The 1,153,433-nt window shown below is 41.6% G+C and overlaps 4 protein-coding genes, 1 long non-coding RNA gene, 4 other non-coding genes and 2 pseudogenes across 14 annotated transcripts; 4 read left to right on the top strand and 7 right to left on the bottom strand.

Annotated features, from left to right (window-relative positions):
• Window positions 1-93,819: 93,819 nt before the first annotated feature.
• On the bottom strand, window positions 93,820-96,015 carry LOC128594512 (uncharacterized). The gene is made up of 3 exons (XR_008382586.1): window positions 95,998-96,015; window positions 95,890-95,961; window positions 93,820-95,853 (listed from the first exon to the last, which is right to left on the bottom strand). It is a non-coding gene; the product is annotated as an uncharacterized LOC128594512 (long non-coding RNA).
• Window positions 96,016-98,582: 2,567 nt separating this feature from the next.
• Window positions 98,583-152,658, bottom strand: MDGA1 (MAM domain containing glycosylphosphatidylinositol anchor 1). 4 transcript variants are annotated; one of them, XM_053603375.1, is made up of 17 exons: window positions 151,561-152,658; window positions 125,156-125,295; window positions 120,327-120,501; window positions 118,220-118,416; window positions 117,300-117,474; window positions 116,784-117,053; window positions 114,351-114,680; window positions 110,965-111,261; window positions 109,920-110,204; window positions 108,290-108,441; window positions 107,267-107,444; window positions 107,009-107,032; window positions 105,645-105,797; window positions 104,966-105,100; window positions 99,958-100,088; window positions 99,635-99,743; window positions 98,583-99,191 (listed from the first exon to the last, which is right to left on the bottom strand). In XM_053603375.1, the coding sequence occupies exons 1-17, from the start codon at window positions 151,625-151,627 to the stop codon at window positions 99,169-99,171; spliced, it is 2,841 nt and encodes a 946-aa protein (XP_053459350.1). In that variant the 5' UTR covers window positions 151,628-152,658; the 3' UTR covers window positions 98,583-99,168. The 4 variants fall into 4 exon arrangements, with proteins under 4 accessions (XP_053459350.1, XP_053459348.1, XP_053459349.1 ...); XM_053603373.1 differs by having other exon boundaries at window positions 98,583-98,933; XM_053603374.1 differs by having other exon boundaries at window positions 98,583-98,933; window positions 117,300-117,432.
• A 114,660-nt stretch (window positions 152,659-267,318) lies between these two features.
• On the top strand, window positions 267,319-657,443 carry ZFAND3 (zinc finger AN1-type containing 3). 2 transcript variants are annotated; one of them, XM_053603532.1, is made up of 6 exons: window positions 267,319-267,854; window positions 380,986-381,026; window positions 558,658-558,840; window positions 583,921-583,986; window positions 617,097-617,264; window positions 655,127-657,443. In XM_053603532.1, the coding sequence occupies exons 1-6, from the start codon at window positions 267,784-267,786 to the stop codon at window positions 655,279-655,281; spliced, it is 684 nt and encodes a 227-aa protein (XP_053459507.1). In that variant the 5' UTR covers window positions 267,319-267,783; the 3' UTR covers window positions 655,282-657,443. The 2 variants fall into 2 exon arrangements, with proteins under 2 accessions (XP_053459507.1, XP_053459508.1); XM_053603533.1 differs by lacking the exon at window positions 267,319-267,854 and adding an exon at window positions 306,296-306,327.
• LOC128595056 (uncharacterized) lies at window positions 446,890-446,988 on the bottom strand (annotated as a pseudogene).
• Window positions 509,226-509,354, bottom strand: LOC128595241 (small nucleolar RNA SNORA11). The gene has a single exon (XR_008382885.1). It is a non-coding gene; the product is annotated as a small nucleolar RNA SNORA11 (small nucleolar RNA).
• On the bottom strand, window positions 517,260-517,363 carry LOC128595124 (U6 spliceosomal RNA). The gene has a single exon (XR_008382796.1). It is a non-coding gene; the product is annotated as a U6 spliceosomal RNA (small nuclear RNA).
• A 5,014-nt stretch (window positions 657,444-662,457) lies between the features above and the next one.
• Window positions 662,458-1,140,864, bottom strand: BTBD9 (BTB domain containing 9). Of its 2 annotated transcripts, XM_053603528.1 has the most exons (11): window positions 1,140,749-1,140,864; window positions 1,095,318-1,095,529; window positions 1,090,079-1,090,442; window positions 1,088,027-1,088,291; window positions 1,077,201-1,077,420; window positions 1,074,547-1,074,666; window positions 847,297-847,406; window positions 789,372-789,561; window positions 755,836-755,943; window positions 687,314-687,392; window positions 662,458-668,213 (listed from the first exon to the last, which is right to left on the bottom strand). In XM_053603528.1, exons 2-11 carry the CDS (start codon window positions 1,095,500-1,095,502, stop codon window positions 668,016-668,018), a joined length of 1,839 nt encoding a protein of 612 aa, XP_053459503.1. In that variant the 5' UTR covers window positions 1,095,503-1,095,529; window positions 1,140,749-1,140,864; the 3' UTR covers window positions 662,458-668,015. The 2 variants fall into 2 exon arrangements, with proteins under 2 accessions (XP_053459503.1, XP_053459504.1); XM_053603529.1 differs by lacking the exon at window positions 1,095,318-1,095,529.
• Window positions 696,171-696,249, top strand: LOC128595201 (small nucleolar RNA SNORD45). Its single transcript, XR_008382850.1, has one exon. It is a non-coding gene; the product is annotated as a small nucleolar RNA SNORD45 (small nucleolar RNA).
• LOC128593777 (40S ribosomal protein S15-like) lies at window positions 774,474-774,917 on the top strand (annotated as a pseudogene).
• Window positions 992,325-992,430, bottom strand: LOC128595094 (U6 spliceosomal RNA). Its single transcript, XR_008382780.1, has one exon. It is a non-coding gene; the product is annotated as a U6 spliceosomal RNA (small nuclear RNA).
• Window positions 1,140,133-1,142,708, top strand: LOC128594665 (uncharacterized). The gene is made up of 3 exons (XM_053603592.1): window positions 1,140,133-1,140,214; window positions 1,140,630-1,141,103; window positions 1,141,816-1,142,708. The coding sequence occupies exons 1-3, from the start codon at window positions 1,140,133-1,140,135 to the stop codon at window positions 1,142,076-1,142,078; spliced, it is 819 nt and encodes a 272-aa protein (XP_053459567.1). The 3' UTR covers window positions 1,142,079-1,142,708.
• Window positions 1,142,709-1,153,433: the final 10,725 nt, after the last annotated feature.

Here is a 1,153,433-nt window from a genome sequence, read left to right as displayed (position 1 = left end):
GGCATCCTGGGTATAGGGGCTCCGTCCTGTCCTACCTCTGGGAAACTATGGGAAAGCCTTGGCGTTATCTCAACAGAGAGATAACTGGGGTATTTATACGCCAACTCCCTGTAGTCATCAGGTTGAGAGTGACTCTGAGCCACTTAAACTCTTAGCATTTCCACCCTGCCTGGAGCTCAGGGTAGGCAAGCAGGCTGGAGTGATGGGGAAATCAAAGAAACCCAGCAGGCAGAGAATCACAGGTGTCTGGACTCCAAGAGCCAGACATGGGACTAGCGAGTAGTGAGGGTCTGTGGAGGACACACCACTGTCACAGAGCTTTAACATGTGCCAGACACTGTTTTAAGCACCTTCCAAATATTAACTGTTTAATCTTTACTAGAACACAATGAGTAGATGAAGACACGGAGGCATAAAAATGTTATGCGATTTGCCCAAGTTCACCAAGTTAGAAGGTGGAGCCAGGATTTTAACTGAGAAGTCTAGTTTAGTGGATCTGAAGGGCCTTAAGGACTACCTAGGTCAATTCCCTCATATGGATGAGGAAACTAAAGATCAGAGTGGAGAGACAATTTATCAAAAGTCACACAGCTAGTGAGAAGACCAGGACTTGAACTTGGATATCCTTTTCCTTCTCTGACACCCCCCTGCTCAGCCTTAGCCTTTTCTTGTCTGGGTTACCAGTTTCAAGTAGGGCTGGGTGTCAGAGGTGGCTTTCTGTAGAACACTGGGTGCTGCAGTGCGGAAGCCAAGAGGCCATTAATCGGCCAGGAAGGCGGGTGTAGCACGATCAGATTATGATCTTTAAGATGCATGCTTTGAATCTCAAAATCAGCAAAGGAATCAGGACCCAGAGGCGCGTGTTGCCCGTTCCTGCTTTTTAACCCCAGCTGGCATCAAAGAGGAAGAGACAAGCTGGGCTCACTAGGGTGTGAAATTTCCTTTTTGTCTCCAGGGGTGGGGAGGGTGAGATGAGAAGTTGCACTGCATCCCATGTGTAATTAAAGGCTCTAGAATTTCTTGAAGATTATATTGCTCAAAGAGACTCCACGATGGGCTCTGGGTGGGGTAGCTGGGCCCTGGCTGACCTGCCTCTCAGTAGACTGAGGGAAGTTAGGAAGGATGTGTGTGTGTGTGTGTGTGTGTGTGTGTACTTGGAAAGAGGAAAGCACAACTGACAAGGTATAAATTAACTCTTGAGCTTCAGACCTCTCAGGAAAGTCAGAGCGGGAGCTGGCTGTCTTTGCCTAGAGACAACCTTAGAGAATTTTCACCCTTAAGATGCCAAGAGGTGTTATTACCAAACTCTACAGAGGTTGCTACAGACATGTCAGATAAGATAAAAGTGACCAGTTTGTCCCAGTTTTCCTAGGACTGTACCAATTTTAGCACTGAAAGTCCCAGGCCTTGAGAAACCTCTCAGTCCTGGACAGATCAAGATGGTTAGTCACCCTAGGCATGACCCTTCAGTCCTCACCCTCACCAAGCTTGGACCAAAAGAAGCTAGCTGTATTAAAAGACTGGGCTGGTGGGGACTGGATGAGGTCAGGATTATGGGCAAGCGTGGGCCAGTCAGCCACATTTCCAAATCTGTTTCCAGATTTGGATCCTCTGCCTTTTTCTAAATTCTCCCTCAAATCTGATCACTCTACTGTCAGGGGCCCTTCCTGCTCTGGGAAGAGCATTCACGATTCCCTTGTGGGTCTGCTGGGTCTGGCTGGCAGGGCTGTGTGCCTGGAAAGGGGACAGTGCAGGACAGGGGCAGGGTATGAATGCTGTGCAACTTAGGAAAGCCCTTTTCCCTCTCTGGGCCTCAGTTTCACATGAAAGAGTTGGATTGGGAAATTTCTATTTTTAAAAAAGATTTATGTTTAAATTAGAAAGTAATGTAATTGTTGAAAAAAATTAACAATACAAAAAACTTAAAAGTGAGAGGTTAAAGTCTCTTTCTCCTTCTCTGTATCCTGTGGAACCACCATTGCTAACAGTCTCTTGTTTATCTTTCTGGACATTTTCTATGCATATGCAAGCATGTGAGTATATATAGCCTTTATTTAAAATGTAACGCAAATGAGATTGTACTTTACATACTATTCTGCAACTTGCTTTTTCTGTTTAACAATATATCTTGGACATCTTTTCACGTCCACACACACATAAATCTTCCTCATTCTGGTTGCTGCAGAATGTTCTGCTGGGAGGATGCACCTTGGTTTGTTTAACCAGAACTGCTGCCTTCTGGGGTCCTTACTAGCTTCGAGCCCACTGCCCAGACAAAAGAGAAACAACTGGAGGGTGGGGAGTGTAACAGGGTTGGGGAATATTAGCAGATTGTCCATCCTGGAAAGCTGGGTGTCTGTGGCTTCTCTTCCCTGAGGCGATATGGAGATGGGTGAGGGGAAAACAGGAACTCCTGGGTCATGATAATTAGGCATGGGGTGAGGAGTGAGGGCTTCTAAAGATACACAAAACATCCTCCCTGGTATCAAGGTGGAACCACAGACACAAGGCTGTCTTCTAATGCGGTGTGACAAGGCTGCAGTACCTAATAAGCTTTCCATTTCTTTGTCTTTCCTGAGAGAAGCTCATGATTATCACCTTCTAGGTCACCAGGAGCAGAGCACAGAGGGACAACACAGGTTTTGCTGCTTCCAGCTGGCTCCCATCAAGAAGTTAGAAGGAAGCCTGCAAATACATTTCCTTTTATCATCTCTCCACCCCAAAATCGGGGCTAGGGGAGGGAGGTGGACCGCAGGCCTCTCAGAGGACCTGGGCAGAAATATTAATATGGCAACTTTCCAGCGCTGGGTGGAGGGGTGGCCATAGCCCAGCCAAGTCCTGGGCTGGGGACTGGGGGTAGGGGTGGGTGGAAGATGATTGCCAGAAGCCCGTGGAAGGCGCGGATCCCCATCCCCACCTTGGCTCACGGGAGGGGCCCCCCTTGGTCCTAATGAAAACATCTCCCTCTTGACAAAGCCTCACCCCGCCCCGCCCCGCCAGCATACCATCCGGGCTCCTTGGCCACCTGAGAGGGGATGGGCCCAGCACGCAGATACCCAACCCGCTGGGCTGTACCCGTACATTGACATAGCTTTTCTCTCGGCAGGTGCATCCATCTCTCTGGGTCTAGATAGATAATACAATCTCTCTGCCCACACCCCATTTGCTGGGAGACAGCCTGGGCTTCTCAATTTTTTATGGGCTCACTTAGCTTGGAGGAAATCCAGAGGTCAAAGCCGGTACAGACGCTCCAGTCACCTTGCCCATCCCGGCGCGCAGCCTTTCCGAAACTGGCTCACCCACGGGGCCCTAAATTACGGCGATTACACTGCAATTCGCGGCGCGATATTACTTTGATACACTACCTGCTGCAGCCTGGCCCGGGAGGCGTGCATTATTTACCACGGAGGCTGCCCGCGCTGTGCGCTACAGCCGCCCCAGTGCTCCACCGGGTCCCTCCCGCCGCAGCCCCGCCCCCGCCGGTACCCGGTCTGGGGAAGAGGGGGATTGGAGAAGCCCCCCCCCAGCCCCACACCCACCCAGAGTGACTCTTTCCTGAAGGCAACATAGGCCAGGAGAGGAACGAATGGCAGGAGTGGCAGCTGGCAAGGGCGTTGAGGGTCGGCGGGTGGGAGAAGTGCTGAGCATCCAGCTCCTCCTGGCTCCTAAGGACACTCTGATCCCCGTTAGCCTAAAAGAGACCTTGTGGCGCACACCTGGGAACCGCATGGAGGGAGCGTCCACGGGTGCGTGGCTGGCTCCCGACACTGGGTGGCTGGCCGGCTACTAGCAGCCCGTTAACCCTGCAGCCAGGTTCAGGGATTTGGCCTGAGGCGCCGGTGGGTGGCAGAGACGGAGAGAGATCAGGTTGCCCCCTGTTCCTGAGGCCTGGTTTTGCCCTGGCTGGGGGCTGGGGCCGGCGTTGGGCAGACATCCACCCTCCACTCGCCCCTTATGCCTTGGCATCAGCATCTAGATTGCAGGCTGCTTCTGCTTTTATCCAAAGTGGTCCTTAAGGGAGATGGATTTCTGATTGAAATCTAGTCAATTGGTGCTGTGGCACAGGGTACGCAGCAAGAGCACACTTCTAGGGAAATTGCCCTGGGTCTGGGAGGTGGGGGAGGGGACAGGAGCCCCCGACTCTCCTCTGGAGTCTGTGTACACACTACATATTCCCAATGGTTCCAGTAGGAGTCTAAGTCAGGGAATCCACTTTGCCTCTCCAGCTCCCCAAGATTAATGGAGTCAGAAACTTTTGGAGACGGACTCGCAGAGGTCACTGCATCTGGTCTCTTCCTCTGGACAGTGTGTGTTTAATAAGCCCAGGGAAAGGGCCAAGCCAGTGAGATGGGGCTGTCTTTTGGTGGGTGAAGGAGGGTGGTCTGCTGTGGCCTGGGTTGGTCTGCCACATTAGACCACATTAGTCCTGGGATTTACTAACAAACAGGAAGAAGTACTTAGTCCCTGCAGAACTCAGGCTGGGTTCATCTTGAACAGTTCTGGGCTCCTCAGCAGTGTGCACAGGGGTCCCTTCACCAAGTTCCTTGTTTTCTGCCTCCTCTCCTGGTAGTTTCCCACCCCACCCCCAGCCTTCCCTTCCCCCTAGGAGCTCTGAGAAGGCATCTCTGCCCCATCTCTCTGTCACCCTGAATGTTCTCAATGGGGGGTGGAGGGAGTGAGGGTTAAGCCTCACTTTCAAGCAGAGATTGGCTTAAAATGTAGATTATCCTGGGAGTGGCAGCGCTTTGGAGCCCCCAAATCATCTAGTGAAGGAGTTTGTCAGCCCATCAGGAGGAATTAGGTGCTGGCTTCAGGTGTGGAAGGGGCTTCTGGAAGGAAGCAATGAGCACAGGAAGGTGAGGGAGGACAAGGGGGTTCCCTGTGGCTTGAGGAAGAAGGTGGTGGTAGGGAGGAAACTTGGAGCCCTGAGTGTAACACATTCCTGACTATCCCAGAAATGCTAGGAGCTCATTCTGCCTGCTCTTCTTGGGCCAGCAAAGAACATTGTATCATTTCTCCATTCACTTTGGGACTTGCTTGAGATAAACATATTTTTAAAAAGGAATCCCAGTTGCTTCAGGAGCAGATGGTGCCATGGGGACGCCAAGGGCAAGAGAGAGAACACTGGCTTGCAAGTTAGGAATCCCGGGTCTCTGCCCCTTCCCCTTACCAGCCATGTGACTGTGGGCAAGTGACTCCCTTGCTCTGTTTAGCCCCAGCTTCCCTCATGAAATGTGCAGGGTGAGCCGAGGCCTAGCTCCCCAGAGGTGGTGAGGACAGAACACTGCACTGGTCAGCAAGGAAGATTTATTTTCCTATTTATTTGTTTAGCCAGCAAACAGTGGGATTGTCTTCCAAGCCAGGGGGTGGGGAATTGGGGACAGAGCTCCACACCAGTCACTTCTGTGTTCATCCTCTGCCTGCAGCTGCTTGCCTGATAAATTTGTCCAGTGGCAAAGAGAGCTGGGACCTGGCTGAGAGCCCTGGGACCTCCAGCACATTTGCCTTTACTGTTTCTCTGCAGTCGTCAGAAGGGCGGAGAGTGGGTACAACTGGAACATGCAACCCCCCACCCCTGGGCTGACTCTTGGCCTGGGAAGGATCTTCACAGCCATCAGGCCCAGCTGTGACCTCGCTTCAGACCCTTCCCCGGAAGCTCCACTAGTAGCAGGAATCTCGCTGCCTCTCACTGACCACACTCTTAGAAAGTTCATCCTTTTCTGAATCCAAAGTCAAGTGCCCTGTGTCACCTCTCACTAATCCTAGCTCTTCTTCTTGGGAGTAGCACACAGAAGGAGTGACCTCCACGCCCACAGGGCAGCCCTGTGGCTATTTCAGGACAGCTATCTGGCCCGTACCCGACTCCACCTTCTCCAGGCTAAACCTGCCCCTGTGCCCTCTGCTGTTTTCATGTCCCCTCACAATCTTAGCTCTAACAGGGATTGATTGAGTTTTCAGTGTAACGGCAGAGACCCTGGTCTTTAGGGAGCTGCCACTTTGGAAGACAGTTTTCCTAGGACTAGAAAAATGAATAATAAAATTATACAGGTATGTGGGACTGTTGGATTTCCAACTGGTGTGGCTGTGGTCTTCAACCTCCTCAGAGGTGAATGCGTTAAGTCTCTCAGGGAGAGAAATCCCCGTTTTCTCTGAAAAGCTATCCTGCCCTGCCTCCGAGAGTATGGGATTTCTGGGCACTCCAATGGGGGCTGAGGTCTGCTGTGTGCGCCTTCCTCCACCGAGAGGGGGAAGGAGAGGAGTGGGAGAGAACGTTTTTTCATTTCTGCCTGTGCCCCTCCCTGGCCTTCCAGGGGGCAGGCATCTGCCAGGCTTTGGTACCACAAAGATCTGAGGTCCAGGGGAAAGCCTTCCACCTTGCAAGCAGCCACCCCAAGTCCTCAGTCCTCAGTGCTCCCATTTTCTCCTGACGTTCAGAAGATGTACCTGGAGGGGCTGGCTGTGCTGCTGCAGAGTGGGCCTCCACATCTAGGCCTCCACCCCACCCCCAGCTCTTAATTTATTATTAACTCTATAGCTGACTTTGAAATTATGGAAGACCATGTTGTTTCTTTCCTCAGCGTCTCTTATGGTCCCCAAGGGGAGGTGAACTGAGAGTGCCAGATACACAAATACGCTGTGAAAACCCTGTGGATTTTCAGCTCTAGCAAGGGGAAGGAAATTAGCTGTAATAAGCTGCTGTCGCCACACTGGAAAGCCTCCAACGCAGACCCTCAAAAGCTTCCAACGTAGACCCTTGGAGGGGCTTGCAGCCCCCTTCCTCTGCTCACTCCCCTTCCTGGCACCTGGCTGGAGATCTCTGTGTTCCAGCACCCTGCAGGGCAGGGGTCTTCTCCCCACCCAGTCCTGTGACATCACTGATGGGGATTATTGCTATCCCAGGCCTAGGGTGGGAGGGAGGCTGCAGGCACATAAAGAAGAGGCCCCTGGCCCTCTCCCTGGGCTATTAGCTTGAACGCTGGTAGGAGAGGCAGGTGGGAGTCGATTTTCATTCTTGTAGAATTACTGGAAGGGAGAGGGTTATTTAGAAGTTTCTGAGAGGTGAAAGCGATTCATTGGCCCTCAAATAAAAGGATCAGTAGGCGTCTGGCCTTTCCTTTTTCCTCTCCTGAGGAGAGCCAAGGGCTAAAACCCTTAATTGACTACCCCACAGTAGCAGCTGCACTTAGGCAGAAAATAGCCCTTGGCCGTGACTAGGGCAGTGGAAGGAGCCTGTTCTAGTCTTTATCTGGCTAATGTGATCTGGCCTTGGGCTTTCTCTCTGGCTTTTAGTGCAAAGAATATGACTGTCATGTGGCAACTGTTATGTTAAACATGCATTGCATCAAGTAGGTTAGGTTTCCCCATAACTTGCTGTGTGACCTCTAACAAGTCACTTAACCTCTCTGGGCTTCAAATGTTTTATATGTAAAAGGAGATAGAGGGGAGAAAAGTGTGCCATTTCCGGGACCCAGGAGTAATCATGCTGGGACACAGTGTTTTATAACCATGACCCAAACATGCATTCTCTCACGTGCACCAGCCAAAATGATGCGCTATCCTTTGCTGACCTCACTCGCTGAAAATAAGGAAGGTTTTATACCCAATGGCTTAGTAATGATCTTCCGCTACTAATATTTATCTTTGTGATTTAAAGCCTTTGCAGTAAAATGGATTCCTACCAATATTAGTATGTCTTCTTCTTTAAACTTTCCTAAGATTTTTCCCTAAGAAAGACAGCAGGGTATGACAGTGCGCTCAGGAGCCTAACTACCTGCATTTGAATCCTGGCTCTGCCACTTACCAGCTCTATGATCTCGAATCTCTGTGCCTCAGTTTCCTCATATAAAGTGGGAAAATAATACACCATGAGGTTGTTGTGACCAAGGGGCATTAAAACAGTGCTTGGCGCATAGCGAGTACAAACTTGTTAAGTGTTCAGTATTACTGTTGTTGACAATAACTATAATCCTCACTTGGTTAACCCCTGATGCGTGCAGTGTCGATGGAGAAGCAGCCAAATGCTGTTCTAGGCACTGGGAAGACAAGCCATGAGTAAGACTGAAAAGGTCCCTGCCCCCATGGAATCCACAGAGAGGTGGAGGGAGGCTGACAATAAACAGGAAGTTAAATAAAAAGGGCATTTCAGATTATGATGAGTGCTGTAAGAAAAATAAACTGGGGGATGTAATAGAAAGTAATTTGGGGGGATGAGGGTACTTCCTTGGGTGTGGTCAGGACAGGACAGATTCTGCTGAATGGGCAACTTTATGCAGCAGAGATTATCCTAAATCTCTTTTCTTTCTATACATCCCTTTATTTATAGTACTGTCACCATACATAATGATAGTAGTTAATGATTAGTGAGCAAGTGCTTGATGGTGCCACACCCTGTTCTGAATGGTGAAAAGAATCTAATCCCTTCAACAACCCCAGGAGGAGGGTATCATTATTATCCCCACTTTACAGATGGGGAAACCAAGGCACAGAGAAGGTAAGTAACATTGCATAGCTAATAAGGAATGAAACAGATTTTGAGGGTCCTGACCAATCTGTGAATATTGTTGCTTTGGGGGCCATGGTATAAGCATTTGAACTGCCACTTGAATAGTTATGCTCCATTAAGTATTCTTCATTCAATTTGACCCATTTACAAAATTCATTTGGTAATTTGTAAGTTTTATTTCATTTTAGTGAAGAAGGCTTCCTTTGGGACTTGGAAGCGGGTAGTTCAGGGAGTTTTATGGCTTCCAAGGTGGTAAAGGGAGAGAAACCACCGTGTCATGGGACAGGAGAGCTGCAAAGGATGGAGACTGTTCAGCCCAGGTCATGTACTGTATAGATTGAAAACTTGAGTCCAGAGAGAGGCGAGAGTCACCCAAAGCCACATACCACACACACTCTGTTTCCCCTCCCTCTAGCCTTCCTCACATTTTGAAGAGCGTGTCAGATTCTATTAAGAGTAACCAAGCGCAGTGCTCAAACACGCTTCAGCCTATATATCCAGGGACACCACAGCTTTGGAGGCAGCAAACATGCCCATTTGTTACTATTTGCAAAAACGGTATACACCAAACATGGGCTTTCTGTAAACAAATTAAAAAGTAATAAAGTGGCCCCATCTGCATACTAGAGCAATGTGCTTCCATTTTAATGAAGCTTGCTATCGCAAAGCCATTTTGAAGGCTTGTCAAAAGCACAGACACCCCTGGCTGAACATGGAAGTATGCTGCAGTGCAAAGGCACGGCCTTTTCTTCCTCCAGTGTTCACAGGGCCCCTGCTGAGGACAGGGCTGCTAAGGACCTGGTCCCGGCCCCTGGGCCATCTAGGGAGACTGATGTGCGCATAAAATACAGTTAAATACAAGCCAAATGAACAGTAATAATAGTAGTAATATTTAATCAGCATCAACCATATGTTAGGGTGCTGGAAATCTTTTGTTTTTTCCGCCAAATCCAAATCCACTCTCTGCCCTCTTCCACCCTGCACTGTGCCCTGGGAGGATGACCTCTGTGAACTGCATCCCCCAGGCTCCCAGGCTGTCTTCTGGTGGTGTTGCCCAGTGGGAGGACCAGTAGGAAACTGGAGGGCAGGAGTTGAGTGAGGTTGGGTAGATATTTCAGGACTGCTGTGGCTGCTTCCTCAATGTTCCTGGGGCCTGTTACATCCCCTCTCCTACAGCATAGCTCTGTCTTTGGGTTCCTATGACTGTTTCTCCCCTTACCTCTCTAGGCCTGGGGTGGGCTAGCGCCCCAGTGCAGACAACACCAGGGTTCTGCAACATCCTCTGTTGCTTTCCTCAAACCTGCCCGGATCTGTGCAAACAACCCCCCCACTTTTTTTTTTTTTTTTTCAGACAGTCTCACTTTTTTGCCCTTGGTAGAGTGCCGAGGCATCACAGCTCACAGCAACCTCAAACTCTTGGGCTCAAGTGATTCTCTTGTCTCAACATTCCAAGTAGCTGGGACTACAGACACCTGCCACAATGCCTGGCTATTTTTAGTGACAGGGTCTCACTTTGGCTCAGGCTGGTCTCTAACCTGTGAGCAGTCCACCCACCTCAGCCTCCCAGAGTGCTAGGATTACAGGAATGAGCCACTGCCCCTGGCCCAAACAACCCCTTTGGTAAACTCCATAATGGTTTCTTTTTTTTGAGACAGAACCTCACGCTGTTGCCCTGGGTTGAGTGTCATGGCGTCACAGCTCACAGCAACCTCCAACTCTTGGGCTTAAGCTATTCTCTCCCAAGTAGTTGGGACTACAGCTACAGGAGCCGCCACAACGCCGGGCTATTTTTTGGTTGTAGTTGTCGTTGTTTGGCAGGCCCGGGCTGGATTCACATCCACCAACTTTGGTGTATGCGGCTGGAGCCTTAGCTGCTGGAGCTATAGGCGCCTAGCCTCCCTAATGGTTTCAATGAACCATCTGTATCCTGCCAGGACCTAGGTTAGCACAAACAACCCAAGCTAAGTCTTTATAGAAGTGTTCTCCACCCTCAAAACAACCCTGTGGTAGGGGCTGTTATTAGCCCCATATACAGATGAGGAAACTAGGAAACTGAGATTCAACTTGCCCAAAGCCAAGGAAGTAGCAGAATAATCTCTTTTCTTTTCTTCCTCTTTTTTTTTTTTTTTGGAGATAGAGTCTCCCTCTATTGCCCAGGCTAGAGTTCCATGGCATCAGCCTAGCTTACAGCAACCTCAAACTCCCAGGTTCAAGTGATCCTCCTGAGAAGCTGGGACTACAGGCACCCACCAAGATGGCTGGCTAAAATTTTTCTATTTTTAGTGGAGATGGGGGTCTTACTCTTGCTCAGGCTTGTCTCAAACTCCTGAGCTCAAGCGATCCTCCTACTTTGACTCCCAGAGTGCTAGGATTATAGTAGTGAGCCACCCCACCAATCTGGGGCCAGAGATAAGCTCTTAATCACTGCCTCACCTGCTGGAGAAGAAGAATGACTCCAGTCCTGTTTACCTTTGGGCATCTCTAGGAAGGGGCCAGGCCCACGTTAGGCAATCATGAATTAACAAACATTTATTGAGCACCTACTATGAGCCAGAAAGAGTGCTAGGCATTGGTATTTTGAGATAATGGGAGTTCCCTTCCTCTGGAGGTGATCATAGCCTGGTCCCTTGGTTATCAAATTTGGCTGCTTGTTAGTCCCATCTGGGTGCCCTGCCGCCACCCCCCATCAATTAAATCAGAATCTCTGATGGTGGGGCCTGGGCATTTGTGGTTTAGGATCCCCCCTGCCCCTGAAATTTTAGTGAGTGCTGAAATTGAGAAATATGGGCTGGCCCTGGGGTTGTGTGGAAGCTGGAGGTTGGCAGACAGAGGTTTATGGTTTAGGCTGGGGGAGTAATAGGTCTGCAAGTTTGCAATTATTCATTCAACAAATACAAGTCAGGCAGCTCCTCAAGCTTGGCAGTCCCTAGTGGTTTAAGAGTGGAGATGGTCTTTCTGGCTTCCCTCTGCAGCTCTGGAGAGAGCTGGGCACTGGGAAGCCATCCACACACCTTCCTGCCCCTGATGCCAGGGACAGGTTTGGGAAAGCTGCTGGCCCTGGCTGGGAGTGGCACCAGGGTAGAGGGTCCCCAACATGAGCTCCATAGCCCCACCAGCAACCACGGACACTATGGTCCTTACCAGGTCTTTCCACTTCCACCAGGACCTTTAATGCTCTCTCCTACTACCACCGACCAGCAGAATGAGAGGAAATTTTGAGTAGCTGGAACACCATTATTCCCTCCCTGAGAAGTGTAAGTCTTAAATCTTAAGAGATAAGTGAGGTGACACCAGGAAGGAGATTCAGTTTCACTCTCAAGGGGCACCAGTCTGAGAGGAGACTTGGCCCTGTCCTCGGGGAGCCCCAGTCTGAGGGAGGACAGAGTCCTGTCCTTGGAGAGCACCAGTTTCTGGGAGACACGGCCTTGTCCTCAGGGTGCCTCCAGTCTGAAACAGGGCCCTGCCCTCTATGGTAGTGACTGTGCTGTGCCAAGCTAGTTCCAGGCCAGCCTATCCTTTGGAGGGAGCAGGAAGCCCTAAAGGAATGGTTGGCGGTCTCAGGTCACCAGTGAGCCAGGAAAAGCCTGACAACAGATGAATTTTCTCTCCCAGGAAGTGAAGAATCAAAGGAAAGATGGATGCCAGACAGAACAGCCTCAGCCTCCACTTGCGTTTCTCTCCCCAGAAGACTGCCCTGACTGCTACTCCTCCCCACCCATGGGCCCTTTTCCTCCCTGCAGTGAGGCTTGGGTCTGACCCTTTCATTTTTCTTGTCTAACCCCTTCCCCAGTGCCCTCAATGCTGCCAGGTGGTCTAGCAGCTGATAATGGCAACTGAGTGTGTCTGTGTACCTGGGGGCATTTGAAATCCTTAAGTGTACAATTATTTAATCTGGCAGGCGGCTTCTATTATTATTTCCATTTTATAGATGAGGATACAGAGGCACAGAGAGGTTAAGCGACTTGCCTGAGGTTGCAGAGCTGGTAAGCACCAAAGGTAGAACCCAGGCTGTCTGAGGCCCTGCTCCTGCTCGCTGACCATTCTGTCCCTGCAGGACGGCATGCCACATGACTAAGGGGCAGAGGCCAGGTCACGACTTGGAGAGATGGAGTTAACACAAGCTGGTCTTGCCCTTGTGCCCCTCCCTTTGGCTGAGGGTCCCTGGGAAGGGAGGAATTCAAGTTGGAACTTGTTTCTATTTGTGGTCCCTTTTCCTGTTCCTGCTGAGAGACGGAGGGATTGGGGGTTGAGGCTGCTCTAGCCTGGTGTGGACAAGGAGCTGAATGGGTTGTAAATTAACCACCCTCTGAGACTGGCAGTTCCACCCAGCCCTGCACAGATGGCAGCTCTGGGCAGAAAACTCTATTAGCAGCCCTGGTTCAGGTACATCTGGAGCCAAGGTTGGCCTCCCTTCTACCCTCCTCTGGGCAGGGGAAGGTGAGTCATACTGGGTTCAAGGTAGCCTAAGGTGGTCCAGGAGGAGTGGACCACCCCTCCTCAGGCAGCTCCCTGATCATGCACCTAGCCCCAAGCATGCTGAATGGTAGCATCCCCATCTGCATGCATCAGCTCATTTAACCCCCCAACACCTGTGTGGTGGGGGCACTTGTTACCGTGGTTTTACTACAGGTTCAAAGAGGCTGAGTCACTTTCCCACAGTCCAGAACAGGTGCACTGGACTACTGACACATCCCCCTGACTCTTGCAGCCTTGTCAAACAGTCTCTGCAGCTTTGACTGTGCCTCAGGTTTTTCTCTGAGCCTCCATCTCCCCATGGAAACAGCTCTGAGGTTGGAATCCTGACCATCTTTTGTCCACCTCTGCCCCTGTTCCCCACTGTGCTCCTCCCAGGGAGTACCTGGGTCTGCAGGTGCCTGAAATATAGCCTAGACAGGCTCAGAGCTTAGGCACTGGAGTCACACAGCAGCTCTGCTGTGTGGTCCTGGGCAAGTTACCTAGCCTCTCTGCGTCTCAGTTCCTACTCCTGCCAGATGGGCATGCTAAGCTCTGGTGGAGCAGCTCTGGTGGAGTGGCTCAGGAGTCTGAATTTTTTAATCAGCATCCCAGGTGGATCTGATAGCCATGCAAGTCAGAAACTGCTAGGGAGAGGAGGGTCATGGAGTTGTTTGGGTGCAAGTCAGGGGAGAGCAGATCTAATAACCTGAGAATCTCTGACCTCCCACCCTCAGTGACCCTCAACAGGACACTGCTCCTATTGAGGAAAACCCTAGGAATCCCCCCCTTCCCACTGCTGGGCTATCCTGGGAGTTGAACTTCCTAAGATCATGCAATCCCTCCGATATGACAAGGAGCCCCCAGGCATCCTGGCAGCAGCACCCAGTCTCTCTCCTTAGGAAGCAGACACAATGGTTCCTTCTGACACGGCTTTGCAGGGGAGTGAGTGGGCACGCGGAGAACACCTGTGTCTCGTGCCTATCACTGTGTGTGTGTCTCTGCGTGTGGCTCTGACTGTGGCTCTGCACCTGTGCTCAGGCTCTTTCAGCAGCAGCATCTAGCACACAGTGGTTTTCAACCTTCCTAATGCCACAATGTATTTTCATTGTTAAAAAGGGGTCGCAACCCACAGGTTGAGAACCGCTGGTCTAGCAGCAAAACAACTCGGATTGGCGTCTCCTCTCTGAGCGACAGCAGTCCCCTTCCACAGCTCAGAGCCCCGTGGGCCTCCCCTCCAGCCCCACTTTGGGGGCCTGAAGACCTGGCTTCTGTGCCTCCTGGAGCAGAGGCCACTTTTCCCTAATTATTTCCTACCTGAGGCCTGGAGTAGCAGCTTTAACTGTTTACTTCCTGACAGGCTAGCACAGGCTGAGGCAGTAGAACTGGGAGCCCCAGAGGTTCCCTGTGTGAGGACTGAGGCCCCAGAAGCAGAGTGGAAAGGCCACAGTGTTCACGTTTGAGAACTGCCTCCTATCTGATATGAGCTGTGTAACTTTGGGGCAGTTGGTTAATCACCCTGAGCTTCAGCTTTAAAATGGGGAAAATAATAATGATGTCATGGGTTGTTATGAGGACTTGAGAAGTTTAGAGCCCATGGTCTAGTTGGGGAGACCAAATCATCAAATTATAATATAATATGGCAAGGGCCTAACTGGTTATAACAATAATAAACTTTTACTGAGGGGGTTACCACACTGGTCTGAGTACTTCACAAGCCCTCCTTTGATCCCCACACTGAGCCCATGGGGTGGCTTCTATCACCATCCCCATTGTACAGATGATGATGATGACACTGAGGCCCAGAAAGGTGAAGTGACGTGCCTGAGATGGCTTGGCCAGTAATGTGAACGCAGGCAGTCAGCCCAAGCCTCAGGGGAGAGAGAGGATGGTGGGGATGAGAATGGAGAAAGCCAAGGTCAGGAAGCTGGGTTTTGCTTCTGCTGAGGGAAGGCAGGGAGTGAGAGGGAGGATAAGGGGCAAAGGCCCAGCTGAGCCCCATCCATGTCCCCACCTGTGACCAGCGGTGACAGTGAGGTCACCCCGGGAGGCCTAGTGAGGTGGGCTGCGTCTTCTTTCATCAGGTCAGGCTGAGTGTCCCTCTTTGCTGAGGTAATAAACTTGCCTCCTTATCCCCTCTCCAAAGAGGTCATTTTGTTGCTGTTTGGTTCTCCTGTCACCACAGCACCAATAAGCCCCATCATTATGGCCAACAGCTGACACATTGAGCTGGTTAGGGATGCTCCCTCGCCTGGTGTTTGCCCAGCATCTAAGAGGAGGCCTGGGCCCTATTCTCACTCCTCTGCAGTGAGCTGAGCACCTTTTCTTTTTTAATAGTTCCACTCTAGGAGCCAAGTCCCCTAATCTCTTTTCCAATCTTTGGTTACAACACTTTATTAATTCTACAGCCATATGGTGTGTAAAAGGTCTCCTGGCTCCTGGGAGCGCTGGCTGTGATGACACAATCCTAGAAGGTCTGACTGATTCAGAGTGGAGGTGGGGACTGATGCTTACTGAGTGGCCGCCCACTGTGTGCTGGGGGTTGGGCTACGCAGGGGACACTGAATCCTTCCCAAAGACAACCCTATCTGGTGCATGACCTCGAGCGAGTTATTGACTGTTGTGGGCCTTGATTAACCTTATGTGTAAATCGGGGATAACAATAGGACTTACCTCCCAAGGTTATTGTTAGAAATAAATGAATTGGTCCAAGTAGAGCAACTTAGAATAAATAGCATCTCCACAGAGCAAGCCCTGTACGGGATTAGCCATGACGATGGTGGCAGTGAAGGCAATAATCGGTTAGGCTCGGGGACCAGAGTTACCTGGCTAGGTCACATAGCTGGGATTTAAGTCCAGGCCTTTCTGGCTCCTAAGCTCACTCCCATTTCCCCAAACTGTGTTGGCAGAAGGCAAAACTGAGCCTGGAGAGGTACAGCACCTTCCCCAAGAGCACACAGCAGCAAGTCAGGAGGATGTGTGGTACGGTGGCCTGCGTAGGTGACAGACAGCTGGGGTTGGCGTCCCAGCACAAATACAACTTGCAAGGCACTTCCCCTCCTCAGGTCTCAGTTTTCTCATCTATAAAATGGTTGAAGAAGTTGGTTGGATTTGAAAGACTCTACAGCAGGCGTCCTCAAACTTTTTAAACAGGGGGCCAGTTCACTGTCCCTCAGTCCGTAGGAGGGCCGGACTATAGTTTAAAAAAGAAAAACTATGAACAAATTCCTATGCACACTTCACATATCTTATTTTGAAGTAAAAAAAAACAAAACGGGAACAAATACAATCACACTGCCTCATGTGGCTCGTGGGCTGCAATTTGAGGACCGCTGCTCTACAGCACCTCTGGGTCTATATTTGAGTGGTATAACCTGGATTTAAATTATGAGATCTCCAGTAGTAGAAGGGACCAGAAATCTCTGTCCATTGAAACTGGTGGTCTCAGAGCTGTGTGTGTCCCATAAACCCATTTTGTTTGGCTTGTAGAGTGTTTTAAAATTTTTTACATTTGAGGCTTGGCACCCATAGCTCAGTGAGTAGGGCGCCGGCCACATACACGGAAGCTGGCGGGTTTGAGCCCTACCCAGACCTGCTAAACAATGACAACTGCAACCAAAAATAACAGCATTGTGGCGGGCACCTGTAGTCCCAGCCACTTGGAAGGCTGAGGCAAGAGAATCCCTTAAGCCCAAGAGTCGGCGGTTGCTGTGAGCTGTGACGCCACAGCACTCTACCGAGGGTGACATAATGAGACTCTATCTCAAAAAAAAAATTTTTTTTTACATTTGAGTTTGTTTACATGGGTTGCTGTCTCCAGTTTGCCACAGACTGCTCCACTCCCTGTAGTCTCACACCAGGGCTCTTCGTACTCTTATCTCCTTGGTCCCTGATCTCTCTTGGTCCTCTGGTCTAAACCCTTCCTTGTTCAGGAAATAATAATAATCATTACTGTTGTTATGGATAAATTTATTGAGTTCTCATGTGTTAGACACTGTTTTGAGCCCATTTATGTAAGTCGACACATTTCGTTATGGGTATCATTACAGCCCCATTTTACAGATGAGAGAATAAGGCTCGGGGCAGCTAAGTTACTTGTCTAACACCCCAGAGCAGGAGACTGAGGCCAGAGATACAGCACAATTTACTCAAACTGGCAAAACTGATTCTCCTGATTTACTGTTTAGCACTTTTTGTGTGAAACTGAGACTCAGCCTGGACTGGTGTTATTTGGGGGGCTCCCTCTGGGCCTACTCTTTGAGGGAGGGGAGAAGGAGGCAGAAGAGGTATGCCCCAAGCTCTATGTTCTCTTTCCACCAGACAGTGACCCCCCACCCCAGTCTCTCTGGGGATCTTACATCCTAACGGCTGCAGAGGATCAAAACAGCAAGTTAAAAGCAAAAACTCACAGCATTTTCTTCACAATTCCCTCTGCCTCTTGAGGAAGAAGGCGCGAGTGTTCGCAGGAGCTTTCAAGTTGTCGGGAATAGAAACGAGATGGCTTTCATGGCTCTTCCTCTGCATTTGAGGCCCTCGGTGCAAAGTGCTATTATTAGCATTGCCTTCACTACCATCCAAACAGGCTTCCCCTCAAAGAAGTAATTAAATGCATTATTCGATGCAAAATAAACACATATATCCACATTTGTAGCCTCTGACACCATCCCATTCGCTTTTGCATTTTTTATAGTTGAGAAGCTTTGTGGCTGCGCTCCATCCAAAGAAGGCAATTTGCCCTGGCGAAGGTCAATGAGGGCAGAGGGCAGGCCCTGGTGAGATCCTGGCAGCTGGATGAGGTGGTTTGTTTATAGGTTCTGAGGCTGGAAATTGGGGCCATGGGACAGATGGAAGGACTGAGAAGGCAAGGCCAGGCAGGGCTGGGCTAAACCCCTGGATGACCAGGTAGAGAACAGACATCGGCGAGGTTGGCCATGGACCACAGGTGACCTGGCCATGGCCTCCAGACAGTCTGCCTCCTCTGAGCCAAGTAATCCCTCATAAGAACTCTCCTCCCTGAATCTTATCAATAGGAGGCAGAAAACCCAGCGTCTGTCCTAATTCTTCCCTCTCCTTTAGCCTCCATATCAAATCTGTTTCCTAGCCTTGTTGGTATGATTTACTAAACAATTTCAAATCCATCTGCTTTTCTCCCTGCTGCCAGGACCTTGGTGGGGTCCCATTGTAACAGGAGGGCAGCAGCTAAAAGGCTGTGGAGCAGGAGCCAGGATCTGAGTCCTGACTCCACCATTACTTGTTGAGTGACCTTGGTCTAGGGTTGCCAGATTTAGAAAATCAAAAATACAGGATGCCTATTTCAATTTTATTTGGGATATATTTGTGCTTTAAAAAATTCCTTGCTTATATGAAATTCAAATTTAACTGCTCATTCTGCATTTGATCTGGTAACCCTGCCTTGGACAAGTTCTTTAACTTCTCAGTTCCCATGTCTATAAAATGAGGATAATAATAGTACCTGCTTCAAAGGTGGTTCTGAGGGTTAAAAATGTAAAATGAGTAGAACAGTGTCCATGTCATCCAATTAGTATAGTAGGAAGTGCTTCATATACTGAAAAATGCTTTGCAAATACAGTTGATGTGCCATGTGTATTGTACCTTCCTTCTCCCCCAACTTTGTCAGAGAAAGCAAACCAGCCAAAGAGGGCCGAGGAGGGGAAGGAGGTTGGATGTGAGGGGACCTGCCTGGTGGAAAGGATCAGCCACCTTTTCACTGTGCAGGGAGCCCGACACTCTAAGGTGGGGCAGCTGGTAGTAAGTGGGCTGGACAGTGGCAAGCTCCCCAGGACAGCGAGAAGGAATGAACAGTGACAATACCAGGCAGGCTGACAGCTCATGCAAACACCATCAGGGTGGCTGAAAGAAGCCAGACATGAAAGCAGGCATACCATGTGATTCTATTTATATAAAATTCAGAAATGGCCAAAACTAAACCATATTGTTGAGGGAGCACACAAACATATAGAGGTGGGAGGTGATGGCCCCGGAACTGCAGGGGAGAAGGGGTCAACTGGGAAGGAGACACTGGCTGCCAGGTGCTGGCTGCGTTCTGGTCCTTAGTGAGGTGGTGGCTACCCTAGATTTTGGCTTAAAATAATTTGATAGTGAAAATTTGTTTCATGCCCTTTTCTGGATGTGAGATTTATTCCACACAGAAAAAGGTTATGTGGAGAGAGGAGGTGGGAAGGTCACGCTGAGGAAGAACCCAAAGCTCACCTTCTTCCTGGAAGGAACCAAAGTTTTTCCTTTTTCTGAAGAATGGCCTCCAGGGAAGGGTTGGAAGCTGACCTCTTTATGCCCCCCCCAAAGTTAGAAAGTGAAGCTGGAAAGTGAAGCTAACCCAAGAGGTGGTCTGACCAGGCCCTCTGGCCTGAGTGGGGCTCATTAAGATTCCTTCTCAGTTCTGCCCTCGGGGTCCACAGGGCAAAGAGAAACCTGTGAACCGTGCAGACAACTGGGGTGAGAAAGACTGGGAGGGAGGGGAGGAGACACAGGAAGAGAGGAAGGCAGACAGATGGTGTAGGGGGCGGTTAGAGGGGAGAGAGAGAATGAATGAGGACCCCGGGCCAAGGGCAGTTCTGGATTCTAATCCCATGGACCCTGGTCCATTCCAATGATGGCTCTTCATATGCCCTTCCCCTTCCCCCCAGGAGCAGGGATAATTATTGGAGATAATGACTCCTCAGGGGGGGCAGGAGCACTTTTCATTAACCCCAGACCCTGCACTGCCCTTCCTGAGGATGCTGACCCTCACCTGTCCTGTGGGTCCCTCCCTTTTCAGTCTCCAACTCTGGCTGCTTCACCTTAACTAGATGAGTGACATTTAAGGGCGTGCTCTTCATTGGGCCATAACAATTTACTAGCTGTTGCAGCTGTGGGCTGTTCCAGGGCCTGCAGGGGGAGCGGTGGCCCTTTATCATCTGCTGAGGTCAGGGGGCCAAGTGATGCATGGTCCCTCATTAAAGCCCTGCCTGCGAAACCAGGGAAGTAAAACATTGTAGCAACCCATTCACTTCTCATTCATAAGCCACCTTCCCTGTCAGGAAAGCCACTCCTGACTAGGGCAGCTGGGAAACACCCAGCCTTTACATGTCTTATTTATATCCTCTGTCCCTCCCTCCTGGCTCCACCAAGGGCAGGCAGCCAGCCAGGAGGCCTTCATGGTGCTATCCCTGTCCCAAGCTGCTGCTTCTCCCCTCAGAACAGGCATTTGCAAAGCACTTTCATCCGCCCCAGTGCGTCTTCACTATACCTCTCAGCTACTCAAAGCCGGTAGACGCAGGGGCAGGATTTGAGCTCAGGTCTGTAGGGGACACATGAAGCCAGATCCTTCCCACAAAGACATGAGGCTAAGCAGGGAAGGCTCAGAGGAAATGTCCTGGGGCTGGGCCTGGAGCTGCAGAGGTGCGAAGCAGGGAGGTCCAGCGGCCTTCCCTGTGAGAATAGCATGGGGGTCCCTGGGCTCTCCTCAAGCTTCACTATGTGCTTGTCCTATGTGGGAATCTCAGATTTTCTCTCTTTGTGCCTGTCTCTGGCTGTTCTCTCCCCTTCTCCCTCTTTCTCTCGTCTTCCTTTCACTCCTTACCATACCCCCACTTCCTCCTTTCTGTCATTTCCTGGAAACAAGCTGGATAGCTGGGAAGAGGTAATGCTCTGGGCCTTGGCATGTGAGCAGGTGGCATCAAGCCCAGGCTTTACCACTTTAAGGTGAGCTTCCTTTTTTTTTTTTTTTTTGAGACACAGTCTTACTTTGTCACCCTCACTAGAGTGCCATGGTGTTATAGCTCACAGCAACCTCAAACTCTTGGGCTCAAGAGATTCTCTTCTCTCAGCCTCCTGAGTAGCTGGGACTATGGCGCCCGCCACAACACCTGGCTATTTTTAGAGACGAGGTCTCACACTGGCTCGGGCTGGTCTCAAACGTGAGCTCAGGCAATCCACCCGCCTTTGCCTCCCAAGTGCTGGGATTACAGGAGTGAGCCATCGCACCCAGCCTCCCCCAAGCTGAGCTTCTTGACATCTGAGTTTCCATCTCTCATGTATAAAACGGTGTAACTATGTAGTTTTCAGTGATTGTCATGAAGACTAAAATAAATCATATGTTAGAAAAGGCCTGGCCCAGGTAGGTATCCAATGATGATAGCAGCAGACGCAGAACTGGCCAATGGTCCACTGAAAATTCGGACCCCCCTTCCATAGTGTGGAGTTTTTGGTTGAGAAGCAGCTGTCCAGCCAGGAACCCCATTTTTCAGACCCCATTTTTTATATCCAGGTATGGCTTCATTTATAGTTCTCATTGATGAAGGGTGTTCTATGCCACTTCTAGACAGAAAAAAATCAAGAATTGGTCTCCTAGCTACTCAAGGAAGAGTCTCAGTTCACTAAGGGGAGCAGAGCCACAAGAGGGAGGGAGCCTGGTCCCTAACAGGCATGTGGAAGGCTGCCGTCCTAGCAACTCCGTGTCAGACTGCGATGGAGCAAGACACGGACATTCACAGGCTAAGCCACTGAGATGAAGCTTTGCCTATTACAGCAGGAGCATTTCCTCTTCTTTTCTCCACTCTCCCTGGCACCTGTCTTGCTCCCTTGCCATCTGTCTGCTTGGGTTTCATGGTCTGGGTGAGTGTGTTCTGTGCCTTGCTCCTGCCAGGTCTCTCTGACCCAGGACCTTGTCCCCTGCTCAGGGCCATTCGCCCTGGTGTCTACCACAGCCCAGATGCAGACATCCTGATCGTTAAACATGGGGAAAACTTGGGCCTTCTTTCCAGGTGCTGAGTGCAGCTCTAGCTTCAGTGGATGCTGACAGGACCATACAGGGGTCCGGAGATCTTGCTTAGTTGTCTAGTCCTCTGGTGGCTGGTTTATAGGGACCCAAACCAATCTGGACTTCAGAAACTCCCCTATCCCCCAAGAGTCCCCAGGAAGAGAGGAGCCAACATCTGGCTAACAGTTAACCTCAGCCTCAAATCCTCTTCTCTCCCAGGCCTCTGTCTTTCAGGGTCTCTACGGACCCTTCCTGTGCCGCTTCTGGTAGGGGGGCCTCCTACAATTCCACATTTGTTATGATACTTCCGTTCCTCAGGCTGCCCTCAGCCCCTGCCTCCCTTCCTCTGACCTCTTTCCACCTTTTCCTGACGTTTCTCCTGTGACCCACTGCCACTCCCAGGTCTTCCCAAAGGGAGGCTGCTGTGCGAACTATGTCCCCCTTGGATAGAAGCATGGCTGGAGCTTTCTCTTTGCCTCTGTTGTGGAAGAACACGAAGTCCCTGGAGAGAGAGCATGGAAAACTGGATAAAAATCTCTCCATGGCATATTCACTTCCCTGGGATCAGGCAGCCTTTGACTCTGGCCCCCTCAGATGAACGTTCACACCTGATGGCAGAGTGGGCAGCACCTTTCCTCCCCTGGTCTTCTCTCCCAGGCCCCGCCTCCATCACCCAGACTCCTCAGCACAGGCCGCCCCTTGGCCCACCCCTCCCCTACCTCCAAGGCCTGCTGTTACCAAACCATGATCCTGCCCTTTCTTCTGAACTCTGACTGGCACTCATTACCTCGAAACGTTTGTTAGACGAATCTTTAGGACTCTGGGTCCCTGGTCTTTTTTCCCTACAAGCTGAGGGCTCAGCTCCAATTATCCTGAGGCAGTGTTGAGGGAGTGGAAATTGGAATAACCCATCTGCCTGTAATCAGCTACCTGAGCACTGGTGAGTGACTCACCCGGGGATTCTAAGTCAGCTGTACAGCCCTGGCTCTGAGGGACTCCGTCCAGGGGACAGACAGACAAGGGCAGTGAAGCATTCTAAGGCAGGTGGTACTGTGAGGACATAAGGTCAGTTTCATGGGGGGGGGGGCAGGTGTTGCAAAAGCTTCACCAAGAGGAAGGAACCTGGGACTGAGCCTGGAGGACAGCTAGAAGGCGGGCAGGTGGAGGAGAGAGCAGTGGAGAGGGTATTTCAGAGGGCACAGTGTGGGGAAGGGCCTGCGGCGAGCCCCCAAATCTGAGGCCAAGGAGTGGCAGGAGGAGAGGAGATGGGCAGGAAGCAGGGACAGGGTGGGAAGGGCCTTGCTACTGCCCTTACTAAGGAGCCTGGCCTTTATCCCAGGGGTGTGGGAGCCCCTGAGGGGGTTAAGCCCCGGTCAGCTGCCTTGTTTCCTCTGCACCATGGTCTTCTCACTTCTATCTCAATGTGTGAGCTGGGCTCCCACCCCTCACTCAGGACCGGGCCTGCCTAGCACATGAGTGGGTGGGAACCACTCATGTGTCCCAAGACTGTCCCTAGAATCAAACCCACACTCTGGGCTTGCACTGAGGGCTCCTGTCCAGCGGCTGGCCCCACTCCCCTCACTCCTGTTCATGGATCCTGCCCTACTGGCCCTCCTTAGGTCTTGGAATAGGGCTCAAGCTGGGTGTTGTTTGACAGATTTGTTTGGGCTTATCTCTCCACCTGGGTTGTATCCGCACTCTTCACACCCAGCCACCCCCACTATTCCTCTCACTTGGTTCCTTCTCATCAGGAAGATCTTGGGCACAGTATCACACACTTTGAGTGACTTTCCTGGGTTCCAAGTTTAAAGAAGCCCCCACCACTAATAGTCTCTCAAGTATATTCTTTTCCTTTATAGCATTGACCCTGACTTGTCAATACATAATTACAGTTGGTTTGTTTATAGTCTGTCTGCTCCACGAGGCTAAAACCTACTTGGCACATGGCTTCTTTCTCCCACCACATCTGGGGCCTGGCACAGTGTAGGGCACCAAGACCATGTGGTGAAAGAATGAATGGGGTTTAAATCCCTGCTCGGACCCAGCGCTCCCTGTGGCTAGGAAACTGCTTCCCCCACTCTCTGTCCTCCCCCAGAGTCTTGCCCTAGTCAGATTAGAGAGCAGCAGAGGTGGGCAGGGGCAGTTGGGGCAGCCGGGGCAGCGGGGAGGCTCAGCTCAGTCACATACGACAGAGCACACGACGACGCTGTGAGCTGGCCATAGGGTGCTAGAAATCTCCAGGGAAACCCTGCCAGTGCCCTGAGCTTAGAGTCTGGCTTCAGACCCACATAACTTGCTTGAAAAGGGTGATCTCTTCTCCCTATCTTTAAAGATATGGCAGTGCCTGCTTTCATGAGTCCATTTTGATGAAAGATAGCGTGACTGAGAAACCAGAGCTATGAAGTTACAAACACACACGCCCCAGACACATCCCCACGTCCACCTTCAGTCTTTTCCGTTCCTTTGCTCCTTTCTGCATTCGTCCCTCTCGCCCAGCCTCTGTGTCTCTGTTTCCACCTATTTCTGTCACTCTCTTTTCTGTCAATCTGGGTCTCTTTCCATCTGCCTCTGTCACTCCCTGTGCCTCTGCTTCTCTCTGCCACATTTTATGTCTCTTTCCTGTCTCCGTCCATTTGTGTCTGTTACTCTGCGTCTGAGGAGTCTCAGTTCACGTCCGCCTGCTCTCCGCTCACCCCCAGGGCCCCCTGGGCCTCACCTCACTGTCTCACCTCACCGTGGCAGCCTGCCTTTCGGGAGCCACTAGCTCATACTTAGCTCTAGAAAGGAGAAAGGGAGGGGCACTAACAGGGAAGCAAGTGGTGGGGCAGCAGCACGAAGTAGCGCTGAATAAATTCACAGCTGTCCCTTTTATCTCTTCTTGGCAGGAGGCAAGGAGCAGGGACAGGGAGCCTCAGAAGAATGGGCGTGCAGGAGATGGATGGGGGGCCCAGATGAGGCAGGGAGAGCTGGGGGTAGCAATCAAGGCTGAAATGAAAGGGGATGCAAGTTTTCATGACCTCCGGCTCCTAGCAGGGGAATTTTGATCTTTATTGCTGGGGACGGAATTGTTAAGAGTCTAAGACATAAAAGAATAAAATGAGAAAACTGTGGGAAGAGCTGTGTGTGTGTGTATAGGGGGGAATCATTAGTGCTGTTTGCCAAATAGTTTTGGATCTCCCAGCTTCTAGATTGTACCTCCTGACCCCCTTGTGGTTGGATGTGACCAGCTCTGGCCACGAGCAGAAGAGAAAGTGTCCTTTCCTATTCTAAATACAATTAAACAGGAAGAATGTAATGCCATTGCAGGATCTCCCAGAGGTCTTTCTTTCTCTCTGGCACCATGACCAGCAAAGTTTGGGTTGATAGCTTCTCCATCAGCCTGAATCTTAGAGCAACTATGGTGAGCAGAGACTGTGGTGGGCAGGTAGTGTGAGCAAGAATTAAGCCCTTGTGGTTTTAAGCCATAGAGATTTTGGAGCTATTTCTTAATGAAGCATAACCTTGCCTCTCCTGATTGATAAAGTATGTATGCCTGTATCGTTGTGTGAGTGTAAAGTGAGTGGGTATGCTTGTGTAAGGGTGTGTCTGTGCTGAGATATAAATATATGTTTATAAGGATGTATGTTTAGGGGTGTGCATGAGTACAAGTCTCTGCATTTTGGTACACACTCACACACTCAGCTTTAGGCAAAGTAGGAAAGTTTCCCTCTGCTTCCTTCTCACCTCTTGTTTCGGTAGAAACATAAAGAGCCCTATCTTGGCCCCAATCTGTCTTCTAATCTCATAACTAGCTTTAATCTATAAATCTTCTCTTCCCACCTGCTGCTACCCTCTTCCCTGAGTGTTCCTGGGGTGGCTATTGCTTTTGGCTGCCCAGAGCATCTTCCCTCTCCCACCACCCCAGGGAGGGTGACTGGTTCTGGGATGGGCACGGAACCTGGCCCAGACCACTCTGGGATTTTAATGCTGGAGGGAGCAGGGAAGTGGAGTGCCTCTTCCCTTTGGGATGACAGACACAGGAAGGGGTTACATGTGGGGCTGTCCCTGTGATGGAGGGATGAGTGATGAGGCAGAAAGAAGCAGAGCTGAGAGAAAGGAGTGAGAGGGTCCTGGATCCAGAGCTGCCCCAGTCTTCCTAATGGTGTGGGCCAGTGTGTTTATCTGCTTGCTCACCGAGGCTGTGCTGCCTGCTGGTTAGTGTGCAGGCTCTGGAGCCCAGCTGCTGCCTGTGCTGGAATCTTGGCCTGGCCCCTTCCTAGCTAATTGATGTGAACATATTATTTAATCTCTGTGCTTCCGTTTCCTCTGTGATAATCGTAGTGTAAATTTCACAGCGCTGTTGTGAGAATTAAATGAGTGGATGCATGTTCGTGCTCCGAACGGTGCCTGGTGTGAAGTGAGCAGCTGACATCAGCCATTATTATTTCCTAAACTAGTTTGAGTTAGGGTTTTGTTACTGGCGACTACAATGGTCCTGACTGTTAATATAATTCTCTCTTCCTAGACTGACATAGCCAAGAAGGATCTGGTTTTACTACTTCTTTTTTTCCCTCTGGTTCAGAATTAGGAATAGAAATTCCCTTTAGATTTTCACTAAGTCTTTTATTTTTCAATGATAACTACCACAGAGGGCAGCAAAACAACACAATGGGAACATCACTCAGGCAGAAGTAATAGCAGAAGACTCTGGTTGGGGCTTTCTGGGCCTTCTGTTAGGTGAGAATGGCCCAGGCCAGCTCCCTTCTGTCCCTCCCAGCCTGGAGTGATTCTTGTAGGGGGATAAGGATCAGGCACTGCTGGGTTGGAATCCTGTCAGAAGAGACCCTCTGTAAATGTACAACATTGCAGAGCCTCAGTTTTCTAATCTGTAAAATGGGACCAAGAATAACAATATCTGCTCCGTGAGATTATTGTAAGATTTAATCTTACAGTAATTGTAAGGTTAATCTCTGTAAAACTTTGGTCACTGGCATATACTTAAGTTCTCCATGGGTGGTGTTATAGTTGCTAAATTGTTCCCATCTGGGCTGAATGTAAGCTGTGGTCTTTCAAACTTTGGCTGGGAGAGATGAGGGCTGACCCCAGTGGTAGGGATCAGAGAAACACTACTTTTTCTGGCCTTAAAAGACCCACTGCTTGGCTTTACGCTGCTTGGCTTTACGCTGTTCTGCAGCCTCTTGTGGGGGAGACAGAGGAAAGGTCTACCTCCCCTCCCAAGGGCCCTCCAGCCCTATACCTCACTCCTAGTTCAGTCTCCAGCTCCCACCTTCCTTTCCCCAAGTAGCTTCAGTCTCCACACTCCTTGTCCTTGTCCATACCTGCTCAAGTATTTCCTGTCCTGGGTTCTGGGCATCCAAGTCTTCATATCCTCCCCCAGTGCAATCCCTATTACCGTGAACTGTTACCCAGCATTTCACCCCCACTTTCCCCAGTTGATACCGAAGTGTCTTAACTGATCTCCCAGCTTCCAAAAGCCACTCCAATCCACTTCCACATCCCAACTCTGCTTCAAGCCCTTCAATAGCTCCTGTTGTAAGCTTGTTAGATGGCAAGCAAGGCTCTCTGATCCGAGCCATGCCTCTTTTTCCTAGAATCTCCACTGACTCCTCCTGCACCTTCACCCCAGGAATAGAGAGCTATCTCTACTCCCCTCATGCTCCTTGTCTCTCTGCCTTTGCTACCCTGTCCCTTCTTCCTGGAATTCTCTTTCTGCCCCCTCCAAACTCTGGCCAATCTGGACAGCCTTTGCTGCTTGTTAAAGACTGCGTTGGTGTCACTTCTTCCAGGCAGAGGCACAGTAGCATGGTTTTGGTTTTTGTTTATTTTTAATTTTGTGTGGAACAAACTGGATAGGGATATATAAAGCAGAGGGAGGACTGGCCACTGTTTGGAGGAGAAGTCAGGACCTGAAAAGTCCCCTGCCCGCTCTGACTACTCTCTGCGTCTGACCCTTGCTTTCTTGCTCTTTACTACCTCTTCAGGACTGGCTGTGATGGTAGTTCCAACCTTGCAGCTGCCAGGATACTATGCGCTGAGCTAGTCACTGAACCTCTCTGTGTCTCCCTGGCTGGCCTCTCTGCAGAAGGTTCTCCGAGGTTTTCTGTTTCCAGGGGCCCTGGGGTAGGGTAATAAGAGGTTACTAAAAAGAACTGTGAAGCCATGCCTCAGAGGCAGCAGTTTGTCACTTCTGGAGGGCTTGAGCCTGTGCTTCTGGCTTCCAGTGGACACAGTCTAACCTTGGGCTCAGGTAAGGGAGCTTTTGTTCCAATAGTCACAGCTCCACCTCCAAGAACCCAACCCTCCTGAGGCCACGGCTCCTGGGGTTTTCGATCCTCCTGTCTCTTCCTCTGCTCTTTCATCACCAGAGCTGGAGAGGGATCTGAGCTGGAGTTGAGGGAGGTCTCCCTAAACTGTCCATCCTGCGCGCATCTGTGTGGGGGGCGCTGGAGAGGGGCTGCCCCGCTAGACTCAGGCTGCCCGGCTCCTACCCCAGCTAGGCTGGGGCAGGTCCCTAAGGAGAACGGCTGGGAGTGGCAGCGGCATCAGCGATAGAGGATAGAGGGTCTTATCTGCACCAGCCACCCCCAGTCCCTCCTCCCAGGAGTTTGGCTTGCCCTTTCCAGAACAAAAGCTTCCCCTGACTGTCTCCACTCCATACCAGCTGGCTGGGAGAGGAGCTGAGGTCGGTAAGGCCCTGAGGATTGGGGGAGGAGGGCGGGGAGGGAGGTGGCGAGACGCAAGTGATTTAAAACAGGGCGAGAGGGACAAGCGGAGCTAGTGACAGGGGAAGGAGCACGCTGACTGGCAGCTCTGGAAGGCAGGCGGGCTTCAAAGACTTTTTCAGACTCTGGGCAAAGGAGCCCAGCGAGAAACCTTTCTCCTGCCCTTCCTTGGGGAGCAGTTTTCAACCAGGGACATTATTTATGGAGGGAAGGAGAGGGGGAGGTGGGAGGGGTCACGTGGGCCCGGCCGTCATGGAAACAAACGCTCGGTGCTGGACGGCGGCAACCCCGCACCCCTCCCGCCCCTCTCCGCCGTACCCGGCCGTGGGCGCCCCCGCGCGGCTACTACCGGAGCAGCAGGCGGCCCCTAGGGCTGCCCCAGGGGCCTGGGAGCCCTGCCCCCGCGGACTAGGGGAGAAGCCAGGAGCTTCCTGATCAATCGGGCAGCCCAGCCCAGCCATTCCTCATCTCTCTGCACATTCATCATCCGCCCATGCCTAGGGGCTCCTTCAGCTCACCCCTCCATCCTGCCACCTACCAGGAAAGCCTGGGCAGCTGCAGCAGCTGTCAGCGGTCAGTGTCCATCCTTTGACCCTTGCCTGTCCTCTAGTCCTAGGAACCCCAGTGCATATCCCTCTGTCTTGTTGCCTAGGTACCTGTCCTGCTTCTTATCTTCCTGCCCAGCTAGTATCAAAGCATTCCTCTATCCGGGATCCTGAATCAGTCCTTCCAGCTGCCCCTGTGTCTGTTGTCTCTGAATCTGTCTGCCCCCATCAATCTATATGTATCTACACATCTATTACTCCGGCTGCCGCCTTACATCATGCGGCCCCATTATCCATCATTTATCTGCATATGTATCATTCATGCTTCCAGCTATCTATTATCCATCACCTCTCTTGCAGCCTCTTTGATGTCCTGCACTCTGCCATGGGGGGTTAAGGCTGTCAGGCCTGCTTTCCCCAGTCCCAGAGAACAAAGAGAGCAAAAGGACGTGAAGGGAACAGAGTGGCCACTGGGGGTGGTTAAGAGAGCTGGGGGCACAGAGTTTAGAGGAGAGTGGAAAGACCCAGAGATGTGTCAGATGAGAATTCCATTCATTATCTCACTGTCCCTCTTCTCCCACCTCCCAAAAGATCAGAGGATCTGGATTTGATTTACAGAAGTAGAGCCCTAGGCTAGACACAAGTGGAACTTGGCAGAAAGGGCTGTACTGCTCTCTGGGAGACAGGCTGACTGTGGCTGCAGTGTCTTATGGAGATGGGCCACGCTTAGCGACATGGGGTCAGGTAGACATGGAAATGGACCCTTGAGGGCCCCACCAACACACACACACACACACTTCTGGGATCACAGGATTTCGTAGTCAGAGATGCTTTCCTTTGGCTGAGGAATTCTTACTTAACCACAGCAGCACAAATCCCTTGTGGGGCCGGTGTCTCGCGCTGCTTTTGTAAGCATCACTCCTCATGTTGTTGATAATATTGCATCTTTTCCCCAGGAGGAACTGGTAGACTATGACTCCTTTGTGCCTCTGGTTTCCTCACGCCCTGTTACCTCAGCGTAAGCCTCTCTCTACTGCCCTTTTGCCTCCCCACACTCCCCTCATGAGCACAGAGGCTGCAGAAAGGGAAGCTGGAGTGCCCTGGGGACACCTGGAGCAGGGCTCTGTCATATCCATTTCTGTATCCACAGTTCTTAGCCCAACAGCTGGCAGGAAAGAGGATCACTGTGAAAGTTTTGAGATATACAAAGATTAAGAAATGTAAAATCCAGGTGGACAGAAACATATGAAGCCCCCCCAGCAACATGGATAAGCCGAACAAGTTGAAACTTGTACGGGTGAATCAGAAAGGACACTGTCAACTGTGTTTCTTGGAAGTGAAATAATGGACCATAACATCATCTGTCTCAAAACTTTCATGGTGACCCACATATAAGGCCAGTTATAGGGGAAATTTCACTCCCGATTCTGCCTGTCCAAATTCCGGGTAGGGGTCAGATAGCTCAGGCAGTGCTGCCTCATCCTCCAGGGCTACCCTAGGCTCTGGACTCCTGAGCTGGACCTGTGAGTGGCATTCTCATTTATGTCATCTTCCTCAGGAGGCTCTGGGCAGGGAGATGCCCCAGGGCTGGCTTTCCAGGGGAGCTGATGTGAGCATCAGGTATTCTGAGGACGGTTTTTCAGCCTGCCAACTTTAGATGAGGGGGAAAAACACACCTGTTCTGTTTACTAGGCAGGAAACCAAACAACTCAGCTTCCTAAGTTGCTTTGGTTTATGGGGTTATTGGCATCTGAGTTTGCCAGGAGTGGAAGGCTTAGGGCAGGAGAGGCAGGGGATGGCCGTATGCAGGCCTTCCTCCTAACAGCTCCAAGGGTTAAAAAGCACTTAGCAGCAAAACATAATAAAAGCAAATGTAAGAGAAAGAATATCTTAAGGATTTAATAAACTGCAAACAAAATTATCACAATTCTTTTCCTAGCCAGTTGAGTTTTCAGTGATTAAGAAAATACAATTTCCTATAATTAAATCTTAACAAGAAATGTTATTAAAAACACTCTGTCCCAGCTCCTGTAATAATTGCATGCTCCCCTAGAACAGTAAACAGAATTAGACTTTGCAGCATACATGCTAATCCATGTGTCATTTTGATCAAATTTGTACTAATAACCTGTCTTCTTATTCTGAGACAGGGAAGGCAGGCAAGAGGGAGCCAGGCCGAGAGGGCAAAACCGAGCCCTGGTCAGGCAGTGTGAGTGGGCAGCCCTGGGTTTAAGTGTTGGACTTGTTGAGTCTGCTATGTGCCAGCCTCTGGGCTAAGCACAGTACATGTATCATTTCACGTATCTTCACACAGCCTGGAACCATAGTTTTGCTCATTTTACAGACAAGGAGACTGAGGCTTACAGAGATTTGGTTACTCAGAGCTCAGTCAGAATCCTCAAAGCCTTGAGCTAAAGCTCCTGCTGTTATCATGTGCACAGCTTGGAGTGTGGCTTCGAGGGTCTCCTGGGGCCTGGGCAGGCTGTCAGGTGTTCTCTGTCCTTGAGACCTGGACTGGCCTAATTCTGCAGAAGATTGATGGTAGCTGAGAGGAAGAAATTCCTTACATATGGCATGTGCCGGCTGCGGGGGCAAGGGAAGCTGTAACATCTGCTTTGAGAAGTTTCTTTTCCTTTTGAAAAAGCCAAGGGATAGGAAAGGACATTGCAGAGAGACTGGGGAGGGTAGAGGCTGGGGTTTGTCTGGTGCAGGACAAATGGCCTGGAGGTAGAGATGAGAAGAACATTCTAGCACTTGTAAGAGGGACTGGGTTGGGTGTGGAGCTGTGGATGTTAAAGCTGCCCTTCCTGGGCAGCGCCTGTGGCTCAAAGGAGTAGGGTACTGGCCCCATATGCCAGAGGTGGTGGGTTCAAACCCAACCCTGGCCAAAAAAAAAAAAAAAAAAAAAGCTGCCCCCCTGCATGTGTGTTTGTGTGTGAGTACATGGGTGAATGTACTTGCCTGCATGTAGCAAGTGTGCAAATACATGAATGTGAACATGTATCTGACCATGTAAGTGTGTGAGTGTGTATATGAGTTACTTATTGTGAGAGTGTGTAAACATGGGTGTATGAGCATGTGAATGGATACGTGGCTGTGAGAATGTGTATAAGGGTATAAATGTGTAATGTGGTTGTATGCAAGTGCCGTGTGAGTGTGTGAATGTGTGCAGTGTTTGAGCATGTAAGTGTCTGAGCTGGGTAAATGCATGGGCGTGGGGGTGCACAGGAATGTGTGGCGGGATATGTCGGAGCCCAGCCTGCGTCCCCGGTGGCCGCAGGGCCAGCCCCACACAGGAGCCCTGGCTGCTGTCCTGCTCTCAGCAGCCCCCTCCCTGCAGCTTCATTCCCGGTGGCGGAGACGAGCCTGAAATTATCCTCAGCTTGCATGCTCCTGCACACACAAGCGCCAGTGCCTCCATCTCTCGCTCTCGGTCCACTAATTAGCTCTCCTAATTAAATCCCCGCTGGGATGGAAAGGGAGGGCCTTCCCTTAGCCGATCCTCTGATTCTCAGGGGACCAGGTCACGGTGGAAAGCTCTACCCACTATCCCCCTTCCCACACCTCAGCCCTTGCTCCTCGGAGGAGGAGCCAGGACCCAGGGAAAAGGGGACCCCTGTTACAAAATAACCTGCTATGTGCCCCCTCACTGTGCTAAGCTTTTGGGGGGAGGGCGTGGGGATGACAAATGACCAAGACAAATGGGCTTCCCCATTTTGAGCTTCCTTCTCCTAATCACTTTGGCTCCAAACTTTAGTCTCATCCTCCACTCTTGTCCCTCCCACCACCCCCAGCACAACCTGCCACCCCCAGCTTCTCTCCCTTACTTCTCTGCAGAGAGTTCCACTGGCCAGAGGCCTACGTATTGGGCCACCTGAGCTCTGCTCATCTCTCCTTCTTCCTGCTTATGGAAGTTTTAATCCTCCTGGGAGCCCTTCCTGACTGCTGCCCTGTCTCCTATCTGCAGGGCCCACCACTGGCATATGCTGCTGGTTGGGAGTGCCTCCCTTTTTACAGGGACATCCTGCCTCACCAGTTAGGTTTAAAAACCCCCTGAAATCAGAGACTTTTCTGAGCCCAGAACATAATGAGGGCTTTAAGAATTCTGCACAATGGGGCGGCGCCTGTGACTCAGTGAGTAGGGTGCCGGCCCCATATGCCGAGGGTGGTGGGTTCAAACCCGGCCCCGGCCAAACTGCAACAAAAAAATAGCCGGGCGTTGGCGGCGCCTGTGGCTCAGTGAGTAGGGCGCCAGCCCCATATGCCGAGGGTGGCGGGTTCAAACCTCAGCCCCGGCCAAACTGCAACCAAAAAATAGCCGGGCGTTGTGGCGGGCGCCTGTAGTCCCAGCTACTCCGGAGGCTGAGGCAAGAGAATCGCTTAAGCCCAGGAGTTGGAGGTTGCTGTGAGCCGTGTGACGCCACGGCACTCTACCCGAGGGCGGTACAGTGAGACTCTGTCTCTACAAAAAAAAAAAAAAAAAAAAAAATAGCCGGGCGTTGTGGCGGGCGCCTGTAATCCCAGCTACTTGGGAGGCTGAGGCAAGAGAATCGCTTAAGCCCAGGAGTTGGAGGTTGCTGTGAGCTGTGTGAGGCCACGGCACTCTACCAAGGGCAATAAAGTGAGACTCTGTCTCTACAAAAAAAAAGAATTCTGCACAATGACTCAAAGACCAGGAGGATGGAGGAGACCATTCCGCACTCAGTGTTCTCACCCCTGGGGAGCTCTAGTGAGATGGAGGAGAATCTCAGGGCCCTGAATTCCCTGAGTGGATTTCAGTGGATTCCCTTAGATGTTATCTACTCTAAGTTCTCCCTGTGAGCAAAGCTTGGTGGGAGAATTCTTTTTCTTATTATTATTTCAAAATGTAACTAAGTACTCATGTTTTTGTTATGTAGATGATGCTGTTTAATGCTGAAGCAGGGCTTTCAATGTGCTGGTCACAAGGACGGTGTTCATTGCACCCATGGGTAAGTTTTTGAACTTAGCCTTCCCCTCCCCCTTCTTATTTCTCATGTCCTTTACACCTCTCTATGCCCATATGTACCCATCTATTGGCTCCCACTTATTAGTGAGAACAGGTGTTTGGTTTTCCATTCCTGAGTTTCTTCTCTCAGGATGATCTTCCCTTTCCACCCAAGTTGCTGCAAAAGACATTATTTCATTCCGTTTTATGGCTGAGTAGTACCCCAAGGCCTATGCGCACCACATTTTCTTTATCCACTCATGAATTGATGGGCACTTTAGGTTGATTTCCCATCTTTGGAATTGTGAATTGTGCTGTGAAAAACATTCACGTGCAGGTGGATTTTTGATAAAATGCTGTCTTGTCCTTTGGGTAGATACCCAGCAGTGGAATTGCTGGTTGAATGGTAGGTCTACATTTAGCTCTATGAGGACTCTCCTGACATGGGACTACTCTGCAAGGGACTTACTGTCTCTTAGTGCCTCTTACTGTGGAGGGAAGAAGGAGACAGGAGGTGAAAGGAAGAACTGGGCCAGGATGAGGCTGGAGACTCTGGAGCAGGAGCAGCACCACAAAGCCAACCCTGGGGGCCAGGGGGCAGCTCCTTACACCACCGTCCGGCAGTCATGGGCTGTGAGAAGCCTGAGGTGGGAAGGGAGTCGACGAACTTCCCAGACATCAAGGACAGGTGGCTAGAGAGCAATTCTTTGGCAAAGGGGGCTGCTGAGGGCTGTTAGTAGCTGGGGCTGGATGGATCATCCTGATGAAGGGCGTGTGGGTGGGCTCCGGCAGCATCCCCTACATCCCCCAGCCCATAAGCCCTTCCTGCTAGTCATGGGTTCTGAGCCTGCCCTGGACATGTGGAGAAGGGAGGACAAAAGGGACACTGTCTTCAGTGCCAGCCGGGGGAGAGGGGGCACCACAAAAATGCCAGTCAGGGAGATTCCATCTCAATCTTGAGGTGGATTATCATCTTTCAAATGATTGAACATATCCTGTGTCTTACCTGTTCAGGCTGATATAACAAAAATCCCATAAACTGGGTGGATTAGAAGCAACAGAAATATATTTCTCATCGTTTTAGAAGCTGGGAAAATCAAGATGAAGCCCTCAAGAAAATTTAGTGACTGATGAGGGCCCTCTTCCACAAAGATCGCACCTTCTGGCCGTATCCTCACCTGGTAGTAGAAGGGGCTAGCTTGTTCTCTGGGCACTAATCCCATTTGTGACCTAATCACCCCCAAACGCCCCATCTTCTAATACCATCACACTGGGGATGAGGTTTCAACATATGAGTTTTGGGGATACACAAACATTCAGACCATATCATCCCTGGTTTCACAATGTCTTTATTCATGTCTGGGTAAGTTTTATCCCATTACATTGCCTGGCTTCGCTTCCCTCCCCTGACCTCTGCCTTGGTTCTCACAAGGGACATTCCCCATCCCCGTGCAGCCCCTGGTGTCGTTGCACCATCTCTACCCACCATCCCACCTCCCAGCCTCAGTTACTGGAGGAAGGGTGGCCGCTGCCCCCAGGACAGTGGATTCAGACCTGTGACCTGGACACACAGACCAGCCAATTGGATTTCCTCTTTTCAGAGTTTGAATTGAAGAATCCAGAGGAAGGTTGCTGCTGACGAGAAGCTTTTCTCTGAAACAGGGTTAAAGGGGCTGTGAAAGCTGAAGCTCTGGGGAGAAGCCATGAGCAGGCAGAGGAATCTGTCAGGGAGAGGAGGAAGAAGTAGGGAGCAATCCCTGGCCTGAGAGAGGAGACTGAGAGGTCCAGGGGGGCTGGCTGCAGGGAGCTGTGGCCCATTTAGAGCCTCAGATGGGTCTAGTACTGGGAGCACAGCTGCAGTGTATCCCAGGGTCCATGGGAGATGCCTGGAGTTTCCAGGGGGAAAGTAACAAAACCTGTGGCTGATATGGCTACCTAACACTGTCTGTCCTCCTTTAGACTGTAAAACTCTAATGTTGGTGGTAGTGGGGGGGGTCAAGGAAGTAAACACAGTGTCTGGTTCCAGATGCAGTATGATTGATCTGAGCCAACCAAAGTCATCCTGTCTGCCTTTACTAATGATTGGTTCAAAGGTGGGCATGTGATCCAGTTCTGGCCAATGAGATGCAGGGGCAAGAGTGCTTTGAACAGGGAGGCTTCTGTGAATAATTCTACTCAAATCAAAGGGCAAGTAAGGAAGCCTGCCCCTTTTCCCTGTCTGTTTTAAATGCAGTTGAGTAAGGGTGTAACGCATGGAGCTGTGGAAGCCATCTTGTGACCATGAGGCAGTAAGCCTAAGGATTTCTAAGCCAGTTGTCCTGAGGATAGTGAGATGAAAAGTTGGAGAGAGCCTGGGTCCTCAATTAGATTACTGAGCCGTATTACAGAGCCACTGAATGACACAGGTACTGTCTATGACAGAAACTCCTCATACGTGACAAAATTATATGTTCCTATGTTGAGTGTATGTGTGTGATCTGTGACACATACTTTCCTACCCGTCTAAATTACTCTAGATTGCTTCTCCATCCTCCTCAGGAGGCTCCTGGTTGTGCTTGGCCAATAGGGAGCCCTGGCAAAAGACTAGAAAGAGGGAGGATGGTGACATTGGGGACTATTTATTACCCTGGTTTTCTACCTGCAGGGCCACTTTGGGCTGGCTGAAGGTCACTGCTCCTGTTAAGATGGCCTACGTGACTCTATCTTCTCTGGATTCTAATAACCTTTCCTTCCTTCATTTCTTCGAGCTTAGGGGTGGTGACAACTCCATTGCTGCTGACCCTGGGTTTATTTGTTTTCCCTGTGGTCTCCCTAAATCCCACCCGTACCTTTATAATTAATCCTTTTGTAAATAACCTCTCTCAAATTACCTTGACTTGAGCATGCTACCTTGACTAACACACTGTGTAACCACCACAAGAATCCATAACAGATATGGGCCTTTATTCTTGAGCTAATTTAAGTAGGTCTCATAACCAGCAGTGCCTGGCTGAAACCGTCTCTGCAATAGCTGGATCTTCAGGATCCACATGAACCCTCCCAGAGTGGATGTTTACAGATGTTTTAGGGAAAGGGGAGCACCCGCTTTGGAGCTAGACAGACTTGAACATGACTCCCACCTTTGCTGGTTTTAGCTACAAGACTGTCTGGACAAGTCATTTATCCTCTCTGGATTCTGCATGCATCATTGATTCATAGGCACAAAATACACACTTTGACGAATTGTTGTATGGGTTGGTTATATTGTTTATAAATGCCTGTTATCTAGCCAAAAAAGAGAAAAATTTTTATATATCCATATTTATTTCAACATATTAATGGACACATGTTTAGGATATTCTGTGGAGTTTTAAAATCACGGTGTCAGTGAGTAAAAAATTACTGGGCATGCTAAGAGACAGGGCCATATGACCTAAGTCAACAGAAAAAAAACAGGCAATAGAAACAGACCTTCAGGTGACCCAGATATTAAAGATTTTAGTAGCTATGATTAATCTATTAAAGGAACCCGCAGAAAAGATGAAAAAACATTTAAAAGTAACATTTCATCAGAGAATTAGAATTCATAGAAAAGAATCAAATGGAAATTGTAGAACTGAATTAAGAATTCATTATAGGGGTTTAATAGCAGATTAATTACAACAGAAACGAGGATTGTTTCTGACATAGTAAAGACATAGTTACATGTAGCACATTACCTTTTGTGTAAAAAGGAGGAACATAGAATATATGTGTGTATGTTTGTATGTCTGCCTATGTGTGAGTGTGTGTGTGTATATATATACATATTTTTTCTTTTTTCCCTATAGAAGTTTGGGAAGGATAAAAAGTGATTCCTGTACACATGTGGATAGAACACAGAGAGGACAGCTTGGGATGGGAACAAGACTTTTCACTATAAACCTTTCTACATTGTTTTGCTTTATCAGCCATGTGAATGTATTACCTATTCAAAATAAGCAAATAAAAATAAGTGCCTTTCATTTATTTTTAAATAAACTACAGCTAGGCTATTTCTTTTGAGGCAGTCTATTTTGATAACTGTATTTTAGTTTCTTATGTTAAAGCACAATGTCCTTTTCTATAATTTACGTGCATGGACCTTGCTCGCCCCTGAAGTCTACTCAGCCTTCCTGGGACAGTTACAATGGCTCCCAACTATTTCTTATATGTCTAGGCTAAATACCTTCAGATATTTTTGTTATTCTCACCTGACATGGTTTCCAGGCTCTTAGCATTCCTTCTGGACTGGTTAATGTTTGCCTGCGTATTTCTTATACACTGTCCAGAACACAATAGATGAGCTGGGTTCTCACCACCTGAGACTACCACCTCCTTTGATCCAGTGGTTTTATTTCTTTTAATATAAACTAAGATGGAGCCAGCTTTTATGATTATCATATGAAATGGCTAGCAATGTCAAACTGATGGTCAATTAAAACCAGGTCTTTTCCTTACAAATTGCTGTTGAAACTCACATCCCCTCCCTCTTCTGAATTTAGGCATTTGTGTATTAAACACAAAATTACTTTTTTCCCCAGGTCTTTTTCTGTCTTTTTATACTTTAGCCTGTGAAGGTCTTTTCAGAACTGAATCCTGCCAGCTCTAGGCACTGGTTAGGCAAGCACCCTTAAACAAGATATTGTGTATCTAAGTGGGGCGATGAACCAACACTACGATTAAAAAGTAGCCGGGTGTTGTGGTGGGCGCCTGTAGTCCCAGCTGCTTGGGAGGCTGAGGCAAGAGAATCATGTAAGCCCAAGAGTTAGAGGTTGCTGTGAGCCGTGTACGGCACTCTACCCGAGGGCGGTACAGTAAGACTCTGTCTCTACAAAAAAAAAAAAAAAAAAAGTCCCACAGCTTATTTATTCAGTTGAGGGTCATCTTCCTCTGACCCAAATGAAAACACCAGCAAGACATGACTTTGCTACTCTCTCTTGGGTAAGCAATGGTTCCGTTAGTCACATCTTTTTAAATAACAGCTTTATTGAGGTATAATTCATGTACCATAAAATTGGCCATTTTAAAGTGCACAATTCAGTGGTTTTTCAGTATATTCAAAGAGTTGTACAACTATTACCACAATCAATTTGAGAACATCTTATCACCCTAAAAAAGAAACCCTGTACCCGTTAGTAGTCACTCCCCATTCCCATTCCCCCGCCCACTTCACAGCCCTAGGCCACCATTAATCTACTGACTTTATGAATTTGCCCATTCTGGACACTTTCTATAAATGGAATCATATGATATGTTGACTTTTGTGGCTGGCTTCTCTCACTTAATGCTTAATTAATGATGCATGTTTTTAAGGTCTATCCATGTTGTAGCAGGTATCAGTGTTTCATTTCTTCTTATAGCCAAATGATCCATTGTGTATATATATATATATACACCACATTTTGTTTATCTACTCTTCAATGATGGACATTTGTGTTGTTTTTACTTTTTGGATATTATGAATAATGCTGCTACAAACACACACTCATGTCCAGGTTTTTGTGTGGACATGCTCTCATACCTCTTAGGCACGTATCTAGGGGTAGAATTCCTGGGTCAAATGGTAACCCTAACTTTTGGGGGAGTTGCCCAATTGTTTTCTTTTCTTTTGTTTTTTATTGTTTTAGGTTAACTGAAGGTACAAGGAATTAGGTTACAATGTTTGCATTTGTTAGGTAAAGCCCCTGTTATAACTGTGTCCTGCCCCAAGAGGTGTGCCATACACCCTAACCAGTAAGTGGGAGCACACCCATCTTCCCTCCTCCCCTCTCCCCACTCCTTTATTCACTGCTCCCCCCCCACACCTTGAATTGATGTGAGTTTTCCTCTTGTTGCTGGATTGTTTTCCAAAGCAGCTCACCACTTCATTTGCTTCTGTAGTGTACAAGGGTTCCAGTTCCTCCCCATCCTCATCAACACTTGCTATGATCTGTCTTTTTGGTGACAGCCGAGCTAGTGGGTGCGGGATGGGGTCTGCAGCATAGCAAGGGCTCTCTCCAGAGTAACCTTCTCACCTCTCTTTTTCACTCTCTGTCCTCTTTATGTATCTTTGGCTTGGCTGAGGGTGCTATGAGTTATGAAACTGGCTCTTGAACATCTCCTTGGTAAATTCTGTATATAAGATCTTTAGAATTTCACCTCTATTGTATGTCAGTTTCAACATCTTGATAGGTGTGAAGTGCCAACACATGGCAGGCACTTTATAATAATCTCTTTTCTTACCTAAGGTTTCCTCCAGTCACTGATAAGCATGGCAAACAGGACAGAGGACCTCTCCACCTGGCCCACACCCCTGCCCACTTCGCTCCCTTTCAGTGGATGGGGCAGGAGGAACACTCTGCTGAGGCCTTACCATAGGGACAGCTGTGTGCAGTACATGCCTGTGCACTCACCGTGGGTCAGGATCATCCCAGCTGCAGGGGAACATCAGGGAACAAAATGGACAAATGTCTTTGCTTCATGGAGCTCACGTTTTAGTTGACAAAAGCTGACAGGGACAAAAGAAATCACTCTATACAGCAGATTAAAGGGCGTAAGTGTGCTGTAAACAGCAAAGCAGGCTAAGGAGCATCGGAAGTGTTGTACGGGGATGGCGTTACAGTTTTAAATAGAGCCCTCTGTGGCGACATTGGAGCACAGACCTGAGGGAGGTGAGTGTGCAAGCTCTGCAGCTACCCAGGGAAGGGCTTCTTAGACAGCAGGAGCCACCAGTGCAAAGGCCCTGTGGTAGGAGAGTGCTGTGTGTTCAAGGAGCTGTCAGGGAGCCAGTGCAGCTGGAGTGGAGTGAGCCAGTGACAGAGTAGCAGTATGTTAAGTCAGTGCCAGTGAGGGGCCAGGCTGTACTGAGCCTGTAGCCCGTGGGAGCACTTGCACTTTACTGAGAGAGAGCACGCAGGCCCTGAGCAAAGGAGCGGAATCTCTGTAGCCACTATTAAGAGTAGAACACAGGAGTAGCAGGGAAGTATTTTCTCCAGCAAGGAGTGGACAAGAGGTTGAGGTCCAGGTCTTCAGCTCACCCAGACCCCCCAGTAACTGGCCTATGGGAACCTCCCTTCCCAGGCTCCAGATTCCACCACCCTCCCCATCCCTCCGGTCCCACTCCACAGAGGTAAAAGTGACTGTGCTGAGTCCTGATACTCAGTCCTCAGTCCCTGATACTCAGTCCTGATACTCAGTCCTCAGCACATTCTAACCAGACTGGGGCAAGTTTGCTCTCAGTCTGGACTCAGGACAAACACAGTGGCAGTGCAGTGTACGCAGATGAGCAACCAGGACCCTCACCCCATCCCCTCTCCCAGCCCCCTAGACTCTCATACCCCCAGAATGCTCCCCCCTCCTCCTTGCTGCCATCCCCCCAGCTGCTCTGGTGTTTATTACTGTGCTTTCCATCAAGAGCTGGCAGGATCTGAGAGGGGGTCTGCTCCACCCCTCCTACTGTGCATATGGGGCAACTGAGGCCCAGAGAAAGGAAGCAACTAGCACACAGCCACGTGGGCTAATTAGACCAGACCTCACCCAGGGAGCCCCACGGTTTCCCATGTGGTTGTTTTCTTACTGCACTTCAGCCTCTGTCGTGTTCTTGTTTTATCATTTAAACAGGCCCTGTTTATAGGTGCCCTGGCCTAGGGGTCACGGCTGGGCTACAGTACTGACTCTTCCATATCTGGCATGTGACTTCATCCCCAAGGCCTCAGTTTTCCCTGCTCTAAAATGGGCTTTAATTTTTTTCTTCCAGTTGGAAAGAAAAAGTTATTATTTGAGAAAATATAGATTGTAAACTAGCCCAGGCCCAAATCTCAGCTGCAGACTAAAACATCCTTAAACAAAGTATCTACTAAGTTCATAAAAAGAAATTAAAATAGCACAAGCCTGATGGCCTGGCTGGGAGGAAAGAGGAACACTGGCTGGAAAATTCCTCACAGCACTATTGCTTGGGCTAGTGTCTGGGAGTCCCATCCATCAAAATGTAACAGCAGCTACTGCCTGGGAGAGAATGCATCACACCCTTCAGCCCAGCAGGTCATTGCACATTTGGAAAGAAAACTCAATGAAATAACAAAGCAGAGAAAAGCAATTTGCACTGATCTGATTATCTGGAATATGAAAAAAATTAGAAGAAGCCCAAACTGATCATTAAGCCACGGAACTTATATTAACACACGAAGGGGTAACATGCTACACTGTGGCAGCAACTGCTTTGCCTCTCTGAATCCATCTCTCATCCCACCTTAGAAAAAACATTAGCAGGGCGGTGCCTGTGGCTCAGTGAGTAGGGCGCCGGCCCCATATACCGAGGGTGGCAGGTTCAAACCCAGCCCCAGCCGAACTGCAACAAAAAAATAGCCGGGTGTTGTGGCGGGCACCTGTAGTCCCAGCTGCTCGGGAGGCTGAGGCAGAAGAATCGTGGAAGCCCAAGAGCTAGAGGTTGCTGTGAGTCCTGTGATGTCATGGCACTCTACCGAGGGCGGTAAGGTGAGGCTCTGTCTCTACAAAAAAAAAAAAAGAAAAAACATTAGCAGGGTTCATGGCTGCCCAGAATAGCTATGTTCCGTTTCCCAACGTTCCTTGCAACGTGTGGCCTTGTGACCAAGTTCTGGCCAATTTGTGATATAGAGAATAGTCACATGTGACTTACATCACTACAGAGAGGGAGCATGACCCTCCTGGTGCCATCCTCCTTCCCGCTGACTGGAGGGCAGATGTGATAGTATGTGCTTTAGCAGCCACCTTGAGCCATGTGGAGGAAGTCACCTGTTGGGCACAGAGGAGTAACATGAAAGAAGCACCCTGACTTCATAGGATCCCTGGATCAGCCCTGAGCTGCCTCCTTCTAAACTGAAAGACTGAAGTAAGCTCGGGTGGTTAAGTCTTCATTTATTTGGGGTTTCTGCCATTAATAGCCAAACTGAATTCTAATCGATACAAACACACAGGGAGAGAGTGTTAATGGGAAAGTAGCCATACATGTGGGTGTTCCTCCCACAGCATGGTCATGTCAGCTGCGTATTGGTGCAAAGACTGACTCAGTGGGGACCGTGATGATTTGGCGAGGTGCAGTGTCTCATGCCTGTAATCCTAGCACTCCAGGAGGCCAAGGCAGGTAGATCTCCTAAGCTCTGGAGTTTAAGACCAGCCTGAGCAAAGCAAGACCCCATCTCTACTAAAAAATGGAAAAACTAACTAGGTGTTATGGTGGGCGCCTATAGTCCCAGCTACTTAGGAGGCTGAGACAAGAGGATTGCTTGAGCATAAGAGTTTGAAGTTGCTGCCAGGCACAGTGGCTCATGCCTGTAATCCTAATGTTCTGGGAGGCCAGGGCAGGCAGATTGCCTGTGCTCGGGAATTTGAGAACAGCCTGAGCAAGAGCAAGACCCTGTCTCTAAAAATAGCCAGGCTTTGTGGCGGGCACCTGTAGTCCCAGCTACTGGGGAGGCTAAGGTAATAGGATCGCTTGAGCCCAAGAGTTTAAGGTTGCTGTGAGCTATGACGCCATGGCACTCTACCCAGGTCAACCGAGTGAGACTCTGTCTTAAAAAAAAGAAAAAAAAAATGGGCAGCGCCTGTGGCTCAAAGGAGTAGGGCGCCAGCCCCACATGCCAGAGGTGGCAGGTTCAAACCCAGCCCCAACCAAAAACTGCAAAAGAAAAAAAAAGGTTGATGGTGTTGATTGGATTTTTTTCTCTGTAAACCAGGTAAGTTGCTGACTCAGACAAGAGAGTCTTGTTTATGCTGAGGTGATAAATAATTCCTAAATTTTAAGGCTTCAAACAACTCAATTTAATTCTCTTTCACTCTTCATGCTCACTATGTGCCTGAAGGAATCTCTGCTCACAGAAGACACTCAGGACTTCAGTGCCAGAGGCACTGTTACACAGGGAAAGAACAGGGCCACTGTTACACAGGGAAAGAGAACTCTGCGCCTGTAACAGAGGCACTGTTATGCAGGAAAGGAGAACTCTGGAGGGTCTCGCTCACATCAGACCTGGAAATGACACTTTCACAGGGCTCACAACTCACTGGCCCACCCACTTGCAGGGGAGGTGGGCAAGGGCAATTCTAGCACCTGCTCAAAGGGTGGGAAGCTGGAAAGACTTGGGTGAATTGTACTGATGACTATCGCAGATACATAATAAAATTAAAAAGCATAAACATTTGTGAAATAATTTTTAGAAGTTGTCCTTTTAGGAATAAAAAGAGTTCCGTTTCAATAGGTCTTTGTATTCCCAGTGCAATTGTGAATTCCTTGAAGACAAGCAGCGCTCCTTCCTTCCTTGGGAGTTGTCACACACCTATCACAGGACTGGGCCCATGGGGAGCATGAGAAGAGGAACTGCGATCCTAACGATGGTAGGTGACACGCTCACCGAGTGCTAGACTGCACATTCCGTCCAGAGCCCACACGAATGTGCCAGGCGCAGCTCTCTGCACCTTATATGGATTAACGCACTGAATCCTCACCAAAAAAAACCTTGACATTACTGGGCAAAGAAACTGAGGCACAGATGGGTTGGGGGACATGCCCAGGATCCCCACCAGGAATGAATCTAGGTGGCTCCAGAGCCCATGTGTTCCTGTGACTCTGCACAAACCCTGGAAGGCAGGAACAGCAAGAAGAAGAGACAGATTAGGGCGGCGCCTGTGGCTCAAAGGGGTAGGGCGCTGGCCCCATAGGCTAGAGGTGGTGGGTTCAAACCCAGCCCTGGCCAAAAACTGCAAAAAAGAAGAAAGAAAGAAAGAAAAGAAGAGACAGATTTCTTCAGGTCTGCAGCAGCCTACCTTCTGTGGAACTCTTGTGGAAGGCTGAATCAGCCCCCTCCACCCCAAAGATGTCCACGTCCTAATCCCTAGAACCTTATTTGCCAAAAGGAATTTTGAAGATATGATTGAATTAAGAATCTTAGGCTGGGTTCAGTGGCTTATGCCTGGGAGGCCAGTGTGGAAAGATCATTTGAGGAGTTCAAGACCAGCCTGAGCAAGAATGAGACCCCCCTCTTCTGCTAAAAACCAGAAAAAATAACTGGGTGTGGTGACACAGGCCTGTAGTCCCAGCTACTTGGGAGACTGAGGCAGGAGGATCACTTAAGCCCAAAAGTTTGAGGTTGCAGTGAGCTACAATGATGTCACTGCACTCTACCCAGGGTGACAGAGTGAGACTGTCTCTCTCTCTCAAAAAAAAAAAAAAAAAGAATCTTGAAATCCCAGCATGGTGACTCATGCCAGTAATCCTGGCATTTGGGGAAGGTGAAGTCGGAGGATAGCTGGAGGATGGGAGTTCAAGACTAGCATGAGCACCATAGCAAGACCCCATCTCTACCAAAAGTAGAAAAAATTAGTTGGGTGTGGTGGCATATCCCAGTAATCCCAGCTACTCAGAAGGCTGAGGAAGAAGGATCACTTGAGACCAAGAGTTTGAGTTAATAGCAAGCTGTGATGATGTCATGGCACTCTCATCTGGTCGACAGAGTGAGGCCTTGTCTTTAAAAAAAAGAAAAAGAGTCTTGGTGCTTGTAGCTCAGCAGCTAGGGCGCCAGCCATGTATACCAGAGCTGGCCGGGTTCAAATCCAGCCCAGGCCTGCCAAACAATAACAACTACAATCAAAAAATAGCAGGGTGTTGGGCGGCGCCTATGGCTCAGTCGGTAAGGCGCCGGCCCCATATACCGAGGGTGGCGGGTTCAAACCCGGCCCCGGCCAAACTGCAACTAAAAAATAGCTGGGCGTTGTGGCAGGCGCCTGTAGTCCCAGCTACTCGGGAGGCTGAGGCAAGAGAATCGCTTAAGCCCAGGAGTTGGAGGTTGCTGTGAGCTGTGTGAGGCCACGGCACTCTACCAAGGGCCATAAAGTGAGACTCTGTCTCTACAAAAAAAAAAAAAAAAAAATAGCAGAGTGTTGTGGGAGGCACCTGTAGTCCAAGCTACTTGGAAGGCTGAGGCAAGAGAATTGCTTAGGCCCAGGAGTTGGAGGTTGCTGTGAGCTGTGATGCCATGGCACCCTACTCAGAGCAACAGCTTGAGACTCTGTCTCAAAAAAAAAAAAAAAAAAAAAGAATCTTGAATGGGGAGATTATTGTAGATCATTAGGGTGGGCCCAATGTAATCACAAGATCCTCATAGATGGAAGAGAAAGGCAGGAGAGTCAGAGATATGGTGGAAGCAGAAATTGGAGTGATGTGGCCACAAACCAAGGAATGCTGGCAGCCTCTACAACAGGGGTCCTCAAACTGCGGCCCATGGGCTACATGAGGTGGTGTGATTGTATTTGTTCCCGTTTTGTTTTTTTACTTCAAAATAAGATATGTGCAGTGTGCATAGGAATTTGTTCATAGTTGTTTTTTTTTTAACTATAGTCCGGCCCTCCAACGGTCTGAGAGACAGTGAATTGGCACCCTGTTTAAAAAGTTTGAGGATACCTGCTCTAGAAGCTGGAAGAGGCAAAGAATGGAAGGAATGAAGGTCTGCCAACACCTTGATTTTAGCCTCATAAAACATAAGCCCTGGACTCTTGACCTCCAGAGCTACAAGAGAATAAATGTGTGTTGTTTTAAGTCACTAAGGTTGTAGTAATTTATTATAGCTGCAACAAGGAAACAAATACATCTCACGCTTCTGTTTCTCTGTTCAGAGATCCACTGGGTAGGCAGAAACTCCTGCGTACCCCCTTGTCCAAGCCTCCTGTGTCTCCTTGAGATGGAGGCTGAGAAGAGCTGAGAAAGGCCTGGGAATAGTTGTCCCATCCCAGCTACCCTGGAACGTGGTGCACACTGCATTGCCTACCCTGTTCCTGGGGTACTGGGGGCAAATCCTGGCTCTATCTCTAGGACAGGACTCCCTGCCCATAGCCTTCTCGGTCACCTTCTCCTGACAGCTGGAACAGCCTTTCTCTTGGGCATGAGGGAGGGGTCGTAAAGACCTTGAGACCCCTTACTCCTACATCCAGGCTGAGCCCCTATTGCTCCCCAGGTCTGGCACGTCACCCCAGGGCCTCACCGTCTCCGCTGAGCCACTGGGCAGGGTGGGAGGTGTGCTAACCAGGAAGGCATAGTCCCGGAGAGATGAGCTCAGAGGGAGACAGCAGAGATAGGGAGAACAGGGGATGGGAATAGTCAAGGGCAGAGTCAAAGATGGGCAAGGGGCAGAAGAAAGAGGAAACAGCCAGACACACAGCAGCTGTGTCCCTTTTCTCTATCCACAACAAAAACGGCTGTGCGGCTTTCTCCTGAACTGCTCCAGCGATGTGCAGCCACTTGTGTGCAAGCAGAGAGGAAGTGGGTAGCTGGGTTTCCTGGATGGGACGGTGGTGCAGGGGCTCAGCCTTAGTCCTAGCAGCCATGGCAATGGTCAAGGGCTTCACTTCACAAAATCAAATCCACCCTCTTTTCTGTGACTTGCTTTTGTCCCTGGTCCACTTGAACTTCATTTCTCCCTTCCAGAGTGCCTTGGCCACTGTGCCCTCAAATGCCCCAAGTGTGCCCCTCCTTCACGCAGTCTCTGTACAGGTCACCTTCTTGAAGGAGCCTTCCCTGATCACCCCTTCTAGAACAGCAGCCTGTCACATCCCTCTGTAACTTGATTTTTCTTCACAGCTTGGCACTAGGCCATGAGGCATTGGCTTAATGTCTGTCTCCCCAACTGGAATGTAACATCACCACTGCATCCCAGGGTGTCCGTACTGCACTGTCCATACAGTAGCCATGGCGCACTGGTGGCTATTTAAATTTGCCTCAATTAAAATTCCATAAAATTTGAAGTTCATCTACTCAGTTGCCCTCGCCACATTTCCAGGGCTGAGGAGCAGTGTGTGGACTAGCAGCTATCAGACTGAGCAGCCTGGATAGGGAACATTTCCATCATCCTTTGTCAGGAATCAAGGAATATTAAGCAGGTGCAAGCACGGCCTCGGGAAGGCCAGCGGCTTCACACCCAGCAGGTGTGACCATTCCACCCTCACACTCCCTTCCTGCCCCTCAATCTGCCCCAGGCTCAGTGCTGCGACTCCTCCCACCCCACCCCATGTTCCGGCACCGTGTGCTTACCTTCTCTACCCACATTCTAGATTGTAGTTGCTTATTTGGGAGCCCCATCGCCACACCCCAGTGGGAGCATCAGAGGAACTGGGGGGTGCCTCCTGTCTCTACTGCCAGAGGCCCCACACAGGGCCCTGGGAAAAGTTAGCTCTTCACCCTCCCCCATTCTCCATGTCCCTGGGGCCCACAGTTTCAGACTCTCCATTGCTACACCCAGGTCAGAGGCCTCTCCCACTCCCTGAGCTGCTGAAACCAGGTGGCCACAGGCTAGGGCAGGGATAGGACATGCCCTGTGGTTGCTAGGGAAGCAAACCAGAAAAAGGCGCCCTCTTCCACACTCGCTTTGCGTCTCTAGGTCTTATTTTCACAGAGCTTTCTCCTACAAATCTTAATAACGTAAGTCAACATGGTACCTTCAAAAGAGTGGAAAAGGCTCAGCTTGGTTTTGGTGAATATATTCAGGGGAGCCCTGTGCTGCCTCTAGGCACATCCCCCACCCCCCACCCCCCACCCCGCCTACTGCCCGCCTCCTGCCATAGGACAGTCCTCTTTATTTATTTATTTATTTTAACATAGCCTTCCTGGCATTTGGACAGTCCTCTTTAGAGAGCCCCGGCCAACCTCCTTCTACCTCCCTCTCAGTTGCCCTGGCCCAGGTAGCAGGCCTCCAGCTAGGCAGGGGTTAGGACAAGGCTTGGGGCCATGTGACAGTAGGAAAGAGGGCACCAGGTGGGTGACATGTTCCCAACCTCACCCCCACCCCAGCCTGGTCAGTCAGGATTCTGAGCCCTCCAGCTGAAGTCTCCTAGGCTGGGCAGAGAGCCACTCGGCTCCTGTTCCCTTTACCTTCAACCTCCCCAGACCCCTTGGAGAGGGCCCATGCACGTGATGCCAGTGGGGAGTGCAAACCCCTGAGAGGGCCAAGGGCTGGGGAGGTGCTTAAAAAGGGGGTGGGTTTGGGATAACAGGGGCTCAGAGGCTGGGAGAGAAGCTCAGATGTACATCTGCACATGTCCAGGGCTCAGAACCTCTCCCTCCCTGCTTCTCCAGGAACAAGCTTGAGGAGTCAGGAATTGCCTTTTCCAGGGAGGGGGAGGGCATCCTCCACAAGCCTTTGTAAAACTCCTGATTGGAAGCCACAGAAGGAGGTAGACACAGGGAGATTTGTGGGGGTTAGTGTGGGCCAGGGGAATCCCGTCAGGGGCAGGAGGGAGGTGTGTGAAGCCCTGAGCTAGGCTACCCAAACACCTTTAAAGACCATCTGCTGCCCATGAGGATAGGGTCTCAGGGGACACAGTATCCCCATCCTGGCCCAGACCTGGGAAAGCCAGTACACCCTCCCCCCACCCCCCGACCCCAGGCTCCTAGAGAACCACCAGAGCATTGGCTCATAGCAGAAGCCCAGGCTGCATTCCTACTGGTTGGAGGACGATGTCCTCCCTTTGGCCAGAGCCTCCTACTTCAGCGTGTGAGTACCCCTCATGGGGGGACCTCAGGAAGTTTCCCAGTGACGTGGTCACCCCACTGTAGCCCAGGATGGTTGTAGGGACTTACCCATGCTCACAGCAGAAGTCCAGGCTTTCAGAGTACCAGTTCCATTCATTATGGCGGCTCCTTACTCTGCGTTCCAGATCCAGACAGCAACATCGAGAAGATCCCCCCACTCAACAGAGGAGACAACTAGGCCCAGAGGGGAGAAGGATTTACCCAAGGTTCACACAGTAAGTTAGGGCCCAAGTCCAGACTAACCCTCAGGTCTCCTGATGATCACCCCTGTAACTTTACAAACATATGTGGGAGGCTGAGTGTGTGCACCTGCTCTGGCCTCTGCACGCTGACTGTGTGTGCATGTTCGAATAGGGAATTGGGTTCTCCTGTATCCACTGGGCCCGAAACCTGCTGTCTTTCTCCTTGAGGATCTGCCAGTCTGACTGAAGATCAGTCGGGTGGGAGGGCCTCTCTTCAGAAGCACCCAAATGTGCCTCCAGGAAGTAGATAGCTGCCCATCTGCTGGCTGTCCTGTATCCAAACTCCTTCCCTCTTAGCAGAACCCCCCAGCATGTGAATCTAGATGGAAGGCTGAGCCCCAACTTCTGGAAGCCAAAGAGATGCAAACCAGCCCTCTTCCCTGAGCTGGCAGCCGGGCTGTGGGCACACAAGCCATCATGGCCAGTAGGGTTTTATGCCCAGGATTTTTTAAAACAAAAAATATCCAGAATAGGCAGATCTTTATTTTTTATTTTATTTTATTTTATTTCACTTTGTTGCCATTGGTAGAGTGATATGCATCATAGCTCACAGAGACCTCAAACTCTTGGGCTAAAGCAATCCTCTTGCCTCAGTTTTTAATTTTTCGTAGAGACAGGGTCTCACTCTTGCTCAGGATGGTCTCAAACCCATGAGCTCAAGCAATCCACCCGCCTCAGCCACCCTGAGTGCTAGGATTAGAGGCGTGAGCCGCTACGTCCTTCTAGGATTTTTTATTGAATTTACAATAAAATTGATGTAATTTTTTGGTGAACAGTTTTATGAATTTTAACACACACATAGAATGATGTCGCTACCCCACAATCAGGATACTGAACACTTCCCCAAAACTCCCTCATACGATCCCTGTGCCCAAGAGCTTGAGCCGGAGGGATGATAATGTGGAAGAATGGGGACTGCCACAAACTGTTCACAATGTGCCAATGCCCAGATGGGCTGGTGTCCAGAGGCGGCAGTGTCCCCTTCCCTAGCTGGGCAGTCTCTGGGCATAACTATTCTCCCTCCCCTTCCATCAGGCTGTCTTGCTTCTGGTAGGTTTTCCAAGCCTGCTTCTTCAACCTTCCCATCAACTCTAAGAGCTGCTTAACATACATCCTCCTGATAAATTCCTTTCTTACTATGGTTAGACAGAGGGGTTTTTGTTTGTTGCAGTTTGAAGCCACAATCCCTGAGGAGTTCAGGTGTGACTGAGGGCTGGGGATGGGAATTCTTCAGAAGAAAGGAGCCAGAGATCAATGGGGGATCTTTTGGGATTTCCTGGGCCCTTCCTAGGAAACCAGCCCCTTGACCAGTCATTTGGGAGGTGGGGGTGGAGAGGGGGGTGCTGGCCTAAGATAGAGCTTGGCCCAGCTAAAGCCCCCTTTCCCTCACACCCAGCTTGAGCATCAGCGACAAACCAGCTGCTTTCTCCTGCGAACCAGAGCCCCTGCTGGGGAAATCTGGGGGAGGGGGATTATTTTCAACTTGGAGCCCCCTGCAAGCTGGAGCGGGGTGGTATGGGGGCGGTGGGGGCGGGGGTGGCTGCCCAGCTCCTCCTTCCCCAAGGTTGGCGGGGAAGGTTTCCATGGAAACAGCAGCTCCAGCATCTCCAGAGATTTGGGGGGAAACTGGCTCTGAAAAATCACCATCTTCGTTTCTGGGGGGAGAGACAGCAGAGCTCCATGCTGAGGCTCCTGACATGGCCCGCGGCCCTCCCCATCAGTTCCCACCCCCACTCTCTTTCTCAAAGCTCTTTCTGCCCCAGAGAGGGGTCTGCCTCCCTCTCTGCCAGCTGCCAACGCCGTTGTTTTCGGCACATCCTCCCCAAATTGTCACCATAGGAGCAGAAGCCCTTTCCCTCCTCCTACTGTCCTCAACCCCCCACTCCACCCCCAGCCTTTGGGCCGCAGCTTCTGCTCTCCCCATCCCCCAGCCCTCATATCACTGCTCCCCAGCATAGCCTCCAGGAGAGGAGGAGACACAGGCATAGGGACTCTTGCTGGGGAGTTAATCAAAGTGTCCAGCAACTTCTCATGTTCCTGTCCCCTCCCTGGGGAGAGTCAAGGTGGGGGGACCAATGTGTGTGTGTGAGCGATGGAAGGGCAGCATCAAACATGCCAGCCTCAAGGCGTGTGCAGACGTGAAATCAACTGGAACACTTGCCTTTAAAATGACTTTTCCATCAGTTTTCATCCCTGGCCGAGGTCCCCCATCTCTGCCAAGAATCTTCCTAAATTCCTGGCACTGCAATGGCCCTTGCTGGCCTGCTCCAGGAAAGAGAACTCATCCCTGTTCTTTCCACATTCAGGTCCTGTCCCACACAAATATTCATTCATTCATTCAACAGTGATTAACTCTGGCAGTTCTCAGTACTGAAGACACCAACAGAATATTGGGGGTGGGAGGTAGAAGGTGAGACAGACAAAAATCCCAGCCCTTGTGGAGCTTATACTCTGGACAGAGAAACAGCCAGGGAGTAAATAAATAAATATGTAAAATACATCATATGTCAAATGTGATGAAATGTTCAGGAGAAAAAAAAAAGCAGAAAGAGAGAGAATGTTTGTGTTGGGATGTATTGTGTGTATTTTTATTTTTATTTTTTGAGACAAAGTCTCACTATATCACTCTTGATAGAGTGCCGTGGCTGGGACTAAAGGCTCCTGCCACAATGCCTAGCTAGTTTTTTCTTTCTTTCTCTCTTTTTTTTTTTAGAGACAGAGTCTCACTTTGTCACCCTTAGTATAGTTCTGTGGCATCACAGCTCACAGCAACCTCCAGCTCTTGGGCTTAGGAGAGTCTCTTGCCTCAGCCTCCTGAGTAGCTGGGATTACAGGTGCCTGCTGCAACAACCAGCTATTGTTGTTGTTGTTGTTGTTGCAGTTTGGCCAGGGCTGGGTTCGAACCTGCCACCCTCGGTATATGGGGTCAGCACCTTACTCACTGAGCCACAGGCACTGCACAGTTTTTTCTATTTTTAGTAAAAACAATCTCTTGCTCTTGCTCAGGCTGATCTCTAAGTCCTGAGCTAAGGCGATCCACCTGTCTCTGCCTCCTAGAGTGCTAGGATTACAGGCATAAGCCACCCCACCCAGGTTAAAATTTTAAATGAGGTGCTCAGGGAGGGTCTCACTGAAAGGTGATACTTGATAAGGATTTGCAGGAGGTGACAGCATGGGCCATACAGATTTCTGAGGAAAGGGCACTCCAAGCAAAAGAAACAGCACATGCAAAGGCCCTGGGGTGACAGTGTACCTGGCATGTGCAGGGAGTAGCAAGGAGACCAATGTGACTGGAGTGCAATATGCGAAAGGGGGGCTCTCAGAAACAAGGTAAGAGGTAGCAGGCCAGTTGAGGAGGGAGTCAGATGTTCTGGGCTTTGTGGGCCATTGTAAGGGCTTTTTGCTTGATTATCAAAACGCCTCTACCATGCAGCCATTTTATGCATGCTGGGGGAAGCACAGGTGGGGAAAACCAAAAAGATATCCTTAGCCTTCCCACAGTGCGGTCACTTCGGATGAAGAATCAGAGACTGCGCCTGTGGTTACCTACGACCTTAATTCTCTGTCTCCCGCTCACGTGGAATTGGACTCTGCAAGCTCGACATGACTATGATCACAATCCAGAGAGGCCCAAGTACTGTCCTAAGGCCACACAATCCGGCCTCCTGCCGCTCTGACCTCTGCCCCTTACCTCTCTCTCCACCCCCACGGCACCTGCGGCGTTGTGATGCTAGGCAATGCAGCCGAGTCTGTATAATTATGGTGATGATTTCACAACATGCCGTTTTCCCTTTTCTTATCGCCTCCCAGTGCGAAATAAACCGTTCAATAATTAATTGACAAAGATGAACTTGTTGTCCTCAGCCAGTCTGGGAGAGTGGGGGCTGGGCACAGCCTCCGCAGACAAATGATGTGAGAAGTAATTGCCCTAGGAGAGGAGGCGAGAGGTATTAAGATCAGATTTGCAAGGTCCCTTCCAAGAGCCCGCCCATGGGCACCAGGCGACAGCAACTGCTGGGATTTACGTTGCTAATTCATCACTAATTAATGTTCCAAATTGGGCCTGACAGGAGGAGAAACAAATGCAGAGGCATCCACAGAGATAGAGAGACAGAAACTGGGGACAGAGCAGGACAAAGGAGGAAGAGACACACGATGAAAAACTTCAGAGGCAGAGCGAGATGTTGGGGCAAGAGCTTAGGCATGGAGTTGCTGAGACCAGATGCCAGGTCCATGTTCCAATTATGTGTGTGGCCCAGATGGGTCCCTTCCTCTCTCTGGACCTCAGTCGTGTCACCTATTAATGGGAAATGATCTCCAAGTTCTTTCTGCAGGTGATAATGCCATCAGTCCTAACTTCAAAATAGATCTGGAATCATTGGGAGTATGTGTGTGTGGCCTGGCCCAGGCCACCAGAGTCTCTTTCTTGGACCATGGTATCTGCTTCTGCCCATGTCCCCCTATAGTCTAGTCTCATAGTAGCCAGAAGGATGTTTTAAAACAAGGCAGTTAGACTCCATGTCTGTGCAGACCTGTGCATCTCACCTGCAGGTGTAAAAGCCAAAGCTGCTAGGCAGGGCTAGAGCCCTGTACCATGTGGCCACTGTGGTCCAGCTGCTCCAGCCACATGACTTCCTTGCAGTTTCCAGGGCAGGCCACCACTTGCACCTCAGGACCTTTGCACTCACTATTCTCTTAGCCTGGAAAGTTTCCTGCATCTTGGCAGGTTTCACTCCCTTCTCTTTGTTCAGGTCTCTGCTGGCCTACCCAGAGAGCCTACCTGGGTCAACGCTTTAGGTCCTGCCCCCCTGCTCCAGCTACCATAGCACTTATCACCACCCACCATGTCACCTCTGCTTGTTGCCTGTCTCTCTGCTCTGGACTGTCAATCCCATGGTCAGGGATTGATGATGTGAGAAGTAATTGCCCTAGGAGTGGACCTCTTTTAGCCACTACTGAATCCCCAGCACTTGGCTCAGTGCTGGGCACCCCATAGGTGCTCAATGAATGTTACTGAAAGAATCCTAAAATTCTGTCTCAGAGAAGCATTAAGAAAGGTAAGACATGAGTGGCACCTGTGGCTCAAGGAGTAGGGCATCAGCCCCATATACCAGGGGTGGCGGGTTCAAGCCTGGCCCCATCCAAAACTGCAAAAAAAAGGTAAGACAGGGAGCTGACAGGGAAAATTAGTCAGGCATTTAGCAGGCTGAGATGAGAATTCTATTGATACTCAGAGCTGTGTATGAAATGTCGTTACAAGAGCCAAGGAGTGCAGCATAGTGTCAGAATGGAGGGCCAGAGCAGGACAGGTGGGGGAGTGGAGCCAGGCCATGTGGAAGCCCTGCCCTTTGTTCCTTCAAAGGGATCAACAAGGGTGGACAGAGACTGAGGACAGGACTAGAGGGTGGGGACAGGGTGACACCTACTGAGCCCCAGGACAGCCCAGGCATGTCCTCAAGCTTCTCTCCAGCTGGCCTCCTGCCACTGGTGACACAGAAACCTTTCAAGGCAGGCTCCTTCGAAACGTAGCAACAGCACAGCATGGGCATCCCTGGCACCTCCCCTCAGTTTAGGAGAGGATGAGAAACCACCCAATTGCTACACAATGGGGGCCAGTTAAGTAAAATGGAGTCTGCAATAGAGTGGAAAATTAGTCAGGCACTTAGCAGGCTGAGATGAGAATTCTATTGATACTCAGAGCTGTGTATGAAATGTCGTTACGAGAGCCAAGGAGTGCAGCGTAGTGTCAGAAGCACACGTGAGTTCTCTCTGCCTGCATGTACAGACCCCCTACTGTGTGCAGCACCCTGAGCCCCTGGGGCACTGAGACCCAAATGACAGGCTTCTGTCCTGGCAGAGCATGCATAGCTGGGCTGGAAGGCAGATGGCGCACCTGCCCGGAACTGCAGTGGTGTCTTTGCAAAGGAGACAGGGGTCCTGTAGCAAATCCTGACCCTGCTTTTTAACAGGTAGGAGCCCAGGCAAGCCCCTGGAGCTGCTGGAAGATCTCTTTCTCCTTCACAGCTGGACTCTCAGCAAGTGCTGAGTTCAGAGCCCAGAAAAATTCTGCACATCTCTCTCCAATAATAATAATGATGATGATAACGAGATGATGATACAGGTGCATAGAGGCTGGTGGTTAAGAACACAGGCTTCGGAGCCGGATGGCCTGATGTCTTGGCTCTACCATTTAACCAGCTCTGAGTTTCAGTTTCTCAAAGTGCAAGTCCCCAGGAACAAACTAGTGTGTCCATGTGCAGTCCAGGGTTAGCCCATGCAGGCCAGGTGATCACTTAGAGCACTAGCCCACTAGAGCCGCTATGACCACATCCCACGGCCCAGGGCACCTACACAACAGAAAGGTATTTTCTCCGAGTTCTGGAGGCTTGAAGTCAAGAATCTGTCACAGGCCTGTCTTCTGGCTTCTGGTGGTTTGCTAGTTATCTTTACGTTCCTTGTGTAATGATGGTGTTCTCATGCCGTCCTCCCTCTGTCTCTTTTCTTCACATGGCCATCTTTTTATAAGGACACAAGTCATATAGGATTCACCTTACTCCAGAATGACTTCATTTTAAATAACTAAATCTACGACTCTATTTCCAAATAAAGGACATTGGGAGATCCTGAGAATGAAGATGTCATTGTGGAAACTTGGGGGTGGGGGTCAGAATTTGACCCATAGCCCTGAGTGTCGGCAGTGGTTATTGAGGTCTGAGGGAGAGGGAGCACAGCTCCCAGAAGGATGGGGGAGGCATCCTAGAGAAGGGGCACTGGGTGGGGGGGGTTGGACAATGTGCAGGATGTTCTGCAAGGTGGAGGAGCAGGGAAGAAGGAGGCCATCCAGGCCGAGGGTCTAGCTGTCAGGGCCAGGGGCAAGTCGAGGCTGTTATAAATGGTCGTAAAATTTATTTTAGTGCAAAAATCATTTTGGGGAGGACTGAAAATGAGGTGGATATTTGAGGAGCTTGTGGAGTGATTGCACATGGCTCTTAACATTAGTCTGAATTCATTTCTCTTGGCGTCTAACAGCTTACATTGACCTTGAGAGTTTGAGGGGAGGGGAAAATGGAGGGTGGGCCAGACAGGGCAGTCTGGGGACATCAGGCATGAGCAGGACCTTGGGTAGGAAGTCCTGCAAACTCTGCCCTCTCCTAGCACCCTGTTGGAGCCAAAGTTGGAAAGTCCTTGGGCTGTGGCTTGGTGTGACAGTTGGCTGTAGCAGAGAGGGCCTGTCAGCTGGGTTTTGGACGACAGGCAATATTGAGGTGGAAGAAGCTGTGGGATCCACTTGCCCTCCTTTCTGAATAGCAATGAGCGGGACCCCAGAGCTTGACCTTCAGGGAGTGGGAAGGAAAACACGGGCAGCCCTGTGAAAGGCTCCCAGCCTGCCCCCTGCCCACATGGCCTGTCTCCATCCCATACTAGGGGCTGGAACATGGGCTCAAGGTGGAGGTCAGGAGACTTGGGAGGAGCTATGTCTCCCAGGCTAAGGTGTTGATAACATTGGATAGGAAACTTAATGTCTCGGACGAGCCATCTACACAGCTGTAGACGGGGCAGCCATTCGTAGGAGGAGGCGCTTCAGAGGGGGGAAGGCTGGGATGTGCGCAGCTATGCACACCATGAAGGGAAAAGCTTTTCTCCTCTTTCCCCCTTCCTCTCTATTTCTGGGCTTAGATTTGCTTTTGAGGAGGTACTCTGGGCAGGGTTGAAAAGGTTGAAATCCTCTGAGAGGAAGGAGGGAAGGAAAGTTTCCCATCCCCCCCCCCCACCTGACTTGGGACTCATTTCCTGTAGCAACTTCATCTCACAAGGGACCACCTTCCAGTTCCAGTAGAAAACTACAGAGGGCCCAAGAGCACTGAAAGGAGACAATGTTGGGGCCTTTTGGAGGATTCTCCCTCATGATTTGGTTCACAAGGCATGGAATTCCTCAGCTGCACCCCTTATTATGTATATTTTTCCTACAGGCCCTCCCTTTCTCTGGTGCCCTGGATAAGGCAAACATCTCAGCAGCATCCACTGGCGCCAGTCTTCATGTCTGGGGTAAACCAGGGCGCCCCTGCCTCTGCCACATCAGCTGTGCCATCCTGGGCAAGCAGCATCCTCTTGGCAAAGTGGTAGGCTTATCTGTCCTGCCTGTCATCTGGAGGTGCTGGAAAATTCTACATGACCATTTGCACAAAAAAGCCTTCTAACCTGGGTCAGGAGGAAGGGATCCACTCAGCATAGTGATGGCATGCCTGCCGTGTGCATATCCTTCTGTGCTGTTCTTTGAAAATATGTTGTAATCTATCCAAATTACAAGCACATATCAACATTGGTCCTTTGATTCCCTAACTAGAAATATTTTCCTTTCTGTCTTTGTTTGCATTCCCTGGAAACAATCTCTGAGGCAGAGATTTGCATACAGTAGGATTATTGGGGAATGTTCTTGAGAACAACACCTGTAGGGGAGTGAGGGAGGGAGGATGAGCAGAGGGAGAAGTTGAACTGCAATGCAGATCTCAGGGGCGCTCTGGGCTGGCAAGTCCCCAACTCAGGCAAGGGGCCCCCATAGACCACTTGGTGGGTGTTTACACCCCAGGGAAGGACACAACCCTGATTGAGAGTCAGAAAGCACAGAAACCCCTTCCTGAAGAGGTTTGCAGCTGTGAGCAATGTTCCACTCCTGGGAGTTGGTGGAATAAGTGTCCCAGCCCTTATGGGGGTCTGAGCAGCGCATCATAATATCCACTCCACTTGCCTCCAGGAGAAAGGGCATGCACATAAAGATGTTCACGGCAGCATTTAAAAAAAAAAAGTTGAACAATCTAATGTCCATCAGTAGGGACCTAGTTGAAAAATGATAATATATCCATATGGTGGAATTTTATGCAGCCATAAAGAAAGCAGAAGTTGTTAGAGTACTGATGGGGAACCATCCCTGAGACATAGTCAGAGGCGACACAGGTAAGATGTAGAAAGTATATAAAGCGTGCACTGGCATTTGTATAAAAACAGGGGGTGAGGACATCATGTAAACATATTTTTGTATGTGGATAAAATATATCTTTAGGACTCATAAAATACTGGGGACACTACTCAGGAGGCTGAGGTGGGAGGATCGCTAGAGCCCAGGAGTTTGAGGCTGCAGTAAGCACCATCACACTCCAGCATGAGTGAAGAGCAAGATGCTACCTCTAAAAATAAGTTTTTAAAAATACTGGTAACAGTGGTTGTTTTCCAACTGGGAAATAGCTGGTTGGGGGTCAACCCAGAGGGATACTTCACCCTTGCACATCTTCTGAATATGAAAACTGTAGTACCCAGCAAAGGGACCCCTAAAGGCCCCTAACTGTCTCAGCCTGAGTCCCTGCAAGTCTCAAACCCCTCCTTGGGTTAATTCTGAGAACAGGTTTCAGAACAAGGAAGTTCCAAAAAAACTCCTAGCCACAGGTAAAACAATGGTAGAACTTTCCCCAACCCCCTAGCAATGGCTAAACAATGGTGGAAAGCTTACTCAAGCAAGATTTCCCAAGCCAAGTTTGTCCCCATGCCAGCTGCCACGCCAACCAGCCCCCCTGACTGTAACCCCCCGAGTTACCCCTGAGCTAACTAACTGGCCACGTCCTGCTTCTGTGCTTGCCAGCTTGCCTGCCAACACAGCACAAAAACGGTATAAAAGTCAACCTGCTCCTCACTTTGGGGCCGATTGCCCTTTGGGGCGGCAGCCCACCTGCACAGGTGTAATAAATCACCATCTGATTTATACCTGAAGTGGGGTCCGAATCTTTCTTACAGGTGGCAAATGAGTATAACAGAAACATGCAATTGTATTACTACTTAAATTAATGAAAGTATATTACCTAATTAAATGTGCTAAGTTAAAGCCTGTGAAAGAAATCCACTGAAAAGGTGTAAAAGTAAGGGGTGGGGACTTTAAGAATTTTGGCATTGGGGTGGATGGGGTATTTTGGAGGCAGTTGAGGCCCAATGGAGATCTTCCTCTTGTCGAAACAGGTAGGGAGGTCAGTGGGCCCAGGAAAAGGCAATAAGCTGCTCTCTGTGGATCAGTGAAGAAAGAGAAGCCTGCTGGGAAGACTCTGACCAAGGCCAGTCCCTTACTGGCCGTGTGACCGTAAGCAAGGTCATCTGGTCACCCTGAGTCTTAGTCACTTTACCTGTCAAGTAGGGCTACTATGCACACTTTGGAATGCCAAACAGCATTGAAAAACAACGTGCTAGATGTACTGACAAGTTTAGGGATAGATATTAAAAATACAGTATGGAACAGGAAAAACAGAAACAGAATTAAGGCCTATAGCACAATATCATTTATGGAAGTTAGAAACACATTCTCAGGCAAACCAACACTACATGTTGAGCAAGGATAGGCATACGTACTCAGGAACAGACATCACGTGCACCAGAATGTGTGCTGGTGTCACGGGAACGCTACATGTTGAGCAAGGATAGGCATACGTACTCAGGAACAGACATCACGTGCACCAGAATGTGTGCTGGTGTCACGGGAACGCTACATGTTGAGCAAGGATAGGCATACGTACTCAGGAACAGACATCACGTGCACCAGAATGTGTGCTGGTGTCACGGGAACGCTACATGTTGAGCAAGGATAGGCATACGTACTCAGGACAGAGATCATGTGCACCAGAATGTGTGCTGGCGTCACGGGAACGCTACATGTTGAGCAAGGATAGGCATACGTACTCAGGACAGAGATCATGTGCACCAGAATGTGTGCTGGCGTCACGGGAACGCTACATGTTGAGCAAGGATAGGCATACGTACTCAGGAACAGACATCACGTGCACCAGAATGTGTGCTGGTGTCACGGGAACGCTACATGTTGAGCAAGGATAGGCATACGTACTCAGGACAGAGATCACGTGCACCAGAATGTGTGCTGGTGTCACGGGAACGCTACATGTTGAGCAAGGATAGGCATACGTACTCAGGACAGAGATCACGTGCACCAGAATGTGTGCTGGTGTCACGGGAACGCTACATGTTGAGCAAGGATAGGCATACGTACTCAGGACAGAGATCACGTGCACCAGAATGTGTGCTGGTGTCACGGGAACGCTACATGTTGAGCAAGGATAGGCATACGTACTCAGGACAGAGATCACGTGCACCAGAATGTGTGCTGGTGTCACGGAACGCTACATGTTGAGCAAGGATAGGCATACGTACTCAGGACAGAGATCACGTGCACCAGAATGTGTGCTGGTGTCACGGGGAGTGAGAGTGGAGTCAGGGATGAAGAAAGAGAAAGAACTTAGTGCAGACCCTTGAAAGTACACACCTATTGTGAGCTGAGGGGGGAGATGCTCTTGCGCCTTGGCTCCTGAAGCCCCTTCCCTAAATGATGGCCACTTTACAGGATGTGGCAGGGACTCCATGAGAGAATGGAAAAGGAATGTCTGCCCAGAGTGGGTACTTGAGTGACTATTTTAATGATCAGAATCCTTGGGTGGGTGTTTGTTATCTTGCTCTTCATTCTTTCTAACTTCAACATGAACACACACACCCCACCTTGACTTACGTGGGAGTGTCAGGCCCAGGGAAGCAAAGACGAGCCCAGCTAGTGAGTAGTGGAGCCAGAATCTATCCCAGGTCTGCCCTGCTCCAAAGCCAAGTCTCTTTCCCACCATATCCCAATGTGACCTTCATCTTTTTTACCAGTGAGAAACCTGAGACTCAGAGGTTTAATAATATACCTGAGGGCGCACAAGTGATGGAGGCCTGGGCATGAAGGGACTTCATTCTGGCTGGAGAGACCAGGTGGGTTCACATGCAGGCAACTGACAGTATAAAGAGGCATGACATGAGATCTGTCTTTTCTCTTGGCTACTTTTAGGGGTTTCTCTTTTTGTTTGATGTTCTCTTAGCAGCCACTGCCCTTCTTCAGGAAACCAGTTAGGACTTACTGGGCCCTGAGCCCATAAAATTCAGGCAGCCTCGCCTGGTGGTCTAGGTAAGACCTTTTTAGTTTATCATTTATCCTGCTTTCGATGTGTTTGCTGTCTTTGTGAACCCACCTTTTTAATCAGAATTGAAAAGTTTCCAGCGATTTTCATTTCAAATATTTCCTTTTCTCTGTCCTCTTCTATTCTTCCGAGGCACCAGTCTTCCACCCTTCTTTCATATGTCATTTTCTTGACTTGCTGTGCTGCAATCAAAGTGTGGTCTTTGGCTCTAGCCCCCACCTCACTAGTTCTTCAGATATATCAAATCTCCTGTTTGACCCATCCATTGAGTTCATTTTTATTATAAGGTCTATTCAGATCTTTGAAAAATCTGCCTTGTCTTTTTTGAGAGATTTTTGTTGTGTGATTATCTTTGCCATTTCACCTTTTATTTTAAAAAATATTTTATGTGTAACTGTTTTGTGTGTGATAGCTCTAGTATCAGAACTCAGGAGAATTCAAGTCTGTTCTTTATGGTTTCTGCTGGCTCTCACTCATGGTGACCTCTTTCCTAAATTTGGTGAACTTTGATCATGAGTTTGTTTGGCTTAACCCTAATCTGTCAGAATCCTGTGGGATGAAAATGGAATGTTTTCTTTCACAAAGGATTTGGTATAGCTTTTTCTGGAAGCCTGAAGACACCAGGCTCTTGAGTTCCTGTTTGGAACAATAGTCTCAGCCAGTTTTCCTGCCTTCCCTACAGTTGTCCCTGCTACGGAGCTGACATCAGCATTTTCCTTCAGAGCAGTCTTGAAGATTTCCCTGACATCTCCCAAGCCCCCTGTCATTCGCTATGGTTTATGAAAGATTTGGGCATTTTATGGAGAGAGGGTCTTTGGAGTGTCTAGTCCATCTTGTTCTATCATGTGATGTGTCTAGGCAGGAGGTCCAGGCTTGAGTGCTGCAGAGGTTCAATACAGGACACTTTATGACCAAGGGCTGGGTCAGTGGAGCATGATGGATTGGGGTGGGAGTTGTTAAATGAGCAAATTTCAAGACCCACTTCTGGGAGTCTGACCCAATAGGTGAGGGGTGAGAATCATGAATCAGAATTTTAAACACTCCCCCAACCCCCTACATGCATCCTGTGTGATTATGATGCCAATGGTGCAAGTTCCCTTGGAGAAACTGTAGACTGCAGCAATCCAAGAAGGCTCATGGAGGAAGCGAGATTTGATCAGTCTTAAAGGAACTCCTCACTTGAAAGAGGCAGAGACAAGGACATGGAACAGACAGTCCAGTTTGTCCAGAGTGTCCAGTCCTGCCAGTGAGTGAGGCAGAGAAGCAGGAAGGCCCAGGGGGTAGAGGTCCTGGGTCTCAGACCCAGGGTTTGGGGCTTTATCCAAGGCAATCCTGGGAGCATCGAAAGCTTTAGGGGAGGGGATGCAATGACAACTGCAAAGTGGGATTTTAGGAAACTCAATCAGGCAGCAGGGAGCCGAATGAATTGTATTCCTACAGTTGCTCACCACTATGGAGAATAATTAACTAAATCATGCTGTTATTTTAATAGAGTTGTGTTTTTCAGAAAGAACAGTGACTAGCTAATGCACAGTGTTCTGAGCTATCAGCTCCTGGGGCCTGACGGGGGCTGGGGGTGCTGAATAGGCAGAGCACACAGCTTCCACAGGCCCTAGGCCCCGGTATCACCCGGCAGGGCTAATTGAACTTTGTGGGCACAGGGCTCAGCATGTCCTAACTGGCTTCCTAGGGGTGGGCTTTAGCTATTAAAAGGAACCTATGTGTTAAAGCCTGTGATCCTGCCTTAGATTCTGTGATCCCAGAGGGCAAGCCATGTTGTGTCATCGTGATAGGGAGCCCTGAATGTTATCACCACAGTAAGGTACATGATAACAATTAAACTGTTGTAATAGCCCATTGCACTTAAGGCATGATTTACAGCCACCAGGAGCCTTCACCAATCGCATCAAGTTAACCCCACAACAACCCCAGGTGGGGGACTCTCTTCTCCCTGTGATGGATGAGGTGCCTGAGACAGAGAGGCTCATCGACTTGCCAGAGGTCACACGGAGAATCAGAACAGAGCTAGGAAGTGACCCTAGGTCTCCTGGTGGCAGCCTGAAGTTCTGGCTGTGAAGCTGCTGGTGTGGAGTGGGGAGGGGGCTTCTCAGGTGGGGTGCTGTTGCTGAGGACTGCGCTGTTCGGGGAGGGAGGCAGGAGAGGTTCTGTCTGCTTTTCCTGAACACCTAGGCAGGAGTTCTTTCTAGGTCTGTTTTCAAGGGTAAAGAAACTTCCACAGGTAGCCCCAGGCCAACCCTACCTGGATGACACCTGGGCCTCAGGGATAAGTGCCCAAACTGAGGAAGAGGTGGCATCACTGCCACAAATCCGTCCCTGCACCACACCCTGCTCATTCTGGTGCCTTCATTTTCCATGGCTGGGAAGTCCTTCCTGCTATCTGCCTCTAGTTCTCCTGTCCTTCCAGTCCATTTCCAGCAAAGGCAAAAATCAAAGTTTCTCAAATGTCACAATAATCTCAACAGACTACTCTGCAATCAGAGAGCTTTCATTTCCTAACCTCTTTAGTCCCACTTTGTGCAGAATTGACAACCGGCCAAACTGGGAGTCTCAGACTGGAGCTGTCTTGAGATCAGGAGCCGTGCCTCCTCCCTTAGACTGGTGACTCCCTGACAGTAGGGGCTCTGCCTCCCCCTTTAAATCGGGAATGCCCTAAAGGCAGGGGTGGTGCCTCCCGCCTCAGATTGGAAGCTCCTGAGGTCAGGCCTGTGCCTCCTCCCTCAGATTGGGAGCTTCCCTGCATTCTCTCCTCCATCCAGGCCAAAGAGGCTGGGTAGACCAGAATGCACTTAGAGCAGAAAACTGTCTTGAGCTGTCCCTTGACCCTGAGGCTGGACTCCTTGAATCTTCTTCCTATCTGAACATTTAGACTGTGTTGGGGCAGCTGGGCCAAGGGGGCTGCCAAGTGATTTAACTGCAGAGGGGTATGTGTGCCCCGCTCCTGCCTATAGCATGTGGGCCAAGACTGGGATGGGGAAGGCTGTGGGAGGTGAGAGGCCATCACTAGCCCACTTCATCTCCTCTTTGCTCCAGGCCATGTGCCCCAGATGTGCCATCCTACATGCTGAGACAGCTGCCTCTCTTGTTCTGAAGTTGGGAAAGGGCTTCCCAGCCACCCTGGGTCTCTCACCACTGGACCTGCCCCAGCCCTGGCAGCAAGTGCCTCTCTGTAGTCTCAGCTCCGGCATCCTACAGGGGCTCCCAGGAGGAAGGTGGTGCCCACCCCAACCTGTGCAGAGTGGGCTGTGCAGAGCAGTGCCCACGTTCTCATCCTCCATGTGACCTCAAACCCCTCCATTTGCTCCCTTGGCCTGTAAGATGTGAGATACTGTTGCAGCCATCTTTGGAAAATACAATCTGCAACAATCATGCAATAAGGAACACCATGCAGTCACTGAGAGATTTTATGTGTGTACATTTTCAAATACAAAAAACACGTTGCAAAACATTTATGAAAAAGAGAAAGGCGTGTGCATGTTTATGAGAAAAGTTACTGGAAGAATATACATTCAAATGCTAGCAGTAGTTTTCCCTCTGTGATTTTTGTTTTGTTTTTGTACTCTTATGCATTATCTTTTTTTGCAATGGATTATTTTTCTAATTAAAAAACAATACAAACTATTTCTATGTTGAAAAACAAATAACAAAACTAAGAACACAATTAGGGTGTAAATGGTAGGAAGCAAGTGAAAGGTCCTAAACAGAAGGAAACAGTTTCTTTAATGATGAACTTCTTGAAGCCTTTGATATTCTGATGTGTACCAGGAATTCATAAAGAAGAATCAGGGGCTAAAACATTTTCCACTCTTACTTGACCAAGAAAGAGTGTGAGCCATGTGTGTGCACATGTTGTATGTGTGTGCTTCCATACGCGTGTGTCTGTGCACGTGGTGTGTTTGCTGGCTTCAATGGGGGTATGTGTGTGTTGCGTGTGAGCACAAGTTGTGGCTTCTCCAGGAACCTGTGATGCTCATATACATTTTGCGTCACGTTGGTCCTGGTAGACATGCTCCTGAGCTCAGCAGAGAAAGAGGGCAATTTTCCCCACCATTTCTGCCTCTTCTTTGCCCTGTTAACGGCCTTGAACCCTTTCCTCAGCCCTGCTCATTTGCAGCTCCCAGCCCCTCACTCCTGGCAGAGGCACATGGTGAGAGTTCTTTCTCTTTTCTCCCCCTGCTCCCCGATGCCTTCTTTTGACAAAAGTTGCAGGAATTGGGTGGGATAAGTAAGAAAGAAGCCACACAAGTGACTATAATCTACAATAAGTTCAGGTGTATTTAAAACTGAAAGAGTGGAATTGGAATCATATCTTTCTAATACAAAGAAATGATAAATGTGTAAGGTGACAGATACTCCAATGACTCTGATTTGATTCATTCCCATTGTACACCTGTATCAAAACATCACTGTACCCTACAAAGATATACAACTATTTTGTATCCATAATAATTAAAAAACAATAAGAAGCCACATGAGCAAGACAGAAGCTGAGAGGGAGATGGAGATTCCCAAGGTGCGTGGGATGTATGACAAACGGATGGAGACAGCTGCAACCAGCTGAGTACTTGGAGTGCTTACTTCAGACACCTAGACAGGGCGCAGTGACTCATGGTTAGTGGCAATTACCATGAGTCACTACTCTTCTTCCCCAACCCTCATAAACTCACCCCCCACGACTTAGGTTGAGAGCACTTCACACAGACTCTGAAGAAATTTCAACACCCAAAGGATTAAACACAGCTTTCCCCTTCTCTAGAGAAATCCCCACAAATACACACTGAAATGTGTACCCGAAGGTTCCCAGCAACACTGTAAAAGCAACAAGTTGGAAACAAACAAAATGTCCATCAAAAGAAGAAAAAAGAGGACAGCGCCTGTGGCTCAAAGGAGGAGGGCACCGGCCCCATATGCCAGAGGTGGCGTGTTCAAACCCGGCCCCAGCCAAAAACTGAAAAAAAAAAAAAAAAAAAGAAGGAAAAAGAAATTGCAGCACAGTCCTACAGTGAAATGCTCTACAGCAGTGAGGACGAAGGAGCACAGTCTACACACGGAAGGGGCAAATCTCACAGAACAACATAAAGAGAAAAGGAGCAGAAGAGTTGCATACAATGTGATATCATTTATATAAAGTTTTAAACATGTAAACGATACCACATATGGTCTAGGGGTATGTACATAAGGAAAAGACAAATGCCACATTTGGGCCAGTGGCTACCTTGGGGTGTGTGAAACGGCTGGGAAAGCGAGAGGGGAGGAGAGAGGAGCACCAACTGTGTGGAGTTAATTATCCAATCTGAGTATCAGATCATCACACACAAAGTAGCTTGAAACAACACACATTTATCATCTCCGTCTGATATGACAATGTGGATTTTCCTCTTAGGTCTGTTAATATGATGAATTACATTGACTGATTTCTGGATATTGAACTAGTCTGACATTCCCGGGATAAACACCACCTGGCCATGGCATTATGTCATTCTTTTTCTATACTGCTCCATTCGAGTTTCCAGTCTTTTGTTTAAGATTTTTGTTTCTAGTTCATGAGGGAGATGAGTTTGTAGTTTTCTTTTCTACTGTCTTCCTCAGGGTAGTGCTAACCTCAAAATGAATTGGGAAGTCTTCCTTTGTCTTCTGTTTCCTGGATATAGAATTGACATCATATCTTACTTAAATGTTTGGTAGATGTCACCAGCGCCACCATCCTGGTGAGGAGTTTTCTTTTGGGGAGGTTGATAAGTGACAAATTTAATTCCTTTAATAAATACAGAATGATTCTGATTTTTTAAATTTCCTCTTGGCTGCATTTTGGTAGTTTGTGCTGTTTGATCTAGTTCATCTAGGTCAAGAGTCACCAAACTTTTCCTGTGAAGAGATGGATACGAAACAGTGGAGGCTTTTTGCGCCACACAGCCTCTGTTGCCACTGCGTGTAAACGCCTCCATAAACAATGCATGAATGAATGAGCTCAGCTCCTGCGTTAGTTTCCTGGAGCTGCCATAACAAATTACCACAAACTAGGTGCTTTAAAACAACAGAAATAGATTCTCTCACAGTTCAGGGGGCGAGAAGCCTGAAATCAAGGTGTCATCAGGGCCCTGCTCTCTCCCGAGCCTCTAGGAAAGAATCCTTCCCTGCCTCTTCCGGCCCCAGGCATTCCTTGACTGGTGGAAGCAAACTTCTACTTCCATCTTCACATGGCTTGGCCCCCTTTGTATCTCTCCATTTGTACCCATCCAAATCTTCTCTCCTCTGATGTAAGAATACCGGTCGTATTTGATGTGGGACCCACCTTAAATGAGTGTTACCTTACCTTAACTAATCACATATAAAAACCCCAAACAGGGTCACATTCTAATGTTTTAAATGGGCATGAATTGTGGGGGAATACACTTCAACCCAATACATTTACATTCTGATAAAACTTTATTGTTTTCAAAAAAGGTAGTGGGCCAGATTTGGTCCATGGGCCATAAGTTGCCGACCCTAGACATAAGTCATCAACTGTACGGATGTAGAGTGTTTGCAGCGTTCCCTCTTCCATTCTTGATACTGATAATCTGTGCCTTCTATTCTTTTCTTTGTCAATCTATCTATAGGTTTGTCAATTTTATTGATCTTTCCAAAGAACCATATTTTAGCTTCACTGATTCTACTGTTTTTCTGATTTCAATTTCATCGACTTCTTTGATATTTACTGTTTACTCCTTCTGTTTGCTTTGAGTTTATTTCTCACATTTTTCTAGTTTCTTAAGGAAGAAGCTTAGATCGTTGATTTGATGCCAATTTTCTTTTTAAATATAAGTATTTAACATTATATACTTCCCTCTAAGCACTATTTGAACTATATGCCACACATTTTGATATGTTTTGTTTTCATTTTCATTGAGCTCAAAATATTTTCTCTTTAAGGTTTTCTCCTTGATCCCTAGATTACTTAGAATTTTATTGTTTGATTTTCAAGCATTTGGAGATTTTTCAGGTATCTTTCTGTTGTTCATTTTATAGCTTAATTCAGTATGGTCAAAAAACATACTTTCAATTTCAATTCTTTTAAATTTGTTAACACAGATTTTCAAATTTTGGTATCATCCCAGAGAGCCCTGAATCTCTGTTCATCTTTTTTTTTTTTTTTTTATCTGTTTATCTATTTGTTTTTCAAATTGAATAATTATTGGTTACCCAATTTCATTGACTTTCCTCTGTCATTTCCACTTTATTATTAAGCCCATCCAGTGAATTTTTATCTCAGTTATTATATTATTCAGTTCCAAAATTTCTGTTTGTTCTTCTTTATATTTTCAAGTTCTTTGCAGAGATTTTCTATCTTCTCATTCATTTCAAGAGGTTCACTCCAACTTCTTGAAGAATGGTTGCTATAGAAGCTTTAAAACTGTCATCTTGGGGTTGATATCTGTAGATTTTCTTTTTCTTCACGAGTTAATATTTTCCTGTTTCTTCATTTTCCAAGCAGTTTTGTATTTTATTCTGGACATTTAAAATATTATGCTATAGCCAGGCATGGAGACTCACACCTGTAATCCTAGTACTTGGGGAGGCCAAGGTGCATGAATTGCTTAAGCTCAGGAGTTCAAGACCAGCCTGAGCAAGAGCAAGACCTCTACAAAAAATAGGAAAAAAGACAAGTTGGGCATTGTGGCAGGTACCTATAGTCCCAGCTATTTGTGAGTCTGAGGCAAGAGAAATCCTTGAGCCCAAGAGTTTGAGGTTTCTGTGAGCTTAGATGCCACAGCACTCTGGCCTGGGACAACAAAGTGAGATTCTGTCTCAAAAAAAATGATAATAATACAGACCAGGCACAGTGGCTCACACCTGTAATCCTAGCACTCTGTGAGGCTGAGGCAGGTGGATCGCCTGAGCTCAGGAGTTCGAGACCAGCTTGAGCAAGAGTAAGACCCCATCTCTACTAAAAGTAGAAAAACTGAGACAAGAAGATCACTTGAGCCCAAGAGTTTGAGGTTACTATGAGCTATGATGCCCCTGTACTCAGGGTAACAGAGTGAGACTCTGTCTCAAACAAAAACGAAAGTAATTATGTTATATGATCCTGGGTCTTGTTTAAATCCTAAAAAATTTGACTTTTTTGTTGTTAACAGACATTCAACCAAATTAGGTTTATGCTGTAAACTCTGACTGGCCTTTTATGAGCTGTGGTTCCAACGTGAATTTAGTTTTCAAAGTATTTGCAGTGCTTTGGTGTATGCCACTCAGTGGCCAGTCTGGGATCTGGGTGGTGATCTGCACTGTAGCTTAGTTTTTAAGTCCTGTAATAAACTGTTCAAGATTAGATTCAGGGACACTGCTCAGCAGGAGGCACAGAATTCACACACAACCTTATTGGATTACTCTCTTGAGCTGCCTCTTCATTTTCTAACCAACACTTTCTAGATCCTTAAAGCCTCCCTGGAAGACCTCTAGCCAGAGACCTGGGGTTTTAGTTTCCCCACTCTGCAGCACTCTTTCCATGAGTGCCTCTGTGTCCAGTGCCAAGCAGTGGAATGACAAAGATAAAGAAAAAACAAAAAACAGTGGGAATTCACTCTTTGCTCTTGGGATCACAGCCCTTCTGATTAGCAATCCTTCCCTCTCTCAGAGGTTAGAAGAGCTATATATCCAGCCTATATTAGCCATTGCTATGCAACCATTATCACTACTAGTGCCTTATTATTTGGGAACTGGGGCCAGAAAAAAAAGGAATAAAAGATAAAAACTACAGGGGATTTTTTTCTACTTTTGCTGACCTGTGCGAGTCACCTTTCCCACTCCTTGGTCCAGAAATGGAGAGCTTCTCATGGAGCTCTTTCTGTGCACTTTTGAGTTTCAGGCTGCCTTTGAGTCTAGGATGGGTAATGACAGATGGGTGAAACTTCTTAATCCATCTGCCACCATTTAGTTTTCAGAATCCTCTGACATCTGTTCCGTGAATTCAGGACTTAGTTTCAAGGCATGGGACAGATAGGTTTGGGGTATGCTTACTCCATCTCCTCAGAACCAAAACCCAAATTCTTTATTTTTTATTTATTTATTTTTTTTAAAGACAGAGTCTTACTTTGTTGCCCTCAATAGAGTGCTATGGCATCACAGCTCACAGCAACCTTCACCTCTTGGGCTTAGGTGATTCTCTTGCCTCAGCTTCCCCGTGTCGCTGGGACTACAGGTGCCTGCCACAACACTCGGATATTTTTTGTTGCAGTTTGGCAGGGGCTGGGTTCAAAATCGCCACCCTCAGTATATGGGCTGGTACCCTATTCACTGAGCCACAGGTGCTGCCCACAAAACCCAAATTCTTAGAAAAGAGTAAAAAGCCAGCTCCTTTTGCTAATGTCTGAAATTGCATCATTAGGCAGCCCCACCACAATGGCAGCCACTATTGTACTTCTGAGGACTACCTTACCCATAAAATCATCCAACACCACCCCAAGGCACAAGCTATCACAAACATACACTGATGCAAACCCTGGTCTCTTCTCTCCCCCATTCAGCCTCATTCTCATCCTTGTTTGTATTTAAAGGGAAAGTTTCGGGCGGCGCCTGTGGCTCAGTGAGTAGGGCGCCAGCCCCATATGCCGAGGGTGGCGGGTTCAAACCCAGCCCCGGCCAAACTGCAGCAAAAAAATAGCCGGGCGTTGTGGCGGGCGCCTGTAGTCCCAGCTACTCGGGAGGCTGAGGCAAGAGAATTGCGTAAGCCCAAGAGTTAGAGGTTGCTGTGAGCCATGTGACGCCACGGCACTCTACCCGAGCGTGGTACAGTGAGACTCTGTCTCTACAAAAAAAAAAAAAAAGGGAAAGTTTCCCCAGCATTGAGACAAAAGGGAATTCTTCACCAGCCATGACTCTACTGACAAGGCCAGTGCAGGATGTGTGAGGCCAAGTTAGGACCATGGAGAGCTCCCCTCCGCCCCCGACCTCCGGCTAAGTATGTGGGCCAAGACTTTCCACCCAGTCATGTTTTAATAACCTATTTATTTGGCTATCTTTATATCTGGGGGAATTTCTTCAAAGGAATCTAAGCCTCGTTTCCTTAGTATCATCAGAGTTCAGTACTATGCCTGGCATGTCAATAAAGGGATAATGAGTGGATGAATGAATGAATGAATGAATGACTTCCATCTAATTCTTTGCCTCTGGTCCCTCCTCCTCTACTCCTTTCTTGATCCTTGAAAGCTAAATAGGTTACTACTTACTGGACCTCTTCTATGTGCTAGATATTTAACATTTACTATCTCACTGAATTCCCCATTGGCAGAGGCAGTATCATTCCCCTGAAATGAAAAACTGAAGTTAAGGAACATGACTAAATCACATAATTAGTAACATGGGATTCAAACTCAGGACTGTGTGTTCCAGTTATTCTTTATTCTTGGTTCTCTCTGTGTTTTTCCAAACTCAGTGCTACCCCCGAGGCCTGGCCCCACTACCACCATGGCAGAGACTGTTAGTTATTTCCCCAAATCCATTCTCCTCATATTCCTGGTGCTGGCTGGTACCTGGAGCCATCCAGAATAAAGGCCAAATTTCCCAGCCTCTTTTGCAGCTATATGTGATGAAGATTCAAGTAGAATCAGTACATGCAACTTCTGTGGAATATCCCTAAAGGATCCCTTCTTCATCCTTTCTTCTTCCTACCGGCTGGAAAGTAAAATGACTCACTGCTGGAGTTCGGGCAGCCATATTGGGCCATGGCACAGAAACTACCCACAGAGGATGGCAAAGCAACCCTGCAGAAGGGGCCTGGGTATCAGCCCTGGACTGATAAGCCCGGACTTGATTTATAAGAGTCAAATAAGTGCTCATCTTGATCAAGGCACTGCTATTAGGGGGGTCTTCAGTCAATACCGAGCCTAATCCTATTTACAACCGCTCCTTGCCTGGATGATCATAAGCACCTCCCAATGGTGTCCCCGCTTCTTTCATTACACCATAATCTATCCTAGAAACTACCCCCTCTTTAAATACCACTTTTTTTTATGTTTCTCCCCAACTCACGAACCGTAAGTGGCTTCCTATTTCCTACTAAAAATAATTCCAAATACATTAGCCTGACATTCAAGGCCCCGCTATAAACTGCAATTGTCTTGTCTCATGTTTCTACAAAACTCTGTGCTCACTAAACTCCCTGACGTACTAACTGATGTCTCCATCACATAGTGTACTAGTCAAGGTATGCCAGTTGCTGAACTGTAACAAACAACCCCCAAATCTCAGTGGCTTATCACAGCCAAGTTTAATTGCCCACTCATGTAATAATCTGATGTAACTGACAGTGGGGGAGGAGCAGACTTCTGCCCCCACAGTCATTCAGGGCCTCAGGCTCTCTCCATCTGGTGATATCATCATCTTCACATTGTGGTTTCCAAGGTTACCAAGAAGGGGAGGACAGAGTGTGGAGGATCAGGCAGAAGGATTTAAGGGAAACTTAGAAGCAATTTTCATTACTTTCATCCATATCCCCTTCTCCAGAGCTAGGTCACATGGCTAAAGTGAGCTGTAAGGAAGCCTGGGAAATGTAGTCTTTCTGTGTGTCCAAGAGAAATGACACAGCTTTATTGAATCACACATGCCTTACCCTGATCTCTGAGCCTCACATATACTCTTCCACCTACCTTAGAGTGCTGCCCTTCAGTTCTGCCAAATCCTCCACATTTTGGAGGCTACACCCATTCTCAGTCTTTCTCTTGAAGCTCTTCCTGAACGCTCTCTTCCCTGAATGAATAAATCATGGAATTGCCTGAAACACGCAATTTAGAGCCGGGTTTCCCTCACCGCAGTTTGTTTTATATGTGCAGGTCTGAACAGCAGCTGCAAGACACTCTGAGAAGTCAAAGGCCGTGACTGACAGACATGTATTTAAAAACATGTTTTTTGAAAGTGAACATCATCAGGAGTGGGACAAATTGAAATCAAAGCTGCAATAAGAACATAGTATCAGTTCTGTGATATTCTTGCCAGAGATGTATAACTTGAATCTAGTTGTGAGGAAACATTAGGCCAATCTGAGTTGAGGGACATTCTGCAAAATACCTGGCCTGTAATCTTTAAATGTGTTGACGTTATCAAAGTCAAGAAAAGATCACAGAACTGCTTCTGAGTGAAAGAAGCTAGAGAGACATGGCAACTAAATGCAACATGCGATTCTGGACTGATCTTTTCTCTATAAAAGACAGTAGAAGGCAAATTTTCAAAATATGAATGGGATCTGGGGATCAGATGGTAGTAACGCAGAAGAACACCCCCTGTGTGTAGCAAAGACATACACTCAAATATTTTGAGGTCATGGGGCATCAGGTCTGCAACTCATTTCAAATGGTTCAGAAAACAAAATTCTTTGCAGCAATTCTTCTGTGAGTTTGCTGTCTCAAAATAAAAAAATGCAAAATGCTTGTTGGAGGAAAATACGACTAAATCTCAAAGAACAGGGAAAAAGGCTTATTTTCCAGGCGATCCCTCTCAGTTGCCTCCTGTGGCCCTGCCCCAATGATTTCGACTGTTATTAGTGTGACGATGGCTGTTGATGTGGGAGCCATTTCCCCTTCTCCTTCTCTCAGAGGACCTCGATTTTGTTGGGGTTCAGCAGTGTACTCAGCCTCAGAGGACGAGTCACTTGTCTGGGCCAAATATGATATACCATTCTTCTTTGCTGGGAACTGGAGTCCAGGTCCCTGGTAATGATGTGCTATCTCTTTCAGAGCAACCCTCCTTCTAAAAACAACAACAAGTGCTGGATAAAATGTATTTTAAGAAACAAACTTAAGAGCTTCAAAAATATGAAAAAGCAACACAGAATACTAAACTAATTTGGGAGTGAAGGCTTGTAACCAAAGATGTAAGCACCAGAGCTCTTTATTCTGAGGTTATTTGAAGACACTGCTCACTTGGGTTTTGGTTCAAAAGAGGCTTGAGATGAGAGGGACAAAAGTCAAGATCTACCAACACCTGAAGTGGGGACTCTTCCAGAAGACATTGAACAGGGGCCCCAAAGGGTCCATCCTTAAGGGGAGGGTGTCAGAGACTAGATTTCCTGAACTCCTTTGTAGCTAGAAGTGACTATAGGGCACAGAAGTCTGCTGGACAGTTTCTGGGAAAGATTTTTCTCCCTAATGAAAGGAGAGAGGGCCTGAGGAAGGCTCTCTCCTCTCTCCTTCCTTGCAGTTCATGATGTTGTCTTTCAAGGCTGTGATGTAGTGCCCTGGCAGCCATCCTGTGACCATGAGGTGGACACTATGAACATACTGAAGGTTCCAGAGCAGAGGGATCTGTGAAGAGCCTAGGTCACTGACCAACTCAGAAACCACCCACATCCAGACTTTCTGTTACTTGAGAAAAACCATTTAAAGCCATTTTTCGTCTAATATTTTTACATGTATCACTTCTCATGCAGGCATTTCTCACCTGAGAAAACCACACACATACTACATGGCAGGGGGGCTTGCCTACTCGTACCTCTCTCATGCATCCACCGCAGAGTCACAGGATGGTCCTCTCTGAGTCCACCGGGCTCCTAGACAGAACAAGGAAGGTGGTGGAAGAGTACTATCCCAGGCCTCTCACTCCCATGGGCTCAGAAATTTCACCGCCATTTATCTTCCTCCTCCCCTGTCTCATCCGCCACAGGGTTGATGACATTCAGGGTTAAGAGGTGAATCCCAGGCCAGTCTCTGTCCCAGCTCCCTACAGGTTTGAGCACATCCCTGGGGCTCATCTGTTTGTAATGGGAAGATTTGTCTTGCTCTACCTGTGTCTTGGGGTCAACAGAAGAGTGGGATGAGAAAACCCCTTATGGTGCTTAAGCCTCTTACCCCTTGCTGGTGCGTTACATACTTCATCTCATTTAGTTTAATCCTCAGAACACTTGGCCAGGAGGTGGGTTCTATTAATATCTACGTCAGAGACAAGAAAGTCACTGAGCTTAAGTGACTTGCTCCAATCACACAGCTTGTAGGTGACTTAGTTCATATCTGTCCCCCCTACCCCATTAAAGCATTACCTTTCTGACCCCCCTACCCCATTCTCTTCTCCCACCCCCTAGCCCTTCAGAAGCTAGTAATGTGGGTGGGTGGATGGGCAGCCTAGGACTGTAGAGTATACGAGGGCAAAGGCAACCAGGGAGGGAGGCCAGGCCTCGAAGACTGGAGAGAAATTAGAGACAGGGGGAAAGCCACAGACCCTAGAAATAACTGAGTCAGAGCCTCAGGGCTTGGGAGGGAGAGAAGGGGTGTTGGGGAGCTGCGAGGGGCCAGTGGACACTATCAGGTGGGAGAGTAAGTGTAGCCCGGAGTTAAACACTCAACCTCAAAATCCAGAGGGCTGAATTGCCTCCCAGCTCTGCTGCTTATCATCATTATGACTCAGAACAAATTCCTTAACTTCTCTGGGCCCCAGTCTTTGCATCTGTGAAATGGGGATGATTATAGTACACGCCTCATGGGATTGGCTACAATAGTGTCTGGTACTTGGTTAATGTCATACCACAGCTCCCCTTTTTTGCAGCACTTTTTCCCTACAGATATATTTGGCCACACTGGGCCACCTCCGAGAGCTCCCAGGTGTGCACTCTGCCTCTCAAAGCCTTGATCCTTCTGCTGCAGGTGCCCCATTGGCTCTAGAGCTCCACCACCCTGGGCTCCCTCTAACCAGACCTTCTTCTCCCTCCCTCCCGGTATATGGAGGAATGAGAGATAAGAACCAGCAGCTTCAATTAAAACTGAGTCGCTTGAACAATAATGGAAAAGTAATTGAGCTAAATTGAAATGTAATTGGAAAAAAAAAAAACCAATAGTGGCTTAACATGGATTTAGAAGTCAGGCTGGGGGCAGGGACCCCTCCACTCTGCAGCCTCCAAATCTCCTTATCTCAATCCCCCCATCCCTCAAGAGACCCCGTCACCACTTAGCCCAGAGTCCCCAAGAGCTCCTTCCCATCTTTCCCATCTGCTGGAGGCTCCTCCCTGCCCAGCTCCTCCCACTCCCACCTCCCCAGTTATCCTAAAAAGTGCTTCTCAATCCGTAGCAGCTCTGCACACACATCTGACAATGTCTGGAGGCAATCTTTTTTTTTTTTTTTTTGTAGAGACAGAGTTTCACTTTATGGCCCTCGGTAGAGTGCCGTGGCGTCACACGGCTCACAGCAACCTCCAACTCCTGGGCTTAGGCGATTCTCCTGCCTCAGCCTCCCGAGTAGCTGGGACTACAGGCGCCCACCACAACACCCGGCTATTTTTTTGTTGCAGTTTGGCCGGGGCTGGGTTTGACCCCGCCGCCCTCGGCATATGGAGCCTGCGCCCTACTCACTGAGCCACAGGCGCTGCCCTGGAGGCAATCTTGGTTGTCTTGACTGGGGGAATGGGAGGTGGGTGTTACTGGCGTCTAGTGGGTAGAGGCCAGGGCTATTGCTAAGCATCCTATAGGGCAGAGGATAACACCACAGTGATTACCCAGCCTAAAATGTTAATGGTGCTGAGATAGACAACCTTGCCATACATCAACTCCCTAGTCTGCTAAGGCCCCCAGTCCTCAGCTAATGAGCCCTTAGTTTCCTTTCCCCTTTCCAAAATCAAGGAGGCACCCCTTTTGTAAGTGTCTCCGGTAAACTCCGAGACCTCAAGCCTCAGTAGAGAGGAGTAGATGTCCTCACTTCCCTTCCCCACTGCCAGAGGAACTCACCCTCACTCCCTTCCTCTCTTCCCCATACTCTCCCCCACTTCCTGTCCCCACCCTCCCGCCTCCCATTCCCTTGCAAAAGCCCATCTGGAGCCCAAAGAATGGACAGGATGACCTTTAAAGCTCCCTGCCCATTTCCATCACCCAAAAAGGCCTCAGAGGCCAGTCCTTTCAGAGATCCTTTTGGGGGCACCCTAGGATGTAGAAGTCAGACGTGTCCTCAGAGATCATCCTGATAGGTGAGACACCTAGAAAGGAAAAGACGTGCTCAGAGGTGGCTGGCATAGAGCCAGGACTGCTTGGCCTCCAGATCCCCATCCACACTGCGGCCACTGCACATGTGAGGATGAGGAGGAAGGAGCTTCTGCCCTCTGTCCACCTGGGAACTCGGCTCTGCCACCCACAGAAGCCAGGCCTGGCTCCTCTGCCTCTCCAGCTCCTTCCATCTCTCCCCTTCCCACCCCCTCCTCCAGGCTCCGGGTGTGTGACTCCAGCAGAGGGATGGGGACTTGGGGGGCCAGGAAATGAGCAGGAGGTGCCTGTTTGGGCTCCCGATAAACTCAGGAGTCAGTCGGCGTGAAATGAAGAAATATGGCTCCCGGTAAATATTTATTTTCTAGCAGAAATTAGCAAACCAAATGTAATTAAAAACAACTCTGTGTGTGCCTTCCCCACTCCCACCCCCAGCCCCAAGTCTAGAAAATGACATCTCGGAATAGCGAGTCATAAAGACCGTGTCCTAATTAGCAGGCTGCCCGCTGATAGTGTGGCTGCCTCACTCAGACTACCAGGAAGTACTGGTGCCTGGCATGGACCCAGGTCATCGAGGTGGCATCTGCTGGCCTCTAGCCAGGTTTGTACCCTGAGCAGGCCCAACAAGGGTAGAGAAAAGATGGAGCAGACCTCTCATCAGTGAGTCTGATGGGGTTGCCCCCTAGCCTGGTCCCCACAAAACAGGGAGGCAACAGAGGCTGCTGGTTGAGGAAATTGGCTTTGGGAGGTCAGGAGAGCAGGATGCCCTCACTTCCTAGCTGTGTGACCTTGGGCAACTCCCCCTAAGCTTCAGTTTCTTCATCTGTAAAATGGGGATTTTGAGGCCAACCTTGAAGGTTCACCAAAAATGTAGTGAGCCCCTGTTCTGCGCAGGGTTCTGGGGGCAGAGCTATAACCTAACAGACATCTGGGCTCTCATGGTCACCTTTTGAAGGCCATGAAAGTCCTCTTCAGTTTCCACCACCCACAGCCCGCCCAGGCTGCTGGGAGTCCTGGCAGTATTCTCAGCTGCCTAGGCTGGGTAACGTTACTCCTCCTTGTCAAGCACCTACTGTGTGTCAGAGGGCTCACCTCCCACTCTAAGCCCTGCACTGCCCCAGAAGGGCCCGGGGGTTGGGGGTGGGGGAAGTCCCAACTCCACTGCTTTGTCTTTCCCCTTAGCACAGGCTGTGAGTTGCTGTGCTCCGTCAGTATTTGGGATCCACCTTCCAGAAGTACTGTTTCCCTCCTGTCTTTGCCTGTCTTTAAAAATCCGCAGTGTCTTAGTGCCAGCAGGGTAAAGTCCAACCCTGCTCACAGGGTCTCTGCAGCTCCTGTTTCTGACCTGGGTCACACAGCCCCTTAACTTGGCCACTGCTGTTGAGCCCACCCAGGACCCTTTATCCCTACCTCCTGCAGTGACCCAGCCCAAGTTCCAACTACCAGTACCTGGGCCTGTTTGCCTAAGACCTGTCTCTGGAGCAACTCAAACCATCCTGCTGTGCTTGTAAATGCCACCTCCTCCAGGAAGCCTACCCCGATTGCTAGAGCCTGCTCAATTCTGCCTCCTGGATCTGGCTGCCATCAACTCTGTGTGAACCCTGCTTTGGACACTTAGCACAGACTGCCAGTATTAGTAGTTCCATTTCACATGTCCAAACTTTTCTTTCATGCTTGTTTTAGGAAATAAAGAATATGAAACAAACTATTTAACAGGATGCAAGGCACATAGTGAGAGAAGGAGATAGCTTTTCCCCCGCGAATGGTAACTATAACACAGTCTTCGCAGCTCCTGTCCTGCTCCTGGGATTGGCATTCCCCACCTTTTGGTAACCCGAACTTCCCCTCTCCTCCCCACCCCTTCCAGCTCTGTGATTCTAGTAGACGGTGATTGTAATGAGTACTCCCTGCCCTTGTCCCCTGGATGATCAGTTGAGGAGCAAGCACATTCTCAAACTCGGCAAATCAGAATTCTTCCCCAGGATTTTTCAGACTAGGGCTGGGAGAGGTTCAGCCTCCATCTGATGGAAACGCTATGAGATAAGGGAATGAGGGGACTGCTGCCAACAGCCATGTCACCTGGCCTGTGAGGGAGGATCTGAGAGACTCAGGACAGGCGCAGGGGCAGAGACCATGGGCAGAATGAGGGAGCCATGGCAGTGTTTCAGTCCTGGGTTCCTGTTGTCTCCAGGGCTCTCCTGCTTGTCAGTCCCTCCTTTCCTTTGACGGAGAGACATTCTAAATCCTCCCCCATTAAATCCCTTTTTGGCCTTAGTTCAATCATTTAAGCCAGCTTTATTTCATTTTCTCCCTCTCAAGTCCTGGCCAATGCAGAACACTCAGAGAACCAGCTTTCCTCCATCTGCAGGGACAAGGAGAGGCAACCCTCCTGGAAAGAGAAGGGCAGGGGAGGGCAGCCTCTGGGCCACTCCTAAAAGTGCCTCCCGTTTTCCTTCCTCACCAAGGATGTAATAGAAAGAAACTTCAACCCTAAAGAAGGCAATTAGTGATTAAGAACTTCCTAGTTGCCAGGACCATGAGGCTCTGGTGATGTCTGGTGACAGGTCGGTGGAGGGCTGCACGGGCAGGGGACAGCTCCTAAGGTGTCTGAAGCCCTGAGGTGTCAGTGGGTCTGGCTGCCCCCTCCACCCACGAGCCCACATCCAGGTGGCATGAGGACTCCCAGGAGGTGAGGAGGCGGACAGCGCCTCCATCAGGCCGGCTGAGGTGGGGGCGGCTGCCGGCTTCCTGTCTGACCAGCTACTGTTTAACTCCATTCTTCAGACTGCTCAAGGGAAATCACCTCCCTAATTGGCTCTTCTCTCAAACAAGCTGTAATGAGGCTAAACTTCATTCCAAGGGTGCTTAACCACCCTCAAGCATCACTGGATGCCTTCTGCAGCTCCCGCCACAGTAACTGCCCACGTCACAAGGGGCCCTGGCTGGGAGGCAGTGGGAGGAAACCCAAGAATTGCCTTGCATTGAACCCAGCACCCAGTGACATAGCTCCAAAGTGAAAAATACATGGGAGGAGCCTTGACGCAGCCCCAGTCTGAGGAGGGAGACAGGGCCCTGTCCTGGGGGAGCCCCAGTCTGAAGGAAGACATGGCCCTGTCCTGGGGAGCTCCAGCCTGAGGAGGGAGACGGGGCCCTGTCCTGGGGGAGCCCCAGTCTGAAGGAAGACATGGCCCTGTCCTGGGGAGCTCCAGCCTGAGGAGGGAGACGGGGGCCTGTCCTGGGGGAGCTCCAGCCTGAGGGGGAGAAAGAGCCCTCGTATTTGGGAAGCATCTAGCCTGAGGCAGGAGAACTAAAACCTGTCCTAGGGAATACAAAATACCTTTTGGTTCATAGGTTAATTCAGAAATGGGGAGTTGATATTGTCAGTTAACGGCTAATGTGTAACAAGATTAGGGGTTTAAAATAAGGACCATTTTATTTAGTTCCAGATCTGTGGTGAGCGATTTGGGATGGCTTCTTGTCTGAGATCACTCATGCAGCAGCAGTGGCTTGACGGGGGCAGGATGGTAGGACAGGAACTCACATGTCTGGGGATTGGTTCTGGCTATTGGCTGGACTTTGTGTCTCCAGCATCCAGAAGGGCAGCTGCACATGGGAGTCTCATGACAGCAAGAAAATGGGAGTAGAAGTTACACAACATTATTTCTGTTGTAGTCCATTGAGCAAATGCAGCCCAGAATCAAGAGGTGGGAATATAGATTCCCTCTCTTGATGGGAGAAGCTGCAAAGAATTTGTGGCCACTTAAAATCGACCTCAGTAGGCCAGGCTTGGTGGCTCACGCCTGTAATCCTAGCACTCTGGGAGGCTGAGGCAGGTGGATCACCTGAGCTCAGGAGTTCAAGACCAGCCTGAGCAAGAATGAGACCTCATCTCTATTAAAAATAGAAAAACTAGTTGGGCATTGTGGCAGGTGCTTGTAGTCCCAGCTACTAGGGAGCCTGAGGCAAGAGGATCAATTGAGCCCAGGAGTTTGAGGTTGCTGTGAGCTGTGATTCCACAGCACTCTACCCAGGACAACAGAGTCAAAAAACAAACAAACAAACAAAACCCACCACATTATTCTGGTATGCGCTGCTGCATAACAAATCACCATAAAATTTAATGGCTTAAAGCAATGACATTTCTTTTGCTCAGTAATCTTCAATTTGGGCAGGATTTGGTGGGGACAGATCTCTCTACCCCACTCTATTAATTTTTTTTCTGTTTTTAATAGAGATGGGGTCTCATTCTTGCCCAGGCTGGTCTTGAACTCCTGAGCTCAGGCAATCCACCAGCACTACCTGGGGTGGCTCAAAGGGTGGAGGCTAAAATGATCTGACAGTGGCTCACTCACTTGTCTGGGGGGCAGATGTGGGCTATGGGCTGAGACCTCATCTGGGCTACATGTGGTCTCTCCATGTGGCTTCTGCTTTTCCCTCACAGTGACTGGGCTCTGCCAGAAAAGAGACAGACAGACCCAGGCAGAACCGTGACACCTTTTATGACCTAGCCTCCGAAGTCCCGCTGTATCACTTCTGCAATAGCATCCTGTTGGCAGAAACAGTCACAAATTCTGCTCAATTTCCAGAGGTGAGAAAATAGAACCACCTTTTGATTAGGAGTTGCCAGGTCATGGAAGAACTAATGTAGGATCAGAAATATTTCTGGCTTGGTGCCTGTAGCACAGTGGTTAAGGCACCAGCCACATACACCGAGGGTGGCAGGTTCAAACCCGGCCCAGGCCAGCTAAACAACAATCACAACTGAAAAAAATAATAAAAATAATAACCGGGCGTTGTGGTGGGTGCCTGCAGTCCAAGCTAGTTTGGAGGCTGAGGCAAGAGAATCACTTGAGCCCAAGAGTTGGAGGTTGCTGTGAGCTGTGACGCCACAGCACTCTACTGAGGATGACATAGTGAGACTCTGTCTCAAAAAAAAGAAAAGAAAAGAAAAAATAAATATTTCTGAGATCCATATCAGAAAAAACAATCTACCATACATTCCCGGACTCTTCATTCATCCATTTATCAAACTCCTATGGCACATTCAGTATGTGCCAAGCACACGGTAGGACATTCACTCAGACTTTCTGGTTTCCAAAGAAACCAAGGCATGTCACCACCCTGAGGGTGAGACCCTGACAACCTTTCTTCTGAGGGCTGGACCATACCTAGAGGTCGGTGTCTTCTCACTGCTTCCCAACTGCTAGCGTCTGAGGATGCCTCAGGGGAGAGGCCAGTACTAATGCCCATGATGCCTAAGAACAGAAAGAGGCGGTATTCCAGTCAGAAACTAAGAAGGCTCTTTCTAAGCAAAGATTTATTCTGAGGGGCAAGCTGCAACCTACCTTCGTCATTGTTTTCCCTCCTTTTACATCTTGGGCTCAGTGAGAGAGGGGGAACATGAGGGTAAAATGACTGACCCAAAAGGTAATGTCATTGGTGCTGTTTGCTTTTCAAGTTGGATGCTTGCTTGGGCACAGCAGGTACTCATAAAGGTCTGTTGGTTTGAATGTCTAGACTTGTGTTATTCCCTCACTAGACCACAAGAACCCTGGGGCCATGGCACCAACACAGTGCTTTCCACAGACCACAAGAACCCTGGGGCCATGGCACCAACACGGTGCTTTCCACAGAACATGTGTTCAACACATGTTGGCTGAATGAATGAATAAATAAAAGATGTGATTTAAAAAAACAGTGACTGCCAGTTGTGCCTGCCCCCACAGCCTACATCTAATCTCTCCTTCTTTTATAGCAAGACAAAGATTGTAAGTTGTAGCTGGGACCCACAGCAACCTAGAGTAAAGCATGCATTTTCCAACCCACTTTGTAGCTGGGAGTGGCCATGCAACTAAGTTTTGATCAATGAGATATGAATCAAGTTCAGGATGTATAACTTCTGGGTCATAACTTAAAAGAGAGAACCTGGCCTTCCCTTTGCCGTTCCCCTCTCCCTCTGGCTGGAGTGTGACATGGTGGTGAAACATCTTGGACCATATGGACAAGAGAACACGCCAGGGACAGCAGGGCAATAAGCTAGAAGAAACCAGCTTATAGTTTCTTGACATCTTGGAGCTGCCATCCCAGCCCTTGACCTCTTACACCCAGACTGTTATGTGACAGAGAAATAAATTTCTACTTAACTCAGCCACTTTTATTTGGGTCTTTGTTAGAGCATCTGAACCTCTATCCTGGTCAATACAGCAAGAAGGTGAATACATGCATGAGTGAATTCATGAAATAAATGAATGACCAATTGAGTGAATGTCTAGGTCGTTGCTGTTACAGTGACAGCAAACAAAACACAATACCTCATTTATACAGCATTAACCATATGACATGTGTGTACTTGAGAAGTATAAAGGTTTCATGGATGGTTCAACAGCAAATCAGACCTCAAGGACCCCAGGCTCATTCTACCTTTTTGCTCCACCATCACAAGATGGGTACCATGGTCCCAGGCATCACTCCTTCCCAGTCATGCCCTTGGGCAGGAAGCAGGGGAGGGCCAGAGTAATGAGATAGGATTATCCTGCACAGTCTCCTTTTTTTTTAAAACAGAGAGAAAAAGCTTTCCAAAAAGCCCCCAACAGACTTCTTACATCTCATTGGCTATACCTGAGTCATATCACCTATTTCTAGCTGTACAAGAGGCTGAGTAACTCAGTTTTTCAAGCTCCATAATGGGAGGCCAGACCAAAAAAAAGGAAGGGAACTACTGTAGCATTAGTAACCAACAGTGGCTTGCCACAGCAACTTGGTGAATGAAAGAACAAACTCCTGTAGTAAAAATATGCAACTATATTCTCCTCAGCCCCAGTGGGTTGGAGAACCCCCAAGGTCAAGTTCCAGGAAGGGAAAAGCCAACAATGGAAAGGGGATACTCCTGGGGTTTAGAGGCAGAAAGGAGGTCAGAGTTCTTGGGGTCAGATGAGTGATAAGGGAGAGAGGGACCTGGGAGCTGGGCTGGGGTGCTTCATGGGGCACTAAAAAAGAAAGAGAAGTCCATGGTGGCTAGAGGAGGACGTGGTTCCCGGAAAGGGACAGAACTCAAACCTAAGACCCCGGACAGAGCCATGGGGACATACAAGGATGCTGCGTTCCAGATGTGGGCCGTGGCCCCTGGATTAAATGTGTGTTTCTCAAGAGAATCATGGCATCCCATAGAGGGATCAAAAACGACAGCGAGGTGTTCCCCAGGGCGTTCTGTAATATTGAAGGGTGCAGAGCAGACCACCTGCCTCCATTCTGCCATGGCCTTTCCCCCAGCATCATGCAGGATGCAGAGGGCTGGGAGGGGATAATAACTGGCCATCAGTGAGCAAGCTGCCTGGCAGAGTGGTGAGCTGCTGGTGACTGGCAGCATTCAAGCAAGATTGGAGGGATAGTGCTGGGAGGACTCTGGCTGATCTTTGGAGGGGGTGACCACAGGGTCCCTCCACTGCTCAAAACCTTAGCAGCATCTCAAGACTGACTCAATTCTCCTCAGCCAAGAGAGGAGCCAGACCCTGGTCTGCAGGCCTCACATACTTCTGCCAGCTCTGGAGGCTGTTCCCATGGAGACAGGAGGGTAAGAGAGGGAGGAAGAGAGGTGTAAGGAGACCTCTAAAGGTATGACCCCCATGCCAGACAGGCCCCGGGGGCAAAGTATGGTCGAGGCTGGGAGAATGAGAGGAACCGCAGCCTCAGAGCCAGGCCTGCCTATCAGAGGTGGGGAATCTTGACCCTACTTCTCTCCAGTCCCCAGGCTATAAGTCGCTGAGATGCCACTTAATCCACCCTCCCTTACGCTACCCCCACTGGGAATCCCCAGGGGGGTAGTGTCCTGTGGGGTCAGACCGGGAGTAGACTACCCAGAACCTTCTCTGCTTCTCCAGTTTTAGACAAAGAAAAGGACCTCCAATTCCCACCCTCGAAGAAGGGGAAATGGGATTTTCTACCCTTACCACACTCCATCTTGTTCCCTCTCTGAACCCAGGGCGAAGGGAGTGAGGGACATCTCTGAGACCTGGGACAGGCTGCACCTGCCCCCTACCTCTCCCTCACTCCCCCCTCCAGGAGACAGTGTCCAGAGCAGGGCCAGGAACCTTCCTGGATTTCCAGGGCAACACCCACCCCTACGGTAGAGAGTCTGGTCTGGACAGGGCTTTTCTGATGCCTCTGGACTCTCCCCAAACCCCCAGTCCAGCAGCTGGTGCCCCACCAGGTCCACCTGCAGCCTCCTCCAACCCTGTAGCCATCCTCCCTTGAACTCTCTCTGTCCTTCCTGTGTCTTGGGGTGGGGGCTTGGGGGGCTCCAGTGTTACTCACCAGACCCCACCAGGCCTCCCCTGCCTCAGGACTGAGCCAGACCCCAGCCAGTCTCACTCACCTCCGAGCAGAGGCCACTGGCCCGGAGCAGCCTGCCCGCCGCCACCTCCGCAGGGACAGCCCGCGGCCCGCCGCCGCCCACGCCCCTCCCGGGCGCCCAGCCAAGACGCCGTTGCTGGGGCGGGCGTCTCGGTCTCGGTGTCACAGCTCCCGCCATCTGCCCGCCTCTTGGCGGGGCTGGGGCTCGGTTCAGGGACTGGGGCTGGGCAGGGGGAGCAGAGAGGCCAGCTCCCACTTAGGCCTGGGTATGGGGGGAGGGAACAGAGTCAGACAGAAGCTCCGTCCTGCGAACAGAAACAAGGCTGTGTCTGGGGTTTCCCTTTACCCTTGGGTGGGGGCCTCTTTGCTCTGCATTGCTTAGAAACACCCCACTCCCTCACTGCATTGCATTCCAGCGCTGGAAGAACCTTCAATGACTCTCCCAGTTTACAGAGCAACTCAGGCCCAGAGAGGGGGCTGATTATTACGCTTCACGAGCCAGACTTTGGGTTCAGGCTTCTCTCCTCCACTTTCTTTCTCCTCTCTGGGCTCAGGCTCTGTTTCTCCCCACCTCTCCTCCACCCGCCTCCCTCACTCCCTTCTGTGGAATCAGGACCCCTTCTGCAGAGATTAGCAGAGGCTCACAAAGGCCGATGTCCGTGGGCCTTCCAGGGGTGTGGGGCCTGCGGGGTAGAGAGCCCAGGGCTGGGTTCCACAGGGGCCACCGAATACTGGCACAGGGCAGAGAAGCCATCAGCCCCTCTCCCCCATGGCAGCGCAGCTGTGGGGGATGCTGGAGGGATGAAGGCACTTGTAAAAATATCTGGTTAGGCTTCAGCAGGAGAGATGTAAATTAGGTTTAAAAAAAAAAATGAAAAGAAGAAAAATTCCTCCCAGGAGCAAAAGAATAAGACAAAGCAGCGTGGGACCCTGGAACGTTCTGGAACTCCCCCCACCTCCTCCTAATCACTTTTAACATCAAGAAGAGCCCTGGATGCTTCTAGTCAAGGGTCTGAGCGTTTCCAAGGGGGCTTTCTGCCTGCTGGGTGGCGGAGGAGTCTGGGAAGGTGGTGACACCCCCTCTTCTTGGCCTCCCCCCTCCCCTTCCCTGCCCCCTTCACTGCAGGGTGGTTTGCCACATTTATGAGAAAGTGGGAGGAGATGCCAGTGCTCAGGGAAATCCCAGACAGGAAGAGGTAGAGGAGGCCCAGTTGGACCCCTGGCCATCTTCAAGGCCTCTGGTCTCCCTCAAAGCCAAGCAGTGGCCTTCCTGCATCTGTGCTCCTTGTTTTTACCTCAGCTTTGATGATCACCTCCTTTCTTTATCTAAACCTGAATGAGCACCTCCTTGAGGGAGCCTTTGGGGACAGGCCAGACAGGTGATGGGGCCGGGAGAAGGGGATGGTGATTTCCTCCCGCTCACATTTCATATCTAGAAACATGTTGCCCTGGGCTCTAAGATGCTTTAAATGTTGCCCTTCCAACATAACAATGATGATGATGACAGTTAACACTTGCTAATCACATATTTTGTACCAGCTGCTGTGCATGTTATCTCATTTCATCCTTAGTTATTCATATTCTCATATTACAGATGGGGGGGAAACACTTGGGCTCAAAGAAGTTAAGTGATTTGCCCATGGTCACACAGCCAGTAAGGGCAGGAAAGAGCCTGGCTTCAAATCCTGGTCTGTGTGGTTCTGAGACCTGCGCTTTCAACCAGGTTCCTCTCCCCTGACCTCTGTTCCTACATGGCTTCTTCAGGACCTACCTGCTCTTTCCAGAGCCCCTTCCTGGACTAGCTTCAGGAAAAAGTCAGCCCTGGCTTCTGACAAGGGGCTCTCCATTCCTTCCTGCCACCCCTCAGCCCTCCTCTCATGAGCACCCACACTGCATGCAAAGGCATTGTGAATGATTTTCATTTTTCTTCCCCTAGGGTTTTCCCCGAATGAAAACACAGTACTTATGTGACATTACTTTTTTTTTTTATAGCTATTATTATTTTTATTTATTTATTATTTATTTTTATTTGGCCGGGGCTGGGTTTGAACCCGCCACCTCCAGCATATGGGACCGGCGCCCTACTCTTTGAGCCACAGGGGCCGCCCCTGTGACATTACTTTTAAAACATGTTTTTTAAGGCATAAAGGTAGCTATGGAAAGCTCTCTGGTGAAAGGCAAGAGACTGGCTCCTAGTTCCAGCTCCAGTTTTGGTAGCTGTCCTCCTCTCCAAGTCTCAGTGTCCCTGTCTGTGAAGTGGACATTACTGGTGCCCTCTCAGGTGAGGGAGAAAGGAGAAATCAAGGTAAACTTGGAAGGGAGGCACATGGGAGGGATTATTCTTTTATTTGTATATAGACATTTTGAGTTTACTAACTAGAGGTCCAGAGTATACTAGTCTTCAGTCGACTGATTGTTCTTCCTCTCTCCTGCTGTTTGGGGCTACAGGATCCTGTCATTCTTGAACTGAAAGAAAGAGAGTGCAAGGGAGGCCCAGGATAGAGTGACAGAGCACAGGAGTTCTGGCTGACAAGATCCTCTCCCCCCTCCACCCCTCACACTGTTCCTCAGTTTCCCCTCCACATGCATTGGCCTGGGCATAACACTAAATGTTAGTATGTGGTTTTATGTTTTATTTATTTATTTATTTATTTTTGGAGATAGTCTCACGCTGTCACCTTTTGGGTAGAGTACTATGGTGTAATAGCTCACAGCAACCTCAAACACTGGGGCTGAAGCAATCCTCTTGCCTCAGCCTCCTGAAAAGCTGGGACTACAGGTGCTCGCCACAACACCCCACTAATTTTTCTATTTTTTTTTTTTTTTTAGTGGGGGTCTCACTCTTGCACACGCTGGTCTCAAACTCCTGAACTCAAGCAATCCACTTACCTCACCCTCCCAGGGTTACAGGCGTGAACCACCGCACCCAGACAAATTTTAGTATTTGTTGCTGAAATAGTAGTATACTCCTTGGGATTTCTCTTTTTCAAAATTCAGCTGGACATCCCTTCCTCCTTGCCCCTGGTCAACTCAACCCAATTCTTCTTCTTTCCCTCCTCATTGCATAAGTATTTTTATTTGAATAAATCAGCAAGAAAAGATTTTAAGTTCAAAGCCCTTGCCCAAACTCTATGATGTATAGTTATAAAAATAACACTAAGAACAGAAGTGACCTTTATTTCTAATCTATAGTCTTGATGACTTCTGGCTTTTCTTAAGAAAATAGATTTTTTCCCCCTGGTTATTAAAAATAATACATGTTCATGTAAAAATATTCAGGCAATTCAGAAAGCCTAAAGATGAGTCAGAAGCATCTGAAACTTCACCACTGAGATAACTACTATTCACATCCCAGTGAGTAGTCTTTCAGACGTTAAAAAAATGCATATACTCGTATATACACATGGATATTTTTATACTGAAAAGAGATGGTAATGGGCATGTTCTTTTCTGATCTGCCATTCTCTCCCAAGGCTATATTATGTGCATCTTTAAATGGCAGCAGACTCCCACTGTGCGGACATTCGGCACTCTCAGCCTCTCTGACTCATGTTTTACTCTACTTCTCACAGCCTCTCAGATGAGACTGAATTGGTGGGTGGTGCTGTGGGGACGGGGCAGGGGCACGGAGAGTGGGGCTCTGCTTAGGGCAGTGTGTATAGATGGAACGAGGCCTCCCAAAGTGCTGAGTCCACTGAGCTGAGCTTTGGCTGGCCTCGGGGGACCTGAGAGAAGCAAGAAACTTGAAACATCTTTAGAGAAAACCAAGGCAGCTGACAAGACAGGGTGATGGACTCAGTGGTAGGATTTGCATTTGGGAGACCTGCCAAGTTGACCTCAGAGCAGGAAGCCACGCTGAGTGCTGATAGGAATATGGGTGGGAAAGATGACTCTGGGAGCAAGGGGTGTGAGGAGCAATATAAAGGATGCCCCCACCCGGATTTGAGGTGACTTCAAGGAGAAGAGTTTCAACTTTTTTCTTGGAATTTATTTATACCAAACTCGTTTCTTAAAAGGTGTTATAGTAGCTTTCAACAAAAGACATGAAAAAAAGGTCAGGCAGCTAGAAATAGAAAAGCAAGACCAAGGGCAATTTCCATCTGAAGAGGAGGACTAGAACTGAGCCCCACAGGAAAAGGCCCTGCTTCTCCCAGCCCCTGGGATGAGCTGGTGAGAACAGTAAAATAATCCCCAGCAGGGGGAAGGAGAGGAGGGTGTCTGGCTCGTGTGAACACAACACTGCACCAAAAGTCAAAAATCTAGATTTGCCTCCAGGTTCTTCCTCTTCTGAATTTTATGAGCTAAGGTAGCCATGTCACCTTTCTGAGCCTTACTCAGTTTCCTTATCTGTAACATGAAAATAAAAATATTTATCATCATAACACAGGATTAGGACTCTGTTTTGTAAATTACCTGACCTCCCTGAAAAGTTTGCAGTGGGAACTGCCCTTGGTAGGGTCACCTAGAGAGGACTTTCATGGTCCAAACATTGCATACTATAGGCTCGGTGCCCATAGCACAGGGTTACAGCGCCAGCCGCTGGCGGGTTCAAACGCAGCCTGGGCTAGATAAACAACGATGACAACTGTAACAAGAAAATAGCCATTGTGGTGAGTGCCTGTAGTCCCAGCTACTTGGGAGGCTGAGGCAAGAGAATAGCTTGAGCCCAAGAGTTTGAGGTTGCTGTGAGCTGTGATGCCACAGCACTCTACTGAGGGCAACATAGTGAGACTCTGTCTCAAGAAAAAAAAAAAAAAGCATTGCATATTACAGCCGTGCCCCTGGGAATGAATGATCACTCGAAGAGGAGAGAGTGAGGGAAGTTGCAAGGAGGTACCTTGATGACATCTGCCAGCCTCCTGCCCCTCCTGAGGGGGCCCACTGACAGCCTTCTAGACATGGAGCCCCAGGTAGCCATGTTTTATCTACAACCCCTTCCTCCAGACCACTGACTGGGTCAAGGTGGTGCTGACTCAAGGGTAGCCAACCCACCGGCTGCCCAAGAATGCATGTATGTCTGGACACAAAATGGTGGGCAGCTCAGTTACCCATTCTCTAAAGAGGTTGAGTCTATGAATGCTGGCAGAGGCCCCTGGAAGATTGTGAAGGACAGTCGAGCTGGAGAGGTCATGCTGCTTGGAAGGCTGAAGTTATGAGGGAGCAGACACCATGAGTCAGGAGAGGAACCAGGTGGGCAAAAAGAAGCGAAGCTGGAGAGTAGCTGAACCATGCCAGGGGGATTAGCGATTGCTATAGTAACAAACTAACCCAACCTCAAGGGCTTGAAACAACAGTTATTTTGTTAAATCCCTTGCCTGCGGATCAGGAATTTGGACAAAGCTTAGGTGGGCAATTCTTCTGCACTACTGTAGCACTAACAGATGGGCTGGTCTGGAAGGTCCAAGGCAGCCTTTCTCCCACATCTTCTGGTGCTTTGGTGGGGATGGCTGGAAGGCTGGACTCAGGGATGGTCAGCTGGAGCCCCCCTCCAGCATGGTGGTCTCATAAGAGTTGGACATCCCACATGGGGATGAGCTGAAGAACATTCCAAGGGGTCTGAGCTGAAGCTCAAGGCATCCCAGAATGTCACATTCATTTTTTTTTTTTTTTGTGAGACAGAGTCTCAAGCTATTGCCCTAGGTAGAGTGCTATGGTATCTTAGCTCACAGCAACCTCAAACTCTTGGGCTTAAGCGATTCTCTTGCCTCAGCCTTCCAAATAGCTGGGACTACAGGCGCCCTCTGCAACACCCGGTTATTTTTTTGTTGTAATTGTCATTGTTGTTTAGCTGGCCCAGGCCAGGTTCGAACCCGCCAGCCACAGTGCATGTGGCTGGTATTGTAACCACTGTGCTACGGATGCCAAGCCAAGAATGTCACATTCTTTTTTTTTTTTTTTTAAAGGTCTATTCTTTCTACTCTTTTATTTTTATTTTATTTTATTTTATTTTTTACAGTTTTTGGCCAGGGCTGGGTTTGAACCTGCTACCTCTGGCATATGGGGCCAGCGCCCTACTCCTTTGAGCCACAGGGGCTGCCCCCGAAATTCACATTCTTATTAGACAAATGAGTCACTAAGATCGGCCCAGATTCAAGAGGAAGGAAATTAGATTCTGTCTCTCTATAGGAAGGATAACAAGAGATTTACAACCATCTTTACGACAGATGAAGAGCCATAAACCTCTCCGATGGTTCTACAGCTACCTTGAATCCAGAAAACCATCCCTGTTATAATTCCTGTTTGGATGTCTGAATGTCAGTCCCCCTCCCTATGTCTGTCCTCCCAACAATGCTCCTGGATGTGCAAGAGCTTGAGTAGGTCTTTCTTCTGTACTCAGACAACCTATAGAGGTGGGGTGTCCTAAGTCCTTAGAAGCAGCAGCCCAGGTGTGGCAACAAGAAGTTGTCCAACATGACAGCTGATAAAGCTCATGGGGTAGAAAGCCCTGATCTTGTTACCTGTCTGACCTCAGTTTCTCCATCTGGAATGTGGAAGTGAAACTATCTGCTCTGCCTACCTGAGTCATCGTAACCACGTAACAAAAGACTCTTCCTCTCCTTTGCCTGATCTCCCTGTAGTTCATATCATGACACTCATGCCATTGATTTGAGGTCACTATGTGAACACTCACAGGATAGTGCATTTCCCTCACCATTGCCTGCCCCTATGACCTTGGCAAGCCCGTTTCTCCTAAGGAAAACATAGGAGTAGATGGGTGAAATATGTGACCTTTAAGGATTTCCCAGCTCTGAAATTCTAGGAATTCTGAGAGGTGTGGGCTAAAAGGGAAAGATTGGCACAACATAATTTGGGAGAAAGTACACAGCTGGCTGGTGGTGAATAAAGACGGCAGCCCCAAGTAGGGTACAGGGTGGGACTATGGACCAGAACAGAGGTTATGAGGGGAGGAACTCAGCATGCAGGCGGGATGGTGGGATTGGGTGCTGTGATGGAAAAGGGCCTTTCAGCCATCCGTGCCAGCTCTATTCCTCCTGCTTTGCCCTTCCTCCTTTCCTTGAGCCTTCTTAGTTTTTCACCCTTCTAAGCCTTTACAAACAGGCAGTCCCCAGTTTACAAACAAGATAGGTTCTATAGGTTTGATTTTAAGTTGAATTTGTATATAAGTTGGAACGGCTACATTTACCTATGTATGACCTTTAATAGCCTCCATTCATAAGTATGAGTCGTACGTTAGTTGGATGTTTGTTTGTAACTCAGAGACTTACTGTAATAGCCCCCTTCGGAGTGCAAGTTGTACATAAGTTGGATGTTTGTTTATAACTCGGGGACTGTATGTATTCTGTCCCCTTTGCTGGGAAGATGCCTCTCCCTGTTGCAATGTGGCTAAGTCCAATCATTCCTTTGGTCTCTTTAGGGAGGTATTCCCTGAAGTTCCCAACCAAAGAAGGATCCTCCCTTACCTTTTTTCACAGCATCAGTTTCCCTTCATAGCCTTCCTTGTATTCAGAATCACATATTTCATGGTGTAATTATTAACTAAACTTCCATCTCCTCCCCTAAGCAGGGGCTTCCATGAAGGCAATATTTGGCCAGTGTCTGTTGACTGAACAAATGAATGAAAACACTGAATTCACTGGGGAGCAGACCAGGATGCAGGTCCTTGTTGTCCAGGCCAAGAACAGGATCTATGATGACAGGTGCCAGAGAGAAGAAAGGCTGCCCCCAAGGAGGCGACAGGAATCCCTCAGTGCCCTCCCTCCCAGCCCCACCCCCCGCCCACTTGCCCGCCCGCCGGGCTGACACAGGACACACACAGCCTGACCCTGAGTGCTAGAACACTGCAGCTTTATTGATTGAACAACCGCGTCCGCAACTAGAGGTTACATTTGGGGACTTGAGGGTAAAAGAGGAGCAAATGGGGAACAGAGACAGGCGGAGACAGAGAGCAAGGCAAAGGGGTGAGGATGAGGTTGTGAGACTAAAAAAACAACCCCAATACATTTCACCCGTTAATAAGGGGTCTCCTTGTTGTGCTTTTACCTTGGTGGTGGGGAGGGCTGGGGTGGTCAGATGTATGGGCCTGGGCATGAGGGGTTTTGGCTTTTCTACCGGGTCTTTGAGGCCTCAGAGCTGGAGCAGCCCCTCCTTCCCTGCCCCTGTCCTGGGGATAAAGGTCTTGGTGAACCGGCCACCCTGGGGGAGGAAGGATGCGTGGAGACCACAGGTGCAGAGAGGGCTGGCAGAGTTGGGCTGAGAAGGTGATTATGTGGGCAGCTGAGAGGGGGGCAGGAAGGTGCTAGGAGAGAGGACATTCCCAGTAGGGCCCCTGGGAAATGAATGTAGGTGACATGAGGGAGAAGAACTGGAGGTGGGCAAATGCCATCTCTCTGGACCTCACCTGTACAGTGGGTGCACCAGATTAGATGGTCCTTAAGGTCCCCTCCAGCTCTAAGTGTCAAGGGATCCCCAGGACAAAATGGTCCTACTGCCCAAACACACACATACGCACGTGCGCACACACACACAGCACTGACTGGACAGAGAAGAGGGTGGTCCCCTGCCTGTGAAAGCATGGAGGGCTCCCCTGAACCCGGAGCTCAACCTCAACCAGTGACTCTACAGGGACTCTACAGAGCAGGTTCACCCACCCCGTTCCTGAGGACAGACCCCAAGAATAAACCCCCAGTCCCTTGGACAGTCCAGTGAGAAAAACATAGAAGGATTCTGTACCCCCATCCCAGCCCTCCTGGTCCTTAGAGGGAAGTCAAGAGGATGAGGACATGAGGACACGCTGGCGTTCCCTGCTAGCCCAGGCTCTTGTGAAGACAGGGGGTAAAGAAGGGGAAACATGGTTTCCTCTCTCTGGGAGCCTGAGGGATGGGCAGCAGCTACCTTCTGTGGACAGAAGGTGACAGCCTCTGTGTGGCACTCAGACCTGCCAGGAGGTGGGAGGGTCTGTGGCCGGGATGAGAGGCCAGAATTTGGGACAAAGAGACAGTATCTCTTCCTAGTGCAGGATCCCAGGAACATCTGTAAGATCTCAACCAGCACCCTGGAGATGAGGAACTTTGACCAAGCTCTCCCTAGCCATCTGGCAAGAGATCTTGGGGCCAGTGGCCAGTGGTGTAACACCCCCAGGGCTGTAGTACCTGGCTTCTGAGATTGGCTCTACCCAAACTGACCATGTGACCTTGGGCTAGTCCCTTCCCCCTGCTGGGCTTCAACTTCTTCATTTGCACCATAGAGGGCTGTGACTTCCAAGGCCCATCCCAGCTCTGACAACCTGAGTTAGGAGCTTTCACAGAGCACAGGGAAAAGGATAATGAATGGCAAGGAGGTGAAAGGCCTGTCCCAGAGAGAGTAAAGCTCGGAGAACCATTCCAGGAGGAGGGGGCTTGGTCTTCAGGCTTAACTCAGTACCCCCAGGAGGCTGTCTGTGGTCCCAGGGGTGACTCCCCATCCACTGCTATACAGCACCTGGCTCCACGGGTCCCTTTCTCCCCAGACACCAACCTAAAGGGGACAGGGCTGGAAGGGCCCCATCACACTGAGGGCTGACCCTGGACTCCCCATTTTAAGGCCACAAAATGCCTCCATCACCCTGACCCAGAGGGTGAGGCTGCCACTGGGGAGATGAACTGGATCCAGCCTGCCTGGTCTCCCCTGGCTGGGAAATTCATGGGTCACCACCAACAGACAGACACTGACACAGTACAGCAACAGTGACACAGAGGGGCTGACTCACAGACACACACTCAGCGACACACAAGTCCCTCAGAGATGCACCAAGACACTCATCCCTTGCAGACACACAGAGCAGCACGAACACACAGACTGGTACATGCCTACGCACCTCCAGCACCTGTGGGCACACGCTGACACCCACATCCCCACACACCTGCGGGCACACGCTGACACCCACATCCCCACACACCTGCTGGCACACGCTGATACCCACATCCCCACACACCTGCGGGCACACGCTGACACCCACATCCCCACACACCTGCTGGCACACGCTGACACCCACATCCCCTCACACATGCTAGACATGTTGACACCCACATCCCCCCACACCTGCTAGACACGCTGACACCCATATACCCCCACACCTGCTAGACACACTGACACCTACATCCCCCCACACCTGCTGACACCCACATCCCCACACCTGCTGGCAGACACAGACATGCACAGATCAACCTCAGTCATCCACACATGAGGACCTCAACATCCCAGCAGACACATTCTGTCAATCTCAGGTCAAGCCAATCTCGAGGCAGGGCTGCCTTTACCACCTGAGACCTCCAGCAGCACCCTCTGTCCATAAAGGCCACCTGTGTGCAGCTTAGCTCAGCCGACAAGTACCAACCCTTTTCTTAGTCAGGCGCTATGGAAACAGAGGTGAACAAGGGAGACAGCCCCATGTTGGAGCAGCCAGGGTGAGGGCCAGGTGTACTGGAAAAGTCATCTGAGGGAAGCAGGCCCCAAGGAGGGAGCGGTTTTCACCACTCCAGTGAAGGCTGGAAGAAATGCCTGGTAGGTGACAGGCCAGTGGCTCCCACTCTTAGGTTCTCCTGCTGAAATTTTCAACATTTCTGGTGCCAATTAAATGGGAAACTTGCTGGTGGGACCCAAGCAACAATATTTTTTAAGAGACCCTCTCTGGTGGTTCTATTCTGCAGCTGGGGCTGGGAACCACTGTTACAGAATCGATTCTACTGGACAAAGCCCACAGAGCAGTTTCCATACCAGGCTGGCTTGCGCCAGGAATGAGTGGGAGTGGGGGAGAAGGGCTGGAAGGCTCAGAGGAGGAGCTCACAGTCTAGTTGGGTCAACAGACTCTGTACAGATGGGACAATTAAAAAACAATACCCTGCAGACGGGATGGAGGCGTGCGCCGGGAACCTGGAGCGACTCACTTCGGACAGAGGACTTGACTGGGCCAGGAAAGCAGCCATGCTGATCAGTATCAGGAGTCTCCACTGCAGCCTGGCCTGGCCACTGACCAGCTGTTGGTGCTGATGATAACACAGGCTTGGCAGAGTGCAGAGATGGGCAGCATTTGCTTCAGCTCTCCCCGAGTCTCCTGGCACTGTGGTGCTGCCCAAGTTCCAGGTCTCTTCTCTGCAGCTGTCCCCACCAAATGCTCCAGGAGGAGCCCTGTGACAACCCCCGACCAAAGGTACTTGCATTCAGTAGGGTCATCTGTAAGCTCTTTAACATCCATAGGGATGAAAGGTAGAATTTCAGGCAATCACAGGAAGCTCCAGACTACAGAATAGGCTGGAAGTGGTCTATTCAGCCTGCACCCCACAAACATACACATCACTCAGGAAGACAGCTGTACAGGCTGACGGACACAGGCCACAGGCACTCAGAGATGGGGTATCAACCCAGCCTCACAGGCAGATATGTGGAATTGCACGCTCAGACTCATATTTGCACAAACTCCTACCTGGAGATGTACCCGCAGTAGCACACATAGATGTGTACACACACACACACGCATACACACAGACACACGTGCACACAGACACACAACCACATGCAAATACACATAAAGACTAATCCTGGAAGGGGCTGGGCCTTCTCTTCCCCAGGGATGGCTGGGTGGGGGCACAGGGGTGATGTAGAGAGGAGAGATCTAGGTGTCATCACATCGATCTCAGGCTCCCAACCCAGGACCCAAGGACAGGGACCCATTTCACAGCTCAGGGCATGAGGTCCAGCTTCCAGGAAACAAGGGACCAGTAACTGCCCCATCTACCAACCCTAGCTCTACAAACCACTCCTCCTCACTGCCCTTGGGTGCTGAAGGGAACAGCCAACTTGCCAGAGCTTTGTGGTGCTCTGCCCTGCGTATCTCCTCCTATCCAGGGCACCCTTTCATGCCACATACACAAGAAATGGGGGCTCGACTCACTCCCAAATTCTGTATACTCTATGTGGGGCACAAAATTACAGAATTTTCTGCCTCTCTCAAAGTCAAGCCTTACCCCCACAAATAGCCTGGCCACCACTCCCAGCTTCTCTGAGACCCAATTTGGGACTGAGATGAGGGAGGGGACTGTGCTCTCAGGAGTCCAGCAGCTTGTAGGGATTGGAGAGGGGGGATGTCAGTCTTCAGACTGCCCAGGCCCAAGATCATATTCTGGTTCTTTTCAAAGGGGGCACACTGAGGGGGTGAATGTGATGTCCCAGAAATAGGCCAGGTAGTCTGGGCTGACCTATGGTCTCCACCATCCAGCCCTCACTCTGGGACGGAGATGTGTGCAACAGGTACCCCACCTTCCTTGTCATCCCCTGGACAGGGGACAGTCACAGAGCTTACTAAGTCCCACTTGGCCCTCTTCTGATCCCTGTTTCCCCCATCCTAGAGAGTCCCAGAGTCTGACCAAGGGAGGGGCTCCCACATCTGTCCCACTTCTTGCTCCCTTCTGGTGAAGCCACCAGGTTGGAGGGGACAGGGGAAGGTCAGAAACACACAAGTGCAGCCAGGACAAGGCCCACGTTTCGCCAAAGTCCCTGGGTTGGCAGACGCCATTCAGGCGAGTCCCCTGTCTTTGCAGTAAAGAAGGTGCTGGCAGGTCTGATAGAAACTTGTGCTTTAATATATCTGTGTGTGTGTGAGTGTGAGTGTGTGCGTGTGCGCATGTGTTGAACAACTGTCTCCATGGCCTCAGTGCCAGGCCTCTGTCCTTGTTCTCTGTTCATCTTCGCAGCCAACTCAGGCCCCCTCCCAGGCGGGCCAGCCCTGCCCCTGGGCACCCCGGCTGGCGGGGGTCAGTCTTTGGTACAATGTGGACACTTTGGTGTGCCGGGGGCAGGGTGGGGGGGCCAAGGATCATCATCTCTGCAACGCCAAAAGGAAGATGGCCATCGGCCCCCACAGCTGTGTGCTGAACTGGCAGGGGGCTCCACTGCCTGGCATCACCACCACTGTGACAAGAGAGAGACAAGAGACAGGCCATGGATCTGGTCAGCACTGGCAGGGGCAGGGAGTGGCAGGAAGGTCTGCTGATAAGAGGCCCCCATTGTTCTGCCCCACCTCTGGGAGGCCTAAAGGTGAGCACTGCGTTCAGTGCACATAGACACAACTGTAGCACAAACGTGAGGTGGTGTGGTGTGCGGGTTAACTCAGCCTGCCGGGATTCAGGCAACAATTTACTCAGCTTTAGTGGGCCTCAGTCTCCCTATCTGTAAAATGGGTTAATAGTGTGAGCTACTCCAAAGGACTCTTGTGGGAATGAAGTGAAATATGCACGTACAGGTTTTTGTTCTTTGCCTGGTACGTAGTAATTGTTCCGTAAACTGGAGCAGTTAGTATTGGAAGCCCTTGGCTCTAAGAGTCATAGGTTCACATCTGGAGCCACAGGCACAGGAGGCACTTTGTTACTGTAAATAACTCAGTAAGTTCACAAGGAGGCCAGGGGCTGGGGCTTCTCATTGTCCTATATATGCCCCACAGCCTGTGTCAGATCAGGCCTAAGGTGGATTCATCCTCAGTTACAGACACATGATTCCCATTACGCAGACATTCTGAACCCCCATTCAGAACAAACACCCCCACAACAAGCTGGTATCCACCCACATGGACCCCCCCCCCAGACTCAGCTCTCCCACCCATTCCCATCTTGCACCTTTATTGGGATCCACCTGCTTCCGGGGACACTCTCCCTTCTTCAGAGTGACGTCATCTATGGCAATATCCCCCAGGTAGCCCGAGCCTCGAACCCCCTCAAAAATAATCTGGGATAGGGTCAGAAAGCAGGGAGCAGGAGTTGGGGAAGTTCTCCAGATGCCAGAGACCCCCTCCCAACCACATCCTTCCCCTCAATCTTCTGGAAATCCCCCCACCCTGCCTGTTTTCTTCCTCAGTCCCAGGAACAAGCCCTTCCTAAATGCTTCCTAGCCAGAGCAATCACACAGGCCTGGGAGGAGCCTCTGGACCCAGTGGACTCACCTGGAAGGGCCCACTGGGGCTGATGGGCACGTGGGCCTGCTGCCATACATTGCCCTTATTGCCACTGAGGGACCAGGCATGCGAGTCCAGCACCCCTTTGTTCCGGGACCGCACCAGGAGGTTGAGGGAGCCTGTGGCAGATGTGAAGATGAGGGACAGTGAGCCCTGGCCAGGCCACCCTTGCCTTTCTGCATTTACCAAGCCCTCCTCTCCCATCACGGCCTGAAGCAAGACCCTCTCCCCATCCCCAGCCTGGCACAATGTCTCATTCCCACGGGGAGACTTTGGCAAAGGACAGGGAGGACAGCAGCAGGATTTCAACTCATCAGAATGATCTACAAATCTTCTTTCGTTTCTTCCTTTCCATGCTAATCAGCTAATCTCTCCACCCCCTCAACACACACACCCCACACACACACACATGCTTTCCCTCCAAACAAGGGCGTTGCCCCTGGACCGTGGGACCTATGTCTGAGCACAGAGCAGGATTCCCAAAGAGCACAGTGCATAACTCTAGCAGTACATGATTTCAGGAAGCAGATGAAGAGACTTTTAAAATTTTAATACTTATTTGTATGTTTCATGTGATGAACAAAGCTAACCCTTCAGATTCAGGATTTCTCTAATGCTAATGCTTAGGACAAAGTGAACCAAAAAAAAGTGAGTTGATTTACAGAACAATAGTGCATATGCCACACAGCTGGGGTAAAAACAGCGAGAGTGATATTTCGGAGGCATTGGCCTGGGGGTGCTGAGCCCATGTGCCTGTAGTCTCAGGGATCTGGAATTCTAGGGGCTCTGAGGTGCATGAGAGGAGGAGGGCATCATGGCTTGGCTACGAGGACCCAGGCAATGTCAATGTCCCCTCCCTGTCTCTCCCAGCCCACGTTGAGCCCCAGTGACACAAAATACCTGGCTCTGAGGGAAGAGGAATCAATCTTAGCTGGCACCTGGTGGCTGGCATTTCCATGGCACTGCCCACAGACAAAGCCACACCATCTGTGACACCAGATAGACAGACTTCCTGATGGGGGAGAGCCACCAAATGTTACCTGCCTGGGATGAAAGAAGCTGGCTTGGACCAAGGAGAGCCGGCAAGACATGAGGTCTTGGGGACAGCTGGTGTCCTGAGCTGCCAGGCAGGGTGGGAGGGGAGGGGAGAGGAGGGACCAGGATAGCAAGAAACACCCTCTCCCCAGCAGCAGAGCCAGGCCTGAGGAATGTCCCAAAGGTTCCAGGCATGGGAGCACCCTTACCAGCCAGAGACGGGCCCTAGAGAGGGCTGCAACTAGCACGCAAGAGAACAGGAGGTGCCCGGCTGGCTTGGCAAGGCCCAAGTCCCAATATCTTCTGGGGTCCTCACCATCCTAAAAGGGACCACTCTCTCTACCCACTCCTGGGGATCTGTCCCCATCTCCATGTTCCTGGGGTCTATCCTCAATCCCATATCATTTTTTCTTCCTTCACCCACCTGTCCCAAGGACCCCAAGGGCATTCCTACTTTTTCACTACTCAAACTAAAATAGAATTTCTGCCCCCTTCTCTCAGAACCCCATTAGCTCCAATGTCCTCCCTGATCAGGGGCTTTCTGACATCCCTTCACAGGGGTAAACCAGGGCCCAAGACCTTCAACCTCCCTTATGACTGGGCCTGCTCGCAACATTCCTCCATATTTTCCTTGCCACCTCCAAAGCCAAACGGAATTACATGCTATGACCTCATACACTCCAGCTTCCCAGCCTCTGGCCTTTTGCTCAAGCTGTTCCCTCTGCTTGAGATGTCCTTCCCTAATGTTTTAACCTGGCCAAATCCTTCTCCTTCTTCAAGGCCTGTCTGGAATGCCACATCCTCCAGAAATCTTCCTAGGTGTAAGTTGGGAGCCTCCTATCCTTCCTGAGAACTCTGAGTCCCTAACCTGCAATTCCCCAAGCCCAGACCTCTCTGCTCGGCAGTAGGGCAGTCATTGAGATCCACATCTTCCCCTCCCTATTGACTCCTGAGGGAAAGTCTGTGTCAAATTCCTGTCAGTTCTCAACAATTAAATGCTGAATGGAGACCTTTCCATGGCTGCCATTAAGGACTTTCACAGAATCTCAGGGTTGGAAGTGACCTCAGGGTTCATCAAGCTCAAATCCTACATCAGTCATTTAATCATTCATTCATTCAGCTAATTTCGTGCCACTGTGTGCCAGGCACTGTTGTAGGCATTAGAACAAGACAAAGACCCCTGCCTTTGTGGAGCTTATGTTTTATTGGAGGTAGGCATCAAAAAGAAAATAATAAGCCAAGCATGGTGGCTCACGACTATAATCCTATCACTTTGGGAGGCTGAGGCAGGTGGATCACCTGAGCTCAGGAGTTCAAGACCAGCCTGAGCAAGAGTGAGACCTTGAGACCCTGTCTCTACTAAAAACAGAAAAAACTAGCCAGGTGTTGTGCTGGGCACCTGTAGTCGGAGCTACTTGGGAGCCTAAGGCAAGAGAATCACTTAAGCCTAAGAGTTTGAGGTTGCAGTGAGCTATGACACCACAGCGCTCTACTCAGGGCAACTGAGTGAGATTCTGTCTCAAAAATAAATAAATAAACAATAAGAAAAGATTGAAGGGAAAAGTATTAGAGAGCTGTTTGATAAGGTGGGCAGGGACCTTTCTGAGGAGACATGAATGAAGGGAGGGAAGAATGTTCCATGCTGGGGGAACAAGCAAAGACCTCTAAGACAAGAACCCTTCAAGTATTTAAAGAAAAGGAAGAAGACCAGTGTACTAGAGCTGAGTGGGAGCCAGGAAGAGTGTCAGCAAAAGAGGTCAGGGAAGCAGACAAGTACAGGTCAGGTGTGGAAGCCTGGAGAAGACAGTGCTAGGAAACTTTCAGAGGGGGCTGAGCAGGGGAGTAACAGGATCTGGAGAAAGGTCCCCTTCACAGCACCCTGCTGGATAGTCCTCCTGTCCAGGGACAGGACATTCACTGTCTCTCAAGACAGTCCACTCCTCTACTGGGCAGATTTGATAGTGGAAATCAAATCTGCCTCCCGAAAGCTTTCACCGCCTGGGCAACACAGAGCCAGGTCTGTCACACAGACTGCCCCCTCCGCTTTCTCTCTTCAGCTCATAAGTCCTGATCTCTTAAGGACTTACTGAAACCAACATGTTCCCGGGTCTGGCAACTGGGTCCCCAGTGCCCCCCCTGAGCTGGAGATATAGTGACCAACTGTACCAGTTTGCCCAGGACAGAGAGGGCTCGGTGCTAAAACTGGGAAAGGCTGTAGCAAACCAGAATGGATTGGTTATCCTCACTGGGGAAGCCAAACGGAAATGAAAAGACTGGGCAGGGCAAAAAGGTCCTGTTCACCAGCTCTCACCTACCCAAGAGGAAGCTTCCTATGAAGTCCAGACCCAGCCATGGGCAAACCAGTCTGTGCGGATGGCTTGGGGGCCCCAGTGGGTAGACAGCCTCCCATCCCACTCCATTCTAGTTCACCAGTGCAATGTGACCCGTCACTCTAGCTGTAGACACTTTGCCCTGATGAGCCTTTAGGTCTAGGATTGCTTAAAGTCACTCCCTCTTGGCCAGGCACAGTGGCTCACACCTGAAATCCTAACACTCTGGGAGGCCAAGGTGGGAAGATTGCCTGAGGTCAGGAGTTCAAGACCAGCCAGAGCAAGAAGACCCTGTCTTTACTAAAAATAGAAAAAATTAACCAGGTGTGGTAGTGAGCACCTATAATCTCAGCTACTCGGGAGGCTGAAGCAAGAGGATTGCTTGAGTTCAGGAGTTTGAGGTTGCAGCGAGCCAGGCTAATGCCATGGCATGCTACCCAGGACAACAAAAACGGGGGGGGGGGGGAGTCTCTCCCTCTTCTGTGTAGCGAAGAAGCTTCCTGTGGACTGATAAAGAATGATCGCCAAGAAGATGCACAGCTCAGAGGCAAAAAGCAAGAGCAGAGCAGCACGTGTAAAACTAAGAGGAAACAGAATATAAATAAGCACTGGTTTCTGTGTGCAGAAAGTCTCTCTGGAAATTTGCCCCCAAGCCTAGTTTACCGATTTCCTCTGGGGAAGGGCTGTAGGTGGCAGAAGGACTGGGAGGGGAGGGAACTTGCATATTCACCCTTTGGACCCGTGTGAAATATACTGCCTTTCCCATAAATAAGTAAACAAACAGACAACATTTTAAAAAGTCATCATTTCTTCAGTAGAGTCTTCCATGCCTAGGCCCCCAGGGTCAGTCAGGTCTCTCTGTTACTAGCAGTCTTGGCCTGCCCTTCCACTGCCACAGGGGTCACTAAGGCCCACCTGGTGCCATTGGTTGTTTAATGTGTGTATCTCCCACTGACTGTAACAAGTGCCAAGAAGATGGAGGACTCGTCCGTCTCGTTCACTGCATTGCTTGATACCTGGCACGGAGCAGGTGCTCCGGAAGTGGTGGCTGAACAGATGAGCTATAGATCAATGTGACGCTCCTACCAGTGCCATCTCTTACCAAGGGGAATTCTGAAGTTCACTCTCACACTTGGGAAGCAGGACTTCCTCCCACTGTGCACAGCAGTCCCCTTCTGATCCTGTGTTTAGGACTCAGGGAAGTCAGACAGATCTGGGTGGCCATGTGGTCTTGGGCAAATGCTTAACCCCTCTGAGTTGTGTGGTAATTCTTCCCTTACCTGGTGGTCACCTGGGGGTGGTGAGGATTAATGAGCACCCAGGACATCACCTGGCACCTAGCAGGCACTCAATATATGCGACCTCTTAGTTATTTCCTCCATCCCCCCGGACATCCATCTAATCCTGCTGGAGCCTTTTTATCCGTAGACTCGGGAAACCATAATCATCTCAAAATCTCAGACAAGCTGCCCTTCAACTTCAACCTTCTATCCATATACCCTCCAAGGACCTATGATTTAGCCAAGTCAGGAAGCTCAGGCCTCGTGTGGGCCAGCCCTTCACCCCCTGTGACCCCATTCTCTTCCAACCCTCAGCACACGCTCGGCCAGACTGCTAGTCCCCCGACTCACCAATGTGCTTCCCATACATGTGGTAGAAGAAGGAGACACAGTAGAACTTGGCGCTGGCATTGTAGAGGGGACTCACCAGCCTTGCACGGTCACCCAGCTCCCGGGGCCTTGATGTCTCAATGAACATGTAGTAGCCTGTGGGGCAGGGGTGATGCACCGACTGGCTCCTCCATGCCCACCCCACCACGCCTCTCCCACCCCTGCCTGACAGTCAGCTGCCTCACAGCACAGGGTTTCTGCTCAGGGTTCATGGGTCTCAGCTGTACTGCAATCTCTCTTCTTCCTGATCCTTTATTAGGACAAGGCTGTGTCTCCCCTCAGACTGGGGCTCCCCAAGGACAAGACATGTCTCTCCTCAGACTGGGGCTCCCAAGGACAAGACATGTCTCTCCTCAGACTGGGGCTCCCCAAGGACAAGACATGTCTCTCCTCAGACTGGGGCTCCCAAGGACAAGGCCAGGTCTCCTCTCAGACTGGGGCTCCCTGTGGACAGGGCTGTATCTCCCCTCAGACCGCGGCTCCCCAAGGACAGAGCTATGTCTCCCCTCAGACCAGGGCTCCCCGAGGAGAGGGCCATATCTCCCCTCAGACTGGGGCTCCCCAAGGACTGCAGCTCCCTAGACCTAGATCCCCTCCCAGAAGCAGTTCTCCTATTCCTAGCTGCCAGTCAGGCCCTCACCCTCAGGGGTGCCACTTATGTCAGTGGGCGGACCAGTGTTGGGAGAGCGCTTGGGGTTCTGGGTAAGGGCATTCTGCCGCGTCCAATCAAAGTTGTCTGTCACATCCTGTGTGTAGCCACAGATCTTCTCATCCTCAAAGTGGCAGGTGTTGTCTGCATTTAGAGTAGGGGATGAGAGAGAGTCAGCCTCTTCCCGCCTCGTGTCCAATCTTGCCCTCCCTCACCATCCCTGAGGCAACACCCATGCATCTAACTAATGGATCCCGGACTCCAGGGTTTGTGAGACAGGCAACAGGGCCCACAAAAAATTTCTTCCCATAACAGGACTTAGTAACCATTTTTATGCCACATGCCCTTCCGGCATCTGGTGTAGCCTAATTATTCCATCTCAGAATAATTATTCTAGATCCATAAAATGAAATACATAGGATTATAAAGAGTGTCAATTACATTGAGATATAGTTGTCGAAATAGTTTTTTCCTTTCTTTTTTTTAGAGACAGAGTCTCACTTTATCGTCCTCAGTAGAGTGCTGTGGTGTCACAGCTCCCAGCAACCTCCAGCTCTCAGGCTTAGGTGATTCTCTTACCTCAGCCTCCTAAGTAGCTGGGATTACAGGCACCCACCACCACGCCTGGCTATTTTTTGTTGCAGTTTGGCTGGGGTGGGTTTGAACCCACCACCCTCAGTATATGGGGCCAGAGCCCTACTCACTGAGCCACAGGTGCCACCCTGCCAAAATAGTTTTTAATTTGTTACAAAATTATGAGTGGGCTTCTTTATTATCTATTAAATCACATGATCTGGAGTCAGGTCTGATAACTACCATAGTTTTGAAATACTAATGAATGTAAATGGTATTTAGAAAGATCTACAACTATAAAGTGATATGAAAACATCAGATTTCTACTGCTGATAACACACAGGGAGGGACTGGTTCTACTACTGTAGTTTGTTGTCTACGTTTATCACTGAAGGAGATGTTAAATTTCTTCCAGAAGATTTAGGAATACAAACAAATAATTGTATACCCTTCCAGGTCCATAGACCCCCTGAATTCTATAACCAGATCCCTTAGGGGTCCATGGCTCACAGACTAAGAACCCTGTCCCAAACAACAGGGACTGTGATTAGTCTGGTCTCTCCTATTTTCTTTTGGGGACAGTGAATCTCTCCCCACCTGCCAGCCTTTAAGGCCCAGAATAAATCCTAGGTACAAACATCTCCAGCCTAGCCCTGCTTCTTCTGGCTGCTGGCCCTGCCCCATGGAAACACAGGGAGGTCAAGGTCCCTTCCTTCCACCCAGGAGAGCTGTTATGTCCCTAAAGGGAAGGGGAAATCGTGTGTGTGTTAGGGGTGTCTCACCTGACAAGTTTGGAGAGTTGATAGCTGAGAAAGGAAGCAGAGAAACCAAGTCAGAACCAAGGTGTGGGGCTCTGCAGAGGGTGTCCTACTTGGGACCAGGGGACAGGGTCCTCAGAGCCAGGACTGTGGCCTGCAGTGACAGGGTAGGAGAGTACACAGTGGGGGCCCCAAGCTCAGGAACCACATGAGGCTAGCGAAGAGGGTCCCTGGGCACAAGATGGGCCCATCTTTCCCACCATCACCGGCACTGTCACCTACGTTCTGTGTAGTGAATGATGCGTGAGGCCATGTCACCAGCCCCAAAGGTGGTATAAGGTGTGAGGCGGATCTCATAGCTGTGGGGCACACGCAGATCATTCAGGATGTACTCCAGCAGCTGCCCCTTCTCCACACGCCGCACAGGGATGGCCTTGACCATGGCATTGTGTTGGTTCAACTGTAAATACAGAGTTCCCAGATGCAGGCCACACCCTCCACTGGAGCACCAGCCCAGGCCCTCATGTGACTTGTAGAGGCAGAGTGGAAAGAGGAGAAAGAGCAAAGATCTGAAGCAGAAAGAGCAAAGGTCTAGGGAGTTGGGCCCTCAGTTTCCTTTTCTGTGAGAGAGGACAATCACCCCTTCCATGCTCACCTCCCAGGGCTATCATAATAATAACAATAATTGTAACAGCAGGTATTGAAAACTGTTCTGTTTTGCCTCATTAACTTATTTAATCCCAAAATAGCCATCTTATGAGCTAGGTTATTATAATTATGCCCATTTTACAGATAAGAAAACTGAGGCCAAAGAGATGTAGCTTGCCTAAGCTCATACAAAACTGGATTCTAACATAGGCAGTTGCCCTAGGGCCACACTCTTATCCTCTTACCTCCTACTTCTTGGGCTGGACAGAACCACAGGAAATGAGACCAGGCATGGAAATAGCTCAGTGACTCTGACCCTTCCTTGTAGAGACCCCGCACATGAGATTGACTCTTCTTCATTAGGCTCTTGACCCAAGAGTAGAATATATGTTCTGTGAGCAGGGCTAACTCCCCCTTAACCCAGAAGACCTTTGCCTGCCCAATTTTCAGGGCTGTGCCTCAAGGCTGGGTCCAGAAGGGACAGGTTCCTAGAACCTCCTATCTCCTGCTTCTATGTCAGAACATTTTCCCCCACCTCTAAAGAGTTGCCTGTAAGCAAGTCAATCTGTCTGAGCCCCTGTCTCCAACTCCTACCCTTGGCCTTGAGGAGCATTTCCAGAGTCATCTGCCCCCAAGCCCTGCTGCCCCATGGCCCACCTGACGGACACTGAGTCTGTAGTTGAGCACAGGGTCGACAGCATCAGGCTCCCTCTGTGTCCACTGCAGCACGTAGGAGTAGTTCTTGGACAGCTTGTGGCTGCGGGTGGGGTTGGGGGTGTCGAAGTAAAACTCCGGGCTGTAGGCTTTGGCTGAGGGGGGGGGGCATGGGGCCGTGGAGGGGGAGGGGGAGGGGAGAGACACAGAGAGAGGAGGCAAGGGAGAGGGAAACAGAAGGGGATGGGTGGAACAGAGAGTATATGGAGAAACAAAGAGACAGGAAACATGTGAGGAGGGGAGATGTGGAGAGAAGAGATTGGAGACAATGAAGATGGGGAAGGGAAGGGAGAAGGGACATTGGAAATTCCAAAAGGTGATATTGGTGAGAAGAGAAAAAGATAAGGAAGAGATAGAGAAAAGAGAAATTTGGGAAGACAGTGAAGGGTCAGGGATATTGAGAGGAAAAGAAGAGAAGAGAGAGGAGGAGAACAGAGAAAGCGAAGAGGTGGGGAGACAGGGCAAGTGTGGGAGAACAGGGGAGAAGGGAAGGAGGTGGGAAATGTCACAGGGCCTCTGGCTGGCAGGGCTGGGTGGTGGGGAGGAGCTGGGGATGCGGCCAGTGACCTGTGGTCCTAGCCCCCTGCTGTTGAGGGGTGCATCTGAACATGAGCTGAAGGGGCACCCAGTCAGTTAGGGGTTGTTGGGAAAGCTGGATATGGGGAACAAGAATGCCTGGGCCCCCCCTCCAGGGGTGCCGCCACCAGCCCTGGCAGGGAGGTGGAAGAAAAAGGGTATCACTGACTACCCTCGAAGTTCCCCTTGGCCCTCACCACCTCCACCCCTTTCTGCAGCCTAGACAGCCCACCCAGGAATGAGTTGGAGGGTTGAGGCTAAGGTGGATTTCTGGACACTGAACAGCCTGCATCGCTAGGCTGACAGCTCAGCAAATGTGCACTCTCTGGCCCAGTGTCACACCTGACATTCCAGAGAAGCTGTGGAGGTGCCTCTTTTCTCCTGTAAGCTAAGCTCAGAAAGGGTTCCCTGTCTAGAGCCTCTGGAGGTAAGGATGAGGGAGGGGCTTGAAATGTGACCTGTGCCCAGGGTTAAGTGGCCTTAATGTCGGTGTGAGAAAGGCTGGAGCCCAAGGCGCTGAAAGCGGACAAGGCTGAAAGGCGTGGAGCCTATGGCTTATGTAGGGGCGCCAAGACTCAGGGAGGGCCTAGGCCACTTGCCAGCCGGGCCAAAGGGGCCAGCCTAGACTTGGTGAAGACCAGGTTATTCAGCAGAGCTGCTGTAACACACCAAGAAGGAGGAGGCGGAGCTGAAATAAGCTGGGCTTAAGAAGTGTGGGCGGGCCTTAAAAGAGGAACGCTAGACTTAAAGAGGGAGGGAGTGGGGGCGTGGCCCGCGTCTGGGGTGGGCGGGGCTGTGAGGTCCAGGATTGGATCCCGGAGACACGGGGCGGGGTCTAGCCCGGGCACTGACGGGTCTTGAAAAGGCCGGGGCCGAAGCCTGAAGCCGGCGGGCTTCAAAGGGGCGGGGCCCAGGCGGGCTCGGCAGAGCCCGGAGGGAGGCGGAGCCTGGCGCCACGTGGGAGTGGGCAGGTGGAGCGGGACCACCCGACGCTCACCCGAGACCTGGAAAAGGCAGGTAGCTGAGCCCACGTCGTTGGACACGCTGCACTCGTAGCTACCGCTGCTGTCGCGGGTTAAGGCGTCCAGGCGCAGCTCCGCGTGGTCCGCGGCTTCGGCGGCGGCTGGGACGACAAGAGGCGGCGGCAACAGCTGCCCTTTGAACCGCCACACGGCCGAGGTGATACGCTGGGGGCTGCCTCGCAGCAGCGAGCAACGCAGGAGCACCGGCCGGCCCAGCGCCTGGCGCACATCCTGGGAGCTGGGCTCCACCTCCGGCGGGACTGGGGACGGGAGCGGCGGTCAGTGAGGCCTCTCCCCAGCGAGCCGCGTCGGGGAGGCGACGCACTCGCCCCTACTCTGGTGACCCCAGCCTGGAGGAATCGCAAGGCAGATGCACTCTCCCAGCACATCATACAGTAGCAACGCTCATACCACCACAACCAGCACACTCACTCACTCCTGGCCATTCCTTCCAACCCGCTTCCCAGACTGTACCTCTACACACGCCCTAAGTGAGCCTCTCACCTCTCAGAGCAGGGGTTTGGAGCACCATCTCTAGACCCGTCGCTCACCTGAGACCTCCCCATGGATTAGGTTCAAATCCCAGCCCTGCCTCTGTGAGACCTTAAGAAATTCACTTAATTCTTATGTGGCTCAGCTTCCTTATTTATAAAGTAGGGGTCTAATAGAATTTATTCATAGGGCTATGGAGGGTTAAATGAATTAATGAATTAAAACTCTCTTAGAATAGTGCTTGGCACATAAGTTAATTTTCATCATTTTGTTATCAGTATGTTCCCCTTAAAGGTTCTTCCTCCTCTTCAAAATCCCATTTCCACCTGTCAAAATCAAGCAATTACTTTGGCGGTTGGTCACTTGATGGAAGTGAGGCAGGGAACACAGACACGGAGGTGCCAAGGAGGTTTTAGAGGTTATCAGCAGGTGTGGGGTTTGGTTGGACCACAAAGGATGAGGGGCAGCCCGGGCTGGAAACGGAGACGGACGGCTGGAAAGGTGGTCGGACGGGGTGGGATGACTCACACTGCACGGTCAGCTGCACCTGGGCCTCGCGGGGGCGCACGTTGAAGCCATTGTAGCGAGCCGTCTGGCAGCGGTAGGTCCCGCTCATTTCTCGGCTCACTCGCTCCAGCCGCAGCTTCCCGTCCGGAGTCTCCTCCAGGGGCAGCCCCGAGGGCAGCAGCGCAGCCTCCTTGTCCACGCGGGACCAGAGCACCGGCGGCCGCGGCTTCCCCCGCACCTCGCACTGCAGCTCGGCGGGCGATCCCTCACGCACAGTCACCACGGCCCTGCCCTTGGGCACGCTGATGGTGGGAGGCACTGCGGGAGGAGGCCAGGCGGGGGGACAGGTAGGAGCAGAGTTAGAGCTTCAAGCCTCTCTTCCCCATCTCTGACTTCCCATGGGGCCCTCCGTATCTCCAAAGCAGAACTCATCTTTCCAAATCCTTTCCATCCCCTGGGTCTTTGCCTCGGGGTCTTCCAACTCAAGAAACCCGAAGTTAGCGTGGCCTAGTCCTTCTTCCCCAACATGACTAAATATTGAGAATTCCACCTCTTAAACATTTCTGTTAAGTATCTCCACTCTCAACCCCCCCTCTCCTACCCTTGGGCCAACCCGGATTGAGCCTTCATAGTCTCTTGCCTACAGTGTTACCACAGACTGCTAGTCTGTCCCCCAACATTCTTCTTCCTAAGTAACAGAATACCTGGGTTTTAGCAGGGCACACAGCCATGCAGACTAAAGAATACGTCTTCCAGACTGCTGTGGTCACACAACTGAATTCTAGCCAATGGCTAGAGCTGCCATTGTGAACAAGGTGGCAAATTGCCAAGGAGGATGGAAAAGCAAGCCAGAAGGAGCATGGGGCCCTGAGGACTTCGGGGAGCAGAGCAACTATACTAGTGAGAACTGCTCAACCTAGACTTTCACATGAGGAAGAAATACACATCTAGCTTGTTTAAACTACTATTAATTGGGGGTGGGGGTGGGGTCTTCTGTTATTTACAGATGAACCTAATCTATCCCAACACTTTGCCCAAATGGAGGGTCTTTTAAAGACTTCCTTGGGTCCCATCACATGGCACATCAAACAAATTAAAATGCAACTGTGTCCTACATTAAATGTAATTAAATATAAAGTTATTATTTGTAAATAGCTCTACAAGGCAAGCTGAGGTCCAGTTATATAGTTAACATAATTTATACTCTATAAACATTTGTGCATTTATTGGCTTTAATTTTGCAGTTTTCTTTTTGTATTTTGGAGCCAATTAATTTATTTTTCTATGCCTAAGTTTCCACGGTCCTTAAAACACTTCCATGCACAAGGCATCAGACCCACAAGCCAAATGGAAGAAACTGCCCTAAGCCCCTTCCCTGGCTCTGAAAACATCCCAGCTCCCAATGCTTCTACACTCTCCTCAGCATGCAGGCCAAAGATAAAGAGCCATCTCTCCCTTTGAGGCTCAAACTCCTGAACTCCGTAAACAAGGTCCTCCTGCTCCAGCCTCTGCCTCCCCCCAGTCTCATCTCCCCTCTCCCATCCCGTATCCCAGCTATGTGGGATCCACTTGCGAGAAACACACTCCCTGCACACACCAAGTTGTGTACACTTTTGGGTGCTCCCCCATTCCTTCTGCTTGTCATATCCTTTTCCAGTCTTGCCCCACCAATCTGGCAAATGTTAATGGACTCTCAAGGCTCACATGGAGCATGCCTCTTTTGAGAATGTTTCTCTGGATTTCCCAGGATGCTCTACCAACTTCTCTACCTCCAGGCCACACTTCCAAGGTTTGCCCTTCAATTTTTTGCCTTACTCCTCCCCCCAACATGTCTATCTCCCTTGGCTGGGCAGTGAGCTCTGAGGAAGGCGCTGCACATTCCTGTCTGACACCCTGTGTTTGGCATAAATCAGTCTGCAAAATGAATTTATGGAATCAGTTCTGGTCCACTCCCAAAGCCCAGCTCAGGTTCATCTCCTTCCAAAAGTTTTTAAGACCTCCCTGGTTCACCCTGTGCAGACGTCAGGGTAGAAGATGCCTCCACAGCTACCTGGCCCAATCTCTCACAGAGAGAAATTGAAATTCAGAGAGTTGAAGCACCAAAGGAAGCAATACTGATAACAGTTACATTTCTGCACCTGGTCATATGATAGCTGGCCAAAGTCAGCCTGCTCCTCAGTACAAGGCCGTAGGGCTACAGCCAAGATGCTAGAGACTCTCTCCAAAAGATCCCTTCCAGCCTCCTGTCATTCTCAAAGCGCAAGTCCTTCGGTGGTGGCTAACAGCAGGTCTGAAGTCTGATTGCCTGGATTCAAATCCCAACTCTGTCACTTATGGTTGTAGTACTTTAGGTTAAGTTTCTCAAACTTTCTGAGCCTAAGTTTTTTCACCCATAAAATCAGAAGATAAAGTACTAACCCATAAGGTAAATAATGAAAGTAAATGACATAAATATAAAATTGTCAGAACACATAGCAAACTCTCAACAAATGTTAACCATATCATTTCATTATTGTTATTTATTATTGTTGGAATAAAGATTTGAATCCTTACCATTGCCTATGTTATGCAATGAATGTTGAATTCCTAACCTCAGGTACCTCAGAATATGACTGTATTTAGAGACAGAATATTTAAAGGGGTAATCAAGGTTAAATGAGGTCACTAGGGTGAGCCCTAGTCCAATATGACTGGTATACTAATAAATGGAAGACACTGGAACATAGACATGCCAAGAAGGCCAAGTAAAGACAAGGGGAGAAAATGACCATCTACAGGCTAAGGAGAGAAGCCTCAGAAGAAATAAACTCTGATGCCACCTTGCTCTCAGATTTCTAGCTTCCAGAACTGTGAAAAAATGAATTTCTATTGTTAAGCCACCAGTCTAAACTACTTTGTTATGGCAGCTGCCTAATAACAGCCTACAAGGCCCTGCACAATCTGGCCTCTGCTTCCATGCTTACCCTACTCCATTCTCCCAGCCACGCTCTCCTTCCTTCAGTTCTCCTGTGTCCAATGTACTCTGCTGCCTCAGTGCCTTTGCACATGCTGATTCTTTGGCCTTCCTTGCTCTCCTTTGCCTAGATCTCAGATTGAACATTCTATCTCAAGGAACTCTTTCCAGACTCTCATTTTTCACAGTCTGCAATGATATATTTATTTGGGAGACTATCTGAAACATGTTTGCCTTCCTACTCCATTCTATGAGGGCTTGTTTTGCTCACCACTCTACCCCAGGATCTAGCACAGTGCCTGGCATATTAACAGGTGCTAAATAAATGTATGTGGCATGAACAAATACCACCCTCCTCATTCTGGCCTCCCTTTCCCAAGCTGCTGCCCTTACTTCCCAGCCATGGGCCTTTCCATCTCCCTTACATTCTCTTGACATCCCTCCAGCTGCCAACCTGTTTCAGAGGAGATGTTGACCTCGACACTGAGGTCAGGCACAGGCGCCCCTGGGAAAGAAGCCATGCACAGGTAGGTGCCATAGTCGCTGAAGTGCAGGTCAATGAGCTCTAGGCTGCTGGTGACAGCGGGCAACTCAGGGTCATTGCGAGTCACCAGCAGCCGCTTGGACATGCGTGCTGGCTTGCCATTCTTGAACCACTGGTAGGTCACCTTCTCCTGGGGCACTGCATCCACATGGCATGACAGCTTCAGATCCTGGCCCAGCTGTATGTTCTCACTCTCTTTGATCACATCAGGGGTGATCTGGAACGTGGCATTCTTCATGGCTATGGGTGGGTGAGGAGGGAAGGATGGCTGGGGCTGGCCTTAAGCCAGGGGCCCATGTTCTACCCCTACCCAGACCCAATTTTTCCCCTCAAAGTGGCTGTCCTGGAGAAGGGAGGCTACATACAATACCTCCAGGTGAAACCATCACTATTCTCTACTTGGAAATTCTACTTGCTCAGATGTGTTTTAAAAGTTAAAAAAAAAAGCCAGGCACCGTACCTCACGCCCATAATCCTAGCACTGTAGGAGGTTGAGGTGGGTGGACTGCCTGAGCTCAAGAGTTCAAGACCAGCCTAAGCAAGAGTGAGACCCTGTCTCCAAAAATAACCAGGCATTGTGGTGGGTGCCTATAGTTCTAGCTGCTTGGGAGGGTGAGGCAAGGGGATCACTTGAGCCCAAGAATTTGAGGTTGCTGTGAGCTATGGTGCCGCAGCACTCTATCAAGGGCAACAAAGTGAGAATGTGTCTCAAAAATAAATAAACAATAAAATAAAATGTTAAAAAAGAAAGTAGAAAAGCATGTTTGGTAATGATTTATAGCCACTGTTGACTAAAATATACACTATATAAGAGACATAGTTCTAAGCACTCTACATGGATTTACTCATTTAAACATCCAAATATCTTTGAGGGAGGTGTTTTATTGTCCCCATTTTACAAAGGGGGGAACTGAGGCTTAGAAAGTTTAAGCAACTTGCCAAAAAAGTAACATATCTTGAATTCAAACTCAGAGACTACCCTCTTGACCACTACACTGCTTTATTTTTATCACTGCTTTCAACCTTGAATATGTAAAAGATATACTTGGAAGGATGCGGACTAGAATACAATTGTGGTTCTATCTAGAGAGAGGAACTGAGGAGAAAATGACAGGCAATTTAATGTGCTGTTTGACTCTTTGTAACAAGCATGTGTAATTTTTATAATAAAAGATCATTATAATCATTTTACATGCAATAACATAAAAACATCGAGTTTAGAAAGGAAGGGTCTGGCCTCTTTAAAGAATGTGGATCTTTTTCAAAGTAAGTTAGACAGAGTTTTTAATAGGTTACCCAACTTATTAGGACACTGGTACAACAGCCACCACTCAGGACTGTTCTGGGAAAGGCAGGCTATATAATCACACCAAGAGGTGATCATAAGTATTTCATATAAATTGAGATCTCACCAACCCAGGTTTTAAAGGCCAAATGGAATTAGGTAGAGGAAATTATCTTCTGATGGGAAAAGTAGTCATCAGACAGCCACAATCCTGTTACCTTCTTTCTCATCTGATTAAATAAAAAGTCATAGAGAGCTAGCTTCTTTCTGTGAGGAGTCAGAAAAAGACTGACTGGTTGGTGAGAGATGAATGAAGAAGAGAGTCCATGTCATCGGGGACTCTCAGTTGAGTTTGGTAGAAGCTGAACTTTACTTTCAAATGCTAAAGAGCTGGAAACAAGCCCGTACCTTAAAACAAACAAACAAATAAACAGAAACTCCTAACGGTGCACAAGCAGAATAATTTAAGTTTTCCCCTTAAATCAGAGTGACAAAATCAAGATCCTTGTGAGTGGCTCGCGGTATTACAGGGGTGAGGTTTACTAAGGAAAATGTTTATACATTATTTTTATCCTTAGTAATTATCTTCAGATTCATTTAAATGCTTTTCTAATAAAGATTTACATATCAGATCTGTGGAAATGTATGTAACTTTTACTTACATTCAGTTAATCATGTAGAAACCATAGGGAGAAATCCAAGAAATTTCTCTTTAAGCCTAGAATATCCACATTTAGCTTTTGCAGCCTCAGTTTCCCAATCTAAAAAAGGTAACTAACCAATTCCAGCCCTTCCTACTTCTTGGATTACTGAGGTCATATTTGGAAATGTAGATTGTAAACCGTAAATAAAACTTAACACAAATTTTAGTCCTGCCATCTGCTGGCAGATAGCTGAATTGCAGGAAAATCAAAGTGCCTGGAACATGCCTCCTCAGCATGCCTCACCAGAGAGATGAGAAGCAGACAGGCCCCTTTCCAAGTTTACCGGTAGCTTCTGGAGGATAGGGACCCTGTCTGCCTCACAACTTCCCTCCCACCCCTCCTGAGACCACGTACATCGCACCAGCAGGTTGACAGTCTTCTTGGCAGGGTTGCCCACATTGTTGGTGGCGGTGCAGTTGTAATAGCCAGAGTCCCGGGCCTGCACTGAAGGGATGCTTAGGGTGCCACCCTGGGCCAGAGCACCCAAGGGCAGTGGGCCAGGCCCATGGGACCATTGCAGCTGGGGTAAGGGATCACCACCTGTCAGCAGACACTGCACCGTCACGTTCTCCCCAGGGTTCACCACCAGAGTTTCATTCACAGACAGCTTCAGGGCTGGTGGTGCTAAGAGGACAAGGAGGTAGGTATTAGGGGATTGTAAGGCAGGGCTGGATGTAGGGAGATCAAGGGACTAGGGGAACCATGGGGGTCGGGGGAGACGAGAGGAGAGAAGACAGAGAGCAGGAAGAGGGTGGGAGGGGCTGGACACCAGGGTGATGTGCCTAGAGTCCAGTGTCAGGTGAGGCACTATCTTCTGGCTGGGGAATTAGCCCAGGTGGGCAAGGGGTGTGGGCTGGGAAATGCCTGTACCCGTGGTGTTGGTGAGCCGGAAGGTGATGGCCTTGTCTGGGATGCCGCACACGTTACGTACAGACACCTGGCAAGTGTAGCTGGCATAGTCCTGGGGCCGCAGGTTCTTCAGCTTCAGGACCTTGGTCTCCCCCTGGGCAGCAGTGGACCACTGGGGTGAGGCACCTGCTTGAGTCTCCAGGGATCCCACACACTCAATTCACTGAGCACCAGAGCCACAGCAAATTCCTATTCCAATTCCTATCTTCTCCACCTCCACCCACACCATTTGCCGCAGGGACCCTGAGCCTGAAGTAGATGCCTCACTCTCTACACCCTTGGCAGTGCCTTGTCATGGGCTTCACTGGGTCTGAGGTTGCCCTGGGGCACACTGACCAGGACTGAGCCTCAGTTTCCTCATTCTGGGAAATGACAGGCTAAGGAGGGAATCCTTCTCTGCCTTACACAACCTACACAAACATGGGGCTGGCCCAAAGGCCACAGGTGGGGCTTTGACAGCCACCTCTGAAAGCCCTCCCTGGCAAGATGGCATTATCACCATTTCCTGGGACTGTAGGGGGCCCATGGAAGAGCAGTCATTCCCTGACCCAACTCCTGCTGTGCCTGTCCATGGATTCCCAATACTCTAAGAACCAGCAGGGGCGGGGATAATGGGTCTGCCCCTAGGGGGCGCCTTCCCATAACCAGCAATGTTCTTGGGGGACATGGTGCTTTGGAGACTTTCCTGTCTTCACTCCTAATCTTTCTGCCCTGTATTCCTGGTCCCAGGCTATTTGAACTCCAATCAGAATGTGTGCTCCAACTTCAGAACAGGACTGTGAAAGTCAGGGCAGTCCCAAGAACGCAGGCTCCCTGCCCACCCCCGACCCTTGATGGGGGCAAGTGGAAGAGTGTGGAGTGATCCAGCTACCCGTGCTGACCTGGGTGTAGAGGGGCTCATAGATGTCAACCCCATTGTCCTGGCTGTGGGACAGGGTATCAGAGCCCCGCTTCCAGATGAAGCGGGCAGGCGGGTTGGAGTTGACAGTGCAGCGCAGGAACACAGTCTTCTCCTGGTAGAAGTTGCCTCGCACATCGCTCACCGTCTGGTGCACCGTCAGCACTGGCTCGTCCAGGTCTGCAAGGGCACAGCCCCCGTGGAGTCAGGATGATGTGACCCCAAGGGGGGCAGAGAGGAGGGCTGAGGCTCCTGGCAGCCCTCATGGAAGGCTTAGCCACCCTCAAGGGACACTTTCAGAGAGTAAGACACTCTCCCAGCCCCAAAAGCTTGACCAGCCTGTTAGAGGCAGGGGATTGGACTTGATGGCTTCCCAGACTCCCTCCCAGCTGTGCCTCTCAGGGACCCGCATGGGGATATCTAGCTTCACACTCTCCCATCACAAGGAGGAGGAAGCCGCTGCAGACAGGAAAGCAGGAAACCCTGGTTCAAATCCCAGTTTAGCTATTAATTTGTAGTGTGACCTGCCTAAGTCCCTTCTCTCTCTGGGCCCCAGTTTTCTCATTAGTAAACTAGAGTAGATTGGTGGTTCTTGCCCCTGTTCGCACAACGGGATCACATGGAGATTTTCTTTTTAATACTGATGCCTGGTAGAGCTCATTGATGATATCAAAAGTCAGACTAATGATTGCCTCTGGGGGAAATTATTGACTGGGAGAGAGCATGAGGGAACTTTCTAGGGTCCTGGAAATGTTTTTTATCTTGAACTGGATAGTATTGACACACACACACACACACACACACACGAAGTCATACTTATTGGCTACTCCTCAATTTTAAAAAAATTTTAAGAAAAATCTTTACCTATTGGGTACCAGGAACACTGTCCTGGTGGTGAGCACCCTGAAAGCCCTGACTTTAGCATTATAGCGTGTACCCCAAAAGACAGAAAAAAGTCCTCATATCAGTCCCCAACCCCAATCAATTACATCAGACTCTCTGGAAGTGGGGCCCAGGCATTAGCATTTTTAAAAGGATCCCCCTAGAGCTGGGCACAGTGCCTGATGCCTGCAATCCCAGCTAGTTGGGAGGCTGAGGCAGAAGGATCACTTGAAGCCAGGAGTTCAAGGCTGCAGTGACTTGTGATGGTACCTCTATACTCCAGCCTAGGCAACAGAACAGCCTCATCTCTAAAAAAATTAAAAATAAAAAAATAAAGGATCCCCTAGAGATTCTAGTGTATATCCCAGACTGTGCCCAGCAGGTACCAACAGTCCATGTTCCTGCATCCCACAGCTGATGTCCCAGCATCACATCAACTCGTCCTCCTTCTACAGCCCACCTAGAGAGACATCATAGGCAAGGCCATGAGTGCAGCTGGGCACTGGTAAGGCCCAGGCTATGCCTTCCCTTTTCAGCACCAATAACCCGAGAAATGACACTCAGCCAATAGTTGGCAGAACCCTGGGTGGCTGACAAGTGACAGAAGTGGGGTCTGGAGTTCCACTGGCACTACTCTATCAGGTCCCACTTAGGGGGCGGGAGGATAGCAGTTGATAGGTAGGTTTATTCTAGGACCTAAGATGGTGCCAGACAGGCCCTTGGGCCTGGACCTACAGCTTCCAGCTCCTGGGGTTAAAGGGCTATCCATGGAGGGCAGGTAACCACAGAGGGCTTCCCATTCAACCAGCGACAAGGTGGGGGTGGCGGGCTTGGTCCTACAGGTAGGAGGGGAGGGAAGTCTCAGAGCTGCCCGTGGGGCAACAGCAGAGATTTGAGGTACTATGGGAGGGCCCCGAGGCACAGGGAAGAGACCGGAGTTCCACGCTGCTCTGGGCCTCTGTGCCTGTGAGCAAGTCACATGGTTACCTCAGTCTTCTTACCTGTGGAAGGGGAATAATCCAACCCATTCTGTCTTCCCTGCCCACCTTACACGGATGTTGCAGGGTTCGTACGGGATTGCAGATGGGAATGTTTGGGGGATACTCAGTCCCCCAAAGTGCTGCTTCTCCACCCCTCCCTTCCCCAGCCGAGCTCTCTGGCTAGGGCAGGGCTGCCAGGGTCCAGGGCAGGAGAGGGCTTCCACTCACATTGTACGTCCACGCGGATGGACTTGATGGCCGGCACTCCCACGCCGTTCTCGGCTTTGCAGTAGTAGCGGCCACCCTGCGTGCGCGCGATGCGCTCGATGCGCAGCGTCTCATTGAACACCGACGTCTCCTGGAACTTGTCCGACGCGCTCCCGGCGGTCTTGGTCCACCGCACCTGGGCCCGGCCGGGCGGGGCAGACTCAGACCCGCGGCAAAGGGCGGTGTGGGCCGCAGGGCTGAGCGCCGCGCCACAGCGCCCCTGCCCTCCCCGTGCACGTGGGACGTGCATGAAGGAAACTAACCAACACAGGCTCGCGGGAAGGCACCGACAGAGCGCGCCCCACAGCAGCGAGAGCCAGAGGAGTCCCGGGTCAGAGGGAAAAGGCTTTAAATCAGGCGTATTGTGCTGTGATTAAGAGCATGGATTTGTGGGCAAGGTACCTAACCTGCCTTGCTTTCCTCATCTGTAAAATAACGAATATTACCCCCCTTTCCTAGCAGTGTCTTAGCACTGGGAGAATTAAATATGCACGTACTTATTGCTGGAAGACTGAGATTCTGATAAGATTTTTCTGTCATTTCACTTACTATCTTAGTGGCCTTTGATCGGTTACTCGTCTCTCAGCTTCCGATTTCGCGTCTGAGAAAGGGCTGTTTGTGGTTGCCAGTCTCCAAGATGGCCTCGTGGTCTTCACACCATTCTGTAGTCCCCTGCCACTTTGTACTAGGGTAGTCCGTGACCAACAGAATGTAGTGGCAGTGACAGCATGTCACTGCCAAGATTAGGTTGTAAAACACTGATTTCCATCTTGGCCATTCTTTGGGATGTCTGAGAAAGCCAGGTACCATGTCCTGAGCAGCCCTATAGAAAGCCTTCCCGGGGAGGAATTGAAGCCTCAGCCAACGCCACATGAGTTACCCATGCGGTAATCCCAGCCTCAGTCATTCTCAGACGTCTGCACCCCTGGCTGGACGTGGATTGCAGCTTTGTGAGAAACCCAAAGCCAGAACCAGCCAGCTAAGCTGCTCCTGGATCCCTGTCCCACAGGAACTATGAAACCATATGTATTTGTTTTAAGCCCCTAAATTTCAGAGTACGTATTGTATATATTATGCAGCAATGCATAACTAATATAACACCATACCCACTTTGCAACGTTATTATAAGGTTTGGAAAGAATGTAGGTAAAGCACCTAGGTGTGGTGCCTGAGTATACACTCCACAAATTTCTATTATTTATATTGCTTTAGATTATAGAAAAATAGCAAGGATCCCATGAGAAACTTGAGCCTATTAATTCAGGTGCTAGAGGTTTAAGAAAAACAGATCAGTTCTAGATGATTAAGTATAAGGTGAGTGTAGAGGTAAGCTTTGGTCGTGAAGTGGAAGGAGTGTTTATTAGGAACCTGATCCTGGTGAATAGGTCCGGCAAAAGGCCACAAAAACAAGGTTGGGGAGAAGCAGAACCTTTCTCATGCAGGGAGTGACTGCAGGCCACAATGTTGCTACTCTCATCCTCTCCCCATCCTTAACTCTATCCCCAGGGATCTAGAAGTTACAAAACTTGGAGAAGGTTAGAGGCAGTTTCAGGTAATCCATAGATCAGTGGGTGGTTTCCAGAGGGAACATAGCCATGAAAATATTTGATCTTTTTGTATTTAATGTTTTATGATTTTTACCACAATTTGTCTAAATGGAGTTTGTTTACTTATTACTCAAGACTTGGTTTGCTTCATTCATCTGAGACTTTCTACAGTCTTCAGTTCTACAAAATTCTCAGTCTTTTTATCTCTTTCAATAGTGCCTCCTCTCTGTTCTCTCTATTCCCTCCTTCTGGAATGCCTAAATTTATGTTACAGCTTCTCATTCTGCACTTACCTTCCATGTCTCTCAATTTCTTTTTCATGTTTTCTATCTGTCATCTCCAGATTGCATTATGGCTGATTTCTTCAGCTCTATCATCCATTTCAAATATTTTTCTCTTCAACTATCATGATACTTAACATGATAGTATTAAGGTCAATTTTTTTTTTTTGGATTTCTATTTGCTTTTTCCCATATCTGATTGATCAGGTTTTATATCTGCTGGCTTAAAGATTCTATTCCTCCCATTACCACTTTAGTATTTTAAACACTTTTATTTTGAAGACCCTTTCAGATTGCTCCGTTTTCTCTTATTCCTCAGATGTGAATTGTTCAACTTGTTGGATCTATGGACTTATTCTCCTGGCATTTTATGTGTTTATTTTATATGTGTTTTGAAATTTTATTCCACAGGCTTGTATTCAGGAGGATTATCTTCCGTAGAAGTGCTATTTGGGCATTTACAGGCTGTCTGTGGTACAGTTTTATGCCTGCCTATGCCCAAGATAATGGGTTGATAGATTCCAGTGAGTTTTATGTTAGTTTCTTAGGTTAGGGTGCCCTCGCCATCTGGATAGTGCAAGATGCAGATGGCCTTAGGGTTATGCTGTCTCTGGTGACTCTGTACCTACACCCTGAGGCAGAGAGTCTGTTGCCTGCAATGACTCTGGGCTATGGAACAGAGAGAGATCTTCTGATCCTCATTCATAGATGGTGCCACTCTTGTTGGGCTTCTAGCTTCAGGTATGGTCCAGTTGCAGCTCCCAGCCCTGGATGGACTCATACTCCCCATGTGTGTATTAACATGATTACTATCCCTGGTGTTTATGCAGGCCCAGCCTCTCTCTGGGCCAGGTTCTTCAACTTCTGCTCACTGCCATCACTGTAGACTCTGTCTGCATTTGTACCCCCCTGGGTGTCCTCCCTCTCTTGCCACTTGTTTAGAGTGAGGAATTCCATGTCTGCTCAATCCCCCATCCTGACCACAAAGTAGGCCATGAGATGACATTTCCCTTGCTCCCCTGCTAGACTGAATGCTCCATGAGAACAGGAACTACAGCTGCATCCTCAGGATCCATCGGTGTGCTTGGCACATATCATGTGCTCAATAAATATTTGTTGTAATGAAATGAGCAAATAAGAAGCTAGACAGCGTTTCAGGAGAGGCAAGCATCTATGGCCAACGCAGGATGATGGGAGGCAAATGTGGAGCACAGGGTATGAGGAGGATGGCAATAGGATCAAACAAGAAAGGCAGATTGAGGAAGATCTTCAGTTCCATCTCTAGGCGCTTGAACAGGTCTGGTAGGTAATGGGGAGCCACTGAAAGTTTCTGTGCCAGGGAGTGACATGATGTAGCATGGCTCAGTGTTATTCTGGTAGCAGAATGCAGGAATGGATTGGGGGTGGGGGCAGGAGACTGGGAGTTCAGCTTAGAGTCTACTGCAGTGGTCCAAGGGACAGGGCTGAAGGTCTGACCTAGAGGGGTAATGAGGAATAGAGAGGAAAAGATCCATGCAAGAGATGTAAAAAGAAAGGCCTCAGGGTCTAGCTAGACATGAGGAATGAGATGAGACAGAGTCAAATATGAGCAAACAACAACAAAACACTGAAATAGAAATACAAGTGCATGTACACATAGTCACAGCCACAAGCAACTCATACATGTGACACACAAGGAGACACACACAGATGGCCAGCGCAGCCTTAGGGAGAGATTATCATCCCCAGTTTAATAGTCACACCTGACACAAACACCAACCTAAATCCAGTGCAATTGTTTTCACTTCCAAACAAACCTTTGAAGAGTAAGCAGTGATAATAATTTCTTAGGTTGGAAGAGCCTTTAGGGGTTTCCTGTCCATCTGCTTGCCTCAAAGCCAAACATACTAAAGCCATCCCTGTTCCAAAAATTTTCCAGGAAAGGAGGATTTTGCATTTCACTGTCCTTCCTCAGGTCCAACTGTCACCTTTGCTGCTGCAGCTCACCAGCACATTCCACCCATTCCTCCAGTCCACCTCCTCCCTGCCTCCTCCCTTCAGCTCTCAGTGATAACTGGCTAACACTTCCTGCCTGAACCACACTTGGTCTGTGACAGAATTCCTCTGGCATTTCCAGATACTTGTTTTTTGTTCCTTTCTAATTGCTTTTGGTCTTTGAACTTCAAGAGTGAAGAGCTGAAGCAGAGATTGTTTTCCGAGTTGCTTAGAACTCCCAGAGCCCCCAAAGATGGTTACACTGGAAGTGTTACAAACTGTAGAAAATACTGGTTTTGAATTCAAATTCTGCTTCCACCCCCACCCACCCCCAGAAGCTTAGTGGCCTTGGAAGTTTACCCAACCTCCCTGAGCCTCAGTTTTCTCAGCTGCAAAATGGAGGCACTGCCTCCCTCCCAGCACAGCTGTGAGGCTCTGAAGAGAAAACATAGAGAGATGTGAGTCATTATGAAAGTTTTGAGATACATAAACTCAAGAAACGTAAAATTTGTGCAGAGAGAAACAAATGAACCCCTCCCACCAACACCGATAAGCCAAGCAAGGTAAAGCTTGCATATGTGAATCAGAAAAGACACTGTTGACTGTGTTTCTTGGACATGAAATAATGGACCATAACTCTATTTCAAAACTTTCATAGTGACCCATGTAGTACCTACATGATGCCTGGCATACGCCCTCAGATACTAAGTGAAGGGGCATCTAAAGATGTGTCCGTTCCACATATCCGTGGAACAGGGTGAAATTGAACAACTGGAATTCATTTTCTCCCCCCTCAGCTGTCAGCACTTTCAGGTGAATAAGCCCACAGCCTCCAGCCCTTCCCCGCAGAGTTAATTTTCCAGCTATTTCCCCAGCCTCAGTCTCCTGTCTTCTGCTTGCTTGCTACTCATTTCCTGCTGCCTCTTTTCAAGCATTGATCCCAGGGTGAGGGCAGAAGGGGCCCATGCAAAGCCAGCTGGGGGCTTACCTGGGGTCGAGGGTGCCCAGTGACAAGGCACTGCAACATGAGGGTGTCCCCTTCCCGAATGGTGTAGACACGCTCGCTGATGTTGTCCTCTTTAACCACACACGCCTGGCCTGCGTGTGCAATCTGGGCCTGGGCTGGAGCTGATGGGAGAGGATTGAGGCGGTTTAAAGAAAAGGCCCCAGGCCAGATGGGGTCTGAGGCTCCCTCCTGAATGTATCAGGGGAGGAGCCAGCTCAGACCTCTTCGGAGGCCTGACTCCACTGAGCCCAGGAAAGAATCCTCCCAGGGCCCCCAGGCCAGAACCAGGGGCTCCAGAAAAGGATAATTCTCTCCTACCCCTTGAAAGAGATCTGTGCTTTTCAACGAGCTGATGTGTGTACCGGGGCTTTGTAAACTTGTAAATTGTACACATTGGACATCACTCAATTAGCATTGTTGTCTCAGCAGCCCCAGCAGTGGCTTTTCCACCCAGCTCCCAAATATGGCAGGAGCATTGGTGCCCAGCTGCTGCTGCCTGACAGCGCTCATCTTCCTTGAGGAACTGCCCTTAGGCGATAGGCGCTGCCTTGGTCATAAGTGAAGTGCCTAGGCAGTTACCCTTTCCCAGCATGCACGCGCGCGCGCGCGCGCTCAAGGTGGGGTGCTGTGACTCTGTTCCTGCTCCAGCGCTCCCCCTAGGGACAGGCTGAGGCTACACTTCCTGAACCACATCTTTGCTTGACTGCCTCCCTTTTGCCCTCAGTTTCTCTTGAGAGCATTTTCTCAGCAAATCTGTCACCTAAACCATAACTCTCCACTCCCAGCCATCTCAGGCTTTGGTTTTAGAGATACTGGCCTAAGATACACACATTCTAGCTCCACAGGCTGCACTTTCCTCTCCCCAAAGGCCTGTTCATTTTTTCTTATTGCTGCCTAAGCCTGTGCCAGCTTCTCCAAGAGACAGAAGTTCTTGCAGAAGTTGAGGTCTGGAAGCTCTCAGAAGACTGTGGCTCCTCCCTGACCTCTCTCACAGTGCCCAGAGCTGTACTCCTGCCAGGGGGAGGGGACCAAAGCTAGGATGTGACTGGATAGGGCCAGCAGGAAAGTGACTGAACTTGCTAAGGTCACAACCCCTTCCTCAGTGTCTATCCCCACTGTCCTACAGGCACACCAGCCCCACAACACCAATGCTTGGGCTCTAGGAAGAGGAAAAGGTCCCCAGCTTCACACTTGTCTGCTCCCAGATGACAATGAAAGTGAGAAAAGTAATCCAGAGCATAGGGGACACAAAGGAAGGGGGTGTGAGTGCCCCCCTGCCCCACAAGGTTGCAGAGGTAAGATAAAGCCAAGACATAAAATGTATAACTTGCTCCAGGAAGCATCCCATGCCAGGCTGGCACCCTCCTTTTTCTCATATCTAGCATGTGCATCCCTCCCCCAGTATAACAACAGTGTCAGACCTGTTGTCTGTCAAGTTCAGGATTCCTGTCTTTCTGCCTACCAGATCATGAGCTTCATTTTGGTATCCCTAGCACAAGGCCTTAAATGTAGCAGGAGCTCAGTGAATGTTGAATGAATGAACTTACAAAGATATCCCATGGAGAAGTTGCAAAGCACCATTGGAGAAATGTATCAATAGAAGGCCCTAGGATATCTGAGAAGAAAGACTTCACCATCTTCTAGAGGAAGAACCACAGAAGGCTTCATGGAAGAGGCAGCTTTTGAACTAGGCCTGAAAGGACAAGGAAACTCTATGCCACTTGACAGAGGATAGTCCCAGATTCTGTATTACAAAGGGTAAACCACTAGTGATCTTTGAACCTTAATTTTCCCAACTGTAAAAGAAAGAGATGAGAAGAACCCTAAGAATTCACAATGGTGGATGTGATGATAACACAGGATAAAAGAAAAATGCTTAGAATTGTCACGTGTTCTACAGATGCTGCAAATAGGGTCTCCTGCCAACATTGATAGGACAGATATGAACTAATCACAGAGTCAGAGTCCACAGAAGGAGCCTGGCAGTAGGTCAAGAAACATGTGGGGCAGTGATTGGGAGTGAGACAGCTATGTTTAACCATGAGAGTCTCTGCAAACAGCAGCAGGTTCTGCAAACAGTGGCAGCTGCCACCAACCCAGAGTCTGAGTGGCTAGGTAACCATCCTGCCTGCCTGCCTGGCTGCCATAGAAGATAAACCTGGGATGGTTGTCAGGAAACAAGCTGTGTGACATTGGGCAAATCTTTTCCCCTCTCTGGGCCTCAGCTTCCTCCACATGTAGGAGGAAAGTGGATTAGATGACCTCTGAAATCTTTTTCAACTCACACTTTCTATCAGTTTTATAATCAGCACATAGTCACTATACAAGATGCACCCTACAATCTGGGAACTGGGCCTGAAACTGTCACTCCTTGCAATAAAAATGCAGGAACATCAGTATACATGGAAGAGATAGCCATCTTTGGCCAAGGTCCCCAGGAAATCTCATCAAGAAACAACATACCAAGAGATGATGAGCGTGCTGGTTACTGATAAGACCAAGTGGCCTGGGATGCCTCTCAACAAGGAAGACATCAATTTAACAGGCTCCAATGGAAGATAAGCTGTAATCTTGGACACTGTGGCTTGCTTGTAGCAAGGCAGTGTTGTAATGACAGAGGCTTTGGTGACTGATAAGGAATATTGAAAAAGAGCTGGAGAGCTGGACTTTTCAGGGCACAGTCAGCACAGGCCAGAGAGGATGGGGCTTAGCCAGCAGACACAGGGCCTCTGGTCACCTGACAGGTGTGTTTCCCCCCGGAGATGGAGCTGTGAGTAGTATTGTGGGCAACATTGTTAAGATGATCCAACTACGATGGCATTAACTGTTAAGACTATAATAAGCTCTAAAATAGGAGAGCCACTTGGGAAGAAACTTTGTAGTTCCTTGTAAAGGTAAACGAGTGTATGCCCATGATGCAGCAATTCCACTCCTGTGTATGAACCCAATAGGAATGGGTACTTATGGCACCTGGACGATAAGTATGAGAATATTCATAGCCACTTTATTCATAATAGTAAAAAACAGGAAACAACCCATATGTCCATCAAGAGTAGGAGGAGTAGGCTCAGCACCTGTAGGTCAGTAGTTATGGTGCCAGCCACATACACCGAAGCTAGCAGGTTAGAACCTGGCCTGGGCCAGCTAAACAACAATGACAACTGCAACAACAACAACAAAATAATAGCCAGGCATTGTGGCGGGCGCCTGTAGCCCCAGCTACTCGGGAGGCTGAGGCAAGAGAATCACTTAAGTCCAAGCATTTGAGGTTGTTGTGAGCTGTGACACCATGGTCCCCAGGCATCACAACTCACTCTACCGAGGGCGACAAAGTGAGACTCTGTCTCAAAAAAAAAAAAAAAAAAGGTAGGAGAAGTACCCTGGGGCTACCCAAAAGTGAAAAGAGAGAATTGAGTACAGACAGGACACTGTTGAAGCTCTCAGGCACAGTTTGAGTGAAAGAACCCAGACACCAAAGACTCTATAGTATATGATTTCATTTACTCAAGATTCAAAACTGGAACAACTAATCTTAGGGTAACAGAGGCCTACCAGAGATTGCCCTTGGGTGGGTGGGGAATTATTTTCTGGGAAAGACACAAGAAAACTTTCTGGGGAGAAGGTAGAGTCCCCTATGTTGGGGTGGAAATGTTGCATGTCTTGATCTGAGTGGTGGTTACATGGGTGGATGGATACATCCATGTATTTACTTAGGATTTTGCCCTAAGTTACACCTGAATTTTTAAAAAAAATTTACTTCCCTTTGATGGTATTAACCATTGAGATTATCCAGGATAACCCACTAACCATCACAATTACCCAAATCTTTCTATTCCGACTCCTACTTGATGAGCCACTTCCCATCACTGATTTGGTTCCACGTGTGTAGTTTTCCTTCCAGAACAAGTGCTCCCTAATAGCAAACTATCTAGTCTTCTTTAGCCTCGGCATTTCCATTTGCTCACCACCACCACCCCATCCACTGAATTTCATCAGCAGGCGTCAGCCTCCCCTTGGCTCTGCTCACTCCTGGAATGGCTGGAACCCTGTTTCTGACCCTGAACCCCAAAGGGGCCCATCACACTGAACCCCAGCCTCCAGCACTGCACACTCCAAGAAGCTATTGCCAGCAGTAGCATCTCCTGATTCAAAAGGAAAGAGGCACAGCCTGTGTCAAGATGCACTATGACATAATCCCCTCATTCAGTCTGTCAACAAATGCTTCTCGGCCAGGCGCTGTGCTGGGCGCTGGAGATAGCATCGTGAAAAGTAGGGAGTGGCTCTCAAAGAGCATTGCTAGGGAGACGGATAGCAAAGAAAGGATGGTTTTGGAGTGTGATAAATGCTATGATGACTCTAAAACAAGGGGATGTGATAAGGAACAATGGGGAGCAGAGAGGTCTGCTTTAGAGAGATGGAATCAGCAGGGCTGTGAAGTTGGATGACCTGGGACTAACTCCTGGCTCTGCTACCCACAAGCTGGATGACACCAGGCAAGTTACTTGACCTCTCTGAGCCTCAGCCTCTTTGATTATAAAATAAGAACAATGATGCCGTCTTCCAGACCTGGTGTGAGCATTTAATGTAATATATGTAAAACAGCTGGCCAAATAGTATGTTCTCTCTCCATAAATGATAGTTTCCAAATGGTTAACTAGGAGCCTGAGACAACAGACAACCTGCTGTGGCCCTCCTACATCCCCGTGGAGGGGCTTAAAGCAGACATTGGACTGGTAGGGATGTTTCATGAATGTGCTCAAAATTCACGCTGAGGGCTGTGATGAGCTTCAGAGGAGCTGGAAAAATAGAGGCAAGGGAGCCCTTCCCCAAGCATCCCTCTTATGATACTAGCACGCTTAGCTGTGTGGCTTGCAGCAAGTTCCTTAGCTTTAGTTTTCTCATTTGTAAAATGGGGTAGTTGTGAAGAATAAATAAGGAAACTCACATAAAGTATTTTAAACAGGGCCTGGTAGGCAGTAAGCAATATAAAAATGTCAGCCAACATTATTCTGTAAATGACTCTGCACTCCTCTCAAGAACCTACCTACATTGGAACCCACAAGCCCTTTGTGTGAAAGGACCCTGCCTCCTGTCACAGATGACAAGGGTTGGTACATTCCTGGAATCCAATGTATATTTCAAGCTCCTCATCTCAGTTCCTGAGGCCAAAAGGGCATGTCGCATTTACTCCCCTTGACAGAGAAGGAAACTGAGGCCCAGAGAAGAAAATGCCTTGTCTAAGTCATTCACTGAGATGGCAGCAGAGCAAGACTCCAACCCAGGCCTTCCAACCGCTAGGTTAGAATACGATTCGCTGTCTCAGTCCTCCACAGACCACCTCCAACACCACTTGTACCCGAAGGAAGCTTGTTAAAATGCAGATTCCCAGACCCGTGCAGCACCATCACGTCTGACTCCTGAGGGGTGGGGGCCTCACAGTCTGTATCTGGAGCAAGCTCCCTGGGAATTTCAGAGACACGGTTGGTTTTGATAATCTCTGCTTCACGTCACATTGATGGATAGAAAATTGAACAGGATTTCAGAACTAAGTATACCTGTGGTCTGTAAGACTTTTCCTGTTTCACTCTCCTGAGCTCTTCAAAACCCTATGAAAAAGGAAGAGTGTCTCCCAACCTGTGTGCCATAAAGTGTTTACTAACAGTCCATTACAGGAGTTTTCACTGCCAAGTAAGGATGCTGTGTATTTTCTCTCCCTCTCAGAGAGACTCAGCACACAGAATAGTATTAAAACCTCTGAAAAGTCCTGCTGTAAACACATCTGTGTAACTTTGTTGAACCTGTGTAATATGGCCCCTGTCTGTCCCATTGGTTGAGAACAGCCAAGTGGCATGAGCTGTCACCCTTGGGGCAACATCATAATGAGAACAGCCAAGGCATAATGCTCTTGGCCTACCAGCTCACTTCTTTCCTCTCCCAAAAGTGTACACCCCAAATTTTGTAGAAGGAGGCTGCCAGTACCCATCAGGCCCAGGGAGGCAACCACGAACCCTCAGGGAACTTCCGTTAAGGCAAATTCTGGCCTGCCTAGTAAGGTTCCAAAGAGAATTCTCACTAGAACTTGAAAAAGGAATCTCATCAGACACTCACATTCTCCACAGGAAAATCTCTTCCCAGCTACTAGCCAGGTGCAAGGTGGCATCAGTGCACATGGACACAACACTGGGGTACAGGGCCAGACGAGACAGGCAGACAACAAAATGCATGGAAAACCCCGAGGACAGCCCCTTCAGCTTTCCTCCCCAGCCTGCACTTAAAAAGGCCAATCATGGCTTGGCCAAGCTGATGCTGTTGCCTCTTCCTGCTTCTGATTTTTTCCAGGGAAGTGAGTGTACATGCCTTGGAGAATTCCCCACCTGAAGCTGGCTCTATCTGCCCACAGATGACAGAACAGGTGCCATCACCCCAACCCTCCCAGAAGCATCACCGAGTGTTCTGAACTGGGTGATACAGAACTGGGATCTGTGTTCTGGTCCTGGCTTCCATCAGACAGGCATTCAACAAGTCCTTATCAGTGTGAGGTGCTAACCTAGGTGCCGGGAGTGCAGGGAGCTATGGCACTCGAGCCAGCACTGGGGAAGCGTATGGTCTTTTGGCTGGACAAGAATGACACCTATAAAGGCCTGCTGAGAGGCGGAGAGGGAGCTGGGAGGGGTGTCGGGAACTAGAGGCTTGGGTCGTGTCTCAGGTGTCTCACCACCCCACCTATGTAATAACTATTACCATAATAGCTGCCCTGTATCAAGCATTTACTCTGTGCCAGCATTGAGTGCTTTTTATGTAATCTTATTTATTGCTTGTAACAAGCCCATTATTGCTCACACTTTTCAGATGAGGAAGCTGAGGCTCAGCAAGTGTAAGTCAGTTGCCCAAAGATACCCTACTGGTCTGGCCTCTGTCTGACTCCCCGGCTTCCGTGCTTACCTCCATGCATCTCCACTGCCCACGTGCCCAGCACAGTGCAGAGGACACGGGGCTCACAGCTCAGGATATAGTCTACGAGTCTCTTGTTGGGCCAATCCTGTGCAGCGTCGTTAGGAACCAGCCCTCCCTCACTGTGACACCTCTCGCCCTCCCAGTTCCTAGTATGCGTGTGTTTATTGATCCTTTTATGCACGTAATGCAAATGGATACTTAATAATTTAGTAGAGTTAACAGTGCTGAAATATTAACAGGCTTTTCTCTTTTAATTAGCTGCTCAGAGAATGGTGGCCAGGGGCCTGGGAGGAGGCTTGCCTGGGCAGGTACCTGGCCTGCTCTGCCGAAACCTCCTTCTGCCAGGGAAGATGCTCTGAGCCTCTGTGGACTATGGGCCATCGAGTGTGGACCTCACAGGGAGTCACTCTGCCCTCCTGTGCTCTCTGCAGCAGGGGTTCCTCTGCCCTGACCACATCCCCGGCTGTGTGCAGAGTGGGCTGAGTCCTGTCTTCTGTTCACCATTGGCTGAGGGTAGACCAGGTGACTTCTCAAGAGTATGCCATTTCTAGGGGAGACTCCAGTTCTGTGCTCAGAAAACCAGTTTGAAAGAGCCCCACCCACACCACATCACCTCCTCTGGCCTCGCTCTAATGCAGAACACCTTGAGGGAAGACATCAGCTGACTTTGGTCCATCCACCTTTGGTCTTTCTCTTGCAGGCCATTAGAACTATGTCCAAGTTCATTCCCTCTCTCTTCCCTCTTGCTCTCTGTCCTCTGGGTCCTTCAAAGGACATGTGCAATCACCTTTTAATTTGCCATCGATTCATTGATTTGCTCTGTAACATTTTCTGAGCACCTGTTACATGAAATCTCCTGGCATCAGTGCTCGGGTGCAGAGCCATATGAGGCATAGCCCTCCTCAGCGAAAAGCCTCTGCCCTCTCCCTGCCACAAACCATATTAAAGTCTGCTCCCCACTACAAGGCCTTTTTTGCTAATCAAAACCAAACTCATATTCAACCGACATTCCCTTTGGCTGCAAAAATCTCTCGGGAGTACATGTGTCTCTGACCTCTGGGTACAAGGGCACTGTCACTGAATGTGGTAAGAAGCTATCACCAAAAACATGCATGCATAGTACCACCGTGCCACCACGACCAAGCACAAGAACAAGCTCTGCTTTCACAGCCAGACGCAAGACCTGTTACTGTTTACAGAGCCTGAAGCTCCTGGAAGAGGTTGGCACTCTTGACAAACCCTCCTCTGCTGAAAGTGGGAGCCGGTCCATGTTTTCCCCCATCTCTGGGAATGTCAGTACTACTATACCCCCATTCTGCCATATCAGAAGGGTCATAGACGTCTAGAGGATTAGGTGGTGCTCATAGAATCTTCCATTGTATATCAATGGAAGTCTAATCTGCACACTCACTTAAGGAACTCGGATGTCTGGACAGGCCACTGGGAAAGTGCTTTAAATAAGGACTCTCAGGTCCCCTGAGAAAAACCATAAAGGAACATTTTCTCTCCCAGGACACCAGGATCAAACCTCTCCATGATGAGGGGATATAGCGGAGCTCTACCCAGTGTAGGCAGGACACTCATGGAAGAGAGAACAGAAAGGCCCATGCCTCCAGCTGGGCACTGCTTGATTGGAAGCTATTAATGCAAGACTGAAGGGGCTGCCCAAATGGTGTAGTGTGAGGGGCAGGGGCAGGGGCTCAACCTCTTACTCAATGACCATGTGATCTTGAGTAAGTTAACCTTTGTAAGCCTCGGTTTCTTCATCTGCAAGATGGGGGTACTACTACATCTCAGGGTCTAATGGAAATAACTTCCGAGTTGTTGTGAGGATTAGACAAAACAATGCACGCTGGAAACATGGCACAATGACTAGTACCTCGAAATGACATTTAAGAGAGTGCCGTGTAAACTGTAAAGTTCTGCACAGATCAAGTCTTATTATTAGGTACTGAGAGACCCAAATATGGCTTAGGAAGTAAAAACTGGAAGTTAAAAAGCAGGTTATAATGCACCTATTAAACCAGTAAAAATAAATTAAAATGGTGAAATCCACGGTGGCTGGGCTGTGCTCAACACCAGCTCAAACTTTCTGTCCTGCAACTGGCAGTGTGAAATGAGAACCATAAAACTGTTCCTATCCTATGACCTATTAGGTAATCTCACTTTGGGGAATAGGCCCCAAGGAAATAATTTAAAAGGAAAAAGTAATTCACATAAGGATATTCACCGGCAGAGCTATTTAAAAGAAAAGGAAATTGGCTCCTACCCAAACGCCCAGCAGCAGAAAAATGGTGACCCAAACTCCAGCACATCAATGCAGGGGTTGCCCTGCGGCCATTAAAGTGACAGGTCTGAGGGCTCAGTCAATAGCAGGAGACGTGTGTAGGAGATAAAGTCAGGTGGAAAGCAGAACCGACCACTGTTTACTGCTATGTAAAAATACGTTGACAGGTATGGGCAGGGAATTTAGAATGAATGGCTAATGTTTCATAGTCATTGGGTTTCTTTTTTTTCTATGAAGTTGTTTAAGTGGATAATAATAACAATAACAACCTTAAAAGCAAAATCAATCTTGCGGCCTGAGAGCAGATGGGGCCCCAGTCCCCAGGATGGAAGGGAGAGGAAAGAAGGCCTGCGTTTCTTTGGGGGCCTCCTACTGCCAGGCAGCACTCCAGTCCCCCCACCCGGGTCCCTGGGGTTCCTGGGTAGAGATCCAGCTCCTGGAAAGCACTCCAGCCAGCTGCAGGGTAGGAACAGAGGTGCTGTAACCTGGCTGCTAGAAACCTCTTAAAGCCACCTCTGCATATGGAGTTACAAGGTTCCTCCAGGCCAGGCCTTGGCCCTGGGCCAAGAGGAGGAAGCAGGAGGATTAGGTCTAAGGTTTACAAACCAGAGAGCAGAAATGTAAGGGCCTGATTAGCTTTTTGTCCCCTCTCTACCTATTGACCTCTAGAAGCCAACCTTGATTGCCCGCTATTACCCCCTAGGGCTGAGAGCCACTGCTCACCCCCTACTCATATATTAGTGGGAGCACACTATCGCCTGTTAACCAAGCATTAGCCAGAAATCTGGGAGCCAACCATGAATTTTCTCCTCCACCCACACCTCACACCTAATCCACCAGTGAGCCCTGTCAGATTTACCTTCAGAGCCCATCCTAAATCCACCCCTTGCGATGCCACCCTAGTCTTAGCCACCACCACCATGTCCTGCCTGGACTGTTACATCAGCCTACTGCTAGGTCTTCCCTCCTTCTCCCCTTGCCTGGCATAGCCTGTTCCCCATAGCAGGCAGAGGGATCCTCTTAACAACACCAAGCCAGATCCCATCTCCCCTCTGCTCAACCTGCCTTGGTGACCATGTCACTTGAAATCAAAGCAAGTGCTTTTGCAGCAGCCTGCCATGCCTTCCACCATCTGCTCCCACCCCATCATCACCTCCTACTGCTCTCCTCCCCACTCCAGCCACACTGCCTTCTCTGTGGTTCTTTAAGCAGGCCTGGCCTATTCCCACCTTCAGGCCTTTGCACTTGGAGTTCTCCCAGCTGGACCGCCCTCCCCAGAGCTTGCTCTATCACTCCCTTTAGCTCTTCTGAGAGGCCTTCCCCGACCGCCCCCAGTATGATAGCACACCCAACCCACCTCCATCATTCTCAATCCCTTTCTCTGCTGTGTGATCTCTGTAAAACTCGTTGACACCTGACATATTAAATAGTCACTTGTTTATTCTCTTTCTGTATCCTTTTCAAAAGGCGAACACCCCTGGGAGGGAACACACATTAAATCCCTGAAAGGGTGAACAATTTTTTTTTCTCGTGAGTCAATTCAGGAAATATAAAGTTTAGAAACATGTTTTCTTTAGCATCAGGTATATTTATAAATCAGGAAATATAATACCTGCCCTCCTGCTAAAGTACTCTCTTGTTGTTTTATTTTGTTTTGTTTTGTTTTTTCTCCATCGATGAAGGTTTTCCTCTCCTTTTTTGGCTAAAATCTGAGAAACTACATAAGTGGCATATACCATAGGATCGGATTATAATGCTGAGCCTCTGCACAACTTGTAAGTGACTTGAAATCTAGTAGGGTGAGGGGGAAAAATGAAGGACTTGAGGATGGGGAAACCCAACTGGACCAGCATTCACAGTCACAGTCAGGGACAGAAAAGTTATTGCCATTAGGAGGCCCCTGTGGGCTGAGGGGGCCTGCCTCTTGGGAGGAAAATGAGGTCTGGAATGGCCAGTGGGGTGGGTGGTAATAAAGAACTGGATGCAAGTCATACCTGGCTGCCAGTCTTGTAAATCTTCTAAAAGGGAAGATTCTTGCTATAAACTTCCCCAAAGGAAAATGGGAAAAGGGCAGGAATTCTTCCACCCTTCCTCCTGGGCCAGATCTATGTTATTCCCTCCTTTTCCCACTATTGTGCCACATGTTTGTACACAAAGCTCTCCCACCACACCCCGCTTCCCTGTGGCAGCCTCTGTGACTCAGCAGGTGACAGCAACAGCTTCCTGATTCCGGCCCCAGTACTGGAATCACTCACTTAGCAACTTAGCAAGGCCTACGAACAGCTTTGGTCACTGACTCCCCACCTGCAGGTACAGGGCCAAGACTGGCTTTCCACATATCCCTCATTTCCCCTTCACCACAACCCTCAAAGGGGGGGTCCCATTATTATTCCTGTCTGGCATATGGGGAAACTGAGGCACAGTACAAAACCTGCCCAAGAGCACATGGCTAGTGAGCGGCTGAGGTAAAACCCGAACCCAGATCTGCTTCAGAAACCTCTGCTTCTATCCTTCAGCCACACTCTGCCTCCCCACACTCCCACCTGAGCGAGACATGATTATTCATCAACTTTGATATATTTAGTTACTTGATTCTGAAATTAGACCGAAGGGTGTCATGGAGCCTGGCAAGTCATGTGCGACAGCTGACCTCAGAGCTGCTAGTCACTGACATCTCAGTGTGAAGAACTTCTCCAGTTACTCCCCTCCCTGGGGCACGGATGCAGGAGGGAGGGAAGCAGTGGGGCCAGGTGGGGGCTGTGCTGGACCACTTGGCTGACCCTTCACAGAATCCTCCTCTCTGGTTGCCATATACCACCTCTGCAGAGACCTGGGCCCTGGCAGGGAGGGGAGGGCAAGTTGGGGCCAAAGGAAGCCATCCAGAAGAAAGGAAGCTATCCTGTTCCTGGGGACCCTCTGGAAAAGGAGGCTGCAGAGGCATCAGTCCTGAGACCCTCAGTTACCAGGGCCACCCTCAGGAGAAGCAACTCTCGGGAGGAAGTAAGGACTGAGCAGAGGTGGTGAGGTAGGTGACAAGTATGCAGAAAGGTGGGAGGAGCACCAGTGAGGAAACTGAGGCACATGAGGAAGGCTGGCCACTGGAAAGAATGGACACTTGGCAGCCCCAGCCCAGTGCCCAGCAAACAGTAGGCACTTAATAAAGGTCAACCAGAGCTGTCATTATTGTAGGTGCTCAAAAGAGGCTCCCTGGTATCATAACCGGGGAGTCTTGGTTGCTCAGATCAGGAAGGAAGCATGAACAGTGGTCCGGGAACTGCGCAAGGAGCTCTCCACCGTGCAAGGGGCTTCTCAAAGGTGCCAGTTCCCCTCCAAGCCTCAGCAGGTCTGCTGCTGCTCGGCTAGCCAGGGAGGGCTTCAGGAGAATAGGCCCCCTGCCACTCGGCCCAGCTGGGGCCACTGTCTCGATGTGCCTGGCCCAGCCCCCAACCTGGCATAGGCGCAGTGGGTGAGCGCACGCCTGGCACAGGCCCCAGTGCCTGGGAGAGAGGCTCCGAGCGGGCAGCTTTGTGTTTTGTGAAAATCAAATCCACAACTGAGCTCTCCAGCCAAGCAGGGCCTGCTGGGAAGGCTGGCGGGCCTCCCTTCCCGTCCCCCCACTGGGTCCCATCCTCCCTTCCTCAGCCCCCCCCCCCCCCAGGAACCATGAGGAGCACCAGCTGCCACCCTGGCTGGCATAGGGGGTTAAGGGGGACGGGCCCGGGCCCAGCTCTGGCTGTGCCAGGGTTTGCCCTCCCACCCTGACCCCCTTCCTGCCTGGAATAAATTGGAATACAAATCAGAGGGAAACGCTTTCCTCTGTTTGAACAAATTGCTATGGATTCCTCCCTGTCTCAGGTCAGGCCTCGCGATGGGGGATATTTTCACTTGCCGACTGCTAATAGACTCAGAAGAAGCTGCTGGATCGATAGAGGCGGAGAAAATTAGCCAGGAGCTCCAGGCCAGCCTCGGCCTGCCCTTGTCCCCACTCCAGGTCTCCTGTAAAGAGTGGAGGTCAGCCAAACCCAGGCAGTCATGCTAGTCACTGACATCTCAGGGTGAAGAACTGACCCTGATAGCTGGGGTGCTGCATGCCCGTGCCCACCCTCTGCCTGAGAACTGAGGCAAGGGGGACCAGAGGCTGCCTGGAGGGACAGTGGGATAAAGGTGGACCCAAAGAAGCCCCACGAAGGTCTGCAGGGCCCACACACACATACATGTTCTTCTGTGCAACATTATCACCCATATGCACACCTACAGCACATGTATGCTCACGTGTATTTACATGTGCACCAAAAAATACAAATAAAGTGCATTTCACAGGCAAAGAGAACCAGGGGACATTCTTTAATTCCACTGAGATACCCAGTAAGAGCAGTTACTTCATGCCAATGGTCTACACACAGACACACTGATCTCCAACTGATTTCTAACAGAACGGGGAGAGCAGACAGCGGGGAATGCAGCCCACCCTCATCCCAGTGTGTCTCACAGCCCTGGTCCCTCAGCTCCCCAGGAGAGAGAGAGCCACACAGGGGTACTCTGGTACTACAGGACATCAGGGCATCCCTCAGCAGTGAGCTCCTCCTAGGAGGTGGCTTGATCGGAAGAAAGTCACTTATGTCTCCTGCTGCTGCCCCAACCCTCATCACACACTCACACCCCTCTCAGCACATTAGATTCCAGATCTGTTTAGACATGGGAGAGGAAGCTGTGTTCACTGGTAGGTAAAGCAGTGTCATGAGCTTGGTAAGACCCCTTCGCCTCTGGCTGCTGGTTTCTGTCTCTCAAAACTGTACAAGTAGGACCAGGTAACCTCTAAGCCCATTACCTCCAACTTTCTATGATTCCAAACTGGGCCCCCTCTTTGCTGTGTGGCCTGAAGACTTCTCTTGCCCTCTCTGAGATTCAGGGTTCTCTTCTGACAAATGATTAGATTTACCCCCAAGACCCCCTCCTGGCTCTGTCACTTTATGAGTCTAGATCATCTCTTTGTCTTGCTCTCTGCTTATTCTCAGTACCTAGAACAGAGTCTGGCACATAGGAGGTGTTCAATAAACATTGAATTGATTAATTAATCTCAAGTTCCAGTTGGTAGTGAGGAGACAGAAATATACAATGGTGCTGCTGAGCTGGACTCATAAGGCTCAGGAACATGCAGGGACACAGGCCATTCTTGTCATGGCCCATGGGAGATGGCTTGGTTTCTGAGGGAAACTGGACAGAATGCATTATCGGAGGTCAGCCAAACCCAATAATTCAATTGACATTATTACCCACCTCTAATCCCCAACAATGCTCTCACACAGAATCCTGCCTTCAGACAGAAGGAACAGTCCTCCAGTCTCAGAGACTGTCCCACCTCTCTGTTAGTTTTGAATTCAGCAGGGTGAAGAACAAACGATCGTGCCTCTCATGGCAATGACCAAAGGACTCTACATGTTCCTGGTTGATCCCCAACCCTGTCCTCCATGGGCATGAGGACCCCTTAATCCTCCAGGGAAGGTCTTGGGGAAATTGACACACTAGGGTTCCAGTCACAGGATGCAAGGAAGTCAGTGAGCAGCTCCCAGGTCTGGTGGCCACAGGGCAGAGTTTTCAGCCTGGGATCAGGGCTTCTACATGCAGCTTAGGACAAGAGCCCTAAGAACAAAGACCTCTGCAAAGCAGGCTGGCCTGGCTTAGGTGAAATGTGGTTCAGGCTGTCAGTGCCACACACACCCTATCTTCTCACCACTCCTTCTCTCACCGCCAGGCAGCCCCCAGCTGCCAGGGCCTGGGTGCACCTCTCTGCCTGAGGGCTGTCTCTGCTGCTGCAGCTCTCGCTACCTGTGTGCACAGCCGGTTAGAAGTACCAGGAAATTCCCACTCCCCAGAGCAGCCCTTACCCAGTAACAGATGGGAGTGGGCGTACACATGCCCCAGCTCCCTCACTCCATGCTGGGATAACTATGAAGTGTGTGTTTCACTCAGTGTCCCAGAGTGACCCCATGGGACACTGATAACCGGCTTGGTGAGGCACATCTGACTGGTTCCCTTGGCCTGTCTCACTTCTGCATTCCTCTACCAGAGCTTCCAGGACTTACCTCCCAAATAAACTACAGTACCCAGCTAATTATTTCAGGGTCTGTTTCTGGGGGCACCAAAATTAAGACCCTGAATCCAAGCGAGTTTTAACTGTCCATGGTGTCACTATCAAATCTCTCACATAGCCACAAGCCAGAGCCCACATTATTGCTTAACAACCCCACACACATATATAACCTAGCATCATCCTCTACCTCCACTCATCACTCCCCTGGAAACCTCCTTACCTGAATACCATGATTCAAGGCCCAACTCATGTGATCAACCAGCCTGAACCATAGGGAGAAGGCTTAGGGCTGCCGGTTATTCCCAGAGTGAACTTCTGGAAGTAGTGGCGGTTCTGCTGGATAAATTGCTAATAACTCTAAAGTGGAACTGGCAGGCATTGTGACAAGACCTGGTGGAGACTGGCAGCAACCTGCAGTTCACACTACCAGGTAGTATCACCTTCCCACTAACAAGGGGGCCTTCCCAATATTTCCATTATGGGCTTCTAACATCTAACCAGACTCCTGAACCCAGAGTGAGCCCTAGATGCAATCAGATCTGGGGTAATAAATGAGGTTGACAGGGTTGGGGAAAGGATTACAGAGCTGTAGGCACAAAATGAACACCATGTAGACATGCCCTGGCCTTTCTAAGACTGGGAGGTGATATAGAAGAATGAAAAAGATCCAGATTGATAGTCCTTTAACATGGTTTTTAACTTCGCCTTGGCACCTAATTGCTGTGTGACCTTCTTGCTGTCTCTGGTCTCAGTCTCTTACTGTAATGAAGCTTAAAACTCAGTTTCTGGGTCACTTAAGGCAGCTGAACTCACTCCTTGACATACCCTTGTACCCCTCCTCAACCTTAATTTGCTTAAGCCTCTGTAGTCAGGTCTTTAATTCTAGCAACTGAATGTAATTCCTGCAACAGGACTTGAGGTTCTCATGCTTCTTACATGGCCGACCTGTCAGCCACACCACAGCTGAGGAACAAAGATTTGCTAAGTAATGTCCTCAGGAACCTCACACTTGGGGCAGCAGATGGACACTCAGTTGGGCTTTAGGCAGGCTCGAGTTCAAATCCTGACTCTACCACCCGCTAACTGTAGAGCCTTGGGCAAATCACTCATTCGGAACCTTGGCTTCTCCATCTGGAAAATGAGGGCATTAGAAAAGACTGCTTTCTGGCTGGACGCAGAGGCTTATGACTGTAATCCTAGTACTCTGAGAGGCCGAGGCAGGTTGAATGCTTGAGGTTAGGAGTTTGAGACCAGCCTGAGCAAGAGTGAGACCCTGTATCTACTTAATAGAGAAAAAACAAAACAAAACTAGTTGGGCATTGTGGCAGGCACCTGTAGTCCCAACTACTCAGGAAACTGAAGCAAGAGGCTCTCTTGAGCCCTAGAGACTGAGGTTGCTGTGATCTATGATGTTACAGCACTCTACTTGGGGCCAGCAGAGTGAGACTCTGTCTAAAAAAAAAAAAAAAAGACTGCTTTCTCCCACTCAGCTGTGAGCAACTTAGGAACACGTGCCATTCGCCCCTGTAGCCAGTACCCAACACCCTTTCAGACAGTGCTACTATGCACTCCAGCTCTGAAATTTTCACTTTATTCCTAGTCAAAGAAGAGAACAAACAAAAGGGCCACATTTCAAAAAGGTAACAGAAGCTGGGCACAGTGGCTCACACCTGTAATTCCAGCACTCTGAAGAGGTGGAAAGATCACTTGAGATCAGGAGTTCAAGATCCACCTGGGCAACACAGCAAGACCCTGTCTCTATAAAAATAAAAATAAAAAAATTAGCTGGGCATGGTGGCATGCACCTATAGTCCCAGCTACTCAGAAGGCAGAGGATGATCACTTAAACCCAGGAGTTGGAGGTTGCAGTGAGCTATGATCAGGCCACTGCACTCTAGCCTCAGTGACAGAGCAAAACCCTATCTCTAAAATTAAAATTTTTAAAAAAATGAAAACTATTTCTGCGCCTGTCTCTTTCCATCTCTCTAGGTTCAGGAGTGGAAATCCCTTGGTTAGAAGCCAGGAAAAGGGCCAGTCTCCCAGGCTCCTGGTCTGGACCTTCTGGTTAGCACCATTAAAGTAGAAAGTATCCTGGCTCAGAGTTTAAAAAATAATAAGTAGGATTTTATTTTAAGCCCCCAGGGTCCAGATGAGCTTGGTTGAAACTAAGCTTGAGCAGTGACCTGGAAAACCTGGAGAAGCCCAAGGGAAGACATCTGTTCTGCCTGACTCATTCGGATGCACTGTCTACACCAGCTGTGCCTGTGCATCAGCTGAAGAGCTCTTACGACCACAGATGCCTTGATGCCACCTGCAGAGTTTCTGATTCAGGAGGTCCTGGGTGGAGGCAGGCATCTGTTGTTGAAAAAACTCTCCAGGTGGTTCTGACATGTGCTGGGACCGAGAACCACTTCTCTACACAGCTTCCAACCCTCCAGATAATCAAAGTATCTCGGCTGAGTTGCTGGAACTGGAAAGGAACCAAGAGAAGCTTGGGGTAGAACCTTAGAAGCCAGCCAAGCAGCGCCCTCGAACCTGCCCTTGCCACCACCCACACATCAAGGTCACCCACCCCTGAAGCCCCCATCTCTCACAGGCAAGAGGCTGGGCTCGGGTAGTGGGAAATGCCATTCCAGCCCTCCCTGGCCTGCCACATTTCTCAAAAGCGCAGCCGGCACCTCCTGCTTCCACATGCCACCCACACCCGGAGCTCCCTGCCATCTGCCTGCCACCCCCTCTGCTCCTGTGAAACAGAGTTCCCATAATTCACCTTAGAGTTTACAAAGTGCTATCACTCTTGGGCTTCTCTGTCATCCCAAGAGGTGGGTGTGCCTAAACCAGCCTTCCAGACAGGGCAACTGAGGCCCAAAGAGCTGAGGCATACTGTGTCATGACCCACAGAGGCAGCAAGCTGCCCACCTGGCCCTCCAACAGAAGTCTGCCCATATGAGTTCAATCCTCTTCCTTATGCCCTTGTTATAAAAAGCGTGATCCCTTGGGCGGAGCCTGTGGCTCAATGGGTAGGGCCTGGCCCCATATACCTGAGGGTGGCAGGTTCAAACCCAGCCCCGGCCAAACGGCAACAACAACAACAAAAAAATAGGGCGGCGCCTGTGGCTCAGTGAGTAGGGCGCCAGCCCCATATACCGAGGGTGGCGGGTTCAAACCCAGCCCCGGCCAAACTGCAACTAAAAAATAGCCGGGCGTTGTGGCGGGTGCCTGTAGTCCCAGCTGCTCGGGAGGCTGAGGCAAGAGAATCGCGTAAGCCCAAGAGTAAAGAGGTTGCTGTGAGCCGTGTGACGCCATGGCACTCTACCTGAGGGTGGTACAGTGAGACTCTGTCTCTACAAAAAAAAAAAAAAAAAAAATAGCCAGGCGTTGTGGCGGGCGCCTATAGTCCCAGCTACTTGGGAAGCTGAGGCAAGAGAATCGCCTAAGCCCAGGAGCTGGAGGTTGCTGTGAACTATGATGCCACAGCACTCTACCGAGGGCAACGAAGTGAGACTCTGTCTCTAAAAAAAAAAAAAAAAAAGTGTGATCCCTGGGCCAACAGCATCAACATCACCCAGTTTGTTAGAAATGCAGAATCTCAGCTCAGACCCAGACCTACTGATTGAGAACATGCATTTTCACATGATCCCCAGGGGAGTTCCTGGGCACTGGAAAGCCTGAGGAGCCCCATTCTGCACTGCAGCTGCCCAGAGCTCCCTTTCCCCCTCTATTCAGGCAGCCCTGAGCCTCAGTCCTTCTCTCTCTCCACTCTCTTGTCCTTGGCAATTTTATTTCACCTCATTGTTTCAACCGAAATCATTCTGTGACATAAATCCAGATGTGCAAAATCCACCTCTTCAAAGTTGCTCTCTCCTGAGCACCAGTGCTCATGTCCACCTGGCCTGTCCAGACATCTCAGTGCCAGAATCCCATGAAGTTCAAAGGTGCACTCACTCACATTATCATTACAACTATATATTAAGGTCTTGCTAAGTGGCAGGCATGTGCTCAGGGCTTCCTAGGCACTGTCCCATAAGCCCATGTGGCGAAGTATGATTATCTCCATCTGACAAGTAGAGAAGCCATGGCTTAGATAAAGCAGATGGAACTTCTTGGACTCTTAACAGCTGTTGCAGGGCAGAGCTGGGATTCAGACCCAGGTTTCTTACCCAGAGAGTAAGGCTCTTAACTACCTCACTGCCCCAAACCTGTCCGACTTCCTATTGTTTTATTTAACCTGTTATCACCGTGTGCCAAGTCTCCCAACTCTTAAACCTCAGAGCCGTTTTCAACTCTATCCCTTGCCCAAGCTCTTTCCAATCCACTTTTAGTGCCTAATGATGGCACAATCTCATTTCTTGCCTTTTGCAACAGCCTCTAACTGGCTCCCTTCTCTCTCCCTCAACCCACCTGCAAACTATTCTCTACATGGCAGCCTGGGGAATTCTATGTAAAAGGTGTCAGTTCATGTACCATCTCTCCTCAAAACCCTCCCATGGTCCCCTGTCTCAGTCAGAATAAAATCCAAAGTCCTTACACAGCCTTTAAGGCTCCAAACAATCTGGCTGAGCCCACCTCCTAGTTCCCTTCCTTGGCTCACTCTGTTCCAGCCACACTGGACTCCTCTCTGTTGCTCAAACAGCCCAGGCATGCTTCTACTCAGGACCTTCGCACTGGCTGTTCTCCTGCCTGGAACACACTTCTTGCAGATATCCATGAGGCTCCCAATCACTCCCCTGCTCCTCTGGACATCTGCAAGGCCTACTGACCAGTCTCCCTGCACAGCCTCCAACACAGCTGCATGGTTTCCCAGCCTAAAATGTGGCTCACATCAACCCATTGCCCTGATCAACACCCTCCTGACAGCTTCTCCCAAACCCAGGGCTCCAGCCACCTCCTCTCAAGCACAGGCTTTGCAATCAGCACTTGGACTTCATTGCTCTGAGCCTTCAGTTTACTCATCAGTAAAATGGGCTGCTGAACCCCTCACCAAGGGGTTATGGTGAGTATTAAAGATAATTCGTATTCATGATTTCAGCCAGGGGCGTCAGTGTTAGCCGTGTTCATTGTTATTCCTTTCCAGGGGTGCTCAAACTGCGGCCTGTGGGCCACATGAGGCGGTGTGATTGTATTTGTTTCCATTTTATTTTTTTACTTCAAAATAAAATATGTACAGTGTGCTATAGGAATTTGTTCACAGTTTTTTTAAAACATAGTCTGGCCCTCTCACGGTCTGAGGGACAGTGAACTGGCCCCATGTTTAAAAGGTTTGAGGACCCCTGCTTTACTCCCTACCAACTTATGCTCCAACCCACCTGAACCACCTACTAGTAGCTCCCCAACACCCAGGTTCTTTAGCCTCCATGCCTGTACCACCATGTGCCCTCTGCCTGGGATGCCCACCTCAATCCTTACTTCTGTCTCCCAAGGCCAGTTCAAATACTACTTCCTTCACAAGGCCCTGGAAGTAATTTCTTCACCTTCAGATTCTTTTTATCTGCCCTTGCCACATGGTATTTATGGTATTTATCAAGATCTTCTAGGAACCATCATGTGTAGTTCTCCTCCCCTTCCCTCTTACTCATCTCAGAACCCTGCCAATGGTCAAAATTGGGTCTTGCTCAAGGTGGACTCAGCAAATATTTCATGAATGGTGAGTGAAAGGAATATCGCACTGCTTTCCTTACCCCCAAATCAGAAGCTCCACTTAGAGCTGCTCCTTACCAGCTGTGTAACCTTGAGCAGGTCACAGACTCTCAGAACCCCAGTTTCCTTATCTGTGACAACAGCCACATGCTGGCCTCTCAGAATGTCATGGGAGGCAAAAGCTGTAGAAGCGTGAAAATGCATTAAGGCACTGGGCACTAACACACCTAGAAGATACTGTTGTTATAACCAACAATCCTCCCTAAGAGGTTTATTCCTCTCTCCCCAAAAAGATGCCTAAAAGAACCATTGCCAAATGCATGGTAGGTCATCAAGTGAGCTTCCCTTTCTTTCTTTATACTTTTATGTATTCTTTGATTGTTTTGCAAAGAGCACGTTACTCATAGTAGTTACTCATAGTGTTACTCATAGACTTGGGGAAAAATAAGATTTCATTGTTTAAAAAAAAGAAGATTCATTCCTTTGAGCTAAGCAGTGCTAGAACCTTCTACCAGCAGATGTATGCCTGCAAAGCAGGGTCTTCTGAGGATGGAGGAGAAGACGCAGAAGGGAGCAATGCCCTGGGGTTATAAAGAGGCATCTCTGCAAGGGAACAAGCCCCTTGGTACCCACAACACACAGTCTTACAGGTGCTAGAGCCCCCAAGCTTAGCTGAGTCCCACCACAGGTCTCTCTTCTGGCCTAGGGAAGACAGGAAGAGTGGCTTTGGCTGCAGGCAGCTGCCCAGAGACACAGGCGGGCATATGGGAGGTGCAGGGAGGCCTGGAGCTCCAGAAGGCCTTAAGGAGTCCGGTTTGGCTCCAGCCTAAGGATTAGAATAATGACCATACTTCATATAGGGTGAGGCCCATGGGAGCCTAGGAAAGGCTAGAAGCAATGTGGTGGCCAAGCCCTCCCCCTGCTGGCCACATCTGGAGCAGCAGTGCCTGCCACACAGGGCAGGGCCCTCGGGCAGCCCACACAAACCCCCAGCACCTGGGACCTGCCCAGGTGTCCAAAGGCAGGTAGGAAGTGGGGTGGGGCTCTTTCAAGACTGAGAGGTCCAAGGTTCCATCTTCCCAGTCCTCTGTGTTCACTGGGTGGGGCATCTCCTGGCCAACCTCCGTGAACCCAGCCCTCAAGAGATGAAAGTCAGGAGGGCTGGGTAGGGAGGCAGATGGGAGGGGTGTTCTCCACATTCCTGTTTTTGTCTCACTCCTCCCAGGTTCTTCCATGCCTCCTGGGCAGCCAGAGAAGCTGGGGCTGCTACCACTGCCCAGATTTCCACTCCCACCCCCAGGTTATTGATTTCCTGCATCATTCATTTGCTGGGCCTTGGCGGCTGTGATTAGCTCCCTCTATTCTCCCTATGGAGCTCCCCCCACCCGTTCCCCCCAACCTGTCCCTCCATGTTCCAGCAAAGCAGAGCTAATACCAGGCTCTAAATGAGGCTTTGCCACCCCAGCCCCAGCAGCTCACAGCCAAGCCTGGCCAATTACACGTGGACTCCTGGCTATCCCTGCCCACTCCCTCAACAGTGCTTGCTTTCCTGGCTAGTATTATAAACTCCCCTCCAACCAACCTCCTCCCCTCACCTAGAGCTCCCACCCACCCAGGAAGCACAGATTCCCAGACTGCAATGTACAAAGGGACAGCGTGAGGACCCGGAACCTCAGAAGGTACTCTCCAGCCTGACACCAAAGACTTGGGGAGTCCTCAGACTGGCTTGGGGCCAACATCAACTTGGGGAGGGAATGATGTAGGCAAAGCAAAACCGGCTTGCATTTGCAGGCGCAAGGTGCTGTCTTTCCCTCATGCAATTTCTGTTACCAAGAAGGAAGAAGGGACAGAAGTGTGGATCTTCTTAAGGACATTAAGAAAACTCAGGGTCTTCTTAGCCCGAGGGAACCAAAGTTTTAGATGTGATGCCTTCGCCAGAGAAAGAAACAGATGTGGACAGCAGTTTCAAGGCATGTGAGAGTAGGAACTCCAGTGAAAAATTCCGAGTGCTCATACCCAGATCAAACTCAGGAGACGACACTGGGAGACTCACTTCCTGAAATTCCTTCTCTACACTCCCTAGAGGAGGGGAAAAAAACCTGACTCGGTGATAATTTTGTAAGCTATGTTGCTCTTGTCAAATTATTCAACATCTGTCTTCATGTTCCTACAAAAATTAGCATAGGATAGTAGTTTCTGATGACACCTTTGGTGAAATATTTTGACTTCCACCAGTAAGTTGCAAACAACCTGTCTTAAGGATAATGTCAATTCCCACTTCTGCATATTAAATAATCCAGGGGTTTGTTGTGTTTTTGTAAGGGAAAGTAATCCCACCAACTTGCCCCTGGCTGGAAGTCTGGCTGCTATAGGAGGAGGAAAGTAAGCCAGGACAGAAGAGGGGGTGTTCTCGGACACTATCCACATGGAGGTTATTCCTCCTCAATCATTACTGCCATTGCCCCAGTTCAGCCCCCCAGTCTGCCAGAAAGCAGATTACAAGATCCACCCCAGAAGACAACAAACTGGGCCAGGAGATCTGGGAGGCGAGGAGGGAGGGGAGACTGACTCCAAATGGACCATCTGGTCCAGCCCTCGGCTGTTGCAGCATCTGTGCCCCAAAGAAGAACAAAGCCGCCTGGCCAAACTAAGAGTGCATCCCCAGCCCTATTGCTGACCACGCATCTTACAGCAGGCGTCTGGACCTCAGTACAGAGCAGGGCATAGGACTACAGGTACCTGCCTTCTACCACCCTCAGCAGAACTGCACAGCCCAGGCCAAATGCAGACAATGGGTTTTCCTTCCACCTCCTGCTGTGCCTCGCCTTCTCAATTAAGCTTTTGCATTAATCTGCCCCTCTCTTCAGCCCCTCTCTCTACCTCCTGGGGGTAGAGGGCCAGAGGTTCCCTTCCCAGAGCACACATTTTTCTTCCGTGCCTTGAGTGAAACCTATAGCTTCCCTCCCAGTGCAACAATGGGCTTCTAGCCTAGGACTCCATGATTATCCCTAAGCAGTGACCCACAAAGAGTACCCCACTCCCCTGCCTACAAGCCCGGTCCTAGAGAGACTTCTTGGAAAGAAAGAATTTCAAAAAGCCTTTCTTCAACCTCCCCCCAACCATAGGCCTTCATTCATTCAACAAATATCTGCCAAGGTGTGTGCCAGGCACAATGGCCCCTACATGCTACCCTTACTCTTTCTCAAGCTACTTCATCTGCTTTGGGGGTAGAGAAAAATGAAGGCCAGTGGGGAGGGAGAACTACTTCTGGCTCTCCACCCCATTTCTTTTAAGCCAGTCCCAGTCCTACAAAGTCCCAGTCTTTTGGCTATATCTGACCAAAGCTTCTAGTGTCACAAGGAACTCAATGACCTCTTGACGTCCTCTTCCTCCTCATATTAAATTTTTCCCATCTCCCCATCACCTCAATACAGACTTCCAACCCTGGCAGCTCCCAAGAGCCCCTAAACCTTTCCTGGAGCCAAGCTCTTAAAGGAAAGGTGGAAAGAATGTCATCTGAGGTCCAGGAATCAGCCCCAGCATTTCCAGCCCTCTTGGATTTACCCAGGTGCAAGCAGGAGGGGACAAAATACAGAGAGAAAAGGTTACAGGTGAGCCTCTGGCTGAATCCTGGCCCCAGAGTACTCTGAAATGAGGGTCCACAGAGATTGTCTCCCAACCTCACTCTTTCTGCTGGGGTTTCTAGGCTTGGCCCAGAGAAGCCTCCTCAAGATTGGGCCCCGTGCAGCCTGGAGAAGGATGGAGAAGCTAGAAAGGATGGAGGACAGGGATAAGCAGGAGATGGGTTTGCCCAGTCTGCCCAGTATGTGGAGGAAGGGGTAGAGTGGAGGCCAGCAGCACACAGTGAGGATTCTCCACCACTTTCCAGGGCCTCAGCAGTGTCCCTCTTAGGGCCGCTCTAAGGAAGCAGTGGAGCTTAGGGAACTTTTGGGGAGAAAGAAGATCACTGCTCTATGGAGGCTACAGCCTCCAGGGCCTGCCCAGGCCTCCTCCCTGAAACTCTGCTTTGCCCAGACCCTGCTGTGTTCTTTCTCCTTCCTGCCTTTTCTGGCCTATGTGAGGGGCCAGGCAGTAAGAGACACACAAACTAATTAAAAAGCAGAGTTTGGCCAGCTGCCTGGGCCAGCCTCACCAGAGAATTAAGCCCAAGCCAGCTAGCAGTGTAGGGCCAAGAGCATGTCACTTCCCAGACACCCCTCAGAACACCCCCTTCCTCTTGCCTGGCACAGGCAGACAGGCCAGATACCTCCAGAAGGAAGCATTTAGCACCAGCACCTGAGGCTGGAAGCAAGGGACATAGTGCCTCTGCCACCCCACATGGACTAGGTCAAACTCTTCCCTGATCTAAAGGGAAATCATTAGGCCCTCAGCCTCAGGAAAAAAGGGAGAAAGAATCCCACTCACCCCAGCTACATATCATACTACAAAAACCTATAAAACCACCCTGCGGTCAGGAGGCAAAGTAGAGGCCATTGGGCCCTCGGGCTGACTTTCTGTGCTGTAGGGTGAAGGCACTGCGGGAGGTGAGCCTCGTTGACCCTGACGGGATGATGCCTGCCTGTGGGGCCTTCCATGGGAAAACCCACGACTTGGGAAGGTGAAGGGGTAACCAGAGTTCCCCCACCCCACCCCGGCGTGAGACAGCGAGGCGTGCGGAGGCAGGAGCAAAGCTGCCAGGCAGCAGGCAGAGTTTGGACACGTAGCCCGATGGGTGCGTGCGGTGTTCGCGTTTCCAGAGGATGGTGGCTGAATGTGTTTGTATGTGAGCGCATGGAGAAGGAAGATGGGCTAGGGGTTTGTAGCTGGAACTAGGGACAGGAAGAACTGCCTCAGGAAAGGTCCGAAAGAGATGCCACGGTCGCAGGCGCGGGAGCCAGGGGATGCCGGCATCCTCTCCCGCTGTCAAGAATCGAGCAGAAGAAGCGAAGCCGCAGCGACCGCGGGGAAGGCGAGCTCGCCTCCCGACCACGGCGCTGGAAGCCGGCTCGCCAGCAAGCCGCGCGCAACTCTGGATCGCGCATCGCTTGGCTTCCCCTCTGGAGGCCAAACCAAGAGAAAACCAGGTTTCGGTGCAAGTCTCTGGGCTAGGATTTGTCCGGTCTCCGGAGCCGACTGCATGCTCTCAAGGATTCCTAGTCACTCCCGCCCCTAGCAGGGTTTGGGAAAGTGGGTACCTCCCTCTGACATTCCCAGCTTCACGCCAAACCCTACCACAGTTCCCTGAGTTCCCAAGCAGCTAGCTCTGTCTCCTCGCGCCCTGGAGAGGGCGGGGACGTAGGCAAGCACTCCAGAGTCCGAGCCGAGGTCTCCACCAAACCCCGGCAGCGCGCACTTTGCGCCTCTTGCAAAGTTTCAGTGCAGGTCTAAGCCAGCTTGGGGCGGGACGCGGGCTCTTACCGTAGACCCCTTGTCCCCGGCAGTGGAAGGGGATCAGCGCCAGAAGTAGAAGGCAGGTCACCTCCATCTTCACCACCGGTGCTTCATCCCCGCGAGGCGGCGCAGCCCAAGAGGCGGCCGGGGGCTCATCCGCCCAGGCCCTGCGACGCCCCTGTTTTCCCCCCGCTTTGCCTGAGAGGAGGCAAAGAGAGCAGCGGCAGCCACGGAGACTAGGAAGCTGAAGAGGCGGCGGTAGCGACCCGGGATTCTCCACTGGCTGGGCCGCTGCCCGCGTGGGGACGCAGGGGGCGCTGACCTGGCCCCGAACGCCTCCGCGCGCCCAGCGCAGCGGCCAGCGCCCTGGCCCAAGGAGCCGGACTGCCGAGCCGTCCCTGTTCCCCAGGGCTGTCCGCACAGGATGCTGGGCACCGGGGACCTCCCTGCCGCGGCCGCGGCGCTCGGATCCAATAGGCCACAGATGACTGACAAACTTGTCGTTTCCCTGCCCTGGGGTCGCCCGCCCCCCCGCGGAGCGGGGGCGGGGAGTCCCGGGCTCCGCTCGGGTTAATCCGCGGTTCCCAGTCCTGGAGGGCGCGGAGGGCTCTTCCGCGCGACCCAAGGGGGCCGGTCCGGCGCTCTCCCGGCGGCGAAGGAGCTCCGGCCCCGGCCCTCCCGAGCCAGGGAGCAGCGCGGGCTGGGTTCCGCCGAGGGGCTAGTGCCACCGGTCCTCGGGTCCGCGAAGTTAGCCGAGCTGCCGACAAACCCGGGGGAGGGATCGCAGCCCAGTGCCCCGCGGGATTCTGGCGAGCAATTCCAGGCACCACGGGCCCCAGAAGGCGGGGAAAGAAGGAAAGTTTGAGTCGTTTGAAAAATATTCGCGCTCTCGCAGAGGCCGGGGCTGCGGCACTAGCGCCGCTCACCGCCTCCGCTCTCCGCGCTCCGCTCCCGCCGTCTGGCCGCCGCCGCGGCGTTCCCGGGCTCCGATCTCTCCGGAGAGCAGGACTGCGCCGCGCCCCAAGTTGGTCGTCCCCGCCCCCGCCCGGCGGCCTCGGACGGTGGGGGCCCCGAGCGGGCGGGGCCGGGCCGGGCTCCGGGCCGCGGGAGCGCTCCGCTCGCTCGGCAACTTGGGCTTTGCTGTGCTGCTTTTTCGCCCCTCGGAGCTTTTCATTCCGCGCTCTTCCCGCCTCCCTCCCTCCTCTCTCCTCCCGCCTCCCTCCTCCTCGCGTCTCCTCGTTCGGTCTCTCGCTCTCCCACCCTTTGTCGCTCCCTCTCCTGTTTGATTCCCCTCCAGTTAAAAAAAGGAGCCAATTAAAGGCAGCCCAGCTCGCCCAGCCCAGCCTCTGTCCAATTTCTTCGCCTCCCCCAGGACCAATTAGAGAAAACAAAACAGGGCTGGGGGAAGCCGACTGCCTGCTTTCTTCTCTCTCTCTCCCTCTCTTCCTCCCCCTCTTCTCCCCATCTCTGTCTCTCCTTCTCTCGCTCCCCCCGCAGCCCCCACCGCAGGAAAATGTCAGAAAGCAGAAATGGATCCATCTATCCCGAGGACAGTGGCGGAGGGACTTGGGTTTCGCGTGGGCTCTGTAGCCGCTCGCTCTGCGCCCGCCCTTGCACACCCAGACTGGCTGCCCGAGCTGGGTGCACCGATCCCGGCACGCTCGCGGGGTAGGCACGGCGGCTCGCTTCGGGAACCCAAGCCAGCAGGGTTCTGCACACTTCGCACATGTTTTGTACTTTGGGGAGGCGGGACTGAAGCGAGGATCCCAGGGAAAGGCCGGGCTGCCTGCGGTTCCTAGGGTCTTGCAGACGCGCGTCCTGGGCCGCCTGCAGTCGGTCTGCAGCGCTGTCTGGCAGGCTCCGGAGTCCCCACGCCCCCCGGCCGAGCCCCCGCCCCTTTCCAGGCCTTCTGGGCCTCTACCGGGGTCCCGCGCAGGGGTCACTGTCAGAGCAGCTGGCTGAGTCGCAAGCTGAGAGGGTCGCTTAGAGCTCCTGCCCTTGCTGCCACCCACAGGTTGCCAACAGGTTTGCCCGCAGAACCCCTCGGCCAGATCTCCCTCCAGGACACCCCATACTCTCCTCAGCTCGCACCCCTCCCCAGCCTGCCTCCCCCCAGGACCTAAGGAGCCCCCAAGCTCCCCAGGGGCTCCTGTCTTTCCGGCTCCAGAGCTGGAGTCCCGCGCTCTGGGTCTCCGCTACCTCCACCCGGCCCTCCCAGAGCTGGAGCCGAGAGCGCTGGTCCAAACGCCCACGGAGAGGGGCGTAGGCTGCGAAGCGAGGCGGATGGCCTCCCCTGCGCCTGCGATCGCTCCCCACGCCCGGTCCTGCTAATCTCACCTGCTGCACCTGTCACCGTTATTTATCTCAGCGTGTGTGCAGGGGCTCTATTAGGGCGGCCCGCGGGAGCGCGGACAGCCGCAGCAGCCTCGCTCTCCAGAAACGTTCAGTATCTTGACAGTGATGGTGGTTCCACAACACTATACATTTGTCAAAACTCAAAGACCTGTACACCAAAAAGGGTTAATTTTTCTGCATCTAAATTAAAACATAAATCTAGTAATAATAATAAACCATCCCTTTCACAGGCCCACTTCCTGCTAGGTCCCTCCCCCCTCCAGGGTTTCCTGCCATAGGAGCACGTGCTCCTGACTTCGAGGAGGGGAGAGGGAGGTGCTGGGAAATGCCTAGTGGCTTTGAGGGCTGTCAGCTCATCTCTAGAACATCTGAAGACTCCTATTCTCCAGTCCCCCTCCAAGGGTTTGCACCTTTCTCTTCCTTCCTCTTCTCTCTCTCTCCTTCCTTTCTTCCCTGTGTCCAAGGCAAGATAAGGAGGTCCAGGCCCAACTTACTGCTGTGCCCCCAGTAGATGCTGGCTTGTTGAATGAATTAGTGAATGATGTCCATCATAGTCCAGATACTACAGACCTAGGAGACCCTCAGTGCAGCCACCTCCCCAACTATTACCCTAAAGTAAAACAAATTCACTTTCTCCCCCACAGAGATAGGGACCTATCCTGACTCTTCCCGCCTGCTTCCCCACCAAGTCTGAAAAAGAAGTGACAGTTGAGGGTGCGATGAGTAACTTCTTTAATCATTATCTTATTATTCCTAGAAACCCCCAGCTCCTCCTGGAAGCTGTCAGTGAGTGATCACTATGATCCTGGCTCTCCCTGGCTTTGCCTATCCTGAGCTGAAGGAACACTTCTCTATGGCCTGGGAAACTGCCATTCTGTTTTCCAACTCAAACACCAGTCAGTTGCTCCTCCTCAGCTTTGGAGTAAGTTACTGGGGACAGTAAACCCCAGTGACTCAGTGGTCATTCTCTTGAGTTCCACCCTCAGAACACGCACTGATCTGGAGGAAAGAGAAGACTGTGATGGGAGAGGGACAGAGCACAGAGGGGAGCAGAGGACCGAATTCAAGGCAGGCTGGGATTAAACACTGGCTGTATCTAATCCACCTGTGAATACTCTGCAGCTAATTGTATGCAGCATAAATACCTCGACAGCCTGTGTGTGCCTGTAAATTCAATCATCTCCTCCCCAAAATGTGCCTTGCCTGCTGCCTTGACAGAGCCCCAAGGTCTGACAATAGGAGTCAAAGAGCTCTAGACTTTGGAGCCATCGATCCCGCATTCTATTCCTAACCTCTCCAGGCCTCAGTTTCCCCAGATATAAAGTGGGTGGGATCCCTATCTCACAGAGTGGTTGAGAAACATGAGTAACAATAATGATAGTTGATCCCCACATGACACACACTGTCATGTGTATTAATTAATTCTCACAACAACTATGTGAGACAGGGCTGTTATTCTCACAGAACAACAGAGAAAGATTTAGTGACTCATATGGCTGCTAAGTAACGAACCTGAGTTTTGACCTAAGTAGCCTGGTTCAGCAACCTTGCTGTTTCCCACTGTTCTATGTTGAAGAAGTGTAAGGGCCTAGGAATCTAGTAATGTTTTCACAAGTGAACATCACACTCAGAACAAGTCTCTGGATCTGGACCCCAAATCAAGCTGTTAAGGGGTGGAGGTGGAGATGGGAGGGCACAGAAGAACTAGACTGCTAGACCTGAGGGAGATGGACCACAGGGCACAGGATCGAACTGAGGCCAGGGTGCCTAAAGGCTCAGTAGGTAAGCACCAGGGTGCCAAGTCCTGGGTTCTATCCAAGATGCTTGAAGGTCACTTCCCACTGAAGAAAAACACTGTTTGGGTGAGGTATCGGTTTCCTTCTTTGTTTGTTTTTTACCTCAGAGAAAGCCTATCACTTGGGCTCCAGGAAGTCTCAAGAGCTGGCTGCTGACTAAAAGGTTGTGTGACCAGCCAAGGAACAAGAAGCTTTACGCACTGGCCAAGCAGGGCAGCTGCAGAGTTTATTGTGAGAGGGTATTACTAGAAAGCTCTCTCATCATTTCCTGCCACCAGCGCCCCGCTCTCTCTGCAAGTGAGAGCCTGGAAGAGGAGAAAGGGAGAAAGAGGAAGAGTCTTTGCTGGGATGGTGTCGTCACCTTGCAAGGGAAATTGTCTCTGAAAATCATACAGTGGCAGGTATTGATTCAATCCCAGAGCAAGAGGATCTCTGGTCAGGTGGAGGAAGGCTGGCTGGGAGGGGATGAGTTATGAGCCTGCTGAAAGACCAGTGTATTAATTTGGGCTCTAACAAATAGCCAATTAATGGTTCCAGCTGCTAATTAGTAAGCAGTTAACTCCCATTATAAATTGTGCAGCTTGAGACTAGTGATAATGCAATCCTACCATGACACCCTTGGAGGGAAGGAGCCCGATATACTTCTGTCACCCAGAGCCTATAGCTCCCGCCACGCCCTCCTTACCCCACAACCCCAGAGGCCCTCTGCTGGTAGAATGCTGGCTGCATGATAGCAGGAACTTCGCCTGTATGCCCATCTTTCATTCATTTAACAAATACTTAATGAGCACCTACCGTGTACCCAGCACTGCTGTGGGCATTGCACACTCAATGTGACCAAAATAGACGAGAATCCCTGCCTTCGTGGAGGTTATAGTCTAATAAGACAGACAATAGACTACCTAAATAAGGAAAATAAACAATATTTAGATAGGAGTATTAAGGAGAACACTAAAGCTAAAAAGAAGAGCAGGTAACTTGAGAGCTAAAATGTTACAGAATATACCGAGAAAGATTCCCACTAATATTTAAGTCATGACCTTAAAGAGCAGAAGGATGGAACCATGCCAATATCTGGGGGAAGAACATTGCAGGGAGAGGAGACAGCAAGTATAAAGGACTATGGTGGTCAGCAGTGTTTGGCTGAGATCAGAAAGGTTTAGAGGGAAGGTCATTTGGGCCCTGGGGTTATTGCAAGACATTGAATTTTACCCTGAGTGCAGTGGGAGCTATGACAAGGTCTTCAGCACAACAGAGGAAGGATCTGACTTTAATTTGGTAGGCTCACTCTGTGCTGTGTGAGGAATAAATTAAAAGGGGGTGACACGGTATCCCCAAAACCTGGCACAGTGCCTGAGCCTTAGTAGGTGCTCTTTAAATGCTAATCCTATGAGTTGATGAATGATTATTGATGGGGCTAGATTGTGAGACTGAGAACCATGCCCACATTTGAAAGGCCGATTTATTTGGATTCTCTTGTAAATTATTTTATAACCATCACCTCGGTGACTTTACATTTGAACTTTCCAAGAAATTCCACATCTACTATCCTACTTGGTCCTTAAAGTGTTCCTATGAGGTAAATTTTGTGGTCCCCTTCATTTTACAGATGTGAAAACTGAGGCAAAGAGACATTCCCTGACTGGCTTAACAATGAATGATGGAAGATATCAGTTCTAGACTGATGAGGGGGCAAGTAGGCACAAATGCCATCCCCCTTTCTGGTCGAGTGTCATGACTATACCCCACCTTACTGTGTGACCTTCCCCTCTTGGGCTTCAGAGTCCCATTTCCACGAAGAGCAGGTGTGCCTCGACTGCCTCTAAGATTGCTCCTCCAAAGTCTCCTGAACTGTGTCAGAGGCCCAATGTCTAGATTCTACTACTTCCCAAAGTGAGGGTCACCTGGGCTCCCTTTGTCTACACTAATGTTGGAAAAGGGGGGATGCTTTGTTTAACTTTTTTGAGCTGATGTTTCAGTAGAGCAAAAGTAATTTTGTTTTAACACTAATTTGAAACATATATGGTCTTCCCACTCTAAGCGGGTGTAGGGAACTCTGATTTACCAGGCTTTCCTTCTCCAGTGGGTGGAACTAGGGAGGGGGCAAGTAGGCAGGAAAAGTCAGATTCTCTTAAATATTTATTAATTTAACAAATAGTTATTGCGCCAGGCATTGTGCCCACATCATACCTGGTACCCTATTGTGCTGGAGACATCCAACAGGTAAATACCCAAACCTACTCTTAAGAACCCCCTGTCTGATGGAGGAGATACAGCCCTGGACCTAAAAGATCCCAGCCTTTAAGGAGACTGTGAAGCTGGCACACAGCTATGTTCTCCTGAGCAGGGAAGACTACTATTACAGGGTTATAAATTGTAGTATAAAAATGGAGCCAGAGGGCGGCGCCTGTGGCTCACTCGGTAAGGCGCCGGCCCCATATACTGAGGGTGGTGGGTTCAAACCCGGCCCCGGCCAAACTGCAACCAAAAAATAGCTGGGCGTTGTGGCGGGCGCCTGTAGTCCCAGCTACTCGGGAGGTTGAGGCAAGAGAATCGCTTAAGCCCAGGAGTTGGAGGTTGCTGTGAGCTGTGTGAGGCCACGGCACTCTACCGAGGGCCATAAAGTGAGACTCTGTCTCTACAAAAAAAAAAAATGGAGCCAGAGCCAGGTATGATGATATTTACCTGTAGTCCTAGTTAGGGGAAGCTGAGGTGGGATAATCTCTTAAGTCCAGGAGTTCAAAGCTACAGTGAGCTTTGAGGGTATCACTGCACTCCATTGGGCAATAGAGCGAGACACTGTCTCTAAAAAAATTTTAAATTTGGCTTGCACAGTGGCTCACACCTAATCCTAACACTTTGAGAAGCAGAACCAGGAGGATCGCTTGAGGCCAGGAGTTGGAGACCTGCCTGGATAACACAATGAATACCAAAAAAAAAATAGAATTGTCTGGGCATAGTGCTGTGTGCCTGTAATCCCAGCTACTCAGGAGGCTGAGGCTGGAGGATCACTTGAGCCCAGGAGTTTAAGGTTGCTATGAGCTAGGCTGACACCACAGCACTTTCTAGCCTCTAGGCAACAGAGTGTAACTGTCTAAAAAAAAAAAAAAAAAAAAAAAAAAATGGAACCAGGCCAGAGATCTAGGAATAGACACACACTAAGGAAGTATTTTCTATTTTTTATTTTTTTTATTCTTAAATCATAGCTGTGTACATTAATGTGATCATGGGGCACCATACACTGGTTTTTAAGGAAGTCTTTTCTACATGGCTAAAGGAAAAGAGAATGGAGAACTAGGAAGGCATTTGGCTGCTTACTCTGTGTTTCCTACCCTTTGCCTTCCACATTTCAACCAAGTCAGAGAAAAGCAACCTGTTTTATTTGGGTATTTTCTCCTAATGCAAATGTCTCTCTGGGCTCTTGGGAAAGAGGCCCAGTTTGAAGGCAAGACTGTAAAGCTGGGATGGAGCTGTGAGCACCAAGGGAGAGGAGAGCTCTCTCACTCAGAGGGCCAGGCCCCACCCCAGCAAAAAGCCCCATTCCTACCTCACGCTACTGATCTCCCCAAGGGAGACACCTCTACCCAAGGGGACTGCAGAGCACTTGAGATCAGCTCCTCTCCCAAGGCCCTGCTGCTTCTGTGGCCTCACAGAGTCAACCCCCAGCCCCAGCTTAGGGTGAGCATTCAGATATCGTGCTCTGTTTTCCTGTGTGCTGTGAGCTCAAGGGCAGGGTGGGTGTTCTGCTCATGGCTGGATCACTCCCAGTGGCCAGGGCTAAGGACACAGTAGCCATCGGATGTATGCTTATTAAAACGAACTGAGTTGGGTACTCCTTACTCAAGCAAAGGTAGGCTTTGGGCACGACCCGATCTATCGGGATAAGGCAGGTCCAAAATATCTAGACAATAGGTAGATAGGTGACCGCACTGTCCCCTCCTGGGATGCTCTCTGAGAGGGGAGGTCGAGTCAGGTGCGTTTCCTGAAGGCTTCTGCCAGGCTGCGGTGACTGCTGCGTTCTCTGGCATCTGCTCCCAGGCCTCAGTCGTCTCGATGGACAGCATCAAGTTTCGCTGAGCTGGTCTTTCTCACCTTCTCCCGGAGGATCAAATGCTCTCAAGCTTGAAAAAACTGGCTGAGGACTGAGGGGGGGGGGCGACAGATTGCCCCCAGCGACAGAGCCTGCGGCTCCCCTTGCTTCCTTCCTGTTTAACCGCCCCGGCCAATTCTCTTTCCTTTAGCCATCGCCCCTTTTTGATCCATGTAAAGGGGGGAGGGGCAGGAAACCTGGAGTGGACACTGAGGCTTGGAAGACACACGACCGCTGCGCATCATAAACTCCAGGGGGCGCCATTCACATAGGCTACGACAGGAATGGCGCCCACCTCCCACCCCCACTGTACAATGCGAGGGGGCTCTGCGCCGGTCTCTCTTCTCTGCCCTGACCCCAAAGCAAGCTGGCATCCTCCTACCCTGTACTTCACCTCCTGTGCTCCTTCTCTGCCCAAACCACCCCCACCCCTCCAGCCCCTAGCTCCTGTCTGCGCCGGCCGGTCAGCGACCCTCCAGGTCATCCTGGCCTAGTTTCCCACCCGCACATCACAGGATGCGCTCCCGAGGGCTCAGGGAGAGGCTGCGGGGAGGGAGCGGTCCGGCCGGCCCCTCAGCGCAGCTGGTTCCTCTGGTGGGACAGGAGCCCTGGGGACTCACTATCCTTTTGATTATGTGGTTTTCCTGGCTCTCCTTGGGGACCTTCCATGCCCATGTCCCAGGGGGCCTTCAGGATTTACACCTAGTACAAGATTTTTTTTTTTTTTTGTAGAAGGAACCCCCAGAGATCCTCCCACTCAGCCGCTTGAGGATGGTCCAGCCTGTCCTCCCCCACTTTTCATCCCCTCACCCAGAACCTCCCTGAAGGAGTGTGTGTTGCAATTGCATAACTATAAAATGCCCAGCTTAAAGGCCACTTGCCCTCCCAACCGCTGTTGTCATCTCTTTAGGGATGGGCGAACTGAGAAACAGAGTTCAGTCACTCCCCCAAGGTCACACAGCAAGTAAATTAATTGTATTCAAACCAGGGAATCTGACTCTTGAGACAGAGTCTATACTCTTCACTGCTACTGGATGCAGCCTGTCACATAGAACAGGGGCCAAGAGCTGACATACTAGAGCTGGCCTGGCCAACACATAGCCACTAGCAGCTATGTACTTTTAAACAAAATGAACTTTAAAATTCAATTCCTCAGTCACACTGGCCACGTTTCAAGTGCTCAGCAGTCACACATAGCTGGTAGTTACCCTGTTGGACAATGCAGATATAGAACATTTCCATAACACAGGAGTTTTATTGGACAGCAATAAAACTTAGTTTTAATCCTAGATCTACTGCTACTAGCTGAGCAACCATGGCAAGCTCCTCAGCCTCTCTGGATCTCCGTTTCCTCATCTGAAAAACAGTGGTAAGAATGGCGCCAACCTCACAGGGCTATTAGTGGAATTAAATGAGAAAATGTACATGAAGTGCTGAGCGCAGTGCCTGGCACGTAGTAGGCATTCTAAAAATTATTGGCTTATTAGGAATCATAATCCAGTCCTTTATTTAACTATGTGGGTAGCTAAGAACCAGAGAAACTAAGAAACTGCCCCAAAGCCATAGAGCAAATAAAATGCCAAAAGCTGGGGTTCCTAAATCTTTGTATTCCACCACACAGACTAATAATATCACTACAGTCAATAAAGGGCTTTCATGTTTGAATGTCTCCAAAATGCTGTGACATGGTTAAATGAGTTTTTATGGACTTTGTTTTAAAATTAAGAAACTGAGGCACGAAGAAGGTAAAGGAGCTTCCTTAGAATCACCATGCTATTTAGAAGCAGATTGGTACTTAATACGGTTTAATGTTCTCTCCCCTGCTTCATTATTCATGGTCTGTGCAAATTAACATGTAAATATTTGAGGGGGAGTATTTGTATGTATGTGTTCATTTGTTCACTGTGCAGAGCTCAGGGACCTATTATCCTCTATAGATAGAATATAAATTACATAAATAATATTCATATGATCTCAATTATGTAAAAAAACTGCATATACAGTAAGGATGAGATGGACAGCTAATACCATTTTAATGATTATCAAGGGTAGTGGGATTGAGAGTGATTTGCATTTCTGTCTTTATATGTTTCTGTTTCTCCCTAGTTTTCTACAAGTAGCATGTATTATTTTTACAATGAGAAATAGATGAATGTTATTTTTAAATACATATATATTTTTCATTAAGTTCCTTTGGTGTTTCGCCTATGGCCTCCTCGGCCCTCTGAGTAGTCAGGAAGCCTGACGGGGGTTTGGTTTTGCCTCACCAGGACTCCAGGAGACTCCTTCATCTAGAGGCCCTTAGGTCCCTCTGCACTGGAGTGGATTTGAATTTACTCTGCAACATCCACATGCAATAAACATCATACTGTTTTTATTTTTTTTACATCAAATAAATTCTGATTTCTAACCCTCCAATTGACAGTGTTGAGAAATCAGCCTTAGCTATGTTCAGGGGGAGTCTCCAGAGTCATAGAAAGAATCTGGGAACAGGAAAAGAGGGCTTTGTGGTTGCCATGGAATTGATTCCTGTCTCTGTGGCTCCTGAACCCTGGGCTGGACCTCAGTCAGGTTCCACTGCCCTGGACACACTCTGAGATGTCCTCACAGTAGCTCTCTCCATAACCACAAGCAGGCCTTGGAAACCATCAGGGTCTCAGCGCACAAACATCTCTATCTGGCACTGCAGGTTGGAGGGATACAAACAAAAGTTCCAAATCTCTGTCCCTTCCCAGCAACCTGCCCTGTCTCTCTTCTCCTTTCACCTTCTCTCCACTCTCCATTGAGAGACCTTTACCTCCTAAATCTAACTAGAGGGGGGCATCCTTGCTGTTTTGATAAAACTCAAAGAAGCCAGGACTCAGACACATTTCTTTTCTTGGGGTAAGGGATAAAAGGGCTGTTGTTATTCCAAGTGAAATGGAAAACCACAAAATATGTTTCAGCATAGATCCTTGCTGAACAAAACTCATCCCCGAACATTGGTTTAAAGCTTCTCAGGGCTGAGTACAGTGGCTTAAGCCTATAATCCTGACACTCTGGGAGGCCAAGGCAGGAGGATCACTTGTGGCCAGGAGTTTGAGACCAGCCTGAGCAAGAGTGAGACCCGGTCTCTACAAAGAATAGAAAAAATTAGCTGGGCTTAGTGGTACACACCTGTAGTTCCAGCTATTCAGGAGGCAGGAGAATCAATCACTTGAGCCCAGGAATTAGAGATTGCAGGGAGCTATAATGACACCACTGCACTATATATAGCTCTGGTGACAGAGTGAGATTCTAGCTCAAAAAATTAAATAATTGGTCAGGCATGATGACTCACACCTGTAATCCTAGCACTCTGGGAGGCCAAGGCAGGTGGATCGCTTGAGCTCTCGAGTTCAAGACCAGCCTGAGATAGAGCAAGACCCCATATCTAAAAATAGCCAGGCGTTGTAGCAGGCACCTCTAGTCCCAGCTACTTGGGAAACTGAGGCAAGAGAATCATTTGAGCCCAGGAATTTGAGGTTGCTGTGAGTTATGACACCATGGCACTCTACCAAGGGCAAGAAAGTGAGACTCTGTCTCAAAAATAATAATAATACTAAATTATTTATTTATTTAAAAATAATGTTTCTCAAAAAATAATAATAATAATAATGTTTCTCAGGCCTGTCTTTGCTACGTCAGCTGAAGACATAGGACAGGGGTCCTCAAACTACGGCACATGGGCTACATGAGGTGGTGTGATTGTATTCCTTCCCGTTTTGTTTTTTTACTTCAAAATAAGATATGTGCAGTGTGCATAGGAATTTGTTCATAGTTGTTTTTTTTTAAACTATAGTCCGGCCCTCCAACAGTCTGGGGGACAGTGAACTGGCCCCCTGTTTAAAAAGTTTGAGGACCTCTGACACAGGAGCATTTATGTGGAGGGGGGGGATACAGAATGGAGTCAGGGAAGCTCTACCTTCCCCTCCCTAGAATGAGGGATGGGGATTAGAGTTATTAAGGAGAAGCCCAGGAATTGGAGTCAGAGAGACTGCACATGCTGGACCCAAAGTATAAGTGTGGTAAAGACTTCTTATATGAATGAATTCAATCTTGGCACAGTTCCTCATGTCTTTGAGCCTTACCATCTTCATCTGAATAATGGGCATCCATTCATTCAACAACTATGTCTTGATTACTTGGCACTGGTGCAGGTACACAGGATATGGCAATAAACACAAAAAAGATCCTCCCTCATGGAAGTTCTATTTTAATGGGTAAGATACAATAAAAGTGTGATGATGTATCAGGTCTAATCAAATCTGTCAATGCTAGCCTCTGTCCCCTTATCCTAACACCATTGCCCTCAGCTGACTTCTAATTGCTGGCACCTGCATGCCTTTGCCCAATGCCTTCTTGTGCCTGCCCACAAAGCAGCCAGAAGGGCCAGGGACCCTTAAGTCCCTGAGAACAGCCTCAGTCAGTGACTCCAGGAGCTTCATAAACTCCATTTCCCTCTCCCCTCGGGCAGGGTGTCTCAAAGGATGTGAGCTACACTGCCTCTTGGAGTTCCCCAGTGAGACTGAGCCCCAGCTCCCCTCAGTAGTAACTGCACAAATAATGTGCCCTTTATTGGCTGCCTTCCCTTCCCTCATCTCATCTCCATTCTTCTGTGGGTCCCCATTCTCCTGTGGCTACATTTCCTGGAGTCACCAAATACCACTCAAATGCTTGTCTTGGGGTCTTCTTCTGGGAAAATATCACCTATAGTATCAGGCTATGATGGGTGCTATGAAAACAGAATTAAAATAGGGTAAAACGGTAGAGAACAAGGGGTGATGTCACTTTTGGTAGGGTGGGCAAGGAAGGTCTCTCTGAGGAGGTGACAGTCAATCAAGGACCTGGGTAAAGTGAGGGACTGAGACAGATGAAAATCTGGAGGCAAGGGTGTTCCAGGCAGAGGGAACAGCAAGTGCAAAGGTCCTGGGGTAGAAACATCTTGGAGTATGGGGATGTTAACAACACCTACCCAGGCAGGTTGTGGAGCAGGACTCCTTGAGATAGTCCATGTGAACTATAAAGCCCTGAGTACTATGAAGGCTTTTTAAATTCCCTCTTCCTCCAGCTCTTTTCAGAAAATCAGGGAGGTACCTGTGGCTCAGTGAGTAGGGTGCCAGCCCCATATACAGAGGGTGGCAGGTTTGAACCCAGCTCCGAAAATAGCTGGGTGTTGTGTGGGGGGGGCGGGCGCCTGTAGTCACAGCTACTTGGGAGGCTGAGGCAAGAGAATCGCCTAAGCCCAAGAGCTGGAGGTTGCTGTGAGCTGTGACGCCATAGCTCTCTACCGGCGACAAAGTGAAACTGTCTCTAAAAAACAGAGAGAGAGAATCGCTCAGCCTCCTGCCCTGTCTTGGCTGCCATGCTCAGCCCCTCCCCCTCTGTGCTCACCCAGCCTGTTTGGCCTGGAGCAGGGCTTGGGTTTTCCAATAACTCATTAGTGCAGCTTTTGTCATGATTGAAGAAACAAAGCCCCAACAAGAAAACTGCATTCAGCGCATTACAGGTTATTTATGAGAGAATGCAAAGCAGCCTCTGCACTGGGGGAAGCCCAGGAAGCAGGAAGGCCTTTGAGTGGGGGCTGGGACACCTGGGATCTGCCTGGTGCTGGGGTTACCAATGCCTGTGCCCAACAGACACGACCCCCTCTCTCCTGCCTTCCCACCCACAAACCAGCCATGAGTCACCACTATTGCAGCCATTTGATGTAATTCTACCCACCCATGCAGCTCTTCATTCATTCATTTATATGTTCATTTGTTTATTCAAACATGTATTAAGGGTCTATTGTGTGCTAGATACTAGCTGACATCAACATTTATGGTTCATAGAGGTGAATCAGTAATTGTGTACTCGAACCAACTCAGACCAGCTCACAAACTGTCGGCTTGTCTTCTCAACTCCACATTCAGGCTACAAACTAGAGCCTGTCCCCCAAAGAGCAAGCTGTTAAACACCAACACCCCACTGGACCAGGCCCTAGTGTCTCTGATCACACAAAGCTGAACCCCAAGAATGTATAGTCTAAAACAGAGAAGGACGTTGACTCAATTTACAATGTGACATAATCTGGCTCACCCAGAATTGCCGGCCTCAAAGCCATTCAGAACTACTACACAATTGTCTTTGCAACCTAGGAGCACATCAAAAACCAGAGAATTTAATTCTATCACCTGCAACCTGGGAAGGCTTAACAGAGCAAGTGCATTTGAAGTGAGGCTTTAAGGATAGATGAGATGTCTAGCTGAATGGAGGGCATTCCAGGCGGTGGGGTCAGTTTAAGCAAAGATGGAGGAGAGGCAGAGTGTATTCACGCCACCTAGATAAAAGTACCATAGCAGAGAGTTTTTCCCACTTAGTACCTCTCCCATCACACGAGAAAAAGTGAACTGTTTTCTGGAGAAAAATAAATGATATTGCAAGATCTGGACTGCCAGGGAGGTTGCTGGTGAACAAGGAGTACTGAGAGATGAGAACCCCTCTCTTCTTCTTTCCTCCCCTCATCACCATTCCTTCTCAAGGAAAGACCTTGACCTACAGGAAAAATGGCTGCAATGTGTGAAAGGGCAGCCAAGAGGCTTCTGAGATAGGGTAATGGCAGGTCCTGCTCAATAAAGAGTCAGAACACCAGAACCAAGGTCTCAGATAAAACAGATGGTGAAGGAGCCAGCCAAAAGCAGCTAGAACCAAGATAACCAGGAAGAACAACCTCAGGTTATCTTAAATGCTCATTATATGCTAGTTATAATACATCGGCATAGTAAAAGAAACTCCCACCAGCAAGGGACAGTTCACAAATGCTATGGCAACTTGCAGAAGTTACCCTATATGGTTTAAAAGGGGGAGGGACCCTAGGTTCTGGGAACTCCTCACACCTTTCCCAGAAACCTTATGAATAACTCTCCCTCCACTTAACATATAATTAAATAAAAGGTATAGAACAAGACCCCAGAAACTCACAAAATGCTACTCTCTGTTGCTCTGAGAGATAACTGTTACCAGCCACTGTTAACCTGAGTGGCCATTTCATACAGGGCATGGCTGGTCAGGCCCTAACAAGGCTGGAGGAGGCTGCACGCCTTCATCTGGAGTTGTTTATTCACTTCTGAGGCAACTGTCATAGATAAGGTGGCAACCGGACTCCATGGGACCAGTCAAGGACCCAAGGCACTCTGTGCACCCAGAGAAGTGTTGACTAACTACAAATTTAGTCCAGAATAAAAAATGCTTTGAAGATATAACCACTTTAAGATAGGAAGATGTTGTGTGGCTTTGTGACCTATGAGGAGGAACCTATTTGACGTGTATTATGATGAGTAACAGCATTGCTGATGTTGACTTTGACTGTGAGAATAAAAAGTAACAAAGGGAAAGAGGGAACATACCAGTTCTTTGAAGAGATATCTGCACTGTTCTCCAGAATTGCTGGCTTTTCTATAAATAAAAGCGAAACTGTTGGGCGGCTCCTGTGGCTCAGTGAGTAGGGCGCCGGCCCCATATGCTGAGGGTGGCGGGTTCAAACCCAGCCCCGGCCAAACTGCAACAAAAAAAAAAAAAATAGCCGGGCGTTGTGGCGGGCGCCTATAGTCCCAGCTGCTTGGGAGGCTGAGGCAAGAGAATCGCGTAAGCCCAAGAGTTAGAGGTTGCTGTGAGCTGTGTGACGCCACGGCACTCTACCCGAGGGCAGTACAGTGAGACTCTGTCTCTACCAAAAAAAAAGCGAAACTGTTGCTCTCTCATCTGCTTCTCCGTGATTGGTTTGGGTGACAGGCGGATAGACTCCTCGGTAGGGCAGCGTAACCACTACACTGTCTGTGGGGCAACCATTTTTTTTTCTTATCTCAATAAACTCACTTTTGCCTTATTCTGTCAGGAATTCTTTCCTTGAATTCTTCCCTATGTGAAACCAAGAACCCACTTGGCCTGAAGGTGGGACCCCAGTTTGGGTATCCACTTTCCTTTATCACTACCACTGACCCGCCCTCAGCACCACCACCACTGGTACCATCAGCATACGCCATGGCACGTGGCCCCCATCACCACTGACCCTGTTGTTATTCTGTGCATGGCTCCTTGGCGCTGTTACAGACACACACGCACATGCTCGGCTTATAGCTATCCTCTAGACACCCAAACAAACCAAATGCTTCAAGTACTCTAATCATCTCTCCTGCATGTGAGAAGAGGTCAGAATAGAATTAATCTGAGAAGCAGGCATCCCAGAGACTTTATACCTGCCACCTCCTGACTCTGGGAGACAGCTGGAGCAACCCCAAGTTTGCATTCTCACAGGCACGTGCAGAGGCAAGCATAGATCGAGATGCAGCGGCCCTGAATGCCAAACCACTGGACCTAAGCTGAGACAGGCATGGGGGAGGTCACAGTCCATTATCCTCAACAACCCCTCCTGGGCCTGGTGATCAGTGCCAGCCCAGGTCTGGCGCACCTCCTCCCAACCACCCCGCCAACCTCCACACTTGTCAGACAGGGAACTGAGCTGCCCACCAGGCAGCCTCCCACTCTCCTTCCCAGGCTTTGCCAACCACCTCCAGGGAGGGGAGAGGCAGAGAATATGACTGTACACTGCATTTGTAGGACACTTCACAGTCCCCAAGGTACAGTCACATATTCTTTCATTTAATCCTGAGAAGCCTGTGAGATGGTGATTAGTGTTTTGAGTCTGTACAGGAGAAAACAGGTTCTCAGTGATGCACCCACAGGGAAGGCAGAACCAAACCTTGGTGTTTGGTTTCAGAGATTTATTCCACAGGAATTTGTTAAGCCCTAGACTCAGAGCTAAACCCTGGATATGCAAACACGAGCACTGATAACACTAATGACACGTACAGCACATCTCACTTCATCCCCACCACAACCCTTTGAGCGGTGCTGTGTTTATCACCACCCTTTAGTGGAGGACACTAAGCATTGGTCCCATGCTGCAGGTCACTGTGAGCTCCAGGGTCTCCCAAGGTTGGCCTTGGTTCCCACTATTATCCCCAGTGTGAGCTCATCTCCCCACACCTGTGATCCCCACAGACACTCAGCAACCCTCAGACAGAATGGTGTGGGGTCAAGGGCACTACCCTGGAGTCAGACTTCTTCTGGCTTCTTGGCTGTGTGACCTTGTCAGGCTATATCACTTCTCTGTGCCCCAGTTTCCTCAACTGTAAAACAAGGCTAACAATAGTGAAAATTAATAGCAAATTCTTTTGGAGTGCTTACTTTGCAAGAAGCACTATGCTAAGCCAACAACTAGTATTAACTCACCTCGTCTTCCCCTCATCCCCGCGACATGGGGCCTGGAGAGCCCCGGCTGGTAGTCGTCATCCTTACCCAGAATTGGCTGCACCTCCTGCACCAGCTCCCCCAGGCTGCCTCCTTCTGCATTTCTTGCCTCAGCAAATGGCTCCCCATTTCTCTCATCTCCCAGGCAGACACCTGGAACCTAACCCAGAGCTCTTCCTTTCCCTGCATCAACCACCTCCTCCACCTCTCATCTCCAGCCCCTCCAACTATTTCCTCTTCCTATCTCCAGGGCTTCAGCGCAGCCCTGCTCATTTCTCACCTAGATTATTCAGCGGCATCCCCGTAGCTTCCTGCTTCCAGCCCACATACCCTGTAAACCAACCCCTGTTCTGCCAGAGGAGATTTGTGAATCACAAATCCACTGAAAATCCCTCTGTGGCTGTCCACAGCCCCAGGATCAAGCTCAGACTCTCTGGCTTAGCATGCAGCACTCCTAGGACCTGGCCCTGGCTTCCTCCCCTCTGCTCCTGGCCCATGCACAGCAGTGTGGCCACTCCAGTCACTCCAGCTGGTTCCTCTGGACCTTTGCACATGCAGTTCCCACAGTCTGGAGTGCCCTGTCCATGCCCTTCATCTAACAGGTCCCACATCCTTCGTGACTGAGCTCAGGCAACACCTCTTCCCAGAAGACTTCCTAGATCTCCACTAAGTGCTCCTCCTTCGTGCTCCTAGTAATACCCTTACCTCATTGAAGTTGTAACAGCATTATCTGTGTGTTATCCCAGCAAACACAGATGTCTCCTGGTGCCAGATGGTCAAGAGCAGTCATTGCAGGTGGATGGCCCCAGGTTCTAATTCCAGCTCCACCATTTACTGGCTGTGGAGTTACTTACTTATCTGGGTCTCAGCTTTCTTGCCTGCAATTAATAGAGACATAGAAGGAAAAGCACATACGCAGCACAGTGTCTGGCACAATTCAGGTGCTCAATAAATGTTAGCTATTATTACCTAAAAATAAGATTCTATCTTTGGCGGTGCCTGTGGCTCAGTGAGTAGGGCGCCAGCCCCATATACTGAGGGTGGCGGGTTCAAACCCGGCCCCAGCCAAACTGCAACAAAAAATAGCCGGGCGTTGTGGCGGGCACCTGTAGTCCCAGCTACTCAGGAGGCAGAGGCAAGATAATCACCTAAGCCCAAGAGCTGGAGGTTGCTGTGAGCTGTGATGGCACAGCACTCTACCAAGAAAGTAAGACTCTGTTTCTAAAAAAAAAAAAGAAAGAAAGATTCTATCTTATTCACTTTAGTATCACTATTGCCTAAAAGAGGGCCAGCCATGCAGCAGATACTCGATTAATGTCTGTTGAACTGAATCAGAGTGAAATAACCCAAAGCCAGTTTTAATTTGAATCAGGATTTCTTAGTTGCAAGCAACAAAAACCACTCTGACTGCTCTATGAAAAAGAATTTACAAAGGAGATTAGGCAGGTCATGGAATCTCTGGGAGGACCACAGAATAAGGCTTAGAAACCACACAGCCAGAAACAGTGTCCAAATGACAGCCTAGGCCAGGTGCTGTGACACCCTTCTACCCCCACACCTGGGCACAGACCCTGAAGCTTATACTAATGACACTGGGTGCTGAACACTAGAGGTAGTCCTCAACATTTGTTAGGCCCAGGGCAAGAGGCTCTCTTACTATATATCAAAGTATTTCAAAATTACAGGATTAATCTATTAAATGAAGTATGTTCAAATCTGTTCCAATTACTATAGTTGCATAATAATTTATGCTAAAACTCAGAGGGATAATACAAACATTTATTATGCTCGTAAATTATGTGGATCAAGAAATCAGATCCTGAATGGCTTGTCTCTGCCCCATAATGTCTGGTAGTTGACGGTGGCCTCAGTTCCTCTCCTTGTGTCTCTGTGTGTCTCTCCTTGTGAGTTGGTCTGGGCTTCCTCACAGCATGGTGGATGGATTCCAAGGGCACATCTCCTAAGAAAGAGACACCCATACAGAGCTGTATTGCCTTTTAGGATCTAGCATTCAAAGTCATACGGTACCACTTCTGCTGAATTCTATTCATCAAAGCAGGCACAAAGCACTGCCCAGATTCAAGGGGAGGGAAATAGACTCTCTGCCTCTCGGTGGGGAATTGTAACGATCTGAAAGAGCAAGTGAAACGACACACTGCTGTTAGCATTTTTGGAAAATACCACCTTCCACATATTCTGCTACCTTGACAAATATACCTTTATAACAACCAGGAAGGTCAGGTCCAGATTTAGAATCCTCAGAACTTGGCTATAACATGGTGGGGCAGGGGACCAACCTCTGGCCCCTGCCTCATGCCCCCTTTTCTTCCCTCAGCCTCATCCTGCATTGCCAGGGGCCCTGTGCACTTGTGTGCAGCCGCTACTGCCCATTGGCCCAAGTTCTATTCATACCCTCCACAGACTCCCCTTGGCTGTTCCTCAGGCTTTAGGGCACAAGGGCAGCATGATCTATCCTCACAAGACAGAACCAGGAAAGAGGCCTGTGCAAGCCCTGGAAGTGAGCTTGGGCCATTCAGATAGGAAAATTGGGATCCTGGTTCTTGAAGCCAAAAATAGTGGAGGTGTGGGTGCTGGGCAGGCATGTCCCTCAGTTCTGCAGATTTCTGGTGTACCTGGAGGAGCACCAGACCAGTCTTCTCTCATATGCATGGTCCAAAGCTGAGACCCCTCTCATCCAGGTCTAAGGGTGGTGCTACCTATAACTTTTGCCATTGTGGCCTCTGGAAGTTGGGTGTATCTGCAGCCACATTCAAAGAATAGGTGCCATGCTTCTTCAGAGACTTTTCTGAATACATTTGTTCATTGCATTTGGTGTAAGAGAGCCTGGGAGAGTGAGCTTCTGATTTCCTCTTAGAGGAAAAGCAAACATAAAAGATGGAGGTCCCAAATAAAGAAAGAGGGTTTAAAAGTCATAGGCATCCTACAAAGATGACAAGAGTCCACTAGGGTCCACCTCTTGGCCCCCCAACCTTGATATACACCCTTCTTCTACTGTTAAACTTGCCCAGCATGAGCATCACGGAAGCCTGCTTCTACCCAACATCATGCTATTATTCCTCACAACGAAAGCTTACCCTTTTCCCCAAAGAACAACCAAAATTGATATCAGTAATTACACCAGGATAATTAGAAAAATTTATTCTCTCTCTAATTCTGTCATAATTCCATCTTGAAATTCTATACTCTATGCAATAAATTACAAATATAACCATCAAAAACATCCCTACCTAAAAATAATATGGAATAAGGATAGGAGAAAAGGGAAATTTTGCTAAAAAAAAAAAAAAAAGATAAATATATCCATAACAAAGCAGGAAGTACAATGTGGGTGGATATTATAGTTCTTGTTTCTGCACCTGATCACAGGCTGTACTTAGTATTTTTCATTGTGACCCATATCCCATTTATCTTCTCAAGGACCTCAGCTGGTCAGTGTTCTTTATCTAATGGGGTAATATTCTTAACCCTTCTGGAAGAATGAGCTTTCAATGGTGTTGCCTTGGTCTTCCATTAACTTCTACTACTTGACCTAGAAATACCAGGAAGTGTCTCATAGTTCAAGCAAATCACCTCAGCCAACACTATAATCCTTCCTTTTTTACATGAGAAACCAAAAGTGCCTGGTGACAAACTCACCTTTCAGGTCAATGGGACCAGTATTATCTTGTAGGGTCCTTGTCACGACCCACAGGAGCTGTATTAAAGGGTGGCGGCAGTAGGAACATTGAGAACCACTGTTCTAGTGGAAGTATTCAGCAAAGTCTGGAGCAAAGTCTGCAGTCATGCAGATAGAAGGGAAAGACTTGCAAATGGATCTTTAGGTAAAAGAGTGGGAGTGGTCTGGGCTGGAACCGTAAATTGCATTTCACCAGCGCACTGAAACCAAGATCATAGATGAGGTGCTACAGACAGCACGAAAGTGAAGACAAAAAGAGAGCTAGGCTCGGCACCTGTGGCTCAAGCGGCTAAGGAGCCAGCCACATACACCTGAGCTGGCGGGTTCGAATCCGGCCCCAGCCTGCCAAACAACAATGACGGCTACAACTAAAAACAGCCGGGCGTTGTGGCAGGCGCCTGCAGACGCCTGTAGTCCCAGCTACTTGGGAGGCGGAGGCAGGAGAATCGCTTGAGCCCAGGAGCCTGAGGTTGCTGTGAGCAGTGATGGTACAGCACTCTACCCAGGGCAACAGCTTGAGGCTCTGTCTCAAAAAAAAAAAAAGAGAGAGCTAAAGACAGGTTTCTGGGGGACATCACGTTGTAAGAGGGGAGGCAGGGAATTGAGGGTGCCAGTGCAGTTGGGTGGTCGTGGTACACAAGTCCAACTCTCTCTTTGATGACCTGAGCAGCAGCAGACCTGACCTGTCCAGAGGGAGGCATTTTGAGAGTTTACCCTCCTTAGATGAAGCTTGCCTCCCTTAAGCCTGTGGTCCCCAACTCTCGGGCTCCGGGAGTGGTACCAGTTCACAGCCTGATAGGAACAGGAGCACACAGCAGGAGGGGAGTGGTGGCAAGCAAGGGAAGCTTCTTCAGTGTCTCCCCTTGCCCCAGATGGGACCATCTAGCTGCAGGAAAGTAAGCTCAGGGCTTGCTTGAGTCTGCATTATGGTGAGTTGTATAATCATTTCCTTGCATATTACTATGTAATAATAATAGAAATAAGGTGCACAATAAATGTATTGTGCTTGAATCATCCTGAAACCATCCTGCCACACCCCATCTGTGGACAAATTGTCTTCCATGAAACTGGTCTCTGGTACCAAAAAGGTTGGGAACCACTGCTTTAAGCCAAGCTATAGATCTACTATTATACTGCCAGGAATATCTTCCCAGCATTTCTCAGGGATTATCTTGCCCCAAATCCAAAGTCCCAAGAAAATTTAATCAAGAAGTCTGAAAAATGATAGCCAGGCATTGTGGCGGGCACCTGTAGTCCCAGCTACTCAGGAGGCTGAGGCAAGAGAATTGCTTAAACCGAGGGTTTGAGGTTGCTATGAGCTGTGACGCCGCAGCACTCTACCAATGGGAAAAGTATTTTAATTATCTTGTGATAATTAAAGTTCCACCATCAACACAGAGATGTCACTAGTTTGAAGGAATCAATGGATGTCAAGTTGAAAGCAAGAGCCAGAAACCCTGATCCATGAACTCAAAGGTTGAAATTTCTGGGAGCTGGGACAGGAGCTCACAGGCAAGATCACCATCTAATCAGTTAGTCTTGCTAGTTGTTGCCTTTATATCAATACATGCTTGTGACCCTGTCTGCTGCCAATGGTGAGTCATTCTTACACATAAACCATTCAATATTAATAAGTTATATGTATAGTGTACTTTATACAAATCCTACGAGCAGTATTTCAAGAAATAAGTTTCGGAAGCAAAATAAGCCCTTCAATTGGCGATTTTAGTATGTGTAGTACGGTTAACCTTGCTAGGAGATCCAAATGTTACATTCTTCAGATACCATCCCGTCACGGTCACTGGCCTTTTCTAGTGTTTGAATATTTGCAGTGGAAGAGAAGATAAGAATGCTGTGGGATTCTTGGACATAAAAGGAGAAACTGACCTAACATCTGAATGAACAAAAGCAATATCAATTTCAGTGGCAAAAAGGAAGTCAGGACAACCAGACAAAGCACTCAATTGTTAATAAAATAAATGAGCTTATATGAAGCAATATGCCCCCCAACACCCAAATCGAGGATGCTTTTAGACACATGCTTGATGATTCCATCAATGTCAACACAAAAGATTTTTTTTCTATATCTGGAATATTTGCTGCAAAACAAAGATCCAGACTGGTTAATTAATACTTTGTGTGTTTTAAAATTTTCATGTAACAAATGAAAATTTTTAATATTAAATATGTTAGCTTTCAAGGTTTTACTGACTTGTGTTTGGCATTAGTTTTGTGTTAATGTTTCTTCTTATGTCTAAATCAGGGAGGGGCAATTTTATGTGTTATTAAGATATATAATCTTGTCAAAATATATTGGTTCATGGTAATAATAATCCACACATTTAACATATCATTTTTTCAAACAAAAGACCTCTGGACATAACCCTATATAGAAAAATGATTCATGGTTTATTATTTACAGTAACTCATTATTTACAGTTATTAACAATGATAATCATTATTGTTTAAAATGTATAAAATAAGGTTATGACAAATATACAATAACTTATAATTTCAGAAGTTTGCCAAGAATTCTTGGGAATTCCAATTTCTCATTTACAAATCCCAAAATTAGTACATATCTGGTCAAGAATTTAGAACCACTTTGCAGATCAGTGGCATTACCCACAGTTGGGACCACTTGACTTACCCAGGCTCAGGGGCACTAGAATGGGATCGGAGGGCAGCTTTGCTCCCACCAGCCCCAAGTAACCTCCGCTGGAGGATGCCGAGCCCACCAGCAGCCACCCCCTCATCCTGCAATGACCTTGTGCCTAGCACCCCAGCAGCCTTTCCAAACGCGAAACAATCAGAACCCTTAGTGTCTGCCTCCCTCTTCCCTAGTCCCTAGAGAAAGAGAAGAATAGCATTTACCTTCCTCCTAATTTTGTCCTTTTCAAATGTCAGCAGGGAAGGGAGGGGCTTGGTTCTCCTCTCAGCTGCACACCAGCGGCCTCAGCAGAATCCCTTATACCACATTGCCTGTCTGCTTATGTGGGATGGTGGAGGCGGTGCGTGGGAAACCTTCCAGGAGACCCAGAAAACCAGGGAGGCTCAGGGGCAAGTGAGACTTTCCCTGTTGGGGCAAAGAGAGCTAGCATACCCTCCTTTGGGCTTCCTGCAATGCAGAGAGAGACAAGAAGGTACGTAAAAAAGAGACGACGATAGGGAGACATGTGGCTCTGGGGGACATGTGGCTCTGTGCCTCTGGGACAGTCTATTGCTGCATAATAAAGTGCCCCAAAACTTAATGGTTTAAAACAAGTGTTTTTATTTCATCATAATTCCATGGGTCAGGGATTCAGATAGGTTATAGTAGAGACGGGTCATCTCTAATCCACATGATGTCTCCAGAGCCTGGAAGTTCATGACTTCCTCATTCACAGGTTGGGTATCTCAGCTAGGAGGGCTCAAAAGGCTGGGGACTGGCTGGGAAGGTTCTACTGGGTTCTCTGGTCCTCCTCTGTGTAGTCACAGGGTGTCTTCCTCTTCACTGGAATTTTCTTGTGGTGGTCTTTCCTAAAGGATAGCAGAACTTCTTAGGTGGTGGCTCAGGCCTCATCAGAGTTCAACAGTGAAAGCAGCCAGGCAATGGCGTGCTGCTATCTAGCTCTACAGGAAAAAAAAAAGGAAGACGAACAAGGAATCGTAGTATTTGCCAATTTCTATGGTGTATATACTTCTTCCAAGACTAATTTAAAGCTACAAACTTGATTCAATAAGCTCATAAAATTTAAGAAAGTTTAAAGATCAGTTCTTGCAAGCCAGCATGGGCCAGCTCTTCCTGGCTGGCCCAGGGTCACACCGCCAGAAAGTGGCAGACCCAAGATTTGAATCCAAATTTGTTTGACGCTGCTGAAGTTTGGGCTTCTCATCAGTGCATCTTGTCCCTAGAACTAGAACAAGAAGTTGTTCTGGGGCATGGTTCCAATGCTGGATCTGAGGCTAGAACTGCATTCAACACAGGGTAATCCTGTGTGTTTAATTCTTTTTTTTTTTTTTTTTGAGATAAAGTCTTGTTCTGTCACCCAGGCTAGAGTGCCGTGCTATAGACTCAGCCTAGCTCACAGTACCTCAAACTCCTGAGCTCAAGCAATCGTCCTGCCTTAGCCTCCCTAATAGTTGAAACTATAGGCACCCACAATATCCAACTAATATTTTTAGTTTTAGTAGAGATGGGGTCTCAGCCTTGCTCAGGCTGGTCTCCAACTCCTGAACTCAAGCAATTCACCCACCTCAATCTCCCTGAGTGCTAGGATTACAGGCGTGAGCCACCGCACCCAGCTTGTGTGTTTAATTTTATGCATTTAAAATATTATGCTGTGGGCAGTGCCCGTAACTCAGTGAGTAGGGCGCCAGTCACATACACCAAGGCTGGCGGGTTCAAACCCAGACCGGGCCAGCTAAAGCAACAATGACAACCGCAACAACAACAAAAATAGCTGGGCATGGTGATGGGCACCTGTAGTCCCAGCTACTTGGGAGGCTGAGGCCAGAGAATCACTTAAGCCCAAGAGTTTGAGGTTGCTGTGAGCTGTGATGCCACAGCACTCTACCCAGGGCAACAGCTTGAGACTCTGTCTCAAAAAAATAAAATAAAATATTATGCTGAGAAGGGGTCCCAAGGCTTCACTAGATTGCTAAAGTTCCATGGCACAAAATAGGTTAAGAATTCATGTTCATTTAGCCTGGGCAACAGAGAGTGACTCTGTCTCAAAAAGAAAAAAGAAAAAGAATTCATATTCTTTTTCAAGGCAAGTAATAGGCACGAGGTAACCCAGAGGGTAGAACTGGAGAATCACAGGACCAGTTTCAATGAGCTCCAAGGTGACAGAAGGGGGTATAAGGATCCGTTTCTTATCCTCAAGATTGGTGCTGCCAGCCTGGCACTCCACATCCATGTCAGAGACCATGAAGCTGATCCGGACCAAGGATTCTGACATGCTGGTGCTGGTCAGCAAGTAGGAAGGAGCAACTCTAGGCAAGCCAGCCTCCCCGAAGCCCTCTGACCTCAGCCTCGGCCCTCACGCTGGCTGTCCGCCCCCCTTCCCTGCCACGTGTGGGCAGGCTGGGCATCTCCAGGAGCCAGGTGCCTGCTGCACTGAGAGGCAATTTATGAACTGTGGGTATTTTGTCTGTTTACTTGAAAGCACAAAAATTTGTCACTTGTGTGGGTAATTTGCTGCTAATTACGAGCTTACAATCTGCAGATAGGAAAATCAGGGCCAACGTGTGCTTCTTGAGGAAGAGGAAAATTACCCCAAGTACTGTGTAATTATACACTTAGCGGGCACAGCACTCCCAGCCCTCACCCTTCCCATGGAGGGCTGACGGTGCAGGGTGAGTGTGCACACATGCCCACTGAGGCTCCTTCTCCGGGGAGGGGAGGGCCAGCCCACTGCTGAGACCCAGCGCCAGTTCACCTCATCCCTTCCAGCCTCCACTAAGCAACAGAAGAAGGAGGAGCAATTTAAGCATCTCCCTCATGGAGCATCCAGTCTGAGTGGGGAGACACTGCCTCTTCCCTTAGGGGCTCTAAATTCTGATGGAGAATGGCCAAGACCTCAAGACCACCACCCCCCACTCCATCTAGTAGAGGAGGTACCATCCCTGCCTTCAAGCTCTCTGACTAGGGGGACAGATGCCCGCCCTCCAGGAATCACTGTATGCCAAGACATCTGCTGTCAGATCATGCCATACCCTTGGGGAGCATGGGGTCTGGAGGGGTTGGCACACCCCTGCCCTCAGGAGTTCCCAAGTCTGATGGAGAAGGAGCTTGCCCTCAGATAGCTCTCTAATGAGGAAGACACAGGTCCTGTCTATAGGGGCTGCACCTCCTACCTTCAGGAAGCTGTTGGTCTGGTGGGATAAACAAGGCCCTGCTACCAGAGTTCCTTTCTATTTGATGGGAGACATAGCCCTTGATTTGTGGTTATCTCTGAGCTACTTTCTGTCCATATCCATGTAAAATGAACAGCTTGACAGTGAAACTCAGAGATGGCATATTAATGATCCTGCGTGCTCTGAAAGATGTGTCCCCCACCTTCAAAGCCTCCCTTTAGAATATAAACCCAGTAGTATCCTCTCCTCCAAGACCCTCACACCTTGCAGATCCCCTCCAGCCATCCCTAGATGCCGGGATGATATGTTAGATGATCCTAGAAAATCCCTTTCTCTTTTTCTCTTCCTGAATCCCTTTATTTGCTGGCCTAAATCATTCATGACTTGCAATAAAGGCCTCCATGGCCCCCTTCCAGCCCCCTGCAGAAAATATTATTTAACGGAAAGGTGACAGTTATGTAATTTAGTCTCGGTCTCCATTATTGATGAATTTGACCATAAAATATTTAGGTTCCTCCATGTTGTGCTGCACACAGTCTGACAGTAATAGTGTCATATTCCAGTTTATCCTCAAAGAAAATAGGATGTCACTCAGGAATGCCCTGCCTTACCCACCCAATGCTCCATCCCACCTCTCAGTACAAACCCTAACTCTCCTCACTCAGGCCTCCACCCAGCACTGACCATGAGGGTTCTTTTGTCCTCTGGGACTTTCCCCACAACAAAGGGCCCAGAATCCACAAAGAGGCCTGTGAATTCAAGACAGTATGAGATAGAAGGGAGGGAGGAAAGTATCATGTCTTAAGTCTCTACAAGTGCTGGCACAATGTTAACGAATTTAATTTTCCATCAACCCTGTAAGATAGGTATTATTAGAATCCATTTGCATTTGAAGAAATAAAGGCTCAGAGAGGTAAAGGCACTTTTCCAAGGTAACCCAGCTACCCTGCGATGGAGTTGAAATGGATCACAGACCGAGCTTGCAAGCCTCTGTCCTCTTCACTCTACTAAGGTAGAAACAGATTCTGCCAAAAGACATGGCTCGGTCAACTTAACACATGCCTTCAGGGACTCCCAGTCTAGTGCTCTTTCTGTCCTGAATCATGGTCCTTAGCCAGAATTCTCAGTGGGGTAAAGAGAAGGCAGGAGTCTTGTCCTCAAATGATTCCCAGCCTGCCGTCTTTGGGGAGTTGACATTACTAGCAGGAAGCCATGGCCACTTCTGTTGGGGGTAGAGTTACAGTGGGGAGATTGAAGCCTGGACACTGTTTTCCTGTCCTGGAAGCTGGAGAAGGAAGTTTAGCCCATTTAAAATGGCACAGCCCTCCCTGCTGCTCTGTAACCCTCTGGGGGTGCTGTGTCCCTGAAAAGTCACCAGCAAGACCTTCTTGCTCCTGGCTCTGCAGGCCTTCTGTCTGTCTGTCTGTCCTCAGCTACAGATGATTGATGAGTAGCTCTGGTGCAATGGTGAAATATGCATTAGGCTAATTGCATGCTAATTAAACAGACGAGGCCATTAGGGTTGCTTGGGGGCCCATCTGTGCTCTGGTGCGTCCCAGTGCAGCTGACAGGGCTGGGGGCCTCCAGACACTGAGGACCCAGACTTGCAGGGGGATGGACAAGGTGACCCCTCAGAGGGAGCTGAAGAAGGCTAGCAAGTGGAGTTTGTAGGCATTTCAATACAGGGGAGAGCTTTCTAACCACCAGTCACCAGCTATTAAATGAGGGGCGTGAGCTCCCTGTTGTTGAACTTAAGCAAGCAGATAAATGAGGTTCTTTGGAGCATTTTGGGGGAAGGAAGGGTGGATAAATTCCGAGACTACTTCCATTTCCAAGATTCCAGATTCCTATGCTATAGGTCAAGCCCCTCTCCGTGTTCCTGTGGCACCCCCACGCCCTGCCAGCCAGAGGAATCCTCACCCTTGTCAGGGAGATCAGGAAGGGGATGCCCCACAGGAAGCAGGCAGGAGATCCGATTCCCCCACCAAACAAAGACACCCAGTTTGTGCTGCAGAGGCCCCAGAGCTCTGGGAGGACAGATGGGGACCCTTGAAGACACTCCCAGCCCCTACTCAGCACCATTCCTGTCCCTTTAGGTTCCTGTCAAGGTCTGGGGACAGGCTCGTTTCATCGTCTGGCGCCTCATGTGTAAATATTTCATATCCCCATTGAATATTTTGGGATGATTATGAATTCTTGATGTGATAAGAACCTTGGTATGTATGAGATGCAGTCACCTGCCACTGGGAAGGAAGGCAAATCAGATAAATCATTACACATCCTGAGCCCAGGTGAACTGCCAACACCACACGCCAACCACACGCCAATGCACGCCAGCACACACCTGCATGGCACCCACACTCCAGCACCCACGTGCCACCCATGTGCCAACCACATGCCACCCACATGGCACATACATACACCACATCCATTTTACTCTCTGATCCTGGTAGTCACCAGCAGCAGCAGCAGCAGCAGCTCACCCCTCCACCTGGCACATGACCATTCCCAGAGGACGTCCATGGCCAGCATCTTATGTGAGGTCAAAAGGACAGAGACTATGACCTTCTGCCAACTACAGCACAGAGAGAGGAAACCACCATCCCCTCCACACAAAGCCAAAATGACCCTTAGGCAGTAAAATCTGTCCATTTGTTTGCATTAAAAATCTGTTTCTTTGGCAATTACAATGTCCAGTCCATTAAGGGGAAGGGAAAAGAGCAGAGTGCAGATAAAACAAGACTGGCCATGTGCTAATCACTATTAAAGCTGAGCCATGGTATGTGTGAATCCATTATAGTATTCTCTTTACTGGCGGATATGTTTAAAATTTCCCATAATAAAACTCATGTGTTTTTATGGTTTTGAGGGTTTTATTTTTTTGGTTTTTCGAGACAGAGTTTCACTCCATTTCCTGGGCATGGCATCAACGATGTCATTGCCATGGCATCGACCTAGCTCACAGCAACCTCAAACTCTCGGGTTCAAGCAATCCTGCCTCAGCCTGCCCAGCAGCTGGGACTACAGGTGCCCACCACAACACTCAGTTAATTTTTTCTGTATTTAGTAGAGAGGGGGTCTCACTCATGCTCAGGCTGGTCTTGAATTCCTAAATTCAAGCCATCCTCCTGTCGTGGCCTTCCAGAATGCTAGGGTTACAGGCCTGAGCCATCGCACCCAGCCACTTGAGTGCTTTCTGGATCCAGTCTACGTATTGCCAGAGTAGGCACCTTCATGGGAACTCAAAAGCCTCCCTGCTGCCCACCCCAGTAGCGCTTCTCCCACTTTCCCCAGTAGCGCTCCTTTCCCTCTCACCCACTCAGCAGTGGCCCTTCCAAGTTTGGGAGTGGGGCAGATACACAGCAGGAAAGGTTTCCCATGCCTGGTATTGTCAAGTACTCTAGTGATGCTCTCCCTGGGTGTAGCATATGTGTAAAGCCCAGCTGTTTCTCATGGGGGGGCCAACCTTCATGGGTTCCTTGGAAACATTCCCCCAAAAAACATTCCTCTCCCCTTGCTGAACTTTCTCAGCTGTCAGTCATCAGTCTCTGATGCTGGTGTAGCACTATCCACTTGTCACTTCACCTGCCCTCAATCTCTGGGCACCTGCTTGTCCATCTCTTTGGAAAGTATATAGCCCACCCCAGCTGGCCCCCAGATGCTCCATGAGAAATCCTCGGTGTCCTTTGCCCCTATAAACACAGACTTGTCTGCTGTCGAATCCAATGGCCAGATACAGTTCCTGACCCTTCGGGTGTCCCAGGCATTCGTTCTAAACCTGACCACCAGATCTCACCCTTCACACATGGAGAGATGAGACTCCCTCCTTTAAACTTCCAGCTCTCCCAGGCTACCAGCCCCACTTACAGAGGGCCCCAGCTCTCAGATACCTCCTTTGTAAGCCCTGCCCAGGTGGTCTCTAACCTCACTTTGGATGTGGACTAGTTGGCACCCGTTAAATGTGGGGCCTCAACTACTACAGAAATAATGTGATTTAATATCCTGTTACCCTACATGACTGAGCAGAAAGTGATTTGTGTCATTAGAGAGCAGCAGAGGAAGTGATGATGCCTCCAGCCTGAGGGCAGGGAAGGCTTCCTGAGGAGGGAGTACTTGTCTGGATAGTGACCCAGAACTATGGATGGGGAGGCAAGGAGGAAGGACAGGCAGAAGGGAGAACATGGAAAAGGCTTCAAGGTGGGAAGTGGAGGAACCTATGTCTGATCACTTCAGCACATAGTTCAACAATCTACTATGCTCAGCATTCAGAGCAAAGGAAGGGGGATGTGGGGACAAGGTTGGGAAAGTGGGCACCCTGGATCTGACCACAGAGGGCCTTACATGCCAAGTGAAAGTGTGCAGATGGTACTGAGGGACTCCATTGCTCTACTGAGGGTGGTCTTAGATGGGCTCGCTAAAAGCCGTGCCCTAGATGGTACTCAATGATATGATCATTAGGAAGAACTCTCCCCAGAAAGTGAGGGAGGAAGGCAGGGAGGGCAGAGGAAAGGACTAAGCAGGGATGTGAACTACAAGGAAGTCTGGCTCCAGCCTGATACCTTGGGGAGTTCTGGAATATGAATGACACACAGAGTTAGCACTGCTTTGACGCAAGAGAGCTGACCTTTTTTTACCTCATTGGCTGTGGGCCACCCCTAGGGGGCATAACTTCCTGAACGTGATGACTCCCATCAGCTGTGGGCCACCCGTGGGGAGACCATAACTTCCTGAACGTGATGACTCTCATTGGCCCAGGGCAATTCTCCAAAGAAGGAGCAGTCATGAGTTACTGTCAGTCAACACTCACAACAGCTGCATGATGACCATGCCTGCCAGGCACAGGGGAGCCCATGGGCCCTCAGCAGGGTCCCCTACAAGGTCATTTGTTTTGATTTTTAGATGGGGGCAGTGGGGCATTACATGGTAGGTATATTTAGGAAAATTAATTTTTCGATCCTATGGGAGATGGTTTGGAGCATGGATTATAAGGACCCAGAACAAGGGTCTAAACTAAGAAAGTGGCAGGAGAAAACAAGAAGAGAGACAGATGACCGGGGGCAAAAGAACTAGACTTAGCAAAGATTTTCCAAGGGAGTAATGAGGATGAAGTTCAGATTTTTCAAGCCTAGATGAACGTCAGTGGGTATACCATAAACAGAATTAGTGCACCTGCTAGAGGCATGGGCTTTAAAAGGAAAGTTATTATCTCTGGAAGATGTTTGAGGTACCAGTAGAGCATTGTACTTATTTCCCAGGGCTGCCATAACAAACAACAAAACCTTGAATGGCTTAAAAGAACAGAAACTTACTCTCTCACAGTCCTGGAGGCTAGAAGTCCAAAATCAAGGTGGTAACAGGGCCATGCCTCCTTGAAAAGTTCTAGGGAAGAATCCTTCCTCACCTCTTCCTGACTTCGGGTGTAGCCAGAACCAGCCACTTGCTGCTCCTTGGCTTGTAGACATATCCCCCTGATGTCTTCTGTGGATACCCAGCATTCTCCCTATGTCTATGTCCAAATTTCCCTTCTTATAAGAATCCCAGTCACTGGGCGGTGCCTGTGGCTCAGTGAGTAGGGCGCCGGCCCCATATGCTGAGGGTGGCAGGTTCAAACCCAGCCCCGGCCAAACTGCAACAAAAAAATAGCCGTGCGCCTGTAGTCCCAGCTGCTCAGGAGTCTGAGGCAAGAGAATCGCGTAAGCCCAAGAGTTAGAGGTTGCTGTGAGCCATGTGACATCATGGCACTCTACCTGAGGGCGGTACAGTGAGACTCTGTCTCTACAAAAAAAAAAAAAAGAATCCCAGTCACCGGATTAGGGTCCACCCAACCCAGTATGACCTCATTTTAACTTGACCAAATAAGTCACCTTCACAGGTACCCCCAGCATATCTTTTTGAGGGCACAATTCAACTCATAACAACCATCCAGGAGGAGACATGTAATGAGCATTTGAGAAAGTGGGCTTGGAGCTTGAAAGTAACATCTTTAGAAAAAACAGCTCTAAGGATGGTGCTAGGCTGTGTCCAAGAGGGAGGGTCTATGTACCGCTCTCTCCTAATCGCTTACATGATTTGGGGGAAAACCTCTAATAGCACCCCCAACCAAAACCTGAACCATTTACCATTTGAGGCACTTCTGATTTCCTAGTGGTGATCATTGGTAGAGCACCTATAAAGTGCTAGACACTGCTCTAGGTGCTGGACATATGGTAGGAAATAAAACAGATAACATCCCTGCCTTTGTGGAGGTGATATTTTAATAGGACTGTGCATTAAACCCATGTTTTAATGAAAATTCACTGCTTAGTTCACTTTCTGGAGCAACTGATAATCCAAAGCACAGCCCTCGGAGACATAGAACAAGTCAGTCTTGATCTATGTGTGATGTAGGAGATAGTTGTAATTCAGAAAGGAACCAGGCTGGGAGTTCAGAGGCTGGCTGATAATAGATCAGGAAATGTAAGTTAGTCACTTTTCTTCTCTGGGCCTCAGTTTCCTCGTTGGTAAAGTGAGAGGACTAATCTAGGTAGTGGGTGTATTCCAGTCTGAAATTCTCCAGGTCTAGGATTCATTTGACAAATTCTTGAATGGCTCATTCCTCTCATCCCTGTTTCAATCTCTCAGAGCCCCTGGAATCTGCTTCCCAACCTCTGCTCCCCTCCTTGAAATCACTGCAGATGCCTCCAAAGTGAGATGGTCCCCTCGCTCAGACACTAAGCTCTCTCCACCCCTTCAAGAGGGGGAGGCCATCGGGTAGACTGTCCTGGGACTCTACCCCCTCCAGAGAAATCTCCTGGCCATTGGTAATATCTCTAGGAAGAAGACAACTTGGCCAGATTCTGCCAATAAAAGCCCAAAGGAGGTTCAGCTGCATACAACCTGATGGTGACCTGCTTCTAGATCCTGATTTATGGATTTATTTTCTTTAAGACAAGAGTGTCGCTCTGTTGCCTTGGGTAGAGTGCCATGGTGTCATACCTCACTGTCACCTCAAACTCCTGAGTTCAAGTGATCCTCCTTCCTCAGCTTCCTGAGCAGCTGGGACTACAGGCCTGCACCAAAATGCCTGGCTAGGTTTTTCTATTTTTATTAGAGACAGGGTTTCAGTCCTGCTCAGGCTGGTCTTGAACATGTGAGCTCAGGCAATCCATCCTCCTCAGCCTCCCAGACTGATAGGATTACTTATAGATATCAATCACCTAACCTAATAACTTAACATTAGGTAGAATCTGGCCCCACATTTTTCCTACCCTTTTCTCTATCTCCAAGTCTCCCTTCTGGTACTTCTTTACCTTCAAAGTCTGGTTTAGCCATGCACTGAAGGATGATAAAGGAGAAATCCAAGAGTTTGTCTTGTCCAAGACCTAATTTAACAGCGAGGAGACAAGAACTCATAGTGGTTGAGTGTCCTGGTGGAAGTCACACAGCAGTTGGCAACAGGTCTAACTCCAAAGCACTATAGTTTAGACTGGGTCTCAGCACCAGATTTGGGGACAGGGGCTTCCCTAGTGTCTGGGAGAACACAGGCATCTTCTCTAGTCCAGTTCAAGACATGCTGGCCCTTCTCAGAATGACGTCTGCTTGGTTCCAAGCCAGCCTGAGAGCCCAGTCTCCACCCCATAACCAATTCTTTCAAACCCTCTTAAACAGACGCAGGCTTGTTTATTTTAAGATCCATTTCTTACCCTTCCTCACTCTTATCATAACAGGGGTCAAACCCCTGCAGGCTGCGTTTATCAGGCTCTTTGCCAACTGGTTTCCTGCTGGCTTTAGCCCATGGGAGGCATTGATGAGAGACTAGAAGGTCAGAAGAAAGGAAAAGCCAGGGCATTTGCCCCCAACCCCAGCCTCTGCTGGCATCTTTAGCAGCTGCTGCATCTCCTTCGTGCCTCCAGCCTCCTGCCCGACACGTCTGCTGTGGTTCCCCTGGGGCCCAGTAATACCTTCCTCCCACCCTGTGGGCTACGGGTAACAGCAGCCTCCTACTCTCACTAACCTGGGTCACCTCACCACCCCTTGTCTGGCTGCTCCGTTCTTCCACTGCTTGTTTAACCAATTCCCTGCATTACAGTCCTCCAGTATCAAACATCTGTAGTGGCTCCTGCTTTCCTGTTGGGACTCTGCCTGATTACCCTAGAACCCCTGTGCTAGGAGGAGGAAGAAAGGGGTCTTTCCACTCCAAAGCCTTCTCCATTCCTCTCTGGGTTTCCTTCCCACCACAATTCATTCAGTCAGTCAGTCCCACAGTTGATGACTATTTGTTGAAACCCCCCCACCCCATGTACCTACCAGGTTCATGGTTCCCAAACTATGTGCCAAGGTATCCTGGACAACATAGTAAACTCACAGGGAAGGGCACTGTGGGATGTATAAGTTTTCAAAGCAAACTCAGTAACACCACAAGCTCAAGGAAGTTCCCATTCATACTGAACATTAGATTGCACTACATTCTTTTTGATGATGTCACATCCTTGTGGAGATAGCTTTTCATCCATGTGAAAATCTGTGTGAAACAGGAAATGAGGATAAAGCTGGTAGCATTCAATCTGATTCCAAGGCTGAAGAATGTATACAGTACCCAACAGTCACATACTCTCTGCGTGTTAGCAATTGTAGTTAAAAATGAAGTAAAAAATATTATTTTCCCCCTCAATTTGTGTGTAGTATTTTTGCAGATGGCTACTAAGTTGTTAGGACATAAATTCTTTTTAAGTTCTTTGGCTACTGCTACTTAATAAATGGAAGTATTATGTATTTCTTTTGATCTAGTAGTATCATGAGAAAAAAATCAACACTAAGAGTGCTAGGAACCAAGAAAGCTTGGGACCTTCTATATTAGAGGTCAAGGATAGCCACAACAGAGAATAGGACAAAAAGGCCCGGCACAGTGGCTCACACCTATAATCCTAGAACTCTGGGAGGCCAAGGAAGGAGGATTGCTAGAGACCAGGAGTTCGAGACCAGCCTCAGCAAGAGCAACACCTGTCTCTATAAAAAATTAAAAAATTATCCAGGTGTGGTGGTGGGCACCTATAGTTCTAGCCATTCAGGAGGTGGAAGTAAGAGAATCACTTGAGCCCAGGAGTTTGTGGTTCAGAGTTGTGATGATAACACTGAACTCTAGCCTAAATGACAGGGCAAGGCTGTCTCAAAGAGAGAGAGAATAAGACAAGGTCCCTGCCCTTAAAACCTCATAGGCTAGAGGTAAAGGCAGATGTATTAGGTATCTATTGCTGTGTAACAAATGACCACATACTTAGAAACTTAAAACAACACACATTCCTTATCTCAGTTTCTGCAGGTCCAAAGTTCTGGCATAGCTTATCTAGGTCTGCTGCTCACAATCCAACAAAGCTACATCAAGGTGTCAGCTGGGCTACAATCTCATCAGAGGTTTTGCTGGAGAAAAATCTGCTTCCATGTTCCTTCATATCCTTGGCAAAGTTGATTTCCTTGCTTGGTGGCTTGCTTCTTCAAGGCCAAGAGGAGAGTTTGACTTCAAGGAAGGCCTCAGTCCTTCTTTTAGGGTTTTTCCTTTGATTAAATCAGGCCCACCCAGGATAATACCTTTTTTTTATTAACTTAAAATCAATTGATTGGGAATTGCTTAATCTGTTCACTTTTGACATAGTCTAATGACTAGAAGCAAGTCACAGGTCCCATACACACACAAGGGGAGAGAAGTATACAATTGCATGACTCATTGGGGGAGGGTCATTTTATTAACTATTTTGGAAGGAAAAGTTCAAGTTTCTGTGAGAGAGAAGAATACAATCTGAGTAGGGGTAGGAACAGCCTCATGAAGCAGTGAGGTTTGCTCTGAGCCCTGCAGTTCAAACAGGAATTAGATAAGCCACATGTGGAGGAGGAATGCTCCAGGAAGATAAAATGGCATGTGCAAAGGCCCTGAGGCCAGAGACATCTGAGTGAGTTAAAGGAACTTAAAGACTAGTGTGACTGGCACTTAAAGAGTTGGGAGCAGACTTGTAGCTAGAGAGACAGATGCTTCCCAACCCAGGTTCCTTCCTTCTTCATAACCACAAAGCAGCAAGTTGTTGCTGCAGTTAATTTAAGCATTGATTAAAATAAAATGCAGACTTTACATCTTTTGTATTAACTTGGATGGAGTTGAAACACATTCTTCTTAGTAAAGTATCACAAGAATGGAAAAGCAAGTATCTAATGTACTCAATACGAATATGAACCCAGTAGAAGATCAATACACACCCACCCAAGAGAAAAACTCAATTTAATTCTAGTTGGGGGAAGGGAGGTAAGGGGATGGAGGAGAGAAGAAGAGAGAAGGGAATTGGTGTGCTCCTACTTAATGGGCACAATGTAAGGGTGTATGGCACACCTCTTGGGTGTGGGACACAACTACAACAGGGACTCTACCTAACAAAAGCAAACATTGTAACCTAATTGTTTGTACCCTCACATTAATCTGAAGTAAAAAAAAAAAAGAAAGAAAAGAAATCAGGATGGCAGAGGGACAAATGTATCCAAGTGCCTGGAGTGTTCTGGGGAAGTTGCCATACCCAGGGCGGTACACAGGCAGAAGGTTCAGGAAGAAGGGAGTGAGTAGAACATTGATAAAGCCACAGTCACACACAAAATATGAACAATGGCTACCTCTGCAGGGGCTAAGAAGGGGTACAAGAATAACTAGGAATAACTAGGAAGGGGCGCAAGAACACCTTGTAAGGTGCTGGAAAGTCTCTCTCGAGTTAATGGGTGTGCACACTTATAAAAAGTCACTGAGCTGAGACTTACGATTAGGGATCCTTAAGGTGTATAAGTTACATCTCAAGAAATCACTGTTACTGGGCAAAAGACACGAACAGAACTTTCTCCCAAGAAGACAGGCAAATGGCTAACAAACACATGAAAAAATGCTCATTGTCCTAATCATCAGAGAAATGTAAATCAAAACCACTCTGAGATATCACCTAACCCCAGTGAGAACAGCCCACATGACAAAGTCCCAAAGCTGCAAATGCTGGCATGGGCGTGGAGAGAAGGGAACACTTGTACACTGCTGGTGGGACTGCAAACTAATATAGCCATTTTGGAAAGAAGTATGAAGAATCCTCAAAGAGCTGAAAGACCTTCCATTTGATCCCACAATCCCATTACTAGGTATCTACTCAGAAGAAAAAAATCATTTTACCATAAAACCATTTGCACTAGAATGCTTACTCACAGCTTAATTCACAATCACCAAGATTTGGAAACAACCCAAGTGTCCATCAACTCACAAATGGATAAACTATGGTATATGTGTACTATGAAATACCGTTCAGCCATAAAGAAAGATGGAGACTTTACATCTTTTGTATTTGTCTGGATGGATTTGGAAAACACCCTCCTAAACAAAGTATCACAAGAAGGGAAAAGTAAGCACCCAACATACTCAACACTAAGATGAGTACTAGTTCATGAACAACTACATGCCCACACAAGAAAAATCACACAATTAAATTCAAGCAGGGGGAGGCGGAGGAGGGAAGGGGAAAGGGGATGGAAAGAGGAGGTTTGGTAAGTTTTCACCCAACAGGTACAATGTATGTGGCACACCTTCTGGGTGAAGGCTGAACTACAACTTGGACTTTACCTAACAAACACAAATAAGGTAACCTAATTGTTTTTTTTTTTGTTTGTTTGTTTTTTTTTTGTAGAGACAGAGTCTCACTTTATGGCCCTTGGTAGAGTGCCGTGGCCTCACACAGCTCACAGCAACCTCCAACTCCTGGGCTTAAGCGATTCTCCTGCCTCAGCCTCCCGAGTAGCTGGGACTACAGGCGCCCGCCACAACGCCCGGCTATTTTTTGGTTGCAGTTTGGCCGGGGCCGGGTTTGAACCCGCCACCCTCGGTATATGGGGCCGGCGCCTTACCGACTGAGCCACAGGCGCCGCCCAAGGTAACCTAATTGTTTATACCCATGTATTAATCTGAAATTTTAAAAAAGAAATCACTGTTAAATGAAAGCAAATAAACCATAAACAAAGGTAGGTCTATATATGCACCAGCTCTAGGCTGTGATTCTAACAGCAACCAGGCACCTCCAAAGTGACACCACTAGTCCCTGGGGAGGAAGGACCTGCGCTGCTAAAGAGCCAGTTCATTCTGGTCAACACGGAGTTACTGAGCACCTTTTCTGCTCCATTTGCAGCTGGCCATGAGGAGGCTCTAGGTTGTAGAAAACACTCCCCCTATCTCCCGGGGGTGCATAGTCTAGGAGGGGAGTCCAACTCCAGAGCTGACTGCAGTAGACAGCACAGAGAAGGTCTGGTAAACATGTAGGCCTCAGAAGAAACGGTTAATCCCATTTGGGGACCTGAGAAGGCACTTAAAGGGAGAGGCACTTGAATGGATCTCTGCCAGGTGACATCAGAGACTTCTAGTTGTGCCTCCATATGCTCTCCCTTTCTTTCATAGTAACACAAGCCCAGATCATATTTTTAACCAGGTACATGGTTCAAAATAAAAATTAAATGTCACATGTCTTCCTTGCAGCTGGCCAATCGGTTATATGTGAAAATGCAGCAAAGAACTTCAGGTAGATTTTCTTTTCTTTTTCTTTCTTTCTTTCTTTCTTTTTTTTTTTTTTGTAGAGATAGAGTCTCACTTTACTGCCCTCGGTAGAGTGCCATAATGTCACACAGCTCACAGCAACCTCCAGCTCTTGGGCTTACACGATTCTCTTGCCTCAGCCTCCCAAGCAGCTGGGACTACAGGCGCCCGCCACAACGCCTGGCTATTTTTTGTTGTTGTTATTGCAGTTTGGCAGGGGCCGGGTTTGAACCCGCTACCCTTGGTTTATGGGGCCGGTGCCCTACTCACTGAGCCACAGGCACCATCCCAGGTAGATTTTCTTAAAAGCAGCCACACATGCCCTTGTCCTCTTTGATGTTTAGGACTCAGAGGTAATGGTTGGAGCCATGGCCACTGCCTTAGATCATGAGGATGGAAACCACACCCTAGAGACAAGTCAGTAAGCTAGAGAGGGCCTGGTCCCCAAGGAATTTACAGAGCAGAGCTCCAGCTGGACTTTCATATGAAATGAGAAATAACATCTACCTTAAGTTATTATTACTTGCCGGGCGCGGTGGCTCACGCCTGTAATCCCAGCACTATGGGAGGCTGAGGAGGGAGACTCGCCTGAGCGACAGTGAGACCCCGACTCCTGAAAAAAATGGAAAAACCCAGCCGGGCACCGCGGCGAGCGCCTGTAATCCCAGCGGCTTCCGGAGGCTGAGGCAGCGGGGTGCCCGCAGCCCGAGTCTGAGGTTGTGGTGAGCTACCACGCCCACTGCACTCTGCTCAGGGGCATAGGGTAGGACCCTGTCTCAACAAAAAAAAAAAGTAAAGAAATAAAAAATAAGCAACGAAATAAAATAAAAAAGCTAAAAATAAAAAAAATAAAATAAGTTATTATTACTTGGGGGGGGTCTCTATTTTTGGCAGCTGAACCTAATGCTATCAATAAAGTAAGTAGGAAAAGGACAGGTAGAAATCAGGGTGGCTGGCTCAGCACCTGTAGCTCAAGCAGCTAAGGCTCTAGCCACATACACCTGAACTGGTGGGTTCGAATCCAGCCCAGACCCACCAAACAACGATGACAACTATAACCAAAAATAGCCGGGCGTTGTGGCAGGCACCTATAGGCCCAGCTACTAGAGAGGCTGAGGCAAGAGGATCACTTAAGCCCAAGAGTTTGAGGTTGCTGTGAGCTGTGACACCACAGCTCTCTACCCAGGGCAACAGCGGCACCTGTGGTTCAGCAAGTAGGGGCGCCGGCACCATATGCCGAGGGTGGCGGGTTCAAACCCAGCCCCGGCCAAACTGCAACAAAAAAATAGCTGGGCGTTGTGGCGGGCGCCTGTAGTCCCAGCTGCTCAGGAGGCTGAGGCAAGAGAATCGCATAAGCCCAAGAGTTTGAGGTTGCTGTGAGCTGTGTGACGTCATGGCACTCCACCCGAGGGCGGTATAGTGAGACTCTATCTCTACCAAAAAAAAAGAAAGAAATCAGGGTGGCTGAGGGACAAATGTATCCAAGTACCTGGAGTGTTCTGGGGAAATTGCCATACCCAGGCCGGTACACAGGCAGAAGGTTCAGGAAAAGGGAGTGAGTAGAGGATGAGGTGGAAGGAGCTGGTTGGGACCAGCCACAGAGAGCTCACACATGCCTTCTTGAATAGTCTGGAAGTCATACCCTGGTTAGGGTTTGGAGGGTGGATATCAGGAGGACAAGATGAGAGGCCCGTCCTGTAAGAGGGCAAAGGCTCCAGCCCAGCCGGGAAGGTAGTCAGTGGGTGGGCAGGGGGGAGGACAAGTAGAAAGAAGGGACACAGAGGCAGAATCCCCTGGATGGTTATAGTGGGAACAGGGTATGACTCCCATATTTCTGGATCGAGGGACTGAAAGGGCAGTGTAGCTGGTTGAGGTCTTGTGGATTGCAGAAGGATAATCTAATTTGCAGAGGAAGAGTCTGACAAATTGATACAGACAAATTGAATTTGAGTTTCCAGCAGGAGAGCCTAGTAGAAGTGTCCAGTGCACAGAACTGCCGTCTGGAATCCTTGGAGAAAGATCAGGATGAGAGGTAGGTATTTATTTGAGATTTTTCTGCTTGGTGATAGCAAAAGGCTTAAAGACAAGATGATCAAAGTGATCACACAAGGGGCCGGGTGGTGTGGGAACTGAGTGCTACTGAGGATGGGGCCTTCAGGGCTGACTGCCTTCAGGGGATGCAGAGTAAGGAGCTGGTGGAGCCACCAAAGAGGTAGGAAGAGGAGTGAATAGGTTCACAATCAGCCGAGTGCAGGGGGTGAGGATTGCAAGAAGGAAGGAGATGGATGGAAAGGGTCAACAGTGGGCAAGCCCCACTCCTTGCCCTAGAAAGTGGGACCTACCCGTGGTGGGGGTGCAGGTGCCCCTTATCAAATAAGCTTGGTAGATTAGGCCCCTGTGCCTAACCTATCAAGCTTATTTTTTCTGTACATACTGCAAATTGGCCATGGGAGCTTCCCAAGCACGGAAAACAGCTCAATTCTTTTTAAAACAAAGGCCATTTAAAGATTCTTTTGTAGAGTTTAAATTATTTTTTTAAATGCAGCTAGTCATACCAGCTCACCTATTTGACAGAGAAATGTTTCTAATTTAACATCTTATTATTTCTCACCCTGACAAAAGCTTCTTTGTGACAGGTATTCCTTGACAAAGTGTGCACAGGACAGCTCATTTGCCAGTCAGGAGCGTGAGTCCACGTGTGTGCCTACGGTCTGCACACACGGCATTCACATGCTCAGGGTCAGGGCCTGCAAGCCAGGTATGGGAACTGGTGCAGACAATCGCACACCGCCAGGTGAGGACGCTTGTCTCGGTCTAGACTATTGCTTAACTCGTGTTCCTAGGCTGGGGGGCTCCTGTGGGCAGGGGCAACAGCTTCCATGGCCTCTGGCTCTTCCCTCTCATGACTCGACAGTGTGCCTGCAAACAAACGCAATGACACAGTGCCACAGCACCCTGTACCCCAGTGCACAGAGGTGCTCAAGGGACCCCCCGACTTCCCTGACTTGATGTCATGGTGTCTGATTATCTGCCTGCCCCTTACCCCTCCATTCTTCAAGCTTATGGCAAGTGCTGGAAAGAAAGGTGTGTACTTTGTGAGCCAAATGGAACACCCTGGAGTCCCAGCTCAGCTGTGCGGGACTCTGTGACCTTTCCTTCAGTCCCCAATCACAGCTCCACAGGTAACCCATATGCACAGGAAATGTTAAGAACAGCCGCACCTCCCCACGCCCTGTCTGAACAAGACCCGTCTGAGCAAGACCCGTCTGAGCAGGCACCCGGAGATTCTCTTGCACACCCCTGTGCAGGACATTTCTCTGCATAGCTTGGCGCTGACCCAGTTCTCCCTGCCACTTTTCTTCCTTGTGGATCTCAAAAATAACTATGGAATATGCTGGGAATACAACACCCTGAGGTAAGGAAGGACTGGCTGCAACAGTCTGGGCTCTTTTCCAGTCGCTCCTAGAAACAGGACGTCTTCAGCGCTTTAGCTTAGTGTGTGCTGTGGCCCCTGGGGCATAAAACCCAGAGCAGGTTGCTTTGGGGGGTGCCTCAGCTGTGTCACAAGCAGAGCACATGCACACGGGGCTCTATCCAACCCGGGTAGCTTTCCTGAGTCTTGAGGGACTAACTCATCATGAATCCTAGGCTTCTGGTGGCACCAGCTGCCTTCTGTAAGTAATAAACCTGTTTCATATAACTTGTATGTGTGCGTGTTCTGTCTCAGCAGACTTGGGCAAGTAACCAGTGCAAGTGAACCTGCTTCACTCCCTGGCATCTTTTGCTTCTCTTCTAGACTGTACAGATTTAAACAAGCAAACTAACACTGCCCCACTGCTGTAATAATAACCAATATCCACAGAGTGTCTGCGTGTCCCAGGACCGAGCATGCATGATCTCACTAAATCCTTACAACAATTCTATGAGGAACATGCTCTTATTACCTGCAGCTCATTTTACAGGCAAAACGGTATGCTGTCTGGGACTGGGTTCAAAATAAGCAACAGCAAGAACAAGAATGGAGGGTGAAGCTAGATCAGAGAAATATGGATAACTTGTAGAAGCTGGGCATTGAGCTCATAGGAGTTCATAATTACAATTCTCTATTTATGTGTGAAAATGTCCATAATTAAAAGTAAAATTCGCCGGGCGCGGGTGGGTTATGCCTGTAATCCCAGCACTTGGGAAACTGAGGTGGGTGGATTGCCTGAGTGCACAGGTTTGAGACCAGCCTGAGCCAGAGCAAGACCTTGTCTCTAAAAATAGCCGGGCATTGTGGCAGGCACCTGTAGTCCCAGCTACTCTGGAGGCTGACGCAAGAGAATCACTTGAGCCCAAGAGTTTGAGGTTACTGTGAGCTATGACACCACATCACTCTACCAAGGATGATAGAGTGAGACTCTGTCTACAAAAAAATAAAATTCTAAAAGTGAACCAATACTGGCACATAGTACATGCTCACTGAGTGTTTATTATTATCTTATAAGGATTAAGAAGGATAATATATATAAAGAACCCAGGGCACCTCTACTGCATGAAGGGTCAGAATGATGCTGTTTTGCTGTTACTGATATTATTATTGCTATCGAGAGTAGGCCCCCCCCCTTTCTGCCCTGTCACCTCTCCCCTTTATCCCCAGCCTTTCCTTTTTCCAGGACAAGCCTTCTGTTCTGTCTCCACCCACCAGCTCCATGCCAGAGGGAGCTGCAGCACCTCCACCTGTCTCCCTTGTGTCCCTGGTGTAGCTGGCACAGAGTAGAGACGGTATCTATCCTCAGCTAACATTTTTGGAACCCAGCCAGATGTGAGAACCATGGCCCTGGTTGGCTCCAGCGGTGGGGTTGAGGCTTCCCTGCTGGTCCTTCCTGACACACCTGGACACCCACGGCAGAGGGTAGCCTCCTTGGGCTCTAATTTTAACCCCGAGGAAGGTGCCAATCGTTCATTTTCAAAGCTGTTTCAAAGTGACTCTGATAAGCAAATTGCTGGCAGCCCTGGCGGGTGATTATTCCTGCATTAATCAGGGGGAAATTATGCCAGTTACTGATTAACTAATTACAGCAATCAGATCAGCTGGGAGAACAGGGCAGGGGGAGGAGGCCAAGGTAAACACAACCTGGGAAAGGTGAAGGAGGCAATCTGGATGGGGGCAGAGGGCAGAGACCGGCGGCCTCTCCCTGCCTCCTCTTGCCCAACCAAACCACCCTACTCCAGCAGAGCAGCCCCCGAGGCCAGAGCTGAGTGTCTACGCTGTTGGGGGAAGCAGGGCCCATCCTCCTGGAATTGGTGTCCAGTGTGACAGGAGGAATTGTCCTCTCCCACCCTTTGCTGGGCCCCCACCTGTCTGAGGACATGGGTGCTGGCCTTTACGAGGCTCCTTTCAGTAGAAAAGCTAAGGTTTCTACATCTACCCACCCCTGCCCACCTGAGGGAGGACACTGGAGGAACAATCAGGGTCTGGCCATTAAGACACAGTCTCAGAAGCAGGGACGCAAGTGACAAAAGAGGGCGAGGTTTGACGGCCAGGGCTCCCGAGCACAGAACCCAGAAGGTCACCCAGGAAGCTGACTAAAGAGTCACTTCCCTCGGTCCCCTGGCTGCTCTGCCTACTCCCAAATGCTGTGAGACGAGCAGGAAGGATGAGCTCCACGCCCCTCTCCAGCACTTCCAGCTGCAGACCCACTGTCCACCCAAGGAGAGGAACCTTTGTGCTCACTTCCTGACCTCCGATCTCCCAAGTGCCTTGGTCTGTGTTTGCAGGGTTGGGGCGGGGGAGCTGTGGGTATATGTGACCAAAGTCAGAACCTGGTTCAAGTTTTCTGACTGCCACTTGACACAGCAGAGAAGATGTCACTGAATGAGAGGCTGGACCAAGCAAAAGGCAGGGGACAAGGAGGGACAGCCGGTTTTCTCCCTGTGGCCTACAACGATGGGGAGGAGATGGGAAGCTCAACACCCTCTGAGTACACAGGACTCAGGAGAAGAGCTGAGGGGTCCCCGAAAGGCTTGTATGTTTATGGAACCCAGTTAGGATCATCTACAGACCGGGTTTGTAGGGTTCCCATGCTCAGACCTGAATTTCCCTCCTCCCCTAAGGCTTCTCTGCATGCAAATCTCCCCTCAATGGTATCTTATCCCCAAAGTGCAGGATGATTTCTCTCTGGGGTGGCAGACCCAGGGAATGGAAGCCTCAGCATGGGATGAGAGCTGCCCAGCCAAAAGCCAAGGGGCAGGCTGCCAAGGTGGGCATTGGCTGACACTGGGATAAAGGTCTCTCCATGCCTTCAGGGTCCTGGAGAGCTGTTTCAGCCCAGTGTGCCTCACCCCCATAAGGACAGCTTATGAAGGGAACAGGAGTAGCAGCACAGGATAGCCCATGACCTCCGGGAGGACACACTAGGAGATGGTTTGGTCACGTAAGAGGGAGCAAACTTCCGTCCTCTTTTTTCCCTTGTACCTTCAGCTTCCACAGCAGGGCCTGAGCTGCCACATCCTGGGATCTGGCCACAGGGCTAAGTGGAGGTCTCAGGCAGCATGACTCTGCCTAACTAGAGGAGGGGTCAAGAGCAGAGGAAAGAGAGAAAGACCCCAGCCCCAGCCAGCTGATAGTCCAGAGTCACAACTGTGAGCTGATGTCCATGCATGCAGACATGAACCGCAGCTTATAGGTGGGCAACCAAGACTTTAGAAAACTAAGTAATTTACCTAAGTATTATCACTCGAACCCAGACCTACCTGGCTGTCATCCATAACCACTGCACAATTCTACCCCCTACGCCTGTAAAACAGGACAACGATGGTACTGACGTCACAGGTCAATATGAAGATAAATGAGATTATGCTTTCGGAAAGCATGAGCACATTCATTGAACTCCTACTATGTAACAGGTGCTGTCATGAGTGCCTACGGATACAAACAAAGGAGGGACAATCCCTGCCCTGGAGGAGCCCCTGGTCTAGAGGGAAAAGTGGATGCGGAAGGAATAAACCACTGACTCGCACATGTGTGCTCTGAAAGCGGCTGAAGACAGCAGAGGCACAGGGAGGCAGCAAGGCAAGATTTTCTCCTAGGAGATGACTTTAGAATGGCATCTGGAAGGACAAAATGAGGAGTGGGAAGGTCACATTAGCAGAGGAACCAGAACAGGCAGGGGGAGTTCCTGGAGGAAAGTGGGAGATTCAGAGTGGTCACCTTAAGGGTGCAGAGAGGGAGGAGGAAGCTGTAAAGTATGACCCAGGTAGATTCCAGAGGTCCTTGAATGCAAGAATTAAGAGATTCAGAATTTATACTAGAAGAACAAGAGCCATCTAAGAAGTTCTAAGAAATATGTTGTTGGGGCTTTTTTAATTATAGAAGTAATAAAAGTAATATATACTTTTTAATAATAATTCAAACAGGTCAAGCAATATAGAAGTGTAGGATACAAAGAAATATACACTAATATTCAACCACTTTCCATGCCCCTTCCTAAACCCAGTCCCTAAAGTGATCAATATAAAATGTGTTTCCTTCCCCTGAGAAGGGATGATATATTGTCTGCTCATACCCACACTCTTTTTCCTAAGTAAAAGAACTTTAGCTGAGCACACAGCTACCTGGAATGATGACTACATTTCCTAGCCTCTTTGCAGTTAGGTACCGTGGTGCAAGTTCTGCTCAGGTAGGTTCTGGCAAAAGGGATGTAACCGAAAATAGCATGAGACTTAGAGGAGGAGGGAACATGGCGTTCTTGCACCTTCCTCCTTCCAACCGGCTGGAATGTTAAGGCTGCTTTAGCTTCAGCCATCTCAAGCTAGGAGGTAACCCCAGAAACGGGGCCACTCATGGTGGGAACAGGGAACCTGGAAGATTTCATGGAGTAGAACTGCCACGTCAGCCCCAAACCACTGACTTCCAGAACAGTAAGAGAGAAATGTGTTATCTTGTTGAAAACCCTGTTATTTTGTGACCTTTTCTTTCTGTTATTCACAGTTGAACCTAACCCCAACATTATCCCCTCCACGTGCTTTTCCTGACCTACTCCAAACATACAGATTATTAAACATGGGACCCAAACACACATAGTTCTCTGCAAATTAATTTTTTCATGTATACCTTTGGGAGTCAACAATAGACTCACCTTCTTTGTTTTGTTTTGTTTTTTGAGGCACAGTCTCACTGTTGCCCAGGCTAGAGTGCTGTGGCATCAGTCTAGCTCACAGCAACCTCAAACTCCTGGATTTAAGCAATCCTCATGCCTCATGTCTCCCGAGTAGCTGGAATTATAGGCACCTGCCACAACCTCCGGCTAATTTTTTCTATTTTTACTAGAGGCAGGGTCTTGCTCTTACTCAGACTGGTCTAGATAGAACTCCTGAGCTCAAGTGATCCTCCCACCTCAGTCTCCCAGAATACTAGGATTACAGGTGTGAGCCACTGCACACAGTCAGATTTACCTTCTATTTAAAATTGGACCATAACTTATTCAACCATTCCTATATTAATGGTCATTCAAGTTTCCAGTTTTATGCTGTCACTAGCAATGTGGCAATAGAAATCAAGTACATAATTCTTGTGGGCTAGTGGTTTTGTTTGGTTTCTTTTAGATAAATTCTATAAAAATAGGCTTTCTAGGGCAAAGAAAATGTGCACTTGGGCCAGACCTGCTCTTGAGTCCTGAAGCATGAAGTCAGCAGAAGAGGCTCCTTGTTCGGGTGACTTCCCAGTCTAAGAAGGGTCTCTCCTCCCCACCCCAACTTCTCCTCTTTCTTCTCTACCTTTTCATTCTTCTTTCCCCCAGAAGTACTCCTTCCAACAGGATATAAGCACTTTTACCCCATAGATGGAGAAAAAAATTGGGCCACCTCTAAGAGAGGAAGCCACTTAACACCACTTAGAGGCATAAGCCCTTGGAAGCAGGCCATTTCCCCAAAGCAAATCCCAGCAGTGATTGTGAAGGGACCCTGGTCCCCTGAAAAGGCATAGGAAAGGGAGTTTAGAAAGGGATGCTGAGGGGTTCGATGATAAATCTTATGCAAAAACCCAGAAGACCACAGCTCAAGATTTCCATCTTTGGGCAGCGCCTGTGGCTCAAAGGGGTAGGGCGCTGGTCCCATATGCCAGAGGTGGTGGGTTCAAACCCAGCCCTGGCCAAAAACCACAAAAAAAAAAAAAAAAGATTTCCATCTTTACTCACTTCATAACTCAGGAGGGTCTCCCACTTCCCTTAGCCTCTGCGTCCTCAGCCATGAATGGGGCTAAAATCCACCAGACATTTTGCTTAGGTTGCCGGGTCCAGGTCTTTCTAACCTAGGACTGCCTTTCTCACACCACCCACCACTGCTTTTTCTCCTACTATCCGCTCTGCCACATGGCCCAGAAGAGTGGGAGTGGGGCTCTCTGCCTCAGAGTCCCTCTCATTCAAGGTTGAGGCCACCGCCCTTGTTCCCTAGGTAGCAGGGGTACAACTCTAGAAAGAAAGCTGTGATTCTAAGGATGCAGTCCCCCCGGTAGAGCTCTGGCGGGCTGTCAGGGGGCGATTTAGGGCGATTGCTTTCCACCAAGCACATTGTTTCACTGCAACAAATATTTCCTCAGTGTTGGTACAAGACGTCCATTTGGCAAACGGCGGCAGGCCTGCAGGCCCCACTCTCCACCAGTAAAGAGGCAGGCGGGCACTGCTGATGACTGGAGTAAATCTGAGCTCACAATTAAAATCTCTTTAGAGATTGCAGCCAAGTGACTGATGGATAGGACCCCAGGCTCCATCCGTTCCCTCCACGCTCCTTCGCCAAGACAGATATTGACAGGACATCATAAATAGCCTCACATACCCAGGGCCTGCAGGCTGGCAGCAGATGTGGTGGAGGAATTCGAGGAAAGGGCTGAACTGGGCTCTGTTCTGCAGGGCCCACTTTAGGGGCTTTGGGCAAGTTACCTAGAATGAGTAGGAAAGCGTTTTTATCACTTGTCTATAAATAAAGAAGCTGCCGCCCAGGTGACACATAGCCAGATTTCCCAGACTTGGATTTTCCTGGGGTCACCACACCCTCTGTCCTTGCTCACACTTTTCATACATCCGGAATGCCCTGCCCTTCCCCCAACACTAGCCGTAGTAAATAATGTTGGTGTCCACAAACACCCCTTCATCCTTACCAGCTCAGTGCATACCAGCCAACTCCCAACTGCCAGAACCTGCATTTCTTTGCTTGAACGCTCTCTCTGGCCACCAGAGTCCACTTTTCCATCTGTACATCAGGCCAGGAGTGCCAGGGAATTAGTGTTCCCCAGGGGCACCTCTCATCAGTGACTGATGGCAGCTGACAGGAGTATAAATACCTCCAACTCCCTCACTTGGTTGGGATAACTCTGAGGCGTGTTCTATATGGTCTCCCGGAGGTTCCCAGGGGGACTGAGCCCCAGTTGCCCGCAATGGTAACGTGCTCATTGGTGCACCCCTCATTGCCTTTCTTCCTTCCAGATCTCTCTTCCCCATTTCCTTGCTAGTGCTCCCTGGGATCTTCACAAATTAACTACTTGTCCTAGGATCTGCTTCTGAGTGAGCACAAATCAAGACATCTCTATTCTCAGCCCAACTTGTTCAGTCTTTCTCACGGCCTCCCTGTGCCACATCCAAGACTATATACATCGACACGGCACCTCTAACACTTTCCGGCATATACCAGTGTTCAAATCGGTTTCCCCAGCTAGATAAGGAGCCTCCTGAGAGCAGGAACATTGCTTCATATTATCTCAGTGTCCTCCTGAGTACAGTAGAGTGCCTGGCCCACACATGGGTCTCAGTAGCTATTTACTGAAAAATCAACTGAATGAAAGAACCAGTGAGTGAATTAAGTGCTTCTGTCAATTAAGAAAACATGGATGAGGAACATTTTTTTTCTTCCTGCAGAGAAATAAGCAAGGAAGAGCCGTATGAGCAAAGAACAACTTACTTAGCTTTGTTTTGTTTTAAACAAGAAATATAAAGCATTTTATTGATCTTTCTTTTAAATTAAGAACAGGAAATGTAAAGCCATTCAATAAATAAAACATAATAAAAACACTTCTGTTCCAGAGTCTGGCTAATTAAGGGAGACAAACAGAACAAAGGAGGAGAGAAGAAGGGAAAGGAGAGGCAGGGAAGACAAGGACAGAAAGACTGCCTGTGACATGGCAGTGGGCCACAGAAACACAGTAAGGGACCCTGAAGCTGGAGGTCACCGGGCATCTGGGCGGTACAGAAGCAGAGGAAAGAGAATTCTGTGCTGACATTTGGAGGCCTGGAGTAAAAGTCTGCTGCCAGGAAGATGCCCACTTCGAATGTGGAAGGAAAAAAGCAGGGAAATATTTGAGCCCTGGGAAGGAGATTTTTTAGGACAGATCAGGACAAACAGGGATAGGAGATTCTTTGAGGGTAGAGATGAGGTTAAACTGGAACACAGAGTGAGTCACAGGTGGGCCAGAGCAGGGTAGAGAAGCTCCTCCCCCCACCACCACCACCACCCACCCCCCGCCAACTTCTATTCTGAGAAAACAGCAGAGTCCTGAGCTCTTAGACCTCTGCCCCAAGGCCTGGTTCCTTAGCACATGACCAGCCAATGGTGGGCTGGATAGAAGAGGGAGAAGACGAGGAAAGGGGGCCTGGAGGACCCAAGCAGAGCCTGGAGAGGTTCTGGGGACCTGGGGGACATCCTGAGCTCAGAAGTTAGAAGTCGTAAGAAGCCATTCATATAACCAGTGTGGATCAAGCACGTCCTACCCATCAGGCTAATGGGCTAAGTGCTTTATGTATAAGCATATTTGAACATTATAACAACTCTACAGGACAGTACTATTTTTTATTCTATTTTTTTCTTTTATGTTAATATATTTAAGGAGAGGAGGGGGAGCAGGGAGAAGGGCTAAGAGGCAAGGGCAGGAAGTGGGGCAGGGCTCCAGGGCAGTACTATTATTATCCCTGTTTCATTGGTGAGAGAACTGAGGCTCAGAGATGTTAAGTGACTTGCCCAGTATGTCATATCCATATGCAACTGCTTTGTTATCTGACTCCAGAGCCGGTGCCTTAGCACCTCCCATTGCCACTTTGGAGGGGGACAGGCCACACAGGGAAGGGGAATAGCAGCTCTGGAGGGCTCATGAAGACAGAGGAGATTTCTTACATACTACAGCCTCTGAGAAATCCTAAGGCCTGGCACTGCTGGATGAGGGTACTTGGGGAGTGAGGGTCGAGAATCTAGAAAGATGCGTGTGGCATCTTCTATGAGTGCCACCACACTGTCCTTCCCTGCCTCCATCTGTGGGAGCTGCCTGGTCCAAAGTCCGGAGACCTGCAGGTGCTGCTCAGGTCCTTCCCCTATCCTCTCCTTCTCCATCTTCTACCCAGCCCACCATAGCCTGGTCTTGTGCCCAGGGGACCAGGTCTGAGAGCTCAAAGACAAACTGTTCTCTTGAAAAAGAAGTTGGGGAGGGAAGGACTTTCTCTACCCAGTGTCCCAAATGGACCTCAGGTATTACAACCTAAAAAGAATACTGTGGCTTAGGGAGGAGAAGAAAAAAGAAAGTCAAGATGTTGAAAAGGACTTTGTGATTGAATCTCTCAATGCCCAACCTCAAACCAACATCAGCCAAACACACACAAACCCTCTGCCCAGTGTCGCCTTGGTGCACCCCACACTATGTGAGCTCCGGCCCCAGCCTTCACCCAACCTCGATCCATGGCTCATTCTCAGCCCAAGCCAGGCCAGCTTCCATGACTTTCTGGGACCTCAATGAATTTCCCAGTGGATTTTAATTGCCCGACAAAAGTAATACCAATATTTATAAGGGAACAAACACAGATACCATAAATAAATACATTACTGACTCATCGAATTAATTAGTGTTTAATTACTTGAAATTGCCATCAGTTACTACCAATTACCTGAACAACACATGCATTCTTTCTCCATTACGGATGGCAATTTCCAGGGTAAAACCCAGAAACCTTGGGCTGTCGGAAGAGACCTCAGGTCATATTAGTTCTCACCTGGCCCCTGCTCCACTGCCTCCGCTTTCTAAGCATTCACTCACTCCTTCAACACACATTTACTGAGCACTTAGGATATATCAGGCACTGTTCTAGGCACTGGGGATGCACATGGACAAAACAGACAAAATCCCTGTTCCTACCCTGTGGAGCTTACAACCCAACGGGTAAAGATTAAAAGTACAGGTGTTTTAGAAGATGACAAGTGGTGCACAGAAAAATAAGCAGGGAAGACGGGTAGAGAGCTGGGACGGTGTTTTAAGAGTTTAGTCAAAGATGATGACCTGGACACCCTCCTTTTGCCCCTCCAGACCCACTCTCCACCCTTCTCCAGCTGGCTGTGCCCTAGGAGGCTGTCAGGTGTAGACCCTGTCACTGGGCTCCTTGCCGTCTGGGTTCTACCCAAGGGGAAGCCCACAGATGCCCAGAGGCAAGGGGAGAGCATGTGGGCTGGAGGCTTCCCTTGACCAAAGATCTCAGGGCCCTCTTCCCACAGAGCTCCACCTCCCCACCCCATCCTCATAGTCCCCCTGCTGCCATTAGTATCCTGAGGGTCCTGCACTATCCTTGCAGCTTCCAAGTGCCCAAACTTTTGTAAACTCTCAAAGGATATGAATTTAACAGGCCTTCTGTTCTCTGATGGGGGCTGGCAGATGGAGATACCTTCCTTGATAAGCCAATATTTGAGTAGAAGTCTGAAGGAGGTGAGGGAACAAGCCACATGGCTATCCTAGAGGAGAGTGTCCCAGGCACAGGGGACAGCCAGACTGTGCTCAGCATCTTTGCAGCTTGAGGAGAGGGGTGGTGGGGGAGGGTGACAGAAGCAAAGTCAGAGAGAAGGCAGCAGGCCGTGTCGGGTGGGGCCCAGGCAGCATTCTAAGGACTCGGGCTTTTCCCTGAAAGATACAGGAGCCTCTGGCAGAGTTCTGGACAGTGGAGTGATTTGGTTGAACACACATTTAAGCAGATCCCTCTGCTGGCTACAATGGAAGGGTCTGCAGTCATCAGGTGCTGACTAGGGCTAAGGGGCCAAAGGTTTTACTAATGATTTGGAGTGAAAGAAAAAAAGGAATTGTGGACAACACCAAGGGTTTTGGCCTGATAAACTGGAAGGATTTATTGAGATGGGAGAGACTTCAGGAAAAGCAGGTTTTCCAGGGAAGATCCAAGTTCAAGTTGGAACACGTTAACTAGAGCCACAGGCTAGATCATGGGAGTATCATGGCCAGGTGCTGAGAGCTTGGCCTGCCACTCCCAGCCTGACTGCTGGCAGCCCCTTCTCAAGAGTCTCCCCAGCTGGGAAAAGACCCGACTCCCCCTCCTATTCTCTTCTATCTTCCTCACTGTTGGAAGTTCTCTTTCCACTCTAACTCTAAGTCCATCTCTCCCTGGACCAGACACTCCTGCTCTACACTTAATGGCAGAGTTCCCAGGTACGAGTACATTTGGGAATAGAGAATGAGAAGAAATTAGGGAACCCAGGAGAAGATTCCTGCCCAGATATAAGGAAGGGGAGGGAGGTTGTTTTCCTCTCCTGGCAACTCAAGAAGCTTGTACCAAAAAATAAATGTGGATTGAGAGTAACCCCAATCTCACTTGGGTCAGAGTAATCAAAATGTAATTGGGTTTGTGAATAACTAATGTTTACAGTGATGTTGTCCTAATAGGACGATGAGACCTATAGATGTGACTCTGCTGTCTCTGCTCCATGAGAAACTTGGGTTTTCACAGAAACTGGGTCAGGCAGTGAGAGATAAGGAGAGAGGCTGCTGTCGTGGGCTAGGTGATCAGGACAGTGGCAGGCCTGGGACATTCTCTGAGGCAAGAAAGCTGCCATTTTGGGAACTGAGTGTCTAGAAGAAGAGCAGTTTTATCCTGGAGTAATGGTATTTGTGATAGTCATTTTATGTGCCACAAATTAAGCACCTACTATGTACCAGACACTTAACATATAGCCCTACAGTCACCTAGTGAGGTGAATTTTACTATCTCCACCTTACAGGTAGGGCTGCTGAGGCACTGGCTCTGGGCCTCTTATCTAGTCAGTGGCACAGTCAGGTCCAAGATCAGCTTGTCTAGAGCCAAGCTCTTCTCACGAACCCAGTCTGCCACCATGGAACCAGGAACGCCAGACGAGGAGGACACCGCTTTCTCCAGGACCCATCTATGGAGGGAGCGGAGGCAGAAACTGCTATGAAAATTCTGATTCCCTCGTTTCTCTGTGACAAGCTGGTTCTGAAGCTAGACTGGTAATTCCCACCCCGTGGGTGATAATGGTGGTGATGGTGGTGGCAGGGATGCTGACCGTGGCAGGATAAAGGCGATGTCACCAGTGAGGCCATTATTCTCCTGGGTAGCAGCAGTGCCCGGGTGGAGTGAGCGGTGGAGCATGAGTGGCTATTGGGATGCTGGTTGTGATCCTGTTGGTGTTGGGTTCGCTTAGCAGAGTAAGTGATGTCCGTCGACGTGGTGGTGGCAACGCTGCCAGAGACCTGCGAAGCTGGACTCCAGCTGCCCTTCCTGCTGGGGCCTTGCCCCCCCCACCAGGAGATCCCGTCTGCCCCCTCAGTGAAGGGGGCAGGGCTCGGGGGCCTCCTGTAAAACTGGCTTTATTGTGTTCCCTGTTCTGGACAGCGTAAGCAATGGCCCTGCCTCTCCAGAGGGACAAATGTGATAAATAACCAGGGAAGACAAGCGGGAGGAGGCAGTCCAGCCGCCAGAAGTCATAAGTCTCTGTCCAGCCATGTTGCAGGCTCATTACAGAAAGCTCCAGGGCCAGCCCAGGCTGCAGGGCCTGGGGCTCGAGAGAGCCCCTGATGCGGGGCTCCTGATGGCTCTGCAGTTCAGGCTCTCCAGCCTCAATCCCTCAGGCCCTCCCTGCATGCCTGACCAGGGTGCCCAACCCACCCTGCAGCTCGTCCACGGGCTCAGGCCTCTCTTCCACACCTCATCCCCACAAAAAAAATCCAGGGAGGCATCTGACAAAGGCTTTCCTGATGTTCTTGGAAATGTTCAAATATGAGCTAGATAGCAGTCTAGTTAGATCCCCTGAACTGCAACATAACCACAGAGGCCTGGGTTCAAATCCTAGCTCTGATATTTACAGGTCATGTGACCTTGGCAGTTAGCTTGACCTTTCCTTGACCATAAAATGAAGACACTAACACAAACTCTGCTTCTCTAAGATGAAAATGTGAGATGATATATGTAAGCTTCTGATAATAATAATAATAATAATAGTTAGCATTTGTGTGCCTTCTATAAGACTGATATGGGTCCTTACATAACTTATCTTTTATCTTTAAACAAAACATCTCACTTAATTCACACACAGATCCTATGTGGTTAGGTACTATCCTATCCTAAGGAAACAAAAACAAAGACACTTTTCCTGACATAACAGCTAGTAAGTGGTGGAACTGGCATTTGAACCCAGATAATCAGAAATCAGCGTTTTTCTTTACCACTAGATTGCCGATCTGGTATACATTAGGCACTCAATAATGCATAGGTGGGGTCTTCCCAACTCCAAGATACACGTGAAATTTGCGTAAAGTGTCTATTTTTGTGTTTATTTATTTATTTTAGAGACAGGGTCTCACTCCATCACCCAGGCTGGAGTGCCAAGGCACAATTATAGCTCATTTTAACCTCCAACTCCTCAGCTGTAACTATAGGTGCATACCAACGTGCCTAGCAAATATTTTTTTCATTTTTTGTGGAGATAGGGTCTTGCCACGTTGCCCAGGCTTGTCTCCAACTCCTGGATTCAAGTAATTATCTCACTTCAGCCTCCCAAAGTTCTGGGATTACAGGCATAAGCCACTGCATCTGGCCTAAAATACCACATTTTTATAAACTGCTTCCTTACTTGACCTCAGAAAACCCTGTGAAACGGGTATTATCTCTGTGCCCCCAAAGAGCAAGTAGATGCTTAGAAAGGCTGATTTACCCAAGATCACACAACCAGGAGTGGTGAGGCCAGTGCCCCAGGTCAGGGTTTCTGATAGCTAACCTGTAAGTCCTTCACGGCACTGCAATGCCCTCCCCGGCCAACCTGCCCCACCAGCACTATTGAGGGTTGCCCCTTTTGTCTCATTCCCCTCAACATGTCGATTAAGGATATATTCATCCTGCACATGTTCTGACCACCTTTCAAGAAAAACATGACAACCTGATCAGGAGCAACGACAATCAGAATCACCAGCTCCTCCATGATTCCGCGTCTCTAAAGGAATGCTCGTTCCCTCCCAGCTGCCTCCTGGGATAAAATATACTCATTTGCAAAAATAATTGGCTGAGGTTAAGAGTAGAGTCAGCGCTCATCCAGAATATAAAAAAATAGAAACTACAAATCAATGAGAAAAAGGCAGACCAACCCAATAGAAAAATGAGCAAAAGATTTAAACAGACACTTCACAGAAGAGGCTATCCAAACAGCCAATAAATACATGAAAATGCGTTTCACATCATTAGTCACCAGGGAAATGCAAATTCAGTGAGATACCACTTCATGCCCACAGAAGGGATAAAATTTAAAAGACAAAAATACCAAATGTTAGTGAGGATGTTCATATATTGCTGGTGGGAGTACAAAATGGTACAACTACTTTTCAAAACTATTTGGCAAATTTGCAACATGCTTACTTCATGACCCACTCCTAGGTACAGACTCCATATATGACCACCTATGTGCACCATGTTATAAATAGCATGTTCATAGCAGTGTTCATAGCAGCGCTACTCATAATAACCTTAAACTGGAAGAAACTCTAGTCACCAGCAGTAGCATGAATATTATGCATCCGTGAGAATGAGCATCTTCAATGGCATACAATGAATTTCACATACAAGGTTGAACAAAAGAAACCAGATATAAAAGAATGCATCACATTTATACAAAGTTCAAAACCAAGAGGTTTTGAAACCTATCGTGTTAGAAGTCACAAGAGGGTTACTCCTAGCTGGGGAAGGTGACTGGAAGGAGAAATGATGGTAATTCCGGGGGCTGGTATCATTCTGGATCTCAATGCTGATTACATGGTGTGCCACTTTGTGAAAAGTTGCTGACCTTACCATTTGGGAACTTTTCTGAATACATGCTTCAGTAAAAAAAAATTTTTTAAACAAAAAAGCATGGTGTTGGTGTTTGGAAAACAGAATCTGCTCTTCTTTGCTTGACAGGGTTGCTAGACTAACTAACAGAAAGGAAACTGTGTCAGATGTGGTGTGTCTGAGCTTCACTGAGGAATGTGACAAGGCCTCTTATGATGTCCTTGAGAACAAATGGACAAACACAGCTGGGTGACCATGTAATTAGATGGATTGAACTACTGTCCCCAAAGGGTAATGATTAAGGAATCTGTGTCCACCTGGAGGGAAAATTCTAGTGCCTCCAGGCTCTATCCTTAGCCTGGCAGTGGAACATTGTTATCAGGAACCGCAATGAAGACATAACAGGCAGGCTTATCACATTCTCAGATGACACAGAGCTGGGAGGGAGAGGAGGACAGGGCATGCAGAAACAAGATCCAAAATGATTTTGGCAGAATGGCCAAGTGGAGCAAATCAAATAAGATGAAATCGAGTTGAGGATCTGTGCAAGGCTCTGGGATCGGGGCTAAAAGCTAACTTTGTGGCAGCAGGATAGAGGAGGGAGTCGTGACTTTACAGCCACAGCTCTACTGTGGAGGTTTCAGCTTCCCCAGGGCAAAGACCCTCCTGATTTGTCTCTGCATCCCAGGGCCTACTTCAGGGCATGGTACAGATGAAACACCCAGAAATTGTTGCCAAGTTAATCTGTGAAAGAAAGATGGGCAGCACCTGATGAGGACACCTTGGCCCTGAGGCCTTGTGAGGGAATCAGTGGATATGTTGAGCTGGATATCCTACTGTGGCAGGTGAGATCAGCAGGCTGTCACTCAGCGCTTGGTCATCTAAAGGGAAGTAGACAAGCCAACACCAAGTGGGACAGGAAGCAGGGACCTGTTCTAGGGGGAGTGTAGTTGGCACCAGTCTCATTTAACCAGCAAAAGAAAAGCCTGAGAATAGGAGCAGGGGTGAGGATGGTCAATGTCCTCAACAACCTGCAGGGCTGCCCTGTCCTCCAGGGACTCATAGTCCACAGGCAGAGATGGATTCACCATGAAGCCCACATCACTTGTGCTTCAAGCCGGCTCACTTGCCCAGGCCTCTTCCAAGATCCTCAGAAGAGCTTTAATAAATATGTTCACATGTCCTGTGACTGTAAATTTGCACATGCAGATTAGATTTTTTTTTTTTAAGACAGAATCTCATTTTGTTGCCCTTGATAGAGTGCTGTGGTGTCATAGCTCACAACAACTGCAAACTCTTGGGCTCAAGCAAGCCTCTGGCCTCAGCCTCCCACGTAGCTGGGACTACAGGCACCCACCACAACACCCAGCTAGTTTTTCTATTTTTATTAGAGACTGGAGTCTCACTCTTGCTCAGGCTGGTCTTGAACTCATGAACTCAGGCAATCCACTGGCCTCCACCTCCCAGAGTGCTAGGATTACAGGTGTGAGCCACCACGCCCACCCTCATGCAGATATCCATTTAGGTCCCAGTCTCCTCCCACTCTGACTTTCCCCTCATCAAGCTTCCCCTCATGTTGGGTGGTGCTGCAGTGGCCATGGGCATTTATGGGATGCAGCCCAGGGGAGACTGAATACGAGATCTATTTAGGTTGAGTTTAGTGGATATGTTTATTTGATTCTCAGTTCCTTCCATGTTAGTTAAGGAACACTCCTACCACCCGCTGTGCTGACTCACTTGGCAATGGACACAAAGGTGAAGAGGCAGAGGTCAGATCTCCATATGACTGTGCCTGGCGTGCCTGGCACTGGAAGTATGTGCATAGCAGAGAAAAAAATAAAGATTCAAATGCGTGTGTCTAAAAACAAACCAAAGAAAAACAAAACAAACCCTGGGGCTTGATCCTGTACAAGGTGTCATTCAAACTGCATGGCCCTAAGGCCTGGAACAGGGACCGAGGGCCAGGGTTTTGGACTTCAGAGACTTCATACAAGCGTAGGCTTTCTAACTGAGCTGTGCAAAGAACAGGCATGCTTCTTGGAGCTGTGTCTTCTCAGTATCTAACATTATCTTGCCTTACTTTTCACTGTGGGTGGAATGAGCTCCCCGTCGCTAGGAAGTATTTCAGCACAGGCTAGAAACCACCCAGAAGGGAGGTTGCAGGGGAGAAGGCTTACCTTCACTGACCTCAAGAGTCTACCATTGCAGCCGGTTCATTCAGGAGGCCAATCCTGGGCAGCGCTATGAAAGAGCAACCGTCTACCACCTAGTGCCTCCTGACTTCATGGAACATCACAAAGCTAGACTTTCAGGGCTTTTTAAAAAAATATCTTTTTAATTGTAACAAAATACATATAACATAGACTTTGCCATCTTAACTATTTTTAAGTGTAGAACTCAGTAGCAAATCTCCAGAACTTTTTCATCTTACCAAACAGAAACCGTGTACTCGTTAAACAACAACGTTCCATACTCACCTCCCCCCACTCCCTGGAAACCACTATTCTCCTTCCTGTTCCTATACTTTGACCACTGATGCGTCATATAAGTGAAATCATACAGTTTCCGATTTTTGCTTATTTGGGGGCTGCTTAGGGCTTTTATTTTTGCATTTAAAAAAATAAGGTATGTTAACATAGAAAAACATGCATAAGTCTTCACCATAAACCTTAGTGACTTTTTAACCTACGCATACGTGTGTGTTACCATAACCCAGATCAAGAGGTGGTCCTTCCAGCACCCCAGAAGACTCCTGCATATCCTGTCCCACCCCCACTCCCACATTGAACATTACCACAATTCTGATTTCTGCCAAAGTTGTTTATTGCAGAATGTTCATGGATCTTGGGCTCAAAAGACCTAAGCCCTCTTTAGCTTACTAACAGCATCACTTTAGGCAAGTGACTTGGAGCCCCAGTTTCCTCTGCCGTAAAACAGGGATGCTAATATCTGTAACACAGAGCTGCCAGGACAGATCTTATAAACAGCTGATAAGAAAGAGGCCAGAAGATATTCAACACCTGCTGGTTGAATAGGAATGTCCTCCCTTCTTAGTGGCATCCCAGAGGGTGTTGAGGGAAGGGTATGCACAATGGGTGTAATGGGGGTCCTAGGCTGTAGACAACTTTGAGAATGAAGGTATGAGGGGGCACAGCAGGGAGTATCACCACTGTGCAGAAAGTCTGGTCAGCCCAGCTGAGCTACTGCTACAGACCCGGGTCCACAAGCCCACAAACAGACCCGTGCGCATCCTGAGTCCCATGAGCCCCAGGACCATGCTCTATGGCTCACTCTTGTACTCTATGGCCCAATGTTCAAAGTAAGCAGGCATCAGAATCACCAGGAAGGCTGGTTAAAACAGAGAGACTCCTGCCCTGATTTTCTGATTCAGGATTTCTTGAGTCAGACAAGGACAAGGGCTTGAAAATGTATCAGATGATGCTGATACTGCCGTCCAGAGTCCACATTTGGAGAATCTCTGGTGTGGTGGAACCTGCCAGTACCTTGCCCAGAGCCACCCCACACATGCTGGTGCAGCAATCCCTCAGCTGCTGTGGATATCAGCTGCCAATGGCTCCCAGCTGCCCCTTTGCTGGGGCCTCACCCTCTGCTGATGCAAAGCACCTTGCCCTGGAGGCACACTCTCTCCATAGCCCATAGCCAATGACTGACTGGGGAGGGAGTAGAAAGAGCTGGCCCTCTTCTCAGACGGTGGGACGGTGTGTAGGGTATGCTCCAGAGCGCTCTGCAGAGCAAGCTAGACTTTAGCTGACAGCACATCCCTCCTCTACAGGAGGTCCTGAAGAGCAAGCACTTCCTGAGGAAGCAAGTGTACCTGAATCCCTGTTTCAGGTCTGCTTCCAGGAGCCTGGCCCAAGACACACAGCAGGCAGGTGCTCAGTCATGTTTGTTGAATGAATGAAAAAACGTGAGACAAGACAGACTTGAGAAGGGGAAACCCCTCCCCCACCTTTCTCCTCCTCCCAGCTCCCTTACACCATGGGACCTGTGGTCCACGGGTCAAGTCTGGCAGGACCTCCCTGGCCTTCACCTAGTTGGGTTAGCTGCTGTCTCTGTCCGCTGCACTGTGTCCAGGAGATGCTGCGGATGGCTGCTGTGGCCTTCCCTGGATGGACTGATTAACTAATTACCCCCATCCTGGCCGCCGCTTCCGGGCTGCTGGCAGGGCCTTAGCGCCCCTCCCAGTTCCTTTTGGCAGGTAACGTCTTCCTTTCCCAGCTCTTGGGGATGGGTAGAACTGCACGTGGCAGAGTGGGGGGAGGTCGTCTGGGAGAGGAAAGACACAGGCAGAACAAAGGCCTGGAGAGTCAGCATTTCTTGGGCTCCCACCCTGGTGTCCTTGTGGAGAATTTATCCTACCGTCCAGACTGAGAAGCTGAGGCCTAGAGTTCCATCTAGGGTCACAGGCTTTGGGAAGAAGTGCAACACCCAGGCCCTTTGCCTCCCAAGCTGTGGCCGGCTGTGGAGTATGGATAGAAAGGGGAGGAGGATTTCTGCTAACTGCTCTCCCCCTTTCTCCTCCCTATGTAAACCTTCCATGTCAGCACCTCCCCAGGCTAAGACAGACCAGGAGAAACCCTGAGAATTGATGCATGTCTACTCTGGGAGGGGCCCGAGATGAGGAGGTGGTCCACCTGCGCCTCTGAGCTTCTCCATTTTCCCCCAGCCCCTCTCCATGCCATCCTCCCCTGCTCAGAGGCCTGGGCTGAGCTGATAGCTGGCAGGCTGGCAGGAGTGACAGGTGCCTTTGTGATTAATCACTGCATACCACATACCAAGGAGAGGAGGAGCGGGCAGAGGGCAGGGTGGGAAGGGCCTGATGGTTGGAACCGTCAGGTTTCCAGGGTGGCCTCCCTCTCTGGTGTTCTTTGTTGCCTTGTACACAGCTCTGCTGCCGTTGTGAGCCTGGTGTTGACGTTTCCCAAGGGCCTGCCTGTTCTTTCCTAAGGAGATGAGAATTCACCTGCCTCAGTTTCCTCATCTCTCAAATGGGGACAGTACTAATTTCTGCCTCAAAGATGGCTGGGGGGACGAAATGTGTTGATGCACCTGGAGCAGGCAGGACGGTGCCTGGCCCGCAGTACACACCATACACGTGGCTACCACCAAATTTTATTAAATCTAAGCTGTCATGTCCTGGATACACCCAAGCTTTATATATAAGAAAAATACAAGACTGCTGAAAATAACTACAGCATTCCCTGGTTATAAAGTGCTTCCTGGTTTCAGAAATGTTAAAATTGTGGGGAAAATGTGATTCTTAGAAGAAATGTGGCATTATTCTCATTCTTATTGCTTTCTAACTGAAGTACTTAGCCCCCCACCAGCTGCGCTGCAGGTGCTGAATAAACATTTGTTGAAGGAATGAATGACAGGTCTGCACCTGAAGGAGTGGGAGGAAGGCAAAGGGAGCCCACCCCCTCCCCCACTCCACTCGTCCCTGGCTCCCGCCTCCCTCGCCTTGGAGCCTCCCCCCCTCCCACTTTGTTCACACTCCAGCACTTGGCACAGCTCCCGAGCTAATGGTCCTTCCCCCTACACCTACCCATCAGAGTGCTCTAGTGCCCCAGCCCAAAATAAAGCACACTTTCTCTGTGGGCCCCTCAAAAGTGGTCACAGGGAAGTGCAATTAGAAGGCCTTCCTGGCTCCTGAACTGGCTGCAGAGAAATGCTCTGGGAGTGGGGCCAGCCGGTGGCTCTCACCCATAATCCCAGTGACTGAAGGAGGCTGACGGGGAAGGATCGCTTGAAGCCCAGGTAGTTCAAGGCTGCAGTAAGCTATGATGATATTGCCCTACTGCATTCTAGAATAGGCAACAGATCAAGACCCTGTCTGTAAAGAAAAATAAATGCTCTGGGGTGGTGATGAAGGAAAGGAACAGTGTGTGTGTGTGTATCTTTCTTTTCCCACTCCTCCTCTACTCAAAAGGAAGATTCCGGCTGGGTGCCCGTAGCTCAGTGGTTAGGGCACCGGCTACATGCACAGGGCTGGTGGGTTCAAGGCCTAGGCCTGCTTAAAATATATATATATATTTCATATATATATTATATAATATATATTTATATAAAATATGTATATTATATATATAGCCAGGCATTATGGCAGGTGCCTATAGTCCCAGCTACTAGGAAGGCTGAGGCAACAGAATTGCTTGAGCCCAAGAGTTTGAGGTTGTGAGCTGTGACACCACAGCACTCTACCAAGGATAACAAAGTGAGACTCTGTCTCAGAAAAAAAAAAAAAAAAAAGGGTGGTGCCTGTGGCTCAGTGAGTAGGGTGCCGGCCCCATATACCAAGGGTGGTGAGTTCAAACCTAGCCCCAGCCAAACTGCAAAAAAAAAAAAAAAAAAGATTCAAATCCCAGCTGACATTAGCAGCATGTCCTTGGTCATGTCACTTGACTTGGTGGAAGTAGTAATGGGGTAGTAGTGGTAACTCCCTCTCACACTTGGTGAGAGGGTTAAATAGAACAGTGTGCAGAGTGTCGGGCAGAGGCCCCCACTCCTCTCCTCCACCCCTGTTCCCTCACCTGCTGCTGCTTTCTCTTCTACCTCACGCCCGCCCTGCCCTGCCCTATAACCTACTTAATGCAAAACCTGATTAATTTCTCCTCTAGCCACTCAGATGCACTTTAATCCTGGAGGGAGAGAGGAGGGAGGGGAGTCCAAGGCCAGCAGAAGCCTGGGGCTGGGGCCAGCAGAGCCAGTGAGGGGCCTTCCTCACACCGGGAATCTGCACTCTGACTGTTCCCACAAAGATTTAATTTGTGTCTTAATGGGCCTCAGCCTCCTCCATAAAAGCCCTAAAGTGCCTTTTTATTTAAAAAAAAATAAAAGTTGCTGATTGTGCCTGCTGCTAAAGGGCAGGGGAGAAGAAGGCGGTAGGGAGGATGAGGTGGCCCGGCCTTGGCGCAGTCAGCTTCTGCTCCTTAGCACCCCACCCTTTCCCAGGCCATTAACCCTGGTGGGTGGTGAGGAAATGAGGTGCTCCTGGCTGACCTTATAGGGAGAACACTTGTTGCTGGGGCTTTAGGAAGAAGGGGAAGGATGGGAGAACAAGAGGTTGAATATTTTACCAAGTGCTTATTGTCCCTCATTAGAGAAAGTAGCCAATTCATCCCCTCCCTTCCTCCACGCAGCAATGGCTGGCATCCCCTTCAAAGCCCCCTGCCAGAGAGAGATGAGCTAAGACCATGGCCTTGTCAAAAGGCAAAATTACAACAAATTTAGTTATAGATCTAATTGGCTTTTATTCATGAATCATGAATAGGTGTCCTCCATTCTACAAAACAGAAGGAGAGCTCCCCCTGGGCAATGTCAGAACAGTGGGTTTGTAAGGTGGGAACAAGGAAACAGAACACTAGGGGAGAAAAATAACATCAACTTACTTCAAGTTACTTTTTTGTAAAGGTTAAAGTCAAGGGGACTTCCTTTTTATGTTGACTTAGGGTAGACCGGAATCTCCTGTCTAGGAAAAAACTGATCAGTTTGGGGTTCTATTTGCTTCCTTAAAGATTCAATTTGATTATGTGGCATTATAGCGAGACTGACTCCACTTTGGTTGGGGCTCATCTGTTGGGGACTAGTGCAGGAGCTCAGTCCAAAAAAATGACCTCCCATAATTCTGTTTAACAGCCTCAACCACCTCTCTATCTCTAGCTTCTTCCAGAATTCCTCTTACTGCCTTTTATCTCTTTGATAACTAAAAGATTTCTACACCCTCCAATGTGGGAGGCAGATGGGTTGTGGGGACTGCTCAGGAACCCGAGTGTGGTGGTCAAGCTTCAGCGGCATAGCAACAGTTCTAGAATAGACTCCCAGAGTGGAGTCTCTTAGTATTAAGACTTTTCCTTCCAGCTCAGTGCCTGTAGCTCAGTGGTTAGGGTGCCAGCCACATGCACCTGGGCTGGTGGGTTCGAGTCCAGCCAGGCCTGCTAAACAACAATGACAACAACAACAACTACAAAATATCTAGGCATTGTGGTGGTCACCTGTAGTCCCAGCTATTTGGGAGGCTGAGGCAAGAGAATCCCTTAAGCCCAAGAGTTTGAGGTTGCTGTGAGCTGTGACACTACAGCACTCTACAGAGTTTGACATAGTGAGACTCTGTCTCAGGAAAAAAAAAAAAAAGACTTTTCCTTCTCATGGTTACTAGGCAATGGGGCCCAGACAGTTAGTTCTAATGGAGAGGAGCTAGTCAAGATAACAGATAACACTACAGATAAAAGTGAAAAGAGCGAAGTGCCCAGATTTCCTTTTAGTTATTTATTTATATTTATTTGTTTCTTTTTTGAGACAGAGTCTTACTTTGTTGCCCTGGGTAGAGTGCCTTGGCATCATAGCTCTCAGCAACCTCAAGCTCTTGGACTCAAACAATCCTTTGCCTCAGCCTCCCGAATAGTGGTTTTTTTCGTAGAGACGGGGTCTCACTCTTCTTTGGGCTGGTCTTGGAAATTGGACAGGCCTTGGCCTCCCAGAGTGTTAGGATTAGAGGCATGAGCCACCGTGCGCAGCGCCAGCTTTCCTTTCATTGTGGCTTCTTATGTCTCATCTCACCATGCCACCCTCCCTCCACTGGGCATAGATGATTGTGCTTATTAGCCAAATGGGAAAATTGAGGCAGTGAGTAAAAAACAGGACCCAGCAGGTTGTACAACCAAGGAATCTGAAAGTCAACCAAGCTAATTCCCTCCTCTTCTGCCCCAATTTTCTTTCTTTTCTTTTTTTTTTTTTTTGATTTATTTTATTTATTTATTATTATTATTTATTTTTTTTTTTTTTTGGTTTTTGGCCAGGGCTAGGTTTGAACCCGCCACCTCCAGCATATGAGACCGGCGCCCTACTCCTTGAGCCACAGGCACCGCCCACCTGCCCCAATTTTCTAACTGATTTTTTTCTGCTTCTGTAGCCCAGATCTAGGATATTCTAAAAGGGGATACATTTAGACCAGTGGTTCTCAACCTTCCTAATGCCACGACCCTTCAATACAATTCATCATGTTGTGGTGACCCCCAACCATAAAATTATTTTCGTTGCTACTTCATAGTGGTAATTTTGCTACTGTTATGAATCATAATGTAAATATCTGATATGCAGGATGTATTAGGAGACCCCTGTGAAAGGGTCATTCGACTCCCAAAGGGGTCACAACCCACAGGTTGAGAACCGCTGCATTAGACAGAAATCACCTTGCCAAACACCCTCTTCATCATGGTTCTCTGGAGTTCTGATCTCTAGGTGGAACCTAAAGCAGGAATAACTAATGTAGATGCCTACAGAAGGAAGCCAGGTAGAAAACATCAATGTGTAAATCAGACCATGTGCAACACTGCAGGGAGTGGTGAGGCCTGTGGCAAAGTGAAGAGCATGTGAATTTCCCCACAATAATCAAACTTAAATAACTAAAATTAATTCGGATTAAATAAAGTAATTGAATATACTAATTTATCTCTTCTCCTTCCTAAAATACCACTAAATGACAGTCAAAGATATTTTTAAATAAAAGCAAAACCCCACCAAAGAAACAGTGAAACAAGATTGACAGCAGATGAGAGTTATTAAAATTTTGGAAGTTAGAAAGCTAATGAATGGGTAGTGTGGTGGTTACTTTTAGGTGTTAACTTGTCTGAGATAAAGGATGCCCAGATAGCTGTTAAAACATTATTTCTAGTTGTATCTGTGAGGGTGATTCCAGAAGAGATTAATATTTAAATTGGTAAACAAAAGAAAATCTGCCCTCACCAATGTGGAAGGGCATCATTCAATTTGTTGAGGGCCTAAACAGAACAAAAAAGTACCTCCATCTTCTCTTGCTCTTAGATATCAGAACTCCTGGTTTTGGGCTTTGGACTCCAGGGCTCACAAGAAGTCCTCTCCCACTTCCTCACCCCCCACACCTCCCTGCCTTTCCCCAGTTCTCAGGCCTTCAGACATAGTCTGAATTACAGCACCAGCATTCCTTGGCCTCCAGCTTGCACATAGCATACTGTGGGACTTCTTGGCCTCCATAATTGTGTAGACCAACTCCTATAACAAGTCTCTTCTCCTGTATCTACATCTATCTATTGGTTCTGTTTCTCTGGAGAACCTTGCTACAGGTGGTAATGAACTTTTATAAAAAGGAGAATCTTAAGCCTCTAAGTTGAGGAGAGGGAGGGGCCAACAGGAAGCCAGACAATTCATAGCACAAAACTCAGCAAGGCTCAAGTCCCACTGAAGGTGGGAGTGAGGGATATGGCTGAAAAGTGGAATATAAGTTAAAAATCTCTAGTAGGTGTAATTATTTAGATCTTCAGAGCTCCTCTCTTAAAATTCAGCTAGTCAGTGGAAGACTGCAATGGAAAACTGAAGGTTTATTCCCAGGTAAGGGTGAACCAAAGGACCTCTCGTCTCAGAAATAACAGACCAGCTGTAGGTGTGGTCCTGTGCAGGTGCTCCTCAACTTACAGTGGATCTATACACCATCATAATTTGAAAATGCATTTAAAGCCAGGTATGACGGCACATACCTATAAACCCGGCACTTTGGGAGGCCAAGGCAAGGATTGCTTGAGTTCAGGAATTCAAGACAAGCCTAGACAACATGACAAGAGATCTAAAAATAAAAATAAAAACATTAGCCAGTCATAGTGGCATGTACTTGTAGTTCTTGTTACTTGAGAGGCTGAGGCATGAGGACCACTGAGGCCAAGTGTTGGAAGTTGCAGCAAGCTGTGAAGACAACATTGCACCCCAGCCTGGGCAACAGTATAAGACTCTGTTTCTTAAAAAAAAAAAGAGTAGAAGCTAGAAGACAATAATCAATGCATATTAAATTCCAATGACATTATTTTTTATCTAGAATTTGTATACCCAGCAAAACTATCAACCCAGGGGTGAGTAAAATAAAAATATTTTCACATTTTTGTGTGTGACAAACTGTCACTATGCTGCCCTCAGTAGAGGGCTGTGGTGTCACAGCTCACAGCAACCTAAAACCCTTGGGCCTAAGCAATTCTCTTGCATCAGCCTCCCGAGTAGCTAGGACTACAGGTACCCACCACAACACCCGGCTATTTTTTGTTGCAGTTGTCGTTGTTGTTAAGCTGGCCCAGGCCGGGTTCGAGCCTGCCAACTTTGGTATATGTGGCTGGTGCAGTAACCACTGTGCTACGGGTGCTGAGCCAAGGTCTTAACATATAGATCTCCCAATTACTCACAACTATAGCCCAGGCTGAAGGAAGGAAGAAGAGGGGGATGGGAGAGGAGGGGGGAGGTTGATGGAGGGAGGGTAAATGGCAGGACTACACCTATGGTGCATATCGCAAGGGTACATGTCTAACCTACTAAGTTTAGAGTATAAATGTCTTAACACAATAATTAAGTAAATGAGGTGAAGAATGTATTAACCATTTCGATATAAGCATTCCAAATTGTATATAAAATCAGCACATTGTACCCCATAAATGCATTAATGTATACATGATCTATATGTTTATGACTTAATAAAAAATATATATATATATATCCCATAGACTCTTCCTCACTATCTCCTGAAAAATATGCTCCACCAGAAGAAGGAAGTCAATCAAGAAAGAAAATTACAGTCCAGGAGAGAAGGGATGCAATAATGGAGAAAAGCAGAGGACAGATAAGTATATAGGGAACTCTGAGGATGAGAACTGGGCAGCAGCCCCAGAGAAGAATCTATCAGATTGCAGTGGAGAACTTCAAGAAAGATATCACTAAAGAAAAAAATGAAATGGCTAGATTGACTGATGTGCTTTAAAGTATCAAAGAATTTGTTGAATTAGTGATAGACATTAAGTTTAAAAATGTTTTAAATAGGGTGGTGCCTGTGGCTCAGTGAGTAGGCACCGGCCCCATATACTGAGTGTGGCGGGTTCAAACCCAGCCCTGGCTGAACTGCAACCAAAAAATAGCCGGGAGTTGTGGCGGGCGCCTGTAGTCCCAGCTGCTCAGGAGGCTGAGGCAGGAGAATCACTGAAGCCCAAGAGCTAGAGGTTGCTGTGAGTCCTGTGACATCATGGCACTCTACTGAAGGCTGTAAAGTGAGACTCTGTCTCTACAAAAAAAATAAATAAATAAATAAAAATGTTTTCAATAGAGACCACAAGAAGGAGTAATACCATTTTTAAATGTAATCAGAGTCCACTATTTGGCTCAAGCATGAATAATATTTGCAAACTTAACTTTTCATCTTTCACCATATGAAGTCAATAGTTAAGAGGCAGGGCGCACACGCCTGGAATCCCAGCACTCTGGGAGGCTGAGGTTGGTGGATTGCCCCAGCTCAGGAGTTTGAGACCAGCCTGAGTAAGAGTGAGACCTCATCTCTACTAAAAAAAAAAATAGAAAAACTAGCCTGGCATTGTGGTGGGTGCCTGTAGTCCCAGCTGCTTGGGATGCTGAGGCAGGAGAATCACTTGAGCCCAAGAGTTTGAGGTTGCTGTGAGCTACGATGATACCATGGCACTCTCTCTAGGGCAACAAAATGAGAATGTCTCAAAAAAAAATAGTTAATACTTAAAAATTACTAGATGAATAAGCCCTTTTTGTTTAGAAATCTGAAGTCAATACTAGGAAAATAACAAAAGCATTTAAAAGTGCTGGCTCTCAGGAGCAGGGCTGCAAGGTGGAAAAGGTCAGGATGGAAACAGCTGTTTTATCGTAAGGCATTTATTATCTGACTTTTTAACTGTATGTGTGTATTATTTTAATTTATAAATGAGTAATTTCAATATAATAGTAATATGCTGGCCAAACAGAAATTGGTGACATTTTTAATTTTTGACTTCTCAGTCCCTCCCTAACTCTCTGAATCTCTTTTCTGTGCCAGATTCTGTTTTGTTCCTCTATCCTCTTCCCACCTCTTCTTTCCTCCCTACTCCCTCAACCACTCCAAGACCAGGCCTCTCCCAGTCACCAGATCTCGGGTGTTGCTACTGTGGCCCCAACTGGGAGCTCTGCCTTGTCTTTCCCTCCCCTTGGTCTCACCTGCATTTCAGATGAGCTCTAGCCCTGCGTGGGCCTCAAACTAAGGACGATAGTCCCCCTTTGGGAGACCAGAATCTGTCTGTATTTAAAATGTTGGTATTTAATTCATCATTGTTATCAGTTTCTCACTGCTGCTGTTTAAATGCCCACAATCTTCGTGCCTTAACACAACACAAATGCATTACTGTACAGTTCTGTAAATCAGTCTGACACCAGTCTCACTGAGCTAAAACCAGGGTGTCCAGCAGGGCCTTGTTCCTCTCCAGGGAGGTTCTAGGGAGAATCTACTTTCTCACCTTTTTCGGTTTCTGGAGCAGTGGTTCTCAACCTGTGGGTTGTGACCCCTTTGGACTGTATTAAAGGCTCACAGCATTAGGAAGGTTGCGAACCACTCTTCTAGAGGCTGCTCACACTTCTCGGTGGCAGCCCTCTTACATCTTCATAGCCTCTAAGTCCTTCTCGCACCACATCATTCCCACTCTGCTTCTGCAATTACATTTCCTTCCCCAGTTCTGGCTCTCTTGCCTCCCCCTTCCACTTTTAAGGACCCTAGTGACTCCCTTGACCCACCTGGACAACCCAGGATCATCTATCTCCCTGTCTAAAGTCAGCTCAATTCTATCTGAAACTCTAATTCCCCTTTGTCATATAATTTTAACATATTCACAAGTTCTAGGGATGAGGATGTAGACTTCTTTGGGAAAAGTGCATCATTCTGCCTACCATGATCATGGGTCTCATTTAGCATTAAATTTTTTAAATTTCATTAAGATATGATTTTTCTTACTGAGTTTTGGGGTGCCCTCAACATGTTATGCTGGAGGTGAGCAAGGCACCCTAATGCAGGCCTTGTCTGTGTTTCCCCTTTGGCCCACCCCTTCCATCCTCAAGCCCAGCCCAGCAAAAGCATCCTGGGCTTCAGGCTGACCAGAATCCAGCCAAGTTCTGTAGGCCCTTCCCCAACTGCACTCTTCTCTGCTCCAGTTTGATAAGATGGGGGCTCAGGCTGCAAGTCAAAGAAGGGAAGAGAAGTTCGATTTCTCCTGGGCCCCAGGGAGGATATAGACCTCAGGCCCTGCACACCTGATACTCCCAGGGCGCTGCAGAGACTGCAGCCTTAAGGTTGGCAGCAGCAGGAGGTCGAAGGCTGGGGGGAGTGGGGAGGAGAATTGAAAGAGGATCCTAGAACTGCTGGAAGGTCACAGGCAGCCAGCTACTGCAGCGGGGAGATGCTGGAAAGCTGATGCAGCTGGTACACCGGAGAAGCCCCTGGGAGCTGGGAGGTCTAATTTCCACCCATTCCAGCACAGTCACTATGGAGAGTGCTGGGGGAGGGAGGAAGAGGAGTACAAGACTGGAAAAGGTGTCTCCTCCCAGAGGTTGTGGGGGAAGGGAAGGAGCTAACAAACAGTCCCAAGGGAGCGGGGCAAACAGAGTTCTCCCAGTGGGGACAGGTAGAGGAAGGGCAGGTGGACCAACACACCACAACTTGTGCTTCTCTATGAGCCTATAAGGTTGGTTGGCATGTGCATCTCACCCCTGCCCGTCAAGTCCTGAGCACCTAAATTTTCTTATCTGGTTCCCACCACAACCCCAGGAGGCAAGCAGGATAATCCCTAGCTTACAGATGAGGGAACTTTGCCATAAGGGAGTTCCAAATTTTATCATGGCTCACAGAGCCCCCAGATCTCCCAGTTCCTCTCTTTACCTCCTGGCCTCTCTTTCAGGAAGGAAAGGGAGGGTGACAGAGAAAGCTAGGGAACAGGTGCTGGTCCCTGGGCCAGATGAAGGACAAACAGCTCCCCCAACAACAACAACAACAACAACGCATCTGACTCCACATATTACTGTGCAGCAAAATGTCACTGTCAACTCACCCTCCTGGAGCCAGCACTCCATGGGGCTGGCCTGGGAGCCTAGAGAAACCAGCAAGAGGATTTCTGGGGGTCTACCCCTGCTGTCTTCCCCCCAGAACTACTCAGCACTGCCTGGTACCCCTTGCCACCCACATCTACCACAACATAGGGTTAGACCCTGGGCTCCAGTGTCACTGGTCTCAGGTCCCTATAGCCCCGAACCCTGAGTTAAAGGTTGGGCCAAGCGTGGCCTCTCTCTTCCCCAGTGTTTTTCAACTTTTCACCTCATGGCACACTTGAACCTATAGTTAAACTTGCATGGCACACGCAAATTATGTTGATCAAAAAAAAAAAAAAAAGAGTAAGAAAAAGAATATACTTACTGTGCTTTGAACTCCTTTTGAAAATAATTTAATTAATGATCTTTAAAAATTTTAACTTCACACCAATTGAAAATCACCTTCTGGGCCTCCCCCACCACACTGCCTCAGGGGCCGCTCTCCTTCCAGAGAAAGACCCAGAGATGGAGCTCCCTGCTCAAGTCCCCAGACCTACCACCTCCTCTTGTGTTAGGGTGGGCAGTTTGGGAAAGGTGGCTTCTCTGCACGCTTCCTGCCCTTTGCTTCACTTCATTTTATAGAACTGTACCTAGAACCCTGCTGGGCACACAGCAGGGACTTGGCAAACACAGTATTGATTCATTCAGTTTCTCCTCTGCTATGGCACACACCCCAGGAAGAATTTCCCCCTCAGGGGAGTTGGGAGTCAGGCCAGGTGTGAGAGGCAGTGAGAAAGCCCCCTTCCTGCACCAGCATGGTGGGGGGAAGGCAGGTGTGATGGGCAGCTCCCATCAGCAGCTGCAGGTTTTCAGATTAAGTGAGGGTCCCCCTTCTCCTGCCCCTGGGCTGGCTGGGCTCACTGGTGTCAAAGGAGACCCAGGTGCAAATTAAGTGACTGAGGCACAAGGGCATTAAAGATGGTAAATTTTCTCTCAAGGGTACTGAGGCAACTTCACCAGGAATCACTAACAGGCTGAGGGAGGAAGGAGGTGGGGTCGTCCAGATACTGTGCAGGGGGAAAGACTGACAGGCCCAAGGAGTAGGGGAAGGACAAAGCGGGGAGGAGAGGAGAAGAGACTTGGCCCAGCACCCTAGAGCTGAGTGGGTGAGCCTGCATGTCACCTCAGGGCTGGGGGCTGCCCCTGCTCTGGGGCAGGTGGGGTAGTTTGCAGCATGAATAGGGTGTTGTTGTTGTTGTTGTTGTTGTTTTCTTTTTTTTTCTCTGAGCCTCCTGCTGCCTGAACCCTTCATTGCCTGGAATGGTGCCCAGGAGGGCTGGTGACCTGACAGCTGGAAGTCCTGTTCCAGGACCACTAGGACCATGCCATCTGACCCTCCCCTGGGCCTGATCAGAGGCTTAGAGCACAGAGCTGCCAACTTACTACAAGAAGGACCTGAGCTGTTGACCCATAGCTAATCACTACTGGTTTGCATATTTTGCATAAACTGTCTCTGCAACTCCCTAGAGGCTGCGTCCCTGTCTCTCAGGTCTCTGTCCCTGGCATATCCTCCATGCCCAGCCCCACAGCCCACCCCTCAGCCCCCGCCCTGGTCCTGCTCTCTCACCTGGGATCAGATAGGGCAGGTCATGGTGGGGGCATCTCTAAGCCCCAAGCCCTACCCTCTCTGACTTGAGGGTGCAGCAGGGGCAGGCGGGGCACCTGGGGGCAGCTTGGAAGGGAGTGGTTGAGATCTGTCTGGTGATTAATCCTCCTGCTAATGGAGGCTTCTCTGCCATCAGGGCTTTTAAGGAAACTCAGGGAAGCCCTCTAGTGCCATCAGAGCTGCCTCTGAGGTCCTTAGAGGGCTCATTAGCAGCCCTCCACCTTGCAATTAGCGGCCCCTCCTCTGAACGGCTGCAGGGAGGGGAGGACAGAAATGCAGAGCCCTCTTAGGCCCCATGCCTGAGCGGAGCTACCCCATTCTCCAGGCACCAAATTCTCTGAAAAGAGTGAAGCTGCCCCTGCTTCTCTTCCAAAATATTCATTTCAGCTGGAAAAGACCCATCCTAGGGAAACAAGGCCCAGAGAGGGTGGGTGACTTGCCCGAGGCCACACAGACAGGGGCAAGCTAAACTGCAGGCCACTGTCCAGCCTCACAGCCTCCCATCTCCTCTGCTTCCTTCCCTAGCATTAGGAAAGGCAGCTCCTTCTCCAAGGAGAGCAGGCAGGCCACTGACCCTGTCAGGACTGACCCCCAGGCCAGAGGCCAAATGTAATGGCCCTGGAAGTTTCCTACCAGCCCAGAATTCTGGAGTTCTTCAGTACAGTGGGCTAGACCCCTTTTGCTTTCAGGACCAGCTGTAAAGCTCTCTATTGCTTGTCATTTAGCAGTTTCAAGCCAAGGAGGCCTCTAGGTGAAGAATCATGAGTAGTGTGGGGTAGCTGGCCGCAGCCATGCTTTCCTGATGAAAGCTGCCCAAGAGGAAGGACTGAGCACAGAAGAGGTTGCACTTTTAATCTATTCCACAAACAGGAGCACCCACTTGGAGACAGGCCTTCTGCTGGGTGTGAGAAGGCACAGAAGTTAAAGGAGACATGTTTGACCCTCAGTAAATGACCCATCAAAATGAGTGAGTGCTTTGGGGCAAATCTTTAACATTATTCTGGGACTCGGTTTCCCCATCTGTAAAATGAGAATAAGACCTGATGCTCAAGGAAGCCTGAAAGGCCACAGAGAATTGGGTCCTGAGGAGCAGCTGCAGATGCTGCAGACTGCACAGAGGCAGAGATTCACAGATCATAGAAATAATGATAAATTCTGCGGCACAGCACCAATGCAAGTGCTTAGTAAGTGGTCATTGGACTTTTATTATTATTTTATTGTGCTAGAGGTTGCCACTGAGATGTCTTTCTGCCCTCAGTGTCCCAACCTAGAAATTAGACACAGCAACCTCATTTCCCAGCTCCCCACAGATTATGGGACAGAGGAATGACATGTATTAAGCACCTACTGGGTGCCAGGAACTGTGGTGAACACTTTGCATGTATTATATCACTAATCCTCAGGATTACCTGACGTGATAGTTCACATATTTCCTCCCTCCCTTTTTAGAGATGAGGAAATTTAGGCTGAGAAAAGTTAGGTAGCTCATCCAAAGTCACACTGCCCTTTATATGCAGAGCACAACAGGTATAAGAATGTCCATGAAGGGCAGCGCCTGTGGCTCAGTGAGTAGGGCGCCGGCCCCATATGCTGAGGGTGGTGGGTTCAAACCCAGCCCCCGCCAAACTGCAACAACAAAAAAAAAATAGCCAGGCGTTGTGGCGGGCGCCTGTAGTCCCAGCTGCTCGGGAGGCTGAGGCAAGAGAATCGCGTAAGCCCAAGAGCTGGAGGTTGCTGTGAGCCGTGTGACAACATGGCACTCTACCAACGGCAGTAAAGTGAGACTCTGTCTCTACAAAAAAAAAAAAAAAAAAAGAATGTCCATGAAGCTTTATTCATAATAGTAAAAAACTGAAAACGACCCAGCTACCTATCAATAGGAGAATGATTGAATAAATTGTAGCATATTTGTACAATGGAATACTGTATAGCAATGAAAAATGAGTTACAGCTACAAATAACAACATAGACAACAAACAAATGTAATGTGAGCAAAAGAAGCTAGACACAAAGATACATACTACATGATTCTGTTTATATGATGTTCACCAGTGAACAAAACCAGTCTGTAGGGGCCAGGCATGGTGGCTCATGCAGATAATCCTAGCACTTGAGAAGGCTGAGGCAGGAAGATCACTTGAGACCAGGAGTTCAAAACTAGCCTGAGGAACATAGCAAGATCCTGTCTCTACAACAGATAGAAAAATTAGCCAGGAGTGGTGGCATGTGCCTATAGTCCCAGCTACCTGGTAGGCCAAGGCAGGAGGATTACTTAAACTCAGGAATTCAAAGCTGCAGTGAGCTATGATGATACCACTGTACCCTAGACAAGAGTGGGGGTCTCAAAAAAAAAAAAAAACCACCACTAATCTGTGGTGTTAGAGGTCAGAATAATAGTTATCTCAAGGTGTCAAGGTGGTAAGTGATAGGGTGGACATAGACTAAGATGTGGCATGAAGGGGGCCTCTGGTAGTGCTGGAAGTACTTTCTCCAAATCTAAAGTGGTTACTGGTTATGGGCTATGTGTATACATATGTAAAAACTCCCCTGAGCTATGCCCTGAAGATTTTCCTTGGAAGAAAAAGAAAGTAAATAAATAAATGGTCATATATATCATTTAAAAATATACAAGGCCGGGCGGCGCCAGTAGGGTGCCGGCCCCATATGCCGAGGGTGGTGGGTTCGGACCCAGCCCTGGCCAAACTGCAACAGAAAAAATAGCCGGGCGTTGTGACACGCGCCTGTAGTCCCAGCTGCTCGGGAGGCTGAGGCAAGAGAATCACGTAAGCCCAAGAGTTAGAGGTTGCTGTGAGCCGTGTGACGCCATGGCACTCTACCCGAGGGCGGTACAGTGAGACTCTGTCTCTACAAAAAAATATATATATATACAAGGCCAGCTCAGTGCCCATAGCACAGTGGTTATGGCACCAGCCACATACACCAAATCTGGCAAGTTTGAACCCAGCCCAGGCCAGCTGAGCAGCAGTGACAACTGCAACAGAAAAATAGCCATGTGTCGCGGCAGCCACCTGTAGTCCCAGCTACTAGGGAGGCTGAGGCAAGAGAATCGCTTAAGCCTAAGAGTTTGAGGTAGCTGTGAGCTGTGATGCTACAGCACTCTACTGAGGGTGACATAGTGAGACCCTGTCTCAAAAAAATAAAATAAAAATATGCAAGGCCAAGATTGGGGTAGCCAAGTTAACTCTGCTTTGCATCTTGTCACAGAGTGAGGCTGGGCGTGGGGGGGCAAACTCTGCCCACTCTCTCTTTGGAGCAGTGGTTCTCAACCTTCCTAATGCCATGACCCTTTAATACAGTGCCTGTAGATGGCAACCCATAGGTTGAGAACCACTGCTTTAGAGCGAGGTCCTGAGTCTTTGCTTGGGGGAGGGGGTGTGTGCTTCAGCCCCAGCCTCACATCCTTCCTGCTGATAGCTCCACGCCCCGGTGCTCCCCATGCCTCCCCCAGAGAAGATGCTCACCAAGCTAGGCCCTACTGCCTCTCAGGAGGGGAAGGGGAGCTGGTAGAGAGGAAGAGAGAAAAAGGGAGATGAAAGAAGAGCACAGTGGAGGGAGGGGCCGGCAAAGGGTGGGAGCACATTTCCTCCAGGTCTCCTGTGGTCTTGAACTGGTTGGGATAAGTTCAAGGTCTTCTTATCTTCTTATCTGCGGTCTTGAATTGGTTGGGATAAGACCTTCTTAGGCCTCCTGGGGAGGAGGCATGAGGCTGGGGGAGACAGAGACATTTCTGTGCATTATGATGGGTGGTGAAGAGCATTTGCCCAGAGTGTTCAATGATATGCTAGTGCATGTCCCAGATGGGAAGGGCCTGAAGGCCAGCTCACTGGCAGCGCTTCACAGAGGAGCAGACTCCTGCAGGTGCCGGGGTCCAGGCCAAGCCTCCCCTATACCCCCCCACCCCCCTGTCCTCCCCAACTCCCCCCCCCCACCGCACAGCTCAGCTCTCCCAGGCCTGGCTCACCCAAGCCTGCCCTCCCAGCTCAGCCCTCCCAGGCCTGGCTCACCCCAGCCTGCCCTCCCTCTGGCTCCTTCGTCCTCTTCCACCACTGAATATCTTTCCTCCCCTCTTCTCTCTCTCTCCTCCCTCCCTGTGCTCTGCTCTCTCCACTTCCCTGTCCCTGTCTCTCCATCTCCCATTTCTTCTCCCAGGGTTCCCCTGCTCCCCCATTCCCAGGGCTTGTGCTTCCTCTCCAGACTAATATAAATAATAGAAATTAATTTGTCAGCCAGCACACACAGCCCAGGCGGCTCAGTAGCGAGCTGAGGAGGAAAGCTGGTTGAAATAATTATTCTTGCCTTAAGAAATCGTTCTTTTTCTTCCTGAAGGCTAATGGAGTGAGAGCAGTGCCTGACCAGGCTGCGCTAATGGTGGACAGCGTGGGCCTGGGGAGGGCAAGCAGCCTCTCCTGGTCTTCCTGTAATGAGCAGACCCCCTACACACATCCCACCCCACTCTTCATTTAAAAGGCAAATGAAGCATCAAGAGACACTCATGGTTAATGAAGTCACAGGTATGGTTTTGAACAGGACTTGTCAGGGACACTCCTCTAGTCCCCACGTTCCCCTCTCAGGGGGCCTGTTCTCCCCCAGGCCAGAAGCCACTCCCAGGGCAGGAGGCTAACATTCACTGAGGCCCTGAGCATGCATTGAGTCCTCATGCCATCCTGGGAAGGAAGTATGGCAATAGTCTCCACTTCCCCCACCTGAAAACTGAGCATAAGCAATTTGTCCAAGGTCAAAAGGGAAAAGTTACCAATGACTAAGGGAGATACACAAACTCTCTCTCCCCAGCAAGAGGGTGGAGAGAGAGGGATGGGTCGGTGAACTGAAGGGTGTATCAGTCAGGTTAAATTGAGGGGTATAATAAAGACACTACATACAGAGGTGTGGGCAGCTTTAAGGAAATGACGACAGTACTCAGGACTAGTTACCATCCCGGGCAGGAAAGGGGAAAGGGAGGAAGCTGTTACCAGAGCCTGCAGGAACTGTGGGAGCTGCCCTTCCCGAGACTCCCCCTAGCCAGGAGCTGTAGTGTACAGCCTTGTAGAGAGATGTAGCCTGGCAGGAGGGCAGGTGGGATTAATGCCCTGGCCCTTCTCTCCCCTTGCCCATAGATCTTTTGCCAGCACCTCTCTTTGGCTGAACCCAACTAGAAGCCAGAGAGTAAGAAAGTCCAATTGGAGAAGTCAGCCTTCTGGGCGGAGCACACAGCAAAGTGGAGAAGGACAGCAAGCGGGTATGAAGGGAAAAGAGAAGAGCCAGCACAGGGTGAGAAGTCCCCCCAGGGGCTTTGTGAAAGGGACGGCTTGGTCCGATAGAGACCAGACGCTGCCAGGAAGAGGAAGGGCCAACCCTGCCTTAGAAAGCAGTTCCTGTCTGAGGGGAAGGGATCTAGTTGGATGTCCTTGGACTCAGACATTAATCCTAGAGCCAGAGGAACCCGGATAGAACAGGGACCCCAGGAAGCAGCTGAGTAACCACCAGGAGAGAGCCAGTGGCTTTCTGGAGAATAGGAGCCTCCCTGACTGCAAGGCTGAAAAGGGGCTGCGCAATTACCAGGTGCCAAGGACTACAGGGCAAATGCTTGAGAAGGGCTGAGGGCCTGCAGTCTTCATAAAGGCATCCAGGTGGGAGAAGATGTCGGGAGGGGTAGGAAAGGGGAGAACCCAGGAGTCAGTTTACTAAGCAGGACACTGAAGTCATGAGCCTATGGGATGCTCATCCAGTCCACACCCCTCTTCTTTTTGGAGGCGAGGGAACAAGTCGATGGGGGAGGGCTGGGGGAGGGGGTTGTTGAGCCCTGTAGGTGGAGCCCTGCTGGCCTCCCTGCTGCTCCAGTGGCCCCAAGCCCTTCCATCTTCCTCCCACACAGCAGCCTCCAGGATCCTTTCAACACACAAGCCGGATCCTGTCAGTCACGCTTGAGTCTCTTGGTTGCTCCCCACTGCACAGATCAAGTCTAAAGTCCTTTACTCCATCCAAGACTGACAAGGAGAGCCCCATTGGCCCCCGCCTGCCCCCCATGGGCCCTACAAGCCATTTCCCTGGCCTTAAAACTCTCCTCCCTCCTCTCCCTTGCCCCCATCTGACTGACCCCCACTGTCTCACTGTTGCTGCCGCTTCCTTCCAGAGCCTTTCCCAACACCCACTCCTGTTGTAGGTCTCCCATTATAAAACTTATTAGAGGAGGCAGAGGCAGAGGCAGAAGAGTTGCTTGAGACCTGGAGCTCCATGCCAGCCTGGGCAACGCAGCGAGACCTTGTCAGTATAAAAATAAAAATAAAAAATTAGCCACGCATGGTGATGGGTGCCTGTAGTCCCAGTTACTCATGAGGCTGAGGCAGGAGGATCACCTGAGCCCAGAAGGTCAACAGTGCAGGGAGCTATGATGATACTACTGTACTCTAACCTGGGTGACAGAGCAAGACCTGTCTCAAAAAAAAATCAAAACACTTACTATAAACGAAGATACTTCTGTTTTTATCTTTGTTTCCCCTGACTGCAAACCCCAGGGGGACAGAAGCTTGGGCTTACTGGTGTCACAACCCCTCTGCCCTGCGAACCCAGTGCCTGGCCCTGAGAGGCTGCTTTGACTATATGTTAGAAACCACACCAGGGAATACAATGTAGCTGCACACAAAGAAGGAAAGCTTGATGATACTACTGTGGAGCCTCCACCAAGATACACTGTCAAGAGTTCAGGACGGTATGCTTCTGTTTAAAGCAGAGGCAAACAGAATATACCTGTATTTACAGATGCAGACATAGTATCTTCAGAAAGAAACTCAAGAAATGATGTGGGTTATTATTCTGAGAACTGGGTGGGTGGGGATAGGATTGGAGGGAGTTGTGGCTTTTGGATAATGTACATATGAATGTACATTAACCTATTCAGTGAAAAGGAAATACATGATTAATACTAAGTGGGAAATATTTGATAATTAAACAGTGGCCTATAAGCCCTGAAATATGGAATTGCAGGTTTGATTGGAGTGACCTGCCACTGCTGCCCACTCCACCCTGCGGAGGTGCCCAGACTGTGTTAGGTGCCATCCCAGACCAGAGAGGGCCCCGAAGGGCTGGCACAGAAACCAAGCCCATGAGTCTTCCTTTACATGGAGGGTCTGGGAGAGATTTCTCAGGAGCTCAGAAGAGAGGCAGGGAGTGGCTCAGAGCAGGTCTGTCTGGGCCTCCTGCTTCACTGACCACCTGCTGCATCTCCATTTCCATCGAGGACCCCAAAGGTTGGGAAGAAATTCTAAGAGGAGGAATTTCCAGATGGAAAAGGGTATATTATTTCCCTTGAGCTGGAACCAGTGAACATAGTTCTGGAGAGTCCCACATCCAAGTGCAAGCCCAACCCTCCTGGTTCCCTCCCCTCTGAGCATTGCTGCCTCTCACCTCAGGTTTCACAGCCTTAACTTCCACTCTGCACTCTCAACCAGCCATTAAACACAGCAAATTGCCTTAAAGCAAAAATCGTATCAAAAATTGTACTGAAAGGGTTCAGCACTTCCCAGGGTAGCCACCAGGGGTCCAGGGGTGGGAGAAGGGTGATGAAGGGGGTGTCATGGACATCGGAAAAAAGAAAAGCTTCCAGCTCTCTTCTGCCTTTGTGGGGGGAAGGAAAGTCAGGAGCCCCTGCATCCCCTTAACCAGCCTACTGACTACACTCACTCTCCTTCCCATATGCAGGTGCCCACATGGACATGCTCTGACTTTGGTCAGCAGGTTAATGGAGAAGCCCCTCCCCAACTCAGCATCCTATTCCAGCCTAGGAAGCCTGGGAGAGAGGAGGGCTGGCTCTGATCCTAGCTCCCCACCAACTTAGCAGGGAACTTTCTCAAGCACCTCAATTCTCAGGGTTTGTTCCCTCAACAGTAAAATACAATAAATCCTGGCCGTATGAATCAGGTAAAACACCTGCAAGGGCTTTGAACATTGCCTCTTCTTCTTCTTCTTCTTTTTTTTTTTTTTTGCAGTTTTTGGCCAGGGCTGAGTCTGAACCCGCCACCTCCGGTATATGGGGGCAGTGCCCTACTCCTTTGAGCCTCAGGCGCCACCCACACTGCCTCTTCTTAAAAGACATGTAGCACTGGGAGGCCGAGGCAGGTGGATTACCTGAACTCATGGGCTGAGACCAGTCTGAGCAAGAGCAAGACCCATCTCTAAAAATAGCTGGTCATTGTGGCAGGTGTCTGTAGTCCCAGCTACTTGGGAGGCTGAGGCAAGAGAATGAGCCCAGGAGGTTGCTGTGAGCTATGATGCCACAGCACTCTACTGAGGATGGGATGACAAAGTGAGACTCTGTCTCAAAAAGAAAAAAAAAAAAGACATGTGGCAGATTATTCTTTGCATGTGGAGATGGTTGGTGGCATTTACATAGTGTGTCTGGGAAGAATTGCAGGGCACAACCCCACCCGCCAAAGGCAATCAATACTCCTTCCAGGTGGTTAGGGGACAGCAAAGAAAAGGGTATGCCCACCTGCTCCCCAAGCAGTGATTTTCAACCAGTATTCTGTGAGAGGATTCTAGGTGTGCTGCGAACATTTTTAAAGATCATTAATTAAATTTTTTCAAAAGACATTCAAAGCACAGTAAGTATATTCTTTTTGCTCTTTTTTTGGATCAATATAGTTTAAGTGTGCTGTAGAAGTTTAACTATAGTTTCAAGTGTGCCATGAGATTAAAACGGTAGAAAAACACTGTCCCAGAGCAATGAACAGGAGTCTAGTGATAGTGAGTGCCCTCTCTGAGAGCTCCCTGCTCGCACCACTTGCCTGGGCATTCCCAGCCCTTCCCTTAGCCACAGCTTTCCCTTCCTTTCTCCATCCTACTTCGGTGGCTGTCACTAAAGGTGTGCTCAGAGGACATGAGGGAGCATCAGGGCACAGGTAACATCCTGGAAGACATTATTATTATTATTATTTACTTAGCTATATATACAGTAAAGTGGCAAGGCTTAAGTGTACAGCTCAAGTTTTTACACATGTATACATTCATATAACCACCACCCCAATAAGATATAGAACATTTCCAGCACTTCAAAATGTATATGCCCCATCCCAGTCAACACCCCTCCAAAGGTAGCCACAGCTACGATCTCTGTTGCCATAAGTTAGTTGCCTCTTCTCGAACTTCATACAAACAAAATCCTACAGTATGTGATTTGGTTGTGCCTGGTTTCTTTCACTCAACATTATGTCTGTGAGATTTATCCATGTTGTCACACCTGATTATAGGAATTCTTTTTCATCACTAAGTAGTATTTCATTGTATACATATAAACATATATATGTACATCACAAATTATTTGTTCGACTTCTTGGTGGACACTTGTGTTCTTTCTAGTTGTGGCTATTATTAATGAAGCTGCTTTGAGCATCTTTGTACCTGTCTTTTGATGAATCCATTAACATAATTTTGAGACACATACTTGACTTTTAAGATAAATAACAAATACCACTTTCTGTCTCCTCCTGCTGGGCTGTGCCATGCTGGGATGAGATTACTATAACTGCACATCGTACATGTGTCTGTGGGAGGACAGGCCAGCCTCAGGACCCCTGGACAGAACCCATAAGCCTCCAACTGCAGCCTTGGGTCTTCATGACACTCCTGGCATAGCTGAGGCCCCAGCAAGGTCTGTACTATGAACCTAGGCGCTGGGAAAAGCAGAAAGGTTTCTGCAAACCCACTTGGCTGTATTCTGTGTGTAGCATGTACTACATATCTTTATGGAACATACCCTATTTTATAGATGAGGAAACAGAAGTTTCAGGAGGTTGAGTGACCCAGGTTCAAACCATGGCCCTGCCAGCTACTAGCTGTGTGGTCTTAGACAAGTTTACTTAAGTTCTCCAAGCCTCCCTTTCCTCACCTAGAAAAATGGGGATAATAATATTGACCTCATAGTGTTGTCAGGAGAATTAAATTACAGATGTAAATTGTCTAACATAGCACTTGGCATCTATAACAATGGAGTTTTTTTCTTGTTTGTTTTCTACTCAAGATCACATAGCTAGTAAGCAGAAAAACTCAGAAACTGAGATCTTGAAGGAAAAGGGAAAGGATAAAAAGGAACATTTTTGAGTGCTGAATTAGGGACTCTATCAGTGCTTTCTATCTGCGTATTGCACACAGATGGCACTCAATAAATGCTTATTGAATGAATGAAGGGAAGTTTGAACAAATAGGTCCAGAGATCCACACCAAAATTGCTTTGAAGCTTTGTTTTAGACTGGCCACCAAGAGGGATTTATTAGGATGGAGAAGCCAGCTGGGTGGGACAATGGGTTGCTGGATGTCAGTAATAAATGATTTGCTGATAAGCTCTCACTTCAGCCTGGAAGGGTTTAGCCCAGGAGACAGTGAGTGTGAGTCAGAGAGTACCGTCAGTGAGCAAGGAGAGGGGGTTGCCGGGAAGAGAAAGAGGTCTTAGGAGCAGGCGCTTAAGGGAAAGTAGGGGAACCATTCTCACTGACACACGTCAAATGTATGGGCTCTGCCGGCTGAGCCTGGAGCTGGCCGTGTTGAGAGATCAGCCAGGAAACCTGGGACATAACACCTCCACCTCTGTTCCTCTGTAAACCCAGGCCAGGCAAGCAAGTTTGTAAAGAATGTGCAGCAGCAAGGCTGGGGAGCCGCTCGGAGATTCCTACCCCCACCTCCGGAAGGCAGGGTTTATTCTCCAGCTCATTCATCCTTTGCGATGACTCATTGCTGAGTTGTCATCGCGTGCAGAGGGTTCCAGCGCCTCCGCCCCCATCCCATCTTTGCACAGATGGTCCTGGCAGCATTGCGGCTGGAGTGTTCCCAGACTGGCCACAGGGGGGCGAGAAGGAGCCAGGCTGACGTCGCAGCCATCTGGGCAATTCCCGTGCTGGGAAGAGCACTGTAGTGGGAGTCAGGGGGCCTGCGCGCTTGTCCTTCCTGGGCCTCGTACATACCAGCCACCCTCTGTTCCTCAGCTTACTCCAAAATGGGTATGATGATACCTTTCCTTCCCCAAGCCAGGATGTCTCATTTCTCATTTGGGTTTGTGCCTCAGTTTTCCTAAGTCAAAAATTTCTTCCTGGTTGATTTTAAAGTCATACTCCAGTTTTATTCCCCAGAAAGATTTAGGGAAACTACTTTCCTGGAGATTATGTCTAACACCTCCATCTGGGGTGCAAACAGTGAACGAGAGAACAGGACAGTGCCAGGTGGACCCCGTTCAAAATATGTTGCATTCAGCCTCCCTGTTAGTCATCACAGCCACCCTGTGGGATAGACTCAGGAAGGAAGGGCATCTTTTCGCTTTATTTACTTTTTACTGGGCTATAACTTACATGCAACAAAACGCCCTCATCTTATGAATGCACACCCCCCAAGGAATCTTTACATATATCTACACTTGTGTAAGCACCGCCAGATCAAGATACAGAGCATTTTATGCCCCTGTGCTTCATCCCATCTCAAAATAGTATTTTTACCCATTACATAGATGAGGATACTAAGGCTCAGAGATGTGAAAAGACATGCTCAAATCATGTAGCTAGAAGTAGCACAGTTTGTGCTTTGGGGGGCAGAGGGTGGTAGAAGCAGTTGAAAGAGGAGGCAAGCCTGCTGGAACCCACCGTCATGATTCAGCTGCTGTCCAGCATGGTGCACCCACCCCATCATCCTCAGCTCCCACCCGCCCCACTGCAGCCAGCTCCAGGTGGGAAACACTTTGCCTCTGCTGGCCAAGGCCAAATCCTCCCTTGCCTCCTCCCTCCTCTTCATCGCTGCTGGTGCCAGAGTGCTTCATCTTGACTGGAGGATCCCCCTGGGAAAACTGAATCATGTCCAATCTCCAAGAGCTTAAGGCTGAAAGTCTTTACTTGAGAAGTGATTGAGGCTTAACTCTAAGAGCAAAATTCAGCAATTTCCTATTAGTGGCGAATAATCCCTCTCCATAGCCCACCACTGGGCCACCCTGGAGTGCTGCAAACTGTCACGTCATAAGGAAATTTTGCTCCCTCCCACGTCCTCCCTGGGGTCCTGTCTAGACACGGGCAATAAGATTTTTCCCTATGAAACAATCACCTAAGAAGGGATCTCAGTCCTAGAACCTTTGCCCAACATCCTACTCAATCGCTTCATAGGTATTTGCCAGCCCTGGAGGTAGAGATCATTCATCCCTGTGGGGCCTGACTCAGAAATTGTGTTTTGATGCACGTGTTTGTGTTAATCTTGACCTCAGAACTTTCCTCATCTCCAACCTCTAGCATACTCTACCCTCTCTTTAAAAAGTTGTAGGTCAGGAGCAATGACTCATGCAGGTAATCCTAGCACTCTGGGAGGCAGAGGGGAGTGGATCACCCAAGCTCAGGAACTCCAGACCAGCCTGAGCAAGAGGATAAAAATATTTTCTAAAAATAGAAAAACTAGCCAGGAGTTGTGGCAGGTGCCTGTAGTCACGCTACTTGGGAGGTTGAGGCAAGAGGATCACTTGAGCCCAAGATTTTGAGGTTGCCATGAACTGTGACACTCTACCCAGGGTGACAAAGTGAGACTGTCTCAAAAAACCAAAAAACAAAAACAAAACAAACAAACAAAGAAGTTGTAAATACCTTGCCCTATTCTAGTAATCATAAGACACATCTGGTGTCTCACAGAGATGAGCTGGAGTCTCAGCTCTGGCAAATTCTCCACTCTGCAACATAAGGGAAAATAGGGAACCCGAAAGTAGGGATAGGTTACCTAACATCTCTTTGGCAAAGTCCGTTAAAGTTACCTCTGTTCTTCTATAGCAATAGAAACTCAGAAGACATTTCCCAGACTCCCTTGGATTTGGTGGCTAAGTGACTAAGTTTTGGCCAGTGGGATATAAGAGGAAGTATCAGGTGGCAGCTTTAGGGAACCTTCCTTGAAAGTCATGCACACTCCGTTGCCTTCCTCATTTTCCCTTCTCCATCTTCTACCTGGAACAAAGACATGATGGCTGGCGCTCAAGCCACCATCTTCGACCATGATAATAGGGACATGCCCTCGGGATGGTGGAGCAGTGAACCCTAAGAATTTGATGCAGCCCTGGGCAGCTCACCTCTGAACTTTCACAGAAGCGAGAAATGAACTTCTCTCTGAGAGCTTCTAAATAATATATCCTCTAAGTCTCAGTTGGGGAAACTGAGGTGGGTGGGTTTCTTGAGCTCACAAGTTTGACACCAGCCTGAGCAAAAATGAGACCCTGTCTCTACTAAATAGAGATAACAATGCCTACTTCAAAGGCTGCTCTGAGGAAGACCCAGGAAGGAAATATGCAAAAAACACAGCATGCGTTATAAACTAAGAAATATCTGTCCTCCTTCCCCACTGCAATGTCCTCCTTCCCCACTCTACTCATTCAGTACAGCTCTGAACACTCACTGTGTGTCCAACATGGTGCTTAGTGCTGGAAATACAGACACAGAAAGTACAGTCACTACTCTCAGCAGGTTCCCAGGCCTTGGGGAATCAGATGGGTACATAGATAATATAAACAGAAAATGTGATTATATACACACGTAAGACAGTGTTTGTTAGCATTCTGCTTGCCAGTAACAGAAACTAACTTAAAGATGAAATGAGAACCTTATTACTATAAAAACAGGGGAGCGTCTTGTGGAATCCAAAGATATCATCATAGCTGGGCCCCAACATACAACACCTCTGTCCCAGATGAGTTTAAATTATAAGACCAGCCTCAGGCTGAGTCTGACTCAGGCTTCATATAGCTCTCTCTTTATCTCAACTTCACATTCCTAGGTAGAGCCTCTAATTGTCAAAGGTCAAGGCAGGTGCCATCCCTGATCCAGTGCCAGAGGCTAGTGGGCAAGGCTGTAGTAAACTAACCTGCCTCCTGAGAGACTGTCCCTGTGAAAGGAGGGTGAGAGGACAGTTTGGAGGACAAGGGACAATTGGGTAACTAGCCCCACAGAAATGTGGGAGATAAGAGGGAGGAACCTCGGAGACCAAGAAGAAATCAAGATGCCCTTATTCTCAATTCAGTATTTTACAACTAATAATAGGGATGATGAGGGTGATGATAAGACCCAGGTCATACTGAGGACTTACTGTGTTACTGCGTGCTGTTCGAAGCATTTTAGGCATATTAACTCATTTAGTCTTCAGAAAAGCTCTATGACATAGGTTTTACCATATACCCATTTTACAGATGAGGTCACTAAGACAGAGTAGTTTATTAACTTAGCCAGTGTTGTACATTTAGAAGCCAGGATTTAAATTCAGTCAGTATGGTGTCAGATTACATTTTTGTAACCATTGCATTCTACCCTCTCACCCCAACAATGTTACAGAGATTCTACTGTATGTCCTAAAGTGTGTGTGACAGGGCCAGGCGCCGTGGCTCACGCCTGTAATCCTAGCACTCTGGAAGGCTGAGGCGGATGAATTGCTTGAGCTCACGATTCGAGACCAGCCTGAGCAAAAACGAGACCCCGTCTCTACTAAAAAATGGAAAAACTGAAGCAAGAGGCTCGCTTGAGCCTAAGAGTTGGAGGTTGTTGTAAGCTATGACACCACAGCACTCTACCCAGGGTGATAGCTTGAGACTCTGTTTCCAAAAAAATGTAATAAAATAAAATGTGGGTGAAAGCCTTGGGCTCCAACACACAGGTACACACACACACGTGCACACATAACTTAGGTGCATACCATTCACTGTATGGCTTTCAGCCCAGGCTCCATCACAGAAAAGCACCTGGGATAAAATGCCTGGCTCTGGCTATTGGGGGTCTCTACCAGCCCTCACACCAGGCATCAACCATCACAGGCTGACTTGGCCCAAGCCCTCATGCCTTCTCTGCTATCAACCTGCTTCAGTAAAGGTATTTGAAACTCATTCTGAAATGAGTGAAAAGATCATAAAATATGATCTGGCACTTAATAGTCATCGAAAGCCAATCCTGGCATGGTGGCTCACACCTGTAATCCTAGCATTCTGAGAGGCCAAAGCAGGTGGATTGCTTGAGCTCAGGAGTTCAAGACCAGCCTGAACAAGACTGAGACTCTGTCTCTACTAAAAATAGAAAAACTAGGGCGGTGCCTGTGGCTCAAAGGGGTAGAGTGCCGGTCCTGTATGCTGAAGGTGGCGGGTTCAAACCCAGCCCTGGCCAAAAAAAAAAAAAAAAAAATAGAAAAACTAAGTGGGCATCATGGTGGGTGCCTATACTCCTAGCTACTTGAGAGCCTGAGGCAAGTGGATGGCTTGATCCCAAGAGTTTGAGATTGCTGTGAGCTATAATGATGCCACGGCACTCAACCCAAGGTAACAGAGTGAGACTCTCGGCCGGGGGTGGGGGGTGGGGGTGAAGCTAATTCTATGAATGCTTATCTTATCTGGGTTAAGGGCATACCATACTCTTTCTCTAACACCGTCCATGGCTCCCATGAATTTTAAAACAAATCCCAAACTGTAGCCTAACTTTTAAGGCCCTCTAAACACTGAAATCAAAGCATCTTTATTCAACTTTATTTCCTGATTCATACAACCAATGTGTCCATTTTTTTAGACATAAATTCAGATAAAGAGGACTACTTGTCCAGTTCGGTGAAGAAATGCTGGGGGAAGAAAACTTCAGGAGTTTTCAGGGAGAAAAAGTGTCCCCAGAAACAGCCATGCCAGGAAGCATCGGCAGAGGGTGTGGTTGGCAGGAGGGGCTCGGAAAGAAGGTTGGGGAGAGGGGCCAACAGAGGTTTGTCTTACTCCCCACTGTGTCCTGTGCCCCAGGGAAGATGCTAGAGATCATGATGATGATAAAAATAGTAAGAAGTATAACAACAGCTCCGTTCAACAAAATAAAACAGCCAGGTAGTGTTCTAAGCCTCCCTGTCTTAGAGGGAGGTATATTAACTTATTTGAATAGCTCTATGAAGTGGATACTATCTTTTTTTGTTTGTTTGTTTTTTGGACACAGAGTCTCACTCTGTTGCCCTAGGCTGGAGTGCTGTGGAGTCAGCCTAGCTTACAGTAACCTCAAACTCTTGGGCTCAAGGGATCCTCTTGCCTCAGCCTCTCAGTAGCTGGGGCTATAGGCATTCATCACAAAACCTGGCTAATTTTTCTATTTTTATTAGAGAAGAGGGTCTTGCTCATGCTCAGGCAGGTCTGAACTCCTAAGTTCAAGCAATCCACCTGTCTCGGCTTCCCAGAGTGGTAGGATTACAGATGTGAGCCATTGCACCCGGCCAGAAGTGGATTCTATTATCATCTCCATTTTATGGATCAAGAAACTGAGGCACAAGACGATAAAACTGAACTCTTCTGGCTTCTCTAGATGTACCTAGGTCAGGCCTCTCTTAGAGTCCCACTTTTATCCTCCTCTTCTCTTAATCATCTTTCTTTCTTCTTCCGTTAACTTTTGTATCTGGACTTCTCATTCTCCTCCCTGTCTCTGTCCTATCTTTCTGTTTCTGTCTACCTCACCTCCCCCATCAGTTTACCACACACACACACACACACACACACACACACACTTCCCACTGCAATCATTCATCATCCATCAAAGTCAAAGAGCGGGAGATGACAGAGCGGCCAAGTGCTGTGCCATTAATACAGTGCTGATGCCCCATCTTGTGGGAGGCTGCTAGAGGATGTGGATGCCTGGTCCTGGTAGAAACATGGTACAAGAGCAGTACCCTGGTGGGCAAAGAGTCTTGCTTAATCCTATTTGTCCTATTTGGGCTTTGGAGTAAAAGAGGCATGGATTTAAAGCTTAGCTCTCCAGCAAGGGTCTGAAAAACCATCTGGATTCCTTATACTCCAGCTTTTATTCCCTACCAGCTCCTGGAACATGATAGAGAGGCACAGAGTCCATCAAGTTCCCTTTGTAATCCAGGCCCAGCCCCCAAGGCTGAGGGTCCATCTGGAGCAGGGAGGCTGGGACAGCCCAGGGAGGCCTGCAGCAGGAGGGAATAGGCCGGCAAGGGCCCAGGGGCACCGCGGGGCACAGAGGGATTTGGTAGAGGGGGTGGAGGAGTTACTGAGGGCAGAACTTCAGTCCTTCCCACTGCACTTTCAACCCACTCCTTTCCATCTGTCCTCCAAGGGTGGTGCACAGTGTCTACCAGTATGGAGAGATCAAAGCAGCTCTTCTGTACGCCTGGAAGGGGCGAAGGCTGTGCTTGGAAGTCACTGCCATGCTAATGGCACGATGTGAAGATGTGTGAAGTGCTCACCCATCTGTTCTTGTCAGTGGATTCTTTTTTATTTGCATTAGGATGTCCTAGCAAGGCAGAATTAGCAGGAAAAGAAAATTAGTCCAAAAGACTTAGCACAGGGACAGTTGGATCTGGATCCGCCATTATGATAAGTTAATGAGACCAGCAGCTATGGGTCAAATAAACATCCTGCTAACACAAAGGTAGTTGATGGACAATTTTCCAGATTATGAATGTACTTTTGGACTATGGTTTCTTACTGACTTTCAAAAATCAGAGATTCTGCCAGGAATAGACTTTGGCAAGAGGCAGAAAGACAACGAACACATACACACAAATCAGATTATGAGGAAATAACAAGGATGGGAGGTGGGATTTTAATTCTTTTGTGCTGCTGAATCCAGTGGGAGGTGCAGATGCCTGCCCCCCCACCCCCAGCTCCTGGTGTACTTCTGTGTCAGGCTTCGTCCTGTGATTAGAAACATTTTCTTTGATTTCCTCTCTGTAAGTCAGAATGCTCTGGCCAAGCCTTCTTCTGGACCACATTAAAGCTTTAACAGATTTATAAATAGAGCAAAAGTCACAGGGATTGTTTTCCCACAGTTTGTTCTGTAAATTGAGATGGCTGGAGTGAGAGGGGAAAGGACACAGTGGGTTGCCCCAGTCCCGTCTCCCTGGGCAAATTCATTGCCTTTGCTTTTGCTGTTGGGACCTCTGACCCCTAGGAGATAATGCCACTCTCCCTTGCTAAGCTCTCTCTTGCCCCTGCTTGGGGGAGCAGAACTCAGAAGCTTTTCCCAGCCTCCTCCCACTGCCTGAGGTCATGGGGCAACTGAATTCTAATAGCCCAGTCTATAAAAAGTGTTAGGGGCCCTACTTCTATTGGAAAATAGCCTCCTATTTGGCATTTCCTTCTTTTGGAAATCTCGGCTGGGCAAGAAAGTTCTTCCTCCTTGGAGAACCCCAATGTATGGAGACCTTCTCCATCTCTGTCAATGAAGAATCCTGGAGGAATCTTCTAGGTTTCTTGGTGAGCAGTTCTTGAGTGTGGGCTTGGTAAACTGGGGCTGGGAGGCTGCTGACGTGGGCCAGCTGAGGAGGCTGACAGAGCGTGGCAGGACAGAACGTGAGCATGTTGGAGGGGTTTGCTGTCCTCTCGTCCCTCCTACTCCCTTCTTTCTCTGCCTTCATCCTCAGGGCTGAGGTTCTCAACCTGAGGTGACTCTGGGCTCCTGAGATCATGTGGTAATGTGTGGAGACAGTTTTGGTTGTCCAGGTGTGGGGGTGGGGGCAGGTGCTCCTGGCATTTGGTGGGTAGAGACTAGGGATGCTGTTAAACAGCCTGCAGTGCACAGGACAGCCCCCCCACCCCCACCACACACACAACAAAGGATTAGTCTGCCCAGGACGTCAATAGCACAGGGATCAAGTCTGATGAGGGAGCCATTTGTGGGTGGTTCCTCACAGAGTAGGGTCTAGGGTGTACAGTCTTGGCTTGTTGTGTTCTAAAACTCCAAAACTGTGGGGTTTGAGGGGGATGTGATAATGAGGGTATCTGTAGAGAGCAATTAGGTGGTGCTGAGGTAGACGAAGAGGGGGTGGAAGTGACAGAGCCTCCCACCTCCCTCCATTGTTAAATACAGAGAGTGTAGCTTGTCCTCCAGAGTGGGGAGGGTGCAGGGCACGGGTTTGTGGGGGGCACAAAGCTGGCCACACTGCCGCTGTCAGAGCTGCTCTTCTCAGCTGATCTCAGGGGCAGCATTCGTGAAGCCCATTACAGCCTTAACCAGAAACAAGTACAGTAGCATTAATTTAATTTTATTTACATTTCAGAGTCATTTAGAGGGAATAAATTGAAACAAAGTTGATTGAAAGTGTCCTGCAAGATAGGCCCTGAGCTTCCTCAGGCTGCTAGGCTTTGATCAATGATGGCAGCAGCCTGGGCTCAGAGCACCAGCCTCCCTGGAAGGCAGAAGGACAAGGAACAGTGAGGGGACAGCCCACTCCAGGAAGCTGGTGGGCAGGGCCCCAGCCCTTCCTTCTATTGCCCTTTGCCAACTCCTTAAACAATTTGCCCTTTCTCTGCTCCAGTTGTCCTCACAGGCCGAGGATGCTTTTCTCCACCCCCACCCGCCGGCCATCCTTTAATTAGATTCAAGCACAACATGCACTAATTGGGCTCTGTCTATGCATTTTGACACTTTGCTAAGTTCTGGAGATACTGTAAGAGATGAACGAGGCTTCATGGACTTTGGAGTCTGGGCTTGACTTTCAGTTTCGCCAATGAACAGTGTTGTGATGAGGGCAAGTTATTTAACCTCTTGGTCTCAGTTTCTTTATCTCTAAAATGGAACTTTAGCATTTCATTTCAGGAAAAATATAAATGTACTTTTTTTTTTTAAGTTCATATTGTACCTCTTACTTCCTGGGGAGATGGTTCTATCATTTAGAAAAACATCTTGATGAGTCTTTTTTTTTGAGACAGAGTCTCAAGCTGTCACCCTGGTTAGAGTACCGTGATGTCACAGCTCACAGCAACCTCAAACTCCTGGGCTTAAACGATTCTCTTGCCTCAGCCTCCTAGGTAGCTGGGACTATAGGTGCCCACCACAACAGCTGGCTATTTTTTTGTTGCAGTTGTCATTGTTGTTTAGATGGCCTGGGCTGGGTTCAAACCCGCCAGACTCTGTGCATGTGGCCAGTGCCATAACCAATGCTATGGGTGCTAAGCCCTTGATGAGTCTTGACAGGCAGTTCTTGGGGGGAAAAGGAAGGACTGTGGGCCTAGCCTGGACTGAAAGGAACTGAGTTGCTGTGAATAATAAAGACAGGGGAGAAGAAGGCCCAGAAAGGGGAGAAGAAAGAAAAGTCCCAAGGGCCTGGAGCTGATAGTAGTGAGGATCTGCAGGCTTTTTTTTTTTTAATTAAAAACACCTCTTCCTCTTGTTAGATACCAAAAACAAAAAACAGCTCCTCTAACCCCAGGAGTTGGAGGTGAATATGGCTGTCCTTGCTGTGCACGGCTGTACTCCACAGTTCATCCCAGTGCTACCTACGCTGCTTTCCTGTCCCTTGTAGGATTTAGAGTCTTGTGCTCCTCACTGGGGGCAGAGGGCAATCACAGGGTGGAGAAGGAACCTAGGCAAGACCCATCCGCACAGACAAGGGACATTATAGTTATTACAGCTCTAGAATTTGTGATGGCTCACAAGAAACTTCTTGTTGTTTTCTGCCTGTAGTTACTCCCAACTGACCCCAAATCTTCAGCAAAAATCAACAATCGTGATGTGTTAGTGGCACTTTGAGGAGATGAAGGAAGGGAGGTAGTGATCAGTGTGGCAGAGCTTTGCAATAAGAAGACAGCCTAGGAGCCCAGGGCAAATGTTAGGAGCCATGTGAGAACAGAAAATGGTGGGTAACTGCTGTGGTAATTGCAACAACAAAAATAAACAAATAGGACTTAATTAAACTGAAAAGCTTCTGTACAGCTAACAACCAAAGCAAACAGAAAGCCTTCAGAATGGGAAAAGATATTTGCATATTATGAATTGGACAAAAGCTTGATAACTAGGATCTATAGAGAACTCAAATTAATCAACAAATAAAGACCCAACAATGTCCCAAACCAGCTTGGGGAAGGGGTGGTGCCTGTAGCTCAGTGGGTAGGGCGCTGGACACATACACCCAGGCTGGCAGGTTCAAACCCAGCCCAGGCTGGCTAAACAGCAATGACAACTGCAACAAAAAAATAGCCGGGTGTTGTGGCGGGTGCCTGTAGTCCCAGCTACTTGGGAAGCTGAGGCAAGAGAATCGCTTAAGCCCAAGAGTTTGAGGTGCTGTGAGCTGTGACGCCACAGCACTTTACTGAGGGGGACATAACGAGAGTCTGTCTCAAAAAAAAAAAAAAAAAAACCACCCTGAGATATCATCTAACCCCAGCGAGAATGGCCCACATCACAAAATCTGGCATGGATGCGGAGAGAAGGGAACACTTTTCCACCACTGGTGGGACTGCAAACTAATACCACCTTTTTGGAAAAAGTATGGAAAATCCTTAAAAAACTCAAGCTAGACCTCCCATTTGATCCTGCAACCCCATTACTGGGCATCTATGCAGTAGAAAAAAATTCCTTTTACCACTGGGACTCTTGCACTGAACTGTTTATTGCAGCTCAACTTACAATTGCCAAAATGTGGAAACAGCCTAAATGCCCATCAACCCAGGAAAGGATTAATAAGCTGTGCTGTATGTATACCATGGAATACTATTCAGCCACTAAAAAGATGGAGACTTTACATCTTTTGTATTAACCTGGAGGAAAGTGGAACACATTCTCCTTAGTAAAGCACCACAAGAATGGAGAAGCAAGAATCCGATGTACTCTATTCTAATATGAAGGCAGTAGATGAGCCAGTACAAGGGGGGAGGGTTTGGGGAGTGAGCGAGTGGGGGGAGGAGAGAAGGAAGGGGGATGAGGGTCATGGTGTGTGGCACACCTCTTGGGTGCAGGACACAATTATAACAGAGACTTTGTCCAACAAATGCAATCCATGTAACCTAATTCTTTGTACCCTCAACGAATCCCAAACAATAAAATAAAATGGTGGGTAACACCCAGAGTTCCTGGAGAACAGGCACCACTATAGTGATAGGAATCAGAATGGTGCTTACTTTTGTGGGGGACTGGCTAGGAAGGAGCCTTCCTAGGTGCTGGAAATGTTCACTGTCTTGATCTGGGCAGTGGTTATAGAGGGGGTGTGTGTGTGTGTAAATTGAGCTATATATTTTAGGTTTGTGTACATTTTTGCATGTGTGTTATACCTTAATAAAAACAAACAAAAGTTGTAAAATAGTAGGAATGACATAATAAAGTTACAGAACGGTGCAATCCTCACCACGATCTTTATGTGCATTTGGCCACGTTCCCTTTCCCACCCCAATCCCTGGCAAATACAAATTTTCTGTCCCTTGGGGCAGCGCCTGTGGCTCAACGGAGTAGGGCGCAGGCCCCATATGCTGGAGGTGGCGGGTTCAAACCCAGTCCCAGAAAAAAAAAAAAAAACCTGCAAATTTTCTGTCCCTATGGATTGGCCTTTTCTAGACATTTCATATTAATGAAATCATACAATGTATGGCCTTTGCATCTTTCACCCAGCGTAATGTTTTTGAGGTCCCTTCACTTTGGCATAGCTGGTATCCATGCTGAATAGTATTCCATTCTATAGCTGGGCCATTCACCAGCTAATGACTATTTGGGTTGTTTCCATGTTGGGGCTATTTGGAACAATGCTGCCATGAACATTTGTGTACAGTCTGGAATATATTTTCATTTCTCTTGTGGGTTAGATATTTAAGAATGGAATTGCTGGGTCTGTATAGTAAACTTATGTTTGACATATTAAGAAACTGCCAGGGCGGCGCCTGTGGCTCAGTCGGTAAGGCGCCGGCCCCATATACCGAGGGTGGCGGGTTCAAACCCTGCCCCGGCCAAACTGCAACCAAAAAATAGCAGGGCGTTGTGGCGGGCGCCTGTAGTCCCAGCTACTCGGGAGGCTGAGGCAAGAGAATCGCTTAAGCCCAGGAGTTGGAGGTTGCTGTGAGCTGTGTGAGGCCACGGCACTCTACCGAGGGCCATAAAGTGAGACTCTGTCTCTACAAAAAAAAAAAAAAAAGAAAGAAAGAAACTGCCAAACTGTTTTCCAAAGTGGCTTGACCATTTTGTGTTCCATATGAAGTGTTTCCACATCTTCACCAACATGTTTTTTGGTAATAGATATCTCACTGAGGTTTCTAGCTGCATTTCCCCAGTGACTAAAAATGTTGAACAAAAGTCACATGACTTTTAGCTATTTGGTAAAGTAGCTATTCACATCTTGTGTCCATTTTTAAATTTAAATTTTAGGCAAGTCGACTTCTGTCAAATTTTTTTTTTTTTTTTTTTGTAGAGACAGAGTCCCACTGTACCGCCCTTGGGTAGAGTGCCATGGCGTCACACGGCTCACAGCAACCTCTAATCTTGGGCTTACACTATTCTCTTGCCTCAACCTCCCGAGTAGCTGGGACTACAGGCGCCCGCCCCACAACACCCAGCTATTTTTTTGGTTGCAGTTTGGCCGGGGCTGGGCTTGAACCCGCCACCCTCGGCACATGGGGCCGGCGCCCTACTCACTGAGCCACAGGCGCTGCCCGACTTCTGTCAAATTTTTATTTGGGTGTCTTGGGCGCGGTATCTTTTTACTATTGAGTTTCATGAGGTTTTTATTGTGTGTGTGTGGTGTTTGGCCGGGGCTGGGCTTGAACCTGCCACCTCCAGCATATGGGACTGGCGCCCTACATCTTGAGCCACAGGCGCCACCCTTTTTTTTTTTTTTAAGAGATAGGCTCTTGTTCTGTCACTCAGGCTAGAGCGTAGTCATGTGATCCATAGTTTACAGTAACCTTGAACTTCTAGGCTCAAGTGATTCCCCTGCCTCATGGTGGTAGATCCTATGAATTTTACGTGTCCTTCTTTCTTCATTCTGTCATTCAGCTTCATTTGACTGGAAAAACTTATCACAGCTACATTTCAGTGAGTTGTAAAACTTTGCATTAAGTGGGTCTAGTTCTTCTACTCAAAAATAGAAATGCTAAAAAGAGGCTGAGTGGAGTGACTCACCTGTGATCTCATCACTGTAAGAAGCTGAGGTGGGAAGCTCACATGAGGCTAGGAGTAAGAGACCACCTGGGCAACCTAATGAGACCCTATCTCTAAAAAAATTAGCCAGGCATAGTGGGGTGAACCTATAGTACCAGTTATTTAAGAGGCTGAGGTAGAAGGATGATGGTAACTTTTGAAGGACAAGTTTTTATGAAATTCTAAATGAAACCAAAATAAACTGCTGTTGTGTTTAAGCCAATTTTTTGAGGGGGGGATTCCTGTTATAAGCAGAAAAATATACATAATTGATAGAATGGTCTTTCTGGAACCATTTCCCAAGGCTATGCAGTGTGTACAATACGCTATAGGAGCATGAAAGTGCAAAATTGTAAGTAGAATTTTGGGGAATGAAGCTTCTTAGCAAAGTTGACATTTGAGTTAGGAGATGAGTCAATCTTCTTTAGGCAAGGTGCTGTGGTTGACTCCTGTAACCCCAACACTCTGGGAGGCTGAAGCGGGATTGCTTGAGGTCAGAAATCTGAGATCAGCCTGAGTTTGCAAGACCCCGTCTCTACCAAAAATAGAAAAAAATTATCCAGGTACGGTGGTACATGCCTGTAGTCCCAGCGACAGGGGAGGCTGAGGCAGGAGGATTGCTTGAGCCCAGGAGTTTGAGGTTGCAGTGAGCTATGATGAGGAGCCTGGTTGACAGAGAAAGAAAGTTCCTTTAGGTAATATATATCTGTCAGTTGTGTTTTTGGACAGCTAACACTCTCCCAGTCTGGTGAAACTTAGTCCCTTAATCAGTTTTCAATACAAATTCTATCAGTCTCTGTATTTTGTGGGGAAAAAATTATTATTATTATTATTATTATTATTATTATTATTATTTTGAGACAGAGCCTCACTTTCACATGCTTGGTAGAGTGCCATGGAGTCATAGCTCACAACACATCAAACTCATGGGCTCAAGTGATTCTCTTGCCTCAGCTTCCCAAGCAGCTGGGACTATAGGCACCCACCACAATGCTTGGCTATTTTTTTTGTGTGTTTTAGAAATAAGGTCTCAGGCTGGGTGTGATGGCTGACACCTGTAATCCTAGCACTCTGGGAGACTGAGGTGGGTGGATTGCCTGACCTCACAGGTTCAAGACCATCCTAAGCCAGAGTGAGACCCCTGTCTCTAAAATAGGTAGGTGTTGTGTCGGGTGCCTGTAGTCCCAGCTACTTGGGAGACTGAGGCAAGAGGATTGCTTGGGCCCAAGAGTTGAAGGTTGCTGTGAGTTATGATGCCATAGCACTCTACTGAGGGTGACAAACTGAGACTCTGTCTCAAAAAATAAATAAATGAATAAATAAAAATAAAAATAAAAATAAAAGAAATGGGGTCTTGCTCTGGCTCAGGCTATTTTCGAACTCCTTAACTCAGGCAATCTACCTGCCTTGTCCTAAAAGAGTGCTAGGATTACAGGCGTGAGCCACTGTGCCCAGTCTGTGGGGAAAAAAAATTAAATGATCCCCAAACTATTTCACAGGAGACAAACTCCCACGGCAAAGCACACAGCTGCATAAAGCCTCCTCTTTGGCTGGGCTGCCAAAGCAGAAACCTCTCCTCACTTCCCTAAGCCTGGATCTTTTCCTGGGTTCCTTTTCTTGGATCTTCAAGGAGGATTTTCACTGCAGAGCAGACCAGTCAGTCCCAGCTGCTGCCACCAACCTTGTGTGCCTGCCTTCCCAGCACAGAGCAGGACCTAACCCATGGGTAACATATCAGTTCATTTTACCACAAGCTACCCAGTATGAGTATGTGTTATCTTCCACCTGCCAGCCTCTTTGATATTTGAGGAAGCTCTCAGATTCCAGCGCCTTTTTTCTTCCACTTTCCCAACACTCCTTTAATTGTGAATGCCAGCTGCACACCATGTTCTATGCCAGGTGTTTTAACTGTATCATGCCACTTAATACTCATGGCATTCTTTACTACCCCGTTTCCCCGAAAATAAGACAGTATCTTATTTTCAGGTGTGCTCCCAAAGATGCGGTAGGTCTTATTTTCAGGAGATGTCTTATCTTTCCTGTAAGTAGGTCTTATTTTCGGAGGATGTCTTATTTTTGGGAAAACAGGGTATCAGTGGTTCCTTGCAACCAAGATTCTGAGAGGTTAAATAGCTATCTACATCCTACAGCTAGCAGAGGATGGAGCTGGGTGTCAATGAAGGCCTGCTGGGCTCCAAAAGGCCATAATTGTGTCTTAGCCACTGTACATTGACCATCTCTGGTATCCCAGTTAACTCTCGGTGGCCCTCATCACTTTTCTGTGTCAGCTCTCCTGAAGCACTCAGCTTGGAGTCCACTAAACTCAACATCCTCTGCACTCTACAATCTGGAAACCTCCTGAGGCTCAGATGATGATGTCTTGATTAGAATAGGAACCTCCAAGACAGGCCTGCTGGTGCTTCCTCTCTCTGACTCCTGCACGGTGTCTGGCAAGGGTTTTCTTTTCATTGTGAACTTTATACTGAGACAGTTTTCTATAGAAAAACGATAAAGGCTGGGTGTGGCGGCTCACACCTGTAATTCCAGCACTTTGGGAAGTCAAAGTGGGAGGATCACTTGAGGCCAGGAGTTTGAGACCAGCCTGGGAAACATTTAAAAAATGTTTCTACCAAGGGCGGCGCCTGTGGCTCAGTAAGTAGAGTGCGGCTCCATATACTGAGGGTGGCTGGTTCAAACCCGGCCCCGGCCAAACTGCAACAACAACAAAAAATAGCTAGGTGTTGGGGTGGGCGCCTGTAGTCCCAGCTACTCGGGAGGCTGAGGCAGGAGAATCGCCTAAGCCCAGGAGTTGGAGGTTGCTGTGAGCTGTGTGAGGCCATGGCACTCTATCGAGGGCAATAAAGTAAGACTCTGTCTCTACAACAACAACAACAAAAAAATGTTTCTACCAAAAATTTTCAAAATTAGCCAAGAAGTGGTGGTATGCACCTATAGTCCCAGGAGGCTGACGTGAGAAGATTGCTTGATCCTAGGAGTTCAAGATTACAGTGAGTTGATTGTGCCACTGCTGTCCAGCCTGGGTGACAGAATGAGAACCTGTCTCTAAAAAAAGAAAAAATAAAAGGTGTACAAATCACACATACATAACTAAATGAATATACGCAGACTGAATACATTCATGTTACCAGTACCCAGATCAAGAAATAACATTACTGATTACTACCCTACAGAGGTCCCTCCTGGGCCCCCTTGCAATCTTTCCTTGTCCCTTGCAAAGTCAACCAAGTCAACCATTCTCTTCTCTTGACACCATAGATTAGTTTTGCTTAGTTTTTTTTGAGACAATCTCACTATGTCACCCTTAGTAGAGTGCTGTGGCATCACAGCTCACAGTAATCTCAAACTCTTGGGCTTACGCAATTCCCTTGCCTCAGCCTCCCGAGTAGCTGGGACTACAGGCGCCCACCACAACGCCCGGCTATTTTTTTGTTGCAGTTCGGCCGGGGCTGGGTTTGAACCCACCACCCTCGGTATATGGGGCCGGCGCCCTACTCACTGAGCCACAGGCGCTGCCCGCCCTGGCCATTTCTTTTGTTACAGTTGTAATTGTTGTTTTAGCAGGCCTGGGCTGGGTTTGAACCCACCAACCCTGTTATGTGGTTGGCGCTGTAACCACTGCACTATGGGTGCTGAGCCAGTTCTGCCTGTTTTTATATAACTTTATATAACTATAATATAGGCAGTCCCTGGGTTATGAACAAGATAGTTCTGTAAGTTTGTTCTTTGGTTCAGGTCCTTTTACCTACTATCTGTAATAGCTTGGGTTTGTAAGTGCGAGTCATACATCAGTTGGATGTTTGTGACTTAGGGATTCACTGTAGTAGCTTCCATTCATAAATGTGAATTGTACCTAAGTAGGATGTTTGTAACTCAGGGACTTACTGTAATAGCCCCCATTTATGTGAGCTGTACATAAGTCGGATGTTTGTAACTCAGGGGACTTCCTGTACATGAAATCATGTGATAGGTGGTCTCTTGTGTGTGGCTTCTTTTACTCAACATTAGTTTTATGTAAATCATTCATATTGTTGTGTGTAGCTATAGATTGTTCATTCTTATTCATCCTCATTAAGATTTAGGAGGTGGGCGGTGCCTATGGCTCAGTGGGTTGGTTACCAGCCCAATATACTGAGGGTTGCAGGTTCAAACCCGACCCCGGCCAAACTGCAATGAAAAATAGCAGGGCATTCTGGCAGGTGCTTGTAGTCCCAGCTACTTGGGAGGCTGAGGCAAAAGAATCACCTAAGCCCAAGAGCTGGAGGTTGCTGTGAGCTGTGACGCCATAGCACTCTACCAAGGGTGACAGAGTGAGACTCTGTCTCAAAAAAAATAAAAAGATTTAGGAGGGTATGGAAATTAAATACCATGCACTGTGAGGTAAGAGACATGATCTTAATCCTAGCTTTACCACTTACAAATCGAGTCCTTGGGAAGTTCATTTAACCTTGAGAACTTTGGTTGGCTCATCTGTACAACGAAAATAAAATTTGTCTTCCATGATAGTTGTAAAGTTTATGTTAATTTCAAAAATCCAATGTCTATAAAGCACCTACTACAGTTATTGTCATGTGGAAGGCATTTAAAAAAGATAGCGTTATTATTGATTACTTATTTGCTAAATGATTTCTGAAAAGGAAATGGAACCACCATGGTTTTGAACTCTCAATGGTCATGTCCACACCTGTGTTTGTGCATTCACACCTGTGTATACACTTTCCCGTGCATACACAAAAACCCGCACATGTGTATATATGAACACACTCTCACCAGCATAAGGAGTAATGCCAGTGTTTCCTTCCAGCATCTCATTCAAGAACATACAACAGATGGGACTGAGTCTGCTACATGATTGAGCAGCTCCCACATCAGAAAGTCATAATCATTGAATCTATCATGTGGTGCAGCCCTGGCGAGGGCATGGCTCCTCGTCCTGCCCGATGGGCCGTGGAGGAATGCCTCCTCCTCCAGAGCGGAGAGCAGACATGGGCGGGCAGTTGCCAGGCAATTGAGCCAAGAGAGCAGATGGCAGCTGCACAACCTCTTCCCAGCCCAGCTCCCTGGCTGCCAGGAAGGGAGCCACAAGCAGTAAGGATTTGTGGAAACTACCCTCCCTATACAAGGCCATCCTGCCGTTTGTCCTCTTAATGGGCTTTGGAGTAACACAGACCAGGGCCCAATTCTGTCCTGGCTCACCACATACTATTGTGCACCTTCAGGCAGGAGGAGTGTCCTTAATGGAACCCTATTTCTCTAATCTCAATTGTAACCTTAACTCTGCTTCCTAACTCCTATTCAGAAGAGAAGTCTTGCCTGTCAATCACAGCCTTAGGAAGAAACCTCTGAATAATTTTAGAAAAGATCACATCCCTAAAATCTATGTGCGTGCGCGCGTGCACACACACACACACACACACACACACACACACTGTCCCTAGCTATAGCAGACACTATGGATGCCCGGTCCACATCCTTCAGCACTTACCATTTCAGAGTGGTCCCACGAAATTCCAGTGACCATCGATGTATCTCTTTGCCTGAGGGCTTGCTTTGAAAGCAGGGAATCCTGCTTTTCCTGCCAAGGCAGGCTGAAGTGCTGTAATCTATGTCCAGTGTTGACAGAAGTGGCTATATAAATATTCAGTTGACCACCACCTCCCTCTACACCTTGGAAAGGATGACTTTTTTTTCTTTTCTTTTTTTGAGACAGAGTCTCACTCTGTTGCCCCAGGCTAAAGTGCCATGGCATTAGCCTAGCTCACAGCAACCTAACTCTTGGAATCAACCAATCCTCCTGCCTCAGCTTCCATGTAGCTAGGACTACAGGCACCTGCTACAACGCCCAGCTAATTTTTCTATTTATGGTACAAATGGGGTCTCACTCTTGCTCAGCTGGTCTCTAACTCCTGAACTCAGGAGAGAGCCACCATGCTGGTCTGGAAGAGAGGACTATAAAGTGAGATGTTTCATGTTCCCTTCTAGGACAGAGCTCTAGTTACTCCCAGTGAAAACTGCCTCAATGACATCCTTTATTGGCCCCCTTGCCATCATTACCTGTATTCTCTGCACCTCCCAGTATGTGTCTCAGGCTCCTCTTCTGGGGGATCTCCAAGTAAGGCACCATCCTCAACCTTTCAACCTTTTATCCTTGACATCCAAGCCTCTTTCCAGATCATAACCAGTTCCCTAATTCTTCATGGCATTTCAAATGCCTACTCTTTACTCCCTAACCCAATCCCTGCAACTCTGGCTTCCTCCCTAATTTCATCCTAACAATGAATTCCATCTCTTTTTTCCTAACCATCTTCCCTTCCTCAAATGCCCTTCCTTCTTCTCATTGGGTCAGTTCTTGGCAAATGACCAATATGGTGCCATTTGCCCCTAGAAATGATCTCTACAAAATGAGTAAGGGTCTTGGTGGGAAACTTTAGGCTAGTCCTTGGGGACTCATAGAGTTTATATGGCTGAGGCTTCTGGCTGCTTTCTTAAAACCTTTATGCAGGAAATCAGGAAGGCTGGGGCACTTGTCCTGGATGGTTCACCCCAGGGAGCGCCAGGCTGGCACCAAGTCTAAGGAGTTGGGCTGACCCACAGAGGCCTTGGTCTTTTGCCTTGGAGCTGTGCCTGCCTGAGATGGGGTGAGGTGAGACAGGATGAGGAGATGAGATTCCTCTTAGCTCCCTCCTCCTCCCCCCTTGAAATTTCCTGTCTTTTCCCCTTTAATCCTTTCCTTTTCTTTTTTACCTTAAAGCAACATCTAGAGGCCTTAAGGAAAAAGTACCCATTGCTGGCAATTCAAACATCAGTCAAGGTTCATTCACAAATTTGCCCTGTATTTTAACAGACAGTAGACTAATAACAGAGGAAGACTTTGCAGTATATACTACAAAGGGTTAATATTTTAATATCAACACTAATGTCTTCACCTAAATAGGAAGGGAAAAATGCTCCTATAGAAAAATGGAAAAAAGAACAAAAACAGATAGTCATACAAAAAAAAAAAAAAATCCTACAACATTCATTAGGTCCCATTTTTTACCTTTACATTGGCAACAATTAAAAAGAGTAATGATAGGGCAGGTGCAGCAAGTGGCTCGTGCCTGTAATCTCAGCACTCTGGGAGGCCGAGGTGGGTGGATTGCTTGAGCTCAGGAGTGGTCTCAAAAACTAGCCAGGGTGGCAGAAGCCTGTAGTCCCAGCTACTTGGGAGGCTGAGACAAGAGGAGTGTTTGTGCCCAAGAGTTTGAAGTTGCTGTGAGCTGTGATGCCACAGCATTCTACCAAAAGTGACAAAGTGAAACTCTGTCTCAAAAAAGAGTAATGATATCCCCAGGCTATTGAGGTATGGGAAATCTGCCCCCTCAGTCACTATTGGAGGGAGGGTAAATTGGTACAACCTTTCCGGAGGGAAGTTTGGTCACAGTGAATGTTAAATGGCAAATTCTTTTTCTAAAAAATTATCTAAGACATTAATAGGAAATCAGGCAAAAATATTCATTTTAAAATTGTTTATAAAAGTGGAGACCTGGCTCTGTCCTTCAAGACATTTTTCTAAAGTGTTAATTGCTTACCTCTACTGCTAGAAGGTAAGTACCACCACAAGAAGGGAAATTTATGTCTCATCACTACTGTATCCTTAAGGCCTAAAACAGTGCCTGACACATGGTAAGTGCTCAGTATGTGTCTGCTAAATAAATAAATGAACATAAGTGAATGAATGATGAGATAAATGAATTAAGGGGAAATTCTTTAAGTGGTTCGCCATACCATAGGGCAGTCAGTGGCCATTAAAAAGAAACAATTACAGCAAATGTTTATTGAAGTTGCATTATATATCACATACTATGCTAAAATTTCCTTGTGGATTATATAATCCAATCCTTGCAATAAGCCTATGACATAGGTAGATGCTATTAGAGATAGGATTTTCTCATGGAACATAATGAAACCTAATTCAAATTACTATAGGCCAAAAGAAAAAAAAAGAAATTTATTGGCCCATGTAACTGCAAAGTCCAGAGAGTAGCTTAATTGGATTCAAGGATTCAGAGGAGGCCTTGATGATTTTGTCTGTCTCTTTTTCTCTATTTTTTTAAGACAAAGTCTCTCTTGCCTCAGGCTAGAATGCCATGGCATCATAGCTCACAGTGACCCCAAACTCCTGGGCCTCAAGGGATCCTTTGCCTCAGCCTCTCAAGTAGCTGGAATTACAGGCACCCACTACAACACCCAGTATTTTTCTTTTTTTTTTTTTTAAGAGATAGTTTCTTGCTCTTGCTCAAGCTGGTCTCAAGCAATCCACCTGCCTCAGCCTCCCAGAGTGCTAGGATTACAGGTGTGAGCCACTGCCCCTGGCTGCCACTCTCCATTTCTCTCCTTTCCTCTATGTTGGCTTGCTCCCCAGGCAGCCTTACTTCATATGAGTGGTCCCTCAGAAGCTCCAGAATTATATCATCTTTAAGACACATGATCTCAGAAGACAAAGATAGCAAGTCAGTCCAGGGAGGGCCCTGCCTTTTTTGAGCCAATCTTAATTCTGTAGCTAGATAGGTAGGGCTCCCTGACTAAACCTAGTTAATGTGTGCATCCCTGAGTAGCCCTGAGAGCAGGAAGAGGTGGGACCACCAAAGAGAAACTAGGCATATAGAAAGCATAGTTCACTACAAATGCCTGCTATTACAGAGGAAGACACTGAGGCTAGGTAACTTCCTTAAAGTCTCAGAAATCGGGCAGCGCCTGTGGCTCAAGGAGTAGGGCGCTGGTCCCATATGCTGGAGGTGGTGGGTTCAAACCCAGCCCTGGCCAAAAAAAAAAAAAAAAAAAAAAAGTTTCAGAGTTAGTAGGTGGCAGAACCCTCCTTTGAATTTAGGCAGCACTCCTTTGGAGCCCATGATTTTAGTGTGAGGATTAATGTTGTGAACTTGACTGGGCCACAGGGCATCCAGATTATTTGGTTAAATATTACTATGGGCGTATATGTAAGGGCACTTCTGAATGAGATTAACATTTGCTATGCTTTGAATCATTGTGCCCTCCCCTGTTCGCATATTGAACTTCTAATCCCCAACATGATGGTATTAGGTGGTAGAGCTTTGTAGAAGATGATTAGGACATGAGGGTATATCCTTAATGGGATTTGTGTCACTAGAAAACAGGAACAGAAGAGCTCATTTGCCCCTTCCACTATTTCAGGACACAGCAAGAGGGTGCCATCTATGAACCAGAAAATGGGCCTTCATCAGACCAAATCTGCCAGTGGCTTGATTTTGGATTTCCCAACCTCTAGAACTGTGAAAAAATAAATTTGTTGTTTTTAAGCTACTCAGTTTATGCTATTTTGTCATCGTAGCTTAAATGGAATAAAAGAAACTGGAAAGCAGATTGCCCTACCCAAGGTGGATAGGCCGTACCCGATCTATTGGAGATCTGAATAGAATGAAAGGCTAAGCAAGAGAGAACACCTTTTTAGTCTGACAGCCTTTGAGTTGGGATGTTGATCTTCTCCTACCTTTGAACTGAAACTAGAACTTATATCATGGATTCTCCTGCTTCTCAGACCTTCAGACTGAAGATCTTGGGACTTCTCAGCCCCCATAATTGTGTAAGCCAATTCCTTATAATAAACGTCATGTATAATTTCCCAGTGATTTTGTATTTTTGAAGAAACTTAATGCATTTAACTACAAGACTATACTGCAAAACTATGTGCAAGAGATACGGAAGATGTCCGTGGCATACTCTTAAGTTAAAAAAATTCAGCTAGTGGCTTGGCGCCTGTAGCTCAGCAGCTAGGATGCCAGCCACATATACTGAAGCTGGTGGGTTCGAACCCAGCCCAGGCCTGCCAACACCAATGACAACTACAACCAAAAAATAGCCAGGTGTTGTGGCGGGTGCCTGTAGTCCCAGCTACTTGGTAGGCTGAGGCAAGAGGATTGCTTAAGCCCAAGAGTTTGAGGTTGTTGTGAGCTGTGATGCCATGGCACTCTACTGAAGATGACATAGTGAGACTCTCAAAAAAAAAGCTCAGTGCCCATGGCTCAGTATGGCGCTGGCCACATACACTGAAGCTGGTGGTTTGAGTCTGGCCCTGGCCTGCTAAACAACAACTGCAACAACAACAAAAAAATAGCCAAGCATTGTGGTGGTCACCTGTAGTCCCAGCTACTTGGGAGGCTGAGGCAAGAGAATCACTTAAGCCCAGGAGTTTGAGGTTGCTGTGAGTTGTGATGCTACCACATGTCTACCAAGGGTGACATAGTGAGACTGTCCTAAAAAAAAAAAATTCAGCTAGCATATACTACGTGTGGAATGCTTTCATTTATTTGATCATACACAAATGCAAAGCCTGGAGGGCTCTATAACAAACAGTTAACAAAAGGTATCTCTGGGGAATGGCATTAAGGGAGGATTTTTGCTTTCTCATTATTTGCATTTTTTCCCCCACAAAGGTCAACTATTTCTGGGAAAAACAATTATTTTAATTCTTGAAAAGTCAGTAAAATCAAATTTCACACCAAGATGGGTGTGAGCAGCAGGGAAGTCAGCAATTGCTTTATGAACACAAGGAAGCTGGGACGTGAAATGGCAGCATTTTCTCCTCTCTCTCTTCACCATCGCACTTTTCATTTTATTTAATTTATTTTTAGTTTCCTGAGAAGGGCTGGAGATGGTATGCTTGGTTGCCCTTCTTTTTCCTTGGCTCTGTGACTTTATCCATGTCAACCGGACCATAAGTGACTAAAAGAATCAACTGCACATCAGAAAACTCGAGGGCCAGAAGGAACCTTAAAAAGGGTCTGGTTCAGTGGCTTAAAAAAAAAAAATCCACCCCACCCCACCTCATCACCGCCCCCCCCCCCCGGGGGTTAAACCTAACTCAAATGAGAGAAGAGAGGAGAAACCAGACTTCTTGCTGAGAACACAGTTTGAAAGTGATTCGTCTAATCTATCATTTTGCAAAAGGGTCTCAGGTCTTCTCTAAACCAATAGTTTCACATATTCCTGAGTCTATATAGACTTGGATTGCATCTTTTCTGGAATTTCAGAGGCTGAGCAGCTGTTGAATTAGGCAATAGGGCATATTGTAATTGGGTAGGATGTTTACCTCTTGCTTGAGAGAGAGATACCCCACTTTCCCTTTTTTGGCAGCCTGGGGTCCCTCGCCCCTTTTTTTTTTTTTGAGGCAGAGTCTCATTTTATGGCCCTCAGGGAATGCCTTGGCATCATAACTCACAGAACCTCAAACTCTTGGGCTGGAGCCATCCTTTGCCTCAGCCTCCCAAGTAGCTGGGACTACGAGTGCCCACCACAACACCCGGCTATTTTTTTTTTTGTAGAGATGGGGTCTCTCACTCTTGCTCGGGCTGATCTTGAACTACTGAGCTTAAGCAATCCACCTGCCTTGGCCTCTCAGAGCACCCCCCCCTTTTTTTTTTTGTAGAGACAGAGTCTCACTGTACCGCCCTCAGGTAGAGTGCCGTGGCGTCACACGGCTCACAGCAACCTCTAACTCTTGGGCTTACGCGATTCTCTTGCCTCAGCCTCCCGAGCAGCTGGGACTACAGGCGCCGGCCACAACGCCCGTCTATTTTTTTTGTTGTTGTAGTTTGGCCGGGGCTGGGTTTGAACCTGCCACCCTCGGCATATGGGGCCGATGCCCTACTCACTGAGCCACAGGAGCCACCCCTCCCTCCCCTTTTTTTTTTTTAAGAGACAGTCTTACTTTGTCACCCTCAGTAGAGTGACATGGTGTCACATTCTCCCCAGGGGCCCAGGATATCATAGGGTTCTCTGTTCTTAGGAGTTGGTCGGGGTCAAGATGCACACGAAAGAACCACTGGGAAAAATAACTCAGTGGCAAGGCAAGGAGCCTTTGTTAAGCTCATAGAATGAGGGTTGGGTTTAGGTTTGAAATCTGGGATTAAATTTTATAAATAATATTAGGATTAGGATTAAGATTAAAGACAGTTTAAATTAAACATTGGAGTTAATAGCAGGTTAGAATGAATTAAAATGAAAGGCTTTAAATTGAGAGAGTTTTGGGGATAAGAATGAGAACTGGAGTGAAGAATCATATGTTTTCTCTCAGGTCTGTGCCTTCCAGGGTTAAGTATGGCCTTTAGATTCTTATCAAAAAAAGCAGCCCTTTGTGGGCCCCCGCCCAGGAGTCACACCAGGTTCTTTTCCCACACAACCTCAGTTGCCTAAGAGCTCTGGCTCCTGAAGCATTAATATTATCCTTTACTAGACCCCACTGAGCATGTAGATGGCTCCTTTTGGGCCAATGGTGATTGCAAACTACTCCCAAGAGTCACATCACAGGTTCATCTGGAACATAATCCGCACTAGAAAATAGTCAAGACAATTATGACAAAAGCACTTCTGCCAATTACCCCCATACTTTGCTCCCCTAATTTGATGATGCCCTGAAATTTTATGTCCTCTCTGAGCTTTCAGTCAATTAAGTGGGATTATTATAGGAACTGGATTAAGGGCTCTTCAGCTAGAAACATTGGGAACTCAGAGCGAAGAGTTAGCTGGCTAGGAACATCATAAGAGGAAGCAGATGAATACTCTGTCTCATTTCATACAACTACTGTGTGACAACAAAGCTAGCAGTGAGTTTCATCTTTAGGGAAAAGTGGGTCGGTGACTGAGACATTCCTCCAAGATTATCTAATTAAGATGTCAATCCACATGTGGGTCTCATGTTGACTAGCAAATTTTGTTCACGTAACAGATATTTGTTGAATGCCTAGCAAACGTGCCTTGGGCATTGTGTATCTCCTGGTGAACAAAATAGAACAGAGAAGACTCACAATACATAATTATAAACTGTGATAGGTGCTATAAATAAAGGGGTGCCATGTAAGATAATAATGGGACAGCATAATTTTGATGAGGGATGGGGTAAGTGAAGGCTTTTTGGGAGTGCCATTTAAATGTAGGTCTTTTGGGTATTCTTTTTTTGTTGTTGTTATTTGTTTTCTAAGACAGAGTCTCACTCTGTTGCCCTGGATAGAGTGCCATGGCATCATAGCTCATAGCACATAGCAACCTCAAATTCCTGGGCTTGAGCAATCCTCTTGCCTTACCTTTCCCTATAGCTGGGACTACAGGTGCCCACCAAATACCTGCCTGGTTTTTCTATTTTCAGTAGAGATGAGGTCTAGATCTTGCTCAGGCTGGTCTCAAACTCCTGAGCTCAAGTGATCCACCAGCCTCAGCCTCCCAGAATGCTAGGATTATAGGTATTAGCCACCAAGCCCAGCCTTAAATGATTGATGTAGGAGTTAAGCCTGTTGGAATTTTTTTAGTTTTTGGCCGGGGCCAGGTTTGAACCCACCACCTCTGGTATATGGGGCCAGCGCCCTACTGCTTTGAGCCACAGGTGCTGCCCTATTGGAAAAATTATATATGTGTCCATTGCTCTTCATGGTTTTGAGTTTCAGCCTGCAATTTACTCCTTTTGGTATGTAGTGGACACCTTTTGTGATTTTTTGCCAAGGACATGGCTTCTTTGAGAACTATAGCCTAAAAGGATGGACACCTGGGAACCATGTTTGCATGCAACAAAGAGCCTTGACTACACATTGCCCCACCAGCTAAAGGCAATTGTACCAAGAATTCACAAGCAGACACAAACTGAATCAGCCATGTGCTTTCTTCTAGGAACTGGGATTTTTAATTAGTCTCTATTGGTTCTTGAAGTGAGGCCGGGTAACTCTGGACTATATTCGTAGAAAAGCAGTGAAAGGTCTGCAGAGAGAAGCAGTTTTGTAGAGAAAAGCAGAGATGGAAGAACATGAACCAGACAAAAAGAGATACTGAAGGAATAGCCCCTTGGGTTTATTGATGTTTTAGGTCCTTGTTTCAAGATGTATTATTGCTCTCTGTGCCCTTGGGTTCTAGATTATTTCTTCTCTCTCTACAGGGTGGCCATAAAATTCATGTGAATTTAAATAGTGAACTATTTTAAATGGCACACAAATTTTATGGCCATCCTGTATATAATACATATGTGTGCATATAGGGTGGCCATAAAGTACACATGCCATTTAAAATAATTTAACATAGTAAATAGCACATGAGCTTTATGTCTATCGCCCCTTATATATATATATATATAATTTTTTTTTTTTAAAGAGAAAATTTTTTCATTTTTAGAGATGGAATCTTGCTATGTTGCCCATGGTGGACTTGAACTCCCATCCCCAAGTGATTCTCTTGCCTCAGGCTCCCAAGTAGCTGAGACCACAGGCATACCACTGCATCCAGCTTGTGTGAAGAGGTTTAAGTAGGTTTTGTTGCTTGCAGACAAGAATGTTGACTAAGATTTTATAAGATTAGTTCTTCTATTCAGAAAACACGGATTGCCCCAATTGTAGTCTGTTTGGAGCTAGTTTTTGTAAGAAGAGGAAAAAAAAGTAAATTTCCTGGTCCTATAATGGGGATTATGCGGACAAAGGAAGAAGTGATCAACTCTGCCTTGGTGGAGTTTGGAAGGCATCAAAGAGGTAACATGTTCCTGAATGAGTAGGAATGTGCTGGGAGAGAGGGCAACTGAGATAGAAAGGAATAGGAGGGACAGAGGGATAGAGATGTGAAAAAAAGCAAGGCATATGTAAGGAATGGCAACTAATGGCTGATTTTTAGGGTGCACAGAGGAAAAGAGTAGAAAATGAAGCCTGAGAGGAAGACTGGAGCCAAATTAACTTCTTATATGCAGGGAATTCTGCTGGTGAATACTGTATTTTACTCATCTTTTTAGTTTCCAGAAGGCTTAGGAAATGTTTTGTACATACTGGTTACTTAATAAATGCTTGTCTTGGCTCAGAGCCTGTGGCTCAAGCGGCTAAGGTGCCAGCCACATACACCCGAGCTGGCAAGTTCGAATCCAGCCCGGGCCCGCCAAACAACGACAGCTGCAAACAAAAAATAGCTGGGCATTGTTGCAGGCGCCTGTAGTCCCAGCTACTTGGGAGGCAGGGGCAGGGGAATCGCTTGAGCCCAGGAGTTGGAGGTTGCTGTGAGCTTCGTGATGCCACAGCACTCTACCCAGGGTGACAGCTAGAGGCTCTGTCTCATAAAAAAAAAAAAAATAATAATAAAAAAAAATGTTTGTTCAATAGAATAATTGGCAAACAGGTAGGGAGGCAGTTTGCAAGATGACAATCACTTTTTATATTAAAATTTCCTTTTGGTTGTGGAGTTTCATGAAGATGTCAATACTTTAACTTTGTTAATCTTATGTGGTTTAAGTGAAGATTTAAGGGTAAATCAGTGAGAGCAAGGCATTCTTTTTTTTTTTTTGAGACAGTCTTACGTGGTCACCCTTGGTAGAGTGCTGCGGCGTCTTAGCTCATAGCAACCTCAAACTCTTGGGATCAAGTGATCCACTTGCCTTAGCCTCTCAAGTATCTGGGATTACAGGTGCCTACCACAAGGCCTGGCTATTTTTTAGAGATGGGGGTCTTGCCTCAAACCTGTGAGCTCAGGCAATCCACCCACCTTGGCCTCCTAAGTGCTGAGATTACAGTTGTGAACCACCAGGCAGAGAGCAAGGTATTCTTTATGGCTTCATCTTTTATATTGACTTTTTTTTTTTTTTGAGACAGAATCTCTCACTTTGTTGCCCTCAGTAGAGTACTATAGAGTCACAGATCACAGCAACCTCAGACTCTTGGGCTCAAGCCATTCTCTGGCATCAGCCTCCTGATTAGCTGAGACTATACACAATGTCCCGCTATTTTTAGAGACAGGTCTCCTTCTTGCTCGGGTTGGTCTTGAACTCCTGAGCTCAAGCAATCCACCTACCTGGGCCTCCCAGAATGTTGGGATTACAGGCGCTAGCCCTTATCTTGACTTTTGACAGAAATATTGCAAGCTTGATAAAATCCACAAAATTTTAACTAAATACTATGCATAATAAATCACTCACATTTTGGCGTGCTTTGGCTTTAAGTTAAGTGATTTGATTTTTACAAACATTGTCTTCAACATCAACAGCATCTTTAGGATACTAAATGTGATGCTTGCTCTTTTTAAGTTAAGAGGTCAAAAGAAACATCAATGTTAACAAATCCACAGAAAATGCACAAATGTTATCTTGCATATAAAGAAACAAACTAGAAACATTTGGTAGTCAAGTTAATCTAGGTAATACCCTTTTCTGAGGCTTTGTATCCTCTCAATCGGGAGTGTAAAGGGCAGCTATTCTTAATAACAGGAAGTCTTCGGGCAACACCTGTGGCTCAGTGAGTAGGGCGCCAGCCCCATATACCAAGGGTGGCGGGTTCAAACCCGACCCCTGCCAAAAAAAATATAGCCGGGCGTTGTGGTGGGCGCCTGTAGTCCCAGCTACTTGGGAGGCTGAGGCAGGAGAATCGCCTAAGCCCAGGGGCTGGAGGGTGCTGTGAGCTGTGTGAAGCCATGGCACTCTACCTAGGGCGATAAAGTGAGACTCTGTCTCTAAAAAAAAAAAAAGAACAGGAAGTCTTCCTGGAAGTAGCAGGACCTTATAAGTTTCGCCATAAGGGCCTTCGCGGGTCACCCCTCCAAGAGTCTGGAAGAATTTTCTCCTGTGTTGAAATTAGTCATCTACTTGGCTTCTATGTTTAGGATTGGCTGAGAGATCTGAATGAGTTCATGGATCAGACAGGGAGCGTTAGAGGACCCACTTTTTAGTGGCTCAAACTTCTTTTGTCACTTACCAATTTCCATCACTGATTCGGCCATAGCTCCCTTTTTTACCCTCTAGAACATCGGTCCGCTCTAGAAGTGAGTCTCACCCAGCCTAAGCATAGGGAGTGAACTTGTAGCTCTGAGGTTGGGGACGCTGCCGGTGGGGGAGGAGAGACCAGGAACTTGAGCAAGACACTCTCCCCCTACCCCACCCCCACTCGCCGCCATTGCTAGGGGGTGAAGGAGGGACATTTCCCATAAGTTTACTGCCAAGAGACCAGTTTGGGTGGAACTGGAAGAGTGGGTTGGGTGTAGGGGTACCGAAAAGAGCGACTTCTAAGGAGCCGGCATTTTGGGAAGAAATGCTCTACAGTCTACAGCACTGCCCAGGTCCAGGGACCTTTCCATCAGCCAGGGACCCCTACTGCCCCGGGAACACCCAGACCCACTTCCGGGTTTGGAAGCACTCCCTTTCAGCCCCTCCTAGCGCCTGGTTATGGGGTCTCCGGGCGCATGCGCCGCCGCTCTGGGACTGGCCCAATTTACCCTAAACAACTAATCTGGTCTTCCCCCTCCCGCTTGGGGCGTACCATTCGCATTTGGGGAGGGGGGAAACGCCGGGCCCCAGAGTACTCAGAAACCTGCAACCCTTCTTCAGAAAGGGGGAAGGCAAGTTTGCCTCAGATTTCAAAAGTTCCAAGAATACGAAGACCTCAGACGTCCGTCGCTGAGTGATTGCTCGACGCTCTTGGCTTTGCCCAGCAGCTCGGTTCTCTGCCTTTGAGGCACTGAACAAAGTGGCACGCCCGGATCCCAGCTGATCAGCTGCTGCGCTTTGGCGACGGCTCCCCCGGGCGAGACCATTTTGACTCCTCGGGAGGGGTGCGCCAGGAGGGGAGGGGGCGGAGCGGCCATTGTCCGGTCAGCGCAGCCTCCAGGGGAGGGGAGGGTGTTAGGGAGTGAGCAGGGCCGGCGCTTCACAGCAGGGCCGGTGCGACTCCAGAGCCGGCGCGGGCCGCAGGTCCTTTCCCGCGCCGCCGCACGGGACATCGCTCTGGCTGGGGAGCGGCGGTGGGATCTACCGAGGGCGCCGGGTCTCCCTCCTCCCCCGCGGTCCTCGGTTCACCCGCACGCCCCTCCTCCTTAGCTCCCTCCCCTCTCCTCTCCGCGCTTCCCCCGGCCCCCCCGTCTTCGCCGGTCGAGTGGTGCTGCCCGCCTCCAGCTGACCGGCCTGGAATCCCGGCTCGCAGCCCCGGACTCGCGCCCGCCCGCGCGCCCGCTCCCTTCCCCTCCCCCCGCCCCGAGCCCCCCGACGCCGCCGCCGCCGCCGCCGCCGCCTCCTTCGAGCGGGGCCCAAGCTCAGCCGCTGCCGCCGCCGCTGCCGCCGCCGAGCTCCGCCGCCGCCGAGCACCATGGGAGACGCTGGGAGCGAGCGCAGCAAAGCGCCCAGCCTGCCGCCTCGCTGTCCCTGCGGCTTCTGGGGGTAAGTGCCCAGCCCGGTGGGGGCGGGGGTCGGGGGCGCGGGCGCCAGGACTGCCCAAGGAGGCCTCGGGGGCCTGGAGGCCCGAACCCTGGGGGCTTGGCCCAGGCTGGGCCTACGGGAAAGGGGCAGGGGCTGAGTCCGGTGTAGGGGTGCCGTGTGAGGGGCTGGTGCTGGACAGAAAGGCCCTGTCCGGGGTGCGCTGCCACCCTCTGGGAATCGCCGGCCTGAAGCTTGGGCCAACCGCGGCTGTCCAGGCCTCGGTGAAGGGGGTAGGGTAGCGAGGGAGTGAGGAGGGGGCGGCGTTGACTCCTCCAGGTGGAATGGGGTACATTCTTCCCTTGGTGTTTGGAGGCCAGTCCTTCCTCCCTCTTTTGGTATGAGGTGGTGCCCAAGCACCAGGAGGGTATTTCCTCTGACTTTTTCACCTCCCCTCCTCCCTGTTCCCCAGAGACTTGCATCATCACTTCCTAAATTATATCCCAGTGCCTCATTTGCTTTTAGGAAGCTGCTCACACGTCACCCATTTGTAAAAATCGAGTCCAGTTATGAGGCTGTTGAGGTCTTACCTTTATTTAAACACGTTTCAGGAGATATGTAAAATTGCCTTGTCAAAAAAATTCAACAAAATCTCGCCAGGCTTGTTTGAGGGGTGCCCCTCTTTCCCCAAATAAATAAAATGATAAAAATACCCACAGTGGGTAGTGAATATTATTACTTGGCCATCTTGCAGCAGGGCAAAAACCAAACAAACAAACAAAAAAAAGGGAGGTGGGCACCCCTCCCCCTGTACAGTTTAAATTTTCTTTGTAATATTTTTTGAGTGTCTTGGATTGCCACCTAACAGGTGCCTCCATCATGGTGTATGGCTGTACTTCTCCAGTAAGGAAATTGGAGACTTTCAAGGCCAACTTTTTGTGATTGAGCCCCTTTTCCCTGTTAACTCTTTTATTCAGTATATTTGGGGATGATTGTTTCTGGTGAGGACACCTTTGGAAGAAGTATTGAAGTGTTTTTCCTTTGCTATCTCCTATATTCTGGGAAAGGTTAATGTATAAACTAAGGTTGTGATTTTGGGCTGCTGAGAAAGATTAGAAAGTGCATCTTAAGTGTAGATTTCTGTTGAATTTGTCAAATCCAAAGGTTATGATGAAGTGGATCCTCATTTTCTCATTTTTCCGCTTTTCTTAAAAATTTCCTTTTGGAAGGACAAGTAGTAAAAAAAAAAATAAGTTATGGTATTACCAAAAGTCCTAAAGATGTGAAAATATTTGAGGTTTGTAGACTTCCCTTTATTTTGATTTGAAAACAGTAATTGGGTTGTTTGCAAAGTGCTTTCATGGGCAGTCTAATTCCCACAAGTACCTTAAGTAGGACCCATCATCTCATTATAACTACTGGGTAAACTGAGACCTAGGGAGGGTGGATAATTTGCCCCTTCACATAGGGTGTAGCTGGTGAGCTCAGTAGAGTGTTTAGTACCATTATGTTTATGACATCAGTCTGCTGCCCTGGAAAAATCTGGTGTCATAAGCCTCAGATTGTAACTCATTATAAGACATGTGGCCTAAAGAAAGTAGCTGCCACTGGCAACTAATGCCCAGGATGTATCAGAGGTCTGTTTCCTGGCAACAAGTTTATGTCCCTGAGACCATTATTATGAATATAATCCTTATTATGAAAAGCTTTTATCAAGGCTTAGAAACTAAGGAAATGGAATAGCCTTTACCTTTAGCCAGCAGGGTTCTGATAACACCAAGAGAGTTTGGTGTAGCGGAGGGGAAAAGTAGTGCTGGTGTTATACTCCACCCTAAAAGGAACCAAGGCTGCTTTTTTGATACTTTCAACCTGACACTTTTTATGAACTGTAATTTGCCTAATAGGAGTAGTGAGCACAAAACTAACAATTTTTATGTTGATTACGTTTATTTATTTTTGTATTTTTTTTTTGTTGTTGCAGTTTGGCCAGGGCTGGGTTTGAACTCACCACCCTCAGTATATGGGGCCGGCACCCCACTCTCTGAGCCACAGGCAAAAGTATTCTTTTTAGTGTGTAGTGTTTTTAACTTTAAGGGTATTTTAAATCACCTGTGTAGTTTATATTTTATACTAAAGTATAACAAAAGTGCTGCCCTGCTTCTAACATCTCATAATTGATTTTGAACTTGTTTCCCTTTTGCATGGGCCACATTCATATTAGGTTCATAAAGTAAACTTGGAATATATTTAACAGGTATTTGAGTTCCTTTGTTATAAACTGACTGTTAAATTGCACTGGGTTCTGTGGGAGAGGGACCTCTCCTAGGTAGGGTGGAGGTAGAGGAATGTAGCCTGGAAGGGTACAAGGAAGAGAGAATGGAAATAGGAGAATGTTTCTTTCAGGCAGAGGGAACAGAATAGGAAAGTCTAGATGTTTGAGAGTACTACACATTTGAGATTTGAGGAACAGAAAGTTCATTGGGTCTATTGGTAGGTTGTGAAGGGAAATCAGCTAGAGGTAAGGCTGAGGAGGTGAGAGGAATTGGTGATACAGGCTCCCATAGGTAACGCTGAGGACTTTGCACTTTTTATCCTGAGTACAGGGGAAGCTACTGAAGAACGTTGAGGAAGTAATGACATGTATCTTTAATGGGAAAGATTCTCGCAGGCGTCCTCAAACTTTTTAAACTGGGGGCCAGTTCACTGTCCCTCAGACCGTTGGAGGGCCGGACTATAGTTAAAAAAAAAAACAACAACTATGAACAAATTCCTATGCACACTGTATACATCTTATTTTGAAGTAAATAAACAAAATGAGAACAAATACATGCAGCTCACGGGCCACAGTTTGAGGACCCCTGATCTAGAGAATAGCCTGGTTCAGGAGGTTATCTTTTGCTTTTTCCTTTCATAAAAACGAAGGCAAGTATGTTCTGCGAAAAAATTCTGTGCAGCATTGCACTCTGTGGAAGCCCTAGGTCTATGAAGTCAGCTAGACTGGGTCCACACCCATCACTTTGCTGAGGAGCCCTTCAGCAGAATGTTCTGGCACCAGCAGACCAGTGGCAGTTCCTTTAGGATTGCTGCTCTCTTTAGTGACTCAGGTTGTGGGACTTGCTGCTTGACATTGTCCTGTCAGGACACCAATCTGTGGGGCTTTGTTAAATGGGAGAGCTTTGAGGTCTTGTATGAATGCATTTAGAAAGGAGAATGCCAAGAGGAGCATACAATTCAAATGTGTTAGTGGTTAGAATACTTAGTTTTTAGTTCTGTCCCTCTTGGTTTATGTGGTGCAGTAATATACAGGACATTAGGTTATTTTAGAGAGATCATCTTTTCACTGAGAATCTTTGCTACCTTGGAAATTGTTGAAGATTAATCTGTGTATAAAAGTTGGTAGTTGAGCATGGCATTGTGGCAGGTGCCTGTAGTCCCAGCTACTTGGGAGGCTTAGGCAAGAAGAATCACTTGAGGCTTGGTGCCTGTGGCTTAAGCGGCTAAGGTGTCAGCCACATACACCTGAGCTGGTGGGTTCAAATCCAGCCCAGGCCTGCCAAACAATTATGGCTGCAACCAAAAAATAGCCGGGTGTTGTGGTGGGTGCCTGTAGTCCCAGCTACTTGGGAGGTGGAGGTAGGAGAATTGCTTGAACTCAGGAGGAGGTTGCTGTGAGCTGTGATGCCACAGCACTCTATCCAGGGTGACAGCTTGAGGCTCTGTCTTAAAAAAAAAAAAAAAAAAAATGAAGAATCACTTGAGCCCAAGAATTTGAGGTTGCTGCGAACTATAACTCCATGTCATACTCAACCCCAGGGTGACTGAGACTCTTGTCACAAAAAAAAAACTTGGTAGTTGTTTGTATAGTATATACATTATTTTTAGGATTAAACGGATTTTCCCCTGAGACACGTACTTGAAACTTTTAGTGAAATATGAACACTTTATTGGCTTATTTTAGGCATTTAGTAATCAGCAAAAAAAAAAAAAAATTACTCATTGATAATTGTATCTGAAATGAGTCAATTAATACATTTTCTTTACTTGAAGTATGTACATACAGGAAAGCACTTTTAAACTATACAGATATGAGTGGTAGTAGTAGAAACTTCATTTTAAATTGTTTAGACACATTTAAATTGTTTAAAATGTACCAAGGGACTTAGCGCCTGTAGTATAGTGGTTATGGTGCCAGCCACATACCCTGGGGGCTGGTGGGTTCAAACCCGGCCTGTGCCTGCCAAATAACAATGACAACTACAACAAAAAAATAGCTGGGAGCTGTGTATTATAGAATAATGGAAAGAGTAATTAGAATGGAAGAGGGAAGGTTCCCCCCCCCCCAGTTTGGGCCGGGTTTGAACCCACCACCTCCTGTATATGGGGCTGGCGCCCTACTCCTTGAGCCACAGGTGCTGCCCCAGAAGTATTTTTTTAATAATTCTATTTATTAAGTATAAAAATACAATTATTATTGATATTTTGTTTTTACAATTGGAGATAGTCTCTATGAAATACTTTGGAACCCTTGAGAAGTACTTCATACTATTTCATTCAGTTTTGTATTTAGGGAATAACAGCATTTAAACATAGGATGTATCAGGTAAACTATTCGCATATGGTGCTGGCACCCTACTCCTTTGAGCCACAGGTACCGCCCTTTTTTTTTTTTTTTTTTTTATGAGACAGAGTCCCATTATGTCGCCCTCGGTAGAGTGCTGTGGCATCACAGCTCACAGCAACCTCCAAATCTGGGCTGAAGTGATTCTCTTGCCTCAGCCTCCCAAGTAGCTGGAACTATAGGCGCCAGCCACAATGCTCGGCTATTTTTTGTTGCAGTTGTCATTGTTGTTTAGCTGGCCCTGGCCTGGTTGGAATCCGCCAGCCTCAGTGTATGTGGCTGGCACCGTAACCACTGTGCTACAGGTGCTGAGCCTATTCATTGTTTTGGTGCTTAAAAAAAGAAGCTCTGGGTGGTACCTGTGGCTCGGTGAGTGGGGCGCCGGCCCCATATACCGAGGGTAGTGGGATCAAAATCAGCCCTGGGCAAATTGCAACAACAAAAAAAATAGCCTGGTGTTGTGGTGGGCACCTGTAGTCCCAGCTGCTGAGGAGGCTGAGGCAAGAGAATTGTGTAAGCCCAAGAGCTGGAGGTTGCTGTGAGCCGTGTGACGTAATGCACTCTACCAAGGGCAGTAAAGTGAGACTCTGTCTCTATAAAAAAAAAAAAAGAAGCTCTTCTGTTCTAACAAGTCATGTCATAAAACAAATACTACATGGGTACATTTTCTTCGGGGAAATAGATTTTATTAGTATTTCCTTTTTCTGATCAGTGTTGTTGAAGCATTTTGCCTACCAACTATATCTGCTAGATAAGCAGTGTATTTTAAGATGGGAGTCAGAGATGGGGATAGGGATAATCTTACAAAAGAATTCCATTCCTGAAATTGTTACTAGTAGAAAGTTGGTTGAAAACATAATATAATTACCTTTTTTTTTTAGAAGACAGAGTTTCACTTTATCGCCCTTGGTAGAGTGCCATGGCATTACAGCTGACAACAACCTCCAACTCTTGGGCTTAGGCGATTCTCTTGCCTCAGCCTCCCAAGTAGGTGGGACTACAGGCGCCTGCCAGAACGCCCGGCTATTTTTTCGTTGCAGTTGGCCAGGGCCAGGTTTGAACCTGCCACATTGGGTATATGGGCCCGGTGCTTTACCCACTGAGCCACAGGTGCTGCCCAATATAATTACTTTCATTCCTTTTTATTTTTGGCAATCATAAGATTCTGACTAGCTTAGCTTAAATAGAATTTATATATTTTTTCCCTTCGAGCCCAGGCTTTGTGAATTGATGCAGAACAGCATCTCTGTTACTGTCATTTGTGGATGTGGGTAGTATGCTTGGGTTCTAGCAGTGGTGTGTGGATATCACACTCATTTTGCTTCTCAATATCCTTGTTGAACATGTTGCCACACTTCAACCAGCTTAACCTGGGCTTTCAAGTTCATGTGAGCATAGCATGAATCACTAGTTAATCAGTAGAATGTTCATTCCAGTGATGTTATTAATGAGTAATTTTCCCCTGATTATAAAATCCTCTTAAACATTCCCTTAAAAACAAAACAGCTTGTCTGAGCATCTTTGCTTTTTTTTGAGATAAGGTCTCACTGTAGTGCTATCATAGTTCACTGCAACTTTAAACTCCTGGATTCAAGTAATCCTCCTACTTCAGCTTCTTGAGTAGCTGGGACTACAGGCATGTGCCACCACACTCAGCTAATTTTGTAAAAAAATTTTTTTGTAGAGACAGGGTCTCACTGTGTTGCCCACACTGGTCTCGAACTCCTGGTCTCAAGCAATCCTACCACCTTGGCCTCCCGGAGTGCTATAATTACAGGCACGAACCACCATGCCCAGCCTGTTCATAATCCTTAATGGTGTCAAAGTTAACATTAGTTTTCATAAGTTAACCTTTTTCTAGTTGGAAAAATCAGAGGACTAAGAATCCTTGAAATGAAATAAAGTCCTTAAAAATAAACCAAGAACAGTATATACAAGATTATTTACTGAGAGTAAGAATACTTAGAGGATGAGAACCAATATCATGAGATTTTCAGACTTGTGCGAAGTGGTGCAATGTTTTGAAATCCTATCAAAATCTGAGATCAAGATTGAAGTTAAAAATTCTTTTTTGGATGGGTGGGGGTTCATGGCTGCAATGGCTAAGACAGGAGCTGAGCCTAATAAAGTAGAACCCTTCCTCCCTGTTCTTTTCTGTGTTTGAAGAAAGGTTAAGGTTGGAATCTCACAAAGCTATATGCAGGGAGGTGGGGAGGGACTGATTATGACCTAACACTAATAGGTGTAATTATAATTTTAATGAAATACTTAAAAAAATCATCTAGGTTCTACCTTGTTGGACATTTGTAGGACTTTGTTTCAGAGTTATTTGGAAAAGAGAGCCTTCATTACAACTATGTAAATGAATGACAGTGATGTTACTCAGTTCTGCTTGGGCCTTGGAGAAACAGTGATCCTCTTCTGGGCTCCCGTGTAACAAGATTACATTGCAGAATTATTTATTTATTTATTTATTTGTTTATTTATTTATTTATTTATTTGAGACAGAACCTCACTTTGTTGCCCTCAGTAGATTGCTGTGGCTCACAGCTCACAGCAACCTCAAACTCTTGATCCTCTTGCCTTAACCTCCCGAGTAGATAGGACTTTAGGCCACTATTTTTAGAGATTGGGGGGGGTGTCACACTCTTAATCAGGCTGGTCTTGAACTCCTGAGTTCAAGCAATTTACCCTCCTCAGCCTCCCAGCTGAATGAAATATTTATTTGTTTGTTTGTTTGTTTATTGTGACAGAGTCTCATTACATCGCTCTCAGTAGTGTGCTGTGGCGTCACAGCTCCCAGCAACCTCCAACTCCTGGGCTTAAGCGATTCTCTTGCCTCAGCCTCCCAAGTAGCTGGGACTACAGGCGCCTGCCACAAAGCCTGGCTATTTTGTTTTGCCTGGCTATTTTTTTGTTGTAGTTGTCATTGTTTTTTGGCAGGCCCAGGCCAGGTTTGAACCTGCCAGCCTCAGTGTATGTGGCTGACGACCTAGCCGTTGAGCTACAGGTGCCGAGCCTGAATGAAATATTTAAACATAAATTTCTAGCATGTGTAACATACAGAAAGGGAGGTTAAGGAATATTATAAAGTACCTAATAACCAGAATCTAAGACGGTATTGTAGAATTGTGTTTTCTAGTATGTTAGCAATTAGCTATAAGTAGCAATTTAAATTCAGATTAATTTTACTTAAATTAAAAGTACAGTCACGCTAGTTTCTTTTAAGTGCTCATTCAATAACTAGTGGCTACCTTTTTGGGGAGCAAAGATATACAACATTTTCATCCTCCCAGAAAATTCCGTTGGACAGTGCTGTTTTAAAATGTTCTGATAGGCAGCCAGGATTTTTAAACCTATTTTCTTGCGGGCTTTCCAGATCCCTTTTTTCTTACAGTCTGAAAATGAGGGACTTGTCTAATTTAGCTCTTTCCAGTTCTAACATATTTTATTTCCACTAAGAAAGGCAGATCACTGGGAAGTACTCCTTTGGTCAGTTATGGAACTTAAAATTTCACTATAAATTAGTCTATAATTTGAACATTTTCATGTTAGCTTTTGAATCCAATCATCTTGGCTCTGAGCACTAGTAAGCTGGCAACTTCAGAGGCCTATAGCAAAAAAGTGTTGGTCTAATAGAGAATCACCTTTTTTTCTCTTTGAAGTGAGAGAATTTTTGAAGGTGCTCCCCCTTTTAAAGGGATTTTGACTTTTTTAGAGGAATATTTGTTTTTACAAATCTAAGTTTTATATCATATGACAGCTTTTTTTTTCGGGACAGAGTCTCAAGATGTTGGCCTAGGTAGAGTGCCGTGGTGTCATAGTTCACAGGAACCTCCAACTCTTGGTGATCCTCTTGACTTAGTTTTTCTTTCTTTCCTTTTTTTTGAGAAAGAGTCTTACTATGTTGCCTGTGACGTCACAGCTCACAGCAACCTCCAACTCCCGGGCTTAGGCGATTCTCTTGCCTTAGCCTCTCAAGTAACTGGGACTACAGGCACCTGCCACAACGCCCAGCTATGTTTTTGTTGTAGTTTGGCCGGGGCTGGGTTTGAACCCACTATCGGTATATGGGTCCGGCACCCTACTCACTGAGCCACAGGTGTCGCCTAGTTTTTCTATTTTTTACTAGAGTCAGTGTCTCACTTTTGTTCAGGCTGGTCCCGAACTTGTGAGCTCAAGCTGTCCACCCACCTTAGCTTCTCATAGTTCTAGGATTACAGGCGTGAGCCACTGCGCCCGGCCTCTGTGACAGCTTTTTAAATGTGATTAGGGTTAAGAGCATTGCATTTTCTGGTAAATTTAAGTCACTATATACACAGGAAGGTGAATTATTTTGACTATCTAGCAGCACTAGGGAAAAACCATACCGATCTGTGATGGACTAGGCTGGACTGAGGGATTGGCACAAGATGATTGAAAAAGCTCTCTCGTTCATGAGGCCCAGGGACACAGCTGCAAATAGTGCTAGGCACCTGAAATTGTGGATGCAGCTGTTAACCAGAGGAAGGATGAAGTAGCTAACTGCGTCTGTTCATTTAGTTGTACCAAATGTCCTGTATCATAGGCAGGCTTGAGTTTGTCTTATGGCATGAGAATGTCCTAGGAGAGATCATTGATGAGGCTTGATACCACTTTGGCCTAAGGTGGACGAGGGAAGTGGAGCCATACCACAGCATTTGGTGTTTTTAGGTTGTGGATAGGTTCTATTCAGTCTTATTGCTGTGTTAGTAATCATCTAGCAAAGAGGGAGGTTGGTGGTGTACTTTGGACCTTTTAGGGAGTGTCTTATTTCTTTCTGCAGCAATGGAGTGGTGTGGAGTAACAGCTGTTGATGCATCATTTACTTCTAGGACCATTCCATACTGCTAAGTTGAAGTGTATTTATATAAAATAATCATACTCTTAGATGTACTTCCTGGAAGGAGAAGCTTTCTGACCATTCAAATATTCTTTCCACAGTCAGCTTCTTGAGCCAGACACTTGATTTTCTCTTACAAGAAAGTTTTCTGTAAAAGTTGATGGTACCTAACTGAAAGAATGGAGGAAGGAAGTTGGGGAACACAGAATGGGTGGAGGGCTTTGCTGTCTGTGCTTTCAAAGCTTTTGCCTACTTCAGGTCATCCTTTTTAAGATTTCAACCCATTCTAGATTGCCTTATATGTATAGGTGTGCTGGCAAAGTTGTCTCCTGAAATGATTTGTGAATGAGACATATGAAATAGATTGAATAGTACAGTCATTCATAAACTGGTCAGGAGTGTATTACCCAGCAAGAATGAACTGACTGGAGGTGGGAGAAGGTATGCGCTGTTTCTAGATTTATGATTTCTTGGTTTCTCTGCCTGGGAGGCCTAGGTGGTGTTCTTTTTTGTCTTCACTTGCCATTGAAATCCAGAAAACCAGGATTTTCAGTCTTTTTATGTTTGCAGATGAAACTTTTCCTGTCTTTACAAACTCCTCACACATATGGTTTTATAAAACTGTAAACTAGATGAAGCATCTCAGAGTGTTCTATACTGAGAGTAGTGGAATTGTGCCTGTGACTAACCACTGCATTCTAACCTGGACAACACAGCAAGACTGGTTGCTTTAAAAAAACAAAACAAAACTAGAAGAATGTTCTTGGATGATGACCCACACAAATGCTTGCATGTTGGAACTTCTGGTATTTAAAATTTTTTTTGATTGATTTAGAGGGACATGTTCGTGTAATCTCTGAGGCCTATATTCTTTGTTCCTGTGGATTAGTCAGTGTTAATTAGCTCCCCACCCCCAGTGCTGTAGTACTTCCAGGATGTACATTTCATTTTTAAGGCTAATCTTTTTCTTCACTGCATATTGGGCAAAATCTAATCAAGGAACACTTGCTGTGATTTAAATGATAACGTCTTTGCAAATGAGATATAAGCTTGAGTGGAAGTGTAGAGTATTGTACTTTGTGTATCAGAATCTCTTTAGGGGTTTATAACCTGAGTAGTATCATTATGGACTAATTTAGAAAATTAGTCAGGTAGTCACCATAAACCCTGTTCTGTGGAAGTGTATGTCCCTACAGACTGCATGTTCTTACTTTGGGCTTTCAGCTGTCTAGGATTATATATTTTAATCTGATAGTTGAAAGCCCCCAAATTTACTGAATAGTTTTCATTATTGATAAATTGCATACTTATATTGCGTGTGTGTGTGTAGTTGGAGCTAGGAACAGGAAGAATGGACTCTGTTGGTTTTGTGTTTAAACTTGGGATGCAGAAAAGTTACTGAACAGGTCTCTCTCAGACACCACATTTGAAAGTGAGTGGGTCGGGTAAAGACACAGAAAGTAGTCAGAGGGAAACTGGAGTGCCAGAGGGATGAGGAAAGGGACATGTGGAGGGAAGTGGAGTGGTGGTAATTAGGAATGAAGATGCTTTGTGGCCACTATTGTCTAATTAAACTATGAAAGATGGCCACATCTGCTAGAGAAACTAAGAAAAGGTAGGTGGGATTAAAGAAAACATTCTGGTCTTGAAGTATAGGAGTGTGAATATCCCAGGGTTTTGCAGAGGTGCTAAAGATCCCAAGATGACAGCTGTGGTGCACATTCCAAACTAAAGTTTAGTGGAAATAGCAGCAGCTTTCAGCAAAATTGGTGTTTCATCTGTTAGAAGGCTCTTTATTCTGCAAAGCCCAAAGGCATCTTCTCTGTCACTTAAAGGATAGTGCTTCCTGGTTTCTTTGCAGCCTGCCATGGAGAGTCACCTACCTTCTGCCCTTTATTATTGCTGCCACAACCAATTTTCATTCTTTGGGACTGGTTTTTCTTCTCCACTTTCTCCCCCAAGCCTTGTGAGGAATTCAATAAAGTCTTGCTTGGTATTTTGCTTTTTGATGTTCTTGGAAAAACTTGCACAAACCCTTCTCTTTTAAAAGATTTTACAACAAGGAAGACTTCTTCTTGGGTCTTCCCTTTGCCAGAAGCTCTGGTGCTTTTTACTCCTTCTGTATTCCTTTCTGTCTAATAAAATCCTGTCTTGCCAGTGGGGGGGAAATATTTTGCAATAAATACATATGGAGAAGTTACATTATAGCAAAGAATTTAGTAGTAGTGTTTCCTGGTGGACTAGGACCTTTCTTACTTGTTAAGAGGCTAATGAAGGGTCCCCTTTCATTAATCCCAACTCCTCCATAGATGAAGGACATGCTGATTTCTTTTTTTTTTTTTTGTAGAGACAGAGTTTCATTTTAGTGCCCTCGGTAGAGTGCCGTGGCATCACACAGCTCACAGCAAGCTCCAACTCCTGGGCTTAGGTGATTCTCCTGCCTCAGCCTCCCGAGTAGCTGGGACTACAGGCGCCCGCCACAACGCCCGGCTATTTTTTTGTTGCAGTTTGGCTGGGGCTGGGTTTGAACCCGCCACCCTTGGCATATAGGGCCTGCGCCCTGCTCACTGAGCCACAGGTGCCGCCCGACATGCTGATTTCTTATCTCCAGGAAACCTTCTGAGCTCAGTGTCAGGGCATGAGTTTTGGAATCAGAGATCTGGGTTAGAGTGAAATACCTGGATTTTCCTCTCTGCCTCTTTATCTTTAAAAAAATAATATCTTGGTGTGGGGGAGGTTAGAAAGGAGGATGAGGGATAAAAAATTAATCCATGTAACAAAACTCCACTTGAATTCTCTAAATCTATTGAATTAAAATAAAAATAAAAATTAAAAAATTATCTTGGAGTTGCTTTGAGGTTAATGAGCCATAATGGCTGTCCAACCCTTGCCATGGTGCCTGGTCATGGCAGTTACATTTATTAAGGGCTTACTTCCTAGCCTGAATGGTGGAGCACTGATGGTGGATTGATAGATGCAGAACTATCTTGCCTCATGGGTAACTTGTGTTCATTATGATCTCCCGGTAGATGCCACGTAGTTAGTTGATGAGATTTCTGTCCAGGCTTTGACCCCTTTAGCCATTTTACAGAGCCGATTGCCTGTTCAGCAAGCATTTGTTACATAACTCTGTTTTGCATCTTGAGCTCTGCTAGGCATGGGCTATCTTGGTCTGGCTTCCAAGAAAGTTCACAGTCTAGGGCGGTGCCTGTGGTGCAGTGAGTAGGGCACCGGCACCATATACCAAGGGTGGCAGGTTTGAATCCGGCCCTGGCCAAATTGCAACAAAAAAATAGCTGGGCGTTGTAGTGGGTGCCTATAGTCCCAGCTACTCAGGAGGCTGAGGCAAGAGACTCGCCTAAGCCCAAGAGCTGGAGATTGCTGTGAGCTGTGATGCCACGACACTCTACCAAGGGCAACAATGTGAGACTCTGTCTCTAAAAAAAAAAAAGAAAGTTCAGGGCGGCGCCTATGGCTCAGTTGGTAGGGCGCCGGCCCCATATACCGAGGGTGGCGGGTTCAAACCCAGCCCTGGCTGAACTGCAACCAAAAAATAGCTGGGCATTGTGGCGGGCGCCTGTAGTCCCAGCTACTCCGGAGGCTGAGGCAAGAGAATCGCCTAAGCCCAGGAGTTGGAGGTTGCTGTGAGCTGTGTGATGCCATGGCACTCTACCAAGGGCCATAAAGTGAGACTCTGTCTCTACAAGAAAAAAAAAAAAAAAAGAAAGTTCACAGTCTAGAAGGGGCGGCAGATCAGTAAATGGACAAAACATTGTTAGGAAAGTGCTGTTGGAGATTATGATTATGGAAGGTTATTGTGAGAAGAACACTAACGGGGGTGTCTAATCTGGATGGGCACTGGAGATGGCCAGGAGGGCTTCTCAGGAGACAGTACTTGAGCTGGTTATGAAAGATGAGCAGAAGTTAACAAGGTAATAATGGTGAGGAAGGGCTATCCAGGGAGGGGGAACAATTTGTGCAGAGGGACAGAGGAGTGATAAAGCATACTGAATTCAGAAAATTTGGAATATAATTCAGTATTTAGCTGTATTGTATGGCAGGAGGCAAGGTGAAGCTGGGGAGATGAGCAAGGGTCAGTTATGAATGTACTTGATTGCTGTGCTATTGAGTTTAAGGATTAGGAAGCGGTTGGGAACCAATTAAAGATTTTAATTGTGGATAACTATGTTTCAAAAGAATTACTCTGGCAGTAGTGTGGAGGATGAATTGGAGGGTATAAACACTGCAATTACAGCATTTAAACCTTTTTTGGGCCTGGATCTCTTTGTCAATCTGGTAAAGTCTGGGGACCCCCCCATCTCAGAACAATGCACAAAATAAAACACCTATGATTACAAAGGAAATCAGTTAGATTGAAATAAATGGGCTTCTCTTCATGCACCGTGGGAGTCTGTGGACCTCAGATGAAACAACCCTGAGAATGTTGTAATAGGGAAGCTGAGACTGAATGCAAGCTGAAACCTGGATCAGTAGGGATCTAAAAGGAGGGCTTGAGCAGAGACAGATTGAGTATTGGGAGATGTTGAAAGCAGTGGTAAAAGAATCCATGATTTCTAAGTCCAAAGTGAAATTGTAGAAGTAAACACTAGTGCCACCTGTCAGTGGTGTGCGCAGTTTTGTTTGGTAGAAGAAAGTTTATATATTTTGGAAGATTTTAAGGTGAAGTATAAGGTGAAGTGCTTCTGTATTAGAAGATTGTAAATAGGCAGAGATTACAAGTTTTAGATCAAGTTTACTTTTTGGTGAATTAGCATGTCAACATACTTTTATTATGTGTTTTAAAAATGTAAGCTTTTAAATTGAAGTATAAATAGTAAAAAATAACCAGCACCTCTACATTTTGGTTTTAATTTGCATTTCTCTGATGACTAATGAAATTTGCACCTTTCCACGTGATTGCAAGAGGGACTTTACCTAACAATTGCAATCAGTGTAACCTGGCTTATTGTACCCTCAATGAATCCCCAACAATAAAAAAAAAAAAAAAAGAAATTTGCACCTTTCCTTATTGGCCATTTGGCTAAACTTTGTTTTGAGGTACCTGTTCACACCTTTTGCTCATTTTTCTATTGGGTCGTCTGTTTTTTTTTAAAAAAATTGTTTTTAAGAGTTCTTAATATATTCTGAATTTGAATCTTTTTTCATATAGCATGTAAATATACTAGCATTTTTTTTTTTTTTTTTGTAGAGACAGAGTCTCACTGTACCGCCCTCGGGTAGAGTGCCGTGGCGTCACACGGCTCACAGCAACCTCTTAACTCTTGGGCTTACGCGGTTCTCTTGCCTCAGCCTCCCGAGCAGCTGGGACTACAGGCGCCCGCCACAACGCCCGGCTATTTTTTGGTTGCAGTTTGGCCGGGGCTGGGTTTGAACCTGCCACCCTCGGCATATGGGGCTGGCGCCCTACTCACTGAGCCACAGGCGCCGCCCTACTAGCATATTTTTATAGTATCTTAAATCCTTTTTTTAATTAGAAAAAGAATCTATTTGGTAAAAATTCAAATACCACAAATGGGTTTATTATGAAAGGGAAATCTCCTTTCCTTAATCCCTTAGTGGAAAAACATAGCTTTAGTCCCATTTTCTAGTGAGAATCAAGGTTAAATATTTTTGAGTATTCTTCCAGAAGTTTCCTGTGTGCCACTGCATACTTTTTCTAACACAAATAGTAACACACTACACACTATGCTCCACATTGCTTTTTTCACTTAGTATATCTTAGAATTCTTTTCAAATTAGCGTATACATTTTTAGATTCTTCTTTTAAATGGCAGCATAGTATTCCAATAGGTACTCCCTTCTTGATGGGTATTATTATTGTCTTCAAAAATGGTGTCAGACATGTTGACTTTTAGGGTTTTTGAGTCATCTTAACTGTGGGAATGCCTTGTTTAGGTAAGAGAGTGAGCTAGGGCTGTATCATTTAGGGTGATGTGAATGCATAGGTCATTACTGGAGCCAAGAGAACAAGTAGGGTCACAGAAAGTACTGTTAGACCAGTGGTTCTAGCATTTCTAGCATTTTTCAGATACTCTGAAAATCTTATTTTGCTGTAATCTTATTTTCAGTAAACATTGTTTATTTAGCTATATAATTGCTATATTGTTCTTTTCGGGCATTTTAAGCATTTCACCATTTGCACTGTATAATCAAAGGCAGTTGGATTATTTTATTTATAAATGAGTTCTTCTTAAAAGTAGTATTATATATCACTATGTTAATGGTAAATATGTTAAATGTGTTTAATGGTGAATGTATATAGACATACATTTTCAATTTGTTGAAAATTATACCGATACAATAGTGTTATATAGTGGCAACTTGCTCTTGTTTTATTGTAGCAAGCATATCCTTGGGAAGGCTTTTGAGGCTGAAGCTATTTGGTCACCTTGCTGTTTACAACATGGGAAATGACAAGGTTCAGGGCTGCTATACAGGCAGCGGCTAGATCTGCCGACAAGGACAACTTGCTATATTTTAACCTGGAAAGGATAGAGAGTTTATTCTTCAACTCTTGGCTCAGAATTAGATGCACTTTTGAAATGCTGATGATACTTAGTTTACCTGGAACTTTGGGATTATCATTTTCCAGTTATGCAAAGAATTGAAAGTTTTTTTTTTAGATATGGCCTTAATGCAACATTATTGAATATAGAAAGTAAGTTTCAATTTTTTTTTGTTCATCACTTCTTTTTTTTTTTGCTTATGTTTTAAAATATTGAGAAAACAAAAGCAACATATTATGTTTAAAATAATTCACATGCCATAAATTTATTTATTTATTTTTTCTGAGACAGGGTCTCATTCTGTCACCCAGGTTAGAGTACATGGCTGTCATCATAGCTCTGGAACCTCACGCTCCTGGACTTGAATGATTCTCCTACCTCAGCCTCCCAAGTAGCGGGACTGCAGGTGCATGGTACCATACCTGGCTAATTATTTTTACATTTTTTATAGAGATGGGGATTTCACTTTTGCTTAGGTTGGTCTTGAACTCCTGTCCTCAAGTGATCCTTCTGCCTTGTCCTCCCAGAGTGCTAGGAGTTAGGAGTACAGGCATGAGCCATCAAGCTAGGCCAAATTTATCCCTTTGTACAGTTGGTAGTTTTCATCTAGTCACTATCATCTAATTCCAGAAAACTTCATTACTTCAAAAAGAGATACTATTCCCAATAGCAGTTACTAGTCATTCCTCTGTATCCCTTCCGCTCCTGCCAACCACCAATCTACTTCATGATTCTATGGATTTGCTAGTTCTGGACATTTCACATACATGTGATTCATACAGTATATGATCTTTTGTGTTTGGCTTCTTTCACTTAGCATGTTTCCAAGGTTCTTCCATATTATAGCATGTATTAGTACATTATATCTTTTTTTTTTTTGCAGTTTTTTGCTGGGGCTGGGTTTGAACCCACCACCTCCGGTATATGGGGCCGGTGCCCTACTCCTTTGAGCCATAGGTGCCGCCCAGTACATCGTATCTTTTTATGGCCAAATAATTCCATTGTATGAATACCACATTTTATCCATTCATCATTTGATAGATGCTGGGTTTTTCTTATTTTGGGCAGTTATAAATAATACTCTTATATATTTGAGACAGTCTTGCTCTTTTACCTGGACTAGAATACCATGGCCTCAGCCTAGGTTACAGCAACCTCAGACTCCTTGGACTCAAGCAGTCCTTCTGTATCAGCCTCCTGAGTAGCCGAGATTACAGGTGTGTGTCATCATGGGACACATGTAATTTTTCTATTTATAGTAGAGAGGGGTCTTGCTCTTGGTCAGGCTGTTCTTGAACTTCTGACCTGAAGTGATCCTCCTGCCTCCCAGAGTGCTAGGATAACAGATGTGAGCCACCATTCCCAGCCTGCTAGTAACATTTGTATACAACTTTGGCTTGAACACCTGTTTTCACTTATCTTGGATGTATACCCAGGAGGGGAATGTCTGGGTCATATGGTGACTCTGTGTTTAACTTTGGAGGAACTACCAGGCTTTTGTAGAGCAACTACATTATTTTACATTCCCACCAGGAATGCATGACGGCTCCAGTTTCTCCACATCTTTGCCAAAACTTGTCACTGCTCATCTCTTTGTTTATTGCCATTCTAGGGGGTACTAAGTGGTATCTCATGTGTTTTGATTTGCTTTTCCCTACTAACTAATGGTGTTGAGCACCTTTTCATATGCCCATGGCCATTTGTGTATCTTTGAGAAATGTCTATTTAAATACTTTGCAGATTTTTAAACTGGGTTATGTATGTTTTTATATTGTTGAATTGTAAAAGTTCTTTATGTATATCTTATGGATACTATTCCTTATTAGATACAAGATTTGCAAATATTTTCTCCCATTATGTAGGTTTTTTCATTTTTTTTTGCAATATGTCCTTTAAAGCACAAAAATTTTTAATTTTGATGAAGTCTGATTTGTCTTTACTTTTCTTTTTGGTTGCTTGTGCCAGTAGTGTCATATCTAAGAAATGTTTTGTAAATGAGGATTTACACTATGTTTTTTTCTAATGGTCTTACAGTTTTAGCTCTTCTCTTACATTTAAGTTGGTCCATTTTGAGTTAATTTTTGTATTAGATGTGAAATAGAGTTCTAGCTTCATTTTTTTGCAGTTTTCTAGTTGTCCTCACATCATTTGTTGAAAAAAGTACTCTTTCTCCTTGAATCAGTCCTGGTACCCTTGTCAAAAATAAGTTAACTGGGTGGCGCCTGTGGCTCAGTGAGTAGGGCGCCGGCCCCATATACTGAGGGTGGTAGGTTCAAACCCAGCCCTGGCCGAAGTGCAACAAAAAAATAGCCGGGCGTTGTGGCGGGCACCTGTAGTCCCAGCTGCTTGGGAGGCTGAGGCAGGAGAATCGCGGAAGCCCAAGAGCTGGAGGTTGCTGTGAGTCCTGTGACGTCATGACACTCTACCGAGGGCAGTAAAGTGAGACTCTGTCTCTACAAAAGAAGAAAAATAAGTTAACCAGGCCTCGGCGCCCACCACATACACTGAGGCTGGCGGGTTCAAACTCAGCCTGGGCCAGCTAAACAACAATGACAACTACAACAGAAAAACAGATGGGCATTGTGGTGGGCACCTGTAATCCAAGCTACTTGGGAGGCTGAGAGAAGAGAATCACTTAAGCCCAAGAGTTTGAGATTGCTGTGAGCTGTGACGCTACGGTACTCTACTAGGGGCAACAAAGTGAGACTCTATCTCAAAAAAAAAAAAAATTAATCATAAATGTGAGTTTATTTCTGGACATTAAATTTTAGTCCCTCGATTTATAATGTCTGTCAGTGCCACATTGTCTTGAGTACTTAATTTGTAGGAAGTTTTGAAATGAAGGTGTACATGAGTTCTTCAGCTTTCTTTATCAAGATTGTTTTGGCTATTTTATGTATCAAGTTCATGATTGGCTTGTCAGCAGCCAGCTTAGAGTTTAACACTGATTGCATTGCATCTATGGATTTGGATGTGTTTCCATGTTAACCATGTTCAGTTTTCCTATCCTTGAACGTGAGATATCTTTATTTATCTGTCTTCAATTTTTTTCAACATTTTGTAATTGGACAAGCCTTCAACTTGCCTTCAGTGGACAAGGCTTGCACTTGTTTTTAAAATCTATACCCATAGTATTTTGTTTGTTCTGCTATCAGTTTCTTAATTTCATTTTCAGATTATTCACTGGTAGCGTATAGAAATACATTTGGTTTTTGCGTATTGATCTAGTATCCCACCACCTGGCTGAAGTTATTTGCTCCAGTAGAGTTTTGGTAAGTTCATCAGTGTTTTCTATATACAAAATCATGTCATCTGCAAATAGGGATGGTTTTTGCTGCTTCCTTTTCAATCTAGGTACCTTTACTTCTTGCTTAGTGTCCCTGGCTAGAACTTCCAATGCAAGGTTGAATAGATATAAGAACGGATATCCTTGTCTTATTCCTGATTTTGTAGGGGAATTTTCCCAGTCTTTTACTTTTAAGATGGTAGTGGTGGGTTTTTCATAGATGATTTTATTAGGTTAGAGAAGTTCCATTCTGTCCTTAGTTTGTTGATTCTCCCTCCCTTTGTAAAAGTGTGTTAGATTTTATAAATGCTTTTTCTATGTCTGTTGAGATGGTTATGTGGTTTTTGTCCTTTAATCTGTTAAACATGATATATTACTTTGGTTGGATTTTGGGTGCTAAACAACCTTGCATTTCTGGGAAAAATCTCACTTGGTAATGGTGGATAATCTATTTTAGATGTTGTTAGGTTTGGTTTGCCAGTATTTTATTGAGGATTTTTGTGTCTCCATTTGTAGATGTTGGTCTTTTTTTTCCTCTTTTTTTCATGTCTTTTGTTTTGGTGTCAGGATAATTAATACTGGCTTACTAGATTGAGTTGAGAATTGTTTCCTTCTTTTCCTCTTTTTTGGGAAAAGTTTGTGAAGTGGAATTGGGGTCGGGGGTGGTCAGTGAAAGAATACAAAATTACAGGTAGATAAGAGGAATAAAGGAATTAAGTTTAGTGTTATATAGCAACGTGTAGGGTGACTGTGGTTAACAATTTTGTTTTCTAATAGCTAGAGAAGAGTTTGAATATTGGCAACACAAGAGATGTTTGAGGTGATAGAGAATGCTGATTTGATCACTGCACATTGTATGTATTGAAATATCACTGTGTACCACCACTTAAATATGTGCAATTATTATGTATCAATTTAAAAAATACTTAAAAAATGGGTATTCTTTTTTAAGTGTTTGGTAGAATTAACCAATAAAACCACCTGTGCTTTGACTTTTGTAAATTACTTATTTGATCTCCTTATTGGTATGTCTGTGCAGATTTTGTTGTTTTGTCAGTTTCAGTTTGTTTTTCATTTGATTTGTTGACGTATGTTCATGGTTTTCCCATTTATTTATTTGTAAGGTTAGTAGTGATGTCCCTGTTACTGTTCCTGAGTTGAGTACAGTAGGACTTCTATAGTTGACCACCTCCTTAAGTTGATCTAATTTTCATAGACCCGACATGCACCACATGTATATATCAGGACGGTAAGCCTAGTTCCTTATGTGGACCAGTTCGTTAGAGTCCCTTGGGTGTTCAACACACACACGAGATATATATATATATATATATATATATATATACACACACACACACACACACACACACATACATGTGTATATATATATACATATATTTTGAGACAGAGTCTTACTCTACGTCCTGGGTAGAGTGCCCTGGCTTCATAGTTCTCAGTAACCTCAAACTCTTGGGCTCAGGTGGTCCCTTGCCTCAGCCTCCTGAGTAGCTGGAACTATAGGTGCTTACAACAATGTGTGGCTAGTTTTTTTCTATTTTTAGTAGAGATTGGATCTCAGTTTTGCTCAGGCTGGTCTCTAACTCCTGAGCTCAAGTGATCCGCCCACCTTGGCTTCTAGAGTGCTAGGATTATAGGAGTGAGCCATTGTGCTCAGCCTGTTCTACTATATTTTGAATCTTCTGTTTTTAATTTGTCACTTTCAGAGTTCACCTGTTCTATCTTTTCGAAGAACCAACTTTTAATGTTACATATTTTATCTATTGTTTTTCTATTTTCCTACATCGTTAATTTTTGCTCAAATCTTTTTTTTTTTTTTTTTTTTTTGTAGAGACAGAGTCTCACTGTACCGCCCTCGGGTAGAGTGCCGTGGCGTCACACGGCTCACAGCAACCTCTAACTCATGGGCTTATGCGATTCTCTTGCCTTAGCCTCCTGAGCAGTTGGGACTACAGGCTCCAGCCACAACGCCCGGCTATTTTTTTGTTGCAGTTTGGCCGGGGCTGGGTTTGAACCCGCCACCCTCGGCATATGGGGCCGGCGCCCTACTCACTGAGCCACAGGCGCCGCCCAATTTTTGCTCAAATCTTTATTCTTGCTTTCTTTCCACTGCTTTCGGTTTCGTTTAGCCTTTCCATATGTTTTAAGGTAGAAGATTAGTTTATTGATTTGAGATGTTCCCTTTTTTAAAATTAGGGCTTACAAAAATTGTCTTCTAAGCACTGCTTTAATTGGATCCTATAACTTTTCGTATATTGTTTTCATTTTTCATTCATTTCAGAAATTTACTTATTTATTTAAAGTGCCCTGGCATCAGCTTAGCTCATGGCAACCTCAAGTTCCTGGGCTCAAGTCATCCTTCTGCCTCAGTCTCCTGAGTAGGTGGCCCTACACATGTCTGCCACAACACCTGGGTAATTTTCCTATTTCTAGTAGAGATGAGGTCTTGCTCTTGCTCAGGGTGGTCTCAAACCTCTGACCTCAAGCTATCCTCTTACTGCTTTGGTCTCCTAGAGTGTTAGGATTATAGGTGTAAGCCACTACACCTGGCCCATCTCAGGGTATTTAAAAATTTCTCATGGAATTTCATCTTTGCCACAGTCTTTTTATTTATTTATTTATTTATTTATTTTTGAGACAGAGTGTCACTATATCGCCCTCAGAAGAGCGTGGTGGTGTTACAGCTCACAGCAACCTCCGACTCTTGGACTTAAGCGATTCTCTTGCCTCAGTCTCCCAAGTAGAGAGGGACTATGGGCGACTGCCACAGCATCTGGCTATCTTTGCCACAGTCTTTTTAAAAGAAAGTATCAGTTCAAATATGTATTACTCCTGGGAGTAATAGTAATTGCTGCCATTTACCAATTTGTATGTGTTATTTCGCTAATCCTCATAGGAATTGTATGGTTGATGAAATAGCAGTTTCCTGTTTTATAGACCAGGGCACTATCTCTTAGTCAATTGCCCAAGGTTTTACATAGCCAAATCAGTTGCTGGACTCCCTTTAGAGCTTGTATTTTGTTCACTTAGCTATACTTCCATTTTTGGAATTAGTGGTGATTCCTTTAAATAGAAGGTTAAATATGTTCTCTTCATAACAGGTGGCTGGACGTGTTTCATACTTGCCATATTCTATTCATATATGAAATGTTACTCTTTCTTCTATTTAAACATTGAGATTTAAGCCCCTCTCCCCACTACAAGGACTTTGGCTGGGCTGGGTTTTTAAATGTTTTGTGAGATTCGTGCTGAATCAAAGTACAGCTTTAGATGGTATTTTGTATTCAGATTATTATTATTATTTTTAAAATAAGAGTCTTGCTCTGTTGTCTGGGGCTGGGATGAAGTATAGTGGTATAGTATAGCTCACAGCAACCTCAAACCTCTGAGCTTAAGTGATTCTCCTGGGATTCTCCTGCCTCAGTCTCCCGAGTAGCTGGGGCTATCTATGGGTGCATACCACCACACCCAACTATTATTTTTTTTCTCTATTTTTTTTTGTAGAGATAGGGTCTAGGCTGTTTTGTAGGCTGGTCTTTGAGCTCCTGACCTCAAGCAATCCTCCTGACTCTACCTCCCAAAATGTTAGGATCTGTATAGGTACTGTATAGCCACCATACCCAGCCTATATTCAGACTCTGATATGAAAGATGACTTGTGTCCACAGTGTGGTAAATCTTTCTTTTGTTTTGAGTCAGAGTCTCAACTATGTTGCCCTTGGTGGAGTGCTGTAGCATCACAGCTCACAGCAACTTCCAACTCTTGGGCTTATATGATTCTCTTGCCTCAGCCTTCCAAGTAGCTGGGACTACAGGGGCCTGCCACAACGCCTGGCTATTTTTTGGTTGCAGTTGTTTAGCTGGCCCGGGCTGGGTTCGAACCTGCAAGCCTCGTTGTATGTGGCTGGCGCCCTACCCACTGAGCTATGGACACCTCCCACAGTTTGTTAAATCTTGCTCTAGATGGGCTCTTTCTATGTTGAAGAGCAACTGTTTAGATGTTTTTATGTTAAGTTTTTTCTGTACAGTTGAATTGCTGTGGGACAGTGAAAATAGCTTCTGTTCATCCTTTGAAAAATTGGCCAAAGGAATTAGCATGCTTTTCATGTTTCATTCCAGATTCCAGTTATTATAAAGTGGTATAAAAGATGCAACATTTTGGTATCCTTTACAAAATTTATAATGATGCTGAGCACTTTGTAATTAATCAGTAAATACTTACTAAATGATAAAGGCCTTGATGTAAATTTTGATCTGTCCTCCTCTTCCCTTGTTTTATTTTGTCTGCTCAGAGTGTGTGGTGATTGTAAACTTTTGAGTTAGAGTTTTAGGTTCAAACGAAAACTTTTATTTTTTATTAAATCATAGCTGTGTACATTAATGTGATTGTGGGGCACCATACACTAGTTTCATAGACTGTTTGACAGATTTTCATCACACTTGTTAACATAGCCTTCCTGGCATTTTCTTAGTTATTGTGTTAAGACATTTACATTCCACATTTACTAAGTTTCACATATACCCTTGTAAGATGTACCCAAACTAAAACTTCTAAATAAAACTTAATTTTTTCCCTCGCTTCCTTAAAAAGAAAAAGGGAAATTGCATATCTTAGCATTCTATGGGTTACCTTGTCTTTAGGTATGATACTGTTTCTTATTTGAGTGAGTAATGGCGGCCAGGCACCTCAAAGGAGTGGGGCACCAGCCCCATATGCGGGAGGTGGTGAGTTCAAATGCAGCCCCGCCCTCCCAAAAAAAACTGCAAAAAAAAAAATTATAAACAAAAATAAACACTTAAAAAAATTGTGCAGAACGAGGTCTTGATGTAAGTACTAGGTACTAATGATCTTCCTAGGAATCTGATTGAAATGGACAAGGTGATTTACTTGATAATACTTAGTTGAATGAGGGACTTTTTAAAAATCTCTCAGTAGCATTACAAGCTTGGAATTTGCGAGAAGTATTTAGCAGACTCCAGAAGGTTGTCACTAAGCCATTACTTAATTGTGTCTCTTTGCCCTGTTACTTGAATATGGGAGAAACAAAACAACCTGTAAGTAAATTGGGAGTAGGAGTTCTTGACTCAACAGATATCTGTGTGAGGACACTACTAATCACTAGGCCAAGTTTTTATACTGGAAATCACTCTTAAATGCCCTTCATTTCTTTATGGTAATATAAATATAAAGAAATTATATAATTTGCCCCTTATTTTTAAGCAAACAGATAGTTTTCAAGAGGTAAATTAGTATTTTTAGTAACATTAGAGAATCATAATAATATATTACATTTGTATAAATTTTTACTATTTTCAAAATGCTTTTATATACAGTATGTGTTATCCTCCAAGTCTGCTATGGCCAGGACAGATTTGTGTATTATCCAAATACTGCAGTTGAGAAAACCATCTAGCTCCTTCAGGAATAGCTGCCTTCACAGGGTTGGTGTTATTTTTTGAGACATTGCTTATTGTTTGGAAAGCAAAGATCTGGTCTTTTGCTTTTCAAAACCAGAAACTTGTTCTTTTTTTTTTTTTGAGACAGAGCCTCAAGCTGTCGCCCTGGGTAGAGTGCTATGGCATCACAGCTCACAGCAACCTTCAACTCCTGGGCTTAAGTGATTCTCCTGCTTCAGCCTCCCAAGTAGCTGGGAATTACAGACACCCACCACAATGCCTGGCTATTTTTTGGTTGTAGTTGTCATTGTTGTTTGGTGGGCCTGGGCTGGATTTGAACTCGCCAGCTCTGGTGTATGTGGCTGGTGCCTTAGCAACTTGAGCTATATGCGCTGAGCCAAAAACTTGTTTATTAATATTGAAGGTTTCCTAAGACGTTTTTGGGAGGCAAGTTAAGTTACCTGAATTCACAAAAGACCATTTAATTAGAAAAACTAGAGAGAACAAGAAGATTAATTGTTTTAATTATAAAGCAAGGAATCAGTTTATTATACCTTTTTAGGATGTGCTTGATGACCATAATGCTTAAGTCCATTATACATTTGTCTTTGTGCACAGCATCTTTTTTGTGAGTTCAGGATACTTGAGAAACAATTAGTAATCAGTTAAAGGGTTATAGCAAAATCAGCGCAGAGGAAATTTGGTGATCTTGAGTCAGTATTTCGTTTTAATATGAAAGAGGATAAGGAATAGGAAAGGGTATTCCAAGAAGAGTCTCTATATGAGCCTCAATTCTTTAATAGTTATTGAAAAGAATTTTCTTTAGTATCTGATTTTCTTTTTCCCTCCAAAATTTTATGAAAAAATCAAGGATTGTATACTCATTTACCTACCACCTAGATTGTGTAATACTTTGCTTTATTTGCTGTCCTTATTTCCATGTATTAATCCTTCGTCGTCTTCTTTTTTTTTTTTTTTTGGGAGAGTCTCACTATGTTGCCTTCAATAGAGTGCTGTGCTGTCACAGCTGACAGCAACCTCAAACTCCTGGGCCCAAGTGATTCTCTTGCTGTAGCCTCCCAAGTAGCTGGGACCACACGTGCCCACTACCATGCCCGGCCATTTTTTGTTGCAGTTGCCATTGTTGTTCAGCTGTTGGCGGCCGGGGTCAAACCTGCCACCCTTGGTGTAAGTGGCTGGCACCCTCACCACTGTGCTATGGGTGCCGAGCCAGTAGATGCTTTTCAAAAGCAATTTAGACTTACATAAAGCATGAAGTTAAAGTTGTCTACCATTCTGTCCTTCCTAAATACTACTTTCCAGAGAAAAGTAGATACTTCTTGATAGCTAACCTTCCTGACAAGAGGGTTTTGTTTGAATCTCCCCCCTCTTTTATTTTTAATTTGTTTATACGGTATGTAGTTTTGATGTATTGATAAATTGCATTATGGTGAAGTCAGGGCCTTCATGGTATACATCACTAAAGCAATGCACATTGTAGACACCAAGCAACCTCCCATTATTCACTCCCTTCCCTTCCACCCCTCTGAGTCTCTATTGTCTTATCATTCCACCCGCTGCTTTACGTGCAACACATTATTTAACCACTAGGAGAACATATGGTATTTGTCTTTCTGTCTGAGTTGTTTCATTTAAGATAATGGCCTTTAGTTCCATCCATGTTAGTGCAAAAGATGTGGTTTCATTCTTTTTTTTTTTTCTTTTAAACAGCTGCATAGTATTCCTTTGTATATATTTATATTTAGGTTTTTCATTTTAAAGAATAAATGCTTTACCTGGTATACTGAAGGACCTTTCCATATGAACTTGACTGATGTCTTACTTCTTGACAGTTTACTTTTCTTAGGAAGAATTAGGACACGATCGTCTTCCTTTTCATGCTCGGGAAGTTGACAGCATGTTGTTTAAAACCTGTTATAGCTCAAGAGTTTTTATTTCCTTTTCTAAGTCAATCAGCCTTTTGGCTATTGTGTAGTGGAAGATCTAAAAGCTGGAGTGATGGTCTGGTGCCTGTTTTGGTTATTTATTAGTTCTTAACAAACCACTCCAAAACTTAGGATATTAAAAAATAATTTCTTAGTAGGGTGCATTGGTACATATCTGTAGTCCCAGCTACTCAGGGGGCTGAGGTGGGAAGATTACTTGAGCCCAGGAGGGAGAGGCTATAGTAAGCTGTGATCGTGCTTGTGAATAGCTACTGTACTCCACCGTCTGGGCAATATAGTGAGATACTCAAAAAGAAAAAAATATGCAAACACAAACCATAGATTGGGGGAAATGAAATATGAATATTCGAATTCAGATATTTATCTAGAATATGTAAGGAATTGTTAAAACAACAAGAAAACAAGAAAAATTTATTACCGTCTCTCAGTGGACAGGCTGGCATAGTATCACTTCTACTAGTTAAAGCAGTTACAGAGCCTACCCAGATTCAAAAAAGGGACTTGGACTCCATCTCTCAATGAGAGGAGTAGCAGAGTTTGGTGCAGTGCCAATCTTGGGAGGGAGAGGTAACTGAATTAGAGGTAGCAGTTGTTTTTAGATGTTATGTGTCATACCCTCTTTTTATCATTCAGTATTTTTTTTAGAAATTTTCTTCTGGTGTAAAATTTACCTTACCCAGGCATAGCTCCTATTTCCTTGTCATTGGCAGCATGGTAAACACAAGTAAAATTTAATTAGGGAAGTGTTTTTAATGATGAAGATAAGAAAATAAACTCTAGAAGGATATCAGATTTGCTTTTCCCCCAAGGAAGCATGTACATAGCTTAATTTTCTAAGAACCAACGTGATACATGTATATTGCTTCTTTACTGAGAACTGTGGGAACTTGAAGCATATAAGAAAATGTTTTTTGGGCCAGGCATGGCCTGTAGTCCTAGCACTCTGGAAGGCTGAGGCAGATGGATTGCTTGTGCTCAGGTGTTCGAGAGCAGTCTGAGCAAAAGCATCATGGCAGGCTCCTGTAGTCCGAGCTATGTGGGAGGTGAAGGCAAGAGGATCTCTTGAACCCAAGAGTTTGAGGTTGCTCTGAGCTATGATGACTCCATGGAATTCTACCCAGGGTGATAGAGTGAAACTCTGTTTTGAATAAAAGAAAATGATTTTTGAAGCAGGTTACATGTGTCATTATGAGAATGGAATATGCCAGTGTCCACTCCTTCACAGACTTGCTAAGCTTCCCTGTACTCCCCTCAATCCCCCAATCATATTCTCTTTCTTTTTTTAGAGACAGAGTCTCACTTTGTCAGCCTCGGTAGAGTGCTGTAGCATCACAGCTCACAGCAACCTCCAAGTCCTGGGTTTAGGCGATTCTCTTGCCTCAGCCTCCCGAGTAGCTGGGACTACAGGCGCCCACCACAACACCCGGCTGTTTTTTTGTTGCAGTTTGGCCGGGGCCGAGTTTGAACCCATCACCCTCGGCATATGGGGCCGGCGCCCTACCCACTGAGCCACAGGCGCCGCCCCATATTCTCTTTATATTTGCAATGTGTTTTGGGAAATGATGAAATGAGTGGAAACTAGCATGTTTTATAATTTTTCCAGCTCCTGATTTAAAAATGAGCCCTAGCTTATCCTTTAAGATGCTTACCTTTTAGAGGTCTAAAAACTAATCTATTAGTAAAGTTTTTCTTTTCCTGGTTAGGTTTTAAAAATGAAACATTCCTTTTGGAATTTGTTTTCAATTTGAGAAATATTCTCTTGTCTCTGCTCGTAACAATTTGTTCTGTTACAATGATATGTCTCACATCACATACCTATAGGCCCTGATGACATACCTGTATAACTTCTTTTTTTCTTTTTCTTTTTTTTGAGACAGAGTCTCATTATGTTGCCCTCGGTAGAGTGCTGTGGCATCACAGCTCACAGCAACCTCCAACTCTTTTGCTTAAATGGTTCTCTTGCCTCAGCCTCTCAAGTAGGTGGGACTATAGATGCCCACCACAATGCCTGGCTATTTTTGTTGTTGCTGTAGTTGTAGTTGTTGTTGTTTGGCAGGCCCGGGCTGGGTTCGAACCTGCCAGCTCCTGTGTATGTGACTGGCGCCTTAGCTGCTGAGCTATAGGCACTGAGCCTTCTTTTTCTTTTTGTGAAGATGGGATCTTGCTCTGTTGCCCAGACTAGACTGCAGTGATATGATCATAGCTCACTGTAGCCTCAAACTCCTATATTCAAGCAATCATCCTCTCTTATCCTCCTAGGTAGCTGGGCCCACCATTATGCCCAGGTAATTTTTCTATTTTGTATAGAGATGGGGTCTCACTCTTATCAGGCTGATCTTGAACTCCCAACCTCAAGCGATCCTCCCAACTTGGTCTCCCAGAGTACAGCAAACTCATATTTCATAAGTTTAGTTGTGTGTGTGGGGTGGCTCACACCTATAATCCTGGCAGTCTGGGAGGTCAAGGTAGGAGGATGGCTTGAGCTTAGAAGTTTAAGACCTGCTTGAGCAAGAGCAAGACCCTGTCTCTACTAAAAAAATAGAAAACTTAGTTGGGCATATGGGTGCCTGTAGTCCTAGCTACTTGGAGGTCTAAGGCAGGAGGATCACTTGAACCCAGGATTTTGAGGTTGCTGTGAGCTAGGCTGATGCCACCACACTGTAGCTGGTAGCACTGTGGCTGGGCAATAGAGTGAGACTTTGTCTCAAAAAAAAAAAAAAAAGGAAAAAAAACAAGGTTTGGCTATCATAGCACAGTGGTTAGGGCGCCAGTCACATACACCCAGGCTGGTGGGTTCGATCCTGGCCTGGGCCAGCTAAACAACAATGACAACTGCAACAAAAAATAGCTGGGCGTTGTGGTGGGTGCCTGTAGCCCCAGCTACTTGGGAGGCTGAGGCAAGAGAATTGCTTAAGCCCAAGAGTTTGAGATTGCTGTGAGCTGTGATGTCACGGTACTCTACTGAGGGTGATAATGGTGAGAGTCTGTCTAAAAAAAAGAATATTTTTGTGAAAATTACCTGACATTCAAATTTCAGTGTCCATAAATAAAATTGTATTGGGCAGCGCCTGTGGCTCAGTTGGTAAGGCGCCGGCCCCATATACCGAGGGTGGCGGGTTCAAACCCAGCCCCGGCCAAACTGCAACCAAAAAATAGCTGGGCGTTGTGGCGGGCGCCTGTAAGTCCCAGCTGCTCAGGAGGCTGAGGCAAGAGAATTGCTTAAGCCCAGGAGTTGGAGGTTGCTGTGAGCTGTGTGAGGCTACGGCACTCTACAGAGGGCCATAAAGTGAGACTCCGTCTCTACAAAAAAATAAAATAAAATAAAATAAAATTGTATTGAACATTGTCATACTCATTTATTTACTTATTGTTGGTGGTTGCTTTTGTGCTCCTCTGGCAGAATTGAGTTAGTTGTGACACAGACTGTGTGGGATAATAGCCTAGAATAATTACAGAAAAGGTTTGTTAGTCTCTGTCTTAAGGTATTATTAATGAGTACTTAAATTCTCCTGTGGAACCTCAGCAGAAAAAGGCTAAGATTATTGGTGAAGACACCTGTTAGATGCTGTGGTTATCTTTGTATTTAAGAGGAGTATATGTATCAAAACTTTCAGAATTTGGTCTTTCTTTGCTCTTTGCTCTTTCTTTGCTCTTTGTCACTTGGCTTTGACAATTACAGACTGGATGGGGCACCCAAGTTTTATTTTGTTCTAATGTGCTGAGCTTGACTAGTCCACTGTACTTGGCACTTTGAAAAGCAGTTAAAAAAATTTTTTTTTAAATGGCTTGCATTGAGATTTGTATTTGAGAAGCTGCTAATTGGCAGTTCCAAACTGGACAGATTGAGGCCAGGTAAAGCCTGTAGGTGCCTGTCAGGCAGCAGTGAAGTTAAAAATTACCAGCTGTCAACATCAGGAAATTTTATCTTATCATTTTTATTTTTGAATAAATGAATAATCATTAGATTCCTGGAGCTGCAGCACTGAATGGCAAACATGCTTATTTTACTTAAGGTGGAGTATTCCCTTTGTCTCTGTAGCCTCATTATAAATTACTTTTTGCTAACCTGGCATTGGTTAAAAATTATTTCTCTGGTAAGTTTTTAATTAGGAAATGTAGAAATAGAACTGCTCGAGTTGTTATAACTTAAACTAGCCACAGAGCTTTCAAACTGGAGAGGGAGCTGTCAGAATGTGAATGAGTTTCACGTTCTCCATTATCCTGGAGAGGATAATGTTTGGTGTCTTAATGCTGTTAGTTTTGTGTTGTATGAAGCTGAAGACATTTGTAGATGGTGATAAGAGAACTGTAGAGAAGGCTGTCAAATTCTTCTTTAAATTTCTATTTTCTTTGTTTTGTTATTTTGCCCAGGCTACAGTACAGTGTTGTCGTTATAGCTCACTGCAGACTCAAGACTTTTGGGCTCAAGCAGTCCTCTCCCCTGGCCTCCCAAAGTGCTAGACTACAGGCGTGAGCTACCATACTGGGGCTAAAATTCCGTTTTTTACAGAACTTCTATAATGTCGATTTAGTTTTTTTTTTTGTCTTCTTTTAATTTGCGCAATAGTTCAGAGGTTTATTTTATTGACACACCACAGTATGGCCATTGTATAAAGTACCAAAAAAAAAAAAAAATGGGATAAGAGATAAAATCTCACTACCAGAGACAACTGCATTCAATATTTTGATGTAATGTTTTTGGTTCCTATAATGTACATTTTTTGTAATCATAGTTGAGTTCATTATTTTCATGTAATTTTATATGATAATTATATTGAACATCACAGCAAATTTTGTTTATGTTATTATAAACATAACTAATTTTAATAGCTATGTAACATTACATCTAATAGCATTATAACTATTAAGACTATAATTTTCACAGTTCTCTATTTCAAAGTATATTTGCTAATTTAAGTAACTATGTATCATAAATATGCAACAATAAATTTGGAGGAGAGTAGATTTTTTTATATTTTGCATTATCAGAAATGGAATTACTGGGTTTAGGTTGAGATTTTTTTCATGCCATTAATACGTGGGCATTGAGTTTTTTTTATGTTTTAATTTTATTTATTTATTTATTTATTTATTTTTGAGACAAAGTGTCACTATGTCACCCTTGGTAGAGTGTCGTGACATCACAGCTCACAGCAGTCTCCATCTCTTGGACTTAAGTGATTCTCTTGCCTCATCCCCTTGAGTAGCTGGGACTACAGGCACTCACCACAATGCCCGCCTATTTTGTTGTTGTAGTTGTCATTGTTTGGCAGGCCCAGGGCTGGGTTCGAACCCGCCACCTTCAGTGTATGTGGCTGGCTGCTGAGCTACAGGCGCCGAGCCTATTTTTAAATTTTTATTATTTTATTTTATTTTTTATTGTTTGGGATTCATTGAAAGAATTAGGATACAGTGATTGCATTTGTTAGATAAAGTCTTGTCTTATACTTGTGTCCCGCCTCCAGGAGATGTGCCATACGGCTATATGCCATCCCACGGTGTATAGTCTGTTTCTTGACTTAATAATTACAGGAGTGAGTTCACACCTACAGCAAAGCTGCTGCTCGTTCGCGTCTCGGGTTGCGCAACACCACAAAAAAAAAAAAAGGGATTCTTTGATGCGTTAAAGCGACGAGGTTTTGTCTATCTAAAAAGGCTTGGACGATGAGGAAGCCTGTAAGTCTGAGACGAGCCACCAGAGGAGTGAGCCACAGGAGCCACCCCATTGTCCGCTGTGATGATGAAACATGGTTACATTGGTAAATTTGAAATTCTCGATGATCGCAGAGCTGGGAAAATCGTTGAGAACCTCACAGACAGGTTAAACGATTGTGGAGCGATCAGCCCCAGGTTTGCTGTGCAACTCTAGAAAGATGGCAGAACTGTCTGCTCCCATCCTGCCGGTTTGGTTTCACTGTACTGACAACTTCAGCTGGCATCACGGACCACGAAGAAGCAAGAAGAAAACACACAGGAGGGAAAATCCTGCGATTCTTTTTCTAGGGATGCAATACATATTGAACAAATGAAATGCCTCAATGAAAACAAAACCAAAGAAAACAAAAATAAAAACAAACAAATAAGATAAAAAAAAAAAAAAAAGAGATGTGCCATACAGCGTGTCCCCCATCCCTCTCCCGGCTACCTCATTCCCCTACCCCACCCCTTGACTTAGATCTAGTTTTAACAAGAAGGTTTTTTTTTTTTTATTTTAGAGACAGAGTCTCACTTTGTTGCCCTTGGTAGAGTGCTGTGGCATCACAGCTCACAGCAACCTCCAGCTCTTGGGCTTAGACGATTCTCTTACCTCAGATTCCCAAGTAGCTGGGATTACAGGCCCCCTCCCCCACAACACTCAGTTATTTTTTTGTTGCAGTTTGGCCGGGGCTGGGGCAGTGTATGGGTCCGGCACCTTACCCACTGAGCCATAGGCACCGCCCACAAGAAGGGTTTTTAACCTTCATGTTTTCGTGTAACAGGGGAACTTTATTTTTTTTTCATTTTTTTTTTTTTTTTTTTTTTTTGTAGAGACAGAGTCTCACTTTATCGCCCTTGGTAGAGTGCCGTGGCGTCACACAGCTCACAGCAACCTCCAACTCCTAGACTTAGGTGATTCTCTTGCCTCAGCCTCCCAAGTAGCTGGGATTACAGGCGCCTGCCACAACACCCGGCTATTTTTTTTTGTTGTTGCAGTTTGGCTGGGGCCGGGTTTGAACCCACCACCCTTGGCATGTGGGGCCGGCGCCCTACCCGCTGAGCCACAGGCGCCGCCCGTAACAGGGGAACTTTAAATTAAATCTACTCTGAGGTTTGACAGAAGTCTTAAGGCCTGTCAGCCAATAGTGTTCTGCTATTTGGACAATTAAAATAAACTGACTTGCAAGTTGAGATTAATTAGCACAGATTCTGTATTCCTTTTTTTTTTTTGAGGCGGAGTCTCATTATGTCACCCTTGTTAGAGTGCTGTAGCATCATAGCTCACAGCAACCTCCAACTCTTGGGCCTAAGTTATTCTCTTGCCTCAGCCTGAGTAGGGATTACAGGTGCCCCCCACAAGGCCCGGCTACATTTTTTTTTTTTGGTTGCAGTTGTCATTGTTTAGCAGGCTCAGTGCCTGTAGCACAGTAGTGGTTACCGTGCTGGCTACATACACCGGGGCTGGTGGATTCGAACCTAGCCTGGGCCAGCTAAACAACAATGACAACTGCAAAAAATAATAATAGGAAGGTGTTGTGGTGGGTGCCTGTAGTCCCAGCTACTTGGGAGGCTGAGGCAAGAGAATAGCTTAAGCCTAAGAGTCTGAGGTTGCTGTGAGCTGTGACTAGCTATGGCAATCTACAGAGGGTGGGTGACATAGACTCTGTAACAACAACAACAACAACAAAAATCAGACTGGGCTGGAAGCAAGGTGAAGATCCTCTCTGCTCTAAATTCTTTCTTGGCCCCCCAGGGAACTTTCTCTCCTTTTGGCTGATTTGTGAGAGGAAGGGTGTTACAGTTTTTTCTTAGGTACCTACCAGCATCTACATTCTACTCACTTGTCTTCTTCTTCCTTCTAGCAGGTTGAAATTTTATTTCCTTTTGGTAGACTTCATATATCCTAACCCTTAGGTTTATGGTAAGGGGTCATTTAGAGCTCCAAAAATTTGTTTCCTCTCGTAAAAAAACCCTACCCTTATAATAAAAAGCCTGCTTGTTTCACCTTCAATTTCAGACAACTCAGATTGGTAGTGGGAGTCAGTGAATGTTCTAGTATTTATTTCCTTTGTGCCAGATACGCTGTAGGTATTGGAGACACAGAGAACCAGTCCTTGTCTTCATGTAGCCTGTATGAGGGTGACACATCTAATGGTGATACAGTCATGCACTGTATAAGGATGTTTCGGTCAGCAATAGACTATTTATGATGGCAATCCCATAAGATTATACTACCGTATTTTTACTATACTTTTTTTATGTTTGATAGGTTTAGATAGAAAAATACTTAGCATGTGTCACAGTTGCCTAAAATGGCATAGTAACTTTTAGGTTTGTAGCTTAGGAGCAATGGGCTACACTATACAGCCTAAGAGTGTACTACGCTATACCATCTCCCTTTGTGCACCCTCTATGGCCTTCACACATCAGCAGTTTACTATGTTCACTCATTCAAGAAACATTTATTGAATTTAGTTACTCTGCATCAGGTACTATTCTTCATATTCAAGGATACAAGGAAATATTACATTAACCCGTGAGTAGGATCTGTGGTATGCCTAATGAACCTTAGCTGAGGCTGAGTCTATCAGGAGATTCTGGATGCAAAGGGGTTCTATGGACTGTAGTAGTAGGTAAGTGTTTATCTCTTAGTGGTTCTTAATCTTCAAGATTTATCACAATTACCTGGAAGACTTGTGGAAATACATACTGTTGGACCCATTTCTAGAAGGGGCTGAATAATATGCATATCTGACATCCTTACTCAGTGGTAAGGATGCTGCTTCCCTGGGGATCACACTTTGAGAACCAGGGACTTAGTAAATTCCTTCAGGGGATTATCTCATTGATTCACCTCTGAATATATATATATATACACACACACACACACACACACACACATACACATGAATTTTTTTTTTTTTTGTAGAGACAGTCTCACTTTATGGTCCTCAGTAGAGTGCTGTGGCCTCACACAGCTCACAGCAACCTCCAACTCCTGGGCTTAAGCGATTCTCTTGCCTCAGCCTCCCGAGTAGCTGGGACTACAGGCGCCCGCCACAACGCCCGGCTATTTTTTTGGTTGCAGTTTGGCCGGGGCCGGGTTTGAACCCGCCACCCTCCTCGGTATATGGGGCCAACGCCTTACCGACTAAGCCACAGGTGCTGCCCCCACATATGAATTTTTTAATTCTTGTCTGCCACTAGGGGTGTCCATCCTTAGTCTAATCAGGGAGTTTTGTAGGGGCAATTACTCTTGAGGGGGTAAAGGTAAATAGAGGCCATAAAACATGCTCAATAGAGCTAAGTGTGGCTGATGATGTGTTGCAGCCATCTGTTTTTCTGTATTTTGGTTTCTCCTCCTTTTTTACTACTTCCCTTTTTTTTTTTTTTGTAGAGACAGAGTCTCACTTTATGGCCCTCGGTAGAGTGCCATGGCCTCACACAGCTCACAGCAACCTCCAACTCCTGGGCTTAAGCGATTCTCTTGCCTCAGCCTCCCGAGTAGCTGGGATTACAGGCGCCTGCCACAATGCCCAGCTATTTTTTGGTTGCCGTTCAGCCGGGGTCGGGTTTGAACCCGCCACCCTTGGTATATGGGGCTGGCGCCTTACCGACTGAGCCACAGGCGCCGCCCACTACTTCCCTTTCTTATTCTTTGTAAAACTCTTTAATTTTCTTTGTGTAGTCTAAGGTTACTTCAGAAGTTCTTTTGCGAAGGGACCAGTATGGTGTTCCAATTTTCTATAGTCCTTTTTTCTCCTGTGGTTTAACACAAAAAGAAACACGCATTCACCTCAGTGACTTCCCCCTTAAGGCCTTCATAGCCATGAGGATTTGGGAGATGGGGGAGTTGCTTTGGGCAAAATGTTGGTGGTTGTGAGGCTAATGAAATAATGACGATTCCAGATAGGACTAGGGCAGTAGAGAATAGAGAAGATAGGAGACAGTAGAAGAAACTGTAGAGATGAAGAATGTGTCATTGGAAATGAAACTGCCAGAGTTAATGTCCTTAAGTGTGATTTCCTGAACCAGATGCTGTAATGTCAAGGCAGAGGTGTGTAAAACACAGTAGTGACACATGAAAGTCAGGACAGTAGAGTGGAAAAGTCCAGGAAGGAACCTTTAGGGGCTTTAGGGTGACGATTAGAAAGATTTGTGATTGGGAAATGAAGGTACCCAGTGAAGATTCTACTTATAGATGGTTTTGGCAAGACTAAAAAAAAAAAAAGGAATATTGGGCGGTGCCTGTGGCTCAGTGAGTAAGGCACCAGCCCCATATACCGAGAGTGGTGGGCTCAAACCCAGCCTGGCCAAACTACAACAAAAAATAGCCAGGCGTTATGTGGGCACCTCTAGTCACAGCTACTTGGGAGGCTGAGGCAAGAGAATCACCTAAGCCCAAAGAGCTGGATGTTGCTGTGAGCTGTGACGCCATAGCACTCTACCAAGGGCGACAAAGTGAGACTCTGTCTCTTAAAAAAAAAAAAAAGAATATTTATTCATTGTACTGACTGCTTCTTTCCAAATAAATTGGAAAGGGGTTATTTTTCCTTTTACATCGAGGATGAAACTTCAGTAGAAGGTTATTTGACTTAAGTAAAGCCTAGGTCACTGAGGTACTGAGGGTAGGCCTTAAAACTGTAATCTAGCTCTTTTCCCATGGAAATTAGATTCTCCTGTTTCCTCAGTCTTGGTTATATCTACCCAGCCAGAAGTAGGTGTCATCTTTTGCTCTCTCTCTTTTTTTTTTGAGACAGAGTCTCATTATTTTGCTCTCGGTAGAGTGCTGTGGTATCACAGCTCACAGCAACCTAAAACTCTTGGGCTTAAGCGATTCTCTTGACTCAGCCTCCCAAGTAGCTGGACTACAGGTGCCTGCTACAATGCCCGGCTGTTTTTTTGTTGCATTTGTCATTGTTGTTTAGCAGGCCTGGGCTGGGTTTGAACCCACGTGCCTTGGTGTATATGGCTGGCGCCCTAACTGCTATAGGCGGCGAGCCCCCATCCCCTTTTTTTTTTTTAAAGAGATGGGGTCTCACTGTATTGCTCAGGCTAATTTCAAACTCTTGGCCTCCTGAGTAGCTGGAACTGGAGATGTGAGCTACCAAGGCTAGCTAATTAAAAAAAATTATTTTAGAGACAGGCTCTTGCTATATGGCCTAGGCTGGTTTTGAACTCCTCACCTCTTGCCTCAGCCATATGTTTGGCTGTTTATTATACCCCTTCTGTTTCCTACCCCATGTCACCAAATTGGTCTTCAAGGTATGTGTTAGGTATGTCTTTCTTTCCTTGCTATCCTTACACCCTTGTTTAAGCAGCCTCTGCTTCCTCTCTGGCCTGTTGGCTCTTAATGGAGCTTCTTCCTGGATCCAATTTTTTTCTACTCTTAAATTTTTTTTATTTTATTATTTTTAGATAAAATCCAAAAACTTAGGCTGCTTCCAAACTATCCTGTTTAGCCTAATCTTCCACCTTTTCTCCCGTATCCTGTATTTGACCTACATAAAACTGTTATTTCCTGCTTATAATATTTTCTGATGTCAAACTGTTGTAGTACAGTTATAAATGGATTTCATCATGTCTCCCGAGTATTGAAGTAGAGTTAAATTATCTTTGATGTTCTTCTTCAAGAGGGTAAGGCAGTAAAAGAATACTTTCTAAACTAGTGGCCTGCTTTCTACGTGCCATAATGTTTATGAGAGAGCCTCTTTGGATAGTCTGTCAATATTCCTTGTTTTGTTGGGCCATGTTTGACTGCAGGTGTCCACTTAGTCCATGGCTTCCTTTGGCTGGCCAATTCAGCCAAAGTTCAGTCTGGCACAGTCAGAATAACAAGGTCATCTTCACTGATAAACACAGGCAAATTTGTTCCAGAAGAATCTTTTGGGGCTCTTTTCTTAGAAGATGGCATCTTATAGGTGGTTTGAGGCAGATACTAAGGATCTGCAAGACTTTTCACGAGAATGCCAATATGTGGTAGTAAGAAGAATTAATGCTTGAAGTGCAGAGAGAGGTTTGAATAAGATGGAAAAACAAACCAGCATTTGAGTGTGAAGTGATACAGCTGTGAAATCTGTCTTTTTGAGGTTTTAGTCTTATCAAAAAGGATGGCTTCTGACAGCTGGTGAGTAATTTTTTCTTAAAAGTTTTTAATTTGGTGGGTGGTACCTGTGGCTCAGTGAGTAGGGCACTGGCCCCATACATGGAGGGTGGTGGGTTCAAACGCGGCCCCAGCCAAATCGCAACCAAAAAAAAAATGGGCATCGTGGCGGGCGCCTGTAGTTCCAGCTACTCGGGAGGCTGAAGCAGGAGAATCACCTAAGCCCAGAGCTGGAGCTGTGACACCACAGCTCTACTAAGGGTGACAAAGTGAGACTCTGTTTCTAAAAAAAAAAAAAAAAAAAGTTTTTAATTTGGGCTCAGTGCCCGTTGCACAGTGATTACAGCGCCAGCCACATACACTAAGGCTGGCGGGTTCAAACCCTGCTCGGGCCAGTTAAACAACAATGACAACTGCAACAAAAAATAGCCGGGGGGGTGTAGTCGGCGTCTGTAGTCCCAGCTACTTGGGAGGCTGAGACAAGAGAATCACTTAAGCCCAAGAGTTGGAGGTTGCTGTGAGCTGTGGCACTACGGCACTCTACTGAGGGCAATATAGTGAGACTGTCTCAAAAAAAAAAATAATTGTTTTTAATTTGCAAATATATAACCAAAGACTATTTTTTCATCTAGATGACTGAAAAGTAGGGCACTGATTATAAATCACATCCTGTTATATGTTTTCTTGATTTGAACACAAGTAACATATATTGCTATCTAATTTCTCTAACTGTATGTTTAATATTTCCTGAGTGTGAATGAAACTTAATTTGTTAAACCAAGTAAAGAAAAACTTTATCTGGTTAAGATGTTTTTAAAACAATTCTTTGTGTATGTGTTTATTCCAGTCCTTTGAAGATGTGTTTATTCCTTGAGGAGCTATTAATGCTTAGTTGGTTGGCCCTTTTGTGTTCTCAATGCTTTGTTGCAAACAGCTTTTTTGAATTTGCCAGTAATTGTGCTGTCATTTCTTTGACCTAAAATAAACAGATTTTTCTACCAGGGCCAGGGCCAGTGTTGAGCATGTCACACTAACTTCTGTTTATATATTATTATTAAAAAAAATTCTTTGAGGGATTGGGTTAGCCACATTTCTCAAACACATGTTTTCTAGCCCTGGCTTCAACAAAAATAGCATTTTGTGATACAGAGACCTTTGACTTTGGAGCCAGAAAACCCAAGTTAACATCTGGACTCTTACCTCTTGTTAGCATTTTTACCTTTGTATAAGACACACCTTAGTTCCTTAACTGTGAAGTAGGCATTACCTGCTTTACAGAAGGGTTATTGTAAGCATCAAATATGTTAATGTGTATAGAAGCATAAGCTGAATAGAGCAAATATACATTTAGGTTCTATCCATCTCCATTAAAGATAGCTAATCCTGGCATAGTTTTGTGTGAAGTAACTTTTATGCAAGTGTTCTGTGTTTGGCAATTTGGACTTGACCTTCAGTATTTCTACTGCTGATCCCTCTGTTCTGCCAATACTCCTCCCCTCCCATTTATTTATAGGCATGGTTGTCTGTAATTGTCAGTGGAAATTGTTCTGCTTCTTAAATCATATCTTAGAAATACATAATTTCCAGGGCCCTACCTGTTTTCTGATGTTATCTATTTTTGTATCTTATGGACTTAGACTAAAAGTGAGGGTTGCTTATTAGGAAGGAGGTGGTAGTGTCAACCTGGAGACCTGTAGCTGAGGCTTTGGTATAAACAATATATGAGTATTGAACTGATGAATGGCTTGTGGGGATTATAGGGCTTCTCTACCTGAGTCAGTTTGGGTAATATTTTAGAAAGTAGCAGTTTTCCTTCATTGTTACTTGAATTTTGATTAAAAAAGGTGTGGAAGTGGAAGACATTATTCTTAGTAAAGCATCACAAGAATGGAGAAGCATGAATCCTATGTACTCAATTTTGATATGAGGACAATTAATGACAATTAAGGTTATGGGGGGGGAAGCAGAAAGAGGGACGGGGGGGTGGGGCCTTGGTGTGTGTCACACTTTATGAGGGCAAGACATGATTGCAAGAGGGACTTTACCTAACAATTGCAATCAGTGTAACCTGGCTTATTGTACCCTCAATGAATCCCCAACAATAAAAAACAAACAAACAAACAAAAATAATATACTAATCCATCCAAAAAAAAGGGTGTAGGAGTGGTTCTCACCTTTAATCCTAGCACTCTGGGAGTCCTGATCTTGCGATCAAGACTTCAAGAGTTCAAGACCTAAGCAAAAATGGAAAAATTAGCTGAGTGTGGTACAGCCTTGCTTATAGTCCCAAGCTATCAGGAGTCTAAGGCAGGATAATGCCTTTAGCTCAGGAGTTTGAGGTTGCAGTGAGCTATGATGACACCACTGCATTCTAGACCAGGCAAAAGAGTGAGGCTAGGTCTATGTTTTATTTGGAATGTACTTAGATTTCAAAAAGGAGTTAAGAGGTGGCAGTTTTATGGAGTATTTATATGGTCAAGAGGTGTAATATAAAGTGTTATAATTTAAAACAACATGGGCTCTAGTGATTCTTATGGCTAATACTCAGAAATTTAACTTTTAAAAGAGAAAAGTTGTATTTTAACTGTAGTGTTAATGAACTTATACTCTCCCTGCTGGTTGACTCTTTAGAAATACAATGAGTTGGGCTGTGCCCATTGCTCAGTGGGTAGAGCGCCAGCCACATACACCCAGGCTGGCTAAAACAAGGACAACTGCAAAAAAAAAAAAAAAAGCTGGGTGTTGTGGCGGGCGCCTGTAGTCTCAGCTACTCAGGAGGCTGAGGCAAGAGAATCGCTTCAGCCCAAGAGTTTGAGGTTGCTATGAGCTGTGATGCCACAGCACTCTATCCAGGGTGACAGCTTGAGACTCTGTCTCAAAAAAAAAAAAAAAAAAAAATTAAAAAGACAATGAGTTAAGAAAAAACAGAATCCTAATTCAGACCTGAGAATAGCTGTCAAATTTTATATTATCTGTAGAAGTGGCTACAATTACAGGAGGTGTCATTTTGAGTAAGGAATGGATTGCATTATGTCATTCCTTGTTTGTTTTGTTTGTAATAATGTTTAATGCCTGGAATATATTCAGTTAGCTTTTGTTTTTATTTTTAAGGCAGACAACATTTAGATTTTAGTTACAGTATATACTGTAAATTTACCCTTCTCTATTCTTAAGGGTCACTTTAGCTACCTTTTTAATCCAATTTTTTCCCAAACAGAACAGCTTTTATTTTCTGTCTTTATTTGATCACTTATTCATTATGGCATTTATTTACAGGATGAGGGTTAGTTTCTATAAAGCACTGATAGGTGTTAAGGTGGACATAGAAGGATGAGATGATGCTCCATGAAGTCTTGAAACTTCTCTGTTTGAGATTTATACCATATGCCAGTAAAATATTAAGTCAAATTGATAACAATGTCTATTTAAATGCATGATGAGTGTTATAGGAAGTAAGCAATTATATTTCAAAGATGAGAAAGGCCCATTGTGGTGTTGTAGATAAGGCAGATATCAAGAATGACTTGAAAAGGACCCTGAAGAATGGATGTGGTTTAAATAGGAAGAAGGGGTGAGGAGAAGGACAGGTATTCCAGGCGGAGAGAATATAGCATGAGAAGAGGCTCAGAGTAGGAAGTGAGTATAATTTACAGTAAAAAGCACTGTTTTTGGAGCTTTTCACGCTTGTTTGATTTAATCCTCACGTTAATCTTCTAGTGTGGTATGACTCTTTTCATGGGTGTAGAAAATGACTTGTAGGATAAACTCTTGTTAGCATTTCTATTTACAAGTTATGAAATAACTTATCTGACTGCTCCTATAAGTCTCTGCTCCTCTGGCTGTAACTACAGCAACAGTTGGATGGTATCTCGGAGCTTAGGTATCATGATGTTTGGGTTTTATGTTCCAAAATTTACTTAAAAGTACTTCTTAGTAAGCACTGAGTATGGGTGGCCATAGCTTTTATTCTAACATTTCAGTGTTTTTAGATCTTGCTAAAATTTTATCGAACTATTGCTAGTGGAGATAGAAAATATGTTGTATGTGTTCTGCTGCTCTGCACCACCTCCCCAGTGTCATTGGTGGAGATGAAATAACTGATCCATGGTACTCTTTCTTATTAAGTCTGAGTTTTTTAAAAAATGCTTTTCTCAAACATACTTTCAAATGGGTAAGCAGTTATGCCTTTGATTATAATAACTGTCAAACTAGGGCCAGGCAGTCATCTGTTCTGGAAGACAAACCAGCCAAGCAGCCTAGGACTGGTGGTATTTGGATTATGCGTTGAATCTTGTCACATCAAATTGTGTTTGTCTAAAATAAATGAATGGATTGGATTAATGATAGACGCTAACCTCCACAAGAGAAGGAACTGTGTTTGGTTTATTTGACACGATATTTATAGTCGCTGGGATATAAAAGGCATGTAGAAATATTTGTGGAATGGATGAAAAAAAGGAACAAATAAATGGTGATAAATTTGCTAACATAAAATATGCCTAAGATGACTAACTTTGAAATAAATGAGAATATTGAAGTATAATTTTGTTACTTTACTAAACTCAGTAAACAACGTTGTGGTTTTTATGACCTGGAAAAATTTTTTCTTTTCTAAAAGTTTAAATGTGAATTGGTTTACAGTTCAGAATTTGTATTTATTTAATAAGTATGTCTAGTAGTTCACATGTAATGAAAATAAAAGTTTGTACAGGCTATTTGAAAATCAGGTATTGTGTATTTGGCTGAAATGATCTGTAAGACACACATTTTGTTTAGGGGTTTTGTATAGAGTATTACTGAAGACTGCTAGCATGGGAACTCTTATTCTTTCTGTCATTTTAAGGGTAAATGTTTGCCTCAGGTATGAGGTTGATGCAGCATACTTGGATCAATTAAGATTAGTGACAACTTTAAAAGTTCTGCTTTGGAATTTAAGTAAAAAATTAAATTAAATAGAGCTTTTGCTTTTAAGCCTGAATCTATCACTGTGATTTTGTTACACATTCATATGTGTAGACAGTTTCCCTTTATTTTCTTACAAATAAACTTCTCTGTATTTGCACACTTATCTGGAGGTCTGAGATAAGCAAAAAATGATGATTTTTGAATTAAATCTGAGTATTGTGCAATAGTTACCATAATTCTACATGGGAAGGATTATAGATTTTCCTGAAAGATTCTTCTTCCCTGTGGGACGTGATGAAGAATGTTTAGGGAAGAGGATATAGCCTTTTTTTTTTTTTTTTATGGAGACCAATTCAAGAAAATTGCATATATGTGTGTATATATCCACACATGTAATTATATAGTTATCCCTTGGTATCCATGGAGAATTGGTTCCAGGATCTTCTTTGGATAACAAAATCCGGGAATGGTTAAGTCCCTGGTATAAAATAGCATAGTATTTGCATTTAATCTATGCACATCCTCCATATACATTAAATAATCTCTAGATTACTTATACGTAATATAAGGTAAATGCTGTTTAAATAGTTGTTATACTGTATTATTTAGGTAATAATGATAGGAAAAATTATATTTTCCCTGAAGTTTATCTTTTTGTTCTGTGTGTATGTATATATATGTATGTCTCTCTCACGCTTTCTCTCTCTCTATATATTTTTAAGATAGGATCTTGCTCTGTTGTCTAGACTGTAGTGCAGTGGTATGAGCATAACTCATTGCAACATTAAACTTCTGGGCTCAAGTGATTCTCATGTCTCAGCCTCTTGAATAGCTGGGACTTTAGGCATATGTTAGAACACCCAGCTAATTTTTCTAGTTTTTGTAGGGATGGGGTCTCTCTATGGTTCCCAGGCTGGTCTTGAACTCCTGGCCTCAAGCAGTTATCTTACTTTGACCTCCTAAAGTGCTAGGATTACAGGTATGAGCCACTGTGTACAGCCATTCCCAAATATTGTTGATCTGAGGTTGACTGATGTGCTGTGGAACCCATGGATATGCAGGTTTCACTGTATATGAGATATGACTTGTAATCATGTTCATATACATATACTTTTTTTCTGTTGGAATTGTCTTTTAAGCGTAGATAAAACAATATTTGTAATTAGACTTAAGCATATTTTATGTGAAATGGGACTGTATGGGTTGGGGATATGGTTTGAATAGTTTGAGTGGAGAAAATCAATTGACTTAGAGTTCAGTTGCTAACTAGGGACACAAATGGCATTGTTCTAGAGCTTCATAGGTGCTGAGGAAGTAGGAGGAAAGGGAGTTCACATTGGGAATGGAGAGCTGAATTGAGTAGGAGAGGGTCACAAAGAGTGTGAACCGTAGGCAGATTGGGGGTAAAATGGTACGTACAAAAATTTTTCTTTGCTGTAACCATGAAACTGCGAGTAGGCTTTCATCCTTCAGTCTTCCTCATTCTTTGGCTGCTTAACATCTGGTCTGTGTGCCCCAATGCCACATCTTTGGTGGCAACTCCTACCTTAACCTTGATTTAGTAGCAACTCTGGTAGCCCCAGGTTTATGGGACGGTTCATTGGAATTATTCAGCTAGACAGCTAGAGGAGTGCTTTAAGAAAGCATGTTAGAAAGTGATGATTGGGTGAAATTATCATTCTTTGATATTTGGATTTTTAAATTTCTTTATGAAATTAGATTTGAGGGTGGTATTGTGAGGTTAGGTGGATTGATATATAGTCATTGGGGTGGCGCCTGTGGCTCAGTGGGTAGGGTGCCAGCCCCATATACTGAGGGTGGTGGGTTTGAACCCGGCCCTGGCCAAACTGCAACAAAAAAATAGCCGGGCATTCTGATGGGCACCTGTGGTCCCAACTGCTCAAGAGGCTGAGGCAGGAGAATCACCTAAGCCCAGAGTTGGAGGTTGCTGTGAGCTGTGATGCCATAGCACTCTACCGAGGGTAATAAAGTGAGACTCTGTCTCAAAAAAAAAAAAAAAAAAAAAAAAAAAAGGGGCCAGGCATGGTAGCTCACACCTGTAGTCCCAGCACTGTGGGAGGCCGAGGCGGGTGGATTGATTGAGCTCAGAGGTTCGAGACCAGTATGAGCAGCAGTGAGCAGCAGTGAACCAGTGAACCATCTCTACTAACAACATCAAAAACAGCCGGACGTTGTGGTGGGCGTTTGTAATCCCAGCTACTGGGGAGGAAATGGGAAAGAGCATCGCCAGAGGAAGAAGAAAATGAACAAAAAAAAAAAAAGTACTTCAAACGAAGAAGAATGAACAAGCAAGTGGAAATTAAAAAAAAGTGATGGCTGGGTGCTCATAGCTGAGTGGTTAGAATGCCAGCTACATACAAGGGGGCTGGTAGGTTAGAACCCGGCTAAACAACAGGCCTGCTAAACAACAATGGCAACTACAACAACAACAAAATAGCTGGGTGTTGTGGCAGGTGCCTGTAGTCCCAGCTATTTGGGAGGCTGAGGCAAGAGAATCGCTTAAGCCTAAGAGTCTGAGGTTGCTGTGAGCCGTGATGCTACGACACTCTACGGAGGGCAACCTAGTGAGACTCTGTCTCAAAAAAAAAAAAAAAAATCATGTGGTAATAGTGATGAGGGAATTCTAAATAATCTTGATAAGCCCCAACTTCTTTTTTTCTTAGGTGATAAAAGTATTAAATCAAAAGATGCCTTCTTTGTTTCATAGGCATTATTAGAATGTCTGTAAACATTTCTGAATACTTGTTGGTATTAAAAAGTTTAAGGGGGCGGTGCCTGTGGCTCAAAGGAGTAGGGCGCTGGCCCCATATGCTGGAGGTGGTGGGTTCAAACCCAGCCCCCGCCAAAAACTGCAAAAAAAAAAAATAAGTTTGAAATTACAATCTTAGCTTATTCAGAAAGTAGTCAATGATGAAGCTATTTTGTTGACTGTTTGTTTAAAAATTCAGCTGACCGGGCAGTGCCTGTGGCTCAAAGGAGTAGGGCACCGGCCCCATATGCTAGAGGTGGTGGGTTCAGGCTCAGCCCCGGCCAAAAACTACCAAAAAAAAAAAAACCCAGCTTACCTAATGGTTTTCATAGGACATTTCCAAAGATTGTTAAAAGTAGATATTTTGTTTGTTTGTTTGTTTTTTGTAGAGACAGAGTCTCACTGTACCGCCCTCGGTAGAGTGCCGTGGCGTCACACGGCTCACAGCAACCTCTAACTCTTGGGCTTACGCGATTCTCTTGCCTCAGCCTCCCAAGCAGCTGGGACTACAGGTGCGCGCCACAACGTCCGGCTATTTTCTGTTGCAGTTGGGCAGGGGCTGGGTCTGAACCCGCCACCCTCGGTGTATGGGGCCGGCGCCCTACTCACTGAGCCACAGGCGCCGCCCAAAAGTAGATATTTTGAGTATAGAAGTGTCTGAGATACTGGTGTACTCTATTTGGTAGTGTATTATCCAGTGACCTTTGAATTTTCTGTGTCACTTAAAGAAAAGAGGTCCTTATTATAACTTCAATCACTGTAAATGTCAGTGTTAGATACCTCTGTGGTCACTGACTTTGAATGGGAGTAAGGTCAGGTAAGAAATTCGCAAAGCCTTTTAGGAACTTGTCTATAAAGGGCACTGTGTTACCTACCATGAAACATATGGACTGCTTTACTAAGGGCCTGGGATATTCACAAAGAAGACAACTCCATTTGTGGAAAAGGTATATTTTTCTTAATTGTTTAGTGTTTTGTCCTAGACCAGGGATGATTCAAAAGTCAAATGTTCACTTTCTGGGAACACAAAAAGGGACAAAAGAAATGATTGCTCTATAGGCAATGGGAGCCAAAGCCTAGTATAAAGAAAAGTCCTTCCTTTCCTTTCTTTTGTAGTTCTGTTAACAGATTATTTGAAGTAACTTGGATTTCTCTGTGTGCGTCGAAGTGAAGTACACGTTGTTCAGTAAAGAAGCAACTCTAACCTCATTGTGAAATTTGCTCTCTGGGGTGAATCACAGATGAAACAATGTTAAGACAACATTTATATTTTCCTGAGTGAAAAATTGATATGAATCAGAAACAGAAACTCAGAAGTGGCCATTTCACTCTGATTTCTCTGTTAAGGAGCTGTAGTTGTAAGCTTCCAGCTGATAGCTGCTCAGTTAAGGCATCAACAGGTAGCAAATTGGAAATATAAATTCAAATAAGGCCTTGAATTACCTGTTTCTCTGCTGCATCTGCTGCATTTTAGATTGGTAAAAGGAGGATCAGACTGGGAGATGTGCCCTTTCCTCTGTGTGGCCATTTTGAGGAAAGGGGTTTTAAGGTTTTTCTGTGGGTCCTTTAATGTAAATTAAAAAATTTTTAATCCATGTTAGTGGTACTTGTTCCAAAAATTTGATCAACTAATCAAATGAAGTAGCTGTTTGACTATTTTGCTATTTGCTGTTGTCACCCAAACCAGTGGCATTGCTAGAAAGAACTGCAATAGCAGGTAGTCTTTGATAGTGTCACCAAATTATGCTTTCTGAGAGGGACTAATTGTCCGTTGTGACAGGAACTTGAAGATAAGAGACAGGATAGTATAGTGTACAGGGGTCCTCAAACTACAGCCTGTGGCCCACGTGAGGCGGTGTGATTGTTATTTGTTCCCATTTTTTTTTTTTTTACTTCAAAATAAGATATGTGCAGTGTGCATAGGAATTTGTTCATAGTTCTTTTTTTTTCTTAAACTGGCCCTCGAACGGTCTGAGGGACAGTGAACTGGCCCCCTGTTTAAAAAGTTTGAGGACCCCTGGAAAAGATTGGATTCTAGTCCTAGCTTTCACTTGGGTTTATATAACACTTCTGACCCAGAGTTGCTATTATACCAATTGGGACAATAGTAACTTTTTTTTTTTCTACTTTTCTTTTTTTTTTTTTTTTTTGTAGAGACAGAGTCTCACTTTATGGCCCTCGGTTGAGTGCCGTGGCCTCACACAGCTCACAGCAACCTCCAACTCCTGGGCTTAAGTGATTCTCTTGCCTCAGCCTCCCAAGTAGCTGGGACTACACACAACGCCCGGCTTTTTTTTCTACTTTTAAACAAGGTGTTGTGAGGACCACTGGGAGATATATGTGAGGGCATATACATGCTGAATATTATTACTGAAGTTAGTGTTACTGGAAGTTAAGTCTGATTAATGTTAGTTGTAGAATTTTTCCTACGTCTTAATTAGATTGAAGAAATTTCCTTAAATTATTAATTTGGTGAGTATTTTTCCTTCACAGATAAACTGTATATTGACTTTTTTTAAGTGCTTTTTCTGCATCTTTTGAAAAGACCATGCAGTTTTTCTTCATTATTCTGGTAATGTGAAAAAATCTGGTGTCTTCCCTGTAGGAGTGATAGTTGAATATCAAAAGAAAAAGAAATAATGGTAGTATCTGTTAGAATTGAGGGTTGCAGAAGATGCAGTGAGAATTTAGGAGAAGAGTCATGAAATCAACCTGAGAAAGTTATGAAGGCTTTCAGAGAAACTGGGCTGAGATGGAGCTTTGGAATTTGTGACTGGAGGGAGGAAGGTGAGTGGCACATTCTGGGCAGAGGGCGCTGTAGGGGAAACATGGGTGTGAATTAGAGGCTAGTAACTGGAGATGTGGCTGCAGTTTCATGAGATGTGGCTAGGATTATGAGTGGAGTATGTGTGTTAAGGTTTCTGTTTTGTGTGGGATTATTGGGAGCCAGTTTTGAGGAATCTGATTAGATATTTTGTGATAGGTCTCTTCTGCACTGATAGAATGTGGATGGTGATAAGTTGTTTAACAGCCTTACAATTGTGGGCTAACCCGCACTTGGTTGTAATGGATCATTTTTTTATATATATATATTGCTGCATCTGGGCTTAAGTGATTCTCTTGCCTCAGCCTCCCAAGTAGCTTAGTTATTCCATTAGTTCTTACAGTATTTTATTAAGAATTTTAGCATATATGCTCATGTTTGTCAGATTTTGATAAAAGGTGGTAGGCTTGCCTTGAAATGATTTGGTAGATATTTCTTCCACTATTTTCTGAAAGGATTTATGTTCAGTTGGCATTAATTATTTTTTAAATGTTTGAGGTAATTTGCCAATGAAACCATCTGGGCCTGTGGTTTTCTTTGTGAGACTGCATTTGATGAGGAATTCAGTTAATAGAGTTAGGGCTATTAGGATTTTTGAGTTTACACTATGTCAGTTTTTGATAAGCTGTCCACTTTGTCTCAACTGTCAGATTTATTGGCATAAAGTTGTTCATTATAGTCTTCTTCTTTTTTTTTTTTTGTTAAGAGCTTGGTTTTGCTCTTTTGTTTAGGCTGGAGTGTAGTATCATAACTATAGCTCACTTATACCCTTGAACTCCTGGGCTCAAGGAATTTTCCCATCTCAGCTTTCTGAGTAGCTGGGACTACAAGTACAAGCCACCGCGCCGGCTTAGATTCATTAATTATTCATTTAATACACAGAGGGGCTCAAAAATGTAAATACATTTTAAGAAAAGAAAAATCTGTATTAAAGTTGTAACACTCAGGCTCGGCGCCTGTGGCTCAAGCGACTAAGGTGCCAGCCAGATACACCTGAGCTGGCGGGTTCGAATCCAGCCCAGGCCCGCCAAACAACAAAGACTGCTGCAACCCCAAAATAGCTGGGCATTGTGTGGGCACCTATAGTCCCAGCTACTTGGGAGGCGGAGGCAGGAGAATCGCTTGAGTCCAGGAGTTGGAGATTGCTGTGAGCTGTGATGCCACAGCACTCTACCCAGGGCAACTGCATGAGGCTCTGTCTCCAAAAAAAAAAGTTGTAACAGTCAAGTCAGATTTGACTTCTGCAATTATAAGAGATAGTATATCTCAAGTATTACAATTTTAATACAGTTTTTTCCTTTCTTAAAATGTGTACACACTTTTTGGCACCCTCTGTATCTAGGGTCTGTGGTGATAGAGCCTCTTGCAATTGTGATATTGGTAAGATGTTTTTCAATTTTGTTAATCATTTAAAAAAATCCACTTTTGCCTTTTATGTATTTTCCCTATTATTTTTCCTTTGCACGATTTTTGCTGTTATTTTTATTTCCTTCTACTTTGGGCTCAGTTTTTTTTTTTTTTTCCTAGATTTTTGGGCCAGAATCTTAGGACATTTTATAACTTATTTTTACATATAGGCATTTAAAGGTTCTCAGTACTGTTTTAGCAGTATTCTACAAATTTTGGTATGCTGCATTTTATTTTGATTAAGATGAAAATATTTTCTAATTTAATTTGTGATTTTTTTTTCTTTAATCCATAGGTTATTTAGAAGTATATTGTTTTATTAATGGGAATTTTCTAGGTATCTTATTGTTAGTAGTTTCTAGTTTAATCCTGTTGTGGTCAGAGAACATATGCTAAGATACTGATGTTTTGAAATTTACTGACACTTGTTTTATGATCCAGCACAGGGTACCTTAATGCTGGTCCTGGGGAAAAGAATATACATTTTATAGCTATTGAATATAGTGTTCCATAAACGTGTTAGTTCAAGATTATTGGTAGTATTTGACCTATATTGTTATCGATTTTATAAATGTAATTTTATCATTTGCTGAGAGAAGAGCATTAAAATCTCCAGCTGTGTATTCTGGAAATTTTTGTTTTATGTATTTTGAAGGCTTAAAATTAGCCTCATTGGTCAGGCATTGTGATGTGTTCTGTGTTCCCAGCTACTTGGGGGAGGCCAAGGAAGGAGAATCACTTGAAGCCACGAGTTCAGAGGTTTATAGTGAGTGCTGATAGTGCCATTGCGCTCTAGCCTGGTAGACAGAGCAAGGTCCTGTTTTTTTTAAAAACAAAAAATTAGGCTTATATCCATTTATTGGGTCATTCTTCATGATTAATTGACCCTTTTCTCATTATGATCTTTAAGTTTTTAAAAAGAGATAGTCTTGTTATCTTGTTCAGGCTGGCCAACTCCTGGGCTCAGGTGATTGTCCTATGCCAGCTTCTTGAGTAGGTGGGACTGTAGGTGTGTACTGCCATTCGTGGCCCTTTTATTGTTATGAGATGTCCTTCTTTTTTCTCTGTTGATACCTATGAATCTAAGTCTACCTCCTCCAATATGAACATAGCCAATTTTTCTTAAGCTCATAAACTCTTCTTCTTCTTTTTTTTTTTGCATCTTTTTATTTTCAGCATTTCTCAGTCTTATCTTGAAAGGATGTGTCTTGTAAACAGCATACATTTGGTTCTTGCTTTTTAACATACGTTCTGACACTATTTGCCTTTTAATAGAAGTGAGTGTTTAGTCCATTAAGATTTAATATATATTGATGGTTGAATTAGGTCTACTGTATTTGTTTTATTTGACCTAACTCTCATTTTAAAATTTTAATCTTAATTTTTAAATTTTTCTTTAGAAATAGGATCTCTTTCACTCAGGCTATAGTGCAGTGGCATGATCATAGCTTACTCCAGACCTTGTAACTCCTGACCTCAACTGATCCTCCTGCCTCTGTCTCGCAAAGCTCTGCAATCACAGGTGTGAGCCACTGTGCCTAGCCCCAATAATTATTTATTTTTCTTCTGTAGAGTTAAATGAACATTTTTAGGATTCCATTTTAGTTTATTGGGGAATTTTTGCTATACTTCTTTTTATCTTTTTTTTTGAGTTTCACTTTATCACTCTCAGTAGAGAGCTATGTGGTCACACTGCTCACAGCAACCTCCAACTCCTGGGCTTAGGCCATTCTTTTGCTTCGGCCTCCCAAGTAGCTGGGACTACAGGTACCTGCCACAATGCCTGGCTATTTTTTTTTTGCAGTTTGTCTAGGGCTGGGTTTGAACCCACCACCCTTGGTATATGGAGCCAGCGCCCTACGGCCACAGAGCCACAGGCGCCATCCGCTTCTTTTTATCTTGACAGCTTTCTGGAGATATAATTCATATACCACATAGTTCACTCATTTAAAGTGTACAGTGCGTTTATTTTTTTAGTATATTCATAGGATTGTACAACTGTAACTGCATTATAACTTTAGAACATTTTTGTCATCTTTAAGAGATATTACAGACTTGTTATCATTCCTCATTTCCTCCCATTCCCCTAATGTTGACCTTAAGCAACCACTAACCTAATTTCTATCTTTATACAGATTTGCCTATTCTGGGCTTTTCACATAAATGGAGTTTTAAGCAATATGGTCTTATGCATCTGGCTGCTTTTACTTGACGTAATGTTTTCAGGGTTCACTCATGTTATATTATTAAGTACCTGTACCTTTTTATTGTGGAATAATATTCCATTGTATGGATATGCTATGTTTTGTTTATCATATGTCAGTTGATTGTTTTGGCTATCACAGACAATACTGTTATGAACATTTGTTTACAATTTTTTTTTTTTTTTTTGAGACAGCGTCTCACTATGTTGCCCTCAGTAGGTGTGATGGCGTCACAGCTCACAGCAACCTCCAACTCTTGGGCTTAAGTGATTCTCTTGCCTCACCCTCCCAAGTAGCTGGGACTACAGGTGCCCACCACAACACCTGGCTATTTTTTGTTGCAGTTGTTTAGATGGCCCAGGCTGGATTTGAACCTGCCATGTTAGGTGTATGTGGCTGGCACCGTAACCACTATGCTACGGGCACCGAGCCTGTTTACAAATTTGTGTGTGTATGTTTTGATTTCTCTTGGATGTATACCTAGGAGTGGAATTGCTCTGTCATAGTTAACTCTATGCTTAATATTTTGAGGCTCTGCCAGACTTTACATTTTTCATTTCTGCTTGCAATAAATGAGGGCTCCAGTTTCTCTACCACTTTCTCACCATTATGTGCTATTATCTGTCTCTATGATTACAGCCATTCTTGTGGATTGAGCATATTTCATATGCTCACTGACCCTCTGCTTTCTATATTTTGAAACCTTAAAATTAGGCTGACATACATTTATTATTGCCATTCTTTCTGATGAATTGACCCTTTTATCATTATGATTTTTTGTGTCTTAGAAGAGAAGGATATGACTATTTCATGTGTTTATTGACCATTTGTATATCCTAACAACATAAATGGGAATTTCTCCAAGTATAAAGGATTGTCTTTAGATATTTTGCCTGTTTTTAAATTGAATTATTTGTCTTATTATTGTTCACTTATAAGAGTGCTTTATATATTCTAGATACAAGTCACTTATTAGATAAATGATTTCCAAATATTGTTTTTTATTCTGTGGGTTGTCTTTTCACTTTCTTGGTTATATACAGCATACAAGTCTTAAAGTTTGAAGTAGTCTAATTTTAATCTTTTCTTTTGCTGCTTTTAGTGCCACATCTGAGAAACCATGATATAATCCAAGGTCACACCTATTTTTTCTTCCAAGAGTGTATTTTAAAGTCTTATATTTAGGTCTGTGATTGATTTTGAGTCTTTTTGGTGTGTATATGGTGTGGTAAGGGTCCAGCTTTAGTTTTTGCATATGGACATCCAGTTATTTTAGTAATGGTTATTTAAAAGATCATTCATTCCCTATTGATTTGTCTTGGTACCCCAGACAAAAATCAGTAGATGCTAGGCATGGTAGCTCACACCTGAAATCCAATGCTTTGGGAGGCTAAAGTGAAAGGATTTCTTTCTTTTCTTTTCTTTTTTTTTTTTTGCAGGTTTTTTTTTTGGGGGGGGGGGGCTGGGGCTGGGTTTGAACCCACCACCTCCAGCACATGGGGCTGGTGGCAGCCTACCCCTTTGAGCCACAGGTGCCGCCCTCTTTTCTTTTCTTTTTTTTTTTTTTAAGACAAGAAGTCTCACTGTTACCCCGGGTAGAGTGCCTTGGGGTCATAACGCACAGCAACCTCAAACTCTTGTACTCAAGTGATCCTCTTGCCTCAGCCTCCTAGTAACTGGGACTACAGGCACCCACCACAATGCCTGGTTAGTTTTTCTGTTTTTAGTGGAGATGGGGTCTGAGTCTTGCTCAGGTTGGTCTTGAACTCCTGAGCTCTGGCGGCCTACCTGCCTTTGGCCTCCCAGAGTGCAAGAATTACAGACCTGAGCCACTGCTCCTGGCCCAAGAGGATCTTGTGAGGCAAGGAGTTTAAGAGCAGATTGGGTAACATAGTGAGGTCCTATATCTAAAAAAAAAGGAAAAAAATTAGCTGGGCATGATGGGGGCACATTTGTAGTTCCAGCTATTCAGGCAGCTAAAGCAGGAGGATCACTTGAGCCCATGAATTTGAGGCTGCAGTGAACTATAATTGTGCCACTGTACTTCAGCCTGGATGACAGAGTGAGACCATCTCTTTAAAAAAAAAAAATCAATTGACCATAAATCAGAAGGTTTTTTTCTGGAATCTGAATTCTGTTCTATTGACCTATAGTCTACCTGCCACTACTAGACTTTTTTTTTAGACAGTCTCACTTTGTTGCCCTTGGTAGAGTGTCATTGCTCACAGCAACCTCAAACTCTTGGGCTCAGGCTATTCTCTTGCTTCAGCCTCCCAAGTAGCTGGGACTACAGGCACCCACCACAATGCCCAGCTATTTTTTAGAGACAAGGTCTCACTCTGGCTCAGACTGCTCTTGAACCCATGAGCGTAGGCAATCCACCTGCCTTGGCCTCCCAAGTGGTAGGATTACAGGCGTGAGCGACCGCACTGGCCTATACTGTCTTGATAATTGTAGTTTTACAGAATGTTTTGAAATCAAGAGGTATAAATCATTCACTTTTTTTTGTTCTTTCTCAAGATTGTTATGGCTGTTCTTGATCCCTTACATTTCTGTATAAATTTTAGGATCAGCTGGTCACAGTTTCTGAAAAGAAGCTAGCTGGGATTTTGTTAAAAATTGTATTGAAACTTTAACTAAATGAATTTGGGGAATATTATCATCTTAGGAGTGTTAAGTATTCCAATTCATAAACATGGGATGTCTCTCCATTTATTTCTTTAATTTCTTTCACTTTCTTTAATTTTCTTCAGTTTATTATGTAGTTTCAGTGAATAAGTCTTGCACTTTTTTTGTTAAATTTATACCCAAATATTTCATTCTTTTTGATGCTGGAATAAATGGAATTACATTCAAGATTTCATTTTCACGTTGTTCAATGCTAATGTATGAAAACACAAATTGATTTTTGTATGTTGACTTTGTCCTGTAGCTTTGCTGACTTGTGTTAGTTCTAATAGCTTTTTAGTGCATTTCTTAGGACTTACTATATACACGATATCATTAGCAAACAGACACAGCTTAACTTTTCCTGTTTCCAGTCTGGAATTTATCTATCTATCTTCCCTCCCTCCCTCCTTCTTCTCTGGTTCCATCCTCTGGTCAAATGTTACATTTTTATTTGACCCTATATTAATTACTTATTGCTGTGCTAACACATTAGCACATATTTAATGACTTTAAGCAACACAAATTTATTCTCGTATAGTTCTGAAGGTCAGCAGTCTGAAATGAGTCTCAATGGAGCTAAAATCAAGATATTGGCAGGACTCGTTGGTTCTGGAGTCCCCTGGGGAGAACTCGTTTTCTTTTTCCAGCTTCTGGAAGCCTATATGCATTCTTTGACTAGTGGCCCCTTCCTCCATCTGAAGTTACACTGTTTCAGTGTAACTTCTGTCTCCCTCTTCCCTTTGTCTTTGACTCCCCCCTTGCTTTCTTCTTCTTTTATTAAAAATTAAATTAGCTGGGCATTACACCTGTAATCCTAGCACTCTGGGAGGCCGAGGTGGGTGGATTGCCTGAGCTCACAGATTCGAGACTAGCCTGAGCCAGAGTGAGACCTCATCTCTAAAAATAGCAGGGTGTGTGGTGGTCCCAGCTACTTGGGATGCTGAGGTAATCCCAGCTATTTGGGACGCAGAGGCAAGAGGAAGGATTGCCTAAGCCCAAGAGTTTGAGGTTGCTATGAGCTGTGACACCATGGCACTCTACCAGTGGCAACAAAGTGAGACTCTGTCTCAAAAAAAAAACAAAAACTCAACTAGGTCAGGCATGGTGACTCATGCCTGTAGACTAAGACTCATGGTGACACCTAAGACTCATGGTGACTCTTAGCACTCTGGGAGGTTGAGGCAGGAGGATTACTTGAGCTCATGGGTTTGAGACCAGCCTGAGCAAGAGTGAGACCCTGTCTATACTAAAAAATGGAAAAACTGAGGCAAGAGTATCGCTTGAGCCCAAGAGTTGGAAGTTGCTGTGAGCTATGATGTCATAGCACTCTACACAAGGTGACAGCTTGAGACTGTGTCTTTTTTTTTTTTTGGTAGAGACAGAATCTCACTTTATTGCCCTCAGTAGAGTGCCTTGGCATTACACAGCTCACAGCAACCTCCAACTCCTGGGCTTAGGCGATTCTCTTGCCTCAGCCTCCCGAGTAGCTGGGACTGTAGGTGCTTGCCACAACGCCTGGCTGTTTTTTTGTTGCAATTTAGCCAGGGCCGGGTTTGAACCCACCACCATCTGCATATGGGGCCGGCGCCCTACCCACTGAGCCACAGGTGCTGCCCGAGACTCTGTCTTAAAAAAAAATTAAATTATTTTTTTATTTCAGATTAACGTGAAGTTACAAACATTACAATGTTTGCATTTGTTAGGAAGAGTTCCTGTTGTAGTTGTGTCCTGTTTTCTTCTGAAGGACACTTGTGATTGCTTTGCGTCCACTCAGATAATCCTTTTATCTCAAGATCCTTCATTTAGTCAGTCCCTGGATTATGAATGAGATAGTTTCTGTAGGTCCGTTGTTAAATTGAATTTGTATCTAAGTTAGAACAGATACATTTACCTATTACATGTAATAGCCTTCCTTTGTAAATGTGAGTCATCTGTCAGTTGGTTGTAACTCTGGGACTTACTGTAAATAGCCTCCATTTGTAAGGTCAAATTATATGAAGTTGGATGTTTATAACTTGGGGACTGCCTGTATCTGCACATTTCCTTTTGCCATGTAAACTAACATGTTCACAGACTCTAGGGCTTAGGGTGTAGATGTTTTTGCATGCAAGTCCTTCTTCATTAAGTATCTTAGCTGTGAATTTTTCCTTCTATTGTAGTTTATGGATTTTTTTTATCATAGAAGGTATCGGATTTTGTCAAATCCTTTTTTTGGTCAATTGATGGTTTTTGTCCATTAGTCTATTAATATGGTGCATTATATTAATTTTTGGTTGTTAAACAGTCCAGGGATAAATTCCACTTAGCTATAGTATATAATAATGCTTTTTACACATTGGTGGATTTATTTTGCTAGTATTTTATTGAAGATTTTTATGACTGTAGTCAGGGATACCAGGCTATAATTTTTTGTGATGTTTTTATCTGTTTTTTTGCCTTAGAGTAATACTGGCTGTATAGCATGAGTTAGTATGTGTTCTCTCCTGTTCCACTTTTTGAGAAAAGTTTGTGAAGAATTGTTATTAATTCTTCTTTAAATGGGGCGGCGCCTGTGGCTCAGAGGAGTAGGCGCCAGCCCCATATGCCAGAGGTGGCGGGTTCAAACCCAGCCCCGGCCAAAAACTACAAAAAAAAAAAAAAAAAAAAAAAAATTCTTCTTTAAATGGTAGAATTTGGCTGGGTGCTGTGGCTCATGCCTGTAATCTTAGCACTTTGGGAGGTGGAGACTGGTGGGTCACCTAAGCTCAGGAGTTCAAGACCAGACTGAGAAACAGTAAGACCCTAGTCTCTACTACAACTAGAAAAACTATCTGGGCGTTGTGGCAGGTCCCTGTCGTCCCAGTTACTCAGGAGGCTGAGGCAAAGGTATCACTTGAGCCAAGGAGTTGAGGTTGCTGTGAGCTATGATGATACCATAGTACTCTACCCAGGGCGATGGAGTGAGACTGTCTGGAAAAAAAAAAAAGGGTAGAATTCACCAGCAAAGCCACCTGGAACTAGGTTTTCTTAGAACTTGATTTTTTTACTTACAGAAAAAAGATCTGGTCAGATTTTATATATTTTTAAAGTTGATTTTGGTAGTTTGTGTCTTTTTAGGAATTCGTTCATTTCTTGGAAGTAATTTGTCAAGTTACCTGATTTATTGATACAGTTTTTAAAATAGTATTCTTTTATTATCCTTTTTATTTCTGTAAGGTAGGTAGCGATATCCCTCTTTCATTCCTGATTTTAATAATGTGATTCTCTTTTCTTGGCGATTTTAGCTAAACGTTTGGCATATTAAAAAAAAAATCTTTTCAAGGAACCATCTTCTGTTTTCATTAGTTTTTCTCTGTTGTTCTTACATTCATTTTATTTTTTTATATTTTAATATTTCATCTACCTGTTTTGAGTTTAGTTTGCTGCTTTTTGTTGTGTCTTAAGGTAAAAGGTTAGATTATAATGGTTAGGTTATTGATTTGAGAGTTTTTTTTAATGTGGTTATTTATGGCTATCATTTTCCCCCTTGACACATGCTTTAACTGTATCCCAGAAGTTTGGATAGGTCATGTTTTTTTTTTTTTTTTTTTTTTTTTTTTTTTGTAGAGACAGAGTCTCACTTTATGGCCCTCGGTAGAGTGCCGTGGCATCACACAGCTCACAGCAACCTCCAACTCCCAGGCTTAAGTGATTCTCTTGCCTCAGCCTCCCGAGTAGCTGGGACTACAGGCGCCCACCACAATGCCCGGCTATTTTTTTGGTTGCAGTTCAGCCGGGGCCGGGTTTGAACCCGCCACCCTCGGTATATGGGGCCGGCGCCTTACCAACTGAGCCACAGGCGCCGCCCCATGTTTTTGTTTTTGTCTTAAAAATATTTAAAAATTTCCGGGCTTGGCGCTTGTAGCTCAGCGGTTAGGGCACTGGCCACACACAGCGGGGCTGGTAGGTTTGAACCTGGCCTGGGCCTGCTAAACAACAATGACAACAACAACAACAAGAACAACACAATAGCCAGGAGTTGTGGCGGGCGTCTGTAGTCCCTGCTACTTGGGAGGCTGAGGCAAGATAATCGCTTTAGCCCAAGAGTTTGAGGTTGCTGTGTGAGCTCTGATGTCACAGCACTCTACTGAGGGTGACATGGTGAGTTTTTCAACTGTCTCAAAAAAGTTTTTTTTTTTTTAAATTTCCTTTGTGATTTTTTTTTTTTTAAATTTAATCCATTGGTCATTAGGAGTATACTAATTAATTTTTAAAAGTTGTCTCGATGCCTGTGGGTCAAGTGGCTAAGGTGCCAGCCATATATACCTGAGCTGGTGTTCGAATCCAGTCTGGCCCTGCCAAACAACAATGATGGCTGCCACCAAAAAATAGCCGGGCGTTGTGACGGGTGCCTGTGGTCCCAGTTACTTGGCAGGAGAATCTATTGAGCTCAGGAGTTGGAGGTTGCTGTGAGCTGTGATGCCATGGGACTCTACCCAGGGAGACAGTCATATGTATTTAAAGAAATTAAGAGAAAAGAGAGTCTTATATTTGCCCAGATACACGTACTACCATGTCCTAGTTTCCTGTGGTTTTCATTTTTTTCTGAAGATCTGAGTTTACCATCTTGTATCGCTTGCCTTCTTCTCAGTAAACTTCCTGGGTTGTCAGAATTTCATTTGTATTATTTTATTATTTTGACATTTAGATATTCTTCTGCTATCTCTTGGCCTCTATAATTTTTTATGAGAAATTAGTAATTCTTATGCTTGTTTTCTTACATGTGATTTGTCATTTTTCTATTTTAATAACTGTCTTTCTGGTTGTCAGTAGTTTGATTTCAGTGTGCCTAGGTGTTTATATTTTGTCCTGCTTATGGTTCACTTATGAGCTCCTAGAATTTATAACTTTGGGAAATTTTCAGTCATATTTCTGTGGCGGGCCACAGTGTGCTCTCACTTCTGATTGTAGGATTTTGTTTATACCTGTTATATATAAGTTTAAACTTTTGATATTGTGATACATACTACTTTTTTTATTTTTGAGAACCAGTCTCACTCTGTTGTCTAGGCATCAGCCTAGGTCACAGCAACCTCAAACTCTAGGGTTCAAGCCGTTCTCTTTCAGCCTCTGGAGTAGCTGGGACCACAGGCACCTGCCACAACACCTGGCTAAGTTTTCTATTTTTAGTAGTGATGGGGTCTCAGTCTTGCTGGGGCTGGTGTCAAACTCCTAAGCTCAAGCAATCCTTCCACCTCAGTTTCCCAGAATTCTGGGATTATAGGCATGAGCCGTTGTACCCAGCCTATATTAGTCTTTGGTTTTCTTGTTCATGTTTTTTTCTCTCTGTTCACATTGGCTAATTGCTCTTGATCTTTCTTCAAGTTTACAGACTCTTCTGCCATCTTTAGACTGTATTCTGTGAATGTTTTTAATTTTGGTTATTACAGTTTTTGGTTTAGAATTTTCATTTGCTGTTTTTATAGTTTCCGTTAATCTGCTGAGATTGCTTACTAATTTATTTCTTACTAATGTATTTTAGTCTTTAATCTTGGAGCGTAGTGTAGCTGGTTTAAAATTATTGTATACAAAAGAAGACTGAGGAAGTACCTCAGATTGGAGGATACTAAGAATATGTGAGAGCTAAATGTAATGTGGGATCTTATGTTGGATCCTGGACCAGAAAAAGGATATTTGTGGATTGATTGGGAGAATTCACTTAAGGTTTACAAATTATTTAATAATATTGTATCAACATTAATTTCTTGGTTTCTAGCACTGTCCTAGGGTTATATAAAATGTTATCATTAGCGAAACCTAGGTGAGGGTAGTTTAAAAAAATTCTTCTCGAATTATCACATCCAGGTTATTTTAGTGTTGGTCTCCTTTGAGGATGGGTCACAATTTCCAGAAACTTTGAATATCTAATAGTTCGGAATTGCATCGTGGACATTACGAACAGTTAATTACAGAGATCTTCGTTTCTGTTATCTACTTCCAAAGAATATCGATTTATTTTAGCAGGCATTTCATCAGAATGGGCTTAGCCTTCAAACCATCTTCCCTGTAATGGTCAGCAGCCGAGATCTTGATTAAGTTTTTAGTCTTATCTGGGCTGCTGTAGTCTGTTCCATTCATGCATATTTGAGGGATCAGCTAGAGATTTAGGCCAAGTTTATATGCAGACTTTGGACTTCTCCTTTTGTGGTTTTCTCTTGTCCATGTTTTTCTTCTTCATTTTCGACCTGGTGGGGCTACTCTGAACTCTGTCATCTGGTTTTTCATGTCGGTAAAACTACTTTCTATAAAGATTCTAACGCTGGACCTGGCTCAACTAACTGGTCCTGTCTTCAGGCAAAAAGTCATTTTTTAAGAAAGGAAACTTCCTCAATGCTCTTCTCTCTTTCCATTGCTGACTCCCCTGTAGGTTTTGTTTTTGGTAGCTGTCCAGTACCTTCACGTATTTACTTTTTATATTTTCTCTAGAGCTTATAATTGTTATTGGCGGGACACTTGGGCCAAGTTCCACTTCTAGTAATCTTAGGAAGCGGCTCCTGAAGGTGGAGCTTAATTTTGTTTTTTACCAAAGTGTGATATATTACACATGCACACACACACACAGTACACTAGTCATAATTCTGCAGTTCAACCTGTTATCACAAATTGAACATTGGCTTAAGGAGAGAATATTCTATTACCCAAACCCCAGAAGGCCCTTTCATAGCCCTTTCCAATCACTGCTCTCATTTGTCTTGCCAAAGTAACCCCTCTGCCACCTTCTAATGCCATAGATTAATTTTGCCTGTTATTGAACTTAATACAAATAGTATCTATCATTCATATATTTAGCTTTTTGCTTGGCTTCCATGTTTATGTTTGTGAAATTATTCTGTGATCTTATATAGTAGTTTGTTCATTTTCATTGCTAAAAAAGTATTTCATTGTGTGAATTTACTACAATTAATTTATCCCTTCTACTATAGATGGGCATTTGGATTACTCCCAGTTTGGTGTTATTACAAAACAGTGCTGCTTGAACACTCTTTTACATGTTTTTTCTACACATGTGCATGCATTTTTACAACTGTAGTAGATACTGCCAAATAGTTGGCCAACGTAATTGTTTTATTGAATTAACAAATACTAAGAGTTTTTAGCTTTTAGAAAACTGAAACCAAAGGATTAATGCAAACACAATTTATCATTCTTTGCATGTGCCAGCTCCTAGTGTTGGGTCAGTAAATTATTATTTTGATAATAGAAGGTAAGCAACTCACTTGTTTGCTTGCTTGCTAGAGCTTATCCCATTTAGTGGGATCGTTTATGTGGTTATGATTCTTGAATTTGTCATTGACAGTCGTATACAGTATTTTATATAGGTTTATCAGTCACATAGGTTCTGCTAACATTAGTCGATGTAGCAGGTTTAATGGTACAGGAATATGTAAATTGTCTTGTTGCCCTTACAATTGTTTGTTACAATTTCTCTGTGGTAAGTGGGGGTGGAATTTTGTAATTTTCCTAGGTAATGGTGTAATGAAGCATTTACATTTATCTCACTCAATCTGTAGACAAGAAACCTTGAGAAATAGGTGTGATGTATCTATAATTAACTTTTAAAAAAAGAGCAGGTTACTGAAGGGCACTGAAAGTTGGAAAATAACAGGTTTATCTTCTACATGATAAGATAGGATGCTTTATAACACAGTGGTTTTTCTCAGATTGGCAGTCTTTTCTGTAAAGGGCCAGATAATAAACATTTTAGGCTTTGTAGACCCCACACATTGTCTGTAGCAGCTAAGGAAATATACCATGTGACAAGAAAGTAAGCAATCATAGACGATAAGATATGTAAAGAAATAAGTGGTTATGGCACAAGCCACATACACTGAGGGTGACAGGTTCGAACCTGGCCCGGGCCAGCTAAAGCAACAATGACAACTGCAACAAAAAATAGCTGGGCATTGTGGCAGGTGCCTCTGTAGTCCCAGCTAATTGGGAGGCTGAGGCTGAGGCAAGAGAACTCTTAAGCCCAAGAGTTGGGGTTGCTGTGAGCTGTGACGTAACAACACTCCACTGAGGGTGACATAGTGAGATTCTGTCTCCAAAAAAAAAAGTTAAGTGTAACTATGTTGCAATAAAACTTTATCCACATTGAAATTATAATTTCATATAATTTTCACATGTCTCAAAATAACACTTTTCTGATTTTCTTCTCTAACCACTTGGAAATGGTAACAACCATTTATTTGTTTTCATCTGCCATGGGTGCTGCAATAAAAAGTATCAAAAAGTGGGTGGCTTGAAAAGCAAATTTATTGCTTCATAGTTCTGGAGGCTGGAAATCTGAAATCAAAGTGGTTGTCAGGGTTAGTTCCTCCTTAGGCTGTGAGGGAAGTATCTTTTCCAGGCCTCTCTCCTTGGCCTGCAGATGGCCATCTTCTCCCTGTGCCTTCACATTTTTTTTCTCTGTGTCTGTCTCTGTTGTAGTGACACAAGTCCTATTGCATTAGGGCTCACTTTAATGGTCTCTTTTTAACTTGATTACCTCTATAAAAACCTCATATCCAATAAGGTCACATTCTGAGGTATTAGGGGTTAGGTCTTCAACATATCTTGCTTTTTTAGGGAAGGGGAAGATATAGTTCAATCTATAAAACCCTCAAAAAAAAAAAGGACAGGGTCTCACTTTGTCACCCAGTCTGCAATGCAGCAGTGTAGGCATAGCTGATTGCAGGCTTGAACTGCTGGGCTCAAGTGATCCTCCTGCTCATCCTTCCAAATAGCTAGAATTACAGGTGCGTGCCACCACATGCAACGCGCAGCTTATGTATGTATGTATGCATCCATGTATATATGTATTCATTCTTTCATTTTTTAAAGAAATAGGATCTTGCCATGTGGCCCAAGCTGGTCTTAAACTCCTTCCTGGCCTTAAGTGACTCTTTTACCTTGGCCTCCCAGAGTGCTGAGGTTATAGGTGTGAGCCATTGTGCTCACCTCCATAACACTGTTCTTAGCTGTGGGTCTTGAAAATCTGGTTATTCAACTGGTCTTTACTATCTGGCTGCACTTTGCCCTTGGTTTGTCTAATTGGGTCAGAGATGGTAGGTTTATCATCCATAAAAGCTTATCTAAATCCATTTTCCAATGAAATGGCTAACCTTGTGGCCTTTTGGGTACTTTAGAGAAATAATCATCAGTTTCTTTTCCTTTCTTTCTTTTTCTTTTTCTTTTTTTTTTTTTTAGACAGAGTTTTACTTCATCACCCTGCTTAGAGTGCTGTAGCATCATTGTAGCTCACAGCAACCCCAAACTCTTGGGCTTGAGCAGTCCTCTTGCTTCAGCCTCCCAAGTAGCTGGGACTACAGGCAACTGCCACAATGCCCGGCTAGTTTTTCTATTTTTAGTAGAGATGGGGAACTCACTCCTGCTCAGTGTCTCGAATTCTGAGCTCAGGTGATCCACCCACCTTGGCTTCCTAGAGTGCTAGGATTACCCAGCCACCCTGCTAATGATTTTAAAATGAGGCAGGAAATAAAGGAATTGATTATTTTAAATTGGATTAATACACTGATGAGGAAGGCACAGCAGAAATGAAATCTGTTCAGGTACCTAGTCCAACTTCTGTTTTTATTTTCCTGGCAGCTTTTCGAATCTGATGGGCACTGATTTGTTTCTGCCTTCAACTTCACTAGATATACTTTTCTTCATCCTTTCCTTTTTTGATTATTTCTTGACATAAGCTGTTTAGTAGAGTTATTGATAGCTCCTGAACAGATGGAAGAACTTTTTGCCTGTGTGTTAGTGGTAAATGAAGCATCCTTGTCAGCATTACAGCAAAACAAGTAAATCTAAAAAGGTTTTAGAATAAAGATAACTTCTTGACTGCTAATAAAATATAAAAGAACAGGGGGGAAAGGAAGGGTCCTCTTTCCTTTTAATTATTATAAAGGCTGATTTTTGGCGGTTATGTTCTTATTGCAGTGGTTCTTGTATTCATGTTGTTGAAAGCTGTTTTTTTGTGGGAAGGAGGTAATAGGATAATTTTATCTCTTGCCAGTCTTACATTAATGTATACACTAAAAATTTGTAAAGAATGGCAGTCACAAATGTCCCCAACATTTGAAACATGTAGAAAGAGCAGTGAGCCTGATTTCCACATATCGATGAGGGGATGTTAAATATATAGAGCTGTGATCCTGTTGGCTTAGAAGGAGATAGTCATTGCATGGCCTTTTTGTCTTGTTTCTGAAATTAAAATATACACATAAATTGGCTAATTGAAATGAGCTATTTTACATGTTTAGTTATTTTTATGACTATTTATTAAATTCCTTTGCTTTGAAGGTAATTCTGCTCTGTTGTGGAAACTCTGGAAATGTATGAATTAGTTCTGTGCCTGCAGTAATCATTTCCTTGAGTGATAGATGGATCCTGTATATTAGTGTTTGTGTATTTATGTAAGTACTTTATGTATGTGAAAGGTGAGCTGGGGGGTTTGTACAGGTGTTCAGTTACATATATATTTTAAAGACGTTCTTTTTTTTTTTTTTTTGAGATGACAGTAGAGTGCTATGACATCATAGCTCACAGCAACTTTTAACTCTTGGGCTCAAGTGATTCTCTTGCATCCAGCCTCCCAGGTACCTGGAGGTGCCCATCACAATGCCTGGCTATTTTTACAGGCGCGGTCTTGCTCTGGCTCAGGCTGGTCTTGAACCTGTGAGCTCAGGCATACCTGCTTCAGCCTTCCAGAGTGTTGGGATTACAGGTGTGAGCCACTGCACCCAGCCTAGAGATATTCTTGAAAATTTATTTTACTAGTGGGAATAAGTAGGGGTGATTTATTGTTTTTCTGAGCATGGACAAATAATACCATTTTTCTTTTGAGAGCATTGCTTCATTGGTATTTTCTCCATGCTTGTTGGGGGAAAAAATTCCTTAGCGTAGTATTCTCATTTATTATTCTGTAGATATTTAATATGACCTCCAGATTATCATGGAACTTATTTTGTTGATTCCTTGTTGTGTAGCTTCTTGAAACTGAGAGAAATTAAACAACTTTTAAGCTGTTAGATTTGGAATTAGTTTAGTTTCTGAAAAGTATCTGTCCTGGTCTGGTTGGTCAGGTTTGTCAGGAGTGGCAAGAAAGGGACATTTGGTAATCACAGGATTGAAAGATAAAAGTGGGAATTTGCTTCATTTACTGCATAAGCATCCCATCTGAGTGTTTCTGTAGGAAATTATCTCATTGTTACTTTAGGACCAAGTAACTGCTGGATTCCCAGCATTGTGAATTAATATAGCAGAAAGGGTTTGATTAGATTGATTTCACATTTTTTTTGGGGTGGGGGTGGGGGGGGGGACTTGGTCATAGATGGAGTCAGAAACCTCAGAGGAAAAATCCTCATGACCAGCTCGTATGTAGTTGACGATTAGCTAGAGTAAACTCACTGTTCTTCATTTAAACCCTTGTGACTTGTATAACTGTTGGTTTTATGTTCCTTACAAAGTTCACCTTGCAGGGGTGGGAACCTACGCCTCAAGGCCACATGCAGCCCTCTGAATCTCCAAGTGGGGCCCCTCAACCTAATTCAAGCTTCATAGAACAAATCCCTTGATTAAAAGGATTCAGTCAAAAGGCTGCACTCAAGGATCCAGAAGGCTGGGGTGGCCCCCATGGCTGCAGGTTCCCTATCACTCTGAGGATTAGTGAGGAGTGGGATGGAATGAGAGAACAGTTTAGGACCACTTGTTCAGAATTATCTTTGTGTGGATGGATGCTTCATAGAGCACTCCTTTGGCCCAGCAAGAACAGGCTCTGCTTTACCTCTAATTCCAAATGCAGACGTGATTTTTTGGAGGCAGATAGGGATGATTGATTTTAGCAAGTGGGGGGATTGAATGGAGCCATTTTTATTGTCCTTGATACCCCTATGGACTTGCTTGCATACTTGGAGTAATTTTTCTTGTGGCAGTGAAATGGAGTTTTATCTGTGTAACTAACAAATACGTAGATACATATATGTGTACCAGAACCCAGTTAAGTGAATTAAATGTGTATGTCTGAAACTTTGTTTTGCCTGTATGTAGTGGGTACTTTAAGAGTATTCAAGTAAGTAAGATGAATGAGCCTGCTTTTTCTCAGTACGGATGGTAGCAAATTCATTATTGGTAGAAGGTATTGTCTTGCCTGTTGTAGGTAGATCCTTCAGAATATGAGTTTGGGTGTGAAATACCAAATAATACTTGGAACCAGATATTTGATATTTAATTCTTTCGAACTAAATATTATTTTCAGGATAACCTGAAGGTGTTGGTTTGGAACTTTTGAGCAGACTGGGTAATAGTAGGCTGAGCATAGGAACCAACCATTAGTATTAACCACCTGGCTGTATTCTGAGGATTAAAAGCAAAATCTTTGTGTGTGATGTTTTGTATATTTGATTTTAAAAAATTCACAGGTTTTTAAAGGTCGTGAGATATGGGTCATTTTTGTTCAGGTAAGAGACTTCGGTCGATAAAGCATTTACCAACATGAAATGTTTTTCTTTTTTCCTTTCTCAGTATTAAAAGAAAGGTGAATGGACAAAAAGCTGTTAATAGTCTTAATTTTAAAAATGTAGCAACAAAAACACATTCTCTAGCTGTCCGTGTTACTTTAAGCTTCATAATCAAAAACGTATTAACAGCTTTAGAAATACCCTCTCCAGTAGCTGCCCGGTATTAGCCAGTGCCTTTCTTTTCTGCTTTATCCTAGCGTGTCAGCAGGGGCGTTGCAGCAATTCTTTTTGATCTAAAAATTACTTTGTTCTGGAACTGAAAAAGAAAAATGTTCTAATCCCCTACTAAAATTTTACCTGACAGTGAGGTCAGTCAGACAATGGAATAACTTGCTAAGGAAGTTCAGTGAGAATCTTTTACTAGAGATCTTGCACGGTTGACTAGAATGAGCCACTTGAAATCTGAAGATCAAGCTGGAAAAGTCTATATTACAAGTTTTGAGGAAATATTGCCTAAAATCATTTATTCAGACTTAGTTTTAGGTATGTTTTGTGCTTTACATATATCTTTCATGAAGGATATACATATTTAATAATGGAAAAGCATTCATTTTTTAAAGAAAGCTTTATAGTTCTAAATCATAAATTACCGTCCCGTCATGTATGTTCTGAAAAGTTCATCGTTAAATCTCCTACTGTTGTGTGCTAGGGCCTCAGCTAGGGAAGTCTGAGATTATGATTAAATTAAAGAGCTAGGTGGGTGGTTGGCCAGATTGTCAGTCATTATTAATGCTGGAGATTGGGATTTGGTGGCCTGTTTGGTTGGCCTTTCTGCTTAGACCAGCAAAAGAGGTAGCATTGCTTTTGGAGGAAGGTCATTTATAAGCTCTGGACCAAGGCTAAATCTTTTTAGTTCTCCACAGGTTCCTCTTTCACTAATTAGAAACAAAACAAAACAGCTGGGCTGTGCTGTTTTCAGCTCTCTTACAGCCAAAAAGTACCTGGGTTTTGAACATAGCTATAGAGCACTAAAAATAAGAATTTTTAGTCTTTGGGGACTTCATAGAGATTTTTGTTCCTGGCTTCTTAGGGGTTGAAAGAACATGTTCAGTGTTGAGAGAGCAAGCAGGGACTGTAGGGGATGAAGGACAGTTGGGACAGAAGTGGAGTTGAAAACTGTGCTTAGAATTTCAACTGTTGCATTTTTTTTTTTTTTTAATCATTCCCCTGGATGCTGGTATAGGTAAAAAGTAAAATGAGTTCAAAAAGCCTTCTGTGTAATCACATGAAGACTATATAGGTTATTGGGGTGCAGAGCTTAGCAAGTAGTTTGTGTTAAGACAGTTTTGTTCTTTTCACGTCCTAATAGCCAATTTAATTTCACTTGGGTTGCAACGGACTATGTCCAGTGTTAATTTTCAGGTTCGCTAAAACATGGCTAATGCAAAGATAGATGATGACATTAGGGTTTTTTCAGTGATATGCTAGTTATGTGACTAGGTCACTGGATGTAGAAGGGGAGGGGTGATTTCACTGTAGAAGGCCTGTGTTAGCTAAAGTATTACTGTTTGTTTGCCACTTAAACTGTCTTAACCTCTCCCCAACAAATGATGGCCTTGGGTTGATAATGCTGATTGAACTAACAATGATTTGTTGCTTCTCTTATCAGTATGGGCTGGCCAGTTTAAGCCTTTTGCTCTTCAGATTCTGTTTGTTGGGGGTCAAATCAGAAGCATGATCCAGCCTTCCTGTTTTCTTCCTTGTCCCTTTATCTTCAAGGAAAGGATACTTGTTAATGTTAGGGCAAGTTTCTCTAAAACAGTGGTTCTCAACCTTCCTAATGACGCAACCCTTTAATACAATTCCTCATGTTGTGGTGACCCCCTGACTCCCAACCTGTGGCATTAGGAAGGTTGAGAACCACTGCTCTAAAAGATTGCCTAGGGTTTCTCTGAAAGATTGCATTGTAAGGTATGTTTTTCTAGGTTAGTCCTAGGGTAAGGCCCCACTATAGTCCCTGCCACTATACTTCTCTTTGGAGAAGGAAAAGCCGGGAAGAACGTAATTCCCACATAACCACAGATACCAACTTCATTGGTCTGACCCCACCCCCCACATTTTTATTTGACATGGACCGTTTGTGCCTTTACCCTCTCTTTTAACATTAGAGAGCAGGCCAGGACTAGATTGGCCCAGTTCCTGGTCTGGGCTATGTATAAAGAGAAAAATAGGGAGTAGCTGGTCAGTTCTATTACCTTTTCTTTTTCAGTTCCTTTCTTTTCCTTGCTTTTCCTTCCCCTTCCCCTTTCCTTTCTTTCCTCTTTTTTTTGAGACATAGTCTTGTTATGTCACCCCTGGTAGAGTGCAGTGGCATCACAGCTCACAGCAACCTCCAATTCTTGGTCTTTTTTTTTTTTTTTTTTTGGTTTTTGGCCGGGGCTGGGTTTGAACCCGCCACCTCCGGCATATGGGACCGGCGCCCTACTCACTGAGCCACAGGCGCCACCCCCAATTCTTGGTCTTAAGTGATTCTCTTGGCCCAGCCTCCCAAGGAGCTGGGACTATAGGTGCCCGCCACCACACCTGGCTGTTTTTTGTTGCAGTTGTCATCATTGTTGTTTAGCAGGCCCGGGCCAGGATTGAACCCGTCTGCTTCAGTGTATGTGGCGGTGCCCTAACCTCTGGGCTATGGGTGCTGAGCCTCTAGTACAATTTTTTTTTTGTTTTTGTTATTGTGTTTTTTGAGACAGAGTCTCACGATATTGCCCTCCTTAGAGTGCTGTGGTGTCATAGCTCACAGCAACCTCCAAGTCTTGGGCTTAAGTGATTCTCTTGCCTCAGCCTCCCAAGTAGCTGGGACTACAGGCACCCGCCACAACGCCTGGCTATTTTTTTGTTGCAGTTATTTAGTTGGCTGGGGCTGGGTTTGAACCTGCCACCTTCAGTATATGTGGCTGGCATCATAACCACTGTGCTACAGGCACCAAGCCTCTACTACCATTTCTTATCAGAAATCCTGTGTATCTCTATAGTTCTTCAGTGTGGGACTTTGGCATTTCTTTGTGTTTTTTTCCAAAAATAGATACACTTGCTCAGGACATTCCAGGGCTTGCATAACGTTTCACTAGCACCATTCAGTATATGGTTATATTTAAAACACCTTACAGTTCTAGTTACTATATCAGTAATATGGGTCACAAATAGTATAAGCAGTGCACAAAGCATATCAGGAGGATAAGTGCATCCTAGGATAATTTATCTCATTGTACAAGCAAAGAGAAGATAGGTATGTTTTGGATTTTTCTATTCTTCCTAATCCCCCTTTATTACTGTGGACTATATATTAAATACTCAGATTACCATGAGTTTTGTTTGTAAATATTTTTAAATAAGTCTTTAGAAGTCTAACACACACTTAAATGATATATTCCTATTATTATCTATTCCCTCTTCTCCCATTCACCAAAATAGTCCATAATGTTCAAGAGATTTGCCATGCTGAGAAACTTTAGCTAGAGTTTCTAAAGGTTACAGTCATCTTTCATGGAGAGAACATGAGGTACCAAGAGCTCTAGGGCCTTAAGAGCTCCAGTAGATAGAAAGATGTCTAGAGTTCTATATGACATATGTGTAGCTCTTATAATAGAGATTCATTTTGAGCTTGATCACATATAAGCGGGAGATTGGAGTGGTTTTGATATCATTTGGGATCAAGGGTTTTGGAAGTGGTTGAAAATGAAGTATGTCTTGATTCAGGAAAATGAAAATTGCATCAGATACAGTTGTATGTCTTCTGGGAGACTTAAAGGGTGTGGTTCCAAGGTGACTTCAGGCTTTATAGACCAACATACCCATGAAAGTCTCTCATTTGTGTCATTATGTCTATTTCTCTAAATATTAAGCAGAGGGCAAGATTATCAACAAGGACATTAGATTGTAGAGTCAGTCATTCCAAGTATGCAGTGATGTTTTATTTGGAACACTATTCCTGAAAGAGGCAAATGAAGAATAAAATTATTAGTGGATTCTTCAAGCTGTTGTTTACATAAGGAATGTTTATCATATTTTAATCACTCCAGATATTGCCAGACGGTGGTAGTTTCTAAATCCACATGTGAATTTTTGGGAAGGAGTTTTGAATTTGTCTGTATTTCCCCTCCACCTTCAAATTCCATTTCTGAGATAAAGAGTAAATCTAACAAGCCTCCTGTAACAGACATCCACTTGGTTTTTCGCAACTTTTACTTTTGAGCCTCTTTAACTGGTAATATTATCATTGCTCAAAATATTGGAGCCTCTTGAGTCTATATTCCAGTACTGAATAGACCTCTGGTGGCAGATCAGTTCTTAGAGTTTGCATATGCCTTTGGGTGGGAGAAATGATTAACGTTTTTTATAGACCAGACTGGGGGGAAAGGGGTATTTATGAAGTTCTTCGAAGAATTCTAACAGTCTCTACTGAGGTGACTGTACAGAGCAATGAAAAGAGTCAGTGGTATATCCGGGGACTTTGCAGCCACAAGACTGGAGTGACCTTGATTTCTTCATCTTAGAAACTAAAAGCTTCTCTACTTTGTAGGATTGGTAAGAGGGACAAATAAAGAGACCCAGCACTAGGTTTGTAGTTGACTTTCACATATGTTTATTTCCCTGAAGACAATTCTGAAGAATGCAACTTTCTTTGTGAGTAACGCATTAGCATCCAGAATAACTTTCGTGAGATTACTGTTTTTTTTTTTAATAGAGACAGAGTCTCACTGTACCGCCCTCCAGTAGAGTGCCATGATGTCACACAGCTCACAGCAACCTCTAACTCTTGGGCTTACGTGATTCTCTTGCCTCAGCCTCCCGGGCAGCTGGGACTACGGGTGCCCGCCACAACGCCCAGATATTTTTTTTGTTGTTGTTGCAGTTTGGCGGGGGCTGGGTTTGAACCCGCCACCCTCGGTATATGGGGCCGGCACCCTACTCACTGAGCCACAGGCGCCGCCTGAGATTACTGTTTTTAAGACAGCACTTAATTGGCCTTACAGTTTATTTGTTGAAAAAGAAAGAATAGTCAATTATTCTGATCAGAAGCAGCTGAACAATGTTTTAAGTCAAAAGAATATGCTGATACTTAGCCCTGAGTATTCTAACCAAACTCAATGTCCAGGAAACTAATGCTTTGCTTTGCTGTCTGTACAATTAGAAGTCTAGACTTGATCTGTTAGAACACAAGCCTATTGGTTTCAAAGGCTGAATCCTAAAATAGTGCACGTTGTTTGGGCAGGACTGGTGATTTCTAATCCGAGATCTTTCACGGAAATATCATGGAAAGGACCCTGATTCCACTTTGATCTTTTCAGCACACTGAAGGTGGTGGTGAGGTACATGTGCATATGAGTATCTGTATGCTGCAAGTGAGAATTCCATGCTGTGAATGTTATAACTAAGATGCTACTGTCCTGTTCATTAATCTGGTAATGTATTATTCAATCAATGAAAATTACAAAGCATAGAGTGTGTAACTTTTTTTCTTTTTTTGAGACAGAGTCTCACGTCACTCTGGGTGGGGTGCTATGGTATCATAGCTCACAGCAACCTCAAACTCTTGGGTTTGAGCAATCCTCCTGCCTCAGCCTCCTGAGTAGTTGAGAGTATAGACACTTAGCACTATGCCTGGCTAATTTTTCTATTTTTAATACAGACAGGATCTTGCTCTTGTTCAGGCTGGTCTTGAACTCATAACCTCAAGCAGTACACCTGCCTTGGATGGGATTACAGGCATGAGCCACTGTGCCTGGCCATATAAAGTTTTTTTTTTTGAGACAGAGTCTCACTTTGTCGCCCTTGGTAGAGTGCTGTGGTGTCATAGCTCACAGCAATCTCAAACTCTTGGGCTCAAGTGATTCTCTTGCTTCAGCCTCCCAAGTAGTGGTATGTGGGACTACAGGTACCTGCCACAGCGCCTGGCTATTTTTAGAGACGAGGTCTCATTGTGGCTGAGGCTGGTCTCGAACCTGTGAGCTTAGGCAATCCACCCACCTCAGCCTCCCAGTCTGCTAGGATTATAGGCGTGAGCCACAGCACTCGACCCTAAAGTATGTTTTAATGATGTGGGAAGCATGGTGATACAGTGAAAAAAGCCCCTTTGGCTTTTCTTTTAAATGTCAATTCTAGGTATAAATTTTGTTCCTGGATTTGAAAGCAGTGAAATTGCAGAGTAAAGGAGGTAATTCTCTTCTTGTAAAAGTACATCAGAGCTGCTTCTCAGTTCAAAAGAAATGCATTTATTCTTCTTGGCATATGTAAGAATTTATATTAAGTATGCAGTCATCTTGACTTTCTTTTTAAGAATCAAAATCATAAAAAAAAAAAAAAGAATCAAAATCATTAGTAGTACTTTGTACCAACTAAAGCCTTTCCTTATATCAGACTTGTTAAAAGGAATATCTTTTAAACAAGTGACCTTAATGTACATAATGAGGAAAGTCATAATCATATTGGGAATGCATTTGTGAAAAAAGGAAAAACCCACCTTAAATTGTATTCTCTTATGGGAAGAACCTTGTCAAGGTCAAGGCCCATACAAATATAAAATTGTATTTCAGTTTTGTTTATATTTAAATTAGGAAATGCTGTTTGGTGTAGGTATAACTTTGCTTAGTATACCGTATGTGCCTCTTAGCTGTCTAAAAATTATGGTTGCCTTGCTTTGTGCTAGGTATTTAAATAATGAGAGTTCATCTAATGAAGCTGTGATGTTTGTTAACTACCATGTATGTAATTTTGGGAGAAGTTCTTTTAGTCACTGATTACAGAAGGAGGAATGTGGATTATTCTTTGAGAAATTAATGTATAGCCTTTTGGAAAACAAGTGGCCTCAACAAATGCGTTTATAAAGTCATCTCAAGTGCAGTTGGGCTTTCCATGGTGTTGAGATTCCTACATGTGTTTTCATCCTTCTGCCATTTTTGACTATTCTAAGATGTTGATAGACTCTTTGGTGGATTTTTCTAATTTACAAAAAACCTATAAGGTGGTTTTAACCATAAGTTAAGGTTTTTTTACTTTTTAAGTTATATTTCCTGGCAAGTATAGTATAATACTTAAGTCCACAACTATATACTTTTTATGTGTTTGCAGAAAGGTTATCCTTAAAATAAGTGGCAATATAAGAGGACTTGTATAGGCTGTTTTCTCTTGGATATTGCTGAGTCTCTGGTTGTTTTTGGCTTATGGTGGCTTAATATTCAGCTGCAAGTAATCTAAATACTGCAGTGTGGTGATGGACCTCCCCACACCCCCTTTCAAATTTCAGTTTATTACATACTTGTATTGTGTAAATGCAGTGAAATTGTGGCAATATAAAATTCCTCTCAAGTTTTGAAATGCTTGCCTTCCATTTCTGTGCTTATCTCAATGTGGACAGGTAACACATACTTTTTGCATACTGGCAACAGTCCATGGACCACCCTTTGAGCAGCACAAACTTAAACCACACATTATTATTTCACTTAACAAGAAGCCTGGATTTGGGTTCAGGGTAGGCTCAACAGCTTTGCATTTATGGTTACAAAATGACTACAGTAGCTCCAGAGTGCCTCCCAAAATGAGGATGTCTGAAGGAGGACATCTATTTTCTATTTTCTTTTTATCAAAATCCTCCCTAATGCTCTGTTTTCTGTATTATTAGGGAATAAAACTTTACCCAGTAACTCTTCCACCATTTCCCACCCTCAGAACACTTCCCTTTCCACCTTATTTGCCAGAACTGATGTCATATAGCCACATCTACATCACTTGTGTGCAAAAAGGAAGAACTGATTGCCATATTGGCTTAGACTAATTTTCATTTCTGTCCTGATGCTGTGCCTAGGGCCACCAGAAGAAAATAGGGATTTTTGTTAATGAGGAGGATTGGCTGGGTATGTTACCAACAATATCTGCCACATTGAGAAGAGAGGTTAGTCTGAGCATTTCAGGCATTGAATTTAATGACTTATTTCATTGTGTTATAATTAAGGTGAGTGGAAAATAATAAATGCATTTGCCTTTGAGACCCCATGTCCTTGTGTTGCCTCTTGGTGAATCTGGAATTTGCCATTGGTCATTGCCGCTGTATAGTATAGTACTTGCTTCCTGTTCAGACTATATTTGATTTGAACAATGATTTAATAACTAGCCAAGCATTATTTAGTTTGGAAAAATAGAAAATTGTTCATTAGTGTTATAATCTTTATTGTATAGTGCATATTCTTAATGTTTTCAAATATATTTCATTTTTAAAAGCTACACAGTATATATTTTAAGGAGTGATTTATTATTTCTGATTACTTTTGCAAGTGTATTAGGAAAGAAAATGATTTATCATGTTAAGACATGATCCGTTCATCACCTTCAGGGTCCTTCTCATGATATTTCCATTTGAGCAACCAGGCCTTATATTTTGTTAGGTTACTACTTGTATTTAGCACTAAATTTTTACTTTTAGATAGGAAGAAACAGGAATTCTTAAAATAGTATGTGTAGCTGCTTGCTCATAATAGCAAGAGTCAGTTTGGTTCCTTCTGTATTATTTGTATTCTAGCTGACAGCAGATAGAAGCATTACTTTGCTGCACTCATTCTGAAATGTGGCTGGGCATTGTGGCTCATGTCTGAAATCTCAGCACTTTGGGAAGCTAAAGGAGGAGGATCACTTGAGGCCAGAAGTTCAAGACCAGCCTTTGCAACATATTGAGACCCCATCTCTTAAAAAAAAGAAAATAGACTGGTGTGGGTGAGATGGGTTGGAGGCTGAGGCAGAGCCCAGGAGTTTGAGGCCACAGGGAGCTTTGACTGGGCCACTGCATTCCAGCGTGGGGCCACAGAGCAAGACTCTGTCTCTTAGGCTGGGCAAGGTGCTCATACTTGTAATGTTAGCACTCTGGCAGACTGTGGTAAGTGAATCCCTTGAGCTCAGGGGTTCGAGACTAGCCTGAGCAAGAGTGAGACCTCATCTCTACTAAAGAAAGAGAAAAAATAGCTGGTTGTTATGGTACATGACTGTAGACTCAGGTGCTCCGGAGGCTGAGGTTAAGAGAATCGCTTGAGCCCAAGAGTTTGAGGTGAGCTATGATGCCTCGGCACTCTATTTAGGGTGACAAAGTGAGACTCTGTTTCAAAAACAAACAAACAAAACAAACAAAATACCTAAGTTTTAAGAGTAAACATATTAAAAGATAACCAGTGCATCTGACGTATGGCTGAACTGACACTATCAGATTATATTTTTTGCTATATTTTTTGTTTTATCAGCTTATTTAATTTTAGAATAAGCATAGTACTGGTATTATAGAGTTCTTGATGATCTAAGAAGTGGAATATCACCGTATCTTAATAGCACTAGTTATTCTAAATTCAATTTTTATTTGAACAGTTAAAACTATCTTGATAGTTCAATCCTGGTTTTCATTATCTTCAAAGTGACTTCAGCCAAATGGCAGAGCGTACAGCTCCAAATGTTAGTCTTTCCACAGAAACATTGAAAATGAGCAGGAACTGTCAGAATTAACTTTGTTAGCGCTCTGGAACACCAAAGTATTAAAGCAACAGAAAACATTTTCATCACCCCCACCCCCCAAACTCTGTATGCTTTAATTATCACTTTCCTACTTTCTGTCCCTCTCAGATTTTCTCCTTCTGGACATCTATCTAAACAGAATCTTGTAATATATGGCCTTAAGGGAATGTTCTTTCACTTAGTATAATGTTTTCAAGGTTCATCAATGTTGTAGCATGTATCAGATTAGTGGTTCCTTTCTTTCTGTGGTCATTGTATGGCGCTACCATTTTTTGGTTATCCATTCATCAGCTGTTGGGTATTTTGATTGTTACTATAATTCCACATAACAGAGCACCAAAATAACATGAAGCACAACTGACAGAAATAGACAGTTGAACAAATTGGTGGGAGATTTCAATGTCTGACTTTTAAAAATGGATAGAACAGCTAAACAGAAGATCAACAAGGAAATAGACTTGAACAACACTGTAAACCAACTAGAGCTAATAAACATTTAGAGCACATTTCACCCAACAACAGAACACACATTATTCTTAAGTACACATGGGATAGTGTTTGGAATAGACCATATACTAGGCCATAAAGCAAACCTTAGTGAATTAAAAAGGATGGAAAAATACAGATTATATTTTCTGACCATATAGAATGAAATTAGAAATCAGTAGCAGGAGGAAATTTGTGAAACTCACAAATTATGTGGAAATTAAATAACATTCACTTAAATTATCCATTTGGTCGAAGAATAAATCAAAAAGCAAACCACAAAATACTTTCCGATGAATTTAAATGAAGACGCAACACATCAAAATGAAAGGTGGAGTTAAAACAGTCCTTACAGGGAAATTTATAGTTGTAAGTGGCTATTCTAAGAGAGAACAAAGATCTCAAATCAATAAGCCAGTCTTCCGCTGGAAAAGAAGAGTGAACTAAAAACAAGCAGAAGGAAGAAAGTAATAAAGATGAGAACAGAAATTTAGGAATGAGAGAATAGGAAAATAATAAAGGAAATTGGTGAAAACAAAAGCTGGTTCTTTGAGAAGATTAACAAAATTGATGTTTATCTTGGTTAAACAAGATACAAACACACAAATTATTTGATAGAGTTAGAAATGAAGAGAGACATTACTACTGACATTATAGAAATGAAAAAGATTTAAAAAGACTATCGTGAACAAATTGTGCTCCAGCATATTAGGTAACTTAGATGAAATGGATAAATTCTTAGACTACTGAAACTGACTCAAGAAGTAGAAAATTACAATAGTCCTATACAAGGGAAGAGATTGAATCAGTAATCAAAAAGATACCCACAAAGAAAAGCTTAGGGCTAGATGGAATTCTGAGAGATTCTACCAGTTATTTAAAGAAGAGTTAATGTCATTTCTACACACACATGCTCTCTCTCTCTGTCTCTCCCCCTCTCTTCCTCTCTCTCTCTGTCTCTCCCCCTCTCTCTTCCTCTCTCTCTCTCTCTCTATTAGGAAGAAAGAAGCACATTATAATTTATAAGATCAGTATTACCCAAATGCCAAGACCAGAAAAAGATGCCACAAGAAACTACATACCAATAGTTTTACGAATATGGATGCATAATTCCTCAACAAAATACTAGTAAACCAAAGCAGTTGTATATAAAAAGAACTAAGGCTGGGTGCAGTGGCTCACGCCTGTAATCCGTATACCTTAGGAGGCCAAGGCAGGAGAATTGCTTGAGGCCAGGAGTTTGAGACCAGCTGTGTAATACAGCAAGACCCCCATTTCTATTAACAAAATTTGGCCAGGTATGGTGGGGGCATACCTGTAGACCTAGCTACCCAGAAGGTTGTAGTGGGAGATTGCTTGAGCCCAGCAGTTCAAGATTACAGAGAGCTATAATCAAGCTACTGCCCTCTAGTCTGAGCAAGAGACCCTATCTCTTAAAAAAAAATTACACACCACGACCAAATGGGATACCTCAGAAATCTAAGGTTGTTCTAATAACTAAAAGTCAATCATTTCTATAGAATGAAAAACAAAAATTACATAATCCTCTCAATAGATACAGACAGCGTATTTGATTAAAATCAATACCATTTTCTGGAAAACATTCAATGAACTAGGACTAGAGCAGCAGTTCTCAACCTGTGAGTTGCAGCCCCTTTGTAACAATGAAAATAAATCCTGCATATCAGATATTTACATTATGATTCATAACAGTAGCAAAATTACAGTTATGAAATAGCAGTGAAAATAATTTTGTGTTTGGGGGTCACCACAACATGAGGAAGGTTGAGAACCACTGGACTAGAGGGAAACTTCCTCAATCTATAAAGGGCTTTAAATTGTGTTGTTTTGGAGTTTACTTTTATCTTTACCTTATGACAGTCTGCCTTTAAGTGATAGAGTACAACTTCAGGACCTTCTGTTGTTATCTGTTCAACTTTGTGTTATTTTTGTCGTGCACTTTTACTTCTCCATGTGTTATAAAACTCATACTACATTATTATTAATTTTGCTTTAAAGAACCATTTTTAAAAGATATATGAATATAGCCGGGCGTTGTGGTGGGCGCCTGTGGTCCCAGCTGCTCGGGAGGCTGAGGCAAGAGAATCGCTTAAGCCCAGGAGTTGGAGGTTGCTGTGAGCTGTGTGAGGCCACGGCACTCTACCGAGGGCCATAAAGTGAGACTCTGTCTCTACAAAAAAAAAAAAAAAAGATATATGAATAATTAGGAAAGTGTTGATTAGTGCTCATTTCTTTGTGGTATAATTTTCCTCTCCCTGAAGTAGTATTTCTCGTGGTGCAGGTCTGCTGGTTAGGGATTCCTTTAGCTTTTGTATATGTGAAAAGATCTTTATTGTTTTTTTGACATAAAGTTTTGCTGAGTGTAGAATTCTAGGTTGATGGTTTGTTTTGTTTTGTTTTTGGAGACAGTCTCACTCTCTTCCCCTAGGCTAGAATGCCCTGGGATCAGCCTAGCACACAGCAACCTCAAATTCCTCAGCTCAAGTGATCCTCCTGCTGATACTCCCAAGTAGCTGGGACTACAGGCATGTGCCACAATGTGCAGCTAACTTTTTCTATTTTTAGTAGAGACAGGGATATTGCTCTTGGTCAGGCTGGTCTCAAACTCTTGAGCTGAAGCAGTCCTTCACCCTTGACCTCCCAAGAGTGCTAGGTTTACAGGTGTGACCATCCGTGACCAGCTGGTTGATAGGTTTTTTTTCTTATTGCTCCACTGTCTTTTAGTATGCATTATTTCCAATGAAAAATTTTCTCTTCCCTTCTGTCTAAAGTGATTTTTTTCCTAGGTGCTTGTAAGATTTGTCTATATCATTGGTTTTAAGCAGTTTTATTTATGATGTGTCTTGGCATTGTTTTCTTTATTTTTTTTTTTGTGCTTGTGTTTATTGAGCTTTTTGGATCTGGGGGCTTACGGTTTTAATCAGATTTTTGAACATTTCTGCCATTATTTCTTCAAATATTTTTTCTGCCTTCTGCCCCTTCACAGACACCAGTTACACATATATTAAACCTTTCACAAAGTTTCCTCACTCTTACATGGTTTCTTGTTTCCTTCATTTTTTTTTAGCCTTCTATGTTTTATTTTGAATGTTTATTGCTGGGTCTTCAGATTGATTTATCTTTTCTTCTACAGTGTTTCATTTGCTGTTATTTCCACGTAGTGTATTTTGCATCTAGGATAATGTAGTTTATATTTCTAGGAGTTCTATTAGGTTTATTTAAAATATCTTACAAGTCTGTTTTTTCTCCTTTTTTTTTTTTTGAGACAGGGTCTCACTCTGTCACTAGGGCTAGAGAGCACTGGCGTCATCCTAGCTCACAGTAACCTCAAACTCCTGGGCTCAAGTGATCCTTCTGCTTAGGTTTTTATGAAGATAAAGAGGAAGGAAAAAAATGATTGTTGTCAGCTGTAAAATTGTTGTGTCTGTTTTTTCCTTCTTATTTTTTCTGTGAGGCTTGCTTATCAGGGTCCTAGGAATGTGGTCTGGCACTAGTGGGAGCTGGAAGAGGGTCAAACTCTAGCTTAGTTCTTTTCAAGTGTTGTGAAAACAAACTTTCAAGTAAAATAAGGCACAGGTGGTTAATCTTACAGGCAGTGTGATGGAGTACCAGGTTATTAATCAAAAAAGGTATAGTTGCCTGTCGTGAATTTTTTTTTCCTTTCTGATAGTTTTTTTTTCTGTTAATCAGTAATACCATGTTTTACCCTTTTAGTCCTTGTGCAGTGCATTCAAGTCCATATTTCAAATAGCTGTGATCATATATTAAATATTTTCTTCAATAATTTTAATTGAATATGTACTTTCCCTTTTCAGGTGGAGTTGCAATAGCAAGCTTCTCTTTCATTAAATTATTTATTTTGAGAAACTTGGTCTCACTGTATTGCCCAGGGTAGCCTTGAGCTCCTGGGCTCAAGAAACCCTCCTATCTTAACCTCACAAGTAGCTGGGACTACAGGTTCAAACCACTATACCTGGTTTAGATCCTGTTTATTTAACATTTTATAAACATTATTCTTTATTGTTTTTTAAAGACTAGTTTCATAGATTGTTTTACACAGTGATTGATAATTAAAAAAATATAAAGTTGGGAAATTGGTGTAGCACATCAAAATGTATCTGCATTAATTCAGGATGGATTTTTGCTAAATACTTTTCTAAAAAGTATTTATTTTAAAAGGATTACTTTGAGCACTAATCTCCAAAGTTTTAGAGGGTCTTATTTGTACATAATGAGAATTTTTAAGCCTAGAAAACCATTTGTATGTTACTTTTTGATTATTCATTGGGTAGAGTATCAGAATTATAATTAGCTGTATAATTGAAGAACCTTGTAATTTCAAGTGTAAACATTTAAGCTTTCAAGTTAGGTTCAATAACCAAGAACCAAAATAAGAAACCAAAATACTGGAATAGCTGATTTCTTCTTTATTTGAAGCGTGAAATACTTTGGCAAGCTTTCAGATTAAAATGGTTTCCAGAGATTAAATAAAATGTTAGCTTATTACTAATATAATAATACCAGTCTTTCAGATCACTATGTTTATTTTCTGTGAATTTTGTCACTCAGGATTTGATCATTTTCTGAATTCTCTAAATTATTTTCAAACCTTCTCCTATCTATTTATAACCTTTCTTGCTACCTAGCTTTGGTTTACAGCATTTTCTTCCTTTAACTAGTGGAGTAATATGGAATTGACAAGAGGTGACTTTCAGATTAGGTCTGTAGAGTGTGGTTGTTGGGTGGGAAGGATAAAAGGAGGTTTAACGTTTGACGAGAATTTTAAAGTCATCCATTGATTTTAATATGTGGCTGAGAATGTACTCTAGTATCATGAATAATTTAGTCACAACTAAGATAGAGCTGATGATTTATACTTGCAGTTCATAAAAAAATGTATGCTTGCTTTAAAAAAGTTCTTTTCTGTAAATAAGTTGAAATCTATGCTTGGTACCTTGCAAGTTGTTAGTTGGTATTACCAAACAATAGTCCCTTTGTGAGATGTGAAGTTTTTATTCTGTGAAAATTCCCCCTGAGGAAATTCTGAAATAAAGGACCAGATTACCTTAAAAAAAAAAAAAAACAACAAAAAACCGCACCTAACTATTTGGCTTATTTGGAAACGAATAAACAACTACAGGGTACAGTTTTTGCTTTTCTGCAATGCCAAATTTCAGCTCAGAGCATATTCTTCAGCAGAGCAATAAACCTTTGAAAATTGCTTTATAATGGAAATGCTGACAGACCATTAACTATAGTGGTGCAAATGTGCTTCTCTGACATACATAAGTTTGTCCCAAGTTGCTAAATAGAATAAACCATGTTGGGCAGTGTACATCCTGTGGAAGCCTGTATGGGTGTATACAGTTTGTCATGTTGTGTAACCTAATTATTAATGGGGAAGTTCAAACGTATCACCTTTCACATGCAGGAGAAATACCATTTTAGAAGGCAAGAGTGGTTTAGGCTCTGCTGATGCTGATAGCTCATTTTATATTTGCCACACTGGAAAAAGCCCAGGGTAAATTTAACATGATGCATTTAATCACCATTCCAATTACAGTACCACTGAAGCAGATCAATGTTTTCTTACTACCAATTCATTGGAACTTCTAGGTCATAAAGTATCATTATTAGGCATATTGGAAAGTCTCAGCCCAATGGAAATGTGGATTCTGGGATTTTCCAGTTGCTTTGAAATAGTAACAAAGGCTGCCTGGATGTACATTTTCCCCATGTAAAATGAAAACTGGAATTTAAAGGGATTGATATGACAGAGTGAGCATCCTATAATGTCCCAGGGAAGGATGAAGCAGAATGTTCACATCTAAAAGGAAAATGAGAAAAAGGGCCAGATACTTCCATAGCAGCCTGCTTAGTGACTGATAACCTGCTGATAAGTATTGTGAAAATATGTTTTATTCTTGGCTTATTCACAGCACCTAGAGTAGCGCCTGGCACATAATGTGGGTGTCAGTAAAGAGTTACTGGATTTACTTTTGCTCGTTTATTTGAAAACTGGGACTGGATTGTCAAGCACTCATGCTAAATGTTGTGTAAGGTTACTGGTGTGTGTTATCTTATATAATACTTCTATGTACATGAGCAGTTGGAATGAAAGGCAATATAGATACTATGAAAGGCAATATAGATATACAGTTTTATGGGTTAACTATCATAAATTAATGCAAACATTCAGGTATACTTTGGGTATAGGTATACAGTAAAAGGGTGTGACATTTTACTTAGATTATAAATTCTGTAATCTTGTATTCCAAGATCAATGATAGTTGTACTGAGTTTATGTGTTCTATTTGTTTGACTCAAAATCCCCCCTTTTTTCTTTTTTTAAACTTTTCCTGTGTCAGTTCCCACACTTGGCTGTCCACTGGGGCTTTTGAGAAAACACAAGGATTTTTGGGCATTAGCCTAGTGATTTTGATTCACTAGGTCCTGGGGTGGGTCTAGGAAACTGTGTTTTAAAAAAATATCTTTTTCTTAAATGGTAATTTATAGCCAGTTTCTCCCCTTCACACCTGTCATTATTTAATTTGAGATGAGTGCTGACAATTACCTTGGATCTCTTGGATTCTCTGGAAGTGACACAATTATTCATAATTAATGTCTTACCCTGGTTGAAAGAAAGAAATGCTGGAATGTGTCATATGAAAGGTCTTTTAGGACTAGGGTTGACTTCCTGTCCATACAGTTTACTGGAAAGCTATTGTCAGGACAGTTTGGAGAAGGATATGATTTTCTTGCATTCATGTGGCATATTCGTGTACTTGTATTACTGAAAGATGTCTTAGTTTATTCCCTTCCTTTTATATTTGGGTTAATCTTAAAAAATGTTAGCGTTTGAATCTTAGCTGTACTCCTTATTATTATTTTTCTGAGCCTTAGTTTCTTATACATAAAGTGGGGATGATACTACCTACCTACTCTATAGGTGTTTTAGGATTAACTAAAATGCCCCCAAAGTGACTAAGTATGTTTTGTTTATAGCAATGTAGCAAGTGCTCAGTAGATGTTAACTATTATGACACACTCACAATATTTATGGTATGTGTTATAAGCCCCATGAAGTAGAAACAGTTACATAATAAGTTCAACTTAAAAAATGGTGTACCCCCACAGGCAGGGTTTTATTTGTTTGTATTTTAATTATGGTATAATACATATAGCATAAAACATACCATTGAAGCCATTTTAAACAATTCAGTGGCATTTAGCACATTATCATGTGGTCATCTAGTTCCAGAACATTTTTATCATCCCAAAAGGAAACCCTTATGTAACATTGAGTACTCACCTCCTATCTGCCCATTACAACCACTAATCTGTTTTCCGTCTCTGTAGTTTTGCCTATTACATATATTTCATATGGATGGAATAGTAAGACATGTAACTTATTTTCACCGTGTTTAATGTTGTCAGGGTTCATCTGTGGTAGTATGTGTCATTACAGCATATATCATTCTTTTTTAATGACTGTGAACAGTATTGCTTTGTGTGGATACACCAGATTTGTTCATCCATTCATTAATGAACAGTTAGGTTCTTTCCACCTTTTTGACTGTGAGGAGCTTCCATGATATGCATGTCTAAGTTTTTGATTGAGTGCGCATTTTTATTTTATTTTATTTTATTTTATTTTATTTTATTTTATTTTATTTTATTTTATTTTATTTTATTTTATTTTATTTTATACAGAGTCTCACTATGCTCTGGCATCACAGCTCACAGCAACCTCAAACTCTTGGGGTTAAGAGATTCTCTTGCCTCAGCCTCCCAAGTAGCTGGGACTACAGGTGCCCTAGCTACTGTGCTATGGGTGCCAAGCCAGAATACCTATTTTTAGTTCTTTTGAGGTGTATATATATATATAGGAGTGGAATTGCTGGATCATGTGGTAATTCTATGTTTATCTTATTTAGGAACTGGCAAAGTATTTTCCACAATGGCTGTACCATTTTATATTCCATCAGCAATGTATGAAGGTTGCAATTTCTCCATATCCTAGCCAATGCTTATTTTCGGTTTCTTTTTTTTTTAATAGGCATTCTAGTAGATGTGAAAGTATATCTCATTGTGGTTTTGATTTGCATTTCAACATCTTTTTCTGTGCTTTTTGTCTATGTGGATATCTTCTTTGGAGAAATAGCTTTTTTTTATTATTAAATCATATCTGTGTACATTAATGTGATCATGGGGCACCATACACTGGTTTTATAGACTGTTTGACACATTTTCTTTCTTTCTTTTTTTTTTTTATTAAATCATAGCTGTGTACATTAATGCGATCATGGGGCACCATGCACTGGTTTTATAGACCGTTTGACATATTTTCATCACACTGGTTAACATAGCCTTCCTGGCATTTTCTTAGTTATTGTGTTAAGACATTTATATGAGAAATAGCTTTTCGAATCCTTTGTTCATTATTTAATTGGGTTGTTTGTCTTTTTTTAATTAAGGCAATACTTTGATTACGAATATTTGTGTATTATTTTGAAATATAAAGTATATTTTGGGATATAAAATAAGTTTATTACTTTTTAAGGAAAATGTTATTGAATATTTCATTTTTTATCTATTTCTTGTAGAAAAGTTAATTCTCTTTAATCTTACAGCTTAGCCTGATGTCTGACTTCTGCTTTCACTAAGCAGATCATCAGATTTATTATCATTGTTTTACATTAATTTTTTTTTTCAGGTCATAGAATGTTCCTCTTCTATCTTTTTTCTTTGACTGCTTTTTTGAGGTATAATTTACATACTATGAAATTAACCCGTTGAACCTATTGTATAATTCAGTAATTTTTAGTAATTTACACAGCTGTGGTACAGTTACCAAAATTTAGTTTTAGGACCCTTCAGTCACCCTGAACAAATTTGATGCTATTGACAGTTCCTGCTCCTACCCCCGGGTCACCATTGATGTGCTTTCAGTATCTCTCGATTTGCCTTTTTGAAAATTTCTGTTAAGTGGAGTCATAATATGTGGTCTTTCATGACTAGCTCTCTCACTGACTATGGTTTTTGATCTTCCATGTTGTAGTATATATCATATCCATAGTTTGTTCTTTTTAATTGCTGAATAGTTTTTCATTCTGTGGATAATATCACATTTTATTTATCCATTTACCAGATGGGCATTTGGATTGTTTCTAGCTTTAGCTATTATGCATTAATGAACATTGGTGTACGTAGTACAAGTCTTTGTGTGAACATCCTCCAAGTTTGTATTTTGAGAAATTTTAGCCACACAGAATAGTCGAGTTAAGTAGTATGGTGAACACCCGTATACTCTTCACCTAAAGCAGTGGTTTCTCAATCTTCCTAATGCTATGCCCCTTTAATACAGTTCCTCATGTTGGGGGGTCACCAAGGTTGAGAACCACTGACCTATAGTCACTGACTATTAATTTGTCAACCATACTTTTCCTTTTTCTATAAATATACCTCTTTTTAAAGAGCATTAGCAAATTTTATACTTTATCTCTTAAGTATTGCAGCTTGAATTTTCTATGAATGAAGACATTCTCATACATACCCACAATATTCTTTATTACACTTTATTAGCAGTACTTTCATGTTAATTATTTTATAATCCATACCGAAAGTTACCCAGGCGTCCCCAAAATGTCTTCTATCTTTCTCCTCTCTCTCTTCTAAGCTAGCATCCCAAAATGATTTATGTATTGCAGTTGGTTTGATATTTCTCTTACTTTCTTCCCATCTTGGACGTTTCCCCTGCCTCTTTGTTTTTCATGTCAGTGAAGTTTGGCCAGGCACACCACATTTTAGTTCTGTCTCATTGCTATTTCATGATTTATGTTAAATTAAACATTTTGGCAAGGATACTTTTGGTGTATACTTTTTAACACACCAGTGATAAACATACCAATGAAAAAGTGAGTTATAACATGAATTTTAATACTTAAATGCTTTATTTTAGTTTAAAACAAATGTATATTACATTAAGGGAAACATAATATCAAGTTGTCTCCTTACTTGTGTAGCAAAATTCGATCACTTGGTTGAGGTATTGAATGCTAGATTCTAAAGGTAAGATTTTCTCTTTGTATTTAGTAAATAATTTGTAGGAAGGCCAGGGGCAGTGGCACACGCCTTTAATCCTAGCACTCTGGGAGGCTGAGGCTGGTGGATTGCCTGAGCTCAAGACCAGCCTGAGCAAGAGTGAGAACCCATCTGTAAACGTAGCTGGGCATTGTAGGGGGCGTTCTACGGAGGAGGGTGACAAAGTGAGACTTTGTCTCAAAAAAACAAAAATTTGTAGGATGAAACTCTGAGACCATATGGTGTCTTGTTCTTCAATAACCTTTTACCTGAGTGTTTCAGCATTCATTAGTTGAACTAATTACCATTGAGGGCTGCATAGAACCCTTCAAAAAATGACTTCCTAGGTTGCATACTAGTTGGAAAGACTTTTACAGTTGTCTTCTTAGGTTTCTCTACTTTGGTAAGCATACTCCATGTCTCCTTGACTTGTTACATTGTAGTTTGTACTTAGGTTTCAAGAGGAATTTACAAATTTATTGTAAGGGTGTGGAAATGGCATTTTATTTTATTTTATTTTATTTTATTTTTGAGACAGAGTCTCACTTTGTTGCCCTTGGTAGTGCTATGGCGTCATAGCTCACAGCAACCTCAAATTCTTGGGCCCAAGGGGAGGGGGCAGGAGGGAGCATGAGTGGAGGGAGGGTAATTGGTGGGACCACACCTACAGTGCATCTTACAAGGGTACATGTGAAATTTACTAAGTGTACAATATAAATGTCTTAACACAATAACTAAGAAAATGCCGTGAAGGCTGTGTTAACCAGATTGATGAAAATATTTCAAATTGTATATAAAACAAGCACGTTGTATGTCATGATTGCATTAATGTACACAGCTATGATTTATTTAAAAAAAATTCTTGGGCTCAAGTGATTCTCTTGCCTCAGCCTCCCTAGTAATAGCTGGGACTATAAGCGCCTGCCACAACGCCTGGCTACTTTTAGGGACAAGGTCAGGCTCAGGCTGGTCTTGAACCTGTGAGCTCAGGCAGTCCACCGGCTTCAGACTCCCACGGCTAGGATTACAGGCATGAGCCACCACACCTAGCCTGGAGATGGCATTTTAGAAGTTGATTTTAATTTTATAGTGATATTTGAGTGCAGTTTAGCACTCAGCAAGATGGTAGAGAAATTAGTAGAATCCACTAAGATGGAAGGCTTTCTCCATAGTAAATAAACTCATATATCATAGATTTAATTATTTTTTGCAGTTTTTTTTTTTTTAATAGACCTACCTGTTCTCTGCACTTCTGAAATAGCTTGCACTGTAATTGGTGGTGCTGATTAATCATGGGTAGAATCTCAGAATGTTACATTTAAGCCTATAAATAGTTTTCTTTTCCTGGGAAAAGGGAATATGGTATGTCAATAATTGTTAATTAAAGTGAAGCTATTTGCTCTATCATTGTGGTTTATGATTGGCTTGTTCCCGAACATGGGAAGTGTATAGCAGATGTTTCTCATAAAAAATAACTTGAATTTTTAATTAAAAACATAAATTACATGGTTTGCATTTTAAAATGTAGGCATAAGACCTTTTCTTTGTGTAACAGTCAACTGATTTGAGAGACATAAACCACACAATACATCATCTGTGGTAGCTTAAGCATAGTAGGAACATGACCTTTAGGAGCAGGCATTGTGGGCTGGAAACCTCATTCTTTGTCTTTTACTTACCATGTGAACCTAGGCAAGTTACTTGACATTCATGGGCCTCGGTTTCCCCATTTGCATATTGTGCGTAATAATAGGAATGAGCCAGTAACTGTGAAACACATGGTAGCTGAAATGATTAGCCATTTAATCTTTTTTCCTTTTGTTTTTGAGAGAGTCTCTCTCTGTCTCCTTGGCAGAGTGCTGTGGCATCGTCATAGCTCATAGCAACTTGAGCAATCCTCTTGCCTCAGCCTCCCAAGTAGCGGGACTACATGCGCCTGCCACAATGCCTGGCTGTTTTTTAGAGACAGGGTCTCACTCTTGCTCAGGCTGGTCTTGAACTCCTGAGCTCAGGTGATCCATTCACCTTGGCCTCCAAAGTGCTAGGATTAAAGGCGTAAGCCACCTCACTTAGCTAACATGAGAATCTAAAGATATATATGAAGCAATGTGAAGGTACTCTTTTTAAGTTAAAAAAAAATTTAAGACTTTTATTACAAAAAATTAAAATTATATGTTTATAGCATACAACGTATTTTGATAGACGTACGCATTGTAGAATGCCTAAATGAGGCTAATTAACAGATCCATTACCTCACATACTTACTATTTTTGTGATGAGAAATTAAAATAGGAATTTTCAAGTATACAATATATTGTGATTAAGTGTAATCACCATGTTGTACAATAGATTTCCTGAATTTATTTCTCCTCCTGTATAACTGAAATTTTGTATCCTTTGACCAACATTCACACCCACTTCCTCTTGTACTCTGCTTTGGTGGGTTAGGCTCTTTGATAGTCTACATATAATTGAGGTAAGTCTTTCTGTGCTTGGCTTATTTCACTTAGCATAACATCCTTCAGGTTTATTATGCTGTCACATATCAAAAGGTTTCCTTCCATTGTGCATATATAACACATTTTCTTACTTTTCTTTTTTTTTTTTTTTTTTTTGTGGTTTTTGGCCGGGGCTGGGTTTGAACCTGCCACCTCCAGCATATGGGACCGGCGCCCTACTCCTTGAGTCACAGGTGCCGCCCTCTTTTTTTTTTTTTTTGAGACAGAGCCTCAAGCTGTCGCCCTGGGTAGAGTGCCGTGGCGTCACAGCTCACAGCAACCTCAAACACTTGGGATCAGGCAATTCTTTTGCCTCAGCTTCCCAAGTAGCTGGGACTATAGGCGCCTACCACAACGCCTGGCTATTTTTGTTAAATTGTCATTGTTGTTTTTAGATGGCCTGGACTGGTTTGAACCTGCCACCTTTGGTGTATGTGGCTGGCGCCCTACCTACTGAGCTACAGGCACTGCCCTTAACACCTTTTCTTTATCCATTTGTCAACCGATGGACACTTAGATTGATTTCATTACTTGGCTTTTGTAAATAATGCTACTGTGAACATGGGGTAGTGTTAGTCATTTCCTAGTATAGGTTTTTCCAGGTTTTTGGTATTCCTTGGGAGAAAAGAATTTCGGGATGAACTATATAAGCCCTACAAGCAGCTTTTTATTGAAAGATTGAAAGTGAAAGTATCCTCTCAAGTTAGTGAGTGTGGGCAGGCTGGAAACAAAGCAGTTCCACCAGGAGAAAATGATTTTTGATCTTGTTGAAGTCTTACTGTTTGGGGGGAGGAGTATTTAAGAAAGCTAAGGCATTGGCTTTTACTAAGTATTTGGGTAGTACTTCCCAAATTGGGTTCCTTCCTATTTTCATACTTTATATGGTTGTTTTGGAACCGTCAGGACAATTTTAAGGGCTGAGAAATTTAAAAATTTGAAATCATCATGTAAACGATTTAATGATCAGTTCACGTAAGGTGGCAGAGACAGCTGACAAGCCAGTCGAAGGTCATCTTGTCTGTTGTTTTCAGTCTTCTTAGCTTCTACAATGGCACTGGTTCTGCAGGCCTCTGCATCTGGTCTTAGCCCTGCCTCCTGCAGGGCAGATATCTCCTCAGCGTAGTGATTTTATTTCTTTTACATGTCCACCCAGAAGTGGAGTTGCTGAATCATATGTGGTAGCTCTATTTTTAATTTTATTATTTTCCGTACTGGGTGTAATCATTCTTACCAACAGTGTACAAAGGTTCCCTCCCCGCCCTTGCATCCTTCTCTCTCATCTTTTTGATAGTAGTCATTCTTACAGGAGTGAGGTGATAGCTTGTTGTGGTTTTAATTTGTATTTCCCTAATGATTAGCGATGTTGAGCACTTTTTAATGTATCTGTTGGCTATTTGTATGTCGTCTTTTGAGAGCTGTCTTTTCAGGTCTTTTGCCCATTTAAAATATTGAGTTGTGTTCTTACTATGAGTTGTTTTGTGTTTCTTATATATTTTGGGTATAAACCCCTTATCAGAAGTATGGTTTGTGTGTTTGTAGTCCCAGCAATTCAGGGGAGGGGGAGGAGGCTGAGGTAAGAGGATCACTTGAGGCCACAAGTTTGAGGTTGCAGTAAACTACGATAGTGCCACTGGGCCAAGTGCCAGAATGAAACTTTATCTCAAAACAACAACAACGAAGTATGGTTTGCAATATTTTCTTCCAGTCTGTAGGTTATTTCTTCACTCTGAGTATTTGCATATATAGTCTGTCCAGATTTTTATGATTTGTTCCCCAGTTCTAAGTTGTCCATGCTTACTATACCTGTTGGGGAAGAAAATGTCTTTTAATCTATTCAAAGTAGTCAACATAGATTTCATAAAAATAATGCTTTATTTTGCACTTCCTGGCTTAGGCCATAACTAATTAAATTATGTAATTGCAATTACAAGTAAAAAAGGCATAATTTTAAGACAAAAAAACATTATAAACAAAAAAACAAGTTGATCTTGATAGACATTCAGCTTGAAAGAACGCTTGGCAAGCTGTGGTTATGTCAGGTGTTTTATGGGGATCTCATAAAGCATAGGTTAATACTCCAGTTGAATAGAGTCTCACCAAGAAAATTTCTGCTGTATTCTTTGAAGAAGAGGATGGTGCTGCAGATTTATCATTTTTTTTTTCTGGGGGGTAGAGGGAGGCAGAGTCTCACTTTGTCACCCTCAGTAGAGTGCTGTGGTGTCGTAGCTCACAGCAACGTCAAACTCCTGGGCTTAAGCAATTTTCTTGTCTCAGCCTCCCAAGTAGTTGGGACTATAGGGTCCCAGCCACAATGCTGGCTTTTCTTTTTTTTTTATTCTTTTATTAGAGATGAGGCTCTGGCTCAGGCTGTTCTGGAACCTGTGAGCTCAGGCAGTCCACTTGCCTTAGCCTCCCAAGTCCTCGGATTATAGGCATGAGCCACCTTGCCCGGCCAGATTCACCATCTCGGGGGTAATAAGGGTGACCACCTACTGTAGGTTATTTGGTATAGGTCTTTTTTCTGCCAGTGTACAGCCTTTCATCTTGTATGTTCTTGTATGTTTTTTGTGTTCTGTCTCTGTGTGTGTGTGTGTGTGTGTGTGTGTGTGTGTGTGTGTGTGTGTGTGTGAGAGAGAGAGAGAGAGAGAGAGAGAGAGAGAGAGAGAGAGAGAGAGGGATATGGTTTAGGCAGTTTTTTTTGAGACAGAGTTTCAAGCTGTTGCCCTGGGAAGAGTGCCATGGCGTCACTGCCCACAGCAACCTCAAACTCTTAGGCTTAAGCAATCCTCTTGCCTCAGCCTCCCAAGTACTGGGACTACAGGCGCCTGCCACAACGCCCAGGTATTTTTTGGTTATAGTTGTCATTGTTTTTTGGTGGGCGTGGGCTGGATTCAAACCTGCCAGCTCCATTGTATGTGGCTGGTTGGTGCCTTTGCCTCTTGAGTTACAGCCATTTTTTTTTTAAACAGAGTCTCAATATGTTACCCTGGGTAGAGTGACATGGCATGATCATAGCTTACAGCAACCTCAATCTGTTGGCCTCAGGCAATCCTCTTGCTTCAGTTTCCCCAGTGGCAGGGACTATAGGCACCCACCACTAGGACTGGCTAGTTTTTTCTGTTTTAGTAGAGATAGGGTCTAGTTCTTGCTCAGGCTGGTCTTGAACTCCTGAGGTTAAGCAATCCACCGACCGCAGCTTCCCAGGGTGCTAGGATAACAGGTGTGAGCCACTGCGTCCAGCCAAGGCAACCTGTGTTTGTCACAGATGGAAAGTTTTATGGCTAAGAAGGTAGGTTGACCTAGGACTGTCAAGAGACCTCTGAGAGCAGTTAGCCAAGGCTTAGCACCAGTCCTTAGTATTGGGGAGAAGGACTGTGCATTCTTAAGTTGAATTCTGTCAGCTGGATCCTGAGCACAGTGCTTTTTAATATTTCCATCAGAGTCTCAGTGGCAAACAGTAATGCTCATAAATTTGTGAATTACATCAAATTGGATGGGATAGGTGGCTCAGTAGAAAACTTGATTGAAATTTAGGATACCTGATGGTTTGGAAAAGTTGGTGAACATACATAGTATGACATTGAGCTGGATCAGGGCAAGAGAATTTTCTTAAGGAAAGCAAATATTGTGGAAATTCAGTATGGGACCAGGTTTATTGTCCTATACAAATGATAGTACAAAAAAAATTCCAGAGTGCTAAGAAACCAGTTAAATAAGGGTCAGTAATGTCTGTACATCTTCCTGTCATGAAAGATGTCTCTGTAGTGTGCAATACTATTTGGTGACATTTCTACCCACAGAACTTCTTTCAAAATTGGAGTCAGTTCTCTTAAACTCTGCCATTGCTTCATCAGCTAAATTTTGGAATATTCTAAATCCTTTGTAGTCATTTTAACAATGTTCACAATGTTTTTACTGGGAGTATTCACTTCAAGAAATCACTTTCTTTGTTTATCCATACAAAGCATCTCATCATCATTCAGGTTTTTCATGGGATTACAGCAATTTAATCCCTCTTTGGGCTTCCCTTCTAATTCTCATTCTTTTCCTATTTCTACCACAGCTTTTCAACTTCCTCCCCTGAAGTCTTAAACCCCTCAAAGTTATCCATGATGGTTGAAATCAACTATCTTCCAAAGTTCTGCTCACGTTGATCTTTTGAACTCATCAATCATGAATGTTCTTAATGGCACTAGAATGGTGAATACTTCTCAGAAGACTTTGCATTTACAATTCCCAGATCCATTCTGAGAATCACTATCTGTGGCGGGCTTATGGAATGTATTCTTAAATGATAAGACTTGAAAGTTGAAATTACTCCTTGTTTCATGGGCTGTAGAATGACTGTTGTGTTAGCAGGCACAAAAACAACATTCATCTCGTTGTACTTCATCATCAGAGCTCTTAGGTGACTAGGTGCACTGTCAATGAGCAGTCATATTTTGAAAGAAATCTTTTTTTCCTCAGTGGGTTTAAAATATCCATTAAATCATGCTGTAAACAGATGTGCTGTCATCTAGACATTTGTAGAACTCAGGCAGAGTAGATTCAGCATAATTCTGGAGGGTTCTAGGATTTTCAAAATGGTAAATGGCCATTGTCTTCAACTTGAGTTACCACCTGTGTTAACCCTTCACAGGAGAGTCAGCCTATCTTTTGAAGCTTTCAAGCAGGCGTTGATTTCTGCCCTCTAGCTTTAAAAGTCCTCTATGGCATCTTCTTCCTATGTATTTATTTTGTCTTCTGTGAAAATCTGTTATTTAGTGTAGCAGCTACTACCTTCTTCAGTGATCTTAGATAGATCTTCTGGATAACTTGCTGCAATTTCTCCATCAGCATTTGCTGCTTCAATTTGAACTTTTATGTTTTGGAGATGGCTTCTTTCCTTAAATATCATGAATCAACCTCTGCTAGCTTCAGACTTTTCTTCTGCAGATTCCTCACCTCTCTCAGCCTTCATAAAACTGAAGAGAGTTAGGGCCTTACTCTGGATTAGGGTTTGGCTTAAGGGAGGGAGTGTTGTGACTGTTTGACCTTCTATCCAGACCTCTCAGACTTTCTCCACATCAGCAGTAATGCTGTTTGGCCTTATCATTTGTGTGTTCACTGGAGTAGTACCTTTTTTTTTTTTTTCGAGACAGAGTTTTACTTTGTCACCCTTTGGTAGAGTGCTGTGGCATCATAGCTTACAGCAACCTCAAACTCTTGCCTCAGCCTCCCAAGTAGCTAGAACTATAGGCAGCTGGCACAATGCCTGGCTATGTTTTAGAGATGGGGTCTCGGTCTTGCTCAGGCTGGTCTCCAACTCGTGAGCTCAGGCAGTCCACCCACCTCAGCCTCCCAGAGTGCTAGGGTTACAGGCATGAGCCACAGTGCCCAGCCTTGGAGTAGCACCTTCAATTTCCTTCAAGAACATTTCCTTTGCATTCAAAACTTGGTTAACTATTTGGTTTAAGAGGCCTAATTTTGGCCCTGTCTCAGCTTTAAGTGTACTTTCCTTACCAAGTCTAATAATTTCTAGCTATTGATTTAAAGTGGAAGACATGTAACTTTTCTTTTCACTTGAACATGGATAGGCCATCGTAGCATAATTGGCCTAATTTTAATATTGTGAGCACGATAGTGGGGGTGGGGGGACAGCCAGTTGGCACAGTGAGTGGTCAGAAAATGCACACTATTTATTGACGTAGTTTTCTGTCTTATATGGATATGGTTTGTGGTAACCCAAAACAATGATAGTGGGGCGGTGCCTGTGGCTCAGTTGGTAAGGCGCCGGCCCTATGTACCGAGGGTGGCGGGTTCAAACCCGGCCCCGGCCAAACTGCAACCAAAGAATAGCCGGGCGTTGTGGCGGGCGCCTGTGGTCCCAGCTGCTCGGGAGGCTGAGGCAAGAGAATCGCTTAAGCCCAGGAGTTGGAGGTTGCTGTGAGCTGTGTGATGCCATGGCACTCTACTGAGGGCCATAAAGTGAGACTCTGTCTCTACCAAAAAAAAAAACAAAAACAAAACCCAATGATAGTAGTAATATCAATGATCACTCATCACAGATCACCATAACAGATATAATGAAAAAGTTTGAAATATTGTGAGAACAACCAAATGTGATGCAGGATCCCAGTGAACACATGTTGGTAAAATGGCACTGGTAAACTTGCTCCATGCAGTTGCCACAGACCTTCAGTTGGTAAAAAAAAATGCAACAACTGCAAAGTGCAATAAGTCCAAGTGCTGTAAAATAAGGTATAGCTGTTTGTGATTCCGGTAGTCCCCTGCTTATCCATGGTTTCACATATCCTGTAGTGTCTGTTACCCGCAGTGAACCACACTCTGAATACACTAGAGACTCCCAAAGGAAGAATTCGTAAGTTTTAAATTGACATTGCTCTGAGTAATGTGATGAAATCTCATGCCATCCCATTCCATTATGCCTCTGTTATCAATCATCGCCTTGTCCAGCCAGCTCTACACGCGCTACCATGTAGTCATTTAGTAGCTACAGTAGCTATCAGGTAAACTACTGTGGTACTTACTATCTTCAGTATTGTGTTCAAGTCACTCTATTTTTTCTTTTTTTTTTTTGCAGTTTTTGGCCGGGGCTGGGTTTGAACCCACCACCTCCAGCATATGGGGCTGGCGTCCTACTCCTTTGAGCCACAGGTGCCACCCTCAAGTCATCTATTTTATTTAATAATGACCCTGGAGCGCAAGAGTAGTGATGCTAACATTGTCAAGAAAAAACATAGTATATGTAGGGTTTGGTACCATCTGTGGTTTCAGGCATCCACTGGGGATCTCAGAATGTATCTCTCTCTGACAAAAAGGGATTATATCTCATTGTGTGATCACAGATTCATAGATTGTTAGTGGTCCCTGGGCTCAGTAACTAACTTTATTTTATTGGGTGAGAAAACCCAGTCACAGGGCCGCATGATCAAGCCAAACCCTTTCCTCCTAGGTCACTGCTCTTCCCACTACCCCTGCTAGCAGCTTGTGTGTTTTTACACTGATGACAAAATTATAAAGGAATTTACAACAGTAGGAGGGATATAAGAGTTAAACGTTAGAAGTTTATAAGGTTTAGGAAGCAGTGAAATATGATACAAAAAAAACAGTAGAATCTTTCATGATTATGAAATAGGAATACTTTAAATCTTGTCAAAGCAGAGATAGAAAAAAATGTACTTGAGGTTCTGTCTCTTTCTCTTTACTGGGGGCAATAATTGGTCAGTTGATTACATGGAGAATTTTCTTCTATAGATCTTAGTTCATCTTGTATTTTGTGATGAATGGTGAAAATACTCAGGAAATGAGTATTTGAAACTTTGAACTTAATTTGTCAGTGAACATGGGACTGGGAATAATAAGGAAAACATCTAGGTTTAGGGTAGGTATGGTATTCACCTGATCCCTTCCTGTACTCCCTGAGAATAGTCTAATAGATTGATAATAAGGTATAATGTTTGGAATTTGAACAAATAAAAGTTGCTGTTGAAGTATTATCAAAATAACATTTTTAAGCAATGTCAGTGACATTACCTGTGCTTTTAAAATTTCCTAGATAGTGTTTTCTCCTCTACCATATTTAGTGATATTCTGTCGGTACTTCTATCTTACCTGAATGAGGTGAACTGAAATGTTGCATATTATAGATATCTTTTTACTTGGATATTTTCCAATGGTGAGAACTTCCTTTTCCTTTTCTTTCTTAGCGACAGAGCTGCCCTTGCTTGCTAGACCATTTAACCTCGTAGTTTGAACCCTTTCAATTCTATCATTTCCCAGGCTTATGTCTCATTTTCTGACAAAGGTCTAATAATAATACTTTACTTTTTATCTAATAAAAATTAGATAAAATTTGTCTAATTATTATTAGACAAAATTAGACAAAAGTCTCATAACAATACTTTACTTTTTTATCTTTGATTAAAATTATCCTGCCTTTCATTTAATTTTCCATAAATATGGGTAAATGAATGTCTCCCTCTGTAATCCTGAATTATCTTGGCAAGAAGAGTAGGTAAATGCACACTTCATCAAGAGGAAGCAGAAATACTTTCCACTTGGGTAAGACAGGCACATACGTAATAATGGTCTTAAAGATGATAGAAAATGCTAAGCTCAGTGTTTTGCCTTAGAAGAAGTGATTCTTTGATGTGATTAATAACCCACTGTAGAAGTTTCATAGCTATTTAATTATGTTGAACACTGTTTGGGAACAAACGCTTTGATTTCCATAAATGTAGTAGTCTTGCAAACCCACCCATTCTCAGAAGTAGCTTGGCTAGCCAAGAGAAAAATGTGGTCAGGGAACACTTCGTTATCTCTCTTAAATTTTTTGTTCTTGGTTTAATTCTCAGACTTTTGTTCTTATACTAGATGGTTGTGAAGTCTTCTGTGTTTCCATAGCAACATGAAGAATGCCTTTGTGATGGACCAGTAGAAGTATTTATTTTTTCTATAATACAATTACTTTATTCAGCTGTAACTTAATCTGTAGTGAAGTCCACATTCTTATAACTTAATTTTAACAAATGTATACACTCATATAACTATTACCCAGATCAAGATACAGAACATATTTTATCACTCCAGAAAGTGCCCTTGACTGAGAATTCTGAAATATTTATAAGATGGTCGGAAATAGTTTAAAAAAGATTAATAAATTATCAGCTTGTATATGATTTCTTTAGGTAGTGGGACAGCAGTGAACTTAATCTTTTTTTTTCCTGCCATCTTCTCTACTACAATAGTGAATTCTAAGGAACATTATTTTTACTCTAATATAGGGTTTGAATTTCCTGAAGTATCATGTCATACATATATGCAATTGAAGAGACTCAGATATAAGGCATCTTTCCATTTTCTCAATAATAAAAAGAAAAATATTTTGGTTAACTTGAGTACAGAAACTTTTAGGGGTATAGAAGAAATAATTGCCAAAATATTACACATACATATTTTTTAAAACTTTATTTTGGTTTAGTTATAGATTCACATGTAGTTTTTTAAAAAAGGAATATAAAAAAGAGAGAGCTCATGTATTTGTTCACTCATTTTACCCTAGTATAAATTTTAAAATACTTCTTTTTCACACTTATTTTATGAGCACATATATTCAAGTTCTCTATGTCTTCACAGACATGTCTTTAATATTTACCAAAACTGTTAATACTTTTAAAGTTACTGACTATGGTTTTTTAGAGGATATCATATTCACTTTCTTTTTCAACTTCAAACTTGAGATAGATCACTTTAAAAACCTGTAAATGTCGCTTTCATTGGACTATTTATCCCAAACCGTGGGATCCATTTATGTGGTATTGGGAGGTTGTCATCATTTTGATGTTTTTTTATGATCTTCCTCACATTTCAAGCCTTTTACTGCATTGCTTTCAAGATGATATTCAAAGGCCTTCAATAGCAGCTATATCTTTTAATTGTCAGGTCAGTTATTTCTCCAGAAATAATTGTCAAATCTGTATTTAAAACTGTCCCCTCCCAGCGGGAGGAATCATGCTACCAGACCTCAGACTATACTATAAATCGATAGTGATCAAAACAGCATGGTACTGGCACAAAATCAGACTGGTAGATGTATGGAACAGAATAGAGAACCAAGAGATGAACCCAGCTACTTAGCGTTATTTGATCTTTGACAAGCCAATTAAAAAAACATTTAGTGGGGAAAAGATTCCCTATTTAACAAATGGTGCTGGGTGAACTGGCTGGCGACCTGTAGAAAACTGAAACTGGACCCACACCTTTCACCATTAACTGAGATAGATTCTAACTGATTAAAGATTTAAACTTAAGACATGAAACTATAAAAATACTAGAATAAAGTGCAAGAAAAACTCTTGAAGAAATTGGTCTGGGTGAATATTTTATGAGGAGGACCCCCTGGGCAATTGAAGCAGCATCAAAAATACACTACTGGGACCTGATCAAACTAAAAAGCTTCTGTACCGCCAAGAACACAGTAAGTAAAGCAAGCAGACTGCCCTCAGAATGGCAGAAGATATTTGCAGGTTATGTCTCTGACAAAGGTTTAATAACCAGAATCCACAGAGAACTCAAACATATTAGCAAGAAAAGAACAAGTGATCCCATCTCACGGTGGGCAAGGGACTTGAAGAGAAACTTCTCTGAAGAAGACAGGCGCACAGCCTACAGACATATGAAAAAATGCTCATCATCCTTAATCATCAGAGAAATGCAAATCAAAACTACTTTGAGATATCATCTAACTCCAGTAAGATTAGCCCACATCTCAAAATCCCAAGACCAGAGATGTTGGCGTGGATGTGGAGAAAGGGGAGCACTTCTGCACTGCTGGTGGGAATGCAAATTAATACATTCCTTTTGGAAAGATGTTTGGAAATCACTTAGAGTTCTAAAAATAGACCTGCCATTTGATCCTACAATTCCTCTACTAGGTATATACCCAGAAGACCAAAAATCACATTATAACAAAGGTATTTGTACCAGAATGTTTATTGCAGCCCAATTCATAATTGCTACATCATGGAAGGAGCCCAAGTACCCATCGATCCACGAATGGATTAATAAATTGTGGTATATGTACAGCATGGAATATTATGCAGCCTTAAAGAAAGATGGAGACTTTACCTCTTTCATGTTTACATGGATGGAGCTGGAATATATTCTTCTTAGTAAAGTATCAAGAAAGCATCCAATGTACTCAGCCCTTCTATGAAACTATATTTATATATATATATATATATATTTGAAAGCTATAACCCAATTATAACCTAAGAATATGGGGTAGGGGGAGAGGGAGGGGCGGGAGGGGGGAGGATGGGTGGAGGGAGGATAATTGGTGGGACCACACCTTGGATGCATCTTACAAGGGTACATGTGAAACTTATCAAATGTAGAATATAAATGTCTTAACACAATAACTAAGAAAATGCCAGGAAGGCTATGTTAACCAGTGTGATGAAAATATGTCAAACACAGCTATGATTTAATAATAAAAAAAAATTAAAAAAAGCCTGTCCCCTCCCCCACATATGTTAGGGTAATAGTCTGGACAGAGCATCCAGTACTAGTGTTGCTTGCAGTGTCTCTGCCTTAAAGAGGAACTTAACCATCTCAGCTGTTTCATGGACTCTGACTGGATGGATTCCTCTTCCTCTGGGACTATGATTCCACTCAAGAGGTCGGTCTTTTTTGAAATCCCAAATACCGTTTACCTGGATATGACTGCAGGCTTGGATTTCGTACTTCCAGAATTTTTTGAAGCTTTTCTTCCTCCTCCTAGCAGCAACAGTTGCAACCATTGTGTATACATGTACAAAGTATATTAAGAGTTGATAGTTTCGTTAAATTTTTCTTATGTGGAAAAATTATTTGCAATTTTTATTCAGTTTATTTTTTTCTACGTTGTACAAAGGCATTCACATATGTAATTTTTATTCTTTTTCTTTTGAATAGTTTATTGATGACCATGCCTCATCTTGTTTATAATTGTTAGATGGTGTTAGATAAATTTTGTTGTTCTTGTTGTTGTATTTTGAGACACGATCTCATTTACTGCCCTGGTAGATGCAGAGGGGTGTGGCGTCGTCATAGCTCACTGCAACCTCAAATGCCTGGGCTTGAGCAGTCTTTCTGCCTCAGCCTCCTAAGTAGCTGGGTCCACTGGTGCATGCTATCACACTCAGCTGATATTCCTATTTTTGGCAGAGATGAGATGTTGCTATGTTGCTTAGGCTGGTCTCCAACTTCTGGTTTTAAGTGATTCCCCTGCCTTGGCCTCCCAAGGTGCTAGGATTCTGGGTGGGAGCTACAGAGCTCTTCTTGGACTAAGTTTTTAGTAATATTTACAGGGCTACAGATGATGATGTGACTTGTTTTATATCTCTTTGGTGTGTCTTTTATTGTGAGGACTTACCAGGCATCCTCAAACTTTTTAAACAGGGGGCCAATTCACTGTCCCTCAGACTGTTGGAGGGCCAGACTATAGTTTAAAAAAAAAAACAAACCTATGAACAAATTCCTATGCACACTGCACATATCTTATTTTGAAGTAAAAAACAAAATGGGAACAAATACAATTCACACCACTTCATGTGGCCTGTGGGCCGCAGTTTGAGGATGCCTGACTTAAACACACAAAATCAGGGGCTAATGCTCTGGTCTCCTGAATTTGGGTATAAGTTGTTAAAACACTGGTATACAATAATCTAAACACTAATTTTAATAACCCACCTGGAATTTAAATTAACACTGAAATTAGTTTTTAAAGTGAGCAGGGTCCATTTTGCTACATTTTAGAGAAATTAATTCTCCTTATTAACAAATCCTATCTTTTCCTTTGTAATATTTTATAATCCTTTAAAAGAAAACTTTGCAAACATTGTCTGAATGATTTAGGGTGGTGTGCAATGGTTTTAGCAGGTTGCTTGCACTGTTGAAAGCCTCCTTTGTCATTGCCAGCTAGAATGTCATCTATTTGAACTGGGCTTTTTCTTGTTTGCCTGGGGTGAGCAGAGTGATGATTTAGTACAGCTGTTTGCTACTTCCTAGCTGTTGTAGGAAGTTGGAATTCGGGGCTATTAAATGTTATGAGGTGTGGGAGGCAGATTGTTATTAGTTTTTATATTTATTTATTTATTTATTGACAGGGTCTTACTATGTCACCCTTGGTAGCTGGTGCCCTAGCCACTGAGCTATAGGTGCCAAGCCTGTTACTAGTTTTTAGTCATCTAATCTTATTTCTAGGGCAACTGGAATGATTTTTATTTTTGTTTATTTTTATTTTTTTTTGAGACAGTCTTGGTCTGTCACCCTGGCTAGAGTGAAGTGACATCATTTATAAGCTCACTGAAAGCTCAAACTTCTGGGCTCAAGTGATCCTCCTTTCTCAGCCTCCTGAGCAGTTGGGAATATGAACGCATGCTACCTTGCCTGGCTGATTTTTCTAATTTTTGTAGAGATGGGTTTTAGCTCTTTCTCAAGCTGATCTTGAATTTTGGAACTGAAGTAATCCTCCCACCTGAGCTGCCCAGGGTGTTAGGATTACAGGCATGAGCCATTGCATCTGGCCTGGAATAATTTTTAGAATGGCAATTGTTTTTCTTTCCCTCTTTAACCTCCTTTTTCTCTCCGCTTTCTTCTTCCAGCTATTCTCTCACTTTTCCTTTCCTCCTTTTGGATTATTAAAGTACATGGAGTAGGAAATGTGACTAGTTTTTAAAGATTGTGTGTTTACAGACTACTTTTTACAGATGTGACAGTTTATAAAGATTCTTGTCATTTAAGAAGGAAATTTCTTTGTATCTAGGTTTTCTTTGTTTTGTGGTCCATGCCTAATTTAGAGAAGGTTGAAGATGTGAAGACTAGAAGGGCTTTTGGTATATTCATGTTGTGGTGCTGATTTTCTTTTTACTCTTTATTTTTCTTGTGTCCAGGTTTTTCCTTACTGTTGATAGTGGGGTGGGGAACATTTTGAGGAATTTTGCTATGGTGATAGTGTTGTTTTTTATTTCCATATTTATATTAAAATAATTTTTCAAGGGCCTGCCATGCATGTGTTTACTTGGATGGGGCAGATAGTAGTCTTATGTTTTAGGAAAATACTATGAATGAAACATTTTTAGAATTCCCAGAAATTAGGAATGTTACTTAATTCCCCAAGATGAATTAGCCTGAAGGCTAATTTGTTCTTCTTTAAAAAATTACTTTCCTTCAAAATTGAAAAACATTTTTTAGAAGAAAACATGTTTACCAAGATACCCATTTTTCCCATCAAGCAAAGATACAGGAGTAAAAAATATCCAATGTTGATAAGGGCATATTGAAAAAAATTATGTAGAACTTATCTGGAAAGTTAATTTTGCCATTCTTACCAAAATCATACTTTTTCTTTTAGTATATTCTCCTTTCCAGAATTGGCTTTAAAGAAGGTTATTCAGAAACAGATTTATGATCAAAGATTTAAGTCTCCAATACTTATGATAGCAATATTTATAATAGAAAAAGCCTGGGACAAAAGATTATATCTCTAACAGTAAGAGCATGACTAAATAAATTATACTGTGGTATTAGTATGTAATGGATTATTATAGACAACAAAAATATTTTTGAAGGATTTTTAATGACAGGAAAACTATTAAATGGTAATGTACAATGAAAAATGAAATCTATATGCTTTTATTTTGCATTTGTTTATGAAGTTTTTGACATATACAAAAGAAAATACAGTTATGGTTGCTTAATAATGGTAAATATTCTGAGAAATGCACTGTTAGGGGATTTCGTTGTTATGCAGACAATGTGAATTTCATGGAGCATACTTACACAAATTTAGATGGTATAGCGCACTGTACACTTAGGCTACAACTATAGTTTATTGCTTCTAGGCTATAAACTTGTACTGTACTGAATATTGTATACAGTTAGAACACAATGGTAAGTATTTATATATCTAAACATAAAAAAGGCACAGTAAAAATACTGTATAAAAGTAAAAAAAAAAATAATGCACTTACCATGAATGGAGATTGCAGGACCAAATTTGCTGTGAGTGAGTAAATGGTGAGTAAATGTGAAGGCCTAGGGCATTACCCTAATGGAGACTTCATAAACACTCTGTATTTAGGCTATGCTAAATTTATAAGAAAACTTTTCTTTCTTCAATAATAAATTAACCTTAGCTTTTTTACTTTAAAAACTTTTAAAACTTTGACTTTTTTTTTTTATTGTTGGGGATTAATTGAGGGCACAATAAGCCAGGTTACACTGATTGCATTTGTTAGGTAAAGTCCCTCTTGCAACTTTTGACTCTTTTGTGACAATACTTACCTTAAAACACAAACACAGCCAGGTGCGGTAGCTCATGCCTGTAATCCTAGCACTTGGGAGGCTGAGGTGGGTGTATTGCCTGAACTCATGAGTTTGAGATCAACCTGAGCAAGAGCGAGACCCCATCTCTAAAAAATAGCCGGGCACTGCGGTGGGCACCTGTAGTCCCAGCTACCTGGGAGGCTGAGGCAAGAGAATCGCTTGAACCCAAGAATTTGAGGTTGTGGTGAGCTAAGTAAGATGCCATGGCACTCTACCCAGGTGACCAAGTGAGACTCTGTCTCAAAAACAAAACAAAACAACAAACCACACATTGTAGGGTTATATAAAAATATTTTCTTTATATTCTTATTCTATAAACTTTTTTCTATTTAAGTATTATTTTAGTTTTTACTTCTTAAGCTTACTTGCTAAAAACTAAGACACAAAGACACAATATCACTGTCTTTCATATCTTTTCTCACTGAAAAGTCTTTAGGTGTGGAGCTGTCATCCTTTTAAGATAATATTGTCTTCTGGAATACCTCCTAAGGTACCTGCCTGAGCTGTTTTCCAGTTAACTTTTTTTTTTTAAAAAAAAAAACAGGAGTACACTTTAATGATTAAAAAGTATGGTATAGACCAGGCTCAGTGGCTCACGCCTATATTCCTACCACTTTGGGAGAATCACTTGGAGCTAGGAGTTAAGAGACTAGCCCAGGCAACATAGCCAGGAGTTCAGGGCTTCAGTGAGCTCTGATCAGATCACTGTACCCCAGCTTGGGAAATAGGGCAATAAGGTGAGACCCTGTCTCAAAAAAACAAAAAACCCCCACACAGGTACAATATAATAAATACCCAAACCAGTAAAATGATTGCTTCTTATCATTATCAAGTCTTATAGCTCTACCTAGTTATATGTGCTAGACTTTTATATTTTAGGTAGCACGTCAGATTTGTTTATGCCTGCATCACCACAAACATGTGAGTAATGCAGTGCTTTCTTGCTTTATGGATATTACATGACAGCTGTGATGTCACTAGGCAATAGGCAGTTTTTAGCTCCATTATCATATCATGGGAGCATGGTTGCATATGTGGTGTATTGTTGATGGAGATGAGAACTTGTTCTGCAGTTGACGACTGTATGTAATGTCTGTATATACTATTAAGCATAATAAAATGAATACCTGTGAACATACCACAATATTACTAGTACTATTAAGTATAATAAATTATGAAGTATGCATGTAAAGACAAGTATTTTAAAATGTTAACAATTCTTATTTTAGGGAGGTAGAATTATAAATGAATTTGGTTTTTGCTTATTTTTTTTCAAAATTTAATACCAGGGGTATGTGCTTTCAACATTGGAAAATATTATTAAGCATTATTTATTGAGAAGAGAATAAATTTAAGTAGGTTTCTAACTGCCATCTCCCATCTTATTGGCTAGAACCTTCTGAAAGGGTCTGCCACCTGTTATCTCCTGAGTGACAAATCATGGCCAGATACATAGAGTGACATTATCTGCCAGTTCTAGGTAATGCATTGTGACAGAGTTTCAGAGAGATGACAGGCTGACAGCCATAAGAATTGTGGAGACCTGTCTTCTAGCTGGTGTTTGAATGGCCTCTACAAAATATGTTTTAAAAATCAATTTATTTTATGGTTCACGTCTTCAAGAGAGAATTCGTTTCTTCATTTAACAAGTATTTATTGGTTGCCTTTTAAAAGCAAGAGTAACCAAGAATATCTTCTTTCTTAAAGGACTTGGGGAAAAGATAGTCAACAAGAAGACAGACTCATGGTGCAATATCAAAGAATGATGTGTTGTGAAAGAAAAGAAAACAGAAAGAGGTGCTGATTTTAACTGGGTAGTCATGGAAAGGCTACAGAAGGGTTTGAACTAGGACCTAAATGACAAGAAAGAGCCTTTTAGGAGTAGAGGGAGCACCACAGGCAAGAATTGTATAGCGTATTGTGGGAACAGAAAAAAGGCAAGTGTGGTTGGAATATGGTAAAGGCGGGGCAAAATGTAAGAGAGGGAGAGGAGAGGTAGGTAGAGTCAGATCATAAGAAGATTTTTAGGCTTTGGCAAAATGTTTGGATTTTTATGCTCAATGTAATAGGTAATGATTGTTGGATGGTTTTAAGCAGGAAGATAGTGCAGTCTAACTTACTCTTAAAAGATTACTCTGGCTGCTGTATGGAAAACTATTGTAAGAGGTCATTAATGGGAACGGGGAGACCAGTAAAATGTCATTTACAGTGGTCCAGATGAGGCCCAAGATCACAACAGTGGGCTTCTAGTAGAACCAGGTCTCAGACCCTGGTCTCCAGAGCCTGGCTCCGAGGATCTGCCTTCTTAGCATGGTTTCCTGGGGACCTCAGCCAGCTATGTGAGAGATGAGGCAGCCTGGAAGGTGCAGGCAGGGCCAGCCCTGGCCCCTCCTACCAATCTCAGGAAATAAGCCTGCTGGATTTCTCAGTCGAGTGGTCATTGCCACATTCCCACTGATGGACATGGGTGGGAGTAGGAAATGAGAGGATAGGGGATGAGAGTGGGCTGGGAGGGCACAGTGGAGGAGGTCGGGTACTCAGGTGGTCCACACCACTCTGACCTGTTGTCTGGGCTTGCTCCTGGCTTCTCTGCAGCAGCTGGCTCCATGCCTCACGCCTCTCCCACAAGAGAAGGAGGCACCACTGTGCAGGCCACTTCTACCCTTCTTTAGCTGAGGTCCTGATGGTAACCGTCATATGGCTATCAGTGGCACGCCTGCTTCCAAGGTGGTGGTGATGGAGTGTGGCTTGATTGGCTGGGTGGACTGGAGGCTCTGGTGAAGGGGTGGTCAGGGAAGGGGTTAGTGCAGTGGGAGCAGGATTACTGTATTCCAGAGTATTATTTTTCATGTGGATATCATATTGCTTTCTACAGTTATATATATATTTTTCTCTTTTTTTGCAGTTTTTGGCTGAGGCTGGGTTTGAACCTGCCACCTCTGGCATATGGAGCCAGCACCCTACTCCTTTGAGCCACAGGCACCACCCTACAGTTATATTTTTAATGCATAGGCATAAATAAAACAATTTAAAACATTTATATAGATAGGGAATTAGTATACCCATGTACAGTTCACATCCTGTTATTTCCCTCAAAGGTCTGTGCATTAAAGCCCTCATTATGGCAAAATACAGTATCTAGATTTGTGGTTTATTTAGAAGTAGAGCCAGTGGATCTTGCTGGGTGTTGTATATGAGGGACTGCGAAAGAGAAAACCAAAGATGGTTTCTAGGATTTTGATTTGAGCAACTAAGAAAAAGGTTTTTGTCATTTATAAAGATGGACAAGATGATAAGATGGTCAAGCAAGTCTAGTGGAAATATTGAGAATTCTAATTTGAAATAATGAGTTTGGGGTGCATGTTGAGATGTTGAATAGACAGATACATGAGTTTGGAGCAAGGTGAAGAGTTGAGGGTTTGGGGGTTTGGGGATTGAGGGTAAACATTTGTGAGTCTTTAGTGTTAGAGATGCTCTAATTTTTTTTTTTTTTAAATTTCAATAGATTTAGGGAATAAAAGGTTGTTTTTTTTGTAGTTAGAAGGATACATTGTATTGATAGTGTATATATACTGGTGAAGTCTGGGCTTCTAGTGTACCCATCACTTAAGTAATTTTTCATCCCTTTGTCCCCACCTCTCCCCCTTCCTGAGTATCCAGTGTCCTTTATACCACTCTGTATCAACAGGTATATGCAGCCATGAGACTGCGTGAGATCATTATTTGAGAAGTAGAGCTAATCAAGACTTGAGTCCTGGGACTTCCAGATGAAGGTCTTGGCAGAGAAGGAGGAACAGCAAAGGTGTCTGAAAGGGAGCAGTTAGGTGGGAGGAAACTGGGGCAGAGGAGGGTGGATTTGAACTACAACCTGAGTGACATGAAGGTAAAAGAACAGAGTATTCTAAACAGAGATTTATCTGGTTGAATGCTACTGAGAGGGAATATGATGAAATCAGACACATAACCTGTGTGTTTTAGTTTTCTGAGGCTGCTATGACAAATTACAACAGATTTGGAGGCTTAAAAGAACAAAAATTTATTCTCTTGAAGTTAAGGGAGGCTTAACTCCAAGAATAAAGGTGCAAAAGGGTTTCTGGGGGAGAATCATTCCTTGCCTCTTCCAGCTTCCTGTGGATGCTACAGCAATGGGCTTTTGACCATTTCACTGCAGTCTCTGCCTCCATCTTCACTGGGCTTTCTCTTCTGTGTCTCTCTCTAAACTCCCTTTACCACTCATTCCCTTATAAGAACATTCTTTGCCTCTGTCTTACAAGAACATTTGTGATGTCATTTAGGGCTTGCTTGGATAATCCAGGATAATCTCATCTCAAAATCCTTAATTCACCCACTAAGACCTTTTTTCCAAATAAGATACTTCTAGATATTACAAATTCCAGGGACTTCATGTAGATATGTATTTGGATAGCTATTATTCTTAGTTTTAGAAACCTGGGGGTCATTGGAGATCTCAGTAAGAATAGTTTAATTGGAGCAGTAGGGGCAAAAGAGAACATTTCCACCTTTCATGTTTAGTGCCACGTAGACAAATCTGTCGTCTGTCCCAAGACTCTGTGCAATTTGATCCCACTGCTTTTCTGTACATACTCAGTAATTGTATGCCTGTGGTTAGCTTCAATTCACATGTTCAACATGAGAAAGGGTCTCAGTTCTCAGAATCCCTTATCAGTTCCCTTGGGTTGAGTGTTCACACTCAGACCTGTGATCCAAGTTGGCATTATTTAGCAGTGACAATTATTTCAGTAGCCAAAATCTGGTTTATTTCAGATTTAAAACATATTTTGAGTAGCAATATCAGTAACTACATCATTACTTTCATAACCTGATCAATAACCTTGTTGCTGTAAAATTCCTGCTTAGAATATAGAATGGATTTTTATCAGCTTTGTGAAACATGTTAAAACTTGCACCCTAGGTCTGAGCTATTCTCAGCTGTCTCTGCAGGTTTCCCATCATTTGTGCTGCACATTCTAGGTAGCGGAGGTGGTAGTGAGTTATACCTAGCTATGTGTGACACCCTGTGGATATAAGCTAGTGACTGCATTAGGAAGGCATCTGCTTCTCTGGGGAGAGATCTTGCAACAAAGGAATCCTGTCATTCCTATTTCTTCCTTAGGTTGGAAGTGAAATGACTGGGAATCTTGGATTGGTGTTGAGGGCTGGGGAGGGAGTTAACTAAATTCTTAGTTGTGGGACCCTTCTCACAATCTACCAGAGTGCTGGCTTGGGACTGACGTGTGTCCCTTCAGTACCCTTCCGTATTGGAGCAGAAGCTTTAGTTTAGCATGGTGCAAGAACACAGGCTTTGGACTTAGACCAGATTAATTCACTTTACTAATTCTCAAATCTTTTGTAAGTTATGTACATGTACATACCTTTTTGGGGCCTTTGCTTCCTCATTGGTAAATGGGGTTGAAGGCATCTGGTATTATGCCTACTATGTTATAGGCGTGCAGTAAATGTTAGATGCCACCATTAACACATCTCTTTTTTTATTCATTTCTGTTCACTTATTGACATATAATTTTCCTCATTGCCTTTGATATGTTTGTATTAAGCAGAATTCTAAAGGAATATTCACTTGCTGACACAGCATCTCTTTTGGGAAATAGAAATAATGATTGTCTTCAATCACTTTTTGTCACTCTGTGACAATTACTATTAGGTCTTAGCTTCCAGCACATGGGAAAACAGTCATAGTTGTGAGGGTGTACTTCCTGATGGAGGCTTTCTTTAATTGTAAAATTTTAGTAAAGAAGGTAAAAGAAAGTTGGCCTATTTTCTTTGTAGGTGGTATTCTGTCTAAGGCTCAGTTATCAGGAGAGGTATTGCTGTGGAAAGAGAGGCAAATTAGGTCAGCTTGCCCAGCATAGAGTATTCTAGGAGGTTTTTGGAAGAAAGAGCCATAAGAATTCATTCACTTGGAAGAGGATCAGTAAAGGAAACAGCAATGAGATGAATGTAACAGAGAAGTCATTACTGATTACCTGCCATGTAGTCTCTGGGCTGCTGTATGGTGCCAGGTACTGTGTTGTGAACAGAGAATTGTGGGTTGGCCTTTGGAGTTAGCTCAGACCTGGGTCAGATACTCCTTTACAGTTTCTGGGAGCCAGCTGCTTACGTCTCTAATGGGCATGAGACTCTATGTCATTGATTTCTAAGACCCTCTCAGTTTAGTAACATCAGAGGAGGGAGGGGGGAAACATTTCCTCATTAAATTATTCATCATAGCAAGGTGTTCCCTGGTTACAGAAATGTTAATATGATTATTTTTAAAGTCCATTTTAGGGGCAAAGCAATGGTAGTGTTCACCTTAGGGATGTTGGGAAAATTAATAAGATAATATGTGTTAAATGGCCATCTAAATTAGTTTTCAGTGAATTATAGCTATTATTAATGGATGAAAGGATACAAAAAAATAATTTGATTGGGAGCATCTAAAGAAAGTATTTTAAAATAGCAGTGTTACAATGTGACCAGGATTTGAAATAGGACTAGAATGAGACCAAAGACCAGATAAAAGCTCAAGTGATGTTGGCCGGGCGTGATGGCTCACGCCTGTAATGGGTGGATTGCTTGAGCTCAGGAGTTTGAGACCAGCCTCTCTACTAATAATAGAAAAACTAGCTAGCGTTGTGGTGAGTGCCTATAGTCCTAGCTACTTGGGAGGCTGAGGCAAGAGGATTGCACAGGCCCAAGAGTTCGAGGTTGCTGTGGGCTACCATGGTGCCACAGCACTCTACCCAGGGTGACAGAGTGAGACTCAGTCTCAAAAAAACAGCAAAATGTTCACCCCTTGTTAGCTTGAGACCCATGGTGCACCCTTGTTCACATCTCCTTAAAACTATACTTAATTTCCAATGTAGATGATAGTAAGAACATTTGTGATGTCATTTAGGGCTTGCCTGGATAATCTGGGGTAATCTCATTTTAAAATCCTTAATTCGTCCACAAAGACCTTTTTTCCAAATAAGATACTTCTAGTATTACAAATTCCAGGGACTTATGTACATATGTATTTGGATAGATATTATTCTTAGTTTTAGAAACCTGGGGGTCATTGGAGATCTCAATAAGAATAGTTTAATTGGAGCAGAAGAGACAAAAGAGAACATCATTTCCACCTTTCATGCTTGCTGCCACGTAGAAAAAAACCCCAAAATCTGAACCATAAATCCCATAATTCTAAAAAAAAGAAAAAAAGTTCAAGTGAGTGTGAATAAATAAGGAGAAAGTTCAACCTCTTTACACACAAAGTTTTCATTGTTATAGTGATAACTTTGTGGTGTGTGTTCCAGTGGGCACAGAGGGAATGTGGTAATCATATGGGATAAATTGACTTATGTGCTACTTTATGGGCCTGTTATGATTATTTCTGAACTTGTTGCTGCATAGGCTGCTAACTACAATAAATGAAGTATTAGCTAACTCACAGGTTAAGAAATAAATAAAGCATTGGCTAACTCACAGGTTAAGAAAAAAGTGTTTTGGGGCGGCGCCTGTGGCTCAGTCGGTAAGGCGCCGGCCCCATATACCAAGGGTGGCGGGTTCAAACCCGGCCCTGGCTGAACTGCAACCAAAAAATGGCAGGGCGTTGTGGCGGGTGCCTGTAATCCCAGCTACTCGGGAGGCTGAGGCAAGAGAATCGCTTAAGCCCAGGAGTTGGAGGTTGCTGTGAGCTGTGTGATGCCACGGCACTCTACCGAGGGCCATAAAATCAGACTCTCTCTCTACAAAAAAAAAAAAAAAAAAAAGTGTTCTTTGTTTTGTTGGTGGGGGGTAGCTAGCTACGGACTTGTTATTAGTTTATTAGTTCAGCGCCTGGTCAGGAAATTCTGTGTGTACATTTCAGACATCTTATGGTTTTATTAGAGTGATAACAGAATGTTTAACTCTTCTTTCTTTTTGCCCCCAGGTCCAGCAAGACTATGAATCTCTGTTCCAAATGCTTTGCTGGTAAGTGCAGAAAAAGATTTTAAAATTTATTTTCATTTTTTTCTTTTGGTTGTTTTGAATACTATCTAAAATCATTGATCCTCCCTTGGACTTATGCATGATATTTTGTTTTCTTGGCTTGTGTGTAAAAACAGTTTTTCTTTACCATAGTGCTATTTTATATATTTGTGTGAGACTGTACAGACCATCTTCCCTGAGTGAAATCCTATTTCATGTTTACTTGAACCAAATTTTCCTTGATTTACTGTTGTTACTGCACAGTGGAATTGTAAAAATGTATTTTCAGTCAGGCAATTTATAGTCACTGCTCATCGTTACTTGAATGATTAATGGTGATATTGCTTTATCAACGAGAATATAACAGAAAGGGTATTTAAATGTTGGAGTCAGAGAATCATGCTGAGTTATCCTCCTTCTAACCAGATCCTTAATTGAAATCACCTTGGGTAAGTCACTTAATCTCTTTGGACCTTAGATGCATCATTTGTAAAATGAAGGATTTGGGTTTGATGGGCCTTTTCCAGCTCCAAAATGCTGATTGGTCAACTTCTTGCGTTATGACTGCTTCATAAAGTTGAAATTTTTAGGAGTTTTTTTTTTTTTTTTTTTTTTTTTTAAAGAACTTTATGGCTAGCTGCTTGGTGGCTCATGCCTGTAATCCTAGCACCCTGGGAGACTGAAGCAGGAGGATCAGTTGAGGTCAAGAGTTCTAGCCCAGCCTGACCAAGAGTGAGATCCTGTCTCTACAAAAACTAGAAAAATTAGCTGGCAGTTTTGGCATGGGCCTTGTAGTCCCAGATACTTGGGAGGCTAAAGCAGGAGGGTTGCTTGAGACCAGGAGCTTGAGGTTGCTGTGAGCTGTGATGAGGCAACTGTATTTTAGCTAAGGTAAAAGAGTGAGACTCTCAAAAAAGAAACAAACAAAAAAACCCACCCCCAAATCTGAACCACAAAACCCAAAAAACTTTATATCCAGTGATCTTATTTATAAAGTAACTGAGTCTTTACTAATTAAGATGTGTTTAACTTTCTTTATGAATATTGTCAAAGATGAAGCTTTAACATGAAAGTGGTAAAAGGCAGATTTTAGTCAATAATATATTATTGCAATAGGGAAGAGAAGTGAAGTCAACTTCAGTTTGCACAGAGATAACTGGTAGTTTTAAAGGAAGGGGTGAAGAGGAAGGGGCTTGCTGTAGTGTGATATGGGGCTCAGTAGAGCCAGAGAAGTGAAAAATTAAAAGGAGTTGGTAAAGCAATGCTGATCGTGTCAGCTGGTTAGGAGTCTGGGGCAATAAAGATCCCCTTCTTCTAAGGATTACATTTTAAAGGAATGGCAAGGAATGGCTTCAGGTCCTTGAGAAAGACAATCCCAAATTGTAGAAAGTACATATACATGTCAAGGCATAAGGGAAGGATTCTCTATTATAAGCCCTTTTTAAGTAAATGCTCTAAGTTGGGTGGTCAGGGCCTATCTTCTGGCTGTTGGCTAAAACAAATTGTAAATTCCTTTTTTTTTTTTTTTGAAACAGAGTCTCACTATGTCGCTCTCCATAGAGTGCTATCACATCACAGCTCACAACAACCTCCAACTCTTGGGCTTAAGTGATTCTCTTGCCTCAGCCTCTCAAGTAGCTGGGACTACACAACACCCAGCTATTTTTTTGTTGTAATTGTCATTGTTGTTTGGCAGGACCGGGTTTGCACCTGCCAGCCCTGGTGTATGTGGTTGGCACCCTAACTGCTGAGCTACAGGCACTGAGCCCACAAATTGTGAATTCTTTGGCCAGGTAGGGCTTTAAGGTGCTGATGCTTTGTTTAGGGGTTTGGATCCTAGGTTTGGATCCCTGAGCTGTTAGAAACTGTGTTGGGCTCGGGAACCTGGCTTAGAGTTTTATCACAGAGAGGTTTCTTTGTTTATTTATATCTTCTATTTATTTTGCTATTTGGACAAGGAATAATCATCATGGTATAAGGTCTAGACCAGTGATTTTCAACCAGTGTGGCATGAAAAATTTTAAAGATCATTAATTAAATTATTTTTGAAAGAAGGTCAAAGCACATTAAGGATATTTTTTTTTTCTCGGTTTTTAAGTGTGCTGTGAAGTTTAACTGTAGGTTCAAGTGTGCTGTGAGATTTAAAAAAAGGTTGAAAGACACTGGTTTAGACCTTTACTTTCATGTGTAAGCTAGATGGAAAGGAATTGGGAGAGTTGGGGAAGAAGCTGGCAGCTGTGGCTGTTCAGTTTGGAAACTTTCAAATAGTTTAGTTTCTTAAAAGAAAAGAACCTTTTCTTTTATAGTTATATATATTATATTTTTTATAATATTTATTCTATGTTAAATGACTTTGCATATCTGACTTTGCATATCTATGATGATAGATACGAAGAAATATTTCCTCACTGATGAGTGATTATAGTAAAAATGAAAGTGACAGAGAAACAAAACATATATAATATATAGGTTGTGAATCTTAATTCCAAAAATTCAAAATGCACATGTTCCAAAATCTGAACAAATCAGAAATCCCAAACACTTCAGGTTCCAAGCGTTTTTTATAAGGGGTACTCGACCTGTAATAGATTGTGTATCTGTATCTTCGTGTAGAGGTCCCCCTTGTAATTGAGTAAAGCATGGCTTTGGGAGAAGGTCAGACACCTTTCAAGAAGGTGGCTTGCATCAAATACTCATGAAGAATGTTCTCGTGTCCCTAAAGATATATGAATAAAGTTAAAAAAAAATACCTGTGATGTCAGAGTTCAGCTATGGTCTCTGTGTTTCCTTGCATTTGTTACAGTTTTACCTTCTGTAGTGGTAATTGTTTCTGGTGATCTGTGCCTGTTTACTTCTTATAAAGCTTTGCCACTTTTGCCTTTAAAGATATTAAGAGGATATTTTCAAGTTCATGAAGTTCATTCTTTCCTCTTTTTCTTTACCCCACACTCCTGCTATCCTTATAGCAGTTGCATGGAATGACTAGTAACATTCTGCTTGCTGAAGCAGAATTTTGTGTTCTTTTTGAATTCCGAAAAGAGCTCATAAAACTTTAGAAATACATTTTGGGTGTCATATCAATGTGAACATAGGGAAAGTATAGTGAATGTATTATTGCAGGGGGGCATGAGTTGTACAAGACAAGAAGAAGATTACTTTGGTCAGTGCCACTGTGATTTTAAATTCTCTTCTTAAAGTATATTGTAGAACATAAAATATACTTTAAAAGATGTAAAGTCACTTTAAAAACAGTTAATTGTGTATCACTAGATATCAAAGAGCTTTTCAAGATTTCTTTTCAAAATGAGTATATGGTATGAAGAAATGAGTTTGTTTTAACTTGCTTACATAAAATTGAGTGAAATGAGGAAAAAACATGTTTAAAATCTTGTCAAGATAGTAGGTTGTAGGCTAAGTTGAAGGTTAACTTTGATAATTGTTTTGCTACTGATGACATATTATGCTGAGTGATAGAGTACCACCCTGCCTCCAAACCATTATTACTTCAGATATTTTCCCTTTTCTTTATAAAAGATTCCTAGGCTGTTTTGGTTTAGAGGAATAGAATAAGAAGGGAAGAAAAATAAGTATACAAAGAGTAAGAGTTAATAAAAAACCATTGAAATGTTAGTTACTGGTAAATTATAAACCAAATAAACCAAATAAAAGTGTTTCTTTGTATTAGAATGAAAAAAATCTGTGTCAGACCTTATCATGTTGTAAGTTATAAGGTATGAAATGTCCAATTTCCTTAAATACTAAGTTTGATAGCTGATATCTTTGACATTTCACTTGGACACTTGTTTTCCTGTGAAAGTATATCCTTGTTCTTTCCAACCCATGTTTTAGCTTGTGATCTATCTTTCAAAAGAATTTTTAGAGCAGTGTTTGAAAGCATGCATAAGTAAAAAAAAAATATGTTTTTTTTTTTAATACGAGTTCTGTTGTAGAACCACTGCAGTGCACATAGGTTGAAATATCAATAAAGTGTTTGAGAAGGATGTGGCTAATAAACGCACAGTATGATGACAGTTTGAGATGTTCTGTTCTGGTGATCTTAGTTCTAAAAATGAGTCACATGGGGTGACCTGAGACCAGAGTGGATAATGATGAGCTGAACTCTGTAGTGGAAGTGAATCCATCTCACCTTACCTGTGAATTAGCAGCAAGGTTCGATGTTAGTATTCCAACAATATTGGAACATTTCAAAGAAATTGGCAAGGTAGAGAAGCTGTGTAGATGGGTTCTGCATGAATTAAACATCAGAAGAGAAAAAATCTCAAAGCTAGCCTTCCTTGCTGTCACGACATAATGGTAAACCTTTTTTACACGATAATGTTACATGATGAAAAATGACTGTTTTTGACTTTTGCAAGCCGTCAGCACAATGGTTGGATAAAGATGAAATGCTGAACACAGTCCAAACCAGAATATTCATCAAAGAAAGCTAATGATGTCTGTTTGATGGTCCAACTCTCGTATTATCCACTACAGCTTTGTGAAACATGGTCAGCCAATGGGATGAAATGTTGAAGATTCTGAGATCCGTCAGTAAAGACAGGCCAATCCACTTGTAAGACAAAGCTCTACCACATGTGTAAACAATGCTGTTCAAACTACAGAAGCTGGACTAGGAAACTCTCTGTCATCTACTGTATTTACCAGACTTTGCACCAACTGACTACCACATTTTCTAGGCTTTGGACAACTTCTTGTAAGGAAAAATATTCAGGTCTCAAGGAGCTATGAAAAACTCCTTTTGTGATTTCATTGCCACTCACTTTGCAGGCCTTTTTGCTGCTGGCATAAATAAGCTACCAGTAAGATGGTAAAACGGTGTCAATAGTTTAGGCACATACTTTCATTAATTGTTCTGCTTCTTGTTTGAGCTATAATAAACCAAATTTCTGATTGGAAATTGGACATTTCATTTTTAATGACTGGATTTGCTGGAGGCATGGAAGCTCAGCCAAAATTCCTCTTTGACAAGGGAGAGTATTATTTTTGTTTTATATTTTTTGGGCAACTCTCTTATTTTGAATTCTTATTTGCCTCTGTTACCTTTAAAGGCTGAATTCATTTAAGGCCCTTTAACGTTCATATTTTCTTCACAAAATGTGTAGTATGACCTAAAGATCTTTTTAATCATCTAAGACTTTCTATGTCAGCCAGAATTACTAGGATATATATAGGAAGTATTCTGGAGGAGAACCAGGAGGTGTTTGATTAAAGTATTAGGATTTGAGGTAGCATGGATTTAAAATGCTAATCTGCCTCTTTGTTAAAGTCTTTCCTTGTCCCTGGAGGAAAGGGGGAATAAAATGCTCATCTGGATGAAATAATTTTTTAGTCATTAATTTTACGATATTATATTTTCTCCATTTCTGTAAACTTTACTATTTCCTATTTCTCTACCTTCCCCATTAATCCTCATTTCACATGGTTGAGATTTTTCTTCCTTAAATCATACCTGTACATTTGTTTAGAAATGTGATCTCTCTCTCTCTCTCTCAAGTCTAAGACTGTTCTGTGAGCAGAAGCCTCTCCAAGTTTGGGTAAGGATTTTCCCACCTTTGGATTGATAAATTATTCTTCCCAGTCAAGAGCATTAATTATTTTTATATAATCACTAAAGAAAGGATTTGCTTAACAGATCTGCAATTTATTAGACGCTATGGAAAGACTGAAGTTACAGAAGTTATAGAAAGGATGGGATTTAAGCACACTTGAAAATATGTGATCAGTTGATCTTGCCATGAATCTTTCCAATTATTAAAATTAGTCTGAGGATCTCTTTCAGCCTAATTTTGGTTTGGCTATCCCCTTGATAATATTCTACCTCATTTAAGGTCCTTTTCTTGTAGTTATTTATTTATTTATTTATTTATTTATTTTGAGACAGAGTCTCAGGCTGTCCCCCTGGGTAGAGTGCTGTGACATCATAGCTCATAGCAACTTCAGACTTTTGGGCTTAACCTATTCTCTTGCCTCAGCCTCCCAAGTAGCTGGGACTACAGGCACCCGCCACAAGGCCTGGCTATTTTTTGGTTGTAGTTATCATTGTTGTTTAGCAGGCCCGGGCTGGATTCGAACTGGCCAGCTCTGGTGTATGTGGCTGGTGCCGTAGCCACTGAGCCTAAGGTCCTTTTCTTTTATTAAACTTTTTTTTGGGTGGGGGGAGGGTGATGGGTGGAGACAGAGTCTTGCTCTGTTACCCCAGGCTAGAGTGCCCTGGTATCAGCCTAGCTCACAGCGACCTCAAACTTACTTATTTTTTTAAAATTATTATTATTTTTTTTTACATTTTAGGGTAACAGTACCCTGGTGTGAGGGCATAAACAAGTAGGTTACAATTTTGCAGTTGAGGTAGAGCCCCCTCTTATAGTTGTAACCTCAGACTTCTGGGCTCAAGTGATCCTCCTGCTTTAGCCTCCCAAGTAGCTGGAACTATAGGTGTGTGCCTATTTTTCTATTTTTTTTTTTGCTATTTGTTTGGGATCATTGAGAGTACAAAGAATTAGATTACACTGATTGCATTTGCTAGGTAAAGTCACTCTTGTGATTGTGTCCCAACCCCAGGAGGTGTGCTGTATACCATGACCCTTTATCCCTCTCCTCCCCTCTCCCTAATCCCTCAGATTTTTCTGTTTTTAATAAAGTTGGGGTCTTGCTCTTTCTCAGGCTGGTCTCAAACTCCTAAGCTCAAGTAGTCCTCCTGTCTTGGCTTCCAAGAGTGCTAGGACTACAAGCATGAACCATGCCTGGCCTCATTAAACATTTTTATATTGTTTTGCATATGACATTAGTAAAAGAATCAGTAAATGTCTGCAATGGAAAGCAGCAAATTTTCATGACATTATTTATAGTTATGACAAATAAACATTTATTGGTTGAAATACTACCTTCCATCCAGGTTTTCAAACTGTGGATATTGTCACTTGTTAGTAGGTAGAGAAATCAGTTTAATATGTCATTATTGGCATTTAAAAAAATTGAATAGAGTGAAAAATATCCGAGTACATTGCAAATCCTAAGGTTAGTATTTTGTGAAACCTTTATTTGACTTACCTATATAAATGAAAATAATATGTAATGGGTCATGATGTAAATCATGTATTACTGTGGAATATGATTTAAAAGTTTGGGTGTGTCTTTGTATTTGTGTGTGTAAATTTAGAAAAAAAGTTTGAAAATCAACATATTGGTGGAAAATGAGATTCCAAGATTTTCCAAAGGTATACAACATATTGGTGGTGTATACCTTTGGAAAATCTTGGAATCTCATTTTCTTTGTAAAATACAGATGTTTACTTGCTGTTTTTAGTCAAAGGGTTAACCAGTTGATTTCTTGTGATCTTTGTCAGTTTTGAGCTGTAGACTAGTTTGGGTTCATGATTTTCTATGTCAAAAGTATAAACTAAACCTGATAGCCTACTCCTACTACATATGCAAAATTAAGTATAGCATCTAATGAGTAGTCTTGCCTCTTACAAAGGTAGAAATGGTACTGCCTATGGAGGTATTTTCTGAGTGCAAACCCAATTTATCAATTTGCATGTTTTAGATAACCAGTCTTTGATATTTAGGCACATTTAGTACCTAATTAACAATTATCTCTTGTACTACCATATAGAAGTCTAGTTATCATTATAGCAGTACTTTTCACAGAATGATTTTGCTTACCTCCTAAATAAAAGTATGGATGACAGAAACACCAAAGAAGATAATCACAAATGGGGAAGGTGCAAGTTTTTATTATTTATTTTATTATTATTTTTTTACCTTAATTTCAGGGTTTTATGAGAAGCAGAATTTTTTTTTCAATCATGTGCTACCATCTTCATTACCTACAAACCTTGGAAATGCTAGCTTTGGAGAACAGGAATATGGTGACAGGAAGCGGCTATAATCTGTATATCATTTTATAAGGCAGTAAACCAGAACACGTATTGCAAATGGATAGAAGATTCTTTGAATACCACTCAGATGCTTATCGGAAGACAAACTTAATGTATGCTTAGAGTACAAAGTACCAGTTGCTCTTGTGGACTTTTAGACCCCTATATCTATTTTTAATAATATCTTTTTTTTTTTGTAGAGACAGAGTTTCACTTTATCGCCCTCGGTAGAGTGCCGTGGCGTCACACAACTCACAGCAACCTCCAACTCCTGGGCTTAGGCGATTCTCTTGCCTCAGCCTCCCGAGCAGCTGGGACTACAGGCGCCTGCCACAACGCCCGGCTATTTTTTTGTTGCAGTTTGGCTGGGGTCGGGTTTGAACCCGCCACCCTCAGTATATGGGGCCCGTGCCCTGCTCACTGAGCCATAGGCGCCGCCCAATAATATCTTTAAAACATTGACTAATATGCTTACTTATAGACTAAGAAAAAAGCACTTTATTATAAAGTCAATGTAGGCAATTTTGTTAAATTGTAGACATTTATTTAAACATTATTACATTTAAGACTAACTTGTTAGAAACTTGCTATTCCATGATTCACATAGAATCGGATAAAGAAGAGATAATTTTTCACAGAGAAGCTTTCTTTTTCTAACCTTTTACAGCATAGTTCCTTTAAAAAGGAGTAGTTTTTAATGCATTGTGGTATTGGTTTACACAGAAGGGATAAGACTAGAAGAACTAAAGTGTAAGGGATCTCAGTCAGTGGAAGATTAATTTAAAATGTAGGTAAAACATCTCCTAAGTTATAAGGTAATAGTGAAATTATTTCATTTTCTTTTTCTTTTCTTTTTTTTTTTTTGAGACACAATCTCAATCTGTCGCCCTGGTTAGAGTGATGTAGCATCACAGCTCACAGCAACCTCAGACTCTTGGACTTACAGTGCTTTGATTCTCCTGCCTCAGCCTCCCAAGTAGCTGGGACTACAGGTGCCTGCCACGACGCCTGGCTTTTGCAGTTGTTGTTGTTTTAGCAGGCCTGGGCTGGATTCTAACCATTAGCCCTGGTGTATGTGGCCAGCACCCCCAACCACTGAGCTACAGGCACTGCTCTGAAGTTATTTCATTTTCTATAAATTTGTTTCAATTTAAAATTTTAAGTATATATATTTCTTAGTGAAAAGTAGTTAAATTTACCTTTGTTTTATGGTTAGTTGTGCCTTGTACCTCCATTATTAGGGAAGTGTATTGGAGTAAATAACACGTCATAAGGAAGCATGTTCTATTATGACTCTAGAGCCAACTGTCTACTTACTTTCGTACATACCTGTTTTTAAGCACCTATTGAAATGATCAGTCTTAGACACTGAGTTCTGATATTTGACTTTGGAGGAAATACTGTTATAATTCTTACATTTCTGCTACAAGCTTTTGTCAGATGGACCAAAACTATTAATTCTAAGTAGCTATTTCATTTTCATTGATAATTTCTTCATATTGTTGTGTAGTCACTGTTTTAAATTCAAAATGGACTTTAGGGAGGACTTAAAGGGTGAAACAGTGAAGGATTAAAGCAGGGTTTCATTTTTCTCCTTGTTGCATTCTTTGTATCCAATCTGAAAATTACCAAGTTCATTTACTGCTATCAAATCTTCTGTGTAAATCAGAAGTCATTATTGAATAGTGGAGTTTCCTGATTTATGCTCTTAACATGCCATTAGTTTGGGATTTTCCCCTCATTTTTTAAATACAGGAGCATGAACTAATGACCAATTGAGAAGACAAGACCACAAAGCAGTATGTGGGTGTTAACCAGAAGTTCAGTACTTGTCCCTGATCCTGGATCAGTGAGAAGGAAGAATGAACAAGGACAAGTGGTTTGAGGAAAAGGAAAAAGAAGTTTATTGATTTGCAGGCAAATGAGGACGGTAGCAGACAAGAATTTCTACTAACCACCATCCTATCTTTTTAGCAGAAATACAGTGCCTTTTTTTTTTTTTTTTTTTTTTTAAATTGAGACAGAGGCTCACTTTGTTGCCCTTGGTAGAGAGCCATGGAGTCACAGCTCACAACAACCTCAAACTCTTGGGCTCATGTGATTCTCTTGCCTCAGCCTCCCAAGTAGCTGGGAGTACAGGCACCCGTCACAACGCCTGGCAATTTTTTTTGTTTTAGCAGGCCTGGGCTGGGGTTCGAACCCACCAGTCCTGGTGCATGTGGCTGGCGACCTACCCAGTGAGCTATAGGTGCCACCCAGTGCTTTTTAAAAAAAAAAAGAAAGAAAAAGACAGCCTCACTATGTTGCTGTTGGTGGAGTGCTATGGTATCATAGCCCACAGCAACCTCAAACTCCTAGGCTCAAGTGATTTCTCTTGTTTCAGCCTCCAGAGTAGCTGGGACTACAGGTGCCTGCCACAATACTCTGCTAGTTTTTAGAGATGGGCTCAGGCAGGTCTCGAACTCCTGAGCTCAAGCAATCCACCCATCTCAACCTCCTAGAATGCTGGATCTGGGTGGTGAAATACAGTGCTTTTTTAAATTTTTTATTGAGACGGGGTTTTTCAGAGATTGGGCTCCAGCCTGTGCTGTCAGTGTCACATGTCATAGCTTTGGGCTATTGTTGTTTAACTGTAGTTGGTGGTTTTGGTGGAGTTTATCTGGCACCTCCCTATAGTTGAGTTGAGGCATCTCCTGTGGTTTAAGATACTAGAAGACAGCATTTTCCTACCTGTTTGATTACTGACCTCAGGCAAGAATGCTGAGTTTTAGGGCAGCACCTGTGGCTCAAAGGAGTAGGGTGCTGGCCCCATATACCGTAGGTGGCAGGTTCAAACCTGGCCCTGGCCAAAAACTAAAAAGAAAAAAGAATTCCGATTTTTAATTCCCAAAAAGGGTGGAGAGGCTTAAAGAGACAACATTTGTTCTTTTTCATATCTTTACCTCTGTTACATGTGTATTATGTTTTAAATTGGACTCCATATAATATATAGGTACATAGTTGCATGGGACAAAGCTTGCAAATGATACGTGAAAAATTTAATTTTGGTTGTCTCAATGAAGGAGTAATTGGAGAGATTTAAATTTTAGTTTTGTTGGCCTGTATTTTCACATTTAATTATTATTAATGTAATTGCACAAATTATACATTAAAAAAAGTAAAGTGTATTCATACACTCTAGACATGGCTAGTTTCTTTCTGTAATGAGCAAAATAAAATTATCTGTAGCTTGCAGCATAGGAAATCTAAATGTTGACATCCAAGGTAATGGATACAACTATGCTAGGCATAGGGTGAGATGATAGACAAGCCAAAATGCTAACATTTTTCTTCAAAGTAACTTGAATGTGATAGTAATTTCCAGAAGAGGATAACAAATTTCTATTTCATAGCAAGTAAATTAAAACATTTCCTTATGAATTTGCACTTTAGTGCTTGGAATTAACTAATTTCTTTTCTGCTTCTATCCCGTTATAGGCCAGAGTAGGAGTAGCCTGATTCCAGTCACTTTTGAAAGAGAAATATAGGTTATAGCTGAATTTTAAGGATCTACAGCAGTGTTCTTTAACCTTTTTTAATGTGTTAGCACACTTGAACCTATGGTTAAACTTTGGCGGCACACTTAAATTATGTTGGTCATAAAAAACGTATATTTACTTTGTTTTGAACCTCTTTTGAAAATAATTTATTAATGGCCTTTTGAAATTTTTGAGGGATATCAGTTGAAAATCACTAATCTACAGTAAGAGGAGCACAGTCTGCAAAATTTCAAGCACTCACCTTTTCCCATTTTATCTTAGGATGAAATGTTTGAGTAGAGGGGAAAAAAAAGAAAAATGTTTGAGTAGGATAATTCTAAAAACTGGATTACTATTGAATAATCTTTGATTTCTTTAAAGCTGAAGCCCCAAGAAAGATTTCTCAGGCATAATACACGCATTGGTTATGTGTTTGTTAAAAGGGGACAGTTCAGCTTTTTGAGTTCCCCTTAACCACTGTGTGTGCTTATTGGTGAGGAACTGTCTGGCGGATGGGTTATTTGCAATTTAGAATAATATAACAAATACCCACAGACCCACCTACAAGTAATTAATGCTATGCTTTTTTCTTTATAACATTAAAAGGGTACTGAAATCTTACAGCGTCTTCTTCCCACCAATCATCATCTTCCCACCTCACAGACAACCACTGTTGTTGTTATCCTTATATTTGTGCTTTTTCTTCCGAATGGCTCTTTACATAAGTAACTGTACTATCTATATGTGATACTATTTTTAAAAAATATATATAAGCAGTCTTTTGTAGCAGTAATCTCCAACTGGTATTCTTTTAAACAATACTTTTAGAAACTAATATTGACATGTTGCTCTAGTTCATTTTTAACTATAATATTCCATTATAATTAACATCCAGTCTTAGTTTATGTTTTGTGTGCCAGTGAAAATAGCATCTCTTTGTACTCCTTGAAGTGTCTGTTTGGTTGATAAATTAATTGGGTACCCTCATTATAGTATGCCCCAATTTATTTATCTAATCCCTTGTTAATGGACATAACAAGTTGTTTCTAATTACTGTTTTTCTACCACAGTTAGAACCCCGTGTATTCTCTATTTTTTTAAATGCTTGCTTGAATATGTTAAAAACTATTTTTGTATTAGAAACCTTGTTTTTTGTGGTATAGCTTCCTTACTCTCAAATGAAACCAAGATTGGACAGCAGGCCTTAACTGATTAGCAGTGCTGAACAGTGGTAGCCCTTTCTGATCTCGTACTCTAGCAGTTTGATGTCTTAGTAATACACATTCTTAACTTGTGTGGTGAATTATTATGCTAGTTAAAATAAATGAAGTAGTGTGTCGAAGATGGTATTATGAAAATTATGTCAAAAATAATTATTTCCTTTTTAATGGGAAACAATGCTTAGTGCTGTAAGTAGGAGAAAGGTAGCTTTTTTTTTAGGTCTTCCGTGAAAAAATTGTGACCATGTGTTCAATAGAGTATTATAGACAAAAATGAAAGAAATGTGGTAGTTATTGGGTCTTTTAAGATAATTTGGCCTATCATTTGCCTTTATTTCTGCCCACTTGATGGTCTGAAGTCATGGTTTCCATAGTGGTGCACAAGATTGTCTATTGTGGCATAGAGAGAAAATGTTGGAATTTCTGCTTTTATTTATTTAAGTATTTAAGTATTATCATTGATTTTTATAATATACATAGTCTTATTGTATCTGTGTTAGTTTCCTAGGATTGCCATACAACTTGCCACTTACTTGTTTTAAAACAATAACAGTTTATTCTCTGAAGGTTCTAGAGGCCGGAAGTCTGAAGTCAAGGTATTGGCAAGGTTGGTTTCTTCTAGAGCAGCAGTTCTCAGGTTCTCAACCTGTGGGTCGCAACCCCTTTGTAACAATGAAAATACATCCTGCATATCAGATACTAACATTATGATTCATAGCCATAGCAAAATTACAGTTATGAAGTAGCAATGAAAATAATTTTATGGTTAGGGGTCACCACTACATGAGGAAGCGTATTAAAGGGTCACGGCATTAGGAAGGTTGAGAACCACTGTTCTAGAGCCTTTGAGGGAGGATTCCTTCCCTGCTCTCCCTTGTTTCTGTTTTGCCAGTAGTCTTTGGCAGTCCTTAGCATCTCTAAGATTACTAACACACCCCTCTATTCTCTGCCTTCCTCGTCACGCGGCCTTCTCCCCTGTGTGTCTCTGTCTTTTCTTCTTCTATCTCCTCTAGGGACAAATACCGTTGGATGTGGGCCCACTGTTATTAAGGCTTGTATCATCTGGAAATTCCTAACTTAATTACATCTTTAAAGACCTTTTCCCAGATAAGATCACATTCACAGGCTCTGGATGGACATGTTTTGGTAGGTGGGGGCAAGGAGAGGGTGCATCATTTAATCCCTTATAGAAATACAGTGGGACTTATGTAAGTTGACCACCCAAGGAACTATAACAAACTGGTTAACATATGGAAGTGATGAACATTAGGAACTACTGTAGGCTTACTGTAATGATACATAGAATACAACGTATTATGTGGTAGATGACTGGTCTATGAAAATTAGGTCAACTTAAGGAGTTGGTCAGTGTAGGGAGGTGGTCAACCTTGGAGGTTCTACGGTACTTTAAAAACAGGTAAGAATCAAGTATATGCTCAAATTTATATTGATGGTGCACCTCTCTCAAGCTTGGAGAACCCTAGTTCTGAGAACTAGACCTGGAATATGGTAGTCAATGCTCTAGGACATGAAAAGCAGTGTGAGTTAACTGCTAATACTTCCCTGTGCTTCATATTTACAGTAGACTAATGCAAACCACTATTTCAGAATGATCAGGCTTAGGTTTGTGGGCTCTCTTTAGGCTCTCTTTAGGCTTGATATGGATAACTATCAGATAGACTCAGGAAAGCACTACCAGACTTTTTTGTGCTTCAGTGGCCTCGCCTTCACCAAGCTACTGATTATACAAAAATTCTTGTTCTGGTTATTTCTTTTGTGCATGAATTAGATTATAAGGAAGTTTCTTCTTGCTGCTTTTCTTGGATATTATTACCTCCTTGTACTTAATTCTTAGTCCCACAGTAAGGATTGTCAATAAAGAGACAGGACATTGTTTTGAGGCTATTAATGTATGATTAAAATATGATCTATTGTGGTATAAAATTTAATATCATTTAAAAGCCCCAGTACTTAGTTGGGTCTTAGAGTGTAAAGTAGATCTAACTCTGTGCTAACAATCTATTATCAAAGGTTTGTTTTAAATATTTACACTAAATAAGGGATATAAAAATCTTAAGTACCTTAAGATTTCTGATTTGGAGGAAAAAACGGCACATGATCTTGAATGAGTAATGCCAAAAGAAGGATACTTTGAAGTAGAATAAGAATTACTGTTTGTGAAAAAAGATGGAGAAAGACTATGAATAATTATATCTGTTTTTAAAAAAGGCAGTAATCAAGTAGTAATAATCAAGATTGCTGCAGCCCTTTTATATCTTAAAGCTCTTTTGTGCAGTATGATCTAAATTTGATCCTTATAGCATTGATGATTTTATATCACCATCTTTACAGGTAAAGAAACTATGGTTCAAATGGATTATTAAGACATGTTCCCAAGATTAAATAAATTTTAGGGTGTATAACTGGGATTGATCTTAGGTGTTTAAACTCTGATCTTGATCTTCTCCACATTTGATGTTATTAGGAGCAAAGGTAGTAGATTTAGATGGGATTGTATTCTAAAAATCAGACGAAGTAAATTTAGTTAGAATTGTACTTTGAGGAGGTAGCAGTAATAATTGTGTAGGTTAGGAGTGTAAGTTTTTCCTGTGTTTTTTTTTTTTCCCCTCGTTTAGTTTAGTTGCAGTTTGTCTCTAGACATCCAATGAAAATCAGAAACAGTGATGAAAGCTTGGCAGAGGAGTTAATTTAGGAAAAAGTTTCCATGTGTGGTGGGAGGAGTGTTTTTATTTAACACATTTTCTATTTTGGTGGTGAGATCTTCATTTCTTAACATCATTCTTGGTCTTGTTCATGTAACTTTTAACTCATTAACCTTGCTCTCTGTACAGCATACTGAAGCACCATTTCTAATTTAGTCTCCTGTGTTTAGCTTCTGAGAAGATTTTTTAAAAAATGGTTGAAAGTGTGATTTAATTGCAAGGCTGTTTGCACATTGTCAGCATGAAGGCAAAGATGAGTTTCATAGTTAGTGCAACCTGGAGGTTTCATTTGTTAGACCTTCTTGTGGGTACTCCCACTCTCAGACATGTGTGCAGGGTAGTGTGAAAAACTCTTGTGTTGTTGTATCCATATTTAGCAGTTTGGTTGAGTTATGGAAAAGCCTGTTCTCTGTTCTGTGTAGTTGCTCATTTGGAAACCTTTTATAGTTTACATAGACACTAGTGATTTGTTCCCTAGCCTCCCTGTGGATTTTGCACCATACTACAATCTAATTCCACCACCCTGTTCCATACGTCTAAGCCATTAATTTGTACATTTTGATGCATTTTGTTTCGGTGTGTGTTTTTGTAATCCAAGCGGAATATAACAAGCTGTGTGCTTTGGGGACCTGGCTTTGCCTTGCCAATTAGAACAAAGTGGTTACTGAGTTAAGAGTATGTTTTAAATAAAACATGGCACCTCTGAGTGGTACTGACATTCATTTGGGAATGAAAGAGATGATTTTAACTCTTTGATTCACAAAGAAGAGCCATTTCTGAAGGTCAGTATTTTTTTAGCAGAAAGAAGGGTAAAGGTTTACTTCTGTAAAATACTGTTTTTGAAATTTCCTCATGTGACTAAATAAATTTAAAAATTTATAATGTCAAATCTACTTTTCTCTTCATAATCATTTGAGACTTGTGTTAGCAAAATTATCTAAATTCAATGGCTGCTGCAGTTTTCGAATTTTCAACTTGCTCATGTTTAGAAACAATAACTTTTGTCAACAGAAAAGAAGTCATACTCTGTAAAATTATTTAAAGAGCCAAATTTGAGGACCATGACCTGGAGCCATAACCAGGGAGCCTTGAGCAAGTGGACTTGAGGTGGTGGGGTTATAATTTGGTTTTATACATTTTAGGGGAACAGGGATTACAGGCGAGGTCATAAATCAATACGTGGAAAATACACATTTGTAAAAAGTCACTGTCAGCCCTTATGCAGAGATGAGGATTGGTCTATCAAACTTGATTTGTCAGAAGACTGGGATTCTGGAGAACATTGAAATTAGCTTCTCCAAGACTGTTCTGTTTTTCCATTTTCAAAATTACAGTTTCCTACATAAAAGTTCAAGGCAAAGACCACACCAACCTCTATTCCAAATTATAATCAGCATACCTCAGTGACCTACTACAACATTTCAATTCCAAAATTTATCTCCTAAATCAGGCGTCTTCAAACTTTTTAAACAAGGGGCCAATTCACTGTCCCTCTGATCGTTGGAGGGCCGGACTATAGTTAAAAAAAAAACACAACAATTATGAACAAATTCCTATGCACCCTGCACATATCTTATTTTGAAGTAAAAAAACAAAACGGGAACAAATACAATCACACTGCCTCATGTGGCCCGCAGGCCGCAGTTTGAGGACCCCTGTCCTAAATCAGTCTACCTAAACTACTCATGATAGGCATCTTTAGGGTGGGAGCCAAATTTAGATAACTGTAAGAATTACAGGGGGTGTCATGTCTGCTCTAGCCTGACAGATTTCATCCTATTCTCACTACATGTGCTTTCACATTGGTTTGGCCCCAAAAGTTGGGACATCTAGAAGCCAAGGGGCTTACAGGTTATAGGTGAGTTTAATGAATTTTTAGTTGACTGTTGGCTGAAAGAGTTGGGTTTGTGACTGGAGTCACTGAAAAGGAATGCTTAAGGTAAAGGGTATGTTAATCAGCGAAAAAACACTGGACTAACTCTTGTAGTTTGTTAGTTGTATTGAGGACTGCAGGTAAGTCTTGGATAGCTTTATGCCTGTTAATGAGTCACAGAGGACATCTCTAAGAAGCGGAGGAGAGCATGATGAGACATGTCTGATCTCCTTCTCATGGCCAGCAAGTCAGTTTCCTTTTGGCCAAGCGGGGGCCCAGTCAGTCAGTCTCCGAAGGGGTGGGGGGCTTAAGATTTTATTTTGGTTCACACTCTGTTAGCCTCTTTTATTTTTTTAATGTAGCAAGCCAAGTTTTCAATGTAATAGAGACCTCCCTTCCTCAAAGATAGTTAAAAACTATAAAGATGAATGTAAGGTTTTGCAGTCTTATGTGGATATTTGTTTTCAGACAGTAAAAAAATTTTGAGTCATCAATGACTTAAAGACTACTTGAAAGTTTATTGGCACTTTCATCAAACACTGTACTGGTTCATACCTGTAAGCCTAGCATTCTGGAAGGCCAGGGTGGGTGGATTGCCTGAGCTTCTGAATTAGAGACCAGCCTGAGCAACAGTGAGACCCCCTCTCTACTAAAATTGGAAAAACTAGCAGGTGATTGTGGCAGTACCTGTGGTCCCAGCTACTTGAGAGGCTGAGGCAGGAGGATCGCTTGAGCCCAAGAGTTTGAGGTTGTTCTGAACTATGACACCACAGCATCTGCCCAGGGTGAGAGAGCGAGACTCTGTCTCCAAAAATAAAAAATCAGAAGCATAGTAGACCATCATTTATAGAGCAGTTATTTTTCTTTTTTTTTTTTTTTTTTTCCTTTTTGGCCGGGGCTGGGCTTGAACCCGCCACCTCTGGCATATGGGACCGGCGCCCTACCCGTTGAGCCACAGGTGCCGCCCAAGAGCAGTTATTTTTCAACCTTTTTTTTTATTATTGTAACTGTATACATTGATGTATTTATGGGGTTCAGTGTACTGATTTGATATACAATGTGAAATGCTTGCATTGAACTGATTAATACATCCATCACAATTATATTCTTTTCTTAATAGTTTTGAAATGTACCATTGCATCATGCACATTAGGTGAGGTCCTCCCCAAAACCCTCCCTCCTTCCCCCTCTCCTCTTCCTTCTACTTTCTGGACTATAGTTAGGTTTTGCCATTCGTATGAGTGTGTAGGTGGTTTTATATTGATTTCATAGTAGTATTGAGTACATTGGATACTTTTTTCCCACATTCTTGAGATACATTACTAAGAGGAATATGTTCCAGCTCCATCCAGGTAAACATAAAAGATGTGAAGTCTCCATCTTTATTTATAGCTGCATAGTATTCCATTATACAGGGTGGCACCTGTGGCTCAAAGGAGTAGGGCGCTGGCCCCATATGCCTGAGGAGGTGGTGTGTTCAAACCCAGCCCTGGCCAAAAACTGCAAAAAAAAAAGAAAAAAGTATTCCATTATACACATACACCACAATTTGTCAATCCATTCATAGGTTGATGGGCACTTAGGCTGTTTCTGTGTCTTGGCTATTATGAATTGGGCTGCAATAAACATTCTGGTGCAAATGTCTTTGTTGTAAAATGATTTCTGATCATCTGGGTATCTACCTAGTAGAGGAATTGCAGGATTGAATGGTAAGTCTACTTTTAGTTCCTTGGGTATTTTCCAAACTTCTTTCCAAAGGGTCATATTAGCTTGCATTCCCACCAGCGGTGTAGAAGTGTTCCCTTCTCTCCACATCTACGCCAACATCTCTAGTTTAGGGATTCTGTTATGTGGGCTGATCTTACTGGAGTTAGATGATATCTCAAAGTTTTGATTTGCATTTCTCTGATGATTAAAGATGATGAGCATTTTCTCATGTATTTGTAGGCCATGTGCTTGTCTTCATCAGAGAAGTTTGTGTTCAAGTCTCTTGCCCACATAGAATTGGGATTATTTATTCTTATTGATTAGTTTGAGTTCTCTGTGGATTCTAGTTATCAAACCTTTGTCAGAAGCATAAACTGCAAAAATCTTCTCCTATTCTGAAGGCTGTCTGTTCGCTTTACTTACGGTGCTCTTGGCTGTGCAAAAGCTTTTTAGTTTGATCAGATCCCAGTAACGTGTTTTTGGTGTTGCTTCAGTTGTCCAGGGTGAGGGGGTGGGGGAGGTCCTCTTCATAAAATACTCTTCCAGGCTGATTTCTTCAAGTGTTTTCCCTGCACTCTCTTGTAGGATTTTTATAGTTTCATGTCTTAAGTTTAAATCTTTTATCCATTGAGAATCAATTTTTGTTAATGGTGAAACGGGGGCGGGGGGGGGTCCAGTTTCAGTCTTCTACAGGTTGCTGGCCAGTTCACCCAGCACCATTTGTTAAATAGGGAGTCTTTCCCCCACTGAATGTTTTTGATAGGCTTATTAAAGATCAAATGGCGATGAGTAGCTGGTTTCATCTCTTGGTTCTCTATTCTATCCCATAAATCTACCTGTCCGTTTTTATGCCAGTACCATGCTATTTTGATCACTATAGATTTATAGTGTAGCCTATAGTCTGGTAACGTGACACCTCCTGATTTATTTTTATTTCTGAGTAATGTATTGGCTATTCAAGTTTTTTTTCTGATACCATATAAAATGAAGCACTATTTTTTCAATCTCTTTAAAGTATGATAATAGTGCTTTAATAGGGATTACATTAAATCTGTAGATTACTTTGGGTAGTATGGACTTTTTAACAATGTCGATTCTTCCTAGCCATGAGCATAGTATCTTTTTCCATTTGTTAACATCTTCAGCTATTTTCTTTTCTTAGAGTTTCATAGTTCTCTTTATAGAGATCTTTCATGTCCTTTGTTAGGTAAATTCTCAGATATTTCATTCTCTTTGGCACTACTGTAAAAGGGATAGAGTCCTTGACTATATTTTCAGCTTGACTGTTGTTGGCATATATAAAAGCTACTGATTTGTAAGTATTGATTTTGTATCCTGAAATGCTGCTGTATTCCTTGATTGCTTCTAAGCATTTTGTACTTGAGTCTCTGTGATTTTCCAGGTATAGGATCGTATCGTCTGCAAAGAGTGAGACTTTGATCTCTGACCCCATTTGGATACCCTTGATTGCCTTTTCTTGCCTGATTGCGATGGCTAAGACTTCCATTACTATGTTGAATAGCAGTGGAGACAGCAGGCATCCTTGCCTAGTTCCTGATCTGAGTGGAAATATTTTCAGTTTTACTCCATTCAGTATATTGGCTGTGGGTTGCTATAGATGGCCTCTACCAGTTTAGGAAATGTCCCTTCTATGCCTATTTTCTTAAGTGTTCTGATCATGAAAGGATGCTGGATATTATCAAAAACTTTTTCTGCATCAATTGAGAGAATCATATGGTCTTTTTAATTTTATTTATATGATGTATTATATTTAGAGATTCGTGTATGTTATTTGTGTATTCCTGTAACCCCAAACCAGCTTGATCACAGTGTATAATTTTTTTGATGTGTTGTTTTTCAACCTTTTTTATCTCACAGCATGCTTGAACCTATAGTTAAACTTCTGCAGCACATTTAAATTACGTTGCTAAAGAAAAGAGAAAAAAAAATGGAATATACTTACTGTGCTTGCAACTTCTTTTGAAAGTAATTTAATTAATGATCTTTAAAAATTTTCAGAACACCCAAAAATTTTCATTGGAACACCCAAGATCCCTCTCATAGCACACCAGTTGAAAATCACTACTATAGAGCTACCCCTCATCAATTGGATCTTAAAAATAATAGAGGCCTGGGTACCTATAGCTCAGTGGTTAGGGCACCAGCCACAAGCACTGGGGCATGGTGGGTTTGAATCCACCCAGGGCCTGCTAAATAAACAGACAAACAAAAAAATAGCCAGGCATTGTGATGGGCACCTGTAGGCCCAGCTACTTGGGAGGCTGAGGCAAGAGAATCTCTTAAGCCCAAGAGTGTGAGGTTGCTGTGAGCTGTGATGCCATAGTACTCTACACAGGGTGACAAAAGTGAAAGTCTGTCTACAAAAAAAAAGAGGTCTGTTTTTAGTTGGTATATCAAATAAACTTTAGAGTTCAGCATTCACATAAGGAAGGCATGAAGTTGCTGTGTGTTTCTATTTCCCATAGGACTCATTTTGAATTAAAAATAGGATTGTATCTAAAACTTTGAAGTAAAGGCTACACGGGTAAAGTTAGACATGAACACTTGATGACAGGTTTAGACAACATGTTAGCATTTGCTAAGCAAGAGCGAGTTTGTTTCTATAGAATAATTTCTATAGAATAATTCAGTGAATCCTAAACAATAAAAAAATTTAAAAATTAAGAAAAAATTAAAAAGTTAAAAAGTGGGTGGTGCCTATGGCTCAAAGGAGTAGGGTGCTGGCCCCATATGCCAGAGGTTGCGGGTTCAAGCCCAGCCCCGGCCAAAAACTGCAAAAAAAAAGAAAAAAAAGTATGTAGGTGTATCCCTACATGTTGAAAAAACATGTTACTGCAAAAATGAGCTCTGTGCTAGAGGAGGGTAGCTAATTGGATTAAATTTAAGTAAGCATATACATTTCTAACACTGTCCTATGAAAGTTTTGCACCCCTACTCATGGTTTGAAGAGATAATTGTTGTAACTGTTGTTAAATAACACCCTGTACTTTATTTCTAAAGATTAACACCCATCTTGATAGCACTTAACATTTTCCAGTTTTCTGAGTAAAGGTATAAAGGCTTAAATCTTTTGTCATCTTCTTAAGACAGTTTTAAACTATGGCTAAGTTGACAGACCAGGACAAATAATTTTTTAAAAAAATATTCATCTCTGGATTTTCCAGCTTTACATCAAGTGACAGTGCTGTTTTCTTTGACCCGTATGGTTTAGGATCCTGTAGCCATTAATTTCCATGCCTAAAGCACAAATTAACATCATAAAGAGTCTTTTCCAAAAACCTCCCAAATAGGTGGGTACTGTGGTGTACATCTATATATGCAGGTACCCTGAAGGTTGTTCCTGGGTGTTGGGGATGGGATGGGGTGGGGTGAGGTGGGGGATTGCTTGAGCCCAGGAGTTGAGTTATGATTGTACCTGCCTGTGAATAACCACAGTACTCCAACCTAGGCAACAGAGGAAGATCTTGGATCTTATGAAAAAAAAAAAAAAAGAATTCTTTTAACTGCAGGTCCTAGGCTGATGCTTATGGCAATTGAGAGCTAGATTTTTCTTTTCTCCTATGCCTATTTTAGTTACTAAATGTACATCATAGATGTTTCGTAACAGTGTTTTTGTTTTAGGAGTGTGAGTCTCATTTATCAAATGTTGTTAGGAAATGGTGATCATAGAATACGTAGTTGAGTGGGAAGAACCTTAGAGCCTTTCCTTTCTAACACACTGGAGTTCCTTCCAAATATTTACCAAATTAATGAGTTTCAAAGTAAACTGAGGTGGTGAGGGTAAAGTGGCTTATTTTTTCATCTTTTATTTGTATAATATAACCTGTTTCAACAAATAAAACACTATTTTATTTGTATATTTCTCCTTTTAGTGTTACTATTCTATGTTAGTAATCTTTTTTTTTTGCAATTTTTTGGCAGGGGCTGGGTAATCTTGAAGGTAAGACTAGAAAGATACCTGTAACAAGGTGACAACAACCCTTTTATTTGTAGAAACTGCTTACTATCCCTTAATAATTAAGTTGATTCATTGTTATGTAGTGTTGATATAGTTTGAACTATTATGTCTGTGCCAGCATGTACGTGCAATTTAGATATGTTGCTTGTAATTTTGCTAAGACAAGCGGATTGCCTGAGCTCAGGAGTTTGAGACCACATCTCTAAAAATAGGCAGGCATTGTGGTGGGCACCTGTAGTCCCAGCTACTTGGGAGGCTGATACAAGAGGATTAAAGGATTGCTTGAACCCAAGAGTTTGAGATTGCTGTGAGCTATGATGCCGTGGCACATCACTGATGGTGACAAAGTGAAATTTCACTGTCTCAAAAAAAAAAAAAACAACAACAAAAGAGTCTTAAATATAAGAGACTTGCATCTTACACAGGAGGTTTTATACCATATTATAGCAATTAAAAGGAGCACTAAAATGTCCTAAAAATGTTTTCTACTTCATTAGTGCCTTAAAGAAATCACCCCCCCCAAAAAAAAACTTGGCAGAAGGCTTTATCATAAGTTTTTTTTTTAACCTGTGATAAAAGGGAGTTAAATATATATGCTGTGGAAATGTATCTTTTTTATGATGTCCCTCTGTCTAGTTGCCTATCAAATACCACAGATCAGACAAATTCTTTCCTCAAAATACTTCAAAGGCTCTCAGGGAGGAGGCACCTGGAAAAAGAGTAGAAACTTTGTGTGCTTCCCTCACACCAAAATTTGTCATCTTTGGAAGGAAAGTCAAAGGCATTTTTGATGAGTGAGGTCTTGTGTCTTGACCTACAGTGTATGTCACCTGGAGATGGTGCTTCTTGTAGCTTGGGTAGCAGTTTGAGAAATTAGATAATGGCAGTCCTAGATATTCAATATTTTGTCTTTTGTGGGGGGAGGGGAACTGTACAGTATCCAGGAGAATAGCAAGTGGAAATAGATAATTTTGGACAATGGTAAATTTTGGCTTTGGAGCTTTATTGATGTAGTCTTATGGTTATCAGTGGTAATCACTTAACTTTTGGACATAGCAAGTGGTAACCTTTATAAAACAAAAGTGAAGTCTTCTCTAATACCCCGTTTCATATGAAATAATCTCACTTTGTTTTAAACACACTTTCCCTCTTTTTTGGTGTTGGTATTCTGAGCTTATGAAAAGGGCAGGTGGGAGTGAAGGGAAACTTCTTCTTTTCCTGAAAGTTTGCCGAAAGATCAACTTACAAGTAAGGCTGATTAATAAAAGAAATAGGCTTATTTACCATCATATTTTAGGGTGAAATTTCCTGATCTTCTTCAGTAGCTTTTGAGTGCTTGTCAGACACCCTGGACACCTGAGGCACTGCTGGTGATTCTAGTTGCATCATAAATTAAAATTCAGGAAAACCACCTCATCCTAATATCAGAGTGATATTTTTGGTATCTTAAAGGGTTGCTCTGCTAGCACTGTGCTTTGTTTAGTGACTTCATTAAAAGGCTACCTGGGACCTTTCTGAGTTTTAAATGGAAATAAATACAGGGTATTCAGTGTGGAGATTCAGAGTGAGAGAGTAATGGGGAATGTAAAGGCAAATAGCAAGTTTTTTTTTTTTAAACTGCAACCTAGGGGACCTTTCCAAAGTGTATTGTAAAGGTCAGGTTTCTTGTATTTCTTGCTTAAGCTCTGTGTGACTGAATGGAGGCTATTTCACTTCTGATTTATAAGATATTTACCATGACTCAGGATTATGTGAATACCTGACATTGTTAGCACTTTTGTCTTTTGCGTGCCCCCCCCAAATAGAAAACAGTGACCCACATTGCACTGACAGAAGCGCTTCCTTATATAGACCTCTTTGATGTACAACTCAAAAGAGCAACAACTTTAGAGAATTATTGATATTTAAAAAAAAAAAAAAAAAACGAAAGAAAACACAATGACCACCCCCCCCAATTCTTTCATGTACATTATTAAGTTACTAAGATACAATACCTTTTCTTGATTGTTTAAAATTGTGGCCTATTCTTTTTTTATTCTTTTGTGTTCTGATCATGGTTGGGGGAAAGGGAATCAATACTTTTTCTTAACTGATATCTCTCGAATTAACCAGTGCTTTAATTTCTCACAGCATTGTCAAGGAATTGGTTTTGAACTGTTTTGGAAACTAGCTTTAAAAAATGTTTTGCTACCACATGGATGAACCTTGAGAACATTGTTAAGTGAAATAAGCCAGAGAAGAACAAATACTGTATAATTCCACTTACATGAGGAATCTAGAGTAGTCAAACTGATATCGACAAAAAGAAGGGTGGTTGTTAGCTGGAGAGGGAATGGGGGATTGTTTAGTAGATATAAAATTTCAGTGGGAGATGAAAAAAATAATGGAGGTGGATGGTGGTAGTAGTTGCACAGCAATATGAATGTAGTTTATGATGCTGGAACTGTACACTTAAGAATCTTTAAGAGGTAAAGTTTAAAAAAAAAAAAGATGGTAAAGTTTATGTGTATTTTACCACATTTATAAGTAATGATCAAAATATTGTTTGGGGGAATGTTTAGGAGGGGCAAAAACCTGCCGAATGGCTGTAGTGAACACTATTCCAGTAATGTGCACACTTAACAGCTCTGACTCAAGTGTTACAGAAGTCATCCATGCAATAAAATCATTTGTACCCACGTCAGTATTCTGAAATTAAAAAAAAAAAAAATAGTGTTTAATTTTGGTTTTGAGCCCAGCTTTGTTCTTCACATTTGCCAAAACCTTTGTTTAAAATTCTTTTAAATATCTGTTATTAACAAGCAGGTAAGTATGAATATTTTTGTAATAGAGGGAATGACCTGAAGGAAAAAAAAAAAGGCAGAATTTTTTTTTGTTTGTCTCTTTGAAACTTCTCTTACTCTTTTTTGGAATCTGAGACCTGCATCCCTGCCTGGGTCAGGAGAGGCTTGGAAATGAATGTCTTTTGGTCTTTGAGCTACAGGAAATAGCCTGAACTGTCCAGATAGAGTGGAGGCCTGGAGCCTGCCTGGCAGAGGCCCTGCCCTCCCAGGTGGGCAGTGGTCCTGGTTTTGTCTTAGGCATATATAGACATCTATGGTTGAATGACATTTGGCCCTCCCTTTTAAAAACTGTTTTCTGCTTATGTTCAGGAAATTTGGTATTTCAAGATGAATAGTCTACCATTTTCCTGCTTTTCTAGCAAAGTAATAAATCTCCCTTTCCTTTTTCTCAAACTGCTTGTCATTGTTCTTCTGATTCTGCAGCCTGAGAACAAGTGCCGAGCTTTTGGTAACATCTCTTCTTGTTTTAAGATAATACAGGGGGTGCCCAAAATATACATACACATTTAAGGAGATGTTAATATACACATTACTTTTCAACGTTAAATTGAAGGTACTGATACTGGTTAACTCTCCCTAGACATGCTATGCACATCTGTTTTACCTGCAATTTGTACACTTTTTGAGAATGATCGATTTTACATTCAATAAGATCTCTTAAAATGTAGCACTCCAGTGCTATGTTATGACACTAAATTGTGTCTTCAGTAGAGAGCAAAAAAACAATTATTTCTAGAGATAAGTAAAAATGAGAATTAAAATAAAGTTTTAATGATTTTCTCTTTTGTTTATGTGTGTAGATGATGTCTTATAGGCATTGTATATAATTAAATCAAAGAAGATACAGTGACTTTGACTTAGGACAAACTACTTTACATGCAGTGTTAGTCTCCTCATTTGTCAAATGGGGGGTCATTATACCTCCTTCACTGGGAGAGAAATTAAACAACATAGATGAAAGATTAATTTCTTCTAAAATATTTTAGTAAGCACTACATGCATGTAGTTTAAATTTTTATTTTATAGAGATGAAGGTCTTGCTATATTGCCCAGACTGATCATGAACTCCTGGCCTCACATAGTCCTCCTTCCTTGGCATCCCAAGTGCTGGGCTTACAAATGTGACCCACTACTCCTGACCAAAATGTATGTAGTTTAAAAGTCAAAATATTATACGTAACAAAAATGTTCTACCCCTTCCTACTCCCTCCAGTTTCCTTAGAAGAAGTAAGTGATTTTCATTTCTTTCCACTGTTCTAAATTTATACTTGTTTATGATTAATATATTGCGTATGTGTATCTCTGCTTTTTGATTTATCACTTGTACATATTTTTCAAATACTTTTTGTTGTTTGTTTTCAAACAAAAGGGGGCGAGGAGAAACTTCCCCCTTTACCCTGGAAGGTTCACTGAAAGATCAACTCACAATAAGGCAGATTAATGAGAGAGAAAGATTTATTTACCATGCACACTGGGAGAATCACAGAGTGATTACCCAATATTCCAGTGGGTCTAGAAATTTACACACCATTATTTTCAGGGGAGGAGAAAGTGAATAATACAGGTAATTCTGTTTTGAGATGATGAATGGTTATTAGAGATGATGAATAGATAGATACCTTGGAGAATTAATGAGTAGAGGGGAAACAGATTGGCTTGTAAATGATCTCTTTGGAAATTAAATTAACCTGAGAGACAGGTATTATATTTTAAATGATTTGGGCCTGATCTAGTTTTATTCCTAATCTTCTTTTCTGAAATATATTGAGATAAGAGGACAGGGAAAGGAAACCAATTTTTTTTTTTTTTTTTTTTTGGTGGGTCTGGTTTTATGGAGAAGGAAAGCTACTTCCTTCCATCATTTGTTTATTTCTAAGAGCCTTCCATTCAAAATACTCTTTCCACCAAGGAGTCATTTTGGGGTGAAATTTCCTGCTTTCCTTCAATATAAAAACCTTTTCTTTCTTATACTATCTTCTCTTATTCTCCTCAATATAAATAGTAAAATTTTTGATTAAATAATTCCTTGATATTTATATTTTTAAGGGTGTATTACCTTGTTTTTCCCCTCACCCTGAGAATTTTTGAGAGATCTTTCTGTTACTTGTATTTTTATTCCATCGTGTTCAAAAAAACATATTTTGTGTGATGTAAGTTCATTTATTGAGATTTGTTTTATGGCCCAAAATATGTGTTAGATAATATTTTTTTGTGCACTTGAAAGAAGTGCATTCTCCTATTGTTGGGTGGTATGTTCCTTAAATGTCAATTAGGTCAAGTCAGTTGATGTGTTATTCAAGTTGCTATGTATTTGCTGGTTTTCTGCCTACTCATTCTATCAGTTATTGAGAGAGAGACACACACACACTAAAATATTTGAATACAATTGTGGATTTTTCCATTTTTTCCTTAGATTTCTATCATATTCTCCTTCATGTGTTTTGAAGCTTGGTTATTAGATACATAAATGTTTAGGAGTTTCACCTATCTTTATGAATTGATTTTCTTTATCATTAAGAAATGACTGTTTTAATTCAAGGTAATATTATTTGCTGTGCAATCTACTTTGAGGTAGCTCTAGTTTTGCACACTAGCTTTCTTTTGATTAGTGTTACCATGGTATATTATTTTTTTCTATTTTCTTCTGTACTTGTAACCTTTTTGAACCTGTCTATTTAAAATGCAGTTGTTTATAGGAAGCATGTATTTGAGTCTTACTTTTTATCCACTCCATTAGTGTCTCTACCTTTTAACTGGGATATGTAGGTCATTTATATTTAAATGTAGTTATGAACAAACATTACTATTTGTTCATCTGTTGTTTTTCTTTTGAATTAATTGAACATTTTTTGTAACTCTAATACAGCTTCTTTGTTGAGATGTTAGTGCTTACCTTGGGGTGTATCATATGAATCGTTATCTTTTCAAAGTTTGTCTTCAAGCAGTATTTTATTACTTCACATATAGAACAAAAACTTTATAATAGCATACTTTTATTTCTTCCTTCCTGACCTGTGTGGTGGTGTTGTCATACATTTTACGTTTGCATATTTTATAAAACTTTTACTACATTGTTACTGGTTTTATTTCAACTTATATATGTGTGTGTTATTTATTTTCTTGCTTTGTCTCCTTGGCTAGAGTGCAGTGGCATCGTCGTATCTCACTGCAGCCTCATATTCCTGGGCTCAGGTGGAGTTGGTCAACAAAAGGAACTAAACCTACTGTGCTGATCCATGTATGTAGTGCATGTGCGGTCTCTGAAGATTAGGTAAACTTGAGGTGGTCAGTATAGGGAGGTGGTCACCTGTGAAGGTTCTACTGTATTTACAAAATATTCTCTGTAGGTTGGCCACCTCTTTATAAAATTTTGTAATGAATAGTTTGTAAAAAAAGGCCCATAAAACTTCAATTTCCCATTTTACCCTATGTATGGTGACTTTTGGGGACACTCTGTAATATAAACCATTTAGGATCTTAAATAGGAAGTTAAATGATGTCAGTGTTTTGGTGTACTCCAGGGAGGCAATGTAGCTTGGTGAGTGGGAGGGAGCTTAAAACACTGGAGTCAAATAGTTCCTGGGTTCATTTCCCTGTAGTCAAAATTACCAATTAGATTTGTGCAACACATATGATAAAGTCTCAGATCAGAGTGGTATTATGACAATGGGAGAGCAAGAGATGAATCTGAATTACATTGGGGTGAGGTAATCCATGAGTTTGGGATGGGATTCATATGTAGGAAAAGAGGAAGAAATGTGACTAAGGTTTTCAGCTGCTGAACAGAGTAAGAAAATTGTGTGTGTGTGTGTGTGTGTGTAGGAGGGACAGTTTGGAGTATGGGTGTGTTGATGAATTTGATTTTGGATTCAATTTGAGGTAATTTGGAAACTGCATATGTCTTATAGGGTACTCAGTATTTGAGACTCTGTGAAAGGGCTAAAATCAACTCTAGCAAGTTGCTACATAAAGATGAATTTCTGTCACACAACTAGGGTTCATTAAATGTTTGAAAGACAAAATAGACCAACAGAGTTGATGATCATTGTGCTCAGGGCACATGCCTGTAAGACCTTACAGAGTTTTGATTTAGTACGCATGAGGTGGGGCCAGGGCTGCAGTGGTCTTGCAGACGACACTTTAGAACCACTGGCTTTAGATAAGTGAATATAGAGAGTGCCAAGGAGCTCAGATTCCTGGGAGAGAAAGAAGAAAAGGAGCTGAATGAAGTGTCACAGGTAGCAAACATCAGTCACTAGATGACGCTAGTGACATAGATTTCATTTTTTGGTAATAAATGGCATTAGATGAGGCAGAGAGAAAAAAATGATTGGCTAATAGGTATCAGATTTAATGAATACTATTATTATTTGTGACCTTAAAGAGAGCACTGTTTATCTTTTTGGAGTCACAAACCTTTGAAAATTTGAGGAAAGTTGTGGATTTTCAAAAGTTTTGCATTTTTGTTGTTGTTTTTAAATAGGGTTTCCTTCTGTTACCCAAGCTGGAGTGCACTGGCTAGATTGAAAGCTCATTGTAGTCTTGAACTCCTCAGTTCAAGTGATCTTCCAGTTTCAGCCTTCTGAGTAGCTGCCATTGTGACAGGCCTATTTTGTACACACCTTCTTAAAAAAGGGAGTTCATTGGGCGGTGCCTGTTGCTCAGTGGGTAGGGCATTGACCCCATATACCAAGGGTGGCAGGTGTGAACCTGGCCCTGGCCAAACAGCAACAAAAAATAGCTGGGTGTTCTGTGTTCCCAACTGCTCAGGAGGCTGAGGCAAGAGAATCGCCTAAGCCCAGGAGTTGGAGGTTGCTGTGAGTTGTGATGCCATGGCGTTCTACTGAGGGCAATGAAGTGAGACTCTGTCTTTGAAAAAAAAAAAAAAGAGGGGGGTGGTTCATGAATTTTATTGAGGCACTTGCATCTGAGGTCAAGAACTGTGCCTTAGGGTAGACTCATTAAGAGTGATAGTATGGAAGCTAGATTTTAAGAGGGAAAAAATGAGGAAGAAGGAAATAATTGTGGATATGAACAGACAATTCAAGATTGTAAAGATTTGAGTAGCAGCCTAATGACTGTGGAATTTCCTTACCCAGAGGTTCTTAAAATAAGCCCATGGTAGTTTGCATATCTCCTTGAGTTCGTAGGGATACTGTGAAAAAAATGTACTATATTTAGAAAACTGAAATGATCCATGGCTTTCCTGACTTCTTTTCCTTTGTTGCTGTCCACCTGGTGGGTCAGAACTATTGACTATGTTTGGGATGATTCTGTCTTACAGTATTTTTTTTTCATGCATTAAGCAAGTTTCCCATTTCAGGAAAAACACAAATTATTTTTTCTGGAAGAATTAATCATTTTTATGCCACTTGCTAATACTTGTGGAAGCATTTTACTGTATGTTGTATTCTTGATCTAATGCTGGACTTGGCATCACATTTATTATTATTTTTAAATCGAATTCTAGCTCTCCTTTGTTCATTGTGTAACCTTGGACAAATGACTTAAATGTCTGTGAGTCTCAGTTTGTACTTTTGCTTGGTGAGGATGGTGAATCCTCATTTACCAGGGATTTGTAAGGATTAAATACTTTGGAAAGACACTTATTAACTGTAAACATACACATGTAAGTTGTTTCTTATCAAGTGCTGTTTAATAAAACAGTGCTAGAGTGGTCTAGATTTATTTTTTTATTCAAGGAGAAAATTTGGTGAGTATCTTGAAACTAGAAGCTAGTGTGGAAAAATTGTTGCACAGGTTTAAAATGAACCAATAGAATAAAAATAGATTTGCCATCTACTTTCTACACAAGAAATGTGGTAGAATGCTACCCTTAGTTGTTTTCAAGGAGATGTGATTTACTCTAGTAAATCAGTGCTTTCATATGCTAGTTTTCTATATACCTAGGCTGAAGTTATAAGGAGAAATAGCAGGACCTTGGTAAATATTCCTAATGGAATAATTTATGTGTATTCCTTTGGAGAAAACTCAAATATGCTGTGTATGTCACACAGAGGGTATTGTACTCTGTGATTTGTTTCAGTATATTTAGTCTAAAAATCTTGCACACAAATCAGATAGGGACACTGGAACAGATCAATGCAAGAGAAGATAAAATTAAAAAAAATTTTTTTCCTTGTAGGAAAGAATTATAATATCAGACCATAGGCAGAAAAGTATTCATAATAATTCTTAAATATTTGTTTTGATTCTTTAGAGATGTCTATTTAGATCTGTAAGTTTTCAGTATTAAAAAGTAGGATTTAGGGCAGCACCTGTGCCTCAAAGGAGTAGGGTGTTGGCCCCATATACCAGAGGTGGTGGGTTCAAACCCGGCCCCGGCCAAAAACTGCAAAAAAAAAAAAAAGGATTAAAAAAATTGCTCCTTGGGTGGCGCCTGTGGCTCAGTCGGTAAGGCGTCAGCCCCATATACCAAGGGTGGCGGGTTCGAACCTGGCCCCGGCCAAACTGCAACCAAAAAATAGCCGGGCGTTGTGGCGGGCGCCTGTAGTCCCAGCTACTTGGGAGGCTGAGGCAGGAGAATCGCTTAAGCCCAGGAGTTGGAGGTTGCTGTGAGCTGTGTGAGGCCACGGCACTCTACCGAGGGCCATAAAGTGAGACTCTGTCTCTACAAAAAAAAAAAAAAAATTGCTCCTTGAGATCTACTCTAAACCATGATATGTAAATGTGATGATTTTTTTATAATACCATACCACTATCATTATTCTAATTAGCAATCCTGGAAGCTAAATATTTAACCTAAGAAACTGAGCACTTCAGTTGACTTTTACTATAAAAAAAATTGAGTTGCCATGGTGCTTACAATAAAGTTTGGAATGAATAGGGATCAGCTTTTTCCCCACACTTAACATTTTTTTTTTCTTGGGGGGGCAAGGAAGAGACAGAGTCTTTCTGTGTTGCCCAGGCTAGAGTGGGCATCAGCCTAGCTCACAGCACCCTCGATCTCCTGGGCTCAGGTGATCCTCCTGCCTATCCTGCCCACTCCCCTCCCTGTAGAGACATGGTCTTACTCTTGCTCAGGCTGGTCTCAAACTCCTGAACTCAAGCAGTCCTCCTGCCTCAGCCTCCAGAGCACTAGGATTACAAGTGTGAGCCCCTGCTCCTAGCCAACCTGTTTTTGAGAACACTTAAAACCTAGGCCTCTAACTTGACAAGGGGTACTGTATGTAAATAAATTGCATTTGTTCCAAAAATAGTTTTCTTGAGTATATGCTGTGTTTATTACTTTACATTAAGCACTTGAGAGAGAAGTAAATATCTGGTCCCTACTCTCAAAGACCTTAAGGTTTAATTGAAATAGTAATACAGTGAACCCTTGAAATTTGTGGGACGTGTTCTGAAATCTTCAAGATACCAGCGACCCCTATATTTTCCTTAGTTTTCTTAGCTTATAAAATATGAATAATAATACCTTACCTTTCAAAATTGTTCTGAGAATTAATTGAGATCCTGTGTTAAATAAAAGTAGTCAAAGCACATTGAGCTTGTCTGCTTTAGGCTCACTGACCAGCCAAGTAACTCATGCCTATATGGCTGCCCTGCAACACAGGCAATTCAAATTCATAGTCAGCAAAATCATAGGCAGCAAACCTTGACATCCCAGATGTCAAATCCTTAAATGCCAAATATCTCTGTTACTAGCACACGTTCACATATATCTTCCACTCCGGATGTAGGGCAGTGAAGAGACCATCAGTGATATTTGCCTGAGCATGGCAACTTCATTTCTTTTACAGAATGGCTAACTCTCCATGAATTGCATCCTTTTATCATGTGCCGATGTTCAAGCAACCATCTGAGAACCTTGTAGGTACCTTCTCATGTGTGTGACTAATCTTTATTTAGTTTAAAAATGACAGCCATATTTACTTCTTTCATCAACTTAGAGAAACTTCCCTAATCAAAATTTTTACTGATCTTCAAGTTAACTGATGATTGATTAGTTCTTCCCCACTCCTTCCAGCAGTTAAAATAAATGAGTAAGGTACGGTGTGGCTGGTTTCTAGTTTTTAGGCTTCCCCCTTGCTTTACCATTAATACTGAAAGCTTCTACTGTGATGGTTTCTAGATTGCTCTGAATGTAAAAGCCTCCTTTCCTCTCTTTCTTTGACTTTCTACTCTTTTCCCCCTGGACTTAGAATTTAATAACATTGTTCTGTTGATCTAGATGTCAAACCTTTCTCAGAGCTATTGGATATAGTACTCTACCGTACTATAATAGGATATGAGTTAGATAACTGTATGTTTTCTTGTACTTTTTTTTTTTTTTTTTTTTTTTACAGTTTTTGGCTGAGGCTGGGTTTGAACCCGCCACCTCTGGTATATGCAGCTGGCGCCTACTTCTTTGAGCCACAGGCGCCGCCCTCCTATACTGTTGTTAATTATGAGGTCCGTTATCTTCCAAATTCTGTTTTTCTGGGAAGAATCATCAAGTGTTTTTGGCTTGGACCAATGTTCTGTATATTCAGATTCTTCCTATATGTTGTTTGGTCTGTTACAATTCTGTTTTTCTTTCTGCTGCATTCTTTCTTCCCTCACCCCTTCCCCCATCTTGCCTTCTCCTAACTGCTAAATAAACTAAACCCTTCAACTCTTTCCTCAGGTCTTATAGACTATTAACATCTTCCTAAAGATAAGGTAAATAATATCGTAGAATAAATACGGGACTGTGAATTCCCCCTCTGACCTCTAGGTATTGATGGTGAATTTACCTAGATTCTGTGTCAGTTGACCATCCTGCTATGCTGCTGGACCAGAAGGGGTGTCCAATTTATGAAATAGATGTCCCTTCATCTCTGACCTTGTGACTGTTGGAGGAAATGTGAACTTCTTGCAGAGACGTAGTGAAATTTAAATTAGTGATGTCAAGGTATACTTGGGCTGGGCCGTGTTTGGTTGTATGTAAGTTGAAGTAGATGAAGACTTTGGCAGAATAAAGCAGGAACACTCATAGTGTCAGTGACTGCATAGCCCCTTGCAGATAGCTGTCCATCCTTGGTTCTGATATGGGCCAGTTCCTCCCAGGGGATCCGTATGAGATATATGTCTTCTTGTGACATGTCTTCTTACTCTTGAGGCAGAGTAAGTAGATTACTCTCTTAGATGCCACAGCGCCAACCCAAACCAGCGATGTTCAAAGAACACTAATTCACCATGTATTTAAGAATTCCTTCTGTCATTTCTCAGTAAGTTGACAGTTTTCTCTGCCTACTTTATGTGGTTTTCAAGACCCTATGGCTTTGTGATTAAGAGTTTAAGATCAGAAGTCAGATACATCATTTACTCTGGAACGTGGGCAAGTTGTATGACCATTACTTTTCTTTTCTGGACAATGAGGGTCGAATTAGGACTTAGGTTGTTGTGAGGATTTGATAAGGTGTTGTATGAAAAGTAAACACTATCTGGCATGTGGTAAGTGCTCTATAAATATTAGCTTATCATAGACAAGTGCAGGATATTGAAAATCTTAATGTTCTGCTATTCATACTGTTAAACACTAGTTCGTTCCCCTCACCTGTTACTATCCAATACTTTTGTAAAGTGTAATAAAGATGAATAGATTAAAAAAACCACCAATTATAAATACATAAAATATAAATCCTGACTTTTTATTATACTCAACAAGGTAACTCTGTCATGTTATTATAAAATTTTCTAAATTCCTTTCTTTTTTTAAGGAACATGAGCCAAAGTTTTATTTATTCATTTCTTGCATTTGAAGTACTCTTTGATGACATCCTTGTAAATTCTTACTCTTAATTTCTCTACTTATCTCATTATAAGAGATTAGCTAATGTACAGATTAGCATTGATCCATGTGGACTGTACTTTGAGTAGCACTGTCTTGGTGTGTATGGACAATTTCATAAAAGGGAGATGTGAGCTCACTTGTAATTGAGGAAGAAAATGCAACCATTTCTATACATTTATAGTAAGTAGTTCAAATCCATTTCTTAGTAGACATTGTGAACATCTGAGACCTCTGGAATTCCTTCCTTATGTGATTGCTGTTCCATGGCTTCTAAAGTGATAGAGTTTTTCTTTTCCTTTGAGTTGTGTAGTTCTCCCATAGTTTCTCCTCAGTTTATAAATAAGAAAATTCTACTCTCTGAAGGACAGATAAACATGTATTATCTTGAACAAATGAGCTGTACTTTTACATTCAGTACTCAGAGTAGGGTGCTGAGTATTGCTGCCCTGTGTACATAGGTGAAGTAATCACTGGCAGTGTGGCTACAAGAATGACTTTAACAATCTTTAAAGAACAACCTCAAACAGACTGTATGGCTGTAGACAAAGGGGGAACCATAGGCGGAAGAGCTTGGGATTTGCATTTTCCTTCTATACAAAGGTAGTGATAGACCATGAATCTGTGGTACAGAATTGCAAACAGCAGGTTCTAGAAATAGTAGCTGTGGTTGACAACTGAAGTCTGTAAAATACTAGAATGTGGTCAAGGTTGGGTAATCTTCCCAAGTATTTTAGAGGAAACTAAGCATTAAAGTGTCAGATATTGTCTTCGGAGAAGTTATAACTTACAATTAAAAAGCACATATGAAGCACCAGGTATTGTGCCGAGGTGTCCTATACACATATCACTTAATTCTCATCACAGATTGATCCCTGTTATTTACTGTGCAAGCAAGACTTAGAGAGGTCAAGCGTTTGTCCAAGGCCTTGTAGTTCATAAGGGATGGAACCTGATTTTGGACATAGATTCACCAAACTGATTAGATTTTTCGCCATTAAAAAAAGAAAATCACAGTTAATTTCTTTCTGGAATCATTTGAGAGGAAGTTACCAATGTGATGCTCCATCACTTCCAAATACTTTAGTGCTTATTTTCTCTAAGAACATTTTTTCTATATGATTAAAATACAGTGACCAAAATTAGGAAATTAATGTTTACATTGCTACCATCTAATCCTCAGATAACATTCAAGTTTACCAGTTGTCCCAGTGATGTCTAATAGCATATGTCCCCAGAATGTCTCTTTATTTCCTTCTGGAATAGTTCCTTAGTCTTTTCTTAACTTCCGTGAGGTTGGCACCGTTGGAGATAACAAGCCAGTTGTTTTTCAGAATTTTCTTTTTCTTTTTTTTTTTTCATTTTCTCTGTACATATGCATGTTCTTATTTGGTTTCCACTTTTCACCTTCACAAAATTAGAAAGGCTTAAAATTTAATAACAATAACAATGTTTAAGATAAGGACTAGAAACAAAAACCTCGTAAAGAACGAACGAAGATGAATACATTCGGGAAAGAAATCAGACGATTGCTGCAACGAAATATTGAGCAACAACAATAATAATAATGCAGAAAAAGTAACATTCACATTGTCAGATAAAGTATGTCTATCAGAGAATGCTTTGTCTTTGAGGTTCAGTATGGTGTCATCAGTTAACTTCTTTTTTCCCCCCAAAGTCTCAAAAAATAGACAACTAATATTTATAAATAGAAATAGGAGATAATTAAAAAAAACACAGATCATGCCAAATCTTATAGACAATAGAAAAAGAAGAAATACTTCAAAATCATTCTACTTCATCTGGATATACCTGATATTAAAATTGGAAAAAATATATTATTATAAAGGGAAATTACAAACATATTTCACTTATAAATGTGGATGCAATATCCTAAACAACATATTAACAAGTTGAATTAAAATTATTGTTCAAATAATGTACTTCAGTCAAAATTAAATCCAGTTTATGTGAGAATTAGTCACTTTTTTTTTCCTTTCCCTCACATATTACACTCACATATTAGACTGCTGTACCCCCCTCCTTCTCTCTCTGCCTGCTCTCTTATTTTTTGAGACAGAGTCTCACTGTGTCACCCTTGATAGAGTGCTGTGGCATCACAGCTCACAGCAACCTCCAACTCTTGGGTTTAAGTGATAGTCATGCTTCAGCCTCCCAAGTAGCTGGGACTACAGGTGCCCCCCACAACACCCAGCTATTTCTTTTATTGTTGTTGCGGTTGTTTAGCTGGCCTGGGTTGGGTTCAAACCCACCAGCCTTGGTGTATGTGGCTGGCGCCATAACCACTGTGCTACAGGTGCTGAGCCATAAATGGTGTTCTTAAACCCTGTCACATGGCATACCATTTCAGTTTGATGTATTACTAATGATAACCACTGACTGCTTCTTAAGGAAGTGTGTGCTTGGCTTTATTACTGTAAAGTTACCTTTCTTGCATTTGTAATTACTAAATGTTTTGTGGGAAGGTAACACTATATAGATATTTGGTGGAATATTCATTTGTGTCTATAGAGACTCATGATTTCCTCTTTTTATTCAGTAGATTATAGTTGTCTATTACCACTATTTATTTTGATGGTCAAATTGTCCCAGTTTTGGCCAATGAGAGCGTGTTCAGGCTCATTTCTGTGTCTCTTTTGACATGTCTGCATCACTCTGGAGTATTTTCTTGCTTTCTGGCATAAGAATGTATTCCAGGCTGACCTTGTACTTTTCCTACCTCAGCTCCTTCTCCAAGGAGCCCTGCTTCTTTTAAGTGGAAAAAAGTATTTAGAAGCCAAGATCTGGCGGATTAGTGTGCTTATTACTGTTGAGAGGGTTAATGTTCCCAGATTTTCTTAGTAGATATTTTCACATTTATCACTATCTGTGCACCTCTGGTTAAGTATACTGAAAATTGTGAATTCATATTGACAGCTCCAATTCTAATCCAATACTTCACGATTCATTGGTTTTCTAGTTCTAATTTTCTCCCTTTCTTTTTGCAATAATGTACTTCTCTGACAGTGAGAAACTTGGTTTCCATTTTCCTTAATACACTTGCTAACTGATTGGCACCTGTGTATGTTACCAATGTTCCATCTCTTGCCACTACCTTCTCCACTGCTCGGATGCCCTGTTTTTTCTTTTTTGGTTTCTGACTTTCCATTCAAGACATTTCCCCTCTACTCTAGATGTAGACGCTCTCCTCTCCACATGGGCTCCCAAGTGAATTTTCTTGATGACTGTATTATGCTAATTCCGTCTTATTTTAATGTTTATATATATAAATGGTAACATAGAGAGTTCTCTGAAATGATTGTCCTGTTAGTAGGAGACCACCAGCCAGACCAGCGGTTCTCAACCTGTGGGTCACGACCCCTTTGTAACAATGAAAATACATTGCAGCATTGGGAAGGTTGAGAACCACTGAGCTAGACTATCTAAATGGGAGGAATAAAATATTACAGCTGAAAAGTCACATTTCATAGAATCATCCTGGGTCAATAATTTGTATTTTGCAAATGATCTAAGAAGTAGGATTGTTCCTTTGACAAGAAATTGTGTTTAATGTGCTACCTCTGAAAATCTCACTAGAGGTTTAAAAGGTAAACAGTTTTTACTGTTTTAAAGAGGATGTGGAATGAGGTTTGTTCCTGGGTAGGAAAGAAGAGCTGAGAATGGATGGGAAAAAAGACTCTTCACTGAAAGGACTAACCTAACCACTGATAAGAGTATTGATGCATTCAACAAGCTAAACAGGATGATGAGTTGGATTGGGCCATGCTAGGTGCAGACACTCCTCCTTGGAAAGGAAGAAAAAACAGACCGTGTGACAGAGAATCACTAGGAGGCAAGAGGCTGAGTGTAATATGTAGATGGGATATCAGTTATACCATTTGGTGTGTGCTGCCCCATGAGGAAAGTAAGGAAGGATGGCTAGCATTTATTGAGAGGGAGCCTTTCAATCTCTTCATAGTGAGAAATGGGACAGTGAGTGAGCAAGGTGGCACATTGCCCTAGAGTACCCTCATTCCCAAACAACATGTTTTCTCATCACACCAAACTCATAGGAAAATTTATTCTAATCCTGTATTTTTGAAATACCTCAGAGTATATTCAGCAATCTGGGGATATCATGAAATCCTGTTACCTAATTATTAAAGTTATTAAGCGCAGTTAAACAAACTACAGTCATGTGTTGTTTAATGATAGGGCTATGTTTTGAAAAATGTATTGTTAGGAAATTTTGTCATGTAAAAATTGGAGTGTACTTACACAAACCCAGATGGTATAGCGTACTGGACACCTAGGCTATATGCTATATAGCCTGTTGCTCTAGGCTATAAACCTGTATAGCATGTTATTGTACTGAATACTGTAGGCAGTTGTAAACACAGTGGTATTTGTATATCTTAGCATCGAAAAGGTACAGTAAAAATCTGGTATTATAATCTTATGGGACCACCATTGTATATGTGGTCTGCTGTTGATACAAACGTCATTATGTAGCACGTTGTTATGTATGCTGTTTGGATTTTTTTTTTTTTTTAAGCAAGAGAAAGGTGTATTAAGGAATCAAATATATACATTCCTTTACTTAGCAATTAGTTTATATCCTGATAAACCAATCTTAATGTTATAAGTAAAAAAAACACCTTAGCTACCAAACTTCGTAGCTTATTCTAGCCTACCTTAAACATGTTCAGAACACTTAGCCTGTAGTTGGAGAAAAATAACCTCACACAAAGCCTATTTTTATAATAAATTGTTGACTATCTCATGTAATTTATTAAACACTGTAATAAAACAAAAACCACAATGGTTGTTAAACTATGAGTTTCTTCTTAATGAGTGTTGTTACACCATTGTAAAGTTGAAAAATTCTAAGTTGAACCATTGAAAGTTTGAGATCATCTGTGTACAGTGGTGGTCAGAGTAATGAGTTACTCAGAAGAACTTAAGATAATTGGGTGGGGGATTGGTCCAATAGTTATTCTGATTTCCTATTACTAATTAATAATTTTTTTTCTGTCCCTCCAATGCCCAAATTTAGTCATTTGGAAGTAAATTACTCCCTGATGACAATCTGAAGGAAATTGCTGCCTTTATGAAGAGCCTTGCTTAGTGAATCCTTGCTCAGTGTTTCTCTTTAGGAAATAATGAAATCCCTTTGTGATTATTGAATTAATTTTGTATCATTAAAGCCATTTCCAAAAGAGAAACATATATAGGTCAGGGATCCAAAATGTATCAGATTTTCCATGACAAGAGAATGTGAACACTTGGTAAATCTGGGTATCTGTCATTTCTTTAATTATGCTTATAGTTTTGTAAAGTTTAAACTTATGTAAAATTTAAAGACAGAAAAGATTGTGCATGTCAAGGTTTACCCTATTTCTTCTGGTGTCTTGAGAGGCTATAGAAACCCAGTTTAGTTACTAAGTATCAACAGAATTTGTTCTTTGGCAATAATCACCTTGTACCCTAGTACTAGGGACCAGGACCCAGTAGGTCAGATCCTTGACTCAAATTTCAGGATAGGAAATAGAAGGATTGGAATAGGATTGGGATGGAAGTGCTTAGTGATTTAAAAAATAATAAAATATAAAACTAATTAGGCCAGGCACAATGTCTCATGCCTGTAAGCCCAGCACAGTGGGAGCCTTAGGCAAGAGAATCACTTGAGCCCAGGAGTTCAAGATCAGCCTGGAGAACAAAGCAAGACTCCATCTCTACAAAAAATTTTAAAATTAGCCAATCCATGGCCGTGTACACTGTAGTCCCAGCTACTCAAAAGGCTAAGGCAGAAGGATTACTTGAGTCCAGAAGTTTGAGGTTGCAGTGGGCTTTGATTATACCACTGCACTCTAGCCTGGGTGACAGAGCAGGACTCTGTTTCAAAACAACACCAACTCCACCCCCTGACTAAATATGCCATAATCTGGGACTCTTGTTTGTTCTTCCTCAGTCTTTTTATGATGACCCACATTGAAAATTTGGATTGATGATGTGGTTTGTGATTTTGATATAGATATTTTTGTTCACAGAGATCTGAGTGATGCCATACAGTATCAGGAATGTCTTTTAGCTTTTGAGGATAATTTTTCATCTCTCCTCTTCTCACTTTTGAGGACTTTAATTTTCAATTCCTGCTGAACTCATAATCTAGACTTTAGGTTATGTGATTTTTTTTTCCTAAGTCATCTAAGTGTCATTACCACCCTGCTGTCTTATTGAATACACTCAGGTAAATTTTGTAAATGAAAGAAATGCTGTTCTGTGTATCTTGTGAGAGAATGAGTCCTGGTTTGGTGATTGTCTCACTATTTGAGATTAAATTCTTTTTTTTTTTTTTTTATATTTGTTGACTTGGCTGCCTTCTAAATAGCATGATGAACACTTTCTAAATTAGTTGCTGGTGTTTGGGCATATTTCATGTTGTCCAGTTCTTCTAAAATAGCTAAATGTACTCTTCATTTTTTCTAATCAACAGTGTCACACTTCTTAGATTTACTTGGGGATTTTTTTCTGAAGCAGCAATGCTTGCTTTCCATATTTGCACTATTTCCCCTATGCCTTAATAGATGCCTTTCATATTGCATTTGTATCAAATTCTTCTAGTTGATTGTACCTAGTCCTCTCATTAAATAGTTGCTTCCACAAATGATTTTTGGGTGCATAGGAGGGGAAAAATATGGAAGACCAAAGTTAGATGTGCATTGAGTTTTTCCTCCTGCTTCCTTCCTCTGAGTGTAAACAGCCTCCCTCCTATTTTTTAATCTGTTAGCTATTTGTTAGGCTTTATAGTACCCAGCTATTACGCCTCACTCAGTGCACTATTCCCTGTTTATTCCCCCAGTGACTGAGGCACCAACTGCTCTTCCAGTTGCCCACATAAAGCTGGGGTTAGCACATAAACCCCACTATAAGAACATCAATTCATAAGCTAGTCTTTATGTTTTGTCAGCCATTTAAAATCTATATTTGCCCCATGTGAGGCTTCAGAAATAATAGGTGATTTTTTTGTTAATAAATTATGTCCCTGAATGTCTGATAACATGGAATATCTGTTTTCTTAACACTATATTTAACAACTCAGCATTTTTGGACCCTAGCAGGTATATAGAATTGTGAGAATGTTTGTTTGGGGATCTATAGTTAGGACTTACCAAGTATGATTTGAAACATCCAAAATAACTCTTAGGGTCACAATAGCTAATGTCTTATTTGAACGGGACTGTGTTATTAGTGGATTGATAGTTGGGTCAGGTGCTATACTGTATGCATTCTTCTTCCCTTTGTAGAGTTTTTGGTCCTATTTTATATGACATTGAGGTGAGATTTTATTTTGGCAGAAGGCATTTTAAGTATAAGAGGTAGGTGAGTAGTTTGGTTATCAGTCAAGTAGAGACAAGTGCTGTGAAGTCAATAATGTATGGCTTCAGTGAAGATTCCACTTAACTGAAAATGGACCTGAATTATTCATGAAATTTGCCAACATTTATATCCATTAATAAAGTGATAGTTTATTTTGTAAAAAACTTTGCACTTAACTGAGTTTTGTTGGCATTTCCCTCCCTCAGGTTCATTTATCAAAGCCATCAGATAGACTGTCACTTTGTCCATGACTTTTAATTGTTTGACTGCTTTTTCTTAGTTCCTGATTTGCTGATTTGGTAAAACTCATGATTTTCTTTTCTGTCAGTTTTCAAATGTTTGAAAAAGAGGGCAGAACAAGTTTGAGTGCCGTAGATTATTGATGGCACTTCTCAAGGAGTTTAATACACCCAAGGTAAAGGAAATTTTATGGGATTAAAAAAAAATTCTTAGCTCTATTCTAAATTGATGGTATTTGAAACCAATTTCATTTCATTGATGGCCTCAGTATCTAAACTTTAAAAAGCATGGATTTATAAAGCTGTGTTAAAGTCCTATTTATGAAAATTTCTTAAGTACTAAAGACTCGAGAAAGAGCTGCCTTCTTCTAACTTGGTCACTCTAGAGTAGTGCTAATAATGTTTTTTGTATTGAGGGAAATGTTCTATATCTGTGTTATCCACACAAACAGCTCATTCCAGGAAAAAGAAAGAAGCTATACGAAGTGAAAAGTGCAGAAGGAAACTACACAGAATACATTCCGGAGAGAGTGGAACAGGTCAGTCTCCTGGTGTGGAGAAAGACTGGCTGGAGTCTGAGCTCGCTGTGCCTTTTATAAGCTCGCTAGTATGTGCCACCTTTCTCCTGGCAGAATTGGTGTTGTTTCTTGTCTCTGGGTGGTCAGCAGTTTGGGGTTATATTATAGATTATGTCACAGGTTTAATTATTAGGTAATGAGGTCTAGGTAAGGTACAGGTCATTAGGAACTTTGGATAAGTTCCTAGTTGCAGTTTGGTTCCTAGTTGCAATTTGGTTCCTGGTGTTCGTCCTTACCCACTTCCTTACCCCTTTCTTGCCACCTGCTTACACTCCATCAGACCTAACAAGTGTGCCAAAAAATCAATGGGACCTGGAGGTTCCCTGGTAACCTGGCTCCTAGTGTCAAGAATGTGTACTGGTACTGAGTGGAGCCACTAGCAGAGTGACCAGAAACATAAAGTATATTTTTGTTTACATTTTCACACACACACACACACACACACACATATTTTTTTTTTTGAGACAGTCTCTCACTATGTTGCCCTCAGTAGAGTGCTATGGTGTCACAGCTCACAGCAAACTCCAACTCCTGGGCTTAAGCGATTCTCTTGCCTCAGCCTCCTGAGTAGCAGGGACTACAGGTGCCTGCCACAATGCCAGCTATTTTTTGTTGTAGTTGTCATTGTTGTTTAGCAGGCCTGGGCCGGGTTCAAACCCGCTAGCCTCGTGGCCTAACCGCTGTGCTAAGGGCGCCGAGCCTACACACAATTTTGATTACATATTGTGTGAAGTGAGTTATGACTCAAGAAATGGGCCAGTTAGCCATGAACTGATGAACTATCTTCTCACATTTCCATCTAATTGGTTTTAAGGTGCTTTAGTTGCCTTGCTTGTACTATCACAGAACAAACATATTTTTGTGAAGTTAAATGTAAGCAACAAAGAGAAAAACTGTTTCATTCAAGTTTGTTCTGTGACTAAGAAAAGCGGTTCTCAGCAGGTGCTAAGAAGTGAAGCTTAATTTGGTGTTTTCAGCCTTATTTTGTATAACCCAGATTAATCCACTGCTGATAAATAGGTTTGTAGGAAGATTAGCTTGGGGGAGAGATTCCCTAAAACATTTCATTATGTATAAAAGCACTCCTACTTGTAATGTAGAAATCTGAGGGAAATTTTGAAAGACATTTACTGGTAGTGTTGTAAATGCTAAAGAAAAACAGGAGAAATTTTTATAAATGGAGGCAGGATAGTGGTCTGAATTTGCTTATGTTGGTTATATTGTACATTTGTTTTGTACATTTATACCTGTGAAACCATCACAATTAAATATACACTATTAAGATAGTGAATACACTCCTCATCTGCAAAAATTTTTGTTGCCATTTTATGATCTCTCCTTCCCATTCCCACTTCACCCTCATTTTAGGCAACCGCTGATCTGCTGTAGATTAACAACTTGCATTTTGCAGACTTTTATATAAATGAGATCATATAGCATATACTCGTTTTTGGTCTGGGTTTTTCACTCAGCATAATGATTTTGAGTTGAAGTTTATCTGTGTTGTTGCCTATATCAATATGTGATATATATCACATATATCAGTATGTGTTAAGGCAACAACATGGTGTTTTTGTACTTATGTGTTGTTTTATAAGTGTTTGTAAGTGCTTTTATGCTTATGTGTTGTTGCTCATATAGATAGGCAACATTCTTTTCTTTTGCTAAGTAGGATTTAGTTGTGTGGATAATACTGCAGATAATACTACAGATTGCTTAATATGTTTATCTGTTCATTTGGATTATTTCCAGGTTTTTGGTGCTTACAAACAAAGCTATTGTAAATATTCATGTGAAATATTTTTATTTTTTTAACCAGGAGACTGTTGCCCAGGATGGCTTTGCAATCCTAGTCTCAAAGTGATCTACCTCAGCCTCCTGAGTAGTTGGGACCACAGGCATATCTTGGCTATCACATATAAACCTTTCAGAGGTCCTCAAACTTTTAAACAGGGGGCCAGTTCACTGTCCCCCAGACTGTTGGAGGGCCGGACTATAGTTTAAAAAAAAACAACTATGAACAAATTCCTATGCACACTGCACATATCTTATTTTGAAGTAAAAAACCAAAATGGGAACAAATACAATCACACCTCATGTGGCCTGTGGGCTGTAGTTTGAGGACCCCTGCTTCATATGGACATATATTCCTTTTCTTTTGGGTAAATACCTAGGAATGGAATGGCTAGATTATGTGATAGGTGTATGGTTAGCTTTTTAAGAAATTGCCAAACTTTTCCAAAGTGGCTATACTGTTTAAGTCTTTTACCAGCAGTGTAGGGACATCCTGGTTCCTCCATATTACCCAACATGCAGTATTTTCAGTCTTTTAATTTTAGACTCTTAATAGTTGTGTATTGGTATCTCCCCATGGTTATTATTTGTATTTCTCTAGTGACGAGTGTCTTTTCACGTGCTTTTTTGCCATCTATATATCTTCTTTTGTGAACTGCTGAAAATTTTTGCCTATTTTTAAAATTGGGTTATTTCATTATTACTGATTATATTTATTTATTTATTTATTTTTGAGACAGAATCTCACTTTGTTGCTCCTGGTAGGGTGCTGTGGCATAACAGCTCATAGCAACTTCAGATTCATGGGCTCAAGCGATGCTCTTGTCTCACCCTGCCAAGTAGCTGGAACTACAGGTGCCTGCCACAATGCCCGGCTATTTTTAGAGATGAGGTCTCACTTGCTCTGGCTCAGGCTTGTCTTGAGCTTGTGAGCTCAGGCAGTCCATCCTCCTTGGCTTCCCAGAGTGCTAGGATTACAGGTGTGAGCCACCATGCCCGGCCTAATATTCTTTTTTTTTTTTGGGAGATAGAGTCTCAAGCTGTCTCCTTGTAGAGTGCTGTAGTGTCATAGCTTATAGCAACCTTCAACTTGGGCTCACGTGATCCTTTTGCCTCAGTTTTTCTATTTTTTTTTTTTTTTTTTTTTAGTGGAGATGAGGTCTTGTTTTGCTCAGGCTGATCTCCAACTTGTGTGCTCAAGCAATCCACTTGCCTTGGCCTCCCAGAGTGCTAGGATTACAGGTGTGAGCCACTGCTCCTGGCCCTAATATTCTTTATGTATTCTGTGTAGAAGTCTTTTTTGGATTTATGCTGGCAAAGATTTCCTCTTACTTTGTGGCTTGTTTTGTCATTCTCTTAACAGTAACTTTTGAAGAGCAGAAGTTTGTAATTTTGATGTTCGGTTTATCCATTTGTTCTTTTATAGAGTATACTTTTAAAGATTTTTTTTCTCTATATTTTCTTTAGAAAGTTATATAATTTAAAGTTTTACATTGAAATGTTTGGAGTATTTTATGTTAAATTTTGTATATGGTATGAAGTATAGATCCAAGTTTATTTTTCCAATAAAACTTTTTGAAAAGGCTTTTCTTTCTTCGTTGCACTGCTTTTGGGCCTTTGTAAAAAACCAGTTCTTATGGATGTGGGTTCTCAGATTCAATATTCTGTTTATTGTTCTATTTGTCTCTCTTTATACCAGTGCCACAGTCTTCTGATTACTGAAACTTTATAGTAGTTCTTGAAATCAGATAGTGTTAATCCCTCAACTTTATTATTTTTCTTCATAATTGTCTTAGCTGTTCGTTGTCCTTTTCAGTATGAATTTTAGAATCAGTTGTCATTTTTGTACAAATATACCTACTAGGTTTGTGATTGGGATTTGCTGTGATTGTTTAAATCAGTTTGGGGAGAATTGACATCTCTTAACTTTTTTTTTTTTTTTTTGAGACATTGTCAGTTACACTGAGAAGAGTGCAGTGTCATCATAGCTAACAGCAACCTCAAACTCTTACGCTCAAGCATTTATTTCTGTTGCCTCAGCCACCCAAGTAACTGTGACTACAGGTGCCTGCCTTAACACCAGGATTTTTTAGAGATAGGGTCTCGCTCTTGCTCAGGCTGGTTTCTAACACCTGAGCTCAGGCAAACTACCCACCTCTGCCTCAACAAAGTGCTGGGATTACAGGCATGAGCCACTGTTGTGTTTTGTTTTTTAAGACAGAGTCTCACTCTTTGCCCTTGGTGGAGTGCTGTTGTGTCATAGCTCACAGCAACCTCAAACTGTTGGACTTAGGAGATCCTCTTGCCTCAGCCCTCTGAGTAGCTGGGACTGCAGGCGTGTACCACCAAGCCCACCTATTATTTTCTACTTTTAGTAATAGAGATGGGTTCTTGCTCTTGCTCAAATTGGTGTGGAATTTGTGAGCTCAGGCAATCCACCTGCTTCGGCCTCCCAGAGTGCTAGGATTACAGATGTGAGCCAGTGGCCCAGCCTGTCATCTTAACATTGTTGAGTCCTTCAGTCCATAATAAAGAGATCTTTCTTAATTAATTTAGGCATTTTTAATTTCTCTCAGCAGTATTTTATAGTGTTTGTTGTGTAGGTCTTTCACATTTTTTGTAAGATTTGTCCTTAAGCAAGTAGTATTTTTGATGTTATTATAAAGGGTATTTAACATTAAAAAAACTTTGTTAGTATATTGATTTATATTTTGTAACCTCAGTAAACTTAACATATTAGTGCTAGTAACTTTATTGTTTATTCATTAGATTTTCTGTGTATACCATCATGCAGTCTGGGAATAAGGACAGTTTTACTTCTTTTTCTCCAATCAGGATACTTTTTACAGTCATGTGCTGAGTAATTATGGGGATACATTCTAAGAAATGTGTCATTACATGATTTTGTCATTGCATGAGGATCATAGAAATATACTTATATACTACCTATGTGGTATAGCCCACTATATACCTAGGCTATGTGGTATAGCTTATGGCTCTTAGGATATAAACTAGTATCATACCGAGTACTTTAGACACTGTAACACAGTGGTATTTATGTATCTACACATACTAAATGTAAAAAGGTATAGTAATATCTTATGAGACCACCTTTGTTTATGTGGTCTGTCATTGCAAGCACTGTTAGGCGATGCATATCTGTTTTTCTTTTCCTTGCCTGATTGCGCTAGCTAGACCCTTCAGTATGATGTTGAAATGTTGAATAGAAGTGGCGAGAACAGACATCCCTGCCTTTTTTTTTTTTTTTTTTTTTTTTGAGACAGAGTCTCACTGTATCTCTCTCGGTAGAGCCCCGTGGCTTCACAGCTCACAGCCACCCCAAACTCCTGGGCTGAAGCGATTCTCTTGCCTCAGCCTCCCAAATAGCTGGGACTACAGGTGCCTGCCACGACACCCGGCTATTTTTTGTTACAGTTGTCATTATTGTTTAGCAGGTCCAGGCCGGGTTCAAACCCACCACCCCCTGTGTATGTGGCCGGTGCCCTAACTACTGAGCTACCAGCACTGAACCAAGACATCCCTGTTTTGTTTCTGACCCAAGAAGGCAAACTTCCAGTCTTCATCACTAAGTATGAAATTAGCTGTAGGTGTTTCATAGATGCTTTTCATTAGTTCAAGGAAATTCCTTTTATTTTGGTTTGCTAAGAGTTTTGTTTTTTTAGTCTAAGACAAATGCTAGGTAAAATGCTTTTCCTTTGTCTATTGGGATAATCATATGGGTTTTTTCTTTTAATTCATTAACATAGTGAATTAATTATACACTGATTCATTTCCAAATGTTAAACCGGGCCTGCATTTTAGGGTTTAATCCCATTTGTTAGTAATTTATTATCTTGTTGGATAAAATATTGTTTTGAATTTTTGCATCCTTATGGTCCAGTTTTCTTACTCTATAATGTTGTTTCTTTTGTTATTAGAGTAATTCTGACCTCATAGAATGAGTTGGAAGATATTCCCTTCTCTTTATTGTTTTGTGAGAGTTTATTTAGAATTGCTCTTATTTCTTCTTTAAAATTGAGCAGTGAAATAATGTACACTTGGAGTTTTCTTTGTGGGAGAAGTTTTTTTTGTAGAGACAGAGTCTCACTTTGTCACCCTCGGTAGAGTGCCGTGGCCTCACACAGCTGACAGCAACCCCCAACTCCTGGGCTGAAGCGATTCTCTTGCCTCAGCCTCCCGAGTAGCTGGGACTACAGGCGCCTGCCACAACGCCTGGCTATTTTTTGGTTTGCAGTTCAGCCGGGGCCGGGTTTGAACCCGCCACCCTCGGTATATGGGGCCAGCGCCTTACTGACTGAGCCACAGGCGCTGCCTGGGGGAGAAGATTTTTTAATAACAAATGTAATTAGTTTAATAAAGATACAGGGCTATTCAAGATTATCTGTTTCTTCTTCTTCTTTTTTTTTTTTTTTTTTGTGGCGTCATACAGCTCACAGCAACCTTCAGCTCCTAGGCGTAGGAGATTCTCTTGCCTCAGCCTCCCAAGTAGCTGGGACTACAGGCGCCCACCACAGTGCCCGGCTATTTTTTTGTTGCAGTTTGGTTGGGGCTGGATGTGAACCCGCCACCGTCGGCATATGGGGCCGTTGCCCTACCCACTGAGCCACAGGCACTGCCCTATCTGTTTCTTCTCAAATGAGTTTGTTTTTCAGTGAGTTTATCCCATTTCCTCTATCCGGTACATAACGGTGTTTCCAAAAGTTTGGTGCTTCTCCCCAAGCCCAAATCAGTGAGAAGAAAGACCAGGAAAATTGGTTTGAGGAAGAGGAAAGAGAAGTTTATTAATTTGTCTGAAGATTATTACATTGCTGACAAATGAGGAGGGCAGTGGACTACTGAATCAAAGATTGCCATACATAGGGAGAAACGTAGGGATTTTTAAAAGGGAGATTTGTGGCCCTTGGGATTGTGTCTACGTGACCAGTGTCACATGTTGTGGCTTTGGGCAGTTGTTTGAGTATATCTCTCTGAGGACAGTTCTGTGTAGCCATCTCTTTCGGCTTAAGATACTACAAAATAAATGGCAAAGAACATGTTTTGCCCCTTTGATTACTGGCCTCTGGATGGAATGCAGGTTTTAATCCCTTAATAATGTAGGGGTTTTAGAGAGACAGTTCATTTCCTTGCCCTTTCCTGACCTTTACCTCTGTTATAATGGCATAAAGGTCATTAATATTCCATTATGCTTTTAATATCTATACAACTAGTGAACATGCTTCTGGTTTCTGATATTTGTAATTTGTGTCTTCTCTTTTTGTTCTCAAGTCAGTCCAGCTAGAGGTTTATCAGCTTGATAAATGGGCTCAGGTTCCAATCTTTAATCCACACCTGGTTACCTGGAGATTGGGGATGGACTGGGGGTGATAAACTAACAGGGTATTCATCTTAAAGAATCATCTTTAAGTTTCACTGCTTTTTACCTTGGTTTTCTGTTTTATGGATTTTCACTTTAATCTTTATTATTTCCTTTCTTCTGCTGACTCTAATTTGTCCTCATTTTCTAATTTCTAGGGTAGAAATTAAATTGATTTGTGATTCTCTTTTTCTGATAAAGATATTTAATGCTAGAAATTACTACCTAAGTACTGCTTTAGTGGCAGCCTACAAATCATGTTATGTTCTTTTAATATCCTTCTCTGTTAATTCTAACATCTGTGTCAGTTTCGGGTTGGTTATGATTATTCTCTTCTTTGTGGGTCATGTTTTCCTGCTGCTTTGTATACTTCGTGATCTTTGTTTTTCAACCTTTTTTTTTTAATCTCATGGTACACTTGAACCTATAGTTAAACTTCCGTAGCACACTTAAATTATATTGGTCCAAAAAAAGGTGAAAAAAGTAATACACTTATTGTGCTTTGAACTTATTTTGAAAATAATTTAATTAATTAATGATCTTTAAAAATTTTTGTGGCATACCCAACATCCTTTCACAACACACTGGTTTAAAATCACTGGTTTAGATGCTAGATATTATAAATTTTCACTTGGTAGGTGCTGAATATTTTTTGTATACTCACTCATCTTGAGCTTTGTTCTGGAATGTAGCTGAGTTACTTGGAAGCTATTTGATTGTTCAGAGTCATGCTTTTATGACTTTTTCTTTCAGATGAGAGTGGTGCTCAGTCTAGGGCTGTTCTCTACTTCTGAGGCATGACCTTCTTTAGTACTCTACCCCAGCCCCCTGAATTATGAGCTTTTTCAGTTTGACCTTAGGGAATAGACACTGTCCTCATCCCTTGTATGCTTGTCAAGCATTACCAGAACAATCCATTCTAATAGTTTTTCCCTGGCCTTGGTTAGTTTTTTCATAGACATGTGCTGGTCTGTACTCTGCTGAATAGTCAGGATGCTCTAATACGGTTTTCTCTTTTCTGATTTTCTTTCTCTCTCTCTCTCTTTTTTTTTTAATTGAGTAAGTTTATTTTTAACAAAAATGGTAAATTACTTAAGTCATGAAAATATTGAGAAATTTAAGCTATTCACTATTTCTGTCTCTACAATTTCAAATATTTATCTTGGTGTGTATATATTGTTACTTCAACAGCACTTATATATTTTTTTGATGTTTACCATTGTTCTATTATTTTTAAGTTCAATATACAAATATCCATTGTATACCATTAACATTAGAGAATTAAAGTTAACATGACAACACAAAATATGAAATATATAGAAATAATTCTTCAGAAATATCTAGTATTTCTACATGGAAAACTTCTAGTTATTATTGAAAATATAAAAAGACACATGTCTGTATATATTGCAAAATTTTTATTAATGATTTTTAAATTTGTTTAGGTATTCCTTCTTTTGTAATTCAAGTTATTGTCTTTCAAGGGGTGTTAGTATACCACATAGCAAATTCAGATTGTCTGGGGGTTCAAAAGGATTGTAGCGAACAGCTGGCCTACTGGGGGGCACACATTTCTGGTATTGGGTGTTATTATATATGCAAGTACCTTTAGGTTTTCCTGTATATTCCCAATAAAGTAAACCAATAACAATTTTTAGAGTTTGTCTAGTTTGGGTTATCTTTTGGATACATTTTTCACAACCTTCATTATGTTTTACACCTAAGATTGAAGAAGGAAAAAGTCCAAAGCAAAGAATCAGTAATTAGTCCCATGACACTGCTGCTCATTCTCAAGCTTCTGCCATGCGTAGACTGGTCAGCTACTGGTATGTGACTGGGGCAGGGCTATGCTGTAGTCTGTTTCTTCAGGGTAGCATGGTGGGGATGCTCTGGGCCTTGTTGGACTATCCACTCCCCATAGCTGGCTGGTTTCACATGTGAGTGATGTATCCAGGCAGGGATGCCATTCACCTTCACTGCTGTTGATTTGGAGAGGATCACCAAGTAGGGGCCTTTTCACCATGGTTTTGGTGGGCTCAGGTTCCAATCTTTAATCCACACCTGGTTACCTGGAGATTGGGGATGGACTGGGGGTGATAAACTAACAGGGTATCTATCATTCACTCATTCTGAAATCTTTTTTTTGTTATTTTTCCCAGTGACATTAATTGGTTAGTAAGTTAGTATATTTTGTTTCTTCCAGTTAGTAAGTTAGTATATTTTGTTTCTTCCAGTTCTCTCAGGGTCCCTGGTAAATTTCTTAAAATAGAAGGGGTCCTATGATACTTTATTTTATAGGGTGGATAACATATTCGTTTTTTTGTTTGTTTTTTAGTTTTTTGAACCAGGTTCTATTGATTGCATTTGTTAGGTAAAGTCCCACTTATAATTATGTCCTGCTCCCAAAAGGTATGTCCCATACCATGACCCCCCCAAGACATCCCCCCATTTTCTTTCTCTACTTTCCCCTTTCCCCACCCCGCACCATGTACTAGGTCATTAATTGTCCTCATATTAGAATTGAGTACATAGGATTCTTGTTTCTCCATTCTTGTGATACTTTAGTAAGAATAATGTGTTCTACTTCCATCCAGATTAATACAAAAGATGTAAAGTCCCTATCTTTTTTAATGGCTGAACAGTATCCCATGGTATACATACACCACAGCTTGTTAATCCATTCCTGGGTTGGTGGGCATTTAGGCTGTTTCCACATTTTGGCGATTGTAAATTGAGCTGCGGTAAACAGTCTAGTTCAGGTGTCCTTATGGTAAAAGGATTTTTTTTTTCTTCTGGGTAGATGCCCAGTAATGGGATTGCAGGAGATTCTCTATCTGATTTTCTTTTCTTTGAACTGTCACTACTTTGTTCTCACCAGACTCATAGCCCATTTCTTTAACTCAGGGTATCTTCTGGAAGGACTAACTTATACAATTTGCAGGGCCCTGCTGTACAATGAAAGTGTGGGCTCTTTGTTTAAAAATTATTTAGAATTTTAAGTTGTCAACAGCAGAACATTAAACCAAGCACAGGGCCTTTCTGAGCACAACTTGCTGGTCCGCTGGCCAGGGCTCCTGCTGCGCCCCATCTTGTATTCTCTTCTCTGTTTGGTGCCTGGGAACTCTCTTCAAGGCAGTTATAGGGCTGGATATTTTGCTTCCCATCTCTCAGGGATTGCTTTCCTTTTTTTTTTTTTTGCCTTATGTCCAAAGTCTTGAAAACTGTTATCTTCATGTATTTGTCTGGAATTTTTGGTTGTTTAAGGCTGCAAGATAAATCTAGTCCTTCTTAGCCTATCTTGCCTAAAAGTAGAAGTTATTTTTAGTGTACATTTTGTTTAAGAACCTGGTAGCTGTTTTTGTGTCAAACTAGGCTAGGATTCCTCTGTCTTGTCTATGGGCTTGGTACTTTGTTTATAACTTTTGCATCATTTGTTGATCTGTTTTCCAGTCTTAATTCCTTGGCTAGGAATGCCAAGGAATTCCTTAATTCCTTCAAGACTAGGGTCTTGAAGTAGAAGCAGATTTCTTAGTAACTCATTTTCTGAATTGTATCACTTGATTTCAAGAGAGTGTTAACTTCCTGCTTAAAATCACTCTGCCCTCATTCTTCTTCGTGTGGCTTTTAAGTGCACCCTGCAGAAGAGTGAGGCCAGTTTTCTTCTATCTCCTGCAAAATACATCCCCTTGCAGTGCGATTTGGTCAGCATTTGGGCAGCTTTTCAGATAATGCCCTGCCCTATTAGCAAGAATATGCAGTGATACAAAAATGAATTTGTCAAGAGTTTTATGGCTTCATGATCTATTGTACAATATTAATCCTGCTGCAGTTTTATTAAGTCATTTTTCATCTCCCCTCAAATTAATGTTGACGTTCTATTACTGAATTTGTTCTTGTTCCCAGATTAAAACATAAAGGAAAAAAAATTTTCCCTTCTATGATATTAAAATTAATTGTACGGTAAGCAGTACCTTGCTTGAAGTAGAATCTTCCAGGAAAAATTATAATAGGAATTTATTTCTCTGCTTTCTATTTGTTCTTGTGCACAAAAAAAGCACAATTAAAAATATACTTCTAAGGAAAACAGGAGAACATAGTTAAGGGAAGGGATAAATTTAAAATACAAGATTTCTTAAAAGGTGAGAGAAAATCCATCTGAGCCTAGGGGAACCGTACCTAGCCAGTACTTCTATACTAGAGGCTGAGAGAAATGCTCATGGCTATAGATGTACAGGTATAAAAATTTGGGCTGACCTAGGATTCTATTTTTGTTTTCGGAATAACTTATTTTTTTATATTCGGAAAAATTAGGGGCACTTAAAAACTGTGACATACTGGGGTCAGCATTTGTAAATCAGGGTACTACCTTAATCAGGACACTATGAAGAGGGCAGTTAATTGTGACCAGCCCTATGACAATTGGTGACCCTATGTGGTTTTTTATATTTCTCACCCAGAACTACTTTACCTTTTGAGTTGTTTCCCAGAAACTGGATTTTCTGCAAACCAGAAGAGCTGAGATTCTGAATGCTTACAGGTGTACATTGTATTGCATAGGTAATTTTTCATCCCCTACCTCCTCCCACCTTCTGTACTTCTGGGTCTCCAGTGTCCTTTATACCCCTCTGTGTGACCATGTGTACCCATAGCCTAGCTCCCACTTATAAGGGAGAATATGCAGTATTTGATTTTTTTTTTTCCTGAGTTACTTCATTTGGGATAATGGCCTCCATTTCCATTCAAGTTTCTACAAGATACTACTTTACTCTTTTTTGGCTGAGTCGTATTTATTTCAAGGTATGTACTTAGCATGTAGGTTGATTCTGTATCTTTGAAATTGTGAATTATGTCGTGATAAACCTGTAAGTGCATGTGTCTTTTTGATATAAAGACTTGTTTTCCTTTGGGTAAATAATCCAGTAGTGGGATTGCTGAATCATATGGTAGATCTATATTTAGTTATTTGAAAAATCTTTGTACGGTTTTCTATAAAGGTTGTGCTAATTTACATTCCAACTAACAGTGTACAAGTGTTTCCTTTCATCACATTTGTGTCAACATCTATTGCTTTTTTACTTTTTAATAATGACCATTCTGACTGGGTAAGGTGGTACCTCATTGTGGTTTTGATTGTTTTGTTTTGTTCCTCCCTCTCCTGATTTGTTCTTTTTGGTTTTGGCGGGGGGTCCTTTCTGATTCCATACAAAGTCTAGATCTGTGAAAAATTACCTTGGTATTTTAATGGGAATTGCATTGAATCTGTAAATCGCTTTGAGGAGTAAAGCCATTTTGGCAATGTTGATTCCACCAATCCATGAGCATAAGAGTTTTTTCCATCTGTTTACAGCTTCTGCTGTTTCCTTCTTCGGTGTTTTATAGTTCTTCCTGTAGAGGTTTTTTTTAACTCCTTAGTTAAATACATTCCTAGATATTTTACTTTCTTTGTTGTTATTGTGAAGGATCTTGAGTTTTTGATTTGGTTCTAAGCTTTACTGTTGTTGGCATACTGAATGCCACTGACTTTGTAACTGGAGACTTTGCTATATATATTTATTAATTCTAGTAGTCTCTTGGCAGAATCTTTGGGGTTTTCTAAGTATAAGATCATATCATCAGCAAAAAGAGAAAGTTTGACCTCTTCTTTCCCCATTTGGATACCCTTGATTTCCCTCTCTTGTCTGATTGCTCTGGCTAGGACTTCCAACACTATGTGGAATAGAAGTGGTGATAGTGGGCATCCTTGTCTGGTTGCAGTTATATGTGGGGATGCATATGAGTTTTTGCATTCATTGAAAAGATTGTATGGTGTTTGTTTTCACCTTTTTTTTGAGACAGAGTCTCACTTTATTGCCCTGGGTCGAGTGCCATGTAGTCATCATAGCTCACAGCAACTTCAAACTCTTGGGCTCAAGCAGTCTTTTTGTCGTACCTAGTCTCCTAAGTTTCTGGGACAACAGGTGCCCACCACAACACTTAGCCAGTTTTGTTGTTGTTGTTTTATTTTTTATTTTTAGTAGAGAGGGGTGTAACTTTTCTGGTATCAAACTCCTAAGCTCAGGCAATCCACCTGCCTCAGCCTCCCATAGTGGTAGGATTACAGATGTGAGCCATTGCACCAGGTCTTAGTTTTTACTTCTGTTTACGTGATAAGTTATATTTATAGATTTATGTATGTCGAGCCATCCTTGCATCTCTTCGATAAAGCCTAATTCTTCATGAGGAATTATTTTTTTGATGCGTAGCTGAATTTGATTTGATAGGATTTTTTGAGACTTTTTGTATCTGTATTCATGAGGGATATTAGTCTGTAGTTTACTTTTTTTGTTTAGTGCTTTTCTGGCTTTGGTATCAAGGTGATACTGGCTTAATAAAACGTGTTGAGAAGATTTCTTCTTCTTGATGTTATGGAATAAGTTTTGTAGGGTAGGAACCAGTTGTTCTTTGTAGTTTTGGTAAAATTAGAATGATAAACCATTTGGTCTGGGACTTACTTTTGTTAGTTTCTTAAATTGTTGCTTCATTATTGATCTTTTCATGAAATCTGTTACTTCCTAATTGAGCCTAGGCAGGCTGTGTGTTTCTAAGAATTTATCCATTTCCCCTACATTTTCATGGTTATGTACATAGAGATTTTTATAGAATTCAGAAATGATATTTTGTATTTCTGAAATATCAATTGTGATTTCTCCTTTTTCATTCCTGACTGAGCTTATTAGAATCCTTTCTCTTCTGTTTCTGGTTAATCTAGTGAGAAGTGTCAATTTCATTTCTTTTTTTCTTTTTCCTGGTGATTTATTTATTTATTTATTTATTTATTTATTTTTTTGTTGGGGATTCATTGAGGGTACAATAAGCCAGATTACACTGATTGCAATTGTTAGGTAAAGACCCTCTTGCAATCATGTCTTGCCCCTATAAAGTGTGACACACACCAAGGCCCCATCCCCCTCCCTCCTTCCTTCTTTCTGTTCCCCCCCCCATAACCATAATTGTCATTAATTGTCCTCATATCAAAATTGAGTACATAGGATTCATGCTTCTCCATTCTTGTGATGCTTTACTAAGAATAACGTCTTCCACGTCCATCCAGGTTAATACGAAGGATGTAAAGTCTCCATTTTTTTAAATGGCTGAATAGTATTCCATGGTATACATATACCACAGCTTGTTAATCCATTCCTGGGTTGGTGGGCATTTAGGCTGTTTCCACATTTTGGCGATTGTAAATTGAGCTGCAATAAACAGTCTAGTACAAGTGTCCTTATGATAAAAGGATTTTTTTCCTTCTGGGTAGATGCCCAGTAATGGGATTGCAGGATCAAATGGGAGGTCTAGCTTGAGTGCTTTGAGGTTTCTCCATACTTCCTTCCAGAAAGGTTGTACTAGTTTGCAGTCCCACCAGCAGTGTAAAAGTGTTCCCTTCTCTCCACATCCACGCCAGCATCTGCAGTTTTGAGATTTTGTGATGTGGGCCATTCTCACTGGGGTTAGATGATATCTCAGGGTTGTTTTGATTTGCATTTCTCTAATATATAGAGATGATGAACATTTTTTCATGTGTTTGTTAGCCATTCGTCTGTCGTCTTTAGAGAAAGTTCTATTCATGTCTCTTGCCCATTGATCTATGGGATTGCTGGCTTTTTTCATGTGGATTAATTTGAGTTCTCTATAGATCCTAGTAATCAAGCTTTTGTCTGATTGAAAATATGCAAATATCCTTTCCCATTGTGTAGGTTGTCTCTTTGCTTTGGTTATTGTCTCCTTAGCTGTACAGAAGCTTTTCAGTTTAATGAAGTCCCATTTGTTTATTTTTTTTGTTGTTGCAATTGCCATGGCAGTCTTCTTCATGAAGTCTTTCCCCAGGCCAATATCTTCCAGTGTTTTTCCTATGCTTTCTTGGAGGATTTTTATTGTTTCATGCCTTAAATTTATGTCCTTTATCCATCTTGAATCAATTTTTGTGAGTGGGGAAAGGTGTGGGTCCAGTTTCAGTCTTTTACATGTAGACATCCAGTTCTCCCAACACCATTTATTGAATAGGGAGTCTTTCACCCAAGGTATGTTCTTGTTTGGTTTATTGAAGATTAGGTGGTTGTAAGATGTTAGTTTCATTTCTTGGTATTCAATTCGATTCCAAGTGTCTATGTCTCTGTTTTTGTGCCAGTACCATGCTGTCTTGAGCACTATGGCTTTGTAGTACAGACTAAAATCTGGTATGCTGATGCCCCCAGCTTTATTTTTGTTACAGAGAACTGCCTTAGCTATACTGGGTTTTTTCCGGTTCCATACAAAACGCAGAATCATTTTTTCCAAATCTTGAAAGTACGATGTTGGTATTTTGATAGGAATGGCATTGAATAGGTAGATTGCTTTGGGAAGTATAGACATTTTAACAGTGTTGATTCTTCCCATCCACGAGCGTGGTATGTTCTTCCATTTGTTAATATCCTCTGCTATTTCCTTTCTGAGGATTTCATAGTTTTCTTTATAGAGGTCCTTCACCTCCTTCGTTAGGTATATTCCTAGGTATTTCATTTTCTTTGAAACTATGGTGAAGGGAGTTGTGTCCTTAATTAACTTCTCATCTTGACTGTTATTGGTGTACACAAAGGCTACTGACTTGTGGACATTGATTTTATATCCTGAAACATTACTGTATTTTTTGATGACTTCTAGGAGTCTTGTGGTTGAGTCTTTGGGGTTCTCTAAGTATAAGATCATGTCATCAGCAAAGAGGGAGAGTTTGACCTCCTCTGCTCCCATTTGGATTCCCTTTATTTCCTTGTCTTGCCTAATTGTATTGGCTAGAACTTCCAGCACTACGTTGAATAGTAAAGGTGACAGAGGACAACCTTGTCTGGTTCCAGTTCTAAGAGGAAAAGCTTTGAGTTTTACTCCATTCAGTAAAATATTGGCTGTGGGTTTGTCATAGATAGCTTCAATCAGTTTTAGAAATGTGCCACCTATGCCTATACTCTTCAGTGTTCTAATTAGAAAAGGATGCTGGATTTTATCAAATGCTTTTTCTGCATCTATTGAGAGGATCATGTGATCTTTACTTTTGCCTCTGTTAATATGGTGGATAATGTTTATAGACTTGCGTATGCAACCAGCCTTGCATCCCTGGGATGAAGCCTACTTGATCATGATGTATGACTTTTTTGATGATAAGCTGTAATCTATTGGCTAGGATTTTGTTGAGAATTTTTGCATCTATATTCATGAGTGAGATTGGTCTGAAATTCTCCTTTTTGTTTGGGTCTTTTCCTGGTTTTGGTATCAGGGTGATGTTTGCTTCATAGAATGTGTTGGGGAAGATTCCTTCTTCCTCAATTTTTTGGAATAATTTCTGCAGTACAGGAATAAGCTCTTCCTTGAAGGTTTGATAGAATTCTGGAGTGAAGCCATTTGGACCAGGGCATTTTTTGGTTGGAAGCTTTTTTATTGTTTCTTTGATCTCAGTGCTTGAAATTGGTCTGTTCAGGAGCTCTATTTCTTCCTGGCTGAGTCTAGGGAGAGGGTGTGATTCCAAATATTGATCCATTTCTTTCACATTGTCAAATTTCTGGGCATAGAGTTTCTGGTAGTATTCAGAGATGATCTCTTGTATCTCTGTGGGATCAGTTGTTATTTCCCCTTTGTCATTTCTGATTGAGGTTACTAGAGATTTTACTTTTCTATTTCTAGTTAGTCTGGCCAATGGTTTATCTATTTTATTTATTTTTTCAAAAAACCAACTCCTTGTTTCATTAATTTTCTGAATGATTCTTTTGTTTTCAATTTCATTGATCTCTGATTTGATTTTGGATATTTCTTTTCTTCTACTGAGTTTAGGCTTAGATTGTTCTTCTTTTTCCAATTTCATAAGATTTCTTGTGAGATTGTTGATGTGCTCTCTTTCTGTTTTTAGAATGTAGGCATCTAAAGCGATGAATTTTCCTCTCAAAAACTGCTTTTGCAGTATCCCACAGGTTTTGGTAGCTTGTGTCTTCATTGTTGTTATGCTCAAGGAAGTTAATGATTTCCTGTTTTATTTCTTCCTTCACCCATCTGTTATTCAACAGAAGATTGTTTAATTTCCATGCCTTTGGGTGGGGTCAAGCATTTTTGTTAGAGTTGAGTTCCACCTTTAGTGCCTTATGGTCTGAGAAGATACAAGGTAAAATTTCAAGTCTTTTGATTCTGTTGATATTTGTTTTGTGTCCCAGGATATGACCAATTTTGGAGAATGTTCCATGGGGTGATGAGAAGAATGTATATTCTTTATCTTTGGGATGGAGTGTTCTATATGCGTCTATCAAGCACAGTTGTTCTAGGGTCTCATTTAAATCTCTTATATCCTTGTTTAATTTCTGTTTAGAGGATCTGTCCAGCTCTGTAAAAGGAGTGTTAAGGTCCCCTGTTATTATGGTATTATCAGATATCATATTGCTCAGACTGAGTAAGATGTGTTTCAAGAATCTGGGAGCATTTAAATTGGGTGCATAAATATTTAGAATTGAAATGTCTTCTTGTTGTATTTTTCTTTTGACCAATACAAAGTGACCATCTTTGTCTTTTTTGACTTTAGTTGCTTTAAATCCACATGTATCTGAAAATAAGATTGCAACTCCTCTTTTCTTCTGAATTCCATTTGCCTGAAAAATTGTCTTCCAACCCTTGACTCGGAGCTTTAATTTGCCTTTTGAAGCCAGGTGTGTTTCTTGCAGACAGCAAATGGATGGTTGTGTTTTTTAATCCAGTCAACCAATCTATGTCTCTTCAGTGGGGAATTCAAGCCATTAACATTTATTGAGATAATTGATAAGTGTGGTAGTATTCTATTCATCTTATTTGGTGAGAGTCCATTCCTTAGTTTTATCTTTTGCATCAGTGTGGAGGTTAGGTTCTGTCCTTTAATTTCTGAGTTCTTACTTTGCTGCTGATCCATTGTGGTGGTCAGTGTGCAGAACAGGTTGAAGTATTTCCTGTAGAGCTGGTCTTGTTGTGGCGAATTTCCTCAATGTTTGTATATCCGTAAATGATTTGATTTCTCCATCAATTTTGAAGCTTAGCTTAGCAGGGTACAGAATTCTGGGCTGGAAATTGTTCTGTTTAAGTAGATTAAAGGTAGATGACCATTGTCTTCTTGCTTGGAAAGTTTCATTAGAGAAGTCTGCGGTCACTCTGATGGATTTGCCCCTGTAGGTCAACTGGCGCTTACTCCTGGCAGCTTGCAGAATCTTTTCTTTTGTCTTGACTTTGGACAGGTTCATCACAATGTGTCTTGGAGAAGCTCGGTTAGAGGTGAGGCGACCTGGGGTCCGATAGCCCTCTGAAAGCAGTGTGTCAGAATCTTTGGTGATATTTGGGAAATTTTCTTCTATAATATTCTCCAGTATGGCTTCCATTCCTCTGGGGCATTCTTCTTCCCCTTCTGGGATTCCTATAACTCGTATGTTGGAACGCTTCATAAAGTCCCATAATTCTGGCAGTGAACGTTCTGCTTTCTCTCTCTTCTTTTCTGCCTCTTTTACTATCTGAGTTATCTCAAAAACTTTGTCTTCTACCTCTGAAATTCTTTCTTCTGCCTGGTCTAACCTGTTGCTGATACTTTCCATTGCATCTTTAAGTTCCCTGATTGACTGTTTCAGTTCCTTCAGCTCTGCTATATCCTTTTTATATTCTTCATATCGTTCATCTCTTATTTGATTCTGTTTTTGGATTTCCTTTTGGTTATTTTCCACTTATATTAGCAGTTTCCTTCATTGTTTCCATCATTTCTTTCATTGTTTTCAACATGTGTATTCTAAATTCCCTTTCTGTCATTCCTAACATTTCTTTATAGGTGGAATTCTCTGCAGTAGCTACCTCATGGTCCCTTGGCGGGGCTGTTCTGGACTGGTTCTTCATGTTACCTGGAGGTTTCTGCTGATTCTTCCTCATGAGTGATTTCTTTTATCTGTTTCCTTGCCCTAATTTTCCTTTCACTTCCTCTTGCTCTTTAAGTTCTTGTGCCAGTGGACTAAGGGTTACAGGACCAGAAAGGTGAGAAGGTTGAAGAGCAAAAAAGGGATGAAAGAAAGGAGGACCGAGTGATAAGAAAAAAAAAGAAAAATAGAGAAAGGAGAGGGGGTGGGTAAAAGGAATATTGACATAAAGAAGAGAGGCACAGAAAGAGGGAGACAGAGCAATATAGGTGTCCAGTAGGGTACTTTGATACAACGTTAAAAAAAAACCACCTTCTGTGGGTGCCCAGTTGGGTGGTTCCCTTGAGGTCAGCAGCTCTTTGCTAACCTGATCAGACACAGTACCCCACCTCCACCAAGTAGAGAGGGAAAGACAAAAATGCTATAAATCAAACCAAAAGAAGGAAACAGAAAACTTTACGGGATAAAATTGGGTGAAAAACCAAATAATAGCGGTAGAAACACTAACAGAAATGAAGTTCTAATTATTGAAATAGGCAGCAATGGGAAATTATAATTAAACTAGAAAAATTGAGAAAGAAAAAGGATCTGTATGAAAAGGTTGAACTTAATAAACAAAACAACAATCAACAACATCAAAATCAACAAAAAAACCAACCAAACCAGACCAAAAAAAAAAAACACAACCAAAAACAAAGCAGTATGTATATGTTATTTAATATTGTCTGGGCAACATGTGGTCTTCTGGGGTCTGAGATGTTAATCACAGTTCTGATACGACTGGAGGCTGCTAGTTTCTCAAACCCCAGCAGGTAGACACCCTAAATCTCTCTTCAGCCCACTTAAAAGGCTCTTGCAACTTGTTCACTTGTTGAGCAGAAGCTTTCCCAGGGAAGTGCTTGTCGCTGGAATCACTGCTGAAGTGGCTATCCACTTACCCTGTGTGCCAAAACTGGTCTCCCTCTGCCCCTGAGGGTTAGGGCTGCAAGGCGGCTCAGACCCCGCCCTTAGGCTACTTGGTCCCTGGGTTACCAGCTCCCACCCAATTCTAGCTCTGCTACCCTGAGGGCGGAGCTTGCCTGGTCAGATCGCTCACAATGGCTGCCTGTGACCCAGAGCCAAACACTATTGGCTCCGTCTGGCTCAGTGGCTCAGACTGGGGCCCTAGACAAAGGCCAAAGTTCTCCGCATTCCTGCTCAGGCTCTCCCCAAGGCAGTTCAGCTGAGTGCCAAGTCCAAAGACACCAAAACAGTTCACAGGTAAGGCCTTTCTGGTTTGCAGTCTCGCTGCTACTGAACTTACAGTTGTGGGCGGGTTTAGATGGATTGAACACACACGACCACTTGCCGGTTTTCCATTGTTTTAGTCCTCCTCTTAGGGTCCAGAAGTCTCTTGCTGACTCCCTGTATCCTCTCAGGGGTGGTGATAGGCAGATCCTACCAGCCAGAGATGCCTGGAGTCCTATCTCCCCAGACTCACGGTGCCCAGATGCAAGGAAGCTGTTACTCGGCTGCCATCTTGCCTCATTTCTTTTTTTCAAAAGATTAACTTTTCATTTTGTTACTCTTATATATACTTCTTTTGTTATGAATTTTATTTAGTTCTGCTCTCCTCTTGGTTATTTCTTCTCTTCTTGTGGGTTCGGGATTGGATTGCTCTCCCTTTTCCAGTTTCTGGAGAAGGTTCATTAGATTGTTGATTTGTGATCTTTCTTTTCAATGTAGGCATTTATGGCTATGAGTTTTTCTTTCAGGGCTGCTTTAGCTATGTCCCATAGGTTTTGATAACTTATGTCCTATATATCATTTAATTCAAGGAGTTTTTTATTTCTATCTTGATTTTTCCTCCTTGAAGGAATATCATTCAGCAATAAGGTTGTTTAGTTTCCATAACTTTTTATAGAAATAGTTTTTCTGTGGGAGTTGATTTCCTATTTTATTTCACTGTGGTCTGAGAAGATGCGTGGTATAATTTCTATTTTTTTTTTTTTTTTTGTAGAGACAGAGTCTCACTCTACCGCCCTTGGGTAGAGTGCCGTGGCGTCACACGGCTCACAGCAACCTCTAACTCTCGGGCTTACGCGATTCTCTTGCCTCAGCCTCCCGAGTAGCTGGGACTACAGGCGCCCGCCACAACGCCCGGCTATTTTTTTTTTTTTTTTTTTTTTTTTTTTGTTGCAGTTTGGCCGGGGCCGGGTTTGAACCCACCACCCTCGGCATATGGGGCCGGCGCCCTACGGCATGTTTTGTGGCCTATGACATGATCAGTCTTAGAGAATGTTCCATGAGCTGATGAGAAGAAAGTGTTTGGTGGGTAGAATATTCTATACATGTTTGTTAGATCCATTTGTTCTTGATTTGTGTTTAAGTCCGTCATTTCTTTGTTTGTCTTCTGTTTGGAGAATCTTTACTGTTCTTTCAGAGGGGTGTTGAAGTCCCCTTCTATTACAGGACTGCTGCTTATTTTGTTGAGATCAAATAGGATTGCTTTATTAATCTCTGTGCAGTTACATTTGCTGTGTAAATATTTAGGATCATTATATCTTGTTTTGTTTGTTTTTTGCAGTTTTTGGCTGGGGCTGGGTTTGAACCTGCAATCTTTGGCATATGGGGCCGACGCCCTACTCCTTTGAGCCACAGGTGCCGCCCCATCGTTGTCTTTCTTTATGTTTGTTGTTTTGAGGTAACTACTATACCAGCTTTTTTTTTTCCTTTACCATGTAATATTTATTGTTTTCCATTCTTTCACTTTGAGTCTGAATGAGTCTTTGTGAGTTAGATGTGTTCCCTAGAGAACACATATACTTGGCTTGTGCTTTTTTATCCTGCCAGCCTGTGTCTCTTGAGTGGGGAGTTGAAGCCATTCACATTTAGTGAAAGAGTTGATAAGTGGGGTGGATTTCTATTTCTCATGTTGAATAGAACTTTATTGCTCTGTTTTTCCAGTTGAGCCATTTTGGGCTCTGATCTTTAGCTTTGGTGGATTTTTGCACTGGGGTTCATCTATTTGCTGATCCATGTATAGTACAGGTCTCAGTACTTTTTGCAAGACAGGTCTGGAAGATATGGAATGTTTCTCAAATTTGTGTGTCACCCTTGTGCAGGGGCTATGCTAATCTTCTCTGTATCATTCATAATTTAGTATATGTAAATTTTACTAATTTTAGTTTTCAAAATCTGTAAATGACATAAGCAGTGGAGCAGGCTTCAGGAGGATGAATGATGATGCAGATACTGTCATGGGCTTTCATACTGAAAAGTTTCCTTTTCCTAGTAATGTAATAGCATAATGTATTACTTATGTATCTGTGGTTATGCTGGTGTAATCAAACCTATCACGCTCCCAGTTGTATAAAAGTCTAGCATGTATAGTTATGTATGTTCATAATACTTGATAATGGTAATAAATGACTATGTTAGTGGTTAAATATTTACTGTACTTTTTTATGTTTTTTGTTTATTAAATCATAGCTGTGTACATTAATGCGATCATGGGGCACCATACACTGGTTTTATAGACCGTTTGACACATTTTCATCACAGTGGTTAACATAGCCTTCCTGGCATTTTCTTAGTTATTGTGTTAAGACATTTGCATTCTACATTTACTAAGTTTCACATATACCCTTGTAAGATGCATTGCAGGTGTAATCCCACCAGTCACCCTCCCTCCGCCCTATTTACTGTACTTTTGATCAGTATTTTAGAGCATATTCTTATTTAACTGTAAAACAGCCTCAGACAGGTCCTTTAGGAGGTATTCCAGAAGATGGTATTGTTGTCATAGGAGATGACAGCTCCATGTCTGTTACTGCCCCTCAGGGCCTTCCAGTAGGACAGGATGTAGAAGTGGGAGACATCAAGAGCATTGATGCAGACCTAGGCTTATATGTGTTTTGTGTCCTAGTTTAACAAAAAAAGTTTAAAAAGTAAAGAAGAAAATTTAAAAATGAAAAAAGCATATAGAATAGAGATGTAAAGAAAATATTTTTGTATAGCTGTACAGTATGTTTTAACCTATGTTACTGTAAACAAAGTTTAAAAGTATATAAAGTAAAAATTTGCATTAGGCTAAGGTTAATTTATTATTGCAGAAAGAAAAATACCTTTTTATAAATTTATTGTAGCCCTAAATACAGTTTATACAGTCCACAGTAGTGAATGATAATGTCTTTGGCTTTCACATTCACTCGGAAATCACTCACTGACTCACCCAGAGCAGCTTCCAAGTCATGCAAACTCCGTTTGTGGTAAGTGCCAATGATAAACAAGTACACTGTTTTTAATCTTCTAAAGTGTATTTTTTATAGTACCTTTCTGTGTTTAGATATATAAATACTTACCATTGTAGTCTGACTGCCTATAGTATTCAGTACTATATATGCTGTCCTGGTTTGTAGCCTAAGAAGATTAAGCTGAACCATATAGCCTATGTGTATGATACCTAGGTTTGTGTTTAAGAATGTTCTGTGTGATGTTCACACAATGATGAAATCACCTAATGATGCATTTCTCAGAACATACACGACTATACTTTGGGCAATACAATGAGAAAACTGAAGAATAATGACTCATTTCACTGTTGCATTATCCTTCAGTGTAAGTGATTCTGTCATTTTCCTGTTTCCTTTCCCATCTCCCTGTGTTGCCCAGGTTAGAGTGCAGTGGCTAACTGTAACTTCAGGCGGTTCTCCCATCTCAGCCTTCTTGCCTCAGGCGGTTCTCCCATCTCAGCCTCTCCAGGAACTGAGACTATAGGTTTGTACCACCATCCTAGGCTAATCTTTATTTTTTAATTTTTATTTATTTTTTTTTTGAGACAGAGTCTCACTCTTTTGCCCTGATTAGAGTGCCGTGGCATCATCTTAGCTTCAGTAACCTCAAACTCCTGGGCTCAAAGTGACCTTCTTCTCTTACCCTCCTGAGTAGCTGGGACTATGTAGGTGCCCACCAGAATGCTTGGCCTAGTTTTTCTATTTTTAGTAGAGATAAGGTCTTGCTTTTGCTCAGGCTGGTCTTCAACTCCTGAGCTCAAGCAATCTATCTGCCTCGGCTTCCCGGAGTGCTAGGATTACAGATGTGAGCTACCACACCTTGCCCACACTAGGCTAATCTTCAGAAATTTTTTTCTTGTGCATTTGAGGTCTCACTATGCTTAGGCTGGTCTGGAACTCCTGGCCCCAAGTGATCCTCCTATCTCAGACTCCCAAAGCTCTGGAATTATAGTCATAAGATACAGTGCCCACTGTGCGTGACTGACCTCATATTTCTTTCGTATTGTTAGCCTAGTGTTTTTGAAAGCATAGTTGGATATAATGGATGAGTAATAATAAAGTAACTCCATGGATGATGAAATGGCAACATTTTCAAGACATAGGAAAAATAAAATCACTAAGCTTTCTATATACTGTGTCTTGGATTTATAAAATGTATCTAATGGACCAAAATAGTAATTATAAGATAGAGCACAAAATTTCTGTCAGTAGTGCTAAGAAAGAATAAAGGTCATGAAATGTCAAGCCTCATACTTAGAGCTGCTGGAAAAGAAACTTAAAACTCCTTGTGGCTTAGGATGTTTTGAGTAATCATCATATATTTAATCCAAAAACTTTGATTTCAAAATATTATTAATGCCCACTAGGGACGCTGAGGCAAGAGAAATCACCTAAGCCCAAGAGCTGGAGGTTGCTGTGAGCTGTGATGCCATGACACTCTATTGAGGGCAATAAAGTGAGACTGTGTCTCTTAAAAAAAAAAAAAAAAGTTTAATTAAAAAAAATAAAAATAATATTAATGAATATTCTTTGGTACTTTAGATATTTTTAAATTTTTCTCACATTCAGTGCCATCATGAGATTAGCTCCCAAACAGTGACTTTTGTTTTTGGTTTTGGTAAGTAGTCCAGAGTAGCTACTGATTTCCAGGTATTCTCAGCCTTCTCCCAGGTACTTTGGCTGCTCTTTGAATCATGTTACTTGTGTATCATATTTTGGTTACAATCAGAAGATGAAGATGAGTTGGTTGACATGTCTTCAGCAGTAGGCATCCCTAATTTCTATTTCTTGTGTATACTCACTTTCAGTAATGTATTTAAAACTGATATATTTTTTAAACAAATCAGTGTAAGGACCAAAAGAACAACTTTAAAAAGGTAATTTGTTTTCTCTAAATAAAATGAAATAAAACTTAAAAAAAATTTTGTTTATAATGAAACACAATTTAACAGATATTTATGTATTGAGAACCTAAATGGGATCAGGGATAGGGAAGTAATAGTTGGAAGATAACATGAATATAACAATCCGGCCTGAAAAAAATCTTAAAATTGATTTGAACTCCTTATTCTAACATGTTAATTTTCAAAGTAAAAGAGTCATAACTTTAGGTTGATGTTATTATTTAAGGTTCTCAGTGCTATCATCACAACAAAATATAAGCAATTGTGAAGGAAAAAAGAGCAACAGAGGCTGGGCTAGGTGGCTCATGCCTGAGGCTGAGGTGGGAGGGTCACCTGAGCTCAGGCATTCAGGAGCAGCCTGAGAGTGAGACCAGACTCTTAAAAAGTAGCTGGATGTTGTGGTAGGCACCTGTCCTAGTTATGTGGGAGGCTGAGGCAGGAGGATCACTTTAGGCCAAGAATTTGAAGTTGCTATGAGCTATGATGCCTCGGCACTCTACCAAAGGTGACAAGTGAGACTCTGTCTTAAAAGAAAAAAAAAGCCTGTAATCCTAGCATTCTGGGAGGCTGAGGCATATGGGTTGCTTGAGCTCAAGAGTTCAAGACCAACCTGAGCAAGCGTGAGACCCCATCTTTACAAAAAATAGAAAAACTAGCTGGATGTTGTGACGGGTGCCTATGGAGGCAAGAGAATCTCTGGAGCCCAGGAGACTGAGGTTGGTGTGAGCTATAATGACTCCATCGCACTCTATTCAGGGCAATAGAGTGAGACTTTGTCTAAAACACATAAAAATAAAAAGAGTATTATTACTATTGGACATGCCATAAAAAGTGGAACATCTTAATCTCTTCTAAATAGATTTAGTATTTTCTGGAAAGAAATTCTGAGTTTCTCAGGCAAGTCTAGAACTGATCGCTCGCACATTCTTATAGAGCGTGTTTTGAAAATTATTCTTTAAGGTTATTGGAGTTATAAGAAATTATGTGTAAGTTATTTTGGTAAAAGTTTTTCATGCTACTTTAGATGCAAATATTAATTTTGCCAATAAATAGAAAAAACTGAAAGCAGAGTTTCCATAGTAACGTTATCCTTGCCTTATACAGCTGCATTATTACCCCACTGAACAGTGTGATAAACACTTTATTCTGATAGTCATTGAAGCACATAGGAGTCTTTCTGTATCACTGGGTATGAACTTTAATGCTGTTTTCCCAGTAAGCTGTGTAAATATGTGGTCTCAATATGTATTTCCAGTTTGACCTTTATACTTTCTATTTCTGCCAATTTTGTCTTTGCTGTGGTATCTTGCTACATCTGTTGCAAACTCTTCCCCATCTCCCACCTCTGCCAGAAATGTCACTGCTGTAAATATGTTTATTAATTTTGGCTCTACATTCCTGGTAGTGTGCATTTTCTTCCACGTAATTCAAGATGTTCATTTTCTTTCAATAGTTTCTGTCTATAAGCTTACTGGGTTTTGTTGTTATTTTATAAAATTAAAATATGCTGCATTTCCTAAATGCTTTTCTCAGCTCCATGTTTTCTTTGAGGCCAGCCTGTATTCTTTTTTTAAAAATGTGTTTAAATTGATGGGATACAAGTTCAGTTTTGTCACATGCATAGCCCTCATTCTGAGTTTAAAAACAAGTATTTAACATTGTTTTGTCTTCATAGTTCTTCTAATTCCTCTTGCGCATTTAATAATGTGTCCTTGTCTTAGATTGTAAACTCCTCCTTCCTTCCTGCCCTCCAGCATTATCAGCTATGTGCTCTGTGTTGTGGACTCTTAAAAGTGTCCAGAAATAGAGCAGTGAGCAGCTCCCTAAGTGGTGTGCTTGTTTGCTTTCTATGAATATTTAGCTGAACATTTAACATGTAGCAGGTAGTATCCTAAAATGGGAATATAGCAGAAATTGGCAAAGTCTCTACCTTTAAGGACCTTATGTTGTGAGAGGAGAGAGAAATAAATAAATATGGAGTATGTGACTATCAGATGATGATGAGTGCTCTGGGGAAAAAGAAAGTTAAAGGGAAAGGGAGTGCTAAGGAAGGAAGGGGAATATTTTGGTTTCTTATTTTGTGTAGGGAAGTTAATAGGTGTCTTAGTTCAGGCTGCCATAATAAAAATAGCATAGACGGGATGGATTAAAAAGCAAATTTCATCGCAGTATGGAGGCTGGGAACCCACAGTCAAGGTGGTAGGCAGTTAGGTTCCTGATGAGGGAGCCCTTTCCTTGGTTTGCAGACAGATGCCTTCTTGCCCGTATCCTCACATGAGAGAGAGAGAGAGAGAGAGAGAGAGAGAGAGAGAGAGAGATCATCTCTCTGTGTCCCTTTTATAAGGACTCTACTCTCATGACCTGATTAAGGTCCTTATAAAACTCACCACTTCCTACTATCACATTGGTGATTAGGGCTTCAACATATGAATTTAAAAAAAAATTTTTATATTAATATGAGAGTACAAATGATTGGGTTACATTGTTTGTGTTTGTCAGGCAAAGTCCAGGGCTGGGTGTGCTGTGTACCCTTACGTTGTGCCCATTAGATGAGAGTTTGCCAATCCCCATACTTCCTCTCTCTTCTCCCCCCACTTGAATTTAATTGTGTTTTTCTTTCTTTCTTCCCCCCACCTCCTCTTTTTTTGAGACAGAGTCTCACTCAGTGGTCCTGGGTAGAGTGCTGTGGCATCATCATAGCTCACAGCAACCTGAAACTCATGGGCTCAGTCCTCTTGCTTCAGTTTTTCTATTTTTAGTAGAGATGGGGTCTTGCTCTTGCTCAGGCTGGTCTTAAACTCCTGTGGTCAAGCAGTGGGCCCACTTTGACCCCCTAGAGTTCTAGGATTACAAGTGTGAGCCACCATGCCCAGCTTGTGTTTTTCTTTTGTGTGGGTGTATAGTTGCTTTTCAGATGGTTTCATATTAATATTGAGCACATTGGATACTTGCTTTTCCATTCTTGTGATACTTTACTAAGGAGAATGTTCTGCAACTCCATCCAGGTTAATACAAGAGACCATCTTTTTATGGCTAAATGGTATTCCATGGTATACATATACCACAGTTTAGTTTATTAATCCATTCAAGTCTTGATGGGCACTTGGGTGGATTCCACATCTTGGCAATTATGAATTGAGCTGAGATAAACATTCTAGCGCAAAAGTCCTTATGGTAAAAAACCTTTTCTTGGGCGGCGCCTGTGGCTCAAGGAGTAGGGCACCGGTCCCATATGCCGGAGGTGGCGGGTTCAAACCCAGCCCCGGCCAAAAAAAAAAACCCACAAAGGGGTTTTTTGTCCATATCAAAAGATAAAAGATGAAGCCATATGGATACATATCTAAGGAAATGCAAATGCCCTGCCACTGCCACAAACCCAATCATTTGTACTCTCATATTAATATAAAAATTTTTTTTTAAATTCATATGTTGAAGCCCTAATCACCAATGTGTTAGTAGGAAGTGGTGAGTTTTATAAGGACCTTAATCAGGTCATGAGAGTAGAGTCCTTATAAAAGGGACACAGAGAGATGATCTCTCTCTCTCTCTCTCTCATGTGAGGATACGGGCAAGAAGGCATCTGTCTGCAAACCAAGGAAAGGGCTCCCTCATCAGCCCTTTTGTTCTGTGTAGATACCTAGTATAATGGAATTGTGGGATCAGATGGAAGGTATACTTCTAGCACTTTGAGGATTCTACATACCTCTTTCCAAAGGGGCTGTATTAGTTTGCAATCCCACAAGAATATAATTGCTTTTTACTCCACATCCATGCCAGCATCTGCAGCTTTGGAACTTTTAACATACACATTTTGAGGAGACATAAACATTGAGTCCATATCAAAAGATAAAAGATGAAGCCATATGGATACATATCTAAGGAAATGCAAATGCCCTGCCACTGGAGAGTGTTCTAAGATTTGTTCCAGGAACAGCAGAGAAGCCAGTGTGTTGTCTGGTACAGAGTGATAGGCTAAGAGACTAGGTCAGGTGTGGTGCTCAGGTAATCTTGACACTCTGGGAGGCCGAGGCAGGAGGATCGCTTGAGGTCAGGAGCTAGAGACTAGCCTGAGCAAGAGTGAGACCCCATCTTTACTAAAAATTGAAAAATTAGCTAGGTTTGCTGGCATACACGTATAGGCCCAGGTACTGAGGAGGTTGAGGCAAACTCCTGAACCCAGGAGTTTGAGGTTATAGTGAGCTACGCTGACACCATTGCACTCTACCCAGGGTTCTCTAGGCCCTTGTAGGCCTAATAAGAACCTTTAGCTTTTACTCTGCGTGAGATGGGAAGTCATTGTAAAATTTGCTTGATAACTTCACAGGAGTGATGTGACCAGTCTTGTTTTCAAGTGAGTTATTTGGGCTGCTGGGTGGGGTCAATGGGGGATGCAGAAAGATCACTTAGGGGACTTCATTGCAGTAATTAAAGTTAAGGTTATGATGGTGTCAACCAGGGCTATGTAGTTGGAAGAATTGTTAGGATTTTAGATATACTTTGAAGGTAGAATTGACAGGATTTATTGATTGATACAATGTAAAAAAGACTACTCCAAGATTTTGGGCCCAAGCAACTGGAAGAACAGAATTACCTTTTACTGAGCTGAAGAAGGCTGCCAAAGAAGCGGTTTTGATGGGAAAATGAGAAGTTGGGTTTTGGACGTAGTGTTTGATGTTATTAAATTGGATAAAGTTGCCTAAAAAGCTTTTGTTAATCATGCTTCTATTTGATTGGTTAAAAAATCCCCCCAAACTCAGCCACCCCTGCAGTACGTACAGGGATCATTTTCTGTGTACATTCTCTTTTATGTTACGCAGTAACCATTACTGAGACATAGTCATGAGTTCAACTTTTTACCTGGCCTGAAACATTTCTACATATCTTACATGTACTTATTGGCGAGGTTCACTTTTTTTGTTAGAGACCATCTTCTGGAATTGTTAACCAAAAGATCTAAGTGATAGATTTGATAGCCTCTAAGTTTGAAAATTTCAGTTTTGCCCTTTGGTAAGAGTGCTATTTTGCTATAAAAGTTTAAATTTAGGCTCGGCGCATATAGCTCTAGCGGCTAAGGCGCCAGCCACATACACCAGAGCTGGCGGGTTTGAATCCAGCCCGGGCCCGCCAAACAACAATGACAACTAAAACCAAAAAATAGCTGGGCATTGTGGTGGGCACCTGTAGTCCCAGCTACTTGGGAGGCTGAGGCAAGAGAATCGCTTAAGCCCAAGAGTTTGAGGTTGCTGTGAGTTGTGATGCCACAGCACTCTACCTAGGGCGAGAGCTTGAGGCTCTGCCTCCAAATAAATAAATAAATAGAAAATTATCCCCCTCCCCCCCAATCTTTATCTAATGAGAATTTCTAAAAGGGAAAGCAGGAAAAAATGGGAAGGGGATCAAAGTTCTAATGAAAGAAATTTTTCGGTGTTAAAGACTGACATCTACAAAGTCAGTGATCCCATACCAAATAATGAGCAGGATAAATGAGATAAGATCCCACGCAAGATACCACCTGATAAAGTTTCAAAACTCAGTAGATTAAGAAAACACTTCCAAAAGAAATCTCACACCAGGTTCCCTCCTTCTTCTGTGTAAGGAGAATCAGATAGCCAGACTTAGCACATTGAATGTTATGAATTAGCCAAGGCATATCCTCCCTTTAAAACAGTATGTGAAGCGCCAGGGTCAGAGAGCAAAATTTTAGATAGTCCTTTAAATAAAAGTCTATAGGATGTGAGAGAACTAAATTGAAGCCATTAGCAGATGAGCATCTAAGGCAGAAAATGTACTGGTGGAAAGATCCTGAGACAGAAGTGTTCTTGATGTTTAAGAACAGATAGAGGGCCAGGGTGTGTGGTAAGATATGCAGGCCAGCAGAGAGAGCAAAGTGGTGAACAGTAGGAGATGAGGCCAGAGAGTAAGGTGACTCTCATCATGTAAAGGGTTCGTGGATCATGGTACATAAAGACTTGAGACTTTACTGAATGAGATTAAAATCCATTAGTTTTGGGCAAAGTGGTGTTATGATCTTTACATTTTAGCTGCTAGAGTGATTTTTTTCATGTTAAGAAATGACTCCTGACAAGGGCAAGGGCAGTTAGGAGATTACTATAATAATCCAGGGGAGATTTCACAATGCCTTGGATCAGAGTGATGACACTGAGGGTGATGAAAAGTACTCAGACTTCTGAATCTTTTTTGAAGCTGGAGCTAGTAGGATTTGCTAATAGATCAGGTGTGGGGAAGAAGGAAAGGGAGACAGAAGCAGAGACAGAGATCAAATTAAGTGTGATATGAAGATTTTTGACCTGATTCCTAGGCAGAATTAGTATAAACTGAATTGCAGAAGGTGTGTGTGGGAGGGTAGGAGCCAGAATAGCAGAAGCTTACCTTTAGATATGTTTTTAAACCCTCTGATCTTTGCCAGTGTGAAAACTGAAAAATAAATATCATTTTTGTTTTCATTTGCATTTGGATATTTATATTTCCTTTATGTGAGCCATCTGTTTGAATTAATTAATTTGAGGAGGCTTTTTTTTTTCTTTTGGGGGCTTTTTACCTTTTGAATTGCAGTAATTATTTGTATAAATTAAGAAATGAGTCCCTTTTGTTGCTGATATCCTGCCTCATTTCATTTTTTAAAAATCTTATTTGTGATGTTTTGTGTAATTTAGGATTTTTAAAAAATATATTATTGAGTTTATCAATCTTTTACAGTACCAGAGTTTGTTTCATACTTAGGCCTTTACCCTATGGGCATCATTTAAAACTATTTTATATATTTTTGCTAGTACCTGTGTGATTTTATTTGCATTTAAATCTGTAATCTGTAATCTGGATGTTAAATTTGATGAAATGCTGTTTTAGATTATGGGCTTGTTGAAGTGATAATTCCAGGAAGTTAAAATGTAGCTGCAGAGCCTCAGTTCTCACCAGATCTGGGATATAGAACAGGTCTCTTGAAGAGCTTCTGGAAAGGATACTGCCTTTTTCCTTTGGGAAGATTTGGTTGGCTGTCCTGGTATAGCCATGTCTAAGAGCAGTGATGCTCAAACTTTAGGATTGAATCAGCATCACCCAGAAGGCTTGTTAAATATGTTAACTAAGACCCACCTCCTGGGTTGATTCTCTAGATCTAGGGAAGAGCCTGAGAATTTTCATTTTAAAATCCAGGTAGGGCTGGGCGTGGTGGCTCATGCTTGTAATCCCAGCACTATAGGAGGCCAATGGGGGGTGGATTGCTTGAGCTCACAAGTTCAAGACCAGCCTGAACAAGAGCAAGGCCCTGTCTCTAAAAACAAAACAAACAAAAAAAATAGCTGGGTGTTGTAACTGTCAGGAGCCTGTAGTCCCAGCTACTTGGGAGGCTGAGGCAACAGGATTGCTTGAGCCCAAGATTTTGAGGTTGCTGTGAACCATGACGCCATGGCACTCTACCAGGAGCAAGAAAGTGAGACTGTCTCAAAAAAAAAAGTTCCATGTGATGCTGATGATCCTGGATAACACTTTGAGAACTGCTGGCTTAGTGGTTCTAAGCCTAAGCTCTGGAACCAGAAGGTTCAAATTCAAATCCCTATTCTGTTGCTTATTAGTTCTGTGATTGGGGGTACTTTGTTGTGTATTTCCACCACTTCCTCCAGGCCATAGTTTCCCTTTCTTGACCCAAAGTATTTATTTAAGAGCCATAGTGAAAAGACTAAGAGAAAGACTGCATTTGAAATAGCACATGCTTAAAACCTGGTAAGTGTCTCTAATGAATACATATGTAAGTTGCTGCTGCTTTTGTTGAGTTCTGTTTTTGTCAGAGTTACTAACTCAGTGCTGTCCAATAAAAATATAATATGAGCAACATATAATTTTAAAATTTCTAATAGCCACATAAGTAAACACAAAACAAGGTGAAATAAACTTTTAATAATTTTAACCTAATGTTTACGAAACACTTTTTCAATATGTAAATAATATATTTTTTCTTCATACGAAGTTTTAATTTGGTGTGTCTTTTATGAATTTAGATTAGTCAAATTTCAAGTGCTTAATAGCCACATGTGGCCAATGACCATCATTTTCTTTTTTTTGTAGAGACAGAGTCTCACTTTATGGCCCTCGGTAGAGTGCCGTGGCCTCACACAGCTCACAGCAACCTCCAACTCCTGGGCTTAAGCGATTCTCTTGCCTCAGCCTCCTGAGTAGCTGGGACTATAGGCGCCCGCCACAACGCCCGGCTATTTTTTGGTTGCAGTTTGGCCGGGGCCGGGTTTGAACCCGCCACCCTCAGTATATGGGGCCGGCGCTTTACCGACTGAGCCACAGGCGCCACCCATGACCATCATTTTCAATTGTGCTGGTGTAACTGACACTCCTCACTTTGTCCTGTTGGCCACCTCCATCATGTCTGGCTTTGTTTTAGGGCTGGTTCTTGGTTCAGTTAGTTGTAGAGATGGAAGAAAGCCTATGATTTTACTTAATGCAGAAGGAATGACCTCAGGCATGGCAGGCATCCTTCGGGTAAGTTTGTTTTCCTAGGAGTTGGTGACTACCAAGGAGATTATGCCACTTGTAAACCAGTGTCCTTCAAAAGAGCTATTGTAGGGCGGCGCCTGTGGCTCAGTCGGTAAGGCGCCGGCCCCATATACCAAGGGTGGCAGGTTCAAACCCGGCCCCGGCCAAACTGCAACCAAAAAATAGCCGGGCGTTGTGGCAGGCGCCTGTAGTCCCAGCTACTCGGGAGGCTGAGGCAAGAGAATCGCTTAAGCCCAGGAGTTGGAGGTTGCTGTGAGCTGTGTGAGGCCACGGCACTCTACCGAGGGCCATAAAGTGAGACTCTGTCTCTACAAAAAAAAAAAAAAAAAAAGAGCTGTTGTAAATTCTTTAGGCTTAAGTATTTCCTACTGGAAGAGGGGACCTAGAAACCCCTGGAAATGAAAGAAATAGCCCTGATTCTTAAAAGCTATTCCTGTGTGATGCCATTGGTTTCCAGAACTCAGCCTCTAAACTCACTGGAGAGGCATTTTCTTCTGTAGGTCTGTGGAGACTCTTTGTTTTGAGGGAGTCCCCTGAGGACTTGTGATGATGATGATGATGATGATGATTATTATTATTTTTAGACAGAGCCTCAAGCTGTTGCTCTGGGTAGAGTGCTATGGCGTCACAGCTCACAGCAACCTCCAACTCCTGGGCTTAAGAGATTCTCCTGCCTCGGCCTCCCAAGTAGCTGGGACTACAGGTGCCTGCCACAAACACCTGGCCATTTTTTGGTTGCAGTTGTCATTGTTGTTCAGCAGGCCCAGGCTGGATTTGAACCTGCCAGCTCTGGTGTACTTGGCTGGCTCCCTAGCCACTTGAGCCACAGGCGCTGAGCCTGTGATTTTTTTTTTTTTTTTTTTTTTTAGAGACAGAGTCTGACTTTGTCGTCCTCAGGAGAGTGCTGTGGCATCACACCTCATAGCAACCTCCAGCTCTTGGGCTTAGGTGATTCTCTTGCCTTAGCCTCCCAAGTACTGATTATTTTTTCATAAAGGAAATTGCTTCTTCAGACAGCCACTGGTTCCAATTTTTCTCCCCAATATTTTGCTTCAGTATAATATATATGTCTGATGATTGCAATGTTGCAATTTTAAATAGGGAAAGAAATTTTAATGTTCCTCTTGCTGGACAGTAGCATATTTTAAAGTGATGTGGTGTACTTTTGTCTTCAGTTAAGTATTCATTTAGCAAAAATTTCAGTACCCACCACATCCCTGGCACAGTTTTCTTTTTCTTTCTTTCTTTTTTTTTGCTGTTTTTGCTGGGGCTGAGTTTGAACCTGCCACCTCTGGTATATGGGGCCAGTGCCCTACTCCTTTGAGCCACAGGTGCTGCCAACACAGTTTTTCTTTTTTAAGACAGGTTTCCCTGTTGCACAGGCTAGAGTGCAGTAACTCACTGCAACCTCAAACTCCTGGGCTTTTACAGTGTCTTCTTACCTCCACCTCCCAAGTAGCCAGGATAACAGGTGTTCACCACCATGCCTGGCTAAGTATTTATATTTTAAAATTTGTTCAGTATTCTTTTTGTTCTTAACCATTTGACTATACACATTTGAAATGTTAAGATTATCTTGCCCATGGTAGATAAATCATGTTGGGTAACCTCTTTAAATTTATAAATGGGCAATATGATTTGCATTTTTGGAAAGTATTTTATTACTCTTGCTGACTGACTTCTTTCTTACTGAGCCTTTTCTTTTAACTTCCATAATAAGGTTTGGGAACTGTGTTGTTTCTTAGACAAGGCTTTTGATAGCCTTGCAGAGCTCATCTTTTGAATTTATATTTCTCTTTTTCTTTTTTTTTTTTTGAAGTTTATTTATTTTTTATTAAATCATAACTGCATACATTGATATGATCATGGGGTATCATACACTCGCTTCATAAACCATTTGACACATTTTTATCACAGTGGTTAACATAGTCTTTCCGGCGTTATCTCAGTTACTGTGCCAAAACATTTACATTCTACCTTTACCAAGTTTTGCAAATACCCCTGTAATATGCACCACAGGTGTGATCCCACCGATCCCCCTCCCTCTACCCACCCCCACTCTTTTCCACTTCCCCCTATTGTTAAGTTGTAGCTGGGTTATAGCTTTCATGTGAGAGTCCCAAATTAGTTTCATAGTAGGGCTGTGTACATTGGATACTTTTTCTTCCATTCTTGAGATACTTTACTAAGAAGAATATGTTCCAGCTCCATCCATGTAAACATGAAAGAGGTAAAGTCTCCATCTTTCTTTAAGGCTGCATAGTATTCCATGGTACACATATACCACAATTTATTAATCCATTCGTGGATCGATGGGCACTTGGGCTTTTTCCATGACTTAGCTATTATGAATTGGGCTGCAATAAACATTCTGGTACAAATATCTTTGTTATGTTGTGATTTTTGGTCTTCTGAGTATATGCCCAGCAGAGGAATTACAGGATTGAATGGCAGATCTATTTTTAGATCTCTGAGTGTTCTCCATATATCTTTCCAAAAGGAATGTATTAATTTGCATTCCCACCAGCAGTGCAGAAGTGTTCCCTTTTCTCCGCATCCACGCCAACATCTCTGGTCTTGAGATTTTGTGATATAGGCTAGTCTCATTGGAGTTAGATGATATCTCAAAGTAGTTTTGATTTGCATTTCTCTGGTGATTAAAGATGATGAGCATTTTTTAATATGTCTGAAGGCCGTGCGCCTGTCTTCTTCAGAGAAGTTTCTCTTCAAATCCCTTGCCCAGCCTGCAATGGGATCCCTTGTTTTTTTTCTTGCTGATGCGTTTGAGTTCTCTGTGGATTCTGGTTATTAAACCTTTGTCAGAGATACACCCTGCAAATATCTTCTCCCATTCTGAGGGCTGTCTGCTTGCTCTGCTTACTGTGTTCTTAGCTGTGCAGAAGCTTTTTAGTTTGATCAAGTCCCAGTAGTGTATTTTTGAAGCTGCTTCAATTGCCCGGGGGGTTCTCCTCATGAAATACTCACCCAGACCAATTTCTTCAAGGGTTTTCCCTGCATTCTCCTCTAGTATTTTTATAGTTTCATGTCTTAAGTTTAAATCTTTAATCCAATGAGAGTCTATCTTAGTTAATGGTGAAAGGTGTGGGTCCAATTTCAGTCTTCTGCAGGTTGCCAGCCAGTTCACCCAGCACCATTTGTTAAATAGGGAATCTTTTCCCCACTGAATGTTTTTAATTGGCTTGTCAAAAATCAAATAGCGGTAAGTAGCTGGATTCATCTCTTGGTTCTCTATTCTGTTCCAGATATCTACTTCTCTGTTTTTGTGCCAATACCATGCTGTTTTGATCACTATCGATTTGTAGTAAAGTCTGAGGTCTGGTAGTGTGATTCCTCCTGTTTTGTTTATATTTCTGAGTAATGTCTTGGCTATTCGAGGTTTTTTCTGATTCCATATAAAACGAAGTAATGTTTTTTCAAGATCTTTAAAATATGACAGTGGAGCTTTAATAGGGAGTGCGTTGAAATTATATATTGCTTTGGGTAGTATGGACATTTTGATAATGTTGATTCTTCCCAGCCATGAGCATGGTATGTTTTTCCATTTGTTAACATTTTCAGCTGTTTCTTTTCTTAGAGTTTCATAGTTCTCTTTATAGAGATCTTTCACGTCTTTTGTTAGGTAAATTCCCAAATATTTCATCTTCTTTGGTACTACTGTGAATGGGATAGAGTCCTTAACTGCTTTTTCAATTTGACTGTTGTTGGTGTATATAAAGGCTACCGATTTATGAATGTTGATTTTGTAACCTGAGACACTGCTGTATTCCTTGATCACTTCTAGGAGTTTTGTAGTAGAGTCCCTAGTGTTTTCCAGATACACAATCATATCATCTGCGAAGAGCGAAAGTTTGATGTCTTCTGACCCTATATGGATACCCTTGATCGCCTTTTCTTCCCTAATTGCGGTGGCTAAAACTTCCATTACAATGTTGAAAAGCAATGGAGACAATGGGCAGCCTTGTCTGGTTCCTGATCTGAGTGGAAATGATTCCAATTTAACTCCATTCAATATGATATTGGCTGCGGGTTTGCTGTAGATAGCCTCTATCAGTTTAAGAAAAGTCCCTTCTAGACCAATTTTCTTGAGTGTTCTGATCATGAAGGGATGCTGGATATTATCAAAAGCTTTTTCTGCATCAATTGAGAGAATCATATGGTCTTTGTTTTTTAATTTGTTTATGTGCTGAATTACATTTATAGATTTACGTATATTGAACCAGCCTTGAGACCCTGGGATAAAACCAACTTGGTCATGATGTATAATTTGTTTGATGTGTTGCTGGATTCTGTTTGTTAGGATCTTGTTGAATATTTTTGCATCTATATTCATTAGTGATATTGGTCTATAATTTTCTTTTCTTGTTGGGTCTTTTCCTGGTTTGGGGATCAGGGTGATGTTTGCTTCATAGAACGTGTTGGGTAGTCTTCCTTCTTTTTCTACATTTTGGAACAGGTTGAGTAATATAGGTACTAATTCCTCTTTAAAGGTTTGGTAGAATTCTGACGTGAAACCATCTGGTCCCGGACTTTTCTTTTTAGGGAGGTTTTGTATAGTTGATGCTATTTCTGAACTTGATATGGGTCTATTCAACATTTCTACTTGATTCTGGCTAAGTCTTGGAAGGTGGCGTGCTTCCAAGTATCGGTCTATTTTCTTCAGATTTTCATATTTCTGAGAATAAAGTTTCTTGTAATATTCATTAAGGATTTTTTGGATTTCTGATGAGTCTGTGGTTATTTCATCTTTGTTGTTTCTGATTGATGATATTAGAGATTTTACTCTTTTTTTCCTGATTAGGTTGACCAGAGGTTTATCTATTTTATTGACCTTTTCAGAAAACCAGCTTTTTGATTTATTGATCTGTTGTATTATTCTTTTGTTTTCAATTTCATTTAATTCTGCTCTAATTTTGGTTATTTCTTTTCTTCTACTGGGTTTGGGGTTGGAATGTTCTTCCTTTTCCAGTTGCGTGAGATGTCCCATTAAGTTGTTAACTTCCTCTCTTTCCGTTCTCTTGAGGAAGGCTTGCAGTGCTATAAATTTCCCTCTTAGAACTGCTTTTGCGGTGTCCCAGAGGTTCTGATAGTTTGTGTCTTCATTGTCGTTTTGTTCCAAAAAATTGGCGATTTCTTTCTTAATCTCATCTCTGACCCAGCTATCATTCAGCATAAGGTTATTTAACTTCCATGTTTTTGTATGAGTATGCAGATTCCTGTTGTTACTCAATTGAAGTTTTATTCCATGATGGTCCGAGAAGATGCATGGAATAATTTCTATTCCTTTAAATTTACTGAGGTTAGACTTGTGACCTAAAATGTGATCAATTTTGGAGTAAGTTCCGTGGGCTGATGAGAAGTATGTGTATTCAGTTTTGTTGGGATGAAATGTTCTGTAGATGTCTGCTAAATCTAAATATTGGATGGTTAGGTTTAAATCTAAGATTTCTTTGCTCAGCTTCTTTCTGGAGGATCGATCCAACACTGCCAAGGGAGTGTTGAAATCTCCAACGATTATGGAGCTGGAGGAAATCAAGTTACTCATGTCTGTTAAGAGTTTCTCTTATAAATTGAGGTGCATTCTGGTTGGGTGCATAGATATTAATAATTGAGATCTCATCGTATTGAGTATTACCGTTAACAAATATGAAGTGACCATTCTTGTCCTTCCTTACTTTTGATGGTTTAAAGCCTACTGTATCTGCAAATAAAATTGCAACACCTGCTTTTTTCTGATTACCATTTGCCTGAAATATGGATGACCATCCTTTCACCCTGAGTCTGTATTTGTCTTTTAAGTTGAGATGTGACTCTTGTATGCAACAAATATGTGGCTTGAGTTTTTGTATCCAGTCAGCTAACCTATGCCTCTTTAGAGGACAGTTTAAGCCATTCACATTGATGGAGAGTATTGATAAGTCTGGTGGAATTTTGGGTATCGAGTTTTTCAAAGGTCCAGTGGACATTTTTAATCCTTTCGCCAGTGTGGAAGTTGGAGTTTGATCCGAAGTTTCTGAGTGAGTTTACTTTTGTGGTATAGGATTGGGTTGGTCATTGTGGAGGATAGGTCTGAGAATATCCTGAAGAGCTGGTTTACTTATGGCAAATTTTTTCAACATATGAATGTCATTGAAGTATTTAATTTCTCCATCATAGATGAAACTCAGTTTAGCTGGATACAAGATCCTGGGTTGAAAGTTTTTTTGCTTTAGGAGATTAAAAGTTGATGACCAGCCTCTTCTGGCTTGAAAAGTTTCAGCAGAGAGATCTGCAGTTATTGTAATATTCTTACCTTTGTACATTATAGTTTTCTTTCGCTGGGCTGCTTTGAGAATCTTCTCTTTCATGTTAACTTTAGTGAAGCTAATTATGATATGTCTGGGGGATGACTTATTGGGGTTGAATCGTGCTGGGGTTCTGAAGCTGTCTGCTATCTGAATTTCAGATTCTCTAGGCATGTCTGGAAAATTTTCTTTCATAATTTCATGCAGAAGGGCCTCTGTGCCCTTGGAGGCCACTTCATCGTTCTCAGAAATCCCTATAATCCTTATGTTGCTTTTTTTCGAATTATCTGAGTTCTCTGAGTGAGTGATCCGTTTTTGCTCTCCATTTCTCTTCCTCTTTGAGAGATTGGGAGCGTTCGAAGACTTTATCTTCAATGTCAGAAATCCTTTCTTCTGCTTGCTCCATTCTGTTACTGAGGGATTCTACTGTATTTTTCATATCTTTGAGGGCTGTAAGTTCTTGCTTCAGTGTGTCTAAGTCTTTGGTGGTTTTGTCTTTAAATTCGTTAAATTCTTGAGACAATTTTTGAATTTCTCCTCGGATTCCTAATTCCATTTTATTAATCTTGTCTGCCATCCAAATTCTGAATTCGATTTCTGACATCTCAGCCAGTTGTTTATGAATGGGATCTTCAATCACATCTGCCGTATCTTTTCTTGGGAGGGTTGATCTATTCTGGTTATTCATGTTACCAGAGTTTTTCCGCTGATTCCGCCCCATGGTTATTTTACTCCCTTTGGTTTTTCCCCTGGGGTTTTATCGAGGGCCCGTACAGTGTTGTGGCCTGAGAAACTGGGGCCCTGTCTGGTGTGGTGTAGCAAAGTGGTTCTGTCTTGTTTTCGCTGGTTTCTGTTCGATCCTATTGCAACTTCTACTCTGGCTTGAAGTCTCAGCTGTGTGGAAAAATCAGCAATTAAGTCACCCCGCCTGCCCACCTCTGGCCCCAGTTGGAAAAGGAGAATCAACCTTCCTACAACCGTACACCCAGGGCACCGCCTGAAAAGTCCTCAATCTATTAGCCCAGTTCAAAAGGTCCAAATCAACTGTCTCAATCGGCACTTGTCTCGGGTGAGAGAGTTCAAGAGGTCTCTGGGAACTGGATCACAGGGTCCTGGTGACTTCTCTGACACGGCTCACCCCAGTGCAGCGTGGAGTCAGGAGGAGCCACCCAGCAAACAGAGCAGTCTAGGAAGGTTGACGTCTCCTTCCCCACTTTGCCCCTCCGTCGGACCCAGTCACTGGTATCTCTGCAGATGGCTAACCCAGTTGCCTGCAGTGAACAGACTCTCCAGGGGTTTGCACCTGCCTGAATCGCAAGGAAGTCTGCCAGGCCCCTGCAGACTGCCGCTATCTAGCAGGAGGAGATGGGGCCTGACATCTATGAGTGTTTGATGCAGGTGATGGGAGGGAGGTGTTCACTCAGGCTTAGCCCCGTCCCTGATGGATGCTGCTAAAAGAACAGAACAGAACAGACAACTTTGCGGGGTTCTGTCTCTGTTCCTGTCGAAATCGCCTACAGAAGACGAGCTGTTTTGAGTTCAAACGTCTTTGGTGTTGGAGGTTTGAGTCCGATCACCTCTCTGGGTGGGCCCCGCCCTGGAAGCTTCCCGGGTTTGTGAGCAGTGTCAGGAAATCCCCCGCTCACCGGTGGCCTCCTCTGGTTGCCCAGGGAGACAGGGGGTGTGGCCTCAGAATATCCAGAAGTGAGCGTTCTGCCGTTAACGAAAAAACGGCTGTTGATCTACCTCCAGGGAACTGCTGCTCTGGTGTGGGCACTCAGGCGACCCTTTTCTCTTCTGTCTCGCTCCCCAGAGTCAGCACTGAGCGGCCGCAGTTTGTGCTGGGTCCACACCCCTCAAGAGATCCCCCAAGAATCCGAACTCTTGGGGGATAGGCCCCCAGACCCCGAATGGGAGTGGGGGGGCGGAAGCTAGAGTTTCATTCAGTTTTAGGCAACAATACGGCCCGGGGAGGGCTCCTGCACTGCACCGTAGGGAAGTGCCGCCAAGGCTTGATTTCCCCTCAGCAGAGTGCCCTCTCCTCGCTCACGTGTCCCAGAGTTGGCGCCGACCTGACGCAGCTCAGGCACTGTGCACTCCCCTCGAGAAATCACCCACGGTTCCGACCTCCTGGGGGATAGGCCCTCAGACCCGGAGTGAGAGTAGGGGCTCTCAGCTCTCAGCGGGGAAGCTAGAGTCTTATTCAGTCTTGTGCCCGGGTAGGGTTGCTGCACTGCACCGCAGGGAAGTGCCGCGAGGTGTGACTCCCCCTCAGTCCGGTGCCCTCTCCTCACTCGCGGGCCTCAGAGTCAATGCTGACCAGTCGCAACTCGGGGACTGTCCACTCCCCTTGAGAAATCACCCAAGGATCCGAACTCCTGGGGGACAGGCCTCCAGACCTCAGTGGGTGGGAGGGGAGCGCCGGGAGGGTTGCCGGCGAAGGATTCCCAAAGTTTTATTCCATTTTATGCCTGGCAGGAGAACGCCACGGCACCCCAGTAGGGGGGGGTAGGTCCAGTTTTTAGAAGGTCTCTCCCGTGGAGTGTAGTGGGAGGGCCTTTAATTTCTGCCCGCTTGTTTAATTGTGGGGCTCTTGAGCCGGTCTCATGGGGGAGGGGGACTCCCGTCCGCTTGGTGGTGGATTTTGTACCTTTTGTTTGCGTCCTTGTGATCGCAGCTTGCCTCAGCGGTGTTGATGTGCGTTCTTCAACCTTCTCTCTTGGTGAGGCTCAAGTCCACCAGGATACTTACTAAATTCCTGTCCCTTAACTCTCCTTCTGGACGGGAGCCTCTGTTGAAAGCTGGCTTCAGTCCGCCATTTGTCTCCCCCCCACCCCCCATTTCTCTTTTTCTTTCTCTTTCTCTCTCCTCCTTTCTCCTTCAATATTCCAAGTCATCGAGCAATTGAATTTGCATTTCTAGGCAGTATTTCCTATGCTTAGAAAAAAAAAAGAATTTTTTTTTTAATCTTTGCTGCCCATCATGCACTACCATTTAATTTATCAGCTTTTGCTGCTGAGAAAAAGTAATGATGTGAGTGGTTTGAGGGATCAAAGCAAAGCAAAGTACTGCAAATAGATGAAAAGAGTGGAACTCCCACAATCATTCTTCCCTTCTCCCAACTTTAAAGTTTCAAAAGGTTCAAACCTACAGACATGTTAAAACATCAGAATAATGAATGCCTGTATACCCTTCAGTTAGATTGACCAGTGATAACATTTTCTGATTATATGTAGGTCACCACAAAAGTTTTGAGACAGGCTGTGTTATGGTCCATGAATTCACTTCTAAGAAATACAGTCAACAGCGGCCTTTCTGATTCACACTTGCAAGTTTCAACTTGCTTGGTTTATCAGTGTCACTGGGAGGGCTTCATTTTTTCCATCTGTGCAGATTTTATATTTCTTGATTTTTGTGTATCTTTAAACTTTGGTAACGACCCTTATATGCTTTCTCCCCTCCCACCCCCCTTTTTGCTGCTGTGTGGCAGTTGCAGACACCCTGACATTTCACCCTTAAATCCTTCCACATACACTTCCTAAAAATAAGGATATTTTACACAAACATAATACTGTTATACACCTAAGAAAATTATCAACAATCCCATAACATCTTAATACACAGGCGGTATTCAGATTTCTCTGACTTACCCCTTGTCTTTTATTACAGTTTTCAAAATTTTGTTTTAATCCAATATCAAGTCAAGATTTAATTTGACTTATGTCTCTTTATCACATGGTCCCTCTGACATTTTTGTTTGTTTTACCTAATATTGCCTTTCTTTTAAAAAGTCTAAGCCTTGGCTCAGCACCTGTAGCCCAGGGGTTATGGCGCCAGCCACATACACTGAGAGTGGCGGGTTCAAACCCAGCCCGGGCCAACTAAACAACAAAAAAATAGTTGGGTGTTGTGGTGGGCACCTATAGTTCCAGCTACTTGAGAGGCTGAGGCAAGAGAATGTAGCACATTATACTGTCAGTGGTCACATACACCGAAGCTGGCAGGTTTGAACCCAACTTGGACCATCTAAACAACAATGACAACTGTAACAAAAAATAGCCAGGCGTTGTGGTGATCGCCTGTAGTCCCACCTGCTTTGGAGGCTGAGGCAAAAACAACAGCAACTGTAGCAAAAAACAGCTGGGCTTTGTGGCAGGTGCATGTAGTCCCAGCTCCTTGGGAGGCTAAGGCAAGAGAATCGCTTAAGTCCAAGAGTTTGAGGTTGCTGTGAGCTGCGACGTCACAGCACTCTACCAAGGGCGACATAGTGAGACTGTCTCAAAAACAAACAAACAAAAAAGTCTAAGCCTTAGTCAAAGTCTGTTTAATACAGTGTCCAACTGTCTGAATTCATCTGATTGGTGATTGATTTTTTCAGCCTAGACATTTTTTTGGACAAGAATACTTTATTAGATGATATGTACTTATTATACCAGGAGTCCCATAATGTCAGATTGTGCTTCTCTTGATATTGCCAGTTTTTGTCACATGCTTTAATTAAATTGGAGACCACTAGGTTGTTTGTACACATGCATTTTCCATCTAGGATTGCTGTGTAATCTGTGTAGTCTAAGCTACTCTTAAAATTTTATATGGTTAAGAAGTGTCCTTTTAATTCAGAAAAAAACAAACAAGTTTTTTTAATAGTCTAAAACATAACGCTTTTTGATTTCCTTTATGTGACCCTAAACATAATGAAACCATAGAGCTAAGAATGCAGCCTTTGCTCGCTTCTGTTAACATTTAAAAATTATTATTTTTTAAATTTTTATTTTTGTTTTTGAGATAGAGTCTCTCATTCTGTCACCCTGGGTAGAGTGCTGTGGCATCATCATAGTTCACAGCAGCCTCAAACTCTTAGGCTCACGCCATACTCATGCCTTTAGTCTCCTAAGTAGTTGAGACTACAGGTGTGGGCCACCATGCATGGCTAATTTTTCTGTTTTTAGTAGAGACAGGGTCTTGCTCTTGGTCAGGCTGGTCTCAAACTCCTGAGCTCAAGCAGTCCTCCTACCTTGGCCTCCCAGGGTGCCAAGGTGACAGGTAGTGATTTTTAAAGGGATTATTTCTTTCTACAAATTATTGATAACATGAACTGTTTATTGTTATCAATAATGGTAAATTGCTGGTGCAGATCTGTCAGTTTCCTTTAAAAACTCAGGGATTTGAAGTAAAAAGTTTTCTGAAATACTTAATAGCTTCATTTTATTAAGATCAAAATTGTCAGTGTAATGATTGGTTTAAGCATTTATTTTTACACAACACAATATGGTAGTGTTTTTGTTTTGTTTAGCATGTGAATGTGACTGGCTCATTGTGATATTGTCACTTTTTGCAAAGATACTGAAATCCTCCTTGAAAAAGTGATAAGACTAGTAAAAATAAATTCTTGTTAAACTAAGATTTAAATAGGGTATTTTGCAGAACCAGTAAGAAAATTGATTTCTAACTTTTTGTATTTTTACACTTACTAGAATTGTGCCTTTGTGGTTCAGAGAACTAGTTTATGGAGTGGGTGTGTTTTGGCTGCTGTTAGAAAAAAAAGGTATGATTACATACAATGACTTTAATGCTATGATCCCAAAGATGAAGTCATTGGGAGAAAACATCTCATCTGTCTTCAGAGGACAGGGTAGCTTCCTTCCTTTTGCATGGTGGACCAGGGAACTGAGAAAACCTTTCTTTGGTTTCATTTTTCTTACAATGGATTCCACTCTCAGTCAGATTAGACAGACCACCTGGTAACTGCCTGTGAATGGGAATATTTATGAGCAGGCTGAAGCAGTTCTTAAGTGTCCACTCCTTCAATAGAGAGAGAGACTGCTTGCTTATTCCAAGTTCAGACATTACTCCCCCCCACACACACCCCCCGGAAATTACCTGCCAACACCTCCTGAGCAGTAGAATGACTAATTAAGGGCTAAAGTCTTAACATTTTTCATTGTTTTGACATTGTATGCTTGGCAGGGTGTAGGGTACTTCTTTACTTCTTCAGGGTGTCTATATTTATCAAATACAATAATGTAGGTGCCTTTATAATATTAAATATGTGATTTTTAACTCTTATCTTCCAATTTCCATCAATAAAGTACAGCCGCTTAGTTAAGTTACAAGCCAAGCTAGATTAAGTGGTTCGTTACATTTTGTGGCTCACTGGAATAATTTGAACAATGAAGATTTACCATGAATATAGGACTGAATTTTTACAGTTGCTGTTCTGTGCTTCCTAAGCATTCATGTTTAGTGGCTAGATGCAGGCAGGTCCCTCCCGGTTTCTCATGTACAGTAGAGATCAGCCCTGATGTTTCTTACTAGGGTTTGGGGTGAAGAGGGGAATGAATGATCCTAATGTTCATGTTTTAGAATGTGCTTTCCAATGGATCCAGGGATTCTCACTGCCTTTGTCATGGGCAGTGATGATAGCAGTTGAACACCTCTTTGAACATGATATTAAACAAATGGGAGAATAGAAGTTGAGGGTAAAGGCCGGAAGTTGGTGGTATCATAATTCTGGAGACATTTGTATGAGAACATTAGTGAGACATTAGTTTTGTGTATATAGGGATACAATATACTGTGCCAAGGGCAGAAAGGCAGCTTGATAGGGTCACCACATTTTTCCCCCTACTTCTTTTGAAGTGATCTTTTTAGTAGAAATTTAATTTGATAACCTCTTTCTTAACCTGAGAGAAACTAATCTTCGGTGTCATTCACATTTATACTTGTAGGAGCTAGCAGTTTCGAACTTACTGTCTTTAAGCATTAAATTCTGAACCTGAGTTGCCTTTAGCAACTTGTGATATATGGGTTTAGAGAGCCCATTCTGTTGGGGTTTTTTTGATGCACATTGTTTTGGGTTTCTATAAATGAAAGGTTCTAGAATAAAACAGGAATTCTGTTTTGGAAAATTGCATTAGAAATGTGAGATAATTGTTTCTTAATCATATTGAGATACAATTTGATTCTGCAGTGGGAATAAAAAATGTTTAAGCTAAATTGATAAATATTTATTGATGGTTGACTGTATATGTGCCTGGTATTAAGAAATGCAAAGATGAGTAAAGCAGGGCTTCTCCCTTGAGTGAAATTTTAGTTTTAAAAAAGCCTTTTAATAAGTCCAAAAAAAAATAAGTAAAGTGAGTAAAAAATGCATTTGAAATATCAAAAAGTCAGTAGGTGAGTTTTTTTTTTTTACAAGATGCTATCAAATTATCCTAAATTTAAAAATATTTTAAGTAAAACTTTTAAACATGGCTCTTACAGAAAAAAATGAATTTTAGGGACCAATTTTCAATGGTTATATTTTTGTCTGTACCAGATAAATAATCAGCACAAATATGTGATGCGTTAAGATTATATTAATAGTCTTTACAGTATTTCTTTTCAAAATTATCTGATCGGCACATATATGAATGGAATAGTAACTGTTTATATTTATCATATACTCATTACACACTTAATTCTTTTTTATTATCACAAAAATTTAAGTGTAAGTTTAAGTGTCCCCACTTTAAAGGGGAACTCATAGAGATTACTAACTGCCCCACAGTTAGAGGATCAATAGCTATGATAGTCTGGATTTAAACTAGGCAGTCTGATCTTGTCTTTTTTTTTTAGACAGAGTCTCACTACTCACTTTGTTGCCCTAGGTGGAGTGCTTATGGCGTCACAGCTCACAGCAACCTCAAACTCTTGGGCTTGAGCAATTTTCTTGCCTCAGCCTCCCAAGTAGCTGGGACTACAGGCACCTGCCACAACACCTGGCTGTTTTTCTGTTACAGTTGTCATTGTTTCTTAGCTGGCCCGGGTTGGGTTCAAACCCGCCAGCCTTGGTGTATGTGGCTGGCGCTGTAGCCACTGTACTACAAGCGCCAAGCCAAGGCAGTCACATCTTTTATCTCCTATTTCCTGGGCTCAACTACTTTTCCTTCCCTCCTTCCCCACCTCACTTCCCAACTAGGTTCTGTCTTTTTCTGTTGAGTATGGTTTGGGAGAATCCAAGCTCTATTTATCTAAAATAAAGGAATATGCATTTTTTCTTCAAACTTTAATTGTAAAAGAAAAATTTTAAGGAAAATTTGCTTGATTTCATTACATACACTGTTTTCTATTTATTTTCTTTCAGTTTCTTCCTATGTATACATATTTGTGCAGTGTATAAATGTATTTGTGATTTTCTATTCTACTATGTTAGACATTTTTTGTATTTCTATTCTGTTTTCAAATTATTTTAATTGTTTCATGTACTATTGATCTAACTTACCCACATTTGCACATCCATTCCCCTACTTTGGGGATTGTTTTGATTGTTTTCAATTTTCATTGTTCTTCATAATGTAATAGTGAACATTTTTCTGCGTAGAACATTTTTCTTCTGTTTATTCTTGTTGGATAATATCTTAGAAGTGGGTCACATGTACTCTTGAATCTCATATGTTAGTTTATGCTTGGCAATATCTTTATTACATGAATAAAGTAGGGAGAAATAAATTGGCAGAATTTATTTCTGCAAATAAAGTCATTTTGCAATATCCAGTCATTTTGCATATAAACAATAGAAAGGGATTGAGTTATTTATGCTCTTTTCTTATTTCTGTAGGGAAAAGTAAGAATTGCAGAGATGTAAGTGATATTAAATTAGAAGTATCTTAGTATCTCAGTCTTATTTTTTGGCTTAGTTTTTATATTTTTAGTAGTGTAGCTGGTATATGATTCAAGATTCTGTATGGAAAATTGGGGTGGAAAAAAGAATAGCATTGCATTGCTACAAAATTTTGGGAGTGCCTGTTGACTCTGATGGTAAAAATGAAGGTAGATTTGTCATTCACACCTGCAGAAAGCTAGGGATTTAGCCAGCTCAGATGAATAGTGATGAGAGCAATGGAGACGCTCAAATAAAAATACACAGGCAGTTCATATCCCTAGGGAACCACAAGCCAGCTTCTGTTTGAGATTAAGACAGCCACTGCTGGGAGGGATAGCTGTTGGGGCAGGCTTGGGTGCCCTGTGAAGCACTTCTGTGGTGCCTAGTGCTCTAGATGAACTAACTGGAAGTACTTTACTTCTTTATTGAGGGCCAACCTTGCTGTTTCATTTCACCCTTTGAGTCCTGGTATATACAGTTCCTGGCACATAGTAGGCCCTTAGTAAATGTTTATTCAATTGAGTTGAATTCATAGATGAGCTTTGCAAAGAGTGGCTAGCTGATGTTTAATGATAATTGTATTAGATAACTAGAGGTTTCTGTGGCAGATGTACCGCGTTGGTGGAGAGTGACTTTGATGACTTTAATGCATGGTTAACAGAATTGGAAGATTGTTCAAGAAGAAGAAATTAGGGTAATGTTAATTGCTATATTGAAACTTCCTTTGGAAATTTAGGTCTTACCCTGCATATGAATATTTATAATAGATATATTATCATCTCCAAAAACTGGAAGCAACCAAGATGTCTTTCAATAGGTAAATGAATAAACAAACTGTACTTTGTCCATACAGTGGAATGCTATTCAAAGATAAGTTTGCTATCAAGCCACAAAAAGATGTGAATGTTGAATCCTAAATACAAATTACAGAGTGAAAGAACCTTATCTGAAAAGGCTATATTCTGTATAATTTCATTTATGACATTATGGAAAACTGAAAGTAACAGTATGGAGATTAATAGTTGCCATGAATTTAGGAGGTGAAGAGGAGGGTTGAATGGGTGAAGCATAGGGGAACTTTTAGAATGATGAAGCTATTCCATATAGTACTGGAATGGTGGGTACATGATATTTGTCAAAACATATGGAACTTTTATAGCACAGAGGATGAACCTTAATGTATGCATAATATTTTAAACAATCATTTAGGAAGGCCAGGTGCAGAGGCCAAGGTGGGAGGATTGCTTGAGACCAGGAGTTAAGAGACCAGCCTAAGCAGGAGTAAACACTCTATCTCTACTAAAAATAGAAACATAAGCTGTGTGTGGTGGCACATGCCTGTAGTCCTGGCTGCTTGGGAGGCTGAAGCAGGAGAATCTGTTGAGCCCAGAGTTTGAGATTGTAAGGAGCTATGATGATGCCACTGCACCCTAGCTTGGGCAACAGAGGAAGACGCTGTCTCAAAAAAGAAGAAGAAGAAACAAAAAGTCCTTTAGGAGATTCAGAGATCCCAGAATAGAATACAGGATGTGATAAAACAGACTGTATTACTGATGTATGAAACAGCCTCATTGAATGGAATTAGAAGACAAAGTGCTTAACTAAGTGATTTGGGAAATAAGTGGATTCCATGAGATGAAAGGCAAAAGACCTGCACATGAGTATTGTACTCTAGTTGACAAAGTTTATTTTCATGTGGGTATAGGTTAATAATTCTGATACTGCTATATATATACTGGAATTGAACAATTAGGTAAAAGGGTTGGTAGAAGCCAGGTTTCTCACTGTTGGAGTGGGTGTTTTTAGCCTCGAAGGTGAGATGTGCTGAATTACCTGACACAGTGCTTATGAGGTAATCCATAGTAGTTGTTAAATCAGAAGTATCCCTCTTTATGAGCAAGGTCTTTGGTCTCTACTTACCAAATAAGGAAAACTTGATCTAATTTATTATGTGTTTTAAATCAATGAAAGTACGATCATATGCGAATATATTATATGAAGGAAGCCCTAGAAATTTTGTCCAATTTAATAAAGAGTCTAAATTACAAAATAGCCAGAGTAAGTACTATAAATGTTTGTGTGTACTAACCCTAGTTTAAAAATAAATACTTGGCCAAGCTTTGTGAAGACATTATGGGTACAAAGATGATACCCTCAGGAAGCTTGTAGCTTAGTTTTAAATCAGGGATGTCCAACCTTTTTTCCCCCCTGTTGCGCATAGTGCAAGAATAAGAATTGTCTTGAGCCACAATTAAATACACAAACACTAAAATACACAGACACAAATGAAAATTTAATCGCAAGGGGAAAAAAAGTTCACGCATATCTGACCCTGCAGATAAGGAAGAAAAAAAATCCTCAAAAAATCAGCAAGCAGGGTGGTGCCTGTGGCTCAAAGGAGTAGGGCGCTGGCCCCATATGCTGGAGGTGGTGGGTTCAAACCCAGCCCCAGCCAAAAACTGCAAAAAAATAAAAAAATCAGCAAGCAGCCTGTGTGGGCTGTAGGTTGGGACACCCTGTTCTGAATTATATATACTCTTGTCTTGTTTTTTGTAAAGAAAACAGTTTATTTAATACCAAATGTTTCCCAAGTTCACTTTTTGCACAATTCACAGATAGATACTTTGCGCAATGTATGGTTAAAAAACAACATTGTACAATGTTTTTGATGCTACTCAACACCATCCTAAAGGAAAAAGGAATTAATATGACATGAAGCCTCTAGAAATTTAAGGGTTGGTTTATACTCTCTCTCAATGGATAAGAAAGCAAGTCCTAATTTTTTTCTGTGAGCAGATTCTCTGATTTCTTCTGGGCCTTATTCTCTTCAAGTTCAGTTGTTGATATTTTCTTTAAAAAAAAAAACAAAAACCATACTTGGAACAGAACGGCCATAAAACATGATCAAAACCAGAGCGCCACCAATGCTGTTTCTGTTGGTAATAGGCAAAGGATGGTTCTTCTTAACTTTCAGGAAGAAGACAGTGATCTTGTTTTTGTGGTTCTCTGCATTCAGTCCTTCATGTAGAGATTTATTTGTTGAGAAGATTTTGTCAAGGATCTGCAGTTCAGTTACCTCTCTTAGTAAGTGCTAGAGTGACCTGAGGTGATCTCGGCAGTCACCCTTCCATTGTCTTTATTTGAAGTGATAGCACTGCTCACTGAATGGCATTCTTCCACAGAGTGATCTGGATCGCACTCACAAGCGCCCTCCTGACTCAGGGTGTACACAATGCCAGCCAGGAATGAGAGCCATCCTCATGGTATACCAAGCAAACTAAACCACCAGAGTTAGTTGCCCCCTTCCTTTTATACCACTGTGTTTTTTACCTTAATTTGTTTCATCTCCTTCATTGTATTCAATTATCAGTGGTTTGAATGAAATGTGAATAAATGAACTTTTACTATTAAAAGGTAAAATCTAGAATCTTAACATTGTTATTTATCTTTTCCTTCTGCCTTCAGGGCACCTCTTCCCAATCACTGTTTATTATTGTGGGTTCTTTCTAATCTGCCATCATTTTCTGTAATCTGAATGAAAATACTAGCTTATTTTTTCTTTAGGACTCTAATATCATTTGAGGGGCAAGTCACTTTTTCTTCCTCCCCTTTTCTCATTAATTTTGTTATATTTCCTATCCTATACTGAAGAATAGCCAAGGCCCATCATACAGCTTTCTGGGGTCAGTTTTTGAGGTTTTTAAGTGGTGTCTTGGAGAAATTTTAGAGTCCTTTATTTAAAAAATTTGGTAACATGGAGTTGGATGTAGAAGATGAAGAAAAGTTATGGGAGGGCCTTCCTGTTAGTATTCTAGAACTTCTATATGGTCAGTTTGATCTTTTATGATTATAAGAAGTATTTATGTATTTTAAAGTTGATTTCTGGTACCATATGTTTGGTAGGATCTTAGCAAAGAAGGAATCTGATTTCTGTCACATCAGCTGGTAGCATTATATTGCCTGCCTTGGAGATGTGATTAACGTTCCTCTCCTGTCCCTCCCTCCCTCTCTTCCCTCTGTCCTCTCTCTCACTGTGTCACCCTTTATCCCTCCATCCTTCCTTCACTCTTTCCCTGTCCCTCCTCCCGCTCTTTCCTTCTCTCCTGCTTCCCCTCAACCCCTTTCCCTCTCTCCCTCCTCTTTCTTCCTATTTCCCCTTCTCTCCCTTGGGGGAGAGCATTGCCCTAATAAAGGTGACACACTATTGTAAATGCAAATTCTGTCTTTTTTTGGGGGGGGGGAGAACAGGGTGGGGATACAAGAATAAGTAGGATTCAGATTTGCTACTAAATGTAACAATTTTTTAATATGTACTTTTAATTTTATACTTCCTAATTTTGAATATTTTAGTGTACACAATGTAAATGCTTAATCTTCCAAATTGAATTTTAGCTCAACACATGATGTTACTGCAGAATAGAAGTGTGGGTAAAAAAAAATCTAAAGATAATTTCTCAACTTTTATTTTTTTACCATTTAAAGTCAAAACTTTTGTTCCATCTATTAAATTTCTAGCTGTAAAACAAACTATTGTCATTTGGTAAAGCTATGTTAGACTGGGAATGGGTGGTTATGTGGGGGGTAGGGAGCTCAGTTAGTAAACAGCCAGGGCTTACCTAAAGCCCAAGGCCTTGAACTAGAAAAGCATTATGGTCCTTTCTTACTCTAAAAGTTGGTGATGTTCTTAACATCACAGATTTGTGGAGTTATGTGTGAATAGTGAGATGTTCATACTTGTATCAGGAGGAGGTGGACAATCTGTGGTGAGATAATCAGTTTCTGAAAGAGCTGTATGTTTATAGGAATAGGATTGATGCTTCTGTAGAAACTAGATTGAAAATAAGAATCTGCTCTGCAGATTTGCAGAGAATCTCTGATAACTTTTTTTTTAATTTTATTGTTAAATCATAGCTGTGTACATTAGTGCAGTCAAGGGGTACAATGTGCTGGTTTCATTCTGATAAATTTCTTAAGTGCCATTTCAAACCCGAGGAGCTCCACTTGGGATCGTTTTATTTTGGGCTCTGTTATGTACATATTTTATGTGTCTACTCTCACTGTACAGATCTGTCTAGGCATGTTTTATTAAAGTGTACTGAAATCTCAAAGATGGGTTTTAATATTTTTACCAAAAGATACCAGACACAGATGGTTTCTAAGGATAATTCCTTGCAGTCAAAACTTAAGTCAGTATATAAAATGAGTATAGGTGTGCATTATTACATCGCCAATAAAAACAGTTTGAAAAAAAGAGAGTGTAAAAATACTTTTTTTTTTTTTTTTTTTTGTAGAGACAGGGTCTCACTTTATGGCCCTCGGTAGAGTGCCGTGGCCTCACACAGCTCACAGCAACCTCCAACTCCTGGGCTTAAGCGATTCTCTTGCCTCAGCCTCCCGAGTAGCTGGGACTACAGGCGCCCGCCATAACGCCCGGCTATTTTTGGGTTGCAGTTCGGCCGGGGCCGGGTTTGAACCCGCCACCCTCGGTATATGGGGCCGGCGCCTTACCGACTGAGCCACAGGCGCCGCCCTTTTTTTTTTTTTTAAAGAGCCTCACTTTGTCACCCTGGGTAGAGTGTCTTGGTGTCATAGCTCATAGGAACCTCCAACTCTTTGGCTTAAGCGATCCTCTTGCCTCAGCCTCCTGAGTAGCAGGGAGTACAGGCGCTTATCACAATACTTGGCTAGTTTTTTTTTTTAGAGACAGGGTCTTGCTCTTAGGTTGGTCTCAAACTTGTGAGCTCAGGCAATCCACCTGCCTCTGCCTCCCAGAGTGCTAGGATTACAGGCATGAGCCACTGCACCTGGCCCCCAAAATACATTCTTAATAATACCTGTGTTTTGGGAGGCGCCTGTGGCTCAGTCGGTAAGGCGCCGGCCCCATATACCGAGAGTGGCGGGTTCAAACCCGGCCCCGGCTGAACTGCAACCAAAAAATAGCTGGGCGTTGTGGCGGGCGCCTGTAGTCCCAGCTACTCGGGAGGCTGAGGCAAGAGAATCGCTTAAGCCCAGGAGGTGGAGGTTGCTGTGAGCTGTGTGAGGCCACGACACTCTACCAAGGGCCATAAAGTGAGACTCTGTCTCTACAAAAATAAAAAATAAAAAAAAAAATAATACCTGTGTTTTATGGATCGGAATCATATCTAATGTGGTAGGAGGAGCTCCCAAAAAAGGTTGATGAGCCTTCATCTTTGTCTCAGTTTTCACCTGTTGGGCATGTCATTTAACTACCTGAGAGACAGATCACTACTTATTCATAGAATGATGATGCTATTAGCCGTTCTGTCCATATCATGTGTACTCTGACAATTAAGTTCATGAACTCAGCCTAGAAAGAGTGCTGCATACCTCATTGTTGAATATCACCACAGTCACTTTCAAAGTACTCCCCCGAGAAGCTCTGCACTGATGCCAGTGCCTAGTCCACCCTCCAAAGCAATTTTGGAACTTTTTTTCTGGAATGGCCACAAAAGCTATCATCATATTACCTGAAATGTCTTCCTTTCAATATTTCTTTTATCTTAGGGTAAAGAAAAAAGTCAATAAGGGCCAGATCAGGTGAGTAGGGAGGGTGTTCAAACAGTTGTTTGTTTATTGGCTCAAAACTCCCCCACAGACAGTGCCATGTGAGCTGGTGCATTGTCTTGATGCAAAAGCTGCAAGTTATTGGCCACACTTTTCAGTTAAGATTTTTCTGTTTCTCTATCAATGTTTACTTGGTCTGCTGTGCTTCCCACAGCCAGCTGACAATTTTGACACACAATTCAATGAAGTTTTGCCATATTTTTGTCAGTTTTGCTCCTTATTGGTTGCCCTGATCTCTCTTCATCGGTGATACTTTCTCTCGCCTTCAAAAAACATTTAATCTATTTGTACACTGATGTTTTCTTCATAGAAAGCCCTGTAAACTTGAACTAACATGTCTTTGATTTCACTTCTACTCTTGCCTAGTTCAATAAGAAATTTAATGTTTGTTCATTACTCTAATTCAAGCTGCAACATTCTCAGAATAGCACACAAAAACATGCAACAACAATAATGAATGCCACTCAGCAAGACACTGCCACATGTCGACAGGAACACAGCTGTGAGACACTGATATACCAATGTTGTGAACCTTACCAAGTTGTTAGTACAGTGCTGCCAATGTAAGCATATGGTGGGCAAGTTCATGAACTTAATTGTCAGGCCTTACACCTCGCAGAATTCTTATAAGAGATATTATGTACATTTATATTTAAAGAATTCATGGGTATGGTATTGTCAAAAGGTCCTTTTCAGATTGGAGAGAGAAAAATCCAATATTAAAAAAAAAAAGTGTGCCTGTAGTCCCAGCTGCTCGGGAGGCTGAGGCAGGAGAATCGCGGAAGCCCAAGAGCTAGAGGTTGCTGTGAGTCCTGTGACATCATGGCACTCTACTGAAGGCGGTAAAGTGAGACTCTGTCTCTACCAAAAAAAAAAAAAAAGTGTGCACATTATTTTAGGCTTAATGACACTGAAACCTGTCTCATGTAACTAGTAAGTTGCAGATCTAGGATTGTAACCTAATTCTCCTGAACAATGCAGATTACTCTGTTTTCTTTTTTTTTTTTTTTTTTTTTTATTGTTGGGGATTCATTGAGGGTACAATAAGCCAGTTACACTGATTGCAATTGTTAGGTAAAGTCCCTCTTGCAATCATGTCTTGCCCCCATAAAGTGTGACACACACTAAGGCCCCACCCTCCTCCCTCCATCCCTCTTTCTGCTTCCCCCCCCCATAAACTTAATTGTCATTAATTGTCCTCATATCAAGATTGAGTACATAGGATTCATGCTTCTCCATTCTTGTGATGCTTTACTAAGAATAATGTCTTCCACTTCCATCCAGGTTAATACGAAGGATGTAAAGTCTCCATTTTTTTTAATAGCTGAATAGTATTCCATGGTATACATATACCACAGCTTGTTAATCCATTCCTGGGTTGGTGGGCATTTAGGCTGTTTCCACATTTTGGCAATGGTAAATTGAGCTGCCATAAACAGTCTAGTACAAGTGTCCTTATGATAAAAGGATTTTTTTCCTTCTGGGTAGATGCCCAGTAATGGGATTGCAGGATCAAATGGGAGGTCTAGCTTGAGTGCTTTGAGGTTTCTCCATACTTCCTTCCAGAAAGGTTGTACTAGTTTGCAGTCCCACCAGCAGTGTAAAAGTGTTCCCTTCTCTCCACATCCACGCCAGCATCTGCAGTTTTGAGATTTTGAGATGTGGGCCATTCTCACTGGGGTTAGATGATATCTCAGGGTTGTTTTGATTTGCATTTCTCTAATATATAGAGATGATGAACATTTTTTCATATGTTTGTTAGCCATTCGTCTGCCATCTTTAGAGAAAGTTCTATTCATGTCTCTTGCCCATTGATATAAGGGATTGTTGACTTTTTTCATGTGGATTAATTTGAGTTCTCTATAGATCCTGGTTATCAAGCTTTTGTCTGATTGAAAATATGCAAATATCCTTTCCCATTGTGTAGGTTGTCTCTTTGCTTTGGTTATTGTGTCCTTAGCTGTACAGAAGCTTTTCAGTTTAATGAAGTCCCATTTGTTTATTTTTGATGTTGTTGCAATTGCTATGGCAGTCTTCTTCATGAAGTCTTCCCCCAGGCCAATATCTTCCAGTGTTTTTCCTATGCTTTCTTTGAGGATTTTTATTGTTTCATGCCTTAAATTTAAGTCCTTTATCCATCTTGAATCAATTTTTGTGAGTGGGGAAAGGTGTGGGTCCAGTTTCAGTCTTTTACATGTAGACATCCAGTTCTCCCAACACCATTTATTGAATAGGGAGTCTTTCCCCCAAGGTAAGTTCTTGTTTGGTTTATCAAAGATTAGGTGGTTGTAAGATGTTAGTTTCATTTCTTGGTGTTCAATTCGATTCCAAGTGTCTATGTCTCTGTTTTTGTGCCAGTACCATGCTGTCTTGAGCACTATGGCTTTGTAGTACAGACTAAAATCTGGTATGCTGACGCCCCCAGCTTTATTTTTGTTACTAAGAACTGCCTTAGCTATACGGGGTTTTTTCCGGTTCCATACAAAACGCAGAATCATTTTTTCCAAATCTTGAAAGTACGATGTAGATACTTTGATAGGAATGGCATTGAATAGGTAGATAGCTTTGGGAAGTATAGACATTTTAACAATGTTGATTCTTCCCATCCATGAGCATGGTATGTTCTTCCATTTGTTAATATCCTCTGCTATTTCCTTTCTGAGGATTTCATAGTTTTCTTTATAGAGGTCCTTCACCTCCTTCGTTAGGTATATTCCTAGGTATTTCATTTTCTTTGAAACTATGGTGAAGGGAGTTGTGTCCTTAATTAGCTTCTCATCTTGACTGTTATTGGTGTATACAAAAGCTACTGACTTGTGGACATTGATTTTATATCCTGAAACATTACTGTATTTTTTGATGACTTCTAGGAGTCTTGTGGTTGAGTCTTTGGGGTTCTCTAAGTATAAGATCATGTCGTCAGCAAAGAGGGAGAGTTTGACCTCCTCTGCTCCCATTTGGATTCCCTTTATTTCCTTGTCTTGCCTAATTGTATTGGCTAGAACTTCCAGCACTACGTTGAATAGTAAAGGTGACAGAGGACAACCTTGTCTGGTTCCAGTTCTAAGAGGAAAAGCTTTGAGTTTTACTCCATTCAGTAAAATATTGGCTGTGGGTTTGTCATAGATAGCTTCAATCAGTTTTAGAAATGTGCCACCTATGCCTATACTCTTCAGTGTTCTAATTAGAAAAGGATGCTGGATTTTATCAAATGCTTTTTCTGCATCTATTGAGAGGATCATGTGATCTTTATTTTTGCCTCTGTTAATATGGTGGATAACGTTTATAGACTTGCGTATGTTAAACCAGCCTTGCATCCCTGGGATGAAGCCTACTTGATCATGATGAATGACTTTTTTGATGATAAGCTGTAATCTATTGGCTAGGATTTTGTTGAGAATTTTTGCGTCTATGTTCATGAGTGAGATTGGTCTGAAATTCTCCTTTTTGTTTGGGTCTTTTCCTGGTTTTGGTATCAGGGTGATGTTTGCTTCATAGAATGTGTTGGGGAAGATTCCTTCTTCCTCAGTTTTTTGGAATAATTTCTGCAGTACAGGAATAAGCTCTTCCTTGAAGGTTTGATAGAATTCTGGAGTGAAGCCATCTGGACCAGGGCATTTTTTAGTTGGAAGCTTTTTTATTGTTTCTTTGATCTCAGTGCTTGAAATTGGTCTGTTCAGGAGGTCTATTTCTTCCTGGCTAAGTCTAGGGAGAGGGTGTGATTCCAAATATTGATCCATTTCCTTCACATTGTCAAATTTCTGGGCATAGAGTTTCTGGTAGTATTCAGAGATGATCTCTTGTATCTCTGTGGGATCAGTTGTTATTTCCCCTTTATCGTTTCTGATTGAGGTTATTAGAGATTTTACTTTTCTATTTCTAGTTAGTCTGGCTAATGGTTTATCTATTTTATTTATTTTTTCAAAAAACCAACTCCTTGTTTCATTAATTTTCTGAATGATTCTTTTGTTTTCAATTTCATTGATCTCTGATTTGATTTTGGATATTTCTTTTCTTCTACTGAGTTTAGGCTTAGATTGTTCTTCTTTTTCCAATTCCATAAGATCTCTTGTGAGATTGTTGATGTGCTCTCTTTCTGTTTTTCGAATGTAGGCATCTAAAGCGATGAATTTTCCTCTCAAAACTGCTTTTGCAGTATCCCACAGGTTTTGGTAGCTTGTGTCTTCATTGTTGTTATGCTCAAGGAAGTTAATGATTTCCTGTTTTATTTCTTCCTTCACCCATCTGTTATTCAACAGAAGATTGTTTAATTTCCATGCCTTTGGGTGGGCTTGAGCATTTTTGTTAGAGTTGAGTTCCACCTTTAGTGCCTTATGGTCTGAAAAGATACAAGGTAAAATTTCAATTCTTCTGATTCTGTTGATATTTGTTTTGTGTCCCAGGATATGATCAATTTTGGAGAATGTTCCATGGGGTGGTGAGAAGAATGTATATTCTTTATCTTTGGGGTGGAGTGTTCTATATGCATCTATCAAGCATAGTTGTTCTAGGGTCTCATTTAAATCTCTTACATCTTTGTTTAATTTCTGTTTAGAGGATCTGTCCAGCTCTGTAAGAGGTGTGTTAAAGTCCCCTGTTATGATGGTATTATCAGATATCATATTGCTCAGACTGAGTAAGGTCTGCTTCAAGAATCTGGGAGCGTTTAAATTGGGTGCATAAATATTTAGAATGGAAATGTCTTCTTGTTGTAGTTTTCCCTTGACCAATATAAAGTGACCATCTTTGTCTTTTTTGACTTTAGTTGCTTTAAATCCACATGTATCTGAAAATAAGATTGCAACTCCTCTTTTCTTCTGAATTCCGTTTGCCTGAAAAATTGTCTTCCAACCCTTGACTCGGAGCTTTAATTTGTCTTTTGAGGCCAGGTGTGTTTCTTGCAGACAGCAAATGGATGGCTTGTGTTTTTTAATCCAGTCAGCCAATCTATGTCTCTTCAGTGGGGAATTCAGGCCATTAACATTTATTGAGATAATTGATAAGTGTGGTAGTATTCTATTCGTCTTATTTGGTGAGAGTCCATTGCTTAATTTTATCTTTTGCATCAGTGTGGAGGTTAGGTTTTGTCCTTTGATTTCTGAGTTCTTACTTTGCTGCTGATCCATTGTGGTGGTCAGTGTGCAGAACAGGTTGAAGTATTTCCTGTAGAGCTGGTCTTGTTGTGGCGAATTTCCTCAATGTTTGTATATCCGTAAATGATTTGATTTCTCCGTCAATTCTGAAGCTTAGCTTAGCAGGGTACAGAATTCTGGGCTGAAAATTGTTCTGTTTAAGTAGATTAAAGGTAGATGACCATTGTCTTCTTGCTTGGAAAGTTTCATTAGAGAAGTCTGCGGTCACTCTGATGGATTTGCCCCTGTAGGTCAACTGGCGCTTACTCCTGGCAGCTTGCAGAATCTTTTCTTTTGTCTTGACTTTGGACAGGTTCATCACAATGTGTCTTGGAGAAGCTCGGTTAGAGTTGAGGCGACCCGGGGTCCGATAGCCCTCTGAAAGCAGTGTGTCAGACTCTTTGGTGATGTTTGGGAAATTTTCTTTTATAATATTCTCTAGTATGGCTTCCATTCCTCTGGGGCATTCTTCTTCCCCTTCTGGAATTCCTATAACTCGTATGTTGGAACGCTTCATAAAGTCCCATAATTCTGACAGTGAACGTTCTGCTTTCTCTCTCTTCTTTTCTGCCTCTTTTACTGTCTGAGTTATCTCAAGAACTTTGTCTTCTACCTCTGAAATTCTTTCTTCTGCATGGTCTAACCTGTTGCTGATACTTTCCATTGTATCTTTAAGTTCCCTAATTGACTGTTTCAGTTCCTTCAGGTCTGCTATATCCTTTTTATATTCTTCATATCGTTCATCTCTTATTTGATTCTGTTTTTGGATTTCCTTTTGGTTATTTTCCACTTTATTAGCAATTTCCTTCATTGTTTCCATCATTTCTTTCATTGTTTTCAACATGTGTATTCTAAATTCCCTTTCTGTCATTCCTAACATTTCTATACTGGTGGAATCATCTGCAGTAGCTACCTCATGGTCCCTTGGTGGGGTTGTTCTAGACTGGTTCTTCATGTTGCCTGGAGGTTTCTGCTGATTCTTCCTCATGAGTGATTTCTTTTATCTGTTTCCTTGCCCTAATTTTCCTTTCACTTCCTCTTGGTCTTTAAGTTCTTGTGCCTGTGGACTAAGGGTTATAGGACCAGAAGGGTGAGAAGGTTGAAGAGCAAAAAAAGGGGATGAAAGAAAGGAGGACCGAGTGATAAGAAAAAAAGAAAGATAGAATAAGGAGAGGGGGTGGGTATAAGGAATATTGACAAAAAGAAGAGAGGCACAGAAAGAGGGAGACAGGGCAATATAGGTGTACAGTAGGGTACTTTGACACAACCTTAAAAAACCCCACCTTCTGGGGGTGCCCAGTTGCGTGGTTCCCTTGAGGTCAGCAGCTCTTTGCTAACCTGATCAGACACAGTACCCCACCTCCACCAAGTAGAGAGGAAAGACAAAAATGCTTTAAATCAAACCAAAAGAAGCAAACAGAAAACTTTACGGGGATAAAATTGGGTGAAAAACCAAATTATATCGGTAGAAACACTAGCAAAAATGAAGTTGAAGTTATTAAAAAAGGCAGCAATGGGAAATTATAATTAAACTAGGAAAATTGAAAAAGAAAAAGGGATCTGTGTGGAAAAGATTGAAATTAAAAAAACAAAAGAACATCAGCAACGTCAAAATAAACAAACAAAAAAAACAACCAAACCAAAAACAAAAAGAAGAAAAAAATACACAACCAAAAACAAAGCAGTTTGTATATGTTATTGAATATTGTCTGGGCAACACGTGGTCTTCTGGGGTATGAGATGTTAGTCACAGTTCTGATACGACTGGAGGCTGCTGATTTCTCAAACCCCAGCAGGTAGACACCCTAAATCTCTCTTCAGCCTACTTAAAAGGCACTTTGAACTTGTAAACTTGCTGAGCAGAAGCTTTCCCAGCTTTCTCGCTGGAATCGCTGCTGAAGTGGCTATGCACTTACTCAGTGTGCCAAAACCGATCTCACTCTGCCCCTGAGGGTTAGGGCTGCAAGGCGGCTCAGACCCCACCCTTAGGCTACTTGGTTGCTGGGTTACCAGCTCCCACCCGTTTCTAGCTCTGCGACCCTGAGGGCAGAGCTTGCCGGTGCAGATCACTGACAATGGATCCGTGTGACCCACCGCCAAACACTATCAGCTCCGTCTGGCTCAGCGGCTCAGACTGGGGCCCTAGACAACGGCCAAAGTTCTCCGCACTCCCGCTCAGGCCTTCCCCAAGGCAGTTCAACTCAGTGCCAAGTCCAAGGACATCAAAACAGTTCACAGGTAAGGCCTTTCTGGTTTGCAGTCTCGCTGCTACTGAACTTACAGTTGTGGGCGGGTTTAGACGGATTGAACACACGCGACCACTTGCCGGCTTTCCACTGTTTTAGTCCTCCTCTTGGGGTCCAGAAGTCTCTCGCTGACTCCCTGTATTTTCATAGGAGTGATGATAGGCAGTTCCCACCAGCCAGAGATGCCTGGAGTCCTATCTCCCCAGACTCACGGTGCCCAGATGCAAGGAAGCTGTTACTCGGCTGCCATCTTGCTCCGCCTCCGATTACTCTGTTTTCAACACACCATATTGATTCTATTTTCTTTACTCAAAAGTAGTCGTATGCTTCTCATTGTTGTCTTTCCATTTAAGAAACAAAAAAGAATGTAAGAAAGAAAAGGAAGCATTACAAAACTGGGTTTGTAACCTTATTTATTTATTTAATTTTTTTAGACAAAAACATTTAAGATAGGTTTCTGGAAGGATGATAATAACTAAGTCATTGAACTCACAGGTGTATTTTTAGGTTTTCGCAGGCAAGTACAATTTGATTAAATTTGATCCTCTCTGGTACTCTTCTCTGACGGTGGAAGTTTCTTAAGATCAGGGCTCTTTTAGGGTTATGTTTAGAATTTATTAAGCCTTGTGAGCCTTTTTACTTGATTCCAAATAAATCATGATTGTATATATTTTCAACACATATGGCGGAATTATTTATTATAAAAAGTAAAAAACAGTGTTGACAAAAGCTACCTCTCTCAAAGCAGCACTGAAATCAGTAATATTGGTTCTTTTGCCAAGTATGACAATTAGCTTTCCATTTATACATTGTTATGTAAGAATCTGGACACGTTAAATCAAATAATAATAAAATAATAACATTTCTTACAATGGATTTTTAAGTCTTTTTAATTATTATACCATTATTACATTCTGCATAGCTAATCAAGCATGACATACCGAGAGAAGAATATTACAGCTGAAAAATCTTAACGTGATCTGGTTTCTAGATCTTTTAAAAATTATTAGGATTCAGAATACTGTTAGGGGTTTTTATAGTTCTTTATTGTGTATGAGGAAAAGTTCATTTCTTGGCTGTTACCAATTTATGCTAAATTGAATGTATAGTTCAGAGGACATGAACATATATGGATATTAGGCACATTTATTAAGCCCTTAATTCTGGTCCTTCAAATTCCCTATAAAAAAGCTGTTAATTAGGGCGGCGCCTGTGGCTCAGTCGGTAAGGCGCCGGCCCCACATACAGAGGGTGGCGGGTTCAAACCCGGCCCCGGCTGAACTGCAACCAAAAATAGCTGGGCATGGTGGCGGGCTCCTGTCGTCCCAGCTACTCGGGAGGCTGAGGCAAGAGAATCGCTTGAGCCTAGGAGTTGGAGGTTGCTGTGAGCTGTGTGATGCCATGGCACTCTACCCGAAGGGCATAAAGTGACACTCTGTCTCTACAAAAAAAAAAAAAAAAAAGCTATTAATTAATTAATCACAGGTCTTTGAATCAGAAGAATCTTGTCTTGGTGTGCTAAATAAATTTAGATGAAGAAAGAGCCAGCTAGCTTCAGCAACTCTTCTCCACATGAACTTGGAGGCTTAATTCAAGATATTCAATATGGGTTACTTTTACTTTAGTTTCCTGCAGTGACAACTTCAACATGCATCACTCTGCAGAGAAAAGTCACCATTGTTGCAGTATAACACACTGTGTAAAATTTGTATGTATAGTCTTTTAGGGAAAAAGGAGTTGGGGGATAAAGTAAATTTAATGGACTTTGAGGTAATGTTTAATAACAGAAAATATACGTTAAAATGACCAGCCATTGTGTATCTCTGTGTTTGCTGTAATAGAATGTGGGATGGTGAGAAATTTCACACTAAATAATTCTAATTGTTTCTTTTTAAAAAAGAACATGTGAAATTTGCTTAATTAACAGCTGTCCTTTCTTTTTTTTTTTTTTTTTGTAGAGACAGAGTTTTACTCTATGGCCCTAGGTAGAGTGCCATGACATCACACAGCTCACAGCAACCTCCAACTCCTGGGCTTAAGCGATTCTCTTGCCTCAGCCTCCCGAGCAGCTGGGACTATAGGCGCCTGCCACAACGCCTGGCTATTTTTTTGTTGCAGTTCGGCCGGGGCCAAGTTTGAACCTGCCACCCTCGGTATATGGGGCCGGCGCCTTACCATCTGAGCCACAGGCGCCGCCCAACAGCTGTCCTTTCTAAATTAAATATAAATTTGGCCTTTTTACTGTAACTCTACTGTTCTGAGTGCTTTTGTCCTCATTCAGTGTTACTAATGCAGGATAACCTGCCTATACTCAGCTAAAGAAAGCATAGTTTTTCTCTGGTACCAATAACACAGGGCTCAAAATTTTCTATATACTTCTCTTCAGAATACAAAATTTCTCCATAGCACTAACATGTGCTGAGCCTACAGAGCAGAGGAAAAGGTTTTTTTGACTTAAGGTTTTGATCAAGCTCTGGATTGTTCAGAGAGGCGGGAGGAAGAGAAGATACGAATTCCTTGAAATGACAGGATGTCTAGGAATTGCCTGTCTCATATCATGTGTCCAAATATGGGTAACAAGCCCATTGCCAACCCCTGCCCCTCCCTTACCTGAGAGGGTCAGCACAATTTCATTAGTAAATTAAGTTAGAACTCAGGATGCACACACACAACAGCTGGTAGTATAGCATCCTCACTTCCCAGAGAAGGGAGGGGAAGTATGGAGAAATTTGCTAATTCTCCTATTTTTAGATTGCATAAGCAGTTTAAAAATTAAAAAGAGAAGAGAAAGTGGTAAACATAAGTTTACCAACTTTTATTCTGTTTATTCACATTTAAAGGAGAAATCACCAAGATGGCAATACAAATGAAGTAAATTGCAGTAATATTGGTAACAATATAGACTGTATTTAGCTTTATGATAAGCTGATATTGTCCTTACTTTTTCTGTTAAACTATAAAATTTCATCACCAAGTTTGTGGTCCAGGATTTAGGAGTTACTTATCAAGTGATTATAATTGACTTGAGCAGTGTTAACAGTTTAAAATTAAGGCTTGGCACCTCAGTGGTTTGGGCACCAGCCACATATACCAGGGCTAGCAGGTTTGAACCTGGCTCAGGCCTGCTAAACAACAATGACAACTGCAACAAAAAAATAGCCGGGCATTGTGGTGGGCACCTGTAGTCCCAGCTACTCGGGAGGCTGAGGCAAGAGAATCGCTTAAGCCCAGGAGTTGGAGGTTGCTGTGAGCTGTGATGCCATGACACTCTATCCAGGGTGACATAGTGAGACTCTGTCTCAAAAGAAAAACAAACAAAAAATATAGTTTAAAATTAGAAACTATGATGTTGGTCTATTATTAGCTCTTAAGTCAATTCTTGCCCATTTATGGGAAGCACTGCTGCAGAATGGTATTTTTAATTAATTTTAGATTAAACAACTAGAGAATCTTGGAAAATTTGAAAACTTGAGAAAACAACCAAGTCAATATTTATAGATACTCACAAAAGTAGGGGTAATGCACATATTAAATTAAGGTACTAATTTCACATGTTCTTTAATTCTTATGAGACTGTGGAATGAATCACCTGAAATTTTAAGTTATAGATGGTATAAAATCAGGTGCTGGAATAAAAAATAAATTACAGTTATATAACCTGAAGAATGTGCTCAAAGTATTATCTAGAGACTATATTAGCATTGCAAGATAATGGATGGAAATGCAGAATCCCGTTCTAGACCTACTGAATCAGAACCTGCATTTAAAGAAGATCCCACCAGGTGCAGTGGCTCACACCTATAATCCTAGCACTCTGGGAGGGTTAAACAGGCAGATTGCTTGAGCTCAGGAATTCAAGACCAGCCAGAGCAAGAGTGAAACCTTGTCTCTACCAAAAATTGAAAAAAACTAGCTGGTTGTGGTGGTAGATACCTGCAGGCCTAGGTACTTGGGAGGCTGAGGCAAGAGGATTGCTTGAGCCCAAGAGTTTGAGGTTGCTTGCTGTGAGCTATGAGGATGCCATAGCACTCTACCCAGGGTGACAGAGTGAGACTCTGTGTCTCAAAAAAAGAATAAAGAAGAAGAATATCCCCATGTGATTGTGATTCGCATGCCAGGCTGCTTTGAAATACTTACTGAGTGTACCTTTCTGAAAGGAAGGGATTCTATTACATAACTTTCACATAGTGTTTGCACTATCTAATTAACGAGTGAGTGTTCCGAAAACAGGATTATTAGAGGAAATAGGTTATTTAGCAACTCATACTAGCCTAAAAATGTAATGTAGAGGGGCTTTGAAACCTACATTATTGGTAATATTGGTATATCTAAGGGGCTTAAAAACTGTTTTGAAGATTTATCTTGTCAGACTTAGTTTTATGTTTAGGAAAACCTACATAAAAAGCACAAATAGAGAAAATAAGCAGGAAAATATTTATATCACAATTTTTGTACTAGTTAAGTAATAGAATGTTGAGATAAAAATAGAAAAGAAGTTGAAAATCACCTTGGAAGTCATCTACTCCAACTCTAATCCCAGGTAGTTTGAGTGCTCTGTTTAAAGTAAGAATTTTGAACATGAGAATGAGAACTTCATTCTGGTCATGTGTTGATGTTCCTGAAGAGAGATCCTGCTTCCCTTTCTCTTTTTCTCCTCCCCTTTTACTTTCTCTCCCTTCTTTGTCTCCCTCCCCTTTACTTCCCCTTCTCCTTCAGCCTCCTCCCATTCCCCCAACTCTTTACCTTTACTCCTACCCTGGCCCCAGATTGTTTCACCTTTAGACAGCTTAAATATAAGCTTCTTGAGGAGTAAGCTAAAGAGAATGTGATCTCTAATGCCAGGCACTGTTCTGTGGAAGTGAAGAAAATATTAGGCTTGGGTGGCATCTTAACAATGGACAAATGGTTTTGACCTCATTTCTCACTGACATCCTGTACTTTTGGTGGTGGATTTCTTCTTTCTCCCTCAGCATCAAATAGCTTTCAAAATAATGCTGGATATCAGGTTATAAAAGAGCCTGTGTTTTTCTCCTACCTTGCAGTCTGCAATGTAAATATACAAAAATGGTTATATCTGGAGAGACATAAATTTATCTTCCAATCTCTCTCATATATCTGTTAGTCTGCAAGAGCTTGCCAAAACTATATTGAACTCTTCATAGGCTCCTACCGTAACCAATAATACATATCATTGTGTAGATTTTGTTTTGAAAGTGGGTGTGGTTTAATTTCTTTTGATGGGGATTTTAAGTTATAGACAGTATGTATTCAGGTGCCAGAATATAAAATATAAGTTACAGTTATATTACCTTCTCAGAAATTTGAAATTTACATCATATGTTACTTATTTTGACCTTCCTAATGAAATAAGAATATTGGGTGGGGGAGTAAAGATGTTTATTTTATTCCATATCTATCAGATAACTGGCAAGAAGGATCCAGGCTGCCTTGGCGTCTAAAGCCTCAGTACAGTAAGTTCTTACTTAATGTCATCAGTAGGTTCTTGGAAACTATGACTTTAACCAAAACGATATATAAGGAAATCAATTTTACCATAGGCTAATTGATACAAACAAAAATTAAAATCCTGTGGCATATTTTTGGTCACAAAACATCACTGAACTTCTAAGTAAAGACCAAAACACTTGGTAATATTGAACATCAACACAAATGTTAGTTATGCATACATTTAAGAAAGGTTAATAATAAAAACAAGACAATTATTTACTAAGTTATTTTAGTTTTGAGTGGACAGTGGCGAGAGCCTGCCCTGGCAGCTCAGGGCACCAAGTGGGAACCAACCTTGGACAAGACATATTACAGTCATCCACACACACTCACTCCTACTGGTGCCGTGTAGACACATCAGTGAACCTAAAGTACATTTTACTGGGATGTGGGAGCAAATTGGAAGACCCAGAGAAAACCCATGCAGACATGCAAACTCTGCATAGGCAATGATGCTGGTAAAGAATTGAATCCCCCCATATATTATAATGAAATGACATCGAATGATGTTTTTATTTTTGAGGACCCACTGTACAGCATTTTAAATCGGATTTTTAAAGTTCTTATGTAATAATTCAGGCTTGATGGTGTACCTTTTGCTTTTATCTGCAGCTGTTCATCTTTTCAGGCTTTTGTTAGGGCTTCAGTGGGAATGTAGTAATGACATTGTGAAATGCTCTGACTTCTCTCTTTTAGTTTATTAATTTAGCTGAACTTTTCCCTAAATACTTTATATGCAGAATGTAAAAGATAGCTCGTGAATGCTTAATTACAAGGTTACATTTTAAGATAGATGCTCCCATATGGCTATGTCTTACATGTCTAATAGCTTATAATTGTCTCCGAACCCTGAAAAGAATATGAACCCATATTATTCCAGCCTTGCAAAATCTACAACTTGATAGAAAAGTCTTCCTTTACTAATTGAATTAAGTGTGAATGACAACAGTAGTATATCGGATATACGCAAGATCATATTTGGTTATTTTATAGCTCTCTAGTGGGAGTAAAAAAACATTTTACATATGCATAAAAAATTATGTACATGATCGTGTGATTTTAAGAAATAATTATATGCTTTGTGAAATGCTAAGATAAATGATACATTGTTGTATATAATTATCGGCCTTGGATTGGAAATCTGTTCTAGTCTTTACTCTGTTTTTAGCTGATATCCTTGGGCAAGTTACTTTTCTATACATTATTTTCTTTTATAAAAATAGGAAAGTTGCCATATCTTAAGTCTTAACATTTTATGATTATCTAATTTTATATAGTTCAAGGCAGTTTCATAGATCGGGAAGTAAATTAACTTAGATAACATTAGTTAGTAGGTGATTGAAAAAATAAAACATGTTAATATGAAATTAGAAAAAGAAGAAACAGCGATAATGTTAATAATACTTTATAGAAAAACAACAAATTTATACTAGGGAATCAGGAACATCCCTGGATTGTCTTCAGTTGTCCTTTTAGCGTTCCTTTCTGAAGCTCACTCTCCCAATCATGAGCTACTGCTTTCTCCTTTTTATCCCTCCATATTCCAATCCCAGTGCTCGCTAAAGCTCTCTCTGACACCTATCTTTTCCCAAGTCATAAACTCATATCCCCTTACCCTTGCCTTCATGCTGCATAAAAGTTTTCTGGTTTCAGTTTCAAGTTATAAACTAACATGATACGTTATGTTGATTTAGTGTAAAACAGCTTTATTGAGATATAATTCACATATCACAAAATTCACTTATTTAAAGGGTACAATTCAGTGGCTTTTAGTATACTTGTAGAGTTTTGCAACTGTCATTTCAATCTAGTTTGGGAACATTTTCATCTCCTCAAAAAGAAACTCAGTACCTATCAACTATATTGATTTGATTGTACTTAACATGGATCCTTAACCACGTATTTGCACAATGATCAATCTTCTGAAGACCATTTAATAACTCTAGTGATGGAGGTTTAGAAGTACTGTGTTAAGGCTATATAGGAAATAGGTTATTGTGGTGCTTCCCTTGCTGTGCTGCTCTACATGATAATTAGGGCAGGCCCTAGAGATGGAATGAATAGGTTTCCCCATTTATGATTTTAAAAGATTAGTACCCAGAGTTTAAGGGTTAGCTTGTCTTGTTTTTGAGAATTCTGTGGCTAGTCAGCATAGTAATAATCACATGAGTGAGTGGTAAGAACATATGCTCTAGATTTAATATGGTAAGCAATAGTGACTGAAGGCTCTCCTTGTTGTGGACGGTAAATCAATAACCACCTATAAAAGTATCTTGTGGGATAAGATCAAGATGGATCATGCTATGATCCCAACACATTAAAGTCAGGTAAAACAAACAAACAAAAAAAAAGGGTTTATAGGTTGTATAAACATCTTCCATGGAGAGAAAGCTGCATAGTAAATAGATTCTCACATTTTTAACAGATTGTTAAAGCACTAGGAGAAAACACTAAGATTCACAAGGAAGGTGACAGGAAGAATCAAAAGTGGGTTGTGGTCCTACCATAGAGATCACACTGCAGGTGCATCATCAGGTGCACACTGAGACATTACTCCAGAAGGGGCATCCATGCAAAATCCCACAAGCATTTGAATCTAGAGCAGCTTGAGCTAGGCACCATTCTGAGAGCCTAAAGAGAATGTGGAGAGATACCAGGGAACTGCAGGTATACCTGTGGGCTTTGCTTAGCTCTGAGGAGGAGGGATGGAAGAACCCAGGCACTCTCACATACCCCTGGAAGATTCCCTCCCTTCTGCCTGGCTGAGGCTGAAATGAGAGTGGACAGCATTTTCAGTTTCTTGCCCACACGGCCTGCCTTTCTGATTGCAGAAGTTTGACATTGGGCCATACCTAATCCTTGGTCTGGGTCTGGGATGATGCACCTGCAGCCCCCATCTGGCTCTGGAAGGGCAAGGAAACCAGACTTTCCAGCATGCATCTGGGATGGTGTCTGTGCTATAGCAGGCTGCTGTGGGACAACATCTGGAGCAGAGTGCACTCCCCCATTGTTTCCTGCCAGCATAGCCTGCCTGAGAAGGGCCATATGCTCTCTGGTCACAGGCCCAAGGTGCCATTTTGGGCAGCATACCACCCCATCTCCAACCCTCTGGCCTCCTTAGGCTAAGGAGGGACAGGGGAACCCAAGCTCTCCTGTACTCATTGGACAATACCTATTGCTGTGCTGTGGGCTGCAGTGAGAACCAAATGCAAGTGGATGGCACTCCTCTGAGCATCTTACCCACACTATTTGAGTAGAGGGGGCTCCACATTCTCTGGTCCATGGCACTGGTTTGAGAGTTTAAAGTTGGGTCCTGTTCCACCCTTGGGCTGAGTTCAAAATGATACGGCTGCAGCCACCCTTATGGCCAGGAAGGGATAGGGGAGACCAGGTTCTCCAAAGCACAAATTGGACAATACCCACCACCCTATTACATGCAGCTGTAAGAATGTCCACTTCATTGCAGCTACCAGTAACACTAACAAAGACTACTAGGGTACTAGGGGGTGGCTCCACTACCACTTCTACTACCTCCCACATTAACTGCTCAGGCCTGAGAACGCACCTACATACCTGGCCCTCCACTCCAACTACTAGCTTCTGAGCAAGCCACCCAGAGGCCCAAGAATTGCCATTGAGTACACACTAACACTGCTGCCAGGATAGGCTGCTCTGGAGCCTAAGATTAAGCAAACTTAGCCCACAATTTCACTTGGGAAGACCAAGTCCTCAAGGATTGCATTGTGCACAGCTGTCAGAGTGCAGCTCCTGGGATGCTTTTGCTTATTTTTTTGTACAGCTTTTTCCAGTTGGCTTAGGTAGAATTCTGGGCATTAAAGACAACATGCTTCCCACTAAACTTTTTCTCCAATTTGCGTACTAGCCAGCCTTGAAGTTTTTGGAAAGATTTCAGTTGAGGAACGGGAACAAAGATAATGATAGCTTTCTGACCACCACCAACTTCAATTTTCTTGGCTGCTGTTATATTCAGCTCCCGGCGTTGAGCCTTGAGCTCCGAGTTCATCTCCAGCTCCAGCAGGGCCTGGGAAATGCCTGACTTGAACTCCTCCAGCTTCTTGCCATTGGGCTTCACAAACATGGCCTTCTCGTTGCAGAGAGCTGGCTGAGGAAGACGGAAGAAAGATATTCAGATACTGGAGGCCCAATCATCTTTAGGCAAGAGGGACTTCATATGATAATCAGAATGACTAAAGTTGAAGCAGAAAAGAGAATTTTAAAATCAGCAAGATAAAAGAATATTGTCACCAAAAAGGAAAGCCCATCAGACAAACAGATGACCTGTCAGAAGAAACCTTATAGACCTTAAGAGAATAGGATGGCATTTCCAAAGTGCTGTGAGGGTGAGGGTAAAAACTCCTCTCAGCCAAGAATTTTATATACTCAAGAATAAGCTTTATAAATGAAGAAAAAATAAAGTCTTTACCAGACAGGGACATGCTGAGAAAATTCATCACTATTAGACTGGCCCTATAGGAAATAATCTAAAAGAGTCTTAAACATGGAAACCAAAGGTGTTAGTATTCACCATCACAACAATATAAAGCGTACAAGTCTTATAAAACAGTCACACAAAGGAGCAAGAGAAAGGAACTAAGGGACAACATGATAGAATTTTAGTAAACCACAAAGACAGAAAGGGAAAGAATTCATAAAGCGACTAAAAATGAGCTCCAAATATGACAGGAAAAAGTCCCACTTAGCAATATTAACCTTGAATGTAAATGGATTTTATGCTGTCCTTAAAAGATCTAGTTTGGTAGGATGGATAAAAATAATATGATCCAACTATATGCTGCTTACAACCCACCTTACCCATAAAGACACATATGGGTGAAAAAAGATATTTCAAATAGAAATCAAAAGAAATCAAAAGTGGGCAGGCATAGCTATAGCTAAAACAAAACTTAAAACAGTAAAAAAGAATGACAAGGTCATCATATAATGATAAAGGCATCTATCCAGCAAGAAGATGTAATGATCCTAAATATACATGCACCTAACTATCGAGTACCGAGATTTATAAAACATATTACTAGAACTAAAGAAAAAGATAGCAACACATTAATAATGGGAGGCTTTAACAGTCTACTCATAGCACAGATCAGCTTATTAAGACAGAAAAAAAAAAAAAAAACCCCAAAAAACATTGGCTTTATATTAGACTTATGAAATATTTTCCAAATGGTTTTAACCTATTTCTCTGTTTATTAAAGAATACATAGCTATATTTCATAATTCATTTTTAGATGAAACAATGTGTAATTTTAAAATAAAGAGATATACTTAAGTATTGGCATTTGGTAGTTGTGATACATACTGTACTTTAAATTAAATTCTGTAGAATTCAGAATTGAGATTTTTAGCCTACTATGTTTCAGTTATATCAAATAGTGGGGAGGAAAGGATGTGGAAGGAAGTAGTGGAATCTAGAATGATGCTTCTGTATGATGTATAATGTAAGTAAGTATCCCCATCCCTACTGGAGAAATTGCATCTTGTTCTCAAGAAGTAGAGGGGAAGATATTAGGTGAGCTATCTGAGTAGCCATATTTGATATACTGTTAATAATTCATTGCCCTGAAGGGATCTCTCCTTCTCTTGATAATAATTATTGATCTTTATGTAATGAGGTGTTGGGGTCCAGAAATCTTGACTGTCGGTTAAGGCCTTTGAGAGTAGAGGTGGGTGATGAATACATCAGGCTTGGCCACCCTCTAGTGGCTGCTATGGCCATATTGCATCTTCACCTGATCCTCTTTTAATGTACATCAGGAGGGATAATGGCTGAGGGACTCATTTATATAGATTTCTTTTTGTTTTTAAAGAGTAAGCCATCTGGAATAATAAATATGGATGAACAACTTCAGTGAGGAGTTACTTAAATATCAACATACCCATAATCTGAGTAGTATGATTATGGATGACTTTATTTTCATAAATTATACTTCTCTGTATTTTCTGCATTTTATTTTTTAAAAACTGTTTGGTTTATTTGTTTTTAAGCCACTGAAATAAAAAAGGAAACTCAAAAGCAAGAAAGCTCCACCCACTGATCACCTTTATGTGGCAGACACTGTTACATACCTCTTCTTTAGTTGTTAAAATACAGATTGGAGTTACATTGATTATTATATTAAAGATTTATTTACTATGTCTTGTATTTCATTCAACTCCATTTGAGATTTTACTGGAAAACTGATCATTCTCTGATATTTCTGTGGCGGAGTTCTTGTTGATGCTGTTTACCTGAACGTTCTTTCCCTCTACTCAATCTTATCTGGTAAACTCCTCTTTCTCCTTTAATGAATATCTCAAATGTACCTTCTTTCTAGACCACTAACCATTCCTATGAACCTTCAAAGTAAACACATTCTGTGTTCATATTAATCTTGTAATATTTAAATGCAGATCTTAGTGCCTTCTGCTGGTTATTTATGCATTTTGCCTACTTCTAGCTTTGCTTTGCCTTTTTATATCCTATAGCCATAGAACACTACATAGAAAGCACAGAATCAGTATTTGTCTAAAACAGTATATTGAAAGTTTTTGATTACCTTACATTGCAGTGTGATGGTATTTGCCTTGTTTAAAAATCAGTTACTTGGTACTGTAACACATTCTTCTAGAACAGTGGTTCTCAACCTTCCTAATGCTGCAGCCCTTTAATACAGTGCCTGTGGGTTGCAACCCACAGTTTGAGAACCGCTGTACTAGAATCAGTATTTCAAATGCCTTGTAGGTGCCTAAGCCATAAAATATTGATTTCAAAACTTTACCATACATTTTTAAATTGGACAGTTTAGTGCCCAAGTCATACCTCATACCAATTAAGTCAAAAGTGTTTGAGATGGGAGCCAGGTATCAGTATTTTTTAAAAAGATCCCATCTGATTTCAAAGTACAGCAAAAGTTTATGAACTGTGGCCCTATTTAACCTATACTGCATAGGTGCTAAACTCCTGACATTTTAAAACTTAGTATTTTTATGGGAAAGTACCTTTCCAAGGCAAGTGCAAAGCATTTTGATGGCTCAAGACCTGAAGATAAGTAACAAGCTTAATCTCCGGATATATTTACTATTAAAGGAGGTATTTGTTCAGTTTACTCTCAAATGGTCTCCAATTTTTTCCCCTGGGAACTAGGGTTGGGGGGAGAGAATGAGTAGAATGAATGAGGATGGTAAAGCAGACGGGGACAAACTGTAAACAGTTGTTGAATCCTGTAAAGGGTACATGGGATTTCCTGGTATTGATCTTGCAACTTTTTTGTGAAAGTTTGTAAAACTTTTAAAAAGTTCTGTTAAGGGCTAAAGAAATTGAGTTTAACTCACATAACTCTCTAATTGGTAAAATATTAGAGATTTTTGGGTTTTATTTTTTAAAACACAGATGTGCATAGAGTATATATCTGGTTGCAGTCATCTCTTTTAATTTATATTGCCATTTGTCTGAAATTCTCTTCCTTCTGGGAACCTGTTTTCTAAAGGCAGGAGTCACTTCCTTTTTAATCTTAAGGATGTAAAGATGATGATGTCTAGTTAAGTATCAACCCATTCTATATCAGTTTCTTACTTCTTTTTGTCTTTTTTTCTTTCTGCTTCACAGGCACAAAATACTATTTCTTCTAAGATACTTAAAAGGGATGCAGATACAGTTATGCCAATTCAGAAAATAATTATTGAGGTTTTCTAAACACAAAGGAATTTGCTAGTTTTTGTGCATGTCTTTGTTTTTGTCTTTCATTTATTCCTACATCAGGGTATATAATTTTCCCATAGAAGATGTTAGTTGGAAGATGGTACCTTAGATTATTTGATTTAACCTCCTAAAGTTTATGTTTTACTATTCCTCTTATATTCTAGAATTTAACGTTGAATATATACCTTTAGGAAAAACTTTTATATTATATTCATTTTATATTATATCTGTGTCCTTGATTCTTAATTAGTTAACTGTGCTATTGTTTCTTTTTTAAAGACTGTGGCTAATGAGGAAAATGCAAATTAGAACAAATATGAGATAATTTCACACCATTATATTGGCAAAAATTAAAATGTCTGGCAAGGTAAATGTTAGTGAGGATGCCTGGGCTCTGGTCTTGGTGGGAGGGTGAGTTGAATGCTACCTTCATGCGTAATTTGATAATATTTGATAAAGGCAACATTCTTTTTGGCCTAGAATTCCTTTTCTAAGAAATGCTCATACAGAGGATAAAGGTATAACAGGTATAAGAATATTCATTATAGCAATATTTGTATTAGTGGAAAAATTAGAAACAAGCCAACTGTTCAGCAGCAGGTGAAAACTAGAAGACCTTAAACCTGTCAGCAAGGAATGCATCTCAAAAACATGGCTGAGTTAAAAAAAGAAAAACAAGTTTCAGAGCGATGTGTATCTATGAAGTTTAGAAACACGCAAAATCATGCTGTTGGTGAGTGTGTTTATATGTAGAAATAGCATGAAAATGTGCATTAGAATGCAAATTCTGAACCATATTTAGGATAATGTTTACCTCTAAGAAAAGGAGAATGGAATGGAATTGGGGGAGAGGACATAGACTTTCAACTTGACCTGCAGTATTTTCTTTCATTTCAAAACTCTAAAGCAAATACAATGAAATGTTAAGATTAGACGAAGCTAGCTAGTACGTACAGTTGTCATGTTATACTCTATAACTTTCCATACATTTATATTGAAATATGTGATTTACATACATTTTGGGTAGTATGTTTATAAGGGGCCACAAATTCAGTCATCACTAGTAACGTAGAACAGCAGACCATCTCTTGCATGTATCCCTGCAACCTAAGTAAGGCAGCAAGTTCAGAACTTAGGTTTTGGAGTGAAATATATCTGGGTTAAAATTTCAGTTTATCCCCTTGTTAACCATCTGACTTTGGGCTTTTGTATGTTCATCTGTGAGGTAACAGTCAAACTCGTAGGGGTGGGTTATGCATTAGAGCAATTAAACTATGCCACAAATATTAACCACTCAGTACATAACAACACTTATCCTTTAACCACGTAGATCAAATCATTCTTGTCTCAAGGAGCCATCCTTCAGTGGAGAGGCATGGTAGAGACGATATATTACGTATATAATATTGCTGGTTTTCTTGTATGACTGACATTAAAAATTTGTAAAATATAAATTTGTACCATAAGCTAACGAGCACATTTGAGTTATATTCTGTACTGAGTTCCACCTAAAAACTTGAGGTTAACTTTGTTATTGTGCCTTTCTCTTTTAAAAGGAAAACCTTTTAAAAATAGATCAGTTACTTACAATTTTGCAACAACTAAAAATCCCCATTTTTTTGTTTGTTTTGGGGACAGAGTCTTCACTCTATTTGCCCTGGGTATAGTGCAGTTGGCATCATCGTAGGTCACTATCACCTCAATTCCTGGGTTCAACCAGTTTTCCTGCCTCAGCCTCCCAAGCTGCTATAGGCATGTGCTTCCACACCCAGCTAATTTTCCATTTTTTAGTAGAGATGAGGTCTTGCTCTTACTCAGGCTGGTCTCGAACTCCTGAGCTCAAGCAGTCCTCCTGCCTTGGTCTCCCAGAGTGCTAGGATCACAGGCATGAGCTACTGTGCCCTGCCACAGATCCTCATCATAATGAATTGTCCAGTGAAAATTATGAATAAGAACTGGTGTAGACAGGTGTAGGAATGGCGAATGAAATCTTATTTCATGGACTGAAAAAAATCCTTTCTATGGAGATAATAGTTTGGTGAGCCTTTTCTTAATTTTCAAACAAGATTACCAATAATGTATTTCTTAAACTGTTCTTTGAGAACTGGTATTTTTTTTTTTTTTTTTTGTAGAGACAGAGTCTCACCTTATGGCCCTCGGTAGAGTGCCATGGCTTCACACAGCTCACAGCAACCTCCAACTCCTGGGCCTAAGTGATTCTCTTGCCTCAGCCTCCGGAGCAGCTGGGACCACAGGCGCCCGCCACAACGCCCGGCCACTTTTTGGTTGCAGTTTGGCCGGGGCCGGGTTCAAACCCGCCACCCTCGGCATATGGGGCCGGCGCCCCACCAACTGAGCCACAGGCGCCGCCCGAGAACTGGTATTTTTTTCATAAAAAAAATGTCCAAACTCAGACATCTAGCCATGGGATACTTCCTTACTGTGTGTCAAAGAGGGAAGCAGGTAGAGATCCCCCATCTCACCCTGATGTCTTTTTTTTTTTTTTTTGTAGAGACAGAGTCTCACTTTATGGCCCTCGGTAGAGTGCCGTGGCATCACACAGCTCACAGCAACCTCCAACTCCTGGGCTTAAGCGATTCTCTTGCCTCAGCCTCCCGAGTAGCTGGGACTACAGGCGCCCGCCACAACGCCCGGCTATTTTTTGGTTGCAGTTTGGCCGGGGCCGGGTTTGAACCCGCCACCCTCGGTATATGGGGCCAGCGCCTTACCGACTGAGCCACAGGCGCCGCCCTCACCCTGATGTCTTGAACTTCACTTTTCTAATCTGGCATTGTACCTTTTGGTCAAAATCATCAAATTGGGAGGTGGGGGAGTACATTGGTAACAGGAAATTTTATTTTAAAAGTCCTTCCTGGCTCGGCGCCCATAGTGCAGTGGTTATGGCGCCAGCCACATACACCAAGGCTGATGGGTTTACACCCGGCCCGGGCCAGCTAAACAGCAGTGACAAGTGCAACAACAAAAAAATAGCTGGATGTTGTGGCAGGCACCTGTAGTCCCAGCTACTTGGGAGGCTGAGGCAGGAGAATTGCTTAAGCCCAAGAGTTATAGGTTGCTGTGAGCTGTGATGTCATGATGTCATGGCACTCTACCGAGGGTGACATAGTAAGACTCTGTCTCCAATTTAAAAATAAAGTTTTTCCTAGTAAAGGATTATAGACATTTTAGAGTTGTAAATGTTTGGCAGGTACCCATAGCTAAAGGGAGGGAGGAAGAGTGTTTTGACCCCAACTATATTGTAGAAATGGAACAACTTCAGCATCTGCCAATGAATTGGTCATCCTAGAAACACCAGTCCAAAAGGTAACGCACAACTTATGGAGGGGCAGGAAGCTTTGGGATAAAGCACAGGAGGAAAAACCCATGCAGGGAGGTCTGGGCAGAGACTGTTTGGCATTCAGTTGGAAACATCGCCTTTCCATTACACAATGACTTCCACTGGTATTTGAAGCTAGTTATTAGTGTGCCCAGTGAGCCATGCATTCCTGAGTTAGCTTCGTGTTTTTGAAATAAAGTCTGAAAGCTTGATCTGCTTAGTTCCACTAAACTGCTGTTCATATTTTTCTGAAGATACTTTAGCAGAGCCTGTCTTCATTTTGTGAATACTAAACTGTAAACAGTGTTCTCAAAGCAAATGTACATTTTTAGAATTTCTGTATTTGATACTTGAAAAGTTGGAGTGGGGAGAGAGACCTGGTACTTATTTGTGACTCACTAGAGGGAGAAACCCCTCCTCTTGTTTAAAAAAAAGAACCACGTATTTTCTAGATGTGTATTTCTTTTTTTGATATTTTTACCTTCCTAGCCAAAGATATGAACCTGTTTATATTGTGGAAATAGGTGTTAACTTTATTTTCTCTAACCATAGAAAATAATACTTATGTCAGAATTCCTAGATCTCTAGTTTTGGGTTTTGTCTCCTCCTTCAAGTTTGTATCCTGGTATTTTTTCAACCTTATTTTCATCTCAAGGTACATTTGAACCTATAGTTAAACTTCTGGGGCACACTTAAATTGTGTTGATCAAAAAAAGAGTTAAAAGAAAAAGAATATACTTACCATGCTTTGATCTTCTTTCTAAGATGATTAACGATCTTTAACAATTTTCGTGGCACGTCTAAGATCCTCTCAGAGCACACCAATGTGCCCTGGTACACTGGTTGAAAATCCATGCACTGTACCTTTATTTTCAAAAAGTGTGCTTTTCCTAGTTTCCTAGAAAACTACTTATACCCCCAAGCCCTACTTCCTTTTGCAGACTTAGAGGGTCAGCTCTCTTTTACATTTGTTTTTTGTTTGTTTGTTTTTGAGGCAGTCTCACTTTGTCACCCTTGGTAGAGTGCGGTGATGTCACAGCTCACAGCAACCTCCAACTCTTGGGCTCAAATGATTCTCTTGCCTCCGCTTCCCAGGTAGCTGGGACTACAGGCACCCGCCACAATACCCGGCTGTTTTTAGAGACAGGGTCGCTCTGGCTCAGGCTGGACTCTCGCCTAGGCCTTCCATAGAGTTGGGATTACAGGCATGAGCCACATTGCCCAGCCTTTTTGCATTTGTTGATGGACTAAGATGACATTACACTATCACAGCTTAGGAACCAGTTACCTTAATATGGTATGAATTTAGTATATTCACATGTGACTTTCAAAATAAGGGTCAGGTAATGTCATCTGTAACCTGACTCCTAAATAATCAAAACACAGTATAAGTCTGTAAGATGGTTATTAACTTGGTCATTCATAATTTTTTTATTTTTTTTTTGAGACAGAATCTCACTCTGGCACCCTGCCATGGCATCATAGCTCACAGGAACCTCAAGCTCTTAGGTTCGAGTGATCCTCTGGCCTCAGTTTTTCATTTTTGGTAGGGATGGGGTCTTGCTTTTGCTCAGGTTGATCTCAAACTCCTGAGCTCAAGCAATCCACCTACCTCAGCCTTCCATATTCATTATTTTTGTTATAAAAGAGATCTGCTGGTACTACATATTTCCTTATTGTCTTCTCATACTAATACATGAAAAATAAAAACATTTTAGTTAAGTTTGCATTTTGAAATGGCATATACAAAGAACTTTAAACTATTATATCTTGTAATATAAATATTGCAATAAAGCTATCTCAAGTAATGTTTTTCTCATTTTACTATATTTCCAAAGCATATAACTTTTGAATTTTTTAATGTAAAAACTTAATTTAATTTTTGAAAAAGTACACACCTATGAAATTTTTTCAAAGCATAAAAGGGTGTACAGTTAATATCTCTCCTGATCTCTGTCCACACAGTTTGCTACCCCATAAGTATACTCATTTTGGTTTTCATATTTATACATTATGTGGTATATTTTTCTTTATACTCAGAATGTCCTGGAGATCATTTCATTATCAGTATAAATGAAGTTGTAACCAACTCATTCTTTTATTATGATAGAATAGTTTTATGTTATACTACAATTTATTGAACCAGTTCTCTGTTTTTGAATATGTAGGTTTTCTTCCCCAGGCTTTTACTAAAGCAACTTTACAGTTAATGTCTGTATACATAGGGCACTTCATACATGCAAGAATGTATCTGTAAAATAAACTCTTAGGCATAGAATTGATGGGTCAGCAAGTACATGCAGTTTTAATTTTGATATTGCCAAATTGCTGGCTGTTGAAGCTGCACAGTTTATTCTGTCACTAGCTGCATTTGAGAGTTCATTCTCTTGATGGCACAGAACAAACTTTTTGATCCTTGCCGATCTAATAAATAGATTTTTAAGTGATACCTTCTTTTGCTTTATTTTTTGTATAGCCTGAGGTTGAACATTTTTTTCATACACTTACTGGTTGAGATTTCTTTGCTGTGAATTGTGTGTTCATGTTCTCTATTTTTCTGTTAAGTTTCAGGTCTTTTTTATTAGTGGGAACTCTTCTGTATTAAGGAAATGAGTTCATTTTCTGTACTGTGTTGCAAGTATTTTCTCCAGGTGTTTGTCATTTGGTCATTTATGGCATGTGCTGTAGTGCAGAGTGTTTTTATTTTTATGTAGTCAAATGTATTAGTCTTTACTTTGATGGCTTCTGGGTTTTGTTTCAGATTCAAAAGCTGTCCCTTCTCTGAAATTAAAAAGAAAAATTCTTATTTTGTTTGAATACTTTTTTTGATTTTGCTTTTTATGTTTAAGTGGGCTTATCTTTGTTGGTAAAAAACATCTCAAATGTTAATGTCCAAAGCACCATTTTGGTTTTCTCATAATGCTTCTGCTGTTTAATTGTAGGATTGCCTGTATGGCACAGACTGTGGATGCAAACACAGGATCAAATCATAGCTTTGCTACCTAACTACAGTGTGAGATAGACTAGTGTGTCTTAAGTCTCTGTTTTCTCGTTTGTAAAGTGAGGATAATTATACCAGCCTCCAGAGTAGTTATGAAAATCAGAAGAGAATGTATGTATTAATTATATTCTTATAATGGAGTATCAGAATCAATAAAGCAGCAGGCATTAGTTCTCTTCTTTCTTCCTTCCTTTGACCTTAGTGTCACAGTGATGGGAAAAGAATTTACAGAATAGGATCAGTTGATGATTAAAATGATTTTCATACGCCTGTGGCTCAGTCCGTAGGGCGCCGGCCCCATATGCCGAGGGTGGCGGGTTCAAACCCGGCCCCGGCCGAACTGCAACCAAAAAATAGCCGGGCGTTGTGGCGGGCGCCTGTAGTCCCAGCTGCTTGGGAGGCTGAGGCAAGAGAATCGCTTAAGCCCAGGAGTTGGAGGTTGCTGTGAGCTGTGTGAGGCCACGGCACTCTACCCAGGGCCATAAAGTGAGACTCTGTCTCTACCAAAAAAAAAAAATGATTTTCATAAAATCTGTGCTTTAGCGACACTTTTATATTAACAAACAAGTCTCTGACGTAACTGTCCATTGCATTATTTATAATTAAATGGTAGCATTTTCTTTCCAAAGATGAAAAACTGCTGGGTTATATGTTAAAGCAAGAAAGCTACACAGTGGCATATGAATAAATTTTCTTTTAAATCCTTTCTCCATAAAGAGAAGTTTAGAAAATACCTCTTCTTATTTTGCCCCTTTCCCCATTACACCGTCCGATAGTGTCCAGATTGCTGTGGATCTTCTCACCAAATGAGTTTTGTATCTCAAAGTTAATTTTCTGCCAGAATCACTTCAGGCTGATGACTCTGGTGTTTGTGTATCCATTAAGCACACTGCCAGTATATGTCCACTACTTTCTACCTGTCCCATTAAACTGCTGTCAGCCAGTTTACGGAGCTACTCCCTGGCTCTGCATTAATTGTAGGGAGCCATGGGATGCCATGTAAGATGATGTCTGAAGGAGTTACATGGAGCTGGCTTAGACATCTATCACAAGGTAAACATAAATTCTGCCATCAGTTGGGTCAAATTTATTAATAGATATGAAAGGAAGTTAATTTTAAAAATTCTGTCACTTGGTTAACCTTTCCTTTTCTTCATTAAACAACCTCCAAGTAATACAATTCAACAATTCAGAACAAGCACGTATCAGAGGAATCTTGGGTAAAAAGCTCTCATTAAAGTTGTATATGGCACCCTGCTGAGCCCTTACAATTGGTTTTTGAAATGAAAATCTGTTAGAGTAAACATTGTCCTAGCTGTTGTGATAAATAATATGGAGAAGATTAATGATTTGTCTGTGAGAGCCAGTGAGCATTAAGTCTGCTAACTGTGCCCTTTTTAAAAGGTGGAGGTGAGAAAGGTAGCAGGGAAAAAGAAAGGACTTTGCTACTCACAGCTACCTGCTTATCTTCTTTATATGAATTAGTGATTTCCCTTGGTAAAACCAAAGAAGCTTTAAATTTCAACAATATCCCTTAGGACTAGAATTTTTCATTAACTAGCAGTAGTAAGGTGGAACCTGGGAAGAGGAGGAGTTAGGAAAAAACACATTCTTCATGTAACATTAATGGCCCTCTCTTATTCACACTGTAGTTTTCTTTTTCCCTTTTGCTGAATAAGTTGTGGTTTTCTAATTTCTTCTCTGGAGGCAGGTGTCTGACGATACATGAGTGGAAAATTAGTGATGATAGAGTTAATACCTTTCCTCTTACACATTGCATGCATCATTGGAAGTAAAATTGAGCAGGGCTCCTCATAGAAGCTTCGATTTTAGGGGCTGCCCAAGATCATCCCTCTTTTCTCCATCAACCACAACTCCCTTTGTTTTCTGAAACCTTCTTTTTGAGGCAGGGAGAATGGTAGGTACCAGCACTGTTGTGTTAAATGGTGCCCTGATAGAGAAAGCACGGCTTAGGGATGAGTATTTAAGGAGCTCTCAATACTTAATGTAGGTTTATATATCACCGCAGATTTACAGTGATGTCAGCACCAAGGTATTCTATGATTTGGAAATCAAATCCAGTATCAGAACCAAAGTTACATTTTTAAAAAATTTTCCAGTTAGGCATTTTTTTAAAAACATATAGTACAGTTGAAAGAATTATACAGTGATCACCCATGCATCCACCACATACATTTTAATAATTTTTTTTCTTCTTCTTCACATGTAGGGAATTTGTTCAAAGGGAGGCCACAAGTTTTGTGCCTCTCATCACAATGACCCCAGATTCCTGTTGGGTATATTATAAACAGAGGAGCCATTTTTCAGGCCCCTTGCTCTGAGCACACCCCTCCAAAGTTAGATTTTTATTATTTTATTTTTTGAGACAGAGTCTTACTTATGTCACTTGGGGTAGAGTGCCGTGTCATCACAGTTCACAGCAACTTTAAACTCTTGGTCTCAAGCGATTCTCTTGCTTCAGCCTCCTAAGTAGCTGCTGGGACTATAGGGGTCTGCCACAATGCCTAGCTTTTTTTTTGGTTGTAGTTGTCATTGTTGTTTGGTAGACCCAGGCTAGATTTGAACCCTCCAGCTCCGGTGTATGTTGGTGGCACCCTAGCTGCTGAGCTACAGGCACCCAGCCTATTGTATTTATTTTTTAATGTGGTGTCTTATAAACTTTTGCTATTCAAAGTGTGTTCCTCATTACCTGGGAACATATTTGAAATGCAGATTCTAGGCCTTTCCCTAGACATGCCAAATACTGAGTCAAAATCTATGTTTGAACAAGACCCCCAGATTACTTGAATGCACATTAAAGTTTGAGAAGTTCTGCTGTAACCGTAGCTTGCTTTTCTAAAATTAACATCTATTATACTTTTCCTGTTGTCCAAAGTATACAGGACACTTTAAAAAAGAAAATGCCTTTTATTTTACCAATAGGAAGCTTGATCATGATTTTAATTTCATTGCGGTGGCACACTATTTGGTATTGTTTCTGCTTCTTCCTGGAAATGCTATTTATAAATGCAATTGTTCCTACCTAATCTCTTCAAGAGAAATAAGTCATCTCTTTGCTGGTCTTTTGATAATGTAGTAACAACAGCTACCATTTATTAAAAGTTTACTGTGTTCTAGGCACTATCCAAAGTTTATAAAGGTCTTTAATTTGATTCTTAAAACACTCTTTTCCTCCTCCTCCCTCTGCCTCCCTTTATTTTTTCAAATGAGGAATTAGGCTTAGAGAACTTTAATGTGATTTGCTCAGGATATAGTCAGACTTGATTGTGAATTCAAACCTTCAGCCAATGTAATTTTCTGTTCCTTTGGTCAGAATTTATCTAAGGGTAACATATGTAATTTTTTACTAATTTGTAATATATACTTGGTTTAGGATTATTATGATCTTATGGGGTACAGCACAACTTGATTTTGTGGGGAGGAAAGGGTAATATCTTGCTTTTTTGCCTGGACATGGGCAGTAGCATGATTAAGGCTCACTGCAACCTCAAACTCCTGGACTCAAGAGATCCTCCTGCCTCTGCCTTCTGAGTAGCTGGAACTATAGGGGCACATCACCACACCCAACTAATTATTCTGGTTTTGATAGAATGGTGGCCTGGTGGCCTTACTGTGCTGCTTAGGCTCACCAAAGTGCTAGGATCACAGGCTGAGTAAACTTGATCTTAACAGCTTCAGACCGGAATAAGGATTCTAGTACAGTTTTGCCACTAACTGTCTTGATGACTCTTGCTTTTGTCAGCTATATTTTTTTCTTATAAACTTGAGGTATTATTGCTAACATTTACTAAGACATTTTAATAACATAGCTGGCAAAGTGGCTCACACCTGTAATCCTAGCACTTTGAGAGGCCAAGCCAGGAGGATTGCTTGAGGCTAGGAGTTCGAGACCAGCCTGAGCAAGAGTAAGACCTAGACTCCACAAAAAAAAAAAAAGAAAAGAAAAGGAAAAAAAATAGAAAAATGAGCCAGGCATGGTAGTGTGGCCCATAGTCTCAGCTACTTGGGAGGCTGAGCCCAGGAGTTCAAGACTGTATTACACTAAGGTCTTGCCTGTGAATAGCCACTGCAACTCTAGCTTAGGCAACATAGCAAATCCCTATCTATGAAAAAAAAAAATTTTTAAGCAGTTAATAACATTGGCCAAGTGTAGAAATCACTGGGTTTAGTATAATTTTTTTTTTTTCCTGAAAAGTAGAATACTGATTCAACCCAGCATTTCCGCTGCTAGGAATTGAAAAGAATTGAAAATAGATACATGAACAACTACACATATAGCTACATGTTCACAGCAGCACTATACACAATAGCCAAAAGGTGGTAGCAGCCTATATGTCTGTCATTGGATGAATGATAAAACAACTTAAGGTATGTCCATGCAATGGGAAATTATCTATCCACAAAATGAAATGAAGCGCAGTTATATTCTACACTGTGAATGAACCTCAGAAACATTAATGCTAAGTGAAACAAGTCATATGAGAGTGGTCACTTACTTTAATGATTCAGCTTGAATGAAATATACAGGATAGGTAAATCTTACAAAGACAGACTCAGATGGGGGCTACCAGAGACAGTGGGGAGGGGGAACAGGAAGCAGTTGCTTGACAGGTATTAGGTTGGGTTTCTTTTTGGCAGGATGAAAAATTTTTGGTACCAGAAAGAGAAAGTGGTCACACGATATTTTAAGTGCACTAAAAGCCATTGAGTTGTTCACTTTAAAATAGTTAATTTTATGTTATATGAATTTCACCTTAATGAAAGTTATATGTATTTTCATTACTTTTCCTTTGGTTGGATCTGTATTTGATGCACATTCACATGTCACATGATCATTCTGAGAGGCAACTCTTCTCAGATTTCACGTTTACTAGATTTTAAAATTGGACTCATTTATTACTTTCTTTTATTTTAGTAGTAAGTTTCCATTTTCTAATTCAATGTTTAGTAGAGTTACTATAAAAATGGCAGCATTAAAAAGCCATTTTTCCTTCCAGGAATTCACGAGTCACATATTTCATAAGGAGACATTACTAAGGAGAGAGAAAGTTATTTTTTTGTTCATATCAATACATTTCTCATAATTCCTTATGGTGTTTTCACCTCTTAGAAGTGTTGGCAAAATATCCAAGTTAAGGAAGAAAAGTGGTATGTTATGTACATCCAGTGAGAAAGAGAATTTCTCTAAATGCTTTTATTTTTTTGAAATTTGAATTAACATTGGGGTCAGATTACTATAAAACGTGTATGAAAATAATAGCATTTTGTGAATTTTCTTTTTTTGTCTATTGTGTTCTTATGACATCCTTAATTATGCTGAATTTGTGGTATTTATGGCTACAAAGCATTAGCTTTTAAACAGCAGATTAATCTGACAGATAACTTGCTTATTCATCTTTTAGCCAATTTCATCTATATAGGGAATATTATTCAGCCATAAAAGGAATAAAGTACTGATACATTCTATAATATGGATGAACTTTGAAACTATTATGCTACATGGAATAAACCAGGCACAAAAGACCATATAGTATATGATTTTGTTTATGTGAAATGTCCAGAAAAGACAAATTTATAGGGACAGAAAGTAGAATGCGTTTGCCTAAGGTTTAGAGGGGGAGTTGGAGGAGAATTAGGAGATCACTGCTAAATAGGTACATGGTTTCTTTTTGGGGTGATGTAAGATTGCTTGTGGTGATGGTTGCACAACTCTGTGACTACAATAAAGCCGTTGAACCCCTGAATTATATTCTTTAGGTAGGTGAACTTTATAATACATGAATGTTACCTCAGTAAAGCTATTACCAAAATAAATTATTACTTAAAAATTATTTATTTATTTTTTATTGTTTGGGATTCATTGAGGGTACAAAGAATTAGGTCACACTGATTGCAGTTGTTAGGTAACGTCCCTCTTGTAATTGTGTCCTGCCCCCAAGAGGTGTGCCCTGCACCGTGACCCCATTTCTCTCCCTCCTCCTGCCCCTTGTATTAGATGATGTATTGCCTTCATATTAGAATTATAAAACAATTATTGAGAAATCATTTTCCACATCCATTTTAAAACCCAGTTCTTCAAAGAAATATATTTATCTTTCCATTCCCTAAACACTTATGTATCTCATTCATACTGGATCATTTTATACTTGAAACATCATTTTTATGGGTTTTTTTTGTTTGTTTTCTTCTGGAAACACGAGTCACTCTGTTGCCTCAAGCGAGAGTGCCATAAGGTCAGTGTGGCTCACAACAACCTCGGACTACTGGGTTCAAGTGGTCATCTCACTTCAGCCTGCCCAGTAGTTGGGATTACAGGCATCCGGTAGACACTCGGCTAATTTTTCTAATTTTAGCAGAGACCGGGTCTTGCTCTTGCTCAGGCTGGTCTGAGCTCAAGGGATCCTCCTGCCTTGGCCTCTTAGAGTGCTGGGATTACAGGCATAATCCATTAGACCTGGCCTGTGGTTTTTCTATATGAATCCTGATTTTCCAATCTGAAGTCCTGTGACTACTGCTTTTGACCCATGTTTAGCATTGTGATCAGAAGCTTTCTACTCACAGAAGACATCAAGAAATGCTTGGTTTAAAAAAAAAAAAGAAAAGAAATGCTTTGGTAACTGTATAAGGTTTTTGATGTTGGTTAATCAGCCTTGAAGTTATGTATCAAATTATGGATTCTGATAACATTTATTGTTTGTATTATTTTAGAATTTCTTGTGGTAGGTTTTATGGTTCTTTGCATTTTAGTAAAATAATTTTATGTGTGTGTGCAATTCAATACTAGATAACTCCCTCAAGGTGTGAGGGCTCTATATGGAAAACCAATTCAGTTTTAGTTCTCACCTGCACATTAGCTAGTTTGCTTTCTTACAGATGAAATTCCAGGTTTAAGTTTTTGAATTGATTAGTGTTTACTAAATAAGGAATGAATTTACTGACTTCAAAAAAGTCAGTAAATTATCATTCCATTTCATAAATAGTTCCCCCAGTCCAAGAAGAGAGGCCTTCAAAAGTCTACACAGGGCTATAAGGATATGAACTCTAGTGATAGGTAATGAACAGTTAGCTCAGGTGCAATGGTGGTGTCATCTGTTACAAACATCTGTTAGTCCTTCAAAACAGAGTATAGTTAAGAGAATAGATTATAGTGATTTTCTACCATGTCACTCTACCTCTTGCTTTTAAAAATCTTTCTCTCACGTATAAACTTGGCAAGCCTTTTAAATGTGTCATTGTTGACAAGTAGTCTTTTCTTATTCAGTCCTTGTTCAGAAACCCCATGCTGGATTTATGGAATCTTTAAGGTCCTTCTCAAAAAAATGCAAAGAGCTTTGAATAGAATATGGATATACCTTTTTTCCAAGGTTAACATTTCCTTTTGTAAGTATATTTTAGGCAGCAGCTTGCCCTTCTAAAAGTACTTCTTTTATAATAGAGCATTTTTAATAGAATATATTGTTTGGCTGCCTTGGAATTAAGTCTATAAAATATTAATGAATGTACTAAGGCTTGAAAAACCCAGCAGTGTGTGTAACTTATCTAGCTTTCAGTAGCTCAAAGAGAGTGTAGCAAGGAATCAAAGCAAAATTTTGAAGAAAAACTGTTCTTCACAGCTGGCTGCCTTGGTAGATATAAAATATTAATATTTATACAAAAGGCTGATGCTCTCAGAAGAGGCTTTGAAACCAATCTGGATATCTTAGGAAGATGGGAAGTAGAGTAGGGTGAGTAAAAGACTTTGACTCAGCAAAACATCTCAGGGAACCCTCAGCGACAGTCCCTGGTAGGAGGACAGCTAATTCTCTTTGAGCACAAGCATTCCTGAAGCTCATAGATGCCCTGCTGTAGAGACTTAGTGTCCCTCTGAAATTCATATAGCCCTCTTGTTGCAGAGAATGGGAAGACATTGCTTTTGCTTTTTATTAATGCTGGGCTTAAATATTCCCTAGGGCACTGTTCCTCTCCCAAGTTGTCACTCCATGTAGGAGAGTCATTTGCTACTGGAATTTTTGGAATTTGTCTTCACTTCCGTGTTTCATGGGAGATTTGTAAGTCTCCTTTTAATTAATAACCAGAAAAGAACTGAGGCACTTCCTTTCCTTTTCTCTCTTCTGTAGTTTGTGCCTCAAATTGAAATTTAGAGTTAGGAGCACACAGGTTATATGCATTCTTTGGTAATGATATGTATTAATTAGAAAACACAGGTCTCTAGCCTCCATTGTAAATTTTGAGTTGTAGTACCTAAATGTTAGGGTAGTAGATATATTATGAAGAGAGTTTTAGATAAATATTATACCAAATTTTTTGTGTTGTATTATGAGTTTTAGAGAATATCTATTTTCTCTTAAATGGTTTCTTTAAGAAATATCATAGCCTTAGTAAACTATGAAATCTAATGTATAGCATTCTATATTCCATGCTAATATTTATTGCCTAGTCAAAATGTCCTTGTTCTGAGTTAATTTTCTCAGGCAACTATAGATCAGCTTGATTAGGTTTAGATTAAGGTAATGTCCCATTGCAGTTAAAGCTTGTTTGACCTAAGATACTATTTCAGTAAAGAATTTACTTACTTGACCCTCCTTTGCAATGTGGCAACAAAATAAAGCCAAAATGTATGTGCCAGTGAAGTAAATTCCAAGTTGCAGCTTTTCGCCGTAGCTTGAAGCGATGCTATAGAATCTTGGTTCTGGCTTCTGCTTTATCATAGACAAATAGATAATATTTTCCGTGTAGAATTCTATTATAGAGTGTAAATAGGTGATTTAGCCTTTTCCTTTCTTTGTGAACAAAGCATGGAGCATAATAGCCCAACTCCAAATCAAGGTCTGATTTGTGTTTGAAAGACATTGGTTGACCTTGACGCTTATCACATTTCTCTTGACTGTCTTGATTGAGCCTTACTTAATACCAGCACAGGTAAAGTAGGAAGTCATTTAGAACCCAAATCTTTCATCTTGGACCTTCATAGCCATTTCACTTTTATCTGAACCCCTACCTTGAGAAAATTAGGGTTTATAGAAAAGCCATTAAAATTCAGTCAAGTTTATTTACTCATCTTTAAATAGTATGACTTTTAAAACTATTTATTGAAATATCTCCATCAAGATATATCCACAAACTATTACAGATAGGTGACCTTCTTTCTATTGATCTCAGAGTAAATTGATATTATAAAATTTTAGCCTCAGGATCTCAGGAAGGGTAGATACTCTGATTTTATTATAGTTTTACATTTTGACTTTATTTCTATATTATCAGTGTCTGTGTTATTAATTACCAATAAGCAAAATGTTTTAAAAATGATGGTAATAAAATGTCATCTTTGTGACTTTTTACCTTAACTCTTGAAGTATTCATTTGGAGCTAATATCAGTGAAACAGCATTGCATTTATGGTTGTAATTGGTACACTCTCCCTGGCAATAGTTAAAGTAAGAATATATAAGGAATATCTACATATTAATTAAAGAGAAGATACATTCCCCTTTAAAAAAAAACAAAGCATTATAGGTAATTAAGCAAGATTTTGGGTACTTTACATAAGGGCAGACATTCAACTGGTCAATAAACATGAAAAATACTTAAAATTTTTAGTCATCAGGGAAGTACAGAGAGAGTATGAAGTTTTGATGAGGATGTGGAGTAATAGGAAAGAAACCATTTCCAGTAGGAGTGTAAATTATTGTCTTATTTTATCTTTATATATGCTATAAACACACAAATCATTCCTATTGTTTTTGGTTTTAAGTGGACACATCTTTTAGCAAGGATGTCCAACCTTTTATCTCTCTGCTGCACATTGGAAGAACACGTCTTGGCTTGGGCCACACACTAAATACACGAACACTAATGAAAGCTGATTAGCAAAACAGGTCTGTGCATACTTTTCCTGATTTCCAACACCACAGAGAAACAAAAGAAAGCCCTCAAAAAATCATCATGCAGCCCACGGGATACAGGTTTTTAGAACAAATAAAAATAAGGAAAACTTGAAACATGTATTTCCCTTATTCTGTATTTGGTGCTCTTCCTTTCTAGGTGCAGATCCAAAGTTCAGGTTCCATCTGGTATCAAATTCCTTCTGCCTTGCAAAACTTTTTTTTTTTTTTTTAACATTTCTTGTCATGTGGCTCTGCTGGCACTGATGTTTTTTTTTTTACTTTTTGGGGTCTTGGTAAAGTCTTTATCCTCAACTTCTTTTTCTTTCTTTCTTTCTTTCTTTTTTTTTTTAATAAAAAGTATGAGTGCTTTATGTATTTGCATGTCTGTCATTCTTGGACATGCTAATCTTCTTTGTATGGGTCCAATTTCAGTATATGTGCTACCAAAGTAAGTGCTTTAATTTTTAAAATACTTTTTCTTTGGGTGTAGAACTATGGGTTGGCTACCCCTCTATTTCAGCACTTTAAATATGTCACTCCATTTTCCCCTAGATTTTATGCTTTCTCATGAGAGTCTACTGTAATTCTTGGCTTACTCTTCACAATGTCTTTTTTCTGTAGCTGTCTTCAAGATTTTATCTTTATCTTTGGTTTTCCACTATTTATTAATAAAGATATGCTGTGGATTTGGCACGTACCTTGTTCATTTTCTTTGAGTTTCTTTGACTGAGATTTGATGTCTGTTGTTAATTTTGGAAAAATTTCAGCAGTGATTTCTTTAGCTATTACTTCTGCCCTATTTTCTCTCTTTTATCCTCTGACATTATAGTTACTCATATGTAAGACTGTTTTACTGCCTTTGGATGCCCTTTTCTTTATTTTCCATGCTTTTTCCTTATTATGATTAAATTTGGGTATATCATGCTGAAGTTGGTGAAAACTAAGTGTTCCGAGAAAAGGATACATTTCAAAGAAGAAATAATAAGACTGACAACTGATTGTTCAACAGAAACAAGGAAATCCAGCAAGCAGTGGAATGACATCTTCGAAAAAGTAGAAAAACTTTATAACAAACATAAGGAAAATAACCTTCATAAATAAAGGAGATAAGACATTTTCATGCAAACAAAAACCACAGGAGTTTATTGCTTGCAGATATGTGTTAAAAGAAGTACATGTACAAAACAAAACTTTGGGAGTGCTATGAAAGAGGGGAATGCCTGACAAGCTGGTAGAGGGAGTAAAGAACAGGGGATGAAGTAAAATTGTGGCTTACCTTAAATGAATATTGATTGTGAAAACTAACAATTCTGGTGTCTTCTGGAGTTTAAAATAGATGTAGAACCAATAATAACATAAAGGAAGGAGGGCAATACATGGAGCAAAAGCTTGCTAAGGTTCTATCTGAGATGGGATTAAAATAGTAATCTGAAAAGGAAATGTGGTACATTAAGGATACAGCCTGAATCTTAATGTTGTATCTTCTTTAAGCTGTTCTTCTGAAAGTTACATGGCCAGAATGGAACCTAGGTCAGAGAGGGAAACCTTTTCAAGTTGGAAGGTCACATTAATTTAGCTGTAATTAAATAAGGCTGAATTCAAGAAACTTTAATTAGATATACTTAAAAATGTACATTACTTTGTAAAAACCTAACTACTATGTATTTTCAAAAAATGAAAACTATTTGTTAATTTTAAAATCAACTAACCTTTTGGGCGGCACCTGTGGCTCAGTGAGTAGGGCGCCGGCCCCATATACCGAGGGTGGCGGGTTCTAAACCCAGCCCCAGCTGACTGCAACCAAAAAATAGCCGGGCGTTGTGGCAGGCGCCTGTAATCCCAGCTGCTCGGAGGCTGAGGCAGGAGAATCGCGGAAGCCCAAGAGCTGGAGGTTGCTGTGAGTCCTGTGACATCATGGCACTCTACTGAAGGCGGTAAAGTGAGACTCTGTCTCTACCAAAAAAAAAAAAATCAACTAACCTTTTAATGACCTTGTTGTATATGCTTTTTGTTGGAAAGTATTTGAATATTTGATTGCAGCATGGAGGTCTGCAATTGATTCTCTGGGTGGGTATCAATCATTTGTGACCTTAAGGGTATCTTTACTTGGGTTAGGTAGGAGAATGTAGATTCACAGCAATGATTGATTGAAAAGCAAGAAAGGTTTTTTCAGGCATGTTGCTGGAACGCATGGACATTCTCCTTGTTTCTATATTTTTAATTGAATCTTTCTTAGGATCAGTGACTTTAAAAAAATGTTATCTATTGAGAGTTCAGTTCCTTCTGTAGATCTCTAAGTGCCTTGGTGATATCAAGTAGGTGAGGCTGAAATGCTAATTTGAGCGTGAAGTAATGATTCATTCAAAGTCTGTAAACTTTTCATTGTATTCTCCAATTAATAAGGTCTATTACAGCTGCATATTCTTTAAATGATTTGTATATATCATCCTGCTCATCGAGTTACCTTTGCTGACTGGGGAAAATGTTCATCCAAAATTTCCTTTAGAAGAATTGTTTTGAAAGAAGCCTTTTTTGAAATGGTTGGATTTTTTGTCACATATCATAGACTTAGTATTACCTTGCAAAGAAATATTAAGTTATTTTGAATTGACATATCATACGTAAATGCTGCATTCCTATACAAATCTTTCAATAGTAAACATTGCCTATTCTGTTTTTCATAAAATTTAACTATCTGTTCTCTCAGAGATAAAATTTTGGTTAACACCGGTCCTTGCAGTTGCCCCTACACTTTAGAATGATATGGCAAATCCACACAGAATATCTCATCTTTCTACTTCAGCATGGTATGAAACTGATCATGTGTGTAGCATTTACACAATTACAGTTAACAGTACTTAAAACATGTTTCAAAATGTCACTTAAAATAATAGCTTTATTAGCACAGAGATTTTGCTGATGTTAAAGTATGATACAGTGAAAAGAGATGAGGATATCTGGAACTGTTAATACTTTTTAACTGTGCAGTAAACCCTTCATGTTTTCCTCTCGTGGAAGATACACCATGTATACATACACTCATGAAGTTGGACTGAATTTGGTAAATGACATTTATCTTGAAAATTGTTGAAGATATCTATTCCCTGTTCTGTTTGCAAGAGTGCCCAAAGTAATTAACTCTTTGTAGCAAAGAAAATCTGTTATGACTCAAATCAGTGCTATAAGTTGATTCATCCAAAGCGATTGAATAATACATATTTTCCTTCTGAAGTATTGTATGAAGTTGTTCTTTTAAGTCAAAAGCTAATTTATGCTGCTAGTCAGTTGTGGTTGTCCTTGAAAGAGGCAGTTGTTTGTACCTTGAGACATTATTGGAGCATTCTACAGCTTCAACAAGGCATTCTTTCACAATTTCTGCTACATCACTGACTGTAGAATGGCTTTTCTTTTTTCCTGTATATATAAGCCACTTTGTAAGTTGTTATAGTGGCGTTATTTTTAGGTTCAATGGTGCTCGAAAGAATTACCTTTGTTTTTGCTTTTCATCTTTTAATTTCTGCAGTACAACTGTTTGCATCTCTCCTAATTTAAAATATTGTGTACCTTATGAGTGTTATAATGCTGAAGATCATTGAATTTCTTTAACGTTTATATTGCTGTATCACAAAGCAAGCAAATCATCTTATCTTTAGCAGAAACAAGATGATACTGCGTTTCCAGATCCTCATTGAAAAAATATGTTTTTTTCCTTCAGCCTTCTCTTGGTCTTCTTTGACATGTGCTGTTAAGCTGACAAAATTAAGAAATACGGTTGAGCTGTGCAAGTTTTCACAAATTCTACTTTAAACAGAAACACACAGACTGGCATACTTGACACCCACAAACTCTCAGTAACCAGTCTGCGGGATGGTGGTACCAGTCAGACAGAGGAAGTTAGAACTAAATCATTAGTGTAGCAGCCGTCAGTTTAGCTCTTAATTAGGCTTACTAATGCTCTAATTATGCCAGACACTCTGGGAAGATTGTTTCTTTGAAACTTATTTTATTCTTTTTTATTCCATTCCATTTTTTAAATAAAATAAAAATATAAAAGATGAATGAAATTGTATTAATGAAAACAAAAGGATTTGTCCAATAAAGTTTGGATTCAATCCGAAGGCTGAACCTAAGGACCTAGAAGGTGACATGTGGCCTTAAGGCTGCAGGTTTCTCACCCTTGACCCAGGTCTTTCTATATCCCAGTTGCTGCTTTTTTTCAGTACATAATGTTTTTTGTTTCTTCTCTGTTCTTGATGGTACCTCTTGTTTACTTCTGTATCTGTATCCCTTTTTTTTCCTAAAAATACTTGGTTATTCTATAATTATACATACTTGGATTGTACTACAACTTTTGTTTACCTCTTGACTTGTATCCTCAGTACTTTAAAGTTTTGCCTTATTTTTCATAACTGCTGTCCTCATCAAACTATTATCCTCTCTTCAGGAAATCTGTGTTTTATGCCCTAAACATCTATCTAGTGACCTCACTATGCTCAGTCTTACCTTTTCTTTTCTTATCTTGCCCTTCTGAAATCAGCAAACTTACTTTAGCATGTTCAGTCCAATTCTCAATTCAAGATATACTTGCAAACCTGTCTCACTTATGGAATCTTTCCTTGATGTGTATAGGAAAGTGCTCAGACTTTGGAGTTCAATCGACTTGGGTAGTTGTATGCTAATTCTGTGACTTCCTACCTCTGTGAGCCTGGGCAAATTTCTTTGCTTTCTTTTATCATTATTATTATTATTATTTTTTTTTTTCAGTTTTGGCTGGGGCTGGGCTTGAACCCACCACCCCCAGTATATGAGGCCGGTGCCCTACTCCTTGAGCCACAGGTGCTGCCCTTTTTTTTTTTTTTTTTTTTTTTAATTTCAGGTTATTGTGATGGTATAAACAACCAGGTCACTTTTTTTAGTTTATTAGGTAGAGTCCCTCTTTGTAGTTGTGTCCTATACCCAAAAGATGTGCCATACACCCCTACTTTTTGCCATTTAACTGGAAGCACATGAATCCCTCCCTTACCCTCCTTCCTTCCCCCTTCCCCCAACTTGAATTGATTTGAGTTTTTTCTTCTGTGGGCGTGTATTAGACTATCTACTGGCGTCATATTAGAATCGAATACTTTGGGTACTTGCTTCTCCATTCTTGTGATGCTTTACTAAGAAGATTGTGTTTCAACTCCATCCAGGGTAACACAAAAGATGTAAAGTCACCATCTTTTCTTATGGCTGAATAGTACTCCGTGGTATACATACGCCACAGCTTGTTAATCCATTGTTAAGTTGATAGACATTTAGGTTGTTTCCACATCTTAGTGATGATAAATTGAGCTGCAGTAAACATTCTAGTGCAAATGTCTTTATGATAAAATCTTCTTTTTTTTTTTCTTTCTGGGTAGATGCCTAGTAGTGGGATTGTGGAGTCAATTGGGAGGTCTAATTTGAGTTCTTTGAGGACTCCCCATACTTCTTTCCAAAGAGGCTGTATTAGTTTGCAGTCCCACCAACAGTGTAAAAAGTCTCTCTCTTTCCACATTCACGCCAGCATCTGCAACTCTGGGACATTGTGACATGAGCTATTCTTACTGGGTTAGGTGATATCTAAGGGTTTTGAGTTGCATTTCTCTGATGAGTAGGGACAATGAGGATTTTTTTTATGTTTGTTAGCCATTTGTCTGTCTTCCTCAGAGAAAGTTCTATTCATGTCTGTTGCTGAGTGATAGAATCATTAGCTCTTTTTTTGTTGATTAATTTGAGTTCTCTATAGATCCTAGTTATCAAGCCTTTGTCAGATTTGTAACTTACAAGTATTTTTTTCCCATTCTGAAAGTTGTCTGTTTGCTTTTATTGTGTCCTTAGCTGTTCAGAAGCTTTTCAGTTTAAGTCTTATTTGTTTATTTATTTTGTGGTGTTCTTATTTCCACTGAAGTCTCTTCATAAAATTTTTCCCCAATCTGACATCCTCAAGAGTTTTTCTCACACTTCCTTCTGGGATTTTTATAATTTCATGTCTTAGATTTAAATCTTTTATCCATCTTGAGTCAATTTTTTATAAGTGGTGAAATGTATGGGTTCATTTTCTGTTAAAGACTCCCAATTGACCGGTGACGCAGAGAAATGAGTCCTGCAATGAAACAGTCTGAGTAATAAGGAGGTCCACTTACAGTCTCATGTCAAGTGGCAATCTTTATTTCTTCCACCAAAGCTTATATAGGCAGCATAACTTAATCAATAAACACACGACTTTAACCTTGGCCCCAGGCCTTTTACTGCCTGGTACTTATCAGATTAACTGATAACCATTTTACCAGCATTATCTATGGGCTAAGGTTTAACTGGTTTAACTGATAACTACTTCACTAAAGTTATTCTTATGTTTATCAAAAACAGAACCACAAAACAAGATTCTGGGGAATTATAAGCTGTTTGAATGCTTGACCATGGGGAGGCTGTTAATCATCTTTAGGGAGCAGTCTAGAAAATCCTGAGATTTACAGGTGACTGCTTGTAGCCCTGCCTCCATGAAGCTCTGCCCTAAATCACTTTTACATGACTAGGTTCTGAGCTACATATGGAGTTCTATCCAGGATTTTTTCCTTTCTAACTCACAAAAGACTTTAAACTTGCCTTCACAAAATGGAACCATTTAAAGGTTTACTTATAGCCTTTTCGCCTATAATTTTCAGTCTTCTACATGTGGTTATCCAGTTCTCCCTGTACCATTTATTGAATAAGGGTTCTTTTCCCCAGTGTATGCTTTTGTTTGGCTGATCAAATATCAGACGGATATAAGAGACTGGTTTCATGTCTTGATTTTCTATTCTGTTCCATCTATGTCTTTCTTTTTCTGGCAATACCATGCTATTTTGATCACCGTGGACTTGTAATATTATAACCTGAAGTCTGGTAGAGTGATGCCTCTGGCTTTGTTTTCATTATTGAGAATTGCCTTGACCATTTGGGTTTTTTTCTGGTTCTGTGCAAAATGAAGTACTATTTTTTCCCAGTTCTTCAAAGTATTTTAATGGGGATTGCATTGAATCTGTAGATTGCTTTGGATAGTACAGACATTTTAACAATGTTGATTCTTCCCAGGCAAGAACATGGTATGGTCTTCCATTTGTTGATGTCTTCTGCTGTTTCTTGTCCCAGGATTTCGTAATTCTCTTTGTACAGGTCCTTCAGCTGTTTTGTTAGGTATATTTCTAGGTATTTCATTTTCATTGAAGCTACTGTGAAGGGAATTGCATCTTTGATTAGCTTCTCAACTTAGCTATTTATGGTGTATACAGAAACTACTGATTTGTGTGCATTAATTTTATGCCCTGAGACTTTACTGTATTTCTTGATCAGTTCCAGTTTTTCATATCTCCGGGGTTTTCTAAGTATAAGATCATATCAGGAACGAGTGAGACTGTGACCTCCTTTGCTCTCATGTGGATGCCCTTTGTAGCCTTCTCTTTCCTGATTGCATTAGCTAGAACTTCCAGCACTATGTTGAATAGTGGTGGTGATAGAGAACATCCTTATTCTAATTGGAAAAGCTTTCAATTTTACTACGTTCAGTATATTAGCTGTGTTTTGTCATAGATGGCTTCAATCAGCTTAAGACATATGCCACCTATACCTGTATTCGTAAGTGTTATTGTTAGAAAAGGATGCTGAATTTTATCAAATGATTTTTTCTGCGTCTATTGAGAGGATCATATGGTCTTTGTGTTTAATTCTATTTATATGGTGAATTACATTTATGGATTTGCATATGTTAAACCAGCCTTACATCGCTGGGATGAAGCCTACTTGATCATGAAGTATAATTTTTTTGATTTGTAGCTGCAATCTCTCTCTTAGCCAAGATTTTATTGAGTATTTTTGCTTCAGTATTCATTAGTGAAATTGCTCTGGGCCAGGTGTGGTGGCTCACACCTGTAGTCCCAGTGCTGTGGGAGGCTGAAGCCGGTGGATTGTTTGAGCTCAGAGGTTCAAGACCAGATGAGCAGCAGTAAGCCAGAGTAAGACCCCGTCTCTACTAACAACATCAAAAACAGCCAGTACCTCCAGAGGAAGAAGAAAATGAACAAAAAGGAGGAGTACGGCAAACAAAGAAGAATGAATAACCAAACTGAAATTAAAAATAAAAAAAAAGAAATTGCTCTGTAGTTCTTTTTCGTTGGATTCTTCTCCAGTTTTGGTATCAGGGTGATATTTGCTCCATAGGATGTGTTGGGGAAGATCCCTTCTTTCTCAGTGTTTTGAATAGGTTCTGCAGCATAGGTACAAGCTCATCTTTGAAGGCTTGATAGAATTCTGGTTCAGGGCCTTTTTGTTTGTTGTCACAAGCTTTTTTTTTATTGTTTCTTCAATCTCAGTGCTTGATATTGGCCTGTTTAAGAGATCTGTTTCTTCTTGGTTAAGGCCAGGGAGATGATATGATTCCAGGTATTTGTTCAGTTTTTCCACATTGTCAAATTTCTGGGTGTAGAGTTCTCTGTAGTCAGAGATCTCTTGTATCTCAGTGGTATCTGTTTTATTTCCCCCTTTTTTGTTTCTGATTGAGGCTATTAGAGATTTTGCTTTTCTGTTTCTAGTTAATGTCAAAGGTTTATCAATTTTATTTATCTTTTCAAAGAACCAACTTTTTGTTCATTAATTTTCTGAATGATTCTTTTATTTCCAGTTTCATTTATTTCTGACTTAATTTTGGTTATTTCTTTTCTTCTGCTAGGTTTGGGATTGGATTGCTTTCCCTTTTCCATTTCTTTAAGATGATTCATTAGGTTCTTGATGTACTGTTTTTTGGATGTAGGCAACTAATGGGATGACTGTCCCTCTTAGGACTGCTTTTGCAGTATCCCACAGGTTTTGGTGGCTTGTGTGTTCATGTTGTTATGTTCGAGGAAGTCAGTGATTTTCTCCTTTCTCTCTTCCTTGACCCAGCTGTCATTCAGAATAGGTTGTTTAATTTCCCTGCCTTTGTGTGGGGATGAAAATTTTTGTTAGAATTGTGTTCCACCTTTATTGTCTTGTGGTCTGATAAGATACAAGGTGTAATTTCAGTTCTTTAAATTTTGTTGAGGTTTGATTCGTGACCTAGGAGATGGTCTATTTTGGAGTATGTTCCATGAACTGACCAGAAGAACGTACATTCCTTAGCTTTGGGATGGTGTGTTCTATACATGTTTATTAAACCCATTTGTTCTGGGGGTGCATTTAAGTTCTTACATGTTTGTTTAGTTTATGTTTACAAGATCTGTCCAGCTCTGTAAGAGGGGTGTAAAAGTTCTCAGCTATTGTGGTGTTACAGGATAGATATCATATTGGTCAGACTAGTTAAGATCTGTTTCATAAACCTGGGATTATTTAAGTTGGGTGCATAAATATTTAGAATCGAAATGTTCTTTTGATGTATTATTGCCTTGAGCAGTATGAAGTGACCATGTTTGTGTTTCTTAACTTTAGTTGCTTTAAATCCACATGTATCTGAAAATAAGATTGTGATCCTTTCTTTTTTGTTTTCCATTTGCCTGAAATACTGTTTTCTGCCCCTTACCCTGAGTCTTGTTTTGTCTTTCAAGGTTAGATGTGTTTCCTGGAAACAGCATGGGAATGGCTTCTGTCTTTTTTTTTTTTTTTTTAAATCCAATTAGCCAGCCTCTTTAGTGGAGAATTCAAGCCATTTACATTTATTGAGAGAATTGATAAGTGTGGTAGAGTTCTATTCATATTATTTTGCTTACTTTTTTTCCTTTCTGTCTTTATGGAAGCTAGGTTTTGTCCTTTAGTTTTTGGGTGGTCCATTGTGATGTTCAGTGTGGAGAATAGGTCTAAATATTTCCTATAGAGCTGGTCTTATGGCGAATTTCCTCAGTGTTTGCCTATCAGTGAAAGATTTGATTTTTTCATCAATTTTGAAGCCTAGTTTAGTAGGATATAGAATTCTGGGCTGAAAATTGTTTTGTTTAAGAAGGTTATAGGTAGCTGATCATTCTCTTGTGATTTGGAAAGTTTTAGCTGAGAAGTCTGCTGTCATCCTTATGGATCTGCCCCCATAGGTCAACTGGTGCTTATTCCTGGCTTCTTACAGAATTTTCACTTTTTTCTTGACTTTGGACAGGTTCATTATAATGTGTGTTGAAAATGAATATGTTTGTGTTGAGATGACCTAGAGTTCGATATTTAAAGGGAGTGTTTTGGAATCTTCAGTGATGTTTGGGAAGTTTTCATTATGCTGTCCTTTAGCAGGGCTTCCATTCCTTTGGGAGATTTTTCTTCCCTTTCTGGAGTACCTATAATTTGTATGTTTGAATGCTTTGTTTCATAATCTCTGAGTGAATATTCTGCTTTCTCTCTCTTCTTTTCTGCCTCTTTAACTCCTAGGTTAGCTTGCCAGCCTTATCCTCTAGCTCTCACCAGACTTCCCAGGAGGCCCGTCAGACAGTGTCCCCTTACAACAAAGCAGCCCTCCCAGGGATGTGGGGACCACGTTGCTCAAGCTCAACAGGTGTGCCAGAGCTGGCCATTCCTTCTTTGCAGGTGGTATTCCCACAGTGGCAGAGCCCCACCAGCAGCCAAGCTGATGGGAAAATCACTCCACTCAGCCTTCAATCCCAGCTGCCAGGTGCTGTACGAGTCTATTCGCTGCTCCAGTGAACAGCCCAGTCCAAAATCAAAATACTGTAGGACAGCCCTTGCCTATCTCCAGCCCTCCATGGGAGAGCTGGCTGGCCTCTACCGTACTAAGCGCCTGCCTTTTATCAGTTTTCCTCAGCTCCAGACCTCCTCATTGGCTCCTAAAGTTTCCTGCTGCTTCACTGTTCCCCCGAAATAATGTTTCTGTGAGATTCCCCAGCCAGAGGTGGCTGACATTCACTTTCCCCTGTCTCACCATGAGTAGCCAGCAAAGACATGTCTTTAGTCCGCCCTCTTGCTCTCTAATCTGGGCAAATTATTTAATGTAGGCCCCTTAGTTTCTCAACTATAAATGAAAATAGTTATAATCATTTCAAAGAGTTGTTGTTTGTTTGAGATAGCACTTAATTGTCCAATAGTGCACCTAAACATTTTAATGTATCTCCTTTGTTATGCCTATGTATTTTGTATAATTGTGATCCTGCTTACAGTTTTATATTTTGTCCTTTTTGAGTATTTATCCATGTTCTAATGCTAATAATTTTATTATAGATTGTTATATTAACATCAGTATAATAGTTAAAATAATTACATTTTATATGAAAGATAATAATATTTGAACATATTTTTAACAATGATGTAGTAATCCAGGCTAAATGGCAATGTTATAATTTAACCATTTATCCTCGAATATACAGTTGTTTAAAAGTTTCATTGATGGGTGGTGCCTGTGGCTCAAGGAGTAGGGTGCCGGTCCCATATGCCAGAGGTGGCGGGTTCAAACCTAGCCCTGGCCAAAAACCAAAAAAAAAGTTTCATCGATAGAATGTAGAGAACATTTTTGTCAAGAAGTCTTTGAGACAGTTAAGTGTCCCACAAATGTCATTTGGGCTCTGTTCAATGGTCACAGAGGCAAGATGGAAAAGGCCCCAAGTGTCAGAGCCAATTATGGGAAGACATGACCCCATTACCCAAAAGAGAACAAAACTGTGAGCACCTGTTCACTTAAAAATGTACTGAGGAACTATTGGGAAAGCTATAGATATAGATTGTTTTTAAAAGGCATTTGCTAAATCTGCATCTCTTTTTATTAATATCTAGTATGAAGGACAACTGAGAAAAGTTGCTTATCTAATAATTCTGAAAGGACATGGTGACCAGGCAGGGCACAAAGGAGACTCTGGACTTTGTTTAGCTCAAGTTGTACCTGCAAAGTAGACGTCACATCTTATCTTTCCTAGAATAAGCAAACTTCTTTACTTATGATCAGCATTTCATTGATGTGAGTGACGTGTTCTGAATTGAATTACTATTAATTCAAAACTAGGAACTAGAAAGTAAAGATCAGTCTTGGTTTTGTGCTCATGAAGTTACTGTGGCAGAATCCATGTTGCTACTCTTATGTGAGACCTAAGCTTTGGTTGGCCTCCCAATTTGCAAAGGCTGTTGTTATATTTACTTTGTTGGCATAAAGTTGTAGCTTTTGGATATAAAGGAAGTGAAAAACTTTTTGAAAAGATATGGAAGACAGGTAGCTGAAAATTTAAGCATATTAGCTAAAACGACTGTAAGTAAACCCTCATCCAAGAGCCACTTTCCTAAGAACTAAGTTTGAAATAATTTATTTAGATCTGATATAAGAAGAGAAGAAAAAGCTTGGCTTTAGTTTGATATTTATAGAAACTAAACATTATATAATATGGTCTGATATAGACTAATATAGACTAATATAATGAGAAGGGACATAGAATTCAGGGATGTGCTAGAAAATATTAACCCAACTTTTCTTTTTCTTTATTTTTATTTTTTTTCCTTTTTTTAATTGTTAAATCATAGCTGTATACATTAGTGCAATCAAGAGTGATCCAACTTTTCCAACCTTTATTACTTTTAAAAAAAGTAGAAATTTTAGCCTTTGTATAAATAAAGTTAAAATGTTTCTGTGGCTAAAATTGAAGTCATTGCACCAGCTGTTTGTTTGACCTAGTTAGTGGAATTTACCATTTATACCACTTGTGAGACCAAGCTTGTCATTTGTTGGGGGAGCTCACAGAATGTTCTTCAGGCTACTGTAATCAGGTCATTACAACAGCATGTGTATAATGGCTAGTAGTTTAAAGCAGTAATTCACATCTTTCCGGAGAGATTATTCACCCTTCCATTTACTTAAATTTCTCTTTGTACTGAATTTTATGTGCCAGTCTATAGGAACAGTTAGTTTTCCTGTGGTAATGCTTATAGTAATTGACTGTATGTGTGACACAATTAGCAACTATACCTTGAGTTGAAAGTCCTTTTTTCTTTTATTTTACGGATAGCTAAGAAGCAAATAGATTTTTATGTTCTCCCTAGAATCCTTTCAGTGATGACTCAGTCAATCACAGGCCATCTCTGTAACTCCCGTGACATTCATTTAGTGGCAATTGGCAAAATAATTAAAAATGAAAGCTTAGATATTTAAATAAGCAGAATTAAAGTCTTTGTTGAAGAGGATACTTAATGTTTCAAAATAAATATTACTTTGCAAATGACTCAATTCTAGAATTTAAAAATGCAACTTTCTAAGGAAAGAATATTTTCTAGCTGGTACATTAGGTTTCTAACCTTTTGTTAACTTTAGGGATCTGCGTAAGTGTTAATATAAAGTTGGGCTTTTTACTGAAATGATCTTCTCACCTTTTAAAAAATAGAGTAGAACCTTCATAGTTGACCGCCTCTCTACCCGGACTGCCTCCTTAAGCTGATCTTATTTTCATTGATCAGACGTGCACCACATATATGTATCAGTACAGTAGTTCCTTATGTTGACCACCTACATGTGTTGACTAGTTTGTTACAGTCCTTACGGTGGTCAGCTTACAGAGAGGTTTTACTATATCATGCAGATTTGAATTTACTTGATAAATTTTATATTCAATTTTATCTTTTGCGTGAACTCATATGTGCCAAGTTGCAACTTCAGTGTTTTTATTCAGTGACATAAACTAGTTTCTTCTTCTCTTTGTATAAAGCCTTTACCTTCTCCACCTCCATCTTCACTCCAACCATATAAGAAATGGACATGTTAAAATGAGAAAATAAGAAAGGGAAAAATCATAGGAATTGATCTAATAGGTGGCATTTCAGTAAAGCAGATTTAGCAAGGGTCTGACATGATATGCTGGGATGTACAACCTTTTCTAGTTATTTTATTAGAAAAAAATTTGCATTTCTAGCTCAAGATACAAGGAACATCTAAGGAAGAGCTATTGCAAAGCCAGCAGAGGGAGCACATCATGTGTTTGGTTAGTTGCCTTGAAAAATACAGTGTCTTTTTGTAGATTCTTGACCAAAATAAGTAGAAGTAAATAAGATAATTTTTCCAATATTGTTTCAAAATTGACATAAAATAAAACCAGAAGAAAAAATTAAAAAATATATTCTTAATCAAAAGCTAATAATGGATCTTCTCCCCAAATGGGGCCTCCAGGTATATCAGAAACAATCACTTTTCTAAGGAATGATTCTCAAAATGGAGTGGATCTAGTAGGCCTTTTTAAAAGTTGATATATTTTTATTTTTTATTTATTTATTTTTTTTTTTTGTAGAGACAGAATCTCACTTTATGGCCTTTGGTAGAGTGCCATGGCATCACACAGCTCACAGCAACCTCCAACTCCTGGGCTTAAGCGATTCTCTTGCCTCAGCCTCCCGAGTAGCTGGGTCTACAGGCGCCCACCACAACGCCCAGCTATTTTTTTTGGTTGCAGTTCAGCCGGGGCTTGGTTTGAACCCCCCACCCTTGGTATATGGGGCCGGCACCTTACCGACTGAGCCACAGGCGCCGCCCAAAAGTTGATATATTTTTAAAAGTGGAATTAATTAGAACAACTGACAAGAATTGTAGCTTTTTCATTGAATGGTATTTATTTTACATTTAAGACTTTTAATTTGATAAATACACTTTTTTATGCTAAAACTCCTTAAAAAGAGCTTTATAAAGAGTATTAAGTAATAATGAACTGTGTTTAACTTGTGAATTTCATGTTAAAACTGTAACACAGTGTAAAGACTAGTAAGATTATACTTTCAAATACTGAATGAAAGAAAACAAAATAACTTCATATTTATTGCTATATTAACTTTAAAAAACCTCATCTTGTAAGTTAGGCCTAGGATTGACTGATAGAAGGTTTACTTCTCTTTAGCAGTATTACCAAACTAGTTTCTCATATTGAAGAATTTCAACTCTCTGGAGGCCCACATGATTGCTTTAAGAAAAATTTTAGACCAGCATTATTTCTTTCCATCCATATTTGCTTTCTGGGTTATGTCCTTTTTGTTTATAGCAGTTGTTAGCTATAATATATTAAACACATGACTTAGTCTCTGTGAGTCTATTTCTATCCTCATCTCTTTGAGTCCCTACTTTGTCAAAATAGGAAAAAACCTTTAGCCACAGTGTCTGATCTTTGATCATCAATTAATCTGTGAACAGGTGGTGATACGTTTCAGCATTTTCAATGAAAAGGGAGAGAATGATAGTTATGGTCTTCAAAGTTCGAAAGAAGGCTTTTTTGGTTTTTAACATGTGTCATGGAAATAAATTGGAGTATGTTTATGTGAGGGTAAAGAATGAGTATATAGGGAGAGTCGAAGAGATGCTGGCTGGCTTGAAGTGGCCTAGTTATCTAAGTCTTCTTTTTTATTTTAATTTATTTATTTTTATTGTTAAGTCATAGCTATGTACATTAGTGCACTCAAGGGTACAATGTGCGGGTTTCATATACAATCTGAAATATTCTCATCAAACTGTTCAACGTAGCCTTCATGGCATTTTCTTAGTTACCGTATATAGGCATTTGTATTCTGCATTTTGCCTGTACCCATTCTAAGATGCACCATAGATGTGGCCCCACCGATTACCCTCCCTCCACCAAAACCTCCCCCCTCCCTTCCCCCTTCCTTGTTCTTTTTTTTTTAATCTCTTGAGAAAAGTTTTTTTTTTTAAATTTCAGATTAATATGAGGGTACAAATGGTTACATTACACTGTTTGCATTTGTTAGGTAAAGTCCAGATTGTGGTTGATCCCTTCACTCAGGAGGTGTGTTGCATTATGCCTATTAGGTGAGAGCTTAACTAAACCTCTTCCCTCCTTGCTTTTCCATTCTTGTGATACTTTACAAAGGAGAATGTTCTTCAACTCTATCCAGGTAAATACAAAAGATGTAATGTCTTCATCTTTTTTTATGGCTGAATAGTATGTAAGTCTTTTTAGCAAAATTGGGCAGTCTAGATTAGCACAATTTCTCTTTTATTGTGGGATTGATCCATCTTTGGGGGAGTTATTCAGAGCCTATGAAAGGAAGCTAGAGTTGCAAGGGATTTGGGGATTGGGATATTAGTCCAAATAATGGACCATAGAAATTTGGGCTGGGTAGGGTAAGAAAAGTAAGACTGACAAGAAACTGATCACTTAAGGGGAACTGGGGAAGACAAGAATAGTTTGGAATAAAGGAAAGGAGTACAGACTGTGGAAAGAAGTGTGGTCAGAATATGTGCTGGTTATTTTTTCTGAAATGGGCTGTTTGGGTTACCAAAGGTCAGGTGATTGCCTTGGGAATTGTTAGCTGAAGTGGGATGGAGGATAAATGTCATTAGAAATGAGGTGAAAGCCCTCAGTGACTTCTGTACTAGGAGGTTGTCTACAGGATATGAATGAAGATAACAGCTCCCATTTATTGGATTTACTATGTATTAGGCACTGTTCTGTGTGCTTTACATGTATCAACTCAACTGAAAGTCAGACTGGACCCTAAATAAAGCTTCTCTATCCCTAGAATTGTTGGATAGTGAAGAATATTTTCAGGGAAATAGTCCATTTTATCGGGAACTTCAGTCTGTATGTCATATGTTTTAAGAAGTGAATAAGAAAGTTATGTGGAAACAACACTGTTATCAACGAAGAAGCGTACAGGTCCCTCTGCTGGCCTGTGGAACATATAGGAGGGGACACTGCCTGTTTTGGATGGTGAGTCCTTGTTTTATTTGATCTCTGTATAGTCAGGAAAATGAGCCCTGTTTGCAAATTGCATATGTCTTCTGAGATTTGTACCTCACAAACAAATGAACCATAAAAGAGAGACTGAGCTCAAGAATTTTTGAATTTTATATGATATTTTTTATTGGTTTCTGAAGTCATTTTCCTATCCCATGTGGGAACTGTAACTGTTGACAACATTAAAAATCATTTTACTTTTCTCCTTTGACAAAGGAATAGAATAGAAAATGCCAAGATTCTTGCTACTTGTTCTTGCACTTTATTATTTTTTTAAATTTTGTTTTATTTTAGAAATTGATCATTTAAATCCAGCCACATGTATATCTCTTGATAGGATAGTGATTTAGAGTGAATACTAACAATCAAATTTGAATTCATTTAATTATCAGATCACTTTACATAGATATAATCAAATCTAAATTATGACAGATATTTCATAGATAATATAAATTAGAACCAATCCAAGTAAATGTAGTCTATATTTGATTAGAGGCGCTTATGGATCTTCTTTTGTCATTTCTAATCAGTTTTGAAAGCTACTCTTAAATGTATAGGGCTATTGATGGTTGCCTTAAATTCATGTTAGTAAATAGTCAGAATTGACTGGAAAGTTGATTTCACGTCGGCAGGTGTTCATAAATATAGGCCAACTTCTCTTCATTGGTGAATCTTTTCTTTTTTCTTTCTTTCTTTCTTTTTTCTTTTTTTTTGCGAAAGAGCTTCACTCTGTCACCCTGAGTAGAGTGCTGTGGCATCATGGCTCACAGCAACCTGAAACTCCTGGGCTTAAGTGATTGTCTTGTTTTAGCCTCCCCGGTAGCTGGGATTATAGGCGCCTGCCACCATGTCTGGCTAATTTTTCTATTTTTAGTAGAGATAGGGTCTCACTCTTGCTCTGGCTATTTTTGAACTTCTGAGCTCAACCAGTCCACCCTCCGTGGCCTCCCAGAGTGCTAAGATTATAGGTGTGAGCCACCACCCCAGGCTGTTAGTGGATTTTTTTGACGCATGAGATTATGGAAGTTTTACACATGTATTAAAGTTCTTTTTCCTTAGTGCACTATACAACTGTATTGAAGTATGTAACTAAAAAGCAGTAAGAATTAAAATGCTTTTGCTTTATATGTAATATCCTAAACCTTCTATAATGTTTGTTTACTTTGTTGTTTCATTTTCAAAATACATAATCATAACTAAGACATTTTTCTCTGGACCTCTTTTTTTTTTTTTTTCCTCAAACTCCTGGACTCAAGCGAGTCTCCTGTCTCCACCTCCCAAGTAGCTGGGACTACAAGTGACCGCCACAACGCCCAGCTATTTTTTGGTTGCAGCCATCATTGTTGTTTGGCGGGCCCGGGCTGGATTCGAACCCGCCAGCTCAGGTGTATGTGGCTGGCACCTTAGCCGCTTGAGCCACAGGCGCCGAGCCTGGACCTCTTTTTAACAAAGGGTTTCTTCCTTTGGCTGTTCTAATCTGGCTTATTCAGGCCTTGCCTCATCCTTTCTAAGCAACTAAGATGATACATGACTGGGTACGTATGTGCAGCATTTAAGTGATTGTGCATTTTCTCTTTGAAACTCTTAAAAAATCATCCTCAAAAAGAGGGCGGTGATTCATTTTCTTATACCCATGATTTGACTTATCAATACTAATTATAATTAGACAAAATCATAAACTTACGGTGCTTGATTTGTACATGAGAGTTCATTCTTAACATAATTATCTTGTAAAAATGTTTGCATCTTTTTCTGTAATAGAAACAGTTGTATAAGCAGTGTTGTTATTTGAAAACACGGCAAACATATACCACCAATCTAAGAAAGGTGCAAATTCCATCAGCTTATATACATGTTTTAATTTTCTACAAATTTTCAGGGTGGGAATTTCTGGAATGGTGATGGACTTCTCCCTAGGAAACAACCATTTAGTGAAAATTATTAAAAACAGAGCAATTAAAGTCTCTAAAAATTCTCCTAAAGGCACACAGCAAATGGAGAAATACTTTTAAGAAAGTGTACTAAGGTTCAAGCACCCGTAGCTCAGTGAGTTAGGGCACCAGCCACATACACTGAGATAGGCGGGTTTGAGCCTAGCCAGAGCCTACTAAACAAGTATGACAACTGCAATGAAAAAAAAAAAAAAATAGCCCAGTGTTGTGGCGGGTGCCTTATAGTCCCAGCTACTCGAGGGGCTGAGGCAAGAGAATTGCTTAAGCCCAAGAGGTTGGATGTTGCTGTGAGCTGTGACGCATGGCACTCTACCAAGGGTGACATAATGAAACTCTGTATCAAAAAAAAAAGTGTACTAAATTTTGGTAAGAGCACCAAGATCCTTTGGCATTTGAGCCATAACCAACTGGGTCAAATATTTTCAAACTTAAATAACTATTAATATAAAAACTTACATTTTCTTTAAGACTAACCTAATATTCTGTGGTCTACAGGAGTCTAGATTATGTTACAATTGTACTTTACAACTTTTAAATGCTTATCAGAGTTTTGGTTTTAAGAGAACTCTGATGATGCTTGTTTAATAAGCATTGTAACCACCAACTCATTATCATTTTAGCGGTGGATATTTAAGTAGCTTCTTGATAAAATTTTTTCTTGCATCCAGATTGCCCATGGAAGTTAGGTGATGTTGATAATATAATGGAGTAAAAGGCTTCCCATGGAAGTTAGGTGATGTTGATAATATAATGGAATAAAAGGCTTCAGTTGATAGGCAAAAAGTATGTATGCTTTTTTTTTTTTTTTTTTTGTAGAGACACAGTCTCACTTTATGGCCCTCGGTAGAGTGCCATGGCCTCACACAGCTCACAGCAACCTCCAACTCCTGGGCCCAAGTGATTCTCTTGCCTCAGCCTCCCGAGTAGCTGGGACTACAGGCGCCCACCACAACGCCCGGCTATTTTTTGGTTGCAGTTTGGCCGGGGCTGGGTTTGAATCCGCCACCCTTGGTATATGGGGCCGGCGCCCTACCGACTGAGCTACAGGCGCCGCCCAGTATGTATGCTTTAATGTAGATAAAAGAAATAGCTTATCTGTGCCCAGGGCAGGGGACACACAGTAACACTTCCATTGGAATGGGGCCACACAAGATCCCCACAAAGGACATGCTGCTGCTGCTGATACTCCTTAATAGAGCTGAGGACTTCTTGGGCCCTTTAAGAAACTCATCTTTAGGGCGGCGCCTGTGGCTCAAGGAGTAAGGCTCCGGTCCCATATGCTGGAGGTGGCGGGTTCAAACTCAGCCCCAGCCAAAAACCACAAAAAAAAAAAAAAAAGAAACTCATCTTTGTTGTTGTCCCAGTGGGTGAGTGTGTAAATTGTGCTGTCATGTCCCCTCCCAGCTGTTCTGGAGACCAGCCAAGTGGATGCCAAGTGCAAATGCTTAATAACAACCCTGGCATATTTCTGAATGTTTTTTGCAAAGTTGAGTGAATCAAAAGATTAATTTCCCAGGCCGCATATCCTTAATCCTCTATTGCGGGGAGTAACTTACTTTTCAGAGTGTTAGTATATATTAGCTGTGAGGATGTTGTGTGGAAGAGTATGAGTTAATTAGTAAAAGTGCCAAAGAACAGAGAGGTTAGAGAGTAAAAGCAGAATGAGCCACAGTGAAGATTAATCTTCAAGGATTAATCAGCTCATGAGCGTCCACTAGCCTTCTGTGTCTCATCCTGTCCTCCTTTTTTTCATTGAGTGAAGATCTTAAGGGCAACTAGCTCTGCTAGAGAACTTTATTACCTGTTAATGACATAGTTTGCATCTCTTCTTGTGTGGTAAAGGCAGAGGTGGTACATGCAGTACAGCCCTTTGATTTCAGTCAAGGAAGAGGTTCCCTTAGCATGTTGGTCCATTAGCTGTTTGTGAAAGGGCTTATGACTTTTTATTTCATAGAGATATTTTAAAATGTCTGAACTGTAAATGAATCTTGCAACTAAAACAAATACACCAATGTACAAGATAGATTTTGTTTTTTTTTGCAGTTTTTGGCTGGGGCTGAGTTTGAACCCACCACCTCCAGTATATGGGGCCATCGCCCCACCCCTTTGAGCCACAGGCACCGCCCAAGATAGATTGTTTATAATATGGGATATTTTTGTTCGTTTATTTATTTGAGACAGAATCTCACTCTGTCACCCTCAGTAGAGAGCTGTGATGTCATAGCTCACAGCAACCTCAAACTCATGTCCTCAAGTGGTCCTCTTGCCTCAGCCTCCCAAGCAGCTGGGTCTAAAGGCATGCACTACCATGCCCAGCTAGTTTCCCTATTTTTATGGAGACTTTTACATGGAAAGTGGGATATTTTTAAATTACACCCTAGGCCTCCAGGAGGATATTCTGAGGCAGGATCTCTAAAGACAGTCATATAGGAGAAAACATCTGAAAATCATTTCCCCAATCTGGTGCTTTACTTTTTTTAAGAGAGGAAAAAAAATGTTTCTGGCCTGAGTCAGAAAATTTGTAATCATTACCTATACCTTTCATCCTCAATAGACTTTCATAGTCATTTGTCTTTGCCAAATAACATTAGTCTCAGATGTTTAGATGGTACTCTAGACACAGAGATCTTGAAAGCAATGCATACCAATACCAAGAAGGAGCTGAATCTATATTGCATAAGCTGCTTGAGGCAGCATTATCTCTTAGAAGATGTTGAATCATATCCTGAAACCTGGTTTGTTTGAAGCTCAAACTAAGTAGGATCTGGCTGGTTTTTGTTTTTGAGGTAGAAGTAAAACTATAGAGGTTAAAGTTAACAGGTTTTGTTTTAAATATAAGATAGGCTGAAAAACCCTAAATCACATTTCTTAATCAGAGATCAATGGACTATATTGTCAATGTTCCAAAATTTAACAAGTTTGTGAAGCCCTGCTGTAAAGGATTTTTACCATTTTTTTCTTCCTCTTAAAAATTTTTATTTTTTTTTTTTTTTGAGACAGAGTTTTACTTTGTCACCCTCAGTAGAGTTCTGTGGCGTCATAGCTTACAGCAGCCTCAAACTCCTGGGCTCAAGCGATTCTCTTGTCTCAGCCTCCCAAGTAGCTGGGACTACAGGTACCCACCACAACACCCGGCTATTTTTAGAGACAGGGTCTCGCTATGGCTGAGGCTGTTCTTGAACCTGTGAGCTCAGGCAATCTACCCACTTCAGCCTCCCAGAGTGCTGGGATTACAGACATGAGCCACTACGTCTGGCCTTATTTTTTTGTATTTTGTTAATAAAATAAAAAAGATGTGGTGTCTTACTTCCACAAAGTAGTGTCTTATCCCTCTTAAAATTTTCCTTACTGGCTCGGCATCTGTAGCTCAAGCAGCTAAGGTGCCCACCACATACACAAGAGCAGGTTCGAATCCAGCCGGGCCTGCCAAACAACAATGACAACTACAACCAAAACATAGCTGGGCATTGTGGCGGGTGCCTGTAGTCTTAGCTGCTTGGGAGGCTGAGGCAAGAGGATCGTTTAAGCCCTGGAGTTGGAGGTTGCTATGAACTGTGATGCCACCATACTCTACCCAGGCTGACAGCTTGAGGCTCTGTCTCAAAACAACAACAACAACAACAAAAACTTCCTTACTAAAGGATAAACTTCTAAGACTACCAATGCATTTTGAGAATAATGAGAGAATCCAAGGATAGATAGAATTCTCAGGGTTTTGTGTGATTGATGTCAACAATTTTTAATAAGTTGAAGGTTAAGATTGTTCATGGCCAGCTTCAAAACAAACCTAAGGTGACAGAATGACCTATTTGGCCACTCTTTCCCTGTTTAACCTTTTCTGTACATATCTTCCTTCTAGCTTTGTCAAGGATTTATAGGACAGAGTCTGACTCAGTTGCCCTGGGGTTGAGTGCAGTGGTGGTTTTGTAGCTCACAACAACCTCAAACTTGGGTTCAAACTATCCTCTTGTCTCAGCCTCCGGAGTAGCTGGGAATACAGGCTCCTGCCACAACACCCGGCTAGCTTTTTTATTTTAAATAGAGACGGGGTCTCCTAAGCTCAGGTGACCCCTCCTGCTTCGGCCTGCCAAAGTGCTAGGATTACAGGCGTGAGCCACCATGTCTAGGCTGTTTGTTATGTTTCATTAGTCTCATGTGTTATGTAATAGTCCTTTAGCCTATTTTTGGTTTTTTTTTGACCCTTCACATTAGTATCGTATTTGTTTCTATTTGTCTGATGTTTCCTCACAATTAGATTCAACATAGACTTTTGGGGGGAGAAATATTAACAAAAATGATGTTCTGTCCTCAGTGCATGATAGTCAGGAAGCATGTGATTAAGGTGGTGTCCTCAGGTCTCTCCACTACAAAATTGCTATGAATACATTCCTTTTCTTTCTTTTTTTTTTTTTCTTGAGACAGAGCCTCAAGCTGTTGCCCTGGGTAGAGTGCTGTGGCATTATAGCTCACAGCAACCTCCAACTTCTGGGCTCAAGCGATTCTTCTCCCTCAGCCTCCCAAGTAGCTGGATTATAGGCGCCCGCCACAACACCTGGCTATTTTTTGGTTGCAGCCGTTATTGTTGTTTGGCGGGCCCAGGCTGGATTTGAACCCACCAGGTCAGGTGTATGTGGCTGGCGCCTTAGCTGCTCGAGCCACAGGCGCCAAGCCAATACATTCCCTTTACAATTAATGAGGAATTTGTGGAAGATAATTTGAGACTATGTTCTGTCCACTGTAATGAAGAAGTTTTTTTCTCACCCATTTTTTACTTGTATACACATAAACCCATTGATTTCTACTTTATTCATTAAGTTATAATTCGTTGCTATTATTACTATTGTTATTTTCATTGATGCTCAAATTGTCAGATGTAGCTACTAGGAGTCCCATCAAGCTGATTTCCATTTCCTTTTGTGATGTCACCACTGTTTTTTGTAATACATATTTTCTACTTGTTTTGTTTTCCTTAAGATGGTTTTCTTAAATTAGAATTGCTATATTAAAAAGTATGCACATTTCAAATAATGTGTGGACTAAATAAATCATATCTTTGGCCAGTGGGACTGGAAAAATGTAAGCACATTTAAACTCTTGATGTATATCCTCCTTTGCTGCTTTTTAAGAAGCATAAGGAAATTTTATCATTACTAGCTTTCAGCAAGAAGAAACCTCAAGAAAAGAGACAAGAAGATAAAGAAGGGTTTATTTTTCTTTCAGTGCCATGCAGGACTAATATTTCACAACTATCTCAGTGGTTTTAGGGTATATTTTAAATAATTGATGATTAATGTAATATATAATTTATAGTAAGTAATAAAAGCCTACTTGGGAAAGTTATAGATTAGCAATGGGGGACATTTCATGTTTTTGGATCAGACATTTTTGTATGTTTTTCACTTGAGCTCCTGCCACAGTGATTACAATGCCCAGGACAGGTTAGTTAACTTTCCTTCTCCGTGCCTCAATTTCCTCAAATCAAAATGATGTACTCTATTATTGGTATTGTAATGTTTTGGACCACAATCTACAATAAGAAATATATTTTACATTGTGGATCAATATATACATATATGTGCATAATAAATACATATTATAAAATCAAAAGTTTTCTAAAAATTTAATGTGTACGCAACATACTCTGATATTTCTTTTTCTATTCTGTTTCTTTAAACTGCTGGTAGTACTGTTGACCTTGTTTTTAAAATCAAAAACTTTGTAATATATTATTTCTAAAAACTCTTCAGCTTCAAAATTACATGAGAAGGCTGGGTGCCGTGGCTCATGCCTGTAATCCTAGCACTCTGGGAGGCCAAAGTGGGTGGATAGCTTGAGCTGAGCAAAAGTGAGGCCTCCATCTCTACTAAAAATAGAAAAAACCGAGGCAAAGAGTTTGAGGTTGCTGTGAGATGCCGTGGCACCCTACCCAGGGCGACAGCTCGAGACTCTGTCTCAAAAAAAAAAAAAAAAATTACATGAGTATATTCTATAAAACTATTTTAAAATGACAAGGTAAAAAATAATACAGATTTTGAGACAAGATCTGATTTGGGGCTTGGCACCCATAGCATAGTGATTACAGTGCCGGCCACGTACACCGAGGCTGGTGGGTTCAAACCTGGCCTGGGCCAGCTAAACAATGACAACTGCAACAAAAAATAGCCAGGCATTGGGTGTGGTCCCAGCTACTTGGGAGGCTGAGGCAAGAAAATCGCTTAAGCCCAAGAGATTGAGGTTGCTGTGAGCTGTGACGCCACGGCACTCTACCAAGGGTGACAAAGTGAAACTCTGTCTGAAAAAAAAAAAAAATCTGTTTGGGGAGCAGTAACAAATAACAGCTTCTCTTTTTCTTTTTCTTTTTTTTTTTTTTTTTTTTTTTTTTTTGTGGTTTTTGGCCGGGGCTGGGTTTGAACCCACCACCTCCGGCATATGTGACCCGTGCCCTATTCCTTGAGCCACAGGCACTGCCCCAGCAGCTTCTCTGGTATAAATAATTGTAATTGTGGCCAACTCATACCATTCCAAAATCTTTAATCTGTCAGTCTTATTACGAACACTATGAGTAGAGACAAATTTTGCTATTTTCTTCCTCTTTAAACCGACCTTCTGCACCATTTTCTTTACACCCATAGCAGTACACTATTACCTATGGTGCATTTATTTCTAGCCATGATAAAATGGTTAATGGAGAAGATTTATTTAATTAAAACATCTTATTGCTAGATTTTACTTTAGTCGAAAATAAGGCTAGTCAACACTCATAGATTTGCAGGCTAACATTTTTAACCTATCTGAAATGAATGAAATTGGTCCTTTGGCCATCTTGCAGAAGAATTTGAGTTCTCAAGTGCTAGAGCTACAGTTCATTGTTGACTAGGCGTCTTTAATGCCTTAGCAACAGCTTTGCTACAGAGAATGTAATTTTTCTTGTCACTCTCGGTTTTAGTTTTTAGGAAAAAAAGGTGAATGGAATTTAACATCTATCAAATTGATAAACACAATATTAAAAGAAATTGGGAAAGTGCTACAGCCTTCTTTGACATACTAGCCTTTTCCCTTGAGTTTGCACTACAGTGTTATTCACATACAGATGCAAGTGAAACGGTAAATTACTTTCACGAAATGCAACCTTTGGAGCTGGTTGTGTTGGGGAGATGTTTTTGCTCTTGCTAAAAGTACACTTGAAGATGCAAAAGTAGTTGCCCTTGCTTTTTTGAGCAAATCTTTTTAGATTTGTATGATTTGTGCTGAGACAATTGAAGTGTAAAGTGTAAGGAAAATTGTACTGCTTTTGGAATACTGTAGCTAGTTTCCTAAGCATTCTCTGTTCATTTTTGTGTATGATTTTTCAGCGCCTCACATTTTTAGATATTAATACTTAGATTTGGTATGTCTTACCTTAAAACCTATTTAGTTCATTTAGTTGCTGTTTCTTTTGCTTGGATTCTTTGCTCTGAAACATAACAATGGAAAAAAATTCTAACTGTTGTGCTCTCATGTACAGATTCTAATGTATTAGTTGATATTTCTTCTGTATATTGGAGCATTCTGTGCTCCGAAAGATAAAATGACATCAAATTTACAACCATGGTTCCCCACGTGGAAATGCTAATGCAATTCATGTAAAATCTTATTTCAAATTTGATATACTCATTTTTCTAATAATTTTTCTCCCTTTGGTTTCATCAGTAGCCTTCTATATCTAAATATAGATACAGATTAAATATATATTATTTAAAGTGTTATCTTTATGAAAACTCTCACATAAAAAGTGAGATTATGATACTGTTCATCACCAACTCTTTTTGGAAATGGTAGTTTAGTAAAAACATACAATATAGATAACAATAGCTTTCTATTTCTAAAGAAGATACTAGGACAAAGGAAAAATTCAGATTAATAAGATCAAGACGAGGAATTTGAACACAGAAATTTATGACATAAACATCTATATAATTGTTAAAGTACAGATTTAGATTTGAGATTCATAGGAGTCAAAGCAAAAGTGGAAATACTGAACAAACAGTTCAAAGATGACCATCTTATGAGTCTGACCTGGATAGTGAGAAGAGTAACGAATGGTGTTCTAAGTAACAGTCCTTCCAAAAATAGCCACATGTGTTCCACATGGCTCTTTGTTACCGCATCCCTCATTAGAAGCCAAGGGCATTATGTATGATAATCACTTTCCTGTTGCCCATTCATTGGTCAGAAATAACGGTAAGTTCTCATCTCTTAGACTTATGCAGGATCTAAGCCCCGTGAATTACCTAAATTCTTGGAAGTTATAAGGAATTTTGATTTACAAGGCCTTTTATTGGGCTACATATAAGACTAAGAGATGATGAGAATTGTATCTCCATAGAGCATTATCAGTTAATTTGTTTAGTGTTAACAACAGGAGGAATTTGCCTGTGTTACATGCTATTAAATATTTGAAAGATAATTTTAGAATGGATAACTTCCCCATCTCATTTAAGACACTTTTAACCCCCACTTACACCAAAAAGCATATTCTCAAATGAAAAGTATTTTTTACATGTTACTTATACCAAATTTCCCTTACTTTAAAATAATTTCAACAAACCAGACTGGATTATTTGACTAGGTTTGGCTTAGTTGGTTCCTATGAAACACTTTCTAATAGCTTGTTTTCTGTCTAATATTTATAGAGGGATATAAATACTTTAATGCATTGATTTATTCCCTATGTCCATTTGAAAATCAGAAATGAGCCTGAGTTGCAATCAGTAAAAGATAAATAAAATAAAATCAACAAAGCATGGCCTTGTTAATTTAAAACCAAAATTTTTGAATTAGGGTCAGATTATCCGGTATCGTAAAGATTTTCAGTTGCCTAGAAATCCCAGGTGTTTTGAATAAGGCTTTATTTTCAGTAAGACAGTATCTGCTTAATGTGGTCTTATTGCATACATATCTCAGATTTTTATAAGGCTATAGTAGAATTTAATGCAGCCTAGTAGACAGTTAAGATTATTTCTCCTGCCCACACCATCTAGTAATTAGCTGGGAAAATCAGAGTTAGGACTAACATATTGATCCGGTTTTATTAAATCGTTAGTAATGGCCATATATTTGAAATCTGACTTTCTTCAGACCCTTTTGGTCTGTAATCTGAGATACTTTTCACAATACATATCTTTGTTCCTTTTTCTGAGGGGAAAAATGTGCCTATATGCGTATACAATACTGCATATGATTTGACAAGATTGCTCAAAATTTTATATGCAAAATTTTTTGTGCACACGTTATGAACCCAAGATTGTATCATTATTCCTACATACTTGTTGCCTCCCTCAGTGGGAAGATACTTTCCTGTCCTCATCATCAGGCCTACCCCTGTGACTTCATTTAGCCAATGAAATGTGAATGAACAGTTCATATGCCACTTAGGATTAGAAGCTTGAAAAGTCATTATATGGTTCCATTTCTATTTTCTCTCTGTCACAAGACCGGCAGTGTTCCAGTTAGGGCCATTCCTTTATTCTGGATGCCTGGAATAATAACACACAGAGCAGAGCTGCTATCTACTCTCAATAGACCTATAATGTGAGCATGACAAAGGGCTGTTGTTGTAAAGCCTATAGATTTTAGATTCATTTGTTATTGTACATAAATGAGCCTATGATGACTAATATAAGAATCATAGTTTAAGAAGATCTATTCTAGATCTAGGAAAGTTTTTTGACATTTTATCAGTTTTTAAAAAATACATTCGATGCCTATATTATGGCAGGCACCAATCCTAGATAGTAGGTTTTAACATTTCTGCTGATAAGGAAACTGAAGTATAAATATGTTAAGTAACCTTCTGGTGGTCACATAGCTTCCAAGTAGCTTTAGGATTTGTCCCCATCTAAATCAAAGCTTTTACATTATTGGCTTTCAGGGCACAAATATATTTTATTTATTTACTTATTGGTTTATTATTTCATATTATATGAAGGTATAAACAATTAGGTTACAATGTTTGCATTTGTTAGGGGTGAAGTCCCTGTTGTACTTGTGTCTTGCACCCAGGAGTGTGCCACATATCCTTACATTGTGCCCATTCGGTGGGAGCACACCAGTCCTCCTCCCTCCACCCTCCCCCTCACATGGAATTGAATTGAGTTTTTCTCTTACGGTTTTTTTTTTTTTTTTTTTTTTTTTGAGACAGAGTCTCACTATGTCGCCCTTGGTAGAGTGCTGTGGCATCACAGCTCACAGCAACCTCAAACTCCTGGGCCCAAGTGATTCTCTTGCCTCAGCCTCCCAGGTAGCTGGGACTGCAGGCACCTGCCACAACGCCCAGCTATTTTTTGGCCTGGGCTGAATTGAACCTGCCAGCTCCAGTGTATATGGCTGGTGCCCTAGCCGCCTGAGCTACAGGCACCAAGCCTAGCTTGCAAGTTTTTTAATTGTGTGCAAGGAGGCAGAAGAAGAATAATAGTCATAGTTAATTTTTGAGATTTGCTATATACCAACCACTATTCTAAGACTTTTACATGTTGTATCTAATACAACCAATGTAATAAACTTTATGAGGTAGATACAATTATTCTCATTTTAGAGAGGTAGAAAACTAAAGCAGAAGTCACATAACTGGCCCATGGTCACACAGATATTAAGAGATACCGTGGGGCAGGATACTGTGGTTCATGTCTATAATCCTAGCACTTTGGTGGGCCAAGGAAGGAGAATTGCTTGAGGGCAGGAGTTTAAGAGCTAGACCCCTGATCTCTACCAAAAATACATTTTTTTTTTCTTTTTGTAGAGACAGAGTCTCACTTTATCGCCCTTTGTAGAGTGCTGTGGCATCTCAGCTTACAACAACCTCCATCTCCCGGGCTTAGGTGATTCTCTTGCCTCAGCCTCCCAAGTAGGTGGGACTACAGACATCTGCCACAACGTTCGGCTATTTGTTTTGTTGTGGTTTGGCCGGGGCCGGGTTTGAACCTGCCACCCTCAGTATATGGGGCTGGTGCCCTACCCACTGAACCACAGGAGTTGGGTGTAGTGGAACACACCTGAAGTCCTGGCTACTTAGGAGGCTAAGTCAGGAGGATTGCTAGAACTCAGGAGTTTGAGATTGCAGTGAGCTATGATCACAGCATTGCACTCTAACCCAGTGGTTCTGTTAGAGAGAGAGAGAGAGAGAGAGAGAGTGTTCCAAATCAGGATTTACAATTTTGCTCTCCTAAAAACCATATTATAACAAAGGGTCTGTAGATTTACTGTACGTGAGCTTTTCTTACCAGTGGAGAAATCTCTTATATCTGTAGTTGATGGCATTTATGTGAAGTTACAGTTTTTCCGTAACTATCACAGTACTCTTTAGAAAGAACATTCTTTTTGTTATTAGACAGATGCCTTTTGGGGATTATGAATTACATAAACATTATGTGTTCTGCTATCTTAGGTTCACTGGATAAAAATAAGTCAACTTGATCTTGTGAAAATCATGACCATCTTCTCTGAACATCCCCTGATATGCTTTAATACATGTAATAAAAAAAATGTTAGTAAATAAACTCTTTTCATCCTTTAAAAATGTTTTACTCTTCAGGAAAGAGATTCAGCTCACTCAAGTTAACTTTCAAACAATGCAGTATTGCTACATTCTTAAAGCATAACATACTGCATTGTTTGAAAGATAATTTGTGCCAAGCATTTTGCAAGTTTTATCTTAAGGGAAAGTTAACACCACCATTCCAAGTTGAATTTCATGAAGCACATGCAGCACTCAGCTTAGCAAAGGGGCTTACATAAAGGAGGACTTAAGATTGGTGGTGTGTGACCCTGATAGGAGATGATGAGCCTAAGAATTGAGTAGAAATGAGAATATCAGGGAGTGTGAATTGCTTATTAATTCAGAGCTGTCCTGTGGATAGTGGTAAGCAAAGACAAGGAGGATAAAGATGCAAGATCATCAGTGGGTAGGAACAGGAACACTATTATGTGGTCCTTCCTCCACTCTCCCCCAACAAAAGGGAGGTGCCAGTGGGAGTTATTTTTTTCTCCTGTTCTACACAGTAAAACAAAAGATTGATAGCATGAGGCCTGTGAGTACAATTAGAAAAACAATTAATGATCAAAATGGGGATAACCTGCTGCTTTTCTAACTTATTTCTAAGTTCTCTTCTACTTCTGTGTTGTGTTGTCATTGAAGTCTTTATGGACATTAGAAGCCATAGGTCTGGGCTAAAAACAAACCTTCTTGGCTCCAGCCTCTCCAGCGGTTATCTTCAGGCCATGTCTGTGCTATTGGAGCTATTCATGAGTGGCACTAAGGACTAATGGCTTGAAAGGGATGTTTTTAGATAGTACCAAGGATCTGCTCCAAACAAATAGGTTAGAAGTTTTCTATTTTGTTTTTAGATTCTAACTGGCCTATTTTATATTGTCAGCTTTGCCTAATTTTTCCACAATATACCTGCCCTGTTGGTAATCCCCCACCCCCCAGGAAGGATATAACATTTTATTATTTATTTATTTTATTGTTGGGGATTCATTGAGGGTACAAGAAACCAGGTTACACTGATTGCATTTATTAGGTAAAGTCCCTCTTACAATTGTGTCTTGCCCCCAAAAGGTGTGTCACACACCAAGACACCCCTTCCCCCCGCTTCCCTCCCTCTGCTCTTTCTTTCCCCCACCTCTCTCCTTCCTTCAGCCCTGTTGGTAATTTTCGATGGTTGAAATGTATTTATATGTAAGCACATATCATAAAATGAACATTTTGTTTTTTTTTTTTTTTTGTAGAGACAGAGTCTCACTTTATGGCCCTCGGTAGAGTACCGTGGCCTCACACAGCTCACAGCAACCTCCAACTCCTGGGCTTAAGTGATTCTCTTGCCTCAGCCTCCCGAGTAGCTGGGACCACAAGCGCCCACCACAACGCCCGGCTATGTTTTGGTTGCAGTTTGGCCAGGGCCGGGCTTGAACCCGCCACCCTCGGCACATGGGGCCGGCGCCTTACCGACTGAGCCACAGGTGCCGCCCCTAAAATGAACATTTTGTTAGAATTAGGTTAATGTCACAATATTTAGAAAACTTCTCCCTGCTTTCAGTTTTTTAAAAAATTGACACATTTTGTGGTTAAACTGAATGGAGGTAAATGTGTCTCTTGTACTTGTTCTTGTAGTACTAATGAATTGTTAGATATTGGTATAATGCTAACATTGTTAATTTATGCTCTGTAAAACTGTGTAGTCTGCACAATAAATGCTGTATAAGAAACAAGCCTTACTCCAAATAATTTTTTTTGCTAGTTCACACTTCTGAGCGCAGCTGTATAGGTGCAAAGAATCTAAGAACTATGATTTTGGTGATAAACTAGATTATAAAATAAGCATATAATTACTGATAGGAGTAAGCTTTTGTCAACTTCATACAGTCTCTAGTTGCCTATTTTTGGGAGAAGTATTTGCAGACATGACTTTTGTAGCTAATATAATGTTATCTCTACTCTCAAATAAAAGTATACAATACTTTTGTGGCCTGAATCTGAACAAACAGGAAGTGACTTGAGAGATTTTTTTAAGTCCTGTCAGGATCACTTAAAAGGAAGAAAATTTTGATACCTTCAGGGGTAATTTATAAAATCCAAACATCTTTTTACTAGCAGGAGTGCTAAATATTTATACTGTATGTAGAAGTGTTCTTGCTTCCTATAAATAAATTTCATAGCAATTTAAAATCTGTTAATATCTAAGAGAACTAATATACTTCAATTTTGTGTGTTGATCAGTATCCAATAAGTTAAATTCAGCAAATCTATATTGTATGTTAAGTGGCAGACATTTTGTTAGGGGCTGAGGTTACAGTGAATAAGACATTGATTCATCTAAAAATACTTAATGGAGTGTCTTCTATGGCTGTTCTTAAGGACTTCCTTCAGGAAATAGTGCTTATGTGAAGAGTTCAGAGATACAGCTCGGCACCTGTAGCACATTATACTATCACTGGTCACATACACCAAAGCTGGCAGGTTTGAACCCAACTTGGGCCATCTAAACAACAATGACAACTGTAACAAAAAATAGCCAGGCGTTGTGGCGATGGCCTGTAGTCCCACCTGCTTTGGAGGCTGAGGCAAAAACAACAATGACAACTGTAGCAAAAAACAGCTGGGCTTTGTGGCAGGTGCATGTAGTCCCAGCTCCTTGGGAGGCTAAGGCAAGAGAATCGCTTAAGTCCAAGAGTTTGAGGTTGCTGTGAGCTGTGATGCTACGGCACTCTACCCAGGGCGACATAGTGAGACTCTGTCTCAAAAAAAAAAGAGAGTTCAGAGATAAATAAGAGTTATCAAGGTGAATATCAGGGTAAAATCTCTCACATGCCATGATCAAAATATTCCAGACTGAGAAAGAGCATGCAGTCTTTGAAAATGCAAAAGCACTAGAGGTTGACTAAAGCATGGAGGGAGGGGAGGAGGAGCAGTGGCTTAAGAGAGACTGAAAGGATAGCCAGAAGCCAGTTCTTGAAGGGACTTCTAACTTCAAACCATCTTTAGGATTTTGATCTGATTGTAAAGGCAATGTGAGGTCCCATAAGGGGTTAGATAGGGAAGTGACATTACCAGAATTTATTTTTTTACTCAATTCGTTTTTCACAACCATTGCAATTGTACTGTGGAGTGTGGATTAGAGTGCGCTGAGAGAAGATACAAAGATTTCAGTTAAGATGCTGTTGAAGTCATCTGACAGATGATGATGGTTTAGACTAGAGTAGTAATGGAGAAGTGGATGGATTCAAGAATACTTAGGAATTATAAATGACTAGACTTGGTGACTTTTGAGATGTAGAATTAAGAAGGGAGAATGTAGAGTTGGATAATTCCAGGGCTTCTGACTTCAATCTTTAGGTGAATGTTGGTACCATCCTGTGAGATAAGAGGAAGAGGAGAAAACAGGTCTATTTTAATTTTTGAGGTATTCCTCAAAGTGTACAGATTAAGGGGCATAAATAGGGAACAGAGGGTAGGAGTCATTTATCATTAGGATATATGCACGTGGGTAACACGGAAGCTGGAGGAGATTATTTGTGACAGGAAGTTTAAATAAATCTAGTCACATTAAAAAGATGACAATTTTACCCACAAGCTAGGCTCCAGTTTTTTAAAGTAACCAAGTCTGTAAGTCTGTTGGTGTAAGTTACTTAAGTTTTGTGATTGAGAAGGAGTGAGTAGGTGTGCAGCTTTAGAAACCTAAAAATGCATGTATGAATAGAAACTATAGACAATTATGGACATAAATTGGGAGGAGAGGGGATGACGAACAATTCTATCATACAGTGCCCTGTAGGAGCACACCAAACTCTTAGGACTTGGGGATTGAATTTTTATTTGAGTTGAGAAACAAAACCCATGGCAACCTTTTTCATTTTACTTCAATTGACTACTTGAAGCCTGAAATATTTTGTGGTATGAAATGCCAAACTAAAACTTCAGTGGGAACATGGAGTTATAATGTGTGATGTATAATCATGTGGGTTTGGAGACTGGGAATGAAAATACGGGAGCAAGTACTCTGTGCAGACCGCAAATTATTGGATTTTAGAGGTTGGGGAGGTGGTTGCCATGCTATAGTGGGAAGAGCATAGACATTAAGGCCATTTAAACCTGGGTCGCAAACCCCAACCTTGGCCATACTCACTGTCGTGTACTGAAATGTGAGGGTGAATCTACTGCTCTGTTTATTTAAAGGGGTAAATGAGAAAATAAATATAAAGCTTTCTTAGGTTATTTTGCGAGAAGTAGATCAACTGGGAGTAAGAGAAGAAGCTCAATGAAATCTTGCACGTAATAGTGAAAAATTGGTAACTGAAAATGTGTAACAATAGTGAATTGATTTAATTGGTATTTCTGTAAATGGACAGACTGAACTCATTAGTGATCATGCAGATCTATATTTGACAAAAAAGCATTCATGATAGGACACTAAGAGAAAAAAGTAAGTTACCAAACAGGATTAAAAATTAACTTATTTTCAAAGAAAGAAAGTGTAGTGTAGTGAAATTATTGCAATTCTTTTCTTTCTTTTTTTTTCTTCAATTTTTAGGTTTATAAATTTTTTATTATATTTTTAAATTTCAGGTTAATGTTAGGGTACAAACAACCAGGTTACAATATTTGCATATGTTAGGTAGAGTCTCTCCTGCAGTTGCGTCCCACACCCATAAAGGTGGGCCAATACCCCTACAATTTTCCATTGAGTAGGGACATACCAATTGCCTCTCCTCCTCCCCCAACTTGAATTGAACTGAGTTTTTTCTCCTATGTGACTATGTATTAGATCATCTACTGGCTTCATGTTAGTATTGAATACATTGGATATTTATTTGCCTCTCCATTCTTGTGACACTTTACTAAGAAGAATATGTTTCAACTCCATCCAGGTCAATACAAAAGACGTAAAGTCACTATCTTTTTAATGGCTGAATAGTATTCCATGGTATACATACACCACAGCTTGTTAGTCCGTTCCTGGGTCGATGAGCATTTAGGTTGTTTCCACATCTTGGCGATTGTAAATTGAGTTGCAGTAAACAATCTAATACAGATATCCTTATCATAAAATGATTTTTTTTCTTCTGGGCAGATCAAATGGGAGGTCTAATTTGAGTTCTTTGAGGATTGTCCATACTTCTTTCCAAAGAGGCTATACGAGTTGCAGTCCTACCAACAGTGTAAAAGTGTCCCCTCTCTCCACATCTGCTCCAGCACCTGGAACTTTGTGATGTGGGCCATTCTCCCAGGGTGGTTTTGATTTGCATTTCTCTGATGATTAGGGATGATGAGCATTTCTTTATGTTTGTTAGCCATTCATCTGTCTTCTTCAGAGAATATTGATACATGAAATTATTTGCTCCTTTTTGTTGATTATTTTGAGTTCTCTGTAGATTCTAGTTATCAGCCCTTTGTCAGTTTCATGCAAATATCTTTTCCCATTCTGAAGGTTGTCTTTTTGCTTTAATTGTTGTGTCCTTAGCTGTTCAGAAGCTTTTCATTGTAATTAAGTCTCATTTGTTTATTTTTGTTGTTGTTGCAATTGACACAGAAGTCATCTTCATAAAATCTTTCCCTAGTCCAACATCATCAAAAGTTTCTCCCATGCTTTCTAAGACAGAGGTTCTTAACCTGTGGGTCACACCCACGGGAACTGTATTAAAGGGTTGTATCATTAGGAAGGTTGAGAACCACTGTTCTAAGATTTTTTATTGTTTGATGTCTTAGATTTAAATCTTTTATTATCCAACTTGAGTGAATTTTTTTAAGTGGTGAAAGATGTGGGTCCAGTTTCAGTCTTTTGCATGTGATTATCCAGTTCTCCCAGTACCATTTATTGAACAGGGATTCTTTTCCCTACTACATGCTTTTGTTTAGTCTCTTACACCCATCTGATATTTGATAAACCAGTTTCATCTCTTGGTTTTCTATTCTGTTCCATATGTCTGTGTCTCTGTTTTTGTGCTAATCCCATGCTGTTTTGATTACTGTAGTCTTATAACTTAAAGTCTGGTAGGGTGATGCCTCTGGCTTTGTTTTTATTACCGAAGATTACCTTGTTTATATGCAGTTATTGAAATTCTTTTCTAAATCATTTTTGTGTATTCTCTACTTTGAAGAAATTATTTTGAAAGACAAATTATTATACTCTGGAAATGGAGGGGGTATAAGTAAGCTAAGCATCTTGTCCTATCTGTGGAGTACATCTGAGTGGTAACAATGGAACATACGTATGTCAAAAGTGAGTTTTGAGTAGTGGCTCGGTAGGGTATAGTTATAGAAAGAGTATCTGGATGAATGGGCTTATTAGCAGAACAGAGCAAAGTGCTTTTACAGTGCTTCCAGGCTATTGAGGTACATTTTGTAAAAAGTAAAAAGATTGACCTGTGAAAAGTCATTCTGAAAACAGTGGAGAAAATCTGCCCAGTGAGTCCATTGACAGCCAACCCCAGGGATGTTACTGGCCATTTTGGCTTAGCTGGCACCATTAGTTCATTTTACCTTATGGAAACATTTCATTTGTGGATGCTAAGGTTATCACAAGTGTCTTTGTTGAGAAATTATTTTTCCCTTTAGTGACAATAAAGCAAACTGCCAAAATCTTGAGTGCTTTTAACTCTTTGTTTGGTCTTAGCCAGAAGGCCAAGAAGCAATTGCTGTTCACTCTTGAATAGTAATCACATTTAATGTTCAGAGGTTTTTCTCAGGTTTTACAAATAACTGTTTTGGAAAAAACTTTGTTCCCATAAACTTTTCTCAGATATACACCTTTATTCAAAGACAAGTGTACATTTTTGGATACCATTAGCAATTGATACTTGTTTCTATTTCTTTCACATTTGTTGTAGAGATGGAGATTTCTCATTTTTTTCATTTATATGAGAATTACAGAATAGCAAGGGAACCAACCTTTACTTTGTCTGTCTCAGATAAAGTGGCTGTTTCTGGACCCTTTATCTGCACTGCTTTCCAGGCACACTCCCTGCCTGATCCTTTGTTTTTCACTTGTATATGTGGAATATAAATGTGTTACCCTTTACCTTTAGAATGGACTTCTGGTATTCCCTCTCATGCTGTTTTTTTCTTTCTCTTTCTTTCTCTCCTCTCACCTTTCTTCTCTCTTCTCTCTCCTCCCTGCCAATTCCCCTCCCTACCTGCCTACGTGGTACAATGATCCAGTTTCATTCCTTTTAGATTCTTACAGCATTTCTAATTAAATAGTAGAGAGATGGTTATGGGAGGGACACAATGATCATTGACATAGAAGAGCTAATGAGATGATATGACATAGAAAAGAAAAACCATTATTTCACTATTTTTATTCCATTTATTTACTAAAGGTGCTATATAAATAACATTGAAATAATAAATAAGCCATTTTTAAAACATTGAAACATTCAAGAATAAGAATGTAGCTATATGAAATAAATACACAGAAAAGAGGCCATGGATGCTTTAGATCACAAATGGGCATGACATTTAGTAACTCTGGCTACATTTTTGCACTCACTAGTGATGCTGGAAGTGTGTGTGGGGGGGTGACATAGAGCCCTCTGGCTTAGGTTAGTCCAGTGCTCCAGTTCTATAGCCTCTGGTTATGATGATGACCACCATGGGCTTTGTCAAATGGACATGTCTTTCCTGTTGACTAGCTGTTAACAAGTTACCTGAGTAGTCTGAACCTCAGTTACTTTATCAACAAAATGATGTCATTTATACCTTCTTTTAAGAGTTTTCCTGAGGATTAATGTAAATGAGTGATACACAGATAACATTCAGTTCAGTGCCTGGTACATGGTAATTGCATCATAAATAGCAATAAGCTATTCTTATGCTCAGAGTATGTCAAAATGTAGTAATTCTGATGAGGTTATAGAGCAGTGGTTCTAACTGTATTAAAGGGTCATGGTATTAGGAAGGTTGAGAAGCACTGTTATATAGAGCATAATAGCAATGGCTTCTCTGTGGTTCAAAAGATAGGACTATATGTAGTTGCAAGGATCTTTTACTTCTCTGAACTGATATAGTAAAGAATAATCTGTGCTTTATAGCCGTGCGTTGTGGCGGGCGCCTGTAGTCCCAGCTGCTCGGGAGGCTGAGGCAAGAGAATCATGTAAGCCCAGGAGCTGGAGGTTGCTGTGAACTGCGTAACGCCATGGCACTCTACCAAGGGCAGTAAAGTGAGACTCTGTCTCTACAAAAAAAAAGAAAAAAAAAGAATAATCTGTGCTTTATAGAGGAGTATTAGATTTTTTTTAAATTTTTTTTTTATTGGGGATTCATTGAGGGTACAATAAGCCAGGTTTATAGAGGAGTATTTGATTTTTTTAAATAAAACATACAGAGAATAGAGGTATGGATCACACTTGGAGGCCTACCACCAGCTTAAGAAATTAAAAATGAGAGAACAGGAAATACCTGTTCTATTTATCCCTCAAAAGATAACCACTATCTTGAATTTGGTCTGTCATTTCCTTGTTTTTTTTTTGTCTTGTAATTATTATTTTTGTATCCATAAGCAGTACATGGCATTTTTAACATATTTAAATTTTCATATAAATATTATTATAGTGTATATATATCCTTTTGTGGCTTGCTTGCTTTTCTCAACATTTTTTTGGAGATTTTTCTGTTATGCTTGTAGCATTATTCATTTAATTGGCAAGAGCATTCTGTTGTATAAATAAATACACTTTTATGAAATCTATTTTTTGCTAATAGACACTACATAGCTTGAAATATTTTTGTGCGTTTCTCATCATCACACTATCTTCCCTTAAACTAAGAGGTAATCATTATCCCAAATTATGTTAATATTTGGGGGGTTTAAAAAAAACGGTTTAGGACTGTGTCTCCCTCAACAGTATATTTGAATTTTGCCTGTTTTTAACGTTTAACAATCTACTTTGTTATTTAGTAGCTTGCTGTTTTTTTTTTTTAATATTATGGTTTTGAGATCATTCATGTTGATATATGTGGCAATAGTTATTAGTTTTTGTTGTGTACTTTATTCCATTGTTTGACTATAGTATTATTTACAGACATTTAGGTAGTTTCTGACTTTCTACTACTGTAAACAATATATAATTAATATTCTTGTACATGCCTCCTTGACTGTGTGTGCTGCATTTCTTTCAAAAATGAAATGAATGGGGCCGGGCATGGGGGCACACACCTGTAATCCTAGCATTCTGGGAGGCTGAGTCAGGTGGATTGCCTGAGCTCACACATCGGAGACCAGCCTGAGCCAGAGCGAGACCTCATCTCTAAAAAAGAGCCAGGCATTGTGGCAGGCGCCTGTAGTCCCAGCTACTTGGGAGGCTGAGACAAGAGAATCGCTTGAGCCCAAGAGTTTGAGGTTGCTGTGAGCTGTGACACCACCACACTGTACCGAAGGCGACAAAATGAGACTCTGTCTCCACCCTCCCCCCCCCCCCCAAAAGAAGCAAATGACTGGGGTATAGTTAATGTATATACATATTTATCTTTACTGGATGTTGATATGTGGTAATTTCATTATCACCTAAGTATAAGTATCTTCTAATTTTATAATTTGATTTGACCCAAGAGTTTAAAGTATATTTTTAAAATTTGTAAGTATTAGAGTTTTAAAATCAGTTTTTTAATTTGACTGCTTTATGGTCAGGTAATATTGTCTGTACTGTACTAATTGTTTTGTATTTGTTGAGACTTTCACTTTATATCCTACTGTGTGTCAAGGTTTAGTCAGGTTTCAGTCAATTTTATAAGTATTCTATGTTTGAAAATAATTTATTCTCTAATTGTTGTATACTCAAACCTGCGTATGTTTAGTAATCTCTAATTTTACTGGTTATTTTTTCTGAGAAAGTAATATTAAAATCTTGATCTATAGAAAAATTTTAGTCTAATAAATAAGCCATTTTCACTTCATATACGGTTCATGTTTGAACCACATGGGTTTAAACTTTTAAAAGTCCACTTATATGTACCTTTTTTCTACTGAGCACAAATCAAAAACACAAGATATGAAACCTGCATATACAGAAGACCAGTTTTTCACATTCACTCGTTCCACAGGGCTGACGGCAGATTTGGGTACACACAGGAGTCCTAGAGCTAATCCCCTGCTTGTATGGAGAGGGCAACTGTATTTCGAGGCTTTCGTGAATTATTTCTTTTACCAGATAGAATGATCCTCTTCACATTTAACAGTGCTTTGGCCTTAAAGTCAACACATTCTGACAGTACTCTAGCTATACTGGCTTTGTTTTCATTTATATTGACTTGCCTAGTATGTTTTTAAAATACATATACACACATATCGTCATCCTTTGTTATCCATGGGGGAGTGACTTCAGGACCCCGTCCGCCCTGAGGAACCCGATTATATAAAAAGTTACCTCCTGGTATAGGCAGGTTTTGCATCCCATGAATCCCGTATGTTTTATGCATTTGGTTGGAAAAAAAAAAAAAATCTGTGTGTAAGTGGACCTACATAGTTCTAATCTGTGTTGTTCAAGGGTTATTCTTACTTTAAAATTTTCTTTATTCCCATGTTTGTGTTTTTAGTATGTCTCTTGCACGCTGAATATAATTGGACTTTAATCTGAATTTTCTATCTTTTAGCTAAGTTTAGTTCGTTTACCTCTGGTACCATTACTGAGCTGTAGTATGTATACTTATTTCTACCATCTTATTATGTGTTTTCTATTTGCCCTACTATTTTATCGTGCTGCCCTTTTCCTTTGGAAAAGTTTGAACAACTTTCTTTTCTTTTCTTTTTTCTTTTTTTTTGAAACAGAGTCTTGTTATGTTGCCCTCAGTAGAGTGCAGTGGCGTCACAGCTCATAGCAACCTCAAGCTTTTGGGCTTAAGTGATTCTCTTGCCTCAGCCTCCCAAGTAGTTGGGACTACAGATGCCTGACACAATGCCCAGCTATTTTTTGTTGTTGTTATAGTTGTCTTTGTTGTTTAGCAGGCCCAGGCCAGCCCCGGTGTATATGGCTGGCGCCCTAACCACTGAGCTATGGGCACTGAGTCTAAGCAACTTTTCTTTATTCCCTGTCTCCTTCTCCTGATTACTCTTAAGATTTTAACATTGCTTCTTGGCTTTGCATAGTCATACATTAAAATTAGTGTTTCTGCCATTCTGAATAGTATGAGAACTTTGGAAAACTTTACCTCTGGGTACCTTCTACCAATCTTATATGTTTCTGACCAGAGTTTTATTTCCTTGTTTGTTTGTTTGTTTTATTTTTATTTTTTGAGACAGTCTCACTTTGTCATCCTCAGTAGAGTGCCTCGGTGTCATAGCTCACAGCAACCTCCAACTCTTGGGCTCAAGTGATTCTCTTGCCTCAGTCTCCCAAGTACCTGGCACTATAGGTGTGGCTATTTTTAGAGATGAGGGCTCGCTCTAGCTTAAGCTGGTCTTGAACCCGTGAGCTTTGGCAGTCCACCCGCCTCAGCCTCTCAGAGCACTAGGATTACACGTGTGAGCCACTGCACCTGGCCTTATTTCCATGTTGTTTAAAAATTGTCCAAGTTAGTATTTATTATTGCTGCATTTAAGTTGTTTTCTAATACTCAGACTGTGAGCTCCTTAAGTAAATTGACTTTCTTACCCTTCCTTTTCAGATTTTCAAAAGAAACAACCAGACGATGATTCCGCTCCAAGTACAAGTAACGGCCAATCAGATTTGTTTTCCGAAGAGACCACCAGTGACAACAATAATACCTCGATAACCACGCCAACACTTAGTCCCAGCCAGCAGCCTCTTCCGACAGAATTGAATGTAACTTCACCGAGTAAAGAAGAGTGTAAGTACTGAGATCCTGAGAGGCAGTAGGGACAACAGCCTAAAAATTGTATCATGAGCTTCTTTCTTAGTAATGCCTAATCCCAGGAGAAAGACTACAGTTCCCAGGCTCAGCAAGTTGAAGAAGGTTCAGCCATTCCATAAACTATAAGATCTTAAAAGACAGCCTTTTGTATTAACTGTCAAAGTAAATGAAGTTTTGAATCAGCCCAGAGCACTGGCACTCAGCTCTGACTGCATGTTAGACACCACAGGAGATTTTTAAAACAATTTTATTATTCACCATTCTCTGATTCTAATGTAATTGGTCTTGTGGGAAGCCCAAGGATCTGTTCTTTTTAATTCTGCAGAGAATTATAATGTGCAGCAAGGGTTTAGAACCCCTGATCTAGGAAACTTAACTCTGATTTAGAAGCCTTGGATTAAAACTTTATCTCTGTCATTAATTGGGCCTTGACTGTTTCTGACCATTTATCTGAGGTAACACTGTGTTTCGTAGAACATAGGGTACTTACAGGGAGAAGGAAGTTGTTTCTTTTACTCTTGTGTAAGTCTTCAATGATAGAAAACTCTGATTTGGAAGTTCATCATCCACTTCATTTCTTTAATGCTCTATTTTGGAATATAACTACCACTGATAGTACTTGCTGAAAATTATAGAGGAGATAGTGTGATGTGTAGAAGGTTTTGCCTTTTAAGAGCTTTACTTAAGCTTGAAATTTAGTATTTTCAATTATATGAATTACTAGAAAGAAATATGGTAGATTGGGATATTCTGTCTACTAACTTGGAAGGGTTATCAGATAACAAATATTTATCTACATCTATCATAAACAATTATATTTGGTAATACTGAGAATATAAAATAAGGAAAATAATATTCCATGTCCTCAAAGAATTTACTGTTTGGCAGGGGAAATTAAATATATTTGTTATAGGATGTCAGTTCTCAACAGGAGCGATTTTTCCCATCTCCTCCCTGCCTTAGAACATTTGGTAGTTCTGGAGGCCAAGAATGCTGTTGAATATTCTGCATTGCATAGGACTGCTCTCCACAACAAGAAACTATCCAACCTAACATGTCGGTAATGTTGAGGTTGAGAAACCCTGATACATGTTTGCGTATACCCACATTAATGGTCCTTTAAGTATCTTAGGTATTAAAGACAAACACTTATGAAGAAAGACATTGGCTTGCTGGAGGAGGTGATATTTAAGATGGATAGAAAGTTGTAAAGAGAGGTTAATCTAGACAGAGTAGAATTAGCTGTGGAAGAACTCTGCAGGGAGTTCCTCAGTGGCTTGTTACTCCTTTGGGGCCATTTATGGAGGAAAACAGAGGACAAGGCTGGAAAGGTAAATTATGGCCAAGCCAAAGACGTCAGTCCCCAGCCAAGCAATTTGGACTTTAGGTAGCAGTCATGATTTTGGGCAGAGGAAGTCACAGTTCACAAGGTGAAATGTAATGGCCGTAGAGAAAAAGAATATTAATGTTAGCAAGATCAGTAGTTTCTCTTCCTGTAATTAAGGTATATGGAAACCCAATTCGTAACGAAAAGTTACTTTATTGATTCATCATTAAAAATCATTATAACAGGTTAAAAAAATACCTCCATTAAGCTAAAATATTTTCTCTATAGGCGGACTTTACAGGGGGAAACCAATCCCTAATAAGTATTTATATATATATTTTGTTTTATTTATTTATTTTTATTGTTTGGGATTCATTGAGGGTACAAAGAATTAGATTACACTGATTGTATTTGTTAAAGTCCCTCTTAACTTGGGGGTGTCCCACCATAGCTCTTGGGTGTCCCACCCCCAAGAGGTATGCCATACGCCGTGAACCCCCATCCCATCCTCCTCCCCACTCCCTCATTCCCTGCTCCCTGCAACCTCATTCCCCTACCTCTCACCTTGTATTAGCTCATCTACTGCCTTCATATTAGAATTGAGTACATTGGATTCTTGTTTCTCCATTCTTGGGATGCTTTGCTAAGAAGAATGTGTTCCACCTCAATCCAGGTTATTACAAAAGATGTAAAGTCTCCATTTTTTTTAAATGGCTGAATAGTATTCCATGGTATACATATACCACAGCTTGTTAATCCATTTTAACAAGTATTTAAATAGCAAATGGCAAAGTATGGCGGGAACAAGTAGAGTTAAATGAGTTTTTAATTGAGTTAGGCCAATCGGCTGGTGCACCCTAAGGATATACAGAAAAGGCTAGTTTTTCATTCCTTTCCAGATTCCATCTTCACACCCTTTTCCCCCAACCTCTGTCATAGCTTAGATTTGTCCTGAACTCTAGAACCTCTTAAGATCCAACTTTTCCTGTTTCTATGACCTGCCTGTTTAGGCTACTACTATAGACAGCTCTATTTTTTTCTTTTAATATATAAATAACCTACAATTTAATTGTGATTGTCTAATTGTACCAGTTTCAGATCTACCTCTGGAGATTTGCCAATCTGAGAGAAGGTGACAACTTAAGTATGGAGACAATAGGTGAAGCCTTGGGATTACCTGAGATTGCCTAGGGTGAGATCATCCAAAAGCCATGAGGATCGATGCTTGGGTGAAAGCTTTAATATTTAGGGGAAAAAAGAGATAGAAGAGGCAAGTAATGAAGTCAGAGAGAAAGCTAAAGGTAGTGGTCAAGATCCTAAAACCTAGGAATAAATGAAGTTCACATTTATGAAGTATTTGCTATCGTCTAAGCATTCTTCTAAGCCATCCAGATGTAGTAATATTTAATTTTCAGTATAGCCTATGATAGCAGATAGTTTTTATTATGCTCAATTTTATAGAAGAAGAAGTTGAAGTGTAGAGAGGTTCAGTAGGTTCTGCTCACAGTTAGAGAGCTACTGCTTGCCATCGGAACCCATGTTCCAGTATGCTAACTTGAATCCACAGTCTGTATTTTAGGCACGGTAACATAAATAGCATTGTGAAAATGTTGCTGAATTGAAAATGAGGCATTTGGTTTTGGTGATCTTGAGGATGACTACCTGAATTAAACTATTTAGTCAACTATTTTAGTTGTTTTTGTATTCATTTAGCTTTTTTTACTACTATATGTTTGGCACTGGGTTAAGTGTTGGGTATAGAAATGGTGAAGATTAAGTTCCTACACATTAGGAAGTCACCATTTCAAATACATATGGCTCTCCCTGAAATTCTGGTTTGTTCTTTCAAACAGGTGCATATAGAATTTGGGGGTGGAAAGGAGACAGTAGCTAGTAGTATAAGCATGCCATTCGCAAAACCTTTATGTGGGCCTTACTGCCTCACCTAGTTTGAAAGTAACTATACTAGAGATGTGTGCCAGCTTTTCGGGGATGAGAAAAATAACTCAGGTTTGTTAAAGCTGTTAGGGTGAGTGTTTTATCAATCAACAGGATATAAAATGATTGCTCATAGATTGCCAGGTGGGATTAGACAGCCTGATCCAGTTACACCTTGCAAATTTCTTTAGCTATATGATCTGCCTAGAAGAAAAAGGATGAAGGAAGAGGCACAGGAATTACCTATGTTAATATTTACTATCTATCCTCAAGGGACCATAATTTTTTTTTTTTGTTAAGAGACAGAGCGTCATTTTATCACCCTCAGTAGAGTGCTGTAGTGTCACAGCTCACAGCAACCTCCAACTCCTGGGCTTAGTGATTCTCTTGCCTCAGCCTCCCAAGTAGCTGGGACTACAGGTGCCCACCACAATGCCTGGCTATTTTTTGTTGCAGTTTGGCCAGGGCCGAGTTTGAACCCGCCACCCTCGGTATATGGGGCTGGTGTCCTACCCACTGAGCCACAGGTGGCCCAAGGGAACCATAATTTTATCTCTTTGTCCTTCTCAGATTTCCCCCAGAGCAGTGGTTTTCAACTGGTGTACCATGGCCACTGATGGCCATGAGAGGATCTTAGGTGTGCTGCAAAAAAATTTTTAAAAATTATTAATTAAATTATTTTTGAAAGAAGTTCAGAGCACAGTAAATATATTCTTTCTTTCTTTTTCTTTTTCTTTTGATCAACATAATTCAAGTTGCTGCGGAGATTTAACTATAGATTCAAGTACACCATCAAATAAAAAAAGGTTGCTTAGAGAGATGTGGAGAAGTAGAGTTGCTGGAAAATAGGTTTGGGATACCACATCCAAGTGCCACGTAATTTATAAACTATTTAGTAGTTATGGATCCACTGTTGCATAGAGGTGCAAATGTTGCATTTTCTTTGTGCCTAGTGAAAGGTTTTATTTATTTATTTTTTTTTGTAGAGACAGAGTCTCACTTTATGGCCCTCGGTAGAGTGCCGTGGCATCACACAGCTCACAGCAACCTCCAACTCCTGGGCTTAAGCGATTCTCTTGCCTCAGCCTCCCAAGTAGCTGGGACTACAGGCGCCCGCCACAACGCCCGGCTATTTTTTGGTTGCAGTTTGGCCGGGGCCGGGTTTGAACCCGCCACCCTCGGTATATGGGGCCAGCGCCTTACCGACTGAGCCACAGGCGCCGCCCCTAGTGAAAGGTTTTAATTTTTTCCCTTATGTTCAAGAGAATGAGTATTTCTTAATCTGCTTTCAACTTCTTATTGTTAAATGAATATATCAGAGGAAAGGTGGTGAGAATCGGGGTACATTTTGTTTTGAAAAGACTGCATATAGAGTAATAACTATTGACAAAAGTTTGGAAAGCATAGAAATGGGACTGATTTTTATCCAAAAGAATTACTTAATACACCTGACTGAAGATCAGATAACGCAGATACTGAAAAGCTTTAAGTGATATTTCTCTGAGCATGCACATGTCTCTCCCCCTCCCAAAGCGTGTCTACAAAAGAATTATTGGAACTTTAGCCGTTAGAAACCTTTTCTAAAAATAATGTAAACAAAATTCAAATAGTGACTAAAGGACTTGTAGCATTTGAGTGCTGTAATACTGGTAACAGCTAACGACACTGTAATACTTACCAAGTGCCAAGCCCTGCTATATGTATTTTATATACATAGTCCTTCTTCTGTAGACTTGAGGGATTGGTTCCAGAACCCCTCCCCCAAGTACCTCAATCTGCACATATTCAAGTCCTCCATATACATGAGTAATAGTGTATTTTTGATATATGTTTGGTTGAATAGAATTCATACATAGGTGGACCTCTGCAGTTCAAAGCCACATTTAAGGGTAAACTATTAACTTACTTCATCTTTACAGTTAACCTGTAAGGCAGATATTTTTGTTATATCCATTTTGCAGGTGTGAAAATGCAGGCACAGGGTGATTCAGTATGCTGCCCAAGATCACAGAGCAGTCTGGCTGTAAAGACCTGGCTCTCTACCATGCCATAGCTTCCTGTCTCAAGATTTATGGTCCAAAAGATATTGCATGCAACTATAGCCCATACAGAGGAAGGGGTGTAGGAAAACTTCTTAAAAAGAACAAAGCATTTCTTTCTGCTTTTGCTACTACCTATTTACTAATCTCCTTATTTCCAGGTGTTTCCTAAAGAAGATGAAGTGTGATTTGTAGTTCTGTTTCTTGACCCAACTTTTTAAGAGAGAAACAATAATGTCAGCCTGTACTTAACAACACTGGCATCAGTTGTTGTTCTTCAGTGATGGACAGATGACTGCTTACCTTAATTCTGAGTCTTACCTTATTAGACTTAAAAGATGATAAAGTGCCCTTCTATCTCATAGCTTTCTTTTCATGCTTTTAAGGGCCTGAGCATCCCTACTTACGACCGATATAAGAGCGTTATGATGTATATGCCTACCTGGGTTTCCTCCTTCCCCGTCCTATTAGCATATTGGTTGGAAATGGAGGTGTTGGAGAAGCCTTGGCTGGTCTGTTTCTTTCTAGGTAGGATAGGAAGACTATTGATACCTGCTGTTAAGGAAGATTAATGGCAAAAAGTGGACTTGTTTTAAAATATTCTGACATTCTAATCTAGCAGTTAGAGAGGATCTACCTTATATAGAGCATTCTTCTAAACTTTGTGGAGGCACATATTAGTAATTAAGCAGCAACTGGCACTTACTACATAAAACTGTAGTTTACCATAGGGGTTGGCAAACTATAGCCCATAAGCCAAATCTAGCCCTTCATCTGGTTTTGTATTTCTCACAAGGTAAGAATGATTTTTACATTTTTCAATGATTGAAAAAAATCAGATAGTATTTTGTGAAATAGAAAAATTACGTGAAGTTCCTATTTCTATGTTCACAAAGTAAAGTTTTTTTGTTTTTTTTTTTTTTTTTGTAGAGACAGAGTCTCACTTTATGGCCCTCGGTAAAGTGCTGTGGCATCACAGCTCACAGCAACCTCCAACTCCTGGGCTTAAGCGATTCTCTTGCCTCAGCCTCCCAAGTAGCTGGGACTACAGGCGCCCGCCACAACGCCCGGCTATTTTTTAGTTGCAGTTCAGCCGGGGCCGGGTTTGAACCCGCCACCCTCGGTATATGGGGCCGGCGCCTTACCAATTGAGCCACAGGCACCGCCCACAAAGTAAAGTTGTATTAGGACATGGCCCCACTTATTCATTTATGTATCGTCAATTGCTGCTTCTGTGCTACAACAGCAGAGATGATGGGAAATGGCTATAGAGACCCAATGGTTCTCTAGATCCAAACTAGAGAAAAAGTTTGCAAACTCTTGTTTTACAGAGCACTTTAAGAAACAAATTATATTCCTAGGATCATTCTGACAGTGTGCAGCATACGTAGGGAAGGTATTCTCCTTTTTATTCTACAGATTAGAAAAAGGAGGTTTGGATAGTGACCCACCTTGACTTACACTACAGGACCAACTCAGCTCCAAGCCTTTTGAATCTATAAGATAGTACTCTGTTTTTTCCCCACTTTTCTCTACTGCATCTACCTAAGACATGCTCTTATTGTAGCAAAATAAATAAATAAATAAATAAAATATATATACAGAAAAAGTGAGAACCTACTAACAGAAATGTTGGTGAAGATTTTTAGTGACTAACACTTCACTTCCAAGTGCTGAGTGGATTTTCTTTTAATGTGACACTAATTCCCAAAATAGAAATTTGAGAACATACTTTACCTATGGTTAAATTTATTTGGTTGAACAAAGAGATTTCCATTGTTTTCTTGGAAACTGGTTTCTGGTGATATCTTAGCTCTGCTAAAGGGTTGGTTTTTTGGTTGTTGTTTTTTTTTGCAGTTTTTGGCTGGGGCTGGATTTGAACCTGCCACCTCTGGCATGTGGGGCCGGCACCCTACCTCTTTGAGCCACAGGCGCCACCCTGTGGTGGGGTGGTTGGTGGTTGTTTTTTAAGGAAAACAGTGCCTTTTAACATATGTCCTTGTTAGACTGCCCCTGGATCTTTGAATGTGCATTGGGCTTCATTGGCTACTCATCTTCATTTTTCTGTCTGGGAAGCTGTTTTCTGTACCCTGGAAACTTAATATTACTGCTACCAAGTGGCTAAACTTTTAATTTAATTGTTTGTTTTTACCAATTAAATTTCTAAGGATCTCCAAATGAAACCAGTTTTCCCTTTTTCAGAGTATGCCCACTTTAGGATGTTGGCCCAATAATTGTCAAAACACGCTGGCTTCTTATGTAGAGCATTTAGAAAATATTACCTATTAAAAAATATTTTATGACTTCCTGCTGGGTTGGTTTTAAGTGAAATATGACAGGGAGTTTTTTTTTTTAGTTTTGTGTGTGTGTATGTGTGTCTTTTTTCTTCCCTTTTCTCTAATGAAGCTCAAGGCATCAGGCTGTTTATCAGAGATAATTATACAGCTTATGGAGCTTTTCTGATATATAATGGTCTCAAAGTAGAAGATTCATTCCCATAATGAGGAATGCCCAAACTTTAATATCTCTTTTGATTCTAATTTAAAGAGTTTTTTTCCCCTAGTGCATTTATTTATTTGTCCTAAAACTGGCTCTGTAAAGCATGCTGCTTTTTATTAGGACTATGTTCTAAAAAGATTGATACCTTGAAGTGTACAGTATGATGATGTTTGGTTATATACTGTATTGAATTGAATGATTGGCTGTAATTTACCAGGAATCAATGTGTGGAACCATTAAGTTAATCCTTGTCAAAATGCAGGATTTAGCAGTTCAGCAGTGTTTTGTTTTGTTTTAACAGAAATTATTTCTGTTCCATGTTAGCTGGATAGGAACTTGTTAAAGTATTTGTAATATCGTTTGACCTTCAACTTGTAGTCAAAACAAGAACCAAATTAAAGCAAAACTGTGATTTTTTTAAGTTATTTATTTGTTGGCTATTTTTTCTCTTTGGTAACTTTTAATTCTGTTCTTAACTATGCAAGTAAAGTGTGACCACATTCTCATTTTTATATTATAGAGACAAAGGTTTAGATGGAATAGAAGGTGAAAATATTATTTTAAGAGATAAGACTCCTATTTCACTGATTGGGATATAGTGGCACAATCATAGTTCACGGCACCCTCAAACTCCTGGGCTCTAGCGATTCTCCTGCCTTAGTCTCCCAAGTAGCTGGGACTACAGGTGCGTGCCCTCACATGCTGCTCACTTTAAAATTTTTTTGTAAAGACATGGGGTCTCACTATGGCCTCCCAAAGTGCTGGGATTATAGGCATGAGCCACCAGTACTGGCCTGAAAATACTCTTTTAATATCACCACCACCATCGAATTCCCACTTTCCCCAGAAATAACCACTGTTTATTTGTTTTGGGTTATAATTTCTTTTCTGTGCAAATATTTGTTCATGTTTATATATGTAAGATTTTGTTTATTTTTATGTAAATGAGAGTGTACTATATGTACTGTTTTATAACTTGCTTTTCCCCCCTTTATTTCATTTTATTTTATTTATTTATTTTTGAGACAGAGTCTCACTTTGTTCCCCTTGGTAGAGTGTCATGTTCACGGCAACCTCAAACTCTTGGGCTAAAGTGATCCTCTTGCCTTAGCCTCTCAAGTAGCTGGGACTCACCCAGCACAAGGCCTGGCTATTTTTTAGAGACAGGGTTCTCACTCTTGCTCAGGCGGATCTCAGTCTCCTGAGCTCAGGCAATCCACCCACCTTGGCCTCGTAGAGTGCTAGGATTACAGGCCTAAGCCACCATTTAAATTGCTGTGTAGTGTTCTTTATTACTATACTATTGCTGTCTTTTAAAAATTATTTTCTTTTGAAGCTGTTTCTAAGATGTCACCATTACAAACCATATCAAGTAAACTTTTTGTACATGACTAATGGTATACGTGTTATTTTTCCATGATAAATATAAGGAAGAGGAATTAACAAGTCAGAGAAAGTGTGTATTTTAAATTTTTATATGCATGACAATATTACTCTCCAAAGCGACTGTACCACTTTATACTACTAAGAATAATGTTTGAGAGTGATTGTATAAAATGTCATTGCCAACATTAGGCGTTCCTTTTTATTTTTGTTTTTGGCAAGTTGGGTAAAAGAGCAGCTCATTTTAACTCGAATTTTCCTGACTTCTGATAGTAAGAATGAATACCGTTTATATGTTTATTAGCTATTTATAAGTCTCCAGTGATTTGCCTTTTGTCGTTCTTTGCCTATTTATTTTTTATTAACTGTTTTATTCTTAGTGATTTGTAGGAAGCCCTTATATATTCTGGACAAATAAGTCTTTGTTTTATATATATGTATATATATGTATGTATATGTATATATGTGTGTGTATTTAATATTTTTCCTAGTATGTTACTTTTCATTGTGATTTGGGTGCCTTGTATTCCATTATAATTTTTTAAAATTTTAATTCTTTTTTAAATTTAAGTCATTTGGTCTTTTGTCTTCTAGATTTGTATCTACGAAGACTTTCTGAATCACAGAGTTGTAAAATACTTTATATGTTTTTAATACTTTTATAGATTATCTTATTCTATATTTAGCTCTGAACACAATTGGAACTTATTTTGTATATGCTGTGAGGTATGAGGGATTTATCTTTATTTATTTATTTTTTTTCAAATGGATAACCATTTATCCCAAAATTATTCATTAACTAGTCCTGGTTTGAAATGCTGTTACTATTACATAAACATAGATCTATTTCTAGGCTCTTTATTTTGCTGTTTTGTTCTACTTATATATTTTTAAAACTGGACTGTAGCTTTGTGGTATATATTAATAGTTGATAGGTCTAATCTCCTTTATTTTTTTCTAAATTTTGTTGGCTATTCTTTTGTGTTTTCTCTGCTTAATGAATTTTATGTTCTGCTTGTCAGGTTCTTTTAAAAATTACAGCGTGATTTTGATTGGGATTATATTGAATATATAGATTTATTTAGGATTCAGTTGACATTTTAATAAACTATTAGGTTTTTCCATATAGGAATATAGTTTTTCTTTATTCAAGCATTTTTATGTGTTCTTGAGTAAAGATTTATTTTTATATATTTTAATTTATTAATTGAATTTATTTTTATCATTTGATTTATTTTCTTAAAATAGGCCATATACATTTCCTGCTAGAATTTCTTCCCTGTAGCTTTATAGACCTTTTTCATATTCCTGACTATAACGAAACTACATTAGTTTTCCTAATAATATTCCATAGATGCAGTGTTTGCTATCATTTTCTTGTGGATTTTCTTTATCAGATTAAAGAAACTCTTACTTATAACTTGCTAATTTCCTTTTCAAAATTTAATTAGTGATGGGTCTTAAATTTTACAAAATGCTTTTTCAACATCTGTTGATTTTATGGTATTTCTCCTTTAATGTGTATATGATCTTGTAATTTAATAGACTTCTAGTGTTTCTTTTTTTTTTTTCAGTATTTTAATTTAATTTTCTATTGGACAAATTTGCATTATCTCCCTCACCCTTTCCTTTAAGTTAGTGTGACAATTCTCCATAATAAACTACTTAAAGAGAAGCTTTGGTCAAGAATGGAATGAAATAGCCAAAAAATAAAAAAATCACTGCTGCTTTAAAAAAAATAATACTTTTGGGCAGTGCCTGTGGCTCAGTCGGTAAGGCACCGGCCCCATATACCGAGGGTGGTGGGTTCAAACCCGGCCCCGGCCGAACTGCAACCAAAAAATAGCCGGGCGTTGTGGTGGGTGCCTGTAGTCCCAGCTACTTGGGTGGCTGAGGCAAGAGAATCGCTTAAGCCCAGGAGTTGAGAGCTTGCGGTGAGCTGTGATGCCACAACACTCTACCCAGGGCGACAGAGTGAGACTCTGTCTCAAAAAAAAAAAACAAAAAAAAACAAAACAAAACAATACTTTCACCAATTTTATACTCAAACAAAACCACACAATAGGCTTGGCGCCTGTAGCTTAAGTGGCTAAGGCGCCACCCACCTACACCAGAGTTGGCAGGTTTGAATCCAGCCTGGGCCTGCCAAACAACAATGATAACTATAACCAAAAAATGGCTGGGCGTTGTGGCAGGCGCCTGTAGTCCCAGCTACTTGGGAGGCAGAGGCAAGAGAATTGCTTAAGCCCAGGAGTTGGAAGTTGCTGTGAGCTGTGACACTATGGCACTCTACCCTGGGTGACATAGTGAGACTCTGTCTGAAAAAAATAAATAAATAAATAAAATAAAACACACAATATTTGCACGATATGTGTTTTCAGTGTTTCCTTGGGGCTGGCTTTCCTCACCATCCAAAGGCAGAGCTGTGGCCAGCCACTGTTTGTCATGCTGGATGGCAGAGGCTCACTCAGCTTCACATTATCCAGAGGCCCTGGATAGAAGATTCTAAGGTCTTGAAATCCCAATTGTCATGGCTCCATCAATGCCAGTAGTGCAAAATTTGTGACAATCTTGCTTGTCCATCTCATAAGTAGACACTTGAGTGATGCTATTCGGGCAGCATCTCCAGGGCTGTATTGCGGTCCTCGGTCCTGGCCGTCTTGTCCACGTTGCGGAAATGTTCCATGGCAGACATGCTGCGCTGGATGCTCTGTTTTGGAATGTCTAACTTGGACACAAAGGTCAAGCAGCCACGGTCATCATAGTTAAAGAGCATTGGGCAGCAGTCATGGTCGGCAGCTACAACACTATTCTCTGAGACAAATGATACACTCAGCAGTGGTAGGAACTCTGTTTTCAGAGTTGAGACGTGTACACTTTTTGAAGCATCAGCAACAGACACAGTGCTGTCATGACTGACCTAGGCCAGGTAGCTCCCACTGGTGGAGAAACAGACCCCATGGACCTAGCCTCCTGTGCCACTGCCCCCAGACTCTGACATCAGTTGACCAAAATGCATCTTGCTGCCCCAGGGTGTACTGGCTGGCTTTTCATCCACTTCTTTAATATAGGCAGAAAACACTCTGCATTTGAAGTCACATGATACTGCTGCCAGCAAAACATTGTTGAGATGCCTATCCAAACTGAGGACTGTGGAGTGAATCGGCTTTTTAATGTGTTTACTTACCCACCAGTTATTTTCAGACTTGAAGTAACAAACAGAAATGAGTCGTGCTCTGCTTCCCGTAGTAGATTTGTTCTCTAAAGGGGGACCATTTCACCAAAGTAGCTGCACAATTAATTCTCAGGATTGCCAGGGTTGGCTTCCAGACACCATCTGTCTGACTCCAGACATAGGCATTGCGGTCTGCCCTGCAAGTGACGATGTGGTCGCTTTTGGGAACCCAGTCACTACCTGTTCATGCTCCTAGCCTCAAGCAGTCCTCCTGCCACCGGCATGAGTCATGGCATCTAGCCTAGGAGCTGCTTTTCACAGATGAAGTAGGAAAGTATTTCTTGAGATGGGATCTACTCCTATTAAATAAGAACAAAGGGTTTAGAATATTCTATAAAGTTAGTTGATAGAGCAGCAATGTGTTTTTAGAACATTTATTCCAATTTTGAAAGAAGTTCTACTGTGGGTTAAATGCTATCAAACAGCATCACATGCTACCAGAAAAATCTTTTGTGAAAGGAACAGTTAGTCATTGTAGTGGGCTTCCTTATTGTCTTATTTTAAGAAAGGCCCAGAGTCATCCCAGTCTTCACTACCTGATCAGTTAGCAGACATAAAGGGAAGACCTTCCATCAGCAACAATTATAACTTGCTAAAGGCTCAGATGACCATTAGCAATTTTTAGCAATAAATTATTTTAAAATTAAGGTATACACATTGTTCTTTAGACATAATGCTGGTTGCACATTTAAACTACAGTATAGGGTCAATGTAACTTTTATATGCACTGGGAAACCAAATAATTCATAATGACCTGGACTTGAAGTATTCCCTGTGTTGGAGTGATGTGGAATCAAACCTGCAATATTTCTAAGGCATGACTAATTATTTAAGGGAGTTAAGGTAGAGTGATAGTGAAATTTTGAGGAGCTCTTATAAACAAAATAGATAAGCTACCAATAGCAATTTTTGACCTATTTTGAAAATCCTCTTCTCATAAACCCCTAATTTAGATATAAATTATATGAAAGATCATACACTGAGTTAGGATTAGGATTTTTTTCTTTCTTGCTCTTTCTTTTTTTTTTTTTGTTATTTTTAGGTTAATTTGGGGGTAAAAAGAATTAGGTTACAATGTTAGGTAGAATCCCTCTTATAATTGTGTCTCACCTCCAAGACATGTGCCATACACCCTAACATTGTGCCCATTAAGTGGAAGCCCACCCACTTGAATTGATTTGAGTTTTCTCTTATGTGGGTGTGTATTAGATCATCTACTGGCTTCTATTAGAATTGAGTACTTTGGATTTTTGCTCTCCAGTCTTGTGATACTTTATTAAGAAGAATATGTTTCTACTCCATCCAGGTTAATACCAAAAATGTAAAGTCTCCATTTTTAGAGGCTGAATAGTATTCCATGGTATACATATACCACAGTTTGTTAATCCATTCCTGGGTTGATGGGCATTTAGGTTGTTCCCAAATTTTGGTGATTCTAAATTGAGCTGTAATAGACAATCTAGTGCAGATATCCTTATGATAAAATGATTTTTTTTTCTTCTGGATAGATGCCTACTAATAGGATTGCAGAATTAAATGGGAAGTCAAATTGTAGGATCAAATGGGAGATCAAATGTGTTCTTTAGGGATACTCCATACTTCTTTCCAAAGAGGTTGTATTAGTTTGTAGTCTGACAGTGTAAAAGTGTTTCCTTCTCTTCCTATCCATGCCAGCATCTGCAGTTTTGAGACTTTGTGCTATGGGTTATTATCACTGAGTTTAGGTGATATCTCGGGGTTGTTTTGATTTGTATTTCTCTGATGATTGGGGACAATGAGCATTTTTTTCCATATGTTTGTTAGCCATTTGTCTGTCTTCCTCAGTGGTAGGTAGGATTGTTTGCTCTTTTTTTGTTGATTAATTTGAGTTCTCTGTAGATTCTACCCTGTTTCCCCGAAAATAAGACATCCTCCGAAAATAAGACATCCTCCGAAAATAAGACCTACTCACAGGAAAGATAAGACGTCCCCTGAAAATAAGACCTAGCGCGTCTTTGGGAGCAAACTGTCTTATTTTCGGGGAAACAGGGTAGTTTATCAACCCTTTGTCAGTTTCATACCATGCAAATATCTTTTTCCATTCTGTCTTCTTTGCTTTAATTGTTGTGTCCTTAGTTCAGAAGGTTTTCAGTTTAATTACGTCCCATTTGTTTGTTTTTGTTGTTATTGCCACTGAAGTCTTCTTCATAAAAATTTTCCCAAGTCCAAAATCAAGAGTTTTTCCCATATGTTCTTCTAAGATTTTTATTATTTTATGTTTTAGATTTAAATCTCTTGTCTATTTTGAGCCAATTTTTGTAAGTAGTGAATGTTGTGGGTCCAGTTTCTGTTTTTTACTTGTGGTTATACAGTTCTTCCTGCATCATTTCTTGAATAGGAATTCTTTTCCCTGCTGTACGCTTTTGTTTGGTTTTTCAAAGATCAGATGGCCCTAAGAGACTGGTTACATGTCTTGGTTTTCTGTGCTATTCTATATGTCTCTTTCTCTCTTTTTCTGTCAATACCATGCTATTTTGATCACTGTGGACTTATATACTATAACCTGAAGTTTGGTAGAGTGATGCCTCTGGCTTTGTTTTTATTACTGAGAATTGCCTTGGCTGTATGGGTTTTTTTCTAGTTCTGTGCAAAATGAAGTACTTTTTTTCCAGTTGTTCAAGGTATGGTGTTGGTATTTTAATGGGGATTGTATTGAATCTGTAGATTGCTTTGGGTAATATAGACATTTTAACAATGTTGATTCTTCCCAGGCAAGAACATGGTATGTTCTTCCATTTGTTGATGTCTTCTACTATTTCTTGTCTTAAGGTTTCATAATTCTCTTTGTACAAGGTCCTTCACCTCTTTCTTTAGGCATATTCCTAAATATTTCATTTCTTTGAAGCTACTGTGAAAGGAATTGTGTCCTTGATTTGCTTCTCGACTTATCTGTTACTGGTGTATACAAAAGCAACTGATTTGTGGACATTAATTTTTTTTTTATTATTATTTTTTTTATTGTTGGGGATTCATTGAGGGTACAATAAGCCAGGTTACACTGATTGTAATTGTTAGGTAAAGTCCCTCTTGCAATCATGTCTTGCCCCCATAAAGTGTGACACACACCAAGGGAGTACCCGGAGACTTTACTGTATTTCTTGATCACTTCCAGGAGTCTTGTGGTTGAGTTTCTGGGGTAATCTAAGTATAAGATCATGTCATCAGCAAAGAGTGAGAGTTTGGCCTCCTCTGTCCCCATTTGAATGCCCTTTGTATCCTTCTCTTGCCTGATTGCATTGGCTAGAAGTGCCAGAACTATGTTGAATATTCGTGGAGATCCTTGTCTGGTTCCAGTTCTAAGTGTAGAAGTTTTTAGTTTAGTTTTTTTTTTCTTAAAAGATGAAAAAAATTTTAAGTTAGTATATCTGTTATGCAAGTACATACAAGGGTAATTTATACAGTATAACTTTCAAAACCTTCAATAAAGATAGTGCATACAGATTCTTCTTCTTTTTTTTTTTTTTAATTTATTGTTGGGGATTCATTGAGGGCACAAGAAACCAGGTTACACTGATTGCATTTGTTAGGTAAAGACCCTGTTACAATCGTCTCTTGGTGTGGCACACACCAAAACCCCACCCCCTTGCTTCTTCCTTCCCTCTGCTTTTCCTTTCCACACCCCTTCCTCCTTCTTTCTCTCTCTGCTCTCCCCTTCCTCCACCCCCACTGTGACCTTAATTGTCATTAATTGTCCTCCTATCAAAATTGAGTATATAGGATTCATGCTTCTCCATTCTTGTAATGCTTTACTAAGAATAATGTATTCCACTTCTATCTAAGTTAATAGAAAGGCTGTAAAGTCTCCATTTTTTTTAATGGCTGAATAGTATTCCATGGTGTACATATACCACAGCTTATTAATCCATTCCTTAGTTGGTGGGCATTTAGGCTGTTTCCACATTTTGATGATTGTAAATTGAGCTGCAATAAACAGTGTAGTGCAAGGATGGGAGGTCGAGCCTGAGTTCTTTGAGGTTTCTCCATACTTCCTTCCAGAAAGGTTGTACTAGTTTGCAGTGCCACCGGCAGTGTAAAAGTGTTCCCTTCTCTCCACATACATGCCAGCATTTGCAGTTCTGAGATTTTTGTGACGTGGGCCATTCTCGCTGGGGTTAGATGGTATCTCAGGATGGTTTTGATTTGCATTTCTCTAATAGATAGGGATGATGAGGATTTTTTTCATGTGTTTGTTAGCCATTTATCTGTCTTCTTTAGAGAAGGTTCTATTCATGTCTCTTGCCCATTAATATATAGGATTGTTGGCTTTTTTCATGTGGATTAATTTGAGTTCTCTATAGATCCTAGTTATCAAGCTTTTGTCTGATTCAAAATATGCAAATATCTTTTCCCATTGTGTAGGTTGTCTTTTTGCTTTGGTGGTTGTCTCCTTAGCTGGATAGAAGCTTTTCAGTTTAATGAAGTCCCATTTGTTTATTTTTGTTTGTTGTTGCAATTGCCATAGCAGTCTTATTCATGAAGTCTTTCCCCAGGCCAGAATCTTCCAGTGTTTTTCCTATGCTTTCTTTGAGGATTTTTATTGTTTCATGCCTTAAATTTAAGTTCTTTATCCATCTTGAATCAATTTTTGTGAGTGGGGAAAGGTGTGGGTCCAGTTTCAGTCTTTTTTTTTTTGTAGAGACAGAGTCTCACTGTACCGCCCTCGGTAGAGTGCCGTGGCGTCACATGGCTCACAGCAACCTCCAACTCCTGGGCTTACGCGATTCTCTTGCCTCAGCCTCCCGAGCAGCTGAGACTACAGGCGCCCACCACAACGCCCGGCTATTTTTTGGTTGCAGTTTGGCCAGGGCTGGGTTTGAACCCGCCACCCTCGGCACATGGGGCCAGCACCCTACTCACTGAGCCACAGGCGCTGCCCCAGTTTCAGTCTTTTACATGTGGATATCCAGTTCTCCCAGCACCATTTATTGAATAGGGAGTCTTTCCCCCAAGGTATGTTCTTATTTGGCTTATCAAAGATTAGGTGGTTGTAAGAAGTTAGTTTCATTTCCTGGTTTTCTATTCGATTCCAAATGTCTATGTCTCTATTTTTGTGCCAGTACCATGCTGTCTTGACCACTATGCTTTGTAGTATAGCCTAAACTCTGGTATGGTGATGCCCCCAGCTTTGTTTTTATTATTAAGAACTGCCTTAGCTATATGGGTTTTATCCCATTTGCCTGAAATACTGTTTTCTACTACTTAATCCTGAATCTTCGTTGTCTTTGAAGGTTGGGTGTGTTTCCTGGAGACAGCATGTGGATGTCTTGTACTTTTTTTTTTTTTTTTTTTTAATCCAGTCAGCCAGCTTGTACCTCTTCAGTGAGGAATTCAAGCCATTTACAGTTATTGAAAGAATTGATAAATGTGGTAGAGTTCTATTTATCTTATTTTGTGAAAGTCCATTGCCTCGTTTTATCCTTTGCATCATTGAGGAAGCTAGGTTTTGTTCTTTAGTTTCTGGGTGTTTGCTTTGCTGGTGGTCCATTGTGATGATTAGTGAGGAGAACAGGTATAAGTATTTCCTGTATATACAGCTGGTCTTGTTGTGGTGAATTTCCTCAACATTTATATATCAGTAAAAGATTGCATTTCTCCATCAATTTTAAAGTTTAGCTTAGCAGGGTATAGAATTCTGGGCTGCGATTTATTTTGTTTAAGAAGGTTAAAGGTAGATGACTTTTCTTTTCTGGCTTGGAAAATTTCAGCAGAAAAGTCTGCTGTCACCCTGATGGATCTGACCCTGTAGGTCAATTGGTGCTTACTTCTGCCTACTTGCAAAACTCTTCCCCCCCACCCCCCATTTCATCTTGTCTTGTCTTACTCTGTCACCAGGACAAGAGTGCCATGGCTTCATCCTAGTCACACAACTTCAAACTTCTGGTGTCAAACAATCATCCTGCCTCAGCCTCCCAAGTAGCTGAGACTATAGGCACCTGCCATAATGCCCAGCTAATGTTTCTATTTTTAGTAGAGATGGGAGGGGGAGGTGTCTCACTTTGGTTAGGCTTATCTCAAACCGGTGAGTTCAACCAATCCTCCTGCCTTAGCCTCCCAGAGTGCTAGGATTACAAGCATGAGCCACCTTGCCTGGCCTAGGATTAGAATTTCTAATTTGAGAGATTAAAGTTTCGATTTTATAACAAGCTTTGTAAGTTGTTTAATTTGAAAGTTTCATTTCAAACAATGGGAGGGCTATTATTTGAGCTGATGATTTCCTATAAACTTTGATTCCCACTCATTGTATCTTTATGTATCCTTGTTTTTAATTGATGGTGCTTTTTTTTTTTTTAATTTTTTTTTTTTATTTTTAATTTCAGTGTGCTTGTTCATGTTTGTTTTTGAAGTACTCCTTTTTTGTTGATTTTCTTCTTTCTCCTGCGGTGCTGGCTGTTTTTGATGTTGTTGGTAGAGACAGGGTCTTACTCTGGCTGACTGCTGCTCATATGGGTTTTGAACCTCTGAGCTCAGGCAATCCACCCGCCTCGGCCTCCCACAGCGCTGGGACTACAGGCGTGAGCACCACGCCCGGCCAATTGATGGTGCTTTTTAAACTTTATGTAGACAGGTTAGGTATGTCCTTTCTGATTAAAATAATTCATGAATTGTTGGTGTAGGGTGTATAGAGTTTTCTTTTCTGAAGAGATGCCATTTTCTTACACATTCTGATCTGCACCTGATGTTCATTTATTATCATCAATTCTTTAAGGTTTGTAAAGAAGGAATATTTTGCTGCTGAAGAAATATAAATTATTTGAAAATTTTAGAAGATAATTACACATTCTTTTTTTTTTTTTTTTTGTAGAGACAGAGTCTCACTTTATGGCCCTCTGTAGAGTGCCGTGGCCTCACACAGCTCACAGCAACCTCCAACTCCTGGGCTTAAGCAATTCTCTTGCCTCAGCCTCCCGAGCAGCTGGGACTACAGGCGCCCGCCACAAGGCCCGGCTATTTTTTGGTTGCAGTTTGGCCGGGGCCGGGTTTGAACTCGCCACCCTTGGGATATGGGGCTGGCGCCTTACCGACTGAGCCACAGGCGTCGCCCTACACATTCTTAACACAGACCCATCACAGTGTAGTTTATTCTCTATATATGTTTGCATAGTTTTGTTTCTTGCTTTTTGGTATTTTTGAGAAGCCTCATCAAGAAATGTTTAATAAGATATTCTGAATTTTTACATTTGGGAGAGAGTTGTAGCTCTTGAATTTGTTGTCCAAAATCACCTTTGGAACTGTAAACTTGGAAAAGTGAGATGCTGCAAAGGTAAACAATATACAGATTATAATAGAGTATAATTGACAAGCTGGTTAAAAAAGGATGATGCATTTCTAATTAGCCCACAGTGCCTTTTCTTGGTAAGTAATTAGACACTGTTATGGAAATGTCATGTTAATTAAGCAAGAAAATTGAAGTGTTATAAATCTGCAAGAGGAATGACTGTTTTTGTGTATTAATGTTTTGCAGTTATCATGAAAGGGCTGATAGTAGAATATTTGTTAGATCATTGAGCTTTTGGCAGTTTTTAGTTGATGTATTCCTTGACAGTCCTTTTTTTCTAATTGATATGTTTTAAGCAGATGGTTTAACTGTAGCCAGGGAGGGTTAATGAAGTAGGAGCCAAAAATAACCAGTCATTACAGCTGTTTAAACAAAACCTTTCAAGGTAAATTGTTGTTTTCTATTTCAAGGTAAAGGAGGAATAGTATTTTTCTATATTTACTCAGCCTTGGATTTTGAGTGTTTAAAGGGATTGCTAAGCTTACTGCAGCCATCCTTCAAGTCAGTGTTCTTTACACCCTCCTTGAATCAGCTAGCCTATGGGATTAAGTACTACATGAGTAGGTAGCTTACGGTTTTTGGCTCAGTAACTTTTGAGGAGGCTGAAAATTTTTAAGAATTCTGCTACTTAGTTAATGGGATACCTTTATTTAGTCCTGTTTTTGCAAGTTACAATGATGTGAGTATGCAGATTTGACCATGTTTTCCTTTACAGGGCTAAAATCAGTACTATTTCCTCAGGAAAATCTGCCCTATTGCAAATGTGTTACAATTTTTACTTCCTGGGAATACAGCTGAAGAATATCATTTCCTGGCTTTCATGTGGAATTGCAAATGCAATCCACTGTACTACATTATGTATGGTATCTTTAATAGAAGAACAGAAATATTCCTAGAAGAAAAGGTAAAATATTCAGTCTTCTAGTCACAAACCCCACACTGCCAAAGGCATTATACACTTATAAATTCTAAACTTTAAATTGTTGAAACTTGATATTTTTAAAGAAAAAGTTCTCTGAATGTAATATCCAATGTAAAATACAATGCAAAATACAAAATAAATAAATATCTCCATATATTGAAGAAATTTGAAAAAAATTCAGTTACTTATTTTGCTTTAGGAAAAAAACATTCATGATAATTGGCTAAAAGTTACTTCTGGTTAGTTAGTTTTGATATTGCCTGGTTTAGAATCTCCAGAGACCCTGTCATATTAAGCAAGACACTTGATTTTTTTAAACATTAAAAAACCCAAAACTTTAGCCGGGCGTTGTGGCGGGCGCCTGTAGTCCCAGCTACTCGGGAGGCTAAGGCAAGAGAATCGCTTAAGCCCAGGAGTTGGAGGTTGCTGTGAGCTGTGTGACGCCATGGCACTCTACCGAGGGCAATAAAGTGAAACTCTGTCTCTACAAAAAAAAAACACAAAACTTTATTTTTTTAAACTTGTTGACACTGAGACAGACTAGAAGGTAATACTTTGACTTGTCCTATGCTTAGAAATGTGTTTACTTTCTCAACCTTTGTCTCACACCACACATACACTTCATACACTTTGTACATTCACCTCTGAACCTGTGCCCATGAAGAGGCTTCCTCGCCGTGCTCTTCAATTGTTAGCTCTGTCTCCTCTGCTGCTTGGAAAGAAGAAAGGCTAAAAATGGAGACTAGTTTACAGTGATTTATTGGAACATATACCAACCCCTTTCTCAGGCATTAGAAAGTCTACAAAAAGCAACTCTGTGCCTTTTATTGAGTGGACACCCTGACCCCTTACCATGTCTCAAAACTATCTTGGTTACCGAAACCACATGGCCTGTTTTTATTGTTGTAAATAGAAATATAAAAAGGTTTCCCTTCAGTTGTCCTTATTTCCTGCATTCATTTTAACAGAGTTGATTTGGAATTATCTGTAATTATATAAGGGTAGATAACTGTAATCTCTTGTGGCTGCTCCTTTCATTCTTAAGTATGGGAGTATTAGATGACAGCACAGTTTTTAGGGTGAAATATGTGTGGTGCTCATATGTTTCTGTCCTGGATTTTACATAGGTTACAGCCTGCCATAGATTTCAAGCTCTCTGTTTATAATATTGCCCAATTATCAAAGCTAGGGTGTGTTATCACTGCCAGGTACTCCTGCTGTCCGTTTATCTTGGCTCAACTGTGGTTCTGTTGGTACTGTAATATGGTGAATTCACTGGATTGGGTTGTTAGTTTAACAAGCTCTCTGGAGAGCACTTATGACGATGCACATTGAGATATGCTAGGTAGCCTTAAAGTTAATTTGTGTATTTGCCAAAACCTACAGAAATTCATTCACTAGAAATTTTTAAAATAATGAACTTTCAACCTAAAGATGAGGTATATATTCTCTTATTTGATAATTCTCTAAGACATTTGTAAATATGGAGTGTCAATTCATGAGTCCCAGCCACATTTCTTTAGGGATTTTGATTTGACAGTTTCTTCCTTCTCTTATAATTTTATTGGATGAATTATTTTATCCTTTGGGGGGAAAAAAGGCATTTTGTTAGATAACCATTTTGACTCTTATGCTCTTTGCTACTTACTGTGTTGTGGGAACTCAGTGATCCTGGCCAGATACTGTGTTAGGGAATAAGAAAACGTTATCAGAAGTTGGAAATAACTGGGCTGTTAATATTTACATTGTGCTCAGCTGGTTTAGAAATGTACACTAATCTCCTCCAGTCCCCCCAACCCCAAATATATTGGATCAAAATTTCCAGAGTCAGGGCTTGGGAATCTATATATTTAATGTGATCCCAAGAACTTTTGGATGTTGGAAATATTTTAGTACTGTATTTTGGCACAAGTGTGTCATGATGTATATCTAATCTCATGATGTACGTTTAAGACCAGTGCACATCATTGCACTTTGTTATAATTCATATTTCATTCTCTTTGTTATACCTCATAAAAAGTCCTTTAAAAATGTGCATTACTCTTCTTTTTTAAGTTAAACACTTGCAGTGGTCACTTGAAGAGCATTGTTTATCATCCATTGTCCAAATAGTCATGACCCTAGTATAGATAGTATGGTGATTCTTGATCCCCAGGAGCATAACACCTGGTTGAAGATGCTGAATTCTGAATTCTTCAGGTATAAGGAAAAGTGAAAAAAAAAAAAAAAATCTAGTGGAAGAGAAAATGGTAATGATACATAATATAAAGCTTTATGGATTACGAGGCCTTTTTGTGCAGATAATTCATTATAAGAATTTGGCTTATTGGCAGTTTTGCTATTCCTTTATTTTTGTTAAAGTAATTGAGGATCACTCATCCAAGATTTCTCATCAAATATGAAATAATTGCCAGGGTTAAATTGAGTCTTCTATAAAAGCCTATACTTTTCAAGAAATAAGAATTCTTCTCTTAACAAAACCAAAAAAAACTTAAGTGGAAGCAACAGCTACAGCATTTTATGGAGCTATAAAAACCCAGAGGGATCTTGAACTTGGTGGGTCTGTGTTAGGTTTGCTTGTAGCTCATTGCCCCTTCACGTTGCCTATTTTCGTGTCATGGTTGCCCATTTGAACTTCTAGAATTTTAGTAAGTTAAGCTTTCTCTGGTGAGTATGACATCTGTAGAAAAATTTTCGATTGAAATACCCTGTTCTCTGCTCTGACTTTTGAAACTCTCCAATTTCTTCTTGCCTCACTTTCAAATTCTTACATTTCCAGGTAATGTCAGACAATGGTGAATGTCCTCCTTTCTGATTACATACAGCGTTTATTGCCTGTTTCATGTTCTTTGGCATTTGACCAGTCATTTTCCATCCAGCTATTGATTGCTGTCATTTGTTGTTTTTTATGTGTATAAATTTTGTCTTCCTATGAAGATTATAAGCTCTCTGACTATGGGACTAATCTGTGGTAACATATAGTAGGTATTTGCTAAGTGTTCTTTGAAGTTAACAATGTGTACTTACATCATTTTTTTTCCTTTTTAGAAATTCCCCTTTCTGTCTTCTTACACCCACTAAGGGTTGCTGCCATTATGGCCTTGGTATAAGAAAGAATGGGCTAATGGTGAAATTTGTAGGTGGGATCTCTAAGTTTCTCAGTGACTCTCAGTGGCATAAACTGTAGGAACAGATCTCAGAGTTCTTTGATCTTTTCTTCCTTTTTAGTGACTATTTCATTGATATGAAAGTAATATACAACTATGCCATGTAACTCTATTTCCCCTCTGCTAGTCACCTGGGGAGCCTTTTCAAAATAAACATGTAACATTTGTCTATGTGTTCTGTTCCTTTACAGTCATCACCACTACCCCTACCAGGGCATGTCAAGAACCACTGGTCTTTATAGTTATTATGGTAACTTCTTAATTCAGAAGGTAGGACATGTCAGTGAGAGATGTTGGAGTATATATATATTAATATCAACTTCAGTCCTGATTCTGAAGACTGACTTATTACATCTCTTGCATACTCTTGAATTACACCTGTGCATCAGGTCTCTGGGCCCACCAATATTCCATAAAAGCCCTCTCATGTCATACTTCTTATAATGAAACTAGACATTTTTCTTTGATCAGTAATGCTTTCATTATAGTGTATTAAAGTGATCCTTATTTCTTCTGCTTAGCAGTTTCTTATTTCTAATGGAGTTACCCCCCTTTAAATAAGACCAGTTTTTAAATAAATTCAGAGGTAGTAGTGTGACTACTGACTCCAGTCTAAGAGGAAGTATTCCTTCCTTATCACTCTGTGGAAGAATTCATCTTCCCAAACTTATGGGTAATTTCTTCTTACCTAGATCTGAATTCTTTTTTTTTTTTTTTTGTAGAGACAGAGTCTCACTTTATGGCCCTCGGTAGAGTGCCGTGGCCTCACACAGCTCACAGCAACCTCCAACTCCTGGGCTTAAGCGATTCTCTTGCCTCAGTCTCCCGAGTAGCTGGGACTACAGGCGCCCGCCACAACACCCGGCTATTTTTTGGTTGCAGTTTGGCTGGGGCTGGGTTTGAACCTGCCACCCTCGGTATATGGGGCCGGCGCCTTATTAGATCTGAATTCTAATTAAAATTGTATTCTTTACCTTGTTAACATTATGTGAGCATTGACTGTTTTTTGTGAAAAGCATGTTAGAATGTAAAAAGACTATGGAGCAAATTGCTGAACTAAAATTAGGGCCTTAGAATTAACCCACTGTCACCACTACCATCTTTCCTATTCCTCCTCCTGTATATTTGCAGGTTGGTTCTTTCCTTTTCTAGGTTTCTCTTTGTTCAAGAGCAACAATGGGCATGTAGAGTATATGTGTCCTGACTGATGTGCCTGCCTTTCTGTTTCTAGGTGGGCCATGCACAGACACAGCTCATGTCTCCTTAATCACACCAACCAAAAGATCCTGTGGTACAGGTATGTACATCATCATTTTTACGTGAATTCATCCTTATCTGAATTCTTCACAGAAATTAGCAACTGGTTCTAAGTTGATATGCTTCCCAGGGTATTCTAATTTATTTCATCAGTTTTGGAGTGATAAAATAATGTGCTTAGTTTTGGGAGTGGAGTGTGAGGAGAGAATCAGGGTGTATTCTTGAGGGCATCAGATTGATAAGAGTTAATGCTGGCTGTTTGATCCAGGAAGGTGGGTATCAAAATTTACCTACTTCCTAATATCTGAAGAATTTTATTAAGACATGAGACATTTAGAAAATGTAAATCCTTGCCCAGTTTGTAGCATATGGCTAATTTGTCTAAGTCTTAGACCTACTAAAAAAACTTTGTTTAAATGATGGAGGCCAGAGGGTGAAAGAAGTTGCAGTGGTTTGCACCTGTAATCCTAGCATTTTAGGAGCCCAAGGCAGGAGGATCATTTGAGGTCAGGAGTTTGAGACCCAGCCTGAGCAAGACCCCGTCTCTACTAAAAATGGAAAATTAGCCAGGCATGGTGGCATGTGTCTGAAGTCCCAGCTACACCAGAGGCTGAGGCAGAAGGATCGTTTGAGGTTGCAAAGAGCTATGATAACACCAGTGCATTCTAGCATGGGTGACAGAGTGAGACTCTGTCTCCCCTGCGGCTCCCCCACCCCCATCAGTGTTTTAAATCGACTATTATAGTATCCTAGTAGTTTTGAAAAATTATTATCTATCATTCATCTTAAAGCCATGGATATGCTGAAATTGTTCTTTTCAGATGCATAGAGTCCCCAAAATATCTTTGTGTATCTGTGACATTTTTATTAAACATGAAACCATAAATCTTATAGCTGTCCAAAGAGCAATCAAAATGCCCATTGTTCCCTTAGCCTGTAGCTTAATTTATTTTAAGTGATATTTGCCTTTTAAAATAATGCTTCTTACATTTTAAAATATCTCAAGGATTATATTTGGAAGAGTTGAAATAATTATATTGTCTTTCTAAAGGTCACAGTCAGTATTTTTCATAACTTAAAAAATCCTTAAAACTCCCCATCAGAAATAGCACAAGCTATTTCCATGTACAGACTTATACTGAAACCTTAGCTCCTTTAAATGCTAATAGTTTGATATTAACCTCAGACCTGTCTTTATACAGTTTCAGAATAACATCTAGACATTGAAGTCTAAGGAACTTAATTTTACTCTTCTCTTCTAAATAACTAACTTTGAGGCAGGGGTGTGTGAGATAGTCCTGGCATGCTTTCATCTCTCCTGTACTTAATGCCTGAGCTTCACTAGGTAGAGTTGATTTCTTTACTTTAATTGAGATAGAAGAGAAGTATGCCCTGGAGTGACAGACTGTCTTTATTAGCCAATGGGAAGTCAGAGAGCCAGCTGCCTTCTCCCTCCAGCCAGAAGATTGAAAACACTGAGAGCCCTTTGAGATGAGATCCCAAATTTCAAATGCATGGTGTTGTTTAGTCTGTCTTCCTTTTTCTAGCCTTGACTCTCAGCGCAGAGTTCACTGTTAGCACTACCAGCTTGTTCAGGTAGCAGTCAAGGAGTGAACCTTGAACGCAGTGGGTCATTCTAAAATGTTTGGGAAAGGGATTTGTGTGCTCAGCTTAGACATGGAAATTATCATAACAGGAACCTCTCCTATATCATGTATATGTTGTCCATCTTCTAGGTAGATCTGTTTCCTTCTCTCAGATCCTATGCTATTTTGGGTATCTAAAAATAACAATGGCAGCTGGTTGTAATCCTAGCATTCTGAGAGGCTGAGGCAAGTGGACTGTTTGAGCTCAGGAGTTCAAGACCAGCCTGAGCAAGAGGAAGACCTGTCTCTACTAAAAATAGAAAAAACTATGTTGTGGTGCATGCCTGTAGTGCCAGGGAAGCTGAGGCAAGTGGTTTCCTTGACCCCAAGGGTTTGAGGTTGCTGTGAGCTATGACGCCACTTCACTGTACCTAGAGCGATGGAATGAGATTGTTTCATTAAATAAATAAATAAATCGACAGATAAATAGATAACATAATGACATTTACTGCATGCTTTCTCCTTGCCAGGCACCATTTAATACACTTCATATACATGTTCACTTAATCTTCAGAACACTCCTGCAAGATAGTTACCATTTCTTCCTCTTTTATAGATGAAAAAAGGGGTATTTAGAAAGCTAAGTATATTTCCAGAGTTAATACTATGTGTAGCTAGTAAGTAATGATGCCAGGATTTGGACACATATCTTTCAGATGCAAAAACCTGTGTTCTTTTTTCCCTACATCTTGTTACTGCTTTTCAGATTTTTTTTTTTTTTTTTTTTGGTCACCCTTGGTAGAGTGCCATGACATTACAGCTTATAGCTGTAATCTCCAGCTCTTGGGCCTAGGCGATTCTCTTGCCTCAGCCTCCTGAGTCCTGGGACTACAGGCACTTGCCACAACGCCCAGCTATTTTTTTGTTGTTGCAATTTGGCCAGGGCTGGGTTCGAACCCGCCACCTTCGGTATATGGGGCCAGTGCCCTACTCACTGAGCCATAGGCGCTGCCCCAGATTTTTTTTTCATTTCCTTGCTTATTTTTTATGTTTTTCTTTTTATTTTCTTGCTTTGTTGTTGTTGTTGTTGAGACCGAGTCCACTCTATCCCCTGAGCAGAGTGCAATGGCGTCATAGCTCACTACAACCTCAGACTTGGGCTGTGGGCATCCTGCTGCCTCAGCCTCTGGAAGTCCATGGTGCCCAGCTGGGATTTTCATTTTTTTATGAGCTGGGGTCTCACTCTTGCTTGGGCAAGTCTCAAACTCCTGAGCTCAAGCAATTCTTCCTCCTCAGCCTCCCACAGTGCTGGGATAATAGGCATGAGCTACCGTGCCCCGCTGCTTTTCAGATTTTATTGTAATTATTTCTTCTCCTACCCAGACGATGGAAAAACATATCATTGAATGAAATGTGGAAAAAAATGAAACACAAATTCAAAAACATAGCATATAGTGAAATAGTTTTAAAATGTGAGTTCTATAATCAGATCTGGTTTTAGATTCTAGTTTGGCCACTTACAAATTGTGATTTTAAGTAAATAAGTTGACATCTCAAAATTTGTTCAATTGTAAAATGGCATGATAAATGTATCTCAAAGGTTTGAAATAAGAAATAATATATATAAGTGCACATAGGAGACCTGCAATTGGTAGCTATTATAGTCTATTTTTTTTTTTTTTGAGACAGAGTCTTGCTGTATTGCCCTCGGTAGAGTGCTGTGGGGTCACAGCTCACAGCAACCTCACACTCTTGGGCCTAAGTGATTCTCTTGCCCCAGCCCCCCAAGTAGCCGGGACCATAGGTGGCCGCCACAGTGCCTGGCTATTTTTTTGTTGCAGTTGTCATTGTTGTTTTAGCAGACCTGGACTGGATTCGAACCCACCACTCTCGGTACATGTGGCTGGCACCATAACCACTGTGCTACGGGTGCTGAGCCTGTTATTATAGTCTTATTAAAGATTCTGTGTTTACAGTAGCATACCAACTAGATGGTGTTGATAAACACATCAATAGGTAGACAGAAGAATAAATGAGAAGTGCTAGCATTCTTTGCTATACCCAGTTTTTATTAATTGTTTTTATTTTAATCATATTCTATGTTGCATGTCAGTATTTTGGTGGATATACCATAAGTGAGTGATAAAGAGAGGCATTGAGCTCTTACTGATACATTTTTAGGCCTTCATTTGGATGAATATATACCTTTCAACTCAAAAAAGATGGAGAATTTTTGGCTTAGACGAAAATTAATTCAATGTGCAGGTCATGTCCTAAAAAGCCTGAAGGAAAGTTGACATTTCTCAGGATGGATATTAAAGGTCATCAAGTTCACCCTGTTGTACGTCTTTTTCAAGAAGCCTGTTTTATGCCCTCTTAGACTAAGCAGACTGCCTCAGCCTTAAATACTGGCCCTGACTCTAACATTATTAGAGTACAGAGCTTCCTGGTTTTGAGAGGTAAATTAAGTGATTTACTTTGAGAACCACTGGTTAACTGTCTTAGTCTATCTTTCTCTCTGTCCTGCAGTCAGCAAGTTGCACATAGTGGGGATTTTGATCATTTTTCTTCAGAATCACTGATCGTTACTGTTACATTGCTGGACTGTTCCTGATAGTGTTTATATTTCAGTTCTTCAGGAGTGGGATTCATGCCTCTGTCACATGCATGAGGGGCTTTCTTAAAGATCTCCAGGCAGATCCCACATGGGCCTTCTAGCGTGAATGGTCGGTAAACCATTATCTTACAGGGGTGCTGTTTTTTAGGAGCCATAGAGTAAGACACTAAGTGAGATCTTATTGACACCCACCACCACCAATCTGTCCATATAAGGTTGGCCCTTAATAATTATGTATGTTAGAGAAAGGATAGTTAGTCTACAATAAAGTGATTCTTCAAGTCAATGATAAATTTCTATTTTGCAAATTCATTTCATAATGTACATTTTAGTTCACACATACAGTTTATACATAACATATATATGTACGTATATACATATACACACCCCCACATACAGATGTAGGAGAACGTCCATAGTTGGCCACCTCCCAGCATTGTCCATCTCCTTAAATTGACTTAATTTTCACAGAATGGACATGTACCACATGTACTCAATAAAGTTCCTTTTGTTGACCACCTCCATATGTTAACCAGACTGTTACAGTCCCTTGGGTGGTCAACTTACAGAGTTTTTACTGTATGTGCATATTAAAAGTACATTATGACATAGTTTAAAAAGGAGTATTCAGTGAAAAAAATGATAGTGATCTTTTCTTCGGTAAACGGGTTGTTTCCTTTTTAGTTATTTGAAAATTAGATCTGAAGTTTAGTGCCAGACCCATTATTATGTGATTTAGTAAGTTGATAATTGATTTCCATTTATATTTCAAGTGTTACTGTTTTGATCAGGTAAAGGGTATTATAATTTAGAGGGGTGTAGCAGTGTAAAGCGGTTTGTTCTGTTGCTATTAAAACGAGGGAGAGTACTCTTTTTAAGAAATTGCTGTGAAATAACTGTGAGTCTAAGAATTGCAAAAAGTACCTGTAGTAAAAATGAAAAATTAGTTTGTCCTGTGAGCTACATGGGAAAGATTCTGGTTTTTAGTCATACAAAACTATTAACAGTTAAACTCAGCATAATTTTTAGATTAAAAAAATAGCAACACAATCATTTTGGTATTTAAGCAGACAGAAATCAATCAGGGGAGCAGGGTGTGTGGTTGTCCCCACTCCACCCTACCCCTGCTTTCTTTTTTAGAGACGGGATATTCACAATCAACAGAGTTGAAAAGTACTGCCAAGTCCCAAGTTGCTTTTGGTTAGAATTTGAGAGTTAAAGCATATCACACCTTCAGATTACTAGACAGTTTACATTTCTTCAAAGAGCTCAGAATGTTTTCCACATGTTCCTTGTTAATTCTCACAACATTCCTGGCAAGAACAAGTATATTGTGAAGGAAAGCTTTGCTTTCTTTGGCTACAAATCAACAGAAGATTGCCGTTTGTCTTTCTAACGATCAAGTTATACCTTAAGATGTAATCTAGTCATCTCCTTTCAGTAAATTTTGCTTGGAGGATTCTGGATATTTAGGTGACTGTCTTCATCAAATGATTATGTTTAAAATGCCTTGTGGGAAGGAGGGAAGTATATTGTCTTTTTAATAGGATTTCTTATTTAAAGACCTGCTATGTGACCTTTTAAAATAAAGACTTACTTGCAAAATTGTAACAGAAGTTATTTTATATTTCTCTTACTAAAGTTTGCATTGATAAATTTAAGCTGTAATGGACAGAAAGAACTATAACTAGTTTTAAATTTACTTGTCGGAATAATCTCAGTTCAGCAGGATCCACGACAAGCCTAAGAATTGTGCTCCTCTGGAGGGGGACGGGATTGGCACCATCGGGGGGGGCATCGACTAGAACTGTACTCCTCTGGAGGGGGACGGGGTTGGCACCATCCGGGGGGGGATCGACTAGAACTGTACTCCTCTGGAGGGGGACGGGGTTGGCACCATCCGGGGGGGCATCGACTAGAACTGTACTCCTCTGGAGGGGGACGGGGTTGGCACCATCCAGGGGGGCATTGACTAGCTCTTAGTTCTTAGGTTGAATATATCAAGGGACAGACCTTTTAACATATAAAAAAAAGGAAAATGCTTCCTCTATAGGTAATTGCCTACTCTTTTCTTTTTGAGACAGGGTCTCCCTCTTTCACCCAGGCTGGAGTGCTGTGGTGTGACCATAGCTCGCTGTAGCCTCAGAATCCTGGGATGAAGCATCCTCCTACCTCTGCCTCTTGAGTAGCTGGGACCACAGGAATGTGCCACAATGCCTACCTATTTTTCAATTTTTCTTTTTTCTTTTTTTTTTTTTTTTTTGAGGCAAGGACTTGCTGTATTGCCCAGGCTGGTTTTAAACTTCCAACCTCCTGTGGCTCAGTGAGGATGGCGCCGGCCCCATATACCAAGGGTGGCGCCAAATTGCAACAACAACAAAAAGTAGCTGGGCATTGTGGCATGTGCCTGTAGTCCTAGCTATTTGGGAGACTGAAGCAAGAGAATTGCCTAAGCCCAAGAGGTGGAGGTTGCTGTGAGTTGTGATGCTATGGCACTCTACTGAAGGCAACAAAATGAAACTCTGTCTCAAAAAAAAAAAAAAAGTTAAACTTTCAACCTCAACAATCTTTTCACCTTGACCTCCCAAAGTGCTGGAATTATAGGCTTTAAACACTGTGGCCAGTCTAGTTGCCTACTCTTTAAGGCTTTATTTTGTCTTTTCATTTTATAGTCCTTTTGTTTCTGAAATTAAAATAAATCCATGGACAGGTTTTGACACACTTGGTGATGTTGTCAACAGACTTTTGCTGCACTCTATTGATATTCACTTTTACTCTTCCAGGAAATAAGTTGAGTAGATAATACTCTCTGATAGACTTGAAAATGATAGTTAAAAAAATACTGTGTGTTTAATATGATTATAATTAGTAGAGTAGCAAATAAAATAACCATACATGGCATAAGGGAGCTGCAGTATTGCCTGAGATTAACGCAAATGAGAGTGGAAACTGTCCCATTAAGTATCAAGGACTTTTTTCAGAAGTGTCAACTTTCCACTCTAAGAAACCTGTGAATTCAGTTTTACTGTATATCCCTTGCCTGGTTGTGCTTCCTCCCTCCCTCCCATGTTTATCCTCTAGCATCACTTATTTTCCTTTCAATGTGATAAAAATGATATGAACTATTGAAAGAATAGCCTTGTATTGATTGTTTCTTTTCCCACCCCCACCACAGAGCTTTTCTTGACTCTCACTTCTTTTGGGTAGTCTGCTTGTAATATTATTATCTATTTTTACAAAGAGAAGAGAAGAAAGGGCCTGTCACCTGGGAGTTAAGAGAAGATTGAGGAACTGAACACTTTTACATCAGTATTCAGAAGCCACTTAAAGGGAAATACTTCCTTACTGTTACCTTACCAAGACATTTATATTATATAAGATCTTTTATTTTTATTTATTTTTTATTTTTTGGCCGGGGCTGGGTTTGAACCTACCACCTCCAGCATATGGGGCGGGCGCCCTACCCCTTCGAGCCATAGGTGCCGCCCTATATAAGATCTTTTAAATTGATTCAGAAGCTAAAGGGTGTTGGTTTTAAATCAGAGGTGGCCCTGTAAATTTTAGAAATACCTACAGTTGTATGTTGTAACTCCTGCTAGAGTCAATATCCATGGAAACATTTCAACCAATACATTCAATCCTAGAGAGTTTAGTGGCTACAAACTACCTTGGCCAGTATTAATGGCTGTAGGTGGTGATTCTGAGGAGACTTCACATCTTCCTGTGCTCTGTGGAGTTGTAAAGGACGATGGCTTTGGGTGTGAGCTCAGCTGTGTAATTCACTTCCTTTTTTCTTTCTTTCTTGTTGGTCCTTCAGATATTGCTCTTCCCTTGGGTCTGCAGTATCGGCGTTTGAGATAGAAAATTAGAAATTTGACCTACTTATATAATATGCAAGTTCCCATCAGGAGAATATTAAGGAAGATATAAACCTTTCATTTTTTATTAGCATTTAATGTAACCATTGAAGAAAGATCAAAACAGTAAATCTGTCACAGCAAGGAAAAAGTATTTAAAAAAATGCTTTACCTCATGCATTTATCATCTTGGGTCCTGAGGGAGGGCCCTAGGGCAGGGGGCAAAATTAATAGCAAATATTTGGCAAGATTGTAAAATTTTCTCTAATCAGAAAGGAGCTATCCTGCCTTGTTTTGCCACAGGAAAGCACAAAAGCAATTCCCACCCAAGTTCATCATGGTGTATCATAGTGGCTACTTACTGGCAGCATGTGGGTTTTGGTTATTGAGTGGGAGATGGGGGAAGGGAAACTACCTGCTAAAGGTTTTCTGTTGGGTCTTTTCCCCTGTAAAAACTTTAATCAGTCTGTTTCAGTTGTTTATGTTGAAGGATAGAATGAGGGAGTGACACCAAATAATTAGATGGTTTGATAATATGTAAATAATAGCTGAGATTAAAAGCACCTCTTATAATGTATAAATTTCACAAAAGGTCAGGGAAAGCTTACTGTTTTTTAATTCTAGCCCTAAATGAGAGTTAGGTTCCATTTCCACAGATTGCTGTATTTGTGCTATGGGTCACCTCAGCATCTATTAATAATATGTATGTTTGCTGTATTTAAAGTCAAATATTGTTTCAGAGGCTTGTTTGGGTTTTACTCAGGAGAAGCAGGGGCTCCCCTTCTGAGAAAAGTCTGAATATAAGAGAGTATCAAGCCAGAGCACCAGTCTAATTAAGAGGAATTTTTGCACTTGAAAAATAAAAATGCACTCTAATATAAAAAGGAGAAGAAGGCGTGATATGGCTTGTGGCTATTTTGGAGATGTGTGTATGTAAGAAGCCTAGACTGTGGGGTTGAGCTTCTTATGGTCCACATCCTTTGTGCAAATTCAGTTTGCTTAGATCGACAAATGCAGTGTTATATTTATGGTCATTTATTTTGTCATAGCTTGTATTCTTACCAAGGAGAAAGAGCCCTGAACTTCCATTAATTAGGTGTTCTATTGCTCCACAGGGGCAAAATGCCTGAGCCAACACAATTTAAAAAGAATATCAAAGGAATTTAATATCCCTCTTCCCTTTAAAGCTTTTGTGGTTTTGGGTTTTGTTTGTTGGTTGGTTTGTTTGGTGGGATAGGTAGGTCTGGGAAATACCTTTCAGGTACTGCCCTGTAGCATGTGTGTGTGTGCCTGTTAAGAGGGCAGCGTGTTAGAAATGAAGCCTTTCCAAAGCAGTCTAACCAGAGGAGCATGATAGAACAGCCACAAAGCTGCATTGTAAATCATCTGAGCCTTGCAATAATACTGCCCATTAAGGAGATTTTTTTCCCCCTACTCAGTTCCTGGCTGTACTAATAGAACAGCGCATCAAGCAAGGCTGTAAATAAAAGTTATTACCTAATAGGTGGGTGCTGAAGTGGAACGGACGGAGCTGAGGCCTGGAGGCCTTATTACTGCTCATCAGCAATTATAAACAGGATAAAGTGTCTGGGACTTGCGCTGATGCAGCGAGGGCTAATAGAGGCTGGGGATGACACTGGGCCGTGATAGGATGATAGATGCTGATAGGTTTTTACTACCTCATCTTGCTGGTTGCTTCCAAGACAAGTTGTGTTGTCCATTTCCCTCCTTGCTCATCTGTCTGAAGAGATAGTCCCATTGCCCCTCCTGCCAGCAGGTAGGCTGGCATCGATTCCTCCTCAGACCTGTGTCTGCTTCCAAGGCACCCCCACCCCCCTCCGCCCCAGTGAAGGGTCTTCAGAAATATTTCATAATCATAGGCGATTAAAGCTGTAATCTTATTGTATTGCCTGCCATCATAGTTATAGATCATACCTTCAGAAGTGGTTGCTTACCTGGAATATAGAACCAGCTGAGATGCTGTGGTTAGTAAGCCAGTGCAGCACTTTATTAAAAGACCACTGTGACAGCGTCCTGTTTTCATTTCTAGAGGAACATGCAAGAGAAGTGATAAACATGCATCTTGCCCCAGGAGCTTATGCCATAAAGAGAGAATAAGTATAGAAACAAATACAACTAATTCCAGCTTTAGGGAGCGAGCGATGTAACTTACCTTTATTCCAAAAAGTGCAGACGGGGTGGATAGATTATACCAGTCATTATGAGCAAACACAATACTAGCATGGTCTTTTTCTTTTAAAGAATTACCTTCTTAGCGAAATGCTTAGAGTTCAGCTCTTTAGAGTCACTAGGAGGTGTTAAAGGAATACCAGAATGTGGAGGGGAAGTGTAACACTAGGATGGTATTTTCAAATGGATGGCAAACTTTAGGTCTGACTTGGCAATGCTTTTGAATAGCACATAGCCATCTAGTACTTGGGAAAATTGAGATATGCCTCTGTTCAGCCTTGATCACTCAGCTTCAATAAATCACAATAATTAGACCTTTGAGATAGGAGAAATCTATAGTAGAGCCACAGAGGAATACTTTTGAAAAAGGCTTACCAGTTTGATTCAGGAGTTAATGAGCATTCTGATAGTTCATTTGTTTGTCGCTTGTGCCTTTAAATGAATATACTTCTTCATTTAGTATGAAGAAAGTAACCTATCAGGATACTTCCTACTGTTAGAGAAATGGTAGTTCTTCTCTGATGTCTTAAGTTATATCTAGATTTACTTCATTTTATAGAACCTGGATATGTAACAATCTCAATATCGCGTACCACATAAACTAAGAGTTAATTTTATGGGAAAGTCCTTTGGTCCTGTAAAATGCCTTACTATTGGGTTAATGTAAATAGCTTTTTGTCCTTTTGCTTATAAAGTAATATTTGACTTACAAAAGAAATCAAATCTTATTTATTCAGAGAGTTTCCTGTGAATAGTAGCCAGTGGAATGGAGAAAGAGAGATGACTAAGAAAGGTACCCTGTTTCCCCGAAAATAAGACAGTGTCTTATTTTAAGGTGTGCTCCCAAAGATGCGCTAGGTCTTATTTTCAGGGGACGTCTTATCTTCCCTGTAAGTAGGTCTTATTTTCAGAGGATGTCTTATTTTCGGGGGAACAGGGTAATTTAAAAGAAGAATTGGCAGGCTTTGGTGGCTGATTAGAGTTGGCTGAAGAAAGAATGCAAAGAATAAACCCTGAGAACTGAGGGAAGAAAGATGTAACAAAGGGGCAGGGAAGGAGTAAGAAGAAAAACTAGTTGAAACTATTTTCAGTTTCAAGCTAAATTTTAGATTATTGTAGTCTTGTAAAAAAATTATAAATATGGGCCTATTTTGGAAATTATCAATCAAGAATAGAGATTAAAGCTGTGTGAACTGGCAAGGGAATGAATACAGAAGAAGAACAAGGGGCTAAGGATGGTACACAAGAGGTAGGAAAGAGAGAAGAGCGAGTCAGATAGGAAGCTCACGGAAGGAGAAAGCTTCCCGCAGGATCATAAAGATGCGAGAGAAGAGGGGCCAGCGGAGTCTAAGGACTAAGGACAGCTGACGCTCATGGCTAGCACAAGATTTCAGAAAACCTGGAAGAAATTTGTATAATATAGTGAGAAACCAAAGCCTGAGGTCATTAAGATGGCTCCATAGCTCCATAGCCATCTTAATGGTTACATAGTTTGCATTTGTTAGGTAAAGTCCGAGTTGTAGGTGAGCTCCTCACCCAGGAGGTGTGTCATATACCCCTACATTGTGCCCGATCGGTAAGAGCTTACCAAGCCCCCTCCCACCCACCTGTGGTTTTGAATTTAATTGTGTTTTTCTTTTGTGTGGGCATGTAGCTGTTCATCTACTAGTTTTATACTGGTATTGAGTACATTGGAGACTTGCTTTTCCATTCTTGTGATACTTTACTTAGAAGTATGTTCTCCAAATCCATCTAGGTAAATACAAGAGATGTAGTCTCCATCTTTCTTTATGGCTGAATATGGTATATGTATATTGTAGTTTATTCATTTGTGACTTGATGGGTACTTCGGTTGTTTCTGCATCTTTGTGATTGTAAATTGACCTACTATAAACATTCTAGTGCAAATGTCCTTATGGTAAAATAATTCTTTTTTTTTTGTTCTGATTAGATACCTAGTTATGGGATTACTGAATCAAATGGAATGTCTACTTTTAACTCTTTCAGAATTAAAGAGTTAAAAGTCTATACTTGTTTTTTAAAAGGCTGTGTTAGTTTGCAGTTCTACCAACAGTATGTAAGTGTTCCTTTCTCTCCACATCTACACCAGCATCTGCAGCTCTAAAGTTTTTCCTCCCTTTCTCCCTCCCTCCCTCCGTCTCACACTTGTCACCCAGGCTAGATCTAGCTCACAACAACCTCAAAGTCCTGGGCTTAAGCAATCCTCCTGCCCTAGCCTCCTGAGTAGCTGGAACTATAGGTGCCTGCCACCATCCTCAGTTAATATTTCTAATTTTAGTAGAGTTGGGGTTTCACTTAGCACAGGCTGGTCTTAAACTCCTGAGCTCAAGCCATCTTCCCACTTCAGTCTCCCAAAATGCTAGGATTACAGGCATGAGCCACCATGCCTGGCCTAACAGTGCTCTTGATAACAAGGAAATAAAGGCAGCACAGAGAGATTATTTATTATGGAGTTAGTCGAACATTAAAAATAATTAATAGTGGTGGTTGAAAGTAGAGGTAGGATCACAGCTTTTTTTGATGTGGAGAAGGTCTTATAACAGGGAAATGTGCAATGTGCAAACAGATAGTTTATATGAGATGAATGAATGGGTTCATCCTAGAAGGTGGTCACCATTTTCTGACTAAAGAAATTAATAATACCCATCAGCTGTAAGTAGCAGTAGAGAGCTGTGGTTGCAGTTAGAGGACTGTTATGGACTTGAGGAGCGCAAATAGGTTCTCTAAGTAGTAGCTAATCCAAGCTGTCATTAAATAGTTTAAATTTGTGATGAGCAAAGTTATACTTTATCTGGGTACTTTCAGTCCAAGAACAAAGAGAGAACGAGTGGTGCTCAGTTTGTTTTTTAATCATACGTTTTCTTTTCTTTCTTTCTCTTTTATTTTCTTTCCTTTTCTTTTCCTTTTCCCTTCCTTCCCTTTCCTTTTCCCTTTCCCTTCCTTTCCTTTTTTTCAAAAGTAACACATATAGCCTGTCACACCACAGAATAGTTTAGATGAGAAAGTGATAGTCTGGAGACAGTCCTACCCCATAAAAGTGACTAGGTTTTCTCTCTACAGTTTGTGTTTTAGTGCTTTCATTCTGTAGGTTACTTTGAAAAAAAATGCTTAAAGCTCTGCTTTTTGAGGCATCAACTGGTATGAAATATAAGATTTAACTCACACTAAACCTCATCCCAGTGTTTAGTATTTTATTATTGGTTTTCATTTTTCTCTTTCTTGATCCATCAACTTTCAGCCCCATCTCTTAGTATGGATTTCATGTCCCTGATTAGAGATATTTTCTCATCATACTTCCTATCAGCCTTACTTGTAATTGTTATATTGTCATGGTTGTTAATTGCAGGTTGGGTATCTCTTATCCAAAATGCTTGGGATCAAAAGTATTTCACATTTCAGATCTTTTTTTTTTTTTTTTTGAATATTTGTATATTTGTAGTATACTTAACAGTCGATCATCCCAGATCCCAAAATCTGAAATGTGATGTGTTCCAATGAACATTTCCTTTGAGCAACATGGCCCAGAGCTCCAAAAGTTATGGATTTTGAAACAGTTCAGATTTCAGATTTTCAGATTAGAGATACTCAGGCTATATCTGTAAGCAAATCTTCCGTGTTGTGTCTATGTGTTGTTTTTAAAACTTGAAAGCCAACAAATGGCATTTACATTATTATGACTCAGTGAATGTTTTTGAGTACGTTTTCCCCCTATCAGGCCTTTCCCTATCAGGCCACCAAGTTATATGCTAAGAATAAATTTCTTTTTCTATGGATCTAATGTCACGGTCTCTGGGCCATTAAAAGAGAATATTCCTATAGCAGTGCCAAATTAGTTCTTTGCTATTCTATCAGTTGCTAAAAAAATCAGGCCTCATTTTTGTTTGCTTTACATTTGGATTGTAACTCTTTGATACACTTCTTTCTCTCCTTGGCATTTATATTTGCCCTTCTTTTTTCCTGCAATATTTGGTTTTAACTCTTGATAACTTCTACTTGTGACCTCCTTCCTGGAGCCCATCTGTCTGCTGCAATTTGGACTAGATGTTCTTTAATCCTACTGTGTTACCCTAGAATTTCCTTTAATTGCTTACATTTTCTTATTTTATTCTTTCATGTTTCCAAGTACGTCTCCAAGTTAAGTGCCTAAAAGAAGCAGTGTTGGTGTGCTTGAATGTCTGAAAATGTCTTTCCTACTTCCATCTTGATGAAAAGTTTGTGTAAGATGTCTTGAATGAAAACCGTTGCTTCCTGTATTCTAGTGTTCCATGTAATTACGAGAAGTTAGATGCCACTGATTTTTACTTTCATAAGTAATATATTTGGATTTTTTCTTCTTTAGAACTCTTATAATTGTGTTTTCATCCTTAGTATTCTAATATTTGTAGTTTGGTGTCTGATGGGCCTCCTTTTTTCCCCACGTAAGCTGCTGAATACTTGCTAGGCCTCTTAGATCTGAAAAGTGATGCCCTCCTTCAGCTCCAGAAGTCTTTGATATATCCCCAACCAACTTTCTCTTCTCTTTCTGGAACTCTTACAATTTATATGCCAGACCTGCTTTGTTGATCATCTCTCTTTTAACTCCTTTCAGGTAGTCTTTAACTCCTCTGTTTTCTAGGTTATTGTGTTGACTTTGACTTACAACTCTTCTTTTGCTTTTATCTCAATAATCATACTTTCAGTGAGCTCACTTTTGTTCTTTTTCATAATATAGTAATAATTACACAATGTCTTCTGAACATATTAATTAGTAGTTAGATTTGTCATTGTGCTTTTTTGCTTGCTGATATGAGGTCAGTTTTTCTGTTTATCTTGGTCTTCTCCTTCATGCTTCTGGTTCTACTCATTTTCTGGCAAAGGTTCATTCTCTATTGACTTTTAGGAAAGAATACTAGATGAATTGGGAGGATAGGACTATATTCTACTATGTCTGTTTCATGAGTGGGGGCTCTTTGTGGGACAGAGTGGGGTAGAGGTATTAACTGGCAGAATTAGCTGTGAGGAGGTGGAGAACCTACTGTCAGGCTTTTAAATTCAGAAGGGGAATTTGACTATAAGGGACCACAAAACCAGCTTTGCCTAGATCAACAGTTCTCAACAGTTCTGTGGGCCATGACCCCTTTTTAACAATGAAAATACATCACGGCATTAGGAAGGTTGAGAACCACTGGCCTAGATAGAACCTTCGATTTCTTCCTTTTCCTCCTCTCCCCTCCCCTCTTCTTCCCTTTTCTCTCCTTTCCCTCTCCCTTTCCTCTCTGCTTTCTGCCCTGCTTCTCTCTTTTCCTGCTTTTTTTGAGACCAGCTAAGACTTTCCTTGCAGCTATGAGGTTTCAACCTCAACCCACTCTAATAATTCTTTATCAGCTTCTAGAAATTTGTTTGAAATCTCTTGTTTATTGATTATGTTAAACATACAGTTATTATTAAAAAGAGTCCATTCTTCATGTTATTCTTGTGCATTATTTCATCTGGGTCTGGGTAAGAATCAGAGAGAAAAAAATTTTTTTTTTTTTTTTTTTTTTAAGAGAAAAAGTTTCCCTTTGTTGCCCTAGTCTAGGGTAGTGTCACCATAGGTTACAGCAACCTCAAACTCCTGAATTCAAGAGATCCTTCTGCCTTAGCCTCCCTAGTAGCTGGAATGACAGGTGCCCACCATAAGGCCCAGCTAATTTTTCTGTTTTTAGTCTAGACGGGGGTCTCCCTCTTGCTCAGGCTTGTCTCAAACCCCTGAGCTCAAGGGATCCTTCTGCCTCATCCTCCCAGAGTGCTAGGATTACACGCATGAGCCAGTAGTGCACTCTCTCGGACTAAAAGTGGACACTAAAATCTGGGACAAAATCAGGACAGATTTCATAATTGGTTAAAGACGAAGGGGAAGGGTAGCTCCAGTGGTTCCTTTATGACATGGTTTATAGGAAATCTAGGGGATAAGAATGTACCCAAGTTAAAGCCCCTTATCCTAAAGGGGAGGAAGTAAGGGTGGTGGTTGAGAATGTGGGCTCCAGGGGCAGATTTTGTGTGTTTACATTCCAGCATCCCCTTTTACCAACCTCATAACTACAAGAGTTGCTGAACTTCGCACAGTATGGCCTTTGATTTCTTTGTTGTAAGATAGAATGAATAATGATAGATCCAACCATAAAGTTGTTAAGAGAGAAACAGGATAATAATGTACTAAAGCTCCCAACTAACATGATGCTTAATAAATGCTCAATAAATAGTAGAGATGTTGATAGATAGTACCTGATGATCCAAATGGAATGAGAGTGAGGATAAATTTGGGGGGTATTGGAGAGGAAAGTAGAGAAAGAACTCCCATAGTTGGTCTGGTTAGGAAAAGGCATGCTGCAGAAACTGGTAATAAAGGCCCAAGGCCAATCAGAATGGAGAATGCAGACATTAAAAAGGAGGTAGGTGGTATCAGAGTCAGAGAAAGGAGGAGAGCAGTTAGCTCTTGTTTGAACAGGTGAGGGCTATGAAGGATAGACAGCCCAGAAAGCTGGGAATTAGAACTGGGAAAAAGCAACTTCTTTTTTGTTGTTTTGCTTTTCTTTTCTAGGCCTTGTTTTAAAAGTTAAATTTTATTGGATATATTGGTGGAAAGTAATTCTAACAGATTTCACAGGCTTGCCTTCTAAATAAATGAATACTCCTACTTCCTGAGTTCTTCTCTAAGTTTTTATGCTTTATTATCAAGAACTCTTCTTCTTTATAGGGTAAATATCAACTTAGGGGCCACCGAGGACTAATGGTTTTCTTATTGTTAAAATCTTGGTTAAAAAGACTGGCTGTTGCATCCAAACCAAGAACCTAGGAAGATATTTTAGCCAGTAAGTTCACTGGTTCGTGATTAAAAATCAGGCAGTTTAACCTTGGAGGCATTTTTATCATGGGGGACTTCATATTGTGATTTGTGATTAGTTATCTGAACAGCCAAGTGCTTCTGTGGGCTCAGTTAACCAGCTTTCCACTATATATGTATAAATTATTTTTAGTATACACGCATACTCTGCTATAAAAGGTTTTTTGGCTTTATCCTCCCCATCGTTCTGAACTCTGTTTCATTACCAGTATCTACCCACAGAGTTTCGGAAAACCATTCCTGAATAGCAGAACCACAACTCAGAATTTTAGGTAAACCACTTCTCTATTAGTTCAATGAACAGGGGAATTAGTTACATGCTGTGCATTTCCCACATCCATTCACTCTTCCAAAACTTATTAAAAATGTATACGTATAGGGTGGCGCCTGTCGCTCAGTGAGTAGGGCGCCGGCCCCATATACCGAGGGTGGCAGGTTCAAACCCAGCCCCGGCTCAACTGCAACCAAAAAATAGCCAGGCGTTGTGGCGGGCGCCTGTAGGCCCAGCTGCTCGGAGGCTGAGGCAGAAGAATCGCGGAAGCCCAAGAGCTGGGGGTTGCTGTGAGTCCTGTGACATCATGGCACCCTACTGAAGGCGGTAAAGTGAGACTCTGTCTCTACCAAAAAAAAAAAAAAAGTATACGTATATAAACAAGAAGATAGGGCATTTAACTCAGATTATGTTAATTTTTCTGTTACTTTAGCAAGGGATAAAGAGGGTGACTACAGCAGACCTTTAAGATTTTTGCTTTGAACATGGGCCAAGGAACATACATATATATTTTTTAATTGTACTGGGTGTAGCTTTTTTTGTAAAAAGAGTTGAACAACTCTTCTCCAAAGATAATGTTATTACATTATATCTTGAATCATATATCCAAATATTCAGGATGGCATTTAAAAGAAGGCTGCGAATGGGAAGAGTAAGCTTATAGGTTTGAATTGGAGGTATTAGCTGTGGCAGAATCTGTTTCCCACCTTGGCATTAACTGACAGTTCCTGTAACTGACAAGATTCAGTTCCACTTTTTCCTTGGCATCCTATTGATAAATCAATTTCTAGAAGATTAAAATCACATCTTAAGGTTTTGGGCATCATCCTTCCTGGAACCAGCAGTTGCAGTAAGTGATGCAATTAAAAATGGGTTCTTATTCAGGTTGGAGGAATTATAAACTAAGAGATGACATGTAAAAGTCTGTGAAAAATCATTAAAGTATGCTTACAAGTAAGTTTTGACTTCACTACAAACCTGCCGAAGCATGAGCTTTGACCTTACTGTTGATTACCTGCTACAACCATTTCGTCATGTACTTTCCCATCAGAAGTGAGTAAGCGTCAACATTTCTGGGAAGGAATACAGCAGACACTCTAGCCATTCATCTCTTGCATATGACTACTCTGGATATAATTGTGTTTTTCTTTTCTTTTTAATGTAATTTCAGAGTTCAGAAATTAAAAGAAACTTACCTAAAATTCTCAAGTACCCTCTACTCAGATTCCCTAATGTTAACATTTTACCATCTTGGCCTTATCTCTTTTTCTCTATCTGTATACAGGTGTGTCTGTATATTATATTCATATCCCTAATCATTTGAGTAAGTTATAGAGTTGATACCCTTTTATACTAAACTTCTGGTATAATTCTTACAATCAGGGAATTATCCTACATAGTCACAGTACAATTGTCCCAACTGGGAACTTAGCATTAATTTATAGTTGATTTTTAGTATGGTTGTTAATAGTGTTCATGGGACATCTTGACAACTAATAATTATTTCAGCAAAGAGAGTTAAGCAAAATTGATTGAATTGAAGTTAATATGTTAGGTACTTTCTCTTTTCATGGTTCAAATATAGACTAAAGACAGTTTTCATGATAATTTTTATGCAAAATTTCTTGCCTCTGATTTTCCAGCAGCTCATTTTATAAATGAAGTTACTTCTTTTTCCTTTATAAATCATTTTCTTTTCTTTTCTTTCTTTCTTTTTGAGACGGAGTCTCACTCAGTCGCCCTGGGAATGAGGATTGAGTACCTTGGTGTACTTAACAACAACCTTAAACTCTTGGGCTCAAGAGATTCTCTTGCCTCAGCCTCCCAAGTAGCTGGGACAACAGGGGCCCGCTGCAATGCCCGGCTATTTTTAGAGATGGGGTCTTGCTCTTGCTCAGGTGGTCTTGAATTCTTGAGCTCAGGCAGTTCCCCCAGCCTCAGCCTTCTAGAGTGCTAGGATTACAGGCAGGCATGAGCTACCACACCTGGCCATAAATCCTTTTCTTAAGCCAACTTTCTTCAGCACTCCTCTACCCTTTACACACACTGTTATGCCTGCATCATCACTGATGCTTCCTAAAGAACACCCAGAATACTCATTCGGGGGAAGAAAAAGCACTAGTCTTTCTCTGGGCACTCTTTGTTAAATACACTAGAAGATGTCTAACTTTAGGTTCATGTATTTTCATAACAGAAGGAGTTCAAATGAGGCACAAAAGTATTTATAAGCTTAAGGATTTTCCTTGAGAGTAATGAGTCAAAAGACAAGATTTGGGGTAAAAGAAACTAAATGTTAGGTTGGGAGAGGAACTGAATTAAGCTGATGCTAAATTAGAAACAAAAATAGCTTAAAAACAAATCAGCTGTTTAATTTTAGCATCTACTCAGTTATGCATTCAAGCTGATTTTTTTAAAAAGCCAAATATAAAATGCTCAAACTTTTCCCCCATACGTTAACCTGGAGCACATCCCACAGGATGACATTCTCTTATTGTGAGATTATCACTGTTAGAAACTTGTCCAATTATAGAGATCTTCTTCCTTCCTCCTCCTCCTCTTCTACCTCCTTGTCCTCCAGCCATCACCATCATCTTGTTGAGCACCGGCGAAGTACTAAACATACGTAGTTGATTCTGCCCCAGTCCTAGAAGCTTTCAGTATACATTAGACAGGCAAGACAATTGGAAGATTGAAAACACCCACGAGATGACAGTTAAACTACATAGGGGTGAGATGATTTGCATGAGAATATTTGACTGTGTGTATGTTTTTAACAAAAATTCAGAAAGTTACTTGAATCAGTGTCATCATCTTTATTCATCTCCCCAACCCTGTACTTACTGTTTCTTCATAAAGGACACCTGTTTTAGTCTTCCTGGCAACGGACCAAGGACCAGATCAAGTTAACCCCTGGGCAAGTCCTCCATATTTTAGAAACCAAGATACTGGGGAACAACATTATTAGAAGACTTCTGGCTTGTCATTTCCCTCCAGGTCTCTTCAAATATAAGTCAGTTGTAAGGGGAAATAGTCATGGTAGCAGGTACTACCCAGCGGCTCAAAACAATTGTATAATTTTCTAAGGTGTAATTTGAAAACATCTGAGCTTCGTATATGTAACGTAACACAGAGTACAGACACAGAGTACATGGAAGACTTCATATTTTTAGGAAGTTTAACTTCTAGATGAGTGTTCTAAGAAAATGAAAACAGTTCTGCCCATATGTATGCAGTTATATGAAGTCCTCACTTAAGGTCATCAGTAGGCTTTTGGAAATCATGACTTCAAGTGAAACAATGTATGACAAAACCAATTTTCTTTTCTTATCAGCTTTACAACAAAACTTTAATTGAGGACCCACTGTATGTTTCCCTTAAAGTCACAGTTTCTAAGAACCTGTCGACATTAAGTGAAGACCTACCGTGTATAAAAATAAATCTGGATATATAGCTATTTGATAGACCTTTCAGATTTCTCTTTCTTTGGATAGAATACATCTTATCTTACTTCTCTGGTACTACTAGAAAAGATAGTAGAACAGAAGTTCAAAACTAGTCTTACTGTAAGAGTTTTTGAACTCTTATGATTGTAAGCTGATTATGATCATGGAACAGAAAGTAGGGGATTTGGGAATGTGGACTTTGAAAAGTTCCTTAATCATGTTTCTCTGTTTTGTCTTGGCTTAGTAGTGTTACCTTATTCTGTACTCTACTGATGCTTCAAATGTAATATTTTAAAAAAAATCAATGCATTGTAATGTTATTGAACTCTTAAAAAACCCATGTTATAAAAAGGAAAAGTTATCTATTGAGGATAATATATCAGTTGTAGTGAGAACTGAAACATCTATGGAAAAAAGTAATATGGTTTAGTTGAGCAAGCAGGAGATGCCTTGCTAATGTATAAGCTAAAAGAAAAAAGTGGTGTTAGACCAAGTATCAATCATGCAGAATGACTACTATATCACTGGCCTGGCAGGTTGTGCTGACTAACTACCTCTCTACAGCACTGATGCCCTTTTATTAATTAGTGCAGTGGGAATGGCACTTCACAAACTGGGACAGTAGCTGCAGTTTTGTAAACAAACCCAGCTTCTTCCTCCTCTTCTTTTTTTTTTTTTTTTTATTAAGTCTTTTATACATAGATCATAAATACATTTATGCCATTTTCAGTGTGTTGATTATTTGTACAAATTGGAGTGCTTACATCATACTAATCAAGGTAGATTTCACCTCATTTACCCAATTATAGCATCAGGACATTTGTGTTCTACACATGATAGATCCAACTTAAGCTTGGAATGTACTCCATAGTTGTGGTCCCCCTACTATACCTCCCATCTCCTCCCCTTCCCTCCTTCATCCTAGGCTAAAGTTGTACTTCATTTTTCATATGCAAGTGTGAGTGATTATTAATTGGTTTCACAGTAGTACTGAGTACATTGGATAATTTTTTTTCCATTCCTGAGATACTTTGCTAAGAAGAATATTTTCCAGCTCCATCCATGTAAACATAAAGGAGGTAAAGTCTCCTTTTTTTTTTTACTGCTGCATAGTATTCCATGGTATACACATACCACAATTTATTAATCCATTCATGGGTCAATGGGTACTTGGGCTTCTTCCATGACTTGGCACTTATGAATTGAGCTGCAGTGAACAATCTGGTGCATATATCTTTATTGCCAAATGATTTTTGGTCCTTTGGATATACACCTAGAAGTAACGATCCTTATAACCTCCTACAGCTCATATACCAGGTCGCAAATACTCTTGTCTGTGCCTTTTTAGTAAAGAGCTTTAACTTCTGCCAGTGGAGCCAAGAAGACATGTTTTGCTTTATCTAGTTATTAAAAGAAATAAATTTTCAAATGGAAATATCTGGCTTTTCCTGTGCTATTGGAAAAATCTTTTCTGTGTCATTCTAATCAGTAAAGAAACTTTTGTGGATGGATATTTAAAAAATAACATGTGTGTGTCTACATCCAGTATTAAGCCCAAGGTATGACAGATGGAGCAAAGCCCATCAACAAAGAAAGAATAAACCTGCTTTTAAATGAATTAAATACCATGACTACAATCCATGGAAATCCAGAGTTAGCTGGAGTGGAAAGAAAATGGCATAAGAAATTAAGTCTTATGAATCACATTCTAAGAGAACAGGGCAAGTAGTATTTACAACAGAGGTGTAACCTCGAGAAATTGACAGTCATACTTGGAGAAGAGGATTCTGTGTGGAATGGAGAGAGGAGCTTGTTCCCCAGGATCTGTTCCCCACCCTCATCCCAGAGACAGCTGGGTCTTTGTATACATAGAAAGTTGTACAAACTTGTCTTCATAGTAGGGTACTCTCATGGGAGAGCAGAAGTAAAATCGTAAAATGTGACAACTATTGGAGATCTCATAGTATAGTGGATAAAAGAAAAGACTCCAGTCTAGGCTGTCTGTGTTCAAATTCCAACTCTTCTACTTACTATTTCTGTAACTTTGGATAGTTTGCTTAACCTGTGCCTCAGTTTCCTAACCTGTGAAATGCAAGTAATAATAGTACCTACCTCACAGCATTATTATAAAACCAAAAATGACTTATTATGTGTAGAAGCATTTAGGAAGTACTGGTACAGAATGTGTGTTTTGTGTTAGTTTTTATTATTGCAGTTATTAGGGAAGCTTAACTTAAGAAATGTCTTTTGTCATATCCACTTCTGATGATGAATGGCCTTAAAAATGAGCTTGGACAAAAGGTTATATACTGTATGATTGCATTTGAATCTCCATCTGGATGACATTCTTGGAATGACAAAATTATAGAAATGGAGCCTAGAGCTGGGGTTCTAAGGACCATGGGGGAAGGGAGAGAAGTAGGGATGGCTATAAAAGAGCAGGATGAGGGATTGTTGTGGTGCTGGAAACGTTGCATATCTATGTGGTATCTGTATCAATGTCCTGGCTGTGATGCTATCCTAGAGTTCTGTGAGACGTAACCATTGGGGAAAACTGGGTGAAAGGTAAATGGGATCCCTTTTGTTATTTCTTATAACAACGTGTGAATCTGTGGTTATCTCAAAACTTTTAATAAGAAAAAGAAAATGGGCTCGAAGATTCCTGATAGAGAAAAAATGACAGTAAAAGCCATGTATGTATTTGAGTAGACAGACGAATATGAAGGGAGGGAAATAAACGTGATGGAAGGAAAACTGAGCTGACCATTGACATTTTAGGGAGATGTACATGAACCCCAGGGAAAAAATGAACTAGTTGGGGTCAAAGAGACGGGAAAGATAAACAACAGCTTTATTTCCCTAAAAAACCACCAGACTGGTGTTCTTCAAGTACCTTTGCTCCCCAGACTGAAATGGTGTATTTAATTGATGGTTTTTGGTAAACAGAAGAAAGTAGGTAAGTGGCAACTTATATACAAATGATACTCTGAGAGGCAGGCTAACAGAAAAGAATGCAAGGATGACAAGTATGAGCTGGAAATCATCTATCTACATACAAACAACACAGTTCTTAAATTTAGGTGATACCTTTCCTGACCTTTCTCTCATCTACTTCTTAGTCATCACTCCCCCTGGAGTTTATTACTTTGACTTTTTGTGTTCAGAGCACTCCATCTATATATTAATACACCATTTGCTATCCTCTAGTTTTATTTGTTTATACATCTCTGCTTTTGTATTGTGGCCTCCGTAAAAGGAGAGATCTTTGCCATACTCTCATGATTTACCAATTTAAAGCCCAGTCCTTGGCATACAGTAGGTGCTGAGACATACTGACTTGCCATGGTCCTGAACAGAGTGGTCATTTATCTAGAGGCCTCTATAAATTAAACCAGTGGTCTCAACCTTCCCAATGCCATGGCCCTTTAATACAGTTCCTGTGGGTCGCAACCCACAGGTTGAGAACCGCTGAATTAAACAGATTAAATAATCTGGGAATATTATTACACTAAATAAGATTATGTTTTTTTTTTTTTTAACAAATGGACCTTCCTCAGCTTTTGTTATTTAATCTGGTGAAATTTTTCCTTAGGTTTAAAATAAGGAAGTTTAGAAAGTTCAGTGATGCAGCTTGTGAAGAGATGTGTTAGAGCAACTACTAACAGTGTACCCTCAGTAGGGAGGGAAGGGCAATCAGAAGAAGGTCAGGAGGTCATTGGAAAGGAGATAATTAGAAGAATGATTTGTGTGGTCTTCTGAGGTGATTTTCAGTCACAAAGAAGGCCATTAGATTAAAACAAATCATGGTTGAAAACACTAGCACCTAGCTCATCTCCTAACGTCTGCTTAAGCACCCACTCCTTGCCAAGGCACAGATGAACCATACCCTGATGTTCTGTGTTTGGCGGAGGACCTCTGGAGGCAGCTGGAGGAGGAGCATCCCCTCCACCTCCAGGCCCCCCCCACACACACACACACACTGCTAAGGTACAAGAGAAACAGGGCTGATGCCATCCTTGTGCCAATCCTTCAACCATGTGGATTTGTCAGGTGTCTACTGGAGGGTTTGCGTTTCTGGTTCTGAATATGTAATAGAGGAGGTATACAATTAAAAATCTTCCTTAAATGATCTGATAAGGAAATAAGGAAATGAAAAAAGGAAGGAATCCAGGATGTGGCATATTCTACATAAAACATTTCAAAAAGTCTAAGTAGGCGGTGCCTGTGGCTCAATGGAGTAGGGCACCGGCCCCATAGGCCAGAGGTGGTGGGTTCAAAAACCCAGCCCTGGCCAAATACTGCCAAAAAAAAGTCTATGTAATTTGAATGAACAAATAGTTTGAGCGATATAAGGATTAAAAGAGACTTAGGCAGAAGAGCTGATGAGACACATGAAACTTGATTGGACATGCCTTTACAGACAACGAGGGTAATTTGAGTATGGTCTGAATATTAGATAATATTGGGGCATTGTTTTTAATATTGTTAGGTGTGATTATTTTGCAGTGTAAGGATATATCCCTATTAGTAGATGTGTATATATTCCAGAGTGAAGTATTTTGATGTTTACAACTCATTTTCAGATGGTTCAGGGAAGGAAAAGTATAAATGTGGAAGGAAGAGTTTAAGGAATATGGCAAAATGTTAACAGTTGTTTGGTCTGAATGAAGTATACACAGGTGATTACTTTATTATTCTTTCAACTTTGCTGTCTGTTTGAAATTTTTTTAAGTAAAAGGTTGGCTAAAGACTGCTTTTCTCCTAAGACTAGAAACAAGACAAGGGTGTCCTCTTTTCAACACTCTTACTCAGCATCGTTGTAGAAAGCCTAGCCAGCACAACAAGCAATGAAAGGAAATACGTGTAGCAGGCATACAAATTAGAAAGATAAGGTTGGAGGAAAAACCCTGTTGTTTATAACTGTTGGACTCTTGTGCCATGACTTTTATTAATTTTTTTTTTTTTTAGAAACAGAGTCTCACTTTGCCACCCTCGGTAGTGTGCTGTGGTGTCACAGCTCACAGCAAACCTCCAGCTCTTGGGCTTAGGCGATTCTCTTGCCTCAGCCTCCCCAGGAGCTGGGACTACAGGCGCCCTCCATGACGCCCAGCTATTTTTTGTTTTGCAGTTTGGCTGGGGTTGGTATCGAACCCGCCACCCTCGGCCGTATGTGGGGCCGGCGCCCTACTCACTGAGCCACAGGCACCACCAACCATGACTTTTATTTAAGATGGTTTCATTTGATGAATAGCTATTTTCCCCCATGGCCTGTTAGCTTCTCTTACTTGATCTTTTGATTAATTCATAATCAGTTATTTATTAAGGTGCATACCACCAAAATGTGCACCAGGAATTAGTGGGGAAAGTGGGCTATGAGGAAGTAAGCTATCTAATCCCAGTCTTTTCAAAATGTGTCTTTAGTCCAGGTACTGATGGCTCACACATGTAATTTCAGCACTGTGGGAGGCCAACGAAAGAGGAGTTTGAGACCCGCCTGGGCAAAAGACTGAGAAAAAAATTTAAAAACAAATTAGAAATAAAACTTGCCTTTGGGTAATGTGGGGGCTTATCATCCTGAATGGCTCTTTATGCTATCTTCCGGCCAAAAGATTCACTTCAGAAGCAGCTTCTGCATTGCTGTCTTGAGGACTAAAATCAGATAGTTAGATGGTAGTGATTAGTCACAAGATTTGTGATTCTTAAGTGTTTTGAGCATACTGTGAAGGACAAAGACTTCCAAGATAGGACAGCCCTACTGATAGACCACTCCAGATCTCTCACTGTTGTATTCCCAGCAGGAGGAGAGGAGTAGTGCTTAGGAATTACACTGCCTAGTAGTTTGTGAACAACTGACTTTTAAAATAGTTATGATCTGGGACATGGCATCCTAGGTATATTTTGAGTCAAATTCATCCCATGTAAGGTATAGCATTCTCTGCAAAATTTTAGTAATCAGCCTGTTGACCTCATTCTCTCTCCATGGAATGAATGGCTTTTCAACAGGCATGCTAATCCAAAATTATTCTACGGTCATTAGGAAGATGATAAAGGAAGGGAAAATCCTGGTTAAACAAAGTGGGGAAATTTTTTTTAAAGAGCAACAAGAGTTTTCTCTCCTAAACTCTTTCATGGCGCGCAGAGTAAAATGCCACAAGAGATTGGATCTAATCCCTGCATACACTTTGAAAGCAAAGCATGAGGAGAAACACAGAGAGAGGTACCTGTAAAATAGCTTTTTTTCAAGCCTCTTTTTTTCAGTTTTTCCAAGGAGAGAGTGGTATTCTTTGCGGATGGAGGTTTTAACAGCTTAAGCCCCTTTCAAATGGTGGAAGGAGAGACAGCAATGATGTGTGAAGGTTCGTTAATTATTGCTCTTACTGCTGTTTGCACAGCCTGTTGGGATCATAAATGTCAGTCTGTCAAGAGACTATGATAGGTTCTAAAAAAACTGAGTACCTCAAAAGCTGTCACAGAGCCTGAGATTAAACAGATTCATCTTTCTTTCATGGACGCAAGAGAAGGTATTGGTGAAGGGAAGGTATTGGTGAAGAGAAGGCTTTCTTCTCTTTGTTGCCACTTCACTTCTCCTGCTCTCCTATATTGTGAGTTTGGGCTTGTACAGAGGTCGACGAGCCCACCTGAGAAGCCAGAAGCCACAGCCATAGTTAGCAACCTGGGGTGTGTGCAGGCTGCCGGCTGCCCAGTGACAAGAGTGTAAGAGAGAGTGGTATTCAACTTTGACAGGCCTGACACAATTTATTTGGAAATTTTCAGGAGAGAACATGAGTAATAAAGACAAGAATAGTGACAGTAAGGAACAAATGTGAATTTCTGTCAGAGACAAAATAGAATTTTAAAGGAAGTAGCTCTGTTTGTTGTCTCCAGTCAAGCTTTCCAATTGAAAATTTTACCACTACTTTCTGTGATTGGCTGGGAAAGTACAATTAGAAGAACTCCTCTCTTCAGAAGATATGTTTTTAAAATCACTACACAGTCAGTCTCTGCATCTATTGGTGCCACATCCATGGAGTCAACCAGCCCATGGATTGAAAATGGGGGTGGGGGGATATAACTGGTTGTGTCTGTACTGAACATCTGAACATGTACAGACTTTCTCATCATTACTCCTAAAAAATACAGTAAAACAACTATTTATATAGCCTTTCATTGTATTATGTATTATAAGTAATTTAGAGGTGATTTAAAGTACAGTTGACAACGTAGGGTTGAACTCTGTGCGTCTACTTAGATGTCCTTCCACCTCTGCCACCTGTAAGACAGCAAGACCAGCCCCCCTTCCCCCTCCTCAGCCTGCTCAAAGTGAGGACAAAGATGAGGATCTTTATGATGATCTACTTACTGAATAGTAAATATATTTTCTCTTCCTTGTGGTTTTCCTAATATTTTTTCCTGTGGCTTACTTTATTATAAGAATATAGTATATAATACAGATAACATACAAAGCATAGTCAATTTGCTATTTATGTTACCCTTAAGGCTTCGAGTCAACAGTAGGAGTTTGGTTTGGGGGAAGCCAAAAGTTATATGTGAATTTCTGACTATGCAGGGAGTCAGCACCCCCAACCCCCACATTGTTCAAAGGTCGTCCGTATACAGGAAGATGTGTTTAGGTTATACACAATAAATACTACACTACCATATATAAGGGATTTGAGAATCCCCAACTTTCCCTATCTGTGCAGAGTCCTGAATGATACTGAGGGGGCAACTATTTAGTATTTGTTTCTCTGTTGCAAATTAAGCAGTGGTTACTTTCAAACCAAGAAAGCTAATAGGAAAAATACTTTTTCTTAAGATACTTCTTCCTGGGCGGCGCCTGTGGCTCAGTCGGTAGGGCGCCGGCCCCCTATACCGAGGGTGACGGGTTCAAGCCCAGCCCCGGCCAAACTGCAACCAAAAAATAGCCGGGCGTTGTGGCGGGCGCCTGTAGTCCCAGCTACTCGGGAGGCTGAGGCAAGAGAATCGCTTAAGCCCAGGAGTTGGAGGTTGCTGTGAGCTGTGTGAGGCCACGGCACTCTACCGAGGGCCATAAAGTAAGACCCTGTCTCTACAAAAAAAAAAAAAAAAAGATACTTCTTCCTTGCTTAATCTGTATTATGATTCTTGATCAGACTTCCCTTTGACTAGAAGATCCAATGTGGTGTCTTTCTCATTCTGCTGTTTGGCAGAGAAAAGGGAGGGGGGGTCTGGTGAGTACCAAGAGCTGTGAACCTGGCGTGGGAGTATGACAGTTCTGCCTGGGTGTATCCAGATGGGATTATGTTCTTAAGAAAAGGCATACTGTAAAAAATCTGCTTTGTTGGCCCTTTATGAAGGATCTTAATTAGAAGTCCTCTCCTGGGGTGGGAGCAGGTTCTGACTTTGCCATTGCAGCATCTCCCTTTGCTAATGAACATACTCCTTGCAAGGACTTCCTCCTGACAGAGCTGCATGTAAAGGGAGTTATATCTGTTCACCTTTCTCTCCACATTTAACCCTTATTTCCCTAGTTCAGAATGTGCAAGTAGACTATTAGGCATTTTATGTTATTGTTCAGGATATTGAAAATGCTTCGAGGTAAAAAGAATTGTAAGCAAAAAATAAATAATCGAAGTTTAATTTATTCCTATGGACAATAAATGGTTCCTTTAACCATGTTTGTATTTTTTTTCTTATAGTCTTTCTAATTGACATAAAACTTATAAATGAATTGTTGAGTTATTTAGTTCATAATTACATAATTAGAATCCTTGCCCTGGACATCTGTTTCTCTTATATAGGCAACTTACGTATGGCACAAAGCTTCATTAGGTAATTAGCAGAATATATGTAAAGTTCTTATGCTGCTGCAGCCGATCCTATAGACAATTATTTATTTCATTAGCTTCTAATTAAAATTCTAAGTTGACTTGTGAGGAATGATTTGCACCTCTAAGAAATTATACATAACACAGTCAGCTTCCTGCATGGGAGCATGTGGAGAACGGTAAGCAGTTGGGGAGTTTTATGTCCCCTCCCTGTTTGTGGAAGGGAGCATTAGAAAGCATCTGATAGGGTATCAACTGAGGGAAGGGTAAATGGGCATATTCTAGAGCTTAAAATTTGTGGATCTCTTAGTATTTGGAAATAGTTGCTCAGTTTTGAAAAATCCCACGTTCTTTTAGACATTTCATCTGTGTGGGTTTAGAATGCCCTAGGACTGCTTCTTGTGGCTCGGACTCCCTGTGCATGGATGCTGGGATTTGGACGCTCAGAGGACTGACTAGGGCTTAGTGGTGTGCTTTTAGGATGGCCAGTGCAGTGCAGGCAGATCCTGTAGCAGCATTAGAAACCTCCATTAGGACCTGTTACTCAGGAATATCCTCTGCCATGCCTACCAGAACAAAAACTCAGTGGTCTTTATATTAATATGCAATGGCTAAAGTCCCAGCACAGGTGTTGTTATTGAATGCTTATTAGTCAGATAAGATGGAGAATTAAAAGGAAAAGAGTTCAGGGCTGGCCAGGCCTCTTCTGGGGGTTCCATCAAAGGGGGTTATTTGGTGATGTTCAATTGTGATAATGTAAATTTGAATTTATATTTCCCAATCATGAGAATCATACATTAAAAAATATAATTTCTTCACATACTACTCCCTTGCTTATTTGAAAATAGCTTATAGATAGCATTGTTACACTGAAATTCTTCTTTTTTCTTTTCTTTTTTTGTAGCTTCATTGCCTCACTAAAATTAAATTTTCTTCTCCTTGCAGCAAAGGTTTGCTTTAGCAGTGGAGGTGGATGCTTTGCAGGTAGATAGAATGTTTGGTAGTTTTAGACAAATCCATATGGAAAGAGCTTTGAATGTAAAGTTTGCAATTCCAGACACACTCTATCAGAGGGTGAATGAAAGAAGCCCAGAGTGTGAGTGATCCTATTTTACGTCAGAGGTATGCTGGCATCATGCCGAAGCCCTCCAGATTTTAACCATGCTAATAATGAAAAGGCCTTGGTTACCTCCCTTTCTTGTGTTGACACCCAGCCACACTGGGGCATAACTTCTTCTAAGGATATTTCAAATTCAGGACCTTGTCTCAGGACAAGCATCAGCTTTTTCTGTTGTTATTGTTTTTCTTAAAATTTTCTCTTCTTATCAAAAAAAGTATGTCTAAATAGGATTATTAATACAAATATTGCCATTGCTGGTTTGTGTAAAAGGACTACCCCTCTCCCCCAGAGAGCAGTGAGGCCTATACAAGGTGAATTCCTATTGGCTGCCTGCTTTATAATAATTTACCTTTAGATTATTGCTTGTTGCTCTGGTAGAAAAGGGAAGAGGGGGCCTGCCATGCCTGTGGCTGCCTCAGTCACCACACTGACTGGGTCTGGACAGCTTTGCTCAGCAGAGCTAGGAATTAGGCTGAACTTGCTTTTAATTGTTTTTATCAAAGGCCTTATTTAGTTGGTTTGTATTGGGGGAAAATGTCATGTAGGACTAGAAGAACTAAATGAGATGAAAAATGAAGTTTACAATTGCTAAGAATAGTGCAGGTCCTCTGAATGCCAATGTGCAGTATGGTGGGGCTTGGAGATTAGAGCAAAGCATTGTCACTGGCCAGGTGGGTAGATGATGGATGGTTAAATGCAGTATCTTCCTCACGCGAAGGGAGGCTGGGGAAAGGCACATGGACAGCCTTTACTAACATACATGCTACAGGCTGTGACTTCTCACTAGCGCCACTTTGAATAGGAAATCAGGACTGCCTAGGATTCATTCGTTTAAGAAATTTGTTGAGCTGTAGACATGGAGGGCATATCAGTGAACAAAACTGGTGAAATTCCCTACCCTATTAAGGTTTGTGTTCTTCTAGGGGATAATGTTAAATATAAAGTAAGAAAAGGAAGGAGACACACTAGGGTGGGGGACTGGGTGGCCTAGATAGGATGATCAGGGAAGAAGGTGTTGTTGAAAATGTGACCTTGGAGTAGATTTAAAAGAGAGGAGATCCCATGTAGATGTAGATGAAGAGTGTTCCAGACAGAGGGAAACATGTACAAAGGCCCAGAGGTAGAAGAGGATAAGGAGGATGGTGTAGATGGAGCAAAGGGGGAGAGCAGTGGGAGACGAAGGGAGGGCAGAGCCTTCAGGGTGTTAAAGGTGGACTCTTCTGAGAAAGGGAGCTGTCAGAGGATTTTGAGTAGAGAAGTTGTGTAATTCTAACTTGATATTTAATAGGATTGCTTGGCTGGTATTTGGAGAATAGTCTACAGGGCAAGGTCGTGTGCGGGGAGACCAGTTAAAAGGCATTTGTTTTGCTAGACTAGATGAGATGGTGATGGCTTAGACCAGGATAGGGATGGCAGAAGAATGAGAAGTGGAAGGATCTGGATTATTTTGAAGAAGGCCATTTAAGAGGATCCCTTCTAGAGGTGATTTAGCACAAATCACTTTGTGAAACCTTGGCAAGAGTTATGGTTGTAGCATGCAGTGACAGCTAATACAGGAGTATAGAGCCCTTGAGTGCTGCCCTTTTTTTGGAAGACAGAGGGGTCATTTACACCCTGTCTGTGACATGAACTTTATTGCATTTTACTTACTTTTTTGAAGTTATACAAGACAAGTTGTTACACAGTGCACCTCCTGCCATTTTGGCATACCTGCAAAGATTGTGGTACCAGGTACTGTCTCTGTACCACCCCACAGTGGAGGCCATGGGGCAGCTTCCCATGAACAAGCAGCAGGACACTTCACTCTGAACAAAGTTGGACTAAATTTGCAATATTCAAACCTGATTCTTGAGTGTTTAGGAATAGAAATGTAAAATACTTTTACCATCAAACACTGGCTTTGGTTATAGAGTTGTAAAAACATTATGATATAAAGGTGAATTAGATATGGTCCCTTCACTAAAGAATTATAGTCTACTTAAGGACAAGCAAATGACCAAGAAGAGGTAAATAACCACCATAAGCAGTAAACATCTAGGGCCCAATGAAGGGGTAAGAACAAAGACAGAATCCTATTTCTAGCTGGAATGGTACGGTCACGGAAACTTAGCTATTTTTAAATACAACATAGAACTGTTTTGGATTGAGCCGACCCCACCTTCCTATCCAGCTGAAGGCCCGCTTATTAAAAGTCAACACTAAAGGTAGATGCGTGTCATGGTTTGTGTAATATAAACTAAACAAGTCAGAAGTGCCTCCCTTGCTTACATGGGTGCAGTTCCTTCCTGGACAAAGGTAGTAGCCTGGTCAGAAGAATGCATGATAGTACAAAATTAGTACACTAATCCTGATCTCCCAATGTGTCGTTTTGGTTAGATTCCCAGTCTGAGAATGAGGCTTCGCCAGTAAAACGGCCACGACTACTGGAGAATACTGAACGATCTGAGGAAACCAGCCGATCTAAACAGAAGAGTCGACGTCGGTGCTTCCAGTGCCAAACCAAACTGGAGCTGGTGCAGCAGGAATTGGGATCATGTCGCTGTGGTAAGCATCTCCCCCAGGGGCATTAGGGAGACTGTGTTCCTGGTACCCTGGCCCAGCCACTTTGGAAATTAAGTGGTGGAAGCTCTTTATTCAGCTCCTGAGTATTCTAGCTAGGTTTGCTATAGCACTGTATGCTACAGATTTGAAGTTGGAGAAATCAGGAGTACAGGATTCTTGCTTCGAAACACCCTTCATTTCTTCTCACACATACAACAAAGACAGTAACATCCCCAACTCCTCTTACACATATCTCCTTAGTGTTACATTGTTACTGCTTGCTGCTTTCAATTTTTCTACCATTTATTACTCTGGTTCCTTCTCATTCATGACTTTAGAAAGAAAGCAAACCAAATAGCCGGGCGTTGTGGCGGGCGCCTGTAGTCCCAGCTGCTCGGGAGGCTGAGGCAAGAGAATCGCGTAAGCCCAGGAGTTGGAGGTTGCTGTGAGCTGTGTGAGGCCACGGCACTCTACCGAGGGCCATAAAGTGAGACCCTGTCTCTACAAAAAAAAAGAAAGAAAGCAAACCAGCAAAATTATGGAGTATGTACCATAAAATTCAGGTAGTAAGTTAACTTTGAATGAGTTTTTTACTATTCATGATAAATACAATATTCCTTCTCTATATCCCTTTTAAATTAAGGTTTGATTAGAATATTGTTTTCTTTGAACTTGATTCATTTAGTTAGGTACTACTTGGAAATAGTGTTAAAGTATTCTTCCACATTCTCTAGTGTAATGCCACTTAGTATTGCCCCACAGTGGTGGGTGTACTTTTTAAAAATTTTTGCCTACTTTCAGCGCAACAGAGCTTAAGCCAATGCTTGTCTCTTCCTGACCACATATAACAGCATAGGAACAAAATTGTATAGCTGCGTTATTTTACGCTGATTTATCATGTTCCTGTCCATGTTTTTATTTCCTAATTTTAAAACCTAATATTGTAAAGTTGTTCTGAGGAACAGGGCGGTCATCAAGCAGATTTTGAGACCTGCCTTTAGCTTCTGAGAATCCCGTCTTCATCCTGAGAAGTCCTCTTTAGAAGCTCCCTTTCACTTCTAGGATAGCCAGAGATATCCTACAAGTACTATGCTGGCAGCCAGGAATAAACAGTTCACTCAGCAGTAATAAAATTGCAAGTCACTGGAAGTTCTCTGTCTTCTGAAAAGGCAACTTTTGTTGTTCCTGTTCTTCAGTCATCTGCCCTGTTGGAAATCAAAAGGAAGAGAGAGCACCAGCATCTGCTGGGGACTAAGTAGGAGCTCTTCTTCCGTCATGACCAGATACATGTGTGTTACACACTCTGGTGTGTGTGGTTCTCCACAAGATTAGATTAGAAGTGTGGAAACAAGTATCAGTTCAGGGAATCCAGGTGTTACTACAGAAGTTTTTATTTTTATTTTTTTAAGGGCATTTTAGTTATGCTGTTGGGAGCAGAGGGTGTCAGCAGGGTTTTCTGACTTTGGATGTGTTTATGCATGTGGTATGGCTCATGTAAATCCAGAACCTTAACTTATTCTTGGGCTGTTCTGATCAACACTGCCAGGTAATCTTAAATTCTTGGTGAGATAGGGCAGGGAGGTGGTTAACCAAGGAAACTCAGGGCCTCAAGGCAACATGTGACCCTCCAGATCCCCAAGTGCGGCCCTGCGACTGACCTTTGATAACGGGATTTCTTCTGTGAAGTGTGGATTCAGTTTGAAACACTTGGCTTTGGTCTTAACGAGAGCTACTGGGGGAGTTTTAGCACTTCACTTCCTCACTGTTGTTGTGAGCCCACCTGGCCATTTTGGCTGCTGCTTTTATAAAATAGGCCTTTGGTTGTTCCCAGATTAGAACAGTGGGATTTTCCTGCACCTTCTGAAGTAACTGAATCCTGTGTATCACACAGGATTTGCCATAGCAGACCAATCAATTGGTTTGTCAAATGTGCTGTCTTGTACCTGGCTATTGAGTAGCTAATGCCTCCTTTCCTTGTCAGGCACACAGTGCGATTTCACAAGTCTTGTAACCAATTCTCCAAGTTTACCCTTTACTTTTGATGTAAACCACCTAACTTCTTAAGGTCTTAGCACCCAGCTGAAGAAAACGCAGAAATGCGGGCGGCGCCTGTGGCTCAGTGAGTAGGGCGCCAGCCCCATATGCCGACGGTGGCGGGTTCAAACCCAGCCCCGGCCAAACTGCAACCAAAAAATAGCCGGGCGTTGTGGCGGGCGCCTGTAGTCCCGGCTGCTCGGGAGGCTGAGGCAAGAGAATCGCGTAAGCTCAGGAGTTAAGAGGTTGCTGTGAGCCGTGTGACGCACAGCACTCTACCTGAGGGCAGTACAGTGAGACTCTGTCTCTACAAAAAAAAAGAAAAAGAAAACGCATGTTAGATAACTTCATTTTCTCCCAAGTAAAGCAAACTTGACTAATCTCTGGTAAATCAGATTACTCTGCTCTTCGCCCTCCTGGGCAGGAGGCTGGATTGCTAAGTGCCTGCTGGCTTTGTCGCAGATGTGCATTCTGTTTATTTATTTTATTTATTTTTTTTGTAAAGACAGAGTCTCACTTTATGGCCCTCGGTAGAGTGCCATGGCCTCATACAGCTCACAGCAAACTCCAACTCCTGGGCTTAGGCGATTCTCTTGCCTCAGCCTTCTGAGTAGCTGGGACTATAGGCGCCCACCACAATGCCCGGCTATTTTTTGTTGCAGTTTGGCCGGGCCAGGTTTGAACCCGTCACCCTCGGTATATGGGGCCAGCACTCTACCCACTAAACCATAGGCGTTGCCCTGTGAATTCTTTTTAAATAATCTACCATCTAGCCCCCTTTGGCTTGTGCCCAATTCTGAGAGTCGATTTATAGGGAGTTTTGACTTTTCTTTGGGGAAGAAAGCCCTGAACTTTCTGCAGTCCCTCCAGATACAGCCTTCTCAGAGAGGGCTACGCGTTCAATTTGGCCCACTGAGAGCATTACACTTACGTGCTCAGAAAAATGACTTGAGTCAACTGCCATACTTCAAAAGATGGACAGCAATGGGAACATGCCTTTAAAAATATCTGGGACTGCCTTTGACAAATAGCTCTTGTGTTCTCCTGCCTGTCTGCTTGGATCTCTCTAGGAAAGGGTGAATTGTACAGTTATTTCCTTGAGGATGCATGGAGTGTTGGAGAGGCATTTAACTGCCCTGAAAGGTTTTAGAGGGAAAAAACACAGCAATTTACTACTAAAAGTGAAGACTCAGGAAGGTAGTTTGAACTCAAACAGACCACTCTTCACTGCAAAAAATCTTTTTTCTATATATTCACAATCTTTTCTTCCATTGCCTTCCATTCTGTACAGTTATTAACTGCTGACAAGAAATTCACATCTCATAAATAATGCTTAAGAGCCATTGCTATATAAATTGAATGTGTTGTGAATTGTGATGGGCCTTTTTGTAACATTCGATGCCTAGAGCAGGAAGAACAGAGGATGTCATTTTCATTAATTTCTAATGAGGTGCCAATTAAAGGCAGGGAAGATGCTCCAAAGGGAAGAGTGGCCAAGCTCCCCTGCATCCTCCACCCTGGGGCTGTCATGCAAACACTGCCAGTGAAACCTTCTCTAAAAATTCCACTAAATTACAGTCTCATCGAGAGCACACACAGACACATTCAGCTTCCCTTTGATCTTCAAAAGAGCAATTTGTAAGGCGAGTTCTGAGCCTTCTCACATAGGGAAATGCTAGAAGTGATAGGAATTATTAATTGCCAAGACACTCAGTGGACTTTCAGTATGGAGGTGGATTTTGAAGAGGAATTCTCCTCTGTCTCACTGTAACTAGATAACCTTTAAATCAACAATACCAGTAACACCCTTTTCCTGTGAAATCTTTCAGTGTGCCAATTAGGAAAGGCATGTGGCAAGCAAGGTGGGATGATACCCCGTACCCTCGAGTACTTCCAACAGTTTAACTGCTCAGGATAAAAAACAATTGCATAAAAATGGATTTATTTGTTTCATTTTCTGCTCAGTAGGCAAATTGATTAGTTCATTCTCATTACAGGAGTCTTGTCTCCTAAAATGCCACCTAGAGGATGCTCTTTTGAAATCTGCCCGTCTTCATCAAATCTGGGCCACCTCACAGCCACAGGAATGCTGTCTTCTCTAAGCAAATTTTGTATGATTGTACACAGTTTGGCTTTTTAATCATGGTGCGTTGCTTGCCAGAGCCACAGAATTAATTGTTAAATACCAGCCTTAAGAGCTTGCTAAGTTTTTGTATATTTTCTTTCCTTTCTTTTTTTTTTTTTTTTGAGACAGAGTCTCACTATGTCACCCTCGGTAGAGTGCTATGGCATCACAGCTCACAGCAACCTTAAATTCTTGGTCTTAAGTGATTATCTTGCCTCAGCCTCCTGAGTAGCTGGGACTATAGGCACCTGCCACAATGCCCGGCTGTTTTTTGGTTGCAGTTGTCATTGTTGTTTAGCAGGCCCTGGCTGGGCTCAAACCCGCACCCTTGTGTATGTGGCCAGCGCCCTACTCATTGAGCTATGGGCACCAAGCCAATTTTTATGTTTTCAACTAATGGTGATGTAACAAACTATAAGCAGATATGCACTTAGGGAACAATTGTTCTTTTACTGATCTTTTGAGTTATCTGACTCCCTGTATTGTTTTATAAACTCAGTAATACTCTATAGCTAGGGCTTGTAGAGTAGTATATTACCTTACAAATGCCTCAGTGGTCGTTTCTGCCTTATCATTCTGTCAAAGGAAATCCATCAGAATTTATTGAAATATGACTATACACAAAACATTTTGTTAGGTTTTTGTGGGCAATGTAGGAGCTAGAAATAGAGAATCTAGGAGATCAAAGTCAAGGTTAGTGGTTTCAAGCTTGAATGGGCATCAGAATTCAGTTGGAGGGTATGTTATAACACAGGATTCTGGGCCCCACTCCCAGAGGTTTCGATTCAATTACAGATAGTCCCCAAGTTACGAACATCAAATTGATGTATGACTCGTAATTATGAATGGAGGCTATTACAGGTAATAGGTAAATGTACCTGTCCCAACTTACATACAGATTTAACTTAAGAACAAACCTATAGAACCTATCTCGTTTGTAACCCAGGGACTGCCTGTACAACAAGTTCCTGAGTGATGTTGATACTATTGGTCTGAGAACTGTATCTTTAGAGTCAAATTATCTGGACCCCTTTCTAAGCAATTAAGTCAGAAAAGATCCCAAGGTATTGTTTTCAGCTTTTTGTTTGGAATAATTTTTTTTTGGGGGGGGGAGATCATTTGAGAATAAGTTAGAAACATCATGGTCCTTTATCCCCTTTAAATTTCAGTGAACATTTCTTAAGAATAGGGATATTATTTTTTTAATCATAGAACAGTTACCAGTTTCAGTAAATTGATAACTGATACAGCACTTTTATCAAATCGATAAGTTGTATTCCAGTCTTGTCAGTTGGTCCAATAATGTACTTTTAAAAGCATTTTCCCCTCCAGTATAGGACGCAGTTCATGATCATGTGTTGCCTTTAGTTATCATTTCTCTTTGGATTCTGAATTTGGAACATTTTCATGGCATTTTTTTAATCATACTGATAATTTTTAAAGAATACAACGCTCTGTCCTACACTCATATATCTCTTTTTCTTTTATTGTTAAGTAGGAAAACACTTTAAGATCACATAAATGCCCTGTTCCTCATCAAAGATTTCCCCTAGATTTAGCATCTATTAATGATTCTTGCCTAAACCTGTCTTTACTGTTATGGTCGCAAAAAATGATTTGCTTACTCTAGTACTCCCCTTCTACATTTACTACTCTTCTGTAAGCCAAGCCTCCCCTCTTCCCTGTTTGTCTGTTATTGGTATGGACTCATGGGCCGTTACCTTTCTCAGTGGTTTATGATTCATTACTGTACAGTTGTCTCTTCCTTGGTATCTGAGGTGATTGTTCCAGGACTTCCAAAATCCAAGGATGCTCAATTCCTTGATAGAAATTGATATGATATTTGCATATAACTTATGTACATCCTCTGGTATACTTGATATCATCTCTAGATTAGTTATAATACCTAATACAGTGTAAATGCTGTTGTTACACTGTACCGTTTAAGAAATAATGACAAGAAGAAAACGTCTGTGTCCATACAGACTTAACCATTGTAGGCCTAACTATATTTTTGATCCATGGTTATTTAAGTCCACAGATATGAAACCCATTGATAGGGAACCCATAGATATAGAGGGCCAACTGTAGTTAATTATTTTGGTGTTCAAATTGTCCCAGATTTGACCAATATAAGTTCCTTTAAGTTGGCTCTTTGTTTCCTACGACATGTGGTCCCCATCTGTTGGGGTGGGAGGCATTTTCTGATTCTTTTGTATAAATGTGCTTCAGGTACATCTTGTAGTTACCTTTCCCCAATCCTGGAATCAGTCGCTTCTCCAGGATTTCCCAAGATGATTTTAATATGCACTCAAGTAGGGATTTGCTGGGCCTGAGAGGAAGACAGGCCAATAAAACAACTAGTACCCAGGGTAGCCTACCATAGGAGTTTTACCAAGGTATAAGTCATATGTTGAGGAATAGGAGGAGGGCAAGATTAATTCCAACTTAAAGACTCTGGGCAACTTCTATAACTGAGGCTTTAAGGAAAGGATGGGATTCAGTTATGGGAAGAGAGGGAATGCTCTTTTCTGGTGCTCTGGAGAGTACTTCTGTGCAGCACATGGAGCCTTGGAATCAAATGTGGAAAGACTGTTAGAATGGGAGGAGATGGATTCCAGCTTCCTAGTTGAGGAGTTTGGTTGTTGTTTTATAGGGAGAAGCCATCAGTGGTTTTGAATATGGCCAATAAGGGTAATCTGACCTTTTTTTTTTTTTTTTTAAATTAAGCATGCAGAAAAGCCAAAGGGGCTGGTAAATCTTTTTAGGGGAATGCTGTAAGGAAGAGTGTGAACTGATTAAATGAAAAGAAATGTTTCAGAAAGAAAGTGATGCAGTATATTCTTATAAAAAACCTTATTCTGTGTACTGAGTTCTAGCCTGGATCCACTAGAAAATGCAGCTAGGAGATCTCAGCTATAAGAGATATTATAACACCCAAACTTACTTGGCTGGTTAAGTGTTATCATTACTGCCATTGCATAGAGAGTTCATGCTCTGCCCTGTGTAATATGGAGAGAACGTGGTTACCAGAGACCCCACCTTTTAGGAGCCCCTGGTTTGGGTATTTTTTTTTTCTTTATTTCAGAATATTATGAGGGTACGTGAGTTTTGGTTACATAGTTTGCTTTGTACAGATTGAGTCAAAGTTACAAGGGTCTCCCTTACCCAGATGGTGTACACTATACCCATTAGGTGTGAATTTACCCATGCCCTCACCCCGCTCCCACCTACTGTATTTTCATTGAGTTTTACTTCCATATGTGTGCATAAAGGTTGATCAGTTCCAATTTAGTCTTGAGTGCATGTGGTATTTGTTTTTCCTTCTTTTTTTTGTTTTTTTTTGAGATTATAATTTTTTTTTTTTATTGTTTGGGATTCATTGAGGGTACAAAGAATTAGGTTACTCTGATTGCATTTGTTAGGTAAATTCTCTCTTAAAATTGTGTCCACCCCCAAGAGGTGTGCTAGACTGTGAACCTGCCAACCACCTCCCTCCTCCCCTACACCTCCTCCCCTTCCCACCCCCTCATTCCCCTACCCCCCACCCCTCGGCCCGCATTAGCTCATCTACTGCCTTCAAATTAGAATTCAGTACATTGGATTCTTGCTGCTCCATTCTTATGATGCTTTACTAAGAAGAATGCATTCTACCTCCATCCAGTTAATACAAAAGACATAAGGGCTCCATCTCTTTTAAGGGCTAAATAGTATTCCATGGTATACATATACCACAGCTTGTTACTAATGCATTCCTGGATTGGTGGGCATTTAGATTGTTTCCATAATTTGGCAATTATAAATTGAGCAGTGATAAACAGTCTAGTGCAAATGTCCTTATGATAAAATGATTTTTTTCTAACGGGTAGATGCCCAGTAAAGGGATTATATGATCAGAAGGGAGATCTGAGTTCTTTGACAATTCTCCATACTTCCTTCCAAAAAGATTATATTAGTTTGCAGTCCCACCAGCAATGTAAAAGTGTTCCCTTCTGTCCACATCTACTCCAGTCATCTGCAGCTTTGAGGCTTTGTGATGTGGGCCATTCTCAGTGATGGGTTAGGTGATATCTCAGGGGGAAAAAGGATAGATGAATAGAACCTTCTCAAAAGAAGATGGACTAATGGCTAAAAAACATATGAAAAAGTGCTCATTGTCCCTAATCATCAGAGAAATGCAAATGTTTTTCATTCTTGCAATACTTTGTTTCGTTTCCATTTCCATCCAAGTTGTTAGAAAAGATACTAGATCATCTTTTTTTGTTTTATTATTTATTTTGGATTAATATAAGGGTATATACAGTTAGGTTACATTGTTTATGAGTTGTAGTTGTCCTTCACTCAGGAAGTATGTCATATTACCCTTACGTTATACCCAACAGGAGGGAGCTTATTGAGCTCCCTCCCCCCCCTTTTTTTATTGTTAAATCATAGCTGTGTACATTGGTGCAATCAATGGGTACAATGTGCTGGTTTCATATACAACCTGAAATATTCTCATCAAACTGTTCAACATAGCCTTCATGGTATTTTCTTAGTTATTGTATGTAGACATTTGTATTCTGCATTTAGTAAGTTTTCCCTGTACCCATTCTAAGATGCACCATAGGTGTGGCCCCACTCATTACCCTCCCTCCGCCCTGATCTCCCCTCTCCCTTCCCCTTCCTTGGCCCTTTCCCCATAGTCTGGTGCTATAGTTGGGTTATAGCCTTCATGTGAAAGCTATAATTTAGCTTCATAGTAGAGCTGAGTATATTGGATACTTTTTCTTCCATTCCTGAGATACTTAAGAAGAATATGTTCCAGCTCCATCCATGTAAACATGAAAGAGGTAAAGTCTCCATCTTTCTTTAAAGCTGCATAATATTCCATGGTATACATGTACCACAGTTTGCTAGTCCATTCATGGGTCAACGGGCACTTGGGCTTCTTCCATGACTTAGCAATTATGAATTGGGCTGCAATAAACATTCTGGTACAGATGTCTTTGTTATATTGTGACTTTTGGTCTTCTGGGTATAAACCTAGTAAAGGAATTATAGGATCAAATGGCAGGTTTATTTTTAGGTCTCTAAGTATTCTCCAAACATCCTTCCAGAAGGAACGTATTAGTGTGCATTCCCACCAGCAGTGTAGAAGTGTGCCCTTTTCTCCACATCCACGCCAACATCTCTGGTTTTGGGATTTTGTTATGTGAGCTGCTCTTACTGGGGTTAGGTGATATCTCAAAGTAGTTTTGATTTGCATTTCTCTGATGATTAAAGATGATGAGCTTTTTTTCATGTGTTTGTAGATCGTGCGCCTGTCTTATTCTGAGAAGTTTCTCTTCAAGTCCCTTGCCTACCCTGAGATGGGATCACGTGTTCTTTTCTTGCTAATACATTTGAGTTCTCTGTGGATTCTGGTTATTAGACCTTTATCGGAGGTATAACCTGCAAATATTTTCTCCCATTCCAAGGGCTGTCTGCTTGCTTTACTCACTATGTTCTTGGCTGTGCAGAAGCTTTTTAGTTTGATCAGGTCCCAGTAGTGTATTTTTGATACTGCTTCAATTGCCTGGGGAGTCCTCCTCATAAAATATTCACCCAGACCAATTCCTTCGTAAGTTTTCTCTGCACTTTTTTCAAGTATTTTTGTAGTTTCATGTCTTAAGTTTAAATCTTTTATCCAGTGAGAGTCTACCTTAGTTAATGGTGAAAGTTGTGGGTCCAGTTTCAATCTTCTACAGGTTGCCAGCCAGTTTACCCAGCACCATTTGTTAAATATGGAGTCTTTTCCCCACTGAATGTTTTTTATTGGCTTGTCAAAGATCAAATAACGGTAAGTAGCTGGATTCATCTCTTGGTTCTCTATTCTGTTCCAGACATCTACTTCTCTGTTTCCGTGCCAATACCATGCTGTTTTGATCACTATCAATTTATAGTACAGTCTCAGGTCTGGTAGTGTGATTCCTCTTGCTGTATTTTTATTGCTGAGTAATGTTTTGGCTATCGAGGTTTTTTCTGATTCCATATAAAAATGAAGTATTATTTTTTCAACATCTTTAAATTATGACAATGGAGCTTTAACAGGAATTGCATTAAAATTACATATTGCTTTGGGTAGTACAGACATTTTAACAATGTGGATTCTTCCAGCCATGAGCATGGTATGTTTTTCCATCTATTAACATCTTCAGCTAGTTCTTTTCTTAAAGTTTCATAGTTCTCTTTGTAGAGATCTTTCATGTCCTTTGTTAGGTATACTCCCAAATATTTCATCTGCTTTCACACTCCTGTGAATGGAATAGAGTCCTTGACTGTATTTTTGGCTTGGTTATTGTTGGCATATATAAAAGCTACAGATTTATGGGTCTTGATTTTGTAGCCTGAGACATTGCTGTATTCCTTGATAACTTCTAAAAGTTTTGTAGTAGAATCCCTAGTGTTTTCCAGATATACAATCATATCATCTGCGAAGAGTGAAAGTTTGATCTCTTCTGACTCTATGCGGATACCCTGGATCGCCTTTTCTTCCCTAATCGTAATGGCTAAAACTTCCATTACAATCTTAAAGAGCAATGGAGACAATGGACAACCTTGCCTGGTTCCTGATCTAAGTGGAAATGATTTCAATTTAACTTCATTCAATACAATATTGGCTGTGGGTTTGCTATAGATGGCCTCTATTAGTTTAAGAAATGTCCCTTCTGGGGTGGCGCCTGTGGCTCAGTCGGTAAGGCGCCAGCCCCATATACAGAGGGTGGTGGGTTCAAACCCGGCCCCCGCCAAACTGCAATCAAAAAATAGCCGGGCATTGTGGCGGGCGCCTGTAGTCCCAGCTACTCAGGAGGCTGAGGCAAGAGAATCGCTGAAACTCAGGAGTTGGAGGTTTCTGTGAGCTGTGTGAGGCCATGGCACTCTACCAAGGGCCATAAAGTGAGACTCTGTCTCTACAAAAAAAAAAAAAATTAAGAAATGTCCCTTCTATACCAATTTTCTTAAGTGTTCTGATCATGAAGGGATGCTGGATATTATCAAAAGCTTTTTCTGCATCAATTGAAAGAATCTTATGGTCCTTGTTTTTTAGTTTGTTTGTGTGCTGAATTACATTTATAGATTTACGTATATTGAACCAGCCTTGAGACCCTGGGATAAATCCCACTTGGTCATGGTGTATAATTTTTTTGATGTGTTGTTGGATTCTGTTTGTTAGGCTCTTATTGAGTATTTTAGCATCAATATTCATTAATGATACTGGTCTCTAATTTTCTTTTCTTGTTGGGTCTTTCCCTGGTTTGGGGATTAAGGTGATGTTTGCTTCGTAGAATGTGTTGGGTAATATTCCTTCTTTTTCTATATTTTGGAAGAGGTTTAGTAATATAGGTACTAGTTCTTCTTTAAAGGTTTGGTAGAATTCTGACGTAAAGCCATCTGGTCCTGGGCTTTTCATTTTAGGGAGATTTGTATAGTTGATGCTATTTCAGAACTTGATATAGGCCTGTTCAACATTTCCACTTCATTCTGGCTAAGTCTTGGTAGGTGGTGTACTTCCAGGTGTTGGTCGATTCTTTGAGGTTTTTATATTTCTGAGAGTAGAGTTTCTTGTAGTATTCATTAAGGATTTTTTGAATTTCTGAGGGGTCTGTTCTTATTTCATTGTTACGATTTCTGATTGATGAAATTAGATTTCTGATTGATGAAATTAGAGATTTTACTCTTTTTTTTCCTGGTTAGGTTGGCCAAAGGCTTATCTATTTTATTGATCTTTTCAGAAAACCAACTTTTGGATTTATTGATCTGTTGTATGATTCTTTTGTTTTCAATTTCGTTTAATTCTGCTCTGATTTTGGTTATTTCTTTTTTTCTGCTGTGCTGGGGTTGGAGTGTTCTTCCTTCTCCATTTGCTTGAGATGTCCCATTAAGTTATTAACTTCCTCTCTTTCTACTTTTCTTGAGGAAGACTTGCAGTGCTATAAATTTCCCTCTTAGGACTGCCTTTGCAGTATCCCAGAGCTTCTGATAATTCGTGTCTTGATTGTCGTTTTATTCCAAAAATGTGGTGATTTCCTTCTTAATCTCATCTATAACCCATCTATCCTTCAGCATAAGGTTGTTTAGCTTCCATGTTTTTGTATGGGTATGCAGGTTCCTGTTGTTATTGAGTTCAACTTTTATTCCATGATGGTCTGAGAAGATGCAAGGAATAATTTCAATTTTTTAAAATTTGCTGAGGTTAGATTTGTGGCCTAGGATGTGGTCGATTTTGGAGTATGTTCTGTGGGCTGATGAGAAGAATGTGTATTCAGTTTTGTTGGGATACAATGTTCTGTAGATGTCTGTTAAGTCCAGATGTTGAATGGTTAAGTTTAAATCTAAAATTTCTTTGCTTAGCTTCTTTTTGGAGGATCTGTCCAGCACTGCTAAAGGGATGTTAAAATCTCCAACTACTATGCAACTGGAGGAGATCAAGTTGCTCATGTCTGTTAGAGTTTCTCTTGTAAATTGAGGCGCATTGTGGTTGGGTGCATAAGTATTAATAATTGAGATCTCATCATATTGAGTATTCCCTTTAACAAATATGAAGTGTCCATCCTTATCCTTCCTTATTTTGGTTGGTTTAAAGCCTATTGCGTCTGCGAATAGGATAGCAACACCTGCTTTTTTCTGCTTTCCATTTGCCTGGAGTATAGATGACCATCCCTTCACCTTGAGTCTGTATTTGTCTTTTAATGTAAGATGCGATTCTTGTATACAGCAGATATCTGGCTTGAGTTTTGTATCCAACAGTCAGCCAACCTGTGTCTCTTTAGAGGACAGTTTAAACCATTCACATTAATTGAGAATATTGATAAGCCATTCTAGAGTCCAGTGGACATTTTTACCCCTTTTGAGACTGTGGAAGTTGGAATTTGATCAGAATTTTCTGGGTGGGTTTACTTTTGTGGTGGAGGATTACGCTGGTCTTTATGGATGATAGGTCTGAGAATATCCTGGAGAACTGGTTTAGTTATGGTAAATTTCTTCAACATGTGAATGTCATTGAAGTATTTAATTTCTCCATCATAAATGAAACTCAGTTTACAGGATCCTGGGTAGAAAGTTACTTTGTTTTAGGAGATTAAAAGTCGATGACCATCTTCTTCTAGCTTGAGAAGTTTCAGCAGAGAGATCTGCAGTTATTCTAATATTCTTGCCCTTGTAGGTGATGGCTTTCTTTCGTCTGGCTGCTTTCAGAATTTTCTCCTTCATATTAACTTTAGTGAAATTGATTATGATGTGTCTGGGGGATGTCTTATTTGGGTTGAGTTGTGCTGGAGTTCTGAAACTGTCTGCTATCTGAATTTCAGAATCTCTTGTCATGTCTGGAACGTTCTCCTTCATAATCTCATTGAGAAGAGACTCTGTGCCTTGTGAAGTTACTTCGTCGCTTTCGGGGATCCCTATAAGACGAATGTTGATTTTCTTTGAATTATCCCAGAGCTCTCTGAGAGAGTGATTTGTTTTTGCTCTCCATTTCTCTTCCTCTTTGAGAATTTGGGAGCATTGGGAGCATTCGAAAGCTTTGTCTTCAATGTCAGAAATCTTTTCTTCTGCTTGTTCCATTCTGTTGCTGAGGGATTTTACTGTGTTTCTCAGATCTTTGAGGGCTGCAACTTCTTGTCTCAGTGTGTCAATATCTTTGGTCATTTGGTCTTTGAATTTGTTGAATTCTTTTTTTTTTTCTTTTTAATTTGTTGAATTCTTGAGATATCTTTTGTGTTACTGCTTGGAATTCTAATTTGATTTAATTTGCTATCCAGATTCTGAATTTGATTTCTGACATCTCAGCTATTTGTTTGTGCATGGGATCTTGTGCTGTGTCTGCCCCATTAATCCTTGGGGGAGTTGATCTACTCTGATTATTCATATTGCCAGAGTTTTTCTGTTGATTTCGCCTCATGATTGTTTTTCACTGTCGCCTCTGGCCGTCCTCAGCATTGGGCAGGTGTCTCTCCAAGATTAGACCCCAGCGGGATCACTCTATTGTTCCTGGATCTTTGTAGGGAGTGACCCTGTGTAGTTCCTCTGCAGCTGCCCCAGCTAGGGAGTTCTGGTTGTGGAAGCAGCTCTGGAGTGTGACACACCCGGATCCAGCAGTAAGGCAGGAGGTGGTGTGCACGGTTCTGGGAGTGCCTGGCGCCCAGTGAGTTTGGCACAGAGAGCCCAAGGCTCCAGCAGTCTCTGGCCAGGGGAAGGGCTCTGCACAGAGCCAGGAGGGCACATGGCTACCAGTGTCCCTGGCCAGACGAGGTGGCTGCTGTGGAGGCAGGGAGGACGCGGGGTTGTGCGGTTCCCACAGTTCCTGGTCAGGATATGTGGAGGCCCGGTGGGCTCAGCTCTTATGGAGGTTCCGGCAGTGCCAAGCCCAGGAGTTTGAGGTTGCTATGAGCTGTGATGCCAGGGCACTCTACCCAGGGCAGTAGCCCAAGGCTTCAGTGTGCCAAAACTGGTCTCACTCTGCCCCTGAGGGTTAAGGCTGTCAGGCAGCTCAGTCCCTGCCTTTAGGCTGCTCAGTCACTAGGTTACTAGTTCCCATCTGATCCTTGCTCTGCAACCCTGAGGGCGGAGCTTGCCAGGGCAGTTCTTTCACAATGGCTCCCTGCGGCCCACAGCCAAATAGTATTAGCTCTGTCTGGCTCAGCGGCTCAGTCTGGGGCCCTAGACAATACCCAAAGTTCTCCGCACTGCTGCTCAAGCTCTCCCCAAGGCAGTTCAACTGAGTGCCAAGTCCAAAAACACTGAAATAGTTCACAGGTAAGGGCTTTCCAGTTTGCAGTCTCAGTGCTGCTTGTACTTACAGTTGCCAGTGGGATTAGGTCGATCGAATACACGCAACCACTTGCCAGTTTTCCACTGTTTTTGTCCTCTTCTTGGGGTCCAGAAGTCCCTTGCTGACTCCCCAGAGATTTATTTAAAGAGAATGGCTCACAGGTTTCCACAGGTCGTTCCACTCACACTTCAGCAGGCTCCTGGCTCACAGGCCTCGGATGTCTTGCTCCCAAGATTGCGCGAGTTGTGGCACTCACATCGACCGGCACTCTACAGGGCTTCCCTCATTAGCCACATTATCACTCCTGCCTGAAGCCCAGCAGCCGGTAGCTTCCGGGTGCTGCCATCATCTGTGTCCCTTCCCTTTCTTGAGTTTAACTCTGATTTTTCTCCTGTGTGAACTTGCAGTTGTTCATTTACTAGTCTCAAATTAGTATTGAGTACATTGGATACTTGCTTTTCCATTCTTGAGATGCTTTACTAAGGAGAATGTTCTTCAAACTCCATCCAAGTAAATACAAAAGATGTGAAGTCTCCACCTTTTTACAGCTGAGTAGTATTCCATGGTACACTAATGCCACAGTTTGTTAATCCATCTGTGGGTTGATAGGCACTTGGGTTGATTCAAACAATCTTTGCAATTGTGAATTGAGCTGCTATAAACATTCTAGTGCACATTTCCTTATGATAAAATGATTTTTTTCTTCTGATTAGTGGAATTCCAGGATCAAATGAAAGATCTACATTTAAAACTCTTTGAGGTGTCTCCATGCTTCTTTTCCAAAAAAGCTGTACTAGTTTGCAGTCCCACCAACAGTATATGTGTTCCCTTCTCTTACCACCCATGCTAGTAGCATCTACAGCTTTGAAACTTCGTGATGTGTGCTATTCTCACTGGGGTTAAGGATCACCATATTTTTTATGGCTGAGTAGTACACCATAATATACGTATACCACGTTTTATTAATCCACTGGTTGGCAGTTTGTATTTGTGGGCATTTGGGTCGTTTCTACGTCTTTACAATTGTGAATTGTGCTGCTATAAACATTCAAATGGATGTGTCTCTGTTTTTTTGTTAAGCCTGACAACGAAAGGCCAAAGCCTCTCCATTACTCCTGTGAGAGCAACTAAGGTATATATTACCTGTGGCTCAAGAGAAGACGAAGTCCTGTCCACCCGCCTAAAGCACACACACACAAAATGTCATGTGATGGGAGTTACTGAGTGTGTGAGAGCTGCAGGTAATTGGAAATGTAGAGGCAAATTCTGACAAGATATTCTCCCTTTTGCTGCTCTCACTATTATACTTCCGTGTAAATATAGGTATGCTGTCTGTATTCTCCCATTTAATCTTTAATATGTAGTGGTGTTCTGGTCTAAAACCAAATACCTTAGTCCCTTTGTTGCCTCTCTGTAAATTGCAAGTTGAACTGTTAGAACAAAAAGAGTCAAACCTTTTCCTGAACACAAACTCTGTGTATTTAGCCCATTAGTGCAGTGCTGTCCCAGAGATCCACCTACCATGTATCTTTCAGCAGAGCTATAGACAGAACCAGAAACATTAAACAGTACTCCCCTTTCTAAGCAAAGGAGTATCACAGACTGCACTCTTGAAAGACAGTGTGCAAGGTACATCCCCACCCATACCCTGCCGACAGGTGAGCTGGGAGACCTTTGTCCCCTGAAGTGAAATTATTTCCATCTTAATGGCAGACTTGCAGCTATTTCTCTACTTCTGTAGTCCAATAAGCAGCACTTACAGCACAATAATAACTTTATCAAAGCCGTTTGGGTAGGTTGCCCTTCTTAGAATACTTTCTATGGGCAGAAAAATAGAATATTGTAAAAGGAAATGAATTTATTTTCATTACAATAGTAAATAGTAATAGTTTTAGTCAATTGTTTAGCAAGGTTTTTTAAAACAATTTTGGGGGATAAAATTAAAGTACCGTAAAATTCACCCATTATATAGTTCAATGAATTTTAGTAAATGTATGACAGTTGCGTAGGAATCACCAAATTCCATTTTAGGGTTACTTCTATTATCCGAGAAAAGAACCCTCATAACCTTTTTCTGTGTACTGGTCTACTTTCTCTTGCTATAGTTCTGCCTTTTCTAGGATTTTAATATTAATGAATTCATGTAGCATATAGTCTTTCATCTACACAGCATGTTTTTGAGATTCATCTCTTTTATGTATCAGTAGTTCATTCTTCTTTAATGCTGAGTAGTGTTGCATTCTGTTAGGCATACCATGTCTTTATCCATTCGTTCGCTGACGTACATTTATTTTGTTCCCAATTGAGGGCTATTATGAATAGAGCTGCTCTAAACATTCATGCGCAAGTCTTGGGTAGATATGTGTTTTAATTTTTCTTGGGTAGATACATAGGGGTGGAATTGCCAGGTTGGGTGATAAGTGTACATTTAACATTTTAAGAAACTGCTAAAATCTTTTCCAAGTGGCTCATGTCATTTTATGTTTCCATCAGCAGTGCATCAGGTTCAGTTTCTCCAGATCCTTGACAACATTTAATATTGTCAGGTTTTTTAACTTTAGGTATTGTAGTATGTATGTGATATATTAATTTGTACTTCCCTAATGGCTGGTAATGTTGAACATCATTTTCGTGGTTTTGGTCAGTCGTATATCTTCTTTTGTGAAGAATCTGTTCACATTTAATATTTATGTGGTTTTACAAAAAGATTCATAAAATGATTATCTTAACAATATTTTAACCCATATATATGATATATCTCCCTGTTTATTTAGGTTTTATTTAAGTTCTCAGCTATACTTCATATTTTCTAGTTTTGTTTAATTTATTCTTAAGTATTTTAGTTGTTTGATTATTTTATGAATAGAATTTTAAAAATACATTTTTTAGGGTTTCTTTCTTGCTGCCATTTAGAAATAGTCAATTGTTTTTATATTATCTTTTTAACTATAACCTTGCTAAATTACTTGTTCTAAATTTCTTAGGATTTTCCTTTTTTCTTTTCCTTTTTTTTTAAGAGAAAGAGTCTCACTTTGTTGCCCTCAGTAGAGTGCGGTGGCATCATAGCTCACAGCAACCTCTAGCTCTTGGGCTTAGGCGATTCTCTTGCCTCAGCCTCCAGAGTTGCTGGGACTACAGGCACCCGCCATAACACCCCGCTATTTTTATGTTGTAGTTTTGCCGGGGCGTGGTTTGAACCTGCCACCCTTGGTATATGGGGCTGGTACCCTACTCTTTGAGCCACAGGTGCACCCCAATCCTTAGGATTTTCTAATCCATGGTCATGTTATCTGCAAATATAGGCAATGTTACTCTTTTCCACTCCAAAGCCTTTTATTTCTTTTTCTTGCCTTATTGTTCTGCCAGCATAATATTGAAAAGATGTTGAGACATCTTTGCCTTTTCCTTGATCTTAGGTAGAAAACATTGTCTTTCACCATTAAGTATGATTTGGCTGTAGGTTTTTAGCTGTACCTCACATTGTCTTTCACCATTAAGTATGATTTGGCTGTAGGATAGCTGTACCTCACAAGTTGTAGTTGATGAATACATTTGAGGAAAGATGACTTAGCCAGTGGTAGGCTACCCTATGGCCTTTAAAAAGTCAACAAAGCTGGGCCCAAAAAGAGTTGGGGCCAGGCTCAGTGGCTCATGCCTGTAATCCTAGCAAATGTAAAGTCACAAAAATTCATGGATAAATAATAGAATCACGTATCACCAGGATTAGAAGGAACTAAGCAATCATTTAGCCTAGCTTCATTTTTTAAAATATAAATGAAGAGACTGAGGCTAGAATGGTGGTCACTGGCCTCAGATCACACTGAACCCAGCATGTCTCTTTTGAAGTACCCATGTGTCTTGGCCTCACCTCCAAATTAATATACGTGACTCTCTTAACCTGTTTTTAGTTTAGCTTCCAAAATCTTTCTGAGGACTTGGGGCCATTGTATGGAGCCTTCTTAGCCAAGCAACCAAGTAAGACTGATTGTGCTGTTTAAAAAAAAAAAAAAAAAGTATATGAAGTAGTATTTAGTGGAAATAGTGGGATTTAAAAAAAATTTTTCCCCCCCAAAATAATAAGTTGCTCACAAAGTTTTGCCAGAGATGTTCTTTCCAGGGCCTTTAATGTACCTTAAACCTGATTTGTGTTTAGCACATCATATGCACATACCTGCTGCTCGGCATTCTTAGTTACTCTGGCAAGTTCTTACTATGATTCCTCTTAACCAGCACTTCTAAAAAGTGTGAGCCGTAGCCTGGTACTTAAGAGTTCCTGGGTAGAGGAGGTAGAGGAGAGGCTGCTTCTAGAAGCCTAGAAGCGTAAGTTTTACGCTCTCCAAAGTTTGATAAACTGTTCATACTCTCTATACACTTAATAGACTCAGGTTTTCGGGCGGCACCTGTGGCTCAGTCGGTAAGGTGCCGGCCCCATATACCGAGGGTGGCGGGTTCAAACCCAGCCCCGGCCAAACTGCAACCAAAAAATAGCCGGTGTTGTGGCGGGTGCCTGTAGTCCCAGCTACTTGGGAGGCTGAGGCAAGAGAATCGCTTAAGCCCAGGAGTTGGAGGTTGCTGTGAGCTGTGTGATGCCATGGCACTCAGTTACCAAAGGCCATAAAGTGAGACTCTGTCTCTACAAAAAAAAAAAATAGACTCAGGTTTTCATAGGAGACACAAAGTAATTTAAAACCAAAGAGGACACACATCAGTTAAGTTTCATATCAATTCTGGTCAACTCGGTTGCCTTTCATTTAGAAATCTATGTCCTCTGAGAGTTTAATACACAGCTGCCTTCCACTGGTCTCCTATTCCCTGCCGGACTGAAAATCCTTAGGGACCAGGACCGAATGTTGTTCTGTAGCTTCCTATAGCCCCTCTTAAGTGTGTGGCCTCTGCTGGGTACACCATAAAAGAAAATATTAAAAGTCACAGGAATGAGGTGTTCTAGGGGAAAGCCTTCTGGGAATAGTACAGGAGAGGAGCCCATGCACAGGTGAGCAGGAGGGTGTCTGGGCCAGTCCCAGGTAAGTTCTTGAGGCTCAGAGTCCATGTGCCACCTCAGGGTTTTCCCAGTGGATTATTTGGCTGACGGAAGAAGATCTAGAGAGAGAACCTTAGCACTGCTTATTTTTACATAGTTTTTTTTTTTTTTTGGTAGAGACAGAGTATCACTTTACTCCCCTCGGTAGAGTGCCGTGGTGTCACACGGCTCACAGCAACCTCTAACTCTTGGACTTACGGGATTCTCTTGCCTCAGCCTCCCGAGCAGCTGGGACTACAGGCGCCCTCCACAACGCCCGGCTATTTTTTTGTTGTCGCAGTTTGGCTGGGGCTGGGTTTGAACCAGCCACCCTCAGCGTATGGGGCCGGCGCCCCACTCACTAAGCCACAGGCGCCGCCCTATTTTTACATAGTTTTTTTCTGCCTTGAATTTTTATTGGTGGAGGGAAAAAGTTAGGCAAGACATATATACCATTATAGTAGAATGCTTGCTTAGTTTAATTAAAATTATTTGGCATGCTTGTGGGTTTAACTTTGGGGAAGGGTGTATTTGCATAAATAAAACCTGTGTTTCATCTTGAGCATGAATAAAATTAGTTCTTTGGAGGTCACAAACTTGCTATGTATAAGCACACTAGTCTCTTTGCCACTCTTGACATAGAATCCAAGCACTTAAAGAGATCGTATAAATCACCCATCCATCTGATGACAGTTCAGCCCCCACTGAAACTCCATCAGCAGGTTATCCAGCCAGGAAGGGAGTGTGCATCTCCTATCTGGGCACTTAGACTGTTAGGTGCTTCCTCCACCCAACTAGAACTGACCTCCTTATATGACACATACTCATTCTTCCTGACACTGCCTTCTGGAGCAGCCTGTCACAGATCCTCTTCCTTCTCTGCAAGCCTGTTCTTCCCATATTTGAACAAGTGGCCTGGACTTACCAGCAACCCATTTCCTCCAGTAGCAAGTTCATCCACAGGGATGAAAGAATTGGTGTTGGAACAAGAACAGAGTCAGGAATGGGAATGGTGGATTGGGCTCAGTGTTTGTCTCTGCAGTTTTCCTTACTGGAAGCCCTCATAAAATCTAGTGTCTTTTTTTAGTAAACCCCTCATTTGGTGATCTCCTCCTGAGACTGCCCCAAAGTCTCCTCTTTTGTGGAGTCCACAGTTGTCCTCTGTTTATGGTATACCTCTCACAGCATATTGAAATCGTTTGTGTCTGTCTGCATGTCTGTTCTTCCCCCAAACCATGAGTCTTGTAGGCGCCGTATCTTACTCTTCGTGGTTCTCAGCTCTTTTTGCTGTACCAGTGCCTGGTGTGCCGTGATGCTTCATAAACACTTGAATAGACTGTGTGAGCACCCTGCTTCTTACAGTCATAATAGTGAAGGGGAAAATGGCTATATCGAACACCTACTACATATATAACTGGGTGCCTACACTTATCTTGAATCATTTAACCCTTATAAAAGCATTGCTGGAGAAATAGTACCTCCATTTTTACAGAGGTGAAAACTCAAGCTTTGAAGTTAAGTAACTCAGTAATATGAAGGGAGCACTTGTGCTCTGAGCCCAGATTTGTTGGGCTCCCAGGATCCCAGCACTTTTTTGGGCTTCCAGAATCCCAGGGTGGCCCATGAAGTGCTGTAAAGAGTGAGGAGATGACTAAAGTATGAGCTGTCCATATTTTCAGCCATACCCCCCATTCAGAGATGCTTTGTACTGAACACTGGTGAACATGTGCACCCTCCCCTGCAGGAACCACCTGAGAGGTGTTCCTGAGCACTGAGCACACTATTTTTAGTTGTGTCCCACATGCCACTTGTTATCACTCCTAGATAAGATGCTTCTGGAGGACAAGGTCCACGGCATCACCACCTTCCGTCTCCCACTACATCTGAGTATTAAGAGGCAAAGTCACATTTAATTCTTGTTGACATGTATATTCCGTTTTCTCCTGAGTGCTAATGCATGTCCTCATAGATTCTGAAAAGTTGCCTCTTCCAGGATACCCTATGCAGCAGATTTCCCCTTAGCGCCCCCAATTTATTACACATCACTGCATTGTATTGATTTTATTTACAGTTGATTTCTTGCTTTGCTCCTTGTGACCTTCAGCTGTTTTCCTCTCCATGTGTTTCCATCTGTCTTTAAAGGCAGGAACTAGTGACTTCTTTTTTTCTCTTCTCCTCCACACAGCTCCTAGGATAGAGCTCTGTAAATAGTGCACAAGTGACCAATAAATACTTTTGACTCCTTGAGCTTGATAGCTTCTTTCCCTTGCTGGACTGACAGCCCAACACTGGAGCCTGAATCCTTTATTTATTAGATGAGATTTCTACAGCCCCTTTCCTGTGAGAAGATCAATATCAATGAAGTTGGTTTCTGCTTCTGGAAAGTGCTTTTACCTAAGCAAACTAAGATCTCGATAAGATCACATGACAGCCCTTACTCCTCAACTACTAGAGCCTGGAGATACAGGCTCTTAAGAAAAGCCTTGCCACTTCATATTGTTGGCTGGTACTGTAGCCAGTGTTACAGAAGGAGAATTTGCATTTGGAGACGACTGCCATCTTGGCAGTCCTGGATATACTTAGAGGTCAGTATACCCATCCAATAACCGGACACCCAAGCATAGAGTATTTGTGGATTATTGACTCTCACGCAGTACCTGGTGTCAGGAGGCACTAGAACTGTTCAGTGTCAGAGACTCAGACCAGGCTGTGAGGGAGCTAGGTCACTGGGACAGGGTTCACAAGGGGCATGGCAGGTGGTACATCCCAAGACTCAAAAGGAGCAAGGGTTGGATAGGCTGGGAGTAAGTGCTGAGGGGGTGGTACTCCCAACTATTATACTTCAGATCTGAATAGTTGAGACTGACCATGAAATCTTAGAACAAAGTTCAGAGACAAAATACTGAAAGGGGGCGTCAGCTTTAGTTCTTTGAAGAAGTGCCTAAAGTAATTGGATCAACTGGCTTCTCTAGGAAATTGCTCACCTTTCTACTTCTGTTTGTGCAGACATTCCTATCCTCATTTAGGGTTAGAAGGAAAGGAGCAGATGTCCTGTGAGCTTTGCAGGCAGATCAGAGGTGCACACATTGACAGCTGCGTAGTGCAGATGCTCATCAGCATCACCAAACTTGGGCTGCCCTTGAGCCTGCAGTCTAGAAGACTCCCTCTCCCTCCATGGTCAGTCAGGGGTGGAGGCAAGCACAGCTACTGAGGCACCTTGAGTAAAGGGAAATCAAGATGTTGAGGACAGAGGAGACAGGAACAGAGTAGAGAAGGATTAGAAATGTTAGGAAATGGAAAGGACGAAAAATGAAGGTGTGACAGTGGGTGTGGAAAGTACACGGCCACTGACCTGAGGGTGGAGTTTGGCCACAGCTTCCAGTCCCTAAGCCTGTGAGGGTGCCGCTGCTTATTCCCTCTAGAGATTTGAGGGGCATTTTTCTTTGTCGCCTGTGGAGTTGAGAAGTAGAGCCATGAGTATGGTTTATCGCCATGCTCCTAACATAGTGCCTGGATGACACTATGGAGAGGATGACAGTGAGTACCCCTCTCTGCTTTGGGTATGTGCTTGTATGTGCTCACATGCCTCACCAACTGGTGCACATGCTAAAATGTACAGTGCCTGAGTGAGTACCTGGGAGGCAGATGACGCTGGCCTGACAGCTGTCTTCCACAGCAGCCCCCACTCAGCATGGTCTGAGGCAGGCCTGCTTCATTTACTCTGCCAGCACCTCCAAAAAAGAACCCTGGGGCTGCAGGGGAGCTAGGGATGAGAGTGACAAGCTGATGTTAGATCCTATCCTCAAAGTGTAAGTTTTTGTTAACTGTAAGTCAAGATACTTGCATTTGCATTTGATGCCTAGGAGATGAGTGTTCTAGACTATAGAATGGGAGGTGGCAGGCAGTGGCTACTGCAGTTAAAGACAGGTCCTATGGTCCTGGAGACAGTCTGCCAACCTGTCTGTGCTTTGAGGATCCTAACAAGTCTCTTCCTCACTGGATCCTAAGGAAACATGTTGTTCACAGCAGGCCAAATGCTCTTTTTTAAACCCAGTTTTTAAAAAGGGTTGAGGAGGCCTTTGTCTGAGAGGACCCAAGAGCTGAGCTGAGATGAGAGCTGGGAGAGCCAGTTGTTCAGAGAGCTGGGAGAGAAGTGCTCTAGACAAAACAACAAAGGCCCTGGAGCTGAGGGCAAGCTCAGCATAGCTGAGGAGAACTGTCAGCCCAGTAGCCCCTGGTGGATGGCAGCTGCGAATCAGCCACCATAAGGATGGCATGTGCTCTCCTGAGCTTTATACTGCCCTGTTACAGATTTACCCAGGAAGGCGTGGCAGGCTAAAAGGGTGGGGGTATGGGGGGGGGGGCAGTGTCCAGATTTACAAACTAAAGGGCCAGGTTTGTGTTAATACTCTTGCATCAGTTAAATTTCTCTTTCCCCAAACCCAGAGTTCATTTTCCATGGAATCTGAAATTATAACTGACCAAAATACCAAGGTAGAATAGGAAACAGATGTCAGTGGGAACGTTTGATTGTCTTCAGTTCTTCATTGTCTGTACTCAACTTATTTGTGATCATGAGCTACAGTCGTTTCAATTCCAGGAGAGCATCCAAATGCAATCTTGGACATTTCTGTGTTGCCACTCAGAGTGAGCTCAGTGAATAAAGGGTCGTATTAATAATGGCAGTAGAAAAGCATATTAGGAGAGTAAATCTACTACTGCAAAAAATGAGATCCATCTGAAGGCAGCCAGTGACAGTTTTTCACTTGTGCCCACTGTACCCAGTTCCAGATAACTGTGTGCTGGGTGGCGGGCATCTCCTGGGGGAGGGGGAGGGGCACGGTTACTAGCATTAAATAATTCTTTGTTTGATAGAAGTAATTTTCTTCTGTTTTTAATGAGCAAATGTTGAATCTTTTTTTGTTGTTGTTGAGATGTCAAATTACTCATTCTACTAACGTTGATTGAGTTCTAGAGAAAGAGCAGGGAGTTAAACTGATAAGGTCCCTGACTTCTTGGTGCTTTTATCCTTTGGGGGAGAGATGAGGTAAGCAAGGAAATAGTAAGATCATTTCTGTGCTGTGATTTATAAAATGACAGAGTGTGATGAGAGTCGGGAGCCGCACTTAGGATGGGGAGGCCAGCATCTGGGAGGACATGAGAGCTGAGCTGAGACGAGAGCTGGGAGAGCCAGTTGTTCAGGGACCTGGGAGACAAGTGCCCTTGACAAAACAACGAAAGCCCTGGAGCTGGGGACAACCTTGGCATAGCCGAGAAATAGAAAGCTATCCAGTGTGGCTGGAGCACAGTGTGAGAAGAGAGTGGAGAGGCAGGCAGGGACCAGGTGGGGGCTTGCAGGCCTTCACAAGGAGTCTCAATATCCTTGTAAACATAGAAGTCATTGAAGGGGGTTTTCAAAGCAAAAGAGTGACATGATCTGATTTATATTTTTAAAATATTCCTCTGGGAGAGAAACAAAAATGTGGCATTTACATAGACTCCAGAATACATAAAAACTGATGATGGTTGCTTGGCCTCTTTCAGGGAGGGTAACAGAATGGGATGGGAGGCTTACTATGTGCTGAATATTATTTTATACAATTTGAATTATTAGATTCATATAATACCTATTTGCAAAGGAATTAACAAATATAAAACAACTATCCATCAGATCATTTATTTAAAAATATATATATATGTAACTCCAGAAAGAAATTCCTTTTTTTTTTTTTTGGTAGAGACAGAGTCTCACTTTATGGCCCTTGGTAGGGTGCCGTGGCCTCACCCAGCTCACAGCAACCTCCAACTCCTAGGCTTAAGCGATTCTCTTGCCTCAGCCTCCCGAGTAGCTGGGACTACAGGCACCCGCCACAACGCCCGGCTATTTTTTGGTTGCAGTTTGGCCGGGGCTGGGTTTGAACCCGCCACCCTCGGTATATGGGCCCGGTGCCTTACTGACTGAGCCACAGGCGCCGCCCTAACTCCAGAAACTCCTAACTGCTGTGAAGGGGTCGGCTGAGAGGGCAGCCGTGGCAGAAGCAGGGCCACTCACGAGCCCTGGTGGAGCCACTGGTCTCCCTGCGTCCCAGCCCTGCTGGCCTGCCTTCTGTTCCATCAGCAGGTTGTAATTATTTTTACTCAGGACTGTACATGAGAAGAAGAGATGCAGGACAGATTGAGGACATAATTGAGATCGAACAGGACCACTGATAACACCAGTATGAGGAGCAAGGGAAGGAGGAATCAAGAATGAGACCCAAGTTTGACGTGAATAGCAGCTAGGGGTATATTGCCATTCACTGAGGCAGAGAAGCCCAGGAGATGAACTGTGTGGGCTCAGGAGGCTTAAGAATTCTGTTTGATCGTGTTACTTTGAGTTTCCTATTAGCCACTCTAGTTGGAGGTGTTTGTCATTAGGCGATGGCTACAGGAGTTTGGATTTGAGAAGAACTCATGGATACAAATAAATATTTAAGAGGCCCCAGCATTGAGATTCTACTTGGATCTGGATGAGATTACCTAAAAGAGAGAATATATAAGGAGAAAATGTAGAAGGACTTCATTCTGGGATGATTTTTAGAGGAGATTCCAAAGAGGGCAGTGCCTGTGGCTCAGTGAGTAGGGCGCTGGCCCCATATACTGAGGGTGGCGGGATCAAACCCAGCCCCAGCCAAACTGCAACAAAAAAATAGCTGGGCGTTGTGGCAGGTGCCTGTAGTCCCAGCTACTCGGGAGGCTGAGGCAAGAGAATTGCTTAAGCCCAAGAGTTGGAGGTTGCTGGGAGCTGTGACACCAGGGCATTCTACTCAGGGTGACATAATGAGACTTTGTCTCAAAAAAAAAAAAAGAAAGAAATAAGGGATAGTGGACAAATGCTGTTGGGAGTTTAGGGTGAGGATATTTGATTTAACCACTTGAGCTCTTGATTGACTTTTGTCCCCTAAGGTTCAGAGAATACAATCTCTTTGTAACTAACCTCTCATTAATTCACTTGAACCCCTCCCCCCAAAAAAAACACTTTTTTTTTTTTTTTTTTTCACTAATAGCAGCCTCAAACCTTGGGTTCAAGTGATCCTCTCGCCTCAGCCTCCCAAGTAGCTGGGACTACATGCACCTGCCACAACGCCCGGCTATTTTTAGAGATGGGGTCTTGCTCTTGCTTAGGCTGGTCTCATACTCATGAGCTCAGGCAGTCCACCTGCTTCAGCCTTCCAGAGTGCTAGGATTACAGGTGTGAGCCACCATGCCCAGCCCAAAATATTTTGAGTGAACCAGGAAAGCACTGTTTTAGGCATAAAGGCTATATAATAAATTTAGAGTCATGGTGCTTGATTTCATGAAATCTAGCTAAGGAGAAAAGTTAAATAAAGAATTCCGCAAATGACATGAGACTAGTGATTATAGGAAAAGTCTGGGATGCCTTGAATGCACACAGTGGGGGCGCTAGCTTAGTCTCAGCATTCAGGTATGTCATCCTGAGAAAGTCTTTGAAGCTGAGGCCTGAATAAGCAAGAATTTAGTTAGGAGGTTAGTGTGTCTAGAACAGAGTGCAAGGTGGTAAATAGTACAAAAGACACGGAAGCCGCAGCCAGTGACGAGACTGTGCTGTAGTGGGGAAGCTTGCATTGCAGTCAGTGGGCAACTATTACGTCAAGGAGTCCCGTATCACAGATGAGGTTGTATCTAGTCACTTTGGCTACTGTGAGGAACATGGATTTGATGTGGAGTAACTACCTAGAAGGGGCTATTGCAATAGCCTTGGCTAAAAGATACCAGTGGCTTTGACTAAATGGTGGTAGTAGAAATAGAAAAAAGAGAACAGATTTGATTTTGGAAATAGAATTCACAAGACTTGATAATAGACTTTGAAGAGTAAGGAAGATATTATTGATAACTCCAAGCTTGTGTCATGAGCTGGCTACACAGTGGCCCTATTCTCTTAGGACAGGAAATACTGAGGGAGAGGCAGGTTTGTGGGGAAGGAGCAAGTGTCGTTGTTTTAGACATCTCAAGTCTAAACCAAGATCCTGAGTAGGTAACTGAATAGAGGGGTGTGGTGCGCTAAAGGGAGGTCTGGGGCAGAGAGATAAATTGTAGGTGTGTTAGCATACATAGTTAGAATTTTAAACTTTGAAGGAGAGTACAAAGAGGGCTGGGTGCTAATTCTGACATTTCAAGGACAGTAATTGAGGAGTTGCCAGAGAAAGGGAAGCAAAACTAGGTAAGCAGGTGTCTTGGATCCACAGGCATAATCATCTGTTCTAGATGCTAGAAATGAGAAGGGTCGTTGGATTTGGCAGTTTTTAGTCTCCATTCATGGGGTGTTTTTCATATGCAGTTTGCAACCATTTTGGAAAGTCCTCACATCTTAGCCCCATGCACACCCACCCCCCCCCACCTGAAATGGAACGGGCTTTGGGATTAGTGCCTTCCACGGGAGGTTTGCAGGGGCCCTCAGTGTGTGTGTGGCAGGGCAGGGGGGCGGGGGTTCACTATAGTCTCTAATGTGACTTCAGATTTTAACTCATGTCTACAAAAAACATTCTTCTGCTACAGGATAAGCCTCTTCCCATTCAAGGGAGATGTGTTTAAATAAACTAAACAGGAAAAGCAATAAGCCGGTTTCTCTGCCTGCTAACCCCAGCATGCTCTCTTGTTACAGTGGACAGCAGACACTGTGGGACTTGTGACTTTTAAAGCTTATGTTTTGTGAAGATAGAGAAAAGCATGCTCATATTCATAAGCTCCTCAGAATGACTTTTTCATGTGATTGTGGTGAAAATAAGAAGTGTGTAGAGAGACTTCATTCTTAAAAGCAGTACGTAAAGCAAGTGCACACGATGCCAGCACAGTCTGGGTAAAAGCATCGGTTGTTCACAGGGTGTCTAGATCCAGCTTTTCTCTCTTGCTCTTCCTGCCCTGCAGCTGCCAGCCTGACAGTCTCAGGGCAGCAGACGCAAGGCTTTTCAACTAGTGGCCACTATGTGACCAAACTTGCAAACACACGCTCTGTCTCTGTGTGTGAGAGAGACTTGTACAATTCTCAGCTGTACCTGCGGAAATGCCTCCACCAGGGCAGAGAGCTGCTGTCTGCAATCCTTGAAAGTTTCCATATCCCTTTCATGGTGTCCCTAACCACTGAGTGTTTTCCGGGCTATGCCGTATTGTTTTCATACATTTAAATCAGGTTTCTCCAAAATGTTCATGTCTCCAACAGAAATCTTTTTTTTTTTTTTGTAGAGACAGAGTTTCACTTTATTGCCCTCGGTAGAGTGCCGTGGCGTCACACAGCTCACAGCAACCTCCAACTCCTGGGCTTAGGCGATTCTCTTGCCTCAGCCTGAGTAGCTGGGACTACAGGCGCCCGCCACAACACCCGGCTATTTTTTTGTTGCAATTTGGCCGGGGCCAGGTTTGAACCTGCCCCTCCCCCCCACCTCCGTATATGCGGCTGGCGCCCTACCCACTGAGCCACAGGTGCCACCCTCCAACAGAAATCTTTGAGCTTGTCACCTCGCATGCATTTGTAGTCTATGATATAAAAACAGGTTTGTGGAGAGGGAGAAAGGAGACTTGTGTATCACGTGTTCAGAGGAAGAAGGAGCTGGAGGCAGCTGGAGCCTGTATTATGAGCTGGAGGCAGATGGGCCAGGACGAATGCTGCATGGGTGGAAGGGGAGGGAACAGTTGGGGGAAGCAGGCCCATGATGCCAAACTTGTCAGTCACACTGCATATGAGCTACACTGTGTAAGGCCAAGGAGATGATACCACCTTGCAAAGTCATCAGGAATAGCTAGCCTTCCTTGATCGTGTGCCAAATGCTTCTTGGGCATTATTTTGTATAAAACCCAATTTTATAAAAGACACAGCCGAGGCTCTGCAAGGTTAAATGGCCCACCCTCAGCCACATACCCGTCAGAGCAGTACAGCTGGAACCTGAATCTAGACTAGAGGTCCAGAGCACACACTCCTTACTGGATGATGTGAAAGAGAACTTGAGTCTCACCTGTTAAGGAACTTGCCATGACAACAGGGATGGGACTATAGGTCTGTCCCGACTCCAGTCTGTCATCTTTGTACTCCCCTGTGACCCCAGGAGGTGGATTGAAAAGCCAAGAGAAAGATACAAACGTTCCTTTCTGTCTAGGTGTTGCTCTGGACAGAGAGGTGTGGCATTTGCAGTCAAATGCCCCCGCTGCATTGCCACTTGGATATTCTGTGACCTAGATGAACTAGCTCTTGTCTTCAAAGATGCCTTCAGGGGGACCTACACAAGCCACAGTTCCCTGGTGAGCTGTATGCCAGGAACCTGGCACCATCTCCGCTTCCAGGAGCTCCTAAATAGGATGGGCGCAAGGCTTTTCCCTCACTTTTCACTGTAGTTTTGGAACTGGTTTTGTAGGAGACTGCTCTGTTTGAGAAGATAATATTTAAAGGATAAGGAAATACTAAAAGACAAAGCCTGCTGAAAAGATGATGAGGTTCCCCCCCTCCAAAAAAACTTTTTTGGCTCGGCGCCTGTGGCTCAAGCAGCTAAGGCGCCAGCCACATACACCTGAGCTGGCAAGTTTGAATCCAGCCCGGGCCCGCCAAACAACAATGACGGCTGCAGCCAAAAAATAAATGGGCAAAGAGGGACTTTACCTAACAATTGCAATCAGTGTAACCTGGCTTATTGTACCCTCAATGAATCCCCAACAATAAATAAATAAATAAATAAATGGGCATTGTGGTGGGTGCCTATAGCCCCAGCTACTTGGGAGGTGGAGGTAGGAGAATCGCTTGAGGCCAGGAGTTGGAGGTTGCTGTGAGCTGTGAGGCCACCGCACTCTACCCAGCTTAAGGCTCTATCTCAAAAAAAAAAAAAAAAAAAAAAAAAGTTTCTTGCCATTACAACACTCTTCTCCCATATAGGGATAGAGGTGAGGGGTGGGAACGGCCAGGAGTGCATGCAAGGTACCAGGACTGCCCCAGGTACCAAAAGGGTTAATGCCACTTGCTTTTAGCTACTGAAATGATGTCTGAAAAAGCAAGTTATTATTCCTGTGGCAAAAACTGCCTAGAGCCATTTCTCTTAGTTTTTAAATACTATGTTCATGCCAGATAAAACTGCCTAGAATATGATCCTGCAGCTAGCCTCCTTCTCCTGTGTGCTGGATGTTAAAAGGCTTGTGTGGCACAGAGTTCTCATGGGCCACCTATTTTTCGTTGTGTGGGCTCTTTGGCCCCCCAAACCTCCAGGTTGCAAAAACAGTTTTTTCCTATGTAGAGGCAAGAGCAAGTGGTAGAAGGCTTGTTCTTTGACTGTCAGGTGGAATGAGGCTGCTTGAGCTGAGTGATAGAAGGAGACATTATTGAAACAGGACAGACATTCCCCAGAGTGGAAAAAGGCAATTAGGGTTTTTGTGAGAATGGGGCTGTCTGGAGAAACAATAATAAAAAGGATATTGACAGTGGTGAATTTTTTTATTCTTTTAAAATTGTGTGTGTGCTAACTACATCAGGAGCTTTGTTAAGCTGTACTGTCACCGTTTTTCTTCTCCCCTCTCCGGACTGCTCTCAGCACACAGCGTGTGTGAGGGAAGGCTATAGGCCTCCAGGCTCCCTGAGTCCACACCACACCCTAGGAGTTCTTTGCCTAAAGTGCTCACATCTTTGCCTCTGTCACACACTGCTTTTGGTTCTAACATTTAGCGTGTATGCAGCTGATGTTGTAATTGATTTGGGGGAAAGCAGATGATTGCTTCTGTTTTAGAATTGTCTCAGTGATTTTTGTGTTGTTAAGGAGCAGAGTAGAGTTTTCCAAATTGTAGGTTCTCCTTCCTTTGAAAAACAGGCAGACCAGTGCCCAGTTTGGTGTTTCACTTTGGCTTTGGTTGCCCCTGTACAGCTGACCTGTCCATCCACTGGCTCTCTTCCCTCAGCCCAGTAGCGCACTGTGGAGCCACCTCAGTCAGCTGAGGATCTAGTTATGTTCATGGGAGAGTAATGATTTTCCCTCCATCACGCAAAGCCAGGGATGGAGGAGAATGTAAAGCAGATAGGTTCTACTCCCCAAACACCTGCAGCTGCTTTGCCTGTACCATGGGCCTGATGAAATAAAATGCATTAAGATCCTTTAATACATTGCGGTGCTACAAATTCTGCCTTGGGCTTTGGGTCAGTGGATGAGGTGTAATCCAGGGATTGCTGCTGGTGGGAGTATAAATGGCTAATGCTTTCCAACAAGCTTCAATGTAGCCACCTGCTGTTCCCAACATGTACTTACAAATGAGCTATGAGGTCAGTGAGCTGTCCTGAGCTTTCAAAAAGTTTTACCTTGCAGGAAAAATGTGATTCTTTTTTCAGAAGAGCTTGCCTGGACGTTTCAGATTCATGGGTCAGGTACACTTGCCATTTATTTTGTGAATAGACAATTCAGACACAAAGTGGTACCTACTGAGTTGAGATTCGGAGGGTTAACTCAGGAAGCTTTGGGAAGTCTTCTTAGGTTCTGTTCCCTGGAGCCTACGTGCACCTGTAAGAACAGTCTCTGGTTTACGTTGGAACTGGATAGACCTGCCTGGCCTTGTTGCTGTGCTGCCCCCAATACAGGCTGGGCATGCTGGTGAGCAGGCACCCTGAGGCAGACACTCCGTGTGCAGATGGCATGCACACTACCTCCCCAGGCTGCACACCAGCCAAGCAGTTAACAGTATCTTAATGCCCAAGGCTTGTCAGTATTTCTTGGTGGTTCTTGAACTTTTGGCAATTTGAAATTCAAATGAGTAAGAAAGTATAAAACATTTCTTACAAGTGAGGTAAAAGCACCTGAGCAGCTCAGGCTTTAAGCCACTTAGGAGTCAGGCACAGGAGCTGTGCCTGTAATCCCAGCACTTTGTCAGGTTGAGACAGAAGGATCATTTGAGGCCAAAAGTTCAAGACCAGCTTGGGCAAGACCCCATCTATTAAAAAAAGAAAGAAAGAAAAAAAAAACTTAGTTGAACATGGTGGCATGCCTATAGTCCCAGCTACTCTGAAGTCTGAGGCAGGAGGATGGCTTAAGCCCAGGAGTTCAAGGCTGCAGTGAGCTGTGATCATGTCACTGCACCCCAGCCTGGGAGACAAAGAGAGACCCTATCTCCAAAAAGACAAAACAAACAAAAGCCACTTGAGGAAGTCTCCACGTGGGGGAATCTGCAAAAGAGCAAACCGTCCAGTGCTGCCACTTTTTCCAGCTTTACATGGTGTTTTTTACTCCATGAGAAGGCCTATAAGCAGGATTTCTATTTGGCACAGATTGAATAAAAATGTCGAGAACCCCAATTTCAGCATTTCTTTTCTGGAAATTCTGTAGAAAAGAATAATTCCAACCCTGCTCAATTTTTAGGGCATGGAAGGAAATGCTGGCTTGGAGGCTCCTGGCCTCAGCCAAGGGTAGGGGCCCCATGTCAGTCAGGATGTCAGCTGGGCTTCCCTGTGGCCTGTGGGGAAGAGAACTGGCAGATGAGGAGGCCATCTTGGTTCTGCTGCCCCCATGTCCTGCCTGCCATCACTGCCAAGAGCTAGAGAACACAGACTCACTAGGCTGAGTGATGCCTCTGAGTGTTCCTCTGTGCGGTGATTGTCCTTGATTTTCTACAAAAGTGAATGAAATAGGAAATATTATTTACAACTTTGGTAATGTTTAGAGCAAGCAGTTTGGGTGTTAAGGCCTCTCTTCCCAATGATGGCGTTTGCACAAATTGTTCTCAGTCCTGTAGATTTAGTCTCAAAACACCCAGACCCCCTGTCTGTGTAAGCAGAGTTGAGCTGTGGCTGTGGATGCAGGCATCTGGATGGATTGTATGAATTTCAGATGTCAGCTTGAAAAGCTGTAGGGTCAAGTTAGAGATTTGATTCCCACCAGGTGAGCATTGTTAGAAATCTGCATGTCAAAGCTTTGTGAGTCTCAGCAGAATGAGCCTCCCTTCCGTTCCCTGCTGGGAACATGTTTTCAAGACCTTTCTGGTGTTGTAGGGTATCTTCAAGTCTTTCTGGCACCCAGGTCATTGGAGCCACAGGCCCTACCACGTCTGCATGGGGAGGACGGGAGTCCAGATGTTCTGGTTCGATACACATGAGTGGCCATCAGTGATACACCTGTCCTCTCAAATAAGCAAGCCGAGTGACCTGAAAGCTGCCTTCTGCATTTCTTTTTCACGTGGGATTCTTCAGGACAGAGGTTTAGATAGGTCTTGAATTGTATATATTTTTTCTTTCTGCCATAATCGTGTCTCTGTTAGTGATAAACTCAGGAAAGCTATTGCTGTCCCCCATCCCTTGCTGTCTACAGTCCCAGGCTTAGGCAGGGTCCTGGGATGACAGCCTTTGATGCTTCGGCCACTCTTCTTCCCCTCCTGTTCCAGGTTCCCCTTCTTGGTGGTGGCTACTCAGTTGAAGAGGGTCTTCTCAAACTGAGGGCATAGCTACTGGAGACCCTGGGGAGACGTCCAGCCCAGGTCACAGGGGGTGACTGGTACTAGGGGCAGTGGTTGGGCGTCCTTACTAGTACTGTTGTCTCTGTTCCTGTGCCCAGGACGGCCTGTCAGAAGCCAGGCTAGTGGCCGAGAGAGGCTGCATGGAAGTATGGGGCTGTGGCACAGACTACTTACAGAGCTGCTGCTTCACCCTCCCTTTTTAATCAAAGGCTTGTCCCAGATTGCTTTTCATTGCCAGGAAGCAAAAAGACACCCACACAAGTCCTTGAGTATTTGTATAGATTAATGAAAACAACTCAGGCAGCCTTAAGGGAGCTCTGCAGCTTCCTCCTGGACCAGTATTTCATGGAAACCAGTAATCCTGGGTTCTGAGGAGCAGGGCAGCTGGTCATGTGGCTTGGCAGGGGAAAGGGCTTGGATTAAATCTTACACTTAGCAGGCAGCTCATGGTTTCAAAAACTTTTTATCTTGACTATTTCCTCTCTTTTGGGCTTGAGCATTCTTTTAATCCTATTCCCCTGCACCTTATCCTTCTTCATCCCTCCAAAGCACTGTACACTATATAGCCACTGTGAACAAAAATATATTGGGATAAACAGTGGAGCCATAGGAGAGTGTAGACATGGGTTATATGTATGTGAATAAGTGAATTCAATTTTAATACAGAACTTTTTAAAATATGGGGTAGGGGGAAGAATTGCATGATCCCTGGGTGATGATACCAGAGCCAGTGTCTTGGTTTGGCTGACCAGTTCTGTGTTCTCTGTGTTTTCATGTCTTCTAGACACCACCACCACCTCTCAGGAAGGGCCCCAGTTGCTTTCTAAGGCGTAGCCTAGTGAGACAAGGCTGTAAGCCCCTGTCTTCCCTAGTAGCCTGAACTTGTCTCTCTTCTCATACCTAGCTTGGTCTCTAGACTTCAGTCAGAGAACAGTCTAAGGTTCTGGGGGTACCAAGAAAAAAGGACAAAAATTCTTGCCACCCATCAGTCATTTCCACCCTCCTCTCCCCCTCACTTCCACACCTAGGACAACCCACTCCTAACTACTAACACCAGAATACATCCAGCCATTGGCCACTGTCAGTGGATATTATCTACTCAGTATGTAAGACAAATTCCAACATGTAACTTCTTAGTGAGTGAGCCTGATAGGAGCGAGAATTGAGCTATCTCATAACCTCAGCCTCATTGCAGCAGCTCAGAAAGTTAGCCTTCCAAAGTTTCTCCTAGACTTCCCCAACGAATCACACACTTGTATAGTCTAATTGTTAGCAACTCTGCTCCCCAGACCTAGATGCTGCTTAATAGTTTTCACCTCTCAAAAATGAAAGCCAAGTATCAAGGTGTGTCTAACTTTCACGTGTGCACGGAACTTGAGTCGGAAAATAAGATGAGAACCCTTGGGTGACCAGGGGGAGTATAGGGGCAGTTGCCATGGCTGTCACTCCCTGTTGCCTTTTCCAGTCAATCCTGGGGCTCTGAGGTCACTGGGTTGGCTGCCCTCCACCCCCAGCTGGTGTAAAGCTAGTTAAGCAAGTGAGGGGGCAGGGGTGAGGGAACCAGACTCGCTCTCCCCTCTATTCATTCTGCCTTTGACCAAGGAGGTGTTGAGCTGAGCTAGGAGCTGTGTTAATTCCAGTGGTAATCCGTTTCCAACGACATTTATTCAGCCAGCAGCATTCATGAGAAAGAGAGAAGGGCCCCTGGGACAGCCTTTGATGCTTCAGCCACTCTTCTTCCCCTCCTGTTCCGGGTTCTTAAAAGAAGGGAATCATCATTCCAGGATCTTAAAGGAAGGGAACCAAAGGGGCAGCAGGCATCCTCCTGCCCTATTATAGGTGCTGATGATACAGAAAGTACATCAGGACTTGGTGACAGAAATATCTACAGACACATCCTCATGCTGTCTTATTGGTGCCCCCACCCAAAGCCCCAACTGGCAGCAGGTTCTCCCTCACCAAGTCAGCTTTGCTGTGAAAAGATGATTTTTGCTTGTTAGATGGGGGATGCATATTGAGGCCATCCATACTTGTGTTGTGAAATCCTTTAGGAGGAAGACAACTGGTATCCAATATCTTCGAGTAATGAACTTATCAGTAAATATAACACATGAGCTCATTAATCTTAACTTTGTTTTGGGACCAAGTGGGAACTCAGCTTCTCGGGAGACAAAAATTTCATCTCTGTTCTTTTCCTTAAACCCAGTCCCAATTTAGAGGCAAACATATTGCCCTGCTCTCCCTGGGAAGCAGTTAATAATGTGTCTCCTTGCACACGGTGTGAGCTCAAGGCAGGATGTGAGTGTCAGCTGCATTCTCGAGGTAGGATGGTCCCTAGCAATCTAAGATCACATTCTTCCTCTCTGTCCTCCAGCCCCCACCTCCTTCAGGACGTGGAATATTGTCTGGGTGAAGTTAATCTTAAAAGTTAAGACCACTGAATATTAAGTTAATCTTAAACCTTAAGGCTGCTGAACCCCTTGTCTATCCTAGACTTGGTCCTTGCTTTAGCTTCTGCTAATCTTCTAAAATCTTTTCAAAGGTGTGAAAAGAAATTGAGGATGGGGAAGGAATGAGTCATGGTCTGTTAGGAGCGGCCACCCATCCTGCATGGTCTCCGTCTTTTGTTCTGCCTGTTTCACTGGTCTTTTTTTCTTATTTGCCAGACCAATGACCCCCTTGGATTTCTCTGCTCCAAGGAAGGGACCGAAAGCATCCGCTTCTGGGAGGGCAGGGCAAGTGGAAGCCCTGCGCACGGGCCGCTCAGCCTACCACCTACCAGATGGAGTTAGAAGTGTCAGGTTCCTCAGAGGCGGCATATTAGCTCAACGTTTCTATTCTTTCCTCTATTTAATGTAATATCTTTTCTAGCCTTGAAATTAATCCATTTCCCTATGAGAGCCCCACTCACCGGTGGGTTATGGTTTGATCGATCTCACCCCATCCCACCCCCCACCCTGCTATATAGGAGGTAGTTTGTCATTTAAGCCATAATCATTTCTCCTCCCACCCTGCCTCCAGGAAGTAATAACTGTCCTGTGGTGGATATTACAGTTTTGCTCAAGGGGAAGTGCTGAGCTGATAGCCCTGTGCATCCAGCATGCTTGGCCGGAAGGGGGCTTAGAGCTCGCTCATTTCCAGGCAAGGGGTTGTGTCTCACTACAGCAGCCAACTCGGGGTCCTTCCTTCGGGAGTTCAGGCAAGGGCAGTCACAGCTTAAGAGTTCTGGGGGTGTCAGACTGACCTGAGCAGTTGTGGCATGTGAGGTGCTGGGTAGGGGATATTAGAATAAACTCTCATCAAAAGCAAGAGACCTGCTGTGACTGTTATTCCCCCACTGACTTGTCTCCTGTGTGCCCTGGACAAGAGTGAGAGCCAGGCTTTGCGCATTTGGAGGCCACCTAACACTTTCCCCCGTTTCTCCCCTGCCGCAGGTTACGTGTTCTGTATGTTACACCGCCTCCCGGAGCAGCATGACTGTACGTTTGACCACATGGGCCGTGGCCGAGAGGAAGCCATCATGAAAATGGTGAAACTGGACCGGAAAGTGGGGCGCTCTTGCCAGCGCATCGGAGAGGGGTGCTCCTGAAGGCCAGGCATGGCCACCACATGACGCTGTTCTTAGTTCACTAATGTTAGCCTTATTTAGGACAAAGTCAGCCAGACACCTTGTACTGGGCACATGTCAGACTACAGCCAGTCCGTCTCCTTTCTTTAGCCAGCCATCCTGGTACTGTAGTTTAGGGGTTGATGGTGGTTGAAATTGATTTCTGGCTGGTTACTAAGGTGCCTGCTAGCCATTGTATAAAATTAAAACATGAAGAAATATTTTTTTTTGAGCATGGCTAGTGGATTTAAAACAACACATACCTGTCACTGCTGGAGTCAAACTTATAAAAAGCCTTAAGCGGAAAGTGTTCCAGACGGAGACTCTGAGTTAATAGAGGAGTAGAAGCTGGTGTTAAAGTTCCCACGACGCACATGGCTTTGCCAGAAACTCTGTTCAATGTTCGGCCTTTCACCTCTTCACTTATGCTTAGTCCCAGTAGCCAGGATGCCTGACGGCCACGCGTGCCTTGGCCACAGGAGGCTGCTGAGATCGGCCATGTGGCTGGGCTGGGTGGTGGCCATGCTCTCCCACAGAGCTAGAAATGGGGGGTAGGGGGACAGATTCTTACAGAAATTTTTTTACCTGACTTGCTATGGAAAAATACTCACAGGAAGAGAAACAATAGCCTCATTTTGAAAATTAGCTCCACTCAAAACTAGTCCATGAACAAGACCCACCTTTTCTATACAGAATCCATGGTCATAGGCAGTAGCCAGAGTGCCCCCTGACCCATAAGCTCTGGTGTGCCATTTGCCAAGTGCAGGGATCTGGCAGTTGATCAAATAAGGGTAATGGCAGCACAGCAGCTGTGACTGGGTCTACAAACTGGCCTCTGCAGCTAGATTTCTATATTGGGAGTTTTTTTTTTTTTTTTTTAAAGACATTTCATAGCCAGTAGGAATCAGTAGACGTGCTGGGAGCAGCTAGGGAAGCTGCTGTCCACAGACCTGCCCCTTCCAGCTGAAGCCTGCTCACACCTCCACGGGCAGGAGGATGGTGCTGTGGCCTCTGCTCTCATTTCTATGCAGTCCCGTAGTCCAAGGACAACCAGTCCGCATCTACTACATAGCAAGTTTAGTAAGGGAAGGCAGCACACTTCACAGGGACCGTGGTTTTGGATCAGTCTGGAACAGCAATTTGTGGCTGGCCCAGCTCTGGGAGTAACATTTGCTCTGGCAAGTAGAGTAGGAGGGTGTATTTCTCAGCCTGTATGGGCAGAGAGGAGGAGTGCAGTGGCCACAGCAGCCTGGCCCAGGTGGGGGGTGGTGGCTGGGGGACAGGATTAGGGCTCCCTTGAAAGCTGTTGAGGGCCCAGCAGTCCCCGTGGTCCCAGTGCCCACCTGATCCAGGTCAGTGAGGATGAATGGCTCCTGCAGAGGCAGTGTGAATCTGCCACGCACAGGCTACTGGAATGGTGTAACCCAGCAACTTTCCTTTTTATAAAACAACAAACAGTTCAACTCTGTCTGCAAATTAACAGATGAAGACCTGCAACTGCAAATGTTTTTTGATCCGAAATACTGAAATAGGAAATCATGCTCTTCCCACCCTCCACCCCCACCAGAGTGGAATCTGCTGCAAAATCCCCAGCCTTAATTCTTGCTTCAGGACCCAGACCGGTGTCTTGCCCTAGGGCAGCCCAGGGCAGAGGGGCCAGGTCTATCCAGCGTTTACCACTGCTGTCAAGCCGCAGCCCTCTGGCCACCACATGGCCTTCCTCATGAGGCGTCCTGTCAGGCTCCCTCCAAACTCTGGTCCCGAAGAGGCTGCACACCTTCCTGGCTCTCCCCAGGCCCCACCGGCTGCACAGAGGCAGCAACGGGAAGGAGCAGCTCTGGGGAGCTGGCCGCACACAGGGATCCAAACCCGTGTTCACTTCCTGACTTACAGCTGGGGGTAGGGGAGGAAGGGCTTGTTCCCCTGCAGTATCTGTTCTGTGAAGTTTGTTAAATGTAAGGAAAGCTTAAATTCTTGTATCTTTAAAAGAGAAAATCTTATTTAACCCTTTTGTGTTCTAGATTTACTTACACACATAGCCTAGAGCTCAGTTTTAGTTTTAACATTTGTGAAAATATTAAAAGAATCTTGTAACTTTATTCTTTTTTCTCCTGCTGAAAAAAAATTAAACCAATCGTATGAAAGTCTGGCTGTCTCTGTCTCATCTCCTAAGTCTCCTGAGTGCCTCTTGGGTCACTAGAAAAATAGTACAGTATCTCCCTGACCAGGGCTGTGAAGAGACTGCGGGGACCTGTGGTGCAGAGTCTCTACGGTATTTGGGTGACTCATCCAGTAAGTGTCCAGGCTAAACAGCTAAGTCCCTGGTTTCAGTTGGGTGGATCTACTTTGCTGGCCGTCTGGTAAAAGGTTGGGTCATTGGGCCAAGCCAGTGCCAGCAGCAAGGAGGTTACGTGTCTGGGGGCAATGCCAAGACTTTCACCAGCCCTGAGGGCTCCCGGTGTGGGATGCGTGGGGGTCGAGTGCCCAGGTCCCACCGGAAAGGCAGCTTCTCCTAGACCCACACCCCACCCAAGAAGGGCCTATAGGATGAGCAGTGAAAGTTTCCCCAAGGGAGGGGTGGAGGGGGGTACATGCTGTGTGAACTCTTCAGCATATAAGATATGTATGTGTAAAGTCTTTTAAAAAAACATTTGGCAGGGGTGAAGCAGAGGAGTGGCCCCTGTCCCACTGGTTTTATGGCAGAGAGATTGGCCACATAGGTATCAGGGGGAGGATGAAAAATCTTTAGAGAAAATCAAAAGAGCAAAGCACAGGCTTGCCTGGTGGAGGCAAACTTGCGGGTGGTTGGAGAGCAGTAAAGGGTCTGGCGGCCTTCGAACACGGGTGCGGGGGGCGAGCACCCACACACCTCACTGGCCCTGCAGGAGCGGGCCTCCCATCAACACTCCTGTTGCCTCAGGGAGACTTTTATGCCCACAGAAATCCACAGGAGGATGAGGGGATGACGGAAAGAAGAAACCCTCCTGGGAGGATGGCAGGGAGCAGCAGGAAGCTATGGGGGAAGGGGACTGGGGGTCTTTAAGGGAGCCCATCAGTGCCACATACAGTGAACCACAAACAGCCCCCTCAACCCCGGAGAAGGGGTCACTGAGAGGGAGGACAAAAGCAATATCTAAGAAAGGTCTTTAGGGGGCTCAGAAATGTGCCTCCCCTGCAGCCATTTTCAGTGCTACCTGCAGGAGGGTTCCAGGAGAGCAGTAAGCAGAGAAGGATGTGGAGCAGGACTCAGGAGGCAGCACCAGGCCTGACAACTACAGCCAAAAAACAGCCGGGTGTTGTGTTGGGCGCCTGTAGTCCCAGCCATTTGGGAGGCTGAGGCAGGAGACTCACTTAAGCCCAAGCGTTTGAGGTTGCTGTGAGCTGTGATGCTACCGCACTCTACCCAGGGCGATAAGGTGAGATTCTGTCTCAAAAAAAAAAAAAGATAGGAAGTATCTGTGGGGCATGTCACAAGTAACACTGCATTTTGTTGATGGTTGGGTGTTTGTCAACCTTACAAGATGTGTAATTTGTTCTGAATTGTTTTCTCATTTCTTATTTCACATTTGAACTTAATTTTGTAGTCATAATTTTTATTCTTTTTCTGGAGGGACTTCTTAAATTGTATAAACTTCGGGGCTTCAAAACCTGGCAGCGGACTGAGGGCTGAGAGGCTCAGTGAAGGTCACAGGGTGACTTCAGGTTTACTGCTGGCTTCTGGGTGGAACACTCAGTTTAGGTCAGGGGACAAGAAAGACTTCCTGGATGAAGGAAGCGGTGTGCTGACTCTGGTATAAGCTCCTGTCACAGGTGGGCATTTTGGGTACCACTAATCTAAGGGAGTGAATGAGAACTGGCAATTTCCTGATTTCAGAACATTCTTTCTCTAACTTCTTTGACACTTCTACCATCAATAAGTGGAGCCCCTTCCCCTTGGCCAGACTTAGTGACTTACTTCTAATGAACAGTGCACAAAACAGGGTGATGCATCCTGGCTCTGAGGATCTCATACCTACGTGATAAGACTCCCACCTGGCTTTCTCTTGAGACATGTGTCTCAAGAACTCAGGGCTGACAAGAAGTCTGGCGATTTATACCCACTAGGATGGTGATAAGAAGTGGAAAACAACAAGTGTTGACAGGGATGTGGAGAAACTGGAACTCTTGCATATTGCAGGTGAGAATGTAATGTGGTGCAGCTGCTGTGGAAAACACTTTGCTGTTGTCTCAAAAAGTAAGTTGTAGAGGAGTTAGCACACGCACACTCAAGGGATGTTTAGGGAAAAAGGAAAGAAGTGTAAGAAATCAGGACTTACACAAGTACACCTACCCCCATGTTCACAGCAGCACTGTTCACAAGAGCCAAAAAGTAAAAGCACCCCAAGTGTCCACAGGGATGAAGGGGTAAAGTATGGTGTACTCAGACAGTTTAGCCATAAAAAGGAAAAGTGCTGATAATGCACCAGGCCTTTCCCACTCCCAAGGACCAGGTCCCTGAGGCACAGGTGCAGGGGGTGTAGAGCCCACACTTCCAAAGGGTACCCAGAAAGGATAGGAGACGCAGCCAGAAGGGATGCCCAGGGGAGGAGTGGATGGAGGAGCCGAGGCTCAGAGGAAATGTGCCTGCCTGCAGAATGGGGTTTTAGAACTGTTCTGTAACAGGGGAAATGCAGACAGAAAGTGTTGATTCAGATGGGATAATGTTAACAGATCATCAGGACAGCTGACACGTGCCCGCCCTCTCTCTCTCTCTCACACACACACATACACGCTTGTTTAATCTTCACAGTCCTCTGAGGTGCTGCTGTTAGCACCATTGGATAGGTGAGAAAACCTCACATCTGTCTGAGCTGTGGGGCAGGGGGACCAGAGCCGCTGAGCAGGCGCTGGGGAAGGACAGATACCTCAGCTGTGCTCTGCCCTAGACGGCGGAGCTGCGGCCGCCCTGCGTGGGGAGCAGCACCATCTCTGCTGTGCAGTATTTTCACACACAAGTGCCCCACCAGCCTGCCCACGACCTAGGCCAGTTGTGACTTGTCTCTCACCATTGCCTGAGCTCCTGGCACCCTCCTTGCTTCTGTTCTGTTTTGTTTTTCATACCATGTACCTTTCTGGTCATGACTTAAGGAGGGAGTGAGGCCGGGCAACATGTGTTTTACCTTTTGTGCAGGTGAAACAAGTAGAATGTACAGTTTTGAGGCCCCAAGTAGGTGCGGGGACAATAAAATGTGTATCCTTGTAAGTCCTGGGCAAGTACACCCTGGGGAGGGACGAAGCACGATAACCACTGGGCATTGGTAGGGAAATCTTGTTAATGGAAGAAGGCCAAGGCTATTGCAAAATTTGAGTTTGCCATCAAACCCTACCAAAATTAAAGAACATTGTGTTAACAGGATTGTGGGCCAGGCTCAATGGCAAACATCTGTGATCCTATCACTTTGGGAAGCAGAAGCAGGAGGATCACTTGAGGCCAAGAGTTTCAAGACCAGCCTGGGGAACAGAGAAACCCTTCTCTACACAACATAAATTAGCCAGTGTCCTGGCAGGCAGCTGCAGTCCCAGCTACTCAGGAGGCTGAGGCAGGATTGCTTGAGCCCAGGAGTTTGAGGTTACCAGAAGCCTATGATGTCACTGCATTCCAGCTTGGGCAATAGAGAGAAACCCTGTCTCTAAAACAACAAACCCCCCTGAAGGACTGTAAACATTGAAAAAGGAAAGTGAGGCCCCAGCCACCCACACAAGAGCTCACAATCAGACTCAAGGCAGAAAACCACTCCAGAACAGAAGCTCCTGCGCTCCTGAGGCCTGGCTCCTTGGCCGCCTCTCTTTGGTAAATGCAACATGTGGGAGGTGGACCTCTCCCAAGCCTTGCACACCCGCCTGGAAAGGTGATCTCATTCGGGGTCAACCTTGTTCTGTCTGTCACCCTCCTCGTGGAGCAATGCTGAACAGGCCCCACTTCCCCTGCCCCATCCTCCCACCCGGCTGCCCCTGCAGTGAACGCCCTCCTGGGGGCCAGGTGAGCCTGCTATGGTGTGAGTCAGATCAAGACATCAGCTACCCCCCCAATGAGACCTCATTTCTCACACCAGCCGGAGGCCACCTGGCCTTCCCATCCACCTCTCCTAGAAGGGCCCCCTAAGGGCCATGAGTCTTCATGCCCACTCCTCAGCTTCTCAGGGCTTTGCTGAGCTGCCACCTTCTCTGTAAACTTCCTTGGCCTTCAACCCGACGTCCACGCCTACACAGGGCACTGGTCCACATCTGCCCTCTGATGGTGCGCCCCTCCCGGTGGAATTTAAGTGTCCTGAGGGCCATGGAAGGCTGGGTCTGCTTTGTCTTTTTGCTCCTCCCCTCCCATCCTGTGGACAACAGATGACAGGCTGAGGGGGAGAGGGGGTCTGTGGCCTGAGTGTGAGCGGCTCTGCGTCAGGTTTCCTCTGCTCAGCACTAACACCAACCTGAGGCTGGCCACATGGCAGCTCCAGAGCTCAGCTGAAACCAGCAGAGGTGGTTGTTAACAGAAGAAATGTGAAGTCCTGAGTTTAGGTTCCCTGAAGAGAAAACACAGAACAGACACCTACCTGACCTCTGCGTGCGCATCCCCGCGTCCCACATGGAGTCCAGGCCTTCCTGGTGGAGGGTGGGGCTTGCCAGAGACTAAATCAGGGGAAGTTTCCATCAAATACTCATGGCTTGTCAGGTAGAAGCTGAGAGACAAAGAAAGATGGCAGCTGGGGCCACACTCAAAGCGAGGGAATTGACAAGGGAAGTAGGCCTAGGTTCAAGGTGACAGGGAAATTTCTTTTCACCAAAAGTGGCATTGAACAGCCCATGGGGTGGTGGTGGAGAGGAGCCGGACGGCTCTTCCATGCTGAGGCCATGCAGGGGTCAGAGCACGGCCCAAACCCTTCCTCCCGTGCCTGGCTATCCCCACAGGACAGGTAAGAGGGCTTATAACCAGCCTCACTTCAGGGCCCGGGTGGGAGGGAGGCGGCAGTGCTGTCTGCCAACCCCCAAATCAGAGAAACGGGGGAGCCCAGGCAGCGCGCCCATCACTGTCCAGGCCAGTGGAGAAAGGGCAGGATGGCAGTGTCCATGTGAGAGGACTGTGGGCAGGGGGGTCATGTGGAAAGTGACAACATGCACACAGACACGGGAAGTCATCATCACTTTATTTGTAACATGGAACCCACAGCAGCACGCACACAGGCTCAGGGTGTCACACGGTCTGAGTTCCCACAGCAGCACTGCCCCTGGACTTCTTTAGCATCTGGGACAAGGCTCCAAGAATAGAAGAGCCAACCTGACCTGGCAGGGCCACTGCCCATCCCCAAAAAGCCTGGGAATGGGGGTCCAGAGACCCCCAGGGAGAGGCAGCTCCAGTTCTCGGATGAATCCTGGTTAGACACACACGTTTGGTGAGAGCCCTCGCCTTCACCCTGAGGCTGAGCCAGCCGCTCTCCTCTTGCCATCCCAGGCTCGGGAGGGTCAGAATAGGGTGGCTGCAGTGACATACTAGGAAAAGTCTGATGGGGAAACTCCTGACTGTTCCTGAGATCAGATGCAGCCTCTCAGAAGGTCATTTGGGGTAGACCACCCTGAGCCACTTGGGGACGGCTGATCCCAGAGCCCCAGGAACCTCTGTCACACTTGTAGGTTCCCAAGGCCTATCCAGTCCCAGCCCCATCCACCCTGGGGTCCTGTCAAACCCCCAGGCTCTGATGGAAGGGGACCGGGACAAAGACCAACCAGGAACTTGGGGCTATGGGGACTGCTCAGGAGAAGCCATGCTGTCTACCCCAATGCTGCTCAGATAGGTACCCACACTGTCCTGGCCACAATCCCCTGGGCCTCATGTGGCAGCGAGCAGGCAACAGGGCGGCAGACAACTGGACTGTAATAGTGTCACTAGTGTCCCAGGGCACAGAGAGGGGCCCTCTTGCCGCTTCCACCACTGTGCAGAGACTCTGCTTTGGTGCCTTCCGCCTGGAGGAGCCGCTGGCCTTCCAAGGCCTTGGGAAGAAGGTGGAGGAGCCTCTGCCAAGGAGACAATAGCAGGTGCAGGGGTGAGGCTCCAGCCTCTGCCGCCTCCCCCACCTTCCCTGCTCAGGGCTAAAAATACTCAAGGATGCAAATGGTAAATGCTCTGAGACATTTATCATAAATTACGAGTAGATGATTGTGAGTCTTCAGGCCAGAAGGCCTCTGGGGGAATAAATATTTCGATTCTTTAAAAAAAGCAGCAGCTAACCTGACGGGCATCTGGTCTGTCTTCTGGCTAGAGGCTTGCTGGGCATAGCGGGCTGGCCTGGCAGAGGCTGTAATGCTGGAGGCAGGGGCAGGGACCCCTCTGGCCAGGGGCAAGGCTCGGAGTAGCAAAAGAGGATGCGGCAGGTCCAGAGGGACCCAGAGCCAGACAGGAGGGCACCCTTACCCCTTCTGTTGGGTCAGGACATTATTACACGAGCAGGTTGTACCTGTGTAATTTTTTTTAATGAGTAATTTAAAAAGAGAACTGTGATTTTCAAACAAGTATATATGTGGCTGTTCTGGAATCTTCTGTGCCCCCTTGCTGCAGCCTTAGCCCAGCAGAAAGTCCTGGCTGGAGTGACACGGAGCTTGCGTGTGCCTGAGTGTCCTGGGAGGACAGCACAGCTGCCGCCTCTGCCAGCTGGAAGCCAGATACCTCTGTTAATGCCCCCCCATGAAACAAATGTCAGTCCCAGAAATAATGGCTTTTTGGCAAGACAAACGAGCTGAGATTCTGAAGGACCCTGGGCAGAGTTCATGACACCAAGACCCACCATCCCTCTCAACCCTCTCCTAAAGAAAAATGAATACTCCACGACCTGCTCCAAGGCAAGTGGTCCTCCTTTAAAAGCCCAAGATCTCCCTTAGTTAGGGAGACAGATTTGAGGCAGCTTCTCCTGTCATTTCTTCATTGGCAATCTTCATTGTCTATCTTTGGGCGATGAGCGAAGTTTGGCCCCAAGGCTGGGGACATGGCTGCTCCTGCTTCCTCGGCCCACTTGGCGCCGGACCTCACCCTTCCACCTTCTTTACCATTCACTCCGCAGACAACCGGGGCTCAGAATCCTGTCCCCGGATAGTCATTGTCTGGGTCTGAGTCAGGGAAAAAGATGGGAGCTTCTAGTTGTCCCTCAAGCAGTTTAAGCCATTCCTTTCTCTCTTTCTACAAAGTCCAGAGCAAATGCCAGGCACCAGGATGACTTCTAATTTAATATTATAATAATAAAACCTGTGGGGGCACAGAACCATGAACTGCATTGTAAATTCCTAGGGCTACTAACGAGCGCGGAACTCCTGCTGGGGCTGTTGTCAGGACAAACATACAGACTTGATGGCTGCAGATGCAAAAATAAATGGAGCGTGGCCTGTGCCCATCACTGCCTCCACTGTCCGGCCATCCTGCAGGGCTGGCCACCACGTAGAAGGCAGCATGCAAATAACACTGTGAAGCAAATGCTAAGGAGAGGAAACTCCTGCAAGAAGGCAAATTTAATTTTCTTTTCCTTTTTGATACCTTTCTTCCCAGTCCAAAGGGAGGTTCTTAACTGAAGTCTGCCATGGGGAAAGTTCTGTTTCTTTATTACCAAGTGCCCTCAGCACGCGAACGCTCTACTTTTTATTGTAGATTAGGCCTTCCTTTCCCCCCTTGGCTTCAGAAAGGATAAGTGATTACAATTCTGTTATCTTCTAGATTAAAAAGCAGGTGAAGTTGACTGGGTCAGAGCCGTCTGCACAGCAGTTTGACAATTGGACGACAGCATAACTACTGAGCAATTTTTTGCACTATTCAAAAACTCATTTTTTTTTTTTTTTTTGCCAACGAATCAGTCTAACAAACACATCCTACCCTTGCTGAAAATCATTTCTCTTCCCAGCTCTTCTAGGAATAAAACACTTTTTAAATGTATTTGTCAGGAATTGACCCTTCATTTAATAAGATTTTAAAAGTGACAATTTTTAAAGAGCAATTGAAAACCATCATGGCTCATGGTTCTAACTAAAACCAAAAGAATAAAAACAGAAAAAGCACTCAGAAAACAGGAAAACAAGTGTGTGTGCATGCGTGTGAGAAAGAGATGTTTCCGTAGCTGCTGTTACGCTTTCATCCATGTCCCAAATGCTCACAGCAAGACCCACTCCTGCCCTGCTAGGAGCCCTGCCTCTGTACATACCCTGCCTGGTGGTGGCTCAGTCCACCCCAAATGGCCCTCCCGAGAGCTGTCAAAGGTGACTTTGGAAGCTTTCCCCCAAAGCAACAGCGATGTTTTCTTTCTACTCTCCCAAAGTGGTAAAAAATGAAGACAGGGATTCTGGCAATATCCCCTTTCTTTGCTGTCTGGGGACCTGTCTTGCCTACTCGTCTCTGTTCCCTGGAAATGAGGGCTTTGCCCTGTGCCTAGTGTGACACACTTTGACAGTGGTGTCCAGGCCAAGCTGGATATACAAGAGCCACCTGCCCCAAATCAGAAGGCACAGCAAGGACCCTCCCCCAGCCTGGCAAGGAAGGCAGACCCGATGGGGTCCCCTGAGTCCTTCCCTCCAGCACAGCAGGGGTTGTGGGGGGCGGGAGCCTGCCTTCAGTCCTTCCTGCTAACATCTATGCTTAGTGCCTCGCCACTGTCCCCTTACTTTTCTTCATCTGCTAATAGGGATCTTTATTGCAGTTGTCATTGTTGCTTTAGCTGGCCCAGGCTGGGTTTGAACCCACCAGCTTTGTAACGGGTGCTGCTCGGTAATGGGCATCTTCAAAGTGCCAGAAGTCAGGAGAGAGGTCTGGAAGGTGCCTATACCATAGGAAACTAAGGATAGGAGGGAAGGGGCAGACACCCAGCCCCGCATCAGCCCACCTCCTCTTCCTCAGGTCAGAAGTGCGCTCCAGGCCTGGGGCCTCTGGACAGGTGAATTCAGTGTTTAAAAAGAAGTCTTTGAATAGGTCTTTCAAATCATTTGAACTCTGCCCTTGATATGACTGACTGATCTGGCTCCTCTGTCCCCATGTGGGCAGGGAACACACCTTAAAGGAAGTGCTGAGCGGGCAGGAGCCATCAGTGCTAATTGGTGACTGGGGGCAGATGCTGACGGAGAAAATGGCCATGCTGGAGGGCCCTGTGGTGGGCAAGGCACCCTACCATTTGCCATCTCCTATATGGAATGCCTGGCACTCTGGTGGGGGGGGGACCTGTAGCTTTGCCCCCAGGAGCAGCTCCTCTCCACCTGGGCAATCCTCTGCTTTCTGTAGCTCTGTGTTCACAGAAAGAGAACCTTCCCATTTAATCATGCACCCTCGGATGCTCCCTTATGGATAAATCCCTCCAAACTAATTTAAACTAGGAGAAAACAGCTGACCTGCTGGCTCTTCTATACCCCCTGCTAATGTCTTTGAGACACCAGAAGGCAAGCCTGGAGCCCTCACCTCTCCTCTCAGAGGTAGCAGGACCACTGAGGACCCTGGGACCCCTGTACCACTGGCTTGGCCACACTGTTGGGAGGACATTCTCAGGCTGGCACTGCAGAGGCCAGAGTCAGGAGATAGAGAGGCAGATAGCACCCAGCAGCTACTGGGAGGGCAGTCGCACTGGGATGGAGGTCATCAAGTTGGAGACACGGCAGATTGAGCTTCAGTAGTCAAATGAGATCCTTGCAATGAGATCGGGGAAAAAAGCTTCCTAGAGCAGCTGTTCTCCAGCCCCAGGTGAGTCCTGCGGTGCGGGGCACTGCAGCCACCACCTCGGACACTCCAAAGCTGCCGAGCAGGGGCTGCCTCCCAAGCTTGTGCTAAACAAAACTGGAGGGCAGATGAGCCAGGTGCCAGTCCTGGGCAGGCCAGGACTGGGACATGTTTCGCAGCTGGCATGGTGACTGTTTCCTCATCAGCCTCCCCAGCTTAACGGCTAGATATGTTTCAGGAATGACAGGTTAATAACTCAGTGATTCGAGTGACTATTAACTCCAGTGTCCACAAATTGATTTGCCCATTGTGTGTGTTGTTGAACTTCCTCTGAGGCTTTTCCTCTTCGGACCAGGCACTGTGACGGCTGCATCTGTGCCTCAGTGTGGAGAAGCGAGTGTCCCTGCTCTCACTCACGCTCACCCTGGCAAAACTAAGGAAGGGAAATTACAGCGTCAAATGGGACTAAAACAAATGATTTGCTGCTTAAGCATTTCAAAAAGATCTGGAACACCTGTGATTCAGCAAATGGAGAATAACTAAGAGAGTAGAAACCACTCAGTTGCCAGGGCGATGTGCTCCACACAGGCACATGCTGTCTGGAAACAGCCTCCAGGTAACACAAGCTTGGTACTTCCTCTTCTGCTGGTGCGCTCATGGGTCACGCTTGTGTTCCAGCACGTGCCTATTACTCCTCTGCTCCCTTGCCTGGGTTAGATTAGAGAGGTAGGGTGTTAATGGTGGACTTGATGAAGATTGAAGACCCATTTTCTCCCCCTGGAGACCAGACCGATTTGAACAAATTGAGACGAACAAAACAGCCCCTTTCTGTCCTTGGGGAAAAAAACCTGTCTGTGTCCATTTTTGTAGCCAGGTCTGCTCCTCCCTAGAAACTGGGTCGGCGGGGGCAGGGGCGGGGGTGGGAGGAGGCAATCAACAAAGCCCCTGCTCAGGGAGAACACGCCACCTCCTGCCGTGTCAGGGCACACCGAGTCCCACAGGCCCACTGCCTCCTTTATTGATGCTGCTGGTTGGGTGAGTGCGAGTTGGAGCCTGGGCTGGAGGGCAGTGAGTTGCCACCGGGGGCCCGCAGGGCGTGAGGGTCAAGCTGCTGACCAGCTGTGCTGGTGTCCCCTGTCCCTGGTTCCTCGCTGTTTTCCTCCTTCTGGCTATTCTGCTGCTCTGGACACTCAAAGTGGACACAGTGGAACACCTGGGTGAGAAAAGGGAAAGACCACGTGAGTGACGGTCAGTGCGACCTCAGAGCTGGCCCGGTCGGGATCCGATCCTGCCAGGCTTTGGGGACTACCACGTGGGAGTCAGAGGAGGTCCTTTTCACTCCCAACTGCCCCCTGCCCCTGGTGCAGATACCTGACAGTACCAGAAGGTTGTAAATGCATTTTGATCAGTCAGGATGAAGTAAATGAACCAGTGGTCCACAAGTTATGGACATCATGACATGGGTTCCCATAAAATGTTCATAGTAGAGTCCTGCATTTTTGCTTACTTTTGTCTTATGGGCTCGTTTTCTTTTTAAATTAGTTTTGTATTTGGCACTTGGGCTAAAAGTCAAGAGGAGTTGACTGTGGTGATGGTTGCACAGCTCTGTATAGTTATGGACAGTAGTTCCTCAAATATGTCATTTTGTTATAACATTGATGAATAAAATCAACTCCCACTTGGGGCCACTGTCTGTCTGTGGGGAGTTTCCACACTGGCCTCTCATCCTCCTGAATCCCAGGGATGTGCAAGTTAGGTTCACTGGCGTGTCTACACGGCCCCAGTCTGAGTGAGTGTGGCTGCGTGGGATGGTGTCCTGTCTAGGGCTGGTTTACCATTGGCACCCTGAGCTGCCAGGATAAGCTCCAGCACCATGACCCTTGAACTGGAATAACTGGGTAAACAAGTATCTTACTTGTTTTTATTAATCTTTCTTAAATACACGTACAGGTCATGTTTATTTCAATGTTTTCCTTCTCTCTCTCTCTTTTTTTTTGAGACAGAGTCTTGCTCTGTCACCCTGGCTAGACTGAGGCCATGGCCCCTGCCTAGCATAAAGCAATCTTGAACTCAAGGTTGAACCTTGAACCTTGAGCTCAAGCTATCCTCCTGCCTCAGCTGCAGGTGTCACAATGCCCGGCTAATTTTTTTTTTTGTATTTCACTGGTTTCTACTAGAAGTGTTTTGGTCTTTATTTAGAAGTTCAGTGATGTTTAATTCTTATTTAAGTCAATTAGTAAAATCAGTTTCATTACACATCCTTTTGCTTAAAGTTGCAGTTTCTAAGAACCTATCAGTGGTGTTAGGCGAGAACTGTATGCTGAAAACTACTGAATTGTACGCTTTATATGAGGGAGTAGTATGGTGTGGGAATTACATCTCAATTAAGCTGTAATTTACAAAAAGCCAGCAGGGCACTTATCTTGAGTAAGGTCCAAATGCATAACTTCCCTGGCCCTGCAAGGGCTGAACCTAGACCCTGCTGGTGCTGTGCTGGGGAATGGACTTCCACCCTCCGTGGCTTGGGACACTCTGTATAAACACCCTCAACTCCCCTCTAGGAGCCAGGAAAAGCTTGCTTACTGCCTGTTGGTCAGTCGGGAAGCATGGTGAACCCTGTTTCAGCGCAGGCAGTTACCCTGCCAACAGGGCATAGCACAGTGCTCAACAAGCAAGGGTGAGCCATGGCCCTGACCTTGAGAATATGCATCATGGTGGGGGTGGGTGGTGGGTTGGACATGTAAGTGTGAGCTGTTGGTGCAGGAGAAGCGTGTTGAGAGGAACCATGGGTCAGTGTGGAGTGTGAGGGATGCTGGCTGCCTCCCCACACCCCACGCCCCCCACCCCCCCAAGGCCACACATGACTTTCTTCTCTCCACTATCTCACAACCAAATCCTTCTGGAGTTCCACTCCCTGGGTGCCTGTCCTGTGCCCTTTGAAGGGTAGGAATCCCATCCTCTACAGTGGGGCTTTAGTCTAGGGGAGGAGGATTGACTTTCCAAGGAGCAAGCTGGCAATTTTAAGGCAATCAATTTCCAGATACTCAAACTCTATATTTTCTAAAACTGCCTGAGAGTGTGACTGATTTTGCAGTGCCCTGGGCCACCTCAAGGACAGGCTGCCTTTACCCACTGTTGCTGTGGGTGCTGCCGTGGAGCCCACAGACCTCCCGTGTGCTAACTCCAAGGGCGGCCTTTGTTTATGAGGCACCAGCCACCGCCTGGAACCCCGTGATGGGGAGGCTCAGCCAGTGAGATGCTCTGAATTCAGATCAACTAAAGTGGAAATGAGTGATGAAAATTCTTTTAAGTGTAACTGGAACTTTTCCAGAATTAGGACAACATTTTCAAGATACAGTAGCTAAAACCCATGGATAAAACTTTTCCATAATTACTCTCAGCTTTGGCTTGCCTTATGCAATTGGTTAAATTCTATTTTATCAAATCGTGCCATAAAATATTTACCCCCAATAGTGAGTCAATCCTCATCTTCTATCATATAGACATATTTTTCTCTTACTAACAAAAACAATTATTTAAACTCATGATGAAATACTTTACATCTTAGTCTAAAATGTTCAAAGGTTCAAAGCTCTTTTGGGTGATAGTCAAACAAAATGTTTGACAGCCATAGATAGCTCTATAGCACGCAGGAGAATCTCTAAGCCCTTGATGTAGTTCTTTTTAAGAGATAATAGTCAGAACCTAGAGGGGAAGATGATGTTAGGGTTGGAATGTTTTCCAGGCAAGAGAAATAATATGAGTGAAGACCTTGGGGAGGAAAGAGGGATCTGGTGTCTGAAGAGAGAAGATCTAATCAACAACTCATAAGGTGAGAGGGGCAGAGTGACAGTGGGGAGGAGGCAGGGCCAGCACGAAGGGGACATGGGGCTAGTGAGGGGGGAGGAGGTTGAGGGGGGACAGTGGGGGTCAGTGGGGAGGAGGGATGGGGGTAGGGTAGACAGCCTAACACTACCCTGTACAGCAGGGTGAGCAGGTGAGAGCTTTGAATAGGAGGCCCCAGAAGCCAAGAGCAGAGTTATGGTCTATGAACATGAGGTGTTTAAAAAGAGAAATGTATAGATCTTGGTTACTTATTAAAGACAAAGAATAGAGAAGGGGGATAAATCCAAGAGCTTACCAAACTGGCTGAGATGAGCCGGCACAGGAGGCTGGAGCAAGGACAGAGAGGGCAGAGGCTGGTAGCAGGGAGTGGATGGCCTCAGCGTAATTTCTAGATTCTTAGGGGCCTGATAGCATAAGACAGCCTTAGGAAAAATGGTGTGCTGGGCCAGTGATGGGGCAGGGCCTGGGGCAGAGGACCAGCAGCTCCTGGCTGCAGAACAAGCACAGAGGGCAGCGCTAGAAGAGCACCAGGCTCTCCATGAAGCCCCACAAATCCCAAGGGCTTCTCTCTGGCTTCCAGACTTTGTCAAAGTTTCCAAAATTAGTCAGAGGCTAATTTTCACTTTACAATTAACATGATGTAACTAGTAAAGCTGCCATTTGGGTGTAAATGGCAAGACCAGATTGTAAATGTGTAAGTGGATGGTAGTGATGTGCTTGGAAAGGACTGGTGGTGTCTGGACCCTATCTGGATAGCCATAAAGGGCAGGACACACAGCTGGCCCTACCTGGTCCTGGGCTGGGAGAATGGTGAGCTTACCCACTTCCTTCTAAAGGGCCTGCTGGCTGTTGAGGAGCCACTGGACTTTGGACCTGCCAGTGTTTGGTGAGTCCATTCCTGGGTAAGAGCCTGTTTGGTTAGAGGATGAGGGTACTGGTACCCGGTGTGGGTAGGATGCAGGGGCGCAGGCTGGACACCTGTCACTCTCCCCGAGGGAGGACTCGGTGAGGAAGGCAGGGCAGAGGCAGTAAGACCTGCCTCCTCCTGGGAGCTCTCCCCGACCCCAAAGCACAAGCACATGTGACTTATACACATGCCCTTCTACTGTGGAATCAAGTTCACAGAGAAGAAAATGTACTATCAATTGTAGAATTACACTGAAAATATAAATTCCATGCTTACCTTCCTGCATCACTATTTTTTCCATATTTCTACTTCAATTCATTTATAAACCACTGTTCCAAATTTCACATTTCAGACTCTTATATGAAGACCATGTGAGAGCATGAGGGTGCCTGTCTGCCCACTCTATCTGGCAGCTGATTTCTGTCCTCGTAGGGCGGTGCTGGCCTTGGCCTCCTATGGGCCTCCCACTGCCCCGCCTTTCCGCTGTAGCTGCTCCTATTAGCATGCACCGCCTTCCTTTCCCTTTCTTTCTATTCTCCCTTCCTTTTTCTTTTTTAAGAGACAGGGTGTCACTCTGTCACCCAGGCTGGAGTGCAGTGATGTCATCGTAGCTCACTGTAACCGCAAACTAACTTGTGGGCTCAAGTGGTCTTTCTGCTTCAGCCTTCCAAAGATTACAGTCATGAGCTACTGCCCCTGGCCTTTCTCTTCCATTTTAAAAAATAAAATCTCCCTCTTTGAGCCCATCTGCAGGCACTTGCTTATCAAGGCCAGATAGGTCTAGGTCAGGTGGGGAGGACCTTTTATGGAGATTTAAAAACTATTTAGGGCCATCAGCTCTCCCCTGAGCTAAGCAGGGCAAATTTGAAGAGTGGCAGCTATCAATCTACTCTTCTTTACCACTAACAAGACTTGGGGTGGGTTAACCATGTGGTCCCACTGGCCTTGTAAAGCACCCCACTTTCCATGAGAGGATAAGCTCTGTGGGGGCCGAGGAAGCCCAGAGCACACCTGCACCCTCAGCCCCCCTCCTCCCAAGTGTCTCCTAACTGAATAAGCAATGACCCGGAGTCAGACTGTGTCCCCACCACTGCAAACACTGCTCTTTTAGGACAGGCTGTGTTTCCCTGCCCTTGCTCCTTCCCAACACTGGAGCTCTTTATCCTGCCCCATCGTGTTCTTTAATCGGTTATTTGTGTAATCCCTGCTCTCTCTGCTCAGTCAATATCTCCGGAGGCTGCTCCTTAGAGCCCCAGGCTGACACTAATCCCAGAATTGACTTACATTTGTCCTATTTCTTATTACCTTTTCTCAAGCTCTCCCTTGTATTGAATGGTTTTTCTCTACTTTTGCTCTTGCAAGTTTCTCCTTGGTCCTGTTAATTTCCAGGCCAGTTCTTCCCCCACCATCCCGGGAGCCTCCAGGGCGCCTGCTGCCCACTCCCCCTCTGCCTGCCTGGTCTGTGGATCTGTCAGTTCTGATCTAACTCAAGGACTAAGGCTTAGTCGTCCTTCCTCTCACTCAGGGCCCTGCACAAGAATAAACAATCAATACAAACCCTAGATTGAGAAATAAAGTTAACAAAGGCCTCAGCATGGCCTAGTGCTGTGCGTGTTCTTTAGGGCCCACCTCTCCTTGAGAAGGGGCTTCTGTGCCCAGGCGACATTGCCTCCCGGGGCAGTGGGTCTCTGCTGTCCTGGTGAGCGCTGATAAAGGGGTCGGGTGGGTGCCTCACTCCCACTGTTACTCCCATTTCTAGCTGAACGTGTCTCTCACCTAACTTGGGCAGTATTAACCGCACACTGTGTCTAGCCCATTAACCAACCGGTTTTTAGGTTAGTGATGCACACAGCTGTTATTCCCATCACACATCACAAACAAGACTGACAGCCAAGCTCAGCTGGCTGTTTGGGGTTTTCTTATGGATATTTCTAGAGAAATCATTAGTATTTCTTTTTTTTTTGCAGTTTTTGGCCAGGGCTGGGTTTGAACCCACCACCTCTGGTATATGGGGCCGGCACTCTACTCCTTTGAGCCACAGGCGCCACCCGAAATCATTACTATTTCTTTCCCTGACACCACAGAGCTCGGGTCAGGCTCTTCCCAGTTAAGGGGGCCTTGGAAGCCTTCAGAAGCCCTAGGCCCTAACTGCTTCGTGAGCTCCACTGTGGCTCTGTAAGGAACTAGGGTGTCTCAGAGCTGTGCCCCTGTCTGTGGCCCCCAAATCCCAACTACTTTAGGCACTATTTTTCTGAGCATCTCCAAGGAAGCACGCAGGCTCTGCCATGTTCAAAGGCAATACATGGACAACAGTTAATCTTTTTTTTTTTTTTTTTTTTTTTTGAGACAGAGTCTTATTTTATTGCCCCACAGCTCACAGTGACCTCCAACTCCTGGGCTTAGGTGATTCTATTGCCTCAGCCTCCCGAGTAGCTGGGACTACAGGCCCCCCCCAACAACACTCGGCTATTTTTTTAGTTGCAGTTTGGCTGGGGCTGGGTTCAAACTCGCCACCCTCAGTATATGGGGCTGGCGCCCTTTTTACTGAGCCACAGGCATTGCCCAATAACAGTTAATCTTATTAAGTCACAAACTGTGTGAAGATTCAAAGTGAAAAAGAGTGTTTTACGAATGGAGACCATGCCGTGGACATTAGAATGAGTGGCTGTGGGTAAAAGGTGGGGAAGGAATAGACCCCCACGCATGAGGCACAGAGGACACGATTAGACCCCCACACACCAGGCACAGAGGACACGGTGAGCATCACACCGGCAGCAGGCACGGCCTCAGGACGGGGGCTGCACATGTGGGCAGTGCAGACGGCACAGGCGCACACGAGCTCTCAGTCACACCTCACTGGGTGAGAAGGTGCTAGCCCTCCTCAGAGCCAGGAGCCCTGAGGGCACGGAGGAGGGGACCCTGCCAGCATGGCAGTCAGGGAGTGCTTCCAGGAGAAGGAGCCATCTGAAAGAAAGGGTGGAGGAAGGAGGACTTTCTGTGGAAGGACACAGGGAGAGTCATCCCACCATGTCCAGTCAGAGGGTGACGACAAAGACAGGCAGGTCTGGGAAGCTACAGGGGCTGGGGGCAGCTAAGGAGTGAGCAGCAGAGCAAGAGGCCAGGCCATCGGGCAGGGGCTAGAAACTTATGTTCAAAGGAGGCTCCAAAAATCTCCTTCTTAAATTAAAAAAAATTACAAAACGCATACGTTTGTGGAAACAAATTCAAATAATGATAGTCTTTAAAGAAAGCAGATTCAACAAACCTTTAAACGCTGAGATTCCCCTCAAGTAAAACTTGGGAATTTGGAATCAATAGGAAGTCATTTTTAAAGAAAAAAAGAACAGAATTTGCTAACTAAGTAGATAAAACTGACATAGGAGAGGAAGGGGTCCAGTTCTCTGGAAGGGACAGAGACTGTCAGATGTGGAGCCACAGAAGGCTCCGCAGTGGCCCCTGGGCTCCAGGGAGCTCAGCGCTGCACCTGTGATGAGGGTCCACGTAGACCCTTGTGCTGCTTTTTGATCTCCCTGGGCACGGACAGCAAACTGGTTTACCATGTAGTCCCTGCCATCAGGACCTCAGGTGGGGGTCCTCACCTCGTAGGTGCCTGTGTGCTGGGGCATGTTCACCATCTGCAAATGGAGACTGGGCCAGCAGTATACACACACACATACACACTTTCATAGCCGAAGTCAGTAATAAATAGCTCAGAGGTGTGTGACAAGCTAATTCTGCCTGCAAGGGATGTTAGGGAAAGCTGCAGAGAGGCAGGTGTGCACACAAGTGCCTTGAGGGTTGGAAGGCAGACAGGGAGGGGAGGGCAATGGCCATCGAGGCAGGGAGGACTTCCAGATAGAGGCCTGGGACCTTGGCACCTCATCTCTGCAGCCTGTCCCCTACTACTCTGGTCACCCCTCTGTGAACAGTGTGCGTGACTTCATCATCTCAGTTGATGCTCTAAGGCCACCAGCCTTTAACCAAACATGGCAACAATGTAAGCCAACACCCAGTCAGTTCCTGGACCACTCAGATGCCCACATCATCTGTGCAAGGCTGAGGTTTCTTCCCCCCACCAAGAAATGTGCGTGGCATCTGGAAATGCGACCTGTTCCTCCTGCTATAGCTCCAGGCTCCTTAGCCTACTTCCTCCTCCCACTCTCTAGCATTGGGTGGAACAGCCAAGTCCTGAGTTTCTCTCTGCTCAGAAGCTTGCGTGATTTGATTTCTTTCTTTCAAACCTGCCCAAGACTGTAATACGCCTTGGAGAGAATGTGACCAAAAGTGGATGAGGCATATTGGGCAGAGACGCACTCCTGATTTATGCAAAACCATTACTGTAGGAGCCACATCATTTTCCTTCCCCTCTTCAGCAATCATGTCTCCCATTAGCCTGTTTGATTGCTGCTGCTCACAAAGGGGCACCTTCGCTGAACCGTCTTCAATGGCCTCTGGATCTCTCCCCTGAGAGGAGCCGGCTAATTTGGAACGTAGTCATGTGTATGAATCTGACACAGGCTCAGTCACAATCTGGGTGTCCTTTTCTGTAGCTGCTTTTTTATTATCACTTTGCCTTGCCTCTCTGGGAGCAATAATTCTCACTGAGTTTGAGATGTCTGGGTGTGCTTTCCTCTGTGAAGCCTGAACAGAGGACATACACGAGAGAGCCAGCCCCTCCTGTGATCAGACTGACTCTTCAGCTGGCCGCTATCTGCCGCCCACCATTAGAAGGACTCCCCAAACACTACTTTCTCAACGTATCTTTAAGGCTTTTAGAAGCAGAAGCATCTGCTAATTTTCCCAAGTTGGCCTAATAGTCCACTGGGAACTGTAAGAGAAATGGGGAAATTTTAATAAATGTTGATCAATGACTCTGACTTGCTTTCCTGGTTTCTTCTGAGTAGTTTCCAAAGACTGCTTTCATGCCAACCAGTACAAATAGGATTTCTGATCCAAGCTTTCAGCTTATGTTTATAAGACAACATGTCTTTATAAAATAGATGTCTACCTCTCAATGATGTCTGCCATGGGTCAGAAGTACAGCCATGGCTTCTGACTCACAGTCCCATTGCCTTTCACAGTGGCTGGTTTGATGGCAGCCCACACACCTGTGCTCAATCCACACAGCTGATGCTGATGACAGTGAGCACAGGTGTCTCTCCATGCTCAGCTCAGAGCGAGAGCTGACAGTCTAGCCACAAAATGGAGAGAAGGTTATTTTTGTTCTTTTAAAAGTGATGACCTTCCTCTGAGTGTCATGGGGTTTAAAAAAAAGATGACCAAGTGCTTCCCTTTGGAAGCAAAACAAAAAACAAAAGCTCCCTTTTTACAAGCCATGGTTTTATTAGTTAAGGAACCACTTTACAGGGAGACATTTCCAAATTATGAACAACAGATTTTTAGCATTGCTTAGGAGTGGCAGGACACCCCAACTGTTTCGTTTTTTTTTTTTTTGGAAACAGAGTCTTGGTCTGTCTCCTAGGCTGGGTGCAGTGGAGTCACCATAGCTCACTGCAGCTTCAAATTGTTGGGCTCAAGTGCCTGAGTAGCTTGGACTACAGGTGCCTGCCATAACACCTGGCTATTTTTTTCTATTTTTTTGGAGAGACAGGGTCTCACTATGTTGCTCAAGCTGGACTTGAACTGCTGCCCTCAAGTGATCCTCCTATCTTGGCTTCCCTGGGTGCTAGGATTCATAGGCATGAGCTACGGCACCAGGCCTAACCAAATATTTTTGACAAGTACTTATCCCTGCTAGGTATGGGAGTAAGTTTCTGGATGACAGTGCTTACCTATGGCAATAGCTATTTATCTTTTTTTGTTTTGTTTTTTAACTTTCTAATATTACTTCCCCATATCCACAAAGGCTAGGTATCCTCAGAAAACTGGAACTCTGCTACTTGGAAGGTTCTGGAGAAAGAGCCTTTCCAACACATATCACTTTGGGCAGCCCTGGAATTCCTGACTGCTATTTTTTATGTGTGCACACTCCATTCTGAAGAAAGGGATTCACTCTTTTAATTACTTTCTCTGCAGAGTGAGAGAGGAATCTTTTAGCTATTTTTTTTTTTTTTTTTTTTTTTGTAAACGAAGAAACAAAAAAAGTGGAATAATCTCTCCACCTGGTAGATACAGCTTCACCAAGGCCCTCTTCCCACTTCCCCAGCAATGCTGGCTCATGTGGCTCCTGCTGCCCAGGCAGCTCTTCAAATGACCAGGCTCAGCATATGCCTTTAAAGGGCTCCAGCTGCGTGGAGATTTCCAGCTGCACTCCTAACTGCTGGTTCAGCAGTAGGACACGGTTTGAGATTTTCCTCACAAACTGGATGTTGCCATTTGTCTCTGTGCTTGGCAGCCCCTGGGTGCTCACCCGCCCAGGTCTGTGGGTCCCTCCCAGACCCGCCAGGCTGCACACCTCTCGCTGCGGCAGCGCAGCCACGAGGGTGGGCTGAACAGTGACGCATGTGTCGTCTGTCACTTCTCTTCTTTTTCCAGTAAAATTTTTCATAATGAATGTTCAAAAATAAAGATATTCATAAAAAGTCTTCTCTTATAATTATGCAACAAATTATTAAATAAGTATTTTTCTGCCTTTTCCCCTGTATCACTGGGAAGGAATCTTTAACACCTAGTTTACCTTCCTTATTTTAAAGACAAGTATCCTGAGAAGCAGGCAGGTGAAGTGACCTGCTGGGGCCACACAGCTGTTCTGAGGTCCCACTGCTCTAGAGCGGGGCCCTGCCCTTCCTCCCGTTCACTTCTCAACCCACATGGCTCACCAGCCCTCCCTGCCCTGTGCACTGTGGCTGTTTCTCAGAGCTTAACTTCCAGTCTCCTCTCAGCCTGACTCTTGTGCGGCACCTGGCCTTGATCGTTATCTTCGTATTTAATCCTCAAGTCTTGCTTCTGTTTGGAAGGCTCACCTTTCACTGCCCCTTCCGGCACATTTTGTTACAGCCTAATGCTTGCAGACTTTCTCATAACCACTCCAGTCCTACCATTTCCCAAGGACGTGGCAGTCACAGTCTTGGTATAATCTCCAGTTCTCTCTTGTTCTCCAGTTCCAGGTTGTCATAAGCGATTTCCTTTGGAATCCTGTACCAGCACTCTGGGCCCTGGCCTGATTTATGGAGGGGCTCCTGTATGCCAGGCACTGAAGACACAAAAATGCCGTGATACTATCTCTGTCCTCAAGAGTAGCAGTGTAAGGAGGGACCAGCCAAAGCTTCCTGTTAGGACTGTTAAGCAAACTCACAGCTGCTAGACTGCCTGGGGGGCCCAACCATCCCTGTGCTCAGGCCCCTTTTGCCCCAACATTCCCTTCGCTCTGGCCCAGCACCTCGTCCTGACACACACAGCACAGGGCACCTGAAACCTGGGCTTGCTTCCATTGTTTCCATCCCTCACAGGTATTCTTTGTGGACATCCCTTCCTAGTCACTGAGACACAAAACACCTAGAGGGCCAGGTCCCCAGCAGAAGTGGAGTCTGAAGGCCGCAACTGTCTCCCCTATGGATAAGAAGCTCTCGGGGAGGGCCTGCCTCTCCATTCAAGCCCCATCTATTTGCCCCCATGCTGCTGCTGCCCCACTGGCAATTCTGGCCTTGGGAGCCAGCACGTGACACTTTGAGGTGCTGTCTGAGCTGAGCTGACTATCCTTCAACCCTCCAGAAATCCTTAGGGAGTTAGAGACTGTGTTATCAGTCCTAAGGGAAACACAGTCTGGGAAATAATTATCACCAGGTCAGGAAGGGGTATGTATTTAGTTTAGGCTTTTTTTTTTTTTAAAACAGAGTCTGTTTCCCTGTTTTGTTTTGTTTTTTCCACTGGAGCCACATGTTGCTATGGGAACAAGGATGGCACTGGGAGCCCAGAGCCACTCACAGGCCTGCCAGAAGTCTGTAAATGAATTCTGTCTCACTGCAGGCTCTGAGCTGAGTGGTCCTGGAGGGCAGCTCAAGCAGCCACTTGCAGACTTTCTGTCCTGCTGGTGCTGGCTTGCACAGACTCTCCTACGACAAGTTCACAGGCCAATTACTCTCCTTAACATAGCTCTGTGCAGAGTGATATGCAACCTCCCACCCTCCAAAACCCTCTAAGACATAATCTCACTTGTGGCTACCCAAGCCCAAGGGCTGAGATCACTTGATCCATTTCCAGATGAGGGATGCTCACTCTCCTCTGCCAGGGCTGGCCCTGCACCCCCCTCACCAGCTGTTGCCTCTGGTCTTGCTACTGATGTCCTCCCATCTACTGGGCCCAGCCATTTGAAATGGCTCCTGTGGGTAAGGCACTCTTTATGGGGATTGATTTCTATCAGGAAGTAAAGGTGCCATCAGGAAGGGCCCTGTTGCAGTGTTCTTCCTGAGACCTCCCACGGATGATGTACAAAGTGTGCTCACAGGAGCTCCTTGTGCATCAGTGTCAGACGGAGAGCGCTACAGGCCAGGGCAGAGCTGGCTCACTTCTGCAGGTCACTGTCTGCCATGCCTTTCAGGGAGACACAGAGGCCTGGGTGTTAAGAGTCAGACTACCTGGATTCAAATCCTGGCTCTGCCATTCAATAGTTCAAACAGCTGCACCCAGTCGATGGCAGAGCATCAGTCAGCGGAGAGACAGGAGGCAGCAGCTGGTAAGGGGGTGCAAGGCCAGCCCTGGTGGAAGAGGATGAGCTTTCCTCATCTGGAAATGGATCAAGTGATCTTGGCCCTAAAAGTGAGCATCTCTCAGCTTTAGTTTCCTCATCAACATTTCCTTTTTAATTAAAACAAAAAAAAATTTTTTTTTTTTTTTTTTGGAAACAGGGGGGTCTTACTGTGTTGTCCAGGCTGGTCTGCAGCAGCATCATCATAGCACACTGAGTTCAAGCCATTCTCCTGCCTCAGCCTCCTGAGTAGCTGGGACTACAGGTGTGTGCCACTACACTTAGATAATTTTTTTCCATATATATATATATATATAATATATTTTTTTTTTGGTAAAAATGAGGTCTTGCTATGTTGCTTAAGTTGGTCTTGAACTCATAGCCTCAAGAACCTCCTGCTTCAGCCTCCTAAAGTGCTAGCTAGGACTATGGATGTGAGCCAACATGCCTGGCCAAAACCTAACCTTTTCTTGTGAAAACTAGACCCTAAAATGTGCAAAAAATAGAAACAGATGTACAGCTTGTTGAATAATTTTATGATGAACACCCATAAAACACTACCTGGGTTATGAACCAGTGGTGCCTCCCCTACCCTGAGGAAACGACCACCTAGCTCAGATAATAGTCATTCCTTCACTTTCTTCTCTATTTTTACCACTTATGTCTGCATAAATGTTACAGTTCAGTTTGCCCTGTTTCTGAGGGTGACGTGAATGTAATCCTACCGCATGTGTACGCTGTGACACTGATCCATGTGGGCTGGGCGCCGCTGTGTGACACGACGTACTTTATTCATCCAGTCTCCATGGATAGATGACTGGGTGACTGGGTGGTGCCCCCTTGGGTCTACAATGAACAATGCTGTAGTGAAAGCATCTTTGCTCTTAAACTTGTACGAGAGCTTCCTCAGAGACCATGTATGTGCTGCTCACAGGAGACATGTACACATGCTTAGCTTTAGTAGAAAACACCAAACTGTTCTCCAGACTGACCAGATCAGTTCACGCATCCACACACTGGGTAAGAATTGCCCATTGCACCATGTTTTTGCCAACACTTGGTATTGAGTTTCCTTATCTTTAAAAAGTGGGTGAGGCTTGGCACCTGTGGCTCAAGGGGCTAAGGTGCCAGCCATATACACCTGAGCTGGCAGGTCTGAATCCAGCCCAGGCCTGCCAAACAATGACAGCTGCAACCAAAAAATAGCTGGGCGTTGTGGCGGGTGCCTGTAGTCCCAGCTACTTGGGATCGGGAGGTGGAGGCAGGAGAATAGCTTGAGCCCATGAGTTGGAGGTTGCTGTGAGCTGTGATTTCACAGCACTCTACCCAGGGTGACAGCTTGAGGCTCTGTCTCAAAAAAATAAAATAAAATAAAAATAAATAAAAAGTGGGTGAGAATAGAACCTACTTCACATATGATTAAATAACATAATAAATATAAAGGGCCTGGAACAGAGCCTGGTTCACAGAAAGTGCTTAGTAAATACTAGCTGCTATTATTGTAATTTACAACAATAATGATTTTTATTATAAAAGGGCCCTAGGTTAGGACACGCCAAGATACTTGGTATGCATACTTTTCCACTCATAAAAGTTTCTGGTTTCAGAAAATCCTTAATATGACTATAAAAACTTTGTCTTAGAATGCCACGGTTTCGGCTTGGGGCCTACAGCACAGTGGTTATGGTGCCAGTCACATACACTGAAGTTAGTGGGTTCAAACCCAGCCCAGGCTTGCTAACCAACAATGACAACTACAACAAAAAACACCCAGGCATTTTTGGCAGGCGCCTGTAGTCCCAGCTACTTGGGAGGCTGAGGCAAGAGAATCGCTTGAGCCCAAGACTTTGAGGTTGCTGTGAGCTGTGACACCACGGTACTCTACCCAGGGTGACAAAGTAAGACTCTGTCTCAAAAAAAAAAAAAAAAAGAGAATGCCATGGTTTCTTGATAATGAGAAGCTATTTTGCTAACTCTTTCCTTTATTCCTATACTTAACTAACTTACTGGGAGAGGACGAGAGATACAGATCAAGTCATTTACTCATTAATGTAGCTAACAGGTACTCTATGCCAGGTACAGGATACAAAGATGAGCATGACACAGCCTCCCTTCTCACTACATAAATTCAGGAAGTAAAATGGAGCGCCAGAACCCCTGAAGCCTTGCAATGCCATCCTCACTTTCTGTTATTGACTTGGCAAAAGCTTTCCCGCAGGTTCTTGTGAACAGGAACCCTATCTTTCTGTATTGCAAAGAGTTTTCTTTTTCTACAGTCCTTTTCAACCCCTAGGGCTGCTTGCGCCCTGTGCTCCCTGCTTACTTAAAAATCACTCCAGAACTTTCAAACCCAGGTTTCCATAAAAGCCAGAAAAAGAAACAGGCATGGCCCTGAGCGGTGCACTCATGCCTGTAATCCTAGCACTCTGGGAGGCCAAGGCAGGTGGATCGCCTGAGCTCAGGAGTCTGAGACCAGCCTGAGCAAGACCGAGACCCCATCTCTACTAAAAATAGAAAAATAAGCCAGGCGTTGTGGCAGTCACCTGTAATGCCAGCTACTCGGGAGGCTGAGGCAAGAGTCGCTTGAGCCCAAGAGTTTGAGGTTGCTGTGAGGTAGAAAGATGCTGTGGCACTCTACCGAGGGTGACCAAGTGAGACTGTCTTAAAAAAAAAAAATCTATTTTTTTAGATGTTATAGACATAGCATCTATGTCTATGAAATAGACATAACATCTATTTCTTTAACACCATTGACTGATCTTCACAGTTCCACAGACTTGATTACATTTAGATCCAAGTGGATTTTTTTTTTTTTTTCAATTCTTGGCCGGGGCTGGGTTTGAACCTGCCACCTCCAGCACATGGGGGCAGCACCCCACCCCTTTGAGCCACAGGCGCTGCCCCAGATCCAAGTGGATTTAAAGAAAAAAAGATGTAGGTGTATGCCTTTGTTATTCTGTTAAGGTAATTAATGAAACGAAAAGGATGGTTTTGGTAGGAGATGCCACCCACCAGAACCAGCACAGCCTGCATATCACTAGGGCTAAAACTCAAGTCCACCATGAGTTTTGCAGGTTGTCGTCACAGCAGGACAGACACAGAAGGAGCAGCATCTGCCTCCCGTGGCTCAGAGAGCTATCAGGCGGAGCAGGTGGGCCACAACCTGGGAATGACCATGAGTTTGCTAAGATGGGACTGAGACCACCATAAAGAGACTGAGGAAATAGCCAAGAAGGACCTTTTTGGCCACAGGCTCTGGGGAGAATCAGAAGAATAAAAATTGAAGGGGAGGCTGGAAGTACTGATAGACAAACCGCCACATGTCTGCCATCTAGCGCTGAGCACAGGAGGACGGCAGCGGAGTGGGCAGGGAGATGGTGTGGAAAACAGCCTTCAAGGGTAGAAGAGACCCGAGGGGCACGCAGAACCAGACCAAGTGCAGGGGAGATTACAGAGCAAAGGAAGGAGGGAGCAGAGGATGACAAAACACAAGCTGGCTGGAATGAAAGGCGACTGTTCCAAGGAGTTAAGATAAACGATAAGGATGCTGCGGAGTACACAGGGGCAAGAGGTACATGTTAGGGGAATTCACTAACAGAAGTAGTAAATGTAGCTAAAAAATTAAATGAGTTCGTTGCTGTGGTGCTCACAAAGGAAGATGAGAGACAGATGCCAGTGCAGACGCACACCTCCCAGAGGAGAGGGGCGGATGCCGCAGGAAAGCAGACGCGTGCCAAAGCAGGTGATCAAGAAATCTGAACCTCCACAGACTGCCAAGGCCACTGTCGCCTGAGAGCCAGACGGATCAGAGGGGAGTGGGGACAATTAGCATGCAGCACGCAGACGCTGAGCCTTCAGATGCTGGAAGGCCTGGCTGCCTGGAGCAACACAGATGTGTGCCTACAGTCTGTCCCAGCCTGGGCCTGCTGTCACGTACTGCCTGGTAGCCACCCTCTGCTGTCCCAACAGCAGCTGGGGTGTGTGGAGGTTGGGTGGTCTCATCAACTCGATGGACTCCTGGCCCCCCCAAACTACTTAAGGCCACTCTAAACAGCCAGTAGCTCTGGCCACTTTCACAGAAGCTGGGCCTCTTGCCCCCTTCTCCTCCCAAATGCACTTCCACTCACAGGAGCCCTCCCCGCGGCACTCCCCACCACCTTGCTCTGCCTACCCTCTCTGCTGGACGGGGCAGCATCTGTAGGGAACAGACCCACCTGGGGACTGTGGCTTATTCACCACATTTCTCTTCATTTTGTGCACACAGACAATATTGCCTTGCCATGCTAAAAACCAATTCCATCTGTACTTCTTGAAATTAGTACAAAATCTTCGGGTTCAGAAACATTCCAAGGCTAAAGGGAACCAAGCCCCAGCTCTGACTAAAGCGAAGGCTGCTTGTTTGTGTCCCACAGTTCACATGTTGAAGCCCCAACCCCCAGTGGAATGGCTTTAAGAGGGTCTTTGGGAGGTGACTAGGTTTATGTTTTACATTTTTCTTTTTTAAGTGATTAGGTTTAGATAAGTTCATGAGGAAGGAGTCCCAGGATGGAACTTAGTCTCTTCCTTATAAGAACAGAAAGAGACTAAGCTCTCTGTGTCTGTCCATCTGTCTGTCTCTTAATCACCCACCACAGAAGAACAAAGAACCAGCCCCTGCTAGCATCCTCTTCTTGGACTTCCAGCCAGAACGTTTGCTGGTCTTAGCCACCAGGCTGAATGAGACAGCCACTGATGTCACCTGGCAAACGAGTGGAGACAGATAAACTCCTGAATCCCCTGGCCTCAGGGTCAGCCTCCACAGTGAGAGAGAGGTGCCCTGACTTCACAATTGTGGCTGTCAGGGGACCAGGGATGTTGCGACTGTCACCCTAGCCTCCTTTCCCAGTGGTGGGAGCCCCACTGTTCTCCCGAGCTCTTTTCTGGGAGTTTTAACCACCAATCCCAGTCGCCCCCTGTTCCTCATGCAGCTCTGTCCCTCACACCTCTGAACTCCACCCACACACATTTCTGCTATTCTCTGGATGGGTGATTACTACAAATAACGCCCTAGAACCCAGCACACTGCAGTGAAGAACGTCTTTTTGAGGGCTTGCTACGTTCTTGATGCCCAGGGATATTCAGCTTTCTCATGCCCTCTGTGTGCTCTGAGAATGATGTCCTGTTCAGTATTTATTTTATAGTGTAAAATGTTTGGGATCAAATATGTATTAAAATGACGATTTAAACTTACCTTTGTTACATCATGAGAAAGAAAAAGGGACTTTTATGACCTGATATTTAGAATTTTTGAATTTTGCCTTAAAAAATATCGACTGGTTTAACTTTTGTTTTTCCTCTTAGCTTCTGAACTTAGAGATCGATTGTTTAGCTTTTATAATTTTTAGGTTTATTTAAAATAAAGAGGTAGGAGAAAAAGTTCCAGGTTTCTATCTGCAAGATGCTCTCTGCAAGAAGCACATTGAGGATGTGGATCATTTTTATTCTAAATAAATAGAAAAGGGAAAATGAATATAAATTATCACAATATTTTCACTTTTTAAAATGCTTCTTGAAGTTACAGAAACACCTTAATATACTCTGGGAAAATTCTGATTCCATGAAGGCAATGCATGAATCTGGGACTAACTCCATAACATGTGGGGCTGAGCTGCCAGATGAAGATGTCCTGGGTTCCAAAAGCAGGGAAAAAACTTTTTCCTTGCTCCCACCGTCTCCCTGTCGAGCTGTCATACTGTGTTTTATGTGCTGCTTAACACCATACTCCCTTGGCACAGGGATACCCCCAGGCCAGTGCAGCCCCTCATGGGCACCCAGGGCCTTATCCAATGTCTTGACCTGGGACACACACTAGACCCTGGTCCTTCCTATACTGTGCCAGGGCTAGCACATAAATACTGAACAGGACATCATTCTCAGAGTGCACAGAAGGCATGAGAAAGCTGAATATCCTTGGGCATCAAGAATGTAGCAAGCCCTCAAAGAGACGTTCTTCACTGCAGTGTGCTGGGTTCTAGGGCGTTATTTGAAGTAGTAATCACCCATCCAGAGAATAGCAGAAATGTGTGTGGGTAGAGTTCAGAGTGTGAGGGACAGAGTTGCATGGGTGGCAGTGGTCATGGGGCCGTATGGGGAGGAGGAACCCTGGCAGAACCCAGGCATCAGGAGGCAGGAGTGTTTGTGGCTCGATGCTCCAAGTCCCTGCCGTGTGCTCTGTTGCCCCAGAACCTTCCCTTATAAAGCATAATTCACAGGTAAAAACAGGAAGAATTTCAAGACTATACCATGGAGCATTAAACACCAAGCACAGGGCCCATGCAATTGTCCTGGTGGTACGTCCATAAAGCCAGTCCTATGCTGATCTGGGAAAGGTCACAGAAGGGTGAAACCACAGAATTGTTATTATTTTTATGCTTCTTATTTACCTCTTGAATTTCAACCTTCCCTTTCCTTATGCTTGCTGCCTTTAACCAACAGTCCTTCAGAGCTGCACACTAAACGCAGGACAATCAGATAAAGGCAGGAGAGTGAAAAGCAGACTAAGGCACCAAGGCCATCCCTGAGACATGTTCACAGGACCAGAGAAGAAACCTCATACAAACTGCTGGCATTTGGGAGGGTGAAGACTCAATGACATGGGAGAAGGTGTTTGACTTCTCCAGGTTTCAGTGGTGGCCAACTCTACAGAGAGGAATAAGCAAGAAGCAGTTGGAGCTGGCGTTCATTTGCTAGTGAGAGACACCTAGCAATGACCATCATGTCCACCACGTCCCAGCTACGCAACCAAAGGACTTTCATAGGTCCTGAGCTGTCTGAACAGCCCTTTACTGGGCAGAACAAACTGTCCCTCCTAACTCAGGATGCAGCATTTACCTGCACAGCACGGACTGTCACCGCACTCTTCACGAAGACTCCTTACCTCGTTGGCTGTGTTGTGTGTCCCAACGATCCGGATGAAGGAGGCAGGCTGTCTTTCAAAAGTTACTGACTGCCAGGACCTGGGAGAGGAGACAATCATCTGCCGGTTAGATGGAGCCAACCTGCTGGCCTGTGGATGAGGCAGGAGTGAGGGCCTCTTGTCCTTGGGAGCCCCCTGTGGCAGGAGGAGAGGGGGTAGGTCTATACCTGCTGTGTGGTGGAGAGAGGCAGGAAGCCTAGGGTGTGCCCATTTGGGACCCTATAATCTTATCAAAGAAGGCACTCCCAGCCGTCTGTGAATGTGACTCGGGGTTCTTAGAAAGCCCTCCATAAACAAGCACAAAATGAAGACCACACAATTCACATCATGGCAAGAGTGTAGACAAGTAGAGACATAACAATGATTGGCAGGAGTTTGTAAAATACAGTCCTCACGTATAAACTGGGGCCACAATAGGGCCTACCTCAGAGGGCTGCTGGGAGAATGGCCACAGTGCCCCATTGACTGTGCAAACAAGAGGGAGGCTTCTGGGAGGATGAGCGTTTTGAAGAGGGCAGTGATGTGACCTGGGTGAGGCAGGTCATGGGGTGGCGACAGAGTCCCAGCACTTGGGCTTAGTGGACTGGGGTCACTCCCTACCACCTAACTGCTCCCTCCCACGTGAGTGGTGACACCTGGGGAAGAAGGCAAGTTCTCCACAAGCCTCTGCCCCCCTTTCCTGATTCCAAACAAACACAATCCTCCATCTATTCTCAGGACTGGCCTGTCTCTGGGTGGTTTCAAGAAGCATCCCCAATATTCCAAGGGCAGTTCCTCACCGGCCAGCACGGGCAGGGCCAGCCCACTTAAAACCCAGCAGAGTGGGCCTCCAGCAAACCCAGGGAGAAGGAGCTCTGCTCTGGGTTTAACACTCAGCAGCTCATCAGGATGCGCCCGAGGAGTGCACAGCACTCACAACTATAAACGCCAATAATATTTTCTATAATAAATGTGAGGAGTTCACAGTTGCTGCCATCCCTCCTCCGCTCTCACAGTAGAAATGCCAGCTGCTGGGAAGCTGTTTCCTGTAATTGTCTAATTACCAAGTAACGCTAGCAAAGAAAATATATGTCTTTGCAGTTTGTTTTTCCCCCTTTGGTTTCAGGTGTTCCATCTTCTCTCTCACCATGAACCTCCCACTGAGATTGATTCACTGCTGCCTGGACACCAGTCCCCTTTAGGTCATTAAAAAGTCGTTACCATCTTGTGTGCATAGTCTGTGCTTCCGAAAGCAATTTTCTAGAAACAGAATAAGAAAAATCACCCTCTTTGTAAAAATGCTATTATTCATACATGAAGGTGATGCCAAGTGACCATGTCCAGGGCTTGCGCTCATGGCCCATTTTCTTGATGGGGCACTGCTGTCCTCCCAGACCCTCTGTTCTCATGGGTTAGTCTGTTGGACAAGATGCAGCCTGTGGGCCAGGGAAGGCCCTCAAGGCCCTGTGTGGTGTCCACAGTCATCGCTTCCAAGCTGAGCAGTGGCGCTGACTGCACACCTGCATCCTCCCTCCAGCAGGTCACCGGCCAAAGTTCGCCCTGTGTGCAACATCAGAGTCCCATCCCTGTCCCTAGAGGATACCATTCAAACCCTCTGGACCACTGCCTGCTTCTCAGACCACGCCTCTAGGAAAGGAAAACAGAACCAGGACAAATGACAACAGCCAGTGACATCGATTAGGTTCAGTCACAGTATAACAAAAAGGATTGGGGTGAGGAGGGGGCAGTAGAGGCAGTGAGCATGTTCTTCCCAGCCTTCTAACCCCATGCCTGTCAGATCTTCAAGCAATTCTGGACATGAAGGTAAAATTCCGTATAGGTGGAAGTTCTTTGTCCTCAGCACTTGTGGGGCTCTGAGGGTGTACGCAGGTCCAGAATTCCGGCCCTGGAGTCCCACCTGCTCCTCCTACCACAGTGCACAGGTGGCTCGCTGAGCCCAGCTCCTTTCTCTCCCTGCTGCTCCTCTGCATCCCCTCCACTTCCCTCTCCCTCCACAGGGCTCCCATAGCCCCACCCTCTGCCCAGGGAGCAGGGCTGGCAGGGCAGCAGCTGGGCAGGAGGGTGCATCTGAGGAGTAATAAGATCAGAAGGTCTCAATTTAATACCAGTCCTCCATTAGACTGCATTAATATCTAATCACATTAGAGTTCATTTTCACTAACACAGGTTAAGAGTTGAATATATGGTATCATTTTCAGCAGAACTGGATACCAATCCTAAGATCAAAATATCAGTAGGAAGGGAAGGTTAGGATGAGGTCATAAGAGTCTCTCCTCCCCAACTATCAGATTCCATTTCTCCTGAACTTCTTTACAATAATTTGAAATGTTGCTTGAAAGAGAAATGATAAGATGGCGGTGGAAAGGCCATCGCCACAACTGTACACATTTGCAGTTACCGTGTGACTTCCAAGGACAGTGCCTCAGCCGAGATTTCCTAGGGCCGGGAAACCGCCACTGTCGTTTCACAGATGTGAAAGCTCCACTGCCATATTTATTGAGCTTTATTGATAACTGCATAAATATTATAACTCACTGAGTACTTAGAATCTCTTCTTTATTAGGCAAAACTTTCAGGAAAGAAGTTCAGAGCCAGGGGCGAGTGTGGGGGAAGAAGGTGAACAGAAGCAGAAATGTCAAAAAATAAATATGGGCTTTGCTTTGAGAGCTTACCAAAAACCAGAGAAACCTACACAGGATGAAGCCCCAACCCTGCACTGGCTCTGACTGGACAAATCACTACTCTTCCCTGAGCTGTAGTTTGCTGTAGTTTGCTGTTTGTTCAGTATTGACGGAAATAACATCACTTCACCTAGTCACAGAAATGCGTCTAGAATGAAGTCCCAGAATGTCTGCTTGTAAATATGTCTCTATACACATATGTATTCAAAGAGAGGTACCTGTAAGAATGTTTGGCAAAACGTTGATCAAGATTTTAGCTTTGGATTGAAGAATTTCAAGAATCATTTAGTTTACTTTTGTACTCTTCTGAACTGTTGGAAGTTGGTACAATGTATATACTATAAACATGTTTTTTAAAGTACCTGTCTTGCTTACTACCCAAAGATTTGATGCAGATCACATGAGACGAAGCCATTGAAAATGCCAGCACTATATTACTAGGCATGCACAGTATCTCCAATTGAGAAGATCGCTGGGTGACAGTCCAGATAGCAGGTTTTACTCCTGGTCTTTCATGAACTGGGCCAGTACAGCACAGTAGTTGAGAGCACAGGCCCTGGAGCCAGGCTGCCTGGTTCTGATTGCCAGTTTTGTACTTTTCCACCTCTGTGACCACAGGTAAGTTGCTTAACCCTACTGGACCTCAGTATCCTCATCTATAAGACGGGAATAATATAAGTAACTATCTGAAATTACTTTGTGACAATTAGGACATTAAGAAATGTAAAACATCCAGCAAAGTAATGGCATATGCAAAGTACTAAAAAAAAGTTGATATTTTTATTAGTATTATAATTATCAAATGAACCTGGAGGAGGTTGGTGGTCCTCAGGGAGAGCCATCGAGTTTGACAGCATATGAGAGTGATCACCACAGAGGTTCCCAGGGGTACCCGATGGAACAGGCATCAGCACCCACTTCTTGGAGAAACACAGGCAGCTGAGGCTTTGGAAGAATTAACAAGTATTTGTTGACTACATTCTTGAACTTGGCACCTGCTGAGTGTTACAGGGGAGCTATGCAAGATGTAGTACCCATCCTTAAGAAGTTTATAATCTCACCAGGGAGATTAGCTGTCTTTTTACAAACTAATTAGAGAACAATGCAAACAGTATAGTGGTCCCAACTTACAAACCAGTGGTATTCCAAATCTTTCCTTGTAATTGTTTTTTTGACGCTTAGAAGCAATTTTTCCACAAAAACACAGCTATAAATCTGGACAGGGTTCTAAGGCGTACTCACAAAACTCAATTTAACCTGCAATGAGGCTGAAATACTATGGATATGATGTTTAAAAAGGAAGAAAAAATGATGTTGTTGCCATAGTAGTAATTAAGCCAGAAAAACAAGGGATTTACAACGATCTTTCTAAAGCTGGTGCTTGAGGAATGAGGATTTAACACTGTAATGCATATAAAATCGTGGCAACGTGGCTGGAATGTTGTAAGTGGTCTGATCCTAAGAAAAGTGCACAAATGGGCCAAGTGTGTCATCCTGAAAGCCTCTCCCACCCACAGACCACCACGTGGCTTATAAAGTGCCTCACTCTCACGATCCCTCTCACCCGTTCATGCCACCAATTTGAATCCCATTTCAGACAAGAGAAAACTGAGGCAGAGAGAAGATAAGTGACCTGTGCAATGTACCAGGGCTGTCAGGTGAGGTGTCAACAACAGGAGCCAGACTTAATGACCAGTAGCTTGAGCTCTTTCCAGAACGGGCACGATGAAGAACTTCCAGATAATTGAGAGGCTGAGGCACTATTCACTATCCCCTGGGTTCCGGAGTATTACTGACACCTCACTTATGTGTCCTGACTCCTGGGCTGAAAAACCTCAGTGGCCAGAAACTCAGGGATCATACATAGTGGATCACTAGCTGACCTCAGGGATCTTACATAGTGGATCGCTAGCTGACCTCAGGGATCATACGTGGCGGATCGCTAGCTGACCTCAGGGAACATACGTGGCGGATCGCTAGCTGACCTCAGGGATCATACGTGGCGGATCGCTAGCTGACCTCAGGGATCATACGTGGCGGATCGCTAGCTGACCTCAGGGATCATACGTGGCGGATCGCTAGCTGACCTCAGGGATCATACGTAGCGGATCGCTAGCTGACTTCAGGGATCATACATAGCGGATCACTAGCTGACCTCAGGCAGGCACAGATTCCTGGAGTCCGTGTTTGTTACGTATAATGGGGGTGGAAACTAACCATCAGGGGTCGTGAGGATTCCACGAAAAAGCACAAGGGGCTTGGAACATGCTAAAGGCACAGTACCTGCTAGCTGTTACTATCATGTCTGTACACTGTCATACGGCCAAGGAAAGAGGAGAGGTGCTCTCTCCACAAAAAGGTCAACGTGGGGAGAGTGATCTAAAACAGAGAAGGCAATACCTAAGTTACAGAATAACACATACAATGCTGGATTACACATAAAACTGTATGTGTTAGTCATGGAAACGCAGATGCCTGTAAGATATTGTTAAATATTCTGCAAGGATAGAAGCTAAATTCATGGCAGTGGCTGTCTCTGGGGAGAGGGTGAGAATTGGCACTATTGATGGGGAACAAAGGAGATTTCAACATTAACTGGAATATTTCATTTCTTTGATTAAAGTAAAAAGTCTTGAAGTGTAAACAAAAAATATTAACCACGGTCAATTCTGGGGAATGAGTACGTGAGTCTTATATTACTACTTATTCTATATGTATTTTAAATGGTTCTTGAGATAAAAAGAAAAGAGAGAAGGCAGGGATTAAAACTACGTTTCTGTTTATGTGAGAAGTAATTTGCCAGAGGTGGAATGAACTACACCGCAAATAAGAAAATTAGAGGGAAAACTGGAGTTTGTTCGCTGAAAGGGAAGTAGATTTGCCACGTGGTGCTGCTGGCTCTGCCAGGAGGAAGAAGAGGACAGGCCAGCCGCTGGATGGGGAGGAGCGTGTGGTTGGCCTTGGTACAGGAAGGTCTGTGTGAATGGTTCTGGATGATGAGGGTCCCGCACAGGCCCAAGGGTGACGGGAGAAAAGGAAGATGGCAGGGCTCAGCTGAGAACAGCTCTCCCTGGCCCACCTTCTCTGGGGATTCTGGATCCTATGCCAAGGGTAAGAGTACCCAGTCTTCTTGAATCTGGAAAATTATTTGACTCTACTGCATAACTTTAAAGAGAATGTAAATATCAGAAACTTCCTGCAGCAAACCTGTTGAATACTAGAAGACAGAGAAAAGAATTAGGGCAGGACCAGACTGGCAGGTAAACACAGTGAATGGGACACAAGGCTTAACCTTTGTTCCCTCTACCAAAAGGCAGTAAAGAAATTTCATGGATGTTTCCCATCAAATATATGTGTAAAATATCACACCATGCATGCACACACAGACACGCACAGGCATGGCCAGAAAGTAAACAAAGAGGACAGATGTGGAGATGTGGCATCTTTCTGTGTCAGCACGTGAGAGAGCAGACACACAGGAAGCACGTGGACTCACATGAAGAGCCCTGGAGCCATGAGTCAGCAGCCATCTCCCAGATGAGGAGAGCTGCAGAAGGCAGGCGTAAGGAATGGTGCACTCGCCAAATCCTCTCCCCTTCTTCTTGCACAGCGGGGCCTGTGGAGGAGTCCGCTTCTACCTTGACAGCAGACAGGTATTTCACTCTGGAGACCCTGACAGAGAAAGTCTGGACTCTTGGGGCACCAGGCACAGCAGAGGGTGGAATCCTGCAGCAGCTGAGAGCGGGATGTCACATGGAAAGGACACCCCCGCCCAATCTCACCCCTTTCCCTATCTTAGCTTTTAGGTCACTGTGATCCAGGCTGAACTCCCATGGCAAGAGGCTGGAGGGGTCCCTCTCTGGAGACTCTGAAGAGCTCAAGAGGACAGACCTAGAGATAATGACCTATCTTCCTTCTCTTTGTTTCTCCCTCCTTCATTCCATAAACATTTATCAAGTGCCTACTGTGGAATAGGCCCATTTTAGAACCTAAGGAGCTTACATTCTAGTGGAAGACAAAGAAAAAAAAAACAATAAGAGTTAAAGAGGGGCTATGGAGAAAAATACAGAAGTATAAATAGATTGAGGGGGACACACGGCTTTAGTTAACATATTTAAGGAAGGTCTCTCTGGTAAATTGACAACTGAGCCAGGATGTACATGACTGGAGGAAATGGCCAAGCAGATCCTGAAGCACATCCAGGGAAAGGCCCAGAAAGCACTGTGTGTGTGCTGGGTCTGCCCAGGAAACACCGGCCATGCCTGGTAACCATCAACGCAGCCCAAAAAGCTTCCAGCCAGCTTTCTCAGTGTCTAACATTTAAAGGTGAACAGCCAGCCAAGGATCACCAAAGAAAGATTCTAACATGAGAGGTAAGAACATAAGCAAATACGGAGGAAAAATGTAACTCAGACAATACAGATACAATTCAGTAAGCAGAATAAAACTTTAGGGGGAAAAAACCCAAATTATTGTTAGAAAGATAAAAGAAAGTATTATGCCCTTGAAATAAAAATAAAAAGATTATAAAAAGGAACATTTGGAGAATAGGAAAGTACTCCTGTAAATTAAAACTCTGAGGTAAATTAAATAATTGAACAAATAGGTTAGAAACTTAAGTTGAGGACATTCCCAGAATGTCAAACAAAACAACAAAGATAGAAAACAGAAAGAAAAAAAAAAAAAAAGGATAAACAGAATGAGAGGATAAAACTAGGAGGTATGCTATTCAGTTAGCAGATGTGCCAGCAAGAAAATAGAGAAAATATGAGCTAAGGAGTCACTGAAGTTCTCATCATGAGAAATTTTCCCAGATACAAAGAACTTAAATTTGCAGTAGTCACTACAATAAACAAAAAGGCCCAGGCCAGTACTGAGAAACTCTAGTCTAGACGATCTTCAGTGCTTCTGGAGGGGAAGGGGCAGTCAACACACAGACCTGAGAATCAGAGTCACAGGAGGGTTTTCAAATGCAACACATTGGGTTAAAAGAAAATGAGCACTTCCCTCATTTTCTTTTGGATTTTTGAAGCACTGAGGGAAAAATTAGTTCTCAGCCAAATTACCAGTCAAGTGAGAGGACTGAAGAAACCTTCATTCAGACATAAATCTCAAAAATCCACCCCCAATGCATTCACAAGGCTCTACCAGAAAATGTGCTCCCCCAAATAATTGAACTAATACCAGAGAAGGTATGGGATCCAGAAAATGGGAGTATCTGGCATAGAATAAAGGAAGGGGAATTCCTGGGATGGTGGGACAGCAACTCCCAGGATAACAGCTGCACAGCAGGCCCAGAGAACCAGTCCAAACTGCAGAGTGGAAGCAAGTGGCTCCAAGGGGGAAGTCTCAAGGGAGAAAGAAGTAACTGACGGGATGTGTCAGGTCAGGGTGGGAGAGTTTGTGCTGTTCTGACAAAAGTTAGGCAGAAGAATCAGTGAAGAGCACATAGAAAATTAACAAATGATAGATACACAGAAAACTAAGCATCTAGGAGAAAACAAATGACAGGACAAGGAAGGTGACTGTAGGGCACTACATGGCTTGGGTCTGAGCAATGCTGACAATGGTTTGATACAAAGAAAAACTGTGATCTGTATAAGCAGGAAGTTAGGGGAGAAAGGAGCCTGCATGTGCTTGAGAGGGGAAAGGGTAACAAGGCTAAATTCTTACCTTTCAAAGTAAGACCACGATAGGTATTTTCAGTGATGGAATTAAGAAAGAGCAGACTAGGCTTAGAATATGAAGGCGTGGATGAAAAAAAGAGGACTAAAAGAGATAAACATGTTTGCCCAAGATCTTATGTTATATTAGACAAGGTGGGAGTGGGGTGGGCCCCAGGAGGAGGATGGTACACGGTGGGGGATGGTCCAACTAGAAGGATGGTAGACGGACATAGCCCTAGGTTTGCTATTCCCCTGCCCAGAGAGAAATAGCAGGAATAGGACTGCACTGCAGTACTGTCTGAACAGCGAGAGAAGAGAAACAACCTGAAGGCTCACAGAGGGGCTGGTTAAGTAGATTACGGCAGGTTCCTATCCCTATAATGACAGACTATGCAGCTGGAGTGGGAGAGGGAGGGAAACTCAAGGAAGCTCTAAGGTATAGAAAATTTGTATTTACAAAAAAATCCCTGAGGTCAGTGATGTAATTAATCATGGCATGCATTAGCTAATTCCAAAGTTGATGTGAGTTTTAAAATTACACAGAGACCTTGGAGAAAACAAAACGGGAGAACACAGTTGTTTTCATTTTACCTTTCTTAAGGGACAGGTTCTCGCTCTGTCAACCAGGTTGGAATGCAGTGGCATAATCACACCCCTTTGTAACCTTGAACTCCTAGACCCAGGTTGTCCTCCTGATCAGCCTTCTGCGTAGCTAGAAGTACAGGTGTGTACCACCACATCAGTCTAATTTTTTACTTGTTTGTAGAGATAGGTCTCATTGTGTTGCCCAGGCTGGTCTTCCAAAGCACTGGGAGTATAGCTGTGAACCACCCACACAGGGTGCACACATCTGGCATGTACATCTCTGGAGGCAGAGGGAGCTAGAAGGGAGACGTTTTATTATTTAAATCACATTAAATGTATTTTCTATGAATATCTTTTCAAAATATTAATTTTTTGTTTAAAAGAGGGAAAAAAAGCAGTTGCTTCTTAGAGAATGGGACTTGGGGTAGGGAAGAGTGAAGCAGGAGACTGCTGCTTTTTGTTACAAGTCTTGTGGTTCTATCTGGCTCTTAAAACCATGTCCATGTATAACTTAGACAAAAAAAATTTAAAGTAAAAAAAAAGCAGAGCCAGGAAGAGGAGCGAAGCCCACAGTGACAAGGAATGGAAAGGGTATGTGAAGAACAGATTTATTTACAACCTTTGGGAGCAGGGCTGGAAGGCAAGCATGAACCCTTGGAAAAGAGTCTCAAAAAGGCAAGAAATAATAAAGGCTGTCTGCTGTCAACTGAGCTTATAGCAGTGACGGCAGCGCCCTCTCCAAATCATGTGGCACTGAGATGTGATGGGTATTAAAGGCCGTGAGTGAACACGGAAACTTGCCTGAAGATCCCTCTGACAGTTCTTTGTGAGTGTGCCTCCTGCGCTGACCCCACAGCTGCCCGCCGTCCCTCCAAGCGTGCTGTTCTTCCTATCTGGCGCATTGTTGTGATGGGCCAAGGACTACATTCATCTCTTTAAACATACCTAAAGATGATGTATGGACTGGGCATGCAAGGGTGGGAGCATTTTCTGCAACACTAGGTAATGGGAATTACTATGTTTTAACAGCTCTTAAATTGGGCCTGTGTGTCTTTCCTCACTGATCCTCAGAAGCAGAGCAAGACAGGGTGCTCTATGCAGCAGAGAAGCGAAATCAACCTGGGTTCTGTTTATTCCCTTCTAAAGAGTTCCCTCAACCTCAATCTCTGACACCAGCCTAAAGTGAAGCTTTAGTGTGCGGGCCTCTGTCTCACCTGGCACAGCGGTAAGTTCTGTAAGACATTCAACTGGATTTGATAGCTCTCTTGCTGCCCAGACTTACAAAGAATTCTGGGCTCTCTCCATTCAGCCTGTTTGTCCATGGTTTGTTCACAACCATTTATGGAGAACTCTCTATATGCCAGGCTTAGGAAAAATGGGACCAAATTGTTCTGAAATAAAAACTTATGGTTTTTATTTTAAAATAAAACCCCTCTAGGGCGGTGCCTGTGGCTCAGTGAGTAGGGCGCCGGCCCCATATACCGAGGGTGGTGGGTTCGAATGCAGCCCCGGCCGAACTGCAACAAAAAAATAGCCGGGCATTGTGGAGGCCGCCTGTAGTCCCAGCTGCTCTGGAGGCTGAGGCAGGAGAATCACATAAGCCCAACAGCTGGAGGTTGCTGTGAGCTGTGTGACGCCACGGCACTCTACTGAGGGCAGTAAAGTGAGACTCTGTCTCTACCAGAAAAAAAAAAAACCCTCTAGCAGCTAACTGACTGGACCCCTCTTGGCCAAGAGGAGCCACAGAATGGTCAGAAATGCCTCATCATCTCCCCTCTCTTCTTGGAGATCCTTCATAGCACATTAACAGGCCTAAGGGTATGCAGGTCCTTAATTTATACACCAAATATATGGGCCCTTAAAACCATGTCCATGTATAACAGATCCTAATCTTAACGCAAGTATTTCTTTCTGATGACTCTAGTCAGTAGTTCTCAACCTTCCTAATGTCGCAACCCTTTAATACAGTTCGTTGTGTCGTGGTGACCTCAACCATAAAATTATTTTCATTGCTACTTCATAACTGTAATTTTGCTACTGTTATGAATCGTAATGTAAACATCTGATATGCAGGATGGTCTTAAGTGACCCCTGTGAAAGGGTCGTTCGACCCCCGAAGAGGTCACAACCCATAGGTTGAGAACCGTTGCTCCAGATTTTTTAGATAAAGCCTAACTCTTAGCCAATTGTCAACTAAAGAATCTTTAAACCCACCTATAACCTGTAATTCCCATCTCCCTGAAGTTTATAATACCAAACTGTAACCCACCACACCTAGTCTATTTGCTCCAGGCTTCAGGGCATGGCTTTGGGCCATGAATAAATGTCTTTGGGTTCAGAATAAACATCTTTAAATTATTTTACAGAGTATGGCTTCTATTCCATGGACATCTGACTGCAGACCTGAGGCAGCAGGGTAACAGAGCCATGGGGTTAGTGATTGGTCACATTCTGATCAGCCAAAGGCTCACTGAGATCAGAAGATGCACAAAAGAGGTAGGCAGATGTATTTTTCGGGTTTATTAGAGTATTTTTAGAAAGTTAAGCCAGCTATCACTTATCAAAATACAGACTTCTGGTTTCTCTTGAAACCAGAGCATCTGGCTTACATGGGTCCTCTTTCCTGCATGCTGTTGGCGACAGTGGCTGGAGTGGAGCAGAGATTCTGGTGATCTCGCTCACTCCCTGGAGTCTGCCCTGGCCTGCTTCACTTCCTGACATCACCCACCCAGCCCACGGAGGTGGCTAGCTTTCTACCCCAGTCTTAGCAAGAGCTCAGGTGCTGTGAAAATGGAATGATTTAAGATTTTAACTCTTGTACAGGAATCCCACCAACCTCACACTTCTTTGGGGGATCTAGCACCAGAATTGACATAAAAATTATGTTTCAGTTTTTAAAAAATTCATGCCTGTGGCTCAAGGAGTAGGGCACCAGTCCCATATGCCGGAGGTGGCGGGTTCAAACCCAGCCCCGGCCAAAAACCACAAAAAAAAAAAAAAAATTTAATAACAGATATATATTCTCACACTGTTCTTTCTTGACCTCAAGATAGGTACAACTGAGGTTCCTGGAGGGATGTAAGAACTGATGCAGTCTTCAGTCCTGCTGCTCATCTTCCTCTGGCTGCGGGGAGTAGGAATTTGGTGCTGGGTAGGCCAGCAATTCTTAACCTTGGTGGCACATGAGAAACACCTGCGCAGCTTCTAAAGCTCCCAACTCCCAGACCAATTAAAATTCAAGAATTTGGGTTAAGCACCTCAGGTGACTTTAGGGTGCAGGCTGAGGACGGGGTAGGGTGGACACATGGCATCCTGTCCTGATTACAGCCCCTCAGCCTTCCTCTTGACTTCCCACCTGGGATTCCTGGATCTCAGGTGGGCATTTTAGGCATTCTAGCAGAGAGGGAACTTCAGACCTCTCTCTGATAAATGCACTTGTTTACTGCTCTAACACAAGCCAGTCTTGAGTTTTACCTTCTCTTCTCATAGCATAATTTCCCCTTTTAGAGGGGCTGCCTCTCAAAGAGAAGGTCAGGACCCTCCTCATACAAGTTGAAATGAAAGCTTCTAACCCCTGTTGCATCTACAGAAAGGTACATGTCCCAGGGACATTCGTTGAGTGTTTGAATGACTACTGGAGGAACGGAGGGTGGGGTTGTTCTGTTACTCCACATCTCAGTCCCCATCCTCAAGCTCCTTCTCCCATCCTCTGCCATACAAGCCTTTTTGATTCCCCTAAAGGGATGTGGTAATTGATGATTAGCATTCCAAAGCTTGCCTTACATCCTGCTAGCCCAGTCATATTTAATTACATTTTAACTATATTCGATAGCACGAACATAATTTAGATAATTATCTCTCTGTCTCTTATTCTCTGACTGTGTCTGTCTCACTTAGAGCTTCTTGCAACAAAAATCGCTCCTCTGCTCAAACACATAAACAGACGCCAGGGCCAAGTGCTTTCTTGCTCCTGTAGCAGCAGCTGTGCTAGAAACGCAATGGTTTTCAGTATCACGCAGAAAAAAAGCAAATTCATGTTTCTTTCTGTCTTTGTATCTATGTTTGTACACAAGTGGTGGTGAATGAGAGAGAGAGTGTGAGTCTCAGCATCTGAGTGAGAGCTTGATTGTGGTGTAGAAACAGGGAGGCTGGGTCAATCATATTAGTGCCTATCAAGCACCCTCTTGGTCTGGCATTTCTTTCTTACAAGGTTTTATGGTTTCCCTCACAAATTTCAACTGTGTTGAAACAGTTCTAAATGTGAGTCTTTTGAGGAGATGTGTTCTTTCTAATGGGGTTTCTGCCGCATTTGGATCTTATAATTAAAGACCAATTCCTTCATCTATTATCTGCCATCTCCAAGAGATCATCAGATAAGAGAGGGAAATCTGGGACTTCTCAGGGAGAGCACATCTTGAACACTCTGCTACTCCTTGTCAGGAGTTCCAGAGCCTCCCAAACACCAAGTGGGTCATGCACCTCTGAGTTCCTAAATTTAAAAGCTCACCTCCCCTCATCCCCTCAGGGCTAACGGCATTCTTTAGGAGCCTTTGTCAGTTAGATTTCATGTTGCAACATTCAGATTAGAACTTTTCAAGCAGCCATTTAGGGCCTGATATTTGCAGCTGAACAGATAAGAAATTGGGGGCCTGGGGAAATCTTAAGAAATCTCCAGAGTCCAATAAGAATAAGAACTGGGTTCAGAAACAGCCACTATCTAAGATAATCTTGCTCAAAGTTTAGGGATCTAGAGCTTCAAAGAACCTTAACAAACCAACCCATGAGATATAGTATTGAAATGGGAGGTTGGGGGTCCTTACCCTCAAATTATCCATGTTCTGCTCATATCCTTGGAGCTCTAGAAGGCTCTAATAATATGGATTTTGTATAAAAAATTCACTGGGGCTCAACCCTGTCTGCTGTGAGCAGGTGTATGTTTGTGCAGTCGGCAAATAAACTCTTGCTGCCACTTGTTTGGGGGGCCACAACTCCTACTGTCCCTGGGAATGAACTTTCAGAGCAGACCCCAGGAGCCGGGCAGAGTGTGTGCACCAACATTCTGCCAGCACCATTGTCAGTCCACCTGTCCCTGGGCACGAACCCTCAGAGCAGACCTCAGGAGCCAGGCACAGTGTGCACCAACATTCTGCCAGCACCACTGGCAGTCCACCAACTGACCCTTCTCAGGTGGCCCAGGGCTGGCTGATGTCCAGGGGGGAAATCAGTAAGTCAGGGAGTCTAGAAAGGGTCAGCTAGGACTACACAGTGGGCGTGGCCCTGCACAGGCTCCAGAGCCTACTCTGGGAGCGAGGGAATTTTGCTGAAATGTGCCTGAAATATACAAAAACCAGGGTCTAGGTCTTCACTAAAGGGCCAAGACAGAGCCAGCTGCTCAGCCACACTTTCTGCCAGCAGGCATCTCTGGAGGGAGAGAGGAAATTCCATGTGCTGTTGTTCCCCAGGGGCTTCCCTGACCCCAGCAAACACCATGCTACACAAATTACTGACTTCATGACGAAGCCACTCCTCTAGCCTGGGAGGACAGCAGGCTGACTCTGAAGAGTCAGTCTCTGAGGGACTGTCCAGTGTCTGCCCCTGCTTGCCCAGGAGCACACTCCCTCCAGATGCATGCTAGGACATGAGAGCTAGGCATGGGCAAGAGCCAGTTTTTAAATGTTAAGAATTTGGCAATTTCATTTCCTAGTGTTTAAAATACCAAAGGGATTTAGAACACAACATAGACTAAATAGCCCCTGAATTTCAGGTTTTTAAAGAAAAGTTTGCTTTTATCGAAATTCATACCAAAAGCCCATGCAAAGTAAACCCGGACCCTGCCCACAGAAACCTGCTACAGCACACACAGCTAAGCAGCAAGTGGCCTTCCAGAAGGATCACTAGGCATTCTCCGAATCAAACCTGATCAATTTCATACCTAACCATGACACTAAGCCCCTGAGGGTATTCCAGATGTGATGACATCCCAAATTGGTTCCGTACCTCACACCAGGGAGATATTCAGTCAAACGTTAAAAATAGACTCTCCCTCTCGGCCATTAAGGGCCTGATATCTGCAGCTGAACAGGTAAGAAATTGGGGGACTGGGGAAAGCTTAAAAAAATCTCCTGAGTCCAAAAAAATGTTTCTCTATGAAGAAAACTATCACTCATAGCTCAGAGCTACCCAAGAATTAGCCTAAAGCCATTTAACATACTGGAACTGAGTATGAGTTCTATAATAAAAAGGTGACAAGTGTTGGAGGCAGGCCCCATAAAGGCCCTTTCTGGAATTTGCATTAACTGTCACATTCAACACAGAGCTCTGCATTCTAAGACAGCCAGTGATCTTCAGACTGATGTGAGGCAGTGTGTGGCATGTAACAATCTTTCTTCTGGGACAATTTCTGTCAAAAAAGTTGAATTAAAAAAATAATTTCTCCTTCTTCTCAAACATTTTCTTGATTTTAAAAAATATCACTACCATTGCCCCTCAACTTGGTATTGATGACTTTCTGGGTGCAATCTTTGTTGCCCTAGACCTTTGTCACCCAATCTTTGTTGTTCTTAGACTTACAAAAGGTGCATATTTCTCTGGTGGGCCCCCTCACTCTGCACTGGCTAGTTCCAAGTCCCTCTCTGGCCCTTTCCCTGGATTCCTACCACACACTGACCTAGACACAGGTGAGAATGAACTTCCCCTGCAACCCTGCTTCTTCTGCACATCTCAGCACCTTTAGCCAGGCCATGTGTGGCATTACACTGATACCAAAGTATAGGAAGGACTGAGTAAACCTGCTGGCTCCCTGTGAGCTCACCACGCAGGTGGACAATGAGACAGGCAGGCAACCAGGACCTATGTTATGTTCATATATTAAGTTAGATAATCTAAATAATTTTGACATAAAAATCAGATGGTAAGATAAGTAGGGGGATTTAGCTGGGCACAGAAAGAGACTGTGGGTGTGGCAGACCATCTAAATCAGGGGCCCTCAAACTGCGGCCCACGGGCCACATGAGGCAGTGTGATTGTATTTGTTCCCGTTTTATGTTTTTACTTCAAAATAAGATATGTGCAGTGTGCATAGGAATTTGTTCATAGTTTTTTTGTTTGTTTTTTTTACTATAGTCTGGCCCTCCCACGGTCTGAGGGACAGTGAACTGGGCCCCTGTTTAAAAAGTTTGAGGATGCCTGATCTAAATCAACAGATCCTTCTAATTGGCCAGAGCAGCAAAGTGTGGAAGGAGGCTGCATGGGAGATCCCTGGCTCTTTGTGAGGAATCCCAATTCCCTTCAGCCTAGCAACCTCAGAGATTCTCTCCTCACAGTTTGCAAAGGTAGGTTTCCTGTGTATGTTTTGTGCCCAAGATTTAATGCAGTGTATTTCTTAACACCTGCTTTGAATTTTGTTCATGCCCCCAAGGCTAAGATATCAAACAATGACTGCTTTACTACTTCATAGTAAACAAGCAGCCACAAGACACAAGAAAATATGGCTTCCTTTCGGATCGCATTTCAATCTACCCCTTTTCACTGTGCTAGTCCCCTGCCCTGAGGGTTTTGTAAAGTTGGAGGCAAATGCCAAGAAGTCAAATTGCATTCAACAAGGTTAAAAGTTATCTTTGGCACATGGAAATCTCCTGCAATAAAATACCATAGGCTGTTGCTGAAGCTAAATCAGCTTATTTTTCTATATTATTTCTTGAGGAGGAAGGTTGCTGGGCGAAGGGGATGGGTAAGAAAACTGACCAGTAACTCTTTCTGATTCTATTGTCAGGCTTTCAAATCAGATAGATCAGCTATTAATCTCAGAAAGCCAGCGCTGAATGTGTGCAATAAATTGGTCATCGTTTTATGAATAAGCTCTTGGTCATAAGGGCTTACTGTCTGGCAATTCACCTTTTCCATGATATTTTCTATCACTTGTATTTTGGAGTGGCTTAGAAAGAATATTATTTGTGTTCCTGGAGATCGGAACATAAAAAACCCTCAGAGTGACAGATACGTACAAGCAGGCTTCAATGTCTGCCTCTGGGCTCGCTCAGCGAACAGTTTACCAATGCCCCAGTGAACAGCACAGTGACAGGAATCACTCTTCCAGTTCCGGGAGTGCACGCATCCCCTCCAAAGCTGCTAATGAAGGCCTTGTTAGCACAAGATGACGTCGCACATGCCCATTGGCTTTCTGTCAAAGACTGTCAAATAGAGCTGTTGGTAATCACAGCAGGCAAGTTGTTTAGTCAATATTTTTGAAAAGTTCAACCAAGTGTGTGAAAGCACAAAGTAGGTTTTTCTATAGTTGCCAGATGATCTCCTCATCTCCTCCCTTTGCGATGGCTCTGCCACCATCAGGATCATGCTGGTGTCCTGCTGGGCAGTCCTGAAGGGCTTGTGGGGTGTGAGATGAACAGACAGATGAAATTTCAGCTGTTCTATCATTCAGCTGTTGTTTTTTCCATCAAGTCAGCAGAACTCTCTATTTGAAACCATAGCAAAGCACATTCTCGCGGTGAACTTGGAAAGTTCAGCATCACCTGGAGGGCATGCTAAAACAGGCTGCTGGCCCCACTCTTAAGAGTTTCAGATTCAGTGGTGTCAGGTGGGGTTTGAGAGTCTGCATTTTAAACCTGTTCCCAGGTAATGCTGATGGCCTAGGGGTTAGACTTTGAGTATCGCTGTTCCATAACAAAGACGTCAGGCCTATATCCACTAGGCAGAAGGCAACAAGTTGGAAAATCATGGGAGGCTTTCAAGGAAGAGAATCCGGAAGCCTTAGGAGATAATTTTATTGGCAGTGACTGATACGGAGGTAATACTGTGGGCAGAAAGGTTCCAAAGGCAACTCTCAGAAGTACTCGACAGGTATCCTAGCCAGGTAAAGACATTTGCTGACTCAGGATTACTATGATGGGAGAGGGGCTCTGATGGAATGTAAGGTCCACCAGACTAGGATTCACACATCTGAGTTTGGGCCCAGGTTTTGCCCCTCACTGGCTGCTTGCTTAGGTGAATCACTTGGGTCTATGCTCTCACACCTGGAAAACCTTTTCCTGTAGGTGGTTGTCAAAGTCAAATGAGACAGAGGCTGGGAGAGTCACTACAATTTATCTCTATGAATGTAAGGTGTTACTCTGCTCCTGTGTCCTTGGGGGATGTCCTGTCTGCTGCAGGACCCAACTGACCCTCTTTTACATGCTGACTCTATCCCAGGCTCCACCTTCAGTCTTCTCTCTGGAAAAGGGAAATATAGGAAGTGACTCAGCAGTTAGGTGAGTCACTGAATCCTGCTCTGGTTATACCTGGGTCCTAAGAACTGACTATCAGTTCAGAAATTCAACAATATCTCCTACCTCAGGTTCCGATAATGATTCTATATTCAAGTCTGTGCCTACCCCCGTGGTTGGCTAACTTTTTCTATAAATGGCCAGATAGTAGATATTTTAGACCCTGCAGGCCCCATAGGTTTCTGTCTCATCTTATTCTTTTTTGCAACCTTTAAAAATGTAAAAACTATTCTTAACTTAGGGACTATACAAAAGCAGACTGTGGGCAACCCAATCTCCTGAACCCTAAAAAGGCCTAAAGTCCTGACATGAGCTTCCAGCCCTCATTGGGCTACAGTCTGTTTCTGAACTTGCCATCACTTGCCCAGAACACACCCTAAGTAAGAGCCAGCTTCTAGGCTGTGCTATTTGTCTCTGGCCCCATTGGCTTATACTGACTTTCACCACCTTCCACTGCCAAACCCTTCCTGAAATGTTCTGTTCCATTCTAATAAATGTGGCCCATGTCTATGCACCCACTTTCTTGGTCTGGAATGTCTCCCCACTGTTGCCTGAGTGTGTGTAGAATGGACAGAAGCTACAAGAAGAATAGCCATATTGAGACTATGACCAGACAGCTTTATAAAGGAAATGCTGCCTAATCTTCTTTATTCTCAAATTCCAACTGATTAACAGACTACCTATTTCTCAGGCACAAAAATTTAACGACAATTTCTAGATATATATGACATTGTATCTGATGTGGGAAAAATCAATCCATTTGGTGAGGTTACTTTGCAGACAGACAACTCTCCTGCATAGTTCTATGTGAGTGCCCATGCAGACTGGGGAGCAGGTTTGGTGTCCTGACAGCTAGTGGTGAGTAACGAGTTCTTTGCACAGTGTGTAGTAAGAAGCAACACACGTTTGAGCGCTGCTTAGTCTGTTTCTTCGCAAGGAGGATAAGGAGAGGCACATTACTAAGTCATTACTATTCTTCGTTACTTTTTCTTCATTAGACTAAACACTTTCTCTTTACTGAATTAGCCACCTAAATTCACTTCTCAACATTCATCCTTCTGATATATATATATATATATTTTTGAGACAGAGTCTCAGGCTGTCACTCTGGGTAGAGTGCCGTAGTGTCACAGCTCACAGCAACCTCCAGCTCAGGCTCAAGTGATCCTCTTGCCTCAGATTTTCTATTTTTAGTAGAGACTGGGTCTTGCTCTTGCTCAGGCTGGTCTTGAACTCGTGAGCTCAAACAATCCACCCGCCTCAGCCTCCCAGAGTGCTAGGATTACAGCCATGAGCCATTGCACCTGGACATCCTGTGATTTAATGATATTTTGAGTTGAAATTGTTCTAATTTTTCACATAACCTAGGAGTCTGAGTGTCATGCATTTCATCTGAGATGTCACTATGGAACAACAGCATGTTTAGTCATCACTAAAAATAATTAAAGCCAGGTGGTCTTCATATATGTATGTGTTCATATAGTAAAATAAACTCAGCAGTCACTAAAAAGATGAGAAAGCAGATAATGCTGGTTGGTTTTGCCATACAAGCCACCAATAAATGTTTTTTGTACCCTTCTACAACATGATGACCTAACATATATTCACAAACGCATATCATTCAAACACCCAGGAAGGCAAATATATATATATATAAAAAACTGTCTGGTCATAGTCTCAATATGGCCATTCTTCTTGTAGCTTTTTTTTTTCCTGAGACAGAGTCTCACTTTGTCACCCTGGTAGAGTGCCATGGAGTCTTAGCTCATGGCAATGTCAAACTATTGGGCTCAAGCAATACTCTTGCCCCAGCCTTCCAAGTAGCTGGGACTACAGGCACCTGCCACAATGCCTGGCAATTTTTTTTTAGAGATGGGTCTCGTTCTTGCTCAGGCTGATCTGGAACTCCTGAGCTCGAGCAATCCACTCACCTCGGCCTCCCAGAGTGCTAGATTACAGGTGTGAGCCACTGCGCCCAGTCTTAATATTAGAGTAACAATATTTCATATGGCATTTACTGTGGTAATATGGTGTATCAGAGTCATGTGTTAGTGTAACTGTCTATGCTTAAAATATTCAAATAAACAGCTATGAAAGTGAATTTATTAACTATTGAGACAACAAAAAAACAGTCTCCTCCTTAGGCTGAAGTGCTCTGCCTCTCTGGTCTGGTGGCAGTGCAGGTGGGAGCACGGAATCTGAGGCCCAGAGGGTAGCAGTGGGTGGTGTGAGTCCGGGGGACTGTAGCAGATGGTAAGCCCACCCTGTTAGGGTGTGGCCCCACCTTCCTCAGTGCTGTGCTTCTGGTATGCTGACTTTTTACTAGCCCCACCAAAGAGCAAGCTGTGTTCTCATAGCTGCAATGTGTGTGTGTGCATCGGATCTAGAAAGATCCTTTAAAGGGGAGTTCACTCTCAGCTTTCTTTGAATAAGCTCCTTTAGCAGCAAGAAAAGCTCCTTATCACTCAAAAGTAACTTGTACTTGAAATATTGCTTCTAAGAAAGGGGTGTAGCTCTATCAGTGTTTTTTTTCTGGGATTTGAAGCTATCCTTTCTGCATGGTTTGACAATATACACTTGTACTGGCCAACAGGGATCTTTTACTCAACTCTCATAAAGTTTTACAATGTATGATTCATTTCAGAAATAAGACTTGATAATGCAGATTTATCACAATGAGAAGGCTGCCTTTAAAATGTGATTTAATGATGCCTACACTTACTCGCTGACATCTTTATAAAACTGTTAGTGTGGAAATATATTTGTCTTTTCGAAAATAATTCTTCCTTTTACAAATGTTGTACAATACAAGAGAGCTATTCATTAACAATGCGGCAGAAAGAACAGCAGTGGTCTAATTATGCTGAGGCAATGACACCCCAAGCACCACCACTGCCTTCTTCGGATTTTGGCAACAACACCACCATGCCTGGCGAACATTGCCTCCTTTGCAGCTCCTTCTACCCATGCATGGGAGCTGAGCCCAGGGCTGCTACTGTAACCAGTGGGCATACAAAGGCTCTCCAAGGTCATACAGATGCAATAAGGCAGAAAAATAAATAAGCCACTGGTTATGATTTAGCACTGCTTTTCTTCCTACCTTAACCTAGTTTATGAGAAAATCTTGATGATTTAACCTTTCAGCCAATTAGAACAGAAGGTTTGATCGACAGCAAATGAATAAATAACATTTCAGTGCAGGAGACAGACTCATCCTCCCCTGTTAATCAGTCCCTCTGCCCATGCGCAGGTAACACAGTATTTATCACGCCACTCTGTTACAGTCCCCTGGGGTGTCATTTCATGGCCCACCAGTAAAAACTTCACATCTACAGCAACTGCCCCTCTATTACTGTCGATAACATCTAATTGATATGTCAAACCTCCAAGGAATGCAGTAAATTGAAACACTGCCTCCTAAAAGAAAATAAACTGGCAAACAGGTAAATCAGCACCTGCCTCCTCATAATTACCCAGCCACCTCCTGTTCAAAAGCCTGGCCCCAGGAAGCCATCATTACCATATTCCCTTCAGTCCCAGATATCCCAACACCCCAGATGCACACTCGGACCAAGAGCACTAACAAATTCCTGCCCAAGGAAAGTCATAGTGATCTCTGAGAGCAGCCTTTGAATGAGCCACTGCATTGAAACCATCTTGCCAGGGGAAGCCCAGCTAGGTTGTGGGTGCCACAAGCATTATGTGTGGTACAGTTTGGAAGAGAATAACAGTATTACAGACTTCCTCTGAAAAGCAGGCAATGCTGTCAGAGATATGATCTCATTTATCTTCAAATATCCCTACAGAGTGGGAAGCTACTAGAATAATTATTCACTGCTCAGGAGAAGAAATGAAGCCTAGAGAAGGAAGAGTCTGGCCTAAGCACTTACAAATTGGATGATGAAATATAAGATTTTTGTTAAATAATAGGGCTCTTAGCCCTTACAAACAATATTTAAAACTGTATTAATAAAAATGCTAAAAGATCACATTGGTGAAGGACAAAATTAGCATTGATAATTCATTCAGTTCATTATACTTAAAACAACCCTGATTTTGATAATAGACAAAATGAGATGTATTATGTAATACTGTGGGAGCACCAGCACGAATGGGTAAACTGGTTTAGTAAAAAAAACACTTAACACTCATCTCTCTCTCAAGAATAGAAACACTCCCATTGTACTTTACACATAAATGTAAACTGTAGACAGACACGAAAAGCATGTTTAGAGATCAATGTGTTACAGACATCTAAACGGGTTATGGCCATGTGTGTTCTTTCTGGCATCCTATTCCAGCTTTATTCACTTAAAAACAAAAAAGATCTAATGCAGGCAAGCTAGCAGAAATGAAGCTGTAATCGTGAGTTTGGGCAAAGATTTGTAGATTAGCAAGACAAATAATAGAATATCCCAACAGCCAATCTTGCTAACAACAGCATTCAATATACACCCTTCTCAACAAAGGAAGGTTTTCCATATAGGAATTCTAAACTTAAACGTTAAGTCCCCTTCCTCTACCAATTCCTCATCTATCTATACCATCTATACTTCATGAAGTAGCAATACAAATAATTTTATGGTTGGGGGTCACCACAACATGAGGAACTGTATTAAAGGGTCGCGGCGTTAGAAGGTTGAGAACCACTGGTCTGTGTGTCTCCCTTCATGCTGTCATACCACACAGTTCTGCCAAACACTTTCTTTTACTCCCTTTGTTCCTATTTATTTATTTCAGATTGATATAAGGGTACATGTTTAGGTTACATTGTTTTCATTCTTAGGTAAAGTTCAAGTTGTAGTTGAGCCCTTCACCCGGAGGGCGTGCTGACTACCCTTACATTGTGCACATTAGGTGAGAACCTGCAAATCACCCCCCCTCCTTCCCCCCACCTCCTGTCTCTCATTATCCCTTGCTAGACTATGATTGCATTTTTTCTTCCCTGTGAGCATGTGATTGTTTATATATTGGTTTCATATTAGTATTGAGTACATTGGATACTTTTTTCCACATTCTTGAGATACTTTATAGCGGTTCTCAACCTATGGGTCGCGACCCCTTTTTTTATTTTTATTTTTTATTGTTAAATCATAGCTGTGTACATTAGTGCAATCAAGGGGTACAATGTTCTGGTTTCATATACAATCTGAAATATTCTCATCAAACTGTTCAACGTAGCCTTCATGGCATTTTCTTAGTTATTGTATGTAGACATTTGTATTCTGCATTTAGTTAAGTTTTGCCTGTACCCATTCTAAGATGCACCAAAGGTGTGGCTCCACCCATTACCCTCCCTCCATCCTAACCTCCCCCCCCTTACCCTTCCTTGGCCCTTTCCTCATAGTCTTGTGCTATAGTTGGGTTATAGCCTTCATGTGAAAGCTATAATTTAGCTTCATAGTAGGGCTGAGTACATTGGATACTTTTTGGGACCCCTTTTTAACAATGAAAATACATTGCAGCATTAGGAAGGTTGAGAACCACTGCTTTACTAAGAAGAATGTGTTTCAACTCCATCCAGGTAAACACAAAAGATGTAAAGACTCCATCTTTTCTTAGGTCTGAATAGTACTCTATGGTATACATACATATACCATAGCTATGTAATCTATTCATGAGTTGCTGGGCACTTGGGTTGCTTCCGTATCCTGGCAATTGTGAACTGAGTTGCAATAACATTCTAGTGCCAATGTCCTTGTGGTAAAATGATTTTTGTTCTTCTGAGTAGATACCTAGTGATGGGATTGCAGGATCAAATGGAAGGTTGACTTTTAGTTCTTTGAGAATAGCTTCAAACTTCTTTCCGCATAGGTTGTTTTAGTTTGCAATCCCACCAGCAGTGCAAAAGTGTTCCCTTTTCTCCACATCCACAGCATCTGCAGATTTGGGGTTTTGTGATGTGGACTATTCTCACTGGGGTTAGGTGGTATCTCAGAGTGGTTTTGATTTGCATTTCTCTGATGATTAGGGACAATGAGCATTTTTTCATGTGTTTGTTATAAAATTACATCCAGACCAAACATTTCCCCTAAACTTTCCCACTTGCTCATCTTGCTTTAGAAATCCCTGTGCTGGGCTTGCTTCTTTCTTCGGTCTTCTGGAGACACTGGACATTCTTTAAAATCATGAGTTATGGACAAGGCAGTGTTAAGATTTGTGTCTCATGTACAAACTGTACAAACTGCTCTTGTGTATGTTGTCATTCCTCCTCTTGGATTTATCTATCTGCCTGGCGCAGCTGGCAAGCCCCTGGCCTTCTGAACAATACTCCTAATCTTGGATACAGCCATGAGCATATTTCTGGATGAGATCCATCTCATTATGATGAGGAAGAAAATGACTGTCCAAATTCAACACCACTGCTTAGGGGAAGAGGATCCTTGGGGGCAAAACCAATGTTGGACAAAAAATATCTTAAAACCTCACACAAAGGTTTTTCAGAGAGCAGAAATGGAAAAGCTCTATTGACTGGAAGGTCTGAATAAGGATAAGGGAGTACCATAAAGGAAAGAAAGGTAAAGATATAAAAGAAAAAAACTGTGCTAAGACCAAGAACTGAAAAAGAGAGAATGATCTATTATTGAGCCAAAGACTACTATGTTGCTAGTTCAAAGATAGTATTATATAGTATTTACTCAAAGCTTTCCAAATATCACTGATTACAAATGTGCAGCTTAACACGGAGCTTGTTTTGAGGTATGTGTGTTAGGTGGTGCTTACATTGTTTATAAGTTTTGGTGATTCAGAGTGAAAATCTGATTTTAAGGCTATAAAAATGATGCTGTAATTTCACAATCTCATTAGGGTAAATTCATAAATGAGGGTCAGAAAGTCACATTTAATTCAAGGTTATTAACTTCTAATGGAATTCTTCCTGGTATATGGTGAATGGATGTCTTAATGAGCTCTTTTATGAGATAGGCACGGATCATCACCATGGACAGAGATATGAAAGAGCCTGCCTGGGTGCCCCCCAGCACAGTCTTTGTGCTGGTATCAAAATTTCAAAGGCAGAAATGCCCTCTGTATGTGCATCCCCAAAGCCATCTATCTCTTCTTCTCCTACAACACCATGGACAACTAGAATAGGAATAAATCAGCTTAGTTAGTCGCCACCTCTTGCCCAATGATGTGTCATAGAGGCTTTGAGAGTCACTTGAACCAAGTCATCAGCAAATTCAGAAGTAGTGGAAAGATGTGGAATGCTCAGGGGACATTAGGAAACCAGCCTAGCAGAACCTAAGGTGAAGGCCAAAAGCATCCCTGGTGGTAAAATCTAGGAGAACGGTGACATTCTCTGGCTCTAAACTTACTAATGTCCTCCTGAAGAACCATTCCTTTAGTAAATAAAAAGTTAGTAAAATGTGCTGCCAGCCATTATGTGGGTACCAAGAACATAGATATGAACAAAGCAGATATGGTCTCCACTTTCATGAAACTTAAAGCTTAATGGGAAAGACATACATTAATAAATAAATGGTAAGTAACATAAAATTAAAAATAGTGACAGATGTTATGAAGGAAAAGATCCCAGTACCAGGAAAGACAATAGTATGAAGGGTCAACTCTAGCTTGGCTAGAAAGGGTCACTTAGCCAGCCAGGCAAAGAACAGAGATATTAGGGACTATTATGAGAGTGCAAAGAAGCATTAGGGTCAACCTTGGACTTCAAAGAGCTATGACCTAGTTGAAGAGATCTAATGACATCTTACATTTGTATACAGTTTTACCACTTAGAGACTCCCTCCACATGCACCAAGTTGTTTAAGGCAGATACGACACACACATAAACAGAGCTGACTAACAATGCCAGTACTTGGTGACTGAGCCCAGTTCACTGGCTGGGGGGAAACATGAGGCCAAAGGCCAGAAGTAGATTTGCTTCTCTACTTGCCAGGGCTCTCAAATCCTAAAGCACACTAGTCTGCTTTGCCCCAAAGTACTTAGCTCTTTCTAGTCCCTTCTATAAACATTTGCCCTAATCTGCCCTCCCTGTCTCTCTGCTTCATCCATAGGAATGTTAGTTAGGATTGTGCAGGTTACTAGGAATAGGTCCTCTCAGGTTTCAGAGAGGGGATGGGAGTCTCTTTTGTGGAGAACTAATAAGATGCCAATTCCTGCCTAGGTAGTCAGGCTGCACCATTCAAAGCATGGCAACTAGTGTATAAGCAACCGCCTGTGACCACCGTTCTCAATACAGAACAGGGGAACAGGCAGGTACTCAGAAGCTTTCACAGTAACTGAGCAGAACACTAAAGAGATGAGAGAAAGGGGAGTCCTTGCTGCTGCTACAACTCTGCAAAAGGAATCAGTAAGTAGGATGGGATGGTACACTGCAGTCGGCAAGATGGGAGAGCTTCCTTATAGCACCTCTAGAGCCAGGAATGTGGGTTAGACACAGATCAAGATGAGCCTAGCTGGGTCGCTCCAGCTGTTCTCAAAACAACAGACACACGTGAAGAGTAGGAGAGGAGAAAAGTTAAGAAGCTAAGGGTGATGTCGAGATTTTTAACTTTGGAAAAACAGTATTAAAAACCCTCAAACTTGAGATCTGGGCCCAAGAACACTTGTTCAAGTGTGAGGATCCATGTGTGTACACACACACAGTTACCGCCCTGACATAAGAGGCTTCTCAAGTCATTTGTGGTACCATGGGGATCTGATTAACCACAGTCTCTCACAAACATTTAAACAGTAGTTAAACATGAAAAACACTGCTGGGGCCTATCAAAGGCAAGCCTACAGCTGACAGAGTAGCCCTGCATAAAACAAAGATCCAAAGATAGCAGGTTTACTTTGGAAGCAATCGACTTGGTCACCACAATTTGACCCGGGATTTTACAGTAGAGACAGGCGAGGCTGGGGCAGTGTGAGGGTTGCCACTTAACAAGTGTGTCCTGGAGTGGCCTTCTCATCCAGCAGGTGCCTCATGTTCCCTGGTGCAGAGTCACTAAAGAGGGAAACCAAATGCTGCCCTGCAAGGAGGTACAGAGCATCCTTCACAGGCAGGTCAGAAACTTCCTTTCAAGTTTCCAGAGAACTCTGGATTCTGCTTTATCTCCCAGTGAGACCACTCTAGGGGGTTGTGCTTTGATGTCCTGGCGGTAGTCATTAGTGCTGCCACGCAGTGTTGTATTTGGGTGGGTATTGAGTAGGTGGTTCATAGCTGACACTCTTCTACTTCCTGGCTTTGACTTCCTCCAAATTCTAATCCAAAGATTCTTAAAGGCCTAACCAATGAAACTCTCAAAAATAGCTGGAGAACAAAGAGACACACACTGAAGTTTGGCTGAATGTTGCGGAGCCCTAGACAAGTAACATCAGTCACTATCCCTGTCCCCTCTCCTCTTGTGTAACCGGGGAGGAAAGTAATCCAACGGCAGACGGCAGCTGAGATGGCAGGGCTGGCCGGCCACAGTGGCAGGCTGGGTTAGGTGACTGAGAAACGGGTTCGAGAGTGCCTCAGAGAGGCCATAAAGACACCTGCAGCAAGTCGCAACTTCACATCTAGGAAAAAAACAAGGGTCACTTTCCTTTGTGCCTGCAGCTCCTACAGCTGACGGAGTTCTCAGTATGACGGGGGTATGATGGAGGCGGTGGTGTAGGGCTGGTAGTCTTCTCTTCCCAAGGTACCTTGTGTTCTTATTAGCAGACGGACTTGGGAACAGTGGGTTCTACTGCAAATGGCGCTTCTGGAATGATGTCTGGTATCTTCCTCTAAAGAAATTCTCAAGTTTCTGACTATTTTGCCCTCCTCTGTTGCTCAGTCTGCTGACTGGTTTGCTTCCCCAACTTTGTTCTACCCTTTGCCCTAGGGCAGTAAGTTATAGAGTTATAAAGAAATAGTTCTGTCCTCCCTAAAAGGACCCTCCCCAGCTTTAGCTTCTCTCCTAGAATACTCCCTACCCGGACTATAACAGCTCACGAGTGGACTCTGATTACTTCTCTTCTATGACAGCTGCTCTCATCTTTCTTACTATCAATTCCTTCTGCTTAGTGTTACCAGAACAATGTACCGAAATAAGTCACAACTCTATCACGCCTCTCCAATAAGGTCAACCTCCTAATACAGCTGGTTCCAGTTTGCCCCTGTGCCCTTTTCTAGGGCTCCTTCCCTTTTAGTGCACTATACTTCAGGGGCCGCCTAGGGCATACTGCTGGACGAACCCCTCACTCTCAAACCACAGACAAGCAGTCCCTGGACCTCTCACCTGGCCTCCAGTTAGGCCCAACCTTCTTAGTTACCGGAATGTACCACGCTATCGCACACCTCATGCCTTTGCACACACCGATTCATCTGCCTGAAGTATGTCCAGTGTCCTTCCCACCTCAGACAGTGCCCTGGACACGATGACTCAGAACTGAGACTCAGCGTAAGTTGATACTCCCATCAAAACACCCTCCCCCACCCTTCTCAGGTAGAACGGCCACTCCCTCCACTGTGTCCCTACGGTACTCAACGCATACTTTCATGGTGGCACGTGGAATACTTCATGTTACATTTACTTATTTAGCTATCTGTCTCTCTAGGTCAAATGTGAGTGCCATAGTTCCTATATACTATGTGACACCAACTAGATGACACTCTGGAAAATGCAAAATTATGGAGGCAGTAAATAGATCAGTGGTTGCCAGGGGTTGGTGGATGCTGAATAGAAGGAATACAGAGGATCTTTAAGGCAGTGCAAATACAACATATGACACTATACTGGAAGATACATGGCCTTATACACATTCATCCAAACCCACAGAATGTACAACATCAAAAATGAACCCTCATGGAGACTATGGATTTGGGGTGACTTAGGACATATCAGTGTAAGCTCATCCAATGTAACAAATGTACCATTCTGGTGGGGGGTATCGATTATCAGGAAGGCTATGCATGTGTAGGTGCGGAGGGTATACAGGAAATTTCTGTACCTTCCTCTCGATTTTGCTGTGAACCTAAAACTACTTTTTAAAAAAGTCTTAAAGGTTCAGCACCTGTAGCTCAAGCAGTTAAGGTGCCAGCCACATATACCAGAGCTGGCAAGTTTGAATCCAGCCTGGGCCTACCAAACAACAATGACAACTACAACCAAAAAATAGCCGGGTGTTGTGGTGGGCACCTGTGGTCCCAGTTACTTGGGAGGCTGAGGAAAGAGAATTGCTTAAGACCAGGAGTTGGAGGTTGCTGTGAGCTGTGATGCCATGGCACTCTACCCAAGGGGATAGCTTGAGGCTTTGTCTCAAAAAAAAAAAAAAGTCTTAAAAATAAAAAAAAAAACATTAATTAGGTACTTCATTTGATATATCAAAAAAAAGTAACTGGCAAAGAATAGATAGACGCTCACTAAATGTGTGTTGGAGGTATGAATAAAAAAAGTATTTAGTGCCAACCTCTGCGGTTAACAGAATTAGGATCTCTTTCCCTCAAGATAGCTCTGCACATATTTAAAGATAATTACAACCCCACAATCTTTTGTGATCTTGTTTTATCCTTAGTTCCTTCAGTTGGCCCCCTGCAATGCAACAGCTTGCTAAACTCTCATCATCTGGAATGTTCAATCTTCCTCTTTAAGCATGGACACATGTGCCCAAACACACACACAGCAAGGTTGTATGACCATACTAACGCCATGTAGCCAGTATAGATGAAGACTGCCCAGGGTTTATAGCAGCCCCATCATAACTATTAGCTCACATTGAGTTTGTGGCCAGCTAAAACCACAGCTCTGTTCCCCATAAACTTCTCTCAAGCTTGACCGCCCCATCTTATACTTGTACAATTGATTTTCTGAACCTAAATGGAGAGCACCATATTTATCCCCATTAAATCTCATCCTGTTGGTTTGGTTCCACATTATGGCTTGGAGAGATCGTTTTGAATCTTAAGTCTGTCATCTATCACATTAGTCATCCTTCCTAGCTTTGTCTCATCCAGAAACCTGAGAAGCATGCCTTTTAGGGAAATGATTAAAAAAAAAGAGGACTGTTCAGGACCAAGGATAGGGTCAGAAAGCACTATGTCAAGGCCTTTCTTTCCTCTAGGTTTCCCACCTGGACCCCAGCCTATTCACTAATCAGTATGTTTTCCACAGCCAACTATGTCTCACCATGAGCAGTGCAAGTCCCTGTCATCTCTTATCTGGGTTACAGCAACAGCTTCCTTAGAATTTCCCAGTTCCATATTTACCTGCTCCCCCCTCCCAAGGATTCATTCTCTGCATAGTAACCAAAGTGAACTTTAAAAAGCAGACAAAGGCTCAGTGCTCGTAGCACAGTGGTTACGGCACCAGCTACAAGCACCAATGCAGGTGGGTTTAACCAGCCTGTGCCAGCTAAACAACAATGACAACTACAACAAAAAAAATAGCCAGGCGTTGTGGCAGGCACCCATAGTCCCAGCTACTTGGGAAGCTAAGGCAAGAGAATTGCTTAAGCCCAAGAGTTTGAGGTTGCTGTGAGCTGTGATGCCACAGCACTCTACTGAGGGTGACATAGTGAAACTCTGTCTCAAAAATAAATAAATAAATAAATAAATAAATTAATTAATTAAAAAAATAAATAAATAAACACTTCTTACCAGACTTAAAGATCTTACACAATCGGAGACCCACTGGTCTCTCTGCCCGTCTCATACACGCTCTGTCTCCTTTGGCGAGCATGAGCAGCATAAGCATCTTTCTGTGCTGTCCATATACCATATTCATTCCCTCTTGCAATTCCCTTTTCCCAAGCCTTCGGATGGCTGGCTTCTGTCATTTATCTCAGCTGACATGTCACTTTTCCAGAATGGCCCTTCTGGCCCCAGGTGATTGTCTCTTGCCTACCAAAGCCCAGTCACTCTCTACTACCCTGTTTCATTTTCTTCACAGCATTAACCAGTAGTTAAAACTTTCTTCTTTATCTGTTATTTTCCCCCAATAGGATGTAAACCTGATGAAAGCAGGGATCTTGCTTGTCTTATTCAGTGCATAACACTTAGTAGGAGCTTAATTTTTATTTGTTGAACGAATGCGTGATGGTGAGAATAACAGAATCAGGAGAAATCAAATGTATTTGCTATGACCTCACTTGCATTAATAAGAATGAATGGCTCTTGGTTCCATTCTTACATCCCTATTATTATCCATTTTGTTATCAATATTTTATGATGCCATCAAAGAATTAAATTGAATTACCAGCACTGAGTTAGGTCAGACAATAATTGGTAGTAAAAATGTATTATATGGGATGATACAGACATGCTACTTGAAAACCATGCACTATGAGAGTGCGCTACATTGCCAGCACAGAATTAACATCTTTTTTTCTTTTTTATTATATCATAGCTGTGTACATTAATGCAATCATGGGGTACATTGTGCTGGTTTTACATAGAATTTGAAATATTTTCACCAAAATGGTTAACATAGCCTTAGAATTAACATCTTATATGCAGCTCTGTGGCTACAGATTAGATTGTTTTCATATCAAAAGAGCCATTTAAGGGAGCTACTGCTCTATTAGGTAAGGTACATGTAAATGTCTCTAATTCCTGCATTTATATATATTTATGCCAAATAACATTAAGGACAGGATCATTCTAATTTTAAATTCTAATTTTTTTTTTTTTTTGAGACAGAGCCTCAAGCTGTCACCCTGGGTAGAGTGCCATGGCATCACAGCTCACAGCAACCTCCAACTCCTGGGCTCAAGCGATTCTCTTGGCTCAGCCTCCCAAGTAGCTGGGGCTACAGGCGCCCGCCACAACGCCCGGCTATTTTTTGGTTGCAGCCATCATTGTTGTTTGGCGGGCCTGGGCTGGATTCGAACCCACTAGCTCAGGTGTATGTGGCTGGTGCCTTAGCCGCTTGAGGCACAGGCGCCAAACCTAAGTTCTAAATTTTTGACTTAGAATCCCACTACAATGCCAGTATAAGACTTTTATTTACAGTAGGAACTCAGATTGTCTATCTAGTGGCCAACATTTAAAGTGGGCCATAAAAGGGGCTGGAATGGCAGCTCAGCACCAAGGCCACTGAGCTGACTCACTTGAATCCTGCACTGGTTCCCAGCGGTCTGCTGTGGCCCAGCCACATGTGAGAAAGACAGGCCCTACTCTGGTCTGTGTTTTTCCTCCTCTCACCCACCAGCCATTAAATGAAATCTCTGGACTTGAATACATCAATTAAAATGCATTTAAGAAATAATCCTTGGTCCTGACCCACAATTTTGGAGAGAGAACCATGAGAAAGCAAGAAGGGGTGGACAGAGGCAGAAAACAGGAGATAAGGGAAAAGTGAATCTTTAACCACACCTCTACTCATTCTCCTCAAAAGAATTGTAAGGAAAAAGCAGAGAAAAGCTGTTTCTCTACTGCAGGATTAGTCTAGCCTCCTTTCTCAACAGCTAAGAACCCTACCAACAGCATGTGGCCCATCTGTGAGGCAAAAGCTGCAGGGGTCTATAATCTGGAGTATTCATGTCCAAGAAATGGTACAAAATAAGGGCCTTCCTATGCAAAGGGAAGCCCAGCTCACTGACACTGACAGTCCTTCTTATAAGGGTAGTTTCAGCTCTGAATAAAAAAAAACAAAAACATTTTTATTGTGATATAATTCACATATTTTAAAATTCACTCCTTTAAAGTGTATAATTCAGTGGTCTTTAGTATATTCACAGAGTTGTGCAACCATCAACACAATCAATTTTAGAACATGTTTCTCACTTCAAACATCACCCTGTACCCTTTAGCAATCATTCCTCTGGCCCCTGGAAACCAGTTATCTACTCCCTCTTTGTGCATTTATTATTATGGACACTTCATTTACATGGAGTCATGCCATAGTATGTGACTGCCTCCTTTCACCCAACAACATGTTTTCAAGACTCATCCTTGTTGCAGCTAGCATGTATCAGTACTTCATTCCTTCTTACTGCTAAATAATGTTCCATGAATACACTACATTTTGTTTATCCATTTATCAGTTGATGAACATTGGAATGGTTTCTACTTTTGGACTATTATGACTAAAGCTGTTATAAATATTCTTGCTCAAGTTTCTATGTGGACATATACTTTCAGGGCGTATACCCTGGAGTAGAATTTCAGGGTCCCAGAGCTTCTTTTTACGGATTATGTGCTCCATGAGTTCCTCAAGTTGCACTTGTGACTGTTCTAGATCAGGCAACAGAGGATCTCCTGGGTTGTTCCTGCACAGTCACATGGACTGAGCTTCTACCAAATGGCAGAAAAGTAGCAGTGAACAAACCAGATCCAGTTCTTGCCCTTGTCACCAGAGTTGTGCAATTAGAATACTTCCCCTCTCTTAAAGCTTTATCATATAACCAAATTAAAATTCCTCTGTTCTGCTTCCTCAAGTCCAGGGGCCCAATTTCTGGACTGATCAGGTAAGAGCAGAAGGTCTTCTCCACATTTGACCTGAGTTGGGAATTCCAGTTATTCTTAGTTTCGAGGTGTCAGGATGGGATTCACAGATGAAGTAACACTGAGAAGAACTTAAAGGATGATCTAGAATTCACTAGTCAGAGAAGGGGTAGGGGTGGGAATGGCCAGTGAAGACCAGCACTCCAGGTATGTGGCACATGGAAATTTCTCAAGATGAGAAAGCACAGGCTGCATTCTGAAGTTCCACAGCAGGGAAAGAGAGGGTGCGTTCGTTCAGAAGTAAGAAGACAGGAAGCAGACAGTAAGTCTGGGGACAAACTGTGTAAGGTCTTGCCTATCAGGCTGAGGCCCTGGGTTGTGGGCAAGTGGTGGTAGGACAGCTCTGTTTTATAGCAGTAACTCCAGTTATAGCAGAACAGAAGAGAGACTGGAGGTGGAAGGAGAGGCTGAGGGGAGGCCAGCTGAGAGTCAATAAGAGGACAGTGGCAAACAGATCTGACTGGACAGTGCAGAGAAAGGAATTGAGAATGACTACACGTTTGAAGGTTAGGGAATACACATACATGGATGTGGAAATGGAAAAAAGCATTAGCTCGTGTGAGAGGGTGTGGGAAGAAGGTTAGGACGAGTTGTGTGTGAAGGTCTGCAAGACGGCTCCCCTAGGGCTTCTTGTTACATGAAGGTTCTGCACTCCCTCTCTCTAGAAGTGCAGAGCTCCAAGGACACCACTGTTCTTCTCTTTTTATTATAAAATTTTACTTTTTTTTTTAACAGAGTCTCAAGCTGTCGCCCTGGGTAGAGCACTCTGGCATCATCATAGCTCACAGCAACCTCCAACTCTTGGGCTCAAGAGATCCTCTTGCCCAGTTTTTTCTACTTTTAGTACAGATAAGGTCTCGCTTTTTGCTCAGGCTGGTCTTGAACTTGTGAGCTCAAGCAATCCACCCACCTCGGCTTCCCAGAATGCTATAAAATTCTACTTTTATTTTTGCTTTTAGTTTTTAGACCCAGGTCTTGCTCTGCCATCCAGGCTGGAAGGCAGTGCCATGATCATAGCTCACTGTAACTTCAAACTCCCGACTTCAAGGCATCCTTCTGCCTTAGCCTCCTGAGTAGCTGGGACTGTGGGCACACAGCAACAATATTAGCAGGTTAACTTTGCAATATTTTGCAGAGATGCCTCAAGCAACCTGACCACCTCGGACACAAATCACCAGAGTGCCTCAACCCTACAGGAAACCATTATGAGATGTTCTCCTTCACTATCTCTCTTTACACACCAGATTTGGAGAGATACAAGGACACGCTAAGAGGGCTGACATAGTTTTGACTTCCTAACAGATCAGCCATCTATACATCTGGTGGATATACTCCAGCCTCCCTCATCCCTCCTCTTTATCCTGCCTGAAGGGCTAAGCTCTTAAGAAAGCCAGAGAAGGCTCAGCCCCTGTGGCTCAGCGGCTGGGGCAACAGCCACATACACCAGAGCTGACAGGTTTGAATCCAGCCCAGGCCTGCCAAACAGCAATGACAACTACAACCAAGAAATAGCTGGGCATTGTGGTAGGTGCCTGTAGTCCCGGCTACTTGGGAGGCTGAGGCAAGAGAATCGCCTAAGCCCAAGAGCTGGAGGTTGCTGTGAGCTGTGATGCCACAGCAGTGTACCGAGGGTGACATAATAAGACTCTGTCTCAAAAAAAGAAAAGAAAGAAGGAAAGCCAGAGAAGATCTCTTATTATTTTTATAAAATTTGACTGTTTTATTTGTTTGTTAATAGGTTGTTAGAGTCTTGCCTCCAAAGGGTTCCTTGAAGGCCTATGAGGTAGAAAATCCACTTTCCTGGATGCAGGAATAGGTTCAGGGAATTCTCAAGCTGACCCAGGACAACAAGTGTGAATGTAGTGCCTAGCTCTATATCTTGCATACAGTGGGTGCTGAAATGCCTATAGTCCTTTTATGATATCCAATGATTAGAGATACACACATAAATAGCTTCAGGCCAGGTGTCGTGGCTTATGCTTATAATCTTAGTACTTTGGGGAGGCTGAGGCAGGACCTCCCCCCCCAAAAAAGTCAGCTGGATGGACTGGTATCCCAGCTGCTCAGGATGCTGAGGTAGGAGAGTCACTTGAGCCCAGGAGTTAGAGGTGGCAGTGAGCTATGATGACACCACTGTACTCTAGCTTGGGCAACAGAATGGAACTTAGTTTAAACAAATAATAAATAAAAAAATAAATAAATAACTTCAGCCAGATATATTCAGAAAACCTCTGGAAGGCATCAGCAGCTGTACAAAGACAGAGATGACTGCAGTCTTGTCTGTGCAAGCTGAGGAGAGTACTAGGAGTAAGCAGTGAGGGAACACGAATTCCTAATAGAATAAACCTCTTTCCCAATCTGAATTCTTCTTGCAGGAAAGAAGGATGGAAACTAGAACATACCAGAAATTTGTCCACCACATTCCCCAAGAAATCTGTGATAAATAAAGCTTTTCAAACACGAAAGAAAAGATACAAGAGAGATGTAGTGTAGTATAAAGAAAGATCTTCCCCAAAGTGTCCTATCACTGGACCAGAGCCTCCAAATTCTCAGCACCAGCCATGTAGTGTTCTGGAAAGAGCTTAATCCCATTCTACTGTATCCAGCACAGGGCCAGGTGCAGAGGAAGGGCTCAATGATGGTACACCCGGGCTGTCTAAACACAGCCACTGCCTATTAACATGGCCTCGCTTTGCCTGCCAGAGCCTTTCTGTTCTTACCTTCTGGCAGGTAGAGTTTAACATGAAGCAATAGCCTTGCTGCCTGCCTACTGACAGAAGAACACAGTCTGAGGGTCGATGACCTTTGTATTCATTTAAACATCTCAACCTTTCTCAACCAGAACAGTCATCTACCTCCACTTGTGAACCTGAATTCGGCTGCCACATTTGCATGCATAATGTATGAAAAGCCTTCTTTATAATGTTTACTTCTCTGTTTCTTCCAAATGAAATCACTGAAGGGCAAATTTGATTTTCAAATCAGTTTTAAAACATCTGCCTTCTAAAAAAGTAAGAGTAGAAAGATAAGGCTTTTAGATTACAGGCAAGGTCTAATTATTTTAACTGATATCACTGTGTCCATGCTAAAAATACAAATGTGAAGACATTTTTAATGCACTCCCAGCATCTAATGGAAATTACTATTTCATTAGGAAAAAGCTTCCAGTTATAAGGTATGCACTTTGTGATCAGAAAGGGAAAAGACTAGCTTCTTGACCCTTCTTTAAACACAATCTCATTTGACCTTGTGCTTCAGCACCTCCATTTGTTGTTCTGTATGACCGTTTCTTTCAAATATATATTTCTGTTACAACCTTCATCTCTAGGAACCACAAGGTGTTTAATATATTTCAGTTTATTATTTGGTGTTCTCACTTCCCCAGAAGAATATCTGAGGTGGCAGGCTTTGCTCTAGGGGTGGAGCTATTACCCTGTAGCTGCTTATGCCCAGGTACGTGACCTAATAACAGTTATGGGGGGCTAAGGAGACAGAGAGAAGCTACAGGAGTTGGTTCAACTTACATGAAAGAGTTCCAAGCTTACACGTATATTTGATATACATAGCATACATGCTTGTAGGTGTCTGTATATCTGCCCAGGACTTTTAGAATCATGATACATAGATAAAAGGAACTTTAGAGGAAAATCCATTATATTTTATTTTTTATATGACTATTATATATTTTTATTTATAGCATAACAATAAACTGTACTATTTCAATATAAACAGCCACCTTAGCTGGGCACAGTGGCTTATACCTGTGATCCCTACACTTTGAAAGACCGAAGCAAGAGGATCACTTAAGGCCAGGAGTTTGAGACCAGCCTGGGCAACACAGTAAGACCCTGTCTCTACGACAAAGTAAAAAAATTAGCTGGGCATGGAGGCTCATGCCTGTAGTCCCTGCTACTTGGGAGGCTAAGGAAGGAAGATGGCAATTCAAGGTCGCAGGTGTTCAAGGTTACAGTGATCTATGATCACACCATTGTACTACAGCCTGGGCAACCAAGTAAGACCCCATTTCTTAAAAAATAAAAAATACCAGGGCGGCACCTGTGGCTCAGTGAGCAGAGTGCTGGCCCCATATACCGAGGGTGGCGGGTTCAAGCCCAGCCCTGGCCAAACTGCAACAAAAAAATAGCTGGGCGTTGTGGCGGGCGCCTATAGTCCCAGCTACTCGGGAGGCTGAGGCAGGAGAATCACCTAAGCCCAGGAGTTGGAGGTTGCTGTGAGCTGTGTGACACCATGGCACTCTACCAAGGGCAATAAAGTGAAACTCTGTCTCTACAAAAGAAAAAAAAAAAAAATCCTAGTCCTTAGAACCTAGCACCAAGCCTTGTTTTAGGAACATCATTTTTCAGATATAGAGATGAAGGCCCAGGGAAAGTTAATCCCTTGCCCCAGGACCCTTCACTGGTCTGTGACAGAACCTGAAAGCCAGGCCTGATTTCTAGCCCAGGAATTTTTATTTTGCCTATTTTACTTCATTCATGGCAGATAATGCTGCTACATTCCAGACTTGTTGCTTTCTTTCTTTGAGACAGCGCCTCACACTATTCTTTTTAGTGGTAAAATATTGGTAAATACTCTAAGAACATATTCTCTAATTTAAAGGCTGATACTATAAGAATTTTACATTAAACACAAACAATTCCAACATAAGACTTTCACTTTCCATACATGCACACCTTATCCCACCAATTAGCCTATACTTCCCTCGGGGGCAGGCTGTGAGCCCACCACCAGTTAAGTGCTTAGTAGGTACACAGTAAACTGCTAAACCACGGGAAGCCCGTACTTTCTACCATGGCAGTCACCCAGGGCAGACAAAATGCAAGCCCACTCTGTAGGCTCTTTAATTTTGTGATCAGGCAGATTCTTGCCTGGCATAGTACTGACCTCATAGCAGGTACTTCAAATGGGCTGAAGGAATGGATAAAGGCCTGCATAGGCTTCCTCTGTTTTCCTGTCAGTAAAAAGGGAGTCCTGAAAGAAGGCAGGCAGAACTGGAGGGTCAGAACACGGCTGAAGGGCAGCTGAGGGCTGGCCACATTTCCTGGCCCTGATCTTTTAGAACAAATTTTTAGGACTAACGTGTAGATACAGCAACAATGTGAAAAATGATTCTGAAACCTGAGCTGACCAGAGGCTCAGGTTTTGCAGTGAACTCCATTTGGCTCTCAGCATTAGTAGCTAAAGTTTAACAACCGAGATCACCGCATTTCCAGATTTAACAGGGAGGTCAGCGACAAAGATGAGTGTGACACACTCATCTCAGAGGCAAATGGCCCTGGACCTCAGGTATATACTAGATGGAAAAAGTCCCAAGAGACCAACGGAAATCAGGTAAAGGAATGACACAGTAACAAAGACATGCATGACTGACACTTGCTACTTTTATCACAATGTCTGCTTTATCCAAAGGTTTTCATATGTGAGTATTCAGTTGACCCTTAGGTCTGCCCCGTTTTGTGTCACGAACCTCTGTCTGTCTGGTGAAGCCTATAAAGTCTTTCTCAGAAGACTTTCAAATGCATAAAATATAAAATATACAAGGAAACCAAGGAGACTGAAATACATTTGTGTCTACAGACCCTTTGCACATAATGACTATGAAATATCCAACGGCAGAGGTATAAAAAGGGCAGGTTTTATTTATTTATTTTATTTTATTTATTTATATATATATATATATATATATATATTTTTTTTTTTTTTAAGACAGAGTCTCAAGCTGTTGCCCTAGGTAGAGTGCCATGCTGTCATAGCTCATAGCACCCTCCAACTCTTAGGCTCAAGAGATCCTCGTGCCTCAGTTTTTATTTTTATTTTAGTAGAGATGGGGGTCTCGCTTTTGCTCTGACTGGTCTCGAACTCATGAGCTCAAGCAATCCACCTGCCTCAGCCTCCCTGAGTGCTAGGATTACAGGCGTGAGCCATTGCTCCTGGCCAAAGGATATCACTTAGGATAATGACTGCATGGACAGGACTTCAGAACCAGGAGTCCGAGACTTTGGATCTCTTTATGCCAGATCCTTATTTCTTAAGAAAATTTAAGTTACCAGCCTGAGCAAGAGGGAGACCCTTTCTCTACTAAAAATAGAAAAACTAGCTGGGCATTGTGATGGTAACCAGTAGGTAGTTCCAGCTACTAGGGAGGCTAAAGCAAAAGGACTGCTTTAGCCCAAGAGTTTGAGGATGCTGTGAGCTATGATGCCACAGCACTCTACCCAGGGTGATAGAGTGAGACTCTGTCTCAAAAAAATAAAAAAGAAAGAAAAAGAAAAATGTAAGTTAGATGTTCTCATATAGGAAAGGAATACCTCACTTCGGAAATAATCATGATGACAACAGCTTTTACAGTGCTCCCCGCACACTCTTTTAGGTGCTTTTTTCTCTTTGACTTCTTTTCCAATTAGAATGGAGACCAGGAACTAGCAACACTGGTAGGTACTAGTGAAGGAGAGGAGTACTCCACAGCTCCCACCTCCCACCTTGCTTTTTATTTGTAGTATAATTAACAAATCTTATTATCTAGACATTTCTAAAGAAGAACACTAGTCTGTGACATCATTTCACACAAATCCCCAAACCTGACAGTCAAACACCCAATATCCTAACAGAGGTTAAAAAATTAAATCAGAATCAGAGCAAACTACTTCTGTTTTGAAAGAAAGAGACTAGAAATCAGATCCCAGTAAACAAATGGAAAATGTAGGCACAGTAACGTTAGGGACTCCAGAGATTTCTGTAGCATATGGGTTGTTCTAATGACATTTGATTAAAAATCTGCTTCCACCTGGGTCAGTAGGTTTCCTGTGCACAGTGGCTTCAGTTCCACATGCAGAGCAGCAGTTTCAGTGGCAGGCACAGTGGAAGGAAGAAAACAGTAGGTCCCCAAACTCCAGAGTCATTGAGATCTGGGAACAGAGGGCTACGAAAAGATGTATGTGCCCAATGGACAGGAAGCACTTTCCCTGCACAACATTGCAAATGGAGTGCAGAGGGAGCTGGTCTTGGGTCCAAGCACACACTGTCCCTACACCTTCCTGGTCAGCAGCTGAACTTTGTATAGGTATGATCACTTGCTTTTTAGTTCTAAGAAACTGCTTCCTTGACTGTGTACTTGTCCTTCTGTGATTTGAATGAATTTTTAAGCAGCCACAGGAAGCAAACCATCACTCAACTCTGGTTTGTGTTTTAGGTAACACTTGGGTAGAGTCAACTGAAAGAAGAAGCTTTTTTTTTTTTTTGAGAGAGAGAGAGTCTTATTTTGTCGCCCTCGGCAGAGTGCCGTGGTGTCACAGCTCATGGCAACCTCAAACTCTTGGGCTCCAGTGATGCTCTTGCCTCAGCCTACCAAGTAGCTGGGACTACAGGCATCTGCCACAACACCTGGCTATTTTTAGAGATAGGGTCTTGCTCTGGCTCAGGCTGGTCTCAAACCTGTGAGCACAGGCAATCCACCCACCTTGGGTATGTTATTTTTGAAACAGACTACAGCCAAATGGTCTGTCTTCTCTTTTTTGCATAAGCCGACACAGCATGTCACACACAAAGGGGCTTAAACTGTCATTTTGATGAGCAAATCCAACCTTTTGTGCCAAAAAAAACCCCAAACACCTCTTAAATGTGAGGTCAGCTCAAGCAACTTCTGCATCTTAGTTGCCACCATTCACTGATACCTTGGTTGTAGCAAGTCAGACATATCAAAGTACCAGGCAAGAAATCTGCAGGAAGGCTACCTCTGTGACAGATAAATGGCAGTGCTTGGTGATCAGAGAAGCACCGGGCTCCCACCCCCACGATCTGTAAGACTTCCCTAACACCACAAAATCAACAGTTGCTGGTCTTACTCAAGCCATCTGACAGGTGTAAATGGTTACCAAGAGGCCTACAGAAATGAACAAATGAATAGATAATGCCAGCCATATCTCAGAAAGGGGGAAAGATAGTTTGATGGGAAAGCAGTTCTTAACTTATTACAGAAAAACAATGAGGGTAGCGCCTGTGGCTCAAGGAGTGGGGCGCCAGTCCCATATGCCGGAGGTGGCGGGTTCAAACCTAGCCCCGGTCAAAAAAAAAAAAAAAAAGAAAGAAAAACAATGAATCTTATGGTGTTTCAAGTATCAAGGGAAAGTAAAGAGAAGACCTTAAACTGAGATGGGAAGGGTTATAATATAAAGCCTTTGTTTTTTTTCTGTTCCAAATTTATTTTCTAATGATTAAAAAAATTCCCAGCAAGCACCCCATTCAGTATTACATACAGTGTGTGGCTCAGAGAAGCACAGCATAAAGGGCCCTCTTCCTCTCTGAGGGAAAGGTACCAAGTCATCTAAGTCGAGTTCACTTTAAATTGAAGATATAATCTCTTATAGGAAATTTAAAACAATAACTTAAGACTTGGCAGTTTTATCATCCAAGCTATTGGACTAAACTTCAAGATACTAATCCCTTGAGTAAAAGCACAGCCAGGAGACAGCTAAAATGAGCTTAAGAATGTATATAGTCATTTTATTATAAATGGCTACCTTGAAACCATTTTATTTGACTTTGACTTTTTTAAGCCAAGGCAATATTAACCGTTATACATTTTGGACAAACGCAGGAAACAACTTGTTAATCTATCTTGTAAAAAAAAGATGCCTCTGAAAATTTATCATACTGGTGAGAGAGAAAAAACACCTACATTTTGGCTATCACTAAAAGCCAAACAGAAACCAACTGTTATCAAAGATAAGTGGAAAATTACTGCTTATTATATAATATTACACAGTTTTCAGCAAGTGCAAGTGCTCATTACAAACCGAACATCACACTTATCATCGGAGGGCAGCCAGAGCGCTGGCACAGGAGGGCAGCAAAACAAGGTCAATTTACTAAGCCTCCCTGTGGCTGAGGTTATTGTTTCCAGTATAAAAGGTAACAAAGGAGTGCATTGGCTAAGGGTGCAGGCTGCAATTCTGCCATCTCTGGGAAGATCTGACCTCAAAGGCACACCTGAACTTCCATCCAGCAGGCTGAAGAGAGTATGAGTGATCTTTATTTATCTACCAAGGCCAAGCCCATTCCATCTGTATAGTCTGTGCTTCCAGATTTAGCATGAGGCTTGCTCCCATTAACATTATCCCTACTCTGAGAAGATCTAGGCTAGCTGCCTGTGTCAGAATACACGAATACCTCTTTTTTGCATTTGGATAAGGCCCCTCAATCTGAACTGGTTGTGGGAGCAATTAATTAATGAGCCCAAAACAAGAGGGAAGTGTCCAGGACAGAGCCTGACTTAAAGCAATGGTTCAAAAATGTCCACAAAGTTAATGAATAGGTAAATATCAAATTTTTGAGTTAGCCTAGGTCCATGCCCCATGGTTTGGGGTTCCTGTTAGAGCAATGATTCAGTATTAGGTGAATGATAATCTTGATTAAGGAAGTGGCAAAAGAAGAGAATACTACCTGAAAATATCAGCTGCTCCGTCTCTAAACATGAAAAGCTTAGAAGATTAGAAAAGCTGTTCCCTCTGCAGCTCCTCAAAAATTTACAAAGTTAATTAATATTATGAATGCCATATTAATGCAATGAGAAAGTATAAATTTGAAAATCAAGATAGAAATCCAAAAATGAATATATTTATAATTATAATTGATAAAACTTGACATTATGGTGGCTTTGTCTTCACAGGGACATAGAACCACATCTCTGTGCAATAGGGGCTTTCAATTAGCCTATTAGAATCACGCTCAAACAAGCAGAGGTTATGACAGGAGGAGCTCAACAGAGTTATAAGAACTTTCACGTCCTGTTAGTTTAAATCTGTATTATCAACATTAGATTAGCATAGGTTTGGATCTTTATTTTAATTAGGAAAAATGAATTCAGAAGATTCAGAAATGTGAAACAAACAAACAGTTCCAGAAGACCCTCCTTCTCCCACCCCCAGCCTACCCTAGAGAAGAGACTATACACTGAAAGCTTCGGCAGTCACAATTTCTATTAAGCCCACATATGCACTGCTAAGTTCTACAGAGAATGCTAACTCCCCGGGGAATCAGGAAGAAAAACACAACAATATAGACAAGTTATTTTCCTCTAATAAAGCAATATTGACATATGCTATCTTCCTTTGCCTGAGAATCAGAAATTTACACTAAGACTCTAAGAATCTGAAATGAGGAGGAGGGGATATTGTCTAACATTCCTCACTTGAGGAAAATTTGCTCTCGGAGACAAATTTCACATCCAAAACTGCCTTGAGGAAGAGGGATGGACAAGATGACCACTCATTAGGTCAAGATTATTAAGCCACATTATTAGGGGTACAAACATTCTTTTGCTCTGTTTAACTTTATTACATGGGCTCTGTACTACTGTATAAATTTGGATAAAGAGGTGAAAAGTGTATGAGCAGAAAGCACTAACTCTCTCCAAAGCAGCTGGTAAATGTGTACAATTCCAGATAATCATCACTCTGAAACTACACTTTAAAGCGTCCTAAGAAATGTTTATTACTGATACTCAGTACATAATTTATAATACCATGGTGAAATTCAATTACATTCGTTTTAAGGGATTGTGAAAAGAAAAAGACAATTGTGGGGAAAATATGCTTTATGGATCTTGGCTTAAGAAGGAGGAAAAAAACTATACATGCAAGTCTCTTTTGGTGGAAGGAAATAGTCTAATAAATGGCCTAATGAACAGTATAATGATTTTTTTTCATGTAGGCAATAGAAAGGAAAAGAGAAGAAAAACAGAGGCTAAACTACTATAATGAGCTCCTAAATAATCTAAATTTCACCATGATATAAAGGCTATACCTTTAAACCCAACTTTTAAAGTATGAATTATGATATAGTTAATAGGCTGGACAGATTAACATGTGTGTTCTGTGAATATAGAAAACCGTATGAAAGTACAGATAGCTTTCTTTGTAATTTATAGTCTTCATCATACCTTCCGGAAGGCAAGTCTATTTCTGACTTATACCTTCATGTGATTTTAAAATCTGAAGTTCATAGGTCCCTTTAATTGAGAAAACATCAGTTGTCCCAGCTATGATGTGGGCTAGTAGGAAGTGGGTAGGCTCAAGATGTACATTTCAGGAAAACTCCCTCATTCCATTCCATACTCTGATCATGTCTACATTCCTTTAGCACTTACATGTTTGGGGTTTTTGTTTGTTTGCTTTTTTACTATAGTCTTACAGAACATGCAAAATTCTGGAAGAAAAGGGTGCACAATCGTGAGAACTGTGTTCTAACACAGGGCCTGCCATTAGATGAGAACTTGGGAAAGGCACTGTGCCTTCTTGTCTCAAATTTTCATCTGTAAAATGACAGGCTTGGACTATGATTTCCAAGGTACATTCAGTTACAAAATTTTGATTCTGGTATCATGTTTCATATTTACACTGTGTGTGCATATGTATGTGTGCAGGTAAGAGAAAGAGATAGTTCCCAAATGTTCTGTATAACCTGAAAGTTCCTTCAGAGGAGAAATGTCTTCCTGTCTCCTCAGTATTTCCCTCACAATGTTGTATAAGCCTCCACTGACTAAGGTTCTGCAATAAACATTAGACTGAATCGAAGTTGGTTGAGCTATGGATTTGATTACAGACCTATAGAGGCTATCCTGAGAAAAGCTAGCCCTGTAGTTCCAAGGGGATAAATCCCAATATATTTTGACAAATGGCCAGATTTTGCCTTTTGGAAGGAAGGAAGAGCAACCTTCCTCTAAGTCTATTCCCTTATTTCCTCCCTTCTCTGCAACATACCCAGGAAAGAGTAAAGGTTATCAAGTTATACGAGGTTGGACAATTAAATTTAAGAACTCATCTTGGAAAAAGTGTTATTAATACATACCTCATTGATGAATATCACTACAGTCACTAGATGGCCGCGGGGAGCACTTTGAAGGTGACTGTAGTGATAGTCTGCAATGAGGAATGTAGCACTTTTTCTAAGATAAATCCGTGAGCTTAACTGCCTGACCTCATATGTAAGGAAATTACAATAGATATTCACATAGTGAAGTAGTCACTTGTGTTTGGGAGGAGAAAAATAAAGAACTCATGGAGCATCTGGCTGTGTTTTGAAGGTTAGGTAGAGACTTGAAGATCAGCCAGAGAAAATAATTAGCTGATCTAAAGTATGGGTGCATCTGACAGCAGTAATTGGGCCAAACTCAAAGGAAAGTAGGAACATAACTGTAGGAGAGACTTAAAGAGATAAAGGTTGGAAAGTTTGGTTAGAGTAATAGGTACAATGGCAATTATAAATTTGAAATCTGGACATCTGGTTTAACATGTGGAAGAATATTTGAAAACAAGATGTTTGGGAAAAGCTAGTCATGCAGATACAGAAGATAACTCAGGCAAGGATCAGAGGCTTTCCTCAGTAGACTACTAAAGGTCCCTATACAGGAGATTAAGGAATCACAGTAAGACCATGGCAGACATCAGAACAGCAACAGAGTACAGACTGAGGAAAATCCATTAGCGGCTACTATAAACATTCCAGGAAAGATGTTTGAAGGTCTAAATTAAGATGGAGGCAATGGGAATGGAAACAAATGAAGAAAGGGTAGAAAAGGAAGACTATGATACCTAACTGGCTGTGGAAGGCAAAGAAGGGGAAAGAGTCAGAGGGGCAGGAGACGCCCAGGAGAAGGGGGCTGCCACCAACACAAGAAGGACACCATGGCAGAGCAGATGCTTAATGGGGAAAGATGACGATGAGCTTCATCTTTCAAGTTCAGTTTGGACAGCCATTCTAGAAGGGGCCAATGGAAATACGAATGGAAGAGACAGCTAAAGCTAAGAGAATATGCCAGATGGTTAAGGAAGAATGCCCCTTCTCCTCTAAAACCTGATTCTGTGTGCATGCTGGCCCCCTGAATTCATAGAAACACTTTCCCCCCCCCATTCCCCTTTTTTTTTTTTTTTTTTTTTAACATAGGAAGAAAACATGAGCCCCTTAGCACTTTGGAATAGAAGTGAGCCAGCATTAATCATGATTTGACTGCCATGATAGAGCCTTTTCCTTACAACCCAGTGGCTGGTTGCTAACATCTGACTATAATTTGGTAAACTGAAGCACTTTGCAAAATTTTAAGAAGATATGATCAAAACTACCATGCCTTTCCTTCCTGCTGCCTTTGTTCATTGACCAAGAAACAGGCTTTGCTTTTTTTCTGCAGATACCCATTCTGGCTGTCATTATGGTGTCTGGTGCTCAGCTTGCTTCCATACACTGGGGCTATATGACTGACTAGAGGCCCCCGATGGGAACTTCTCACGTTTGTATCACTTTATTGGCAATTTCCATCTCAGAGAAGGGATTAATCAAGGTTGGTCATGGAAAAGGTTCCAACTGAGCACCTCTCTGAACAGTGCTAGGGTTGGACCCTCTGCAGCCATTCTGTGAGGTATAGAGAGCTCCAGGGTTCCAGAACAAGGCCTGTTCTATTGAATGGACTCTATTCTATTGGGAGAAGTATGTGGAATGCCTTGGCAAGTGGTTTAGAATCCCTCCCCAGAGTTTAAATTCAGTTAAAAGAAAAAAACAAACAAACAAACAAACAAACAAAAAAAACATTTTATTCTGAGAATCCAGAGGAACAATTAAAACATATTAACCAGATAAACTTGGGATTTTGAATCAGATCCATTTTCAAAATGAGAAGGGCATAGCTAGCAAACAGTTTTAAAAGCACTTGACCCCTCCAAAAAGAAAAACTTACTGTCTTGAAACATGGTTAAAAAAAAAAGGTACTAGATGATATCTCAGGGTTGTTTTGATTTGCATTTGAGAATGGCCCACATCACAAAATCTCAAAACTGCAGATGCTGGCGTGGATGTGGAGAGAAGGGAACACTTTTACACTGCTGGTGGGACTGCAAACTAGTACAACCTTTCTGGAAGGAAGTATGGAGAAACCTCAAAGCACTCAAGCTAGACCTCCCATTTGATCCTGCAATCCCATTACTGGGCATCTACCCAGAAGGAAAAAAATCCTTTTATCATAAGGACACTTGTACTAGACTGTTTATTGTAGCTCAATTTACAATCGCCAAAATGTGGAAACAGCCTAAATGCCCACCAACCCAGGAATGGATTAACCAGCTGTGGTATATGTATACCATGGAATACTATTCAGCCATTAAAAAAAATGGAGACTTTACATCCTTCGTATTAACCTGGATGGACGTGGAAGACATTATTCTTAGTAAAGCATCACAAGAATGAAGAAGCATGAATCCTATGTACTCAATTTTGATATGAGGACAATTAATGACAATTATGGTTATGGGGGGGGAACAGAAAGAGGGAAGGAGGGATGTGGGTGGGGCCTTGGTGTGTGTCACACTTTATGGGGGCAAGACATGATTGCAAGAGGGACTTTACCTAACAATTGCAATCAGTGTAACTGGCTTATTGTACCCTCAATGAATCCCCAACAATCAAAAAAAAAAAAAGAGGTACTAGACTTCCAGCCAGTAAACAATCTCAATTGTTAAACTGTTACTAGCAGATCGAAGTCATTAACTTGAGAGAAAAAGATAGATATAGAGACCAGACCCTCTGTGTCACTCTGTGTCTGAATCTCTGGCAATATTAATTAAAATCTGTGGAATAAGGTTATGAATGAATCCATATTGGATTAATAAGGAAGAGTCAGGAGGACATTTGTTGTCTATAGTTGTGTCCCAAACCCCTGGGCTGTGCTACTGGTGCTGGTCCATAGCCTGTTAGGAACTGGGCCCCAGAGCAGGAGGTGAGCAGTTAGCAAGCAAAGCTTCATCTGTATTTACAGCCATTCTCCATTGCATGCATCACTGCCTTAGCTCAGCCTCCTGTTACATCCTATTATGTACATGAACCCTACTGTAAACTAAGCATGTGGGGGATGAGCTAGGTTGCATGCTTCCTACAAGAATCTAATGCCTGATGATCTGAGGTGGAGCTGAAGCTGTGATGCTGGTGCTGGGGCTGTCTAGTTGCATGAAAATGAGCTCAGGGCTCCTACTGATTCTGCATTATGGTGAGTTGTATATTCATTATATATTACAATGTAATAATAGAAATAAAGTACATAACAAATGTAATCTGCTTGAATCATCCCGAACACCCACTGTCCATTCTGGTCTGTGGAAAAATTGTCTTCTATAAAACTGGTCCCTGGTGCCAAACAGGTTGGGGACTGCTGGTCTATAAGGACTACATCATCAGGAGCAACTGTTATTCTCTCCCACCATCTTTTCCTTACTCCATGTACAGAAAGCTGGGATGGACAGACTTCCTGACTGAGCTCTGTGACAATGACAGCTCCAGACAGTCACAGGACAAATGGAACCAAGTCACATGCATGACTAGAGACAGTGATGGCACTCATGCATCCATCTATTCTGATGACAAGTACATGCTGAGCCCCACAAATGCTTGGCCCTTGATAGGGTACCATGGATAAAAGAGTGAGTAAAACAGACCAAATCCTGCTCTGTGGAGCTTGCCTTCCAGTGGGGAAAAACAACAGTAATTTTTTTTTTTTTTTTTGTAGAGACAGAGTCTCACTGTACTGCCCTCGGGTAGAGTGCCGTGGCGTCACACGGCTCACAGCAACCTCTAACTCTTGGGCTTACGCGATTCTCTTGCCTCAGCCTCCCGAGCAGCTGGGACTACAGGCGCCCGCCACAACGCCCGGCTATTTTTTTTTTTGTTGCAGTTTGGCCGGGGCTGGGTTCGAACCCGCCACCCTCGGCATATGGGGCCGGCGCCCTACTCACTGAGCCACAGGCGCCGCCCAAAACAACAGTAATTTAATAACCATGCTAAGGAACATAATGAGCCATTGCAAACTGCAGTATGGGCTGTGAAGGAAAAGTAGCTCAGTTACACAAAAGGGGGATAAGAAAGCAGTCTGATTGAGGTGTGTGATCGGGGCAGAGTTTCCTAAGAAAGTGGCCATGGAGCTGAGAACAAAACGTTCTCAGGAATGGGCTCCAGACAGGGGTAATCTGGCATGGGCAAAGGCTCTGCAGAGGACAGTATGTGAAACATGGTAGGAAGAGAGAGGATGCCAGGGAGATGGGAACTTGGAGAGCACAGAGAGTGACATGGAGGGTCTAAAGAGGCAGGAGGGGCCAGGCTGTGTAGGGTTCTCTAGGCTATGAAAAGAATTCTAGTCTTGATCCAGAGAGCAACGAGAAGCATCTCAGGGTCCTAAGCAGGAATAATGCCAGAGTTGTGCTTGAAAAGTGCCACCCTGGATACCATAAGTAAAGTAAACTCATGGGAGGGTGCAGAGAGGCCCATCAGTAGAGTGGAGCAGAGCAGGAAAGAAATGACACTAGTTGAACTGGTGTGATTTGATTTATTTTTGTCATTTGGAACGTTAATATTAAGATGAAAGTTATTTCCATAATAAAAGAAAAATATTTCTGACCATGTACGTTTAAAGTGTGCTCACACAGCTGACTGAGAAAGTTTTATTGAGGTCTGCTTCATTTTTAAAATAATAAGCATTGGAAAAAAATGATTAGCCTCACAGAATAATGTGGCTCCTGGGTTAAGGAAGGAAGAGGGAAATGGGAACTCTTAGATTCTCTCTCGCAATCACTTGCTACCCAAGAGGACTTGTTTTGTCCATCTTTTTCAAAGTCAAATGTTCTGGGTAGGGAGGAGCCTCCCACTGGGGGTCCACAGAATACACTAATAGCTCTAAATTTAGAACTAAGGCAAGTCACACACTTTTAGCATCAAAATCTACTTCCTATGTGCCTTTCCATATTTTTTGCATACAAATTTTCTGCAATACAAAAAATAAGTCCCCTGTAATTGTGTGGGCATGATTGGCTACCATCCTATTGATATTTTCTATTCTAAATTATTTGCCAACTCATGGTACTTCATAACCCCGTAAGTTTGATTAACAAGTTTCCTCAGGTATGGTCTAGCGGACAGATGCCTGAGCATCTGATACCTCGTTACTATCACAAGGATCTGCCTAGCACACGTATCAGACTTGACTTGTGTGTGTGTGTGTGTGTGTGTGTGTGTGATCTGAATTTAGGGGTTCTTCTTCTTTATTTGCTTTTTTCCATTCCTCTTATAGGTACATGTTTCTTTGTCATTCAAGTTCTAAAACTCTTGACAAAATTAACACCAATGTTTGCCCTTTAAAAAAAAATTGAAAGAACATGACTGGCTTTTTTCATTACTGTCAAATGCTATGTAGAAAAGTGGAATTAAGTATGAAAAGAGAAAAATAAAATCTTCATCGAGCATTTCAAAGGTGACAATTACACAACCAGAGCCCATTAATTGGCTCACACTTCTAGAAGGAACAAGCAGGCATACTCCTCCAACCTGGCAGGAAAGAGAAATCTGAGAACAGCTGCGTCTGTTACCACAGCAGAAACTCACAAGAATTAGTAATATTTCAATGAGGGATCCATGGGATAGTCAAGAGCTTCAGTCTCTTCCTGGAAGCTAAAACTTAACACTAACTATGAACTGCTTTCTTGTCAGTCACATCAGTGGTGAAGACATTTCCTCCTTTACAGCCTGCTCTCTTTCTGTTGCACCACATCAGTGACACCCAGTCCCTTACTCAAACATCCAAATCACATGATTAGCAGTGACCTCCTGGAGCCAAGCCAACCTGGTAAGTGTCAAACTAAGAAAGTAGGTGAAAAGAAGGCACTCTCAACTTTTTCACTAACAATGGCAAAGAAGATGCAAAAAAATTACAGGCAAAGTAAATTGTGTAGGGTTAAATGTACCATTTTTTTGTTGGGTGAAGGGGTTCATGCCTATAATCCCAGTACACTGGGAGGCCAAGGCAGGGAGATCGCCTGCACTTAGGAGTTCGAGACCAGCCTGAACAAGAGTGAGACCTGAGCTGTGGGGGTGCCTGTGGTCCCAGCTACTTGGGACGCTTAGGCAAGAGAATCATCTAAGCCCAAGAGCTGGAGGTTGCTGTGAGCTGTGATGCCATAGCACTCCACCGAGGGTGACAAAATGAGACTCTGCCTAAAAAAAATAAAAGAGTGAGACCATGTCTCTACTGAAAAATTAGAAAAATTAGCCAGGTACTGTGGTGGACACCTATAGTCCCAGCTACTTCGGAGGCTGACACAAAAGGAGCTCTGGAGCCCATGAGTTTGAGGTTGCTGCGAACTATGATAATGCCACAGCATTCTACCCAGGGCAGAAGAGTGAGACTCTTATCTAAAAAAATAAGTAAATAGCCAGGTATGGCAGCTACTCAGGAGGCTAAGACAAGAGAATTGTTTGAGCCCAGGAGTGTGAGGTTGCTGTGACCTATGATGCCAGGGCACTCTAACGAGACTCTGTCTCAAAAAATAAAAAATAGAATAGAATAGAATAGAATAAAATAAAATAGAAAGAAAGAAAACAAAATGAATGAATAAGTAAATAAATAAATGTACCATTTCTCAATCTTGCTACACTTAGGGTGAGTTTACTGAGACTGTAATGCTCCACCTTTAATTTTTCCCATTGTCTTCAGCCATTGTATCAAGCAGAAGCAATAGCCCGATCCAGAAACAGAGTACAGGACTAAGTGACAGGACATTCAACAAGGCAGACACAAAATGCTCCTCAGGTATGAATATAACCACATTAAAGACCAACTACCCTGACAGGTCTTTCCAGGTGACACAGATACTGCCAAGGAGCTTCTCGGAGAAGGCATAGAGGAGAAACTTCCTACCATTAGGACGCTGTAGAGACTGCCTGCTCTAAAGGGTGCTCCAACCCCCTAAGTAGGACAGGCCCCTCCAAGGGGAATCCCAGATGAGACCACACTTTAGGAGTCCAAAAAAGGCAAAAGCAAAAAGCACTCTGGAAGCAGTGGGCTTCGAAGCATTAGGAAAATGCAGTTCAAATGTCCTTTTCAGGGAAGCACAATTCATGCTTTGGGTAAGTGGCATCAACTTATAGGCAGCTGACTGGGATATCTCTGTGTATGGCATTTATTTAATTTTTTTGATTTACTGCTGGAAGTGAATAAATCAAGCTACTTTGCTAGCATATGCTATTCAAATAATGGCAAGGACAGCTAACATTTAGAATTGCAGCAAGAAAAATTTTTTTTCAAATGACGTTTTCTTTTAGATTTTAAAGGAAATACATTAACATTGTCAAAAAAAATGTTGAAAATTAGAAATAATTTCCATACTCCTACTATACAAAGGCAATCATCATTATTATTTTGGCATATCTCCTTTCGGTTTTCCTCTTCCATATTTCTTTTTACTTGCAATAATATTTCTATAATTTTGTACACTGTTTTTAAAAAAAATCCTACTATGTAAATGTTCTTTAAAGTTATCAGAAACTCTTTGCAATGTCATTTTTAATAAATGCCTAGGTTGAGAAAATAAACTTATTCTGAAAATAATATGGAGAAGTTAAAAGCTATTATATAAAGATCAGGTAGGACTAGATTAGGACTGCAGAATTCTCAAGTAGAAAATTTTTATTATTGGGCGGTGCCTGTGGCTCAAAGGGATAGGGTGCTGGCCCCATATGCCGGAGGTGGCGGGTTTAAACACAGCCCCGGCCAAAAACTGCACACACACACACAAAAAAAAAAAAAAAAAGAAAAGAAAAGAAAATTTTTATTATTACCTAATTCTTCATATCTAATCACTTACATTTGCAAAAATGTTTGCCAAGGGAAGGCTTAGATGATGGCTGAGGTCACTAATACTTTGGCACACAGAATTATTATTTAATGGGACCATGAAAATGGCTTAATAAATGACCACAAATTAGGTCACTATAGTGGGGGGGGTACACTGTGGCAGCAAACAAGACAACTATATAACATGGCAGAGGCAGAGCAAGGCACAAAGAAGGACAAGAAAGTGATGTGGGATTATCAGAACTATCAACAGCTGAGCACAAGTCAGCCCATACCACAGTGCTATGGGCGTTCAGGTTCAAGATGCCTGAGACTGTAGCCACATTTCCCTCTGATGTGCCATTAAAGAAATGCAAAGGAAATATATTTATAAAGACACTGAAAACTGGAGTAGATATTAGCAAATGAAAAATTTTGGCGAACTTCTCAAAAATTTTAAGGATATTAAATTTTACTCATTTACAAATTGAAAGCAACTGGGCAGACTTCCATATTGAAACAAACAAGCAGGAGGAATGATAAATGACCCACACCTAGGCATGTCATTATAAAATTTAAGACCACCAAGGCTGAGGAGACGACCCTAAAGGTTTCTATAGAGAGAAATAAAATTACTACAAAGAAAAAGAACCAGATTGCTATCAGATTTCTCATCAGCAACACTGGATGCTAGATGGCGATAAATATAAGTTTTCAAACTTCTAAAAAAACTGAATTCTATACCCAGACTATGCTTCAGACATGCAAGAATTGTGAAAATTTGCTTTCCACATAAATTTTCTTTAAAAAATTACCTATAAGCTGGGCATGGTGGCTCATGCCTATAATCCCAACACTTTGGGAGACCGAGACAGGATTTTTTAAGGCCAGGATTCTGAGACCAGCCTGGGCAACATAGCAAGATCCTTCTTTCTTTTTTTTTTTTTTTTGTAGAGACAGAGTCTCACTTTATGGCCCTTGGTAGAGTGCCGTGGCCTCACACAGCTCACAGCAACCTTCAACTCCTGGGCTTAAGCGATTCTCTTGCCTCAGCCTCCTGAGCAGCTGGGACTACAGGTGCCCGCCACAACGCCTGGCTATTTTTTGGTTGTAGTTTGGCCGGGGCTGGGTTTGAACCCGCCACCCTCGGCATATGGGGCCGGCGCCTTACCGACTGAGCCACAGGTGCCGCCCAAGATCCTTCTTTCTAAAATTAAGAAAAATTAACCAGGCATGGTGGCACACGATGCAGTCCCAGCTACTTGAGAGGCTGAGGCAGGAAGATCACGTTAGCCCAGGAGTTCAAGGCTGTAGAGTGCAGTAACTGCAACTCTGCATTCTAGTTTACCTGACAGAGCAAGATCCTCTCTCTTACAAAAAACATTAGCTATAGATTTACTCTGTGCAGTGCATACCCAGAAGCTATCTTAACTAAAATGCTCAGGTTCAAAAGACATAAACAAGCTATATGTGGCTGCAGATTCAGCGAGGAGAGAGAATGACAAACAAAGCAAGCTACCAGGACAGCATTAGATACTTCCTTCCCAGAAGGAGTCTTCATAGCAGTAGTCTACCCAACTGTCCAAGAGCTCTTCTTTTTGGCCTTCAGGTCACAGCTCAAATAAGATTCAACAATGGGCAGGTTTGGATCCACTCTGGCTTAGAGGCTTCACATTCCAAAGAGAAACTAACATCCCTTATAACAGCTCCAGAAGCACATAGCCAGCCCAGAATGACAAGGAATAAGCCCCGTTACAGAAGTCATCATACTTAGAGAGGCCCAAAGCTACAGCTTTGGGAATTTGTCTTTCCTGTCTAGGTTGGTAACATTATTTCTTCAATTTGTTTTTCTTTTTGTGGAATATGGGTATGGATATTTACAGTACTCCCAGGCCAAAAGTAATCTGCCAATCAGGGATGATTTTTATCTTAAGGAAAGGGTTTTATTAACCTTTTCCCCACATTCTATAAAAAGAAAAGAAATAAAAGAAACAGGGTTACCAATCTAGATAGGAAAGAAAAAGAAATCTTAGGACCACAGCTATAGAGAGATTCTTCAGAAGCTTCTCTAGCAGGAAAAAGAAGGAACTTCAGAAAGCTTCTCTAGCAGGAAAATTAGGAACGTCAATAAAACAAAAAGCTGGCTAATAGGAAGCTATTAAACACATAGAATAATTCTGAGGACTTACAAGAAAATCTAATCTATTTCATCTTAACTTTTACAATTCTTCCAAGAAGGACACAAATTTAGTGACATAGAACAATTATGTTCTTCGTTCTAGATACAGTCAATTACTAGATATGTCTTGAACAATGTTTAGTCATAATATTACAAGTTCTTAGTGGCTTCCCTTTCTTGGGACAAACTGTAGTTAGTACATGGAAGATTTAACTATAATTTATAGAACAAAAAATAAGTATCATTTATATAGTATAGTTTTACTATATTTACAACGTCAATATAGTAAAATAGCTACAAGAAGATAGGAAGGAGAAAGGGGAAAAATAAGAGGGAAAGATAGGGGCTGTAATTTCTTTCATTCTTTTTTATTTTTTGAGACAGAGTCTTACTCTGTTGCCCCTGGCTAGAGTGCCGTGGCATTGTAGGTCACGGCAACCTCAAACTCCTGGACTCAAGGAATCCTCTTGCCTCAGCCTCCTATGTAGCAGAGACTACAGGTCTGTCACACCTGGCTAGTTTTTCTATTTTTGTAGAGATGGGGTCTTGCTCTTGGTCAGGCTGGTCTCAAACTCCTGAGCTCAAGCAACCCACCCATCTCAGCCTCCCAGAGTGCCAGGACTATAGGCTGGGTGGTAATTTCTTCATTAACACAGAATCAAGAAATGCTGTCCGTAACTGATGTCCACCAAAAAAAAAAAAAAAAAATAGAGGTTTAAAGAGTAAAGAAGAAAAAATAAAAAATAGAAGTTTAAGTATACTGTTCAATTTTAAAAGATAAATACTATGTACATAGTACTAAAAATGAGGAGAGGCTAAACAAGCTAAATTTTTCTTTTTTTATAGCACGGAGTTAGCAAAGTTGGTAAATTAATAAATAGGTATAAAATATCATTTACAGTTCAGAAGTTATAAAAATTAAAAATTAGCAGAGTGCAGTCCCTCACGTCTGTAATCCTACAATTCTGGGAGGCTGAGGCGGGTAGATCCCTTGAGTTCAGGAGTTGGAGATCAGGTTTCAAAAAGAGCAAGACTCCATCTCTAATGAAAATAGAAAAACTAGCAGGCGACTCAGAAGGCTAAGGCAAGAGGATCTCTTGAACCCAGGAGTTTGAGGTTGCTGTGAGCTATGACAGCATGGCGCTCTACCCAGGGCAACAGAGTAAGACTCTGTCTCACAAAACCAAAACCAAAACAAAACAAAACAAAACAAAAAAATATATAAAAAAAGAAAGAGTCGAAGGCGGAGCAAGATGGCAGCCGAGTAACAGCTTCCTTGCATCTGGGCACCGGGAGTCTGGGGAGATAGGACTCCAGGCATCTCTGGCTGGTGGGATCTGCCTATCATCACCCCTGAGAGGACACAGGGAGTCAGCAAGAGACTTCTGGACCCCAAGAGGAGGACTAAAACAGTGGAAAACCGGCAAGTGGTCGCGTGTGTTCAATCCGTCTAAACCCGCCCACAACTGTAAGTTCAGTAGCAGCGAGACTGCAAACCAGAAAGACCTTACCTGTGAACTGTTTTGGTGTCTTTGGACTTGGCACTCAGCTGAACTGCCTTGGGGAGAGCCTGAGGGAGTGCGGAGAACTTTGGCCTTTGTCTGGGGCCCCAGTCTGAGCGGCTGAGCCAGACGGAGCTAATAGTGTTTGGCTCTGGGTCACAGGCAGCCATTGTGAGCGAACTGCCCCGGCAAGCTCCGCCCTCAGGATCGCAGAGCTAGAATTGGGTGGGAGCTGGTAACCCAGCGACCAAGTAGCCTAAGGGCGGGGTCTGAGCCGCCTTGCAGCCCTAACCCTCGGGGGCAGAGGGAGACCAGTTTTGGCACACTGGGTAAGTGGATAGCCACTTCAGCAGTGATTCCAGCGACAAGCACTTCCCTGGGAAAGCTTCTGCTCAGCAAGTGAACAAGTTCAAAGTGCCTTTTAAGTGGGCTGAAGAGAGATTTAGGGTGTCTACCTGCTGGGGTTTGAGAAACTAGCAGCCTCCAGTCATATCCAGAACTGTGATTAACATCTCATACCCCAGAAGACCACATGTTGCCCAGACAATATTCAATGACATATACATACTGCTTTGTTTTTGGTTGTGTTTTTTTTGTTGTTGTTGTTTGGTTGTTTTTTTTTTGTTTATTTTGATGATGTTAATTGTTGTTTTGTTTTTTAAGTTCAACCTTTTCCATACAGATCCTTTTTCTTTCTCAATTTTTCTAGTTTAATTATAATTTCTCATTGCTGCCTATTTCAATAATTACAACTTCATTTTTGTTAGTGTTTCTACCGCTATTATTTGGTTTTCCACCCAATTTTATCCCGTAAAGTTTTCCGTTTGCTTGGTTTGGTTTGATTTATAGCATTTTTGTCTTTCCTTTCTACTTGGTGGAGGTGGGGTACTGTGTCTGATCAGGTTAGCAAAGAGCTGCTGACCTCAAGGGAACCACTCAACTGGGCACCCCCAGAAGGTGGTTTTTTTTTAAGGTTGTATCAAAGTACCCTGCTGTACACCTATATTGCTCTGTCTCCCTCTTTCTGTGCCTCTCTTCTTTTTGTCAATATTCCTTTTACCCACCCCCTCTCCTTTCTCTATTTTTCTTTTCTTTTTTTTTCTTATCACTCGGTCCTCCTTTCTTTCATCCCTTTTTTGCTCTTCAACCTTCTCACCCTTCTGGTCCTGTAACCCTTAGTCCACAGGCACGAGAACTTAAAGAGCAAGAGGAAGTGAAAGGAAAATTAGGGCAAGGAAACAGATAAAAGAAATCACTCATGAGGAAGAATCAGCAGAAAACAACAGGCAACATGAAGAACCAGTCCAGAACAACCCCGCCAAGGGACCATGAGGTAGCTACCATAAAGAAATGTTAGGAATGACAGAAAGGGAATTTAGAATACACATGTTGAAAACAATAAAAGAAATGATGGGAACAATGAAGGAAACTGCTAATAAAGTGGAAAATAACCAAAAGGAAATTCAAAAACAGAATCAAATAAGAGATGAACAATATGAAGAATATAAAAAGGATAGAGCAGAGCTGAAGGAACTGAAACAGTCAATCAGGGAACTTAAAGATGCAATGGAAAGTATCAGCAACAGGTTAGACCATGCAGAAGAAAGAATTTCAGAGGTAGAAGACAAAGTTTTTGAGATAACTCAGATAGTAAAAGAGGCAGAAAAGAAGAGAGAGAAAGCAGAACGTTCACTGCCAGAATTATGGGACTTTATGAAGCGTTCCAACATATGAGTTATAGGAATCCCAGAAGGGGAAGAAGAATGCCCCAGAGGAATTGAAGCCATACTAGAGAATATTATAAAAGAAAATTTCCCAAATATCACCAAAGATTCTGACACACTGCTTTCAGAGGGCTATCGGACCCCAGGTCGCCTCAACTCTAACCGAGCTTCTCCAAGACACATTGTGATGAACCTGTCCAAAGTCAAGACAAAAGAAAAGATTCTGCAAGCTGCCAGGAATAAGCGCCAGTTGACCTACAGGGGCAAATCCATCAGAGTGACCGCAGACTTCTCTAATGAAACTTTCCAAGCAAGAAGACAATGGTCATCTACCTTTAATCTACTTAAACAGAACAATTTCCAGCCCAGAATTCTGTACCCTGCTAAGCTAAGCTTTAAAATTGACGGAGAAATCAAATTATTTACAGATATACAAACATTGAGGAAATTCGCCACAACAAGACCAGCTCTACAGGAAATACTTCAACCTGTTCTGCACACTGACCACCACAATGGATCAGCAGCAAAGTAAGAACTCAGAAATCAAAGGACAGAACCTAACCTCCACACTGATGCAAAAGATAAAACTAAGCAATGGACTCTCACCAAATAAGACGAATAGAATACTACCACACTTATCAATTATCTCAATAAATGTTAATGGCTTGAATTCCCCACTGAAGAGACATAGATTGGTTGACTGGATTAAAAAACACAAGCCACCCATTTGCTGTCTGCAAGAAACACACCTGGCTTCAAAAGACAAATTAAAGCTCCGAGTCAAGGGTTGGAAGACAATTTTTCAGGCAAATGGAATTCAGAAGAAAAGAGGAGTTGCAATCTTATTTTCAGATACATGTGGATTTAAAGCAATTAAAGTCAAAAAAGACAAAGATGGTCACTTTGTATTGGTCAAGGGAAAAATATAACAAGAAGACATTTCAATTCTAAATATTTATGCACCCAATTTAAATGCTCCCAGATTCTTGAAACACACCTTACTCAGTCTGAGCAATATGATATCTGACAATACCATAATAACAGGGGACCTTAACACTCCTCTTACAGAGCTGGACAGATCCTCTAAACAGAAATTAAACAAGGATATAAGAGATTTAAATGAGACCCTAGAACAACTGTGCTTGACGGACGCATGTAGAACACTCCATCCCAAAGATAAAGAATATACATTCTTCTCATCACCCCATGGAACATTCTCCAAAATTGATCATATCCTGGGACACAAAACAAATATCAACAGAATCAAAAGAATTGAAATTTTACCTTGTATCTTCTCAGACCATAAGGCACTAAAGGTGGAACTCAACTCTAACAAAAACGCTCGACCCCCAACAAAGGCATGGAAATTAAACAATCTTCTGTTGAATAACAGATGGGTGCAGGAAGAAATAAAACAGGAAATCATTAACTTCCTTGAGCATAACAACAATGAAGACACAAGCTACCAAAACCTGTGGGATACTGCAAAAGCAGTTTTGAGAGGAAAATTCATCGCTTTAGATGCCTACATTCAAAAAACAGAAATAGAGCACATCAACAATCTCACAAGAGATCTTATGGAATTGGAAAAAGAAGAACAATCTAAGCCTAAACTCAGTAGAAGAAAAGAAATATCCAAAATCAAATCAGAGATCAATGAAATTGAAAACAAAAGAATCATTCAGAAAATTAATGAAACAAGGAGTTGGTTTTTTGAAAAAATAAAATAGATAAACCATTGGCCAGACTAATGAGGAATAGAAAAGTAAAATCTCTAGTAACCTCAATCAGAAATGATAAAGGGGAAATAACAACTGATCCCACAGAGATACAGGAGATCATCTCTGAATACTACCAGAAACACTATGCCCAGAAATTTAACAATGTGAAAGAAATGGATCCATATTTGGAGTCATACCTTCTCCCTAGACTCAGCCAGGAAGAAATGGAGCTCCTGAACAGACCAATTTCAAGCACTGAGATCAAAGAAACAATAAAAAAGCTTCCAACCAAAAAATGCCCTGGTCCAGATGGCTTCACTCCAGAATTCTATCAAACCTTCAAGGAAGAGCTTATTCCTGTACTGCAGAAATTATTCCAAAAAATTGAGGAAGAAGGAATCTTCCCCAACTCATTCTATGAAGCAAACATCACCCTGATACCAAAACCAGGAAAACACCCGAACAAAAAGGAGAATTTCAGACCAATCTCACTCATGAATATAGATGCAAAAATTCTCAACAAAATCCTAGCCAATAGATTACAGCTTATCATCAAAAAAGTCATTCATCATGATCAAGTAGGCTTCATCCCAGGGATGCAAGGCTGGTTTAACATACGCAAGTCCATAAACGTTATCCACCATATTAAAGATAGAGGCAAAAATAAAGATCACATGATCCTCTCAATAGATGCAGAAAAAGCATTTGATAAAATCCAGCATCCTTTTCTAATTAGAACACTGAAGAGTATAGGCATAGGTGGCACATTTCTAAAACTGATTGAAGCTATCTATGACAAACCCACAGCCAATATTTTACTGAATGGAGTAAAACTGAAAGCTTTTCCTCTTAGAACTGGAACCAGACAAGGTTGTCCTCTGTCACCTTTACTATTCAACGTAGTGCTGGAAGTTCTAGCCAATACAATTAGGCAAGACAAGGAAATAAAGGGAATCCAAATGGGAGCAGAGGAGGTCAAACTCTCCCTCTTTGCTGACGACATGATCTTATACTTAGAGAACCCCAAAGACTCAACCACAAGACTCCTAGAAGTCATCAAAAAATACAGTAATGTTTCAGGATATAAAATCAATGTCCACAAGTCAGTAGCCTTTGTATACACCAATAACAGTCAAGATGAGAAGCTAATTAAGGACACAACTCCCTTCACCATAGTTTCAAAGAAAATGAAATACCTAGGAATATACCTAAAGAAGGAGGTGAAGGACCTCTATAAAGAAAACTATGAAATCCTCAGAAAGGAAATAGCAGAGGATATTAACAAATGGAAGAACATACCATGCTCATGGACGGGAAGAATCAACATTGTTAAAATGTCTATACTTCCCAAAGCAATCTACCTATTCAATGCCATTCCTATCAAAATACCAACATCGTACTTTCAAGATTTGGAAAAAATGATTCTGCGTTTTGTATGGAACCGGACAAAACCCCAAATAGCTAAGGCAGTTCTCTGTAACAAAAATAAAGCTGGGGGCATCAGCATACCAGATTTTAGTCTGTACTACAAAGCCATAGTGGTCAAGACAGCATGGTACTGGCACAAAAACAGAGACATAGACACTTGGAATCGAATTGAAAACCAAGAAATGAAACTAACATTTTACAACCACCTAATCTTTGATAAACCAAACAAGAACATACCTTGGGGGAAAGACTCTCTATTCAATAAATGGTGTTGGGAGAACTGGATCTCTACACGTAAAAGACTGAAACTGGACCCACACCTTTCCCCACTCACAAAAATTGATTCAAGATGGATAAAGGACTTAAATTTAAGGCATGAAACAATAAAAATCCTCCAAGAAAGCATAGGAAAAACACTGGAAGATATTGGCCTGGGGAAAGACTTCATGAAGAAGACTGCCAGGGCAATTACAACAACAACAAAAATAAACAAATGGGACTTCATTAAATTGAAAAGCTTCTGTACAGCTAAGGAGACAATAACCAAAGCAAAGAGACAACCTACACAATGGGAAAGGATATTTGCATATTTTCAATCAGACAAAAGCTTGATAACTAGGATCTATAGAGAACTCAATCCACATGAAAAAAGCCAACAATCCCATAGATCAATGGGCAAGAGACATGAATAGAACTTTCTCTAAAGACGACAGACGAATGGCTAACAAACACATGAAAAAATGTTCATCATCTCTATATATTAGAGAAATGCAAATCAAAACAACCATGAGATATCATCTAACCCCAGTGAGGATGGCCCACATCACAAAATCTCAAAACTGCAGGTGCTGGCGTGGATGTAGAGAGAAGGGAACACTTTTACACTGCTGGTGGGACTGCAAACTAGTACAACCTTTCTGGAAGGAAGTATGGAGAAACCTCAAAGCACTCAAGCTAGACCTCCCATTTGATCCTGCAATCCCATTACTGGGCATCTACCCAGAAGGAAAAAAATCCTTTTATCATAAGGACACTTGTACTAGACTGTTTATTGCAGCTCAATTTACAATCGCCAAAATGTGGAAACAGCCTAAATGCCCACCAACCCAGGAATGGATTAACAAGCTGTGGTATATGTATACCATGGAATACTATTCAGTCATTAAAAAAAATGGAGACTTTACATCCTTTGTATTAACCTGGATGGATGTGGAAGATTTTATTCTTAGTAAAGCACCACAAGAATGGAGAAGCATGAATCCTATGTACTCAATTTTGATATGAGGACAATTAATGACAATTATGGTTATGGGGGGGGGGACAGAAAGAGGGAAGGAGGGAGGGGGGTGGGGCCTTGGTGTGTGTCACACTTTATGGGGGCAAGACATGATTGCAAGAGGGACTTTACCTAACAATTGCAATCAGTGTAACCTGGCTTATTATACCCTCAATGAATCCCCAACAATAAAAAAAAAAAAAAAAGAAAGAGTCAAAAGTAGGAATGGTACAGAAGATAGAAAGGCACAATTTTATTGTTCACATATATTATTCTATACTGTTTAAATTTCCATGTGCCTGTTTTACATTCATAATTAAAAAAACTGATGTTAAAAGAATAATTTTAGAGTTCAGCAATTTAGAGGACAGCAGAGAAAAGGAACTGATGCTCAGAAAAGTGAAGTCTTCTGAAATAAGGCTAAAGGGTACAAAATTAGATTATGTGAAGAAAGAAGGAAGTGATTTTTAGAAATTAGTGACAAGAAAAACAGGGTTATTTATAATAGAAAATGGCCCTTTATCCTAATAGCAAAGCACAAGAAGCTCCAAAGCTCCAACTCTAGCAGGAAGGACTTAGGAGATCTATAAAGGAAAATATCCCACTCCAGGAGCAGAGCTAACAGACACACTGGAGAATTTTATACCCTAGGGATTTTCCAAGGGACAGAAAAATTCTGTGCCTTGAATTCTCAGCTATCAAAAAGCAGAGTTATGACCTTTACAGACTCCATATAATTTCATTTATTACATGACTCACACACTTTATTTCAATAAAGAGCAGGCTACAATTCTTGAAGTTAATAGAATCCTCTCTTGAGGTCTGCTCTGAAGTATATTAGTTAAAAAGGAAAATCTTTCATCTTTTATCATTTGCAAATCTTCTTTCTTTCTTAAGGCCTAACTTGAGACTGGGAGATACCATACATTCAGATTACGCCTGTAGACACTAAACCATAACCTTTGGTTCCACTGATTCTTAGAGGGTTAAAAGGTACCTGCCTTCTTGTTGGTATGGTATTCTTGTTCTTCTAATGTATTATTTATTTATTAATTTATAAAACACTTCTATAGTATCTAAGTGCTAAAATACAAAGTTAAAAATATATACATTATTTAGGGCGGCGCCTGTGGCTCAGTCGGTAGGGCACCGGCCCCATATACTGAGGGTGGCGGGTTCAAACCCGGCCCCGGCCAAACTGCAACCAAAAAATAGCTGGGCGTTGTGGCGGGCACCTGTAGTCCCAGCTGCTCGGGAGGCTGAGGCAAGAGAATCGCTTAAGCCCAGGAGTTGGAGGTTGCTGTGAGCTGTGTGAGGCCATGGCACTCTACCGAGGGCCATAAAGTGAGACTCTGTCTCTACAAAAAAAAAAAAAAATATATATATATATATATATATACATTATTTAAATCAGCCAACTAATGGAAACAAATAATTAAAAAGAGAAAAAAAGGGCGGCGCCTGTGGCTCAGTGAGTAGGGCGCCGGCCCCATATACCGAGGGTGGCGGGTTCAAACCCAGCCCCGGCCAAACTGCAACAAAAAAATAGCTGGACGTTGTGGCGGGTGCCTGTAGTCCCAGCTGCTTGGGAGGCTGAGGCAAGAGAATCGCGTAAGCCCAAGAGTTAGAGGTTGCTGTGAGCCGTGTGACGCCACAGCACTCTACCCGAGGGCGGTACAGTGAGACTCTGTCTCTACCAAAAAAAAAAAAAAAGAGAGAGAAAAAAAATGTTGATGACTTAACGCAAAGCTATTTGGAGAGGATCTAGGGAGTGAATAAGTTTTTGAAACAAGAAAAAGAAACACTTAACTAAATATGAAATTATTATAGTATGTACCTGGTCAATGGTCAGCCAACCAGATCTTGTTAAAAACCCACATTGTATAGCATCTTCAACAGAGGGGCATAAAAGAGACAACGAATTCAGTTTGTAAAATGAAATGACAAGACAGATAGGTGGTAGTAACCAGTAAGACATGCAAAAGATGACAAGCTTTGAGGAGGCAGAGGGTCTGGCGTGGGAGCTGTGGTCCCACTGAACAGACTCTGGAAAGACAAAGGGTAGTTGCTTCCATGGGCTTTGGAGGCTTTCCCTTGTATAAAAAGGGTTCCAAGAGATTGGAAATAAGTTAACCACTTTATTTCTCTCTTTTCATCATCTGTCTAGGGTTAAGGCCTCTATAGTAATCATGCTTTGAGTCCTAGGAGGCAATGTGGTAGAGTGACAAGAGCCCTGGGTTTAAATCTCAGCTCTGCTTCTTGAAAAAGAGGCAGAGATGGCCACAAGATTGATGCTCCAATGGAAAGACGCACGTGAGAGGACAGGATGTACCCTACACCCTATACCTGGTCCTTTTCAGAACCAGGTCTACCTTCTCTCTATTCTTTCCCCATGCACCAGCTAGATGCAGATAATGCTGATGAGGGCCTAGATGACGACAGAGCCACAAGATGAAAATTACCTGAGCTCCTCAGTCACCTGTGGGGAGAAGCCACTAGACAGCCAGGAACACCCACACTGTTATGTGACTGAGAAATAAACTACATTCTATCTAATAATTACTATAATAATAGTGGTGATGGCGTCAGACATTGCATCAAACAAGCCATCATTAACTCTATTAAAAAGTTTGGATCACAAGAATATGAGGAAAGGGGAGAGGGAGGGGAGGGGATGACGGAGGATGGGTGGAGGGAAGGTAATTGGTGGGACCACACCTATGGTGCATCTTACAAGGGTACATGTGACATTTACTAAATGTAGACTATAAACGTCTCAACACAATAACTAAGAAAATGCCATGAAAGCTATGTTAACCAGTTTGATGAAAATATTTCAAATTGTATATAAAACCACCACATTGTACCCCATGATCGCATTAATGTACACAGCTATGATTTAATAAAAAAAAAAAGTTTGGGTCAAATAAATACATTAAAAGATGCTCAGCATCACTAGCTGTCAGGGAAATACAAATACAAATCAAAACTACCATGACATTCCAATTCACTCTCAGTAGGATGGCTATGGTCAAGAACAAGTGTTCTTGTTCTTGAAGAACAAGAACAAGAACAAGTTTCTCGCATTTCTCAAGAGAATGTGAGAAACTAGAGCCCTCGTACAGAGCAGTGCCTGAAAAAAAGGAAACACAAGTTGTCAGATGACTTGGCTATTTTACTCTTACATATACCCAAAAGAATTGAAAATAAATGTCCAGTCCAGGCACAGTGGCTCATGCCTACAATCCTAGCACTCTGGGAGGCCGAGGCGGGTAGATTGCCTGAGCTCATGAGTTTAAGACCAGCCTGAGCCAGAGCGAGACCTCATGGCTAAAAAATATAGCTGGGCGTTGTGGTGGGTGCCTGTGGACCCAGCTACTTGGGAGGCTAAGACAAAAGAATTGCGTAAGCTCAAGAGTTTGAGATTGCTGTGAGCTGTGACACCACAGTACTCTACCAAGGATGAAGAAGTGAGACTCTGTCTCAAAAAAAAAAAAAAAAAAAAAATAGATAAGAAAAGAAAAGAAAAAGAAAATAAATGTCCACACAAAAACTTGTATAGAAATGTTCATAGCAGCATTATTTATAATAGTCAGGAAGTGGAAACAATTTGATGAACAGGTAAGCAAAATGTAGTATATGCACACAATGGAATATTATTCAGCTATGAAAAGAAATGAAATTCTAATATATGCTACAAATGAATGAATCTTGAAAACATTATCCTAAGTGAAAGAAGCCAGGAAAAAAAACTCATATACTGTATGATTCTATTTATGTGAAATGCCCAGAAAATGCAAATCCCCCAAGACAGAAAGCCGATTACTAATTTCTGGAACTGACGGGGTGGGGGGGAATAAAAGGAAATGGAGAATGACTGCTAATGGTGAGGAGGTTTCTCTGTGAGGTGAAGAAAATGTTCTGAAATGCTAGATAGTAGGAATGGTTGCACAACTCTGTGAATATACTAAAAACCACTGAATTGTACGTGGGGCGGTGCCTGTGGCTCAGTGAGTAGGGCTCCGGCTCCATATAGAGAGGCTGGCAGGTTTGAACCCGGCCCCGGCCAAACTGCAACAACAACAACAAAGAAATAGCTGGGCATTGTGGCAGGTGCCTGTAGTCCCAGCTACTCAGGAGTTTGAGGCAAGAGAATCATCTAAGCCCAAGAGCTGGAGGTTGCTGTGAGCTGTGATGCCACAGCACTCTACCAAGAGCACTCTACCAAGATACAATGAGACTCTTTCTCTAAAAAAAAATAGAAAAAAGAAAGAAAAGAAAAAAAATTTAACACTAGCCCTGGAATGATATAAGAGTAAGCATAGCATAAAAAAAGGTGAAGACTTTTTATCTTTTGTATTGACCTGAAAGGATTTGGAGAACATTCTCCTAAATCAAGCATCACAAGAATGAAAATCAAGCATCCCATGTATTCAATACTAAATTGAAACCAATAGATTAACAAGTACAGGCCCACATGAGAGAAAAATACAATTAATTCAACAAGAGGAGAAGAGGAGGGTGTTCAGTAAGTTCCCACCTAATGAGTACAACTGCACACATCCTGGGAGAAGGACGCAATTCCAACTTGGACTTACCTTATAAATGCAAACAATTACACCTCACGTATGTACTCTCATACTAATCCAGAAAAGAAAAAAAGTGGGGCATAGAATAGAACCCCAGGATATCTACTAACATGTGTGTCACGTGAGCAAAATTCTCTAAGGAAGACCAAAATCCTAAAGGGATAGTGTGGAATACGGGAGGAGGGTGTGAGAGAGTATTGTATCATGAAAGTATCTTTATTTTCCCTGTTTAGGTGTATATGTCATTTTCAAAAGTCACACCACAAGATAGAGAAAATTTGGTCACATCAAGTAAATTCTCAAAGAAGTACTTAATAGTCAAAACTGAAGTAAAGGGTCACCAGAACATGTTTTCTACTTCAATAAAAGTATAATTCAGGCTGGGCATGGTAGCTCATGCCTTGTAATGACAGCATGAGCTTTGGGAAGCCAAGATGGGAAGATCGCCTGAGACCAGGCGTTCCAGACAAGCTGGGGAACACAGCAAGACCCCATCTCTACAGAATATTAAACAAACAAACAAACAACAACAAAAAATAAAAACCAGCCACGCATAGTGGTGCATGCCTGCTATAGTCCCAACTACTTAGGAGGCTGAGGCAGGAAGATCACTTGAGTCCTGGAGTTTGAGACTGCAGTGATCTGTGATTACACCACTACACTCCAGCCTGGGGAACAAAGTAAGACCCTATCAAAAAAAAAAAAATGTAATCTGATGATTCCAGGAATCTTCACTGGAACCTCTGATTCTAATTAGAATAAATTCCTGAAAGAATCCTACTTACTTGCAGGAGACTTTAGTTCTGTCAGCAACCATGGTCCACTGTTGCTGGTTGGTAGAAATCTCAACGTAGTAGCTGTAGCTTCTATCGTCACAGTCCCAAAGTAGTAACCTGAACGAAGGGAAAGACGTAAGATTGCTGTCAGTGTCTCACTGGCACCTTAGGCACTCACGGGCACTGGGAAGTCTGCCTACTCTACCCCTCCCACCTGTGTCCTTTGTTCCACCACATGTCTAGAACTGGAAAAAGAAAATGAATCCCAACAAAAGTAAGACGAGAACAGGTGGAGTCCATCTGCAGTGAGAGGCTTGTTTCCTCAGGAGTTTGTAAGTCCCTCAATTCACAACTGCCTCTGTCCCCCTAGTGGCAAAATTCCTTAGATGGGTTTAGGAGGGAGAAGATGTCCTCAAGTCACCAGATTGGCTGGACTAACCACTGCTCATGGGGGAATCCGTGCTTTCTAATTGGTGATAATCCCACAACTTTATTATCATGTTTTAGGTTCCATCTCATTCTGATCAGAATTGTTGCATAGCTTTGGTAAGATTAACTTGGAGATAAACATATATTCATTAGTAAAACTTTCTTATTCAGTTTTTAGAAATTGATTTTCGTGGTTCTTTCTTCTTATCCCCCTTTTGTGCCCAGATAAGAACCTAAGTATTAGCCATATGATTCCATAGACATGAAGCTCAAAGTAGACAAAATTTATCTGTTGGTGAAAGGAATCAGAACAGTGGTTACCTCTGGGGTAGATATAAAGGAAGCTTCTAGAATGCTGCTGGAAATGTGCCACATTTGATCTGAATGGTAGTTACATGGGTATATATGCATGCAAATATTCATTGGGCCATACATAAAAGATTTGTGCACTGTATGTTATTCCTCAATTTAAAAAAAAAAAACTGAGCATTGCAACACAGGAACAGCATTCTGCTTCTGACAGTGCCACAGGGCAAAAAGATCAGTGCTGTCTATGATTTCAGACTTAAAAGTCCTTCTCATACAACATACTTATCTTACTGTTTTACAGTTGGTCATGTGTGTTTGCGTCCTGCACCTGCTAAAATAGATAGCGAGCTCCTTGAAGGCAGCACCCATGCCTCACTGATTTTTCTGTACTCAGTACTTGACATAATGTCTCACAAAACTTATACTCAAGTCAATGTTTGCTAGACAAATACATTGCTTGTTACAATAGCAGTCATGATAGCCAACATTTCTTTAATGCTGTGTATAAGGCCCTGAGTTAAATGCTCCATACGATTTATCATGTTAAATCCTTCTAAATATCCTCCAGCAAGCACTATCATGCTTATCAAATTATAAGCAGTGAAAGTGGGACTTAAAGATGTTAAGTAACTTCTTAAAACTCATACAGTGAGTGGCAACCTGGTATCCTAACCCAAAGACCATTTCTGAAATCCCTGCTGCCAAATGCTTCCCTCATTCCCAGCTTATGTATCTGGGTCATAATTTACAATCGACACCTGTTACTTCTAAAATTAACTGTATTATTTTCTTTTAAACTTGCAGTTATAACAAATAAAAGTCCTTCCTACAAATTCAGTTTGTGTCACCGATAAAGCTATTATTAAGGATTAAGATTCCCTGCGTCTCCCTTTTCCTTTACTCTTTGCTCCTTGTTTTCAACTGTAATTGTTTGCTAGCAATGACTAAACCCACACTACATAATATTTTGGAACTCATTTTTTAAGTACAGAAAACTGTTAAAAGGTTTGGGAAAGCACAAACAGATTACATTTATTGATTCCCTTTAGTTTACCTGAGTATTTAATCTCAGTACTCTAAATGAATCAGAACTGATTCCATTCTCCTGTTCTTAAGTGTCCAAAAATTCTGCTGTTACATTAAAGCAATTGGCCTGATAAGATAGCGAATTATTTTCCTCATCAGTCATTTCCACAAATATTATTTTAGTCTCTCAGCACTTCTATGTAGTTAGCCTATGCTAATTTATATTTACTTTGGATAACTCTTCAAAGTATACTTTTTGTTTCTATGTCTGGCTCTCATTTTGATTATAAACCTTTTAGAAAGACCACTGATCTTTCTCTTTTTTTTTTTTTTTTTTGTAGAGACAGAGTCTCACCTTATCGCCCTCGGTAGAGTGCCGTGGCCTCACACAGCTCACAGCAACCTCCAAATCCTTGGGCTTAGGCGATTCTCTTGACTCAGCCTCCCAAGTAGCTGGGACCACAGGCGCCCGCCACAACGCCCGGCTATTTTTTTTTTCTCTGCTGCAGTTTGGCCGGGGCTGGGCTTGAACCCGCCACCCTCGGCATATGGGGCCGGCGCCCTACCCGCTGAGCCACAGGCACCGCCCAGATCTTTCTCTTTTTTTTAAATTCTACTTCGGGCTCAGCACCCGTAGCACAGTGGTTACGACGCTGGCCACATGCACTGAGGCTGGAGGGTTCAAACCCGGCCAGGGCCTGCTAAACAATAATGACAGCTAAAACAAAAAAATATCCAGGCGTTGTTGTGGACGCCTGTGGTCCCAGCTACTTGGGAAGCTGAGGGAAGAGAATTGCTTTAAGCCCAAGAGTTTGAGGTTGCTGTGACCTGTGACGCCAGCCACGGCACTCTACCAAGGGCGACATAATGACACTCTGTCTCAAAAAAAAAAAACAAAAAAAGGGCGGCGCCTGTGGCTCAGTCAGTAAGGCACCGGACCCATATACCGAGGGTGGCGGGTTCAAACCCGGCCCCGGCCAAACTGCAGCCAAAAAATAGCCGGGCGTTGTGGCAGGCGTCTGTAGTCCCAGCTACTGGGGAGGCTGAGGCAAGAGAATCGCTTAGGCCCAGGAGTTGGAGGTTGCTGTGAGCTGTGTGAGGCCACGGCACTCTACCAAGGGCCATAAAGTGAGACTCTGTCTCTACAAAAAAAAAAAAAAACTACTTCAAACATGTTGGCTATGTTCATAGTGTATGTTTCATACCTGTTCTGGGCTGAAATCATTTATAACTCTGTGAATGCAGATTAAAACTAGGGGGAAAACTTCAAAATTAATTCGTCAGTCTCTTCATTTAACAGCCCTAATAACAGGTTTGTTGGGAGATAATGTTGAGGCTATTCTCTCCAATAGGACGGAGTGATGTGCCATCACAGCTCACAGCAACCTTCAACTCCTGGGCTTAGGTGATTCTCTTGCCTCAGCCTCACGAGTAGCTGGGACTATAGGCACCCACCACAACACCCAGCTATTTTTTTGTTGCAGTTTGGCCAGGGCTGGGTTTGAACCCACCACCCTCAGTCTATGGGGCCGGCACCCCATCCACTGAGCCACAGGAGCTGCCCTCTCCAATAGGATTTTGAATTATTTATGGAGAACCAGGTTTATCAGAACTGCTGTCCTTCTAGATAATCATGAGTTAGTGTTTCTACAGAACATCTAAATGAAAACAATCCGTCCCTTCTGGGATAAAACCTAACCAGATCTCAAAATATTTCATGGAAAAAGACCACCTTGAGGATATGGCAGATGGAGAAGATAAAAAGGAAGAGCAATTGAGTATTATAAATGCTCTAGGTAGGATTCATGGAGTGGCAGCATATTAGAACAATTTTTAGGTTGTATATAGCATGCCCTCTATGGAGCTTATTCCATGAAGTCCTCTAATTTGTTTCAGGGCAAATTATTATTTTAAAAGGAAACCTGCAAGTCCAGGAACTTTAAAAATACAGTGCATATTGTTTGTAACTTATTTCTTTTGCTTAATTCTCTATTATGAATATCTCATTGCATCATCAAATATCCTCCTATATATTACTGACTTCATAGTATTTCACTGTATGGACGTCCTGTAATTTATTTAATCAGTCTCTTACTATTGGACACTTAAGTAGTTGATAATATTTCACCGTTACAAAAAAATTCTATGATGAACATTCTCAGCTAAATCTATGATTACTGCCTCTGAACGTTTCTATAAGTGAAACTCCTGGAGCAAGGTATACAAACATTATGAGGCTTTACAAATGCCTGCTTCTGTGCACCATCACCAATAAGTATGTTATGTTTAAAAATGCTACCAGTTACCAGTTTGATATATGATATACCATTATATATTTTTTACTTACTAAACTTGAACATTTTACCTATTTTCTACTTACATTTATCCTTTTGTTAATGATTTACAAAATGTACTCTATATTTAAAGAGTATTAATCCACTGCCTATCAGAGTTTGCATGCTGAGGATATTAATTTTGATTAGCTTAGTCTATCGATCTTTACCTCAATAATTTCTCTTGGCTTAAACTTTTTTTTTTCTGAATAGCAGCCAAGTGCACACACTGGCTGAGACATCTCCTCTCTATTCCTCTATTAAGAGTCCCTGTGGGCTGCAAATGCAGGGTCATGGTGACTGTTGAGTGGCAAAGGGATGCTGATGGATCTGGGGTCATCAAGCCTAAGGCTCAGACTCACCTACACTGTGGAGTTTTTGAGAGACCTTCTAATTTATATGCCAGGATGCATATTTGCTTGGAATTTAGGCTTAGCCAGGAATGAAAATTCCTTTCTTGATTTGACTGAAAAGAAAAACAAGCGCACCTGGGAAATACTAAAGGAAAAATTGGCTCAATCTCTTTTTTCCCATGTAGAGGAATTTTGTTCTAATAATGCAGAACTGAAAACTCCACCACCTCCCCGCACTTTTTTCCCTGCCTGCAAAGTGTGTTCTTTGCCCCTGCAGTAACACAGAGATATTTCTGACTTGTAATCTGGCTGGGAATGTTTGCACAGTGAGCTTGACCTTCACTGGGATGAGCTCCTTAAACACAGACAGCACACATCCATCCACACGCTTCCACCCATACACCAGAAGCCATTTTCAAAGGGGGCTGAATAAAGGAAGCTGCTGGCCACCATCTATTGATGCAGATTGGGCTGTGTTTAGCTGTTGCCACAAACCTCTCTAACTAATGAGCACTGCATGAAATAGTCTGGTGCAATTAAATGTTGTCTCCTCCATCTTCCCTTATTCTCATTGTGGAGTTTCCCTAAAAGCAGTGAAGTGCTGGTTTTTAAAAAATTGATTAGCAGATGTGATTTTGCTTACATCTTCCATAAATGCACTGGCTGGCTACATACCATTGATTACTAGGGTTCAGTTTACAGCAACTAATTGCTCTCCTTGCTGGTATTTTGATATAAAATTCAATAGTGAATATGTTTTCAAAACTCTTGTCTTTGTGGCTTGAGTCAGAAGTGACTGGAGGCAAACCCAGTGGACTGAGTTTTCCCTTCTTTAAAATAATTGCTCTCTCATCAGTCTGTGAAGAAAGTTTCTAAATTGTAGCATTCTAATTGGAAAGCCTGCATTATGCATGCGATGACAAACTATGTTGTGCTGAATGGCATTTTTTTCATCCTTTTCTTAAGGGATTAATTCTGTGCCAGATTGTGAACAATGGCTGAGGTATAACAGTTGAGATCAACAGCTTCTCACGGAATTGGTGCCTTTCAGACCAGGAACAAGTGCCCGTTTTGCTTGTTTCTAACTGTTCATCACTTATGGGAGATGCCACTGGAAGGCCAGGTTGCCGCGGTTGCTAGTTTTCTCATTTGGGTGAAAACAAACACGGAAGGAAGATCAACCATCAGGATTTTAGTAAGATTAGTAATAATTTATCATCAAATCCATTCCTAATCTTTCAGTTAAAGTCAAAAATACTCCTAGGCCAGACGTGGTGGCTCATGCCTGTAATCCTAGCACTCTGGGAGGCCAAGGCGGGTGGATTGCCTAAGCTCACAGGTTTGAGATCAGCCTGAGCCAAAGCGAGACCTCCTCTCTAAAACTAGCCAGGTGTTGTGGTGGGCACCTGGAGTCCTTGCTACCGGGGGAGGCTGAGGCAAGAGAATCACTTAAGCCCAAGAGTTGGAGGTTGCTGTGAGCTGTGACGCCACGGCACTCTGCTAAGGGTGACAAAGTGAGACTCTGTCTCAAAAAAATACTCCTGACCTCAAAAATGCATACAGATTGTTCTTTGTTAAAGATCCTTCAAGTTCTTCAGAAATAACTGTCTTCCATTCAACAATTTGAAAAATATTTACTAAGTACAGATTTAGCAACATAAACTTAATTTCTACTTCAGTTTCATCCCTTATGAAATTAAATGTCTAGATTTAATGGTTTCTCGGGGCTCGTCCGGTTCTAACATTTTAGAATTCTCTGCTATAGTACATGCAGGGGTATTTTGGTATGTCTGCACTTTACACAGTAACTCCTCTCTTTGACAGCTATTTCCAGCCCAATCTCAAGGTGGACCTGGGAGGTTCCTGAGCTCAGTCTATCCTGTAGATGACTATATCCTAGGAATCTGCCTGACCCATGCTGGGCTAATCAGAGTTCCTTCCTCAAAACTTAGAGACTCTAGCTTAATTGGCCCTGTTCACTTAAAATGACATGATAAATATGACATTCTGAGGTAACCCTCCGTCATCACAGGCAGCATGAAGAAGAACAGAAAATCCTCTGCAGTGAGAAGCAGAGACCACAGACAGTGGCCCAGGCACGGCTGCCTGGATTCCTGGCAGCTTCCCGTGTCTGGTTTCAGTCCCTGTGAGGGCCATCCAAGTTCCTGATCTAGCACTCCATGAGAATTCTCCCAATCAACTTAAATAAAGTCACCAGTAACGGGCTTAAGCTGTCTTTCCTTGGTTTCTGTCATTTGAAACCGAAAGGGCCTAAGATAAGCTCCTAGGGGAGTGCACTGGATGTAAAGGGTGGTCAACAAAGAGGCGAGGTTGTGGCAGTGAGGAGGCAATAATGCTGTGACAGCTACAGGACCAGAGAGATGAGGCAGTCAACAACAGGAATGGTGGGAAAGCTCCCTTTGGGTGGTAGTCTTTTCATTCAAGTATGAAAGAGGATTCTCTGTAGAAGCTGAGGGAGTAGGACTGCAGTGTGGTGTGATAGGCAAAAGAGGCTTTGGAATGGACTCACGGGGGTCAGCAGAACTGCCGGAAGGCAGCCTCACAAAGGTGAATGATCAGCATAGTTTATAACTCTCCCCAGCAGGGCTGACAGGGAAAGGATTGACAGGGATGGTTAACTGAGCGAAAGGCCAGGAAAAGTACTGACAAAATGTAAGTTGTTGAACGGTAAATGAGGTCTGAGAGGGTGGACTAACTTTCAGAATAGAAAGGGACTGGGGGTCTTCACACAGAAGAAGAGATGGGATGGATGTGAAGGAGAAGGGGATGGAACGGAGTTGTTTCAGCACTTCACCTCATTCAGGAGAGTCCAGATTTCACTCTTCTGAACAAGAAGCAGAAAGACAAACAACACTTAGGAGCTCTATTCTAATCTCTGCTATTCCTCAATATTCCTGCAATAGCTGCCAGAAGGATTTAATACAGTTTCAGAAAAACAACTTTACTGGTGAGAAACAGGGACTTTCCCAAAGATGACAGGGCTCCTTACTGTCAGCTGTCATGGGGTTCGACCATGCAGCTTCATCCTCATGTGGGGAGCAAGGACCAGCTGAGAAGAGCTACTGGAGGACTGCAAGCCCGAGATGAGATTCTCAGCAGGAGACAAGAGCCAAGTAATAATGTTTTATCAGAAGTGTGTGAAGTAGACCAGGTGGCTGCCCTGCAGATTCCAGACATGTGAACTCCCTGGAAGCTGCCACCACAGGGGCCCTGCCTCTGAATGGGCCACAACCTTTCAGGGCAAAAGGGATACCAGTCTTCTTCTATTAGCAGGAGGAGGTAAATACAGGGGGCCGCTCACCAGATGGAATAGGTTCACAGGAAATACATTAGTCAGAGCACATCAGACAGTCTATGTATTGTCCGATAGCGTTTAATCTCTCATATCTGTGATGTGGAGGGTGATTTCTCTAAAGAGGAGGAAAACAATGGCCCTAGTTAAAAATATTCTTTTGCAGTGGCCAGGGAAACGGCAAGAGAGCTTGTCTGGCATATGTAGTTTCTGTGTTTAGTCACTGAAGCCCCAGGATGAAAAATGTGAGGAGATAAGAACAGGTGGGGAAAAAAGGAGAGTTCTTTTCTCCTGTCAAATCCTTGCATTTGATATAATATCATCCAGGTAAGTTATTTCAAAGTGGAAAAATATCAACAGAAAATATACCCACAGAACGTAACTGTGGATAGATGGGACAAAACTTTCCCAAACTTTGAGACAATACAAAACTATCAACTTTTAACTGCTGAGACCATTCTTTTCACTCTTTGGAGAGACAAGTTTTTATTATTTTTTTTTATTTTTATTTTTTTGTAGAGACAGAGTCTCACTTTATGGCCCTCAGTAGAGTGCTGTGGCCTCACACAGCTCACAGCAACCTCCAACTCCTGGGCTTAAGCGATTCTCTTGCCTCAGCCTCCCGAGAGAGACAAATTTTTAATTTCAATTTTTAGGTGACAACATAAACCAACACCATCCTATCCAACAGCATCGGTACAGCTGCAAAATTCAGTATATATACTGAGTATGGAAGGAATGGTGAACAACTTAATCATAATCCCGCCTCACATTTGCACAGACCTCACCGGTTTCAAAATGTTTTTGCATACATTATCACATTTAAAAAAACAACAATTTATAATCAACACATTTCTTGCTTTCAATGCAAATCTATTTTTCTCAGTTCCTTGGTTAATGTTTTTTTGCATGGGCTAAAGCAATCTTTTACAGATTATTCAATCACTTGGAAAACCCTTTTTTTTTTAACAAATAATTTTGGTTCAGGCTATGGTCTAGGTTTCATACTACACAGTCCAATTTGATGAAAATTCTTTCATTTTAGAATTTCAGTATAGTTATGTAAGAAAAATTTGTCCAGCCGAAAACAGCTGTTGAGAAAAAAAGCAGTTTTCTTATATTTTTGAAGGTGATACTTTCCAATACAGCACCTTTCTTAAGCAAAATGTTGGCAGCTAAAATATTGGGAATTGTTCAAACAGCTTTTGGATAGTTAAGTAGAGTATCATGGTACAGACCTTTTGGGCAGTGACACACTGAGCAGGTATGCAGCTTTTCAGATCTTTCCCTGTGTTTAAATTTGGCATCATCAATCCCCGCTCCCCAGCAAGGCCATCTGCCTTGATCCCAGCAGCTTCCTCATCATGACAAGTACACACAGTCAGTGAGATCGGCCTCATTTGGCTCGCCAGCAAGACGAGAAAAGGATACGCAAGAAGCACTGAGGTCTTGCCCAGACCACAGGCCTTAGCTCCCTAGGGAACAAGTCCAGTTCACTTTTAGCTTCATTTGCTAGGAAGGCTACTGCGAGCTGTTGTGATTTTTTTTTTTTTTTGCAGGTTTTTGGCTGGGGCTAGGTTTGAACCCACCACCTCCGGTATATGAGGCCAGTGCCCTACCCCTTTGAGCCACAGGTGCCACCCCAGCTGTTGTGATTTTTAAAGGCCACAGTTTCTTCTGTTAGCAGCTGATGGCAATTTGCATCTGTGTGAGCTTTTCTGTTCCCTGTTCTCAGTCCTAAGAAATTATTAGGAGGGGGATAAGAAGAGACAGGTATGTTAAAGAGCTTAGAACTCACTGATCTACAAGCTGAGTGTTAAGAATTTTACTTCGTGGATCTTACTTTGACTTATGACTCCTGTGGAACAACCCGGCCCCAAAGTGGGCCTTCATGCAACACTTAGGAGGAGAGTCGCAGGGCTCCAGGTTCCCTGAGTAACCGCATCCAGTAGCCCCTCCCCTAAGCTTTTAGAACAAATCCCTTCGGAGGAACCATCTGCCCAGGGACCACGCATGGCTAGGAGTCTTGGTATTTCTCATGGTCCCTGGCATAATGCCTTACAGATTAGCTACTGAGTTACACTGAAGAAGACATGGGGAGAGGAGAGAAGAGATGATGGGAAGAGGAGAGGCAACTACAGCTAAATCACCCTTCCCACAAGATCCACATAGCTCATCTGAGTACAGCATTTTCAACACTCCACAGACTAAATTATGTTTCAATCTGAAAATAAGCAGCACTCCCATCCCCCACATCATTTTGGAGGGTTTCACGTTAGAGATAATTTATGAAAAATATCAACAGTAACTGCTATTTTAACTCTGGAGCTTATTCTCTTGTCCCTTTCTGACCACATGCGGATATATGCCCACATGCACCCTGCCTACAAACCTTCAAGAAACCAAGCCAAAGAGAAATCTAATAAGCTCCATGCCTCCTTTCTATTCCCTTGGGTCGCGTTTTCACAGGAATCTGCATCTGTGGGAGAAATCACAATTTACACGCAGATCTTTGTATTCTCTCAACCTGTGATAAAGGGAGAAAGTATAAGGGCAAAACAGGTAACAAAGGCTGACTCTGATTACTACGGTCAAGAGAACAGTCCAGCAGGAATGAACTATAAGGCAAAAGTCTTCCTAGTCAATGACGCAGTCTCTTTATTTTTGTTCTTACCAAATCTCTTCTCTGGTCTCCCCTAACACAGCCAGTACTATTTCCCCACATCTCTTTTTCTTCCTTATCACTCTGACCTTTTCACCCAAATCAGCTCTGGGTTTCAACCTTGGCTCCAGCTTTAAATCATCTTCTTTTACCCACAGGGCACAATCTGCGAAGTCCTGAGCCCTTGATGAAAACGACTTGAAAACACTTGCCCGTCCGGTGCGGCCCCTCGTCCTCCTCTGGCGGTGTCACCCGTCCTGGCTGTTGTTCCTTCCTCCACAGGTCTCTGCTGAGTTACTGCTGCTTTCCCACTCCCCAAAGCTGCCGCTGCTGCTGGAGGGCCCTGTACGATGCACGCCAGGATCTACCCATCTAACTCTACCTGTCTCTCTCTTTCTTCTTTATCTACTTGTTCTTAAGTCTCCTGTTAGTCTCTTCCCTAATGAACTTCCTTCATGAAATCTTTTGTGAAGGTTTTCATGTGAAAACCACCACCCTGCAAAACACAAAAAACTACAGTAAGTTGCAAGTGCTGCAAAATGTAAACACTTACAGTAAGTAGATTATTCTGATTGAAGGTTGAGGTGTCTGATAAATCATAAGACTCCATGTGGAACACAAATTATCATTAAAATAAAGAGAACATTAATGAGAATAATAATCGCTTTTCAGTCTTTTGGTTAAAATCAAAAGAATAGTAATAGTAACATCTTCTCCCCTACCATATAAAGGTAAAAATTCTAACTACTAACTATAAGTTCTTATAAACAAAAGATAATTAATCAATTTAATTACATAACTGTGTAATATACCTTTTGAAGAACGATGAGAAGCCAGGGTGGAAAAAAGGCAATATTTTATGTAATTTTTTGTAACAGCTACAGGAAAAGATGGCTTATTACATTTTTCAATGGAATTCTTTTGATCGCTGGCCACTTGGTACAATTTTCTTGATCCAGGTTTTCAAAGCCAGGATCATAAATTTTAATTCAAACATTTTCAGCCAAACATTAATAACTCCATCGTTCCTAACTACTAAACAGCTGTAATTAAACCAAACTGGTGTGGGTTACAGGACTAAAGGCTAAATGGGCAGTTGCCATTTTGTTTTCCGCTACTGCCTAAGCTATTCTCCCCGAGCGGGAGGCCCAGGCAGCTGTGCATGGAGAGGGTTTGCAGTTCTTCCCACTCCTGCAGAAGACGTGAGGATGTGGTTCTGTCTCATGAATACTTGCCAGAACTGTGGGGTAGCGTCCCCCTCCCTCCCACTTTTGTTTGGCTGAAGGATTGTCAGACAAGAGAAAAGCATTCCCTCGCTGGAATGTATTCAGCAAGAGCTGCCTTTCTAGAAATAACCCTCCCAGGTACCGACATGAATATTCACCAGAGTGCACTGGGCACAAAGGCCAGTCTCCGTGCCATGGACACTAATCCTTCAAAATGTATTCCAGGCAAGCTACCAGGGTAAACTCTTATACAGAAACCAGGCTTTCCAGTGATAGATACTGGATGGTTGAAAGACGGAAATCTGAGTGAAGGAGGCAGAGATGCATAAATCACTCCTATCTATCTAAGACACTGCTGCAGCTAGACCTTGCAACATTGATTCAAGCACAGCATGAGGCTTCATTAGAATACTGCACTCTGAGAATTAAACTCTGTTTCTTTTGTTCAGGGGGCTCACCCTTCCTCATCAAGAAGAACAAACTTTTTTCTTCCCTATGCCCTATAATCCCATCTTTTAATTTTCTTCCAGTTTTAGCTGACAAAACCTGCACCGACATCCAGAGAGCACAGTCCTGGTACCATGCAGGCACCCAATGCACAGGCATGCATTGCCTGCCCCCCCGCTCCCAGGTTCCTCTGTATCACTGCCCTGACTCACATTCAGAAAGGTGTGGACCAGCCTGAGCAAGACCAAGACCCTGACTCTACTAAAAATAGAAAAACTAGCTGGGTATCATGGTGGGCACCTGTAGTCCCAGCTACTCGGGAGGCTGGGGTGAGAGAATTACTTGAACCCAAGAGTTTGAGGTTGTTGTGACATGATGGCGTTCTACCCAGGGCAACCGAGTGAGATTCTGTCTCCTCCCACCCCCACCCCCCCAAAAAAAGGAAAGGAGGAAAGAAAGAAAGAAAGGTGTGGACAGAGATGATTAGGAACTTTCTCAAGCCAGGGAAGGAATCATGCCTAAGAGGTGAGAGATCTCAGATTACTTGGGATCCTCCCACCCTGTGACTGAGTCCCCAAAAGCCAACACTGAGTTTTATGCTGAGGGATAAAAGAGGACCTGACTAAGGCAGCCCATCTGAGTCACACATGAGAATGTTCAGAAAATCAACAGTTATGTTTTTGGGGCTGGAAACATCCCTGAGGTAAACTCCAAGGAGCTAGTGCTCTAATTGTGAGCACAGTCTATACCTGAATAGCTGGGGGGCTCCTAGCAAGAGAAGAGGGCACATAAGCAGGAATGAAGAAAACAGTGAGGCTGAGTAACCACCTCAACCCATTAGGACCACAAGGGCTCCAGAGGCTCTCTCCACGCCTCTGATCGGCACCATGGCATTCTGAGGCAATGTGGTGTAATGAGCAGCAGTGGTAGCAGGTGGAAGACAGGAGTCCCAACTCTGCCTCTGCTTGCTCTAAAACCACGTTCTCTCAGATTTACAACCCATGGGAAGAGAAGAGAGGGAGATGGATTTTAATCTGGAAGATTTGTGGTTTATTTTTTTTTAACTTTATTTTTTCCTTTTGATTACCAAGTGATATATGAGAAATCCTTTGGTACTTTTTATGAAGTATCCATTATAAAAAGGCATTGTACTAATTGTAAAAATATTTGTAAATCGATATTTTAAAAATATTCTTTAGCAGCAGACCCTTTTTAACAAACAACATCTTGGAGGGAATTCCTGGGGAGGCCAGAGTGGAAGCAGGTGTCAATGAGTCCAAAAGAAGGAACCATGGTTGGCTGGCACTGGAGTCCATCAGCAAGTTTGGCCTGGCCTTAGTTATTGCAGGAGGTGTGGTGAATTCTGCCTTCTATAATGTGTAAGCTGTCATCTCTGACTGATTCCTGTCAGAGTCATTCCTGACTGATTCCTCTGTCCTATGGAGTGCAGGACATTGTGGTAGGGAAGGAACTCACTTTCTCATCCCATGCATACAGAAACCTTTGACTGCCACTCTTGACCACATAACATGCCAGCCATTGCTGGTAGCAAAGATTGACGGAATGTCAATATCGCGCTTGTATCCTCAGGCCTGTTGCTAGCCCACTTCCTTGCATCTTCACCAGCACTGGAGAGGTCTGTGAGGAGCATGTGCTGCCATTCAGCACTATGGAGTTCCTCCAGTCAGGGGTGGCTCGTCTGATGCTGGAGAACTACTCACTCAGGACGTAGGTGAGTGATGACCTTACGAATGAGCAGCAACCTTTGGGCTCATCCTAGATGACATTTCCTTGATGCATCTGACCTTCAGGAAGTTCACAGAACCAGTGGAAGCTAAACATTAGCTCAGCAGGAAGAGAGAAAGCCAGGTTTGTGGTGGAAAAGGCTGAATGGCAGTAAAAGGCAGCCATCATGTCTGCTGAGGGTGACTCCAAGATAGCTGAGCTGATTGCCAACTCACTGGCCACTACAGATGATGGCCTGATGGAGCTGCACAAGCTGGAAGCCACAGAGGACATTGCATACCAGCTGTCACACTCTTGGAACATCACCCACCTGCTGGCAGGGCAGTCCGTGCTCCTCCAGCTGCCCTAAAGAGACCCACCCTGCCTAGACCTCCTCAGGCCAACTGGGCCACACCTTGAAGATGCTTAACACTAAATTCCTCCCGCCTCCATCCAGAAATTACCATGAAATCTCATGATTGGCTTAAAGTTAAGGAAATAAAAGTAAAATCACTTCAGATCTCTTAGAAAACCAGAAACAAACAAACAAAACAAAACAAAACAAACAAAACCCAAAAACATCTTGGAAGAATGTCACTATCTAAAACAGATAAAAACAGAACTGCTCTACCACGGTCAAAGTTGGGGGCTGGAGCCTTACATGCCAGGATTTCCTTCAGGCCTCTCCTTGTAGCAATCCACAAGGGTAGGCTCATTCTCTCACAAAACACAGTAGGAAAGACTCAGTGGTCATGGCATGTCTCTTGTTTCCAAACAAATGCTGATTTTCAATATTTACATTTTTTATTAACAGACTTATACATAATTCACAGTTTTTGAAACCATAAGAGGCAAATGAATTTCTCTAATGCTTCACTTTTACCTATATGGGCCAGAGATACCAGAGTAAAGGAGCTGAAGAGATTAAGTATTGTAATCGTAGCCTATGGATGCCTATTTTTGTAAAGGTTTATCAGAACACAGCCATGACTCCTCAGCAGAGTTGAACAGTTGCAACAGAGCCCTGCAGAGGTGTACAATATCTACCACCTGTCTCAAAGTCTGCTGACACCAGGAAAGGACAGAAAACTAAAGCTGTTCTCATTGAGTAGTAAAGAGTTATGGCAACAACGTAAGAAATAAAGGTACAGTTTAAACTAAGGCTGTGGTTAGCCTAGAAATGTCTAAACTCTCTTTCCTCTATTGAATGTTTGAACAGATTTTCATAGCAAATTCCACACAGAATTTTTTAGATTCTGCTATAGTCATCATCCCATCTTTGTTACTTTGAAACTTAACTGGCAATTCCTGCCTTGCCCTTCACCCCACATTTCTGGTGTTCTTCCTAAGAGTAAAAAAAATAGAAAGAAAATTAGACTTAAAAAAAAAAAACAACAACAACAAAAAACCAGCAGCAGCTCCAGTTAAAAATGGAAACCATTTCCAAGCCCTTCTGACTCCCTGAAGTGATAAAATGCCTAGGAGCTACATTCTCAAGTTGAAGACATGCAAACAGGATGGTCATTGGCTACCACCTTCCAGATCCCTACTAAAGGGGATGGAATTAATAGGGTAAAGCAGGGGCCCGTGGGCCACATGAGGCGGTGTGATTGTATTTATTCCCGTTTTGTTTTTTTACTTCAAAATAAGATATGTGCACTGTGCATAGGAATTTGTTCATAGTTTGTTTTTTTTAAACTGTAGTCCGGCCTTCCAATGGTCTGAGGGACAGTGAATTGGCCCCCTAGAGTGAAGAAATTATAGAGATGTTTGGATGCCAATAAAAAATATGCCAAAACCCACAGTTATCTAGTCATTGATAAGGCAATTATTATGACATCAGTAAAATAGTAACACATCAGTTATAGGGGAAGACAAGATTGTAGACTAAACTATACCAATTAAGCAGACAGTGTTATTTGCTGGTCACCAGGAGAAAATAGATTTGTACAGATTTATGCTATGTTAGCTCTGTCTATTGTGATTATAAGAAGCATTTTATAAGCTAGCTGGTCAGGCAGTCTATAGCCAGAGAACAATAAAAACCTTATAGTAATTGGCATTTTAACTGAACTACTCATTTAGAATCGTTAATGAAACCAATTTTAAATGGATGGACTTTAACATGTTCCAACTAACTGACATGAATTTTCTACTTGTCTTTGAGTCTAATATATATAGCTAAGATCTTACTATAGTGAACACACTCATGACAAAGCCATTTTCCTATTTACTGAGAAGGCTGTTATCAAAAAGATATTATTTATCTGATTACCATCAATTCTCAAACAATTCTCCATAGATAATGCTTTATCTATTTCCAACAGGGTTACTATGAACCTCCTCATAAAGATAGTACTTGATTATATGTGCTTTATTATTTTTTAACCTCAGAAAAGAAATGAATACAGAAAGGCTAAATATCAGGAAAAGAATTGACAAGGGTTTCCACTGGGCATTTGGAGCCAATTAAATGGAACATGTCTAAGGGACTAAGTGAGGAACAAGCTCTATCAGCTGACACCCCAACCACCCTTTCCTCCAAGATTCTTAAAGTAAGTATACACTAAGGAAAGTTCCAGCAAATGAGAAACAAGGGGATACTTTACCGTTAGTGCAACTTTTGGCCCCAAACCCTAATACAAAGAGCATAGAACACGGAACATTCCCTATTCCCAAGTTAATTATCCTGAATAGCTTCAACCTAACAAGTTAGGAGGCCTTCCCTGTCCCTTCTTCATCACACAAAACTTATTCATGGTTCTTACCACTGTAACTTAAGGATGGATCAACCCCATACACATTCTAGTATTCTTTTTATACATGGTATATATATCCTAAGACTGCCTGTGGATACCTGAAACCATGGATAGTATAAAACCCTATACACATATGCTATGCTTTTTTGATCTGGTAACTGAGACGGCCACTAAGTGACTAATGAATGGGTAACACATACAGTGTGGATATGCTGGACAAACGGATAATGCATGTACTAGGGGGAATGAAGCAGGTAGGCACAAAAGTTCATCACATTTCCCATAATGGTGCATAATTTAAAACTATGGATTATTTATGTCTGGAATTTTCCATTAAATATTTTACATCATGGTTGAATATGAATAACTAAAACCACAGAAAGCAAAACTGTGGATAAGGGAATAAAACAAAGCCTCCTAACCAGTAGTGTCCCAGGCCTATGCCACCTGGGCCCCTGTGGGAGACAAGAGACACGAGTAGTAAGGGCTGGGCACAGTGGCTTGCTCCTGTAATCCCAGCTCTCAGGGGGGCCAAGGCGTGTGGATTGTTCGAGCTCACAAGTTCGAGACCAGCCTGAGTGAGAGCAAGACCCTGTCTCTAGAAATAGGTGGGCTTTGTGGCTGGTGACTGTAGTGCCAGCTACTTAGGAGGCTGAGGCAAGAGGATCACTTGAGCCCAAGAGTTTGGGGTTGCTGTGAGCTATGACACCATGGCACTCTACTGAGGATGACAAAGTGAGACTCTGTCTCAAAAAACAAACAAACAAACAAACCCAAATTAAAAAAAAAAAAAAAGAGAGAGATACAAGTAGTGATTTCACTAACCATGGCCCAGTCTCGAGTCCTACAAACTCACCAATCCGATCAGCATCTTTATGACCACAATTTTAGGGAGGAACAAAGGAGGATATAGAAGGCACAAAGAAACGAAAGGAAAAGCAGAGGGTATATGAACTTCTAAGATTCAAAATTATGGTATTGCTACCCTCCCACTGACTATCCGTGTTTCAAATGTCCTCAAAGCCAGAGACACTCTCTATAGTCCTACCAAACACCCCTCCACATCACCCAAGAAGTCTGCGAGTGGGAAACACTGAAGGCAGTATGGGACAGTCACTGCCCATACTCTCTTTGAAAGTCAGAGGTCTTTTTTATGTATCATTTCATTCCTGACTAGATGGACATGACTTCTTAAACTCTAGATCTTAAAGACTGAAAATGTCATTTCTAGTAAGACTTTTGACATAATTAATCTGTCATTATAAAATAACATGGGTATGCAATGAAGTTTCTGATATTAGGATAAAATATGTATACAAAAATAGTCAACTCTCTATACCCTGGTTAGGTAACAGATGCTTTGGTTAACCAAATACTCCTGGTTAACAGATTCTATATGGACTGACAATTTTAAAAAGAATTCAAATATGATAAAATACAGTATATGTAACTATAGTAAAACCACACCAGATACAATTTATTCTCCTTTTGAACAATCAGAAAATACTTAGGATCTTGCCCTGCCTTCTCAAACTTTTTATGTGAATGACTTCTCACTACATTAGTAAAGCAGAGGAGACCAGTTATAGAAAACCAGTAGATTAAATGTTTGTGACAGAAAAAGTTTTTTTCGAGAAGTAAATTTCATGAATGAGAAATAAAACAATAATATCAGCAATGCCTGCCATTTTGGATTATAATTGTGTAGTAACTAGATATAATACAAAATATAATTATTGTATTACTGTTAGATACAACTAGATGCTATGGGGTCAAGGGAAATTTTTAAAAATAAATAGGAAAAAAGCCCCCAGTGATTTATACAGTTTAAGTAGGTGAACTGTATGGCAAATGAATATTTCAATAAAGCTATTGTTATCCCTTTTTTTTTTTTCAGTTTTTGGCTGGGGCTGGGTTTGAACCTGCCATCTCGAGCATATGGGGCCAGCACTCTATTCCTTTGAGCCACAGGCGCCACCCTCAATAAAGCTATTTTTAAAAAACCTGGAACACAAGAAATACAGAGATTTACTAAAATTCTAAAGCAGTCCTGGAAACTGACAAGATGGCAGAAGCAGAGCAAAACGAAGAAGTGGGCCTCCCCAAGTTCACCTACCATGGTGTTGAACTGGACCAGGTGCTGGATATGGCCTGCAGATGTACAGAGCCCACCAGCAGCAGGGTCAAACTGTGGCCTGTGCGGAAAGCAGCACTCGCTGCTGAAGGGCTTGCTGTAAGGCCAAGAAGGAGGCGCTGCCCACAGAGAAGCACGAGGTGGTGAAGACACATCCTAGGAGACATGATCATCCTGGCAGAAATGGTGGGCAGCATGGTGGGCATCTACAATGGCAAGGCCTTCAGCCAGGTGGGGATCAAGCTTGAGATGATCGGCCACTACCTAGGAGAGTTCTCTGTCACCTATAAGCCTGTGAAGCATGGCTGGCCTGACATAGAGACCTTCCACTTCTCCCACTTCATCCCACTTAGGCAGCTGTCCAACCAAGAATGACACACTTCTCTAGTCAAAAAACAGCTTTGTAGTTGAGTCCCTGGGGTTTTCCAGGTATAAGATCATGTCATCCGCAAAGAACAAGAGTTTAACCTCCAGTGTCCCCAGATCAGAACTGTGTAGACCTCCACTGAATACCCTGGATCTCCTTCTCTTGCCTGACTGCACTGGCTAGGACTTGCAGCACTATGTTGAATAGCAGTGGTGACAGTGGGCAACCTTGTCCAGTTTTAGTTCTGAGTGGAAATGATTTCAGTTTTACTCCATTCAATATGATGCTGCTGTGGGTTTGTTGTCGATGGCTTCTATCAGTTTAACAAATGTCTAGGGCCAGGAGTGGTGGCTCACGCCTGTAATCCTAGCACTCTGGGAGGCCAAGAAGGGTAGATTGCCTAAACTCACAGGTTTGAGACCAGCATCAGCCAGAGCGAGACCTTATCTCTAAAACTAGCTAGGTGTTGTGGCGGGTGCCTGTAGTCCCAGCTACTGGGGAGGCTGAGGCAAGAGAACTGGTTGAGCCCAAGAGTTTGGGGTTACTGTGAGCTATGATGCTACAGTACTCTACTAAGGGTGACAAAGTGAGACTCTGTCTCAAAATAAATAAATAAATAAATAAAATGAAAAGGAATGTCTCACCTAAGCCTATATTCTGAAGTATTCTTATCAAGAAAGGATGCTGGATATTGTATTCTGGATGATGGATATCTGGATTCTCTGCATCAATTGAGAGAATCATATGGTCTTTGTTTTAGATTTTATTTATGTGGTGAATTATATTTATGGAGTTACGTATATTGAACCAATCTTGCATCCCTGGGATAAAACCTACTTGATCATGATATACAACTTTTTTAATGTTTTGCTGTATTCTGCTTACTAAGACCTTATTGAATATTTTTGCATTGTTATTCATTAGTCATATTGGCCTATAGTTTTCTTTTTTGTTGAGTCCTTTCCTGGTTTTGGAATCAGGGTAACATTTGCTTTGCAGAACGTGTTGGGAAAGAATCCTTCTTTCTCTCTTTTGGAAAAGATTATGCTCATTGTCTTTTTTTTTTTATTAAATCATATACATATAGATCATGTATACATTAATACATTTATGTGGTACAATGTGCTGATTTCATATAGAATTAGGAACACCTACATTGCACTAGTTAATATATACCTCATCTCATTTACTTAAGTATTGTGTTAAGACATTTATACTCTATGCTTAATAAATCTGACATGTACCCTTGCATTATGCACCAGAGGTGTGATCCCACCATTCGCCCTCCCTCCATTTGACCTCCCCTCTCCCCTCCCATACCCACCTCCTCACTCCTGGGGATGAATAGTTGTGATATATTCTTCATAGTGTGAGTGATTGTAAAGTGTGAGTGATTGTAAATTGGTTTCATAATGGTACAGAGTACATTGGATACTTTTTCTTCCATTCTTGAGATACTTCACTAAGTAGAATATGATCCCGCTCCATCCATGTAAATGTAAAAGAGGTAAAGTCTCCATCTTTTTTAAGGCTGCTTAATATTCTATGATATACATAGACCACAATTTATTAATACATTCATGGGTTGATAGGTAGTTGGGTTTCTTCCATGACTTGGCTATTATGAATTAAGCTGCAATGAACAATCTGATGCAAATATCTTTGTTATAAAGTGATTTTTGGTCTTTTGGATATACACCTAGTAGAGGAATTACAGGATCAAACGGTTTAGATCCATGAGTATTCTCCATAATTCTTTCTAAAAGGGACGTATTAGCTTGCACTCCCACCAGCAGTGCAGAAGTGTTCCCTTTTCTCCACATCGACGCCAACATCTGTAGTTTTGGGATTTTGTTATGTAAGCCACTCTTACTGGAGTTAGATGATATCTCAAAATGGTTTCTCTGATATGATTAAAGATGATGAGCATTTTTCATGTGTCTATAAGCCATGCGCCTGTCTTCTTCAGAGAAACTTCTGTTCAAGTCTCTTGCCCACAATGAAATGGGATTACTTGTTCTTTTCTTATTAGTAAGTTTGAGTTCTCTGTGGATTCTGGTTATCAAACCTTTGTCAGAGGCATAACCTGCAAATATCCTCTCCCATTCTGAGGGCTGTCTGCTTGCTTTACTTACTGTGTTCTTGGCTGTGCAGAAGCTTTTTAGTCTGATCAGATTCCAGTAATGTATTTTTGGTGTTGCGTCAATTTCTTCAAGCCAATTTCTTCAAGTGTTTCTCCTGCACTCTCTCTAAGAATCTTTATAGTTTCATGTCTTAAGTTTAAATCTTTTATCCAGTGACAGTCAATCTTTGTTAATGGTGAAAGATTTGAGTCTAGTTTCTGCTCACTGTCTTTAATCATCAGAGAAATGCAAATCAAAACCACTCTGAGATATCACCTAGCTCCAGTGAGATCGGCCCACATCACAAAGTCATAAATTTACAGATTCTGACATGGATGTGAAGAGAAGGGAACACTCCTACATTGCCGGTGGGATTGCAAACTAATACAATCTCAATGGAAAGAAGTATGGAGAATTCTCAAAGAACTACAAGTCAACTTTCCATTTGACCCTATAATTCCATTACTAGGTATCTACCCAGAAGAACATAAATCATTTTACCACAAAGACATTTGCACCAGAATGTTTATTTCAGCTCAATTCACAATTGCTAAGATATGGAAGCAACCCTAATGCCCAAAAACCCATGAATGGATTAACAAACTGTGGCATATGTATGCCATGGAGTACTATTCAGCCATAAGAAAAGATGGAAACTTTATATCTTTTTTTTTAGAGACAAGAGTCTCACTTTATCGCCCCTGATAGAGTGCCATGGCATCACAGCTCACAGCAACCTCCAGCACTTGGGCTTAGGCAATTCTCTTGCCTCAGCCTCCCAAGTAGGTGGGACTACAAGGGCCCGCCACAATGCCCGGTTAATTTTTTGTTGCAGTTTGAACCTACCACCCTTGATACATGGGGCTGGTGCTCTACTCACTAAGCCACAGGCACTTTACATCTTTTGTGTTTTCCTGGATGCAGTTGAAACATATTCTTCTTAGTAAAGTATCTCAAGAATGGAAAAGCAAATATCCAATGTACAAGATACTAATATGAAACCAATATATAAACAATTACACACCCACATGAACAAGAAAACACAAATATAGTCCAGCAAGGAGGAAGGGAGAGAAGTGGAGAGAGGAGGAGGGAGGGCAATTGGTGGGATCTCACTTAATGTGCACCATGTGAGGGTGTTCAGCACGCCCCTGGGTGAGGGCTGAACTACAAATTAAACTACCTTGGAAGTGAAAACAATATAACCTAAAAATGTGTACCCTCATATTAATTTGAAATTAAAAACAACAACAATAACAAAAACCAAAAAAAGCAAATAAAAGAAAACTCTAAAGCAGATGGAAAATGTCAACCAGAAATAGGACTCTGGCAGAGCTGCTGGCTGGATAAGCCCCTAACCTTGACCCTCTGTTTCTTAACCAGCCTCACTAGGCTGATGGTGCAACACAATTCTACCTAATAATCCTAAGTGGAAGTTGGTTGGGTAGGCTTCAAATAAAGCTTTGGCTTTTCCTAATAAAAAGGGACAGACTTGGCTACTAGGGCTCTTTACCCTTTTACCATTTTGTCCTCCTACATGGACATGGTAGTTAAAGCTGTAGCAGCTGTCTTGCTTCTCTGGGGCAAAAACACATGTGCAAAGGACCTAGTAGAAAACTGCAAAGCTCACAGAAGTGCAGAACCAATACTGGCAGACACCTCCCTGTGGAATTTTTGTTATGTAAGACTAAAATAAACAAAACACAAATAAAACTAAAAAAAATTCTAAAAGTCTTTCTCAATGAGATTTCCTGTAATTTGCAGCCAAATGCAGCCCAAATGTAAGCTCCTTTGGAGTAAATGAGGGTTAGTAATAATAACAAATGTTCTGGGAATGATTTGGAAGAAGAATGATAAAAAAAAATGTTGTCAAGCTTTAGGTGCAACATTTCATGTAAGTTTCAGGGATTTACACCTTTTAGAAAACAAGGATGGTTGAACCAGAAGATGCTTGATCCAGAGAGAATGATGCCTTCTCTCATTTTCTTTTTAAAAAGGTCATAAGAGGTTTGGTAGGATCATGCAACAAATTAGAATCACTGGAGCTGCAGTTTTAGCACTGGTTGTGTCTCACTAAACTCATGATGGAGAGGAAGACAAAAAAATTTAAACCATACTTTTGTTTCTTCATTTCATAATGAAGACAGTGAAAGCAGATAAATCTCCAGAACTATAGTAAGACATGGGGCTTAAAAAGCCATTAGCCATTTCTAAACATTAAACTGTACAGAAAGTCTCAATAGTCTTGGCTGGTGTTCAGTTACAGGAAAAGAATAAGGTGGCAAAGCTGGTAATGTCATAATCATTGAGGGACATGGCGTCAGGCATCATAAGGTAACAGGAAGAAAGAGGATCCTAAAGAGGATCCTTACTGCTGGTTTTAAGAGCAGCAAGAAAAGAAAATCCAGGGAGAAGTAAAAGCATGCTCTGCATTTATCTATGTAACCAATACCCCCTATAGTGAATCTGATACACTGCTGAAAAAGGCAACACTGCAGAAAAATTTTTAAAAAGATTCCTCAGCTAGAACTAAGCCCCTGAGTGTCCAGAAAAGTTACTGAAAGAAGTCATTGAGGGACACCAACTGGCAACCACCATTATAACCATTTTTCCTAGGAACAAGATTCAGAAATAGGTGGAATGGTTTTCCTGATCTCAGTGCTTCTGCTCATTCTTAACTAGATGTATGAGAATGTTTTGCTCAAGTGCCTCTGTGGTTACCAATTTACAAAGGGCTAAACTTAAAAAGAAAGAAAGAAAGAAAGAGAAATACATTGACATCAGGTGCTACCAAGATGCACCAACACATCTTAACAAGTGGGAAAATTGGGCTCCTGGGGAAAAAATCTCCAATTTAAGGGTACCTGGGGGAATATGGACATGTTAAAAGCTAGATAACTACTTTGAATTAATTCAAGGATTAACCTTAAATAACTGTGACCCTTCATCAGTTTTCAGAATAGCTTTATTCACTTAATTCTTAGAAGATATATTAAAGCAATTTGATGTATTAAATTTGTAGGAATTTCAATTTGCTGAAAGTCCTATCCTCTTGGGCCTCATGAGAATAGCCACATTTCTGTGACTCTGTATAGCCTATCCTGGGGTAGCAATGCATAAAACATCTGTCAAAGTAAAACCAAAGAAGGAGGAGGTTGATGCTTTTCATTCATTTAATGCTCCAAGGTGAATGATTCTGGTTTTTAAAGGGATTGCTTAAGTCACTATTGGTGAAGTATTTGTTTTTATTTAGAGGGATCTTAACAACTCTGGGTACTTACTAAACATAGGTTTGTGAGTCAAATGGGACTCAATCCTCTGTAAAAATGTCTTTTTGTAGTCCCAGCTACTCGGGAGGCTGAGGCAAGAGAATCGCTTAAGCCCAAGAGTTGGAGGTTGCTGTGAGCTGTGTGAGGCCACGGCACTCTACCAAGGGTGGTACAGTGAGACTCTGTCTCTACAAAAAAAAAAAAAAATGTCTTTTTGATGGGTTAATCTTTGAAAACGAAAAACAAAACGTTCCTTTTTTCACGTATTCAGCTATATTTTATGATGACTGGTTGTCAAATTCTCCAGTCACTCAAGGCAGATAAGTGGTTGGCACGTGAGGTTAAATCTTTTCTCTCTGTGTCTCTCTCTCTCACACACATACACTTGGGGGAGGGGGGGTAACCTTTCCAAAGAACATCTGAATTCTAGTGCCCCTCCTATATTTTTAACATACAACTTAGTTGCCATAGCAATACTTTCTGGTCTTAAAATACCCCTAGGATGAAATGGTTGAGGCATACTTATCATGCTCCCAAACTCTGCTGTTTCCAGGTTCTAGGATTTCTGGCCTCCTAAGCATTCACACAGTTCAGACTCCAGCATCTGCTGGGAACCACAAATATAATTCTTTATTCTGTGATTTTTCTGAGAACCAGACCTTTTAGTTTGAGGGTAATAAGAGAAGACTTTAGTGCGATGCAGATAAGCTTAGAAAGAAACAACACTTAGTAATAAATCATGGATGAGTGAAACAAGGGAGAATTCCTTGATTCAGGGTTGTGACAGATGACACTTTGCATGACTGAAATGAAGCAAATTTCATAAAGTATCTTTTCAATTTCAACTAGAATTACAGGCAATCTTAATCCAGGCCAGAAAAGACATACATTGAGATGTTTGTTGTATTCTTCAGCATATGAAAAGGAAATTTCTAGCTCTCTGGTTGCAAAAAGAAGGATGTCTTAAAGAAAACAGATGGACTGCTTGCCTGTGCAGCCTTCAGACAGAATGAAATGGGAGTGGCATGGAACAAGTGAGGCGAGCACCTTTCCTGTGTTAATGTCAGGGTCTACCTCCAGAGCTTAATTCTAGTCATTTGCTAGAGATCCCAGATCTTTAGCAGTTTCCTCACATACACTTAGATCAGATACACTGAGCAAAATGATGTCTCATTTAGTTGACAGATAGAACTTCCTTTCTATCTGTAGTATGCACTAGCATACTACATTGTCAGTTCAGTCAATGAGTGTTTATTGAGTATTCACAGAACAGAGAACCACACTAGGCACTGGGAAACCGCTGCAAAGACTCAAGTCCGTCACAACAGTAAAAAATCACTATCTTCAGTTTGAGATTATCTGTGGTCCTACTAGACGTTGAGGGCAGCACAGATGGAGAAAATACTCAAAATAATTACAGAACTTTATTTGAGTCATTGGCTTCAATTCCTCTCCCCACCCTAACTGAGCTAGCCTTCATTTGGAACTACTGAACAGGAAAAAAACCTGAAAATTTTGTGATTCCTCTCCTTTTTCTTTCTGCGCCTATCCTTTGGGAGGGAAGTGAATGAGCAGTAGTTCAGCAGGGTGGCAAACAATAGGGAGAAGAAAAAATACAGTCAAAAAGAGGTCTTGGTAATTTGTGAACTGAATGGATAGTCTAACGTTGGTTGTAGCCACACAATATTCAGAGGGCATTTGAAGCTGCCATGGGCTTAACAGTTCACAAACAGAGAAAAAAAATGACAGATAAATAAGGCCTACAGTGGCATATGTAGTTCTTTTTTTTAGGGATCAACTTGCTATTGCTTCTTTAAATCTATTTTTTATAACTGCAAGACAAACTGATTAAAGAATCAGACCTTTTCTGCCAGATTAACTTTTGTACATGGTAAAATTATTTTTTCCTACTGGAAAATAAAAAGAACTTCATCTCCACAGACTAAAGAAATTATGAATACCCATCAAAAACATACTTTGGGCTAGACCCATTTTGTCCTGACATATTGCATTTATGTAACATTTTCCAACAGAGGAACTCAAAATATTTTTGTGTCATTGACTCCTTACTACAACACCCAGAAAGATAACAGGTTTACTTAGCTACATTACATCTGTTTGTATTGTCTCATCTCTAGACAGCCTACTTACTTACAATTAGGTTTGTTACTTAAAGCATTATGGGTATTGTACTTATACTATTGCCATACCAATTACAAAACCATCATTTCCAAGACAATTTAAAAATTGTTAACTTAATTGACTATCATAATAAGGGTTTTAACAAAGTGCTAGCATTTATTAGCTGAAAAAGACTGGGCGATAGGTGTATTTCATTCATAGTATAATTGATTTCTTATAATAGCCTGAAAACACTAAAAAGCATATCATGATTAGCAAGTAGAAAGATAATTTATTTTTGGAGACAGGGTCTTGCTCTGTCATCTACGGTAGATGGAGTACAATGGTGTGATCATAACTCACCGCACCCTCAAACTCTTGGGCTCAAGGGATCCTCCCTGGTCATCCTTCCAAGTAACCAGAACTAATTTTTTCATTTTGGAAAGAGATGGAGTCTTGCTATGTTAATCAGGCTGATTTTGAACTCCTAGCTTTAAGCAGTCCTCCTGCCTAGGCCTCCTAAAGTGCTATGATTACAGACCTGAGCTACTGTATCCAGCCAATAATGTCTTAAACTAGGGTGACAAATGAACTATAAACTAATAAGACATTTAGGTAGATTTGGTTAGTTATTACGACTCTACTCTGGTTGTTTTGAGTCTCACTATGTCACTATCAATAGAGTACCATGGCGTCATAGCCCATAGCAACCTCAAACTCTTGGACTTAACTGATTCTCTTGCCTCAGCCTCCCAGTAGCTAGGACTGCTAGCTGGTGCCTCCCAGTAACTGGCACCCACCACAATGCCAGGCTATTTTTTGTTGTAGTTGTTATTATTGTTTGGCAGGCCGGGGCTGGGTTCGAACTCACCAGGCTCGGTGTATGTGGCTGGCACCCTAGCCACTGAGCTACAGGCACTGAGCCTCTACTCTGGTCTTTTTAGGGGGTCAGGCCTCTGAAGATTTTGTTTTTTAAATGTTGATTTATAAAAAAATGGCATGAAAATGATATAATTACTACTCAATTATCCACTTTTAAGACACATTCCAGGTAATCTCTCTCCTTTTTTTCCAAAGTAAAACGAGTAACTTTTGCTATGCCTATAAAGCTAGCAACAACAAGGACAAACTCCTTTATTTCCCAGTTATGCTGCCAGGGGAAAGAGAAAGAAATGCAGAAGATGGGGGAGTGAGGTTCCTATTAAGTGGTAAGAACTAGGATTCTTCCTGCAGTTTCTTCTCCAGGAGCTGGTTGGGTCAAGGCAGGTCAGGAGCAGAAAAGGCGTCTTCTAAAGGTCTGAAAGCCTCCTCCAGCCCTGTCCTTCCTCTCCATTAACGGTGCTGATGAAGCACTTGGATGGGTTTGGTAGTTGGTGTTGAATAGAGAGATGGCAGCAATACATCTCAGGCCCGTCACCTCTCAAAGGTACCTCCTCACCTTGTTTCCTGCTCTCCTCTGCCTCCCTTTCTCCATCCACACTGGCCTCCTAGCTGCTCCTGCTCCAGGGTCTTGCTACTCTGCCTGTGATGCTCCTGCCCTGGATCCACAGATGGCCTGCTCTTGCCATTCTTCGGGCTCTACTCAGGCATCACCCTTCACAGTGCAGCCTCTCCTAACCACCCACTCTAAAACTGTACTGTGTCTCCACCCATGTGTCTCTCTCCTGATCTTCCCATGGCATGTCTCAATGTCTGATATACTATCGATAGTGTTTGTTTACTGTTTTCTCCCCTGTCCCCACTAGAATGCTAGTTCCATGAGAGCACCAATGTTTATTCATTGAATGCCAACCCCCTGGTGCCTATACTAAATAATGCCTGACACACAGTAAAGGGTTTAGTAAATTTTGTTGAATGAATGAAAGAAAATAAGGGGATAGAGAGATGGTCAGAGATCATGTTTCAGGTTCACCCTCTCCAGGATACCATGGGGTATTGGTACCTGACTCCCTAGGAGGGTTAGGCTCTCACTATTAGGTCCAAGCATTTTCTTCTGTCAAGAAAGATGGCTCTGCTTGCCTGCCTAGCTACAGGGTAAACTCTCAGGAAAGGAAGAAATGGTTTCTGTGAATGAAAACAGCCAAGCAAAAGAAATACTTAGTCACAAAATAATTATGTCCTCTCTTAGGAAAAAAGAATGCAATGATTAAGATAATTCATGTTTGAGGCCTTTACCAAGTGTGAAGAAACCTAAATTTTAAAGCTAGTATACTGCAAGACTAGGCCCCACCTCAGACACAGCAAGAGTTGCCAGGATTTCCAGATCTCTCTCCTAGATGGGGGAAGTGTTAGTCACTCTGCTCCATAATACCCTCCCTGTAGGTGTTGATGCTGAATCGCTAGGCTTCCTTAGACACAGTGACTAGGAAAACAACTCAGTCATCACAAGCAATAGAAGTCGTGGGTCAAATGTCACTGACTAATCAACCCATCATTGGTCAATTACCCATCCCCATGAAGAAGTGCCACTGATCTAGTTTCCCATCAATAAATGTCTATCTGGCAAATCAGCTGCTGCTAACTGCAGCCTAGCAAGATATCCAGCATCATTCACGGGCATTGGTGGCTAAGAAATCTCTCTCCCTTTCCTCTTAATAATGTCACAGAAGAGGCAAATGCAGTTCCTGACAACATAATGTTAGTTTCACAGAGACGTGTCTCTTTGAACAGTCAGCCAGTTATACAGGGCTTCAATTGCATGGATTTTCTTACTGAAAAAACAATAGCTGGGCTTAGGAAGTTAGAGGCTTCATACTGTGCTGAGTTATACAATTCTGTCTTTAGCTGTATTCACGCTCTCATTCTCCACACCCACCACCCCCGCCTGAGTTAGGAAAATACAAATTGTTTGGGGGAATCATTTTCATTCCATATTTAAAGAAAACCAAATGGGCACTATTCTCTCTTGCTTTAAGCCCCAGTGACACTCTGTTCTGGAGTCAGATTCAACATCTCTCATTTGTTGGGTAGAGCCAGAAGGCCACAGTGGCCTTGCCACATGAGGAGCCTGTTTGTCTCTCTCTGAGTTGTCACCCTGGCAACAACCTCACAGGTCCTTGCTGGATCTAAACTTCTGGATTTCTTACTGTCCCCTAATTTCCCCTCCTATCTTGACAGACTACTTCATTGGCACATTTGATCTGTCAAGGGAAGCTGATTCTGAGTTGCTACAGGCTCTATACTTCAGGTAAGGTTGGGGAGGCACCAAGTTAACAATTATAATACAAATGCTCCCATAGGAATTACATGCAAATGTAATTGATCATTGAAGAGGGATGTCTTGATAAGTCCAGGAGATGATAGAAGGTTAGAGAAGTATTCCCAAAGGAGTGGAGTCTTAAAGGGGAAATAAGAAAGAGCAAGGTAAGAATGGAGGTAGTGAGAAGGTAGGCAGAGCTATAAACAATGAGAACAGCATGTTCAAAACTTTGAAGGCCTGGGTGTAAGAGGGGACCCACATGCAAATCTCTAACAGCTGGACAGGTTGTGAGAAAGTGCTGAGTAGTATAGGGTTGGGTGGCCCTGGAGGGGTGGACACAAAAGACACAAGACTCCAAAGAGCTAAACCAGAAGGTTCTTAAATGCCTCAGTCTGAACTTTCTCCTGAAGGGAAACAGTAGTCATGAATGGCTTCAGGGTGGGGTGTAACAGCAGTGTGAGGGATGGTTGTGGGTGGGGAAGGGGAGTGTAATGGAAGTCTGAAGATCAGGTACAGAAGTGAAACTATTAAAGTGCAACTACGGTCATGGCACTGGAATGGAAAACGGGGGAAGGGCTGTGGGACGTTTAGGAGGCAGAGGTGGAAGGTGAAGGAAAGAAAGGAATTCAGGAAGATCCCCATGTTGTTGGCTCAGGCACTAGATAGATGAGTGGTGCCAATGAATGAGATGATTTGAGCAGGGAGCAGGAGGACAATGGAATTCCGTTTCAGATGTCTTGGTTGGTGATGTGCACAGAACACTGTTTGTTAGATGGTGGGATGGAAAGGGAGGCCCAGGGTACCAGGTAAGCAAATGGAATACAGAGAACATTAAAAGACAGTAGGCCAAGCTACTAAGCTGCCTCTTTGCTTCAATCGGCAAGAGGACTGGTCTTCAAATTAGAAATGGCAGAACAAACATAATAAAGAGAAAATTGAAGTTACAAATAGATGAAGAAAAAGAGAGTATCTAGTCAATTTAAATTATTTCAAGTCTCCTGACTCAGATGAGTTATACCCCAAGCCTGCTGAAAGAAATTGTAGATGTAATCTTAGAGACACGATTGGTAATCTTCAAGAAATTGTGAAGACTATAAGGAGTGCCAGAAGACAAAAGAAGGAAAACTGTTTTCCAGATTTTTAAAGTGAAAAGGGATAGATTGTTACGTGAAATATACAGAAAATCAATTTCTTTTAAATCATAGATGACAAAAATTCTAGAATAGGTTATTAATAGATGGTTTATGAGTGTCTAGTTAATGGATACAGCTGAGAAAAAGAAGGAGTGTTGTTTGCTATTTGATGGAAGTTTGTTTGTACTAGTGCCTTGTCCAGATAGATGTGATTTGTCTCTCTCCCCTTCCTAAGCACAAAGTGAGTTGTCTTGTGAGAACTAAAGGTTTCTCCATCTGTGATTTGTTGCCCACTGTACTCAGCCTGTGGCACTTTATAAAAAGAGGTCACAATTTAAATGAAGAAACCCATAGGCTGAATTCTCCAGGAAATCCAGCATCAATTCCTCAGGGTGCCACAGGGATCTCTCTGGTCATTAGCCTAAACATGAACAAACCTTTGCTAGACCTTATTTTTTGTATTTCTTTCTTTATACATGGTGACTTTAAAATGGAAACAGGAAACAACAAAACAAATGTGAGACAGCATCATGATAGGTGCAAGACAGTCATATCCTGTCAACACCTCTACCTCAGGCAGCCAAGATAGAAATATGTGTGTGTGTGTGTATACATATATATGTAAAAACGTTACATTTATTTTACATTTTCACATTAGCATTTCAAAGGTCTTAGAATGTTGAAAAAAAGAAAAGGAAAGATGCAGATAGCCTCTTGAACTAAAAGTACAGTCACCTGCCATATAATGATGTTTCAGTCATAATGGTGATCCCGTGAGAGTATAACAGAGTTGCAAAATTCCCATAGCCTGGTGATGTCATCATACCATAGAACAATTACTTTATTTAAAAAAAATTATGGTGTAGCCCAAGTGTGGTGTTTTTAAAGGCCTTTCCGTTTACTCACCACTCCCTGACTTACGCAGAACGACTTCTAGTCCTCCAAGCTGCATTTATGTACCCTATACAGTGTACCATTTTTTATCATTTATACTTATTTTTACTGGATACTTTCTATGTTTAGATATACAAATAATGTTACAAGTGTTTACAATATTCAATACAGTCATACACTGTACAGATTTGTAGCCCAGGAGCAACAGACTATACCATGAACCCTAGGTGTGTATGAGGCTGTATCAGCTAGGTTCACGCAATGATGAAATTGCCTACCTATGCATGTCTCAGAACATATCCCTCATTAAGCCATGCATGAATGTATACTCTCTTGGGGACATTACCAGTCTCATGTTTAAAAATTATATATTCCTATAAATCAAGCAAAGTTAAAGTTCCTTTCTTAAAACAACCTATTTTGAATCAGACAAAAGTTTAATAACTAGGATCTATAGAGAACTCAAATTAATCCACATGAAAAAAGTCAACAATCCCATGTATCAATGGAGAAGAGAGATGAACAGAACCTTCTCTCAAGAAGACAGATGAATGGCTAGCAAACATACGAAAAAATGCTCATCATTCTTAATTATTAGAGAAATGCAGATGAAAACCACCCTGAGATACCATCTAACTCCAGCGAGAATGGCCCACATCACAAAATCTCAGAACTGCACATGCTAGTGTGGATGTGGAGAGAAAGAAACTGCTAGTGGGACTGTAAACTAGTACAACCTTTTTGTAAGGAAGTATGGAGAAATCTCAAAGCTCTCAAGCTAGACCTCCCGTTTGATCCTGCAATCCCATTACTGGGCATCTATCCAGAAGGAAAAAAAAAACCTTTTATCATAAGGACACTTGCACTAGACTGTTTATTGCAGCTCAATTTATAATCACCAAAATGTAGAAATAGCCTAAATGTCCCCTGACCTAGGAATGGATTAATAAGCTGTGGTACATGTATACCATGGAACACTATTCAGCCATTCAAAAAAAATGGAGACTTTACAGCATTTGTACTAACCTGGATGGAAGTGGAACACATTATTCTTAGTAAAGCATCACAAGAATGGAGAAGCATGAATCCTATGTATTCAATTTTGATATAAGGACAATTAATGACATGGTGGGGGTGGAGGGAAAGGTGAGAGCAGAGAGAGAGAGAAGGAGGAAGAGGGTGGGGTCTCAGTGTGTGACATACCTTGTACCCTCAATGACTCCCCAACAATAAAAATAAAATAAAACAAACAAACAAACAAAAAGGAATGAACAACAACGAAAAACCCAGGCACAAAGATCACTAAGATCTTTTAGAACCAGATCTCATATCCAGATGTTTGGTTCATGTATAAAGTCATCAATAAAGCTTAAAAATGATTTTTCATTCTATATAACATCTCTTGGCATTATCCTATACATGTCTCTAACCAAGACAAAATAAGACTTGAGATGGAGGTTTGCCATCCACAGAGAGAGGCCTCTGATCAAGTTCCTCCATGAGTCTAATTTTGGTATTCCTCCCCACCAGAAAACCCAAACAAGCACCCTACATCTCACTGTCATCTCCTCTTTCTACAATTCCAATGTTTTTTCAACATTTAAAGTAAAGAACAGAGTTACTGGGATCATCAGAGTTATTTGGGATCATTAATTCACCAAAATAAGAATTTGTATGTGTATCTTCCTTTTTAAAACTAGTGAGTAAGAAGGAATCTTCTTACCGTATTGATCCAATCATGTATGGCTGTGCCAACTGAACCATAATGGCACCACTTCCTAGCTGGTGACATGTGTAGCCAGAATCCCAATCATAATTCTTAGTGTCCCCATTCAGCAAGGCATTTCGGCTCCGACTGACTCCTTCAATCACACTGGCACAATCAGCAATTGTTGCAACATTCTCTGTGGGAACTGTAAATCCAAACACAAGATTTGGCATGAGGATAAGAGAAGCCGAGTAAATCTCAGTATTACACTCAGATCAAAATTAATTAATTGCTATCTCAAATCAGTGATAAAAGGGAAATTAGGACTGGGTGTGGTGGCTCACTCCTATCATCCTAGCACTCTGGGAGGTCCATGTAGATAGATTGCATGAGCTCAGGAGTTTGAGACCAGCCTAAGCAAGAGTGAGACCCCATCTCTTCTAAAAATACAAAAACTAGTGGGACATAGTGGTGCACGCCTGTAGTCCCAGCTACTCAGGAAGCTGAGGCAAGAGGATTGCTCAAGCTCAAGAGTTTGAGGTTATTGTGAACTATGATGCCATGGCATCCTACCCAGAGTAACAGAGTGAGACTCTGTCTCAAAAAATGAGGAGGGGGGGGGAAGATTAGAACTTCTTGATAATCTTAAAATATGAATAAATTTTCCATACCAAATAGCTTAAAAAAATTTTTTTTGAACCTAAGGTTAAAACAAACCAAAGCACATTAGCAATTAGCCTTAATATAGTTTATTACAAAGAAACATGATAACCCATAAGATTGGATAAATACATTGTAGACTGTTATTAAAATGAGAAACTATACAGTAATTGAGATTAATGAATTAGAGCTATTTTAACAACATAATGTTAAGTACAAACAGCAAGGCACAAAAAATCAGAGTGTTGGGTTCATTTACACAAAGTTTTTAAAAACTATGTTTAGGGTCATATATACAAATGTAAAACTAAAAAGGAAATCTGGGAAATTATTACACAAAACTGAAGATAGTTTTGCAAGAGAGTAAAATCTTTAAGGACTCCCCCCAACTCCCCACACCAAAAGGTCTAAAAATAATTTATTGCATTTCCAAGAATAGTGGTCTTATTCTGTTTCTGAAGCTAGAAGACAAGTACATAGGCATTCATTTTATTAGTCTTTAAGCTGTAGATATTCATTACATCTATTCTTTTGGAAATTTGTTTAAAGAAAAATGATAAATTCAGAATTTTAGAATTCATAAAACTGGAAAGTAATCCAGAACATGGTAACGATCCTTTTTTAAAATATACAGTTGTCCTCAGCCATGATTCTTTTCTTTGATGTGTTTACCATTGTGTATGCAATACATAAACTCTTTCCTTCATTCATGAACTGTTGTATCTTATATTCTGAGTCTCTATACTTCAAGTCCACATTAACCTGCCCACTTACAAAGGTCAAGTCCAAAATCATGGCTGTCCACTATAACGTAGAGTCTCTAAACACTGAAAACAGAATGATATAAAGTAAGGGTCTTTTACGACCCCTGGAACCTCTTCTAAGTATTAAAAGCCAAAATCTATAATTTTCATCAGACATTTAAGTTATTTATCCAAAATCTACAATTAACCCTAGCTATTGCACTTACATTCAAGATTTATAGTTTAGATAATTTAAAAGTGGATTGGAAAAGAAAGAGACAATTTCTCATTAGATATGCGTAGTCTCTTGTGGAGGGACATTTAGATCACTACCATTTTTTTCTTTGCTACTAAAAACAAAAGTGTCTTCTTGTGTTTCTGGATAAGAGTTTCTTAAAGGAAGACCCAAGACTGAGATACATACATACTTAACACTCATGGCTATCAGTTACCATCAACTTCCTTAGATATTACCAAATTATTCACCAAGGTGGTTTTAAAACTTGATATTCCTGGGCGGCGCCTGTGGCTCAGCGGGTAGGGTGCCGGTCCCATATGCCGGAGGTGGCGGGTTCAAACCCAGCCCCGGCCAAAAAAAAAAACTTGATATTCCTAACTCATTGCTCCATGTCCTTACCAACTCTTGATAATGTTAGATGGATGAATGCGAAATGAGATGTCAATGTAGTTTTAGTTTTTCATTTCTTTGTTAGTTTAAGTTAAACATTTCCCTTTTTCCTGTCTGAAATAATTCTCAATTTCTCTTCTATAAGCTGCCTATTATTATCTTTGCCTATTTTTCTATTATCCAATTGATTTGTAGGGTGCCAATCCTATGTAGTTCACTGCATTGAGCTAAAATAATCTTTTCCTTTATGATTTTTGCTTTTCCTTTCTTGTTTATAAATTATTGTTTTCCACCAAACCCATTAAGATACTTTTCTATATTTTATCCTAAAAGTTTTTATATTTTTATTTTCGTGTTTGGTTCTTTATTAAGAATGTTTTTTGGTGTGCTATGAAATAGTGATTATTTTTATTTTTTATTTCTAGATATGACCACCTTTCCCAGTACCATTTAATGAACAGCTCATCCTTTCCCCCACTAATTTATGTTACATAAAAAGTTTTCATATATGAGGTCTGACAATGAAGTTCATGAACTTGTCCTAGAAAAAGGTCTACAGATGCCATGCTGAATATCACTTCAGCCACCTTTGAAGTACTCCCCTTAAGAAGCTATGCACCAACACCAGTATCTAGTCCACAGCCCAAAGCAATTTTGGAACTCTTTTTCTGGAGTGGCCATCAGAGTTGTTGTCCTATTAACCTTGAGGTCCTGAATGTCATCAAAATGTCTTCCTTCCAACATTTCCTTTATCTTTGGGTAAAAAAGAAAGCCATTTGGGGCCAGATCAGGTTAAGTAGGAAGGGTGCACCAATACAATTATTTGTTTACTGGCTAAAAATCACCCTGTGAGTTGGTGCACTGTTGTGATCCAAGAGCCATGAGTTGTTGGAGGAAAGTTCAGGTCATTTTCATCTAACTTTTTCTAACATTTTCATGAACTTTTTTTGGAACTTTTTCAGAACTTCCAAATAGTAAACTTGGTTAACTGTTCGTCCAATTGGTACAAATTCATAAAGAACAGTTCTTCTGATATCAAAAAAGGTTAGCAACACCGTTTTGACTCTTGGACTGATGGAACTTTCCTGGTCATGGAGAATTGGCTGACTTCCATTGTGTACTTTGATATTTTCTTTCAGGGTCATATTGGTATCCCCATGTTTCATTACCAGTGATAACATGGCCTAAAACACCATCTTGCTTCTCCAAAGGGTCTTGGCAAACTTTGACTCCCCTTTGCTTCTGTCCATTGCTGATCTCCTTCAGGACCATTTTTGCACACATCTTTCTCATGCCAAGATTTTCAGTTAAGATTTTTCTAACTCTTTCTCTGTTGATGTTTACTTGGTCTGCTATGCTTCTCATAGTCAGCCCACAATTTTGACATACAATTCAATGAATTTTTGCATAGCTTTCATCATTTCCACTTGTAACTGGCAGCCCTGAACCTCTCTTCATCTATGACACTTCCTCTCTTCTCAGAAAAACATTTAATACATTTGTACACTTCTGTTTTCTTCATGGCATTATCCCCATAAACTTGGACTACCATGTTCCTGATTTCACTTCCACTCTTGCTGAGTTTAACAAGAAATTTAATGTTTGTTCGTTGCTCTAATTCAAGCTCCAACATTCTTTCAATGGCACACAAAAACACACAACAATAATGAACACTACTCACTAAGATACTACCATACATTGACAGAAATATAGCTATGACACACTGATATACCAAGGTTATGAAACCGTACCAAGTTATTTGTACAGTACTGCCAACATAAGTGTACAGTGGCAAGTTCCCACACTTAATTGGCAGATCCTGTACATTTGCATCTCCTTAAAAAATCTGTGTTCTGTTTCACTATTAGATTCACCCAGCCTGTGTCTTACCAGGCTGTCTTATTTATTAAGATATAATTTTACAACAATCTTAAAGTCTTAGCACTTCTCTTCACCCTCCTTTCCTTCTATTCTTTTTCTTCAAAATTATCTTATGAATTCTTGGCCCCTTCAGAAATATTTTCCATTTTGTTTAAGTTTTCAAATGTACTAGTATAAACATTTTCATAGCATATCTTTTTTCTCATCCCAAATATTATTTATTTGTAACTTTTCTTATTATTTTCTTCTTTCTCTGAATTTACTCTATTTTTTCCCTACTTGAAGCAAATGCCTTACTCATGAATGTCTTTTCTTATAAATGTATTAAGGCTAATACAGTATTTTATTTCTAACTCATGTTTGACCTTTAAAGTCAAGTTTTAATATTAAGTCTTTTGAAAAGGGCTAGTCAGATATTGTGTAGAATGTTCTACAATTTGGGTTTGTCTGATACATACTATTTTAAAAGTTTATCACTTTTAAATGTTTTCTAATTTCCATCATGATTTTTCTTTGACCCATAAAATTATTCATAAGTATGCTTTTAATTTTCCATATAAAACTTTCAACTTGTATGTTATAGATTTTTACTTTTAATTTTATTTTTTAGAGACAAGGTCTCAACAGGATCTCACTCTATTATTAGGCTCAAGTATAGTGGCACCATCATAGTTTACTGTAGCCTTAAACTTCTGAGCTCAAGCAATTCTTCTGCCTCAGCCTCCCAAGTAGCTGTGACTATAGGAGGGTATTACCGCCAGGCCTGAATAACTTTCTTATTTTCTGAGATGTGGGAGTGTCAATATATTACCTAGGCTGGTCTTAAACTCCTGGCCTCACACAATCCTCCCACCTCAACTTCTCAAAGTGCTAGGATTGTAAGTGTGAACCACTTATTAACTTATTTTAATTACATTCAGCCCTGTTGCTGATTTTTAATTACATTGTAATGTGGACAAAAAGTACAGTCTGTCAAATATGACTGTAGAATTTGGATTTGTTTTGTGGTCTAGTACATATTACACCCTCCCTAGCCTCTGGTAACTAGTATTTTACCCCCACAAGATCAACATTTATAGCCCACTTATGAGTGACAACATGTGACTTATGCATAACAACATGGCTTATTTCACTTAACATAATGACCTCCACTTTCATCCATGTGGCTGCAAATGACAGGATTTTGTTCCTTTTAAGCAAAATAGAAATAGTATTCCATTGTATATATAAGCCACATTTTCTTTCTTTCTTTCTTTTTTTAAATTTCAGGTTAATGTGAGGGTACAAACAAACAGGTCAAAATATTTGAATTTGTTAGGTAAAGTTCCTCTTGTAGTTATGCCCTGCACCCAAAAGGTGTGCCAAACACCCCTATATGTGCTCATTCAGTGGGAGCACCATCTCCTACCCTTGCTCCCCCTCTTCCAAACTTGAATTTAAACGAGTTTTTTTCCTATGTGGACATGTAGTAGATCGTCTACTGTGTGATATACTTTCTTTATCCAATCATCTGCTGATAGACATTTAGGTTGATTCCCTCTCTTGGCTATTGTGAATAATGCTGCAATAAACAATGGGTACAGATTTCTTTTCCTTTGGATGAAGACCCAGTAGTGGGACTGCTAGACAGAATATTAGTTCTATTTTTAATTTAAAAAATATCTCCATACCGTTCTCCATAATGGCTGTACTAATTTATATTCCCACCAATAGTATATAAGAGTTTCCCTTTCTCTACACCCTCACCAGCATTTCTTTTCTGTCTTTTTGATAACAGATATTTTAATTGGGGTGAGATGATATTTCATTGTGGTTTTGATTTGCATTTCCCTGATGATTAATGATGTTGAATATTTTTTAATATATTTGTTGGCCATTTGTATATCCTCTTTTGAGAAATGTCTGTTCAGGTCTTTTGCCCATTTTTAATTGGATTATTTGGGATTTTCTTTGCTATTAACTGAGCTGATTTCTCTATATAGTCTGGATATTAACCCTTGTCAGATTCATAGTTTACAGATACTTCCTCCCACTTGGTAGACTGTCTCTTTATTCTGCTGGTTGTTTCCCTTGCTGTGCAGAAGCCTCTTAGTTTGATGTAATCCTATTTGTCTATTTTTGCTTTTGTTACCTGTACTTTTAAGAGTTTTATCTAGGGCAATGGTTCTCAACCTTCCTAATGCTGCAACCCCCAACCATAAAATTATTTTCTTTGCTATGTCATGAAGCACACAGAGTACTGTGGGAGGAAGCAAGGGTTGGGGGGAGACCACAACCCACCCAACCCATCATGATGTAGCAACAAAAATAATTTTATGGCTGGGGGTCACCACAACATAAGGAACTGTATTAAAGGGTTGTGGCATTACGAAGGTTGAGAACCACTGATCTATAGGGACTTTACCTAACAAATGCAATCAGTGCAACCTGGTTCTCCGTACCCTCAATTTGTCTCCAACAATTTAAAAAAAAGTTTTATCCAAAAAAAGTCTTACCCAGATGAACGTCATGAACCCTGTTTTCTTCTAGTAATTTTGGGTCTCACATTTAAGTGTTTAATCCATTTTGAGCTTATATTTTCTATTATATTTCTTAAGCTGGGGGATGATTATGTGAGCGTTCCTGCTCTCCAAACTTTGTATATATAGTATTTATGTTCTTTTGCACATATGAAATATTGGTTTGTCTTAAAAGTTTCACACATTTTAATGCTGTTTTTATAAAAGCCAGAAAGACAGTAAGCCTCTGAAAGGATAAAATCTTAATGATTACCTTGCACACTGATATCCTCTGTGAACAACTTGGTCTCACTCATTGTCTTTGTAGCCTCTCCCTTAGTTTGCTAATTTTCACCTATACTTTATCTTTTTTATTTATTATTTATTTATTTATTTTATTTATTTATTTATTTATTTATTTATATTTGCAGTTTTTGGCTGGGGCTAGGGCTGGGTTTGAACCCATCACCTCCAGCATATGGAGCCAGCACCCTGCTCCTTTGAGCCACAGGTGCCGCCCACACCTATACTATATCTTCATGCTCCACAATTTTATCCCCAGATAGTCTGATTCAATTAGTATGTTAGCATCAGAGGCTATCACAAAATCATTACCGATAAGGTTTCAAGCTCAACAAGCTTCAAGCTTCAACAAGGCTGGGATAAAACAGAATTCCTTTTCTAAAGACATATTTACAAATGGGTTTATTAAAGAAGATGCTTTCAGTCTCTAGCACGTTTTCTAAGCAATTCTGCTCTAGTAATATCACCCTCTGACTCTCTGGAATCTTGAAGTGGTCTAATATATATGCTACATTAAAGAACTTTGCCTTTTAATAGGAATCCATGTGCTAGAGAATATAGCATACCTAGGTTGCTACTTAGATCTCAACATAATTATTCATTAATGTTTATTAAAGTCTATATCTACAAGGGAGCTCAAAACAGACACACCCCACAGGGACTGACTGTATCAGTGAAATTAGCCCCAAGTCCCAAATTCCCTCTCAAGAAATAGCTTTTTCTGGAAATCTACTAGCAACTTAATAATCAACTCTACTATCTACTTCATAAGATACTACATCAAAAGACTGCCACCTTTCTTAATTCTCACTTCTATTTTTTTTTTTGTAGAGACAGAGTCTCACTGTACCGCCCTGGGTAGAGTGCCATGGCGTCACACGGCTCACAGCAACCTCTTAACTCTTGGGCTTACGCGATTCTCTTGCCTCAGCCTCCCGAGCAGCTGGGACAACAGGCGCCCGCCACAACGCCCGGCTATTTTTTTGTTGCAGTTTGGCCGGGGCAGGGTTTGAACCTGCCACCCTTGCCATATGGGGCTGGCGCCCTACTCACTGAGCCACAGGCGCCGCCCCTCTCACTTCTATTTTTTGATGATGAGTCATGTTAACAGTATAATAACCAAATAATGCCAATAACTATAAAGAAAAGAGGGACCCGAAAACTAACCCAGTGGATTTACCTGCTGTCTATCACCAAGATGAGACAATCATTCTAGCACTGTTCCAGTTCTTAATATCCAAACCAATATTTCAGCTGATCTAACCTGACAATCAGAGATTTAGAATGAGAGTTTCATAAGGGCAGGCACTTTTGTTTCTTTTATCTTGCTGCTATATTCTCAGTGTGAGGAAACAGTGCCTAGCACATAGGTACACAATAAATACCAGATGGGCCAAAAAATGTATACACATTTAAAAAGATGTTAGCTATGTATTACCTTTTGAAGTTGAATTGAATTATGGTAGCAATGTACAGTATGATGTTCACTCAAAAGATGGCATTAATCAAATGAATGGCAGCATCACCACTGCAACAGACATGAATGAATAGTTTTTCTCTGAAGATGTATATACATTTTTTTGGCACCCTCTGCACTGTACTTGTTGAGTGAATGAATCAGAGCTGGAAAATAATGCTTATGTAAGGCTGTGGCACTCAATCTTGCTTAATATGTAGTTCCTTACTAAAAGCTAGGAAAATCTAAAAGTTACTGAATAAAACAGACAAAAAAAAAAATCCTGCTTTCTCAGTGAATATTTTCTTAAATAAGGAAAGTATGATCAATCTCTGGGGCTTCATTTAAACATAAAATGCCCATGGCAGAAGAGCTGCTTTCTGAGCACTACATGCACCCTCTGCTCTCTCAACTTCTCCCCTAAGTGTCTTGTCCCACGTACAGAGTATGGTCACACTTGGGAGACTAAAACAATTTGACAGAAAAAACATTAGGAGGGCAAAGGGAAAGGAAGAATATAGATAACAATGTAGCTCTTAAAGATTATAAAGTGTCTTCATGCCTGAGGGCCAGAAGTACCTGCTTTAGTCACTCTATAGGAGTTCTTTTTTTTTTTTTTTATTGTTGGGGATTCATTGAGGGTACAATAAGCCAGGTTACACTGATTGCAATTGTTAGGTAAAGTCCCTCTTGCAATCATGGCTTGCCCCCATAAAGTGTGACACACACCAAGGCCCCACCCCCCTCCCTCCTTCCCTCTTTCTGCTTCTCCCCCCATAACCTTAATTGTCATTAATTGTCCTCATATCAAAATTGAGTACATAGGATTCATGCTTCTCCATTCTTGTGATGCTTTACTAAGAATAATGTCTTCCACGTCCATCCAAGTTAATACGAAGGATGTAAAGTCTCCATTTTCTTTAATGGCTGAATAGTATTCCATGGTATACATATACCACAGCTTGTTAATCCATTCCTGGGTTGGTGGGCATTTAGGCTGTTTCCACATTTTGGCGATTGTAAATTGAGCTACAATAAACAGTCTAGTACAAGCGTCCTTATGATAAAAGGATTTTTTTCCTTCTGGGTAGATGCCCAGTAATGGGATTGCAGGATCAAATGGGAGGTCTAGCTTGAGTGCTTTGAGGTTTCTCCATACTTCCTTCCAGAAAGGTTGTACTAGTTTGCAGTCCCACCAGCAGTGTAAAAGTGTTCCCTTCTCTCCACATCCAAACTCCATAGGAGTTCTGACAGAAGAAGTCTGTCCTAAATGTCACCATGTGGTTTCCGTATATATATGCCACTCCTTCCATTTCCTAACATATATATATCTATATATATAAGCCACTCCTTCCATTTCCTAATATATATACATATATATACATATATAGGCCACTCCTTCCATTTCCTAACATATATATATCTATATATACAGGCCACTCCTTCCATTTCCTAATATATATACATATATATACATATATAGGCCACTCCTTCCATTTCCTAACATATATATAACTATATATATAGGCCACTCCTTCCATTTCCTAATATATATATGCCACTCCTTCCATTTCAGCAAGAAATAATGTTATTAATTCTTCTGCCTAGAAATAGAAAACTTAGCCACCAAATTGGATTGCCTAATAATTAGGGGTTTAAATGAGTTCTGCAGTCTTTTTTACAGGGAAAAATTAGAGAGTGATTGTAACTGACCGCAACACACAGAAGGTTCCATACTGTTTTTCTTCCCAGAGGGACTGGGCCACGCCCCATTCTGAATGTTCATTATTGTCTTTCATATGCATCTGATAAATTTATTAAAAACACCATCTGGATAAAACTCAGCTTGTGCTATATTTCTTGTCTTCCAGTTTCCTCCCTTGTCCCACTGGAATTTCTGCCCCAATTTGTGTCACTTTGTTTACAAAACCATACTGCCCAAACCCAGCATCTTGCGGCTGTCTCTTTCTGGTTTTCTTTTGCCATCCGTCAGCTACATGCCTATTAAAAAGTCTGTGCTAGGAGCAAAAGGCAAAGGGGAACTGCCTGGGCAGAAATTACTTTTCCTCCTCTGCGCTCATAGCAATTCTGTTCAGACAAATTTAATTTGCTGTTTCTGAATGTAAAAGTTGCATGTTAACAAAGTGTATACATTTTGCAAGCGTATGAATATTGGAATGACTCAGACTGTGGGGAACTACAGAAAAAGTGATCTGAAAACAATTTTATTCTTTCTGTTCTTACGCAGCACCAGAGGTGGCCAACAGCTTGCCAGTAAATTTAATTCAGGAGTAATAAATTTTTAAAAAGGCAGTATTACTTCAGTAGGACATGACCTGGGGGCCACATGTACCAGCTATATTTAAAGATAAGACTGACATGTTATTTAACTGTCTCCAGATATCACTTTGGGGGGGGGGGAGGGGAACCCACTTGAAGCAGATTTTTAAAATTGAAATAACACTTAGCACTTACAGAGGACTGTCATCTTCAAACATTGTGCTTGTGTTGGGCTTTATTCAATGTTTCCCTGGCTGTTTTCATTACAAAATTGTTTTCTAACACCACAGTGGTTCACGCAGCATACAAGTACTTAATAGTTCCAGAGTAGACTCTTTTCTATTGCCAACATTTTCACAGAAATACAAAGTACTTCCTGTTCAAACCATAACTAAGGCTCTTGGCTTAAGGTGACACGTAGCTATCCCCTCAGAACCTACATTGTTTTCTCCCAAGGAGGGAAACCCTAAGAACCTATCCCCAGGCCACTACAGGAACTTGTTAGTGATCAGGCAAGCTTCCAAGCTAACTGCAATCCAACCTTCTGTCAAGTTATTCAAAAGGAAAAAAATATCCACAGCTGCTGTGTCTTAACAGCTGTAAAGGAACAATAGCTAATTAGAGAACAAGCCTATCTTTCTTGGAAACTCTCAAAAAGTTGCAAACAAGTGTATTCCATACCACAGGCATGTAGTTACAGTAATTCCTAGTTTTATCTATCAGGTTAAGAACAATCACTTTCAATCACTTATTACACTACATCTCCAAAGAAAAACCATTGATTATACATGGCATATAGTTTTGAAACTTTTCCTTTCCCAAAGTTTCCCTCAGCTTCCTCTGTGAGAAGTCTGCTTCCTAAAACACTTATAAAGGGTTCAGTTATGATCACCTCCCCCATACCCCATACCTGCAGGGAGCCCAAGCAAAGAAATCAGCCCGTGCCTTTTGAAGGCTAGAGCCCCTTTCTCCTAAGCCTCTTTTCTTTCTTTCCTTGCTTTTCATTTTGTCTATTTTAATTACTATTACTTTCAGTATTCTGATCATTCCTGTTCTAGCTCCAATTTTTACATCACCAAGGTTGCCAAATCACACCACAACTTACAAGGTCTTTGACCATCACCCTGGGCTCCACTTTAGCCGGTGTAGGAAGAGGTAACAGTGTCGTCTCTCCGACTCCATTCCCCTCAAACACACGCAAACATTATGAAGCTATAGCTCTGAACACTTCAGAGGAAGTGGCCCCCTCTTTCAGAAGATGAGAAATCAGAGATGGCTATCCCTAGAGACAGAAGTGAGATGGCACAGTGATGGTAAATTTAAAAGGTACAAGTTCACCAGGCTCAATGAATTGTCCCTCTCTCTTCACACTAGGGAATTTGAAGGAAAGCACATTCCAAAAATAACTGTTACTTTCCTACAAGAGGTCTCCAAAAAGATACTCGAAAATGCATATTATGAAAGAACTACACATTCATTTCAAAATTTTTTGTACCAAAACAAACTCATACTAAGTTGTTGTAATGTGTGTAAACATGATGTATTTTGAAGTACTACAAAGGACAAGACAGCTGTTTGTAAAGAGCCCCTATCAGAGCAACATGATTTCTGCTAAAATTGAAGGAAGAAAAAACACATTTATGGTGAAGCTTAGGTGGAAGAACAGTAAAATCACTGATACTTTATGAAAAGTTTATGTTGATAATGCCCCAAAGAAAACAGTAGTTTACAAGTGGATAACTCATTTTAAGAAGGGATGGTTTTGTTAAAGGTAATACTCAATATGATGAGATTTCAATTATTAATATTTATCCACCCAACTAGAACGCACCTCAATTTATAAGAGAAACTCTAACAGACATGAAAAACTTGATTTCCTCCACTTCCATAGTACTTGGAGATTTTAACACCCCTTTAGCAGTGCTGGATAGATCCTCCAAAAAGAAGCTAAGCAAAGAAATTTTAGATTTAAACTGAACATTCAACATCTGGACTTAACAGACATCTACAGAACATTTCATCCCAACAAAACTGAATACACATTCTTCTCATCAGTCCACAGAACATACTCCAAAATCGACCATATCCTAGGCCACAAATCTAACCTCAGCAAATTTAAAAAAATAGAAATTATTCCTTGCATCTTCTCAGACCATTAGTGAATAAAAGTTGAACTCAATAACAACAGGAACCTGCATACCCATACAAAAACATGGAAGCTAAATAACCTTATGCTGAAGGATAGATGGGTTATAGATGAGATTAAGAAGGAAATCACCACATTTTTGGAACAAAACGACAATCAAGACACGAATTACCAGAACCTCTGGGACACTGCAAAGGCAGTCCTAAGAGGGAAATTTATAACACTGCAAGCCTTCCTCAAGAAAACGGTAAGAGAGGAAGTTAATAACTTAATGGAACATCTCAAGCAACTGGAGAAGGAAGAACACTCCAACCCCAAACCCAGCAGAAGAAAAGAAATAACCAAAATCAGAGCAGAATTAAATGAAATTGAAAACAAAAGAATTATACAACAGATCAATAAATCCAAAAGTTGGTTTTTTTAAAAGATCAATAAAATAGATAAACCTTTGGCCAACCTAACCAGGAAAAAAAGAGTAAAATCTCTAATTTCATCAATCAGAAATGGTAACGATGAAATAACAATAGACCCCTCAGAAATTCAAAAAAATCCTTAACGAATAGAAATATGAAAATCTGAAACTCTACTCTCAGAAATATGAAAATCTGAAAGAAATCGACCAATACCTGGAAGTACGCCACCTATCAAGACTTAGCCAGAACAAAGTGGAAATGTTGAACAGGCCTATATCAAGTTCTGAAATAGCATCAACTATACAAAATCTCCCTAAAAAGAAAAGCCCAGGACCAGATGGCTTTACATCAGAATTCTACCAAACCTTTAAAGAAGAACTAGTATCTATATTACTAAACCTCTTCCAAAATATAGAAAAAGAAGGAATATTACCCAACACATTCTATGAAGCAAACATCACCTTGATCCCCAAACCAAGGAAAGACCCAACAAGAAAAGAAAATTATAAACCAATATCACTAATGAATACTGATGCAAAAATACTCAATAAGATCCTAACAAACAGAATCCAACAACACATCAAAAAAATTATACACCACGACCAAGTGGGATTTATCCCAGGGTCTCAAGGCTGGTTCAATATACGTAAATCTATAAATGTAATTCAGCACATAAACAAACTAAAAAATAAGGACCATAAGATTCTTTCAATTGATGCAGAAAAAGCTTTTGATAATATCCAGTATCCCTTCATGATCAGAACACTTAAGAAAATTGGTATAGAAGGGACATTCCCTAAACTAATACAGGCCGTCTATACCAAACCCACAGCCAATATCATATTGAATGCAGTTAAATTGAAATCATTTCCACTTAGATCAGGAACCAGGCAAGGTTGCCCATTGTCTCCATTGCTCTTTAACATTGTAATGGAAGTTTTAGCCATTCCAATTAGGGAAGAAAAGGCGATCAAGGGTATCCACATTGGGTCAGAAGAGATCAAACTTTCACTCTCTGCAGATGATATGATCGTATATCTGGAAAATGCTAGGGATTCTACTACAAATCTTTTAGAAGTGATCAAGGAATACAGCAATGTCTCAGGCTACAAAATCAATACCCATAAATCTGTAGCCTTTATATATACCAACAATAACCAAGCTGAAAAAACAGTCAAGGACTCTATTCCTTTCACAGTGGTGCCAACTTAACATTCAACATCTGGACTTAACAGGTGCCAAAGAAGATGAAATATTTGGGAGTATACCTAACAAAGGACGTGAAAGATCTCTACATAGAGAACTATGAAACTTTAACAAAAGAAATAGCTGAAGATGTTAACAAATGGAAAAACATACCATGCTCATGCCTGGGAAGAATCAACATTGTTAAAATGTCCATACTACCCAAAGCAATATATAATTTTAATGCAATTCCTATTAAAGCTCCATTGTCATACTTTAAAGATGCTGAAAAAATAATACTTCATGGGCAGCACCTGTGGCTCAGTCGGTAGGGCGCCGGCCCCATATACCGAGGGTGGCAGGTTTAAACCCAGCCCCGGCTGAACTGCAACCAAAAAATAGCTGGGCGTTGTGGCGGGCACCTGTAGTCCCAGCTACTCGGGAGGCTGAGGCAGGAGAATCGCTGAAGCCCAGGAGTCAGAGGTTGCTGAGAGCTGTGTGATGCCACAGCACTCTACCGAGGGCCATAAAGTGAGACTCTGTCTCTACAAAAAAAAAAAAAAAAAGAAAAAATAATACTTCATTTTATATGGAATCAGAAAAAACCTCGAATAGCCAAAACATTACTTAGCAATAAAAACAAAGCAGGAGGAATCATGCTACCAGACCTGAGACTGCACTATAAATCGATAGTGATCAAAACAGCATGGTATTGGTACAAACACAGAGAAGTAGATGTCTGGAACAGAATAGAGAACCAACGGTAAGAATCCAGCTACTTACCGTTATTTGATCTTTGACAAGCCAATTAAAAACATTCAGTGGGGAAAAGATTCCCTATTTAACAAATGGTGCTGGGTGAACTGGCTGGCAACCTGTAGAACATTGAAACTGGACCCACACCTTTTACCATTAACTAAGATAGATTCTCACTGGATAAAAGATTTAAACTTAAGACATGAAACTATAAAAATACTTAAGGAAAGTGCAGGGAAAACTCTTGAAGGAATAGGCCTGGGTGAACATTTTATGAGGAGGACTCCCCAGGCAACTGAAGCAGTATCAAAAATACACTACTGGGATCTGATCAAACTAAAAAGCTTCTGCATAGCCAAGAACATAGTAAAGTAAGCAGACAGCCCTCAGAATGGGAGAAAATATTTGCAGGTTATACCTCCGATAAAGGTCTAATAACCAGAATCCTCAGAGAACTCAAACGTATTAGCAAGAAAAGAACAAATGATCCCATCTCAGGGTGTGCAAGGGACTCGAAGAGAAACTTCTCTAAAGAAGACAGATGCGCGATCTACAAACACATGAAAAAAAGCTCATCATCCTTAATCATCAGAGAAATGCAAATCAAAACTACTTTGAGATATCACCTAACCTCAGTAAGAGTAGCCCACATAACAAAATCCCAAAACCAGAGATGTTGGTATGGATGTGGAGAAAAGGGCACACTTCTACACTGCTGGTGGGAATGCACACTAATACATTCCTTCTGGAAGGATGTTTGGAGAATACTTAGAGACATAAAAATAGACCTGCCATTCGATCCTATAATTCCTTTATTAGGTTTATACCCAGAAGACCAAAAGTCACAATATAACAAAGACATCTGTACCAGAATGTTTATTGCAGCCCAATTCATAATTGCTAAGTCATGGAAGAAGCCCAAGTGCCCATCGACCCACGAATGGACTAGCAAATTGTGGTACATGTATACTGTGGAATATTATGCAGCCTTAAAGAAAGATGGAGACTTTACCTCTCATGTTTACATGGATGGAGCTGGAACATATTCTTCTTAGCAAAGTATCTCAGGAATGGAAGAAAAAGTATCCAATGTACTCAGCCCTACTATGAAGCTAAATTATAGCTTTCACATGAAGGCTATAACCCAACTATAGCACAAGACTATGAGGAAAGGGCCAAAGAAGGGGAAAGAAGGGGGGAGGTTAGGGTGGAGAGAGGGTAATGGGTGGGGCCACACCTACAGTGCATCTTAGAATGGGTACAGGTGAAACTTACTAAATGCAGAATACAAATGTCTACATACAATAACTAAGAAAATGTCATGAAGGCAACATTGAACTGTTTGATGAGAATATTTCAGATTGTGTATGAAACCAGCACATTGTACCCGTTGATTGCACTAATGTACACAGCTATGATTTAACAATAAAAATAAAAAACAGAAGGGATGAGACAATGAAAAAATGAAGCCCAAAGCAGCAAACTATCCATATCAACTTTCAGGAAAAATTAACCTTTTTTATGCCCTAACTGAAAAGAACCAATGGTTAACAGCAGAAACAATAGCCAATACCACAGACATCTCAATTAGTTCTACGTACACAATTCTGACTAAAAAATTAAAGTTGAGCAGACTTTCCACTTAAAAGAATGCCCAAACTGTTGTACTCAGATCAGCTGCAGACAAGAGCAGAGCTTTCAGAGGAAATTAGAGACAAGTGGGATCAAGATCCTGAAGCATTTCCTCAAAGAACTGTAACAGGAGATAGAACATGGCTTCATGAGCACAATCCTGAAGACAGAACCCGGTCCAAGCAACAGCTACCAAGAGGTGGCAGCTGGCTCCAGTCAAAGCAAAGGTGGACTGGCCAAAAGCACCAGTCAGGGTGACAGGTTTGGGGATTGTTGAAGGTATTTCATTGTTGACTTTCTGGAGGAGCAAAAAATAATAACATTTGCTTATTATAAGAGTGTTTTGAGAATGTTATCCAAAGTTTTAGCAGAAAAACACTCAGGAAAACTTCGATAGTGAAGCCTCCCCACCATGACAATGCTCCTTTTCACTCTTCTCACCCCACGGGCAATTTCTCAAGAGTTTTGATGGAAAATAATTAGGGGTTCACTTTACAGTCCTGATTTGGCTCCTTCTGACTTCTTTTTGTTTCCTAATCTTAAAATACCTGTAAAGGGCACCCATTTTTCTTCAGTCAAAAATGTAAAAAAGACTGCACTGACATGGTTAAATTGCCAGGATCCTTAGTTCTTTAGGAGTGGACTAACTGGCTTATAAAAGTGCCTTTAGGAGTTCTTTAGGAGTGGACTAACTCATCACTTATAAAAGTGCCTTGAACTTGATGGAGTTTATGTTGAGAAATAAAATTTATATTTTTAATTTTTATCTTTTAATTCCACTTTTCCATAAACGTTTTGAAGTCCCCTTGTACATGTAGTTTGACAATCCTGCAATTTTAATGCTGGAGGTTTTAGTTCAGAAAATCTATTCAAAAAGGCCTGAAAGAATGAAGCATCAGATATTTAACAGCAGTAACCACTATAGTATATCAAAGAGAGATTCACCCCGTAGGCAAGGCCTTAAAAGTGAGGACAAAGGTATTTCCAGGAGTAAGAAAAAAGGATATTCCAAACATCCAATTTTTTGTTTGAACCAATAGGCAACATCTCATTGGGGTGACTTTTTTTCTCTTCTCTGGATATAACCTGTCAGGGAAAGAGACTCTGCATATGGCCCCCAAATATACTGACAAGTCATTTATGCAGATACATGAAAAATAATATCCAACACAAAAATAGTCATTGAAACTGGTTTTGCAAGTTTTGGAAACTCTCAAAAGAATTAAAAAGTTACAATGTAAAGGCCACCTTTTTCTATGAGCAGTATTCACCTCGGTTTATTTTTATTTATGAGGAAATCAACAGTTTTTTTTGTTCTACATTACTAGTTTGAAGGTCTTATCAGGTCACAACAATTTTGTAACCCAAGAGCAGAGATGTCACCATGGCTTGGGGAATATTTCTCATTTACATTGTGCAGAGAACAAGGGCTGTGCAAGAGACTGTTAAAGCCCCACAAGAGAAGTAGTGGTTTATTTAGTAATGTTTTATAAGGAGATTTTGATGAGCTTTTTTTTTTTTGTTGTTGTTTGTTTGTTTTGTTTTTTCCTATGTCTTTAATAAAGTAGTAGCTTTTCTGTTCTTTTTTTTAAGCTGGAGGCTGCATCTGGTTCAAACCCTAATAATTTCAAGTCATATTGATTCTGGGATTGCAGATAATCCTTAAACCGAGGGTAATATTTCTTTAAAATGTAGCATTAACTACACAATTTTAGTTTTTACTAAAAATAACACCAATAGTGAAGTGTTCAAAAATTAAATGGAATTCTGTATGTTGTAAAGAAAATGTCCCAGTTGGATCTGTGGCAAGAAAGCTCCTACAGAGAAAAAGGTTACAGATAACATCAAATTATGCCTTAGTCACTACACAATATCCTGGACTAAGTGGTGTGAGAAGGAAAGAATCTCTGAGGATCCCATGGGAACAAGACTAGAATTTAGAAGAAACATATGGGTTAAAGTGAGTTTGAACTTCTGAATACTGACAAGAGAATTCAGACTCCTTAATCAAACTAAGGTGCCTGGGCGAATGACTTGCCTCCCTGGGCACCCTCACAGTTCTAGGCTGCAGCACCAGCCCAGGGCTGTGAGTAAGCTGGGCGACCCCCTGGGTGTGAGCTAGGTGATGCTTCTCAAGATGCGAACTCAGGGGAGTTAAGGGGAAATCTGGCTATCTGGCTTCAAAGGCAGGCAAAACCTTCCAAGTCACCTGGAACAACCCTATTCATGCTTCTGAATTAGTTATAAGAAATAAACCTTGTGGGTGGTACCTGTGGCTCAAGGAGTAGAGTGCCAGTCCCATATACCGGAGGTGGCAGGTTCAAACCTGGCCCTGGCCCTGGCCAAAAACTGCAAAAAAAGAGAAATAAACCTTGGAGCTTGGCACCTGTAGCTCAAGTGACTAGGGCACCAGCCACATACACTAGAGCTGGCGGGTTTGAATCCAGACGGGGCCTGCCAAACAACAATGACAACTACAACCAAAAACTAGCTGGGCATTGTGGCAGGCGCCTGTAGTCCCAGCTACTTGGGAGGCTGAGGCAAGAGAATCGCTTTAAGCCCGGGAGTTTGAGGTTGCTGTGAGCTATGATGCCATAGCACTCTACCCAGGGTGACAGCTTGAGACTCTGGCTCATAATAAATAAATAAATAAATAAGAAATAAACCTTGGCAAAACATACAATGCACACTGCTTTCTGGAGGCCAAAGTTAGTCTACATTGAGAAAATAAAATCATGCTATATTTTTCAGTAGATGTACAGAGTATTACGAAAAAATCTTGTCTAAAATACAATAAAACAGAGCCTTTTACTACGACCTGTATTTACTTCTCTTAATGGTGTATACTTAGTGCTTTGGAAAATGAAAAATGGATACCAGTATTTTAAAATCACACTTTATTATAAATATTTTCATTTCTGCCTAAGAAGTGTCTTATCTCCATGTTCTAGCTTTCTTTTTGTCATGTCTACATAATTTAATTCTGAAAGGGGGAAATGGCTGCTTTTCCCTTCCCGGCTTCTGCTCTAAGGGCTGGGAGGCAGGTACTAGAAGAATTAACCTTAGTCCTGTAAATGGTTTCCTAGGCAATCTCAAGGAAGCCATTTAACCACTCCATGACTTAGTTTTTATATCTATAAAGAAAATAATCCCTTTTTCTCCCTACCATCTTATAAATATTAAGAAATTTGAGAGTTTCAGAGAAACATTAAGACTCAGGCTTGGTACTTCCCCAGATGTAGACAGCCAGGTTTTTGCAATGTGGAATGGGCAGGTGGAACCAGCATTCAGAAATCTGTGTGTTACATGAGATAGAAGACTTATTCTCATGAGCCACCTTGTAATTGTAAAAGGATAAGGGGCAAATGAAGGAAGAACCAATAACAATTCTACTGACCTGCAAAAAACTATTAGCACCTGCTAGTGTATTATAACGCTGGCAGTTTCAGAATAACCGAGAAAGCAGTTCCTTCTGGTCGATATTTGCTGGGGACAGCAATTTCTGACCTACTGAATCAGATCAAGATCATCTGAGTCATTAGACCAAAGAAGACTCTTTGTGCTAATAGTACAGTGGTTAGGGGGTCTCTATTCATTAAACAAAGGGGTCTGCCCACAGTCTGCCTTCTATGATAAGTCACTGCTTTGAGGTTTCAAGAGCTATCACAAAAGAATGAGCAAATCAAAACACATTAAACAAATAACACAAATGGGCTTATAATTTATCAGTGACACAGACAGTGAAAATGCCACATGGTGGTCCGGTTCTTCTTAGGGGAAGACAGGAGGGGGAAGAGAGAGGAGAGGGAGAGGAAAGGTTCCTTACAGTATTTAGATGGTCTTCAAATGTTCCTAATTTCCTTAGGGTGTGCTCCTTGCCAAGTTGACAGATGTTGCAGGAAAAACCTGTTCTATTCTGAAGAAAGGCTAACCTTTCAAGAGTGGGAGGGAGGGAGGGAGGCAGCCCGTCCACTCGGTGAAGAGATGACATTAAACTGGACAGCAAACCACCCTTAGCATGCTAGATATTTGAAAGGCTGTGTGATAATACTGCCAAAGAGAACTGTCCTGGAAGTAACCTCATTTCACTATGGTTTTCCTGGACATGAGTTTATATTAGTTTTTAAAAATAAATATTAGAATGTCCTAGATGAGTAAATGATAATAATTATTATTATTATGTTTTTAGATCACCATGACTCCAAGTGATAAATTATACAACACTCCTCCAGGGGTAGTCATGGATATGCTATTTTATATTCTCTCCTAAGTCCTAAGTGTTTATCTACTTTCTTTTTCACTCATTCTTCTTTCTTATTTTATATATATATATATATTATTTTATATATATATATTATTTTATATATATATAAATATATAATATATATTATTTTATATATATATAAATATATAATATATATATATTATTTTATATATATATATATAAAAAGAGATAGGTTTTCAAAGCAGACTGCCAATCCTTTCATCCCAGACTTCCCAGATGGGTGCAAATGCACGTGGCTCTTTGGCTTGCTCTGTTCTCCGCATTTTCTAAAGAGACTCTTCCAACAGAGAATTGAGAATGCTGAGTACTAGAATGGAGAATAAAATGGTAGTTTTGCAAAGCCTTAACCCTTTCCCAACAAATACAGGAAGAAAGCACACTAAGGCTTCCTTGTTTAAGATCTACAGCTTGTAAGTTAATCAAGGTAGTAAAATCAACATCCTGGCTGATGACAAAGGAGAGGAGAAAACACAGCCGTGTCCATTTCTACCACACCTTGCCTTTATCCTCTCACTGAGCCGGCCTGCCTCTCTTCTTCATCTCCAAGATACTTTTCTTGCATTCCCAACTCTAAACCTGCTCAAAAATCCACATGGCTCTTGCTCATTAATGGGATCATTAGCCATTTTTTCCGGTGCCCTATTTACACCCCAATTTTTTGTCATCTATGATAAAGGGTGACTCATCTAATGTCTTCTTGTGGAAGGCAGATTAACCAACCTACTCATTTAAAGATTAACAGTAATGTGCCATAAGGAAAATTATACCTCCAGCATGGAAATCTGCAATTGGGGAGCCATTTTACAGGATCACATTCATTTATATCAATTATCTTGTTTATCAAAGACAATGAAACACCAACTGGCAGTAAAAAGGTACAGAGTGCACAGTGAGGAATAATTAGGTCTCACCCTCCCAGAGGCCAATAGCCAGTTACCACTTCATTTTGAGAGGTGATGTTTCAGTGCCTGTTTTTTAACTCTCTTCACATTAACTTTGAAATGTCAAAAGCAGGCAGTTAATTGTTTATTGTACGAAATGTCACATATGTAAAGCACTGTGATGTAAAATTATTATAACTATCTACCACAAGACATCCTGCCTTTTAGCTTGTTTGTCAGACTCTGGATCTCAGCTTAACTGCCATGATGTAGCCTGTGCCTGCCAGGCAGTTACTGTCTGATGAACAATCTCTGCAGATACCATGTCCTCAGCCAATAGAAAAATAAAAATAACATGATATGAAAATTACTATTATGGGGGCGGCACCTGTGGCTCAGAGAAGTAGGTGCCAGCCCCATACGCCAGAGGTGGCGGGTTCAAACCCAGCCCCGGTCAAAAACTACAAAAAAAAAAAAAAAAAAAAGAAAATTGCCTTAAAGTAGCGGTTCTCAACCTTCCTAAGGCTGCGACCCTTTAATATAATTCCTCATGTTGTGGTGACCCCCCAACCATACAATTATTTAATTATTAATTATTTAATTGTATGGCTGGCGGTCACCACAACATGAGGAACTGTATTAAAGGGTCGCAGCATTAGAACTGTGGTGATTTTTTTTTTCTTTGTGGTTTTTGACTGGGGTCAGGTTTGAACCTGCTACCTCCAGTATATGGGGACGGCACCCTACTCCTTGAGCCACAGGCACTGCACAGGGTCACAGCATTAGGAAGGGTGAGAACCACTGCCTTAAAGTAACATGTACTTAGAAGAATGGGAGATGTCTGAATAGTAATGTCACATGTTCTGATTTCATTCTAGCTGAGATTGAGACTCAGAGAATCATAATGGAAAGCCTACCAAAGTAGGTTTAAACCAGCAAGACTGGGTACACACTGCCCAAATTCTCTAAGGCCAGTATGTGTTGACACTAAGCATCATGTATCTACCCCCAAATCTCTGGGTCATAAAAATATAAACCAGCATGAAAACTTTTTCCTATCACCCACTAAATTTAATCTTGCCAAACCTACCCCCTTCTGGCAATCTCCTTGTCTTTTAGGCTCAAATAATTCAGTTTCCCTCTAAAGCCATAAAAAATCAGACAGATGGGAAGGAGCAGAGTCCAAAGAGAAGGGAGGGATAAAGTAGGAGTTAAATAAAGCAGCGTTTCCAAGGGAGGGAAAGAAGAATCCAGGAAATCAGTGGGGTGGGGTAAGGTCAGGAAGGTTCTTTAATATTCATTAGACACAATTTATACATCAAATTTTTTTCTGGCTAAAATTCTGTAAACAAATGGATAACAAAATGTATCAGTTGACTGTGGAACTTCTGTTTATAGATGTCAGTGGGTACAGGAGGGAAAAGCACATCATTCTGCACCTGTAGCAGGTTAACTCCCTCCACCATCACTGAGATCAGGGATATCTGTTAATAGGCTTGGCTAAACCACACAATTGGTGAAGGCCTTGTAAGTATCCCACAAAATCATCAAATTTATATTTAAAAGAACTTTGAGGAGCACTTCATATAAGGAATAGATAATTTATATCTTATTACTAATTGGCCCAGAAAACAGAAGAGGAAATGCTGTTAAAGTCATTTTAATATAGCTTTATTTGTAAAATAACTTAGAAATGGGTTAAGAAATTTGTAGGCACAGGGTGGTGCCTCTGGCTCAAGGAGTAGGGCACCAACTCCATATACCGGAGGTGGCAGGTTCAAACCCGGCCCTGGCCAAAAACTGTAAAAAAAAAAAAGAGAAAGAAATGTATAGGCCCTTTAAGTTAAGAAAACAGGCATAAAATTCTAAAATAAATATTAGCCAAATTCAATAATTATTTAGAAACTATATTATGTTGAAGTAGTAAGTGTCCAAGGAATACAGGTATGGGTCATCATTAGAACATCTATCATTTCAATGGAGTAAAGAAAAAAAGGCCTCTCAGTGATTTTGAGTAAAAGATTACTCCAGCTGGATGTGGAAAAAAAGGAAAAGAACTAGAGAGGATACCGCTGAGTAGACAGATTATAGCAGCAGGTAGGATAGGTGGTGGTGGCTTGGCTTGCACAAAGGCGGTAGCTGTAGTGGGGATAAAAAACAGACTAGGAATCAGAAACGCAAATTAAAACAGCAATGTGATACTCCTCTATGGCCATTATAATGGAAAAAGAAGAAAAGCAGAAGCATTTTTTTTTTCTTTTTTCTTCACAGAGGAGCTTACTCTGTTACCCAGGCTGGAATACAGTGGCATAATCATAGCTCACCACAGCCCTGAACTCCTGGACTCAAGTGATCCTCCTGCCTCAGCCTCTATAATAGCTGGGGCTACAGGCTTATGTCACCACACCCAGCTACTTAAAAATTTTTTTTGTAAAGATGAGATCTTGGCTCGGTACTTGTAGCACAGTGGTTATGGCGCCAGCCACATACACTGAAGTTGGCGGGTTCAAACCCGGCCTGGACCAGCTAACCAACAGTGACAAATACAACAAAAAATAGCTAGCCATTGTGGCATGTGCCTGTAGTCCCAGCAGCCTGGGAGGCTGAGGCAAGAGAATCACCTGAGCCCAAAAGTTTGAGTCCCAGCTACTTGGGAGGCTAAGGCAAGACAATCTCCTGAGCCCAAGAGTTGAGGTGAACTGTGATACCACAGCACTCTACACAGGGAGACATGGTGAAACTCTATCCTTAAAAAAAAAAAATGAGGTCTCACTATGTTGCCCAGGCTGGTCTTGAACTTCTGATCTCAAGCAGTCATCCGAGCTCCGCTCCCAAAGCACTGGAATTATAGGCTTGAACCATCAGATGCATTTAATGTGGGGGAGGAGATGGGAAAGAAAGAACTCTTGTGTATTACTGGGTGTGATGGGAGTGTGAACTGGCATAGTCATGCAGGAAGGTGATCTGGAAGTATGGAGCAAAATTAAATATGTGCATGCTTTAGTTCTTGGGGCTCTCATTTTGTATAAAGGTCCCACAGAAACTCTCACGCAGGTATAAAGGAGACAGATACAAGAAAATTTACTGCTTTCTTTTTTGGGAGCCGGCAGCTGGAGACAACCTGGGTATATGTCACCAGAAGAATGAAAAAACAAAACAGAAGAAAATAATAACAGTATCTTCCTTGAAAAACTGTTGTAAGGGTTAAATAAATTTATGTAAAGGGCTTAGAACAGTGTCTGACACACAGTAAGGACTATAAAAATTTGTCAATAATACATATATGGGTGGGTGGAGCAAGATGGCAGCTGAGTAACAGCTTCCCTGCAACTGGGCACTGTGAGTCTGGGGAGATAAGACTCCAGGCAACTCTGGCTAGTGTGATCTGCCTATAATCATTCCTTTGAGGATACAGGGAATCAGCAAGGGACTTCTGGACCCAAGAGGAGGACAAAAACAGTGGAAAACCGGCAAGTGGTTGTGTGTGTTCAATTGACCTAATCCCAGGGGCAGCCGTAAGTACAAGCAGCAGTGAGAATGCAAACCAGAAAGGCCTTACCTATGAACTGTTTCAGTGTTTCTGGACTTGGCACACAGTTGAACTGCCTTGGGGAGAGCTTGAGCAGGAGTGCGGAGAACTTTGGGCATTGTCTAGGGTCCCAGACTGAGCCGCTGAGCTGGACAGAGCTAATAGTATTTGGCTGTGGGCCCCAGGGAGCCATTGTGAGAGAACTGCCCTGGCAAGCTCCGCCCTAAGGGTCGGAGAGCAAGGATGGGGTGGGAGCTAGTAACCTAGTGACTGAGCAGCCTAAAGGCAGGGACTGAGCTGCCTTACAGCCTTAAGCCTCAGGGGCAGAGTGAGACCGGTTTTGGCACACTGGAGCCTCGGGCTGTTGTGGAGTGCCGTGGCGTCATAGCTCATACCAACCTCAAACTCCTGGGCTTGGCACTGCCCAGACCTCCATAAGAGCTGTGCCCACTGGTTAGGGCCGCCGTATGCCCTAAACAGGAACTGCACAACCCTGCGTCCTCCCTCCCTCCTGCAACCTCCCTTCCTCAACACCGGCCTGCTTGTCTGGCCAGGGACACTGGTAGCCATGTGCCCTCCAGAGCCCTCCCTACCTCTGCGCAGACCCCTTCTCCTGCCCAGAGACTGCTGGAGCCTTGAGCTCTCTGTGCCAAACTCAATGAGCGCCAGGCACTGCCAGAACTGTGTACACAACCTCCCGCCCTGTTGCTGGATCTGGGTATGTCACACTCCGGAGCTGCTTCCACAACTAGAACTCCCTAGCTGGGGCAGCCGCAGAGGAACTACACAGGATAACTCCCTACAAAGATCCAGCAACAATAGAGTGATCCCGCTGGGGTCTAATCTTGGAGAGACAACTCCCCAATGCTGAGGACAGCCAGAGGCAACTGTGAAAAACAATCATGAGGCGAAATCAACAGAAAAACTCTGGCAATATGAATAATCAGAGTAGATCAACCCCCCCAAGGATCAATGGGGCAGACAAAGCACAAGATCCCATGCACAAACAAATAGCTGAGATGTCAGAAATTGAATTCAGAATCTGGATAGCAAATAAAATCGAATTAGAATTCCAAGCAGTAACCCAAAAGGTATCTCAAGAACTCAACGAATTCAACGACCAAATGACCAAAGATATTGACACATTAAGACAAGAAGTTGCAGCGCTCAAAGATCTGAGAAACACAGTAGAATCCCTCAGCAACAGAATGGAGCAAGCAGAAGAAAGGATTTCTGACATTGAAGACAAAGCTTTCAAACGCTCCCAGACTCTCAAGGAGGAAGAGAAATGGAGAGCAAAAACAGATCACTCTCTCAGAGAGCTCTGGCATAATTCAAAGAAAACCAATATTTGTCTTATACGGATCCCCAAAAGTGACGAAGTGGCTTCACAAGGCACAGAGTCTCTTCTCCATGAGATTATGAAGGAGAACTTTCCAGACATGCCAAGAGATTCCGAAATTCAGATAGCAGACAGTTTCAGAACTCCAGCACGACTCAACCCAAATAAGACATCCCCCAGAAACATCATAATCAATTTCACTAAAGTTAATATGAAGGAGAAAATTCTGAAAGCAGCCAGATGAAAGAAAACCATCACCTACAAGGGCAACAATATTAGAATAACTGCAGATCTCTCTGCTGAAACCTTTCAAGCTAGAAGAAGTTGGTCATTGACTTTTAATCTCCTAAAACAAAATAACTTTCAACCCAGGATCCTGTACCCAGATAAACTGAGTTTCATTTATGATGGAGAAATTAAATACTTCAATGACATTCACATGAGGAAGAAATTTGCCATAACTAAACCAGCTCTCCAGAATATCCTCAGACCTATCCTCCATAAAGACCAGCGTAACCCTCCACCACAAAAGTAAACCCACCCAGAAAATTCTGATCAAATTCCAACTTCCACAGTCACAAAAGGATTAAAAATGTCCACCGGACTCTCGAATGGCTTATCAATATTCTCAATTAATGTGAATGGTTTAAATTGTCCTCTAAAGAGGCACAGGTTGGCTGACTGGATACAAAAACTCAAGCTAGGTATCTGCTACACACAAGAATTGCATCTTACATTAAAAGACAAATATAGACTCAAGGTGAAGGGATAGTCATCTATACTCCAGGCAAATGGAAAGCAGGAAAAAGAAGGCGTTGCTATCCTATTCGCAGACACAATAGGCTTTCAACCAACCAAAATAAGGAAGGATAAGTACGGACACTTCATATTTGTTAAAGGTAATACTCAATATGATGAGATTTCAATTATTAATATTTATGCACCCAACTACAACGCACCTCAATTTCTAAGAGAAACTCTAACAGACATGAAAAACTTGATTTTCTCCACTTCCATAGTACTTGGAGATTTTAACACCCCTTTAGCAGTGCTGGATAGATCCTCCAAAAGAAGCTAAGTAAAGAAATTTTAAAATTTAACTTAACCATTCAACATCTGGACTTAACAGACATCTACAGAACATTTCATCCCAACAAAACTGAATACACATTCTTCTCATCAGCCCATGGAACATACTCCAAAATCAACCACATCCTAGGCCACAAATCTAACCTCAGCAAATTTAAAAAAATAGAAATTATTCCTTGCATCTTCTCAGACCATCATGGAATAAAAGTTGAACTCAATAACAACAGGAACCTGCATACCCATACAAAAACATGGAAGCTAAATAACCTTATGCTGATAGATAGATGGGTTATACACGAGATTAAGAAGGAAATCACCACATTTTTGGAACAAAACGACAATCAAGACACAAATAACCAGAACCTCTGTGATACAACGAAGGCAGTCCTATGAGGGAAATTTATAGCACTGCAAGCCTTCCTCAAGAAAACGGTAAGAGAGGAAGTTAATAACTTGATGGGACATCTCAAGCAACTGGAGAAGGAAGAACACTCCAACCCCAAACCCAGCAGAAGAAAAGAAATAACCAAAATCAGAGCAGAATTAAACGAAATTGAAAACAAAAGAATTATACAACAGATCAATAAATCCAAAAGTTGGTCTTTTGAAAAGATCAATAAAATAGATAAACCTTTGGCCAACCTAACCAGGAAAAAAAGAGTAAAATCTCTAATTTCATCAGTCAGAAATGGTAACGATGAAGTAACAATAGACCCCTCAGAAATTCAAAAAAATCCTTAAGGAATACTACAAGAAACTCTACTCTCAGAAATATGAAAATCTGAAAGAAATCGACCAATACCTGGAAGTACGCCACCTATCAAGACTTAGCCAGAACAAAGTGGAAATGTTGAACAGGCCTATATCAAGTTCTGAAATAGCATCAACTATACAAAATCTCCCTAAAAAGAAAAGCCCAGGACCAGATGGCTTTACATCAGAATTCTACCAAACCTTTAAAGAAGAACTAGTATCTATATTACTAAACCTCTTCCAAAATATAGAAAAAGAAGGAATATTACCCAACACATTCTACGAAGCAAACATCACCTTGATCCCCAAACCAGGGAAAGACCCAACAAGAAAAGATAATTATAGACCAATATCACTAATGAATATTGATGCAAAAATACTCAATAAGATCCTAACAAACAGAATCCAACAACACATCAAAAAAATTATACACCATGACCAAGTGGGATTTATCCCAGGGTCTCAAGGCTGGTTCAATATACGTAAATCTATAAATGTAATTCAGCACATAAACAAACTAAAAAATAAGGACCATATGATTCTTTCAATTGATGCAGAAAAAGCTTTTGATAATATCCAGTATCCCTTCATGATCAGAACACTTAAGAAAACTGGTATAGAAGGTACATTTCTTAAACTAATAGAGGCCATCTATAGCAAACCCACAGCCAATATCGTATTGAACGGAGTTAAATAGAAATCATTTCCACTTAGATCAGGAACCAGGCAAGGTTGCCCATTGTCTCCATTGCTCTTTAACATTGTAATGGAAGTTTTAGCCATTCCAATTAGGGAAGAAAAGGCGATCAAGGGTATCCACATTGGGTCAGAAGAGATCAAACTTTCACTCTCTGCAGATGATACGATCGTATATCTGGAAAACACTAGGGATTCTACTACAAATCTTTTAGAAGTGATCAAGGAATACAGCAATGTCTCAGGCTACAAAATCAATACCCATAAATCTGTAGCCTTTATATATACCAACAATAACCAAGCCGAAAAAAACAGTCAAGGACTCTATTCCTTTCACAGTAGTCCCAAAGAAGATGAAATATTTGGGAGTATACCTAACAAAGGACGTGAAAGATCTCTACAAAGAGAACTATGAAACTTTAAGAAAAGAAATAGCTGAAGATGTTAACAAATGGAAAAACATACCATGTTCATGGCTGGGAAGAATCAACATTGTTAAAATGTCTATACTACCCAAAGCAATATATAATTTTAATGCAATTCCTATTAAATCTCCATCGCCTGTGGCTCAGTCGGTAGGGTGCCGGCCCCATATGCCGAGGGTGGCGGGTTCAGACCCAGCCCCGGCCAAACTGCAACCAAAAAAAAAAAATAGCCGGGCGTTCTGGCAGGCGCCTGTAGTCCCAGCTACTCGGGAGGCTGAGGCAAGAGAATCGCTTAAGCCCAGGAGTTGGAGGTTGCTGTGAGCTGTGTGAGGCCATGGCACTCTACTGAGGGCCATAAAGTGAGACTCTGTCTCTACAAAAAAAAAAAAAAAATCTCCATTGTCATGCTTTAAAGATACTGAAAAAATAATACTTCATTTTATATGGAATCAGAAAAAACCTCAAATAGCCAAAACATTACTCAGCAATAAAAACAAACCAGGAGGAATCACGCTACCAGACCTGAGACTGTACTACAAATCGACAGTGATCAAAACAGCATGGTACTGGCACAAAAGCAGAGAAGTAGATGTCTGGAACAGAATAGAGAACCAAGAGATGGATCCAGCTACTTACCGTTATTTGATCTTTGACAAGCCAATTAAAAACATTCAGTGGGGAAAAGATTCCCTATTTAACAAATGGTCCTGGGTGAACTGGCTGGCAACCTGTAGAACATTGAAACTGGACCCACACCTTTCACCATTAACTAAGATAGACTCTCACTGGATAAAAGATTTAAACTTAAGACATGAAACTATAAAAATACTTGAAGAAAGTGCAGGGAAAACTCTTGAAGGAATCGGCCTGGGTGAATATTTTATGAGGAGGACTCCCCAGGCAATTGAAGCAGTATCAAAAATACACTACTGGGATCTGATCAAACCAAAAAGCTTCTGCACAGCCAAGAACATAGTAAGTAAAGCAAGCAGACAGCCCTCAGAATGGGAGAAAATATTTGCAGGTTATACCTCCGATAAAGGTCTAATAACCAGAATCAACAGAGAACTCAAACGTATTAGCAAGAAAAGAACAAGTGATCCCATCTCAGGGTGGGCAAGGGATTCGAAGAGAAACTTCTCTAAAGAAGACCGACATACAATCTACAAACACATGAAACAAAGCTCATTATCCTTAATCATCAGAGAAATGCAAATCAAAACTACTTTGAGATATCACCTAACCCCAGTAAGAGTAGCCCACATAACAAAATCCCAAAACCAGAGATGTTGGCGTAGATGTGGAGAAAAGGACACACTTCTACACTGCTGGTGGGAATGCACACTAATACATTCCTTCTGGAAGGATGTTTGGAGAATACTTAGAGACCTAAAAATAGACCTCGCATTCGATCCTATAATTCCTTTACTAGGTTTATACCCAGAAGACCAAAAATCACAACATAACAAAGACATCTGTACCAGAATGTTTATTGCAGCCCCATTCATAATTGCTAAGTCATGGAAGAAACCCAAGTGCCCATCAACCCACGAATGGACTAGCAAATTGTGGTACATGTATTACATGGAATATTATGCAGCCTTAAAGAAAGATGGAGGCTTTACCTCTTTCATGTTTACATGGATGGAGCTGGAACATATTCTTCTTAGTGAAGTATCTCAGGAATGGAAGAAAAAGTATCCAATGTACTCAGCCCTACTATGAAGCTAATTTATAGCTCTCACATGAAGGCTATAAGCCAACTATAGCACAAGACTATGGGGAAAGGGCCAAGGAAGGGGAAGGGAGGGGGGAGATTAGGGTGGAAGGAGGGTAATGGGTGGGGCCACACCTACGGGGCATCTTAGAATGGGTACTACACTTACTAAGGCAGAACTTACTAAATGTAGAATACAAATGTCTACATACAATAACTAAGAAAATGCCATGAAGGCTATGTTGAACTGTTTGATGAGAATATTTCAGATTGTATATGAAACCAGCGCATTGTACCCCTTGACTGCACTAATGTACACAGCTATGATTTAACAATAAGAAAAAACATTAGAAAAATAATAATACATCTATGTAGTAATTATTATAATGGAATGTTAAGGATTATAAGATGCCATGATTTATAAGATCTTAAAAACAAAATATTAAGTGAGAAAACATGAAAAATAAAATTTATAGCATTAAAACATTTTTGAAAATTAAAACACGCAAACAATCCTCCAGTACTATAGATTTTATAAGAAAATGTACATATGAAGAAAATAATCAAACATACTTGAGGTAGTGTCTTAGAGAGAAGTGAAAAAGAACAGGTGTTCAAACAGGAAGAAATGTTAATAAAAGAGAAATCCCTGCATGGACCACTGAGGATGGCATATTATGACTAAGGTATATGATTAACACAATTCTCTACACCCAAAAGATACTTTAAAAAAAAATCATTTTAAATTTTATAGCTGAGAAACCTGAGGCTTAGAGATATTATTTATTACATAGGAAATCAGCAACAGAGTGGCAACCAGGATTTGGGTTTATGTTCTGGTCCTCAGAACGCAATACATCATCCCATTCATTCATTCAATACTTGTTTAGACCAGGATTCCAAGTGCTAGGAATATAGCGAGCAATGAACAAAACAGACACAAGCCTTTCTGTTATCAAACCATGTGAATAAATATACAGTTAACAAAAAGTGCTCTGGAAAGAAAAAAACCCAGATCTATGAGCATCATAAAAAGAAAGTTTAGGCTCAGCACCTATGGTTCAAACGGCTAAGGCACCAGCCACGTACACCTGAGCTGTCAGGTTCGAATCCAGGCCGGGCCCACCAAACAACAATGATGGCTGCAACCAAAACATAGCTGGGCGTTGTGTTGGGCGCCTGTTGTCCTAGCTACCTGGGAGGCTGAGGCAGGAGAATCGCTTTAAGCCCAGGAGTTGGAGGTTGCTGTGAGCGGTGTTGCCATGGCACTCTACCTAGGGTGACAGCTTGAGGCTCTGACTCAAGGAAAAAAAAAGAAAAAGAAAAGGAAAAAGAAAGAAAGTTTACCTAGACTAGGGGTATGGGATCAGGGAAGGCCTGAAATTTAAAGGTTTAATGGAAGGTTACCCAAATGAAAGGCATGGGGTTTGATGAAGAGAGGCTGAGGACAAAGAGAGGGTAAAAGGCATACCAGCGAGAATGGTAAGTGCAAAGGCCCTGTGGACAGGGAAAAAATGGTGCACTCTGGGAATGGAAAGAAAGCCTGTGTAGCTTGAATGTAAAAAGGCACGCAAGTATTGGTACCAGATAAAGCAAATATGCAGGCAATAGACCATGCGGGGCCTTGAGCCATGTGGTGAAGATTTTGAATTTTCTCCTGGGGACAATGGAAAGTCTCAATGATTTGGAGCAAAAGTGTGTTCTGATAAGCTAACATTGGCTAGAGTGTGCAGAACAAATAAGGACTAGAATGGACTGGGAGAGATCACTGGGCAGACAAAATGACAACTGTGAGGAGAAACCTGCATCAGGGTAGTAGTAGCAGTGATGGCGAGAAGGGGACATATCTCTCATCTGGGATAACGTATCAATATAAAAATTATTTCTATGATATAAAGCTATCTCTGATCATGTATATTTTAGTGTGCTTCCACAGCTCACTGAGGTTTTATTGAGGTGTGCTTCCAATTTTTTATAACAGGCATCTACTGAACATTCATTCATTAAAAAATCATAGAAGAAAGTTATGATAATGCTTCCAGGATGAGTGGTTCCCTGAAGCAGGAGGAAGGAAATAGGGCTTTAAGCCCTTTCGTAAACTAAACTATACTGTGCCACCAAAAACCATTTTCTCTATTACTAAAATGGCAGCTGCCCAGTCGGGCTGGAACTGGGGTAAGGGTGTCCACCTCCTTTATTTCCCCACAGACCTGGGATTTGCCTGCATTGCTTATGCTTTTGAACTGAGAACCTAACCAATTCATATTTGATATCTTACAGAATAATTTCCTGAAGATTCCAATTCGAACATTCTAACACCTTCTGCACTTTTATATCTCACTTGAGTCCCTCACTTTTACACTTGGCTTTATTACCATTTTAGTTGATTTCATCACAGCTTCACGGAAAACAACTTCACCAACAACCATTTTCTGTCATTATGGGGGCAGAACTGAAGTAATCCGCTGCTTGAGCACTAGGTAGTTTTTATGATAATTTTACCACAGGTAATGTTGTGATATTTAAGTACATTTCTCTCTTGTAGCACTATACCAATTTCTGTCTTTAAAAAGATAAGTATCTAATGCAGCTATAAAACGAACATACCCATCTTCACAATATTAACGAGCCAATAAATTAAAAAAGATTGCTGTGTCCCAGACTGACTCACCCGCCAGGCTTCCCCTGTCACATAATCACTTCATTTTACTCATAACCATGACACAGCCAAGCCCTGTTACATTTGAACAGGTATCAGGCTTCCCCCCAAAACATTTTATATAGCAGTATGTTCAAATAGCCTTCAAATCCTAAAGGTTTCATTTAGTTCACAAAAGCACAGCCCCGCATCACTATTTTAATAAGCAAGACTGTAATGCCCCAAAAGCTACTAAGATCTTTTCTTCCAGTGACCTCTCCCATTTTAAACATTTTTCTTGAGATATAGCCAATATACAGTGAACCACACATATTTAAAGATGAGTCTTGATACACACAGGCACTCATGAAACTACTAGCACCATCAAGGCAATACAACTTTCCATCTCCTCCTGCCCCACTAAAACTCCTCCTCAAGCCTCAGAGAACTGTGGATCTGCTTTCTTTTGCTACAGATTAGATCGCATTACCTAGTATTGCACACGAAAGGAATCACAAAATAATACTCCTTCTATGTGGCATCTTTCATCCAGATTCTCAAAGACTCTGCAATGGAATTATCAGTTCTCTCACTATATTTCATGAAGCAATTCCCCTATCTCACCCAGCAACAGGGCTTTTCTTATTAATTAATTAATTAATTAATTTATAGACAGAGTCTCACTATGTTTCTCTCAGTAGAGTGCTGTGGTGTCACAGCTCGCAGCAACCTCAAACTCTTGGGCTCAAGTGATTTCTTGCTCAATCTCCCGAGTAGCTGGAACGACAGGCGCCCACAACAACTTCTGGCTCTTTTTTAGAGACATGGTCTCGTTCTGGTTCAGGCTGGTCTCAAACCTGTGAGCTCAGGCAATCCACCCACCTCGGCCTCCCAGAGTGCTGGGATTACAGGGGTGAGCCACTGGGCCCGGCCTGGCTTTTTTTTTTTTGAGACAGAGCCTGAAGCTGTCACCCTGGGTAGAGTGCTGTGACATCACAGCTCACAGCAACCTCCAACTCATGGAGGTCAAGTGAGTCTCCTGCCTCCGCCTCCCAAGTAGCTGGGACTACAGGCGCCTGCCACAATGCCCGGCTATTTTTTGTTTGCAGCCGTCATTGTTGTTTGGCAGGCCTGGGCTGGATTCGAACCTGCCAGCTCAGGTGTATGTGGCTGGTGCCTTAGCCACTTGAGCCACAGGCGCCAAGCCCCTGGCCTGGCTTTTTTTAATTTAGTGCAGTATTTGGGAGTGCATGGTAAGCACTGGTGCTGGCCCTATCCACTCTCTTACTTAAGACAGGTAATGTGGAAATAGCTTTAAAAAATAACATCAGGGCGATGCTTGTAGCTCAAGGAGAAGGGCACCGGCCCCATATACTGGAGGTGGTGGGTTCAAATCTGATCCCGGGCCAAAAACTGCAAAAGAACAAACAAAAAACAAAAACAAACAACAACAACAAAAGCATCATTTTTTTTCTGATTATAAAGTAACATTCTCTGAAGAAAATATATGAAAGAGAAAAATGTATTTAAAAAAGTAAAAACCACAGGTAATCCGCCATTTACATGTAGAAAACCTGTGAACACTTTAATGTTCTTCCTAACAGTCTTATTTTATGTACCATTATGGACTGAATTGTGTTCCCCCTCAAATTCGTACGTTGAAGCTCTGACCCCCAGTACCTTAAAATGTGACTGTATTTTGAGACAAGTAAGGCCTTTAAAGGAGGCAATTAGGGTTAAGTGGGGTCACAGAGGGGAGCTCTAATCCAACATGTTTGATGTCTATATAATACAAGGAAGAGACACCAGCATGTCATTTAAAATATTTTTATTTGATTTGAGCACAGTAGTGCGCACTATAATCCCAGTTAGTGCGCACTTAGAAGGATGAGGTGGGAGGATCACTTGAGCACAGAGTTCGAGCCCAGTCTGGACAAATAGTGGAACCCTGTCTTTTTTAAAAAAGTGTTATTTTTAATTTTTTTTAAATGAAATTTGGCAGCTGATTTTCAAGTTCATTAGAAAAGAAAATTTACAGAATGGTCCACAAAAATTAAAAAATAAATAACTACGAGTATAAATTTACAACATTGGATAGCAAAATAGATGATAAAGCTGAAATTAATTAAATCAATAAAAGTTAAATCCCTTAGACCTTAGACCAAACATAAAAGAAATTTTAAATGAATTAAAAAGCTAAATGCTTAAACACACACACACACAAACACACTGAGACACATACACACCTCACCAGTAATAAACCAACCACAGACAATTGCTACAGAGGAACCTATTTTTTTATTTCGAGCTGGGGAGGGAGTTTCTAAGCAAATCATAAAATCATGAAGAAAAACATGATAGAAATGACCAACTCAAAATTAAAAACTTCTGTATAACAAAGACATCATAAACAAAGTTAAAATGAAAATTAATAGTTTGGGAGAATATGCTTGTAATGTATATAAAAAGCAAATAATAAATTTTTATAATCTACCAATTAAAAATAAAAAGGACAAGCAACTGAAAAGTTGGCAAAGAATAAAAGAGGTAAGACACACAAAAAAATGGTTAAGAAACATAAAAAGATTTTAGTTATAATCATGCTAATGTAAGTTAAAACATAAAAATATTTTATTTTACTATATATACTCTGTACCATTTGTTATCTGATGAGAAATGACCGTACTGCTTACGTAAATAAAAATATTTGCCAAGTAAGCCAAAAAAATGGTAGTTTGTCTCAATATCCATTTTTTTAAATTTTTTATTTTTACTGTTAAATCATAGCTGTGTACATTGGTGCAATCAAGGGGTACAATGTGTGGGTTTCATATACAATCTGAAATATTCTCATCAAACTGTTCAACATAGCCTTCATGGGATTTTCTCAGTTATTGTATGTAGACATTTGTATTCTGCATTTAGTAAGTTTCGCCTCTACCCATTCTAAGATGCACCATAGGTGTGGCCCCACCTATTACCCTTCCTTCACCACAACCTCCCCCCTCCCTTCCCCTTCCTTGGCCCTTTCCCCATAGTCTTGTGCTATATTGGCTTATAGCCTTCATGTGAAAGCTATAATTTAGCTTCATAGTAGAGCTGAGTACATTGGATACTTTTCTTCCATTCCTGAGATACTTCGCTAAGAAGAATATGTTCCAGCTCCATCCATGTAAACATGAAAGAGGTAAAGTCTCCATCTTTCTTTAAGGCTGCATAACATTCCATGGTATACATGTACCACAATTTGCTAGTCCATTCGTGGGTCGATGGGCACCTGGGCTTCTTCCATGACTTGGCAATTATGAATGGGGCTGCAATAAACATTCTGGTACAGATGTCTTTGTTATATTGTGACTTCTGGTCTTCTGGGTATAAACCTAGTAAAGGAATTATAGGATTGAATGGCAGGTCTATTTTTAGGTCTCTAAGTATTCTCCAAACATCCTTCCAGAAGGAACGTATTAGTGTGCATTCCCACCAGCAGTGTAGAAGTGTGCCCTTTTCTCCACATCCATACCAACATCTCTGGTTTTGGGATTTTGTTATGTGGGCTACTCTTACTGGGGTTAGGTGATATCTCAAAGTAGTTTTGATTTGCATTTCTCTGATGATTAAGGATGATGAGCTTTTTTTCATGTGTCTGTAGATCGTGTGTCTGTCTTCTTTAGAAAAGTTTCTTTCAAGTCCCTTGCCCACCCTGAGATGGGGTCAAGTGTTCTTTTCTTGCTAATAGGTTTGAGTTCTCTGTGGATTCTGGTTATTAGACCTTTATCGGAGGTATAACCTGCAAATATTTTCTCCCATTCTAAGGGCTGTCTGCTTCTTTTACTTACTATGTTCTTGGCTGTGCAGAAGCTTTTTAGTTTGATCAGATCCCAGTAGTGTATTTTTGATACTGCTTCAGTGGCCTGGGGAGTCTTCCTCATAAAATATTCACCGAGGCTGATTCCTTCAAGAGTTTTCCCTGCACTTTCTTCAAGTATTTTTATAGTTTCATGTCTTAAGTTTAAATCTTTTATCCAGTGAGAGTCTATCTTAGTTAATGGTGAAAGGTGTGGGTCCAGTTTCAATGTTCTACAGGTTGCCAGCCAGTTCACCCAGCACCATTTGTTAAATAGGGAATCTTTTCCCCACTGAATGTTTTTAATTGGCTTGTCAAAGATCAAATAACGGTAAGTAGCTGGATCCATCTCTTGGTTCTCTATTCTGTTCCAGACATCTACTTCTCTGCTTTTGTGCCAGTACCATGCTGTTTTGATCACTATCGATTTGTAGTACAGTCTCAGGTCTGGTAGCGTGATTCCTCCTGGTTTGTTTTTATTGCTGAGTAATGTTTTGGCTATTTGAGGTTTTTTCTGATTCCATATAAAACAAAGTAATATTTTTTCAAGATCTTTAAAATATGATAATGGAGCTTTAATAGGAATTGCATTAAAATTATGTATTGCTTTGGGTAGTATGGACATTTTAACAATGTTGATTCTTCCCAGCCATGAGCATGGTATGTTTTTCCATCTGTTAACATCTTCAGCTATTTCTTATCTTAAAGTTTCATAGTTCTCATTGTAGAGATCTTTTACGTCCTTTGTTAGGTATACTCTCAAATATTTCATCTTCTTTGGGACTACTGTGAAAGGAATAGTCCTTGACTGTTTTTTCAGCTTGGTTATTGTTGGTATATATAAAGGCTACAGATTTATGGGTGTTGATTTTGTAGCCTGAGACATTGCTATATTCCTCGATCACTTCTAAAAGCTTTGTAGTAGAATCCCTAGTGTTTTCCAGATAGACGATCATATCATCTGCGAAGAGTGAAAGTTTGATCTCTTCTGACTCTATGTGGATACCCTTGATTGCCTTTTCTTCCCTAATTGGAATGGCTAAAACTTCCATTACAATGTTAAAGAGCAATGGAGACAATGGGCAACCTTGCCTGGTTCCTGATCTAAGTGGAAATGATTTCAATTTAACTCCATTCGATACGATATTGGCTGTGGGTTTGCTGTAGATGGCCTCTATCAGTTTAAGAAATGTCCCTTTCTTTAAATTAACTGAAAGCAAACTCTTTCAAGTTTATTAAGTTTCTTTTTCTTTCCTTATTAACAAATTGCAGTTTGTATATATATATATATATATTTTTTTTTTTTTTTTATTGTTGGGGATTCATTGAGGGTACAATAAGCCAGGTTACACTGATTGCAATTGTTAGGTAAAGTCCCTCTTGCAATCATGGCTTGCCCCCATAAAGTGTGACACACACCAAGGCCCCACCCACCTCCCTCCTTCCCTCTTTCTGCTTCCCCCCCCATAACCATAATTGTCATTAATTGTCCTCATATCAAAATTGAGTACATAGGATTCATGCTTCTCCATTCTTGTGATGCTTTACTAAGAATAATGTCTTACACATCCATCCAGGTGAATACGAAGGATGTAAAGTCTCCATTTTTTTTAATGGCTGAATAGTATTCCATGGTATACATATACCACAGCTTGTTAATCCATTCCTGGGTTGGTGGGCATTTAGGCTGTTTCCACATTTTGACGATTGTAAATTGAGCTGCAATAAACAGTCTAGTACAAGTGTCCTTATGATAAAAGGATTTTTTTTTCCTTCTGGGTAGATGCCCAGTAATGGGATTGCAGGATCAAATGGGAGGTCTAGCTTGAGTGCTTTGAGGTTTCTCCTACTTCCTTCCAGAAAGGTCGTACTAGTTTGCAGTCCCACCAGCAGTGTAAAAGTGTTCCCTTCTCTCCACATCCACACCAGCATCTGCAGTGTTGAGATTTTGTGATGTGGGCCATTCTCACTGGGGTTAGATGATATCTCAGGGTTGTTTTGATTTGCATTTCTCTAATATATAGAGATGAAGAACATTTTTTCATGTGTTTGTCAGCCATTCGTCTGTCATCTTTAGAGAAAGTTCTATTCATGTCTCTTGCCCATTGATATATGGGATTGTTGGCTTTTTTCATGTGGATTATTTTGAGTTCTCTATAGATCCTAGTTATCAAGCTTTTGTCTGATTGAAAATATGCAAATATCCTTTCCCATTGTGTAGGTTGTCTCTTTGCTTTGGTTATTGTGTCCTTAGCTGTACAGAAGCTTTTCAGTTTAATGAAGTCCCATTTGTTTATTTTTGTTGTTGTTGCAATTGCCATGGCAGTCTGCTTCATGAAGTCTTCCCCCAGGCCAATATCTTCCAGTGTTTTTCCTATGCTTTCTTTGAGGATTTTTATTGTTTCATGCCTTAAATTTAAGTCCTTTATCCATCTTGAATCAATTTTTGTGAGTGGGGAAAGGTGTGGGTCCAGTTTCAGTCTTTTACATGTAGACATCCAGTTCTCCCAACACCATTTATTGAATAGGGAGTCTTTCCCCCAAGGTATGTTCTTGTTTGGTTTATTGAAGATTAGGTGGTTGTAAGAAGTTAGTTTCATTTCTTGGTTTTCAATTCGATTCCAAGTGTCTATGTCTCTGTTTTTGTGCTAGTACCATGCTGTCTTGAGCACTATGGCTTTGTAGTACAGACTAAAATCTGGTATGCTGATGCCCCCAGCTTTATTTTTGTTACAGAGAACTGCCTTAGCTATTCGGGGTTTTTTCCGGTTCCATACAAAACACAGAATCATTTTTTCCAAATCTTGAAAGTACGATGTTGGTATTTTGATAGGAATGGCATTGAATAGGTAGATTGCTTTGGGAAGTATAGACATTTTAACAATGTTGATTCTTCCCATCCATGAGCATGGTATGTTCTTCCATTTGTTAATATCCTCTGCTATTTCCTTTCTGAGGATTTCATAGTTTTCTTTATAGAGGTCCTTCACCTCCTTCTTTAGGTATATTCCTAGGTATTTCATTTTCTTTGAAACTATGGTGAAGGGAGTTGTCCTTAATTAGCTTCTTAATTAATTGTCCTTAATTAGCTTCTCATCTTGACTATTATTGGTGTATACAAAGGCTACTGACTTGTGGACATTGATTTTATATCCTGAAACATTACTGTATTTTTTGATGACTTCTAGGAGTCTTGTGGTTGAGTCTTTGGGGTTCTCTAAGTATAAGATCATGTCGTCAGCAAAGAGGGAGAGTTTGACCTCCTCTGCTCCCATTTGGATTCCCTTTATTTCCTTGTCTTGCCTAATTGTATTGGCTAGAACTTCCAGCACTACGTTGAATAGTAAAGGTGACAGAGGACAACCTTGTCTGGTTCCAGTTCTAAGAGGAAAAGCTTTCAGTTTTACTCCATTCAGTAAAATATTGGCTGTGGGTTTGTCATAGATAGCTTCAATCAGTTTTAGAAATGTGCCACCTATGCCTATACTCTTCAGTGTTCTAATTAGAAAAGGATGCTGGATTTTATCAAATGCTTTTTCTGCATCTATTGAGAGGATCATGTGATCTTTATTTTTGCCTCTGTTAATATGGTGGATAACGTTTATGGACTTGTGTATGTTAAACCAGCCTTGCATCCCTGGGATGAAGCCTACTTGATCATGATGAATGACTTTTTTGATGATAAGCTGTAATCTATTGGCTAGGATTTTGTTGAGAATTTTTGCATCTATATTCATGAGTGAGATTGGTCTGAAATTCTCCTTTTTGTTCGGGTCTTTTCCTGGTTTTGGTATCAGGGTGATGTTTGCTTCATAGAATGTGTTGGGGAAGATTCCTTCTTCCTCAATTTTTTGGAATAATTTCTGCAGTACAGGAATAAGCTCTTCCTTGAAGGTTTGATAGAATTCTGGAGTGAAGCCATCTGGACCGGAATTTTTTGGTTGGAAGATTTTTTATTATTTCTTTTATCTCAGTGCTTGAACAGTTTGTATATTTTTACATTGGGGATTCATATCTTTTACTTACTTATTTTGTCATTTATATTGCAATCATTTTTTCCCGGTTTGCCAAACATCTTTGAATTCTGTTTACAGTTTCTGCCTTTGCTTTTATGCTGAGAAAGTCATTCCTTACTTTTGAAATCAGACAAATACCTCTTTTTTTTCCTTTTCAGAATATTACCAGAGTATAGACATTTTGGTTAGATGAATTGCCATTGTACAGTATGAGTCAAAGTTATGACTATGCCCCTCACCCAGATAGTATGCCTTGTACCCACTATGTGTGAATTTATCCGTTCACGCCTTCCCCCACAACCTGCTTGATTTCCTTTGAATTTTGCTACCATATGAGCACATTAGTGTTGATAATACTTAATATTTCCCTACAGCTCTTTCGGACTCACACTGTAAATCTAACCCTTTACAAGAAACTGTTTTGGTATACAGATGAAGAAAGAATTTCACCTAACTGGTTTTAGTTGTTAAATGTCTGGGAATCATTTACTGTTATTACCCTTCTACACTTAAGTGGTATGAAGTGTAGTTTTTATCTTGCACTGTATTCTTACATGTCTTGAGCTCTAATCTAGACTTTGGATGATTCCCTAATTACCTTATCTGCCAGTTTAGTCCTGCATTAATGCCATACTACTTTAGCATGAAGTACTAATTTTAAAACCTAGTTGTAACAGACCCATCACTTATTTGTATTTGTGTTTTTTATTAGGTTGTATTTTGGGAAGGGGGAGAGGATATTTCCATTTATTTATTCTCTTAGAAAGGTTTTAAGATAACTTAGTCAAAAATTTAAAAAAGACATTTTTGAGTAGTCCTATGTTAAATTTATAGGTTAAGATGGGAAGAACCATTTTTATAATATTAAATTTTCCCATCTAGAAATGTCTTTCCATTATTCAGTGACCCATAAAGATTTATAGTTTCTTTACATTAAAAACTATAGATTTATTACCTTTATTCCTAGGTAGGTACCTGTTGTTTGTGGGAGAAAGCAAAAAAGGTTAAAAGCTCCAGCAGATCTCCCTAGCATGCTCACCTCATAGGCATGCTATTTGTGGGCACACACCATCCTGCACCTCCAGTCTTTCCCCCTGACTTCTATCTCATCTCTAATGGCATCAGGTGCATCACAGAAGGGGGTCCTTGGTAATGTGGCTAGGATGGACTACGTATAAAGAAGAAGTGTGGATCATAGGTTGTTACTAGATATTTTACAGTTTTTTATTGCTACTATGAGTGGAATGGAATTTTCTACCCATTATACTAACTGGTTATTTTGGATATATAAGAAAGTCATTCATTTGTGTGTGTGTGTGTGTGTGTATATATATATATATATATACATACACAGTGTTGAATCTGCCTATCTTCCTTAGAGAGTTCTCATTAGTTCTATATTTTTTCATTTCATGTCTTGGGTACGTTACCCACCTGCAAGTAATCTTTGGCTACTTTTCTCCAATATTTATTACATCTAATTCTTGTTTACCACCTCCCAGCCCCAGTCCTTGCTTCCCCCTGCCATCAGAACTTTTAGAGAATCTAGAGCGATGTTAAACAGAGTGGATTAACAGGGTGACCTATTGGTTGTGTGGGGGGGTGCAGTCAGATGGGACTGCACTCAGATGGGACTCACACTTAGTTTAATCCCCACCCCCATTCTTCCTATCTTAATAATACTCTTATCCTTGAATTTATGTTTTGTTTTGTTTTTTCCCCCGAACCCCCTTACAAGAAAAATAAACTTATGCTTTTAAATTAAGGTCTGAGAACAATGAAGCAAGCCCATGAACTGAAGAGAGGTGCAGAATATGGGTGTCCACCATTCCTTACCGCCCAGAAGCACAGAATTCAGTGGACTCATGATGCACAAGAGTTACCACACTCAAATCAAGTACAAGGTGACTATGTCTATGACTAAGGAGAGCTGCTGACAATCCAGAGAGACCATGCTCTCTTTTCAAATCAGAACTTGCTTCAACTGTAACTAGCAAGAAGGCCACCTAAATGCCCACCAACCCGGAAATGGATTAACCAGCTGTGGTATATGTATACCATGAATACTATTCAGCCATAAAAAGATGGAGACTTTACATCTTTTATATTAACCTGGATGGAGGTGGAACACATTCTTGTTAGTAAAGTATCACGAATGGAGATGCAAATATCCAATGTATTCAATTCTAATATGAAGCCAATTAACAATCTAATTCATGACCATATAAGACAAAGATTCAATTCAAGGTGGAGGGAGGGGGAATGGGAAATGGGGGATAAAAAATTGGTGTGCTCCCAGTTAATGGGCACAATGTTAGGGTATATAGCACACCTCTTAGGTGTACAATTCTAACAAATACAAACAGTGTAATCTGGTTGTTTGTACCCTCACATTAACCTGAAATTAAAAAAAAATAAAAAATAAAAAATAAAAGTAGAAAGAAGGCAAAGGTATGTCGAGAAGCACTAATAACCAAGGAACTCCATCATATCCTTTTCTACACCTATTTCTCTGAATTAGTCATGCTGACAATAGTGACATATAAAGAAAGGGAAAGACAGGGAAACTCACAGTTCCTTTCCCATAAGTCCTTCTTTACTCATCAATAAGCCAAAGGTAGAGGGTGTCAGTAGATTGTGTATCAATTAGTAAAACAGAGACAATTAGTTTTAGACAACATTTCCACTATGTTAGTAAGAACTAAATTCATATATACAAATGAGCTACCAAATGTCAATTGCATAATTTTGGTGATTACCAAGTTCAGGTGGCATAAGAGATTTAAAAAAAAAAAAAAAAGACCACCACTATAGTACAATATAAAAATGAATGGTAAAATTCATGACAATAATCAATGTAACACACCTTCTGGGTGCAGGACACAACTACAACAAGGACCTCATCTAACAACACAAACATTGTAACCTAATCATTTGTACCCTCATCTGAAAAAAAAAATTAATTTGGCTGGGTGCAGTAGCTCACACCTGTAATCCTAGCACTCTGGGAGGCCAAGGCAGGTAGACTGTCTGAGCTCAGCAGTTTGAGACCAGTCTGAGCAAAAATGAGACCCCATCTCTACTAAAAATAGAAAAAGCCAGCCACATGTTGTGGCAGGTGCCTAAAGTCCCAGCTAATCAGGAGGCTGAGACAAGAGGTTCACTTAAGCCTAAGAGTTTGAGGTTGCTGTAAGTTATGACACAATGGCTCTCTACCCAGGGTGACACAGTAAGACTCTGTGTCACAAAAAAAAAAAAAAAGACCAGTTACATTTGTGTTTGAATTAGAACTATGCAAAAAAAAAAAAAAAAAGGTAGTTATGCATACTTTTCACAAAAACAAGCAAAGAAAAAAATAAGGTTGACTACTAGAGAGACTGAGACTTTGAATCTCTTTATGCCATAATCCTTATTTCTTAAGAAAATATAAGTTATCAGCCTGAGCAAGAATGAGACTCTGTGTCTACTAAAAATAGAAAAATCAGCCAGATGTTATGGTGGGCCCTTGTAGTCCTAGCTATTCTGGAGGCTGAGACAAGAGGATCGTTTGAGCCCAAAGTTTGAGGTTACTGTGAGCTATGATGCCACAGCACTCTACCCAGGCAGAGTGAGACTCTGTCTCAAAAAAAAAAATAAAAATAAAAAACTAATTTAAAAAATTAAAAGTTTCATTTTTATTAAACTTATAAAAATGTTATATAGCAACTGAGAAAGGATATTTCTTTTAAGGCTTTAATGGCACTTTGCTCTTTGAATAAAGGGTCTCACATTTTCATTTTTGCCCTGTGCCTCACAAATTATGTAGCCAGCCCTGGGGGTCATAAAGGGTATTTTTTAATTTTAGTATTTACTGGAGAACTGTCTTTGTTTATCTCCATTTATAAAATGGGTGACTACAGTATTGTTACTGATAGTAAAAGACCGGGTACACATACATGTCTATCAAAGAAAATCAGTAAAATAAAATTGTGGCATTTTCATTCAATGGAATACTGAATAAACGTAAAGAAGAACAAGGAACTTCTACATGTACTACTAAGGGAATACTATAGGAAATACTGCTATTGATAATTGAAAAAAGGTATATGAATACGTGCAACCCTTTTTTTTTTTGAGCGTCTCACTTTGTCACCCTCGGTAGAATGCCATGGCGTCACAGCCCATAGCAAGCTCAAACTCTTGGGCTCAAGCGATTCTCTTGCCATGGCCTCCCTAGTAGCTGGGACTACAGGCACCCTCCACAATGCCTGCCTATTTTTATAGACAAGGTCTTGCTGTGGCTCAGGCCGGTCTCAAACCTGTGAGCCCAGACAATCCAACTGCTCAGCCTCCCAGATGTGGAACCATTTTTTAATAAAAAGGGAGGCAATAATAATATGTATTTGTAATACCTCCTCAAAATATTAAATGAAGAAAATCAACTACCAGGTTTCGGGATGGAAGACTGGGGTACTAGGTTAAGGACTAGGTCATAAAATTAGATTTTTATGTCCCCTTGACCACCAGAATATCTTTTCATAGTCAGTGCCAGAGAAACATCTTGCCTATTTACAACATGGCTATTCATAATGCCAGTTTGGGGCAGAACCATGGTTTGTGAGAAAGCTTTCTTATCATATAATGTTGGATATATACTCCAAGATACCCGTTTAAAAATAAGCTGTGCATATTTACACAATGCAATATTACATATCCCTGTTATAATCAGGGGATATGTATTAGAATACAAATAGAGCCCAGAAAATTGTCCTGTACAATGTAGAAGTAAATCTTGTAAAATTAGGGCAATACAACTTTTTTTCTAGTAGTCTTTATTCTTAAAAAAAAAAAGAGGCAAGGATAATATTAATCAAAGGAGACACATCTACACAGCTGACCACACACTAAACCAGCAGTTCTCAACCTGTGGGCTGCAACCCCTTTGTGACAATGAAAACACACTGCGGCACTAGGAAGGTTGAGAACAGCTGCACTAAACCAAGAATCCTAAGTGATTGTGAGGAGGCCATTTTCTTCTTCTTGTTTTTTTGCAGTTTTGGCCGGGGCCGGGCTTGAACCTGCTACCCCTGGTATATGGGGCCAGTGCCTACATCCCCTCCACACTATCCACCACATAAGAATTGTATCCATTCTTGTTTGAGAACATTGGCTTCTCAGGGTTAAAGGCAAACAAACAAACTGTATTGTATTCTATATGCATTACTGAAGGGTATTTACTTTATTCAGAATTTTTATAAAATTAAGATCTTGTGAGAAAATAATATTTTGTTTTCTCCAAAGGAAAAGTGAAAGACTACAGGCAACTGTAACTTATACTCCAATTCCCCCACCAGGCGCAAGGTGGTGGTGCACTGGACGGGGCTCTGGCTGTGGAGTGGGTTCGAGATAAGCCCCAGACTATGCTGATCACTTTCCACAATTCTTCCAGAGCTTTCTTCCTTCTTTGCCTACTTCAGGACTGGCCCATTTCATCCCGTCCATTGGGATGTCTTCCCTGACATGACTCCCCCAGCTCAGGTTAGTGTCCCTCTTCAGTGTTTCTATAGCATCTGCTGAAACCTCCCAACATGTCACTTGTTTTACTGTGCTGTCACCTTCTGTTGAAGTGTCTTTCTCCTCTATTAGGGCATAAGATCCTCCAAGGCAGAAACTACCTATACCTGTATGCTTTCCTTCCCCAGTGCCTAAGACACACTTAGCAGTCTCTTAATAAATGCCTACTTAATGCCACGTCATTTACAGTAGCTAAAGAAGTTAGGCTTCAAGGGCAATTAGGACTAATCTTAATATCTGGTTAGAGAAATAAGTCTGAGAAAAGCTAGCCTTCTTGTCTAGGCTAGTCTAGACTAATTAGTACCATCTGCATTAGGCCTTTAAGGCCCATGGGCCAAGCCAGAAGAAAGTACACTTCTTTGCGGTATTCTAATGCCTTTATCTATTAATGAACTCCCCCACTCTAAATCTTTGTTTCTGCTCCACAGGGCACTTACTTTACTCAAAACAGTTGCCTAGTTCAAAAGCCCTTCACAGCCCCGATTTCCAACTCAACTTATTTTCTCAGAAGTTTTACAGCACTCTAAACATATTGTTACAATCTCAATATACTCAAAATACTGTTATAATGACAGTAGCAATCACAGACAACCTACTTCTATTTACTGCCTTCTGCTCCTCTGAGGGAAACAAGTGTGACTCATTTTTATTGCTACATAATTAGCACTTTTATAATGCTCCATAATATTTATTGAATTCTTCAAGGTCCAGCTCAAAACACCATTCTGCACAAGTCTAATCGTACTAGGCAAGAGGATATGTTGGGTCTCTTTACAGCCCAACTCAATCTATAACCTTTACCCACACTCGTTTGAGCCATTGTCTCCTCTCCACTCCACATATCTCCATACACTGCCACTATGCTTGGCCAGCTACTTGGAAATACAGTAAATTTCCTGGTGGAAGGAGCCCCTTTCACAGTCTTTTTTTTTTTCCTTTTATTAAGTCATATACACATAGATCAAGAATACATTTATGGATATGTGGGGTACAATGTGTTGAGTTTTTTAATACAATTTGGAGTGCTTACATCAAACTAATATAGATTTTGCCTCATTTACTTGATTATTGTGTTAAGACATTTATGTTCTATACTTGATAGACTTGACTTGTACCCTTGCAATATGCTCCATAGGTGTGGTCCCACTGTTTACCCTCCCTCTATCAAACTTACCCCCCCACTCCCTTCCCACTCCATTTCTTTCCTTCATCCTGGGCTATAGTTGTGATCTATCTTACATAAGAAAGTGTGAGTAAATATAAATTGGTTTCATAAAAGTACTGAGTACATTGGATACTTTTTCTTCCATTCTTGAGACACTTTACTTAGGATAATATGTTCCAGCTCCATCCATGTAAACATAAGAGAGGTAAAGTCTCCATCTTTTTAAAGGCTGCATAGTATTCCCCCTTTTACAGTCTTTCCGCTTTGTGCCAGTCATGTGTTTGCTTTCAGCTCCATTTCTTCCCTTGCTTGACACTAAACCCTTGCAAACTACAGTTCTCAGATTTCTCTTACCAGGTTGGCTTTTGGTTCTACCAAGAGAAGAAACTGGTAGGAGACTAGAAGATGGGAGGAAGGAAAAAACATACATGCTTTTCTATCTGCTTCTGGTAGTACTGAAGATAGCAGCTCATGGATATGGGCTCTCATGGTCCTATTCAAATTCACAATCACAGTAGTCCCCACTTACCTTCAGTGGATACATCCTGAAACCCTCCAGTGAATGCCAAGCCTCAGAAAGTACAGAACCCTCTATACACTGTTGTTTTTCCCCCCTACACGGTAATAAGCAGGTAGCATATTCAGCACAGATACCCTGGACCAAAGGACGATTCATATTCCCAGAGGGACAGAGTGGGACAACACAAGACTTCATCATGCCACTCATAATAGTATGCAATTGAAAATTTATAAATTGTTTATTCATGGAATTTTCCATTTAATATTTTTGGACCAGATTTGACTATAGGTGACTAAAACCTCAAAAAGGAAAGTGACAGATAAAGGAAGACTACTTACTAACAAGATACTAGAATAAAAAGCCACCAATCTTTCTGAATTCAGGCTGGCAAACACAGAGATAACATTTAATGGCCTAAAACTGGCAATAGGATCTTCTTCTCATTCTTTCTTTGAAAGGGTTAAAGAGTCTTGAATTTTGAACTTAGAGCTCCACACTTTGGTCATTACACCTTAAATAGAGAGTTAGAACCAAAGATAAGGATGGAGAGGGACTTACAAGAGCTTACATTTTCTAGAAGAACCAGGAAACTGTAGGAAGAGAAACCAGACTCCTGTAATGCTAAATACCACATTGTAATAATCAGTGTAAAGTGTTTACTGCTCCCCCAAGTCTTACGGAAAGCATATTCTCTATTCATCTAGAAGACTTATACAAAGAAAAGAGCTATTTTAAAAAGAAAAAGAAATGCAAATGGAACTTAAATATGAAAAGATGCTCAATTTCTCTGATAAGGGAAATACATTTAAAACTGCAATGGGGTATCATTTTTTTACCTATCAAACTGGCCAAAATCTGGAATTTTTTTTTTTTTATTAAATCATAGCTATGTACATTAATGCGATCACGGGGCACCATACACTGGTTTTATAGACCGTTTGACACAGTTTCATCACACTGGTTAACATAGCCTTCCTGGCATTTTCTTAGTTACTGTGTTAAGACATTTATATTCTACATTTACTAAGTTTCACATGTACCCTTGTAAGATGCACCGCAGGTGTAATCCCACCAATCACCCTCCCTTCGTCCACCTACCCCCTCCCTTCCCTCCCTTTCCCCCTTCCCCCTATTCTGAGGTTATAACTGGGTTATAGCTTTCATGTGAAAGCCATAAATTAGTTTCATAGTAGGGCTGAGTACATTGGATACTTTTTCTTCCATTCTTGAGATACTTTACTAAGAAGAATATGTTCCAGCTCCATCCATGTAAACATGAAAGAGATAAAGTCTCCATCTTTCTTTAAGGCTGCATAATATTCCATGGTGTACATATACCACAATTTATTAATCCATTCGTGGATCGATGGGCACTTGGGCTTTTTCCATGACTTAGCAATTATGAATTGGGCTGCAATAAACATTCTGGTACAAATATCTTTGTTATAATGTGATTTTTGGTCTTCTGGGTATATGCCTAGTAGAGGAATTATAGGATTGAATGGCAGATCTATTTTTAGATCTCTAAGTGTTCTCCAAACATCTTTCCAAAAGGAATGTATTAATTTGCATTCCCACCAGCAGTGTAGAAGTGTGCCCTTTTCTCCACATCCACGCCAACATCTCTGGTCTTGGGATTTTGTGATATGGGCTAATCTTACTGGAGTTAGGTGATATCTCAAGGTAGTTTTGATTTGCATTTCTCTGATGATTAAAAATGATGAGCATTTTTTTCATATGTCTGTAGGCCGTGCACCTGTCTTCTTCAGAGAAGTTTCTCTTCAAGTCCCTTGCCCAGGCTGCCATGGGATCACCTGTTCTTTTCTTGCTTATATGTTTGAGTTCTCTGTGAATTCTGGTTATTAAACTTTTGTCGGAAACATAACCTGCAAATATCTTCTCCCATTCTGAGGGCTGTTTGCTTTCTTTAGTTACAGTGTTCTTGGCTGTGCAGAAGCTTTTTAGTTTGATCAGGTCCCAGTAGTGTATTTTTGAAGCTGCTTCAATTGCCCGGGGGTTCCTCCTCATAAAATACTCGCCCAGACCAACAAAATCCAGAAGTTTGACAATATGCTCAATTGGAAAGGTTATGGAGAAAACACTCTTTATCATACAATGGCAGTGAGAATTTAAAAATGGTATAATCCTTATGAAAGCGAATTTGGCAATATTTAGCAAAATTATATGTGGACTTACCCTTTGATCATACCCTCTGATCCCTCCTCTAGGACTCTCCCAATGATATACTGGTGAAAATAGGAAAAGACTTACACACAAGGCAATACCACTATTTACAGGAGCAGAAGACTACAAACAACCCAAATGGTCTATCAGTAGAGAACTATTTCCATAAACTATGGTGTATCTATCCTGATGAGTACCCTACAGCTATAAAAAGAAATGAAAAGTATCTTTCTACATAGCTAGCTCCAAAATAAGTGGTAAGTATAGAAAAGCAAAGTGAAAAAAGTATTTATAATATATAGTATGCTACCAATTATTTAAGAAGATTAGGGGCATATTAAAATATAAATAACAATTGTAAAGATGCGGAAACAACCAAGTGCCCATCAACCCATATGGATTAATAAACTGTGGCGTATGTATACTCATAGAAAAAGACAGAGACTTTGTATGTTGGTATTTACCTGGATGAATTCTGAGAACATTCTCCTTAGTAAAGTATCTCAGCATGGAAAAGCAAGCATCCCATGAACTCAATACTAAGTTGAAACTAGTAGATTAACCACAGGCCCACATGAGAGAAAAATATAATTAAATCCAAGAAGGTGGGGGGGGGGGTTCAGTATATGGCACACCTCCTGAGTGAAGGACTTAAGTACAACTAGGACTTTACCTTACAAATGCAAACAATGGAACCTAATCGTATGTACCCTCATATTAATCTGAAACTTAAAAAAAAAAAAAAAAAAGAAAATAATTACACCAATAAATATATATAAAGAAATACATTTTCCCATTTTTTAATTGAAGGAAGAAAAATGAGGAAAAAGCAATTATAGGGGTAAAGGAGCAGAAATAAAAGATTGATTTCTCTGAATGTATCTTTTGTTGACTTGATTTTGAAAGAATGTATTTCATACAGTCATAAAACAAAAAATTTATAAAAACAGTTCCTAAATGTTGAAAGTGAAATGAAATAGATAAGTCTTATTATATACTGAAATGGTGGCATAACCACATAGAGAATCAGTTCAAGTGACTTTAAAACATAATCATTTTACTGTGTATCTCTAGTGATAGAAGGACCCAAAAATAATTGCAAAAATCTTAAACTATTTTCAGTAAGCATATAGTCTGTAATATATTGATACTGTTATTCTAAGGCTGTTTTGTATGAACTGGGGCTAAACCAAATGTATCATTGCACTCCATCACTGATAACCAAATGGAGATGAGAGAAAGATTAAACAAAAACCTTATAGTGTTGAATCTGAATTGGATGTATCAGCATACATTCATGATATATTTTATCTATTCAATATGTATAACATATAAATAAATATATATTTGTTATTATATCATAGCTGTGCACATTAATGCAATCGTGGGGTACGATATACTGGTTTTATACACAATTTGAAATGTTTTCATCAAACTGGTTAACATAGCCTTTGTGGCATTTTCTTAGTTATTGTGTTAACACATTTATACTCTACACTTAGTAAATTTCACATGTACCCTTGTAAGATGCACCGTAGGTGTGGTCCCACCAATTAAAAAAAATAAACAAATAGGGCGGCGCCTGTGGCTCAGTCGGTAAGGCGCGGGCCCCACATACCGAGGGTGGCGGGTTCAAACCCGGCCCCGGCCGAACTGCAAAACCAAAAAATAGCCGGGCGTTGTGGCGGGCGCCTGTAGTCCCAGCTACTAGGGAGGCTGAGGCAGGAGAATCGCTTAAGCCCAGGAGTTGCAGGTTGCTGTGAGCTGTGTGAGGCCACGGCACTCTACCGAGGGCGATAAAGTGAGACTCTGTCTCTACAAAAAAAAAAAATAAAATAAAATAAAAAAAAATAAACAAATAAATATATTTAAATGTTGTTCCTAGTTCTATCTACTGAAAGGCTAGAAACAGTGACAAACACAGTAGCAAGGATCATTTCTAGTATCTACACTGCGGTTTATAAACAGTGTCTACACTGTTTCCCATTAAACAGAACCAAGGCTTATTAAAGAAATGATTGATTCCAGATCAAGGGCGGGAAATGTACAGGATGGACCTGATACATCTTGTCATGCCAGAAAACAAAGAACTAGGGAAGACTACTGAAGTCATATGTCAAAAGGGATAAAGAGCCAATCTGAAGACGCTAAAGGTGGGACAAGTTGAATATCATTAATAATAAGCACAAGTGATTTAAAAAGTCAAATGTTTTAATCCCATAATTCAAAATGTACTCACCTGCCCCTAAAACACTCCAGAAATAAATCTTATTGATTACTACTGGAGGATGCTAGGAATCACCTCTTTATTCTGAAAACTGAAAATATTATCCTTCTTTTCCAGGACAAATTACCTCTCAGGATTGCCAAATGAGTGTTAAGGAAAATTTTCTCTTTCTAGCAACTAAATGAAGAAGAAATGACAGAATGAGAACATAACCATTTTGCAGTCCAAATTTATGAAATAACGGATCTAAGAAATAATCATCAATGGGTGTGAACATCTAAGAGAGTGACAACCGGAGATTTTCTGTGCTTCTTAATAACTAACTCATAATACTACCTAGGGAGTATTATAAAAAAAAAAAAGTTGAATTTGATTAAGCCTTTATCTAACTACCAAGATACAAGAAATGACAAGAATAAACAAGCTAAGCATTGCCATGAGGATTCAATGACCAAGACCCAGGCTGTCAGAGACTCTATAGGACAAAACCTAGTTTCTGCAACAAATGAATTATAATTGGAAAGAGAAAAAAATAAAGAACAAGAAATACAGACGAGACAGACAAGTAAAAGGAAGGGAAACTATACATTTAAAGTTTAAGAATCATACATAACAGCTATTTGCATAATATGAACCTTATCTTCATTTAAACCACCTAGAAAGCAAATATTCTTACTACTTTGAAGTGATTAGGAAAATTTGAACACTGACTGGCTATTTAATACCCTTAAGGAATTGCTGTTCAATTTGAGAGTACTACAATGGTATTATGATTATGGCTACAAAAATGAGGCCATACTTTTAAAAATACTCAATGAAATGTTTATGGATGAAATGATAACATGTCTGAGACTGGCTTCAAAATAATCTGATAAAGAGGAAGTAGATCTTGGGCAGCGCCTGTGGCTCAAGGAGTAGGGCGCCGGTCCCATATGCTGGAGGTGGTGGGTTCAAACCCAGCCCCGGCCAAAAACCAAAAAAAAAAAAAGAGGAAGTAGATCTCATACAGATTAACTAGCTTGGGTGTGAATTGCTACATCTTTAAACTGGGTGATAGAAACTATTCCCTCTACTTGAATAACTAGTAAGTATTCAAAAAAGTGAATTTAAACACAAAATTAAATGAAAAGAAGATTTGGCAATCATGAACAAGTGAAAGGACTTGGCAAATGCTATGTACATATCACAAACTGGGCTGCCATGGCAAAGCAAACACATTCTTTGGGAGAGTGAACACTTATAAAACAACGGTCACGTCTCTTCTAATTATTTCTTCCACACCTCACTAGTAAGAAAGGTTAGGATTTCCTACAAATGCCTCCTAACAGAGAAGAGACAGTCCTCACAGGCTGACTCTTCCAGAAGAGAATACATCCCAGCAAGATCTAGACACAGGAGAAGGGGCTATCTGGGCAGTGTGAGCCAGCTGAGGCACTTCTCATGGATATACGTACGAACCTGGAGGAGTTCAGAGCTTGCCCACGAACCTGTGCAAGGGAAGCAGCATGAGGCATGACATGCTGTCGTCAAAAATGAAAAAGAAACCCTCAGATGGTTAAAGAGGACTACAATTTCATACTGCTAACAAGGTTATTTGTATTTATGTTATTTCCTGTCATTATTACTCATGTTAAGTAATAACATTAAAAATCTCCCATCCACATGCTAACTAACCAACCTTGCTTAGTTTCTGAGATCAGAAGAGATCAGGTATGTTCAGGTTTAATATTATTATAGACAGTAATATTAAAAACTGATTTTTAAAAAAATTCAAATAGTTTAAAAGTCATTTTTAAGGCCTACAAATGACTAATTAAAGGAACTTAAACTGTGAAAGGAAGACCAGAAACTGAATCAAAGAGGTTCCAAATCTAGAAACATAAAAGTAGGCTTTGAGACGCTAGCTATTTATGATGACATTATTTTAGCTTTCCTTTTCTTTTTCCTGTGAAAGTCTGGAGTTTATATCAATGGTTCTCAAGAGAGGAGTGCACATTTCACAAGACATATGAAGAAGTAAGAAGTACACATCCACAGTTCAAAAATAACTCCAGATGATACTGACATATCTGTGCCCCCACTACAGACAGTTCCCTGATTACAAATGAGATAGGTTTTGTAGGTTCTTAAGCTAAATTTGTATATAAGTTGGAATGGATACATCTATCTATTACCTGTGATAGCCTCAATTCATAAGTGCAAACTGTACGGCAGTCAGATGTTTATAACTCGGAGACTGCCTACAGAGGACCACTCTTTTCTGAGAGGGCCCTGTAGAGTGGCTGGCCAAGGCCTATGTAGTCCTGAGATAACCATCATGGAAAGCTAGCTATTTTAAAGAGCTCTGTAAACTAAGTAGAACTGCAATGTCAAAAAGAAGATAATGAGATCCCCTTGAATTCTCTTACACTCATACCACTGCCCAGTATAGGATGGCTTTAAGCTGTAAGGAGGGTCCCTAGGAGGACCAAGAGAGATCCCTCTGCAGACTACCTGCTGGCAAGTGCATGCACCTATCTGCCTACCTGCTCCCATTTGGTTGAAGGACAATGACAGGCAGATGATTTCCATGCTCTGTGGAGTTAAACTTGTGAGCATCATTGAAAAAGGCTTGAAGAAAAACGTTTGACGAGACACCAAAACCACTTCTGGTATCTCTGTAATCTTCTTTTGTCCCGACATGTCTGAAATTATGGCTCCTGCTAATGCTGACAAAACATGCAGACCAACGACAGCATCCCTCACTACGACCATTCCTGAGTTTCATTCTTGTAATGCCTTTCACACCAGATAGACCTGTTTCTTTGGTAATTGCAGTGTCCACAAATCTGTTCTTCCTCTAGTAAAAAGGGGGAACTGATAAATGTACATGGCATCTTTTCTGCAGCATGTTTAAAATTGCAGTGCATGGGGCTGAAATGAGTAGCCAAATGCTACCCCTCTTGTGAATATGAAGAGTCTTGGTTTCTGGTTTTTTTTTTTTTTTTGGTTTTTGGCCGGGGCTGGGTTTGAACCCGCCACCTCCGGCATATGGGACCGGCACCCTACTCCTTGAGCCACAGGTGCCGCCCGAAGAGTCTTGGTTTCTAAGACTTATCACTAAGGATTCTCTTAACTATACACTACACAGTGAGGCCCACAGTCTATAGAAGAACCTGGGTGGCTGGTGAAAAAGGGTCCCCTTTCCCTGTCCCTCCATTACCATAATTCCATATAGCCTGCAGAATTAAAAGACAGACCATAATATTAAGTGATGCTTCAAAAATGTTTATTTTCTAATTATTTTAAAGTCACAGAATTATGAACCTTTATATTTAATATTAAAAAATTACGTCTATAACAAAAATAAGACCAAAATAATCATTTATTTGAGCTCTAAAAGTTCAACTATTGGAAAACTTTCCACTCCTGCTACTAAATTAAATTTACCTAAATAAAGGATTATGTTTCATACACAGCAGGAGAAGAATTAGTAAAATTTGTGAGTTACATTCATCTTTCCCATTATAGTTATTACTATGCTTTTAGGACATGTGTTAATATGTGTGTCTCAATGTGGACAGAACTTGGGAATGAGAAGAAACATGAGTCCCTTTGTAAAGGCACAGAATTCTATTTTAGGTAACACAAGGCAGGGGCATCTCATCCCCCACACCTACTGCAGTAAGGGTACACATTCAAGGATCTAATTAGTCTATGATCTTTATAGGAAGTGAGTAAAAACCCATGGGCATGGGAAAAAGAGAAGAAGAATAACAAGGCTGGATGGGAAAAGCCTCTCATGATACCCAGAATGTCAAGACCTAGGAAGGACTGTACATAATGTCCAAACTAAATATACCTAAAATAAAACCAAAATACAACAGAAAGCAACCCAACAAGCAACTAAACAAAATTAGAAATACCGTTTCTAAAGATCAATCAGACAGTATTTACACCCAATAGCTTAACTTTTACAATGACAATTCAGTCATTCTGGTTTATTTAAATTATCTGCAGGCACTTTCTTAAGGTGAACTTAGCTAAACCAGGCAAAGATGAACTCACACATTCATGAAAAGAAGATACTCCCCCAGTTGAGCACACCATTCATATCAAATCAAAGGCCAAAATACCTGCATGGTTTGTGAAGTATGAATAGCCAATCAATATTATATTGACTTCCTCCCTGAACTCAGCCACCATTAAATATAGAAAACTCTTACGAAGACAGGCTTTGCTTATCATAAGCATCCTCCTACATATCAAATCTGAATGAATCACTAAAATATTTTCAATTCTTAACTATTAATATAACATTTATATTCATTTTTTAGGTTTACTAGAATTATTATTTTGATTACTTCTAAAAATGTAAACTATCCCCAATATCATTCAGGCATAAGGCATTCAAATCAACCAGAGTCCTTTGAGCTGATTAAGATAAGGAAAAAAACAAAATATCTGAAGATAGAATATCTAAGTATGTATACAAAAATGTAATTGCAATACTTACCTATTAGTCCCTTCTCGATAGTGAAGGCTTTGTTTGTAAACATACATTCAAAAGCCACAATGTGAAAAATCTTGTTCACTGTGTTGTGAGTCCCAACGATTCGAACATACCTGAGAGTAAAAAGAAATCTATTGAAAATGAGTCTCCATTACAACCAACCCAAGGGTAGCAAAATGAGATTCATTTAAACATACAACGCATAAGGATATGGAACTTAACTTTAGACACCTTAGGGTTAACTCCAACTGAGCCTAGAAGAATCACAGCAAAGTTAGGAAGATGTCACTTCATAGAGAATAAAGTAAAACTCTGATTTGGTTTACTTAGAAGAATCAAACCAGGACCTGTTCACTTCAACCCCTGAATGCCAGTACAGTTTTATGTCCTTATGACATTTACCCTGGAGAGGAACAAATAGCTTCTACGTAGCCTTGTTTTATGGTTAGGGATGTGCCTGTGCACAAATACACCCCAAATCAGATGCTTTCCAACTCAACGGAAGACCTCATCTATTGCAGACAAATGCATGAAATCATTATTGTTTTCTTTTTTAAGAGGAAAAATCCACAGAAACTACTGAAAACTATTCAGATTTTCTTATTTTAATATTGCTCCTAAATCCTTCTTAGGAAGTTAACCTTACATACTTACGCCAGGGCCCCCCTTCTCCTGACCAGAGGAAGTGATCTGCAGAGAGGGCCCAGCCTGCTCCGCAGCCTCCCTCCTGGCCACATGAATCTGGTCTGGCATCTCCACACACCGCAGTTTCACAGGGCAGGCCTTGAGCATCGTGGCCTATTCACCCTTTTTATCTCCCTGGAGGCTTCATCTCCAACAAACAAGCATTAACCTTGGAGCATCTTGCTCTCTTCACTCTCCAAAGGGACCTGACAGTTCACAGATTAATGAACAAACTCACTCTTCTGAGCGTCACACAATTCCACAGGGAATGTGCCACACACTATCTTACAGAATTCAAAGGAAGAATCAGGAAAAATAACTAGATTAACTGATAATGTGCTCCCAAATTATGAACTATGCACTCTGAAGGATAGGGTATATTAAACGAACACATTTCAATTAGGCTATGACAGATAGGGCAAGGTTTTAGTAATATCCTCCCCTCTGCTGTGTAAAACAACCTTCAATTTAGATGGTATAATTTTACTTTTGAGTTAATTGCTGTTCACTAATTCAGTAATTTCCTTACATTTCTCATCACTCCAAGTTAACTGTATAATGTAAATGCCGATTTAGAAAATTCACATTAAGGAAACTGTATTTGAGATTTTTATATCATAGGCTATTTTCCCTCCTGTTTCTTCAAGCCTGAATCTCATGGCATTCCCTGAGTACCTCATTTAGCCATCTGCTCCTTGACATGAGCTGATCACTTATCTTCATAACCAATATTGATGCTATCTCCTGGACTGGCTGTTCAGTGTGCTCAGACCCATTGCAAGGAGACATCACTCTTCCTGTGTTGAGAATTAAGGCAACTGCTACATATACCACACCCCTCTGGTGAAGTGGGAGGTTGGCCCTAATTTTTTGAGCCCTCAAGACAGACAGAAGGTGCTGGCTTTACTGTGTTTGGGTGGGTGGGTAGGTAGGTAGGTTCATTTAAACTAAGTTCTAATGGTCTGCGTAGTACAGATTAATTTGTCCTTTACTGGTGTCAGTGACAGTCTCCCTGGAGCTTTCTGGAAGGGAAGGGGTGTGTTAAACCTGGCACCTTGGCCTGAATCTAATTTTGTCCACATCTTTAAACCCACAGGAACTCAACCAGCATAGCATTTTCAACCACACATGGCCGTGTCAGCCTGAGTACAGCTGTCTGCAACCCTGGAGGGAAAAGAGGGAATGTGGTTTAGTGGAATTTGATCAGACCATTTTCCTATTCTCTAGGTCAAGGCTCTACCAAAGGAGAGGCACTCTCCTAAAGTGCACAGAAGAACATGGCAGAGGCTAACAGGCCTTTCCCCACTGGCAGTTCATAAGATTGATATGGTCCAGGCTGGCCTAAGGGAATGCAGTAATATTCCTTTTCTCCTTTTTTTCTTTTTCTTTCTTTCTTTTTTTTTTTTTTGCAGTTTTTGGCTGGGGCTGGGTTTGAGCCCGCCACCTCCAGCATATGGGGCCAGTGCCCTTATCCTTTGAGCGCTGCCCTCTCTCCTGTTCTTTTTAAATTATATAGAACCAAGCTTTTGAAGTTTTGATAACAGTCATTTCCCAAATTTTACCCAGTGGAAATATCAGGAATGGGAGAAAATATGCAAGCATTCCCTCCCTCATGCCTCAGTCATAAGCAACTGAAAATAAAAAGTTGTAATGGAATACATTTTATAGTCTTAATGACAGTATTTGTGAGAATAAACAAAATAATATATATGGTTGGAAAAGCACTGAGAGATGCCTCCAGATAAAAAGTTCTATATAAATGAAGATAATGTTATCTCTGCTGCATAATCCTGAGGTCAAATTAGCAATTCACCACTGTACATCACACATTTTGATTAGCCTGTTATATGTAATGCTCATAACAGATTTAATTATTCTAGTCCTACCATAATTTCTAAGTCTCTATAAAATTATAGCATAATTTACAAAAACGGTATAAGGTCCTTACCCAAATACACATTTTAAAAAATAGTAACATCCAAAGAAGGAAGGCATTCTCCTTTTTTCCAAGCAAGAAATTGTAACTATCCTGCACATCTTACCTACACTGAAGATTTAGAAACGGCAAACAGACTTCAACTAAAAACCCAACATCAGGGGCTGTGAACAGCAGCCTAGAGCACAGAACGCAGTGGCCCTGTCCTGCTCAGGGGAAGGAGTGCCCTGACCCAGGAGCAATGGTTGGAGGGCAGAAAACTGCAGGAACCATCCTTGGTCACGAGCATATTTCCTTACAGGGACTCACCATCGAGCACCCCACAGGTAAAAGAGAAGTCATCACTACCCAAGTTATTAAGAATCCAGAGGATGGGGTGGGAGAGAGTCCTCTTTCTCTTTTTACTTTTCTGAAAAAACAAAGCAAAATTTGATTCTGGATCATAACACCTAAATGGGTGAAGTAGATACCACATTTCCTGTGTTATAGGAAATCTTAAATAACAGGTAAAGTTTGAGACGTTTTTCTTTTTCAGCAGCATCTCTCCAATGCAGTCTGATTTAACCTGATAATAAGGGCAATGGCAGCTAGTGACTTCATCAGTGTGTGGAGAGAAGTGCTGAAAAATACGATATCCTGTGTTCTCACAGAGGCCCCCAACAGCATCTCAGACAGCTGGAAGATAATAAGAACTTAAACAGTGGCAAGGAAGGCAGATATGCAACAGACTGGCCATTTCTGATGAGGATGAATGCTGTCCACATGCACCCAGCATTTACAGGCTGTTTCCAAAAATCTCCTCCCTTCTCTATGTCAGCTGTCTTCAAGTGGCTGACAAAGACTGCACACTGAACACTGTTCAGAACAGGATGTTTCAATACAAAAGCTTCTCAGAGCTACAAGATTATGGGTGAATAAGATTCTGTCTTCTTTAATAAAGTAAAACCTAAACTCTCCTAGGACAGCACTCTAAAACTGAAAGCCATTATAGAGTTTTGCTTTATAGTCTAAAAGAATCAGGTTTGTAGTCCAGCCTCATCACTTAATTAGATGAGTCACTTAAAACAAAAAGTTTTAAACCTTTTGAATCTTAGTTTCCTCCTTTATAAAATGAGGTCAATAACATAAACTTTACAGGGTATTTAAATGAGGTAAGTATTCAAAATATCGAATGTAGTCCTTGGCAGAGTAGGGTATCATTACATGGAAATTCCAAGGGCAGATTCTTAGATACAGAATTTCTTGGTTTGGACTTTAAGAATGCTGGTTGTCAGCTGGGTGCAGTGGCTCACACCTGTATTCCTAGCACTCTGGGAGGCCAAGGCAGGTGGACTGCTTGAGCTCAGGAGCTCAAGACCAGCCTGAGCACGAGTGAGACCCCATCTCTATAAAATAGCCAGGCACTGTGACAGATGCCTGTAGTCCCAGCTACTTGGGAGGCTGAGACCAGAGAATTACTTGAGCCCAGGAGTTTGAGGTTGCTGTGAGCTATGACACCATGGCACTCTACTGAGGGCAACATGGAAGGAAGGAGGGAAGGAAGGAAGGGAGGGAGAGAGGGAGGGATGGAGGGAGGGAGGAAGGGATGGATGAATGAATGCTGGTTGTTAAGGAGAGTACAATAATCTCCCTTTATCCAAGGTTTTGCTTTCCATGGATTCAGCTGTCCATGGCACAGTACAGTAAGATGTTTTAAGGAGGGAGAGGAAGAAAGAGGGATGGGGAGAAGAGAGAGAGACATTACATTTATATAACTTACTTACAGTATAACTGTCCTATTTTATTGTGTAATTGTTGTTAATCTCTTACTATGCCGAATTTATAAATTAAACATTATTATGGGTAATATGCATAGGGAAAAACATGGTATATATAGGGTTCCGTACTACCCACAGTTTCAGGAATCCAATAGGGTCTTGAAATGTATCCCCTGAGGACAAGGCGGGGTGTATTGCATTGTTGACTATGAACATTAAAATGGTGTATCCAAGACAAGGCAGGTTGAGGAGCAGACTCCAAGAACATAGGCAAGGTCTCCTCCCTCCTTTTATTGTGTCTCAGGAAGGGCACCATGGACCAAAGAAAGTAAGCAACATTTAGAATATAAATTACCTGGCTCTATGGTATTCCTGCTTTAATTCCCTATTTAAAAAGTTCTGTTTTGTTTTAGCTATGCATGAGAAAGCAAGGAAAGAATCTTTTCCCCATATTTGAGTTTAAAGTTCCTCCTCTCTGCCAAGCTTCCCTCCTTAGCAGAGAATGTGAAATCCAGGCTGATTCCATGCAGTCCAGCTACTCATACCCAGTAAAGAGTTTCTTTTGGACGCAATTAAAAAGGAGAACTACAGACCAATTTCACTAACAAATATTGATGCAAAAATACTCAACAAAATCTTAGCTAATAGATTGTAGCTACACATTAAAAAAATTATATTTCACGATCAAGTAGGCTTTATCCCAGGGATACAAGACTAGTTTAACATACACAAATCAATAAAAGTACTTCACTACATCGATAGAAGCAAAAAAGAAGACCATATGATCCTCTAAATAGATGCAGAAAAAGCATTTGATAAAATTCAGCATCCTCTTCAAACAAGAACACATAAGAAAATAGGCACAGGTGTCAGATTTCTTAAGCTGCCTGCAGCCGTCTATGACAAATCCATAGTTAAAATCATATTGAATGGAGTAAAACTGAAAGCTTTTCTACTTAGAACTGGAACCAGACAAGGATGCCCACTATTGCCACTATTATTCAACATTGTGCTGGAAGTTCTAGCCAATGCAATCGGGCAAGAGAAGGATATAAAGGGCATCCACAGGTGAGCAGAGGAGGTCAAACTCTTGCTTTTTGCTAATGATATGATCATTTTGTTGTTGTTGTAGAGACAGAGTCTCACTTTATCGCCCTGGATAGAGTGCTGTGGCATCAAAGCTCACAATAACCTCCAACTCCTGGGCATAGGTGATTCTCTTGCCTCAGCCTCCCAAGTAGCTGGGACTACAGGTGCCTGCCACAACGCCTGGCTATTTTTTTTGTTGTAGTTTGGCCACGGCTGGGTTTGAACCTGCCACCCTCAGTATATGGGGCCAGCTGAACCACAGGCACTGCCCAGCTGATGATATGATCTTATACTTACAGAATCCCAGAAACTCAACCATAGATTCCTGGAAGTGGTTAGGAAATACAATAATGTCTCAGGGTATAAAATCAATGTCCACAGATCAGTAGCCTTTGTATATGCCAGTAACAGCTAAATTGACAATTCCCTTCACAGTAGCTTCAAAGAAAATGAAATACTTAGGAATATACCTAACCAAAGGGGTGAAGGATTGTTACAAAGAGAATTATGACACCCTAAGAAAAGAAATAGCAGAAGACATTTTAAAAAGGAAGAACATACTATGTTCTTGGCTGGGAAGAATCAACATCTTAAAACATCTATTCTACCCAAAGCTATCTACAGATTCAATGCAATCCCCATTAAAATACCAATATCATACTTTGAAGAGCTGGAAAAAATAGTACTTGGTTTTGCATGGAACCAGAAAAAAAAAAATGTATAGCCAAGGCTAGTCTTAATAATAAAAACAAAGCCAGAGGCATCACCCTACCAGATTTCAAGCTATATTACAAGCCCACGGTAATCAAAAAAGCATGATATTGGCACAACAATAGAGACACAGACATATGAAACCGAATAGAAAACCAAGGGATGAAACCAGTCTCCATCTGATCGTTGATAAACCAAACAAAAGCATACAGTGGGGAAAAGAATCCCTATTCAACAAATGGTGCTGGAAGAACAGCATAACCACACATAAAAGATTGGAATCGGACCCAGACCTTTCACCCCTTACAAAAATTGGCTCAAGATGGAGAAAAGATTTAAATCTAAGATGATGTCAGACTGGAAAAGATTTTATGATAAAGACTTCAGCAGCCATTGTAACAACAACAAAAATTAACAAATGGGACTTAATTAAGCTGAAAAGCTTCTGCACAGCTAAGGACACAAGAAAGGAAAAAGACAACCTTCAGAATAAGAAACGATATTTGTAGGGTATGAATTTGACAAAGGGTTGATAACTAGAATCTACTACTGGGCAAGAGATATGAACAGAAACTTTGCTGATGAAGACAGATGAATGGCTAACAAATTTGAAAAAAATGCTCATCATCCCTGATCATCAGAGAAATGCAAATCAAAACCACCCTGAGATATCACCTAAACCCAGTAAGAATGGCCTACATCACAAAGTCTCAAAGCTGCAGATGCTAGTGTGGATATGGAGAGAAGAGAACACTTTTACACTGTTGGTGAGACTGCAAACTAATACAACCTTTTTGGAAGGAAGTATGAAGAACCCTCAAAGAACATAAATTAGACCCCCTATTTGGTCCTGCAATCCCATTACTAGGAATTTACCCAGAAGAAAAAAAATCATTTTATCATTAGGACATTTGCACTAGACTGCTCAATTTACAATCGCCAAGATGTGTAAACAACCTAAACGCCCACCAACCCAGGAATGGGTTAATAAGCTGTGGTATACGTACTCCATGGAATACTATTCAGCTATTAAAAAGGAGCCTTTACATCTTTTGCATTAACCTAGATGGAGGTGGAACACATTCTTCTTAGTAAAGCATCACAAGAATGGAAAAGCAAGAATCCAATGTACTCAACTTTAATATGAAGTCAGTTGATGATCTAATACACACTCACATAAGAGAAAAACTCGAATCAATTCAAGGTGGGGGGCGGGGGAATGAGGGAGTGGGGAGACGGAAAGTGTGAGTGAGAAGGGTGTGCTCCCACTTAATGGGCACAATGTTAGGGTGTATGGCAGGGTGCAGGACACAATTATGGGAGGGACTTTACCTAACAAATGCAAACATTGTAACCTAATTCTTTGTACCCTCAATTAACCTGAAACAATAAAAAAAAAAGAGGGTTTTTTTGTTATGTATACCCAGGAAATTAGAGGGTTTAATTTATTAAGAAAAATAGCATTTCCAGCTGGGCATGGTGGCTCACCAGCACTCTGAGAGGCCAAGGCAGGTAATTCTAGCACTCTGAAAGGCCAAGGCCAGGTGGATTGCCTGAGCTCAGGAGTTTGAGACCAACTTGAGCAAGAGTTAAGATCTCATCTCTACTAAAAATAGAAAAAAACTGGGCAGGTGTTATGGCAGGTGCTTGTAGTCTCAGCTACTCTAGATGCTAAGGCAAGAGGATCACTTAAGCTCAAGAGTTTGAGGTTGCTATGAGCTATAATGCCATGGCATTCTACCCAGGGCAAGGGAGTAAGACCCTGTCTAAAAAAAAAAAAAGAAGGAAGAAAGAAAGAAAAGATAAGAGAAAGAAAGAAAATTAAGGAAAGGGAGGGAGGGAGGGAGGGAGGGAGGAAGGGAGGAAGAGAGGTATTCTTTACAGAGAGATATCATAGTAACATAAAATAATTTTGCTTTGGAGATTTCATTGGATTATCTGCCTTCTCTGAAAGGTACGAATTCCTATTCTTAATCTAATTTTCTATTATTTCTTATCAGTATTGCTAACAGATTTAATTTCTAAGTCACATACAACATATCTTTAACATAAAGCAAAAATACAGAAAGACAGCAACCTACTAGTCTTCAGTTCTGGTATACTACTTGTGCTTGTAGTTTACCCTTAATCTTTGCCCCAGTTATGTCACCACCTGACTTCTATACTGAGTACATTCTATTATGAGATAAAACTGAATTTGGTAAGAAATATTTAAATGAACTCTCAAGGGATCAACTAAAGCCAAAATCCATCAGAATTCTATTCTTTGGTAAACGAAGTTTTATTCTCAAACTGAACATATTCTTGAGTTAAACAAAGACTCTTGAAAACTGGAGTTAGCCATGGACAGTGTACAAGAAAGGATCCTTAACATTTCGGTTGTTCTTCCAAGCAGCAAAGGAGAACTCCAAGAGAAACTGGCCAAAGGTTGTCATCACCTGACAAAAATGTCAGCTACACCATCAGCTAGAGATTTGGGATCGCCTGGGCTTTGGAGTCACCATTTACAAGACTTCCTATTTGACCTTTCCTTTCAAGGAGATACTAAGAACGTACATAAATAATGCTCTATCCCAAGATTCAGGCAACATTTGTGGGTTTCCCCAATATAAAGTTTCCTCCTAGTTCTGAGTATAATGTTAATGCTCTTATAATCAAACCATAGATTGGAGGGGAATTAACTTCAGGCGTTGTTGCTAAGGCAGCAAGTGGAAAACAAGCTTACTGCCAGAATGACAAAAAGCTTCCAGAAAAGCATGCTGCAACAGAACAGATTTGTTGCTCTTAGAAAACCTTCCCTCTGGCTGATGTGTGGTGTTATAGATTCTCCTCTACTGACTTCAGCAAAGGGCCCCAGCAGCTTATTTGGAGAGGACAGATTACTAAAAGGTTAACACTACATGCAGAATTAGCCTAAGCAGAGGTCACTGTCTCAGGGAGCAGCCCTGATGCTTTCTGACCACTGGCCCTGCAGAGGGAGTGATCATGTTCCAGCACCTGTGCTATTCAACCTGAAGGGCAAACAAAACAGGAAGTCACACTGTTTTTTCAGAAAAAATTGATTCTATATAGAATCCAGTATAGAGAGGGCATATGAGGAGTAAAATAATTACAAATACATCGTAACCCAGGGATACCCAAAGTAGAAAGTCATTCCAACATTAGAGATAAATATTTAATTGTTTTTTATTTGGGGGGAAAGTGAATTTTGAACAGTAAGGTTTTCTGCCCTGAAATATACAGAGCCTAAAACTTGCCATAATATGCCTTCAATTTATTAAATTATATTAGGAGTTAACAGCACAAAAGAACTTAATTATAATATTATATAAGTTGCATAAAAATAACATAAGATCTAAAATGTATTTAATTCATTTAAATTTCCTGGTTGCACATTTACCAGTCAGCAGACTTTATGGGTAAACTGGGTAAATCTGCTATTAATCAAGATTTAATAGATACTACTAGGTATACGAAATTATGTTAAGCCCTATAAGGAATGGGCCAGAGAACATCAACCTTGATCTGGACGATTTTATAGTACAGTTTGGAAGGCAAGATTAAAACATATCAAACTATATGACTTAAAGAACTGAGTCAAAAGGAAGGCCTGGGTTCTAGTCAGAGATTCATAATGCATTAGGTAAACAACCTGGAGTAAGCTGCTTAATTTCTCTAAGTCTTAGGCTCCACACTGGTACTAGCTGTAGAAAGACAGGCTCACTAGTTTATTACCTATTTAGATATGGTAGCTTAATCTTAGAACACTGAATTGAACAACATATACTTTAAAAGTCCTCTCTGGGAATTATTCTTGCTTCAAAGGCCAAAACAATACAAACATGGCTGAAGGAGAAGCAACTCCCCCTCTGCCTCCCAGTCCCCAGTGATTACTACTCATCAAACAGACATTAACTGAGAACTTACTACGTGGCAGCTACTGCTGCTGAGGGCTGGGGTAAGGGTGAAGAGCATGTAAAACCTCTCCCGCATGGAGTTTATATTTACAGTCAGGAGTCAAACAGCAAATTTCTAAAAAGATCAAATCGATCTCCTCTGATGGGCCTGGACGTCTGAGGCTTGGCGGGATGGTGGTTGCTGAGAAGAGGGCTAGGGAATGAAGTACTTCCCGGCCAGAGAGCACCTGGGGCCGACGATGCTGGGCGGTGCGCTGGGAGGAGAACCCGACGTGGGGAGGAATCTGGTTTCGTCAACTGAGCGGATGCGGTGCAGCCCTCTGGTTCTGGGCGGAAACCACAGCAGAGCCAGTGTAGCCAGCGCAGCCAGCGCACGGCTGTGGGTGGCCCCCCGACGGTTCCTTTGGCAGGGCGGCCAAAGGACCTGACAATGCCACGGAGCCCTCGGCCGTGTTGGACCCCCAGCCATTGCGTCCTCTCTCCTTGCACCCAAGTGCAGTGCGGGTAGGAGAAGGGACCGTGGGCGCACTGAGTCTTTAACCTCCGTTTCCATCTCTGTCTCTTGGCGCACACCAAGATGGGATTCCTAAGCAACTGGGAGCCGGAGGCTGTAAAGGGGGTTTTCAGGTAATGGGCAGCAGTATAAAAATCCAGAAGCAGAACTTCAACGTTTAACCACTGACCGATTTTACAGAATGTTTCATGCATCTGTGGACCAAAGATGGAGTTGGGTTTTCTTTTTAAACAGTTGCTGTTGGTGATCTGATACAAGTATAAATACTCACTTGAAGATGCCTGGATTTGTCATTTGGTTGGACTATTGGTCATTGGAACCCCTGACGAAAGTTTCTTCAACTACAGTTTCTAATTTGAAAATTCAAGTATCAAAGGATATTGAGTTTGGAATGGTATAATGATGTATTTTGTCTGAGGACTGCAAATTTCATAGAGACCACAGTTGGATTCCAGTTATATTTCCAGTCAAAGAGATTCATACCATTTTGTTCTCTGATAAACCTAATGTTGAAGAGTCTTATATTTATGAACACCAAAAGATGGGAGAAAAAAATGATGATGCAAAAACTTTCTGGATGGAGCTAGAAGATGATGGAAAAGTGGACTTCATATTTCAAAAAGTGCAAAATGTGCTACAGACACTGAAACAAAAGATTAAAGATGGGTCTGCAACAAATAAAGAATATTATCCAAGCAGTGATTCTAGTGAATGAAGCAACTATCAGTAACAGTGCAGCTTTGATAAAGGATCATGTACCTGTGACTCAGAATGAACAGGAAAACCAATCAAATACATTTCCTTCTACATCATACGAAAACTTTCCAAAAGACTGTGCACTCCTGTATGTATATAAATTACTTATGATGTTTATGCTTTTGCTTCTATAAAGAGACTTATTCTTTCTAATAATTTGACATTAGACCAGATAAAATACATAATAAAAAATTCTTAGTAAAGCTTTAAAGTTACAAATTTTAGTATTTTATGTAGGATAAAGTTACTTGAGTCTCTTAATAGGTTACTTACTTGTTAATATTCCTTGGTAATCAAGTCTTTCTATAAAATTTAGCTTAAGATGTCTTGGCATATTTTGTTAATACACAGAAATCTAGTTGTTTCTTTTGTTTCCTGAATTATTTAGAGTAATAAAAAAGGTTGAAGTGCTTAAAAAAAAAAAGATCAAACCATTATCCACTGACTGGTAGATGATCTATTTCAAGCAGAGGACTTCATAGACAAGGTTGCTAAACTAGCAGGATCAACAGTTATAAATCACCTCTTTCTGGAATAAAAGAAGAGTCAAATGGGAAGATACAACTAGCCCTAGGAACATGGCTATAATATAACTGAGCCTGAATATAGACACAGCACACCTGGTGTAGCTACCCTGTCTCCCCAAAAATAAGACAGTGTCTTATTTTAAGGTGTGCTCCCAAAGATGCGCTAGGTCTTATTTTCAGGGGACGTCTTATCTTTCCTGTAAGTAGGGCTTATTTTCGGAGGATGTCTTATTTTCGGGGAAACAGGGTATTTAGCAGGATACAGGAAAAATTAATTAAGTGGGCTTCTCAGCATATGGAAAGAAGGACCGATTTGAATTTCATGAGGAGAAATGTCTTGCTTATTTCACAGTTTAGTTTTCTTTTTAGCTTTCTATTTTTTTTTCAGATTAGAATTTCCAAGGGATTTTAGAGAGATAAAATGAGAGGTGGAGGATATATAATGAAAAATGAATAAGGGAGAGAGGGAAGGAGGGAGGAGGAGGGAGAAAGGGGTAGAGAGGGAGGAAGAGAGAGAGAGAAAATGAATATGAATAAACCAATGCCTTCTTCTGTCTCTGTAATGTGCTAATGTGAACAAATTCCCATGTGGGAACAATTTTAACCAATTTTATTACTCACTAAAACATTTGAAACCAACGCAAAGTATATTTTAAGAAATAGAACTAAATTACCAAAAGTTCAACATTTGCATTTTTTCATTAACTTTTCCCCTAGACCTACATGCTGGGGCTGGGGGAGAAAATTTCACTAGTTTTATCTTTAAAATGGCTATATTATCTTTTTCAGGTTATCCAATAGGCTAAGCAATCCCACAAACGTAGACAAATGAGCCTAATGGAATTGTGCACTAGAGAAAAAGCAGAAGCAAATTAAATTTGTTAGTTTTCCTATGAATCTGTAAGAACTCATTTGGCAGCTATGACCTGTAACATGCCTGTTTTAGGACCATGGTGAGTAAGAAAAGTTTCTCTTTTTAAATCTAAGTTATGGTAGGTATATGCCATTTACTGTAACTTAAAACCTTAAGAGTTGGAAGAACTTTTTTCATTTAGGTAGAAAAATACAACAGGAAGAGAGGCAAACAGAAGGAGAAAGAATTAGCCTCTCCCCTAAGAAAAATCTAAGCATCTTTCTAAGGGTGTAAACATCATACACCTTAAGAAATAAGACAGGATTGCCAAAGATGTTCTGAAAAACAGAAGTGAGAACTAAGTGTCAAAACCAAGAGAATAATAAAGAGAGCATAGGGAGTAAGGAAATCACAAATCTTCACCTGAGATGCCTGAGAAACTAGCACTGGAATTAAAATAAAAGTTAACAACTTTTGAATACAATACATGTACAGCCTTGCAGGCATTGTTTCCTTCCATAGAAAACCCATATCCCGCACATTCATACAACCAACTGCAACATAGGCTCATATATGTATAATAGTAACATATAATATATATATATGCCATATGTTATCTATCTAGTATTATATGATAATAATATAGGTTCATCTTCAGGCTGGAGATTTCAGAGCTCCTTAGAACATATAGCCCTTGAAGCCTCCCTGTTCCTTACAAGCTATGCATAAAAACCTGTGTTCCAGGTAATAGCTTCTCAGAGAACTAACTGAAATATATTTGGACAAAACAAGCCTAATCCATAAAAGTCCCACATATGCCACCTACTATCCTACACTGCTTCAGTGCACACCAAAAATTTCAGGGACTCTCTTTTCCCCCTTAGATCATAAAAAAAAAAATCTAGAAATTTACTTAGGATATAATGCAAGCATCAGTATAATTATGTATGAAGCTATCAATAACAAGTGGAATAGTCAAAGGAAATAAAAATATTACAGAAAAAATGAGAAAAATGCTCACCACCCAGAGCAAGACAATACCAACAGCAATACAAACAATAACAGGAGAGAGAGAAAAGGAGGGAGGGAGAGAGAAGAGACACAAGTATTGCTGTCCTATGTATCAAAACTGATACAGATATGCATAATACACTATCTCATGATTGTGAAAACTGGAAGTGCATGACCGATTTCACTGCAGAAGCCTGTACTCGAGTTTCCAAATAGCATGAAGGCTTATTAATTTCAGCACCACTGGTATAAGAGATTTTGCTACTAAAATTTGTCAAGGTGCTAGAACTTTTAGTATAAGCAAAAGAGAAACCAAAATAGCAAAATGCTCTAAGCAGCACTATTTGGTGGTCTATAGAGTCTACTATTTGTAGTAGTGACTGAGCAGACTTCGGACAAATTCAAATCTAACGGTTGGCACAATCGTTTTAAAAGACATTTCCCCATGCGCACAATTTTGAAGCCTGTCTCCAATCCATATTTCTGGTGGATTAACAAGCAGGCTGGGAGATGGGGTGGTTTGGCAAGGATTTTTTTTTTTTTTCCTTTCCTCCCAAAGTTTCTTGAGGATTCAATCGTTCATGACATAGGTTCTATTGGTACAGCATTAGTGTGAAGCCAGCGATCAGGAAAAAAAGCCAATCCTCACACTTGTTTCAGAAATTCAAGAGAAGGAAAACTTATCAGTGAATGAACATAAAGTAAAATGCATATTTTGTAAAAGAGAAAATTTTTATATAAGCAAGAAGATTCTATTATATTCCTAATAGTCACTGCTACTGCTGTGGTGCTTGAACTTGTCATTGAGACCAAAATAAAAGCTGCTTAACTATTTATTTTTCTTATTTTACATTTTTAAGATAAATTTTTATACACAGACACAGAGTTTTAAAAGTCAAGCAGCTTATAAAGTTTATTGTGAAAAATACTCCTTCCATGTTTCATTTCCTCCCCTCCCCCGAGGTAACTACTTTTACCTATTTCCATTGACTATTTTAGAATTTCTCTCATATTATAATTAACATGCTTATAATGCTATTTTTTTGATCTTCCATTTAAAGCTTTATCTATTAAATTATTACTATAGAAGATGAAGATTTAGTTTTCCTCCCTTCATGTTCACACTTTCCTATCTCCCCAATTTAGACTGTATTGTCACTTTCAGTTGGATCAATATTCAGTTTTTACATTATGATGATGTAAATATTATTCACAAATAATACAGGGAATACTTTCCTTTCTTGTACATTTTTCTCTGCTGAAATTAAAAACGGTCTTGATTTTTATTTCACTTAGTTTTGTATGAGTTTAACACTAATTTGTCTCCTTTTCCCAGATCTCCCTTAACTAAGTTTCTCTTAAGACATTCTGACACAGTTAAGTATTTCTAACAGTTTCTTCCTGAAGTCTTCCTAGGCCTTCTGCCCAGTTTCAGTCAAGCCAAGTTGCTCTCTAAGTTTGATAGAAGCTGTCATCCTGGGATCTGCCTTCACCATCATCCTAGCTAGAGAGTCCTTTAATCTCTCTTGTGCGTTAAACGGCCTGCATTATATCTTATGCTTTCTTCTTTCGTGATCTGCTCTCTCATTTTGATGGAATATATCTACCAGTGGCTTCCCAAGAAGTAATTCCTAGACAATAAAAATTTTAAGACTTTGAACATTATCTTTAGTCTACTTTCATATCTGATTGGTAGTTTGCTAGGAATAGAATCTTTCTCTTCTTTTTTTTTGAGACAAAGTCTCAAGCTGTCACCCTGGGTAGAGTCCTGTCGCATCACAGGTCACAGCAATCTCCAACTCCTGGGCTCAAGCAATTCTCCTGCCTCTGCCTCCCAAGTAGCTGGGACTACAGGCGCTGGCCCACAATGCCCAGCTATTTTTTTTTTGGTTGCAGCCGTCATTGTTGTTTGGAGGCCAGGGCTGGATTCAAACAGGCCAGCTCAGGTGTATATGGCTGGCGCCTTAGCTGCTTGAGCCACAAGCGCCAAGCCTAGTTTTTCTATTTTTAGTAAAGACTGGGTCTTGCTCTTGCTTGGGCTGGTCTCTAACTCCTGAACTCAAGTGATCTACTCACCTTGGCCTCCCAGAGTGCTAAGATTATAGGCATGAACCACCATGCCCAGCTGGGTATAGAATCTTAAGTTGAAAATGCAGAGAGTGGCAAAAGCACACACATTTTAAGAAAGGAAAAACTGTATTAAAATTGTGATACTTGAGGGGAAGAGGGGGTGATGGGGGGAGTCACGGTGTATGGCACACCTCTTGGGGGTGGGACACAATTATAAGAAGGACTTTAACAAATGCAATCAGTGTAACCTAATTCTTTGTACTCTCAATGAATCCCGAACAAAAATAAAATAAAATAAAAAATTGTAATACTCAATGTGTACTGATTTAAAAAAAGATGAATACAAGTCATGTTGAATGCCTATTATAATTGCAGAAGTCGTATGTGACTTGAGTATTACAAATTTAATAGTTTTTTTTCCTTTCTTAAACTGTGTATACATTTTTTTGACACCCTCTGGAGTTTTCCTTCAGGACACTGAATATATTGTTCTACTGCCTGTCAGGCTTCTAGTTTTGCTATTGAGAACCATTATGATACCTGACCTGGTTTCTCTTTTTAAAAGCAACGCCTTGCTCTGGAGGTATGCATGTTTCTTCTACATCCTTAGTATTCTGAAATTTCATGATGATGTGCCTTGATGTGGGTCTATTGTCTTACAATGGCTGTGTACTCAGAAGGCCCTTGCAATCTGGAAATCCATATACTTTAGTTTTAGTGAATTTCTTGAATTATTGTTATTAATTTCCTCTCCTGGACTTTTTCTTATTTTTATTTATGAAACCCTTAGTTCTGGATATTGGGCCTCCTTATTTTGACTTATACTTTTAAACTTTCTCTACTTGCCATCTTTCTGTCATCTTGTTCTACTTTCTGGGAAAGTTCCTAAAACTGTATCAGCTATGCTGTCTACTAAGTTTCCCAATTCTGCTTTAATTTCTAACTATTCTTCTTCTCTAAATGTTCCTTTTTTTTATGGCAAATTCTTGGTCTAGGATTATCATATGTACTCTAATTCTTTCTAAAGATGGAAATGCAATCTTTGTTTGTTTGACTTTTTAAGTTTTCATCTCCCTATATATATTTTTCCCGTTTATTTTGGTCTTTATGTTTCATATTAGTTTCCTCAGATAGCTGGTTGTTAAGAAAGTTGTCAAGAAGGAAACTAGAGGGCGGCACCTGTGGCTCAAAGGGGTAGGGCGCTGGCTCCATTTGCCAGAGATGACGGGTTCAAACCCAGCCCTGGCCAAAAACTGCAAAAAAAAAGAAGGAAACTAGAACTAAAATTGGAAATTCTGAGACAATAGAGAGGCTTATAGGCTTTTGCATTCACTTTAGGGCTACCTAAATGGGTCAACTGTCAGGAAAACACAACTTCAGATTCTTTAGCTCCTGCCTCTTCCAGTGGTCAGATTATCTAGAAAGATACTTCCTACAGGGAAGATACGAGCCTGACTCCCAGAGATCTAGATGCTAAGTGGTGAAATAGAACTGACGTACGTATGTATGTGTGGACATCACTAAGCGGGGAAGAGGGGGTCTCAACATATGACCACTTAATCCTCCTATATGACCTTTCTCAATTGTGCAAAGTATGTCCTCTGTTTTATACTCATCTGAAAATGAATTTCCAGTTTTCCATCGAGGTGGGAGAGAAGCAGTCAAAGTTCTATGAAGAGATTAGGATGTACTGCTTTGAATTGTTTCATAAATACTCAGTTAACCAATCCTCCTCATTTTAGCCCTTGCCTTTCCAGCTCATTGATCACAGCTCCAGAGATGACGTGTACTTCTAACGCCTAAGACTTTGAGCATTGGGTGGCTTGGGATTCAGTTTACTTGGGCCTATTAAATCATTTACCATTTACTTGTTCATCTACTTTATAGCTTTCTCTTCTGTGCTTTGCCTCTTTTCATTTTCTTTTTCCTTGTAGGTTTATGCCTAACAGAAAATCTCTTTACTATTATTTTCATGAGCTTTTATGTTCCGAAGGCAGTAAGAACCTGCCATCAACATGTGAAACCACTTTATTTCACAAGACTATGTCTAATCCCTTTGGTTATTTGTGTAAAGAGAAAAGGTTCAAGCAGGGATCTTTGATGGACGGACTTAGAGAGTCTGCGATCTCAGGCCTTCCAAGCTGCTATGGGTATAAACTGCCACAATGATATAAACACTAACACTATCTGGTACTAGGATAATAATACAAGAGATAATAATTATTTCTCTCCATTTCCTTCCTCACCCTCACCCTCGGGGTCACAACTCTTTATGCCTCTTGCCTTGAAATACCATTCCATCCTATAGCTACTCTCCTGTCACCCTCCTTGTTCCATTCCTTCTACTAGGCTTCAAATGGTTGTCTCTGATTACTTAGCTCTTTTATTTTCTGGACTGATTTTTTCACTAATTAAATGTTGAAACAAGGAAGGATATGTTCAGACAATTCCATAAATTATCACCATTCTGTAGATAGATTCAAATCATCGGGTGATTTTGTTAGGCAGTCTCTCTGTCTTTCTATCTCTCCCAAATAATGGGGGGAGGTGTTAATTCCCACTGAGTAAAAATAAAATAATTCAGCTCATCCTCACACTGAAACAGCTGCACAGACAGAATTGACTGCTCTGTTTATCTTGATAACTGTGGAAAAACACCATCTCCTTCCCTTCCCGCTTTCTCTAGAATAATCACTATGCTCTACATGCAGATGGGGAGACTTAGGCCCTCTGGAGCAGAAACAGTCTGGTGTTCTTCCTGCACATCGGCACCACACCCTTCCTGTGCTGCTGTTGGCATAACCCAGTTGCTTCAGATAACAGCTGCTGCAGGGGACCTGATAGATTCAGCTGTGGGTCCCCTGAAGGCTTCCTAATGCCCCAGCTCAGCCAGCTGCATCTAACAGAGCCACGCAAATCAAGTGCCAAAGTAGGAGAAAGTACATACTGTATATCCTCTTTAATCCTTGGAGTTATTGCAGCAACAGCAAAAAGAGAAGGCAAGGAGAACAATGAAATACCTCACATATAGGCTTGGGGACAGGGCAGCCAAGGGTTCTAAATCAGGGGAGCAGAGAGCAAGATGAGGTGAGTAGGAAGAAAGCTTTCAACAAGGCCTTTCCATTTTACTGCTTACTTCAGGGAGGCTGAGGACATTCTCAGGTTTCTGCTTCTCTTCATGGGTCAGTCAATGAGTCAGACAGGATTTAAAGATAATAGAAAAAGATTTCAACTAACTGTGACTTTTTTTGTTAAGCTAAAAATAGTTAAATAAACATGATGACCAACCATCCAGGTTTGCCTGAGACTGTCCTGGTTTTAGCTCTGAAACTCTTAGATTCCAAGAAACCGCTTAGTTTTGGGCAAACCAGGATAGCTGGGCACCCTAAGCCACCAACAGCCATTTCCCATTCCGGGACCCACGTGAAGCTGGGCTGCGTTCACATTTAACTCAGCGCCTTCCTAATCTTCCAGGGCTGCTCCTGCCACACAGACACTCTTCAGCCGATATCAGGGACACAGTCTAACAGACGAGGGCAATAAAAGGCCATTTTGTGTTTGTGTCATTCTGAGTTCTTCCAGCTTCTCTCATGGAGCCCCTGTCAGAGGCACAAGCCATCTAGCACACAATGTTGAATAAAATGAGTGTGGCAGAAACAGAAGACATGGCTTGTCTTAGTGCCTGGAGGGACAGTGTATCCCTCAATAACTTTAAAATGCTGAACTCTGAAAAGAAGGAAGCCAAAGAAAACTCAATTATGCAGAGGATGATAATTCAGCGTGTGGGTTATCCAGGCTCTTTACTCTGCTGTCCTCTCCCTCTGGCCCTAGTCCTTAGGCTATTTCACTGCTCGTTAGCAGGGAGGAGGAGGAAGGAAGGGAGGGAGGAAAATCAAACTAGCCAATTTTTCGATTTATGAGCAGGTTTCTAGGGAGGGTGTTCAAACTATTGACTCAAGAGGTTCTTTGGTATGGAGAGAAGATTGAGAATTGGGGGTTGTGGCATAATTTGTTGATTTTAATAACTTAGTTTTTCCAAATTCTCAAATAGAATGAAATGTTGGGCCTCTGTTTTCCTTGGAGGGCTACCAAAATTATAAATATTAGACAAAAAGAAAAAAATACTAGTTAAACCACACAAGATCCTATCTTTCAAAAAAAATGCTTTGACAGATGGGACATGGGGGTTCACCCCTGTAAGCTAAGCACTTTGGAAAGCCTAGGAAGGAGGATTGCTTGAAGCAGGAGTTATCATAGTTAGACTCCATCTCTACCAAAAAGAAATTATTATTTTTCTTTAATAAATTAGCCCAGTATGGGGCTAGCACTGGGCTAATTTATTAACACATATAGCATGTATTTAGCTATATAAGAAGATCTCTTGAGCCCAGGAGTTCCAGGCTAAGATCACACCATTGCACTCTAGCCTAGGTGACAGGGCAAGACTCTATCTATAAAATACATACATACATACGTACATAAAATTAAAAGTCCTTTGACAAACATCATAGACAACTGGTAATGCTACCAATTTACAAGAGAAATATAATTAGAGGACCATATATTATGCTTTAAGATTTTTACAGCCTAATTGAAAGAAGTCCTCCAATTTAGATTGTCAAATACCAATTTAGGAGAGATATTAAAGTAAGCAATTCAGTTTCTCAAAGCCTCAATTTTCTCACATTTCCTCTGTAAAGGTGAAGATAACAGCACCTAACTGGAGAAATTTTATGGTATTAAATGATACAAGTCTTGGGTAGCACTTTGCTAGGCAAATACTAAGCATATGTAATGATAACTAGCACACAGTAGGTGTTCAAAAATGTTAAAGGAATAGATTTCACAAAATTTATTTATAATTTTATTGAACAACTACTATGCTGAGCACTTTTGGGCACTAGATATAGAAACAAATATGAGTAAGTCCTAAATACGAGTAATTCCTAAAAGGCCCATGGTTGTTCTTTTTTGTTTTTGTTTTGAGACAGAGCCTCAAGCTGTCGCCCTGGGTAGAGTGCTGTGGCAGCACAGCTCACAGCAACTTCCAACTCCTGAACTCAAGTAATTCTCCTGCCCCTGTCTCCCAAGTAGCTGGGACCACAGGCGCCCACCACAATGCCCAGCTATTTTTTTTTTTTTTTTTAGTTGCAGCTGTCATTGTTGTTTGGTGGGCCCGGGCTGGATTCGAACTCACCAGCTCAGGTGTATGTGGCTGGCGTCTTAGCCGCTTGAGCCACAGGTGCAGAGTTAGGCCCATAGTTTTTTTTAAATTATTTTTATTTTTATTTATTTATTTTTTATTTTTTTTTTATTGTTGGGGATTCATTGAGGGTACAATAAGCCAGGTTACACTGATTGCAATTGTTAGGTAAAGTCTCTCTTGCAATCATGTCTTGCCCCCATAAAGTGTGACACACACCAAGGTAATTACAATACATATTAATAAGTGCTATTATACAAATTCTATACAAATAGTATAGCAGCACACAGGAATGGGCAATAATATAGACAGAAAGACCAGGAAAGGCTCCCAGATCTGATTATTGAGTATTGAAAATTGAGTGAAGGGGATGGCAGGAAAAATGAGTGGGGAAGGAAAATCCAGGCAGAAGAGTGACATAGGCAAAGTCGAGGAATATGAGGGTCTGGGAGGCTGGGAAGATGGTGGGCAGTGCAGCGGGACTGGACTCCACATTGAACTGGGGCGGAGCAGAAGTGAGAGTGGAAACATAGGGTGTGGTGTGAGGAGAACAACAACAGGATGGAATCACAGAATGATAGCTAGATGGAGGCTGTAGAGTCAAGTCAATTGTATTTATTAATACAATTAATTTATTTTTATTTTTTTTTATTTTTTTTTATTTTTTTTATTTTTTTTATTGTTGGGGATTCATTGAGGGTACAATAAGCCAGTTACACTGATTGCAATTGTTAGGTAAAGTCCCTCTTGCAATCATGTCTTGCCCCCATAAAGTGTGACACAGCAGGATTTGATGAGTACAGCAGAAGAAAGGACCACCACCAGCAAGGTTTCTAAGTGACAACCGTCAGCAGGTTGAAGAATTGCTTATAAATACAATAGAATTAAATAACCATGGTATGATGGCAGTGTTGCTCAAATATCATAACTGAGGAGAAATAAAAATTTCTCTCTTAGAAGGAGGATATTATTGAAATCTGACTTTCACTCATGGGAGTCTCAGTAATAGGAGAGTAGCCCAGAAATGACACAACTGGATGATCTAAGAAAAGAAAATAAAGGAAAAACTTAAAAAAAAAACAAAAAACCTATCCTGATTACTGATACGAGAAGGTGTATATTTGCCTGCTTCCATGGGATTCATCAATGTCTACTTTTAAGTTACTCTAACTCTGAAACATATGCTTTTACAGGCAGTCCCCAGGTTATGGACAAGATTTGCTCTGTAGATCTATCTTAAGTCAAACTTGTATGTAAGTTGGAATAGGTACATTTATCTATTACCTGTAATGGGTTCATTCTTAAGTGTGAGTTGTACAATAGTCAGATGTTTGTAACTTAGGGACTTGCCTGGTGTTCCGGGTCTAATATGTTCCGGGTATCCTGCCTAATATGTTCCGGGTCTATTAACAACATTATGCTTATCATGAGTACTTCTGGAAAAATATAAAGGGAAGAGATAAGATTACATAATCAGAGAAATACAAAAAGAAGAATATAAAGGGGCTTGAGAGGTATATTACTAGGAGTAATGGGAAGAAATTAAGAAAATGGTGAAATTAGGTTACATATCAGACACTCTCGGCATGCTTTTCACGGCAATGTGAAAGCATCTTCTGGAATAATAATGCTAATTTTAAATGCTCTCTTAATAAAATGTTCAGGTTGCTATAGCCTATTAGGCAGCAATTAAAAGCTTGTGAGTTCTGCCACTCCTTTCTCAGGTCTGCTGCAATACGGCTATCACAGGGAATGAGGCCTGGAGAATCCTGGGCACTCAGGGGTTACACTAGCCAGGTAAAGATAAAAGGCCTGTCATTCAAGTCATTTAAAGTCGGACACAACATTAGAGAAAATGCAATGGAGCTGAGTAGGATGAACTAGAGAACCTAATGTAGCATTAAAAAAAAAATCACATTCATTGGTGCCAAGGGACATTTGGAGGACACTGTGTTTAAATTTGGGGCTCATTTTGCAGGAATGAGTGTCAACTGTCCTTGATCTTGCAGCAGACTATACACATAGGAATTCCTTCCTAAAATTTTTAAGAAATATTAAGAAAAGCACTGCCACTTTGACAGAGGACAGTTTAACTCCTCAGCTCACAAAATGATTTATTTCCTTTGCTTCCTTCTCTGGTTCAGTGATGACATCATCATGCATCTGTAGTTTGCTATTTTTATATGAACACAAAAACAGAAAGTATATGAAGGTGGTATGTAATTTTCCAAGCAAATGTTTTCAGACGAATGAGAATTGTGCTTTATGAGAAAGTAGAAATTGGCTATTTACTTTAAATATTTATGACGAATTGTTTAGAATTAACACTTAAGAAATTCAATCCAGGAGATTGAAAAACTGCAATATTCCTTGCCTGACCTTGGCAATTAATGTGATATGGCACACGTTATATTAGCTGTGGAAGGGTTTTATGCAATAATATCTACAAATAGCAGTAAAAATGGTTTTGTCTCTAGTTCTGCTACCAAGCCCAGCTAACCTAGAGCAAATCCTTTAACGTTACTCTTTTTTAGCTTGTCTAGCAGGATAAAATGGAAAATACTCGATACAACAGAGACTGGGGAAGAACCAAATCAAATAAGATGATGAATAAGACAAGGCCCTGTAGATCTTGAAAAGAGATGAAATTTTTCTGTTTCGAGATTTCTCCCACAGATTCCTCTAACTCATTCAGCAAGGTACCATTTTTGTGTAAATAATTCAAGCCCTAGGACACTGGGATCCTACAACTATAAGAACTCCACAGTAGTTGGTGGAGACTGTGAGTAATCCAGTTTCCAAAGGTGTTTTTAGGACTATGGTAAAATGTTAACACTTCCAACATCAAGGCTAATGTTCAACAGTTTTTAACAATATAATAATTATGACAAGTTTTAAAAAGTAGACATTTATTAAATACTTAGTCTATAGCTGGTACTTTACCTGTTTTAATTCATTGAATCCTCATAACTTATATGAGGTAGGCTCTATCACTATCCCCATTTTACAGATGAGTAAACAGAGGCATAATCACAGTGTTAGTTAAATAATTTGTTCAAGTTCACAAGCTTGGATGTGAAGAGATATGCTTTGAGCCTGGCTGAACAAGAAGTCAATGTGCTAGAACATGGTAACTACAGTAAAAATAACTGAAGTAAAAATCTGACACACTTATAATCATGTTATCCATACTAACAAAACTAATAGTTACTTATAACTGAAGATACAATCCTTCAAGGCCAAGTCAATGCACAAGTAACATTCTTGTGTAGTCAATAATGAATAATTTGAAAGTAAACTATGGAAAAATAATTTCTGCATTTAAAAATGGATAGGAAACACTGCTCACAAATTAGATAATTGCTGGCTTTCGGAAACAAGGTTCAGAAGGAAAACAGTAAACAGAATTTTCCTTTCTATGTTAACTGGACACTTCTTACTCACAAAGAAGAAACTACATTGAACTCTGGCTCTCACCTTTTGCTTCCTTACGGTATCTGGTTCTCCAGTGCTTCAGGGTAAGAAAATGCCAGAATGAAACAAAGAGTATAACCTGCATCATAAGTGGATGGGTTTGATTTATCAAAATGAAAAGATCTTACAAGTTAAGTATTTTAAAAAGCCCACTGAACCTGATTTTTGCTTGTCTAGAAAACAGGGTCACAATTTTAATTTACAAAATAAGCACCTCCTTTCTTTCTTGCCTCCATCATAATAAGTGTCCCCTAATTATGACTTATACAGACATTGCTCTGCCGTTTCCTCTAGCTTCCTTTCAAGGAAAATCTTTTCCCATCTACAGATTAATTTGACAGCTCTCCAGAGTCACCAAGTAACCACTCCATTTCCCCAGCACTGCGGATGTCATCAGCTGACACAAGAAGCAGGTTCTGAAAAGAAAAACTGTCCCCAAAGCACATCAAATGAAGCATGTATATACTATAAATTCATTACAGGGCAGACCAAAGTATATAGTGTAAAGTAGAGACCTGGCTGTTCCTTAACAAAAGAGAATTGTTAGTTTATAAATTAAGACCAAAGACATACTTAAAACCAAATGTTTTAGAAGGTGCTATACACTGAAATGTTCCTAAGTAGTTTTAAGCATACAACTGTGATTATCCATGAAGGAAAGTGGGAAAGAACGATGAATGTAATGATGATCCATCTTATGAGGCCTTTTTGGAAGCATAAAAAAAGCAGCCTTTCAGTTTTCTGATCATTCACTAAGAATGGAAAGAAGAATGATCTTTCCTTCAAACGATGGCTGCTCGGTTTCTTCTAGCGTCCCTGTGTTGTAGCTATCACAGTTTTGCTGTGTATGGTCTTTGGTCAGGCAAGGCAAACACACAAAGCCTGCTCTCAGTGTCCCAACCAGAGAAGCCTGATGATAGTTCCATTTTCAGTAATAAGGACTCAAGATGAATACAGGTGCAAAGGGCCGAGTGGTTTTTCTTGAAGTGTACAAAGTAGACTCTGTGAAAACCCTCGCCTGCATATGCTTAAAATGCGGACCCTCTAGAAAGAGAGTTAATACAGATGAACGATCGTCTAACATAATGAACCACCGTGGCCAAAACCCTGCTGATCTTGCTTTCCCCTTCCAAAAGTTGCTGCTCTCAGCTATGGCCCCAAGGGTGGCCAATAATTTAAATTGAATTAAATAATGGCAAGATTAGTAAAATTTGGTTAATCTGTCCATCTTTTTTAATGAGCAACATACAAAAATTAAGATTATAGATATACATAATACATTACACAGTGATGTGGTAGATAGCCTCTTTTTTAAAAAAAATTATTTATTATTAAATCATAGGTAACCTCTTGATACTTTATGGCGTAGGTTTTCTGAGAAAGACTCAGAGCATAATTTCTGACAGTTACACAGTAGCAGCAGATTGCCTCTGAATGAACTGCTGTTGTTATTTTGGGTGGGAGCACAGAGAAGGTCCTCAAGAATGGGATTAGGTCCTTTTTGAATTCTGTAAAACTATGGAACATGTAGACCTGGTATCATGTTTATAGTGATGGCTCAAAAAATTATTTTCTCAGTGGAGAAAATTATTAGCTGTAGAAGAAGTGGTAGAGACCCAGAGGATTATAATTCTCAGAAGCTTCAAGCTCCCCCAGACCACAAATGGTGCTTTCTTTATCAGTCAGCAGATAAGGTAATGACACATATCTATTAATGGGCATGACTGATTTTAAAATGTGCTCCTAACTTAGATATTTATAAGAATTATTGCATAGTAATAATGCAATAATGTATAGTAATTGCATCTTCTTGAAAGAGTGTTGCACCAGAAATAGCAAAAAAAAGAAAAAAAATACAACTCCCTCCTGAAAAGCTCAACATTCACCCTTTATTCTCTGTACCGTTAGTCAACTCAATTCACTGTAAGGAACTTTTCAGGTAGTGTATCTGGGTGATGGTGGTGGTGATGGTGATGCGATAACAGAAAGGAGGAAGAGGTGTGGGGCAGCAATACTGCCGTCAGCAATAAAAACTGTAGATTCTTTCTGTCCTCTGCTTCAGATGCTAACAGTGGAACAGATGAGGACCTACTGCTCCTCTTACTCCACACCAATATTTTACCTCTTTCATCGTTATCACTTCCTTAGGAGACCTTTAAGACATTTTTTAATCTCTCTCTCTTTCAAATTTTAGTGCTATTGATATATCATATATTTGTTTATGTATTGTATTATATAGACATTAAAAAAGAGTATTGTGTGCCCCCCCCGAGAACAAATATTGCCTCTTTTGATGCATGCTGTACACTAGAGCTCTTTAAATTTTTTTGATTCATAGACTCATTTGAGAATCTGATGAAAGTTATGAACCCTTTCTTCTCTGTGTGTCCAAAACATGTCCAAGATTTTTTACACAACCAGAGCAGCATGGATCCTCACTGGATCCTCTGGAACCTATCCATGGACTCCAGGCTAAGGATCCCTGCTCTGCATGCTCTCCTATAGGATGACTGCATGTACTCCTGACCCTCTACCAGCAGAGTATTCTTGAATCACAATTCTTAGCTCAAGCACTGACTTCTATTTCAGATTCAGATGCTTAGGGTGTAGACATAACCATTTAAATGTCCCACAGATATGTGAGCCTCAATTGTCCAATTCTGGACTCATTGCCTTTCACTCAAACCTGCTTCTGGATTCCAACTTAGTTCATGCCCCACCATGTCTTCCCAGTTTCCCAGGCAGAAGTTGGGATTATCTTTTATTCCTTTCTACTCACCTTACAGCTAGTCAACAAGTACATCCCACTGTTTCAACTTAGAATTTCTTAAATCTGACCCGCCTTCTCAGCACTCTGTCCTAGTTCAGGACTATATCATCTCCAGCCTGAGACACTCAAGTGATGTCTCCCTTTCTCCTCTTGTTCTCCATCCAATTCATACTTCGGTCCAAGGAAGCTTCTGAGAATACAAAATCTGTCAGTTTCTCCTTAAAATCCTTCAATGACCAACCTCTTAAAAAAGCACAAATATACAAATGGCCTTCAAGATAAAGTCCAAGATTCTTAACAGAATCTCCAAATCACCTGCCCATCAAGTCTCCTTTTGATGCCGTCCCCATGCCTCACTTCCCACTCCACTAATATCCAACCACATGCAGCAGGCCACTCCACACTGGGCAGCTTCTCAGTCCTGCCATTTCTTCTGCCCAAACATCACCAGCAACTTTTCTCACCTTCTGCGCCTTGTAAAGTAATTGCTCTAAACATGTTTGTAAATACTCATAGAAGAAGACAGGTGGGAAAGGAAGAGGAATAATAAAAAGTATCATGGGCAAAACTAGAGATTTATCCATGATGCGCTTTTGGTGCTGGGATTACCCTGTTTTCTTGACCACAGCTCTTTTGGTACCTGACCAACCTGGGACAATCAGATTGGATTTCTAGGAATTTGGATTTAGGATTATAGTTAGTCAGTTGCTGTAACTTCAGTTAGAAAGTAATACAAATTTGAAATGAAAGCAATTATGGTTGACAGGTATTTCCACTACACAAGAAAAAGTTTGTCTGCAGGTGCATTTTACAAGGGTACACGTCAAATCTACTAAGCATAGAGTATAAAGGTCTTAACACAATAATTAAGAAAGTGAGGTGAAGGCTACGCTAACCAGTTTGATATATTTCAAATGTATATAAAATCAGCACATTGTACCCATAAATGCATTAATGTACACAGCTATGATTTAATTAAAAAAAAAAAAAAAAGCAATAGTGAGAGACAAGAAAACTGCCCTGAAAGGACAAAAATAACATCAGCTCATGACCACTTTCTAGTCCCTGTAGTGGTTTGTAATGAGGCCTAACCACAATTCCTTCCTTGGTTCCATCAACTATCCCTATACCCTGATTGTAAGTTCCAGTTTGTTTCGACTAGTCTGAGCAGATTTCTGTTCCTTGCAAGACAGGGGACTTGATTATGTCAGCATTAGTAGAGAAGTGACATCCAGTATGGAATTCAGATAGCCTTCTTTTGTTTCATAGCTGGTATTACTCACTCAACCTGCCTATTTGAATATAATATATTACTTTCTGGGTAAATGGGAGGGCAATCATATTAAAAGTCATAAATGTACCTCATTTAAATAAACTATCCAAGCTTCAATGCTCCAAAAACATAAAACAGAATTGAAAACAAATGAATCTTTGCTTTGGGCTTTAAGGCTTATGAATTAAATCAGCTATTAATCAGACTTAGAAACACACTGGCTTCTTTCCCATGGTTGTTACCATAAAATTATTTTAAAGAATCAATACAACTCACTAACCTACATGACTTTCTGGTACTTTTACTCCCTAGTTTACTCTAGAACTTATAGCTAATTACTACAGGTCTAGGAGAATCCACACACAAGTGACAAAAGACATAAATTATTTACAGAGCTATTCATCTGCAATGGACATCCCATCAGATTCAACCTTGTAAGTGTCACAGGACCAGTTATTTTTAAATCAGATTGTGTTTTATAGGAAATAATAAAGATGCTCCAGCAGCACAATAAATTCCCACTAACAGCAGATCTGCATTTCATTGCAACAAATGTCTCTACTCTATTAAGCAAGTACTGAAATTTGCCCTTTACATGCCATGGAGTCAAGGGTTTCCCTGAAGATGTCTGCACATTGGCAGGTATCTGAGACTGAGGGCCTGATGTAGGACATTTTAAAACACTTTTTTCCTCACCCAGTTTCCACATGGGAAATGAGACTCCCTTGAATCTGCAAGGACTTGCTCTCACCTAAAAGGCCCTTGCTCCTGGCATTTGTTTTTCTCATCTGAAATATTTTTTCTTCTCTTCTGTGATCCATTTTGTCTCTGCAACAGGACCATGTTTATCATCCAGGACTTATCACATTGCTATTGCTGACTGACTGAGTGGTCAGCAAAAAAACAAGTTGATGAGTCTGGGATGTGAGTACTTGGCAGCCCTCCACTGCTTTAATGGATCTCAGCAGTATTAGTTTACTGAAAGATGATCCAGTCCACCTGGGACAATTTACCATTCTGTGTACTATGCACAGATGAGACCTTTTATTTTGCTAGAGTTTAACTTTGTCCCTCTCTCCAAAAAAAACAGAGAAATTTAAACTCTGAAAGTGTTCCAACAATCAGGCAGCAATGAATACAATCACCCCTGTGTGATTGTGATGGATGCTAAGAACACTTAGGATTACCAGACGATCACTGAGGAGGAGGACTAGGAGAGTCTGTGGACCCTCCTCCCCACGATCTCATCCAGCACATGACAGACAGGCCCATTCTGCCCAAGGGTGTTTGTGAAACACGGTCCTGGGCAAAGATACAGGGTGAAAGAGATGGATGACTTTTCAAGGTCACTGCCATAGCCATGATTCATGAAATGTCGGACAGGCTGCTGCTCTGAGCTGTGTGTTTTCCTAAAGCAATAGACTCTACTGCCCACCTTCTGTAAATAATAAATCTCTCAGCTTCCCAATTTTTCTGTAATCTGCACACCAGCACATTGAAAATAATGGAAACAAGGTTTGCTCACAAAATAAGCCACGTACCCACAGTGAATCTAGTAAGTATGATATGGCTCTTGTTAACATCTCCAAACTGTTTATACCAGTATCTAACCTATGTTCACAACTGGGAAAAATAATAAAAATGTTATGTACCCCTTATGGCCTCAGTGTCTATTTCTAATTTTTAGAAAACTGAGGGGAATAGGTGGCGCCTGTGGCTCAAGGAGTAGGGCGCTGGTCCCATATGCCGGAGGTGGTGGCTTCAAACCCAGCCCCAGCCAAAAAAAAAAAGCAATAAGGAAACTGAGGGGAAGATTTACTAGTTTTGACAACTCAAATATAACACAAGCAGACAATTTTATCTATAGACTAACAATAACAAATCAAAACAGCTCAATGTAGAAGAAGTAGGTTCAATTAGATGTCCCTTCACCCCATGCCCTGAGAATCTCCTGGGAATCACACAGTGAACAAAATTCACCATCTCCTGGGCCGTAAATCACAAGCGTCAACAATTAAACAAGTGTCTCTGGACTTTGTGTTATAGAAATTTTAGTAGTACCTTCAGCTCACTCATAACCCAAACTCTAAAGTGATTAAAATTTAAATATCACCAACATTCCTGGGAGATTATACGTTTGTAAAACTGCCAGTTTATTCTCTTAGCATGCAGAGTCACACTCATTATTAAAAGACACTAAGCCTAATCACCGTATGACTAGGTACGCTAATTTGTCACTTCCTCAGGCTATTTCTACAGCTGTGAGTTGGGGGTTTAGTGGGTTGGTGTGGACTGACATAACCCATTTTCTAAAAATCTAACACAGTGCTATAGCAGCTAGAAGAAAATCCTGCTCTATCGGTCCACAGATCCTTTAAACAAATACACTTTAAAGTATGAACAGGATAAAACCCTTTTTATCCATATTTTCAAGAACAATCAATTTGGGGGGTGGTGAGTCATGGTATGTGACACACCTTTTGGGGGTGGGACAAAGTTATAAGAGGGACTTTACCTAACAAATGGAATCCATGTAACCTGGTTCTTTATACCCTGGATGAATCCCCAACAATAAAAAAAAAAAAAAAAAAAAACAATCAATTTATCATTTTCTGCATTTATTTTCTCTGTTGAGAGGATATGTTTTTGGCATTTCGGCGTTAATTTAGACTATGGTCCACCCACCTGGTGCTAGACTATCACAGGAGGGCTTTTGAGACTCCCTGGCTTTTCCCTCTGTACCTTCCCCTGAGACCACACGATCTTTTTTCCAGCCCTCTTTCCAACAATTTTCCCAAACCTGACATGATTTCTACTACTTTCTACCTTTTACACGTCCAAAAGCCTTCTCCTCCAGCCAGAAGGATCTTAATACTTGCCACAAAACAAGTACAGCAAAAGTCTGTCATATTCTATGAGAACTCCCAGCTGGACTTCCTCATCCCTGTTTCTTTCTCCCCCACCCCAGGTCTCTCCGGGCCCTGCAGCATGCATTTCTTTTTCTATGGGGAGAGGGGTAGAGTGAGGTCCTCCTATCGGCTTTTCTATATATAGCCTGAGGGCTGCTGACTATCTGTGTGGTGACCAGCACCAAGAACTTAGAAACCATTATGTTATAAGGACCAAAATTCACTGAATATAGGAATTTTGATTAAGTCATCTCTGTATTTCCCACAGTATTAGCATAATACATTACTTAAATACCTATTATATACTGAAGGAAACTTATGAAGATTTCCTTTTTAATTAAACCATAAAATATATACTTCAGAAAACATTCTGCCATACTTACTGAGGAAGGTACATATAAACTTAATATTGGTTTAAAATTCAAATGTAAAAGTTAATGTCATTAAAAATCAAAACTGAAGAAAGAATATGTAAATTTTAAGGTAAACAGCATTTAATTCTGCTTCCATGTCTAGCATCTTTCAGAAAAATAAGCTTTTTAAGTATCAACACTCAAACTACACAGAGGGTAAGGGGAGATAACACAGAAAAGTTTAATTCTATAAACTTCAGAGCTAGATTTATTAAGATTAAGAAATATCTACATAATCATAAGTATTCTTATTTTTAAAATTTAATATATCATTTAATTAAATGTGTCCTAACAAAATAATTGTCTCCCAGATATTTCTCATTTTTCAAATAATCAATAGAATAAACAAACCAATTAATGAAATGTTTTAAATTTAAAACCAATTATTTGGGGGGGAAAAAAGTTCTGCCTGCATTCAGACAGATTACTCCTCCTCCAATCCCCATACACACACGATGGAGGCCCACAGAGAGAACTAACCCTGCACAGAAATCAGCACGGAATCAATACCTTTTATGTGGCCCAGAAAACACTGACAGACCAGTGTATATACCTACTGTGTCTTAGAAAAACATCATGGCTTTTTTTCCCTGACAATAGTGACAAGGAAAGGGATGCAGAGTTAGCAGCGACATTTAGTAATCTTTGGAACACAAAGTGCGAGAAACACATTGCACTCTCTCGGAGTTGCTGAGATGTGATAGCCATCACTCTGGAGATTTGAAGGGGCTGGAGAAAAAAAGGCTTACAGTTGTCTTTTATATGTTCTCGCCTTTAAGGCAGGAGTAAGGACTCAATCTCTTTCAATATTCCTTCCATCTATGAAATTCTAAGACCCTTGATAAAACCAGCATTGAGGGAGAAGTCAGGAGGAAAGATGTGCCAGGACTGATAAGTGCCTGGGAAGTTGACAGAAGAAATGCTGTTGAGTTGTCCACATGAGCTCATTGGCAGAATACAAAGCACTGACAATTAATATCATTAAAACAAACAAACAAACAAAAAACAAAAACAAACAAAACCTTGGTCAAAGTCACATTCAACAGGAAGCAACAAAGGATTGTTTGGATAACTAAATTGCTTATATCCGGCTCTTTATTAGCATCAGATATTTATTGAGCAATCATAAGGTTCCTACCATTGTGCTAGGGGCTTGACGTTAAGAAGTTTGAGTAAGAGTTAGAAAGTCTGTGCCCTAAAGGTGCTTGCAGTTTTCTAGACAAGTTCCAGCAGAATGAAATTCTAGTCACTGCATAGGATGAGATAACTACAAAGGATGAGAAGTCAGCAAGAATCTGAGGTTACAGAGCCGAGGCTCGGAACATCTAGAAGTCTATCATTGCTAACCCAAGTATGAAGGGTTACTAGATATTTGAACTCTGGCAATGGCATCAGACCTTTTCTTGCTCAGAGAACTTTAACTACCTAAATTACTACCTTGTCTTCTCAAAGGAGGATAAGGTCTATGGAAAAGGGAAAATTGGAAAAACCTGCCATGGCTGTGTTGCTAGGGATAGACATATATACTACACAGTATGCGACTACAGTTCTTTTAAAACAGAAGTATTATGTTTTGAAAATCAGCTTGTAACTAAGCTAAAAATGTATATTTGGACCTAGCTAAAACCTTTCCAGAGCAATTAACCTTGAGCCAACCAGAAAAATAGTATAGTCGTAACTATGGCAAGGAACTGATGCCACACCTACAGTGCTATAGGCCTTGTTTAATATGACCAGAAAGTATACTCAAGATTTGTGAGCAAAAAACAAACTCCAAATTATTCCTAGCTGCTTAATGAGTATGGAAAGCCACAAAAGAATAGTTTCCCATGTGGCTTTTTTTTTTTAACACAAAATACGAAGTAAAAAAATTTTAAGGAAAAAAAATGCATGTGAAGAAAGGCTCAGACAGAATGACTCAAGATGAAAGATTATAGGAGTTAAACACATACAGCTGGGCTAAAGACCAACTAAATATGGATCTGCTTTCTGCAAGTAATGTTAAAGGATATCCAAACGATAAAGAATTTTGGGGGTGATATTGATTACTATGGTAGGAAATAAGGAATTGAGAAAAAATAGGAATAAAATTAAAGGAAGGAAAATTTACTCTAAATGTCAGAACTTTCCCACAATCTATGGGATATAAATACCATGTGAAGGTTAATGTATAAAAGTCACATATTTCAAATGATAAAAACATATATACAGATAAGATACTTATGGTAAACACAATGAAAGCTATAACAAAATTATTCTATGTCCAGAAACAGGAGTTGGATAAAAAGGGAAATCATTATATAAATCATTAACCACTATGAAATCTCCTAACACCCTGCAATGCACATCAAATTTAATTGCAATTGTGTACAAAGAAAATTGGAGACAAGCTGATGTATTCTGATATCATTCACTTTAGCCAGTCTATGTACTCCGGGTGCTCAAGAGCTCTGTATGCTTATTACCTTGTATTTGTCCTTCTTGGAGTGGTTATAATCATAAAAAGCTATACAGTACCTTGAATAGGCTACATAATTAGAATTACAATTACTTCCATCTAAATATACTGTATGTCATAATTTCCGTAAAGTGCTTCATCCTACTTGGTGACACAGCAGCTCCCTCCCTGGCCTAATAGTAAAGACTTCTTTCCAAGGTAGAGATAAGTTCCTATGAGCCAAGTTTGGCTTATCTAAACCAATTTGTTAAAATTTCATAAGGTTAACTAACCTGAACCTACTGTATTTCATTTATAAACATCTTATTTCATTCATAACGTACATAAAATTTTGATTGAACTTGTTACCAATTTTGATATGTACACAAATGAAAAGTGAACACTTTACATAATGCTATCTTACTCCTTTGCAGAAGTTGAATTTTAGTATGTATGCAACTGTATACTACTAACGTATAATAAATTCTTCTTGGAAGAAGCAAGGAAGCCACTTTGGGGCTAGGCCTAGTGCTTCCATTGGAGACAATTACAACAGAATGAAATCATTGTCCCATTTGGGGATGAAAGGACAGACATTACTTACTATGGCACCTTTTAGGAATATCAGAAACAAGTGATAGTATACAACTGTTACAGCTGAGGCCAAAGCCACACATTATTTAAATATGAGAAACAAGACTGAACTTCTACTTTTGCTTTTTATTTCTCAATTTACTGTGCATTTCATTCTTGGGTTCATGCAAATTACGAATCTGCACATACATGCGTGCGCGCACACGCACATCTTCTATTAGATTTACCTAGAGTCATCCCTCACTCACTTTTATAATTCAGGACCCTCCTTGGAATTCCCAGTTACAGTATTTGAGAAGGTTTATTAATCAAGATAGTCTTCTCTTTTTTCATAACCATATTTACCTAAAACATTAATTTTCCACTTAGTTCTTTTTTTCATTTTAATGGAATTAATGGTTTTTCTAATCTATGAAGTGTTATATAATCAATAAGCTAGAACAAAAAAAGAAATATAGTAAGTTTCTCCTAAAAAAGAAATATTTAGGTCCTTCTTGGAAAAGATCTTTTAAAAGATATAAGCAGGACTTACATATCCAGCAGTATAGCTGACTTATCTGTGCAGAGAAACTCCCTCCTTATAAAGAACATCTAAAACAAATGAATAAAACATTTTTAAATTATTTTAAAAGTATAGCTTAGAAGGCATTAAAGTATAAGAAATAAGTGGAGGGAAGAATCTTTGAAAAAGAACCATTCCCCCCGATGAGTAAATCTGAGCTGGTGTTTGCTCTAAGGTAGAGTGACCATATAATTTATTGCCCAAACCAGGACACTCTTTGAGTATGAATAATTAAGTGACAGGCAACAAATTAATAATTTTCTAGGCATACCAAGATATATGATCACTCTATTCTGAGGTCATTTGCTGATCCCTGTTAGCAATTTGGATTTTAACAGGCCACATGTGCGCACAAGAGAGGGCGACAAAGCCTGGGATCTCAATAGGGAAAGATGTGGAACCAGAGACCCATTAACAAAGTCCAGTCCACAGGTAATGCTGACTTTAAAAAAAAGTCTGTCTCGCAAAATAATACAGATTTATTTCATTGGAACATAACTTTCAGAGATCAGGGGGAAAAACATACATATACATACCCAAAAGGAAAACAAAAATTCTTTGAAGCCAGGCATGGTGGCTCATGCCTGTAATCCCAGCACTCTGGAAGGCTGAAGCAGGTGGATCACCTAAACTCAGGAGTTTGAGACCAGCCCTGAGCAAAGCAACACCCCATCTCTATAAAAAATAGAAAAACTAGGGCGGTGCCTGTGGCTCAAAGGAGTAGGGTGCAGGCCCATATGCCAGAGGTGGCAGGTTCAAACCCAGCCCTGGCAAAAAAAAGGAAAAAAAAGAAAAAATAGCCAGGCCTTGTTGTGGGCACCTATAGTCCCTGCTACTCAGGGGGATGAAATAAGAGTATTGCTTGAGCCCAAGAGTTTGAAGTTGCTGTGAGCTATGACACTACAGCACTCTACAAAGGGCTACAGGGTGAAACTCTGTCTAAAAAAACCGAAACAAAACAGAACAAAATTCTTTGAAAATTTCTAAGCACAAGCTTATTCTTTTTCAGGTTTTAGGCCAGAATCCACACCCGCAGGATAATCTGAAATACCCAAAATTAAACATAAAGTTTTGAATGATCTTTGGTTGGTAGTCTGCCCTTAGGAAATTGAAAGAAGCTAACCTACACATACTTATATACGAGTCTCAAATAATTTCCACAATAAAAAATTCCAAGAGATGTGAACTTACAATAAAAAGAATCACTAAAAACATGAAGAAACAAGCCTCCTGAGAGCAGAAATAACAAATTATGTAATCAGACTAGCAAAAACTACAGATACAAGAATTACAAGATAAAAATTGTAAATATGCTTAATATATTTAAAGGCAAAAGAGATTGAAATATGACAATGCAAAATAAGACTAAGTTGACAATGATTATCTAAGAAAAAAACAAATAATACTTATAAAAGCAAAAAATATAAAAATGAAATTTAATGACTGGATTAACTAAAAGATCAAATACAGAATTAATAAAATAGAAGATAAAACTAAAGGGTATCCCAAAGGTCACCCCCAAAGTCACCCTACCTAGGGAAAATGGAAAATTGTAGCTAAATGTACCTTTATTTACAAAATATTCAGTACAGAATATTTACACAGGGGCGGCACCTGTGGCTCAGTCGGAAAGGCGCCGGCCCCATATACCGAGGGTGGCGGGTTCAAACCCGGCCCCGGCCGAACTGCAACAACAACAAAAAAAATAGCCGGGCGTTGTGGCAGGAGCCTGTAGTCTCAGCTACTTGGGAGGGTGAGGCAAGAGAATCGCTTAAGCCCAGGAGTTGGAGGTTGCTGTGAGCTGTATGATGCCATGGCACTCTACCGAGGGCCATAAAGTGAAACTCTGTCTCTACAAAAAAAAAAAAAAAAAAAAAAAAAAAAAAAAGAATATTTACACAATTATTCTCTATATGTTGACCACCTCTTTGTAAATTAAGTAAAAAGTAACAAACTACCTGTGGCAGATTTAACTACTCTCAGCAATTGATAGATCAATCAGACAAAAAAAAAAAAAACAAAATAGAGTATTTGAGCAACATAATGAAAATAACATGAACATAAAGAGAATAATAGGCCAGGTGCAGTGGTTCATGCCTATAATCCCAAGTACTGGGAGGCTGAAATGAGAGGATTGCTTGAGACCAGGAGTTTGAAGTTATAGTGAACAATAATCAACAGAGCAAGACCCCATCTCTTAAAAAAAGAGAGAGATGGGCGGCTCCTGTGGCTCAGTAAGTAGGGCGCCGGACCCATATACAGAGGGTGGCGGGTTCAAACCCAGCCACGGCCAAACTGCAACAAAAAAAAATAGCCGGGCGTTGTGGCAGGCGCCTGTAGTCCCAGCTGCTCGGGAGGCTGAGGCAAGAGAATCACGTAAGCCCAAGAGCTGGAGGTTGCTGTGAGCCACGTGACGCCACAGCACTCTACCAAGGGCAGTAAAGTGAGACTCTGTCTCTACAAAAAAGAAAAATAATAAATAATAATAATAAAATAAAAAAGAGAGAGATAATAAATATACATTATTTTCAAGTACATAAAGAGAATTATCTTTTTAAAAAAGACTACATTCCTGGCAAGTAAATGTCAAAATTTTAAAAGATCAGTATCATACAGATTACATTCTTGGACTATAATCAATGGAAAATAGCAACAGTCACATGTATACATATCACTCTCAAAAATAACTTTAAACACACACATAAACATTGCAACCTAAGCATATTTCCAAATAATCCATGGGCCAATGTAAAATTAAGTAATGGAAAGTACTTAGATAAACAATAATGAAAATAACATTTAAAACTTGTAGACTGCTCAATTCACAACTGCCAAGTCGTGGAAGCAATCTAAGTGCCCATCAACCCATGAATGCATCAAGAAACTGTGGTACAAACTGTGATATATATACACATACACATATACATTACACACACCATGGAGTATTATTCAGCCATTAAAAAAGATGGCGACTTTACATCTTTTACATTTACCTGGATGGAGCTGAAACACATTCTTCTTAGTAAAATATCACAAGAATGGAAGAATAAATATCCAGTGTACTCCATACTAATATGAAATCAGTATAGAAACAATTACATGTTCCTAAGAACAACAAAACACTATTATAGTCCAGTTCAGGGGTAGAGGGAGGCAGGAGGGGGGAGGATGTATGTGACAAAGAGGGGGGGCATGAGGCGGGATCTCACCTAATGTACACATTGTGAGGGTTTATAATAGGCTCCCTGGGTAAGAGGCTCTTCTACAAATGGAACTTTACCCTGGAAGTATCATTGGAAGAACAATGTAACCTAAATATTGTACCCTTATATTGATTTGAATAAAGTTAAAAAAAAACAAACAAAAAACTTGTGAACTGACATTACTAAAAATGGTGAAGTAAGAAACCAGGGGATGGGTATGGTGACTCACACCTATAATCTTAGCACTGTGGGAGCCTGAGGCAAGAGAATCACTTGAGGCCAGAAGTTCAAGATCAACCTGGGCAACATAGCAAGACTTAGTCTATATAAAACATAAAAATAAAAATTGGCCAGGTGTGGTGGCTCACATCTGTAGTCCTAACTACTTGGGAGGCTGATGTGGAAGAATCACTTGAGTTTAGGAGTTCAGGGCTGCATCAAGCTATGATGGTGCCACTGCATTTCAGCCTGGGCAACAGAGTAAGATCTCATGAAGAAAGAAGGGGAAGGGAGGGGAAGAAAGAGAAGAGGAAGGGAAAAGGAAAGGGAAAGGGAAAGTGAAAGTAAAAGGGAAAGGAAAAGGGGAGAGAAGGAAGAAAAGGAAGAAGAGAGAGGTAGGGAGGAAAGAAAGTAAGGGAGAGAGGGAGGAAGGGAGAGAGGGAAATTAGGGAAAGAAAGAAGGATAAACCAGGGTTTCAACTCTTCACAAAAATTAACTAATGAGTTAGTAAAATCTGTCAGAATCAAGTTTTGCAGAACTCCAGAAGCTAATCAAAACCTTGTGTCTTAGATCATTTGTTTTGCTGTAAAGCAGACCCACAGGAACTGTATTAAAGAGCCTAGGCATTAGAAAGGTTGAGATCCACTGCTATAAAGGAATGCCTGAGGCTGAGTAATTTGTAAAGGAAAGAGGTTTGTTTGGCTCATGTTTCTATGGACTGTGTAAGAAACAAGACATCAGCATTTGCTTCTAGTGAGGGACTTAGGAAGCTTCCACTCATGGTGGAAGGTGAAGGGAAGCCCGCAAGAGCAAATCACAAGGTGAGAATGGAGATGAGGGAGAGAGAAAAGATGCCAGGCTCTTCTTAACAACCACAAACTGCTCTTGGGGGTGAGGGTGGGGCATGGACTCTCATGGGAACTAACAGAGCAAGAACTTCACTTTTTAACCTCAAGTATGGCACCAAACCATTAATGAAAGATTCACCCCTATAACTCAAACATCTCCCACCAGGCTCCATCTCCAACATTAGGAATCAAATTTCAGCATGAGACTTGGTGGAGGGCCAAGCAAACCATATCCAAACCATAGCACCTTGCTGAAGAAAGATGCTACTGCAACAAGGGATCACTGTAGAGCTTTACATTGCCTACCTATTATCCTCACACCTCAGATTGGTGGTAGTTGTAAGGACAACAGCCCACACTCCTGGTGCAGGTCTCTGTGGCAAAAGGAGCAATATGGACCTCATTTTCGAGTAATTGTGGTTTTGAATTTTGGCCTAGCAGGTGCCTCCTGTAAGAACTAGCTCTGAGGTTCACCTTTGTTTTGCCAGCCTCAGACCCTTCCCAAGGCTGAGGTAGCTTCTCCAGTAGCTTTTACTGAAAGCATTTAAAGGCACAGTTACTGGCCACAGCCCCTGGGTCAAGGGACAACAGCTGAGACAATTAATAGACAGACTGAGCCCCTTGCAAGGAAGAAGTTGGAAAAGGAGATATATGGTGGGGACTTTTACAAGCTCCTATGAATGCAGGGGAATAGAGAAGACCATGTTCATTTCCAGGGCTGGATACATGCTCATAAAGGCTGGAAAGTCCCTAAGCTTTCATGTCTGGCTGGCCTTCAGGTTCTGTGAGTGCAGGAAGTAAAGGCCTAGGCTAAGCTGTCAATAGCCTGGCTATGTGTTGATCTAGTGTCTCAACACAGAGCAAATCTATAAAGACTGGGAAAGTCTTTTGTTTTTTCACTCCAAGTGTTTAATAAAACCCTGTCAAAAAACTAACTGTCCATTAAGCAGAACACAGTCTATAAAAGTAGGTTTTAAATGTCACTAAACAAGTAAACAACAGCCCACAACAAGCAGCAACAGCAACCCCTGGGGATGGAGGAGAATCTAATTTCCAGTAATATCATTATAATATTCAAATATCCAGTTTTTAAGAGAAAATTATGAGACTCACAAATATAATGAGAAAACAAGGTCCATTATTTGCAGGTGAAAAAGAGAAATTAATAGAAAATGTCCAAGAAGCTCAGGGATTGGACTTACTAGACAAAGACTTTAAGAGTTATGGGCTATGGCAATGTGGTCTTTGGTGGGAAAATTATAGTCTGAAACATTTATATTAGAAAATAAGAAAAGCATGACAATTACTGAGTTAGTCATTCAACCAACTAATTTGCTAAAACAATAGCATTAGGAAATAAAAAGAAATACAAGGATAAGAGCAAAAATATTGAAACAGAAAAAGCCAAAAATGATTCTCTACCTGACAAAATTCAAGAAAGATGGATCAAGAAAAATAGAGATAGAGGCTGAACATGGTAGCTCATGCCTGTAATCCTCGCCCTCTGGGAGGCTGTGGTGGGCGGATCCCTGAGCTCATGAGTTCAAGACTAGCCTGAGCAAAAGTGAGACCCTGTCTCCAAAAATAGCCATTGTGGTTGGTGCGTGTAGTCCCAGCTACTCAGGAAGCTGAGGCAGGAGGATTGCTTGAGCCCAAGAATTTGAGGTTGCTGTAAGCTATGATGTCAAAGCACTCTACTGGGCGGTGCCTGTGGCTCAGCGAGCAGGGCGCCGGCCCCATATACCGAGGGTGGCGGGTTTGAACCCAGCCCCGGCCAAACTGAAACAAAAAAATAGCTGGGCGTTGTGGCAGGCGCCTGTAGTCCCAGCTACTCGGGAGGCTGAGGCAGGAGAATTGCCTAAGCCCAGGAGGTTACTGTGAGCTGTGTGACGCCACGGCACTCTACCGAGGGCAATAAAGTGAAACTCTGTCTCTACAAAAAAAAAAAAAAAAAAAGCACTCTACTGAGGGTGACGAAGTGAGACTCTTGTCTCAAAAAAATAAAAAAAGAATAATACAGATAAAAACTAATGATTTTAGGCATGAGAGAACATAATTACAAATGCTAAGGAGATTAAAAAGATAAGAAAATAAAGGGTGGATGTAAAGTTCATGTGCAATTTAAAATAGTTTAACATAGTAAATTGCATGTGAACTGTATGTCCGCCCTGAATAAATAACTTTAAGTCAAATCCAAAAACCTAGTTGAAATAGACAAATTTCTAGAGAAGTATAAATTTTTATAACTCAATAAGAAATACAAATCAAGAGAGGTCCTGTAAACAGATATTTATTTAATCAACAGTTACTAGTATTCCCACAAAACCCAAAAACTTTAACAAGTGAGTTCTACCAAAAAAATCAAGAAATAGATAATTTAAAAATATACAAACTCTTTCAGAGGAAAAGAAAAAGAGGCAACATTCCTTCTTCCACACATTTTATGAAGCTGATAGAATTTAATTAACAGACAAGGAATATGCAATAAAACTATGGTGGCCCTCATAAACATGAATGGAAAATCCTAGCTAACACTGTAGCCACATAAATCCAATAATGTATAAATAGGTAATTAATTCATCATGACCAAATGAGATTTATTCTAGGAATGCCAAGTATGTTCAATATTAGAAAATCTTATGAGGCAATTCACTATAAAACTATGTGATTGGCTCAATACACTTAACGAACCAGGCAATTTCCTTAACCTTTTAAAGGCCATCCATCAAAATCCTATAGCAAGTATTTTTTTTTGGGTGATAAAATGAAAGAGCATTGCTTTTAAAATTAACAAAGACACACACACAGTAAGGATGACCAACATCATTCCTTGTGTTTGATTGCATTTCTATACATTTTTATACAAGTGGGCAGAATATATTGAATTAAAGAATACTGTACACAATAGTGTCAAAAATATGTGTTATACCTAGGAATAAACATAAGCAAAGATGGAGAAAATGTGGAGAAAGTTATAAAATTTTATTGAATGATAGTAAGGATGACAAAAGTAAAGGCAGGGTAAGTCATGTTAATGGACAGGAAGATCCAATATTAGAAAGATGTCAAAAAAGCAGGTGATGTTTGACCTCTTAGACAAAGTCTTCATTTTATTAAAATTCATTGTATAAACTGAATGTTTGTGACCCATCCCAAAATTCACATGTTGAAATCTTCACCCCCTGGAAGGTGGTGGTATTAAGTAGCTGGGGCCTTTGGGAGCTGTATAGGTCATGAGGGTGCCCTTAGAAAAGAAATTCCAGAGAGATAGCTTACCCCTTCCATCATGTGACTACACAGTGAAAGAAGCTGCCTTTTGTGAACCAGAAAGTTGGTCCTCAGAGACACCAAATCTGTCTGTGCCTGAATCTTCTCAGCCTTCAGAACTGTGAGCAATAAATTCTTATTATTCATAGGTCACCCAGTTAATGATACTCGATTATAGCTGCCTGAACAGGCTGAGATATTCACTTAATCTATATATATGTAATATACGCACACTTTTGTATGTTTCACAAAAATTTTAAAGTTTAGCTAATAATGTTTAAAGAACATTTCAAAGGTATCTTACATCACATGTTTCACCATAAAACAAACACACACACACATATCTGCATCTGTGCACACATGAAACTCGATTAAAGATAGTAGAGGGACAGCAATAAAATCAGAAGGTACAATGGCAAATATGATGGTGTCCAGATGAAGGCCTGGCTTGACAGCCAAGAAGATAAATATGAGTATGGACTTGGGGTGGAATTTTGTCCAAGTCCAAAGATGACCAAGCAGAGACAGTGCCTTTTGTATCAAATAACTGACAAGCTACATGGGATCGTGTGCTCCTCCTCAGTCATATATCATCTTTCTTTGGCAGGCTGGCAGTTGAGGGCTCATCAGAAAAACCGTAAGTCTTACTTTAATAATGGTATCCTATAAGGCAAAGTGGTTCTGACTCAGTTGCAAAATAAGTACAAAATCAGAATATATTCTTCCCTTAAATCTTACTTTAAAAGTTTCCTTTTTCTTTTAAGCTTGCAATTGATTCTTTCTGTACAGTGTCTTGTGATACTGTGAATTAGACAATATAAAAATAAAGCATATTGCATTATATAAAGTTTTACTGCTTCTCTGCTATAACTCAAATATACTTGATTCTGTAGGCCTAATTTGTATATCTTTAGACTCACTGAGTACTTTTCACCTTATGAAGAATTCAATAAAATGGTATTAAAAGAGACAAAGATTGCTATCAGACATAAATTCCTTTTTATCTTTCCTCTGAGCCTAGGTCTTTGGCAAATGGTCCTTTTGGATATGCAAAATGTATCCCACCAACAAAGGCCTGCTTAATTCATATAGAAATTAGACAAGTCAGCATTTATAAACTGCAATAACCCATTTCCATGAGCTACACATTGGAAAGTCTTCACAATTAGTATTTCCTAATAGTCACATAATCAATAAAGAAAGTTGCAGTGTTTTCCAGCTTCAGGAGATTAGAAAATAGTTTGAGTGCATAATATTTGATAACTCCTGAATGATCTAAAATTTCACAAGAACACAATTCTTGAATATTGCGGCTAATTCAACAGAAAAACATCCCAGGATAAAAGATCTCCAGACTTCATGGAGAATTTTGTCTCATCTTACCTGGAATATCTTGACCAAAAAACACTTGCTCCGTATCAGATCTAAATGTTCAGAATTCTTTTAGCATGACTATGAACTTATGGAAACCATGTTCTGTTCAGTGTTAGTATAGGGATATATTGAAGTGTGACCTTGACTGCAGCTATCTGTTTTTCAACTTCAGTCTTGGAAAAGGTATTGAGAGCTTAAGGTCTGCTTCAGGGTCGATTTGGCATCCCCAAATGCATTCATGATCAGTGATCATGTGACCATATAGAATCCTCCATGCCTAATTAGCACAATAACCACAGTATTGTGAATAAGATACGTTGTTTGGATTTAGAGTTAATATCTGATTACGCACTTTCAAATAGAAGTAACTATCCTAGATGCAACTTTGTGTCCTTATGTACTTTTGATATTAAAATCTTAACAGTCAGCTGAAGTTCAGATGTCTATTTATTACTATGAGAGTAAAATGTTACAATAATAATGATGATTACATAAAATTATTATGTATAAAATCATTAAAAATTGGAGTAGACAAATAAAAGTGGAGACAGGTTAATAGTATAAATATTAAGAAACAGAATATTTGCTAGATATCTTTAAGAACATTATGTTTATTAAATCAACATATATAGTATGCCTAGAAATTTGTTTTTAATCAGGCAGATTATTAAAGATTAAATAATATCATAATTCTAATTTTTTTTTAAAGGACAGTGTCTCACTCTTGTCACCCAAGCTGGAATGCTGTGTTGAGTATAGCTCGCTACAGCCTCAAACTCCTGGGCTCAAGTGATCCTCCCATCTCAGCCTCCCTTGTGTATAGGACTACAGGCATACATCATGCCTGGCTAATTTTTTTTATATCTTATAGAGATAGGGTATCATTATGTTGCTCAGGCTGGGCTCAAATTCCTAGCTGCAAGCAATCCTCCTGCCTTGACTTCCCAAAGTGTTGGGATTACAGGCATGAGCCACTGAGCCCAGTGTAATCTTTATAGTATTATTTCGCAAGCTATTATTCATAACCTTAAATAAAAACCTCTATTTAACCTCTGTTATTTCATTCCATGTAGTCTACAAGTTTCAAGAAACAACTTTACTTGAGAAATCCTCATGTCATCTGAGGATAATTTAAGGTAGGTTGTACACTTTACTACTTCAAAAATTTCATAAGAAGGAAAAACTCCAAGGTAATATATAACAACATCAAAGATAAATGATCTTCAATTTAAATGGAATACTATATATAAGGAGAATGAAATAAAGAGCACCAGATTAGAGAAATATGAGGTGACCCAAAATATTTTGCTCCTTAGACTTCAGTTGAAAGCAAATGCCTACTATCACAAATGTGCAACATCATGTTCACAGGATAGATTTAGCAAGAGATAGTGCTGAGGATTCTAGTTCCTACGTTATACGGTCAACTTTAAAATTCTGACCAGTACAAATGTAATACAATTTTAATGGTATTTATATTTGGTGCACATTTTCTGATTTACTGTTGTTTCCCAACAGTCCATTCTATGCTGGTGATATTTTTGGTTTTAATTTTCCATTTGGCCAAAGAGTGTACTTGATGACAATTTTTTTGTTGCTGTTTTGAGACACAGTCTTTCTATGTTACCCTCAGAAGAGTGCAGTGGCATCACAGCTCACAGCAACCTCAAATTCTTGGGCTTAAACGATTCTCTTGCCTGAGCCTCCCTCATAGCTGGGACTACAGGTGCCTGCCACAATGCCCAGTTATTTTTTGTTGTAGTTGTTGTTGTTTAGCTGGCCTGGGCTGGGTTTGAACCCGCCAGCCTCAGTGTATGTGGCTGGCACCATAACCACTGTGCTCTGGGCACTAACCCTACTTGATGACATTTTATATTGTATAATAAGAAAGGATACTTGCAGACAGAACAAACAAAGGAAGCCTTTAATTCTGTATATTCACTTTCCTAGAACTTCAAATTAAATAATACAATCACATTTCTTTTTAAACTACTATTATGTTTATAAATAAAAATCTACATATTTGTTGTAGGGAGAAACTATATTAGACAAAGACTGTATGAAGGGATAATGTCCTTAATATGTATTATTTAGCAGTTGATGTCTGGTCAATATAACAAAGGTTATGGGTAATATCCACAAGATATAACATATGGATTTGGGAAAAACATTCTAAAAGCATATCATTTATTTTGTTCCATCTGGACCCAGAAGAGAAATCAGCCAACAGATAAGCTATTCCACTAAATTCTTGCCCAAATGCCAAATACATTTATGCAGAATCATAAACAAGAAAAGTGAATTCAGTGTCAGACATTTGTGGCAAAGAGACCTGAAAACTAAAAGAAAAAAATAATGGCCTGTTTCATTAGCATTCCCTGTTCTCAGAACTAGGTAGCATCAATTTCATTTGAAATGTGTGTGCACACCTCACACTGACAGGATGCACCAATTCTACCTTCTTAGATACCATTTCTAATCACAGTCTGTAGGACTGTTGTCTAAAGTGAAATGTAATCTCCAAGTGAAAAGTAAAAAATGATGAAAAGAATATTTTCCTCACTCAAGTGAAATCTAGTCTTATGATGCTCTTGCTCAAGAGACATCTGTTAGCGTATCTGGATTTAAATGTTCAGATGGAAACTTTAGGCCAGGAAAATTCTTCTAGTGTAACAACCCCTGACAAAAAGTCTACTTTCAGAAAACAACTTTGAGGGTCACAGTTTAATTGAGTGGAGCTAGACCATGTTGTTGGCGATGAGGGCCCTGTACTATTTGACTTGTGGAGAACAACATCAGCTCTGTAATAAAACAGGGGCGGTTTTGTTCTGTTTTTTAAAAATAGAAAAAAGGAAGACAGTACAACTTAGTAGCTGTATTAGCTATTAGGGTTACAGTCTGTTTAAACTTCTGCAATGATTTGTTTTCAGCTTTATGTTTTTCACCAAGGAGAACAAAGGTGATTTGGAATAGCGAGGTGTTTGTGTATTTTCCGCACACGGCAAATTAGCTTTTCCTATCTCTTCACTGTATTACCAGGGTTCATATTGACTAAAAAGAAATTTATCAGCTGAATTTAGTGTGTCTATAGATTCAATATGCTCCTTTTCAAATGAAGTGTGATGAAAATGACAGTATCCATCAATCCTTTGGCCAGTAGTTTTTGTATATGTATAAAAACACCTAGTCCATTCCTAAACTTTAACCTTGAGATGATTCTGTTTCTAATAAATACTAATACCAGAAATCTGAAGATCATTTAAACTGGAACTTAAAATTAAACTTTCATGACTTCTGAAATATTAAAATGTCATCATAAAAGCCACATTTCTAAAGGGGTTAATAAATTGAGGTTTATGATAAATTGCGTCTTATCCTTTCTCAAGAAAGAAATCTAAGTTGTATTATATCACAGGTTTTATACCAGCAAAAGAGCTTTTTAAACAAAAGAAGGAAAATGACAGTACTATGCTAATTTATTTTTAGAACTATGTAATGTACCACTCTCCACTTGATCTTTTAATTGTCTTTAAATGGCAGGAAATCTGTAATAATTTATAGCATGGTCATTAATTAATAGAGGTGGAAATTTAATAAAAAAATTTTTAAACTTATTTTCACCACATTCTAAAGGTGTACTATCTATAGCCAAATTTCTTTCTACTTGAGCTTGCTGGGAAAGTTTCATTTCCTTTAACTCAATACATAAAATCTACACTTTTGTCTGCCAGAGAAATATGCTCAAGATGTGGTCTGTTTCATGGCTTGATACACCACAATAAATTGTTAATGATACATTACTGCACCAAGAAACAATCAAATGCAATACCATGTTCTTTACACATTTCAAATAGAGCCAGAAATTTACAAAATACTCTCTCTTTAACCCTTCGACATCAATAGCACCACCAATAAACATGCATGAAACACTTAGACCACACACACAGACGGGTGTCACAGGGTATTCACTTTCATTCACAACTGACTCCGCTTTAGAATGACTTTATAGTATACAAAGATTTTGTGGAAAATGTGCAGTGATTATTCACTATCCTTTCAAGAGCCAATCAATCAAATGCACAAATATCGATCATTGTTAGCTGACATGGTAAAAAATGGCAAAAAGGATCAGGAAGACTAACCCACCTGGGAAAGGAAAATATTGAATTAAAATATTAGATGCCTTAATTTGGTATATAACTGCTTTAAAATCTTGGATGCTATGAATATTAAACTATACCAGTATGGTACATTTTACAGGTTATATATTTTCCCTCTGGCTTCCAGTGTCTCAAGCTCTATGTTGGCGATTTGTGATTTATATTGTCAGTCAAAGCTCTTAATAAAAATACAGCTTTATGTCATGCAGCTGGGAATAGATTTTTTTTTCCTTTCTCTCTCTGCTCGGTCTCACATACATATTGAGTACATTCTAGTAGTAATTATGAAACATGAGGTTATAGGGCGATCATTGATTGTCATCATCTGCCACTCAAACTTTCTCCTGATGCTATAATGAAGGGACTAGAAATACCTTTCTGCTGGTGCCATCACATATCTCTGAGTGTGTGCTGGGCTTTCATTCTCCTTGAGATGTAGAGACACTTCCTAAGATTTTTACTGTACAATTATATCAAGCTCTTTGGACTTGGCAAACATATCCTTCCTACACAGGCTTGTCTTCAACACAATGATCTCTATCATATGGACAAAGAAAGTGGTTTCCAAAGAAGGGTTCATACACTCCAGTAGTTTGTAAGATTCTGATGCACTGGTTATACAAACAAAATGCTATAATTTCTATCATCATTACTTTTACTGTATACTTCTAAGTGTCTATGTTTTTATGTTTTATTATGTATATATTAGCACAGGAATACATGTATATAATTTATAAATGAATAAATGTATCAGTGTACCCCACTCAAAATATTTTCATAACAGATTCAGTAAGATACAATTTGCATACCATTTAAAGTATACAATTCAATGGTTTATGGTATACTGAAGAGTTGCATAACCATCACCACATTTTAGAATGTTTTTATCATCTCAGAAAGTAACCTGTATTCCTTCCTCCCTCTCCCAGTCCTAACCAACCACTAATCTAACTTCTGTCCCTATAGATTTTCCTGCTCTAGATTTTTCATAAATGGAATCCTATAACCATGTGATCTTTTGTGAATGACTTCTTTCACTTAGCAAAACTCTTTGAAATTTTATCCATGTTGTAGCATGTATCAGTACTACATTTCTTTCTTTCTTTTTTTTAAGAGCACAGATACTGACAAAAGTACCACATTTCCTTTAATGGCCAAATACTATTCCATTAAATGGCTATATCATATTTTATTTATCTGTTCAACAGCTGATAAACATTTAGGTTGTTTCCTTTTTTGGTAATTCTGAATAACGCTGCTATGAACATTCATGTTCAGGTTTTAAGTGGACATATGTTTTCATTTCTCTTGCGTATACAACTAGAGGTGGAAAAGCTGGGTCAAATGGTAACTCTATATTTAACTTTTTGAGGAACTATAAGGCTGTTTCCAAGGTAGCTCTACCATTTTACATTCCCACCAGCAGTTGATGAGGGTTCTGATTTTTCCATATCCTTCCCAACATTTATTGCTATCAGATTTTTTTGTTCTAGTCACCATATTCGGTATAAAGTGGTATCTCATTGTAGTTTTGATTTGCATTTTCCTTCCTTAGAACTAATGATGTTGATCATCTTTTCATCTTTTCACAACCACTTACAATGTAGGTCCTACATGATCAAAAAAGTTGTGAGATTACTGGCATAAAGTTTTTATGGCAGTTTCAGAGGCAGTTGTCAATAAAAACCCCAGAGAGCATTCTGAAGAAACAATAACTCCTGTTCGAGATACTAGGTGACAGACAAATCAACACAAAAAGGGAAACCAATAGAGGATCAAAGATCAACCAGACACAGATATGTAGACACCCCTCCAAATCAAGGGCACTATACAACTTTGAGGCACATGCACAGTCTCGTCTCCACCATTACAGTGGCTTCAAACAACACAGGGCTCCACTTTCATTACGGACAGTGGCAGTGATCCCTGCTACTGCGCTTCCTTGGTACACCATCAACAGTCCATGAAAGGCAACCCTTAGTGACAACTCTGAGGGAGGCATGCTACAAGGATCAAGCTATTGGAAGCCAATATGTAAATAGCTCTCTTTAGTACAGAACAGAAAGACCCATATAGAATTTTTTAATATAGTAAAATATAAAGAATTTAAAGAGCTTCCCCTCCCCAACTTTTTTTTTTTTCTTGCTAAAATTATATCCACTTTACATTTTGGGATTATAGAACAACAGTGACAGTCAACATCTTTACTTAGCAAAATTATTTTTGGAAACTGCACTGGTCTGTGGAATGTAAAAGCCTGGGAACTCCTGCTTTCCAGGTGCCTTCCTCTCTAGAAAGGACCTAAGGTCTCTCTACTTTACTCTATCATTCTTGCTTCGATATGTTTTTACCGGTTGTTTTCTCAACCTTGGAATACCAAGTATTTGAATCTTATCCATTTTTAGAGACCCAACCTCTTATTCACTCACTGAGTCAGTTTACTCAAATATTTACTGAGCATCTAAGTGTAAGGCATCATGCTGCGGGTGAAGGAATTAAGGGGAGGAGTGTGTTCAAAGATGAGGAGCTCATGGACTCTAGTCTCAAGGGGTTTTATACACTATTCTCTTTATCTACACTTCAGTGATAGACTGGTTAACAATTTCTGATTAACAAATGTTAATGGGCCATGATATTTTAAACCAGAGCTGCTTAGGGAAAACTAGTACATATAGGTCACAGTACCCATTACATGACACACAGTCTCTTAGGGAAAGTTTTTTGGATGAGTCACAGCTTTAAACAGGAAAGAAGGCAATAATAAAAGTATGTTTCTTAAGACAGATCAGTGAAGCAGAGCTTCCTATCTCCCTAAATCTAAGAAGTAATGTCAACAAATCTGATTATTTTACCAAGGAAGAAAATGCTGTAACGATTAATTCTTTTTAAACTGATCTCTCTTTACACCTCTAACACCAGAGTGGCTGTTTGGGAATTAAAAAAAAAAAAAAAAAAAAATCACTCTTTTTTTTCTTTTTTTCATAGCCCTTCTTTTTCTAATCCTCACCCTGCTGAATTTAATTGCCTTGGCAATGCCAAAACAATGTCTGATCCTAATAGGTCAGCATTGATCGCTCTAAACCAATTGGTTCCTTCATTAGCAAGAAAATGAAGTAGAGAGAAAAGGCAGGTGGCTCTGAACAGGCAGCTGGGGTTTTGCTCCTCTTACAGTGCCTCTCTCATTAAACAGGAGCTGATCGATTGGCAACTTGCTCAAAATCCACAAAAACTATTTATCACTTTTGACACGGACCTGTTTTACAAGGCCACTCAACTCAAGATCTGGATACCCAGACAGTCTATTTGTGGAGTCCATCACACGCTTCCTAGTCAGATCTCTCTGAAGACCACATGGAGAAAAATGAGGACACATCATCCAAAAGACCGCTTACTGCCAGGACGCCAAGTAAAGCTCAGAGTGGCTAATCCCAGTTTCTGGAGCAAAGGGCTCCCAGGAGAGTCCTTCTCTCAGAGTCTAGATTCTACGGTGTGACAAGGCAGTAGGATGAGGAAGCAGTCTTGGTAATAATCATCAAGAAGAAGCAAGCAGAATCAAACATCACCAAAAGGAAAAAGAGGGAAACAAAAAAGGATAGAAAAGAAAATACAAAAGAAAAAGAACAATACATTCAGGTCATACTACTTTGGGTGGTGGGGAAATGAACTAAAGAAGAGAGGAGTTTTGTTAGATAGTCTGGAGAACTACCTCTTGCCAGAATGGATGGGTCACTCATTCCTGGAGCAACATGACACCAGCCAGAAACACAGCAAACCCCTTTTCCAAGAGGAAACAGACTAGGGAAAGGGGGTACCCAGTCTTGATAGAGCTTCTACTATATGACAAAGACCACGTTATGTACTTTATGTAAGGTATCTCGTTGAACCTGAAGACAATCCTATAAAGGGGCCAATTTTATTCTCACTTTACTTAACTAAAAAAAAAGCTTAAAGAAATTCTAAAGAGGCATTATACAGTGGCAGCCACCTCCAATACAGCCCTCAATAGTTATCGTCTATCATTCGTGCCTTTGTGTGGATCTCTCCCATACCAATATCCCATTGGTTACAAAAGACGGACCTTATTGACCAATAGGATATTATGGAAATGACAATGCATGACTTGTGAAGTTAAGTAAAACAATAACAAAAACAACAAGAAAGAGTATTGCAGCTTCAACTTGCTCTCTTGGGTCACTTTCTCCAGGGGATGACAGCCACCTTGCTCTAAGGACACTCTAACTCAAGCAGCCTTCTATAGAGCCCTTTATATAGAAAGGCCCTAAGACCTATGCGAACAACTCTCAAACCTAGTCATGACTTCAGATAACTATGCCCTTGCTAACATCTTGACTATAATCCTGTGAGAGACTGCTATGGTCTGAATGTTTGTGCCCCCCACCAAATTTATATCTTAAAATACTAACCCCCAAGGTCACAGTATAAGGAGGTGGGCCTTTGGGAAGGCAGAGGTAATTAGGACATGAGGGGCGTGTCTTCATGAATAGGATTATATATTAAAAAGGCCTGAGAGAGCAGGATAAGCTTAGTGCTACTTTCTCCTTGCTTAATATTCCTTTATCCTCACCACTCTAGGCTAGAACCTACCAAAGAAGATGTCAGCACTTTAAGGCTTCACATTCTATAGCTACAATGTCAAATATAGTATCAGTTGCCTATTTAGAGGTAGAAATGTGGATAATCTAAATTGAGATGTGGTATAAGTCAGATTTTAAGACTTAGTAACCTCACTAATAACTTTTTATATGGATTATATGTTGAATTGATATTTTTGGATAATTAGTTTACAATAAAATAATTATTAAAAACCAATTTGAAGGCCGGGCATGGTGGCTCATGCCTGTAATCCTAGCACTCTGGGAGGCCGAGGCAGAAGGATTGCCTGAGATCATGGGTTCAAGACCGGCCTGAGCAAGGGCATGACCCCATCTCTAAAAATTGCCGGGCATTGAAAAATCAAAAAACCAATTTTATTCTTTTTATCTTTTTTAAAGTGGCTACTAGAAAATTTTAAATAACATTATTTCTATTGGACAGCACTATTCTAGAGGACAGGGAATAAGACAGTATGTAATTTATGCAAGTAAAGGGCAATGAGTTGTTGTAATGCAAATGTAGAAAACAGGATAGACTGCAAAAGAATGTAGGAGAAAGAATCACCAAATTGAAATGATGGTCTGTGGAAGAAGAGGAATGAAAGATGACGCCCAGCTTTGTGGATGGGGCAACGTACTGAGAGGAGATCACAAGAAGAGGAATCTGTTGGGGGGTAGGATTAGTGAGCTTGAGGCGCTCTGCTGTGAATTTGAGGTGCCTATGCATCACTCCAGTGAAGCTATGCAGCAGTCATATTTCAGTGTGCAGGCAGCAAGCAGAGGAGAAAAAACGAGGCAGGAGATGAAAGTCTGTTATTAACTGATGCCATGTGAACCCAAGAGATGACTCAGAGAATGAGGAAAGCAGAGGAAGGACACAAATACATTAAGGATATCATTCAAGATTTTGATGGGTTCTATACAGAAAACAGAGCAGGATCACAAGATGGTGAGTGATGGGACAGGGTTAGTGGCTATTTAAGTCTAGAGATAACCAAGATGAGAGCAAGGAAGTACCCTAGACAAAGAAAGAGGATTCTTGTAGAAGAAACTTCAAGTGCAAAGGCAGAAAGTTGTAAATGAGTTCATGGAAGGGGCAGGAGTCTGGTACTATTGAGACGAGTATGAGGAATGGAATAGGAAACTGTGTGGGTAGCAGGCAGGTCAGGAAGGCTTTGTATTTTAAGCTACAGATCTTGGGCTTCATGCCACAAAGAAAAGCTCTGAGGATTTTTTTTTTGAGACGGAGTCTCACTTTGTTTTGCCCTCAATAGAGTGCTGTAACGTCACAGCTCACAGCAACCTCAAATTCTTGGGTTGAGCGATCCTCTTGCCTCAGCCTCCCCAATGGCTGGGACTACAGGTAACTACCACAATGCCTGGCTAGTTTTTCTACATTTTAGTAGAGACAGGGTCTCACCCTTGCTCAGGCTGGTCTCGAACTTGCAAGCTCAGGCAATCCACCCGCCTCGGTCTCCCACAGTGCTAGGTTTACAGGCTCTAAGAATTTTTAAGTAGAGGAGGGATATGACTTCATTTGACCTTTATAACTGGCTTCAAGATCTAAGTTCCTAACTCCAAGGAACTCCTACCTACTTTGTTCTGACATATCACTGTGTTCCATGAAGCACAATTTGAAAATCACTGAACAAAATGACTTCTCAAAATGACACCTAAACAGTGTATGGCTAAAGTACACACTTTAGTGGGAAGAATATAAAATGGTACTGATTCCAGGTTTGCAAGTTTCTCTTTCTCTTCCCTGATCATACCCTCTTATTCACTATCACATATTATATATGTGACAAGCCTGAACATAAGGAATATGAGGCCATACCAAAGAACCAAAGTTTACACTGCATACCACATATTCAGGTAAAATGCCTTTTTTTTTATTAAGTCATTTGTACATAGATCATAAATACATTTATGCCATTATGGGATTCGATGTGTTGATTATTTGTACAAATTGGAGTGCTTACATCCTACTAATCAACATAGCTTTCACCTTATTTACCCCATTACAGCATTAAGACATTTGTGTTCTACACCTGATAGATCTAAAATGCCTTCTTGAGGGATGCCACTGAACCACTCAAACTGAAGAGAGACAATAAAAGCCATAGGCTGATTACACAGCAATAGCCTCAACTGAGCCCTTTCACCATCCTCCACCTATCTGCATTTTTTTTTTGAGACAGAGTCTCATTATGTCGCCCTCAGTAGAGTGATGTGGCATCATAGCTCACAGCAACCTCAAACTCTTGGGTTTAAGCAATTCTCTTGTCTCAGCCTCCCAAGTAGCTGGGACTACAGGCACCTGCCACAACGCCCGGCTATATTTTTGTTACACTTGTCATTGTTGTTTAGCTGGCTTGGGCTGGACTGAACCTGTGGTGTATGTGGCTGGCGCTATAACCACTGTGCTACAGGCACCGAGCCTGCACTTCAGCTTTTAACAGTTTCATTGCCATGCACCTTCCCTTCATAGGCACCCAGATCTGGAAAAGAAGGAAAACCTCAAAACAAATTAACTACTACAATGAAGAAGAAAATTATTAATAGCTAATGGCTGAAATCCAGGTTAACATTACCTGTGTATTTTAACTTTATAAGTCCTCACCATTTTCCCCTTAATTTATTCTCACACCTTTTGTTTTTTGGGGGTGGCAGGACAGAGCCTCATTTTGTTACCTTGGGTAGAGTGTCATGGAGTCAGAGCTCACAGCAACCTCAAACTCTTAGGCTTAAGCGATTCTCTAGCCTCAGCCTCCCAAGTAGCTGGGACTACAGGCGCCTGCCACAATACTTGGCTATTTTTAGAAATGGGGTCTCGCTCTGGCTCAGTCTGTTCTCAAATTCATGAGCTCAGGCAATCCATTAGCCTCAGCTTCCGAGAGAGCTAGGATGACAGGTGCAAGCCACCGCACCAGGCCTTTCATTTTTTAAAAAGCAACTATTTTATGAAGAAGTAACTTGTGGGGACACACACTCCCTACTTCTCAATTCAGAGCCTTCTGTCATTCCATCATGTGTTTTCCATCATTTGCTTTTACTAGTAAAGAGTTTGTTTCTAAAATAAATGGTGATCAGGAATAGCTTTTACCAGTGTTCCTTATGATTTAATAGTAGGTATTTATGATATATATGGCAGGGAAAATTTGTAAACACTTTGTAAAAACACCAAGAAATGACTGTGTCTGAAAAGCCAAATGAGAGCCTGAAGAAAAACTAAATTAAATCCATTATGAAATGCTTTTCAATGGATGACATCTAAATTCCACTGACTTCTTACTCTTCTTAGACTGTAATATAATTCACTTAATACTACCTAGATTTAGAGGATTTAAGATGTCTGGAAGTAAAGCTCTAAATCTTAAAAATGCCTATTAGTTGAACTACAAATACTATACATATATAATCACACAAAAGGCAATGTAATTCAGGGGTGTCTAATCTACAGCTCCTAGGCAGCCCAAGATAACTTCCAGGGTGGCCTGACACAAAATCATAAGCATATTTAAAACACTACAAGATTTTTTTGGTGGAACTCAATTGCATGGTTCTGTAGCATGAACTTTGTAGATGACGACATCGTGTTGCAATGTCACATAAAATAAACATACATACACTCTTGCTATTTGTATGCATGTGTGGCTTCAGTTTTATGGTGATGTGCAACTTCCAACGTGTTATCTACCAAGTACAGACAGTTGAATTGACACTATCAGATGTTACATATGCTTGTGGTTACTTGGTGAGGCAGAGATTACCAATAATATTTCAACCGACCATTACAATGTTAGGCATTTAATGTTATTTAGAAGTCAGGTAAGCATTCCTAATTGATTATTAAGGATGCTTCCACATGGTGGTGCCTCACACATTGTCCATGGCCCTCCATCTCACCCTATATCAGCAGCCAAGATGTGCTTTCTATTTTCCTATCAAATTAATTTTCACAATAAAAGTAGCTATAGTCCCTTACCTACTATATTTATCTACTATTATTTCTTTAATCCCAGTATCGCTAATACAAGGTCTCAAAAGAAAACAGAACCTAAAAAAAGAAAACTTGTGGATGAAGGAAGATTGTTCAATGAAAAGGGGACAAATGGGGGGCGCCTGGACCTCAGTGGGAAGGGTGCCGGCACATTCACCGAGGCTGGCACTTCGAACCTGGCCTGGGCCAGCTAAAAAACAACAATAACAACTGCAACAACAACAACAAAAATAGCCAGGCGTTGTGGCAGGCACCTATTGTCCCAGCTACTTGGGAGGCTGAGGCAAGAGAATCATTTAAGCCCAAGACTTAGAGGTTGCTATGAGCTGTGACGCCATGGCACACTACCCAGGGAGACAGCTGGAGGCTCTGTCTCAAAAAAAGAAAAGTGGACAGATGACTACTTTCTTATCAAGGCAAATCGTAAGGCACTCTGCTTAATTTGTAGGGAATTTGTGTGACTTTTCAAAGTCTATAATTTGAAAAAGCATTATATGCAAAAACGAGCTGCCAAATTCTATGCATATGAAAGATTGTGTCATAAGTACCAAATAGAAGAACTGGAAAAAAGTCTGTTTTCTCAACAAAAAGATTTTTTAACAGTTACAACTCAGGGGCGGCACCTGGGGTTCAGGGGGCAGGGCTCCGGGCCCAGACGCCGAGGGTGGCAGGTTCAAACCCAGCCCCGGCCAAACTGCAACAAAAAAATAATCACAGCTACTCTGGAGGCTAAGGCAAGAGAATTGCCTAAGCCCAGGAGTTGGAGGTTGCTGTGAGCTGTGTGACGCCACGGCACTCTACCGAAAGGTGACAAAGTGAAACTGTCTCTACCAAAAAAAAAAAAAATTACAACTCAGATTCCATTGTAAAAGCTAGTTATGTGGTAGCATATTTAATAACAAAAAAATCAAAACCATTTACTGATGGTGAGTTTATTAAGCAATGTTTGGAAAGCATGACAGACATAATTTGCCCTGAAAAAAAGGGGGATATTTCTAAAATCGTTTGTCTCACCAGACTAATAGCCAGGTGAATTAAAGAAATTTGAAAATCTATCAAAAGAAGTTTGGAAAATAAGCTGATAATTTTAAATTTTATGCCTTGGCAATGGATGACAGCACTGATGCTATAAAATACAGCTCAACTTGCTATTTTTATTAGAGGTATTGATGACGAATATAATGTCACTGAAGAAATGCCTTCTTTAATATCATTAAAAGACACAACTAAATCATGAGATTTATATGAAGCAGTAAAAAATATGCTAAAGTGATTTTCTTTGTCCATTGTCAACATAAAAGTATAGTTAAATGATTGTGCCCTGGCAATTGTAGGTAAAAAAAGGGACTGGTAAAATTAATACAAGATGATACAATTGCTACCTAAAACTCACGTTTATAAAATATCATTGTATAGAATATTAAGAAAATTTATGTGCAAAAGCTTGAACAATGGATAATGTCATGCAAGTTGTCTTCAAGATTTGTCAGTTTCATAAGGCAAAGGGATTGAATCATTGACAATTTCAGGACTTCCTTAAAAGTATTGATACTGACTATAATGATGTCATTTACTTTTTAGAAGTAAGATGGCTAAGTCAAGGCCAAATGTTGAAAAGATTTTATGATTTGTGGCATGTTATCAAGTTGTTTACAGAATGAAAAACCAAATTTGTGCCAAAATTTGATGATGAAAACTGGCTTGCGGGCTGGACGTGGTGGTTTATGCCTGTGATCCCAGCACTTGGGAGGCCGAGGTGGGTGGATTGCTCCGAGCTTATGGGTTCAAGATCAGCGTGAACAAGAGAAAGATCATGTCTCAAAAAAATACCCAGATGTTATGGTGGGCGCCGGTAGTCCCAGCTACCAGGAAGCTGAAGCAAGAGGATCGCTTAAGCCCCAGAGTTTGAGGTTGCTGTGAACTATGATGCCAGGGCACGCTGCCAAGGTCAACAAAGTGAGACTTTGTCTCAAGAAAAAAACGAACAAACAAAAAAACTGGCCTGCAGATTTAGCATTTTTAGTGGATTTAACCACTCATTTAATGAGATAAACATGTGTATTCAAGGTGAAAACCAACTTATCAATACAATGTTTCAAACCTTAACAGAGTTCCAAATGAAACTGAAATTATAGCAAGCTCGAATTAAGGCAAACAAGTTTATACCTCTCAACATGTTAGCTAAACACAGTCCTGGGAATAGTGAAAAATATGCAGTGTTGCTTTTTAATTTGAAAACAGATTTCAACTGGGCCTTGTGGCGGGCACCTGTAGTCCCAGCTACTCGGGAGGCTGAGGCAAGAGAATCGCCTAAGCCCAAGAGCTGGAGGTTGCTATGAGCTATGAAGCCACAGCACTCTACCAAAAGTGTCAAAGTGAGACTCTGTCTCTAAAAAAAAAAAGAAGAAGAAGGAGAAGAAAGAAAAGAAAAGAAAACATATTTCAAGATTTTGGGGAAAATAATCAATAATGTGGTGCATTTGTGACTCCATTTTCAGTCAACATAAATATGTTACCTGTGTGGATGCACACAGCTACAACCTAAGATTCGACTTCAAGAAAAATTTGATCATGTCTCTTTGCTGGACTTTTATAGGTCCTTTTTCCCAGAGACAAATATTCTTTTCTTCACAAATGCATCTTATTCATGTCATCCTTTTTAGACAGTACCTATATTTGCAAGCAACTATTTTCAAGAATGAAGCACATTAAGAGTAAAATTTGAACCAATATATCTGATGAGCACCTTGAGGAATTAGAACTACTTCCATCAAGCCAGATATTGATGCATTCATTTCTCAAATACTATGTCAAATATCCTCCTCGTTTTATGTCACCCACTTTCCTTTTACTTTTATAACAAAAAAATTAAAAAATTTTTTATTACTTAGCTATGTATATTTTCTATATTAGTGATTGCCCCCTTGGGGCCTGCTCGATGGTTTTAATAGACACTCTCAATGGGTTACTGCATAATTAGGATTATCACGTGAGGACTTTTTGCTTATCTCTGTGGCAGTAGATATCACAAAAATTAAGACACGAACCTGTTTGTTTGTTTTCTGCTCATCAGCTTTCCTTATTGTTTGTGTATTTAATGTATGGCCCAAGACAACTCTTCTTCCAATATGGCCCAGGGAAGCCAAAAGGTTAGATGACACCCTAGTGTAATTGAAAGAATGCTGGATTTGGAAGCATGAAGACTTTAGTTTCATTGTGTGAACTGTGGCAACTAAACCTTCCTGCGTGTCAATAAAACGAAGTTACTAGAGAGCGGTGAATAATTTAAATATTCTATATAGGTTTGCCAACCACCCTAGATGGGTTTTGTTACCTATGGTAGAAACTGTGAGGGGCTTACTCAAGAACCTACCCTACTCTTTCTCCTACTTTAGTAAAACAACCTTGGTTTTTCTTTTTTTTTGTTTGTGGTTTTTGGCCGGGGCTGGGTTTGAACCTGCCACCTCCGGCATATGGGACTGGTGCCCTACTCCTTGAGCCACAGGCGCCGCCCATTGGTTTTTCTTTTTTTAAAGGTAAGTACATAGCTGTCTAGAACAAGAACTATGTTTTCTAAACTCCCTTGCAGTTAGGAGCCACTTGACCATGTTCTGATCTTTTCACTATTTGTCCCCTTCCCTGTCACTCTTCCTTTCCAAGGCATAGTTTTCCACCTCTGTTTCTCACCAAATCCAGTCCTATTTCCTTAATCAGTTCATTCCTCCACCTGTCCCATCTGCTCTCCCTTCTCTCTTGTATCTTTAATGGCTCTCTCAACATTAACTCTAAGCCCAGATCCTTAAACAACATATTTGTTCTCAGAAATCCTCCTCCTCTTGCCTTCCTTTTCTTATCAAACTTCTTGAACTCATAGTTCATATATCCTCATTCTACCTCCTCATTTTAGGTTTAGCTTTTGAATCTGTTCTTTATTGTTTTTGCTCTACTGAAATTGATCTGAAAGATCATCCAATGTCCTCCTAAAAGCCAAACCCATAGCTTATTTTCAGTTTCTACCCCACTTGACAGATTTAGAGGTATCTAGCATGATTAATCACCCTTTTTTCTCAAAAGCCTTCCTCACCCCACCTGCTGTAACACTCTCCCCCAGGTTCTCCTACTGCTTAGCTGACCACTCCTTCTCAGGCTCTTCTGCATTTTTTATCCGTTTTCACTTACCTCAATGGTCATTCCCTAGGACAGCATCCCGGATCCCCTCTTGTCTCAGCAAATAAACTGTCTAAGGCTAGTTCAGCCTCTCCCACAGCGTCAACTTCTTTTAAACAAAAACGTTTATTTGGCTTTTTGATTGTAGAAGTATTCGTGTTCTTTGTCATGACCTTAAAAAATTTTGGTTCAAGTCTCGTCTCTGTCACTTACTACAGGACCATGGGAAAAGATTCCTCCTTGCAAAATGGAGATTGAGGTCGGCATTAAACAAGAATAATTCATTGTAATATAGGTAGTAACTTAGTTCCTGACATATAAGAAGTGTTCAGTAAGTGTTAACTATACATATTCTCTTCTTTAAAAGAATCTCGGGGGGGCGGCACCTGCGGCTCAAAGGAACAGGGCGCCAGCCCCATATGCCAGAAGTGGTGGGTTCAAACCCAGCCCCAACAAAAACTGAAGTTAAAAAAAAAAAAAAAAAAGAAGAAGAATCTCAGGGACCCGGCACCTGTAGCACAGTGGTTATGGCACCAGCCACATACACTGAAGCTAGTGCATTCGAATCCAGCCCAGATCAGCTAAACAACAATGACAACTGTAACAAAAAATAGCCGGGTGTTGTGGCAGGCACCTGTAGTCCCAGCTACTTGGGAGGCTGAGGCAAGAGAATCACTTAAGCTCAGGAGTTTGAGGTTGCTGTGAGCTGTGACACTACGGCACTCTACCCAGGGTGACATAGTGAGACTCCGTCTCAAAAAAAAAGAATCTCAGGAATACTACAATTGCCTTTATAAATTGGTTCTAATACATCTGAAATGACAAGATTTTAAAAAATGGGTAATGTAATGAATATACAAAAAAAATCAGTTATATTTTTATAAATGAGCAATGAATAATATAAAATAAAACTAAGAAAAAAAATCTATTTACAATAGCACCAAAAAGAATAAAATATTTAGGAATACATTTACAAAAGTATAAGACTTAAATAATGAGGTGGCACCTGTAGCTCTGTGGTCGGGCACTGGCCCCATACACTAAGGGTGGCAAGTTCGAACCCGAGCTGGGTCAGCTAAAACCAATGACAACTGCAACAATAACAACAACAAAAAGACTTATACATTGAAAACTATAAAATATTGTTGAAAGAAATTAATAAATAAATAAATAAAAAGGCATCCAATATTCATGGATTGAAAGATTTAATATTATTAAGATGGTAATATTCCTCAAAGTGACCTAAGATTCAGTGAATCTCTTTCAAAATCCCAGCTAGCTTCTTTGCAGAAACTGACAACCTGTTCCTAAACTTCATACGGAAAGGGCACAGAAGAACCAAAAACAATCCTTCTCCTGGGGGGGGTAAAAAGTTGGAAGACTCACACTTCCTGATTTTAAAACTTACCATAAACCGCCGGGTGGTGCCTGTGGCTCAAGGAGTAGGGCGCCGGTCCCATATGCCGGAGGTGGTGGGTTCAAACCCAGCCCCAGCCAAAAAAAAAAAAGTGATTGGGTGGCGTCTGTGGCTCAGTGAGTAGGGCGCCGGCCCCATATGCCGAGGGTGACAGGTTCAAACCCGGCCCCAGCCAAACTGCAACAAAAAAATAGCCGGGCGTTGTGGCGGGCGCCTGTAGTCCCAGCTGCTTGGGAGGCTGAAGCAGGAGAATCATGTCAGCCCAAGAGTTAGAGGTTGCTGTGAGCCGTGTGACGCCACGGCATTCTACCCGAGGGCGGTACAGTGAGACTCTGTCTCAACAAAACAAAACAAAAAAAAAAAACTTACCATAAACCACAGTAATCATGATAGTGTGGTACTGGCATAAGAGTAGATGTATTGACCAATGGAATAAAATTTAGAGTCCATAAATGAACACCAACATCTGTAACCAACTGATTTTTGACAACGGTTAGTGTCAAGACATTTCAATGGGGAAAAGAATAATATTTTCAACAATTGGTACGGGACAACTGGATATCTACATGCAAAATAATTGCCCCAAACTACTATCTCATGCCATGTGTAAAAATTAACTCAAAATGGATTGAAGATCTAAACATTAGAGCTAAAGCTATAAAACCTTTAGAAGAAAACCTAGATGAATATCTTCATGATCTTGGATTAGATATAAAACTTTATCACAAGTAATCAAAGAAAAAAGAGATTAAACTGGACTTTATAGAAATTAAAAATTTCTGTGCCTCATTATCAAGAAAGCAAAAAGACAATTCATAGAATGGAAGAAAATATTTCCAAATCATATATCTGATAAAGGTCTAGTACTCATAAAGAACTCTTCATATTCAATAGTTAGAAAACCCAAATAACCCAACTAAATAAAGGGGGGGGGGGAACTAACTCAAAAAAATAAGTAAAGAGTATGAATAAGAGATTTCTCCAAAGAAGACATACAAATACCCCAAAAGCACATGAAAGGACACTAAATATCACCAGCTGTCAAGTAGATGAAAATCAAAACCACAATGACATACCTTCAAGGAGGGCTATAGTCAAAAAGTCTGGTAACTATGAGTTACCAGTTGGTGAGGATGTTAGGAAACTAGACCTAATCCATACCGCTGGTAGGAATGTAAAATGGTGCAGTTCCTGTGGAAAATAGTCCAGTAGGTCCTCAAAACGTTAAACATAGTGTTGTCCTATGACCCACTAGTTTTATTCCTATTTATATAGCCCAGGGAACTAAACACAGAGTATAAGAACTTATACATAAATGTTTATGGCAGCATTATTAGTAACAGCCAAAAGACTAAAAAAGCCAAAATAGCCATCAACTGATAAATGGATAAGTAAAAAGTTTAATATTCATACAAGAGAACATTATTCAGTCACAAGTAGGAGTAAGTACTGACACACAGATAAACCTTGAGAATGCTGTGTCAAATAAAAGCCAGACACAAACAGCCAAATATCACATGACTCCATTTATATGAAATGCCCAGAACAGACAAACCCACAGAGACATGAAGTAGATTAGTCCTTGTCAGGGCACGGGAGAGAAGGGGATTGGGATGTGTCTGATTATGGGTGTGGGCTTCTTAGGGGATGATGGACATGTTAAATAGTCATGGTGGTTGTATAACCTTCTGTATATATCAAAACCCACTTAATTGTACACTTTAAGTGATGAATTTTATGGTATATGAATTATATCTTGATTTTTAAAAATTCCAAAAGTAGCTAGTATTAATCCATTCCTTTAGAGCACTAGTTTCTTCCCTCAGCTGACTTAGAAGAGAAAGCAAGTACCCTGCAATTTACCATAGCACAATTTTGTGAGTCCTTAATATCTTTTTTTTTTTTTTTTTAGAGACAGAGTTTCACTTCATTGCCCTCCGTACAGTGCCGTAGCATCACAGCTCACAGCAACCTCCAGCTCTTGGGCCTAGGCAATTCTCCTGCTTCAGCCTGCCAGTAGCTGGGACTATAGGCACCCGCCACAACGCCCAGCCAGTCCTTAATATCTTAAAACATTAGGAAGTAGACTCACTTAGATAGCCTCACTGGATAAGGAAATAGGATAGACAAATTTGCATCTTATCCAGCACAGTTACAAAATAGAGGATGCATTAATTACTGACAGCCTAGCTAGGACAACAGGAGAAGAACCAGATATTAAAAAATTGAAAGCTTCTAAAATAAAGCTGGGGGCATCAGCATACCAGATTTTAGTCTGTACTACAAAGCCATAGTGCTCAAGACAGCATGGTACTGGCACAAAAACAGAGACATAGACACTTGGAATCGAATTGAATACCAAGAAATGAAACTAACATCTTACAACCACCTAATCTTTGATAAACCAAACAAGAACTTACCTTGGGGGAAAGACTCCCTATTCAATAAATGGTGTTGGGAGAACTGGATGACTACATGTAAAAGACTGAAACTGGACCCACACCTTTCCCCACTCACAAAAATTGATTCAAGATGGATAAAGGACTTAAATTTAAGGCATGAAACAATAAAAATCCTCAAAGAAAGCATAGGAAAAACACTGGAAGATATTGGCCTGGGGGAAGACTTCATGAAGAAGACTGCCATGGCAATTGCAACAACAACAAAAATAAACAAATGGGACTTCATTAAACTGAAAAGCTTCTGTACAGCTAAGGAGACAATAACCAAAGCAAAGAGACAACCTACACAATGGGAAAGGATATTTGCATATTTTCAATCAGACAAAAGCTTGATAACTAGGATCTATAGAGAACTCAAATTAATCCACATGAAAAAAGCCAACAATCCCATATATCAATGGGCAAGAGACATGAATAGAACTTTCTCTAAAGATGACAGACGAATGGCTAACAAACACATGAAAAAATGTTCATCATCTCTATATGTTAGAGAAATGCAAATCAAAACAACCCTGAGATATCATCTAACCCCAGTGAGAATGGCCCATATCATAAAATCTCAAAACTGCAGATGCTGGCGTGGATGTGGAGAGAAGGGAACACTTTTACACTGCTGGTGGGACTGCAAACTAGTACAACCTTTCTGGAAGGAAATATGGAGAAACCTCAAAGCACTCAAGCTAGACCTTCCATTTCATCCTGCAATCCCATTACTGGGCATCTACCCAGAAGGAAAAAAATCCTTTTATCATAAGGACACTTGTACTAGACTGTTTATTGCAGCTCAATTTACAATCGCCAAAATGTGGAAACAGCCTAAATGCCCACCAACCCAGGAATGGATTAACAAGCTGTGGTATATGTATACCATGGAATACTATTCAGCCATTAAAAAAAATGGAGACTTTACATCCTTCGTATTAACCTGGATGGAAGTGGAAGACATTATTCTTAGTAAAGCATCACAAGAATGGAGAAGCATGAATCCTATGTACTCAATCTTGATATGAGGACAATTAATGACAATTAAGGTTATGGGGGGGGAGCAGAAAGAGGGAAGGAGGGAGGGGGGTGGGGCCTTAGTGTGTGTCACACTTTATGGGGGCAAGACATGATTGCAAGAGGGACTTTACCTAACAATTGCAATCAGTGTAACTGGCTTATTGTACCCTCAATGAATCCCCAACAATAAAAAAAAAAGGAAAAAAAAAGTTTGAGGGCACCTGAGCTAGACCAATTTAGGGAAGAAACTGACTGTAGTCAAAGAGGTTACATTTAGCTCAGATGATCCTCTGAAGGTCACAAGGTATTTGTACTCTAGAATCAGCCACAATGCCACATTATTTCTCCTTAGCACATACATGGATCATTTTGCTGGTGATGGTGGTATTAATTGCAAACTTCAAACTTACGTGTGCAAGACATAGAATTACCTTCATTATTCTGTATATCTCTTTTCATTTCTATTACTGGCTCCCATTCCATAGGTGACAGAAACTTTGTCTTCCTTAATTCTGGGGAAGCTCATCCCACCTGATTTTCTCTCAGTAGGCTTGAAGACTTTTTAGTCAAATTAGGATTTCCTGAATTAATTCTGGGGCTTCAAGACCTCATTTCTGGAGTCAGGACTAAGTGCTGGGACCATAAGGAAGGAGATAAGAGGTCACCTGGTCATCATCCTTCCATCCTGGCACCTTCTGAGATGTACGCTGTGGTCTCTGAACTCAGTTATCGCTCTGCTCAGGCTGCTGTCCAAGTCATGGACAGTTCTGCCCCCTGGTCCAGCCCTGCCTCAGCTATTCCCACAGCCTGCCAGGGATGTGGGAAAAACAGAGAGATTCCATTAAAGTTGCGGAAACTGAGGCCGTATCAAGGTCTCTCCAGCAGAAGATATCAGATGCCATTTTTGCTCTATTTCTCCTGAATTCTTGAAGGGAGACCCACAAGTCTTGTCATTCCCTGTGCTATGGACTAAATGGCGCACACACCCCACCATACACTGAAGCCCTAAGCCCCAGTGTGTTTGGAGATAGGGATTTAAAGAGGTAATTAAGATTAAAGAAGGTCTTAAGAGTGGTCCCAATCTGTTAGGACTGATGACTTCATAGGAAGAAGTGCATGTGCCCCCAGAGAAAGGCCACGCAAGCATAGGAAGAGAAGGCTGCCATCTGCAAGCCGAAGGCACCCCCAGAACCCAAACTTCCAGCCCCTAGAACTGTGAGAAAATAAATTTCTATTGTTTAAAAAAAAAAAAAAAAATTGAAAGCTTCTGCCCAAAGCAAGTCAATAAAAAAAAAGAAAACAAAGCCCCAAACTACTAAATACACATCCCTGAGCCCACCTGGCATGCAAGAGATCTGATTCTGCCAAACACAAATTCAAAACAAATACCAAGATTCTAAAGAGGGCAAAGCTCAAATAAGCAAAAGCATTTCTAGTTGTTACCACAGATAAGGGAAAATAAACAGATGTATTTCATTCTGGGATCATTACTATCAAATTGGCCCTGGCCAGCAAGCAGAAAATAAAAGTAGGACTGTTTAACTCCAGGTGAAAAGGTAGAGCCCAATTCCAGAGTTGCCCCCACTTGAAATACTTACTACCTCAATTAATTCTCTCAGAAGAGAGGCAAATTCAAAAATACCTGCAGGTTAAAGTTCTGGCCCTTTTCTTTTCAGTATTTTAAATTTCGTATCAGGAAAAGGTTGAAGTAGGAAATATTGCTATAATCACTGATGCTTTTAGTATTTGTCATCAATTGTTACAAAGTGATCCCTTGTCTGACTCATACCTCTCAACAATCAAAAGAAATCAAAGTCACAATGTGAGGGTTTCAGGAACAAATACAGAAATTGCCTGATGGCTAGAGCTTTGACTTGCACAATTCTAGGAAAGTACTGTGATTTTTGGCTTCTTTCCAGAGTGCTAAATAGGGAGTATATTTGAGGAGAGCTCTGTCCCCTCACAATTGACCTGGGCAGGGCTGTGACTACATGTGTGTCACCCGCTTTGAACCTTTTTAGGAAAACAGATGCCCTATAACTGAATAAAATTTGGAAATTGGCACAACGGCTTAAAGAAAATATCCAATTGGACAGTTGTTGTAAGGCTCCTGCCAACTTCTGGTTTCTCGCCATAGAGAGTAATGATTCCTGTCAGTCACTTAGTAAAAAGAATAGCTTCTAGAAAAGCCAAATTGTCATGACCTAAAAACAGCAACTCTGCGTCAGCACATAAAAACTTACAGGAAGTTGGAAGTCTGAAAAATCAGATTCAAATCCAGAAACTTATTCTCTGCTCCAATATTGAAATTATAACAAGAAGTGCTTAAAAACACATATTAATCATTTTATTGGGTCTGCTGTAAAAAAAAAAAAATACAGAGATAGTGTTTCACTCACAGCGCAAATAATACACTGTTTTGTGACTACAAAACCTTCAAATTGTTTTACTCAGATTTGTTCTGCAATTTCTAAAACTGAATACTCTCAAATTAATAGGAGTCAAGTGATCGGGAACAGTAGCCATACAGCCTATTTGAGTTTCCATATTAATTATCAATAGTCCACTAGAATAATATTCTAGTACTAATCAACTTAGCACCTAGAATAGTTCTTCATGTTATATGTGCACAACAGTTATAAATTAAATTTTGAGAAAGTCTTTGGGGTAACAAAAGCTTTCTGAAAATGTTGAGGGGAGTTTCAGAATTGAGGGTGTTTCAGAGACCAACAATAGCGAAGAGGATGTCAAAGGGCTATGGGACCAGCAGAGAGATATACTGGTAAGCTACCTTTCAAGTGGGCTTAATTTTAGGCCTCTAAACTCATAATCTGTGCTTAAATCCAACAAGCATTCATAGGTCCTTAGGTAAAGGGGAGGAAAAATAAGGAAATAAATTCTTTGCAACTCTGTGAGAGGTGGCTCCTACCTTGCTCTAACATTTTAGAGTCTCAGAAAAGAGTAAGTAAGGGCCATCAGCACAGGCCAAAGGCCAAATTCTTTGCCAAGCTATAAGTGTGGTTGAAATTTTGATCTACGGCCTGAGAATTGATTTTTTAAAACTCTCCAAATACTACTATCAGCCAATTTAAGCAAGCCCCACATCATACTATAAAGGAATATATGTACATTATCATTCTATTAAATCTCTTGTCAGAATTGATACTTGGAAAGACCTCTTAGATTAGGGAATTACATTTTCATTTATAGTAAGGACTTGGCATTCCCAATTCCAAAGAGTTCAGTGGTAATACTAGAAGGACTGGAAAAATCGTTTTCTGATATCTCCACCCTCAAAACCAGAGTTAAAAGATGAAAAGACTGGTCTTAGATGTGTGGTCTGAATAAAAATAATCACACTGGGGGAAATTAAAGTTTCTAAAGGTATCATTTCATCTGAAGTCATTAACAGCTTTGGTGAGGGAAGTAGGACAAGTACTTTTTTTTTTTTTAAGAGTCAGGGTCTTGCCATTTTGCCCAGGCTAGAGTGCAGTGGCCATTCACAAGTGCTACCATTGTGCACTACAGCCTAGAACTCCTGGGCTCAAGCAATCCTGAGGCCTTGGTGAAGGAAAAATACAAGTTCCTCATCACTGAGGAATGTTTAACAGAACTTGTGCAGGTTGCTTTAGAATGCAGAGACATAAATCAAAACAAATAATCTTACAGAAATAAAAAGCACAAAGGATATTCTCAAGTATGTCCTTCTGCACAGACTGTCATAAGTCCGAAAACCAGTTTGAACTGTTTTAAGCCGCCTTAGTACCCTTTAGTTAATTGTGATACTAAAATCCCCACCTAATGGGAAATACTGTGCATGCTTAACCTGTATTGTAAGTAAACATACAATGATGCAGAAAGAGAGCTCTTGCCAGATAGAAATTCAAGGCTCCACAAACAGGCAGGCAGTGCAGAGTAGGATGTTACTCTCCAAAGAACTTCTGCCACCACCCAGGGGTTAGTGCCCAGAGGATTCCTATCTTTACTAGGAACCAAAGCCTGTGCAAGTAACTTCTAAAAAACTCATCTAACTCCCCAAGCCAGGTGTCCTCAAACTTTTTAAACAGGGGGTCAATTCACTGTCCCTCAGACCGTTGGAGGGCCGGACTATAGTTTAAAAAAAAAAAACTATTAACAAATTCCTATGCACACTGCATATATCTTATTTTGAAGTAAAAAACAAAATAGGAACAAATACAATTCACACTGCTTCATGTGGACCACGGGCCACAGTTTGAGGACGCCTGCACTAAGCTATATTGGTCTGGGTCATTTCTTTGGTTTCCTGGCACCATGTCAGTTTGGAGGGTGGTTTTTCTACCCTGTCTCAGTATTTTCCCCAAATAATCAAGCCTCCTGAGTAGCTGGGACTATAGGGGTGCACCACAGCACCCAGTTAGAACAAGTACTTTTATCACCATGCTCAGGGAAGTGTTAACGACCAGTCTGAGAATTCACAGTTAGTAAGTGACAGAACCAGGTCCAGAATTGGTCTGCAAAGTCCAAATTCCTTCTTCTGTTTCCACTACCTGGCTGCCTTTTAGAAATGAACACACAACATAATCGAGGGGGACAAAAATGGGAGTGATCAGGAAAGAGCAGAATAAATATCTGTTGCTGCAGAGTTATTTCTCAAACAGATTTTAATTTTATTTTCTCACAGATCTATAAAATTATTTGATGACCACAGTTTAACTGTTTAAACTTTTATTTTCCTCGTGAATCCAACTTGTAACACATCTGTTGATCACATAATAAAATGAAATTGCCAGAGATTTAGCAATGAGTTGTTTTCAATAAATTCCAACATTTGTTCCCAGTCCAATTTAAATGGCAGCTTTCAGAATGAGCCAAAAATTGAAAGATCATTTCAGAATAATAACAGAGGAAGCTCTTTGGGTAGAGAATCAATTTTTAATTTTGGGGGGGGGAAGGGGAGACAGAGTCTTACTTTGTCACCCTCAGTAGAGGACTACCATGGCATCACAGCTCACAGCAACCTCAAACTCTTGGGCTTAAGTGATTCTCTTGCCTCAGCCTCCCATGTAGCTGGCACTACAGGCCCCCCTCCCCACACTGCCCGGCTTTTGTATGTGTGTGTGTTTTTTTTTTTACAGACCAGGTCTCACTCTAGCTCAGGCTGGTCTCTAACCTGTGAGTTCAAGCAATCCACCCACATCAGCCTCCCTGAGTGCTGGGATTACAGGCATGAACCTCCGCGCCCGGCCACTGAATTCTGTTTATTTGAAATTTTATGTTCAAGACCAACCAATTATCAGATATGTTTACCCTTTCCCATGCCTATGCACAAGCCTGGCTGTGACTAAATCAAGACAAGAAGCAGATCAGCCATAGCTCTTCCTGTGTACAACCCATAGCAGCCCCTTGCAAAGTCTGTAAAGAATTCCAATCATGCATTTAAAGCATTTTCCCATTGGGCATGGTGGTTCACGTCTGTAATCCCAGCACTTTGGGAAGCCAAATAGCTTGATGCCATTTAAGACAAGTTTGGATAATATAGTGAGACTCTGTTTCTAAAACAATTTTTTTTTCAAAAAAAAAATTTATTTTTAATTTCAACTTGCTTGTTCATTCTTCTTCATTTGAAGTACTCTTTTTTGTTGTTCATTTTCTTCTTCCTCTGGCGATGCTCTTTCCGTTGCCTCCCCAGTAGCTGGGATTACAGATGCCCACCACAACGTCCAGCTTTTTTTTTTTTTTTGATGTTAGTAGAGATGGGATCTTACTCTGGCTCACTGCTGCTCATACTGGTCTCGAACCTCTGAGCTCAGGCAATCCTACCTGCCTCGGCCTCCCACAGCGCTGGGACTACAGGCGTGAGCCACCACTCCCGGCCTCTAAAACAATTTTTTTTAATTAACCAGGTATGGTGGCACGTACTTGTAGTCCCAAGCAGTTGGAAGGCTGAAGCAGGAGGATCGTGTCAGCCCAGGAGTTTGAAGCTGCATGCAGTGAGCTATGAGGATGCCACTGCACTCAAGCCTGGACAACAGATGGAGATCCTGTCTCAAACTTCAGTTCTAACTTAGAAAAAGGAAAATAAGTTGGGTATTTAAACGTTAAATCTGGGGAAATATGCAAGACGAAATCAGTTAAGGGACTGTTTTCAACAAAAAGCAAAATATTTCATTTGCCCAGGACATTTTTACAATATTTTCCTGTGTTCATGACAACAAAGATGATCAATAGAAAATCCTGAAAAAAACATGCAAATAATGCATGTTTTTTCAAAACATGGTAGAAACTGGAATTAGAAGAATAACAATATCCAGGATGCTTGCCTACCCATCCAGATTGATTCAAGAATCCCTGCATTTGAGGACCTGAGCAGGCCAACTCTCATATATAATCAGATCAGAGGAAAGCTGTTTTCTGCTTTCGTTTTGGAGATAACTGATTTTTTTTTCTTCACAAAAGGAATGTCAAGGGAAGAGCTAACATATAATGTTAAAGTAAGCGTTTTGAGTCATCCACATGTGAAGGACCTGATTTATAATCATGGGACCTGAGTAATGAGTGAGCATGCTTCCCTGTAGTGACCCCATGAGATCACTGGGAGTAACTGGCAACTTCTGTTAGCGCTACCTGGGAATCTTGCTCTCCAAAGACTGTCCCAACCATGGCATTCTGTTCAGATGAAATTCATGATGTAATCTAAGTGAAAGCGCAATATCCTATATCTTTATCCAAATGTTCTTACATTCTCTCATTCTATTAGACTTTTAAACATATTCTAATGTCTAAAAGTTAAATACATTGAAGACTGAAGAATCCAAAGCTCTGAGATATGAATAAGGAGATGAATCCATCAAAGTTTGTTTTCTTCAGCCTGGATTGAAATAATTCTAAGACTACTACATTGATACTTTAGCACTGCGTCAAGAGATATAGCCATGAAGGTCATTATGTTTGCATATTGGCACAACAAGAAAAATCTCTGAAAAACCATCCAACATAAAAACCATAAATACACCAAAGAAAACAGCTGCTGTGTAGAATCAACAGGGAAAAAAAGATGCATCAAAAAAGAGGCAACATGCTTTACTATTTCTTAAGTCTTACCAACAATCTTCAAAACTAATTTTATCTTTATCCACTTCCTCTATAACTAAGGCTAGAGCATTTCTACCATCCCTCTTCTCTAGTTCATTCTCAGCACACACAGAACCCAAAATGGTAACAAGAGGGAAAGTGACATGAAATTCTACTGCTTAGATTATACCTTAGGCACTAGCAGTATATAAAAATAGATAGCTAGACAAATATCCAGATGGAGAAATGGTTGGTGGTGTACAACATAGTATGAATTACATTAATTCCTTAAGCAATCTTGATCTGAAACACAATAGCATTATTTTCCTGAGATGGCATATTTTTAATAAGTGTTAGTTAGTTTTAAAATGAAAGATAATACATAAGGCAGGGCATAATGGCTCATTCCTGTAATCCTAGCACTCTGGGAGGCCAAGGAGGGTGGATTGCTTGAGCTCACGAGTTCAAGACCAGCCTGAGCAAAGGCGAGACCCCTACCTCTACTGAAAATAAAAAGCTGAGAGGCAAGAGGATCACTTGAGCCCAAGGTGGAGGTTGCTGTGAGCTATGGACAAATCGCACTCTACCCAGGGCGACAGTTTGAGATTCTGTCTCAAAAAAAAAAAAAGCTAATACATAAGATAGACAGCCAGTAGTTGTTTTTTTAAGTTCTTATTTTTAATCTATAACAATGTTTCAAAATATAGGGGGGAAAAAGTTCATACATTTCTGTTTTCTAATGAATAAGGATTTCCTGAAAAGGCTATCTCTAAAACATGTGACTTTATGAGTGGTTATATGTGTATGTGACTTCCTGATTATAATCCCCCAAACAAGGCATAATTCAAACTAATTGATCTAGTCATCTCCTTACACTGAACCCAATTCTGTAATTATTAAGTTCCAAAGCTAAACTAGTACATTTTCTGGGCACATCAATGAGTTTCTATTAAAAATTATCATCACACATTGTCACTCCATTTGCTCTAAGAAATTAATGGTTTAAACAACAACAAAGGTTTTTATTTCAATATTTTTATATAGTTGATAAAATCCAAGACATCTGTTTTTTTTAAGACAGGGTCTTGTTTTGTTGCCTGGGCTAGCTATAGTACAGTCGCAATCGTCATCACAGCTCACAGCAACTTCAAACTCCAGGGCTCAAACAATCCTCCTGCCTCAGCCTCCCTAGTAGCTGAGACCAAATGCACATGCGACCACACCTGGCTAATTTTACTATTTTTGCAGAGACAGGCTCTTGCTCTTTCTCAGGTTGGTCTCAAACTCCTGGTCTTAAGCAATCTTTCTGCCTCAGCTTTCCAAAGTGCTAAGATTAGGGTGTGAGCCACCATACCAGGCTTCATCTCTCTTTTTATCTTGGAATTAGAAACAAAAATTTAGTCAATCATGCAATCTCAAAAACTTAATATTTTTTATTCCATGAAACTGAAGAGTTATACTATATAAGATTTTGAAATAAATAGTTCTAAATTCTAAAACATTACATTGATAATAAAACATGACATGTTACCTGGTCACATATCTTCTATAAATTAAGTATCTTCAATGAGGAATTTCCTTAGAATTAACCTTAGAGAGTGTTATTAAATGACTAACAAAGATGCAACAGTACGCATTAGTGAAAATGTCATTTCCTAAAATCATTCATTATTAACAAAAGTGCTTCCTACCATGTATCTCCAGTCCAACCTCTCTCTTTTTTGGGACCTCCTGACCCAGGTGCTGACACTTGGATATCCTTACCAGTTCTTCAAATTCAACTTGGCCTACACTAAGGGACAACATATATAAGAATGAAAATGGCACAAAAGTAGACTTGAACAAATGGAAAGACATACTATGTTTTTGGAGAGGAAGACTCAAACTCATAGCATGTCTCTTCTTTCTAATTCTGAACTTAATAACATCCCAATAAAAATACCATAACCTGCCCCCCAACCCAATGCCCTGCCAGAATTAGACAAGTTGATCATAAGGCTAATTCTAAAGAGCGATCAAGCAAAAATAGCCAGGAAAACCCTGAAAAAGAAGAGCAGCTATTAAAACACATTATAAAGGCTGGGGCCATGACTCACAACTGTAATCCCAGCACTCTGGGAGGCCAAGGTGGGTGGATTGCTTGAACTCAGGAGCTGGAGACCAGCCTGAGCAAGAGCAAGAGTGAGACCTTGTCTCTACTTTAAAAAAATTAGGAAAAAGAAATTAATGTACTGCTTAAGGAGATGGAATAGAAAACCCAAGATATAAAACAAAATTGAATGTGAAAAATATGCACATTGTTTAATACAGGCAACATCTCAAATCAGAAATGAACTTTTTAGTGTTACTAGATAGCCATACAGAAACTCAAATCCATTCTTCATACCATTAGGATAAATCCAAATCGATTGGAGATTTAAACACACAAAAAATAAAAAACTATTAAGTACTGGGGCGGAGGAAGGGTAAATTCTTCTGTCTTCTAGGAATACAGAAATATTTCCATTTTCCTTCTCAAAATCCAGAAGCAAAAAGGAAAAAGACTGCTAAATTTGACTACATAAGAAAAAAAAAATTCTACACAGTCAAAAAGCCCAACAAAAATGGCATGGTTGAGACCTCTAGTCTGTAAGATCCATTTTAAGACTTGTCTTAGGAGGCTTATTTTTTTAACGAATTATTCATCTGAGGTGGTTCTCTAGACCAAGCAATTACACATCACTTATCAATATTCAGAGATCAAAAAAAGACATAATTTTGTAAGAATGTGATGTGCCTATATAACCTTCAAGAAGTTTCCCATTCATAAAATGGGAATAATAGCAATCCATAATATGGCTCTAATAGAGTATTTACTTGATGGGGGTGTGATGAAGACTGAACGATCTATTATTTATAAAGTGTTGTGTACAATGTCTGCCACACAACTACACTCACCAAATGAAAGTACTAATGCTGTGGCCAGGCACACCTGTAATCCTAGCACTCTGGGAGGCCTAGGCGGGTGGACTGCCTGAGCTTGGGAGTTCGAGACCAGGCTGAGCAAGAATGAGACCTAGTCTCTTAAAACAAAAAAAAGCCATATCGTCGTTCCCCCTGCTTAAAGCAATTGATACATAACTATCTCTGTCTAACTCCATTCCATAGTAAGACAGAGACGCTTGGTCTCAAACATTTATCCTTTGGGAATACTGTGAAAATTGTGCCACAACATAAACATTGTCAAAGGTTGTATTGCTTAGTCTCAAAAACATTTTTTTCCTTTAGCAGCTCTGTGACAGATTGTGTTACACAAAACTTAATCATTGTCTGGAAAAAAAAAAAAAAAGCCAGGCATTGTGGTGGTTGCCTATAGTCCCAGGTGTTGGGAGGGAAGAAATTGCTTCAGCCCAAGAGTTTGAGGTTACTGTGAGTTGTGATGCCACCGCACTCTACCGAGGGCAACACAATGAGACTCTGTCTCAAAAAAAAAAAAAAAGAAAGAAAGTACTAATGCTGTAAAGCTAATACTGTGTAGAAAGTTTCACCAAAGTTTAGGTGCTACATTTATTATCTCTTCTTTATGTTATGGACTGTCTATCACTGAAAGAGACTTCACAACGGACAGAATTCGCCGTCTGCAAAACAAAGTCATTGCTAGTCTGTGCCTCGTGCTTGTCAAGGTGCTTATTTTAAGTGGATTGTTTGATGATATGTTGTAATATTCTCCCTGCTTTCTGGAATAGGAAGGCATCCATAATTATTGGGGTCATCCAGAAGCTTTTCTCTAGTTTTTACAGCTGTCTTTTGTGTTATATGGCATCTCAAACATAATAGCTAATGTGGCTCTCCTAAAAAATTTTACCAACACTTTGAATAATGGAGGATGAAAGTTACAGGCCCTGCTGATCTAAATTCATTATTTTCCCCCCAACCGCATATTATTTTAAAAAATAAACAAAGAACAACAACCAAAAAACCCCCAACCTCTTCTCAAATCTCAGGCTTCACTCTGGCTACTACTCTTTCTCTCTTCTTTTCTTCACATCAATCCCCATTTTCTTTCCTCCTACTTACTCCTCAGCATGCTGACATTGGTCTTCTGCCCTCACCACTCCATGAGATCTGTTGAGATAGTTTTCAGTCCTGTTGACTGCTGTGCAGTCTCAGTGTGACCCTTCTTCTGTGACACCATTCTTACCTTTTTTCTCCCTGCCTCTTCCTATGCTCTTTGCAGTATCTTTCTCTTTAATTACCCATGATCCTCTTCCATTACTCTGTCCCTTAAACGTAGGTGTTCTTTACAAGTCTCACTTGGTCTTCTTGTTTTATTCTATATACCTGTCCTCGGCAATCTCATCCGTATCATGATTTCAGCTACTATTGTTAAGCTACTAACACCCAAATTAATAATTACTTATCTCCAGACCCACACTTCCAGTTCTCTACTGGTCACCTCCCCTAAAGGGTCCTGTAGGTACTTAAAATCCTAGGCTGTGTGTGGTGGCTCATGTCTGAAATCCCAGACCTTGGGCAGCCAAAGCAGGAGTTCCAGACCAATCTCAACACAGTGAGACCCTGCCTCTACATAAAACTTTAAAAAATAAGCCAAGCATAGTCCTAGCTACGTGAGAAGCTGAGGCAGGAGAATCCCTTGAGCTCAGGAAGTGTTGAAGGCGGCAGTGAGCTCTGATTATATCACTGCATTCTAGCTTGAATGACAAAGACTTTGTCTCTAAAAAGTTTTTAAACCTCTAAAATACATTTATCTAAAATAGAAATTATATCAACATTCCCACTCCAAATTGCTTTTTTTCCTTTTCCAATTTAGCAACAGCACCATTATCAATACATGAGCCTGTGGTGGGTAGAATAATGGCCTCCCAAAGATGTCCATATTCTACACTTCCCAGAATCTGTAACTACATTAGGTTTTATGGCAAAGAGAAATTAAGATTGCAAATAGAATTTAAGGTTGTTGATTGGGTGTGATGGCTCATGCTGTAATCCTAACACTCAGTTTTTCTGGGAGGCCAAAGCAGGAGGATTGCTTGAGGTCAGGAGTTCCAGACCAGCCTAGCCTGAGCAAGAGATGTTGTTTCTACCAAAAATAAAAAAAATTAGCTGTAAAGGGGTGATGGGTGCCTATAGTCTCCACCACAGGGAGGCTGAGGCGGGAGGCTGAGGCAGGAGGATTGCTTGAGCACAGAAGTTTGAGCTAAGTTGTTGTGAGCTAAGCTGACACGATGGCACTCTAGCCAAGACAAAAGAGTAACACTGTGTCTTACTACTACTACTACTAATCAACTGACACAATAATAATAATAATGTTAATCAACTGACTTTAAAATGGGGAGATAATTGGCTGGGCAAAGTGGCTCACACCTCTAACCCTAGCACTCTGGGAAGCCAATGAGGAGGAGGAGGAGTTTTTAACTTCTGCTTGAGCTCAGGAGTTAGAGACCAGCCTGAGCAAGAGTGAAACCCTATCTCTAAAAAAAAAAAAAAAAAACTAGGAAAATAAGCAGGCGAGGTAGCATATATCTATAGTACCAGCTAATTGGGAGGGTGAGGAAAGAGGATTGCTTGAGCCCAGGAGTTTGAGGTTACTGTGAGCTATGAGGCTATGGGGCTTGGGGCAACATAGTGAGACTCTGTCTCAAAAAAAATAGCCGGCTGTTGTGGCGGGCACCTGTAGTCCCAGCCACTCAGGAGGCTAAGGCAAGAGAATTGCCTAAACCCAGGAGTTGGATGCTGCTGTGAGCTGTGACAACATAGCACTCTACTGAAGGCAATAAAGTGAGATTCTGTCTCTGAAGAAGAAAAAAAAAAAAAAGATGCTAGGCGTAGTGGCTCATGCCTGTAATCCTAGCACTCTGGGAGGCCAAGGTGGGTGGATAGCTTGAGCTCATAATTTTGAGACCAGCCTGAGCAAAAGTGAGAACTCATCTTTACTAAAAATAGAAAAACTGAGGCAGAAGGATAGCTTGAGCCCAAGTATTTGAGGTTGCTGTGAGCTAAGATGCCATGGCACTCTACCCAAGGCAACAGCTTGAGACTCTGTCTCAAAAAAACCCCAAAATGTGGAGATTATTTATCCTGAATTATCTGGGTGGGATTAATGTGATTGCATTATCCTTTAAATGTGAAAGAGGAAGGCAGAGATTCATTTCAGACTGAGGCAATGAGAGAACAAATCAAGCAGCCATTGCTAGCTTTGAAGATGAAAGACGGCATGCAGTCTTTAGAATTTAAAAAGGGGGTGGCTCCTGTGGCTGAAGGAGTAGGGCATCGGCCCCATATGCTGGAGGTGATGGGTTCAAACCCAGCCCCAGCCAAAAACTGCAAAGAATAAATAAATAAATAAATAGAATTTAAAAAGGGCAAGAACATGGGCGGTGCCCATAGCTCAAGGGGTAGGGCGCCAGCCACATACACTGGGACTGGTGGGTTCAAACCCGGCCAGGACCAGCTAAACAATGACAATTACAACAAAAAAAGAAAAACAGCCAGGCGTTATGGCAGGTGCCTGTAGTCCCAGCTACTTGGGAGACTGAGACAAGAGAATTGCTCAAGCCCAAGAGTTTGAGGTTGCTGTGAGCTGTGATGCCATAGCACTCCATCCAGGGTGACATAGTAAGACTCTGTCTCAAAAAAAGAAAAAAAAAAAAGTGGTGGGGGGAGAACATGGTTTCTCCCCTAGAGCTTTCTAGAAAGGAATGTAGCACTGACGACACACTGAATTTAGCACAGTGAGGTCCATTTCAGAATTCTGACTTACAGTTTTAAGACATTAAGTCTATGGTGATTTGTTAAAGTAGCAACAGGAAACTAATACAGCACTCAAGGCAGAAGCTAGAGAGTTAGCCTCTATGTCTAGTTAATTATTCTTAGTACGTAAATAACTTTCGAATCCAATTCCTCCTCTTCATCACCCCCATTAGCACAGCCTCATCATATGTTGTCTAGACTATAGTCACAATCTCCTGTTGATTTTTTGTTTGTTTGTTTTCAGTTTGGCACCCTTGTCTATCTTCATTTCTATCCATTGATCCTAGATTTTTGCTGCCTTCCAGAGGAGTCCTAAAAGAAAAAACAAAACAAAACAATAACAAAGCATCCTTCCTGCTCATATTCCTTCAAATGGCTCTTCACTGGACTTCAGAATCAAGTTCAAGGCCAGGAGCAATGGCTCACGCCTGTAATCCTAGCACTGTGGGAGGATGAGGCAGGAAGACTGCTTGAGCTCAAGAGTTCTCCATCAGAAGCAGCCCAAGTGCCCATCGACCCATGAACGGATTAACAAATTGTGATATATGTATGCCATGGAATACTATGCAGCCATAAAAAAGATGGAGACTTTACATCTTTAATGTTTACTTGGATGGAGCTGGAACATATTCTTCTAAGTAAAGTAGTTCAAGAATGGAAGAAAAAATATCCAATGTACTTAATACTATTATGAAACCAATATATAATCACCTATACATTCATATGAATGATAAAACAAAATTATAGTCCAGAAAGAAGGAGGGAAGAAGAAGGAAAGGGGAGAAGGGAAGGGAAAAGGGAGGCCAGGAAGAGGGAGAGTATTTGGTGGGACTTCACCTAATGTACATAATGCAATGCTACATTTCAAAACTATTAAGAGTAGAGTATAAATGTCTTACCACAACAAATAAGTAAGTTGAGGTGATGGTTATGTTAACAAGTTTGATGTAAGCTTTCCACATTGTATATAAAATCAGCCCATTGTACCCCATCAATGTATTAATATACACAGTTATGATTTAATTTAAAAAAAAAAAAGAATTCTCGATCAGCTGGAGCAAGAGCAAGACACTGTCTCTACTAAAACTAGAAAAATTAGAGGCTAGGCTCATGCCTATAATCCCAGCACTCTGGGAGGCTGAGGCAGGTAGACAGCTTGAGTTCATGACCTCAAGACCAGCCTGAGCAAAAGGAACCCCATCTCTACTAAAAATAGAAAAACTGGGGCAAAAGAATTGCTTGAGCTGAGGTGGAGGTTGCTGTGAGCTATGATGCCTTGGCACTCTACCCAGGGCCACAGATTGAGATTCTGTTTAAAAAAAAAAAATTGAAAAATTAGCTGAGTATTGTGGCAGACACCTGTACTCCCATCTACCTGGGAGGCTGAGGCGGGAGGATGGCTTTAGTTCAGGAGATTGAAGTTGCTGTGAGCTCGGCTGACACCATGGCACTCTACTCAGGGCAACCAGGTGAGACCCTATATCCAAACACCCCACCACCACCACAAAAAAAAAAGTTCAAACACCCTAGCAGAGCCTATAAAGCCCTGCTGGAGCCAGAGGAGTTAGCCAGAACCAGGCAGATTGGCTAGATGAAGCATTGAAACACCACTGAGGCACTACACAGCGAAAAAATGTAAATAAATAGAGGGATATTACATTTAATTTCATGGTAAAATAGAAGACTGGGGGAAAACACGTGATTAGCCACTGGGATGTGAGTGGGGTGGGGTGGAATGAAAACTCCAAGGAGCGTTCTTCAGTGGCTCAGACAGCTGTTGAATTGCATCTTTCAGTCTGTGCATTTAACTTTAAAGCATGGATAGAGAGACTTTGGAATCTTGGACAGTTACTAGAGAGCGTGGCCCTTTTCCTCTCCAACCCTCAGCATCTCTAAAGCAGTATTAAACAACACGTCTAGAAAGGGTCTGCCCACAATCTAGAAGCTATGTCACTGTCTGTGGCAGGCAGGTCCTATCCCTTGCCCAAGGGACTTTTGTCTGTTTGTAAGAACAGCTCCTAATAGGTCAGGCTTGAGTTAGCCCAGTGGGTGAGTCAGGTGTCCCCTACTGTGCTCTGACATTGCCTGGGCACTCTCAGTTGTTATACCTATTGCTTTTTAACCCATACGCCCAGTGTAGAATGTAATCACCAATGGTGAGTTTTTATTTTATTCACCTCTATGCCCCAGCACCCAACAGTGTTGACACATAATTGGTTAATTATTGAAAAAATAAGCATAGAAATATCAGTTTTTAGTTGACTTTTCATTTTCCCCTAATAGGAAATAGGCTTTATTTGGGATAACTGATCACTACAGCTAACTTTCTTCCCAATAGGGAAAGTTAAAAAAAGAAAAAAGAAAGAAAGAAAAAAGGAAAGCCTTTTTAAAGTAATTTATTTTATCAGCTTTCAAGCATGGGAAAAGAAAGCAGCTAAACAATGCACCCCAGAACTCTTGCTTCCTATAATTGAAGAATGTTTTTTTCTATTATCATTTATGTCTTTGCTTATAGCCCATAAAGAGTCAGATTTAACTGCATTGGAAATTTAAGAGAAAAATATAAAGGATCTTGATGAAACAAAAATGTTGGTATGAGATGAGTTTTCCAGGGGAAATAAATTACACAAAATCACTCTTTCTGACTCTAAGCATAGGGAGAAATATGTTTAGGGTTGCACAACTACCATGTAAATGTGTTAAGGCTTGGAGCAGAAACTGGCTGTCCTTTTACAAACCAGACAGTCTGAACTTATCTATCCAAGTACATTCTGGCCCATTTCTCTTTTCCATCCCTACCATTTCCCATCCCTCTCACTTCCCACTCCTCCAGAGCCAAGGAGAGAAAAAAAGTACATGGAGAGGAAGAGAGAAGGTATGTGTGTATGAGTAAGTGAGCAAATGAGTTTCCTGCTTACTGTAGGAGAGCCTTAGGAAAACCTCCTAAAGGAGCCTGAAATTTCCTAAGTCCCCTAAGGAGTCAGTCCCCTTTTTATGACAGGGGACTGCCATAAATTCTGCCAATTTATGAATTAATTTTCATTAATTCCCACCCAGAAAGGTTTTTAAAACATTTTCTCCCCAATTGTTCTCCCACAAAATTTTATTTCCCCAACTAGGCTATATTTCTGTTTATGTACTATACATATATCTGTATTTTATACATAAAAGAGTAAGTTTTCTTTGACCTTAGGAATGAATTTTCACTCCCTTGGATGAGAATGCATGGACTAGAGGATATGAATATAATAACCAGTGTTCTTAAGCAAGTTAGGTTAAGGATCACTAAACCCATCCTTACAAAACAGCATGGCAGGCAGGATAAAGGTCAGTAATCGATTCTTATTAAAATAGCTGTGTGTTTATATTCAAGAAAAAGAAATAACATGAACTTTGGGTATGAGATTTACTTTTATTTAGGAATGCTGCTATTTTATCTTTTTAATGTATGTTATTTTATTATCTTTTTAGATGTTGATCTTGTCTCTTAAGGTCTATAGATATTACACCTAGTTGGAGGGTCAATGTGACAGTGGCCTGTGTCTTCTGCTCTCCCTTCCACCATTCAGACAGCTCAATGGGAAGTCTGTTTTAGGGGAGTTGTGAATAGATGTAATCTTTGCCTACACTCTCTTATCCCAGGAAGGGCTATACAAAAAGAGGTAGGATATCTTTTCCATTTGCCAATTATTCTTTTGGGGGGTTAGTTACAGAAAAAACTTCTCATGTCCAATCCTATTACCAAGTAAGCCCCATCAATTCTAGGGTCAGAGATTTTAAACTCTTGAATAATCCCAAACTCAACTGATAAATATATAAACAAAATGTGGCATATTTATATAATGGAATACTAGTTGGTCATAAAAAGTACTGAAGTACAGATACATGCTACAATATGGATGAACCTTGAAAACATCATGCTAAGTATTAAATGATTCTATTTATATGAAATGTCCAGAATACATAAATCTGTAGCGACAGAAAGTATATTAGTTGCCAGGAGCTGGGAAACTCGTAGGGAGGTGATAGCTAAAGAATGCAGGATTGCAGGGGATGAAAATGTTCTACAATTTATTGTGGCATTGTAAAATCATTGAATTACACTTCAAATAGGTAAGTTGTATGGGTACATGAATTAGATCGCAATAAAGCTGTTACAAAAAATAGTACTATAATTCAGAAATGTTTGGACATCTCATTTATGAGAGTTTCTAGTCAGTCTCTTTAATTTGATCTGGAATTTCCGATTCATTATAATTAAAGGAACCAGAATATAATCTACTTGTGAAGGCAGAAAAATGCTAATTTAGGAAAACTCTAAAATATTGGCTGAAAAATATCACGAGAATATATTTTAACACTTTTTATGATGCTCAAAGCAATCTTCTCTTCAACAAACTAAATGTGTAATAACAAGGGAATATAAATAAATTACCTTAGACCCAAAATAATCAAAGCTGATTTATCCCAAGGTACTCATAAATCTACAAATTCTGAAAAACCACTGACACCATCTCATTTCCCTGACAAATAAATAATACAAAAAATCAATCCTTTTAAGCTTTTAATTATTCTGTAAGTAGAAGATTATTAGAATTTATAATACTAACAAAGCCATTTTGCCACTAAAATGAACACTATTCTGCATCATTACTGTGATAACTAATATCCAGGAACTTATACAACCCTGTGTATGTATTTCTCTTTAATGACTTGATAAGAGTTACTGTGGACATAAGGATTAATAGAAAACAACAAAGTGGCAGGAGGCGATATGTGCCACTTGTGCCTCAGCAAAATGCCTGAACAGTGGGCCTCTGTGACTGCTTCTCACTTGTTAAATCCAGAGTTTTATCAAAAAAGATAGAATACCATGCAGCTATTAAAACTGATACCCAAGATGGCTACATGGAGAAAGCTTAAATAATAATAATGGTACATAAGAGAAATAAAAGCAAATACTTTGAAGAAGATTTTATAACTTACATGCATTTTATAACTATTGAATAAGGTAAAAAGAATTAAAATGCTACAATGATAAGACTGGATAACACTTTTAAGATATTTCCATTTATGATGTCTTAAAGTGTCTTTGATAATGAAAATATTTTAGAAAACATTTACAGTTTTAGCAGGGAAGACAAGACTACTTCATTCATTTGTTTTGAACATGTGTCTTCGTTTCAAATTTTATAGTTATCTATTACTAATTTTAAAGCCCGACTACAACCTTTCTTTGTTCATATATGTCCTGTGCTGTTTTATAGATGGGATAGCCCATCTCAAAGATGTTTTCTTCTATATACTGGCCTCAGAATAAAGGCACACAGAACAGAGGATTTCAGGGGTTCATAGCGATACGGCCTGTCATAACCATGCTGTATGTCTAACATGTTCATCCATGAACAGACACACGGATGAGAAGCAGATGCCACTCAATTTCGAGATGCCACCAAACAGTAAGGCATAAGCCAGACACTGGAAGTTCTTACCTATGTTAAATTAACAATGAAATAAATAATTAAGTTTATTAATGAAAAGTATAGAGTATATCAATAAAGTTAAAAAAAAAGAAAGAAAAAAATGGGGAATACAAATGTAAAACACATAAAACTGTCAAAAATATGCATGTTGGGCCAGGCGTGGTGGCTCATGCCTGTAATCCTAGCAGTCTGGGAGGCCAAGGCAGGTGGATTGCCTGAGTTCACAGGTTCAAGAACAGCCTGAGCCATCGCGAGACCTCATCTCTAAAAGACAGCTGGATGTTGTAGTGGGCGCCTATAGTCCCAGCTACTTGGGAGTTTGAGGCAAGAGCATCACTTGAGCCCAAGAGTTTGCTGTGAGTTATGACACCATAGCACCCTACCGAGGGTAACAAAGTAAGACTCTGTCTCAAAATAAAAAAGTCTAACTTACCAAGCTGCTGTAAAGTGAACTCCCACCCAGAATCTCAGAAGGAGCTCACAGGTCGCTTCCTGATAAGCCTTGACAGTTAATAAAGCAGGTTTTCCTAGCCTGTTCTTCTTCATAGGTGACTTGGCTATTTTTGTCTTTTATACTTTATAAGTTGTTAGATAAGCCTATTAAATTCCACTAAAAAAAGCTGGGGTTATATCAATTTTTTGAAAAACTTAAGTGTATGGGTAGGTTAAATTTCCCATAAATTTTATTTCAGAATGGTAAAAGGCATTTTATATTTCCTTAAAAAACAAAATATTAGTCCTGATAGGGATAAGACCAATGTTCAGAATCTAAATAAAATAAAGATGTGAAATAGGAACTTCTATAGAATAGGGATCTAATATTCCAAGACTAAGTCTTTTGTGAAAAACAAAACTCACTTAAGAGGATCACTGAGAAAAGAATTTCTGTATTTGAAAACCTTTCGCACAAGTCATTATTTGCTCACCTAATTATTTTATACAATGTTTTCTAGGCACAAGCATATCTTGATCAAAATCCCTTAACTCCATTATAAATTATTATTAGAATCAAAGGACACAAGTACTAATGCTAAACAGATCAGTATAAGCAAATCTTTCATCCATGTGTGGGAACTAGAGCCAAATGGTTAACAAAACTTGAAATCCACCAGGTCACAGGACAAAAGTTAGTATTGGATTTCTGTAGGTAAAGCGTATAATAAAAAATTATAGGTCAGATAAATGGATTAAAAGAATGCCTTTAGAATCTTAAAGATTCAATTCAGGCTTATTGGTCTAAGATGAATAAGTGATTATACTTTTAAACAGTTTGTGACACAGTCTACACCATGTTAGGTTCTTCCACTTATAGGCTGTATAACCTTGGACAAGTTACTTTACCTTACAGGAGCCTGACTTCCTTATCTGCAAAATGGAAATATACTGGTATGAATTATTAGAGGTAAGTATTCACAGCATGCGGGAGCTAGGTACCTAAGAGGAACCAAATAGGTGAAGGCTAATTAGGATGACTTTTACATTCACTCATTGACTAACTGGAGATTGGGAATGAGTGAATGCATTTCATATGGCTTATGTTTCTAAGGCATTTGGATTTCATGGATTTTACTTTTGGTACTGAAATGAAAATCTGTCTCCTTTAAAGAAACTTCAGGTATCAGAAAGCAGTTAGCATAGTCCATTCAAAATTCATCCTACAAGGTCATATTGCCCATTCAGTTGGTAGGGAAGAAATTTTGAAGCAATTGGGAAGTTCTCTGTGATATGGAAAATATGTAATACTGCTCAACAATTGGCTCAGTGACAGTGCTCTAAAACTCTGTAAATTCTCAGTCTACTATGGACCAAATATTAGGCAGACGGTCTAACCCACTAGGCTTGAATCTGAAGGTGTAATGAAACATAATCTCTTTTCAAAATATGAAGTTCTTTATTGTGCTGGAAATATTCAGAAGAATATATCAGAAGACAGTATGATGTGATAGAAAAGGCAATGAACTTGTGGCCAAGAGAAGTGGATCTTCATTCTAGTTCTAACACTGACAACTCTATAGTGTGATGTTAGATGGCTCATTTAACTTCTATAGTTTTCAATATCTTACCTAAAAATGAGAGGGATAGCATAAGATTCCTTTCAAGTGTAAACTAAAAATAAAATCCTGAGTTCCTCACCTGACTCAGTGGATCCTCACTTGGCCAAGGGGATCCCAGAAAAACCTTAAAACTGAGTTTCTGGCCATAATGAAACCAATGTAGACTTTACATGCATTCATTATTTCCTTACTTATAATTCCCGTATCTCGGAAATGTATAAAACCAAAGTGTAATCTTACCACCTCTGGATCACTTGGGTTTGTGTTTTCCCCAGCCTAACGTCATTCATATTGGCTCAGGACAAACCTTTAAAATTATTTTAGAGAGTTTGGTTTTTCCATTAACAAAACCTCTGAGATTCTAGGTGTCAGGTACATCTAGGGAGAGAATATGGGAAAGGGAGTTGCAGTTTGCTCCCTTGCAATCACACAGTATTCCTAATGGTAAGCCTAGCCCAGGCGCTAAATCTGATAGAATTCTTGATGTCTGGAGTAGGAGACAGACCATCTATCCTCCAATATCCTCTGAAATGCCTGAATGAAGCTTCAATTCCTGGTCTCCCCTGACTTCGAGGTAGAGTCTATGCTCTGTATCCTACATCCCACCCTAAGCAAGACCTTTTATCCCTCTACAGCCCCCAGATAATCATGCTGACCCTCCTGGACAAGTTACCAAGAAACCATTGTATTTCTAGCTCTTTCCAGCAGTATAGCTCAACCCTAGCTGAATATTAAAACTACCTAAAGATACTTTAAAAAAAAAAAAAAATAGCTACTCGGGAGGCTGAGGCAAGAGAATCGCTTTAGCCCAGGAGCTGGAGGTTGCTGTGAGCTGTGTGATGCCACGGCACTCTACCGAGGGCCATAAAGTGAGACTCTGTCTCTACAAAAAAAAAAAAAAAAATACTGAAGGCAGGCCCACCCCAGATTAATTTAGTCAGACTCTGGCTGAGTGAAATTTAGGCATTGGGACTTTATCAAAGTCCCCCAAATGACTCTAGTGTACACCTAGAGCTGAGAAAAGTCCACACCAGGGAAGCAAGAACAGCCTTATACTATATGGGTAAGTGAAGCAAAAAGATAACACCCTAAAAGGGAAAATAGGTAATGCCTGCACCTGGAAGTGCTGCAACTTTGATTTTCTAACCTGTGTTGTCAAAGGATGCATGTGTGTATTTATGAGTACACCAAAAAGATTAAATTATAGTGGTCTTTAAAAAAAAACCCACCCATCAAGAATGTATGATGCACCTCTTGGACGTGGGACACAATTGATTGTAAGAGGAACTTTACCTAACAAATGCAATCAGTGTGACCTGGTTCTCTGTATCTTCAAGGAAACCTGAACAGTAAAAAACAAAAAAAAAGAATAGCGATAATTACAGGTAACAGAGAACTAACAAAAAGAAGAGAAAACCCACAAAGATCTTTTTTCACTGTATAGAAGAAAAACTAATTGCATTTTCTTAGGTCAACTGTTCTGTATTTGACTAATTACAATGCAGCATAATAATGATGAGGTACGTTATTGCCTGTGCTATGTTAACTAGAGTAAGTTTTATTTGATTACAAGATTGAACTGTTCCTGTACACTTAACCTTCATAGTTTGTTACTCCTGAACAGTGTAATGTTTGAGGGAACATTGCTCCTGGGCACTAGGAAGTGTTAATGTTCAACATTTGCATAAGTGAAGGTACTTGCTGTATTTGCATAAAAAGAGGTAAGCAGGCCCTTCAAAGGAATGAGAAACAAAGAGTAGCTGCTCAGAGGGTTGGAGGTTTTAGGAAGGTGCTTTGTCAAGGGTGGTAGTGGTAAGAGTGGTAGGGGTAAGGGTGAGGCAAAGATTAAAGAGATACATTCTTGACATTTAGACATCAAGAGGTGCTTCATGAAGGACTTTTTACAAAATGAAGCGGAGTTGCTTGAAGTAATAACTTACAGCTCTGTAGGAGCTGGGCACTAGGAGGAAAAGGCACACAGACAGCACCCTGACTAACTGACCACTTCCACCTTTAGCTCAAAAGACCTTTGTGCACACCTCTACATTTGAACACCTGCTCCAGTAATGCATTCTTTTGGCAGATTCTGTAAGATCCATGAAGCCACAAAGCCCATGTCTTGTTTCTCTGTTTTCCTACGTATTCCTGACACGAAGAACAGTATTTGACATAGAGCTCTCAAAAAAAATTAAAAAATGAATGAACCAATGAATGGTTCCCAAATAACTATTGAATAATACAGCTTGTCCAGGCAATTAAGGTGATTTTTCATTTGACTTTGTCATCTACCACATTACTTCTCTCCCCTTGCCATTTATGCTTTCTTCTAGGTCAGTACAGAGACAAGAATAAAATCCCACAATATCCCCATTAGAGGGGGTATGGGCATAAATGCTTCAAGAACCAATACTCCAAATACTGTTGAAGCTGAAACTGATACCCCAAAATATGGCATTTTGGCATGCTGAACTTTTGTTCAGCCTCAGGGCCCCTCTGACCTTCCTTCCCCCTTACCTCTCACCATCTCTCCCAAAGCATACTGATACAGGGTTCCTCCTTCAGGGCTGGACAAGGACCCTCATTTTCCAGGCCTGGGTGGGCTCAAAAATCAACCTCATCGCAGAACCCCATCCCTAGACACAAACAGGTGCTTTTCCAGGCCACATTCCCTGGGCTCAAGCAAGGTCACAAAAAAAGCAGCCCCGATTGGTCCTATCTCAGTGATTCCTCCTGGATTAGGAAACACATGTTACTGCCTCTCCTGGGACAAGGAGAGCAAGGACCACATTCCTCTGCCAGTCAGTTTTAAAACTATTGTTTGCCCACAGGCCACTTACCAATTGTGACATGTTCTGGACATACATTCCCTAAAGCCCCCTACCCCCAGGATAGGAAAAGCAGTATATAAACCCCCAGACAGAAGGCCCACATGGGCTTCCCACTTGGTTTCTCATTCTATTCTCTCTCACCTGTTTCCCTTATCTAATTCTTTATCTTTCAATAAACTCTGTCCTTTTGTTTACTCATGTGGTCCTGGTCATGGACCCAATAGAGAGAGAAATCCCAGCTACAACAGGACTCTCTTAAGTTTCCTTATCTGCCTAAATCTGGACCAACCAAAGAAAAAAACAATTATCTCCAGTTCTTTTGAGAGAGGATACACAGGAAGGGTGAGGTCTAGGAGAACAGAGGTCTTCTCAAGGAGACCCCAAGAATACACCTACGTGGTGACTCAGCTCTTGGGAATTTGTAAAACCTTAACTTCCTGGGATTTGGAGGCTGACTCTTGCTTCAGCTTGGGTGAAAGCCTGCGAATCTGTAAAAGTCTCCGGAGCCCGCTTCTCCACCTTGATTCAGACTGACCAATTAGAGCGGTACCTTGGGGTAGAACTTTTTGACTGGAGACAAAAAGGGAAAGACCAAGCCAGTCAGGGAGCAAGGCCATTTTGAATTCTTCTATGCCATTTGCTCCACCGGCTGAATAAAAGCCTTTTTTCCTCTTAAATATGGTGTTTGGGTGATCTTTCTCTCCATTAGGCCTCTCTTCCTGCAACACCTTCCTTGAGTTTTTGTTACGCTAACCCATAATGCAAGAATAAAGTCTGTTGTCTGGGTGCCTATAGCTCAGGAGGATAGGGCGCCAGCCACATACACTGGAGCTGGCAGGTTCGAATTCAGTCTGGGCCAAAAAATAGCTGGGCATTTTGGCTGGCACCTATAGTCCCAGCTACTTGGGAGGCTGAGGCAAGAGAATTACTTGGGCCCAGGAGTTTGAGGTTGCTGTGAGCTGTGACCCCACAGCACTCTATCTAGGGTGACAGCTTGAGACTCTCTCAAAAAAAAGAACAAAGTCTATCAACAAACCTGGACAGATTTTGTCATAAGCCCTTCTCCATTCTGTGGGCCCAACAGACTTTGCCTTAGACTACTGTATGTTTTTCAAGTCCACTAAAGTCTCCCCAGTAATCATTTATTGCCCCTCAACAGGATCCCTCTTTCCCCCTTTCACATAACCTGTTTTGCCAAGGTCCAAGCCCCCATTTTTTCTGCTACCTCACTACAGTATAGACACTTCTGCATCCCGCTTGGAGGTCAGTCCCTCATCCTGAAGATCCCCATGTACACACATTATTAAGTAAATTTGTATGCCTTTTCTCCTACTAATCAATCTACCTCATATCAGTGATTTCCAGCAACCTTTTAGGGGCCACGGACCCTGCCCGTGTTATATGATTTCATCATCTTATCAAGCACCTGTACATACAGGTACTTACACGTTAGTCTATCCTCCCTCTTATCTACAAAATTCTATATTTTCTTCGATGGGGTTTTTCCATCAAACTGAAATCAAGATATACTGAATCTACTATGTTGTCTCAATTTTCCAACAACAAAACCCTGAAAGAAAATCTATTTAACTGGAATGACTTATTTTTAGAGAACTCAAATTGGTTACTAGTGCTATGCATTTTTTCTCAAATGCTCATAAACCACCAAGTTAATCACTGGTTTTAAATTTTTGCCAGGAATAAAAGCCAAGCCTATTGCTTATTGTATATAGAATTTCTCCTTGGGGTGGGGGTGGGGAGGAGTACCTGTAACATTAGCCTTCTAGATAGAAATTATGGTGAATGAAAATTCCAAAATCAGATTTGAAAGTTTTCTGAGGTCCCAAGGATGTAATTTAACAGAAGCTGGAGAACAGAACTAATTTAAAGTAGCAGATACTCATTTACTCTCCTTCTGACTCTCTTACCCATTCTGGGCTTTAATTCCTTCTCACCCATGTTTATCTTTTCCTTTCCTGTGAAGGCCAGATTCTTTGCTGAAGAAAATAGAAGTTTTAATATTCTGTTTTATCATTGTTAGCAAATAGTATCAGTTCATGTTTTCTAGGCGAGGACTATCCCTGTCCTTATTTTTTTCTTATTGTTCAGAATACAGCTTAAAAATTGTTTTAACCATTTTTTTTTATTGGCTATAGCATTTGTCTAAGTCCCCAATGTACTGTGAATACATTAAGTACTCCTCCCTACCTCTCTTATTTCATCTTATACATCATTTTAAAAGATAAGCAATTAAAATTAGCATCCTTCATCGCCAAATGTACCATCTTACTTTCAGCTATCTCCACACTCTGCCTTGCCTCCTTTTACAATGGAAGAAGTATCTCTGCAGTCCTTCAAAGTCTCTCTTAGATCATAAGTGTTTGCTCCCAAAGTCTTTGCTCTCATAATTATTCCCTTTCTTTCACAGCAAAAATTCTCTCTCTTCTACTTAATCATGCTAATTAGCATGCAAACATGCATTAATACTCCATATTAAAATAAGCTTCCCAATACATTCCACACCCCCATCCATCTCCATGTACTGCCTTATTTCTTACCTTCCCATTCTTTTTGGGCTCTTCAATAGGACTTTCAATCCCACCACTCTACTGAAAAGGCTTTTTTTTTTTTTGAGACAGAGACTTAGTCTGTTGCTCTTGATAGAGTGCTGTGGCATCATTATAACTCACAGCAACCTCAAATTCCTGGGCTCAAGTGATCCTCCTGTCTCAGTTCCCCAAGTACCTAGGACTATCTATATAGGTGCCTGCCACGCCTGGCTAGTTTTTCTATTTTTAGTACAGATGGGGTCTCGCTCTTGCTCAGGCAGATCTCAAACTCCTGAGCTTAAATAATATACCCACCTCGGCCTCCCAGAGTGCTAGAATTACAGGAGGGAACCACCACGCCCTGTCACTTGAAATGGCTTTTATCAAGGTTACCATCAATTTATCCATTGCCAATCCAACGGTCAGGTTTGTCTTCTTAACTCTTTTCAGTCATTTGATGTGGTTGACTTATTTCTTTTTTATTTTTTATTGTTGGGTATTCATTGAGGGTACAATAAGCCAGGTTACACTGATTGCAATTGTTTAGTAAAGTCCCTCTTGCAATCATGTCTTGCCCCCATAAAGTGTGACACACACCAAGGCTTTGTTTCCATGAAACAGCACCCTTTATGTTTTCCTTCTGTTTCTTGACAGCTCCTTCTCAGTTCTTCCTTGGCTCTGCCTCTTCTTCCTGGCCTCATTAAATGTTAGAAGGCCTATTCCTCAATCCTTGTCTCTGTTCTCTTCTCTCCTGATTCCACTGGCAATCTCATCAGGCCCCAAGATTTTAAATACCCACCAATATCTGACAACTATCAAAGTTTATCTGTAGTCCTGACTTCTCCTGAGCTCCAGACTCAAATATACTACTGTGTCTTTAGTATTTCATTTGGATATATAGTACTAATATTATTATGGATAATATTATATATATATATATATATATATATATATTTAGAAGTGGAGTCTCATTCTGTCACTTATGTTGGAATGCAGTAGCCTGATCATATAGTTCATTGTAACCTCAAACTCCTGGGCTCAAGTGATCCTTTCAGGATCCTTTCAGCCATGTCCACCATGGCCAGCTATTTTTACTTTTGTAGAGATAGAGTCTCACCATATTGCCCAGGCTGCTTTCAAACTTTTGGCCTCAAGCAATCCTTCTGCCTTGGCCTCCCCAAGTGCTTAGATTACAGGTTTGAGTCGCAACGCCTGACCTATTATGGATAGCGGTAATAATATTAACAATAACAATACCAGCGACCATAGCTAACATTTACTGAGAACTTAATATGTGCCTGATCGTGTTTTAAGTGCTTCAGGGGTATAATTCATTTAATTTTCATATCAACCATAAAGCATGAACACTAACCTCATCCTGATTTTACAGATGAGAAAACTGAAACAATTTGTTCAATATTTCACAAGTAATAAATGTTAGAACCACGCATTTCAAAATTAACATGGCTAAAACAAAAACCTTGATTCTCATCCCTCAAACCTACTACTTTCCAAGGTCTTCCTCACCACCATGCACTCACTTAACTCAAACCAAAACTTCTTCTCCTCCCTTCTCTGTTATCTACTCCATCTGCAAGTTCTGAACACATCCTCAATCTGACCCCAGCTCTTATTTCCACTACTAGCACCCAAAGCCCAGCCCCTACCATTTCTCCTCTAGAAGTGACAGTGGGGAAGCATAACATCTTATACCGTTCTCCCTGCTTCTACTCATGCCTGTCTGTATCTTTATTATACCAAGAGTAAAACTTCTTATAGTTTTTCAAAAGTTGCTTAAAATCTTTTAATGGCATCTCATTTCACTTGGAATAAAATCCAAACTCTGTGACATGGTCTTGCTATGGTTCGAGTGCACTCCTAGAATTCACGTGTCAGAAATTTGGTGCCTGGTGTGGTGGTATTGGAGGGTGGGGCTTTTAAGAAGTGATTATGTTATTAGTAAGGATTAACGTTGTTCTTTTGCTCTTCTGGGCCTAGGCTATTTCTGCTGAGAATGAGTAAATTTTCCCTTTTAGGGACTGGATTGTTACCTTGAGAGTGGGTTCTTATAAAGAGAGACCATCTTTCATGTTTCATCTCTTTCAAATGTACACACTTGCCCTTTTGTTTTTCTACCATGTTATGATACACTATAAAAGCCTTTGCCAGAAGCTGCTGCCATGCCCTTGGATTTTCCGGCTTCCAGCACTATAAGCCAAATAAATTTCTTTCTTTATAAATTCTTTCTCTAGTACTTTGTTATAGCAAAAAAACAAAACAAACAAGAGAAAAAAAAAAAAACTAAGATAGCCCTATATGGTTAGGCTCCTAGCCAGATCGTCACTCTCACATATTACCATTTGCACACAATGGTCCTGTGCACAGCAAGCTTATTCCAATCTTGTGGTTTTTGTAGAGTGCTCCTTTTTCCTGAAGTGTTTCCCCTTGAGATTTTTACTTGCCTAATTCCTTCCTGTGACTCAAGCTTCAGCTCAACTTATATCTACTCTGAAGGCCCAACTTAAAGTTGCTTGTCCCTCTACCATGTTTTTTTTTCCTAACAGTCATCATATCTGAAATTGCCATGTTTATTTGTTTACTTACTGTAATTTTTCCTCTACCATAAAATGTAAGTTTCACAATTGGGACCATGTCTGTTGAGTTCACTGCTATATATTCAGTGATTAGAACAGTGCCTGGCACTCTATCAGTATTTGTTAAAAGAGTGAATTTAAATTCAAATAGCTTTCTCTTATGCACTGCCCCTGCTAGTAATCTACCATACAGTAAGTTTGTGATCATATGTTAAACTTTATTTTAGTTGTTTTATGTAGATAGATATAGATATATGGTGATCCCTCAGTATCCTCCAGGGATTGGCTCTAAGACCCCTGAAGATACCAAAATCTGCCAATACTCAAGCCCCTTGTATAAAATGGTATAGTATTTGCATATAACTTACACTAATCTTCCTACATAGTTTAAATCATTTCTACATTACTTATAGTACCTAATACATTATGAAATATTATTTAAATAGTTGTTACATTTAATAGTTGTGCTTTTTTTTATTATTATTTTTAATATTTTTTCAAACATTTTCTTTTCTTTGTTTTGAAGATAGGTCTTGCTGTGTTGGTCAGGCTAGAGTGAAATGGGCCAATCACAGCTCACTGCAGTCTTGAACTCCTGGGCTCAAATGATCCCCTCACCTTAGCCTCAAAGTAACTAGGACTATAGGTACATGCCACTCCACCTGGCTAATTTTTTTTGGTGGCGGTGTAGCTAAGGGAGGGGGTATTATTTTTAGAAATGATACCTTGCTATGTTGTTCAGACTGGTCTTGAACTTCTGGCTTCAAGTGATCCTACCACCATGGCCTCCCAAAGTGCTAGGATTACAGGTATGAACCACCACACCTAGTATTTTTTTTTTTTTAATATTTTTGATCCATGGTTGGTTGAATCTGAGGATCCAGTGTCCACAGGTACAGAGAATAGGAAATATGTTTTTATTTATTCTGTCCCTAGAGTTTTAGGAAGACATACATATAGGTATGACTGGTTCTGTCACAGCAAAACACTATTAGCCAGAGTAATGCTACCGACTTCATGTTGTACTGTATTTCTTTTAGCCGTTGACAATACTGAGACACAGAACACTATTAAATTTAACATTAAAGTATGATTAAAATTTTGTTCTTAAAAAAATCTAGAACACACTGAAAACAACCAACTTTAAGAATTAAAAAAACACCAAGAAATGAAACTAACATCTTGCAACCACCTAATCTTTGATAAACCAAACAAGAACTTAACTTGGGGGAAAGACTCCCTATTCAATAAATGGTGTTGGGAGAACTGGATGTCTACATGTAAAAGACTGAAACTGACCCACACCTTTCCCCACTCACAAAAATTGATTCAAGATGGATAAAGGACTTAAATTTAAGGCATGAAACAATAAAAATCCTCAAAGAAAGCATAGGAAAAACACTGGAAGATATTGGCCTGGGGGAAGACTTCATGAAGAAGACTGCCATGGCAATTGTAACAACAACAAAAATAAACAAATGGGACTTCATTAAACTGAAAAGCTTCTGTACAGCTAAGGACACAATAACCAAAGCAAAGAGACAACCTACACAATGGGAAAGGATATTTGCATATTTTCAATCAGACAAAAGCTTGATAACCAGGATCTATAGAGAACTCAAAGTAATCCACATGAAAAAAGCCAACAATCCCTTATATCAATGGGCAAGAGACATGAATAGAACTTTCTCTAAAGACGACAGACGAATGGCTAACAAACACATGAAAAAATGTTCATCATCTCTATATATTAGAGAAATGCAAATCAAAACAACCCTGAGATATCATCTAACCCCAGTGAGAATGGCCCACATCACAAAATCTCAAAACTGCAGATGCTGGCGTGGATGTGGAGAGAAGGGAACACTTTTACACTGCTGGTGGGACTGCAAACTAGTACAACCTTTCTGGAAGGAAGTATGGAGAAACCTCAAAGCACTCAACCTAGACCTCCCATTCGATCCTGCAATCCCATTACTGGGCATCTACCCAGAAGGAAAAAAATCCTTTTATCATAAGGACACTTGTACTAGACTGTTTATTGCAGCTCAATTTACCATTGCCAAAATGTGGAAACAGCCTAAATGCCTACCCAGGAATGGATTAACAAGCTGTGGTATATGTATACCATGGAATACTATTCAGCCATTAAAAAAAATGGAGACTTTACATCCTTCGTATTAACCTGGATGGAAGTGGAAGACATTATTCTTAGTAAAGCATCACAAAAATGGAGAAGCATGAATCCTATGTACTCAATCTTGATATGAGGACAATTGATGACAATTAAGGTTATGGGTGGGGGGAAGCAGAAAGAGGGATGGAGGGAGGAGGGTGGGGCCTTAGTGTGTGTCGCACTTTATGGGGGCAAGACATGATTGCAAGAGAGACTTTACCTAACAATTGCAATCAGTGTAACTGGCTTATTGTACCCTCAATGAATCCCCAACAATAAAAAAAAAATATATATATATAAAAAAAAAAAAGACATGAAACTATAAAAATACCAGAAGAGAGTTCAGGGAAAACCCTTGACGAAATCGGTCTGGGCGAGTATTTTATGAGGAAGACTTTTTCAAAAGAAGAAAAATGTGTTAACTACTAAGAGGCTTTCTGTAAAAGAAGTTCATATAATGTCGTAAGAAGACATCAAAGGATATACAGAAGATTTTTCTTAGATGCAAGAGGTATGAGGGCCAAGAAATTATTAAACCTATAAATAAATCTAAAAAAAAAAAAAAAAGAATTAAAAAAACTGCACAGACCTTTACCTTTATAAAAATACATTGAGGCATAACAGTGTTCTGGTATAAACACATGTCAATGCAAATATTCAATATTAACATTCTCAGTATAAAGTTAACAATTTGGAGTAAAATCATTAATTGGCATAAATTCTTAAGTATTTTGAAATTGAAGGTTATATAGAACCTCCGCTTAGTACTGATAAATAAATAGAAAATGTCATCATATTAAATGTAAAAAACGAGGTTATGAGGTAAAGATTCCTGCCCACAGCCAATATAGGCAATAGAGTGAGGAACACCCAAAAAGACTCATTCTAATTTCTTATCTTAAATCCAATCTTCCACTCCATTCTCTACAAATATTTTATTGTCCAACACTAAGAGGAAAGGCTATGGAATCTCCCAGAATGAAACTTATGAAAGCAATAATATCTACCTAAATTCTAATTTGAGTGTATGTTAACATCAACATGCTCATTCAGGAAGTTTTTCACAAAAAGAGAGCAGACAGGTTCGGATGCCTTGCTTGAGCTCCCTAGATCTCAGCTTTGTCCCCCAGTAAGAACTACAATCTTTGACTGAGCAACTGTCAGTATTATTCAAGTCTCAGAGAGAGTCTCTCTCATGATGGGTAAACAGGAAGTACTATAAATTACACATTTAAGATGATGATGACTATAGTTATAGCACTACTATGTGAACCATTCTTCAATCACTCAGCTTTCCCCTGACTTTGTATGATATCTAAAACAAGTCAGTTTTCTCCTGGTCCTCCTAAATACACAGAATCAAACATGGTATTAAAGAGGCTGGATTAGTGATAATGTTTATTAAATATTTAATTATACAAATTACAATAAATCCGAGGCTGAGGAGTATAAATACATAAATACAGAGTCAATTATGATCACATGTATATGTTCAAGACTAAAACGTCAAATTGACACAAAGACAGGAGAACAAAGATGTTTATGACAAAGTTCTCCTGGATTTGTCTCACTGCCTCAGGGTAGCTAAGGGAGGGTCACAGCAGCTGGAAGCGAGGTACAAAACGCAAGATGTGGGGGAGGGTCCTAGTCAGTATCTTACTCCTGTCCCCCATAGCTCTGAGGTTTATCACCTGCAGAATTTGTTAGCTCACAACAGTTTGAGGAGGAAGAAATACAGTATGATGCAAATACCTACTTGGATCATGTTCTTTCCCCATTATTATCAAGCTTTACTCTTATTCGCCGAAAAGAAGTGTGAAAAAATATATATCTTTTTCTGGGTTTATTGTTATTTGTTTGAAAAAGAAAGGCATTTTCAAAGACTGTGAAAACCGTAGTGCCCTTCCACATGTTTTCTGATGTGTTTCATCTTTAATCTTAGATCCATGACTTATCTGCCTTACTATTCATGCTTATAAAGTGAAGTTTCCAGGCTTTCTGCTAGGTATGTAGTTTACAAAAGAAGATGGTTCTGTCAAGAATAATTAAGGGGAAAAGAACATATTGAAATGTTCAAGATTAACCCAGAACACAATTTTTAAGCAGGGGACAGCTTTCAAAACCAGTGTTCAAGTCTCTTTTGTGGGTGGAGACTAGAAAAAAGAAAAGGAAAGGGGGCAGAAAGGGCAAAGAGAAGTAACCTGTGTTGAAAGGTGACGTGTGATACCCAGTCTGGCATTTTATACAACCTTTTCAATGTCACAAAGACCTGGCTGAGTGTTAGAAGTGGAATTCTAATTTAAACAAAACCCACCTGGCTCCAAACCCAGTGATCTCTAGAGACAGAGAAGGAAGGACATTTTCACCCACATCAACAACACTGACATGGAAACATTTGTAGAAAGGACATAGCTTGAAGAATGCTACTACTGTCTTACAGCTCATAGCAATTTAGTAGAGTAAAAAAAAAAAATGCTTTCAGATACTTTGGATCCTAAATATAAGCTTGGGCAGCAGAGAAACTGTTGAAGTAGAGAAACGATGCAAGGTACAAACTGTAGCTAATAGCCTTTCAAAGCTAAGATGGCAAGCAGATAACTCCAATTCTTCCAGCAGGGTATGGGAGTGATGGAACAGCCATGTGAGTGCAGAGAAGAAATAAAAAAAAAAAAAAAAAGTTAATCAAAAACATCTATTTCTAACAATAAGACAACATTTTCAATATAAATGCTACTAGGAAATAAAATTTTTGGTTATTCAGGCCTCAATTAAATGAACAGATTCCTATCCTTTGAAAACTACAAAGGAAGGGTGAAAGTTCATTCTTTCAATCTTACAAGTATATTTATTAAATACCTACTATGTACTAGTTATAGTTCTAATTACTGGGGAGCTTCATTTCAGTGGAGAAGAAGTGAGACAATAGACAGATTAAATAAGACAAAATAAATTAGCAAAATATATTTAGTATTTGAAAGTTAATACCAGTGGAGAAAAATAAAACTGAAAGAAAGGCATTTGGTCTTAAAAAGTCCTTACTGAGAAAATGAAATGAAGTGAAGCCTGAAGGAGATAGGAAATGAGCCATGAAGATCTCTGGAGAAAAAAAGCTTCCAACAGAGAGAACAACAAGTGAAAGTATACACCTCATGTGTTCAAGAACAGCAGAATATGGTGGAACCAAGAAAACAAAGAAAAAAGTAGGAAGAAAGTCCAAGAGGTGATGGGGCACTTGGTAACATGGAGTCTTGTAGGCTACTGTAGGGAGTGGGACTTTAGTGATTTGGGTAGGATAGGAAATCACTGTAGGAAAGACTAGGTATGTTGGCATAACCCTCCATTTTATTATAAAGCATCAATTTTGTTGCTAGGTTAAGAAAAGACTACAGAGGGCAAGGATGGAAGTTTATTACTTATTACGAGGCTACTGAAATATCTAGGCAGGTGACAAGAAGGTGGATTATTAGAGGTGAAGTCTGTTGTGAAAAGATCATGGAAAATTCTGAAGGTAGAACTTCTAAGACTTACTGACAAACTAGACGAGGGGTATGACAGAAAGGTGGCCTGAGCAAAAGAATGGAGTGGCTATTTACCATACTGAACACTGCAGGAAAAGGAGGATTTTAGAGGCTAGCTTAAGAGTGTGGCGTTGTTTATGTTAACTTTCAGGTGCCTATTAGACAGTCAAGCAAAAGTGTCAAGTAGGCAGCTGAATTTATAAATCTGGCGTTCAAGAGAGCAGCCCAGGCTGGATATACAAATTTGGGAATGTTCAGCAGAGAAAGGGTTTAAAGCTGTTGTGACTGTCTGAAAACACTAAGTTTGAGCATGAGTATTGTATGGAGAAGAAAAAAGGGTCACAGACAATGCCCAGGGCACTTTAATTTTAGAGGTCAGAGACAAGAGGAACTGACAAAACATGCTATGTAGGAACAGTCAGTGAGGTAGAAAGAAAACCAGGGGTGTCCTGGAAGTCAAGTAAATGATTTTCAAGGAGCAGGGTATGATCAGCTGAATCAAAAGCTGCTGACAAGTGAAACAAGACAAGGACTCAGAACAGACCACTGGATTCTGGATTCCGCACTGTGGCAATAACTGGTGACCTTGACAAAGGCAGTTGGAAGAAGTAATGTGAGGGGATTGTTTGGGATAGGTTTCAGGGAGAATAGAACAATTTTTGGACAACTTTCGTAATTATTTCTGGGAAGCGTCAAACATTCTCAGAGAAGCTTTCTAAATTCTTCCATCAAGTCCCTTCCAAACAATAAAAAAGCAAGCAATATTAGTGTTAATCAAATGTCCAATGTACAAGTATATTATAACTAATAATTAATTTTAGATATGACAAACATATGGCATGATAGATATATTCTAATGTGTTGGACACCTACTTTACAGTGCATTAGGGTCTTCTGTCCTACATATGCTAATTAAACATTTATGTATGTTTTATAAACTTTTAGCTACAATTTCCTGTTTTCCCTATGTATGGCCACTTTAGGAGTGACTGTTGGGACACCTGGGAGAATTTTTTTTTTTTTGACACTGAGTTCTAAGTTAGCAAAGTAATTTACACTTACATTTTTCCTATTGGAAAACATATCATGTCATCAAGTGCTTCCCAGAAACACCCCAAGGAGAATTAGAAGATGGGCGACTACCTATGAAGTCAATAAAGAGAATCATAATCCCAGGGTAAATAGCTCTATTCTACAAAACTCAGAGGCAACACCAAGGTAAACAGAAACCTCCTGAAGAGCACAGAAATACTGGACGACCCAATCCCAGGCCCAAAGTTCTATGGGGCTGCCAAGGGAGCTAGCCTACAACCCAAAACGGGCCAGTATTGGGGCTGGCTTTCGTTTCTCTTGGGTGGAAGTTGTTGCTTTGGATGGACCTAGTTCTTCCTCCTTTGTTTGCCAATTCCTACAATTTAAGGGAGTAGGTGGGTGATTGCAGGAGGTTTCTGAATACAGAATATATTAGATGCTATAGAGAGCTACAGAGAAGAAAATATACCAGTTCATCCTAGTGACAAAGAAAAGGCAATCATAGCTATCATGTATTGAGCTTTTGCTATGTGCCAGATATTAAGTTCCTCACATATATTACCTTATTATTCCTGACAACAACCTATGACGTAGATGTTATCAACAGTCCAATTTCACATATAGTGCAAACAAAAGTTAAAGTCCTCCTTTAGACATGCGAAACTTACACAGATGGAATACACAGAGCTGGGAGATAACCCAGTCTTATTCCAGAGCCACTCTCTGTCACATAAAGCCTTCCTCCCGAGAATTCCTCAGAGAAGGAAAAAGTGCCTATTTTAAGGGACCAGAGAAAATCATGGCAAGAGAGAGTCGCTTCCTGGTACTAATATGCACTTAATACATATGACATAACCACAACACCTTCATAATGCTGGTGTTGATAAGAAGGCTTTTCTAGACTCCATGGTTATTTAGAAGGGCCAATATTTAGTCTGTAAAAGATTTGAATTCACATAATAACAGAGTCTTGCTGTATATACATTTAAAAGAAAAACAAAAGTACTAAGTACCTAGAGAGGAAGGATACACTCAAAGATATTAATATGATGCCACCAGAAGCTTCACCCTATCTACACTGCTCAACAACAGACATCCCTCCTATGAAGAGGGAAAGTAGGAGGAAGTCATATAGAATAGTCTCACTTTTGATTTAAATACAAAAGTATTAAGGCTTAAAAAAAAAAACATTGTAAGAAACTTATGCTGGACAGAATTGTCTTGATTTCTGCTTTGTTTATAAAGCAAATATTTACTTGGCAGGCAAATGGACTGTGCTGGTATAATGGGCCACATAGACAACTTCCCAAACAAAACTGAACTTTTATACTAACTTCATCAGAGAAGAAAAGATTCATACTGTTATGGGGCATATCACTGGACATTGAAACTCTGACATTACAGACCAATGTCCTCTATGAACACAAAAGCAAATACATTTAAGATTAGTGTAGGTAGGTCCTATTTTTAGATGTGTTATTCCCTGGCTTAACTTTCCCACTTCAAAACCTACGGCTGCGTCACCACCTAGCTATTTACTTTTGTTTCTATCGCATGTTTTCATGTTCATTTTGCAATGCACACTCTGTCTCACTTTCCTCTTATGTTGGCATTTGCACTCCTGTTTCCTACTGCAGAGGGTACTCCTCTTCTTCCTCTAAAACAGCTCCTCTACCATTCTCTGTCTTTATAGGGATTAGCCAGCTCTCAGCTGAGATGCCAATTCATGTCTAGTTCTGAAGCCAATGCAGTACTATCAGTGTAAGATGTTATCTCTTAATAACACTAATAGCTGCAATTATTGCTAAATCACTTCCAAACTTCTGAAATTGCTAAGTCTAAGAAAAGCCAAGCTTTGGCCAGATGCAATGGCTCATCCCTATAATCCTAACAGTCTGGAAGGTTGCAGTGGGAGAATTGTTTGGGGTCAGGAGTTCAAGACCAGTCTGAGCAAAAGTGAGACCCTATGTCTCCTAAAAATAGAAAGCTTAGCTGAGCATCATGGCACATGCCTGCAGTCCCAGCTAAGTGGAAGACTGAGGCAGGAGGATGGCTTGAGCCTAGGATTTGAGGTTGCTGTGAGCTACGAGGACACTGCACTCTACCAAGGACAACAGAGGAGATTCTGCATAAGAAAAAAAAAAAAAAAGCCATGTTTTAGCGAGATAAATCTAGTGGTGATGTTCAGGATGGACAGGAAGGAAATTAACTAGAGGTTGGAAAACCAATTAACGATGTAATAATTTAGGCATGAGGCCATAATAGTCTGCACTAGGATGCTGGCAATGGGAATGGAAAAAAAGAGATGGACATGAGAGAAATTATGAAAGATGAATCAAAAGAACTTGGCGACTGCTTAAACATATAAACTAAGAGAAAAGGAATGAAAGCTGATTTAAATTATAAGTCTGTGTGCCCAAGAAACAAAAAGGGTGACATGAAGCACAATAGATAAGAATGAAAGCAGAGTTTATGGGGGAGAAAATGATGACTTTCTTATTACAATTATTGAAAATAAAATAGTGATATGACCTAGATGTAAGAAGGTGACCAGCTTAGACTATATCTACCTTTAAAATAAGAGTAAAAATACCTTTCTGTCTTTCCTTAATGTGACACTGAAACTGATGTGAAAAGGACATCAAGTCATATAAGAACACAGATCTCTGACTGGAGTAAATACTCTCATGTTCCTTGTAAGCAATCCCCTTCTTTTCCCAACTTGTAAAAACTGCAATGACTGCAAATTCCAACACCATTCATTCAAAGAAGATAGCTAATAGGTCTCATCTGTTTAGCTGGAAAGCGTATAACAGGTCCCTCATAAGAAGACCACAGACAAGAGTCTGAGTGAAAATTTATGCAAAGTAACAGATTAGTAATAGTTTTACACCAGCAGGGTTTCATGTCTCATTATTTTATACAGACTACTAATAGAGTTTAGTATTAGAATTTGAAAAGGAACAAAAAACGGAAAGCTCTTCCCACAGAATTTATTGCACTCTTTCAGCCATTATGGGTTTCATTACAGATTTCTACTCCAAGGCGTTATTCTTTGTTTTATTTTCAAAATGTGGCTCAGACTTTAAAAATGGCTTTCTGGGCAACCTCTACATTTGCATGAATTCAAATGAAACTCTGCTCTCTGTCTACTGTCATTATTCTCTTCAGCAGCTTGTTACATATTTTATAGGGTTAGGAAGTGATTAACAATGGACTCCTCTACTGCATACCATAAAACAACAAAATCAACAGTAAGGCTCAGCAAAGTAAACATCGAGGGTGCTATTAAATATTTGGTTTTATAGTTTTTAAGTGACAAGTTTTAAAAAGAAATGCTATGATGTAGCTGAGGATGTAACTATGGTTACACCCCTCTAATTGAGGATAGCCTGAAAACTGAACAGATTCTGTATGAAGAATGACCCCTACTTGCTTAGCTCTTCAACATTCTTTTATGATATCTGCTGGAACAAATATCTCCCTGTGTATTATTCCAAATGGAAAGAGAAAATGACAGAATTAAAATACTACAACTGCAATAATTGCTACGTAAATAAATCAAGCTGCTTTGTACAAGATGACGTCAGAAAATGGGATAAGTTACAATTAGTGCAGGAAAGTTGAAGACACGTTCCAAACCCAACCCTGTATTCTATCATGAAACAGAGCATGCATCAGCAGGACAAAAAGTGGATCCTTTTTGTTGAAGGAGATAATAGAAAAATAAATGCTAGAAGTTTTTCAAAGGAGATCAAAAGGTGCAATGATTAATGATTCTGATGTACTTCAAAATGAAAATTCTTCAAGCAAGTAGGTCTGGGTTTCAAGTAATTAACCTAACACTTGCACAATGGATTGCTACCAAATATAATGAAGTTAGAATACAAAACACTGTCTGACAAATGTTAACTTAATGTTCATGTTCTCTGGCAGACACAGCTAATTTATCAGAAATGAACACAAAGTCCTAAAAAGATGGGGGAAACATTTTATTATATACCTGATTAGTCTATCTTTGAGGTTAAAGAGTTTAAAGTTCACATATGCAGTGTTGGGTTATAAAGCAATGAAAATCATCACACTCTTAAGAACACACAAGTTAAAACAATTTTTCCATAGTGTTTTTTAAAAAGCATCATTATTATAAAATTAAAAATTAGAAATAATGCCAGTTCATGATAAAATGAAACCTCACAACAAAAAATCCAAAAGCAAGGTTTCCCCTATACTTAAAAAGAACTGGTTGTGAGCTTTTGGTTTACTATTCTATGAATTAAAAAAATGCATAGACTCACGTACTTGCCACCACAACAATCACAAAACAGCTCCATCAATCAAAACTTCTACTATCTTCTTTTAGTGAAATCTGCACCCTGCCCTTAACACTGAGAAACAGTGATGTGTTTTCCAGTGCTGAAGTTTTGCTTTTTAAAGAATGACATATAAATGGAATCATACAATCTGTAGCCTTTTGAATCTTGCTTTCTTAGCGTAAAACATGTGAGACAATATGCTTTTGTGTCTATCATTAGCCTACTCCTTTTTAACGCTAAGTAGTATTCCATGGTATGAATATACCATAGATTGTTCAGCCATTTACCAATTGAAGAGCTATGTAGGTTATATCCAGTTTTTTCCAACTGTTAATAATGTTTCTATAAGCATCTTCATTCAGGTTTTATGTGAACAAAAGTTTTCATTTGTTTAGGGAGTGAAATGTCTGGATCCTACACAGGTGTATGTTTAACTTTATAAAAAACTGCCAAACTGTTTTCCAAAGTGGCTGTGCCATTTTGCATTCCTCCAAGCAATGCATTAGAATTACAGATGCTCTCAAACCTTGATAGGACTTAGTATTAATCAGTTGTTTTCTATAAAGTTTTCTAATAGGCATGCAGTAGTATCCTGTCATTGTTTTTGTTTTAATTTGCACTTCTCCGGTGATTAATGATGTTGGGAATCTTTTCATGTGTTTGGTTGCCATCTAGAGATCTTCCTTGATGAAGGGCCTGTTCAAATTTTTTGCCTTCTTTTTCAAAATTGAGTTGTCTATTTCTCATTGAGTTTTGAAAGTTCTTTATATCATCTGGATACAAATCCTGTGCCATATCCAGTAGAAACGCTGTAAGTTGACTATCCAAGGGACTGTAGCAAACTACTCAACATACAGAGGTGGTCAACATAGGAACTATCTGGCCTATAAAAAATAGGCCAACTTAAGGAGGTTATCAACTATAGAGGTTCTACTGTATGTAGTTTCCAAATATTTTCTTCACTTTCTAGCCTTTCTTACTTATCTTCTCAAATATCAGTATTTTTTAATCATTCCTTTGTCTAACAGCTTGCCATAGCCTTTCACTAAATTATTTGGCATTGCATTATATAATAAACACTTTGAAGAAAATAGTGACATGATAAAGATAGGGTTATCAGGAAAGCTTTTCTGAGAAGGTGATATTTAAGCTGAGATCCAAATGATAAGAAGCCAGGGAGAAGAATATCCAGAGAGAATAGCAAAGCAAAAGCCCTAAGGTGGGGAAAACTTTGGAAGTGCAGAGAAGAGAAGGTAGTACCCCTGGCTGGAGCCCAGTCAGGGAAACAGAATGAAATATGAGATAAGGATAAAGAAATATAGACAGAGACCAAACTCTGAAGGTCTCCTTGGTCCTGAAGGAGTTTGAAGGTGAGACACTATTGAAGCGTTATAAACAAAGAAAGTAACTTGCTCTTCCTTAACCTTAAGAATATCTGTCCAGCTACTACAAAAAACGAATTAATTAGAGAGGCAAGTAAGAAGACCAGTCAGAAGGCTACCACAGTCTTGGCAAGAAATGATGTTGGTGTCAACTGCAGTGGTGGCAGCGGAGATGGTCGGCCATAGGTGGATTCGAGGTATGTTTTAGAGTTAAAAGATTCTTCAGTAGACTGAAATGTAGAGTTAAAAAAAAAAAAGTGGGAAGGATCAAGGATGATTCCTATGCTTACAGATCAAAAAACAGGATGGATAGGCTTGGAGCCTGTAGCTCAGCAGCTAGGGCGCCAGCCATATACATTAGAGCTGGTGGGTTTGAACCCAGACCGGGCCTGCTAAATAGCAATGACAACTACAACCAAAAAATAACTGGGTGTTGTGGTGGGCACCTGTAGTCTCAGCTACTTGGGACGCTGAGGCAAGAGAATCGCTTAAGCCCAAGAGTTTGAGGTTGCTGTGAGCTGTAACGCCATGGCACTCTACCAAGGGTAACAGGGTGAGACTCTGTTTCCCAAAAAAAAAACAAAACATTTAATAGGATGGAGAAGAACTAATTAGAGAAGTAAAAAATCTACATTTCCATTTGAAACCATTTCCATTTACTCTACAGACTGAGTAAAGGCATCACCAATCCCTTAAGAGCCTAAATAGAACAGAAAAGGCAAAGGAGGGGTAGATTTATTCTCTGCTTCTGAGACATTCATCTTTTGCCCTCAGAAAAGACCTATGCTTAGGCCTTTGGACTCAGACTGGAACTTAACACTATTAGCTCTACTGGACACCCTGCTTACACATGATATACTATGGGACTTTCTGGGGTCCATAAGCATGTGAGCCAATATTTATAATAAATCACTTCTTATGTATCTAGAGTGGGTGCAAAAAAATGTCTACACATTTTTAAAAAGGAAAATCTGTGTTAAAATGGTAAGACTCAAGTCACATTTGACTTCTGCAATTACAAGAGATATGAGATATAACATACAGGATAATAAATGCTATATGATCAGTATACATTGAGAATTACAATTTTAATACAGTGTTTTCCTTTCTTAAAATGAATATACATATTTTTTGGCACCCTCTGTACATATATGGTCTTGGTTCTGTTTCTTGGAGACATGTGACCAATACACTACCCATTTAAGAAATGAATAAAACTTGTACACAGATAGAAAAAAAAAAAGATTTCCATTTGGAACATGTTAAATTTAAGATTCCTAAGAGCTGTCCCAGTAGAGATTTCAAGTCAATAGCCAGAACATAATGAAGAGGCTAGGGCCAGAGAAATAAATTCAAGAGCCAGAAGCATATACATCTGTGAGAAAGGAAAGCATCGGTAGAAAAAATAAAGGAGCTCAAGATCAAACTCTTAAGCACCCTAACATTATATTGGAATACCAACTTTACACATCCATCTCTCCACAGACTGGTCAGTAATTTCTTCAAATGCACAGATCATGTCTTTTTCATATCTGTATCTAACAAATCTTGGCGCATGATACTTGATAGGTGCTTCCTAAGTGTTGTGGAACTCATGGGCATGTTATGTAAGGGAAGATTATGTCATGATGCACATGGTGTACAAAAACTGATAAAGGAGACTATGGGCCCAGAGAGGAAGCATTTACAGCCAGATCTTACCATATCCATGTTGGGTAATTAGTTGCTCAAGAACAAAGAAGCGATTCGAACAGCAGACTAAAATATTTGTTTGCAAGTAAAAGAAGTCAATTTTTAGTTAGAGGTATTTGAGGGTATTTTTTCTTCTTTTTTTTTTTTTTTTTGAGAGTTTCACTCAGGTGTCCTGACCAGAGTGCTATGGCATCATAGCTCACAGCAACCTCAAGTTCTTGTGCTCAGGCAATCCTCTTGCCTCAGTTTGTTTCTATTTTTAGTAGAGATGGGGCCTCACTCTTGCTCAGGCTACTCTCCAGCTCCTGAGCTCAAGCAATCCACTGGCCTCGGTCTCCCAGAGTGCTAGGATTACAGGCATGAGCCATCGTGCCTGGCCTTATTCTGAGGATTTCCATTTCTACTAGTCTTCATTTCCTACCTGCAAAATGAGTTCTTTCTTCTTATTAGAGCTTATAAGGTCAGATAACTGGGCTAAATTGAAGCTGGTATATCTTTGGATCTAACGATCCAAGCATGAACTTTATGTTCCTAAGAATGTAAAAGGAGCCAACAATCCCAGTCACTGCTACTTTAGATTCTTTCCATATTTGATTTGTCCCTTCCCTCCAACACTCAGGAAATAGCCTACACAAAAGTCGAAGATAACCCCATCATGAGGTAAGACTCCCCTCCTCAATGGTTTAACTTTATTGGAAGAAAAAATAATAATAACTCAAAAAAATTGGAATGGGCAGATCTGTAATAGAAGAATTCCTAATCAAAGATACTTGAAATCATTCTACAATTTTCAAAATACATTGTGAGTTTTCATTGTAGCAACATATTTCAATACAAACACAAAAATTACATTTTGTGGTCAGAAGCAAGGTCATTTGATGTAGAAAATGGAAACCATCAATGTACCACTTATATGAATAATGATAAATTAGAGAATATATTGATTCTTTCCCCCACCTTAAAACAAATGAGAATACACAAAAAAATTAAGTATGTCATTAAAAATTCCTTTTCATGAGCATCTCTGCCAGCTGAATAATTACATGACATTAAACTTTCTCTTAAAGGTACTGTGTCTTTAAAATTAAAAAGTGGACTTCATATCATATACAAAGTTGACCATCTTTACGTAGCACAGATTTATTTACCACTGAATATCCATAACCTCCCACAGACTTCTTCAGCTAACTTGCAATTTGGTGGAACCATGATATCAGTTCTGGCCAATGGGCTGTGAGTAACAAACATGTCACTTTCATGCTGAAAAATTTAAAGACAACTATGTCAATCTCTAACTCTGGCTTCCCTGCTGAAGTGACCAAGGGGTCCACATGTTACAGATGGTACTACTGTAAGTTAGTGGACATTTCATCAGCATAGGTCCTGAGAAACTATGGGAAACAGAACCCCTGACCTATTTCAGATGTGCAGTGTCAACAAGAAATACTTTGTTATGCTAAGTTACTGAGAGTTTGTTTTTGTTGGTGGTGCGACATAGTTTAGCCAATCCTTACCAACATACCTTCATAGTTGAAAATCATGTTCATGGATCAAAAAACCCACTACATGACACACAAATAGATATTTAATTTGCAAGTACAATTATCTGTAAAGACTGATTATTTTAAAGTAGAGGTAAACATGTAATCTTTGATTTTTAAAAAAAATTATTTTATCTGCACAGCTAAAGACACAACAATTAAAGAAAACAGACAATCTTCAGAATGGGAAAAGATATTTGCATGTTAAGAATCTGACAGAGGCTTGATAACTAGGATCTATGCAGAACTCAATCATCAAAAAGAGAACAAACAGGTTGGGCAGAAAGCAAGATGGCGGCTGAGTAACAGCTTCCCTGCAACTAGGCACTGTGAGTCCAGAAAGATAAGACTCCAGGCATCTCTGGCTGGTGAGATCTGCCTATAATCATCCCTTTGAGGATACAGGGAGTCGGCAAGAGACTTCTGGACCCCAAGAGGAGGACAAAAAACAGTGGAAAACTGGCAAGTGGTTACATGTGTTCGATCTGTCTAATCCCGCCAGCAGTTGTAAGTACAGCAGCAGTGAGACTGCAAACCGGAAAGGCCTTACCTGTGAACTGTTCAGTGTTTTTGGACTTGGCACTCAGTTGAACTACCTTGGGGAGAGCTTGACCAGGACTGCAGAGAACTATGGATGTTGTCTAGGGCCCCAGACTAAGCCGGACGAAGCTAATAGTGTTCGGCTCTGTGCCGCAGGGAGCCATTGTGAGAGAACTGCCCTGGCAAGCTCCGCCCTCAGGGTCAAAGAGCAAGGATCAGGTGGGAGCTAGTAACCTAGTGACTGAGCAGCCTAAAGGAGGAGACTGAGCTGCCTTATAGCCTTAACACTCAGGGGCAGAGTGAGACCAGTTTTAGCACACTGGGTAAGTGGATAGCCACTTCAGCAGTGATCCCAGTGACAAGAACTTTCCTGGGAAAGCTTCTGTTTAGCCACATTTAGAACTTTAAAGTGCCTTTTAAGAGGGCTGAAGAGAGATTTAGGGTCTCCACCCTGTGGGGTTTGAGAAATCAGCGGAGGCCTTCAGTCGTATCAGCATTGTGATTAACATCTCATACCCCAGAAGACCACCTGTTGCCCAGACAATATTCAATAAGATATATATACTGCTTTGTTTTTGGTTGTTTTTTTGTTGTTAGTTTGTTCTTTGTTTATTTTGTCGTTGTTTTGTTTTTTAATTTCAACCCTTTCTGTACAGATTTTTTCTTTTCTTTTTTTCCTTCATTTCTCTCTCCATTTTTCTAGTTTAAATACAATTTCCCATTGCTGCCTTTTTCAATAATTAGAACTACATTTTTGCTAGTGTTTCTAACCCTATTATTTGCTTTTTCACCCAATTTTATCCCTTAAAGTTTTCTGTTTGCTTATACTGGTTCGATTTATAGCATTTTTGTCTTTTCTCTCCACTTGGTGGAGGTGGGGTACTGTGTCTGATCAGGTTAGCAAAGAGATGCTGACCTCAAGGGAACCACCCAACCAGGTACCCCCAGAGGTTGGGGTTTAAGGTTGTGTCAAAGTACCCTGCTGTACACCTATATTGCTCTGTCTCCTCTTTCTGTGCCTCTCTTCTTTTTCTCAATATTCCCTTTTACCCACCCCCTTCTCCTTTCTTTATTTTCTTTTATTTATTTCTTTTTCTTTCTTTTATCCCTTCTTGCTCTTCAACCTTCTCATTCTTCTGTTCCTGTACCAAAAGGACTCCTCAAAACCTTAGTCCACAGGCACGGAAACTTAAAGAGCAAGAGGAAGTGAAAGGAAAATTAGGGCAAGGAAACAGATAAAAGAAATCACTCATGAGGAAGAATCAGCAGAAAACTCCTGGCAACATGAAGAACCAGTACAGAGCAACCCCTCCAAGAGACCATGAGGTAGCTACTGCAGAGGATTCCACCTATAAAGAAATGTTAGGAATGACAGAAAGGGAATTTAGAATACACATGCTGAAAACAATGAAAGAAATGATGGAAACAATGAAGGAAACTGCTAATAAAGTGGAAAATAACCAAAAGGAAATCCAAAAACAGAATCAAATAAGAGATGAACAATATGAAGAATATAGAAAAGATATAGCAGAACTGAAGGAACTGAAGCAGTCAATTAGGAAACTTAAAGATGCAATGGAAAGTATCAGCAACAGGTTAGACCATGCAGAAGAAAGAATTTCGGAGGTAGAGGACAAAGTTCCTGAGATAACTCAGATAATTAAAGAGGCAGAAAAGAAGAGAGAGAAAGCAGAACGTTCACTGTCAGAATTATGGGATTTTATGAAGCATACCAACATATGAGTTATAGGGATCCCAGAAGGGGAAGAAGAATGCCCCAGAGGAATGGAAGCCATACTAGAGAATATTATAAAAGAAAATTTCCCAAATATCACTAAAGATTCTGACACACTACTTTCACAGGGATATCGGACACCAGGACATCTCAACTCTAACTGAGCTTCTCCAAGACACATGGTGATGAACCTGTCCCAAGTCAAGACCAAAGAAAAGATCCTGCAAGTTGCTAGGAGTAAATGCCAGTTGACCTACAGGGGCATATCCATCAGAGTGACTGCAGACTTCTCTAATGAAATTTTCCAAGCAAGAAGATAGTGGTCATCTACCTTTAATCTACTCAAACAGAACAATTTCCAGCCCAGAATTCTGTACCCTGCTAAGCTAAGCTTCAAAATTGACGGAGAAATCAAATCATTTATGGATATACAAACATTGAGAAAATTTGCCACAACAAGACCAGCTCTATAGGAAATACTTCAACCTGTTCTACACACTGACCATCACAATGGATCAGCAACAAAGTAAGAACTCAGAAATTAAAGGACAGAACCTAACCTCCACACTGATGTAAAAGATAAAACTCAGCAATGGACTCTCACAAAATAAGATGAATAGAATACTACCACACTTATCAATTATCTCAATAAATGTTAATGGCTTGAATTCCCCACTGAAGAGACATAGATTGGCTGACTAGATTAAAAAACACAAGCCATCCATTTGCTGTCTGCAAGAAACACACCTGGCTTCAAAAGACAAATTAAAGCTCCAAGTCAAGGGTTGGAAGACAATTTTTCAGGCAAATGGAATTCAGAAGAAAAGAGTTACAATCTTATTTTCAGATACATGTAAACTTAAAGCAACTAAAGTCAAAAAAAGACAAAGATGGTCACTATATATTGGTCAAAGGAAAAATACAAGAAGATGTTTCAATTCTAAATATTTATGCACCCAATTTAAATGCTCCCCAATTCTTGAAACAGACCCTACTCAGTCTGAGCAATATGATATCCGATAATACCATAATAACAGGGGACTTTAACACTCCTCTTACAGAGCTGGACAGATCCTCTAAACAGAAATTAAACAAAGATGTAAGAGATTTAAATGAAACCTAGAACAACTGTGTTTGACAGACGCATACGGAACACTCCATCCCAAAGATAAAGAATTCTTCTCATCATCCCATGGAACATTCTCCAAAATTGACCATATCCTGGGACACAAAACAAATATCAACAGAATCAAAAGAATTGAAATTTTACCTTGTATCTTCTCAGACCATAAGGCACTAAGGGTGGAACTCTAACAAAAACGTTCGACCCCCCACAAAGACAAGGAAATTAAACAATCTTCTGTTGAATAACAGATGGGTGCAGGAAGAAATAAAACAGGAAATCATTAACTTCCTTGAGAATAACAACAATGAAGACACAAGCTACCAAAACCTGTGGGATACTGCAAAAGCAGTTTTGAGAGGAAAATTCATCGCTTTAGATTCCTACATTCGAAAAACAGAAAGAGAGCGCATCAACACACTCACAAGCCATCTTATGGAGTTGGAAAAAGAAGAACAATCTAAGCCTAATGTCAGTAGAAGAAAAGAAATCTCCAAAATCAAATCAGAGATCAATGAAATTGAAAACAGAAGAATCATTCTGAAAATTAATGAAACAAGGAGTTGGCTTTTTGAAAAAATTAATAAAATAGATAAATCATTGGCCAGACTAACGAGAAATAGAAAAGTAAAATCTCTAGTAACCTCAATCAGAAATGATAAAGGGGAAATAACAACTGATCCCACAGAGATACAAGAGATCATCTCTGAATACTACCAGAAACTCTATGCCCAGAAATTTGACAATGTGAAGGAAATGGATCAATATTTGGAATCACACCCTCTCCCTAGACTTAGCCAGGAAGAAATAGAGCTTCTGAACAGACCAATTTCAAGCACTGAGATTAAAGAAACAATAAAAAAAAATCTTCCAACCAAAAAATGCCCTGGTCCAGATGGCTTCACACCAGAATTCTATCAAACCTTCAAGGAAGAGTTTATTCCTGTATTGCACAAATTATCCAAAAAATAGAGGAAGAAGGAATCTTTCTCAACACACTCTATGAAGCAAACATCACCCTGATACCAAAACCAGGAAAAGACCCAAACAAAAAGGAGAATTTCAGACCAATCTCACTCATGAACATAGATGCAAAAATTCTCAACAAAATCCTAGCCAACAGATTACAGCTTATGATCAAAAAAGTCATACATCATGATCAAGTAGGTTTCATCCCAGGGACGCAAGGCTGGTTTAACATACGCAAGTCCATAAACATTATCCACCATATTAACAGAGGCAAAAATAAAGATCATATGATCCTCTCAATAGATGCAGAAAAAGCATTTGATAAAATCCAGCATCCTTTTCTAATTAGAACACTGAAGAGTATAGGCATAGGTGGCACATTTCTAAAACTGATTGAAGCTATCTATGACAAACCCACAGCCAATATTTTACTGAATGGAGTAAAACTCAAAGCTTTTCCTCTTAGAACTGGAACCAGACAAGGTTGTCCTCTGTCACCTTTACTATTCAACATAGTGCTGGAAGTTCTAGCCAATACAGTTAGGCAAGACAAGGAAATAAAGGGAATCCAAATGGGAGCAGAGGAGGTCAAACTCTCCCTCTTTGCTGACGACATGATCTTATACTTAGAGAACCCCAAAGACTCAACCACAAGACTCCTAGAAGTCATCAAAAAATACAGTAATGTTTCAGGATATAAAATCAATGTCCACAAGTCAGTAGCCTTTGTATATGCCAATACCAGTCAAGATGAGAAGCTAATTAAGGACACAACTCCCTTCACCATAGTTTCAAAGAAAATGAAATACCTAGGAATATACCTAACGAAGGAGGTGAAAGACCTCTATAAAGAAAATTATGAAATCCTCAGAAAGGAAATAGCAGAGGATATTAACCAATGGAAGAACATACCATGCTCATGGATGGGAAGAATCAACATTGTTAAAATGTCTATACTTCCCAAAGCAATCTACCTATTCAATGCCATTCCTATTAAAATACTAACATTGTACTTTCAAGATTTGGAAAAAATGATTCTGCGTTTTGTATGGAACCAGAAAAAAACCCGTATAGCTAAGGCAGTTCTTAGTAATAAAAATAAAGCTGCGGGCATCACCATACCAGATTTTAGGCTGTACTACAAAGCCATAGTGGTCAAGACAGCATGGTACTGGCACAAAAAATAGAGATATAGACATGGAATTGAATAGAAAACCAGAAAATGAAACTAACATCTTACAACCACCTAGTCTTTGATAAACCAAACAAGAACATACCTTGGGGGAAAGACTCCCTATTCAATAAATGGTGTTGGGAGAACTGGATGTCTATATGTAAAAGACTGAAACTGGACCCACACCTTTCTCCACTCACAAAAATTGATTCAAGATGGATAAAGGACTTAAATTTAAGGCGTGAAACAATAAAAAATCCTCAAAGAAAGCATAGGAAAAACACTGGAAGATATTGGCCTGGGGAAAGACTTCATGAAGAAGACTGCCATGGCAATTACAACAACAACAAAAATAAACAAATGGGACTTCATTAAACTGAAAAGCTTCTGTACAGCTAAGGGGACAACAACCAAAGCAAATAGACAGCCTACACAATAGGAAAAGACATTTGCATATTTTGAATCATATAAAAGCTTGATAACTAGGATCTATAGAGAACTCAAATTAATCCACATGAAAAAAAGCCAACAATCCCATATATCAATGGGCAAGAGACATGAATAGAATGTTCTCTAAAGAAGACAGACGAATTGCTAACAAACATATGAAAAAATGTTCATCATCCCTATCTATTAGAGAAATGCGAATCAAAACCACCCTGAGATACCATCTAACCCCAGCGAGAATGGCCCACATCACAAAATCTCAAAACTGCAGATGCTGGCGTGGATGTGGAGAGAAGGGAGCACTTTTACACTGCTGGTGGGACTGCAAACTAGTACAACCCTTTGGAAAGAAGTATGGAGAAACCTCAAAGCACTCAAGCTAGACCTCCCATTTGATCCTGCAATCCCATTACTGGGCATCTACCCAGAAGGAAAGAAATCCTTTTATCATAAGGACACTTGTACTAGACTGTTTATTGCAGCTCAATTTACAATCGCCAAAATGTGGAAACAGCCTAAATGCCCACCAACCCAGGAATGGATTAAAAAGCTGTGGTATATGTATACCATGGAATACCATTCAGCCATTAAAAAAAAATGGAGACTTTACATCCTTCGTATTAACCTGGATGGAAGTGGAACACATTATTCTTTTTTTTTTTTTTTAATGTTCCACTGAGAGGATAAATTGACATTTATTTCACCAACTCCCTATTGGAACACATTATTCTTAGTAAAGCATCACAAGAATGGAGAAGCATGAATCCTATGTACTCAATTTTGATAGGAGTACAATTAATGACAATTAAGGTCACAGTGGGGGTGGGGGAAGGGGAGAGCACAGAGAGAAAGAAGGAGGGGATGGGTGGGGAAAGGAAGAGCAGAGAGAAGAAAGGAGGTGGGGGTAGGGGCCTTGGTGTGTGCTGCACCGTTTGGGGGTAAGACACGATTGTAAGAGGGACTTTACCTAACAAATGCAATCAGTATAACCTGGCTTATTGTACCCTCAATGAATCCCCAACAATAAAAAAAATAAAAAGAACAAACAATCCCATTTATCACTGGGCAACAGACACAAACAGAACCTTCTCTGAGAAAGACAGACAAATGGCTAACAAACATATAAAAAATGTTCATCATCCCTAATTATCGGAGAAATGCAAATCAAAACCACCCTGAGATATCGCCTAACCCCTAATCCTTGAAGAACTCAAATTAGACCTTTCATTTGATCCCACAAGACCATTACTAGGCATCTATACAGAAGAAAATAAAAAACTATTCCATTATAAAGACATTTGCACTAGATTTTTTATCACAGCTCCATTTACAAATACCAAAATGTGGAAACAACCTAAATGGCCATCAACCCAGGAATGGATACATATAAACCGTGGTATATGTATACTATGGAATACTATTCAGCCATAAAAAAGATGGTGACTTTACATCTTTTGCATTAATAAAAGGTGAATGAGGGCAGCGCCTGCGACTCAGTGGGTGGGGCGCTGGTCCCATATACCGAGGGTGGTGGGTTTGAACCCAGCCCTGGCCCAACAGCAACAAAAAAATAGCCGGGCATTGTGGTGGCTGCCTATAGTCCCAGCTACTAGGGAGGCTGAGGCAAGAGAATCGCCTAAGTCCAGGAGCTGGAGGTTGCTGTGAGCTGTGTGACGCCACAGCCCTCTACTGAGGGCAATGAAGTGAAACTCTGTCTCTACAAAAAAAAACAAACAAAAGGTGAATGAAGCTGAAACACACTTCTTCTTAGTGAAGTATCACAAGAATGGAAAATCAGATATCCAATGTACTCAATACTAATATAAAGCCAGTAGACAATGCAAGACACCCACATAAGAGAAAAATTCAATGCAATTCCAGTAGGGGGAGGAGGAAAGGAGGAGGCAAGGAGGGGATTGGTGTGTTCACATTTATGGGCACAATGTTAGAGTGTATAGCACAACTTCTGGTACAGGACACAACTACCTAACAAATATAAATATTGTAACCTAGTTCTTTGTACCCTCACATTAACCTGAAATTAAAAAAACATTTTGTATCTAACTGATATCTCCTAAATAGATCTGCTCTATCACGGTTCATAGCATACTACATGGATAGAGTTTAGGCTTTGTGTTGTTTTATCTGTTTCATCATCTTTAGGGGATCATCTCAAACCAGCTTATGATATAAATGTCAATTAGAAAATCTTAGCAAAACAGTTTATTTAATAGAGTGGGAAGTCAATGCTAATAGAATTCAGAAAAATAATCTGTTTTCTTATACATAAATTAACATACTTCTCCAATACAACACCAGATTTCCAAGGATGTAAATATAAATCTTATACAGTAAGAAAATGCAAACTATCTTATTTGTATATTAGTTTCACTGTGTATTTAGGTTCTGTGTTGTCTTCCTTTCCAGCTTAGCAATATCATAGCAATCATCAAACAGCTGGATCTGAGAAATGATAAAACCAGTCTGCCCCTTATGTCATTTCTACCTAGGAAGCTGACAACACATTGCTTTTTGATTTTGGTTGGTAACAACGTTAGTCTGAACAGAACATTATTATGCACACCATAGTTGCATATTTATTCCCCCTCCAAGAAAAAATAAAACAGAATTTATAGTGTAATATAAGAACAATGGTATGCTCTAAATAGCTAGTGAATTTATAATAAACAAAAAGAAATGTTTCTTCATATACCATGTAGACACTCATGGAATTTGTTACTAATCATTTTGCAGTCAGGGCATTTTTTTTTTAAACTGGATACCTTAATAATTGATGATATCTTTAATTTTTGTCATCTATAAAAGTAATTAAATTTTGTGCTTCAGGAAATCACCTCCCAAGTCCTAACTAGGTCTTTCACTCTCGTTCTGTTCACCCTCTAGGGGTGAAGGGAATGACACATTTAAGTTTCACAGCCACAGGCCCTGATGTCTCCATTATGAATACCAAAGGCAAGTCTTCCCTTAAGTCCTAAAAATCTCTCCTAGGTTGGTTAAAACTTCAAGCTTCATATTCCATTTTCTTCCTTAGGAAAGTGGAATTTTTGTTTACATTTAACAGCCTTACTGAGGATTAATGGAAACAAACTGCACATATTTGAGACAAACAATTTAATAATTTTTTACCTAGGAAATCATCACTACAATTAAGATAATGAATAAAATCATCCATTACCAGCAAAAGTTTCCTTACGCCCATTCGCAATACTTCCCTCCTGTATCTCCCCACTCTCCATGGAGGTTTCTAACATGCACTATTTTCTGACACTATAGATTATCTTGAAGTTTCTAAAATTTTATATAAATGAATCCTATAGTATGTACTCTTTTGTTGGGTTTATTTTGCTCAACATAGTTATTCTGAGGTTCATCCATGTTGTTGCATGTATCAGTATAATTCATTTTTTTAATTGCTGAGCAGCATTCTATTGCAAACAATACTTTTTTTTCCGTAGAGACAGAGTCTCACTGTACCGCCCTCAGGTAGAGTGCCGTGGCGTCACACGGCTCACAGCAACCTCTTAACCCTTGGGCTTACGCGATTCTCTTGCCTCAGTCTCCCGAGCAGCTGGGACTACAGGCGCCTGCCACAACGCCCGGCTATTTTTTTTTTTTTTGGTTGCAGTTTGGCCGGGGCTGGGCCCGAACCCGCCACCCTCGGCATATGGGGCCGGCGCCCCACTCACTGAGCCACAGGCGCCGCCCAACAATACCTTTTTTTTTAACATAGTATGTTCCCCCAGTCATCTGTTGATGGACCTTTTGTCTGATTCCAGTTTGAGGCATTTGTGTAAGTCTTTGTATGGATATATGCTTTCTTTCTTGTTACTGGATAAATACCTAGGAGTGATATGGCTGAATCACATGTAGGTATACATTCAACTGTTCAGGAAATTGCCAAACTGTTTTCCAATGAGGTTATGCCATTTTACATTCTTACCAACACAGTATGAGAGTTACAGTTCCTTCACATCTTTACCACCATTTGGTATGGCCAGTATTTTAGATTTTAGTCAATCTAATAGGTTACCTTTTTATGATTTTATAAAATTATACCATTTTACATTCTCACCAGCAGAGTGTGAGAGGTACAGTTCGTGCACATCTTTACCACCATTTGGTATGACCAGTCTTTTAGATTTTAGTCAATCTAATAGGTACCTTATTATGATTTTAATTTGCATTTACCTAATGACTAACGATGTTGAACATCTTCACAAGCTTATTTGCCATTCAAATATCCTTTTTGGCTCAAGCCTTTTACCCTTTTCCCTGAGTTGTTTGGGTTTTTGTTGTTGTTGTTGTTGTTGCTGTTGTTGTTTTGAGACAGAGTCTCAAGGTGTCACCCTTGGTAAGAGTGCCGTGGAGTCATAGCTCACAGTCACCTTCAACTCTTGGGCTCAAGTGATCCTCTTACCTCAGTTTTTTCTATTTTTAGTAGATGCGACAGCTCACCTTTTGCTCAGGCTGGTCTCCAACTTGTGAGCTCAAGCAATCCCCCCCCCCCACACACACACACCTCAACTTCCCAGAGTACTATGATTATAGGCATGAGCCACTGTGCCCGGCCTGTTACTTTTTTTTTTATTATTATTGAGTGGTAAGTGTTCTTTATATATTACAAATATAAGTTCTTTATCAAATGTATGAGTTGCAAATATTTCCCACAGTTTGGACTTAATTTTTTTCATTCTATTAAAGGTGTCTTTTCTTTTTCCTTTTCCTTTTTTTTGGAGACAGAATCTCATTCTGTCACCCTGGGTAGGGTGCCATGACATCATATCTCACAATCTCAAACTCTTGGGCTCAAATGATCTTCTTGTCTCAGCCTCCCAAGTAGCTGGGATTACAGGTACCCACCACAGTGCCCAGCTAATTTTTCTATTTTCTTTTTATTTATTTATTTATTTTTTTTATTAAATCATAGCTGTGTACATTAATGCAATCATGGGGCACCATACACTGTTTTTATAGACTGTTTGACACATTTTCATCACACTGGTTAACATAGCCTTCCTGGCATTTTCTTAGTTATTGTATTAAGACATTTACATTCTACATTTACTAAGTTTCACTATACCCCTGTAAGATGCACCGCAGGTGTAATCCCACCAATCACCCTCTCTCCAGCCACCTACCCCCTCCCTCCCTTCCCTTTCCCCCTTCCTCCTATTCTTAGGTTGTAACTGGATTATAGCTTTCATGTGAAAGCCATAAATTAGTTTCATAGTAGGGCTGAGTACACTGGATACTTTTTCTTCCATTCTTGGAATGGAAGTAAAGAATATACTTTACTAAGAAGAATATGTTCCAGCTCCATCCATGTAAACATGAAAGAGATAAAGTCTCCATCTTTCTTTAAGGCTGCATAATATTCCATGGTGTACATATACCACAATTTATTAATCCATTCGTGGATCGATGGGCACTTGGGCTTCTTCTATGACTTAGCAATTATGAATTGAGCTGCAATAAACGTTGTGGTACAAATATCTTTGTTATAATGTGATTTTTGGTCTTCTGGGTATATGCCTAAGTAGAAGAATCATAGGATTGAATGGCAGGTCTATTTTTAGATCCCCAAGTGTTCTCCAAACATCTTTCCAAAAGGAATGTATTAATTTGCATTCACACCAGCAGAGTAAAAGTGTTCCCTTTTCTCCACATCCACGCCAACATTTCTGGTCTTGGGATTTTGTGATATGGGCTAATCTTACTGGAGTTAGATGATATCTCAAGGTTGTTTTGATTTGCATTTCTCTGATGATTAAAGATGATGAGCATTTTGTTCATATGTCTGTAGGCCGTGCGCCTGTCTTCTTCAGAGAAGGTTCTCTTCAAGTCCCCTGCCCAGCCTGCAATGGGAATCAGGAACCAGACAAGGCTGCCCATTGTCTCCACTACTCTTTAACATTGTAATGGTAGTTTTAGCCACCGCAATTAGGGAAGAAAAGGTGATCAAGGGTATCCATATAGGGTCAGAAGAGATCAAACTTTCACTCTTCGCAGATGATATGATTGTATATCTGGAAAATGATTGTATATCTGGAAAACACCAGGGATTCTACTACAAAACTCTTAGAAGTGATCAAGGAAAACAGTAGCGTCTCAGGTTATGAAATCAACATTCATAAATTGGTAGCCTTTATATATACCAACAGTCAAGCTGAAAAAACAGTTAAGGACTCTATTCCGTTCACAGTAGTGCCAAAGAAGATGAAATATTTGGGAGTTTATCTAACAAAGGACGTGAAAGATCTCTATAAAGAGAACTATGAAACTTTAAGAAAAGAAATAGCCAAAAATGTTAACAAATGGAAAAACATAACCATGCTCATGGCTGGGAAGAATCAACATTGTTAAAATGTCCATACTGCCCAAAGCAATATATAATTTTAATGCAATCCCTATTAAAGCTCCACTGTCATACTTTAAAGATCTTGAAAAAATAATACTTTGTTTTATATGGAATCAGAAAAAACCTCGAATAGCCAAGACATTACTCAGAAATAAAAACAAAGCAGGAGGAATCATGCTACCAGACCTCAGACTATACTATAAATCGATAGTGATCAAAACAGCATGGTCGTGGCACAAAAGCAGAGAAGTAGATGTCTGGAACAGAATAGAGAACCAAGAGATGAATCCAGCTACTTACCGTTATTTGATCTTTGACAAGCCAATTAAAAACATTCAGTGGGGAAAAGATTCCCTATTTAACAAATGGTGCTGGGTGAACTGGCTGGCAACCTGTAGAAGACTGAAACTGGATCCACACCTTTCACCATTAACTAAGATAGACTCTCACTGGATTAAAGATTTAAACTTAAGACATGAAACTATAAAAATACTAGAAGAGAGTGCAGGGAAACCCCTTGAAGAAATCGGTCTGGGCGAGTATTTTATGAGGAGGACCCCCTGGGCAATTGAAGCAGCTTCAAACATACACTACTGGGACCTGATCAAACTAAAAAGCTTCTGCACAGCCAAGAACACAGTAAGTAAAGCAAGCAAACAGCCATCAGAATGGGAGAAGATATTTTCAGGTTATGTCTCCAACAAAGGTTTAATAACCAGAATCCACAGAGAACTCAAATATAATTTTTCTATTTTCATTAGAGACAGGGTCTTGCTCTGACTCAGGCTGGTCTTGAACTCTTGAGCTCAGGCAATCCTCCCACCTCAGCCTCCCAGAGTGCTAGGATTACAGACATGAGTGACCATGCCCAGCTTTAAAAGTACCTTTACAGGAGTGAAAAGTTTTACATAGTATGATAAAGTGCAATTTATTCATTTTTTTATTTTATGAATGATGCTTTTGGTACGGCAAAGGTCACAAGGATTTTCTCTTATACTTTTCTCTTTCTATAAAGGTTTGAGCCACATGCAGTGGTTCATGCACGAAATCCTAACATTCTGGGAGGCCGAGGTGGGCAGATTACCTGACCTCAGGAGTTCCAGACCAGCCACAGCTAAAGTGAGACTCCTCTAAAAATAGCCAGGCATTGTGGCAGGCAGCTATAGTCCCAGCTATTTGGGAGGCTGAGGCAAGAGAATCACTTGAGCCCAAGAGTTTGAGGTTGCTATGAGCTACGATGCCCCGACACTCTACTAAGGGCAACAAAATGAGACTCTATCTCGAAACAGAAAAAGTATTACTATTTTAGATTTTACATTTAGATCAGTGATCCACTTTGAGTCAATTTTTATCTGTGGTACAAGGTATGAACTGAAGTTCATTTCTATACTGAACTGCCTTTGCTCATCTGTTGTCCATAATGGTGTGTCTACTTAAAGGCTTTTATATCAATGACAAATTGTTTTTGTTTTATTTTGTTTTTTGAGATAGGGTCTTGCTCTTTTAACCAGGCTAGAATGCAGGGGCATGATCATAGTTTACTGCAGACTCAAATTTCTGGGCTCAAACCATCCTCCTGCCTCAGTCTCCCGAGTAGCTGGAATACAGTTGCATACTACCACATTCAGCAAGTGTTTTGTTTGTTTTTGAGACAGAGTCTCACTATGTCACCCTAGCTAGAGCGCTTGTGGCATCACAGTTCACAGCAATCTCAAACTCCTGGGCTTAAGTGATTTCCTTGCCTCAGCCTCCCAAGTAGCTGGGACTACAGGTGCCCACCACAACGCCTGGCTATTTTTTGTTGCTGTTGTTGTTGTTGTAGTTTTCATTGTTGTTCAGCAGGCCCAGGCTGGGTTCGAACCTGCCAGCCCGGGTATATGTGGCTAGTGCCCTAGCCGCTGAGCTACAGGCACTGAGCCTTGTTTTGTTTCTTGAGACATAGTCTCACTTTGTTACCCTCCATAGAGTGCAATGGCATCACAGCTCAGAGCAACCTCCAACTTTTGAGCTTAAGTGATTCTCTTGCCTCAGCCTCCCAAGTACCTGGGACTTATAGGTGCCTGGCCACAACCCCCCTGGCTTTATTTATCTATTTATTTATTTATTTATAGATAAAGTCTCACTTTGTTGCCCTCAGTAGAGTGCTGCAGCATCACAGTTCACAGCAACCTCAAACTCTTGGGCTTAAGCAATACTCTTGCCTCAGTATCCCAAGTAGCTGGGACTACCGGTGCCCTCCAGAACTCCTGGCTATTTTTTTAGAGATGGGGGTCTCACTCTTGCTCAGGCTGGTCTCAAACCTGGGAGCTCAGGGCAACCCACCCACCTTGGCCTCCTAAGTGATGGGCTTACAGGCCTGAACCATTGCACACAGCCTTGTTTTGTTTTTATTGTAGGGGAGATGGCTATCTTGCCCAGACTGGTCTCAAACTCCTAACTCAATCCATCCTCCTGCCTCAGCTACCCCATCCACTCTATATTGTTTTGATTAAAGGAGTTTATAATAAATCTTAAAGCAAGGTAATGTTAGGTCTGCAATTTCATTCTTTTTCAAAGTTATTTTCAGTAATCTAGCTTCTTTGCATTTCCATAAGAATTTCAAAATCAGCTTATCCATTTCTTCAAAATTGCCTGCTGATATTTTAATTGGCATTGTGTCTATAGATAAATTTGGGGAAAACTGATACCCTTATAATATTGAATCTTCTAACCAATAAATACAGTATATATCTCTCTCTCATTTATTTCTTTAATTTCTCTTAGCATTTTTTGGGTAGTTTTCAGTGTCTTGTACATCTTTTGTCCGGTTTCTTCCACATTTCAAAATTATTTGATTCTATCATAAATGGTATTCTTTAAAAATTTCAATTGCTGATTGTACGTAGTATACAGAAAGACAATTGATTTTTGTACATTGCTTTATATCCTGTAAACTTGGTAAATTCACTTCTTAGTTTTAGTAGCTTTTCTAAAGATTCCATTGGATTTTCCACATAGACAATGACATTGTCGAAGAATAAAACATTTTACTTCTTCCTTTCCAATGTGGGCACCTTTTATTTCTCTTCCTTGCCTTATTACACCAGCTGAACTTGTGGTACAATTTTGCTAATGGAAGTCATGAAAGTGGATGTCACTGATGTATTCCTGATATTAGGGGGACAGCATTCAGTCTTTCATTCTTAAGGATTAAATTAGCTGTTGGTTTTTTATAGATGCCCTTTATCAGTTTTGAGACATTTCTATCTCTTGCCTATTGATATTATTTTGGCGGAATGGATAGTGGATGTTACAAAATTCTTTCTCTTTCTCAACAGAGATGATAATTATGATTCTTAGTTTGTGTTATGGGCCAAATTATACCCTGCACCCCAATTTATATGTTACAGTCTTAAACCCTAGTATGAGGTCTGTAACTATATTTGGAGATAGCATCTTTAAGAAGGTAACTCCCTTAAAATGGGTTCACTATTGTGGGCCCTAATCCAATATGAGAAGTATCCTTATAAGAAAAAGCGACAGCCATACGGTGAGGGACAACCATGTGAGGACACAGAAAGAAGGCAGAAATTACAAGTCTCAGAAGATACCAACCTTGCCAACACTTTTATCTTGGACTTTTACCCTCTAGAATTGTAAAAAAATAAATTTCTGTTGTTTAAGCTACCCAATCTATGGTAATCTAGCAAACTAATATAGTTTTGTTAACATAGTAAGTAACACTGATTGATTTCTGAGTATTCCCCCTTACATTCTGGGGGTGTGGGGGGAGCCCACTTGATTATGACGCATTGTTCTTTTTAGGAACTGTTAGATTGAATTTGCTAAAATTTTGTTAATTTATGTTCCATGAGGAATATTGGTCTATAGTTTTCTTGAGTAATATCTTTGGTTTTCAAATTAGGGTAATGCTTGCCTCAGAGAACAAATTAGGAAACACTCTCTTCTCTTCCATTTTTTAGATGAGTTTGTGTAGAAATGGTGTCATATCTTCTTTAAATGTTTAGCAGAATTCACCAGTAAAGTCATCTGGACCTGGTGTTTCTTTTTACTTTAAGTTCAATTTATTTAATATACATGGTTATTCCAGTTATTTATTTCTTCCTGAATGACTCAAGTAATTTTTATCTTTTTTTGTTTGTTTTGTTTTGTTTTTTTTTTGAGACAGAGTCCCACTTGGTCACCCTCAGTAGAATGCCGATGCATCACAGCTCACAGCAACTTCAAACTCTTGGGCTCAAGTGATTCTCTTACCTCAGCCTCCTATGTAGTTGGGACTACAGGCACCCTCTGCAATGCCCCGCTATTTTTTTTTTAGAGACAAGGTCTCTGCTCTGGCTCAGGGTATCACGCTCCTTGGTGATCCACACTCCTTGGCCTCCCAGAATGCTAAGATTATAGACATGACCCACCATGCTGGTAATTGCCTTTCAATAAATTTGACTATTACAACTAAGTTATTTAATTTATTAGCATTAAGTTGTTCATATAATTCTTATTATTCTCTTAATAGCTATAGAATTTATAGCAATATCAACCTCTCTAAAGTTGATTGAAACTCTGAGCTCCACTTCTTTATCCTTTACAAAGAAGGCAAAGTGGATTTTTTGTTTTTGTTGGTTTATGGTCTTGAGTGAAAATTTCAGAATATTTTTCTATAAGTACAATGCAGCTACAAAAATGGATAAAATAATGTAGAGTATGTACTTTATCCATCAATGGCTTACTATTTTAACAATACAAAACCAACGGTAGGGAAGCCAAAAGCAGAGGTGTAGAGCAGGGTAGTACTGACCCCAAAGAAAGACTGGTCACCCTGAATGAACAGAGCTAGAAATAAATGCCTGCCATTCATTTTAAAATATGGCATTTTCAATCATATTTTTAAGATAACCAAAAATTGTTAACACCAGTCATGCCTAGAGGAGCTATATTATTGAAATTTAAAACACCAAAATTCAAGAGCAATAACAGCAAAAACCTCTATGCACAACCAAACATAATAAAAAATCCACTAAACTTCAGTCAATAAATCAGGGAACACTTTAATAGACTCTAAGAGAGTTGATTAAACAAAAATGCAAATGACAACTTTTTCCTATTTGTGGCCCTGAATTAAAACAAGGAAGAAAAGGATTACAGATTAGAAAAATTTAAGACAGTTTCCCAAAGTCACAAAAAGAGAATGCTACAGGCAAGAATTTCATTCTATTTTTGTTCCTTTTAGCTATGGTTTCCAGAAACCATCAGACTCTTCTTTCCCTCCAATTTCTCCCTCTACACCTAAGAAAGAGGATTGCTGTCACTTTCACATGAACAATTATTAAACTATTTTATCATTTTCTGAATTTATACTCTATTACAGTCTCTGTACACAAATACCTCAGTAATAAAGCCAGTGTGAAAAATCACAAAAATCATTCTACCCATATTAGGCCACAACACCAACTTAGATATTAACCAAGAATACTAGGAATAGTTTAAATGACAGGAAATTAGAGCTACAAATTTGCTATGCGATTTCTTCCATATTCATAGCCTCACCTTGTGTGAGGTGGAAATGTAATCTAGCACATGCAACACTACGCCCCATTTTGACGGGCCTCCTGGACAAAGCCACTTTGATATCCTGCAGGCACTTCAGTTTCATCAATTCACAAGAGCTTTCTCCTTCTACCTCTTGACTTCTTTGCCTCTATCCTGACTCCACCATTTCCATTAAGTACCCAAGCTTAAAGACTTGGTCGTCTTTGACTCCTACTTCTCCATCCTCCTCTGTAGATTCTATTTCCAAAGTACCTTTGAAGTCTGACCTTTCCTTTACTTGCCTTTTTTTTTCTTTTGTCTTTAAGCAGCTTTATTTAGGCATAACTGGCACATATAAACAGTATATATTTAAATGGACCTGCCTTAGCTTTTTGCCATTAGTTCTAATTAGGCTTTCTGACTCCCGCCTTCTCCCTCTATCCCTCACTCCCAGAATATCTTTCTAACCACAGCTCTAATCTGGTACTCCCCCAGTTTTCAATTCTCGTGATGAGCTATCATGCAAATTCAACCTCCCTTGCTTAACACATTTAAAACTTTATATTCTGACCCCAATTTATGCATCAACTTTTTCCTACTATCCCCCTATATACACCTCGTATTTCAGCCAAACTGAAGCACTTACAACTTGCTAAATATGTCCCTTCTTATCCCTAAAACTCTTGCCAGAAATACATTTCTCTGTCTCTTCTGTCTAAAGAAACCTTGGGCATCGTTCAAGGCCCCCTAAAAATATTTTTTAGGAAGCCTTCCTTGATCATCCCTGCAATATGAGCTTCTTTCCCTAGACCCTCAGAGCGTCTTATACTTCATTATCTCACTTAGTGTACGCTCTTCTATTAGAGTTATTTTGCATCTATCAAATTGTAAGCCTCTGGAAGGCAGAAGTCATCTTTTATTCTCCTCTGTAACTCTCAAGTTTCCCTAGGATAGAACTTTAAAATTCAACTCAGAAGAGACTGAATCCTCTGCTATATATAGTATACCACTATAGGCCCAGAAAAGACACTCAAATATCTGGTGAAAGAGCAAGTAAGTAAGGATCACAGCCTTGTATATAAAACCATCTAATTAAAGGATATTTAGAGGTAGAAATATAGTTTCTATACCCCCCTCAAAGTTTATTTGACTTCTCTCTGAGCAAAGCTTCTCTCAGCCTTACTCTCTAAGATATTTAACTTTGTCTGACTATACAGGTAGAGATAATCTAAAGAGGATAGATTTGGGACTTTGATAAGCATCAAAACAGAACAAAAAAAGCCCATGAAAATAATTCCATTCCTTAAGAAGGAGACAAAATATCAGTTTGTCCTACTATTCTTATTTATATGTTTATAAGATCTAAAGTTGCATCAAAAAGTCTCTTTAGGAATATATGAATTGCCAACAAGTAAATATTGTGAATGAGGCAAAAGCAGAGGATTAGCTAGTCTACCATATTCCAATGACTTATAATAGTGCTTCCAGATTCCTCATATCCAAATAAAGTCTCCTGAAACCTGCTTCACTGTGTAACCTGAGGATTTGGAAAGAGGGAAGAGCGTATTTTAAGAAACGGACTCTTAAAATACTCTGCATAATTTCTGGCACAGTAGCCTCTTTGTCTTCTAAGGAAGACTTCATTAGAGGACCATTACACAGGCAATATGATCACTTCATCTGAGTAATTTTAATTTGAACTGTATAAATATTACCCAACTTTTCACCCTAAAATATATCACCTCTATTCCACAGCCACATCTTCTGTCCTTTCAATAAACTTTCACACTCACCTTCACTAATTATACGCCATATACTCTTTCTGTCTTGAAACACTTGGAAGCCATACAAAATATTTTAATATTTAATTCAAAATTGTCCATATAGACTAGAATATAGAATTACCTGAAAATGTTATCACTGGCAGGAAACACTATAAAATGTTACCTCAGAAAACAAAAGATATTAATGTAACATCTTACATAGCCAAATAGTTTCTCCCAACACTAACAATTTCCAAAGAGAAAGAACAGAGAAAGAAAAGGGAAGAAAATTTGACTTAGTGAGGTGGTAAATTTCAATTCCTTATTAAAGATATAAATATGTTTGGTCACCAGTAATCTTTAAGATGTCTCCAGACTATGCTTTGTGGTCATTAAATAGGCTTTGCTCTCCTTTGTATAAGAACAGAAAAAATATCCATAGGAGGAGAGAAAATAAAGTAGAGAGCCTAGCCACAAAATGCAGTCCAATTTTCACATTATCATTCTGCCCAGGGCAGGACTGAGAGCAAGTGACTGTCCAAGCTTAGATAGAAGAGGAACCATAATCCTGGCCACAAGATTTTCTTTTTCTTTTCTTTCTTGACAGGGTCTTGCTCTGCTGCCCAGGCTGGAGTACAGTGGTATAATCATAGCTCACTGCAACTTCCAACTCAGACGATCTTCCCCTTTCAGCCTCCTGAGTAGCTGGTACTACAGGAGCACACCAAGATGCCTGGCTAATTTTTTTTTTTTTGTAGCTAAAGGGGTCATGCTATGTTGCCAGGCTGGTCTTCAACTCCTGGCCTCAAGAAGTCTCCTGCCTCAGCCTCTCAAAGTGTTAGGATTACAAGTGTAAGCTACCATGCCCAGACCTAGCCACAACATTTTCAGCTATCAAAGGATGTCTTGGTCTTGAAAATGGAAGCAAGCATCAAAGATGGGGTAGAGTTGCACGCAATACCCTATCTGTGGGTATAAATGTTGATTAGGGAGTGTTGGTTTTATTGTCAACTCAGGGAAAAGACCCTTTATGGAAAATCTTTATTACTCAGATTTTATCCCATTTGCCCTAGTGATCAAGCAGCTAGCTTTTCCAAAAATGCTTTATCATTTTAATGTGAACATTTTTGAAGTTTCTAAGTAAAACAACCAATAAGAGAAAAACTGGTGGAGTGTGTGCCTATGTAGAACAAGGTGATGACAGCACGACGAGCCATGTTAAGCCTGATGAGTGGCACGCTACAATAAGGAACCCACTGTCTCAGTGCAAAAAGCCAAGAAAAGAGCCAGTGAGTATCAGCTGAAACGTGCTACCTCAGAGCCCTTGAAAATCATATATGATTACATGACTCACTGCCTCTTCTGTAATAGGCATTGAACAGAGTAGTAAATTAGAAAAGACAGCAGTTTTACAAGATTCATTCACTATATTAATATTCTTTGAGTGTTGTTTGTAAAAGAAACTTTATCACACACGATGGCTTTTGGCACTCTGGGGAATGATGTAAATACAGGATGGCAAACTTACAACAGCATCACTATTTGGGGAACAGAACCAATGGTCTTAATTTTTTACAATTATTTTTTTTAAGTTGTAAGATTTTCCATTCATGAACGTGGATATCAAACATCAACATATCCTTGAGAAGTGATAAAAGCTCAGTTCTGGGTGGCTGAATTAGCAATATAAATCAGTTTTTCTTTTTTGAGGCAAAATAATTTTTTCAACTGCTCAACAAATAGCAACTTGGGCTTCACCAGGTGGTACCAAGTAGTGATGTTTCTGTCAAAGTGAGGAAAATGAGGTCAGTGCATGATCCACTTCACCCAGGGAATCAAATCCATTAGGATGTCAGGAACAAAACTAACTTGTAGAACTAAGATAAATTTGCAAATAATCTACTTCTTTCCTTCATTTTTACTAGCGAAGGGCAGGATTAGAGCTCACAGTAGAATACAGGTAAGTAGTCCATGTGGCTTATAGTAACTGAAGGTTGCTCAAAATGATCCAAAGAAACTTTTTCAAAGTCTTAAACCTTCCATCCCCTGAATCATCTCCTCCAGCTCAAGGACACCCAGTGAAAGAAAACAAAATGTAATTCCTTGGAATTATGTTTCTTCATTACCAACAAGAACATCCAACTTATGTTATTTATGGTCTACTTAATAAATTTTTCTTCAATATAAAAATATGGCCATTAAAGCAATAATGACTACCTCTTTTCAGCTGAATATATTTGCAATTTCAATCCTCTATAAACCTATTAGAAATATGGAAAATACATTAAAAAAGAGAGCCTCTCTCAACATTCTAGAAGATTCTACTTTGTCTTCATAGAAAATGTGGGTATTATATGTGGATTTTCTGCAAAGTGCTTTGAAAATTCCATAAATCCCATCCTGCAGGGATTTCAGTTTTCTGTAGTCTCTCCTCCATACTTGTATTCCTATCCTCTCTAAATATATGCTGCAATACCAATATTTCCATAGACAAAGCACTGCACACTAATAAAACACAATACTGTTTACATACAGTGCGAATATATAACATATTTTTAGGATAGGTTATGAGCAATATTTTTAGATGGATGGAGCCTGCAGTGATATTAGTAACAAACCTCTACTGTAAATTAGTGGCCTAAATAGAAATTTATGTTCCATAAAACCCAGCATGAAACAATAAGTTAGAAATATTTAAATAACATTTTGCAGAGCGTTAAGCAGCAAGTACAACTATGTCAGACTGAGTGGGTTACAGAAAAGGAGAGTTGGGCACTTTCAACAGAAAGGCGCCCAAGCAGCAAAAGATAATTCCTTGGTCTTTCATGTAATTAAAAATGAATAGTATGACCTCTATGCCACACTTACTAACACGTCAAGGTAGCCTAAATCTTGAAAACAAGTAAAAAATAACTAGTTCTGGCATAAAATTTTATAACTTCTCTAGATAGAAGGACAAAAGGCACCTACAGGAGATAGGATTTTGATTCATACTTTGATTCATTTTCTAAAAATATGCTAGGCATGTAACCTGTAACATGAACAAATGAGCTTATATCTAGGTTTGCCTTTCTAAGATCTATAATCCTGCTCAAGTCATAATCAAGCCTACTCTTGCATTACTCACATTTCTCAGAGCAAAGAATATCGCTATTATTTCTTGGGCAAAATCAGCTTCCAATTTAAATTTATCTTTGCAATTCTGCAAAATACCAAGACTTTAAACACTATATTCAAATTCTAATATTGCAAGTCTGAATCTATGGTTGGATCTTGATAAGTATGTGAAAACACTATAGAAGCTCTTTAAATTTGTAATTTAGATATTTTTCCAAAATAATGGAAGTGAGGGAAATGAAGATTTCCTGGGGAGGACAAGAAGGAAGAAAAGGTCCAACTTTTGTTTCTCCTCCAAACAGAACAATGAGGCTTCAGAGCTTCAGAAACAGAGATGGCAGAATGCTATGTCTTCAAAGTGAAAATAAAATGATGGAATGATGGCTTTATCCTTTCTATTTATTCATCTGTAATTCAGAAGGATAAATGCAATATACTTTCTACAGAAAAACTGTAAGGCCTCAATTACAAAAGAGAGAGAGAGAGATCTCTAATTCATAGATAATATCTTAAAATAAGAAATGAACAATAGGTTTGGGTTAGGGCTTTACTTTATTAAGGCCAAAAGATCAGTACTGGAATGCTGGGTTTTTCCAAGGGATTATTCAACTTACATCCGACATGCCTAAAATTGGATTCATCATTTCTATCCTAATGTGACTTATCTCTTAGCCTAACCATTTTTGTCAATGATTCTGATTTCTCCTCTTGTTTTACTTCCAATATGAAAGCTCAGTAAGAGTACCAACTTTATCAAGACTGGGGCTATATCTGTCTTATTCACCTTCCATCTAGTCTTTCACCACTTCCATATGACAAGGTCAGTGATAATTAGTAGGTAAAAGTAAGCAAGACAGTTGTGATTCCTGCCCTCATGGAGATTCCAGTCTAGTATGAAAGATAATATATCAAACAAAGGAACAATTATAAATTGTGATGAATGGTTTTTATGAAAGAAAGTATGAGAGGATTTAATAGAATTAAAAACAATGTAACCTAAACATTTGTACCCTCAGTTTGAAAAATAAAAAAAAGATAAGGGGTAATGGTTGTCAAAAAGGCTTCTCTCAGGCAGTAAAAACGGAGGGTAAGTTAACGGAGGGTAAGTTAAGCATGAGGTAGTTAAGTGCCAACTGGGGGAAGAGTATTCTAGGAAACGAGGTAACATGTAGAAAAACTCTAGGGTAGGAAATAGCACAGCACATTTTAGGATATGCAAAAAAAAGTCAGTAAGGCTGGAGGCAGTACAGCGACCTTGCAGGTCGTATAAAGAAGTTGGATTTTATCCCATACTCCCATATAATGGAAGAAAAATGGAGGGAAGCAAGATGGAAACAGAGGCACTAGTTACAAGGCTACTGCAATAGTTGTAGGAAGAGTCAGCCAGATGTGATGGCTTACACCTGTAATCCCAGCATTTTGGGATGTCGAGGGTGGTAGATTGCTTGAGGCCAGGAGTTCCATACTAGCCTGGCTCACAGAAAGACACCTCATCTCTACAATTTTTTTTAATAGCCTGGTATGCTGGCACAGGTCAGTAGTACTCATTACTTGAGAGGCTAAGGCAGGAGGATCACATGAGCCCAGGAGTCAGAGGCTGCAGTCAGCTAAGATCATGCCAATGCACTCAAGCCTGGGTGACAGACCAAGATCCGATGAAAAAAAAAAAAAAGATTGAGAGTGACCTGAACTGAACTGATTGATGCCATCTTCTTTCCCAGGGAAAATGAATGACTCATAAATAGATATCAACATCAGTTCTTACAGCTCTTTCTTCATGATATTTCCACCTGTCCTAGCATAGATGCATCCTTCTATCTCTTTTAGAAATACAAGTTATTTTCCAGAGCCGTATTTTTGGTCAACAACACAAAATAAAAATGTCATGGCATCTAATGTCTAAAATTTAAAGTTCAAACTCCTTAACTGCCACATTAAATTATATATGGAAGTAGAGAATAATTGTTTAAAACCTCAACCAGACAAATAAACAGAGATTTATGTACAATAATATTCATCACAGCTCATTTACAACAGCTAACCAGAAACAATTACTATGTGCTTCAACATAAGAAAAATCAAATTTTGGTACCTCTATCAAATGAAATAGTACACAGTCCTCAAAAAATTTTTCCAGGAATATTTAATAATGTGAGAGAAAGTAAAACAATGTTAAATGAAAAAAAATGGACTATAAGACATACATAATATGACCTGAAGTTCAATTTTGTTCTTTGGGGTTTTTTTGAGACAGAGTCTCACTCCGTTGCCCTGTTGGAGTACCATGGAACCATACCTCATAGAAACCTCAAATTCTTGGGCTTGAGCAATCCCCTTGCTTCAGCCTCCCAAGTAGCTGGGGTAACTACAGGCATGCACCTAGTTTTACAGCTGGCTAGTTTTACATTTTTCTTTTTAGTAGAGACAGGGTCTTACTCTTGCTGAAGCTGGTCTCAAACTCCTAAGCTTAAGCCATCCACCTGCCTCAGCCTCCCTGAGTGCTAGGATTACAGGTGTGAGCCACCTGGCCTGGCCCTGAAGTTCAATTTGAAAAGAATACATGCACATACACATGACCAAAAAGAAACACACTGAAGTATACAAGTAACTATCTCCGGGCTATGAAGTTATGGATGATTTTTACCTTTTCAATATGTTTTTCTATTTTCCAAATGTCCTACAATTGGTTACATTCAAAAGGAATGAGCTTCTTCAGTCTTGCTCCACATTGCTCGCCCCATCATTGTTCAGTCTTTGGTTCTGTTTCCCGTGCCATCCATACTCGCCCTCTGCAGCTGTGGGTCTATGAAGTCTCCCTTGGTGCCAGGATTCCTACACGAAGCATCACCTGACACAACATAAGCCGCCTTGACTCAATCTCTTCCTGTGCTTTTAGTTCTCATAATTTCTGCAAATCCACTGTATTTTCTGGTATTTTGCCCTGCCCCATAGTACTAAGCACAGCATGTTCTATATAGACATTTAATATTTGTTAACTGCTCAGAATGAAGATGTTATTCCAATATAAGGGCCACTATTTGGTTCTGAGAAGAACAGCATGGACCTGATCTCCTGGGCCCCTGTTGCTTCATGGCCCAAAGCTGCTGCCAAACTTCCCACTTTGAAGCACAGATGGCTAGGACAGACAAGAGAACAGAGAGGATCTAGCTCAAGCCCTAAAATGAAGCCTAAGTCCTAAAGGTTGAGAGGGATTCCCTGAGGGTCCCTGAGGGAGACTGTGGGAGGGGAGACTGTGGGAGGCGAGCCTGGTGATATAATGGCGCTAGTTTCAGTGGTCTTATTCCCAGTCTGTCCTATGGCCAGTCCCTCCAAGACCCCTTCTCCCTAACTCTTCAAAGAAGAGTTAACTGGCAAGTTAAGTTTGGAAATGTCCATTTGATTTTCTGAATGTCCATTTGGCAGGCTAGAGAAAATGAATTTGGGATCGTCATTGTACTTTTCACTGTGTATAATCTAACTATTGAATATCAAAGGTCTGCTGAAAGTAAATGAAAGCAGTTTTTAAGCTGAACTTTTTGGCACTTTAAAAATTGTTTTCAAGGCAACACAGCACAATGGCCAGAATAATCTGATCACAAATTCCTCCCAGGGATATAAAATTAAAAGAATAATTCAGTGTACTTGTGAGGTTTCATCTTTCCTCCTTATACCTCAGAATGAATGCAGGCCTAGTGAAGCCAGAGCTTATGGTATATGCTTATGAACCAGTGTGGAAAGCACACATTTAACAACTCCAGGAAGACATATTAAAGCCACCGATGAATAATTATTCTGATAAAGCACTAAGATCCTATGAGGTTAGGCTATGATTTGAGTTGACAGCTTTGCTTATAAACATTAGTTCTAAAAAATACCAAGTAATGATTCATTTGAATCCTGCTCTGCTCTGATACTGTCCAAATTCTGGCATTTCACATCATGCCATGCCATATCACAGAAACTTCAGTTCTATCAAGGCAAAGAAGGTAAAAAATACCTTCGAGTGAAAATAATACAAATAACAAAGGATCTATTTTATTGTTGTGAACTCTGACAATTTCCTCTTTGCATTAAAAAAGATAATAAGTGTCAAACCAGTTATTATAACACATGACAGCTTCAGAATAGAGACAGCATATCCAGCTCCATATTATTCAACACGGACACATGGGAAAAGAGCAAACAGTTTTTCTAACAGATTTCTCTGCCTCAATGCCAACATGGCAAATAATCATATGAAAATGTTATTACTCTACCTAATTTTCCCTTAGGACCTTTTAAATAGAAATTTTTGTTACCTGATTTTTAAAACATGCGCTGTAAATGAGAACAGCAACAACACCATGTGGGGCCCTGCCTATGACATCCAGGCTTAAGGGAGGTGACACCTGGGAGGGTGGAGTTTTGAAAATAATTAATAAAGGCTGAGGACCCAGGGAATGCACAACAAAGACAGATGTCTTCCCCAAAAGGGAAGAGCTCCTAAAATGGCATGAATTCCACTGAGGCAGAAGTTGGGGAAACAGAGAAAAACCTTAATCTGTGCTTTCTTCCTCTAATCACTGGGGATGACAGTCGAAATCAAAGGAGAGTAAAACAATCCAGATGTTGTAGGAACAGAAGCAAAATGAAATGCTGGAGAGCTTCCATAGTTTACCACCTGCCTACAACGACCACCTCCTGAAGCTGACCCAATTTTCATAAACTGGATCCAGTGGACCTCGCTCCTTATGTTGACCAGTTGGTTACAGTCCCTTGGGTGGTCCACTTTCAGAGGCTCTATTGTGGTTAAAAGACATATTATTAGAGACTGGAGAGTGATTCACTTCAACTAATCTTTACCTAATTCCTACTATGTGCTATGTGCCAGATGTTACATCTGAATAAAACTGAGTAGACCTGGCTTATTTATAAGACCAAACTTTTTTTTTTTCCTTCGAGACAGAGTCTCACTTTGTCTCCCTGAGTTGAGTACTGTGGCATCATAGTTCACAGCAGACTCAAACCCTAGGCTTAAGAGATCATCTTGCCTCAGCCTCCTGAGCAGCTGGGACTACAGGCGCCCACCAGGACACTCAGCTAGTTTTTTTTTTTTCTATTTTTTCAATAGAAACAGGGTCTCGATCTTGCTGGGACTGGTCTCGAACTCCTAAGCTCAAGTGATCTACCCACCTCAGCCTCCCAGAGTGCTAGGATTATAAGTGAGAGCCAATGTGCCCAGCCAAGACCAAAGTCTTGTCAATAGGACATGCTGGGGTAGAATCATGTTTATAACAAAGTGCTCAGAAGCAAGACTGTATTTTCCTTTATACATTAAAAAAAAAAAACTTGTTTAGCAAACAAAGTTATCTTTATCTGAAATGCTTGTAATGCCCGTGCTTTGTATTTATGTCCATACTTTTTAGATAACACCTACTTTAACTATTGCCAATTCTCACATTTTACTGATCTACTGAGCAGCATCTATATTTGCTGATTTTATTTTCTGTCAGCCTAATGCTATCATAACTTAATGTTATCAGGGAATAGGAAAGAATCAATGCTGATTATAGTTAAGAAAGTGAGGATGAAAGCAATACTAACTGGAGATATTTGTTTTTTGTAAATTCTACACAGGAGGTCTTCTTACCTGAGAGTCATTTAAGAATTACTCACTGGACTCAGAGCAAAGATGCTATAAACATGTCAAGTAAAGACATCAGTGGCTCTCTGGTGAGGCAGCGTGGTTTGGTGGAAAGAGAATTCACACAAGGTTTTGGAGTCAAGTGAACCTATTTTTGAAATCTGGCCTTATCACTCTTTTGTTTTTTGTTTTTGTTTAACTGTGTGACTGCTCTGATTTTCAAATTCTTCACCTGTAAAAATGAGACTACTCCTGCTGCACAGGGACGCTGCATAGGATGAGGCCAGACAAAAGCATATGTGTGTGCGTAAGAGCAAGTAGCGTGTGGCCAGTACGCAGTTTCCTCTTCAAATGCTTCTACTAAGGAGGTGGGCAGAGGTTCACAAATCCCACTACCCGTTTGTGTGTGTATGTGTGAGGAGAGACATGTGCAAAGGGAGATTATACATTTGTGAGCATTATGCACTGCTCTCACGTGCTTTGTCATCTTTAAAATACTGTTTTACCGAATTGAGTATTATGTTAATGTACCCACATATACATGTATCATCTGGTCTTTTAGCTGTCTCTGGGCATGTAGATACTTGAAAAATAGTCTATTAGTATGATTTTGACTATCTTTATCCTGATTTCCATTTTTTTAGAGAATTACATGGCTGGCAGTAAGGGTAAATCTCATCATTTCATCTAACCCCTTTTTCTGAACCTTTCTGCATCATTAAATTTGATTCTGTTTCTTCTCACTCTCTCCTTAGAGCACCAACTTTGGTCTTTCTACAATGAGTAGAAACGTGGATAGGCAGACAAAATAAAAAACTAAAGGAGAAGAGAAAGGTAGGTTCTTGGCTCCTGATAGGACTCTGACTTACTTCACTTGTCTTCAACTCTGTGTTAATCTATTTCAGCAACTACAGGGAAGGGCTAAGGAACCCTATTTTCTTTGAAAAAGGTAATGAACAATCACCAGACTGAAAATCAGAGGAAACTTTGGAAATTACAACAGAGGCTGCTAGTGTATAATAACCAAGTTGCCTTGATATGTCCTGTGAGCTAAAATTCCATTTCATTTTTCTTGAACCAGAATTATAGCTCCAGGAGGAGCTACAAGTTGTGTTCCCTTTGGTCTGTGTGAACATCCCAAATAGCATCACATGCTACCTGAAGAGGTGCCGCTGAAACAGACTGACAATGCTGCAATTATCTTGGCTGCAGGCAAAGACGAAATAAGAGTCTCAAGAGTTCTCAAAGAGCTTGAAAAGTTCTCTGTAAACTATATTATTATCAAATGGAAACTACACGAACACATCCAAAACCGTAAGAAAGGAGATTTCCCTGGGCTTTGGCCTGGCTATAAGAGTTTCCAAATACACAATATGTTGGTGAGCAGAAGCCAACAAGGACCCAGTGTGGAGCACAGTAAAGAGACAGGAGTTCACACACAAAATACTCACAGAACGGCTGCCCCCTCATATGGCACCATCGAAACCCTGGCTAACAGAGCACCACTGGCTTTTCTGCTTAACTTTATCTGACGATCCATATGGTACATATGGGGGAAAATGGAAAGAGAGAAAGAAGCATAAAAAGAATAGTTTCCTAATTTTAGTAAAAACCTAAATTGGTCAGACAACAAATGATTAAGTTAATAGTACAATGGCAAAGTTTTTTTAAATCTCTGGAGGAAAACAAATCCATTTCTTTAAAACTTGCCAACATTTTATAATTCAAGCCCAGACTTGAACCATTGCTCTCTAAGGTAACAAACACTTCCCTCCTGAACCACATCTGTGTAACAGAGCCACCAAGTCCCACTGATATCACTGGTATTACTGTTCGATCAACATAACCCACAAGAATTCTCATTTTAGAATCCAAGCCTCAAGTTATGTGGAGCACTAAAATCACTAAATACATGCTCTTTTCTGTAGACTTCTAAGAAGAGAAATAAAAGAGGAAAAAGCAATATAGCATTTAAGATTTACTTGAGAAGAACCACTTGGAACAGAGGAAAGAGCACAGTCTTTGGAACCAGACAAATGAAGTACTGAATCACTGTCCTGCTCTGACCGGCTGTATGACTCTGGGAAAGCTTTGTGATACTCAGTTTCCCCATCTGTAAATAAGGGGAGCAATGCTTTCCTTTGTAGAGGCTCTTACAGGTTGAGAGACAGCATGCATTCAATACTTACTAGAGTATCCACCTTTTATCAAAGCTTAATAAATGGCTTATTTGGCCATTTAAGAAATAACCTTAATAGCTTATTTCTGCCATTCCTGGAATTGAAGGAAGAAGACCCACAGATATAGCAGTCTGCTTAGGAGCTTTTTGAAAGTATAGGTGAGACTGGTAAAATTCCTGTCATGTGAGCACTGGTGGGTTACACACTCTGCTCTAGCCTCCCATTTAAATTAAGCATGGGTAGAACATCAAGCTTTTCCTGAGACTGTCTCCATGCAAAATAGCATGAAGGCAAAAAGTTCAAAGTTCTCATTTTTGCTTGTAGTTCAGTACAGAACACAGCAGAATGCCAAACTTGTTATTTTTAGTAATGAAAACGTACTCAGATCCATTTGAACAGAAACCTGAAAACTTGCCTGTTTTACTCCCTACTTGACCTAAATCTTTTCTTCCTTTGAGTAGAGGACTCCAGTGTCAGATTTAGATCCAGTGCCCATCCAAGAACTGGTGCTTCCTGAACAGACCATAATGTGGGTAGACAGAAAACAGCCATCACGCAGGCGTGACAGTAAGAGATAATGGGTGTTACTGTGGTCTCTGTTCAAAATCCTCCAGGGAAAATAAGCAAAAACATTGTACCCGCAACAATGTAAAAATTCTCTTCTCTTAAAAGTGCTCTCTAAACAAAGAGCATTATATTTACACTCAGAAAATGCTTTCCATCTGAGCTTCTCTCAGGTAAAAGGAAGTGAAAACAGAAACAATGGGCCCCTAAAAATGTCTTAGTAGGGACTGAGCATATCCCACTGAGTAGAACAGAAAGATTTAATTCTACCACGAGGGGTCTAACATGAAAGGGAAAGAGAGAATGGCACACGATCTGGAAGATTCAAGTACATTCACAGATAGATACTTTTCCAGGGTATACAAAAATCGAGTTCTTCAAGGGAACAACTACAGCATCATGTAATTCAAATTAATTCCTTTCTGAATGAGAGCTGAGTAACAAAGACAGAACTTGGCAAGATGGCACAGCACAGTGAGTGCAGAATTGTATTCCCAGTTGATACTTGTAAGATGTTAGGCTGTCAGCTTAATGTAAAATAAAATGAGGCCCCACAGAATAAAGTGTTTTGAAAAGAAAAATCCAGAGGAAAGATAAAGGCAGCATTTTAATGAGCCCCCTGCTGTGGGGTAAGCAGCTCTGTGTGACCTTTAGTTGATATACCACATACCTCTGAGAAGGAGGGATACATAATGGGGCCAGTGCCTGACTCTACCCTACACCCTACCCCAAAGAGGGTGGCAGAACTATTTGCCAGCACCTAGAAGCTGAGAGAGAAAGGCAAAAGCGTAAAAGGGAGAAAGAGCGAGCTCCCACGATCAAAAGCAATGACCTTGGGTCTTGCAGTAGGGACTTAGGCATAAAAGCTTCTTTTTTCAGATGGCTCCTTTCAGGGCAACTCATTTCATGATACTTAATGCAGGTGGTTAAAAGAACATTTGGGTTGGATATAACTTACAGTATGTCACACAAATCTGGAGTGCCCATGGAACATTAATTTCAAGGCACACATTGAGATTATGCTCTTACAACCTTTGCCCTCTTTGCCAGGGGCAGCTTGTAACTCAAAGTCATGTTTCATTTAGGATGTGCTGTAATAATGTTGATGGAGAAAGGAACTATTTTGTTTTGTTCTGTTTTTTCCTAGTCCAAGTAAAAAGCCTTTGGGAAAGAGCTACACATGCTCAACTGAAACTTTCTGCAAAGTTATTCTCATTTCAGCACGTGTCTGCGTTAGGCCCTCTCTCATTAACATTCACTCTTGCTCTGCTTACCCTGCTACCCTGAGCTCTCCACAAGCAAGCTGACCACACTACCATCTGCATTTCCATGCACATTTCTCCTGAACCTAGAACCATGCTTCCCACCAAAGCATGCCAGGCACTCATCCCTACTGAAAAAAAGCTACAGAAAGTCCATCTTCTTCCAGGTAGTAGTGAAGTGATCCTATTTCCCCCTACCTTTAGCTACTCCTCAACTCTGTTGATCAGTAACATTTATTCAACTTAAAAAAGAGAAATCATATTAATTATTCTAAGTAAGGTGAGCACTTAATTTTGTTCATGCTCTCAAATTCCTTTCTACGGCATGTTTTGTAGCTGTGAATGAGTCCTTTGTACTGAGGTAGCTGTTATCCCTTTAACTCGGCTCTTGCCAAACAGAGTCATGTCTGGAGATAGAGAGATGCCAGTTTAGAGGGGGAGACAGACATGTAAACAGATCTGTATCTGAGATACATGGCCTGGAGAGGAAAAGAAAACACATCGCACAGCAATACAGCAACAAGAGCTCAAAGGCCACAACAGCCCACAAAGGCCCAGCAAGCACCAATGTGAACAGGAAGGCAAGGCTTCCATTTTTGCCTCATTCTTTCTACTCATGAACAGCCATTCCACATATCCTGCCTTCCCTCCTGTTTTAAGGAAAGAAGGAACCTCATTCCTACCTAAAGCCAGTCTTCTACTCAAGCTCAGGATCCTAGCTTTTCTCCCATAATTGGGAACGTGGCCCCTACAAAAGTCCACTCTTCTACATTACTGGATTTTTTCCTCCCTGGGTATCATTCCAATTCACATACAAACATAACTTATTATCATGCTTGACCTTGAACCCCCCACCCCCCAGCCTCTGCTTCCCTTCCTAGTCATAATCTTTTCAACTCCTACATTTATTGCTACTCCTATTTCCTTGGTCTCTGCTCTCTCCTCCCATGACTCTACTGAAATGGCTCTAGTTTTAATTTTTATTACAGGTTAATGTGAGGGTATAAACAACCAGGTCACAATATTTGCATTTGTTAGGTAGAGTCCCTCTTACATTTGTGTCTCACACACAAAAGGTGTGCCATATACCCTCACATTGTGCCCACTGAGTGGGAGCACTCCACACTCCTCTCCCACCCTCAACTTGAAATGAGTTTTTCTCCTCTGTGGACATGAAATAGATTATCTCCTGGCTTTACGTTAGTGTTGAGTACACTGGATATTTGCTTTTCCAATCTTGTTATTCTTTACTAAAAAGAATGTGTTTCTATCTGTCCAGATTAATATAAAAGATATAAAATCTCCATCTTTTTTACTGCTGAACAGTATTCCATGGTATACATATACCACAGTTTGTTAATCCATTCCTGAGTTGATGGGCATTTAGGTTGTTTCCACATCTTGACAATTATAAAGTGAGCTGCACATGTCTTTCTGATAAAATGATATTTTTTCTTCTGGGTAGAAAAATATGGAATGCTTCACGAATTCGCATGCCATCCTTATACAGGGTCATGCTAATCTTTTCTGGTTCATCCCAGTATTAGTGTATGTGCTGCCAAAGCAAGCACTGAAATGGCTCTTAATAGTCACCACTAACATCCATGTTGCCATATCCATGAACCAATTTTCTGTTCTTATCTGTCTTGTGTAGCATCTCTCACCCATCACCCCATATTGAAAGACTGTTTTCTTTGGGCTTTCATGAAAATTCTGTCCTTGTTTCCTTCCCACCCCACTGGCAGCTCCTTCCCAGTCTCCGCTGTTCACTTTTCCTTGCCCTCCTGACTTCCTGCCTCCTTAATAGTCCATTCTCACTCTAGATTATATTAGAGAGATCTTTCAAAGGTATAAACCAAGTTATTTCATCACTTGGTTGAAACCCTCCAATGGTTTCCCATCATACTCAGAATAAATTCCACATTATCAAGATCCTGTAGGACCATGTGTCTACCTGTCTGTACTCATTTCCAGCCCATATCTTCCCCCAAAGGGAAGTCTTCTATAGACTATCTACCCACCAAATTTCAGACACATATGGCCTTCTTTCTGATCTTCAAACACCTGAAGCTAGTTTCCACTTCACAGCCTTTACTCTTCCTCTTTACTAGCCCAGAACACTCTTCCCTCAGCTTACCACATGGTCAACTTCTTATAATTCAAATTTTGGCTCAATTGTCAGAGGCCTTCCTGTGACTGTCCTATTCATGTGCCCCTGCCCTTTCATGAACTTAACTACCTGCTAGCTTATTTCCCCATACCAATTTCTCCAAACATTACCAGTAATGATGATATTTATTTTCTTCACCTCTCATTTTTCTCTTTCTCCTAATAGAATGTAAGCTGCACAAGGCAAGGACCTAGTCTTGTTTACTGATCTATGTGCAGCTCCAGGCACAGTGTTTAGAGTATTGTAGGTGCTCTGTGAATATTTGCTCTATTGGTAAATGAGCTGATAATGAAATCACTGGTTAGGATTCTGTGTTCAGCTCTTTGTTCTCCAATGGCAAAAGGCCACAGAAAGGGTAAAGACATAATAACTAATGGATTAACAATAATCAGACCTATGAAACAAGAACTAAAATTACCGAGGAAGTGTTTTATTTTTATTCTTCAGAGGGTTATCACTAGTTTTTTTTATATCTAAGGAAGATTAAATAAAAAGAAATGGACTATAGGTTCAATAGACTGAGTATAAATTCCAGAGTACAGTATGAAAACATTTTCCAGTATTGAGTATTATTTAAGACTACAATCAGTTCCTGAGGAACAATGCTGGCTGGATATCTTTTAAAACAAAAAGACATAATAATAATCCTGTATCAATTGAGTGCTTTCTTTGTGCCAAGAGCTGTGTCAAGGCTATTTTACAAGTCTGATTTCCTCTGACACTGGTAGCAACCCTAGGAAACAGGTACAGGCATACCTTGAAGATATATATTGAGGACACATTTCCAGAGCACTGTAATAAATCAAGTATCTCAATACAGTGAGTCACAGAATTTTCGGCTTCCCCGTGTGTAGAAAAGTTATGTTTACACTGTAATGTACTCTATTAAGTGTGCAGTAGCATTAGGTCTAAAAGACACTCATACCTCCATTACAATAGACTTCAGTGCTAATGATCATCTGTGCCTTCAATGAGGGATAATACTTTTGCTAGTGGAGGGTCTTGCCTCTGTGTTGATGGCTGCTGACTCATCAGGATGATGGTTGCTGGAGATTGGAGTAGGTGACAGTTTCTTAAAATAAGACCACAATGAGGCTTGTTGCGTTGATTGACTCTTTCATGAAAGATTTCTCTGTAGCATGCAATGTTGTTTAATAACATTTTATCTACAATAGAAGTTCTTTCTGAATTGGAATTAAAACTCTTAAACCATGCCTCTGCCTTATCAACTAAGTTTACAGAGTATTCCAGATCCATTATCATCATTTCAACAATTTTTATAGCATCCTCACCAGGAATAGATTCTATCTCAAAAATCGTGTCATTCTTTGATCATCAGTAAGAAGCAACCCCTCAACCATTAAAGTTTTATCATGAGATTGCAGCAATTCAGTCACATCTCTAGGCTCCACTTCTCAGTCTACTTCTCTTACTATTACTACCACATTCACAGTTACTTCCTCCACTGAACTCCCAGACCCTCAAAATCCCACACGAGAGAGTGGGAATCTACTTGTTACAAACTCCTGTGAATGTTGATATTTTGATCTTCTCCCATGAATCAAGAGTATTCTTAATGGCATCTACAATGGTGAATTCTTTCCCAAAGGTCTGATTTGCTTTGCCCATATCCATCAGAGGAATAACTATAACAGCTCCAGCCTTACGAAATACATTTGATAATAAGACTTGACAAATGACTCCTTGATATGGCAATTGTATTAGCAGGCATGAAAACAACATTCATCTCCTTGTGCATTGCCATCAGAGTTCTTTAGTGACCAGATGCATCATTACTGAGAAGTAATATTGTGAAAGTAACCTTTTTTCCTGAGCAGTAGGTCTTAACAGTGGGCCTAAATATTCAGTAAACCATGCTATGAAGTAGATACGTTGTCATCCACACTTTGTTCTTCCATTTACAGAGCACGAGCAGAATAAATTTGGCATAATTCTTAAGGTCCCTACAGTTTTCATAATTGAGCAATGGCTTCAATTTAAAGTTACCAGCTGCACTGGCCCCTAGCAAGAGCTCTAGACAGCTTATTGTATGAAGCTTTGAAGCCACACATTGACTTCTCTCTATCTATGAAAGTCCAATTTCAGCAGGTAGGCTGTTTTGTCTACCTTGAAAATCTGTTGTTTAGTGTAGCCACCTTCAATGATCTTAGCTAAATCTTCTGGTTAAGGTGTTGCAGCTTCTCCATTAGCACCTGCTACTTCACCTTGCACTTTTACATTATGGAGATGCCTTCTTTTCTTAACCTCATGAACTAACCTCTGCTAGCGTTAAACTTTCTTCTGCAGCTCTGTGCCTCTCGGAGCCATCATTCTCTTCACTGAAGAGAGTTAGACTCTTGCTCTGGATTAGGCTTTGGCTTAAGGGAATGCTGTGGCTGCTCTGATCCTCTACCAAGACTACACAAACTTTCTCTACATTGGCAACAAGGCTGTTGTACCTTCTTATCATTTTTTGTGTTCACTGGAATACTTGGACTTCAATTTCCATCAAGAACTTATCCTTTGACTTGGCACCTATAGCACACTGGTTAGGGCACTGGCCACGTACATCAAGGCTGGCAGGTTCAAATCTGGCCCGGGCCTGCTAAGCAACAATAACAACAACAAAAAATAGCTGGGTGTTGTGATGGGCTCCTGTAGTCCCACCTACTTGGGAGGCTGAGGCAAGAGAATCACTTGAGTCCAAGAGTTGGAGGTTGCTGTGATGCCGTGGCACACTACCGAGAGGGACATAGTGAGACTCTGCATTCAAAGCTTAGCTAACTTTTTGTCACAAGAAGCCTAGCGTTTGACCTATCTCAGCTTCCTTTCCTTTCCTTTTTCCTTTTCCCTTTCCTTTCCTCTCCTCCCTCCCTCCTTCCAAGAGACAGTCTCACTCTGCCACCCAGACTAGAGTACAATGGCACAATCATAGCTCACTGCAATCTCCAACTCCCAGGCTCAAATAATATTCCTGGCTCAGTTTTCCAGGCACCTAGGCCTACAGGTGTGTGCCACCATATCCAGCTAATTAAAAAAAATGTTTGTGTGTGTAGAAACAGGTCTCACCATTTTGTCAAGGCTGATCTTGAACTTCTAGCCTCAAGTGATCTTGTAGCCTCCCTTGACTTCCCAACGTGCTGGGAGGCACAAGCCACAGCACCTGGCTCTATCTCAGCCTTCAACATCCCTTCCTTACTAAGCTTCATCATTTCTAGATAGATTTTGATTTAAAGTGAAACATGTGTAACTCTTCCTTTCACCTGAACACTCTGAGGACACGGTAGGGTTATTAATTGGTCTAATTTCAACATTATTGTGTCTCAGGAAATGAGGATGCTGAGGAGAGGGAGAAAGACAGGAGAATGGCTGATGGGTGGAGCAGCCAGGTCATACACAACATTTACTAATTCAGTTCACCATCTTATACAGGTGCAGTTCACGGTGTCCTAAAACAGTTACAATGGTAACATCAAAGATCACGGATCACTGTAACAGTTATAATAATAATGAAAGGGTTTGAAATATTGTTGGGGCAGCGCCTGTGGCTCACAGGAGTAGGGCGCCAGCCCCATATACCGGAGGTGGCGGGTTCAAACCCAGCCCCGGCCAAAAACTGCAAAAAAAAAAAAAAGGAAAGGAAATATTGTGAGAATTACCAAAATGTGGCAAAGACATGAAGTGAGCACACACTCTTGGAAAAATGAAGCCAACAGACTTGCTTTATGCAGACTTTCCACACACCTTCAACTTGTTAAAAAAAACAAGTAATATCTGTGAAGTGCAATTGTAAAAAGGTATGCCTGTACTACAATTGTCCTCAGTTTAGAAATGAGGAGACATGGGCTTAAAACAGATAACTAACTGGGTGGCGCCTATGGCTCAGTGAGTAGGGCACTGACCCCATATACCGAGGGTGGTGGGTTCGAACCTAGCCCCAGCCAAACTGCAACAACAACAACAACAACAACAAAAGTAGCCAGGCATTGTGGTGGGTACCTGTAGTCCCAGCTACTTGGGAGGCAGAGGCAAGAGAATTTCCTAGGCCCAAGAGCTGGAGGTTGCTGTGAGCTATGACACTACGGCACTCTACCCAGGGCAACGAAGTGAGATGCTATCTCTAAAAAAAAAAGGTAACTAATTTAGTTGGTAAATGACCAATCTGGGACTGAATACAGTCCATTTAACTCTAAAATCTGTGTTTAAGGTCTATGTTTAGAAGACAGAGTTTAAAGCCTTAGGTGTAGCCACGCTGAACGTATACGGGTTAACTTTTTGAGTTTAGGATTCCTAAATAGTATTCTAAGATATTTTCTATTTTCTAAAACAGCATAAAGGGCACGATATGAAGAACAACTTAAAACAGTCCTGTAAGGTAGATTCCATTTTTGAGCATTAAGTTATATAGACATTTGAGGAACTGGGCAAAATAAATGTGCTTTTGGTTGCTTATTAAATAAATTTTATCATACTGAAGAATTAATTATAGTCTAAAGACCTATCTTAGAAACTGGAGGTGGGGCAGAGCAAGCTTGCAAGTTAGCAACTAGGTATTACAAAATGATTTCTTGTTCCTTAAAGGTTTTTGAACAGAGGTCTGCAAACTATGCCCTGCTTACGCCTGTGAGATAAGAATGGATCTTTCATTTTTAAAAGGATCGTTTAAAAAAAAGAAAGAGGTCTGCAAACTATGCCCTGCTTATGCCTGTGAGATAAGAATGGATCTTTCATTTTTAAAAGGATTGTTTAAAAAAAAGAAAGCCATGCAACAGAGATTTTTATGTGGCCCACAAAGCCTGAAATCTTTACTATCTGGTCCTTTACCAAAAAGGACTCCTGGTCTAAATCTTTAAAGTGGATGTAAAAAGTACGAAATAGTTGTAATAGTTGGGTGGCACCCATAGTTCAGTGGGTAGGGCACTGACCACATGCACCAAGGCTGGCAGGTTCGAACCCAGCCCAGGCCAGCTAAAACAATAATGACAACCTCAACCAAAAAAAAATAGCCGGGCGTTGTGGCGGGCACCTGTAGTCCCAGCTACTTGGGAAGCTGAGGCAAGAGGATCTCTTGAGCCCAAGAGTTTGGGGTTGCTGTGAGCTGTGACGCCACGGCACTCTACCCAGGGTGACAGCTGGAGATTCTGTCTCAAAAAAGAGAGAGAGAGAGAAAGAAATAGTTGTAATAGAAAATAAAATCTCTGGTTAAAAAGAGTAATTCCCTAAAGGTTTCCAAAATTGTCCAAGGGATTCTTTTTTTTTTTGACCATCAATAACAAATCTTCCTAGAGTAAGATTTTAAAGCGGATCTGCCCTCCCAACTTAGGATCGATAAGATGACATTAGAGGACAAAAAAAGGAGAGAGGGATATTAAAGAGGTTGGGAAAAAAATAGAACTGTCCATTTATGGAAATGCAAGAGACATTATAGAAACTAGGTACCAACACTCTCTCTAAGTGAAGAAACCCTCAGAAGGGCAGTGACTCCAGGCCACACTGTGTGCACACAGCACAGTCCTCTCCCATGCACCTAGATCAGTTCTATTCTCACTGTGCCATGAGGCCTTCCTCTTATTACAGAGACACACTCTGTAAACCAAGGAGTGGTAGACAGCTTTTTAAAAGGTCAGACAAAAACCAGCAGCTCTGTAAAGAACATGTGATCTGAGAGTAAAGTCGCAACCTCTTTTATAAAAAAATATATATATATATTTTTTTTTTTTTTGCAGTTTTTGGCCGGGGCTGGGTTTGAACCCACCACCTCCAGCATGTGGGGTTGGCGCCTTACTCCGCTGAGCCACAGGTGCCACCCGAAAATATCTTAATGTTTTATAATGCATTTTTAAATTTCAAAATTAGTAGAATTCATTACAAAAAAATCAAAAAATGCTAGAAATTTATAGAGCCTAATTATTCATAATCTTTCCAGTCAATGATAAAATACTTTTAACATTTGGTATATTCCCTTACAGCTTTTTAAAAAATGCATATACACATATGCCATTTAAAAAATTAAAATATTGTTTTAGCATCTTTCTTCACTTAAACATGTTAGCATTTTTGTGCCATATACATTTTCCTAACATTTTCAACAGTGTACAATTCCATTGTGTATATGTATCATAATTTCCATAATTTCCAGGCCCAGCACAGGGAGAATGTTTTACCTTGCTCTCACCAACACTATGACCATTATTGAAAATACTTTTACGTTTGATAAGCACAAAATGGTTTCTCTTTGTTTCACCATGATGTTGATTCTTTCTTCATATGGCCCTTTATTTATAAGCCTTCTTTTGTGAATTGTCTATTCCAAATATCACACATCCTATTCCCATTTTTCTTTTTTTTTTTTTGTGGTTTTTGGCCGGGGCTGGGTTTGAACCTGCCACCTCTGGCGTATGGGACCGGCGCCCTACTCCTTGAGCCATAGGCGCCGCCCCTATTCCCATTTTTCTTCTGAGGTGTTCAACTTTTCCTTTTTGGTTATAAGTGCCAAAAGCAAAGATTTTAAACTTTTTGTTCTCGTAAACATTGTATTTTTCCCATTTTAACATTCACCCTTTGATTTTGTCTTCTTAATTTGTTATTATTTTTAATTCCAGAAATTTGACAGCATTTTTGGCTGTCAAATCTTCTACTTTTCTCCTTTGTAATTTTGATAGCGACAAGCAATAGCCCAGGCTCGGTACCCATAGCTTAGTGGTTAGGGAGCCAGCCACATACACAAGAGCTAGTGGATCTGAACCCAGCCCAGGCCTACTAAACAACAACAATAACTACAGCAACAACAACAGAAAAATAGCTGGGTGTTGTGGTGGGCGCCTATAGTCACAGCTACTTGCGAGGCTGAGATAAAAGAATCGCTTAAGCCCAAGAGTTTGAGGTTGCTGTGAGCTGTGATGCCACAGCACTCTACCAAGGGTGACATAGTGAGACTCTGTCTCAAAAAAAAAAAAGCCCAATGTCAACATGGAGCCATATAAGGGATGATCAACTGGACTTGGCTAATTATCTATTAGTCTCTAAAAAGCAGCCAGAGCCCAGGCATGGTGGTTCACACCTGTAATCCTAGCATTCTAGGAGGCCAAGGGAGGTGGATTGCTTGAGCTCATGAGTCCAAGACCAGCCTGAGCAAGAGCAAGACCCTATCTTTACTAAAAATAGAAAAACTAGCCAGGCATCATGGTGGGTACCTATTGTCCCAGCTCCTCAGAAGGCTGAGACAGGAAGATCGCTCGAGCTCAAGAGTTTGAGGTTGCTGCAAGCTATGAAGACACCAGGGCACTCTACCCAAGGCAACAGAGTGAGGCTCTGTCTGAAAAAAGTAAATAAATTAAAAAACAGCTAGTATAAGTCCCTCACATCTGCACAGCCTACAGAGACTGCACCCTGTGTTTGGCAGATGGTAGGAATGGGTAGTGCTACCAAATGGTCAGAATCAGAAGGCCCAGGTGCTCATTCTGGGTTTGCAGCTCACTTGCTCCATGTCCTTAGGCAAATCCCACACAGTCTTTCTCATCTACAAAATGAAAAGTGTGGACACTACACTACAATCTCAGAGGACACGTCCAATTCTGAGGCTCGTTCTTATTGGACATGTGAAAGAAGGGAACTCAGTACTAGATGTTCCCGGCCAGACAGAATCCACAACCCCAGAGAGACCTGACAATGAAGAGCGAGGAAGGTGAGAGATGGTAAAAACAAATGTCTGACAGGAGAAAACTTGAGTCCTTTTGACATGTAGGTTTCAGAATTCATTTCAAGTAAGTCAGTGCAATCTAGAAGGTCAAAGGCAGCAGAGAACCAAAACTAAAAAGGAGCTCAATACTAGCACGTTTATTTTTCCCAGAGAAGGCACTAGGTAATCATACTATGATTTCCTCTGCATCAGTTGGGGGACTATAAATGTTAGATATGAGCATAAAAGCCATAATAAAAAGAACCAAAAAAAAATATGTTGATGAGAAAAAGTGGTGCAAGTTTTGAGGTAAGAGGGAGAAGCTGTTTATGAGGGTCTTCATGTTGAGAGATACCTCTTTGAGCAAGTATAAATTAGGTCATAAATACAAAAAGGGACAAAAGACAATGGTACTTGAACACAGAAAAAATGGTCTCGAGAACAGGCAGGTTTGTAGTAAAGATGAAAGTCATGTTTGCCATCCCTGGAAGTACCTGCAAACACAATATTGTGAGACAATAATATATGCTTTGAAGTAGTATGGTGCTGGCAAGAAAAAGCGTCAGTTACACAGTAGTGGCATTGTTTTGGGACTGATGAAATCCTGAGCCAGATTACACAGGATGATAAGAAATCACATTAATGAGCCAGAGCTCTTACCTATCATCCTAACTTGTAATTATTTACGTGTATTTAACAAGTAATTATTTTTTTCTTACATAGTATTAAATAATAACACCTGTTCATTTTCTTTACTTTATTGCTACTTTAGTAGTTATTTATCTTTTCCATCTTTGCACTGATTAAAACATATTACAAAATGTCTTTAGGAAATGTTATGTCCTAATTTATGGCTTAATTTAATCTTAGCAGTCAAACACTGGTAACAGTGCATTTCTTAAATCAGCCTATTATCACATACCAATAAATATATACATATTTTTAAAAATCTCATTCTCAAGGGAGAGGAAACCACAAACTCAGGAAGCAATGAAGGCAATGAAAGAAGAAAAACAAATCCCGAGTCCTCCACCTGGCTCAACAGGGTATGCTAAGAATAATTAAAGTAATACCTCCTTGCATTTCTATGATCAAAGATGCCTCATCTATCTGTTTATTTCTAATATTCTTTTTTAAGCTTGTTAACTGCCTTTCACACACACAAAAAGAAAAAAGCCACTTTCCCTTCAAAAAACACAGAACTTAAAAACTACACTGTAAGTAGCTTTTACCTCCGGGCTCAAATTTCTCAGTAAATCAAAACTTATTATCGTTTACTCTGTCATAGATAAAACTGGAAAAAGACTAACCAGATCCCATTATAGAGATGAGGAAATGGGCACACAGAAATAGCCTCACTAAGTCTATAAGGAAACAAAGGTTGGCCTTCTAGCTCAGAGGCCTCTCAGGGTTCAATATCACCCTTTCAGGACTGCACTCTGATTTTTTTTTTTCTCTTTTTTCCAGAGCTTCTAATGAAAATACGCCCTGAATTTCTAAAGGAGGGAGGATATGGAGGAAAGAGCACTTACTAGGAGAAAGGACTCCAGCTTTCCTGCATGCAATTTCTGTGATCTTGGGAAAGTAATTTTAATCTTCCTATGCCTCTATTTCCTTCATTACAATATAGGGATAATATGTATATCTACTACCCAATACAGTGTTTGTAAGGATCAAATGGAAGAAAGGGTATTTTTTAAAGTGCTAGCATTTGTATTATTTGTGAATTTAAAAAGGAAAAATAAAGTATCTGAAATAATGACTTTTAAACTTGGATTACTCTCTCATTTATTAATTTCATAACCTCATTTCCTAAAAGTGCTATATGGCACATATTTAATAATAAACATAATTTTTGTTTCACTTATCTGTTTTACCCAACTGAAAGAACTACTGTGTGTGTATATTAAAATACACACACTATATATATGATATATATACACACACACACGTATATATAATACAATTACGGTAAGCAAAAATTTGATGTGGCACAAATATCATATAAATTCTTTTAAAATTGTTGATAAAAACTATAGTTAACATGGTAAATAATAATAAGATTGATCAAGAAATTAATGTTCTTTTTTAATTTACGATGATTTTATTCACAAAATAAAAGAGAGCTACTGCGTGTAAAGATTACATGAAATATAAAATAGTATGAGAAGGAATTGGACCATTCTGTTTATAGGTTTTTTTAAACCTAGACAATAATTCAAATCTAGAATTTAAATTAAAATGATACACTTCTGCATTCTTAGCCCTTTAAAAATTGTCCATTCACTGTTATTTGTTAAGGCAAAAAAAAAAATTGTCCAGGTTATACCCAAAAATTCAATAGAGTTTAGAATAATAAGAAAGCATGCTATAACCTACCAATTACTTTGAACAAAGGATATTTATCAACAATTACAATGGGTAAAATTGCTCCCGCACCCCAGAGGAGCAATGTTTAATGAGAAAGAATTATTTATGGCTACAGAGACCTGCAATGAGCAGTTTTAATATAACACTTCACAGCAGTACAAGCAGACAGCCAGAAAAGTGTTACCTGATTTTGACTTATACTCATCTGATTACTAAGACCAGACTAAAGCTTTGAAAACAGCAGGGCTTTTGGTTTTGTTTTTCCTTATTATTGAAAGTCAATAGAAGCGATAGCTGTGCTGACAGGTTCTTCAGCAGGAACACTGAGGTTCCACCTTTTTCTGCTGAAAATGAGTTCTCACTATCCCATAGTTGCCAGGAGTAGTGATGTCAGCATTGTGCTTCTGTCTTTCTCTCTCTTTTTAAGTGTTGGCTAGTAATTCAGTGATTTTAACCATTGCTACATTCATTTCAGAATAACAAAATAATGTTAGGAAGTTCCTGTTATTGCAAACACAAGTTTTAGGAGGAAAAGGATCTATACTTAATCAGTTTTGCTACCATGAATAGCTTAACCAGTTTTGTTACCATGAATAGCTGTCTGTACACTGAAATCAAATTAACAACAAAAATAGCAGGATCTTGAGGGGTGGTGCAGGGATATAGCAGGGCTGAGGGGTGATGAGCATTGAACCAAAAATCAGCCTGGGCCAGAGGGAAACTCTCTATAGTCTGATCATGCAACAAAAGAGAGAAATTGGTTTTAGTGTTTTTAACTTTAATTAGTCACATTAATTAATGCTAAAAACAATGTTAACAGTGTATTATTTTCATCCAGTTGAATAAAGGATTACACACATTTGAGTAAATTACACAGCATTAAACATTTAAACAACTTGAAATGAAGCCATTACTGTCATTCAAACAAGTTTCCACAGCTAAAGGCTGAATGTTAAGTATGAACTGATTTAGCATTACAAGAATATAAACCCTTTATCTTTTTAGTGACAAGGGAAAAATGAAAAGATTTGATGACTTCTGACTTCAAAATGTGGTTTGTTGTAGCACAGCGCCCTCAAGTGGCCAAAAGTTCAAAATGCTATTTACAAAGGACAAAGTTCAGTGGCAAATCTTTTCCTATGTAAGGGTGGTAACTGACAAAATACAATGTTTATCTCTGCACATAACTTAAATATTTAATATTAGGCCATCTTTCCATTAGACCAACTTCCCTCAACAAGTTTGCATTTTTAATTCAAATCTGATTTCTTCCTTCTCAAAAATGTTCTGGAGAGTAAAAAAGAAATTATAGGAAAATAAAACCAAACCTTACATGGACATATACATCTGCTGACTGATGAGTGAATTCTCTATAAGCCCAGGATAAAAATGGCTAGGCTGCCAGCACTAGCATAATAATAACTTAGATGTTAGAATCTAAACTCTCCACTGATTATAAAAATTACAGAACTCTACTTTGGCTGTTATTCATTATGATGAGCACATAAAGCAAGTTCAAAGTCATAGAAATATCTTTTACTCATTTTTTCTGAAAGGTGAACATTTCAGCTTTTAAATAATAGTATAAAAGATTCACTGTACACACATCATTTTTTTACCATTACAACTCCTATTAATTCCAAAGTTAAGAACTCCAGATATTTCTCTGAGGAGGTAGGAAAAAATAATTCCTATTAGGGCTGGGCAGGGTAGCTCACGCCTGTAATCCCAGCACTTGGGAGGGTGGATTGCCTGAGCTCACGGGTTCAAGACCAGCCTGAGCAAGAGTGAGACCCTGTCTCTAAAAAATAGGCAGGCATTGTAGCAGGTACCTGTAATACCAGCTACTTGAGAGGCTGAGGCAAGGGAATTGCTTAAGCCCAAGAGTTTGAGGTTGCTGTGAGCTGTGACGCCACATCATTCTACCAAGGGTGACAAAGTAAGACTCTGTCTCAAAAAAATAAAAAATAGAAAGTATATTAAAAAAAACAAACCTTTTAGTTACCTTTACAGATTACCAGAAAATCTCCCTTAGGTCAATCTATAATACTTCTATTCTTAAAAATACATTGATTTCTCATATGAAATGTGATAATTCTATTTATAATAACAACTGAAATATAGTAAACTGGTTATAATGTTCTTGGTTTTCTACTGGATAAAAACTACAAGTTATAAAAGCATTGCCCTGGATCCTATACCAAATAGATACTAGGTAGAATAAGGTAGCTTATTTTCAAAAGAATAATAACCATTATCTATATATTTTTTTCCTCTTCTGTCTACCCAAAGAACAGAGAAGTTTGAACAGGTTTGAAAGGATCATTCATTTCAATGGAACCAACAAAGCAACTCTGCATAACATAAAGAGCAATGGCCTTGGTCATGAATCTTGGTTCTACCACCACAGATCAAGTTAGGCAAGTACTATATGTCACTGTGCTTACTGTCTATGAAATAAGAGATAATCATTCTCAGGGAATGCTGTGGAGATATGTTGTAATGAAATACTCGGCCCCAGTGCCTAGAACTCACATAGGAGACCTTCAAAGAATGTTGGTTTTCTTCTCCATCCATTCTTACCAATGAAAGAATGAAGAAGACCTATTCTCACCAGAGGAGAATTAGAACCAGAGTTAACAGATATGGAGTCACATAGATGAATCAATAAAACTCACTAAGAATTTCATCTATGAAAATCCTGTCCTTTTTTACTAGTATACATTAGATGACCCCCAAAACGCTGAATCCTGGGAAGAGGAGGGAAAGGGACAGAATTAACACTTGTTCCATGTTTCATATGTTCCTCATCACACCCAGCCTTTCTATACCTTTGTCTCATATATACATAAGGCTCTACAGGTTCCTAAAGAGCAGAATTATTCTGTGATGAGAATCAGTGAAGCTGGCTTACTCTTGTGGAAGTAAGACTAGAGGACAGGGCCCAGCTGACTGTGCAGGTGTATCTGGAGCGGGGAGGACAATGAAGAGGAAGAGCAGTAACACAGCCCCAAGAGGATGGTGGCAGAGAGACAGGGATGTGCTTATGAATAAGAATGTCTTACTTGTTCCATCTTAATTACTTTCATCTGTTTCTCTCTTCATATTTAAGTATCTAAACCAGTGAGGGGGTGGCAATGGTATGGAAGTTGTATCAAAAACGGGGGTTGGGGGATTAGGTTGGCACATGTGTAGTCTGCAAAAGCATTTTCAAAATTGTAATAAAATATACTATATTTGTAAAGCAGGCTCTCTGGCCTTTCTGACCATGAAAACAAAGCAGTTTAACAAGCTTGATATAAAAGTGAGCTACACTGTGCTCTGTCACTAACAAGAACAGGAAAAAACGCTTGTGGCAAGCAAGCTGGCCCCACTGTCACACTAATCCATGTGACTGAAGGAAAGGAAGAGCATCCTTCTCTAAGATTGCCATTGTCTTAATTCTTTTGTTGCAATTTTACTTTTCAATTAATGTTTTAAGTAATATTAAAGGAGATGTAAGATTTCTAAGTTTATCAAAAGGGGGATGCATAAGTTTTAAAATGTTAAGAACATTGATTTTAAAGAAGCAAATCAGCTTCAGGAAAATGAGAGGGTAAAGGGAAAAAGGACTCCTGGGACAACTTGAAAAATTTGGGCTTTCTGCTAATGGTCATTCCAATTAAAATGCAAATGGATAAGGCTTCTAGCTTTTGCCAGCTTGCCAAGTACCCCATGACTTACTAGTGGCAGAGCCACCATGCCTTCTTTTGCTGTGTCAGTATCAAAAACAATGCCTCAAAAGCTTGAGAGTTGATGCTAAATCCCACTATAGGCAGGCCCTCCCCCACTCTCTCTCCCTTCAAGATCCACCCAGAGGGTGGAAACTTTCAGGCAGGACAGCAAAGGTATCAGCAAGTACTCGCCCCCTCCCCCCAAAACACAAGAAACACCTCTTTCTCAAAAGGCAAATGCCAAAATACAGAACTAGGGCCATCTAGCAAGCAAATGACAGATGAGTCAAGATACATAAGGTAAAGGACAAAACTGGTTTTGGTGACTCTCTGAATATTCATAGAATCTATAAAAGTCCATTTTTTTAGGATGCAGTCTGTTAGAAATGAATATGCAACTATACCAAATAAAAACACTGTATTTCTCAAAATGTACACATGGAGGGAACTTCTGCACCTCCCACTGCTGCCACATACAATTGCTAGATCAAGTGTTATTTGAACTTTATATTGACCTGTGATTTATATTCTCTAAGGTAAGTCCCAAGAATATGCTTTTTCTCCCAAACTGTATCCTCTCTCCTTTCACACATCACAAAAGATTCTACACATTCAGTGAGATGTTTCCTAAGTACATTAGAACCTGCTAGCTCTTCAAAATGATCAGGATTCCCGAACCCTAAACAAAGCAACAGTATGGTGTCTCTTTTCTCAAATTTACCATTCTATATGTGGAGAGAGAGAAAGGGAGAGAGGGAGGGAGGAAGGGAGGGAGGGGGGAGGGGAGGACGGGGGAGAGGAGGGAGGGGAAGAAAAGGGAAGGGGGAGAGGGAGCACACAGGTAAGGGAGTGAAAGAGGGAGGGAGGGAAGGGAGAGAAAGGAAAAAGGAGAAAGCAAGAAAGATAAAAAGGGAAGAGAAGAAAATGGAAAAGAATATTTAGGGTCTGTCCAGATGACTAGTTCTTACAACTAGACTTATTAATAAAATGAAAATTACTGTTTACCAGAAAATTTCCAAACTCTAACAAACTACTGAGCAAAAATTACAATAGGTAAAAGCTGTAGATCTGGCTATTCTCTCAAGTTCCAGGCAGGACTGAAGGTATTATTTGAAGTCTTAATTAAACAGGCTAGGCCAGAGTCAAACTGCAAGCAACCAACGAACAGCCAGGTGTATAGAAAGAAGCATCCATAAGAATAACGTGTGTTAATATGCTGAGAACAAACCACTGCAGTGTGCCTTGGGCTCTTGACTGCTTTCTTTGAATCTTATTGCTATGGAAACACTAAGTAAAAAGTTACTTTCACATTAATAAAAATCTTTAGCAAGATCAACATTCAAGTAATTCTCAATAAATTATCAGACACATAAATCTGATCATTTATAAAAAGCGGTTTGTTATATGAATTTGGCTGCCTGAGGTACCTGTCTGTAATATCTAAAAGCAAATCCATCCCATCCCAAGTTACAACACCAGAACCTGCTGTCCACACTCAACGCTGTGCATACTTCTGAACAGCAGATTACACTAAATAGCTATACGTAACAGAGCTAAACTTTATTATTTAGAGGCACATACATATTTCAAATTTTGTATGGTTCTATTTTTGTTCTTTTATCTAGTAACAAAACCATACAAAGCAGGAAGTAATCCAGAATGGGTTGGGTGAGGCACACTAGCTTTTAAATGCCTTAGCCCAGCAGTGTCATAGCCCAAACCCTGTAGCGACAAGGGCTGGGTCACATGAAGTATTTGATGATCTCTGCTGCTCTGCACACCACTCAGTTTTTTAATTATTTGATTCTAAATATCAAGAAGCCCCGCACCATTCCTTTTGTAAACTTTAATCTCCATAAAAAGGATTCATAGTATTCTCTACTTGGGTATTCCCCCACTCCCCAACTATTGAGATTAGGCCAGTTCCCCGTTCCAAGTTGATTTTCTCACAAAATCACATTCAAAACAAATGAAGCCTGGAGGACAGAAATTCCACAAAACTAAAACCTGTACAATCACGTTCAATCTCTACACATTTTTAACCATACCAATTAGATATCTTTTAAAAACACATACATACACACTAATAAATGATCTAACACATTTGGAGTCTAAACAATGCCTGTCAGCAACTTCTAGAGCAGCGGTTCTCAACCTGTGGGTCGTGACCCACAGGGACTGTATTAAAGGCTTGTGGCATTAGGAAGGTTGAGAACCACTGTTCTAGAAGGTCATCTCATATTGGTCTTTCGTGGATCCCATTTTCTGTCAGCTTTCTTATTTTCTCCTTAATTTTTCTAACACTATTTTGACAGGAGGTTAAGCAATACACAAAAAAAACAGAGAAAAAATATTAACAAATGAAGCACTTTTGTCTCATCCTCCTCAGAACACTGTGCCAAGGACTACACATTCCACAATGCAGTCTCAGAAAACACTGCGTACAGGGCCTGCCAGCTCTGCATTCAGCACACACATCACGTTGGCTATGATCACACACATTTATCTTTATTTTTAAAATCTCTTCATTGTTGCCAATGGCACTTGAACATTATTATTACTAATCCAGCTACTCCTAATAATAGTGTTTAAGTAACTTGTCATCTTGGGAACTTTATAGACAATAGCTAATTAATTGTCAAGCACTTAATATAACAGGATTCTAATCTCCAACCTCTGAAGCAGGGAATTTATTTGTTATAATAGTAAAACTTTTGTTTAGATTGCTTATTTATGCAATATATATTCTATCACCTCAATTCTAATTTTTATATCTGCTTTGTAAGTAAAATAAAGAATCACAAGCAGAAAGACACAGACAGTGCACTTCACCACCAGTAATGAATCTCTTGTGACTCCTTTTATTCACACTACAATAGATTCTATATTACCATGCAGAGAAAAACAAAACACAACACCATAGATGATTTCTCTCATTCGCAAGATACGCTCCCAGTATTCTGATAGGAACAAGAACTTGAAGGTGTAGCATGCTATGTCCCAGGAACGTGAATAAATAGGATATTCTGTTGACATCTTGTTCCTGCTTTCAAACCATCAGATATATTACATACAAATGGTCAGAACAACTAAATAAGTTTTCCTGTGTAAATGTGCTCACATTCTTTTCAGAGACTTCATCGTAAGCTGAGCTCCGTATCTTAGTTGAACACAGTGGTAACAATTTCTTAACTTACAACAGTCACTTCAAATCAGTTTTTAAAAGGTATAAACCTGACCACTTTTGTCTGCTTACCTTCCCCTCACATACACCACTCATACTTTCCATGTGACAATGCAAATGGTTTAAATCCAGCAGAAAACAGAAAGATGTCAAAGAAAGAGAGATACAATCTTTCTCAGGCCCTTAATGAGGTCTCCAGAGCCAAAGGCAAACCAACAGCAAATTGTACTTTCCACATACTTGGGGGTGGGGGACAGGTGGTGGAGGGGGAGAAGGGGACCTGGAGCTTGTCATCTGAAATTAATTGATCCTAGCCATGCCAAGAAAATACTGGTAATAAACCCTCCCCATCTAAATTAAGGATTTTATACCATAAAAAAAAAATAAAAATTTATAGCAGTAATTTCATCTGGGTTTTTCAAGAAGTGCTTGCTGATTTTCTTGTACTCAGTAGAAAAATCCCCAAGGAGCAATGCAGACTGCAATAAGGCAGACTTCTAAAAAGATACCATTTAATTTCTCACTCCTCCCCTTGCACTATTACCACATTTCCACTTTTCTCTTACTCAGTATTAACTCTCTCAACAACATTCTGTTCCATTAACTCTTAGCAACATCTCATAGGGCAGGCAAGAGTGCTTGATCTCCAAGTGCCTATCCACTGCTCTTAGCAAGAGAAGGGCAGGGGAAGGGAAACAGAGCCCTGGAAGCACGTGCATTCATCTTTGGCTTTTCTTTATGATCCCTAGCCATCTTAATTGAAGGCAGCAAACATCTTAATGGTTGAAAACAATCCCAAACAAATCCATCACTCAACCTCTTCTGTGCTGCTGACAAGCACTGATGAACGACTTCAGCTACCAGCCTGTGGATTGTAGGTGGCAGGGCAGTTACACAGGTCAGACACAGAGTTACCTGAGAGGGTCCTGAACATCCCCACGGCACTGCCTACAGACCAAATGCGTAAAGCATAAAACGTGGACATAAATATTCATTTTTCTAATATCCACAGATACCATTGTGTTGAAAAAGGTAGAAATTATTAAAACCAGAACTAAATTCACAGTAGCTTGTTTTCAGTTTTACTTATAGTGGTGGATGCTATAAGTAAAGAGTTTATTTACAGTCTTGAAATATTTTTTAATGCCAAAATGAGTCTTCAAGTTGAAGAAGACAGGGAACAACTGATACAGATGTTAGTACAGGTTGAGTATCTCTAACCCAAAAAAATCAAAAAATCTGATGCTCAAAGGAAATGTTCATGGAAGCATTTTGGATTTCAGATTTTCAGATTAAGAATGCTCAATCCATAAGGATAATGCAAATATTCCAAAATCCAAAAAGCCCAAAAATCAGAAACACTTTTGATCCTCAGCATTTTGAATAAAAGACATTCAACCTGCACTTTCAGGGCTTTGCACTTGGGCACATAGTAGGCACTCAATTCTTACTGACCACAGGTGTGAGTATATTTTTTTTGGTCTCTTTTCCATCTGTTTTTTCTTTCACTGCAGTCTCTGCTAATTTACGTTACCAATACAAGATAGCAGCAGTCCTCAAAGTGTGGTCTAGGACTGCTGAGGGTCCCTGAGACTCTTTTGAGAGGTCTATAGGGTCAAATCTTAATTCTAAGTTATTTGCCTCCTCTCACATAAGAGGTCTGACAACTAAGTTCACAAACTTACCCGAGTCCTACATACCTCATTGCTGAGTATCACTACAGTCACCTTCAAAGTATTCCCCTAGGGAAGCTATGCACCTAGCCCACCTTTCGAAGCATTTTTTTCTAGGGCAAGTTTGTGAACTTAATTGTTAGACCTGATGGCTCTAATGGGGGAGTACTTTGAAGATGACCATAGTGATATATAGCAATGAGGTATGTAGTATGTAGCACTTTTTCTAGGATGAGTTCTTTATCCTAATTTTCAGACCTTACATGAAAACAGCTCTGATGGCCATTCCAGAGAAAGAGTTCCAAAATGCTCTGAAGAGCAGACTAGGCTCTGGCATAGTGCACAGCTTCCCAAGGGAAGTACTTTGAAGGTGACCATAGTGATATTCAGCAGTGAGGTATGAGCACTTATTCTAGGGTGAGTTCTTGAACTTAATTGTCCAACCTCATCTACCTATATATGTGAGCTTTCTATAGGATCCTTCACCTGATACCACAACAGACTGAATGAATAATAGATATGAGAATTCAGCTATCTTCTATTCATTATACCAGACATTACGGAGGTTTTACAAGGCCACTCTGATCACTAAATTTATTTTCTTTTGGAAAATAGTTATTTTTCATTAAAAATGTTATTTATATTGACAAGTTTGGGGTTTATTATGTGTTTTTAAGTTAACATATAAATTCGTAGGCATATATGCATAAACAAAAACTCTTTGGGGTCCTCGATAATTTTTAAGAGTTCAAAGGACTCCTAGGAACAAAAGTTTGAGAACTTGTTACAGAGATACTCGTGTGTCAATGCAGAACTTGGTTTCTGTTCTTAGGAACTGGGCTGATCCTGAGAGATACACAAGCAGATGCTGGACACCTATCTGATGGGAATGTTGGCATGGGTGGTCCCTTCTAATATAAGATCTTCTCATGGTCCTTTCTAAAATAAGATTCTATAATTCCATCTTAGAAAGAAACTGAGGAAGCCTCCTTCCAGAGCTTTGGCTACTGACATGGAATATGGATAATATTTAACATACCTTCAATGTTACTACCCACAAATCAATATGAGCATGTTTTGTTTTTTTTTTTTGTAGAGACAGAGTCTCACTGTACCGCCCTCGGATAGAGTGCCGTGGCGTCACATGGCTCACAGCAACCTCTAACTCTTGGGCTTACGCGATTCTCTTGCCTCAGCCTCCCGAGCAGCGGGGACTACAGGTGCCCGCCACAACGCCCGGCTATTTTTTTGTTGTTGTCGCAGTTTGGCCGGGGCTGGGTTTAAACACGCCACCCTCAGCATATGGGGCCGGCGCCCTACTCACTGAGCCACAGGCGCCGCCCTCAATATGAGCATGTTAATGGGAAAATTAATATTTCTTCCATGGTTGTATGGTCTTCGTGTCAGTATAATATTTCCAACATTTTGGAAGTGAAGTGACTATTTAAATTTGCTTGATGGATTCTTTTTACAACAAAAGCTCTCTCTTTCATGTCTAGACTCCTACAGCTTTCAAATCACAGAGGCCAGTATCATTTGCTCTAAGAAGGTGCACAGGAATATGGTCGTTCATGATATTCTCAAAGAATGTTCTATGACCATATGGTAAGGTCACTAAGAAGACAAACAAACATTCTGCTGACAGAAATCCCCAAGGCAAATATTAATACCAAACCTGTAGAGACGAGTAACATATCTTAATCTTCTGTACCAGTCTTGCTCCTGCACAGCATGAAAATAGAATGGCTTGTCCGTATTGAGCACACATTGCCCACAAAAACTAATAAGCTGTTTAGAATATATGGCATCAGATTCATGAAGGAAAAGAACTATTAGAAAAATAAAATGACCGTACTTGTGCAATTTGATTCAATTCAATGAACATTAACTGAGTACCTGTTATATTCCAGTCATTATTCTAGGTGATCATAAAGAGAAGATGACTAGGCCTTACTGTCTAAGAACTCACACTTTGAAAGGGAGAACAGGTAAATCATTGTAACATAAGTGATATAAAAGTAGGTGACCAATACTATGGAAACAGATGAGAAAGCAATTAATCCAGTCTGGTAAGAATAGGGGAAAACAGAAATAACATACATAACTCAGTCGTCAATCTCAACTAAGCCCTCACCATCTTCTGATCATCTTTCTCTGCATCACTTCTAGTCTGCATCTGTCACACTTGCTATGCCAAACCTCCACTCTCCTCATGTCTTCTACCCAATCTCCTATGGCCCTACTCTCAGTAGCTGTTCCAGCTTCCTTCTGCAGAGAAGAGAGAGGGCTTCGAGCCATCGAACCAATAGAGGCCCTGTGCCCCACCCCTTCTGCTCCAGAAAGCCAAAGCTAATCTCTCCACCAAGACTCTATGGCCCATCTATCTATTGTCCCTTCTCAAGCACCTCTGTTCTCCAAACTCTACCTTCCCAATCTCTCACTCCTAATTTTTTTTTTTTGAGATAGAGTCTCTGTCACCCTCAGAAGAGTGCTGTTGCATCGCAGCTCATAGCAACCTCCAACTCTCGGGCTTAAACAATTCTCTTGCCTCAGCCTCCTGAGTAGCTGGCACTACAGGTGTCTGCCACAATGCCCAGCTATTTTTTGTTGCAGTTGTCATTGCTGTTTAGCTGGCCAGGGCCAGATTGGTGTATGTGGCTGGAGCCGTAACCACTGTGCTACGGGCGTCGAGCCATCTCCTAATTTCTTATCACCAGCATTTTAACATGTGTCCCCAGAAGCTCCCTCAAGAGTAACCTATTTTTTTTTTCTCAATGCCACATAAATTCCAGGAGACAGGGGATTTTCCTTTTCCTATCCTTTTTCCCTATGACTACTCCTAATCACTTCTTCCCCTCATGCCTGAATTTTCCCTGTCCTTTCAAAGCTCACACCCCACTCACTCCTATCGCCATTACCTAACTTCACACTCACACCTAGCTGATTTCTCCTCCACTCTTACTCCTATCATCACATATCAACAATAATGTACACTATGCAAACAGTATCTTGGTCTCCAGGTGCTTGATAACCTCAACTCCAGGAACTCTTTCTTCTACTACACCTCTATGATCCAAATCCATAGACAGCTCCTTGACATGGCCAAGAGAAGTCACACCCCTGCCAAAATTCCAAATCCAGACAAAGCATGTTCTAACATCCTTCCCATTCATTTGCTTTAGTGCCCTCATTGCTAAAAATTCTCCCCCCCCCATTGAACCTTCCAATCTAATGACCCCACCACAGTCACTTCCCTCCGCTGTTCAGCTTAGACTCTATGGCCTACGTATAACTGCCTTGTAGAGTGCCTTCTCTTCCCCATCCCTCCCTCTCCCTCTCTCTCTCTCCTCTCTTGGCAAACTCCAGCCCTAGATGACCCCACGCAGCCACCTTCTCTGGGCACAAGCCCAAGTAACTGCACATGGCCAGAGTGCACACAATCAGTCTTCACTTCAAATTGAACACTGCCTGAGGGAGCGGGGAGAGCTACCTGAAAAACACCACTGTGGGAATGACAGCGGGGAAGGTTTTTATGTGCCTTTCTGTTTTTATAAAAAAGGAGAACCCGGAAAGACTGAAAGAATACATTTTATATCTGGATTTTTACAAATAAAGATGGCTATTATAAGGGAAAAAAAAAAATTGAACACTGCCCAACAATCCTACTGTGCTCTCTTTCCTACTCTCTAGGAACTATTAGATTTTATACATTGAGCTTTCCAAATCCTTCTTTTTCAACTGATGATTTTGTATTTTATATTACTGAGACTACAGAACTTCCTTGTGTTGCCACTCCAAATTTACAAAATTGTGAGCAGCTAAAATCTCTTCTTTCTCCCCTTTATCAAAGTTCAATCCCTCCACATCAACTTTAGATCACATCTCCTCTTACCTAATGCAAGGACTTCGTACCTTCAGTTAGACCCCCTTTCTTCTGTATCTTGTGTCTCTCATAAACGGCTGATGAAATGTAAATTGTTAGAGTCTTTGGGGAAAATAATTAACAATATCAATTAAATTACATAAAATACATAGATCTGTCCACCCAGGAAGCCCATTCTTAGAAACTATCCTATATAATTCACCAACGTGTAAGGATGAATAGAGACAGAGATCAGGAGATAAGAATGTTTATTATAACATTATTTTTAGGGACAAAAATGAAAACAAAGTAAATGATCATCAATAGTAAAAGGTTGCATAAATTATGGGAGAACCATTCATGAACCATGATACGGCCCTTAAAAAAATTAAGTAGATTTATACCAGTACAATTGGTATAACCTCACTTCCTCACTTCTATACTATCCCACCAATACTGAAAATTAATCTAGGTTATGCCAAATCCACAGGCACTTTTACGATCCTATTTGAACCATTCAACTGAGTTGCTTACTCTTTTCTTTCCTAAAACACCCCTCTCCCACCATCCATGATATTACCTTCTCCTGAGTTTCCTTCTACTTCATTAGCTACATCCTAAATTTTCTTTGCAAGCTCTATCTCCTGTTTGACCTCTGAATACTAGCATTCCTCCAAGATTACTCCTGCATCCTCTTCTTGGGTGATCTCATCCATTCACATGACTTTAAAAACATCTATATGCCAACAAATTTTAAATATCTACCTACAGAACAAACCTCTTCTGCAACTTCCACATATCTACATTCCACTACCAACCTAAAATCTACTATGCAACTGAATTTCAGCATAAATAAAATGGGAACTCTTAATTCTGCATGTCCACTCAACCCCAACCTGCACTGAAAATAAGTCCCTCCCAGTTTCCCCCATCAGTGAATGGTGTCACCATTTGTGCAGAAAATAAAACCACACACCAAAGTGCTCCCTTGTCCCTGTCGCTTGGCCTCTCAGACATCAGCCAAATCATGTTGATTCTACACACTATATAGATGACTAAATACTTCATAAGTTGAAAATATCATAAGTCAAAAATGCATTTAATGGCTTAGCACCCGTAGCAAAGTGGTTACAGCGCCAGCCACATGCACCAAGGCTGGTGGGTTCAAACCCAGCCCGAGCCAGCTAAACAACAATGATGACTGCAACAACAACAACAAAAGTAGCCAGGCGTTGTGGCACGTGCCTGTAGTCCGAGGGAGGCTGAGACAAGACAATCATGTAAGCCCAAGAGTTTGAGGTTGCTGTGAGCTGTGACGCCAAGGCACTCTATCGAGGGTGACATAGTAAGACTCTGTCTCAAAAAAAAAAAAAATGCATTTAATACATATCACCTAACAAACATTACAGCATAGCACAGCCTACCTTAAACATGCTCATGACACTGATATTACTCTACAGTTGGGTAATCGTCTAACACAAAGCCTGCTTTCTAGCAAAGCATTGCATATCTCTTGTAATTTACTGAATATAGTACATTGTGAAGTATAGTTATTTACATAGTTATTTACCCTTGTGATCCCAAGGCTGCCTGGGAGCTGCCTAGCACCATGAGAGAATATTGTAACCCTTATCAATAACCTGGGAAAAGATCAAATTTCAAGATTCAAAGTACAGTTTTTAGTGAACACATAGAAAAATTATATGTTGAGCCATTATAAGTCAGAGGCCATCTGTATTTCACTAGCCCTGCTCTTCTTTCCTACCTTCATTGCCACCAGGACCAATCCAAGCATCCACTAACTGATCTCCGTGCTTCTATTCTTGCCCTACCTCCATTTATAATCCATTCTCCACCAAATAGCCATTGTGACTTTCTTAGAACTTAAATCAGACTGTGTCATTCTGCTTAAAATCTTCAAATGGCTTCCCATCATTCCTGAATAAGACACAAGCTAATCCCATGGTGTACATGACCACTTGTCTCATAGGTGCCTACTCTCCACCACCATTTCATCTTGTTCTCCCCTAGATCCTTTCACTGTGGTCATAAAAACCTATTCCTGATGGTTTCCTGGAATACTTCAAGCTCCTTCCCATCCCAGGACCAACACACGTGATGTTCTCTTTGAATGAAATACTCTTTCTAAGGTGCTTAAAATCCTGTCTCCTTCACATCCTTCAGATCTCAATTCAAAATGAAACCTCCTCAAAGGAGACTTTCCTGTCCATACAATCTTAAGTAGGGCCTGTTATTCTTGACGACAGCATGCTGCTTTTTTCCTTAAGAGCTCTTCTAATTATTTTATTTGTTTGCTATTCATTTTTAACTTTAAACTTTATTTTTAATTATAATGGGCACATAACAGGTATATACTTTCATTGAGTACATGTGATGTTTTGATACAGGCACACAATGTGAATTAATCAAATCAGTATAATTGGGGTATCCATCACTTCAGGCACTTATCATCTCTTTGTGTTAGGAGCATTCTAATTCCTCTTTTAGTTATTTTAAAGTATACCCTAATTTATTATTGATTAAAGTCACTTTGTTGTACTATTAAGTGTTGTTCATTCTAACTATCTAACTATATTTTAGTACCCATTAGCCATCCCCATTTTATCCTTCTCCTCCCTCCACTTCCCAGCCTCTAGTAATCATCATTCTACTGTCTCCACAAGAGCAATTGTCTTAATGTTTAGCTCCCACATACAAGAAAGAACATGCATGCTTTGTCTTTCTGAGCTTGGCTTATTTCACTTAACACAATCTTCTACAGTTCCATCCATGTCGCAGCAAATGGCAAGATTTCATTCTTTTTGTGGCTATATAATATTCCATTCTGCACAATTTCTTTATCCACTCATTTTCTGATGGACACTTGGGTTGATTCTATATCTTGGCTATTGTGAATAGTGCTGCAATAAATGTGGGCATGCAGGCCTTTATAAAATAGCTATTCCAGTAGAATTAAGGTCCATGAGGACTGGGATCGATTCTAAGCATACAGCACAGAATATTACCCACAGAGGAGAGCTTTTAATGAATGATAACTCCAGGAGGGAATGAACAGCATCATCGAATTTCCCCTATCTCAAAAATTCTTTAGCCCCTCCACCTCCAGAAACTAACCATCTGTCCTATTCCTCTTTCTTCCTTCCTTTCTTCCTTCCTCCCTTTCCTCCTCTTCCTCCCCTTCATTTCTTCCTTTTCTTTTTTGAGACAGAGTCTCACTATGTCACCCTTGGTAGAGTGCTGTAGCATCACACTCACAGCAACCTCAAACTCTTAGGCTTAAGCGATTCTCTTGCATCAGCCTCCCAAGTAGCTGGGACTACAGGCGCCCGCCACAATGCCCTGCTATTTTTAGACATGGGTCTTGCTCTAGCTCAGGCTGGTCTGGAACTCCTGAGCTCAGGCAATCCACTTGCCTTGAGTGGTGGGATTTACAGGCATGAGCCACTGTGTCCGGCCTAATCCTGTTGTTTTTACGAACTTCTTGAAACCACTGCCTATTCATGATTATTTTACTTCACACCCTTCAACCCACTTTTCTCCATATCATGCAACTGTTCTTCCTTCTAACACAGCATGCTTGTTATTAAAGCAAATGGAAATTACCCCTCTGTGACATTCAACCCTGTTCATTATCACTCCTTTCTCAAAAAGTTCTCTTGACTTAAATGACAACTCACTCTCTTGATATCCCTCCTACTACTTCTCAGTCTCCTAAGCCTCCCCCTTTTCTCCTCTTTTCCTGAAATGGTAGTGCTTTCTTTTGGCCGGGGCTGGGTTTGAACCTACCACCTCCGGCATATGGGGCCAGCACCCTACCCCTTTGAGCCACAGGCACCGCCAGAAATAGTAGTGCTTTTAAGGGTTCTATCCCAGTCCTTTCCTTTCTAAACATACTGAATCACCCATGCACTACGAAGTTTCAGCAACTACTAACATTGCGAATGTCTCCTAGATGTTTATCTTTAGCCTAGATCCTGCTCCCATGCTTCAGACCATTTGCCCAACTGTCCAGTTGACAGCTTTACTTGGATATCCTTCTGGCACCTGGTAGTCAATATGTTTAAACTGAATTTATCATCTTTCCCTGCCAAATTCTGTGTTTCCTTGTGTTCCCATCTTAGTGAATGATACATGTATCTCCACATATCCCACCATGCCAAGCTAAGGGCCTAGTCTTGAAACACTCATGTCTCCCACTTCCCCAACACACACATCTATTTTTAACCAAGTTCAGTATATTCTACTAACTAAATGTTTCTTATATTTGTCCTCTTCTTTTCCTCTCCCCTACCACTCTTGATTCAAGCCACTGTCAATTCTTGCCTAGACTTCTGTGAAAGTCTTCAAATTTTATTCTTATCTCCTCAAACCTATTCTCCACTGAGCAACAAGAGTGATTATATGAAAACATAATAAATCTTATCATAGCACTCCCCACTACTTAAAACCATCAATTGCTCTCTGGCTCCATTTGTCTTCAGGATAAAATTCAAATTTCTTGACCTGGCTAACAAACCCCTGAATGGTTTGGCTCCTGCTTGTTTCTCCAGTATCACCTCTCACTGCTCCTTGCCTCTTCTTCTATGCTTCCCACAGTGAGCTATCAATTTCCACACTCTCTCTTCTTACAGTCTATACGTGCTATTCTGAAAAAACCAAGACAGGCTTTGCCCTTCACTCTGCGGCCATACCTTCCCCATCCTTCTACCAACCTTCTAAGACAGTGGTTCTCAACCTGTGGGTCACGACCCACAGGAACTGTATTAAAGGCTGCGGCATTAGGAAGGTTGAGAAACATAGTTCTAAGACTAGGCTAGGTAATCTTTACCAATACTCACAAACTATCCTACAGCCCCACTTCAGAGAACTATAATTGCTATCAACTTGTCATTAATCTTACCCACTTCAGAACCACCGAGTCAGAATTTCTAGGGCAGGAAATTCAGCTTCTGTACTTTTTAAAGGTTTATACATATAACTGAGGCATAGCCAGGGTTGAGAAAAACTGTTGTGCCCTCCCTGAGGACAAGGAACATAAGGTTGTAACCCAATGCCCAGCACAGTGCTGGCACATAGAAGGTTACTCAATAAATGAGAACGGGAGGGAAAGGAAGGGATTGTAAATATAAAATAATCCTCAAGAGTAGGTTTGAATGTTCTCCCACACACAGGTAGAAGGACAGAGGAGAAGTGCAGTCTTTCAGAACGAAGTCAGTTGTGCCCTCTGTGTTCTGCAGGTTCTCTTTGCTACAGCTGAAGTACGTCCTCTTTGCATCAACTATAAAGAACAGCAGCTAAGATAATGTTAGGCCTAAAATGTTCAGTACAATTCAGCTTTCACATCTATAATACCGAATGCTCTGCCTTCCTGACCTTATAAATACTATCTAGAAAGGCATAACACACTGAAAAATGCCAGCTATTTGAGCACCTATGTTCTCCTCAAAATGCCGACTGAGAACTCCTGAAATAAAGCAGTGGAGTGGGATGAAATGGTTCTGAACCTTTCAGGGAGTAATAAGTACACAGACCATTAGTAGTAAGCATGCATAAAATAAAATAAAATGGCACAGAATTAATGCTTCTCAAAAGAAAAATCTAATAAAATACGAATTTGGGGAAGAGCATCTCACAAACAAGGCAGAAACATCTTTATATTTCTCTCATTTCCCTGAAAACAGCAGCTTCAGTACACATTTGCTGAATGAATACCTGGTAACTGATAAATAAACATGGCTCCTTTTTTTTTTTTTGAGACAGTTTCACTCAGTCACCCTTGGTAAGTGCCATGCTGTCATAGCTCACAGCAATCTCAAACTCCTGGGCTCAAGTGATTTTCTTGCCTCAAACTCCCAAGTAGCTAGAACTATAGTTACCGGCCACAAGGCCTGGCTCTTTTTTCTATTTTTAGTAGAGATGGGGGTCTCTGCTTTGCTCATACCAGTCTTGAACTCCTGAGCTCAGGTGATCCACCAGCCTTGGCCTCCCAGAGTACTGGGATTACAGGTGTGAGCTACCCACCTGACCCATAAATATGGTTCTTAAAAGAGTTACTCAGAGTTTCCAATCTTGATCAAAGTGTCAACTACCTTTAGTTTCATGTCTCATTGAAACAGTACTTATCAAGTGCCTAAACCTGCCTGGTAATGTGCTATTACACAGCATATTAAAATAGAACCACATGAACTTAGCTTTTGCATTTCAAATTATAGTATAAATCTTATTGGTGGCATTCCCTCCGAGCACCACCAAATGAGCATGTACACCCTACAGTACAGTCACATTCCTTAAACATGCCACGTTCTTTTATGATGTCTTAATGTTTCATATATATTGTTATGTACACCTTAACAATATATAAACTTTTTTCTAATAATGCTCACCTTAAAATACATTATACCGTAGAAAAATATTTTTTATATCCTTATCCTAGAAGATTTTTTTTTCTATTTTTAAAATTTATTTTTATTTTTACTTTTCAAGCCTGTTTTAAAAACTAAGACACAAACACACATATTAGCCTAGGCCTGTATAGGGTTAGGATCATCGATATGACTGTCTTCCACCTCCACATCTTGCCCCAATGGAAGGTCTTCGGGGGCAGTAACATGTATGGAGCTGTCATCTCCTATGATAAAAATGGCTTCATCTGGACCCTCCTGAAGGACCTGCCTGAGGCCGTTTTATAGTTAACTTTTTTTAAAATAAGTAAAGTACATTCTAAAATAGCAATAAAAAATATGGTAAACATATAAACCACTAACATAGTTGATTAAGTATTATATACTATGTATAACTGTATTGCTAAATCTTTATATGATTGGCAGCTCATAGGTTTATACCAACATCACCATAAACATGTCTTTGAGTAGTGTGCTGTGCTACTAGGTTATAACAACTAGCACATCACTAGACAGGAATTTCTTAGCCCCATTATAATCTTAAACCACTGTCACATTTGCAGTCTGCGTTGCCCAAAATGTCACTGTTCCCTCTGCCTTTGGGAATAATCTTGCCACCTGAAAAACTCCTACACATGCTTTAAGACCTAGGTAAATGTTACCTTCTTTATAAACCAATTTCTGAATTCTTCAGAAATAATTATTTCCTATGGGAATGTATTATGTTCCCATATTATTTTGTAAATATATTTAATATACAAAATAGCTTGTATTCTATCTAAACTATGATTAATTGCATATTCATTAGGCCCAATTCAAAATATGAGAAGAAACAACAGATTTGAGGGATTTCTTTTTTAAAATAGATACAGAAAAGTTTTACATGGTAAGGCAAAGAGTAAAGATTTGCTTAGATAGATGACAGGAAGGTCATTCCAAACATAAGATGCAATTCTGAGAAGGATTTAACTTTAAATGTGTACAAGCAGAATAAGGGGAAATGAAGTGGTCTGCGGCCCTCCTTAAACCTCAGAGTGGGATTCCTAGCTGAATCCATGAGGCAAGGAAAAACTATCACTAAGTTTTAAAGAAGGAAAAGGCTAGTATGATTTGCACCACCTGTTCAAACAGAGAGGGCCTATGGAGCATGTGCACATTAAACAGCACGTGGTGACTATAAAGTAGGTGCCGATTGAGATGACCTGCATAAAATTCCCTGTTCCAGTAAACTGTGAGATGTGTTAAGAATAGGGAGGGAGGTTCGTTCACCACTGAGTTTCCTGTGCCAACGAAAGGGTAAGAACTTGCTTACTGAACTCACTGAATTCTTTAATGTCTTTATGTAACATGCTCTACAAAATCTTTACCAGTTTCCACAACAATGTGTGTTGCTAGGAAGTAAACTACTTTGCCTGACCCTTTCACGTACACAAAAGACAAACACACAATTAATTCTTTTAGAAGCAGTCGTCAACAGTTTAATAAATTTCAGAAAATATCTTCATCAGCTTTAATAAGTGAGATTTTAAACCTAATGGGGCAGATTTTTTAAATAAATCTATAATTATAAACTATTCTTTAAATATGTTCAACTAATTACTATACTATAGTACAATTGTATAAATAAACCTAAGTATTTCCATGTTTCCTAATCCTAAAGTTTAACATTATGATACATGTAATATAAAAATAAGACAACAAAATGCATAATACCAAAATAAACAAAGGTATAACAAGAATCCAGTCAAAAAGGTATATTAACAAGTATAGCAGTTTTAATTTATTTATTTTTATTGTTAAATCATAGCTGTGTACATTAGTGCAATCGAGGGGTACAATGTGCGGGTTTCATAGACAATCTGAAATATTCTCATCAAACTGTTCAACGTAGCCTTCATGGCATTTTCTTAGTTACTGTATGTAGGCATTTGTATTCTGCATTTAGTAAATTTCGCCTGTACCCATTCTAAGATGCACTGTAGATGTGGCCCCACCCATTACCCTCCCTCCACCAAAACCTCCCCGCTCCCTTCCCCTTCCTTGGCCCTTTCCCCATAGTCTTGTGCTATAGTTGGTTTATAGCCTTCATGTGAAAGCTAGTATAGCAGTTTTAAAAGGGTTGAATCATATACTCCAAGTATAAATTCCAAGGAGTTGATGGTGCCCTACCCTTACCCCAATGCCTAACCATGGAACCTATAAGATCCCAGGAAACCTTGAGGTATATACTTGGCTTATAGAATTTTTCTTTTTTTTTTTTTAACTTTATTTATTTATTTATATATTTTTGGAGATAGGGTCTTGTTATGTCGCCCTCAGTAGAGTGCCAAGGCATCACAGCTCACAGCAACCTCTAACTCTTGGGCTCAAGTGATTCTCTAGTCTCAGGCTCCCAAGTAGCTGGGACTACAGGTGACTGACACAACACTCAGCTGTTTTTTGGTTGCAGTTATCATTGTTATTTAGCAGGCCCAGGCCGGGCTTGAACCCACCACCTTCAGTGTATGTGGCTGACGCCCTACTCACTGAGCTACAGGCACCGAGCCATATAGAATTTTTCTTATAAGCTTCATTTAATAAAATAAAATTTTAAGCAGAACTCCCATCTTGGTTAAAAAGTTCCATGATGCCTTCAACAATTCCAATGTAAATGGAAGAAATGTTCCTTGGAGAGATTTTAAAATCAAATTATGGTTACCGCTCATAAAAATGAACTCAAAGAATGATTGTGTTTGGGGGAAAAGATTAATATGAAGACACACACATGTACACATGGCCATTTACAGCTATTCTCACTGCCCACCAGTGATTATTACACTCTCAGAAGAGGTGGGGTAAACAAGTAAAAGTACCAATGCTATCAACTAGACATGTTCAGGTGGTGGCCTTTTTAGGGGGCAGGAAGAGTGAGGGTTGTCTGCCACTTACCAGCACCGTGCAGTGCTCACTCGGATGGTATTTTTATTTTCATAGCCATACTAACATATCCAAGGTTCTAAAATGCAGTATATGAGTTTTGACTGTAAAAACAAATTGCCAGCTGCCACATAAAGGACAACCTCATTTAGTAGAAGGCAAACGCTAGCACAGAACAAAAGTAAATAAAGATGGCTACATATGCTATAGTTTTGAAACTGGAAAGTGACAGTGGTGAGAGAACAGAGGAGGGAAAGGATTAAACATGAACAGCTGACACCAACAGCCGACTACCTCTATCTGACTATTCAACCAGGGCAGTAAGAATGCCAATTACAAGTGCTGGTGTGAAGACTTAGATCCAGTGATCTTAAGGCTAAAGAAACCATAGGAGTCCAATCAATCCACCCACTTCCTATCACATTTGGCACACCAACCTCAGATGAAGTGTGCAAAAAGTACTTTGTAAATTGCAATGCTCTATAGAAACCACATGGTACTGCTGTTATTCCTAAAACATATCTACTCTTTTAGTTATATATTTATTTAAAGTCCCAATTCCTTCCACATTTTTTCAACTATACCTCAATACCATTGTTGTTATTATTATTACCACTTTACTTATTTCCTCAAGAAACTTCAAACAGTATATGCTGCCAAATGGAATATTATAGGGATAATATTATACATGAAGGGAATTTGTAATTTATATGACAATAAAACATAAACAAAAGCCCACCCCCTTTGGCGTCTTACAAAAAAAAATCCCTAGAATGTCACTCAAACCTACCAAAATCTGTCACGTCCTGGGAGTCCCCATTATCTTCACAGAACCAACCACTCCTTAAAGGTTAGGGTAGGAAGGGGAAAAGGAATCGCTGGCTTTTCATGACAAAGGAGAGCTCAGTGATGTGCTCTCAGTGGGTGGAATAAAAGAAAAAGGTTTTAAAAGGGTCAAAGGGAAAGCTTAAAGAGAAACTTAAATGTCTGACTTTACTCCCACCTTAAAAGGACTACTTCACCCAACTAAAAACTAAAATGGACCACCACTAGCTATTAAAGAACCATCTAACAAAGAAGGAATTTCTACAAGTGACCTCTGGTTACCCTTCAATACTGTAGCCATTTGCAAACAGATTGGTACCAGAGTAAATGCAGCCAAGAACCCAGCATTTATATTTTATAATTTTATTTCAATTTTCATATAATTTTCACTGGATCTACTTATGTGGATATAATTTAATTCAAACGTATTTAGGAAATATATTTAGTCCAGTTGTGCTTGAAAAAAGGAAAGAAAAAGTAATTTTCCAGTTTTACAGATGCTTCCAGAATTCTGTCTGAAGATTTATTAATCCACAGTTACTCAGCTGTAGGATATTACTTCTATTACATAGACTTGGTATATGAACTATTAAATCCATTAGATCGATAGCAATTCCTCCCACATACTCTTAAAGAGCTGATTTAATGAGAACATCTTTTTTTTATTCAAGACTTTATTTTTTAAGGGAACACAGTCCTCCATGAAAACAGTCAAAATTTCTTCTTACATCATGACAATTTCATACAAGCAGAGCCTGGGGCAAGACGATGAGACAAAACGCTGCGTGATAAATAAGCGAATTTGTTTAAAAGATATTATGGAATTTAAGTTTGAAACTCGACTTGTAAAAGCTAATATACAAGGAAACTAACATTAACCATTTTCTTTCTCAAAAACTCTTCAAATCACACAGGCACTAGTGGCATCATTACACAGAAAAAAAGAACTGTTTTCTTAACACTATGCATAGATCTTTCCATCATTAAATAATTTATTTCAATATCCTTTCTCCATGCTCCTCTTCTGCAATAAAAGATAATAGTAGAAAGAGATTTGCTCTTTCGTTCTCTCTGGACCTGCAGTTTAACAGAGCTTATAAAGATATTATGTCTGTTATTCTTGGTTTAGACATATAAGCAATGGGAGGCCTCAAGATAAAGTCCTCAGCTACTAAGCTCTCTCTTTCTCCTCTTAGCTTTTATACATGAAAAGCATAGAATAAATCATAAAGTGCTACTTGACGCGCCAAAAATTAAAAATGGAGACAGAGGGTGGATCAATGTGCATTGTCTCACAAACACAGTTTCAAAGATAATTGGTAATGTTCTCTTTTTCCATAGAAGTGAGGGTTAAATATAGTCGCTCTGTACAGAGACTAATGATCTTCAGGATGTGTAAATTATACATCACAGTTACATAACAGACTAAATCACAGTCATCAACAAAAGAAAATTTGGCACAATTCTTGAATTTTTATGATTCTAGAGCATAAGCAGAGCCTCAAAAGGAGAAAATATCTCACCTTAAATCAGTCCTACAGGTAGCCTGATACTTCAGGGCAGAAGAGAAGTACCCAAGGTAAATGAAAGAGAAAAGTGATCATCTTCATAGCACTAGAAGATGGGAGGGGGAATATTTTTTATTTTCAAGTTTACATTAAATGAAATAATACTAAGCGATTCCATAAATTTAAAAAAATAATAGCGAGAAGAAGGGTTCAACCAACCAGATACTTGTAGAACCATGTGCTTAAACACCAACAGGCCTAATACAACTTTATGTCCCTAGATTAAGGCCAGTCGTTAAGTGAGGTGAAACAACACAAATCCTTTCAGAATACTTTCAAAAATCTGATGGCACAAACTAGAGACTGGCAAAGAATCCCTATGCTTCCAGTGCAGCTCACAGGGCTACTTGGTCCCACACTTGGTGCTGCCTAGTGCAGGCAATTAGAACAGGTCAAAGGCACTCAGCCGGTGACATGATGGGAATGTCCAAATGCTTTGCCTCAGTTCCTAGGATGACAGAGAAGCAACAACTCTCCTCTGGCTTATTAAATGCATCCAATTAACATTCATCTCTGACAAGCTCATCTTTCAATCTCCCACATAAAAACAGCTACTATTACTCTGTAGTATCTATTAAGCAGTCATAGTGATCTGAGTAAAGTACATTAAAGGGGAAAAAATGTTTAAAGAAAATGGAAAACACATATGAGGCATCCAAAGACCAAACAAACCCAGGACAGACATTCTTCCTTTCACTCCATCCGACTGTGTATTTTATGCCACCAATTCAACAAAATTTTCTCACTGAATTATGAACAAAAAGTTGAAATTTGCTCTCTTGGAAAAGAATCTGGCCTTGTAAGAACTTCCATAATTCATAGCCAATATTCAGAGGATTTCCAACTGTCTAGAGCTCCAAGTTTATCATCAGTCTGGTAACCTTGGGGAGACTGAACAATCCAAGGGTATCCAGAGCCACTCCACCCTGCCTCAGTCGTATTTCAGAATGACTGTGAAGTTGATGTTTACCTGGATCCACAACAACCAAGATGAGTTGTAAACTCTGGAGCACTGCAAACACTTCTTTTTGTTTTTTTGAGACAGAGTCTCACCCTCCATAGAGTGCTATGGCATCATAGCTCACAGCAACATCAAACTTTTTGGCTATGCAATCCTCTTGCCTCAGCCTCCTGAGTAGCTGGGACTATAGGCGCCCACCACAACACCTGGCTACTTTTTCTGTTTTTACTGCAGATGGGGTCTCACTTTGCTTAAGCTGGTCTTGAACTCCTGAGCTCAGGTGATCCACCCACCTTGGCCTCCCAGAGTGCTAGGATTACAGATGTGAGCCGCTGTACCCAGCACAAGCACTTCTTTTACAAGAGAGTCCCAGACCAGGAAGTAAACCTGTTCATAAGGCAGTTATCACAAGGTTTAGAAAGTTTTGGCTAACAAAAAAAGTAGCTGGTTTACTTTGTGAGTCAGTAACTAAATACCATTGTAATGCTATGGCAAAAAATTTTGACTTCAACCTTATTAGGTATTTTGGGACACAAATCTGTGTATCTTTTCAGACACAGCCAATTCCTTCTCCCTCACCCTCCTACCGCCACTCTCCTTCTGTTAGTTGATGCCCCATTCAAGTCACTTTTGGACTTGTATCAAACTTCTTTCAAACCATGTAGAGCATGAGATCTAGCATACTAAGTAGCCACAGAGGGCCAGAATGATGCAGCTTGGGAGTTCAAAGAAGTCAACTCCTACAAAGTAAACTTCCATCAACTAGGAACAGGAGAGAGGAGGAAATTAGGCAGGTAAGTTCCCCCTTTCTTTCTCTTTTCCAAGGACTACTCTAAGTGCAACCCTTTCAGAGAATTCCTTTTGACAAGGATGATGAACATGCCTGCTGAGGGACCTGCTACACCACTTGGTTGCTTACTGTAAAGCAAAAGTTAGCTCTATAATACATCAAATCCATTTCTTTGCATCTTCCCTTGCTTCATTTCCTTTTGCTCTTCTTACCCTTATAGAGCCCAGACATGAAACTCTCAAAGTATCAACACCCTAATGCTTGCCTCAGGCTCTGTTTATAGAAATTAATTCCAAATGAAATTAAGAAATGATTTAAATGCACATTTCCAAAATACAATGATAGTCAATGACTAATAGATTCTTGGAAGAAGTAGAAAAATATTAAGCACCTAAAACCTAAAAGACCAGGGCCAATACAGTATCAAGTGTCACCATCTAAGAAACCATTCAGGCAGCAAAAGAATTAAATATAGAATTTCTTTAATATGTCCCAACAACAACAACTTCAGAGGACAAGATCAGGCATTTTCTTTAAGAATACTGCCATGTATTAGATGCTATCTGTTGCCTACTGAATTTTCCTCCCTTCATTCTTAATAGCGGAATCATAATCCCTTCAGTACGCTCTCCTCTCCATGTGAAAAAAGGAGGGCTGCCCTTTCCAGACATAAACCTTGAACAGTCATCATCATGGTACTATTATCTTCACACTCAGTAACTGATACGGGGTGAACAATTTCAACTAGTTGTAGCCAATGATAAATGGAGGTTTCTAGGAAAGATTTCTTAGCTCTTTCAAACAATGAAGGGAAGAGATGTTATTGCATCTAGATGTGATTCCTGGACCTGTAAGAGTCATCTGGTGATCAGGAAAGGATTCAGTTTGAGGGCAAATCTCACATATTAACGATGGTAGAGTTGAAAGGGAAAATCCTCAGACTTTGACAATATCATTAAGCCACCAAATTAATCAACCCTGAAGCTGGCCAATGTCTGTACTTTTATATAAAGATGTATAGTTCCTTCTTTAAAGTTCTTTGAACCCACAGTAATATCTTATTTGCAGCTATAAGCACTTCACTGATTGTATAAAGCAGGTGGCCAGTTGGAGAAGCATACCTACCATCACATTATACAGGGGATAAGGTTAGTTTTTGAAAAGAACTGGTATTTACCCCCCCCCCCAAGAGCTTGCAATCTATTTCTTAAAAGACATAACAAGTTGAGAAAAAAAAGTGACATATCAATTAGAAAATAACGAAGCACAGAATAAAAAAAATCATCAGTAATCATCAGTATGGGTCATTAGAGGCAGCTTTCTAAAGGAGGTGAAACTGATATACATGCTTTCTGTATAGCACAAGTTTGATTAGTGTAAATCAATTTCCAAGAAGCTCCCTCCTGCAGATTTCTAAGGTACTATCTGTTGCGTGCAGCTTCCTCTTACATGTGGGAAATGCTGCTTCCTTCACTCTACCTATATGAGCTTAGGATGGGTGCCAGATCCAAGGTGGGCTTGTCAGAGCCATTTTCTCAGAGTTTTTAAAACTTAGGATCATAAAACCTGAGTTTCAAGAATTTGGATTACACAGGTATATGGATTTGTTAAAAATCAGTGAATATATACCTAATACTTGTGCATTTCTTTGTAAATTTTACATCAAAAGATAAAATATTAAACTCTAAATTTATCATATATCTATGTTGAAATGTTTGGACGAAGTATACTTATATCTACAACTTATTCTGAAATGTATTTTTAAAAAATGCATTAATGGGACCAGGCATGGTAGCTCACGCCTGTAATCCTAGCACTCTGGGAGGCTGAGGCAGGTGGACTGCCTAAGCTCACACATTGGAGACCAGCCTGAACCAGAGTGAGACCCCTGTTGCTAAAAAATAGCAGGCACTGTGATGGACGCCTGTAGTGCCAGCTACTGAGGAGGCTGAGGCAAGAGAATCCCTTGAGCCCAAGAGTTTGAGGTTGCTGTCAGCTATGATGCCACAGCACTCTACCAACAGTGACAAAGTGGAGACTGTTTAAAAAAAAAAAAATGCATTGATGAAGGGGAGATTGATAGATACGAGATAAAGAAAGTATAGTAACATACTTATATTTACACTTATTTGTATCATAAAGTGTCATTTTAGAATTCTTTCAATTTTGCTTCTGATTTGAAAAATTTCATAATAAAATCTAGGGTGGGGGATGCAAGCTACCATGCCCCTCTGTTGGCAATGTTGTGCACAATGGCTCAGGACCTATCTCTGATCATATTTCCCACAGTATGGAGGCACCTTGTTGCAATAAACAAACATGCAGAGAGAACCAGGAACAAGCAGTAGAGGGGTTTTGAAGTGTCTGAGTTGTTTCAGCTCCAGCTACTCTTGAGGCCCAGCTGTTATCCCCACCATGTCTGCAGTTACATAAGCCAAAAACTCCTAATTTTTCACCACTATTTTAAAGGGGTTCCTATAGCTTACAACCAGAGTTCTGAGTAATATACTAGCCTAAGGTAATAATAAGTACTGTAGACAAAGACAGATGACCTCTGCAGTATCACTTATAAAGACAAAATACAGAAATTACCTGATAGTTCAACAAAAGAAAATTTTATGGTGTATTTCATGATATTAAATTATATTCTGGATAAAATTTTAAAAGAAAATTCTCTCTCTCTATATATATATATATACACACACACACACACACACACACACACATATACATGCATACACATGTTTACATTATGATACAATTTTATAAATAGAAAAAAATCACATGAAAATACACAAAACTTGTCAACACTGGTTATCTCTAGCTTTAGGATGACTTTTGTCCAAATTTATACTTTTCTTCATTTCCTAAGTTTTCTTCAACAAATATATATATATACAGAGGGTGCCAAAATGTATACATGTTTTAAGAAGGAAAAAGCTGTATTAAAATTGTAATAATATATACTGATAATGTTTGTTATCTTGTATCTCTTGTAATTACGGAGGTCAAATGTGAGTTGAGTATTACAATTTTAATACAGTTTTTTTCCTTTCTTAAAATGTATGTACATTTTTTTTGGCATCTTCTGTATGTTACTTTTAGAATAATAAAAAGAATTTTTCCAATATACTGCTATTAAAAATCTAAAGACACATATCATATGGCCTGCTTCCTGGGTACCATTTCCACCATAAAGGAGCAGGATGTTCCCAGGGCCTGGAAAGCAGCAGCCCAATATTTAAGATTATGACCTGTAAAGTGATACTACCTGAGTATGAGTTCAAAACCCCACTCTGCCCTTCATTAAATGTATGGTTTGAGGAAAAAAAATCAATCTTTTTTGCTTTAATTTCTCCATCTATTTTCCTACTATGGGGAAACAGTATCATACAGGTCTGTTTGATGCACAACAGATGTTAACCATTATTGTTATCAATCTCATCACTATGTCTGGTCATCTCCTTTCCTTCCTTAATACAGGTTGAATACCCCTTATTCTAAATGTTTGAGACTACAGAGTTTCCAACTTTGGAGGGTTTTTTTTTTTTTTTTGCAGTTTTTGGCCGGGGCTGGGTTTGAACCCACCACCTCCAGCATAAGGGGCTGGTGCCCTACTCCTTTGAGCCATAGGCGCTGCCCTAATTGTGGAATTTTCTGATTTTGGAATATTTGCATTATATTAATGGGTTGAGCAACCCAAATCAAAAACCTGAAATCTAAAATGTTCCAATGAACATTTCCTTTGTGCATCATGTCAGCTCTCAAAAAGTTTCAGATTTTGGATTCAGATTTGAGATGCTCGACCTGCAACAAAATTTAACTCCTCTTTCTCCTTCTAATTATCTGCTTTTATACCTAACCTTTCTCCCTCCTTTCAGTCATGCCTTTATAACTGTCCTAGACATAAGATGCCATCCTAGTGTCCAAGAGTGCAGGCCTCCCCCACTTCGGAAGCTAAGCTCGCAGGCTCTATTTTATCCTTCCCACCTGCTCCAGCTCCCTTCCAGTTCATTCCACTTCTTTCCCCCAAACCTTCCCTTTCTCTCTATCTGCAGGCTTCTCTTGTGCTCTGACTGAAAATGTGCCAATGTGCCCTTCTTTAAAAAAAGATATTTTTCTTTGAACCAATTAGAGCCATATCCTATATTTCTTATCCCTTTCACATTCATACTTCTCAAATGAAAATCCCACAATGTGGTATCTTGTAGTCTTGAAACTTCACTTACCAAGGCTACTAATGGCCTCCTTATTACCAGATTCAATAACTATCTTAGGCATCATTCTGTTTGTTCTGCAGCCTCTGACACTGCTGACTATGCACTCTGTTTGCGAATGCTTCTTCAGTGGAAGTTGCTGACACGATCTTGATTTCCTATTCTTTGGCGGCTTTGTCACATTCCCTCTTCCTATTCTCACTCTTAAAGATACTGACACTTCCCATGGCTTCAAATATTACCTCTAAGGAGATGACTGCCATATTTCTAACTCCAGCCCTGACTTCTCAGTTTTAGTCCTTCTTCCTGTGTTTCAGCCTCTCATTTCCAACTACCTGGAAGGCATTTCCAATTGGCCTTTCAATCTAAGAATGTATGGAAAATCTGATATTCTACCCACAGACTTCTCCCTATTCTGATTTTTCCTCTGTAAAGATACCAAATGAGAAAAGAGTGCATACCAGGCAGAACAAATCTATTCAAAAACTAGGGGCAGGCAAATCCTTTCAATTTTCCATGACCATGCCCCTTGCAGACACCTCGTCTCCATTCTGACAGTGCCAGGCCTATGCTATATTTAACAATCTAACTGGCCACCCTGCCACCACTCTGACCACTCATTTCTACCAGTCTAGCAAACTACTTCATATCAAAATTAAAATATTGCTTATATTCTACCACTTAAAAAAGATTAAATTCAACCTCCTGACAGTGACAGGAGTCTCTGGGAGTTGGGCCAGATTCTGCTTTTCTGCCCTGCCTTCAAATCCTCATGTTTCAGACAACTCTGTCCCAACTAAACCAGTCTACTACTCATGTGCCTGCTACACATTTTGTAGTCTCCTTGCTTGGCCTGGATAAGTCTCATCTCTCTTTTAAGGTTATCCAAATACTATCTGTCCTTAAAGTCTCCACTCAATCCCACTACAAGATCTTCCAACACCATTTTGGTCGGCAGTGTTTTGTATCATCATCATCATCACTGTTATCATTACACCATGCTTACTATATACCGGGCACTGTTCTTAGCATTTCATATGTATTACCTTAATTTAAATTTCAGAATGATGCTGTGAGTATTGTTATTATCTTTATTCAACATATTGAGAAACTGAGGCACAGAAAAGCTAAGCATCTGCTCAGGCATACAGATAGTGAATGGCAGAGCCATGATTCACACCAAGGCAATGCGGCTCCAAATTTTGTGCTTTTAAACCACTGTGTTATTTCTATCTGGAATCCTTTGCCATTTTTGGCTACAATGTTAATTTCTTAATAAGCTGCTTAGAGACATCTCTTCAATTATTAGGCAGTAACAAAACATAACTTATCTTTCCTCTCCAACTAAGAAAATTCCTTAGAAAGCAGGGAATTAACCGTTTTGCTTTAATTTCTCCACAGTTACTAACTGTAATCAACAAATATTGGTTGAGCAGTTTATTTTAAAAATATATAAAAGAGTACGGTGGCTCATACCTATAATCCTACCACTCTGGGAGGCCAAGACAGGTGGACTGTCTGAGCTCAGGAGCTCAAGACCTGCCTGAACTCAGGAGCTTGAGACTAGCCTGACCCAGCATGAAACCCCGAATCTAAAAAATAGCCAGGTGTTGTGGCAGGTGCCTGTAGTCTCAGCTACTTGGGAGGCTGAGGATTGCTTGAGCCCATGAGTTTGAGGTTGCTGTGAGCTATGACACCACATCACTCTACCAAGGGTGACAAAGTGAGACCCTGTCTCAAAATAAATAAATAAGTAAATAAAACAAAATAAAATAAGATGAAAATATATAAGAGGACTTCAAATCATTTTTAAGTATAGGTGGTTCATTAGAGGAAATCTGGTTGTTGGCTGAGTTTCCATTTCCAGATGATAGAAGAGGATCAGAAAAAACTTGTTAATGATTATACAGAGCACAACCTCCAAAGTTGACTACCTCCTTATATTGATCACTTCCTTAAGTTGACCTAGTATGTACCACATGTGTCAACAGAATAGGCTTGGTTCCTTATGTTGACCAACTCCACATTTTGACTAGTTTGCTTCAGTCCCTTGGGTAGTCAATTTACAGAGGTTCTACTGTAATATGAAATGAAAGGTAAGCTGAGAAATTTTTTTCTCCTTAGGATTTCATCAAATAAAAAAAAAAACATACCTAGGAAAATTGAGTGGTCTTTCCTGAAAGCCGAGAAATGGATTAGTATTACAATAGTGAGGACATAACAAGAATAAAAGCAATGTTTATTTAATAAATGAATGCGCTACCTTGACCATTAAATTATTAAATTATCTGTCTCCTGTAGAACATGATTTTTATGCAAAACTGCATTCCAGTAAGACCAACATTATGAGTTTTCTGAAAAAGGTATACACTGACTAAATACCATGGGGTTACTCAGTTCTCCATTCAGAAGCTGGTTTTAGTTTTGGCATAGCTGATATTTCATTCTGGCAGTATTTATGTGAGAAATTCAGTTACTTCTTAAAGCTACCTTTGCTTGACAAACATTATAAAATAAACCCACAAAAGGTTTTGATTTCTGCTCTCTGGCTGAGTTTCCCAAGAACCCAGAAACCAGAATAATTCCTTCCCTCCTTCCTTCCCTCCTTTCCTCCCTCCCTCCTTTTCTCAATCTCTGCATCTGGAGGAGGTAGTAGCATCAAACAAGGGAAAGCCAGATAAATCTGGCCAATTGGTCAGTGTTTGGGAGATCAAGCCCTTAAGAGATGAATCACCTTTAGTAAAATCATTTAAGACTGACATAAGCACTAGAATGATCTATTAATTTTTTAAATATTATTTTGCAACATGGGTAAAAATCCACATTATGGCATGATCAGCGCATTCTAGTCAAACCACTTCAGTGTAAGTCAAAATTAAAATCAGAAACTAATTTCCTAAAGAAGGAGAAATATATCACTATGATTCTCAACTACTTCTTTTTATTTTTTTATTATTATTATTTTTTTATTGTTGGGGATTTATTGAGGGTACAATAAGCCAGTTACACTGATTGCAATTGTTAGGTAAAGTCCCTCTTGCAATCATGTCTTGCCCCCATAAAGCGTAACACACCCCAAGGCTCCACCCACCTCCCTCCTTCCCTCTGTTCCCCCCCCATAACCATAATTGTCATTAATTGTCCTCATATCAAAATTGAGTACATAGGATTCATGCTTCTCCATTCTTGTGATGCTTTACTAAGAATAACGTCTTCCACGTCCATCCAGGTTAATACGAAGGATGTAAAGTCTCCATTTTTTTTAATGGCTGAATAGTATTCCATGGTATACATATACCACAGCTTGTTAATCCATTCCTGGGTTGGTGGGCATTTAGGCTGTTTCCACATTTTGGCGATTGTAAATTGAGCTGCAATGAACAGTCTAGTACAAGTGTCCTTATGATAAAAGGATTTTTTTCCTTCTGGGTAGATGCCCAGTAATGGGATTGCAAGATCAAATGGGAGGTCTAGCTTGAGTGCTTTGAGGTTTCTCCATACTTCCTTCCAGAAAGGTTGTACTAGTTTGCAGTCCCACCAGCAGTGTAAAAGTGTTCCCTTCTCTCCACATCCACACCAGCATCTGCAGTTTTGAGATTTTGTGATGTGGGCCATTCTCACTGGGGTTAGATGATATCTCAGGGTTGTTTTGATTTGCATTTCTCTAATATATAGAGATGATGAACATTTTTTCATGTGTTTGTTAGCCATTCGTCTGTCGTCTTTAGAGAAAGTTCTATTCATGTCTCTTGCCCAACTACTTCTTTTTAAATCCTGAGACATCACTCTCATAGAAATAAAAAATATGTGTAGAACATATGATTGGTACATTTTCTCTGTGTTTAGAGAATTACACAGAAATCAAGGGGATGCTTGATGAGTCTATACTCCAAAAGAGAGTGTGAGATAATCCAAATGAACAAAGGCATCGACAACAGCCATACTATTGACACTGAAAACAGTAGGTCCCCTTAAAGTTCATGGATATGCTCCTTCAGAATTTCCCTTAGTTAAGTTTCCCTTTATTATGCTTAGTAAACTTAGGTCTTCAATCTATTGATCTATTTTTGTGGATATGTAAATATACACAGATTATGAAACACACCTGCATGACAAGAAAAAAATTCTATCAATTTCTGCTGATTTTGCAGATCTAATGTATTGAGTTAATCTTCCATTTAACACAAGAGCAAGTATATCTTTTTTTCTCTTTAGAGACAGGGTCTTGCTATGATGCCCAGACCAGTCTCAAACTCCTGGGCTCAAGTAAGCCTCTTGCTTCTGCCTCCTGTGTTGGAACTAGTTATCTCTTTAATTTTATTTGTTTTTGAGAGACAAAGATAGGGGAAGAGTTAGGCAAAGTGCTTCACTTTGGCTCTCAGTACTGAAAACATGATACTCGATTTTATGCTATACACAAAGAAAAGATTAAACATAAGATAGAGTGGCAGACCTTTAAAATTTGTCCTTCCCTCTTATATAGCAAATTTTAGCTGGCACATGGGTAAACTGGAGACTATACTTTGCATCTTCCCTTGTCAGTAGATGTGGCCAGTATTTGTGTTCTCATCCATGGAATGTGAGTGGTAATTACATATAACGCTTCCAAGTCTTGGTCTTAACGCATTGTGTACGTACTTCTCTGCTGGTGAACTTCTCACAGAGTTCACCAAAGGAACCATGGAAGTCACATCCGAGAGATGGCTGTACCACCTTGCCAACCTGAGTTCCGTGGGGTTGTCAGGAAGAGCCTACCTACCAACTGGACTATTAAGTTAGAGAAAAATAACCTTCTATTTTTATCACAATCATTTACCACATGTTAGAATACACAGCCACTCTTTGCAAATTCATAGTACTAATGTACCAATTTAACAGAAAAAATATCCCAGTATGAATCTATTCCTACACACTTAATGCCTAGAAATTCATTAGTTTCTTAAGATAAAAAAGTAACGGTGTAATTCACAGGATTAAACCCAAGAGATAACATTGGAAATAATTACATTGTAATTATTAATTACAATAATAAACATTGGGGAAATTAAGGGGTTTCTGAAGAGCACATACATTTTCAACACTATCAATAAAAGAAGAATGGGAGTGGGAAGAGTGGAAAATGATATTCACTGTGATTTTAATTTTGAGATCCAAGTACGTTCTAGGAACGACAGTTGATTATCTACATAACATTCTTTTAACATTTCTTATATATAAGCAGGAGTAATTTCAATTCCCCAAATTATTACTTACTAAATCTCCAGTTCTCTGTTTACCAAATTTCTAATCACATGTACTACATTTACCTATTATCAACAACTAATGAAATATGAACTAATATCTGTATCTTAGTTCAGTCCCATTCTATCAACATCAGCCTTATTAAGTATACTTATTCAACTAAACAAATGAACTCAGTGTTAACAATAATTTCTAAGATGGACAAAAGTTAAGAGAAGAATCTGAGATTCTGGTGCTGGACTCCTGTAGGACAGATGGCTGGTATTATAAGTAATTTTAACCACATGACCACTGTTCTGTTCAAGAATTACACTGTGCCACAGCCAACTTGTGATTATTTATGTTAACCAAAAGCAGAACAACAGATGATCAAAGAAAACTCAGAATTCATCTCTAGTTGGTTTTGAATTGTCTATTAATTTTTTAAAAAGATTTGATTATATTTTCCTCAGGATAATATGAAAAATGACTTGTGTTCTCTGGGTAAAAGCAAAATGATGAAAGCAAAACCGGTAGCTGAACCAATTCAATTTGAGTACAAAGATCCACCACAAATAAAATGGAAAATAGACCAATTATCAGAGATAAATGAGATTTGACTACAGTTATTAAAAATAAGGTATTTTAAAACATGATTCTTAGCCAGGCGTTGTGGCGGGCGCCTGTAGTCCCAGCTACTTGGGAGGCTGAGTCAAGAGAATCGCTTAAGCCCAAGGATTTGGAGGTTGCTGTGAGCTGTGTGACGCCACGGCACTCTACTGAGGGCCATAAAGTGAGACTCTGTCTCTACAAAAAAAAAAAAAAAAACATGATTCTGTGTTTCGTGCTATATGGATCTGGCTCATAGATACATAACTAGAGAAAAATTGTGCTCTATTAGAGTCCAAAAGCTAAGGGAAATAAATATTTCTAGAATCCCCTCAGGACAGGGATGTTGATGTTATTAGTGCTTTCCTCTTAAAAGTTGAGGTTCTTTATCAATACCTGTAATGAATAAGATGCCTGAGTCTGGAGCTTTTCTACAAGTACTGCAAATTTTGAAATGGGACTGAAATAGATTAGGACTCAAAAGCACAGTAGGGGCACAGGCACCAAAAGGAGAGGCTCACAGAAAAGCAAGACTTCTCTTCCTCTAGCTTGCTTCTGTGCTGCAGTAGCCAAATACGTTTTGGCCTGGGTCAAGTTCCATCTTTTGATTTTGTTTAGTTACCAAGAAATTGTTGGTGTTCAATAAGTGCTCAATAATAATACACATGGTGGAAGTATAATAACTTAATATGAAATGCTCCATAGTGGGGCCCATTTTATAGATTAGGTTAGTAATCCATGAGCCATATTTTTGATAAATTGGTTTATGCTACAATAAACTTTATTATATTACAATAGACTCACTGACTTACAGTGCCTTACACACTTGCAAATCCCAAACCTATAAAGCATTTATTTTTTATTTAAGATTGATAAAATCATGTCCATCTTACGATGCCTCTGGGTACTTATATAAAAGCAAATACAAAATTCTAACAGAAAGAAAAACCTGGCTCTGTTCAGATTTACTTTTTGTTCTTTTTTAAAGCACTAAACAAAAGCAGTATGTCTTATACCTGAGGGTCAACCCAAAGTGCAAACTTTATAAGATTTATAAAATAAAAAGTCTATCTCAAGAAAACACTATGTCTGGACACCAAAGACATACACCAACTAGCAGAGGAGCTTCAGTGGTGCTTCATGGAAGCAAATGTTAAGATACCTAAGGGTTTAAGTATTAATTTTTTTTAGATCACTGCCGTGAACTTAACTCCAAAGCAAAGCGGACCTGTGATGTATCTCATGCTGTGTTCTATGAAGCTACATGCTAGAGAGATGGAACTCCACACAGCATCACCCTCATGTGGGCTGTACTGAACAGAGCCCTTGTTTTTCACATACACTCACAGCTTGATTAGAAAGAGAGCAAGGCAAGAAAACACAGTATCTGTCTTAATGCTTGACAAAGATGAAACGGTAAGTAGAAACTTAATGGCCATGTTTCTGGTAGGCTCAGATGAAAAATTCCTAAAGTTAAATACATTTTATTCATATTCATTCTAATTTTTCTTTTTAGGTTTCCCACACCACCTCCCCCATATAAAAAGCATGAAAAATACAAAAATGAATGTCAGAATAACATAACACTTGAACATATATTACTACTAAAAATAGTCAATAAGCTTCACAGTTTGGTTTGGTTTTACTATTGCATATCAATGTTTACATAATGCCTTGCATATAGTAGGTACTCAAGTATTTCAAAAAGGAAGGAAAGGAAGGTGGGAATAAAAACAGAAAGGAGAGGAGAGTTCAAACAGAAGGAGATTTATTAACTAGAGTATTGGAATATATAAAACTATAAAATTTTCATTCTGGAATTGACACACACCCTGAAATCTCCACTAAGAATTACTAAAAAATCTGCTTTCTTCCTCTGTTTCTAACAAGTGTAATATAAAACCAGCCATTTCTGGGTGGTGCCTGTGGTTCAGTGAGTAGGACGCCCACCCCATATACCGAGGGTGGTGGGTTCAAACCCGGCCCCGGCCAAACTTCAACAAAAAATAGCCGGGCATTGTGACGGGCGCCTGTGGTCCCAATTACTCGGGAGGCTGAGGCAAGAGAATCACCTAAGTCCAAGAGCTGGAGGTTGCTGTGAGCTGTGATGCCACAGCACTCTACCGAGGGCGACAAAGTAAGACTCTGTCTCTAAAAAAAAAAGAAAAAAACAAAAAAACAGCCATTTCTTCCAGTTGTTATGGGTAGAAATTCTGAAGTTCCTATGATTGTTATCATACTTAACTAACTAAAAGATAAAACAGTAGTTATTTTCTCAAGTGGAAAATTTATATAAACTACATGTTTAACCCACAAATTTATACAGAAAGAGTACACAGAGGCCAGCAGAGACAGTTATGAGAGAATACAGTTACAACTCTAAGGCTGGCCTTCTTTACTCTTAATCCCTCACCCTCACCCTTGTTGAGGTCATCTGTCCCCACACCTGCAACTATGTCAGTAATTGCAATTCCCAATTTGTATCTCCAATTAAGACCTATTTTCCAAGCACCAGTCCCTGTGTATCCAACTGTCTAGAAATCTCCATTTGGATGACTCATGCATCTCAAACTTAGTCAGATCCAATACTAAATGTTTGCTCTCCCCATACCCACAATAGCCATTTCTTTCAGATTTCCTTCTCCCAGTAAATTGTACCACCATTTACCCAGTTGTTAACAGCAGAAATCCAATGTCAAAGATGATGGTTCTCCCTCCTTCTCTCCTGTATCTTCCACGTCTACTCTAGAATCATGTTTGTCGTTACTACCTTCAAAATATATCTCAATCCCATTTCCTTTTCTGCATCTCCACTGCAATCACGTTAACCCAGAGATTGCAAAGTGTCACCTATGATAACCTATCCTATCTCGAGTGCTGTTCTGTTTGGCTCACAGTATGTTTATTAACTACTTAGATTAGGTGCTAAAAGATGTAAATTAAAGAATTTAACGAAACATTCTGTATTCCTGAATTCTATTGAAAAGTTAAAAGAACTGACAAGACTGGGCATATAATCCTACTTGGTCTAAACTGGGTGGGACTCAAGAGAGGCTACTTTCTTTACACAGGGCCTGTCCACTCTGATTTCTTTGCCACCTCTCTATCATCTCCCAACACTTATACCAAAAGAAAGTTGACATTATCGATGCAGTTTCAATATTCTCTTGCTCATATGGGTATGCTTCATGTTAATACTTTTATGCTACCTGGACATTGAAAGCAAGTGAGTTTGTGAACCCCATTCCCATACAAGTTCCCATCTAAAAATGTCCATCAGATCATATTGTTCCTGGTTAAACCTTCTAACAACTTCACATTAGCTTAAGGTAAAAAGCTAAACTCTTTCTATGGCTTAAAAGGCCCTGCATAATCTGACCTGTCTACCCTCATTTCCTGCTCCTCCCAAATTCACTATACTCCACCTGCACTAGCCTTTTCATTTTTGTTCCCAAGCTAGAAAGCCTCTTATGGCACATGTCCACATGGGAGGCTCCTCCCTGTCATTCAGGTCTCAGCTCAAATGTCACCTTCTAGAAAGGTCTTTGGCCACCGAATATAATGCCCCCTCCCTCACCTGGTCCTATTTTGTCATAGTAATCATCACTCTTTAACATTATCTTGCTTATTTATTTACCTACCTATTGTATATATTGCCCCTCTAGAATGTAAACTCCATGATGAAGACACCACAAATGTCATAATTGCTGTTATTAACTTCAGTGATTGGTTCTTAGTAATAACTATGTGTCAAATAAACAATGCACTACCATAAGAGTTCTTGCTGCTTTCTTTCTTTTCTTTTTTTTTTTTTTTGAGACAGTCTCAGTTTGTCACCCTCAGTAGAATGCTGTGGTGTCACAGCTCATAGCAACTTCCAACTCTTGGGCTTACTTTATTCTCTTGCCTCAGCCTTCTGAGTAGCTTGGAATACAAGCACCTGCCACAACACCCAGCTATTTTTAGAGATGAGGTCTCACTCTGGCTCATGGTGGTCTCCTATAAGCTCAAGAAATCCACCCACCTTGGCCTGCCAGAGTGCTGGGATTACAGGTGTGAGCCATCATGCCTGACCCCTCTTAAAGCTTTCAATGGGCTCAGTCAATGCTCACTAAAAATTCATTTATTTCTTTTACTCTAGAGGCTAGCCTCATTTGCAGGTTGGGGTGCCATATGACATAGTTCATCTATTCATTCAGTAAATATGTACTGCATCTGTTCAAGGGCCTGAGACCAAACCGTCAAAAACCTGTACTCCCTGAAGGAGTTTATACACTAATAGGGAAGGACAGACAGTAAATAAAGTAAGTTAGTAAATTATATAGCATAGTTGGCCCTCCATATTCATGAATTCCACATCCATTGAATCCATGGATTCAATCAATCATAGGTCAAATATATTCTAAAAAATTCAAACAATATAACAAAGAAGCTAATAAAAAATTGAAAAGTGAAACAGTATAAGAACTATTTCCATAACATTTAATTTGTATTAGATATTATAAATAATCTCAAGAGGGTTTAAAGTATATAGGAGAATGTGTGAAAATTGTGTGCAAATATCACACCATTTTCTATAAAGACTTTAGCATTTATACATTTTGGTATCTGCAGGAGTCCTGGAACCAATCCACCAAAGTCCCAGCTTCTTGGGAGGCTGAGGCAAGAGAATCGCTTAAGCCCAAGAGTTTGAAGGTGCTGTGAGCTGTGACGCCACAGTACTCTACCAAGGGTGACATAGAGAGACTCTGTCTCAAAAAGAAAGAAAGAAAAGTGGTTTCTACTCTGGATATATTTGTATATTTGTAAGATAGGGCCAATAAGATTTGCTGACAGATTAGATGTGGCACGTGAGACAAAGGAATATAGGACAATGCAAAGGTTCTCGCCTTTGAACTACTTCTTTCCTGGTACAGGTCTTTTCCCTTCCTGCTGGTCCTCCTTGTTCTTCCTGCCTGGAGAAGACACCTGGTAATCTACAGAGACGAGCATGAGGACAAACGCCAACATAACCATGGATATCAGAATGGAAGGACAGAAACATCCTGGCTCTGAAGGCATTACTGAGCTCTGATGCCAGATTATGAAACTGTTATCCAAGAAAAATGAGCACCCCAATTACTTGAGCCAAAATTTCCTTTGATTTACACTAAAACGTATTCCTCACCGATATACATGGTGATTTTTATATCGGTACACTTTATTCTACTTTGCTTTGATTCACTGCACCTCACAGCTATTGCATCTTTTACAGAGTGAAGTTGTGTGGGAGCCACGCCCCCAGCACATTTATCAGTGCCATTTCCCAACATTCTCTTTATGCCTCTGTGTCACATTTTGGCGAGTCTCATAATATATTAATCTTTTTCATCATTATTATGTCTGTTATGGTGATCTGGGACCAATGGTCGTTGATGTTACCACTGTAATTGTTTTGGGGTGCCACAAACCTCATCCATATCATCCATATAAGGAGGCAAACTTAATCAACAAATACTGTATGTGTTTGGACTGCTCCATCAACTAGCTGTTCCTCTGTCTCCCTCCCTCTCCTCAAGGCTTTCTGTATTTCCAGAGATAAGCAATATTGAAATTAGGGCAATGAATAACCTTACCATGGCCTCAAAGTGTTCAAGTAAAAGGAAGGAAGAGAGCCATAGGTGTCTCAATTTAAATCAAAAACTACAACTGATCAAGCTTAGTGAGAAAGACATGTCAAAGGCTGAGATAGGCCAAAATCTAGGCTTCTTGCACCAAATGGCCAAGCTGTGAATGCAAAGGAGAAGTTCTTGAGGGAAATTAAAAGTGCCACTCCAGTGAACGGACAAATCATAAGAAAGCAAAACAGCCTTATTGCTGATAGGGAGAACGTCTGAGTGGTCTATTAGAAAATCAAACCAATCATAACGTTCCCTTAAGCCACAGCCTAATTCAGAGTAAGGCCTACCTCTTTTCAATTCTATGAAGGCTGAACAAGTGTTTGAAGCTAGCACAGGTTAGTTCATGAGATTAGGGGGAAAAACCATCTCTATAAGATGAAACTGCAAAGTGAAGTTGCCAAGTGTTGATATAAAAGCTGCAACAAGTTATCCAGAAGATCTAGCTAAGATCACTGACAAAGGGGGCTATCCCAAACAATAGATTTTCAAGTAGACAAAACAGCCTTCTAATTAGAAGAAGATGCCACCTAGGATTTTCATAGCTAGAGAGAAGTCAATGCCTGGCTTCAAAGCTTCAGATAACAGACTGACTCTCTTGCTAGGGGCCAGTGCAGCTGGTGACTTTAAATTGACATCATTACCCAATTTGAAAACCCTAAGGCCCTTAAGATTATGCTAAATCTACTCTGCCTGTATTCTACCAATGAATAACAAACCCTGAATAACAGCACATCTACTTTATGGCATGGTTTACTAAATATTTTAAGCCTACTGTTGAGAGCTACTGCTCAGGAAAATATTCCAAATATTACTGCTTACTGACAATACATCTGGTCACTCAAAAATTCTGATGGAGATACATGCATACAATGAGATACTTGTTTTCTTGCCTGCTAACAAACCATTCATTCTGCAGCCCACACATCAAGGTATAATTTCAACTTTTAAGCTTAATTATACAAGAAATACATTTTTGTAAGGCTATAACTACCATACACAGTGATTCCTCTAACAAATCTGGGCAAAGTAAACTGAAAACTTTCTCTAAAGGATTCACTCTATAAATGCCTTCCTAATTCATGGGAGGAGGTCAAAATATTATCATTAACAAGTTTGGAGGAAGTTGATTCCAAGCCTCCTAAATGATTTTGAGAGCGCCAAGACTTCAGTGGAGGAAGTAACTGCAGATGTGGTAGAAACAACAAGAGAACTAAGATGAGAAGCGCAGCTTCAAGGTTGAATTGCTGCCACCTCTTACGGCTTGCTAAGTCCTGTTGTGGATTTTGTGGCTTTGGTGTAAAGAAAGTGATTCTTGAAATGAAATCTACTCCTGCTGAAGATGCTATGAACACTGTTGAAATGGTAACAAAAGATGTAGAATACTCCATAAATTCAGTTGATAAGGCAGCAGCAGGGTTTGTAAGAATTAACTCCAATTTAGAAAAACGTTCAACTGTGGGGCGGCACGCACAGCACAGTGGTTATGGCGCCAGCCACATATACTGAAGCTGACAGGTTCGAACCCGGCCCAAGCTAGCTAAAACAACAATGACAATTGCAACAACAACAACAACAAAATAGCTGGGCATTGTGGTACGCGCCTGTAGTCACAGCTACTTGGGAGGCTGAGGCAAGAGAATCGCTTAAGCCCAAGAGTTTGAGGTTGGTGTGAGCTGTGACACCACAGCACTCTACCCAGGGTGACAGCTTGAGACTCTGTCTAAAAAAAAAAAAAAAATCTACTATGAGTGAAATGCTATCAAACAGCATCACTGCTACAGAAAAATCTTTCATCAAAGAAAGAATTAAATGATGCAGCAAACTTCATTGTCTTAAACCCAACCTTGTATCGCCATTTGATCTTTGATAAGCCTGATAAAAACAAGCACTGGAGAAAAGAACCCCTTTTAATAAATGGTTCTCAAGGAAGGGGAAGAGAGGGGGGAGATTAGGGTGGAAGGAGGGTAATGGGTGGGGCCACACCTATGGTGCATCTTAGAATGGGTACAGGCGAAACTTACTAAAGCCAGAATACAAATGTCTACATACAATAACTAAGAAAATGCCATGAAGGCTACGTTGAACAGTTTGATGAGAATATTCAGATTCTATATGAAACCAGCACATTGTACCCCTTGATTGCACTAATGTACACAGCTATGATTTAACAATAAAAATAAATAAATTTAAAAAATAAAATAAAATAAAAATAAAGTAATTAGATTTCTAATAGCTCCACATCCTTGCCAACACTTGTTACTTTCTGGGTTTTTTGTTTTGTTTTTATAGCAGCCATGCTAATGGGTGAAGTGGCATCTTACTGTGGTTTTGATCTGCATTTCTCTAAGGACTGGTGATGTTGAGCACCTTCATGTGTTTATTGCCATATCTTCTTGGAGAGATATCTTCAAGTCCTTTGCCTATTATTTTTTAAGAATTTTAACCTCCTAAAAATCCTTTAATAGTTTATCCTTGCACTCCAAATAAAGTTTAAAATCTACAACATGCCCTAAAAGGCCCTAAGAGGTCTGTCCCCAGCCCACCACTCCAGCCTCATTTGGTAACTCTCTACCCTTGCTCATTGGCTCCATCCTCACTGCTCAACTCTCTCCTCTCCAGTCCTTTGAAGATGCCAAGTTCTGCATCTCAGGGGTGTCTGTGGATACCACGTCTTCCTATACCACTTTCCATTCCCTTTCCATTCCCTGGTTACCTCCTGTCTTGCCTCAGGTCTCAGCTTAAACATCCTAAATTTCTCCTTCATAGCACATATCACATAAGTGAAATGATAAAATTATCTATATGATTTTTTTACCTGTCTCTCTCTCAAATACAAATTCCTTAATGGCAGAGACTTTTTCTGTCTTAGTAATAATATCACCTGGCAGGCTCGGTGCCCATAGCACAGTGGTTATGGCGCCAGCCACATACACCAAGGCTGGTGGGTTCGAACCTGGCCCAGGCCAGCTAAACAACAATGACAACTACAACAACAAAAAAATAGCCAGGCATTGTGGTGGGTGCCTGTAGTCCCAGCTACTTGGGAGGCTGAGGCAAGAGAATCGTTTAAGCCCAAGAGTTGGAGGTTGCTGTGAGCTATGTTGCCATGGCCCTCTACCAAGGGTGACACAAGGAGACTCTGTCTCAAAAAAATAAATAAATAAATAAAAATAAAAATATCATCTGGCAAAGTATAGGCTTTCAATAAATATGTGTTAAACAAATACATGAATGAAGTTTCCCATTGTGAAAATTTTGTTAAATTCTAAGGGGTTAGGTTTTTTTTTTAATTCCCAGGCACAAAGCAGTATTTCAAATTTTCAAATTTTGCAGTGTAAATTATATAAAACACTATTGCTCATTTAGTTACCTCTGACTCAAAAGTACATTTCTTTGCAGAAAATCTATAAGTATACTATTCTCTAGAAACACATCAAAAACATTTTAATGTTCTATTTTCAGTAAGGAGTGATAGAATTATTTCAATTTCATTCATTTTCTCTCCACCAGAATGGTATAGATTTGCCAGGCTGAAACAATTCATTTCCTTTCATTTACACACTTACCTGTGAAGGCAGCATGAAGTATGCCATAGGAATCATTTCTCTTTGAGGCCTATTACATATGCTTTGTAATTTACTGGAAATTCAAATCATCAGTAATCATTTCTTCCTGTTCTCTAGTTAGGCTAGAATCCTCTTTTTACAGCTTTCTTTTCAGATTTTGCCAACACACTTTTTTCAAGTCATTTTTCCTCTTCTTTTAAAATAAAAATGTGCCTACAAAGTTCAAAATTTTTAAATAATGCATTCCTAGATGCCACCTTGGGATAAAGAATACATCAATTTCAAAGCAGAATTTCTTTTTTGCCCAATTTAGGCATTTACTTTTCCCTGGAGATATGTAAATAAGTAATGAAGTGAGGTCCGTACATAAAAAGAAAACAGTGCATTAAAATGTTCACCTGAAAACCACATTCTAATTCAAATATTGCTAAGGGTCACTGTCAACGTGTTTAGGGCAAGAGCACAATCTACTTTTAAATTGTTGTAACCTGATGGAAGGGATAAAAGTTTGACATAGCATTCCTTTAAAGAGAGCAGTGTACAAAGATGAGCAATAAATCCATAAGGAAGTGGAAACAGCCAGCCAGACATTATAGAAAAAGCACAAGGAAAAATCAATAACTGCAGAAAAGGACAACAGAACAAATGGGTAAAGGGGACCTGTAAATTCTAAGGATTTAAGATCTTTTGAAGAGTTTTCTTTGGATTGGGGTATTTTTCCCCAAAATTTGGCCTCTCACTTTAAAAAAAGGGAAGGCTATCTTCTTAACCAGAAATTCATAATATTTAAAAAAATTAACCTACAGTGTGAATCCTTTTAATGCCCAGTTCCATACATGTGCTTGAACTTCAGAGACATTCATAAATCAACCCTGGGTATTCCAATCAGCTCTCAAAGTCGGTAAGATAAAACATGATGCTAAAAGGGGTATTACAGACTCCAGTTATTTACCTGTAAGACTTTCTTTACAAAGCTCTTTCACCCCAACAAGCTACTATGGTTAAATGGATAATGGATGTAGACACCCAACACTGCTAGCACAAAGAAGCACTTGATCAGTATTAGCTATCTTTTGTTCACATGATATTGCCCCAAGTCTTAGGAAATAATATGCCTCCAAGCTTACAGTCCTATTAACTAGATTTGGAGGGCAATATCTTTGTCCCCTAACAGGTTGACTCAGTATTTTTCCTTCCTATTTGAGAATCAAAAAGAAAGCAAGATTTCTGTGGGTCCTAACTTAGGCACTGTCTAAGTAAAGGAGGGAAGCAACCCAAAATGACAGCTGTCAGGAGAGGAAAAAAAAAATCTTAATGGTAATAACTAGGTTTCTACAAAAATAATGTTTCCTAGATACTTGATACCAGAAGTTACTGTGCAGCTAAGCTTCCAGAGAATAGGGAACAACCTGTTTCCCTTTCTTTCACAGGCTGTTTCTTGAAACAGTTGTCTATACATGCTGTTCCCAATTCCTCTCTTCATTTTGAACCTAGTCTAATCAAGCTTTCCTACTACCACTCCTCTAAAACTGCTTCTCAAGGGCACACAGGATTTCCACATTGCCAAATCCAATCGTCAATCATCACTCCTCATCTTACATGACCTCTAGGCAGCCTGACATAGTTGATCGCTTTGCTCTGTGGAAATGCTTCCCTCCTTGGCTTCCAACAATTCACCTTCGCCAAGACACCATCTTGCTCCTGCCTCACTGGCAGCCCTTTCTCAATCTTATGTGTTGGATCCTCCTCCTATTCTCAACCTCTTACCATCGGTGATCTCATCCAGTGTTTAAGTGCTGATAATTCCTAAATTTATGTATCCAGCTCAGACTTCACCCTTGGGCAGTAGATACATAACCAACTGCCTCTTCAACATCTCCACTGGACATCTAAAAGGCATCTCAAATCTAAGACGTTCTACTTCTTTTGGAACTTCTCCAAAATCTATTCTTCACTATCTTTTTTATCTCAGTCTACTTCAATTCTATCCTTTCAGTTGCTCTGGTTAAAAACCTTGGTGGCATCTTTGATTCCTTTCTGTCTTAGTACCCCATATCAAATCTATTGGCCAATGTCATTGGTACTACCTTTAAAATATATTGGAATCCAAAGCATTTTTTCCCTACCTCCACTGTATCTATCCTCATCCAAGCCACCACCACCTTTTGCCTAAATTTTTATTGTTAGAATGTGTCTATCCTTGACCTTGTAAAACCTATAATCCACTTAGTAGTTAGAATGATCAGATCATAAGATTCCTCTGCTCAAATGCCCTCCACTGGCTCTCCACCTCCCTCAACCAAACCCTATATAATCTGGCCCCAGTTCCTTTCAGACACTGTCTTATACTACTTTTCCTTCTGCTTTACTCCTAGTGGCCTCTTTATCGTTCCAAAATCACACAAGGTGTGTTCCTGTATCAAGGCCAGTTGCTGTTCCCTGGAACGCTCTTTGCCTATATTGGCTGGTCCATTAATCTCCTTCTTTACTCAGGTGTCACCTTCTTTAAAATGAGGACTTACCTATTTAAAATCACAAACTCCACCCTATAAATATCCTCTTCCCTTATCCCTATTCCCTGCTTTATTTATTTAGTTTATTGTCTGTCTCTATTCATTAGAACATAATTACTATGAAGATAGGCATTTTTGGGCAAACTGTACTTTGCTGAATCCTCAATGCCTATAGTACTTAGATTGTTCAGGCTGGTCTGAGAAATCTTCAAATGGAAGGCATCACACAGGGTAAGGCTTATTCTGGGCAAAGAACACATTACATTTAACAATACAGAATAATGAACTAGCATAGTGTGCATTTGGAATGTATAAGCAGTTTGGTTTGGTTGGAGCTTAAGGTTTGAAACTGAAATGAAACTAACAAAGTAGGCAGAGATGTAACACTTACTAAGCATTTACTATGTGCCAAGCATTGTTTTAATTCCATTACACTATTTTTATGCAATTTAATCACCACAGCAATCCTTCTATTGTTATCTCCATTTTACAGGTGTATAAACTGAGGACAGAGAAGTTAAGTGAATGGCCAAATCACTCAAGTAATAAATGAAAACCAAATTTAAAGCCAGGCTGACTGACTCTAGAACTGCACCCTAATCATTACACTATTATGCTTCTGTGACATAGATTTTAGGTTTCATGGTACAGACAAGAAGGAGCCACTGAAAGGTTTTACACAGGGAATTAGTATGTGTAGTTTGCATTTTAGGAAAGAGCAATATAGAGAATGGACTAAACAAGGGCAAAGAGACCAGCAAGGTACATCCTAGAGATGGTGAAGGCAGGATTTAAGTAATGGAGTAGGAGGAAGGCAGGACAGATTTTAGAAACACTGAGAATATAGAAATCATTAGGGATTTTGATAGTGTAGTGACTGAAGACCCAGGAATTCCTACTCTGCCAGTTTACCATTCTTTCTATGTGTATTTACATTTAAAAGAGTAAGAAATCAAAAATTGAATGAAATCAAAGTATCACTATATTATTGTTGCCTCAGCAACCAAATAGCACAAACCATGACTCTAGTAAAGTGTGACTAGAGCATCTGGCTTAGGAACAAGGGGCAATTAAGGGCTTCTTCTTTCCTTAAGTCCAGTCTTATATCTTAGCATCTTCTCTTCTGCAAGTCAATACTACAGTACAGAAACCTAAAGCAGTGTCCAGCATACTTACACTCATGTGCAGAGAGAATAAGAGAGAACAAGAATGAGATCAAAGGATGAACACCTGGGTTAAATAAAGTGTCCTAGAGAACTTACCAACCTAACTACATGAACGGAGGAAGTATAAAAGTAGTCCCGAAAGGAACTACCTCACAAAGGCAAGAAACCCTCAAGAGGAAGAACAAGACAGCAAGGCTGGCCCAGTCCTATTAAAGAAAATGAAGGAGAGAGTACTCTATGGCTGCATGGTAAGCAGAACCTGACCACTGTACTGGACTCTGACCAATCAGACCAGCACATTGTTCATATACAGTCATTCCTTTGTATCCATGGAGGACTGGTTTCAGGACCTTCTTGGATGCTCAAGTCCCTCCATTACATGGAGTAGTACTGGTACAGTGTGACCTGTACACATTCTCCTGTATACTTTATCACCTCTTTAAATACCTCATGCAATGTAAACGCCATATAAATAGCTGTTACTTGGTATTTTTTAAATTTGTGGAATTTTTAATTGCTTTAGTATTATTTTTCATTGTTTTTTTTCCCCCAGCATAGTATTTTCAACCTGTGGTTGGTTGAATCTATGGATGTGGAACCTACCCAGACAGAAGGCCAACAATGTTAGACACTAAGTATTGTGAAAATGAAACAGGCAAAAGGCAAACAGAATACACTGTGATGGGTCAATATGAAAATAAAATTAATGCCAAGATAGTGGAGAGGGGACTATAATTTCACTTGGTATTGATTAGATTTGGAGAGGGCAGGCTGGGTCACTGGAACAGATCCAACAACAAAGCTGTCACCTCAGCCAGCTTTACCTGAATCCTAGCATCTTTCGGGCTGACATTATGAGTGCTGTTAAAGAAAATACTGGACAGCCTCTACACTGTAGTCTCTTATATTAGATGAGATTGGGACACATGGCCTCTCTAGAAGATCAAGGGGCAAAAAGTCTTTTTAAAAGATTCTGGACAATGTAGGATACTGTCTGCTCTAAGAGCCAGAGCTGACACATATAATCCTCCCATCCTTGAGAAAACAGAGATGATGGCAACACTTCCCAGGAGTAATCTAGCTAAATGACACAATTGAAAAGATCTAGGATTGATTACTAAACCACTGGGAAGAGGAAGTTCTGTGTCCACTGCACTTCTAAACGTTTTCAATACCACACCCATAGAAGATGTTCAACAAAATATGTGATTTAGTTATTTAGCTGTCTTAGTGTTACCAACATCTTGATGAGAACAGATTCTTGATCATCATAATAAAGGAAACCATGTGGTACTGAACCTTTTCAGCTTATAAGAAGGTAAATCTCAGGCGGCACCTGTGGCTCAAAGGGGTAGGGCGCCGGCCCCATATGCCGGAGGTGGTGGGTTCAAACCCAACCCCAGCCAAAAAAACTGCAAAAAAAAAAAAAAAGAAGAAGGTAAATCTCAGAGTAAAATCCTTGGACAAACACCAGTTAAGACGTATGGCTAACATATACGCTACACAATTTGCCACAAAACAGAGGAAGAGTCAGTCACACATCATAATTTTCAATGAAAAGTGATCTCACAACTATATTCAGAGATTCGTGATAGGCCACCACACAGGTGTTACAGATGGATCCACAAATTCTGTGAATGTTTCGTCCCCAGATCAAAGAACTTATCTGAATTACACAATGATTAATTCAACCCCTCTCAGAGGGATGAGTTTTTCCAATAAAAGAAAAATAAACTGAAATGCCAGCTACTTTAAATCAAGCACTTAACTAATGTTGCTACTTAAATTGCAGATAAATATTCTGGCCTAAATTCAAGGGAAGCATGTATGCAAATGTGAGGTATAATGAATGAGCTCTATTTAGAGAATGGCTTTAAGGTATACATTCACTTTAAGACTCAAAAAAACAATCTTTTGATTTTGTTAGAACAGGGCTTGCATGCTGTTAGAAGTTACCAGAAAATGAACTGTGAATTATAGTTTCAACTGATCTATGTTCTTTTCATATATTTCAAAAGCCCAAAATACTGAATTCTCTGACACCACCACAACCTTGGGGTATTCCCCAGACTCTCTGACTTAAAAATAAAAATCCAAAAAGAAATGCTGTCCCCAGAAATAATGAGCTTCCATAACCCCGGCTGGAGTGAAAGCAGCCAGCAGGGTGCATTAGACTCCACCTTGCTATTGCAGCTGAGCCTGCCAAGTGTGCCAAATTAAGGCTAGTAAAGTTACAAATATGTTTTTCTTTTCAAATGGATTAGGAAGTTCCAAAATGTATTCATCTTGGAATCTGAGTAATATCAAAGGTATGGGCAAGGCTACTGAATAGAAACAAAGACTTCAAAAACAACACTGCCATATTCCCCCTCAAACACTCCAAACTGGAAATCTTTATTTATGTAATGCCTTTTGATTTAATGAGTGACCTGGAATCCTTTCTCCAAAATCAAAATATAATCTGCTGGTTAGCCATTTCTCTGAAGTAGACTATTGCTTACCAAGGTCTCTTTCTTTGCCTCACTGGTTAAAACACAATTTTACTCAAGATGAGTCACACCTATCTCTAACTCTCCAAGCCAGTGTTTGTTACTGTGCATTACCAGAAAAACTGTAGGGAGAAGTCATCTAGATGCATAAAGACAAATATATAACTCAAGACAGGAGGGGTCTCCTTATTCCAGGACAACAGTTACCTGAGAAAGGACATTTAAAGTGAATGTACTTGTAATAGGGAGCAATATTTCATAGCAAATGTGGAAAAAAGGTTTGACTAATTTAAAAATTGAGATTAAATGTAAGTATATTGTATCCTCTATTTCACAAAAATGTTAATATTTAAATAAGAAATGCAACAATGTAATAACCAAAAAAGTAGAAGCAGTAATAACAGTTGTTACATACCTTTTAGCACAGTTTTATTTTTCAACATGTCTTAACTTCCTAAGCACAATTATAGTGAGAGATATTCTTCAAAATATATCTGGACATCACTAATAGAACTCAGTTTTCTTTTTATTGTTGTTTTTGTTTTTGGGACAGCGTCTCACTATGTAGCCCTCGGTAGAGTGCCATAGCATCACAGCTCACAGCAACCTCCAACTCTTGGGCTTAAGCGATTCTCTTGCCTCAGCCTCCCAAGTAGCTGGGACTACAGACGCCCGCCACAGAGTCTGGCTATTTTTTTTTTGTTGCAGTTGTCATTGTTGTTTAGCTGGCCCAGGCTGGGTTCAAACCCACTACCCTGGGTGTATGTGGCCAGCACCCTATCCACTGAGCTATGGGCACTTAGTTCTCAATGGAGTCTTCTCTTGAAATGCCTACCATGATGCCTACCAGTCATCATTTTAGTGGAGTTTCTCTTTTTCAACTGTTTACTATAATCTAATACTGCCAAAATTTTATTTGTTAATGGCTTTGTGTGTGTCTGGAAGTTCTTCAGCCTCACTTTTCTTGATTTCATGAAATCTTTATTTTCTGTACTGTTACAAAAAAATCTGCCATTTAACTTTGCAAGTGAAGATACTAATTTGCAATCAGTAAAACACAATAACGGATGAGCAGGAAGAATATTCATCAGGGATGAATGTTTGAATGGGAATGAATTTTACATGTGGACAGTTCATTAGTCAACATTTTTATACTACGATGACTTCTGTTTCCCTATGCAACCTTCAAATGCAACCTATGCAACCTTCAAAACCTAACAAATATTCAGGTAACAAGGGCACCGTCTCTGAAAGGCCACAGTCATCACAGAAACAGCTCTGTCTTCAGGAACTAGAAAAGTTTCTCAGGGCACTAGAAGCATATTCCAGAGACACATCCTAACGTTTTACATTTTAATATTGCCTTTCTGTATGCCCTATCATAACAGTATAAACAGACTGAATAAAATGCTACCTAGTAAGCACCTCACTCTTAAAATGAAAATGATTTCAATCTAGCACCATTCACTAACCACAGCAACAAAATTAAAATCTCAACTTACCAATTTCAGCATCCAAATGTATACCTGGCAACTGCCATATTCCAGATCAACTAAATACTTTTAGAAGATTAAAAGATCCAAGGCATATGGACGTTATTGTAGTCCTACAAAGTGTGTGTGTGTGAGAGAGAGAGAGACAAATTGATAATGCTGAAAGAGAGACAGAGAATTTGATCACCCTGCAGTAAAAGCTATTACTTCAGAATCCTGAAGTCCAAAATAAAACAATTCCTTTTTTATCTTTGAAGCCTCACAAAAAAACAAAGATAATGCCACAAGATGATAAAAGGAGATGGAAAAAAAATCGTGTGTTAAAAAGTCGTTTGGAGTCAAACATACCTAAGCTTCACTGTCAGCTGTTGTGTTCAAGCTATGTGAATCTAAGTTCACTATGGTCTCTAAGTCTCAGTTTCCTTGTTTATAACATGCAATAGTTGGGCAATAATAGCTCCCAGGTAAGATCAAATGAAACACTCAAAGTGTCTGGTAATTGTGGGCATTACTTGTGTTATAAACCTGTATCTTAGCTAAAAAAAATGGCAACTTTCCTCCTTCTTACAGGCATTATGACAATATATAAGCCTTTCCAAAGTCTCTGATAAGGCTCTACCTATCTATAAATACAGGTATTAGGATAGCATTAAGCACACTTTGTCAAAATCCCTTGATAAATCCAACATTATAAATAAAGCTTCCCCCAAAACAATGAGGTTCTAGACCAACCATGTGTCTCCTAAGCCTTATAAATAATAGGAGAAGAATTATTTCCATATGTGAAAAGGTTCTTTATCTGTGACACTGTGTAGTATGACTGACTGTGAAGTTCAGCATATCTGTGGTTAGAGCCATGGACCTTTCTGGTTTTGAAATCTTAACTTTCTTGAGGCTGTATAAAATGAGAATAATAAAGCCTATCTCTAATAGTTGTTTTAAGAACTAGGAAAAAACTTGTGTAAAAGCACCAAATAATATAAGGCATCCTTATTACCAACAACCCACAAGTAATACCATTTTCAAAATAAGATATCAATAATTAGTGCTTTAAAAAAACCCAAACCGGCTCAGCGCCTGTAGCTCAGTGGTTACAGCACTGGCCTCATACACCGAGGCAGGCAGGTTCAAACCCGGCCAGGGCCTGCTAAACAACAATGAAAACTAAAACAAAGAAATATCCAGGTGTTGTAGCAGGCGCCTGTAGTCCCAACCAGCTACATGCAAGGCTGAGGCAAGAGAATCACTTAAGCCCAAGAGTTAGAGGTTGTTGTGAGCTGTGACGCCACAGTACTCTACCAAGAGTGACATAATGAGACGCTGTCTCAAAAAAAAAAAAAAAAAACTTCTGAAGATCAAGAAGTGAATTGGATTCCTACAGACTCAGATTCAATAGGGTATATTTTAAAACATATGCTTTGCAGTATCAAAAGCATAGGGAAATGGGGGCGGCGCCTGTGGCTCAGTGAGTAGGGCGCCGGCCTCATATGCCGAGGGTGGCGGGTTCAAACCCAGCCCCGGCCAAACTGCAACCAAAAAATAGCCGGGCGTTGTGGCGGGCGCCTGTAGTCCCAGCTACTCCGGAGGCTGAGGCAAGAGAATCGCTTAAGCCCAGGAGTTGGAGGTTGCTGTGAGCCATGTGACGCCACGGCACTCTACCCGAGGGCGGTACAGTGAGACTCTGTCTCTACAAAAAAATAAATAAATAAATAAAAAATAAAAAAAGAAAAAAAAAAAAGCATAGGGAAATGGAAGTCATCATAATATAAAAATACAATATTTTTTTCCTCCTGTTATACAGACAGCCATTTCATTGGCTATCTTTCTCTCTCTTCAACCCTTCCCTTATGGATCCTTCTAATTTTCATTTAAACATGCTTTAGTTAATGCCTCGAGTCTTTAAAAAGCACATGTATTTCCAGCTTTTATGCTTTATCTTTATTCACCTGCATAGCAAGTTTTTCAAAAAAGCTATCTATTCTTTCTTTCTCTATATCCTCATCTCCCAAAACTTTTCTGTAAGTTCAACTCCTTATTTAATTAAAAAAAGTTACAGCAAGCATAACAAAAGATAAATAAAAACCTAATACTATCTTCATCCTTTTCTTGCTCTGCCCTTCTTTTCCTAAAGTAATCAACATGAAAGTTTGATGTATAACCTTCCACAACATTCTCTGTTCTCATATAACAAACATTTATATACATTATGTAAGGCCGTTTGATTACTGACAAAAGCAGCATCATAATTAAAACTATGTGTTTTTAGTTTTACGTGTTTTCCATCTGCAATATGTGTTATTCATCTAATAATTTTTATGTAAATCCTTCTAGGTCAATTCATAATGATATAATTAATTCTTTTTTTTTTTTTTCTGAGACAGAGTCTCATTATATTGCCCTCGGTAGAGTGCTATGGCATCACAACTCACAGCAACCTCAAACTCTTGGGCATAAGTGATTCTCTTGCCTCAGCCTCCCAAGTAACTGGGACTACAGGAGCCCACTATAATGCCCGGCTACTTTTTGTTGCAGTTGTCGTTGTTTAGCTGGCCCGGGCCAGGTTGGAACCCACCAGCCTTGTTGCATGTGGCTGGCACTGTACCCACTGTGCTGCAGATGCTAAGCCAATATAATTAATTCTTTTTAATTTTAATTAATTCCCTTATTAATGGGCAGTTCAGTAGTTTTCAGTTGTTTGATACTATAAACAATGCCTCAGGCCGGGCATGGTGGCTCACACCTGTAATCCTAGCACTCTGGGAGGCCGACGCAGGTGGATTATTTGAGCTCATAAGTTCAAGACCAGCCTCAGCAAAAGCAAGACCCCATCTCTACTAAAAGGCAAGAGGATCACTTAAGCCCAAGAGTTGAAAGTTGCTGTGAGCTTATGACGCCACAACACTCTAATTAGTCTCAAAAAAAAAAAAGAGCTAAGCCTCATAACATTTTACATACTTACTTTCTTTGAATGAATTTTACCGACAGGGGCATTGCTGGCTCAATGGGTGTGTGTATGTTTAATTTCATTATTAAGTGTGCACTTACTTCCTTAACCCATTCTAATCTCACTTTTACCCCTACTGATTTTACTGTATCAGTAAAACTGTTCCTGCCAAGGTCAGCAGTGCACTTTGTTGCCTGGGCTAGGAGCACTCCCAATCTCTCACCTACTTGACCTCTCAGCAACGTCTGGCATCATTGACCTATCCATCCTTCTTGAAACTACACTTCCTTATTTGTCCTTCTTTTACTGGATGTTCCTTTCCCATTTCCTTTGGCAACTTCTCCTCTTCTACTTGAACAAATTTTGGAGCACATCAGACTCACTTCTAGGTCCTTTTTTCTTCTTTCTCTATACTCTACCACATTCTATCTCTTTTGGATCAAATAAATTTCAGCAGCTTCAAATATCATTTAACAACTTCTCTTAAGTTTCTATTTCCAGCTCAACCTCCTTTTTCAGCCCCAACAATGCTCCTTGGAAATTTCATGAGCTAAAGAATACATCTCAAATCCATTCATTTCTCTCTAACTCCACTGCCATTATCTTTACATGCATGCAACCACCACACTTCTACTGCACTACAACTCAGGTCTACGGACTTACCCCCTTGCTTCCCACTCCTATCCACCTCAGTCCACTCCCCACAAAGGAGACAAAGTCAGATTATGTCACATCCTTGATTAATGCCCTTCCCAGGGACTGCACTTTTGATAGACTGCTACTAAGTTTTTAATGGCACTCACCCCCAGCCCTGAAAAACTTAGTCATTGCCTACCTCTCCCCTCTATTCCACTGCCACTGTGTAATGACAATGACTTCTTTCCATTTCCTAAAAGAGGCCAAGGTCTTTCCTTCCTGGAGGTGTTCCTATCTGTCTCTGCTCCAAACACTTTCCCCTTTTGTCTTTGCCTATCTAATTCCTAATCATCCCTTAGCCTTGTACTTAAATACATGTATCTCTTCCCTAAAAGATCTCCCTTGATGCCCCATTTTAAACTGTATTCCTCTTTTATATCTTTAGTGTCCACTTGTGCTTTTCCTTCTCTGCATTTATAATAGTTTATAATTCTTCCTTTACCAGTCATTATTTTCTTTAATATCTGACTCTCCTACTAAGCTAAAAGCTCTACAAGAGACTGGGAATATGTATTCAAAATTCTCCACTGTAGCTCTAGTACTTAGCATGGCACTCAATAAGTATTTGTTGAATGAGGAATACTTTATATTTCATTTGGGAAATCAAAAATTTCCTGGAGGAAGTGGCATTTCAGCTTCTAAATGAATAGATACAATTTTAGGAATGGGTATGAGAGAAGAGCGTTTCAGAAAGAGGAAACTGAGACAAATATTTGGTACTAACTAGAGATTTGTAATCCAGAATCTAATACAATCCTGTCCCCCAAGCATAAAATTACAATCTCACCACATAAAAGCAAAGGAGACAAAATAACAAAGAATATTACCATTTTTTCTCAAATAATTATTTTGCAAGTAGTTAAAACTTTTTCACAACTTCTGTCTACCAACGTTTCCCGTTTACCAGCAACATACATTCCAAACTTTAAAACTCTTTGATGCGGGTGGCACCTGTGGCTCAGTGAGTAGGGCGCCGGCCCCATATGCTGAGGGTGGTGGGTTCAAACCCAGCCCCGGCCAAACTGCAACAAAAAAATAGCCGGGCGTTGTGGCGGGCGCCTGTAGTCCCAGCTGCTTAGGAGGCTGAGGCAAGAGAATCACGTAAGCCCAAGAGTTAGAGGTTGCTGTGAGCCGTGTGACGCCACGGCACTCTACCCGAGGGTGGTACAGTGAGACTCTTGTCTCTACAAAAAAAAAAAAAGACTCTTTGATGCAACTTCTTTTTTTTTTTCTCTATATTCAGTCAGTCAAAGTTTAACTGGTTTTTCTTTTGAAATGTCTCTTACAGCTCTTCTCTTTTTCATTTCAACCAAAGACATCCTAATTCAAGCCCCCTTCACTAACAGGATTATTGCAACCTTCTCCAAAATCAGAGTGTCTTACCTGGGTACTACTGACACTTGGAGCTGAATGATTATTTGTTGTAGGAAGTTGTCCTGTTCATTGCAGGATATTTAGCAGCATCCCTGGCTTCCATCCACTATATAAAAGTACAAGGAGTTCCCATTCCCTCAAAAATGTCTCCAGACATTGCCAAATGTCTCCTGGGGGAGGGGATCACCCCAGTTGAGAACCATCATCCTAGAAGACCTCATAAGAAAAGCTCTAACAAAAACTGAATACATCCTTGAGGCTAACTTAACTTTTCATCTTTTCCACGAAAATGTGGGTACCTATCAACAAACAGATGCACAGTTACTTAATTTTACAAATACAGTTAATCAAAAATCTGTACAATAAAACAAATATTTTCTTATTAGTTCAACAAAGTTTAAAAATAAGTATAACGCCATTGTTGATAAGGATGTGGGAAAACAGGTTCTTCCATACACTAATGGAAATAAACTGGTACCAATACTTTTGAATAGCATTTAGCAACATGTTTTACATTTTAAGATGATTTTAATTCTTTGATTATGCTTATTTATAGAGAGTCAGAGAAGTGAGCAAAGACTTTCTTATTCTATAACAGCAAAACAGGAAACATCCTAAAAGTCCCTGAATAGGGAACTGGATGGGTAAATAACTGGACCTTCAGAATACTATGCTGTTGTTAAAAAGGATAAAGCAGAATTTTTATGTACTAATATTGAATGACAGCCACAGTGAATATAAAGATATATGCTCAAGGTTTATATAGCAGGTACTACATAATAACATTTTGTAAATAATATGTTTATGCATGTTTTCACATAGAAGACTAGAATATATTCATGAAGTATGTAAATACGTCAAAACATTAACAAAATTCCTGTAGTCAAATCACATTTTAAATATATTAGAGGAACTGTTAAAATCTTCTTTAAAAATATCTTGGAAAAGTCAAATTTATAAATCTTCAGTTCATTTAAAGCACACTTACACATATTCGCCACCTTTATTTCAAATATTTCAGATAATTCAGATATCAGATATTTCAGATAATTTTCTTAACCATATTTTTGCCCTAGAGGAATCAATGGTAAAAAGGAAGCTTACAGTGAAAAATATATTTTGTACATGTCAGCTTATCGATGTGAAACATCTATGAATCATATTGAGAATATGTCCCTTGAAATTCAAGAAAACAATATGTTTATACAAAGAATGTGCCCCCAAAGTTCTCCAATAAAGAAAAGTGTTTAATCAAAATATCTGTTGACAGCTGGTTAGTGCTGATTCTAAAGTAGAAAAGAAAATCAGTGTCATTGTGTCTTTTGTTTTGTGTATAAGAGCTGAAAATGCAAATAAGCCCAAAATGGAGACTCATTATCTGTTTTACACTTCAAGTGTGATTTTAAGCACAGTAGGTATATATACACACACACATCCAGAATACACATATATCTCAACAAACCATGCGCATCATCTGTTCAGAACTGGGAAACGCATGCATGCTTCTAAAACATTAAATGGAAGGCAGATGGTAGTCACTGATCAACAGACATAAAATAAAATCTTTCTAAATCCTGCTCCCTCTAACAGTCCTTCTAATTTTTTTCTTTAGAAAATTATCAAGCAGTTTATTCATTACTGTTGATTTGCAACTCCAAAATTATAATGGGCAATGCAAAAGAGGATTTCAAAGAAGGAAAACTATCTTTTGGCACAGATTCTCTTTCATAGTCTTAGATAGGATATAACACTAACTTTGAAACTTACAGCCTACTACAATTTTATCAGAATCTAATGTGTAAATTAGCTCTTTCTATAACTGGAGGTTTAGCTTTCAAAATACATAATTACTGATCATTTTAGTCTGCATCACATTTCCTTTACAGGGTGAGATGAACTAAAACAGCTATTACATCCTAATAGCTTCATAATGTGCACAGAATTTCGATGACTATTAGAAATTAAACCTATAGGGCGGAGCCTGTGGCTCAGTGAGTAGGGCGCCGGCCCCATATGCCGAGGGTGGCGGGTTCAAACCCAGCCCCGGCCAAACTGCAACCAAAAAATAGCCGGGCATTGTGGCAGGCGCCTGTAGTCCCAGCTGCTCGGGAGGCTGAGGCAAGAGAATTGCTGAAGCCCAAGAGTTGGAGGTTGCTGTGAGCCGTGTGATGCCACAGCACTCTACCGAGGGCCATAAAGTGAGACTCTGTCTCTACCAAAAAAAAAAAAAAAAAGAAAGAAATTAAACCTATAGCTTCTTATCAGGCAGAACATATTCGTGTGTATATGTGACCCACATTATTTGGAAGAACAATTATTAACTTATGAAATTATAATTTGAAACATAATGAAGTGAGGCTGCTAAGGAAAATATTACAACTCTTTTAAAAGAGTTCAAAACCACCAGTCCACTCTGATCAGCCCCCCCCACCCCCTTTCTTCACATCAATAAAGCACTTTGGGCTGAAGAAAGTCCAAGTGTTCATGCTACCACATTCCTTGCAGAGATCAAGCCCATTTTCATACTGAATATGAATTTTTAGAAGGTGACCCAAGCCTGGCACTCTGCCCAGAATTTCTGGCAGCCGATAAGCAATCTGGTTTTACTTCTGGCCTACTCTCCCCTGAGCTAACCTTGTATCCACAGAAAGCACCCTGATCTAGGGAACTTGTACCATTTATAATGATCACTGAGAAAGCTCTGATGGGCTCATTAACCATGGGACTTGTACTCACAATTCTCTTTAAACATATTTTCTGTGGAAAGAAATTATAAAATCTTATTTCTTAGTATTTCTCTCTAACACTGGAAAAAAGAACAGTGTTAACAGAATATTTTCCAAAAAAATTGATTATTATATAGGAACCTGCATTCAGGGATGTTAGAGGCCTAAAGAGATTCAATGAGATATGTGATGACAACTATTACCCAAGAAATATAAACCAAGGGACAGGAACCATAAAATAATTAGATATACAAGATATACTACATAATTAATGGCTAATTGGGCAATTCCAGCTATAAATGCTAAAATGAAAGGTCAGAGCCATCACAGCTAGGCAGTGCAGGGTGAAATTTTGATTAGTAAGACAATAAAAAGGTATTTTCTGTAAGAACCAAGGATAAAACTATGCAAATATAAGGACCCAATGAGGGAAGACTTTGAGTAAAGAGTTTAGATTTGGCCAAGTCCAATGCTGAGTCCACCTTTTATAAGTACCCTGAATATACAGAACATCCTTTATTCCTTATTGTGCCTGCACTATCCCTTGGTCCTTTAAGACTCAGTTCAAACCCTTTCTTTGGTAGGATTCCCGATAACTACTCTCCTATATATACTATATATAATCTTTATTGTTATACTTATCATATTTTACTTTATCAATTTTTAGAAGGCTGTCATTCCCATTATATCATGAAATTCTTGAGAATAGCAACTGGGTCTTGTTCATCCTTTCATGCCCAGAACCAAAGTTAGGTGCCTGCAATATAGCAAGTGTTCAATAAATGTCCGATGAGTGAATATCTGAACAAATAAATCCTATAAGTAATAAAGTAGAATTGAGAAGAAGAAAAGCATGAGAAAAAGAAGTCTAATGATTACCTAGGAAGGTCTTTCTGAACTTAATCCTGGGCCTAACTGCTCAAATATAGCAGAACCAAATATAGTTCTTGCTCTTCCAAAGTGAAGAAGAAACAATACTGTTTGTGGTAATAATAACAGGCTATTAGCGTTATCAACATCATCTCATGCAACAGGCCTATTAAGACACCGATTTATATTCTAAAATTATAAAATAAAATGCTAAGGAAAAGGACAACTCTTCTATTTTCTCATGTCCCAATCCTCCCACTACACAAAAAAGCAGCTCAACATTTTATTATTCTTTAAACAAAATTAAAAAAAAAAAAGGCCTGGATTCAATTGAGTAACTTAGGCATAGCAGCTATTTCTCAAAGGTCTTACTGAACATAAAATACAGTCGTTTTCAGGTTTTTCTTTAATTTGTTTTTCCCCTTCATAAGAAGATTCTAGGCAAAAATAATAAGTAGAAAATTTCTCAACTAAAAAAAAGCAACTCAAGATGTGAATAGATCTTATGAAGAGACATTTTATTATATATAAAACTTGTTTCTAAACACAGCTGAAGCAAAACAAACTAGAAATTAAAAACATCAGATTCATTCTGTAGTAATAGTCCGAAATGATCTTACAAGAAACTATGGGGCAGAGAAATTCAAAGCTCTATTGACAAACTGACAGTACACACCTAGCTAAAAGACTACTACACTCCCTTTGGAACATTTTTAAAAAGATAACGTTCCCAATTACTCATCATAATTATTAGTATTACATGTGCTTGGAGTCAGGGCAGCTGAGTCCAGCACTAACAGAATTTGGCCACAACAGGCCTTATCCTACAGCATTCCTGGAAATTCTTCTCCCAAAAAGGCAGCAAGAGCTTCTTCAGGGCTTCTCTTTCTTTTTCTTTTTTTTCCAGAGCTAGTTCTGTACCTCAATTCCTGCAGCAGCAATGTAATGAGGGGTCAGACAGACCTAACTGCAAATTTAGCTTTTCTACAACTCAGTTTCCTCATTTGTAGAGTTAAGGTAGTAGTTTCTCTCATAGGGCTATTGTGAAAATCACATAAGGTAATGATATGCACCTGGCCTATAGAAGATGCTTAATAAATATTAGACTATTCCCTTCCTACCCCTCCCTTGAGGTTCTATAACCTTGTTTCTCTTTATCTTCATTCCTCCTTTTTTTCAGTTTTCTGATTCCTTATAAATATTTAGAGAATCTACCTCCTATTTCCTTTGAGTTACTCTTCTATTTATTTCAAAATCCCAAAGGAAGTTTTGAAAAAACTTATTTTACATGAAACTGAGTAAGTGTACTACATAAGCCCTATGCTTTGCAGATGATGACTCGAGAGCTAGCTAGGATGAGAATGTACATCTATGAATTGCAGACATAATTAATGCTCCACATCAGTAAAAAGACTTAAACAGTACAAATAGTTTCAGATGTTATTTCACAAATCACAGACTTCAGAACAATTTATATTTAAATATGGTTTTGCAACAAAGCAATTTTCAAATTTTCTTTGGCTCTAAGCAAAACTGTTATAATTTAGTGACACCATGTGGCTACATTTTGCTTTGCATTCTTAGAAGAAAATGTCCCTCTGTATGCAGGGTTGCTCTATGCTAGTTCAATTACAGTATGTCAAAGTTGTAGGAAGAGGAACAATTCAAACTAAGTATGAACTAAAGCAATTCCTTTTCTTTTTTTTAACAATGAAACTTCCTCTTCCTTTTACATCTGAATAAGACATTTTTTTTGAATTGTGAAGCTCTCAAATAACATGAAGATAGTAAAGGTTGAATATAATTCTATGATTCTAAAGCATCTGATGAATCTCTGAATAAGGTAAAGTGTCTGCCTTTAAAAGTAAATAAATATATCAATGTCTACTTGGAGGAGGTGGAGGGACAGAACAGAAAAAAAAATAAGACAAACATGCTTTTATACAGTGTTAATATGGTAGGGAAAGAATGCTTCCATAAATAGTAATGCTTATTTCTTCCACTGTTTCATGTCTCATAGATCTATAGCACTGTGTAGGTACTATAATCTAATGAGAATGGGTGAAAAAAATTATGCTTGCATACAATTATTTTGTATCTAATGATGGCAGGAATAAGGAGAGACCTGGAATGAATGGTAGCAATAAAAGAGATTAAAGTGCCTTATACTAAAAAACAGTACAGTTTTAGTATTCATCTAATGAGGCCTCCTGCCGTAGACCAGCTATTCCTGAATAACATTCAATGTACACCAAAGAAAACCTAAATATCCTAAACAATGACCAGAAAATGTCACTTCCAGCCTAAAACACCCACCTCCCCTCTGTGGCATTCCCTAACTACCCTATCTACAATAACCCTCCTCCCCTGACCCCAGTCACTATCACAGCACCATCTTCACAACTCACGTAATTTCCTGATATAATTATTTGTTTGCTTATATCTGTTTCTCCCAAATTCCATGACAGCAGAAACCTTGGCAGTCTTCTTTAGTGTTATGACCCCAATATCAAGTACAATATGGAGAACAAAGTGGGTGCTTATTTGTTGAATGAGTGAATGATGAATGAATAAACAGAGGAATAAATGAAAAGAAATCTATTTTCTCAGCTGGTGAAGCATGCCTAAATTTCTTGTAAATGGAAAAAAAAAACATTCTTGTGAGATGTTTATCATCACTGATGGCCTCTAAGGGGACCCCTGTGACCAGAAGATAGGCTAATAGATACTCTATGACACCTTTTTTTATGACACTTTTGACCATTATAATTTCTTATTCTAAGAAAAGAGGAAAAGGAGGGAAGGAAAACTACAATAATTAAAAGACTTTCAACCAGAGTCAAATCACTGGAACACAGTGGAGCATCTGCTAGAATTCAGCTCATGATAAACATGGCTGTTCATATTCGTGCAGTTAAAAATGTTTATTGGATAAATAATTTTAGTCAGCTATCTTGACCTGAAAAGATACATGAAAAATATTCTTGTTGGATTAAATATTTAGATACAAATACTAAAAAAACAAATTGTAGAAAGCATACGAAAATATAATATTCTTTAATATTGGAGTGAGGAATACCCTTCTAAATATAATACTAAACCAGAAATCATAAAACGACTGTCAGATTTGACTACATTTTTTAAAAGGCAAAACTCTAGATGGCACAAAAAACAATGAAACACTAAAAATTAATAACAAATTGCACATTATGTGTACATGGCAGGCAAAGGATGATGCCACATAAATACAAATGTTATCAATGTATCAACACAAAGACTTCACAAGACAAAAAAAAGGATAATCATCTCAGAAAAAAATATGCAGAAGAACAGGCTTTTCATAAACAAGTACTAAAAGAGGCTTTAACTCACTGATAAATTCAAAGCAAAATAAACTGTTTTACAAGTCATAACTCATATTGGCAAATGTTGACAATGCCTACATTGGTAAGGGTTCAGAGAAAGGCATTTTTATGTGTAATTGGTAGAAATCAGGTACATTTCCAGAAGGCAAGTTTTATCAATATTTAAAATATTAAAATTTTATGAGAAACATTTCCATTTTGATAACTGGACAGGAAGAGGAGGAAAGGGAAGGAGGGAAGGAGAGGGGGAGTTAAGGGAAGGGAGGGGAGGGAGGGAAGGAAGAAACCCAATTTTGTGTTAACCTAGTTCATCCCCTCCTTATTCGTTGCCACATTACTTGTTGTCAAGTTGCATCCTTCTGAACACTCTTTCTGGCCTTGTCTTCAGCAAACTGTGATCCTCGGAATATTCCTCTGACCTTCCAAGCAGCCTCTCACATAAATACCTCTGCCACATACTCTTTTCTTCCCTCTTCCAACAGGCAAATCCTCGAGAACTTTTCTTTTGGTCCTGCTATTCTTCTCCCTCAACTCCCAAGTTTTACACCAAGATCACATTTATAATTCCAACCATGAATCATATGCACACTTTGAAATCACCTCTACCCATTTACATATTTTCAAGTCTCCTCATATTCCAGCAATATCATATGGTTGCTTAATCAACAGCACCATGTTGAGAAACAGCCAGAAATTTTTAAAAGCATCCCTAGAGTACTCACTATTCGCCATTCTTTACTAGTATTTTCTGTTCAGCCCTAGGCTCTATCATCTAAGAAAGCAGAGGAAAGGACTGGGAGAGAGCTTACTAGATAGCCACGACAATTTGAGGTTGTAGATAATGGATGAAGAAGAAATTGCCTTTCCTGAGGAAGAGAAGTTACAAGACATAGCATGGCTCTGAGGACATACAAAGGATTAGATATAAATTGATGAGTCACTTTTCTTCATCCCTAGTTAAGGGAGGAGAGAGGTGATTGGTCTAAACTTTTCACTGCATAAAGCAGTCCCCACATAACCCACAAGCATTCCTAAAAAGAGTCCAGAAAGAGCAGATCATTTCCCTCCATTATGGATAAAACAATTACCATTACAATTACTCTGGCTTTGAAGCCTGAAGTTATCCTTACAGTCACTAGATGTGATACACTATCTTGGCCTGGTAAATGTGGACTAAATTTCATTCCACGAGATAAATGAATGGCAAATTTTATATGTGTTTTACTAAAATAAAAAATGTTTTAACAAAATCAAAATATATAAAAACTGCTGGAAAGGCAAGTTTTATCAATATTTAAAATATTAAAATTGGATAAATAATTTTAATATTTATCCAATTTTAAATATTGGGCTGGCCCTGCCTGCCCCAGATTCCTGACAGTAGATCCCCAACCTTTCTAATGCCTCATTTCTCGTACAAAAATGGGCAGGCTGTTAAGATTTAAAAAAACAAAAAAATACCATGTAAGCACATTTTTAATTGCTATGCATGAACTCACAGTGTGGAAAAGAAACACTATTAGGCTTCTGCCCTAAGAAACAGTGTCCTCATAGCACTATGGCCAAAGAAGATGGCAGGGATAACTCTCTTTCCCTAAAGATCGTATACCTATTTGGAGTCTTTGAAATTAGGAAAAAATAATACAAATAACTGCTATTCACTAAGCCTCTACTTGCATCTAGGCACTGTGCTCAGTACTTGTCAACATACTTGTCATCTTACCTTTACATCAAACACCCCATGCAGAGGGTGTCATATTCCTGTTCTTTATGAGTTTAGATAACAGGGCTCAAGGAGGCACAATATTATCACAACACAAGTATAAGGAGAAACCAGGATTTGAGAAGAGCTTGATCTAACCCATAGCCCATAGTTTCTCTACTATCCAATGCTGACTTATATGCAAGTTAGCCTAAACAGAGTATCTCTCCTTTTGTGATTGTATTGGATATAATCTTTCATCAATACATGACACTCATATCCCTCAGGATTAATACCAAAATTCAGTTTCCTGAAAAGAAAAAAAAATCTACCATATTTTGCTGTGTATAATGCACTCCCATGTTTTTAGCTCAAACTTTCAGGGGGGAAAAAAAATCTTTCATTTGAATTCTTTAAAGGAGGGCAGAAGTGGCCACACAATGGCAACTCCTTTTCTTGCAAGAGGAGCTAGGCATGGAGCCAACTGCTGCAGAAGACAGGAGTGAGCCCAGGTTGCAGGTGAGAGGACTCCAGATGACCTGAGCACCCAACTTCCCAGCACACCCTCATCCCCACATCCTCTCATTTCCTATTCCCACCTATGTCTGTCAGTGGAAATATGGCCATGACCACTCCAATGAGAACTTTGGTGGGCTTATTTCCCAGGAAGCTAGTGTGAGGGGCCAAGGCTGGCCCTGCCTGCCCCAGATTCCTGACAGTAGATCCCCAACCTTTCTAATGCCTCATTTATCGTGCAATTGGCCCCATTCTGAGGCCCCTGGGACACCTCACTGACGAGGAAGATGTCTGACTGGGGTCTGGGAGACCTGGGCTCAGAGACCTGGTTCTACTAATAGCCTGCTGTTATGACCTTGGCCTCAGTCTCCATGATGTTTATGCCTGTGAAGGTATCTGGCAGCGAAGCATAAGAGCTTGGGAGTACCTGAGCCCACGGGTTGTAATTTTTAGCCTATGATTTGTCCGAACCCCCAAGGTGTTGAGTTGGTTATAATTTCCCAAACTTGCCAGTAGGAAGAACCATTTAGGATGTTTGTTAAAAGAATGGACACCCTGATCTTTCTCCTGAAGAGCTGACTGGCTGACCCATAGTGCATGGGTCACTATGGAAGTTTTGATACAGACTATGCTATGGTCCATTATGTCACTTCTAAGAAGTCCTTTTTAATTCACCCATGCGAGTTTCAACTTGCTCTGCTTATGGGTGTTGCTGGAAAGGCTTCATTTGTTTCTGTTCACATGTATTTTATATTTCCTGATTTTTGTGTATTTCAAAACTTTTATAATAACCTACATATTTGGGTGTGACTTAGGAATCTCATCTTAACCAGTTATCCATGTGCTCTGTAAGATTTGCAAGTTTGGGAAAGACTGGTGTCATTCATTCTGATGTTACTCAGCGCCCAAGGTCTGGGTGGCTCAAGGAAGTCACGGTGTAGTCACTAAACATAAAAGTAAATGCAGAGTGCTTCACTGGGGTATCATCAGGGAATGCTTCCTCCTCACCATAGCCTCCCTGTGGCCTCAGAACGCGGCCAGCTGTGCGAGAGATGAGCCAGCCTGGAAAGGGCAGGGATCTACCATCAGGAGTCCAGGGCAGATAGGGCCGGCCCTGGCCCCTAACACCAGCTTCCCAGGAAATAAGCCCGCGGGAGTTCTCTGCAGAGAGGCTGCAGCAACATTCCCACTGATGTACATGGGTAGGAATAGTAAATGAGAGGGCGTGAGCATTAGGGTGGGCCGGGGGAAAGACAGCTGGGCAAGTCTGGCACTCAAGTCACCCGGACTAGTCTCACGTGCCACCTGGGCTTACTCCCAGCTCCTCCACATTCGCAGGCTCTAAGCTTTGCATGTCTCAAAAGAGAAGAAGGCGCCACCGCCCAGCAACTTCCGCCCTCCTTTCACCAAGGTCCTGATGCTACCTCTCGTCACTGTTGTGCCCACTTCCAAGATGGTGGTGTCCAGCGCGATCAGTTGGGTGGGCTCGAGGCTCCTGCAGTTGCAGAGCTTGCCCAAAATAATACACATCTCAGGGTATTATTTTGTATATAGACATCGTTTTTGCTTTCTAGAGACACATTTTTAATGCATAAACATAAATAAAAATTAAAAACATTTTAGAGATACAAAATTAGTACCACTCATGTAAAATGCACATCCTTATTTTTCCCTTTAAAATTTGGGCAAAAAAGTATGCATTATACACAGAAAAATATGGTAACCTTTGCAAACAGTTCAGAACCATTTACCACTGCAGAGAGTGAATATATGTGCATAGTAACACTAAATTAGTAATATAGTCAAGTGTCTTGATACCACAACACACACGCTAACATTTATAGAATACCTACTACATACAAGATCACAGTCTGAGTATTCTGCACGAACACCAAAAGATTAGGTAGGTACAGTGGCTCACTCCCATAACCCTAGTACTTTGGAAGGCTAAGGCAGGAGAAGCACTGGAGGCCAGGAGTTTGACTGAACAAGAGCAAGACTCCATCTCTACAAAAAATAGAAAAATGAGCCCAGCATGGTGACATACACCCATAGTCTCAGCTACTCAGGGGGCTGAAGTAGAAGGATCACTCAAGCCCGGGAGCTTGAGGATTTAGTGAGCTATGAAGAGAGTAAGACCCTGTCTCAAAAAAAAAAAAAAAAAAGAATACTAAAAGATTAGAATTCAGGCGTCCTCAAACTTTTTAATCAGGAGGCCAGTTCACTGTCCCTCAGACCGTTGGAGGGCCAGACTATAGTTTAAAAAAAAAAAAAAAACTATGAACAAATTCCTATGCACACTGCACATATCTTATTTTGAAGTAAAAAAACGAAACGGGAACAAATACAATCACACCGCCTCATGTAGCCCGCGGGCTGCAGTTTGAGGACCCCTGGAATACATAAGCTTGCCTCAAAAAGCTTATAATTTTAGTATGGTAGGCAAGACAAACACACAAAAGACAGTAAAGAACAAAGGCGACATACAAATGAGCAAATCAACATAATGCAAATTGAACACTTACATGCTAAGAAAATAAAAAATTTGTTTGCCTAGTAAAGTTCCTGGAAGAAGTATATTTAGAACAATGCTTAGGTAGTCAATAAATGTGACAATAAGAAACACCAAGACATCCTTGAATAACCAATTAATACTTATTCTTATGTTCATTTTTAATTACTATCAAAATTCTAACCAAGTATAAAAGGTAGTTTATGAAGGAATATAGCAATTAATATAACAAAGTGGTTATAATTTTTTTTTAATTTTCTAACCTGGATATCAAGATTCCTTCCTTTTTTTTAACACCACTTTTGCTCAGTTTTTCTCAGAGTTGGAAGGTGCTTCTACCAACACAACTAGCATCATGCATATAGCCAGACTCGAAACACAAAAAAACTATACCAAAGTCAAGGCCAGACAGGATCAACAAAATAAATAAAAGGGAAGTATATTTTCTAGAAGTCAGAGATCATGACTGAAGGCACTTATCTCCCTCCATACACACAACAGAAGCTTTCAGGTGAGTAAAGCACAAAGACTATCATATCTGATATTATATTCATGATGCTTTGTTCCTATTGTTTCAAATTAAATGCAAACGCAAGTCCTTCAGTCCATATCAGATGCTATGATTGCTATGCTGCCTGTTTTTTAATCAGATACAACCACCTGAGTCAAAGCAGACTCAATCTCCTCCTCCATGTGGGGGCCCCTCTGTCACTCTCAGAGTATCCCTAGGCAGCTCGGAGAAAAGAAATCTTCACTCAATTTCTTGTCCCTCTCATTTTAATCCATTCAGAACTCCTCTGATAAAAGAGCAACCAGCAGACTTGAGACACTTTAGTCCCTCTATGGGGAAATGAAATTGATTCTGTTCATTTTCACACAAGAGGATCCCTGGGTAACATTATGAACATTGATATCCATAAATAAAAAAAAAAAAAAATGTAGACATTCTTTACTGTGCCAGAGGCTAAAAGGTTTTGTGGAGATCCTGGTGGATCAGCCTTATGCTGTTAAATCATGAGTTTCACAAACATAAGTGTGACTTCCAGAAAAAGGAGTAAGTGCGTGGGCACCCCTGTCTGCTCCAAATCAGCCTCAGTGAGTGGTCAGGAGGAGCACAGGTGAGGGTGGGGAGGGGAGTGGCTTATACCCACCATTTCCTGTCCCTTCTCTTCCTTCCATACCTGAATGAATGAATCAATCACTTTCTGCCTTTGATCTTTTGACTTCAAGGGACAAAAATAGAATTTCAGGGGCTTTAACCACTGTTCTCAACTCCCAAATTTATCAATTTATATGTTTTATAGAATTTCATTAAAAAGTTTAAATGATGGCTTATGCCTAAAGGGAGACCATGAAGTATTAAAATAGCTTTTTGATACTTTTTTAAAAAATCTTACCTGAGGTTGCAATACATAATAATAAAAGGAGAAGAGCTCTGGTTGAAGCTGGAGCCTCCTTTACCCCAAACTCAACCCCACATGAAACACCTGTTCTGTCAAACCCCATTTGATAACCACTGATCTAGAGAAAAACATGCCCACTAGAATCCAAAAATCCCGTCCTGGCCCTGGGCATTGCCAGGAAAACCTCCAGGCACACCTCTCATAGATTTCATGGGAAGAACATACCTTCTAACAAAGCATTTCTACTTCTGAAGTGTCCTTTCTTATTCATTCACATTTCTGTGACAAATATATGGCACAAAATATTTTGGATAAATAGTTCCACCGGAAGCTCTAAATATTAAGACATGTAATTGTCCATATTTGCCCTAAGTTTTTTCCTCTGGATGTGTTTGGTAGCTGATAACCTGAAAAACTCTTCTTCCATGAGATAAAAAACACAGTCTGCTTCCCAAAGTCCAAATCTCCCTATACAGTAATATGAATCAAAATCATCTTAACCACAAGAACTAACCTGCAGACACGGGCTGGAAAATATAATTTTTGCCAAGAACGACACAGATATTGAGAATGATCTATCACTCTGATCCAATCCAGTTCATCCATTGATACTTCAATGAAGTATGAGTAAGACCTGTGAATCAAAAGGAAAAAAGCAGGAAAAAAAAATACCATATTAAAATAACAATCCAAAACTATATTTTAAAAAATACATTAAAAGGCATAGAAAAATACAGAATTCACTAATTATATTTTCTGCATCATCAACAATGAAAGCTGTATTCATCTCTCTGTTGTAGCGTTCACCCACAATGCCCTGAAATGATCTCTCAGCTTGTGTTCTGCCTTACCAAATAATAAACTGCTTAAGAACAAGGACCATACCATTTAATCTTCATATCCCCAGGGTGCTTGGCATGTATCAGGCATGCAAAGCACTGCTCCTTTTTAAACATGGCCAGAACAGCTTTCCCCCTATCATATTAGCAAATTAATAAAGCCAAGCCATGAGAAAAAGAAAGAACAGAAAATTGGGAAGCAGGAGGCATGCCTTCTCCCCCTCTCCTCTCTAGCAAAGTGCTCAGCCTCCCCTCTCAGGAGGAAAGCCAACTTGGAATGGCTACACAAATGGCTACACAAATTCCCTACACAACCCCACAAAATCCCACAGTCTCTGTCCCACACATACAAGCAGTCAACAAAAAAAACAAACAAAAAAAAAATGACATGGGTGAAGAGATAATGCATGCTTCTTTGGGGTACAACTTAAAACTTGCCACAGCCTATCTTCTTCTGGTCAGCTACCCTAGACTATTACATGCTGGTCCCATACTCAACAAACCTATATTCCCCTGTCGTGAACCAAATTTAAATCTGAGATGCAGTTATTACTTGTACTGTAATATCAACAGGAACAATCTTGGAAGATTTAAGTGACCATAAACATCAGCCTGCAACCCACAGTTGTGACCAGAAAAGGTCAGCTTATTTTGTGTCAGCCCCTCATTTTCTGCTGTCCCCTCACTCCCATTCATTTTATCACTCAGTCTCAAACTGATTATAACCTTTTATTGAACCTCACTAGGTTATCAGTAATGCAGGATATAATTTTACAACATGTCAGAATCTTTTTGGCTTAAGATTCTGAATTTTTCACCTTCGCTTAGAATGATAAGAATTTCTATGAAAAAAGAACAGTTACGTGGTAAAGTCCCCTGTGAATGTGATGTACACACTAAAACAAAGTAGTCTATAAATATTTAACATCCTAGAAATGATAACTACTTTTAGTTCAAACAGACTAACTTTGCATTATTTTTATACTAATTTCATTATTAATTAAATGAATGAAATACATACAACTTTTAGAACAGTTCATTTCTCGGTCACACATACTGCTCTGATACTCCTGCCATCACGGAAGGCCCTGGAAACCACAGTGGGTGAAAGCATCACAGTGGCTAGAAGGAAAACAGCACCCTAAAGCTACTTAGAAACTGAGTGGTTCCCAGGCTAAAACTCAGCAAATCTTTTCACAATTTTTTTTTGTTTTGTTTTGAGGATGATGGTTATCGACATACAAGACAACAATTTTTCTCTTCACTCACAGGATAAAATGCTTTTAAAAAGTTATAATATCTGGGCACAACGGTTAATCCCTATAATCCCAATGGCTTGGGAGACTGAGGCAGGAGGGCCATTTGAGGCCAAGAGTTGAAGACCAACTGAGCAACACAGTAAAAACTCATTTCTTTAAAAAAAAAAAAAAAAAGTTGTTCATGGTAGCCCACACCTGTAGTCTCAGACACTTGGGAGGCTAAAGCAGGAGGATCCCTTCAGCCCAGCAGTTCAAGGCTACAGTGAGCTATGACTATGCCACTGCACTCCAGACTGGACAACAGAGGAGACCCACCTCAAGAAAAGAAAAAAAAGTTATAATATCCAAAAGTAAAGTAAATAAATAATGCTAATCCACATGATGGAATACCAGATGGCTATTAAAAATAACATTTTAGAGGAATATTTTTAAAAGGGTAGAATGTTCCCAATACATAAATTATAAAATGAAATTAGCTTTCATACATCTAATCTTTATTTCATATAAGTATGTTTGTATAGGTTTCTGTTTTGTGAATGTCTATACATAATAAGCAAAAAACAAATCACTAATCAGATATATAAAAAATTAATAATGAGTAGTAAGATATTAGCGATTTTTAATTTCTTCTATGTGCTTTTCTATATTTTCTACATGTTCTACAATAAACACATATTTGTTACTTTTTCTGTATTAGCAGGGAAAAAAGTCTATTTTTTTTTTTTTTTTTTTGTAGAGACAGAGTCTCACATACCGCCCTCAGGTAGAGTGCCGTGGCATCACACAGCTCACAGCAACCTCTAACTCTTGGGCTTACATGATTCTCTTGCCTCAGCCTCCCGAGCAGCTGGGACTACAGGCGCCTGCCACAACGCCCGGCTATTTTTTTGTTGCAATTTGGCCGGGGCTGGGTTTGAACCCGCCACCCTCGGCATATGGGGCCGGCGCCCTACTCACTGAGCCACAGAAATATGTCCTTTAACTCTTTACCCAGAATCAACCTTCAAGAGAAACAGCAGCATGATCATAAAGAAATAAACCACCAAAATCTGCAAACCCAAGTGACTCACCGGCTATCCCGGTCCCAGAGGAGTAACCGTATGTGATTGATAATGGATGGCTGACCTAGCTTGATTTCAATGCCTGAACGGCAGTCATCATCAATTGGGTGCCTGGAAAATCCATGATCCAAATCATAATTTTGAGTATCACCATCTAATAAGGCAGACTTCAGCTCTCCTTTTACAACCTGGGCTCCATACTTCATGGTTGCAATGTTTTCTTCTGGTACTACAAGTAAAAATAGAAAAAGCATGATGAATGGTTACTTACTAGATTATTCTACATTTTTGAGAAAAAAATAAATCCTAGCATTCTAGTTGATTCCAGTATTTGCATTAAACTTAAAAATGGCATAGGCCAGTTTATGGGGACAAATGATACGGAATCTCTATGAGAATTAAGACACCACTGAGAGTTTAAACTTAATGTCACTATCACAGTCATAAAAGTACCTAGGACTAATGTTATTTTTTAAAAAGTTAATAAAGGCACATACTAGGACAAACAAATCAGCTCTGAGTTCCTTCTATGAGTCGCTATAATCTAATATTTACTGAACAAAAATAGCACGATGACCTGTTACCTGCCATCTGGACTGAGGACAATGTACAAAAACAAAGCAAACAGGTCAGATGTCTAATAAACAACAGAAAAAGAAAGGTTCCCTTACAGCACAGCTGTTAGTTATACATGGACTACTGAACAAATACATCTAAAAAACAAGATCTATTTTTACTTCACTTGAGAATTTTTAAAAATGAAAATTCAGTCTATCACCAAAATCAATATTATGGTTATTATTAAACCCCCTTTCCAATTGTGCCTGGGAAGGCCTCTATGTAAACTGTGCTTCACCAATCTGAACCTGTCTTCCAGGTACTAACACTCTAAAACACGCTCACCACAAAGAGACAAGAGGCTGAACAATGTTAAGGGTTTGCATACTCAGAGTTTAAACAGTGCTGCCAACATTTCACCAGGTGTATCACTTTGGAGAAGTTACCCTCTCTAAACTTCAATTCCTTAGGGCCTTATCTTATCCTCCACATGTTTTTGTTTGTTTAAGGATTTAAATGAGATGATGTCTGTAAAGCATATAATAAGTTCTAAAAATACATAGCCATTACTATTACAAAACATACATTAAAAAATACACAATGGTGGGTGGCACCTGTGGCTCAGTGAGTAGGGCGCCAGCCCCATATACCGAGGGTGGCAGGTTCAAACCCAGCCCCAGCCAAACTGCAACAAAAAAAAAGCCGGGCGTTGCGGTGGGCGCCTGCAGTCCCAGCTACTCGGGAGGCTGAGGCAAGAGAATCATGTAAGCCCAAGAGCTGGAGGTTGCTGTGAGCTATGTGACACCCTGGCACTCTACCAAGGGCGGTAAAGTGAGACTGTCTCTACCAAAAAAAAAAAAAAAAAAAAGTACACAATGGTAAGAGAACTATAAAAGTTTACAAACTGTAAATTCTGGATTCTCACAGAACACATACACTCTGGCTGTGTGAGCTATTGTCAGGCTCTTAAGGAAAAAGATGGTAAGTAATTCATCATTACAGATTTTGGGGGGAAAATATTTTTAAATTTCAAATGAAGATATAGGTAAAGAGAGTGGCTCCAGAAGAGGACAATAAATGCTGCTGAAAAACAGAAGCTACGGTGGGTTTAGTTAACTAGCAAAAGACTGGGCAACTCACCAAAAAACAAAACAATCCCAGTCACACTCAACGTCTTACCACAGGAAGTTTAAATGCTATAGACTTATAACCTTCTAAGTTCTATTAGCTTGTAATAATCACCTATATTCTTCCTCTTTATTTAACAAATCTCATATAATGCATACTATGTGCTTGAGTCTAGACTAGGGGTGTCTAACATGCTCATTTTTTTTCAGGACTTTTTTTGCTTATCTGTGGTGTCAGATAACACAAAAAGTATATATGGACCTTTTTTTTTTTGCTAATCAGCTTTGCTTAGTGTTTGTTTAATGTGTGGCCTAAGACAACTCTTTTTTCTTCCAATATGTGGCAGAGAGGGAAAAAAAGGTTGGATACCCCTAGTCTAGACACATTCTAATCATTTTTCACATATTAATTCCTCTGATTTATTCCTTATAATAATCCTTTTAGTACAGTACTACTTTTATGTCCATTTTGCAGATGGGAAGTGGAGTCGGAGAAGTTAGATGTACTTAATTGCCCAAGGTATCATGGCTCACAAGTAGCAGAGTTGAGATTAGAACCCAAGCAGTCTGTCTCCAAGGACCCTGTTTTTAACACAATGCTCTATAACAGCAGTTCTCAACCTGTGCGTCACAATCCCTTTGTAACAATGAAAATACATCGCAGCATTAGGAAGGTTGAGAACCACTGCTCTACAGCCTCCTTCATGAAGAGTTTCTGATGGATGACCATACCTTTTCCCCCTCTTTCTAACAGCCACTTCCCTGTAAGGTTGCCTAAGACCCATAGGAAAGAAATAGTCTGGTATAGTAGGGGGAAAAAAGTTGCAGTTAAACTGAAAAAACCAGTTTGGCAGCTGTGGCTCAAGCGGCTAAGGCGCCAGCCACATACACCTGAACTGGCGGGTTCGAATCCAGCCCGGGCCTGCCAAAACAACAATGACAGCTGGAACTAAAAAATAGCCGGGCGTTGTGGCAGGTGCCTGTAGTCCCAGATACTTGGGAGGCAGAGACAGGAGACTCACTTGAGCCCAGGAGTTTGAGGTTGCTGTGAGCTATGATGCCACAGCTCTCTACCCAGGGTGACAGCTTGAGGCTCTGTATCAAAAAAAAAAAGTGAAAAAAACAAGTTTAAGACTCAGATACTATCACTCAGTACCCAAGTGAGGCCTCTTAGTCTCTCTGAATCTGTTTTCTCATCTAAAAATAATACTTTGTCCAATCCACCTCACGGGTTACTGTAAAACTTATATAGCAAATTCATATATGTGAAAGTACTACATAAGTAGAAAGCATTCATTCAGTCAAAAAGCCTTTTGGGGACTCATTCTGTACCAGGTGCCATGTGAGGCATTGGAAATGACTTAGTGAACTCAACAGGGTAGGCCCTCTCCTTCTAATGCCAATCTAGAGATGAAAACACTTCATAAGCAAATAATCAAAAGCTTTAACTCTGTGTCTTTTGGGTATCAAGATATGTAACTACTTTGTAAAAATGAGCATCTTTTCCCTTTCTTGTTGGAGAATAAAATGTGGAGGAACAAGTTGGCTGCTGCTGATCACTGGAACCATATCCTCCGGTTCTGACACCACGAGTCAAGATTTAAGTCAAAGAGAACGTCAACCTTTCAGATTTATAAACTAGCATCACCTTCTGATTTTCTCTAAACCAGGGGTTCTCAACCTTCCAAATGCCTCCTAATGTCACGACCCTTTAATACAGTTCCTCATGTTGTGGTGACCCTTAACCATAAAATTATTTTGGTTGCTACTTCATAATTGTAATTTTGCTACTGTTACGAATCGTAATGTAAATATCTGATATGCAGGATGCATTTTCATTGTTACAAAGGAGTCACGGCCCACAGGTTGAGAACTGCTGCTCTAAACATAAGCTTCTTACCCACTAAAATTTGTCAAGCTAGGGATAACATACAAAGCACAGAGTTTCAAGTGACTCCAACTAAAGTCTAAGATGGAAATGAAATTTCTACCACAAATTTAAGTCGTCCTTTTAGGTTTATTTCAAGAGGACTTGAGAATTTTTCTAACAATCATTGATATAGATTCATTCCCTGAGAATATCTTTCACTTCAAAATGGTGAACATTTATACAAGTGGAAATTCTCTCATGGTAATTATAATGTATCTCACCAGACAAAAATAGAACTCCAAGTACTTTTTGCAAAATCTATAATGAAGTGATAAATTTAACAGGAAGAGTGATTATGAGAAAATTCAAATCATAATAAAATAATTTAGACCATAAATATTCTCAGGGCCTATATTTGTTTACCCGTTGAGAAAAGAGCTCTCAAAATATACAGGTTGTAGGGATTAAATAAGTAGTAGATAATGATCATAATATTTTTACACTTACAATTTTTAATGAATTTTGCAACCATTATGGGAAAAATTAAGCTTTGAAGCTTTACAGCTAGGTAGAAATGAGCCAATTAGTGGAAAGAAAAACTAAGGAGACATGAAGGAGGACCCAGCCCCTACTTACAGAAGACCAAAATTTGAGTGGTGCTGGGTTATTACCTTGTGTTTTTCTGTCATTGCTTTATGTTCTTTATCACCTTTTATTGAACTCTCTATTACATGCAGATGGTCAAATTCACCTTGATGGTTATTTGGATACAGACTTAATTAGTTCTCTGCCCATTGCAATCTACTTACCCAATTTTGTCACCTAAATCATCCTCTATGCCCTACCTTGATGTCCCTGAAGAAGGTGGATCCACCGTTCCTGTGAATATTCCCCTCAAACCATAGAATTACAAATGACTTTTTCCACAACTCCTGTCCTTCCTATCTTACCTAACTTTCTCCATTATCCTCACTCTCTGCAGGCCTTCTTTCCACTTTGGACAGTACTAGTACCCAAACACAACAGAGAATGGAAATAAAAAAGAATCCAGGCAGGAAAATCTGTGGAACAACACTTGCATTTTGAGACACAAGACCGGCACTTTGGTTCCAATTCTGGCATCGACTTTACTTAGTAATTTAGGCAAGTTGCTTAGAAAGATCAAAGAAGAAAAATGTCCTAAGCTGCCTCCTATGTGCTGGTCACTATACTGGAATCATCCTTCTGGAGCTCACTATCTAAAGCAGTGGTTCTCAACTTTCCTAATGCCATGACCCTTTAATACAGTTCCTCAAGTTGTGGTGACCCCCAACCATAAAATTATTTTCCTTGCTACTTCATAACTGTAATTTTGCTACTGTTATGAATCAGAATGTAAATATCTGATACGCAGGATGTATTTTCTTTTTTTTTTTTTTTTTTTTTGTAGAGACAGAGTCTCACTTTATGGCCCTCGGTAGAGTGCTGTGGCCTCACACAGCTCACAGCAACCTCCAACTCCTGGGTTTAAGCGATTCTCTTGCCTCAGCCTCCGGAGTAGCTGGGACTACAGGCGCCCGCCACAACGCCCAGCTATTTTTTGGTTGCAGTTTGGCCGGGGCTGGGTTTGAACCCGCTACCCTCGGTATATGGGGCCGGCGCCTTACCAACTGAGCCACAGGCGCCACCCAGCAGGATGTATTTTCATTGTTACAAAGGGGTCGCAACCCACAGGTTGAGAACCACTGATCTAAAGGGACAAGAGCATATATGTACTAAATGCTTCCAGAGAGGAACACTTATCAGAGATAAATTATAAACATCCTACTTTATAGATGACTAACTATAGTTGGGAAAACACAATAGTAAGAGAAGTCAAAGAGTTTTAAAAGTATTAAAGGTTCATTATTATTATTGTTTTTATATGATAAGTGAGACAAATTTAATTCTAGTTCAAAAACCAGGGACAGAATCATTCAGTCACTCATTTATTTAAAAAAAGAAAAAGTCTAGATTCAAGCACTGTGCTAGGTGCTAGAAAAAACAGACAAAAAGACATAATTACAGTCCTCAAGAAGCTCAGTCTAGTAGGAGTTGAGGCAAATAAACCAATAATTATAATATCACAGCAGCAAGCTCCCTCAGTCTGAGGAATGGAAACTCCGGGAATAGGGATAGGATAACAAGGATAGATTTAAACACAGGTCGCCCCCCTCCTCACATAGGCATTAACCTACAGTTTACCACAGCAATTCTATAAATAGATTAACTTTTACTCAATAAGGAAACCTTGAAGATAGAATTTGTGATATGCTCCCTACCATAAACATGCAGAAACAAGAAATTACAGTTGTCTTTCTCAAAGTATATATGAGAAACAAAGTATAACTCAGCCTCAAGAGAAATAGCAGTAACTTTCAAAACTATAGAAATATCTCCGCAGCTAATATAAAGCTAATTGTTAAGGGAATGGTACAGGTAGTGCAAATATCTTAAGGAAAAAAATTGTATTAAAAAGTTAATTCTCTCTCTCCACTGTACAGAAGATTACTCATCATTATACATTCACAAAATTAGTCTAAACTACTTTCCAGAAAGACCAACCAGCCCAGGTGTATTAAAAACATTCTTTGACTCCTCTTTTTTTTTTTTTTTTTTTTTAAATCTCTTTGATTTGGTAAAAGCCTCAGGGTAGACCTCAGCCCCAAGATAGAACCTCTTTCCATGTCATGAAAAGTCCCCAAAGACAACAGAACTCTATACAAAGGGAGGAACAAAAAACTAAATTTCATCAATAATTTCAGGTCTATCTTTCCAAATCATCAGCCCAAGAACTATGAAATTTTAGATCCTTTTCTTCTAACAGTGAAGAATTTGATTAAAGAAAATAATGATATGAATGTTTAGACACCATTTAGAAAATAATCTGTTTTTTAAGGATCTGATAGGAAAGTGCTATGCTTCCTGAATATTCATATAATTGATTTTATTATACAAGGTAGAAAAAGCAGACGATTTAACCATTACTCAAGTTTAGAAGTTAGATAAAAGATTCCCAAACATAATGTAATCTCTTCCTTGACCTCTGTATGAATTACTTCAATAAGAAGAATTTAACATTGGTGAGGAATAATCTCAGTAAATTATTACAGTACTGAGTTTCTTAACTGCCTGAGTCCTTCCTTTCACAACTAATCCCATGGTTGTATTATAACCCAGGTCTTATACTGATCAACTGATCAATTTCAAGCTACTAGTTACTATGTAAAATGTCCAAAATGTCTCCTTACTCCTGCAACCATATCCCAAGACTATCCCTGCAATAAATCCAGTTCCAGAGTCCATGTCAGCACCTGAAATCAAACTTACAGCAAGAAAGGAGGGAAAAAGAGCTTATATAAGAGAAGGCATGACAATGAGGATTTGGAAAGTCTAAAATTAACTCATCTGGTTACTTCTCCAACATCTATCCTCCCATACCTTATCCACATAGGACCCTCAACTAGTACCATACTCTAGCAATTTCAGTTTCTTCCTGGACCTCTCCCAAACTGTTCTCTCTAGCTACCATATGCTATTTCTCTACTGCCTTTCACCCCAATTCAAAAATCAGAGAGGCAGCACATTATATCTACCATCTTTTTTCAAAACACTCCTGGCCTCACTCCATTCTCCTGTGCAGACTACTCACCAACTCACCACAATTGATACACAAGTTTTTTCTCAATTTTCATTCTCCTTGACCTCCCAGCATTATGATATACCACTGACCACACCATTCATACCTCTATCCCAAATATCTCACCCCTTTCCAATCCCTCTTTCTCTACCTTAAGTCCCCTGGCTCTAAGGTCTTCTCCAAGCCTCCGACTCCAAGTCTCAGACTTTGATCTTTCTTTCTCTAGACTCTAGCCCAGGTTTCTACACTTTTATCACCAGCTTTGACTGTTTCCTAAACCCCAATAATGTGTTTCTACCTCCTATTAGACATTTCTCCTTGCATTCATTCACCAAGCATTCATTAAGCACCTGCTATATGCTAGTCGCTGTGTTAAATGTTGAGAATATAAAGAACAGTGAAACCTATAAAAATCATCTCAGCTTTTAAGCGTCAAAGACAAGTAAACAAAAATGTTTAAAATCAGGCCAGGCATGGTAGCTAATTCCTGTAATCCCAGCACTCTGGGAGGCCAAAGCAGGTGGATTGCCTGAGCTCACAAGCCCGAGACCAGCCTGAGCCAGAGGAAGACCTCGTCTCTAAAAACAGCTGGGCATTGTGGCAGGCGCCTATAGTCCCAGGTACTCGGGAGGCTGAGACAAGAGAATCACTTGAGCCCAAGAGTTTGAGGTTGCTGTGAGCTATGACACCATAGTACTCTACCAAGGGCAAAAAAGTGAGACTCCTGTCAAAAAAAAAAAAGCTTAAAACCATGTGATCAATGTGATAATTCTCATTGATATACACATAGATGGAGATGGGAAAGAACATAATAATGATAATATTGTAACAAAGGCTTCCTAAATTGAGCTCACACATAGTATTTGTACACATTACTTCAATTAATTCTCATAACAATGCTGGGAAATATAACATCAAAGGTAAAAGTCCTTAAGTAATTTAATACCAGATCATACAACTAGTGACTAATTCAGGATTTAAGGTCAAATTTGTCTGACCTAACAACTATGCTTTTTCTTCTATGCACAGTGAAGAGAAATCTAGATCTGATGAGTTAAGAGAGAAGTCCAGGTTAACCTATTTAAGATCAATCAGTACTGCTGAGTGAGGTGGCTCTCGCCTGTAATGCTAGCACTCTGGAAGGCCGAGGCAGGTGGAGCTCACAAGACCAGCCTGAGCAAAAGCAAGACCCCATCTCTACAAAAATAAAAAACTGAGGCAGGCAGATCACTTGAACCCAAGAGTTGGAGGTTGCTGTGAGCTATGACGCCATGACACTCTATCCAGGGTAACAGCTTGAGACTGTCTCAAAAAAAAAAGAGATCAATCAGTACTTTAAGAATGTTAGAATCCATGGTTTAGAAGAGATCACTCAGGGAAATGACTCTAGCATGAGACAGAAATTACAACTTATATGTCTCATAAATCCTCACTCAATGAATCTAAAAACAAGCTCAGCATCTTCTTCAAAGTACTATAGTTCATGGACTCTAATATACATCTATTTTTCAAATTTTAACATTTCTGAAATTGTGATGTAGATATCATAGTGTGTTATGGTTTAGTTGGCAGTATTGTTTCCTTTCTTACTGGTACCTAAAATAATGGTGTCTCAGAATTTATGGCTTCTTAAATGTGATAAAATATGGTAACTTTCTCCTAAACTTAATCTCTAAAATGGAATCACCAAGATCTAATCTTTTTCCATAATATCCCTTCTTTCTATACACCCATAATTTTCCATTTTCCGTGCCATCAATCTGGTTTCAGGTTGTATCAATTGTGCACAAATTAAGTACCTGGCTCACTGATCTCCCTGACTCCAGTTTTTCCCTATTCCAAATCCTCAAGCGTACATAATGGATCAATCTTTCAAAACCACCACTGTAGGCATGCCACACTTGCTCTGTTAAGATGGCTCCTCACTACATATAAAGGAGATTATAATCTAGCTCCAAAGATTTCTATAATTTGCCCTGAGATGACCTTCACATACCCTCTTTGTTATTAATCAATGTAAGCCTTCTACTCTAGTCAAGCTTTTCTATTCAGGGTCCTTCAAATGCTCTAACCTCTCTCTATTAACCTCACCAATCTCCCATGTGGAACTCACCCAAACCTGATGCCAACCCTGACGCCATCCAAATCAAATGTCAAGGATCGACTCAAGTTTCATAACCTCCATGAAATCTTTCTTCATCATTCCAGTCACTATCTATTCTGAAGTTCCATACCATGTACCCTTTTGAATACTGTTGTATTTAACTTTTCAAGGGAGTTATGATTTATTTCCACAATGAAATTAAAAGGATCAAAAGTGGAGACTATCTTTTACATTTATATAGCACAGTTCAGTGGCTAATTACACAGCCTCTAGAGCCAAACTACATAGATTTGACTCTCAGTTCTACGTCTTTCTGGGGAAATTTACCTAACCTCTCTGTGCTTCCATTTTCTCACTTGTACAATGGAATCAATAACAGAACCCACTACAAAGAACTGTTATGAGAATTAAATAGTCATGTAGAAGGACCTGTTCTTGATATACAGTAAGCTCTTTAAAATTAATATTATTTTAATTAATAAGAAAAATCATGGGTGGCGCCTGTGGCTCAGTGGGTGAAGTGTCGGCCCCATATACCGAGGGTTGTGGGTTCAAACCCAGCCCCGGCCAAACTGCAAAAAAAAGCCAGGCCTTGAGGCGGGTGCCTGTAATCCCAGCTACTTGGGAAGCTGAGGCAAGAGAATCCCCTAAGCCCAAGGAGTTAGAGGTTGCTGTGAGCTGTGACGCCACAGCACTCTACCAAGGGTTAATAAGTGCAATTCTGTCTCAAAAAAAATCACATTAAGTGATAAGTGTTGGAAATTTCACATTAAGTGTTAGCTATTCTACGTATGTCATAAGTGGTAGCAATTATTGTTGTTATTTAGAATCTCCATGCTCATGGTAACTGTAAGAATAAAAACACAGCACATTGTCAGTATTTATTTGATGGACAAAGGGAGGAAAGATCTTAATGTGACCAAAAGCTTTTCAGGAAAGTGTTTCCTTCAGACGTTCTGAAGGGCATCTGTCCAAGAATGGCAAGAACTATGTATTTTGAGATCTACAGGAGTAGGGCGTTGGCCCCATATGCTGGGGGTGATGGGTTCAAACCCAGCCCCGGCCAAAAACTGCAAAAAAAAAAAAAAAAAAAGAAATCTACAAAGGCTATGCGATCTCAGACAGAATTAATAGGAAAATGACGAGAGAAAGACAATCCACAGGAAGCAGAGCTAAATATTTATAGATCTACACCTGGATCACTATAAAAGTTTCGAGACAGACTGTGTTATGGTCCACTATTTCACTTCTAAGAAATACAGTCAACAGCATCCTTTATGATTCATCCATGCAAATTTCAACTTGCTCAGCTTATCGGTGTTACTGCGAGGGCTTCCTTTGTTTCCATATGCATAGATTTTATGTTTCTTGATTTTTGTGTATCTCAAAACTTTCGTAATGACTCAAGTATGCATCATATGTACTGCACTATAGTTTTGTAGCTAGAGTTTTGTAGTTGAGAATGGCATAAGATGTAAACAAATATCTCAGTTGAATTTAGGATAAATAGGTACTTACTGAGCATGCCTCTATAATTGAGGTCCATATCCCGGCTCTCTGACCGTACTTTAATAGCATCCAGAATGGCATCAGGAGACAGGAGTCCTGAAGGCCTCACAACATTCAGAAGTTCAGTGAGGCTCATCAGAGGTAAACGTACAGCCTGCATAATTTCAGCATGATTCTCCTTTGAATTGTGTTTACACCAGTTTAACAAAGCTAGGAAAATATCTTTTTCAGGAGCTGCAAATGAATCTCTTAATACGATGTTTAAAAGTGCTGTCTGAAAAAGAAAAAAAGGTGAAATTCCAGTTACTATGCAGCTCAACCATGTGCGTGATCAATCAGAAAACCTTATAGAACTGCAAGTATAACTGGTATTTAGCCAATTAGCTCTTTTTGACCCTCTTCTTTCTTTATATGCTTTGTGCCACATATTCTCCTACTTATAATGGCTGCATGAATACAAGAACGGATGGCAACATCTTTCTTTCCTGGTCAAACATCTTGTACTACTACATCAAGTATCTAGTTTAATTTCCGAACACATGTGCACCCATCTTTTTTTAAAACAGCAAGAAGAAAAATGGCAAAGTAAGGAGCTGTCAATACATACATGTTCTTCAGGAAGAGTGTACATTTTTAAGTCAGTAAGATGTATCTGGCATTTAAAATTCAAAACTACTGCACTAGCATATTTTGGTTTTTAGATCTCCAAACTGACCTCCAGCAACAACCCTCAAAAATCCTTGCCTTGGTGCAGCACCCGTAGCACAGTGGTTATGGCACCAGCCACATACACTAAGGCTGGCGGGTTCGAACTCGGCCCAGGCCTGCTAAACAACAATGACAGCTGCAACAAAAAATGTCCAGGCATTATGGTGGGTACCTGTAGTCCCAGCTACTTGGGAGGCTGAGACAAGAGAATCACTTAAGCCCAAGAGTTGGAGGTTGCAGTGAGCTGTGATGCCACGGCACTTTACCTAGGGCAACATAGTAAAACTCTGTCTCAAAACAAACAAACAAACAAAAAAAATCCTTGCTCTTAAAAATTAAGGATAATAAAAATCATAATTTACACTCAAATCAAGATACATAGCTTCTCAATAGGTTTTTTTCATTACATATCCATGCTCTACGAGAAATACAATAAGAAAAAAGAGAGACACGGCAGCGCCTATGGCTCAAAAGAGTAGGGCACCAGCTCCATATGCAAGAAGTGGTGGGTTTGAACCCAGCCCCAGCCAAAAATTGCAAAAAAAGAAAAAAGAGAGACAACCACCATTCACAATTCAAAGAAAAATTTGAACAAAACAGTTTTATTCTAGCTATAATAGTAAATTTGGAGCCAACAACAAAAAAAAGCAGTTACTTAAAGACATCCAATGATGCATCAGATCTCCTTTATGAACTTTCCCTCTTGCTGTAAGAAATTAGTTTGCACTGTCAGAGAAAAACAAAACCAAACCCTCTGTGCAATACCACAAAGGATCCTATTTGACTATCATCACATTGAAAACAACTACCTAGCAGCATAGTTTCTTTTGAATTTAAAACTTACCAGAAGAACCTTAAAAGAAAACAGAACCAGGCCAGGCGAGGTGGCTCACACCTGTGATCCCAGCACTCCAGGGGGCTGAGGCAGGTGGATTGCCTGAGCTCACAGGTTCGAGACCAGCCTGAGCCAGATTGAGAACTTGTCTCTAAAAATAGCTGGGCATTGTGGCGGGTGCCTGTACTCCCAGCTACTTGGGAGGCTGAGACAAGGGAATCAAGTGAGCCCAAGAGTTTGAGATTGCTGTGAGCTATGATGCCACAGCACTCTCCCAAGGGCAACATAGTGAGACTCTGTCTCAAAGAAAAGAAAAGAAAAAGACAGAACAAATCAGCTTCTGTTTTACATGATTTAGAGTTCCAACACCCAGATGTAAGTGACTAAACCAGATAACCTCCTCAAGACCAATGATTTTTATTTATTTACTTTTACCTTAGTCCATTGATATATTTCTACTGCAGAGGTATAAATAAAAGAATGCATGTCTATAAATTACCTGTGGACAAATGACACACCTTAGAAAGGGAGAGGAAACCTTCACTTGAGAGCACCTCCTGAGCATTCCTGTCCATAAACATGCAGCACATACAAGTTAACTTGGGAAGCGAGTAGAGACTGGCGACATCAAAAGTCATACAGACGTTCTGAATGTTAAGTATGGTACAGAGATACTCAGACGTAGAATCCTCCAGCTCTGGAAATCCATATTTATGAGCTAAGCTCAAAAAGTCCAGCAGCACCTCCTCTTTCTCATCTGTCAGCGTTGCCCGCCCAGTGTAGATGTATTTGAGCAGCATTGTGAATGCTTCTGCCGTGGTGTCTTGGAGAGGGATTTCTGCTTCAGGTTGAGACTCTCGCATTCCACCATACAGTAGTGCTCTGCACATCAGAAAAGAAACGTGAGGAAAACCTCAAATAGGCTTTGTGCAAACATAAGAAATAACAGTTATCAACATTATATAAATATAAATGTCTCTAATGGCCGGAAGATCCAGGTGAAGAAATGCAAAGTAATCATTTTTTGTTATGTCTTATTTTTTGAGACAGGTCTTGCTCTGTTGCCCAACATAGAGTGCAGTGAGTGACATCAGCATAGCTCACTGCAGTTTCCAACACCTGGGCTCAAGTGATTCTCCTGCCTCAGCCCCCTGAGTAGCTGGGACTACAAGCACATGTACCATGCCTGGCTAATTTTTTTACTTTTTGTGGCAGTGGGGGCATCTCACTATGTTGCTTAGAGTCGCAAACTCCTGGCCTCAAGTGATCCTCTCTCTCACCTTGACCTCCTAAAGTGCTAGGATTACAGGTGTAAGCCACTGTGCCAAAGTAATTATTTTAAACAATTTGCCAAAGAAAGCAAGAGGAATGATTTTAAAACTATTGTGAATTAGTCCTATAAACTAATGAGATATTCTGAGAGCTCAAGATATGTAATAGACATTAAATAGAAAGATAATGGATGGAGCGGCACCTGTGGCTCAAAGGAGTAGGGTGCTGGCCCCATATACCAGAGGTGGTGGGTTCAAACCTGGCCCCAGCCAAAAACTGCAAAAAAAAAAAAAAAGGACAATGGATGCAGTGATGTGTGCCTATCGTCCCAGCTACTGGGGAGGTTTGCTTGAGCCCAGGATTTAGAGTCAAATCTGGGTAACACAGCAAGACCTTATCTCTATAAAAAGTTAATAAAAGAAAAGAAAAAGGGGGAGGAATGCCAAATAGAAAGATGAAGTGATTTTTCAAGAGGAACAGTGAGATCACTATAAGATGTTAAAAGTCAATAAGGCATTTAAAAAATAAAACTCTATAGGAAAAGATAAAGTCAGATAAAACTCAACACCAATTTGATACCATTCTCCCGTCAGACTGGCAGAAATTAAAAAGCTTGTTAATATCAAGACCTGCAAAAGCAACGGGGAAAACAAGTTCTTTCATGTGCAGCTTTCAGAGTATATATAAATAAGCACCTCTTTTTGAAAAATAAAAATAACCTAGTAATATCTATTCAAATCTAAAATGTGCATACCCTTCAATTCAGTATCTTTTAGGAATCAATTTTGGAGAAATAATACAGTAAATATAAATATTTAAATAAATTATATACCAAAACACTGTGGGAATAAAATCTCTTTTTCTCTTTTCTTTTTCTTTCTTTTTTTTTTGAGACAAGAGTCTCTCTCTTTGCCACCCTTGGTAGAAAGCTGTGGCATCACAGCTCACAGCAACCTTCAACTCTTGGACTCAAGAGATTCTCTTGCCTTAGCCTCCCAAGTAGCTGGGACTATAGGCGCCTGTCGCAACACTGGGCTATTTTTAGAGACAGGGTCTTGCTCTTGCTCAGGCTGGTCTCGAACCTGTGAGCTCAGGGCAATGCATCTGCCTTGGGCTCTCAAAGTGCCAGGATTACAGGTGTGAATCACTGCTCCCGGCCTGGAAAAAAATCTTAATGGACATAATAGGAACATGATTGAAAAACTGTGATATATAACACATTCTAGGCAGCCATTAGAAAGATCAAGGGGGGGTGGTCAATATGTATTATCTTGGAAGATGTTTAGGATACAGTAGGCAAGTAAGTTAAATTGCAGATCCACACATATGTACTACATGGAAAAAAGTGTATAAACACATACTTACATGTGAATGCACATATGCATACATACATATGTGTTTAAATAAAGAAAAATCAGAGAAAATTAATATATTAGACTGTTAACAGCAGTTGTCTCTGTGGAATAGTACCAGATGACTGAGAAGGAAGGACTTTCATTTATTATCTTATAAATTAAAAATGGAATTACTGATGGGATTATGGATGATTTCATTCTTTTTGTCTTTTGGATTAAAAAAACATATTATTGCTTATCTATTCATCTAAAAAATGAAAACTAGACAACCCAGTCATGTAATGGATTTGAATTTTTAACTCTATTAGTCTAGGAAGAATAGTATGCAAACTCTAATCTGTGAGGAAAGAAAGGATAGCAATAAGAGGACAGGGAAGGATGCAGAAAAGGGAAAGAAGGGTAGAGAGCAAGAAAGATGTAAGGGACACCAAGAGAATGGGAGTAAGAAAGAAGTGCTCTCTGTCCCTCAGATTTTCAGAGAAGGACCAACATTTCAGGGGTGACCTCCACGCCTACCTAGAATTTCTCCCACCCTCTATCAGAACCTGGCATTCTTGATTGCCTGAGGAAAATAGTTGAAACCACCCTGCAAAAGATTCATGAATATTCTCAGCGTGCCTCATCACTGAGTTATAGTCTGTCTAAAACACCCATGAAGGTTTTCAATAGTCCAGAGAGCATCCAACCATACCTTAAAATTATCAAATTAAAGAACTCTTCCTTGCTGGGGAGACCTCAACAAGACTTACTCCTACTCCAATGTGACCCATGGTCTTTAATTGAATTCTCAGTGCTTTAAAAGTGGTTTTGATGAGGCTCCCTTGGAATACTAAATATGAACCCCCAACTTCAACAAGAAGAAAAGAACAGAAGTTCAATGTTTACTGTGAAAAATACCCTCTAGCACAGTTAGAGGGTCCTGGTCTTGTCCTTACCAGGGAATCAATAGGCTCTTATGACAGCACTTAGACCCCTCCTGCTGACAGTTAACTTTCCTTTCCACCTGAATAGTGTTGGCAATGAGAATCTGTCTAAGATAGCATTTATAATGACTCTGAACTTACCCTTGTGAGACATCAAATATTATAAACATTTAATATCCACAATGACATCAAGAACAAGATCAATTAAGTGAAAGGAGTTTATTCCATTCCCTCAAGGTGATCTTCAAATTTCTTTTTTTTTTTTTTGAGACAGAGTCTCACTTTGTTGCCCTCAGTAGAGTACAGTGGCAACATAGCTCACAGCAACCTCAAATTCCTGGGCTCAAGCAATTCTCTAGCCTCAGCCTACCCAGTAGCTGGACTTCAGGCACCCACACCACACCCAGCTATTTTTTTTAAAGACAAGGCCATGCTTTGGTTCATGCTGGTCTTGAACTTGAAAGCTCAGGCAATCTACCTGCCTCAGCCTCCCATATGCTAGAATTATAGGCATGAGCTACCACGCCCAGCTGATCTTCAAATTTCTAAAAGTGTTTGAGTTTCTTTTAAGAGTATACTGATACCCACATACGGTTGTTTCAAATTATTTTTGAAAGAGGGCAAGGTATATATTATTAGAAAGTATTAAACATAAGGCTGAAAAGTTCTGACTTAATGAAAAAGAGACTCTTAAAAAACACTTTAGTAGCAATGATTGGACCAAAAATTAAAAAAGTAGAAGAAATACAAAATGAAAAGCATGCAGAGGACAGAGGCTGGTAACAAATAATGACTAGACCAAGGCCAGATGTCTTTGGTAGAGCTGACTACTAGGAAGAATGGGGGAACATTGGCTAGAACTCTAAACAGAACTCTTTTCTAAGCTCTTGGTTTCATCTACAGTGGCATTTTGCATGTAAAAGATGGGAAGCTCTAAAAATGTTCATAAGAAACTATAGGGGTTCTAGGGCAATGCCTGTAGCTCAGTGGGTAGAGTGCCGGGCACATACACCCAGGCTGGCAGGTTCAAACCTGGCTTGGGCCAGCTAAACAGCAATGACAACTGCAACAAAAAAAAACATCCCGGCATTGCAGTTGGTGCCTGTAGTCCCAGGTACTTGGGAGGCTGAGGCAAGAGAATCACATAAGCCCAAGAGTTTGAGGTTGCTGTGAGCTGTGACGCCATGGCACTCTACCATGGGGCAACAAAATCAGATTCTGTCTCAAAAAAAAGAAAGAAAGAAAAGAAACTATAGGAGTTCTAGCTAAATAGTAAATATTTCCAAGAGATACACTTTACTACAATATGTGTGACTCTAGGTATGGCTGCTTGGTTGTTCTGATTAATTGTAACTATAAAAAATTAGACAGCAGTTTTCACAGGAAATTAACAGAAATTTTCTCTAAGGTATCGGCATCTCCATTTTAGATACTGAGTTTTCCAGGCATATCTATAACTCTATGAACCATCATTATCTTTAAAAACATAAAAAGGTCCATTATCAAAGATAAATTATCAGTCTATTGAATATTCAGTGATGATTCCCTTTTAACTAAAACTGAGTAAAATGTAAAGTAATTAGAGATTAGTTTAATATTTATAACCCTGGAAATTGAAGCTCCAAGTAACAAAAAATAGCTATATATAAGTGGGTTTTTTACATTATTTAAATATATAAATATTTTGTTTAGTCTTAGTTTTAACATAACAATGAAACTCAGTCTCAATCAACACTTACGTTTCTTTTAATTTGGGATTGTCAAACTAAGTATGTTAGAGAAATGTGTTACATTACTACTGAGGTCTAAGACCTCAGAGGTATACATGTCCTAACAAGTCCAGAGGTCAGTCTACCTATACAACAAGAAGTCTACCTGCCAGTAAATCAGTTTAAATCCCATTAATCATCCACTGTGAGAAAGTGAGGGTAACACAGACTCAGCCTGAGAAATATTCTAGAGACCTTGAAAAATGGGTACTATCTGGCCTAAGAAGCCTTCTAACCCCTTAATTTTAAGATGGTTCCTAAAGGAAAAGGTAATCTCAAAAAATAACAAAGTCTATTGAAGACGAAATCCTTATAGATGTTGAATTGAGAGACTTCTAGAATTTGTTGTTAGGCTCGGTTACATATCAGAGAGTAGAAAATATCAGTGTTTTTTTAAAAAGTGGCTTGAATCTTCAAAAAAATGTACTATACACTTACCGAAAATAGTGGCACCTGGCTGCTAAAATGACCCTGTGGGCAGGAAAACGTTTCTTTTCCACCACAAATGTGACATCACCATATTCTTCCCCAATCAACAAGGCACCAATATGTTCAGACAAAATGTGCACATGATCAATTTCCCCCACTGCAGCAAAGGGGCGAAGAGGGTGGCTGTTACTCATCTTGTAGAATAGACGATAGTCGCTGATCTATTAGATAAAGAACAGATCGGAGTTAGAGGAAGGGAGTACACTCAGAAAATCACATCACATAAACAAACTAAAAAACAAAGACCATAAGATTCAATAGATGCAGAAAAAGCTTTTGACAACATCCAACATCCTTTCATGAACAGAACACTTAAGAGAATAGGTATAGAAGGGACTTTTCTTAAACTAATAGAGGCCATCTACAGCAAATCGACAGCCAATATCATATTGAATGGAGTAAAAGTGAAAACATTTCCACTCAGATCAGGAACCAGGCAAGGTTGCCCATTGTCTTCCACTGCTCTTTAACATTGTAATGGAAATCTTGGCCATCACAATCAGGCAAGAGAAGGCGATCAAGGGTATACAAATAGGGTCAGAGGAGATCAAACTTTCACTCTTCGCAGATGATGTGATTTTATACCTGGAAAACCTCAGGGACTCAACTACAAAACTCTTAGAAGTGATCAAGGAATACAGTAGTGTCTCAGGATGCAAAATCGATACTCACAAATCAGTAGCTTTTATAAATACCAATAATAGTCAAGCTGAAAAAACAGTCAAGGACTGTTCCCTTTACAGTTGGACCAAAGAAGATGAAATATCTGGGAATTTACCTAACAAAGGACATGAAAGATCTCTATAAAGAGAATTATTAAACTCGGAGAAAAGAAATAGCTGAAGATGTTAACAAATGGAAAAACATACCATGCTCATGGCTGGGAAGAATCAACATTATTAAAATGTCCCTATTACCCAAAGAAATTTACAAATTTAATGCAATCCCTATCAAAGCACCATTGTACTTTGAAGATCTGGAAAAAATAGTACTTCATTTTATATGGAACCAGAAAAAGCCTCAAATAGCCAAGACATTATCCAGAAATAAAAACAAATCAGGAGGAATTATGCTACCAGACTTCAAACTATACTATAAATCTATAGTGATGAAAATAGCATAGTACTGGCACAAAAATAGAGAGGTAGATGTGTGGAACAGAATAGAGAACCAAAAGATGAACCCAGACACTTATCACCATTTGATCTTTGATAAACCCATCAAAAATATAATTTGGGGGAAAGATTCCCTATTTAACAAATGGTGCTGGGAGAACTGGCTGGCGACTAGTAGAGGATTGAAACTGGCCCCACACTTTTCACCATTAACAAAAATTGACTCTCACTGGATAAAAGATCTAAACTTAAGACATGAAACTATAAAGATTCTTAGAGAGTGCAGGAGAAACACTTGAAGAAATTGGCCTGGGAGAATACTTTATAAGGAGGACCCCCCTGGGCAATTGAAGCAACACCAAAAATACATTACTGGGATCTGATCAAACTAAAAAGCTTCTGCACAGCCAAGAACACAGTAAGTAAAGCAAGCAGACAGCCCCCAGAATGGGAGAGGATATTTGCAGGTTATGCTTCTGACAAAGGTTTGATAACCAGAATCCACAAAGAACTCACACTTATCAATAAAAAAAGAACAAGTAATCCCATTTCATTGTGGGCAAGAGACTTAAACAGAAGTTTCTCTGAAGAAGATAGGCGCATGGCCTACAGACACATGAAAAAATGCCCATCATCTTTAATCATCAGAGAAATGCAAATCAAAACCACTTTGAGATATCATCTAACTCCAGTAAGAGTGGCTTACATAACAAAATCCCAAAATTACAGATGCTGGCGTGGATGTGGAAAAAAGGGAACACTTCTGCACTCCTGGTGGGAGTGCAAGCTAGTACGTCCCTTTTGGAAAGAAGTATGGAGAATACTCAGGATCTAAAAGTAGACCTGCCATTTGATCCTGCAATTCTTCTACTAGGTATATGTTCAAAAAACCAAAAATCACTTTATAACAAAGATATTTGCACCAGATTGTTCATTGCAGCTCTAGCCAAGTCATGGAAGAAGTCCAAATGCCCATCGACCCATGAACGGATTAATAAATTGTTGTATATGTATACCATGGAATATTATGCAGCCTTAAAAAAGATGGAGACTTTACCTCTTTTACTTTTACATGGATGGGGCTGGAACATATTCTACTTAATAAAGTATCTCAAGAATGCAAGAAAAAATATCCAATGTACTCAGTACTATTATGAAACCGATTTACAATCACTCACACTTTCATATGAAGAATAGATCACAACTAAGGCCCAGGAAGAAGGAGGAAAGGGGAGGATGGGAGGAGAGTGGGGAGGTCGGAGAGAGGGTGAATGGTGAGATCACACCTATGGTGCATATTGCAAGGGTACATGTCGGATCTATTAGTATAGAGTATAAATGTCTTAACACAATTAAGTAAACAAGATGAGGTATATATTAACCAGTGTGATGTAAGCATTCCTAATTCTATATGAAATCAGAATGTACACATGAAAAAAGTCTAATAAAGCTATCTTTAAAAACGAAAAAAAAATCACATATCATAAACAAAGCTAACTAAACACTTAAAGTGCTTTTTAAGATGCATGTCAAAATGGTCTTTCTGCCCCTCCACCGCAGTGGGAAGATCCTCATGGACCAGGTTCCCAAGCTGCCTGTTCCAGTTACCCTATTTCTGTGTGCCCCCCCGCCCAGAGGGGGGAGCAATAGCCAATGACAGTGATGCAGAACTTGGAGGAAGAGCTAGGCAAGGAAATATCCACTCCAGAGAAGCGAGCAAAATCCTGGTTCCCTAAAGTAAGAGCAGCAGAGGACTAGCAGCATGCCTCATTGCCAAAGCCCTAAAAAGAAGAATCATCTCCAATCACCAGTGTACAAAAGGCAAATTCAGCCTAAGAGGCTCTGTTTAGGAATATAAGCAAGAAATGTGTGTTATAATAGTCTAATGTGTAATACAACAACAGACTAACATAGGAGCTGGCAAACTTTCTGTAAAGGGTCAGATATAGTAAATATTTTAAAGACTTTGCAGGCCATATAATCTATGTCAAAACTATTGGGGTTAAGTGATTCTCTTGCCTCTGCCTCCCAAGTAGCTGGGACTACAGGTGCCTGCCACAACGCCTGGCTATTTTTTGGTTGTAGTTGTCATTGTTGTTTGGCGAGCCCAGGCTGGGTTCGAACCTGCCAGCTCCAGTGTATGTGGCTGGCACCCTAGCTGCTGAGCTATGGGCGCCAAGCCAGTTATTCTTATTTTTGTTAATATGCCTTCAAAATTTTTTATTTTATTTTTGTTTTCCTCCTTTATATAGGTGTCTAAAAGCAGACTCTAAATTTTCTTGTGTTCCCCCATTCAGGACTGAATAGGGAAGCCCAGTTTCCTAGGCCTGGGCAATTTTGTGTAACCCAGGCTGGGCATGTTCTAAAGGGAACAGCCTGCCATTTTGCCCCCAGAGTGGGAGGCATTGCATTCATTTGTTAATACCTGCATTCAGTCCTAGTCAACATTGAAGTCCGCCAAGTGTAATTCCCCAAACAGTATAAAGCTGCTAGATAAAGACTCATATGGGGTTTTCCCACTTGGGTCTTGCCCCCTCTGCGCTCTGGTAGCCTGCCTTCCTTCTATTTCATTCTATCTATAAATCCTGTCTTATCATTAGTCTCTGTGGTCTCTGGGTTCATTTTGAGATCAAGGACCTACCGAACAAAGAAATTCTGGCAACAGTGCCTTTCTTGGTAATGTATACAATTATTAGTTGAAGCTTCTGGGACCTCATATGGATTTACCAAGCATGGTGGTATAGAAACTACACTATTTTTCCTGATTAGTTAACTTTTATGGATTAAAATGAATCAAAAATAAAAAAAATGACTAAACCAGCAATACTAAAATCCTGAGGGTTACTTCCTGTTTGTTATTCAGCACTAAATCTACACCATTCATTCTAACCAAAATAATCAACAATATCTATCAATAAAGTGAGACTACCATATGCTATAATGTTATAATTGCCTCTTAAGAAAAAAAAATGTTGACCTAAATATCAATTTCTTTACTTAAAGCTCACAGCAGAACGCTTTATGAACTTTAACAAATGCTAACTAAATTTTTTAGAATTAAAGTTTATTCTCCAGAGCTTAATCAGGAAATAGTCAAAGAGCAAAGTCCTACAAGGTGAAGACACCAAAGAGTCCTTGAACACTGGATAAATCTCCCTTGGGAAGCCCTCTCTGCCTGCCATATTTCCTGACTGAAAAGCCTTTATGAGAAAAAAGACCTTCTGCTCTTTAATTACAAAATATAAAGGATGTTTCTCTTGAGAAAAGAGATGGCATTTACAAGCATATGGTTTAGCAGTTTCTTTCTGCTCTTAGTACCCATGTGATGTGTAATTTGAAGCAGTATTCCTTAAACTTTAAATTAATATCACTTGGGGAGATAAATGATGTCCCGTCTGCATCTTAAACACTAAAAAAAAAAAACACATTCCACTTTCTCACAAGGATACTTCACTTTCTTTGATATATACTCTACCTTGGCCATCCAAAACTCTAAATCAGTGATTCTCAACCTTCCTAATGCCGCAGCCCTTTAATACAGTTCCTGTCATGACCCACAGGTTGAGAACCGCTGCTCTAAATAAACAGGTAAAGACTGACTATACTTCTAGGTTTAACCTTGATTCTGACATTCTGTAAATCCAACTCTAAATTTTACAGAAGAATAATGTCATCCAGCAAATAAAGTGCTATAGTGAAAAACATGACTAGAGTTCATATAACAGGACTCCTGATTTGTCTTTCTTCCCCAGAAATTAATTTTAGCTCCAAAGTCTTGGCATTCTTTGATTTTATATGCTTGTAAATAAATGTTTAGATAGGTTCAGCTTTGAATACTGATACCATAAAAATAATCTAACAAAATTATTTTACTAAGACTACATGTAACTCCACCCATCAATTACCATACCTATCAATTCTCCACCATACCATATTTTACTAAGAGTACATGTAACTCCACCTATCAATTACCATAGCTATCAATTCTCCACTTCTTTGCCAAAGGACAAACTAGCTCTGAATCTGTATATAATTCATTTGATAAAAGATTGATTGAGCTCTTTCTACAACATAGGCCCAATAGTAGGTGACAGAAAAACAGATTAACAAAAGTCTCTGCCTTTGAAGAACTCAGTGTCTACTGAGTAAGGTAGAATTAGATGACAAGTAACATCAATTCTAAAGCTAGTAGGTCATGACTTCGCGATTTTTAGAAGTCAAATACTTCCATGAGTATCATAGCAAGACAACTAAAAGAAGCTAAATAGAATAGTAAATGCACAGGAATTCAGAAAATTATCAGTTATATTCTTGTCTCAGAGTCAAAGTTACTATTCAAATAATTGGCTACTTGCTCTACCAAATGGGTGCTCACATCTCACAGACAGTACAAAACATGGAGATTTGAGAAGAAAGTATTAATATTTCTATTAATATTTATTTTTAACCTAGAAAAATAGGGAAAAAATTAAACTTACTAATATTTAATAGATAGATGACCACTGCCTTCTTCTCACGATCTGCATTCAGAAATAGTCGCTTGTTTCATGAGATAAATGGATGTCTTAAGAGAGAACGGGAATTCCACAAAGAGACAGAGCTGAAGATAGTGTCCTTACTTGTTTATGGCAAGTATTAAGTTGAGAGGAGGAAAAGGAAGAAGAGGAAAGGGAGGGGAGGGGTTTTATTATGTAAGAAGGTGACCTCCGCATTTGAAATACTCACAAAAATTATTTAAAACATACACTATAATTAACATTGAACCTCCACACAAAAGGTAATAAAATATTTGTTGAATAAATATTTGCTGGACATTTTAACCCAAAATAAGCCTTTAAAAAATTACGATGTGCTAATAAATTAAGCATTTTATAGTACACAGAAAGTACTTGTTTAATATTGAAAAAACCAAATTAGGGCCAAGCATGGGAGCTCATACCTGTAATCCCAGCACTCTGGGAAGCTGAGGCGAGTGGATCACCTGAGCTCAGGAGTTTGAGACCAGCCTGAGCAAGAGAGAGAGACCCCATCTCTATTAAAATAGAAAAATGAGCCGGGCATAGGGGTGCACACCTTAGTCCCAGCTACTAGCTACTCAGGAGGCTAAGGCAAGAGGATTGCTTGAGCCCAAGAGTTTAAGGTTGCTGTGAGCTATGACACTACAGCACTCTATCAAGGCAACAAACTGAGATTCTGTCTCAAAAAAAAAAGAAAGAAAGAAATAAAGAAAAACAATGAATTAGATTTTTCTAATTCTAATTCTTATGTAGGTCATAGCCAATAAATAGCAGATTCAAACCAACCTCTGTCAAGGTCTTGAACTTCTGATAACTATGCTGGAATGACATGTAAGAAATCAAAAATGATTCTGACTCTGACTTGTAGACCCACCAACTAACTCCTTAGACCAGCAGTTCTCAAACTTTAACATACCATATTCAGATCAGGTAAAATATGCTGTAGGTAATGAGAATAAAGAGCTATTTTTAAATCCTCTTTTAGAAGATTACATGTACATACACTTTGTTAATATGGGCAAAATAATTCATAGATGAACTGCAACATAAAGTCTAGTTACTGAAAAATCTCAAAACAAGAATATTGTTGATATAAATATGCATCAATATATAATATAGGGTTAACTGAACAACCTATAACAAATTTAAACAATAATAATAAGGCGTAATAGCATGGCATGGTGGCTCACGCCTGTAATCCCAGCACTGTGGCAGGCTGAGGCGGGAGGATTGCTTGAGCTCAGGAGTTCCAGGCTTGTGTGAGCAAAAGTGAGATCCTGACTCATGAAAAAAATGGAAAAACCTAGCTGGGTGCCATAGTGAGCGCCGTAATCCCACCAGCTTCAGAGGCTGAGGCAGCACGATACCCACAACCCACATCTGAGGTTGCAGTGAGCTACAGTGCCATTGCACTCTGCTCAGGGCATAGGGTAGAACTCTGTCTCAACAAAAATAAATAAATAAACAGCAATTTATAATAAAAACAAGAATAGAAACAACTGAAAAGCTCAACTCAACATGTATTAGTGATATTATCTTTCCAAATTATAAAATAATTCTAATTTATGTATATTCATATATGAGACAGAAGCTTTGCAATGTTGCTAAACATTGCATGGTATCCAGACTTCTTGGATCCCTAAATCAGAATGGGTTTCCCTATTTTTCTAGGTTAAAAAGTGGGTTTATGAATGCCACAGTTTGCTTTCTCTTAATGATTCATTTGATTGGTTATTAGTAAGTTGCCAAAGGATCTATGTAAATGAAAGACTAGGAGCTTACTTATTATTTGCCAGTATTTTTTGGACCAGTGGGCTTGAGCTATCTTTTGAGAAGTATTCTTCCAGACTATGCAATGCTCCAGGCTCAGTTTGATAATAACTAATTCCATGACAGCTGGAAGAACCTACTCCTACTCCTACTACTTTCTACTCCTTCTATTTCTATTCAATTCAAGCCTCCTTCAGCCTCTCTAGATTTAATCTCTAATTAAAACAACCTTTCCTACAAACAAACAAAAACATTCAAATCAGATATAATCAGGTATCCTCCAACAATGTAAGTATTAAATGATCCAAGTGAGATTCTATTACACTTTATAGTTCCCCCAAATACTGGAACTTGCTTCTGTAACAGGATCCATGAACAAATTTCAATGTGTTTTGTAATAATCTTTTCCTTTAACTACTTGACCTTTTAAGTTGTTTGCCAGAAATGGTGGATTTTCCGCAAGACAAAGCTAAGATTCTGAAGATCTAGGTCTTCCTGGTGCCAAGATTTGCCATCTCCCACAATCTACCCACAAAGAAAGGAGCCCCGTGTTAATAACTACTGGACTTGCTCCAAAGCACATGGCCCAACTTTTAAAGGTCCAAGATCTCTGTTAGTTGGAGACAGACGTGAGGCAAGACATCTTTCCTGTTAAAAAAAATTCCTTTCTCAGCTTGGTGCCTGTAGCTCAGCAGCTAGGGTGCCAGCTACATACACCAGAGTTGGTGGGTTCAAACCCGGCCCAAGCCTGCCAAAGAACAATAATAACTACAACCAAAAAATGGCCAGGCATTATGGTGGGCACCTGTGGTCCCAGCTACTTGGGAGGCTGACACAAGAGAATCGCTTAAGCCCAAGACTTGGAGGTTGCTGTGAGCTGTGATGAGACAGCACTCTACAGCAACATAGTGAAACTGTCTCAAAAAAAAAAAAATTCCTTTCTCCATGTAGAAATACTATATATTTCTGAAGAACTATTTCTACATATTTTATATTTTGTATTGTCACGTTAACTTTAATTCTTTAATTGTTAATGGTATACAAGGATATTTGTATATTGAATTTTAATCCAGAGATCTTGTTGACGCACTTTTCTTTTCTACGTACAAAATTATGTCACATGGAAATAAAAAAAAAAATTCCTTTCTTCTTGGCAATCCTTGTCCCTAATTGGATCTTTTAAAAAATTCCTTTCTTTATAGCAATCTTCATTATCTCAATAATTGGATCTTTGAGCAACAAGCAACCAGACCTAGGGTGAAACCTCTCTGCACTTTGGCAACACTTCTTCTTTCTTCCCTATAAAGTACCTCCTTCAGCTTATGCTTCACAAAGGGATCAGGAGCAATCATCAGATTTTCACAGCTTAATGTTCACCAAAACCTATGCCAATCTTCCCCAGTCTCTAAGCTTGCATTTGTTCTTCTACGTGGCTTCCTATAAGGCAATATTACATAAAATGGGATGACATTTGGAATGACAAGTCACAGATTCCAACTCTAAGAAGTAGCTAACACATTATCTCAGAGATTACATAACTTTCCTTTGTCATATTCTCAGCTTTATTGGTCCCAAGCCCATTGAAAATTGTATGAACTGCATGCTGGGAGCAGAAAAATGGATGAACCTGGAGCCAAAAAATAATGAAAAAGTCACGGTAAGTGCAGAGGTTATTAGTTGTAATAATATTTGAAGATACAGGACAAGTCATTTCTGCTTAATTTCTTCACTGGCAACTTATGGGTCTGTAATATTCTTTCCCAGATTTAAATTATATGATATTTTCCTAATTAATAAAGGTTATTATAGCATGAACTCCCATTAAAACAGCGGAATCATCAATTGCAGCAATTTAATTTCTTTGTGGCAAAGCTACTGTGAACATTTGCATTATTGTCTGTGTAAAGGAAATTGGCTTTTCATTTATAGAATGTTATAAAAATGTTCTACTGTATACATTTTGACTAGAGTTTATTAAACCTCAATATCTTGGCTATTTTCTGTGAAATTGTAAAATAAAAAAAGATCCACTCTGAGAAATTAATATAACTAAAACCTTGATTTATACATTTAATTGTGCCATTCCAGAATATAATCTAAAGGAAATATTCACAAATTATATTAGTCTTTCTTCTTTTTCCCCCCTCCTATATAATCTCTTCCCTTTAGTTTTATGAGCATTATCTTTTTATTCTAACTCCAACATACCATTCTCTACTGTGATTTAAAAAAAAAAAAGAAAACTCAGAGATAATTATTCCTATGCAGTCTACAAATTACTGTCCAAAACTACAGCCTGCCTGGCTCAACTAAGGGGCCTCTGAATTGACCAAGAATCCCTTCCAAATCAAAATCCATAGCTACCTAAGAATAAAGGAATGAATGAATAGGCATAGATCAAGCCTACAATATCCATTTTAGAACAACAAAAAAACTTAAGCAAAAGAATCTACCTGTCTCCTAAGATTAGGAAAATATACTTTTCCTATATAACTGTTACACTTTCATGTTTTAAACTTAATCTTACCACCAAACTTCCCCAAAACCCCACGAGTAGGCAAATATGTGAACTACGTTTCACTTTCTTCTGGTGCACATATACACTTTACCTACCCTGTGAGAGAATAAAACTCATTTTAAAATAGATAGTTTTTTCTGTTTTTAACAAAACTAAAGGGTAGTCAGCAGGGGCGTTCACCCTTCAATCCCATGGGGACCAAATCCTGATTTTGTGAGGACTTTTTTTTTTTTTTTTTTTTGCTAGTCTGTGGTGCTAGTCTTTTCAATATCAGGAAAAGTATGCAAGGACTTTTTTTTTTTTCCAATCAGCTTTTGTTAGTGTTTGTGTGGCCCAAGACACACTCTCCACATCTGTGGCAGAAAAGAAAAAAGGTTGGACATCCCTGGTCGTGGATAGGTTTTTTTATATTCTGTGCACTAATATTTCCAAGACACTAATGAATAATTGATATGCTTATGATTAGACTGCTATCCTCAGTTTTGAGCAACATTCATGGACCAAATTTAATTCACATCTAATATTGAATTCTCTTTCTTTTATCACAATTGAAATATACATTAAGGCTGATCTCTGTTCCTTAGAATTTCATCTGTTAATTCTTTACTGAAACTCATAGTCTTGATATGTGACCAGCTCCAGTACAGCATTACCATGGGATGTCACTGACACAAATTCTTATACCTCATCAAAAGAAAATACTGGGACCACGCCTTTATAAGAAAAGCCCACAATGCAGGTACTTAAGGACAAAAGAAGAAGAGAACCTATTTATCCTTTACAAGCAAAATACTTTCTGAAGGTCATTTCTAAGAAAAAAAAATTGTGGATAAAAATATTTTTAAATGTTCATCAATCAGAAATGGTAATGATGAAATAACAACAGACCCCTCAGAAATTCAAAAAATCCTTAACGAATACAAGAAACTCTACTCTCACAAATATGAAAATCTGAAAGAAATCGACCAATACCTGGAAGCACGCCACCTACCAAGACTTAGCCAGAATGAAGTGGAAATGTTGAACGGGCCTATATCAAGTTCTGAAATAGCATCAACTATACAAAATCTCCCTAAAAAGAAAAGCCCAGGACCAGATGGCTTTACATCAGAATTCTACCAAACATTTAAAGAACTAGTACCTATACTACTAAACCTCTTCCAAAATACAGAAAAAGAAGGAATATTACCCAGCACATTCTACGAAGCAAACATCACCTTGATCCCCAAACCAGGGAAAGACCCAACAAGAAAAGAAAATTATAGACCAATATCACTAATGAATATAGATGCTAAAATACTCAATAAGATCCTAACAAACAGAATCCAACAACACATCAAAAAAATTATACATCATGACCAAGTCAATTTTATCCCAGGGTCTCAAGGCTGGTTCATTATATGTAAATCTATAAGTATAATTAAGCACATAAACAAATTAAAAAACAAAGACCATACGATTCTCTCAATTGATGCAGAAAAAGCTTTTGATAATATCCAGCATCCCTTCATGATCAGAACACTTAAGAAAATTGGTATAGAAGGGACATTTCTTAAACTAATAGAGGCCATCTACAGCAAACCCACAGCCAATATCGTATTGAATGGAGTTAAATTGAAATCATTTCCACTTAGATCAGGAACCAGGCAAGGTTGCCCATTGTCTCCATTGCTCTTTAACATTGTAATGGAAGTTTTAGCCATTGCAATTAGGGAAGGAAAGGCGATCAAGGGTATCCACATAGGGTCAGAAGAGATCAAACTTTCACTCTTCACAGATGATATGATCGTATATCTGGAAAACACTAGGGATTCTACTACAAAACTTTTAGAAGTGATCAAGAAATATAGCAATGTCTCAGGCTACAAAATCAACACCCATAAATCTGTAGCCTTTATATATACCAACAATAACCAAGCCAAACAAACAGTCAAGGACTCTATTCCTTTCACAGTAGTGCCAAAGAAGATGAAATATTTGGGAGTACACCTAACAAAGGACATGAAAGATCTCTACAAACAGAACTATGAAACTCTAAGAAAAGAAACAGCCGAAGATGTTAACAGATGGAAAAACATACCATGCTCATGGCTGGGAAGAATCAACATTGTTAAAATGTCCATACTGCCCAAAGCAATATATAACTTTAATGCAATTCCTATTAAAGCTCCATTGTCATACTTTAAAGATCTTGAAAAAATAATACTTCGTTTTATACGGAATCAAAAAAAACCTCGAATAGCCAAAACATTACTGAGCAATAAAAACAAAGCAGGAGGAATCACACTACCAGACCTGAGACTGTACTATAAATCCATAGTGATCAAAACAGCATGGTACTGGCACAAAAGCAGAGAAGTAGATGTCTGGAACAGAATAGAGAACCAAGAGATGGATCCAGCTACTTACCATTATTTGATCTTTGACAAGCCAATTAAAAACATTCAGTGGGGAAAAGATTCCCTATTTAACAAATGGTGCTGGGTAAACTGGCTGGCAACCTGTAGAAGATTGAAACTGGACCCACACCTTTCACCATTAACTAAGATAGACTCTCACTGGATAAAAGATCTAAACTTAAAACATAAAACTATAAAAATACTTGAAGAAAGTGCAGGGAAAACTCTTGAAGGAATCGGCCTGGGTGAATATTTTATGAGGAGGACACCCCAGGCAATTGAAGCAGTATCAAAAATACACTACTGGGATCTGATCAAACTAAAAAGCTTCTGCACAGCCAAGAACACAGTGAGTAAAGCAAGCAGACAGCCCTCAGAATGGGAGAAAATATTTGCAGGTTATACCTCCGATAAAGGTCTAATAACCAGAATCCACAGAGAACTCAAACGTATTAACAAGAAAAGAACACGTGACCCCATCTCAGGGTGCAAGGGACTTGAAGAGAAACTTCTCTAAAGAAGACCGACGCAAAATGTACAAACACATGAAAAAACGCTCATCATCCTTAATCATCAGAGAAATGCAAATCAAAACTACTCTGAGATATCACCTAACCCCAGTAAGAGTAGCCCACATAACAAAATCCCAAAACCAGAAATGTTGGCGTGGATGTGGAGGAAAGGGCACACTTCTACACTGCTGGTGGGAATGTACACTAATACGTTCCTTCTGGAAGGATGTTTGGAGAATACTTAGAGACCTAAAAATAGACCTGCCATTCGATCCTATAATTCCTTTACTAGGTTTATACCCAGAAGACCAAAAGTCATAATATAACAAAGACATCTGTACCAGAATGTTTATTGCAGCCCAATTCATAATTGCCAAGTCATGGAAGAAGCCCAAGTGCCCATCGACCCACGAATGGACTAGCAAATTGTGGTACATGTATACCATGGAATACTATGCAGCCTTAAAGAAAGATGGAGACTTTACCTCTTTCATGTTTACATGGATAGAGCTGGAACATATTCTTCTTAGCAAAGTATCTCAGGAATAGAAGAAAAAGTATCCAATGTACTCAGCCCTACTATGAAGCTAAATTATAGCTTTCACATGAAGGCTATAACCCAACTATAGCACAAGACTATGGGGAAAGGGCCAAGGAAGGGGAAGGGAGGGGGGAGGTTTTAGTGGAGGGAGGGTAATGGGTGGGGCCACATCTATGGTGCATCTTAGAATGGGTACAGGCGATTGCACTAATGTACACAGCTATGATTTAACAATAAAAAAAATTGAAAAAAATACATTTTTAAATATTAAGTTAGATTTCATTAGTTGAAAGAATATCATATTTGACAAAAGTGTTATAACAGAGAAATGCCTGAAGTCCATTTCCTTCTCTAAGCGTATTAATGTGAAGCAGCTTATGTTTTACTTGGCAAAAAGGATGGAATCAGCTGCTGCTTATGAAACAAGATTCATAAAACACTCTCTGGGCGGCGCCTATGGCTCAGTGGGTAGGGCACCAGCCCCATATACCAAGGGTGGTAGGTTTGAACCCGGCCTCAGCCAAACTGCAACAACAAAAAAAACTCTCTTTCTTGTACCCAAGGATAAACTGAAAGTAACCCATGCACTCTGAGGATAGGGTAGGGTTTAGATAATGGAAAAAGATGGCTTTCTAAGGATATTAGATGAAAGATGTTCCATGCAGACAACACAGCAAAGGCAAGGGACTCAGCAACACTAACAGTAAATGTGAAACTGAAAAGGAAGTTTGTTTTTAGTTATCAACAAAGGACAGAAACAGATAAACCCTGTGGTAGAACCTTATTAAAATGTGTCTAAACTAAGATGCATTCAGGGGAACAAAGATCAGGACCAGGGAAGTACTCATGGTTCTGCCAGGCTAGCACCTGGTCAAAGCATTTTAAGTCTAGGAGGACTTACTTTCTTCCTCGAGAAAGGAGGATTGGGGTGCAGGGGCAGGGTTAGGCCACATTCTGAGGTCCTTCAAGTTCTAAAATGCTATAACTAAACCATGATACAGGAAACAATGTCCTCTTACATTGTACACAAGAAATATAAACTAGTTCTGCCTTTTGGAGGTTAGTTCGGGTGGCTCACGCCTGTAATCCCAGCACTGTGGAAAGCTGAGGAGGGAGAATTGCTTGAGCTTGGGGGTTCAAGACTTGCCTGAGTGAGAGTAAGACCTCAACTCCTTAAAAAAATGAAAAACCAGCCAGGCACCACAGCAAGCACCTGTAATCCCAGCAGCTTCCAGAGGCTGAGGCAGCAGAATACCCACAGCCAAGACTGAGGTTGCAGTGAGCTACGACGCCATTGTACGCTGTTCAGGGCATAAGGTGGGACTCTGTCTCAACAACAATAACAAAAAAAAAAAAAAGGCAAAGAAATCAAAATAAAAAATAAGCAAGGAAATTAAAAAAAAAAACAGAATTTATCAAATTTTAAGGCCAAGCACAGTGGCTCACACCTGTAATCCCAGCACTTTGGTAGGTTGAGGAGGGCAGACCATGTGAGCTCAGGAGTTTGAGACCAGCCTGAGCAGAAGAGAAACTCCATCTCTACAAAACAGCTGGGCATCGTGGCAGACACCTGTACTCACAACTACTTGGGAAGGCTGAGGCAAGATATCTCTTGAGCCCAAGAGTTCGCTAGGAGCTATGACACCATAGCCCTCTACTGAGTGTGACAAAGTAAGACTCTGTCTGAAAGAAAAATAATAACAATTTTAAATATACATTTCTTACAGCCCACGTTATATGTTCTAGAAATATATAAAGTTATTAATTATAGCATTGCTTGAAATTGCAAAAAGCTGGGGGACTAAATACCCATCAATATGATGAGTGGCAAATAAATTATAATGCATCTGTACAATGCAACCATTAATAAGAAAGGACCAGATCTGTACATCTGACCTGAACTCCAAAGCAGATGAGCAGGCCTCAATGAAATGGGATCCATTTATGAGAAAATATGTGCGTATGTATATTTGTATATTTGAGAAAAACAACGATTAGGGATAGAAAGGTGCTATAGTGAAGTAGAAGAAAAGTCTGGCCTCCTAAATAAGAAAATTAAAAAGAGCCCTGCAAAAAACAATGAGTTTTGGAAACCTTGTGACTCAATTGACCGAATATGTCCTGTTCTCCACAAAATGCAATTGCTAGCTTGTAACACAAAGTAGGGTAATGGTGATAGTTACAGAATTGTGCACACAGCATACATCACAAGTTGCTGGAAGGTCACAAGACTAACAGACACTACCATAGCAATGATCAGGAAAATAGCAGGGAGTAATTACTGTTAGAAAGAGAAGGAAAATGGGTACATGTGGCTACTGAGATAATTTGTGACCAATGAGAAGTACACAAGATACCTAAAGACCTAGAGGTCCAAATCCTGGTGGACAGTGACTAGGTCTTTCTTCCTGATATCTCACAAGGATCTAGTAAATATTACATTGAACACAAATGTGGGACTCCTTGTCAATCTCAGGAGTTAATTACAAAAACACATGTGCCCTTCTTAAAAAAAAATCCCTCAACCATTTATAAACAAATGTTTCAGATAACTAGGGGGAATTGTGGGAAGATGGCCGACTAGAAGCAGCTTTCACCAGAGGCTCATGCTCAAAGGGAGAGATACTGGACTAAAATAGATGGAAACCAAATGACAGGAGCTCTGCACTGAGAGGACTGTGTGAGGTACACATCACCCAGGCTGAATCAAGTGGCAGAAACAAGAAAATGAAAGAAAAACAACAGTTACGAGCCCAGCACCCAGAGGAAGGGAGACCCCTCTCCCCAAATGGGAGCTCCATGGTGTGCAACCAGTCAGCCAGCAAACTGGGTTCAAAAGTCTCCTGACCTTATCCCACAGGAGAGCAGTTGCCAAGTCCCAGTCTTCCTTCATTATTGAGGCCCCACCACTGAGGCTGGACCCCATTCTGTCTGGCACAAAAGACCAAATATTTTTCCTGCAAACTGAGCACGGAGATTGCCCTTCCCCCAGCCCCATGTTGAGAGTCTGAAGTGTTTGACGAGCTCACTGGGAAGCTGGGGAAGTCAGCCAGCCTGCTGAGCTGCAGCTTGAGAACAGCAGTACAACAGTCTAAGCTTTTGTGGGGAGAGGGTGAACTACCCATCTCCAGTTCCTCCAGAATTCTCAGGCAACTGTTTTCTACCCTTTAGGACAACTTCTGAGCTACGTTGGGTGGGCGGGGCCAGTGCTTAAAGGACTTTGACTTCTGACTAAACTTTGGACCTGCCCTCTCCACCAGGTATGGCTCTCTAAGCTTGACTGGATGGGCAGGCAGATGTCTCAGTGACTTTAGGTTGAATTTTGGACCTCTGGCCTCCTCCAGGTAAGGCTCTCTGAGCTTATTGGAAGGGTAGGGCTGGGGGTTAAGCATCTTTGAACAGAACTTTGGATCTCCGGCCTCCACCAGGCAGGGTTCTCTGAGCTCAAATGGGCCAGGGTTTAGGCAACTTCGTACTGAATTTTGGATTAACAATTTCCACTAGGAGGAGCCTCTCTGAGCTGAAGTGGGTGGGCTGTGTCAGGTACCTGAGCGACTCTTATCTGAACTTTAGACTTGTGCTCGCTGCCAGGTGGTAGTCACCTGAGTTTGGACAGGCAGTGCCCAGGGCCTGAGCAACTTTGTATGAGCTCTGGACCTACACTGTCTACAGAGCTGCAGGCCTCAGCGCTCAACTGGCTGGATGGTGCCCAAGGCATAAGTATCTCTTCTGAACTCTGGACCACCGTTGCCAGCTGGCAGCCTTCTGGTTTGGTGGGTAGAACCAGCTCTGGGAAAGCAACTTTGATTGGAACTCTGGGCCAGTACTGCCTACTGATTCTTGGGCCCCTGGAGACACTATCTGGGGCTATAGATTCACCATTTCTCTGCCTTTGTTAGTGCAGTGGTGGCACTGTAATGGTGAGGAGTGGACTCTTCAGGGACAACCTATCAATTTAGCTAAAAAAGTATAATTAACATATTAAAAAAGAGAAAAAGAGGAAGAAGCTGAAAATACTCATGAGGCAGAATCAGCTGAAGAACTCTGGCAACCTGAAAAATCAGCAGATGAATGCCTCCTGGGGATATCAAAGAAAATACAACAGAGAATCCCATCCATAGAGAAATTGCTGAAATGTCAGAAATAGAATTTAGAATATGGATGGCAAATAAGATAATAGGACTGGAGGAAAAGATGGAAACAGAGAACCAAAAAGCAGTTCAGAAGTTGTCTCAAGAAATTAATGAATTCAAAGACAAAGTCACGAAGGATATGGACATAATGAGGAAAGATATAGCAGAGCTTAAGGAATTAAAAAAGGTATTTGAGGAGCTACAAAATACAGTAGAGTCCCTCAGAAATAAGAGTTGAGCAGTGCAAATAAAGCACCTCAGATAAAGAAGACAAGACTTTTGAACTATCCCAAGCATTCAAAGAGGCAGAAAAATGGAGAAAAAGAACAGAAAATTCCCTGAGTTATGGGATCATTCCAAGAAATCAAATATCTGAATTATAGGGATTCCTGAAAGAGAAAAAGATGGTCCCAAAGGCACAAATTCTCTGCTCCAAGACAGAGGTGGAGAATTTCCTATTATGGTGGAGAATTTCCAAAGTATTGCAAGAGACACAGAAATTTAGATAGTAGTTTCAGAACCCTACCATGACTCAATCCAAACAAAGCATCTCCTAGACACATTGTAATTAATTTTGCCAATGTTTTAACATGAAGGAGAAATTTCTGCAAGTAGCCAGGCATAAGAAAAGTATTACTTACAAAGGGAAAAGTATAAGGATAACTGCAGATCTTTTAGCCAAAACTTTCCAAGCCAGAAAAGGATGGTCATCGACCTTCAACCTTCTTAAACAAAACAATTTCCAGCCCAGGATCCTATGCCCTGCCAAACTGAGTTTTGTTTGTGATGGAGAAATCAAATAGTTCACTAACATCCACATGCTGAGAAAATTTGCCATGACTCCACCAACTCTACAGGAAATATCCATTCTTCAGAACAAGGCCCATTCTTCATAACAAGCAACAGGAGGGTAACCACCAAAGTAAACCTACCCAGAAATTAAAGAAAGCTTCCACAATGGTAAGAGGCATAAAATTAAACTCTGGCCTTATGAAAAATAAGATGACCAAAAACTCTGCCACATCTATCAATTCTCTCAATTAATACGAATGGTTTGAACTCTCCTTTAAAGAGGCATAGGCTGGCCGAATAGATACAAAAACTCAGACCAGATATCTGTGGCCTACAAGAAACTCACCTTACCTCAAAATATATAACAAGACTCAGGGTGAAGGAATGAGCAACAGTATTCTAGGCAAATGGAGCGAAAAAAGCTGAGGTTGCAATCTTGTATGCAGATACAATGAGATTCTAACCAACAAAAATAATGAAAGATAAAGATGGACACTTCATAATGGTCAAAGGAAACACACAATATGAAGAGATTTCAATAGTTAACATCTATTTACCCTATCTGAATGCTCCTCAATATATAAAACAAACCCTAACTGATCTGAAGGATTAGGTATCTTCCCACACTATAATAGTTGGAGATCTTAACGTCCCATTGGCAGGACTGGACAGATCCTCCAAGAAGAAACTAAACAAATAATGGACTTAAACAAGACCCTAGAACAAATGAACTTAACAGACATTTATAGAACACTTTATCCTAACAAAACCGAATACACATTCTTCTCATCAGCCCATGGATCATCTTCCAAAATTAATCATATCTTAGGTCACAAAGCTAACATCAATAAATTTAAAAGAATAGAAATTATCCCCTGTATCTTCTCAGATCATCATGGAATAAAAGCTGAACTCAACAGCAACAGAAATCTTCATACTCTGATAAAATCATGGAAACTAAACAACCTCATACTGAATGATAGCTGGGTCATAGCTGAGATCGAGAACGAGATCATTTGATTTCTGGAACAAAATGATAATGAAAACACAAACTATCAAAACCTGTGGGATACTGCAAAGGCAGTCTGTAGAGGGAAATCTATAGCATTAGATGCCTTCATCAAGAAAATAGAAAGAGAGCAAGTCAGCAACCTAATGGGCCTTCTCAAGCAACTGGAAAAGGAAGAACAATCTAATCCCAAACCTAGCAGAAGAAAAGAAATAACCAAAGTTAGAGCAGAGCTAAATGAAATTGAAAACAAAAGAACTATTCAGAAGATCAGCAAAACAAAAAATTGGTTCTTTGAAAAGATTAATAAAATTGATAAACCCTTGGCTAGACTAACCAGAAACAGAAAAACAAGATCTCTAATAACTATAATCAGAAATGATAAAGGGGAAATAACAACCGAGTTTTTACTACCAAAAACTCTATTCCCAGAAATATGAAAATGTAGAGATGGACCGATATCTAGAAGCACAATACCTTCCAAAACTCAGCCAGAAAGATTTAGAAATCTTGAATAGACCAATATCAAGTACTGAAATAGCATCAATTGTACAAAATCTCCCCAAAAAGAAAAGCCCTGGACCAGACGGTTTCACACCAGAATTCTATTAAACCTTTGAAGAGGAACTAGTTCCTATAATGCAAAAACTTTTCTAAAATATAAAAAAAGAAGGTATCCTCCCCAACACATTCTATGAAGCAAATATCACCCTGATCCCTAAACCAGGAAAGGACTCAACAAAAAAAGAAAACTATAGACCAATATCATTAATGAGTATGGATGCAAACATATTCAACAAGATATTAGCAAGATACAGAATTAAGGCTGTAGTATCAACAACACATTAAAAAGGTTATACACCATGATCATGGGAGTTTTATCCCAGAGACACAGGGTTGGTTCAATATATGCAAATCAATAAATATAATACACCACATAAATAGAATCAAATACAAAGACCATATGATTCTTTCAATTGATACAGAAAAGGCTTTTGACAATAACCAACATCCGTTCATGATAAAAACACTCAAGAAAATAGGCTTAGCTGATAGAGGCTTTCTACAGCAAACCCACAGCCAATATCATATTGAATGGAGTAAAACTGAAAGCATTCCCACTCATATCTGGAACCGGACAAGGATGCCCAGTGTCTCCACTGCTATTTAACATAGTGTTGGAAGTTCTGGCCATTGCAATCAGGCAAGAGAAGGAGATCAAAGGAATCCAAATGAAGGCAGATAGGTCAAACTCTCCCTCTTCTCAGATGACATGATCTTATACCTGGAAAACCCCAGGAACTCAACTACAAAGCTCTTAGAAGTGATCAAGGACTATAGCAGCGTCTCAGGTTACAAAATCAATACCCACAAATCAGCAGCCTTCATATATGCCAACAATTGTTAAGCCAAGAACAAAATCAAAGACTCTATTCCTTTTACAATAGCACCAAAGAAGATGAAATACTTGGGAATACTCACTTCTAACAAAAGAAGTGAAAGAGATATAAAGATAATTATGAAACTTTGAGAAAGGAAATAGCAGAAGATGTCAACAAATGGAAGAACATACCATGCTCAAGGCTGAGAAGAATCAACATTGTTAAAATGTCCACACTACCCAAAGCAATCTATCAATTTAATGCAATCCCCAACAAAGCACCAATATCATACATTAAAGATCTTGAAAAAATAGTACTTTGATTCATATGGAACCAGAAAAAAACCCTGAATAGCAAATACAGTTCTTAGAAATAAAAACAATTCTGGAGGTATCACGTTGCCAGACTTCAGGTTATATTACAAGGCTGTAGTGATCAAAACACATGGTACTGGCACAAAAATAGAGACACAGATCTAGGGACTAGGATGAGAATCTAGAGATGAACCCAGCCACATATATTGTCATTTAATCTTTGATAAGCCTAACAAAAACATGCAATGGGGAAAATAATCCTTATTTAACAAATGGTGCTGGGTTATCCACATGCAGAAGACTGAAATTGGACCTGCACCTCTCACCACTGACAAAAATTGATTCTCACAGAATAAAAGATTTTAATTTAAGATATGAAACAATAAAAATTCTAGAAGAGAATGTGGGGAAAGAAAAGCTTTTGCACAGCTTAAGAGTACCACAAACAAAGCAAACAGTCCTCAGAATGGGAGAAGATTTTTGCATGTTATAAAACTGACAAAGGCCTGATAACTAGAATCTACAGAGAACTCAGATTAAACAATAAGAAAAATGCAAGCAACCCTCTCTATAAGTGGGCAAGTGATTTGAATAGAAACTTCTCTGAGGATGACAAACGAATGGCCAAAAAACATGAAAAAATGTTCATCGTCTTTAATCATCAGAGAAATGCAAATCAAAACCACTCTAACATATCACCTAACCCCAGCAAGATTAGTCCACATCAGAAAGTCCCCAAACACCAGCTGCTGGTGTGGATGTGGAGAGAAGGGAACACTTTCTACCTTGCTGGTGGGATTACAAACTAATACAGCCCTTTTGGAGAGAAGTATGGAGAATCTTCAAAGATCTAAATGTAGACCTTCAATTTGACCCTACAATCCCATCACTAGGTATCTACCCAGAAGAACCTAAATCATTTTACCAAAAAGACATTTGCACTAGGATGTTTATTGTGGTTTAATTCATAATTGCCAAGTCATGGAAGAACCTAAGTGCCCATCAACTCATGAATGGATCAAAAAACTGTGGAATATGTATACCATGGAATACTATTTATCCATTAAAAAAGATGGAGACTTTATATCTTTTACATTTACCTGGATGGAGTTGAAATACATTCTTCTTAGTAAAGTATTGCAAGAATGGAAAGATAAATATCCAATGAACTCCATACTAACATGAAATCAATATATAAATAATTACATGTTCCTAAGAACAATAAAACACTATTATAGTCTAGTTTGGGAGTAAAAGGAAGTAAGGGGGCTGGGGGGAGGACGTACGGCAGAAGAAGGGAGGGCAGAAGGCAAGATCTCACCTAATGTGCACACTGTGAGGGTGTATAGCACACCCCTGGGTGAGGGGCTCTTCTACAAATGGAACTTTACCCTGAAAGTAAGAACAATGTAACCTAACTATTGTACCTTTATATTAATTTGAATAAGGTTTTAAAAAATGTATTTTTTCATTAAGATGCTCTCCTTTCCTCAAATATTCACTAAATATAATAGAACTTCTGTAAGTTGACCATCCAAGTGACTGAAAAAACTTGTCAACATACGGAGGAGGTCAACATAAAGAACTAGACCTATTGTACCAAAAATTTAGTCAAGGAGGTGATCAATGTAGGGAGGTAGTTAGCTACAGAAGCTCTGTTATATTTGCTATCCTAATTTCTACTTTATTAACCAAGGTATTAACCCTTATCACATTTTCCATGTTTCTCATTTTTTTCCAAATATTTTTCAACTTACAAAATCACTTAATTATCATACAGAACCTTTCTTCATGTTCTCTCTCAAAACCTGTAGAAATTTAGGGTTGTTTCTTTTTTTAAAAAAAACTATCAAATCTATACATACTTTCAATGGAATACAAATAAACCTTAGCAACGGTATAATCCTGAGAGTTAAAACCTTTTTAAAATCTTTGAGCTACCACTGTCTATTTTTCCACTCCCCATAAAATTCTCGTTCAGGTGTTTTTAGACAATGTGCAGGTTTGCATTTTGAGAACACAGAAAGGGTAGAATTCTGTTCTTTCTACACTTTCACGTTATGTAGTTTGTTAGGATATGCCTGTATTGCTTTTTTATAATGGGCAGGGAAGCAAGTATTTAAGAACGGAAGTTCATGAAGGAAATTATGCATACAGCTCAGTTCCAGGAATATCTGTTTCTTAACTGATATTCAACAGCTAGTGAAGGCTTACTCTGAACCAAGTCCAAGCCTAGCCACAGAAGGAAGAGCAAGTAATAAGCATTATCCCAAACACCAACTAACAAAGTCATTCCTCTTCTCCTTGTGCTATAATTTAGAGAACATAAAGCAAATAAATATAATTCTTTCTCCGACCTTGCTCTCTCTACAGTTAAATGATAACATTCCAAAACTAAAATTTATAAGCCTTAGAATTCTGAAGTCTTTACTAAACCAAACAATGTTGCAAAATCTGATGACCAGCCCACAAATGCCTATATACTTCCAAGCTTCCTTAGAAATGGAGTACTACGGAAACCAACCATGATGAGTAACAACCCAGACTCTAGAGAAATGCAATCTCAATCTAGGAAGAAAAAAAATAATCCTACCAGCTTCAGGGTAATAGGAGACCCTCCATGATCTCCCCACCCCCAACTGTCTTCAAGTCAGACTCAGGGGAACCTGGGAATGGGGGTTAGGGTATCACTGGATCAGGCCCAGGAGTTTGCTATTTTATTTTCAATTGCCTCATCTTCTAATATTCAGCAGAGTTTTGCTCTCTTTGGCTCACAAGCAGTAGAATGCTGAGTCAGTCTTTTCATAAACTCTCTTGTCCCTTTGGAGCTACAATGGCCACATGGGGGTCCTGAAAACATGAAATGTAGCAAGTCCAAATTGAGATGTACTGTAAATGCAAAACACACATTGTATTTCAAAGACTTAGTAAAATATCTCATTAATTTTTTTGAGATGTTTATATTTGAGATATATTAGGCTCCATAAAATAAATTAATTACACCTAATTCTTATTTTTTTTCTTCAGCCTGGTTATTAGAAAATTTTAAATTATATACATGGCTTGCATTTGTAGTTCTCATTGTATTTCTTTTGAACAACACTGCTTCAGAGATTGCCTCAAGAAAGGAAGTAAGGAATATCCAAAGTTACATTGCCTGAATTCCAATCTTGGCACCACCATTTACTACTATGCAACTTTTGATAGATTTTTTTTTAAGCCTCAGTTTTCTTTAAAATGTGGGTAATAATAAAATGCTAGCTCAGAGGACTATTGACAAAATTAAATTAAATAAAGCAATTACTATGATACCTTGTATAAAATAAATGCTCAATAAATATTTACCACTACCATCACTAGAACAACTACTATTATTTATTACTAATATATGATAAAGAAGAGGACAAAGACACAGAAAGTAGAAAGAAAGAATGCTGAGTGCACAAACAGCAGAAGTTCAGAGAAAATGCTCTGTTTAAATCCAAGGGGACAGACCCATTAAAAACAGGTCCACTTTAACATACACATAAGGAACTAAAATTAGGCCGATGTCAGCTCCAAAGAACACAGCTCATCAGCCCATACAGAGTCCTGCATTACTCAATGCCAGCATTCTGGATAGTTACAGGGCATTCTCTTGCTCCAAGAGAAAGCATAGGAACGTGTACTTAAGGGGCACATACAGTTCCTGTGGCAGTGTATAAGACCCTAACCTGGACTCTAGGAGACCTGGGCCCTACCTCTCCTATTCAGAGAAGATATCTGGGAAAAGCGAAGTCTAAAAGATTAGAGGTCTTTTCTAGGAGGCCCCAAGGACACACCTGCAAGATTCTCCCTGGGGTGACTCAGCTCTTAGGAATTTGTAGAAACGTAACTTCCTGGGACCTGGAAACTAACACTTCCTTCTGCTTCTATAAAAGCCTAAGCCCACTTCTCCAGCTGGATTCAAACTGACAAATGAGAAAAGTATCCATGGGCTGGAACTTTTGATTGGAAATACAAAGGAGAAGACTAAGCCAGTCAGGGAGCATGACCACTTTGGACTATAGTCTGCGGTTACTCTACTGGCTAGAATAAAACCCTTCCTCTTTTAAACACGGTGTTGGGTGTACTTTCTCTCCATTCGGCCTCGTCTTCCTGCAACACTATCAGCAAGTTAGTTGTCCTCTTTGGCTTTTAGTAAGCTCATTTGTAAATTATCAAAAAGGGCTGAATGTCCCTTCCAACTGTGAATATTCTTTTCTTCTCCTTCCAAATAGCTATGGAGAGTCCCACCACATAACCCTCACCAACATCAAAACATCCAACTTAAATGCAGACTTTACTAGTCAACCACCTTCTCACTCATTCTGTCTCTAGTGAAAGGCAGGGATATAGAGCTTCTAGATTTTCTGAGTTGTCTTGTCTCCTCTCATACCATCAGGCCTTTTAGTATTAGACCTTCTTGTATTCCCTTTGTCTGCCTAATTCTGTCTCTTCTAAGGCTCAGAACAGGCTTATGCCCTTCAGCAAGAGCCTTCACTGATGCCAATCTAGGTCATGTGGCCCTTTTATAAGTCCTTGAATCAACTTGTGTTTCCCTTCATCACTGCCCCCATCATGCCTTATTGTGATTTTGTAATTGACCTGTCTAGTTGTTAAGGAAGCTCCCAGAAAACAATACTAACCACTCATGACCTGCAGGCATTCAATAAACACTAAATGAAAGTTACACATCCTTATATCCCCAGCACCATATAGTATCCTCAAAGTTAACAAAAGGCACATATTAACAGACATGTTAATCTTACACATATTAACAGACCTCTTTTTTGAATTCCAGACTCCTATACACACACTACCCCTGCTTGCTTTATATCTCCACTTGGTTTTCCCAAACGTACCTCAAAACTCTAATTTATACTCTCTATGCCCCTCCCTGGTAAAACCTGTCTGCAGGCAATGTTCCCTAACTCAGTGAATCAGAGGTAGAAGCCAGAATGACACCTCCATCCACCACAACTCCCAACCTAATCCAACAGCAAGTCTTTTGATTTTACTTTCAAAAACAGCTCTCAGGTCAATTTACTTTTTTGCAACTTCCATGTTACCATTTTAGTTCAAACCACCCCTCACCTCTCACTTGGACCACCACATAGCCCCTAAATGATCTCCCAGCTTCTACTCAGACTTCCCTCCAACTTGTTCTCCAAGCAGCAACCAGAAAGAATCTGGCCACTGCCTAACTCCAGGCATTTCCCCTAAGGTTCTCTGGCACTTGACCTACTACCTTATGCCACAGGGCCTTGCTGAAATCACCTTTTCTTTTTTCACTTTCCATCCTCCAGGTGCCACTGAGGTGTCATTTCCTCAGGCAGCCTTCCCTGACCCCACTCTAACCAGAGTGCCTTTTCTCCTCTACACTCAAAAGACTCTCTTCCTTCACAGATTGCATCTCTTTGAATTCATATATTTCCTCTCTTTACAGACCATTTCTCCACACAAAGCTCTTGAAAATGTAAACCAAATTAGTCACTCCATTGCTTAAAACCCTTCAATGTCTTCCCATCTCACTTCAAATAAAAAGCAAACTCTTGGCCAGGCATGGTGGCTCACACCTGTAGCCCCAGCTACTTGGGAGACTAGGGTAGGATAATTGCTTAAGCCTAGGAGTATGAGGTTCCATTGAGCTACAAGGGGATGCCACTATGCTCAATCCCAGGTAACAAAGCAAGACCTGCTGCTAAAATAAATAAACAAGCAAATAAATAAATAAATAAATAAAATCAGTCTTTATCTAGGCCTACAGGGCTGTACTCTCACACAACTACCACCCTGAACTCGTCTTCTATTCCTCTTCTCCTCGCACATTCTGCTGCAGCCACACTAGCCTTACCATTCCTTAAACACAGTCAAAGCTTTTTCCTGACTCATGGTCCTTATAAGTACCACGCCTCTACTGGAATGTTTTGTTCCCAAAGCTCCACACTATTGGTTACTCACTGTTTAGGTCTCCAATCTCTGACCACCCTACCTAAAAGAACATCCACGCCCATCCCACATTGAATCCTCTACTCCAGTATTAAATGTTCTTCACCACATTTATCCCTAGAAAATAACCTCTACAGGAGCAAGGACTCTACCCTATTCACCTCACGCCTACAGAAGTACCTGGCATACAATGGTTATTCAATACCTGTGGAATGCTTAAAGTAGTTATTGTGATCCTTTTTTAAACTGAACTCTACTAACAGCTAAGAGTTATGGGTATAAAGATGTGTGGTTATGGTAGGCAGAAATTAAGACAGCCCCCAAGATTCCTGCTCCCTATTGTAAGTGCCTATGTAATCCCCTCCCCTTGAGTGTGGGCAGGATTTGGAAATGTAACGGGATAGGGACACTCTAGTTACTTCACGTAAGACTCTCTCAACTAATAGGGAGAGAAATTCTCCTGCTGGCCTTGAAGAAGCAAGCCGCCATGTTGTGAGAGGCTCACTGGCTAAGCCCTAGGGGTAGCCTCAAGAAGATGAGTGACCTCAGCTGAGAATATGGGGGACCTCAAAGGTATGATCGCAAGTAACCAAACTCTGCCAACGGCCAGTGAGTTTGATGGAGGATCCTTAGCCTCAGATATATCAGAGCCTTGCCAACACTTGAAATTCAGCCTAAGACCAGGCAGAGAAGCCAGCTGTGCTGTGCCTGAACTTCTGACCTACACAAACTGAGAAATAATGAATTCATGTTGTTTTAAGCTGTAAATCTGTGATATTCTGTTACATGTCAGTAGAAAACTAATGGCCATCAACACTATCTGACCCAACGCCCACTTTTTATAAAAAAAATTTTGTTAGACCCCTGCTATTGTTCTGAAATAAAATTCAGAGATATATAACCTACTAAATACTTTTAAAATTACACTAGCAAATTAGTCACAGTGTCATGTGCCTGGACTCTCAGCTACTCCAGAGGCTGAGGTGGGAGGATCACTTGACACCAGCCTGAGCAACACAGTTAGACCCTGTTTGTAAAACAACTAGAATTTTAAAAGATAAAATAAATAATTCATAATGAAATAATATGTATCTCAAAAAAAAAACTCAGCTACAAGACAAAAATGCTCCCCTAAATTTTCATAATGCCCTCTGAGGAGAAGTTTCATGTGCAATAAGAACCTCTGCTTTCCTATCATATCTGAAGTACACAGATTCCAATTTGGGAGAATATTTAATCTTAAAATGCCTAGTATTCGCTAATTCTGTTTCTTTTTACATTATGATTTAAAGCATGTTTTTGATAGTCACTCTGGCACTATATTTTTATTCTAATCTTTTTCCAAAATGGACTTGGGTTTGAAAGCCTCATAATTTCCCTTTCCTCCTTCTCCTCAATTATTAAGTATTCACTGGGCACATGACACCACTCCTTGAAATTAATTTTCACAATTAAATAGACCTTTAAAGCTTCTAATTCATTTCCCAACTCTCATTTTTCAGATGCGTACAGAGAATCATCATCATCTAGTGGCTCATTATACGTGCTATAAAATATTTCACCCCAGCTGTGAAGTTAGCCATAATAAATATGTTTTTTTGCCTTAATCAAGATTTATGATAATATAGTAATGTAATTTTTAAAGGCCACATGCCAAAGTACTTTCTAAATTAATAAAAATACTTAGCACTTACCCTATGAGAAACTTTAAAATCCACACACAATCTTACAGGTAGCTATTTGTCCATGCGCCCAGGGACAGTAACAAGTGATGGAGGGCCTGTCACCAGGCATATGTACTTGATTTATTTTACAGTAGCCTTCGAAGACCACATACATAATGGGTATCCACTTTATGATAAGAAAATAAATTATTTAGTCTAGACAATCTGGCAGTGTTACTACTAAGTTATTAATTCACTAAAAGGAGGGAAATTACCCAAATACTGTGTTTTTGTACCCACAACACCCTTCCTTCTTCCCTCCTTCCTTCCTTTTTTTTTTTTTTTTGCCTAAATATAATTTAGAATGAGGTACTTAGGTGATTATTTTATGACATGTATATTGCATTGACAACAAATGATACTCCATCCTAGAATAGAAGGCTACAGAAGAGGCACCTGACCTCAATTCTTATGATTTTATTCTATACTCCCCAAAAGTTTCAAGGGCATTCAAGTCCCCAAAAATTTCAAGGGCATTCAAGTGGTTGGATTGAGCCTAAATCAGCTTTCCCAAGGTTAAGAGCATGCAGAGTTTAGAGCCAACTATAGAATGTTGTGCTCCACAAATATTTTTTTAATCCTTTAAGCAGTTTTTATTCAAAGTTTTCATAAAAGTCAGCCTCCTCTTTCCAACTTTCATTTATGAATACAATGAAGTCTCATAATCAGACCACTGCTTCACTGAAATTGCTCCTACCGAGGGTTATCGAAGACTTCTTTTTCTTTCTTTTTTTTTTTTTTTTTGAGACAGAGCCTCAAGCTGTCGCCCTGGGTAGAGTGCTGTGGCATCATAGCTCCAACTCCTGGGCTCAAGCGATTCTCCTGCCTCCACCTCCCAAGTAGCTGGGACTACAGGCGCCTGCCACCATACCCAGCTATGTTGTTGTTGTTGTTGTTGTTGTTGTGACTACAGGCGCCTGCCACCATACCCAGCTATTTTGTTGTTGTTGTGACTACAGGCGCCTGCCACCATACCCAGCTATTTTGTTGTTGTTGTTGTTGTTGTTGTTGTTGTGACTACAGGCGCCTGCCACCATACCCAGCTATTTTGTTGTTGTTGTTGTTGTTGCAGTCGTCACTGTTGTTTGGCAGGCCTGGGCTGGATTCGAACCCACCAGCTCAGGTGTATGTGGCTGGCGCCTTAGCCGCTTGAGCCACAGGCACTGAGCCTATCAGTGACTTCTTAACTGAATATAAGAGTCACTTTTCAGTCCTTACTTTCTTGGACCTCTCTGAAGCATACACCACTATTGAACATGGCCTTCTTGAAACTCTCTACTCTCTTGGCCTCTGTGACACTCCCCTCTCCTGGTTCTTCTTTTACCTCAGTATCTCTTCTTTCACTACTGTCAACGGATGAGTCATGTTTCCCAGGGTTATGATTTTCAGGTGAGTTTATTTGTCTATGTTCTTGGTTTCAACTGCTACCACGTGGACTTCCAAACCTTTATCTCCAACCTGGATCTTTCTTCCAATTTTCAGATTCATATATACAGATTCACAAGCTTACAATGTAATTCTCCTGCACATTCCAATGGCTCCTGAAATCAACTACCCAACACCAAACCCATCTTCTGTTAATGCATATTTGTGTTCTTTACCTTCATATGTAGTAACACTACATAGCAATCTAAGCTAACACCCTGTCTCTCTTCTCTCCCTGACCATCACATATCTTAATCAAGACCTGTTTTCATCTCCTAATAATGCTTCCAATTCATGACTCTTATGCCTCTACCTAATAAATTCTATTCTTATTCAAGTTTCAATCCTCTTCCACCTAGACTCCTCCAACAGCTTCTCAACTATCTCCCTGCTCCCACTCTGCCCCTCTCAAACCCATCTTTACTTTGCCTGCAGAATAATCTATCCAAAATGAAGATATAATAATCATGCTATTCTCCTGCTTAATGTTTCTTTAATGCTTCTCCAAATAAAAGGCTCTAGAGATGAACCCCTGTACGTTAGAACCCACTCCCTACACTCATGGCCTTGAACAAGTTATTCAACTTCTGTGCACCTACAAATTTTTTTTATTTGTAGAGACAGAGTCTCACTTTATGGCCCTCCGTAGAGTGCTGTGGCCTCACACGGCTCACAGCAACCTCCAACTCCTGGGCTTAAGCGATTCTCTTGCCTCAGCCTCCCGAGCAGCTGGGACTACAGGCGCCCGCCACAACGCCCGGCCATTTTTTGGCTGCAGTTTGGCCGGGGCAGGGTTTGAACCCGCCACCCTCGGTATATGGGGCCGGTGCCCTACCGACTGAGCCACAGGCACCGCCCACACCTACAAATTTTAAATTGTGAATATCCCCAAGGATTAAATGAGAGAATGCCTATAAAGCACTTTTCTAATATAAGTACCGGCATATAGTGTATAACAAGTGGTAGTTTTCGGTGATTATATCATTAGGTTGGTATACAAGTTCAATAACAGGGCATATGTGGTCCTTCCTTACATCTTCCTCTCTGAAGATGCCTTGCTTCTCACTTTCTGATCCTACAAATATCAAACCACTTACAGTTACTTACTTTTACATACTTTGCCATCTTTCTGCCAAAATACATATTCATTTCACCCTCTGCATAGGTAAAGCTTTAATCTTTAGGTCTAGTGAGGTTCACAAAAAAGCATTCTCTGAACACTGGAGCTTATCAGCTATCTCTGCAGAAGTATTAGACAGACAGCTAATTACCCCTGACATATAAATTCTAAGCTAATAGTTTTCTGGATATATTTCTATCACAGCTCTTACCATTTCAAATCACAAACATCTACCTTCAGGAACCATCTTCTCCTTTGTACCCACAGTCTACTATAACCTAGCACAAGGCCAACTCATGTTGGCATGAATGAAAGAGAAGCTGCCCAAGCATCTCCTCCCCCAGTCTCACCTGAACTAGGTCAATTCTTATCATAAATAGTCACACCATACTCTAATTCAACTTATGTGAATTCAACCCTGTATGTGCAAGAAGTTAGAAATACTGTGAGCTACTCACCAATCCACCTAATGACTATATGCTTCCTGCTGTAATCGAGCCTGAAACAGAAAGTGTGAGTGACTTTAGAATTTCCTCAATCTCTGATAAGTAAGTGAAGGCAGTGAAGAAATAATTGAAAGTCCTAGAGAAAGACTGACAACACAGAGCTAGAGAGGTAATAGAACAGTTATCACACCTGGGGAGAATTAACCCTTCCTTAACAAACTGTCACTGGGTGAATTCTCCACATCAAAAGAAATTAATTACCAATGAAATAAATGGTACACAATTACTTCAGTAGTTAGTAACTTGTACATATTTTAATGTTTAGGTAATTAAACTTTTAATCAAGGGGTGACAGAACAATAAAGACAGCAAAGAAATCATGAAAACAGTGCAAATGTACAAAAAATTATTACTACTTCAAAACAACAAATTAAGTATTGGAGAGAACGTCACCAACCCTTCAATTACATAACTGCAAAGATGGCTTCAGAGTGGTGCTTTTGATGCAGGCCGGAAAATGCCTAGTAATGATGGTGCTGATGAAATGAAGTCCTGATAAGCCAAAGTAGGGGTGTTGAATTAAACTACTAAAATTAAATTCTTATAGGCCAGGGATAGTGGCTCATGCCTGTAATCCTAGCACTCTGGGAGCCTGAGCTCACATGTTCGAGAACAGCCTGAGCAAGAGCGAGACTCCGTTTCTAAATATAGTCGGGTATTGTGGTGGGCACGTGTAGTCCCAGCTACTTGGGAGGCTGAGGCCAGAGAATGACTTGAGCCTAAGAGTTTGAGGTTGCTGTGAGCTATGATGCCATGGCATTTACCAAGGGCAACAAAGTGAGACGCTGTCTCAAAAAAAAAAGAATAAACATTAAAACATGCAGTATATTCACAGATATTTTTGAACAGATATACAAGAAACTTCATTACTTTTAATCTCCCTCATTATAATGGAAGCACCATTAAAGCATATCTTGGCTTATACTGTTTCCCCCTGCATCCCCAAAACACTGCAACAGTGTTTGGCATTTACGAGGCATTCAACAAATACTTGTTGAACAACTGGTAACAGTGGCTGCTTCCACGAGGTGCAACTAGATGTCTGTAAAGATGAGAGAGAGAAAATCTCCACTGTGTGATTTTTTCTATTTTTAAATTTTGTGCCCTGTTCATATGTAGCTTCCTTCAAAGTGATTTTAAAAAAAGGTAATGAGTTGATGTTAGAGGAAGTGTTACAAAGTATTTCTTCACTAGTCTGTCTTTCATCTCTGGGACTGGTTGTACTTGAAACTTCAGCATGAGCATTAGCAGGTATGCTCATGCTGTTAATATAAAGGCTCAAAAATAAATAGAAATGTTTAACTGGTTTAGCCCCTTTAGGAAACAATTTGCTATTCTTTACTAAAGCTAAAGATTTGCATATTCAGCAATTGTACTCCATCTACCTATACTAAAGTGTGTTTCTGAGGCATATGCAAGAAAGTCATAGTTTATTAATTGATAAATAGATTATCAATTGGGGGAGTTAGGAACAGGGTGAAAAGGGCAGAAGAAATGAAACTGACACTTTTCTGACAGTACCCTTTGACTCTGGAAACTTAACTTTTCACAAATTCAAGAAAGGATGATAAATAAAATCAACAAAAAGGGAGGGAGTGGGGTCTAATAGGAAGCACAAACAGAATCAAATGAACCAAATTGTATTTCAAATAAATAACATAACCACACTGAAGAAAGCTGAGGCGGGTGGTGGTTGATAACGGACTCATCTAATTCTGAACACCATTATTTGGATTTTAGGCCCTTAAGCTAACAATTTTAAAAATTGTTCTAGTTAGTGGATTTCTTTTCATTTTCAAAGAGGTATGGATTAGCAATTTTTTTCTTTCTTTCTTTTTTTTTTTTTTGAGACTGAGTGTCACTATGTCACCCTGGCTAGAGTGCAATAGCATCAGCATAGCTCACTGCACCCTCAAACTCCTGAGCTCCAGTAAGCCTCCTATCTCAGCCTCCCAGGGTGTTAGGTTTACGCGCAAGCCACAATGCCTGGCCAGGTTAGCAATTTTGAACTTGCTTTCCCAGAACATTAGGAGTATGCAAGTAAGTACCGTATTGTGCTGTGCATAAGGTGCTCCAGTGTATTATGTGCACCAATGTACAATGTAGACCTACATTTCTAGCTCAGATTTTTAGAAAAATACCTCTGGAGAAAGTGGCTAGCTCTCAGTAATAGAGACATATCTGGGGAGGGATAACGCTCCCCTGGTAAATGTGCAGATCACAGGGCCCTCTTGTAGCCCCTGCTCAGTGAAGGTTGCCCCTTCCCTCTCTCCTGGGAGCCCTTCCCTCCCCACCATGTTGGGAGCCATAGCCAAGATGGCCACATGAGTGGCTGGTGGGATGGGATTTTCTGAACTCACTCAGCCCATAGGCAGCCAGTAGGGTCCGTGGGGTCTGAGCAGGGATTCCAGTCCCAGCCTTGGCCCTACACCAGCACAGCTGCAGCCTAACTCACCTGGTCCAGGCCCTCAGTGGAGGCTGCTCCAACCCACTCCTGCCAAATGCCAGATCTTACTGGACTAGAATCCTAAGGGCCTGGTGGGCCCAGATGAGAGGACACAGCAGCCCTGGGAGGCCCACTGGCCTCCCCAACTCACAAGCCACACCACCCATGTATATAATGCACACCCTTAGTTTTCCCTCAAAAAACTGGGCAAAAAACATGTGCATTACACATGGCAAAATACAGTAAATATATTGTCAATAAAGGCAGCCAGATTCTCATAGAGAATCTGGAGTTACAAACATGAAAAGGGGAAGTGACGGAATAAACCTTGTAGCATAGGATTAAACTTAACTTGTCACTATAAACATGGTTTTGTTTTGCTTTTTTTTATTTTTTTATTAAATCATAGCTGTGTACATTATGTTTTACTTTGCTTTTAAATAGAGTCTCACTATTGAGCAGAGTGCCTTGGCAATGTAGCTCAAGCAACCTCAAACTCTTGGGCTTGAGCAATTCTCTTGCCTCCACCTCGCAAGTTGCTGGGACTACAGATGCCCACCACAATGCCCAGCTAGTTTTTCTATTTTTAGTAGAGATGGGTCCTACTCTTGCTCAGGCTGTTCTTGAACTCCTGAGTTTGGGCAATCCACCCACCTTGGCCTCCCAGAGTGTTAGGATTATAGGCCTGAGCCACCATGCCTGGCCTGGTTTTTAATATAGATACACAAAAATACAGAAGTGTGTGGTACACACACACACACCCCTGGGTCATCTATTTGTTAAGGGCCTAGAAGCAATGATACCCCAGTAGCTGTGAGCACACCAAACATTGTGAACTTGTTTCTAAATACAATTTTCTATCAAGTATTCTTTGGAGAAATAGCTGGTTCCAGGGCAGGAGCAGGGAAAATACTATTAAATATTTTATAATATTATATCTAATTATGTTTATAAAATAATTCATATTTAATAAGTTATTAAATGTTAATAAACATGAGATAAACCTGAACTATCTTGTTATCCCAGAAAATAAGGAAGTATCAAAGAATAATGAAGACATGTCAGAAAGACACAGAGCCAAACTAAAAGGGTTCCCACTGGTCAAATCTGAGGCAATTTGAGTTTTTAAGAAATGATAGCAAAGAATCATAAACCACTGAATAACATAGAATTCATGAGAGCATAGAGATATTAATTAACCATTAGTGAGAAGAAAGCCAACTAATAAATGTAAATCGAATGAGGGAATTAGACAATTTTCATTTAGCAACAATCATGGCACTAATTGATTCAAGAAAGAATCATAAATGGATCTTAAAACTAGTGAGTGAAAATTTGAGGAGTAACAAGATATTTACATAGTCTCAAAGTATCACCCCATAAGATACTTACTACTTACAAAGGAAAAATAGTAACTTTATAGTGGAGAAACCAGGAAGAACCCATTTAACTAATTTAACATCAGTTAACATCACCAATTATGAGATAAATTAACATCATTGGCCTTTTTACCTGAACCACTGAGAAAACACATCAGATCTATACTATTCCTGCCAAAAATGCATAATGTGGATCTAACTGTGACCAGATAAACTTCAAATAAGAGACATCCTAATAAAAAAATAAAAACTGGCCTATATTCTTCAAAAATGTCACTGTGATAATGATACAGATTGAAGGATTATTCCACATTAAAGGCCCTCCTTTAATGTACCTCATGGTCATGAGCAATGTACCTCATGGTCAGTTTTTTGTTTTGTTTCTGCATTTTGGATTTTTATTCTTTTGTTGCTATAAAGAGTATTCATAGATAAGCCACATGGGACAATTGATGAACTATGAAAAGGCCTGTAGATTAGACATAGTAATAGTATTTAATGATTATAAGGTGGTTAGTAAAAGAATATCTTTGTTTTTAGGAAATGCACACTGAAGGATTGGATATAGTATCTGCAACTTACTCTTCAACAGTTCAAAAGTTAAAAAAGAAAGTGGAAAAAGGATAGAACAAATGTAAAATGTTAACATTTGAGGAATGTGGTGAAGGTTACATGAAGAGTCTTTGTATTATTATTGCAACTTCTCTGTTTATCTGAAATTAGGTTAAAATGAAAAGCTAGAAAAAAGAAAATGCAGGTAATTGATATTTGTTGGGGTAGAGAGAATGAAGATTTGGTTAACATCTAAAGACATGAACTGTCAAAACAAATAGTATAAACCTAAATGTAATATGTCCTGAAAAAGTTTCCTGATTAAGCCATTCAAGTCCCATATATGTCCTCTAAAGAATAGGATTTAAAATAAAATGGATCCACTTACACCCTTACTCAAGGATAAAAGTTCATAAAGTACCCAAAGGACTTTTATATAACTTCATGGGGAGAGGTGAGATTTTAAGGATTTGTTTTTAAGTTCTGAATATTTAGTATAAATGTCATTTGCCTGAAAAAAATACAGCTCCTTCTCTAGAAGATTTTGCACCTATACATAAAGAAGTGGGAAATCTGAATGTTTATGTAAGATCTCCTGTCAATCATGTAAAAAAAATTAGGTCAAATACAGCATGTCTTCATAGAAGAATCAGCTTTGGTGCCTTTAATTGTCCAGCTCCTTTCCTCTTCCATTTCTAACTAAACTTATCAAATTGTCTTCAAACATTTAGACAGTTACTGAAATTTTAAATTCCTCCATCAATATTTCCTAAATTAGCAGGACAAGTATTTTTTCATCAGGACATTCACATACTAGAGCCCCATGTTGATACCAGGAGTTGACATGAAATAGAAAAAGCATCAGCTCAGGAGCAAGCCTTGATCTGAGCCCAGTCTCATCTCAAATTGGTCTCTCCATTCCGGAACTCAGTTGCCTTATTAATAAAATAAAGACAATGTCCAATTAATTTGTAAGATTGTTATTACGCTATTATAAGGATTAAACAATATGTAGAAAGGGCCTTGCATAATGCAGTCACTAGGTAAAAGCAGCTAGTTGTTACCGGTCTTTTTGTTTATATGTATTATGAATACACTTCCCAAATCAAGAAAACAAGTACACAGACTGCCATAATATTTTGTATCTCCTATTCAGATGCAAAAGGCAGTGTAGGTTAGTGTGGACTTATGCTTTGTTATCATCTCTGAAACATTAGAATAGCTTATGAGCTGACATCAAAACTGAACACTTAGGGCCGCACAGTGGCCCATACCTGTAATCGTAGCACTCTGGGAGGCCGAGGCAGATGGATTGCTTGAACTGAGGAGTTCAAGACCAGCCTGAACAAAAAATGAGACCCCCATCTCTACTAAAAATAGAAAAATTGAGACAAGAGGATCGCTTGAGCCCAAGAGTTGGAGGTTGCCATGAGCTTGCCGCGAGCTATGACACCATGGCACTCTACCCAGGACAACAGCTTAAGACTCTGTCTCAAAAAAAAAAAAAAAAAAAAAAAATACTTAATACTTAGTCACTCAAGAAACATGAATATCTAGTCTACAATCAATATTTATATAGCACTTACCATTCTCCTCTATCAAAAAAAATCTGTATAACTCTATATTCTTCATGGCCCCTTGCATACATCAGGCTTAATGAATTTAACTTCAAGTCCTCAATGTTTGTTCCTATCAACACAATCTTAAGATGATAAAAGTTAGGCATATTCCTCCTGATAGTATTCGTGTGTGCACACTCACACTCTCAGGTGCCCAAAGCAATTATCATTTCTCCAGGTCCAGCACTTCACACAACTTCTGGCATGTAGTAAATGCTTACTGAAATTAGTTGAGAGATAAATGAGAGAGAATAAGCACCTAGGAAGCATGCTGAGTAGTTAACCTGTCAGTCATGAAGCTCCAGTTTAACTCCTGAAATCCCTTTATAAATGTATTTATAACTGTACACAACTACTGTCGGATTCCGCTATACAGTGGAACTCCTTTGTATGATAATTTCCTGTGAGAGAGGAGGACTAACATCTGTGCTATTTGCTAAAAGTCCTCAGTATATGTGACATGTAAGACCCAAGAAATACTGGCAAACAGAAATAGAGTAAACTCCCATGATCTGGCATTCCGAAGCCACAGGCACGCAACCCAACCCCTCCCAAAATCAGAGTTTAACCTTGGTGGCCATGCCCTCAGTAAACCTCTGCTGCACTCCCAGGGCTCCCACGTCCTTATTTAGGACCTCTACTGCTTTCCTGGCTAGTCACAATTGTATATGAACTTTCTACTGCTGCCATTATACGCCCTGTGCTTTTTGTGGGACATTTTTATTACACTGTTACAGCTATTATTTATCAGACTATAAGTGGAGTTCTAACTGGTCATACCCCACATATACTACACTGCATTGCTATTGTGTCTTTATTGATATGGGGTTAAATAATGGAGTGTTACTGCACATACAGTGTTGTAATATGGTTTGCTGGGACTCGTAGCCCACAAGCTTGGTATCCTATACCCATTTACATAAATTATGTCTGCTTAATGCTGTGAGACTGCCTAATTCCGTGAGACTTTATTGCTGTATATATTAGTGCATACATTATATACACATTGGGGTAATACAGTAAAACTACATTATAGTAAGTGAAGTTTGCCTTTGTCTTAATTTGTTTTTAATCAGTGTATTTCAATATTAATATCAATTCAATACAGAATTATGGCATAGTATGGTGAGTATGTAGAATTAATTATGCCTTTTTTGGCTCTTTTTTAATTTTTATTCTTTACTGAGCAATAATAATAATGCAAAAAAGTAACATTCACATTGTCAGATAAAAGTATGTCTATCATAGAAGGCTTTGACTCTGAGGTTCAATATGGAGTCATCAGTTAACTTCTTATTTTTTTTTCAAAGTCTCAAAAAATAGACAACTAATATTTATAAATAAAAATAAAAGATAATTTAAAAAAAAGATCAAAAAATTGTCTCACTTTTTTTTTTTTTTTTTTTTTTTTGAGACAGAGTCTCAAGCTGTTGCCCTGGGTAGAGTGCCATGGCATCACAACTCACAGCAACCTCAAACTCTTGGGCTTAAGCAATTCTCTTGCCTCAGCCTCCCCCCAAGTAGCTGGGACTACAGGCACTCGCCACAACACCCAGCTATTTTTTTGTTGCAGTTGTCACTATTGTTTCAGCTGGCCTGGGCTGGGTTCAAACCCTTGGTGTATGTGGCCAGTGCCCTACCCACTGAGCTACAGGTGCCGCCCAATTACACCTATTTTTAATAGTAACTCTCAAGCCACCAGCCACCAGACATTTATCTGGAATCTACCAATCTCTGTGGATGCCCAGATAATGGGGAGATTCAGATTCCTCCCCATTTGTGTTGCTGTGATTATAGTTCTTCCTGTTTCTTTCCTTTGGGGTTTTGTCCATGTTATCAACCTTACTGGAAATAAGGAACTAGGAGTATATGATTTGCCTCCCATATAAAACTCCAAGATGCTTAATATAGGACACAGATTGAACTCTTGGAATATATTATTAACAACTTCTTTGTAAACTGGATTGTGATTTTTTTTTTCAGTATTAAGATAGGATTTATTAGATAGAAAGGAATACAGAAGGAATAAAAAGTAACAGAGCTTCTGGCAAAGGGAAAGACCCAAGTCAGAAGTCTCCCTGAATTGTGATTTTTTTTTTTTTAAGGGAGAAAGGAGGGCACCTACCACAAAGTGAAATACACATAGCTACACATCAGCTATTTGAAAGAAATTTTCTCCAGTTATTTTTTGTGTGTGTAAAATTAGTAACAGCATCCTCCTCGTGACTCATCAAAGATATAAGAGGATGAATGAAATCTGTGTGCAAAGTACATGCAATCAGACACAAGGACAGTATTAATCAGCTTCAAATGTTATTGCTATGAACTAGGCATTATACAGGATTCTGGAGAAGACAAAAATAAGAATGAAATGAGATCTATGGGATTGGAAATCAGACTGGTGGACTTGTCTGGAGAGTCTGGAGGCTATTAAATTTCTATTTTTCTCTAAATTCTCTCGTGGTTCTCAATAAACCTCAACCTCTTTATTAGTGTCTACGCTGCCTCCTCTTTTTTCACCTAACCTGTAAGTCAATAGTTCTCAAAGTGTGGTCCAGGAACTAGCAGCATAAGTATATGTGGCAACTTGTTCAAATGCAACTTCTCCAAGTCCCAGTTCAGACCTACTAAATAAAAAACTATGGGGGTGGGACGATAGCAGGAATGATGTTTGTTATCTCAGGAATGAGTTCCAAAGATGAGTTTGGCCCCCTTCCCTCTCTCTCGACCATGGGGTGCCTTCTGCCATGTTATGACGTAGCAAGTAGGCCCTCACCAGATTCTGGGACCTTGATTTTGGACTTCCTAGCCTCTAAAATTGAAAGAAAGAAATTTCTTTTTTTTTTTTTTTTGAGACAGAGTCTCAAGCTGTCACCCTGAGAGTGCCATAGTGTCACAGCTCACAGCAACCTCAAACTCTTAGGCTTAAGAGATTCTCTTGCCTCAGCCTCCCAAGTAGCTGGAACTACAGGCGCACACCATAAGGTCCGGCTATTTCTTTGTTGTTGTTGTTGTTGCAGTTGTCCTTGTTTTTTTAGCTAGCCCGGGCCGGGTTCGAACCCACCAGCCTCGGTGTATGTGGCCAGCACCCTACCCACTGAGCTATGAGCACCGCCCTAGGAAAGAAATTTCTGTTTTTTATACCCAGTCTCAGCCAGGCATGATGGCTCATGCTTGTAACCCTAGCACTCTGGGAAGCTGAGGTGAGAAGATCCCTTGAGCTCAGGAGTTTGAGATCAGCCTAAACAAAGTGAGACCTCATCTCCACTAAGAATGGAAAAATTAGCTGGGCGTAGTAGTGGTATGCACCTGTAGTCCCAGCTACTCAGGAAGCTGAGACAGGAGGATTACTTGAGCCCAGGAGTTTGAGGTTGCTGTGAGATAGGCTGATGCCATGGCACTCTATCCTGAGGTGACAGAGTGAGACTCTGTCTCAAAAAAATTACCTAGTTTCTGGTACTCTGCTATAGGAGCACAATGGGACTCAGACAAGAACTAAACTAAGTTCGAACACTAATTTAGGTGTTGATTTCCAAAAGTTCCCTTCACTTTCCTATCCAGTTCTCATTCTCCATTTTCTGGATAGTTAGACCCTCTACAACCACTACATCTATTACTACTAATAATAATAATACCAATATCTGCAATTTACTAAATATTTATTAGCTAGACATTATGCTAATGACTGTGCACATACTACCTTTCTTAATCTCCACAATTCTTAAATTCAGATAAGAAGCCTAGGGTTAGAGATGTTAAATGACTTCCCCAAGGTCACCCAACCAATACATGGGATAACAGATTTGACCTGGAATATTCCTAACTCCAAAGTCCCTGAAGTTAGCTACTATACTAACATGCCTTCCAGAAGGTTGCTACTCCCATGGTTTTAGCTGTTATCTACATTACCATTGTTCCTAACCATCTCATAAACTGTGAAGCAGAATTTCCAATTACCTAATGCATCTATTTAAACTCCTCACAGGGGCCTTAGAATTAACATGACATTACTTCTTCTTTCCTCTGAAAACCTGTTCCTCTTCCTATATTTTCTAATTTAATGTCCTCATAATCACACAGTTAGTTGCTCAAGCTAGACACGTCCCCTTGGACTTCTCACTCTCCCTCACCTCTAGCTGGCCATAAAATTTAGATTTTCACATCTATAAATGTCTCTACAATCTACCCACTCCCACTGTCCTCCTTCAGCTAGCAACACCTCTCTTACCTGCAGTGTAAGTGGTCCTCCTGCCTCTCCTCTCTAAGGTGATTTGTATGATCTGATTATTCTAGCTTGTATGGCTCTCCGCTGCCAGTTCAATGGGATGGGAAGAATCTAGACTTTTTAGAAGGGAGTAAAAGACCCCCTCATAATTTGGCTCCAAAAATACCTTTCCTGTCTCATCACTTCTGCCACGCAACAAGCCTATAAGAAACAATCCAAGATATAGTATTTTCAAAAATATCATTCAATTTTATTCTTCAGCAATTTTCCTTACGCCAGCCCTCTCTACCCCTTTACATGTGGCAAAATTCTAAAATTTAAGTTAACTCAGGGTTAACTTAATGTTCCATCTCTTCTCTTCAAAGTTTTCCCTATCAATTTTTTCCAAATTGCAGCCAAGTGCCCCAGGGCAAGCACACCCTGGCACCCCCTGCTCCGGAGAGGCTACGGGTTGGGGAGAGTGGAAAAAAGCCCCCGAACCCACCAGAGGAGACCTCAGCCAAAGTGATCTATTCTCTAGTACTTTATTCATCCCCAAAGTGATTAATTTATCGCAACATAAAATGATCACTGGTTATCTCCTCTGATGAATACTTAGAGAACTTACTCTGTCTTGAATTCATCTTTGTCTCCCCAGAACTCAACAGAAAGAACAGCTAGCTATAGCCAGCACCCAATAAATAATTGTTGAGTTGTGAAATAATGCAACATTTGCTGTTGTAACTTTACGCATCTTGGTTAGCAATCTAACTTCAAGTTTACTTGCCACTCAAAAGAATTTTCACGTAACAAAAGACCAAGGGTTCAATATTCAACAACGTGTTTATTCTCCAATCTTTTTGTCAATATTTTTAAGTATTCTTCATCAGAAAGGCTCCTTTCCCAACTAACATTACTTGTATTATTTACAGGATCAACGGTAACAAACCCACAGAGATAATCAAAAGCAAAATGGTGTCATTGAGTGTGGCTGGATGACTACTTTGGGTACATCATTTCAGTACCAAGAGAATGGCCCAAGTACATCAGGTAGATTTTAAAAAGAAAGGCATGCACTGCTAACTACCTAAAATGAATGCACATTAGTGAGGCATTTATTCCAAATATTAATAGTAGTTGAAATAAAAAATAGATAACAACCTGATCCTGGTTCTACTATAAGACACTCATTCCAAGTAAGGATAACGCTCTTGCCTAAGTAACACAAGCCCATCTTACCCTATAAGCAGGCTCCATCTTGTTATCAGTGGGTTGCTGTAAGCCTGCCTTAGTCCCCAACACTGTGCTTTCCCAACGGGCTAAACCCTCTCTCTCCAATATTCCAGAGACTTTCTGCTCTAGTCACCAGACAGGTAAGTCTGCTCAATATATCCCCCAACAACCAAATTCACAATATTTTCTGAGTACATGATTTCTTATCTAATTCAAATTTTACACTTCTTTCAAAGACCACCTCAAATCTTACCTCTTCCAAAGAGTTCCCTAACTCAGCTCACATGTCCTATCTTTTCTACATTTCTACCACACTTTCAGTCCTCACATAGCAATTGTTTACCTATTACTTAATTTTGTTTTACAATTATTTTATATTCATATGTTGTCTTTTCCTATCTAGACTGCTGCTTTTGAAGGAAAAAAAGCCAAGTCTTCTATGTTATATGTAACCCCACAATCATATTCTCAAATATAATACTAGACCAAGGGGGACACATGTATTAAGTACTTGAAGGACTGAATTAAATATTTTCTATACACTACTGACACAGTGTGGCCTATAACAATTATCTATTGCTTGCCTACTCTGTGACAAGCACTTTTCCAACAGCTGGAGATAGGCCGAGGAGAACACAGATGTGATTCCTGTCCTAAAAGCTATTGTAGTCCAAAGAGGAAGAAATCTTGAATCCTAAGTATTCTAAGTGTTACAGAGCAAGATTATTACTGGTTCCAAAATACAAAAGAACCTCAAGTAACATACTTTACAGAGTCTTGGTTATGAAACTAAATCACAAAACTTTAGAGCTGAATGAAAACTAAAGTATTTTCCTCAACTTTCTTGCACAAATTATGATTAAATCCCAGTAAAATCTTTTTACTCGTTCTCTGCATTAACTCAAACAGCAGAAAGTCAGAAAAGACTAATTTCTTCCCTATCTCCAATAGTCGTCCTTTCCAAAGATGGTAACTACAACCACTACACATCTATCTACCCATGAGTATGTCCAGCACACGAAGAGATCCCTAGGCTAGCTCGGCGTCCATTGCACACTGGTTACGGCGCCGGCCACACGCACCGAGGCTGGCGGGTTTGAACTCAGCTCCAGCCAGCTAAAACAACGATGACAAGTGCAACCAAAAAATAGCCGGGCGTTGCGGTTGGCGCCTCTTGTCCCAGCTACTTGGGAGGCAAGAGAATCACTTAAGCCCAAGAGTTTGAGGTTGCTGTGAGCTGTGACGCCAGAGCCACATAGTGAGACTCTGTCTCAAAAAATAAAAAGAGAGAGAGAGAGAGTCCTAGGCTGATGATCTGCTGCACCTTCACACTCTGTTTTCTCTGATCATCAACAATTTCCAGCCCCACAAACCGAACAGAAAGAATCAGTACTTTCTGCCCAGAAAATAGGAAGCCTATACTATGCTTTTAGGAAAAACAAAAAAACAGTGCTTCCATACTTTCTTGGCCCTAGTAATGACAAGTACCAACAGTTCTGGGAAACATAACAACCTATTTGAGTCTATGAGGAAGTCACAACTGAGATGGGTATCACTCTTGGTCTCAAAACCGGCTGTGGTAAAATGTCAAGGAAGCACATGCACATACATGTGAAATTGGAAACTCTCGGCCAACAGGTGGACTGCCCCGTTTCTACACTGACAGGTAGCCTTCCCTAGATCGTGGGTGTGTCTGACGCCCCACGCAGGCACTGATTCACAACTCTCTCCATAACAACCAGCTCCTACTCAGAGCCTGGCCAGGGCAAGGGAGATGAGGGCCCCAGGACCCCCAAATGTTCCGAACCCCAACCCCGGAGTCCTCGGTTCGGCCTCCTCTCGGTGTCAAACAATGTTGTCTCAGACAGGATGAGAGGCTGCTCGAAGAACCCAGGCTGCTTCAGATTCGAACTCCTCTGTTTGGGAGGCTGGTAGAGCCACTCGAAGCCAACTACTTCCTACACACACCTTCGAGAGCCACCATTCCTCCCAGGCCCCTAGCTAGCTTCCCAGAGCGCCCGGGCCCAGGAACTGACCCTGCTCAGCCCCCGTCCCCTCTCCTTCCCCGCCCCCGGAAAAAGCGGCAAAGAGGCGTGGAGCGGCGCGCGCGGGTACGGTGGGGGCGCGCGTCCCCGCGCCCCGGGCCCGCGCAGCGGATGCGGCCAGGCCCCACCTCCTCTGTGAGGCCCGGGATACTCACCCCAACGATGTTTCTCTGCGACCTAGCCGCCGGCACAGACGCCTCCTCCGCCTGCTCCGCAGCCCCCTCGTAGCCACCGCCTCCTGCGCCGCTGCCGTCGCTGCCGTCCTCGTCGCCGCCGCCGCCGCCACCGCGGCGCGCGTCCGCTTTCACGCACACCGCCGTGGCCGCGCACGCGTGTCTGCGCGCTGGCGTCACTTAGCAACCAGACGACCGCGGCCCGGCGGGGTCCCAGAGTTCAGGGTCCAGAGGTCTCCTCCCGCGGGCTCGGCGGCTTTTGCCCACCCTCCCGACCCGCTGCCTCTCCCGAGCAGGGGGCGCCAGGGTGTGGCTGCCCTGCGGCACCTGGCTCCGGGTAAGTTCCGTCACCATACGTCACTGTATCACGTCACGGGTGCGCGTCAAGGCGTATGGGAAGGTCTTGTGCTCTTATAGTGGAGGCAGCAGTGGTCGCGTCCAGGCTGGCGCAGACCTGATCGGCAAGTAATGTGAGATACAGGAAGGTTCTCCAAGGAGTGCGCCCAAAAGGGACTCGGTGGGCGGTTAATGTCGAGGCCGCACAGTGATATTCAACTTCAGCAGGGTGTGGTGGACTGAGCCTTGACTTCCCTTGATTTTTCCGTTTCCTTGTTGTATAAATGGATATAGTAATAATCTGTCCTGGCTAATGAAATAATGTATTGAAAGGCACTTTGTAAAGTATAAAGCTCGTTCGACTTTAAAATAGCTTTCTCATAAGACAAGGCAGTCGAGCGAGAACAGTGGAGAGCATGAACTTAGGATACCTAGAAATCTGGGTGCGGGTCTGACCCCAACTGATGTTGGAGAGTAAAGTGAGTGACCTTTGGCTCTGGGGCAGCTGGGGGATCCGGGTGTGGGAGTTGGAGGTGACTTAATTCCAGTCAAAGGATGTTTCATTAGTAAAAGGAAGTGAAAATAGGAAGACCAAGGTTTGGGCAGAGAGACCCCTTTTGAGGCCGTATGTATTTGAACTCATCATCATACCTCACACTAAGGAATGTCACCGCCACTATCTTTTAACTTCTTTTTTTTTTTGTTTGAGACAGTCTCACCATCCCACCCTCGGTGGAGTGCTATGGCGTCACAGCTCACAGTAACCTCAAACTCCCGGGCTCCAGCGATTCTCCTGCCTCAGCCTCCCAAGCAGCTGGGACCACAGGCACACGCCACAACGCCCGACTATTTTTCTGTTGCAGTTGCCATTGTTGTTTACCTGGCCCGGGCCAGACTCAAACCCGCCAACCTCGGTGCATGTGGCCGATGCTGTAATCACTGTACACAGGCACCGACCCACTATCTAGTAACTTAGACACTATGGTTAACCCAGATCCCCTATTCCGACAACAGAGAACTGTTTTAGTGTTTTCCTCTGCTTCTCCCAGAGCAGAACCTGGGGTGGAAAGAGAGTATCTAGGGCTACGAAGCATGTAAACCTATTTAGTTTCAGAGTTTGGCATTAGGAAGCTCTTTGTCCACAGGTAATATCCAGTATCAATTTTGTCAGTTGTGCTATACAGAATAATGTCCCCTAAGATGTCTACATCATAATCTCCAGAATTTACATGAGTATGTTGTATTGGCAATACATTAGCAATCTGCAGGCATGATTAAATTATGGTTCTGGGGAGATTATCCTGGATTATCTAGCTGGGCTGGAGGCAAGCGCATCAAAATCAGAGAAAGAAATAAAATCATGGAAGCAGAGGTCAGAAAGAGATTTGAAGATGTTATGTTCTTGGCCTTGAAGATGAACCCAAGGAATGCAGGCAACCTGTAGAAGCTGGAAAAAGCAAAGAGATGGATTCTTCCCTCATGCCCTTAGAAGAATCACAGCCTTGAAAACACCCAAATTTTAGGACTTCTCATCTCTAGAACTGTAAGACAATAAATTTGTATTGCTTTAAACCATTAAGTTTGTGGTAATTTGTTACATCAGCTATAGGAAATCAATGCTGTCAGTAATAAAGATAATATTTGGTTTCTTGCTACTCTCTTCTTAATCTGGAAAAAAAAATACAATTTATTAGACCCCCTCAGAGACTATAGCAATGCGACTGTAATTTGATGGAGGAAACCTTGAGGGAAATATCCAATAAGCTGTCAAATTAGGTAGGAGGGTTTGGGGTGCTCCCACTGAATGGGCACAATGTAGAAGTGTATGGCACCCCTTTGGGAGCAAGGCATAACTACGAGAGGGACTCTACCTAATAATTTCAAATATTGTGATTTGGTTGTTTGTGCCCTCACATTAACCGGAAATTTAAAAATCTCCAAAACAGTCAAATTACACAGGTTTATGAATGAGAATGTGTGTTTAAATAGATTTGGAGAATATTAACCTATAATTGGTCATTTAAGCCCTAGGCATGACTGGAATCAATCGGGAAGAAAATATAGAAGAAACAATAGGGAGGACTAAAGTTAGGGTCCCCAGAGGAATGCTAACTTCAAAAGGAGGTGGCAGTCAAAACCCCACAAAGAAGTCTGAAGAATGGCCATAGAGAGAAAAGGAGGACCAGATAAAAATAAAACCTCTGAAGCCAAGGTAGGAAAGAAATGCAAAATGGAGCAGGGTCAACAGAGTCAGAGACCACAAACAGGTCGAGTATATTAAGGGCTGGATTTAGCAACATAAAAGTAATTGGTGACCAACAATAGCAGCTTCAGTGGAGTAATGGAGATAGATGCCAGATCACTCAGGTCTGAAAGGCAGATCAGTATAGTGGATTGGCCTCTGGACTGGTTCATGGGAATTTGAGATTCTAATCTTGGTTGTGGACATTAGGTAGGTAACTTTGGACAAATCACTCAACTATTCTAGGCTTTGATTTTCTCTTCTCCCCCAAGGTTGAGTCTATAACTTGCATTAATTTCTATATAATCCCCCAAATTTATATTAGATTCATTGGCTTATAACAGCACACTTTAAATCCTACTCACATCATTTCACCAAACATGGAGAGTCAGTGTATTATGTGCCAGCTTCTGTACTATGGCTATGACACAGTTCTTCAAGAAACTCACAGTCAAGAGAGAAATACTAAGTATGTAACAAGTTGACATGATTTTTTTTTTTTTTTGCAGTTTTTGGCTGGGTCCAGGTTTGAACCCACCACCTCCGGTATGTGGGGCTGACGCCCTACTCCTTTGAGCCACAGGCACCGCCCACCATAAGTCCTTTTTTTAAAAAATGCAAGGTATAAAAGTAATAAATAAATATAATACAATGTACTGTAATAGAATCTCTACAAGGTGAAATGAGGACTATATGAAGTTATATATATAATCAGTTCTGCCTAATGGAAGTCAGGCTATTATATAATACAGCAGAACCTCCATAGTTCTGACCATCTCCTTAAGTTAGCCTAATTTTCATAGAAGAGATATGGACCACATGTATATATCAGTACAGTAGGCCTAGTTCCTTATGTTGACCACTTTTGTATGTTGACCAGTTTGTTAACAGTCCTTTGGGTGGTCAGCTTACAGAGGTTCTACTTACCTACGCTGTCAGACACAGTGTGCCTCAAAATGGACACAGATGTGCCAAGGCATTTCCATGAGATTGAAAAAGACCAAGAGAATTGTGCTCAGTTAAGTGATGTCACTTAACATTCCTTCCGGGTAGTTTTTTGGTGATCTGAATGAATATGTACAACTAAACCAAAATTGTTTAAATGGAAAAATGGTCATAAGTAAAAGTTGAATACAAGAGTAATTCATTTATTTTACCATCAGATTCAAAAGGAAATATCATTGTCATTAATGTCATGCTCTGGTACATTTGCTCAGCTAATCCTCATATATTAGTGCATTTAATTTTGCAAACATTAGCTTATTATATTGACCACAGATGTTATATCTCAGTTTTAGCAAATAGGATGCAAAGTTCAAATAATTCATTTAAGGTCAGAGAGCAATTGAATAGTAAACTAAGATTTAGACCCAGCATTCTCTCTCCAGAAAACTCTCACTCAGGCCCTTGGTACTATAGTTTAATGTGCATGCATTTATTTTTTAATAAATAAATTAGGGCAGTGCCTGGGGCTCAAAGGAGTAGGGCGCCAGCCCCATATACCGGGTTCAAACCCAGCCCCAGCCAAAATAAATAAATAAATAAATTAGCATTTACTTTAATAATAATGATGCTTGCTAAGTGCCAGGTGCACAGTACTTGTACCTATGTTACCATGTGTAAGCATGTTATATTTGGTAGCTTATTTAAGCTTCGTAATAGCCCTTTGAAATAGGTGATAATTATTAATACAATATTTTACAAATCAGGAAACTAAGGCACAGAAAGGTTAAGTAATTATTCAAGGTACAATTAATAAATGATAGAGCCAGGATTCAAATCTAGGTAGCTGGGTGGTAGAGTCTTTGCTCTTAAACCCTATTGCTACCGTTACACCTTTAACCTTCTGCTTACACTGAGCAATTCTAGAAGACATAGCTTATAGGTGGTTGTGTGGAATATCACTCTGTGTTCCTTACATGAACACAAGAGAATTTTTTCTTTCTGAGCCAAAAGTCATGAAACGTATGGCTACCCTTGAGTAACTAATGTGTCGTTTTCTCTTTATAGACAATATGAATTACATAACTAGCTGTTTTCTCCCTTTTCACTTTGACAAGAAGCTCTGAGTAAATTTGTTGCTCATCATTTGTAAATGGGTAAATTGGCCTACATATCTATTATTCTGTTAATTTGAAATTTTTCAAAATAAATAGTTGGGGGGAATAACATAATTTTAAAAATTTTTCTTTAAATTGTTGTCTCAGTGCCCATAGCTCAGTGGTTAGGACACCGGCCACATACACCAGGGCTGGTGGGTTCCAACTGGCCTGGGCCTGCTAAACAACAATGACAACTACAACAAAAAAATAGCCAGGCATTGTGGCAGACACCTGTAGTCTCAGCTACTTGGGAGGCTGAGACATGTGCCGCCATACGTGGCCAAATTTTCTAAGATTTCAAGATCTGGGCACAACACTAGTTCTAGTAGAGATGAGGTCTAGCTGTTCCTCAGGCTGGTCTGGAATTCCTGAGTTCAATGATCCTCCTGTCTCAGTTTTGCTTTTGGGGGGTTTTTTTTGCAGTTTTTGGCTGGGGCTGGGTTTGAACCCGCCATCTCTGGCATTTGCGGCCGGCGCCTTACTCTGTTGAGCCACAGGCACCGCCCCTCCCGTCTCAGTTTTCTGAGTGCTAGGATTACAAGCGTGAGCCACTAAACCCAGCTGTAATGAACTTTAATCTCTTACCAAATGTCAGAAGACTAGATCAGGATCATCTGTTTCAAAAGTAAAATAACTTTTTTCCGTATATGTCCTCAAATATAATTGGCTTAGACCCACTAACTAAATACTAGATTAGTTACATTTCGTAGGAGCATTACTCAGATTTTTCTTCAATGAGAGTGCACAACTGATAATTTCTTCATTAAAAATTGTCTAAATCTTCATCATTCTCCAACAGAGCATTCCAATGCCTGAACAGCCCAGGCAGGTGGGTAAGTGCTCTGCCCATAACCCAGCAGATTGCTGCCATGGGGTATGAGCATCCAGGGTTGCCGGGTTTGAAACCTGTTGACTTCTAACTATTGTTAACTATTATGAACTTAAAAGAAAAAAAAAAAAAGAGAAAACATGACTTGTCTGTGAGTTTGCAGTTCTAAGCTATTGGATGGTCCTGAACACTTACTTTTCCTTATTTTTCAAGAGTTGTTTATTTGTTTTCCTACTGCTTGTGTGATTGCAGAACAAAGAGTTGTTTTTTTGAGGAAAATCCTGCATTTTCTGCAGAGGCTCCCCCATCCACTGGCATCTAGAGAGGAATGTTCCTGTTTAGGTGGGAATTTTAATGAGGTGACTCACTCTTCACAAAAAGCTGTCAACTCTCTACCATCTGCTAATCAGGTTACTGAATTCTAAGTATCATGCATCTGCCTTAGTCAGTACCCAGTACTAGCTGATCCATCAGGAAATTGCATACTTTACCATATTGTCCTGAGCTCACATACGCAGAAACTTTCATTACCCACAGCCAGGGGTGTGTTTTACTGACTTATATTTTAAATGTTCTGTCTTCGTGTAGGTTAAGCTATTCTAGAAGAGACCGCTCCACATAGCCACTAGCAAATTGTAAGAGCAATGAAAGCTTCTCTACTTTCTGCAGGTTTTGCTGAAAATGTACTGATAATAGGCAAATTAATAGGAGAAGATGTATACAAATTTATCAATGTGCATAAGCATAGGGACTCTTAGGAAAATAATTATCCAGTAACCCAAATGAGGTTCAATGCTTATATATCTTTCATAGGGGAAGAGGAGACACAGAAAATAAGGTAATTTTGAGAAGTAGCAAATGATTTTTAGGGGGGATGAATGGGCCCGATGCTTAGGTAATGGTTTGCAAATGATTCTCTTTGGGAATTTAATAGGACAGGAGAATAGACAACAGTTTGGGACAAAGTTTGGGCTCTACTTGTGGTGTTTAATTTCAGTCTCCCTCTGTGATAACAAGGTTTAATCTTCTCTGGTTTTTGAAATTTCAGAGAGAGGGAATCAAAGCAATTGTGTTCCTCTTAGATGGGTCCAGTTTCCAGATAAAGGAATTTCAGAAAACAGCCTCAGCATGTGCTTCTGGGGAGATAAAGTTGAGAGATTGGGGGAGAGGTCAGAGAGACCTTGGGGCTGCTACTTTAGCATGTTAAAGCAATATTGGGAAAGGAAGAGGAAGGGAGAGGATGGGAGGAGTATTTTCTTGAGCCCCATCAGCATTTACCATAATGCTGTTTTTGCAAACTTGATGACACAAGAGAATTTTCTTACAGAGCCAAGTATCGTGAAATACTTGGCTACCCTTGAGTAACTAATGTGTCTTTCTCATGGACAAGAGGATTGTGTAACTGAATATATTTCCTTTTCACCTTGGCTTCCATGAGGTCATGAGTCAAATTTGTGGTTCTACTTTAGTGTCTGTATAGAAAACTGCGACCTGGGCCGCGCCTGTGCCTCAGTGAGTAGGGCGCCGGCCCCATATGCCGAGGGTGGCGGGTTCAGACCCAGCCCCGGCCAAACTGCAACAAAAAAATAGCCGGGCGTTGTGGCGGGCGCCTGTAGTCCCAGCTGCTCGGGAGGCTGAGGCAAGAGAATCGTGTAAGCCCAAGAGTTAGAGGTTGCTGTGAGCCGTGTGACGCCAAGGCACTCTACCCGAGGGCGGTACAGTGAGACTCTGTCTCTACAAAAAAAAAAAAAAAAAAAAAGAAAACTGCGACCTGAATATCTAAATTCTGATTTGTTCGCTGGGTTTTTGTTTTTTTGTTTTTGTTTTTAGACACAGTCTCACTTTGTAGCCCTTGGCAGAGTGCAATGGTATCACAGCTCACAGCAACCTCAAACCCTTGGGCTCCAGCAATCCTCTTGCCTCAGCCTCCGAAGTAGCGGGACTACAGGTACCCACCACAACACCTGGCTATTTTTTAGAGACAGGGTCTCACTCTGGCTCAGGTTGGTCTCAAACCTGCGATCTCAGGCAATCCACGGGCCTTGGCCTCCCAGAGTGCTAGGATTATAGGCATGAGTCACGACGCCCACTTGGCTCCTAAACCTCAGATTTAAATTTCAGTTTTTTCTTTCTCTGACTTACCTATAATTTTCTAAATTCTGTGTATAATTAATTGCACTTGCCACCTCAAGTTGTTTGAGGAAAAAGCTAGGAAAATGAGTGGTAAATTTGCTTACGATGATTATCTTATTCCTAGTCCCTTGCCTTCCCTTCCAGCAAGAGTTAAAACTTACACATCCTTCCATGCTAATAAAAATGTGTCTTGATTATGAGTTCTCCAGGGTTTTACATGAAATAAATGGAGCAAAAAGCAATGAATTATCTTCAGGAAAATGTTAATGTTCTTGCAACTCTGCAGAATGTCACCCTTTTAACTTTGCTTTTTTTCTTCTGAGGGAGATGGATAGAATGGTTGCCAAGCGTTAAGTGGAAAACTTCAAGTCCCAAATTCTCCAATCAAATAATTTTCTCTCAATCTCTCTCAGTATTCTTGTAGGATTCTTTGTTGTTTTTTGCGGGGAAGGGGATTCTTTGGGTTTTTTTTTTTTTTTGAGACACAGCCTCAAACTATTGCCCTGGGTAGAGTGCTGTGGCATCACAGCTCACAGCATCCTCCAACTCCTGGGCTCAAGTGATTCTCCTGCCTCCACCTCCCAAGGAGCTGGGACTACAGGCACCCACCACAAAGTCCAGATATATATTGTTATATATCAATATATAACATATATATATAATATATATATATATATTGTTGTTGTTGTTGTTGCAGCCGTCATTGTTGTTTGGTGGGCCCAGGCTGGATTCAAACCCACCAATTCAGGTGTATGTGGCTGGTGCCTTAACCGCTTGAGCCACAGGCACTGAACCTTTCCTTTTTTTTTTTATAGGCATTGCCTCAAGCTGTCACCCTCGGTCGAGTGCCATGGCAAGGCAGCTCACAGCCACCTAAAACTCTTAGGCTTAAGCGATTCTCTTACCTCAGCCTCCCACGTAGCTCGGACTACAGGCGCCCACAACACCCAGCTATATTTTTGTTGCAGCTGTCATTGTTGTTTAGCTGGCCTGGGCAGGGTTCAAACCCACCAACCTCGGTGCATGTGACTGGGGCTGTAACTACTGTGCTGCAGGCGCCGAGCTGGATCCTTTGTTTTAAACTCCTTTTTACTTCACATAATAATGATCTGATCATATTCACTAGTATATATCTTGCCATATAAACACTTTAAAACTGAAGTTGCGTGGAAATTCTAAAGCATGATTCATTGTTGTCTTTTTTTCTCTTTTTTTTTATTGTTAAATCATAACTGAGTACATTAGTGCAATCACCTGTACCCATTCTAAGATGCACCATAGATGTGGCCCCACCCATTACTCTCCCTCCACCAAAACCTCCCCCCTCCCGTCCCCTTCCTTGGCCCTTTCCCCATAGTCTTGTGCTATAGTTGGGTTATAGTCTTTATGTGAAAGCTATAATTTAGCTTCATAGTAGGGCTGAGTACATTAGATACTTTTTCTTCCATTCCTGAGATACTTTGCTAAGAAGAATATGTTCCAGCTCCATCCATGTAAACATGAAAGAGGTAAAGTCTCCATCTTTCTTTAAGGCTGCATAGTATTCCATGGTATACATGTACCACAATTTGCTAGTCCATTGGTGAGTTGATAGGCACTTGGGCTCTTCCATGACTTAGCAATTATGAATTGGGCTGCAATAAACATTCTGGTACAGATGTCTTTGTTATATTACGACTTTTGGTCTTCTGGGTATAAACCTAGTAAAGGAATTATAGGATCAAATGGCAGGTCTATTTTTAGGTCTCTAAGTATTCTCCAAACATCCTTCCAGAAGGAACATATTAGTGGGCATTCCCGCCAGCAGTGTAGAAGTTTGCCCTTTCCTCCACATCCACGCCAACATTTCTGGTTTTGGGATTTTGTTATGTGGGCTACTCTTACTGGGGTTAGGTGATATCTCAGAGTAGTTTTGATTTGCATTTCTCTGATGATTAAGGATGATGAGCTTTTTTTCATGTGTTTGTAGATCTTGCGTCGGTCTTCTTTACAGAAGTTTCTCTTCAAGTCCCTTGCCCACCCTGAGATGGGGTCACGTGTTCTTTTCTTGTTAATATGTTTGAGTTCTCTGTGGATTCTGGTTATTAGACCTTTATCGGAGGTATAACCTGCAAATATTTCTCCCATTCTGAGGGCTGTCTGCTTGCTTTACTCACTGTGTTCTTGGCTGTGCAGAAGCTTTTTAGTTTGATCAGGTCCCAGTAGTGTATTTTTGATACTGCTTCAATTGCCTGGGGTGTCCTCCTCATAAAATATTCACCGAGGCCGATTCCTTCAAGAGTTTTCCCTGCACTTTCTTCAAGTATTTTTATAGTTTCATGTCTTAAGTTTAGATCTTTTATCCAGTGAGAGTCTATCTTAGTTAATGGTGAAAAGTGTGGGTCCACTTTCAATGTTCTACAGGTTGCCAGCCAGTTCACCCAGCACCATTTGTTAAATAGGGAATCTTTTCCCCACTGAATGTTTTTAATTGGCTTGTCAAAGATCAAATAATGGTAAGTAGCTGGATCCATCTCTTGGTTCTCTATTCTGTTCCAGACATCTACTTCTCTGCTTTTGTGCCAGTACCATGCTGTTTTGATCACTATGGATTTATAGTACAGTCTCAGGTCTGGTAGCGTGATTCCTCCTGCTTTGTTTTTATTGCTCAGTAATGTTTTGGCTATTCGAGGTTTTTTCTGATTCCATATAAAACGAAGTATTATTTTTTTCAAGATCTTTAAAGTATGACAATGGAGCTTTAATAGGAATTGCATTAAAGTTATATATTGCTTTGGGCAGTATGGACATTTTAACAATGTTGATTCTTCCCAGCCATGAGCATGGTATGTTTTTCCATCTGTTAACATCTTCGGCTATTTCTTTTCTTAGAGTTTCATAGTTCTCTTTGTAGAGATCTTTCACGTCCTTTGTTAGGTATACTCCCAGATATTTCATCTTCTGTGGCACTACTGTGAAAGGAATAGAGTCCTTGACTGTTTGTTTGGCTTGGTTATTGTTGGTATATATAAAGGCTACAGATTTATGGGTGTTGATTTTGTAGCCTGAGACATTGCTATATTCCTTGATCACTTCTAAAAGTTTTGTAGTAGAATCCGTAGTGTTTTCCAGATATACGATCATATCATCTGCGAAGAGTGAAAGTTTGATCTCTTCTGACCTTATGTGGATACCCTTGATCGCCTTTTCTTCCCTAATCGCAATGGCTAAAACTTCCATTACAATGTTAAAGAGCAATGGAGACAATGGGCAACCTTACCTGGTTCCTGATCTAAGTGGAAATGATTTCAATTCAACTCCGTTCAATACGATATTGGCTGTGGGTTTGCTGTAGATGGCCTCTATTAGTTTAAGAAATGTCCTTTCTATACCAATTTTCTTAAGTGTTCTGATCATGAAGGGATGCTGGATATTATCAAAAGCTTTTTCTGCATCAATTGAAAGAATCATATGGTCTTTATTTTTAAGTTTGTTTATGTGTTCAATTGCATTTATAGATTTATGTATATTGAACCAGCCTGGAGACCCTGGGATAAATCCGACTTGGTCATGGTGTATAATTTTTTTGATGTGTTGTTGGATTCTGTTTGTTAGGATCTTATTGAGTATTTTAGCATCTATATTCATTAGTGATATTGGTCTATAATTTTCTTTTCTTGTTGGGTCTTTCCCTGGTTTGGGGATTAATGTGATGTTTGCTTCATAGAATGTGCTGGGTAATATTCCTTCTTTTTCTATATTTTGGAAGAGGTTTAGTAGTATAGGTACTAGTTCTTCTTTAAATGTTTGGTAGAATTTTGATGTAAAGCCATCTGGTCCTGGGCTTTTCTTTTTAGGGAGATTTTGTATAGTTGATGCTATTTCAGAACTTGATATAGGCCTGTTCAACATTTCCACTTCATTCTGGCTAAGTCTTGGTAGGTGGCGTGCTTCCAGGTATTGGTCGATTCCTTTCAGATTTTCATATTTGTGAGAGTAGAGTTTCTTGTAGTATTCGTTAAGGATTTTTTGTATTTCTGAAGGGTCTGTTGTTATTTCATCATTACCATTTCTGATTGATGAAATTAGAGATTTTACTCTTTTTTTCCTGGTTAGATTGGCCAAAGGTTTATCTATTTTATTGATCTTTTCAAAAAACCAGCTTTTAGATTTATTGATCTATTGTATAATTCTTTTGTTTTCAATTTAATTTAATTCTGCTCTGATTTTGGTTATTTCTTTTCTTCTGCTGCATTTGGGGTTGAAGTGTTCTTCTTTCTCCAGTTGCTTGAGATGTCCCATTAAGTTGTTGACTTCCTCTCTTTCCGTTTTCTTGATGAAGGCTTGCAGTGCTATAAATTTCCCTCTTAGGACTGCCTTTGCAGTATCCCAGAGGTTCTGGTAATTCATGTCTTGATTGTTGTTTTGTTCCAAAAATATGATGATTTCCTTCTTAATTTCATCTATAACCCATGTATCCTTCAGCATAAGGTTGTTTAGCTTCCATGTTTTTTATGGGTATGCAAGTTCCTGTTGTTACTCAGTTCAACTTTTATTCCATGATGGTCTGAGAAGATGCAAGGAATAATTTCTATTTTTTTAAATTTGGTGAGGTTAGATTTGTGGCCTAGGATGTGGTCAATTTTGGAGTAGGTTCCTTGGGCTGATGAGAAGAATGTGTATTCAGTTTTGTTGGGATGAAACGTTCTGTAGATGTCTGTTAAGTCCAGATGTTGAATGGTTAAGTTTAAATCTAAAATTTCTTTGCTTAACTTCTTTTTGGAGGATCTATCCAGGACTTCTAAAGGGGTGTTAAAATCTCCAACTACTATGGAAGTGGAGGAAATTGAGTTGCTCATGTCTGTTAGACTTTCTCTTATAAATTGAGGTATGTTGTGGTTGGGTGTTTAAATATTAATAATTGAGATCTCATCATATTGAGTATTACCTTAACAAATATGAAGTGTCCATCCTTATCCTTAATTATTTTGGTTGGTTTAAAGCCTATTGCGTCTGCGAACAGGATTGCAATGCCTGCTTTTTTCT

Source organism: Nycticebus coucang, chromosome 9, assembly GCF_027406575.1.
Source record: "Nycticebus coucang isolate mNycCou1 chromosome 9, mNycCou1.pri, whole genome shotgun sequence".
NCBI lineage: Eukaryota > Metazoa > Chordata > Mammalia > Primates > Lorisidae > Nycticebus > Nycticebus coucang.
This window is presented reverse-complemented; position numbering and strand designations above follow the sequence as displayed.

Coding starts and splice junctions, on each gene's coding strand:
- MDGA1 (XM_053603373.1), bottom strand. CDS start 151,627: ATGGAGGTGACCTGCCTTCTACTTCTGGCGCTGATCCCCTTCCACTGC. Junction 105,798..107,008: donor CAACTCTCCAAACTTGTCAG/GTGAGACACCCC, acceptor CTCTAAATGCAG/ACAACACCTGCCACTTTGAG. Junction 98,934..99,634: donor GCAGGTGGATCCCAATAAAG/GTGCAAGATGGG, acceptor CTCTTGTCACAG/TGGTGGTGATGCCAGGCAGT.
- ZFAND3 (XM_053603532.1), top strand. CDS start 267,784: ATGGGAGACGCTGGGAGCGAGCGCAGCAAAGCGCCCAGCCTGCCGCCT. Junction 558,841..583,920: donor TTCACCGAGTAAAGAAGAGT/GTAAGTACTGAG, acceptor TTCTGTTTCTAG/GTGGGCCATGCACAGACACA. Junction 583,987..617,096: donor CAAAAGATCCTGTGGTACAG/GTATGTACATCA, acceptor CGTTTTGGTTAG/ATTCCCAGTCTGAGAATGAG.
- BTBD9 (XM_053603528.1), bottom strand. CDS start 1,095,502: ATGAGTAACAGCCACCCTCTTCGCCCCTTTGCTGCAGTGGGGGAAATT. Junction 847,407..1,074,546: donor TTTCCAGCCCGTGTCTGCAG/GTTAGTTCTTGT, acceptor TTTTACTCTCAG/GTATGTTCGAATCGTTGGGA. Junction 687,393..755,835: donor AGAACTAAAGTCTCCTGCAA/GTAAGTAGGATT, acceptor CTCCTCTCCCAG/GTCCTGGCAGTCAGTAACTT.
- LOC128594665 (XM_053603592.1), top strand. CDS start 1,140,133: ATGTCAAGGAAGCACATGCACATACATGTGAAATTGGAAACTCTCGGC. Junction 1,140,215..1,140,629: donor CCCCGTTTCTACACTGACAG/GTAGCCTTCCCT, acceptor CCCCGGAAAAAG/CGGCAAAGAGGCGTGGAGCG. Junction 1,141,104..1,141,815: donor CCTGCGGCACCTGGCTCCGG/GTAAGTTCCGTC, acceptor TGTTTGAGACAG/TCTCACCATCCCACCCTCGG.